Source organism: Lynx rufus, unplaced genomic scaffold (assembly GCF_022079265.1).
Source record: "Lynx rufus isolate CCGP_SWC_20201006 ecotype Redwood Valley unplaced genomic scaffold, mLynRuf1.p SCAF_7, whole genome shotgun sequence".
Taxonomy (NCBI): domain Eukaryota; kingdom Metazoa; phylum Chordata; class Mammalia; order Carnivora; family Felidae; genus Lynx; species Lynx rufus.
Window position 1 is genome coordinate 30,535,758 of NW_025814889.1, and position 1,149,080 is coordinate 31,684,837.

General features: G+C 39.4%; 1 protein-coding gene and 1 non-coding gene across 2 annotated transcripts; both read right to left on the reverse strand.

Annotated features, from left to right (window-relative positions):
• Positions 1 to 313,754: 313,754 nt before the first annotated feature.
• On the reverse strand, positions 313,755 to 864,691 carry PARD3 (par-3 family cell polarity regulator). Its single transcript, XM_047066308.1, has 25 exons — positions 864,680 to 864,691; positions 864,295 to 864,396; positions 714,600 to 714,780; positions 672,863 to 673,041; positions 652,644 to 652,775; positions 610,143 to 610,234; positions 607,589 to 607,672; positions 583,074 to 583,199; positions 581,338 to 581,723; positions 576,324 to 576,463; positions 573,771 to 573,899; positions 571,351 to 571,389; positions 555,701 to 555,889; positions 554,181 to 554,351; positions 545,137 to 545,287; positions 538,238 to 538,427; positions 532,961 to 533,112; positions 531,863 to 531,907; positions 526,165 to 526,392; positions 511,983 to 512,214; positions 482,191 to 482,301; positions 467,659 to 467,901; positions 333,935 to 334,055; positions 320,514 to 320,641; positions 313,755 to 314,235 (listed from the first exon to the last, which is right to left on the reverse strand). Exons 1-25 carry the CDS (start codon positions 864,689 to 864,691, stop codon positions 313,839 to 313,841), a joined length of 3,960 nt encoding a protein of 1,319 aa, XP_046922264.1. The 3' UTR covers positions 313,755 to 313,838.
• Positions 327,860 to 327,965, reverse strand: LOC124502767 (U6 spliceosomal RNA). The gene has a single exon (XR_006960027.1). It is a non-coding gene; the product is annotated as a U6 spliceosomal RNA (small nuclear RNA).
• Positions 864,692 to 1,149,080: the final 284,389 nt, after the last annotated feature.

Sequence of the window (1,149,080 nt, forward strand, 5' to 3'; positions counted from 1 at the left end):
AAAGAGGGAAAGATACTCAAAATCCATTGTCATATCCTGAATGGTAGATTCAGTGACTTAGATGAAGCCATAGAAGGTGGCTTTATTTGCTCTGCAGCTCACACAAGGTTTAGCAGGATAGAAAAATGTAGGATTATGGAACCAGCTCAATAAGTTCTCGACAGACTGATATGATGAACCAAATCTCACAAGATGAAATATAACAGAGAATAATGTAAAATTCCTCATCTCCGTTAAAAAATAAATAACCTGAACAATGTGGTATGAGGAAGATGCCACTTAGTACTAGCAAAAAGATAAAAGGTTTGTATGTTGAGAATAAGCTTCATATGAACCAAGAGCACAAGGAGGTTGCCTTGAAAAATAAAGTGCTATGAGGCCATATTAATAGGAAGGCAGTAGCCAAATAAAGAATCAGATGGGGCACCAGATGGTCCTCCTCTGCTTTCTGGAAGCTGGGAGTTTATTCTGGCCATTTCTTGTCAAGACCAACTGCAGCATACACCATGGTAGAGACGGCACTTGTGGAAACATGTCTCATGGGGAGTAGATGAAGAATCTGGGGCGTATACTTGGAAAAGAGAAGGTACATGGGTTTCTTAACAACTATCTTCAATTTTATGGAGCCAAGTAAAGTGGCAGAGGATGAGAATCCTTCAGTAGAGCCCCAAGGATAGGACCATGAACATTATGGGCAGAAAGTCCAGAAAGCTACATTGTATCAACATAAAGAAGAACTTTACATAGCCAAAGTCATCCAGAGCTCTAACTAAGTGCCAAGAGTGGCAGTGAATATCTCAAAGTAAAAACCCACCTGGTAGGAATGGCGTAGAAGGGATTTAAAAAAAAGCCAAATAATTTTGACAGTCATTTAACTATTGAGGTTCCCTGATTCTTTTGGTGATCATTTATCATTCAACTTGTTTGAATAAAATGTCATTTATTCACTCATCTGTCCATTTATTCAACAACGATTAAATGCCTGTGAGCCAGGTACTGTGTCAGGCCGTGTAGGGGATGGATGGATGAATGACTAAACTTTCAACCCTACTCTCCAAAATCTCCTGGTTTGGTAAATGGCTTGAGGCAAATACGGCAGTTAAAAGTTGAAAAGAAAATCTGCAAAGAAGGAGAGCCAAACTGCGTTTAGTAACATGTAGAGTGCAATGCAATGATCTCGAAATTTTTCATGGCTGCATTTTAATGGTCTGCTGAGATAGACACTGATCAACGATATAAATATGAAATCTCACGTCACTATGTTATTTGCATCAGCTTCAGGCTTGATGTTTGGGTTCTGTTTGAGAAATATATGAAATCTATGTTGACATTCTGTTTTAAGAAGTCCTCATTCAGAGTTCCCAATTCCCAAATTTGCAGATTTTGATCCCTAGAACAACAGACCTTAGCAATAGGAGGTGGTGATGAATTGGAAAGGCTATTTATTGTGGGTAAGGAGACACAAATAGCCTCCAGGGTGTTCAAACCAAACACAAAGATCACAACATTAATGACCACACTAACGTGCCATTAATTGTAACCATCGCCTTATGACAATTATATTGGTTTGCACAGGGGAACGCTCAAGCATCATATAAATTTAAGAAATGTATTTAAGGTTGGTTTAGTTTTGAACATATTGTCTGCTTTCTTATGGCTACAATGAAATCTCATTTTCTCTGCTCCCAAGTGCAGACTATGGAGAGCTTTGACAGTTGACATCAGGGTTCTTCCTCGGCCAGTTGTCAGAGGTTCCTCTCCCCTGGAGGCAGCATGCATTATGGAAGTGACACATATGTGCTGCTCTTCATCTCATGGCAGCCAAGGCAGGCAGAACTGCGAGTCAGCAGCCTGGGCTTTCCGGTACAACCAGCTGCTGCACACATAGCATCTCAACTCTTCATCTGAAGGGAGGACAAAGAATGGCAGAGAGGAATCTGGGGCCATCTTGGCTTTTGGTTCAGGGATTTTAGTGGTTAGCTGGCTCTGCTCCTCACCCACAGTTAGAATAATATATGAAACGTTGCTGAAAGGTGACCATGCAGACCACAGGGAGATCACTAATTTGAGGAGACTCAGAATTCTTTCTATGAACAAGTTCTCTCTATATTGAATATGTTTGGAATCCCTGTAACAGCTCACCAGTCAGTCAGAGCCCTGCCCTCCAGTCTTTAGAATATATGGGAAGTAGCGTGTTTGTCCACTCCCCCACCTCCAGTCTTCTCCATCCAGGCTAAACACCCCTAGTCTCTTTTTATCATCTTTTACATGACCTGATTTCTACTTTCTCATTCTCCCTGTTACCCACTTAAACACTTCCTAATTGCTAACATGCTTCTTCATGTGGTTTCTGAACTTAGCTATAATACTGCAGCTGAATTAAACCTCTTGAGGGAACTGTGCAGCTATGACCTCTTTACATTGGGTACATCCTTTCTAGATGTGACATACTTATCTTCAGTGTCTCCTTTCCATGCCCACTAAGACCAAGACTAGGTCCCTAACAAGTCCTAGGCAGACACACAGGTAAAGACTTTTTTCCCTGTAGACATAGATCCATTGTCATCATAAAATTTTATTGTCAAAGTTACTATTTTTCTTTTTTTTTTTAAGTTTATGTCTTTTGAGAGATAGAGAGAGAAAGAGAGAGAGAGAGAGAGGGGAGGGGTAGAAAGAGAGGGGGAGAGAGAATCCCAAGCAGGCTCTATACTCAGCACAGAGGCCTTGAACTCATGAACCCAGGGCTTGAACTCATGAACTGTAAGATCATGACCCGAGCTGAATTCAAGAGTTGGACACTCAAACAATTGAGCCACCCAGGTGCCCCTAAGTCATTATTTTTGTATCTTCTTCTTAGGGGTCTCATTTACACATTAACCATTATTAACTAAGTACCAATTCTGTGCCCAGGAGAATGCTACACTTTCTTTGGAGAAAGCAGTTTACATGGAGGCATGGCACTTCTCCCCCTCCAAGGGGAAATGGGCTGTGTTTGATAGGAGGGAAATCACATTGCTCTACAGGCAGCCCACTTCTCAAAGTGTTCACAAGCCTCCATATGAAGCCTCTGCTTCTGAGACTGCCATGGACCCCTATAAGCTTCTGAGACTGCCATGGACCCCTATAAGTTTCCATTACCACCCCTTCTCCGCTGTCTGAAAATGGAGATGTTTGCCCATCTCTAGCCTTCCGACTCTCAACCTGTAAGTTCTCATAAACTCTGGGATGTGGTTCCCCTAAGTCTAGGGATCAGGACCCACTTGAAAGGTTAGATGATCTTGCCAAACTACCGTTCATCGTTCTCAGTTCTTAAGGGAGAATATGGAAACAAATGGGGCTGGGAGACTGTTCCCTCTGACAGCTGATAACTTCACCCCATCTGCTTCAGTCCTGGGGCCTGCTTCCTTTCTGCCTCTCCTCTGAACAGAAGGAAAAGTTGTTTCTGGTGCCTTTGGTTTCAGCTTTTTCTAACACATGATCCTCTTTGATGATTTTATTGGGTGTATCCTGGCTCCTGTATTTTGTACATGTTTCTTTTATCAGAGAACATGGTGAACAGTGGCAAGGATTTCTTTGGACACTGATTCTCTCCTTTTCTTCCTCAAAGTAATCACGTATGACTGTGTTCTTGGAATTCAGTTTCCTGTTAGATCCCTCCCCTATAATGAGCCACATTCCCATTGATAGTCTGTACCCAGAAGGCTATCATGTATTTTCTTTTTTTCTTTTCTTTAAGTTTATTTGTTTATTTTGAGAGGGGGGCAGGAAGAGAGAGAAAGAGAGAGAGAGAGAGAGAAAGTACAAGTCAGGGAGGGTGAGAGGAGTGGGGCGGGGGAGAGAGAAGATCCCAAGTAGGCTCTGTACTGTCAGCACAGAGCCTGATGTGGGTCTCAAACCCACAAACCATGAGATCACGATCTGAGCTGAGGTCTAATGCTTAACCGACGGAGCCACCCAGGTGCCCCTGTATTTTATTTTATTTTTAAAAATTTTAATTCCAGTGTAGTTAACATACGGTGTTATATTCATTTCAGGTGTACAGTATAGTGATTCAACAATTCCATATCACTCAGTGCTCATCAAGATAAGTGTCCTCTTAATCCTCATCACCTATTTTACCCAACCTCCACCCACCTATCATATCATAACCACCAGTTCCAGTTTCTTCTCTATAGTTAAAAGTCTGTTTCTTGGTGTGTCCTTTTTTTTTCCTTTGTTAATTTGTTTTGTTTCTTAAATTCCACATATGAGTAAAATCATATGGTATTCGTCTTGCTCTGACTGGCTTGTTTTGCTTCACATTATCTTTTCTAGCTCCATCCATGCTGTTGCAAATGGCAAGATTTCATTCTTTTTTTTTTTTTTTTTTTAATTTTATTTTTTCAACGTTTATTTATTTTTGGGACAGAGAGAGACAGAGCATGAACGGGGGAGGGGCAGAGAGAGAGGGAGACACAGAATCGGAAACAGGCTCCAGGCTCTGAGCCATCAGCCCAGAGCCTGACGCGGGGCCTGAACTCACGGACCGCGAGATCGTGACCTGGCTGAAGTCGGACGCCTAACCGACTGCGCCACCCAGGCGCCCCGATTTCATTCTTTTTTATGACTGAATAATATCCATTGTATATATACCACTTCTTCTTTATCCATTCATCTATTGGTGGACACTTGGGATCCTTCCATAATCTAATTGTAGATAATACTGCAATAACCATAGGGATGCAAATATCCCTTTAAACTAGTTTTTGTATTCTTTGGGTAAATACACAGTAGTGTGATTACTGGATTACAGGGTAGTTCTATTTTTTAATTTTTTGAGGAATTTCTAAACTGTCTTCCACAGTGGATGTACCAGTTTGCATTCCCACTAACAGTGCACGAGGATTCCTTCTTCTCCACATCCTTGCCAATACTTGTTGTTTCTTAAGTTTTTGATTTTAGCCATTCTGACAGGTGTTAGGTGATATCACATTGTGGTTTTGATTTGCATTTCTGTGATGATGAGTGATGTTTGAGCATCTTTTTATGTATCAGTTGGCCATCTGGATGGCTTCTTTGGAGAAATGTCTGTTCATGTCTTCCAGAATTTTTTAATTGTATTACTTGTTTTATTTCATATTGAGTTTTATAAGTTCTTTATACATCACATATTTTATTGAAATCTTTGAAATCCACTTTTCTAAATTCCAATGTTTATGCCTAACTGATGAATATTTAATTTCCTTGCTCCTCTGGACTCCTTGATGATACTTTCAGTTAATTCCAAGCTCTCTCTCATATCTTCATTCCCAATAAGATTTGGATAATTCTTTTTGATTTAAAATGTATTTATTTATGTTGAGAGAGAGCACACATGAGTGGATTATGGACAGAGAGAGGGGGAGGGAGAATCCCAAGCAAGCTCTGTGCCATCAGTACAGAGCCCAACATGGGCTCAAACCCAGGAACCATGAGATTATGACCTGAGCCGAAACCAAGAGTCAGACTCTCAACAGCTGAGCCACCCAGGTGCCCTGAAATTAGAATAATTCCTAAATAGATTGTATCTTCTGAACCAGGGAATTATCAGCTAAGAAAATCTAGAATTTATCAGACCCTTCTCCCCATTGCAGTGATAATAATGGGTTAAGTAATTTAATTATAACAATCTGTTGGTGCAGATACAATTACTCCCATTTTACAGATAAGGAACTGAAGTTAGCAAGGATAAATTACTTGCATGAACTTGGGCAGGTTATTTGGGACCTAGTCACCAAACCTCATCTTGTTTCTAGGATTAACCACATTTCTCAGCCTTCCTTCAAGTTCAATCCATGGGAGGTGCATGGAAGCAATGCACACCATTCTAGGTCTGACCCATTAACAAATCCCCCCTCACTCAATCCCCCATGCCCTTTCTTCTAACACTGGTGTGATGCAGATGCAGGCTGTTCCTGGAAGCCAAATGTGGAATGTGGCAGACTTATGAGGATAAGGAAGTTAGGTTACTGAAGCTGTTTTTGAAAAAGAGCCTCCCATTAATGAGGAACACCCTTTTGAACTTAACATAAGTAAGAATGAATTTTTCATAAGCCATTGAGATTTGATATTTTATCTGCTACTGTCACCAATGTTACCCTAATTAAAGCAGTAAGAGCAATTAAAACTGTCTGGAATGAATATCCATGTTTAGTTACTTAACCTCCAATGCTCAGGTTCTCTATAAAGCAAGGATGATAGTAGTATCCACCTCATAGGGTTGTTGCGGGTAGCATGTGAGATGATGCTGGTAAAGGCATAACAGAGGGCCCGCCATTCACTATCCACTCAATAAACACACTGCGGGGACTAGTATTATCGCCACAGTGTACTTCCATGAAACTATATCAGCTAAACTACTTTGTAATCTCTTTACAGTGACGTTATCTGTGCCATTCTCCTGGCCAAGTGGTCTACATCATAATCCCTGCCAATTCTTTCTAATTCATTCTTTTTCCTACAGCTAGATGCTCTTCTCTGTGATTCCATCCTTTGGTTAGTACAGTCCTATATAGAAGCATAAGCATTTTGTATTGATTACTAGGTGTGTCATCTGTTTATCTGAAGATAAAGTATATCCCTCCTTCTTTGTCATCATCAAAGCTCATGTTACCAAATATAATGTTATATTATCTTGGAGAAAAAATGTGACTCAAATTTTTAAGCAACTTTATTCCAATTTTTAAAACAATCTGAGATATTCTTTTTAAGGTCTGAGATATTCTTTTAAAAGCTGTGTATCTCAAACTTTAATCTGTAAATTGGTCACCCAGGCACCGTGTCAGGATGCCGATTCTAACTCTGTGGAACTGGGGTGGAGAGAGATTCTTCAGAAGTAGCCAGCCCCCAGTGATGCCGATGCTGACACTGCTGAACCAGGGCCACACTTGAAGTAGCAAGACATCAGAATTTGATAAAACTATTCACTAGCCACCTATTAGGTTGCATTGCATTTAATTCATCCCAGGTGATAAACTTATTCTGTGAGAAAGCCACAGAAAGAGAAAACTAAGCTATTCAGGAAAGAAGAAGAGAAATTAATAGGCCTTTTAGGACCACAATAAGAAGTCAATGCAGAAAATATAAACCGATTTTCAAAAGATTTAAAGAGAAACAACCTCATGGTCTTTAAATACATTGCATTAGGAACATCAGAATTTCTTAAGGCTTATTAAAACACACACTGATTATTCTGTGGTCTGAGACTACCTGATAATTTGCATTTCTAACAAGTTCCCAGATAATGCTGGTGCTGATGCTGCCGGTCAGGGGACCTCACTTGGAGGCTCTCTGCACGAAGGGATGGGGAAAATTGCTGACAGATGACCCCACAAAGTCAGTGGATTCTATTTTTGCCTACATGCAGTGAAACCTTGGTATTGAAGGAAGGAAAATGAGGCAAAAATAAGAGAAACAGTTAAAATCCATTCCAGGCCCTGACAACTTGAACTACAAATACTTAAGAACATGTCCAGAGTAATTTCAGGCTCATCAGCTATCATTTTGAAGACTTTTTTTGAAGGGTAAACGATTTGACCAAAACAGGAATGGAATAACTGGAATAACTTAGTGTGTGTGTGTGTGTGTGTGTGTGTGTGTGTGTGCTTCTAATGGAAAAAGGAATGTCCCTGGACAACCCTGGACTTCTAAGTTTAACTTCTCTACATAGGAAGTTCAAGGGAAAAGACAGAGGAAATAATCACAAAATCTATTGTTAAACACCTTGGAAAAAAACAGGGCACTGAGTAATAACAAGGAAAGCTTTCCAAAGAAAACTTTTTTTTTTTCATACGGTTTTAGATTTGGAAAGGATCTCAGAATCACATGACCCAAGCAGCTTACTTCAAAGATAAGAAAACTGAGAGCCTTTGAGAGAGCCTTTGAGTCCAAGGTCATACAGCTAGTTAGCAGCAGATAAAGAGGTGGATCCCAGTCCTTCCTGAAGCAGTTATGGGTTCTGCTGCCCTTAACCTGTGGGCTCCGTTGTACCTAGTTCTTGATCCAGTCTGATGAGGGAACACTGCATATTGGGAGCCCCAACCTGCATCACGGCCAACTTCAAATGGAGTGCAGTGTGCTAAGTCCTGTTCCCAAAATTTGTCCTATATGCCACACAGCCATTCAGACTCTTCTAGTCATATGGGACAGAGGGGCAGAAAGGGAGCTGGCTGGCTGGCCAGGAGAAGCACTGCATCTAACTGCCCTGCTTTTAATATGACTGCTTGTACTGTCTATAAAATTGACTCCTCATCACCTGCAGGAATAATAATCTAGAGTATGCAGTCATCCAGCTGGCACTAGTAAGTACGTATGTATAGAGGCATTGCATTGGACACCATGAAGCATCAAAAAGAAAAGGTCTCCTTATCCCCAAATGCTTAGTGGGTCCACAGCTACGCCACCAAAGGAACATCATCTCCAAACCCATAGAACAGGGAATTTAGGACAGTCTTAGGCACTCAGGGTACAAGGCAAGGGAAGTTAGAGGTGTTCAAGTGTAAAATCTCCAGGTTACAGGTAAGGAAATCACAGGGCAGAGAGGAGAGGTGGCTTGCATAAGATAACAGCTCCTTGGCAGAGAGCTTAGACTAAACTTTGAAGTCCTGCCTCTTGATTCAGAGTTCTTTCTATTTTACTGCATTGCTGTCAAGACAGATCTTCTTAATATCAATCAAAGGCTGTCCTATTATTGTCAAACTTAGGGAAGGAGAAGGTTGTGGATTTGTGTTTAGATCACTCTCCTCTATGAATAAAAGGGATTCTCTAGAGCAAGCAGTTTCCCAACCTCAGCTGCACTGTGGCATCATCCGGGGGAGTCTAAATCAACACTGATGCCCAGTATCCACCCCAGAGGTTTGTATTCGATTAGGTACAGTCTGAGTATTGGGGGCTTTAAAAGATTCCAGGTGATTTGAATATACAGTCAAAGTTGAGAGAATCATTGCTCCATAGGAATTACCCTGAGCCCATTTTGACCTGAAAGAGGCAGGGAGCTTCAGATATAATGGTGATGTGGTGTCTTACAAAGAGAATGCAGATTCCAATGAAGGGATGAGATCCAGGATATCTGGGTTCCACTCCTGAAGGAGATTGCCAGAATGAGAGTCCTCCTTCGAGTCCTCGTGAAACACGAGTTTCACCTCATGTCTTTTTTGACAACATCTACTACTATCGTTACTAGATGTTCAAATCCAGCTGTGGCGCAAAGCCCCTTTCCTTGGTTCCTGTTTGTGTGGCTGATAAAGTCTCTAACCTCCCAAAGGAATTAGTTATACTACAGGGAATGAGGACGGGAGAGAGAGAGTGCATACAATAGAAATAGTCTGGCTTCCAAAGTACAATACTCAGAGTCTACCAGAGCTAGCCTGCTCCCTGAGACTTACAAATGTCTTGCCATTCTAGCTGTGATTCTAGGAAGCAGGCTTTTTCCAGGGAAGCCCCCCTTCGACCTCTCCTCATGCTTTGCCTCTCCTTCCCACCTGAGATGAGGCTGTACCTGTGGCTGTCTGACAGAGCTTTCTGTGATGATGGAAATATCCTGAATCCGCTCTGTCCAATGCAGCAAGCAGTCACTAGTCAATGCCAGCCATGGGAGGCTACTGAGCACTTCAAATGTGGCTGGTACAACTGAGGAACTGAATTTTTAGTGTATATCATTTTAAGTAGTCTATTTTTTTTTAATTTTTAAATGTTTATTTATTTTAGAGACAGAGGGAGAGAGAGAGAGAGCACATGTGCAGGGGAGGGGCAGAGAGAGAGAGAGGGAGAGAGAAAATCCCAAGCAGGCTCTGTGCTTTCAGCATCGAGTCCGACATGGGGCTCAATCTTACCGTGAGATAATGACCTGGACCCAAGTGAAGTAGTTTAAATGTAAATAGTCACATGTGCCCAGTGGCCAGCATGTTAGATGGCATAAAGGAACACATTCCACTGTGCAGTATCTTACAGGGTCATTCATGCAAAAATAAGTTCTCAGTACTGAAATGTAAAAAAAAAAAAAAAAAAAATAGTGCTCTTTTGTGGAGTTGTATCAGAAAGATGGGGCTGCAAAAGACAGTCTATGACTTCAACATAAGCTACAGGCACAGCCATCTCCCAGGTAAAAGTTAGAATGCTTCACTAGTTTCTTATTGACAAAAACCTCTTACACATCAACACTTTAACTGGACTGGGGGAAAAGTCAAGTAAAAATGTTGCAACAACCATCTTTTATCAACAGTTTCCAGGTCTTCCTGATTTCTCTTGTATCAAATTACTCTGACCATCACATTCCTGTTACATTAGCAATTCCTGGTTCCATAAACACTAGAAATAGACATTCGGGATCCCCGAAACCAAACAAAGCAAAACACCACAGATTTGTTTTTAGTAACTTAACCTTTTGAACCTCCTGTAGTTTTCATTCAAATGGCATCTTTCAGATCATCTGAAAGACAAGTTTAGCAGTGTTTAATTCAGAGTTAAAAAGTAAAGGATTAATTAAAATCTGCGATTAACATCTGAGCTCATTAAGCCCCTAACAGTGGTTTTGGACTTAATTGACTTGTCCCTACTACTCTATTCCCCTGTCTATACCTTACCTCCTCTCAGTCTGGACCCCAGGACACTGTGCAGAAGTGGGTGAAGCATGGCCTCTGGCCTCAGACTGCCCAAGTAGGATACTCACTTCACCAGTAACTGTGTGACCTTGGCTAAGCTACTGAGTTCTCTGGTTGCATTTTGTTCTCATGGTAAACAGGGCTAATAATCTCATTTGTAGAGTTGTTTGAAAACCAGGTGGGTTAATGCCTATAAAACAGTTAAAAATATGCCTAGTACATATTTATTTCTTACTATATTTAAGCTATTGCTACTGGCAATATTAAATTGTTAGTCAAAAGCTCTAACTTCAAGACCCTCTTCTGCAACCCACTAGTTATGCAACTTTAGTCTATTTTATGTCGCTTCTCTGATCTTCAGTTAGTATCTATTGAAAAATGTGAATACAATCATTGTTGTCTTAGTATTGTGGTAAATATCAAGTGAAAAAGCATTTATGAAAGTGACATTAGACAGGAAGTATGAGTAAGTTCCCAAAGGTAAAAGGTAATGCTCCTAATATCCCCAAGGAAATGGTAGCTCAGCTTTCCAAAAGCCTCAGGAGGGTGTCAAGGTATCAAGGTCCACAGTCTGGCCCTCAGGTTTACAGACTCAGAAATCTGAGTGGTCACTGCACCAGAGCAGATCCATCACAGGGGGCCAACTAACTGTAGTCAAGCTTAACAGACTGAAGAATACAAGCAGAACAAGAATTTGCTCATTTTTCATTGTAAATACAAGCACCTTCTCAGACAAAAGAGGTCACTTCAGAACATTCCTGCTTTGCCTCCACACAGTGAATAAAGCCAGATCAGACTGAGAGCTGTTTGAAGATCACATACTCAAGACAGTGGGGTTTTGGGGATGTAGAAGGTCACCCCAATGTGTCCCTCCGCAACAGGATGCTAAGCAGGTGATCAGGTTGGTTCCTTCCTTAGACATGAACACTCTCCCTCCCACTCCGTGCTAAAAGAAACACTGCCAAACATCTTGCCTCTGAGACTCCCTCCCTCTTCTATGTTTCTGGAGCCTCGCACTGATGATGCTTACCAACATAATGCTTTTGGAGACACATAAATGCCCATTTATATTTTTCTGGTCTTGATGACCAGGAAGTCATTTGGTCCCTTTTCACTTATCCCCACCCTCATCCATTATATGTTGATGTCATCTTGTGATGCTCATAGGGTAATCTCTTTTCCCTCGTGGTTCTCAGGGACTGACTCCTGAGTCCATTATGACAACAGGCTAACCAAGTATGTTATTGTTCTTATGTAACTGGTGTTTTAAGGTTTTAGTTACCTAATGAAAGAATTTGAAACCATTTAGCTTCTGAGTTGTGCCTGTTTTCTTTGTGTTTTGGCTGTCTTCTCTTTGATCCCCTAGATCTACCCTCCATCCTTCTCCACCCTTTTTCCTGCCTCAGAAGGCAATGTATATGGATCATCAATGGACTCCCCTATTCTTGGCTTCCAGTTGGGTTTAGTCAGGAAAGAGCCTTGGCAGAAGATAAAAAGGCAGGGAGGAGAGTATGCTCAGGTTATTTATTCTCCTCGGCTGGATTGCTGAGATATTGCCTTTAGCTATTTCTTTTGCTAAGCAAATGCCACTGCTCTTCTCCAGAAGGTTTCCTCTATAAGAGTCTTAAGAATTGGGAAACACCCCTCCCTCCCCTTTTCTCCTCAGCCTTAGTCATGGTGGCTGCTCCACTGCTATTAACCCCAGGTTACCGCAATATTCCTTGTCCTTCCCCACATTTTCACAGAGTCCCTTTGTAAATAAACCTTCTTTGAAATTTCCTAATTTGAATGAGCCATCTGTTCCTTGTTGGTACCCTGAATGAAACACATTGTTTTGGTTTTTCGTGTTTGTGATTTTCCATGTAGGTGTATGGAATGTTAACATTTTAAGAGGTGAGTGAAATGACCTTCCATGGCAGAAACACATCAGTGGCATGGGAGGAGTGGATTCTGGGTTCCCTGGCCCAGACCTTGATGGCATCATCCACCCCCCAGAAACCCTACCCACAGCCCTGTGCCTTTCTGCATGCCCCAAGCAGAAGCTGTTTGGGGAGTGGGTGGGTGGCAGGGCTGGCCACGCAGAGGAGAGGCTAATTTGTGTGCATGACCCCTCCACCATCCAGGAAAGAACCAGTCAGGTGCACCGCCACAGCAGCAGTAGAATTCACATCCAGTGAGTTGGCATCAACTAGAGACTCATGATTTCTAGAGCCAGAAAGTTTATTAGAGGCTCCAACCCTTCATTTCCCATGTGAGGAAACAAGCCCAGTTCTGTCAAGCCATTGAGCTAAGATGTTTCAGAGAACCTGGCCAGGAACTCTGCTTCTTCACTTCCAGTCCAGTGACTTCCAGGAAAAGGCAGCTGCTCCTTAAAATTTAAGGAGTTTTTAAACATTTAAGACATTTTATTTGCTTAATGCAGAAGTTGTATCAGCTTGCTTCCAACTTAAATTCCACTAAAACTCATCAAATAATTTTTTTACATATGCCTGTTATACATGCACATGCATGTACATACATGCACGTATGTCTATCTGTATATATGTGCATACATATTATATATGTGCGTATATTTCCTTTTCAGCCTTATTCTTGGTTCTCATTAGTTTAGCTTGCTTACTCTAGCCCTGGGCATGTGCTTCTTTTCATGGCTGGTTTAGCATTAACATTTTGGGAATTGTGACAGGCTCTTTCAAACTATGAGGAGAGAGCTGGGTACTCGATAGAAAAATAACCTATCAAATCACATTTTTCCTGATGTGAGTTAACTCACACAAAAAAAGTAAAAAGACTCATTTCTTAAATTTGCTATCTGAGGGTGAAAAGGAACTTCAGGCAATGCCAGAACATTGAAATTCAGGCAAAATAGGGAGGGTTGGGTTTAACAAAGCCTTGTCATCCATACTTTGACTTTTTATTCAAATTCTGTATGGAGTGATGTTTATAAATTTTAAATGTCATTTTGTCACTTGAGAATGTCAAAAGCAAACATTTTCCATTTTGTTATAATTTTCCTATTTGGACAAAATCAAGCTTAAAAGGCCAGATTGAGTCTACAAAAGCGTATTATATGTCACAACCGAGGTCTTCAGCTCAATTCAAATCCAGTGACCTCGGGATCCAACCCTCAGGAGTCAAGGAGTCATTTCCTCATTGGTGACCTGGAAGACACAGCACTGCCACCCGCACGAAGGAGTTGGCTGGCTCTCGCTTCAAGCGACAGAAATAGCTCTTAAGAAAAAAAGGCAGGAGGCGAACATACTGGAAGAATGGGAGGCTCTGGGAGCAGGGGGCCACTGAAGTAGTCAACTTGAAGGATGGGAACTCAGGCGGCTGGTGAAGTCCACAAAGCAGAAGGCATCAGGAGCGCCTCTCAACAGAAACTGTCTAGCAGGCTGCCACGGCCATTTGTTGCCTTCATATTTCCTACCCCCCCCTCCACTTTGTTATATGACATTAGCTTTATTTCAAGAAATTCTAATTGACTCAGACCAAGGCCACATGCATGCTTAAGGCTCTGCCTTCAGGGACAGGGAAATTCTCATACCTTCTCTCAGCAATAGAGAACTTCCCCTGAATAGGCAGGGTGGTTGGGTGCTGAATGGCCAAAAAACCCCCTCAAAACATTAGCTGAAATAACATCTACTCTATTTCCTAAGGACCAACCACTAGGTTCAGGGTTTTCCACTGAAGGCGCACGAGAGAAAATGGTCAGTCAGCTCTGCTATGCATCGGCCATGTCTCCATCAACAGATCATTTCACCATTTCACTGGGCTGATCCCAGGTTCGTCCTCTGTAGATGGAACTGACACACAGCGCCCACTTCTGGGTTGGTGAGAGGATTAAACGAGGTAATGCCCATCTGTTCTTGGCATAGGGTTTAGTCTCATCCTTGTAGCTCTTTCCATTAACATGAGTTTCCAAAGTGGGGTAGATCCCAAGCTCTGAATCTCCTAAAGTAGCTTTTCCCCGAATCACATGACCACTTCCTAGACTTGTCAGTTAAAAATGTCAGAGTTGTTACGCTGTGTAAACGTGGTCACGGACAGCACCCACGAGCTAAGCTGGAAGCAGCTTAGCTCCTGTTCATTTGCTCCCTTGCTGTGCTACCCAGACCACTCCCCAGTGGATGACCTAGGCCTGACCTTACCACAGTTATGGTCCAGAATCTGTAGTACATGTTTGGCTGCACTGATCTGCAATGGAAAGTTGAAATGTAATCAGTGTATATAACGGAATTTTTTACTGACCCTTCGTTTCTAGAAAAGTTCTTATCTTTGGGTTGAATATTAGTATCGGTTTGAGGTTTGGGGAGGACTGCTACCGGATGGTTTGGTTATTCTCTGCTGTTGTGATATGTGCAGGGAGGAAAGCTCAAGTGTCTGACTGAATGAGATGTGTGACTATGGCACCAGAAGAAGGAGAACATCAGGTACCTGGGTAGCTCAGTCAGTTAAGCATCTGACTCTTGATCTTGGCTCAGATCATGATCTCACAGTTTGTGAGATTGAGCCCCACATTGAGCTCTTTGCTGACAGCACAGAGCCTGCTTGGGATTCTCTCTCTCCCCCTCTCTCTTTCCTTCCCGTGCTTCCATGCATCGTCTCTTTCTCTCTCAAAGTAAATAAATGAATATTTTAAAAATGCCTTCAGAACTTAAAAGAAGAAGAGGAAGAAGAAGAAAAATATCAAAAAATCACCCACAACAGGGTGTGCTCAGTAAGCTAGTGAGTGAAGGGCAGAGGCCACAAGTCAAGACATCAGTTTATAACAATACCCCGAGCTTTTATCAATGTTTCCAGGATGATTTCCAGCAGCTTATTCCTGTTGATAAACACTGGCATCTTGGTTCATATAAAGAAAATAAAACCTAAAAAAAAAAAAAAAAAAAAAAAAAAAGAAAAGCAAACCTGACCTTGATGTGCATTTTTCCTACTTCCCTCCCAGAGCAGCCGTTGTTGGGATGGGATCTCAAGGCCTTATTCAGTGTGGAGAATGGCTTTGGCAGAGACATCAAGGTGCCCAGCTGACTCAGTCAGGATAGAACATGATGCTTGATCTCCGGATCATGAGTTCAAGCCCTGTGTTGGGTGTAGAGATTACTTAAACAAACAAACGTTATACAATAAATAAAAAATAAATTTAAAAGTTAAAAAAAAAAGATTGATCCAGAGACAGCATCCAGGACAAAGCTGTGACTGAAAGCCAACTGAACTGTCCAGAAGAAGCATCAGTCTGAAGTGGATGTTAAAGGCAGGTCCAGGTACAAAGCTACAGGACACAAAGCAGATCCAAAGCATGAGCAAAGGTTGTAATGGGGACAGGAGGTAGCTTCTGGAAGGACCTCCTGAGCCATCAGAGCACAGCAACAAGGAGGTTTTATGGAATGCTTAACATGGGGCTGGAAGACACCTGCTGTCTCAGAGACAGAGGGTCTCACTCTGCCCAGCAATTTGTCTTTCCCACAGCTAAACTTGAAAACCTACTTACTTGAAAGCCAAACTAAAAACAAAAGCATAAGGGTACCTGGGTGGCTCAGTTGGTTGAGCGTCCAGCTTCGGCTTAGGTCATGAACTTGTGGTTCATGGATTTGAGCCCTGCATCAGGCTCTGTGCTGACACCTTGGAGCCTGGAGCCTGCTTGGGATTCTGTGTCTCCCTCTCTCCCTGGCCCTCCCCTGCTCATGTTCTGTCTCTCTCGCTCTCAAAAATAAACATTAAAAAAAAGATTTAAATGCTGATATTTAACAATGATTAAAACTTCCATCTTGGGGCATCTGGGTGCCTCAGTCTGTTAAGCATCCAGCTTTGTCTCAGGTCATGATCCTATGGTTCGTGAGTCTGAGTCCCCCATGGGCTCTGTGCTGACAGCTCAGAGCCTGGAGCCTGCTTCAGATTCTGTGCCTCCCTCTCTCTCTGCCCCTTCCCACCTACACTCTGTCTCTCTGTCTCTCTCTCTCTCAAAAATGAATAAACATTAAAAAAAAGTAAAAAATAATGAAAACATATGCATAATGTCGAGTGTTCTCTCATTACATTTGTTTCCAAAGGTTTCAGGTAGCATCTGGAATGTAAGGGCGGCATAAAGTCAGACTCCAATGGCACTCTTCAGGTGTCTGAGCTTGTCTTCTTCAGCTCCTTTGCACTGAAAATTCTATGACCTTCTTGCATTGGGTCAGGCCAGGCTCACCTGAACTGCAGTTGCCATGAAGTCTGGCTTTAACTCTTAAAAACCCGGGGATTCTTCAGTGGCAAGAGGCATCTAAATCTGTGGAAGTTTTATCAAATAGACTTTCCCACCACTATGCACAGTGGAGAATTGCAGTGGACGTTAGGCACTCCTTGAGGGGACAGCATCTTATCCTGTGGGCACTTGGGGCATAAAAATGGATGCAGGCATGGCCTTCACCAGTTACATTCCTGACTTCATGGTTCCTTGACCTTATCTACCCTCCAGTCACATGCCCAAATGGAACACTTACACATCTGCTGACCCTGAGACCTTGGTGAGCTTCACACACTTATGCATGTATACACTCAGGCATCTGGTGTTTAAAACTGACCACAATCTGCCATCTTGCATTTTCTTCTTTTCCCTTTTTATGCATATTTGTTATGCAGCCACCATATTTATTTCACTTACAACACAGATAAACAAAGATTCTATCAGTTTGAAAAATTTTTCCCCTCTACAATTACACATTTTGGAAGAGGATAAACAATAAGGGATTATTTCAAGTTGAGCTGCCCAAAGGGTGAGACCTGGATGTGTTAAAACAGCATGAGGCGTCTGTCTCTGTCTCTCAGGAGGCTGGTTCTGGTACTGAAAGGCAGCCAGCTGGATTTATGTCCCATCTCCACTACAGACCGGCTTCTACAAGTTATGAAACCTCTCAAGGCCTCAGTTTCTGCCTCTATACAATGGAGACAACGACAGTGTCTATTGATGAGTGTAGGAAAGATTAAAGGTGTCTGTGTCTGTAAACACTCAGAAGGGGGTATGGCATAGAGTAAGTACTGGCTGTGGGGGTGGTAACAGTGATTTTGCTCCATTTGGCACAAGAACTTTTCTGTGTTCCAGGAGCCATGAGTTACAAAATCAAACAGGCGTGGGATAAAAGGAATGTTTTCCCTAACACCAAGAAGGACCTCATGATGCCTTTCTAGCTTGAAGACCTGTCCTGCCAGCGGACCAGTGCATGCCAGAGAGTTTAAAACAAATACTGACAGTTCTTAGGGCTCTGCATAGTGACTATTGAACAGCACTCTGAACTTCTTAGGGACAGTGTTGAGTATCAGCGCCTCTTCCTCACTTACGTGCTGACATCTTTCCTGAGATGTTGAGCCCCCTTACTGAACAGACCGGCAAGTAATCACCAAGGATTCTTTCAGGAACCTGTGTTTATTAATGCACCTTCAGCTCCAGTTCAGAATGTTTTTAATCTTGTAAATCAGTAACCAACCAAGGTGATTGCTGCTGATTTTAAATACTTCATGTTGTTTTTAATGGGTTTTACAGAGCTGGGATCTGATGAGCATACATGTAATAAAAACACATCCTCCTATCATTTTTTTTTTCTTAAACACATTTTCCTTGTACGATTTGGCAAAAAGACAGATACTTATAGAGTAAGTTCTTTTGCTGTTTATATTTCTCCTGGCAGAGCTCCAAAGAGCATTTAGCAGTGTATTAATCAGCCAGAATGTGAGCTCAACAGACCACTGCATTTTCGTACCGCACCCGAGAACCCGGTTGAATACTCAGCACTCTCCTTAAGCCAGGAATGTATTTTCAATGTATATTGGATTCATGGATTGCATATTATCACTTTCCTTTCCTGGTGAAGGTGAGGATTGCTAGCAGGATCTCCGAATCCTAGGAATGTGGCAAGCAGGACCATTTTGCCCCTCTAGAAGTTAGGAGAAAAAATGGTGAGTTCTCTCTCACTCATATTACATCTTAGAAATGTCCGCCAGAATTGTCAATAGATTTGTAAGATGAGTATAGCAATGAAAATGGTACGGTGTGATCAGTTATCTTGTCATTGGTGATGGATTTTAACAGAGGTGGCTGGGGCAAGCTAGATTTGAATGAAACTGAGCCTTTTTTTTTTCCTAAAGTAAAAACGGAATAAAAGGATAAAATGGATTTTGAATACTCTTGTACCAGAAAATCCAAAAAGTCAATTTATCTTCCTTTATTAGATTCGATGCAGATCTAGGAAATATCATAAATTTAAAGTAATCTAGCAGTTTTTCTCACTGTGACGATGCCGTGGTTTTAGGTCTTCCGAGGAAAAGCTGCCTCTTGCCTTGCCCATTCTTCTTAGAGCCTCTTTATGTAATAAGCTGAACGTGTGAGTTGCCAGCTCTCAATTACACAAAAGGAAGGGAATGCTGATCTCAGAGGCTCTGGGAGCCAAAGCAATTGCTTCAAGGAATATGAAGTCAACTGCTTTGCCTTCACGAGGGCACTTATCTAGCACACAGTATGGTGTGCCCAGCTCTGGCAGGCATAATTCTAGAAGGACTATCCACCTTCTGATGGTCTTGAGATATCAGCAAAATTAAATCTCTGAACATGAGCATTTTTTTTTAATTGGCCTCACTGCCTCTTGCTTGCAAAGTGTTTGTGTGTGTGTGTGTGTGTGTGTGTGTTTTAAGGGCATTTGCATGCAAAACAAAGCTATACAGTGAAAACCTGGTTGGTTTACAAACTGCCCCTAAACTAACTTCTGAGCATAATATTACCTTAAAGGGATGTCTTGCATACAAGAAACCCTCATATATTTGTATATTTTCTCTGACTTTGTTTTATTCTCAGAAATCTGAGGAGTTTATTCCCTGGAGCCTATTTATAATGATGCTTCAGGTTCAGCTGTGTGTCCCCTTTGGCTTTCCTCCTGAAGCGGAGAAGCATTTGCACAGAGCACACCAGGTGTTACTTTCATATTCTCAGACATACTAGAATACATTAACACAAACACTAAATCAAAACATAGCAAAATTAATGATCATTGCCAGGGTATCTAGACCAAACTCCTTATTACTGCACAGGATCTGCATGCATTGTGTCCCTTCTCGTTGGCCACACGATTGGGTGATTTGATACTGATATTAATCGGTATTTTAAGTGTTAGTTGATGTTCACATAAATTATAGACCAAAATTCATCTCATTTAGCCAGCATCATGTCATCCATTTCCTTTGGCTTGTTAGATAATGACATATCCAAAGACTAGGTTCTTGGGGTTTCATTTTGCTGGCCTGGACCCAAAGAAAACTCATTCCTCTGGCCTGAGCCCCAATTTCATGCTTGGGAGCTAAAGCACATGACAACCGTTCGTCATTCCCATCTTTCTCTTTCTCTTTTTTTCCTACTATCTAGAAACCAATCCACCAAAGGAAACTAGCAAAAACACTTTTGTAAAACATTAAAGAAAGTGAAGTGTGTGGGTGTAGCTTTCCTAAAAATGCCAAACAGCTAAAGGACACAGGATTCGTGGGCACACCATAGACCTTGTTAGTGGTATCCACACTGCCAGGCTACGTACGTGTGCCGTGCTCTTGGGATAGACTGCCATTGCACGCAGCTAAAACAAAACCATTAATTACCTGCCACCTCTCTATTCTTCTGTAGAATTTAGCACTAATGCAAATGTTTCTATATAAAATATTATTTTTCTAATTATAGTTTCTGAGTTCAGGCATGGTAACCAAGCAAAAGGGAATGCATACCTTTCTAAAAATCTATCCACTAGGAAAACAAAGTTACTCTAAAGGCACCTCGATTCATCAAGCATGCAAACACTACAGAAGTGAATGTGACTGGTTGCCATGAAGAGAGGAATACAAATGGATCTCGCTAAGATTTCTCAGCAACTGTGTGTTTTCCCTTCCCCACACAGGAATGGCCAGTCTTCCTCTTACAAAGGCGATTCAGGTGTGAGGAAGATCCTGTTTATCCATTGGAAGAAGTAGTGGGGAAGAATTTGACAAGATCCTTGGGAGACCACCTTTCCAGAATCCAGGTGCATCTGTCTGTCCAAAGTAAAGCCAAAGGACATCCTGAGAAAGTTCTTGAAATGACAGGAGCATGTATTGAATGATGAGTGACCAAAGGAGATAGGGAATTCCCAAAATAAAGCAGAGGAAGATTTACTTATCAACAGGGGAGGTAGATATTGCTAAAATTATTGAGTTACAACTTTGCCCTTTAGTTGACAGAGGAAGTTGGGGAGAGATCTCAGGAGCAGGTGGTAATTTCCCAAATGAGGATGGAGGAAACTCTGGGTGAAAAAATAACAAATGTTCTGGCCTCACAGTCATTCAAGGACTTAGAAATCTTAGGTGATGTGCAATTTCATTGCCTGTCTCTAATTTCTGAAGTAAAAAGAGAAGGAAATGAAAATAATTAACCTATTTAAGCTGTCATGTGTACCTATCAGCTTGAGAAAATATTTGCATGGTCTGCATGGTAGGACAAAGGGAGTGCCAGGTCATTATATTATTCTGGGGTCAGTCTGTCACACTCAGTATACCTGCCGCCTTTATCTTCCCATTGTCTTTCTCTGTTCACGGTGTCCTGTGAGGCACGATCCTGCAAAGGAATTAATGGCTGGTTTATTTTCTGGGCTCCCAGAATCTGGACAAAGTGAAGAAGAAGCTTACCACACACCTGTCTGCAACAGAAATTGCTACAGGTGTTTTGTTTCTACTCTGCTCTCAATGTGATTTATTTCAGTTCAAACCAAAAAGTGACTGGCATGTACTGTTGTGTGCTAAACCCTATGCAGGACACAGGTGACGCAGAGAGGGGTGGGACCAAATCCTGACCACAGGATGCTCAGAGGAGTCAGGACGGGAGACAGAGAAACCATTTTACAACAAGACTTGTTGAGATTTAGTGATTAGGAGGAAGAGGGGATCGGGAAAAGTGGACTCTAAGTCTGATTGAGGGGGTCACGGAAGGCTTCCCCGAGTACATCAGAGATGCATCTCAAAAAAAGGCAGTGAAGTTCGTTGGGAGAGCAGGATGGAGAATGCATTCCAGAGAAGAGAGCTGCAGGAAAGGCACTGAGGAGACGAAGATGTTCTAGAAGCTACAGATGATTTGATGTGGGTAGGCTTTTGTCTATGGGGATGAGGAGGGAAGAAGAGAACGGAGAGGAAGTCAGAGCCCAGATGGTGCCAGGGCTCATGTGGCAGATGAAGGAGCTTATACATATCTGTACATGAGGAGTCAGTAAAGATCTGAAGGCCAGGAAGCTAGACAGCTCTGTAGTGGACAAATTGCAAATGAGGCAAAACTAAGGGCTTGAATAGATTTAAGGCCACCACAATACTCCGAGCGAGGAAGCAACCCTCAAAAGTCCTTCTGCTGACCAAACCAGAATGGACTGAAGCAAATGCCTTGCTTTGTGACAGGCTGTGGTTTCTCTCGTGGGACAGCGGCATGGTTCTGCATATTCACGCAGGCTACACAGGCAGGTAAGCCACACCTGACAATGTGGAAAGAATAAAAATGGGCTGCCTGTCTGGACTGCAAATGGTCCCAAAGGCAGATGATGGTATACTGTCCCCGTTAATGGTACCTGCCACATGGTTCTACTGGTGGCAGCCCTGGAGGTGACCAAAGGCCTTCACAGACCTCCCCCAGAGACTGGCATTTTAGCAGCTCAGGCACAGGACTCCTCATCCTGCCACAGCGCTGGCCAGAGTGAAAGCTCGTCCTCAAAGGGCCCCTTCAGTAGGTGCGGTATTCTGAACACTGGCCAATTTAAATCTATAATTCAACTGAAAAGTGACAGTCATTAGAAATGTTCTCCTATCCATTCATCAGTTGATGGACATTTAGGCTCTTTCCATAATTTGGCTATTGTCAATAAATTTCATATTAAAAAAAAAAAAAGAAATGTTCTCCTAGTGTGATTTTCAAAGGTTCAGAATCTCCTCACCCATCAGCCTCGCCACCAAAGTTAAGACCTAAAACAACATAAGAAAACATTCACTTTTCCTGATTGCTTAAATAATATTGGTTTAATCTACTAGAATTTGGTGCCTCTCCTTATCAAGATTTAGAGCTTTAGTCCACCAGCGTAACATGAATTATAGCAGGTTTCATCGGTCAGTAAGTTAACAAATATTTTTGGCATGCCTCCTGGATCATGATGCTTTCAGTTATGGAAAATTAAGACCCAATTAAAAGTGGCTTAAACAATTATGCAAATGAATTATCTCGCATAAAATGTCTTGCAGATGGGGAGGTTCCAAGGCTGGTTAATCAGTACAACTCAACATTGTTGTCAAGGCCCCAGAGTCTCTCTCCTTCCCACTCTGCCATCATTGGGGTGTAAGCTTACAGTCTTGAGTTGGCTACCCTCTTGATGTCAAGATGGCTATTACAAATCCAGAGATCACATCGCTCTTTCCTAGGAGCAAAGATACATGATGCAAAAGCATATAACATGCTCATTCCTAAAACAATAACTAGCAACAAGAATAAGAAAACCCAGGATTGACTTAGAATGATTATAATACACCCTTTGGGCCAGAGTGAGGGCCTAGTCTTTTCTGAAGCACCTGGTTACAAGATCACAGACAAAATCAGGCTTGTGTCAGCAAAGAAGCAAGAGCAGTGGCTGACAGAGTGGCAACTAACAGTATCTACCACTCCTCTATTCTAAGTACCAGAGATACCTCGGCACACAAGCCCCCACAATTCTCTGGCTCTCAAGAAGCTTGTCTTCTAGTTGAGGGATAAGAATTCTCGTGGCCAACTTAGAAGAAAATAGAGTCGCTTAGCCACAGGAGCAATCAGCCTCAAAAAATAAGCACTACGCTGCATGTGTCTCTCTGTGGGTGAATTTTAGAATCATCAGGAATATATTAAGTATATTAAGTAAGAGTAGAGTTGACTTAGTAATTGTGAGAAACATTTTAGACATGAGAATGTAATGGGAAAATAGAATGAGAACAAATCAATCTCCATTTCACTTCTAAACATTTACTGCATGCAAAGCGTTGTGCACAACTCAGAAAAGGTTTAAGATATAAACTTCGGCTCTGAGAACGTCAGTGTAGTTGGGCGATGATGTATTTGTGATGGGTATGAAGTACAATAGAGGTTCCAAAGAGGACTAAAGATAATGGGCTTGTCACTGAAATAAATCTTGTCAGTTTTGTATTTTTTTTTATATGAAGTTTATTGACAAATTGGTTTCCATACAACACCCAGTGCTCATCCCAAAAGGTGCCCTCCTCAATACCCATCACCCACCCGCCCCTCCCTCCCACCCCCCATCAACCCTCAGTTTGTTCTCAGTTTTTAACAGTCTCTTATGCTTTGGCTCTCTCCCACTCTAACCTCTTTTTTTTTTTTTTCCTTCCCCTCCCCCATGGGTTCCTGTTAAGTTTCTCAGGATCCACATAAGAGTGAAACCATATGGTATCTATCTTTCTCTGTATGGCTTATTTCACTCAGCATCACACTCTCCAGTTCCATCCACGTTGCTACAAAAGGCCAGATTTCATTTTTTCTCATTGCCACGTAGTATTCCATTGTGTATATAAACCACAATTTCTTTATCCATTCATCAGTTGATGGACATTTAGGCTCTTTCCATAATTTGGCTATTGTTGAGAGTGCTGCTATGAACATTGGGGTACAAGTGCCCCTATGCATCAGTACTCCTGTATCCCTTGGGTAGATTCCTAGCAGTGCTATTGCTGGGTCATAGGGTAGGTCTATTTTTAATTTTCTGAGGAACCTCCACACTGCTTTCCAGAGCGGCTGCACCAATTTGCATTCCCACCAACAGTGCAAGAGGGTTCCCGTTTCTCCACATCCTCGCCAGCATCTATAGTCTCCTGATTTGTTCATTTTGGCCACTCTGACTGGCGTGAGGTGATACCTGAGTGTGGTTTTGATTTGTATTTCCCTGATAAGGAGCGACGCTGAACATCTTTTCATGTGCCTGTTGGCCATCTGGATGTCTTCTTTAGAGAAGTGTCTATTCATGTTTTTCAGTTTTGTATTTTGAAATTAACACAGGAGAAAAAATGTAAAAAGAGTAATTTTTTAAACTGTATAAGTTGAGGAGTAGCTAAGAAGGAAGGTAACAAAACTGGAGAGACAAAGTGTAAGAGCATAAACTTGAAAGTAATCCCAATGCATGTTATTGACTAAGATATTTAGGAAAATTAGTTATGTGAGAAAATGTTCTACATATCTCAAGTAAGATCCCACTCAGAAGCAACGATTGGATAGATAATACTGATGGTGATAATAATAGTAACTAATGTATAGCACTTCCATATACCAAGCCCTGTGCTAAGCACCTTACGGATTAGCCCGCTTACTCATTACATCAGCCCTGAGAAGAAGTGCTACTTTATCCTTATTTTAAGATGAGGGGAATTCTGGAGTAGGGAGGGCAAGTCATTTGCTCAGGGTCACACTGGTAAGTAGCCAGTAAGTGACAGAGTCACGATTTCAACTACTGTGATTTCAACTACTGTGTGACAGGGGAAATAATTCCTGAAAGAGTATGATAAGTAGAAGGAAAATAAAGCATACCTGGGAGAGTTTGTTCTCAAGATGCAGAAGTCAGAGTGAATTTGAAGTGCTATGCTTTGCGACTCTGGCCATCTAGGTACAAGCTGTTTAGAAAGATGTCATGCTCCCAGAGGGGTCCCACTACCACAGGGACAATGGACAATCCTACAGAGGATCTGGGAGGCTAAGAGACTAACAGGTGGTCCTGCTTGTGCTGGGGGAAAGCCCTGGGGGGAGGGTGAAAAGAACAGGCACTTCCGAATAGACCATCAGGCGTCAGAGGTGGTGCACCCAGTTCGCTCTTACAGAGGATCACAGAATAAAAAGCCAAATTCGTTATCACAGAAACCCGCCATGCAGACAGCTTCCAGAACAGTCTAACACAGTCAGGAGGGTATGTTGGAGGGTGTCCCGGAAGCTTGCGCCAGAGGCTTAGCCTTCTTCATCTTGCAGTTTTGCCCTCCATTTGGTTGCGACAGGCTTACTTTTTGGCATCTCTGTTGCCATTTCCTGTAGTTATCATCTTGTCCTCTACTGCAGAAAATGACCCCACTGAGCCCTTCCAAAGCTCCTCAACAGCTATTTTGTGACTGCAAGTTGGGGCACATTGCCAATATACAGATTCTGAAAAACACAAAAAAGAACTTAAAATTGCCAGCCCGATATAGGTCCTTTGGCCTAATTCACTTAGAGATAGGCTTGCATAGTGACAAAAACCACTGGCTTAGTGTTTCAGTAGTCCTAGGGCATCAATGCTCAAGGTGATTTCAGACAAATTACACAATTACATAGCCTTTGAATACCTCCATTTCATCAGCTTTAGAATGGCAATAAAATGCTCTGACTCCTGCAAAGGGTCATGAAAGTACTATAAGAACCCAGTAAAATATGCACGAAAGCCACTTGAAAGAGACAAACTGCTGCATAGGGGCAGAGGGTTCCTTTGCTCCTGTTACTACAACAGTGGTGTAAGGAAACACACATGCCTGCAACTAAGGAGCCAAGCTCTGCCCCATCCGCCTACCTTTGTGTCACACACAAACAACTAAGGATCGAACCTGAATCAGTTAGCTCAGGCTGCGGGAAGACACCTAAGACTGGGCAGCTTAAACAACACAAACGTACTCTCCCACAAGGTGGAAGTCCAAGATCAAGGTTGCCAGCACTATTGGTGTCTGGTGAGTCCTCTCCTCTTGGCTTGTCGATGGCTGCCTTCTTGGTGTGTCCTCAGGTGGCTTTCATCTGTGTCAGAACAAGGAGAGAAAGAGAGTTCTCTGATGTCTCTACCTCTTATAGGAACACTCGTCCTTTCAGCTTAAAGTCCCATTCTAAGATCTTATTTGGCCTTAATTAGTTTATTGATCACCCTGTCTTCAAATACACTCACATTAGAGGTTAGGGCTTCAGCATATGATTTGTAGGGAACCCAATTCAATTAATAACAAACACCCAGAGAGAAGATCAGGGTTGTTGAATCTGTTCAAGTCTTTTTAAGGCAGAAGATCTCTGCCCTGCACAGTGGGAAGTTACCTGTAACACACTATCCTAGCCAAGCCCCTGTTGGGAAGCTATTTTGGCTATGGAGGACTGGTGACCATTTCAGTATCTATTAACATAAATTAATATGTAGGAGGATGTCATGCTTTTAGATGGAAAGAGGAGGGTTTTGTTAATGTCATTTTATTTGATCTGTACAGGACTATCTGAGAACAAGGCAGAATGACCTCTGCCCCTTTATGGTTGGCTTTTGTCCTATGTAGGGAAAGATTAAATACATGAGTTGAAGGAGGGCTCAGTGCCCATCACTCCTGGTACTTCATAGATCAGAAATGTGGGCATCCTTGAACATCAGCACCCCCAGTATACATGCCTCAGCACAGAGGCTCCTTCAAGCAGGTTCACAACCAGAAGGCATAGATAAAGAGTGCCTGAAGAGATCAGGTGTAGAGTGGTAACTGGTTGCATATGTGACTATCCTGGAATTCAAGGGACGAGCAGCAGGAGAGAGGGATGGCACAGGGATTGGCTGGATGGGGGTAAGAGCAAGAATATTTAAATATCAATATCTCTATTACTTATTTGTCTCCACAAGCTGGTGAGGGCTGGGGTGTTTGGGTTAAATGCTCACGATGCTAGATCTCAGGGCACAGACTGAGGAAGAAGATAGAGGAAAAAGCAGTGGGGAGGAATTCTTTTTCTCCTTGCCAAGATTTTATTTATTTAAATGCAAGTTAGTTAACATAGAGTGTAGTATTGATTTCAGGAGTAGAATTTAGTGATTCATCACTTCCATGTAACACCCAGTGCTCATCGCAACAAGTGCCCTCCTTAATACCCGTCGCCCATCTAGCCCATTTCCCACCCTCCAACAGCCCTCAGTTTGTTCTCTATCTTTATGAGTCTCTTATGGTTTTGTCTCCTTCTCTATTCTTATTTTATTTTTTCTTCCCTTCCCCTATGTTCATCTGTTTTATTTATTAAATAGAGGGGAGGAATTTCTAAAGATGACTGAGGATTAGCTCCCCAGTATAGGTAAGGTTAATCTTGCATGTACAATGGAGACAGCTGTGAGGTGGACTCTACTGGTTCCACATCTCCTAGGTCAAGACACCCTGAAGTGCCCAATCAAGGCCAAAGATGCTAAGGGAATCAGCCAACTCAAGAGTTGTAGCTGAATAAAGGATCCAGGTCTAAGGAGTCTCTCTCTTGTCCCCTTGAACAAAGTCAGCAGACCAGAACAGCTGTTCTTATCTTGGCCTTTTTAACCTGACCAGGGTAGGTATCATTTGCTATATCAAGGATTTAGCTGCTGTACCTACACCCCAGAGAGAGCCCATGATGTAGGGATACTCTTAGTATTTTACTAACGCTTTCACAAGGGCGATGATTAACCCAGATCACTTACCTGTTCATATGAACACCATATGAACAAAGCCCATAGGTTCACTGTAGGGGAAGAGTGCCAGGAACAGAGCAGTCTATGTGCCAGAGATGGGGCATCAGGAATACAACTGTGTCATGGGCTCGGCAATCTCCCTAGGCGTGGCTCTGTCACCGAAGGAGACAGCCTGAATGTGCAATGATTTAATTAGAACCCGGTGCTGCAGCCAACAGGGCAGGTGGGAAAAGCCAAAGAGAATAAGCTTCCACCTCCAGTTTGCTGCAGGATCGTCGGCAGACGGGCAGGGAGGCTGGACCCTGAACGAAGCTCATAGTTTCAAAAGAAAAGAATCTCCATTAAGATCTCATGCTCACAATCTCTGAATGAGTTCAGATTTATTTCAAGAACACATTTTCCCCCAGCCCTGAAATAAGTGTGAACCGAACTGTGAAAAACAGACCTTGACCATATTGTTGTCACTACCAATTCACAGCAACAATCTTCAGTTTTGAATTATCACCCTCTATTTCTTTTTTGCATTGAAGGATTTGGAGATTAAAAAAAAAAAAAAAACCTCTAGCCAAGATGACTCAAAAGATTTCCATTTTTGAAATCTTGATCATTCTTCTCCCAGCCTGCAGAACTGTGGTACCTCACATGCTCCCATCACTGGTGCTCACTGGGACGTGGCTAATGAGAGGAGGCCTTCCCCTGGGCTTCTGGAGAGGTCTCTGCAACATAACTGTGCCCTACATAATGAGAGAGAACTACCTGGGGAATTCCAGTCCTTAGCAAACCTCAAGTACAAACCAAGCTTGTTCTTTTCCATCATGTTCTAAGTCAATCTGAATGCATTACAAACCACAGAGTCGCAAATTGTATTTGATTATTTATAACCGTAAAAGAAATGGAATAATGTAAGTCTTGTGAATTTTTTTCAATGACGGATAAGGCAAGGAACAGAAAATTCCCCAGTGGGGCTAAATGATTAATGTCTGATGAATTCATAACATTCTTGCATTTGACAACTTTTCTTGAAGGAGTGGAAACCCAGTTTTCAGGGTATAGTATCTACAGTTTCCAAAACTTCTAAGCTTCCTAGCCCTGAGCTCATTCATAAAGTGCTTGAGTTCAGAGAAATACATAAATTTTGAGGAAGAATGTGTATTTCTTTTCTCTGGGCAACTCATCTTCTTGTGGCAAAGGCTACAAAATAGCATCCTTTCACCTGCTTCTAATTTGATATAAAGGCAAAAATAATATGCCTAGGCATTTACTTCTAAAATCATGCCATAAGAATACTTTGAGATGAAAGGGAGCCTGGTGCGTTACTGTCTGTCATTGGCTTCCCATGATTAAAGGTAGGTTCATATGCAACCTGGGCAAACCACATCAAAGACTTCATTAGGCCACCAGGTAGGGCACAGAGCATCCCACTGCCCTGGTGCTCTCAAGTTAATACACTTTCATTTGATGAAAGTCTGGGCTCCTAACAAAATCACAACATGGAGACAATGATGCTGGTTTTCTGTATTTCCTCCTTTGGACATCTCTCTCTTTTGCGAAGCTTCAGATAACTGAACAACAAATCTCCTTTGTTGTTGTCATCGTGGCTATTCATGACCGACATTGGTTAAGTATGGGTTCAGCCCTGTGCCAAATCCTTCAGACATGTTATCTCATTTGGTCTTCACACTGAGACTGGGAAATAAAGTGCCTAATGTCCCACAGCAAGGCAGGGGCATAGCCAGGGTCCCCAAGCAGGAGCGTGAGACTGTGGAGCCCCACTTGGCGAGACTGCTTCCTACTGTCCATTCAGTGAGAGAGAAACATCCCAGAGCAGGCCAGCCAGTAAGTCTGTTCAGGTTGAAGGCCTCAAAGCCCCCCCCCCCATCAGTGAGGAGTCCCAGAAAAGCTATGTTAACCTGAGAAATGAGAGTCACTTTGGTCTGGAGCAAAAGCCAAGGGGAAAAGAAAAATGATTGGTTGGCTTCTTTCTGCGCCTCAACCTCAAAATTGTCACAAAGCAGTCTAAATGAGCCCAAGCCCTGCCCTACCCCCCAAGCGCATTCATAACCTCGTACTATTCCCCTAAGGGGTTACAACAACCAAGATCTTCTACTCCATAGAGGGGAAGGGGGAAGCAGTAAATACGAGAAGCTTCCACCCCCACGGTGCAAGAACCCTTTTTCAGAACACCTGCGTTTCCACAAGCGGACATGGAAGCTGTAAGTAATTGCCTATAAAGTAGACATTAGGGCTGAGAGCCCTTGCCAACACTTCCATCTAACATGTGCAAATAGGTTACACATAAGATGCATGGAGCTATTCCATTGAGAGAAATCCGTTTCATCAGCCATGCAAGCACAGCCGAGCACATCTTCTCCCCTGAGCAGGGTTAATGGCAAAAACTACCTCCACCTTGAAAGACAATGTTAGAAAATTAGGCAGTTGCACCTAGACTTAGGAACAGAATATCTGCCAGGCCTGCACAAACAGCTGCGCAGTCTGGACTCAGCAAACCCACATGGCTGAAAAACACGCTTAACCACACAGGAGTACTGTGCCCACAGTACCCTTTTTTTTTTTTAATGTTTATTTTTGAGACAGAGAGAGACAGTATGAGTAGGGAAGGGGCAGAGAGAGGGAGATACAGAATCCGAAGCAGGCTCCAGGCTCTGAGCTGTCAGCACAGAGCCCAACGCAGGGCTCGAACTCACGAACAGTGAGATCATGAGCTGAGCCAAAGTCAAATGCCCAACCAACTGAGCCACCTAGGCACCCCTCACAGTACCCTTTTTAAGTAGTAACAAAACTCCACAGCTTCACGGAGCAGGCATGCACCTCTTGTAGCTCGTCTGCACCTTCACGTTTCACGGCATTCCCTAGCGTTAGTCTAAACTCTCCACATTTTAATGTCTTTTCATCCTCTTTTTTTTCCTAGAGTTGGGGCAAGATTAAATAATCTTTGCCTAATACAAAATTGAATCGGCAGGTATCAAAACCCCCTAGTGCTTTCCTCTGACTGGCAGCTTGCATGATTTGAAGACAGAAAGGTATACAAAAGGCAGCCAGGATTGCAAGGATGCTGATGTCTCTGAAATTCAGACTTTTTTCTCCCCCTTCTTTTATTGCTAACTTTCAGAAGTAATTAGGGCACCCATTTCTAAGCTAATGCCTTCTAATGGTCACTTAATTCTGGACAAACTGCAGAGCAGAATGCTTTTGAAACTAGAATTAATTGTTTAAAAGACATTATTGGGATTAGCCTGGTAAATGTAGGGAGAAAAAAAGATCTTTTACAGAGACATTAAAAATAATGAAGTTCCCTCCAGTCCCAGACCCTAATATATTATGTGGGTTTCTTTCATTCCTTCTTTTGGATTTTTTTCTGAAAGCAACTGGCCAAAAGAATGAAGCAATACCAGAGACCTTTACACCTGTTTATGGGATTCAGTGATGTTTCCTATCCTCGTATCAGATCATTCAGGCTAAGAAAAAAATAACACATGGCCAGAATGGGCCTTGCTGCAATTACTGTTCTTTTTCTCTCTCATTTCAGAAACATCCAGCTAATCACTGCTGGGCTCAGCATCTCAAGAAAGCCAGTAAAAGTACAAAGGGGAATAAGTATCAGTCCTCTGAAACTATCACTATTGAGGGTCAGAGGCATATAAACAGCAGAGAATGCTGGATCAAATGCTATGATAGCAGTACACACAAGATTCTAGAAGAGCCCATCAGGAGAGGGAGTTTTCAGTGAAAAGAAGCTGGAAAGGCTTCAAAACTTTGACGCCAATGGCTGGACAAGAAAGGGAAGAGGATACCAGGACCAGGGAGCACTTGAAACAAAGTAGGAAACTCTGCATGGAGCACAAGGACATGTGAATGGAAGAGACGTTATGTGTGGGACAGGAGGTGAGATGGTGGCCATCTGGGAGAAACCCGAATGAAACAGAGAGAGTCAGGACTTTGGTGCATAGACAATCATGAATCAATAATGGATTTTGAGTAGGAAGCTGCCATCATCAAAGTTGTCAGCTCAAGTCGATGTGTTGTTTTTTTCTCTCCCCATAAGAAAGATAAGACAGCTACAAATGAAACTGGATAAGGAAAGAGGAAGAACCACAGGGGGAAAAATAGAAAAGCAAAACCAGGAACATCAATGACATGGATTTTTGCTTTGCCATTTTGGTTAGGGCAAACCTGTTCATTCTCTTTATCTACTTTCCTATCTCCTGTTAATTGTTGACATCCTCCTCTCTTTAACTTCATTACAGTATTTAAATGTCACTGTAAAACTGTATCCCCAGACTGGACTTCCATCCTAAGCTTTCATCCCAAATTTTTACATGCATGCTTGGCATATAAAGATAGATACACTGCTGACCTTCAAACATTTTGATCTTCAAAACAGCCAAATGTAGTTTATCTCACACTAGATCCAAGATTTTCTTCTGCTTTCCCATCACTTAACATCACCTCTGTCCTGCAAATCACCCAGACTGAAACTACAAGAGTTATTTTATAGGATGCTTTCTCTCAATCCATCAACATATAATACATGGTCAAATCCTGTTATAAATTCTCTCTTAATATCTATGCATCCATCACCTGCTCTTTATTCCCTCTGGCATGGGCCTATTTCAAGTCCATTGGTCTAATTTCACCCCTAGACTATCAGATTAATCTCTTAATTGGTTTCTTTGTCTCCAAACTCTTCCCTCATGAATCTATCACTATGCAGCCTAAAACACAGATCTGATAATGTTAGGCCCTTTCTCACAAATTTTTGCTGTTCTCTTCCCAATGCCTACAAAATGAAGTCAACCACCTGAGTGTGACATTAAAAGTCTTAAATGATCTCGCCAAAACCTCCGACTAATCTCTCCATGCTTTCTGGCCCCCCATTCTCTCAGCACAGTACCCAATGCCTGGCCTCCACTCCATCTCTTCCTCCAGGTTTGCATGTTGAAATCTTGCTCATTTTTCAAGGCCTACCTCATACACTGCCTTTTGCACAAAACCCTTCTGATTTCTCCATCTCATCTGAATAAATGGCTACTTCATTTTTGCGCATGTGAGAACATGCACACACACACACACACACACACACACACAATTCCTCAAGTGTCTTACTTCTGTCGTTTATTATTTCCTGTTTCTCTTCTCAATTATAAATTCCTTCAGCACAGAGTCATGTTACATTCATCAATACATTCCCTATTAACTAGTATAGTATTCTGCAAGAAATGGGCTCTAACAGAATGCATGCAGATTTGATTTATTTTTAAATTTCTTCCCAGGTATTAAAATGATTATGTTTCCTGACCAGGAATCAAATCAACTTATCACAAAGGAGATTGCATTCTTACTCATTTGTTAAGTGATTTGGGCCCTAAGTTTCCAGTAGTTAATCAAATCTGTATTGGGCCCTAACTATCCATTCCAATTAATAATTTATTCATTTACTCATTAAACAAATATTTATTAAATATTTACTTTGCTCCTAGGACTGGTCTAGGTGTTATAGATACGGTGATGAAGGAGTGGTTCAGTTTCATCTGGTTTATGTTCTAATGGGGAAACTGACTTCTTTTAAATTAGATTTCTTTTAAAATAAATTAAAACAAAAGTTGGATAGAGATACATGGTAAGACAAAGAGAAAGCATCATAATAGGATAGTTGCTTGAGTGGCCAGGAAATGTGTTGCTAAGGAGATGAAATTTGAGCTGATAGGCATCTTGTTATTCTATGAAGCCAGGTGCCTGCAAGTGATTAAGGTACATGGTAGAACTGGTAACTCCAAGGAACATCAGGCTTTTTTTCTTTTTTCTTTTTCTTTTTTCTTCTTTTTGTCTATAAGTAACTTCCTGGATCAAAAGTAGTGCTGCTCACTAGACCATGATGACACTTTGTTCTCCGAGATGGAAAACCTGCCACCAGATTACAACTGTCTGCCTACGCCCACACCCCAGGGACATAATACTATATCAGGGATTCAAGATTGTGTACTAATGTTAATTAAGCTCTTAGGGATGGCAGTATCCAGATAAACTTTACTCACAAAAGTCCAAGTTGATGAAGTTATGCTCTGCCTCCATCGCCACCACCATGCTCACTTTGGTCATAAGCCCATGGAGGAACCTGAAATAGCTGGGCAATAAAGTTAACTAATACCCACAAGGATATTCCTCATGACACCCAACAATTGACACGTATTTCCATTGTGGAATCCTTTTTAAAAAATGTTTATTTATTTATTTTTGAGAGAAATGAGAGCACGAGCAGGGGAGGGGCAGAGAAAGAGAGGGAGACAGTGAGTGGGGCAGGAGCAGCAGAGGGAGGGGGAGAGAGAGTCTCCACGCAGGCTCCATGCTCAACACAGAGCCCAACGAACTCAGGGTTCGATTTGACGACCCTGAAGATCATAAACTGAGCTGAAATCAAGAGTCAGACATTTAATCGACTGAGCCACCCAGGCATCTCCATGGAATCCTGTTCATGAGCATTCATGTGAGAAGTGAATATCTCACCCTGGACCTACTCCATGAGACCCGTCCTCACGCTGCTGTCCAAACCTCACCCTCACTAGTCCTCCAATAGTTTCCCTTCAAAGTTAGCCAACAATAGAACTGCACCCTTACCCAACCAGTGAGCATAAGTAGATATAGATTCTTACCTCAGGCTCCCTCTCCTTTCTGACAGTACAGCTGTGAGATTTTTTATTCAGGTATCAGTGCTAGAAAGCTGTCCTTTTTCTGTTTGCCCACAGGACCACCTGTGATAAATGCAGCTGTAATAACACAGCAGCCCAGCTCCAGTGAGACTTGCACACCCACACTTAGTGTAGCCATCTGGAAACCAGGCCAAAAAATTACCCCTCTATAGCCGTTTACCTAGGGGCCTCGTATGAGGTCGTAAGGCAGATTACAGAGGGCGTGGCAGTGAGGTAGGAGTACCTACGCTAGGAATGTGGGCTGCATGCTTATGTAACTGACTTGTGCTTTCACAGCTGCTTCGTCCTTATTTCAAAGCCTGTATTTTCATGTGATGAAGATATGCTGGGCACAACTGATTTTTTGGCAATGGGACCAGAAAATCCTTACTCCATCCTAGGCAACATGGTCATTTGGTGTTTGTGATCCAAAGCTTAGTATAAAAAAGCTTTATTTTTCAAAAGGTGAATAATATTTTCTTTTTTTTTTTTTTTTTTTTTTTTTTTTTTTCATTTTATTTTTTTTTTTTTTTTTTTATGAAGTTTATTGACAAATTGGTTTCCATACAACACCCAGTGCTCATCCCAAAAGGTGCCCTCCTCACTACCCATCACCCACCCGCCCCTCCCTCCCACCCCCCATCAACCCTCAGTTTGTTCTCAGTTTTTAACAGTCTCTTATGCTTTGGCTCTCTCCCACTCTAACGTCTTTTTTTTTTTTTCTCCCTTCCCCTCCCCCATGGGTTCCTGTTGAGTTTCTCAGGATCCACATAAGAGTGAAACCATATGGTATCTGTCTTTCTCTGTATGGCTTATTTCACTTAGCATCACACTCGGAATCTACCCAAGGGATACAGGAGTACTGATGCATAGGGGCACTTGTACCCCAATGTTCATAGCAGCACTCTCAACAATAGCCAAATTATGGAAAGAGCCTAAATGTCCATCAACTGATGAATGGATAAAGAAATTGTGGTTTATATGGCCTTTTGTAGCAACGTGGATGGAACTGGAGAGTGTGAATAATATTTTCTAAAGAAGGCATGGCTTTGCTCCCAAACTCTAGTGATTTCCCATTAGGTGTTGTCAGTGTTTCGTATAGTCTTCCTATTTTCCAAGACACTTAAAACACCAGAGTTGTGCTGGGCCATGAAGGCTAAGTAGTTAAACTGCTTGTCCCCTTGTACTCTAGCGGCAGTTGATCAGAGATCAACCTCTTGCTGTAGCTTCCACCCAGGTCTTTTAGTTCACCTTGTAAACAGATAAGAGTGGTACACACAGCGTCTGTATTACAAAGTGGCCCCCTCTTAGTGATAAGAAGCACAGGGTACACTGCTTGGTCAAGAACATCTGAAAGTCTGCAGTCCCCAAAATGTTACCAAGTTGGTTGTGCCGATATTTTCATGGGATTTGTCTTAGATCCTCGGGTTTGCATGTATGGTAAAACCTTGGGTTGCGAGTAACTTGTTCTGCGAGTGTTCTGCAAGATGAACAAACTTTTCTAATAAATTTTAACTTGATAAATGAGCAATGTCTTGCCATACAAATAGTACATGATGCTGAACGTCACATGATCACAACTGAGCCAATGGCTCTTGAAAGTCACTTTGAAATAAGAGTGCTTTGGATTACTAGCATGATTCCAGAAAGAATTATGCTTACAAACCAAGGTTTTACTGTATCTTAATGATGCATCTAAATCTGCTACTTTCAGTTCTCTATGTCCCAGCAGCAAAATAAATTAATAGACCAGCATGATACTGTGTAGGATCAGTATGTTTTTGGACCAGAGAGTTAAAGAGTTAAACTCTGAGGCAAATTTGTGAAGATGTATTATAATCTCTGCCAGATGAAAGCAAATGAATTCTGGTGTTCTTTGTTTAATGAGACTGAGCAAAAATATTCCTTAACTTCATGATATATATTATGTGCTGGAGGTGCAATTATTTGTGCCTGCAAAGAAAACATTTTAATCCCTTTTTTTTCCTCTAATTGTCAACGTGTAGAGAGTTTTAGCACCTTTTTGGCGCTTATCTCTCTTCTCTTTTCAATATATAGTTTCTCCTTAAGTGACTTTACTCAACCCATGGCACTAAATAATATACATATATATATGTGTATATATATATGTGTGTGTGTCTATATACACATAGACATATACATATATATACACACATATACATATATATGCATATATATACATATATATGTGTGTGTGTCTATATACATATATTCACACATAAACATATATGCTTAAACTTCTTCCCTGACCTCATATATTTTCCTACTATAGAGTCCCATTTGGATGTTAATAAGCATCTTAAAGTAATAAAATAGATTAGTTGATTAATTTCCCCCACTAGGCAAAGTTGGTCTTTCCCAAACAATTGTTTCTACCATCTATCTAGCTCTCAGACTAAAAGTCTTGATATTATTTTTTATTCCACTCCCATCTCCACATTCAATGTATCCATAAGTTCTCCCTACAAATGTACCCCAAATCTGATCTCATTAGACAGTCATTACTGCTACATTTGTCTATACCACTGTCATCTTTCCTTTGATTAATGTAACAGACTTCTAAGTAATTTTCACCATTTCCACCCTTGTCTGTCTACAGTCCACATTCTACCTCCCAGAGTCGAGGGTAATTTTTCTAAGCATAAATCAAATCACATCACTCCAATGCCTAAAGTTTTCAAATGGCTTTCCACTTCACATTCTTCAATGGCTGTCAAATATAGACTATGTGATAAAATCCAAACACAGCATAGCCTACAAGTATCTTCTGGCTCTTCTCACGAAGGAAGATCCACTGAATCCTCTCACGTGACCTCTTTCCATTCTGCCCCATCTTCAATCTATTGCAGTCTACACTAATCTTATTTCTCTCCCTGGAGGCTCTGACTTACTTGTTCCATTTCAGGATTCTTGATCATCTCTTTTCTTTGTTTGGAACTCTCTTCCATTACTGTGTGTTCTTCACAATTCAGGATACAATTTAAATATCACTCCTCAGCAACTATCCCCAAGTCACTGTTTAGTATCTTCCATCTTTTATCCTTTAAAAAAATTTTTTTAATGTTTGTTCATTTTTGAGAGAGAGAGACAGAGTGCGAGCAGGGGAGGGGCAGAGAGAGAGAGGGAGACACAGAATCTGAAGCAAGCTCCAGGCTCTGAGTTGTCAGCACAAGGCCCAACACAGGGCTTGAACTCATGAACTGTGAGATCATGACCTGAGCTGAAGTCAGATGCTCAGCCGACTAAGCTACCTAGGCATCCCCCATCTTTTATCCTTTTCAGAGCATCTATCAATTCCAGAAATCAACTTATTTATTTATTACCTCTTTCCTCCACTATAATATAAGCTTCCTGAGGACTCTATCTTGCTCACTGTTGTATTTCCTGCATAAAACAGTGCTTACCACATAGTAGATGTTCAATAAATATCTGTTGGCTGAATTACTGACCTCCTACAATTCCTTACTTTGTTTGGTAGACTGCAGTGTTATTTTGGGCTCCAGAAATTAATGTTAGTTCAGTGCAAGATCTAATGACCCTTAGCATGGTTTGATAGTTCCTCTACTTCAATATACAGTTACCCTGATTAATATCTCCATGTTTCTCTGACAAAAGCCAGAAGGAGGTTTCATTGTCCCTACTTGTGATTTCATTGCACGATCCTCAAGGATTCTGTCTTTTCCCTTTACTTAAGGGTATCCAGCACTAGCACAGCTCTGGGAATAGGAGAAAGGATTTTCACTCTCTTAGTGGGCTCAATTCAGGGCTTTCTTCATGAGACCTAGAGTTCTGTTTTCTATTTAATATAAATAGGGTCTTTAATATAAAGTAGGACCTTAAAGGAATGCCCATCTCTCTCACCCTTAGGATCCATCATCAATTAACTACTATTCCATATCCCTGTTGGTCAAACCACTCTGCTTACTAGGAAGAATGTGCAGCCTACCAGGGCTACCTTTCCCACTCTGCCTCTAGCTGTTATTCACTATTGCTTAATTTCAGTCACCCAGCATCTTTCTGGCCACACTGAAATGAGGTACTCTCTGTAGGACTCACAGAAAACAGGCACTCACATGTTTTTTCAAAGATGATGGTAGTTTTTCACCAATGTATTTTTCTTTTTTTTTATTTTATTTTTTTTTCAACGTTTATTTATTTTGGGGACAGAGAGAGACAGAGCATGAACGGGGGAGGGGCAGAGAGAGAGGGAGACACAGAATCGGGAACAGGCTCCAGGCTCTGAGCCATCAGCCCAGAGCCCGACGCGGGGCTCGAACTCACGGACCGCGAGATCGTGACCTGGCTGAAGTCCGACGCTTAGCCGACTGCGCCACCCAGGCGCTCCGTCACCAATGTATTTTTCAAAGTCTTCATGAATAACATCTTCTAGGCCTTCTTAAGGGGGAAAAATAGGACATGTTACAATAATAAATTCACTCCACCTTTTCTAATTCTAAAGAATTTGAGTTCCTTACTTTTTATTTTACCCAAGTATATCCCCTCCCCACCTCATTTAACATAGTTGAATGTGGGTTTAGTCATCTAATGTGGAGAAAGCAGCTAAGCCACTACTGAGGCTCAAGTTAACTCACTGGAAGAGGCATAGTCCCATCTCTCACTGAGATTCATACAGTGATGTCTTCTCACCCAAGTAGAAAGGGGATTCAGAGTCTAGGTAGCTAAAAAATGTCAAATATAGACTGTGAATTTTTAAATTTTTATTCTAATTGTAAATAAAAGCTATTGGGGTGTTTTAAACAGTAGTAGAAGGAGAGGATATATGTTATGTGGAAGGTGGATCATCGAGGGAAATGAGCAACAGCAGGAAGCCAGTTAGGGGAATATGGCAGCTGTCTAGGTGAGAGAGAATAGTGACTTGGTCTGGGGACATAATAGGCAGTGAGATGGTGGGAAGAGGTAAGACTAGATATATATTTTGGTCACAAAACTCCCTGGATTTACTCATTGGGTACAAATAGGTACAAAGAGAGAACAATCAAGAATGGTGTCTAGATTATTGGCTTGGTGCCAATAACTAAAAGGGAGAAACCTTGTGCACTACTGGGAAGTTAAAAGGGTATTCTGACTCTGCCTTGATGCTTCTGATCCATCTATGACTGCCAAAAGACATACGTAAACAACTAACAGAACATGGTCTGTGCCAAAGTAGGGACTGAGGTAACCGTAGAATCTAGACAGGAGTTCTGGCTAGTTTTGTTAGGACAAGTTTCACAAAAGAGATGAAGTCAGAAAGATGAGCACACACTTCAGTGGAGAAGGTTGGAGAACAGGTCTGGCACCAGAAAGGAGGGATGACTCCTATAAGTAGGTCACCGCATCTAATTATGCATGGTGCACCTCCAGGGGGTTCCAGTCACCTGGGCTGTGTGTGAGTTCAGCCTTTAGGTGGGGAAATGCCAGGCACAAGGTTGGCATGGTAAATAAACCAATGCAGCTAAAGCAAAAGGTAGAGTTAAAGAAACTTAATGGAGTTAAGATGTTAAATGAATTCACAATCCAGCCACTACAGGATTCAATTTTAGGCATATTTGAATAATCATAATGCCACTGAATGCAACAGGCGTGGGAAGTGTGAGTAGAAATTCTAAGTTTCCCAAATCCTCTGTTAACTAATTATCAAATATTAGCTCATCTAAGCTCCAGTAGCACAGGAGTCATAAACATTTTTTATGAGAAGCTTTTCTTTCATCCGTTAAGGTGAGACAGATGAATCCTCTAGTCCCTGTTCCAAGAAAGCACTCTAACTGCTGAGACTAGACTTGGTTTCATCAATAAATGAGCTGTTAAAATTGATTTCTGCTCATTGAAAGGCACTTCATTCACAAATACGCTCTGCCACATGGAGACCATTTTAGCCACAATCTGGGCTGGAACTCTTTCATAGCAAGCATGCCTTTCAGGACGCTTATTGGTGTTGTCACTGTGTAAAATCCCATTTTTCCACATATTCACAGCACCTTGAACTTGAATGTCAGTCAGGATTTCAGGGCTTTTTCATCCTTAGAAACAATACTTTTGTATATAGAAAGTATTTTATTCCTGTCATGGCCCCCCACTGAACTATTTGGGAAGGATAAATATCACTTAAGGAAAGATGGTTTGTGATTGCCTTCTCTATATCTTGTAATAGCATTATTCCATGTGGCACATGGGCATAGAACATTTACTATATTACTGCCATTTTCAAGGAAAAAAAATTCCTCTAGCAGAATACCAGTGGTCATATTTTTCAAAATCAAGGAAAACGTATAAAAATACTGCGTTAGAAAAATATCTAGACTGTCGAATAATGTCTTCCTGGTTTGACAGACAAGCTGTAACAATAAATTAACAAGCTAGCAGAGGGTCGAGAGATGTCTGGGGTGGGAAATGCCTTGTGGACAACATGTCCATATCCCATTTTTTTCTGCCCGTCTATTTTGTTTCACACCGAGAGAGGGAACACATAACAATGTACACATCCAATGGAGAGCAGGTTTAAAAAGATGTCTGGAATCAATCTATTGTGAAATAAATATAATTATGGATAGTGTCCTGAAGCTGGCTGACAAGAAATATTTAAATTACTGAGTCACAATGTTAATACTGTTTCATTGAGGCAAGATGCTGGACTCTGCAAACTCCTCCCTGGAATCCTGGCCCATGCTGGCTCGTCCTCCCCAGTAGTCCAAGGTGGCATTCCCTCGGCTATACTCCACACACAAAAAGTGCTCTCTATTTGTCTGTGACTAGCTCCATATGTTTCTGGTGACATCTGCTAGTATTTCCATCTAAAATAAAAAAGATTGTTTTAATTTCCAACCGTATCTATTCTCATTTGGGGATGTAAACCATCTTTCAATGCCTTTATCTTTAAAGATTGTGGTTTCCTTACATTCCACATGCAACATCTTGATTTTTTTTTATGCCTTTTTTGCAAAAATATTTGAAAACAGTGAGGGGAGGGTGACAACTGGGGCTCAAGCACTAGGGCAAGGCACTCGTCATTAGACAAGGCAAGGCACTCATTCTTCACATTTTGCTTTTTCTCAAACTGTTTGCAATAAGGCGGCTTTTGTTCCTTATAAACTAAGAAGGAAATAAAAAACTGATTATCCTTTACAGATAATGGGTGGTCAGCAAGTACATAAAAATGGAACATTCAGATGGTCCAAACTATTCTACCGGCACAGCTGCACAATGACAACCATATGCTCTGGCCTGAGGGGTTAAGTATCACATTGAAACTGATTAGAGTACTTTATCTTCACAGAAAACAACTCCATCAGAACTGATTATTACCAGCAATAGGTAAACATCAATGGGTTAAGAGTTTGTTTTTACATACTTCCAGCTACTCTTTCAGTACAATGTCCAGGTTAAAAGAATTGACTATCCAATCATACCTAAGTTCACACACTAACCTTAAGCAACTTTGGTAATAGCATAGAATTCTAGGAGCTAAAAGGAATCAGAAGGCAGGAGACAGTCCATGAAAGGTGCCCATTTGGTTAGCACATCATGTTAGAGAGGTAGAGCTCTTAAATATGTTAGACTAGTGGTTCCCACTGGATCTGAGAGATTAACAGAGTTGCCTGGATAACCTTTTCAAAGTCTGCCTTCCAGCCTTCTCACTTGCCTTCTTCAATTCTGATACGTCTCTATATGACTAAGCTAGTGTGTGTGTGTGTGTGTGTGTGTATGCCAGTCCTACTTCCATCATTTTTATTGTTTTCTCCAGAATTACAAAGTACCTGTGTGGACCCAAATGAAAAGCTGCTTCTTTATTCATGGCTTGATGAACTGATTTATCCATACATTCAATGGTATTTATTGAGACATTGTTTTAGGTGTTGGGAAATAAACAGGACATACAAAGGAACCAAATAAATGAAGGATATTTCATTCCAGTCTAAATGTAGATTTATCTGGAACCTAAGCTAAGACATAAAGAAAGGTAAGGATCATGCCTAAAATAATCTATATGATGGGATATGGGAAATGATGATAATGCTCATCACTAATAATAACATCTTGTTAGTGCCCTAACGTTTACAAGATTTCAATTGTTTTGAACTATTATCATGAGGAATACCATCTGCCTCCATTATATGCATCAGTTTATAATGACATGAATGACTAATTATCTTACACGTGTATATGTGTGATCTTCCTGTGCAGGTTATAAATCCTACAAAGGCAGGTACTGCGTCTTTTATTTCTTCATCTTTTATAATGACCATCAGTGTGGTCAGGTCAAAATAGGTACTAAAATATTGCCTCCCATTTATCCAGGTCTTACTTAATAGCTTGCAAATACTTTTTATAATGATCTCATTTGATTTTTATAATATTTTGTTTCTGGATTTTAATGGTGAGAAGGGAGAGGTTCACAGAGGACACATCATTTATTTACGCAAAATCACACAATTAGTGGGAAGCAAAGTCCTACATCTTTTTGTTTTTTTTTCTTTTTGCCTAATGCCTCTTTTCATCGTACCATGTGGCTCCTCATATGCTGTGTATGTGTATCAGACTTCTCAGGCATATGATATGTCAGATGTACATCAAATATCTATTTATATACTGTGAGAAATGAACTCATTTTGGGGAATTAGGGATGAAAACAGAGATTAGATTGCTTGATACACATGTCAAACTGCTTATCTTTGGGTAACCAAGATGGTCTGAGAACTGTGTGAGCAAAGGCAGAGACGTACCTGTAGCACAGCTGCAGATTGGAAGACATAGTGAACTGCATGCATCCGTAGAGTAAGTCATGGGAACCCCGAGTTGAAATGAAGACAGAGTTCTAGCATCAAACACTACATCTGAGGGTGTGTCAGCATAGTGCTGTGAAGGATGATCACAAGGTGAAGTAAAGAAGTTATTACAGGGTCACCTGGTTGAATAGATTGGTAGAACACGTGACACTTGATCCCAGGGTTGTAAGTTCAAGCCCCACATTGGGTATAGAGATTACTTAAAAATAAAACCTTAAAAAAAAAAAAAAGAAGCTACTGCATCCCAGCATGCTCTTTTTCCCTTCTCCTTGCTTTTCTGAAAATGAAATGCCAATACCAGTATAGGGCTTTCTTCTTATTTCATGCTGGAAGCCCCCAAGGCTTGACAGAATATGTCAATATGTCTACAGAACACATAGTCTGTGTCTGATTATCAAGCAAGAGATGTATAAACAGCTAAAGCTACCACCGACTCTAGAACTCACAATGGGGGACAGAACACAAACAGACTATGTTTCCATTGCTTCTGAACACCACACGGTTCCAGCTAGACTGAGCCTTATTTGTTGGCAAACGCACGCACAGAAAGTCACTCAGGGATTCATGTCTTGCTTTTCTACAATTTGACAGCAAGCATCAAACAGCAGCAATGTCAGCCATGGGACATAACTTTTATGCCAATTTCAGCTATGCCCTATAAAGTTTTTTTCTCAAATCAATAAGGTCACAAAGACCTTCTCCTTCAATAGCATGGCTTAGATGTACAAATTAAAATTCCATTTCCTGCATTCCCTCCATTCATAAGGAGCAATTAAAGTAAAGTATCTAATATACTCTATGATGCTGGCAAGGGCATTAGTTTTCATTTGCCTCAATGGGCTATGCCAAAATATCTCTTTCATTTATTAAAGCCATTTGCGATTGCCACCAACTTTGAGCTGAATGGCATCCCAAGGCCAAATTTGTTCATTCATCCACTTGTTTAAAGAAATACAAACCATTAGAGGAGCCACTGTTTGATAAATCAGTGGCAGTTCCTTATATTAAGCATCTTTATCTGCATATTGAAACAAAATGCAGAGTAAGCCTCTGTAGAATATGCAAAGCTGTGCCAGCAGCTGTGGGAATATTGTTCTGTAGTTTTAGCTTATGCTCAGGATACTGAGAGTATGACTACCCCTGGCCATACACCCTCAGAAGTCACTGGAGAGCATCGAGCCAGTGATCTCAGGAGTAATAGGAGCCCACCCTGGCCCCCTCCTGGACTGCTGGTTATCACAGGATAGGAGACAAAAGAGAACAGCCACAGTATGAAGCTGGCCAGGGAAGAAGGCTCGTGGTTTTACCTTGTTGGAGGCAAGGAAATAAATGTACGTTGATTGGTCTGCTACGTGTCAAGCCCTTTCACATATATGATCTCATTTATTTCCCATGACAACTATATCAAGCAGATATTATTACCCCATTTTGCTGATGAAGAAACCAAGTCTCAGAAAGTAATTTGCCCAAAGCCATAATGCACGTAAGCTATAAAACCAGGCTTTAAACCTGAGTGTGGCTTACTCTGGAGCCTCTTTCTACTGTAACAGTTTTCATGTAAACTCAGTAAGTCATAGAGAAGCACTTAACATAGTACCAGAGTAGCATAACAACTCTAGAATAACACCTATGAACACAATGTGAAAATGTGGGTAACAAAGTGGAGAAATATACATGGCTTTCCAATGTCATCTTAGAGGAAAAAAATAACATTTTTTTGTATATTTCTTTTAGCTCCAAATGGCAGTTTTGGTGGATGATAACCAAACACACTATTTTAAGGGTAGAAGCTGGGAAAGAGGATCTATCAGAAACCTGTACTTTATGGTGATTATCCGAATGGTTGCCTGAAATAAAATCCGTGTGATAGACCAGATAGAAACTTCCCAGCTTCTGGGAACCCTTAAGATGGATCTGATATGATTTGTTTAAAGTATTTGTTAGTTAAAATCATATAGAAAACATACTAGGTTATATGTCTTAAGAACAGCGGTCATGTCTAATTTATCTTAAATACTCAATGCCTCTCATGCACCTTGGTGTATATTGGGTGTTTATTAAGTACTAGGTTTAGGGAAAGAATGTTAGCCAAGTTAAACTTACCATCTGAGAGTTGGCATGGTCTTAGCTGGCTTGGCTAATCAGGCCTCTACTGGAAACTCACCAGTTGAGTAAGACGAGAAGCAAGGACACATAGCCCCATTTCACCATGGAAGAACTTAACATTCCAGCCCAGGAAAGACATACTTTCTAAAAAGTATATACTATAAAAAGCAGATAATAATAAAGTATGGCTGAGAACTAGCTATATAAAGAACTTATTATGCTTCTCAGCTCACAATCATTCTTTCTTAGAGAAAGAGGTCTCTGATGCCCAGACCCTTCTCCAGAGAAAGTGGGTAAGTTTCTATGATATGCCCTGTCCTCCTGACTACTAGTATTTCATTCAGGATAGGGAAATTGGGTGACCAAAGCCAAACTGGGCCAGTCATATTCTTCTCTGTGGGAAATGAGAATTTTCAATCAAATCTCTAATGGGGTAGGAGTCCTTGCAGCTCAATAACAAAAGTGACACTCTAATGAGGACATTTACATTGTCTTGTCGCTGAAGTCACTAGAGCTGCCCTTCTTTCTTCCCTTCTGAAGTTTTACTTGCCTGGTTCTTTCTGGAATTCTGTGATAAATCCCACCATCTTTCCAATAAATTTCTTCTTTTGCTTGAGCTACTCAGAAGTGGTCTCTATTACTTGCAAAAGAAACTCAACTGATTCCAAAGTACAGATAGATGGCTCTAAGAATTGGTGTGGCCAGAACTGAGTTAGTTGAAACTGGAAAGAAAACAATATGCAAAGTTGGGCATAAGAAGGAACATTTCTGAAGTACAACAGAGTCAGGAAAGCAAGCCAAAGTGGACCAAGTGGCATGTATAACATAGCACAGAGTCAATTGGGAGTCAGCAGCAGAGCTCCCTTACTGGGAGAAACACAGGATCCATGCCAATATTCAAGAGAAGGTAACAGTGATGGAGGAAGCTGGTCATTTAGGTTAAATTAAAGGGTATTTGGGGGTGGGGGCGTCTGAGGCTTTATGAGGTAACATCTGTTTCTACAGGTAGATACAGTGGCAACTTTATGCTATAGCTTGATATCTCAGAATATTGCTGGTTTTGCTATATGAAAGGATATTTAATAAGGAAAGTCTTGACTACAACTTTAAAGTCAGTAGACTTTGAGGGATGAGTGGGCCTGGTGTCTGTCACCAGGCAACTGAACTCCTCTGGCAACATGGGACTGCTTGGTGCTCTGACAAGGCCTTCCATGCCATGGCTCCAGACCTCCAGATCCCCCTCGAGGCTGGAACTGGTCAAGGTCTGGATGGCGCAGTCATGTTCAAACCCAGCACCTCTCCAGGCAAGAGAGGTCACCTTGAGCCACATACCAGCAACGTGGGGAAATGACTTGATGTTTAGTTTTCTTTTGAGAGGTGCAGACCAAGCATTGGTGTGCCCTGAGTGATGGGTGGGTCTAGCCAATTTAGGTGTCAGGGTCAGGGAGTTATGCACATGGGGACAGCTTCTGTGGGTCTGGCCTCTTGAGGTCTTCATCCATGGCTGCAGTTTTTGGGCTCAGCTCTCTAGTGCTGTCAGCTGAGAAGAGTATGAGGATATTGTCATTTTTACCTATTAAATCTAGTGGAAACCTAGTGGAAGCAAATTTAGTATATTTCATATAAGACAAATTTGGTTCCAAGGCCCATTTTTCATGAACCAAGTTAGTACATGTCACAAGCCCAAGAAATATATATAGTGTGGCTCTTACATCATATCTGTTCCTGGTGTACCTTCTATTCAGTAAAGTCTCCCAATAAGACTTTTGAACTCTGCTAGTAAACTTTCTTAACCTAAGAAGTTGGAGGACAGAAAGGAATTTTGAGATTGACAGCTGAGTATATTTGACCAGTTGTATCCTATGCAATTAAAAGTTGAGTTTGATGTAGAACATTGCTCATGATTTTAAAAGCACTAAAAGAAATGATCAGTAACTATTCTTCAAATGATGAACAATTATTTTCCTTTCACTGGTTTTCAGTGACTACAATTTTTGCTAAGGACTAAAGATTTGTTCTATAAAGTTAAGTGCTAAATAAATCAAATCAGGCTCTGTTCCTGCTCAAAGGAATTTGATTAACAAGTTTTCATTTACACAACTCTCTACCTTTTTTTTTTTTTAGGTCAGAATCAGAGGTGGAGTGCAGAAATACCCCCAGAAAGTCTCCTGTCTTGGTATTTGCAAGTTGCCACGAAGCTCTTAAAGTATCCTGAGAGAGGGTTCAATACATTCTGTGATGTTTCCAGTGTACTGTAGGTTATTAATCCCAACTTAAGTCTTATTTTCAAAAAAAGATTCATTTATTCCTAGTCTCAAGTTTCACACTGGGCTTTTCCATTGACCACAGAAATGTAGCAATAATCTTTGCCTAAGCCTCTGAAGAAAATATTAGGCATCTGAAGCAGAACTATGAATAATAATAGCTCTTAAGCAACAAGTTCATCTTCATAACACATCTCCCCCCCCCCCACCATCAGCTTTCCCAAACCCTTCCAAGGCATTTGGAGCCTGTCTTTTATAATTGTTGCTCTGAGAAACAAAATTCATCCGAGTTGCTCTTGTAAAATTAATTAAAATGGACATGCTGTGGAAAGCATAGACAAGACTAGAATTTCTTTAATATAAATGCTTGTCATGATAACATTTTCTATCATGCCATTATGACATCTTCCTTTACTTCTTTAAATATTAAAAACTAACTAAAGGAAGTAGGCTTTTAGTGGAAAAAAAAAAAGAAATCATACCAGCTATATTTCTTATCACTAAGATAAAGGAGGTGGTGGGCTGAAATTTTCTCACCTCTGTCTGATGGGATAAAAATAGCACTAAATAGAAAAGACAAATCTCTATTTAATAAAAGAGGATTATTAGTAGCAATCAATACAAAAGAAATTATTCCTGAAGACCAATGTTAGGCAAATCATGGTGAGCAATACAGAATAAGTGCTTCTACTAATTTACCTGGGGAGTAAGAGCTAAGAATATGGCACACTAACTATGCAATCAAAAACATACAATACTTTCTGAAAGTGGGCATTATTCTTTAGGTTAAGATAATTGGGAAAGGATTAAGGAAGAGAGGAGTAGGTCTTCACATTTGAATGTTATGTTCAGAGTCAGGGAGAAATGGAGGGGACATTCAAGAAAAGTGCAAGACCCATTTAGTAGAGAGTGAATAAACCATATGGATTCATTTATTCACTTGATGAATATTTACATAAATGCCAGCTTCTTGCCAGGATTGAGCTAAGCATGCAATAACGAGGACAGTCATAAGCCTCAAGTAGCTTCCAGTTTAATGGTGGGAAACACACATGCACAGAAAATTACAGAATAATGTAGAAGATGCTGATAGGACGGAAGAGCTAGGGCATTAGGGGGGCACAGAGCAGGGGAAAAGTAAGCCTATTTTAGGCAGAGCAAACCATACCACAAAGGTAATTCCATCTTCCTGGAGCAAGGGATAGATTGGGGAAAAGGAGACAGTCCCAATCACAAAGGGTCTTGTATGTCAAGCCAAGTACATGAGACTCTGTCTTGTAGGCTATGATGACAGAAAAACTGTGGAAAGGAGGGGGTTTGGTGACATGTCATCTTGCAGAAATGACATTGCCAGGAAGTTGGAAGGACGTAAATGTTGGCAGCCTCCCTCAAGTGAAGGAAACTAGTCAGGAGACATGACAGTGACCCGAACCAGGATGTTCACTCTGGGGTTGGAGGAGAGATCACAGAGTAGTGGTCAGGGCTGAGCTCCTTCAGGAAACTGAGCTGGGGACACTTCCATCAATACTAAAGGGTGGAAAAGAGGAAGCATTATGTGACAAAGAGACAAAAAAGAAACATCAGAGTAACAGAAAGAAAATTAGGAGGAAGAAATATCATGAAAACCAAGAGAAGAAAGGATCTAAAGAGAGGGTATAGTCAACAGCGTAGAACACTATGGAAAAGCAGGGAGCCTGAATGTGTGGCATCTTAGAAATCATGAGGTCCCACTCCTCCAGTGTGCTTAGGATGAAACAGAGACCCAGAGAAGTTAAGGCACTTGACCAAAATCACACAGCTAATTAGGAGAGAGCTGAGCCCAGAACTCAGAAGTCCTGACCCTTGCTATGCTGTTTCTGCTCATCAGGCTATACCTCTGGTCTGATTGAGCCCAGTCTTCACAGAATGGAAGTAAGGCTTAGAAACTAACTCAAGGCTACATGGAAAGAGTTTGAATGGGAAGGTTAAATATTATTCTGAGGAATGAGACTCACTGAAGAGTTCTGAGCAAGAGAGGCTTCATCATGAAAGATGGATTGGGGGAAATTTTATGCAGTACTGTTTAGGTTCAATGTCCATATTTTTCCCAGACCAGTCATAGATTAGGCAATTATGAAATAATTGCTTTCCTAAATAGTTGTGTTTTGTTGAATCAAACTCCTTAATTCTATCAGAAATTAATAACCAATAAGTAAGTAGAATCACAATTATAAATTGAGTTGTCTCTGGCTTAGGTCCATCATACCATCTTAAAAATATCTGGAAATATGAGAATAGATCCAATGATATCTGGAACCACCAAGGCTTTAGGCCAAGCCCTAGTGTGGTCTGAGTACACTATGACCCATCCATCCATACTTCCATAGTTCTGTTAAGATCAACAATTAGTGCCATATGGAGATGCATTATTTTAGGCAAGTCCTTCTTTTTCTGATTTTTCTTCTTTACCTATACATCTTTTAGAAAGATGAATTAAAAATGGGATGCCTGGGTGACTCAGTCAGTTAAGCGCCCAACTCTTGCTCTTGGCTCAGGTCATGGTCTCAACGTTTGTGAGATCGAGCCCCGTGTTGGGCTCTGCTCTGGCAGTGTGGAGTCAGCTTGGGATTCTCTCTCTCTCTCTCTCTCCCTCTCCTCACTCTCTCTCTCACTCTCAAAATAAGTAGACTTATAAAAAGAAAGAGAGAAGAAAAGGAAGATGAATTCAAAAAAAATGACATCTTGGCCTTAGGAAGAAAGCCATAGGAGAAATGTCCATGACTGGGGGCAGGCTTTCTCCTAGGGAGTTGCCACTGCATGGGCTGGTCGCACTGGGTCCAGCCTAAGCCATGGGCTGAGGTACATCAGGGTCTGCCAGAAGGCACAGGAGCTCCAGCAACTCCATCCTCTCTCTTGGCTCTGAGCTTCACAGTTTTGAGATTCTTAACAACCTAGATAATGGTCTGCCTCATAGGTGACAGTACACTGGTGGGTAGAAATTGACCTGACACTACTAAAGCCCCAAGGTCCCATGGTCCCCAAAGTCTGATTAGGTGGTTCATTGGAAGACTAACATCAAGTGATGGAACACAGAAAAATGTCACACTTAGTGCTTGAAATTGATTTTAGGGTCAGAGCAACCTGTACTCTTGACCCTGACTTTTAACCCCCTTACATCTTGCTCTCCATCTCTGCTGTTATTATGATTGTGCAGACTCGGAGCAGAAAAGACGGCTTCACTTTGCATGGGCCCAGGCAGAATACTACGGTGGGGCTGTTGCCCGGCAACAGCAGCCAGAACAATTTGTTTGGGGAGCATTTTGAGAATGATTACACTTGCAGGGGTGGGGTGGGTTGGTCGTGTGTCATCTTTTTTTTTTTCTTCCTGTGCTACCTATTCCTGGATGTCGTAAATATTCATCTGAATTTTGCATATATGAGGGGAAAACGTTATTTAAATGAGCTTGGGAGGGTAATTTGCTTGGGTGCATCACTGCACTCCTTTATGTGTTGCAGGCAGACTGCTGCTGAAGGAGAAAAAGCAATTCTGTGACCATTATTGACACAGATGACAATGCCGTGCTGGTTTGTTTCAGTTATGTAGAACAATGAGAGGAGAAAAAGATGCAGTTTAGCTAAGGCATTTAGCAAATTGTTGGTAAATGGTGAGGACAAAAGCTCCAGCTAAGTCATCAGGCACATTTCCTCTCTAATGTGGCTGCAGTTACTCTTCTGGCCTCCTCTGTCCCCCAATCAGAGAAGAAAACTTCCTCTTCCTCTCCTTTGGTGATATCAACACATTGAAATACAGCACTTGGCTAAACCCTGGAGAACTGACTTTGAAAGGTAATGGGAAGAAACATTTCCTTTCAAAAGGAATCTGGCAGCCTTGAAGGATTTGCAGCACGCCAATTTCAGATGAGTCAGAGTTGGGTAGGAATTGCAAATACTTAAAAAATCGCCGGTGTCAATATTGCCCACACCCCTGGAATATTAATATATACACACACCCACGCACCCCCCTGGAGATGTGTTTATTTCACAATTCACAAATGGTAAAGGGACCTTTTTTGAATTGTTTCTTAGGGACTTGGGAGCCAGCATTAAAATTGTGATTCTTCCAAATGCTTTCCCATATGCCTTAAATATTCTCATTAAAGTCAATTTCTTAAGTGCACACACATTCTCTGGGTCTTAGTGACCACCTCCCTGCCTCACTAAAGAGAAGCTTTTCCTGAGGCTGTTGTGTCCTCTCTTGGCTATGACTTGGTCAGGAGCCTCTGGCACCATATGGCAGAATTCGAGGCTGTATTGCCAGCCAAACACAACAGTTGTTTATAGGGCACAGTTAGTTATGGTTTCTATCTCTTCACCCTCAGGGAGATGTCTATGGATATATAATAGGTCTCTGGGCCATCTGACAATATGGGCCCCAACGCTATGGGACTTCTCGTCCAAAATTGCATTCAAATAGATATCCCATGTAAAGGATTCCCAACCCTGGTCTGTAACCCCAGATCCTCAGGTTAATTTGGGAGGCTGTCCTGCAACAGGAGGCAGCCTTTGGCACAGAATCCCGTAAAGCTCTTTCTGTTTTCTGGTTTTACTCAGGAACATGAATTAATTACACCCTTTCATTTTTAGGTGAGGCCACTTTAATATCCAGGATTAACATGTGGGTAGAAGGGTAGACAGTAAGGAGGTTAGAGACGTACAGGAGAGGGTATTCCGAAATGAACTTGTTCTTCACCTTTCATCATTGGACCTGGTACTGGGTTAGAACAATAAGCCCCTCAAAGTTTCAGACTGGACATACCCTTCAGGATGGCCGTATTTGCATCAGCAAATTTTCGTTTATTGAGAACCTGTTACATGCATATGTAACCCAGGTCTTGTATACGCTACGGGAAGCATAAAATGCAGACTCCTTCCTCAAGATTGCAGCACACAGGACTTCTCTTGGCTTAGGGGAGAGAACGTCAGCCTCAGGCAATTGTATCTGCACTCACTCAAACACTGCAATAGCAACTTCAGGCTCCGTGATGAGAAAAGGTACTTCAGATCGGAGAGAGTATCTCACTCCCTTGAAAACACGCAGCTTCATTTGCTTTTATTTCCCCTTGAAAAATGCCCTATGTCTTTTGATTCAAAGTTTACATCCAAGAACAACCCTTTTCTTTTGCTACACCTCTAGGCAAAGAACATATGTCACAAATGCCATAGCCATATTTAGACGTTGTCTGCCGTTCAGCTTCACTGAGTCCGCCGCCAAGTTACCTTTTACATGGCAATTACTCATGAAATCTGAACGCTTCTGCAAATTAGTGTTAGGTTGCTTTCATTTCCCAATTAACTGCCCACCTGCTATTATAAGATTCAAGTTAGTCATAGTCAGCCTTTTCCCCTTCAGCCCTTAGGAAGAAGAAAAAAAAGTACCTAACTTCTTTATGCAGAGAATAATTAATGTGTGAAATGGTCCACCAAAGGCAACAATGAAACATGCAACTGTGAGTATATTCAAAGAAGAGCCAGACAAGGAAGAAAAAAATTCCATGATACAAACATTAGACAGACAGGTGGATGGGTTTGGATAGACCATATGGCCTCCTTCTGTCTTGAAATGTACTGTGAGATTATATTTTGCAAAATCCCTTCAAGAACCAAGTTGATTTCTAAACAGTAAATTATGGCAATGAAAATGCTTATGACACCTTAGCTATGTCCATTATTTCAATGTCAATTTTGTATTTCTGGGGATATGTTTTCAAGACCGTACTAACACACTTGTCATACAGTAAATGAGGTGGCAGAGGGTAAGGTGGAAAGACAGGGAAGAAGAATTTAGTCTTGTTTTCTTTTCTCAAGAGAAATGGATATGTACTTTCCAAACTCACAGCAGAGGAAAACACCGGTGCCCCATTGCAGCCTGTGGAGACAACACCGTGATGCGAATCCAACGCATTGAGCTGAACGACAAGACATGAAATGCACCAGATAATGAAAAACAGTGTCATTTCTGGAAAACATTTAGAGAATAGTTTTCTCCCCCTCAGGAAGGGAGAGCATATGATTCCCATTCTCACATTATGACAGAAATGCTGTGTGCACTGTATGGAGAGGATTGCTGTCTGAAATTCCAAGAAACCATACATGACGGGGGAGCTACAAACATGCTTCTTCAAGCCCAGTGTAATTGACACCCTGGTTGACAAGATAACAGAGTTTCGACAGCATCTCTGCACTGAAAGAGTTTCTCTTCAAATTTTCAAAAAGCAATTCTTGCCAACAGGTTGGGATACAAGAAATCCACAGCCTTACAGAGCAACTTAGTCTAAGCCTTTGAAGCGTGGTCCATGTTCAGCAACACCACACCAGCCTAGGAACAACAATAGGGTCATTCTAATTGTAGCAAAATGGTACTGCTCAACCACAGAATGGCCTGTCCCCACAAATACTGAGTTCCCTACTAGGGTAGACTCTGGAGTTTATTTCCTGGATGTTGAGCCCTCCCAGATACCATGTAGCACCTGCCATTATCTTTTATTCTTGCTGTCTGCTGCTGTGCCACCATGTCATGCCATGCCAAAGCATGAAAAAGTTGCTTTACATGAAAAAGCTGCCCATGATAAGGTGGTTTAGGGTGACTGATCTTTCCACCAGCATCTGAAGACACTACTGATACCATGACATTTCTGACTTGGTACCAAAGACTGCAGTGGTCACCAGAAATGCAACTAACTGAAGGCACCTGCAAGGTGCTACTGTGCCATAGCAAAGACACAGCAAAGGCCCTTTTGCTGGAATTGTTTCATGTCCCAACAATAAGCTTAAAGGGAAAAAGTGTCCTCCATCCACACGGGTTCTGTGCTACCATGTAGGCCACAAGGCCAGATCTCTCTCAGGAAACAGTTCTTTCCTTTGTCACTCAATTCCTACTGTAGCTTCCTCTTCCTAGGACTGATATTTGAACCCTTGGGGGCTTGGATGAGTGAAATTAGAGTGACAGATATTACAGTGCACATAAAAATGCTCTTCCATGTGCCAACACTCTGTCTCTCTCTCTGCCTCTCAAAAATAAAGAAAACTAATAAAAAAAATTTTTTTTAAATGGGGCACGTGGGTGGTTCAGTCGGTTGAGCATCCGACTTTGGCTCAGGTCATGATCTCATGGTTCGTGAGTTTGGGCCCCACATTGGGCTTTGTGCTGACAGCTCAGAGCCTTGAGCCTGCTTCCGTTTCTGTGTCTCCCTCTCTTTCTGCCCCTCCCCTGCTCATACTCTGTCTCTCTCTGCCTCTCAAAAATAAAGAAAACTAATAATTTTTTTTAAATGTTCTTCCATGTGCCTCAATACATACTCTGTTTAGGCCAAGACTTTTCCTGGGTGATTCCTGCCCATCACGTGGCTAGATGCCTGGCGGTCACATCAGGAGATCTCTGAACATGGTCACCTGTAGAGCCAAACTGGGGCCCCATATTGCAGCTTTAATAGCTGAACAGAGTAATATTTCTACATTCTACATTCTTTGATTTTCAGTGTTATGTAAACCAATACTAAGTATACAAGTAAGCAGGTGTTTAGATGATCATACCACAAGTGCAAGCAGAATTCATGAATCTATAAAGTGGGATGATTTCACTTTTTCTCTGTTCTCATCTTGTAGATAAGATTATGGAAGAGTGTTGGGAGGTAACATTCCTCCTGCACTTGGGAGAATCACATTGTCCTCAGCAGAGAGAAAAGCAAGGAACATGATACTAAACATAGAAAAAAAACAGGGAGATAGTCAGATGGTCTTATCTATCCTTTGTCTATTCTCTACCCGAAACTAATTTGGACTATAACTACATCATGACAACATATTGGCTACAAAACATTAGGTCATTTAAGCAATCATTTTAGCTATATCGGGCCAAACAACTGGCTTGACCCACTTTTTTTTCCCCCACTAAACGACTGATTCATAGATTTGCTTGGTTGGTTGGCATGTGATAAACACACACTAAAGTAGATTCCAGAAGGAAGTCATCACCAGTCTCAACTTAAAAATATCCTCTTTCTTTTTTAATGCATCGAATACAATATAAATAATTTTGTAGGCACTGTTATATGTTTTCTCAGTGCATTTAATCATGCATTCCATATGGCTCAAGAAATAGGAAGCATGTTTATAATCTTTCAATGAATATGATATTCTTCTAAACTTATAAAAAATTTTCTTCTAAACTTATAAAAACAAGTTCAAATCTGGATAAAAGACAAAGCTCTTAAACTGTATCCCATTATGAAAATGCCAACAGTATAAACCTTCTTGTTTTACTTTATAGCTTAGAGTTACTGCAGCTACCCAAGATGATTGCAATCAATATTTGGTAGAACATCAACATAGGAAAGTCGTCCATCCTTCAGACCCAGAAAACTGAAAAAAAGTGCTACGTACCCCTCCCGACTAAAAAAACAACCTGAAGTGTTACACTTCCGGGTTCATCCTGAGGTTAGAAACCTGGAGATAAGCAACTCTTCTGAAGTATTTATAGCCTCTCCAACATTTCCTTGCATCACTTTACAAAACAAATTCAATAACCAATACACCCCCAGAAAGAATATCTATGTATTGCTTTTTTGGTTTCTTATGAATTCCAGGCCTTTAAGGATATAATTAAAACACTTCCACAAAAAGAAAGCCCAAACTGAGGCAGCTCCAATCCACAGCGGCCTGTCTCCTCGGAACCTATAATTACTCTGTTTAACTCAGTGCATTAAATAACAGCCGCCTGTTATTTGGGAACCGTACTGTTTGGTGTGTGTACAAAGACGCACCTGTGTTAAACAATACTGGGTTTTAGGGAATGGCAGCTCTTCCCACACTACAAACATGACAGATCAGCACTTTGCCACCTTGGTGGTGTCCCAGGATGTGAAGATTTCAGTGATTGGAACACAGAAAACTCCCACATTTTTATAAACTACCTCAAGAAGTAACAATAATTTTAATTCTCTTAGCATTCTAGCTCATGGGTCTAAAATGCAAGCTTTTAGAAAACAGGGAGAGTTGATGCTAGCACAGTCCTGATAACAAAGTGTGCCAATTCCCAAAAGATTGGGAATCCCTGTAATGAGCCATCTATCAAAAAGTAGCAACTTTATTTGGGAGGCCTGCACCAAACAGTGGTTTCTCAAATCCTCCATTGTTTCTGATTTACCCAGAGATATGGGCTGCCCTGGGTTACAGAACATAGTTTGACTATGTCAGCTAGGTGTCTGGAAAAGTCCAGAGGTTGTGGGGATAGATTTCACATAGAGATCCCTCTGTGTGCATCCTGACAGAGTGAAGGCCTTGGAGGAAAAAGTAGTTGTACTAAAACATAATCATTTGCATTTTTCCACTCCCCTTAAAACACTGAAAGCACCAACCAGAGCGCTGTCTTCATGCTAAACACTGCGAGAGACGCTTGAGATGAGAAGCCTTCAAATGTGCATTACAACCAGGGGCTGGCACATATCCATCATTGGTTGAATCTTTCATTTCTCAGCTACTCTCTGATGCCTAAGTGTGAAAAAGTCAGTATGCCTGAATTGAATTTTTAGATTGCTTTACGTCAATACACATTTGTTTGTTTTCAAAATCAACAACAAATGCAACACTAAATACTTCTGGCTGCTCAATTGTGCAGCTTTGCCTACGGCCGTGTGCTAACACTCCCCTGCGATCAGGGGGCTCCTGAGTGGAGCCAATGGCGCATATAGAATTTCAATCCAATGAAGTGAATTAACTGATAAAATATACCTGCCCTCCAGTGACTTACCATCTTCCCTACAGAATAGAAGCATCGATGTCTGCACATGTCTCTGGTGTGCGTGTGTGTGTCTGTACACCCAGGCCAGAGTTTCCACATTGCTCAGAACCAGATAAGGAGACAGTCGCAAAGAGGAATGGATACACAGCTGGTGCACCCAGGTCTGTCCACGGCTGCCCGGTTGAATTGAAACCCAGTGTGTTTCGATTCAAACTTCCGATTTTGAAGTTAAGTTGCAGTTTGTACTACCCGCAAGCTGGAGAAAGTTCTAACCCCTCTGAAAAAGCAAGCATGTGGGAAAAGGTTGACTGGATTGAATATCAGAATTTTGTTTCCAATTAGTTCCACAAATCCCATGGATATAGCATAGAGTTAAAAAAAAAAAAACTAGAAATATGCAAATGTAAAAAAAAAAATCTATCACTTAATGAAGACAAAATCCTTCATGATTTCTGAAAAGAATTTCTTACTAACCAAACAGTGAAAGAAGTACCAGCTGTTCTTACTGAGTGAGGAAAAGTTGCTGTCCTCGGATCCTGGGGAGCATGCCCACTCCCATGGGAACACCATAATGGACGCAACTGCCCTTCCTGCTAGTTTGCCCTGGGAAAGATATCAGGATGACAGACTTCAGCGTATTAATTTAGGTTTTAAAGACTTCCATTCACTCCCTCATTCAGTCAGTCGACTATTCTTTCTTTCTCTGTGTGTGTATCTATAGATGCCTCCTAAGTGCCACCAGCACAACAAATAAGGGGAGGGGTGAGATTTAAAAAAAACTTTCCATTATTTTCTTGAACTAAAGTCAGGGAAAGTTACTGCCTATAGATAGCTGAAGAGAGAAAAAGAAAGAAACTAAAAGCAGAAATGCAAATGTATTCCAATTTCCTGTAGTTTCATTACAGCTAGAAAAATCTGACCTTCAAGGTTGAAGCCCTAACATTTGACCATGGACTTGGTCATTGTCCACATGGTCAAATAGTGAGAAGTTACCTATTATGAGTGTTTCCTACGTCCTACATGTCAGTGATTCCACTCTTAGATAATAACCTGACTAGGGACAGTCTTCAGGGGACACCTTTCCTTTGGGGCACCCAACTTTATGATACTCACACTGTCTGATTTTCCCTGCATACAATATTGGCCACAAACATTTAAATTTTGTGGGGAGGAGCACCTAGGTGGTTCAGTAGGTTATACGTCCGACTCTTGGTTTCGGCTCAGGTTGTGATCTCACAGTTTTGTGAGTTCAATTCCTACATCGTGCTCTGTGCTGACAGCACAGAGCCTGCTTGGGATTCTCTCTCCCTCCCTTTCTTCCCCTCCCCTGCACATGTGTGTGTGTGGACCCACACGTGTGCTCTCCCTCTCTCAAAATAAATAAGTAAACTGTACGGGGAAAGACTGTATGGATGTCATGTTAGATAATCTGCACTTATCTATTTTATATTATGAATCTTTTCCTGACCAACTAAGGTTCTCCACCCAGGAAGTAAATGCCTCATTAGTCAGAGGTCATTGTGGTCCAAGAGAATTTGACTGCCTTTTTTTCTGAGAGTACATTCTCTGTGGTCTCCAATGTTTGATCATGAACATACAAAAACTCCTGGTGAGACACAGGTAGCTGATGAGAGGCTGGTGTGTGCAGAGGTCAGTGGAGTATCCTGATGCGTTCAGGATGGGGAAGGAGGGGAAGGTGGGGCTTGCAACATTAGTTTCCTATAGCAAAGTACCATAAACTGGGTAATTTAAAATAACATAAATTTATCTCCTCACAGTTCTGGAAGTCAGAAGTCCAAAATCAAAGTGGAAGCAGGGTTAATTCCTTCTGGGAGTTCTGAGGAATAATCTGCTCTGTGTTGTCTCCTAGCCTCCGGTGGGTCCTGGTGGCCCCTGGCAATCTCTAGTGTCCTTGATTTTATATTTTAAGTTTATTATTTATTTGGGGGGGGAGAGAAAGAGGGAGTGCAGGAGGGGCAGAGAGAGAGGGAGACAGAGAATCCCTAGCAGGCTCTACACTGTCAGTATGGATCCAGACTCAGGGTTCAAACTCACGAACTGTGAGATCATGACCTGAACCTAAACCAAGAGTCAGACACTTAACCAACTGAGCCACCCAGGTGCCCCTAGTGTCCCTTGATTTGCAACTGCATCACACCAATCTCTGTCTCTGTAGTCACATGGACTTCCTCCCTCTGAGTGGGTGTCTCTGTGACTCTTTTTCTAAAATGTTTTTTAATGTTTATTTTAGAGAAAGAGAGAGAGATAAAGTGAGAGCAGGGGAGGAGCATAGAGAGGGAGACACAGAATCTGAAGCAGGCTCTAGACCCTGAGCTGTCAGCACAGAGTCCAATGCAGGGCTCGAACTCATGGACCACAAGATCATGACCTGAGCTGAAGTCAGACCCTTAACCGACTGAGCCACCCAGGTGCCCCACTGTAACTTGTTTTCTAACAAGACTATCAGTCACGTTGGATTAGGAGCCTGCCCTACTGTCCAGTATGACCTCATCTCAACTAATCACAATTGGAAGTCCCCTATTCCAAACAAGGTCATAGTCACAGGTAGCAGAAATGGGATGTGAATCTTTTTGGAGGACACATTCATCCCACAACAGCTGGCAAGGTAGATTGTAGTAAAGGATCTCTGTTTACAAGTATTAGGTATAATGTTAATACAATTCAGTAGGCAACACAAGGGAACTGGGGAAAGACTCAGGACAGGTAACAAGAGAGGTGAAGCCCAGAAACTTAGAAGGAGGCCACTGAGGCAGTCCAACAGAGGAGGTGTGGTTGAAGCAGAGGCTCACCATAGGGGGTGGAGGAGAGGCTGTTCCCGCCAAAGTTTCAGTCCTATTTGCCTGCTTCACAGACAGGACATTCCACACAGAGCCACTGGTGATGGTTTGGACCTAATGGTCTGCTCATCACACTTCCAAAGTGTAAAGCTTGGGCATCCTTAACTCTCCTGTCAGACATATAGTTTCACAAGATCACTGGACAGGCTGGACCTACAATTGTCTACATGTTTATGATATGGTATCTTAAAAGACACAGACAAAATAACAGTAATATTTTCAATTAATAGGAGGAAGAATATGGCTTGTTAGTAACTCTGGGGTCTTGAAAAACTCCGGGCAGAAGGGGCCCTTCAGAGATGAGATGACCCTGACTTGGGAAAAAGTATGCTTGTGTCTTCTCAAGGCCACCCTGGAATGGAGGAAGGCACAGGGAGTGAGAAAGGGGATCCCATCTGGCTGGTCCCAGTCTGGAGGTGGCCTTTGCTCTTCAGCAGGAAGGAGGAAACAGTATCCATGGGCGGGGGAGTGGCCTCTGGGGGTGGAGCTTCCACTGGAGACCCACAGATTTGCAGTTGGTAGAGAGGGGGATGGGCCACAAGTACATGTAGACTGAAGACAGCCTGAGGCAAAGGGCCAGAAGAGGGAATGTTTTATTCACAAGAACTCCTGTCTCCTCTGTTACTCTCCAGTACTGCACTCTATTCAGCATATGCTTTTCATCAATTTGTGTGGGTGGAAACCACCTAAGAAAGACATTTTTTTAAAGTTAGGAAATTACCCAGGAAGGGAAAGCTTCTAGAACTTGTCGGTGCTGGCTATCATTTGAACATCATGCTGGGGTTTAATTGGTGGGGACAAGGGTGAGACTAACATCATTATTTGATGTGAGGAATTCAACAGGGCCAAATAGTGGTATTAAACACCAGAGCACATTACCTTCACGATGAATACCTTCCTGTAGATTCATCCTGCTCCCGTGCCTTCTTGCCACAAACTAGAGATGGGATCTTCCTTGTCTCTCATCATAAAGCACATTGTTTTTCTTTTAATTGTGTTAAATTTGATTCAGGTAACAGAATTCTGCAGGCTGCTGACTTGTGAGAAAAGTAAGACAGCTGTTTTTATGTGTTAAAAAGAACTTGGATCGACAGTTAAAATAATGTACTGTGAACATTTTTCCCCACTGTGGGTAGATAAATATATTTGGCTTGAGCTTTTATATCTCTAAATTTGCACATATGTATTGATATGCAATGAGCTGCAGAGACCTAATTGTCCACAGAGTAGTTTGGCAGCTCACGTTCAGTAGTAGGACGCTCTTCCCCTGGGTCAATCACCTCCAGAAAGAAAAAATAAATCTTAATTCTTTTTCCTTTCAGCCAATAGGGACCACTCCTGTGTTCTGTTGATAAGATGTGGACAGACCCTGTCCATGAAAGCTCATGTCAGGACTGAGCACGAGTCAATGCTCATGGCCACCAGAGAGCACAATGGTGATCCAGTAGCAGGGAGATCCAGAAACACAACTCTCTCCCCACCATGGGGGAGGGGCAGCTGGCAGAATGGAAAGCAGGCCTAGGAGAGGGCTGGCAATAGGCAGGAAACTGACCACACTCTTTGAATTTTCAAAATGCCCAATGGGAGGGCAAAAACAGAAGAAATAAGCATCTGCTAAGATCAAATGGAAAAAAAAAAACTTCAGCTTTAAGACAAAGGTCTGCGATATGTAAGGATCAAACAAACTAAATGGCGCACTGCGGGAGAACCACTCACCCATTTAACAATATCTGTAACAACATGTATTGATCGCTTGCTGTGCCCCTTGCTCTGGAGAAACTTTTCTTTACCTTTCTTTCAAAATATTTAAATAACAAATAAATACTATAATGAAGTAATAGCAAAAAGTAGTAAAAATTAAAAGTAATGAAATTGAAAGTAATGCATACATAAGTAAAATATATAGGTAATAAATATTTTATCCAAATTTTAAACATAGCAAATAAAGCTAAACTTCCCTAAACCCACCCTCCCCCACTACCCCTAATTTCTGACTCAAAAAACTGCATAAAACACTAGTCAATTTTCTCTCTTTTTTTTTTTTCCAGAACTTTTCCTTATAAACACACACACATACACACACACACCACCAGGACATATATCTGGTGGGTAGCATTCAATTTATATATGATAGATGCTATCCTACTATACATATTATTCTATCCTTATAATTTTTCGTTCCAAAAATATACATTTCTTCTATCTTTCCATTTCAGTATATATTGATCTAACTTCTGCAAAGTATTCCATAATGTGGATCCAAATAGTTTATTCAACTATTCCCTTATTGTAGATGTTTACGCTGCTTTTAACTTTTGCTATCACAGGCGATGCTGAAGGCGCCAACTTCCAGCTGTGGTGTATTAGAGGCCCACTACTTCTGTGCTTGCCAATACTTGATACTGTCTCAGGGCCTTCACGAACAAACTAGATACCCTCATCTGTGCTGGGTGATTTGGTCATTCACTTACTAAAAGGCAAAGAACAGAAAAGAAGACCTCCCAGGGTCCACACAACTCTGACTCAATGACAAAGAGTAAGGATGTTCTCGGTGATGTTTTACAGAAAGATCACCTGGGGTAGGCATATTTTTAGAAAATATATTCTCAGGGATCAGTGACCCACTTCAGAATTAGTCGGGAAATTCACCTCTCCCAAGGTTTTTTTTTTGTTTGTTTTTGTTGGTTTTTTTTTTTTTCTAGTATAAATCTGAGTACCATGGGAAACTCTTGTTATTTTAAGGCTCTTTCCCAAGGATGCCTGGTCATAACGTGGGCCTGGCCAAGTGCTGGGCTCCAGGGAAAGAGAGAGATGAAAGAGACACTGGCTGTCCCTTGACAGAGTGACCAGCCAGAATCAATTACCTCCCAACATAAGCCACAGAGAGAGACACAATGGAGTCCATCTTGCTGAGGAGAAACAGTGCTGTTCATGTGGACACCTCCCATGCAAGTTCTGAGTGCAATTATATTAGTAAATGCCTAAAGTTTTCTTATCACTAACATTGCCAACTGTTTCACCCTCAAATACCTCCTTTTCCTAGTCTGTCTTACCAAGTATACCTGGATTCCACAGCACCTACCTTTTCAGATGTTTTGTTTGAGGGCAGTCAGGGGAACCAGCAGCTGTAGGAGTGGGGGGGGCTCCCTCCAGCTCTGAGAATACTGAAATAATTAAAAACAGAAAAGCAATGTTCATTTGTGACCCAGAGGAAAACAGATATATGCACAAAGTGACCAATAACTCTAAGTCACTGCCCTCCTTTAAGCTTTAAACTAGCCTAGACTAAGATATCCACTGTTTAAACTATGAAAATCAAAAGAAAACCAACTATCTCTTGTTGTAAGGAGAAATTACAGGCACCAACTTTATAAATGAGCATATTACTTAAACTGGTACTTAGGTACTGACTCAATTAAATTCACAGGTGGTAAAATCTGGATGTTCTGTAGACAGAGCAATTTATCTATAGATGTTCACGTTTTGCCAAAAATAGAAAACAGCATCTTCTACAGACACTCTTCCCATGTTAGTTCTTATTTTTGTAAAGATTAATTGCTTCATCTAGTAGACATTCATTATCCTTCTCCCCCCATTCCGATAAGGGATCCCCTCCCGACGTTGGAGGGGAGAGCAAGCAGTTCACTTGAACCTCCAGGGGCAGCTGGGGAACTGAATGAGAGACTGAATGAGAGACACAGCCGTCTGCATAAAGTTGACATATCCAGCCAGCATCTCAACTGCCACCATTGTTTCTTTTGCCCACTAGAAGCTCATTGTGGATGAATGGGCCTTTCTCCAGGGTCCATAATGAACTCTGGGCAGGTGGAGGTAAAATGAGCTCTGGATAGAACCCACGGCTGCCACACTCACAGAGTCTTGTGGGTGCCAATTGGGACGATACCCATCATAAATTGCAATTGCCCATTATGATAGTCCACCCTCGCCAAAGGAAACTGGCTACAAATCAGCAGCTCCTGGCATGGATGAAGTTGAAAAACTGACCTAGGATCCAAACTTGGATTGCAAAAACTCTCATAATCTTTGACCTAGTAATTCTACTACTACACAATATTCCAAGAAAATGGTCTATTTGTCTACACACAAACACATCTTTATACAAGCATAAAGATAAATAAATATAGTAAGATTGCCCGTTAAGGGTTATTTTATACTAACAATTGAAAAACAGTCAGACAATGGAGTATTGGTAATATTAATTTTGAGATATCCATAACATAATAATTTGTTCAGTCTTCAAAAATCATGTTTCTGACATCTAGTTAATGTATGGTAAATGCTCAAAATAGAAACTAAGTGGAAGGAGGTGGGCATATAACTGAACATTTAATATGCTGCTAAAGTACTTTGTTTACATGGATGTGTATTTATCTGTCAACTGCCCAAAATGTTTAAAGGTGGTAGAATTATAAAAAATTCTACCAAAATGTTCCTCTTTATATTCTGTATTTTTCCAATTTTCTGATTATATTTAAGTAGAAAATAAATATGCCTTTAAAAAGATTTCAGTTTTACAGATGAAGATTTGCTTTTATCTCTCAGCATCCCCTGCAGACATTTACTCAACTCCTAATTACATTATTTTAAAAAGTGTAAACTCCAATGGTCTCAAACTAACCTAAGTCTTTCGTGAGTCTATCATAAGGATACTTCAAGATCTATGGAATTTTGAATTTCACTTTATTAATCCCTTAATATTACTCTTGAAACATTTAGCAGGGTCAAACATCCCTTTACCTAGAAGGCCAGCAAATGAAAACAGTCTGGTTCCCTCAAGTTCAGATAATAAAAGTAGTAGTCTCAACGAGTTACAGCTTTCAAATGTTTTACTTATGTCCACGTATTTTTACTTTTCATAAAAATACCTGCAAAGCCAGCAAGAGGAACATCTTAAAACAGGAAGAGTTTGGGGTGCCTGGGTGGCTCAGTAGGTTAAGCCTCCGACTTCGGCTCAGGTCATGATCTCGCTGTCCGTGGGTTCAAGCCCTGCGTCGGGCTCTGTGCTGACAGCTCAGAGCCTGGAGCCTGTTTCAGATTCTGTGTCTCCCTCTTTCTCTGACCCTCCCCTGTTCATGCTCTCTCTCTGTCTCAAAAATAAATAAACGTTAAAAAAAAATTAAAAAAAAAAAACAACAGGAGGAGTTGCTTTAATGTTACACAAATTGGGGAAAATTCAGCAGCAGACTTTTGCAAACATATCCAAGGGCCATCGAGTATATTTGTGACTATAAGTTGCTTTTCAATTTAATAAGTGGTTACCTATTTTAAAACTGCCTCTGGGATGTACATTAATTGGTAAATTAATTAATATTTAAATTCCAAGCTTACACAGTACGAAAATGGTTAAAAAAAAAAAAAACTTGTCATTTCTGAAGGAAAAAACAAAGTTTCTAAATTTATTACCTAAATGTTCTCTGGTTTCTTTTTTCCCCCTCTTCTTGTTTTTGCTTCTCAAATATCAGTGTTAAGTTCAATAGTGGATCCAAGAGAAAGCATCCACTTTTTTCTGGAACAAAGCTGCCCTCAACAGAGTGGGGAAGACTATACACTTTCTCTACAGAGTCCACAGCTCTAACCCTCCTTCCCTACCCTTGGTACCTCTGGCCCTGCTTAATTCAAGCTTCTAGCCTTTACTATTTCTGTCCCCAAAACCCATGAAAACTCTGCTTTCAGAAAAGCCAAAGCAAACAAACAAAACCCTGAAACAAATTCACTGTAAGTACAATGATGAAGGAGGGACAGTTAAATTCAAGAATCAACTGATGAGTAGGGGGCAGTTTTGAGAGGAGTAGGGGAGGGGAAGGGTAGAGGGGGGTGGAAAAGAACGTAGGCAGTGGCTGTCCTAAAACTGCACTGTCTAATGGGGACAGCCTCCCGTGACTCCAGGCAGGTCTAGCAGAAGCATGGTGAGGCAGGGTACTTGTGCTTTCATGCCCGGAGCCCTCATTTGGATCTTTGGGAACCTTGAACAAGCGCAACTCTTTGAGCCTCTGTTTCCTCATCTGTAAAATGGGGAGATTAAGCAGAATTCTGTTCCAAGAACCTTTGCCCAGCACCTGGCACACAAATAAGTGCTCAAAACAGCTAGTGTCATGATGATGCTAATTATGGCTATTTTATATTTGCAATTACAAAGGGGAAGAAAGGAATTTTCTCTATTCCTATGGAGAAAGTGAATTCTAAACCCCCAGGCCACTGCTTTGAAAGTTATGAGAAAAATAAATATTTTTATGTTTGCAAATAAACCTTTCTTGCTGCAAGAAAACTGTATCTATTAATAAAATAAAAAGCATGCATATCTTTTACCTTCTAAGGGAAAGGCCTAAACAAAGCAAGAATGAAAATAAAATTGGGGCCACTCCCAAGAAGAGTACTGTGATTCTTTTTTTTTTCTTCCGTTGTCCAAAATCTGCCACTGGTAGCTAATCTTAGGATGTTGAGCCCTTGGAGCCAACACCTAATTTTCTGTCACCATACTTTTAAAATTCCACAGAATGTGGCCTTGTTCTCTTCTGAACACGGCAGCTTTGGCTTTGTGCATAATTTATGACAATGATCACATCCAGCCTTTACTTAGGGCTGTGGTCTTTGTAGCTCTGCTCCCAGTCACTAACTTGGTCACCTGTCTGGCCCGCCTCATGGGCCAGATAGGCTTAGTCCAAACCAGACTTTGGTCCCTGACAATCTTCTGTACCTAGAAGGGGCTTTGGTCCTCAAAGTAAATACATGAGAAGAGATCGGGGAGGGGAAGTAAAAAGGAACTGATGAAAGAGAGTGAAGAGTGGATATGTGACATCTAACTTCCCATTTATAGATCTAAAATAAGCTTTCTGGATGGTTAGATCCTAAAAAAGATGACACAGTTACTGACTGAATTTTATTTGCAGTCAGGTGACACTGGAACTACTCATTTCATTCCATTCCCTTCTTTCCTAGGACCCTTTGGAAGCAAAGGAGTGAGGCATGAAGCAAACGCTGAGAGAATCCTGTCTCTCGTTGTCTTTTATACAGGCTGGGAACCCTTCAGCTCAGATGCCACTTCCCAGAGCCCATCAATGATGAGCTCATGTCAGACAAGCAGTTTACTCTGGGGTTAACGTAGCATTTGTAGCAACTCCAAACATTTACAATAGGCTGGAGGCCTTCATATAAAGCACCTTGTCATTTTTATTGCCTCTCTTTAAAAAAAATATTTGCACAACAATTTTTATTTTATAAATAGATATATTTTGCTTGTAGCAAGAAAGGATTATTTGCAGACACTAAAGTATTTATTTTTCCCATAACCTTCAAAATATTGGCCTCGGGTTTGGAATTCACTTTCCCTATTGGGAAAGCGGGATAGAGAAAATTCCTCAAACTCCACCCGTGAAGATAAACAGGCCAGTCTGGGAGCCTGCTTTTAGCACCACAGGTCATGCTGGTGTCTCAGCCTTGCCAGAGTGGAAAGGGCACATTCTTCATTCTGTACATTACCCTCTCTCATTACCATGCTTCCCTTCTGAAAGAGCCCAGGATGCCCACATGTACTGAGGGTCAGAAAAGAATCCGAAAAGACTAGCTGAAAACTCTCCCAAGTTGATGCAAAAAGATAAAGCAAATCAAAAGGAATCAAAAAGCTAAGCATGTTACTGTTAGACTTTTAAATATGCTATTGGTATCAGAAGGGTTTTATTGCAATTGTCTCCTTAAACTTGGCAGGGAAATATTAATCATTTGATGCTAAATTGGTACAGATTGTTGAGCAAATGAATGATACTAGACCCACATGGTGGTGAATCAAGATGGAAAAAGAGAGATGAGGGATAGAGAAGGAAAGGAGAAATTTCCTTTTCACAGGCCATTCAAAAAGCAAATTCAGGAACGCCTGGGTGGCTCAGCCGGTTGGGCATCTGGCTTCAGCTCAGGTCACGATCTCACGGTTTGTGGGTTCGAGCCCCACGTCAGGCTCTGTGCTGACAGCTCAGAGCCTGGAGCCTGCTTCAGATTCTGTGTCTCCTTCTCTCTCTGCCCCTCCCCCGCTTGTGTTCTGTCTTTCTCTCTCTCTCTCTCTCCAAAATAAATAAACATTAAAAAAATTAAAAAAAAAAAAAAGCAAATCCAGTAGGTCCTGGTTATTTCAAGCCTCAATCTTTGGACTCTTGCCTCCCTAAGTGGCAAGTAGTTTTAAGAGCTTAAAAACGCTCGCCAGACCCAAAGATAGAACTTACTCTGGTATCAAGCAGCTTTTAATAGAGGTAAATTCAGGGAAGATTATGACCATTGCATAACGTCAGGGCTTTCGGTATCCACTTGGTTGTCATTTGACAAGCTGCCAGGCTTCCCTATCATCACTGGGCACCAGCAATCACAGTCCAGATGTGGAATGGTGTGCATGGGAGATGATGGCTCTGTTTGAATGAGGCTTCATGAGTGCGACTTTACAATTTTCAATCCATATGCTTCCCAGGTGAAATGTTTTCTCTCCTACCTCCCAACACAGACTTACCAATCCAGGTCTAGAGACACTGTGTTCTGCTTTCTTGGGCTGTTAGCCTAATGGTGGAGTGAGGGAAAGCCAGAAACCCATACATACACAGACAAGCAGATCGAGTGGGCCAGAGAAATAGAAGTCTGTTTGAGAAAAATGTGCCTTGGAACATGCTGTTTTTGCATATCTTCTATTATCTGGTCTTCTTACGTAGTTGAGATTGTCAGTTGTGTAAATTTTAAATAGCAAAATCCTGAACCAACCATCCTGGACCTGTTTTGCCTTATGATTATACTGTTCAAATGTTCCCTTGTCACTCAGTTCCCCATTAAATTTTTTAATTGAACATCTATGCACTCAGGTCAAAACACCACATAAAATACTACAGGGCCCCTAAGGATTGATGAGATATGGCCCCTGCCATCACAGACCATGGCCTTACCAAGCTTGCTGTTTATTCTCTAGCAGAAATCCCTAAATTCCCTCTCCCTCCAGTCAAAGACCACTTGTATTATTTTCTTAAGCAGTCTGAGACTCTTATAGTCATCTTATTCAGTGTGAGTATTAAGCCATCACCAACCTTCTTTATCCACCCATGACCCCTAGATGGGTTTTTCTTTCAGATCTCCAGGCCATCATTCCCAGTCCACACACTCACTGCTTCAATAACAATGGCCTCCTCACATGTCTCCAGATCTCAGGAACCACTAGTTACCCTGCCCAGATCTAACGGATTCATTTTGCAAAAATTCCAATTCCATCATACCACCTTCCTGAAGAACTCACCAAAATTCTTTGCTGCCTACAAGATCAAATCTAGATTTCTCTGTGGGCACTGATGTCAAATTAAGAGATGTGGCATAACTAAAATAATTTAGCCAGCAGAATTCCCAGCCAGGTCTGGATGTGTTAAGTGAGAATCACATTTGAACTGGCCTCACCTGCAGTATTTGGGGCTTCATTAATTTTTGTGAGTGGCAGCCCACCTTTGTGCATATAAATTGGGTAATTACACTAGTAAATTGGAATTTTTGCATTTAGAATCAGCACCTGTAAATAACAGAAGGCTGGAAAAAGAAGGCCAATTGAATCCTTGGCCCTTAATATTTGAAAGCAGAGCTTTGTAGACAGCTTGAAGACTGAGAGGTTTGAAGGGACCTCACAGGAAAAGAGTGGGAATAAAAAAAAAAAGAGTACCTAACCATTTTGTTTGTACATTATTTTCTATTTAAAGATAATAATGTAGTGCAGAAAAGTTGAAACAGGAAAATTATATATTTGGTTGTCTCATCTCAACTTCCAGCAGAGTAACAATTGTCAAAATTACCATACTTGTGTTGGACATAATTTGTTAGAAGTTGATGGCCTGAAAGCTCACATCTATCCCAAGACCTGAGAGTAATGCTCTGTAGAGCAAATCAAGCTTTCTGTCTCTCTGGAAGGAGCATGGATGGCAAAAGGACTTTGTTGACAATCAACTTTGTCAATGAGCTATAATTTGTAAAACGCCATCAACAGATATGTAGAAATATCTTTGTGTTGATCTGGAGTCTCTCAATTCACCTCCCAGAAACTCCTCTCTGCCATGAAGAAATTGACTTATGTTGGCAATGAAACTGACAATGCCAGAGTGCCTGCAGTGCACCAGTGATTTACCTGTTTGTATCATCTCATCCTCATGACATTGCAGGTTAGACATTATCATCCCTGTTTCCCTGTTTCACAGATTTAGGAAACTAAGAGAGATCAAATAACCTATCCAAAGTCCTTTAGCCTGCGAGTGGCTTAACTGGGACTCAAAGTCAGTTGGTCTAGGTAAATGATCCTTAACCAGAGATGACGAGCTAGAAGGAGGCCTATAATGTCTTCCAACTATGCCCCTGGGTTGGATGCCTAGGGGAAGGGAGGTGGCAGGCAGGACAGCACAGCCACTGTTACTATGGGGAACATGTCTCATTCCTCAGTGATGTTACTGTGCAAAGAAGATGGGAAGCCCTTCAAAACTCTGGCGCTATATGTCTCCCCACCATCTTTGAGGCCTCTTTCAACAATAAAACATTACAGTGTTTTAATCAATAGTCATGAAGTTTAGGTCATTCAGGGTCTGTGGACTTGGTGTATGCAGCACTGGACCTCTAATGTTGTTTCCAAAGCCAGCACTCATAGTAGTGTCACTGGACTGAGAGAGTAGAAACAACTTCTTGAACAAGATTCCCCTACTCACCCAGACATTGTGCTCTTCTACATGATTCTCTTTTTTAGATTAAGGCATCGCTGACATTTGCTAAAATGTAAATTCAATCTGGAGCTTAACAAGCTCAACCATTAACATCCTTTGCAAGCTTTGTGCTTCTACATACACACATGCACACATACACATACACACAGTCCATGGCAACTAGATTTAGCTGATTGGATTATTTTTAATCGAGTGCAGAGTCCTAAGGGGGCAGGCAAGAAAGCAAGTCAGTTTTGATGGCAAATGAGATCAGAGGAGAAACAGAGCCCTGGGCACTTCCTGAGGTGCCATCAGGGTGGGGGCCCCTGGGCAGCCAAGAATGAGAGTGGAGGGAGAGGAACCAGAGCCAGGAGTCCTGAGGGAGAGAGCACACCCTTCCATATCCCAGCCCTCCCCAGAGCTGCTTCTGAGGAAGTTCTGGTCACCTATTCTATGACCTGACAGATTGAGCTTTCAGGAGTTGGGCTTCTATAATCCATTCTCTAGACAGCTGGTTCTCTGCCAAAATAGAAAGAAATGTGGTCACTGTAACACCTATGTGAGGGCTGTGGCTTGTGATCCAATTGCTCAAGAAAGTTTACTTAGATGCTCTTCCAGCTCTTAAAAGCCATCTCCCACATGTGAGTGGGGCTGAGTGTGTTTACAAATATCCAAGTTCTGACTTAGCCATGTTTTGTCAGTGAAATCCTTATTAATGGCACTGAAGAGCAAAATTCGGCCCTGGCAGGGGAATTTTGACCAACTATTTATTGGAATAGTTAATGCTACAAGTGTGTGACTGTTTGTGGGCCTTGAAGGTATATTTAATTTCAGTAGTCACACTTATTTTCTGCACAACACACTCTCGCAAGGTAAATAAAACAAGACATAGACCAAAAAGCTACTCCAGAGCTCCAGAAAATTACTGGAAGAGATGCCATAAATATAAATCAGTAGTTAAGTGAGACACTAATGATATTTAAAATTATGGCAAAGAGTGCCATGAACTCAGCCACACTAGTGCCCATGCACTGGTTAACTCTTTTGACTTTCCCAACAACCAAAGGGGTAGGCACCAATATTATCCCTGTTCTATGGATGAAGACACTCAGGTACAGAAAGACTAAGTCTATGGATGAAGAGTCAGACGTCCACACTCACACATTGAGTCAGAGGTGGAACCGAAATTAAAACCCAGGCAGCAACCTCTGTGTCCTTACCTTCTCAAGGTCCAAGTAACACATGGTGAATCTGAGCTAAGTCATCTCTTTGGGGTCCTGCAGCTCTGATGTTCCACAGCAGAACATCCATTCTAGCAGGGGTAGGGACAGATGTATAAAATTAGAAGATAATATCAGTGGTCCAGATCTGTGTTATTATATGTCAAATAATGATATTAAAAACTTCCAGAAGATCTAATTTTTCACTTTTGTTCCATTTGTTTGGTATTTTAGAGAAAATTGTTCTTAAATAGTGGGCTTATAGCTGATGGAAGCCCTTTTGTCATAAATAGCCTAAAAAAACAACCAAAGGGGTCAAAAAAAAAAAAAAAGACAAAAACTTATGAATGGTTTTAAGGTTTATCTCTGGGAATGGAATTTTAATCTATGCAAGATTTCTGATATGTCTGGGATATTTTTTATATAATTTACAAGAGATCTTCTTTCTTCTCCCCAGAGAGTAAATGATGCTGGAAGTACCAGCTATCTTGGGAGAGGTTTATTCTACCAAGGATCTATGTTTCTATGAAAGTGAGCTGTTCTCACCTGTAAGAAGTAGTATTGCCCTGAATGTCCCTGACAGACTTTGAGATGGGTCAAGCAAGTAGTCACTTAACACAGCCCTCAATACATATTATTCACAAAGAATTGTAGATAGGGTATGAGTTGGGAAAGATGAGAAGCCTAAACTGTATCTGAAAACTCATTTAAAATAATAACAATGCTATCTTCCTTTATAATCAGGCAGTATTATTTTCTAAAGAGGTTTTGAAATAATCTTGTGTTTGACTATACGCAAAGTTTGTGCTCAAAAACGGCAATAACATTTAGTTACTGTGTTACTGCGAAATGGAATCCAATTTTGACAATAGCCCTTACTGGCACAGTGGCCTTTCCATAAACCATTAACACTGCCCCCAGGCTTCCATGGACTAAAAGGCATCATTTGTTCTTTTAAGTACTGGCACTTTGCCATATTTTCTTTCTCAAACTTCAGATTCACATGTCTGTCTGGTGATGGGTTTTCCCATTTTCTTCTCCTTGCTCCACACTGATGTGCCTTGTCCTATGGCAAGCTTTTTTTAATTGACTCTCAAATGATCTTTAAGGTAGCTTATGAAATGAGATCCTGGGACTTTACATGTGACCTCCATCTCTTATAGCTGTGTATGAATTTTTAAACAGCTTTGGAAAAGATGTGTATCTGTGTGCGTGTGTGTGTGTGTGTGTGTGTGTGTGTGCGTGTGTGTGTATAAACTAATTCCAGCATCACCCAGAGACCTTGTATTCCCCAGGCCTCCAGCAGCCTCAGGGTATGTTTCCTATTAAGGATTTATTTGCCTCTGAGAAGTGATCTTTCTGGCCCCTGAAAGAGGTTCTATGCCCATTTAATGCCTGTTAGAAGCTCCCTAAGATTGGATTGAGCAGGTGGTCTCAGAATACAGGTTTCAATGCACATTATTCATACAGAAAATAAGATCAGAGCTGAGAAAATCAAGTTTTTAAGATAGGTAAAAACGAGTCAAGTTGTCATTCTGGGTTGACCTTGGACGATTCATTTACCCTATGTCTTCACCCCTCAAGATAATATAGGGAAACAGTTCCTGCCCCCTTCCTACCACATTAGAGCATTGTGTAGGCTTTTGGAGTTTTTCTGTATACTTGCCTTGGAAATGTAAGAATTACTGACGTTATCGTGATTCAACATTTACCAGTGGCCTTGTGGGAGATGGGCATTTTCTGGCTGACATGCAAATAATAATGGATCCAATTTGTCCCACGTGCATCAAGTCACCTCCTGCTGATAAATAGAAATCCAGGAGTTCACACACAAGCTAGCCTCAGGTAAACCATGGATTGAACTCTATTTTTAGCAAATAGAACTCTGCCAAAATGTGTCATCAAGTGAAAACCTCTTCCAGACTTTCTCACCCGTGGCTCCTTTGTGATCACATGCAATAGCAGTACAGATTAAGAAGGTCACTTTGAGCCACATTAAGTTATAAAAGAAAACTCCAGCCCATGTGCCAATGGCCATACAAATCCAAAAGTCAGTGTCTCCTCCTGGGCAGTAATCTATCCAACTGTCTCCTGGGCTTTCTCACCAGGAGGCCTCACCAGCTGCTCAAAGCTAACACAGGGACAACTAAGCTGATGCTTCTTTCTGCTAGGCACCCCACTTTCCCCACACAGGCACACACTCAGTCTGAGGCAATTACAGGCAATTTTACTTTCTTCAGCAAATTGTCTCAATTTGGTTGTTTCATGTTTCCTGCCACAGCCAAGCTCCTGCCTATTGATCCTGATATATGTTTCACAGAACCTCATTTCCATGCCTGTCACTAGAGTCCAAATCCAACATACAGATTGTTCTCACTGTGAAGAAGACACTGTCTCTTCAGCAACCTCTTCAGGTCTTGATTTCCTGAGTAAACAGCCCCTTCTCTCCAGATTAAATGCTAAAATCACCACTGTCTCCTTTCAATCCCTCCATAAGCTCATCTGGGACATTTTTCATATCAGTGCTGAAATGGCATCTTTTTCCTATGTTTCCTGACTATCTGTATGTCTCTGGGCAGCCTCTCTGTCAGCCAGACAAATCCTCCTGCCCTTGCAGGCTGTCGCCAAGCTTAATTTTAGCATTTCACAAATTACAGTAAGTCCTGCTAATGAGATCAAAGCATTCATCCCTGCATGCTGGCCAGACTTGAGATGATTCTTCTTGACATAGCAAACAACCTCAAAAATTTCTTATGAGTCAGCTAAGGAGCAGTGAGGCATGCGAAATCATAGGACAAGTTCACACATTCAAACATAATGACTCGGAGGATCACTTAACATGAAAGTCATGTTCATACTTTGGTTGCCAACCCAGGCAGGGCTGAAGGACAGACTTCTGCAGAAATACCTTTTCAGAGAGTATTATATTTAGGCCATCTCTAAACACTTTCAACTGGGCAACTGTGGCCTTTGTCATGTTAGTAAATTTGGTCCTTTTGATAAAGAAGCAGCATCTCCAAAGCCCAAACTGTCTGGTCAGTCCCTGTCACCTGTTACTACAGAAATTATTTTCTCAAGCTCCTTGATTGAAAAACAGTCAATTGAATTTTTCTATAAATCTATATAATCTTACCTCTTTCTGCTTTATTTATGCCCACTAATCTCTTTAGCAAAGAAATTATTTCTTTGTATCACCTTTTTATTGCCCTACTTTGCAGTTAAAAAATGGTTGAGAAGGCTTCTTGCCTCTACCCAACAGCATTTGGGAGAGTAACATGTATGCACAATTCCTTCCTGGCTCTTCTCTTTGAGTATCTCTGGTATCCCAAGAATTTAAATGTTAGGGATGTTGACAAGAGGGCTGACATTTCCCATCCAAAGTCTGGAAGGAGATCAGTCCTGTGAAATAGGCTGATCTTGAAATAACGTTCACTGGAGTTATGATTAAGGGAAAGTCTCAGAGGCCAAGTATTATCAGGTAACAGAGGTGACCTCAAGGACCAATATGGGCAGTGAAAAAATCAGAGAAGTTGGTTTTGTTCTTTTTTCCACATTCTCTTCCTTCATGTAGAAATGTGGAGAAGGTGGATCATTTGCTTTTCTTCCTTCCACCTTATCTCCTACATATTTTATTTATTATCTTCTTATAGATTAACTTTATTACAGAAGTACTTTAAAACTCCAAATTAATTAAAATTGGATTAAAGTCATATGAATGATGATTTCATCAGGTAACAGAGGTGACCTCAAGGTCCAATATGGGGCTAAGGTTTGAGAAGACAAGGACCATCACATTCCAGCACTTTGCACAGTACTCAGTATGTAGTCATTAAATATTTGTGTAATAAATGAATAAACAAAGGAATGGAAGAAATCTACTTCACAAAGTTGAGGTAAGAATTAAATGGGATGACTGTTCTTGACACAGAGTAAATATTCAATACTTTCTCCCTTTTTCTCCACAAAATAGCTAGCGACAGTTCCCTCTATCCCATACCTCCAAGAAGTTTTTATAGGTAGCAGGTCAAAATGTTCAATTCATTACTCTACTGGTCCACCAAAAATATTCAGCAAGCAAGGTCCAAAATGTCCTTGAGGAGAGTCTGAACTCAGGTTACAAAATCAGATAGTACTCCATCCTTAGCTCTGGAACCCCCCAGAATTGTCTTAGCAAATACCTCCATGTAGGAAGGATGTTTTCAAGATAAGTCTCCCTCCCTGATGAGTGAGTGGTCACAGCTAAGCACCACTCAGCATCTCTTCCCATGGCTGCTTCTGCACTCACTGCCTCATTTTCCAGAGAGAAGTCTGAAGAAAGAATACATTTCTGGTTTACCTAGTCAGTAACAAAAGTTGAGAAAGAGAAGGATATTGGATAATTCCAGGTTACACTATATTTTTATATTAACTATAAACTGATATCTTCCTGAGATGGTCTGAGTACAATCCTTATCAAAGATGTGACAAGAAACTTTGGACCTTTTGAGTTCTTTCCATCCCTAGAGATTTTTGAACAACTTTTTAAAATCCTCACATTAAAAAAAAAAAGAAAAAAGTAATAGCAGGGCCTACTTCATTCCTCCACTGGAAAGCTTTCTCATTTGGTAGGACACAGATTATTATCTAGCATACATTAATATAGTTTGGCCAAAAGAAATGACTGTTAGAAAAACTTTTTCCATTGAACACCTTAAAACAATCCCAACCAATCTCATAATTTTCCTCAAATAAAATACCAAGACCAATTGAAAGTTTTCTTTAAGTAAATGACAATTCATTAAAAAGTAAATGTGGAAGATTTAATATTTTTATTCTAACCTTGGATCAGTATTTGTATTCAGAAATTAAAAAGAAATGAAACTATTATATAACAACTTTATTTTTTTCCAATTGAAGTTTCACTGATAGATTATATTTGTAATACATATATATGCATAATTCATATCTGTATATATAATATATACTATTCATCTTACATGCACAAATATTAACATTCTTAGTTGAAACTTTGTCATCAGATTTAAGTATCATTATAAACTTCCTTCTCTAAAAGCCTATTCTGATACCAGTTGCTATAATACAATTCAATTCTGGAGCTCACCATCTGGAATTAAAAGACACAGTATGCAAGACAGCCCTTACTTCAGATGCCAGACACAAGTGGTATCCCCAGGCCACCTGCACTTTTGTCCAACTGACAAACCCAGGGGGTTCCCATGACCACCCCTCAGGTTTGATAAGTCAATAGAACAATTCACAGAACTCAGAAAAGCACTACACTTACAATTAATAGTTTTCTTATAAAGGATAACCAACAGGACCAGCTGGATGAAGAATCACACAGGGAAAGGTCCGAGAGGGTCTTTAATGGAGAGCTTGCATGTCCTTTCCGTATGGAATTTGAGTGTGTCACCATTCTAACACATTCATGTATCCACCAACTAGGAAGCTCTACTGAGCTTCAGTGTCCAAAGTTTGTAATGGAGGTTATATTACATAGGCACGACTGATAACTTGATCTCCTGCCTGTCTTCCCTCCCTGGAGGTCAGGCTGCCTCAAAGCCCCAACCCTCTAATCACATGGTCTTTCTGGTGACCAGCCCTCATCCTGAGCCATCTCATTAGCATAAATTCAGGTGTGATCCAAGGGAGTCATGAATAACAAAGATCCTCCTCTCCACTGGGAAATTCCAAGGGTTTTAGAAGCTCTGTGTTAGGATCTATGGACAAAGACCAAACAAAATCTTTACTATACAACAGAGCCCAATGACACAAAATCAAACACAGTCAAGTAAAGCAATTCTATACATAGCCAGGTACATGGTTTTCTTATGATCTGGCATGAAAGAAGTGTCAGTTTTAGATCATCTATAAAGGCAAAATGGGTTACTTATCTCCCTAGCTGTGCTTCATAATTATCGACTCCTTCAGCTATATCTTTAAAATTTTCATTACCTAATTAAGACCCCTAAAAAGCTACATGTGAAAAGAAACTTGGCAGCCATCAGCATAACCAAGTCATGCAACTTACCATCACTAATACTGGGACAATATACATCATGAGACTTCTTATATGCTGCACTAAGAAGGATACAACATCATTTCTGTAGCATTGCTACTCAAAATTCATAACTTGAATCTATTCATGAGGAAACATCAGTTAAACATATACTGAAGGTTGTTTTACAAAATAAGTGGCCTGTACTCCTCACTAATGTCAAGGTCATGAAAAACAAAGACAGACTGAGGAATGGTTCCAGAAAAAAGAGATTAGGACAAGATAACGAAAGAAAAAGTAGTCCTGTGACATTATCACATCAATTGATGCAATATGTATATGGACTGTGAATCAAATATTATTCCAATGCTATATTTCCTGATTTTGGTAATTGTGTTGTACAGTGAGATGTACACATGTAACAGCATTTGCTTATTCTTATAAAACATACATCGACATATTTAAGAGTCACCATGATGTGTCTGTACCTCTTTTGCAAATGATTCTCCTGAGAAATAGGAGGGAGTTTTGGTAAATGATAAGACAAAAGGGGTAAAATGTAAGCAATAGTGATTTTCTTGGTATAGGGTATATAGAAGTTCTTTGGACCATATTTATAACATTCCATTAAGCTTAAAATTATATCAAAGTAAAAAAGTAAAACAAGACATGTGTGAAAATAGAAAAGATGTGTAATATTGCAGAGAAAACACATAACTAGACTAAAAGAAATACAGAAAGAGATGCTATGATTTTGGTACCTACTTTTTTAATTCTAACTTTGGAGATCTTGATAAAAAGATATTCTCATTTATTATCTTCATTCTTAAGATTTTTTTTGAAACCTTTTCTCAACTTGAATTTCTGTGTCCCCATTCTCACCAAATGGGGAGTATTTTTTTTTCTTTTCATCTTTCTTTTTTCTTTTTTACTGGTTTTCATTTAGAATCCTCTACTTTGCACTGCAGGAAACACAACATAGAACAAAGCATGTTTCCTACTCGATAAGCCTATAATTTCATATAGCAGATAGGCCTTCTCATATTCAACTGTTTACATGTAGTAAGAATTGAAATATTAAAAGTGATACAAAGTGTTATAAGAGCACGTGAGTCTGAGGTCCTGCTGAGTTTTGAGATGAAGGGAATTGATAAGGGAAGAAGAAGGTGGAAAGCCATCCCAAGGCATCTGGTCTCCCCCAGCTCTGGGCAACCCTAACAAACCCTATCACTACCTTTTACTACAAAGGAATGTTCATATCATTTCCACAATATTTCTTTCAAAAGCAATTGTTGATAACTTAAAGTTGAAAGTTTCATAATCATTTCCTCTTCTATTTTTTCCTCCTATGTTCTTCTTTCCTCTCTGCCCCATGCCTTGGCAGAGTAATTGCTAATTATTCACTCAACAACCAGTGGGCAAGAACTGGAATTTAGCTTTGACTTCCAATGAGCTTGGGCAGTACAATCCAGGTTTCAGTTTGGCTAGAATCATAAGCAGAGAGAAGCAAATCCCGGCTCAGGTAAGAATGAAATTTGGTGGAATCAAGAGGAGATTCTTCACTGGTTTGGTTGAAGAAATTTTCATGCACCAAAAGTGACACCATTTGCTATTTTTCCATATATCAAAGTAGAGTCCCTGGAAATGAACTGAGAAGTCAAAGATGGTCAGAATAATTCCCCCCCCCTTTTTTTTTTTTTTTTGAGAGAGAGAGAGAGAGAGAGAGAGCATGAGCAGGGGAGGGACAAAGGACGAGGGAGACAGAGAATCTTAAGCAGCTGTCACACTCAGCACAGAGCCCAATACAGGGCTTGATCTCCTGACCTAAGCTGAAATCAAGAGCCAAATGCTTAACCAGCTAAACCACCCAGGCAACCCAGAATAATTTTTGATGTATAAGTTTTAATGCCATAAAATCTGGCCCAGAGAAAAATGTTACATTAGTTATATTGTTTAAATGGGAGACTCCAAATGGACCCCCATAATATATAGTCTACAAATCCACTCTAATCCTCACCATTCCTCTCTTTGAGAAACTACAGAGAAACAATAAATGACTGTGATATGTCAAAAGAGCCCTTGTTCATCCTGTTCTACGAGCTTGAGGGTCCATATATTTTTCAATAGTAGATGTGATCTTTAGAAATCATGCCTCTATGTGATTTTTCCACACCCATTGAGATAGCTCTGACCAACTGAAATAGATTACTTGAAAAAAATATAAAAGAAGTAGAAGTAGTACTTTTATTTTGTCAAGATGGATGAAATCAGACTCCTTACATTTGGTACTATCATGACACAAAAGGAACAATTTCAGCTTCACTATATTGCAGAAAGATTTACGTCTGGAAAGCATTCTTCCTTCCCTTGGGCAAGAACACTTGGAATTATTAACAAAAATTCTGTGACTATTTCTTGGCCAGAATGTTTTTTAATACCATTGGTCTGGTTCAATTGATTAAGGGGAAGAAAAAGCACTTTCATTTAGATGGATAGGTAGATAGATAGATAGATGATAGATAGATGATTGATTGATAGATAGATAGACAGATAGACCCAGATACCAAGAAAGGGAGGGAGAGAGAGAGAGACAGAGAGAGAGAGAGAAAGAGAGATGAAGGGAGATTTTTTATAATTTAACCCCAAAGGGGCTTTACATGCATATTATTATACTTTTTGCCATTACATGCTTGGAGTAATTAAAAACAATAGTTTCTCATTGAAAATATTGCAAAGTTCCAATGTAATTTCGTGCACTTGGAAATTGTGTACTTACAACTATCCAAGAAAGACACCTAAAGGTAATATGAGCAGTGTGACTCTGTGTTTATTTGCAGTTAAGATGACCAGGAAAATTGAGGTGAGATATTAATCACACTCTTTTGACACACAGTAAATTCAGTTATAGCATTGTCAAGCATTCAAGAGATTAAGTTGGCTAGTTGTTGACCTAAATATATTCTTTTTCATGGGAGTCTTCAAAGGATATTAATTATCTGAATTCAACTGGCTTGGAAGCCCCTTTTTATAGCCCTTGCTTTCCCTTTCTCTATCAAAAGCCAAATTGAAAAGGAAGATGAAGGAAGTTAAGCACACTAATCCAGTTTAAAGGCCCTGAAATCAATGAAGGAAATCATTAAGCAAAAAACAAAGTCTTTTGGGGGACATACTAGAGGTGCTACTTAAATATATAAATTGAACTCACTAAGAACTTGTGCTTCTGGACTAACATCTTCACCTAAGGAATACCCATCAATATCCTATTGCTTCCAGCCTTGAAGTGCATGGGTCCCTTGTCCCAGTTTGGATGCCTTGCCATTCCACCCAACACCAGCCCCTCCCTCTTCAAATTAATAGCCTGATGAGCTTTTCTTATTATTCCAGACATTAACTGTTGATTAATTTTGACCATCTTTCATATCTGATTTAAGTCTTCTCTCTATACCCTTTTTTGTTGTTGTTGTTTTTCTTACCTCTTAATGCTTGACCTTTTCAAGACCCTGTATAAAAAGACATATCACCTCTAATACAGTTGATTCTTCAGTAATGCTAGGGGTAGGGGCGCTGACTCTCCTTACCCTGGTCAAAAATCTGCCATATAACTTTTGACTCTCAAAATCTTAACTACTAATAGCCTACTGTTGATTAGAAGCCTTACCGATAACATAAGCAATTGATCAGCACATATTTTGTATGTTATATGTATGATATACTGCATTTTTACAATAAAGTAAATTAGAAAAAAGAAAATGTTACTAAGAAAATCATAAGGAAGAGAAAATACATTTACAGTGCCATACTGTATTTATCAAAAAAAAAAAAGCAGATATAAGTGGGCCCGTACAGTTCAATCCACATTGTTTTAGAGTCACCTATAATTTAACCTTCTTAGTTTACTCCCCTGAAAGCCTTACCACACTTTTCTTGCCTTTTTGGCTTTGCTTCAACTATCATTGTTTACAGTGAGTGTTTTCCTTCTCTGATACTTCTTTTCCATTTTTTTTCTCATCTATTGTGACTTATAACTCTATGACCATATTAAAACCGTGGTATATTTGAATTCAGGTTGTATGAAGAGAGATGGATAAAAGAAATTGCTTTATGGCATAGCATGGGGTTTGGCCTCCATGTATGCTCTTCCCAATGGGCTAGCTTGAAAGAGGCATCTCCTTTCTACCATTTTCCTCACTTGATTAGTTTATTCTGAGTCCAAAACCACAAAGTTGGTTAGACACACCCCAGAAAGAAATTTTATGTATTACAATTTTAAAAACCCAACATTTTATGTTTTTTATTTTTGTTTTTGCAGGGGAGTGAAAGATAATAAACCTTAAATTAAAGACCATTAAAAAATGATTTCTCCAATTAGGCAAATTGGTAGTGCCTATTCCTATTAAATATCCTTTGGGTCCCAACTTTAATGGCACTACAAGAGACAGCAAAATGAGGCACTTCTTTTCCACCCACTCAAGCTGAGAGCAGGAAGAATGTATTTTGTTAGTAGAACTTGTTGTAAGTCACTGCTAAAGGGAGAAACTTCTTGGAAGTTTGTCATGGTAAATCAATGTATTTGTCATGGGTTAAATAATGGCAGAAGATACATGAAAACCTGATGCTGATCGCTAGGTTACAAATGACTTGCAGATGTTAAAATGTGTTTCCCAGTAAAAAAAATAAGACAAAATGCCAGGCTGCCTGGCAAAAAGGGACTAGACACCTGCCTGAAAACAATGAGAATGAAAATAAGCGGCAACAAGCAAGATATTCCTGAAACTTCCTTCTTAACAGCTAACAATAGCCCCTTCCATATTCTTTTTTACGTGAACTACAAATTCCTAGACTGCATATAAAGTGTGTACTTGTAATTTTTTTCTCAGCACATGTGATTTGTACTTGTTTGTGCAACTTTTATGACATTGTGATTTATAAGGGACCTGGTTCTAATGGTCTCATTTCTATACCAATGCAAAGCCTTCCTTCAGAGCAGCCTCAAAGGGCCTAGCATCGGGCTCCAGATGATTAGCTGCTGCCTGTTGGCTCTTCAAGTTCATCATGCAGATTCAGGAGGATTTTTATAATGTGATAAATGGTATTGTGATAGAACCTCCGGTTCTCTTCCAGTTTGAGATACAGATCAATTTTTAAGTTGGATCATTTCTCAAAAACAGGCCACAGAATTTTTTTAGGCGGCATCTAGCCCAAGATTAAGGAGGTACAGGTCACCCACTGCCAAAATTAAGTTTATTTCTCAGGTCAAGAGGCAAATACCCATTACCTTCCAGAATAATCAGACCTCTCTGAGACCCAAGTTTCATTTTTATAGGCTAGTCTAATGAATGGATTAGTCAAAGGATTTGCAGACTCTGGGAGCACACACAGGAGAGAAAATGGATTATGAAAATCCACAAGGATTAATCAAACATTCTGAATTTATTTTACTCTGAATGTTGTAAAGACATCACTGTGACATGGTTCAAGATGCACTGTAGTTACACTGTGTGAATGTGCAATTCTGACTCAGAGACCAAAACAAAGAATCCTTTTTAAAGTACTTTTAAAATAAATTTAGGAAAATACCAATGTCAGTAAACTATCCAGAGATGGAGATTATAGTTAAGCATTAACTATTAAAAGAAATAACCCTTCCGCACCCAAATAATGGGAAGTGGCATTTCTTTATTCATATGTGTATACCTTATTTGTGCTTTGAAAGGATTTCAATTTCTATTAGCAACTGATGTGGGGACTTTTGTAGTTTGGGTTAATATTTATTCTTGAAAGATTTGTTTTGGTTAAATGTGAGTTAACCGTATTTAAACCTATTTAAAAGATATAATTAAAATAGGATGTTGAGGCCAAACATTTTTAGAGTCTATTGCTTTGGCAGTTTAATTTTATGCAAAAAAAAACCCCACAAAAAACAAAAATAAAGCCCATTTCAATACATACCTGCTCAAAGAATAGCCTTGAAGAAAAGATCATATCTGAAATCAAACATAAGTTTAAAAAAACATGATAAAATGATACATCATTCATTACTCTTGGTATACCTATAATGAAATAATGAATATTTATACAATAAAATGATGAAACAGAATAGAGATAAGCACGTGGTCATTTTTACTTCCAGTCTCAATTAATCACAATCATTCTTAGTAAAGCAATTTTCAGGTGAAAATATAAACAGATATAAAAAACATTAAAATGAAGATATCCATAAATTTATTCATATTCTCCTATGGTGCACAATGCATAATAAAAGTACACATGCTAAAATGAAACTAGCAACTGAAAATTTTCTAGAGAATTGTCTTATTAAAATAGTCTTCATTTACCACATTTTCAAAATTCAGTGAAGGGGTAGGTTGTTTATTTTTTATGTATCATTTGTAAGAAATTTTGTGTCATTTGCTTCTATCAACTCAAAAATTCAGAAAAGCTATGGCTTGTCTGGGATATTCTTTAGACCCATTTCCTCAAGTCGCATTCTCTAATAGCTCTTCAAAACATTTTCTTTTTCAGATTATCTATTTTACATTATTTTTGCTTAACATAAGATACAAATTATATTTAAGACACTAAGATAAGAAAAGATTTTACTTTCTCCTTAAGTGTAATGATGGGATCATACTTCAAATTTTTCTCAAAACAGAACCAAAGTTTTGGGCAGAGTCCATGCATGAAAATTGGTACTTATTTCATCGCAGAAATTTTTTTATTCAGTGTAGAACATGTAAGCAAAATCACTGTTGTGTGGCACTTGACTCTATTTTGTCTTCAATTCTTGGTAGAAGATTCCTAAGTTGGCATTTCCATCACAAGAAAACTACAGAAGCATTCTGACCAACATTTTCAGGAGTCCTATCAACTGTGGTTTCTACAGAGCAATGTTCTTGGGAAATATTCTCTTGGAACATGCTTATAGTCTTAAAGAACTGGCACGGTTCCTGAGGTGGCTTAACGAGTTTATGGCCCAATCTTACAGAAGAGGAAGTCTTGATAAGATTTTGATATTAGTGGAATAAAGAGCAAAACAAGTTTTTCCTGTGATTAGTCCAATGGAAACATAAGACTATTTTTATTTATTCCATTTTATTAACAAAGACTTTAAAAGGCTTTGTGTACTCTAATTCCCCTAGAAACACTGTGAGATTGATAAGAATTTCCATTAGGTTTTATAAATACTGAAGTGGAAGTAGAATGTCTGGTGTAGGGGGTCCACTCACACTTAAAGGATCCTCATGAACTAGAACAGCCCTGGAGACGTGTGCTAACCTAATGGCTGTGTTTTCATAGGAACACAGTAAGCAGAAGGAAGAGCAGCTTGAGAGCCATAGGCAGTGGCTTCTCGTGTAATCTGTGCAATTCCTTGCTGCCTAGAAGGAAGCAGATTGGCCTGGAGAAGAGACTGGCTTCTGAAAAGTAAAAGAAAATGAGAGGGGAAATCGATAACCAGAAATCAGAAATGTCTCTTTGGGCTACTCCTATTCCCCACTCCTGGTTAGATGATGCCTCCTCTTCTTAATTACTAACGACCAATCCTGGTTAAGGTGTTAATCATGGCTCAAACACTGACCTCTTCCAAACCTTTTAAATAGTGGCCTTTGTGGACCAAATGGCCATCAGAGCTCAAGGCAATAAATTAATAACAACAACATGTGCTGAGTACCTACTATAGGTCAGAAACTTCACATACTCTCTCCCTTAAACTTCATAATAACCCTACTGTCAGGGAGGAAGAACTTCCTCTGTCCTACTGTCCTTCTAGCTGGACTTTGAATCAAACTGACACAAGACAGTAATAGAAAATCAGATTTAATAGCTGGAAGTACATATGGGAATTCACACAGACATGAAATTCCAAAGATGATGAGACAACCGCAAGCTTATTATGTGAGCTAAGGAGAGGGTTTGGGTCTGAGGACACATAGGGAAGGAAGGCCATTAGCCAGAAGATGAAAAGAGAGGTTTGAAAAACAAAGCTTGCCCTATTATGCAGATAAGTTTCTTAGGTAAAGGAGAATCTCTATTAGTAGCTCTCTTCTTGGTACAGGCTCTCCTTTCCAATGTAAATTTAGGCAGTGTAGGGGAAGGGAGAGAGCTTTTCCTGAATCTGTTGGGTTTGGGTCACTTTTAGCTCAAAATAATCTTTATACCAAAGTGTTCTATCTTGGGGCAGCCTGCCCCAGGCCCCTATACTACTACATAAGAATATTCTCAAATGTTCCCTGTTATGGTTTAGAGAGGTAAGGACTTTCTCCAAGGTCACATAGCATGTAAGTGGCAAACCTGGGATTTGGAATTAAGTAGGTCTGATGCCAAATCCAATGTTCATTCCACTTCACTACGCTGCTCCATGATAAATCTTCAGAATATGGAGGAGAAATTTTTTATAAAGGGGTCCTCTTAATACACCTGCATTTTCATCACATAGATAAGAGCCTACATGGCTGACTGTGAGGCCAAATTTCTTATGAGTGCTACTCAGCTTGTTTTCATATTGCTTTACCAAATCCAAGTAGAGGCTATTAAGTCATATGTGACCTAGAACACATCCCTGGATAAAAACAACTTTATAATCACCACTAGATTAAAGTGGGAGTTTATAAGACTCAGGTTGCCCCAAACAGGGAGTTTATTTGGGTCAGTTTGGTAATGCAGGGACTTGCTGCACTACAATAGATTTTAACTCCCCTGGCCTGTATTGGCTATGACCAGGAAAGTCATTTATGGCTTTTCCCCTCCCACTATAGTGTATGAGAGACTTCCCACAGGAGATAACCTTTGTCTCATCTTCTAGTTCCTTGCATTTAGTACGTTGTATAAGCTTCTGTTACCTTGATTGTGTATTCTGCCCTACTACCCCACCACAAGCTTCTCCTTGTGTATAGCACTTGCTGGGTCTGTAACACTCTTGTTTATCTATTAATTCATCCAGTAAATATTTATTTTCTACTAAGTTCTTGGTACCAAGGACACAGGCAATGATGAAGACTTGGTTCTGCCCCCAAGTTTTTATCTCGTATTCCTGACCATCTTGGATGGTCAAAATCTGACATAGAGCCCATTACACATAACCAGCATTATGGGTCCCCACCAACCATAGGCTTGGATGTGGGTTTAGGTATGTAAATTGATAAAAGGTTAGTGGTCATTTCCAAAGCTGTAAAGTGCTATAGGAAATAACAGACTTCCTATTGCAAGAAAGGCCAGTCTCTCTCAAAGAATGTGGTTTCCTCTAAACATCTGGGCTTAGATGATTAAAGAATTTCCCTAATCTTGATAAATTGCTCCTTGGTCCTAGATATTCTATACATGGTTTTGATAGCATCTTTTTGTCTGACAGTAGAAGGGCTTCTGATTCAGAATGGCTTGGATTCACATGGTGGATGATTTTCTCTGGAAAATGAAGAAAGGTGATCTGCTTGGTTTCCTTTGATGCTTTTGGACAAGACAGATGATTATCCCGGGTCCAGTGATTCACATGTGTGGGAGGCTTTCCTTTGTAGTGAGGAGTTTCTTCCAATGTCTTCCCTGAATGAAGTTTTATCTTACAGTTCCATCTCTAAGCTGAAATTCCTTGTGAATGAAATGAAGAAACCCATGGCTCCTGAACTGTATGATCCTGTTGGCTACTTTAGTATTAAAATTAGTTCTTGAGCAAGAGTTTTAGGACGACAATTTGCATTAATTATCACATCTGAGATTCTTATCTTGACCATTTACTAAGTCTAATTATTCCCATTTTTGTATTCAACCCAAAACAGAAGGAAATGATATAGCAGATATAAAAGTTTCATACAAATTACTTAGACCAGATAAATGATTTTTGAAATATGCTTTTTTTTTTTGCAGTACAATTCTTTCTTCTAGTAATACTAAAAATCAGTATATAAAACACATAATAGAATTGTTCTTATTGAAATGGAGAAAGATTTTTCTTCCATTTTGTCCCTGCTTTCTTTCCGCTATCTATGTTCCCCGCTCATCATGTAGACACCTAGAAGGGTATGCATGGACATCCAGAAGCTGAATTTGAAAATCACAGCACTAGACTATCTACTTCTTCAATTGCTTCTAGCTCTAAAATTAATGCACTGATTCCTAGGTCAGCCACAGCCTTCTGACAATCATGTCTTTCTAATTCTGCAATTTTCCAGATATTTGGAATCGGCATTTTTGTGTAGAGTATAATTGCCATTCCCTACACAATGTCAGTTGTTCTTTTATCATATCACGTTAGGTGTCCTGTCTCCTGACCTGCCTCATAAGACTGTATCTTTCACAGAACTAAACATAAATTTAGATATAGCATACATTTTTCAGTTTATAGATAGTTGAGCCCCTACAGTTGAAATGCTGGTAAAGTCTGGGAGGGCAAGATCATGTCTGTCTCCCTCACCTTTATGGCCCCAATGGCATAATAGGTGCTCAATAAATGTTTGTAGGAAGAATAAATTAGTTTACATTAATATGCTAAAAATGTTAATTTTACCTAGTTGTTTTTCTAATGTGTGTCACCTTATGCTTTGATATTTTCATCTGGAAAATAGTATCTATTCCATGAGGTTACCGAAGAGATTAAATGTGAGGGATGCATAGCCTTTGGCACAAAACAAGCACTTAGTCAATATTTGTCAATAAATGAAGAAAGTCACCTTTTACATAGGCTAAGTGTTTGAATTTACTGAATTTTTCATTTGCTTTGTTATCTTAATATGGTAGAGTTGTTTTGTTTTATTGTACCTGGAAATCAAAATAATCAGAAAGCAGTAATAAATTTGCCTTTTATGTAATTATAAGTGTTAAGAGGGTTTCTGTGGGAATAACTTTTACTGGTGGAGTTTTGCAGAGATTATAAAGTGTTTTACAATGGAAATAGCCTTTTTTTTATTTAATTCACCAACAACTCAAAAGCAGCTGCAGGCAATTTTCTTATGCCCCCCCCCAAAAAAAAAGAATTGGCCTCAAAAGAAGCAAGGAAAATTTTAACCCCAAAGGATAATGTTTTGGAAAGTTTCAATGGAGTGAAACTTGGGGTTACAATAGAAATTTCATACAAACCTAACTGCAGCTTACACTAAAGTGAATAACATAATGCATACTGTGGTACCAACTTAATTTACTCTGTAATTCTACCAGACAGCAAACAGGATACAAACAAAAAGAACGGTGACGCCTTTTTAAATGAATAGATGGTAAGAGAATATTGACAAAAGGTATTTGTCAGCAAAAAACTAGAAGTGGGACCTATATGTATCTAGTTCTTTCCTGTATTCCTTTACAAGGTATTCATTTAAAAGGAATTTGCTATTCTCTCATGTAGTTTACTTGTCAGATGGTACAATTACAGTTATTTCACAGAGTCGATTTTCTGTTACATAATCACATAGACTTGTGTCTAATGCAACAGAAAATTGCCAGGGTGGAATAACTTTCAGGTGTTAGTTGACTCTAGGGGTTTGGAGTTTGCTTTTTGGCCACAAAGTTTTATTTTTGTTCAAATCTCAACCAGAAGTCTTGGTCCCAACACCACTCAGGAGAAGCACTCTACGTAGGTGTTAAGAGAGTAAACATTATAGTCAGAAGAAGTTGGTGTTGAAATCCAGTGCCACCGCTCACCCACCATTTATTTGTGTTCTGCTGCTGACACACTTCTTGATGAGACAAAGCTGCCTTTTATTGCTTACTGTGGTGAGGGAGAATGCTACCTTCGAAGAGCTCTATTAAGGTCTTGGAAGAGAAGGTCAAGATTGGATGTTACTGAGAATTTGAAGTTTGGCTTAAAGGTGAGCTTCTCAAAGCTGGTCCTTGATAAGCAGAAAAGATCACAATACAAAAGTCCAGGATTAGTGAAAACAGTGAAATGAAGGTTTTAAGATGAAGGATTCAAAGAATTTTATAGCACAAACTGTGGACATTTTCCACTGAAGAGGTGATAGATCTTGTTGGTAAATTCCTGAAATGAACAATCCAAACCTTTGCCTGACAAGAGGTGCCTCAGAAGAGTAAAATAATGCTAATTCTACACTGTTAATAAACTTCTTGAAAATAGCACCATGCCTCAATAATGGTCTGTGCCACAGAACCGAACACATGGCGTGAGCTCAAGGAGTAGCTGTTGAACAGAATGAGCTCCCCTTTCCCTCCCTAACCCCCCCTTATTCACAGGCAGAGGGTAGAGCTGCAGCTTAGAAGACACCGTGTTTCCAAGGACACGGTGGAGCTGTATCTGCTTGACATTTAAACAATTTAGTCAAATTCAATCTAAAACTGAATCAGTCCAGATGTCTTTAATTGGGGAGACAATGCCTAAGCCTTCTAACAATATGGCTTTGGGAAACATGCCTTCAAGACTTGTTTTCCTTATATCAGTCCCACTAAAATAGTAGGGAACTGGGGGAAGGGAGTTCAAGTCACCACCAAGTACAGAAGACTCAGGTAGTCCTGCCCAGAAAGAGGCCTTACTGTGGATCTTGGGAATTTCAACAAGAGTCGAATTGACTGCCCATTAGACTTATTTGCAAAGGATTTCCTGTCATTGCACATTCTCCCTGAAAGGCACATCCTTGATGGGGCTGTGGTGTAAGCAGGATGGAGTTGTTCCCCTCATTAGAATCTTAAATGTCCTGGGAGAAGAAAAGAGCCATTGTGTCCAGCACACCTTAGTCCTATCTGGTCTCTGTTCATTCCTGCCTATTTATTTCTCATGCTTTCACTTTCTTTTTTTGAGGCTCCTTGGTATTATTCCAGCTCTTAATAGGCTACCTTTTGATGTTTTCCCAAACAAAGCATCCTTTGTGTCAACTGTCAAATACTTACATTTGACTTTGCTTTTTGGACAAATATGAAGAGACTGTTTGAAATTTTTTTAGTTCTTTTCATTATTTTAAAACAGCAATTAAGACAGCAACCAGAACTCTCTTGTGCTCTATTGGAAGCAAACCCATCATACTCAGCCTTCCCTATAATTGAATTATTGAAGCTTGATGTCATTTTGGTTTCCATGCAAGTATAACCCCTTAAGAGCAATTTCATCATTTCTTAGGCCTGATAACCAGTCCTGGTGCCAATTCTCTAAGGTACCTGAGATCAAATCTTACAAGTCCATAATTTCATTTTCCTTATCTGTATTATATCATTTCTTGCTACATAACTGCTTTTAACATTGTTTGTATTGTCTTTATTATATCTGCAAGTGAAGTTAATAAAACTTACACCATTAAAAATTCTTGGAAGATTTTAAAATCATTTTTGTAAAACAATTTTAGCATGCCTGGTGGAGTTGATTTGGCTCTCCCAAATGGTATTATAATCACACCATTCCAAAGCATAATATTAATTCTTTACATGTTTCTTATTAATTAGTTTGTCTTGTGATCAAATTTGTTACTTGCTCTCTATATTTCTGTAAATCTAAGCCTATCAACAACCATGTTCTTGACATATTTCCTGTACTAACCCTTTGGAAGAGTCCTCGGGGTTGAAAAATCCATCTGTTATCTTCTAGGTAACCAATTTTCATTATAATGGAAAAATACTAATTATTTTAATTGTACTAGTCCTCTGATGGAAACACCAATCAGTGGCTCTGGAAGTAGTCTGACCTTCTTGGCTGGCTGTTGGACTAACAGTCCTGTTATTATAGAGAAAAACAGAATCTGGGCTATCATTTTAACTCAATCTAAAAGGCAGAAAAAATGTTCTGCAAATAATGGAAGAAGATTGTACTGTCTTGTGACTAGTTTCCAGGAAACCAAAATGCACATCTGTTCCTGAAGACTTTCTCTTTAACTTTCCCTGAGCTCTCAGAAGCCCCATGCAAGAGGACAGGGGCAAGAACCTCACATTATGCACAAGCTGCTTCTGTTATCTACCACTGTATTAGCATTTAGGGGAGCCAATTAAGTGACCAGTTGAGCTATGGCAAATTATTGAATGAACTCTGCTATAGCCACAAGTGTTTTATGAATTCAATTCAGGCAATATGTTGTGATCTGAGTTCGTGAGGGATGAGCTATACTCAGTCTTCAAACTAATTGTTTAAGTGCAGAATTAATAACTTGTGGGACATTCAGTGCCTTGCAAATCAAATCACGGCACTCCATCTCTATTTGGGATTTAATGAAAAATTCCATCCTTTTCCGCCAGTGCACTCAACCTCCAACAATTTTCACATATCACAAATTAACTTTTTTTTTAATTTCTGAACAAATCTGTTTCTAATCTTTAAGACTTGCATTCTGACAAAAAGAAATTTTTCTCTGATTTTCAGTGGAATAGTAATATTCCAACTGAGTGGAGGTCTTTCTATTACATAAAAAGAAGTTTCTCACCACTTAGTGAAATGTAGAGTCAAATGACAGTTCTCCAAATATCACCAGTACTATGTTAAACGAACAAAGCTGAGTTTATTGCTGTGAAGAAAGAATACCACCTCCACAGGGCTTTGACAGCATCTTGGAGTGGGAGAGACAAGTTTGGATTTTACTGAGATTTTTGAGTTTGGTTTTGTTGGGGAGGGAAAATTTTCCCTCTATACGCTTAAGTTTAGAAATGGAGGTATGCAAACTAAACTGATAAAAGGTAGATTAGCAATTAAAAAGACGGAGTTTTATCCACATAAGTAAGTAAGAGTTCAAACAAATTTTGACTACAAAAGATGGCTAGAATTTGGGACTTATACACCATCTTAATAGGGGATGAGGAGGGAAAGAAAAGGCATTTATTGGAAAGCAAATATCCATTAGGAAAGATGAATGAGCTTTCCTCATTCATAGATGTGAGAAATAGTAGTTTTGCGACTGTCTGTCTAGGTGGTTTCTTATACCAGTACTGATTTCTGATTTCTTGTGTCTAGTGATAAGTCAATCTTTTAGTTGCAAAACTCCCAGTGAAGGGCTTTATGATGGTGGAATTATTCGGGGAAGCTCTGCTTTTAGACAGATAAGGAGAGTTCAGGAAACAAAATAAAACAAAAACAAAACAAAACTCTCTACAGTGGTGTATTCTGGATCCCTTCAGGTTTAAGGTAAGTCTGTCTGTGAGGGGGCAGCAAAGGGGAATACATGATGATGACTGAGTAAAGCTCATGATGTTTAGGGTTAGCAGGAAAGACAAAGAGAGGAATTTTAGGTGAAGGATTCCAACTTGGTATGAAAACTATGCTTTCTGTAGAAGAGCTGATAAGTCCTGTAAATTGTTCCTAGAGCAAACAATTATGTGATGTGCCTGGAGAAGACTCTCCCACAATAATAGAGTTATGCTAATAAATACAATGAAATATTAAACTCAGGTTAATGTGGACCGTAGGCTGCATGAGAGTAGGTGGTTTCTGTTCTCACCAGTTGGCATGCTGGACTCCTGCAATTTCTTTGGCTTATATACCAGCTGGTATAGTCTTTGTGTCTGCCTGCCTTTGGCAAGAACCTTTCAATCAGTATTAATTGCTTCTGATAATAATTCCATTTGTATTTTGAAAAGGTTGACCTTCCAGCCCTTTATTCTGATCTAGAAATGTTCAGACCACTTAAGCTACTTTTTACACTAAACCTTCAGGATTTTACTGAGATCCAGCACAGAAAATATAAAACCACCTCAATGTGTGCAGTCTCTCACTGATCTAGGACTCTGTTGTCTTCAGTTATGTCTCCCGGCCTCTCACGTAGTGGGTACCCCAGAAATATTTCATAATTTCCACTTCATGTACTTCTAAACCCCAAGAGCGTTACCCTTTCCAGTTTATAAAACTTTGAACCATATCAACATTCCATCAAAATAATTCTAAAGAGGTACAGTCTTCTGGAAACAGTAAAGAGGAACAGGCTGGGCATTGCTGGCTCACAGGACCCAGGCCAAATTCTAAAAGAAGGAAGTCTGATTCTAGCAATATGAAGTGTATCTTTCTCCCTCTTCTGACTTCTCCCGGTTGCAGACTTGATCCGTGTTACCCCTCGTCTCCTCACAATCTTCCAACCTGAAGCTAGATTCAGATCCTCCTTTCTCAGCTTGATTTTACCTCCTTCAGAAGCAGAATTACCTTCCAGTACTCAGGAATTTGCTCCGGGATAAGTTACTAATAAACCAGTTGACCGTTCCTCTAAGAGAACACATTCGTATTGTATTGGGGGGGGAAAGGCCCATTTCCCCCTCCTGTCATGTACTTGTAACACCTTGACACCATGTCTGGGGATTCCTCACACCAAGCAACTCTGTGACACCATCTGGGTGTCCTACAATTTAACTCCGTTCTGACACTAAATGCCTGCAGATAGTGTCAGATCCCATAGGTTAGGGGTTCACCCCCACTTCAAGTGCTAATCACAGTTAGTAGGTCCCCAGGTTGCCCATAACTCTGTCCACTTGGCTACAAATCAGAGATTCCCACAACCCTCTCCTTGAGTTCTAGTGATTCACTAGACCATCTGATAGAACTTGAGGAAACACTTAAGTTACTTCACTTTAGTTTACCAGTTTATTACAAGGTATGATGGAGGGATACATACATAGGGTAGGGTCTGGGGGCAAGTGAAATGCAGGAGCTTCTGTCCCTGTAGAGTTGGGGTGCACCACCCTCCTGGTATATGGATGTGTTCACCATCCTGGAAACTCCTAAAATCCCATACCATCAGGATTTTATGAAGGCTTCATCATGTACCTACCATCAATGAGTAACTCCTCTCTCCCCTCTCTGGAGAATGGGAATAGGGCTGAAACTTCCCAGCTTCTAATCATGGGTTGATCTCTCTGGTGACCAGTGTCCATTCAGGAGTCATCCAGGAGCCCACTCAGAGTTGCCTCATTAGACAAAAGACAGTCCTGTCACTGGGGAAATTCAGAGGGATTTAGGGGCTCTGGGTCAGGAACTAGCATCAAAGAGCAACGAATAAAAGGTGCTCATAGTGCTCTTATCACTTAGGAAATTACAAGGGTTTCAGGAGCTCTGTGCCAGGAACCAGGAGCAGAGGCCAATATATATATATATATACATATATATATTGTTTTCTATTATCTGACACATATGAAAACAAACACCCTCAATATCTTCATCAGACAGAAACTCAGATACTTTCAGAGACCTGAGCTGGAGCTACTAGAAGTACAAGCAGGACTGCTGTATATAGGTGTATGAATTGTGCACTGCATAATATAAATTGCATGGTACCCCACAGAGTTGCTCAGAGACTCTGTCCCAACAAATATTTTGGTGGTCCCTCAAATGACATGGTATAGATAAGTCCACGTAGCCTTGAATTCACCATAAAAAGAACACATGCTTTGCTTTTCTACTAGTGAAGCTGGATGCAAGTGCACTGATTTCCACTCCCTTTGTCATTTTGAAAGATAACTGGCTGGCTTCTAGGGCTCAGAACCAAAATCTTCTGTATGAAATGCTCATGTGAGGGAGAAGGAACTTTTTATATTATCTGTTACCTTATATTATCAATAATATTCTATATATGTCTCAATCCATATGAGTTTTGAGTAGGCAGGAAGAGGCTTCTCAAAATTCTATGTAGAATGGGGAATTATGTGTGATTTCAAAAAGCTATAAGATAGCTTTTTACATATTCGGGAAAAATTATTTTTGGTAACATAATCTGAAGAGAGCAAAGGTTGACAAAATCTTCCTTGAGGGTAATAGACAGAAGTGATTCTCAGGCAGGTGGGATGTTCTCCTTCGGGGAACATACCCTTCACAGGGAAGATAACACTTTTTTTTTTTTAAGCAAGATGAAGCGTGGGTTACAGAAGAAACACTCTGTAAGCTTTCATGTGTAAATTAACCTCCAGCAGGACTAGAGCTCATATTTGCAAACATTTCAAGATTCTATCAGAACATAGTAATAAAAAATAGGAAAGAAAGCAGATTTGCAATCAGACAAAACTTTGACCCCTACCATTCTTTTGCTGTGTGGTCTTGGACAAATAGCTTAACTTCTCTGAGACTCAGTTTTATTATTTTAAACTGGGATTAATTAGTAGTCATTATCACCTAGGAAAAATGCTATGTAAAAATAATGCACATAAAAAGCAAATCCCAGAAAACACTCACTAGATGGTAGCTATTGTTATTATGGCCATCCTGAACATTTTAAACCCCCTTTTGATTTCATAAGGCTTACCTGAACTGTGCCCATTCTGAAGGAAATCAGAGATCCTGAATCTGTCTTCTGTGTTTTAGTATTTTAATTTGAAATGCAAGGGACATTTACCTCTCTCCATTGTGAGAGAAAAATCACCAGCAGCTTAGCCTCCCACCAAACCAGACAAAAGAGACAAGTAAGAATCGCTGTGCTTCCCGGATACCCTCACGGTCTTTGTAGGCCAGAGAGTGAATTTCTGAAGAGAGAGATTACTGGAAGCCCTGGAGTAGAGAAGAGCCACTGGGCAGAAGAACCAACAGGGTGCAGTTATGCCCATACTCAAGGTGCTACCTGTAGGACATAGCTGTGGAGCGTTTTCCAAATCCAGACAAAAGGGAAAGATACTAAGCCAGCTCAGGCTCTATCTGTTTGACTCTCAACGCCCACCCATATTCAAAGACAGCCAAAAATCTGGGTGTTTTGGCATGATAGAGATAAAATACTCATTTTTAAATTGAATATTTCACATTTTTATTTGGATGTTTGACAGCATGTACTTATTTATTTATGCATGCCCTACCTACTTCCCCAAAGGGTTCGAAATGGCAACATCATAAAGACAGCCTTAGGTTATAATTTGCTCTAAAAAACCGCCAGCACAAGCCTTACGAAAACAGGGTTTGGAGAGAAGGAGTTATGGGGCTTATGTAAACATAACAGCATTAATTTAAGTAGTAAACTAAAATAATAAACAATATATTAGGCATAAAATTGAATCTACAATTGTATCTTAAAGTACCAGCATAAAAACAATAATTTTAACCAGATGAGCACACTCTTCATTATAATAAAATTAATATGCAAGCCTATTTGCATTATTCTACATGTTCAACACCAACACAATTTCAAAAGCAGGCTTCCTAAAACTGAGGTTATTAGCACACTACTCTGGTCAAATTTGGCCAGAACACAAACTCAGTGGGTCCTTAGTAAGAAAAGAAAGAACCCATTTTATGCCACACTCAGTCTAAGGTTCCATTTCTTCACATAATTTGTATATAGAGCCAGAAAAGGAAATCACCAAATAAGAAATGGCAACCATAGCAGTGACAGTCACCAATACCTGTGCAGTTACCACAGGCCTGACACTTTAAATACATGGAATTTAGTGGCCCTGAGAAAGGGCCTGGCCCCGGCCTAGTCTGGGCTGGGAACTCAGTGTCATTAGATCTTCATGATCATTATTATATTTCATTAATAATAAGTTAAAAACGAGGAGGTGGATGAGGCTACAAATTACGCAAGCATGAATTCCAGCTGCAGTGTAAGTAGCACCTTGGCAAGAATGCATTTCTCAGGCTAGCACACCCAGCCCTTCATCTGATTGTGAGTTTGTACACAGTGGCCACCTTGCCACAGTGCCACCAGACTCTCCTGGCTCACATACCTCTAGCTGCCTTTATTGAACACATCTCGTGACATGCCAGGCACTGCGTGAACTCTTCTGTCTTCACCACAAGCCTGTGAGGGAGACATGGGTGTGCCTGCCTTGAAGGGGGAGAAGCTGAGGTTCTATTCCTCAGACCGCGTGCAGCATAGCCAAGTGCCTTCCTCTGGGCCCCAGACACCGTGCTCATAATCACCCCACTGTCCCACCCTGTTGTAACATTCTCGTGTATTCTTAAATTCTTACTATTCCTTCATGCAGCTTCTTATTCCCCATACCAAGGGTCTGTAATGAAGTAAAACTCACTGTCAGATTTTATTATTTTTATTATTTGTCTTGTAAATAGAATAAAAACACTAAAATCTTGGGCCTGATGTTCAGTTCTCTGGTATGCACCCCTGGGGGAGGCCAAGCCAGTCACTACCCAAATGACTCAGAAAAATTATCTGACAACTGCCAGGCCAGATTTTGGTGACCAGAATGTAAGCACCCTCTTTCATTCATTGGTAGGCCCCATTATGCTTCTAAGAGATTTTAAAGACAGTACCTTACACTATAATTCTTCCAACAGAAGCTAAAACATGTGCATATCCCTGTGCTTCGATATAGTAAGTATGTATGTTTTACAAATATAAACGGAACAGACTCTGACTTGATTGCATCGAGGCTATGAGAATGTTGGTCACAGCCTTCCTCTTCATCACAAGCCAGCTCAGTGCCTCATGAAATGGAGAGGGAATGACAACACATATGAGCCTCAGGGTCACTTGAATTGAAGCTCAGTTACACTCTAGAAGCCCGTTCTCAGCACCAAATGCATTATTTGTAATAATCACACAGAACGCATTCAGTGTTAAACCCCTTCCTGATCTTCCTTCTAGTTTTCCAAAGTCCTCTGTATTAATATAGTCAATCATTCAGCAAAACTTTGAGGATCTGCTAATGGTGGGCAACATGGTAGGGAGAGTGGGTACAGAGATGAAAACTGACTGTGCCCACCTTCAGGGGCTACCCCATCTGGTGGGGAAAAAGACGAGAAAAACATCAGTTGTGATCTGATGAGGAACGAGCCAGGTGCTATGGGGCCACAGTCAGGGAGTGCCTTTCTGAGAAAGGCGGTGCAGTCCCTCCTCACCCCACCAACAACCTGAGTCAGCCCAGGCATCTGCCTCCTCCCTTTCTACCCTACGTGCCAGGAGCAAAACCAAGGGGACTAGTGCTCCCACAATCTGAGCATCTACATCAGCACTCGGCTCAGCCTCCTCAATGCCAGAAAAATAGGCCACGGGACACAAATCCTTCAACTTCTTACACCTTACATACATTTGTCACATTCTGGACTCTTCTTCCCCTGGGCCCCTCCATGGAGCCCTGGGCTAGCATGCTCTCCACCTTCTCAGGGCACCAGCTGCATTCATAGTGCCCCATCCCAGTTACCCAGCCAGAAGACCCCCCCCAAGATCTCGCTTTCACAACCTCCCATTGAATCAACCACAATGTTTGGTTAAATTCCTCTCTTTTCAGACATTTCTCTTGACTACCTCTTGAAACTGCCCCTTCATCTGCGAAGGAGTAACCACATGAAGTCAGACCACATGACTCTTCTTCTTAACGTATTTCAGTGATGCCCATTGTTTTTGTATTGGCTTTCAAGGCTTTTCATCATGTAAGTCCTGTGTATTTCCAAGGCTTCAAGCCTGCCTATTTTCATTCAATGGTTTTCATTTGACCTGGCCTTCTTCTCACCACTTCCCTTTCCAAAAGCTATGTTCCAGAAACCCCAAAACGACAATGGCCCCTTTTTATCCATGGTTTCACATTTTGCCATTTCAGTTACTTCAGCCAACCCACGACAGGAAGCAGACGACAGACTGTCAGAAGGCCAATAGCCCATGGGGTGCCTGGGTGTCTCAGTCGGTTACGTGTCTCACTTGGGCTGAGGTCATGATCTCAGGTGGGTTCGAGCCCCACATTGGGCTCTGTGCTGACAGCTCGAAGCCTGGAGCCTGCTTCAAATTCTGTGTCTCCCACTCTGTCTGCCCCTCCCCCACTCACACTTTGTCTCTCTCTGCCTCTTAAAAATGAATAAATGTTTAAAAAAATTGTTTAAAGAAATAGCCTAAGGCTCTGTCACTCACCTCACTTCGCCTCATCATGTGGGCATGTTACCATCTCACATTATCGCAAGAAGAAGAATAAGCACAATAATATATTTTGAAAAAGAGAGAAACCAGATTCACATAACTTTTCTTATAGTATATTGTTACAATTGTTTCATTTTATTATGTTGCTGTTAATTAATCTCTTACTGTGCCTAATTTATAAATTAGATTTTATCATAGGTATGCATGTATAGGAAAAAACCTAGTATAGACAAGGTACTGTCTGAGGTTCCAGGCACCCACCAGGGGTCTTGGAACATACCCCACTTTGGACTAGGGGCACCACTATATTTATAATTCCTTAGACACATGATGCTTTTCCACATTCTTGAAGCATTGTTTCAAGTTTTTTGTCCGAATTATCCTAGACTCCTCCCTCTCTTTCACTTTCATGACCCCTTGGTCACCACGTCCCACAAATTCTGTGTCTAAAAAGGTCTTGTAACATGGCACTTCTATATCTGACCAAGTCCTGTTTGCCTGCAAAATTTCCCTTGCAGCACCCACTCCTCTGGGAACTCTCCCCTGGAAGCTTTCTTACAAAGCTGCCTTAGGAGGCTGTTCTTGGTCCTTATTTTCACAAAGAATGACCTCGGCCTGGTTAAGTCCAGCAATGGGCTCTTTGGGGAAGTGGTGACCTTTCTGATTGGCAATCTCTGTGTCTAGGGTCTACTGTGGTATCTGGGACATAGTAAACCTTCAAATTGCTGCAGAGTGGCTGGGTGAGGTAGAATTAGGAGAAATAATGGAATGAAATGGGGAAATTTTGGTTCTGCTGACTTTCTGTGTGCCGCCAGCCAACTTGTGGGTTTTTAGCTTCTGTTCTCAGGCAAGAAACATAAAAGGCCCACACTCACCCAAGGTCTCACCCAACCTCTCCTTGGCTTCTATAGCACGTTTTTTGTGTGTCCCTCACTGACCACTGAAACACTACTTAACTCAAAATTATAAAGTAAGAGAGGCAGACAAATTGCATACGGTGGAGAGAAACTAACATGGTTTCATATTTTCAGTGTGATAGTTTCAAGTAACTATCAAAGCAAAGTAACTAAGCCAGTTACCTCCTGATCCCAGTTGCCTGGATCTCCCCTAGGTTCTGGAGGTGTTTGGGCTGCTGACAGAATCCCTCCATTCACACTCAGTTCTAGTCTTGTTTATACTGCAAGCGTGTTTCCTCAGCTTCTCTCCTCTCACCCTGTTCTCCTTCTAACTTGTCTACCTCACACCACATTGGTACCTTGCTCTCATTTTGAAAACATGTTGATCCCAATGCCTTTCTATCATTTTCCCTCACAGACTCTGTCTATCAGACCATACTCCTGTGCATCATCTCTTTGAGGTCTTCAAAATACTTGGAAAATACTCCTTATAAAACAAAATCACAGTGATATTGGCTATTTCTTTCAAAACATTCATGCTCTACTGTTTACATTTTATTTCAAATACTTATGTCTAAGGGTGGAGGAGACCACTTCTAAATTCAATCGACTTTTAAGGAAATTGTTTTAATAATCTCTCACTCCATTGGTGAGGGTGGGATTCCTGCCCCCAGGTGATGGGGATGACCAAACACAGGACACCTGACATTGGACAGACCAGATCAATAACAATTTACCAGTCATGTAACCTTACAGCCCAGAGAAAGAGACACCATGTGGCACACAGGGACACACAGGGGTTGCCACTTGGGAACCCAGTGAACAACTAGGGTGCTGTGGGAGGCAGGATTTGAAGAATCAAGAGGGTGAAGTGACCCCTGGTTCCTGCACGTGGATGTGACTGGCTTGTTTGAATATTTCCTCAGGCCACCTGAGGAACTCACTGTTCAGGAATAAGCAGGAACTTGCATGACCCCATGACATGGAGATTTGTTTGACTAGGGGACCTTAACCCCAGGAACAGGGTGAGGAAAGGAATTTGATGTTAGGCCATTTGATGCCCTCCTGGTTTCCTCAGATGACAAAGTATACATAATATTGGGCCTTCATTTTAGACCTTACACACAAGAATGGACATATTACCTAAAGAGAAGAGGAAGCTAATCTGGTACCATCAGGATCCAGCATCTGCAAAGTTGCAGATGCAATGGGAATGCTGCCTACCCTCTACCAAGAATGATGGGGCTGCATGCAATCACGGCCCCCTCACCCTCACATCCTCTTTGTCTCCAAAAACACCATGAGACCATAATACGGGTGGATTCTCTGTTGGTGAAGCTGACCTGTCTAAGTGTAGATAGGTACTAATTGTCATGCTCCATTTGTACAAGAGACTTGTCTCTTGTACATTTTTACATGTTTTTTCTCCAACTATTCCAGAATTTGTTTTTCAGATATTTTTACTGCCTGGAAAACACAGCTCTCTAATATTGGGAGTGAGCATCCTCACTACTTTGATTCCTTCTTGCTCTCATCCTGGATGTGTCAGTCTTGCCTTTGCAAGCAGTGGATAAGTGTGAGCCAGCGGATACTACGTGAATGCAGAGGGAGCAGTTGGTTCCATGCACATGGGCCGATTTGTGTTCTTAGGCACGGTAATCTGCATTTATTTTCCTTTCAAAGGATACAGGCTTTTTTAAGCATTAGTCCTTTTCCATGGATTTTTCTTTGGGAATCTGAAAAGACAATGAAAAGCTGCAGCTGAACTGTGGGAACATGTAGGTTATGCTGTAGGAACATGTGCCATTTCCTTCCTGCCATTTTCTCCCCTTCTAAAGAATAGCAGCTTTTCCCATTGTTGTTTTTGAACGTGGTTGCAAGGGTTATCCTGAAGTACCATTTATGGTGGCCTCCCGGCTGGCCGAAGACTTGTGGTAACCACTATTCTTATAGGCCATATCCTGTCATTGATTTTTACATAGAACTCCCCATTGATTTCAGTAGGGAGTTTTTCCCTTAGATCGATGGCAGGATATAGCTAGTGACATTAAGCATAGATAAAAGACCCTTGAGTTAACTGTCAACAGAGTTAAAATTTAGATGTAAACTCATTTAACAAAAACTGGCTTTCAAAGCTTCATTTCGAAATGCCTTTTTCTACCCTTAAGGCCAATGTAGATAAGATTTCTTATTCCCAAATCATCATTTCCTTACATTTGTCTTTTTGCTTTTCATGTTTATCAAAATCACATTCTCATTAGTACCTGTAATAGATTTTTAAATATTTGATTAAAAAAATTTTTTAAGGAATGTGGTATTTGCTCTCAAACAATATAATATGTAGTAGGAAGAAAAGATGGAGATACATATAACTCTAATACAAAGTGGGAGAAAAACAGAGAAAGAACAGAGAAGGGCAAAAGTATTTCAAACTCTGGGATATTAAGAAAGATTGTATGATGGATACAGGTTCTTAGGTAATGGAGGTTAAAAATTAAAAATTTGACTATCCAAATTTTCTGACAATATGTGATACTACACATTTATCAGCCCTATTGGTATCACTTATATTTCAAGCCAGAAGTAGGAAATCACCTATAGGCAGAATGGGCTCTTTGTGGGGTAACCTCACTCCCCAGTATTCCTGGGAGATCACAGTTGCCCCTGAGTCTCCATAGTAATTATTAAGGACACCCCCTTATAGTCTCAGAAATGACCCTGTTTGGTTGATGAACTCCACGAGCACACTGTAAGCAACGCTGATGTCAGAATCATGCTTAGTTGTAGCAAGTCAATAAATAAGAATGGAAAAGGGGACGTGGGGGACACTGATGTGCCCATCTAGGGTTTAGAGCCATGGGGGCCCCAGGCTCTGAGTCCAAGATTAAGGACAGGGCAGGCAGTAAGTACTTGGCAGTGTGATACCCAAAGTCATCTGAAGTGGTGGAGATGGGCATTCTGCTCTGCTCCATGATCCTGTGTTCTTTCCATTCTTTTCTCTCCTTCCTTCCTTCCTTCCTTCCTTCCTTCCATTCTTCTTTCTTTCTTTCTTTCTTTCTTTCTTTCTTTCTTTCTTTCGTCTCTGTCTTTTCCCCCCATTCTCTGTTTTTCCCTCCATCCCAGAGCTATCAGCTGCTGGATGGTTATTCCTTACGACATCTCTTCTGTGGGCCTGAACTCCAGGAGCATTCAGAATCCGGACAGATACCACATAAATGTGATTTCCAATTTTCTGACAAACTTCTCATTTTCGTTGCAGCAGGTAAGAAGTTTGGAAGTCATCACTCCATCCTAGCAACAAGTAAAAGGCTGAACAAAGAGCAAAAAATCAACAACTCTTCTTAGAGCCATTAGAGGCATGAGGTCACAGGACAAAGCCCTCCCCCCCCAGATTAGAGTTAATGACAGGCAAATAAGAACCACAGTGCATGGGAGCAGAGACCCGCCAATCAGCAGCTCCGGTGGGAACCAGTGCCTGGTCAGGGAAACCTGAGCTGTAATTGGCTGGACTTGAACTGAATTGCTGGAGGCTCAGTGTGGACAAGTCTGAGTTGAAAACTCCAGGGAGGCCTGGTCAGAGAAGGGTCTCCACGCTTTTGTGAGTTTTACCTCCCAGAGCTCTACTAAGTCCTCACAGTGAATGGCAGAGTAAAGTGCCCTTGGCTTTCCACCATGGAGGGGAGGGGGGGGACATTCTGCAATATTCCAGAGCCCTCTGTTCTATTAACAAGGTCTGGCCTCTGGGGAAGCTGGTTTCCCAGAGCTTATGTGTCCAGGCTTCATCAGGACCTAACCCACCTGGCCAAACACCAACTCCATCTCCAACCCATCAGCCTATTCCATCTAAGGGGAGGAGATAGAGACTGAGAAGCACCTGTGAAGTTCACAGTCTGGAGGCTCAGGTTCACTACAAGACTGAAACCTAATCCTAGCCTGTAGAACTGCTCCCCCACCTCCCACCTCCCCACCACACCACTGAAGACCGACTTACAAACAGTTCCTTTTACTTAGTAAATGAGCCCAGCTGTCAAGTGACATCTGACAAATTTGCTGACAAATTTCTGAATGTAACCATATAAAATTGTCTTGAAGTTTTCATCATTCTGAACAACTTAGGTTGTAGCCAGTAACTCTGAAACATTTTTCTAATTATGTGGGGGATCATGTCGGGTTGATTCATGCATATTTGAAATTGACATTAATCTCATTCAAACATGTTTAATGAACAATCATTAAAATTTGATATAAGTAGACTTCACAAACCTATTCCATTTTTAACAAAGGAATAGTGTAGATAAAATGTAACACAAAATAGAGTAGCTTTGCTCTTTGGACCCAACAACATCTGATTGACAGATTAAAAAGATTCTATCACCCTAGTGTTTAGAATTTTCTCTTTTTTTAGTTTTAGGTGGTTTATTTTCCCCATGTTCATACACGCAAGTAATGAACCTCAGATTTTACACAAAATAAACTGCTTATGCTGATATTCTGCAAGTGAAATCTTAATTTTGAGGAAACAGCTATGAACACAGGCAAACTTCTACTTAATATATTTCAGACATTCGGCTTCCAGAAGCTTCAGATAGTAAAGGGAAGTTTATAACTCTTGAAGTTTATTTTGCAAGAAACTGAATTGTATGGCTCTTCTGTCTCCTTATACTCACCGTCTCTGCCCACCAAGTCTCTCTTTTGTACGTCCAGCAATTAGGAATGGGCCTGGATCTGGACATTCAGATGCAAGTGTGGCATTTGGATTTAGCCTTATTTGTAAACAGCATGATTCACAAAAACCCATGTGAATAACAAAAGGAAGCAGACAGAGCTGTGTGAAGCTTTAATTAATGTGAAGCTAACCCGAGGATGTGCAAACTGTCAATTTTTTCCTGGCTGCTTGGGAGGCAGTGGCTGATGTGTCAGGCCTGATTCAAGAACACTTTGCAATCTCAATAAAGCAACAATCATGCAAAAGATTGGTAGATCTGAGAAAAGGTATCACAAATGATCACTCTCTTCTTAAGAATTACCCTCTGGGTGAAGACTGAAGAAAACATGCTCATTTCCCCCAATTCCTTCTGTGCCAGATGAAATCATTAGACAAGATTAAAAACCCAGAGGGTGGGAATTGCTTCCCTACAAGAAAAGTCTTTCCATTTCTCTCCCAACCACCATGCTTCCTGCTGGTGTCCTGAGTGGGCAGCAGCCTTCCCGCCTCCTGAATAATCCAGTTCGATACCTGTCTCCTTCAGTCTGGCTCAGAAAAGCTCTTCAGTCATATCCAAGCTGTCCCAGCTTGTTTTCAGCCCAGCAGACAGGGGTTCTTAAAACATGAATTAAACAGTTCTATTATAAGTAAGCCCCTGCATAAGCAGTTTACTGAGGGGCTGAGGTGGGGAGGGTATAGCTTTTTTATCTTTCCTTCCAGTTGTCTGTATTCAGCCTTAGCTCTTCACTTTCATGTGCACACACATACACACCCATAACACACTCACAAGAAATGAGAAAGGGCTATCTGGAGTTTTGCCATCACCTCAACTGGCTGCCTCTATGCATTACTTACATCTGTGAATGCCATGGGTGCTATCTGGCACATCTTTCTTGATTTTCTTCGGAGCATATGTTAAGATGGCAATACCTTGCCCTCCCAGCCAGATGTGGCCCTGTGATTCGCTCTGGCCAGTAAAAAGAATAAGAGTGCTGGAGTTCCTTCCAGAGGGAAGCTTTGAAAGCCAGTACACACACTGCCACTGTCTCTTTTTTCCCTCTGCCACAATGACCAGCAATTTGTGGTTGTTTTATCAGACAGAGTCCTAGAGATAGGACAATGCAGAAGATTCAAGGGCACAAACAGGAAATAGACCTTGTTTTTTTAAACTACGGACACTTAGGGGTCACTTGTCACTATAGTTTAACCTTGCCTCTATGGCTGATATACAAACCTGACAAATCTCATGGATTTCTAAGAAATTCTCATGCTTACACAGCCTAGCTTGTTACAAAGTCCCAGAGACCAACACTTTCCTTGTGTTCTGTCTTTGAACAGCATTGATGGAAGAATCCTGACATGCTAGAGCTAACACGAACTCCCGCTGGTTTCCATAACGGCAAAATGTTTTTCAAAAGCTGCCCAAAGCTTTTGACATGAGATCTGGGCTGCGCACCTCTGCAAAGAAAAAAGGTCGCTTTAAATGTCCATACCTTTTGTTTTTTGAAACCAACTCTTGGTCTTTTGAAACCAACTCTCCTACCTGAACTTACTCCCTCATAAATTCAAACAAGATAACTAGCCCATTGGACATTAATAAAGACATAAGGCAGCCTATCCATTTTGAGAAATACACACTTAGTCATCCATTTCTGCACCTAACTCTTCATCTGCCCCCACTTCCAGGAATTATTTCTGTTGAGAACAGCAGTTATTCATTCTCCATCCCCCGATCTTCCTTGGCTGAGCCATCTCTCAGCTCCTAACAGGGCGATTTGAAACACAAACCCACTCAGGAAGTGGACCAGCTCTGAGCACATGCATTGCTGCCTGGTTTCTTCCACGTGCCCTCTGCTGGGGCTGCTCTGTCAGCAGCATCAGCTACTGGCTTAGGATTCTCGCCTTCCATCAGCTCACAAATAATAAGGATAGTGTCTCCAAATGTGGTTTTCTGCAAACTTTAGATATATTAACCTAAAGTAAAAATAACAAAAACAAACAAACAAAAACAACCCAATTGATTATGCCAGAACCTACCCTCTCCCACAGGCTGGAAAAAAAAAATCAAAAACTTAAGGGCAAAAACATATAGTGACATGGAAATATGGCATTTACATGATAATGCAGGAATAGATTACATTTTTCACCGTTTTACCTGCTAAGGATTACAGAGCGGGATAATCATTTGCACAGCAAAAGAGAATCATATTTAGATTAAATATGGAAGTTCAAAAGATTGATGGAAATCTTTTGCTCATTTCAAAAACAAAGACAACAAAAGATACCAGAACATACCCTTGATGACTGGTGAACATTTCCCACCTAAATAACTGCTTTTCATCTCATGTCAGGGCCTTCTCTGCTGAGACCATCTGTAGAATGGATTAGATTATGCCACCTTGTTCTGCAGACATTTCTGCTCAGGAAAAGTAATCCCTCCCTTCTGGTGAGGTGCCTCTTCTTTATGTGTCTTTATGCTTCATGGTAAGTAAATGCTCACTACGTCCATCTCTTGTATGCTGTTCACGGGGCATAAGGCCCGTCTGACACCCTTATCAGACTGCACATTCCTTAAGGGAGGGACCATGTAGGATTTCATTGTTGTGTCCTTGGCAACGAGCATCATGCCTGACACAGAGCAGATATTAGGGCTTCTTAATGATGCCCCTTTTGAGCATCCCAGGCTCTCCTGCTAGCAAGGACAGGTGTCAGGGCAGGCTTACAGTCCCCTCACTGAGCTCTCCTCCCAAGTAGGAACATGTCAGGAATGGGGAAGAAACCTTACCTTAGTTCTCACCATTTAGGGGTAAGTCAGGAGAACAGCCTATCTACTCATCACCTTCTGTTTTTTTCTAAGTTTTATTTGTATTTCTTTATTTAGAGAGAGAGAGAGAGAGAGAGAGAGAGAGGAAGGGACAGAGAGAGAATCTCAAACATGCTACACATTATCATTGTAGAGCCCAACGTGGGGCTTAAACCCACGAACTGTGAGGTTAGTCGAAGTTAAGAGTCCAATGCTTAAGTGACTGAGCCACCCAAGTGCCCCAAGCCTAATCTAATCATCATCTTAAAAAGTTCTACAGTAATCACAGCAAGGAGCTCCATTCCTTTATCTTAAATCTTGACCTCTAGGAAAAAAAAAAAAGAAATATATGTATCTTATATATATCTTATATGTATCTTATACACACACACACACACACACGCACACGCACACACACATTTGTTCTGCATTTAACAGATTAGAATCAAAAATACACATGCATACCCCTTATGAAAGGCTTCCCATGAACTGTTATAAGTGTTAAGGCCTTCATGATTTGAGCCTGAGGGCCCAGCTCTCTGAACCCATCCTCTATTCCCTTTCCCCATCCATCTCACCCCATTTGCTCATTCTATTCCACCTCCTTCCTTTCCAGCTTCCCAGCCTTTTTTCTACTCTCAGCTCACACTAAGCACATTCCAAGTCCAAAGCCTTTAAAACACAATGTTCCCTCTGCCTAGCACACACTTTCACTAGAACTTTGCATGACTCACTCTTTCCCCACATTTTGATGCTTCCTCAGAGAGACCTTTCCAAATCACCCCGTCTCTCTCACTTTCTCACTCTTGATCCCCATCCTGGTTTGCTTTTACTCACAATATTCATGACTCCAGATGTGTAGCGTTTTTCCTCACACCAGTCAATTCTCCAATTCTCTGTACACCAACTGGGTGTCCTACAATTCAAATCTGTTTTGACACTAAAGACCCAGAGTTAGCATCAGACTCCATAGGTTGAAAGGCTCAGTTCTACAAGACTGCCCTCACTTCAGGTGCCAGTTGCTAGTCTTGTGTTCCTAGGTTACCCACACTTCTGTCCAACCTGTCTACAAAGTCTGGGGGTTCCCAGAACCCCTCCCTCCTTTCAGGTTTGATAATTTCCTAGAATAGCTCATGGAACTCAGGGAGGCAGCTTACTTACTACTGCCAGTTGATTATCAAGGATACAACTCAGGAACAGCCAAATGGAAGACACACATTGGGCAAGCCATTGGGGGGAGAGGTACAGAGCTTCCATGCCCTTTCCAGGTGCATTACTCTCTCATAACCTTAGTGTGGTCACCAATCTGTAGGGGGTTTTATGGGGATGGGGGGGCAGTATTATGTAAGCACAATTGATTAAATCATTGGCTGTTGGTGATCAACTCGATTACCAACCCCTCTTCCCTCCCCAGTTAGGGATTGGAGCTGAAAGTTCCGACCCTCTAATCACTCCTTGGTCTTTTGGGATCTACCTCCATCCTACAGCTCTCTAGGGGTTCTCAGTCACTAGTCATCCCATGAGCACACAAGAGATACTGTTACTCTGAAAAGCCCAAAGATTTTAGAAGCTATACCAGGAACCAGGGACACTATTTCCCCTGACACTGAATGCAATGACATTCATTATTTTTTGTTACCCATTTCCCTGTTAATTGTCAGCCTTCTCCTACTAGAATGAACACCCATTAAGGGCCAGGACTCAGGCAATACTCAACAGAACACTTGCTGCCTGAGGGAGTGAGTGAGCAAGTGAGTGAGTTGAATAAACCCAAGGCCCACAGAGTAAGTGGTTGCTCAGAGCCACAAGACCTGATATTTTGACACTTCCTTCCAGGTTCTGCCTCTAATATGGAAGGTAGGCAAACAAGAGTTCCAAGTTACTTCGTTTTTAGTCCAAGAAAACTGAAAGTCCTTTATGAGTACTTTATTCATTTTCTAGGACTGTCATATAACAAAGCATCACAAATTGGTGGCTTAACACAACAGATTATTCTCCCACAGTTATGGAGGCAAGAAGTCCAAAATCAAGGTGTCACCAAGACCATGCCTCCTCTTAAGGCCCTTGGGAAGAATTCTTTCCTGACTCTTTCCAGCTTTTGGTGGTGCCAGCATCCTTGGTGTCTTTTGGTTTGTATCTGCATGCTCCAATCTCTGCCTCCATCTTCATATGTACTTCTCCCCTGTGTCTGTCTGCATATCCCTTCTCTTCTTCTTGCCTTCTCTAATGACACCAGTCATTAGATTAGGACCCATGTCATAATCCAATATGGCCAGGCTGACCTCATCTTAACCTGACTGCATGTGTGAATGTATCTATTTCCAATAAGGTCACATTCACAGCTACTGGGGTTAGGACTTCACATCTCTATTTGAGGAAGACAGTTCACCCCAAAGTGTTGACTAGGTTATTCACAGATGAATGAATAGTTTCATATGGATGAAACTTTAAGAATAAACTAGTCATTCTGCCTGTGTCTTGAATTTAGGCCATGAAGTGTCTCCCGGGTCCACAGGCAAAGGAGCCTCCACATTGTATCTTCTTATCAAGAAGCTCATCAACCTCAGGCACAAGGAGTTTTAGAAGGAACTGCAGTAGAGTCTGTGAAATCTTTATTAAGTACCAAGGAAGGGGATAAACAGAATACAAAGATGTATCACATGATAGAAAACTGTAAACATTGGTAAGGAAACTAGTGTTTTTAAGAAGGCTAGGATTTTAGAAAAGCAATGGGTCCCAATTTTTAACAGAAGAACAAGCCAATTTAGTCTTAGCAGTAACAATATATTTCCCAAGTGCACACATTTCTGGAGCAGAAATGTGAGAAATGACCCCAGAAGCTCAGATAGCAAGTGGCTATCCCCTACACACACACACACAGACACACACACACACACACACACACACACCTGAAACTGCATCCCAGTAATGCCAAAATCACCAGATGATAGTGTAAATTCAGTGAACAGATATTTGTTCTATATGATACCAAATGTCTAACTGTCATGTGTTTGTTGTTGCTGTTTTTCTGCAGAACTAATAGTTTGACCTGGTGTCATGCAGAGTGTATGAGAAATTAGGGTTGTAGCTGTGTTTTCTGGCTGTCCCATAGGATGAACAGGCTCAGGTTCAGTGCAGCCAGTGTTTGAGTTTCCACCTTGACCCTACTCAGGACTGCAGAAGGCTCGCTTTTATCCCTTCCCTGCACTGACTGCCATGGAAGGGTCATGTGAACAGCACCACAAAGATTGCCCAATTATCGGGGGAGTTGTGGATCTGCTGAAAGACCAAATTCAGCTGAGGGTGTAAAGTCCATGATTATTAAATGTGAGAATGTGTTGTACTCCTAAGCAAACTGGCAGCTTGAGTTGAGGCTCATGAGAAGTTACTGAGAAAGGACATGCCATCTATCTCCAAGATTCCTGTAACTGGAAGACCTTAGGAAGAGAAATTCATTTCATTTGGCTCAAACGTGCATTCTCCAAAAATAAAGTGTGCTTCCACATAAGGTAATGAGTGCCTAATTTTTTTTAAATATCCAAGCATCAATTGTCTAAGATACTATAAAATGAATTCCCGTAAAATTGTGGAAGACAATCTCTCATGCTCCTTCCAACTCTAAAAATACTGTAACATTGAAGATTTATTTCAGTCCCAGAAGATTTCAGATACACAGATATTTCAAATTCATTGAAAGATCAGAAGAGAATAACATTATAAATGAGATGGAGGGAATTTAATCATGGATATAGCACACAAAATGAGCAGCCGATTCTCTGAAGCAAGGGTAGTAGGGAAGGAATGGTTGTTTTCACCTTCAGAAGCTGATCTGTCTGAACAGATCAATTAAGAGAGATCAATTTCAGAGGGTGGCCATAGGGCAGTGTGTCAGAGAAATCAAGGCATTCTTCCTCTGAAGGAGGCATAAGAAGCTGAACTTTCTTCAAGCGTTTGTATACTATAGCACTGGTTCTAAAACTAAGGAAGGCAGTGTCTGAATGGGGTGGAGAGAGCAAACTGGGTTTAATTCAGGAGTCTTTTCAAATGCCATGTGCTTATCCTATGGAAGAGGAGGACAGGAAGCAGGTGGTAGGAATGGTGATCAGGCAGTACCATGTCTGAAAAGGCTCCTCAGGTGACTGTAATTATCTTACCTGGTTCAGAATCATATCACAAGAACTGGAGTCAAAATAATTCTCTTTCTTTTCCATCTACTACTGTTAATGATTTTTCCTCCAAACTTGGCTTCACTTTTCATATTGCCTGACTTTTTTTCTGCGTGGTAGGCTATTACAGAAATCACAGTAACAATTTACTCAGTAAAACTGTCTTGGCCAAGTAAAAAGGTTTTTTTTTCCCCCTCAATTTTAAAAACTCTACTAATTTGTGGTGATAACAATCTTTCACATCTTGAGAGTTTGGAGAAGAAATTCAAAAATATATGATTGCCAAAAAATGTGGTAAATTCCCTGTTGTGTTGCTGCACAAGTATGAATTTACCCCAACCAGACCTCCCATGTTTAGGGACTTTCCTCAAACCCCTTGACTTTTTAAGATTATGAAATGTGCTCTGGGTACAACTCCCTTAAGTATCCACACCCTCCCACTCCATGAAAGAGACAGAACATCTGCTCCTCAGCTCTCTGGGAAAGTATATTTAATTATTAGATGCTTTCCTTTTCAAAATGGTGCTGGTTCACTTTTCTTTCTTTTCTTTTCTTTTCTTTTCTTTTCTTTTCTTTTCTTTTCTTTTGCTTCCAGGGCAAAAGCAAAATAAAATCAGCCCTTTGATGTTTAAATCAGATAATAACATCTGTATCAATGTAAATTACAGCTAATAGCATAAAAGTATGTCTTATATACTTGCTGAGAAGCAAGAGTCAATATCAGGCTGTTGTTTTCTCAGTATCCATGCAATGAATTTACCTTAGGAGACTTCTAGAAGCAAGGGATGCTGAAAATGGGACGGTGGGGGAGCAGAGAAAGATTATGAAATCTTACAGACTCGATTATGGAAACTTGCAGAATCTTATCCACATGATCTGCTTTTGTTTCTCAATCCTAGCAGAATCTATCAGAAAAGTGTGCATGTGTGTGTGTGTGAGAGAGAGAGATAGAGACAGAGACAGAGACAAGACATGATATTGAGGGAGACAGGGAAAGAAAATAAGCATGCGAGTCTTCCTGAAAAAACTTAATGCCTTACATATCATGTTATAAAAAGACTGATAAAATGAGAAGTAGAGGTTTCACTGGAATAAGGAGAAGGAGAAGGAGAAGGAGAAGGAGAAGGAGAAGGAGAAGGAGAAAAGTGAAGCAAGTGTGGGTCTGGCATCATTCACACTTGAGCAACAACCAAGGACCAGTATTACCAGCTTTTGTTAGGAACAAAAGTTTTTGCAGTTTTGTAATTTTCCTAGTGTCTTATTTGTTTTAAATCCTCCTCCTTTAAAAACAAACAAAAAAAGAGTAAAAAAGAAGTTTGCTTTTGTTTTAGCAAGAACAGGAGAGGACAAAATTTTCAACTCAGTTCAATCAAATGAGTATCTTGCGAACCACTTCAAAGCCAGACAGAGTTCCTGCCCTCACAAAGTGGACATTTCCTTGAGAGACATAATTGAAGTGCTGGAAAAATGTGGAGTCGGGTATGATAGGAAAAGATAGGATTCAGTAGGCAGAGAGGGAAAGGTTAGGACCTGAGGTCCTTGGGTGGAGAAAAACACATATTTTGGAACAATGCTGGGAGCCTCAGGCCACAGCAAACCCCCTCTAGCTTAAGGTTCCTCTTAAGAATGTATCAGACACCACCTACTCCCCCTCAGGTTTCCCTCAGGAATCTGACAGAAGATCTAACTAAAATAAGCAGTAGACCATACAAGGTCTGACCCACAAGAATTGATATGTCTAGAGGCCACCTCTCATGCAATGGAATGGAGCCAGTCAGGAATGGACAACCCAGCACCTAGAGTTATCCAGCCAATAAGGGTAGAACCGGAGAAGGAACAAAGGGGAATGTGGGGGGGGGGGGGGGACCAGAACCTTATAAAACATGGACCCTTGTTTATTGTCTGCAGGTATTCACTTTCCAATGCCCCCTCTCTGCAAAGAGAGCTCTCCTACTATTCTCACTTTCTAATCATATACTCCAATGAACTTTTGTCTGCTGCTCATTTTGTGTCCACCTCTTCACGCCTGGAAGCCTTGAGACCAGGAACCCCAGGTAGCGAGGTAAAGAAACCTGCAACAGGAGGGGCTGATCAGGGATGCTTCCCAGAGAAGGGATGGCCACAGGGGCTTCCCAAACTCAGCTGCTCTTCAGAATTTCCAGGGGAGCCTTGGAAAGGGCACATCCCAAGACTGCTCTCTGGATCTGGGGAACTGGAATCTTAAGAGAGCACTGTGTGTTTGCAAGTTTCCCAGGGTGACAGCGCAGCCTGCAGCAGCTGGGCTCTGGCGGGAGGATGGAGCCAGAAGGGGAGGGGAGGTGAGAGGAGCACTGTGCCAGAGGAACCCAAACCCACCCCGCATATGACTGGCGCTCAGGGATGGAGACGAGAAAGCAGCCAAACCAGGAGGGGCGCTGTGCATCCAGCTGTGGAGGCCCAGGTGGTGCTAGGAAAGGGAGGTGGCGCCTGGGAAGGAGGAGGGGGGAGGCTGAGGGCTGTGGGAACAGAGAGGAGAGGTGTCATGGAGCCCTCCCGGAACCACACCCCTCTCCAGGGGTGGTAAACAGCCCAGAACCAGTCCTGTGGCCCTGGTTGCCTTTTTTTTCATCTTCCGCACCCACTTTCCCTTTTATCTGTGCCCCCACCATTCACCACTGGAGAAAAGAGGGGAGGTGTTAACAAATGTGTTGTTGATGATCAGCTGGTCACCCCCACTTTTTCACCTGCGCAAAGAGAAATGGACACAGCTTCACCAAGGAAGAAAGTGAGTCAGCCCACACTCTTTCCCTCTTTCCACTGGACATCTCTCAGGCTGCCCTGCATGACTTCTTGCTCCAACTAAGGCTACTTTAGATGCTGTCACTTGTAAGTAAATATTATGATTTTTTTTAACCCCCTTCCCTCTGACAATGGTGGTACCCACGTGCCTAAAACATACCACATGACCATATACATACTGTCCTCCCTTGTAACATGACCATATCCTCAGGTTGCAGATCTCCCTGCCTCTATCAGAGGTAAAATGTCGTAACAATCTGAGTACATGCAACAGTAAAGGATTGTCATACCAGAGAGAGAAGGTCGAGTGTTCGGTCTCCCCATTGCAGCCAGCCTCACCTACCCGCAAACATTCATGGTCACTTAGTCCAACTAACAAAACTGACAGTCGGGAACAGACGTCAGTGGGAAGATTTAATAAAAACATTTAGTGGTAACAGGTCAAGAATAGATCTTTAAAAACCACAAATTTCTCCCCAAGCCTCTGTTTAAATGACTACACTTGCACTAATAAGAAGTGAGGTTTCCCTAAGCAGAGGAAGTGAGAGAAAACCAAGCCCTCAATAAGAAAGGTGATTGTCTTTACCAGTAACCACATGTAAACTAAACTGCACTGGGGGGACGTCGTAAAGGCATTTCATTTCATCCAACAGGTTTTTAAACAGGACTGTCATTGAAAGAATTATCCAGTGAGCAGAATCTCAACTTAAACATACGTATAGACATTGGCCAGCAGATCACTTCATTTTCCACGCAATTTCTTGTAGCTGTTTCTGGTGTTCCCAATTTTAGTAAGCCTCCATGCGTTTCTGTAAAGAGAATCAGGGACCCAAGATAAAGGGGAGAGGGATCAAAGAATGACCCAAAACTTTGTTTCCTACTCTGTGTCAAACCTAAACAAACGATTTGAACCCCAAATCAAAAGATAGTCCCAGAGTGTCAGTATCCCCTGCTCAGATAAGTATTTTCTCTTAAAGCCATGTCAGTATGTTGGAAAGAGCATTCATAGGTTGAAAACGTCTCAAAATCGAGAAATTTATTTTGGTGAAAGAAAGCTTTATTAAACAAAGGATCCCAAGGGATATGCAGAAGTGTCTTTGCATTAGAATCTTGTTTTGGAAAAAAATAAAAACTTAAATGTGACTTGAGTTGCTACTCTAAGGCTGTCTCTTAATTTGTTGAATGAAGCCGGATCCAGATTAAAAATGAAGCAATTCAAAATACAAATCTAAAAGATGGGCTTCTAAATGAACTCTCTAAAAAAGACAAAACCTAACACCTAGCAAGTTATTCTTCCTAGATGGAAAGAAAAACTGAGCAATAAACAGAAACAGAGACATATAGGAGAGAGTAGGAAGCCAGAATATTCTGTTATCCATGGGCAGGTAGCTTGTCTGTGTCTCACACTTCAACTGAATCCAAATTCTGAATGTATAAGTGAAATAGAATAAGAACTCTTCACTTGGGTGTTTGATATCATCTAAAGCTTGTGAATATGGATTCAGAAACATCTGTCTTCCACATCATCTGTCTATGGCTTGCCTTAGACTAAAATCTTGGGTGGAACTAATAGCTCCAGTCATGCAAGCTGATGCCTCCAGGGGTAGGAGGTGAGAACACAGAAATATTAATACAGCCATCAGAGAAACGACTTTAAGCCAGCAGCTGACACTGTTTAGTCTCATTGACTTACAAGGACTGGCTAGTTTTAAAAGTGAATTATGAAAGTGGTTAAGGGCTAGCTTGAGGAAAATGTTGGCAGGTATCAAAACCAGACTGCTTGTGGCCACTTCTAAGATTTCAGTTGACATGAGTTTGTGGTTGAGAAGTCAAGAGGGCTCCTGAGGAGTGAGAGTTCAGCCCTTTCTAGTCTGGTGCCAAATCTAAGCAAGGCATGAAAACCAATTTTTATACAGTCAAAGGCACCGCCAGTATATAAAGTTTTATAATCTGATGTGTACTACATGATCCTTGCTGTTTAAATTTCCATCATGCTGAGAATTGCAGAATGGAAGTCACCGAATGAGGGGGGCAAGTCTAGACCTGCTCAGGGCCCAGGGGTTAGAAAGTTTATGTGAGTAATTACTTAGGCTTTAAGCCTGAATAATTCGATATCAAAATTGGGGCTGGTCCTAAAGAGAGAAGCCAGGGGACCAGGAAGGCCAGAAAGAGAGGATGGCATATGGCTGTTTTCCGGGCTCCAACACCTCAGTGCTGTGAGGACTCACCACATTCTGTACAAATCAAAGGAGTGACAGCTATGTGTGGCCTGTCCATCCACACTCTCCTTAGAGCAGACATTCTGTGCCATCAATGCAATAATCTTCACTCTTTTAGCTCTAAAGGCAAATTAAGTAGATGTGGCTAAAGTCAAAAACATTTATATTGTGTTTACTAGAATTGTGCTTTTATGAAACATTGATATGCTAAAGCATGCCAGTTTAAGCTTCCCAACCATTGCATCAACAGAGCCTGAGCAGTCAGAATGCTGTAATGGTTAAATGCACAGCTCTGGAGTCAGCTGCCTGAGATCATAGCCCATATACAACACCCACATAGCCATGTGACCTTGAACAAGTTTCCAAACCTCTCTCTGACTGAAGTTTTCCAAGATCTGCCTTATAACATTCAATGAGGAAAATAAGGTATGTATCTCATGCAGTAATTATGTGAGCATTAAAAGCAATAATTCATGTAAAGTTTTTCCTCATGCATGGGATAGTGTTGGATGGTCTGTTTTTATGAGATCCTATTTGTGCAGAATATAAAAAGTGAAACGGTACCAGAGTTGGTTGTGAATAACAGGACTCCTCTTTGCCTCTTTCCACCCTCTGAGTCCTGCTCTGAGCACCAACAGCTTTCAGCTTTTTAGCTGATTCTTTTGACACTGCTTCCATTTTCCCAAATACTATGATTCAATTCAGACCCGATATGTCAATTCCTTATTAAAATAGGTGAGAATTTAACTCTATTATATTAACACACACACACACACACACACACACACACACACACACACAATCTCTACCTTTCTATTCCTCACCCGGCTCTAATGTTATACAACAACTCTGTCTACATGCAATTATTGTTCACAGCTGAACCACAGAGTGAACTATAACATTTCCATATGTATATAATAATTGCCTCAGTTGAGTTAGTTGGCTGGACTTGTTTTCTATGCCTTATCACTAAATTGTTCCTTGACAGGAATGGAGGGGAAGCTTCCTAATATGGCCACATACGTCAAGAATACTAATATATTTTTGAGTCATCGCTACTGAAGCCCTCTGTCTTCCACACTAATCTGTTTTAGTTTTACTTTGTGCACAACTGCAGTTTTGTGCCTTCTCTTCATCCACCTGGGAACCTATTTTTTCCTCTTTTCTGTACGAGATGCAGTTTCCTCCTTTTTCTTGATTTATTCTTTTGTATTACTAGAACAATCTTTCAGTAACTTCCATAGAAAGGATGTATGATTTAAAATTTTCATGTTTTTAAACATCCTCACTTTTATTTGTTAATTTGACTTGATAAAGAATTCCACATTGGAAAATATTCTAACAGAATTTTAAAAATATTGTTATAGTTTTTCCAGCTTACATTGTTATAACTAGTCTGGTTCAATTCTAAAACTTGTGTGTGTGTGTGTGCTTTTATGTGTGTACGTTTGCATATGCGCATGCATGGCGCCGGTTGGTTTGGTTTGGTTTTTAATCTGTAGAAACTTCTCTGTATTCCGCTGTATTCCTCTTGCTCTGAAATTTCATAACACTGAGGCTTGGGTGTTTTGTTTGTTTGTTTGTGTTTATAATTTATTACTTTGGAACCTCAGTGTAGAAACTCACGTCCTTCAGCTTTGAAAATTTTTCTTGAATTATATCTTTGGTAATTTTCTCCTTTATTCTTTTTCTTACTAATTCTTACTAATTAGAACTCTTACTAATACTATGTTTTACATACTGGATTGAGCTTCTGTTTTTTTCTTCTCCTCTTATAGGAATAATTTTTGTACTTTTTGAACAATTTTCAAACTCAGTTTTTGCCTTTGTATGAAATGTCTTATTTTAATTTTGCTATACTTAATTTCCAACAGCTCTTTTAAGATTTCCTGTTGCATACTGTTCTTGTTTCGTAAATGCAGTGCCTTCTGGCGCACCTGTGTGGCTCAGTCAGTTAAGTGTCCAACTCTTGATCTCAGCTCAGGTCTTGATCTCAGGGTCATGAGGTCAAGCCCCACATTGAGCTCTGTGCAGTTGGGAAACTTATTCAAAAATATATATATATATATATAAATATAAAAAATACAAATGAAAAAATAATAATAATGCAGTATCTTCCATCTTTCTCTGAGGATCATATTTATTGAACCCTTTGCTTTGTTTTAGTTTGAGTTTCCCTTTCTTTTTCTTGTTTGTTTTTGAAACTTTTCTTTTTTTTCTTTTCTTTCCTTTGCTTTGGGTTTTACCTTTCATGTTGGAGTGTCTCCTAGAGAACTGGTGATGCTTAGCTGTCACTCATATTTAAGAGAGAGGAGTTCGAGAGCTAATTATAAGCTCAGTGTGCCTCAGTGGGTTTTATGCGCTTTGTATTCAAGTGCCAAACAGGGACCAGTCTTTCCACTGGATGGTTCCAAATATCAATATACACAGATCTTGTTTTCCTGGGTTACTTTCTCCTAAAAGAAATCTTCCAATGTCCAGTTACTACATGGGTGCTGGGGACCCCTTTAAGGGAGGGAGCTGGGGGAGGGTGGTGCACCTCTCAGGAAGACATACTCGCCAAATACCCTGTCAGCACTACTTCAACATACTGTGCTTTTAGCTGCCTTTGGCAAACAAGAATCTAGGTTCTTTGCTCCAGTTTCTTTGAGAATTTTTTTTAAGTTTATTTAGTCTGAGAAAGAGAGTGTGAGTCAGAGAGAGGCAGATAGAGTGAGAGAGAGAATCCCAAGCAGGCTCTGAACCATCAGCACAGAGCCTGACACAGGGCTTAAATTCATGAACCCGTGAGATCATGACATGAGCTGAAATCCAGAGTCAGACTCAACTGACTGAGCCTCCCAGGTGGCCTCTCTGCTCAAGTTTGTCTACAGAGACTGCCCCTACCTCCTGCTCAGGTTGCCAAGAATAGTTACCCAGCTGGGTGTGAGTAGGGGAGACAGGTTTCCAACTACTCCATAAACAGAATTTCCAAGCCTGCTGACATACCTTTCCTGCCAACTCTAGAACCTGTTCCAGATTCTATGAAATAATAAAAGGACTCATTGTCACTCCTCTCTGATAAGTCTCCTTCTGAGTCCCTCTCTGCTTCCCATCTTCTGGAATTTCATTGATACTTCTAGTCCGCTCTTTGACCTCTCTCAGTCTGTTTTTCCCTTTGGTCTTAAATCTTTTAAAATTATTTATGGTCAGCTTTGGAACACTTGGGAGGGAAAACAGTCAACCATGTGTATTCAGTCTACCATGACATTTAATGATGTTAAATATTTTACATTCATTTTTATCAAGGCATAATCATATTATTAGCTAACATAGCTATCATAATAACTATTGCTCAGGTCCTCTGGTCACTGTGAATATAAACAAATTAAATGAAGGAAACACTATTGGTGAAAAGTACAAACATGGGCATGTTTTGTGTATCTCAGCCTGGCTTTTAATAGCTCAGCAACAGAAAATTCTTTCTCCTCCCTCTCAACTAAATTGTGTCTCTTTAGTGGCTTTTCCCAAACTTTCTGGGTTCCTTTCCTGCAGTAACATTTCAATAGGCCTCCTGATGACATTGTGACCTCCCACTGACCCTCTTGCTTCTTGCAAGTCCCTTCTCTCACAAACCTATCTTGGTATGTCCACATTTCTTTTCACTTCTTACTGTTTCCAAGTGCTCTGGTTGGCTTTCCCTTTGTTCAGGTCATCAATAGGTCTTGATAATTCAGTTCACAGATCACTGACCCAGCAAGGTCATAACTGAACTTCAAATTAAATCCTTTTAATTGTGGCATGTGCTCCTGAGCTCCTCAGAGAAAAGGCTCTGTGTGGGGGTGAAATAATATAAGAAGTAAGAACAAACTACTGCTTTTCTAAACATTTCCAATAATTCCACAAGCAAGCAGTGAAGGAAAAATTGGTATATTAACTCTGGAGGGATGTGAACCCAGAGTGTTCTATGACCTGAGGCTGTTAGATAAAGTGTTGGAGCAAGGTCTAATGGACCTCATGTCTGTGTTGGATTGTACAATTGGTAGAAGGAAGGATGACCTCTCCTCTTCGTAACTTGGAGTTGTTCAGCGGGACAAGCCAAATTCCTTTCTTTGCCTGGAATATGAATTATTGGCAATTCTCCCTTAGACCTTTGGATACAAAGACTCAAATTCCTGAAGAAATCTTCAATTTCCATTCCTGTTTCTTTCCGTCTTTCTCTCTAAGTACCTGCCTAATCATCCTGCAGAAAGAACTGGAATTCTGACTGCAAGTGAAATCTCTGCTCTGCTGAATGTTCCCCTTGACTTAGGATTCTTCAGCTTATTTATTTATGTGTATAATAACAGAGATGTAAGTGCCCTTACCAAGAATACCATGCACTGAAACCTCTGGTTTTATGCAGAAACTTTCAGCCCTCAAGTGAAAGGGCAGGGGGGAAAAATGTAAGGAAATAACAAAGGCACAACGCCACCACAAAGCAAAAGTACAGGGCGTTGAGGTGACATGTGCAAAAGGATGATTGTTTGGAAACTTCCTTTCTACCAAGAAACAATTTCCTATAAGACCAAGCTAGGGAAAATATGCAGTTAATCATCCAGCATGTGAATAAGGTTAAATAATGGAATAACTTAGGTAAAGATGCTATAGTTGGCTGAAAACCTCTGAATGGCAATTGTTTAATACAAAAGAAATACTGGCAAAGTCTTGAGTCAGAAATTCCTGGTTGATTGAACTCCCCATTCCCACTGTCCCTTAGCAAACCTCCCAGTAAACTGAGGAGGTTTGCCAGTGCCATGAAATATTTTGGTTTCATGGAAGATTGTTTATCTTGGCTGCTAAAACTTTACATGTCATCCCTTACCTTCTCTTGGGTTGAGAAATACTCAACTCACAGAAGAGATAAGAGAAGTTGCCCTTTGGAATAAAAACAAAGAAAATACATTTGGATTTACCAGATACTTCCTAGAATGAGTGAAGACTTGCATGCTCCCTAAATGTCCCCTCACCATCTGTTGCTTTCCCCAACGTTAACCTCCTCCAAGACAGGTTTTCTTAAGACTGAATGATGGGAATTTATACCAGCCTCAGACCACTCAGGATATGACCCGTTTGTTTTTTTTTTTAAATAGAACAGACTCCTTTGCCCAATCACAATACTGAGTTCATTATAATTTCTACCATCAATACCCAATTGTGAATAAAATAATAAAAATAACAGAGTAGTTTATCACAGAACTGACTTCCAAATAATTCTTTCATCCACATTTTTTTTTCTGGTAAATACAGGACCTTTGCAACTTCTGTAGGAAAATTGAAGTGATTTATGTAAAAGAAAACATGAGAGGTTTAATAAGTTAGGAGGAATCATAACCAACGAAACAAAAAAAGTGGCAATGTGGGGGAAGGCATTTAACTAACTAGCCCTGGTTAAATATGCCAATATGACTGAAGGTTCTACATCTTTCCATAAGTGATGATTTTAGGATATTTTAAAGCTTGCACCACCCTCACAACGATGCAGCTGCTGTGCTGTTTTTCTTGGCAAGCATCAGGATCCTTTGTGGGGACTGAACAAACCTGAGCTTCGAAGCAGAGCAGCTCTAGAACCAGACTGCTGGATGGTTCTCCTGAGAGTTCAAATATTTGAGTAAAAAATATGTGTAAAACTCACTTCTTGTTTGGATGCAAGGAAATATGGACACTTAACCAGGTGTGAAAACATGGCTGAGCTTCTGTAAATGTGGTGTTGGGTATCTCTCATCTCAAGGGATGATGGGAAATGAGCCTTCCCAGGCCACAGACTCTTGGCAGAACAGTTCAGTTCTACAACACTCACAAAGAAGTGTCCATCTCTACTTTGTTGACCTGGTTTCCTTAGGACTTACAATTAGGAGTGCATTCCTTTTCTCCCTTTACTGTTTTCTGGTTTAGTCCAGGTCAATAAGCACCTGAAGCTTTTTGGACAGCAAATAATAAGCTTAATCAGCCTCCTGATGAGTGAAAATGCTCTCGGAGTCTTACAGCACTTGAGCCTTTGGCATTTTCCTATTCAAGATAAGCCTAGATAATATCTGGGATCAAATGTAGTTGATGAGGTTTGAAGTGCCCAAATGCATACTCCTTTTTTTTTTCTTTTAAAGAGAACTTAGCCCAATTACACTAAAAAAAAAAAGTAGACTATTAAGTACATGGTTTCCTCACCAAAAACTTCTCTATTAAAAAAAAAAAATGTTTTCTTTAGAACCAAAATATAAAAGTGGCAAGAAGTTTCTTCAGGAAAATTAGTTGCTTATGGGATGCAAAGAGGCTAGGAAAAGAATATTTTAACCTGGCAAACAGCCGAAGCACACAATCTTAATATCTGTAGAAGTTACTAAAGTCCTTAATTTGAAGAGGACTGAGAGAGAGAAAAAAAAGAATAGTTTTATAGGAATAAACAATCCATAAGCAATGCTAGGTGACCTTTTCAGAAACATAACATCCATGACTTTCTTTGGTAAATTAACTTTGTTCGAGTTACTCTTCATAAACAAGAGAGTGCCTTAACCATTTATTTTAACTTACTGTTGTTAAAATTAAATCCATATTTCTAGGGTGTTCCCCACCCCCCATCTATCCTTCTGTAGCCTAAGTAGTCCCAGGCACTCTGCAGGATTCCTCATGCAGGTGACTTGCAGGAGACCATCACTTTTCCTGATTACTACATCATCATTCAGTGCACTGAGGTTATTGTCCTTTCGACACGTATTTTACTCCATCACTCATCATGAACAGATAGATGAAAACAAACACAAGCCAAATACATTCCTCATGAAAGAACTAAGAGTTCCCTTTTTCTAGATATGGTCTCCAAGCCCCTGGATGGAACCAAAAGGGAAGATCTGAGTCATCCCAGTGAAAGGGGAACTTGTTTCAGTAAACTTGGCAACAAAGCCATCTGCCCGGAAGATCCACTTTCTGTGGCACCTGACTTGCGTTGTCCTTGCCTAGCTACCCCTTTCAACTTCTGTTGCAGGCTTGCAAGGATGACTTCCTCCCAAGCCAGTTTCCTCTGCCTCTGAGCCCCACCCAGCCCATGACCCACGGTCTGGTCTACACATGGCCGAGGCTCGCCCAGAAGTATGGTTGCCTCATAACTACTTCATAATGATGTTAAAAGTATGTTGCCATAATGTAGTGGTTAATCGGGACAAAGTGGAAATCATCTCTGTGGCACCGTGGGGAAACCAGGGAATGACACACATCCTTGTCAAAGGTCTTCCAACAGACCCTGGAGATAAATATAAAATGAGTTTGAGTTTTAGACAAAGCGAGTGCTGGTTTGAGAAACAATGCAGTGTCATGAAGTCCCTGTCAAATAATGTTTCAATTCAAATAAATTTGACTAATTCAGTATTAGATATTATAGGAACCCAGAGAGAAAAAGGTCATTTCTGACTAGAAAATTTGGAAGGACTGTATGAAGAAGGTAGCACTTGAGCAAGATTTTGAAAATTGGGCCGAATGTGGGTTCCTCACAAAGGGGTGTGGGAAGGAACACGTGTGAGCCAGAAGGAACAGTACCAGCAAAGGCATGGGGCAGAAATGGGAACTGGTGTAGCAAAGAGGGTAGGAGAGAAGCTGGAGAAGCAGCCTGAGGGCCCTATCTTGGTTGGTCTGACTTCCATGCCCAGGTAGGTAGACTATTCTCTACAAAAAAGACTGTCCTTGATGGTTTCTGGGCAGGAGATTGTCATAATCAGAGCACTGTTCTTAGGAAAAAATGAAACTGACCAGGCAAGTGGGTTGGGTTGAAGAGAGGAAAGACAGAAAGCAGACAGCAGCTGGGAGGCTGATGCAGTAATCCTCAAGTGAAGTGAAGGACTGAGTCATGGATGACAGTGGTGTTAGAAGTAGGGGGAAGACGGGAGAAACAACAACAAAAAAAGCATGAGTCAAAGACCCGGATGTAAGCTGGACCTGAAGGGTGAACAAGAAGAAAACTACAAGGTCACATTGAGGTTGCAAGCCCATGTGACCGGGATGGCTATGTCACTAAGAATGGTCACAGGAACTTGTCTGAGATATAGTTCACTTAAAGGAACATGCAGATATCTAAGTCCAGCTAGCAGATGGGGGACTGCAGGAGAAAAGAGAGCTAAGAGCCAGAAATGGTGATGGGGCAGGGTCTGCATAAGGTGGGACCCCAAGACAATTAGCATACCATTGCTCACTTAATCAGTATCAATTAATAAATATCAACTAATAAGAGTGGAGAAGGGGATAAATATATCAATATATATTTATAAGCCCCACTTGTAGCAAAGATAGAACTCACTGAAATTCAGATACAGATAAAGGCTGGGAAGTATAAAAGACCTGAGGAAGTAGGAGCTCTAAAAAGCTTAAATTGAGAACATTTCAGCAGTCTAGAATTTACTTAATAAAACGTCATCTAGGTGGCTCAGTCAGTTAAGCATCCAACCCTTGACTTAGGTTCAGGTCATGATCTCACAGTCACGATCTCATGGTTGTGAGCTCGAGCCCCAGGTTGCACACATGCACTCTCTCTCTCTCCCTCTCAAAAAGCAAAAAATTAAATTAAATTTAAAAAATAAAATAAAATACACATACCAGGATGTAATTGTATCATAGAACATAACTTGCATTAATGAACTACAGCAACCACTCACAAAATCCAAGAATATTTTTTAAAGTACCAAGAGTACTGCTTTACTCAATAAATTATGTAATCAAAATGAATCTATGGCATTCTTCTAAAGTAGTGGAATTTCTGAATCCAAGAATCCAGGCACCCTGCCGCCAGAAGTGGCTCATTACACAGGAAATCCAATAGTTTGAATCTCTCATTGAGAACAATGCTTCCGTTCATCAACTGTTGTACATAGTTTTTTGGGGGGTTTGTTTGTTTTTTTTCCTCCTAAACTAGCAACATGTTGTAGCAGCTAAGTTAGAGACACTGGTTATTTCTCCAGACACTTAATTTCTTTGTCTCTCTCATTTCTTGAGAGGTTGGGTGCTAGTGGAAGATAAGTATGTGTACTTGTCCAAAAATTTTTCAGTAGCAGGAAAGAAATGGGAAGGAGTGCCTGGGTAGCTTAGTTGGTTGAGCATCGGACTTTGGCTCAGGTCATGACCTCACAGTTCATGAGTTCAAGCCCTGCATCAGCACGCTGCTGTCAGCACAGAGCCCACTTCGAGTCCTCTGTTCCTCTCTCTCTTTGCAGCTCCCCTGCTTGCGTTCTCTCTCTCAAAAATAAAGAAACATTTTTAAAAATCTTAAAATAAAGAAAAGAAATGGGGAACAGTGATAATATCACCAACGTTGTTTATGTAGCATCCTTACTTGAAAGAGCTGAGAATGGTCTTAGAATTATTTCATTACACCACTATACATGGAAAATATTATAGTGTTCGTGTTATAGATTTTTTAGCTTGGCCAATAAAACTTTCTGTACTCTACCAATAAAGCGTGTTACTAAGATGTCAACTTTTTTTTTTAATTTTAATTTTTTTAAATGTTTATTTTTGAGAGAGACAGAGACAGACTGTGAGTGAGTTAGGGGCAGAGAGAGAGGGAGACACAGAATCCAAAGCAGGCTCCGGGCTCTGAGCCATCAGCACAGAGCCCGACGCGGGGCTCGAACTCACGGACCGCGAGATCGTGACCTGGCTGAAGTCGGACGCTTAACCGACTGCGCCACCCAGGCGCCCCGAGCCTTTCGTTTTCAAAGAAAATAATTTTGGTATAGGAGTGATAGCGGTGGGGGGGGATGGAGGTACAAAGGAGGGAGTGAGCTGGGTAAGCAGAGATGGGAGGTGCATTGCCATATGCAAAATTTAGCTCTTAACTATAAATAAATAAACACACAACTAAAAAGAAAAAGGATATTCTAGTTCTTTCAGTGGAGTCCAGAAATTTGAGTTACTCCTCACCTTTTCTCAAACCAGCTGCCAAAGATAAGGTAAAATGAGTTCCAACTAATGGAATTCATAAATCATTTGTTAAATATGAACATCATTCCATTTCAAAATTCTTTTGTGTGTGGTTCTCAAACAAGTTGGAAGCTAAGGCATTTAAAATACCTCCCAAACAAGTTGGAAGCTAATGCATTTAAAATACCTCTCAGGAAATACTGTCCTTTCCTCACGGCCATAAACCCTTGAAGGAAGGAGGAGATGAGGGTCTAACCATTCTGCCTTCCTGGTCCACCAAGGGGCTTTCCCACAGGCAGACGGTAGCAGAGACAGGATCGGTCCCTGTTTTGAAAAGGGAGTTAGCAAAGGTGAAAAAGCATAGTTCAGACACCCTTACAGTTGGTCCTCATGTATTCATGGAGACCTAGTTTTGTGAGGGATTCAGAAATGAATAAAACGTAGTCCCTTCCCTCAGAAGACTGGCTCAAGGGAGGCACTTGGAAACTGCCCATTTGTTGCCACTGTTGGAAATGGTGGGGCCAAGGGACTTCTCTGCTCTGGGCCCCCTGGGCTATTGCAATGTTCCTACTACATCCTCTTCTCAGCCTAGGTGAAGTGACTGCGCAGAAGTATGAATTGCTTAGTTCGTCTTGGCCCCTCCCCTTTCTCTCCTTCCCGGTGTTGCTTGCTGTCCCTGCCCCAGCCATGTCAGAAATCCTGGCATCTGGCTCAAACCATCCCCCTCTACCCCCAGGAAATGGTCTGAAGTCAGTCATTCAACAAGAACTGTCATGTATTTCTCCTGTGACTAGAGCACAGCAATGCATCTTTAAGAGGAAATTGTCACTCTAAAGTAAGGCGGCTGCTTTTCTTATATGACTTCTTGAAAGCCATGTCCTCCATTTCTATAGAGCCAACACCACCTCCACCCATGGCAAGAATTTAAGTCCCAGTGATGCTTTCACTCAAGACTTTTGTCTTAGCTTGGGCTGCTATAACAAATCACCACACTGAGTTGCTTGAACAACAAACATTGATTTCTCACTGTTCTGAAGGTTGAGAAGTCTGAGATCAAGGTGCCAGCATGGTCAAGTTCTGGTGAGGGCCCTCCTCCTGGTTTGCAGAGGGCCACCTTCTTCCTGTGTCCTCCTGTGGTGCACAGCAAGTCTCTTCTTACAAGAGCACTAATCCCATTCATGAGGGCTCCACCCTCATGACCTGCTTACCTTCCAAAAGTCCCACCTTCTAATAATGGCATGTGGGGAGGGGGTTAGGATTTCAACATATGAATGGGGCAGAAGGATACAGGCAGGGCATAAGCAGATTTGTTGCCACTTAATCTCATTCACAATTGTGAGTTGGTGAGTGGGGCAAGGATTTTGGAGACAATGCCCTTCTGGATCCTTGAGAAATCACTCCATTCACTTGATCTCATCCACTGTTCAACCTCTGAGCCTGCACTATCTCACACTATTGTTATGGTAAGCAGTAGCCACTGTGGTTGTTTTTATTTAAATTATTTAAAATCAGGGGCGCCTGGGTGGCGCAGTCGGTTAAGCGTCCGACTTCAGCCAGGTCACGATCTCGCGGTCCGTGAGTTCGAGCCCCGCGTCAGGCTCTGGGCGGATGGCTCGGAGCCTGGAGCCTGTTTCCGATTCTGTGTCTCCCTCTCTCTCTGCCCCTCCCCCGTTCATGCTCTGTCTCTCTCTGTCCCAAAAATAAATAAAAAAACGTTGAAAAAAAAATTTAAAATCAAATAAAATTTCAGATTTCAAATCTCAATCACTTTAGGCACATTTCAAGGGCTCACTGCCTGGAACAACAAAGAACATTTCCATCTTTGCAGAAATTTCTAATGGACAGCACTGCTGTGAACCTATATTCAAACCATGGCTGAGGATCACTTTCAGAGGTGAAGTTCATGTAACAGCAATTTATTTATATAAAAAATTGGCCACAATAAAAAATTTAAACTATAATTATGCAAGACAATTTACTCTTCCACACATAAAAGGAGCAGAGACAAGGTTTCCATTATACACCAAAGAAAGAACATAAAACTTCCTAGATACAGTAAGGACTGGACTGAAATGAGTTAGAAAACAAAAAAGCTGATCTTTCAACAGACTTAGTCTTTGGAGATCTATGTAAAGAGGTACTTCATAATTATAATAATCCTCACACAATACTTGGAAATTCACGTAACTTTTAATCTGTATATTGTTGCTTCAGTGTCTAATAAAAACGCATATGGAAAGCCTGTGGTGTTAAAATTTTATATATCACACACAAAGCACAAGAAAACGTCTACCCAATCAGTTACAGGGCTCTGAAGTACAGAAACCAGGAGTGAAAAGACTAGCATTCAGTACGAAGAAACATCATATGACAGCCACTCATGAAGACCCTCCCAGTATTCTAGCAGCTGGGGAACCTTGTCTTGCCTCTTAAAGCCCTAGTTGGTGCTCTCTTTCTCCTTAGCAGCAGAGTAGTGGCTTTTCCAGACCCAGAATGTTCTTGGCCCTTTGCTTTCTGCGGGCCTTCTCTGCAGCTTGCCAATAACCTGGGGAGTGTAGGCTAAAGCAGCCGTGACGGTGGCAGCAAGGTAGAGCTGTGAATTGCAAGCCAATGAGATTTTGAGAATAACCAGCTTGGTGGCTGAACTTCAGAAAGAAACATTTCCATTCCTGAAACTCCTCAGCCCAACCCCAGTCTGGATCCCTCTCTATGTGTAATCCATCACTTCATAAATGACAAAATGCAGAAGACATAAAGGAGGAAGCCAAACACGAATTCTAGAGGACTTCTCTGCCTCTTCCTCCCTGTTTCACCTGATTCCCAAAACTAACTCCCCTTCCCCAGGAAAGCTCACACTGAGGGCAGCTTACCACTCGTGGACACAGAGAATCAGTCCTCCATTTTGAGCATGAGCATGAGCAAGGATCCCGAAGATCCTTGGTCTGTCCTACCTACAGGCCCGCATCACACTAACTGTCCTGGTACCCCAACATGAAACCTGAAGACTGACCTTTTACAGCTGTAGCAATCAGTCAACACATACTTATTGGCACCAGTTATGGACCCAAACTCCTTGCCTTCATGAAGCCTCCAGACAGAAGTACTTTCTTCTTAAAATGAAAAAAATCTGAGAACAAAAAGTGATATACAGTCACCGAGGCTTTAGCCACTGATGGCTGGGTGTTTAAATTGGACAGTGTGGGGAGATTTTTGAGGGGCACAGGAGGCCATACTTGAGTGGAATGGCCATGGTGTTAGAGACAGGGAAAGGAGAGGGAAAAGTACCCTGAAGGTCAAACTTGGCATAGCTGTCATTAAGTTCCTGGCTTGGGCCCTCCTCCATCTCATCAAGAAGTTTCTGGGAGTTAGTTACAAGCATCTTTCCCTTCCTTTGTTTTCTCCTTAATTTTGTTCACGTTTTCCTCACTTTTACTGAAAGGGTTACACTTAGAGCATCCATTAATTCTCTAGAATTCTCATGTTAATACACAACTTCTATAAATGTAATATTTGTGCCTTTCTGAAATTCATGTTACAACCTGGCTTCAATGGGATGGTGTTAGGAGGTAGGGTCTCTAGGAGGTGGAATAGGTCCTGAGGGTAGAGTCATAATGAATGGGATTAGTTTCTTTATAAAAAAGGCCTCAGGGAGCACCCTTGCCCCTGTCTGCCATGTAAAGACACCAAGAAAAAGCAGCCTTCTATGAACCAGAAAGCAGGCTTTCGCCAGACACCAAATCTGTCAGCACCTTGATCTTGGACTTTCCAGCCTCCAGAACTGTGAGAAATAAATTTCTGTTGTTTTATAAGCAACCCAGTATATAGTATTTTGTTATAATGGCCTGAACGGACTAAGACAATAGCTCTAAAAACAATACACCTTTCTCCTTATCATACTCTACTCAGGACAAGAAGTAGCATATCTTCTGTGGTATCAGCTTTAAGATGGCTCTCATGCTTACAGGGAGAAGGGTCAGAATAAAGTCGACTGGTTGGGAGGTACCCCCAAGCACCTTCTTGTCTTCCAGACTGGATGGGAACATTGTATTGGAAACTATAAGCAGGTCTGAACATGTTTCAAAGCTTGCAGGCAGAGGTAGGTTGGATCAGCTACAGAGCTGCTCTATGACACCAGTAAGATGACAGTTTTAATTGCACTTGGTGGATGAGCTAATTATGGTCAGAAAGTTAGCGCTGGGGTTGCAATGAATGTCACATTTTTTTCTGGGAAACACAGCACACAGGTGACATCCTTCTGCAATTCAAGTGTTTCTTCAAGAGTTTGGAAAGATATTTAAACCAAAAGAGTTCAAGATAAAGGGGAAGGGCGAAAAAAGAGTATCTGTGTGCGACTGTGAAGGTTGAGTGGTGAGCAGGAAGTGGAGTTCAAAAGAGGTAGAATAATGGCTCACAAAAGGCAGCAATAAGTGGGAAGAAGCAATTAATTGGATCAGTCTGTTAAGGCTCAAAACAGTCTGATAGAAAGACGACGTAATATCCTGATTCCCAAGTCAGGATCCCAAATCTTCCATATGACTAATAATTAAAGCCAGCTCTTGGGAAATAAATTCTTGAATTTGTATATTCAAAAGGGAGGATGCAGTTAGCCCTTTGACCTTACTCCAAACTTTCTTGTAGGGGGTAAATTCTGTAAGATCCTCCAGAAACTGTTTGGAAGCACTCTATATAACTGTGACGAATTTGAGGTCCTCATGAAAGGTCCAGGAAACAGCCTTCACTTCCAAATGTCCAGCCACATCCTACACAACCCCCAGAGTTTGCTTTTGAAGACTCAACTGCTAGCCTCAGCATGGACGTCAGGAAGGTTTACTGACGATCATGTTGGTTTTTGTATTTCTTTCTCCATTTTTTTTTTTTACCCAACTTTTATACTTGCAGGGACACATATACATACACTAATGCCACCAAGAATATTGGCAGAAACAGGAAAGCTAGTTCCACTATGGTGAGCAGTGGTGAAAAACAGGCCAGGGGTTTGGAAGTCAGAATGAAAAGCAGATGCACTCCCAGCCAGCTCTCCCCGACCACTCTCACCTGGGCAGAACCCCAGGCTGCTGGGGGAAGGAATGACCCTGGTCTCTGTCAAGAGTTACCAGTGTAATTGTGCTCAGTGTAGATTATTTTCATGTTGTTTTTAACCTGGATAATGACCCCGCCTTCACCTTTGGGGAGGCTAGTTATCCAAATCTGTGACTAAGAATAAAGTAAGTGACAAAAAAAACCATTGAAGTGCTTGGCACTGACAGTTGAGGAATAAATAGAAAAAAGTCAAGGGTTCTTCTCCTAAGGATGAAAAAGGGAAGCATAAAGTGGCCCCAATGTTAGGAACAGTGGAGGATGAATTGCACCGTTGGTAAGGTGGCAGAAAATAGGCCAGCAGGAGCTGAATGCCATCACCAAGGGCAGTATGAATGAGGGTTCCATGTAGAGAACAGCTAGAAGCAAGGCACCAGCAGAGACCAAACCAAAGGTTTAAAGAGCACAGGGAGCAAAAGGCGGCTTCTGGTCAGTGCTCAACATCCTTTGGAATCACCTGTGATCACACATGGGGCAGTGGTGGGGCAGAAGGGCCTCAAGCCCCAGAGACTGATTTAGTAGGTCTGGGCTGAGGCCAGTTAATTTGCATGTCTAACAAACTACCAAGTGGTGCCAACACTTCTGGTACTATAGATAGACACATTTCTGTAAAACAGCTGGATTGAGGGGCACCTGGGTGGCTCAGTCAGTTAAGTGTTCGACTCCAGCTCAGGTCATGATCTCATGGTTCGTGAGTTCAAGCCCTGCATCGGGCTCTGTGCTGATAGCCTAGAGCCTGCTTTGTATTCCGTGTCTCCCTCTCTCTCTGTCCCTCCCCAACTCACACATTGTCTTTCTCTCAAAAATAAATAAACGTTAAAATTTTTTTTAAAAACAGCTTTATTGATATTCAAGACTGAAATATTACAGGAAACTCAGTCTCCATGTTCCTTTAGCAGGCAGTGCAAAGACATATTCGGTTAGGTGTCCTGGTAGAAAATAATGTTGACTTGCTTACAGGTGAGAAGCATCAAATCTGTCCAGTAGAGCCCATGTTCCCACGAACCAGGGGAGAGGGTTCACTACCAGGTGTTGGCTCTCTCTAATGGAACCATCTCTATCATCAGGGTCCTATTGGGAAAAGTTTGGTTCAAATATACACACAGCTTTTTGAACACTTCTATAAATTAATGGAAGCCCGTTGTTATTCTGTTATTGTTTCTTCGTGTTCTCAGTCTTTAAGACAAATCAAGATATCCCTGCATGTTATACCAGAGATTTTTCTCCCCTTCTTTGCAAGCAATGGTTTATATTTAGGCCTATTAAAAGCCCTTGGAGACTTCTGCACACCTGTCAAGAGAACCAAGAATCACATTAGCTCCGGAAAGAGAGCTGAGATTGCTCAACGCATTGGCTTTCTTTGGTGTTGGACTTGATTTGGTGGTGATGGAATGAGGCGCTCTCAAAGGGAAATTGCAGGGATATACACAATACTTTCAACTGAAAAAGTCAATGACTCCCAGACAGGTATATTCTGTTTGGCCATCTAAAAACTGTGTCCCCGGGTGATCTGAGCAAAACAGCCACTTCAGCTATTGGTTGAAAAGCCTCACTTCCACTGTAAAACCATTTCAGCACTTGTTCATTAAATTTAAAACATCAAAGAGGATTTGCAAATCTGGAAAACATTTATGAAAAATTTAAATGGGGTGTCACTTTGGCAGTGTAAGTGGCATGAACTGTTTGATTTTCAACTATTTACAGATGTATCTGACTCTGGGATTAATACATATATTTTCTAAGAGAAATTGGGTATGCAAAGTTTTGACCAAATTGACCTAAAAAACAAAAATTAGTTTAAATATATATAATGTGGACCTATTCTCTTGTACGTTAGTGTGTCTTTCTGTGTGTGAGAAAAGAGACACATTTTTTCCAAATTTGTAAATTTTTGTCGCTCTTGATTACCAGAGATTCTGCATCAGAAAATTCAAGAACATAATGTTCTATCCTCATTTTTGTTTGGAATTCCTAAGTTCCAAAGTTGCCAAATCCTTTCTTCCCTAGTTGATATTTATGTTTGGGAACTTTCTTTAAATAACTATCTGGACACTGGTCACATAAGACAATGCCAAAAGACAATATGAACTGGGAACATATCTGGCCCTCTACAAGTCTAGAAGTTTTCTTAAATACTGTTTTTCTGCTACAGATTCCAGTAAATCAAAGATTCTATGACTCAGAGCTTCAACCCTTGGGTGGGGGGGAGGGGAAAGGGAGACAGTTCAACTCTTAGCCTAGAATATTTTGGAAGATTGTGTTTTCTGTAATTCATATTTTAGTTGTTATTTATGTCACTTCTTACCCTTAAAATGATTTGATGTGATTTACGTAAGCACATACAATACTTTTAAAATGAAGCCGAGAACATGAGGAAAAAAAAAAAATAATTGCCGTAAGTACACTTCACTAGAAGTCTGCATATTGGGATCTGCACTTTCTAGCAGCCAATCCAGAGAAAGAAACACTCTTTGAAACTATTTTCAAAAAAAGCAGTTGCTCGGGAAAAGTATAGTTGGTCCTGGTATTGGTACTAGTAAGACTTGAGTGAAAATTTTTTACATGGGACAGTGCAGGGCAAATACTGTATAATTTTCTCAATAACTTTCCTCCACAATATATTTATGACTTTTTAAAAACTTGAGTTTTATACATTCCTCAGTGTAGGCCAATGGCTCAACCCTAGAGAAGAACTCAGCAGAGAATGGCATGAGATGGTAGCATAATGTGTTCCAGAAAATCAGGGTACCCTCATCTGGCTTTATCAATGAAGAACATTTTGTGTATTTAACAAAATGAACGGGCTGCACGTCCTTCAGGCAGTTTTCCTGAAATACTATTGTCTCAAAAACAAGCCTTTGAAAAATGTTGAACAATATCACACAATCCTCCTCCTGCATTCCACTTAGGGAACTTTTTAAAAATCCTCTTTAATGGTATTTCTCAAATCTCAATCCCATGTCTCAGTCTTCACAAAGCTTCTCCCTTCTCACTGACCTTGGTTGGTCATCATCATTTCTCAATCTCCTTCAGTCCAGAAACACCTTGGGAAGATATCTCAGGACAAGTTGGAATAGTTTAGATAGAATAAAGTTTTAAATTCCTAAAGCATACCTCTGACTTTAAAAGTGTTGTTTTGGGGGCACCTGGGTGACTCAGCTGGTTTAGCATCTGAGTGCAGCTCAGGTCATGAATTCATGGTTCATGAGTTCGAGCCCCACATCAGGCTCTCTGCTGTCAGCACAGAGCCTGCTTTGAATCATCTGTCCCCTTCTCTCTGCCCTTCCCCCACTCTCTCTCTCTCTTAAAAATAAATGAACATTAAAAAGAAAGTGTTACTTTCTTTTTCCTACCGAAATAAGTTGTTATATCTTTGGATCTCAACCTGCTTTTACAAACATCCTTGCCCCTTGCAAATTCTGCACTTTCCCAGAGCTTTTTCAATGCTTGAACTGTTTCCTCTTGTGAGATCTCTCTCAGATCCCACCTCATGTTCAAGGCCAGTCAACTGTGTATCCCTCATATCGATTAGAACAATGTGTTTCTCAAAGTTGGAGATCAATTAATATTGAATGAATGACTGAACAAGTGAATGAATCATGTCAGAATTTTCTCTTGGCTTCATTACGCAGGAAAGTAAGGGTTGTTTTGTTTTTTTTCTTTTTTTTTTTCATTATTTTTCATTTATTTGACTTAATCCTTTCGGGGGAAAACAGACTTTATGACCAGCCTTTTCACTCCTTAAAAACCAAAGAGAAAAGCTTTCCTATGTGACCCTTCCCAGGAAACAGAAAACCTTTCAAGTGAGCCACGCATTGTATTCTCTTAAGGAAGCCTTGTTTCACACCACCAATCAGAGCACCTGTGAGGGCAAGCCTAGTCGTGACACAGGGAAATCCACAGGTTAGGAATTTGCTCAAGAACTTGAGACCAGGCAGCTTCAGCATGGGAGCTATAGCTCAGTTAGGAAAGAGGCACGGGCACTCAGGAGCATCATTCACTCTTCACCTGCCTGCTATTACAGGTGCAATGACACCACAGGACACTGTGATTTATCAGAGGAAAATAGCCTGGTAATAGGAGGAGAACTAGGCCTCATTAAGATGAAGCAGTGTCTGATATCCTTGAGTCAGACAAAAGAGAATATGAAATTGATGTGGTCAGCACTACCGCCAAGCTGCATTTGAAAAGAATCAAACGAAGTGGCAATTGACAGCACTTTAGGAGGAAAATACCCACAAATGAAACATAAGCTTGTGGAATGTAAACCTCTCGTTTTAAATGCGTTAAAATATGACTCTGCATTTGATTTCCTTCCACAGTGAGATCATTCTGAGCAAATCTATAAAAGGAACAAGGTGTGTACATTTAATATGCTCCTGTCAGAGCCCTACAGCAAAGGGTAGTGGTAGGATTAATTTAATTACCAAACTCTCATCATCTTAAAATAAGTATGGGCATGTTTCTAGTGCTGGAAAGACAAAAATGTTTCATGAAAGAAGGACAAGAGAGAACTCCTGACTTGGACAGCACTGCGGCCCTGGCCACAGCCCTCGAAAATCCTCAGCCATTAAAGAAAGGGGATATCAGTTAGCCAATGTCGCTTCACTTTCTGCCACCTCCCAAACCGCAGGTAAGACGAGGCATTTGTTTGAGGCACCCCTAAGCTAGGGAGCCACGCAGTCTGTAAATATGAATAGCTTTTATTCAGGTGAAAGTTGATGTTCTGGAGTTGCTTCAAAAGAAGACGGTCGACATGGTTTTGTTTGAGAAACAAATGGCCACTAGGAGTCTTTCTTCTATATGGTACTGCTTGCTTTTGTTTCTTGTTATTTACTGATTGACAGGAGAAAAGTTGATTTTTTTTTATCCAAAAAAATGTCTTTATTCATGTTTTCCATGCAAATCTTCCAAAGACACTTTACCTTATCTCCCATTCAGGAGACCATCTCTAGCCTTTTAAAATCCAGTCTTTGATGTCTGCCCCTACCACTACTATATTTCTAAAATAGCCAAAAAGCAGCATTGGGCTATGGAGACTTGCGGCTCCTTGGGGGTGCCCCCAGGGTCCAGTCCATACTGGAGACCCAACCTTGAGGTGCTGCCACAACCTTAGGTCTTGTGCTCCCTCCTGGTTACAATGTTCCTTCTTCCTTATCCTAGTTGTTATTTTTTTTTTAATTTCTTAATGTTTATTCATTTTTGAGAGACAGAGTTTGAGCAGGGGAGGGGCAGAGAGACAGGGAGACACAGAATCTGAACCAGGCTCCAGGCTCTGAGCTGTCAGCACAGAGCCTGATGCGGGGCTCAAACCCATGAACCATGAGATCATGACCTAAGCCGAAGTCAGACACTTAACTGACTGAGCCACCCAGGTGCCCCAGTTGTTAATTATTTCTAAAGTAAGAAATTTACGGACTTGAAATAAAGTGAGGCCACATTTTAAAAAGCATGAACACATAGCCTACTTTTTAATTTTAAAAATATCAAGTTAGATACATCTATATGTGATAGATATTACAGTTTTTAAAAATAATTTTAAAAAATAAAAATAAATTTCTTGTGGTTAGACTATTTCTCTAAAAAACAATATTTCTGTATAGAATAAATATTTGGAGAGCATCATCTTATTGGACATACAGCTCTTCCTCAGTCAACTGTGACAATAATAATAAAGGGTGCAGTTCTGTGCTGTGGGAAAGGCAAAGTAAACCAAAAAGTGCAATATGTTCCTGGCAGAGATTTGCTTTGAAACATGACCTTACATAATTGCAAAAGAGAGAAGTACTTTCCCATAATTCTTTAGAAACCTACCTCATCTGAATGGTTGATTTAAAATTAAGAAACAATAGATTTTTCTAATTCGAATCCTACTTCTTAAAATAAATAAGTTCTTCCAACAGGGCATGTGGCAGTGTGGTTAAGGGTAAAACAACGAATGGACCATGCAGAATTTCAGTTCTTTTTTTATGTTTATTTATTTTTGAGAGAGACAAAGAAAGAGAGCAAACAGGGGAAAGGCAGGGAAAGAGGGAGACACAGAATCCGAAGCAGGCTCCAGGGTCTGAGCTGTCAGCACAGAGCCTGACGTGGGACTTGAACCCACGAACCATGAAATCATGACCTGAGCTGAATGAAGTCAGATGCTTAACAGACTGAACAACCCAGGTGCCCTCAGAGTTTCAGTTCTGTTTTGCGTGATCAGGAGTCACTTCCTGAAACTTTCTGATCCAGCTATCCCCACTTACCAGGTGAGATTCAACAACTGACTTCTCACAGACTGAGAAAATTTCACAATAATAATAAGAAGAAAAAAGCTTCTCTTGAGAGATTCTGAATGTTGTGAATACTGAATTCAAGTCACAGCATTTACACCTTTTTAAAGAATCTTCTTAAGGGATTTACCTTCCCAGCCTCAACCCTCCTGACAATTTTTTTCTAAGGAGAATTGCAATAAGCAAGAAGGTTAATTTTTTTTTTCCAGATCCTAGGGACAAAATAAATATGGTATATGTGATGTACAACAGGATGGGAGGAAAAGAGCGAGGAACCCCGCATTGCCCTGCTCCAGACCACTCTGCCAATGCACCCCTATAAGATTACTGTAGCAGGCAAGGCAAAAAGGCAGAGTTTACTCCAAAAGCGATTCTAGGCTTAGAAAACAAACAAGCACTGCAAAAAATCACAGCCCTTTAATTTTCATGATGAAATATGAACATTCCATTGTCTCTCTGTTTAGCATACAGCAAAGACTTATTTGTTAATGAGTTCTGTTTGTGAAGGAGATTTTGTATGCAATTTAGAAAAAAAAATGTGAAAACCCCACAAATAGAAGAACCATCATTTCAACATTAATATAATTCTCTTTCCCACCCATTTCTCACAATCATGTACTCTTGATATATTTAATCTTTTGCAATGGTTCCCATAGCAACTCCTCCTGGTAGTGGCTGAGCTGAAGGCTACTGGAGTCTTGAAACCCAGCCCTGCCCTGGGCACTTTTTTTTTTTTTTCTTTTCTTTTCTCTCTCTCTCTCTCTCTTTTCATTTATTTGTTTATATTAAACCTTGGGTATCTTAGAACTGTCCTTGTGTTGGCCATCAGAATCCTGTCAGAGATGAGAACATAAGGCCTTTTAAGGACAAAAGATGTGTTATTTTTGTTGTGTTTCATTTTTTGGTTTTCAAAGCAGAGGCCCTGATTCTTTTAAATCTGCTCTCCATCACCACTTGCAAATTTCCTAACAGCACTTCCAAACAGGAGGAGAGGCTCCTCAAAGAGGCATTAATTAAAATGCATCCCTAAAGAGTGAAAACATCACCTCTGCTCTGCCCTCAGTTCTAGGGTGACCAGGAAAACAAGATGCTGAAAATCCTGTATAAAAATTCATAGGGTGACACAAGCCGGGTGTGCAATGGCAGCATTGGGACTGCGTAATGCTCAAGAATTCAAATGGTAGGACATACTTCTCATTTCCTTCCTGCAATTTGTTTCTCTGCCCCCAGATAATACCAGCTCTGAGGAGTGGGCTTGGGGACTTGAAAATCAAATATTATTATTAATCACTGTAATTACTTTTCTTGGCCCAACTGTGGGGCTGGAAAGCAAATGAAATTCTCTTGAGTGCTGTCTTAACTGAAACATGTTGCTGAGCCATGATTACCTCATCCTTAGTCATCTTAAACTAGAAAGAGTGTTACTGCAAAAAAAATTTCTTCTAAAATATAACTGAGCCTGCTTATTTACATACTCAACTTATAAAAGACACAGCACTTTTTCCTAAAGATGAAGATAAGTCTTGCCCCTGACTCCCAAATGTCCAAAAGATGTCAAGTCAATAAAATGAGTTTAAAAGTTACTTAGACACCTCTGCGGGAGAATACATTTCTGTTTACCAGTTGAGCAAGATTAAAAGTTCAAAGTTAATAATACTTAAACACCTTGTTTGAAATTAGAACAATGATACTTCTAATAACTTAGTGGTAAATTCTCTTTTCTGATAAATGTACATCTGGGCCTCAATCGTTGCAAAACTCTGTAGGGTGCCATTCACATTGGAAAAGTCGTGGTATTTATTACGACCATTCTCCAGCAGATGGAATTAAAGTCTTTTGATCTGAAACAAACCAAAAACAGCATATTATGACAATTTTCTGTGAGTGGAAGGTAAAAAATCCTGAGGAAAGTATACCTTTTTCTAATTTACACAGAAGCAAATACTAACTATATTAAACGCATTCCATTTAAAGCCATCAATATGGGCTACAGTGCATACCACAATATTTTGACTGAGATTTATGGTCAGATGAAACTATTAGTTATTTTTGTGCTATACTCAACAATGATTTGAAATTGTTTAAATTTTTCAACCAGCAGATTTACTATTAGCCAGTCAAGTTTCAGACCGCATGAATGCAGTATTTTGGCCATTTATTAAAATGTCACTGTGATTTTGCCTTATGGGTGGCACAAAACCCCAACTTTCATTTTGTGGTCTAGTTTAGACACCCTGCATTCTTATGTAATTTGGAGCACATCCTTACCCATCCAGTCTAGTTTCTTCACCTAAAAAAAATTATTACAGAATTCCTAAGATCTCGAATATATAATTGCATTGTAGTTAAAGACACAGCCTTAAAAAAAAATAAAAAGACTTGTATTTTATAGGACAAATGGTAGCATATGAAACACTCAAATCAGTCAAACACTATTTTTTGGGGGGGAGATATATATTGAGGTATAACTGACATATAATAAACTGCACGTAATTAAAGTGCACAATTTGATAAGTTTTGATTTATGTAATACCCATCATCACCACAATCAAGATAATGAACGTATCCATGACCCAGATAAATTCCTCATGTTCCTTTGTCATCCCTTCTTCCTGTCCTACCCCTCCTCCATCCCCATTCCAATTCCCAGGCAAACACTGATCTGCTTTATTTCACTATAGAATTGCCCATATTTTCTAGAATTTTATATAAATACAATTACATAATATGAACTCTTTTTCATCGAGCTTTTTTCACTCAGAATAATTGTTTTTTCTATTTCCATGAGAAACTCATTACTAGAAATGTTGGATTTGAATCCATGAAGACCACCATGTGTCTTAAGACATCTGAAGTATACCCTCATTGATTAACAATGTATTTTTCTGTTGATTTTGAGAAACACAGTATCAGAATTGTCTGAATTTTAATAAAGAACAATATTATGGGAGCACCTGGGTGACTCAGTTGGTTGAGCCTCCAACTCAATTTTGGCCTCAGGTCATGATCTCAAGGTGGTGAGATTGAGCCCCATGTTGAACTTCACACTGAGGGTGGCGCCTGCTTAAGATTCTTTCCCCCTCTCCCTCTCTCTCTGCCCCTGCCCTGCTCACACACACTCTAAATAAATAAATAAATAAATAAGAACCATATTATGAAATCAAGTGAGAAGACCTCAACTACTAGAAGGTAAGGACTCTTAGATTTCTTCTGTCTCTAATGCCTTAGTATTTGTTTTACTTAACAAGCAATAGTCACTGTTTTTTTAATTAAGATTTAAAAAATCTTGGGGCCCCTGGGTGGCTCAGTCTGTTAAGCGTCCGACTTCAGCTCAGGTCGTGATCTCGCGGTCCGTGAGTTCGAGCCCCGCGTCCGGCTCTGGGCTGATGGCTCAGAGCCTGGAGCCTGCTTCCGATTCTGTGTCTCCCTCTCTCTCTGCCCCTCCCCCGTTCATGCTCTGTCTCTCTCTGTCTCAAAAATAAATAAACGTTAAAAAATAAAATAAATAAATAAATAAAAATCTTTAATTCCAGTGTAGTTAACATACAGTGTGATATTTGTTTCAGGTGTATATAGTGATTCAACGATTCCATACATTACTCAGTGCTCATAATGCTAAGTGTACCCTTAATTTTCTTCACCTGTTTCACCATCCCCTACCCACCTCCCTCTGGTAATCATCAGTTTGTTCTTTATAATTGAGAGTCTGTTTCTTGGTTTGACTCTCTCTTTCTTTCTCTTTTTTTTTCCTTTGCACATTTGTTTTGTTTCTTAAATTCCACATATGAGTGAAATCATATAGTGTTTATCTTTTCACGTAGCATAATTCTCTCTAGCTCCATCCACATGGTTGCAAATGGCAAAATTTCATTCTTTTTTGTGGCTGAATAATCCATTATATATATAATATTCCATATATATATATTCTACATCGTCATATATATATGTAATATTCCACTTATTCATATATATATACATATATATATATATATATATATATATATATCACTTCTTCTTTATCCATTCACCTATCAAAGGATACTTGGGCTTTCCATAATTTGGCTATTGTAAATAATGTTGTAATAAACATTGGGGTGCATGTGTCCTTTTGAATTAGTGTTTTGTATTTTTTTTACCGTTTGTTTATTTTTGAGAGAGAGAGAGGAGGGACAGAGAGAGGGAGAGACCAAGGATCCAAAGTAGGCTCTATGCTGACAGCATGAAGTCCAGTGCAGGCTCAAACTCATGAACCATGAGATCATGACCTGAGCCGAAGTGGGACACTTAACCAACTGAGCCACCCAGATGTGCCAGTGTTTTTGTATGTTTTGGGTAAATACCCAGTAGTGTGATTACTAAATCATAGGGAAGTTCTATTTTTAACTTTTTGAGGAATCTCCCTACTGTTTTCCACAGTGGCTGCACCAGTTTGCATTCTCACCAACAGTGCATGAGTGTTCTTTTTTCTCTATATTCTCACCAACACTTGTTATTTCTTGTGTTTTTTGATTTTGCTCATTCTGACGGGTGTGAGTGATATCTCATTATGGTGTTGATTTGAATTTCTTTGATGATGAGTGATGTTGAGCATCTTTTCTTGTGTCCATTGGCCATCTGGATGTCTTTGGAGAAATATTTGTTCATGTCTTCTGCCCATTTTCAATTGGATTATTTGTTTCTTTGGGTGTTGAGTTGTGTCAGTTCTTTGTATATTTTGGATATAACCCTTTACTGGATATGTCATTTGTAAATATCTTCTCCCATTCAGTTTTGATTGTTTTCTTTGCTGTGAAGAAGGCTTTTATTTTGATGTAGTACAAATAGTTTATTTTTGTTTTAATTTCTTTTGCCTCAGGAGACATATCTAGGAAAATGTTGCTACTGTTGATGTCAAAGAAGTTACTGCTTATTTTTTATGATTCTTATGATTTCTAGGTTTCACATTTATATCTTTAATCCATTTTGAATTTATTTCTGTGTATGATGTAAGAAAGTGGTCCAGTTTCTTTTTTTTTGCATGTAGCTGTACAGTTTTCCTAGCACCATTTGTCGAAGAGACTATCATTTCCCCATTGGATATTCTTCCCTGCTTTGTCGAAGATCAATTGTGGGTTTATTTCTGAGTTTTCTATTCTGTTCTATTGACTTATGTGTCTTTTTTTTTGTGCCAGGAATATACTGTTTTGATTACTATAGCTTTATAATATAACTTGAAGTCTGGAATTGTGATGCCTCCAGCTTTGTTTTTCTTTGTCAAAGTTGCTTTGGCTATTTGGGGTCTTTTGTGGTTCCATACAAATTTCAGGATTGTTTGTTACAGTTTTGTGAAAATGATGTTAGTATTTTGGTAGGGATTGCATTAAATCTGCAGAGTGCTTTGGATAGTATAGAAATTTTAACAATATTTGTTTTTCCAATCTATTAGTATGGAATGTCTTCCCATTTCTGTGTGTCATCTTCAGTTTCTTTCATCAATGTTTTATAGTTTTCAGAGTACAGGTCTTTCACCTCTTGGACTAAGTTTATTCCTACATATTACTTTCTGGTGCAATTGTAAATGGGATTGTCTTCTTAATTTCTCTTTCTGCTGCTTCATTATTAGAATATAAAACTGCAACAGATTTCTGTACACTGATTTTGTATCCTATGACTGTACCAAATTCATTTATCAGTTCTAGTAGTTTTTTTGGCAGAGTCTTTAGGGTTTTATATCAGTCCTTGGTAGGTTTTGGTGGAGTCTGCATATAGTGAAAGTTTTACTTCTTCTTTACTAATTTGGATGCCTTTTGTTTCTTTTTGTTGTTTGATTGCTGTGGTCAGGGTTTCCAGTATTATATTGAATAAAATTGTTGGGAATTTACATCCTTGTCTTGTTTCTTAGTATGATGTTTGCTGTGGGTTTTCATATAAGGTCTTTATTATGTTGAGGTATATTCCCTATAAACCTACTTTGTTGGGGATCATGAATGGATGATGTACTCTGTCGGATGCTTTTTATCTGATCTTTGGAAATGATCATATGGCTTTTACCCTTTCTCATAATGATGTCATGTATCACCTTGATTGATTTGCAAATATTGAATCATCCTTACAGCTCAGGAATAAATCCCACTTGATCATGGTGAATGAGTTTACTTAATGTATTGTTGGACTCAGTTTGCTAGTATTTTGTTGAGGATTTTTGCATATATGTTCATCAGAGATATTGACCTGTAGTTCTCTTTTTTTGTGGTGTCTTTATTTGGTTTTGGTGTCAATGTAATTCTGTCCTCATAGAATAAATTTGGAAGTTTTTCTTCCCCTTCTATTTTTTTGGAGTAGTTTGAGACTAGCTATTAACTCTTCTTTAAATGTTTGGTAGAATTTACCTTTGAAGCTGTCTAGTCCTGGACTTCTGTTTGTTGGGAGTTTTTGGTACTTATTCAGTTTCATCACTAGTAATCAGTCTGTTCAAAGTTTCTATTTCTCCCTCCTTCAGTTTTGGTTGTTTTTTTTTTTGTTTCTAGGAATTTACCCATTTCTTCTAAGTTGTCCAAATCATTGGCTTATAATTTTTTATAATATTCTCTTACAATTGTTTGTATTTCTGTGGTATTGGTTGTTCTTTCTCCTCTCATTTGTGACTTTTAGTCCTCTTTTTCTTTTTCTTTTTCTTTCTTTTTTTTATGAGCCTGGCTAGAGATTTATAAATTTTATCGATCTTTTCAAATAACCAGCTCCTGGTTTCATCGATCTGTTCTATTGGGTTTTGGGTTGTTTTTTTTTTGTTTGGTTTTGTTTTGTTTTTTTGTTATTGTTGCCATTGTTGTTTTTTGGGTTTTTTATTTTATTTTTTTGTTTTGTTTTCTTTTTGTTTGTTTTATTTCAGTTTCTATATCATTTATTTCTGCTCTAATCTTTATTTTATTCCTTCTGCTTGTTTGGGATTTCATTTGTTCTTTTTATTTCCTTTAGATATAAAATTAGGTTGTTTATTTGTGACTTTTCATGCTTCCTGAGGTAGACCTGTATTGGCATAAACTTCCCTCTTAGAACAGCTTATGCTGGGGCGCCTGGGTGGGTCAGTTGGTTAAGGGTCCAACTTTGGCCCAGGTCATGATCTCACAGTTCATGAGTTCGAGCCCTGTGTTGGGCTCTGTGCTGACAGCTCAGAGCCTGGAGCCTGCTTCAGATTCTGTGTGTCTCTCTCTCTGCTTCTCCCCCACCCCCTCTCTCTCTCAAAAATAAATAAACGTTAAAAAAAAATAAGAACAGCTTGTGCTGCATCCCAAAGATTTTGGATCACTGTGTTTTCATTTCCATTTGTTTACATGTAATTTTTTTTTCTTCTTTGATTTCTTGGCTGACCCATTCATTGTTTAGTAGCATATTTAACCTCCAGGAATTTGTGCCTTTTCTTGATTTTTATTTGTAGTTGATTTCTAGTTTCATAGCCTTGCCATCAGAAAAGATGCATGGTATAACTTCAATTTTTTGAATTTATTGAGACCAATATCTAATCTATTTTGGAGAATGTTCTTTGGGGTGGAATGTTCTGAATATATGTTAAATCCATCTGGTCCAGTGTGTCATTCAAAGCCACTGTTTCCTTCTTGATTTTGTTGGGATGATCTGTCCATGGGTATAAATGGGGTGTTAAACCCCTTTTATTATTGTATTATTATAGATTGGTTCCTTTATGCTTGTTATTAACTGTTTTATGCATTTGAGTGCTTCATATTGGGTGCATAAATATTTACAATTGTTATATCTTCTTGTTGGATTGTACCCTCTATTATTATGGAGTCTCCTTCCTTGTCTCCATTAAAAATCTTTGCTTTAAAGTCTATTTTGTCCAACATAAGTATTTCGGCATAATTATATTGAGTTTTATCCATGTTCTTACAAATATTGATCATCTATTTTTTTATTGCTGAGCAGTATTTGATTTCATGGAGATTCTAGAGTTTATTTATTCATTAACCTGTTGAACATTGCAGTTGTTTCTAGTTTGAGATTATTACAAATAAAGCTCTAGGAACATTTGTGTATAAATCTTTGTCTGACATATATTTTCATTTCTAGGAGTGGCTGAATCATCTAGAGTAAGTATATCTTTAACTTCTTAGGAAACTGACAGATTTTTTTCCAAAAGTGTTGTATGCACCTACATTCCCACCAGCAGAATTGAGAGCTCCAATTGCTCCACGTCTTTGTCAACATTGGTATCATCAGTCTCTTTACTTTTGGACATGCTAATCAGTGTGTTGTGAAATGTCATTGTGGTTTTAATTTTCATTTCCTTATGTTCAGCATATTTCCATGAGGTTACCTACCACCCATATATCTCCTTTAGTGAAATGTCTATTCACAATTTTTCTTCATTTTGTTTTTGGCATTTTATCCTCTTATCATTGAGTCTTGAAGCTTCTTATATTCCAAATATAAGTTCCTTAGCTGATTTGTGATTTACAAATATTTTTCCTATCGATGGCTGTCTTTGCATTCTCTTTGCAGCTCTTTTAAAGACCAGAGCTCTAATGGGGTGCCTGAGTGGCTCAGTTGGTTAAGCATCCAACTTTGGGTGAGGTCATAATCTCACAGTTTGTGAGTTCAAGCCCCACATCAGACTCTGTGCAGACAGCTTGGAGCCTGGAGCCTACTTCAGACTCTGTGTCTCCTTCTGTCTCTTCCCTTCCCCTGTTTGCTCTCTCTCTCTCTCTTTCTCAAAAATAAATAAACATTAAAAAGCAGAGTTCTTAAGTTTATGAAATCTAATTTTTCAAACTACTTTCTTGTATGGATTACATTTTTGATATCATATGTAAGATATTTTTGCCTGACCAAACATCACAAAGATTTTCTTCTATGAATATAATAGTTTTGTTATAGAAGTTCCATGTTTTTATGTTTTATATTTAGGTTATATGATCCATTTAGTGTTGATTTTTGTAAATGATGCAAGATGTGAACTTGTTCATTTTTGCACATATGGTTGTCCAATTGCTCCAGTAAAATTAGTTTGAAAGACTATCCTTGTTTTCACTGAATTGCTTTTGCAATCTTGTCAAAACTTCATTGACCATATATGTATGGTTCTGTTTATGTACACTCCTCAAGATTTGTCTATTTTTTCATATTTTTTAAAAATTTATATCCCAAGTTGTTATCATATAGTGCAATAATGATTTTAGAAGTAGAATCCAGTGAGTCATCCCTTACATATAACACCCAGTGCTCATATCAATAAATGTTCTCCTTTATGCCCCATGCCCATTTAGCCCATCCCCCCCACCCACAACCCCTCCAGCAACCCTCAGTTTGTTCTCTATATTTAAGAATCTCTTATACTTTGTCCCTCTCCCTGCTTTATATTATTTTTGCTTCCCTTCCCTTATGTTCATCTATTTTGTATCTTAAATTCCACATATGAGTGAATTCATATGATATTTGTCTTTCTCTGACTGACTCATTTCGCTTGGCATAATACACTCTAGTTGCATCCATGTCATTGCAAATGGCAAGATTTCATTCTTTTTGATTGCCGAGTAATATTCCACTGTATATATATATATGCCACATCTTCTTTATCCATTCACAAGATTTGTCTATTTATCTTTGCAGTTCTATCAGGTTTTTTTCCTATAATTTGAAATTCTGTTATTAAATGGATTAATACTTACAATGGGTGTATTCTATAATGAATTGACCCTGTTATCATTATGAAATGGCCTTCTGTATCACTACTAATATCCTTTACTTTAAAAATGCTTTGGCTGATATTAATATAGCCATTGAAACTTTCTTATGATTAGTGTTAGTGTGATATATCTTTTTCCATACTATTACTTTTAACATAATTGTGTCTTTATAGTTAAACTGTATTTCTTTCATGCAGTATGTAGTGATTCTTATTTTTTGTTTGTATTTTTGTTTTTTGTTGTTGTTGTTGTGTTTTGTTTTGTTTCTCCATCCAACAATTTATGCCTTTTAATTGGAGTGTTAGGCCATTGTGTTTTAATGTAATTACAGATATTGTTAAATTATGTCTACCATCTCACTATTTATTTTTATTTGTCCCATCTACTTCTTCCTCCTTTGTCCCTTTTTCTTTGTTTCCTTTTTGATTCAGTATTTTAAAAATTTACTCATTTATTTAAGAACTATTCATTGAAATCTACTCTGTGTCAGGCATTACTCTAGGCTCTGGAAATACAACAGTGAGTAAAAGAGAAGAAATCCCTGCCCTCTGAGACCTCTTCTTCAGTTGGAGAGATAACAAGGTGACCAGCATGGCTGGACAAGATGTGCAAGGAGAGAGTGGACAAAACTGAAGAGAGAGTTTCAATCAAGGGTCAGATCACATAGGGCCTTATATCATGATAGGGTATTTGGATTTTATTTTCGTTGTGATGACAAGCTACTGACAGGTTTTGAGCATGAAAGTAACATGATCCTGTTTACGTTTTAAAATAATCACTCTGGCTGCCATTTGGCAAAGCTAGAGTAGAAGCAGGAAGTATAATTAGGAGGCTATTGCAGTTTTCCAAGAGAGAGAAGGATGGCTTCGAGGAGGATAAAGTTGTTCAGATGGTGAGTGGTTGGATTCTGCCTATATTTTTAAGGTAAAACTGACAGAACTACCTGAGCAATTGGATTGGGGAAAGGAAAAAGAGAAACCAGGGATGATTTCTAGGGTTTTATCTTAACAACTACATGAAAGCTGGTGCCGTTTACTGCAGACGATTAGGTTTTGTTCTAGACATAGTAAGTTTGAGATGTTTATTAGATATTCAAATGGGGAGATCAAGTAAGAAGTTGGATAGGAGCCTGGAAGATGAGGTGGAAGATCATGCTAGAGACAAATTTTTCAGTCACCAGTGGGCTTGTGTAAACTTTTAAGAACATGTTTCAATTGTGATACTCCAAGGGGTAAAATTCATGTTCTTCTGCTGCAAATACGGTATGTTTCTTTGCACTCAAGTCCAACACACAGACTCTGTTAGTGACGGTTCTTTTGACCACATGCAACAGAAACCAACTCTGGATAGCTACAGCAAAAAAGGATATTAATTGAAAAAGATTTTTCAATACAGTCTCAAAATCTAAGGAATATTAAAAACTATGACACAGAAAAGGCAGCAACCAAAACCAGATCAATGATCTCTGTGATAAAAGTTTGAGGCATTATTTATTATTAATAAAACTCAGGTCCAATGGCTTTAGGCCCAGTAGAGTCATTGCAATGCTCTAAAAAGCCAGGAGAAGGGCCATCTATTCTCCATCTGTTAGAAAAAGGGATTGAACAAATTCTTGCTACTCAAAGCATGGTTCTTGGATCAGAGCTTTTTGGAAAGCAGAATATTAGGTCCCACCCAAGACCTAATCGATCATAATTTGCATTGCAACAAGATTATCAAGCGATTAAAATACATGTTAATGATTAGGAAACACTGAACTAAATCATCTTCCAGCCATAAAATTCTCTGATTGTCTGAATTGGGCATATGTGTTCATACAGTAGCTATATCATGGAAGGTCTTTTGGATTCTTATCCAATATAACTTTAGAATTCCTTGTTAATTTGTTCATAGTGTTTTTTAGTGCTTTCTGTATAGCTTTCTTGTTAGTTGCTCTGAGTATATATGACATATCTACGTTATGCTCATCTAGTCATGCCAACATTTTTATCTACTTCCAGTGAAGTTTAGAAAATTTAGGTCTCTTGAGCTTCCTTGCTTTTAAATATTATTATCTTAAGTATCAGATGACGTTACAGTTTTTGTTCAAGTCATCAAATTTGATTTCTTTTTTTTTTTAATTTTTTTTTTAACATTTATTTATTTTTGAGACAGGGAGAGACAGAGCATGAACAGGGGAGGGTCAGAGAGAGGATGACACAGAATCTGAAACAGGCTCCAGGCTCCGAGCTGTCAGCACAGAGCCCGACACGGGGCTCACGGACCGCGAGATCATGACCTGAGCTGAAGTCGGCCGCCTAACCGACTGAGCCACCCAGGCGCCCCGAATTTGATTTCTAAAATTCATGAACATTGTTCTTGCTGATGATTCCAAATTTTTTTTTATCATTTCCTTTTTGTTTATAGAACTTCCTTTATTTATTCCTTAAGGGTAGGCCTGCTAGTAACAAATTATTTCAGTTTTTCTTCATCTGAGAATATCTTTATTGCCCCTTCATTCCTGAAGGATAGTTTCACCCACAGAATAATCATGGTTGACAGTTCTTTTCTTTCAACACTTGAAAAATGTTGGGCTGCTTTTTTCTGGCCTCCATGTTTTCAGATTAGAAATCAACTCATTCAAATTGGCATTTCCCTTGTAGGTAATGTTTTGTTTCTTTCTGCTTGTTTTCAAGATTTTTTTCTTTGTTTTTAGCTTTCCGAAATTTAATTATGATATCCCTTAATGTGGATTTTTTTTTTTTTTACTTTATCCTGTTTGCAGTTTGCTCAACTTCTTGAATCTGTAGGTTTATTTCTTTTGCCACAACTTTTAGCCATTATTTCGTGGCATACTCTTTTGGTCATACTTGCTTTTTCTTCTCCGTCATATCCACTCTACTATTGATCTTGTCCAACTAGTTTTTGTTTCTCTTTTTGCATTATTTAGCTCTACATTTTTCATTTGGCTCTTTTTTTTTTTTTAATCACTTTAATTTTTTTTTTTTTTGCTGAGATTTTTTATTTTTTCATTTGTTTCCAGAGAATTTATAATACTTTGGTGAAGCATTTTTATGACGACTATCTTAAAATCGTGGCGCTTTGTATGTAGGTGATTTTTTTCTTTTATCTTGGACATTTTGACTTTTATGTTAGCAGACTTTGGGCCTTATTTAGATCTTTTATGATGGCAGGCAGTCACCATATTTAAGTTTAGCACACAGGCCCTGGCCTGATTGTGTAATCTATGGTTCCAAAGACAACTTAATTTTCAGAGCCATAAGGTTCCATTTTGTCTGCTGTTTTCTACTGGTACTGCTTAGAATGATGGGGTAAGTTTACCCAAACCCACTATAGTTTATCTAGTGTGTCTGGCAGGGAGAAAGGGATTACCTGTCCAGGAGAACAAGGAGAATTCCTAAACCAAGTCCTTATTGTGGTGGGTCCCCTTTCATAATGCCACCCAGCCACTCAGTGTCTTTGGTGGAAGGTGAGAGGGAGTCTCTGGCTTAGAGAGGAATAAGAATGCCTCCTGGGCTAGCCACTTTTTGCAGTGGGATCTCCCTTGCTAATGCCTTCCAGCATCTTTGGTTAGAGAAAGGAGGCTTGGGTCCCCAGTGAGGAAGGTGAGCACTTCCCCTGAACACTTATCATTAGCAGGGCTCTCAGTTAATCTTCTTTGTTGGTGTTCTGAGCTTGCCTATTGTTGCTGGCAGGATTCTCACTAAGTCTAGGAGATGAATGAGCCTTCCTAAAGCTACTTACCTGAAGTTGTGGTTCAGAAAAATGCCAAGCCTGAGTCCACTTCTTCTGTTAGGCAGGACGATTGTAAGATACCTCGATGCTACTTTTCCTGTAGCCCTGAGGTCCCTAATCAGTTGCCTTCCTTTTTCTGCCATTCAGAGTTCTCCTTTGGTTGCCTCTTACATTGTCTCCAGGGTTTATATTTGTACCTAAGAGGGACAAAAGAGTCTATATCATTTTGCCTGGACCAGAAGTCTTTGAATTGTGTATTTTTTAATTGATTCTATTTACCCCCATGTTTTCTTATTAGTTATAACTCTCTGCAGCATTATTTTTGTAATTATTTTATAGCTCATAGTATAGCATACATACATCTTTACCGTATCATAGTCTACTCTTCCCATGTAGTATAACCTTACAACAGTATACTTCCATTTCTCCCTCCCAGCCTTCATGCTATTGCCATCATACATTTCATTCCTACATATGACATACACTCCACAATACACTGTTATTGCTTTAAGCGATTGATTATCTTTTCAAAAGATATAAATTATAAGAAAAATCTTTAGTATCCAAAAAGTTGCCATTTCCTGGGCTCCTCATTTCTTTGTGTGGATACAGATCTCCATTCAGAGTCACTTTCGTCTGCTTAACAAACTTCATCATTTCTTGTAGTGTAGGTGTGTTGCTAATAAATGTTTTTACCTTTAACTGTCTGAATAAGTTTTTATGTGCCTTTATCTTGCAAAGATGTTGTTTTCACTGGTGAAGACTCTAAGTTGAGTTCTGGTCCTTGAGAATTTTAAAGATGTTACCCCACTGTCCTCTCATTTGCTTTGTTTCTGGGGAGAAAACTGCTTTTCTTTGTTCTTTGCATTTAATGTGTCTTTCTACTCTTACTGTTTTTTAATATATTCTCTTTTTTAATGTTTTATTTTACTTTTGAGAGTGAGAGAGAGAGAGACAGCATGCACACAAGCAGAAGAGGGGTAGAGAGAGGGGGGGACACGTACTGACAGCAGAGAGCCCGATGAGCTCAAACTCATGAACCATGAGATCATGACCTGAGCCGAAGTCAGACTCTTAACTGACTGATCCACCTGGTGCTCCTAGTATATTCTCTTTATCACTGGTTTTAAAATATTTGATTATGATGGAACTTGGTATTGTTTTCTTCATGTTTCTTGTTTTTTTTTTTAAGTTTATTTATTTATTTTTTAGAGAGAGAGAGCATGAGTGGGGTAGGGGCAAAGAGAGAGAGAGAGAGGGCATCCCAAGCAGGCTGCACTCTCCGCACTCAGTCTGACACAGGGCTCAATCACATGACTGCAAGATCATGACCTGAGCTGAAATCAAGAGTCAGATACTTAACTGACTTAGCCACCCAGGTGTCCCCATGTTTCTTGTTTTTAAAGTTGCTTGGATCCATTTGCTTATATTTTTCATCAAGTTTGGAAATATTTTGGCCATTATTTCTACAAACAACATTTCTGTGCTACACCAATTACACAATATTAGACCTACTAAAATTGTCCCAGAGCTCATTAATGGTCTCATTTTTTTTCTTGCACTGTTTTCTCTTTGTTTCATTTTAAATAGTTTCTACTGCTTTGTTTCCATGCGTACTAATCTTTTATTATGCAATGCCTAATCTGCTGCTTGCCATATCCTGTGTATTTTCATCTCACACATGTAAGCTTCATCTCTAGAAGTTTGATTTGGTTGTTTTTAAAAATATTTTGGGGGCACCTGGGTGGCTCAGTCAGTTAAGCATCTGACTTCGGTTCAGGTCATGATCTCAAGGTCTGTGAGTTCAAGCCCCACATCAGGCTATTTGCTGACAGCTCAGAGCCTGGAGCTTGCTTCAGATTCTGTGTCTCCTTCCCTCTCTGCCCCTCCCGTGCTCGTGCTCTGTCTCTCTGTCTTTCAAAATAATAAACATTAAAAATTTTTTCAAAATGTTTTCTATACCTCTACTTAATGCATTCATTCTCTAGTTTTTGATCACATTAAATAGAGTTATGATAACCATTTTAATATCCTTGTCTACTAATTCTATCATCTTTATTAATTCTGAGTCCGTTTTGATTTTTATCTTCTTTATATTTTGTACCACACTGTTTTGTTTTCTTTTTCCTAATGCCTGGTAATTTATGATTGGATACCAGATATTGTAATTCTTACCTTATTGGCTGCAAAACTTTTCTATAATCTTATAAATTGTCTTTTTTTTTCCTGGGATGTGGTCAAATTAGAAATAGTTTGATTCTCTTGGGTATTGCTTTTAAGCATTGTTAGGCAGAACCAGTGGAGCATTATGTCCAGGGAGAATTTTCCTCACTACTTAGACAATACCCTTCTGAATACTCTACTCAATGAACCATAAATTATGAGGTTTTCCACGCTGACTGCTGGGAATGGGCATTATTGTAGGCCCTAACTGAGCTCTGTGCATTTTTCATTCACATCCTTTTGACTAGATCTTCACCAAGCATGGGTAGTTTCCTCATGGACATGCACTGATCACTATTCAACTGGATACTTTTGGAGAACATGAAGCAGCTCTCCAGAGCTCTTTCTCTGCAACTCTCTTCTCTGACACTCTGTCCTATTAAATCCAACCCCCTCAATCTTCCTATGCTTCTAGGCCCCCCTTACTTAGAGAGTCTACTAGGCTCAGGTGTGGCTTCTCTTCCTTGCATCATAGCCTGGAAACTTTCTCCACACAATAAGCTAGGTCATTTTGGGATTCATCTTATTTGCTTCCTATGTTTCAGTTGTCTCTTTTATTACCTGATGGCCTGATGTCCAATGTCTCATGAACTTTTCTTTGATATATTCTTATGTAGAAAAGTAACTAGAAATGAACAAGAGTAACTGTGGGGATAATATTTAGGAGGTATGTCCAGTAAGACTGGGATGGTACAGTAATGATGGGGAGAAGTGGATAGATTTGAAAGATATTTAGGATGTAGAACAATATTTGGTGACTGATGGTCTGTGCAGGCATGGCAGAGGAGGGAGAAAAAAGTGTTACCAGGTGCCACTGGATGTGTGGTGCCACTAACTCGCTGATGCAGGGAACTCTGGAGGGGGAGCTGTTTTGGCGTGAAACAAATTCAGTTTGGAAAATGTTCACCTTTATTGTGCTGGCAAGAGTGTTTGTGAAATGAGGAGAACCTATTAAAATATAAAGTTAAGGGAAGAAATAGTGAAAAGGAAACTAGATTATAAAAAATAGAAGTAGAAGAAAAGAATAATTATCATGCCATTCTATGGGACTTTATGGATCATTTCTACTTTTATTTGTAAGGGCCACTAACTTGACAATTAGAAATGTAGAGGTTTCCCAATACTACATTATATGCTAACTAACTTGAATTTAAGTAATATCTTGGAAGAAAAAAAAAAGAAACATAGAAGTTTCACTGACAATACTATTTCTAATGTGTCAGTAAAAAATAAAAATGGCTTCAACTTCTGGTTTTAGAAGAATGTTAAAGATGTATATTAATGAGGATATTTCATAATGAATTCCTTACATGTTGTTACTTTTACATAACTGAAAAATCTGGATTCTCACCCTCAGGTTTTTGTGTAATAAACTGCCAAATTCTATCAAGAAAACACTGACTTCAAATGTGGATGGCAAACTGATGTCTGGATAGGGGAAAGCATTGAGCCAGATTGACAAAGCAAGGTATGAGAATTCATCTCAGCACTCAGAGAAAATGGTGGGCTTGGTTGTAACACATCAAAGAGAAAAAAAGGAATCTTATGGTATAAACTGAGAATTTCCAAATAGGTGAAAAATAATTATTTATACAGAATTCACTACAAAATATTCACTCCACTAATATAATAAAACTAACATTCCTAATTCTAAAATCAGAAGTTGAAACCATTTTTATTTTTTATTGACATGTTAAAAGCAGACAATTGTTTCAGGCTGTGTCTAAATGATCTGATTATGAGCCAACATCATAAGTGCAGACAGTTTTAGGCAGGAATAGCAAACACCTGCTGAATTCACCATCATGTCTAATATTGTACTGAATTTTGAGATATAAGATCACAGTTTAAGTACTTGTCTAACAAAGCAGCATCAGGCTTAAGACATTGACCTTTATTTGTCTAAAACACATAGAACACTCTCTCTCCTGTCAATGAGCATAGCTGTCAAATGCTCTGTGCGCAGCCACTAAACACTTCCAAGATTGCAAGTTGAGGCATGGATATTAAGTATACATTTAATCAGCTGGAGAAGGTGAGAAGAAGCATTACACTGACTAATTTCAGTAGTAACTGTAATGGGCTCTTAATTATATTTAGTGTCTGGTAGATTCATTCAGTTGCTGATTGCAAGACATAGTGGCAAATATTGAGCCGTTTACTTCCCTTTCTAGATGGTGCACATTTTAAAAAGAAATCCACATTCTCAAATCACATTACTGTGGGTGTAAATTGGGAAACATCTTTGGAGGGCAATTTGGCAACACCTATCAAAACTAAAGTGTGCTTATATTCCCTTTGACCAAGCAATCTGAATATGAAACTTTAGAGATAATTTCACATGAGTGCACAAAGTATGAACAAAGATAGTCATTGCAGAATGGAGGACAATAGCAAAATATTAGCAACAGCCTAAATGTTCATCAGCAGGAAATTGGTTGGATAAATTATGGCATTTCCATGCAATTAAGTGCAGCTATAAAAATGAGACAGTACTTCTATATAAACTGATTTTGAACATTTTCTGAGATACATAGATATGTGCAGAAAATCAAATACAGAGCAGTGTGTAATACACTACTATTTGTATAAAGGAGGAGGAGTGAGTGTAAATACTCTGCATATATACATGTATGTTTGTTGAAAGTTTCCACAAGAAGTGAGTAATCATGGTTGTCCATAGAAAGAAGTGGAAATGGGAAATGGAGGGGCAAAGATGGGGAAAGCTTTACTTTACATGTGTATCCATATATTCTTTATATGCTTTGAATATTTTACTATGTAATATATAAACTATTGAAAAATTAAAAATTAAAAATCCATCAAATATTTAAAATTATATCAAAATCCATTATAAATTTTAACATAGCTTCAGGAAAAAAAATGCTTGCTAGAAGATAGAGTAGAGGTACTTAAGAATGCACCAAATCCTGTTAAAATGGCATATTTAAAGGAAATTAGAAGTTTCTGATAAAACTAATGATCACTAAAAAGAAGTTGGAAATACAGATACGAAGGAGTTAGGATATTTTCCTTGCTGGGCACATTAGCGTCAAATTCTGAGGGAAAAATTATGATAGCTTCCTGACAAGGAAAGACAAACCTGAAAGTCATTCTTCTTCTGTTGCACAGCTCAGACCCTCTGGTTAGCCAACATTTTATCAATAAACAGGTTGGCCTAACCGATAAGAGAAGGAGAATCAAGAAAATGAGAAAGGAAACAATGCAAAATGAAATTGTACATGCACAAAGGAGTATGTTTACTGGAATAAAATATTTTACCAGAATAATACCAGTCTATTTTAAAAATATTTTGTCGATTTTTCTATGAAATGAACTATAACTATCATCGAAAATGACCTTCATTTGCATTATGTTTAAGTTTGTGGAAGAAGTTAGGGTATACACAGTGTATGCGATAAAATAGATTATGGGTGTACCCACCCCTAAACACCCATACAAGGTGTTTGTAGCCAAGGGGAAGAATATCTAGGCTACAGAGTGTACTTCTTTGTTAATTTTATTTGAAGATATAAAATCTAAACTTATAATTATTGTTTTGCATTTATAAATATTAGAAACTTTGTTAAAACTTCACTTTATATCTTGTAAAATATTTTTTTAGTGATCCTGTCTTTCCATGTCTTAATGTATCAAGGGAGTGTTTTGTTTTGTTTTGTTTTGTTTTGTTTTGTTTTTAATTACACCAAAAACATGGTGTTTTGTTTTCCCTTTTTGGCCACTTTTAACAATTATAAGCTGATGGACTAAAAGATCTGAGGAGAGTAGCCATCAGTTAAAGAAGCAAATCACCAGACTGAGGACATACTTCAAACATCAAATTGGCCTGGTCATGAATTGTCAGGGAGAAAAGTCACTTCTCAGATCAACAATTGTCTTCATCATAGTTTGATCAAATTCCACAGTTGTTGGATATTTTCTTGGGCAGATTCCACTCTGGTAGAACTTAACTCACTCTAAATGCAACTTGTGAGAAGATTAAAAGCATATGCTCTGTAACACTCACAGGTGGCTGCATCTTAAAAAATGGATGCTGATGCCAAAGACAAACAGCAATTTCCATGGAAGAAACACAAGGACAGAAGAAAAGGAAAAGCAAGACAAAATAAAAGGAGAGCATACATCAGATGATAAAAAAATGTTCATATCTCCTGTCGGAACAAAGTCCTTTCCTTCTTGCCCTCTTCCCAGCCCCGACGAGGATAGCTCTCCTGCAGACCACAGACTCAAGTCCCCCTTCCAGTCACCTAATAAAACCATTCTTGGGGCGCCTGGGTGGCTCAGTTGGTTTGGCATCAGACTTTTGATTTCGGCTCAGGTCATGATCCTAGAGTTGTGGGTTGGACCCCCATATTGGGCTCCACGCTGAGTGGGGAACCTGCTGGGGATTCTCTCACTCTCTCTCGTTCTGCCCCCTCCCCAACTCATGCTCTGTCTCTAAAAAATAAATGAATACAGGGGCGCCTGGGTGGCGCAGTCGGTTAAGCGTCCGACTTCAGCCAGGTCACGATCTCGCGGTCTGTGAGTTCGAGCCCCGCGTCAGGCTCTGGGCTGATGGCTCGGAGCCTGGAGCCTGTTTCCGATGCTGTGTCTCCCTCTCTCTCTGCCCCTCCCCCGTTCATGCTCTGTTTCTCTCTGTAAAAAATAAAATAAAATAAAATAAATGAATACATAAAAAGAAACAGTCTTTAACACTTTGCTCCCCTTTTGGGTATGTCTCAAGCATTCTACCCTGATCTTGAGAAATTCTTCACCCCACCTGGTAGCCATTTATGGAACATCTCCATACATGTGGTTTGTAAGACAGAAGATGAGTAATACATGATTCATCGTCAAGCTCACTGTCGAGTAAATGTTTTGCAGCTCTTGACTCTGAAGCTAGAGCTCAATAAAGTAGAGCAGGCTTCAACACAATCATCTTTACTCAAAGGTCCTACCTGTTCTACTAACTAGCACTTTGACAAACTGCTACACTGAAGGATCTCCTCTTACTTTAGTTTTTTTTTTTTTTTTTCTGTTCACAGATTTTCGGCAGCTCCAAATAGGGGGTATCTGGTATTTGTGTTGCTTTCTGTGATTCAACTAGGAAATGCTTTATCAGTGACATGAGGAATTAGAAGTATTCTTGCAAAACTCTCTCAGCCCTACAGTTGCATAAATGTATGACTCTGTCTATTGGGTAATGTCAGAGTGAAGCCATACTAAATTAATCATTCATTGATTCTACAACATATTTATTGAGTGTTTACTACATGTCAGATGCTGAACAAGGCCCTACAGATAAAAATGTGAATAAAAAATAGATCCAGCATTAAAACTGCAAATGACATTGAATATGAGTTGAATGTTGAATGGAACTAATGGGTATAGAAAGAAGATCATGTAAGTAAATAACTGGCTAAAATAAGGATGACTATTGCTATGGCAGAGATATGCCTTCAATGGTGGAGTAGAGCAATGGAAGGAAACCTAAGACTCAGGGTCAGGGAAGACTTCTGGGAGCAGGTGGATCTTAAGAGAAATCATGTAGGACATATGTGAGTCTTCATCACAGAAGAGAGGGCAGATAAGAGAGCAATCAGAAGTAGTGTGCCTGTTCTAGAGAAATAAATGTACAATGAATAATGTAGTTGTTTCATATATCTGTAACTTAGTCAAAGAGCAGGGGAATGTTAAAGGATAAGGATTTTTTAATAATAAGAAAGCCATAAAGGGACTTACACATCTCTTGGAAAGAATTTGTAGTTTATTCTACAAGCAACAAGAACCTATAAAGAATTATCTGCAGAAACAGACATGGCAACATTCATCATCATTTTTCCTAAGCATTAAATGCCACATAGTGCCTGCTCTTGCTTCAGTCCTCAAGACTATGTATGACAGCCCCTGGATGTATAGCTCTCGGGCACTACTGTGCTGGCACATCCTTGTTTAATGGAATCTTTCTGGAAGGAAACTCAAAAGAATGAGTATCAGACAATATGGGTTGGTACTGAGTGCAGACATACTCTCGATGTAATACCTTGGGAAAGGAGAGGCATGGGGTCTGGGATTTTACCTTATGCACAAGCCAATCAGCTTATTACTATGTCATGGATGTTCACAGAAAGCGCTTTCCTGGGTCAAAGACAGTAGACCTTATTACAGCACAGCAAGTAGCATTAGTACCATGTATTTTCATTGGTTCCCTTGCCTCCCTAAGTCTCATGGACCCTGATGGATACTGTACACACAGCAGGATACTTTATAACACAGCTGAGGGACACAGTTTGGAGAACTCAGCCAGCCTGCTCACTGTCTGGTGAAAGATGTAACCTTATGACTTAAGGTTGCCAGCCTCACATGCAACACTGAGCACTGGCCCAGTTAAAGAGCCATTAGAGTCTTCTGTCCAGCAGGATGTGTCAGAGCACAAGAAACCCAAGAATGGTGGTCTTTCTTTCCAGGAGACATACATTTCACACCTTGGGGGAAAAATGAAAACAATTTAACTAAAATTAGTAATTTGGGGTTTTCTTATACCTTCTGTAGGTATCCCTCTCTTCAATGACAGGCTGAGGGAGCAGCACAGTCTGCTGTGTATTTTGTTCTTCTTGACTTAGTAACAGTAACAGCATAACATGTTGTATTTATGGAGCACTGTGCATGTACCTCATGTGAATCATCTCATTTACTCTTCAAGCCCCATGTGATAAGTTCCATTGACTATCATTCCCATTTCACAGACAGGACAAGTGAGGTACAGAGGTGCTAAGTGCTTGTCTAAGGTCACTTACATAGCAGAGCTGGGTTTTTAGTGCAAATCTGACTAATGGAAGTCTCTCCAGAAGCTAGAAAGAAAAGTGTACACTTCAATATGATGATTTTTTTATAGATCTTAAAAGACCTGGCCAGCGACTAAAGGAGATTAGTAGCATGCATGATGTCTGGCAGAAAGGGAGCAGACTAATGATTCATGACTCCAGGGTCACAGAAATTCCAAAGAGGATGTTATTTGGACATAGCAAAAACTTCAAATCAGGTACCACCTCCTTCAGGGCATATGAGACCATATTAAACTTAATTTTAATTCATTATGTTTTGAATTTATTTTTCAGTCAGTAATTATTATTAATCATAATAATGATTATTGCCATTAAGTCTTTATTTTTTTAATGTTTATTTTTTGAGAGAGAGAGAGTCAGAGTGCAAGCAGGGGAGGGGCAGCAAGAAAGGGAGACACAGAATCCCAAGCAGGATCCAGGCTCCAAGCTGTCAGCACAGAGCCTGGCACGGGTCTTGAATGCAAGATCATGGCCTGAACTGAAGTCAGAAGCTTAACCAACTGAGCCACCCAGGAGCCCCACCATTAATGCTTTAAACTCTAAACAAAATGTAATCCATTTATTCAGGAGTTAGATTTGATTGTGCAATGGCATAAATTTCAAGCCCTTCTGTAAAATATGAAGAAATGTGCCTTTAGCATTCTGTGTAAAAGTGTTTGGTTAAATATATGTGTATGAGGAAAAAAAAAGATTGATCCCTAAATAAAATCAAAGTTCTTAAAGGAAAAAAAAAAATGAGAGCCCACTCATTGTTTGGAAAATATTCTAAAGTACCAAATTGTTATTTCAGGACCTGTAAGCACATATTTCTGGTTCTGTTAATTTTAATGCATTTAGTCCTATAAATAACAAAACAAAACAAAACAAAACCTTCTCTTTAAGTAACCAAGGTGGTCCTGAGGATATTCATGCTTTTGCCACATAGGAATTGCAAGTCAAGTTCTCATGCTGGAGAACTCAGGGTGGTGAGCAGGATAGAGATTCTCAGAATGGAGAGGTGAGAACCACAGGTGGATGAAAAAGTCTAATTTTGTTAGAGGTTATATTCAAGGAATACACTGAACATATCTCACAATAAAGATGTGCCTCAACCAGGGACGTGACTGTCTAGGCCTACCTGTGACTAGGGCCTGGCCTGAGTGAGCTTCTCATGAGGACAGGTCACAGGTGAGGGTGGTTTGACCACTGTGAGACAAGAGGCATTCCTCAAATGATTGTGCATTACCTAGGACAGGAATCAGATTCATTATCAAAAATGGGATTGGGGAGCCTAGGTGGCTCAGTCAGCTAAGTGTCCAACTTCCACTCAGGTCATGATCTTACGGTTTGTGAGTTCAAGCCTCCCATTGGGCTCTATGCTGACAGCTCAGAGCCTAGAGCCTGTTTCAGATTCTGTGTCTCCCTCTCTCTCTGCCCCTCCCCTCCTTCTCTCAAATAAACAAATATTTTAAAAAATGGGATTGGTGTGAAGACAGGGAAGTAGCAGCTTGTTGCTTCTCTATTCAGGGGTGAAGCAGAGGGTTATAAAAGGATCTTGGGGACAGCAACAGAGTAAGACGGTATAAAATGTCCATTGCATGGGTTCAGCACCTGTGTATCTGGGTGTCTTTCAAGGGCTAAGCAGTTCTCCTCCCAATACGAGTGCCTAAAAACCAGAAACACCATACTTGGCAAAATAGACCCAAAGCAGGAAAACATGAAAGACAGAGGGAGACAGATTTTTAAAAGGCTGCTCACCAAGGTTCTCAGTTTCCACACCTAACCCACTGGATTTGTCATTATTTATAACTTTTTTTAAATGAAACTCTGTACCACTGCATTTGGGAGGACAAAGTGTGTGCCCTGGAGGGGAGGATAAGAGGCACTGTCTACTACATGTACTTCAAGAGGTTATGCTCAGGGTGCCTGGGTAGCTCAGTCAGCTGAGCATCTGACTCTTGATTTTGGCTCAGGTCGTGATCTCAAAATTCATGAGATCCAGCCTCTGGTCAGGCTTTTCACTGACAGCATGGAGCCCGCTTGAGATCCTCTCTCTCCCTCTCACTCTTTCCCTCTCTCTCTGCCCCTCCCCTGCTCATGCACACTCTGTCTCCTTCTCTCTCTCTCTCTCTCTCTCTCAAAATAAGTAAATAAACAATTAAAAAATAGGTTATGCTCAGTGACAAAGATCTGATTCCAACTAAAGAAGGCTTCTCCAGGAAGGGTGTAACCAAAACCTTGAGTACACATACAGTTGTTTAGGCACTGAGATACATGAAGGTCAAAAAGGACACACATGTATCTACTGATATCCAATAATGTGAAATCTTTGGAAAGAACTTCCTCATCTCAGGTGAAGCCACCATGCTATCCTATCACTTTTTCACGACCCCACCTTAATTGTGAAACCCTTCTTGCCTGGATTCTTCATTCAATCTCCTTTATAGTTCCCTGGTTTCTTAGGTGAGGACCTTGACAGTCTCTAGTTACTTTAGAAGCACCATTGTAAAATCACAGGGAACAAAGCTAGCATATGAAGCCATGTAGATCTTTGGGGGAATTTTTCATTGCTTCTTTGTCTTTCTTTCTTTCTTTCTTTCTTTCTTTCTTTCTTTCTTTTGTTCTTTTTCTTTTTTTTTTCTTTTGAGAGAGAGGGAGAAAGCATGAGCAAGGAAGGGGCAGAGAGAGAGGAAGAGATGATGGAATCCCAAGCAGTCTCCACACCACACCAGATGCAGGGCTCAACCCCACATCAGTGAGATCATGACCTGAGCTGAAATCAAGAGTCAAACACTTAACCGACTGAGCCACCCAGGTGCCCCTAGTGGCTTTCTTTTCTCTTTTTCTTTTCTTTTCTTTTCTTTTCTTTTCTTTTCTTTTCTTTTTTTTTTTACATTTCATAACATGAAAAATAGATTAGGTTCTTAGTTTAAAGTATTCAGGACCAAAATAGGAGATAGGTACCTTTCCTCACCTTTAGTTGGACTCGCTGCCATTTATGGACAGTACTTAGCATTAAGAATCAGTGAATTATATAATTAACACCCCAGAAAAGCATTCTTATGGCTGAGAGGATTCTCACTGTATGGAACACCACATATTTTTAGACTATTCTCACATGCACATGTCAATGAAAGAAAACAATCACTGGTAACATACCACAGGACAGCTCAAGGGCAAATCAGAAACAGTAACAGAGGCACAGGATTTTATAACCAGGGGCTGTCACCTTATTATTAGTTGTACATGTTGCTGCCTACCATAGAATCCACTTCAGAGGCTTTATTCCAAATTCCACATTCTAATTAGCCAATTATTTACCACCTGGTCCAGGGATTATCGGCAAAGAAACTTTGGATGATGAAGTAACACCTAGAACACCTGTCTTGGAAATCTATTTTTTCCTGTTTAAGAAAAGAGAAAAATATCTACAAGTATGAAGGGGAGAAAACCCAGAATATGTTAATGACTAGCTTCCAAGTCAACTCACTTAATTTGGTGTTATATGTGAAGTTAATTTCAGTTTTCTTATGGAAGAATAAGGCTAATGGAAGGTTTACCTGACATTTCTCTCAGTGCTGCGAGTTCTTTCCCTTGCCATTTCTCTCTGGCAAATGGCTGTACACCATTGCTTTCTGAGCACACGTGGAGGCAGTTGCTTCAGCACAAAGTTACCTTTTGCTGAATGTAAGCAGCTATCCATTAGAAAAGACAGATTTGGCCCTGCAATTCTGAAGATGGGTGTCTAGCCTCAGCTTCTCTAGCAGCTTGCTGGGTGACCTTGAAGTCATCACTTCTCTGGGGCCTGATTCTTGATATCTAATTGAAGGGGTTTGCTCTCAACCCCCAAGCCCCATCCTAATACTATGTTCTGTGGTTATGGGAAAGTACCAGCCATGGTGAGAATAGAGAACAGAGATAAGAGGCTGTGGCCAGAAAGGAAAGTAGCTCAAGCTAAAAACCCAGGCCAGCAATTTGATCCAAACAAATGGCAGGTGGTAGGATTGCAAGAGCCTAGGACTTCAGCTTCACAGTTCCCATCCCAGATCTTGAAGAGCCAACATCTCTAGTCTTTCCTCCATTTTGGCATCTCTGACTCCCAGTTGGCCCTGAGACCAACCATTAGCTCATGTGCCCTTTCTTCCCGTGTTGCTTTTCTTTCATGTTGACATATTAATAGCATGGTGAGTGAAAGGGCCAAGAAAAAAAATAAAGATAATTTACAGATATGCAACAATGAAATAATGAGGAGGGACAAGAGCTCATGTCACACAGACATCAAAATCCAGGAAGCACAGAGGACCACCATTAGATTCAACAAAAACCAAGCATCAACAAGGTATATCACGGTCAAATTCACAAAATACTCAGGCAAGGAGAGAATCATGAAAGCAGCAGGGGAAAAAAAGTCAAGGGAAAACAGATCAGGTTTGCAGCACACCTATCCACAAAAACTTGGCAGGCCAGAAAGGAGTGGCAGGATATATTCAAGGTGCTGAATCAGAAAAATATGCAGCCAAGAATTCTTTATCCATCAAGGCTGTCATTCAAAATATAAGGAGAGATAAAAAGTTTCCCAGAAAAACAAAAATTAAAGGAGTTTGTGACCACTAAACCAGCACTGCAAGAAATTTTAATGGGGACTCTCTGAGGGGAGAAAAGATGAAATATATATATATATATATATATATATATATATATATATAATGACCAAAAGCAACAGAAAGGATCAGAGAACACCGCTAGAAACTCCAACTCTACAATCATCATAATGGCAATAAATTCATATCTTTCAGTACTCACTCTAAACGTCAATGGACTCAATGCTCCAATCAAAAGACATAGGGTAACAGAATGGATAAGAAAATGAAATCTATCTATATGCTGTTTACAAGAGACCCACTTTAGACCTAAAGACACCTTCAGATTGAAAATAAGGGGATGGAGAACCATCTATCATGCTAATGGTCAAAAAAAGAAATCCAGAGTAGCCATACTTATATCAGACACTCTAGACTTTAAAATAAACACTGTATCAAGAGATGCAGAAGGGCATTATATCATAATCAAGAGGTCTATCCACCAAGAAGACCTAACAATTGTAAACATTTATGCGCCAAATGAGAAAGCACCCAAATATATAAATCAACTAATCACAAACATAAAGAAACTCATCAATAGTAATACCATAATAGTAGGAGACTTCAACACCCCACTCACAGCAATGGACAGATCATCTAATCAAAAAATCAACAAGGAAACAATGGCTTTGAATGACACACTGGACCAGATGGACTTAACAGATATATTCAGAACATTTCATCCTAAGGTAGCAGAATATACATTCTTCTCCAGTGCACATCGAACGTTCTCCAGAATAGACCATATACTGGGACACAAATCAACTCTAAGTAAGTACAAAAAGATCAACATCATACCATGCATATTTTCAGACCACAATGCTATGAAACTTGAAATCAACCACAAGAAAAAGTTTGGAAAGGTAACAAATACTTGGAGACTGAAGAACATCCTACTAAAGAATGAATGGGCTAACCAAGAAGTTAAAGAGGAAATTTAAAAGTATATGGAAGTCAATGAAAATGATAACACCACAACCCAAAACCTCTGGGATGCAGCAAAGGCGATCATAAGAGGAAAGTATATAGCAATCCAGGCCTTCCTAAAGAAGGAAGAAAGATCTCACATACACAACCTTAAGGAGCTGGAAAAAGAATAGCAAATAAAACCCAAAACCAGAAGCAGACAGGAAATAATAAAGATTAGAGCAGAAATTAATGCTATCAAAACCAAAAGAAAAAAAAAACAAACAGTAGAACAGATCAATGAAACCAGAAGCTGGTTCTTTGAAACAATTAACAAAATTGATAAACCACTAACCAGTTTGATCAAAAAGAAAAAGGAAAGGACCCAAATAAATAAAATCAAGAATGAAAGAGGAGAGATCACAACCAACACAGCAGAAATAAAAACAATAATAAGAGAATAGTATGACTAATTATATGCCAATAAAATGGGCAATCTGGAAGAAATGCACAAATTCCTAGAAACGTGTACACTACCAAAACTGAAACAGGAAGGACGAAATAGAAAATTTGAACAGACCCATAACCAGTAAGGAAATCGAAGTAGCAATCAAAAATCTCCCAAGAAACAAGAGTCCAGGGCCAGATGGCTTTCCAGGGGAATTCTACCAAACATTTAAGGAAGAGTTAACACCTATTCTCTTGAAGCTGAATAGAAATAGAAGGAAAACTTACAAACTCTTTCTAAGAAACCAGCATTACCTTGATTCCAAAACCAGAGACCCCACTAAAAAGAAGAACTATAGACCAATTTTCCTGATTAACATGGATGTAAAAATCCTCAACAAGATATTAGCTAACCGGATCAAACAAAACATTAAAAAAATTATTCACCACAACCAAGCAGGATTTATACCTGGGATGCAGGGCTGGATCAATATCCTCAAAACAATTAACATGATTCATCACATCAATAAAAGACAGGACAAGAACCATATGGTCCTCTCAATAGATGCAGAGAAAGCATTTGACAAAATACAGCATCCTTTCTTGATAAAACCCTCAGGACAGTAGGGATGGAAGGAGCATACCTCGAGATCATAAAAGCCATATATGAATGACCCCACACTAATACCATCCTCAATGGGGAAAAACTGAGAGCTTTCCCCCTAAGATCAGGAACAAGACAGGGATGTCCACTCTCACCTCTGTTATTCAACATAGTATTGGAAGTCTTAGCCTCTGCAATCAGACAACACAAAGAAATTAAAGGCATCCAAATCAGCCAGGAGGAGGTCAAACTTTCACTCTTTGCAGATGACATGATACTCTATAGGGAAACCCAAAAGATTCCACCAAAAAACTGGTAGAATTGATTCATGAATTCAGCAAAGTTGCAGGATATACAATCAACACACAGAAATTGGTTGCATTCTGATACACCAACAATGAAGTGACAGGAAAAGAAATCAAGGAATTGATCCCATTTACAGTTGCACAAAAAACCATAAAATACCTAGGAATAAATCTAACCAAAAAGGTGAAAAATCTATACACTGAAAACTCTAGAAAGCTTATGAAAGAAATTGAAGAAGACACAAAAACATGGAAAAAGATTCCATGCTCCTGGATAGGAAGAACAAATATTGTTAAAATGTTGATACTACCCAAAGCAATCTTCACATTCAATGCAATCCCTATAAACATAACACCAGCATTCTTCACAGAGCTAGAACAAATAATCCTAAAATTTGTATGGAACCAGAGAAGACCCCAAATAGCCAAAGCAATCTTGAAAAAGAAAACCAAAGCAGGATGCATCACAATCCCAGACTTCAAGCTATACTACAAACCTGTAATCATCAAGAAAGTATGGTACTGGCACAAGAACAGACACTCAGATCAATGGAACAGAATAGAGAACCCAGAAATGGACCCACAAACATATGGACAACTAATCTTTGACAAAGCAGGAAAGAATATGCAATGGAATAAACACAGTCTCTTCAGCAAGTGGTGCTGGGAAAACTGGACAGTGACATGCAGAAGAATGAACCTGGACCACTTTCTTACACCATACACAAAAATAAACTCAAAATGGATGAAAGACCTCAATGTAAGACAGGAAGCCATCAAAATCCTCAAGGAGAAAGCAGGCAAAAACCTCTTTGATCTTGGCCGCAGCAACCTCTTATTCAATACATCTCCGGAGGCAAGTGAAACAAAAACAAAAATGAACTATTGGGACCTCATCAAAATAAAAAGCTTCTGCACAGCAAAGGAAACAATCAGCAAAACTAAAAGGCAACTGACAGAATGGGAGAAGATGTTGGCAAATGACATATTAGATAAAGGGTTAGTATCCAAAATCTATAAAGAACTTATCAAACTCAACACTCAAAAACCAAGTAATCCAGTGAAGAAATGGGCAAAAAACATGAATAGACACTTCCCCAAAGAAGACATCCAGATGGCCAACTGACACATGAAAAAATGCTCAACATCACTCATCATCAGGGAAATACAATTCAAAACCACAATGAGGTATCACCTGACACCTGTCAGAATGGCTAACATTAACAACTCAGGCAACAACAGATGTTGGCGAGGATGCAGAGAAAGAGGATCTCTTTTGCGTTATTGGTGGGAATTCAAGCTGGTGCAGCCGCTCTGGACAACAGTATGGAGGTTCCTCAAAAAACTAAAAATAGAACTACCCTATGACCCAGCAATTGCACTACTAGGCATTTATCCACGGGATACAGGTGTGCTGTTTTGAAGGAACACATGCACCCCCATGTTTATAGAAGCACTATCAACAATAGCCAAAGTATGGAAAAAGCCCAAATGTCCATCGACGGATGAATGGATAAGGAAGATGTGGTATATGTATACAATGGAGTATTACTCGGCAATCAAAAAGAATGAAATCTTGCCATTTGTAACTACATTGATGGAACGGAGGATATTATGCTAAGTGTAGTCAGAGAAAGACAAAAATCATGACTTCACTCATATGAGGATTTTAAGAGACAAAACAGGTGAACATAAGGGAAGGGAAATAAAAATAATATAAAAACAGGGAAAGAACAAAACAGAAGAGACTCATAAATATGGAGAACAAACTGAGGGTTACTGGAGGCGTTGTGGGAGGGGGGATGGGCTAAATGGGTAAGGGGCACTAAGGAATCTACTCCTGAAATCATTGTTGCACTATATGCTAACTAATTTAGGTGTAAACTTAAAAAAATACAAAATAAAATTTAAAAAATGAGCTTGTGTCATAAAGGAATCCAAAGCAGACAGCGTTTAGACAAAGCACAACTATGAAGCAGAGCTATAAGATGCCCTCCATCTTTCTGGTGTGTAAATCTCAGGAAATACCAAGAGGAGAATGAGTGAGGGTGCCCTAAGCAGAGAGCCAGCTCAGGCATTCCCAAGAATGATTGAATAAATCAAGAAATGAAGGGGGTGGGGGAATGCCGAAATCAAGAAGAGAATATATTACCAATTCCCATGGGAAGAAGCTGAAGTCTGGTGCTGGCATTATTCAAATGCAGGCGAGTCAGGGCCTCAGAAAGACATACCAGAGGGAATATCCACCAGAGTCAGATGACGAGGCTGCATGACTTAACAAGTCTTTCCTTGTTTGTCTGTTTCTGTGCATGGATTAAAGCCCCTGTGAGGGTCCTAGAGCTCCAAGAACAAGAACAAAATCGGTGAAATTATTTCAGTTGATAGTGATTGGACGTTGGTTTACGGGGATGGGTTAACAAATTGTTAGTGTGGGCAAACAATGTAGTCAGATGTGAGTGTATTCTGTCTGCTCACACTCAAGTTCTTCATTGCCATAAAAGCAAACTGCTTCTTCCCAATCAACACAAATTTCATAAGAACATTTGGGTCCTTGTGGGATATCCAAGTGGTTATGTTTGGGGAAGGAATGCATTTTACATCCTGTCCATCTAGCTAAACATAAGAATGTAACAGGATTTTTCTGGCCTAGATAACAGAAGGAGAATATTCTGACAAAGACCACAGCTCAGGACAACTGAAGGTGGTGACAGTCTGTGGGCAGTGCAGCTCTGGTCCCCTCCATTGTAAACAGCTCCTGGGTACCCTGCTATGAAAGACACTGGCAGCTTCATTCATAGTATCAGAGAACAGAGATGAACGCTGGAGCTCATCCAAATGTATTCCTATTTCTCCCAGAGGACAGTATTCTGTGACAGGACAGTCTCCGCCTGTCCTCTGCGGGGAACTCCCAAAGCGATATAAAACAGGTTTGCAAGTGAATTTTCCTTTGAAACTGAAGCACCAAAGAAAATAGCTATCGAAGCAAAACAACACAAGCAACAACCCTGAGCCCTAGGTCACCTGCTCCCCACTTCCCAGAATGGATTTTTTTGCTGCAGTTGTGAAACAAGTTGGTTTCTAGTTAACAAGGATTCTGGATTCATTTTCCTTCCAGGTTCTAAACAAGCTTCACCGGATGGAGTTCTTAAATTCTAACAACTTTTCTGCGGGAATAGGGTATCCTCCAGGATAAAACCTGACTTCTTCCTTAAACAGCGTGGATCCTAATGAAAGGTTATAAGAGACTATAAAAATAAAATTCCCTCCCTAGAAATTCAAACTTTTTGCCCAGTAATAAAATCAAAAGGAATCAGACTGGCTATTTAAAGTTTTCCCTGGGTTCATTAGAGCTTCAATATCATACCTACTGCTGAGCTGATGACAGGTGGGGATTTTACAGAAATCAGTGGATCCAATTAGCACCAGGGGTCCACAAGTCAAGCACTTCCAGGCTACAAATTATTGGTGACACTTCTAAACACGATTGACAGCTGAAGCCAGGACAGCCTTCTCTATACCTTTGGAACATGATTAGGGAGCAAATACTCTACCCAACTTCTCTAGTCTACTGTATAAAAAAAAAGAGCTTATAAATTTTGTTGTTACGCCCATATGCTCAGAAGACTGGTGTATCTTTATTCTTCTGCACTTACATTTTGCACTTTCAGGAATGTATTTATCCAGGCACCTAGACTGTGTAGAATGCATCATTGTGATAAAATTATATAGCTGTTGATTGATGACAGAGTCACTTCTAGACTCTCCTCACTCTGTAAAATTTCAGATACATGTCTTTCAATAAAGGCATTAGCATCTGCCACTGTTTTAAACTGGTCATTCTTAAACTTTCCATAAAATAGTTGTGCTCCATAAGCTGGGCTAAATATCCCACAAGTAATAACCAATGTCCAACACAAACCATCTAGGAAAAGTTGTAGTGAATGACTGTCAAGTTAACAATAATCATGGTTTTCTCCATATATTTTTCTGATACCCTTGGCAATTTCTCCCCACGTGTCTGTTAGAATACATTGGCAGCTGACAAAATGGATGAACAAATAGCAGATAGTCGAAGGGAAATTCAGTAATGACTGATCCTGCTGGCTCAACAGCCTGTTTCTTTTCCCATGCACGTGTAGGTTCATGGTTGTGGTTTTATATCACAAATATATAACATGCTCCCATTAAGTCTTCCAACTTTCAGAAGAGGGGTGACATCACCAGATGTGTCTGATAACAGCTCAACTGTTTAAAACTATGTGTCTACCTTAATAGGAGGAAAAAATAGCATATGCACACTCTATATACTTGTCAGGGACTTGAACTTTTTTTTTAATGTTTGTTTATTTATTTATTTTGAGAGAGTGTGTGTATGAGCAGGGTAGGGGAAGAAAGAGGGGGGAGAGAGAGGATCCCAAGCAGGCTCCCCAATGTCAGCACAGAGCCTGACATGGGGCTCAAACTCACAAACCGTGAGATCGTGACCTGAGTCAAAACCAAGAATCAAATATTCAATCGACTGAACCACCCAGGCACTCCAGGGACTTGAACTTTTAACTCATTGCCTCTCAGAGGTGAGCAAAATTCAGTTGAGAAAAACAAGACTAAAGGATATGTAGTCTATCCCTTTCTCAAGAATCTAAAGCAAGGGCAAACTTTATCTGTAAAGGACTGGCTAGTAAATATTTTAGGCTTTGTGGGCCATATGGTCTCTGTCACAACAATGTAACTCTGCTGTTGTAGCACAAAAGCAGGCATAGAAAATACTGTATATGAATAAATGAGTATGATGTGTTCCAACAAAATTATATTTATGGACACTGAAATTCAAATTTTATGTGATTCTCACATGTCATGAAATATTCTTCTTTTTCAACCACTTATAAATGCCAAAAAAATTCACATTTAACCCACAAGCCATAGTTCGCCAACCCCATCCTAAAGTCTAGATGGTTTAAAATGCATTCTTCCCCAGTGGAGAATGGGGTACCTGACTTCCTCATTTTGGCCCTTGGATAGATTACATTTACTGAATTGGCTTTGCCACAGTTCCATGAAACTACACAAAGGAAAGCATAAGACATGGCAGATGAACTCCAAGATTGGGTTTCCCAAGAAGATGCTGCCCAGAGCATCATACACTGTCCTATTACAGGGGGTATCACTTCTCTGGGGTTCTGATCATAGAAATGACTGGACTCCTTTGAGGGGCAAGTGGCTTATTGCAAAGCATCATAACACTGATAAATTTTCCTCTTTAACTGCTAGAAAGTTCACAGGCCAACATATGCTGTATGTCCCACCTTTATCTTATTTTTTTAACCATTTTTTTTTGTTATATTGCATTCCTCACATTTAAAACACTATTGTATCATACAGCTTTTGATAATTAGCCCAATACGGCAGGGTACAAATAAAATAATACACATAAAACATGCACATTATACTCATTGTTGTACTTAAAATTATTGACAATTTATTAATCAAAAATAATTTGTCATAATGTTCCCCAAATAAACACTGTGACAGGTGTGTAATCAATGAGACCAGAGATATTCTGACATGTCACAGCTGAAGAATTCTCTCTTTGAAAGCAATTTTAGGCAATAACCCAACAATGCAACAGATAACACATGGCATTGCTTTGAGTAAAATAGGATCAAGCACTGAGGGCAAGGTGGTACAGGACTGCTTGTTCGAATGACAGATTTCTGGGCTCCACTTAGAACCTCTGGATCTTCCTCTCCATGCATAGAACATGAAAATCTGCTTTTTAAATGAGATCCTTGGGGAATTCTTTGAAATGCTAAAAGTTGAATGACATCACCCAAGCTCTGCTAAGAACAATTTGAAAAACATTGTTCTGGGCAGTAATGCCAACTCCTGGAGAATTCAAAGAGAGGGCTAGGGAAAGAAAGCTATCTGGAGGACCTGGTCAGGTTCTTGGTGTGAAAATAGAGGGTCCATGATGAACATGGCCTACCGGACCAATTTGTCTGTGTTTAAATTCTGGTTCCACAAGGTTCAACCTGTGTAACCTTGGGCAAATGACTTAATCTCCTTATCAGTACATTCTTCATAATCTATATCCTTCCCTCCTTGGAAAATGAGGGTTTTGGTGACAAGCAAGTCTTGTTGGGAAGATTTTGTGAGTGTCTATAAAGTATTTAGAATAATACCCAAACTTTTCCTTTTTTCTGTTACCTCTTATCAGACACTTTACTATGACTTTCCTAATGCCTCCTCCTATTTCTCTTGCCCTCTTCTCTCCTCTTGTATTCCTACTCTTCATCTCTGTCCTCTTTGACACCAAAACTCAACATTGTAGCAGTGGACAAAGGGAAACTGTATCTTTATGGTTGAAGGTATCAGGATCCAGTTGAAAACATTAGGAGGAAGACTGCAGGGGAGAAAATCTTTGTTACCTCAAAGCCATGGTGGAGACCCCACAAAATGGAGTGCAGTGTGCGGACTAGGATTAATTGAAGGCACTTTCACTTCCACAGTGGGTTGAGCTAAATTCTGACGATACCTTAGGCCAAGAGCAGTCATCTGATATACAGTTTGCATCCAGCCATGTCCTCACTGCCGCTAACAGCCCAACAGCCATGGTGCCAATGTTACCAGGAAGAGGTACACGCTCAACGTGCATCATCTTTTAATGCAAATATACATTAAATATTATAAGCACATTTCAGTTAGTAGCTAATCAGTTCAAAAGGTTTTACTCACATAGAGTATCTTAAAATGTAGTATTTACTTGGTAGTATTGTGTGTATATTTTTGTACATGTAGTGAGAGGGAGTGACAGTGCCCCAAGGTGATAAAAATTGGTTCTTGGGAGGCAACACAATCTTAGTTATTATAATCACTTGTGGTCAAACAGAGGGCCACACTATAAAAACAGATGTACAGTATATCTGAGGTATTACAATTTCGTGGGGAAAGGGAGCAACCAAGAAAAATGTCTAAAAAAGCTCGGGAGAGGGGAGGGAGGTTATTAATGGGGAAAAAAAGATTGAGAAACACTATTTCAGTGGAATAAACAGATGCTAACTTGGTGGCAGGAAAAACTCAGGATGCTCAGATGAAAGAGGCTTTAAGGCCGAGCATTAGAATGATACTGATGCCTGCTAAAGATTCTGGAGGGCCTCAGAGCTTCTGGAAGACATCATAATTGGCAAAAGTTTCCAGATTAGCTGCAGGATGGGGTTAAATTAAATCAGTGCATAGTTAAGTGTAGTCCATTGTGTTCTCAGTTAGATCCCAGCCTGATTCTGAAAAGCCTTATCACTGGAAACAGAGATCACTTCTTAAAAGAGAGAAATCCACTGTGTATTCTTGAATTAAAAATGATGCCCATGAATTCTAAACTATAACAATAGCCACAATAAAATGACTGAGATGCCCAAATTCACCTAATCACACATTCTGGCAGGACTTTGCAAGCACACACACTACACAAAAAAACGAGTGGAAGCCTTACTTCTCTCTGCTATCCGTAAATAGGAAAGAATGTATGAAAGGTCATGATCAAGTTGTCGTAAATTTTTTTCTGTTTCATATTTTCACAAAATGTACATTGCACTCTAGAGAGATCAGCTGAAAAGTTAGTTTATTAAAATAAGATAAAGAACAGAAGTTTAAAAGAACATTATTAATATTCTGTTCAAATCATCTCTTGATTTCTATTTTGAAGGGCACTGCAAGACAGCTTGATTTTTATTATGGTGAAGAAAAATAAAATGACTCCTTTCCATTAATCAAAAGGAAACGTAAAAATAGGTTTCACTAGAAGCCACTGAAAAGTTTGATTTTGTGAAAAGATAAAGAATATCATGAGAAATATCGCAATCAATTCTGAAAAACTTAATTTTGTTCCTCCATAGCTTTTCAGCTACTGTGATCTGCAATACCAAATGCTTCTTTGAGTGATTTTATTTCATCCCACAGAAGAAAATGAACTATTTAGCTCCACACTTAATGGCAAACTCCATTTCAGCATACGCATTTAGTCTAGACTCCAGCAGGCCCTGATCAATACATTTGGTTATGAACCAGAGGCCCCTTTTTGCAGCCCGAGATCCTCACTGGAGATAAAGAACTGAGAGCTGTCACTGATTTATGCTCTCTCAGCAGGACACTGACAGGCGATGCCCCAGGAAACAGAGTAGAAAACCATATGAAGGCCACCAACGGGTCCTTGGGGACATGCTGACCAGCATAGACCGCGGAGCAGACCTAAAGGCCAACACAAGAGCTCCCTGCGGTAGTGCTGTAGTGCTCCGCGTGAAGTGTGCACTCTGCATTGAGTCAGAGCGCTTCTGGGAACCATGACTTCTCTTGAACTCAGGCTGAGGAGCTGGCTCCCAAGATGGATCATGGAGGTGCTAATCAAATAGGCCGCTGCCCTTGTGCCTCTTGGCAACACCCTCCAGCTTGCTTGGACCGGCAGCCGTGATCTGAGGAGTCACTACAGCTGCATCCCTTCCAGTATTTGGGCCCAGCCTAAGATACCCTACAGATGGAACACGGAGCAGGGTACGGGACAGCAGAGAAGTATTGGTGGCAGAGTCCTTATCACAGGCAGCCCTCCAGTGTGACAGTTCTGCTGCTTAAGGCTCAGCTGTATCTCACCAGACAGGTATGGGATAACGCAGAAACACTTCCTTCTTCCCAACAACAAAGAGAACAGGCCTTACAAATATTGTGCAATTTTGCTGGCGAATTTAAAGCACGTTAAAAGTTTTGAGAGTAGCGACAGTGGATCAACCAGATACCTGAAGCAAGAGGAAAGAAAAAAGAATGAGAGAAGTAGCAGTCGGTGACATTTTCGCAGCTAGGCGTGGATGAGCCACTCAGGTCTAGAGGGTGAAGGAATCTGAGTTCCTGAATTTATACTTTTGTATCTTCTGAAGAGAAACCACAAATAGTTTTTAAAAATAAATATGTATGCACAATACTTCATAGAGGATTGGAACAGAGAAGTCAAGCATCCAGAAGCTTTAAGTTAATACTTGGCTGATAAACAGAAAGAAAATAATTAAGGGAAATGACATGTCTCCAGGAAAAGCTGACATGAACCACTGACATTTGAGTTCAAAAGGAACTCAAGAGAGACAGGCATCGAGCATCCGAGACAAAATGACCACAACTCTCTGAGGCACCTGCCCATCATTTGTTAACATGAGCACACAGAAGCCATGTTTCTCTTGGCAATTTCATACAATATAAACTTTCAGGGAAAAACAATACTGTTTAAATTAGATAATCCATGTGAGAGTGGCCTGCACACAGTAGGCAGTTGATCAAAGTTCCTTTCCTTCCTGATACTGGATAGGTCGGCTTGCTTATTTTAGACTGTATCCATCCTGCACACACAGGCACTATTCTATAGGGAAAAGATGGCCAACAACAAAATCTCCCTCAGCTCTCCCAGAAGATCTGCACGTATTTACTCCAACACAGAGGCCCAAACATTGCCCCTCTAGTTTTGAGATGAATTCTGAGGAGAAGCATTATTCATTTGCTGCTGTTCCAGATAAGCCATTTGAGATATTTCACAGTTTTTCCTTGCCTTGTTGTTCTGGTTTTGTTTTTAATAACAACAGCTGTGCTCTGAATCAGCTTCTTTTTGTTCCTTTTAAAGTGACTGGAATCTGGGGGATTTGAAAGATTCTTCTTCCTACCATTGATCAAAGATTCTTTTCCCTGAGAACTGGTTTACTCCCTCGCTGTACATTAATCAAATCCTCCCCTTTTCTCAAGCGCCAGAAGTGTTTTTCTTCCCTCCCTCCAGCTTTAAGTCTGACTCCACATCAGGAAAGTTGATGAAGTGGCTCTGTTGTGAGGGAGACCCAGAAGAGCTTTCATCTCAAAGACCACAGATTCCACGTCCTCAGTCAGACCCGTTTACTAAACCGTCAGGCTTCCAGCCCCTCCACTGTGGGCTTGGAACTAGCACCTGAGAACTGGCAGCGACCAACCTTGTGTGTCTGTGAAGTGATGACCTAAAGAGGGACAGTCTCCTGTGGGACATGACCCTTGAACACACATCCGGGGTCTTTTTCCAAAGGACAACTCTTCACTTTCTTGGCTGTCAGCCTCTCTGCCATTTGTCTTCAGTGAGTCATTTTATTTTTTGCAGTAAATTTTTATTGGTCATCTATAATTCTCTTAGACTTGAAGCTCTAATTAGGAATCATTTTGGTCATATAAAGCTTTTTCTGTCTGAGTAGCATTAGGTAGCCATTATTTCACCACCACAGCAAATGCCTTATTGGATGCCTAACATTAACATTCGGCTTCCTAATCGTATTTGAATTGCCTGCATTTGTGCTCTTTCTGGCTGAGCCAGTCTTATTCTGAGAACAGTCATTCTAATTCACAATGAATAAGTAAATAAATAGCTAGTATTTGTAAAACCAAAACAGTGCGCTGGTCCTTTAAGAAGAACGCGGCTCAGAAGTCTGTTGCCTAGCAACACCAACTAACTTTGCTCTCCATTTTCCAAACCAGTTGATAGCCTCCTGTTGGTTTGTCAGCCTTCCAATGTAAAACTTTCCCCTCCTTTTTAAAATTAAGAAGGAATGTTAGGCTTTTTAGTTTTCAGGGAATTGACTTTAACCATCACTTTTTTCTGAATTCCGTAGTAACCCTGACTTCCTGGTTCTCAGTAGGTTCCAATTTGTTATCCTTCCTGGATAAAACTATGTATTCTCCATTTAAGCACTATATCTAAGAACAATTTGCATAGTTCCCATGAAAAGACACAAGCCTCAAATAGAAGTTTAATTGATTTTACTTAATAATAATAATACCAGGCAATTAAATGGCACTTTATACTCTGCAAGGTCCTTACCTTGTCCATCAAGTCATTTAATTAAAATGTTACATGCTTATCCAAACTTCTCTGGCTTATGACAACATGCTCAAAAATTTTCGAACTATGGTGAAGAGGTTCGTGGTGCCGTCTTTGCTATTTTGCTTTAAAGGAGGAGACAGTATCTGGCGACTAGGCTTTCACATGGTAATTGTGGCTTTTCCATCTCTAGTCTGGTCAAAAATCTAGAGGAAAATCAAAATCAAATCTTTCATCTGTTCCTTTTTTTTCCCTCCATCACTGAGCTCCATTTCACAGGTGATAAGCCTTGCTCAGAAGACCCCCATTTCTCTCTCTTCTTCAAGCACCACCTCCTCTGGGTCTTTGCAGGGAAGCAATGTCACCAGCTGCAGGGAGAGCTGCCCAGCTGAGGAGGCTCCTGTGCTCACACTTACCTTGATGCCTTTCTCTGGCTATTCAAGGTCTTTGAAACTTCTCTAGACAGAAAGTAAAGAGACTCTGACAAAGCATCTCTTTATATTTTACAGCACAATCGCTTTCAGTGCCACAATGACCATGTCAGCTGTGTTTACTGGTTCACGAGTCTTAGTTTTAACTCTGGCCCTTCTCAGCAACAACATTCACTTCACGTTGGCTTCACTTTGACTCCCAAATCGGGGGCTAGTGTTAGGATTTCAAAAGCACAGTGATTTCCGGTATTTGTTAGACGAGTCAGGGAACACTTTTCTATGAGGCTGGCCCAGGTAAGGCAAAAGAAATGGCCAAGTTTAGTGAAATCACTCATGTCTTGTCTCCGGTAAAAATACTCTACAGAGCCTTGGTCTTTGCTTTTAGAAATTGGAAATAACTTCAGCATCACCCATCATAAAAGCCACTCAAATAGTCAATGTAAAAATGTGAATAAATTAAATTAGATGAGGGAATTTTCACTTCGAAGGACTGTGTTTAGACATCAACAAAATGTAAGAGAAACAAATGAGTCCTAAAATATCTACATCCTTTGGCAGCTGTATTATTTGGTTTGTGTTTAAGGATATGTGAATATGTAATTTTTAGGCTACAAATATGGAATATAAAGAAGTAGAGAAGGAATATACCTAAATATGCATCCTGACTTTGCAGAGTGCTTTCACTGACCAAGTAAATCTTAATAGAAAGTATGTTTCTTTTTCATTTCTTTTTTTTTTTATTCTTTCATACCAGAAAAAGGATTTCCCAAGAGTGTTTCTCATCCTCCTCCCTTGTTTTCACCACAAAAGGTAGTTAGTCTAGTCATCACCTCTGAGGGGTTCATATTGTTGGAAAATGAAGTCAAAAAGTGCCCATACATATACAGAGGACAGGACTATGCCCCCAAGTGAACGTCCTCTGGCCAGAACATAATATGTGGGATACAAACTGACATGAAACACTAAGCCCCTATTTCAAAAGTACTAACAATTTCCAGGTAACCACAGTGGAAGATGAAACCCAGCCCAGGGCTCCTGTCAACATGGGGTCCTAGGTAACTAGTCAGCTCACACACCCATGAAGCCCACCTTGCCTGTGGCAAAGGAAGCCCCTGTCATATGGGGCTGGAACTTCAAGAGACACACAGGCCAGGCAGCCAAGGAGAGGCTTTTTGATGGGAACAGAGGTGAAAAAAGTGACCTGCTACTCTCCCTCAGCCTCCTCACTGGCTGCTCTTTAGTAGTAGGTCAGGCTTTGGGGGCCAAAAGGAAAGGAAAAGAACACTGATCAGCATCAAGCTTTACATGGGATGGTTGTATTTAATAGCTACCATTGGATTTAGCTATGTGACAACATTCTGAGGAAGATATGCAATTTAACAGGTAGGAGAAACCAAAGAACATTAGCAAAATTCCCAAATTTTGCAACTTGAAGATGTTAGTGATTGTGTTTGAATCCCGCTCTGGCTTCTCCCACAGCTTGGCCCCAGTGTTGTCCTCTGTAAGTTCAGGAAAACCCATTCCTAGTAACCCTTCTTAGCACTAGAGGTACACCTATTCAGTAAAGTGAAGGAGGAAAATGAATGAGTGGATATGTATGTTGATTGAAATAGCATGCCTGTGCTGCCCTAATCTCTTGCCTGCATATTCCTGGCTTTCAACATTCAGCCTTTCTCCAGGAGCCCAGTGTCTTCTCTCTCTTCTGGTTCCCCCATACCCTCACCTTGGTGCTCACAACCTGCCCTTCCAGACAACATCCCAAACCCTGGACCTTTCCCAGACTTTCTTTCCGTCAAAATATCACTACATCCCACTCATGGAAGGAAATGTTGTGTGTCAAGTTAACTAATCGTATCAACACATTCATGAGTCAATACCTTAACTTGACCTCCCCCAAAATGTGAATAATGTGTGAATTTTGAGGCTTCACACCTAGGTTAATGAGGTGAACTTTTTTTTCCCTGAAGGATCATTTTATGAACCCCTCAGATTATATCTCCTATAGTGGGCCAGTAGTCAACAGCATTTTTATCCATATAATACAAGGTAAATGGTTTAGCCATGATTATCAGATTTATAGGTTAGGTAACAGGTTGTAGGAAATAACCTCAGGTATCACAGAGCTTTCTCAGACAGCAGCGATAAAACACTTTACATCTGATCTGTAATATCCTGTATCCTGTTAAAGCTAGCCCTGCAGTGAACAAAATTGTCACTTCTGCCAAATTTCATGGTCAGTGATTCTGTGATATAGAGAAATTTTCAGTATAGATTAAAATGAAATCATCAAAGGCCTTACACTGATGACCTATGACAGACTTGAACCGTCTCTCGCAAAAAGTACATTCATAACTCAAACCACTTTACTATGGAGTCCACTAAAACAGTGTAAAACTACTTGGGAAAACATTCATATAAAAACACACACAGTATCCTCAAACCCTCAGTATTGTCCTTATTGAATACCACATACTTTCATCCCAGGGTTCCTTGATTTTAATATTTCAAATGTTCATCTTAGCCAAGAAAGAAGCTACACGTGTATTGAATCTGGTACATGCATGAATTTCCAACCACTTGAAAAGAATAAGCTATTTAGTTATAATTTGATTTGGGAATTTGTGTTTATATTTGGATTGGGAATATAATCTAATCCTTATATTGAAACATAGTTGTGTGTTCTGTTCTAGGAAATGACTTCTAACAAGATGACCAAGTTATACTCTGAAGATGTGATCCAGATGAATCCAGGAGTTTTCTGGTCTTGTTCTTTCTACTCATCCTCTGCAGGATTTGACATTATTTGCCCTCTTTCGAAACTCTTTTTTCCTGACTTCCATGACACTGTACTTTATATACAGTAATTAATTTTTATTTCTTTTGTCTCTTTCCCCTTTGAAGTTCCTTTTCCATCCTTCTTTCTTCCAAAGGCCACCCATAGGTCTCTCTCCACCTCTTCTCTCCATCCACCACAGACTAACTACTTGTCACAATGTTACCTCATTTCCTTGACATCAAATCTTTATCTCTAACTCTAATCTCTACTAACTTAAAATCTTACATTTCCAATAATCTGAACAGCCTCTCTTCACCATGAACTCAAGAACTCTGAAACAAATCTCCAAATGTAGAATATACTGTTTAGGAGATAGAATGTTCCCTGTTATTGGAGATATCTATCCTTGTGTTGAATGTTCTCTTGGCAAGATGATATAGAGTGGACCTGAACACTAGAAGTAAGGTTGGACTAAATAAGCTTTAACTAAGGTCCCATCAACAGTGATATTGTATAATTTATTACTCTTTTCTCCAAACCAGTTTCTTCTCTTAAAATTTTTTCTTGTCTCCCATACTCAAAATCATGGGATCACCATGTGCCTTATTTCCCTTTTCCCTCCATCTTGAATTAGTTGCTAAGCTCTATTGATCTCCTACATAACATTGTTGGATCTCCCCTACTGTCCATTCCCCTCACCCCCAGAGCCATATAGCTGCAAAATTAGGTTGATGCAACTGATGTCTTTGAGCTGAATCTGGGATGACACTGGAACCAAAACTTCTGTAGCGTTGTTTGTTTATTTGTTTGTTTTTTACCAGCAGGTAAAGACTCTTAGAGTGGGTTGGAACAATTTTTTTTTATTCAAAATGAACATTAACAAGGAGGAGAAAAGAGAAAATATGGGGGAGGAAAGCAAGGGGGAAGGTGGCCTCACAGCCTCTCCTCGGTCCCCAGCTGGCTGTTCTGTCTTCAGAACAGGGGCTGGACTCTGCCTCTGAGTCTACGGACCACTCCCTGCCTCAGAAGCAGAGAGTCAGCTTTGGTAGGTTTCCTCCCACTCCCTAAAAAAACTAAACTCTCCAACTTGGCCTCACCATCCCCAAACTTCTTGCATATTTAACCAGATTCAGTTCCCCTTCTCACCAGAAGAAAGGGAAATATCTTTTCATTGTACTTGGGAGCCTCATATAAAACTCTACATCAGATTTCATTTTCACTCATTATCCCACCAGACTGTTTATCTCACTCTTAGGATACTGCAATTGCCTTCCAGTCTCTTTGAATTCTTAGCCATAGTGTACACTGATACCCGATTAATCTTTATAAAATATTTGTTTGTGTTTATTTCCAACTCAAAAAGTCTCCATGAATTATTTCCCTTTTCCCACCGAACAGAGTCCAAAATCTTAAGCCTCCTAGTTAAAGCCCTCCAAAATATCTTTAACTGCTTTTCTCCAACAAACTCTCTGCCTACTCCAGTTTCTCTCATGATCCCTGACTACCATGATATTTCACTCACTCTAACTTGGCCACAATCCATCTCAATGAATGGAAGCCTTGCTGCCACCTCCCGTTATCAAGATTCTGTGCATTCTTAAAGACCCAACCAAATTTATCCTTGTTTCCTAAGCTTCTTCCCCAGTTTCAATCAGAAATAGTCCCTTTCTCTTTATCTCCTAAAATTGTTACATTAAGTATATGATGGTGTTTCATGCTCACAGTATTATAATTACCATGTTTGTTTGATTTTAGCACATTTCTTAGCTTTTCCGGTAGTTTACTTCCTGGAGCTCTAACTAATATTACTTTCTGTACATCACAGTATTAAATACTATCTCAGACACAGTAGGCATTTGAAAGTTTCATTGGTGAACTAAATTAATGAATGAATAAATCTTCCCTGGCAACAGCTCTTGCTAATAATAGACTTCTTTCTTAAACAGCTACAAATTTTGTTCTGTCAATATTCCTAGAGAGAGGCAAGTATTTTGGTTTCAAAAGACTTCTATACATAAACAAATAGAGTTGATATGTGGCAATTAATTATAATTATAATTAATATTAGTTACTATCAATGGTGAGTGCACAGTTCTTGGTTTTTTAAGTATAGTTCTTAGGTAGACTGGGTGAAAGCAAGGTTTTCTTAGATAAATTCATTCACAATTATACCAGGGTAGCTATATATGTATACTCCTATCCTACCATTTTTAGGTGCAATTAGCAAGCTTCTCTGCAGCAAAATTTTTATACCACCACTAAGTTTAAAATGTCAACTTAAGTCTAGGCAAAACAAGACACATGAAAACACATAAACTATAAATGAAACAAGATCTTCACAATCAACTCTACCAAATGCTCATGTGAGTTTTATTCCACCTTTGGAAGATTTACCATTTCTGTTTTTTGGCTCTGGCATACTGATAAGAGAAGTAGGTGTTCCCTGAGAAATTCCTAGGTACCCATCTCAAAGATATGGAAGTTTATCCACTGTGATAATACCAATTTGAAAAGAGATTTTTTTAGATGCTACTTGTGCTTGATGAGTAAAGAACCATCCATCTGGCATCAAAGCTGGTATGTTCAAAATGCCAAAATGTTTCTATACATTTAAGACACAAATGACATCCAGACCAATGATATTGCTTGATTTTTGGGAACAACAGTGTGAATGATGCCATTCCAGAAGCAATTCAGCCACACCTGGACACTTTTAGCATCCAGGGTAGGAGACTGGTTATTTGTCCAAGCATCTGACAACTGCCAGATACTGCAGTAAATTTTAGGAATAAAAAGATGGACAAGACATGGCACTAAGTAAATTCTCAATCTAGGCTGAGAAATAGACATCTAAACTAGCATTTCACATGAGGTAGATATTTAACAGACGCATGCTCTAGGTGTGATAGCAAGACACAAAGGAGGTGGCCCCAAACTCTGCCAGGGAAGCAGTGAGAGAAAAAGAGTTGAAGAGGGGAGAAGAGATTACAGATTGCTTCCCCCAAGAGGAAACACAGAGTTGGATTGTGAAAAATGAGTGAGATTTTGTCAAATGAAAAGAAAGCCGTTACAGGTCAAGTGACTAACATGTCTAAAGCATGGGGAAAAAGAGAATGCTTTAATATGTACTTTCTAAATCATCCAAAATTAAATCGTGTTTAGTATACCTGTAACATCAAATGAATTACATTTTAGTTATTTAGAATTTTTCAATAGTGGTATTCCCAGATAAAGAGATTTTTTTTAATTTGTTGTTTTATTTCTTTTTAACCAGAAAGCTCTAGCGATTTCTATGAAGACATGGATTCACTATGACCTGGCATGTCATTGGTGTAACCTTTACTTATTCATATCTAGAGCAATCATAAGGTTGCTGGGGGAGAGGTGAACCGATGTCCATATATCCCAGTGAATAGGCATTGTGTGTGAGTTAACTGAATGAGCTCTGTCAGTAGATATGCCAGGAGACTATGCTTACTTTATATGAAGAACCCTGACTGTGGCTTGACCCTGGGGAGAGCACCTGGTGTGGCATTAGTCACTCTGAATACGGCTGCAAAGAATATGTCTTGGTACAACCTCTAAGGAAAGAAATCTGGCAAGGTGTATCAGAAGTTCAAAAAGAGTGGTTCATTCATTTGGCCCAACAATCCAATTTCTACATTCAAAATGATTCTTGTGGACTAAGATATCAACAAAAAGATTATTAATGAGGAATTCTTTGTTATAATAAAACAACATAAAAACAACTAGGAAAAACTCTATGGTTCAACAGTTAGGTTATGATTGTATAAATTATGAAACATCTATAAATAAAATCAGCCTTATTTTAAAGTGGTGCCTATGAAGAGCTTAAGGCAAGAGAAAATGTTCATGATATCGTCCTGAATCAAGAAAAAATAAGTACACGACTGTGTGTGGAGAGCATGATCTCTATTGGCCAGTGATGGCTCCTGCTGGCTTTGCTATTCCTGCATTCTCTCACTCCGTGCCCAGCTCTTGACAGCAGTTAAACACCCGGTCTAGTCTCTGTGTCAGTTACAAGTGACTCACGTGGAGTAAGCATGGCATGAGTATTTTTCGATGAACAAATTAACTGTGTAAGCAGCACATAGGTACTCCCTTACTAAGCATTTAACATGTGGATGGATTAAAGGTACAACCCGCTAAGAGAGAGCTCTGATTATTAGTTTCTCAAGCACACAGTAGAATTTAGAGAATGACGTACACAAGATTGTTTATTTCCTTCACCACCTACAAGTCCCTACAAAGAACTCCTAGGGGCAGGGAGTGTGAGCACAAGCCAAGACTCCCTCTCTTCCCCCACTACACGCCCCCCCCCCAATTCCCTTAGGGAGTCACTTAAACAAGGCACTATTCCCCAGGTTCTTTCTTCCAGCTGGGCTTTCCCATTCCAATCGAGCCTTAGGTAAAATATTTACAAGGTAACAAAAAAAAGCTTCTATTATGAAGTGGACCATCTTTTAGCATAACTACAATGTGCTAAGAGTCACTGATTTTTCTCAGCCTTATGAAAGATCTCTTTTTTTGTGTAATAACTTATAACCTATATGGCTGAGTGCCCATATGGGATTGAGCATGTGAAGAAGGAAGAAAACCCTGTACTATGATGAATGCAAATACCTTGTGAAATGACTAGGTGATTTCTATACCAAAATATCAAGAGTGCTTTTCTCCGGGCAGTTATGTTACAAATAATTTTCTATTGTATTTACACATACACCTTTGTTTTCCATTTCCTATAGTTGGCATATAAAAATTTTAAAAACATAAGCATTTTAAAGCTACTTTACTACATTCACTAACAGTTTTCATCATCTTCCTTTATTGGTCCACAGGCCATAATTTAAAGAAGAAAATTAAGTAGCAATTAAGACAAACCCTACAGAACAGTGTTTTGTTTGAAACCACACCAAACCTAAATGGAATATCACATCATACTACTCCATGTGCTTCAATCAGATCAATCCTCCTGGATTATTTTGAGGTAGCACACAGTTTGTACACTGTTTTTCAAGCATTTGCTTTGTAAAGATTCCTCCCAATCTCCTTTGATTTCCTGCAAATTAACTCCTCTGGAACAGTGAGTCTAAAAGCTCACCACAGCCCCTCTCCTTGAAATTGCAGTTCAGTATTTATTAAGAGATCTGGATCTCAACACTAGGAAAGGAAATCGGAATCTCAGGCTCAATGATGAAATTGATAATTACTATGGGAAGCAAGGTTAGATCTTTATGCATTTTGCTGGTTACTAGCCATTGAATATACACCACTTTGGGAAAGCAGAAACACTTTAGGAGGCCATTTATATATTTGTTTACTTACTTTAGTTATTTATGTTACTAAATACAAGTCAGTTAAGCTTTGATCATGTTGCTGACCACTATGAGAGAATCAACAAATAAATTCAAAACAGAGCAAATGCAGGGGCATCTGGGTGGCTCAGTCGGTTACGCATCCAACTTCAGCTCGGGTTGTGATCTAATGGTTTGTGAGTTCAAGTCCCACATCCAGCTCTGTCTGCTGTCAGAACAGAGCCTGCTTTGGATCCTCTGTCCCACTCTGTCTCCCTCTCTCTCAAAAATAAACATAGAAAAAATAAAAAAGAGGAAATGCATATTCTCTCAGTGTACAGTTCTTTGTATCTTATGTGCAGTCGTGCACTGCCTATCAGTCACAACCATCTTCCTTAGCTGCTCCCACCTCTTCAGATGGTCACTTTACCACAATCCCCGCATTTTCTGGTTCCCAAGGTTCTCTCTCATTGAGAGAGTGCACTGTGTTAGAAAGTAAGATTTGCCTAAAAATGAGATTGCCATCTTGCTCATTAATTTTACATTACCATACTGTGCTTCTATTGATGTTATCACAATGCTTTCTAGAGCTACTTACTGCGATGACAAAAATACACAGATTGTTCTGTCATTAAGAAGAGTAAACGGTTTTCTGAGTGATGCAAGGAAAGGAAAACTTCTATGATGATTTTCTCTGGCTATAGCAAACAGTTCCGTGCTTACAGTATGTGTTTGCATGTAAACAGTCCTGTGCACTATACATTGATGTATTAGAGCTACTTCATTGCTCTTGTACTATTGAACTGTTTAAGATGTCTTCCTGTCTTTCAGACTGTTGGCTTAATGGCATATAAATAAAGGAAGCTATTTACATTGTTATAAAGATGCAACACCATCTCTATTTGCTCTCTTATTCTTAGATCATTAAAAAATGGGTGAGAGGGACACTGGGTGGCTCAGTCAGTTACGTCTGACTTTGGCTCAGGCCCTGATCTCACAGTTTATGGGTTCGAACCCTGTCTGCTGTGCTGACAGCTCAGATCCTGGAGCCTGCTTCGGATTCTCCATCTCCCTCTCTCTCTCTGCCCCTCCCCTGCTCGCACTCTGTCTCTCTTTCTCTCAAAAATAAATAAACATTAAAAAATGGATGAGAAAGGATGGCCATAGTATACTTACTAGCATGGTTGTTTACATGTAGGACTTACTAAATCTATAAATGTCAATATACAAAAAAATAAAATCACCGTAGAACTCATTTTGGAAACAAAAATACTAATTTTCTGTGGAAAAAGCATTGGACTGGAAATCGGAAAAAGGGCTTCAGTTCCTAATATGTCACTTACTTACAAAACTCTATGGGCAAGGGCAGCATGTTTAGTTAAGAGCCTGGGCTTAATAAATAAGATAGGCCTTGGTTTGACCAGAGACTCCACCACTTACACCTGTGCGACCTTGAGTGAATTATTCCCTGAGCTTCAGGTTTCTTTCATCTATAAAAGAGAGAGAGTAATAGTATGCCACTCATGAGGCTGTTATAAATATTACATGCGATAATACATGTAACATGCTTAGCATAATATTTAGTATATAGATAATAATATTCAATTAAAAATTGGTATTATTATTATTATTTTAAAGACATTATTTCTGGGCAGCAAATTCCTCAGATCTGTAAGAGAACTCTATGAGACATATCTGAGGGCCCATCCAGTATAAGAGTCTATGATTGAGTGGAGTCTGGGTGGCTCAGTTGGTTAAGCATCTGACTTCAGTTCAGGTCATGATCTCATGGTTCATGAGTTCAAGCCCTGTGTCAGACTCTGTGCTGACAGCTCAGAGCCTGGAGCCTGCTTCAGATTCTGTGTCTCCCTCTCTCTCTGTTCCTCCTCTACTCGCACTCTGTCTCTTTCTCTATCTCTCAAAAATAAATAAAGATTAAAAAAGATTTTAAAAAAAAAGTCTATGATTTAACTAGAGAATGATTATATTTACAAGATAATTCCTCACAAAAAAGATTCAAATGAGGGGCGCCTGGGTGGCGCAGTCGGTTAAGCGTCCGACTTCAGCCAGGTCACGATCTCGCGGTCCGTGAGTTCGAGCCCCGCGACAGGCTCTGGGCTGATGGCTCGGAGCCTGGAGCCTGTTTCCGATTCTGTGTCTCCCTCTCTCTCTGCCCCTCCCCTGTTCATGCTCTGTCTCTCTCTGTCCCCCCCCCAAAAAAAAAAAGATTCAAATGACAAAAATAACACCAATTTATTCACAATCATATTAACTTCTATTTTAGAAATAGAAGATAGGTGAAGATCTGATAGGATAGTGTGTGAGGAGTGAGATCATGCTTCTCTGCATTTATTTGTTACTCTTTCTTGGTAGACTATAAAGTTTTTGGAGGCAGGGATTGTGTCTTATTTATCTTTGAAATCCCATGTTCAACTCATTGAGGGATTTAAAACATATAAGTGAAGGAATGTTTTGATGAAAAGAACAAGCTGCCTAACATGTCTAACTTTGTGAAGAATATAGTCAAGTATTGACACTTAGAAAAAAAGTGAGATGGAAGAGAAAAAAAAAAAAACCTCGGCTGAAATTTGTCATTTTAGTTGAAATAGCCCAAGAAAGCCTCACTGAGGATGTGACCCATGAAGAAAGAGAAGAACGCGAGGGAATGACCCACTTTGATGTGTGAGGGAAGAACTTTACAGACAGAGGGAAAGCCGGTGCAAAGGCTCTGATCCAGGAGTCTGATCACTGTGTTAAAGGAGTTAGAAGAAACCGGTGTGGTTGAAATGGGGCAAGCAGCAGGGAGACAGGCAGGAGATGAAGTTGAGGAGATAATAGGGAGGAGGGACAGGGCATGTAGTCTTCCAGGGCCTTTCAAACACTTTGGCTTTTACTCTGCGTGAACAAAAAAGATTGGGGAGCTTGAGCAGAGATGTGGCATGAGTGGATTTGTTGATTACTTTGGCTGCTGTGTTGAGTGTAGTTGGGGTGTGGAAGTAGAGGAGGGATATAAAGGATATCAGTTAGGAAGCTACTGCTCTTAGAAAAGCGATAGTGGTGGCTTGGACCATCACAGTAGAACTGATGAAAAACAGTCACAGCCACGATCAATGGTGAAAGTAGAACTGTAAGATTTTCTTGCAGATAAGATTTGGAATAAGAGAGGAAGAGAAGAATTAAAGATGAGCAACAGGAAGGAAGTAGTGTCCATTGGATGGGATGTTAAGACTATGAGGAGAACAGGTTTGAAGGGAAGTAGTGAGACCTTTGGTTTTCACTTGTTTGGTTTTATGTACACAGCAGACATCTAAGTAGAATGCTACACAGAGAGCCAGATGCAGAGTCTGGAGTTCACAGTAGAGGTTACAGCCAAAGGTATAAATTGGGAATGATCAGTAAATAGATGGTATTTAAAGCTATGAAACTGAATGAGATTATAAAGCCAATATACACATGTAGAGAAAAGAATGATCTGGGGTCTGAGCCTGAAAATACTTTAATGTTTAACCCTAGAAATGTTTGCACCTAAAGAGAAACCAGTGAAAGAGTCTAAGAACTGGCTAATAAGGAAGGGAAAAAAGTAAAGTGTAGAGGATTAAAGTCAAGTCAAAAAATACATCAAGAAAAAGAGTATCGACAACTGTGTCGAATGCTGCTTGTTGGTCCAGTAAAATGATGACCAAGAATTGGCTGTTGGGATTAGCAACATGCAGGTCATTGGTGACCTTGATAATGGAAGCTTTGGCCAAGTGGTGTGTACAAGAGCCTGATGAAGACAGTACAAGAGAGAATGAGTAGAGGGAAACTGGAGTGTGTATGGGGAACTCTCAGTTTCTTTTTTAAAGAAAAGGTGAGAAACAGAGTCGTCCAATAAAGGAAGTGGTCTCTAAAGAAAGGTTTGTTTGTTTTTTTGTTTTGTTTTGTTTTTTTCTAAGATGAGAGAAATAGTCACATATTTGTGTGCTGACAAGAATAATCCACTGGACAGGAGAAAATGATGATGCAGGGGAGGAAGACCAATTCTTAGACCAATTTCCTAGTTTGAGAGAGGATAAGCTTTAGTGGACAAGTGAGGGAGTTGGCTTTAACTAAAGATCAGTGACAGGTCCTCTATAATCTTCAGCCATAAAGATGAAAGAGAAATGTGCAAGTTTAATCATGTGGTTCTGTATTTTCATTTTTCTCTAATGATGAAAATAGATTGACATTTTTTTAAGTTTACATATGACTACTAGAATATCCCTGGAGTTATTATTCTAAATTACTGATGTTATGGAAATAATTTTAATTCATCAAATAACACTTTCACCTGACTTTTTAGGAATGTATCTATTGCCTGAAGTAAATTACTCCTAGACAATATAGCTCACTTGTGGAATCAGCCATAGAACAGTGATTTTTGAGAATAGACTTCTAAATATAGATTTACCATATAGCTTATGCTCTGTTTATAACAGAAATTTGAGTTATATTTGTATATTATCAAACAATAGTCTTTAAAGTCTCTTTTGATTGCTTTCCTCAGAATGCTAACAGTCCCTATTGCATATGTCATTTATTTAACACTTTGTCAACTGGAACCTTGTATTGTTTATTTCACTTTTGTGTGATATACATGTGTTTGCACACATATCAATGAACATATTATTATAACTAAGTGTAGAATATGGGCCACATTTGCTTATGTATCTGCTTTACTGGTGATGACTGAAGCAGTGACCTAAAAACAAGCAAAACCAGGAAATTTCTGAAGAAACATCCATTGTCATATAGTTATAAAATCAGAGGTATAAAATAAATATAAGCTTGAGTCTATGGAGAAGTAAGTCTCCTGGACTCCTAGAAACAAACAAGCCTATATGCATTCTTCAAAGGAGAAGGAAATTTCCGAAAACTAGTATCAGATCATTTTTAAAAACAGTATCTTTCTTTTAAACATTGGGCAAAAAATGTTTGCTGGGGAAGAGAGAACCTGAAAATAAAATTTCTAGAACTATAGATCTTTCATTATAAACCTCACATAGAGAAACCGCCCGCCCGTGAGTGTGAACAATGAAAGGTTTTCATTGGTATACTACTCCAGGTAAAACTTGTATCAACTTTTTTCTTTTCCATAAGGCTGATCTTCCTCTGCATAGTAGATCTTCTTTCTCTGCTGTAGGTTTCTCCAGGGAGTCATACACCACCTTATATGATGGTATTAGGCTCATGCAAACACTTGAAATATCCCTGTTAAATTCAATTTTCACATAGAAATCTTCTAGGGATAACAAATATTTTTGTGGATTGCAATTCCTAATTACTGGAGAGTGCATGTTAAAGCAAACCTGTGGGCAATATTATTTGTATTAATAAACTATACAGTAAAATTTACTATGTTAATATATAGCTTCTTCAAATGTACTAAAAGTGATACATTTTATTAACATTTATTAGGCATTGCTTTATTGGCAAAAGTTACCATTATCCAACAGCTGAGAAATAAGGAAAAACAGAAAGAAAAACCTTTATGTCTTCATCCAAAGTCCGTGTCCCAAAATAAATTCATTATCATTTTATTATATCAGCAGAGTAAACAATTTTCTATCTAGCTGGGATTTTATAGTACCTGTTTTATCACATAGTTTTTTGACATAATTAATGATATAACTTAAACAGTCTTTCATGTCATAAATAGTTTCCTAAAACATCATTTCTAATTGCTGCATCAGCATACAGATAAACCATAATTTATTTTACAAATCCTCTATCATTGACCATTAATTTTATTTCTGATTTTTCATTATTATACATGATGCAGAAATATTTCTATGAATAAATCACCTAAATCTAAGGCTATTTCCTCAGATTAATTTTATCAAAGTGGAATAAAGAGTCTAAGCACTATTATTCACATCATATATGTATGCCATATATATACACACCATATACATAAATATATACTTATATATATAGTATAAATTACTCGTTCTCTCTATAGATTCTGTATATATGTTCCGTACATAGATTCCGAACTCTATGTTTCATCATAGAGTGTGAGAAAAATACTGTTCTGTCTGTAATCTGATTATAGTCAGGAAAAGTTTCCTCTAAAAAACAGAACAGAATTAATTCTGAAAAATTTGACAGCTAAAAATACCTCATTGCTTTAATTCACATTTCTTTGAATACTGGTCAATTAAACTTCCTTTTTTCAAATGTTCTGGCTATTTACAGTTCATATTTTGGAAGTTCTTGTTTATATTTTTTCTTTGCATGGTTCTCTTTCTATTGAAAGAGTCTCCTTTTACTTTTCATTTGTATATTTATATTTTTAGGGTATCAGTCTTTGGCTCTCACACAGGTGCTAAATAATTTTTAATTTCCCTTTAATTGTATCAAAAGGTGTTTCTTGATGTACTCATTTTTTTAATGGTCAAATCTATTGGTTTTTAGGTTAGCAAATATTTATATCTTGACTTCCTGGCATCCATTTCCTTTTCTTGGCAGCCGTCCAATTTTCTTTCTCCTCTCCCAATGGATAGAGTCAGGTGGGACTGTAATTAGAAGCTTCACCTCTCTTAGCCAGACGGTGGATATGTGATTTAAATTTAAATTTAAATATGTGAATTAAAATTAAAATTTTTAGCTGAGGAACAAAGAAACTGAAAAAGGTTAGAAATCATCCAACTCTAGGGGAAGTGCCCTGACCATACTGCTTCCTGCTACAAAATCATTCCTGTAATATTGATATCCCAGTCTCCAAGTTCTTATGGTAACCACCATCCCCAAGCTTGCTTGTTCCCAACCATCCACTCTGTGAGCTCCTGATGTTAATTCAATGACTATCTTTATCCTTAATGAACCAGTCAGTGTAAGCAGGGCTATGCCAAGGTAACAAAGACTCTGACAAACCTCACCCAGTTCATTTCTCACTCAAGTTCCTGCTGGCAAGAAAGTTCTGCTCCTCAGAGCCACTTAGGACCCTAGCTAACAGAATTCAAATGTTTGTCCATACCTCTGGGCCAGGGAAAATAGTTAAATCCCTCTGAAATATTCTGCCTAGATGTGGTACACATCACTTTTTCATTGGTCAAAGCAAGTCACATGGCCAAGGCAGATGTTACAGAGGCAAAAAAGTATTAACTTTCCCAAAGGAGAGATAGAAAACATTTGGAAACAAAATTACAGTCTCCTATACTCAATTAATCAGAGAGGTTTCCTGCTGTTTATAATCAAAGGACCCTTAATGATATATTTTGAAGTTCTACCTTTGATATTATGTTCAGAAAGACTTTCCTACCACTAAAATTATAAAAATATTCCTTGAAATTATACTCTAGTTTTTGAGAATTTGGAATCCAAATTTCCCTAATTGGTGCTGTGTTTGAAAATTAAAATAATGCTACATAAGGGTGCCTGGGCATCTGGATGGCTCGGTCAGTTAAGTGACCAACTCTTGATTTTGATTTTAACTCAGGTCATGATCTCATGTTTCATGAGCTCAAGACCCACAACCATGCTGGGATTCTCTTCTCCATCTCTCTCTGCCTCTCTCTGCCTCCCCTCTCTCAAAATAAATACATAAACTTAAAAAAAATAGTTCTACATGATGATGCCAAATGCTGCATTATAATACAGCTTGTAAATTCACAATACACATTAACATCATTTTTAGAATTTTTGCAGTAAGGAAACCGGTTTAATTTCATTCAGTTTGACACCTCCCAAACTTATGTAGCCATAGAACTACTTTTTTTCTTGTTAACCATATTAATAGCCCACTGGTTAGTGTGTTTGTTTGTTTTTTAACACATTTAGAAAATGCTGTTTTCTCTCATTTGGAATTTATTTTGTTATCTGGGAGGTAGAGTCCTATATATTTAATCCAGAGTTAACCAACTATTTTAGCATCATATATTAAATAAATTTCACTTTACCTAGTAATATGTTAACTCTATTAGATACCTAATTTACCCAATACTAGGGTTTGTTTCTGTGGTTCATATTCTGTTTCAGTGATGTTTCTTTCGGTTCTAATACAGGCAATATATTATAATCTTCAAAATTTTGTTGCGTTTACCTGTTACTGCAGTTCCTCTGCTACTCTGTAGTAATTTTTCCCCTTATTTTCATTCACCATTCCACAAAACTAGAGTACCTGCTAATATAAGGGATTGTGATGAGCAAAATAATATATAGGTGAGTAAGACAAGAGTCTCTGCACACTTAAGCCTTATATTTTAGCAGGATGTACAGTCATTAAATGGTTAATTACACCATTACAACATCATTAACTAGGATTGTGATACATTCCAGAAGGAAGTATTCAGCCATAAAATTAAACAAAAGGAGTGTACTGAAATCTTCCTTGAAATACATGATGTTGAACTTGTGCTTAGAGAGAGGGAAGACTTAACCAGGTGAAGAGGAAGAGAAAGAGAGATTCAAACAGAAGGACTAACAAAGACCTTGCTTGAGGTGCAAACACACTAGCATTCTGTGAACTAAAATCCCCTTCCCTGGAGCATGGTATGTGTCAGGCAAAGGAGCCAAGATGCAACTGGTGAGGTCAGACAAAGAGGGCTACGTTACAGCACCATGAGAAGGGAGCTTCTATTTTAATAGCAGTAAGAAGCTATGGAAGAATTTTAAGCAGTGGAGCTGTAAGACCAGATATTTCTCCTGTTATTGGTTAAAAAATAAAGGAGGCAGTAGTCAAAAGGTGGACCTTTTAGGAGGCAATCCCAGAAATCGCAGTTGCCTGAGTTGCAGAAGAGATGATATGATGTGGAGAGACACAGAAAATATTTAAGAGAGAAAATCAATTGGATTTGATAATTTATGAGATTTTCCCAGTTCAGTTCAGAATTCAAACCCCATGGGGATTTGATTAGGATTGAATTCAATCTGTAAGTAGATCTGTAGACAAGTGATATTTTATACAACATTTATTGTCTCTAACCAGGAACATGGTTTGGTTTTTCATTTATTCACATTTGCCTTTCTGTTCCCTCAGCAATATTTGCTTGTCTTCTTCACGTAAATCACACATATTTCTTGCAAGGCTACCTTTCAGAAGTTGGGTTTTCTTGTTGCTGTTATGAGTTAGAATCTTTTCCCAAATGTATATATATATTTTTTTTTACCTGATTGTCACTTTCGTACACAAGGAAGATTTTGGCTTTGGTGATTATTTTGTATCTCACTGCTTTGTAATCATTTTCATATTATACCTATTTTTTTTTCCTAGTTGATTATCTTGGGGTTTCTGCAGATAATGATTACTTAATTTCTCCTTTCCAGTGGCTATACCTCCTTCTGCCAAACTCCTTCTCCAACTTACTGCATAAGGAAGAAGTTCTAGAGAGGATAGAAAATATTCTTGTCTTATTCCTGGCTTTAAGTGAAATACGAAGTGCAATAGTTTCCAAAGAACATGCCACAGGATTCTAATATATGGTTACACAAATAAAGGATTCCAGGGTCAAATAAGCTTGGGAAATGACATCTTGAACAAAACAAAACTGATTCCTTGATTGCATTTGATTTCTCAGGAGCTTTCACATGTTAGTGTTCATTTTGAATATCAAAAAAGAACCTAGTATATAGCAGTTTCCAACTTTATTTGGATATAGATACCCCCAGTATCTTTCAGGACCCCTAGTATCTTTCAGGACCCATAATTGTAAAACATAGATTTTTTAAATGCTGCCCAAGTATTTCATCACTGCTTCTTTTTAGACTGCTTTGGTTGGAAGTGAGGACTGCTCAAAGGAGTTCATTTCCCCAGTCTCGGTCCCAAAATCTTGGAACGGGCAATCTTTTGGCCCAACTAAGGCACAGGAATTCACTCCACCCCCAGACATGGGACAAATCCTACACACATGTTCTGCAGGGCCTATCCTGAGATTGAGAAGGGTCAATCCTCAGTCCTCCAAATTCTGTGAAATCAGGCCACCAGGCAAATCATCTCTGTCCTCCAATCATGGACATATGAGGGTTATTCAAGAGATGTCTAGAAAAATCCCCGATGGATTGCCTGGATATGTCCTAGATACCTCCAAACCCTTAGACATACTTAAAAAACTAAGGATTAAGTACTTTAACCTCCATTTTATTCAGTGATCTATGCCTCCAGCATTATCTAACCACGTGATACATGTCTGGGGCTGAGTGACAATGGTATAAGTGGGAATAATAAATATTGGTCTCTGTAGTGATGGCACAATTCTAAGTGTAGTCCCTGTCCACATATGACAGTTTTCCAAAAATTCAACCTTAGTCTTTTAGAATTAAAAACACATCATCGTCCTTCACTTAACATGACATTTTAAAAATCGCCTATCAAAGTAATCCATCTACAGTATGAAGTATAACACAAGTTGAATCGATGTGCTAGGAGAAAAATATATACCTCCACCATTGCCTGATGAGGAAACCTACAAGTAAGTTGATGGACTGGGGAGCTTCACAAACGCACCCTTCCTCTACAAAGGGGTGTGCTTTTTAAGACATTAACCATCTGCAACAGTGTTACAACAGCAGCCCTGGTCTTTTTTTCTTAGCTCCTAGCGACTTCCCTATGGTGCATGTTCCTGCAATTACACTCGGAACTCAAATTGTTTCACATCCAGAAAGCCACAAAATATGAATACATATATATACTATATGAATAACCAAAGACATTGCTTGAATAAAGATATTTTTATTGCCACTCATTAAATTGCTATGTTTGAAATGTCTCAAACAAATGCTTTGGAACAGTGTCATGCCAAACGTTACCCACACAAACAGAAAGGCAACTCAGTTTAAAAAAACAAAGTGCTAACAGCCACCATGCTCTGATTGGAGCCACATGGTACTCCGGGATGCCATGTGCTGCCTTTTCCACCCAAATTAACTTGGAACATTTCCTCCTGAGGGCCCCCCTCTCCCATTTCCTTCCCCCTCTGATTTAGAACACATTCCAAGAAACTTGAATGCTCTTTATCCTTTACCCAGGCATAAAGGACAATGCAAAATGACTATTATCAAATACAAAAAGCTGGTTTATTTAGAATCCCTGAGCTATCAAGACTACATTTTACCTGTTCGAATAAAGACCCACCTAACTACCAGCCACAATGGTGTAGTTAATTGGCAGGAAGATTATTTGCCCACCTGAGGGCATATAGCCCAGGTGGTGGCTGCCCAGAGCCCTGGGTGTGGGGGTGCAGCCCTCACTAGGAATTCTTGGGCTGCCGGAGGCTGCCGAAGCAGGAAGCCTGGGGATACACAGTTTGGGATAACACAGCCCTGGCGCCCAGGGTAAAAAGATGAAATGATGAAAACACATTTTACAGAGGAAGAAACTGAGATATGAAGTTGATTTAGCTTGTCCAAGAACCCACAGCTCCTAAGAGGTGGAAGAAAGAGTAAGATTGAGGCCTAACGACCTGGAAGCCCAAACTATGTCTGCTCCACCACTGGGGATCCCGAGGGCTGTTCACAGTGAGCTTTCACTGTAGCATAAGAAAATAGCAGATCTCAGTCACAAAACAATAAAACATTTATTTCCTTGGATGTCAAATTTGCAATACTTAATAGTTTAAAAACAGAGTTTTACTTTAAAAATAAAACCCCTTTGTCTTCCACTTGACTTAGAGAAAGCCCCTGTTTGTTTCACTAGAGCAGTGCCTCCTAAGTGCCACTACGTGGACCATGACGACATCCCTGGAAGGTATTTTCCCCATGGAATAGATGAAAAAAGTGTCTGAGGATAACCAGGACACTCATTTAAATACCCCCGTAGTTGGTAGCATTCGCTGCAAATGAGCATCCTGTAAGGATGATGCCCTGCTCTTGCAACTTCTGAGTGTAGATCACAAAGCTCTGAGATGCAGTAAACCAGGGCCATATACTGAACGTTCACAGGAGCACGTGTGACATTTGCACGTCAATTCTCACCATATTGCGTCCCTGCCCCTTGGCCTCCTGCAAATGCCTGGACCTTTCCTGCACTTCAAGCAAAGTTAGAGGCTGCTCATCTGTTGCGAAAGGGAACTCAAGGATAGCTACTCCAAGCCAAGAAAACATATGGTCTAATTTCCTGGAAGAAAGAATGGAAGGAAAGGGTTCAAAGAGTTCTCGATTTATTTTTAGAGGAAAAATGTATTGAACAGGGTAGTGAGTTGGCCAAATTGTTTTAAAGGATAATTTTAAAAGACAGGTGTGCTTGACCAGGTGCAATGTTTCCGGAAACCAGATCTCACCTAAAAAAAAAATCTTAACAAAGGAAATGCATGTCAATATGTCATTCCCTTGACATTGGAAGCGATAAGGTTAACCACTCGCCTCACCACCTCCTTTTCCTCACTCGCCTCCATCCCCCCACCCCTGCTGAAACCAGACACAATGTGGGACAGAGGTCTATAAAATGAATAACCCTTCTCCCTATCCACTCAAAGGTACAAGCATTTTAAACCCTTCCCATTACCAAAACATAACATAAAAACACAAAAGCTGTTGGGGGGGGGGGGGGAGCCTAGAGAATACTCAGAGAGAAAGAGCCAGCTCAGGACCAAACAGAGAAATAAGTTCCCAGGCCATAATCACTGATGGCAGGGATATGAAGAGTAGGTGGGGAAGGCAAAGCCTCCTTGAGAATGTTCATTAAAGATTTGGTCCTTAAGGTGAACTTGGAGTAAGAGCAGGGGCAAAGGATGAGGATTTCCTCCAGCTGGTTAAGGACCATGCCTCCCAGAGTCAAAAGCAGAATTGTGAGACCTACAGAAAAACAAATCTGGGGGGCTCAAACTGGAGAAACATGGGTTGGGTGCTAAAAGAAATTGTTCTCATACTCAAACTAGGCTCAGCATTCCTACCAGTTCAAGGTAAGAAGAAACTGGATTTGGGGTGGGGGGCAACCAAAATCCTGATAAATGGTAGTATATGGATTGGAACACAGAGCAGTCCATTTGTTGTACAATGACGCTTGACTAGCTATACAGAAACTGTATAGAATCCTCATTCCCCTAGTGGGTTCAGTCATCAATTGCTGCTATTGTTGTCTGGAATCAAGATGGCTATCTTACTTGGGAGGGCTGGCTCTCACAATAGGGATTCTATGACCCCAGCGGGGAGACCAAGTGGGTAGCTTTCCTGATGAATAGCCCAGGCTGACTTCAGTCTGCATGTGCTACACCTGACACGTAGACAAATGAGAAATGTGCATTTTTAATAACTACATTACATGTTTATTGCATTTTTAGACACAGTCTTAGATCATGGCCTTTCTGCCTCAGCTGTCACCCCACAAGGGCCTGACGCCCTTTGCAATGGCCGCTACATGCCAACCACAGTTCTCAGAGAAAGACCTCTCTGGGGGCAGAGACCATGGCTTGTTCATCTTTGTAGCTCAGATCCTCCCCCCGGGCTACTCCCCCAACTCCCAGAATGGTGGCTTACACAAGACTGGCGCTCAATAAATATTTATTGAAGTCAATCTGCCATAACCTTCTTCATGCTAGCACTTTGACAGTGCTAAACATCTAAGCCAGTCATCTTGAGAATAACAAAACTGTTTTCCTAAGGAGGAAGCATATTTTCAATTGACACTTGTGAAGGTTTTTTTTTCTGATTATAAAAGTAATACATATTCATTATAGAAATTTGGAAAATTCAGAAAAGCGTAAATAAAAAGTAAAATAATAATCGCATCATCTACAAAAGAACCACTGTTAACAATTTGGTGCTTATTCCTCCAGGTTTCTTAATGTTATGCCTCTATACACATATATTACAAAACTGAGATCATAGGGATTACTATTTTTAATCTTTTTAACATAACTTATGAGCTTTATCATGCATGTCCTTAAATATTCTTGAAGAATGTGATTTCTAATGTTTGCAATGTGTTCTACCATATGGATATTCCAGTATTCTATAATTTAACCAATTTCCTTTGTTAGGTATTTTGGTTGTTTTTAATTTTCCACTATTATAAATAAAGCTTCAGTGAACATCCTAGTACATAAATCTTTGCATCCATTTTAATTATTCCCATACGTGAAATTTCTACAAGTGGAATTGTTCAGTCAAAGACTAAAAAGCAAGACTATTTTGAAGATGAAAAATGATATGCAGGCCAGGATCTAACTTTATTTATTTAAGGAGATAAGGCCCAGATAACAACCTCTTGGTCTCATGGCACAACCCCTTTGAACCCTGATTTTTTTGGTTCGTGGACCAAAAAAGTCCATTTTATGAGAAAGCTATCTTCTGTTGAGAGTTGTTACCACATCATGAAAAGAGACTTGGCCTGAAACCAGACAGGCCTCTGTCCTAATCCTGATATCTCCATTTGTTAGCCACATGACTTTGGCCAATGCACTGAGAATGAAGTCTCAATGTTATTTAGCTACCCAATATTTGTTTTCTCTTTCATTCTTCTGTCAGAACCCTGTTTTTTATTTGGGGAAATATTGTACTTTAGTGAATTTATGACAAATTTCCCTTGCAGCTGGGTGTGGCTTTATATATGAGTGCTTAAACATAAGATGTAAGGGAAAATTGGAGTCTTCTGGGAAGATTTCTTTTTGTCCAGCTTTATCAATATCTAATGGTCATATAACATTGTATAAGTTTAAGGTGTACGATCTGATGATTTGATGCAAGTATCTATTGCAAAATAATTACTGTAATAAGATTAGTTAATACAAACATGCCTGGGTGGCTCAGTCAGTTAAGCACCCAACTCTTGGTTTTGGCTCAGGTCATATCTCACCGTTCATAGGTTTGAGCCCCTCATCAGTCTCTGTGTACAGAGCCTGCTTGGGATTCTCTCTGTCTGCACCTCCCCTGCTCACTTGCTCTCTCTCTCTCAAAATAAAAAAAATAAGCACTAAAAAATATATTAGTTAACACATTCATCACTTACCCTTTTTTGAATTTATGGTAAGAACAATTAAGATCTACTCTAGCAACTTTCAGTAGAACACGGTATTGTTAACTATATTCACCATGCTTTCCATCCTCTGATAACTGGGAGTTTGTGCCTTTTGACCAGCATCCCTTTCCCCCCCAGCCTCTACTCCTCACCTCTGGCAACCACCAATTCTATCTCTGTTTCAATGGGTTTGGAATTTATAGATTCCACATACAAGTGATATTGTATCTATTTGTCATTCTTTGTCTGACTTATTTTACTTAGTATAATGCCTTCAAGTTTCATCCATGATGTTGTATGTAGTAGGGTTTCCTCTTTTAACACATTTGTCCATGGATGGACACAGGCTGTTTCCATGTCTTGGCTATTGTGAATAACGCCGCAATACCTTTTCTAATGACTGGATAATATTTTTCTATGTGCATGTGTATATGCACACACAAATGTGGCATTTGTATGATTTTATATATATACATATATATGTTTTTTAATATTTATTTATTTTTGAGAGACAGAGACAGAGTGTGAGCAAGGGAGGGGAGAGAGACAGAGAAACACAGAATCCAAAGCAGGATCCAGGCTCTGAGCTATCAACACAGAGCCCGATGCAGGGCTCGAATTCATGAGCTGTGAGATCATGACCTGAGCTGAAGTTGGCCACCCAACCAAGTGAGCCATCCAGGTGCCCCTATATATATATATTTTTTTTACCATTCATCCATGGATATACACCTAGACTGTTTCTGTTTTGGCTATTGTGACTAATGCTGCAATGAACACAAGAATGTACATGTCACTCTCTCTCTCTCTTTTTTTTTTTTTTTTTTGGTTGAGATACGATTAGCATTCAACATTATATTAATTTCAGGTATACAACCAAATGATTCAGTATTTGTATATGTTATTAAAAAAATCACCACAATAAGTCTAGTTAACATATGTCACCATACAAAATCTTTTTTCTTATAATGAGAACTTTTAAGGTCTACTATCTTAGCAGCTTTCAAATATATAATACAATATTATTGACTATAGTCACCATGCTGTACATCACATCCCCATGACTTATTTACTTTATAACTAGAAGTTTGTACCTTTTGACTCTCTTCACCCATTTTACCCACCCCCCCACCTCCCAGATACCTCCTTGAGACAGTGATTTCATTTCTTTCAGCTATATATCCAGAATTGTGATTGCTGGATTATATGGTAGTTCTACTTTTAATTTTTTAAGGAACCTCCATACTGTTTTCCATAGTGGCTACAGCAAATTACATTCTGCGAAGACTTCTTAAAAGCAGTGATAGTTGGAGAAAAAACCTTTTACATCCCTTCTTTCTGATGCTTAGAACTCAGATGTGATGGCTGGAGCTGAAACAGTCATCTTGGAATCTTAAAAATGAAGTCACACTCTAAGAATATTGGAGAAGAAAAACTGGTGCCTGAATGAGTTGTGATACCATGAATTTGCTACATCTGCCCTGGACTGACTCATTCACACTACTTTAACTGAGAGAATAAGCCCCATTTGATTAAGTCAGCATTGTTTTTAGCTTTCTCTTACAGGCAGCCAAGCCTAATGCTAATTGATGAGAGTACCTCTACTACATAGTCATTGTGAGAATAAAACAAAGTGATTTATTAACACGTCTGACATACAGCAGGCCCTCAATAAGGGCTAGGCCCTTTTTTATATAGTAATATCCAGTTTCTATTCCTGGAATATGCTAACCTTGTGCTGACCCTCTCTCCTTTTCCCTCTTCTTTCCCAGTATGAAACCACCAAGGACGTCCTCCTGACTTCAGGTTGAGAATTTCTCCCTGGTAATCTCAGCAGTCTACCTTCTGCCATAAATTTCTCCTTCTCTCACCACTTTCTGCCTCCTTCCTTAAAGCCTAGCTTTCCATTGATTTACTGGGATTTCTGGACTCACACACCTCTCTTAAAAATACAGAACCAATTCTGATTTTCCAGCAAGTAACCCAAAAATTTACTTCATATTTCTCATCAAGACATAATCATTAATCATACATTGCTCCAAATAGCTATCACGTACTTGTGCCTGAAGTTCTAATTTATAGTTTGGATTACTTCACAGATCAGATCTGACAGATTCCCTGGTCAGAAGAAAGTCAGAAAATTTTCTTCTCAATTTGGAAACCAGAAAAATAACTAATTGTGCCTTTTAAGTACTAAGGATTCGGGGCGCCTGGGTGGCGCAGTCGGTTAAGCGTCCGACTTCAGCCAGGTCACGATCTCGCGGTCCGCGAGTTCGAGCCCCGCGTCGGGCTCTGGGCTGATGGCTCAGAGCCTGGAGCCTGTTTCGGATTCTGTGTCTCCCTCTCTCTCTGCCCCTCCCCCGTTCATGCTCTGTCTCTCTCTGTCCCAAAAATAAATAAACGTTAAGTACTAAGGATTCATCCACCTATCTATCTACAACTTTCAGTTGGTGAACTGGGGATCTGAAACTATAACTGGGGGAGGGCTTAGCTCCTGAATAGTTGGAATTAAATTAATTTAAGCAGGCAACAAAGTGACTTGACCAAATTTGACTAGTTGTTAAAAAGCAAAACAACTGTTTGAATTCAAAGACAGACTTCAAATTTGTTTGCCAATGTGTGCACAATTAGAAAAAGTACTACATTATATTTACCATGGCATAGTGAAGAATTAAAAACAATTTAAATGCAGCAAGGGATCAATAAATTACATTATAACCATAGCTATCACCACCAGTTATAAAATTTATGTTTATAGAGTAGAAAACAACAAGGATAACTTTTCTAATATTAGGAGGAAATGAAATACACAGATGGCATAAGCCACGTGACCACTCTGTCCATCCTTGTCACTGTTATCTGCTGATTTTTTCAGTTAGTCTCACACATTCACAGAGCATGCTGGCACCTGTACTGCCACATTTCTCTCCACCTTCATTCTATTCAATCTTCCTGGATGGCATGATTGCCCTAGGATAACATACATCCACTAATCTGATATATGGTATTTCAATTTCTGGAATTCCAATGACCTTCTGTCCTACTTAGCAGCCTACTTTCATCATTACTCTGGATATTATTTACAAAAATTCTTTTGTCTTCTAAATATGATACCTTATCTATTGACTAAAATCTCCTATTATTATGCTTTTCTTATATTCTTACTACCCACACACCTATCCTTTAAACTGATTTTTCCTCTAATCCCCTAACCATGCCATTTTACACCCTGATCAACTCTTTTCCAACTTCTCTTTTCCCTTTCCAGGCATTCTACCTATTATTCTCCAGAGATCCTTCAATTTTCTGGTCCCTTTTCCACCATCCCTCCTGTCCTGTGAAACTCCAACATTGGACTCACCTAAATATCAGAATCCTTTGATTCTATTCCTGGACTGTGAAGCACTACTGGAGACATCTGCCCATTCATACAGACTTGTATCCACTCGTGGTCCAATCTCTCCTGAGCCCAGTGTTGTCATTCTGAAATGCTCCTACTCTTAATTCCTTCAGAAAAAAAAAAAAAAAAAAAAAAAAAAAGAGGAGAGGGGAGGGGAGGGAAGGGAAAAGAAAAGAAAAGAAAAGAAAAGAAAAGAAAAGAAAAGAAAGAAAAGAAAAGAAAAGAAAAAAAAGAAAAGAAAAGAAAAGAAAAAAAGAAAAGTTCCTACATTATTGGTGCTTTCTTTTTCCCCTCTCTTGCTGGCTTCACTGGAAGCAGAGTCTTTCCTCTGTCTAAGCTCATCCCTCTCTCCTTCAAGCCATCTTGTTCCACTCCTGGGACGTTTCTCTACCAATTACTATTAATCTTTGGAGCTTTAGCTTTTTTTGTTGGCATTAAAACCACTCAGTTTCTTCTATCTCAAAAAAGATGTTTATATTTTATATCCATTTCAGCTGCCATCATTTGTTTCCTTTCAGAGCCAAGATTTTAAAAGAATGATCAACACTTGGCCTCAGTTTTTACCTTTTTTTGCTTACCAACATCCCAAATCTGCTTTTTACCCCCAAAACTGTTCTTTCCAAGATGACTAAGTGAACAACTTCTTGTTAAACTTAGTGGGAAAATTCTCATTTTATTCACTACCATGTAGATATTGATTATTTTTTTGGTTGGTTGTTCCCTTGTTTTTGTTTCTTTTTGTAACAGCTTTATTGAGATAAAGTTCACATACCATGTAATTTGTCCATTTAAAGTGTAGAGTGCGTTTTGGTTTACTCCCATAGCACAATGTCTGGCATGTGGCACATCTAAATTCCTTTGTTTATTTAACTAATATACCTTGAGTAACTACCGTGTGCCAGAAACTGTGCATCATGCTGGAGAATATAAAAACAAGAGAAACATAATCTCTGCTGTCATAGGCTATTGTGCAGTTAAAGTATGGAATAGATCACTATGGACCAAAATTAAATCTGTGTTCTTCCCACATTGTCTTAAAATTTTTAATTATAATGACAATATATTTCAAACAGTTTTTAAGAAAGTTGAAGAAAAAATTAAATATAGTTAGACCTTTATAGAGCACTTACTCAGGGTGAACAACCCTAGAATCTGTGAGGAATAAAAAACATGTGTGAGACCTGGCTCCCACTGTGTGAAAGTGTAAAGGTTGGTTGAGAAAGGGGTAGACAGACATATACACAGATAGCTCTAATCCAAGGCAGCCCATGAGAAATGCCGTTATAGAGGATCACACAGAATACTGAGGTAATTTAGGGTAGGGCAGGATTACAAGGAGAACATCATGTTACCTTAAAGAGGTTTCTGCTCGTGCCCACCTGTCTGGCAACTTGGGCTGGGACAGCCTCCCAGATTCAAATATCTGTGCACCCACGAAGCATTTTCATGTGCCTGCCCACACTTATGGGAAGATGGTGGCTTTAAGAGTGATTTGAATGCTGGGCTCCTATGAATATGCAAAACCTGGGGATGGATGGGTTTTCCATTTCTGATGATGGGTAGGTTTTCTACTTCTTCTGGAATATATGAGATCAGCACCACATGGCAGGAAAAGAAGCTGGGAACCATCTATTTCAAACTTCCACTCAGGGCATCATTTGTTTGGTTTTTCAATCTCTGAGCTTATGTCAGTGCTCAAGGACAAGTGTCCTTTCAACTCTACCTTCTAGTAGATCCTTGGATTTTTGAAGTTACCCACACTTAAAGGAGAAGTAGAAGAAATGAACATTCAATTAAATATAACTCAAACAATCTGTTTTACCAAAGCAAGTTGGTCATAAATCAGAAGAATAGGTGCAGTCCAAATTACATAAATGAGACAGGAACTTGGCAACAGCCCCATCTTGGCAAGCTGTCATCCCAGGTCCACACAAGGTCAATATGGTAATTCATTTCCTGAAATTACTTAATTCCGCTGTCTGTAACCAAACTGTTATTTATCTTCAAGTACAGAAGCATGTCATTTCAGGTAAAATTGATATTTGGAAATCCAAGTTTACACTCGGGTGAATTATTACTATACCATAAGGCTGATTCCTTTGCAGAGGAACATTTATTAAACATTCTAAAATAGGATTCCATTTACGAAAGAAAAAAAAATATTTTACACCACCTTTCCCGGATCATAACAATTACATGGAGGTGGATATATCTCTAAAGAAAAACTTCCCACTCTGGTCAGCAGATAATATTTGTGCTAAGGCGAGTTCCAAAGATTTGAGTGGCTAAAGTCTTGATGCTGCCAAAACAGATTGCTGGAGGTCAATTTTAACTTCCTTTCAAATTATAGTAATTAATAACAGATTTTTTCCTGTTATTGACCCAGGCATAAATGCAGTCTTGAAAAATAGCCAAAACAGATCTACAGGATGCCCTAAAAGAAAGCTTCCCTCTGTGGTACCAATATAAGCCTTATTCCAGATTTCTGGCAAAGCTTGGCTCAGTTGCCTTCCTCCAGCAAAGTGGGCCTACGCACACTATAAAATAAACTCAGAGAATGTTCAGCAATCTGCTGGTGGAGGTGCTTGTGAAGTGAGCATCTCTCCCCTCCGTAAGCTGAAGTGTGATCATTTCTCTGTTCACCTCATTTGCATTATCTAATGAAAAATGCACTATGTTGCACTATATTTGAAACTATGAATTTATTAGGCCATTGCAATAAAAAGTCAGACCCAGTCTGGATGTCTTCAGCTCTATGCATGTTGAATGAAACAGTATAACATACACCTTATTTAAAGATGTTGATGTAATGCTTTATCTACTTACAAAAGTCCATGCATTTATTCAATAAACAAACACTACGAAGATAAGGTAAAGACCTTACACTTCAGTAGAAAGAGATAAACTTGGAGTAGAATGGAGGGCCAAACATGCTCTAAGACAAATGGATGGAACCTCAGGAGAGAGATTGATTTTATCTTGGGTCAGAGGATGGATGGACTCTCAGTATATTTAATGTAAAAAGTTGGAAAGATAATCTAAACAGGTTGACTCTATGAATGTCATTCCTTCCTCATTCAAACATGAAAGCTTTCAAATGATGATATCCATAGTAGAGATACAAATATGTTCTCCCCCCTATAATTGAAAGTATGTTTGGAAAACTCAAGTGATGAGTTACACTGAAAAATCATTTTTCCAAAAAAGAAAAGGAGATCTTATTTTGTGCAGATGCATTACATGGGACAGACTTCCTATCTGCATAGTGCTTGCCTTTTCTAACATAAGTTACATGCTGCAGGTGAGCTGATGACACTTTCCCCTTTTCTCTTTTGAGGATGAAAATGGCAGCTGTACCTAGCACAAGGCATTTCCATCTGTATGCATTAAACTAAGCCAATTTAATTTTTAGGATAATAGGACTTTCCAAGCCTTCAAAGCTAAAGAAGAGGGAAAAAGACCATCTTAGGCTCACTGAGATTCTGGAAGTGATTTTTCTCTCTTATGTGAACTATTAAGGTAATGGAAACTATCAATATCACTGTATTTACTCCATAAGATCCTGTCTTGTAATTGCATCTGAATGCACATTATAAGAAAGGAATAATAAAAAGTAAAGTGGGATGATCTGTCAGTGTTGGAGCTAAAGAAAACACACACTTCACTGCAGACTGGGCTTCTGTGTGGAGGGTTGTGAATGTCAGAACATATCAAAGAGATCAGGAGCAGTCAGCAAATCCAACATGTTGAGAATGTGGGAAGTTGTTCTGTGTTTCCTATGGAAAGGCACAAGCAGAATCAATCAAATTGGGCTTTAATTAGGACACGAGTCAATCAGGAGACTAAATTCTAAGGCTAATTCTAGCACTGTCCAAAACAAAAACACCAAAAAAAAGCTCAATTAGACATTGTCTTCTGGTCCTCAGCTAAAACTAAAGCATCTGCCTAATTAGAAAAAGACATCATTCATCCAACACAAATTAGGAGATTCGTCCATGAAGGTTGCATGCAAAATTATGTGAGGATGGGTAAGAATTTCTATGACTCTCAAGAACATGTTTACAGAATTATACAGCCTTTGATGAAATTCTCATTGCATCCTGCTTGCAGGGCTGTGTGAAGGGAGTTATCCTTATCTTTAAATGAACAAATGCCAAGAATATCCCACCCCAATAGCCTCTCTCAGCAGAGCAAGAAAATGTGTAATTTTTTTGACTGAATGCACATTTAGCTTCCTTTTTCTGAGCTGATTATATTTTCAAAATTCATTTTTTATTGAATTGGTCCAGCTTAAAATTTAATTGGCTTCATATAAGACAAAAATAGGTCTTAGAACAGTTGTGCTGAATTTAAAAATGCAAAATTAGAAAAATAAAATAATATAAGCACATTTATTCAAGGGTGTGAATTATTTCCCACATCTTACTCTACATGTACGTGGTTTGATCCAGACTTCACACCTATCGTTTTAAAGGTGTCCAGAAAATTGTTACACATGTGACCATCTTAAGCATCTTATCATTTGCTTTAGAGGCAGTAAGGTTATCTACCTTACAATTCTGCATTTTAATATGAAGAAGGCCAGTGCATACAGTCACACATTTACCAAGAAGTCATCAACTAAGAACATCTATTAAGGATCCACCTGCACATATGGCTGTATAAAGTGCTAAACAGAGTCACCTGTGTCTGAGGAAACTGAAATGTCAGTGCCTGCAAACAATATAGCACGCAAAGATCATATTTTGTTCACATGGAATTCAGTTTTCATGTGTAGACTAAATTTGTAATGCAATATTTTACTTTTTCTTACCAGAATATTATTCCCAGAATATCCTTAAGGGGCAAAAAGGCATGTAATATTCAGACTCGTCCTTTTTTTTTCAGCTCAAATTGCACTCTTATATTAAGATCCTAATAGAATGACTATGTGAGCAATTATGTCTCTAGTTACCTATGATGGGTTGGTTAAAGCTCTTGTACTCCTTAATTATGAAAGATCTGTCCTTATTTGAGAGGAAGTCAGGATACTTCATGTGAATCACAGCCTCAACCTAGAAAAGGGCCCATCGGGTGAAAGGTCACGGGAATGACTCAATCCCTGACACAAAGAAAAATGGTAAAAATGGCCCACCCATGAAATCTTCCTACCTTGGGGTGCCTGGGTGGCTCAGTTGGTTAAGCATCCAACTCTTGGTTTTGGCTCAGGTCATGATTTCATGGGTTTGAGCCCTGCATCAGGCTATGTGCTGACAGTGTGAAGCCTGGGATTTTCTCTCTCCCTTTCCCTCTCTGACCTCCCCTGCTCACGCTGTCTCTGTCTCTCTCAAAATAAATAAATAAACTTAAATTTAAAAAATCCCTCCTGCCTCTTTCCCAATTTCCCTTATAGAATGCAGCCATAAGCCCTTGAGATACTTGGAAGGGAAAATATTCTTTCTCCAATATTTCTGTGAAAGATTGTTACAGGGCAAGAAATAGCTGCCCTTGTAGGCACCCCTGGCAGAGAATTTGGTGTAAGCCAACCTCACATGGAGAAGTTGTGACATCCTTCTTCACTCCTCATCTCCAAGTGTCTTTCTTGCTCTAAGCACCTCTCTTTTCTTAGATTCTAAAGTATACCTCAAATCCCCTCCCTCAGCATGGTCTAAAATCTAGAACGCGATTCAAGCATTCCAACCATCTTTATCCCTTCCAGAATAAGCCTCAATAGAATTTCTCACCTTTTTCATTGTCAAAATTTCCAGTGTTTGCCCCTTTGCCAAAAAAATGCTGTAATGCTTGTATTCTGCCCATTCTTTTTTGTTTGTGAGACATTGAACATCCACACTGAATTAGCAGTGTTGACATGTTGATAAAGCCAATCAAAGCTATATTCCACCTGCAACTAACTGCCCCACCCTCTGCTACTGTTCAGCAGCACAGTATTTGAGCTGCTTTTTATCTAGAGATGTCCAGTGATAGGACAAGTGGAGGCATCCCACAGATAGTCCATCCAGGGTTCAGCTTTGTGTCCTCAATAACCCTGAAGAACAGGGTCTACAGTAAATAGCTACAGGAAATGTTCAATTGGTATGGATAGTAAAATTGAACAAACAGAAGGAGATGCATCATGACAAAAAATAATGTGCATATCTCAAGAGGGCACCTGATCCATCTCTATTTCTGTAGCTTCAATACTAGCCAACATCCATCTTGAGTGAGTCAGTTGCTTAAAATAGAAAATGCCTAATTAAATATGCACTAACCCATCCACTTTGCTTTACATTTTCATCCTTCTCCCCTTCTCCTACATCAAAAAATCCCAACACTGTTGCTAATGATTCTAGAACCTTCTTCCCCTCACTCTACCCCTGCTCCTTCAGCGATGCATCCACCCTCACCAACCATGGACCTTGTCAGAGACAGCTAAAGGCAACAGTTGTATTCCATCTGCTGAATATACAAGAAGTGTTCTAAAGACACTTCAGTTAAAAGGCATTGGCTAGCTGAATATATGTGAGAACAGTTGGGAAAGTTGTATATGAAATATAGCAGGGAAGCAGTTTGGAGAGGCTGAACCTAGAAAGGTTCTCTGGTGAGAACCAGAACAAGTAGACATGTATTAGCTCAACCAGTTTCAGAAGGCAGTCTAAGCAAATGAAGAAGATTGGGGGTAAGAACCATGATTAAAATTTGGTTCAGAGTAGTCTTTGCAGGCTGGTGGTAAATAGGAACGATAATTTAAGTACCATTTGGGAAACGTGATATGAACATGAGTGAAGACAGTTTTAAATGATGACAATTTTCACCTCACTAGTTTAAGTGGCAGATATTTCTTTCCTGGAAATCGTATTTTTATGTTTATTCCTAGTTCCTGGTATCTGATTAAGAGCAATGAAATCAACCAATTTTAAATTGTGCTAAGTACTGTTTAGCACTATGTTGCTGTGCAATTTATTATCTGGGTCCTCTTTACCACACTGGTGACAGAAATGCAGCTTGCTTTGCTGTTAACATTGTAGTCTAGTCCATTTTGATAAAGGATAGAGCCTGTAATGAACTCCAAAAAAGGAATGAAATTCATGTTTTTATGGTAAAATAAATGCCTTTTTATCTTTTAAGCCAAAAAGACTCTTTCCCAAAAACCTTTTAATTTCATTCAACTCTGAAAAATTATCCCATTTCCTTGTTCTCACTGGAAGATGGTATTTTTATTTAAAAGCTAATGTAGGCACTTTGATATCTCAACCCAAGTCTCTATATCCTGTGTCCCAGCAAGCGCTACAGTGCAGTTATGATGGTTACAAGGCAGCTCTTCATCTCTTCCCCATCTACTACATGACTCATCAGCTCCTCCAAACAGCCCATTCTCAGCAAAATTCAAGGATACCAGGAAGATCCCACAGACTAAAATTTCATTCACTATAGAATGTGAGTTGAAGGGAACCAATCAAAGTGTCATTAAAATCCCCATAAAGGAGTAAACTCTATCTACTAATATTTACTTTGTGGTAGAAAATGTTCCTTGAAATCAATCAAAAAACAACAGTAACTATTTGATGATGCCTGAACTAAATGACTAAATGGAAACATCATTGGCTCTACTTAAATTTTGTAATTATCTCAAATCTCTCTGGACAAATTAATTTTAATGTGTGTGTGTGTGTGTGTGTGTGTGTGTGTGTACAACTATAGATTTCACAAAGCACCCGATGAAAAAAGAATGGCATGAAAAGCATCATGAAGCCAAAGAATACTAGAAACTTCTTAAAAATTTTGAAGTTCCTGGACTAGACAATGTGCTCAAATTTTCCCCTTTACTTTTTAAACAAAATACCACTCTGTCCGCATAATACCCAGTTCCCTTATTTCTCCAGCTCTCACACAATCACCTCATACTTAGCAGAATACAACTTCAATATGAACTAAAGCAAAATAAGATGCAGATCATTCTGGCTCTCTCTAAAGACTGCCACAAGCACAGGACTTTAGGGTCAATGCCTGGCCAAGAGGGAGGGGTCTTCTCAGGTTCAGACATCAGGCCACAGCGGGTGGCCCTGCTGCCTCTCTGGCCACTACAATCCCTGTGAAATAGAGTTATCCTGGAGAGTGACAGATTAGCAGCCCTAGAGGCTACAGCCCAATGCTGCCTCCGACAGACAGCGGGGACCACGCAGAGGTAAAGGAAGCCACAGCACCTAATCTGTGACCCAGAGAAGCTACTCTAGGGAAAAGGAGCAGCCACATTTCAATTGGGTCAATATTTGGTCTTTGTTTTCAAAGGTGCTCTCAGGCTACAACAGTTTTAATTCATCTTTACTTTTGTGTGGGCTTTGGTGGAATAAAATGTGAGGCCATTTCCTGCAAACTGGCTTAAAATGATAGGCAATTTCAGACCATCTCAGCTGGCATCAGTTGAATAAACATTTCCCTCATAAGAAACTTTTGACTTCCTATTCCATGTCATGAGTTGTGTTCATTTTAGAATTGAATCCCTTTTAAGGAATACACTATCTGTCTTAGGATCCATTTACCCTGACAGAAAAATGACAAAAATGTCAGTAAAGTATGTTATCCTTCTCCAATCATGTTTTTGGGTCTCTTAAGTATGAAGGGTTCTGATAGCTGATACATAATAATGATTATTTATAAGGAGAACAGAATCTGGCCCCTGGGTCCAAGTAACATATACAAAATTAGATGACCTTATCAACTATTTGCATCTAGAATCAACAGTTCTCCCAATTGGGCCTCCTTCCCAGTCTGGTTACCTGGTCTGCTAATTGACAAACACTGTCAACATTACCATCCCCTTGTTAATATCCTGCCTTCAATATATAAGATGAAACAAGGTGCTCTTTTTTAATTCTTACTGCTCTAAGGCAATCCATGCACTTGTATCTTGACTAAAAATTCCTCCAAAACACTTATCTAAAGAATCTTCTTCTCACTTAGACACTAATATGTTAAGGAACAAAAAGTCAAATCTTTGCATCAAATATTTATCTGAGTTACACTACGTGAATCACTGAGGCATGACACCATGCGTTATTCATTGATTGCATGCAATTTGGGAAGGGTCTAAATGACACAAAGACAAATTGTTAGTGTTATTTGAGAGAAAGAAAAGTGATACACATCTAAATGTCTAGAACATAAAAAATACCTGACAAAATGTTCCTTTGTATCCTGATTTTTGTCCTAATTTTACCTAAGTAAAGTTGATTTACTGAGTAAAGAACAAAGCAGTTCACCACTTTCCTCCCCCACAAGGGATACACAAGCACAGGGACAATTACTTTGGTTTTCAAGTTTTGTACATTTTGGCAAATGGATCACAGAAAACCCTTATTTATTCCATTTCCATTATCTAGTTAGCTAGTGCTGGGTCCCTTTAGGAAAGGAAGTATTGAGAAAAGTCATAGAAAATGAGCACTGCCAGGGAGGACATTTGGCCATCTGCCTATTAAATTACACTGCAGAAAGAAACGAAAGAAAGAAAGACAGAAAGACAGAAAGACAGACAGAAAGAAAGAAAGAAAGAAAAAAGAGAAAAGGAAAACATGTCCAATATTTTTGCCATAAGCATCTTTGTATAGACATCTTTACCGCAAGCATTTTTGCCACAGACATTTTCACTGCATAGCTAATTGGCCATTTTGCCAATCAATGGAAGATTAAAATAATAATAACTGGTTGTCTGTTCCATTTGAAAGTTTGGTTTTATCAAACTGGTTGACAGTTTGGTTCTATTTCTCCACTGACGAGGTACACCCCATTTGTATATTATATAAACTCTAGCCCTCACCATAGTCTATACAGTGGCTCAGACATTTGAACCCACATTTCCCACAGAACTTTGGAAAGTCTATCAATGAACATGCCACAATACTCCAAGGCCAAACAGCGTAAAAAAAGGCTTTCACAGCACAATGCAAAGCTCAGTTACAAATCTGCATCTCCATATTTGGGAACTGATGGGAGGTATCTTCATTAATGAAGAAAGAAATTTTAGGGAAAAAATAAAAAGTGCAACGCCAGATGAGGAGACAAATCTGCAACCATAAAAAAATAAAGTATAATACTATAATGAGAGACTTTGAGTGCTCATGTACAATCTACAAAATAAAATCAATTATTTGCAGTTTTGCCATGAATTTACACTACACATTTTGAATGTATTTAAATATTTCACAATAAATTCCTATTATTCATTTTTCACATTTCATTATGTCCTTTTTAATGAATGTCTCTCTTATTTTTCATGATTTTACCTTTTACAGTAAAATTGCCTTACAGCCAATTAGTTATGCAGCAAAAATGTATGCCACAAAAATGCTTGTGGCACAGATGCTTATGGTAAAACTCCCTAGAACCGAAATAAACACCTTTGAATGAAATAAGCCACTTCCAATATGTCAGACAAACATAATGCATTTTGTTCACACCTTTTCTTATAACAGGTTTCTTTCAAAGGTAAGGTATATTTTTACACGAGCAATTCTTTTTAAGATCAGTAAATGCTGAGTTAAAAAAAATCGGCAAAGTACCTAATTCACATATGGACATTTTAGGAGGGGATAGAGTTGGTTAGACTAGAAGACATTCAGCATTTTCTAAATGCATACCAGTTCATCACTTCCCTCAGGAGGAAAGGTGAAAGCTGGCTTGCATTTTCCCTTGCTGTAAACATCGGTGTATTCATTTTCTGAACATAAAATAATAATGATTTATAATGGCATCCCCTCCTGGTGTAGAATCTATTGGCTAGAATCATGTTACTAATGGAATTTAAGCTATTTTCACTTATTATTCATAGTAATACTCAAGTTCAGCTCCAGGCAAAATTGTTAAGTAGGCAAAACTTATCTTTGGTGACTTCCTCTTCAGTAGAAATTTCCCCTGGTGAAGAGAGCTAGACCCATACTTACTAAGGAGTTTACAGCTAATACAGCAAAATATTCAGTATTACCTCTTCTGGGAATATTTGCACACTAATAAGGGATTTTTAACATTCCAGGAAAAAAGTGACTGTAAATTTAAGATTTTAGGTCCTAATGGCCAGCCAGAGAAGAAGTATTTGGTCCAAAAGAGCTCTGTGTAGCACTCTTCATTGTCTACCATGCTTTCTGGTCAATATGGAGGCTGACTTTTGTAAAAACACCAAAGCACTCAATTTTAAGCATAAATCTAGCTATTACTTATAAGTATATATTATTTCGATTCAACATTGTAGAATAGCACTTTGCAAAATGTTATAGAATCTGGTTATGAATGTGCATTCCTGTTCTCTATGCTTTCTCAAAATACAGAAAGCAAGACGCTTAACACATTTTGTTCTTTGTTTATCTTAAAGGAAATTTCCATTAACTAAGGAAGAGAAAAAAAGCAATCTCACTAGTCTCTTACTTACCTTATCTACAGATGTCTCATTGATGAGAAAGAACAATACAATTTCCATGGGTCTGATGAACAAGTCAGACTCTCCATTTTCAGAATCATGCCTGGAGAAAAAAAAAGCATTAGAATGGAATGAATTTGGGACTAAAAACAAGAGTTCCAAGTTCTACTTGTGGAACTCCCACCGTGAGATCTTGAGCAAATCACACCTTCCTGGGCTTTGGGTTTTCATCTAGATGAAGGACTAGATTTCAAAAATTCCTACCAGGACTAAAAAGCATCTTAAATTTAAGAACACCACAATAGACAAACACAAATAAGAATCCACTTGAAACCTCAACTTGGAGTTACAAAATATGACTTTAAATATTTGACTTACTGAGTCTAGATGACTCAATTGGTTAAGTGTCCAACTCTTTTTTATTATTATTTATTATTATTATTTATTTTTGAGAGAGAGAGAGACAGAGTGCAAGCAGAAGAGGGGCAGAGAGAATGGGAGACACAGAATCCAAAGCAGGCTCCAGGCTCTGAGCAGTCAGCACAGAGCCCGACATGGAGCTTGAACTCACAAACCTCAAGATCACGACCTGAGCCAACGTCAGATGCTCAACTGACTTAGCCACCCAGGTGCCCAAGCATCCAACTCTTGATCTCAGCTCAGGTCATGATCTCACAGTTTGTGAGATCAAGCCCCTAGTCCAGCTCTACGCTGACAGTGCAGAGCTTGCTTGGGATTCTTTCTCTCTCCCTCTCCCCCTCCCACAGTCGTTCTCTCTCTCTCTCTCTCTCTCTCTCCCTCTCCCTCTCCCTCTCCTTCTCCCTCTCCCTCTCCTTCTCCCTCTCCTTCTCCCTCCCTCTCTCTCTCTCCCTCTCAAAATAAATAAATAAACTTTAAAAAATAACAAGTATTTGAATTACATAGAATAATGAATGACATCCTATTTCCTCTTCCACAACTTCACACTTGCACCTATTACATACAGCCTTCCTATTATGATTCATTAAGAAGGAAAAAATCTTTCTTACTGATTTCGTGAAAGGCCCATTTTTAATGTAATTCAGGTCAAAGTTTTCTTTTCTGTGTTGGGTGAAATTACATAACTAACTCAGAAACAGGATTACAGAATGGGTAAGATAATAGCATTTCCAATAATTAATGAGTCTGGTTGTCTTGGTCTATGCAATAAACATTTCATACAGATCTGTATTTATTCTGTAGTCAAATATAGGCCAAAATGAGACAGAAGCTGAATAACAATTTTGATTTGTACATCATAGTGGGGGGAAAGCCCTGCTGATAGCACTGCTTAGCCTTGTTTCTATGAATTGCTTAATAACACTTAAGTGGCTTTTGAGAAATCGGATTTTCCCCACTTCTCCTCGGGCAGGAACCAGAAACAGGAAAAGCTCTAAATACAGTTAACAGAACACTTTCCTCCAGACTATTTCCTGAAGCTGAATACAGATCATAGGCCAGGTTGGTTCCTTTATTTTAATTTAACATCATCTTCAGATGAACACTTTTTAATAAGACTACTGTTTGAGTCTCTGATTTAAGTAGTGACTATTGATTGACTAGTTAGAACTTCCGTGTGCTATGAATTGTTCTCTAGAGGTGATGAAATGAGGAAATCAATGTTCTTATTTGTGTTTATAGTCAGTCTACAGAGTGAATTGGATCTTCAAAGGATATTTTAGAATGCCATTAGTTAAGGAATAAGGTTTTTTAAAAGCTAATCATATCAAGGCAAATGTTTCTCAAAATATTCCTAAATGTTCTGAAATCGGTGATGAATGTGAACAGAGTCAGCCTTCAATCTGTTAAATATAACTTTCTTTAAAACAGGAATTGTCGTATCGGTCATTGTTTCCTTGCTACCAAACATTTGCAAAGCAAAAGCCATCTGACGAGTAAAAGCATGGGCTTGGAGTCATATAGACTGGTTTAGCCCTCTCTGTGTGATCTTGGGCAGGTGGCTTAGTTTATCTAAATATTAGTTCCTTTTTTTTAGAAAGTGGAATAATAGTTCTTCTTCCTAGGATTGTAAGGAGGATTAGATAAGGTAATGTACAACATGATGTCTGGCTTACAAAAGGTAGCATCATAAATTTTGGATTACTACTGCGACTACCTCCACGACTATTAGTAGCACATAGGAGGTAGATAATAAATGTGGATGAAGTGAACTTTGGAAACAAGTTTACAGACATCTGCTGCTCCCTGGCCTGTCCCTGGTGTCTCTTCCATGTCCCATCCTCACCCCCACTACTCCACCTTCAATCATTTTGAAGTCGGTAGTCCAAGCCAAGCTGTTGTCTCTTGCATTTGGACCTTTGGTATTAGTTAACTGGATATGTTCCTCCAACTGGATTCACCTGAGCCTTTCTTTGTACTCGTCCCATGAAACTAACACTTGTCAGCTGACCTCATTTCTGTGGTCCATGACCATCAATTCCCTGGATTTAAACCCTACTTTGATGTGAATTCCTTTTGTGTTTAAATCCTAATCATGCTCAGCTTTAATCCTCTGTAGGCTCATTCTGTCTATAGTGGCTAAATCTTGGGACGCACTTCTACCTTTGATCTTCTAGTTCACAATCATCCATTCTCTTCCTCCAACACAGCCAGTGACAACTCCTCAGTTCTTCAACATTCTTAACCCTAACAATATTTGTTCACACTCCACTATCCAGATTGGGACCACATCAGTACTCTGAAACACTCCCATTTCTACAAGTGTCCAACTATGAAATCCTATGCTTTCCTGTCCTTTAAAGTGAGGTAAAGAGTTCTTTACTCATGAACACTTGTATCTAGACTTCTCCCTTTTCTTTCTGGCCATATGGTCCTTCTATCCTCCCTTACCTCCTTCTCTTCTTCCCTCCCCAATCATTTCAGTGAATTTCTTTGCAGACTCTTCAGCTCACTTGTTTACTTGTCCATCTTCTCACATTGTGAATTTCTAACTTTAGGTAGACCCCCATAGCCCTGCTTTTTATATTTTGATCAGAGGAATCCACTGAGTGAATCACTGAAAACATATATGATTTCCCTTTATTGGATACTCTGCTTTGCTTGGAAGTGTTTTTATTTATCTTTAATTTATTTCTTATCACCTTTCCCAAAGTTGTCATTTATGTCTTTAAACCCTACCTTCGTCCTGACTTTCATAGGAATACTTGAACCTCTCCTTAACATACATACACATGCATGCACACATGCACACACATTTCTTTAATGCTTATTTCAAAAGAAGTATCTCTTCTTCTTTGCAAAACCAACCCATCTCTCATGTCCCTAAGCAATTCTTTCTGCTTGTTGTTGATTCTATGTAAATTCATTATTTCTTTCCCTTTCTATAATTTTTTTCTTGCCAGAATCAGTTTCCTTACTCTTTGCAAAGTATGCTCAAATCTGCCCATTACATAACTTTTCTCTATTTTTTAAATTTCGTTCATGTTTATTTTTGAGGGAGAGAGACAGAGTGCAAGCAGGGGAGGGGCAGACAGACGCACACACACAGAATCCCAAGCAGACTGCAGGCTTCAAACTTTCAGCACAGAGCCCGACTCAGGGCTCGAACTCATGAACCATGAGATCATGACCTGAGCTGAAGTTAGACACTTAACCAACTGAGCCACCCAGGAACCCCTATATAACTTTTCAAAAGTTTAAAACATTATCTCCTCTTTTGACTACTCTATTTATCTGCCATCATCTCTACCTTTCTAACAAGAGAAGTCTACATCTACCAATCACTCATTCTTCTACTCTTCCTAAAACTGCCTACACCTTCCATTCCAGAATCATCTTCTGTCTCAGAGATAATGAGCCATGAGTTCTCCAATTTCCAATTCCCATCCCCTTGATTTCTCTACAGCATTTGAAAATATATATCGTTCCCCTTGCTCCCACAGTGCTTCTTTGCCCCTTGCTCCCACAGTGCTTCTTTTTTCTCCACATTCTTCTCTGTCTACACTTAGATGATTTCTATTTCTTGGCATTCTCCAAAAATTTTATTCTTGCTCCTCTTATTTCTCTCATTCTTTCTTTTGGCCATTTTATCTACTTCCACCACACCTTTGAGGGTACTGAATATATGCCTCAAGCTCACACCCAAGCTCCTGATCATAAGGCATATCCACCTGGGTGTCCCCAAACCTCCTTATTTACAACAAATCAAAGAGCTTTATTCATATATCTATTTGGGAAAGCTGATAAGAAAGCCCAGATGTTTCTCCTTTGGTGCTGGTGAGTTCAAATTACATGCAAAAATCCTTTCAATGGTCTTACCCCTTAATCACCATAAAAACTTCAAGTCAGGTTCACACGTCCTTGAGAACAGCCTTGTTCTCCCTCATAAAGCTTCATTATGTGAGTAATTAAATTTCTTATACCTCTTGGTGTGTGTGTGTGTGTGTGTGTGTGCGCGCGCGCGCGTGCATGTGGCATCATCAGTCTCGACATCAAAACCAAATTTTGGGGGGCACCTGGGTGGTCTAGTCACTTGAGCATCTGACTCTTGATTTCAGCTCAGGTTATGATGTCACGATTGTGGGATCAAGTCCCATGTCAGGCTCCATGCTGAGCATGAAGACTGCTTAAGATTCTCTCTCTCTCCCTCTGCCCTGCCCTCCCTACTTGTGTGCGCGCTCTCTCTCTCTCTCTCTCTCTCTCTGTCTCAAATAAAAAAATAAATAAATGGAGCGAAGATCTATCCTGGTTCTGCAGAGATGTCATGACATTTACTTTATTAACTTTCTATGTCTTATTACAAATGTCTAATTATTCTGCCACCCCCAAGTATTGCCTCATTAAATTCGTCCAACATTCACCATGAAGCTCAGATACATTTTCTTCTCACTTAGAATATTTCATTTTTGTCTGTTGCCTCCCAAGTAAAATTTTTGATCAAGAATTCAAAACCTCCCATGACTGAATCTCAACCAAAATATATATATTTTCTATTCTCCTTAAGGTACTATAAAATTCTACTAAATGGTACCATCTACCTTTCCTCAATAATCCCTGCATTTTCTACAGTTGGCACCTTGTTTTTATTCTATCCTGAAGATTAGATTGTCCTCATCCCTTTGCTTCCTGTCCAAATCCTAACTGAATAGATTAGCTAGGATATTTTTGGTTGCAAGAGATATGGACTCTGTCTCAGAATGGCAAAATGACAACATAATTTATTGGTTCAGATAATTTTAAAAATCCAGGAGTATTTCAGGCTTTGGGTGAGGCTTGATGCAGAGGCTCATACAACATCCTCAGGATCCAGTTTTGTCCCTCCAACTCCAAGTTCTGTAATAAATCTAGCCCTATGACTTCACAATACTCAGACCAGGGAGAAAGTGGAAGGTCTTTTCCCAAAGTTCCTGAAAAGCTCTTGAATTCATTCTGATTGGATCATCATAGGTGACTTGTTAACCCTGGAACCAATAAGAGCTAAAAGGAAGAAAAGTATTGAATAGCTCTAGCTGGGGTTACATGTTCCATCTGTGGAACAGGAGGCAATAGGCCACCCAGACCACAGGCACCAAGAGTGGGAAAAGGCTGGATTCCTCCAAGAATCTATAGATGTTACAGGAAGAAAGGGAAATGGGTGCTGGGAAGGAAAACAATAAATGTCCACTAGATTATCTGTCCAGACCCAGCTCACACGAGGGAAAAAAAATTCCAACTATGTATGGTGATGGATATTAACTAGACTTATTGTGGTGATTAGTTTGCAAAATATGCCCATATTAAATTGTTATGTTGTACACCTGAAACTAATATAATGTTACATGTCAATTATACCTCAATAAAAAAAGACACAGCTCAAATTTCACTTCCTTAATGTATAATTCAACCATCAACACTGAAAATAATTTCTTTCTCTTCTAAACTCCTATCATATTCTTGTATCTACATTTTCGATAATATCTGATAACACTGTGCTTTGTACATGACATTTCTGCAAACTCCAAGGGCAGAGATCTTTGTACTTGCCACTCTGTGCCCATTATAAATAGCAGGTGTTTCATAAATGTTTATTAAAAGATAAAGCTCCCCAATGAAAGTATTAGAATCAATAATTTTCATTATAATAGTGGTTATTCCATATTCTTTTTTATAATTTTACTAGTTATTCAACTTTGCAATTAGTCACTCCCTCTGAGAAAAGAATAAATAATCACCTGCAAAAGCTTGAAAGGTTTGACTAAAGTGCAGGTGAGCTTATAATATTCTCACCTAAGGGTATATATCAAACTAGAAGTGGTTTTCTTTCTCTTTTTCTCACTGTATTCTCCAAAGGAAAATGGAGTCATTTTAATGGACATACTCATAAGCAAAGGCATACTGCTATAGGCTTACAAATAATAGTAACTGCAAATATACCCTTAAAAACCTCTTGGACATCTTCTGATCTTAGCCAAGTGAAAGCAGCAGAATGTTAATGAGAAACTACCTGCATAGTACCTCTGGTAGGCAAAATTTCTTCCTGGGAACAAAATCTCTCCCACACTCCAAACTCTACTGAGTGTAGGGCAGACCAGGGAGAGAAGCTGAAAGAGATGGCTTCAAGGGAAGACAGAGGGAGCACCAGGGAACTGAGGCTGGACGTGCTATCTCCCAACTGACTGCTGTTCCTCTTTCCATCGTGAGCAGTCATGTCCCAAAAGGTTGGTTGGGTGAGCAAGAGCCATGGTGGGAAAGAACGCAGAATGTGTGGAAGAGAAATGACCAAAGGAAACAAGTTTGTGTAACTAAAGGTTATCTTCTTTAATTATTGTTACAATTAAAAGTATAAAACATGCCAAATTAAATTATGAAATGTCCAAAAGATCTAAAAAATCATTGGTGTATCTCCCCCACAAAGCTAAAATAGCCACTAAACTTTTATTTTTCTCTGTAAAATAAACATCATTACTATACTCATTAATAGGATAGTGGCTGGTTTTAGCTCTTGAGGTAAATATTTAATCACAAAGGTGTATTTTCCATTCCATCTTGCCTTATAGTTGATCAGAGTAACACCACTTAAAAGTGTGTTTGAATTCCTCATGTGACCATTGTGTTAATGGTCTAACTCTAACACATTTTCTAATTTTCATTACAAATTATCACAAACACTTTAAGTGGGTTTTCTTCCCAACTGGAAACTCAATACATGATATTTTAAGGTCCTTCCCTTATATCAACTAGCCTAGGAGCTAGCTGTAAACAATGTGAACAAGAAACAGACTCACCAAAATCTTTAAAAAGTTACTATTTCGGTTAACAACCTGTGTTCCCCTCCTTTACCACAACAGAACCTCCATGTCTCTGATGACATTTGTTATTCTTTGAATTACTGGGAGTGTGAGGTAGCATTCTGTTAATATTCTTTATTAACTATTTTGAGGTTATACATGTTATCAGTTTAAATGACTAAATGAGTTCCAGCGAGGAGAGAAGAGAATAAGACTTTTATGGGCCGTTTTGTGGTGTTCTTTGTTTTTAATTATTTATAAGGCTAGTAAAATATATGCTCAATGTTGTGATTTCAATCAGAAATACAAGTTTCCTCTCATTGATGCATGCCATTACTTCTTAGTTCAGTGAGCTTTACAGGATTTCATTCCATTTAAAATAATCTTATCTTACAAGTAAAAGTGACAGCTCTGAGTGAAAGAAAGACATTTCCTTGAGTAGAAGCAGTAATTATTTCCATTTTTCATTAAAGTAACCCATTCTGTAATAAGGATCAGAGGAAATAATTTAAATTATAAAATAAAATTGCCATTAAAGTAGAAATGAGCTAATAGAAGGAAATATATAAACAAGATGAATACACTTGAAAATTAAAAAACAAGCAACAATAAACATAAATAACAAACAGTTTGCATTTCTAAAATACCTTGTATCTAGAAACCCTAGATATTCAAGATTCTAAGATTCAAAAGGAAATGAACAGATATTTATAATACATGGGGAGAATGGCAAAAGAAGATAGTATTCCCTCCAATCTTCCACAAAGGGAAATAGAATCAAAAAGGAAAACAAAAATTCAAGGAGTTTTTTCTGCTGTGCTCTTCAAACTTTAACATTCTTCTGAGAAGTGAGTTTTCTTTGAAGATATTTTTCTCTCAGTGGGTTTTCTATACTCCAAGAGCTCCCTTGGATTGAAGAGTAAGATAGGCTGGGTGTGGGGCCAAAATGGTAATGTGTGTGTATTTTGGAAGGAATACACTCTTTTCTTACTCTGATTCATTTTTCTTCCTGCTACGGTGTTTCTGAGAGGAGGTCAAAGGCGGAATGGGGAGGCAGGAAGTAAAATCCCTCCAGTCTAGCTATGGACACCTCCCATGAGTGACTTCAACCCATGCCAAGCTCATCTGAAAACAGAGAGGAGACCTGGAAACTAGAGCATTGCCTGGCTGTGCCAGGTGGTAGCTCTATAATAACTCAGTCTCCCCATGGCATTTTATCCCCATAGGCCATGACATACCTTTATTACCAGAATAAATTGTGGCTGTACTTTTTCCCACAAAGTAGAAACTCCGGAAACATCTGAATCCCAGGTTAATTTTATTTAAAAAAAAATAGGAATCTGTTTAAAAAAAAATCTCAAAATCCTCATTCAGGATTATGGAAATTTTATCTGTTCTTCTGGGTATACACACTTCCTAGGGGAAAAAAATGTTAAAGAAAACAGTTCTCCAAACAAAAATGAATGCTGATTTTGAGCATTCCGACCATATGTGGCAAGTGCTGTCACATCACAAAGCACTGCCTCTGCCTGTAAGGATAGAGCTGAAATGCCCTGTCAGGCACCAATTCAGACTTGAGGGTCATATTTCTCACATGCGAGCTTGGAAAAGTCACTTAACTTCTCTAGGCTTTAAGTTCCTCATCTATGAAATGGAATTAAATTAGATAATGTAGCCTGGCACATAGTGCTCGCAACTGTTCTATATTAATTATTAATCCTAGCCAGCAATCATTAAGAAGAACGGAGGAACACAGGAATTAAGGTTAAAAACTTAATGAAAGAAAAAAGAAAAATGGAGGAAAGAGGGGACATATTAGTAATAAAGAAGCAAGTCTCTCTAGAAACAATTTTATACTCACGACAAATTTAAATTGTATAATGAGTAGTTGATCTTCCTCAGCTCAAACGGAACTGAATGTAACCCTTCTAACTGCAGTATCAAGTACAGGGGGCATGATAGATAACAGGCATAGGCTCAAATGCTTTTTTAATTTTTTAATGTTTATTTACTTTTGAGAGAGAGAGAGGCAGAGAGAGAGAGAGGGAGACACAGAATCTGAAGTAGGCTCCAGGCTCTGCGCTGTCAGTACAGAGCCCAAGGCGGGGCTTGAACTCACAAATGGTGAGATCTGAGACCTGAGCCAAAGTCGGATACTTAACCGACTGAACCACCCAGGCACCCCAAATGCTTTTTTTATTCTCATTATGAATTCCTCCAGATTCTCATTAACTAATAGAAAAGGCAATCTACAGAATGGAAGATAATATTTGCAAATCATATATCTGATAAGTAGTTACTATCCAAAATGTATAAAGAAGTCATACAACTCAATTTCCAAAAAAGATGATATAGAAAATCCAATTAAAAATGGCAGAGGACATTTGCAACAACATGGATGGAACTAGGGTGTATTGTGCTAAGCAAAATAAGTCAGTCAAAGAAAGACAAATCTCATATGATTTCACTCATATGTGGAATTCAAGAAACAAAACAGACGAACATAGGGAAAGGGAAGCAAAAATAAGATTAAAACAGAGAGGGAGGCAAACCATAAGAGACTCTTAAATACAGAGAACAAACTGAGGGCTGCTGGTGTGGTGTTAGGTGGGGGATGGGCTAAATGGTGATGGGCATTAAGAAAGGCACTTGTTTGGATGAGCACTGGGTGTTATATGTAAGTGATGAATTACTAAATTCTCTTCCTGAAATCATTATTTCACTATATGTTAACTGACTTGGATTTAATTTTTTTTAAAAGATAGATTTTAAAAAATGGCAGAGGAACTACATAAACATTTTTTCAAAGAAGACACACAAACAATCAGCCGGAACATGAAAAGATGCTTACCATCACTAACCATCAGGAAAAAGCAAATCAAAACCACAATAACAGAACACCTGTTAGAACGGCTGTCAAAAAAAGACAAGAGATAACAAGTGTTGGTGAGGATATGGATAAAAGGGAATCTCATGCACTGTTGGTGAGAATGTAAATTGGCAAAGCCTTATGGAAAGTGGTATGGAGGTTGTCCAAAAAATTAAAAAATAGAACTACCATATATTCCAGCAATCCACTTTCTGGGTATGTATCCAAAGAGAATGAAAACAGTATCTCAAAGAGATATCTGCACTCCCATGTTTATTGCAGTATTATTTATAATGGCCAAGATATGGAGACAACTTAAGTGTCTACCAACAGATGAATGAATAAAGAAGATATGATATAAAGAAGATATGATTTCATACACACACACACATATATATATCACAAATATAATGGGATATTATTGAGTGATTAAAAAATAAAAAAGAAATCCTGCCACTTACAACAACATGGATGGACCTTGAGGGAATTATGTGAAATAAGTCAGACAAAGAAAGATAAATACTGTATGATATAACTTAGAATGTAAAAAAGACAAACTCACAGAGAGTCAACTGGTGATTACCAGGGGCTGGGGAGTTGGGGAGGAGTGGGGAGATGTCAGTCAAAGAGTACAAATTTCCAGTTATAAGATGAATAAATCCTGGGGATCTCATGTACAGTGTGCTGATTACAGTTAATAATAATAATACTGTAAGTCAGACAGAGAAAGATAAATACCATATGGTTTCACTTGCATATGGAACCTAAAAAAACAAAACAAAACAAATGAACTAACAAACAAAGCAGAAACAGACCCATGAATACAGAGAACAAACTGATGGCTGCCAGAGGGGAGGGAGTGGGAAGATGGGCAAAATGGGAAAGGGGAGTGGGAAATACAGACTTCCAGTTATGAAAAGGCAAGGCACCGGGAATATAGTCAATGTTTTTGTAACAGTGTCCTATGATGATGGGGTGCCTGGGTGGCTCAGTTGGTTAAGTGTCCGACTTTGGCTCAGGTCATGATCTTACAGTTTGTGAGTTTGAGCCCCGTGTCAGGCTCTGTGCTGACAGCTCAGAGCCTGAAGCCTGCTTCAGATTCTATGTCTCCCTCTCACTCTGTCCCTGCCCTGCTCACTCTCTGTCAAAATAAATAAACATTAAAAAATAAAAATTAAAAAAATAGTGTTGTATGATAACAGATGGAGGCTACACTCATGAGCATAGCATAGAGTACTCCAATCACTGTATTATACACCTGAAACTAATGTAACATTGTGTGTCAATGGTGCTTCAATAAAAAATACTGTATTGTCCACTTGAAAATTGAGTAGATCTTAAATGATGTCACCACACAAAAGAAATGGCAATTATGTGATATGTGGGTGTTAGATAATGCTATGGTGGTAATCATTTTACAATATATATCAAATCAACATGTACACCTTAAACTTACACAGTGTTATGTGTCAATTATATCTCAATAAAACAGGGCAGAAGGAACCCTATGAGTCAATCCCCTAGATTCCCCTATTGCCTATGGAAGGCTGTGGTTAGAAGGGACATTACCTCTTCTGACAAGGGAGGGTACTCAAAGAGAAACCCAGAGAAAAGCCTGAGGATTGTAGGCATTCCAACTCATCTCTCTTATACATCTCTGCAGCCTTGGGCATGTCACTTCATTTTTTTAAGCAAGGCTCTGCTTCATCATCTATTAAATGGTGATTTTAGCAGGCTCTACTTCATTGGTTATTTCAAAGAGTAATGTAAACTCTAATGCTTGGCAAATAGTGGGCTTTCAATAAATATTAGCTGTTATTTAGTAATATTGCTTCTCTCCTAAATTAGAAAATCTAGACAGACTAAAAAAATATTTTTTCCTAATAAGGTCACTTCAAGGATGCTGCTCTTGGCCCCAAGCCTCCCCATTCCTGGACCTACCACAGCACAAGCCCTATACCAGAGTGGCTACGTTTCACACTACTTTCTTTTTAATGTTTATTTATTTTTGAGAGAGAGAGAGACACAAAGTGCAAGCAGGGGAGGGGCAGAGAGAGAAGAGACAAAAAATCCAAAGCAGGCTCCAGGCTCTGATCTGTCAGCACAGAGACTTGAACCCATGAACCATGAGATCATGACCTGAGCTGAAGTCCGACTCTTAACCAAGTGAGCCACCCAGGTGCCCCAGACACTTTCAAGTGAGACATCACTTGCCTTGTCTGAAATTTGAACAAGGAGTGAGCTCCTGGCCTTTGGTTATAAAACAGTACTCAACCTGTTCATTTTAGTACCACCTTGACCCTTCCCACAAATCCTTTCCCTCTCTGGCTTGCATGCTAACAAGGATGTCCCACTGTCTGGCAATACCTAGAGCCACCATGACTTCAAAGTGAGGAGGAAAGCATTGTAGCTTGAAGCTGTGTTATCTTTTAGCAGATGACTAGAGTCCAGAGGCAATAATCATTTCAAACTAGCCAGGAGAGGGAGAGCGAGAGAACTATAATAACGTAGTCAGGTAGCGGTTTCTACCTTATCAGCCCCAGCAGATGTAAACATGCGCTGACAATACCACACCAGAGGGTAGGATAAACGTGGAATTAGAAAATAACCACCTTCGGGAGATAGTGGGCTTCCAAATTCGATATGCAATTGTAATATAGATAACATGGAAAAACAGATAATAAATACAGCTTTTAATTCAAACATGACCTTCAAAGAGCTTTTCCCTTAGAAACACAAATGAAAGGCCCCGAACCTTTGAAAGAGCAGATCCAAACAATAAGTATCCTCCCTAGTCCCCCCCACCACAACCTCAGCCCCCGATGCAGGGCACATGGTAGACCACTCTTCTCAATAATGGCCTCTCAGCGTGCTTTTATCACATTTTATCACATATTCTAAAGTTCTTTATCACATTGGAAAGATATGCTTCCTTTACCACATTTTATCTCATTCCAAAGGTATCTTATCAATATTCACTGGGCGAGCCTGCAAATATTTCTAAATGACAGCACAGACCAGTATATGATAAAACGGGAACATTGCTGTCACCCTGATGAGCTGGTGAGATACACAGAATGTGGCCAGCCAGAAACATCGGCTGGGCTTGAATGAAGTGTCAGGATCATCTGTAACGTGGCAGGGGATGATGCATCACTGAGCCCAGAGACCCTCCCAAAGATGAAGAGGACCAAGCAGTACAAGGTCAGAATGGTCAAAGTCCCTGTAGGAGTGGCTTCTAATGGCAGCCAGTGTGTGCTACCCACTCTCCTTGAGAGGTGAGTGAGCCTCCACATTGACGGTTTCTCTCCTAATGCCACATTTTATGGGTGCCAGAGCATTTTATTTGAGCTGAACTACAGAGGGCGGGCCTCTCAAGGATCATGTGGGTTCTTCCCACTATGACATTGAAACATAAACTGTTTCTGCTCCCTAACAGTTTGTAAATCACATAGAAAATCCTTCCATAGAAGCCCCTTCGGTGTCCTTGATGTCTCAATCACTCCCTCTTCTCTGCCCCATCTCTGGTTTCCATTCTGGGATTGAGCATTTGTGTCTTCTGTAGAAAGCTCTCCATGGGATAAGAGGGGTAAATATGTAGCTTGCTTTCTCGAACAGACATTCAAACATTCAACCGCTTTACTAATTTCCAACAGCACTGTCAAACATAATTTTTAAACAAAATCATATGCATGGTCTGGTTAAGAAGGACTGTTACACAAAGGACTTAAATTCCAGCAAATGTAACAAGATACACATTCTCATTTCTGAAGTTAAGACCTAAAAAGAATTCTGTGATTAATAGAAAACCATAAACTCGATCTGTAAAAAGTAATAAGAATTTGAGAGTAATAAGGAGTATATTAATTGATAGAAATGCAGAGAAAGTGATACTGTTTGGAAAACTTCCTAATCTGATCAGTCAAGTGCTTGTAGACCAGGTGCAAAACCAGCCAAAACGTTGTAATGTTACAGATGACCTAGAAGGCAGGTCAGTGACCCCAACAGACACCAGGATCCCTTTTGCTGGACAGAGGAATAGCAATTCACAACCAATTGAGCGGAAATTATTTCCTCTCTGGGGCAGTTGAACTAGCATAACAAAATCACGAATGCCATGACTGGGTTAGCTTAGATGTTTCAAAAACAATGCTAATGATGTCAGGGTTGCAGGGTCAAACCCCATATGGGCTCATTGTCTTTGGGGAAGGAGAAATGATGTTCCATGGCCAGGGTGGCTTCAGGAGCAAATGTCTCTGTTCAAATGGGGACCCAACACCAGGACTTCACCAAACCCATCAGGACTTCTAGAAAGGCAAGCAGTTCAAAGGACAATGTCTCTCTTCCTAATCATGCCCACTAAGTATGATCCCTGAAACAAAGACACAGGCTGTGATAGAGTCTTATCAAAAAGAATACAAAAGGACAGGGCAATGATATGTTTTTACCTTATATTATCAAAGAAATCAGAGGGAAGAAAATTGAAAAATCAGGGCCAGAAGCCTGATTGCTTTAGGAAAAGGGTCTCCCAAAAATAAACATCTGATAGAATGATCACTAATGATCCCTAAGAGGAGAACAAGAACAATTTTAAAAGGCCAGTGTGGTCACACAATTTGCTCCAAAGAAAGGAAAGTCTCTCACAGGTGCTTCTGACATTCGGTGAAACTCACTATGAGGGGCCCATAACTGAACTCCAAAACCTTAACACAGTCTCCCCATTCCACCATTGACTTGCACAACCACTTTGCAAGATAAAGCAATTTTAAGAAACATGGCCCTTTCTTTTTGGATATGATGCATTCTAAGTATAAAGCACAATTGCCATTCAACATATGACTGGACATAATGAATAAGCACAAAATTGTAAAGTAACTTACTTATCCTATTTTTCAGTTCTTTCTCTGCATCATTACTAATTAAAGATTAACTACCACTTCTAAATAGAAGTTTGGTGAGTCAGCTCCCGGAAAACAAATTATTTCAACAGCAGCAACATCAAAGAGCTGACAGTTTAGAATCACCACCAGTTCAGAATTCAACTCTTTTCTATAAATATGTTTAGACCATGCTTTCCTGCCAGGCTGCTGAATGTGCCAAAAACAATCCTTAATTCTATTTAAAAAAAAAAAAATGAGAATATGGAAAGGGACGTGTTGGCTGCCCAGGCATTAAAAATGGCTAGGTTGGATTCTGAATGCTAGCTTTCCTCCAATACAACATTTACCAGCAAAAGGCCATTCTTAAAAATGTGAGATAGAACTTATGGGGATGTCAGAACAAGCAATGGATATAAGGGAACAGAATAAGATTTGATAGTGAAGCATGAGAAATCTGTTAATTATGTCTGTGAAAAAGTCAATAATTCAAACCTCAGTTTCCCTAAAGGATTACCCCTATCTTCAGACCTGCAAATAAATTCTCTGATATTTTGCATAGCCTTGATGATCAAGATGTACTATGGGAAACAACACAAGCCCTCTCTCAGTCCTGGGCCATCTGATGGTACTCCAATCAGAAACTGTTTGGGGGAACACTACTTCCAAATTAAAGAGACCTTCAAGACATAGGCCCAGAAAGCAAAGCCAACAGAGAAATTCAGACACATACCTTTATAAATCAAAACTATAATTTGATGAATATTCTTCAAATTGTTTTCCTTGATAACATAGTTCTAACTTTAATGAGAAGAGAAAAGGTCAACAGCCAAAAAGATAGTGCTGACATGTCAGAGGCTCCAAATAACCTAAAAACAAAAAAAAAGCCTAGGTTTAATAAGGAAAATGAGAAATGTACTTAAGCTTTTCCTGTTTTATTGTAAACTGAACAATTCACTCTCTTGGCATCTTACTGACTGTCTGCTAGATACCTGGACAGAGTGAGGCTTTCTACAAAGGACTCAAGCCAGGAAACTTTACTCTATGCATGCTGACCCATCTTGTCCATCAAGCCCTTCTGACTCATTGTGTCCCTGCCATCTGACTTCTGCCTCAGCTTTACTCCAGTCCCTTCTAGGAATGTGTGATTGTTGACCTGATGTTCAGGGAAGACAGATAAGGAGCAGAAGGGTTGATTCTGGGTCTGGCATCCTACACAATGAAGTCTCCTAATAATCTTCAAGTCTTTTTCCTGACCAGCCCAGCCCAAAGTCACTGCTCTCTTCCTTCCTTCCCACCAGCTCTTATCTCTAACATTCACTTGTACCCTAACTGGTAGACTAAGCTGGCTGCTTATGTAAATGTATCATTCTTTTAGTGTGGACAGTAAACTAGTTGACACAGGTACCATTAAAATGCGAAAACATAAGTGATTAATGTCACTCTCCCAACTCCACCCAGAACAATACCTTGTATAGTAAAGAATCAACAAATATCTGCTAACTAAATATATATATGTAAGGCATTTTGTTAGATGGGCAAAACTTCATTACTCAACTACAAAGTCAGGTATTGAAATTAGTTGATCTTTAAATTCCTTTTGAACTTTAATTGTCTATGATTCTTGTTCATTAATTTGCAATCAAATTTATACTAAGGTTTATCTTTGCACAATATATAAGAAAAAAGAGTTTGCTGGGGTGCCTGGGTGACTTAGTCAGTTAAGTATCCAACTCTGGATGTAAGGGCTCAGGTCATGATCTCACAGAGATCAAGCCCCATGTCAGGGTCTGTGCTAACAGCGCGGAGCCTTCTTGGAAATCTCTCTCTCTCCCTCTCTCCCTGCCCCTACTCTCCCCCCTACCAAAAAACAAACAAATAAACTTTAAATAAAAAAAGAAAAAAAGTGTTTACTGATGAACTAATAGAGTCTAACAAACAACACTTGGAGACTTGGAGTTAAGCGAAAGTTTTTGGTTTTGGTTTTGTGCTTCAGGTCCATCTGTTTGGTTCAAATTGATAAGTTCATTATAAATCCTTCTTACTCACTTTAACAACTGTTGCCTATGATGCTTTAAAACAATAAAACTATATTTATTAAAAATATAACCTATGGCTCCGTATCTGGATTCCTGAATTGGATTTTACCCCACCTAATTAGTGGCAAAGTCAAGGTTCAGTCACTGATTCATTTCCCCAAGCCCTACAGCATTTAAAAAATACTAGAAGGGGGAAATATCCAAACCATCTCACTAAATTGGTTATTCAAGTTGCCGTTTTTTTATCTGCAAAATCTAATTGTTCATTCATAGCCAATTTAATAAGTACCAACTAAGAGGCTATTACTTTTTCAGGCATTGTACTACACACTAGAGTCAAGAAAAATTTGTGTCTAGATAACAATTCAGGAAAGGTAGGCAGAATTATGCAAGCAGCTATGATTCAGTGTCCACATGATACAGAAGACTAGAATGCTCTCCTGGCATCAGGAAAATCTCGTGAAAGAGAAGCTATCCCAGGTGAAGTCAGAAGAAATAGTAGCAAGTAGTAAGAAGTGATAGTTTTGTCAAGGCATACTTTCTAGGCAGTAGGAACTGGTCATATAACACTGAGGAGGTAAGAAAGAACATGTTAGAGCAACAGTTTTAAGTTTTTTTTTTTAATTTTTTTTTCAACATTTATTTATTTTTGGGACAGAGAGAGACAGAGCATGAATGGGCGAGGGGCAGAGAGAGAGGGAGACACAGAATCGGAAACAGGCTCCAGGCTCTGAGCCATCAGCCCAGAGCCCGACGCGGGGCTCGAACTCACGGACCGCGAGATCGTGACCTGGCTGAAGTCGGACGCTTAACCAACTGCGCCACCCAGGCACCCCAACAGTTTTAAGTTTTAAGCTGACCTGGAGTACAAGGGTATAGAGAGGGGAGAAGTGAAGTAAAAAAAAAAAAAAAGAAAGAAAGAAACCAACACACCAGAGAGATGAGCAGTCATAAGATCATGCCAAGATCTTGTAAGCTATATACTTTACCTTCTGGGTAATGGAAAAACCCACCAAAATAAATGATGAAAATGGTATAAAGTCGTAGTGTGGAGAATAAATGGAAGGTGGTCAAGACTTGACACAAGGAGAAAAGTTAGGGCACAAGAAGTTGGTATTCTGGGCCAGAACAGTTCTGGAAATAGAGAGAAGTGGTTGGACTTCCCAGATATTGAAGAAACATATGCAGAGTCAGTGATTGGTTGAATAGGGGGTTAGCAGGTGGAGAAGTGGAGGATGATGGTCAGTGTTCTAACTTAGGTAATGGGTATATAGCAGCAGTCAATGAATGAGAAGAAAGAAGGTGGTGGTTTTGTGGGGGCATGAAGAGGATGAGTAGAAAGGGCAAGAAGATAATATACTGAGCTTTCATGTTGTTGAGTTTGATATACCTGTGGAACAACCATTTGGAGAGGTCCAGCAATTGGCCATGTGCTTGTGAAAACCAGACAAGAGCTCAGACTTAGAGGTTGGATGTCATTGGTGGATAGAAACCTCAGAGGAGGAGAGAACAGAGACAAAAACCTACTTAAACAATATTTAGTATTGGAAATAATACTAAATATTGGAATAATATTTAGATTGGAAAAAGAGGAAGTCAGAAAGAGGACTGAGTGGGAGGAGTTTGAGAAGTAGAATGAAAACCAAGTGAGTACAGTCCCATAAAAGCAAATGAAGAGAATATTTCAAGGAGAAAACTATTGATAGTGCCAAGTACTACTGATAAATGAAGATTAAAATATTACCATTGGGTTTTTTTTAATTTGTTTTAAGTTTATTTACTTATTTTGAGAGAGACAGAGAGAGAGAGAGAGAGAGAGAGAGAATGAGTGAGGGAGGCAGGGAGGGCAGAGAAAGGGAGAAAGAGAGAATTACAAGCAGGCTCCACACTGTCAGTGCAGAGCCTGATGCACCACTTGTGTGACCTGAGCCAAGCTCAAGAGTCAGACGCTTAACTGACTGAGCCACCGAGGGGCCTCAGGACCATTAAAGGACAAAGAGATCATTGACAGCCTGGCTGAGAACAATTTAGCAGAATGATGGTTGAAGGTCAAGTTGTAGAGACCTCCAGACCTCTCTGCAGTGCTATAAGCAGCCAACCATGGTTGCCCCCACTAATTTCCATTAGTATCTGGGTTCTGGCATTCTGCTGGCTTCCTTCTTCCATCCCAGATGGATCGTTTCTTCAATCTTTTTGCTTCTGCTCACATCCACTGAGCATGAGCACCCTCCAAACTCCAGCTCCAGACTGCTCTGCTCCTTGGCACCCCCCCGCCCTGTTCCTCTCTTTTCCTCAACCTCAGTCAGGAATGCCATCTTCATACCTCTATGGCTTCCATGGTCAAACCTTAGCTCCTATAGCTACCTCCCAAGTCTCTGGATCTCCTTCCCTCCCTTCCTCCCCTTCACCTCCCTCCCTCTCTGTCTCTGGCAGAGACCTCTGTGCCTCACACCACAACCACAGTTATCTGTGTCCTTTGCTTCTGTACTTTCATCAACTGAAAGCATCTTAAACTCAAGATAACCCAACTGAACTCCTTCTTCACTGGCCTCCTCCTCTTCCCCACCCCTCAGATCCTCTATTCTCCCATTTCCCCATTTCAAAACAGGGAAATAATTTTTCACTTCCTTCTGGTCCATGCATGCAATTTCTTGAGAAATCACATCTACCTTATTTTCCCAATATTACTAACATCTTTCCCTCCTTCCATTATATATCTGCCATTCTAGTTCAGGCCGTTCTTATCCTTTCCAATAGTAAAACAGGTTTCTAATTAGTCTTTTTACATTCTGCCTCTTGAATATGCTATACATTTTGGTCTAAGGTTCAACTCCAATCATGTTTATCCTGCTTAGAAACTTAATGTCTCCCCATTGCCTGGTGAATTAAGTATACACTTTTCTGATGTGCCTTCAGAGCCCTCCATAACTTGACATTTTATATCCTACCTTTCCATGTACTGTTCTGCTACCTTCTCTGTAAGTTCCAAGCCATGAGACTACTCACCCTTCAGCAAATTAAACCCACATTTCTCACCTGGCTTCTGTCATCTTGCTCCTCTCTGGAAATCCTTCCTTTCCATGAGGCCCATCTCCAATGTTATCCCCACCCACCGTGAACTCCCTTTTAACAATACCCCAAAAGATTCCCCCATCAAAAAAAAAATCCTCACAGTATTTTTATTGTACATTTCTTGTGGTACTCACTGCTTCTATTTTAATTACAATAATTTGTATCTTGAAATTATCACCCTCTACTCAACCCCAAATCCCTATAGGTCAAATCTACGTCTGCTAACCTGGCAGGTTTGGTGGGAAGTAATTGTCTGTTGGCAGTAATAAATGGAATTCCATTGCATATGGGTAAGCATTTGTTAATAAGAGTTAATTTTTCCTTTTCTAGTGGGCATCTAGAACAGAGGTCCCAAATTGGCAGCTGGAGGCTGAATCTGGCCCACAGATGTGTTTTGTTGAATCTGCAGTTATTTTTTTAATTGAGTCAACATTTTTAAATGGAATATTTTATATAAAATGCCAGATTTCCAGCTTCTCTGAAAGTAGAGTATTCTGGCAACAGTGAGCCCATGTTCACTTCTGACAGTAAGCAACTGAAACTGGGGCCTACCTGCTCCCCTTAGATCCATGTGTACTGCTCACTTCATTTCACTCCCCAGCTCTCCCTGATCCAGCCTCTTCATTGATGTTTCTATTGTGTCCCATGAAAGCATCTGAGATTGCAACCCCTGGTCTAGAGTCCTTGCATGGGCAATCTGTACACCCTATGTTGAACCATGTTTCTAGTTTAGGACTGTTTCTGGAATCAAATTTGAGGGGTAAATGAATAGAATCACGGCATTCATTTTCCCTTCGGTGACAGCCCCCATCCTTGTCTGTACCCTATAATGCTCTCGGGTTTCCAGCTGGAAAACTCTTCTGTGTAATGTGCTATGCTCTTTTCTCATCAAAATGTACCTGCTTTCTAATGCAAGCTGGATGATTAACATGTGTTCCAATGTTAATGAATTAATAATGATATTTCCTGCATGAGTATAAGTATGACAAATCTGTGTCAAGAAAGATGTGCTACACACACACGCGCGCACACACACACACACACACCATGGCAGACATCACAAATCACAGTTCCCTTTCCAGCTATTCCAGACAGGTCCTCAGAAATTATCTCAGTACAGCACTTCAGGAAGCTGCCACCAATGGCTTAGAGCTTGCACTAAAGCAGGCACCCTGCATTCTTCACATATATCACATCTTTACTCACACAGCAGGAATGAGTGGTGGACAGAAGAGGTATCATCATTTTCATTTTGGAGATTAAAAAAAAAACTGATTCCAAGAAATCTGTTGCTTGTTCAACATGAAGTAAGATAAAGGTATTTGAGATAAATTTAAAATCCTGCCCTAGGAGGATTTTTCAAAATCAGTTCCCCTACAGGAAAGGAGAAGAATGACATCATCTCACCAGGAAAAGATTTAGAGCTTTTAGTTGATTTTAACTCGAAAGGAATAAAATCATGATGTGGCTCCCCAAAATTTCATGCAAACTTGGACACTCATATAGCAAAAGCAGTGATGTTTCTTCCCTTTCAATATTCTTAGAGCACCTGTGGTGACCACTGTAAATATCCTGGTTGCTTTTAACAGAAATAAATACATTGGACACAGACAACAGGGCATGAGAAGAAAGGTTGAAGGGATTGGGGGTGTCTCAGGAAAGAGAAGAAGCAGTAATCACATAAAAGATACATGAAAGTTGACCTGGACTCAATAAAAGAAGGACATGAAAATGAATACTGTTGCTCACTTTGTGATCCTAGTTATTAGAAATATTCAAAGTTTTAGGAAAATTTCATACACTTGGTACATAGCCTTAAGATTCCTTTCATTGCTAGCATTCTGGGCTTCCATGTAAGGGTCACTTAGCTAGGAAGGGCTGAAGCCAAATTTGCTGATTCTTGGTCTGGCACACTTTTGTCCATACTATAAGCCTTCTCAGATAATATATTTGCATTTTAACAAAGAACATCAATGCCTCAGAGCAAAGGAATGTGTATGTGGTGAATTTGAACAACATGACAAGCCAGAGCAATACAATTTCTGCTCCTTTATTTTACAGGGTAAGTTATCCTTAGTCCTCATATCATACCTCACATCTTTGTGTCTTAACCTATACATAAGCTCAATCCTGCCAACAAAACTATAAAATGCCAGGATATTTGCCTTCCAAAGAACTCACAAAGTTTCAGGGTAAATTTAGCCACTAACTGTAATCTTCGGGTGCCTGGTCCTTGGCTTTGTGTCAATAAATAATCCACACTGGGGGGTTTTGGCCTACCTTTGTGGTGTCTGGGTTTGTAGGAGTAAATCCACAGACTAGGGGGGGCTGTGCCAGGGTGGGAGTGAACCCCATAACAGAAAGTTATTACAGTGAATGGGGCCTGTGGACAGAGAAGCAAGACCAGGGCTCTCCCCAGATGGACAGGCCTAGATCTGAAAAGAGCTGAGCCAGAGGGCAAGCAAAAGAGCACATCACTGGAAGCACCAATGAGAGTACAGTGTTATTTGCTTCTTTTACTACAATTTGTTGTGGTTGGACTTTTATTGAGATATAACTGACATATAACATTGTTTTACACAACATAATGATTTGATACACATATATACTGCCAAAAAATTACTGCAGTTAATTAACATCCATCTCAGTGGTTACCTTTTTTTTCTTGGGATGACAACTTCTCAGATCTACTCTCTTACCAACTTTCAAATACATAATACTGTATTGTTAATTATAGTCACCATTACCTCCCCAGAGCTTACTTATCTTAAATTGGAAGTTTGTAGCTTTTAACTACTGTTACCCATTTCCCCCACCCTACCCCACACACATCTCTGGAAACCACCAATCTGTTCTTTGTTTCTATGAGCTTGTTTTTTGTTTTTTTTATTCCACATGTTAGTAAGATCATACAGAACTCATCTTTTTCTGACTTATTTCATTTAGCATCATGTCCTCAAGGTCCATCCATGCTATCACAAATGACAGGGTTTCCTTCCTTTTAAGGCTGAATTATTTCTAATATATATATATACATATGTATATATATAACATATGTATATATATAATATATATATATATATATATATATATATATATATATATATATAACATTTTCTTTACCCATTCATCCTTCAGTGGACAATTAGGTTGCTTCCAAGGCTTGGCTATAGTAAATAATGCTGCAATGAACATGGTGGTACAGATTCTTTTCCAGACAGAGATTTCATTTCCTTCAGATATACATCCAGAAATGGAACTGCTGGATCATATGGTTATTCTCCTTTTAATTTTTTGAGGACCTTCCGTACTGTTTTCCACAGGGGCTGCACCAGTTTATATTCCCACCAATAGTGCACAGGGTTCCCTTTCCTCCACGTCCTCGCCAACACTTGATATTTCTTGTCCTTTTGATGACAGCTGTTCTAACACGTGTGAGGCAATATCTCACTGTGGTTTTGGTCTGCCTTGCCCTGATAAACAGTGTTGTTGATCACCTTTTCATGTACCTGTTGGCCATTTGTATGTCTGTGCCTTTGGAAAATGTCTATTCAGATCATCGGCCATTTTTTAATTAGATTATTTGGGGATTTTTGCTATTGTGTTGCATAAGTTCTTTATATATTTTGGATATATATCCTTTATTAAAATATTTTCTCCCATTATGTAGGTTGCCTTTCCATTGTGTTGATAATTTCCTTTGCTGTCCAGATTTTTAGGTTGCTATAGTCTCACTTGTTTATTTTTGACTTGTTGCTTTTCCTTTTCAGTGTCAAACCAAAAAATCATTGCCAAACCATTTTCAACTTTCCTCTACAATTTTTATGGCTTCAGGTGTTATATACAAGCTTTATGTTCATTTTGAGTTGATTTTTGTGCATGGTGTAAAGTAAGGGTCCAGATTCATTTTTTGGTATGTGACTGCTGGTTTTCCCAGTACAGTTTACTGAAGAAATTATTTTTCCCCATTGTACATTCTTGGCCCCTTTGTCATAAACCAATCAACCATATATACATGGGTTTACTTCTGGGGTCTTTATTCTGTTCCATTGATCTGTGTGTCTGTTTTTATGCCAATAATATAGCTTTGCAATATAGTTTGAAATCAAGAAGTGTGATGCCTCCATCTTTCTTCTTTTTCAAAAATTCTTTGGCTATTTTTATAGTAACAGAAAAATTTGGAATTCTTTTCTACATCTGTGAAAAATGCCATTGGAATTTTGATAGGTTTGGTTTGAAATTGTACATCACTTTGGGTAGTATAAACATTTAAAAATATTAATTATTTCGATCCATTAGTACAAAAAATCTTTCCATTTACTTGTGTTTTCTTCAGTTTCTTCCATCAATAGCTTATGGTTCTCAGTGTACAAATCTTTTACCTCCTTGGTTAAATTTATTCTCAGTTATGTTATTATTTTTGATGAATTGTGAATGGGATTATTTTCTTAATTTTTTTTGTGATAGTTGATTTTTAGTGCATAAAAATCAACTGATTCTTCTATGTTGATTTTGTATCCTCCTGCAACTTAATTGAATTTGTTTTTTAGTTCTAACACTTTTGGTAGAAACTTTAGGGTTTTCTTCATATAATACTATGTCACTTGCAAATAGAGACAGTTTTGCTTCTTCTAATTCAAATTGGATGCCTTTTATTCCTTTTTCTTGTGTAATTGCTCTGACTAGGACTTCCAATATTATATTGAATATAATCATTGAGAATGTTTCTGATATTAAAAAAAACTTTCAGCTTTTCAGTAATATCTATATTAGCTGTGGGCTTATCATATATATGATCTTTATTATGTTGAGGTATCGTCTCTCTATAGCCAATTTGTTGAGAGTATTTATCATGAAAGGATGTTGAATTTTGTCAAATGCTTTTTTTGCACATATTAAAATGATGATATGATTTTATTCTTCATTTTGTTGATGTAGTGTATCATATTGATTTGTGGATGCTACACCATCCTTGTATCCTTCAAATAAAACCCACTTGATCATGGTGTTCAATCTTTTTAATGTATCATTGAATTCAGCCTACTAATATTTGAGGATTTTTACATCTATGTTTATGAAGGTCTTGGCCTATAATTTTCTTTCCTTGTGGTTTTCTTGTCTGCTTTTGGTATCAGGGTAATGCTGGCTTTATAAAATGAGTTTGGAAATATTCCCTCCTCTTCTACTTTTTGGAAGAGTTTAAGGAAAATTGGTATTAATTCTTTAAATGTTTAGTCCTGGAATTTTCTTTGTTGGTAAAGTTTTGATTACTGATCCAATCTCCTTACAAGTAGTTGGCCTGTTACAGATTTTCTTTTTCTTTATGATTTGGTCTTTGTAAGTTGTACATTTCTAGAAATTATCCATTTCTTCTAGGTTCCAATTTTTGACATATAATTAATTGTTCATAGTAATTTCTTAGATTTTTTTGTATATGTGTGGTATTAGTTATAACATCTTCTCTTTCATATCTAATTTTATTTATTTGACTCATCTCTTTTTTCTTGGTAAGTCTACCTACAGGACTGTATATTTTGTTTATCTTTTCAAAAAAATCAGTTTTTAGTTTCATTGATCTTTTCTGTTAGCTTTTTAGTCTCTACTTCATTTATTTTCACTGTGATCTTTGTCATTTCCTTCCTTCTATTAACTCTGGGCTTAATTTGTTTCTCTATTTTCTAGTTCCTTGAGGTATGAAGTTGTTTATTTTAACTCTTTCTTTTTTTTAATGTGGTACTTATTGCTATGAACTTCCCTTGTGGAACTGCTCTTGCTGAATCCCATAAGTTTCAGTATGTTGTATTTTCATCTTCATTTGTCTTGTTATTTTTTTTCTCTTTTGATTCTCATTTGACCCAATGGTTATTATGGGCATGCTGTTTATTCTCTACATATTTGTGAATTTCCAGTTTTTTCTTGTAATCTATTTCTAATTTTATACCTTTGTAGTCAGAAAGATCCTTTATATGATTTCAATCTTCTTAAATTTATTAAGAGCTGTTTTGTGGCCTAACGTGATCTATCTGGAGAATGTTCACATGTACTTCAGAAGAATGTGTATTCTGCAGCAGTTGGATAGAATGTTCTGTAAATGTCTGGTAAGTCCATTTAAGCCCAATGTTTCCTTATTTATTTTCTGTCTGGATGATCTATTGTTGAAAGTAGGGTGTTGAAGTCACCTACTGTTATTGCATTGCTCTCTATTTCTCCCTTTGGGTCTGCTTATACTTGTTTTATATATTTAGGTGGTCCTATGTTAAGTGCTTAAATATTCACAAAAGTTATGACCCATTTATTATTATATAATGACCTGGCCTTCTTTGTCTCTTTATTACAGTCTTCATCTTAAAGTATATTTTATCTGATATAAGTATAGCTACTACCCTGTTTTCTTTTGGTTTCCATTTGTATGGAATATCCTTTTCCATACCTACATTTTCTGTGTGTATCCTTGCATCTGAAAGTGAGTCTGTTATATACATTTCTGTCGTACATAACAAGCTGTATTTCTTTTACTTTTATGATTCTCTCCTTGGCTTAAGCTTTAATTTAAGTTTAATTATATTGTGTCTCAGTTTGGGTTTCTGGATTCATCTTTTTAAAATTATTTTTTATTGAAGTAAAATTAACATAGTGTTATATTAGTTTCAGATGTACAATATAATGATTCAACAATTCTATACATTACTCAGTGCTCATCAATATAAGTGTACTCTTAATCCCCTTTATCTATTTCATCCACCTCCTCCCCAGTCACCTTCCCTCTGGCAATAACCAGTTTGTTCTCTGGCAACCACCATTTTATTCTCTGTATTTAAGCATTTGTTTTTTTGTTTGTTTCTTTTTTTTCTGTTTGTTTTGACTCTTAAATTCCACGTACAAGTGAATTCATATGGTATGGTACTGGCCTTTCTCTAACTGATTTATTTCACTTAGTATTATATGTTCTAGGCCCATTCATATTGTTGCAAATGACAAGATTTTATTCTTTTTTCTGGCTGAGTAATATTGCATTGTATGCATATACCACATTTTCTTTATCCATTCAACTATCAATGGACACTTGGGTTACTCCATATTTTGGCTGTTGTAAATAGAGATGCAATAAATATGGGGAGGCATATAGCTTTTCAAATTAATGCTTTCATTTCCTTTGGGATGCTCAGTAGTAGAACTATTGGATCATATGGTAATTCTATTTTTTAATTTTTTTGAGGAATCTCCATACTTTTTTCCACAGTGGCTGCACCAATTTGCATTCCCAATAGTGCACAAGGGTTCCTTTTTCTCCACATCCTAGCCAACATTTGTTACTTTTCTTGTTTTGATTTTAGCCATTCTGACAGGTGTAAAATGTTATCTCATTGTGGTGTGATTTGCATTTCCCTGATGATTAGTGATATTGCCTATTTACCATGTGTATGTATTCTTTTTAAAAAAAAATGTCTACTCATGTCCTCTGCCCACTTTTTAATAGAGTTATTTGAAATTTGGTGGACTTTTTTTGGTATTGAGTTGTATAAATTCTTTATATATTTTGGACATCATCCCCTTATTGGATATATCATTTGCAAATATCTTCTCCTAGTCAATAGATTGTCTTTTTGTTTTGTTGATAGTTTATTTTGCTGTGCAAAAGCTTTTTATTTTGGTATATTCCCAATAGTATAATTTTACTTTTGTTTTTCTTGCCAAAGGAGACATATCTAAAAAATATTTCTAGAGCCAATGTCAAAGATTGCTGCCTGTGTTTTCTTCTAGGAGTTTTATGGTTTCAGGTCTCACATTTGAGTCTTTAATCCATTTTGAGTTTATTTTCATGTATGGTGTAATAAAGTGGTCCAGTTTCTTTTCTTTTTTCTTTTTTTTTTTTTTTGCATGTGACTGTCTGGTTTTCCTAGCATGATTTATTGTAGAAATTGTCTTCTCCCCACTGTATATTCTTGCCTCCTTTGTCATAAATTAATTAAACATCTATGCATGTGTTTATTTCTGGGGTTTCTATTCTGTTCTATTAATCGATGGATCTATTTTTATGCCAGTCTCATACTATTTTGATTACTACAACTTTGTAGTATATTTTGAAATCTAAAATTATGATACCTCCACTTTTGTTTTTCTTTCTGAAGATTGCTTTGGCTATTTAGGTTGTTTTGTGGTTCCATACAAATTTTAGGATTATTTGTTCTAATTCTGTGAAAAATGTTGTTGATATTTTAATGGGGGTTGCATTAAATCCCCATTGCTTTGGTAGTGTGAACATTTTAACAATGTTGGGTCTTTCAGTCTATGAGCATGGAATATCCTTACATTTATTTGTGCCATCTTCAATTTCTTTTATCAACATTTTAGGTTTGGAGTACAGGTCTTTCACCTCCTTGGTTAAATTTATTCCTAGGTATATATTATTTTTGGTGCAATTGTAAATAGATTATTTTCTTAATTTCTCTTACTGTCACTTCATTATTAATGTATAGTAATGTAACAGATTTATGTATATTAATTTTATATCCTACAACTTTACTGAATTCATTTATCAGTTCTAGTAGTTTTTTGGTGGAATCATTAGGGTTTTCTAAATATAGTATCACATCACCTGCAAATAGTGAAAGTTTTACTACTTCCTTACCAATTTGGATGCCTTTTGTTTCTTCTTTTTTTTTTTTTTTAATCTGATTGCTCTGGCTTGAACTTCCAGTACTATGTTGAATAAGAGTGGTGAGTATGTATATCCTTGTCTTCTTCCTGATCTTAGAAGAAAAGTTCTCAGTTTTTTACCAGTGAGTATGATGTTAGCTATGGGTTTTTTGTATATGGCCTTTATTGTATTGAGGTATATTCCCTCTAAACCTTCTTGTTGAGAGTTTTTACCATGAATAGATGTTGTACTTTGTCAAATGCTTTTTCTGCATCTAATGGGATGATTCTATTATTTTTATCCTTTCTCTTGTTAATGGGATGTATCACATTCACTGATTTGCCAATATTGAACTACACTTGCACCCTGAAATACATCCCACTTGATCATGGTAAATGATTTTTAAAAATGTGTTGTTATATTCAGTTTGTTGGCATTTTGTTGAGGATTTTTGCATCAATGTTTATCAGAGATACTGGTCTGCAGTTTTCTTTTTCTTTTTCTTTTCCTTTTTCTTCCTCTTTTTGTAGTGTATCTGTTTTTGCTATCAGAGCAATGCTGGCCTTGTACAATAAATTTAGAAGCTTTACTCCCTCTTCTATTTTCTGTAACATTTTGAGAAGAATGAGTATAAATTCTTCTTTAAGTACTTATGTACTTCTTTGTATTTATGTACTTATTGCCATTTTTTTTACTTGTTTTATAGTTGCATTTATAGTCCTCTCTATTCCTTTCTTCTTCTCTTGCTCTCTTCCCTTTCATGAAGTCATCTCATTTGGAACCCTCTGGGATTCCTGGGTCTGGATGTGTGCTTCCCCAGGTTCACTGTTATTTTTTTAAATAAGCTTTCTGTCCTTTTCTCTCTCTTTTCTCCTTCTGGATGCCTATAATGCAAATATTGGTCCACTTGCTGGTGCCCCATAAGTTCCTTAGGCTATCTTCACTTTTTTCATTCCTTTTTCTTTTTTGCCTCTGACTGGAAAAATTCTATGGCCCTGTCTTCAAGTTCATTGATCCTTTCTTCCATTTCATCCAGGCTGATGTGGAACTACTCCACTGAATTTCACATTTCAGTTATTATATTTTTCAGCTCTGTTATTTCTGTTTGATACTCTCTTGTGTTTTCTATCTCTTTATTGAAATTCTCACTTTGTTAATGCATTGTTTTCCTGACATCAGTAAGCACCTTTATGATCATTATTTCGAACTCTTTATCAGGTAAATCACCTATCTCCATTTCATTAAGATCTGTTTCTGCAGTTTTATCTTATTTTTTTGTTTGGAACATATTCTTCTTTTTCTTTGACTCATCTTCTGAGATAAACCTTATTGTTCATTCCATCTCTAGCTCTTGGTTGTCGCTCACATTTTTTGTGATTATCCAAGCTCTCTTCTTTGTTGTTCCTAGTAGTTGAAGGTATGTCAAAATATGGCAGTGTCCCAAAGGAGAGAATTCCTATCAGCACTTGGATGTAAGCTGATTAGAAAATAGACCCACAGGCAGTAGCATTTAAAATATGTAATTATGCTTCTTTCAGGTAAGACTGGGAGATTGGTGTTCTGTCTGTTCCCTCTGCATTATGCCCTGATGGGGAATGGTATTAGCCAGTAAGTAACTTTTTCTTTGTCTGTTACAGTCCTGTGGGACCCATGAATTGAATACAAGCCCCACTGGGTACCAGAGCCATGTAATCAAGGGCTGTGTCACTTGGATGACAGCCACAAAAGCCAAGGCACAAAATGTGTGCACAAGCTCCTTGCCGGGAGATACCAGCTACTTGAAGCAGGGAAAAGGGAGAACATGGAGATGGCTCTCCCTGGCCTCCTTGGTCTTTCAGGAGGATCACTAGATGTGTACTTAAAATAGTATCCTAGCACTTAGGACACAGCTTTTAAGTTATACAAATAGGCATCATTCAGAGAAAGACTGAGAGATGGGCATTTCTTTCTGCTCCCTCCGCACTGCACCCTGGAAAGACATCCATGGCAAGAACTTGCAAACCTGTTAAGAACTATTTCTTTGTTTGCTATAGTCTGGTGGATTTCCTGAGTGCAAAGCTTTCACATCTAGGTGCATCTTAAAACTTTTGCTTAAACACTCACTAGATGTTGTGTTCAAACACTTCTTTTTTTAGGGAAAAGTTGGGAATTAGGAGTTTGCTTCAGACTGTATGCCACTGTGTCAAGAATGGGGTTTATGGTGAGAGTTGTATTTCAGCTTTTTCTACCCATTTCAAAGTGTTTTTTTTTCTCATTCAGTTGATGTGTAGGAATCACTTAGCTAGTTTCTGGATTTCTTTCAGAGAAAATTGTTCCATATATAGCTACAGATTTGGTGTGTCCATGGAAAGATGGGAGTTCAGGAGCCTGCTGTTTCCATCTTGGATCAGAGCTCACAGGCACATTTTAGAAACCATGGTCCCAAAGTCATTTTAATATCTTAGAGGAATAGAATTACTCCATTAAAAATATGTTGTTTGAGTTGCCTGTGGCAGTCCTATGCTATCTTTGTACTGCTTGGTCCTTCCTCACAACCAAGGTACATGATGGTACATAAATGATGAAGCTGGGGCCTGGGAAGGCTCAGAAGGGCCCTAGAGATAAACTATCATGCAGCTTGCACCTGCAGCCTAAAAGGACACTCCAAGAAATCAGACAGTAAATAATGTAACATGTCACTCAGGAAGACCCCACAGAAAACGACACTTCACAAAAACAAGATAACTAACTGTAGCCCAAAATAAGCATAACCAGGGACTATAGAAAAGAAGCTTTAGTGAAGCAAGACAGCAAAGGAGGAAACATTAATGGGATATTATTGCTTTTGTATTAACATTGGGAATGGAGTTAGGGGATGGTTAAATGTATAGAGTTTTCTGAAATAAGATATGGCAGGCAGACCTGACAGTCATCCTGAGGAATCAACACTGATCTGCATATGGAGGCAAAGTTCTGAGTCTACCAGGAGGTTTGGGTGTGCTTCCTGTGGGGTCAGAAGCCAAACCCATAGCAATTGTAGTCCAAAGTATAAAGGGAGGAGTTAGAGAATATGTCTGCCAGGATTGGAAAGAATGTGACAGCTCAAGGACAATTCTGACCTATCATAATGGAAACCATCCCTCAGATTCAAGGACCTTCTTTACAAATTCCTAGTCACAAAATATGTTGTCTAAGTTCTCTAGAACTTAATTTGAAAACGAGCAATTACTTTTTACCTTTCCAGAACTGAGATGTAATAAGTACATCATGGCTAGTGTATATGCACATGTTCACATGGGTCCCCATGCATGTGCATGAACATACACACACACACACACACACACACATACACACACACACACTCACATCAATACCTTTTTACTTCCTTGTATTCTAAACCAAAACATGGCTCAACTCCATAGCTTGACAGAAACGCAAAGAGGGGAAATTAGAAAAGATATTCCCACATATCATAATCTGGCAATACTAATCTTACTCCAGTCTACCTTTCTAGTGGAGTCTAAGCCTCACCTTCTGATACATTTTCAAAAGTGGTAAAAAGCACACATCCCCAGAAAGCAGATACTTCTTTGTTTCTTATGTGGCCATGTCCTACAAAGAACCATATGCAAGGGGTTGCCTATTCATGTCTTTTAATGATTCTGGTGAGATACCAAGTATCATACAATCAGTGCAGAGATAGCAGGTTTTCTGGTCTGTGTTCTAAGATGTGCTGCATCCCTTTAGCATTTTAGGCTTAATCCACGGAAGAAAACGGGTTAATGGCATCTACTTTCACTTAAATATTAAGCAAATAACTTTGTCCAAAAGCAAACTATAACTGAAAAATAAAAGAAAAAAAGTTTGCTTGTAAAAAAATTTAAAAATAGTGATTAATGGACATACTTAACAGGGTATTGCCTACATTCATCTCTGTCATAAGTTGCCTTGATAGCTTTTAGAGACCTTTATCTGTGTTAATTTTGAAAGAGATTATCATGAGAAGTATGTTTTGAGACGTCACCTTTCATTTCTTAGGACTGGGTGGTAAGCTCTCTAGGAGTGTAGCCTGAAGCTTAATGAAGATGCCACCTCTGTGTCACTGCAGCCCAGAGGATTGGAAAACATTGCTTTCTCTTCTCTGAGCAGAAAATGCCACTGTTTCTTCCAGTGCCACATTCAGGGGCAAGATCAATGTCTAAGAGTCAGGCTTGGGTAGTAACTCCATATTAAATGCTTGACTGAATAGGGATCTTTATAATCAGATACAGTAGATTAAAAATCCCCTTCTAAGGATACATAGAAAAACAGAACTGGGTCTCAAACAATCCATACACTGTCTAAAGAAGGGACATGAGGTCAGCTCTGAGTAATCTGGTTGGATTAGCTGGCATGACCCTAGAACCCTAGAACTCTAATGAAGCTCTGTCATACTTTGGAGAACTGCTATGAGTGACAGAGAATTTAGGTTTAGAAGCTTGCAATCTTGATTTTCTTTCTGAGTGTCTTCTAAAGTAATGCAGATTTTTGTATACCACTATTCAACTTATCTAATAGAAGTAATCTTATGGACCAAAATGTTCAACTGAGATGCATGGGCCCACTACAACCTATAAGAAATTATAGGAAACAAGATACAATTTTAAAGAAAGAACCAGAAAGAAAAGGAAAGGACCCAGCGTGTCCAATACCCTCCTGATGCTTGGCATTGATGTTTGCTTCCATTGTGCTCTTTGGTTGATGGAACCAACCAAAGTTTCTACTGGAACTTCCAGTAGGCCTATCCACACACGTCTATCACCACACTTACAGTCACCATGCTGTTCAGACCAAATCCCTGAGTCATCATCTAAGATGGCTTTGTTAGAAGCAGAGATGGATCCTTTCCCTAAATGGGACATTTAGGAAGTGGTAGCATTTTCCATCCAAACAGCAAATAGCTATTATACAAATCTTGATTCAACATGAACATCACAGTTATCTTTTCCCTATTGGTTCATAGATTCAGGACTGTAATGACATTTTACCAACTATTGATCCAATCCCCTGACGGAAAGGCATGGTCATGTGTTGCCTACTACAAGTCAAGTGCACTGATGAGCACTATGACAGAACTAAGGTTTTTGTGACTTTACCTATGATAGAACTGCGACTCCAATGGGGATACATAACTTATACAGTGCCCCAGGGCAAGTAAATGTCTGAACTAGGGTTCAATTCCGGGTCTGCATGATTGCAAAGTTCATGCTCTTTCCACGTGATACTCATTGCCAACTGGTTCACTCTAAGTTCACTCTGAATGGAGAAAAGGCTAGGAAAAGAGAATGGAGAAGAGGAAGGAAGATCAGGAAGACCTGAGACTGAACAAGCAAACAATGTTCAAGATGGAAGTTAGGGAACTTAAGACAAGAAATCCAGAATCCAAAGATTGTCAGGGACTGTTGAGCAGAGTGGGTCATGGAAAAAACATGGCAGACAAAGTGTCAGAATCCCTGCCCCAGGGCAGGATTAGTTGGTAACTGGACACACAGCACAAGGGAGAGACATAACCCTGATGCCGAGACAACAGACTGCCCCTGAGACCAGATGCTTTCATTCTCTTCTCACCTTGGTCACACCAATCCTCAGTAAGTCTGGCCTAAAGCCCTACAGGTGAGAAAAATGGGAAACAGCTGACAGGCTAGTGCGTGAAGGAGCAGGGAGCAGACCCTCTTCTCTGGCAAAGCCATTCCCCTGACAGGTGGCAAGAGAAGAGCCTGTTCCCAATCAAACCGAGTTGGATGGAAATAGCTAAGATGAAAAACAAACTCGATGCCATCCCTTCAAAATCTCCACATGCGGTGGGAAGCCGCTGCTGAGCTGGACCTTGGTGGGAGAGAAGGAAACCTTCCCAGTTGAAAACTGACACATAAATACCTATGGCCAGCTCCCTACAGGTAGGAGAGTCCTAGATCCAGATGAAATCCTGGCTCATAGAAAGTTATGATAATGATAGCAGCAGCATTTATTGGAAACTCCTTATGGCCATACACTTGGCACACATGTCTTTATTTTGGGCCCCCAACAATGCTGGGGTCTCCCCATTTTACAGGTGAGGACCCAGTGGTCCTCAATGGTTAAGTGATTCACCCATTATAAGGGGAAGCACACACTCCTATAGAAGAAAGTCCCAACGTGTGACTAGAATATGCCCTTCCAACTGCAGCCTATGATGGTATTCTTCCCTAACCAAACAGCAAAACCTGGGGTGCAGAGCAAGAGGGGCACAGACCCTATGAGTGCCACCTATCTACTCACTGAGAAGCCTCCCCTCCACCACACATACGATTTTTATATCAAACTTTACAAGATTTCCAAATCTTTTTATTTTTTTTAAGTTTATTTAATCATTTTGAAAGAGAGAGCAGGGGAGGAACAGAGAGAGAAAGAATCCCAAGCAGGCTCTGCACTGTCAGCTCAGAGTCCCTCACAGGGCTCAAATTTACTAACTGTGAGATCATGACCTGAGCTGAAATCAAGAGTCAGATGCTTAAACTGAGCCACCCAGGCATTCCTTCTTTTTATTTTTAAAGTGACCATATACATCCCTGTCCTCCCAAAAGATATATTCTAAAACAAATTTAACTGGAAACACAATTTTTAAACAAGAATATAAGGTAGTTCCTTCACACTCCCCTTAAGGGATAGCTTGCTTAATAATCTTTTCTCAGAATTTAAGATTTTTAAAAATGGAAATGTTTTTTAACTTCAAAAAATAACACATCCATTTTTTTTTAATTTAGACAATGTATTTACAGTTACCAGATCCAAATTTTTGAACCAGTATTTCTCCATTATTCTAGCTGAATTCCATAATAGTTATGGAATAGTTATGGGCAAATTTTACAGAAATATTCCCAGCTAACACATTTAATCCCCTGATTTGGGGCTAGGAATTGTGGGATCCACCAGTCAAAATATAAGTTACTTCTGTGCCAGAAAAAAAATTAAAAGACATTTCCCCATACCATTAACCAGAATGTAGACTATTTAGTACATTGGCCCTATCAACAGAACAAGAATTAGAAAGCTTCACATGAAAAAATAAATGTATTTCACTAGGTTATCTAAAAAGCTCTATTTTCAATTTTAAGTACACTGTATCTGTCAAAACTCTGTTTTATTGAAGTTGCTTTAAGGGTACGTACACATTAGTTGGTCATTGTTATCAGTAATTTTACTACCAACACCAGTAAGACTCTTCAAAGAAACTCCCAGAGACTTTTGTGCCTAAAAGAGCTTCACTTACTCAATTGAACTGTCTTTGTTCCCAAATTCTCTTCCAAATAAGCACAGAAGCTGAAAACAACATCAGAAAAATATCCTGGAAAAATGGTTCACAACATTCTAATGGGTTACAGATGGGTTGGGAACCTTCCTGCCATTTTTATTGTTTGCTAGCTTCCTTTCTTCTGTCCGGAGTTTTATTGCTTGCTTTCCTTGTTAGCCCCCTTGATGCTTGAATTAACCCACTGAATCTTTCCACACCAGTGGGCAGGACCAACAACCCTTTGCCCTCCAGCTGACTGAGAAGGTCCTCAGGCTTTGGATTGTATTTCCACAATCTGGAACAGAGGATATTTATATTAGTCAGGCCGAGAGAGGTGGTTAGAAAGTATATTTCTGTAAAGATATTAAACTTACTTTAACAAAAAAATTTTTTTAAGTCTCCACAGTTAGAATAATGTCCTTGGAGACCAGGGAAGCTTATCCAGATCAGCTTTATTAGGTCGAATATCAATCAGTAAAGCTCAGGCTGCCAGAGGATTATTATGTTAGGAAAGTAAGTCAGCATGTTAATGGTTCTGCCTGTTAGCAGTGTTAACTGGTTCACAAGACTGAGAAGGATTATTATCTGACACTTGTGTATCCTTGCTGAATTTGGAATGCGACAGCTCAAATCCAACCTAAATTAACTACGTCAGGTGTCGTGGACTTGGAAATAAAAATTGATGAGCCCAAACAACAGAAGACAAGATGGAGTTTGGGAAGTATACTGGATCAGGAATCAGAAAACTTGGATTCAGTCTCAGTGGCCACCTCCAGGTCTGCAGGAGGCACCTACATTGTGTTTGCCCAGCCTTCATCCCAGTTTCTACCAGGAAATGCTCATCTTTACCATTCCACCAAGTGCTTCTGGTGGGGCTGTTGATGAAATGCTTGCTGTGTGTGACACAAGCCACCAGAGTTCTGCCCTAGGATGTCTTTGAACTAAGTGACCGTGGCTCTCTGTCCTATGCAGCAGGAACTGGGAGCCACCATTGGTCCTAATTCATCCACATGCAAGCAGCAGTACGGTAGGAGGAAAATAGGGTGCTGATGCACCGAGAGCTACAGATGAGAATCAGAAAATCCAAAAACTGTCCAGCTCCAGGTCCATCGTTCTGAGACCTCAATATAAAGTTGCTCGTCCCATAGTTTGAGTTCATGAGCCACTACATTTCTCTCACACCTACTTGATGTGGGTTTCTCTCACTTGAAATTAAAAAAAAATGGCTGATGGACAAGAATGCTATGAATTAATCTCTCTGGGCCTCAGCATCTTTGAAAAATTTTAAAAGCACTATATTGCTGGGGATGTAGGTTTCTCTGTTGTAAAAAGGACCTGAAATAAAAGTTTCTTGCTCACAGATAAAACTTCAAAGCTTGGCTTGCCACTCTGCTCTGTGCATTTGTCAGGCGCTCAGTCTCTTTCTCTCCAAGGGTGCCTACCAAGGAAATTATTGCACAACCAGGGCAGGGATTTGTTGCTATTTCTTCTTGGCAGGATTTGATCATAGTAAGGGACTGATGACCATGTGTGTTTCTCATTCTTCCCTCTTGTGAATGGGAGTTCTTACTGTTATTAACCTACACTCACTATCACTATATGATAAGTGTAAGGAAGAAACAGATGACTTGTCTTTACTATTTAAAGAAACCTCATTTAGATGTGATGGAGATGACTACACATCCCCCCCCCCCAGAGATCTTAGGCTTTGAGTTGGGTGCAGGGACTCAATGGTACATTGGGATGGTCTCTCATGCACAAGGCCTGGGTGTGGTCTATGAGGGACAAAATATGCATGTGAATATTTGAGCAGCCAAAATGTATATGTTGATAGAAATGGCTAATAATTCCCAAATATTTCCTTATTAAGAGAATATCCAGTTTTTATCTGGGTGGACCATTGCAAAATAAATAGTACATATCCCTGGCTCCTTGCATCTAGGATGCCATGTGATCAAGTTCTGGTTAATGGGATACAGCAGAAGTGACATGCTCACCTCTGGATCATGCTCCAAAAGAGAGAAGCATGCCTTACTCTCCCTCTTATCCTCACTCCTGATAGCAGATATTCTGATGGGTGGTAAACCATCTTGGACAGTGTAGATGCTAGCAACACTTTATGGACAGTGAGCAATTAAAACAGGAGGATCCTGGGCTCCCAATACAGTAAATCTGCCATATCAGACATGGACTGATAGGAGAAATACTTCTGTCTTGTTTAAGCCACTTTCCATTGGTCTCTGTGAAGGCAACTAGATGTTATTTCCTAATATCACAAGTACCATGTAAATACATATCCAAGTAGGTACTCATTTCAACTTGAAGTTTCTAAAAGTCAAGGACTGGGGCCAATTTCCAATGTGAATAGGAAACTGTGATGCATGCTGGAGGCAAAATTTTGAGGGTAAAGATGGGTAACAATGCTTTTGTCTGTCCTTCCTTAGTTCCTTGGGGCAGCCATGCACTTGCCTTCTTCTTGGAAACATCCCCTTCCCAGGATCCCCCTCAGTCTTGCCATGCATGAAAGGCACTTGTTGCCTTGGTCTCACTGAGGCCAAGCAAAATTTGAAGTACGCCTTCTCCCATAGAATCAGATCACTAAGGACATAGGTGTGCTGCTGGTACACAGCAAACTGATAGGGCCTCTGCACCACTGTGACAGAAATAAGCCGGGGGTAGTCCTAGGAGCAGGACTGATCTTCATGTCCCTACACCCCCTGTCCTACCCCATAGTCCCATTGTGCAGCAACTAAAGGATTAGCACCTAACTCACTTGGTTAGCAACCCTGACTCACAGGGTTACCAGGATCCTGCTTCAAGGATAAATCTAGTGTCAGTTCTGATTTATTGGGCCCCAGGTACATAAAGAACTAATTATTTTGAATCATCTTTGCCTGTATGCCTATATTTTTCCATCCACCTGCATGATCAGGCCATTCAAATGAGTTTCCACAACTGAGTGTCTGCTTAGTTCCCCTGCCTGTTATTCCTTATTCCCACTGGAATTGGAGCTCTGTCTTCAAGCCCATGTCCTGATACCCTGCCACATTCTTGAAAATTTCCTTCCTCTTTGGTACTAGATGCATCTTACCATGAATGGAAGAGACTATTAATACCATTTCCCTGCCTTCCACTTTGACTCCTATGGCCAAGCATAACTCACCATATGAGAGCCCATTCACAGACACCTACCTAACGACACTTGGGGATGTTATATAGATTGTATTTGAAAGCCTTGGAATCAGGAGACTTGGGTTCAAATCCTAGTTCCAACACTTAAAGTAATGAATGTGGCCCCTGGAAAAATTAATCTATCTAAGTTTCAGTACCCTTATCCTCAAAATGAAAAGTATATTGCTTATTTCATAAGCTTGTAATTAAGAATTGAATGCTACATAGTAAGCAGCCGAGAAATGGTAGTTGATCTGTGTACCACCATATCTGTGCTCGTCATCCACCAGGATATTACTCTTCAGCCATCAAGCTGCCTCTCAGCAGTCAGACTTCACAGGTGAAATATTCTCCTTGATCCATCTGGTCCATCCTTATCATACCTGACAGTTTTGCCAACCCCCAGATAAGTGTGCTCAATCCCACCAAAAGCATGATGAACTTGTTTATTGTAGGTCCTCAGCACATGTTTATGGAATCAATGAATGAGTGAGAACATGAATTAAATATGGTGCCAATATCTATTGTTTTCTAAATACATGCGAAATATTTACTATAAGCAAAGACCTGCTCCAATTGTTGTGGGGAGTACATGAAGTTGGGTACCCCCAAGGCATTCATCATCCTCTGTCCCTCAGTGTCATCGTCAGGAAGGATAGGATGAGTCAGTTGACATATCCTCTCTTCATCCTCCACACTCCCATCAACATCCTAGAAGTCACAGGAAGAGAACCACTACAAAGGACATTCATACCTGCTTCTGAGTTCCTAGGATTAACCCATCTCTTATGCTCTGGTGGCCTCTGTTGTAGACATGAGTCAGTCAGAGCAATCTGTGCTCCCTCTCTACAGAGGGACTACCTCACTCCCTGCACTCATGGAGGCCTGCCCCACTGAGGGGCCAGTCAGCAGGGAAGAAGGAGGTAAAAAGAATATGAGTGCCACCATGAGTTCCCCTGCAGGGAAGGAATTTCCAGGCTCTGGCACAAAATCTAAGAGCAGCTGCTCCTGTCCTGGGAACAGCGCTGGCCTCTGGTAGAGATAGAACTGAGAAAATATCAGAAGGAGAACATTCCCTGCTTTTGGACTTACAAATATGCCACCTGTTCCATGAACTGGGACAGGTCCCATTCCATCACCTCAGAGCCTCACCCCTCAGCACAGCCCTAGAATTTAGAACAAAGAAAAATGTTTATTTGGCTTTGCTCCAATGATTATCTCAACCTTGCCTTGAGGATCTGTATGCATAGATAAAAACCATCTCTTTCCCTTTGTTCTCCATTCTCAAGTGTAAGTATCAAGTTCTGAAGACTATTTACATCATTTTGGAAAGGGGTGGTAACCAAAGTAAAGTTGTGAAAGGCTGGAGTAACCAAGGAAAAGAAAGCAATGTGATGAAAGAGTGAATATTGAGATAAATAGAAGCATTAATCCTGAAAGAACCGGTTGATGGTCTTACATAACAAGCAAAACACAGGCCAAAGACACCCTGTCGGGCCTATGGTTCCAAGAACCCTTCTTCCTATAGACCTACAGATGACTGAACTTGGATCTGAGTACATCATGGAAAAGTCAGAAATGCTATCAAAATATTCCACAATGATTTTCCTCCTCAGTGGCTACAAGTACAAGCAGTATCCATGGAGAGGCTCCAACCCATCAGGCCTGTGGCTGCTAGTTCAGAATTTCCCTGTGGATGTTCTCTCCCCTCTTCTTGCTCACACAGCCTCCAGCCACTGGGTTTGCTCCAGGCAGAGCCATGTTCAGCAGACTGTGTCCAGCAACTTGGCCCTCCAATTTGGCCTAGAGGGCAAGCATGTCTGGTGGGAAGATAGGAGATTAGTTGTGGCTAAGGAATCAAGGCTTCCCTAGAGCTCTGTCCACCTTAGGCCCAGACCTGCATTTCAGTATATTCTATAAGTCAACTGAGTGATAAAACAGAAGAAGGGACAGCCATGATTCGGGCACTTAACTTTATTCATTGTAATAATCGATTAATTGCTGTTGCATATTAGCCTTTTTCTCTGCACCAGTTACATTGATTTTTTAAGGATAAAGATCATGTCCTAGTCATGGTGACTTTCTGCACAGTGTTGACCAGAGTGGCAGCTATGTGTTCGAATATGAGTTTGAAGGTGGACACACAGATTTTGAGTCTCTCTTTTCAGTCTAGTTCACCATCCTAATTGTCCTCTATGTATGGAAATGTGACTTCCATTTGTGGCAAAGGAGCATGAAAGATTGCCAAAATTTTCCCTGCTGCAGAGCTTCTCTCTGGCCAAAAATGACTCAATCAGGTCTTAAGCAAAAGACCTGGAACGTCTGTCACTTCTAGGGGCCTCATGCCAAGCACAGGATGTAAAAAGCTTGCTTCTTATTCTTGCTGCCCATTTCTTATTCTGCAAAACATAAATCTCCTTTCCACTCTCAGATGACCTTCCTCTCAGAAGCACAAAGGCACTAGCTCACTTTGGGCTCAGCTTTGCCAATAGTCACAGATTTCTGCACCATGGTGTCTCCTCTCTTTCCCTGGAGAGCATCCCAAACTTCCTCTCACCTTGGAATATTTTGGGCACTGGGAACCGGATAGGGATGACAAAAGGAAGGACTCAAAGTAGCTGAGCTTCCTACTTTCCCTTCTTCCTTGCTGCCACTTAACTTTTCTTTGGCACAGTAAAAGTAGAACCTAGGGTAATCATGGCAGTATCTAGCACATAGAAGATGTTCTATAAATGGCTACTGAACTATTTGGCACAAAAACACAAACTGGGATTGATTTTCAAGCATTACTGAAAGACTGTTAGGAAACTACCTTCCTTATAGGATACCTCCTGGAATCATGTTAAGTCAGTAATCATCAAAGAATTATTTTCCTATTAGTTCAGTTAAACTCAGAAAACATCCTTTGAGTGACCACCATGTACAAATCTCTGTGCCAAGCATAAGACCAGGATGAGAAGGATGCAGTGTTCACCCTCACAGAGCACAACTCTATTAAAAAGGTGTGTTGAGACCCACTGCCATTATTCTCCACAGAAGTGGGGTTGGTGGATGGAGGCAGGGCAAAGTTGATTTAAAAAGTGATGTTTTCCTGAGCTTTGAGTGAGGCTAAAGATTTTCTTAACTCTTGGATGTGTGCACGGTGTGGCTAGGGGTGTTGGGGTGGAGATTGGTGGGGGCTGAGTAGGGTAAGTGAGGGTAAGAAAGAACCAGTGCTCCCAGCAGAGGAATACCATGAGAAAAGGTATGGAGAGTGGAGACACATCGACTTCAGTGGATGGTGAGGAGAGGCCAAAAGCGCTGAAATGATGCTATGGTTTGAAAAGTAAAGGGCACCTCACTCTGCACTTGGGAGACATCCTGGAGGCCCCTAACTGATTTTACATTGGAAATGACCTGATTACAACTGTGTTACAGAAAAACTAACCCTAGCAGAGGAGTCTATTTCCCCTGTTAATGAACTACAAGAGACTGAGTATCTACTCTCACCTCCAATACCAATGTATAGGCATAAAAATGGCATTGTGACAAAGAAAATTAAAGTGCCTACAAATGTGCCTATGTAAAGGTGTGTGAACTGTCCTGGCTGAAGAGGCCCCTTAGCCATGTATGGGGGTGTAAACAGTGTCTCTTTCCCCATTATTGCCCAGCTAGATGTCCAGAGCCCCACATCTTTCGCTTAAACATGTTCAGGGACATTTTAGGGAAGCACTCCACCTGGGGTTAATCAACCTGGAAGACACTGGGGAGGGGGGCACAAGCCAGACCTCCATCAGCCGAGCAGCTGTGGGAGGGCAGGCGGCTGGGGCTTGTTCCAGGTGAGGCTGGGTCATGAGTGCACTGCTTGCGCTGTCTGCTTGCTCTCTTCTGCTCGTGGGCCCTCCAGCCCTTCATCCATCCATTGCCTCTCAGGGCACAGACATCTGTCCTTATGCAGGAGGCTGAGGGAGAGAGGGACGAGATGGAGACCTTGCTCTTTCTCATGAGGTTCTCACACATTTTTACCTAGGTCACCTCCTTGCTTTGCTCATTAAAAGAAAAACAATCCAAACAAAGGTTTATTTTTCTCTGCTTTCCTCTTTTATTTCCCCTTCAAGAGCCCCTGGTCACAGAATAATCCAACAGCCTCAATGAGGGACAGGCCAAAGTAGAAAAAAGAAAGCTAGAGAAAAAATGTTTCATTGTTTCATATCTCAGAAATATTATCCTATAGCAAAGGGATTCTTTTAATGTTGTTGGGTTTTATTAATATATTCACTATATGCATGAAATGCAAAATCCTTGAAATGCATCAAATACCTTCCAATAGGCTTATAAACTTAACCCAAGTTACCAGAGCATAGGTGTTTATAGACCAGTAGATACTAGTAAATCCATGTGAATCTTAATTAATACAGTTACATTTTCACACAGACAAAACTTCAGAGTGCTTATTACAATCATTCAACCAGCTGGCTGGTTCCTCCTCAACGACATCGCTACTCTGAATAATTGTACATATAAAATATTTTAGCAAATCATTAAAAAAAAAAGATCTTGAGATACAGATAAAATTCACTTTATCCCTCATCTGTAAATCCTAATCCAGTCTAAGTATATTCACATCTTTTAAATAGTCTCTTTAGGCCCTTTAAGCTTTCTAATCTCTTCTTTCAAAAATTTACTCAGTTCTGAAAAATGTTTCTCCTGGCATAATACCTGGTCCTGTGATTCTTGCCCTGGACTTCTACCAACTCTGGAGGCCCCACCTCTGGAAACCATATCCCTAAGGAGCCAAATCTGTTGGTAAAGTCTCTGGGATGCCGTAATACTGTTCTCGCACCATATTTCACCTCCTGAAAAAATGCCAGAAGGTTTTATTTCTGTTCTGCTAAATGACATGGTTCAAAATGTTTGAACAGGATCACCCTAAGTGTGGTCTACCCAGGAACCTACCTCCGACAGTGACACAAATGCATTCATAGCATGACAGAGGTTGGGTTTTTTGTTTTTGTTTTTGTTTTTGTTTTTGTTTTTGCCTTTCGATAGATCATTTTTAGATAGACTTTGGATCCTCTCCAGGTTCAGAAGAAACTTTTTTCAGGAGTAAGTGGGAGATAGTGAAGTCATCTATTGAAGATTTTTGCCCTGGCTTTATTTTTCTAAAATGAATACTTATATTTTAAAAACTTCTTCTGCCTGGTCGCCCAATCCAGGCTTTTTTTCTAATGATTGGAGGAGAATTGTCTGAGAAAGACACTTTTGACTTGGTCTCTTTTCATTAATTGAAATTAAAGAATGCTGTATGTCTTGCCATTTTTTAGTATGCTTGATTTTCATCTTACACTGGTCTTTCCAAAATGATACATAAGTGTAGTTACTCACATGGTATGGTGACAGGTAAGAAAGCCCATATTCACTTAAAAACATTTATGCACAAGTAAGTGCTTGTGTGTGTGTGTGTGTGTGTGAGAGAGAGAGAGAGAGAGAGAGAGAGGGAAATTTTTTTTTTGCCTAAAAGCCCATAATTAATGAATCACTCACTTGAAATTAAAAAAATGTATATTCTTGACTGTGAAAGAAAAACTTTCGAAGTATACTTCTAATAGGCCTAACTGATAAGGTTATTTTTTTCTACAAGTATCAGAATCCCCTGGGATGGTCTTTAATACTACAGCTTTGGGGCCCTACCCCAGGCCTACAAAAGCAGAGTCTCTGATGGAAAAGGCCAAGGATCTGGGCTTTTAACAAACACTCTAAGTATTTTTAAGAACCCTAAAGTCCGAGAGACATTAAAATTAAATATTAAGAATAGCTATTATTATCCTAGTCTATGTAATCTCTCCATACACACACACACACACACACACAAAATCCTGGGGTCTCCCAAGACTTACTCTTTATGTGGACTTGCATTCAAAAAACAGTCTGATTCCAGAACCCACAAAAATATTTTACAACAGACATCATGACGATGGCAGGGTGTGAGCCTCACAGAATAATTTACACCAAAAATATTCCCAACTATCCTCTTTAGGAATCTCTCACACTCCTCCAATTTTTCTACTCTCAAAAAATATATGTATCTGTTAAAAATCTTTCCCTCTCATGCACTGAAAAACAAAAGTTACAAGAGAAATCTCTGGGTAGTTGAAGACATGTGAATATGAACTATGTATAGCTCATCTTATGTTATTACAGAATTATTAGTTTAGTTAAGTGTGATAATAGTGTGATTGAGCAAGTGATGTCTGTAGTCTTAGGAGATATATTTAGGGGTGAGGCACCATGGCATCTTCAACTTACTTTAAAATGGTTCAGAAAAGAGGGGCGCCTGGGTGGCGCAGTCGGTTAAGCGTCCGACTTCAGCCAGGTCACGATCTCACGGTCCGTGAGTTCGAGCCCCGCGTCAGGCTCTGGGCTGATGGCTCAGAGCCTGGAGCCTGTTTCCGATTCTGTGTCTCCCTCTCTCTCTGCCCCTCCCCCGTTCATGCTCTGTCTCTCTCTGTCCCAAAAATAAATAAACGTTGGAAAAAAAAAATGGTTCAGAAAAGAAAAAGCATATATCTGTGTATCTGTGTATATATGCACACACACACACACACACACACATATATACACACATACACATGTGAGTATACATAAATATGCACGTGTGTGTGACTGAAAGCAAATGTGGCTAAATGCTAATGATTGGTTAATCCAAGGTAGTTATATTATCTTCTATTTTGTAGATTTTAGAATTTTCAAAATAAAAAGTTGGGGGAAAAAATCTCCTTCTGTTTTTCTTGCTGTGCTGTCCCGCCTCCGACACCCCATCACACACACTGCCCACCTTCCACCTGGAAGTGACTACCACTTCCATGACCACATCAAACCACACAGTCCAAGGGCACCATACATTTCAGGCTTCCCTCACAAGCTGTGGAAGCAACTGGAAGGATATTTGTCTGCTCTCACTCTGATTGTTTTCAAGAAATTCCAGCATATAAGATTCTCCACCTACAAAAGCCCATGCTTTTGGTATGCTTATCATTTAGTTTCCAACTAACAGCTAAGTGAAAAATTCCAGAGCGCATAGGAGTCCTAAGGGCATGGAGAACTAAAATCCTGCACATAGTCCAGGATACTATTGGATCTGATTGCATTTTTAGATGGCTGTGTAGAGGGCACATTGGTATCTCTGGTCTAGACTGGCCATAAGAATTCTCAAGAACAAATATCTTTCATTTACCACAAAACCTACTCATCACTGAAATCCTTTCTCTTCCAACAACTGTTCTCCAGTACATTCTTAGCATGATATGACTAAGTATAACTGTCTTTGAAAGGCCAGAGAGGCAGTTTAACAGTGTTCTAGAAGGCATCCTGTCATTTACACCCGCCAATTGCTGCACTTTAGAGATCTCAGGGACAACAGGCCCAGAGCCCTCAAAATCAAGGGGGAAAGTGAGACATCACATCCAGCAGCCATTCTGGGGTAGTACATTACAGACAAAATTCTAGCTAGAATTTTGTGGAGTTTTTTGGAGCTAAGCCAAGCCTCATCAGCAATACTGTGATAAATGTCACTATAGTTAAATGCACTCTGATTATGTGTGTGATACCAGAAAGCAGCACCTCAATGTAGAACCTCACAGGAGGGGTTGGGTTGGGGGAAGGGGGGCTAAGAGGGCTGCAGTTTGCACTTTGCACTGGGGGGTGAACTAGATGACAAGAAGCAAGAATTAAAATGAGACATAAAAACTAAAAGAGATGCTGCACCTGGGAGAACAGACACTGCCCTGAGCCCTCCTGCCAGCGGCATTTCCGGATTCCTTGTGAGGAGGAGTTTAGAAATAAACACCAGAAACTACTGGCAGCATGAAAAACTGCCCCCCAAAGATATCCAAGTCCTAATTCCCAGAGTCTGTGAATATTACTTTTTACAGCTAAAGAGACTTTGAAGGTGTGACCAATCAAGGATCCTGAGATGGGAGGATTACCCTGGATTATCTTGGTGGGCCCTAAATGTTATCACAAGGCTCCTTATAAGAGAAAGGCTAGAAGATCAAAAGAGAGAGGAGGCTCATGTGATGATAGTAGCAGAGATTGGAGTGTTGCAGCCACAAGCCAAGGCTAAGGAATGTCCGCAGCCTCTAGAAGCTGCAAGTGGCCGGGAACAAATCCTCCTCTGGAGCCTCCTGAAGGGACCAGCCCTGCTCATGCCTTGATTTTAGATCTCTGACCTCCAAAACTATGAGAATAAATTTGTGTTGTCATTAAATCTGTGGTTCATTTGTCACAGTGGCATCAAGAAACTAGTGTATTAGTCCTACACATGTTTACTCTGTGTGGTTAGCTAGTGGTGGCTAAATAGCAAACTGCAGCTCTCATGTCACAGTGTAAGCCAGCATTTCCCATAAACTCCCCACACTCAGTGTCTTCATAAAATTTTGCCTTAAGAAATTCTATCAAGAATTGGTATAGACTATAGAGCTCTCTCTGGGAGAGAGGTGTAGGCTCTCCCCACTATCACAACCAAGGCAGCTCCAGCAGCAGGAGGAAAGAGCTCTGTCAGGGCTCCCTTCTGTAGGGGTCACCATTGTGACTTCCTTTCCCGGCTCCCACCTGACCCCACCGCTGAGGACATCATGGGATACTGGAACTGGGGATGGGTGGGGACTTAGGGTTGTTTAACAACAGGGCCCTTAACAAGCCAGTGAGAGACAGTCCATCTAATAGAAATGGAACAGACACACGTGCATTTGAATCATAGTTTCACAGGGACTGACTATAAATTCTGAGCTTCTTTTTTATCTGAAAATCAAAAATAATACTTCTTTCTGACTAGCTTTCTTGTGCAGATGAAATCATATTATGGAAAGGCCCTGGCATGGTAGCTCTTCGGAATGTTGTTATTAATAACAGGTGATGACTTCTTTGCGCTCATACAGACTGTTACTGCCAGGAAGAGGGCTGCTTCTGATGTCCCTCACCTAACACGAAACCATTTCAGGAGGCCCAGGCTGCTTTGGACTACTTTGGAGCAGCTAGGTGCATCACCTCCCATCAGTTTCTCCGGCTACCCTCAACTGCTGCCTGGACAGCCCTCAGTCAGCCCTGAGTCAATGTTTGCTCAACACCAGCTGTGTAACACAGGAGGACAATTCAGGCTGGGCTAGGGGATGGAGGCACTTGGATGAGCCAAACAATGCTCTGTCCTCAAGGAAATTATAGAGTGTCTGGATAAGAACAGAAGTGACATTTACAGTATAGAGTGACTGGAGAGCCATGAGAGGGGCAGCACGAGGTACCATGACCAGTTCATGGACAGATGAAAAGCTTCAAGAAGGCTGTGGTTTATGTGGGCCCTGGAGTTGGGCAGGACTGTGACAGATGATAGACAACGAAGAAAAGGGAACATCTGGGGCCCACTTAGACAATGGCAAGCAGTCTGCCATGGGTGGCACTTAGGATAGTAGACATGCTTATACCCACCCTACTCCAAATACAAATGTCATTCCTCAGTCAAGAGAGTCCTGCTTTATTCTTGGTGGTCAATGCAGCGCACTGAGAAGGGCAGAGTGCTTAAACCAATGCTCAGCTGCTCCTCTAGATTGAGCCAACAGGTAAATGTGGGGCTGATTTTCACTCTTAGGGGAGGAACAGCCTTATCTCCTTCTCTTAAACAATTGTAGAGCCAGCAGGTGCCCACTAGCATGAGGAAAGCCCACAAGAGACACGTGTGGCTGGAAGAAGTCATCCGCAGGAATGCCTTGATGTAGAGTTCTACAGAGGGGCTATGCCAATTTCTGGGGCAAACCTAGACTTTTGTTTCCCAATTCTGGGAATTAGAGAGGCCTGCTGACATGGACTAGGGTCTTTTGGCTATCGTCTGAGACAAGAACAGAAGCCACAGATGCCAACAGGAAGTTTACAAGAGGGAAGCATACCTGTGCTGGTAACTAAAGCTTAGTCAAGGGCCTGAGGGTCCTGGGAGATGACTGGTCCCAGCAAGGCAGGAGCCTAATGAAGGCAGGAGCCTTTCAACTTAAGAGGCTAGCACAGTGCACTGTTTCAGAAAAAATGCCTGCGGGTGTAAGTATGAACTAAAGGGGCAGTAATCTTGGAGCCAACTCAATATGGGATATACCACTGAGGCATAATCAGGGATCCAGACTGGGAGGCCTCCCCCAAGCCCTACCAACAGAAGAGGAGCATCCACCAGACAGTGCAGGACCATTCTTCTGGATGGAAACAACTTTCTCCTGAGCAGGAAAGAGGCTGTACTAGCTTAGTTAGAAAAAGAAAAGAGTGTTTATTACATTAGTATGTGTTGGTCAGAAGGGTGTTCAAATACAGTTTCAGCACACCACTATTTACATGCAGACCTGTATCAATGAGATCACATTCACATGCTAAATTCCTAGCAAGTGTTCAGCATGGAGGGTGGGAGCCACCCAGGTTCTGGGATGCTTTTTGATGAGGACATTGATGAGCAAGTTCTTGTTAAACATCTTAAAAGTCTTTTCTAGAACAGGTTCTATGTAGATTATATTAAATTCATAAGTGAAATCCTTGTCAATTTGTCTCATTTATATTCAATCCTGATAAAGGTCCCTTTTCTCCACAGCTTCCTGTCATATTTTTTAATCAGATAATTTAACATCAAACTACACTGGTGTGGAAGAAAGCAGATGAATATAAGGGAGACTGGGCTAATTTCAGTTGGTCTTCTGAAGTTCAAAACAGGGCACTGGATGGAGCATCTGGGAGTCTCAAATTCACCGAGATCAATAACTGTACTTTCTCACTAGCCCTTGTTATCTCCAATCTGTCTCCCCAACTGAACCACTTAGTGTGATCACAGAGTGAAGGATGGCTTCCCGGACCCTTCAAGTAAGGTCCTTGTGGGACTTCTACTGTGAGCATTGTTGTCAGAAGGAACTTCAGGGGAAGCAGTGGCAATGACCCGGGGCTGCTGACATAGGGGGCTCTGTCTCCCCATTTTGCCAGGGAGACACAAGGACAAACAGCTGTTCTGGCCATGTCTGTGTATATGTAAATATCGATATACTCACTCTGAACTCTGAGAGAGCAGTCGGGCCATCTGCCACAAATTCATCGTGTGTCTCAACTGTATAGTCAGGGTCGCAGATGGAGATGGAGTAAGCACCGGGCATCTTTACCCCAGTCTCAAGCATGCAGACAATCCCAGAACTGAATTTTTGAGCCTTTGAGGTTTTCTCATCACACTACTACAATAAATGGCACAATTCAAATGAAATGTTGTGTTACTGTTCCATTGTTGTAAATGGGGTGAGGAAGTGCCAAAGTGTTATTAACAAGACAAGGTTGAAAATGCCCAGACAATAGGACATCCAGACACTCTTTCCCTCTCTTGTCCAAAGCTGTTCTCTGAACACAACCACTAACTCTCCCTCTCAGATCCAAATCAACAGCCCATTGAAAAGATTCAGAACTCAAAGACAAAAGTGAAGAGCCAAGTACAGTCCCAAAGAAATCCTATTATGCCTCCTCCTGCTCTCCCTCCCTCCCCCACCTCAAAGCTTTGCTGTCTTAGCTCGTCTGTCTTTCCCTGGATTCTCAGCACTGCTGCCTCGTTTCCATAGAATCACAGAAACCAAAGCTAAAGACTTTGCATGATTTTTTCCTTTACACAAACCCCAAAGGGCAAAATGTTACCAAGCTCATACTCTTAGATCTACAACAGACTTTCCTGAGGAAGTTGGAGCTGAGCACAGAGTCACATGTGATTATTGAGTCCTGTCATACATATTGGAAAAAGGCATCAAGGTTGGCAGGTATAAGATGGCCATGGTAATGTTTTCTCCTTCCAAAGGAGCTTTCATGCCTCTATTCAGTTCTCATTTTCTGCTCAGGATAAGAAACCTCATTTTCATGTACATTTCTGAGCACTCTCATGATATACTCTATCTATTACTAATACATAGAGCATACTCCAAGCAAAGAAGCATTCAGAGAGATGGATGGGGCAGAAGCCAGGGAAGTAGGCAAAGTGCATGAAACTTTGCCCTGTCTGTTCCACAAGGTGACCTTGGAAGGGGACTCCAAGTACAGTTCCTAGACACATGCAAGCAAGCAGAAAGCCAAATGTTCAGAAAATGATGATACTTCAGAGCACCTGCCTTGGAGCATTGGCCTCCTGTGACCCTGTTATAGGTCTTACCTTCCTTTCCCCAGACCAAAAAGCATCTACTTCTTGTGCCATTATTTTGGGGTCTGCCTTGATTGGCTTTACGGTATTAGAAGAGACCTTGGTTGCATTTGAACACCTTTAATACCATAACAATAAGAGAATTGCTTAATGATATAAATGTAGGGCACTGAAAGCTGGCCAGTGTGAGAAATATTTAAAAACCCAAAATAATTATGGTAGATGACCATCAACTGCCTGGTGCATTCTTGTGCTTATTCGTAAGCAATAGAGAAATATTAAATTGATTTTCTCTATGTCTTCCCATTACATTATTTATCTTTCAGAGATAGGAATGACAAGTCTTTAGGAGGTGCATCAACTACGTAGAAGATAGCAATAAGAAATTGTCCCCAGACCCTTCCATCTATCAGTCTAGCCATGTGTGTATGTCACATGGCTAAAGACAAGTCCTTCCTGCTGGACCAGCTCACTAGGGCAGCTTGGCCCACTGATCCTGTCCACCAACAGGGAGCAGGTTTACACATGAAGAAGGAACACTTATCATGAGCTGTCCAGTTTCAAAACTAGGAGTTTGCTTTTCACACCCGTCCAAAAATCACGATCAGACCATATTGATCACTTCTCTAAGGATCTCTTCAAGTGATTCTCTAGACACACTTGACTGAGCTGGATTTAATTTAAGCACTTTGCTATCTACAGATCCTATCAACTTAGTTTTGTGAAAATTATGACATTAAGGACCAGCTTCCCTAAGGAGTTTTGAGTGCTGATGTATCTGATGTCTTGAATTTCCCCAGCTCGAGGAAGTATTTGGGTAAGTCTGCCCCTCCTTTTGAGGTGAACCCTGCATTGCTGTCACCTTCCTCATCATGCCATATTGCCACCCAGATTTCTCTTCTTGACAAGCCTGAGACTACATACCCAACATTAACATATTCCATTCAAGTAGGAAAAGCAACTCCCCTGTCTACAGAGAGAAAGAAATGAAGCCATTTGAAGGAGCCATACACCTTTCCTACTGTTTTTTTTTTTTTTAAATCATCTTTGACACCTCTGGAGAAGGTCATTGTAGCTAACATCTGCTGGCCTGATTCTTTGATTCGTTGACAGTGGGGCAGAGTGGGAATTACAGGTGTGCAGAGAAGATATATTTTCAACCCCTTTATTTTCCTGAAACTATTTCCTCTTATCGTGTGAATGGAATTTTAAAAATGATATCTAAAGCACAGCAGGAAAATAATGTAAATCTAGTGCTGGGAAATTCTTCCCTCCAGGTACCATTCAAAAGCCACGCTCATCTCAGCGAAGTTCCGGGGGTTAGGGACAGTTGAGAAGGCACTTGCTCTGCCTTGTCTGATGACAGCAAGGAGAGAGAAGAGAGTGTGTGGGAATGAGCACTGAGACCATGAGCTCTGAGCATGGAGCTGTGAGTCAGCCCTGGAGCCACCCACTGAAAACAAGCATTCAGCCTTGTTGAGATGATATCTGGAGGTGTGTGTAGGTGGATCTTGTGTTTCAGATGCTTTCAGAGTATTTTGTCATGTCATTTGTTCCATTAAGAATTGCTTAAAAGAAAAAAATAATCCAGGAAGCTAACGTCAACAACTAAGAGGATTTTGTTAATACCCTTCCTTCCATTTCAAGTGGCAGTGCCTACATCAACACTTACCATACATCAGTAATGCTTCTGAAAGGAATTATGCAAAAACAACCGTCAAAGTTCCTATTATTTCGGAAGCTTTTTCAAACATCTACTTTGATTTCACACTTCCGAACACAAGTAGCCATGACCATATTTTGAAGTGGAAGCCCTGTTCTGACATGGATGAATAATATTGCCATGAAACAAGAAGCTGGTATGCAACAAAGCACAAATGGGACCTGGGAAAGTGACTTCTGTAAGAGGCCGTCTTCACTCTAATATAATATGTAATGTGGGGCAAGCCTGGATGACTCTATAACCCACCCAAAAGGGATGTAAAGCTCTTAAGTACCGATAGGGGCTGAAAGTTCCCTTAGGGATGGGATGGCTGTAGTAAGACAAAGAAAACACCAGAGGTGAAAATGAGGTTGAATCAAATGGTAGTCTTTTGGATGACACTTACACTTTTATTTTTGTTTGTTTTTTTTCTCACCAAAAACTATAGCGTTATAGTCTTTCCACACTGCATCAGCAGAAGGCATTGAAGGGTGTGAGTTTTATTTGTTTGTTGGATCTGAGAAGTGAAGACCAGAGAATAGTAACAAGCAATAAAAATGCAACTGATGAACAAGGTGAAGCTGGGAAAGGAAATCTTTGCTCCTGATGGTCATCTCAGAGAAAATGCAGAGGGTGTTCCTCCACTAGTACCAAAACAAGAGCACCCTACTATAGGTCTGTTGTGGTTTCTGTCTCATCCTAGGGATGGGTTTGAAGCTAACTAATCATTGGGGCTGATTTAAACTAATTGGGACAATCTTTCAAACTAAAGAATGATTTGTATTCCAAATCATAAAAACCTGGTATGGTCTTTCCCATCTCTTCCTTTTACTTAACTATCAGTCGTAGAGTTATCAGATGAAGCAGAGCAAGGGATGGAAACAAGGAACCACAGTGGCCCAACATGGGTTGAGGAAGCCAAATAAATAAATAAATAAATAAATAAAAATAAAAACAAAAACAAAAACAAAACAAAAGCCAAGGAGAGAATATCTACATATAAGAGTTGCCTGCAAGTGATGTCAGAGTTCAAGCAGACCAGGAGGTCATCCACATGAGGGTGGGGGAAGGGGCAGCAACAGTGGTCCAGCTCAGGGGATTAGAGCCCTAGTGGGGTAAGGCGTACCCATGTGAGGATAGCATCAGTGGATCTCACAAAGAGATTGATCAAGTAAGCAAATGTGTTAAGGACAATAAGATTCAGGTTTTTCACTGCCTGAGAAGGGAGTTACAAATAAGGAAAGAGAGGAAACTAGAGTGAACCCCATGGTATTGGATTGGAATTAGAGGTATTGATATTCGGGTTTTCAGAAATTATGAGTACATAAATACATGTAAAGACATGGATGTAGCTATAGAGGTAAATGTGTGTATACACATATATGTATTTTTATATATCTATGTGTGTGTAGCTATACGCACCCATATATATTCTATCTTTGTCCATGGAGAGAGCAACATTCCAAGAGCAATAAGTACACCTAGAACCCAGATATTGGCTTCTAAATACTCTTCTCCACTAAAAGGAACCAGAGTTCCTTGGAGAAATAGGTAATCCCATGGCCGGGGAAGGGAAAGTAATAATGACTCAGGAAAATCTAATTATGCCAGAAAAGAAGGAAGTGTTCAAATAATGACTGGGGACATGATAAAGTGTAACAGAAACCAGTTTGAAAATCCAGGAAAATTAGGGAATGAAAGTAAATAATGTTGTAATAGATCATAAGCCAATCAATAAATAAAAACATGAATCCATATTGATACAAAGAGACATCAATTGGAAGTTTATAGAATAACAAGGTATTCACATAGTTTCAAGTTGCTGTCTTCAAAATACTAATTACAAAGAGTAAAGGAACAAGTTTGGTGTGGAGAAGATTGGCAGACACCATGATCAAATATCTAAATGAATCATATCATTAATGGGACAATCTGAAGTTGTGTAACTCCTGGTAGGGTGCATTGAGAAGAATACAGCATCACCTTTGATATTTCTTTTTTTTTTTTTTTTTTTTTTTTTGGGACAGAGAGAGACAGAGCATGAACGGGCGAGGGGCAGAGAGAGAGGGAGACACAGAATCGGAAACAGGCTCCAGGCTCTGAGCCATCAGCCCAGAGCCCGACGCGGGGCTCGAACTCACGGACCGCGAGATCGTGACCTGGCTGAAGTCGGACGCTTAACCGACTGCGCCACCCAGGCGCCCCATCTTTGATATTTCTAACAAAAATGCATGACCAAAATCTAATTATGAGGACATATCAGACAAACCCAAACTGAGGGGCATTCTACATTATACTAGGCTGTCATCCTCAAAAATGTCAAGATCTTAGTGGGTGATGGGCATTGAGGAGGGCACCCGTTGGGATGAGCACTGGGTGCTGTATGGAAACCAATTTGACAATAAATTTCATATTTAAAAAACAAACAAACAAACAAACAAAATGTCAAGATCTTGAATGTCAAGCAAAGACTGAGAAACTGAGACTGAGAGATTAATGTGGCATGACAATTAAATGCAGTATATGATTTTGGGTTGGATCCTTTTGCTATACAGGCCATTACTGGGACAATAGATGAAACTGGAATGAGGTCGGAGGATTAGATTGTAGAAATGTATTGTTAATATATTAATTTTGATGGTTGCATTGTGGTTTTATAGGAGAATGTCCTTTGTTTGTAGGAAACACACGCTAAAATATTCAGAAATGATGGAGTATTAAGTTGGTAAATCTATCTCAAATAGTTCCAGAAAAATAAAATACTGCATTTGCAAATTTTCTCTAAGTTTGACATTCTTTCAAAAAAATGTTCAAGAATCTTTCAGGGAAAATAAATTCTACAAAGATTTTTGCATAAATTAATAAAGCAGTGGGGGCTTTCTGAATAGTAATTCTAAGCTTTACAACAAGTATAACAGAATTATCTAAAGAATTTTTCAAAGCATCTACATACACACACAAATACCACATGCACACACACACACACAAGGAATCATTCAAATTTAGTCACTGATCCTAGATGAGTGAGCACTAGTAAGAAGACACTGACGCCAAACCAAAGAACTGGCCTGTGGTTATATGTCCACTATTGTGACACAAAAAAAGAGTTCAAAAGACCTTTTGAGTTAGTGAAGAAAAGCAATGACTATCTTCCTGTTGATATGATACCCAGATTAGTACATGAGAATGATAACCTCTTTTGTAATTTACATGGTTAATTCTCAAAGTTTAGGTCAGCAAGTATCAGGTGCTTAATAAATGGCAGAATAGACATTACTATATGCCAGAAGCTGTTGTCCCAAATATGTACAACAACATGGCAAGGCATATATTAATGGAAATATAATTACCCTCTAAGTGATAATAACCTATCCACCTAAGGCTCAGTGAGGCTGAGACTCTTGCTCAATGTCACACAGCTAGGAATATTGTTAGTGCTTTCTCTTCCCAACCCTGGATAGAGGCCAGATTGCCCTCCTTCTCTGGTACCTTTCACTCAGTTCGACAAGCCCTACTCCCTAGGTAGAAAAGACATAGAGAAAAAACATAGAGGGATTCTCAGTGTGCCATCAGTTAAAAAGAAATCCTTTCTCCCATCAGAAAACTTTTGAATTGAGTAAAGTCACTTCAGTGTCAAGACACATTGCTGTTACTCCAACCTGGGAAAGAGACTGAGAGTATGGGTCTACCCTTCCCTCCAAATGGAATCACACAACAGCTCTGGGTGGGAAGCTGAGTTCTGTCTGCTTCCCAGCCTAGAAGAAGAGGGAAGAGACACACTTGTCCCCACTGCCCATTCTGAATTCACTCTGCTTTCCCTCTAACTCCTGCCATCAGTCCCAGTCACTGCTCAAGCTCAGAGTAAACGTGATTGGACAGATTTTGAAGACCTTACTCTCACTGGCTTCTTTATCCAAGCAATTCTAAAGCCTCAACACATCAGGTCTTTCTATAGCATCTGTAGCTAGGTTACATCATTTGCAATTTTATGAGATGTACTTACATTAGCTATCAGCAAATTTCCAAAGGAAAATCCCAATTGCTGTTATTTAAAAGAAGTCTGTAAACTGGATACAACTGGATTTCAGCCCATATCCTCAGGTCCCGATTTAATAGACACTTTCCCTTAACAAACTAGTAATTCTTGGATCTGCTCAGGTTTTAGAGGATCCCATCAAGTAAACAGGGGAAAGAAGTGTTGGGGCTTTGTAGGCGATGTGAAATTGGAAGAAGTGCAAAAGGTTAAGTGATGTCAAATGGGCTGTTTCAGTGGTTACCTCCCAGAAATGAATGGTCCGATTCATACATTCAACAAATATGAATCAAGAATCTGCTACATATCAACACTGGTCTTGCTTCTGGTCTTGCATACACAGAGAAGAACATGACAAGCAAAATCTCTGTCTTATGGAGAATCAATTGTTCAGTCATTCACTCAACGAAATGGTTATTAGCTCATACAATATTCCAAGCACTGGGCTAACATAGTTTGCTTACTTCTGGCTCTCTCATCTGTAGTTCCATCCAGCTGCATAGCTTTTGAGGCTGTGTTTGTCACCCAGGATCACCTCCTCTTGTGTGATATGGCAACAGTACAGCAATAGTACAGAAGTCAGGAGTTGACAATTTTGATTTCTAGCTCGAAGAAAAGCACAGTGATACCAGATGCCAGAATCATGTAAAGCTTTCGAGGATTTCTTTCATGAAGAGCAACTACAGCGGAGTTGTACAGGGTCACTTATGAAAATCAGGCAGTCTCATTTACTCTATATGGATACTAGCATCACCTAAATGTAAAGCTTCTAACGCTCTGGTAAGCAAAGCTAAGATTGGACTCCCTTCTGCAGTTTGAATAGAGTGAAACCCACCACCAGCTGGTTCCCATGGCCAATTAACTGGCCAGCCTGTATCCTGTCTGGGTGCAGTGAGGCAGCTCTCAATGAATTCCACTATTTTTATGGCAAAGGCAAACTTCTAGAGTTGTCTGGGATTTATTTCAGACCTTCTTTATGATGGGAAAGTAAAGCCTCCCTATTTGTACAAGCTACTGCGTGTTTACAGAGGGATTCTAAACATACTGCCAACTGGATAGCATGGGGTTGGCCTAGTTTCGAAGAGAATCTTAATTAGTAACACCAGCAAAAATCCCATTTGGACCAAAATTTCATGTTCCAAAAGTTTTCATCTCAATTCCCCTAAGGCTTATGGATGACTATTTCTGGAACGGACTAGTGAAGAGAAAGAGAATCCAAAACCATATATTTATCTCATTATATCAAAGTAAAAAATTCAGGCAACTCCAAATTCACAAGTTGTAGCATGAGAATGAATTCATATAATCACTGTGGAACCCAAAGAGCTTTGGGTTTCTTTGAGAGGTCCTTCTACCTTAGGAAAGAGTTTACCAAGAACTTCTGTCTACTTCCTGGAGACTCCATGGGATCATTTCTCCAGACCCGCCTGAAGAAAGGCATCTTCAGTTAGAACAACTTATCTGCTCTCTAGGTCAGCATTTCTCAAACATTAACGTACATCTGAAATATCAGGATGTCCTGTTAAATTTCACATTTTGATTTAGGAGGCCTGGGATGAAGCCTGAAAACCTACATGCATAAGAAACCCCCAGATTATGCTGATGCTTCTGGTTCATGGACCACGATTTGAGTAGCAAGGTTCTTAGTTAATGACTATGAGTGTGAAAACTTGGTACCACTTCACTCAGAAGTAAACTAAGGTGGAGCATGCAGTGCTAGAGAGCACAGTGATTAGACTGAGCAGACTGGAGGAAGAATGTACCCTGGCTCCTGAAACACTTAGCCTATCTATGGCTTCTCCCAGCCTCTCATGAGAGATGTCTACCAACAACATGCCACCTACTCCCCAGCAGTATCACTTCCAACATCTTTTCCCCACACCCATCTAGGGCTGCTTAAACCTATGATGCTGAAAAATAGGGGATCCCATGTGTGACTTAGCTTTACCAGTTAGAGTCTTACTTTAGGGATTTTCCTCAAAAAATCAAACAAAAAATCAGCAAACTTGCTGACTTGTCTCACTCTTCATTGAACTGATCTGCTTTGAAGAAGGGACCTGTTCTATTTAGCAGGGCCTGTATGAAGAGTCCTCACCTAAGACTTGAGGCTGTTGGTATCTGTGGCTTGAAGATTTCCAGTACCTTTTCTGTTCCCTACATGTCACTGACTTGCAGGTTGTTGATTGGGCAGCCTTGCAAGTGGCAGATCTGACTTTGTACATGAAGGAATTGCTCTTCATCTTCACCCCTCATTCTCCTCCACATATAACTATTTACCTAACTAAAAGATGAAGCTCTTCAAGTAAATGTTTTCTTTTTTTTAATTTTTTTAACGTTTATTTATTTTTGAGACAGAGAGAGACAGAGCATGAACAGGGGAGGGGCAGAGAGAGAGGGAGACACAGAATCGGAAGCAGGCTCCAGGCTCTGAGCCATCAGCCCAGAGCCTGACGCGGGGCTCGAACTCATGGACTGCAGGATCGTGACCTGGCTGAAGTCGGACGCTTAACCGACTGCGCCACCCAGGCGCCCCTAAATGTGTTTTCTTAAAGGGAGCAAGGATTAAAACAAAAATAAAACGATGGATCTAGGGGAAAAAAAGAAAAGAAAAGAAAATTAAATAAGAGCAACCATTCATTAGTGTGTTCAATGATGTCAAATGTAAAACTACTGACTGATTTTGGTTTGGGGTTCTGCTTCCATAGGGGAGTCATGATGCATTTTGCTTTACTCACATTGCTGGGCACCAAGGAGATAATTCCAGTTGTGAGGACATGAACCTGCTCTGCAGCTATGAACACCTAATTGCATTGCCAATTGAGACGACTCCTCTTTGGATGTTTCAGAGATGTATATTCTTTAACTTTTTTTTAATGTTTGTATTTATTTTTTGAGACAGAGAGAGATAGAGCTTGAGCAGGGGAGGGGCAGAGAGAGAGGGAGACAGAGAAACTGAAGCAGGCTCCAGGCTCTGATCTGTCAGCACAGAACCCGACGCAGGTCTCGAACCCACGAACCATGAGATCATGACCTGAGCCAAAGTCTGATGCTCAACTGACTGAGGCACCCAGGCACCCCCAGAGTTGTGTATATTCAAAATTAGTTTTTCCTGTGTGTGAAAGCCTGATATATAGAAAGAATACAGATCCATGTTCACTGGGAAATATTCTGAGCTATAGACCTTGCTACTAAAAGTGTAGTTTGGGGATCAGCAACAGTGTTATCATCTGAGAGCTTGGTAAAAAATTCAGTATGTCTGGCCTACTCTTACACCTACTGAATCAGAATCTTCATGTTAATAAGTTCTCCACGTGAGTGGCAAATGCATTCATCTTTGCAAAACAATGCTATAGAGTTTCAGTGTTTACATAACATGATGTTTGGGCAACTCTCATTTGAGGCAAATTTGCTTGCTCAAGGAAGCAATTCTGGAACTGCAAATGAATGGGCCGCATAGCTTGCAATGCCAGCCCACAATCTCCAATGTGGGAAATAAGACCCAGATGCCCCTTTCAGATAGATTCTTCTAAAGAAAATGAAAGTTTTGTTTTTATTGGCATAGAAATTCTAAATTATCTTTTAAAAGACTTTCTATGTTATGGAGCAACAAAGTGTAAAAAAGTTTATCTTTCACATAACTGCCTCTTGTCTTAGTGCAATAGTCTTCCTCTCCTGCTGACCATTCCTGAAGCACTTCTTACATTGGTCATTTCCCTGCTCCAAACTATGAAAATAGAAGTGCATTCCTATTTTGAAGAATGATAACGCAGGTTATTTGGACCAATAATTCTGCTGCAAACAACTAAAATGTGCTAAAATTTACTAAAATAAACTGTATTCTTAATGATATGATAAGATAGAAATCTGCAGGCCAAAGAGGCAGGTAAAGACAGAAGCACTTTTTCCTGGAAAGCATTTGCCAAACTGGGCAGATAATTTTTATTTTGATATTTTGTGATAAAGGAGAACACAAATCATAGTTCAGACTTTACAAAAGGTATGGTGGCCCCCAAATGGTGGTGGCCAAAAGAGGTATTACCTTAGGGTAAGAGTGAACCAGAAGTAAACAAAACCTAAATATTTTCATCCAGGTTCATACTACCTCAAGCTTTACCCTTGGTTTAAATGTCATACTGTTAATGCCTCAGGGCACTTTGCTGAAGCAAACACAAGCTCTTTATGGAGGAAAATACCATCATGGTAGACCTCAAATGATTCAAAAAAATAATTTTCATGGGCAATGACTAGTACTCAGTCAGAGATAACCTGGCAAACAGGAAAGCAAGACACCATAAGCAGGGACCAAGAGAATCAAGAGACTTCAGATATTGGGATAATCAGAACATAATTATCAAAAGAATGTTAATTATATTTTAAAAAATAAAATAGAAAATGTTATCTAGAATGTGGCACAGGAAAACAAAAATATGGAGAAAAGGACAGAAGTAAGGTTAAGATGCATAGAAAACAGACATAATATCTAATATCCATTGTATTTCGTATTTCAAAAGGGTAAAACAAAGAGAAGGGGGAAGAATCAATATTAGAAGAAATAATAACTGAAAAGTTTCCAGAATAATAAAAGATGCCAAATTATCAATTTAAGAACAGTAGATTCCAAGTAGAGTAAATAAAAAGACTCACATCTGCATACATCACAGTAAAACTTCAGAAAAATTAAAGGCAAAGAGAACATCTGAAAACAAATAAAAAATGAAAAGGATGCAGTTAGATTGACAGCTGACTTCTCAAAAGTAACATTAAAAGCGGAAAGCCGATGGAAAATATGTTCATATACTAAAGAAAATTATTGTTAATGTAGAATTCTATAGCCAGTGCAACAATCTTCCAGATATGCAGGTAAAATAAAAATGAATAACTTGTCACCAGCATACCTTCATTAAAGGACATCCTAAAGCAGTACTTCTCAAGTTTTCTGTGGCAAAGGACCAGGTTTTTTATTTTGTATCTTTTTAAATGTCCAATCTGTCATAGACTTGGTCCTTTGGTTTATACCTTGTTCAACAAGTCCAGTACAATAATCACATACTTGGATATTGCGGCAATATCAAATCACTATACAAGTTTTAGATTTTCACTTTCTGTACTTGTCTTGTGGTGGACTGGTAACTGACAGTTTGCAGACTGGCAACCATTCTGTGGACCACACTTTCAGTAGTATAATTTTAAAGAATGAGCTGTAGGCAGCAGAAAGAAAATGTTCCCATATGGGGTTGTCTGAAATACAAGAAAGAATAAAGAGCCAGGAAAATGATCTGGTTGAGGACACACTAGTAAGAAATCTGAATGTCAAGTTTTACGTGGGAACAATTTTACATCTCCTTTTAAGTTAAATGAAACTGAGCTGAGGGGGCTCTTTAAAGCAGTTTGCAACCCTGCTTTTCCTGTATGACAGGAAAGAGTGAATCCCATTGCAAAGAGAAAGGGGTGGGGTGACTTCTTCCTCTTGTTAAAATCAAATACATTATATAATCATGCACGATCTCTTAAGTCTTATTACATTTTCCCAATGATATAGGTAACTGTGAAAAACCACTTGAGACAATTACCCCAGAAAAGCCTACTAAAACACTTTAAAATCAACTATATTGTCTCTCTTATATTGTCATGAATAGCAAGCTCAACTAAACTGTGGCTACAGTGTTTTCAGGTAGAGATCCAGTTGGGACATGGCTAGATCAGGAGAAAAGCTTCTTTTTTGATTGCTTTCATAAATAATAATGTCAACATGTAAAGGAAACATTTATAACTCAAGTCTAGTATACTTTAAAATACCTAGAATTTAAAAATAAGATTCCTGGGGTGCCTGAGTGGTTCAGTTGGTTAAGTGTCCGACTTCAGCTCAGGTCATGATTTCATGGTTCATGGGTTCCAGCCCCACATTGGGCTCTGTGTTGACAGCTCAGAGCCTGGAGCCTCTTTCGGATTCTGTGTCTTACTTTCTCTCTCTGCCCTTTCTCACTCACACCCTGTCTCTGTCTCTCAAAAATGAATTTTATTCATTAAAAAAATTTAAGGGGTGCCTGGGTGGCTCAGTTAAGCATCCGACTTCAGCTCAGGTCATGCATGATCTCATGACTCATGAGTTTGAGCCCTGTGTCTAGCTCTTTGCTGACAGCTCAGAAACCAGAGCCTGCTTCAGATTCTGTGTTTCCCTCTCTGCCCCTCCCCTGCTCCGACACTGTTTCTCTCTCTTTTCTCTCTCTCTCAAAGATAAAATAAACATTAAAAATGTTTTTTAATTAAAAAATAAAAGATTTCCACTGTTGACTATTGAGGAGTTTTTTACTTCCAAATAAATCAGAAATTGCATTCCACTATTTCATGTCTTTTGTATGAGTATCAAAAAATATATATTTGAATCTCATTTTTTCTTTTCCCTATCTCAACTAGTTAATTTATTTCTTCTTTTTATCCTCATACACCACTCCTACTTCCCTACCACTCCACACTGAAAGCCATTCAGTTGTATTTCATGAGTATATAATCTTATAAAATGTGTAGTCTTACAAAATTCATATTGTTGTTTTGTCACAGGTATTTTTATTATATGCAAATAGTGTTGTTACGCATTTCAAAAATCTGGATGCCTCCTTATTTAATTGACTCATAGATCCACAAAAGTTAAGTTGACCTTTGAAATCAAATCCATCCTTCCTCCCAGGATGCCCTTGCCCTTACATCCTCCATATGAAAGACAGGATGGATGTCCAGCATGGCTCACTCTTGAGTAAGGATTTCCACCTTGTAAGGGGGCCAATTTCATGGTGATGGTCAAATCCATTAAAGGTGTCTTCCTTCTGGGCTAACATGTCAACCTAAAAGCCGTCCATCATATGGACTCTGAAAGAGGACCCACTACAACACTGTAACACAGTGGCTATATCACCAGGTCATCATTCTGCCATCTAGTTTTCCATGCTGAGACGTAGGAATTGGGTTTTTAAAGACCTACTGTGTGACTTATCTTTATTAGCTTTATTTCCCTCATGTCATTTCCAATTCAGAAACCTTCCTCAATTCCTCTGTTTCTGCTATGCTACAGTGCCATTTCTATCCTGGCCCCTTACACACAATCCCTTTCTCTCACACCTCCCTTATGCATACCTGCTGCTAGACTCAGGCACTCTCTTCCATGTGTCACATGTTCACTTTGCTTGTTCCTGCCATCACAGCTTTGTTCACACTGCTTGTTTCTCCTGACACCTTTTTTTCCCCTTTCCTCCAAGACTCAGGGCAACTTCCATTTCCCCTCTGAAGTGTTAGAAACACACTGAGGGAAGAAAAAATCCATGGAGAAAAGCAGGTGAAAAAAAAAATAGCTCCAATATAAGAAGCTTAATGTAGTATGTGCCCATGACTGCTCTGTATTGGAAGTGACAGACTTAAGCTATAAAAAAATGTAATATTAAACTACCAAGTAGCTCATAGAATCTACGTTCACAACTAGAGAACATGATTTGGCAAATGAACTGGAGGGTAGAGAGTGGGAGAAAGAGCCAAAATGGCATCATTGGATGCCACCATCACCACCATATCCCTGCCACTGGTAGGTACTCAGCACCATTGCTGGCTCCCAAGTGAGACTAGTGCCATTGGACTTCTTCCATAGATACTTTTTCAACTGTTAGTCTCTTTTTAACTCACTTCCTGAAAGTTCAGGATCCAGGCAAGAGCGTCTGATTCCCAGGCCTGGGTCTTCTACCTATACCCCATTTGTCAGGAAGTGGGGAGAGGGAATAAATGGTCTTTGGAAATCTCCTAGTTAGAAATGAGGTTCTACCTCCCACCAAACTTCACACAGTTGGACTCTAGGCGGCCAGAAACTAAATGTTCACAACGGCAGTTAGAAAATTAACTTATTCTTTTTGAGGTGGGTCCACATTTCCCAGCCCAATGTATAATACACATTTGGGGGAACTTGGGAAAACAATCTCAAATAGGATTCTTGGTTATAGAGGGAAAGCCAAAGATCTGCAGCTTCTTGAAAATATCTTAATTCCCTCAAAAAGAAACTTAAAATATTTACTGTTTGATGATTATAAACAAGAAGTATCAGCAGCTATGTGAGAACAGGGACTGTAGTTACTACTTCTCTTATTTTATTGATATCAGATCAGAGTGGAGCAGATTGACTTTCAAGTCAATCACACAGAAGTTTCCATTGCAAAGATGGTTTCTTATTTTTCTAGCTCAACCTACATGAACATCTATTATCATTTCAGACCTTTTGCATGATCCTCTCTGGGAACCTAAGTAGTTAAGACCCACTTGGTTTCTAGTGAAGTTCTCAAGGCCCTCCTTGAACAAAACCAAATGTCACTCTTGGGAGAACACCCAGAAATACCTCCTGCCACTGTTTACATAGTCTGGTGCTAGTAAGGCGTAAGATGCTCAGGGATCTATCTTGGTCAAATGGCTGGGGGGTGGGGGGTAGCCCAATGAGCTGCTATTGGAGGGGTCATTTAGGAGGAACTGGACTGTGGAACTAGTTCTTCCCACTGCACTGCGGCAGGCTCCAGGGGATGCATTATCGGCTGGAGGAGGAAGGAAAGCAAACTGGCACAGGGTCCACAGGGTTATACCAAGAGAGCACAGGGGGTTCTCCAACCAGTGGTCAGCCTCAGTCTCAACAGGTGAGAAGAGTAAGATGTTGCTGAGAGTGCTGTGTGCTTAACCAGCACCAAACTCCCTGTTTCCCTGGTATCAGCATGCCCACCCTAGTCGGTGCAAACATGTGCCCAGGTGAGGGTCTATACGGTCTCACCACTCTTGCAGTTAGAAGTGAACAAAGGAAATATAAACGGAGACCACTCCATAGGATCTCTGTGAGAGCCCCCCTAGAGCTGCTTGTCCTTTCCTTTTTTTGTTTAGAATATAGACATAATGGTTAGAGTTCCTGCAGCCATCTTTTAAAGCTGAAGATCTGAGTCATCCTAAAGTAAGCCACACAGAAAGACTGAAGGAGCTTGAGTTTCAATGACTTGAAACCCACCACAGGAGTCCTGGACTGCTTACCTTCAAACTGGTTTGTTTGTTTGTTTTATGTAAGTGAATGAGTACTTAATTTTATTATGTCATGTATTTAGGTCTCTGTTAGTCTGACAATCCTCATTCATACTGTGAACAGAAAAAAGCAGGGGACAAGAGAAAGTCAGAAGCCCAAGCAGGGCAGCAGTTGCAAATGGCAAGAGAAGGTTAGTAAGAAGCAGGGCTTTAGCCATCACCCTGTGTGAAATGGGAGGCTCTCCCCCCCAGGGTCCCAGGGAACTGGGCTGCCAGTCATGTCACCCAGATGCAACTTAATCTAAGGAGCTAAACAACATCCAGTTTCCAGAATTTGTATACATAATGGGAACTGAGTTCCAGGAACAAATAAAAGCACAGTTATCAGGACCAGATGCGGCCCACAGTTAAAGCTGCATGGGTAGCAAAAGGGATTTGATGCCAAGTTCTTAAACCCCTCCCGTCTCGAGTCAGAACTGGTCCAGAGACGAGAGTGAGGGCCAGCATGAGGGCAGATGACAAGTGGCTTCACCCACGATGAGGCCCAGAGATCATTTGTTTCAGGCTTGGTTAATTCAGGGCAGTAAGTCACCAAGGACTGAGGTCCTTCATGCCCAGCTCAGTGGCACTCCACCTCAGCCTGGTCCCCATGGCCCCAAAATGGCTGCCGCAGTTTGTAGCATTATATTTGTATTGGTGTGTTTCTCTTTGACTTCCTCTTGTATCTAATTTGGCCAGAATTAGGTCATATGAGCTGGCTGCAGGCAAGAATGCCAAAATAAATATTTGCCATTTTTTGAGCCTTTTGTGAGAAGTGGCTTCTGCCAGCAAAGGAGGGGTTGGAAATCGATGTTGAGTAGATAAGCAATTGTATCATCATGAGGAGAGTAGCACTGCTCTAGAAAAAAGGAATAGCTGTAATTTGAAGCCTGAAAAACTATCCAGACACCTATGTCATGAGATTTGCCAATATGTTTTAAAAAGATGGGATAGAAAGAATCTGATGTTTTCCTTTCCTAATCTTGAAGGAATCATCAGTCAAGGTGCACTCTGCTATTGTCAGCCAAGGGGTGGCCATGTAGTCTTAGCACTTAGAAGTGACTTCAGGTGTTACAAGTCACTCAGAAAATCTTCCATCAGCCCCCCACCTCCCCCCTCCACAAAATACCGCCAACATGTGCTTGCCATTGTACATTCTGACCATATAACCCCCATAAGTCTCTCATACATAGAAATTCTGGATCTGCTATTTACAGCAATGGAACAAATTTATCTCTCCTAATGTTTGAATCTCAAACAAATAATTAAAATGTAGCAAATGGTTGAAGCTACTACGTTCAGATTTAGGTGTCTTTTAGGTACCCTAGCACATGTTCTTCTGGATCCTTGGTTATTCAGACATTTTTTTTAAGATATATGAGTCACTCAATATCATTTTAATAAACTCCTTTTCAGATTAAGGTCAGCAGAGTTGCTGTTGCTTGTAGTAAAGAACCTTGACTGTCACAGATGGAATACCACCTGCTAGCCAGGCAACAGAGAGGGGATATAACCCTCACTTTAAAAAAAAACAAAAAACAAAAAACAAAAACAAAAAAAACAACTCTAGTTCTAACCACTAAAAGATTTTTAAAAGCCAACTTTTGAACTATTTTCATGTTATTCAAGCCACTCTTTTCACACAACAATCAGCCCACCAAGGTGAGAAACAAAACATCTGCTTAAGGTCTTGCACTAATCGACATCTTAAACTTTATGCTTATATCTGATTTCTTAGCAAATAGGTATGCACCCAATCTTGCAGCCCACTATACCCGTGTGCTAGAAAATTGCCTGGCAAACAATGCATGAACCTCCTTCTGTCTCTAAAGTAAAAGAACACATTAATTTTATCAGGGCATTCAGAGCCAAGATTATTTGTTCGCTTCTCTCCCCTCCCCTTAGAGATTTGGCCAAACAATGACTCTGGGTTGTGAAAAACAAAACAGAGAGCAATTACTGTTAGGAATATTAAACTTTAATCTTAGCTTTTTAAATGACACTAAAGTCCTCTCTCCAAAGAGATCTTCAATCAGGTACTTGTTCTATTACAAAAGGAACCAAGGATGCCTCTGTTAAGCAGGGATTATGAGATAAGGTCCACAATAGACAGCCAGCCCTATTGAGGTAACAATATTTCATTACCCTGCATCAAACTAATGCCCCATTATAATGATCTGATCATTAGGATAGTGGCTTATTCAGACTAATAGCCCACAGAATATCAGTCTATAAAACAAAGCCAAGGTCGGTTACAGGCATAGATAGCACACTGCAGGGCCATGTCACAGCTATAAGGAGGGAATCTGGCATTTGCAATCACAAATCAATGCCTCAGCACCTTGTGAGGAAAATCTGGAAAGGCACTTGCGTATTATGACATGCTTGTTTTGAGAAATGGTCTGATTGTCACTTGGGCACGGTGCTATCCCCCCGACATCTGCATGGTCTATTATCATACTAGAGACACTCAACCCAGTATTCAATTAAAAGAGGGTCTCTTAGCAACCAAAACAATATTATTGTGCAGCCGAAGGAAAAGCATCAGATTAGCAGAAAATCCAGATTTCAAGTTCTGAATCAGGACTTCCCTTCCTGCCAAACATGGGTTCTGCCCTTGATGCAAAGAGTTCTCCAACATTCCACATGGGGCTTTCCTCCCTGGCCACAGCATGGCTGGTATTCTTCAGTGGGTGGGTGCTGGTGCAGTGCCAGCACCAATACTGGAAAACAGCCCAAGGCCCACAAGTGGCCAGATGGCCAGTGTAGTGGTGTAAGTGACCCAGAAGTCACTGTCCCAGAAAGACCTCCAGTGCACTCACTGTCACAGAGAAATCTTCAAGGTTCAGATTGTCCCAGCACAATCCCAGGCCTCCTTGTACTATTTCTGTAGGCACACCCAGCCCCTTGTGCTTCTCGACACCATTTTAGTGGATGTAACATGATGTCCTCAGAGTTCTGCTCTTTCCACAACTTGAATCCCTCCCCCAGGGAGCTGGCATCCATCCTTATCCCAACGGAAACTTGCTGGGACTGAATTGGAATGACTGTCTGGAAGGAGGGACTTGGCCCCGTGTAATTCTTCTGCATGAGAGTCTGCGGGGGCTCTGAGTGGGCTCTGGGTGTAGGGAAATGATGGAAAGGACTCCTCGTGTCCTTGTCTCCACCTGCCACTCTAAACTCAAGGGTAGGGGACAAAATAGCAGAAAGGCACTCCCAGATCCTTCCCTGAGCACTAAGTTTGGTGAGACATCACTCATCACATGTTTTCAGAACAACCTGTGCTTATTTTTGTTATTTCTTGCTGTGGTAGCACCAACCACATCTTTGGGTATTGAAAATGCCCAGAATCTGTGCTTTGTGAGAATAAAAACTTTCCTTAGTCACAGTCTATCCCCTCTGTGTTATACAATGCCTGGCAAGGAAAAAAAGGAAAAAAATTAATTCACTTCATCAAGGGCTCAGTAAGGCTGTGTTGAAGGGGACACAGTGGTGTTCTCACCCTCTAAGAGCTTGCAACCTAGGAGAAAGTGGGTTGTGCCTGAGTACAGAGGTGGGGACTCAGGCACCCACCATGGGGGGCCAGAGATGCCAAGGCCAAGGAAGAAAGGGCTTGGCCAAGACCCTGAGCTGTTGTTTACATGTACTCACAAGTTGAGGAAAGAAAGCAGTGCCTCCAAAAGAGGGAAAAATAAAGTGTGCTTCTTCCCTCCAGAAGAGCCCTGTAAACACTGATTGCTTAAATATTCACTTCTGACATTTTATGTCTTTCTCTCTAGGATGCCTTTGAAAACGTCAACTCAAACTAAATTAACAAATGAGGGAATTGGCCATTCCCCTTGGCAGGGGGCAGAACAGTACAGGGAGCTCAGGCCTCTGGCTCTCTCACTCTGCTCTTCTCCTGCTCAAACTTGGGCTCACCCTGGGGCTGTTGCAACATGGCTGGTGCAATTCCAGGTTTCATGCCAGACAGGGAGGGTAGACTGAATTGTGTCCCCTAGACTCACATGTTGACTCCCTAGCTTCCAATACTTCAGAATGCCACTGGATTTGGAGATATGTCTCTACAGAGGTACTTAAGGCAAAACAAAATCATTAAGGTTGGCCCTAACCAGACTAGTGTCCATATGAGTTGAGACTGGGACACAGACACAGAAAGCAGACCATGTAAGAACACAGAAGAACATGGCCAATGACAAGCCAAGGAGAGAGGTCTCCTCCTGCTGACACCTTGACCTTGGAATTCTGGCCTCCAGAATTGTGAGAAATAAATTTCTGTTGTTTAGGCCAGTCTGGTACTTTGTTATGGCAGTCCTAGCAAACCAATACACATGGCTGCATCCAGAAACACAAAGGGCACACTCTCTCTTCCTTGAAATTCTACCCCCAACAGACTTTGCTTCATGTCTCATTGGCCAGGATCAAGTCTCAGACCCTGTCCTGGTCAATCTGACAAGACAAATAGGATTGCCATCACCAGATTACAATGCTCAACTGAGATGGAACTGAGCAGGAATGTAAACCCCCAGGGTCACTGCACAGCCCCAGGAAGAACAATTCTCTCTCTGCTTCTCTGTCCTTTACCACTTATACCTAGGAAATAGCAGGATAGAAAGACTCCAAATGTGGGGAATATACCATAGTACTACTTATTATGGCTGAGTGTATTTCCTTAAGTTCTTAAAGTCTATTTGATTTGTGTAGCAACCAACAATTATTTACCTTTTGTAATCAAATCTGATTTATAAAGAAAGATACCGCCTCTACAAAAAAAAAAAAAAAAAAGGAATCACTCAACATTTGTCCTTTGAGATCACATGGAAAAACATTCTTTGTCATCTGTTAAGTAAGGATCACCTGGGCTGTTCGCAGTGTCTTGAACATACTTGGTACTTAATAGTTGAATGAATATTCCTGGTTACTTTAAGCACCTTGGTTTTATGAGAAAAAGGAAGACTTGAATGAAAATCTGGACAATGTTTGGGAACCAAACAGAGCCAACCAAAGCTAACCAACAGAATGAAATATTCAATTTTATTCCTCAGCAATAACTATATCCAGAATTTGGTTTGTCCCTCTGCCCAGAGGTGACTATATAGTTTCTTTGCAAACTGGTTGGGAATTTTGTAAATTTGAGGGAAGACATCAGTTATGTTGTCCTGCTATCACCACATACATCAGTGCTAGAGTTATCTACCCCAGAGCCTGCCTCACCTATAACACTCACTAAAAGGAAGTCCATAAGGAACCACCTTTTAAGTAATACATCCCTTCTCCACAGCCCCATTATATGGTATTATCAGTAGACAACAAATCCACAGGCAAGCCAATATCTCTGCTGGTAAATTATGTCCACCTTGGATGTGCTAATCAGATTTTTTGAGGGAGAAATCTGAACTTTTAAGCTGAATCAAGTTAGCAGCAAGAACAGTATCTGAAAGGACATGAAGAGACTGCTCCCAGAACAGCAGATTCATTGAAAGGGTGAAAGGGAGGGAGGGGAGGGTGGGTGATGGGTATTGAGGAGGGCACCTTTTGGGATGAGCACTGGGTGTTGTATGGAAACCAATTTGTCAATAAATTTCATATTAAAAAAAAAAAAAAAGAAAGGGTGAAAGGAGCTGGGAGGTAGAGTTGGGCTCCTGGCAAGCCTAGTTCTGAAGACGCAGGAACCAGAAGGTTCAGATCAGGTGGACAACATGGTGGCCCCGTTCCAAAATCAGCTCCAAATGCCATACTCTGACAAAAATGTTGCTGCTGCTTACACTATTGTGGGAAACCTTCAGGGATTTTTCTTTAGGGCAGTATGTTCTTTTGGGTAGCCCCAAATGTGCCATGTTTTTCTCTTGGTAATGGATTTACCTTTACCCCAGAGTTATATACGGCCAAGTTTTATGCATGTCGTTTGTGAATCAACTGGCTAGAGAAAATGATTATGTCCCTGAGCTTCAGTTTTCAGATCTGTGGAATAGGAGTGTGGACACAGATCACCAAGGTCTATTCAAGTGCTAACATTCTGTCACCATGATTTTCACCAATATTTTCTCTTTCTCCCTATGTCTAGACATGAAGAAATCCAAGAAAATCTTCCAGGAGGATGTGACCCTTTAAAAGGCAGATATTGGGAAACTTGATGGAAAACACAAAATTTAGAAATCACAGTTACTCCCAGCAATATCAGCCAGATTATTTTCTTCCTCTTCTTCCCTGCCCCACCCCTGAGCTTCTGGTCTTGATCCAGCATCGCAGGCCACTCTTCTCTCGTGTCCTTGGCTCTCTTCTGGGCATGAGATGGTTGGAATTACTTTCCTCAACATCTCCAACATGGGCTGTGGGACAACATGCCAGATTTCAAAAGGACATCTCACCACGGGAATGTGTGTTTACAAACATAAACTTTCAATTTTCCGATTTCCTCTGTTAGGATATTTCCCATAAACCTAATCCCATGAGTACAAATACAAACTCACAAATTGAACCAAAATTCTCCCGAAGAAGGAAGCCAGGGAACTATGGAGAAAATAACAAAGAGAATGGTGGCTGTGCAAAAAGAAAGCAGAATACTGCTCTTGGTTCAGTGCTTGGAAAACTCATGCCCAGTTCCTTGGCAAATCAGACCTCAGTATTTTCTGAACAGACACATCTGGCATGCCTGTGTTTTCTTCCTAATCTTCTTTGGTGTTGGTTGCTCCTGTCGTTCGGGTCCAAGGCTGAGGGTGGGGATTAGACATAACAATCTCCCCTGTTTTGAAGGCATGTTGTGGGGCACACATTTGCTCTCTCAATCACCACATTTTCAAATGCCTATAGAAATGTCAGGAAAAACGAGGTTAAAAAGGTCTCAGAAGTAAAGGCTGGTCAAAGGGAAATAGCAGGAGTTCTTTATTTCCCTGTCTGCTTTGCTGGGCCACTGGAGTATAATTATGCAGTCGGATGCAGGACAAAGCAAGGTGGGTGGCTGGCCAGCTTAAAGAGGAAAATGTATGCAAGGCAGGCTTTGGGACATGATGTGAGCTGTTTTCTGTAATCCTCCTCACTGACAGATGCATACATTTGGGAAGGATTTGGTCTTGCAAGGTAGATAGAATTGAAACCTCTCATGAGGAAAAATGATAAAGGAGCGGTGTCTATAGCTCACCAGCTTTTCTAAGAAGAGCCGTTTAACAAAAGCACCAGCCTGGCCTCCATATTATGTGACTGCATGGCCGCCAGTGGGCTCAGCGAAGCTTCCCAGCATGAGCCATCAAGGCTACTCTTGCTCTTACCATGCCCACGCTGAGCTGGTGGCCTGGTGACTGGGCAGAGGTGGCAGTCAGGGGCTTCTGTGACTGACTGCTCCACTCAGTTCTCAAGACCTTGGGGTCCCTTACACTCAATGGCAGACAAAATACATATACCTTTTATGAGGATGTAGAAGAAATGGAACTCCCCTACCCTGCTGGTAGGGATGTAAAATGGTTAAATCACTTTGGAAACAGTATGGCAGTTTTTTAAAAAGCTAAACACACACTTACCATAAGATCCAACCTTCCCATCCACAGGTATTTAACCAAGAGAAAAGAAAGCTACTTCCATGCCAAGATTTGTACATGAATGTTCACAGCAGGTCTCTTTATAATAGCCCAAACCTGGAAACATCCCAAATTTCCATAAACAGGGGAATAAACAAATGGTAAATCCATACAGTGGAATAGCACTCAGCCAAAAAAGGGAATGAACCATTCATATATACAACAATACGGATGAATCTCAAAATAATGGTGCTGAGTGAAAGAAGCCAGACCAAAAAAAAAGAAAGCATGCTATATAATTTCACTTATGTAAATTATAGAAAATGCAAACTCATTCATAATTAAAAGAAAGTATATCAGTGGTTGCCTGGGGATGGAGTGGATGGCAGGAGGGTATTACCAAAGGGTGTGAGGAAACTTTGGGGATGATGATATTTCTTGTGATGGTGATTTCACAGATGTATACACATGACAAAACATATCAGTTATATCCTTTAAATATGTGCAATTTATCGTACATCAATTATGCCTCAAAAAAGCCATTTTAAAAACATACATGTCTTTTACACTTTTCTGCAATCACCTCTTTTTTTTTAATGTTTATTTATTTTTGAGAAAGAGAGAGAAACAGAGTACAAATGGGGGAGGGGCAGAGAGAGAAGAAGACACAGAACTTGAAGCAGGCTCCAGGATCTGAGCTGTCAGCACAGAGCCTGATGTGGGGCTCGGACTCCCCAACTGTGAAATCATGACCTGAGCCAAAGTCGGTTGCTTAACCAACTGAGCCACCCAGGTGCCCTAACCTGTTTATCTTTTAAGATGCAACTTAAGCAACTATCAGCTTCTCGTTTCTTGGCCACTGCCACACACAATCTGTCTAGGCCAACTCTGTGTTCCTTGTTGCTCTACAGTAACACTCATTAGGGCATTTTTAAAAAGGATTGATTAGCTTGTGTGGTATTAAACGTCAGGGCTCCATCTTTCACATTTGTGTCCTTGGCACCTACCATGATACCAGGCACATAGATATTCAGTGACTGTTGAATAATGAATAAATAAAAGAAAAATTTAAAATATTTACCATGCATCTTCTAAAACACTAAATACCAAAGTTGGGATATAATACGTGCTTATCATTCAATAAAAAATGGATGGATGGATGGATGGATGGATGGAGATTCACTGGCATGACAATCCCTGAGCCTATAGCATCTGAAGCTGTATTTCCCCATAACCTGGAGTTAGCCTCTTCTGACATCTCCCCTTAAATCCTTCTCAGTAGATGTAGTGTCCCAGGTAAGCATCCCAGATTCCTTACTTTCTCCATATCAGGCATCAGTAGATCCAGTCCACTCCAGAGCTTTGTTTCAATCTCTCTTGTGACACCAAGACTTTTTCCAGGACTTTCCAAATCAATACGTCGCCTGGAGAGTGTTCTACTTTGTCATGGTGCTAAGTGGGGGGAAATGGAATAAATTATTCCAGTCGGATGCCTTCTTTTCTTCCTAATAAACCCCAATTTCCCAAATTATAATTAAAAGGAAAATATTAGAGCACAAACAGAATTAGAACATTGAATTGCTGTATTTGGTGGAGTTTCTTCTCTAAATCCACATCAATAGGCAATTTAACAATAGGAGAAATCTCAATGGGAGTTCAACAGATGAAATTAACACAGCACACAGCTCTGGACTAAAATATTTCTTTGCCCATGTAATTGCTTGCAGCCACCCTTGTGTAAAAGCCCCCATCAGATTACAGGATTTGTTGTATGTAAATTTAAGACTAAATGGCTGGTAGCACCTTTCAGCTCTGCGATGCTGGAAATGAGTTTTTTAATAGGAAATTAGATTAGTAATATTTTAGTCAACAAAAATGTGGAAAAATTCTGCATAAAGATGAGAAAATCATTCATGCAAGGAGACTTTTAGAATCAAGAGTGAACAATTGTTGAAATTTGTGAATGGTTATTCACAAAAGGATTCCTCTGCACTTCTTCTGGCCAAAGTCCAGGGCAGAAAAAAAAATGATTTTCTTCATACCTTTATCACCAGATTCCAGTACAACTAGTGTTCTGGATAATGGCAGGATAGTCCCTTCCTCCACAGCTCCCTACAGTTTGCCTATAACCTGGGAACTTAAATCAGCTGCAGGGCAAATAGAGTGCCTTCTGCATCTGAATGTATGGGATATGGGCAGGGATGCATCCTAGAAACATTAGCATGTGGCCCCTGGAAGGCTGAGTGGGGACACAAAGTGGGAAGGGTGATAGGGGGAGGGAAGTGGAATCTATGTGTCTGGTCTCCTTGCTCCAGCAAATGTACCTGGCTGGGAATGGACCTGGTTCCTAGAACCAGGTCCAGGCAGGCCTTACCTCTGGTTCTAGGCAGCAGTAAAGGAAATTTGACACCAGGGTCTCTCTCACCCCAGGAAAAGTGGACTTGGAAATTTAGTACAGAGCCTGCAATCCCAGTGAGGAGGACCAAACCAAGGCAGAGAGAATCATACTTAAGGGCCAGGCACAGAAGCCCCAAGTGCCATGTTAAGGAGGAAGACCAGAGGTTTCTTTTTTGGAGACAATGCCTAGAAAGACCACTTGAGCAGGGGAAAATCTAGGTTTTTTGGAGTATGAAACTCATACAATTAAAGGAGCTCTCTTTATAAAAGAACAGAAAATTATGAATATCCCACTGGGCACAAGGTCTTGGAAGGGGCCTTGCAAGAGAGCAGCCCTGGAGCTTAAGCTTCATGAGTTCTCCTGTTAATCTGCCTCCGCCCACAATACATACATGCAAAAAGCGGGAGAAACTGTTTATGAGTCTGTGACCCATGGCTGGGGAGAAAACTACAGCAAGAGATTGGTTGTTTTTCTTCACTGAGGTTGGGTGATGTGGAGTGAGTGTGCAGAGCACTGGTGTTGGGGTCTGGTCCCAGACGAGGAACATTAAACTAGCTGGAAGTAGCCTGTCCAGCCCTCCTCCACTGGAAGCAGGGAACACATGGTGTGTGTCCTGCCAATAGGCACAGGCCTGAAAAATGCTGTGACCCTCTCTTCAAAATGGCATTTCAGAGAGCTTCTTAGAGGGAGCATGACAGCAGAGGACTAGGTCGAATCAAAGGGCCAGAGGAGCCTGAAGAAGGGGTTTTTGGTCTCCGCTGCTTCAACTGTGCAACTCTAAGGACCAAAATAGAATATTGCTGCATGTGATGTGCTTCTATAAATTCAGACTTCCTAGCTACTTTCCAGAATTTCTGATAGTGGAAAATAGCCTTAGAATTCCCACCTTCCCAAACATAAGCACCTACTAGGGACCAAGCATGATGAGAGATGCACTACAAACATATAGATTGGCATGTCATTCAGGTAATGTTTTTTAAATTTTTTAATGTTTATTTATTATTGACAGAGAGAGAGAGAGAGAGAGAGAGAGAGACAGAGCATGAGTGGGGGAGGGGCAGAGACAGGGAGACACAGAATCTGAAACAGGCTCCAGGCTCTGTCAGCACAGAGACCAACATGGGATTCGAACTCACAGACAGTGAGATCATGACCTGAGCCGAAGTTGGATGCTCAACCAACTGAGCCACCAGGCACCCCCAGGTAATGTTTTTTTAAATTGTGTAATTCACTTGAAGGGAATAATGCTTCAGGCACCTAATGGCAGGTCAGATTTCAACCATAGGAGAAACCACATTTGAAAGGGGTCCATAATTTAAATAGTGCTCCATAACAAATTACTCCCCAAACGGTATTTGCTCTCATAGTTTCTGTGAGTCAGGAATCTAGGTGAGACTTCACTGGGCTCTCTGTTTCAGGCTCTCTCAAGGCTCCAGCCATGATGTCAGCTGAGCTGGGATATCATCTGAGAGCTCATCTGGGGAAGACCTCTCCCTCACACTGTCTCTGGCAGCATTCAGCTCCTCACATGCTGGATAGAAAAGGCCCTTGGTTCCTTGACAAATGGGCCTCTCAATACGGAAGCTTGTCTTCTCAGAGGGAACATGCAAGGAGAGCCGAAGAGAAAGTGCCAGCGTGATGGAAGCCACAGTCTCTGATAACTGAATTGTGGAGTAGACAACCCATCACTTTTGCTGTAATTTATTCATTAGAAACAGGTAGGTGGGGATCATGGGATGCCATTATAGAAGTAGCCTAGAACAGGTCTCTTTCCTAAGTTGAACACTTCTTCCCTTTCAAACTGCATCTTAAGAGAGGAAGAAAGTGGTCCCTGGCTGCCTGGGGACTGCTCTAGTGAGGTTCTTCTCTGCCCTGATGCACCAGCTGCTCTGAAGGACAGTGCGTGGCCTGGGCTGGGAACTGCCTATGGATAAGCCACTGAACCTCTCCTAGTGAATCTTCCTCTGTGATAGGAAGATAAGGTATGCCTTGCAGAAACTATGAGGAACAAATGAGTTGGCATCTACATAATGCCTGATCAGTAACTAGTATTCAATCATTTTATTTCCCTTACACATGTTTTAAGGTATTTCTTGTCCCTCTGACAGAAAACATCACCCATCCTGTCCTCTACCCTAAAACTGTTCTGGGCTCCCTCCTGTGGCTACCTCCCTCACCTTGGAACCCACACCACTTTCCACCTATTCCACACATCTCAACTTTGGAGTTCAATCAATTAACACTCTAATGGAATATGGTCTTTTATTTTGGGCAAATAATGTTCCCTAATGCTTTCATGTTGAAAATGACATCTCCTCCTAAACAGTTGGCTGTTTGAAGGTAGGAACTGTACCCAAGATATTTTGTTGTTTTTTTAATGTTTGGCACAGAATTCAGTCCATGATGCCTGCCCAATTGCTGAACTGACTTATCCCTCAATCAGAATGAAATTGATCCTATCATGTTGACTTTCTGCACTGCTGTTAGGTGAGGAATTATGCGATTGACAAGCTGACAGGTCCCCAAAGAGTCTGGACTTGCTTTAAGTTAATCAATGAATCAAGAACATTTCAGGGAAACCACCATAAGGAAAGGCCCTTAGGGGGATACAAAAACACACAAATACAGTCTTGGCCTCCAGGAAGCCAAGAGACCAATGAGAGCAATAAGATGCCAGCACACAAAATCATTACCAAGAATGAAGAATTAAGCATAAGAAGTGCTCAATGGAATATGTAATTGAAGAGCTCTGTGTGGAGAGAAATCATGAGCCTAGAGCAGCTGGAAGGAATTTTATATCAGGAGATGGAAACTGAGTTGGACTTTGAAAGGTGAGTAGGATTCAAGAAGGAGAATGGCTGATGGTGAGGGGTGGTGGTGGGAGATCTTCTGGTCCAGAGTGACATAGACCCAAAAGTCAGACAGGAATGCAGGATGTGATGATAGGAGGTAAAGTTTAGAGGTGGGATATAATGAGAGAGAAGTCTGGAAAGGTAAGTCTGGGTCATAGCTTCAAAGCCAGACTAAGAAAGTTGGACATCTTTTCATAGACCATGAGGATCTGCGAGCTCCTTGAACTGCAGAATGGCTTGATAATGTTGGCCCTGAAGAAGGATGGCTGGCTTCAAGGTACTGGAAACTATTCAGATGGCTCTGAATAGTCTAGAAAGTCACCCCTTGGTCAAACTGGTCCTGACCACCAGGGACTATTAGGGCTCAGAATGTTTGTGTTCCTCAGTGCTTGTGTGTCTGCCTAAGTTGGACACTGTTTGCTCACAGTTGGGCATTACTTCTACATGCTGGTCTATTTTCATGCAGGGAGCCCTTCTTGTTGCAAAAGAAACAAAACAAAAACAAAAGCAAGAAGGAGTCATTTGAGAATTCTTGCAACATCTGTGCAAGCTGGGTAATGGACAAATATTCTCTTACCTGGGACCATACCCTCACTGAGCTGCAGAATCAGGAAAATTAAAGAATGAGTAGATTTAATAGGTTTTTTTAGTGTGTCCCCCCAGATAGTACCCAATTGTTCCCCATAGTATAGAATTAAATTACTCTGAAACACTACTACTTCCCAAGAAACCAGATAATCTTAATAATTTAAGAAACTTAAAGAGAATAATAAGCTTCAAAAAACAAATTATGATTTTATAGTTATTTATGAAACTTCCATACAAACATGTGGGGAAATCCCTTAGAAGCATAACAAACCCAAAAAATGAGTCAAAGTAAATATCCTGAATGCATTCATCTAATCCTCAGAAAGCAACAGTGCTATCAGTCATCAGCAGGCCCAGCCAGATGAGCAAGCTCTTCTGGGAACAACAGTGGTGGTTTCTGCTCATAGAGTAAAAGTCAAATCCTTAATCCTGGAAAGATTATTGGGAACAGGGTCCCAGCCAGTGCAGGCACTCTGAGTGCATGATAAATTGGAGACAAAAGCTTCCAACAGTAAGTTTGTGTAAAAGTCTTCTGCCGGAGAAAAGGAGGAAACAGGAAAGAAGGACCAGTGGATGGGGGATGAAGAGCATAGAAATGATCTGTTCAGGATATAGTTTTCTGAGCATCCATGTAAAATCCCTTTTGAGCCCCTTGGATAGAAGTGACGACTATAGGAAAAACCTAAGGAGATAATTTCACAAAGGAATAATCTGTGAAGAATAAAAACTAACATTTGGGGGGCACTTACTATGTTCTAAGCATGGAAATAAGCCATTGCATTACAAGTTAATCCTTTAAGCAACCCTGTGAGGTAGGTACTCTTACTGTCCTTATTTCACAGAGAAGGATACTAAAGTTTGGAGGGATTAAAGTCCAAGATCACCTAGTACTAAGTGGCAAAGGTGGGATTCAAACCCAGATCACCTAACTCAAGTCCAGTCTCTTTGACATTGCAGTAAATTGTATCACAAGCAAGGCTAAGAACAATTCCACTCAGATCAGGGCAATCAGAGGGGAACAGTGAGCCTCAGTGGGTCATTGAGGGCTCCAGAAAACCAGATCTTGGGCACAAGCATTGGTGAATTCACAGAGGGCACTAGCAGCAGAGGCAGTGGCTCCCTGGGTAACAGACAGGAGCAAGGCAGGCTAAATGCAGACCTTGAGAGAGCAGAGGGTCACAGAGATCCTGGGGCTGGGAGCCCTCAACATTAGATGGCAGGGGAAGAGACTGTGCAGGGAGGTGACAGAACGATAGAAGAGAAGAGGGTCCAGGACAGATCCTGGAGGAATACCACTATATCAGGGATGAACAAAGGGATCCCAAAATCAAAACTGAGAAGGAGGGGGGTCAAAATTCCACCAACCCAATTCTATTAAAACATGTTGAATTTCATTTAGGGATAACTCTCAAATACAGTCACTGAAGTTCAGGATTTTATTTATTTATTTATTTATTTATTTATTTATTTATTTTTGAGAGAGAGAGAGAGAGAGAGAGAGAGAGAGAGAGAGAGAGAGAGAATCCCAAACAGGTGCCAAGCTCAGGGCATAGCTCAACATGGGGCTCGATGCCCTGACCCTGGGATCATGACCTAAGCCGAAATCAAGAGTCGAGCAACCAACTGAGCCAGCCAGGCTCCCCAGGAGTATTTGTGTTTTTAAGTTTCTCTTTAGAGTCATACCAATATCTCTTTTCTTATAACTTCCTCTCCTGCTCTATTATTGTTTACAGAAAATACTACATAATTGCTTTAATTGAAAAAAGGAAAATTAAAAAGTCACTACAGGAAGAACATTTTTAAAATTCCTTTATTTATTTATTTTTTAACGTTTATTTATTTTTTGAGACAGAGAGAGACAGAGCATGAACAGGGGAGGGGCAGAGAGAGAGGGAGACACAGAATCTGAAACAGGCTCCAGGCTCTGAGCTGTCAGCACAGAGCCCGACGCGGGGCTTGAACTCACAGACCGTGAGATCATGACCTGGGCTGAAGTCGGACGCATAACCGACCAAGCCACCCAGGCGCCCCCTAAAATTCCTTTAAATAAAGTTTCATACAAAGCATTCACTCAACAAACATTGAGTGCCTACTACGAGAAAAAAGCCAGGAGCAGCCAGGTTAATTTCATGGTCAATTAATTTCCCAAAGTCAACCTATCAGAAGTGATGGATGTAGTGCCCTTGGGTGCCATCTGGGGACAGCAGAGTGTCATCCCAGCCTGGGGTTCATTTGGAGAGAGGCAATCTGAGCTGTTGGGTCATACCAAAAGATAATGGAGCATGGGTCACCAAAGAAGGACCTGCTCAGGGTAGAAGTAAAGCCAAAGCCAGAAACAAGCCTAGAATACATACGAGGATTAAGCAAATCCTGATGTTAACTGGATGAAAAGAACAATATGGAGATCAAGGCATCAGAATCATGTCTTGGAGCTAGCCTAAGATCAAGAATACAGGATGCTCTAATGGGGTATCAAAGGGCTCCAACTATTTTTAAGACAATGGCCCAAAGTATCTGCATTTGAATGGACCTGAGTCTGCTGTGGCATGTGGATGAATCACTTTATAAAGTGTTGCAACATGCCTTTGGGAATTTCACTTTCAGATTCACCAAAATGGGATTTAACATGTGTGTCCCTAAAACCCCTAGTATTCGTGGGTTTTTTTTTTCCCAGCTGATGGTCTCATTTTCACAGTAAAAGCCACAGATCTTAGTAAAAAAAACAAAAACAAAAACAAAAAAAAAGTTTATTTAAAAAAATGGGGAAAGAGAAGATGCATGATGATTAAGTCGGACTAAAGGATACAGCATCTGAAAGGACAAAAACAAACAAAAAACCAGTAATGGATTCATTAAAGTTACACTGTGGCAACAACCAGAATGTGGATTCTGGCAACAGATACTCCTTAATGTAGAGATTTCTTTAATGTAGGCTATTTAGCATGCCAACAACCTTAGGCCTTTGTTCTCCTTTGTAAGAAACTTTTAATCAGAGAGGGAGTAGCATTTCTGACCATTCAAGTATGATCAATACATCCACCTGTGCCAAGAGGCCATCTGCCAAAGCCAGCATTTTTGCCAGTCTCTCCAAGACTCGAGTGGAAATTTGGCACTCCTGACCAGAACATGACTTTTTGACGGTCTCCTAATGGCCAACATTATTAAATAGTAACCATAGGGCTCTAGACTCCTAGGCTTCTGGTTATCTCAAGATTCAAAGGGCTGCATAAGGGCCAGGTGCCCGTTCTTTGTCCCATCTCCATTTTTCTCCCAAGGATGAGCTGGGTAACTTATACCCCAAATGCCCATTGTGTTACACAAGTTCTCTATATCTCTGGCTCACTCTCTATTTGAACTCTAGTGAAAAACAGTCATCATGTGGACACATGTTAAAAAAGTTGTGATTTGAGGCATAAATGGGAGGAGAGAGACCCTGGGCTGATCTTTGCCCTGTAGAGAACATCTGTAGCCTACAGGTATCTCCAATGTTCCTTCTTCACTACAGTGTGACTCTTTAGCCTAGAAATCAATCACAGCTAAGTGAGAGCTCTTATTTCTGGGATTTGTAAAAGCTGAACTTTTAAACAATTCTGTTTCTGATTAAACTTTAAAATCTTTCAATAAAGGCCACTCAGAAAAGATCAAGCCAAGAGTTCATCATAGCAAGGGAACTTTCACTTATTCTAGCTACTGAACCAGTGATTAAGAAAAGGAGTTTCCAGGGGCAGCTGGATGGCTCAGTCAGTTGAGCATCAGACTTTGGCTCAGGTCATGATCTCACAGTTCATGGGTCCGAACCCTGCATCAGACTCTGTGCTTGACAGCCTGGAGCCTGCTTCAGATTCTCTCTCTCTCTCTCTCTCTCTCTCTCTCTCTCTCTCTCTGTCTCTCTCTCTGCCTCTCCCCCACTTGTGCTCTGTCTCTCAAAAATAAATAAATGTTAACAAAATTTTTTTTAAGTAAAGGGGTTTCTGAACCAACCTGAGGATTTAGAAACTTTGGGCTCCTCCTTTTTGCACTTAGCTTTTTTCAGAAAAGGGAAACAAGAACCTCTTCCAAACCTCTCCCACACATACTAAGTTGCAGGTAGTTTCTCTATTACTTTCCGCAGTCTAGGTCGCTGGTCAATTACAACAAATTCCCACTGACCAAGGGGGTTTGGAGAGCAGCCAGACTAATTTTGATCAATTATGCTTACCCATAGAGCATGGAATGGTTACCAGTTAGGAAGAGAGAGTTTTTTCCTAGACAGGAGCCAATCTAAATATTGGCTTTAAATTGGCAATAACTTGGGGGTGGGGAGGAGCAGCCATTTCAGATACAGAGTAGACTATTTGCTACTCCCAATCTGTAGGTAAGGAAACTCAAAATTTTGTCAAAAGTCACCCAGTTGGAGATGGTTTTAGAGCACATCTTTCTCTGGGGCTTCTTGCAACATACCACAAAACAATAAGACTTTATGAAAAGAGAATGGTGAAATGTGGCGCTTTTTATCATTCTATATCAACATTTCCAACTTCAGTTATTACTCTTAATAGTAAGCAATATCAGAGAAAACATCTTCACTTCTTAGAACTTTCATGATCTGCACAGTGTTTTATTGAGAAAAAATGAACCAGATAGTACCCCTCTGTCTTGCCATTCAGTCTCAACTATGTTCTAAGACACATGAACTGGGTAGGAAGATATCCCAGGCAAGAGGAGGTTAGATCAACACAAAGTCTAGTGAATGATAGATAGAATGCAGATGGTTCTGGAAATCATCATGAATGGAGAGTTAACCTCAGATCTGCAACCCTAAAGGTGAGCATCTAGGATTCTCTACTAGTTCCCCAGTGTAGTTGACTGAGGGCCCTTGCTCCAGTCCCCTTGAAATCCACCCATGTCTCTGTAACAAGACCATGCTTTCCATGAGCTTCTCCCAGTCAACAGTGCAGAATAGACACTAAGCAGACTTGTTCTGGGTCTCTTCTGATGGGTGACTTTGGCACAAAGACTCCCCATGGGCCTCATCAAACATTCCCAGAACTTCATGTAGTCTACGGCCTTTCTTTCTCTCCTCTCTTCCTCACAGCATTGCATCATGATCTGATGTCTCTCTCAAGTTCCCTTGGCTCCCTCCCCATCACCTCCCACCAGCATCCCCCTCCAATTCATCTATTGTACATCCAAGCTCATCTTGATGTCTGCCCCTCAGAGACCCAGACTAAGGCACACACTAATCCACTGAAAGAGGATCATGTCAATACACCAAAGACAAAGTATATAAATGTCATCACCACCGCCAAATATTTTGAGCAGGTCATTCAAAACCTCAAGACAAACCAAGTTGCCCTCCAAGAAATTCAGTTGCATTTCTTTGGGTTTCTGCAATATCTGATAGTGTACAGCCTTCCATCTTTTAGTTAATCTTTCTATCCATCCACCTGCATATGTTGTGCAGTTAATTTTCCTGAGATGTTGCTCTTATCCTACCTCTTCCCTGCTTGTTCTTCATGATGGCTTCCCCAGACATCCTCAAATCCATCCACTGGGAGCATTCCTCATGAGTCAAAAGTGACCCTGGTGTCCTGGTGTGAAGACCATGCCTTCTTTCCTTCAATGGGAGTCAAGAGGAGGCATAGGCTCAGAGTATGTCATAGCTTCCCCAGATCTCTTCACATCCATTTATATTGGCTAAGAGAGGGCCACAGACACCTTCCCATCTATACCCCAAGTCATGGCTTTGCCACCACAATGGTCCATTTTTGCTGTTTATGGCAGTCATTGCAAGAGGCCCTAGATTCCCAGGGCACCCCTCACCCCTCACATTCTAATCCCTAGAAAACTCTGTACATCTGCTATTTTGTTCTCAATTCCACCTTTTTCATTTTAGACACCATCCCCAGTGCTTCAGGAATTCACTGAATGCAAAATCTGCATTCTCAACCTCTGCTCTGAATCCCAACTATCTGGGGCCCGGCTTCCCTACAGCCAGCACAAGAAGAAGCAGTTCACCTCATGCACCTCGCAGTCCTGGATTTAGAGCAAGAGTAGGCCTCTTCTGGGGTGCCTTGGTGGCTCAGATTCTTGATTTTGGCTCAGGTCATGTTCTCATGGTTAGTGATATGGAGCCCTGTGTTGGACTCTATGCTGACAGCAAGAAGTTGCTTGGGATTCTCTCTTTCCCCCCCTCTCTCTCTGCTCCTCCCCCTCTCTCTCTTTCTCTCTCTCTATTTCAAAATAAATAAATAAACATTAAAAAATAAGTGTAGGCCTCTTCCTTTACTCCCATTACACTGAAAGCCTGTATTTTTTCCTCAAAACTCATGTCTTTGGACTCCACCTCCAACCCAATCACCCTACATGGGTCTTATCGCATCCTGCCTCACTGCCACTTTCACTGGTGCTGCTCCTGCCATCCTTTGTGTTGATGTCAGTATTCACAGTGATAACATTTGTGCTTCTCTGTGCCTTACACACCAGTCTTCCAGTTATCACTCATGTACCTTAACCACTCTCTCTAGGATTCTTCACTACCAACAACTTCAGCCCGGCCTCCATCTGTCTCTACAAGACTCAGCACCCCTGCTTTCCAGGCTTTGCACAAGTGAGACCTTGTGAGGCCTGCCATGACCCCCAATCAGTATGGCGACCAGCCCCACCCTCTACATACATACCTGCTCATCATATGCGGCTCATTTCCCCTCGACCACGCATCACTTTTCTTACACTCTTAACATTTACTTATTGAGTCGGTTGTTTATTGTCTGTCTCCTCTCACCGCCCACCCCACTCCCCTAACATACACTCAAACGTAAGCCAGATGAGGGCAGAGGTTTTTATCTAATGTATCCCAAGCTCCATAAACAGTGCCTGACACACTCAACAAGTGTGTGGTGAATTAATGAGTAGCTGAATGCTCAAGAGTCTACCATTTCCCCGCTATGGGCCCCTGGTGTCTACACCTCTCTGCAGCTGGCTCCACCTTGCCTCGTCTAGCTCAGGTGCCCATGCCTGTCTCCACAGAGCTGCTCACACAGGTTAAGCCCCACTTCTGCAAGTTGCACATGGTGGTTTTTCTTACACAAGTCCTCCTCCCTCCTCTCCCCTCCTCAATGCCACCCTTTCATGGAAGCACAAGCCCATTACCCACCTCCCCCCTGAGTCACCCTGACTCACCTCAAGCCAGGTGACCTTCCCTGTTTTGACCTTAAATGTCCTCCCACTGCCGTGGAGAAGGCCCAGGTGCCCTGGGGGTTCAATAAACACTTGCTGACTGACTATTGCCATCACATGTGACCAACTCCAAAGCCAAAGAGTGAAAAGACAAAAGCTAACTACAAAGTTTTGAAAATTTTTTTAAATTTAAGAATAATTTTTAAATAAAGTGATTATCTTTATTTCAATGGAGACACAGAAAAAGAAGTAAATACAAATCCTGGTCCAAACACTCAGTGAAAACTCTTATTAATATCGGGCGTATTGGTTCCCTTCCTTCACATGTACACATATGCACACACTTGTGCATACATACATGCAGATGTGTGCAGTCAGGCTGGGGCACAACCTCACGTCCCACTTTCTTTTATTGAGCATTATGTTGTCATCTTATTTCTGTGTTGGTGAAATGTATTTAGAAGCATTGGAGAAACTGATAACATAGCACCACATTTTATACCATAATTTACTTAGCTTTTTCCCTATTTTTACATGGTTAAGTCCCATTTTCCTTTCATAAACAATGTTTGTTTTTTTAAAAAAAATCTCTGTCCACTTTTTGGGCTGTTTCATTAGCTAGATTCTAATTAACATGCCTAATCTAGCTAGCTAGATTCTAGAAAATGAAACCTCAATGTCACAGGGGATGAAGTTTCCAGGTTCTTGATATATTGTCAAATTCTCATTCAGCCTTCAGAACCCTTCAGGTCTCAGCTTACATGTCACTGTCCCAACCTTTTGCTGTCCTCAGCTTAACTACCTACCCTGCCCCCACCTCTTGCTCCCAGCAAATTTGTTTTGAGAGCTCTTGTCACAGTTTAACATACTACATTTATTAGTGTGTTTACTTAATTAACGTTGGCTTCTGCCTTTGAACTGCAGTTTTTATAAGAACATCAATGTCTCATTAGTTCACCAGTGAACACACAGTGACACACATTGGTATACATTCACCTCTGAATGAGTGAATGAATGCGTGAATACATGTATCGTCAAGACACAGGTGCACATGGCATGAAGCGAGTTTGGGGATTTGGACTGCAGAGAAGCCGGAAGATACAGCATTGCCCTCATGCAAGGGGGCCCATAATGTTCCTTGCAAGACTCTTCCCTCTCAGCATCTGAGAAGTAGGTGATAATTAGAATTGAATGTCTACCACCCCTCAGACCTCAGCTTTGCTTCCCTTTTTCTTCAGACCTCAGCAGCAGCCAAAGACTTCTAGGATTCCCTTATTATGTAGTCTGAAGTCCCTAAAGAGCTTTGCCCAGTGTCCACCTGCTTCTTGTCCTAATCAACATGCCCAGCCTTTTCAGAGGCGGTTGGTTTTTGTTCACACAGCACATATTTTGGGCTTGGAAATGGGATAGTTGTCTCACTCCTTACTGACACTTCCAGGTCATGATTCCTCCTTTCTCCATAACCTCCCACCCCACCCCCAACACACACACACACTCCTTTGAAGCTGTTAATTAGATATAATATGTGTTATTTCACTCTTGGTGATGGTTTTCTATCAATCTCCATTCTGTGAAGATTTTAGCACCGGAATTGCTGTCTCACAACCATATTTATTGTTGTTGCTGATTTCAACACCCACGAAGAAGATCCTACTAACATATTGGTCTCTCTGTTCCTTGACTGCCTCACCTCCATTGATCTCCTCTTCTGCCTCACAGTCACACCTATCAGTATTCCCTCCAAAACTCTCCTCAAAGTGCCCACTCACTGCTGACTCCAATTCCCCAGCTCCAACCATTCCTTGACCGGAATCCATTGACCAACATTGTTTTGTGTCCTTACCTGACTCCCGTCCTCACTTTTCTCCTTGTCCAGCTCTGATCACGACTGTGGAAACTCTCTTGCTTCTCTCTTATCCACCCTCCCCTGACAGAACACTAAGCCTGGCCCCCTTACCGTGCCATGAGTGTACCAGGCACTCTGCTGCCTCAGGAGTTTGCACTTGCGGTTCCTTCTGGGCATGCTCTTCCTTCAAACAGCCACGTGGCTCCCTCACCTCCTCAGATCCCTGCTCAACTGAGATCCCTGTCTGCTTGAAGTAGCAGCCCCCTCGCTCCCTTTTCATTTTCCATCCCACAATCCTCCTTTACTTTCTTCCTGCCAAGTTTCACGCTCTGTTATATAGCTATTCCCCACTAGAACGCAACTGTAACATTTACTGGCGTATTCTCAGCATCTAGCACAGCACTTGGCGGACTACGGGAGCTATAAATGAATGAATGAATATGAGATAATTATCTTTCCTAAACTGACTCCACATTCTACATTGCACATTTCAGGCCATATAAAGTAGCATCTTCCTTAAAAATCAATATTGGGCTCTTCATGGCCTTACAATTACCTTGGACGAATCACACAAACAGGATATCCACGATTTTCAATTAATCCAGAGGGAACACCTAAAAGGACTGAAGATAGGCAGCAGAAGATACTAGCATAGTATATGAAGTAGCCAATCAGAGATAAGAAATCCCTGATGAGCCATCCCCTACAGAATGGAGAGAACATTTCCTGGCTTACGGGAAGGAGAGCCGGAGCCAAGGGAAGTGCCTCGTTCAGCTGGATTAGTTATTGGAAACTCGTTTCCTTAGGCCAGCCAGTTCTTCCAGACACTGAGTCTGTGGCTGTCTATGTCTCTTCTCTAGGGGCAGGGGATCAGAGGAGAGGGGACTGGAGCATTGGCCACTGGCTCCTGCCTCACAACCCAACTGTTCATTTAAAGGAGCGAGGAACTGAGGATAGACAGGGCCCTCTCAGGGGAACCCCAGGGAGCGTCCCCGGCAGCACTGGGCCTGGGATGCTGCACAAAATGCCTGCTGCTCTGAAACATCTCAGTGGCTGCCAGTGTTTCTCTCTGAGATGCTGAACTGTGTTTGATTAGGATCTTGATTGAAATAAGCCACTCGTTTCCTTGGGAATGTTTCAGAGCTAAAAGTTTCTTTCCATGCATAATTAATATTCTACCTCTTTGAAGATAAATTTTATCTATCCAACTCTATAAATGGATCATTTCCCCCTGGCTATTACTATGTCGTCTCCTTAACAAAAATAAGATAAAATACAAAGAATAATGATATGTAAAGAAAAAAAAATCATCACTAAAAATGATTTACATTTTTATTCCCAATGCAAAAGCTTAAGAATGTTTTTAATGCATGTCCAGCTTGAAACCCACTGCACATGTCTTACAACATTTCGTAACAGGCTTTTCCCATCTGTGCTGAAAACAGCTGATGATTTAATGCAAATTGTTATTGTTTCACAATCTCCCAGTGATCTTTTCTATTTTGTTTCAGGATTTGGGGTCTCTTTTGCATCTGCTTCAGAAATGCGGCTGCTGGGATTGGCTTTTTGTCGTGGCCACTCTGTGCTCCACTATATCCTCTTTTCTTCCTATTTCAGATACTAATTTTATCATTTTTTGAAATTTCGCTGTCTTCAATTTCATGTGACTCTTTTCTTTTCTGAACGTTAAAACCTGGCTTAGTTAGGAATGAATACCTTCTGGTCTAAGAGATTTAAATGGTGAAGCAGAGGACCCAAAGCATGGAACAGTGGTTATCAACAAGGGAACCAGTGGGGTCTGCAAATCCACATGGAAGCCTGGCATGATCTATTTCAGTAAATATTTGAAATTTAAAACACACTGGCCCTACAATGTGAATAAACCATTTTGTTTATGTCATGTAATGTGTATATTTACAATATGTGATATATGCATATGGAATTTTCAAGTATATGTAAATGGCATGGTGGTTACCAAATTTATTTTCAAGACATTACTACCTTCATCACTCTTTATACATTATATGGTGTTTCTTTTCCCAATCAATGAGTTATCATTAAGTAAGGACCTTAAAATTGTTAAAAACAAACAAACCTCTACTTTTGATACAACTTTACACCGCAAAGGTGGGCTGCTGTCAGAACAATGGGTTTTATGTTCTGATGGAGCTGCTCACCAACTGGCAAGCCATGAACTCTGGGAGTCTCAGTTTCCTCATGTGTGGAACTGGGCTCTCATTTCTCTAACCTGCTTCACGGGGTTTGGAGACTCAGAGAAGATGAGAAAGTTGTGCAAAATTGTAAAGTGCTACATGAACAAATCAAGCAAACAAAGTGGAAGCCAGGGGTGGCCTGTGTACTCTCATTGCAGGTTCAGATTTTGTGGAATCTGAATCTGTAGAATCTGGTTGCCTGAACTAGAGTGGGAGCTCCTTGGGCTCAGATGGGAGTCAAGCCAAGCAGATAAAAGGAAGGAAAGTTTGGAAATGGAGTTGAAGGTTGGGGCACGTGTAGGACAAATTCACTCTGAGGCTTCACAAGGCAAGTTCAAAGGTTTGCATTACTCCAAAATACCCCCCATTCATTGGCGAGCCCTACTCTGACCTGTCTCTGGGTTGTTATGTTAATGTCTTCACCCATTTCATCCCAACATAAACAGCGGTGATAGTATGTTGCCACTGACAACTAGAGCTAAATAAAAGCAAGTCAGATATGAACTGAACCCTGAAACCAGATCATTAGCCAAGGTCACGACTGGTTTAGAAATTTGTGTTGTTTTCCTTCCTGTCACTTGCCAGCAATATATGGCACTTTTCCCCCTTGTAGTTTGCAGTCGGCTGGGCCCTGAGCCATGGAGACTGTTTTTAATGGCAAAATCTTCAAAGTTGTACTTAAAATATTTGCATCATAAAATCCTTCATGGGAGCCAAACTTCAGCTTCGGGAGGAGCCTCCTAGCAAGTGGCAAACTTGCCTTCAGAGACCGTAGAAGGGCTCCTGCCACCAGCACCACCTTCCAGCCGTTGATCTGCTGGGGCCGACGACACCCCGGGAATAGAGTCGGAGCATCATGAGACATCCACAGTGTCTGGGAACAAACTCCAAATGGCTTTTCTAAGCCAACAACAGTGTGAGGTGACTCAGCAGTTAGTTGAGCAATTCAGAAAAACGTGTTTTTCACACATTTAATTGATCCTGTGAGCAAATAAGCGCTGAGGATGAAAGATGAGTAATTGTTCAGTCTCGCCGTGGGAGGGCTCTATCCTCGTTTCTTGTACTTTCCTCCTGTGTCCAGTACGGAATGGATCTTCCTGGGGAGTGAAAGGCCAATGCACATATTATTTGCTTTAAAAAATTAAAAATCAGAAAATAAAAACTTATCATTTACATCTGAATTCAGAAAGGAAGAAAAAAAAATCTTGTCTTCAGCAAAGGATGCCTGATCTTATAGGACTCATAATGGAAGCCTTTCAAAATGAAATTCTATAATATGGGGTTTAGCCTACAGAAATGAGACGTATGAACACAGGACACCCATGTATTTTTTACTTTGCTGAATGGGATATGAAAACTCGAGGAAGAGGAAGAACAGGGGAGGAGCACTGGCTGGGAAGATGGTGAATTTTGGAGAAAAGCACCCATCTAATGGGAAATAAGTCCCTTCTGCATGGAGTTCAATGACACTCTCCCCCCTTCCCCATGAGATTTAAGGTAAAATATCAGTTTCTTGTTAAAAAAAAAAAAAGCTTATGCTCAAAATTATAACCCTCATCCTCCACACATTAAAAAAAAATTAAATTTAATTCAACCAGCATTGTGATCTAATCATTACTCAGAACTGAAGGTGGCTTTCCATTATAGCATCTCCGTCACTCTCTTTCTGACCTGTGAATGTTCTTATTAGCTGCCTTATTAAGATGATATCCTGTGTCTGAAGTAAGAAAAGAGGATTATCTCCTTACCTGACATGTCACCAGTGGAGTAATCTTTGTTAAAAAGAAAAGGAAAGGAAAGAAAAGAAGAGGAGAGGAGAGGAGAGGAGAGGAGAGGAGAGAGAAAAAAGAAGAAGAAAAGAAGAAAGAACTGAGTTACACAGACATTTACATTTTTGGCACACTATATGATCCACAGAAGACATCCATAATGGGATATACTTAGAGGTAGTTAGATGAACCTTAGTGACTTATTCTTCCAGGACAAGCAAACAAAACCAGAAGCAAAGTACTATCTGCTTCATCTTAGGTTGATTTCAACTGGGGCAAGACCTGGGTGTCAAGGACTCATAGGATGAAATAAAGAACACATTAAACTAACCAGAAAAATATAGAATTACATACGCGTTTTACATGTGCTACATATGCCCATTACACTCACATGCAAACACGTGTACTTTCTAATAAAAACTATTGGAAAAAGGAGGGAAGTTTGGAAGATGGTGGCCCTATTTGGGTTAATCACCAGCAATGATGTGGACAGAGAAGCCTTGTCCCTTCCCTCTGGCCTTGTTTTCAGACTCATGTGGGAACAGGATCACAAAAGCACACTGCTGGCCAAGTGGTCAGCTCTGTTCACTTATTTGCTGCCCTTCTTCAAAATGGGTTTGCAGTTAAATCAATTGCCCCCACTCAAAGAAACAGAAAATTCATTTGGTTTATGGTCCTTTATTGGATACATTTGACTTCTGTGGCAGAAGTGAGAAGCCAAGGTGCCACTTTCCTTCCTATTAGTGGGACAGCCCTATCAGCCATGGGATGCTTTGACTTCTGAACTGTCTTTGGTCTAACCAGCCACAGGGAGAAGAGATGGGTGATAGTGTTTAACTTACATATGATAGAGGTCTTATATCATATTATCTTATAAACTAATTATAAGTATTTATAAGACTTTATATAACCTTGATGGACTGAGTGGTGATAATGTAACCGTGGGACCATCTTTACTGAGGGACAACAGAGTCACTCCACTCCCATCCTCAACTGAGTGTGGCCCTTGGTGGTGCCACTGACCCCCTTTTGTGACTTGGGACTACTCCCCCCCCCCAGGCCATAGATCCCAGTGCCCATGCTGACTACCCTTGGCCTGGCTCTTGCTGTAGATACGCTCTTCCCGTGATCCTGCCGGGTCCTTTGGAATTGCTCTGGAGCCAGAGGTCAGCCATTTGGACAAGACTGCTCTGTAGAGCATGTCCCCCTTCTGTGCTGATTCATATCTAGTCCTACTTCTCTCAGTGTAGCTCAAATTGTCAGTTTTAATCTACAAATCCCTTTGTGATTGGGGTCCCCCAACATACAATATTACCTCTCCTGCTCCACTTCTCACTGTCCGTTGAGATAAACAACCTGTGAGTTTTGGCATTTGCAATGGGCCTCCTGGTCAGTGAGAAAATTAACAAATCTGTCCATCTTCTCTTTTCTACTTCCCCACACCTCGCATGCATATAAGAACCAAAGACGTGCCATTTTCTTGGCTTGCTACACACCTCTCATAACTAATCCTGAGGTGACAGAATTGGATTTAGTGACAGGCCGAAGGCTGCTATGACAACCAGCTGATGCAGGCACCCCACACGGAGGGAATTTGCAACAGGTCTGTGCAAAGCTTGCCCTTTGCGGGAGGCGGGGGGGGGCAGTGGTGGTGCGCACAGGGATATTTGTGCACAAGACGCATCTAGGGTAGATCTAGTGCCCTTTATGCCTTCAAAGTACCATATACATATTAATGAATCTAAAAAATATAGCAAAGCCTTATTGTGTAATTTGGAAATAAGAACTGGTTGGTATTGAAAGTGGAAAAGAATCTGGACTTTTCTCTGGGCTCATGGTACGCAAGGCTAGGGCTCCCTCAAAATGTTTGGCTTGCTGAAATGATCCAGAGGGAGCAGAGGAAAATAATGGGAATATTATGTAGCTTTCTGAATAATTTTTCTTTTATTTAGCTCTAGAGTATTGGCTCCTTCAATTCCAAATTCCCCAGGCTCCTTTTGGCAGCCTGGGCCTTCCAGTAAACTCATTAAGCAGGTCCTTTTCTCTTTCTTGTCCCCTCCTCAGGTGTTCAAGTAAGCAGTCAATCATGCACTTCCATCTCTGCACACAGATATAAGGAAACTTTCAACTTTTTCTAAACACGAAAAAAGAAATCACATCTGCTAATATACTTAAAAAAAATAAATGAACAACCCAAAACCCAGCTAGGAGTTTCCACAGGAGCACTAGAGACACCACAAAGAACAGGAAGAAATATGCCTTTTATTAGAAGTCTCATATGTACAGGGAAAGCTGTTTCTCACAGCTCAAGGAAGGCTGTAAGAAAAAGCTACTGTCATCCAAGGTCACTGTGCTTACATTGGTAACACCATTTAAACATTGCCACACATTATGAACACATAGAACCATTACACAGAAATGCAAAAGAGACACAGGTACGTGTGGACACTTCACATATTTTCTAAAAACAAGTGGACACAAAAATACAATGTGCCAGTAAAAAAAAAAAAAAGGCATATCGGTACATGTCTTTTTTTGTTTGTTTTCTCTTTTTTTGTTAATACATGGTGTGCTGAGCTTTCATCTCAAGCTTTCTTCACATCGGGATTTGCAGGCACTTTAGCAACCCAGCCATGGTTCACAACACATGACGTTCAGACGGACAGCTGAAAACACAGGAGCAATCGAGGTCCTTGTGACCCCCACACACATTACAATATTGACATGAGAGCAATCTTTTGTTACCACTGTTTGGTGATATAACAGCTTTTCCCTTATCTGTCTTCGTTTTGTGGCAGAATTATCTAGTAGCATGGATGGCATCATCAGGCAGAGATACAGCATCTGGGTGTGCTAGACAAACGTGATTTCCAACTGACTTTAAAAACTGTAGCAAGCCGATGAGTTTTTAGAATCCCAAAACGACCATCTGATTTATCTTTGTCTCACTCTATGCCCTTCCTGCCAACCTGTCAAACGAAAACTAATTAAAATAATTACTGGGATGTTGTGGGCCAGAAGCTCATCCTGGGAGAATTCTTTTCTTAGCTACCACCTCCCACGTCATGATATGCACAGGGCCGGTGGGCGGGCTCCATTCTTCCCCAACCAGAAGTCACTCCCTGTCCCTCGTCCCCCACACAGAGCTGCGCTGACTCAACACACGTGTCAGGAACATGACCGAACAAGTGTATTTATAAACACAGACTACAATGATCGCTTTATTGGTAATGTCGAGTTATAAGGCAGTTGCAAAAGGACCCCCATGATAACCAGACAGTGTTGGATATGGCTTAGCTTCTTTACTAGGATGAAGGAACTTTCCTGTTGCAAGGAGCTGGGAGAGAACAGGGAAAACCACACTGATTACAAAGTACCATAAATGACTGTGCTGTGAAGTACCATAAAGCCCCAATTTCTGGTGTATGTCACCCACTTTGATCCACCAGAGATTGGGATGTCGCCTCACATCAAAGAAAACCGAAAGGGGAGAAGGAGGGATCAATATCACCTTCAACTTCAAGGTAATTTGTCACAAGTTGCAGGGGGCTGTAACATAAAGCCATGGACATCTCATGGGGGAGGTGAACATTCCTGGTACTCCAGAGAGGTGCAGAGCATGTGAATGCCTCGAACAGATGATTGTCAGATGGTGGGAAATCCTTCCATGAAATAGACACTTGAGACATAGTGGCAAAGACATTAAGGCCTTCCATTTCTTCGCTCATACTGCTTAAAGGCACTGATACCAACAAACAGAAAAATTCCATAGTACCATCAAGGTTTTAAAAAAACTCCCAAAATACAAGTCTTCATAAGAAAATGTCCTTTATTGCATGACATGAAGCCTCCACTCTTCTCCTGTTCAGGAATAGAAGGGTTTCCCTTTCTCAGGAGTCTGGAGTCTGTTCAGCCTAGCGACCTGAGAAGGGGAGGGGGGCACGTCCTGCCGGAAGGGCCCCTTGGGAGGGGTGTAAGTGGGGTCCTGGACTTTCTTGTATGAGTCATAGTTGTTGAGCCCTTCGGGAGGAGGAGGCTGCTTCTTCATCTGTTGCTCTTTCCGCCTCTGTTCCTGGCGAAGGAGCTCCTGGGTCTCCAGCATCACCCTGGCGTTGAAGCCGTGCCCGCCCAGATAGCCGTTCCTGGAGCCCTGGTAGCTGGAGTATCTGGGGTTCTCCTTGGCACTCTGGAAGCCTTCCCCAGGGGGGTAGTTCTGCTCCCAGGAATCCTGGGACACAGAGCTGGCGTTTTTCCTGCTTTGCCTAGAAAAGCAAATCCCAAAGGTTAGTGTGAGGCTTGGGAGAAGGGGCGAGAGAGAAAGGAAAGGGAGAAAGGAGGTGGGGGAGGGGGGAAGTGGAATATGCATTTGAACCTCTCAACCAGTAGTGCTGCACTGCAATCATGTGTCAGCCACAGTGATGCGGGCTGGAGGATTAACACAGGACTGTTCTCAGCAAACAATGGCTAAACAGGAGAGAGCACTGAGGGCTTGGGTGGCTATCCAAAAGTAAGGATCCTCCTTCTGTGTCTCCGTAGGCACTATTGATTCTACATAGGGTAACAGTACCTCCTGCAATTTAGACACACTGGCAAGACTCTGTACGGGGGTATTAGTGATCTGGCAGCTTCTACCCCAGCAGGAATTGCTCATTTTAGAATGTTACAATTCAATCCTAAACAAGAAAAACAAATATTTTACACAGCTGCCACCATAATGCCCGAGACACTAGCTAATAGGAAGTACATGTAATGGATTACAATATGAGTTCAGTTATGAAAGATTTAAGTCTAGACTCCTATATGATTAAAAATGCAACAGGCAGTCCCTTAAAGTCCTGGCTTTCGAGATGTATATGTCAGCAACCGACACTCTCCAGCATATATGCTCATCAGGCCTGTAGAACCTGGGAAGTCTGTAAAGTAAGCACTATTTTCCTACACACCATACCCTCCCTGAAGGCAGGGATAACCTACTTAACTCCCATTCTGTCACTCCAGGATAGGGAAATAAATCAGAGCCATATAGAAATTTCTAAGTCTTATCACTTCTGCAATAAAGTTGCACATCATTTCAGGAAACATTATTGTTTTGAAACATCTTTAATTTACTATCAAGTCTCTAGATGCTTTTATGAATTTACAATAAGATTGGCTATGATAAAGTAAAACAATTTGTGCCAGAAAGGAAGACATGTCCTAATTTTTCGCCTTAAAAATGGAAGAGAGGAAGAGAGAATTGAGTAATAAAACAAAATATATTGCTCCATTTATCAATAAGAAAATCATTTGGCGACAGTATGTATTGCTCAGGCTTTCACATCAACACACACAACATGACAGGATGTTCAGAAAGACTCTGAAGGGAAAATGCGATCTATGCAGACACTGGGGCTCTCACAGGAATGAAGCATTTGCATTTTTGAACATTGAGAAGTGCCATCAGTATGGTTTGGGATGAAATCTCCCCATTTTCCACATGGTCTAAAATGTAGTTGGGGGTGTCCAGCATCATCTCTGGATATGACTGTGATTAACTGAACAGTGTCCAGTACCTTTATCTGGTTCTCTTTTAATGGGAATCAGACCATTCGTACAATCAGCCCAGGCAAGAATCCTTAGATTTGATGGAATAGTTTATTTGCCTAGAGCACTGATTATCTTCACTTAAAAAGTCATAAATTAATCTGCCCAGGGACATGAATGATGGAAAGTGCCAGCACGAAACCAGGGATTTGACATTAATCATGAAACTTTAATTAAAACAACGAACTTGTTACTGATGTTACAGCAACAAAAGTGGAATTCCTTCATGGGTTAGTAATCAATTTAAAGATAACCAGAAGTAGGCCACAGAAATTTCACCTCTTTTTCATCCTTAGCCAACTGAGATCCACTAACCCTCTCCAGCCCCCAACCCCCAACTCTATAAAGCCCAAGGCTTCGCTCTATGGCTCTCATGCACCGTAAGCTGAGTTTTGAATCATTTCAGGAAGACAGAGTCTTTTTTTATTTAAACACATCAAGAAGTCACTAAAGGTTTGTTAGGGACAGAAATTATGATGATGTGAAAGAAGAATTTCTTGTAGCTAAAATTTTCTTCAAACTAAGCTGTCTAGAGGGAAGAAAGAAGACCTCACTGAGGGTTGAAGTAAGATATGTGGGGAAAGAACATATACATAGATACAGGTACACAAACACATATATACACATGTTTCCGTGGTAAGTGTGGTATCAACAAGCTCTCAATTAAGGAGAGGACAAGAAATGATCAGATCATAGAGAAACTCGAGAAAATAGCAGACAACGAAAGTTTTCTACATGATGCTTAGGTTCAGGTAGATAGAGATTCCAATCCTGTCTGCCACTTGCTGGCTGTGTGACCCCAGGAGGGTTATACTGTTTGGGCCCAAGTTGTCTCACCTGTGAAACAGGCCAGATATCTAACCTCATAGGATACAGGGAAAAATAAGTGAAATAACACATGTAAAATGCTTAGAAAAGTGTGTCACACAGTAAATGGCTGACTAATGGGTGTTGGAAGAGTAGTTTGAAGGCAAAGTCACTTTGTCATCAAAGATTAGCCTCTGGGTTTTGGGAGACATCTTTGTGACCAACGGAAAACAATAAACAAAATATTAGCTTTCCAGGGCGCCTGGGAGGCTCAGCCATTAAGTGTCCGGCTTCAGCTCAGGTCATGATCTTGTGGTTCGTGGGTTCGAGCCCCATGTGAGGCTCTGTGCTGACAGCTCAGAGCCTGGAGCCTGCTTCGGGTTCTGTGTCTCCCTCTGTTTCTGCCCCTCCCCTGCTCATGTTCTGTCTCTCTCTCAAAAATAAATATTAAAAAAATTTAAATAAAAATTAAAAAAAATATTAGCTTTCCATCCTTTGTGAGAAGGATTGGGTAGAAATCAAGAAGCAGGGAGAGGCACCAAAGAATAACTGAAGAAGCTTCTCTAAGTGAAGACAACTCTACTTTCTGAGAGACTGGAAAGAAGCTTTTTACTGTCCCATGATTGCTTAGTCAAAGGCCACAAATAACAACAGCAGCAATCTCTGTTCACTGAATTTCTTTATAACCAACACACAGGTATGTCTGGTCCTAGAATGAGCCTACTAGAGTTTTCTGAATCCACTCAGGGCAAATGCCCTGGTTTGGCAATAGCTATCACTTAATGATTGTAACTGCTTCCAATATGGCTTGAAGACCACCATCATGTAGACCGTCATCTTACACCAAAGACCCAATGCCTCAGGAAAGCAAGTTAGTCACTAAGGTGAGGAGGACACAGAAGGATGAAGAAAGATATAAATACCAAGGCTGACAAGTTGACAAGCAGCTGAGAGACATAATAAATGGGCCTGGTGGGGAGACCATGTCTGGGTGCGGAAGACAGAGGGGAAGTGAGGTGTACACAGAGAAGTCTACCACCAACAGACGGGAAGCCATGGAGAAGGAAAGAGAAGAGCAAATGGAGAGTCAGCAGGAGAAGAAAAAATACATGTATTTCATAAAGGATCTTCAGTAAGTCTTTCTATCAGTGACTATAACTGAACATGCTTCTACTCAGTTTTAGAGTTGCCTTTTGAACACTAAGACAGTAATCTAGAAATTTTAAAAGGATTCAAGAAAAGAGAGTAAAGAAGAAAAAAGAATAAGTAGTTTAGGAATAAAAAAAAAATAAAAAGGAACCCTATTCTGACTGAGAATTAAGTGTGGGTCCTCTCAGGTCTCCTTTCCTCCCGAACTAGGGATACGACTTGACTAGCATCCTAAGGGTTACATTTCAAAATGTAATTTGAATTCCATCTATAAATTGGTTATTCACAGTGAGAATTTACACACCACTTCGGCTTGTATACGTCCCTTCAGTTCAGACCCCTTTCTCTAGTGCTACTGGTACAAAGTCTTGACCATTTGTTTTATTTTACGCTCCACTTTTCAAGAGAACTTCTGTTGTGTGTGAAGTCTTTTTGGTATTGAATGCCATACCAACTTGTTTAGACAAAACTCTGCTGTCAACATCTGAAAAGCAGAGGTCAAGCGTCTTTGAAGAATATCACGCCAGAAATCTGGTTTTGACTCAAGCCCATGTAGGTTCTTGCTATCTCCCTCTGAGCTCCTCTTTGGTCTTGTTACCTTCCTCCGGATCTCTGCACACAGCCTTTGTCAAGTGGTGCCTAAGCTGGGTGTGGCTCAGCATTCCTAAATCTTCCCACAAATATACACTCCCATCCAGAAACTGTTCTCTAAAGGCAGAGAACAGGCTGTAGGGACCTCCCAGACCTCTTGCCTGAAACAACTTTTTCATCGTGGGATTTCTGCTTTTGTCATATCAACACAGAATAAAATGCCTAGTAGTAATAAGAGGGCTACGCTGAACCCAGAGGGAGTTTTTATTATTTAGGGAAACACTCCAGATGGCAGCAGTACCAGCAGCAGCGACCCTCCCTTCCATGAATTAGATCCTTCTACCAGGTGCTTCAGAAGGGAGAAGGGGAGCGAGGAAGGGCAGCCTAGAGGAGGAGGTGGAAAAGACAGCGGAGCATCAGTTTGGAATATGGAGCTACCTGGGAACACGACCAGGAGAAAGTCAGTGATCCCTCTTTGCCCTCTTCCCCAGGACTGGGACCCTGGCGGTTCTTCTCACGCCAGGCTGTGTACACTTCTGGGCCCTCACCCACCATCTCTCCCACTTCCCTTCCTCAGCCCTGTGCATTTCCCACCTCACTCCACCTCTTACATACGCTTTCTGATATTTCTCCTCCATTTCTTATACTCTCAAACACAACTAAAATTTATGAAGTCAAACAATTTGCCAATCAAATAAGATCACAGCCCCTGCACAGGCAATGCCATTCGCATAGGCCGTGATGTGCTACTGACCGTCAGGTATGTCAATCCATCGACCTGATCACACTCATTCATCTGATGGAAAGCAAGCCAAACAGGCAGGGTGGAGGGATTTTATACAGAAGAACCTTTATGTATAATCCTGGAATGTTTCACATTTGATGCATGGGGCTGGTTCATACAGCGGCCTTCTTCCATATGCTAAGGGAAGTAGAGCGCAGAGAGGAACTTTGCACCTATACCCAATGACATTCCAGACTTGGGAACCAAAACCCTCGGTAGCAATGAGCCTTATGAAATCAGGGTTTAGGGAACGGGCAGGTGTGGGTTTGAATTCTGGAAGAAATTATGGACCAGCTGTGGGACCTTGGGGGAAGTTACTTAATTTCTCTGAGCTGCTTCCTTGTAAGACAACGTGTTCAAGGTCCTGTCCAGACCTAAATTTCAGTGACTCTTACCCAGAGTGGGCTAAATAAATAGTTATTCTCCTATGTGAAAGAAAAAAAGCAATTCTCTTATTTAAAAGAAAAAAATAATTTAGTTTTCAAAGGAGATAGAGCTTTCTAGATGAAAAAAGAACAACTGAATGAACAATACTACAATACTAGTAAACTACCATTAGGAGAATGACGCTACTCATCCTAGTAGATTTTCATTCACACCCTCATTCCCTTGTCTGATCCACGTCAATGTAGCCAAGTCCCTCGCTGTTATTATAGGGATTATTTAACATTTACAGGGACTCATCCTTATTAAAAATTAGAAGCAAATCAAGACCACTTTTGTACAGGTCAGTCAAGTTTACACAGAGAAACATTGCCTCCACACTGCTCTGCTCAAAGTCAAAGCAATCTACTTGATACAAACATGGTAAGTGGATTTTTTCCACCAAAATGGTTTTGTCACCTGGTTTTGAAATAGAACAAATGCCTGTAAGAATTGTGATTATAGGAGTGAATCATAGGAAGTTTGGGAAGATGAGTATTTTTAAATGGGTACTTTTATTCTTCACTGTGCACGGAGGAAATACTCAGATGGGAAAAGGGCTATCATTTCAGGGTATTAGGGCTCGGTCACCTGAGTGCTCTCCAGGCCTTTGGCAGAGAACCCGTGGGGCTGAGGTACCTCCTTGGGGGGAGTCCGGCAGATACCAACCCCTCCCCCCCCCCCCCCCCCCCCGGGCTAGTCTGCTCATGAGGTGGGCATCCCTGGGACTCTGAGGATCCGCACTGAACAAGTGTAAGAATGGCGGGAGAGCAAGAGAGATCCTAACTGGGCACAGACCGTGGAGTACCGCCCCCCCCCCCCCCCCCCCCGTTTCACGGAGCTCTAGGTTTACACAGCATCAGACACTCTAGTCACCCCACCAGCCAGGCAAAATAAGCGTTAGCTTTCCATTTTCAGATGAAGAACCCGTCCGGTCCGCGGCCACCTGGGAAGTAGCAGAACCAGTACCAGAGCCCGGCTGTGACCCCTCAGCCCGATGCTCCTATGGCAGATCATCTCGCTCGCGGTTAGGAAGCTTGGGGGTGACAATGCCGGCATCTCCTGCCACACTTTTCTTTCTTCCGGGGGGCCTCTTTCCAGGGGTCAGATGGGGGGCAGGCTGAGCAGCGCCCTCTGCCTGCCGGCTCCCGCAGGACGAGCGCGTGGAGGAGGGGCTTCCGGCGGGGCCGGGCTGGGACTTACCGGGGCAGGGAGCTGTACTGGCGCTGGGCCTGCTGGAACCCCTCGCGCTCCTCCTGCCGCTGGCGCTGCATCTGCACCTCCACCGACACCGAGTGCCTGCCGCTCTGCGCCGCCGCTCTGGAGTTGGGCTGAAGGGCAAAAATGCGACACGCTTAGCGAGAGAGGCAGTCTGGCTATCATGTGGCCGGTGGGCCTCATTCCGATTCTTAAGGATTGACCTAGAAACATGTTACAGATGTGGTGAGTTTTTAAAAAGCCAACTGCAGTTTTCCCAAGTGTGAGAAAAGAGGTTATCTATTTGCTTTTATGAGCCCCAAATACTCAAGCATCTTAAATTTTGATTATGGCTTCAGAATGGTCTGAAATTGAGAGGCCAACTTTCTTTCTCTTTTATTTAATGTTTATTTTTGAGGGAGAGAGAGAGAGAGAGCGAGCGAGCACAGGGGAGGGGTAGAGAAAGAAGTAAGGGACAGAGGATCAGAAGCAGGCTCTGTGCTGAGAGCCGTGAGCACGATGTGGGGGCTCAAACTCACCAGAAGATCATGACCTCAGCTGAAATCAGACCCTTAAGACTGAGCCACCCAGGTGCCCTGAGGGGTCAACTTTTCCAGTCTTCCTGATGGTTTGATAAATACCAACATTAGACACCAGTTTGCATCCCCTGTATATCCAGCAAGTACAGGGGAGCAAGGCTCCTCAGGAGAGCATAAGATGCCAATGTCAAAAATAAATAAGTAAATAAATTTTGCTACAATAATTCACAGAAGTGGGAAAGTCCATGGGTGTGCACTTGCAAGTTGGCTGTGCTGGTGAATTTTCTCAGCGGTTACCTATTTTAGGCTAGCAGTAGGGCTACAATAGAACTCATTCCCCTTCTCCTAAAGGGTGATGGCTAAATTCTGAATGGAGATTCGTTGACACTAGGCACCGTTCGCCATGTATAGGTCTCCTCCAACCCAGGGGTGGCAGTCAAATGGAAACACTCATCAAAAGAATAAACCCTAACAGCTAACAGCTAACAGCTCCTTGAATTGGTTATGAGACAATACATTTTCCCTTACTTATTAGGAAATGGCATTTTTACCTAGGTTAATTATACCCTATAGAGAAATTTCTACTCCTTCTGGCTAAATACTTTGGTCAGCAGGTCATCCACTGATTGCTGCCTCTCAGCAAACTCAGATATTTGGTTGTGTATATTGTGCCATGCAGATCAAGCCCCTGTGGATGCTTCAGCTTCTCACTGACAGTTTTTAGCTTACCTTCTAGATCTGCCCTTTGAAAATGAAAGTTGGTCTGCTCAAAATAGACAACGATGCCTCTAACTCTACAAAACACCCAACAGTGGTTTATCGTAGCATCAGTGACATTCACTAAGTAATCCTTTTTGTCACTTGCTAACCTCTGCTCCCCTTTGTGTGACGCAACATTGTGCAATAGGCATATTCTGAATGAAGAATGCCTTTTAAAAACAAGCTATTGATTTTCTCTCGTAGACACCAATGGCAGACTTTGACTTGATAATAGTTTCCTAAAATAACAGTCTTTGCTTTCATTTGGAGAGTTGTAAGGTAGCATGTGGGCTTGTTACTTAAGGAGTGGCTCCTGTGGTTGGCTTTTGTGTGAACAGAAAGAAAGCATCATCTATTGTTCTCTTTCTGCCTGGCCAGCATTATCTTATTTGTGGGTAAGCAATAATAAGGATTATATGGGGCAAAAATTTCAAAGCATATGGGCATAGTCAGTGGGCATATTAAAAATATCCCGATACAAAAATAATGTGTGAAGAGATTAGGCTTTACAATACCCCAGTCTCTACTAGTGGATGTTTATAACCACACTCACTGGAACAAATGTGTGTTCTGAGACCCGCTCCACAACACCGTTCAAATAACACATCAGTGGTGCCATGAGCGAGGAAAACACTTTGCCGAGTGAGTTCTGCTTATGTAAACAAAGCGTCAACCAATTGTTCATCAACTACGTTAAAGAAGACAGACATTTTCTTCCATTACACTTGATGAGGCTGGCCAAAAAGAAAACTGAGCGGCTCTATTGTTCAGGGTGAGGCTTGGGAAGCTTGAGAGAAGCCACTGGACAGAGGGAAAGCAAAGCAAGAAAATACTACACAATTTTCTTTCCACCCTCAAAAAGAACCACGTTTCCCTTTCCTTTTCACTCAGTATAAGCTATATACATGTGTCAAGCAGTCTTGAGAGATCTGGCATTCTGCAGCAGGATTTAGTAACGGGCTTCTTAAGCTCATGCTGTTCTGTGACACACTGCTTGTGGAGATGTGAAAAGAAAATGCAAGGTCTTGTAGACATTTCAGGTGTATTTTTAAGTTGTTTCTCCCAGAGGCCTGAAAATTTGATTCTGACAGAAAAAAAAAAAAAGTTGAAAGGCTTTTGTTTCCTCAACTGTGTGTTTTCTGACACTGTGCACCTCAAACCTTATCCATGGCAAGGACCCAGTTGGATCTTGATGAACTCCAATAATAAAATTATCATCACACAGGATCTGAAAACTTAACATGAGTGAATGAGTTTGGTATTGGCAAACTGACATATTTCATACTAGTCTGCCCACTACGATGACTTTTATTCCATTTCTTTTTTCAAAGCATGCAGAAGGGTAGGTTCTTAAGAAGAATTCCCCTTATCTTTAAGATGAAATGTTACTGAGCCACAGATCTCAAGGAAGATTGTATACATGACCAGCCTAGAGCAACACTGACGTAAGTTTATCCTGGCAAGTTTTATACTTGGCCCGAATCAAAAATAACCTGATTCATGACTTCAATGATGATCTCATAAAAATGTAAATTGTGGGAGCAGTATTATAATCGACAATCCTGACTTTTAAATACAGTGGTTTCCATCTCTATGGCAGAAATAGAATAATGTGTCTGGAGTCCAAAATAATAAAAATAAAGAAATGAAGAAAGGTAATTTGTAACCCCAGGGAGAAGTTCATGTTTTCAAAAAGAACAGCATTAACAGCTACAACCACAAAGTAACATATATACAGGGAAATACACAGGTAAATTATAATTGTAATAATTCTGGAGATCAAGGGGTGCCTGGGTGCCCAGTCAGTTAAGCGTCTGACTTCAGTTCAGGTCATGATCTCACAGTGTGTGAGTTTGAGCCCTACGTCGGACTCTGTGCTGACAGCCCAGAGCCTGGAGCCTGCTTCAGGTGCTGTGTCTCCCTCTCTCTGTCCCTCCCCCATTTGCATTTTGTCTTTCTCTCTCAAAAATAAATAAACATTAAAAAAATTTTTTTAAATATTAATTCTGGATATCTGCCAGGCAATAATAGCTCTGTTTTCAGAATACAAATCTCAGATGACCTGGCCTTGTTTATGATGAAATTTGTGACAAGCAATGACCTTTTAAGTAAAAAAATTGCCAAGGCTGGCAGGGCCATAATAATGTAGAGGTAGTAAATAGAAATAAATACATGGTTATCTGTTACACAGTACACTGGAGGACCATGATATGTAAATTTCTTCATGGCTTATGTTTAAAGCCACAAGCGAAAACTATGCATGTTGCTTTTATAAATGAGCTGCAAAGTATTGGTCTCTATCATGATTATGGAGAGACAGTATTTATACAATACAAAAAATTATATAAAGTTTGGGAAAGCTACACAATTTGGCTATCACTTATTAGTGTAAAACAAAATATCAAAAATCACTGGTGAAAACATAGTGTTTTCACCAGATTTCATTAACTAAACATTTGTCTCAGTTAAATAAAATCATTCTTATTTTTCCAAAATAAGAATATAAAACAAAACTGTTAAGACTAAAGAAAGAACAAAAATAACTATACAGCATACAAAGTGTCAGTACCATTTAGAGCCAGGAATATTGGAAGACTTTTAGAGCTTAATCTATGAGTGCATGTGTCACTTATGAAATAAAATTCATTACTCTTTTATTAGCATTTATAGAAAATAATTTTTAAATACTCTAATTTTTCTTCACATAGTGTGTAAGCATATGTGTGTGTGCACCTGTATATTTTCACATATACACACATATATGTACTATTCTTACAAATGATACTTTTGAGTGAGTTTTCTATTAAAAATGAATAAAATTTTCAAATTTTCACCTATGTTCAAGGGCACATATGGAAAACAAAAATAAGATACAAGTTCAACTGCTTCAGAGGAAAAGTGATGATAAAGATAATGATGGTGACAATAAATAACTAAAAGGACACACATCCACCTGAGATTTGGAATTCCTATGTTGGCAATTCAAACTTGCTGTAACCCTAATATAAATTCCACATTCTGATAAAATGGTAATTTAAAGATTTGGTAGAGGGTAGGGAGACTTTTATGCCATTGAATCATGTAAAAAGCATAAACTGTTCACTCTGTTTAGAAGTGGCAACTGCTGGGGCGCCTGGGTGGCTCAGTCAGTTCAGCGTCCGACTCTTGGTTTTGGCTCAGGTCATGACCTCACAGTTCACGGATAGAGCCCCGATCTGGGCTCTACGCTAACAGCATGGAGCCTGCTTGGGATTCTCTCTCTCCCTCTCTCAAAATAAATAAATAAACTTAAAAAAAAAAAGTGGCAACCACTAAGCTTGGTAATTATTCTGTATAGTAGATTCATTTACAACTTTTAATCAAAACAAAATTAACTTTTGTCTATACATCCTGCCTTCACAGCCTTCCACCTCTATGCCATCACACAAGATACTGTTACAACTATTGATCGAACTCTTGTGGGTTCTGAATGTTGAAAAGCCTAATTGCTACTAATGATGTGAGTAATGCTTGAAAAATCTGCAGAGCAAACCAGTTTCCCTCATAAAATTTTCATAAATACATGTTTGTTTTTTACACACCGTTTGTCTTTCTCTCGTCTTTGCCAACCAGTGTTTGGATCTACTTTTCCCCCTCCTTAAACAGCAGGTATACTGAAAATTGCAGCTCTAAAAATAAGCCAGCCTTCTAGTGTCCCATGCTAATGATGACCAAAGGCAACTTCATTCATTTCTACTACCTGAGGTCTCTGCCAGTAGCACGGCCCATGGGTCATGGAGCCTTCAGCTGGGAGATGGGTCATTGGAGCTAGAAGAAAGGGGTCTACTTTGCAGCAGCACAGAGGCTTTTGCCATGAGTAAAGGGTCCCTGTTTGCTTGCAGGAATGGCTTTCTCCAGGTTGATTTCCAAGGGAGGTGATTTCCACCCAGTTTGAACTGCAAAGCTATCAACCGAGAAGGCATTTTTTGAGTAAAGGCATGGAGCCCCACTATAAGGAAATTACAGGAGATATCCTTGAAGTCTTAGGAGAGATGAAAACAAAAGGATAAGCATCATTTTCTCAAACTTCCCAGGTAAAGGGAAGGCAATCCAGGGGTTCAGGGTGGCTGTGTACTACAGACTGGGTCTCTAATTAAAGCAGACAAAACCCTAAAAAAGGGAAGAGGAGCCATTAAAAGTCCCAGACAGAAAAATGGAAAAAAGGACAGACCTTTTTTGTTGTTGTTGTTTAAAGACAGACAGCTGGGAAGAAAGCTTGGGGGAGAAGAGGGTATTCACATCGCAGAGGATCAATTTTCCATCTGAAGGACTAAACTACTTTGAGTCACTACCAACCCGGGATGGAAAGGATTTAGCAATATAGCTATTAAAGGCTCCATTATCCCATCTATCAACCGCCTCAGCCAGCAAGTCTCCTTGTGGGCAACACTCAGGTATCTGCAAAGTTTTAACAGCATACTGTACTTATGTCTTCAGCGTGCAATTTAATTCTTTTAAAAGCAACACTAAGTTCTGTCCATATCTGAGCTCTGTGATAATAACCCTAACCTCAGCTATTGTTCCATTATCTTAAGAAAGATTTAAAGCAACTTGCTGCTTTATTTATGCTGCACCTGGCATTACATGGTGAAGAAGTTGCTTTTTCTCCCCTCCTCCTCCTCCTCCTCCTCCTCCTCCTCCTCCTGTTCCTCCTCCTCCTCCTTATCACTGTCGTCCTCCTCCTCCTCTTCTTAACCAACTTGGGAGAGAATGCACTTCAGTTATGGAGCTAAGGGAATTTCCCGGGCCTCTGCTCATCTAAAGACCCTTTGTGCCACAAATCAGCTCCCTCAGGCCCAAACATTATTTTGAACAAAAAGCCCAGGAACAGGTGCATTCCACACTGCTAGGGTTTAGGGAGAACATTTTGAAAATGGATGAACTGAAAAGGGCTACTTGGATGAATTTTCTGCAGCATCCCTCTCTGTATGTAAAGTAATTGGCTTGGATCTTCTATATGATACATCTGGTCACACTTTGTGTGTGGCATTTCCAACAAGCATGACAATTTCAACTAATATGGACTAAGAGGGACACACAGCTTGAAGACAAATATCTGGTTCCTTACAACTAAAATGATTGCAAACCATTCCAATGGGTGAGATCATAGTCTCATCCTTTCCAAACAGACTGACCTTTTAAGGTCAGAATACACACAGAAAAAGAAAAAAAAAAAAAAACTAAGATACTCAAAGCTCATTTTGTAAAACAGATAATAAAAACCATAGACTCAGCTACATTTTGAGGCTCTTATTGAGGCAGACAAAACCTTATTAAGGCAACAAGGAGAATTGGTATGAGAATTGGTATGAAAGAATTATAGTCACTTCAAGCTCATTTATATGATCAGTAGAAAGAAGAAAAAACAGCAAGATCCCAATTGTTTGAAAATTAAAAAAAAAAAAGAAGAAAGAAAAAGAAAAGGTCAACTTCTGACCCACAATTTAGGAAATTATTCCATTCCTAAAGTAATCAGCCTGTCATCCAAATAATTCCCTGCTCACTCATTACAGGAAATGATAATACAAGCCAAGTGCTCAGTCTAAAGTTGCTATGGCATTTTGATATACAACAATTTGGCCTATGACCTTTTGTAGGTGAGTTTCTGGATGTATAAGATTTTCTCAAACATTTTTCCTAACATGATTGTTCATATTAAGTAGCTGGCATGGGAATGTATGCCAACATATTCACCACCCCCATTAGGAAAAAAAAATCATATAAGGGGACCAAAATGGATATCAAATCATTTCTACATCTCCCAATGAACAATATCTACAGCTAAGAAGTAGGAAATGCTCATTTAGTCTCAAACTTGGACATTTCACATGTAGATACAATGTCACCAGCCAGAAAAAAATCCCATCAATCTTAGTTCCCAAATATATGTTTTTCTCTTTCTCAAAGTTATGTATTTAAAATATATTCCAAATTTAACGAGGTGCCCTTTCCTTTCCTTTCCTTTCCTTTCCTTTCCTTTCCTTTCCTTTCCTTTCCTTTCCTTTCCTTTTTTCTCTCTATATGGAATGCTTCATGAATTTACATGCATCCTTGTGCAGGAGCCATGTTACTCTTCTTTGTATCCCTCCAATTTTAGGATATGTGCTCCCAAAGCAAGCACTGAGGTCTTCTTTCAGGCCTTTCCTAACCACCCACAATTTATTTGGGCATGGTTCCTCTGTGTTTAATACTCCATGTATACCTGTATCATAAACTGTACAAAATATTCTTTTCTGTTGTATCAGCTCGACTGTAGGGCTCTAAGGATATTCTTTCTTCCCCATCTTTGTTCTCTAGCACCAGACACACTGACTGAACATAGTAAGCACCCAATACATCTGATCAATTAAATAACTAACTACGCAGCAATGCTGCAAATATGCTGGTTTGAAATCCACATTCCCAGGCAAAGTCAGGTGGCATTCCACTGCTCCTCATGGTATGGTATGGAGACTGAGAAAACCCCTGCAGGACCTTGCAGGCTAGAACTCTGTGTTTGAGAACCATTTTCATATATACTTGCTTTTCTCCTTCTGGTAGCCACTGTACTCTTTCCTCTTTTCAGCCTTTCTGTGCAAAAATACATTGCTAGGGATGTTTACCACACATCAAAAAAGAATCCTGCTTCAAGTCAATCAACATGATGTATCATATCAATAAGAAAAAGGATAAAAAACATATGATCATTTCAATAGATACAGAAAAAGCATCTGATGAAGTACAACACCCATTCATGATAAAAAACCCTCAACAAAGTAGGTTTAGAGGGAACATACCCTAATATAATAAAGACATTCTATGAACAACCCACAGCAAACATCATATTCAATGGGGGAAAACTGACACCTTTTTCCCTAAGGTCAGGAACAAGACAAGGATGGCCATTTTTATTCAGCATAGTACTGGAAGTCCTAGCTACAACAATCAGACAACAAAAAGAAATAAAAGCATCCCAGTTGGTAAGTTAGAAATACAACTTTCACTACTTTCAGATGACATGATACTATGTATGGAAAACCCAAGATTCTCTCCCTCTGTCCCTCCCTACTCACGCTCTCACGCACACTCTCTCTTTCTCTCTCTCAAGAAAAAAAAAAAAAAAAGAAAGAAAAAGAAAAAAAGAGAAGAAAAAAGAAAATCCAATAGACCCTTCCCAAAAGCTATGAGAACTGATAAATGAATTCAGTAAAGTCACAGTATACAAAATCAATGTATAGAAATATGCTGCATTTCTAAACACTAATAATGAAGTCACAGAAAGAGAAATTAAGAATACAATCCCATTTGCAATTGCACCAAAAACAATACCTAGGAATAAACTTAATTAACCAAACAGGTAAAAGACCCGTACTCCAAAACTATAAAACATTGATAAAAGAAATTGACGATAATACAAAGAAATGGAAAGACATTCCACGCTCATGGATTGGAAGAAAAAATATTGTTAAAATGTCCATACTACCCAAAGCAATCTACACATTTAATGCAAACCGTGTCAAAATACCAATAACATTTTTCATAGAATGAGAACAAATGATCCTTAAATTTGTATGGAACCACAAAAGATCCTGAATGGTCAAAACAAGCTTGAAAAAGAAAAGTACAACTGGAGGTATTACAATTCCACACATCAACTTATATTATAAAACTGTAGTAATCAAAACAGTATGGTATTGGCACAAAAATAGACACATAGAAATGTAACAGAATAGAAAACCTGGATGTAAATCCACAATTATGTGATCAATTAATCTTCAATGAAGCAGTAAAGAATATCCAATGGGGAAAAAGACAGTCTCTTCAACAAATGGTGTTGGGTAAACTGGACAGCAACATGCAGAAGAATGAAACTGGACCATTTTCTTTCACCATACACAAAAATAAACTCAAAAGGGATTAAAGACCTAAATGTGAAAACTGAAACCATAAAAATCATAGAAGAGAGCTCAAGCAGTAATTTCTCTGATATTGGTCATAGCAACATTTTTCTAGATATGTGTCCTGAGGCTAGGGAAATAAAAGCAAAAATAAACTACTGGAACTATAAAAACTATTTTATCAAAATAAAAAGTTTCTGCACAGCAAAGGAATCAACAAAACTAAAAGGCAATCTACAGAATGGGAGAAGATATTTGCAAATGACATATCTGATAAAGGGTTAGAATCTAAAATATAAAAAGAACTGATGCAATTCAACATCCCAAAACCAAATAATCCATTTAAAAAATGGGCAGAAGACATGAACATTTGGCCAAAGAAGACATCCAGATGGCCAACAGACACATGAAAAGATGCTCAACATCACTTATCATCAGGAAAAATGAAAATCAAAACTCAGACCTGTCAGAATGGCTAAAATCAACAACACAAGAAACAAGTGTTGGCAAGGATGTGGAGAGAAAGGAACCTTGTTACTGTCGGTGGGAATGCAAACTGGTACAGCCACTGTGGAAAATAATATGGAGATTCTTCAAAAAGTTAAAAATAGAACCACCTTACGATCCAGTAATCACATTACTGGGTATTTACCCAAAAAATACAAAAACACTAATTCAAAGGGATACATGCACCCCGATGTATCTATTGCAGCATTATTTACAATAGCCATATAATGGAAGCAGTCTAAGTGTCTATCAACTGATGAATGGATAAAGATGTGGTATATATATAATGGAATATTACTCAGCCATAAAAAGGAATGAAATCTTGCCATTTGCAACAACATGGATAGAGCTAGAGAGTACAATGCTAAGCAAAATAAGTCAGAGAAAGATAAATGCCATATGATTTCATTCCTATGTGGAATTTAAAAAGCATAACAGTTTAAGAAACATAACAAATGAGCAAAGGGGAAAAAAGAGACAAACTAAGAAACAGACTCTTAACTACAGAGAACATCCTGATGGTTACCAGAGAGGAGGTAGGTGAGGAGATGGGTGAAATAGGTGATAGGGATTAGGAGGGCACTTATTGTGATGAGCACTTGGTGTTGTATGAAAGTGTTGAATCTCTGTCTTGTACACCTGAAACTAATATAACACTGTTTGTTAACTATACTGGATTTAAAATAAAAAACTTAATTAAAAAAAAAAAGAATCCTGCTTTAGGAAAGCTGGTAGGAAGGGATTAAGTCAATTATGGCAAACAATATAAGTAGATTAACATAATTCTGTCATGTTGTTACATGGGAATGACTCAATTTACTTGATCATCTAAAAATAAATGTTTTAGGGGCACGTGGGTGGCTCAGTCCGTTGCGTGTCCGACTTCGGCTCAGGTCATGATCTCATGGCTTGTGAGTTCTAGCCTCGCGTTGGGCTCTGTGTTGACAGCTCAGAGCCTGGAGCCTCTTCAGATTCTGTCTTTTTCTCTCTCTCTCTGCCCCTCCCCTGCTCACACTCTGTCTCTGTCTCTGTCTCTGTCTCTGTCTCTGTCTCTCTTTCTCTCTCTCTCAAAAATAAACATTAAAAATTTTTTTAACTAAATAAATAAAAATAAAAATAAATGTTTTAGAAAAACAATACCTTTAATAGTAATGTTGTTGCAGAAACACAATTAGAGATTTTTTAAGGTATTATATCTGCTGAAGTTCTTATATAACCTCTGAAAGTTAGGCTAGGATCGACTTCATGGGGAGTTTTTACTCTTGGATGGTGGTTTCATATGGCCAGTTGGCTGCTCTAGGCTCCTCCTTCCTCACCTGAACAGAGGCAAAGTCCTTCAAACTAGTACTGCTTTTCCCATTTTTCCATCTTCTCCTTTCTCAAAATTATCTTCCACAGACCCCAATTTGGTCACTAAGCCCCTTAATCAAAACGTTTATAGGTTTCTGCCCTTGTATAGAGTATATTGAGGGTGTTGGATTTTAGGAATAAAAAGGACCTCAGAGATGATTTAACTCTAGATCACTGCTTCTCAAGGTAACATGCTTCAGAATCACCCCTCCAGGGCTTGTTAAAATATAGATTCCTGGGCCTCACCCAGATCCAGGAGGTCTGAAGGGAGCTCCAGGTGATGCTGATGGTGCTGGTCTGTGGACCACACTCGGAGAAGCTCTACTTGTATTGCTTTACCTGACACATTCAGCTTTCTCTTAAATTTTCATTATAACAAAGGGTTTAATAACTGACACTCAACCATCTACTCTAAGTCTCTTGGTTTAACATACAAGAAAACAGTCCTGAAGAGCTAGGTTGCCTGGCCAGTGGGCCAGTGTTCTGTCCTCATTACCATCTTTCTTCAGCCTTCCAATCTAGCATTGAAGCCTCCAACTACATTTCTACCTTTATCTCTCCTTCCCTACAATATAACCGACCTCTCAGTTCTGTGGCAGTTGGGTCCATACCCTTTCCAAAATAAATCAGGATCTTTTTTTTTTTTTTTAACTGTAAGCCTTTTCTAACACTACTCTTCCTTCTAACCCTACCTTCCCATATACCTAATGTAATTATAATCCCAACATTTTGAACTGAACTCATTAACTCTTTGGACCTTAATCTCTGTTCTCTCAGGAACTCACATGGATGGCATATCTTTGACCTCAAATCATCATGAACTGTCCCACCTCCAAGATCCAGGAGTCCAAAAAATATATTGTTTTGACCACAGCCCCTAGGCTTTCGAACCCCTAGAGTACTGACCCTTCTTGCATCCTCCCAGGCAATTAGGATATACGTCCCTGAGCTGTACTCACCATCCTACCCAGAGTGGGTGATGCTCCACCTGCCTCTTCCCCAGGCCTCCAGAGTACCTTCCTTGACTTTCTGCCATGTCTGACTCATTAATCCCCATTGCAGAAGTAATCAAAAAATTATTTTTCTATTCCCTCTAAGCATTTTTAGCTATGGTCACATTACCATGTTGATCACTAATACTCTCAGCTAGAATTTCCTATCTCAAGTAGCCTGTATGTTCATGTCTAATTGAGTCTCCCTCAAGTTTCCAAAGATATTCTTCAAAATTCCCATCATCGGGGGCACCTGGGTGGCTTAGTCAATTAAGTGTCTGACTTTGGCTCAGGTCCCGATCTTGCAGTTTGTGGGTTTGAGCCCCATGTTGGGCTCTGTGCTGACAGCTCAGAGCCTAGAGATTCTGTGTCTCCCTCTCTCTCTGCTACCTTGCTCATGCTCTGTCTCTCTCTCTCAAAAGTAAATAAACAATACTTTTTTTTAAATTCCCATCATCTCTAACACCCCCAAACCTACCCCAATGCCTCTCATTCTCAGCAGTGCCATCATCTCTAAGACAAAACACAAGAACAGAGAGAGCACAAGTCTGGGGCTGGACTGGGGAGGATTAGCAAGCCACACTGTGGAATTTGGACTCTCTCTCTTGGGCATTGAGAAGCCATTCAGAGTTCTGTTTTAGAAAAATCACTCTGGGGAGCCTGGGTGGCTCAGTCAGTTAAGCATCCGACTTTGGCTCAGGTCACAATCTTACATTTTGTGAATTCAAGTCCCACGTCAGGCTCTGTGCTGACAGCTGAAAGCCTGGAGCCTGCTTTGGATTCTGTGTCTCCCTCTGTCTGCCCTTCCCCTGATCTTTCTCTCTCTCTCTTAAAAATGAATAAACTCCAAAAAAAAAAAAATCACTCTGATGGCTGTGAGGAGGATAAACTAGAACAGGGATATGGGCAGATAAATAAGAGGGATTCAACAAATACACAAAGGGGATAAGGGGGAATAAAGAATCAAGAATTGCTTAATACTGTACTTTGTGTATAGTAGATACACAATAGACATGTGTTGAACTAATTTATTCTGGCTCCAATTCTGAGGAAAATGTATATAGAAAAACATTTACTAAACTTTAAAAAAAAGTGCATAGCTGAGAGCAAGAATCCTTTTGCTATGTCTTGTCATAAGGCGAATAAAACTGATTATGCAATGGACAGATGGTGCAACAAGATATAAAATGAAATTAGCAATGATGCAACCCAGATGGAAATGAGGGAAAGGTCAATATGTTAAAGGTCAAAGGGATTTGGCTCCATCTTGTCTTGTTTCATAAAGGGCTAAGGTCACAGCTTGGGGGCTCTTACTGCAGGGAAGCTGTCAGACTATTCGCTGTGCTGAAGAACCAGATACTCACCCAGGGTTGTTCAAAGCTATAGGTACGTCGCCGATCTTCTACATCTTCATCCTGCTTTGCTTGCTGAAATTCTTGCCGTAGACGCTGTATCCGATCATGGTTGCTAGGAGTTGATCTGTTGCTAAAAGAGAGAAGGGGCAAGAATGAACACCCTTCAGAGATACAATCTGTGAATGGCAGTTGCTAGGGAAAAAAAAAATGGCAGCTTGCTGTGAGAGGACACTGTTTAAGAGGAAGTGAATTTATAAAACAATATTTGGGCATTTAAAAGAAGTTTTCATTTTGTTCTTAAGATTAAGACTTACTGAAGTTATTTCAGGCAGATATTCAAGAGGGCAAGCGGTATTTTTAGACATTCCTTTTTTATGCGGTATTTTAAAAGCCTCATTTCCTTTCTGTAATCTGACAAGGTGTTGGCAGCCAAATTTTTTTGGAAAGGACATTGCATTACAAATCAGAAATACCAGGGTCCTGTCCTAGCTCCTCCACCTTCTTAGATGAAGGCACTTAATTTGAGTCGTGGGAGTTTTTCATACATATGAAGTGGACATAATAATCACTTTTTCTCTGAATATCATACTTGCAACAATCAAGTAAGGTGACAGCATACACTGTAGCCTTACAAATGTGCAGTATTGTTTTCATAATGCCATGATACAAAGTCCCTATTTAGGAGTTATCAAAGGTCTATACACAAAATGCAGTTTCTTACAGCATAAATGAAAAGCATTTTAAAAATAACTTTGGATGGCAGTTGCATTTCATCAGTTATTTAATAGTAATGTTGCTTTTTTTTTTTTTTTAAAGTAGGCTCTGCTCCCAGCATGGAGCCCAATGCCAGGCTTGAACTCATGACCCTGAGACCAAGAACTGAGCTGATATCAAGAGTCAGATGCTTAACTGACTGAGCCACCCAGGTGCCCCTGCTGCCGCCGCCCCCGCCTCCTTCGCCTTCTTCTTCTTCTTCTTCTTCTTCTTCTTCTTCTTCTTTTATAGTGTTAATTTGTTTTATCCTCACCAAAAGCTTGTAAGATAGGTACAGATGGTAGTATTTCTCTCTCTTCCACACACACGTGCGCGCACATACACATGTAGAAACTGACATCCAAAGAAAATAAGTGACTTGTTTGAAGTCTCTCAGCTGACCAATGGGGAAGCGAGGCTGGAATCCAGATTATTCTGGTGTCCAGTCCAGCCCTCATTTCACTATGCCATGTTGTATCACTTAGTAAAACATATATCAGACTCCAAAGCCCCTGCTTTATAAAATCATACAGATTTTAAACACAGTATTTTGCAAGAGTTGTAGAGATGGCCAAAATCAATCTTAAATCTCATGGCACTTTTGGTCTATGTTACTCCCTGAGGACTAAGGCGCATCCTATCAGGGGATTTATTCAAGCGTATTAGGCACATGCTGTCTCCCCAAGAAAACATCAGACTCCTTGAGGACAAGAATCAAGCCTTATATTTATCATATATACTCTCCAAACTGCTAGCAGAATGGGGAGCTGTAAGCTATTAGAAGACCAAGTCTCTTCATTGAAAACATGTTGCCCTGGTTATTTGGTGTGAATCTGAATTTTTCTGGCTGCCCACCCTCATGGGTAATGTAATTTGAGAGATGTAGCTTGTAAAGAGAAAGTCTGTCATAGTAGAGTATATAAAAATCTCAAATTCATATATGTCTTGACATAATTCTATGCCTTTTGAAGAATTCCAAAGACTTAAAAATTGCAAATTGAAAATATTTGCATATAGAACCACAATATTAATGTCTTCCAAGAATATGGGATAATCATTTAAACTGTGGGGTAGATCCCTATCACCTTTATGTTTCTATTAATTTCATTAGAGCTTCTGGAACATCCTGTCAATACTTTCAATTTGATTATTTTCCCAGTCAATAAAAGCTTGCCTTCCCTTTGTTCTTCTGACAAATATTTTGAACTGATTGTCCTAAGAACATTAAAGGTTAATGGGCCTATAAAATGTGCTACTTGGCATGATGCTTCAGTCTACATTTGTATACAGCTTAAAAGTGCCCCACCATACTCTTAAGCAGGTTGTTACTGGCTTTTACTTTTTAAAATTTTTTGTTTATTTATTTTTGAGACAGAGAGAAACAGAGCATGAGTGGGGGAGGAACAGAGAGAGAGGGAGACACAGAATCTGAAGCAGGCTCCAGGCTTTGAGCTGTCAGCACAGATCCCGATGCAGGGCTTGAACCCACAAACCATGAGATCATGACCTGAGCCGAAGTTGGACGCTTAACCAACTGAGCCACTCAGGCGCCCCAAGATTGTTAATTGGCTTTTAAAAAACATATATGGCAGCTTATAGTTTTGAACACAATGATTTTCAATAAAGGCTTCTCAGTGTTAACACCCAATCTCTGGAACTCCTTGCTCTCCATGTGAAACAGTGGTAGTATAGGCATGAAGACAGTTCATAAGACAGGAAAGTGAGCATTCATTAACCTCATTGCCATTTCTCCAACTGTGCCTTTTTTTGTTCCTGGAATACTTCTTCATAGCTTCTAATAGAAGGATTATAGGAGGCTTGACTGAAGAAGTATTTTATAGGTCTAACCAGAAATATTTCCTATTATTTTCATGTACCATTGTGAATTTTAACCCTATAATTATTAAGTTCATGAAGTCCAAGCCATTGATGAAAATTGATGTCCTACTATTTGTAGTTAATTGAAAGTGCAAATCTCCCAACAAGGGAAGTTGACCCAGTGTCCTTAATTCTAAATTCTGGTGACCTTGATGTTTTTCACAGTATAAGCCAAGTTCTGGAAGTCACTTTTGCCCTTATTTCAAATCTCAGCAGCTGGTGATACACTGCTTCACTCTCTTTTCTTTTGCTTCCTTTCTTCCTCTGCTCTAGAGAATGGCAACCAACTTGCCTAAGACTAGCAAAGCCACTCTAAGGGCTGAAATTGAAAAACAGGCTGCAATGGTTTTCATGATTGATGATGACTTCCAAAGACTGGGAGACCATCAAGCATCCTTGGGGGACACCAGTTGGCAGTCTGAAGGTGAAATCCTGGCTTCAAGAATGAAACCATTGCAACTGCTCACTCTGTTTCTCAGGCCAGTCTACAACAGGCCAATAATTCACATTTGGACTTCTAAAGTTCTTGGTTAGCTCTTCTGCCAAGACAGCCAAAGGAAATTTTAAATATTCATTAGCATTAGTGGCTAATCCCTACACATCCCAATCAACTTATATTTAGGTTCGTTGCCAACTTCCAGTTGCTCATTATTTTTGTGTGTGTGATGAATATAATAAAGATACCATGAATCGATCAGATGAGTGAGAGAGACAATTCAACTTAATGACAAGCCACTAAATCATAATTTCTACAGAAAGGAGGGATGAAGAGAGGAATTATAGAGATGCTTTATTTTTTATAAAGAATCCACACAGACAGACATAAGACAATTTAAGTCTAACACTAATTCAGCCTTCCCTTGCACATTGTTTTTTTAGTTTTAGTCCAGCTGGAATTTTCTTTTATACTTTTATGTGTGTGTGTGTGTGTGTGTGTGTGTGTGTGTGTGTGTGGTGTGTGTGTGTTTATATATAAATTTTACACTAAGTGCAGAGGGTTTGTGTTGGTTCATTGATATCTGGGAGTCTTTCTGACAGCACTGGCTCACACACTACAGAGATTCCTAATCCGGCATGCACAGTGCAGCCCTGAATGATATGGAACTCAAATCTTTCTCATCCATAATTACCATGGTGATTGTACCCTCTCCTGGTAGAGGTAGATCACACAGAGGACTAGGCTCTGCAGCCTTCAGAATGGATCACTGCAATGTGCTTTGCAAAAGTAGCTGAGCATACCAGTTCATGCTAACTGCAGCAAGGATCCCATTTGCAGGTAAGGGCCAAATCCTGTCCTGCACCTGCGCTCCACAGGCCATGCTATCCAACCATCTCCTTAGGTACAGTGAATGAGAAGAGAAACGTCAACAGTCGTGCTCGTGTATACATAGTATGTGTATGAGACTCATCCAGAGTGCTTGTTTAAACCTGCTGATCGACTGAGACTCACCTAGAGAGATTCTGATTCAGGCAGTCTTGTGCAGGTCCTGGGCATCAGTATATTTTTAAAAGCACTGCAGGTGGTATATGGACAGTACTTTGAAAACAATTCAGCCTGCAAACTTCATGGCTGGGACAAATTCCAATGCCTATGGGGCAGTTAACTAAAGAGTGAACGAAACTTGATGGCTGTGGCAGTACCCATGTACATTCTGTAACAAATGGGAGTAATATGCTAGGTCTAGAAAGGGAGACCCTTACTCGGTCCTAGTAGATTGCTGTCCTGAAGGGATGTGAGCCTGGTATTGCCTTCTAATTTTTTTTTTTTTAAAGAGAAGTCAGAACTATAGTTTTCTCCCCTGCTGCCCAAATTTTTAATGTTGGCTTACTTTATTTTTTTGGTCCTATGCAAGACAAAACAAAAACCAAATACCAAACAGGTCTGTGGCCAGCTAACTTGCAACCTCTATTTTGTATTCTGTAGATGTTGCCTGTTTTATATGTTGCTTTTCTAGGCTATTTACTTCCACTGCACCAAGATAAGGCCAGTGATCCCCTAGTAACAGGCCCAAGAAACAACTATTTTTTTAAAAAAGACAACTCAGCATTGTCCATATAGTCCTGCCTCTCCTAAATTGTTTGCTCCTTCTGATCTAAGCCTGGGTATATTGCCCTACAGGCTTGAATTCTGACCTATCTTTCCAGATGAGCACATGCTGAAAGAGAAGAGTTTGTGATGTGACTGATTAATTCTTTATGGACTAAAAATACCTTAACATTTGCATTTTTAATTATGCAAAAGGAATCTGGAAAACTGGAACAGAGGCCATAGCTTGAAGAGCCAGAATTCAATAGTAGGGATAACCAGAAGGTACCATCTTGGTATACACTATCTTTTCTGCACAAAGAAGAAAAACATGAAAGGGAAAGGAGAAGGTAGACAGAAGGGAGAGAACGAACTGAGCCAGGCTTTCCATGGTGCCCAGAAGGGAGAAATGATTAAGATCTCTAGTATAAGAAAAGAGAGGAAGGTAAATTCACTCATATCTTTCTTCCTGTAATATCCTCTCGTTTCCTTTCCATCTTCTGATTCTTCCAGCAAACACTGTTTCAGAGTGTTTATAACTTACCTCCACATGTGTTTCTCTTTCTTAAGCTCATGCCTTCATCACAATCATTTAACACATATATATTCTGTATGTCACGTCCCTGTGGCAGGGTAAGCGGATCTGCAAATGTTTGTAATGGACAGACTTCAAAGTGGCCCCATGATCTCCGCCTCCAGGTATTTGCATCTTTGTCCAACGCCCTCCCCGCCCCATACCTGGCCCCCACCACTGAGTGTGGGCAGGGCCTGTGACTTGCTTCTATCCAGTGAACTGTGGCAAAGGTCAAGGAATGGATATGATTACATTTGTGTGATTATATAAGAATGCAGTGTCCATCTTGCAAGTCCTTATCTCTCTTTTCTGGCTTTGAAGAAGAGAGCCGCCCTGAATCCTACAGCTGTAAAGAACAGAATACTGTCAACAACTCCAGGAGCAGGGAAGCAAATGTTTCCCTAGTGGAGCCCTCCAGTGAGAACCCAGCCTGGCTCACCCTTTGATTGCACCTGGATGAGACCCTGAGCACAGGATTCAGCTGAGCCATTGCTGGGTCATAGAAACTGATCCATAGGATCTGATGTAATAAGCTGTTAAGCCTGTGTTAACTTGTTATGCATCAATTGAACTAATACCCATTGATGTTGGCCTTGGCCATGTGTCTTGATTTGGCCCACAGGATGTTAGCGGATGTGATGCAAATGGGGGTTTGAAATGTGATTGCACAGTGGGTCTGCTTTCTTGTGTTCCACTGCAACAAAAGACAACAGAAAGATAACTCTAAACCTCCTTCCCTTAAACATACACATGCACACACACCCCCCCCCACCACTATCATATCACCTTAGACAATGTTGGGGGAGGGAGGTTGTACATACTTATTAAATGAAATAAAGTAGCCTAGAAGCACAAAGACCTATGCCCACTGTTGCAAAAACATGTTGGTTAGAAGAGCAGAATATAAGAGAGGAGTCATATTTTATCAATGAGCTTTACTACTACCATTTATATGGTTAGTCACTCCAAAGTTCTAGCCTCTGAGAAAAATTGCAGAAAGTAAATACTATTGCAGAAGATGTCCCTGAAAGATGGTTACTGCCAGATCTTAACACATGAAACCAATCAAATGTGCTTTGCACTGAGCACCAGTATATAGCCAAGAATGCTCCAATAGAAATCTACCCAATTGCTTAGAGTGACTCCTTAGGTCAATCTCCCCATCACTTCACTCAAAATGCCCGTTCTGGCTCTGTGATCTCCAAAAGTTAGTCCTCATGAAACCCAAAGCAGCAATGTGGGTGTTTTCTTAGGGTCTGGTGAAAATAGACCTGCCAACCAGGTCATTTGGTAAAACTGAACTCAAGGGCTCACTCTTTGTTTCTCTTCCTGGTAGAGATTGGTGACCTGCTAGGATCTGACATGAATTATGAGGAGATATTCCTGGTTCAAAACTGGCTTTACTTAGTCTACCCAGAGTTCAGGACTTAGCACATGTCCCTCATATCCCCCATTTACTAAAGAACAGGCACACAAGGTAAAGATTTTGTTAACCATATCAGCTTATATCCTCAGCCTTTTCATTTTTGCTACATACCTCTCAGCCATAGCAATTTACTTTTTGGCCTAAGTACAAAATTCTATCCCAAATGCTACTGAATTTCACACCTGCACTTGGCATCCAATTACCAGAAATGCAGAAGGACATTATTCTTTTCCCAATTAAAAAAAATAAAGAGTTAATTTCCAAATTCTATCTGAGATCCTGGATATCATGCAACTCCACACTCGCAGCTTATTCCCGTTGAGGTATTTCCAGCACTCCCTCAGGTGTCACATGTGTACACCAGAGGGGGACCCTAGAGCTTTGCTTCTTAAGGAACTCCCTGCTTAAGGAACTATTTCTTCTCCACCTGCTAGCGCTTCAATGTCCTACCGTCTCCCAGACTCTGGGATTTTGCAATCAAGACGTCTGAAACATCAGTATGGTCTGCATCCCAGCACACTTAGGAAGGAGAAGATAGTAAGTTAAAGCTTCCAGGACACCGCTTATTACAAGTAGAGACCATGTTTTCCTGAACTCTGGCTCTTCTGAGCCTTTGATGATGTCTTTAGATAACTCAACCTTCACAGGATGTCCCTATGTTTTGGTCCACTTATTTCAGGGAAATGTATCTCTTTTTTGATTTCCTTGGTAGGTCCACAAACAAAAAGACTAAAGATCTACATTGTATAAACAACCCTTCAAGTTTAGCATTACTTTTCAAAATATTTTCACTAGAGAAAAATTAAAGCACCTTTCCCTTCTTTGTCCAATTCCTTATTCTCCTTGCATCCCTAGAAAAGGGCAGACTTTTCGTCCCTTTATTCATATCAACGGCAAGTCTACAATTCAGCTATTTCATGGATGTCACTTGAAACAGACACCAGGGCTGGAGAAGGCAAAAAGTGACACTGGAGAAAACATATGTAGGGCAGAACTGTCACATAGTTTTAGAAACAGGCAGCCAGGAATGACCACAAGCGTCTCAGATCATTAAGCAATGTCTTACTGTGATGTCATGCACGGATGTACAGAGTTGTAATCCTTTCAAAACAGACAGATTGTCAGCATGATAAAGTGGATACAAACAAGTTCCTGAACAGTGTTGGGGGGAGAAATGTCACTGAACGAGAAAGGGATGGTAGCACGACTACTAGGGGCTGGTGTCATTTAGAGACTACAGGTACACCACATTCTTCTCCCTTAGTGATTTCTCTCTACTGATTAGCAATTCCATAAACTATTCCTGATCTTGTAATCGCCAGACAAATAGTTATAATCTACAGATGTCAGAACTGAGTTCTTAATTGCTGTAAATTAGTGAGCAAACACAGGTTTCTCATTAAACCCATTACACCCCGTATGTTAAAATGGAAAACTTGTCATGTGTTTTCTTTCTTGGCACTCAAATCAGGAGCATTCTTCGTAAAACCCTAGGTGCAGAGAAGCAGAGTGATATTGCCAGGGAGTGTGTGGCAGGATCCTGTTCCTGAAGGTGTATTTATTCCTGGGGTAAAAACCTTCCAATGGCAATGGCTTTGTTGACTCAGTTTTAATGATGAGCTACATTGCACCTCCATCTTTGTTTTCTTAAGATGGAGTAAAGTGGTGTCACCCCTCCGTGAAGGCTTTTGCTTTTCTAGGAGGAACCTAGAGTGCTTCCTCCCACAGCACTTGGGTTTGCCTCCTGTTACTTGTGCAGGTGAAAAAGCACAAATTGATAGATTAAAAGGGATGGGAGGAAGGAGCAGACCGAAATACTGTGAAAAAGCATAGCTGAATTTTCATATTAGGTAAGCATTAGTCTTCTGGCTAAGAAGACTAGGGCTTTCTACTCTGGCTCTCTCTCTCAGACTGGAAGATTTATGAGAAATGGGGGAAAGGCTGGGAGGGTTAAACCAAGAAATGTATCAATTACTAAACTACAAATAAAAATAGCTCCTCTGCACAAGCTTCATTAAGTTTTATCAGCAAGTATCTTGGGGTTTTACACTCAAACCACAGGTCATAAATTCACAGTAAATCCCCCATATGTTCACCAAACACCTGAATTCAATTTCTCTTCTGGTTGTGAAGCAGGAATATGGTGCCCCAATTAATTATGCATGCAAAGTTAGTTTCTAACAAGGGGAGATTTTTTTTTCAATGCTGATGGGTATTTATAACATCTGAAATTTTGGGATAGAGGTTTCTTCAATCTTAGCAATTTTATACTGGCACATAGGTATAAATTCTCTTCTGGGTTTGAACAGTGAAGAAATAAAGTTGGTAAACACTTTGTTATAATGTTTGCAGTTTTCTATAGATAATCTCAGACATTTGTGAGATGTGACGATGATCTTAATATTTACTTTAAGGTTTTTAGATAAATGTCGCCGCGGGTATGTACAAATCACTATGAATTATAGAGAAAGTCTAAAGTGAGGCTAACTGGCTATATTTATATGTGTCTATACGTACATGTGAAATTAGCTACTTAGGAAATATCATGTCATTTTCAGTTTATTTTCACAGTTTTGCTCATCATCTGTAATATGGAAAGAATTATGAGAAACTTATGCAAATCCCAAAGGCACTCACTTTCCTCAGCTGATAAAATTCATTTTCAGATTTTGACACCCATGATTTGTTGTCCATTTCACACCAATTTCAGTGTAATAAATCATAACAAATTAAAAACATACAGCTATGTTCTCTGGGTTAAAAAGGTAGTCACCAAAGCTGTTAAGACAGCATTTGCTTCTGATGTGATGAGTCACACAGAGGGTCACCTCTCTGCATCAGAAAGACTCAAGCCTGGATCTCACCCTGGGTCCCAGTGTGGTCATTTGGTAACAGGGCTATCATTTTATAAGCAGCAAAATCTCAGGAATGTACCCCTCGCCCCATTTTATTACTATCATCACTCTTCCTTATTAGCCTGTCACTGGTCTCAGGCAGGAGTGAGAAAAATTTAGCTTTACTCTTTCGAGGGGAGTTCCTCCAGCTACAAAGAACACACACGTGCACAGACATACATAATTTCAGGACCCAACAATAAATACACAGAAAAAGACATTCTATTGTGAGCCCGAGGTCATGTTTCCTGACTAGTAAATTTCACAGAAATAATCCAAGCTGTTTTCTACCCCAAAAGATTGCAAAATCTATTGCAGTCACACCTTCAGTGAGGCATTTGCTTAAAACTTGGCACAAAGTAATACTGTTTCACAGGCTTTAAAAGACTACCAAAGAAAAACTAATTATCAAAGTTTTCGTTTCAGAAATCACGTTCTCATAAAACTTCCCAACAAATGAACTTTGAGTATCATGAGCCCAAATGTTAGAGCCTAATACCCCAGAGATGGTTGGAGAAGCCAGACTAAACCTCCCGAGGCCCCTAGAGGAGAGTGGGCGAGGGCAGTGGAGAGCAGTGAGTCTTCCTCACTCCCTAGTAAGCTACTCTACGTGCCTTGAAAGGAATAAATGTTTTCCAGGTAAACTCATGAATTTAAACACATTCTTGAAAATCAAATGTTATTGCCTATAAGAAAACACATATGTCATTTCTCTGCACAATGCAAGACGCTGTTGTAATTTGGGGCTAGTGCCCCAAGTGTACTTACTTTTCGTAGATCGTGTGATTTTCAGAAACTGTCTAATAAACGGCAAGGACATATATAAGGTATTCTAATAGGTTAGAGAGTTGAAGGAAGTTTATGGATTATGCTATTCTTTCAATAAAACCACTGGGGATATAAAGGTTAGCCAGTTGTGACCCACAGCTGAAGCCTGTGTTTCTAACTAAAATATACATTTGTGTGTCTGAATAAAGAGCAAAGGAATTCAACATTATAAGTGAAAATTCTGGAGAATGAAAAGAAGAATGAAAATCAGAAGTACATTATGAAAATTTGAAATAAAACAGCAATGGAAATTCAATTACAAAACCTGATGGGTTTTGATGACAAAATAAAACGATTATCATGTTCCTTTTCATATTAGAGAGGTTTTATCATACAAGCATAGAAACTAATTATAGAACCATTATTTTAATTCTTTAATCATGAAATGATTACATAGAATTCAAGGATAACATTCTTTTGGTTTTTGCATTCTCTGTCTTTAATGACAGCATAATTGCAAAATACTATACGAAACTAAGCTATGTTTTTTTTTTCGAAGATAAAAATTCCAATGCAATACAGTGCTTAATGCTCAAGTCAATTCTAAATTATGGATAAATTCTATATGGCTTTCCTGAAATGATTTAAAATGGAAAATAATGTAATAGGAGATATAGTGCCTGTGATTTCGTGACTGGCTAACTCTGAAAGGTTTTTGAAAACTAGAATAAAAGCAGAAACATATACTTACTGGTTTTCTAAAAAAACAGACATTGAATGTGCCCAAATGAAGAGTTTATACATATCATTGATTTTAAAACATTTTTTTTTAATTTTTTTTTAACGTTTATTTATTTTTGAGACAGAGAGAGACAGAGCATGAACGGGGGAGGGTCAGAGAGAGAGGGAGACACAGAATCCGAAACAGGCTCCAGGCTCTGAGCCGTCAGCACGGAGCCCGATGTGGGGCTCGAACTCACGGACCGCGAGATCGTGACCTGAGCCGAAGTCGGACGCTTAACCGACTGAGCCACCCAGGCGCCCCTGATTTTAAAACATTTTTAAAGATCATTGGAATACTTCTACTGACTGATAGTTTTTTTTACATCTATTTATGTTCTTAATTAACATCATAATTATTAGCTAATAATTTTCTAGGTTTTTATTAAATTCACGATTTGGCCATGTCCCAACTTACAAATAATTTATCTGGATAAAGGAAATAAATGAGATGGAAACATCAATCAGTTTGACTTCCCATTTCATGTTTAGTTAAACTGTTATGAGAAACACAAAAAGTGTGACCATATTGATTTGGAATTATTGACAAATTCCGAAAATTGCTTGCATCATTGTTTTGTAAATTACACTTTTTCAAAGTAAAACTTGCATATACATAGTTGATGTTTTTAAACACTAAAAGTCTTAAAAGATTCTTCTGCTTCCTTACCTCTTGTCCCTCTGTCTACCCAGTCCCAAGATAAACACTTTTAAAGCTTTTCACTGTTTTCTACAATAATCCTTTTTAATTCAACCTGAGATACTCAGCCCAGATCAATCATAATTCCTGGTTTGTGATACAGTTTGCTGATGATTCTTGCATGGATCTTCCATACAGTTAGTGATTTTTAATACTGTACTCAATATTATTAAAAGTAAATTACACAAAAAGTTTTATTACACAAAACAAAAGCTAGGGATTTAACAAACTCTCATATCTAACTAAATACCTCTGGTAGTTCACTACATATTTATTTTTTAAAATTATTTTAAATGTTTATTTATTTTGAGAGAAAGAGAGAGAGAGAGAGAGAGAGAGAGTGAGAGGAGGAGTGGGGAAGAGAGAGGGAGAGACAGAGAATCCCAAGCAGGCTCCATGCTGCCAGCACAAAGCCCAATGTGGGGCTTGAACCCACAACCTGTGAGATCAGGACCAGAGCCACAATCAAGAGTCGGACACTTAACCAACTGAGCCACCCAGGTGCGCTGCTGTTTTTTTTTAATTTAAATTCAAGTGGTTTACCATATACTTAATAATAGTTTCAGGAATAGCATTTAGTGATTCATCACTCACATATAACATCCAGTGTTCATCCCAACAAGTGCCCTCCTTAATGCGCATCACCCATTTAGCCCATCCTCCCACCCAACACCCCTCCAGCACCCTCAGTTTGTTCTCTGTATTTAAGAGTCTCTGATGGTTTGCCTCCCCCCCTCTTTTTTTTAATCTTATTTTTTTCCCATCCCCTATGTTCATCTGTTGTGTTTCTTAAATTTTACATATGAGTGAAATCATATATTTGTCTTTCTCTGGCTGGCTTATTTTGCTTAGCATAATACTCTCTAGTTCCATCCACGTTGTTGCAAATGGCAAGATTTCATTTTTCTTTTTGATCACTGAGCAATATTCCATTGTGTGTGTGTGTGTGTGTGTGTGTGTGTGTGTATGTGTGTGTGTGTGTATTCATTCATCAGTTGATGGATATTCACTACATATTTCTGAACAATTTTAAACATTATCTGTTGACTTCCTATGAAGGTAGAGAAAGCATTTGCTTTTTTGCACACTGCAATCCCAATGTTATCTCCCACATCCTTCTGAGTAATAGCACAGCTTTTAAATAAATTTTTTGTATTAACACTATTTATATAAATATTGTTCATTACTAATTCAAATGGAGCACTATGATTATATTTCCTTTCTTCTATGACATTCTTGGTTTTTCTTTTGCTTCATTTTCTTAGAGCCTAATTTTTTCCACCCTTGATAGTCAAGCAGTTTTAAGTTCACAGCAAAATTGAGAGGAAGGTATAGAGATTTCCCATCGATGACCTGCCTCCACACGTGTGTAGCCTCCCCCATGATGAACATCCCCCACTAATGTGGTACACTGGTTACAACTCATGAACCTACATTGATACAACATTATTTCTCAAAGTCCATAGTTTACATTAGGGTCTGATCTTGTTGCTGTGTATTCTATGGGTTTGGACAAATGTATAGTCACATCTATTTATCATTATAGTAACATACAGAGTATTTTCTCCATCCTAAAATCCTCTGTGCTCTGCCTATTCATCCCTTCCTCTCCCACCTGGCCTGGAAACTACTGATCTTTTTACTGTCTCCATAGTTTTGCCTTTTCTAGAATGTCACATAATAGGAATCACATAGTAGAAACCTTTCCAGGTTGGTTTCTTTCATTTAGTAATATGTATTTAAGTTTCCTCCTGTCTTTTCATGGTTTGACGACTCATTTATTTTTAGCTCTAAATACTATTCCATTGTGTGGATATAACACAGTTTATATCCATTCACTTACTGAAGGACATCTTGGTTGCTTCCAAATTTGGGTAGTTATGAATAAAACTGCTATAAGCATTTGTATGCAGGGTTTTGTGCTGACATAAATTTTTAGCTCTTTGGGGTAAATACAAAGGAGCACAAGCGCTAGATTTGTAAGTTGTGTTTAGTTTTGTAAGAAATTTACAAATTTCTGTCTTCATTTTTGCATTCCCACCAGCAATGATTGAGTTCCTGTTGCTGCACATCCTCACCAGCATTTGATGTTGTCAGATTTTGGTCATCTTCCTAGGTACGTAGTAGCATCACACGGGTGTTTTAGTTGGCGTTTCCCTGATGACACGTGATGTGAAGCATCTTTTCACACGCTTACCTGCCATCTGTGTACCTTTTCTGGTGAGGTAACTCTTAAAGGCTTCGGTCCATTTGTAAAATTGGGTTGTTGGTTTTCTTATTGTTGAGTTTTAAGAGCTCTTTGTATATTTGGGATGAAAGTCTTTTATTAGATATGTCGTTTGCTAATATCCTCTCCCTCTTTATAGCCTCTTAATACAAATTTCCACATAATCAAACCTATCATAGTTTATCCCTTCCAATTTTTTTCCTGGAGCCCTTCAACTCAAGTGTTCCTTCCATGCTCTAATCTGCACTGGCTCTCTAGTTTTCTACACAGTGGAAGTCTGGCACCTCCCTTCATCATCATCCTGGGATTTGTTAGAGGATACATTCTGTAGCTCTCTAAAAGAAGATGTATTGGAAGCAAAAAACAAAACAAACAAACAAAAACCAAAAACATGTATTTTTACATGCTTAAACTATCACCACTTATAGACAGTTTGGTTAGATATAGAATTGCAGTTTGGAAACATTACCCTTCAATGTTTGAAGGTGTGGCTTCATGGTCCTTCTAGGTTCCAATGTTGCTGTTGAGAAATCTAACATTCTGATTCCCAACTCTTTATTGCATATGTTTTAAAAGGATCATCTCTTTATTTCTGTTATTCTGAAACTTCACAATGCTGCTTCCTTTTAAAATGGATTTTTCAGGGCACTAGTTAATTCTTCAACTTAGAATCTTAAGTTCTCCAGTTCTGGAAAACTTTCTTCTGTTATTTTTCTGATAATATCTCCATCATTATAACTCTTTTCTCTTTCTAGAAAACATATTAGTTATATACTGGACCTCCCAGAATGAAATTTTGATTTTTTTTCTCTCTTTCCCACTATATTAGTTTTTTTCTTATGTCTCCTGTTCCCCAATAAACCTTAGAATTATTTCTGTTATTCTTTTAGAATTTATACATATAAATTACTTTTTTAGAATATTTATATATTAACACATTACATTTATATATTTTATATACAGTAATATATATGTAAATATGCATATATATGTGTGTATGTATATACTTTAAAAAATATTTCTATATATATTAACTTGAAGACTAAATTTTTAAAGCATTGGGTTTGTAATCTACAAAGCTCCAAATGTAGAGCAAATCTTATTTTTATGATTTAGCCAATTCCTCCAAACTTTTCTTCCCCAAACACATGTGCTGGCATTATACACCAAGTAGTTTTCCTTTCTTTGACATGTAATGAAATTCACAGTTTGACTTTAGATGTTTACTATACGAGTTTACTCCCACTGCTCAAAGTGGTGATTATGATTTATAATTTTTAATCCTCTGTTTCAATATTTGCTGGCCTCTACTCTTAATTCTCCTGCCAAATACTGACCAGCTGCCACTTGAATCTCTTAAAAATTATCCCACTGGTGCTCATGGTAGAATGTTTCATGACTTTTCGCACAGTGCGGTCCTCACCATAGCTACTGAAGCATAATTTGAGAATATAGGCTGAGGCTCCAGCCATCCCCACCACACACAGAGCTGATGCCATTTTCTAAGACAGAGCATAGTTCTATAGCTAATGCGTGTGAATTAATATAAGCAAACTGAACCTAGTATAAGATCCTGGAGAATCACAGTCTTAGAAAAACCAACTGATGTTCTGATTAACTAAGAGTTTGCCAAAGGTCTTTTTTGTGCATTTGTTTTAATCCTTGAGTTTGAATATCCTTCTAGAAAGCACTAAAGTGTCTTCCATTTTGGAGAAAAGGAATAATGGATACCACTTAAGTTTTTTAGGGAGTTTTAAGATTCTCATGACCTTTAGTTCTCATTATTGAGTATTTGACTAGAAAAAGGAAACAACTAAGCTGAATCTTATTCCATCAACTACAGGATAATACCCAAAAGCTCTTTTGTTTTCTCGCTGATTTTTTTTTTTTCCTACAAACTCCCATAGCAGCACTTTGTAGGCATCTACCTCTTTCTCTTAAGAGTGTAACTTGCAGGGGTGCCTGCGTGGCTCAGTGGTTTGGGTATCTGACTTTGGCCCAGGTCATGATTTTGCTGGTCCCAGGTTCTAGGCCCACATTAGGCTCTGTGTTGACAGCTCAGAGCCTGGAGCCTGTTTCGGATTCTGTGTCTCCCTCTCTCCCTCTCTCTCTCTCTCTCTCTCTGCTCCTCCCCCACTCACACTCTGCCTCTCTCTCTCTCAAGGATGAATAAACGTTAAAAAAAATTTTAAAAAAAAGTGTAACTTGCAAACACATTGGCTAATTGTGGATCTGTCTGGTAGACTTCTAGTTAATTGAGACTTTTTGTATCATATTGCTTACACATGATTTTAAAATTATACTGCAGCGGCAACAAATGAGAAGATCTTTATTTATTTTGGGGCATAGGATTTACAGAAGAGTTTCCTTCTCTAGTTTGACTTTTTCTCTATTTGAGGCATTTTCACATAAAAATGTGAAAAAAATCAATAATACTGACTTCCAGATACAAGCTGTTTAAAATATGAATTAAAAAACCCTTTGACCTTTATAAGTTGATTCATACAGTCAAATTTTCACTTCTTTCTGTCTAAAATGTTGTTCAAATACTTTGACACTTCACTTTTAAAATTTTTATTTTTATTCTTTTATTCAAGTATGTATTAACATACCATGTTATATTAGTTTCAGGTATATAATATAATAAGCTTCAATTTTTAATGCTTCTCTTTAATTTTTAAAATTTTATATTAATTCAAGGTAGTTAGCATACAGTGTAATATTAATTTTAGGTGTACAATATAGTGATTCAACACTTCCATACATCACCTGGTGCTCATCACAAGTGCCCTCCTTAATCCCCATCACCTATTTCACCCTCCCCATCAGTTCTCTATAGTTAAGAGTTTCTTAGTTTGCCTCTCCTCTTCTCTTTTTTTTTCTTTGCTCATTTGTCTTGTTTCTTAAATTCCACATATGAGTGAAATCATATGGTATTTGTCTTTCTCAGACTGACTTATTTTGCTTAGCATAATACACTCTAGCTCCATCACTTTTTTATGATTTTCATTCTTTTTTATGACTGAAAAATATTCCATTATATATATTGAATTTGTAATCTACAAAGCCATATATATATATATGGCTTTGTAGATTACATATATATATATATATGCTTCTATATATATAATTTGGCTGCTTCTATAATTTGACTATTGTAAATGCTACTATAAACATCAGGGTGCAGATATCCCTTTGAATTATTATTTTGTATTCTTTGCGTAAATACCTAGTAGTGTAACTGGTAGATCATAGGGTAGTTCTATTTTTAACTTATTGAGAAACCTCGATACTGTTTTCCACAGTGGTTGCACCAGTTTGCATTCCCATCAACAGTGCAAGAGGGTTCCCCTTTCTCCACATGCTTGCCAGCATCTGTTGTTTCTTGTGTTGCTGATTTTAGCCATTCTGACAGGTGTGAGGTGATATCTTATTGTAGTTTTGATTTGCATTTCTGAATAAGTGATGATGAGCATATTTTCATGTGTCCGCTACCTATCTGGATGCCTTCTTCAGAAACATGTCTGTTCATGTCTTCTGCCCATTTTTTAATTGGATTATTCATATTTGGGTGTTGAGTTTTATAACTTCTTTATATATTTTGGACACTAATCAGATATGTCATTTGCAAATATCTACTCCTATTCCATAGGTCCCTTCGTAGTTTTGTTGACTGCTGTGCAGAAGCTTTTCATTTTGATGTAATCTCAATAGTTTATTTTTGCTTTTATTTCCCTTGCCTTAGGAAACCTATTTAGAAAAAAGTTGCTATGGCTGATGTCAGAGAAATTCCTGACTGTGCTTTTTTCATTGTTTCAGGTCTCACATTTAGGTCTTTAATCTCTTTTGAGTTTATTTTTGTGTATGGTGAAAGAGAATGGTCATGTTTCATTCTTTTGTATGCTGCTGTTCAGTTTACTCAACACCATTTGTTGAAGAGACTATCTTTTTCCCATTGGATATTCTTTCCTGCTTTGTTGAAGATTAACCACATAATTATGGGTTCATGTCTGGGTTTTCTATTCTGGTCCATTGATCTGTGTCTATTTTTATGCCAGTACCATACCGTTTTGATCACTAAAGCTTTGTAATATAACTTGGAGTCTGGAATTGTAATGCTTCCTGCTTTGCTTTTCTTTGTCAAGGTTGTTTTGTCTATTTGGGGTCTCTTGTGGTTCCATAAAAATTTTAGGATTATTTGTTCTAGTTCTGTGAAAAATGCTGTTGGCATTTTGATAGTGATTGCACTAAATGTGTTGACAGCTTTGGGTAGTATAGATGGTTTAATAATATTTGTTAGAACAACAAATAAAGTCTAAAGCCAACAGAAGGAAGGAAATAATAAAGATTAGAGCAGAAATAAATGATCTAGAAACTTAAAAAAAAGAACAGATCAATGAAACCAGGAGCTAGTTCTTTGGAAAAAAATAATAAAATTAATAAACCTGTAGCAAGACTTATCAGAAAGAAAAGGGAAAGGACCCCAATAAATAAAATCACAAGTTAGAGAGAAGAAATAACAACAAATACCACAGAAATACAAACACCTGTAAGAGATTGTTATGAAAAACTGTATGGCAACAAATTGGACAACCTGGAAGAAATGGATACATTCCTAAAAATATATAAACTACCAAAACTGAAATAAGAAGAAATGGAAAACTTGAACAGACCAATAACCACAAAGAAATTGAAACAGTAATCAAAAACCTCCCAGCAAACAGAAGTCCAGGGACAGATGGCTTTACAGGCAAATTCTACCAAACATTTAAAGAACAGTTAACATCTATTCTTCCCAAACTATTCCAAAAAACAGAAAAGGAAGGAAAACTTCCAAATTCATTCTATGAGGTCAGCATTACCCTGATACCAAAACTGGATAGACACCACACAAAAAAAGAGAAATACAGGCCAATATCTCTGATGAATATAGACACAAAAATCTTCAACAAAACACAAGCAAACTGAATCCAAGAATACATTTAAAAAAATCATTTACCATGATCAAGTGGGATTTATTCCTGTGTTGCAGGGGGTGGGGGGTTCGATATCTGCAAATTAATCAACATGATACATCACATTAACAAGAGAAAGGATAAAAACCACAGGATCATTTCAATAGAAGCAGAAACAACATTTGACAAAGTACAACATCCATTCATGATAAAAACCCTCAAGAAAGTAGTTTTAGAGGGAACATCCCTCAACACATTAAAGGCCATATATGAAAAACTCACAGCCAAGATCGTCCTCGATGGGCAAACGCTGAGAACAAGATGAGGATGTCCACCCTTACCACTATTACTCAGCACAGTACTAAGAGTCCTAGCCACAGCAACCAGACACAAAAAGAAACAAAGGCCATTCGAATTGGTAAGGAACAGGTAACACTTTCACTCTATGCAGATGAGATTATACTACTCATAGAAAGCCTGAAAGACTGCAACAAAAAACTGCTAGAACTGATAAATGAATTCAGTAAAGTCACAGGATATAAAATCAATGTGCAGAAATCGGTGACATTTCTATACACCAATAACAAAGCAGCAGAAAGAGAAATTAAGGAATCAGTCCCATTTAGAATTGCACCAAAAATAATAGGATACCCAGGAATAAACCTAACCAAAGAGGTGAAAGACCTGTACTCTCAAAACTATAAAACGCTGATGAAAGAAACTGAAGATGACCCAAAGAAATGGAAAGACAGTCCATGCTCATGGACTAGAAGGACACTTTACTAACTTAAATAACTTTGTTGGGGAAAATAACTCAATTTAACATGATTACAGATTATAATAAAGATTTATTTTTCTTCAACAAACATAGGATTTTTGATCTTTCAATTACTACCAAAGTGCTGGGAAACAGGTAGAGTAACTGCCTAGCCAGGGTGCTACTGAATCATGAGCAGAAGGGGTAAAGGTCACAGGAATTCAGGTGCACATATCAAAACCAGCTTTGATGCCTGAACGCTCACCAAGGCAGGGGTAGTGCCAGCTTATACCTGAGAAAAGAGGAGAAAGGAATGGAGCAAAGCATCTGTTAAAACTCAGTATGATCCTTTACCAGCAGATTGCAACACTGTCTTTCCTGTATTTTTACGTTCAACTGATGTCCAAATACTAGTGTGCAGGGAAGCTAAGCCAAGACCAAATAGAACTAATTATGTGTGCAGCAGCAACAGAAGCCCAGAAGGAATCTAGTCAGAGATAGACATGGACATTGATTTAGATCTAGACACAGGCAGAGATGTAGATATAAATATCAGCAATAACATAGATATTTATACCATAGAAGCAGTTCTGGATGTTTTCTGGAGTTGTGCAAAAAAAAAGAAAAAGAAAAAGAAAAAAAAAACATTTAGGAAATATATACAGACATCCCCCGACTTATGATGGTTTGACTTTAATGATTTTTTCTTTTTTTTTTACTTTATGATGGTGTGAAAATGATAAGCATTCAGTAGAAACTGTATTTTGAATTTTGAATGTAGATCTTTTCTCAGGCTAACAATATGTAGTGCGATGGTCCCTTGAGATGCTGGGCAGTGACAGGGAATGCAGTTCCCAGCCAGCCACGTGATCACGAGGACAAACAATGGAGAACGGCCATCATGCGCCCTTACACCATTCTGTTTTTCACCTTTAGTACAGTATTCAATGAACTGCACAGGATATTCAGCACTTTATTATAAAATAGGCTTTCTGTTGGGTGATTTTGCCCAACTACACACTAATGTAAATGTTCTGAGCACAGTTAAGGTAGGCTGGGTGAAGTCTGAGGTTTGGTAAGTTAGGTGTATTAAATACATTTTTGGCTTACAATATTTTGAACTTAAAATAGGTTTATCTGGACATAGTTCCACTGTAAGTAAAGGAAGATCTGTACTGAAATATTACCCGTGTGTGTCACAAGCCAATTATCTGACATGAAGGTATATTGAGACTCAGAATTCACAGGCCTCAGTAGATATCATTTTGTTTTGTCTTTTCTCATATTGTAATGTCTCTACAGACTGGCACAGATATTGTTTCATTTTGATATCATAATAGTGTCTCCATGGATTTTGGCTGACATTTTGTTTTGACATTATGCTACAATAGACCTCCATTGACATTTCATTTTGTCACTGCAACGTTGTTTCTATAGGTTCCTGCTACATTATTTTGTTTTGACATCAAAAATGTCATCTCCACAGTCTTGGCATGACATTATCTAGAGAACTTTATGAAGAAGTATGGAATCTATGGAATAGATGGATAAAATGCAGAACATCTAATGACCTTGAAAGTGTATTTGATTAACACAAATCTACATGAAACAATGCAAATTTGCCAAATTATTTCCATAAAGTCAGTAAGGTTTCTTATAACATGGATTCAATTAAGGTGCTGATTTTCCATTTTTCCAATAAAACGAAACCATACAATTCCTTTTTATGTCAAAACTTTCAGAGAAGTAATCCTCTACACTTTTGTTGGCAGAATCAAGATTTTTTTTTAATTAATATGGTCTGGGTTTGTGTGTATGTGTGTGTGTTGTAAAAGGAACTAAAATATAAGAAATATGTATGAAGTATATTTCATTGAATTCAGTATTCATTGATGGTGACACATTTGACAAATCTCTAAGAAAGGAAGAAAATGCTGCCAATTAAACTGGCCTTGGTTATAAGAAATATCTTGATATTAAAGATTTTAAATTGGGAAAAATTGTGTGTCTTACAATTGATAAAAAATGGTAGTACTATGGAATTTGATAATATCAATTTACCAAAATGGCAATAAAAATAACTGATGATAGTTTGAATATTCTTAAAAACCATGAACCTTGAACTGGTTTGGCAGTTTTAGGTATAAATTGTTGGTGACTTTCCCGAGAGAAATCTGAAACAGAATTGTTCCTTTATGTCTTCCCTTTCCTTTGGGGATTTACAAAATTCTTTATGAACATTTTACTATTCATAATAAGACCAAGAATATTGATCAGAAAACTAAATACCTATAGGTTATATTAAATTCCCAGGAAAACATTTTTATAAAAAATAAAAAGTTCAGAAGTCTGTATGACAAATGATTATAATGTGAACATTTATGTTTTTGGCAACCCTATATTTGCAAACATTATTCAATTTGTTATGCATTTTCTATTTTAGAAAGTATATATGTAAGATATTACTACTAACATATAATGCCAGAGAAGGTATTATATAGACTCTCTCCTGTATTTCCATTTATCACACAGTTGATCATAATAAGAACACTCGTGAATCTTACATAAACCATTTGAAAATGGTCATTTTGTTACACAATTTCCCTTATACAAGTATGTAAGTTGAAAATGACTTGGAAGTTAGTGAAAACATTTCTCCAGATGAACATATATTTTCTTTAGTTACAGAGTAAGGACTTATGTTATACTTTTTGCCTTGGCTACAGGAACCTCTGAGGTAATGTTCAAGTATAATTACTCAAACCAATTTCCTAGTATACCTTTTATCTTTTTGTGTCCTTTTAAACTTTATTTTGACAGCTACTTTTACAAACTGCTTCAAACAATTTTTGGAAATTAGATGGTTGTAACTTCTACATGAATAAACTTTATGTCCTAGAGGGTCACAATGACCACTCTACTATGTATGGAATATAAAGCTTAGGATTCCTTCCTTCCTTCCTTCCTTCCTTCCTTCCTTCCTTCCTCCCTCCCTCCCTCCCTCCCTCCCTTCCTTCCTTCCTTCTTTCCTTCCTTTTTACAGAGAGGAAAAGAGAGAGAGAGAATCTTAAACAGGCTCCACACTTAAGCATGGAGCTTGGCTCCACCTTAAACAAGGTGGGTCTCGATCTCATGACCTGAGCCAAAATGAAGAGTAGGACATTCAACTGACTGAGCCACCCAGGCACCACCATACTTCTCTATTTTGAGTAGTTACTTCTGATTCTTCTAATAGAAATAATAATATTTATGTCATGTGTATGTAAATAGTATGAGATCTGGTATAAGAAAGCCTCTAACCCAGTGCTGAGCACAGAATAGACACTTCATCAACTCTGAATACAATGAATTAAAATGATACCTCTACAGAGACACAGAATAGGTTGTTACAAATCCATGCCTGCAGTTCAGGAGAGAAGTGAAATTGAAGATATAGCTTCAGTGGTCATCAACATATATACAGGCATAATCTAGGTTGTGGGAGTGGATCAGATCACATGGAGCAAGCATATAGAAGAAGAGGGATGAGACTCTGTGATAAATCCAACCAATACCCTTACAAAAGAACTGTTCTTACTTTTCACAGTGGTTATACAATAGCAATAGAGAAGCAAAAAAGAAGACTGGGTTGCTTATGATGTGGGGATCCCACGGGATATAAAAATGTGCTGTTTGAGAACGGGCTATGCTGCTAAAGGCTCACTGCAGGGAATCCCTTCGAGGTCCCAACACAAACTTCTCTGCTCCCTCCAGGCTGGGCCTCAGGCTTGTAATACCTGGGCTGCTGGCAGGCAGCGTCTCCTTTACTGGTGACAGAGTCTTTCCTGAGGGGCTGTTGATCTGATTCCTTTCATGAGCTCTAAGGTTTCGCTAATTGAAAAAACTTTAAAGAAAATTAAAATTTTAAATGAACTAAATATGACAGCTGTGATGGAACGCTGTCATGATTACCCTAAGTCTAACACTCGAAGATTAACCTTCCCATTTTCCTGATGTTAGATTAATATTGTGACTGAATATGTTCCTTATCCCACCTGTAGTTTGGCTAACTGTTCTCATGAAAAGAATAGAAGAGACAGTACAGGGTGTGTCCCTCTCTGGACCAAGACTTGTGCTCACTTTTATAGTCTTTTTGTAGATGAGCTACTTAGTGTATGTGGTTTCTAAATCCCAATGGATATTAGAATGAAAGAGAGATTTTTTTTAAGCTGATTGGACATCTTCAATTAATTTAATAGCAACATCAAAAAACTTTGAGGAGCTTTACTTTTTGTTCTTGTAACTTAGAACCATGATTCTCTGCAGGATCTTAGAGGTACTTAAAATATTAGCAAAGGTTTCACCAATAATACAAGTCTGATTAATGACAAAATGGGGCACAAAAAGACAACAAGCTTTTGAATTTTTCAGAGAAATAACGGGATTTATTAGTAACTGGGACTGCAGACTACGTTTGGAATATCAAGATGTTTGGCCTTGCTTTGAAGAGATGCCTGCCGTTTTGTAACATTTTAAATAAAATTCTCATTCCAAAAACATGAATAGCAAAATTTCCACCTAAGGCTTCAGTTTGACTTACACATTTACTATCCTTTTTGAATGGTCCTGGGGTGGGGGACTGAAATCCTACTCAAATCCATGAACCAACTTCAGACTAAGACACACTGTTCACATCTTGCTAAGTCATAACTGACAGTATAGTGAGTTGAAAAACTTAAACTTTAAAAAATGCAGGCATTCTCTACTTTTCACCACAATGTGAAACCACAATATAAAGTGGATCACATTTTCCCATAGGAGCAATGTTATAATTGGAGGTTATGTTTCTGACCAAGGAGCTGGCTCAAGATGACTTCATGATATAGCAACAATGGAGCACATAAACAAAGACATAATAACTCTAAATCTTTATAGTAATGTTGGTAGTAAAAGTAGACTGCTAGTACTATAAAATAAGTTTAAATATAGTCTATGTGCAACTTATACAAGATTCTTCACAACATATATATAGTACGAAGAAGTTTTTAGAAATTGCCATGAAAAGAACATGCCAACTAAACATCATAATACTTTTGCTTTCTTTTCTTTTAAACTTAAAATGGCTTTGTGGAAAACTACGACCAGATTTTTCTGAAGAGAAAGAGGCCCATCTTCTAGTTAAACCCTTTAATTTTACCCTGGAGACCCAACATGCATTTTACTAGACTTTTCACAGGATGGTCCTTTTACTTTGAAAAAAATTCCCTGTAGCTAGCGGACTTTCAAAAAAAAAAAAAAAAAAAATCATCCCATCAACTTTAGAACTATTCCGAAATGCTGGAGCCAGGACACCACAGATTGTTTAATTATGTGTTTGAGGGTGTGTTGATCTCCATCATGGCATTTAATATTTTATTCAAATGCCATTTTAAAAAAATGCTGGCTTTAAAAAAGGAATATTTAATCATTGCCCAGATAATTGATAGAACTGGCATAGAACAATATCCAATCTGTACTTGGACTATTTGCCCTTCTGTCTTCCAGCTCAGACGTGGCTAGGGAAAGCACTGAATGGAAAGTTAAAGGCAAAGAAAAGGAAAATTTAAGAGTTAACTACACAGTATGGAAGGAATGACTGGCCACTCAAAATCTCATGCTATAGACAATACTCAGTGATCACAAGGGTCATTGCTTTTAGAATTAACAAACATTCAAATTATAAAGTAGCTTTGAAATCATTGAGACCAACTCCTCCACTTTATTGATGAGGAAACTGAGGCCCGGGGGAGTAAATGAAAGGTAACAAGCTAGAATGACAGACCTAGGAGAATGTAGATATGTGGATATTTAACCCAGAGCCATTCCAGGCTAGCTCATGTTTTAACATTCTATTGCTCAAATCTTCTGATACAAAGACATTGGGGGGAAAGCTTTCTAATCTGTACCACACTTGAATTAAGAGATCTCTCTCTCCTTCTCTCTCTCTCTAACACATACATGTATATATAATAAACTTTCGGTTCATAATATGAATATAAAGTAACATGATACTTTTTCATATTTATTCCACATGGGATCAGTCAATTGATGTGTTTAATGTATACCATTTCTAAAAGAGTACCATATTTGCTGTATAATAAACACAGAAATAAGAAGAAAACTAGCATTTGGCCAATGTAATTCAAACCTTCTAAAGTAAGTCAAATGTATACAAATCCTTTGTCTAAGATGTATTTTTGTTGGTAATCAGTTCAGCTAAAGTCTTGCAGAAAAGAAAAATTAAATATTAATCAAAGTCCAGAGAATTTTAAGTGTCTATTCCATTATCTTAAATGCAACACTAGACAAACCACCAAAGCAAATCTCCTTCCCCCCTTATCTTTCAACATAAATAAGCTTTTTAGTCTTTTCCCTGATGGTATAACTCATAGCAAATGATGACACTATTTACAGTATCTGCTTTAAAAGGGCATAGCTTCTATTCCTATTTCAATTAAAGCCATTGTGCAATTATGCTTTCAAGAAACAATTAACAGAGGAAGAAATCATTTCCCTCACTCTAGCCTTTTTAGAGTTGGGTGGTGAGTACCCTTTCTTACCACTAGTGGCTTTGAAGCAAGTATTTAATGTTAAGGTTCACTTCCTTGGATGTAAATTTTGGTTTTAGTTGACACTAAAAAGAAACATCAATTTATTAGGAGATAAAACTTGTTCTCTAGTAATGGAGCAGCTGCGTACATAAATTTATTGCAGTTTAATGTTCTCACACATAAAGCAATTAGAGTTTTCTGACAGACAGACTTGCCACAGAAATGACAGTGTAGACTGTGGTGGGGACGGTTGCAGGATGGGAAACTATAACAGGAGTCTGTGATGACAAACTCTCTGCGGAAACATAAGATATTAATATGCTTTGGGCAAATTCAAGTGAAAGTTTCTCCTCGGTGAGTGAGTGAGAAGAGATGCTGCAAATCTTGTAGCCATGGTGAATCCCCTCAGCACCCACACACTGTGGCTTTCCCGACAAGGGGCTCACGGAACAATGCCTGGAATGAAGGCTGCATGGATTCTGAGCCAACGGATGGAACAGACAATCCAAGCTGGCATCACCTCATCAGGAAGGCACCACCGTGGACAGGGGAGCATTAAGATTACTTCCAAGTGCTGAACATCTGGGCCACACCTGTATTGTAAGAAACTAAAGCACATTTGCTCAAGAGTCTGTGCACCTCAGACGGCGTCCCCATCTTTCATTTTTAATGTGCGAGAGACAGGGTGGCAGAAGTGGTGGGGACATCCTCCCGGCATCCCAACTACACACACAAAACCCTGTCTGCCAGTGTAGTGGCTACCCTCAGGTGTTGGTCCTCACTGGTTCTGGTTGAGAATGAGTCTTCCCAGTCACTATGGGAAGATTAGTTAAGACTTAAAACCACTATAATATACTTCTGTAATTTGTAGTTTTTAGTGACAGTTACCATGGTTATTTATGAAGCACCTATTAAATGCCAGGTAATATGCAAATTGTTGAGAATATGTAGATGTGGAAAACTATTCCTAAATTCAACAGTCAGCTAATGTAATAATAGATAAAGTCTTAAGGGAAAGTAAATTTGTGTGCGTATGAAGATAAGAGAAGGTAGGGACCAACTCTGAAGGGAAAGTGGAGGCCTAGGCCAGATGCATTTCCAAAATCCCTGCATTTGGGCTGGGCTTGGAGTGACGAATCAGTGTGGGCTGTGCTGAGAGATCAGACCACATGAAGGGGAGGCAGCAAGTGGTTCGGGGTCCCGGTCTGGATGGAGCTGCTGTGGTGTCCAATCAAACATGACAGACTGAACTCCTACATGAGGCCAGATCGCTTCTAAACCCCCTCTAAAATGACAACAAAGAAATGAAAGTCTTACAACCACAAGGCTAAAAGAGGATGACAATAGAGGAGGCCACAATAAATAAGATTTTAGAATCTTAAGCGTCTGATTCTTGATTTTGGCTCAGGTTATGATCTCACGGTTCGTCAGTTTGAGACCTGGTCGGGTTCTGTGCTGACAGGGCGGAGGCTGCATGGGATTCTCTCTCTCCCCCACTCTCTCTGCCCCTCCCCTGCTCACGTGCTTTCCCTCTCAAAATAATAAACATTAAAAAAAATAAAAATGTGTGTGCATACACATAGGTATGTGTATATTTATAGTTATGTTTTGGACTCCCATGGCAGCAGCAAAGAGCCAAAGAAAGGAGTCCTGTGGAGTCATGGCAACCACTGGTGGACAAACAGGTCCTCTGGGAATTGAACATCTACATGCTGACCATCCTATTCAGAATTACAAGGCAGATGTAACACTGTTCATCCAAGGCGATTGTTTTACAAAAGCAGGACGACAAAATACAGCCATTCAGCACAGTCTAAAAAGGGTTGCAGCTCATACCTCTGACCTGCTTCCCACTCTGATAACTGTGCCCATGACTGAGATGCAATAAACAGGCAAGAAACTAAATGATTACATTTCATATTTTATAGAGCAGCCGCAAGTCTTCAATTCTGCTGAACATCCACAATTTCAAATATTCTACGTCCACAAACAGACTGCACGTGGTCAAGCTAGATGTCCCAGCCTGTAAGTGGGAACTAACGGTCAAAAGGGGGTAAGGTGTTAAAAGGAAAGGGCTTCTTTGTAAGTGTTCCTTCAAGAAAACTCAGACGTGATAGCTGAGAGTTGCCAGTCAAGGTTCTGCATGAGGAGGTCCTGCTCCTGGCCCCCACACAAGTCCCCAGCAGGAGCTGGCTGCTTCTAGCCTGTGAGGAACAACCTCCCAGAAGCCCCACTGGGCTCCAGCTCACCCAGCTGCCATTTCGATGCTCTTCTCATTAGACCAAACCACCACCCAGGCACTTACTAAATTCCTCATATCTTGGGTTTACATGAATGGGAAGAACAGCTTCTGCACATTTAATCTTCTTACTATAAATACTTAAGTGAAGAAAAAAGGTGACAATGAAGGCTCATCCCACTCAATTTATTCCTGTTAGCATTCTTTCAGCGAAAAAAAAAAGGAGGAAAAAAAAAGCAGCCCTTGAGTCCTTGAGTATGAATGTAACATGAAAAAAACCTGTGCTGAATCATGAACATGATTATTATATGAAAAGACTCAAACTGAATTTTAAAATCTCATTTTATAGCTACTTATAAATCCTGTGGATGGTTGTGCATTGATCTTCAGTGAACTTTACACAAGAACATACATTATCAAGGGCAGAGATTTTCAACCTGGTGGGGAAGATGAGGGTGACGTGGGGCAGAAAATTCTGGTTTGGACAAGGCAAGGTCCCAAGAATGAAAATACCCCTTTTCTGCCTGCGTAAGATGCATCTACTCCCACCAGCCCTCCGTGCTGTCTTATACTCATGCTACGTTGCAGGTGCCTGTGCACTGGACCGGTCTCTCTCGAAAGACACAACAAGCTTTTCAAGGGGAGGGACCTCATCATATTCATCTTTGTGTCCTTAGCCCTGATCCCAATGCCAGTCAAGTAAATACTCCATGAATTTGTTGAACGAATGAGGGCCTCTGATCTATGTTTCCCAGGGATGAAAATAGATCCCATTTTCCTTAATTATCTTTTACAAGTAGTTATAGTCTGTGTGTGCAACACAGAACATTATGAGCACATATACAGCATTTCCCCCTGTAAAACCAACCAGAAAGGATTCCTTCCACTCAAATCTGCAGATTTCACAATAAAACTATTTCCATCATATATTTCCAAGATTTCCAAACTTGTGGCTCATACTTAAAGATTTGAGACCATAATATGGCTTCTATGTAGGATTTTTCATGGTTCTGATACCCATAAAAGGATGACATAAAACAGGACGAAGCAAGTGTAGTGCTACCATGGAAATAGGGATTGGGAAATTAGAAAAATAATTCTATTTATTGTGCTAACTATAATTCTAACCCAGTATTATTCAGACTTTGAACACAACCCACAGTATTTTACATAGCAACCAGTGCAAATGTACATAAATATATATATGTATAAATATATGTATAAATGTATAAATATAGGGGCGCCTGGGTGGCGCAGTCGGTTAAGCGTCCGACTTCAGCCAGGTCACGATCTCGCGGTCCGTGAGTTCGAGCCCCGCGTCGGGCTCTGGGCTGATGGCTCAGAGCCTGGAGCCTGTTTCCGATTCTGTGTCTCTCTCTCTCTCTGCCCCTCCCCCGTTCATGCTCTGTCTCTCTCTGCCCAAAAATAAATAAACGTTGAAAAAAAAAATTAAAAAAAAAATGTATAAATATACATATATATATAACTAAAGTAGAGATTATGAAAAAAAAATTTCTGTATCTAGTATACTCTGACATTATCTATTCTACCTCACTCTCTTTAAAAATTGTTGATGTCAACCTACTAAGATGATTTCATAACCTGACAATGGGAGGTGATTCATGGCTTAAACCTAAAAGTTGTCCATCTCTCATTTTTTTTCAAGAAAGAAATTGTGGAATGATTCAAAGGCAAAATGGAATCATTAAGACCCAAAGGTAGACAATAACTTTCATGGGAGAAGCTAAAGACCCTACAATCTTATGGATAATCTCTCTTGGGTTTCTTCTCTCTCTGGCTTCTCCACTCCTGTGGATCTCTTGGACAGCTTCCAATCTCTTCTATGTCATACTGCCCACATGCTTAAGAACAGGCAAGACGCAGGTGGGGCCCAGGAGAAACAGAAAAGTAGCCTCTGCTCAGGCCTGACTCTGGTCAGTCCAGGTTTCATTCTGAAAGGCAAAAGGAAGCCTAGAAACTCTCCTGAGATCCTGTCCTATGTGCCACAGTGAACTTAAAATGAAACCAGGTCCCAAACCTTGGCTAATAATACTGTGTATGTGCTATGTGTCCCTGTGAATATCCCTCTACAACACTGTCCAACAGAACTTTCTGTCATGATGGAAGTATTCTACATTGGTGCTGTACAGTATGGTTACCACTAGCTACATGTATCTATCGAGCACTTGATTTGGCTAATTCAACAGAGGAACTGAATTTTTTATTTCAATTAATTACTTGAAATTTAAAGAGTCAATTTCAGCTGGTGGCTTTTATATTGGATGGTGTAGCCCTTGAACCTATTAAAGATGTGTAGAGTTGGTGAGGTTGAAAGACTTATGGGGAGGTAAGAATTTGGAGATACTGATTATGATCGTATCATTCCATCTGATACTTCCAAAATTCAGGATGGAATTGTGGCCTTTGGCATTCTCAAATCTTCAAAGAGAAACAAGAGTATATGGGACCAAACAACCATAGAGTTTCAAGTGTGGGATTCTGTCACTGGTAATAAGCAATCCCTTCCAACTAGACCCATGGGAATAGGTGCTATACAAACAGCTGCATGTTCTTTGAGGGGTAAGAGAGGCAAGAATCTAGTTCATTGTATGGTTTTAGAAAGACCCAAGTTTAGATTCTTCTCTGTCACTGGCTGGAGGACCTGGAGCAAGTTACAAATGTTCTTTTTAGTCTCTACAGCTGGTGATGGGCTGTTCTGAGTAGTAATAACTTGGTGTAAGGGAAGCACTCAGTGCCGTGGTTTAGGGTAGGTGATTGGCTATTCAGTGTATCCAATAGTGTACGCACACAGGCATATATGCAAATAACCCTCACTCTAGGATAACTACCAATTAGATTACATAGGTAGAAACAAGGCTTCTACATCTGTGTAACTTCTAGAAAAGGGTAGGGTAATCTGAAAATTGTGGGAGATAGGATAATAAATCCACACTATGAGTAAATTGTCAAACCTCCAATCTGGCTGGCCAAAATCCGAAGGTCTCTGAGGTACCTTATCCATTAGTTACCCACAACAAAAACAGCTAATACAGCTATTTAGCTCCTTCCATACACTAGACACTCTCCTATGCACCTAATCCTCATAGTTCTAGAAAGTGAGTACTATCATGCCCATTTAATAGATAAGTGAGGAGAAAAAAGGAAAGATTAAGTAACTTGTCCAAGATCAACAGCTACTAGGTAGCAGGACTGGGATTAAAATGGAGTACACACTTGTAATCAGTATACAATGCTGCTTTCACGTGAGGAGTGGGTTCTCTACGGACTATAGTCAGTCATCTTAACATACTTACCCTGGAATTGTATTTAACATAAGATAGCATATTAATAGCATCAAGGATACAAGAGTATGGGTGAAAAATCATAGATGGCTACATGAAGTCTTATAAAAACAAAGTAAAATAGTTTAACAACCTGAAGTTATTTGATACAAGTGCAATCAGTTCTTTACATCTTAATAACCCAGCGAAATAATCAATACAAATAGATGACCTAGAACCATCAAGTAAGGTTTAATTATCATTTGAATACATCGCTGAAGAAGTTAAGGAATCATTAAATATACTTTAAAAGAATCCCCATTAAATACTAAAGATAGCATAGAAAAATATTTCGGTTTTTAAAAGTAGCAAGCTTTGATTATTTGGAGGATTCACTATATTCAATGCATGATATAGTACTGCAAATTAACAAGACTTCAATCAACAAAAAAATTGATCTCTGTGTTCTCTAAGTGCTTATACTGAAAAAAGTGTGTACAGCTTGCTGCAATCAGTAGGCACCGACACAACAGTCTTCAAGAGAACTGCAGTTTCAACATTGCTGTTGGGTACATTTTTAAAAATGTGCTAAAATAATGGGCAATTGAGGCATTCTGAAATTAGATCTAACAAGGTGAGTAATTGCTGTGCAAGTCACACTACATTTTGCAGACTGTGTTCTCACACTGCACAAGATGCAGAGATTGCCTTTAAAAGGTATAATCTTTTGTAATCGTTTTGTGGTGTTCAAAGCAATTGCTTTCCAGTGGTAAAAGAACACAAGAGAACAATGGTGCATACCCCCAGACTTCTTGCTGACATGTAAACTCTGACCGTTCACACTCTGCCATTATTGACCAGCTGGACCAAAGGATGATATAGCCATTAACTTACTACAAAACTCGTCAGAAAAGGAGTAAAATGCGTTTGGGACCTGTTTCTAGTACAGAGGCCCAGTGAGGAAGCATGTGGAGGACGACTTAATCATCCAGGTGAGGTTCATTTTTGGGCCAGTGCAAACTAAGGAGAAACATCATAACAATTGAGTTAGCATGAATTGAGAAGTAATACTCAATCGAAATTCAATGCCAAGAGGGTAAGGAATGGATCCATTCAAACATTTCTGTAGTGTACAGTGAGTGAAAGGCACTGTGCTACCCTGATGGGGATAAAAAGATGAATAAGACATGGCCCCTAGAGAAAGAAAGATACCAGATTTTATATATATAAAAATATGTGCTGATGATTAACTAGCATTGTATTATGTGCTAGGAAGAAGAATGAGGTGTACCTGGATTGAGTTAAGTTTGCAACACTCACCTGAATTCTGACTTCGTGAAATAAGTTGTAGTGATTAGTAAGGAAATTCCAAGAAAAGTTGACAGAGAGGCTAGATGATGAGTGTTGAAAGCCAGACACATACTACTGGCAGGACTGTGAGAATTCAGACTCATCCCCCAAATCTGGGGTGAGTTGCTCAGTTAGGGGCCACGACCACATGGGAGTCTGAAACCCCATCATTTCAGAGCTGGAAACATTTCCCAAAACCAGCAGGTAGAGTTCTAAGGAAATGAGGGGCACAGAAAAATAAGAACTGCCTAAGACTCCATTAGTGTAAGTTAATTGAAATGCTTTTGTGATTATCGGGTGATTTCATGTGACTTCAGAAACAAATGATTTGTCACCCACTAGACTCAAGATGGTGGGGATTTAAGCCCAACAGCCCAAACTGCGTGGGACTCAGAGCAGATGCACCTGGAGGGCCAAGCCCTTATCTTGGAGGTTAAGTCTGGGGAGAAGACTGTGTTCGTGGACACTCTATGGACTGGAATAGGAAATACCCGCAAAATTCAGGATTGTCAATTACATTAAAAATAGAGTAATCCATGCTAGTGGAATCAGTAAGATTTCTTGGGTAAGAAAGCATGTGTGCAGGATCTTAAAAGAGAAGAAGACCTTGAAAAGGTCAGAAAGGGCGTGAGACCAAAGATAACACAGGCAAGATGCTGTGGATAGATTTTTTTTTTTTTTAAAGGAAGGTCAGTTTGGCTGGGACACAAGATGCCCAACTGAAGAAGAGTGAGACAAGAGTGGGAGACAAAACTAAAAAAGACATGGGGCCCAAATAATTTACAGTGGGATGGAGAACCGCTAGCAATCTTTTTCTATAAATGGCCAAATAGCAAATATTTTCAGCTTTCTGAGTCAAACAGCCTGTGTCAACTATTCAACTATACTTCTGTCGTGCAAGAGCGCCACACACAAAGGCTAAACAGATGGTGGGGAAGTATCTGGGTCTGTGGGCCATGGCTTGCAGACCTCTGTGTTACAGGACTTCAGAAAGCTGTGATCTGCACATGCACTGCTTGGGCTGCCAACCATGCATGCGCTGCGGTGAGCCCCCACCCCCACCCCTGCAACCCCACCCCTGCCACTGGGATGGGGATCCAGTGGGTAACGGTAACTCTCTGTAATCGCTTCTTGTTACTCTCATACCAAATGGTTCCAAAAACAATACAGGACGGAAAGTAATAATAAGCAAAGTAATTAAACTGGAGTATTATTCTATTTGTTACTTTATGTTAGTATTTTTTTTTAATACTTAAAAAGTGAACCTGTACTGAGAAGTGATTAATGAAAGCACCACAGACTTTGGTCAACTTGAGGAAGGCAATGAAGAGCAAATCACTCATACAGCCTCTGCCTAAAGCAGAGACATAAACAGCTTTTTACTCAAACAAAGAGCAACCAAATAATGAAGAAAAGGATGGATGGCCATAAAAAAATTCCTTCCATTTCTGACTAAGTGGTGGCAGATTAGAGGAAAAGTTTCTGTTTGTCTCAAATGTGGACTTTTTTCACTGAGTTGTTAGCAGTATTAAACACGTGGAAGCATGATCAGTTTACTTTTCCAAGGGGCAAGTGCATACAGCCTCTGCCCGCGAGTGCCAGGATTCCTGTGATCTCCAGGAATGAACACAAAATGGGTAACTCCAGGTCATCCAATACCATTGGAATACACTTCTAACAACCTGTACTCTATCTGAATATTCTAAAGCTTTTAATGAATAGCCCTTGTTGAATTATTCTCACCAGAATATAAGACAATGCAATACAACAGAATCAAGGTCAGAAGTAGAGGTCTGAATGAATTATAGACTTTTTTTTCTTTAATACTTTGAGAAACATTTAAGCAAATTCCAATGACAACTTCTGCAGATGTGTTTTACAGCCACGGCTGAAGACAACCTGTATTTTTACTGTATGCAAACAATCTAACACTAACATGTAAAAGTAGTTTTTCTTTTTTCAAAATTCATAAAGTATGACTTTAATGTCCCTCCTGGTTGGACAGAGATGTCACAGATACACACACAGTACTTTATTTCCACAGTTTTTTGGGGTGGGTTAAAAAAAACAAGTAGACTGCTCCTGGATAGGAAGAACAAATATTGTTAAAATGTCGATACTACCCAAAGCAATCTACATATTCAATGCAATCCCTATCAAAATAACACCAGCATTCTTCACAGAGCTAGAACAAATAATCCTAAAATTTGTATGGAACCAGAAAAGACCCTTAATAGCCAAAGCAATCTTGAAAAAGAAAACCAAAGCAGAAAGCATCACAATCCCAGACTTCAAGCTACACTACAAAGCTGTAATCATCAAGACAATATAGTACTGGCACAAGAACAAACACTCAGATCAATGGAACAGAATAGAGAACCCAGAAGTAGACCTACAAATGTATGGCCACCTAATCTTTGACAAAGCAGGAAAGAATATCCAATGGAATAAAGACAGTCTCTTCAGCAAGTGGTGCTGGGAAAACTGGATAGCGACATGCAGAAGAATGAACCTGGATCACTTTCTTACACCATACACAAAAATAAACTCAAAATGGATGAAAGACCTCAATGTAAGACAGGAAGCCATCAAAATCCTGGAGGAGCAAGCAGGCAAAAACCTCTTTGATCTTGCCTGCAGCAACTTCCTACTCAACACGTCTCCAAAGGCAAGTGAAACAAAAGCAAAAATGAACTACTGGGACCTCATCAAAATTAAAAGCTTCTGCACAGCAAAGGAAACAATCAGCAAAACTAAAAGGCAACTGACAGAATGGGAGAAGATGACATATCTTCTTGCAAATGACATATCAGATAAAGGGTTAGTATCCAAAATCTATAAAGAACTTATTAAACTCAACACCAAAAAACAAATAATCCAGTGAAGAAATGGACAAAGACATGAATAGACACTTCTCAAAGGAAGACATCCAGATGGCCAACCAACACAAGAAAAAATGCTCAACATTACTCATAATCAGGGAAATACAATTCAAAACCACAATGAGATACCACCTGACACCTGTCAGAATGGCTAACATTAACAACTCAGGCAACAACAGATGTTGGTGAGGATGCGAAGAAAGAGGATCTCTTTTGCATTGTTGGTGGCAATGCAAGCTGGTGCAGCCACTCTGGAAAACAGTATGGAAGTTCCTCAAAAAACTAAAAATAGAACTACCCTATGACCCAGCAATTGCACTACTAGGCATTTATCCACAGGATACAGGTGTGCTGTTTCGAAGGGACACATGCACCCCCGTGTTTATAGCAGCACTATCAGCAATAGCCAAAGTATGGAAAGAGCCCAAATGTCCATTGATGGATGAATGGATAAAGAAAATGTGGTATATAGATACAATGGAGTATTACTTAGCACTCAAAAAGAATGAAATCTTGCCATTTGCAACTACATGGATGGAACCGGAGGGTATTATGCTAAGTGAAATGAGTCAGTCAGAGAAAGACAAAACTCATATGACTTCACTCATATGAGGATTTTAAGAGACAAAACAGATGAACATAAGGGAAGGGAAACAAAAATAATGCAAAAACAGGGAGGGGGAAAAAACAGAAGAGACTCATAAATATGGAGAACAAACTGAGGGTTGCTGAAGGGGTTGTGGGAGGGGGGATGGGCTAAACGGGTAAGGGGCATTAAGGAATCTACTCCTGAAATCATTGTTTCACTATATGCTAACTAATTTGGATGTAAATTTTAACAAATAAAAAATAAAATAAAAAAAAAAACAAGTAGTAGCATTTCTATGACAGACTGATTGAATTCACCCATTGTGAAGTTATCAAGTCACTAGCTGGAAAGTTTTCAAGAAACTGCTGACCCTTGACTTCAACCAACTGGATGTATGTTATTTAAAACAGATAACTTTTTTTTTTTCTTTAAAGATTCACCACAGCTCATTGGTATCCCATCCTACAGTTCTTCAAGTTCTTTCCAAACACAGACAAAAGAATCACCTTTAATTTAAACTCATTTCCCCTGATTTTGGCCTTCATAAGAGTAGGAGGAAACTAGTCAGACTCATCCTCATAACACCCTTGTGTTTCTGAGAATAAGAACAAGGTCTTCACCCAGTTTTCTTTTTTATAAGCAGAGTAAATCTCTGTTCTGTCACTTTTACATGGAGCCTCTCTCCCATCTCTCCGGTGCTGCCCGTTAAGCTTGCAAGCTCTTCCCCCTTTGCTATGCAGACACCAAATTTTACTTTGACTTCCTTCATACCTCCAGCATGCCAGAACATCTTTACATTAAAATCAGCAAAATTAGAAATGTTAAAAGCCAGATTCATGTGTTCACTGAAATCTTACTGAACAGCTCACATTTTATAAAATGCTGTGTGGGGGACAAACTTTATCAAGGCCCAAGAGGAAGAACTGTTGTGGTTGGTAACCCTGTCTTTGTGTCTGTGATTTCACAGTCTCCTCCTCCCACCTGCCAACACACCTCCCTCTCTACCTTTGCTCATTCTGGATGAGTAATTAGGACTTCACTGCCTGAGTTACTTCCCTCTTGTATCATTCAATGCCTCCTTCATTGCTGGTTGATTTATCTCAGCATAATGACCTTTCCTTGACCTTCCTATTCAACTGAGTCATAAATACCAAGTTCCATTTCTACTCTTCTATACCCAACATCGCACGAGGGTCACTGACACTCCACTCTCACTTATACCGTCTTCTTAACATCCAGAATTTGGCTTCAGTGGCTCCCACTGCAATCTCAAATGATTTTCTAAAAGTTTAATGCCATGAGTGGCTTCTTTTTGGTCTTCATATTTCTTGCAAACATCGACCCTGCCAACTCTCTTTCTCTTGGCTAAAATGTGAATTCTCTATATCTTGGGGAGAAAACCCCAAATTATGACTCATCTGTCATCTCTGCAGCCATACATAGACTGGTCCATCCTGTGACAATTTTCATGCAGGGGAATCTACCTCTCCAGCTCTGACTGCTCTCAAAAATCACATCCATTAACCTAATTGCCTGATGGGTATCTCACCTGGATATGCTGACAACAGTTTCAACCTGTTAAATATAAAAAGGAAATCTTTCTCCCCAAGCCTTCCCTACTTCTATTATCCCTAGATTGGTAAATGCTCTCACTTTGTCTTGAAAAATCAGCCACTTTTCTCTTTCTTTCCCTAATCCTTCCCTTAAATTCAATGAGCTGCACTCAGTGGCATGTAAGTAGGAGTAAGGGATTTTACTTTATTGCTGATAAAATACTAGCTTTGAAAACAGTTGTTCTATTGGATAACATTAATTGGAAAACAAAATTAAATTTAGTAATAAAGCTTAGTGTGTGCCAAAGCATGGACTGTGCTCTTTCTTAAGAAGTATTGATGAATGTTAATTCTTTCCCTGAGTCTCAAGATAAAATTCCATTTTGAACTGGCAGATGGAAACATCAGAAATTTCACTTGCATTAAAAAGAGCTCAGTAAGCCTTCAGGACTCTAAGCCCATGGCTGGGACAGAAGAGAGGCCACTTACAAAACACTATGCAAACCCTTTCCTCACCCCCACAATACACAATCTCTAATTCTCCCCGAAACACTTCTCTTTTAAAAACACAAAGTAAAAATAAATCTTAAAGATCTTGGTAACCTGTGTTTTTCTCCATCTCTAGTTAAGGAAAGGTGGCTGGTATGATGCAATATCAACATTCTGCATATTCCATCTGAAATGATACACTCTGTCTGGGTCACTATTTGCAAAACAAAACTATCAAGATAGTTAAGAGAGTGATTTGTGAGAATAAAAAAGCATGACCAATTTGTCTGGGCATTAATGATGTAAACCTGGTGTACCACAAAAGATTTATACCCACTGCAGTGCAGGTTCAGTTTCTTCACTGTCTTTAAATCTGTTGCCAGCAGGCCTGTGTCTGTGTGTCTGTCTGAGAAGATAGGGAACAGGTGAACTTGGCTGCCGAAATCTCCCACTTATCCATAATGGCCAATTATATATTGTTCACTGATAATTATTTATATATCTTACTTCCAAAATGTCTGACTATCATAAAGTATCCTTAGCTCAAAATTATACCGAACAACTCAGGGTCATTATGAACATAACCACCATTGCTCGAGTCCGCCAGCATTCACGTTCTGGTGTGTGATGGGTTACAATGCTGGGCTGCATGGTGTGCCACACACAATTAGGCTCTCAGAAATGCCTTTTCATTATAACAGTCTATGTGAGGAACACTACTGAGTGATTTTCATGAAAAGGTGCTCCATAAATGACAAGACTTTTTCATTCTCGAAAGAAATACTAAAAAACAAAAACAAAAACAAAACAAAAAACCTCAAGAAATTACTCCTATGGTTTGTAGAAAATGGAAAAAAGTAATATTCAGGTAAATGGAAAGAAGTACATCTTCTGAGATGAAAAAAAAATTAGAAAGCACATAGCAAGCAGAACTGACTAAACTACAAAAATGTCTTAAGGGCAATTTTTCCTTGATATATTCTAAACTTATTCTACCAACTTCAAATAGAATAACTTGTTTATACTTAAACAGGTCTCCAGTCATGGAAGACCTGTCATAAGACCTATTAATTTCTAATTTGTTTTCTAATCTGATCATTTTTATAGCTACTTATTTGTGTCCTTTGGTACAATAATAGACTCTTGGTACTAATTGAAATATCCACTGACCCTGTGTCCTAAAATCACGTAGCACCATTAACAGAAAGGGCTGCCCTTTGGCCTTTACCCCTCCCAGGGGTGCGAGAGTGTTATGTTGAAACATGGATCTTTTGAGCAAAGGTCATGCCACTAGTAATGGCTTGATGTGGGGTTTTTCTTTTCTTCTTTTTTTCCTTAATGAAAAGGCTGGGTATCTGACAGCACTGTAACATGTAAGCTATCTTCATTTTATAGCTTTGGTGTCAGTTACCAAAATAGAGTTCTGAGATGTATAGCTTACATATTGAATAAAAGATGTCCCCTCCAACGAAAAATGTTAATAATTTAATACATGATGCACTAAGTTTTGGAAATATTTAGCAATATTTTTATATTTGTCATGGGAGTTTAGTAGGCAATTGTCTTGCTGTGAACTTTGATTTAAAATGGAGTGGTTATTTATTTTTTTTCTGCAAAATTATGTCAGTATAAAACATGTCATATTGAACTCTAATTTTAAAATGAGTTTCTGACTTGGGTTTTTTTTTCTTTAATCCAGAGAGCTGAGAGTATGTTTTTGGGTTATGCCAACATATCTTGCCAAAGCGTGGTTTTGATGTTAAATATTCAAGCCCACACATAGCTATGTGGTTCCACTTAGCCAAACACTTCCTAGGACATCAGGGGAAATCTCCAGGACAGGCATACAATTTGGTAAGTCATCACAGGGGTGATGTGCTTTACTCTGATTATCCTGACAGGCTCTTCCCTGCACAGGGGTCCCTGGCTCTGAAAAGAGCATCTCAAATCAACAGCTGTGTCCTGATGTTTTGCCACCCTGTGTTCATAAAACATGATGTTTGGTAACATATTTCAAACACAGTTTGCTTTTGTCTTTTCAACACCCAAACTCCCACTTCTGAATCTTCTTTCCTCCAAGAATTCCTAACTAGTTTGAGGGCATTCATTATGCCACACAAAATCCTTTCACGGTAATTCTGGGTGTTACTGTTATCCTAATTATCTGTAATACCGACAAATCCACTTTCTATATTGGATTGCACCATGGAAATGCACTTCACAGAACATGCTTTAATGCTACCTAGAAATGTCCCCTGCCTTGTTGATGAATAAAAGACTCTGAAATGTATATATGCTGCAGAATCTTCTCTGTTCTGCATTGTGCTTTTCACATTAAATTTTGGTGCGGAGCTTCTCTTTCTAAAATGCCTCTGCTGTCTACAGACTTTTTCCTATGAGTCAGAATTAAGTTCACCAGCTACATGTTCTGATCAATTTCAGACAAACTGGGGTGAGGTACGTCAAAGAAAAGAGTAGCTGCTGAAAATTCTGTTTCTACATATGAGGCACTGCAGACAATGCAAAGAAGAGCCGTGCAATCTTTGCTTTCAAGAAGCTTACAACTGCGGGGGAAGACCAAATGCAGAACAGAGTGCAGGAATAAGTTTGGTTTCCCATGATGTTCACAGAAGGACACAGAACACAGCATGGGAGAAGACCCAGAGGAGAGCGGAAGGTGACAAAGGAAGCTGAATACTCTGGTGATAAACTCAGGAGTTGAAAGTTCAAGTTTTATTTTTACTCACAAATATAATGAGAAACTTTTGGAAACCCTAAGGAGATGATACATGATCCAAGGGATGGATAGAGAACACTTTGAGGTGGCCAGCTGTTCCCCCTCTCTACTGGGGACCAAATGGAGGAAAATGGGCATTTTGGGATTTAGATTAGAGCAAAAGAATACATTTCTGACAGCGAGACTTATTAAACAAATAATGGAATAGGTTACAGAAGGAAACTGTGAAAATGTCATCTGTGAAAGTCTTTAAAACTGGGATGTGTTTTCAACAAGCTAAAGAATGGAGTGAGGTATGGAGCATACCGGTCTAATGGAAACCACACAGCATTACCTTCCAATGACTGAAAAAAGCCCCTTTGGAGACATCTGCTTGGGATTCTTTTTCTAGTCATGATGGCCACAGTGAGCCACCATATTCCTTGACACAGCCTCCTCAAACCACTGTGGGTTTGTGCCAGGTGGCCAGTGGAGAGGAGCCCCGACTATACTCAGAGAAGCAAGGTTCGGCTTCCACATGACATGAATCGACAACACTAGATTCATTTGCAGAATGCTTAACAAATTCAGTCCACAAGCTCAGATTTTAAGTTGGGCATCACTAGAAGGTATTTAGCATTTAAGAGCTGGTTTCAGGCACTGCTTGAGTCCCAGGTTTATACATTCAACAACTTTACTGAGTATTTCCTTTGCCATAGGTGGTGGGCCTAGTGGTACAGAAGGCATAGTCCCTGCCCTGGGGAAGACAGGCACAGAAACAGTTAATTATACACCAGAAACACAAATGTTAGGATAGGGGCAAGCCCAGGATATGTGGGAAGCACAGATGGTGGCTGCCGCCAGAGACAGAGGGCAAGGGAAGGCTCACAGAATAACGTCGGGGGATCCTGGAAGGAAAGAGTCAGGGAGCTGATGACAGAGGAGGAAAGCTTTCTTTCTAGAAAAAGGGCATGGCATGTTTGAAGGCATTACATGCCACAACAAAAGATGATCATGTGAATGCCTACAGCAATGGGGAAGCTGGCAAAATCACCATCTTGGCTAGCATTTGCTTTCCCTTCTGGCACCAAGGTTGCTTTTTAAAATATTTAAGTAAGACCTTCAGCCTTGATTAGAGCATCTGTCATATGAATATGTATTTACTGGTTCCCAGGAATAATGTGTTAGACATGGAATTCAAATGCCCTTTCGTTTATCAATGGCCATTAAAGAACCATAATCAAGCCAAGTCCTCTTACCTAAACAAACTCACTACACGTAGGGACAGAGGTCTAAATAGAAAACATGATTCATTTGATCATTGTTTTTTCTCACCATAAACCCTCACTCTTTACTCATGACATATATTCTCATGTGTACACATACAAAAAAAGGTGTCACAATGAATAGGAGTCAATGAGGCTCGAAGGCAAGCTTTACCAAGAGGCAAAAACAAGCTTAATGAATTTTCAAGATTCTCTGGTTATACATCAGCTCAAACTATAATACTTGAAGTAGAGGTTGCTTTTTTTAATCCTGTCACCCACAGAGGCTTTCCCAGCAACCATGGGCAGCACTTTGTCCTCTTATCCTTTGTCAGTGTCACTAAGAGGTTGGCTAACACTAAATATGGACAAAGTCTGCAGGGGTCACAACCCAGATATCTCACAAATGCAACTGGAAGAAGAAAGGGAGAGAAATGTTAAGGTATGGTTAGTAAAAATATGGATTCTGTCTATGCTGTGTGACATACACATGTCCCTGTTTCTTTGCAGCATGCGAGACCACACAGTCACCACCCTTTACTCCTGCCAAAGATGTGTAAAACAGAAGCTGTCTACTCCTGGAATCTGCACAGATCCTCTTCCAGCTTGAGTGCTGAACCCAAACCCTGACTTCTCTGGGGTCTTTCTAATGCCTTCTTCCCATTTCTCTTTTCCCCATCTCTCTACCCATATGAAGGATTTACTAAAAGACTGAGATTTTTTGGACAGGCAATTGCTGTTCTAACACAACCTTCTCAAGGGTTAAGTGTAAATGAATCAGAAACATGTGGCTTAAATTTCCCACAAAATTGAATTCATATGGACTTAGATATAAAAGGGAAAATGGGTGTCTTTCAAAGCATGGTTTGAGTTTTCAAAGACTCCAAGTGCTGGGAAAATAGTTTAGGTATTCACTTAACTTAGAGCTATGGCCAGGATCATTCATCCATAATACTACAGAACTTTGTTCTATCAAGTAATGTGTCACACTCAGAGAAAATTACATATAGAGCAATTAAACACCCACGTTCACAATTTTGTAACGAGCTCCAACAGAATTAGATGACAATGGAACACTAAATGCTTAGTAAGAATAACTGAGGAAAGTGACGCATTGAATGTGCATGTGTGTTATTTGGGGATCTTGTGAAAATGCAGATTCTGGTTCAGCAGGTCTTAGGCGGGGCCTGAAACTCTGCACTTACAACAAGCTCCCAGGTGATGCCCGTGCTGCAGGTCCATAGACCACATTTGAGTAGCAAGGACTTGGGTCACCCATGCTGCGTGTCACCGCTCACCACACAAGTCCTTTTACACTATATTACATATCTCCAGGCTTCCGGAGATTCCTATTTGTTTGGTGACAAATAAATAAATATTCAAGCAAAATTACGTAAATGGGAATTAAAACATGCTGCTAAAAAGGTATAGATAATTGCTGTGAAATTTACATAACAATACCCACTGATTAGAAGTAATGAGTAATGTATTCATTATTACACATGAACAATGAGAAAACAAACACGAAACAGTAAATATTCATCATTACCAGCTCTGCTACTACTTTATATCCTATTCCAACTGGGAATCCTTTCATAAAATCTTCCAAGTCATTTCAGACATCAGAGATACAGCCTGTTTTGAATTCAAGCACTTTTTTGTTTACCACATGACTAATTAGTAAGGAATCATCTAGTCCTCTTGCATGCATTAATCTTGCACATATGGATGCCTTATTTTCACAAGGAGATTTTAATCTCTGTGAGGGTGTGGCCTTTTTCCTTTCTGAACACCCCAGAGTCCCTCAACATGCTTTCTTAGTGGACTATGGAACAAACTGCATGCCCTTTATAGGTAGAGAGTACTAGCAAACCTCAGCTTAAACTGTTTCAAGGCTGATCGCCATACCCATCTCCACAATGTTGGAATTCATGCTGTTCATGTCGTAATAAATCCAGTTCCATTTGTCAACTGGAGGTAGGGGTTGAAGGCAGGGGATGGATGTTGGAGGTGGGTAAGGAAACATCCGATGTTCTGAGAAAACATTCAATACTCATCCACAAAGTTTGATGAAAAATTTGTAACTTCTTTCCTCCCCCAGGGGTTAAATGAGCCCATTTTTCATATATGCAGCATTACAGGAAACTTGTTAAGATGAAGAATGTTATCATTTTCCTCTTGGGTAAACTTAGCAGAAAAGCAGCTTACTTTTACGTATACCACACACACATCACCACAATGGAAAAGCTAAGAAAAGTGTTTATCAAACCCTCCAACTTCCAAACCATTATTCTCCCTCTCCTAGCAGGAAGGCGTATATTTAACTGCTTCTCTAAGGGCAAGGTCATTCCCAGGTTCTGGAAAAGCCACTCATACACCCTGCCACTAAAGGAGCCACTGGGTCACTGTTCTTCATTCTCCACATTAGAGCACCTGGGCTCCGAATATAGGAAGGTCTTGGTCACAGCAGAGGAAGAAGGGCAACAAGTTGGCATGGCCCAAAGAATCCTAGCTATCAACTCTCATCCCTGCACTGAGTTCTTCTGCAGCCAAAGCCCCAAGGCCATAAGCCCCCATCATGAAGGCAGCAGCACAGAGATTCTGCTGACCCTCTCTGGCCAGAACAGGAAGCATTTCCTCCAATCAACACATTACATATGGTTGGTTCTGGAAGCAATGTCATATGTGGCATTGGCTGGGTGGGTGGACCATTAGATCTCCATATCAGGTATGTCACCAAGCGTAATGAAGGTCTCCAGGAGAATGGAGGCCAGCTTACACAGGCCCAAATAGAAATAAACTTGTGCTATCTACTCAAGAAGGATACCTCAAAATGAATTTTTTGAAAGAGATGGCTGTCATAAATTCCTCCTTCAAATATTAGGTAAACAGCAAGTGCATGCACAGCACATGCTAGGTTAAGTTTGGGGAGAGTGTTATGTTTTTTTTTCTTATTTTTTAACCAAAGGAAATTTGCAGTCATGATGGGAAGACAACACATACACATATAAGCAGTTAAACAGCTTTACAGAGCCAAGAATATTAATACAAGACATGTTATGAAATAGTGTTAATTATAAGAAAGAAGAGCTTGAGCTGTGTCCTGAAGGTCGAGAAAAATGTGTAAAGAAAGGGGAGAGGAATAGGAGTCCAGACTGGCGATGTGTAGTTACGAAACCCTGAGGCTCAGGACACAGGGAGTCAACCCATCTGGCTGGTATGAAATGGACAACATCAGGTGGAGATTTAGGTGATGGTTCAAGTAAAAATATTATCAAATGAAAGAATTTGGATACCATTTGGTAGGTGGCTGTTTTTCAAATGATGTTTCTCAGAATCCTAAGATTCTAAAAACATGACTCGATATTCTCAATGATTAATTGTAAGAACATATAAATGTAATACTTTTGACCTTAAAACGAAATGTTTCCTAATAAAGTAAAATTGTTTTGATTAGTCTTATATACTAAAATTCTGTGTACAACTTTATTGAGAAAAAAGGAATGACCTTGATAATAGACGGCTACCTTTTCAGTTATCACAGAAATGAATGGCACTAGTTAATTTGAAGCATTTTATTTATAATGCAAATTCACCTCAAGATTAATTTAAAATTCATCGTATTTAGAAAATAATACAAATGCTTAAAATGTAATGCTGGAGTTCCCAGTATCTATAATGGTAAAGTTACTAGCAATATCATTATTAAACGTATCAATCTGGCGTCATTGCCTTAGCTGATGAGGACTAACTGATCAGAGCATGTGTTGTTAATGGGAATTAACAGCACATGGTCAAAAAGAATTGCTTGCTTCCCCCCACCATGCATCCTTGTATATACAAAATCCACATTAACTTCATGGAGAGCTAAGCATCAAGCAGGGCTGGCAGATGATGGGCTTTGGTCCTTGATGACTCTAAAGAAAGATATTAAATTCAGTTTTGCAGCTCATTCAGAAAATTGCCCTAATAACTTGGAAAAGCCCCGTTGATGCTTTCTGCTGGTGGGGGGCGGGGGGGGGTCTGTGGGCCCCCGCGCATGCGTGCATGTAAGCGGATGTGCGTTGTGTCTGAACCAAAAGAAACCATGCCAGCCATAAAGGAAATTAAAAACAAACTTAAATATGCTTCCATATGCCAGTGCAGGGGCCTCCAGAGACTTGATCATAAACTTGCACATTTAAATTGTCTACATGAATTTTTGATTCAAAAAGTGCACTAAGCAATTTTATCAGCACAATCACATAAAATAAAATATATTTTCACTTGGGGAAAAATATTCCTCAGGCAAGAAATGGGATTTTTTATTTAGACATCCAAGTATCAATTTATAATAAATGAATGCTCTGGATTTTAAAAAGCCTAATAAAGCTACTACTTTCCCTTGTATTAGAAGGTAATATAGAGTGAATAATACAGGAGATACAAGAAAGGGAATTTAAAACAATCAATTTTATGGGATGATTGAGAATTTTAAAGTAAAATTATATTAACAATTTAAGTGTTAAATCCCCATGTGTCAATTCATTTAAATCCCCTTATATTGTTAAACAGAAAACATGTGTTTAAGCTACTCTATTCCTCATACTTACACTGTTCTCTTCCTCTCACTCCATTAAGATAATTTTCAAATAGTGACTTCAGTTACTGAGCATCCTTCATACACTAGTGGAGAACAGTCCACAAATACATAGTATGTGATTCAAATATTTAACAAATATGTCTCTCTGAAACTTTATTTCATCTTTTTGGACAAAAGTGATCTATTTGGCAGGATTTTAAACCAAGGTGTCATTATAAAAAAGGAGGCTCTTCTCATGCTCCTAAAATGACTAGGTCTTGCGTGCATATGGACTTCAGTGGCTGCCACTTCCCTTCCTTGATTTATTAGAGCCAGGAAAATAAAAAGAGTTAAATCGATTTCATTTTAATTCCAATTAAAAAATGCACGAGGCAATCAAATGGCAGTCACAGACTTCTATGCCAAGAGGATGCAAAAATAGAGACATAAAGTATTACTAATATGTAATGTTATTAAGAAAAAGTTTAGTGAGCGTAAATAACATGGGGGAAGGGCAGAAAAACAGAAAAGCATTGGCGATTAAGTTCATAAAAGTGCTTGTTAGCAGGAAGTCCACTTGTTTATTGAGAGACAGCCTCAATTAGCTGATTGTGGAAGTGGATAATTTGTTTATTGTTTCCACTTTGAGGAAAGGTTTTCTTACGTATTTCCAACCAAAATAATGGGCCCAGTGGTGTTGTGTTTTGTCTCTGGGGCAACTCTTGCCACCTGTACCCGTCACTGCAGCCCCCACCCCCACCTCCTCTCAGGCTTGCCAATCAGTCTCTCTAACACACTGGGAAAAGCCTTGGAAGGGGGCTGGACTTCTGGGGTAAGGGACTTAGGTGTCGCAGAGGCTGGTGCAATCAGATCCGGAAATGACTACAATTAAAAGACAAAACCAAAAAAAAAAGGCGGGGGGAGGTGGTAAGCCCTGATAGAGGGATGAAAGTCAGCCAATCATAAAACCCTACATGACAAAGGAACTGAATTCACAGGGCTTTCCCAGGTTACAAGATTGTCAGTGGAAAGAGATTTGCAATTGTGCACAATCAAGGTTGTTTTTTGCTGTCAAAACCCCGTCCTAGTTGGATTGGCCTTGAAACATGCCCATGCCACTCTTAGCTCTTATTATCAAGGTCCTGATCTTAAAATCCAAGGTTAGTATATATAGGTGTGCTGAAGACAATAAAGTAGCAAAAGGACTTATAGTATTTAAAAAAAAAAACAAAAACACAACAAATATTTAAAATTGCCCTCGGCAGAGCAGAGGTTGAAGGATGCAGCAGGAGATAACAGCAGCGATGTGCACTGTCTGACCCTGGACCTAGTCCACTCCCCCCACCTCCCCAGGCAGCCCTGTGCTGTTATTCTTTAGGGGGGGTGGGGAGCATACTTGGTCTCAACCTCCTTTAGAGCTGGGCTTTTCATTCATGATCTGATGGAATAAGAAAAAAGAGAAGACAAATACCGCAAATCAACTTGACAAGTATTCATCAACCAGATTTCAAAATGTTGAAGAAAGGAAACCTCTATCTTAGACAAAATAATTAAAAAAAAAAAAAAGAAGAAGAAGAAGAAGAAAGAAGAAGAAGCCATCCTTCATTCTCTTGCGTTTGGTCTGCTCACTGGGTTGCCAGCTTTCAAGCCTGACCCTTCCCTGATATCCACTTATTGTCCCCAGACCTCAGCCCACTGGGCAATTAGAACACAAGAACTGCTTTCCAACTGCCTGGATTTAGTCGAATGCATGATCAAGGAGTTCCCTTGAAAGGGCGGTAAGCCTGCACCAGTCTCGGTAACATCACAGACGCTTTAAAGATCCTGCGACATCGCCCTTGCAGTTAACAGAGCGACACCAGAAAGAGGGAGTTCTTGCTTCCTTGGCCCTCGCCCCTCAATCTGCTGCACGCCACATTTCTTTCCCCTGGTGGGAATTTCTAGCCTTCAGCCATTTTACTTTCTTCAAGTGCTTCCGACCTCATCAAGTTATTTACACGAGTTACTATCCTTGGTCCTGGGATGCACTATAATTAAAAAACATAACCTAAACCATACACACCAATGACTGAGAAGCTACTTTCTACTGGCTCTGCAATACAAAATAACATAAATAAATTTTTTATGCTTGACAAAAGTGACCTAATTAGAACAATCCATATTTGGCTGCAAATCTCTGTAAATTGCGCGTTTACCAAGACAAGGAGATAAAAGATGCACTGCAAATAAGCCAAGCCTTCTCTCATAAAGTAACTATAGGAAAGTTGGTTTCTTTTATTCATAAATCCAAGTTCAGCAAATGGAAATCCTAAGAATTCAGTAGCAAACGGGGAGATTAAGTCAAGGCATTCCAGGGAACAAGTCAGCTCAGTCAATGGGCCACAGCATACTTTCCACCAGACCACAAAGACATGAGTGCCAACATTTTTTTTTCTTTTTAACAAGATAATGAATTTTAATCTCTTTGTGAAAAAACAAAATCCATGAGAGATAGCATGCTTCATAAGTACTGACCTTCCCTGTGAGAATTCCTCCTAAGGAAAAACAGGAATTAAAAGAAACCTCACGAGGGCACCTGGGTGTCTCGGTCGGTTTAGCATCTGACTTCGGCCCAGGTCATGGTCTCACAGTCCATGAGTTCAAGCCCCACATCAGGCTCTCTGTTGTCAATGCAGAGCCCACTTCAGATCCTGTCCCCCTCTCTCTGCCCCTCCCCCACTTGCACACTAATGCGTGCGTGCATTCTCTCAAAAATAAACAAAAAAATCCACACATACACACACACAGAAGGAAAAAAACAAAACCTCACATCTCCTCCTTAATGGTTTCTACTGACTTATCTGCAATCACAGTGTAGAATGGATTGGTCTACACTCATCATGAAATGTTAAACCTTGAAGCACAGGGGTTGGGGTTTACAAAGAGACGGACATTAGCCAAACCGAAAAAGAACACTTTGTGGTACAATGAAGGGAAAAACGGTTTGGTGATAATGGATATAATAATTTTAACTTTCCATGCTTTGTACAGCGGTCCACGGATACAGTGCTTTTGAAATTTTAACAAGAACCGACTACATTATTGCAACTATTCTACTAATGATGGAATGGAGGGTCACAAAAGACAAATGATTTGGTGAGGATGTAAAAGGAAAGAGGCACTGGGGTCAGACAGCCAGGCAAATACACCAGCCCTGCCCGCAAGGCCTCACCTCCCCAGGAACTAAAGACGAGAGAAAGCAAGGAAAAACACAAGAGAAAGCAAGGGAAAACACCAAGAAGAGGAGAAAAGAGGTTGCTATTTCTTCCAGCCTTCTAACACAGAAATAACACATAGGAAACTCATTTTCAGCAAGTATGCATGCACACACCACATAGTTTAGGGACTGTATTTTTAAATTTACTGCAGGTCACAGAGGCCCTAAGTAGAGGTATCTATAAATAGCATGGAGATCTGGAAGGATAGCCCTCTGGTGGAACATTCTAGCTGTGTGACTACTGCTGTTTCACAAAATATGTGTGGATATGCTGCCATTCTTCAACTTGAGAAAGCAAAGCCTCTGAACGCGGAAGGCAAGGGGCAGAGAGAGTGGTTTCTATCACTGTGGTAACATGAGAAACCAGAGTGTTTCAGTGGAGGAAACGCAAAGCTTCATATAAATCAACTCAAAATGTAAACATACCACTTAAATATTAATCAAGGTAATTATAGAAAAACAATCCAGAAAATCTCTGTAACAATCCAAGATAAATAAATGTCCCCAGACTGAAATGAAATTCAGAACTCATTTGTTCCTAACATAACTTGACTTTCTTCACTAACTCCTACCAAATACCATATGCTTGGCTACAGCAGTCCTAAATGAAATTATCCTGTAGTTGTTATCAAATTCTAACCCAGCAAACCTACACAAAACCCATATTCAAGTTTATGAAAGGGGAAGACTAAGTCCAAGGCAAAAAAGCAATGAAAGCAATCACAATATCCCTCAAACAGAACCACAATTGTATTTGTAATAAAGTCTGTTTCTCAACTGCTTCTTTTAGGAATGTGTAAAAGAAGAACAGGCACGCGTGCAGGTGAAACGGCACATTTTAGCCAGACTGTGCTTAAAACTCCTTCATAATACAGAATGCCAGTAACATAGGCAGGTAATCAGGAAGGGTAGTTCTCAGCATTTACAGGGAGTAGAGTCTCTCTTGGGTGTTTGAGATGCAATTTTGTTGAGGGAGCGTGGTCAGTGTGGGCTCTCACAAGAGGAGAAAGTTGAGTTCTAAACAACAAAAAGTACATTATATGGTGCTTTGTGGAAACAGAAGGGCAGAAGAAACAGCAAATGCAAAGGCCCTGGGGCAACAACAAATGTGCATATGGAACAAAAGAAAAGTCTCTGTGGCAGAAGCATCATTAGCAAGGGGAAGACTGTCCAGCTCAGTGCTTGATACTCCACTCTGTATACTCAAGATTACCAGCTTCCTTTCTTCTCCTGAACTCTGTAAAATTGGAGGAAGGGGGGCTAGGCTAAGTTATCCAAGATTATCACCTAGGCTCTAATATATTTTTGGTCGCCAGGGAGGCAACTAACACAGGAATGTACTTGCTGTGTAACCTGGGCCAGCCACTTCACCTCTCTGAGCCTCTATGTCGCATGAGGTAATTACTACCATCTTGACTGGATTATTGTGCTATTATATTGTGTATATATACATACATATACACACACATACACATACACACCTGGCACACAACTGGTGTACAAAATTACTCCTGACACAATATAAATACTCCTGGCTTTTACCAGTCTGTTTCAAGACTTTCTCTAGTGAATTTTGTTTTAACAGGTCATTAACTTCTTGAGACACTTCAAGCTAAAGCAGTAGGACCAATGACAAGAGCGACCAATTATAAACACTGATCAGTCAGCTCTGAAGTCTTAACTCAGTGGGAAGCCATGATCCAATTAACAAACATTTGGTTTGTGTATCGCTGTTCGAAAATATGCATCTGTACGATGTCCATTTAATAAGTTAAAAACATTGGTCTGCTAAAATTCAGACACAGATCCAGACTGAGCGCCTCACCATCTCCCCACCTCTTCTTCATGCAGAAGAAATACCTTGCTGTCAAAAGGTCAACACAACCAAAGTCCATCACCTTAATTTGTCCTTGTTTGTCAGTATGTATCCAGTAGATAAATACAAACTTTTCTACCATTTACAGATTTTCTTTCCATTATTGCCTCAGAAATCAGGTAACACCAGAAGGCGATGGCTCTTAACAGCAACAGGTAACAAGTCATGTTTTGGAACCTGCTGACATCTGGTTACAAGCGATTGCTCTAACTTCATAACTCAGGAAGTTCCTACAGGAAACATGGTGTTTGACCTCTATGCAAATGACTCTGGGTACTTTCAGAACTCAGGATTGACATTGCATTTGAAAGCCTCAAATAGAGGCACAGGCTCCAAATTTTAAAACTAGGATTCTTCCAAAGGCAGGTTAAGGAGAGAAAAGTTGCACAGCTGGAAACAAGATTCATCCTTAGAAATCGCCCCAACTTATCACATTAGGGTCAACTCAGTGTGTCAGATAAGAATTTGGTGAATTTACTTCAGCTAACACTACTCTCCTTCTGAGTACACATGGCTGGTGAAAAGCCAGATGTTTTCAATCTGTAAAGCTTAACACTACCGCACAGCAAAACCAGCTGGCAACAGCCTGGAAAAAAGTGTGTGTCTTGCTGGGAGAAATCCCAGCTCTGGAGTGTTTGATCTTTCACACACACCAGAGCTCTCCCCTTCCTGAGTCCACTGCTATGTCGCTGTCCTGACAGCCAGCTCCTGCAAGGATGTTGGGAGCAATAGCATCATCTCATTCTTTTTCTAGAGCTCAAAACTACTTGAAAAATATATATACATTTTTACCCCAAATAATATTCTCCCTCTATACTAGTTAACTGGAAGGTAACATAAAAATGATTTAACCACCCGCACCGAAATCATTTCATTTCATCCGAGTTACACCTTAGTAGAGACACATGTGTGTGAACAGAGAATACTTGGCAATAATGCACATTCCACTAATTCTTATAAGTTGGAAAGAGCTAGATTGAAGGTGGCATTTGCACTAATCTATAAAGGGCATAAGCACAAATGATCTGCATTTTCTGAAAATCTCGTACAGTGGGAATCTATTCTAGGAAACAAGTGTTCTAACCAATTCCTAGCACTTCCAAAGTACCCATCTGTTCCAGGTGATACAGGCCAGAAGATCACAAGCACATTTTGTCTACTCAGGACATGCATTTGAGTGTCACCAACAAGCAGCACTTTGGCTAGCTTCAAACTACACTTCTAACGAAGGAAGGAAGGAAGGAAGGAAGGAAGGAAGGAAGGAAGAGAAAACTGCCACATTTCTTTTAAAAAAAGGTTAAAATTTGAACTTTTCACAATTTCCAACAGGCCTTCTAAGAGGCCACAATTAATGAAATTTAATTATATACATCAATGGGTTATTTTATGACACATCATTACTATCTTCTATGCATAGTGTGTCTTTCTCATAAGAAATTCAAGTACATAATGTTTATTGGCAAATTACATCCAAATTACAGAAACATTCCAATGATCCTAGCATCTATGTCAAATAAGCAAACTGGGGAAATGAAAATATTTACATGCCATGGAGAGAATAAAGAAAATAGCACTGAGCCGCTAGACCATGAACAGGCAGTTGTTTTTCTCTTATACAAATCCTCAGGGATAATCCCAATATCTAACAGGGAACAAAAATTCAAAAACATGTGCTTATCAAATAAAGTAGTGATTGAGTGAATCAATCAATCAATCAATCAATGAATCTTTGAATTGACTATTCGAACAGCTACACGAGTACTGACTTCCAGTATGTTCCAGCTGCTGCATGTGCTCATCTACTGGGCACAGGTGAACTGAGCCCTGATCTTTCCTCTGGGCTCTCAAAGTACAAGCAGAGCTCTGAAAACGAAGAGAGCACAGCAGGAGGCAAAGCCGTCACAGAGCCTGCTTCACCACAAATGCCTGGAATCACAGGAGAGAAACAAAACTGTTGTTGATAGACCTCCATCCCCGGTCATAATATCCAGGTTTAATTCCCACACACAGGCTGATCAACATTCTACCTTTGTTGTTCTTTCTCATAAAAATTCCACTCCACCTCCTCGGCTCCCAAGCCCGCAGTGTTCTCTAACTTGCATATCCACTCTGGCAAGAATCACTGGCCCTCCTTCATGATTAGTTACCGATGGCACCCCCTGGCTCACGGGGGGCTTGGAGAATTAATTAATGTTTGCAAAGTGCTTGTAGATCCACAAGCCAAGGGGTATTATATAAATGCAAATTATTAGCATTATTCTGTTCTCCAAAGGGGCAGACTGCCCAGAGCACTTATTCATGCCTTATAAGAAAACCAAAGTCTCCTTAACTAGGTCTTCCTACGTTAAAGGGACTGTCGATTTACAACCCCAGATCACCATGTCTGCATATCAGCCTGTGTTCCAGGCCCTGAGGCTGTGGGTTGTTTTTTTTTTTTTTTTTTTCTTTCAAGGAGCTATTTTTGGACCCTTGGTTCTTCTGCTCAAAGCCTGCAAAAGAGATCAGAACCTATCATTAAAACAAATCTCACCTCCAGAAAGGAGTTTCACATCTCACTTTCTCATCTTTGGAAGAAGATAAGACAGAGGTCTTGACTTTTTAGAAAGTTCACTGTGTCCCTTGGTGGGACCCCAGAGGCCCCGGCTGAACACCACTTTGAGTGATTACATTCTGCTCACCTCAGGGTCTCCTGCTGCTCCAACCGCATGTAGTATTTATTGCTGCTTCCTGCCCTTGAATGTTTTGCAGTCTTCCCCTGTTCTGTTTAAACAAATGCTGTGTTTCACCTGTCATAGCCCTATCCTTGGGAATGAACGGGAACAGGACATTCGACACCATGGCTATCACTTCTAGGGCCTAGAATCCTGGTTTATTTTGTTAATGCAGATTGGATGAGCTATTAGTATATCACGTTTACACATGTAGCTTCTGCCTTTATCTCTGTTATTTTCACTTTAAACCTGGGAAAACAGTTGGAGGTTATGTAAGCATTACCCTGGGTCCCAATCCGCAAATATCTTTGGCAACTTTTATTGGTCTTTGAGAATTCCATTCCTTTGTACTAAAGACCATGGTCTTTCATATCACGTCATTAGTATTACACAATATTAGGAGCAAAGCTGTCAAAGAGATCTCCAAACACATTTAGAGGAAGGAGAAATGGCTTTAAATTAGTCTTCCTGTATATTAAATATGGAAACAAAAACAAAACACAAAAGGAAAAGAAAGAACAAATAATTTCAAGTAATTCCTTCATTTTCTGGATGTTTACTGAACTAGTACATGCAATACAGACATGGCATTGATTTTCAGGATATTTTTTACCTTTCACATTTCTGCTCTAGGACATAACTTTGGTAGGAAGGGGATAGGGTGAGCAAGGACTACAACCTACTCAGGGCTTCATCTCAGAACCAGAACAGCTACAGGGAACACAGACAAGCCCTGAGCAGGCAGCAGGTAAGGAGGAATAATAGAACTGAAAAGTAAAACAACACCTTACATATTATATTACATGTACACCTATGTGCATATACATAGATATCATGTAATAGTTTTCCAGTTTAGAAAATGCTTTAATATCTCATTTAATGCTCACAGAAACCCCATGAGTGAAGTATTGTACTCCTTTTACAGATAGGAAAACTTTTCCCCAAGGAGCTGGGTGACTGCCTAAGAGCGCACAGCCAGTCAAGGTGCATATCCCAGGGAGCTGCCAAGAACTGGAGAAGGGTTAGCCTGCACACACTAACTCCAAGGATGGGCAAGGTGTGAGAAAAGAGAGAGAAGAAACGCAGGAGGAGTGTGCTGGACGAAGGTTCAAGTATAGATGACACAACTTTCATAGAAACCATCCAGCTTCTAGAGTGCCCCAATCAGAAAGGTCTCCAAACACTGGGACTTGCCATGTACAAGTTGACTATGAGCTGGGAGTCCCATAACTGTTGTGACCTTCAGCCACACCTCACTGTTGTAAGGTCCCCTGGACTCTGACAGCTGCTCTGAGAGTCCTTTTGAAAGAAGTCATCACAGAGACCATGGCTGACCTCAGATTTTATGCCTCAGTTTCCCTCTCATCAGCCTAGAATAAGCTCGTGCTCCCAGAGAGCATTGAGTGAAGCAGTGGAGGAGGGTATAAACAGAGACCGCCTTGAGGGTCCTTGTAGATCCGCCAATCTGTGACCCATCAGCCTCTCCTTCCTCTGCTGGAAGACCTCGCCACCCCCCTTCTCACCCTTAGCCCTTCTGGGGCCAGTCCATTCCCTGCTGTGTTCCCACGTCTGATGTCTCACCTCTCTACTCCAACCCTTCCCAAAGGGGCTGCGACTGTCTGTGGACAGAGGCAGGGCTTCATTTTTCTTGGTCTTCCCCGTAGTGCTAATTCTAAGCCAGACATTCCAAGAATGTCTCAACTAGCTCCTGAAAAAAAAACAAACAAACACAAACCATGTCCTTTTCAAACTCATCTTTCCTCTCTCCCACTGTTTAATTGATAGTGTGAACTCTATTCAATGCTCAAGAACATTACCTTCTGGAGACAGGACACTGGGCAGGCTGATAACAAGTTGGGGTTTCAGTTTGTTGGTGTGGGAAGTCTTGGGCCCAGGCTTTGGGTGTTCTGTGAGTGGAGGCGGTTGAAGAGCTGGCCTGGAAAAAGCTGCTGAACGCCTTAACATTTTGCCATTTGGATGTGCTACAACAACAGCAAGAGGCACCACATTGGGCAAGAAGCGTAACACAACATCTCAATGTTAGTTGAAGGGCTTCTACGATGACAATTCAGGGAACTGTCGTTTAAAATTCCCATCTGTTAGAATCATGTCTTAAAGTCCCAGGCCAAGGCCCACACATTCCTGTACCCTCCACAAGTACAACAAAAACAGATGCTTGGAAGCTCCACTGGGGAACAAAGGCAAGGCTCATTCCTGGTGCTGATTATTTTCTTCTGCATCTCTTCTCACAGAAAAAAAATATCAAACCACAACATTCATCAGGACATTGCCTGAAAGGGCAAAACAACAGATCCCAGGTTGGAAAGCCTTAGCATAGGGAAGCCACAAAGCATCTCCAAAAACTGCAACAATTGGGGGAGTACTATAAGCCTTGCCTCTGAAATGCTTCACACCTTTATGTCCTTTCAACGATTCTGGTGTCCCCATGTTTGCAGGGGAAATTGACTCACGACATTCACTATCTGCTATAGCAAACTGCTTTCCAACTGAATGGTAATTGACAGTATGTTCCTTCTTTTTCCAGGGCAATGCTAACTATATTCTCCAAAGTAAAGCCATATGCTTTGTTTTTAAGGTATTTAAATCACTTTAAATCAACTTAGCCAATCAAAGATGAACCATATATTATCTTTGTACCATGGTGATGAACAACTTCCTGTCACCCTTGCCAGAATGGGAAAGCCTGTTACCTGGGTAAATTCGGCTAAGAAAGGAATACAGAGCTGAAGATAATTAAAGTGCTTTAGACCAGTCGCCAATTGATTTTCCTCTTGTAAAGGTAGCTCAATTGAAATGTTCAGAATAAATCATGTGTTAGAATTATCTTCTGAAGTAAGAGCTGAGAGCATATTGATTAATAATTATTTGCACTAACAGACTCAACTAAGGCAATATCATCAATTACCTTAAAAATTGGCTCAGATCAATCACAATGGAATCATCTGAGTTTGAAGATTCATTGTCTTCTGCTTAGTATTTTTAAAGAAATCAACAGAGAGGCAGGGCTCCTGAATGGAGTCCTAAGCAAACACTGCTAGCCTGTTTAGAATGATTTGTGATTATTCTGAATATCATATTGACCTAGACCTTTTAACTGAGTAATGAGTCTCCCACGCTTCCACTGAGTAGGAGGTCTCCATGGTAAACAAATGTTTTCCACATATGAAACAGGATAGATGTGTACAGTGCAAGAAATGTACTGCTGATGATAAAACACAAAGTGGGTCAGAAAGTAATGATCCGGGAGGCCAACGAACCAGTGATGTGCACACATCCAAGTTTTACCTACCAGATCCACGCATATATATGCCCAATATATGCCCATTTACTGAATGACACCTACAGAGCAGAAATAAGAGCACTGAGAAGTACCTTCAACCTAGTACATTCATGCAACTGAATGTGATTTGAATAACGACACCACTCCAAAAGTGTTTAAACATAATCGGGCTTACTCAATCTTACTGGCTAGTTTTTGGCAATAATGTCCAGTTCCCACTCCCTGACTCCCCAGAAATGCTCCACTCTGCTGCCAACACAGGGACTCCAAAGTCCCAATGTGACCATGCCACTCGTCCCCTCACACCCTTCCTGGCACTGCACTAACTTCTGTAGTCCCTGTCAAGCGCCTCTGCCTGACTGATGACCCTGGTGCTCAAAGTGTGGTCTGTAGACTCCTGGGGGTCTCCAAGATCCTCTCAAAGGGTCCACAAGGTCAGAACTACTTTATAATGATACTAAGACATTATTTCCCTTCTTCACTGGATTAACATTTGCATGGATGGTACGCAGTGGGCAAGGGAGCTGATAAAACGGCTGGAAGTTTGGCACCAATGAAGGCAGTAGCACCAATAATCCTGGTGGTCATTGTATTCTTCCCCTCGAAGCACTTGAAGGGAGATAAATGCAGGTTTCACTTGGGCATACCCTTGATGAAGCAGTAAATATTAATTTTAGTAAATCTTGTCCCTGAGTACATATCTTTTTTTTTTTAATGTTTATCTTATTTTTGAGAGAGGGAGAGAGAGAGAGAGAGCAAGCACGAGCAGGGGAGGGGAAGAGAGAGAGGGAGACGCAAAATCTGAAGTAGGCCCCAGGCTCTGAGCTGTCAGCACAGAGCCTGACATGGGGCTCGAACTCACAAAACGTGAGATAGTGACCTAAGCCGAAGTCGAACGCATAACTGACTGAGCCACCCAGGCACCTCTGAATCTTTCTAATGTTTTGTCAGGAGAAACCAAGTACACATAGAGCTGTTGTGTTATACACCAAAGTATGTTGTCTGACTCAAGGAAAAGCACGTGTGTGACTGAACTGTGAGCCGAACTAGTCATTTCTTTTCACAGAGTACCATTTTGACTTAAAAAGAACAACTGACAAAAACCTGTTACTCAGACTTAGGTACTTAAAAGGCATTTTGAATAGCAGAACAAAAAGTTTATCCCTGTAAGTTTTAGTTTTCACATCACAATGGCATGTAAGAAACTATCACTTTTCAAGTTTGGATGTAGGAAACACAATCAAGGTGGACTGTCTTCATAGGCTTTAAACAAAACAACCCAATGAACCACATCAAATACAGAAGCAGTTATGAGAATCCAGCTGTCCTCTCTCAATGAGCCAGACATCAAGAGCTTTCTAAAAATGCAAGATGATGATCTTCTCGCTTTTTTTAATGTTGAAGAATAGTTATTTTATATAAACATGTATCATTTATAGTAGCATGTAATAGGTTTATTTCTGTTGATTTTTAAAGGTCTTAGTATGTAATTTTTAAATCCCTCAATTTAAATTTCAAATACAGTAAATATCAATAGGTATTTACCCACAAAATAAACAAAAAGCTCTTTGAGGCCCTCAATAATTTTTCAGAGTGTAAAGGGATCCTGAGACCAGAGAGCTTGAGAATCACTGATCTGGTCTTATCCCTGGGCACCTTCTCAGCCAGTGCAATTCCTGCCCTCAGGAGTTCACAGCCTAATACTGAGGCATGCCAGGGAACAACAATTTACAACGCTGTTTGATGAATGCTGTAACCAGAGGCCCTACATGCAAGCAAAGAGAGCATGACAAATTCAGGCCTGGAGGAGGGAGAGGAGAGGCCCCGCTCCCCCACCCCACCCGAGGAGCAGGAGGCAGGGGAGGAGGCTCCCAGGCAGACACAGAGGATGCCGGTGGGCAAGGAGCATTTCAGGCAGAGAGACAGCAGAAGCAACGGCATACACATAGGCATGGCCCCTCACAAGCCCTATAGTGCAGCCAGCCTGAGCAGAGACTGTGGGCAGAAGAGAGTGAAATGGCTGGCAGGGCAAGTAGAGTCCAGACCATTCCAGATCAACAAAGTTGATGATGGGCCACCAGAAAAGCCTTTAATCAGGGATGTGAGAGAGGTGTCAGGTTTCAAGCAAAAAAAGTTTTGTCAATGATGTAAAAAAGAAAGGAGTGAAGAGGCACGTGATGACGAGAGGCAGGAGAGCAGGTAGGAGGCTACCATAATAAGTTCAGGTGAAAAATAAAGCTTTATCTGGGGCACTAGTGATTTGGGAGCAGATGGGGGCAGGTCATAGCATCGTTACCCAGGAGAGACCTAGAATTAGGAAGGAGCCTGTCTGGAGGAAAGTTTTCGAATTGAATTGGGGTGTGCTGATGGTGCTGAAACATGGGACCTCCAGGAAAAATACGAAGTGGGCAGCTAGGTATATTCCGTGTGGAGGATACAGCCATCACCACACCAATCACTGGCTGAGATTGCCACTTAAAGTGCCAAGGATTCAGAGAGACAGAGGAAGAAGAGCTCCAGCAGACAGGAAGGTGTAATCCAAGGTCAACACAGAAAACATCCCCTGGCCCAAGGAAGACACAACTATGACTCTTTAGATTGAACTTGAACCAACTTGTTGGAGATTCAAAAACAGACCAGCCAGTAGATGCTTTCCAATTCACAATATCAGTGGCTCAGTATGTGGTCCAGGCTCAGTGGCAGTGATGAGCATGGGGACTGAGGCACAAGGGGAAGAGAGGGTAAATGCAGATAGGCACTGATTTGGAAGGATTTCTGCCCCTGCTTGAAAGAGACAGCCAACCTTCCAAATGAACAACGACAGTATCGGCTTCGCCTCCTGGTTCCCATGTCAGACGCAGACAGAGGAATTTTGGATGAAAGGACCCAAGACTGAGAGAGTTTTATATATTACATGTGATCAAAACTGTTTCCTAACAATGAACTAATTTTATATCTGAAGCCAGGAAACAGATACTCTGGGCTAAAACATGGATGCGTTTGAAATCTGAGGACTTGGTCTAAGCACACAATCTGGTGGAAAGTAAGAGCTCTTACCATGTGAATGGGACTTAGCAGAACGCTTCAAACTCAAGCATTCAAAATCTAGCACGAACTACTTTCCTGTCTGTTTTTCCGTCTGCCCTTTAGGTTGTTGCATCTGGGGCAGGAACAGCGCTACTCTTACAAGATAGTTTATGTCTTCTCAACACAGATCTTCAACTTTTCAATAATTTCATTGCTGCTTTATGCTTTGCAAAGAGTTCTTCCGTTTATTTAAACCAAAGGCTTTTTTTAAGGTTTTTTATTTATTTTGAGAGAGAGAAGAGAGAGAGAGAGAGAGAGAGAGAGAGAGAGAGAGAGAGAGAGAGAATATATCCCAAGTGGGGATTCTGTGCTGACAGCACTGAGGCCAACATGGAGCTCATTGTCATGAACTGCGAGATCATGACCTGAGCTGAAATCAAGAGTCAGAGGCTTAACTGACAGAGCCACTCAGGCTCCCCTAAACTAATTCCTTTCTTCTGTCCCAGGCAGGACTGGAAGATGCCTAAAACTGCCAAAAGAATCAAGAATGTGTCCACCTGAGTGGGGTAACCGCATGGCAGGGGGTTGTTGATGGAGTGCACCTGCATCCTTCCCATCTTGCACAGAAAATCTTCGTATCCAGGAAGCACTAGCTGGCTCTTGTCTGCGTGTCTCAAGGCTTTCGATGAAGCCATTACACGGAAGTACCACAGGGGCTCCATGTGAATGGGACAGAAACAGCCACATCACTACCATCCTCATTCTCAAATGATGACCACCCCTGCCTCTCCATCTGGGTTAGAGGCATTAAAACTAGAACATATTGTTGTAGCATTCGAACTTTTAGGTTAAACTCAGTTTTAAAATATAACTGAGCCAGCGTGAGCCCCTAAAACTGATTTTTGAAGGAAATGGGAATACCGCTAAGGACAACCCTTCCCTGAATCATACAAAACACCTTTTGAATTAAACAAGTAATTCTTTCCACTGAAGTATCTAATTTGAATTTAAACATTTCTTTACATGCTACCTTAATTAGATGCACGTTTCTCCCAGCATCTTAATTTTATGCATTTTACACTTCTAAGCAGCTTGCTAGTGAGGATTGCTTATTTGCATTCATTTACATACAATTTGCAAGAAATGTTGAAAAACCTAGAAAGGGAGAGATTGTAAATTCATGGATTTTTTTCCCTAAATAAAAATGTCAATTCTATGAGGAAACAAACAGTGCATTTTTTCCTTGCTTACCTAAAGTGCTTTCAAGACTACTTTTAATATTTGTACACACAAAGAGATCCATTTAATGAATACTAGAGTAGGAAGATTTTCCCCTGCAAGTTAATAACAATGATGAAAAAGGCTCCAAACTTCTAATCGCCTTCTTAATAAGAACATGAAACATTCTCAAGCAGATGATGCCTCCTGAAAAATATTATTTGCAAAGTGCATCTTCTCATACAATAAGGACATATTTTATCAATTCTCCTCTAAAGATTCATCCAATTTAAAAACTATTTCTTTTAGCAGTGGGTAGTTTATTCTGTATGACATTCACTCTAGTTAATTGGATTTTCCCCACATCCCTCTCCTCTCTTGAGCTTGAATTTATATTCACAATAATTCTGCCTTCCTTACAGAAGTGCTAACCGAAGCTAGAGGACCAGTTTGGGACACTCTTTGTGTCAGAAAATTTAGTTGGTTATTTTTTTGGAGATGGAAGTTCTTGATACTTTCCTGGGTTGCAATGCCTTGTATTTCTACTAACATCACAAAATACGGGGTGCTCCTCTCCTTGTGATCTTGAACATGAGCTTAAACAGGGCTCTGGGAATAGGTCTCCTACAGCAGCCATTTCTGCAAGAACAGTAGAGGGAGCAAAATGGTGGAAAACGCTTAAAATATAAGTGCTTTCAACATTAAAATTTTATCTCCCTGATGTCTTTGGAACATGATCGGGAGCTCCCCCACCCAAGCTTCATAAATAACTACTGCACTTACAGAAGGCTCTCCCCTCTGCATATTGAAAGTAATTTTAGGTTACTGATCTTCGCTTCATGAAAGAAAGCCGCCTGTCCAAAATAAGACATGCCTAGGCAAAATTAGAGTTTTGACATTCTTCAAGTTGTAAAATAATGTTATCTGGCAGATGGAGTTTATCCTTGAAAAACAGTGGAAAGGCTAGGCATAGAAGTTGCCTCTCTGAAGCGGTAAGGGAGGCAAGGGGCAATCCTGGGAGGTGCAAGTTCCGTCAGACTCCAGGAGCTTCCTGTGTGGGCTCCGGCTGGTCACGTGACTTCTCCGTGCCTCCGTCCTCCTGATGTAAAACCAAGATCGCACAGAAAAAGCAAAAACAGATGCTGCACTTGAGACGATCTCTCTAAAGTAAACAAATTAGGGAATTTATACATCAACTGTGGTCTCTGGAAATCAGTGAGAACTGAGTTTCCTAAAATAATTCAAGAAATCACGATGAATACCCTATAACATGCGAAAGCTATTTTTTTTTAAGCACTTTTCTCCCTCCATTCTCAAGCCACTGTGCGGTGGATGATGGAGGACACACTGTGGATTGAGGATGATATGTATCTAAATTAGCACCTGTAGTCCCTGAAGAGTACCAGTGGGACTGTAGCACAAGAAACACTATTTTTATCTAAATGCTTAGGAAAAGTCTGTCTTTGTAAACTTCACTTTTATAGCAGGAGTGATTACATATATTAGAGAAAGGTCTGGTGAACTTATCCATTAAGTTATAATTCAACATATGCTTATTTATAAAACAGATTTGCTACTTTTGCTGTAGCAGAATAATTGAATAATGAAATGATCCTCCATCCTAATATTATAACACCCTAAATTGTCTTCAGATATCTCTAGATGTGCCAAAACGATTTCTCTATGCTAACAGGAGACTCCAAATTGCTTTATGGTACAAATAATATGCCAAACAGTGTTTTAAGGAAAAAACAGGTCGATAATTAATCCAACAGAAGAGCTGCAAAAAGGTTGAACACAATTGATCCAATGTTTGTGGTTTCTACTTTAAATTTTCATCTTATTTCATCCCAATCTTAAAATAAACTTGATTTTTTTTATGTGCCCATTTTTATTTAGTCTTAGACAAATAAGATCCTTAGCACTGACGGTGGACTTTCTTTATCCCACTGAGCAAGGTGTCTGGCTCTTTTCTGTTCAAGCCCTGTCTGGCACTTGGAACAGGCATTCTGTGACTATAATGTATATAGTAAGCAGTGCACAGAATGCTTGCTATGAATACACACACACACACACACACACACACACACACACACACACACACATTAAGATACAAAGTGAGTATTAACTGACAGTACATGGTGACATGCTAGGTGCTTGTCAGAGAAAAATTCTTTAAAAGAGACAAATGATAAGCATAGACTTCAAAAGCAAACATTTATAGTGTGTTTATGTGTTGGGACAGGAGACACATTTACCATTCTCAAGAAATTAGCTCCATTTAGGAGACAGGATATATTTATATAACTAAGAATATCAGACATCATATGTTACATAAAAAATGAGAAGGGACAGAAGGTTCCATAAGAAGCAACACTTAGAAATGTATTTAGAGTCATGTAGATGGGCGCAAACACCCCAAACGGAATTTGAGGAAGAGGTGTGTGATGTCAGCAAATGGAAGAGGGCGGGCTCTATGTATGCACACAAACGAATACATATTTGCATCACCCACGAGCAGAAAGCTTGCCACTCATTAGCTACAAAATCTTGGGCATGCTCATTCACCATCTCTTTAAACCTTAGTTTCCTGATTTATGAAATGTGGATAATAATAGTAACTCACTGTGAAAGAGAAATGTAAAAACCGACGGAATGCACGCAAAGCGCTTACGTGGTGCTTGGTGCACAGACTATGCTTTCAAGAAATATGAGCTATAATAGAGCTGATTTACATTAAACTTACCTCACCCCCTCTTAGCCCAATTATTCATTCTTATGTCATTTAATTTGTTCTCATAATGACTTTTCCCATCCCTTTAATCAGTCTTGTTGCTGGCCTGGGAGGCCCCTTGTCTACACTTTCTATAAATAAGTGACCCAGACGGAGTTCAGCATTGAAGTGCTCCATGGGGTTACAGACTATACAGTGACTCCATCTCAGCTTTGTGACATAATGCTGTACTTAGAGTGCATTGAATTGTGCTAGTCTCTACCCCATCAAATCTAATCTAGGAGCACCGTAATTGGGAGTCACTTTTACAATCACCTTTATTCTTACTATTTCTGCATCTCCTTATATTGTGTCCTAGCTCTTGTGTTTTTGACGACTTTGGATAAAATACAGGATGGTCCTAACTCCCACCTTATGCTGAACAATGTATGAAATACACAGACTTTCCAGGGAAGCTTTGAACTCATTCTGTCACATGACTTTCATCATAGTGGCATTTCTTGTTACTTACTTTTGACCTGTAGTATCTTTTAAGTTAATACTTTGTAATATTTAAGTTAAATACTTCGTACTCTTCCTGTTCTGATTGCTAATGAAGATAAGAGGAAGACCAGAGCTAAAGCCAATTATCTGTCTAACATCCTATGAAGTGCCTCCGTCAGCTAAGTCTTTTGTTTTTGATGTTACCATGTAATGTGAGCTCTGTTCATCCACCTTATGAAATGGCTTCTTGTATCTGGAAACAGGTGGACATTACACTTTATGAACTTGTGCTTTCCCAACTGCACTCCCTAGATGAGAAAATATTCAGCTCCGAACTAAGTTAAATTAATTTGAATAGTGCAGTATCTTCAAACAATGTATTCTATTCCAAATTTAAAGTGTGTGTATATGTATAGGGCATGCATCCGCAAACACACACACACACACACACACACACACACACACACACCCCTACCTAGCTCATATCTTGAACAATTTTTTGCAGTGACCAAATACTATGTATATATTCTTAGGAAAAACACTTGCTTGCTTTTGAGATTCAGTTGGCTTCTGAGTATTCACAGATGGTCTGAATGTTGTAATTACTCAGTCTGAGGGACTGATTGGCCCAGGGCTGGAATGAACCCTCAGCCTCCTGGTTTTTGTCCCACTGGCACTCAGTTCAGACTGAACTTTTAGGACGATACATTGTTTTCCTCTAAGAAAAAAATAGAGACCACCTGTCTGCCTCCACCAAACAAATAAAAACAACAATAACAACAACAACAAAACCAACCTCCAAGTTCCTGGTGTGTACATACTCCTTTGTGGAACCTTCAACAATGCAAAAATCATTAGTTTGTGTTTAATTACTTTAGGATATCAAAGTTGCTCTAGCCTTCACTCTTACTCAGACCAGATACTTACTGAGTGAATACCAAATCCAGGACTCCAGGTTAACACATCAAGGTACTTTTTTTTTTTTTTTAATATAAATCATCTAGTTGTCTCCTTGAATTCTCCCCCATAGTTTACTGTGTAACCCTACCTCCTACCACGAAGAATATGAATCTGTTATTATGTAATGAGATGGATGAGACATGATCTTGGACCTTGATGTCCACATTATACCTCTTCACATTAGCAATGACGGCAGCAAGTTTTTAGAAGATGATGCAGTAATTAAAATTGTGAAAAAATTCTATAAGCATAATTACTGACCAAATAAAATTTTTCTCAATTTTTTTTTTTTTAATTTTTGAAAGAAAGTGTGCAAGTGGGAAACGGGTAGAGGGAGAGGGGGCAGAAGATCCAAAGCAGGTTCCGTGCTGATAGCAGCAAGCCCAATGTGGGGCTCGAACACACAAACCATGAGATCATGACCTGAGCTGAAGTCGAATGCTGAGCCACCCAGGCATCCCCAAATTAAAATTTTAGATGATAAACAGAAGATAAAAATCACTGGTAATCCTGACAATCATGATTTTAATGTTTTGGTCTTTTGTTCTTATAGTCAATATTTAGTGAAAGATTTATCATATTTCAGTAAGTTTTACCAATTTACCAATTTTTAACTAAAATTAATTTGAAATCTAGAAGAACAACCATTTGAAATCACTGGTGGGCACGTGCATATACACAGGAATATCCGGAGATCTGTCCTGGAGGGATCTTGATAGACCATGGTATCATCTTTATTTTTCTTTATGCTTTTCTACGATTTTGAATTTTTATAATGAACACAATTCCCTTTATTATTTAAAAAAAAAGAACTATTCTATTTTTTGTGGAAAATTTTCACTGGCTGTTATTTTGTTTTATGACAGTCAACTGAACAACAAATACACCCTGATACTCCTTTATAGATTACAAAATTGTCAAAAGCAGTTAATTCCCTCAAAAGGTGTCACAAAGTAGGCAATTACAAAGGGAAAGCAAAATTGCCAGATTAAACCCAGACCAAGGATTTATTTGGGCAGTGACCTGATAGCTACGAACTCACCCTAATATGTGTGTCCCCTACTCCACGCGCACAGGGGCTCCCTTAATAAAGACTGACCTGCAGAAGCCACAGACAAGCCACACACAGAACTGGAGAGAGAAGCACTGCGTGAGGACCAAGAGGTAATAACAAGTGCTCTGAGCAGGTGGTCCCCTGTGGCTGGTTAGCGCAGGCAGAGCTGAGTTAACAAAGCCAAAGTCATGGTTTCAAGCGGGTGACCAGGGAGCTTTGCTTGGCTCCAAGGCCATTGAGGGCAGTCCTAACTTCAGTTACCTGTCAGCAAGGGCGGGTCTGTTGTCTTGAGGAAATACGAATAATAACATGAACAGAAGAAAGCATTCACAGTTTTCAAAATTCACCTTTGGACCAGGTGTATAGAACAACAGCACCTTCCTTCTTCCTTTTTTTCATTTTTATTTTTTTTAAGTTTTATATATTTGTTTTGAGAGAGAGCATAAGCAGGGGAGGGGAAGAGAGAGGGTGAGAATCCCAGGCAGGCTCTGCACTGTCTGCACAGAGCCTGATGTGGGGCTCGAACTCACAAAACGTGAGATCAGGACCTGAGCTGAAATCAGGAGTCAGATGCTTAACCGACTGAGCCACCCAGGCACCCCCTCCTCCTACTTTTGAACACAGAAGATGCAACCGTTCTCTTCTGAGTGACTAATCAGAACGGGTGAATCAACTGGGTGCAAAGAAGGGTGTGAGCTTTTAGTTACAACCTCCTAGGTTCTGTACCAAAGACTATTCTTCAAGTGCGAGGAGCAATCGCATAGCCCAACAAAAAGTCGAATATTATATCCATGAAAAAATGGTCCAGTGATGCCAGATTACGTGTATATCCTGAATTGCGCTGAGGCAAGGAAGTAATCAAGACAGCCAATGGTAAGTAAAGGCCTGCTCAAAAAAAGCAGAATTGTATATATAAACTATCCTTGAGGCTATGATCATGTAGATCTTTGTTATGAATGGTGATGGTAATGGTAACTAATTGATCTCTAGCTACGTTATCAGCTTATATTCCTTGTCTCACTTAGTACCCCAAGCCCATGAGACAGGGAGAACCACGACTCTTTTTCACAGCTTAGAGAGGCTAAAGACCTGGCCTAACGCCACCCAGACAGTTAGAGCCCCTGTGAGTGCTGGCTTCCAGATCCTCCTAACAACAAAAAGGAAATCATACATTTCCTGTAGACAGTTAATACATTTAGGGATGCGTGGTATTTGCTGATGTGGAGAAGAGGTTAGAGGAAGCTGGCTGCTGCCCTGTGGAATGCTTTTTTTTTTTTTTTTAAGTTTTTATTTATTTATTTTGAGAGAGAGAGAGAGAGAGAGCACAAGCAAGTGGAGAGGGGCAGAGACAGAGAGGGGGAGAAAGAATCCCAAGCAGGCTCCGCATTGTAAGCACAGAGCCCAACATGGGGCTCGAACTCATGAACCGTGAGATCATGAACTGAGCCGAGATCAAGAGTCAGCTGCTCAACTGACTGGGCCACCCAGGCACCCCCGCCCCATGGAACTTCTGCCAGAAACTGAGGGAGTTAAAACCTCACAAGAGTGAAGAAATGGGTCAGGAAATGCATTTGTGGCAACACATGGGATCTATCTGCTTATTTGTTCATCTCTGGTTGAGGAATCTTAGTCTGTATCAGAAAAAGGAAACTGTTAACAGCCTTCCGTCACAGGGCTTAGTACTTATTGTCCGAGAAGGTATCAGTCGCCCATCAGGTATCAGGTGCTGGTCCAACTGCTTGGCTTGATGTATAATAAGGAACCGGGGCTAGCTGGGCACTGAACATCAAGAGATACCAAGTAGTGACAACAGGAAGAAGGGGACAAAGCATTGGTCACCAGGCCGCTGGCTCTTCCCACACTAGGCCTACTGCCACGTCATGGAACAAAAGCTCACACGCAGACACCAGGGCTCCAATAGCAGATGGTTTTTCAGCTGGCTGCCGTGGTCAACACAAGCATGTAGATGAGTGTGGCTGTCCCTGCACCCGCCTCTGCTATTTCATAAACAGGGTAGACGTGCAACAAACTCTTTGGCAGCTTCTTGGCAAATCTCCCCTTTCCCTCCCTCCAGGACACGTGTGGGTGCCTGTGTGTGCATGCGAACACACACACACCTGCCACATCATCTTTATAAATGGTATCTGTTCACAGGGAGGCAGCCTGGAATGGGAACGGGGCAGGATTTGAAGACAGAGTCCTGTCTCTGTCCTCATGTACTATGCAGTCGTTCCAAGTCTCTCATTTCTCATCTGTCAAAGAAGGATGTCCACTCATCTACTCTGAGGGGGCTCCTGGGATGAAGTAAAGGAACCTGTGTTACATACAGCGAGCAGTGTTTGGCACACAGTACACTAAAAGAAAGCAATTCACTAATATTATTGTTAGTAGCTGCTCCTCAGGAAATGCTGATAAATCAGATCTTATTTCCACTGTGAGAACCTTCTTGAAAGAAAACAGGTATTCTCTCATTTTTTAAAAATAACACTTTATAACAGAGGAAGATCCTTATCTCAGCATACATACAAGTTGACTTAAATAAATTAGTAGAAAATCAAAGAGAAATTAAAATTGAGTTTTTGGAGGCTCTGAATGTTAAAATTCATAGTTATATACGCCAAAAAATGTCAATTATATTGTTAAAAAAATGAAATGAGTGTTGATACATGAAGAGATTAAACAAAAAAGGAAAAAATTAAAATGAATTAAAAATAAAAATAAGAGAAATTTAAAAAATAATTTAAAAAGCAAATGAATTTATGGGGCGCCTGGGTGGCGCAGTCGGTTAAGCATCCGACTTCAGCCAGGTCACGATCTTGCTGTCCGTGAGTTCGAGCCCCGCGTCAGGCTCTGGGCTGATGGCTCGGAGCCTGGAGCCTGTTTCCGATTCTGTGTCTCCCTCTCTCTCTGCCCCTCCCCCGTTCATGCTCTGTCTCTCTCTGTCCCAAAAATAAATAAAAAACGTTGAAAAAAAAAACTTTTAAAAATAAAAAATAAAAAAAAAGCAAATGAATTTAATAATTTTAGAAGTAAAATGCATTTTACTACAGCAAGAATGAATTTAAAAATAAAATGACCTGATTTTTAAAGAATGAAATTTAATATATTTAAGAGACTCATGTAAGCATCCCATCAGGATACAGAGCTCTCGATACCCTAAAAATCAAATGAGGAGACATGGGGTCTCATCTAGCAACTGAGTGCTGAGTGCTTACTTCTGCTGATAACTGCCCTGGGTGCCAGAGAGACAAAGTTGAACGACAGGATCCCTACCCCAGAACATCGTTGTGTTTGGAGAGAAGGATCAGAGAGCTTCTAAAATATTTTAAAGATTTTTCAAGCATGTTCAGTACACATCCTCTTTTCATCTGACAGATGAGAGGTGTGAAGAACTTACTAAGATTGAGATCCACTCTTTGGAAGAAGAAAACATCATTTCTTGCCCAAACATCATAGAGTATAAGTGAGGATGAAAACAGAGGTACAGAGAAGTTAAGTGACTTCACACAGCAGATCCAGAACCAGGGCCATGGCCCGTGACCCAAACCACTTCCCAATGTATCTGCGAACTCAGTAAGATAAACCTCCTCTTCCCTGTATTTCAAGTGATGCTTTTGCATATTGCGGCATTCATCAAATTTCATTGTAGAATCCATTCTTTTTATGAGTTTATACTCAACTTAATAGGAGAAGAAAAAAAGAAAAATAGGTCTAAATATGTTTAATATGTCTCCTGGTAATAGTTAAGGCACAATACATGGATCTTTTTCTCCTATTGTTATTCACACACGAGAGACAAGTGACTTACATCCAGAAAAAAATAAGATTAGCAAATCCACTCAGTGACAATGGCCACCTGAGCTGGCAGTAATTGAGAATGCTTGGCATTCTGAGGGTCCAGAGTTTGTATCCACTGAGGTCTGCATTTGAATACAACCCAGTGGGCATGGCTCCCTTTCTCTAGTGTCACCTTCCCCACCACCCAGGCCCTGCTGCCAGCTTCAGTTCCAGTGACACATCTCCAGTTTCTCCCTCTGCCTGTGCCAAGACACCATGGCAGTTTAATGTCTAAGGTCATTTTTGGGATGGGTATAATGCAAAAGAGGGCTCTGTTTCTTTCTGCCTCTACCAAGAGATAGAACGACAGAACCCTCCAATGTGAAGCAAGTGTTCCCAGAGTCAGAGAAATCACTGCCCCCAGTCCACTCACTTGAGTTCTGCTGATATATCAGTGACTGGGTTTGCTATAGTATAAAATATAATCAAGTTATTAAATAGGGATGGTGTGAAAGTGCTGTGCTCATATGCAAGAGAAGTTTGGGAGATAGCTGATCTATTTTGGAGAATGCTTTGAAAGAGTTCAAGATTTCTCTCATGTTCTAATTAAAAGTCAGTGGCAGCTCGATTACAGTTGGAATATTCATGAATTGAAGTTCTATTCCATCCCTTGATTAGAGCTCTCTTTATAGTAAATGTATTGACTAAGCCTAGATCTCACTTGGGAAATGGAAGGTTGATGCTATTGATAGTATTGATTTCAATGATGGATGAAAGTTAGAAGAGAAATCTGAATTAATTTTCCAATTACCTTTTTTAATGTGGACATTAGCCAGAATATGATTTTTCTTCATAAGTAGAACAACTGTTTGTTTAGCAAACTTTGGATTTGCTTCTCTTATATCTAATTACAAGCTCATTAATTTTTATGATCATATTAAAGAACTCCAATAAAACTTTCAGTGACTCAAGGGAAAGGTAGCTTTAGACAGTCAGCCATAATGAAGCAAAACAATTGTACTGGCATCATTAGGACAAATGTAAGGCATAATTTGAGTCTGGGGACAATAATCTGCCAAAAAAAATTAAAATAACACACTGTAAATGTTTGCATCATAAGCACATTTCGTCAACAGCAACCTCAGGGCTCCAGTGAAATCAGTTTGATGTGTTATGTATTTAACAATGGAAAAAGTCTTTGATTTTGTATTTCTCAACTAGGAGACATCTGATGCTGGAGTTATTGGAACTTTCAGGTGAAAATCAGCAGGAGCTGAGATCTTGAATACCTGCTTATTGAACTTGCCTGATCTGACTATATTGAGTCTGTTATACTGATATCTGAACTTGAGTTTAAAAATACTCTTGTGCTGACCTAATCTCTAATAAAATGCTATATTTGGCCAAGTTTAATGAGCAAAAAAATTTCAATGTATTAGTAAAGAAATTAAATATTCAAATACTTTTGTAGTGTTTAAAAAGGTTTTTTAAACATAAACTCCCTTCCAACTCTATTCTCTTGATCAGTTTTCAAAAGTAAATCCATGAACTATAATCACACATGACTCTTATGAGGTATCAGACACAAAGACAAGGACACAGGCTTGGATTTTGGAGAAGGATGCCAAGCCCTGAGGAACTGAGGCGAGAGGGCAGGAAAAGAGGGCACGGTGATAGAAAAGGTAAAAGTGGGGGCAAGAATGGAAACAGAGACCAGGTCCTCAAGAAATGCAAAGACTCACCTCCTGATACTGTTCCTCAGGGCTCCTCACTTTTTCAACCTCATCTGGGGCCCAGGAAATGCAACAGATCCCAAGGATTCTCTGGCTTGTTTCTGCTGTGGCTGTCTCGACTGGGAGGAAGCAGCACACTGTGGTGCGTACTGTGGATAGAGTCCCCTCCACCCCCTGGGGCTAGGTATCTGAGGGCTGCTGTCACCAAACCCCACTGGGTCATGGCTGAGGACCAATGTGAAGGTGGGGGTAGGCAGGGAGGGAGGAATGGAGGTGAAAAATCCCTTGCTCGGGTGTACAACCTGATAGTCAATCACATACATATTTCACTGGACTCTTACTTCATTCTCACGAAGACAGAAGGAGGGTTGGAGGGTCCAGAAGCAGGTGTGAGAGGAGGCTGCTGGGTGACAAGGAGCAAGCACTCTGCCAGATACAATGGCACAGAGACAGCAAGTGAAAAGAACAGGGCTGGACAGGAGACCCATCACTGCTGGCTACTAATGCCAGATCTGTAGTACGTTGGGGTAGGAAAGGAGACTTAAAGATCTCAGGTGTCACTGGTCACCATGACAATGTTCCAGCAAACCCAACACTGTCAGAAAATAGGAAATGGTTACCTTTGCCTTGGGTGAGCCCCAAATGGCCCCCTTATGCCCTTTCTTGTGCTACTGAGATTTGTCAAGCTCCTACTGGATCCAGGCTTTGTCCTGTTTGTATGCTTCTGGAGGAAGTTCTCTTGAATGTAGTCAGAAAAAATAGTGGTACCACCCTATAATTCAAAAGGCTCAATAGCGGACTCTACAAGGTTTCATCAACCAACAGGCACCCAGGTGCCACTTCCTTTGTGCCCAGCATGAAGCCATCATCTGTCATGGTGTGTGCATGACTGCAGGTATGTTAGTCCGTGTATTTGGTGAGTCTGGGGCAGGTAATGCCTCCCTGTTTGTAATTTAATCAGATAAACAAGATTTATTAACCTTATACCTGCAATTTGCTCCAAAAATATATTTCCTCTTTATATTATACAGAGACTCATGATTCATTAAGATTCAGTCTTCTGATTATCTCCCACTCAAATGGCTGTTTTGCAACTCTTGGGTTAAAAAAAAAGTAATAAATAAAAATAAGCACAGCAGCCATGGTTTTCAATAACAGCCTTACACTAAGTGCTGGAGGATATAGCTGATGTCCCGCAAGCTAATTTAATGTAAACAAATCAGCGTGGAGCAGAAGTGAAACCCCAGCCCTGGGGTTCCTGGTAAAAGCATTTCCAAGGTGGGTGAAGAACAACTGCCCTCTGCCCCCAGAGGTAGTGTCAGAGGTCACTGCTTCTGGGACACCATGGATTGAGTTTCACTTACTCAGGGCAAAGCTGCTTACATAAATAATGCCTGCAGTCGCTGAAGGGTTAAACGCACATACCACCTTCCTTCAACCAAGAAAAGATGATTTTCCCTTTTTTTTTAACAAGTCCCCCAAAACATGCACTAATAAAGACACAGTAAACCTAATGGGAATTCTCAATTGCTATTTTTCAAAAGTGTTTCTTTCATTTTAAATTTCTTAATCCCAACTTGAAATAAAAGTAACCAGTATAATTCTAGTTCTTAAGGTGATTTAAATTCCCTCCAGAGTGGACACGGAAGCATTATTAGTAAACTCTGAATGGCTGATGTAAAAAGAAAAAAGTGTGCCTCCTGTCCTTTTTCAGAAAGTAAAAATTTTACGTCAAAAGAGGCCATGGTCTAACGTTGTATAACAGAGGAAAAAGTAATGAGCTCTCTCTGGACAAAATATGCCTGGGATTCTCACGGAAAGAACATACTTCTCCAATTTTTCAATGCTTAAATATTCTCTATGGTGTAAAACAGTTCTAAGTACTTTTGCTAATTAATGAGCTGCTTTTAGCTATAAGTCAGCAGAACTGCATTTTTTAGAGACACACAGCCATGAACATAAAATTTACCTTTTTTCTTACATGTATCATCTTTTTAAGAATTCAGTCGCCATCATGGACACAAGTCAAATCAGGAATAATGAGCCGTTCTCTAAAGTGCAAATAATAGCATTCATTAAAGAAGTATTTTAGCAAAGAAAAGTAACTGACAATAAGGATGACGTATAAGTGAAGATTGCCTGCAGGTGGCCCCAATGTGGGAGGCTGAGCTGAAATACAGAGGTTTTGCATATGACTGTTCAGTTGTTCAAGATGAGAACAGTAATATTAGTGAGTTCTCATAAAAATAAGGCTAATGATATCCCTCTGTCCTCTACCTTCAAATCCTTGCCAACACCACTGGGGTGTGCCAGGCCTTTAAATTCATTTTTAACAAGACTGTTTACTAATATACCACACCTAGTGGCACAGGCACATTGAGAGAGGATTTCTCGGGAGTCTCATTTTGCACAGGGTGAAAGATAACGGATAAGGCAGGAAAGAGTCATAGCAAGGGTGGCAACAGGAATGCGTGGTGCATGGCAGGCCTGTTCCCTAGTACTCCTCCCTCAGGGCAACAGAGCAGTGAGCAGGAGCAGTGAGCCCATCTCCAGCAATCAGACCTTTACTGCCTCGATGCTTCAACAACATCCACCTTAGAGCTTCACATACAAACCCCAAGGAGCCAAAGGCCACCAGAATGCCAGGCTGCTCTGTAGCTACCAGCGGGGTTCAGGACACGCTCTCTGGGCGCCTTTCAGATGCTGACAGACATAGGTTTTGATATCTTAAAATTGTAGGGGCGCCTGGGTGGCTCAGTTGGCTGAGTGTCTGACTTTGGCTCAGGTCATGATCTCACAGTTCATGGGTTTGAGCCCCGCATCAGGCTCTGTGCTGACAGCGCAGAGCCTGCTTGGAATTTTCTCTTTCTCCTTCCCTGTCTGCTCTTCCCCTGCTTGTGCTCTCTCTCTCACTCTCTCAAATCTAAATAAATAAACAAGTAAAAAATTGTAAAGGGATTCTGTAATTTTTTTAATGAACGGTGACGGTTTGAAACCTCTGTAAAAAACAGACCCTTTAGCACTTCTCCAAGAACTTAAATATCTCAAGTTCCTTAAACTTTCAGAAATATGAATATTTTGACCAAAGGATAAAATTAATATTATTTGAGGATAACCACTTTAATGCACACTAAATTTTCATATATTTTGACCCCCCCCCCAAAAAAAAAGGTAAAACAAAGGAAACCTTAGTTCTGTCATTTAAAATGAACTAGAAGAGGGGGATAATGACTTCAAATATTCTTTCCACATCAGTAACCTAAGAATCCCTGATTCTTTTAAATTTCATTTCTCGGGTCAAGAGATGAACAGCATATGAATGTCCTGGTTGTTTTAATGAAAAACAAACTTCAGTTCGTAGGAAACATCTTCTCATCAAGAAGTCTAGCAGAATATTGGTTGGGCGATTATTTGTCAGGATTCAATATTACTTCTCTCAATGTCATGCTATTAAACGTTCCAGAAATGAAGGAGGGGTAGAAGTCACATGGAAGCATGATCAGTGCCAGTGTTAGAACTTGGGCAAGGAAGCGTTCTGAGCAGCAAAGCATAGCTGATTCTGTCCTTTGTGAAATAATATTAATATTAATGTTAAATACTAACAGGGAGGATCTGCCCTGGGAGTAAAAATTTAACACCTTTTATAAACAGGGAAAATATTTCTCAACTCCATTTTCTTAACTAGGAACAAAGATGCTGGAGTCCAAGAGACATGGGTTCCAATGGGTTCAAATGCTAACTCCACTGCTTGGTACCTCCGGGAGCTTGGCTAAGCCATTTCTCTAGGTCTGTAAACATGCTGTGTACTGCACAGTGTTTATGTTGTTGTTGTTGTTGTTGTTGTTGTTGTTTATAGTGTCCACTTCACAAGGATGCTGTGAAATCTGAGGGAATGTATACAAATTCTTGCAAGAGAAAGCACTTAATAAATGTTAGTTATCATAATTAGTTATCATTAACATCATTTTATTTATTTATTTATTTTTTTAAATTTTTTTTTCAACGTTTATTTATTTTTGGGACAGAGAGAGACAGAGCATGAACAGGGGAGGGGCAGAGAGAGAGGGAGACACAGAATCGGAAACAGGCTCCAGGCTCTGAGCCATCAGCCCAGAGCCTGACGCGGGGCTCGAACTCACGGACCGCGAGATCGTGACCTGGCTGAAGTCGGACGCTTAACCGACTGCGCCACCCAGGCGCCCCTAACATTATCATTTTAATCACAGAGTTGTGGTAATGATAAAAACTGTATGGGGTAAGATGTTTATAGACAGAAATCCAAAACAGGTAACCAGTTTATCATTCGTGCGTAACCTTCACCCTCAGTTGCCAAAAATCCTACTTAGCACAGATTAGATTCACTGACTTTTTAACATGTATCTTTCTAAAAGTATCCACATATTGCAAGGATAGGAAGAATTTTTTTAGAAGTTATGTCAAATTGTGAACATTCGCATGATATTGTCTTGGTGTGATATGTGCAAGGCCAGGACTGAGGATTTCCCAACACATAACATAAGAAACTATCTTGCATATCTCCTCTGTTACCACGATCAATGTAAATATGAGTTGTGTGCGCATCCGTCCATATGCGTACATGTTGTGCATATGTGTGTTCGTGTTGTGGGTGGAAAAGAGAGGAGAAACTGGAGGAATAGCAGTAGAGTTGACCCTTAAATAATGTGGGGTTAGGGTGCTGACCCCTGTGTGGTTGAAAAATCCATGTATAACTTTTGATTCCCCCAAATCTTAACTACTACTAGCCTACTATTGACCAGAAGCCTTACTGATAACATAAACAATTAACACACATTTTGGGTGTTGTATGTAGGATATACTGTATTCTTAAAGTAATCTAGAGAAAATAAAATGTAATTAAGAGAATCATAAGGAAAATACAGTTATAGTCCTGTACTGCACCCCAAAAAATCCACATGCAAATGGATCCACACAGTTCAAACCATGTTGTTCAAGGGTCAGCTGTATTCAGGTTTTATTTCTTTCCTCTGTTCATCAAGGCTGTGGTTTAATCTCTCAGTGATATGTTAACATAAATCAGAACTGTTCTCTCATGGGTGGATTGCCCCATATATGTTGCATGTAAATGGTGGATAAGAATTTGATGAGACCAGTGGAGATGGAAAGATTTCTTGTAGGATACCATCCCTGCATTGAAGCCTATGACTTCTGTAGCATCTGGAACAGCTCAAGTCGTTACAGCTTTTCTATATACAAGGAAGAAAGATATACCCATTGGTAGCAAACAAATAATTTATCATTCTCTCTTGACTGACATAATAGATATTAATTATCACAAACCTGCTACCTGAGAAGATGCTGTTACTGTGAAACAGGAGTGACCTCACCTCTGCATCCTACCTCATTGCCATTACAGCCACAGCCTGGATTCATTTCCCGGGACATGCAGTGGGCTGGGATGATCTCAACCATCTGATTCCTAAGAAAACTACAATTCAGCCCACAATACTATTCAGAAACAGACAATTGCTTTTTGGCCTAATTTTTCAACATAGTGTGACAGTATGGGGTATGGTGCCAATCACTGCTGTGATCTGGCTCCCCCCCAATTTTAGGAGGTGACAATGTACTGTTCCCTACTTGCTATACCAAGGTCTTTACATGTGTTATCTCGTTTAATCATGCCTACTTCACCCGGTTGTCATGAGAACTGAGAATGCATACGCAGCCCTTCAGCCTTTGACCTATGACTGGCACATTATAAATACTGATAAATGTTCATTCTCTTCCCTTGACCCTTAATTCTTACACTTCTGTGAGGTCAGTGTAATTGCCCCCAACCAATAGATATGGAAACATGTCGAGGGCCCTAAAGACAGGAAGTGGCTGAGTAAAGCTGTAGGCCCAGTCTGGCCCATCTGACCCCAAAGTGTGGGCAGGCCCTTTCCTCTCTACCAAGACACCTTCTACAAAGTAGGTGTTTCCTCTTTAAGTTCAGAGTCATGATATCGGGAAATGACTGTACACTTAGAAATGCTCAGAATCTGGGGAGGGCGTGTAAGCAGACAGGAGAGAGGACAATGGCAAGGCCAAAAAAAAAAGAGGCAGAAATAAGAAAAAAAGAGCAGGGAACATTGCATTTCCTCCTTTCCATCAATGGGAAAGGCCACTTTGTGTTATATCATGTAGCACGTTATATATTTAGAATTTATAAAAAAAATTCTTTTTTGCTCCTATGCATTTTTGGCCTCTATTTTGCTCCCATGCATATTTCTGCCCATTCTACTTAAGTGTGCTCAAATCACTATCACCTAGCTTAATTTATGATGCTATCTGTTGAGCCATACTGGGAAATCAGACAATCGTAACTAGTATTCCTTCCCCATACTTTTATTTCCCTACATTCCTACAACTTCACCAATATATATTAAAAGTATCTCAATAAACTCATGCCAGGATTTGAAGTCCTGTTAACCTTGGCCCATTCTTCTGGATCTTGCGGCTGTCAACACCTCCCTAAGCCGCCTTCTGTCTTTTCCATTGTGTTAGCCTGATCCCTGGTGGCAGTCTCTTTTAGCCCAAATTGGCATCATGATTTTGTTTTCTGTTTTCTTTTTTCCAGCTTTGTTTCCATCATTTAGAAGTGAGAATACTCTGCTTGGCTATGAGGACTACAACGATATTCAGAAATGAACCTCACTTAGGGAAATAACTCCCAATGTAAAACCATAAAATGTTAAAACCATAAGGCAGACAAGGCCAAGACATGCCTTGTATGTCCTTTAGCCCCTCATGCAATAGGGGACGGTGGAAAGTCGGTGGGAGAGTTTACAGGGGGTGCCAGGGAGAGGCTGCAGCAGTGGGGTGACAGCACTACATTCACAGTAAGAGTTTAAGATGCCTGGATACAATCCTTTAGCTAATGGGCTAAGAAAGGCTGTTCATGAATCAAGAGTGACACCATACGGAGGATGGACTGGAGAGAGGAGAAACTGGTGACTAAAACCAACTAAGAAGCTCTTAGCAGAGTCCAGGAGAGAGGTCTTCAACAACACTCCCACCAAACGGCAGGTTCACAAGAATCCTGAAAGCCCTGTCGTTCCTCTTCTATTCCACCCTTAATTAAATTAACCTAAAACTTCAATCAATGGCTTCTCTTATGCTCTTCACTCCACTTTAGGCCCTTACAATCTGTCCCATTCCCCTACCAAGTCTTCCATCAGACGAAGTCAACCTTTATTTTGTCCTCACTCCCTACATTCTACCCAGACATAGAAAACTTACTGGCCTAACTTGATTCAAGTCAATGATTAAATAAGTGTTTACTGAGGATTCTAAGTATATGGTCTCCTGTTTGGTTAGGTTCTGTGGGGGATATGAAGAGGTCCTCAAAGGATTCACCATCCTGGAGTAGAGATAAGATGGGTATGTAAATAAAAGAGATGAGGGCAAGGTACCAGCCCTTGGGTAGCTCACAGGGTGAGAGGTGAAGCAGCCAGTTCAACCCCACATTTTCGGACTGTTTCATTTGACAATGACAAACCACCGGCTTTCTTCTGTTACACATTTTTCAGCTTATTTTGACTTTTTACAGGGTAACTTTTCATGCTGATTTTTACATACAGACTTTTTTGATTAAGTAGAGTGCCTTAATTTATACCTCTTTGGGGTCTATAGGTTGGGAGCAGGTGGGTGTTTATGATTTCAGAGAATCATACTAAAGTCACTGGCATTATCAATGTGGCTACACATGCAATTCCTATGAAAACGGTTGGTAATTCTTCCTTCCACATCACAGTGACAAGGTAAATTGACCACAAAGACCTCTACAGCATCACACAATGTGAGTTGGGGGTACCTGTTCTGTGCACGCAGGAGAGAATGGCTCATGAGCCTCCTCCCATCAGCCCTCCTCCTTGTTGCCACCACCACCATGTAAATGGGAAAAAATGTTTATATTTTGTCTGTCATATAATGAATGCCTAAAAGTACCCTCCCTATATGGAGGGCCTTTCACGAGTCTTTCTTAGGATAAGTCTAATATCAGAAAGTGGTATTTTGAAGGTAATTGGGACCTTCATATGATCAGGACTTTTCAATTAAAAGAAGACTATGACATGAGTCTTCAGCATTTCAAACAGTCTAGGCAACTCCCCAAACCTAAAATGATCAGGCCTGGTTTCCTTTAAGTATCAGGCCCAGTCAGGAAGTTAACCCACTCGCTTTGCTAACAGATGTCATATTAGCATTAATTGTAATGGCCCATTTTACTTATTAGGTCCCTCTCGCCTATTGGCATTCCAGGCACCTTGCATAAATCCTGCAATAAAGCCAATTAAAATCCCATTAAAAGATAAAACCTAAAACTATGCCAATAAATGCTAAATACATTTTAAATACATTCATTTTGTATCACTCTTGGAAGATATAAAATGGAAAAGTACGGTGTAAATGTTGCAAAGCCTTATTGAAGACAGTACCAATCTCAGGAGGTCAACCTGGAAAATACAATTAAATTAGTAAAATGTGCCCTGACTTGTCACATTTCCAAGTCTGGTTTTCATCAGCGCTGTATTTAAGGGATTTCCTAAGTTTTATATGAAACTCTGTTTCTACCTGTAATAAAGTAAGGAAGATATTTCTGAGATAAATGTGTATTGAAAAATACACAAAATGCCATGATAGGCAAGCTGAAATGTCACTTTCAAAAATGTATCCTTTTATCCAATTCATACCACATAGGTCTTAGCAGAGAGCATAGAACTTGCTTTCTGAATATTTCTTATAGGAATAGGGAGTTACATTTCACGTATGAAACAACTTGTATGAACAGATGTAAAGAGCTGATCCATCAAGAATTTTTTAAGATTTCCACCTCCATGGATTAAAAAACATCTTTCTGTTACTCTCTACAGAAGTATGTAAACGTAGGCTCAACTTGTATCCTTTCTGTAATGTTTGAAGTAAAGTAAGAGGTAAGAACCTTCTATGAAAAGTGATACCTCCTTTAAGAAGAAAAGAAAAACAAATTATATTCTAACTGTAAATAAGTGCTTAGTAAAGACATGGGGGGGGAGAGAACGCGAGTCACATATTTTAAAATAATACCTGAAATATTTGTATCCAAGAACAAAATAATTATCATTGGGTGATGACATTTGTGTTTTCCACTGTGCTTTTCTGTATTCTCCATGCTTTTTGCATTATAGATGTAGTATTTAGCATTAGGAAAGTAAGTACTCTCTAAAAACATATGAGTGGGTATTAGAAATACAAGAAGGCAGTTGACTAAATCTATTCAGTTGGTCCCAGAAAAAAGAAAACAAAATATTCGCATCAGATGGCTGACATTTATTTCTTACATTAACTACATTCTCTCATTTGGGCACAGCTGATGGTCTAAGATGGCTCCATACCATTGTTGACATCCTGCCACCCAGTTCAATACCTTGATGTAAATATTTAAGAAACACACATGAAATTGAGTAAGTGGGTTACACTGCTTTAACAATAAGCATTCATAATGCTATTTGTACTACTACCTGCAGAGAATAACACTGGATGATCTCTTTGGAAATTTTATAAATGGAACACTGTCAAATTTATAAGCAACATTTTAGACAGCAAATATGTTGCTTGGATTTTAGCAGTCTTAAACACTGCAAGCAGCTTAACCTTATCTCCCAGTGCCACTGCCTTCCTGGAGTAATTGATGCTTGGAGTCCCCAATTTCACATAAACCAGGCCACTATGTTATTGTATACAGCAATCTGACTGCTGGCAGAGACAGGAAACTGCACTGAACCCAGATCAATAGACATGTCAACAGTAAGCTGCTTAATCTAATTCGGCCTATCTCATCTCAGGGCACAGAGTTTGCAATTTTGCTGTTGGGTCCCTCTGGCAGGAAATGGTTTGGAAAGTTTAGTCTTACAAAGTTTAAGTGATATGCTTATCCTTCAGACTCTTGAATGTTTATTCAGCAGAATAGCTGTTTTAAATGTTTTATAAATGGCAGTAATGTAAACAAGGCACTTCTGACTTCCCTCACATGTGAAAACTATAATGGTGATTTCTTTGACTATGGACATAGAGATTAACACTACAGCCAATTACACTTTAGAGGAAATTGCTTTGGTTCACATGTTCTGGGTTAATGTCTTCCTTAAAGTCTATCCCCACCTTAACCACTGGCATTTTTCTGAGAAAAAGAAACTATTTGTTTTGAATAAATACTTGTTTCTTCTTTAACTATATATTGGGCAAATGGCTTCTTTAGTTATGATTACCCATCAAAGCATCATTCTTGTTCCTTAGACTCGTGTGGGTGATCAGGAATTATTTCCAGCATGGAAGATCAGAGTCTGAAATCCAGGAATTCTGGTCCTCCTTCAGACATCACCCTCGAGGGCTGGCATAAGCCACCTCACTGCTGTCCCCTCCCTGGGCACTCGCTGGCTCTCTCCAGCAAGGCAGAGCTAGATACTACTGTCATCACTTGGAAGACAGTGAGTGCTAAGTACTTGATACTGCCTGTAGCACTGGTTCATGCTGTCCTTGATTTATCAAAATTAGAAGGGCACAGATCGTTTTCCACACTCATAAAAAGACTCCATTTGTATAAGACCAATACTTCTATAAACCTTTGGAAATAACAATTTATTATCACTGTCATCCTTAAAGTGACTTTTGTAATAGGTGATATAATCCTACCTTATGGAAGGAGAGGGCAGGGAGTATGGGATGGAGAAGGAAGGCATGCAGGGCAGGGAGGAGGGTAGAGGGCATGGTGGATGGGGATGAGGAGGACAGGGAGGATTAGGGATGCAGAAGGAGAAAGACGATGGGGATGAGAAAAAATGAATTTGTTCTCTAATCAGTGGCATCTGAGAATAACACATCATAAAGATATTTTAAGATTAGGTCTCTGCTTTTCGATCTTGTACTTAACTAAACTAACCCAACATTTTCTAAGGCCAGTGAGGAAGCCATGCCAAATATGGGCTGAAAGGGAAGCTCACAGAAGATGTGAAGCATTCAAGAAATTTCCAACCAAAAGACATGAGAGTTCAATTGGAAGAAATCAAGTCAATGCTGGTGGCCAGTACTAAGAGCCCTGAAAAGTAACAATTCATGATGCTTATGAGATCCAGTAACAGTGCAGTGAGGGCCCAACATTTGGAATGCCTTCTTCAGGGGGGAGACAAGGTGGACAAGGGGACATGTGAACAAGCTAGTTCCCAAATTCTAGTCTCCTGAAGCCTTATGTGAAGCTAACACACAAGACCACTTATCAGGGTAACACATGCTAGTCCATCAAGGACAAAATAACTTATTAAATACTAGACACTGATGTTGAACAATTTGCTTCATTGGTAGGTGCCTGAATTTCAGCACTGTAAGACAATTTTTATCAAAATTTCATTTGTTAAACCTCACTTTTTATTAATCTAAAAGAAAATGGTGACAAGCTAGGATTCGTAATGATGAACTTTTCTGCCTTATAGAAAGCATTCAGAGTAACACCCCCCCCCCAAAACAGACATTAGAAATATCAACAGAAAAAATATAAAAGAGTTATAAATGTAAAACAGTTATTTTCAGTGGAGCCCATCACAATCTGAAGTGATTCTCTCTCCAATCAAGAGTATTTTGGTAGGGGGGCACCTGGGTGGCTCAGTCAGATAAGTGTCCAATTCGTGATTTCAGCTCGGGTCATGATCCCAGGGTCGTGGGATGGAGTCCTGCATCACACTCTGTGCTGACAGTGCAGAGCCTGCTTGGGATTCTCTATCTCCCTCTCTCTCTGCCCCGTCCCCTGCTCCCCCCCTCCTTTCTCTCTCTCAAAATAAATAAACATTAAAAAAAGAGTACTCTGATAGGAAAATTTGTAAAGCAAGTATCAAAATTCTCTCTTCATGTAGTGAGTACTGAAAGCCCTGACAACAGAGAAGACAGAAGCTAATGTTGCTCTGTGTGTGCATGTGGCACTCATACTTACCTGGCCGGGAAGTGCTGTTCTTATTTCTAACAGATAAGCAAACAGTCCCAGAGGCTAAACAGTTTGCTCAAGGCTGCATGGCTAGTGAGCAGCAGACCCAGGATTTTTATTCTGAAGTTTTTTTCATAATTTCTTTATTCTTATCTCATACAGATGCCCAGGCTGCGCACTGCATAAGCATGCCATACTAAGTGGGCGCCATTTGCATCACAGACAATGTCAATGTGCAACTGTGGTGACGATTTTATGGCAGGTGACAATAAATATGCTGTTTTAGTAAAATGCCACACAGAGAGGAAATAATGATTCTGGAGGAAGGGGTGTCTTTTCTAACAGGTGCAAAAAGGGGTCCTGGAGGTCCTGACTATAGGGGTATCCAGTTGAGAAGGTGAAAGAACAGAACTGGACCAGATGACACACCAGAAAGCTTTGGCTGTCTGCCCAAGTTCTTGCTGCACTTCAGCTGTCCGGACTCCCAAGCCCATCAGCGAACACTGAAGAAGCAGTTCGTATTATGGCAGTAGGAAATGGCAGAGGTGGGCCAAAAAAAGTAGCTATAGCATTCATAGACCTAAAGAAGGAGGCCAAGCCCACTTTAAATGTTCACCTAAAAAATCAAAATCCACTGGGGGCACCTGGGAGGCTCAGTCGGCGAAGCATCCGACTTCAGCTCAGGTCATGATCTCACGGTTCGTGGGTTTGAGCCCCGCATTGGGCTCTGTGCTGACAGCTCAGAGCCTGGAGCCTGTGTTGGATTCTGTCTCTCCCTGTGTCCCTCCGCTGCTCGTACTCTGTCTCTCTCTCTCCCTCTCTCAAAAATAAACATTAAAAAAAATTTTTTTAAAAGCAAAATACAGTGAAGGTTTAGGAATTATTAGTTCCCCTTTTCAGTTGGGTCTGCCCATTTAAAACAGTAAGGTCAAAATGAAAGGATCTAGTAACCTTTCTTCTGGATTTCTAGATAATCTCAGCCTCTCTTGTTCTTCAAGGTTAATCATACAAGGCAATGCTAGGAGGCTTATCTCCCAACTGTGGGGAAGGCAAGGCAGGAGGAAGTGTTGTACAATACTTCCTGAGAAACTGAGAAATAATATAATGACAAATCCTATTATACCAGAAAAATAAGAATTCTAGGGAAAAAAAACTGGTTCCATTTATTTATGGTACATATTCTTAATTAAAGAGGAGAAAGAACCCTGAAGAAATATGCCGTTAGCTCTTTCACTTTAGCTGGAACATGCATCCCCCCTAATTATGAAACAAAGCGCACCTTTATGCACCTGGTGATTTTCTGTGCCATGGTGTAGTGTAATGTACAAGGGGGATTGTTTTAATAGGGCTGGTAATGAGATCTGGGTGGAAAGTCTCTCTGTTAATTTAGCAGTCCTCCTGAGATGTTAGAATTCTAGTTTGCAGGTGTTTTAAAGTTCCTCACCAAGCATGACCCCAGCCTGCCCCCTACTTTTGACATCAGGTGTTAAATATCACCTGAAAATCTCTTCCTCAATTTTTCCTCCTCAAAAATCACTTCTATGCTCTTCTTGCCTCTTTGACAGCTGAGTTTCTTTTGATTTGCCCAGTACTATCTAAAATGTTATTAAATTAATAACTTGATGCTGTAATAATCCATAAACCTTGAAAACAAGGCTCTACAGACTTTAAACCTGTCCCATCAAAGGCATCTCAAATAGCCGGAACCGCGTCAAGCAGCTGCTGTCACTTCTTGACCTTTTTGTTTAAGGAATACATCAGTCCCTGTAAGCATACTTAAATAAATGACTTGCAAATTAAAAGAAACATTTTTATGATTCACTGCAGTAGCTTGCTTTTTGGGATACAAGGTTAAAAGTGAACAGTAAACCTTTTAAGGTTATTGAAACTAAATTATTAACGCTGTGTTTCACCTTCCTTTTGTCCTCTTTATGGCGCTCTCCCTGATTACTCACTGCGACTCCACTCCTACAAGTTGTAAATCAAGTGAAAAATCTTTAAAGCACAAAAACAGCTGATTAAAATGTTCAGCCACAGGGGAACTACAGAGATGATGGGGAGGGACACACTGCACTTTTTTTTTTTTTTAAATATGAAGCTTCTGATAGCTTTTGAAGAAATACGTTGTGAAAAATGCACACTTTCATGTCCAGAAGTGAGCGAAAGGGACAGTCCCGCTTTTGAAATCCATTTGCAACCTTCAAAATAATGAGTACGTTCTTCCACTTGGATTGCACCTGGTACCTCACACCAGCGTGCCTTTCACCTGCATGGTTTGATGCTCAAACGTGAACTGCCTCTAATGGGGATGGTGACTCGTGGCAGACGAAGGGATTCTCTTCATCCTCTGATTAGGGATGACTGACAAAGCTCTGAAACCAGAATACGGGTGGGGTGGGAGAGTTGTAATGTAACTGAGGAATGCCGAACTCCATTCTACCTATGTGGGGCCTCGATCTCCTCAGTTGTAAAATGGGTTGATGACACTTTCTTCTCAGGTCATAGTTGTGAATATTATTTGCACCTCCCATCACACACTCAATAAAATATTCATCGGGTAACTAATGCTTTCCACGTCTTATAAACAGTTTGGATTCGTTAAGTGTATTCTGATGAATACAGCAAGTCCAATCCTGTCCTAGGCACTTAGCACATCACATCTGGGATTCCAAGAGGTAGCTCCCAGCAGGGAGAAATGGAGTGGAGTGAAAGCAGGGCCAGGGGCACCTGGGTGGCTCAGTCAGTTAAGCATCTGACTGTTGATTTTGGCTCAGGTCGTGATCTCAAGCCTTCTTGGGATTCTCTGTCTCCCTTTCTCTCTGCCCCTCCCCTTCTTGTGCACGCTCTCCCTCTCTCTCTCAAAATGTGCTCTCAAAATACGTAAAAAGTAAGCATAAAAAAAAGAAAGAAAGAAAGAAAGAAAGGCCAGACTTTGGGGGACAGACCACAGGACTCCACGTGGTCTGACTGAAGGGGCATGTGGAGTCCCTTAGTATCCTTCCTTCCTGAAATGCTATGTAAAACATCTACCATGAGCAGGGCCAAGCTCCTGGTGCAGCCTGGGCAGAGAGCTCTGCTGTCACTGTCCTGAAATCCTTACTAATTTATCTGAACTTGTGTTGTAGAAGTGGAGTCTGATGGGACCACGGAGTGTGTGAGGAGCAGAGATCCTGCAACGCACATGTGCTGTGTGGTTTCTCTGCGCCCCATCAGCCCTTACCATTCTCGATGGATGGTAGGCCTGTGACATGTGGGAGTCCAGCCGAGGTGCTACCACCCCAAGGGGCTGCTCTTCCCAGAACCTGCTTTGGATGCAGAAGGAAGGCAGTGGTGTTCCGAGAAACAGAAATGAGCAAGGAGCCCTATCATATCCTTTCTGGCTTGTGTTCATTTCCATAATTAGCCAAACACACTGTAAAGGATGGCACAGACGGAAAGGGAAAGATGGAGTGACCTTTCACTCCTTCCTTACTCGACAGTAAGTCAAGGGTAGAGAATGAGTGGAGTGTGGGCTTATCAAGAAGAGAGTATCATCAGTTGAGTTAGTTTTGTGTGACGTTTCACTACTTGGTTGACAAGGCAGTACGTATGCATGTATGAGCTATGAAGCACAAATTAGGTCATTTCAGTGATTCGGCATGCAAGTTAAATGCTTTTGCATTTGTATTTAAAAGTGGCATTAATCCCAACAATGTGAATGCGCTTAGGACTACTGAGCTTAAAAATGGTTAAGATTGGCAAATTTTATGTTACGTGGATTTTACCATAACAAAGAGAATGGCATTGCATGCTACAAAGATGAACGGTAAAATCCATGCTGATAATTTAAAACTTCAATGTTTCTCTACTTAGAACAACATTCCATAGTGAATTAGAAACCTCATGACAGGCCAGAAAAGAAACTGTAAAAGAAAAGAAAAAGCTTTCTATTTTTATACCTTTAATAGCACTTTTTTCTTGCATTTTAAACAAAGGACCTAGAGTTTTCATTTTGCACTGGGCCTCACAAAGTACGTAGCTCAAATTGAGCATGAGTCAGTGATCTGAGTGAAAGTCTTTGTCCCCGGCGTGACCTAGGCAAACTGAGGCTTGCCCAGGAAGGACCAGGAGCTGCCCTTCTTGCTGAACGTGGCAGAAATAGAGCACACGGCCCCTCCTCCAGGAGACTGACAACATTGGGCTCCGACAGGGGAGACACCGCAAAGATTTGGAACCCTCTATATATGCTAGTGCTCTGGCAATAAATGTGATAACAGAAGCAACAGCCACAGCAGCAGCTTTCTGGCATAACTAGGATAATAATATATTGAGAGAGGGAGAGATCCATCTGGTGGTGGTGAAGGGAGAGAGTTGTTCCTTACTTTCCCGAAAGCTATCCCAGGTCTGCGAGCATCTGGGGTGTCCAGAAGGAGCTTGCCAGAGGCCCAGGATGGACAGCATTTGAGGTCTGGGGACAGAAGCCACCAGCAAGGCCCTTACCTAACTTTTAACCCTGAAGAGAGCTCTTCTGCTCACACAAGCATTCAGAATCCATTGCCTCAGTCTACTGCTCCAGTGTCTCAGCTGCACCGCTCCTTCTGGACTCCAAATCACACAGGATAAATCCAAGAAAGTGAAATGAGACACCTAGCCCTCCAAAGCACGTGCTACCCTGGACAGCTCTCATTTAGGATGCTCTCCACTCCCATCCTCTGTGGTCCTGCTAGGCTCTCCTCTCCCCTATCTGACCAACAGCTCTCTGCTATTCAGATGCTGAAAGCCTTTTGGGGGGTCTACCATGTGCCTAGAATTACTGACCTTTGTCTACATCATCTCACTGGGAACTCCTAACCATCCCCCATAGTGTATGTTATAGGTCTCCTGTTTTAGATGAGAAGCAGGTTCCCAAAGATTGGGGAGTGCATGTGACGTCGAAGAGAAGCAAGGGGCAGAGTAGCATAGCACATGCACCCACACCTGCAGACCACACTCCCATCATCTCACAGTGCTCCTGGGTCATGAGGAAACACCCAGGCACATCTGCACTATGAAACACTATAAAACAACTGGCTCAGACTCTATACCAGCAGCACCGTCAAAAGAAATAAAAGGAGGGTGAGGAGAGAAAGAATATTTTACTTTATTTCAAAAAAAATTTTTTAGCGTTTGACTTTATTTTTTTGAGAGACAAAGAGAGACAGAGCATGAGCAGGGGAGGGGCAGAGAGAGAGGGAGACACAGAATCCGAAGCAGGCTCCAGGCTCCGAGCTGTCAGCACAGAGCCCGACGCGGGGCTCGAACCCATGAATGTGGGATCATGACCGGAGCTGAAGTTGGACGCTCAACCAACTGAGCCACCCAGGCACCTCAAGAAGGAATATTTTAGATGACAAGAAACTGAAAAACACATTGCAATGATATGCATAAAACTTAACTGTATCTTGGATCCCAAACTATACTAGTTGGGGGAACTTGAATATGGATTATATATTCTATATTATTGAATCAATATTAATTTATTGGGAGTTATTTTTTTTAAATTTTTTTAATGTTTATTTACTTTTGAGGGAGAGGGAGACAGACAAAGTGTGAGCAGGGGAGGAGCAGAGAAAGGGAGACACAGAATCTGAAGCAGGCTCTGAGCTGTCAGCACAGAGCCTGATGTGGGGCTCGAACTCAACAAACTGTGAGATCATGACCTAAGCCGAAGTCAGATGCTCAACTGACTGAGCCACCCATGCACCCAATTTATTGGGAGTTAGTTTTTTAAAAAATGGACCAGAGGAGGAGAAGGCTTAAGGGGGAAAGATGAATGGAATGGGAGACAAATCTGACTGTATCTGTAATGTTATTTGTCTAATAAGAAATGTAAAGCATACATACAAAAAACTCAAAGCAAGGAACACTATATGAGGCACATAAAGCTATGGAGAGATCATACAGGCTTAACATGATCAATTTCAAGTCAGCACAGAAGTAGTTAAAAACATTAACAACGACAGCCATTTATTAGCTTATTATGCACTAGGCTCAGATCTACACAACTCCTCCATATTCTTTAGTTAGCCTTTAAACCTCTCTGCGACAGACGTGAACCCCATTTCCACAAAACAGGAAATTGGGGCTCAGAGATACCATATAACATGCACAAGGACACACAGCCCAAGATTCCAACCCAGGACTTTATGTCTCCAAATCCCAGCCTCATCATTATTCTAAACTGCATATTTTAAAGTAGATGAAAGGTGAGGAAATAAAGGTGGATATTAAAGAACTTGTTCTGAAACCTTGAGAATATACTTGATCCCTACAGTTTGATAGGATCAAACCTCTGAGTCGGTCAGCCTCAGGAGGGAGAAGTCTCATTCTGAGAGCCTATGCCAAATCCTAGGATCATTACTGCCCTTATATTCCTGTCTCGAGACAACAAACCTTAAGAGATTGATAAAAGCTTTTCATAAGACATAGTTAAGAAGATCAATATCCAAATACATTGCTCACTGAATCCTGCTTAAGTTGACAATATGGAAAGATTATTTCTCAGCTGGATTTGGGAAAATCTCACAAGATTTTGCAGAGGCACATGGGGAATTGGAGCAATATTACCAGTATTTCTTCTTCTTTCATCAATGTTTTAAACACATTGAAAACTCCCCTTGGGGGAAGAACCAGGCTGTGTGTGTGTGTGTGTGTGTGTGTGTGTGTGTGTGTGTGTGTGTGTGTATCTTCCACAGGACACAGGGCAAAGAGCATAATACATACTGAATCCTCAATAAATATCTGTGGAGAAAGTCATTAGAATCTCTCTCACCTGATTATAAAGAAATATAAACAATCTCTTATTGCAGAAAATTGAGGATAAATCCCTGAGGCACTGGCTGTGTGGTCACCTTGTGAGTAGAAACACTGTGCTTCAAGGTGCCACAACAGGAAGTATAAAGGACAGGGAGACGGAAGCGGGTGCATCTTTGCAATCAGTAGGGACGATGAAAGCCCTCAGCAGAACAGAGAGCAGAAGGACTGCGAGTAAATAATAGAGATGGAACCGGCCGTGCGTCTGCTGTCATCTGACGGTTTCCAGGTTTTCATAGATATGCTATTTCATTAGGGCTGTAGCAGTTATCCATCACCCTGTTCAAGCCCCATCAAATCACTGTCCTTTTGCATGTGTCTATCTCCAAAAGCTACAAAGCAGCCCTGTAGAAATCTGGGTACTGTCAGCTAGAATGATTTATTCCTTTTCCTGAACAAGCTGGTTCCCTGGACTCTTTTCATGGTGGTTGTTGTTTCAAATGCTAGCAGGTTTAAAATTTGGAAAGACACACACACACACACACACACACACACACACACACACACACACAAATGGAGAGGAAGAGGGAGATTTTCAAGTTTCACAGAAGGGGATATTTAATTAAATTCAACCCAAAATATTTTAGGTTCTACTATGTTTCGAGCACTGAGGATAAAGAGATAAAGAAGCTCATATTCTGGTGAGGGAGACGAACATTAGTAGATCATGACAGTAGAGGGTTCTATGTTCAACACTAGACAGAAGAACAAAGAGATAGGGAAGGAACAAGTTCTATCAGAGTGGAGAAGTGAGAACACAGAAAACATCACAAAAAACCTTAAGTATCCAAGACAGGTTCCATAGGAGGAATGGAACTTTGTCATGCAATCTTAAGTATTTTGACTTAATTATTATCTAGGACATCCATGTGTACACGAGGTGACTTCAGCTCCTTACTCCTCACACCATACACAAAAATCATCTCAAAATGGACCACATACCTGAATGTAAAAGCTAAAACTGAAACTTTTGGAAGAAAGTTTCCTGGAAGAAAACATAAGAAGAAACCTTCATGGCCTTGGGTGGAGGAAAGAGGTCTTAGATATGACACATAAGTATAATCGTACAAAGAAAAACTGATAAATTGGATTCATCAAAATTGAGGGCTTTTGTACTTCAAAAGACATCATTAAGGAAACTGACAAGTATCAACCAATGGAGGTAAGGTAAAGAAAATGTGGTGTGTGTGTATACACACACACAACAAATTTATTCAATCATAAGAAAGAAGGAAATCCTGTCATTTGTGACAGCATGGATGGCCTTGGAGGGCATTATACTCAATGAAGTAAGTCAGAAAGAGAAAGACAAGTACCATGTGATCTCGCTTATATATTGAATCTAAAAAACAAACAAACAAAAACCTGAACTCATAGATACAGAGAACAGATGGGTGGTGGCCAGAGGTGGGGGCAGGGGGATTGGCAAAGTGAGTGAAGGTGGTCAAAAGGTACAAACTTCCAGTTATATAAATAAGTCAGAGGGATGTAATGTACAGCATGATGACTATACTGTGTGATAATTTTGAAATTTGCTAAAAGAGTAAATCTTAGAAATCCTCATCACAAGAACAAAAGTGTAACTGTGTGAGGTGATGGACACTACTAAATATGTTGCGGTGATCATTCTGCAACAGATACATAAACTGTTATACTGTATACCTGGAATTAATAAAATGTTATATGTCAATTATATCCCAATTTAAAAAAATGCTAATTGTAGACTGTAGGGTGGATATTTGGGTATTAAAAAAAAAAGAAAAGGGGCGCCTCGGTGGCTCAGTCAGGTAAGTGTCCGACTTCAGCTCAGGTCATGATCTCACAATTCGTGAGCCCGTGTCAGGCTCTGTGCTGACACCTCAGAGCTGGGAGCCTGCTTTGGATTCTGTATCTCCCTCTCTCTCTCTGCTCCTCCCCCACTTGTGCTCTCTTTCTCTCAAAGATAAACATTAAAAGTTTTTTCTAAAAGAAAAAGTTGACAAGCCATAGATAGAATGGGAAAACTATTGGTAAATCACATCTCTCTTAAATGATTTATATCAAGAATACATAAAGGACTTTTAACAACTAAATAATAAAAAGCAGGGGCGCCTGGGTGGCTCAGTTGGTTAAGCATCCATCCAACTCTTAATTTCGACTCAGATCATGATCTCACAGTCATGAGACTGAGTCCCACATTGAGCTCCATGCAGAATGGAGCCTGCTTAGGACTCTCTCTCTCTCTCCCTCTCCCTCTCTGCCCCTCCTCTGCTTTCTCGCTCTCTCTCTCTCTCTCTCTCTCTCAATAAATACATATTTTTTTAAAAATAATAAGAAACCAAGTCAACCAGCCTTATTAAATCAGAGTCAAAATTTATGAATAGTTTACCAAAAAAAAGGTACACAAATGGCTAATAAACAAAGGTGTTCAACATCTTTAGTCACTAGGAAAATGCAAATAATTAAAGTCATAATAATATAGTATTTCACACCCATTAGGATGACTATAATTTAAAAAAAAAAGACAATAACAACTGTTGATGAGGATATGAATACATTGGAACTCTCCTATACTGCTGGTGGGAATGTAAAATGGTACAATCATTTTGAACAATGGTGTGGTAGTTTCTTATCAAGTTAAACAAAAACTTTGCAACCCAATAATCCCACTCCTGGGTATGTGCCCAAGATAAATGTGATGTGTCCACATAAAAACTTCCATGAAAAAATTCATAAGAGCATTATTCACAATAGCCCCACACTGGAAAGATCCAAATATCCATCTGCTGGTGAAACAAAATGTGGTCTATCCACACAGTGAAATATTATGGAGGAATAAAAAGAAGGAATTATTGATATATACTACAATACAGATAAACCCAAAAACATTCTGCTAAGTTAAAGAAACCGAATGAAAAGAGATACATATTTATTTTATAGTTCTATTTGCATGAAATTTGAAATGTCCAGAAAGAGCAAATTTAAAAAGACAGAAAGCAGGTAAATGTCTGCTGGAGTTACGGGGTGAGAACAGGAACAAGGAATCTTTAGGGGATGCTGGAGATGTTCTAAAACTAGATTACCATGATGGCTGCACAACTCTATAAATTTACTAAAAATAATTCAATTGTACAATTAAATCAAGTGAATTTTATGGGGTGTAAGTTATCCTTCAATAAAACTGTTAAAATTACTGGTTAGGATGAAGATAGGAAAAGGCAAAGATTTTTAGAGAGCTTAACAGTGGAATAGTCTGGTGTGTGCTAAATATTTTTAAACAAATGAGTACAAAACAAAAGAATGAATAACCACCATGTCCCTGATTTATGCCAATACTGTCCATTATGTGAAACTCTTTTCACCTTTTCCTCTGTTATCCTCATGGGCTTTTGCACCTAGAGGGTAAATCTGGGATTATTTTGAATTCCCTCTTCTGTTTTTCTTTTCTACATTCACCTTACCCTGTCTGGGATTGCTTGTTTTTCTTTTTATATCCAAACTACCCAAGTCTCCTGGTGTCTGATTCTCTTGAACCAGATAAGACGAAGGGGTCTACCAGCTGTGTTTCCTAACCACCTTTGTCAGCCACAAAACCTCCAGACCCCTGTACCCTCTGGTCTGTTGCCTCAACCCCCAAACAGCTACTCCGATCCCAGTGAGTGGGCACCCAACGTTCAGCCTCTCACATCAGCTACAAGACTCTTTCCATTAGGCATGCCTCCACTTCTCACTGGAGCTGTTTGTGTCTGTTCCTCCAAATATGGCTTCACACTATTCTTTTTAAACACATCCCACGACTAGTAAGCTTAAGGCCCCTTAATGGTATTATTTTGCTCTTACTAATATATCCCTTTGTTATTCTTCTCTAGTTGGTGTGTGTGTGTGTGTGTGTGTGTGTGTGTGTGTGTGTGTGTGTATGCACATGTGCATGTGTGTGTCTGCAACCATATTAAAAACTCTAGATCACAAACAATGTCCTGCCCCATCTTTCTTATGTTCTTAACATACCTAACTCAACTTTGTGTTATTTTTGTTGTTGGGCAATAAACAAATAACCAAAGGAAGGAAGGAATGGGGTACTATTGCAATAAGAAATACTTCTCTTATTGGAAAATCGTTGGTCACCTACAAAAAGTTTAAGCAGGAACTACTCAATCACTACTCATTACTCATCATGTGGCTCTCATGTTCATTCCTACTTACATTTGGGCAGTCTGAAAAGACCACAGCTTTAGTTCAGATTTATGCCTTTGGCCAGCTATGAGGCAAGATAGAAAACTCAAATGCATTAATGGGAAATATGAATAACCTTTCTTTGGCAGGCTCTGAGCTGAGGAAACAACTTGGCCTTTTGGCACTATTTAATACATTGAGCAACCACAAATCAAAGACTGTAACCAATGAGGAAACACATACAATAGAACATAAACCAACCCAGCCACAGAAACCAGGAGAGCCTCAACCCGTCCGTTTCCTGAACTAAGAGAAATACATGAGGCGCAATCCAGTACAGACCACAGCACCGCCTGGTACCAGAAGTGCTGTATACCTGCTCCATCTTGCCCTCTGTCTCCATCCCGGACTTGCTCTATCAAGACAGACTTCTTTCAAATCCGTGTTGGTGAAGCGAGGCCTTCTGTTTACGTTTATCAAGGACAATAGTAAACAGACACTTTGATATAGCTAAGATCAAGGTATTCACTTAGGGAAGAACAGATCGGAAACCCTCCATGTCTAGCAATTCCCTCTGGGCACTTGAATACAGACCTGGAACATCTGTATCTCCTCCAAATGATGCTCTTTTAGTCAATTTCATACTGGAGATGTCTTGTCCTATTTTGGCCTTTTATGTTTCAATGCAAACCAGCCACCTGGAAAATAAGAACCCTATCTTCTGTTCTCCTTAAAATGACAAGTTTAGAAAGCAGAAGGGTAAGTGTGCAAGCAAAAACTTAAAGAACAAAACAAAACACATACACACCAACTCTTGCAAGGTTGCTTGCTCCTCATTCTTAGGTTACTCTAGCTATACCCAAAAGGAGATGCTCGTTCCTGCCATGAAAATCTGTCAAAGTTTGCCAAACTAGATTTAGAAATCCATATACATACATACACACAACAACATTTCTTGAAGTGAAATTACAAACTTTACTCTTACAGGAAAAAATATATATATGTTACATGAGTTTTTTCCCTTTCATTTGACATATGTTTTAGCATTATGATCCTAAAAGACAAAAAAAAAAGTATTTATTCAGGAACTATTTGTTATGAAGAATCAGCTTTTGGTTGCTGAACTTTATTATTTCCAGAAGTCACACCAGCTGGAAATGTATTAGTTACCTCTGAAGGTCATAAAATTTCAATCAATTTTAGAATGTCAGGGCTGTCTGCAGCATATTCCAAAACTCAACATTCAAAGTGGCAGTTGCGGCTTAAAGATGATCATCTTTCAGGTCCATCACTGACTTACACAATTTTCACAGGGCGGAGATACACAGAAAACTTGTCTATATCAAGTGCCTCCTCTGGAAAGTCTCCACCACTCTCTCTAAACAGCCGCCCATTGTTCTCTGACATGGACAGACTTTGCTTTAAATCTTCATTTTTTTTTTTTTTTTTGAGCCTCTCTTGCTTGTTAATGCCCTGACCTTGGCATCTGTGCTCAAACGACAGCTAATGTGATCTGCTCCAACAATGCTGACTATTGGCAAGGAACATAAGCATGCTCAGTGATGTCATTGAACTCATTAGGGATATATTTGACATTTTGGCCCAAGAGAACATACTTATTAAACACAACCTTAGTGAACAGCAGTGTGGCCTGTTGATAAGTAAAGTAAGACAATGCATGTTTTGTCTTGCTATAAAAATAGCACTTTGACCAAGAAATAGGATTTCTGCTCTTGTCTCTCTAATTATGGTAGCAAAGCAAACTAAAAGGTAACTTATGTAAGGAGAGATGATAATCTGAAAGTCCCAGTGTTATGTTAGACATTTTACAGAATCTAATAAAGGTCCCAATATTAATCCATCATTTAGCAAGCAATCCCTTTTCCAATCCTGACCCAAGAGCAGAAGCAGATGTTACTGTTGCTGAGACAATATTACTTGAGAAAACGCCTTATATGTATACAAAGCAACATCTCAATTATGATTTGAGCATAGATAGGATATTTATGGACTGATAAAGCTCAAGATGTTGGCTTCCAGCAATTCCAATCCACTGCAGTTTTATCACCCTATCTATTCGGTGAAGATGGCTTGACCTGGACATGACAGACAGGAAGGACAGCTGGAAAAGGTGCCAGGAACACTGCTAAGCTTTGGCACCAGAGAGGAGACCTACGAAGCTTAGGAAACCTGCTAAAATGCAGCACTGTAGGCCTCGCCTTTTGGCACTAAGGAAAGGCAAGCCTTTGATTAGATCCTAAAAGAACAAATATTTCCTGAGATTTTTTTTCAAACAAGATTACTTTCAGACATGCGAGTGGAGTCTTCCTCATTTACTGAGCTGTGTGACTTGAGGAGGTTGATGATGAAAATCACAGAGTAATGGATGCCGTGCAATGTAAACAACTACTTGTTCCTCAAATTATAATGTTGAGAAAGCAACGTGGAAGAATGGTTGGGATCTTTGTCTCATGGCAAGTATAGAATAAATGCTAGCAACAAACACTCTCCAAACTCTAATACGTTAGCGTCAAGTAGGAATAAGCATTTTTTGCCCAGCTCTGCTTTGGGCCCTGAGCTGAGGAGATAATTTGGTCTTTCTGTCCCCTCAGGAGACTCTCTGTTATGATGGAGTGTGCTTGCCTTCTGTAAACTCTTCCGTCTTCTACTCCATCAGGTATGTAGCCAAATGTCTTCATGTGGCTAAATCCACAGTCATCACTCTGTCCACATCTTCCTCCTCTCAAAACACCACTGAAAACAGCTGACCACTGCCTCCTTCCTGTCTCAGTTTACACTATTACACTCTCTCAACTTCCCTTCTACTATTCTTTCTATCCTGTGTTAGTTTCCTTTGCTCTCTCCCACTCCTGACTGATCTCTCAGCACTGGAGAATCCCCAGGGCTCAGAATAGACTTTCTCTCTCTTTATCCTCTTCCTACATGGTACATCCATTTCCATAGTCTTAAAAACCATCTGAAAGTTGATGATTCCCACATTTGTGTCTCCTCTGACCACCATACTCACATATCCAATGGTTTATTTGACATCCCACACTTCACATGCTCTAAATTCAACACTTCCATTTCTCCCCACACCTGCCCCTTCTTAATCTATCTACCTCAATAAGTGGTGCCACCCTACACTAAGTTGTTCAAGTCAGAAGCTTGGGAGTTCATCTTGACTTCCTACTCAGAGAAATCAACCCACAACAGCAAGTCTTCTTGGTTCCAGCTCCAAAATCTCTCTCAAATCCATTCATTTGGCATCCTACTACCTATTCCAAGCCCCCATTTGTTTCATCCCCTGACCAGTGCAACAAGTTTCCTGCACCTGCTACTGCCCATGGTGCAGGGCGTTAATCCACTGTCTCTGCTCCACAGCCACCTTTTTATCCTTGGCTGTGTGTTGTCAGAGCTGCTTTCTGCACTTAGTGTCTCTAGATACTTCCTTTATCTTTTTCCTTTTCTAACCACTGCATAACCAAGCCCCTTTACTAAATCCCACCTGTTTGAAATACCCAATATAGTTTGTATTCCTGGATGACATACCCACCTTATGATCCATTTTCCACATAGCAGCCATCAGGATATTTTAAAATTATAAAGCAGACTATGCTCACAATCTAAAAAACACTATAATGGCTCCCCCATAGCGCTTTGAATAAAACTTATCTTGTAAGCTTTGCCTAGGTAGGTTTGATTTCCACATACCTCTTTGATTTCATCCCATACCACACTGGCTTCCTTCCAGCTTCTGAAACAGGATGAACTCTTCCCTGCCTTTCACTTTGTTCATGTAGCTCCGCCTGCTAGTCCCATGTCTGACTTCCTTGTGTCCTTCAGGATTCAGCCCAAATGGCATTTTCTCAAGAAATCTCTTTCCTCCTAAAGTATTTTAGCACCCTAAGTCCGTATCACAATTTAGAGTTGAATATGTATGCAGTATGTATTATTACAATTATATGATATATATACATACATATATGTGTGTGTGTGTGTGTGTGTGTGTGTGTGTGTGTGTGTGTATTTAGTTAATTCCAACCCCCATGATTATAAAAGGCAGGGACTTTGTTGAACTCACCAGTGTGTACCCAGCACCATAATCTCAATATATATTTGTTCAATGAACAATGAATGTAAAAGTAAATGAATGACCAGCATTCCTACTATGTTTCTATAAATGAATGATTTCCAAATACCACAAATAATTTAAAATCAGAAATATCTCTATTTTTTATAAAGAATGATTTGCAAGATAAATTAATAACATACACACACTTTAGGGAGAAAACCACTTAAAACATACTAGTCCATGGTGGATTCTTCAGAAACACTGCTTTATTTACTCACTGATGTACTATATGTAAATTTTTCTTATTTACCAAAGCAATTTCTCCAAGGAACTCCATGAATCTGAAAGTAATTAAATTACTATTAATTTTTTTTAAGATTCTATAATTTAGACCACTAATTTAGTTTGGTCTTTTTCCTACTTAATGTGAATTTATTGAGTTTTGCTGAATTTTCTGCATTCATTTTTTTAAAAGATTATTATGTTATAGAAATATAAAAATTCCTTGAATTCCATTGGTTGAAATATCACGAGTTTTTCTAATAGTATCAAGTCTAGTGTTTGGTGCAACAGGGAAGAAGCAGACAAGAGAGCCACAAAGTCAGCCCAATGCTGCACTAAGCATGAAGATGACTTGGGTTAGAGTCAGCTCAAGGGCGGGGAAGATTCTAGGCATTCTTCCATAGTCTCCCACTTTGACTTTTGAAAAAACCTTATTCAAACTGTTTGCTTTTGTCATGTTGTCTCCTACTCACAGATATTTTTGTGATGGATATTTATATATTGGGTATTTGCATAATATTACTTACACCTGGTCACTATTCGTGGATAATATGCTTTTTTCCAATTCATCTATGTGTTTATAAAATGCCACATTAACCACCACTGCTGTTTAGTTACTGAGTTCTAATGATTGATATAAACAAACAAATGTGCGTGTGTGTGTGTATGTGACTGGCATGCAAGCAGATTGTGCCGAGTTCTGACTAATGATATTCGCCTGTGATCTTATTGGTCTAAATCTGAGTCAGTGATGCATATTTACAAGAGTGACGGTCACCATCACTGCTTTTACATTTATATGTCTTTGATATTTTACATAGTATTAAATGATTTTGATTTGTTTTAAGAAAACGTCTGACAATATCCATTTCAATGCATTTTCCAGCTGAAGTGCTTCCAAACACAATATTTCCCTCTAAAAGTATTCAACCATGTAAGAACATTCATATACTTTTACAGGTGTTTATATTAGTGGAGACTTGATACCAAGAATATCCTGCACAACTGAAGGTTGCTAGTAGGACAATGTCATCTATTTCATATTGGTGAAATAGTAAATGCTAGAATCTTGGAGATTATGCCCAATCCAACCATCTACTGAAGTATGAGGCCAGTTTTAGGGTGTGTGACGGCTATGATAGGAATAATCTATAGTTCATGATGTAGGGACACAGGGTGAGAGACACAGACTGGAAGGTTAATGACTAAGTTCCACAATCTAACACCTACTGTCCAGTGACACAATATCCATCAAAGAAAACCATATCGAGCAATAGATACTATACTTTTTTTAGTACCCACTTTGCCTCCCTACCTCTAACCCCTCTTCAGTTTCCAGGGATGCCTGATCAGTATAGTTTTAATGTCACTTTTACTAGAGTTTTCCCTCAATTATAATAAAGAACTGGTCATTTATTTAAATATGTCAAATAAAGACTAAAAATAATGACATTTTCCTATAATGACTATATTATAGATAATTAAAAGATTAATTATTAAAAATATTCTCTCACCTCTAGTAAAGTAGACGCCTTTTTTTGTGTGTGTGTTGGTTGTTTTTTTCTGTTTTGCATTATGTAAAAATTGTCTCAAACTTTGACTGCCTTTGGAACACTAGCTCATAGGAAAAAGTGGTTCTAAGACCCATGGTGATGCTCAAAGACTGAAAATGTTAACAAATACCAAAATTTCTGAACCAAGGTAAAATATTCAAAAGTTTTAGTGGGATTCTAGAAGGAATGATGTGGGACAGACTTTCACTATTCCTTTAGCACCGATCAAATCTATTCTCCAACAGGTCTGAATGATTTCCATCATGCAAACATGTTATTGGCACATGTCTGTGGCTCTTTTCAGCAAGGGGGTTATAGGGGTGGGCTGAGAATTAGGAGTCTTCAAGCACTGGGAAACTTGAACAATAATTTAGCTCCTGGAAAACAGTATTGCCAGTATTTATCATAGCTGATGTTAAAATAATGTAGAATTAAATGTTCTACGAAAAGAATTTTTAAATTCCTATTAAGAACAGAGAAGCTGTAGCTGACAGATGTTGAGGTCAAGCCACGCAGCCTTTTACAGCTAATACAAAACCTATTACAGCACTCAGTACATAGTGTCGGTTGTCAGAACGAGCATGTGTCTTTAAACTCTTAACCACAGATTAGAGGCTTGCTTCCTGAGGGTTTTTAGTTTCTTTAAACAGATGGTCCAAAGTGAAGATGAAGGAAGCTGTTTTGATCCATTGTGTAGGTACAGAATGTTATCTTTGTTTTGTTTAAGCATTACACTACCTAGAGTTAAATAATTGGGTGACAATTCTCAGCTTTACTTTGAAGTTAGAGCACATGTGGACGGAATGTTTGGTAATTTTCTTAGCGTATTTGCATAAATGTTTACTCTCCTGCAAATATGAATGTAAATACAACTATTCTCAGTGCTTATGCAGTTATTTAAGGGATCGGCATACTTCTATACACATTGTTTATTTATATACTTTTTCAAATAACTGTGATCTTTTATAGAAAAGAGAAAAGCTGCTGTTTTGCAAAGTTTAAAGATAGGACAGTGCCTTATTCAAGTTTCCATACAAGATCTCAAACAGCTTTCAAAAGGTATAAAGTAAATCCTCCTGATACATCTTTTGATCTTACAATGAACACATGAATGTGAATTTAACTCTGAATTTTTGATATTATGAGCATGTGCATATGACATTATTCTGATATACATTATAATCTGAAATTACATTGCTAAGATAAGAAGGCTCAAAGTAGTCCTTCTCCATGAACATAGGATTAGGAATAAAGAACACTGTCTTTCTAAGCTTAGCATTTGAATGCAGTATTTGATATGCCTCTCCTAGCTTGGCTTCACAGGGGTAAATGGTGTTTCATCAGCCCAAATGATTGGGAAGATGGTTCATGAATTTAGTTTATGAATACTGACACATCTCAACCCACAAATAGGGATGTAACAATGCATCAAAATGGAACTAAAAGAGGAAAACGAATACAGCAGCCAATGAAAAAATCTAGATGAGTTGAACAAAGGCACTTAATTTAATAATGAAAGCCACTCCAACGCACAGCGTACTGTACTATACCTCTAGCCATTTAATTATTAAAATAAATGCATATTCAGATGTTTCCCAAAGATGCTTTCTTTCTCTTTCAGATTCAAAAGAACGTCTTTCTAATCCAATACAATTCTTTTCACTCTGCATTTCAGCAGCTGTCTTTCCTGATTTCTAATCAAAGCTGATGATAACTGGCTTTGGCAACAGACTATAGTATCCCAAATGAGTAATTAAAGCTATAAATGTGCTCACTTCTTCCTCAAAACCCAGGGTGCATTTCATAGCCTAACAGATTCAGGCTCAACAAGGCTCTCCTGGTTTTTAAATTCGGTCGGGATCTTTAGTGCATTAATAAAGGAAAGGCCGAGGTTTTGTGTGAGCATTTTTCAATAGCCAGTTCCACTTAGACAATACAAATGTCAGTAGCATGAACAAACTCCTTCAGTCTGCAATATCTCCCACACATATGGGCCCAGGAGGAAGAAGCTGGCAGCCAATAATAGGCTTATACTAAGAAAGAGAAATATGGAAAAAAAGAGGATATGGCATTTTAAAGAAAAACATAAAATATTTTCAAAATTAGAGAAAACTCTTAAATTATGCAGAACAGAACATTTTAAATCTCTACCTGAGAAACAGTGGTCAAGGGAAGAGATATATTCACTCTGAAATGGACTCTACTTTGAAAGGATATATTCATTTCTAACCTACCTCATCCCCTATAAGAAATATGAACTCATAAAGTGGAGAAAAAAGTAACAGATAGATACACTGGGTCAATGTAAAGCCTAAACGGCATTTTCTTTCCAGCTCTTAATAAGTGCATGTTACAACCATGAAAAAATGTAGGTTTTTAAATATATGTAATTCAGAAGATAAATTTGACATATCTTAAAAGGGGAAGAGACCTTCATCAGAAACAGAGATGGGTATTTTTTTTTAAATCCAAAATACCAGAAACTGTTCCACATTTCTACATGTTTTTACTTATATGCTTAACTGAATGAAAGGGAAGACTCAAAATAAGAAAGGTTTACTTTAAATTAAATCGAACAACTTTTTATTGAAGGTCATATGCACTCTTAAAGTACCCTGGTAAACTACTCAACTCTGAGAACAATTTCTTTATCTCATACCACCCTGAGGCCAGCAGCCCAATGAGCCCTGAAAGGGGATAAAAAATACGAGAATCTAGAAGAGTAAAGCTAGCCACAAAGAAGGAGCACTCTGCTCCTGGGCTTCTTTTTGAAACAGCCAGCTGGAACATCAACCTTTAGCATAAGGTCAGATCGAAGAGGTGGGAGAGGCCAAGGATGAGATGGGCTAAGGGAAATAGAAGCAACTTTTACTTTCAGGTGGAAACTCCTAAACCACCTTTTATAAAACCAAAAAGTTCTTAATTTGGGATTTGTCTTAAATAGAAATGCCCTACCATCTGCTGGTACTATTATTTTAAAATAGAGAAAATGTGCATTTTTAGAGTTTAAAAATGTTTTATTGATAAAATACAATTACTTTTGTAATTTGCAAAAAATAGCAGTAAGAGAGAGCATAGTGCATTTTAGGTTGTTAAAAGATCCTGGGAAATGGATAAATATAAGCAGCAGCTAATAATCATTGAGTCCTTACTATATACAGGTGCTCTTTTTGGTTCTTTATGTGCATTATCTCGATTAATTTTGTGACACTATTTAAGGCAATATTACTGTTCCCTTTTACAGATGAGAAAACTGAGACTCACGCTGTGAACCCCAAATTGGTCTGACCAAGATAAATACATAAAATGAAATATTGTAGCCATTTAAAAAAATACTTTTGTAAGAGAATATTTACTGGCATGGAATGATGTTTCTGACATAGTAAGTAAAAAGGCAGGTTATTGAAGAGTCATGTATAATATGATTCTATTTTTAGCTCTGAATAAGTACACATTTGTAAATATCGACCTGTGTGTGTGCCCCTAAGAATATACTCTAAAATATTAACAATTATTATTTTGGGGTGAGATCTTTTCCTTTTTTGTGTTTTCTAAGCTTTATACAAAAAAGTATTACTTTAATATTAAAATAATTTTAAGATTTAGTGAAAGGAAGGCTACTATTAATGTAGTTAATTCATCGGTAAGAGTTTCCAGAAGCTCTTCAACACATATTAAAGAAGAACTTTTAGAAGGCATGCAAGAAGGGTTAAAAGCAAAATCTTTGATAAGTATTTATTTATTTAGATAGTGTGAGTAGGGGAGGGGCAGAGAGAGAGGGAGAGAGAAGGAAATCCCAAGCAGGCTCTGCACTGTCAGCATGGAGCCTGATGCAGGGCTTGAATCTATGAACCATGAGATCATGACCTGAGCCGTAACAGAGTCAGATGCTTAACTGACGGAGCCACCCAGGCGCCCCTGATAAAGAGGTTTTTAAATACAGCTGAGGCAAGGTAGGATTTTTTAATTTGGTGAAAAGGAGGTACGTACTTTAAAAACCTGGAACAGAAAGCACCATGAGGAGAGGACTCATTCTTGCTCCTGGTAAGGACCTTCTCTTGGTGGCACACCTCACAGTCAGATAACTGCCAGCCAGCATGATTTTCTGAGAGTAGGTAAGAGTACTCACCATGCAAGGGGAGGGAAGCCCACACTCTACATACATACATGCATACATACATGCATACCTATAAACACATAAACATCCATTCATTCATGTATTAATGTAAATATACATACATAAACATATATGTATGTTATGTATATTACGTATGTACATGCATAAAAGAAGAATCAGCTAGCACCCACTGCAGCCAGCCACCACACAGGCAGACAGGACAGGTAGACAGGACAGATGGGGTCTCTGAGCTTATAGAGCTATATTCAGGAGGGCAGAATTAGAAATAATAAAACACATAAATGAATAGGGCAAAATGAGATAGGGATATATGTATGCAAGCATTAAAGAAGGGTCACAGGCTAGGGAGGGACTGGGGGGTGGGGCAGCCTGAGGCTTTCGACTGGGCATACAAAAAGACCACTCTGAAGACTGAGCCTGTCTCATGTCAAGGTCCAGGGCAGGACATGCAGCAAACGAAATGCCAGGTGCACGGGAATGAGCTTGGGAATACTCTCCTTGGCCAGTGTGGCTGGATGAAGGGAGTGCTGGGGAGCAGCAGCCCAGGGCAGAGGTGTCCCTGGCCGCAGTGAGTTCTGCCAGGCAGGCCTCAGGAGAAACAGAGCAGAGCATCCAAAGTGCACAGAAGTGAAAAGGCGAGGCTGCATCAACAACAGCAGAAATAAAGAAAAGAATAAAAGAGGAGTGGAAAGCAGCACCGAAGTAGATGAGGACCAAAGAAGCAGGCAAATGGAGTGAGTGCTTAATGCAGAACAGGGTCAACGTGTCTCAGTCATAATTGCAATGAAGAGACATTAGGATGTCTAATAAGACTCTGCAACAGTCACACAGCTCAGCCACAGCCACCGGGGCCAGTGGAGAGATAAGGGCGACATGGAATTCAGGGATAAGGGCGAAATGGACCTCCATGTCTGGCCAAGAGCATCCTTAGCAACCTCTAAATAAGACAGGATGGTCAACAGTGCAATTGCGCTGGCACTGTCTCCTCACAGATAGCTGTAACTACCTAATGTAACTGTGAAATCAACGGGTTATAACTATACAGTACTTATTGAGCTATTATTACAAACAAATCTTTTTTCACTTGAAGTCCAATTAGATCCTTACCTGGGTATTGCCTATAACAGAAATATCTAAGTCCAGGAATATCCACAAAACCACCAGTACAGCAAGGTGTACTCTACTTTTCAAAGTTGTTGCATCTTCGAATTAATGCATTTCCTCAACATCACTCTAGCGGTCACAGAAGAAGTCACAGGACAGGGGTAATTATAACAGTATGAGACACACAGGTAGACCTTTATATCTTTAAGTATGCTTTCACAAATAGACTTTATTTCATCAGTATAGCTTCCTTTTTGCAACTGGCAGACAAAGTGTGATTCTGTCTGTTTTATAAATTTGTAAAAGACTACCGATAATCAGGTGACTCACACCGGGCAGCCACACCTACGTGAGGGCAGTGGTTTCTGGACTCCACATCGGGTGTTTCTGCCACAGGAAAGATAATGATACGCAGCAACCACCTTCGTCTACACCCCCATCCCTCAGCTCCCACTTCCATAAAAGAAGAGGCTGTTACACCAGGTCCTCCCAGCTCTACAATGGTAGAAACCTATGATTCTAAATAAGTATTTTTTAACATAAAATTTAATGAAAACCGGTATTTCATCACCAACAAAAGCAACATTACAGCTGTCAAGCCATTACTACCCCTCGACGTTGGAAACTGAGAAATGATTACCACTTTAAGGACCTTGTTGAAAAGTGAGCACATTAAAAATAATTTACAGAACCAATTCTCTGTTTGCAGCCACAGTTTAAGAAACAAGAAAATGTATTTGCATTTCTATCTTGTTAATTCCCGTGTTACGCTGGTGTTACTAATAACATAAAATATTTAAAATTTGTGTTACACACAGAGCCAATTATAATTATCTAGTGAGAAAACAATTTTATATGGGAATCTAAAAATAATCTATTTTACCACTGCAACAGATCACACACATTATGAAATAAATTCTATTGCCAATTAATGTTACAGTGGTTCATCCACTGACAGTCCAAGTTTGAAATGCTCTCATCCCAGCTGATGCCCACATTCACAACACATTACTCAGAAAACACTGGATAGATACAAAACTGTTATTATGCATATGCAACATATATTAAGTATGTTGCTCAATAGGTCATGTTCAGGGATTATCTCATTTTATTTACTCCATAGTTTGGCCAGTAGTTGATACAGATTAAATTCCATCTAAAATTAAGCCCAGGATTTTATAATGTGCTAAAACTAAATGCTTCTTTACATAATTGTAACTCTCATTGAATTTTTAAAAGGGTTGATTTATTATATTTTTTTCATAGTTTTAAAAAAAACTTTTTAGTGTTTACTTATTTTTGAGATAGAGAGACAGAGAGAGAGAGAGAGAGAGAGAGAGAGAGAGAGGAGTGGGGGAGGAGCAGAGAGAGATTCACATTCAGAATGTGAAGCAGGCCCCAGGCTCTGAGCTGTCCGCACAGAGCCCAACATGGGGCTCGAACTCTCGAACCATGAGATCATGACCTGAGTTGAAGTCAGACACTTAACCGACTGAGCCACCCAGGCGTCCCTATTTCTGTCATATTTTTTACCTACACCACAATTAAGTATATCTGTAATACTGCAAGCAGGCATTATGCCAAATGTTTTATCTAACTTATCTCATTTATCCTACACATATCTACAAGTTAGTGATCATTACTATTTGTATACAGTTACTTCACTGTACAGATGAAGGAATAGAGGTAGTTTCCCAAATTCACAGTGTTTAACTTTGAGAGAAACTTATGTCAGTATATAGTCCTTCTTTGTGGCTGACCAGTTAAATTGATAAACGTGCTAGTAAGTTTAATATTGTTTCTCCTGCACCTGGACTTTAATATTGGAATACAGGAACAGGACACTCCTTCAGACAATGTTTAATTACCAGCGCCTTGCTTAGAATTTGAAACTAATTGGAATAGGACTTTGTTTAGTGTAAACAGACATCTCAAAAGACGCTGATTAAGGAATAATGTGTTTCTTACTCAGGAAACATTTAAAGGAAATCAGCAAAATGTTGTGCCTAGTTAAAGGTAGGGCCCAGTAGTGCCTGAATATCTGCACAGGAAGAAACACAGACAAGAGTAGAAATATTGAAGGGTCCTAAAATAACCTGTACTCTTTGTTTCCTTGGGATGCCTCGCCTTGAATCCAGCATCATCAGCAGAAGGATATATCACCGTCACTGACTTAAGAAATGTATCGAGAAAAAAGATTTGCATATATTATAAAATACACATATACACACCTCTTTATCAATAGTGAATTAGAGTTATTTTGTCCTCGCAAAAAAAAAATGTATAATAATGGATTTGTAAGGTGATTTATTCTATTCCATCACTGATATGTTACTGCAAAGTAATATATAACTAACTTGTATAAATTAAATCATCTTTACATGCCATAAGTCACATGCCATATAATCACCTCAAATCAAATCATTCAATAACTTTAAGACAAATTTTTTTCATTTATTCATCCTACATACCCACATTTAAATTCTCCAAAAATGTGCAAAAGCATTTGCAGGGTATAAGAGTGAATAAGGCCCTTATCCTTACCTTCTTATAGGAGAAGTCACCCACAGACAGAGTGATCACAACATCCCTATGCATGAGCCGGCTTTCTATTTGCAGTGTGAGTCCTAAAAGCAGCTCTCAGGGAATGCCTTAATGATTTCCCACCATCACTAAAGAAGACATCCAGAACATGAGAAAAAATGGAAATCATGAAAAGGGTAGAGGGGATACAGATAGCTTCTGACACTACTATACAAACACTTAAGGACATCTTAGTAGGCAAGAAAATTGTTTTGAATCCAAGGAAAAGGAGAGGTTCATTCTAACTAGATGTACTGAATTTGCAGAGGAGATGGCATCTAGAGAATTCGGGTTTTAACAATGGGAATAAAGAGAGCTGTATGCATCAGTTTCAGACTGTTTATTTTTTTAAGCTTATGTGACAGAGAATATGACAGAGAAATGCTAGACATATTCTGGGATAGCAAAGAGCCTAGTATGATTAGAGTTTTAACAAGGACAAACACAGAAGATTAAGACTGTGGTGGTTCACCAGGAGGAGAATGCCACCCTAGAAAGTTTGGACTTGATTCTACAGTGAGTCTTTTTGAGCAGGAGCAATGCCACCCAAATTAGACTTTAGGAAGGTGACAGGACAGGACTGTGTAAGACAGATCACAGATCATTGAGAGGGGCATGGAAATGTAAGTGCTGCTACTTCACTATACCAGACAACGGATAATATATCCTTGAGTAAGGATAATGAAATAAGTGGGGACGAATTGGTTAGACAGACAGTACAGAAACAGAATCAATAAAACCTCATCACTAGATATGGGGATGAAGGAAAGGGGTGGGGAAGAGCACAGGAGATACGGAGGATGATGGTAAAAACAGCAGAGAAAGAGGGAACACCGTGGTGACTATGGTTTTGATGACACAGATGACACTAGATCTGTTAACTGTTGAGTTTGTGCTACTGTCAGGATACGCAGAGAGGCATGTAGGAAGTAGGGCTGGTACTCAGAAATAGATCAACTCCACTTCCAATGACCTTGGGAATCCACTACATAAAAGTGACAGCTGAAGGCATGATAGGAAGAAAACTGGATCAGAGAGTAGGTACTTGAGAATTACAACATGTTGGGGATAAAAGAACCACCCACAAAGGGGGTGGTCAACAACAAAGACATGAATTAGAGCATATGAGATAAAGGAAGAGCGTCCTGTTAAATCCAATGTGAACACCTTTCCAAGATGGTGTGGAGGAGTGGTCATCAATACTAAATATTTCAGAAAGAACAAGTAGGAGAAAGACTACACTATGGTCTCCAGGTTTGGTAATTTGGTCATTTGCAAAGAGTCTTAATCAAGTGGGACTGAAGCCAACTGTGAGTGGTTTAGAAGTAGGACTGACATGAGTAGAATGAAGATACTCTCGGAAGAAAAATTTTTTAAATATGTTTTAAGAATTTCTTGGGGCTCCTGGGTGGCTCAGTTGGTTAAGTGTCAAACTTCTGCTCAGGTCTTAATCTCATGGTTCATGAATTCAAGTCCCACATTGGCTGTTGTGCTGACAGCTCAGAGCCTGGAGCTTACTTCAGATTCTGTGTCTCTCTCTCTCCTTGTCCCTGTCCCGCTCTCTCTCTCTCTCAAAAATAAATAAAACACTAAAAAATTTAAAAAAAAGAATTTCCATTTCTGGGGGTGCCTGGATAGCTCAGTTGGTTGTGTCTGACTTTTGATTTCGGCTCAGATCATGATCTCAGGGTTCATGAGTTCCAGCCCCACATCAGGCTCTGTGCTGACAGTGTGGAGTTTGCTTGGGATATTCTCTCTCTCTCTCTCTCTCTTTTCTCTCTGCCCCTCCCTACCCCTTTCTCTTTCTCTCAAAATAAATGCATAAACTTAAAAAAAAAAAAAAGAATTTCCATCTCTGGAAATAAGAGTATAAGTGGTGTAGAGTTACCTTCTTATTTTAAGCAACTGGAAACAACTATTTTCAGAAACTGGGGATCACAAAGACTAGAACTAGAACTAGAACTGTTTTTAAGAAAAGGAAACAAGTGAGGTGAGCCCTACCCAGCCTCTCTGTCTGGCAGCCATTCCCACACTACAGTGCGGGGAGAGGAAAACAAATTGTACCGTAGTCACACAGACAGAATATTGAATTGGGGGAGGCTAAGGTGGTCAGAATTTGTGGGACAGATTTTCTGAGAAGAGAGATCTATGCCGAGAAAGAGCTGCAGAAATCTGCTTGAGAACACCAAACTGTGCATGTGTCAGGTAAAACCCACAAGCCCAGACAGGAACAACTTCTGTGAAAAAAATAATTCCCAGTAAGATAAACAATTTTGAGCTCGCTCTCTCTTTTTTTAATGTGTTTTGTTGTTGTTGTTGTTTTACTTTGAGAGAGCATGAGTGGGAAGGAGTGGGGGGTTGGGGGGGAGAAGAGAGAATCCCAAGCAGTCTTCATGCTCAGCATGGAGCCCAACGCAGGGCTTGATCCCACGACCATGAGATTATGACCTGAGCTGAAATCAAGCATCAGATGCTTAACCAACAGAGCCATCTAGGCACCCTTTGAGTATTGGGAGAGTTTTCTCCAGCTGAAGGAAGAGACCTCATGGCATACCTTGGCTGAACACACTGAGTAGTCAGTCAAGAAGGGCCACATCTTGGAAATCAGGCTAAATTAGGCCTCAGCAAGAAGGCTACTTTGGACACAGCCTAAAAGAGATTTTAAAGCAACCTAAAAACAAGAAACAATCAGCAAGTAATTTAACTGCCTGCCAGGAAAGATCCAACACTCTTAAAAAATAGAACAAATCCAGCCCTCAATATAATAAAATTCAACATGTCTAACATCTGATTAAAAAAAATTATTAGACATAAAAGGAGGAAAAGGTGACTTACGACCAGGAGAATAATCAGTCAATAGAAACAGACCCAGAATATATAGTGATGGTGGAGTTAGAGGAAAAAAGGGCTTTTCAGAAGCTAATTTAAATATAATGCGTATGCTCAAGGACATAAAGGAAAGCACAAACACTATGAGGAGAAAAATGAAAGATGGAAATCTTTTGATGGTACCAAGGAAGCTAGGGATACAATGAATACCTAAGAATGGATTAGGTGAGAAGACCATCTGATACTGTTATTTCATTGCTGTACACAGGAATTAGTGGTATCATGACTCAGAATGATTTGTACACTGAGCCTTTTATACAAATGAGAAAAGCACAAAGCCATCCTATTTAAAACATTATGTTACTGCTGAGTATGATTCAACTCCCCCGTTTTATGTTCTTCAAGGGTTAGAAGACCATTCAAAGCCTGTAACCATGTATCCACAATCAACTGATTTAGGGTAGTTTTATAACATTTTTAGGCACCCCTCAACCACACAGAATACATTCTTTTCTAGACCATTTCACATACTCATTGCCTACAGTGCTTTGATGCAACAAATTTCCAGTGACTGGTGAATGATAATCTGCACTCTATCTTTTAAGAAGGGTGTTTATATCACTAAGAGCTTGGAAAATGGATCAGTTCAAAATAAAACATTTTGCTAACAACTTTCATGGTTCACTGGCAGAGAAAAGAAGGCTTATTAGCTTGGCACTCTAGATATGGCCTTGTCCATATGGTAAAAAACATACCAGATTTTTAAAAAGTCAATCAAACCATTCTGGTCTAGCTATTAAAATAAACAGCATGGTCAATAAAACTGGTTGTGTTATTTAAATCCGTCTGTTATTCTCCCAAAAGACTAGGAGAGCATTACCATCAGAGATTGGATCTGTATTTCTCTTTTAGCCCCAATAGCTTCTAACACGGATCATGATGCTTGGTTATGAAGAACATATTTTCTAAATATAAAAACCGGGACACAGCTGACATATGGTCTAACAATGGGACAAAAAATTTAAAATACAGATGAATTTAACGAGGCCCACAGAGGTTAAATAACTTGCCAAACATCCGAGTAAGTGGCAGAGCCAAGACCTGAATCTAGAGCCACACGGGTCTACTACATCACCCCGCTGCACTTGCTCATGCCTGCTTTCACATGTCGAACAAAGGCTGAAAAGCAGGACAGGCAGGCTGAGAAGATCACGAAGATAAAGTCCAGTAAAGAGACACTGTACATTCTATCTTCAAGCTTCGTCCCAGAATCTTGAACAGTCTCATACGCAAAGAATAGAATTCTTGAAATACACATCCTCACACCAAGCAAGTCATGTTAACGTTAATATGTAAGGATAAAAAGTATTTGATGGAAAGAGTTATCAACAAACATTCCAAAGGTAAGCAAAGGGTAAGGAAGAGCTCTGGGTAAACAAGGATTAATAATTTTTCATGGGGGCTAAAATCTCCTAATACATACGCATTCTTTTAATTAATTCTCCATAAGTAGATATTTAAAGATCAATTGGTAGCTCATTAATTTTTTACAAATATTTCTGGAAAAAAATCAATCTGGGACACAAGGAAAGTCAGCATTAAGTTTTCTGGGAAATATTAAAAAGGGAAGGTCCCAATCCAATGAAAATATTTATAATTCTGTACACATATACATTTTACCAAATTTTTAAGTGCACAAGTTTTTATTTCTTAACATTTAGCAATTTTTGCTCAGTATGCAAACTGTTACAGATCGTGAAAGTTAATAATATGTACTTTACACAAAATTGCTTAATGTTGCTATAGAAGACAAACATATACTATTTCATAATTAATCTGAAAAAAATGAAAGTACCTATCCATCTACTTATTTTTTTCATTGCTAGCATTAGCTTGTCAGAATCTGTTTGTGCTAGGCATGTTTCAATGTTTTAGGTTAGTTACTTCCAAAAAACCTAGGACCTATCTATGCATTTAAGAAGAGGTACTTGGAATTTGGGGTTTTAAGAGGTTCCAATCAGATTCCCATGCTCTGTGTGAGCTGTGTCTAACTGTGATCAGTCACATACAGTCAATGAACAATTTAAGAAGAAAGAAGGGCTCTTTTCTGCACATGTATCATATTCACATGAGGGCCCATCTCTTAGTTTCACTGTATCAGAGCAGTGCTCCCTAGGTGGCAGCACAGAAGCCTGGGACAGTGCCACTACCTGAAGACATAAGCACACTGAGCATCTGAGGACAAGTGCAAGTCTGCCTCGAAAGCAACCAGAGAAATGTTTTGAAAATAAGGTATATGCACAGATCGTGATCTCATCTGCTGAGTATGCCACACACAGGATTCTTTGTTCTTTCAAATTGATGGCATAGTCTAAGAATGTGTCCAAATTATTTACTTCCTGACTTTTGCATATGATAAATCAGTCCTTGGTCTCAGAACATAACAGAAACAGAAGAGAAAATTTGCACGTTATTATCAGCTGTTCAAATGATGAAAGAAAACTGTCTAAAAACATGTGTGTTCACATGCGTGCACGTGAGTGTGTGCACGTATGGCACTCCACAGCCTAGAACTCTTAGCTTTAAGTACAGTTTAAAAAAAAAAAGTGGGAACAATTAGCAGCCTTGTGAAGAATGTTGGAAACATCTTAACAGTGTCTCAGAGATGAAAGAGTATAATACAGAATGAGAAAAAGAGGGAAAGTTAAATTATGTCTGCAGTCATAATGAATCAAAGCCCAGAAGGAGGTCTGCAAATCAGCGGGTTCTAATGAAATATTAAGGTAAGTGATTATTGATGAAAAATGAATAAGCCTTTTTGATTTCGGCAACCTTTAAATCACACCTAGCTAATTAAAACAACTCAAACGCATTCATTTATTCCTTGATGGGCATTTAGCTATCCTTGGATATAATGAGACCTCATTTTGTGAGGTATGTGTGTAGCTAATCCCAGGTAAATGGACAAAATGTGCCAGAAAAAAACATATCATAAAGGAAAAAATCTATCCCCTTTTCATATCTGATTGATCGTTTCCAAGCTGGGAATAAAAAAAATAAATAAATCACAAGGGACATTTCCTGTTTACCATAAATAAAACATCAGTAATATTCTCTACTACATATTTATTAACACTGAACCTTATTTTAATTAATTATCATATAATGAATACAAGACATTTATAATACTAATATTATGCAATTACATGGTAGTTTTTATTTAAATGTATCACAGAGCTATTTAAAATGGCCTTATCATGCCACCCCACATTCTAGGAAGAAAACAGTAAGTAGCCTCTGCAAAGGGAGGGGGATAGAATCACCCATGGGGTGCATCACAAGCTATAGGAGAATCTGACTCCAGCCCCAGGCCTGTGCCGTCTTCATTCATGTTCTCAAATACCATAACCCTCGTTTACTTTAGTCTCCTGCTTTGGAAATGAATTTGTGGCTATTCAAGTTAAACACTGCACCACATTAGTGTAGATTAAGTTGCTTCCTAATTACAGAAATCAATCAAATGTCCACAGCAATGCACATTTCAGCACCAGCGTGTAATGCAAAAAGCTGCAGACATCAATGGTACCATCAGAATAAAAAGTTGAGAAGCCTACAATAAATTTTTACGCACAAAAGACGCTTAAAAAATACAGAAGCATCATATATCATGCTCACACAAAACAATTTGTGCAGCAAACTTTTTAGCTTCTAAATGTCCTTAGAAATCAAGAATAGATGATGACGGTGCTGGCCGGTAGTGGCAGTAGCATAATAATGATGATGTTGATGACAGTAATAATAACTGCAACACGCACTTACTGGACTTTTTCTCTGCGCAGGCAGTGTTCAAAGTGCCTCGCATGTAGTCATTCGTTTAATCCTCACACACATATACAGAAAAACCCCAATGGGGTAAGTGCTATAATCATCCCCATTTTACAGGTGCAAAAAGGGAGGCACAGAAGGTTAACTGGCAGAGCTGGTGGGAGAACTTGACCTGGCCTGAACCATACCTAGATCGTATCTACCTTAGTGTATCATACTGCATAGTATCGTATCACATCACCTCTCTCTCTCAAAATTATGTAAGCTGTAGCAAACCTGTCAGAATTATGGATCTAGCATAAGCAAAGTGACTTTAACAATTAAAACGTTTAACTATATTGTCCCAAAAGAAATTCCACACTTCTTTCCTAAAGCAGGCCCTCTCGACTCGGCATACAGTTTACAGTTTTCCTTCTCATACGCCACGTCCCACAAAGTGCCTCTGCTGTGCTGATGAGGAGTGTGGTTTTATTCATTCATTCATTCAGCGTATTTGAATGGCTGTGTGCCAGGCCTTGGAGTACAGCCATGCACAAAATAGACAAAGAATCCCACCTGAAAGCAGAATGTCATGCTAGTTGTTAGAGATGGATGACAAACAGCATTTTTAGCGTATGCCTATGCCCTATCATAACATCATAAGCACTAGTAAGAAAAATAAAGCAGAAAAGGTAATTAGGAAGTACAGGCAAGGAGGGGAGAGCGTGGCAATTTTAAATTATTTGTATTTCCTCATATTAGCCACTTTAGTCGCTGCTGGTGGCACTGCCTGCTCCCAGCCCCCAGCCACAGCTGCTGCGGGGACAGAGCCAGGACCCCTCGGACGCAGCTGAGCCCCTCACAGGTGAGTGCTCCTGAGTGTGGCATTCCACACAGAAGCACCTGTGACTCACTGCAGCGCCTCCGATGCCCCAGAATTTGCCTGGAATGGTAAACCAACTTGTTGTCAACAGGCCTGGCTTCCTTGCCCTGACTAAATGTCTTCCCAGATGTCTGGTTGGTAGTAAAAGTTCAAGCATGAAGGCCACGTGGGAAAACTCACCCTGGTGGCCATATGCGAGCATGGAGAGTCCAGGAAGCACTCAAAAAAAACATCAGCCCATGAGAAAGGGTGACGCCTGGTCCTGTGTGCCTGTCATTTCACTTGTAAACGTTTTCAAGAATGCGCTAGATGTAAAAGTGGGGACGTGATGCTCTTATGCAATTGCTGTAAAGGATGTCCCGGTAAAAACCCAGAGTACCTGCCCTTCAGCCAGCACATCATTTCAGTTATGAGTGAGACTGTAAACCCCTCGGTCAGCAGGAATAACACTACACCTCCATCCAGTTTGCCCTAATCTAGTATAAAAGCTGAAGATCTTATGGAAAGACCAAGGGAACTCAAAGATGTGCTAATCTTTTAATTCTTTTTAACATTTATTTATTATTGAGAGACAGAAAGAGACAGAGCATGAGCAGGGGAGGGGCCGAGAGATGGGGAGACACAGAATCCGAAGCAGGCTCCAAGCTCTGAGCTGTCAGCACAGAGCCCGACACGGGGCTCGAACTCACAAACCGCAAGATCATGACCTCAGCTGAAGTCGGACGCTTAACCGACGGAGCCACCCAGGCGCCCCAAAAATGTGCTAATCTTTAAAAGAAACAAGGGTAGCACATTTTTGGATCATCTATTTCAAGGATGGATTACTGGGACTTTCCCAGATGCAAATAAAATTCCTTAAAAATAATATCAGAAGGAAAATATTGACTAAATCATGACTTGACGAGATGTGCCAGTGTTTCTGAACTGGTCTAGCAAGGTACTCCAGGTCTAGTAGGTGCTCAGCAGATACTGCAAGGGACTAATGATCCCATCTCCCGTAATGGTCCAGAAAAGTCTAAAAGCCTGGCGATATTGCAAACCACAAGCCAGTCACAGTCAAGAATGGCCAAAACAAGAATTTTAGATTCCTCAAATGTTTAAAGAGATACTATATGGAAGGCATATTCTCGCAAATCTACTTTGGATCCATAAGGTCAGTATCACCAACCACAGCTCCCACTCATCGCACCTGAATCCTGGACCCACGCTCAAAGAAACGACTAGGTGACAACCTAACAGGGGCAGAGCTTAACTTTGTTATCCTGTAAGGCCTTAAGGCCCTACCTAATTGAAGGTTCATGACACCAAGGGCATGCTTTACTTGCTGAAATCTACAAACATTTCCAAAGAATCAAACCAGAGAGAAAAGCCACAACAATTCTGCCAGTGGCTTTTTAAAAAATGTTTATTTATTTTGAGAGACAGAGACAGAGAGAGACAGAGAGCGAGTGCAGGGATGGGGCAGAGAGAGAGAGAGAGAGAGAGAGAGAGAGAGAGAGAGAGAGAATCCCAAGCAGGCTCCATGCTGTCAGCACAGAGCGCAATGTGGGGCTCGATCTCACAAACCAAGAGATCATGACCTGAGCTGAAATCAAGAGTTGGTCGCTTAACCAACTGAGACACCCAGGTGCCCCTGCCAGGGGCTTTTAGGGGCAGAAGGTATTAAAGAGTTTACACAGTAAATGTTGACCATATTTATTATTTACCAGGAGTATATATATAAATTCAGCACCTTAACTACACTGTCAGTCAAAACTATATATATACACACATATATATGTATGTGTGTTTGTATATATATATATATATGTGTGTGTGTGTGTGTATACACACACACATATATTTTAAATATATTATTTATCAAAATCTTACAAAATTTTCTATTCATTTACTTTTATATTTTTATTTACCTTTATATTTTTATGTAGAATATACAGGCTCTGACCCACTTAGAATGCAACACAAGCACACCACCTCTGAGAAGCCCCTCCTTCCCTTAATTTAGTCTATCTCCTCAGCATCCCATTTAATTCATAGCACTCTATGTGCAACATATTGTGTGCAGTCTGTCAGGTAACACCGAAAGGGAGGAACCTGGGAGGTAAATTACAAATGTCTGTATCCCAAACATCTCCACAATTCTCAGCACCCAGGGGCGTCCAGAATAACTGCTGGGGAGGGGCATGAACAGCCACAGAAGTGTAAGATGAATATGGACAAAATCTTTGGGCTTGTTCAAAGAGTTCAAGCCCTTGAATATTTCACAAGGCTTAAACATACAAACAAAAGGAAAAAAGGAAATGGAAGAAAAAGAGAATAATTAGAAATAAGTATTTATCCACAGCTTTAGTTTCTGTTAAAAATAGGGTGATTTTTAAAAGTTATGCTAATGCAGCTTGCAAAACCCAAAACAAAACTCTTCTGTACCAGAATTATAATTATACAGAATTTAAGTCATTTTAGTGGATCCTCCCTTCCCCCACAGGCCACATGAGGACTTTGTGAAATTTAGAGAAAACCCTCATTCCTCAAGTCGCTGACTACCAACTGCCAGAAAATCACCATAATTGTCCACGTCCATAATCACTACTTTGATGGTACTTCTAGGAATTGCATAGTCCCTAATTCGTACAACTGATACCCTGCGTCCCACAGTACCCCCTAATTCTACTTGCATTTCTCCCATCCCCTCCTCAATCATGTTTAAGAACTCTAAGTGACATTAGACTTAAAACATTAGACTTTAGATTTGGAGTGAAAATTTTACTTTACCATTTCTCTGCCTAAGTGCCTGATGCAGATCCAATTTATTACATAACCTTCCAAAGACTAAGCAACTATTGCTATTCAAACTTTGTACCTGGTATTAAATGACCTATTAAGTAGCAAAGCAGAGACCAGAAAAGAGAGGCAAAAGATACCTGTTATTTGGTTGTTATGCAGATTTATTTGGGAGGAACCGTATTCCAGTCATGATAATCAGTAAGTTCTAGAATGACAAACTTTTCCTTTTAAATCACATTTTTCTTCATGAAAGACAAAAATATACTTTTATTTTTTTAAATATATTTCAAGGACACCTGGGTAGTTCAGGCAGCTAAGCATCCAAATTTTGACTTAAGCTCAGGTCATGATCTCACAGTTCCTGAGTTCAAACCCTGCATCACGCTTCACACTGTCAGTGCAGAGCCTGCTTGGGATTCTCACTCTCCTCTCTCTGCCCCTGACTCTTAAAATAAATAAACTTATATTAATTAATTTATTAATTTACAATTCCAGAATTATATGAAGCCAACATGAAACTATAGCAGTATTTTTTGTTGATGGGTGGTTTACAATTATGTTGGATACCACTATTAATAACCTTTGAAAATCTATAAAGGTATTTGAAGGGAATTTAGAATAATCATTTTCTATTCTGATTGTGTTTAAATCAGCAAATGAATCTCATCTAAACAAAATTTAGGCAAATTTGATTTATAAGATTTTAGAATTTAAAAACTCCATGGTAAAGTTTACCTAAAACTGTTAGTCCTTCATCTGAGTTGTTGGATGTGCTTTAAAGTTCAAAGTATGGTATCTTTGAACACACTCTTTAATTCAGACTTCATCCTATTTCCTCTATTTGGATTGACATTACTCGTTACTTCTAAGTCACTACATTTTAGTCTGAGTTCATGCACACCCAGGAAGTCCTCCAGACTCTTGAAGGTAGTATTCATTTCATTTAGATACCTGAGTTTTTGTTATGAGCTGGGTTCAGTGGCCTGCTGGTGTTTCCTTTGCCCCACGTGCAGTTGGGCACCAACCCTGGGAAGGTTAACATCACCTGAGGCTGGGCTAAGCAAACCTCTCTAAAGGGTAACGAAGAATTTCAGTTAAAACAAGGGTAAGAAAATTCAGGCTAAGATTAGTTTTTTTGCCCAATGATATGTGTTCGACTTTTAAAATTATAGCAAATTTTTAAAAAAGCTAAACTGAAAAGCACCCGCCATCCTGAGACGTCACCAAAAGGAATTACAAACGAGACACTTACCAAAGTATTTTCTTTTGAGAACAAAAGTTTTCAAAGCTCTGTATTCCTAAGGATTCAATCATGTAACCCCTGTACAGTCTATTAGGTAGGACTAATAATAAAAGACATAAACTGATACAGAAAATTTAGTTTTAAAAATATTTGCATTACAGAAATGTATATAATATACACTCATTCATTGATTCATTCATTCTATGAACATTTATTGAGTCCTTTGTATGCAGTTTCAAATATATATTCAAGTAATTACTACACATTCACAGACCATATGAATTATCTACTTATTTTCTGTTCTGTAACAATACAGTAAGTTTAGAATTTCCACATTTCCATATATTCATCTATGTTAGTGGAACACACTAAGGATTTCCCAAACACTTCCTTGGGTGGAAAATACAACCAACACATTTTTTTTTAGGTTTTATTTATATAAGTAACTTTTACACCCAATGTGGGGCTCAAGCTCACGACTCTGAGATCGAGTCACATGCTCTTCTGACTGAGCCAGTCAAGCACCCCCAACAAACATATTTTTCAATCAACTCCTGCTGCTGCCTAAATTACACAAAATCAACCAATGAAGAACTAATGGAAAGAGACGAATGAAGCAGCAAATAGAGACTAATCAAACACTTATCCACGTTGAGAGCTGGGGGTGCCTGAGGAAAAGCTCTAGAACATCTGGAAGTTAATTTAAAAATGGCTTTTGGATTCAGGCCTTGATAAAGTCTTCCAAAAAGTTGAAAATGCATCTCACAACAGGGCTCCACATAAATCCTCATGAATTTGTATTAATAGTTGACTGATATTCCATCACTGTTCAGGAGCAAGAAAGAAAATAATACCAATCTAAGACCACTCTACACCAGTAAGATTGGTACTTGAATCCATGGGTTTGGACTGTCTACAGGACAGGAGAGCCAGGTGGTTGGGACAAAATAAAAAGATGAGTTATCATGCCAAGTTGCATTTAAAGCAGGATTTGGAGCTTCTGTTAAAAGGCTAAAATCAAATGAAATACCAAACAGCTCAAGCAGATTTTGACCACAGTGTGGCTAGCTCGTCATCAAAGACACAAAAGTTCAGTGCCTTGTGAAGGGAAAGACATTACAACAAAAGCAAACATACTGTGCTGGAAGATTATTTGTTCGATAACTACCAAGGTCTAACATAGTTTTCCCTTATCCTCATATTTCTGCAGAATATTTAAACTTTCTCTAAGGCTAAAATAAATATATAAATAAACAACCCCCATTACACATTACTTCTACAAACAAATTGTGGTTTCAGGCAATGTTAATCAACAAAAAGAATTAAACAAGAAGTCTTTAAAATTAGCCATGACCTTATTTATGGCTTCATTAGTTTCAAGATTTCATTTGTTGGGTTGTTTATGTCACCTCAGCCTTTAATTTAATTGCTGCATCTCTAACTATATTAGAATAGCTTAATGAATGGTGATTGCTTGTTTTTACCCACCAAAATTTAACATTTGCAGAACATAGAACAACCAAAGAACCATTTAATTCACCCATGTATTTCATGAAGTTAGGTTTATACTTTTAGCAGATCTTCTGTTAGAAAAGTCAGATGTGAACCAGTATGACACTGTCTGATGTAATTAGGAATGAGGCTGAAATGGGAGGTCTTAGAGGTCCATAGACACCATGCCGAGGGCTCAGACGCATCATGGGGACAATGAACAGCAATAAAATAATTTTAACCAAGGGAATGAGATGTCAGCTCTTTATTTTACATAGAAAACTCCAGGTATTGGGAAAAGCAGGGATTTGAGGAGAATAAGACTGGAGTGGAAGCAGGGAGATGAGTTAGCAGACTCAGAGAAAAGATGTGGAATTATTTAGAATGTAAAATTGGTAGGCCTTGGTCACTGAATGGGGGGAAGGGCAAGGAGGCTGGCTGCAAAAGAATGGTTTATGTGTTGAGGAAATATATGGATGGTGATGATATTCTTTGAGATTAGGCCCATGAAACTAGAAGAGGTGAATTTGGTTTTGGATAGGTTGGGTTTAGGTGCCTGAGAGACACAGGAAGATCTGCTCCTAGCTGGTAGTTAGCTCCAAGGATCTGGGGCTTAAAGGAGAGGACTGGGCTAGTGCAGATTACCCATCACCAGTCCCATGCAGTAGTTAAAACTCTATCCCAAAGAACCACATAGGGAATAGCAGTGGTCCAGAGCTATTTCCATTAGCAGGCAAGGAGAAGAGAATCTTAACATAAAAAGAGAAACGGAGGCAAACCATTAAGAGACTCTTAAATATAGAGAACAAACTGAGGGTGCTGGAGAGGTGTTGTGTGGGGGGATGGGCTAATAAGGAGGGCACTTGTTGGGACAGGCACTAGGTATTATATGTAAGTGATAAATCACTAAATTCTACTCTTGAAATCATTATTACACTATACATTAACTAACTTGGGTTAAAATAAAATTTAAAAAAATAAAGATATTCTGTCTTCTTGAACACAGACAGTAATGTCTCTTACATTGGCTGTAGCAATGTTATTCTAGACATGTCTCCTGAGGCAAGGGAAATAAAAGCAAAAATAAACTATTGGGACTACATCAAGATAAAAAGCTTCTGCACAGTGAAGAAAACAATCAAAAAAACTAAAAGACAACCCATAGAATGGGAGATGATATTTGCAAATGACATCCGATAAAGGGTTGGTACCTAAAATATATAAAGAACTTTTACAACTCAATACCCCAAAAATAATCTGATTAAAAATGGGCAGAATATATGAACAGACATTTCCCCAAAGAAGATATCATGATGGCCAACAGATGAGAAGATGCTCATCATCACTCATCACCAGGGAAATCCAAATCAAAACTACAATGAGATATCACCTCACACCAGTCAGAAAAGCCAAAATCAACAACACAAGAAACAACACAAGATGTGGAGAAAGGGGAACCCTCTTACACTGTTGGTGGGAATGCAAACTGGTACGGCTACTCTAGAAAACTGTAAGGAGGTTCTTCAAAAAGTTAAAAATAGAACTACCCTACGATCCAGTAATTGCACTACTGAGTATTTACCTTCAAAATACAGAAACGTTAATTCAAAAGGATATATGCACCCCTAAGTTTATTACAGCATTATTTACAATAACCAGATTTTTAAAGCAGTCCAAATGCCCAATAGATGAATGGATAAAGAAGATGTGATATAATATACAAAATGGAATATTATTCAGCCATAAAAAAGAATGAAAGCTTGCCATTTGCAATGACATGGATGTAGCTACAGTGTGTAATGCTGAGCTAAATAAGTCAGTCAGAGAAAGACAAATACCATGTGATTTCACTCATATGTGGAATTTAAGAAAAAAAAAAAACAAATACACAAAGGATAAAAGAGACAAAACCAAGAAACAGACTCTTAAGTACAGAGAATACACTGATGGTTACCAGCAAGGAGATGGGTGGGGGATGGGTGAAACAGCTGATGGGGATTAAGAGTACACTTATCATGATGAGCACCATGTAATGTACAGAATTGTTGAATCAGTATATTGTACACCTGAAACTAATATAACACTGTGTTAACTACACTGGAATTAAAATTAAGGGTTAAAAAAAAAAAAGAAAAAGAAAGGAAGGAAGTCAGAAAGGAAGAAAAAAGCCAGAGAGGAAGTAGGAAGCAAGAGGCAGTAGTACGATACACAGAAACTCAGAGGACAGAGTTCCAGGAATGCCACCGAGTGATCCCAGGTGGAAAGAAGAGGAGTGTTTATTGGCTCTAGGAGGCCATTAGGAAACTATAATTATATTGTAGTTCTGGAGGTCAGAAGTCCGAATGAGATGGGTTTCACTGGGCTAAAATCAAGGTGTCAGCAGTGTTATGCTCCTTTTGGAGTCTCTAGGGGAGACTGTTTCTTGCCTTTTCTAGCTCCTAGAATCCACTTGCTTTTCTTGTCTGGTGGCCCCTTCCTGTCTTCAAAGCCAGCAGCACAGCATCTTCAGATCTCTCTGACTCTCCTGCCCCCTCCTTTCACTTATAAAAACTCTTATGATTCTATTGAGCCCATTGGGATAATCTGGGAAAATCTCCCCACTTCATGATCCTTAACTCAATCAGATCTGCAATGTTCTTTTTGCTGTACAGAGCAACACATTCAGAGGTTCCAGGAATTAGGGCATGGGCATCATGGAGGGGGAGGGTAGACTGCAGTGTCTACCACATGAAATGCAGGTGGTAAAGAAATGTGGGAAGGAAGACACAGCCGTCTATATCAAATCTAGATTAATCTTTCAAGAAGTTTGGATTAGAAGTGAAGAGGAAAAATAGGGCAGAAAATAGCTAGAGGGTAAAAAAGGATTCTTTTTTAACAGCATGATAAAGATATCTGCATGTTAACCCACTGTGTGGGAGAGTGAGCGGAGAGGCACAGGCTGAAGAAGGGGCTGAGGAGGACTGATGGAGCAGGCTCCTTGCAGGGTAGGGTTGGGACTGGAAGAAGGAGAGTGACCTACAACAAGCAGGGAGAGAGAAGGAGCCTGGGCTTGGATGCAGGTATGTGGTAGTTTTGGACAGGAGAGGCATGTTGAAGGGAACAACAAAGTTTGGGACATTTCCTGAGGTGAATGGAGCTGGCCAAGGTCAGAAATGGATAGCTTAAGGGCCCTGAGAAGGGGCCACGGTAGAGCACATTAATCAGCAATGGCACCAACATGCAAAACTCATGATGACAGGAAGATTTACCACCTTTGAGCACTGCTTTCTCACATTTCAAGAAAAGCAAAGGTGAATAATACAAAGCAAATGTAAGTAAATAAAGTGGTATTGACTTTCTGAAGAGCAAATACAACTTTGTTATGTGACCCAACATTTTAAAAAGAGCACGTGTTTAATAACTACCTATATCTAAGAAAATTCATTTTGTTCTATGTTTGTCAGACTTCCCTTTTGACACAATTGGATTTCAGTTTTAATGGGGGGAAAAAAAAACAAGTTCACAAAGGTCTTTTCTTTTAAAATCCACATTTTCTTTTTAGTGGTAAAATGCATGCAAAAAGCATATGATTATGGTATTTATGTTTCCATTAAGGTGTCCTGAACAAGCTGGGGGAGTCTAGCCTGCTATTTCCCTGCTATTTAGATTTACAGTGGCACAGTACCTATTTTATTTCAATTATACTTGAGGACAATGCACTCTTGGTGGCAAATGATTGCATGGTGACAGTCAGCAAATGCCCATTAGAGCTGCCTTTCTGTGGAGTTTTAACCACAGATTCCGGCATCTGGATATAAAAGTATGAATTGCCTGGTGTCCTCAAGTAAATAAAAATACTATTGACCAGCATTTCATCATTTCTTTATTAGAATTCAAAGCATACTAAACTTTTAAATGGGAGTTGTTGAACTCCCATGAAACTTTTGGTAAGTGTCAAGAAACCCTGATTAAAGTTTATGAATATCACACCTGTAAGTTGACCTTTTAAATAAAATGACTATTTAACCATAGGTTAACAATGGACATAAATGATTGCCAAGATAAAATGGTGCCCATGGGGTGCGTCGGTGGCTCAGTCAGTTAAGCATCCAACTCTTGCTCTTGGCTTGGGTCATGATCTCAGAGTCTTGAGATCCCTGCTTGGGATTTTCTCTCTCCTTCTCTCTCTGCCCCTTCCCTGCTCATGTGTACACACACATACACACGCACGTTCTCCCTCAAAATAAATAAATAAACATTTTTTTTAAAAGCTGTGCCCAATACAGAAATTATAAATTAGTTCACAGCTTCACTGTTAATAGACCTTAATATACTAACTTATATTAGAGTTTCAATTTCGTTTTATTTGTTTGTTTTCATTAGCTCAAGAAAAGTGCTTTCCAGGGGCGCCTGGGTGGCTCAGTCAGTTGAGCATCCAACTTCAACGCAGGTCATGATCTCGCAGTTTGTGAGTCTGAGACCCATGTCGGGCTCTGTGCTGACAGCTCAGAGCCTGGAGCCTGCTTCAAGTTCTGTGTGTGTGTGTCTCTCTCTCTGCCCCTCCCCTGCCCACACTGTGTCTCTCTCTCTCAAAAATAAATAAACATAAAAAAAAAAAAAGAACAGTGCTTTCCAAAGGGTGAATGGACTAACGGTTGCTTTACAGTCAACTGAGGTGCTTGTTGAAAATCTGGGTTCTTAGTCCTCAACCAGACCTACTGACTCCAAATATCTATGAAGGGAGGGCCACACAACTGCATTTGTGGGAAGCATTCCAGGTTCTTTGTATACATGCTGAATTGTGAAAAATCACTGTTCTAGAATGCAGTCTGTGACAGTTCTTAAGATCATGATTCCTGCCTGCCTGCCTTGCCTGAAGATAGCTTAGTGTAAGTAGAAATGCTAACATTTTAGACAAGGTTTTAGAAATTCAAGCCTCCACATCTCCATGGAGCTTTGCAAGCTTGGAATCAGCAAGAATTTCATGAAAGTAGAACACAAAGAACTTCAAAAAATTCCAGGAAAGCGCAAAATGAAGTCCTTCAAACTGTCAAAGGGCTGAAATCAGTTGAGAGATCACATTCTTACAGGACTATCCCCTGACTTACTCTCAAATAAGCCATTTTACAGTACCCAGCACTTATAAGTACTTACATTGAAGAAGGACTCATTCAGCAATGGCTTATACTGAACCCAGGAAGTCCTAATTTAAGGAGAAACTGTTCATGATGTGATGTATAGAGAATACTTAGAGACCAAGCTACTCAATGACTAAAATGGTATAAGCAGAGGTACGTGCACACACTTTTGCACGTATGTTACGTATAAGGAATAAAACCTAGGTCAATTCATTTCAGTGTCATCTTTGCTTGTTCCTGCAACCAGGAGGGGATGCTGTGCTTTCCTGAGGAAACGCCCATTTCCTAAAAGCAATAGCAACATTAAACATTTAAATAGGGCTTACAGTGGAGTAGGCATAGTGCTAAGTGCTTTATATGCATTAACAGACTTAGTCCTCCATAAGCCTGGTAAAGTAAGTGTCATTATTATCCCCACTTTACAGATGAGGAAAATGAAGCATAGAGTTTATACAGCTGATGGCAGATGAACCAGAACCAAACTTGGGCAGTGTGCCCCATAGTTCAGGCTCTTATATGTTACATTCTACCACCTCCTACTCTATAGTAGGATTGTTGATAGAGGTTAGGAGTTGCCAGGAGATAATGGTGTATCAGAGTGAAGAAGGATGTCTGCCAGCAGACATTTGATTGATAAAGTTTATTTAAGTAGAGGCTAAATAAAATGAAAAGTAGAAGAGCTAATTGAGCATCAGTGGAAACTTTTGCCCACTACTTATTTTCACAAAGTACTGTGGAAATGAATTGACCAGGGGATAGTCCTCCAATAGATAGCCTTGATCTAAGGGTGATCATTCCCTTTGGGCTCTTGTGTGTAACTTACTAGACTCAGAATGCTATTTGGCTCCATGAAACAGAACCTTGACGGAGGGTGACTTAAATGAGGGGCTCAGTTATACAGGTGACAAAGAGGGTGGGTATGCTAGGACTAGAACAGTGTTTCAAGGGGCCAGGTTGCATCTCTCTTCCTCCACATGGCCATCATCCTCAAGAGTGTTAGATAAACCCCACTTTGGAGCGTTCATTCAAGTTCTAGGCAGGAAGAAGGGAAAATGGCAAAGGGAAAAAGCTGAGTTGACTCCACTTTTTTCCAAAAAAAAAAAAAACAAAAAAAAAACAAAACCAAAAAACTGCTTTATAGAAAGTACCAGCTTAGATCCACTTCGAACTCATTTGCCAGAATGTCACATGATCACCTTTCACTGCAAAGGAGCCTGGGAAATTGAATTCTTATCTGGGCACACTGCCAGCCTGAACAAAATTGGGATTCTATTAAGTAAAGAGGAGGCGAAGAATAGGTATTGGTGAGGCAGGTAGAATGTCTTCCACAGTGGAGAGAAATGTATCAGAAAGCACTGGATCGGACTCTCAAGTACTCTAGCCAGCTGAAGATACAATGACCAACAGGAAATACAATCTTGCCAAACAAATAAAGCATCATGAATCATTTACATGGCTAAATCTTTGAGGCCCCTGGTTATAATCAGGATAAAATGTAACTACACCACTGTTTTTGTGATTTTAAGCCTTGTTATTCATATAAAACAGAAGGGAGGGGTTGGCTTCTCTTTAGCAGCAATCCAATATGAAAAGGGCATTAATAAAAAGGCATTTATAAAAAGTAGTAAAAATGACACTGTAACCAACACATATAGTCAGATGATAGTTCATGTGTGAATCAAATTAAACAAGCATAGAAATATTTCCAGATGTAGTATGAAGGTACCTTGTAAAAGAAGCATTTTATAAATAATATGTGGAAATTGAAAAAATATCCTATTTTGTCATCAAATTCACAGCATTTAATGAATTATCCCTGGCTATTTCCATGCAGCACTATCAGATCCACATTTCTGACTATAAGATCAAAACAAAATGATTAAGCAATGAAACTCAGAATACTGCTTTCTTACTAAACAATCAAAATCCCAGAAATACATGCAGGCTACACTTCAGATTGTCGACTGACTACTATACTCCCACAAAATCCAAAAATTTGAATAGTAAAGTTGCACCGGTTCACCAATTGGATATTTTGGTGAAATCCAGTGAACTGATGGGAGTTTCTTTATTGGCTATATTCTTTGTACAGGAAATACACTCTGAAGAGTTTCAAGTTTTATGATTTCATTCAAATGATTATTTTTAAATTAATATAATCATTTCTAGATCGCCTTATAAGTGTATCATTTCACTGTCTGGATTTAAGTCAACAAACGTGAAGGCACCAAGAGATGGTTTTTTCACTGTCTCAAATTACTGATACTTAAAAGAAGGTTGGACTTCAGGCGTAATTGATTCAATGATGCACCATACAGGCCAAAGGTAGCTGGGTACACACACACATAAGAACTGCAGAAATTTTGCTGAGAAAAGAGACAGGGGAATGGAGTCAGCCCTGGGCTTGTGGGGGTAGACAAGCAAACCCAAATGAACGTGCCATGGAGCAGCCACGACCGTATTAATGATTTGTGCAAGAGTTTAGATTTTAAAACACATTATTAGCCACATTAAATTAATGTTGTTCATTTGAATGTAATGGTTTTGCTGTTTTGTTTGTATTTAATTTGTAAAGATGTTTGGTTTTATAGTTGTATAATGGCTGTAAACAGAAGGAGTTTAGTCCTATTTTATTTTTATACATATTTAAGTAACATTATAATCAAAACTATTTAATTCTGTACTGCAGAATGAAGAGATTGTCCTTTAAAAGAGTCTTCATACTACTCAAGTCTGGGAAACACTTTTAAACCACTTTATTTCTGACAGAAAAAGACAATGGAGGTGATACCATTATTTCCAAGCCAAATTCATATTCTGTGACTGGTTGGTAAAGATGTACTTTACAGGTGCAGTAAGTCCCAAGTTCTTGTATTACTAATATAATTTCATAATGGTGTTTGATGGACATCTTGTCCTCTGCAAAAATAAGAATTGCAGAAAACTAAAAAGTTTCTGTGACCCTTTTTAAAGAAAAAAGTAAGTATATCTCTCCTGAGTTGGCAGTGCCTTAGAAATCTAGTCCAGTCACCATTTGGGGGCACAGATGCAGAGAACTTAAGGTCCCCAGTGGTACACACAGCTGTCAAGGCCATGCATGAGTGAGGCCGAAAGGGGCTTTTGAATATAGTGATATCTATGATGGGATTTCTGAACTGCTCACTGTCTGGTCTGACTCATCCCCAAGACAGAGCGTCCTCTGAAATGTTTTGCCAAGAGGCTTTTTGTTTTTGTTTTTTAAGTTTATTTAGTTATTTTGAGAGAGAAAGTGAGAACGTGTGTATCAGTGGGGAAGGCGCAGAGAGAGAGGGAGAGAGAGAATCCTAAGCAGGTTCTGTGCTATTAGCATGAAGCCCTACGCAGGGCTCAAACTCATGAATCTTGAGATCATGACCTGAGCAGAAAACAAGAGTTGGACACTTAACCAAATGAGCCACCCAGGTGTCCCCCAGTGGCTTTTTGATGGAAATTAGTGAGGAGGCTGAGTTGTAGTGTGGGGTCAGCACGGTGCAGAGCCGAGACCACAGGCAGGGATGCTGAAGCACAGTAGCAAATGGTGCTCTGAGCACATAAGCCCTTTTGAAAATTTGCAGACATCTTCAGGGGAGATTTAGACTCTTGCAGGGCACTGGGTTTTAGACTGGGGTTTAAACAATCGCTTCCGGCCCTCAGGGACTGGAGAGATCCCTCCTGACTCCCATCTTATATGGCAGGTGGGACTCCAAAGCCATGTGAACAAACCACTATAAGAACATCCCCTACTTTACCAGATATTTAAACTAGATGCAGAAGCTGTTGGGAATGATTCATATTTTTATCAGTGATCAATACATTAATTTTCTTTCAGTTCTTTCGAAAGTTACCAATAAGCAATGCCAGTGTTTCTGCTGCCCTTTCTCCCAAGAAAACACACTCGATGGGACATTAATGGCCTTCAAGTGTGATCTGCCCTTCTACACACAGCTTTTACAAGTACAGCAAAAAACAAGTAAGAAATTTCTTAAGAAAATGTTACTGTTACTGATAATGAACTTATTTTTTGAGTCTTGACACATCAATGTTAGTTAACAAGCACTTTGAATCTTCAAAGTGACCACACCAATGTGGTTTAAATAAACCATAACCTTTTATGTTAACTTATATTACTTACTCATCAGGGTCAACATCAAATAGATTTTCATAAAACAATGAAGAAAACCTAAAATCTAGCCAAAAGAAAGAAAGAAAGAAAGAAAGAAAGAAAGAAAGAAAGAAAGAAAGAAAGAAAGGAAAGAAAGAAAACAAAAATAATCTGACTAGATAGAGTTTTACCTTAACGTCTGCTTCCCCTTTTGCTACTCTTTAAAATGCTTCCTTCTGGGTTTGCCGGAAGCTTACCTGTTGTGTTTGCAAACCTCTATTAAAAATAGCTGGAAGTAAATAACTAAAACATAGGCTGCTTGCAAAATGTAGCAGCAAGATAACACGTGTGTGCTACAGATGAAATAATTCCAACTCCTCTGCAGTTTTGCAGAGGTCTATAAAGTGCAGTACCAGAGACCAGCGGCACAGCATCGGACCAGAAAACTTTGTAGAAATGCAAATTTTAGGCACTACTCCATTCCAGGTCTACTGAATCAAAAGTCTGGGGAAGGGTTAAGCAATCTGTGTTTGAAGAAGCCCTCCAGGTCATTCTGATGCAGGCTAACTCTTGAGAACCACACCTTTTAAGTGAAACCTATTTTGAATGTTCAAAGCCTAGCTCCCCTGGAAAGCAATGATTATAAGAAACTATTATAATGCATGATGAGATTAGCTATTGTTTATGACAATAACAGGCATATGTTTCAATTAAAAATGAATGATAATTATTTTCTTCATGAACTAAACTTTATAATGTGTTTGACTATATAAATGGAGAGGAAGAAAAATAGGTTTTTTAAATGTTTCAGAATTTGAAATAATATATAGCCATTAATAAAAATATAGTCAGTTAAATTCTGAAATAAATATGTAGCCGTAAATTGAGAGTCAACATTTCATTCCTTTGTGCTATACTAATATACATAATCACACCTATGGTCTGCGGCTATTAACAAGCAATTTGAAGACTGACTATATTAAACATCTCATTCACTAATTCTTTCATAATAGAAAATCATGTTACCAAAAAAAAAAAAAAATAGGTCCTTTAAATCATAAGTCAAACAAATCACGGCATTCTCCATCTGTTTAATTACCATAACTAGAGGTGCTGTTAGCAACAAAAGGAAATTCAGAATTACAAAGTAAAGGTTAGTTCTCCAGTCTGAGACCATTTTAAGAACAAGATGAAATATGTTGGAATCATTAGAAAAGCTGTCAAAACCTCTGCTCCTCTTTCCATTAGGCTTTGATTTGTGTAAACTCAATACTTTTAGACACAACGGCTTTCTAAAGGCCATTAATAAAAGGCAGCCGTGGTTTGAGAATTGATGAACAATCTACTCCCTTGTCAAAAACTATATAAAAGTTGATTTGGAAGCAATACCTTGATTGCTCCTGCAGCCTACCTGTCTACAGACGAAGGTTTGGAATTCCGTGGCTTCTTCACTTGGGCATACAGAGTATCCATCATATGCCCTTCTCTTGGGCTCTGGGGTCTGGTGTTGAGAGCCACCGAGCCTTCGTAGGAAGACATTCCCCCATACAGCAGCTCATCAGTACAACCCAATGTCCGATGAAAATCTTGGATTTCAGCATAGTCACGCTCTCGAGCTTGTCGCTCTCTAAATTCACGAGTTTTGGCTTGAATCCTGTAAAATTAGAACCAAGTTGAAACAAGAGAAACTATGTCTTTTCTAAGAACTGTATATACAGAAATATTCATCAAAATAGGTCATAAAATATATTTTATTTCATGCAGCTGTAAGAAGATTGATGGTATAAACAATGTTATATACATTTTGGATTGTCAAGGTAACGTCATGCATGCTCTGAAATAATCACTTCAGATAGCTTTTGTTCACGTCAGTAAGGCATAGTCATGGTTTACAACTTCATTTAAATTGTCACTTATTAATTAGTTTAAGAAATACGCCAGTAACAGATAGTTTTTAGGCACCCACTTGGGTCTTACTCATGAATTTTTTTAAGGCAAGAAGTGATTTTTCTTAAAGTTACACACTCACACACATGCTATATATTTATATATTTATGTGTGAGTGCATAATGTATACATCTTACTCATTATAAATATACCGTACACATTCAACATATTACAAAGACTAAACATAATCCACACCCATAATTTCTCTATTAATGGCAAAAGAAGATCTGTTTAATAACACCAGCTTTGATTTTATGTGATGTATACAGAATTGGCAAATCCTGAGATTAAGGACAAGAAGTCATGCATCCAATCAAATTCTAAAATAAATCTTGAGTGTGTTATAACTAAGAAACAGATCATAAATAACCACTTTTACTGAAGATTGTTTAAATATTTCCTAAGATTTTATTGAGCTACTTGGTAGAAAGTCCTTTTCAACCTATAATATACTGATATAATTTATATCCTAGGTTGATTTCAGCTATCTAAAAATAATTAAACTACTTTCAATAGAATTTTATTTTATTTTATTTTATTTTATTTTTTTTATGTTTATTTATTTTTGGGACAGAGAGAGAGCATGAACGGGGGAGGGGCAGAGAGAGAGGGAGACACAGAATCGGAAACAGGCTCCAGGCTCTGAGCCATCAGCCCAGAGCCTGACGCGGGGCTCGAACTCACGGACCGCGAGATCGTGACCTGGCTGAAGTCGGACGCTTAACCGACTGCGCCACCCAGGCGCCCCATACTTTCAATAGAATTTTAATGATTTTTGTTGGGAAAAGCATTTCTATTAAATATTTACAAATTTAAATGTATACTTAAAAGTGAAGTCTTATTTATATAAAGTAATATTTTAGACTGTGCTTAACATTTCATGACAAAGTTATTTGTTCATAAATGGCATAAATATATATACAAAATAATACAGAAAAGATACAAAAGCCACAGAAAGCATAAAAAATTAAAAAACAAACTATGGACCAATATCCCTCATGAATATAGAATTAAAAATCTTTTGCAAAATATTACCAAGTAGAATTTAGCACTATGTAAAAAAGATTATATAACATGACCAAGTGATGTTTATTGTAGTAATTCAAGGCTGGTCCAATACTCAAAAATCAATCAGTGTAATCCAACCTATTAACAGGCTAAAGAAGAAATCACATGATCATATGAATTGATGCAGAAAAAGTATCTGAAAAAATTCAATACCCAACATGACAGAAGCTCTAAAAAAACTAGTAATAGAGCATAACTAACTTCCTAAATTTGATAAAGAGCATCTACAAAAAACCTATTAGTAACATCATACATTATACATCATGGAGAAAAACTGAATCTTTTTTTTATTTTAAATATTTTATAATGTTTCTTTTTTTGAGAGAGACAGAACATGAGTGGGGGAGGGGTAGAAAGAGAGGGAGACCCAGAATCCGAAGCAGGCTCCAGGCTCTGAGCTGTCAGCACAGAGCCCAACGCAGGACTAGAACCCATGAACCACGAGACCATGACCTGAGCCCAAGTCAGATTCTTAACCAACTGAGCCACCCCGGAGCCCTGAAAACTGAATCTTAAGACGAGGAAAAGGGTAGGGATGTCTGCTCCCCCATAGTGCTGGAAATTCTAGACAGTGCAATCAGCCTAGAAAAAGAAATGGGTGGTACACAGATTGGGAAAAAAGAAATAAAACAATTCTTATTTGTGGATGACATAATGATATATTTGCAGGTCTACATACACAGAAAACCCCAAGAAATCTCAAAGTTTCCTAGAACTAAAGATCGAGTTCAGCAAAGTAACAAGATACATCATTAATACACAAAAATCCATTGTATTTCTATATGCTGTCAATGAAAATGGATGCTGAAATTAAGAATATGATGTCATTTACAAGCACTAAAAAATGGAATATATACATAAATATACAGATACACAGATAAACTAAAGGTTGGTTTATAGATATGTATAAACATATATAGATAAATCTAACAAAACATGCATACAACTTGTATGCTGAAAACTATACAATGTTGATGAAAAAAATCAAAGAAAATCTAAAACATGGAGAGATTTACTGTGATCATGAATCAAAGACTCAACATAGTAAAGAAGTCAATTCTCTCCAAGTTGAAATCCAGGCTTAATATAATTCCTATAAAAACCCCAGGAAGATTCTTGCAGATATAGACAAGATTATTTTCAAATTTATATAGAAAGAAAAAGGATAGAGTAGCTAAACAATTGTTAAAAAAAAAAAGGAATAATAAACTGGGAAAAATCACACTTCCTGATTTTGAGATGGAATATAGCCATGGTAATCAAGACTATGTGGTATCTGTGGAGGGACAGATACACAGATCAGAGGAACAGAATAAAGAATCCAGAAATAGCCAAGTATGGCCAACTGATTTCTTTTAATTGTGCAAAATCAATTCAATAGAATAAAGCATTCTTTTCAACAAATAGTGCTGGAACAATTAAATATTCCTATGCAAAAACAAAAACAAAACAAAACAAAAAACAAAGCACCCTGAATTTAAACATCATACGTTATACAAAATAACCCAAAATGGATTACAAATTTAAATGTAAAAATGTAATACTATAATACTTTAGAAGAAAATCGTTAGGACCTAACACTTGCAGAATAATTCTTAGAAATACCAAAAGCATCATCCATAAAAGAAAAGACAAATAAATTCAACGTCACCAAAACTAAAAGCATTTCCTCTCTGAAAGGCTCTAATAGGACAATGAAAAGACAAGTACAGACCAAGAGAAAATATTTGTAAACCACATATTTGACAAAGAAGTCATGTCCAGAATATATAGGGAATACCTAACACTCAACAATGAGAACAACAATCCAATTAGAAGAGCAAAAGACAAGAAGCAATTTATTTCTCTGAAAAGTATATGCTGATAACAAATAAGCAGATAAAAATGTTCAACAACAGCAGCCATTAGGGAAATGCAAATTAAGACCAAAATGAGCTACCACTACACACCTATCAGATCAGCTAAAAAAGTGAGAATATCAAATGCTAGCAAGGATGCAAGGAAACTGCATCTAACATACATTACTGGTGGAAATGTAAAATGGTACCATCAGCTGGAAAACAGTCTCGCAGTTTCTCACAAAACTAGACATACACTTACCATTCCATTCAGCAATTGCACTTCTGGGCATTTATCCCAAAGAAATAGAAACTGAAGTCCATGCAAAGACCTGTACACAATTGTTCATAGACACTTTGTTTCTTATATTCAAAAACAGGAAATAACCAAAATATGCAACAATAAGTGAATGGTCAAGCGAACCAAAGTATATCCTTATCAAAGAGTACCACACAGCAATACAAATGAACAGACTATTAATATACACAGCAACTGAAATCAATCTCAGGGGCATTATTAAACTATGTGGGAAAAAAAAAAGTCAATCTCAAAGGTCACATGTTATAAGAATTCATTTATATAGCATTCTCAAAATGACAAAATTATAGATATGGTGAACAGAACACAATGGGGTGATGGTGATCACGGTGGGGTTTAGCAACGGTGAGAGCAGGGGGGTGGGTGTGACCATAAAATATTAGTACGAGGAAGATCTTTGCAATGGAATAGTTGTTTCTTAATTGCATTGGTGGTTACATGAACCACACATGTGATTACATGACACAGAACTATGTATACACATGGCACCAATGCCAGTTTCCTGGTTTAGATATTGTACTATAGGCATGTATGATGTAACAGTTTAGGGAAACTGGATAAAGGCTACATAAGACTTCTTTGTACCGTCTTTGCAACTTCCTGTCAATCAAAAATTAATACAAAATAAAAAGTTTTTAAAAACCCAGAAAGTTGTCACACAGCATTGCAAGCAAAATTTGCATTTTTCTCCCTTGTTTTCTTCTTACGTCAAGGCTATCACCATTATGCCAGTCTTGTTTATCTGAATTTTGGAACTGCTAGGTCATTTTTTTCTAATTTCTTTTATTTCCCGGCTATGAAATGGAAGTACTTAAATTCACCTAGCTTAGTGCTCCTCAACAGGGGTCCAGTGATATTTGAGAAAGGATAATTTGTTATTGTGCACAACTTCTTGTACAACTGCTTATCGCTGCATGTCATCAAGCAGTGTCCTCAGACATGGAGGCAAGCAAAAACGCTTCACATTTTCCCAAAACCTCCCTAGAAGTACCTTATTTCATGAGGTGAAAACCAATAACTTAATTTATAAGAGACTACTGAAAAGTTAAATTTTTTTTAATCAGGAAGGGTCCTAGATTCTAATAAATAAAAGTCCCACAGACATAATACCCATGAGAGAAATAGTAAGTCAAACTCTAATGTCAAATTTAGCTAAATTTATACTAGAATTCTTATTATAGTCTAGTCTACTTATTCATTTAGGAGTGATTATAACAGTCAAGGATGTTATTATAAAGGCTGATTACTACTAAATATTAGATATTCATGATGAAAAGTTCATATAAGTTCAGAGATAATTTTATTCTTTGCATTGTACTGTCTTTTTGACTCTGTATTCAGGCAGGAAAAACTACAGAAGAGAGAAATTACTTCTTTCTTCAACTCAATGGGATATTATTTGAAGCTCATTTATGGTCACTTATCTGACAATCCACTTTACTACTATATGTGATACCATCAGACAATCACCTAACTACAGGTAATATCCAGGGTGACTGGGCATTCACATAAGTCTTGAAGTTTGGGAACCTGTAGAAATTTGGAGGGCTACCATAGATATAAAGCCAAACTCTCCAAATTTTAGGAGAACCCCCTAAAATCAAAGACAGTAATGGATTGGTTTATAAATGAGTGGACCCTATGGTAGCTGAACTTCAGTCCACCGAAAGTGAAGAAAATCCAGCTTACTTATGTTAGAAAATGCAGCCCTGTTAAGAGAAGAAGCCACCAGAAAAAGAGAATGTGAACATTCTCTTTTCAAGGGAAGCACAAAACCTAAATAATCTCCCCAAACTTCTTGCACAATTGTTTCAATATATTATTGATGGGCCCTGGAATTGAATGCTCTTTTGTTCCAAATTACACAGAAACTAATCTTCATTTTGGGACTCAATTTCTATCAAGTCAATTGCTCAGAAGAAGTGCTCAACAGTAGCATGCGGTACTATTCATAAAGCCCAGTCCCATTTGTTTTCTTTTACCCAAATTTGTACATTATTACTAGTTGCCACTAATCATTGAATCCAATAAACATAGTCACGTCTATAGCACCGTCTAAAGGCATTAATTTTTGTCTAAGCTCCAATAACATATGAACTTAATATTTTTATTGTTTATCTTGTCGTCACCAATGAATTTATCCCCAAGCCACAAAAGCTGTTTGCATCCCTCCTTTCTTCCCTGGCGGCTCACACTTGTGACGGAAACCTCAGAATGAAACTGCAGCATACCTGTGGCTCAGGAAGTGGGGCTAGTGCCGCAGCAGGCTAAAGAATCTGGTTACCAGCTTGGACTAACATGCATTTTCAAGTTCATTCTAGGAATCATTGCTAATGAAGCCTGCTGCTGTGCAAATGGCACTGAAAAGTAGATTTTTAAAACCAGGAACACACTATGGTTTGTGAATTGTAGTGACAATTCACAGTCAAATTAACAAATGATTTTCTTTATTATATACTCTTATACTTGAATGTCTTGTTTATTGTAAAGTGAGAAATGGGACTTTGGAACGCAACCATGTTATATTTACATATGATATATTTTCATTGTTTCTGGACAGATTTATATTAGAAAAGAAATATTTGGATCAGGGGAGAAAATATCTTTGGCATCTTAATGAAAATAATATAGTTTCTTAAGGAAACTTAAAAAAAAAAAAGACTGATTATACTGCAGTTCAGCCTTTAATAGTTCCAGATGGTCAGTGCTATGAAAGGACACCTCTTCTATTCTTTTATCATGACCCTCAGGTCACAAATTATCTCTAAGATGTGAGAGCCATTCGTTTTTCTGAACAGTCAGGTTGTTGTTTAGCATTGTCCCTCCTATTTATCTTGGGCCAAACTTCAGCAATGACAGAAGTAACTGATTAGCCCAAAACTTAGCCAAAGAAATAAATGTCTATTGCTGTAAGTGTTTCAGATAGTCCTTCATAGTTATACAAGAGAACTATTCTGAGAGCAGACAGCCGTAGTGACTGATGTTGATGGGCAACATCATCGTGCACTATTTTCCTGCTCTTGAAATATAAACAAAAACAAAACTTTTAAAACTTTGTAAGACTTTTAACAAGTGAAGAATTTATCATATCAGTCTGTTATGTTCGAACATAAATATTCTCACCCTTTTGGTAAAAAAAAAAAAAAGAAAAGTATCTTCCACTATGATAATGAAATTGCCTTGAATCTGCGTAGAAAACAATACACAAAATAATGTAATATACTAAATAAAGTAATAAGGTTAATTTCTTTCCTGCTGTCACTAAATTCATGCTAACAGTCTCTCTTCAGCTTGACATCAATTAATGATTTTAATTCTAGACTCTTGTCACAGTGTTCACCACCTTTTTCTCTAATTAAAATGGATGATGCATGATGAAGACACACAAGACTTCTGTTCTTGTAACATTTCTATTCATTAGGATTTTTTGCTTTTACAATAAATGGCTTTCAGCACTAATTGCAGTAGAGTAAGATGAAAATAACTGTTTTATGACTATTAAGTATGGCCTTCATATATACAGAAAAGGTACAGGCATGAGAATCACTACCGAGTGACCAACTCCTCAGGATGGAAATCAGTGTTCTACTTAAATCCTAAATACGTCACCTCCAATGTAACAAAACTTCGATACATGGAACAACCATGGTGCATTTTTTAGAACACTCCAAGAAATAGAAATCGACCTTTAATAATGTTAATAAAAATGCTGTAAATGTCTACAGAAGATAAAATATACTAATATTAGTTTCTCAAAAAACATTAAAATGAATGTTGCATTGCTACATATCAGATAGTTGTTAAGTATCTTCAAAACAATGTTTAAAACCTTGCAATCAACTCTTTTGGGAAACATTTTATCCCCAACTTATTGGCCTGCCATCCAGAAGCCTCATTCTGGGAACAAAGATCTTTTCCTCACAGTATTTCCTCTCTCTGAAAATCAGTATTACAGACATTCATCAAATAAAACCTAAATGCATGGCAAAATGAAATTTAAACTACAATATAACTGGAAGGAATGGTTCAGTTTAATAGTAGCTTGTGGTCAACTGAATGAATGCTGTATTTGCCCCTTAAAACACCTCATCAGATGGAAGACTTCAGAAATACTGTGGCTCAACTCCTCAATCCATCAGGCAACCCTGCTACATAAATCCCACACTGGCTCCTCCCAATACAGAAGCTTCCAATTTGGCATCAATGCCAAACTCCGAAGAGAGGGACAATATTCCACTATATTTCTTACTTTGAAAACAGTCATCATTTTAAGTGGGATTTTATCTCTTGGTAATATTGAGGTAAAAGATAATTGAGACGAAAAGACTTCCATATTCTAAATGGGTCCTGAAAAAAAAATTCATGACTAGGACCAACTGTTTTGAAGGTACATTTCCTGTTCAAGGGAAAATGGCAAGTTGTACAAATCCACAGTGGAATCGTACAATAGGTGGGGAAAAGTTAAGCTTCATCCCTTAATACTAAAAGTGAAACGATATCAATTTTAAAATATTAAATGGTGGTTCGCCTGGGTGACTCAGTTGGTTGAGCATCCAACTCTTGGTTTTGGCTCACAGTCATGGGATTGAGTGCCACATCCAGCTTTGTGCTGACAGCAGAGCCTGCTTTAGATTCTCTCTCTCTCTCTCTCTCTCTCTCTCTCTCTCTCCCTCTCCCTCTCCCTCTGCCCCTCTCCCCTGCTCATGCTCTCTCTCTAAAATAAACATATATATGTATATATGAATATAAGTGCATATTTGAATATATACATATATGTATATATTTGAATATATACATATATACATACACACACATATATATGTATATACATATGGCTAAAAGTTGAAAAAGAGATTAAAAAAAAAGCATTCATAGAGATACCACAAATTACTAACACAAAACCACAGAATCTAAGGAGTTAGAAGAACACCTCCTTCCTATGAGTCCCTGTGCCTACATATGGGTGTAGAATTTGTCCACTTTGCTAAATACCTAAGTTCTTAAGAACTAGATCTAGACTCCAAATTACCATCTCTGGAGAGTGTTCATTATTAACTCTAGCCTGTCAACCTATTACCTTCCCAAAGCTCTGCAGTTAGCTATTTTCGCATTGGTTGTATTGCCGTGTATCAATTTTGTAATGTTAACAGACTTAAATCTTTTCTCCCTCTTAACAAAGGTAAGGGATCCCTGAGAGAAGGAAGAACAACATAATACAAAATTTAGACCATCATATGGTATGTGTAACATATTGTGAAATGACAAAAACTTCTCCTTTATGCTGACTAATGAAACACTAGAATAATTTTTCACAAACCAAAACACACACAGTCTTACAGATATTCATCCACTCACATTATGTTCTGACTTTATGAGTAACGAAGCACCTACAGTTATTTCCAACTCAAACAGATGCTGCAATGCCAAATACATCTAAGACAGTTCTCATCAAATACAAAACTGCCTTTTCCTACTCCAGTTATGTTCTCTCAACAAAATCCATTCCAAACACACACATGCACGCACACACACACATACACATGCTCAATATTGGTCTAACTAGTGAACTTCCACATAGTTAATAGACTGTTTAAAATTTTTGTTCACCTGCAACAATAAATTTTTCTAAAAAATGTCTGATGAAACTAATTTCAGTGATTAGAGGTGATTTTTCTGAAGGACTGAAGAGGTCAGAGAAAATATGGAAAATTCTGCTACAGAATAGAAAAATGTAGATTTTCTAAGAGGTTACTTTTTAAAAGTTAAGCTTTGTTCGAATGACAATATGTGATCTAAATGCAAAGATTATCCAGGTTACCTGGGTTCTACGGTCAGAATTCAGGGAGCCTGAATACTAAGTTTGAAGCCAAAATGAGTAAAAATTTCTCTTCTCTTTCAGATACACAGCGAATACACCTATTACTGCTTTATTGATTGTTTCTCCTGTAATTTCACAAACTTTTCATCCATGCACTTTAAACACACTTTACTACTACATTATAATATTTTTAAATGTTAGCTTAAATGTTAACTTCTGCATCTTTTGAAAAGGATCTTACCAACTAAGAAACACCACAAAAAAAGTTTCTATCAAAATTTCAAGTAATTACACAAAGCAGATATTGGAAACAACTGGTAAAACCGAAAAAAGAAATGCCAGTGAATGGGAACCATATGCAGAAATGCCACACAAAGTTGCAAAATGATGCACCGAGAACTGGGTGTAGCACGTGCAGCACATACAGTTTAATGGCCCCAGTACTGGAAACACGAGCTTTTAAGAAGGATTATCTCTTTGAATAATGGAACATTTCTAGCCATACATTTCCTTAGCAGATTTATAAATATCCTTCACATACTGGGAGAATTTCATAAGAAATTCACTTAACTTTTTCATGTCTCCACTAGAATCATTCAGTCCCCTTTAAAATACTTCCAAGAACAACTTACTACATAGATACAGATAAGAATATCAGAACAGGTATCCCTTGCTGAGTAATACAAAATGCAAGCCAGTTAGCATCATATATATAATAGAATGAATAACATATGAAGCAAATATTTCAGAGTTGAGGACTCTGGCCAGATAGTACAGAGATTTCATCTTTCAGACCTTTTTCCTTCTTTCTGTCCTTCCTTCCCATCCATCCATCTGTTCATACAGACTTGACCTTGTTCCAGAAAAAAATTTAACATGGTTTTCTAAGAATGTACAAAAATGCAAAATAAATCAAAATGAAAATAGATTTAGCTTTTTGAAAGTATGCATGTGTGGAAATACATATTTTATAGGAAATAAATTGGAAAGGCATAGTCTAGTATGTTAACAGTGATGTTATTACAGATAAATTTTTATTTTCCGGGCTTAAGTTTATGTTTTTTCTTTCAAATTGTGAATAGATTAAGAATTAGAATACATTAGATTTAGACCTTAAAAAGGTACATGTTTTAAACAGGTAAAAACATGAGGGGAAGAAAACAATGGAAAATGAAAGACAGAACAGAAATAAGATGCGTAAGTAGACAAAACAGAAGCCATGAAATATAGACAGATCACCAACAGTGGTTCTACATTTGCTCATGATTCTGGGAAACAATCAACCTTGAGTTCCACAGTCAGTTAGATGAATGAGCTGGATATGGCTGACCCAGGAGCCAATGGTCTTTGCCAGTATTTCCCAAGTGACTGGATTCTGAGATGTTAGTATTCCACAGAAAACAAAAAGTGAAGGGGGATGTTCTGTGAATAAATGAGTTAGGAAATGATGAATCTCTATTCATATCTTGGTAACTCACAAGGTACATTAACATAATTAGAGTTTTGAGATATAATGGAGTAAAGAAATATGCATCAATTGGCTTAACCAAGTGTTTCTCAAAGAGATTTGCATTGTGGAACCCTTTTTCTACTGCTAAACATTGTTTGGGAAACTCCCACACTACACTGTTCAATATCAACCTTTAAAGCCTAAGGGGAGGTACCACTGGAGCAAAAATACAATAGAAAGCCAAACATTACTTCAGACACTTGGTCACCATAATGGAAGCTAAGTGAGCCTGAAGTTACACAGATCATTTAATTAAATATATTCTATTAGGAGTTTGAAGCCCAATCTTTCTGTGGTGGAAATGAGCCAACGGGGGCTTTGTCCCTAGGCACACCTGAAAGACAACCCAATAAGAGGCAGCAAGCACTGAATTCACACCTCGGCTCCAAATACCAATCACTCTGCTTCATTTCCCCAGCTAGCCCAAATGTGGCCAACAGCATCTCTGAAAGGCAAGCAACTAGGTTTAGAGCTTGGAGTCAGAAGTCAAAATAGCACATCATGGGACCAGCTAATTTTACCCTTGGCATTATCCCCAGACTCCCTGCTTCTCAGGAAGAGAGCCTACACATGCAGTCTCAAGTTGCTTGGCAGGGCAGGGCTAGTAGAGACAGAGGACAGATCTATGCTGGGCTCTTCCTATGTGAACAGCATTTATTCAAGACTCCATCTCCCAAGGATGATAGCAGGTAGAAAGGAAAGGGGAGGAAGTTAGCAAAAATGAAATCAAATGTAATCTCAGACCCATGCTCAGAAGAATCTAATTTACTTTAACTATCTAAATAGATCTTAACCTGGTAGGAGAACACATTTGAAATGACATTCATTGTCTTTTCAATTGTTCCATATTTATATCTTGAGTCATATTCAGGCTTCGTGGATGTGTATGGTCAAAAAACTATTTTTTGGATTGGGACATGTCATAACTAATAACTAAAGGATGTCAGGTTTTCTATTTAAAAAATTTTTTTTTACATTTATTTATTTTTGAGAGAGTGAGCTAGTGCACAAGTGGGGGAGGGGCAGAGAGAGAATGAGACGCAGAATCTGAAACAGGATCCAGGCTCTGAGCTGTCAGCACAGAGCCTGATGCGGGGCTTGAACTCCCAAACCGTGACATCATGACCTGAGCAGAAGTCAGATACTTATCCAACTGAGGCGCCCCTGGTTTTCTATTTTCATATGAAATCACCCAAAATAATTTTGGGAATTCAAATAGCTACAGTGGTAAATAATGTTAAAAGAGATGCTTTACTACTAATCCGCAATGAGTAAAGGCTATGATGAGAATATAAGCAGCGGTTTATTTATTTTTATCTATTCCTCCACTCAAATTCTTCCCAAAAAAGTTGCAATTTGCATTCTCCAACAAAGCACCACCAATGCCACTGGTCAGAACAGAAAGGACATACAAAAGGTTTGCCTTATCCAAATACCAAACACTAAACGAGCCCCACTTATGTAATTCACTAAGTCTCATGCATTCACTTGCTCTATTACAAGATCCATGAGTTTAAATAAAACATACTTATAAAAACTGTTCCTGAAATACAAAGTCAGAGTATAATAGTTTCCTTAAATTATGAAGCTAATTGATTTTTTTTAATGGACCATTCACTGGTTCCTTGACCCTAAAAGATTTTTATTCTAGGCCTCCTGCACATTGTAAATTCATTATGACCAACCTAGTTCCCAGAAGTATTGCATCATTAGAGGTACAGAGATGGAGATTAAAAGCAAAACTGAAAGTGAACTGTGCCTTAGGCAAATTAATAATACAAGTGAAACCATTATGTAAAAATCATTGTTTGGCTGTAAAAATTTGACTATGCATAACAAGTATCTTGGAAAATGGTGATAGAATTCTGCATTGAAACACAGTAACCGTCTTAAACCAGAAGAAAAGAATATTTCAAATAAGAACAATGGTACAGGATACATGAAGCTATCCCCTATAGTTGGCATCAAAATAGAAGAGAGGTATAATGTTTCTATTGCTCAGATTTTCCTCTAACAAATCACATATTTGCCTGTGGATAAATCTGAGTACATACATTTAGTTGGTATACGCTCTCTTCCTTTAGGGACAAGAAAGACTTTTAGGATAGAAGTTTATAGTACTGAGCAGTTGAGCACGATATTATATACACTAAGGAATATTGTGTGCCTTGGCCTGACAACAGTGAGCCTATTAATAAGTTTGGGGATCCCAAAATTGAAAAGGATCAAAGAGTCCTAGAAATTAAGAAAATGGAAGGGTTTAAAACAAAACTGGAGAAGTATCAGAAGAAAGAACCTAGACTTGCATCATAAATTAAAAGTCCATACTTTTCCCCCCTTGTATATTTAATGTTCTGAAAAGCTACAAACAGAATCAGAGTAACTATTTTAGCCCCAAACCTCAGATATAGGAGAAAGATGACTGGAAAAATATCCAAACATTAATCTCTTGTAAAGAAAACCATCATAGATTATTCTTTCTAGTTCTTTCATTCATTAAGCGTGAGATTGAAAGTACCCTGACTCTAGAACTGTTAGCAAGAATCTGGAATTGAAGGTGCTGGACTCTAATCTTAGTTATGGACAATATTTAGTCTTTCAGCCTTGAGCCAGGCACCAAAAACTGCCTCGTACCCCAGATTATTCAGAGTACAACAGGCATATTATCTCTTGCTGCGGCACCTCTGAAAATGTGAAGTGATGATACAGAGGGGGCTCCTTATGAGTCTGCAAACTCTAATGACAAAAATGTGAGGTGGCTTTCTCATCCCCGGGGAATGACAACAAGAGAAATTCTAATCACTTATCAAAGTGGGTTTCAATATCTGTTAAGGTAACTTTTCATTCATTTTACTGGTTTTCGGGTTCTTATGGAATGTCTCAACAAGAGATAACAGTCAAATTTAAGTGGAAAATTTCACAAAATATGATAGGAAAATAGAAAGAAAGAAACAAATGTCTTGTTTGAGAGAAAAACAACATAGCCCAAAAGCAACAGTCTCTTCAATTGTTGTTATAAATCAAAATATTTTGAATGAGATATCAAAATTCAAAGTTTTATTCCCAGAGAAATAGTCTTAAAAATTATAAAATACTATAAACTCATAAATGAATGAAACAGAATTGTAAATATTTCTTTGTGATTTTAAAAGTGATTATAAGTTCAGTCTTAATGTTTAATTATGTTATTATGCTATTAATGTTATTTAATTTATCTAAACTATCTCCTAGGCAAAGATCTTAATTAAAACCATTTAAACTCACTTTAATGCCTCAAATAAACACATGATTTTTTCTTTGAATCTTTCTTTACATTGTATTTATTCCACAGAAACACTAAAAACCATTGGATTACAAATTCTTCATATTAGAGAAAAGAAAAAAAGAGTGGAAAAGAAAAAAAGCTCTATCTGACGAGGGTTAATCAAATGACTGAAGTCTACCTCTCCTGCTCCTGCTTCATTCGTATCCTCTCCTCTTCTGATGTAAGGGAGTCCTGTATTTTTATTTTACCCGTTTTCTCAATCTTGTCATCTTTTCGATGTTTGCCAAACCTGTTGATAACAAAAAATTCTAACTTGTCAATATATACAAAATGAGTTTTCATTCTTTTGTGACAAAGACATATGTACTCAATGAAATGTGAGCTTCCTCAAAACGAGGGCCAAAAGGTCACCTGCAAATCATGATTTTTGCCCAATATTAATATTTTCAATCAATTTATTGGAATTACTTTTAATCAGAACTTTCCAGAGACAACCCTTTTGAAAATGGCCTCAATACCCATTTTTTCTTTTGGCAAAACACAAATAAACAACTTCATAGTTCATCCTTATTGAACAAACAATAAATGTATAGGACTGAGTGCTGAATACTTCAAATGATAGAGGCCAAAAATCTGCATTAGAATGGGTTTCTCTTAAGACTAAAGAATGGTAATCCACAATCATCTATTTAATAATCTCTCCATAAACAACTATTCTTTACTTTCATAGTCAGGTTTATTGGAAACATTCATCATAGTTTAAAAACAGACAAACAAGGCCATGTTCACAAGGTTTAAAGTACAAAGGATAATTTACACTGCTATAACACTTTGAGCTTATTAAATTGAAAGCTTTAAGGTATTCTCATCAAATACTATTCTGAAATCTGATGAGAAGCAATTGGTGAATGTGGAATCTATATCTGATCAAAAACAAACATGAGGAACATACACATGATTGAAAACCAGTCCACATAAACTTTCACAGATGGCCGCTGAGCTGGGCAGCTCTGTGAAAACACAAATACCCTCTCTGGCATCCAACGTATCTCGGAAGCCTAGACTTGCTATCAATTCTTTGTCCTGTTCTGTTCCTTTTCTCTATAAAAGACCATGTTGTCTGAACACGTGCTCATACATGTACAACCTACCCTCAAATAATACTCATCTTAGTGATTTGGTCACCAGATATTTCAAAAAAGAAACCTTTTATAGATAGTTCTTCAACTAAGCAGTCATAAATATATAAAATATGTTATTTATTTCTGAAGACAAAGTAGGAATCTGGCTTATGCTGATAATCATATCAAAAAGGAGAAGAGTTAAAAAAAAAGGGTAGTTGAAAACTGATATAAAAGAGAAAAAAGCACTTCAACTAATGGCTTGGTTTGTAGCATAGGTCTTTCTTTTATTAATATAAATCTAATTTCAAATACGAATTTACAGTATATGGGAATGTACATGTGTACACAGGAACATCTCATACATTAAATAGTAACACTGTTTGCAAAGGGGTTTATAAATAAGAAAGGGACATGGGGCGCCTGTGTGGCTCAGTCAGTTGAGCCTCTGACTCTTGATTTCAGCTTAGGTCATGGTCCAAGAGTCTTGGGATCAAGCCCACGTGGGGCTCTGCACTCAGCGTGGAGCCTGCTTAGGAGTCTCTCTCTTGCTCTCCCTCTGTCCCTCTCCCCCACTTGTGCTCCCTCTCTCTGAAATAAATAAAATAAATAAATAAGGAAAGAAGAGCATTCTTTAAATGTTAAAAAAGAAATAAGTTAAAATACCACCACCATTTCTTTAATAATTATGTATATTATTAGAGAGCATTCAAAAGTGCCTATAAAATTAACTTCTTTTTTTTTTAAATTAACTTCTATAAAGCAAATCTATCCTTAAATTATAATGGTATTTAGAAATTGGAAGATCACTGCAATTGCAAAGAGAAAAAAAAAAAAATCCCTAAGAACTTGAGCCCGGAATATGACCACTTCTTGCAAGGGATAAATGTACTATGCTTTTAAAACTAATAAATATAAAGCATTAAAAATAAAAACTAAAACTTTCTCTTTCCTTTATTTCTGTCAATATATCAATAATGCCTAAGAGTAAGGCATAATGACTGACTTTATAGAATGAAATAATAAATAAATGAAAGAGTGAACATAAAAAACTGATACATCTCAGTAGGAGCCAACATCTAAAACATAATGTTCATTCATTTGACAAAAATATATTAAGCATCTACAGGGGGTTCAGGGAAGAGGACAGAGCTGGACAAATTAATTTGAGCATCATCAGCATGTAGATGGTATTTAAAGCCTCCATGAGTTCCCATCCTGAAAATTCTGCAACACTGAGGCATCTGGAAATATAAAATGTATCAAATTCTAACATCAAGAAAAGTGCAAATTCAAATCTAAACATATGATATTTACTTATAAGAGGGATTCCTAAAGAAAAGTAAATCATTTTAACCATTTTTCAGTTCATAAATATCCCTCAAATGATGCAACATTGCCATATTGACCTGTTTTGTTTTCCTTTTTATGTTTTTTTTTTTTATCTTTGAGAGAAAGAGAGAGAGAGAGAGAGAGAGAGAGAGAGAGAGAGAGAGGCAGAGAGAGAGAGAGGCAGAGAATTCCAAGCAGGCTCTGCACTGTTGGCACTTGAACATGAACCATGAGATCATGACCTGAGCCAAAATCAAGAGTCAGATGCTTAACTGACTGAGCCACCCAGGCGCCCCTGTTTTGCTTTTAAAGAAGTGTTTTGGTTCACATTCTAGATTACATATATTCAAAACTGTATTTTATTTAAAAACCACTATGCCATGACACAAGATATATAGTTGATCCTTGAACAACATGGAACCACTCATACCCAGATTTTTTTCTATAAATACAGTATACTACTACATTTCCTCTTTCTTATGATTTTCTTAATAACATTCTCTTTTCTCTAGGTCACTTTATGGTAAGAATACAGTAGATAGTACGTGTAATATACAAAATATGTGTTAGTACATTGTTTATCTTATTGGTAAGGCTTTTGGTCAATAGTAGGCTATTAGAAGTTAAGTTTTAGGGGAGTCAAAAGTTACACATGGATTTTTATCTGCACAGGGTATTGGTATCCCAACCCCCGTATTGTTCAAGAGTCAAATGTATATCTCTTTGTACCAAGAGGTACACTTTAATCTTATAAGAGATCATGTACATTTTCTCTTTGAGTTAATAATATAAGGGAAAATTAAGAGTGGTTGACTTTTCTATGATTTAAAGGTTTAGATATTTTTTTGGTACCAAACCTAACATTGAGTTTAATTACCTAGGTTAGATATTTATTTTTTAATGAACTTGGTACTAGTTTGTGGAGAAAGTTTCAGTTTTATATCTCTATCAAATTTCAACTTTTCTTCTAAGTATACATGATTTAAAAAAAAAAAGTGAATCCTGACTCATATTTAAGAACTGCTTTTTTCTCACTCATTTGATATTAAAATATTTCCTATGCTGCCTCTGAATCACCAGAATATATTATTTTATTATTTGTAAATTTATTAAACTGTTATAGTATACTTCCTTTTTAAAAGTATAAATTCAAGATTAATATATTAAAAAGTAAAGAAACCATAGATAAAATGTTTATAGGTTTACATTTGGACACTTCCCCTAATGCATGGTTTAGTTAATAAATTATGTGATTTCTTTAAGGCGTACTATAAAAGCACAGCATAATACTTTATAATTGGGATAAAAATGAATCCCTCAGCTATAATTTTTTGACAGAATAAAATAAAGGCTGTAGGTGAAAAAATATATATACCAACAACTCTAGAGTGTAAAAAGAAAAAGAAAGTAGCTCCACACTCATTCATTCATTGCCAATACATTGTAGTGTTCTCTTAATTTATCAGGTTAATTCTTCCTGCAAAGAGGGGTGAAGTCACTGAAAAATTTGAGCTATACATGTATTCTCAAAGTCAGTTTCACAACTAAAATCAGTAATTAACCTATGAAAACAACTATTCCATAGCAAGCTGCTTAAAACTTGGAAGACATCAATTACATTTATTTTATTATCTTTTATAAGCCACAGATGAATTTCAAATGGGTCACTTTCCAAAGAACAGCAACGCTGAAAAAAATATTGTACTTGGTATGTCCAGGGAGCAAACCCATTCTCAGCAAAGAATCGGTTTTAGGAACTGCCTTCTGACTAACCACCACACATGCTCAAACAGAAAGCTCTACTATCCAATGGGTGTGACCCTGGAACAGAAAGTCATCATGGACCCCAGCACCTGGGGAAAAATTTGCTAGTCATATCTTAGGGTATATTAACATAGAAGAATGTTTTAAAAAAAATAAGAGACAAAAATAAAAATATAAAGCTTGACAGAAAAAGTTGATAGAGAAAAATGTCACAGGTCCTTGCTATATGAAGAAAGTACAAAAATGCCACCAAGCCACTAAAGACTCCTTCACAGAAAGATACAGTGGATGAGCCCTGTCTTATCAGAGTAGAATTGATTGTAACATTTCTTAAACATATGGCTTTCTTCATAAAGAATACAGCAGTGTTTTCATTCAGCTAAAGTAATCTCCAAGTAATCTGCTAAATGGGTTTTACTATGACGCGTTACAAATGAGATCATTGCTGTCTGCCAGATCGGCCACATATATTACTATAGTAAAGAATAATGGGCAAAACATGCACTTGTTGATGAAGGGAAAAGAAAAAAAAAATCACAGGATTGTAACAAAATTCTCTTCTTTTCATATAGAAAGAACTGTCGTTAAAATTTTACTGTAAGAGTTTCATGCTACTAAACCATCATTTCAGTTTTTAATAAATTAACCCAATTCTGTCTGCAGTATAAATAACATTGAAATATCTTACTATATTTTATACTGCTAATAAAATTAGAGATCCTCAGAAAAAATTATGCTGAGTGATATCATGCACAGCATCCTGCTATAAATAAAATAAAAAATATAATTGGATTTGTAATGAAATGGAGTTTCCTAATATCGTATTTGAAAACATGATACAGTAGAAGTCTTAAAAATCTTCTGCCTTACTTAAAAATAGATGAACACAATAACCAGCACCAATTATCTCGTAAGCTTTGCGGAATAATTTTTGAAATAAGATTTTCTTCAAAAAAAAATCACTGAAATGTCACCTAGAAATCTGGTATTTCTCACAGCTAATTACCAAGGTCTTTCCATCTAAAGAGGGCTTTGCTATAATACTTGCCTTACTATTTACCCTAACAAGCATGTAGGTTACATGATACTGCTTGCCTGGGAGAGTGTTGAAATGGTTCAAATACAAATTTAGTGTCAGTGACTAGAAGCCACCCATCCTCCCTGAACATCTGACTTCAAGACTAGAATGGTCAACATGGTCATCTAACTCATTTTGCTCCTCATTTCTAAATATTTGCACCATCACATGATTCAATCACTTCCTTTCTCCGGTAACTCATTATTAATATAGGAGTTGTTTCTGGAGGACACAGCCATTATGCTATCCTGTCTTTGACCACTGTGATGATGCTGCCATTTACCCTAAAGATCCTTGAGAGATACTAGCTGTGCCATGAGTCGGATTCAAGATTCTGGGCAGCAAAATCGAATACCCTATACTGTGTTATTCCTCTATTCCAAACTCTCGGCAATGCCTCAGGAACATACCATTCACTCAAGTCAAAGCAAAATAATGAGCTGTTAACACTATTCCTCTATAGTCTTTTGTGTCATACTTTTCCTAAATGGTTTTTGATCCAAGTTTCTCTAGAAAATCTTTTCAATTGATTCTGGTTCAATCTTTTTTCACATTCTTGGTATTAGCATTGACTTCTCTCAACTCATCACTCTGGTTTCTAACACAATTATGAACTTATTTCTGCCTTAAAGCCTTAAACTCTTCTAAATTTTAGTTGAAAAAAAATCTGGCCATATATCTTTGTAGACTGTTTTACTGCAACAATAAGATTCCATACACACTGAAGGAATATGTACACGTTTCTGCAAAATCAAAGTTGAAAGATGGTCACCCATTCAATGTCTGTATTTGACTAACAAGGAAACTGAGGTCCAAGAGGTATGCAGAGCTGCCCAAAGTCACACTGCAAACTAGGAGAAGAGTTCAGGTCACCTCATAGCTAGTTTAGGAGATTTCAGTGGGCCTGTGCTTGGATACATCTAGAGAAACTGAAATTCTCAGACCTACAAAGTTCATTTGTGTAAATCCTAAGTGAGACATATAACTGAACACCTGTTGAATGCTCTTTTGATTACTTAATTACATTTCACTAGAATTTATTGAATTTTTATTACATACTTTATCTCATTGATTTTCACAACCAGCATGTGAGGTAGGTGTTATCATCCTCCTCTTTAGGGGAAACCTCAGGGGAATTTAATGATTTCACAGGCCATATAGCAAGTAAGTAGCAAAGCCAGACTTCAGACCTAAGACTCTTTTTACCACACCCAGCCACCTCAAAAACTTGAGGAGCCAAAGACAGTCAGTTACCCTTATGCTTTTATACTTACAGCAGCTGGTTAAAACATCTTTGTTGAAATAAATAAGACAAATCTTGCATTTCCTGCAGCAATGAGGTCCAAAGGACATTGTTCCCAAATGGAACTTGTCTATGAAGACCAGGAATCTGGGGCAAGGTCAAGAACTGATCTCAACCATTGGAAAGGATCATAAAAACTACCCACATACCCAGGACACTGCCAATATTTCTAAATGCAATGATACTCCATAAGCCAAAATTGTCTGTACTGACATATGCAAATACGGCCAGGCAACAGCAGAAACATGTCAAACTGTCCGAACCCAATCAGAGGGTAAAACAGCAAGAATTCGCTGCATGCATTTATCTTTTATAATAATGTGGCTCATAGTTTCTGGCCCTATTTTTTTGTGCCTCAGCCTCCATTTCATAAATAAGAAAAAAACAAGTCACTTCTAATATGTCCTTCCCATACAGGATCTTACATATTTTAGTGACATTTTAAGAAATCGCTACCATGATAGCATACTGATTTGCTCAGCAGTAGATTGTGGCAATGCTGGATGAATCAGGGAAGAGAAGGCTGATTATGAAAAGCAGAAAGCTCCTATTTAGGCAAAAAACATCTTGGTAATCAACAATGATGAGAAGGGAGGCTTAGAAAGGGTACATGACAACTTGATAGTGCTTTTATAAAATGGGATGCAGTTTTAACTTGGCGGAGTTTAGCAGGGGTTCTCTTTAAAAGGAAATTCACAAACTTGACAACCATTATTTGATTGTGTACAGTTTTCATCAGTGCTAGTCTGATTAGATTTAATAAACTAAATTTGGGTTGCCTGACATCCAGAAAAAATAAGTAACTTTTTTTTTTTTTAAAGAAAATATAGCTTCTACTTAACCAAGCTAGAACAGCCTTTAGACATGCAGTATACCCTTAATGGACAAGACACCCTTTTCAGGACTCCCATTAAGTGTCCTTATAAGTGCACTCTTCCCCTGGTGTAGCCTGCGTTATCTAATCAAGGATGCACTGATATGTCTAGTAACCCGACACTTCAGGAGTCCTGGAAGGATATGGAACAAGAAAATATTAAAATGACAATGAAGAAATTGAACCCAGCATATTATCAATTTTAATTTTACATGAATCATTCTAAATTCCAAATATCTTACAAATAAAACCCAACCCCTCCCCCCCACACCGACACACACACTACCATAGAATCTAAATGGAAAGACTTAAGGAAAAAAAAAAAAAAACAAGCAAACACAGTAATCCTTCAAAACACAAGATAAATACATAAATGACTCTGAAATAATATTTATAACCTATACTTAGAGCCATTCAAGTAAAATGACAGAAGATGAGTGGAAGTATATCTTAATTATAACGTTAAAGCTTTTTAGGCATCAGCTAGTTCATGGACTGCATGACATATTTTCTGTAGCAAATAAATTCCCTTTGTAAAGAGGGGTCAAATAGTAATTACTGTTCCTTCCATACAAAATTTTTATAAGGCTTGATACACCTTATTTTTTTCAACATATACCCACATAGGTAATCACACCACACAAATCCCATAACACCAAACATGGAGATGCAAATAATATGCAAAGTGTATTTTTTGTTTCCCCCTTAACTACAACTTTATAATAAATTATACATATATAATTTATATATATATATATATATGTATCACATCTAAAATAAACATACACATACCTAAACATAGTAACAACAACACATGATTCTGATTTTTCTAAATGCTTAATTTGGCATTGAAATCAGCCATGTCCACTTATAATGATTTTGAGAGGGCCTTTCACACAACTACTTCTCTAGATCCTTTCTTTACTACTATACTCCTAATTCTTGCACTGTTCATTTTAATGCATTATTGTTTCATAATACAATACTCCAAATTGCAAATTACATTTGGCTCAAGAAGTGATTATGAAAAATACTATCACTGCTGCCTTTGCTCGAATAACTCTGATAATAATGAGAGATTGATTGAGCTCTAAGCAGCCCAAGTGATGAGAAGGGTCAATTTGAACATTTCTATTAAGCTTCTTTTGTTAAACTCAACACTTTGCCAGGTCAGAGGCAAATAATCATACCCTACATCTGGTTACCATGGTTTTCCTTTTCCTAAAGCGTCAGAACAATTTAGCAAGTGGTACTGCCCCAAAGGCAGTCCCCATAAGAAATGCTAATAAGACCTAAGTCAAAAAACACATCTATTCAAAAGGATACTTGAAAAAAGAAAAAGCACAGGGTAGAAAGATATTTTACTATCCACCTTTTTTTCTATTAGGACAAAGAATCAGTTGCATTTAGTAACAAAGATAATCATAATAATTTCTGTTGTCATCTGCCTATCTGATACTCAAATTGCATCCAGGTTGCAAACACTTATGTGGCAATGAAAACACATGCACAATTTAAGAATATCTCTTTTGAGTTGGAAATATTCACCCTCAATTAAATATTCATTGCAATTCAAATTCAAAGTTCTAACTACTGATAGGAGATATTTAGCTACAGGTACAGCTGAAACACTCTCAAATATGTTCTAAGCTTCTACATTTACAGAGCAGATGAAAGTGACACAAACAGAAAATATGGTCATTGAAGTTTGGGGGAGGGGAGGGGAACAGACCTTTGGTATAGCTCCTGGAAACTTTGAAAGATTAAAACTTCCCCAAAGATCTCATTATCTGTAAAGTTAAGGTGTCAGTCAGCACTTTTTTCTGTTGATGATAGGGAACAATTTCTGTTGATTCAATATCTTAGAGAATGCTCTCTACAGAGTAAATTAAGAGGCGCAGACGTTCATTTTTTATCTTTTGCATATTCAGATTTAATATTAGGGAGCCGACACATTTTATAAGGCCCAATAGAAACTCTGCAGGGTGCGAGCTGGAGGCCACGCCTAATTCTTGGAGCAGAAAAGAGCCAGGGGATTCCCACAGGCCTCCAAGCCAAAACCCACTCTACCTGAGTCACACCATCCTCTTAAGGAACATAGGACTAAAGGTCACATATTTGGGTAAACTCAGTGTTCCTGCAGCACACCTGGGTCCTGATGAGTATAGCACATACAGAAGATGACCATGTGACACCACAAAATGGCAACAGCTCTTCTCAGGAAAGGTTCTTTACTCTTCCGTGCTGTGACTCACTCCCCCAGGATGCACAGCACTGCCTATTATTTATGACTCAATGGTAGTTCAGAGTGCAGCTGGTAACTAGGATCTAAAATCTTGGGACAGTTTCGGGGACAGAGTGACAAGGGCTTAGAACAAGGAGACATGCTTAGCGTCTCATCTCCAATCAGCCCAGCCTCCATGGGAAGGGGAACATGAAATTTGACAAATGGCAAACCACCACATTTTTCCTTATTTGACTAAATAGTTCAACAAGCGTTTAAATATAGAACTTGTTGATCTGTGCACTGGCCTGGAATTCCTCTCATCCCAGCTTATTTCCATCTCCTAAGAGCTGTCTCATCTGCACTGCCTGCTGTGTGGTCTGAGGCTCCACGCACTCACTGGAGAGTGCAAGCCGAAATGTGGAGGTCCGTAAGAGTGTGCCCTGTTTGTCCAATAAACCGTCCTGGAACCAGAGCCAATACCACGGATATCAGTTTAAATTCTCAAGTCTCCCCAGTTACGTCTGCTTTTACAGGATATCATTATGCTGCTTTTCCTTGGCTGAGGTTTCAAACTGTCTGGCCTAAACTAGTGTGTATAATCATGGGGTATTAGCAAATCTCACTTTGTTGAGGATAGTATATAATATAAATAGATCTATTTCTACCCCCAAAGGATAGAAATAACCTATACATCTTTTTTTAGCAAAGCCACTCAGAATACTTATCTAGAAGCTAATAAACTAATACAGGAATAATTAATCTAAGGGAAGAGAAGCCCATGAGAAAAGAACTTAATGAATAACATGAGCTGACAGATGTACAACATCCTAAAATTCCAAAAAGGTTTCCACACAAATTCTTTCATTTAGTTCTTAGAGGAACATGAGAAGGAAATGTGTGAAGAGGAACCTGAGGCTGACGGGTTAAGTGTCAGAGGTGTTAGAACTGGGTTGGGAAGAGACAGCTTCAAATCTACATCCCCAATTCTTTCTATCACAGAATACTTGTCTCCCTCTTAGACTGACCTCAGCCTCTTTGAACGTCTGTTAGGTTGTTTACGTTATTTTATATGTTGGCAGTTCACAAAGTAAAATCTGTATTTATTACACTGAAATCATATTAAAAATAAATTTTAAGAAGGATCACTCACTATGTAAGCATCTTCAATGGTGAAACACCACGTGCGTTGTAAAATACTTGAAAGTTTTCAATGTAATTTTAACTCTTAAGCATCCACTAAGACACTGGGGGCAGTGTTCCTCCATACAGAGTAACAACCGAAATAAGCTGCCGATGGGGGATCCAAGGACAACCTACCATAAGATACTAAAGCATTTGGGTAGCTTATCTGAAGATCAACAATGCAAACACATGTCACAGAGCAGTCAGTGTGGGTAGGGACACAGTTTTTTCAACTGTGGCATAATTGAAATTTTGGCCCAGACAATCCTATGTAGAGGTGAGGTGGGGGTGGCGGGCTCTCTTTGGCATCATAGTATGTTCAGGAGCATCCATGGCCTGTACCCACAACATGCCAGTGGCACTCCTCCCTGCTGGTGACAACCCAGTGAGTCATCAGACACTGCCAAAAGTCCCCTCTGGAGCAAAACCCTGGGGGTTGAGAACCACTGGGCTAGGGTTTAAGATAAACAACTAAGTTCAATGCAATAGCTTCATTATTTACCAAGAATAAGAAGAGGGCTCAAAGGACAGTAAAATGTATGTTGGTCCTCACCCAAGAATGCCCCATTTATTTAAGGACTACTTCCTAAACACTGAAGAAGGAAGTCTCTTTCTACTGAGATGGTTAAGATTGAAGGCAAATGACCATCTAAGTCCCAGAAAATAAGATCTAGCATGCTGTAACCCAAGAATACATTTGGGGAATGTATCCATAAAAATGGCACCAAAGTCAGTATAATCAACATTAGTACACTGATTAAGAGCTTGTACTCCAAAATCAGAAAGATGTAGGTTATCTGAAGTGTTACAATTGGCACTGTTAAATAATAAAAATATTATCTCTAAAAAAATAGTAGTAGCAAAGATTAAACACAATCATGTTTTTAAACTCTTGGCAGAAATCATCCCTCAATATAACAGATATGATTTTCTAACAAAAATACCCATATACTCATTCCTTCCTCCATTTCTAGGTAGCTCCTCTAGGCTAAGTTGGTAAGACCATGACCATTTCAAGTGGTAGATATAATAAGGTTTTCTAGTATTTGTGGTCCACTTCCTGTCTTTTTGGCTAAGCCAAAATGATCTGGCCAGTAGTGGCTGGTCTCGGCCAGCACAGTAGAATGAGGGTGAACAGCAGCCCAGTGCTATAAAGCAGCTCCAATTTCAGAGGCCTGAGGCCACCTGTCTTCAGAAACAGTGACTCATAGAGGTTTCCCAGGAGCAGACTCACCATAGCAGGTGCTGCCTTTCCAATATCCATCCTCCTTTCCCTCCTTAGAAGTAGAACCCTGGTTTGGCAGGGAGAGGAAATGTGCCTAGTTGACATAAAATTACTTTCCCTTGGTTCCTTTGAGAATAGGAACAGAAGACAGAAGACAGCAGTTAAGAGTGTAAACATTTGCAGCCAGATTTCTGGGTCAAAAATCCCAGCTTTTCCTCTTCCTGGCTATGTGGCGTACACAGTCACATGACTCACTCCGCTTGGACAACACACTTAACCTCTTTGAGCCTCAATTTCCTCCTTAGTAAAATGCAACCATCCTCACAGGTTTATATTGAGAATGAAAGGAATTATACATTCGCTCTGTACTGGCACACATAGGCTCTCAATAAATACTATTTTATTATCATTGTTATTGATAAATTGTGGCCATAGAAATTAATATGGGACTTCAAGAATGATTGGTAGAAAGGGGGCTGACTCCACTGAAAGTTCCCCTTTCCCTTTCCTGCCTCTTTTGCTTAGAATTCTGATAAGATGGCTAGAGTTTTAACCATGAAGTGACAACAAAGGTAGAAATACATGTTCAAGACAGTTGTGTTCATAGTGGCATTATTCACAAAAGCCAAAAGATAGACTCAAACTAAATGTCTATTGATGGATGAATGGATAAACAAAATGTGAGCTACATGTACAGCGAGATAGTGTTCAGCCTTGAAAAAGGAATTCTGACACTTAACAACAACATGGATGAACCTTGAGGACATGATGCTAAGTGAAATAAGCCAGTGGCAAAAAGATAAATAATGTATGATTCCGCTTATATGAAGTATCTAGAAGAGTCAAATTCAGAGGAACAGAAAGCAGAATGGTAGTTGTTATGGGTCAGGGAGGGGAAATGGGTTTGGCATTTAAAGGATACAGTTTCGGTTGTGTGAGATGAAGAGGGTTCTGGGGGTGGACAGTAGTGATAGCTGCACAGCAATGTGAATGTGGTTAATGGCCCTGAACAGCACACTGGAAGACGGTTAAGGTGGTAAATATCATGACTATTTTACCACAGTTAAAAAAAAAAAATGAAAAACATAGTAAAGATGACTGAAGGGAGGCAGGGACTTTGCTGACCCTCTGAACCCACCATGCAAGCCTTGGACTGCCAATCTCCAGACTTGTTTTGGAGACAAATGAGCCCTATCTTGTTTAAACGACAGTTACTTGGGCCTGTGCTACAACCAAAACAATATTTTACAGATAAAATCATGGAGATAAGAAGGCAAGAAAGAGTATTTCATACATTTGGCTTTCCAAACAGAGAAAAGGAAAATATATTATTTGCAACACCTCTGTAAATGATCCCATCTTCACATCCATACTTCATTATTCAGCCCCCCAGGTCCCAGCAACTAATTTACTCCAAAAGACGTCACCCTCAAAGTCCATCCACGGTGGCCAACAGCCTTTCAAGAGCAGAACTAATTGAGACAACTGAAAATAACTACCCAAATGAAGCTTCCTCTCTTCAGGCCAACACTGCTACTCCCGCTGAAAGACTTTTAGTACGAAAATGAGAAGAAAACAACATTCCATGAGTTGGAAATGATTTGCATTTTCTCCTCATTGTTTCTGATGCTATTTGGGTATTCTACAGTTGGTGACTAGAGACGCCTTCATATACTCTCTTTTATTTTGGCTGTTAATAAGTGTTTTCTCTCTAAATTAGACAGCTGCCCATCAGCTGCATGTAGACACAACAGCAGAGGACACTTCTAAATGAAAAGGCATTTTCCCATTGTTGACCAGACTACCTGAAAATAGTAGGAGTATTCTGCTTTAATGAATTACATAGTTGCCATTGCACATGAAAAATATTGTTCAAAGAAATTTTGCCAGACTAGATAGATAGGGGTCTACTCTAAGAGTAAAATCATAAAATCTTTACAGTAAAGGTAATAAGACCCATATAGACAAAACTATATTTAAATATGGGACCTTTCCAAAAAAGAGTTCCATAGGGAAAATGTTACATACATTTTTCTCTATTTGTTCATTAAAATTGATAAGGCAGATCTAAAATCTTAGGAGTAACCTATTTAAAGATCGTAATGGTATCTATGACCAAACAATAGCTAACTAGCTTCATTTTCTACTTTTTAAAAGATAATACTTGGTTTATAATATTTTATTATTGAAAATATAAAAGAAATCAAAATTGTGTCACAGCAGGAAATACATCTAATTCTCTACTTTCATGGGAAATATATTTCTAGCAAGAAATCTAGTTGAAATGATTTTGAACGCAACAATGACTATAAAGTGCATAATACATAGAATGATTGATGATATTAAATATGCCTGTAAAAAATAATAAAAAGGTTTTAAAAATGATGCAGATAGGCAGAGCACAGCGAGGAACCCTTCAGAAAAGGCAACAAACTAAAAATAATGGGCACACGCTCAATATACCAATTTCAATAGTTTACATAAAGCATTAATAGTTTGAATGTATCCACAACTTTATATCCCCTTGGATAGAACATAGAAGATGAACAGTGTTGCCTTGAAACACAAGATATCTGTAAATTGCAGTTTATTCAAGGTTTTTTTTTAAGCTACAGGAATGGAGGCACTCATGCATCTCGACAAAATTGGTTCTGAGAAACACGGTCTGAAAATGTATGCAAGTATAGACTGAGGACTCCTACTTAAATGGTTAAATGGTTAAATGTCACAATTTTAAAAAAGGCTTTAAAGAAAAGTAATTTTAAAGCTGGCATTTTAAGGAAGCAAGCTATTTATCTGACCCAAGTACTTTTCTGGTTTTGTAAACATGAGAGAAAATTGGAAGTAAGGTATTATCATAATTTAGAGCAGCTGATGTCATCGGGATCACACCTACTCTGGTCATATGCTCAGCAGTGACATACCTGCCAACACGTAGGGGAAAAGATAAAGCAGAGAGAAGGAATGAGAAATCCTCTCACCACTGAAGGAAGTGATCCCATAGTCAACAAAACCAATCATTAAATTTGCTTCTCTTCCAAGTTATATTTTGGTAACAATTTACTTAAAAAAATTAATCCCTCATATTCTAATTTATGTAATTCTTTGTGAAAATCTGCAATTGGTATTAATGTGTCACTTAAAAGGTTATTGCTAGAAAATGTAGACATCTGGCAGGTTTTTTGTGTGTAGAGAGTATTGGAAAAAAAGAGCTTGCTTCTTAAAACAGGAAATAATATATGATATCCTTAACTTAGAACAAGAATTATGTCAAGAGATTCTGCCTGTACCGGCATCACACAGAAACACTAAAGTATACGATGTAAAATAGGTAACCATTCAAAATTGGTCCAGCGACATCTACTGATGCTAGTAATTCCTTTGCAGCCAAGGCCACAAGTCCTAGTGACTCCTCAGCAGAAACACTGTTGATCACATCCTTCTAATTAATAAAAGACACTCTTGTCTTGGCTTTAATGAGCATAATCTTCTGGTTTCCTTCTATCTGCAGCAGGTAGATGCACCAAAAGCTTCCTATGTCACCAAAAGCTTCCACCACCCCACTCCCTGCCCTAAGCTGCCCCCAATATTTGAAGGGTCCTTAGAGCCCTGGCCTTCCCTGCTCCTCCTTCCCTGCACCCACACATCCCAGACAGCCCTTCCATGAATACTACCATGGTTTCAAATGTCACCTTTTTTGTCTTGGACTTCAAATCTCTACAGCCCCTCTCCCTCAGCTGCTCACCAGCGACCCCTACTGGGTGTGTCACAGACAAGTGCAAGTCAGAGTCCCTGTGTCCCATTTTCTCCAAATACCATGTTCCTCCAGGGTTTTCTCGTCAGTGTAGCACTATCAATCCAGTTCATCAGGCCAAAACTGTAGGAATTATTTCTTAATGTTTTTTCTCTCTCATTTTTTACATCACCAGGACCTCTACATTCCTCCTGAGAAACATATATCATATCTCTGTCCCCAAGGCCACCACCATGGCTGGTCGTCATTTTTGTAACAGCTGCCCAGTGGAGTTCCTGGCACACCCTGTGGGCCCGCTCTTTAGTCCACACACTGCTGTTGAAGCCATCTTTTAATTTTCCAAAAAATGTAAATTTATCAAGCCATTCTCTTCAATCGCTTCTCTTTGTTCTTAACATCAGGTACAAACTATACCATGAGTCCATTATGAGCGGCCACCTGCCTCCCTAACAGCTCCTCCCCCCCATCTTCTCCCCACCCAACCTCAGCCCAGCCTTGCAAACCTACAGCATTTCTGCCACCTAAATAGTATTTTTCAGCTGGGCATTGCAACCCATTGAGAACGTAAAATTGATTTGGTAGGACTCACTTGGCATTTTCAAAAAAAGTGAATTACAGAATAATAATAGTAACATCAAGAGCAGCTAACATTTACATAGTGCTTTCTTTCTTTGTATGAGGAGGAGTTCTAAGGTGCTTTGTACATATCACTAATTCACTTTAGCTTCAAAACAATGGTGTGAGGCAGGTACCACTCTTATCCATACTTTACAACTGAGAAAAGTAAAGCACAAAGAGGTTAACTTGCTCCAAACACAAGGCTGGTGAGTGTACAGCTGGGATTTGGACCCAGGTGATCTGACTTCAGAGTCCAGGCTTTTAACCACCACCCGCTGTTGCCTGCCAGCAAGGCGCATCACAGCACACTACACAGAGGAAGGGCAAGTATTAACTCGGTGAAGGGTTTGTCTCAGTTGCTTGTGTGTGTGCGTCCTCTGGGTTGCAAGGTAAAATAGGTTTCTTACTGAGGATCATGTCAAGATCCCGAGTCCCACTGATACAAAATGCTCCTTTCCCCCAAAACCCCCTTGAAAAAGAGAACTCAAAACACCTTTTGGATTTCGTTATAATGCCATCTTCTGGAGGGAGATATTCTGACTCCTAGTCTGAGCTGGGCACACTCGCCCAAAGTCCCCCCTCCACAAGGGCCACCGTGGTGCTGCCTCATCTTCTCAGTTACACCCAAATCCCTGGCACCCAGGATGGTGCCCAGCATACAGCAGGCCTCCAGTGAACACTTGTCAAATGTATAAATGAATGGCTTTACTTCAAAATTACTAAGAAATCACGTATACTCCATAACCAGCCTTGAAAAAACTCCACTTGCTCACCACTAGAAACAATTTTGCCAGGTGAGCAGTGAAACCCTCAGAAGTTACCTCACTCCCCTGGTTATTCTTTGTGTAAGGCATGTGGGTGCATGTTTTCCTGGGCTTGCCTCAGAGCCCATACTACCACAGCTGGCAGGGTGAGAGAAGTGGGGACCGGATATGGTGGGAGAAGGAAGCAGTTCCCTGGAGCAGTGATCAGGGCCAGGAGCCCACACCTGGCCCACCTCAGGAAACCAGCCCTTCCTGTCAGGAGCACCCATGCAGGACATGCACAGCATCAGGCTACACTTCACAGGTGGCAGACATCCTTGGTTCCAGATCTGTGCCTCTCACCTGCCAATTTGCAGAGGAGCAGTGAAAGTTCATCTTTAATAGGATACTTATCATTAAGTGCTGAATATGATTCCCCATCAGGAGATTTACTGCTCATTTGCAAATACACTTACCTGAATGTTGGGATGCATCAAACCAAATTTATTTTCAGGCAATCACCTTTCCCCCAGTGTGGCTAGGACAACTCAGGCGTATAGTACACAACATTCTACATCAATGATTATCAGTGCTTTGCCACTTTGCTCTAAGCATCTGGCTGTTGCTATGTTCTAGAAAGGTCACCAAAGGAAAATGTCCACCCTGTTAGAATACCTTTCTACAGTGGGTCCAAAGTTTACTTTCTTAAAACTTGCAGAATCGACCTAAGATTAAATTGATGCTATCATTTCCTCAAAAAAAAAAAAAAAATTAACACTATACCCTGAAAAGAAATACAAGAAAGAAAAGAAAAGAAAACTGAAATTCTAGTAAACCTGGGATGCTTTCCTAATGACTAAAGTAGTTATAAAAGCAGGGATTAGATAAAAGATTATTTTTCTACAAGCAGCAGTGGAAATGTGCCAAGGCCAGGTATGAGGATCAAGACAGACACAATGCAGGTGCCTGAGAGGCAGGCAGCCCCGAGCCTGACTTGTCTCCCAAGAGGAAGGGCCCTAAAGGCTGAGCCATGGTCTCTGGCACATCCAAGGATCTGGCAAGTTTGCTGATCCAGGTGGCACTGACGGGGCATGGGAGAAAGTGACAGAAAGTACAACACATCAGAAGATTCGCAGAGGAAATGAAGACTGTGAAAACATTCTGAGAAAAAGAATGGCCTCATGATTATTTTAACAAGGATAAAAGGAAAGAAACAGCAGCAGTAGAGCAAGATCTGAGATACAAGAAGGTATACAGTAAGGGGAAAATGAGGGAAAAAACAGTAAAGGACTTAAAGCATTTATAGGACTATATGGCCATCTTGAAAGAAGAGAGCAGGGACAAAGCTAACCTTTTTTTTTTTTTTTTAACTCATCACTAATATTCAGGATACAATATAGACAGGTTTGAGAGTCAGGTGTGGGGGAAGAAATGTGGCAACAAGTAATTTTTAAATTAACAGTAAAATTCCTAAGTCCTTAAGAATTATTTTGGGAGAGAAAGGACCATAGACAGAGGATGCTAAGAAATCAAATAGGAACAAAAATTAAAAGTCATGCTTAAAGGATACTAACTTCCACATTTCCCAGTTAGCAATAGGAATCTCTATTTTTTCATAACTACCATAGCAATGCCACTTCACATGATTAACCTCATAGCAATCTTGGCTCTCACACAGGGCTTTAGGGCAGCAGAACACATTGGAAGAGACTAAGAAGGGTGAGGCGGTCCAGCAGAGTGGGTAGGAACATGGCCCTAGGGGTGGACCAATGTTCAAATTTAGTGTTGCTCTACCTTGGCCATTAGTACCTCCCTGAACCTTTGTATTCAGTTTATCCATAAAATGGAACTAAAAAGAGCACCTACCCTACAGGGATATTAATGAAGATTAAATGGGTCATAGAAATAATGTTCTTAGCAGACTGTCCACCAATATCAACATTCTATGAATGCTAAGTGCTAGCCAGAGTACTGGTGAAAGTACAACACATGAGGAATGCCTTTTCTCTTTAGGGAAGTCCTAATGACCAGCATGTTACCCAACAAAATCAGAAACATGTGCCAAGAGGAGATAAAGGGTAACTCTCTTAAGAGTTAGAAACAGAAGAGTAGAAACAGAGAAATCTTTATACAAAAAGTAGGGATATTACGCGGTTAGCGTCAGTTCAGTTCAAAGTCCCTGTTCCTTTGGACAGAGAATTGTAAACTTGTTCTTTTACTTACTTTTTTTTTAAGGACTGAAATTGTTATGTAAACCAGAGAGAGAGAGCATTTTCACACAGAAGAGAAGTTATTTTTTTTTTTTTTTTAAATTTTTTTTTTTTTTTTCAACGTTTATTTATTTTTGGGACAGAGAGAGACAGAGCATGAACGGGGGAGGGGCAGAGAGAGAGGGAGACACAGAATCGGAAACAGGCTCCAGGCTCCGAGCCATCAGCCCAGAGCCCGACGCGGGGCTCGAACTCACGGACCGCGAGATCGTGACCTGGCTGAAGTCGGACGCTTAACCGACTGCGCCACCCAGGCGCCCCCAGAAGAGAAGTTATAATATAAATATTCAAGGTGGTATTGAAGGAGAAACTAATGAGGTACAGTTGTCCCCACCCCCAAACTACACTTCAAGTAAGACTCAGGAACATCCCAGGCCCCTGGAGCGGCTGGGACCTCAGTGCTCAGCTAAGGGTCCTCCCTCTAGGGCAGGTAGGGAAAAGAGAAAACTCCAGAGTGCCATCTATGGGTGGTGGCACCTGCAGGTGACAAGGCCTGTAAACCCATGTGGGCGTGGTCTTCAGAAGGGAGGGGGCCTTTCATCAGCTCATTCTCTGCAGCTGTTGCTTGGGAAGCTGGTGAAGAGGAAAGCGAGGGTTCTGACTTCCGTTAGGGACAGAATCTTACAGCATCTCCTGAGCTTGACATTTTAAGGTTTAGGAAGGCATTAATAGAGCAAGTTTAGCATTTGCTCCTTGCTTGCTTTCATCTGTGACCCCTCCACTATACAACCCAAAGCCTGAAGGTTGGGGACTCTTGGCATGAAGGATTTAATTTGGAAATCGTATCTTTTTTAAAGTCTGATGTAACAGATAATACTTAAATCATTGATAGCTACTAAGAGCAGGGAAAATGGTAACTTGAACAATAAACCAAAGGACATGATGTAGAGCGTGAAAAGGCCTGCTCTCTGGGGACTGTTTGCTGAGTTACAGGCAGGCTTCAGAAGTGACATCATCTTCCAAAGATGGGAGCAAACACCAGCACTGCCCTGGTGTGACCGCTTGTCAGAAATCGCAGAATTACTCCAGGTAGAAATTCCTCACATATACTGTCACCACTTACATTAGGAACTTTATTTATTAATTCATTCGGCAAACACATCTGAGTCTGGATTTCACCAGAAGCAGATCCTGAGACAAGGATTCGGGGCAGTGGGATAAGGGAATGGTAGGGAGTGGAGACATGACTGGGGGAGGGAGGAAAAGCAGCCCAAAAAGAGTGTTCTCAAGCCAGTTACAACTGTGGCCCAGGAAGCTCAAGCCTGAAGCAAACCCTGAGAGCAGGTTGGGAGGGGCTGCTTGGCCTTCCCACCTGGACCGTGCACAGGAATCTCTAAGGCTGTTGGGCTGCAGATTCTGATGGCAAGAGGTCTGGGCTGGGCCTAGGATTCTGCATTTCCAACAGGTTCCCAGGTCCTGTTGCGCTCCAGGTCTGAGGACCACACGGCCTGCACATTATAACCGTACGGGCCACAGGGACAGGAGTGCTTTCACAGTGGCTTTGTGGGTCATTGGTTGATGGCTGCTCTGAGGCAGTGTTACTGCAAGGGCTTTTCTGGCGGTCCTGCACAAAGAAGAGCTTCCTTGCATGGCCTGAGAGGTCTCAGGCGTGGAGGCAGAGCTGGGCTGGAGGTTGGAGGAAGTGCGGAGGGCATACGGGCGACCTGGCATCTGTTGCACTAACTGTGCACCAGGCTGTCTGCTTGGGACATAGGGAAAAAGGGTTCCCAATCCTTGATGGCTGTCAACCAATGATTAAACCAAGTGTGACACATCAGGTATTAGGTGGCGGTAAGTGCAAAGGAAAAAAGTAATGCCAAAAAGTGGGAAAGGAAGTGTCGTGGTGGGAGGGAGTGATGTTTGTAAGGTTGGCCCATCCCCCCAAAAGCTGACCTTCATCAACCTGTGGGTATCTGAGAACAGATTGTTTTGGGTAGAGAGATGAGCAAGGACAAAGACTCGAGTGGACCTGGCAGTGGAGGCAAGAGAGGCCAGTGCAGCTGGAGGAATCTTAGCAAAGGCAAGAGGAGAAGGAAGGAGTTCAGAGAGGCTGAGGGTGGAAGGCAAGTCCTAGAGGGCCCAAAGGTGACATTAAAGATTTTGACCTTTCCTCTGTATGACGTGGAAGGTTGCTGGGGGATGAGCAGAGGAAGGCAAGGATGTGACTTCTCTCTGCAGTATTGAGAATGTATCGTAAAGAAGCAAGGGGGAAGCAGGAAAAGTGTTGGGGGGTGGGGAATGCAGGAGGCAGAGGATGTGGGTACTGAAAAATACCGGGGTTTTATAGAAATTATAGGCCAAAAGGGCTTTTGCTTTTGTACATCAAAACTGGATGTGGAATGTAAGGAAAACCTAAGAGTCAAGGATTACTTGAAGGTTTTGGACCTAACCAAGTGAAAAAACACAGCTGCTATTATCTGAGAGGGGAAGACTGAGAGGAACAGTTCCAGACACTATTTGCACTGAGTTGGGATCATGTCAAGTGTCGACGGTCAAGTAAGCACGTGAAGAAGATGTAAGACCCATAAATCTAGAGTTCAAAGAAGATGCCCAGACAGGAAATGTGAATCTGGGCGTCATCTGCCCATAGACTGTATTTAGAGTCCAGAGGCTCTGTTTCTTAAGCATATAAAAACTCTGTGTTAATGAAAAGAGAAAAAGAGAATAGAGATAAGACCTGAGTTTGGGGGCACTCCAATATCTGGAGGGCAGAGCATGGCACAGGACTGGCAGAGGGGATAGAACTAGAGTGGGCAGAAAGGAAGGCAGAGAGCCCAGCAAGAGTGAGCTCAGAAAAGAGCAACAGTCAACGTGCCAAGTGCTGCGGGCGGACCAAGGTGAGGTGACGATGCACAGGGAAGACTCACCAATGAGGAGGCCCTTGGTGACATACAAGAGAAAGGCTGTGGAGCCAAGGGGGATGAGGCTTCACCAAAGGGAGTTTAAGGCAGAACAGGAAAATGGAGACAACAAATACAAACTTATCAAAGGGTTTGTTATGATGCATCAGAGAGAAATGAGGTAGTAGTTGAAAGAGTAGGGAGGTTAAGGTGGACTTTCCTCTAAGATGGAGGAAATAACAGCAGAGTGTGGGACAAAGTGAATGATCCAGTAGAGAAGGGTAATCCTTGATGATGCCGGAGAGGGAGGGTGTTGCTAGAGCAATGTGCCAGAATGAGCAAGAGAGGATCGGAACGGCTCTACGGGTATTGGCCTTAGCTTAAAGCACATCCATTCTAAAAAGCAAAGAAATAGAAAGGTTAACAGGACACATGGCTATTTGACTATGATATGAAATTTAATCCAACTTTAGTCTTTTGTTTCTGAATTGGCTATTATTAAACAGGTCACAGGAAAGCCATCTAACATTCAATTATGTAAGAGGTCACTTCCCCAGTGAATTCGTTAAAAGAGTATTTGAAAGAGTGAAACAATTATCTTTATATGATAATTTGTGGCTTGACAAAAATATATTTAGGAATACCAGGCACTTGGACCCATTATATTTAATGTGACAGATATAGAACCTCTAATGGTAAACAAATAAAAACATTCAGAAAGAATATTTCCAATATATGTTGCAGTAAATGTCATTAGCCTGGCCTGTCTTCCAGTACATTTTTCAATGGTGTGATAGTTTTTATTTACCCTGTGTTATTAGAGAGCGAATAGTCACTAGCCTTCAATTTTCACATCAATTGCAGAGAAAAAGATTCCATTTTCTACACCGTCTGGAATTGAAATTGACTTAGCATCTCAGAACTGTCAAAAATTTCTTTTACGAAAAGGTTTGCTTTACGGAGACTATAAAGTAGGTGTCATCCTTGACACTCGTGTTCTATATTCATGCCACAGGTCTGTGGAAAAGAAGCGTTAAAGAACATCAGAAAAGGTCTCAGAAAGGCCTCGCCGTCATGCTTGGTGCCTCCTCTGGCTTCCTCGCAGTCAACTGCAGTGCTGTCGATGTCAGAGGTTCTCTATTTAAAACTGCTAACAAGAAAGAGAAGAATTCTAGAAGAATATGAGATCAGCTACCCTAGAACTTGTCTCTGCTAACAGGTCCATCTGACACTTATTTTCCTGTGTTAAAAGCGGGAATCTCTGTTTCCATTCAAATGAGAAGCATACATTAAGTCCTTGGGATTTACAAATTCGAAACTTATTCCGAGGAATCCCCCCAGCATGTGTACTCATACAACGGGGCTGGTCTCTGTCCTGCTAACAAACAGGAAAACAAGTAAAATTATGCAAACTCTATCTTTTTGAGTTCTTTTTTTTTTTTCTTTCTATTACAAAATCCTGTGCCTGCATTTCATAAAGATGGGCAGACTTTTCTGCAGGTGCATTTTAACTGCATTCCCTAAATCGCCAGCAGTTTATACAGAATGCCATTTAATTTTACCAATGTGAAACTCGTCGCATTAATCCGCAGGGCAATTAGGCCTGAGCCATAAAAATCTATGAGCCTCGATATTTCCGACATGAACAAATAAACACTGTTATGGGTGTCTCCTTTCTGTAGTACAGGTGAGGGCTTTTGCCTGGAGGGTCTCGGGGTGAGGCTGGACTGCAGCTGCTACCAAGTCTGAGCACAGTTCTGTCCTCACAGGCACACACCCCAACTCTCAACACCCTTTATTAAATGGTTCTCTGTTTCTTCATCACATTTATTTTTAAGTAGGATACAATTCCAACATTCGCAGAGAATAAAGCTAACTAGGTGGAGTCTTATCTGCAATTTTGAAGATGTGAAGAATGGAGAGATTGTCAGTTAAGGCTTCTTATAAGCAGAAAACTTCATTCTAAAGTATGGACAGTCTCAGATCAACCTGCACGTTGACAGAGCTGTGATTACATCACTTGGTCAGGCAGACTCTTGCCAGAAACATTTTTATAAAGGAGTGTGTGCTCTCAACTCCCTGTGGTCTCAGCAAATCTCAGAATTACTATTTGCCAAAGTATCTCTACTTTTCCCCAGGAAGGACTTGCTGGTTCAGCCACCCCCAAGCACAGATAAGGGAAGCACAGATATTGTCCTAACCCCCATTGTTTATTTAAACCCTGTAACCCAAAAAGGGACTAAAAAGTACCTTGCAAACTGGCCAATTTGGTCATCAACTGATGGGTGACAATCCCAACCCACACACCTCACTACCCTCGGACTGCTAACCCACCACCTGCATGTGTCCTTAGCCACCGTGTTGTTTAAGAAATCAAACTAGTACGTTACATCATCTCGAAAGCAGATTCCAACATCTGATTGGTGTGTGCTGATGATTTCTGAATACGCCAGCAGCTAGACTATGGTTTTCCGCTATGAAAAGGGGCTAATACAAATGATAGGAAAAAACACTCTCTGCCTTTTCAAGCAGTAATTTAAACCCCCAAGCTCGAAATCAAGATGAAAAAGTTCCAAATTGATTAATATGGAAATTACTAAACCATCAAAACTGCTGATGTCGTAAACAAAATTCGTCAACAGCCACTAAGAATTCATTAAAAGTAAATTTATTGTTTGCTTTAAAAATCGACTGTGCAATATGTGCTTCTCAAAGACCTTTTTGAATCTGGTTTGTTGTTCATCTCTTCTCAGGCTTCAGTTTGGCAAGGCTAAATGAGAAACACGGTATAGACAACACAGTTAGTAAGTACAGGTAAGGGAAGCAACAACAATTCCTGTTTGTTATTCTCCCAAAGCCTAAAGAGTGTAATCCAAACTACAACATTAAGTTTTAAAATCTGATCATGTTCTTTGTGTTCGGAAAACTACCATATTCTAAAAGGGGAAAGAGAGCAGTGTATCTGATTTCAACCAAACAAGGTTTCAAACTAAATTACCGATTTCCTCTAACAGAACTGAATAAAACAATGCTGCAGGGACACAGGTAATCATTTTAAACGTAATTGGAGGATTCAATTTTAATGGTAATATTGCAACATTACTTTGGCTTTAGCCTTCCATAGTGATAGGTTCTCAGCTCTCACATATGGACAAAAGCACAAAATAAATCTAAGCGGTACAGAGTAAGGTCAAGTCTAAGAACCTTTAGTTTTAGCGTACACACAATTCCACGACACTCAAAAGATAACAAGTCTAATCTTTCAGGCAAAGCAATATCAAATCGTACTTGAGGGCTGGAAAAAAGGGCAACACATAGTTTCTCATACTTACTATCTGAGAATATTGTCCTAATATGGGGTTTTATTATCTTGTGGATTATTTCCATTTAAAGATGGAAACTAAGGCAAAAGCATGTTGCTGAACAATGCTGTGGCTTTCCTTTAAAAATGAACACATTTAAAATATCACATAATAGGGGCGCCTGGGTGGCGCAGTCGGTTAAGCGTCCGACTTCAGCCAGGTCACGATCTCGCGGTCCCGGAGTTCGAGCCCCGCGTCAGGCTCTGGGCTGATGGCTCAGAGCCTGGAGCCTGTTTCCGATTCTGTGTCTCCCTCTCTCTCTGCCCCTCCCCCGTTCATGCTCTGTCTCTCTCTGTCCCAAAAATAAATAAAAACGTTGAAAAAAAATTTAAAAAAAAAAATAAATAAAATAAAATATCACATAATAGATCTCGCCCCTTCTAAAGGACAGAGTTGGTTCCTTCCCTCTTTAGTGACTATTTCATAGAATTGCAGAATTCTCAAAAATATCTTGGAATAAATATTCATTTTGAATAGCCAAGTATCTGAGAATCAAACATAAACAAAGAGTCAAAATGCTGGACCTTCCCTCTGCTCTGTACTTTGCACAATGATTACATTGACAAGTCATGTTTACCTATTTTAGTAAGCACACTCAGGTTTCTTAGATACAAAGCCATTTTAATTAAGGCAACAGGAGGTCCTTATGTGCAAAAGAAGATGTAGCATATATAAAGAGAATCATACAAACATAAAACACTTTACATTTGTTATGCAAATTCACATAGATTTGAATTTGCGATTTAAAACGTACATTAAGACAGCTTTTGCACTCCATATAGTCCATAATTTAGAAACAGAAGATTGATTTATATGATTCATAACGTTCTTTACTAGAGCTGTTTATCAATAATTAAACCATCTTTGGAACCACCATTCAGTGTGTGAAAACCATGACATCTGTTTATCCCGATAAAAGTACTTATTCAATGTGCATGGTTTCCTCTGGTGCCGTTTTAAAAATAGGGTCCATATTTTTGGCCCTCATCAAATTTGACCTCAAATCACAGACAATTTATAGGGATAGGCATAGAGTATGTGTGTTTGCAGGGACCATGGAGGGAGATGGTTGGGAGAAGAGCCCATGAGCCTGTTTTTGAAGGAAAACATATTATTACTTTTTCAAGCAACTAAAGAGAAAAAGTTTATATGCCTAGAAAGCTAGACTCCCAGTATCTCATGTCCCTGCCCCTTAGCTCTTTCTTTGTTATCTGAACCAAAAAAACAGAAACAAAATCATAACAATAAACACACAAATGCACACGCACATCTCTGCTTTGTACTTCAGGCCTACAGTGGGCAGCCGCACTTGAAAGTCCTTACAAACTCTTCTAAGAAATGTATATGCACATACACATTTTGCTTAAGCTATTTAAAAGCAATACTGCAAAGGAAATCACACGCTATTTTCTTAAGAGAACAAAAAGAAAGGAAGAGACTAATTTTAAATCCGGACTATATTCCCCTATGTTATTTTAAAAAAGAAAATTCTATGTAAGAATCAACCTGAGAATGTATTAGTCTCAAAAGGATTCAATAAGTATGGAAGGTAGTTACAAAATATTTTGAAAAATCTAACAATCCTTTACGAGTCTTCTCTAATTATTAGAACATAAAATAATGGTATGAAGGAAGGATTAAGAGCCAATTGTCAATCAGACAAAAAGCTTATTTTATGTTTAATAAATTATTCTCAGAGCATTTTGAAGAAGTGTTTGGCAAGCTTCAGCCACTTCCCCAAGGATGGAAGCAATGGTTTGCAACCAAATGGAAGACAGCCATGTTCGAGGAAACCAGACATGATACTGAGACTCTGCTTGAGATATATTCCATTCTTCACTTGGTGGTGTGTTGATCTCCTAGGAGAAGTAACTCTGTTTTGTGGAACTCGTACATTTCCATGGTATGGCTGATTTTAAACTGGCAACACAATGTCGTAAAGGTGGAGCTGGGGAAAGCTGTTTATGCACCAGCATAAAGTGTTAGCACCATGACAGTACAAAAGGGGTAGATAACCTTGAAAGCAGAGATCATGATAAAATGTGATAACATAATTAGGAAGTGGTGAATTCTGAGTATTGCTTTTGATTTTTATGAAACTTACTTAATTTTTATAATGGCTGTGTTTGGCAGAATTTCTAAACATTGAGCCACTGGTTCTCACAAGCCAACATGGGTGGATTCTAGCAAACCATTGATTCTACGTTCCCAGAAAGGTATGAATATAGTGATTTTCTTTAATAGCTACTCTTAAACACTGGGAGAATACAAGCTTATTTTTTAGTAAAACAAAAAACAAATTAAACAAACAAAAAAAACCTTTAGCTCCTGTACCTAACCAGAGAAGTTGGTTTTTGGAAATATGCAGGCCTTTGAAATTACAAATGGGTCAACTTCTTAATCACAAAGCTGGCTCTCACTACAGGTTGCAGGTATAATGTACAGAATTTGATCTAGAGAAAACATCATATAGTATTTTACAGAACTTTTAGCAAAAAGGTGGTTGTTGGGTTACTAGTCAAGATCTCTTTGAAACATACATGTCCCCAGGCCCTCACACTCTCCACTCCTCTGGCCGCAAAAGGAAAACATCTACCAAATGGCCTCTCTTATTCTGGAGTTGTAAGTTACAGAAAAAAACAATTTGTAATGAAATAATTTATAACATATTTTATAAAAACAAACCAGAAATTTTCTTATTTTTTATTCCACAAGAAGAACAGTGGAACTGTTGGCTGATGAACTTTTGGCTGACAAGCCATTGGCTTTCAGTGAGACTTCAGGAGGGCACTTGGATGAGACTGCACTTCTTGTTGAATGTGTAAGTCTCGGGGAGATACCCTCCCCTTTCGTATTCTCTCATTTAAAGAAGACAGTAACATATATTCCTTAAATTTTAAAGGATGGGCAATGGCCTTCTGTCTGTGCATTAGGTAGGGGCCAGCTTCGGAGCCGTCAGTTTGCATATACGAAAGGAAACACTCCCTGGCTAACATAGAAACTGAAATAAAGTGGTAGTTACAGCAATTTCATTCTGTAAGTATTCTTGGACATGGAATATAATGAAGAAAGATGATCTGACTGAAAACACATTCAGGAGTAGTATATAAACAAGAAAAACTCTAATGTAAAACTATGAGAACCCCAGTGTCCTGAAGCATCGGAGATGGAAATCTCATTGTATTTAGATTAAAGCTAATGTGGCTAACAGCCCAGGCTTTGTGTTACCTACCTCTATAGTTACTTCTTTCAGGCACTCGATTTAATCAGACGTGTACAGAGCACATCTGTTGTGTGGTGTGGCCTGCAGGCTGTGCCCTGAGTCCTCAACTTTGCAGGCTTGACATATCTTTAACTCCTTGAGTTATTGAGGTCAACCTCAGGATCATAAATCAAGAAATTCCATGAAAATAAAAATTCTTGTTCCCATTTTGCAATTAAAAAAAGTTAAAAGGAAGGGATTCCTAATACAGGGTAACTGCTTTTTGAAGAGTCAAGTGGCTCTGCTGTATGTTTTCAATTTCAAACCATCATCTTGATATGTTTAGGGGCTTAATTTATGGAACAATCAAGCAATCTTTATATTTAACATTAAATGCCTGAATATTATAAATCACCTTAGATGAACATTTATGGGAGAGTTTCAGTACAACTTCTGAACAACTTGTCACTTTTACTGTGTAACAATGATTTGTAAAAAAAACGATATGCTAAGTAATCCCAGAGTATAATTTAGGGACACAAAAACAACTGTCAGGAAACAGCCAGAGACTACATTTAATGAAATCTTTACAGACTGAAGTAATAAGTATTAAATTAATCAACACAGCTTAATTGAAGCTCTATTTGCAACATTTTTTATTAGACTTGTTATTAATGAACCTTTAAATGCTACCACTAACTTGAGTTCTATGTTAAATTTAAATAATGAACCATTGTTCACACACACAAAAGAACAAACACTGCTTTAATAGCCCTTTGTCTCCATGGGGCTTTTACTCTTCTGCATAGCTAAAATGAAGACTTGTCCTTTCTTCCTTTCAACAGTTATTTACATGGTTGGCAAGATCTCATCTTTAAGGCTGCTAAAACGGTCTGAAATAACTAAAGCAAAATTCTGTACAAATTACAAGTATAATAGCGAAGACTGAAAATGAGAAAAGATTTGTGGTGGACCTCAGAGATAATGTCTGCAAGTCTGTGCTTCTCAAATTTAGTATTAACCTCACACTCACGTATGTTTAACGACCATCTGTTTTGGGTTGTTGAAGACTTACCTGAACATGTCTCCCAAGCCCTTCAGCATGCCCTTCTTGGCTTTCATTTTGTCTTTATCCTTGTCTCTATCTTTCTTCTTCTCTTTTCCAGCTTTATCTTTTCTCCTATCCATCTTATCGCCTTTCTCTTGGTTTCCATTCATATGTCTCTCCAAAGAATGCGAAGGCTGATCACTGGCAGTGGATACGGACTCTCTCCCTGATCTTGAACTTTCTTCTGTGTCTTCTTCCACTTGGAAGAGAAACAAACAAACACACAAACAAGGATAAGGAATACAGTGAACCAAAAGAACAAAGAGAAGGAAGCTAAAATACATGGGAAGATATTGCTTTCCCACATTTTCTACTGCTGTACAGCCTGCTATCAACCTGGACTGCAATGCTATTTACTTTTTTTTTTTTTCACTTTTTATTTATTGAAATAATCTCTACACCCAACTCACAGGCTCGAACTCACTACCCCCAAGATCAAGTGTCACATGCTCTTCCAGCTGAGCCAGCCAGGCGCCCTTATGCTATTGGCTTGTGAGGAGAATGAGAACAGAACATGTGATGTGGATGATTACCATGCACAGGGTATTCCTATGTGAAGATCATGTGCCAACAGAAAGAGAGAAGCCGCTTCTGGCCAGATGCTGATTCACTTGGGGTAACCTCCTCCTTGATATGCAGCATGCAAGCTAGAGGGATTAGTAGGCCCTTGTCACACAGCATAGACCCCTCTGGGTCCTGTGGTCTGGATTTGCAAAATGCAAAGAAAACAAGCAGTTCCTCAAGTGCTTCCTTTCCTCATGGGGACAGATAAGGTAGATCTAATCTGGCCCCTCATTAATTTGTGAAACTGTGCCATTCACTAGTAAGCACACCAATTTCAGCACAAAGACTTCTTTCTTCAGGCTCCCAAATGTGTCCGTTTGTGATTTCTGAACAGAGAAGACTGATCTTTACAGTTTCTGGAGCTTCTCCTTATATTGTCATCAAATAAGGTCAACATCATAAGCAAATGCAATTATATCTTCTAATCCTAAATAACTCTTCATGTCCATCTACAAAGGTGGGTAAAGTCAGGAAAATGTGTAAATCAATAACCTCACACTCCCCTGAAGTTTGCAGATACAAAATTTACTTAGTGATAATAATATTCCACTCTTTGAACCAGCACTTAATAAGCGTATGGTCCAAGGGAACTTCAATACCCCAAACTTTTTTTTTTTTAATTTATTTTAAGAAGGCTCCATGCCCAACATGGGGTTTGAACTCATGACCCTGATATTGAGAGTCACATCCTGTACTGACTGAGCCAGCCAGGCATCCTGCTACCCTAAACCTTTTAATTTGAAAGAATGACAAGAAAACAAGAGTAGGTTTCCACCTAGCAAAAGAATTTTGAGAATTTCTCTATTAAAAAACAATAAATGTATATACTAACAGCCACTATCATAAATCTTTTCTGAGATTGGTTGCCTAAGATTTTCTTCCAAATATCATAACAATGATTGGGGATTCAGATTGCCCCTTGACTTCTGAGGTCATTTTATTCTCATACATCAACAAATAAAATGTGAATCAATGTTTTTGAGCTTCTTCTAACACAGAAACAAATAGAACAGTTAAGCCTCTTCTCAATATTTCACAAAGAACTGACCTCTAAGACAAGTAAATGTATCTTCAAGTGAAATTCACGAAGTCTAGCTTCTCCACCACAAAGGGACAATTCAGTTAGTAATAGACAATATGAAAGTATAATAAGACCAGTTAAAACAAACTCAGTATTCTGCTATTAAACCATCACAAATCTGAGAAGTGACTATCAATAATGGCATGACCACTGCAAAGTAATAAAGTTTTTTTTTTTTTTTTAAATGCCAAAGCTACTTAGGATAATACCAAAAAAAAAAAAAAAAGTGTCCAATTCCTTTTGTTAACACATTTAGTTAGCCATGAGCCAACAGGGGCACATGGGTGGTGCAGTGGGTGAAACGCTGACTTTGGCTCAGGTCATGATCTCGTAGTTGGTGAGTTCAAGCTCTGTGTCAGGCTCTGTGCTGACAGCTCAGAACCTGGAGCCTGCTTCAGATTCTGTGTCTCCTCTCTCTCCCTGCCCCTCCCCTGCTCGTGTTCTGTCTCTCTCTCAAAAATAAATATAAACATAAAAAATTAAAAAAAAAACAAACAAAAAAACATGAGCCAACATATTTCTCATCCCAGCAGGTCATGCCTTAGTACAGCTAAAGAATAAAAGCATCACCATGTCTAAATCTGGAAGGTACTTTAGAGGTCATTTAGACCAACATCTTCCATTTCTTGCTGAGGAAACAGAAAGGTTTGGGACCAGCACAGTCCCACTCTGGGGCTCTTCCTAGTCTCATGTCCCATACAGTTGTACTTCAGCAAGACTTTCATGCATTTCTTTCATCAGCTCTGTTTGTGATTGCTCAATTCCATGCTTCATACAACACATGTCGAGGTCATCTATCACCCACTCACTACACAGTCTGTCCAGAAGATAATTCCAGCAGTCAGCATAGTATTTCAGAAACCTATTGTCAATCCTGTGTATTCATTTAATGCTGTGACTTGCGCCTCATGTTGATGAAATCAATCAAGAACCTAGATCAAACGTTCACAAACTCTAGGACTGATTAGCAACCATGAAACTGATTTTAGAAAGGTCTGCCTCCTTCTGCACTGGGTTATCTGAATTGTGAACCATTCTCCTGCTCCAAAGGACATTGGTAATTTTTTTTTATTTGCTTTTCTTCCTGTTGGTTAATTAATATATAAATGGGAATGGTACAGATTTGATAAAGGATGCCAATTACAACTTTCAGATGGGCATTGCTAGTTAATACTTTACAGTATTTCAGTATGCTCTATTTACAGTATGCTTTCAGTAGCCTTACAAATAAATGCTGAGTTAAGGCTGTAATTGTTTTGGTCTACACAGAGCAGGGAAAGAATATCCTGGTCAATTAGCCCAATGACTTGCTGATTATATGCAGCCTTTCCAAATGTGACTCTCCCAAGAGAATATAAATATAACTTTAGCAGGCTTAAAGCATCTTGTCACACACCCTTACACTTGGCTCTGTTGTACCTGATTGCCAACTGCTGTTTCAACCCTTTGGGAAACAGGTGTGGCCTTAACTTTGAGATAATCGTCCAAACCATTATCAAACAATTCTCAGAAGTTCTCAGGAACTATAAAACCCAAGTTTATTGGTATACTCAACAAAGATAAATGGGTGCTAGTGAATTTTCTAAAATTCCTAACATCCAAAACTCCTTTTATGCATACTTGCATAACTCTTTGTACAAACTTTTATTATTGTACTTCCCATCTGACATGATTACAAGTCTGCCTCTCATTCTATAACTTCTTCTAAAATGAGGACTGCCTGGCAGAGAGCAGCTGCTCATAAGAGGTGGTTCAGATGAAAGACTACCAGTAAACCTGACTCATGACTTTATCCCAACTGAAGTTTTCTCCAGTCTCTGGGTATCACTGTTCTTCGAGTTGCAGAACAATACCTATTTTCCTCCGATCAAGCCTGACAAAACTAGCCACACCCCAACTACGGCAATGTCGGGAAGGCCCACTAGACTTGGTTTTGCTCTAATCAGTTTGTACTATTTTTCATGTGATTACTGTTAGTGCTATACGGATTGTCTAATGGATTTTATAACCCTCTACAATATCTGAAACTATAAACAAAAAATGAGCTCAATAAATGTAAATGACTTAGTCTTCCACAGCAACCATTATCATAAATCATGAATGGAAGTATCAGTAGTGGTTCTGCTAGTTTTCTGCCTAATAGTTTTGGCAGAAGTACAAGGGCATATGTCGGCTCTTGGCTCGGTAATAGAATAAAGGCAGTGCCTTCACAACTGACTATATGCTGAAGTCATATTGGTTGCCAATTCTTTTCATAGGCACAATAATTTTCTGGTGTATGCAATACCACTTATTTTCTAAATTGGGTGAAACAGAGAAAATTAGTATTAAATTATTTATTAACTTCGGGTTTTGTAACCTCATTTTATAAAATCAAAAATCCTAATTCAGTTTCCTGCCCCAAGCAAGTGGACTGTTTTAAAATGATACTTGCACATTTGAGAATTCTTTATGCTTATTCTGAACATTCTAATTTAGATAATACATTATCACAGAAACTCTTCTGGGGGTGTACTGATTTAACTAATCCCTTTGAATGCCAACTAATTAAAAATATTTAGCAATATGTGGCTTCATATGTACAAACATAAGATGTTCTTTTAGAGTATCGTAGTATATATGCTTCGAACTCTAAAATTATTTGATAGAAAAAAATAAGTATCTCTCACTTTGCCCTATACCTATGCAGAATTATGGTGATTACCCAAAGCTTAAATAAATTGGTTAGGCATCTTTAATTTTTTAAACTATGTATATTCAAGGTCACAGATACACTGATTGGGTTATTTTTAAAATTTTTGCAGCCAATGTTTGTACATTTAGTAATATTACCTTTATAATAAAGTACATAAAATATTTTTATTCCCTTAAACTTAAAGGAAACCACAAAAAAATTCATATAAATATTTTTTTAAGTAAGAAAAGTACTGATAATATATTAGAAGTAAGTGGCTTGATCTATTGTGTTCCTACACTAAATTACAATGCAAGAACTAATTATAAACTTATATTTAGATAATCTATTTTAAATGCTGTGTTTTACATTTTTTTCTCTTGAATTGTGCTCATCTTTAAAGATTATTTGATTTCATTTTGCAGATAGCCTACACAAGGGAAGATGATTATCTTCTTCCAAACAAATAGAAATTTCTATTTTTGCCTAACATTTCTGTCTATTTTATCCTGCTCCATACACTGAAGTGTGCCACGTGATTATTTATAAAGGCAGATACTGTTAGGTTTTTCCTTTAAGAAGGTATAATGTGAAGATGCTTATGTCTCTTTAATGCAGCATAGTCATTCTGCAATTAAAACACACCTAATTACCATGTTTTCAACAGATGCAAATGCAGCTCAATTAAAATTCTAGTCCATGTTACAAATTAAGCTACTTAATTCTGCAAGGTATCATGTTAGGACTGGGTCACCAAGAAGTTTGGAAAAGATTGGGCACTTATATGTTAATGATTATGGAGAAAATGACTTTAGGTTTCAATTGAAACTCAAAGTTCTGCAGCTCATGCCATAAATAAACACTTCTATCTAGTTATCACAAACATTTTACTGTCAAAAATTGACTCTAAATTACATGGTCATGAGAGTCTTTTCTCCCCCATTGAGAAGCAATGCTACTGTTGATACTGTAATGATCTCTGTGGGTTGCTTATCCACAATACATTCCCCCTTTCTCTTTCCTAATAGAACTCTGATCGTGTTCAGGAATGCAATCTAGCTCCAAGGGGTTAACTCAGTAATATACCAACCTATGGGTGCCTGCTGCTTGATTTAATGGACCAGTGTTACTAGTCCAAGAATGGCCCCATCAGCCATGTTTGGGGAGATGGCTCACTCCCCTCTGTTGGATATGGACAGGAAAGTAAAAGGTCTCTGGGCCTTGCAATTACCCTCTGGATAATCTGAGTTGTGGATATTGCAGCCAAAAGGGCAGGAAGATGTTGGATCTTTGCTAATACCACTGGGCTATGAAATCAGTAGTCTCCAAAGCTGCCCAACTCCAGAGCTCAGCAATGAAGACAGTGCATTTCCTCATGGTTAGAGCTGGTCTGCGTTGGATTTTCTACTAAACGCAGCTGAAAGCATCCTAATAGGTACATTGTGTAAATCAAACTTTAGAGCAGCTGTGGAGTATCTACAGTCTATCACAAGTGTAAGAGTTAGCAGTTAATGTAGAGCTGGGTAGCTGTGACAACTTTGCTAGAATTAAATGATTTGTTCAGACTTCCTACTAGAGACAAATAAATTGTTCAATAGATAGAAGCAGAGAAATACAAAATGAAAATGATAATATTACTTCTTAATCATCAGTAAATAAGTTCTTTCCTCTGAGGGCACAGCTCAAAGAAGCATCATTAAGTATTTGTTGAGTGAATGACAGAATGATTGAATAAACAGCCAATCACATGAAAAACTATCCTTTACTGCTCTCCATTTAAGAAGGACTACTGTAGGTATTAGAAATACCTAATGATAGGATCACATACTCTTAATTTAAAATTTATTTTAGAAGACAAAAAATTAAATGGAATTATTGCACACAGTATGACTAAGTCTTCAGAATCTATCTTCTTAAAACTTAAAATGAGTAAGTTACAATAAGACATTAGTAATTGGAAAATTTCACTGGACTTAGCAAATCCACTGACCCCTACCAACTTCTATGGATTAATCTTAGGTAACAAAACAAAAGCAAATATAATAAAAATAAATTGAGGACTGTCAGACTCCCAGGCACTGCAAAGTCCTACACAGGATTCAAGAACTTTGGGGATATAAATATTATTTCTGTTTCTTATTTAAGTTGAATATTTTGACTTTGGAAAGGAAGAAAGATGTGGAAAATGAACAGCTAGTGATACAGATGGTGTCGAATAACAGGATCTGCTTTTCTGGACTCTGACTTTTAACATTAGAATGATGAGCTCTTGGCAATGGAAAAACTTAGCTTTTTCAGAATGTTTAAAAAAAAAGCTGGCATGAAGAATGAAACATGAAGAATTAAGAAGCTTTCATACTCAAAAGTGGGGTGGGAATAATAACTGACATGATGAAGAACCAAGAATATGACCGTGAAGACAGATGAAGGAATCATGTGACATTCAAAAGTGGTATCAGAGAAGTGCTTTCAGCAACTGGGAGACAATTCAAATAGTAAATAGATGATTCCAAAAGTGCTATATTCTATATATATATTCATTTCATTAAACAAACAAACAAACAAAAACAGCTCTGTTTATGTTGGAGTGAGGAGTGGGTAGAAGGGTAAAAACCATTAAGATCGCTCTTCCAAAGAATTTAAGATTTATACTAAAAACCATTCTTTGCTTCTACTTTATATTCTAAACTTCTCTTTAATCATCCCTCCAAATGAAACAGGTAAAATGCTCCTGAAGATACTGGTAGAATGTCACCTCCATTATCCTTCTCTTCCCGAGAGAATGCTACAGAATAAGTACAATGAGGGTCGTACCCTCAATTTTCTGAACCTTGCACATTTCCTTTTGGCATCTAATTGATTTTTACATTCAAATGATGGTCCACAGTGGATACTGCTTCCTCTCCATGGGGACAATGTACAGTGAAGCTCCAGGCTTTCCTTTCAACAGACTGAATGGATTAGCTACACAACCAAAATGGCAGCACTCACAATTCTGTTGGAACTTCCACTAAAAATTTTACTTTTAATCAAGGAGTGAGCTTTGTGTCAACTGTATATTTTAACAATACATAGAAAATTATTTACAGTGTCAAAGAAAGAGATTCCAGGTCACTGCTCTCTTAAGTGTGTGTGTGTGTGTGTGTGTGTGTGTGTGTGTGACAAAATACAAAATAAATAACACAACAATGTACAAATGTGATAAAGTAGTAAATGGCTAACAATGCTCTATTTTGCTATTTATTGAGAAATCAAAATGACTGTCCCTCAAAAGCCAGTGTTCTTAACTACCAACCAATCCATATTGGGGAATCCACAAAAATTTCTTGATGCTAAAAAAATGCTTTACAGTAAAAAGTCTCAGAGACATTCTGTAAAATCAGGGCTTTAGAAAGTCAAGGGAAGACTAGATTGCTTGGGAAACAGTTTCCTGAAGAAGTAAGATAGTCTAATGTACACATTTGAAGGCAGGGGCAAAGTCAAGGATAGTAAGAAGATACACTTCGTGGAGAGTGCATGGTCTGGACAAGAATGAGCATGGAAGCTTGAAGTACTTGGAGAATAAGAATGTGATTACAGAGTTTACTCAGCAAATCTAGAGACAGCATGACCAATTAGAAGATCCTAACAATAATTTCAGATATTAAATAATGAGGATTTCAGTTAGATTGAACAGACGGAGTGAAATTAGTAGATTTCATGGGGAAAAATTAAGAAAGCTTGGTAATGGAGTGATTACACAGTATGATGATGATTCTAAGTTTCAGAGCCTGGAAGTGCTAATGAGAAAAAAATCACATCATCACCATCCATCTTTCTGTGTGAAATGCTAAGCGTGTAAACGCATTTTCTTACTTTTCTCTGGCATTGCCAAGCATCATTACTCACCTGGATTATTTCATTACTGACATATAACTGATTTTCTTGCCACTGACACTGCTACTTACCATCCCATCCCTGATAACCATCCTCTATCCTACAACCCCAGTGCTCCTACTCTTAGTTGAAATTCTTCAAATGTTCTTTAAGGTCCTTAGTATAAAATGCAAATAATTTAAACAAGGTTGTGATCTGTTTTCCATTTTCATCCTAAATCTCATTCCTCATTATGCTGCCACCTGCACTATATACATCAACCTTAATCCAACTAGGGCAATCCAGGAAAGGTCACTGCTCATGATGTTTCATATACTCCTTATGCATTGCAGGTGTAGACCACTCAAGCAATGGCAGTTATCTCTACCAATACCTTGTCTGGGAAGCCGTCTCCCCCCTACCTACCTATCTGCTCTAATGCCACGTAGGCTAAGTGGGGAGCCCAACTTTTGGTGCCATGGTAACCTGTGCGTTACAATGACCCTTAACCACATTACTTCTTAAGTATTGGTTTATCCACTGGGTTGGACTACCCTGTGCCCCGCAGGACCTTATAGCCTAAAAATCAGATTTTAGGTGCCACAACTCATTAACACACACTTAAATACTTTAAAGTAGTTTCAGTGTGAGGGGCTTTCCCATTTGGAAGTTTAACCTTCTAAAAAATCACAGGACTATGAATCAGGAAGTATGTACTCTATGATTCAGTTTCCCAAGTATGCTCTTGGTCAACTATTTAAATACTTTTTCCTTATCAAAAAGTGTTTGAAATGAGGATTCTATAATTCAAACACTTCCTATGTGACTTTTCATTGTACTTTTAGCTTAAGTTAATTTTCCCCTATGGAAAGAAATGTGAGGAATAGCTTTGGCTACTTCACATGCTTACAGCCATACTGCATTGAGAAACTTCCTAAAATTAATAAAAGCTCCTTCTCTTCAATTGCAGGTGATATTTAAGTATACAAATTGGCTTAAAGGCTGGGACAGGCTATTCCTGTTCCTAGCATTTCAGAACAAAAATTTTTAGAGATCAGCATCCAATTGTATATATTAATCAAATAGGAAATCTTTTACAAAGTACTCTTTGAAACCCCTATCCTGAATTTTGTCACAGATTTTCTATTTTCTAATGGGTTTTGCTTAAGATAAAATTAGGCCTAGTTTGCATATTTTGCTCAAATAACTAGTGATGAAAGTGGCTAGCCGTGTGTGGAATGCTGATGGTAGAAAATTGAAGATATCAAATGCAACATACTGTTTTATAACTAATAAGCAAAAAAAAATTACCCTAGAATCTCTCATCTTAGCTGATTTACTACCATAAATTTACCTTCTTCAAATCTCCTATGGCTAGCCTAAGTTATGTATATTTTAGAGCAATGTCCTTTTTTATCTCCTGAGAAGAGTGCTATAAGAAAAGTGGGCGAGCTACTCAAAAGCAATTTGTCTACCATGGCTTGTCTGTTCCAAGGCATGTAGTTTTCACGTTTAAAATTACAAACTGCATCTATCTTAAAATCAATAGGTACAATTAATAAGACAGTATTTGATTTCATTGTGTTTCACTTCCTGACCCTAACAAAAAGCTGTTACTGTACTGATAGGAAGACTTACAATTTGGCAACTTTTAACAGGAAAAAAAAGGGGGGGGGGCATATATTTTTCAAAAAGAAAACAAAGCAATGTTATTGCATGTATTTTCTTGGTAGCAACAGAAACTGATTTATTATGGGGGATGCAGAAGCCACTTGCTGAGATCCAGGCTGGGTATGTAATTTGCATAGAAAAGGGAGCAGATTGTAGATGCCCTGACCTGTCAAGCACAGGTAGGGCCTCGGAGATAATGGGTCCCAGAATACAAAGCTCCATCTCGATCCAGACAGACACACACAACATGGTAAGGCCAGATGGATTAAATGAGAGACAAAAACGCTGGCTTCTGCCATCTCCACAGGAAGAACGTAAGTGTTACAGAAGATGACAGATACCAGATACCACATGGAGGCCGCCCCAGTCTCTTGGCCCCCATTGTTGTGCCCATGCCATGATTTCGACACTGCTGAGAAGAGGCAAGCCTGTTCTGAGCCATAAAATATATTCACCAGGGGGATGCTCAACCCAACTGACAAGAGCAACCAACCATGCCTATGCCTAAGCATCTTACTTGTGAAGAAGAAAAGGGATAACTTGGGGTTGATAATAGGAGACTGGGGCAGTGCTTTAATCCAACTATGGCAACCCAGGAGCCGTCTGTCCTGACCACGGGCCTTGACCCACAGCCTTCCAACAGCAGCTCACCCTCCATCTCCACACATCTCAGGCACACCAATAGAGTAACAAAGGGACTGTCTGTCAGGTCAGTGGTCCTCTTTTCAGAGCAATGTTCCATAGTGAAAGGGCATGTTCATCTCCCCCGGTGGCTGTGATGGAGTCATACCACAGCACAAGAAAGCACCCTCTGCTAGAATCCCACGGAGCACAGACAATGGCGGGATACTAGACTCCCTGGCAATGAGGGACAGCGCGCTCAACAGCAAGGATGTGGAGGACAACCAGAAACAAGAAGGTGGATCCTGGGAAGCCATAAGGACAGGAAGTACGCAGACCAGGCCTTGAGAATCCAGAAGCCAGACTCTGAAAAGGACGGTGTTTAGGGAAACAAAGGAAGAGCTAACTGAGCTGGTCTTTCTCACAACTGGAGCCATAGAACACCTTTTCATATCCAGTCATATGTAAAGGTGCCTAATGATCACCAGCAGTAACACCAGACCTGAGGGACTTTTGTTTAGACTTTGCTTAGGCATCAAAGGTCTAGTACATGCAGGCTCAGTGTGGAAAACAAACAGGAATGATGAAATGACACCACCATCCATCTTACTGCATACTGAAAGTCTCTCCCCCCTTCTCTCCACATGCACACAATGGTGCTAGCTAAGCAGGAGCTCACTTATTGATGTCACGAATATTCAGAGTCCTGTGATTTGCCAGACCCTGTGCTTAGTTACACAGGAATAAAACAGTCAAGGTGATGTCGTCTTTTGTGGACCCTATAGAAGGTGAGAGAGCCTAGCAGGCAGGAGTTAGATAGGTAAATGAACAGGTACACAAAATCATGGAATGTTACAACTAGAAAGGACCTCAGAAACCATCTAAATCATCTGAACCAGAGATTTTCAAGGCTTTTCTAAAAACATTGCAAACTACCCTTTTCTAATATTAACATTTACAGAGAACCACAATGTAATAAAAGTGACTTGAAAAACCCACAAGAGTTGAGGCAACAGAGTGGGGACAGCAGGGTAAAGGGTAAAGCCGGTGGCTCTGCAGAGTCCCTGCTACTCAGCCTCCCCCTGACTTCTGGACCCCTCCAAAACCACAGAGCCTCCCCTCCTGACCAGGCGTCACAATGCACAGTTTGAAAAATCCATGACCCCATTGTCCAAATCTTCAGTTTTACAACGAGGAACTTAATGCTCAAGCCTTTTGGGTAGTTTGACCAGAATCCCAAATTCATCAGAAAAACGTGGACAAGGACTCAAGTGGCCTGAATTCCAGTTCAGTGCCTGCTGTAACTCACTGGCAGGGTCTCAACAGCTCACATTGCAAAAGTTTGAAATGTACAACAGCTGCCTTTTTTTCTTTTCTGTGTTTTTTTTTTTTTTTTTTTTTTTGGTATCCAGATTTCAACAGACCGGTCTGGGGGAAAAATTCTAAATCAGGACTTTTGGAAAACACAGCACTCTGGTTGTAGGTACACACATTCACAAGACTCTTTCTCTTGTCCAGAACTTCAGCTTTGGTTTATAAAACATAATTTGTCTATTTGCTGAATGAAAAGTTGTAACATAATGTAGTTAAATCAGTTATTTCAAATTAGAAAAGGAAACTAAATTTTATATAGGGACAAATTTAGATCCCTATCTACACTGGTGAGAAACTCTGAAGGCTGTCCCCATTACAATTAAAAACATGTCTTATATTGAGATATATTTCATCTCCTGATGCATTTGAAATGAGTGTTATATATGAGAAAATTACATTTTATGAGGGAATTTAAACATTTTAACCAGAACAAGGAAAAAGTTCAAAACCATCATATATTGTAGAAGCTTAAAAAAAACATTGAAGGTTCAAAGTACTATATCTCTTATTAAATACACCCCCAGGACACACTGAGGCACGATGCTACCATAGGAGGGCTGCACAAATGATATTGGTTAGGATGGAAAGGAACCACAGAGACAGTGGGGAAAAACTTAAAAGGGTGGAAAGCTCGTAGGACTCAGGATCTTGGAGCCCAGACTTGGCAGCAAAAATAGTAAATATGTTCTTCATCTGGCAAGAATAGGCTGTATACATTTGAAATCAATGACTGGATGGAGTGAAAAAACTCCAATTCAGATGAGGAATTAGGTAAAGGGTCGGAAAGGCGCAGTGGGGTATAGCCGTCCTCTCCCCGAGTTTTGCTTGGCGTGCTACATCATGGCCACAGTATCCATCTTTCCAAACACATTATATGTGCAATAGGCAAAAACTACCTAATTTTGCTTTAAACCTCCTCAGAATGTGGGGCACCTGGGTGGCTCAGTCGGTTAAGCGTCTGACTTCAGCTCAGGTCATGATCTCATGTTTCGTGGCTTTAAGCACCACGTTGGGCTCTGTGCTGACAGCTCAGAGACTGGAGCCTGCTTCGGATTCTGTGTCTCCCTCTCTCTCTGCCCCTCTCCCGCTTGTGCTCTTTCTCTCAAAAATAAATAAACATTTAAAAAATATATAAATCTCTTCTGAATATGATTTTTATTTAAAAATCATTTTCTTCCCCACCACAATCTTCCTTAGGCATTTGTGACAGAAGCAGTTCACCCAACAGTTAAATTTCAAGTAAATTACAATCCACTTAAATTATCTCTGGTTTCTGCTTGAACTTTTGTGCGTGGTATCTCTAACTTTTCTAACAATGGATAGATGCATAGAGTCATGTTTGAAGTTAAAGACCAAAAGTATAAAGTAGTAATTATGAACAATGTACACTAACCAACAGTTTTTACCATTAGGATTCTTAAGTCTTTTCCCTTTTAAGTAAATATACTACTAAAGATATTTTCCTGATTTTTAAAACGAACAGTTATTTTTATGCCATGAATGTTTAATTATAAAGATAGCTCCCTGAAACGTGTTAATATAAATGCTACTTTTTTCTCAATAGTCTATGGAAAACATACTGCTCATTTATATTAGCCTTTGACTTTCAACAATCTTGCCTTAAAATATTTTGCAATTTTCAAATACACACATATACAAATATCTTGCCAGCTCAGATCAAGGAAAGCAAGAGTAATTCATAAAAAAGAATAGGTTTTCAAAATCATAGATTATTACATATATTTGCTGGAGAGATCACATTATAGCAGTGGTTTTCAAACATTTTGGTCTTAGGATAGCTTTAAACTCCTAAAAATTATTAAGGACTCAAAATAATTTTTATGTGGATTATCTGTAACAGTATTTACTGATCTAAGACTGAGAAGATTTAAAAATATTAGTTACTTTATAAAAAACAAAATTAAAGGTTAACAGAAATTATGTTTTCATAAAACAAGGACTGTATTTTCCAAAGACAATGAATGAAAACAATGGCACTGTTTTACATTTTAGCAAGTGTCTTTGCTATCTGGCTGAAAGACAGATTCTTCTATCTGTTCTGCATTCAATCTATTGCAATATCTAAAGACTTGTCTCTAGAAAACCCAAGGTGTACTTGTGAGAGAATAAGGGTAAAAAGATAAATGACATCTTATTATTATTATTATTATTATTATTATTATTATTATTATTATTTAGTCCTCATTGATCCCTCTGGTACCTGGAGGGGAACCCTAGAGCATACTTGAAGAATTGCTGCTCTGTAGAGCTGTTTGTAACTGCTATTCTTTCAGAAATTATAAACTTACACGTCTCCATGCCTTCATCATCATCATCTACTGCAGGTTTATCATAAGACTTGTCAATGGCAGCTCTGAAGCTCTCATTGCATCCCCTTCCTCTGATTATTCGTGGCCGTGGGCGGTGGAAAGGAATATCCCCATTCAAAGTCACCTCAGCGACTGCTGTCTGCAGACTCTCTAGTGAGCTTGACTTCTTCAGACCCAGGGACGGTCCTATATCTCTGCTGGGGGAACCTTGGAGGTTTACAAAAATTAAAACGTTAGTTAGAATTAATGGTAAAAAAAAAAAAAAAAAAGAAAGAAAGAAAGAAAAAAGAAAAAAAAAAGAATTGGAGGTGAAACTGATATCCCTGAATATCTACAGATTGCGGAAAACATCAGGGACATAAATAAATTATTCACTCAGTGAGTTCTAAGGTGTGGATGGAAATGTTATAAAAATAAAGGAATGGTAAAAAAAAAATAATAAAGGAATGGTAACTAATTTTAATTTTTCCCAAATATATATTAAATTTGGTTTATTTTCTCTATCTTCTTAGGAAAAACTCTAAGTTATTAGTCTCCATGTTTAGCTCAAGAGATAAAATTTTGGTCAAATCATTTGCTCCAAGTATGTAAATAATCTAAAAGAAGCAGAATAACCCAGAGCTCACTTGATGAGAACGCTAAGGTAAGCAACCAACAGTAAGCTCTATAACTTAACAAATCATTTTTTGATAGTTTAAGATTATTTACAGTAGAAATTAAACTTTCATCTCAGTGAAATCTCTTCCGCATCGTACTGCACGTTCACACAACTCAGTAGGTAGAAAGAGCACAAAAGACCACATGTCACCAATATAATTAGGGCACCCTGGCAACAGGCAGGAACCTGAACCTGGGCAATATTAATGTTCTATTGGAGAGAATGATGGAAGATTTGAATAGAAACAAATTACATAAGGGCTCTCACTAGAGAGAAGTATAGGAGAGACCACAGAGCGGAATACAAGTCCATACATCTACAGGCTTGGGAACGATATCTGCTTGTGAAACAAGCAATGATCAAAAGGAAGAAGAGTTCACAATTAAGAAGAAAATTTCACTAGACTGGCAAGGGAGGACTCAGGGAATTAACAAGTTGGCTCTGTTTCTTGAGGATATAGGGCAGGAAGGCCTGAGAGAATACCAGCAGTACCAAGCTTTAAAAGGCAATCAAAATGGATTTCTTTAAGCAAGAAAGACAGCCTCATCCATCACTGCCTGACCTAGCACTCAAAGGCAGATGAAGTTGGCCTCTCGATGACTGAAATACCAGCTTGGTACCACCGCCTGGGCAACCCAGGTTTTAGAATTAGCTCGTCACTTAGACTGTTAAAAAGACAGGTACAAAAAAATGAGAAGGTAGGAGAGAGCAGGTAGTTTCTCTCTACATGGGGTCATCAAGCACATATGTTCATCAATAATTAAGGAGTAGCCTGGACATGTTATCACGTAGAAGGCAAATAATTATGACACGGGCTTTGCATGGCTCAGAGTACAAAACAGAATAAAAGATAAACTGAGAGTCAAAACAAGAATTATCTTTTAAAGATTCATTTACATCTTGCACCTAATTTTCGCAATGGGGTAGCAGTTGTTAACTTAGAATAAATATGTCAAAAATGTAACATAGGCAGAAAGGCAGACAGATGATTCTAATGAAGAAATAATATTCCATCAATTATTGTGCTTGGAAGAAAAAGATGATTTATTGAACTTTCTCAGTGCAGGATCGTATATATTTGATTATTTTATGACAAAAATTCACATGAATTGTTTCTTCCCAGGATGATCAATCTTACTTTTTCTCTTGATAGGCACTATAATTTTTGACAAGTTCATGTTCTAATACCCTAAAAGTCATGTCACAAGAAGGAAAATGAATTTGGTTCCAGAACTAAACAAAGAGTAAGAAATCAAGGAGTCAAACAGAATAGGAAAAGATCACTTGTGGGCAGGGACATTTACTTTATACTTTCAAGAATTGCCACCAGGAAAATCTTTCTCCAAATAAAGCATATATATCAATTTTCATAACTACCAGTTGTATTTGAGTTCTATAAACTCTGAGAAGGCAAATATTTGACACTTTATTGGGAGCATATAGGACATTTGTATGTACATATGTATGTGTATTCATATCTATCTATCCATATTTTTCCAATAAAGATTTCATTCTTCATGTAAAGATTTTCATAAAAACATCATTTTTTTCTTCACAAAACGTTAGCTGTACTCAAAGCACTAAACATTTTAATAATGAATTTCAGAAATCGCATGAGTATTTACTACAATAAATGTATATCTATATATAATGCATATAAATATTTATGTACATATAAATACATATATATAAGTGTATGTATGCATTAAAATACATAAACAAAAGCAAATCTGGTAAAAAAATGATGAAACTATAAATAAACAATAGATATTCTGTAAGCATAATTTAGGACTTACCTATCTACTCTTCTCTCTGAAATTTTAACACTGTATTATAACATGTTCGTGATGATGTGTATTGTGTAGACAGGAAATCAATGAATTATTGCATCTACATTAATGTATGGTTGAAAATCTTCATAGTAAAAAGTTATACAAAAAGTCAAAATTTGTAATGTGTGAACCTACGAGGGATCAGCAAACCATGGGCCAAATCCAGAGAATCCATTTGTTTGCATGTATTCTGTGGCTGCTTTCATGTCACATCTGAACTAAGTAATTGCTACAGAGACTGGTCTGCAAGGCCTACATTATTCACCATCCAGTCCTTTATAGAAAGAGCTTGCTGACTTTTTATCTGTAACAAGGATATCAAATATTTAAGTATGATATTTGTCAAAGAAACTTTAATGAAAGTTTTATTAAATAATACCTTAAGATCCCTGAATGAGGGCTACCGAGACCCCTGACATTATAAACTTAGCACTTTATTAGTGGTGAAAATTAAAGATGTCTTTATATAAGGTATGGGCTAAAAATTAGTTTTATTTACACACACACACGCACACGTCTTTTAATTGTAAAATAATATTCTAAAGCTCTTTATAAATCTTTTGGGTCATTAGGATACTTTGGTTATTTTTTATATTCAAGGATTAAACTGTTAGAAACCCATGGGGCATCTGGGTGCCTCAGTGGGTTAAGTGTCCAACTTCAGCTCAGGTCATGATCTCATGGTTTGTGAGTTCGAACCCCACGACGGGCTCTGTGCTAACAGCTCAGAGCCTGGAGCCTGCTTCAGATTCTGTGTCTTCCTCTCTCTCTGCCCCTCCCCCACTTGTACTCTGTCTCTCTCTGCCTATCAAAAATACATAAAATGTAAAAAAGTAAAAAATTTAAACTGTTAGAAACCCAATTCTCTTCTTATTCTTGTTCTCTCTTTTCTTTCATGAAGAAAATCCTCCCCCCCTCCTGCCCCAAATATCATAACAGATCCTTAAATCCAGAAATAGAGGGGAAAATCATAATCATACTATTTTCCCTAGGCCTATTTTTCTATTCCTACCTAATACCCCACTTGCCAAAAAAAAAAAAAAAAAAAAAGTAGAGGATGTCTTTTGCAAGGGCGAAGGGAAATGGAATTCAATTTTCATTATGAAAGGCTTATGGCTAGACAGATGATCTATGCTAAAATACCACTGTGACTCTACCAAAAACCTTTGGACTAAACTGTAAAATCATGATCATCTTAGCAATTCAAGTGAAGTGAAGAAAGAAAAATAACTGAAAATCTGTTCACTGTCTAATACTGCAGGGTGGAAAAGATCCTTGTTAGATATTTTATTCATGTAGATTTAAAACCGATAGACTAAAAGGTACTTTGGTGTCTATGCAATAATTTTTTGTCACAAGCTTTTCCAGTTTACTTTGGTAAGATAGATTGTACACAGTGGGGGGCGGGGGAGAAAAAAAGAAAAAGCTCTTTTTATCTAGGATCTAACATTTTAAAACACAATAAAAACACAAGATTCAATTAGATTATAAAATCTGCCTTCTCTCCATGAACATTATTTTACGTTTTCAGTTAAACTCTGGATATCTAGATATCATCATTATTTTTTTTTTTAATTGCAATAATGGTCTTTTCCTTTTAGTGGAAGTTAGTTAAATAAATAATTTCCTGACTGTACCTGACTGGTGTAGCATATAAAGTCATGTTCTTTAACCTGAGCAGTGTGAGTTGGTTTTTATGAACATTAATTTGGACAGGGCTTACTTCTTTAAAAGTATTGAATGTTATTAACTCCAAAACTAATTACTCATTTGCATATATGAACTATCAAATAGTTTTTCTTTAGCCCTGTTTCAGAGTTTGAGTGAATTTTATGTTTGATCAGAGAAATAACTACATAATAAGGGCTGAGGCTATAGTTAATTGCCTTCCACTATAGTTAATCCTATGATTTATTGGATGTAATTTTCACAATCTATCTTTTTACTCTACAGAACATGAAAACTTCAACCATGTCCACAATAATCTTTACACATGTATATAGATACATATTTTTTAAGGCTAAAATTAATTACTACTGCAGGTCAAAAAGGTGAATTGAAGCTAATTAGTGCTAAGTGATATGACTACATCATACTGGATCTAGAATAATTAAAACACTATTCCAAACGTATAACAATAAATCATAAATGTGCCATTGTACAAAATACATTACTTTAATTATACATGAAGACTTTCCTGTGATTATTTTCATAATATAACATAAAAAGTAAAATCTAATATAATGAAAAACCCAGTTCAATATAATCCATTGATTCTACACAATGGCAGCATTTTAAACTTCATTATTATTATTTTTTAATGCTTATTTATTTCTGAGACAGGCAGAGAGAGAGAGAGAGCATGAGCATGGGAGGGGCAGAGAGAGAGGGAGACACAGAATCCAAAGCAGGCTCCAGGCTCTGAACTGTCAGCACAGAGCCTGATGTGGGGCTTGAACTCAAAAACCATGAGATCATGACCTGAGCCAAAGTTGGAGGCCAAACCGACTGAGCCACCCAGACACCCCTAGGCAGCATTTTAGAAGCAAGCCCTAATGAGTTAAAAAAAAAACAAAAACAAAACAAAACAAAAAAAAAAAACCTTTGAAACAGGTTCACGTCAAGATAAGGAAACTTATGCATTACATAGTCTAACTCAATGTCAGACAACTACAAGCCAATTCTTGCATCTGAAGAAAAACTGAGGTTTTCTGAACAATGAAAGACAGCAATATTGGATTCTGTCATAGAGTGAAAAATATTTATATTTCTGCTATTATCCTTCAAATCAAAATCACCAGTTTGAGAACCATTGTTTGGATATCAAGCTAGATACCTAGTAAATGACTTAGACACTTAAGAGTTTACTAGAAGAGATACTGTTTTTAGGATTTTGATTTTTATTTAATTGCAACAAAACATTCCTATACAAATATAATTAAAATATAGGTTGTTTTAGCATTTTTGAAACACTAAATTATATTTCCATTTAGTATGTACCACCCTGATAAATTCCTTCTAACAGGAAATTTTTCTTTTCTCGTACAATGTGATTTCCTAAAAATGAAAACATCCGTGCAAGACTGGAATATTTATGTTTACATGCAATATGATTGGCAGCTCTATAATTATGATCAGCTCCTTGGACCACAGTTTCTATGGCAACAGTCTAACTGTCCATTCTTACCTGCTTTCTGGTCATCCACTGTATTGAGTTTAGTCTCGTCAGCTACTGTTAAAAGGTAAATGTATACTGGTTAGCACAGTTAGTCCCCACAGCCCAACATGCTTCAACCATTCCCGGATCTTTCCAGTTAGGTGATCATTCTTAGGTAATATTTCATGCAAATAATATGAAACATCAAGCAAACATTCATAATCAAAAAAAGGGGGGAAAAGCAGTGTCTCCATGCAAAATGCCAGTCATTTCACAGACACGTGTGTTATTTATAAGTTAGCATATCATAATTAGCCAAGGCAATGCATCGCCAAATTTTTGTTTTATGCATGTGATAAATTAATGCTTTTAGTCTTGAAGTACAAACAGCCACCAGAGAACAGCATAAATAAGTTTCAGCTGATTAACAAAGGTTTTTAAAATCATTTGATCGGTTTATAGATATAATTAATTACTTTACTTTTTTGTTTGCTTTTTGGTGGATTTGGATTTAAAAAGAGACACTACCTGATTGGTGTTTGATTGAACAACTATGGTTATTTTCCTCCTCTCATTTGCTTCCAAACACTTTCTACAATAAATATTCTCCCAAATTATTACTTCAATTAAATGCCTTAATTATCAACACAGAAGAGTTTCTATTAAATAAACCTTAAAGAATAGCAACGAAATGAAGTATATCATGAAGTAACCAAATTCTAGACATGGATTGAGATAATGGTTTCTCTCCAAAACTTCTCCTTCTAGTTCAAGAATCCCACAGCCAACCAAATACGATTTCAAAAAGTTGGTTTTAAACATCCAAAATGTTAAAACACTTCATCTTCCAAATAAAGATGCATGAACATAGCATGATATGCATGTGTTTGTTTCTTTGATTATCAGGAAAACATATATTTTAACATATTGCACATTATGTAAACATGCCACTTATGAGAAATATGGTTATCACAAACTCAGAGAAAAACTAATTTTTGCCAAATTGCCACATTTCACATTTATTTTTTCTATTGCTTAAAGTAAACAGACATGTGTTTGGGACTATCAATTTTAATCCGAAAGCATCTAAACCTTATTTAGATAAAGATTCATGGAGATTGTACTCACTACCTAAATCCATGCTTTTTGATTTTCGCGTTTTAACGAAATCCAATTGACTGGCATCTGAAAATTGCTTTGTGCGTTTTTCTGACATACTCTGGCGTCCAAATCCTTCTCGTTGAAAAGCAAGAACTGGATCAACATCTGGACTCAAAGAGCTGGTATGAAGAGAAAGAGAAACATAAAAATATTTACTAAAAAAGAGGACATCCAACTTTAGGAAAGATCATATATGCCCACATATGAAAGTTATGTATATGCATATTCCCCAGAAATGCTGAAACAAAAATGTAGTCCATTAAAAAAACAACAACGAAACAACTGTGGCAGAATAGGAGGTGATGGGAAAATACAAAATTAATTTAAGTGTAAAGTCATTCTTTCTCCATGTGAGTTCTCTCCTCCCTTATTTCCCTCAGTTTCTTCACTCTGTTCCCTAATACACCATTATTTCTAAGTGACTATCAAAAATAAGCCTGGCATATTTTAGAAAATGGAAGGATTGAATATCTGAGGAAAATTTTCATATATGAATACAAATATTGACAGCATACAAGGGGCTCTATGAATTGTAATCAAATAGAAGTTGTAAAATGAGTATGTCTTTAATCTTGGATGTCAGAAACGTAGAAAAAAACACCTTTGTGGCAGGTAGTTTCATGAGAATGTAGTTTCTCAGCAATATTTATTCAATGGAGAAGAAACCAACAGAGCAAATCTTTATGAGAACCTATTCTAAGGTGTTGTGCTGGGTACCAAAGTCAGGAAAGGAAAAGAAGAAAAAGGTCTCTGTTATCTACAAGTTCCTAACAAAAATACTACAACAGAAGGACCGAGCCAATGCTGTGGATGCACAGATGGGAGAATGAACAGTACTGGAGGGACACAGGAGACCAGATGACATTTGATTTGGGTGACACCAACACAGAAGTCCAAGCAGAGATGAGGAGGCACACAGCAAACCATTGGTAACAGGACACAGTTGGAAGTGGAAAGGGATGACACAGCATCACTCCTATTCGTAAAATATCTGTGAACACTTTAAAAAGGACCACAAGGGGGGCATGTGGGTGGCTCAGTCAATTAAGCATACAACTTCAGCTTCAGTCATGATCTTGCAGTTCGTGAGTTCAAGCCCCTCGTGGGGCTCTGTGCTGACAGCTCAAGAGCCTGGAGCCTGCTTTGGATTCTATGTCTCCCTCTCTCTCTGTCCCTCTCCAGCTCATGTTGTCTCTGTCTCTCAAAAAATGAATACATGTTTAAAAAAAAATTTTTTTAAGCACTTCTAGGTGTTCTGACCAGAGTTCATACAATAAAAATGGTTTTTCTCTGTGCTGGGCACACTAAGTCAATCGCTCTTTTGTGTCAGCGCCCTGCCACCTTCCTTACCTGGCCAGGTAGGAGAAAATCCTTCCACAGCTAACTAAACATACTAAGAAGGTCAGTGGCCACTGCCACCATGCCAGCAGAGTTTATGACAGCCTTCCTTATGTTTCTGATGGAAGCAAATTTCTCTCGCTTTTATGGCCGTAGAGAATTACCATCCACACAGGTAAAGGAAGAGTGATCTGGTTTGGATATATATCAAAAATGTAGCTGCAGTTTACTGTGCATGAAATGATAGTTGGCTCTTAGAGAAGAGCTAAATCCAAAATTGTGAAAAGAAAGACATCAAGGAAAATGCTTTGCTGTCATGTTAAGTGACCTGAAATGTTTTGAGCCTACTGTATTAATAATGCTCAATAAAGAGAATAGCAGCCTTACCCACCTTAAGAGCCCAATAAGGGAATTCAAGGACATTATGTAAAAGCCCTTTGTAAACTGCAAACCACTATACAAGGTAAGTGATTATCACCCCACAAAGACTTTCTATCTCAAATTATCAATATAATACAAATTATAACAGAGATGGGGTCCTTAAAAACACTCAAGGATTCTGAACAGCCTTTCCCAATCTTTTCCACCAAGTACAGAGTAGGGCCCCTAGGATGACACAAGATAGGTGCCCCTTACTCAGAATTTAAGGAAGCACTTTCAGGCTCAGGCAAGTAGAGGGTCAACACCTGACAGTAACTCCTTCCCTACATTTTGTATCCTGGTCACTTGGCTTGTCTCACCCTAGTCCTGGCCCAGGTATTGAGAAATGAGAAGATGTATCCTACAGGCCGTGAGAGTTCACCAAGAACAGTTTTATTTTGTAAAAGAATATGTTATATCCTAATAAATGTTTTCTTCTTTGTACTATACACTTAATCTTTTCATTTTTAATATACCATATTTTTTCTGTAAAACTTTGAATAAATTTGGTGTAATAAGAAAAAGGGTCATGTTTATCTTGAAGCCTTCAGTGCCCCTCCAACATATCACTATGATTACATACTGTGTATACATATATGTGTGCATGCATGTAGGTATTTATAGCTATAGCATACATTATATATATAATTACACATTGCTCATATTTCTTAAATTGATGTATGCTTATATATTATGCTCTTGTAGTAGTAGTCAGGTACTACTATGCTTACTATAGTTTGCTTATAATTTCCAGAGCACATATACCCCAATTAAAAAATACAGTCCTAGGGGTGCCTGGATCGCTCAGTTGGTTGAGTGTCTGACTTTGGCTCAGCTCAGGATCTCACAGTTCATGGGTTGGAGCCCTGGGTCAGGCTCTGTGCTGACAGTTCAGAGCCTGGAGCCTGCTTCGGATTCTCTGTCTCCCTCTCTCTCTGCCCCACCCCCTCCTACTCTCTCTCAAAAATAAATAGACATTTTAAAAAGTTAAAAAAAAAACTAAAAATAAAATGCTAAAAAAGGAAAAATATAGTTCTAGAAGTAAAAATTAAAAACCCATAGAAGAACTATGATGCAATTTTGCAAGAGTAAACTCTATATTATCTATTTTCAATAAGAATAATTATTTCATATGTTGAAAGCTGATCTTTTCAATATTCTGCTCATGAAATACATATTTAATAGAAATTATTGGTAAAAGCTTGTTCAAAGAAATACAAATTGTTGGTGCTAATGTTACCTAACTACCACACATCGGCATATTTTTTAAACTAATGTCATATCCTTGGAATGATGTTGTCACTAAGATTAGAATTGCCGGTTTACCTTGTTTCTCCTTAAAAACACTATTAATGTTCCCTGAAACAATTAATGGAGTGAAAAAAGTATATTCTACGTTAACAAATTAAAAGTTTAGCCATTTTACATATTTAGCCTTCCACAATTGTGCAGTGAACTGTAAACATACACAATTTAAAATGTCAAATGAGTATGTGTGTTAATAAGTCTTAAAATAACTAAATATTTTTAAACCATGACATAATTAATTCTTCCCTATCAATATACCCATTAAACTAATTTTAGACACAATAAACAGTACACTAGAATATTTAACAAGTTAGATTGCAAAACTGACAGCTGATTCTTTAAAGAATGTAACCATACCCTGACCCCCCAACATTATTAAAATTCCAGTTATTAATCCTGTCTTATTGCCCTTTTGTTTTCATAACATTTTCATCAAGGATTAGGGAGATATTGTCAGGCTGGAAAAGCTTACATTTTCTGCTGTGATTCAGAACAGCTGCCATTCTTGTTTGGATAACCCTTCATTCATATTCCTTTCCTTGCTCCACTTTCCCCACAGCAAAATCGCACAAGTCCTTACCATTTTATGGATGCCCTTAGAGAAATTAATGCCACAATCTATTCCTGCTAGTTACTTATTTATTTTCACCAATACAGTGCTTTCTAAGGCCCCAAACAGATCTATTCCTATGGCCACCTCCACAATTCTCATCACAGTGGAGATTCAAAGGCTTTGTCCCTAAGTTGAATACTGCAAATATCGAATCCTTACTTTTCCTGTTGTTGCTTTCACTTTCAGAAACAGATACAAACTGCAGCAGTATGTGGAACAGCATCTGTGGATTTCAAATGGAATTTGACTTTATATTGTATTTTCCCCCTCTACATTGAACCAAAAACCTCATTCAAAAACAAGCTAATATCATGCAGGCTTGAGTGTTGCTCTATTTCTACATCTTGTGTTTTCAATAAAAGACTTAGAAAGAAAGAAAGAAAGAAAGAAAGAAAGAAAGAAAGAAAGAAAGAAAGAAAGAAAGAAAGGGAAAGGAAAGGAAAGGAAAGGAAAGGAAAGGAAAGGAAAGGAAAGGAAAGGAAAGGAAAGGAAAGGAAAGACAAAGATGGACTCTTCAAGGATCCAAATAACAGGTGGGACTATTCCAAGAGAACATCTGCAGAATTCACAGGTGAGTGTGCTGGATGCTTGTGTGGTTTTGTAAGGAGCGGAGAGGAGGGCTGGGGAGAGGGTAACTTTGCTAAGATCACCACTATAATTGTTAACACAAATCAACGCCAGGCCCCCACAATCCTCCTATCTGATAACGGATGTGGCCACAAGTTCAGGTAAGAACAGAAAACAGCAACGGGTAAGTGATAAAGGATTTAAATATCATTTTGCTGATGTATTCATGGAACACCCCAGAGAAAGGGCAATAAGAAAATTCTGGTATAACACTTCACATGGCTTTGTTAATTATCACTACAACCTCACAAGGTCATCTCTAGAAGGGACTTGCCTTTTGGCTTCTGGATGTGTATAATTACTAGGCATGCAGATTGTGGCACACATCCACATTCACGTGCCACACATTGGCTCAACAATATCAAATGCTTTATTATGTTTTGGAAGATACAGGAGAAAGAAACAGCATTAGGCTGCCCCAAAAGTCATAATGTTAAAAGCAAGCAGGAAGCATTTTAAATGGCAGGGTGACAGCACTATAAAAAGAAAACCTTTAAAAAGCTTATTCCCACTCCCCGAACATAGCAGCTATTAATTTGGCCAAAGTCATCTAATTGTTATAAACTTTCAGTCACCTCAGAGATCTGCTTGAACTGATTTAATAAATAATAATCATCAAATTAAAACAGATCTAAAATAATTAACAATGAGACTTAAGTGAGTAGGTTTTTTTTTTCTTTTTTGGTTAGTGGTAATTTTGTTGTAGTTTTGGCTGAATTATTAAGTACAGCCCTGTAAATGCTAAAACAATGGGGCAAGATTACAGAGTTGGTGGGAATCTTTTATTAAAAGAGTGATTATTAAGAGTATTAAAATCATGAAAATAGGACACTGCCATAAAAAAATTGATTAACTGCACTTAATGATAGACCATTTAAACATAAAATGAAGGTGATTGCAATTAACTCATGTTTTCCAACCCCGGCACGTGATCTTACCAGTCTGCTGAATCACTGATTGCAGCCTTAGCCCATGCGCCAGCGTCTGTGGTCACAAACCCCACGTCATCATGGGAGCTGGAAGATGACTGGTCAGAGAGATGTGGAGGAAGCACTGGCAACCTGTCATCTTCTATAATGACAGTGTCATCTTGGGGCATGTTCACTGTGGGGGACAGCTGGTATTTACCTGCCCAGTGGAAAAAAAAGTAAGAGAAATTCTAGATATCCATCTAGATATCCATTATGTGTATTCATGTTAATACTTTACAACACTAGAAAAACTCTACATTTCCAAACATCTGCTCAACCTGGTGGAACAACATAGAATGAAGGAAATTTATTTTTCATAAATAAATGTCCAGCGGAGGCCTCAAGTCCGCTCCCTCCTCTGACATGGCAGCTATGTAGCTCTCGGCACAGTATTCAATTTCGCTGGTTTCAAGTTTCCTAACGCCAAAGATGATCTCCAGAATGTCTTCTAACATGAAAATGCTACACAGATTCTAAGTTGCAAAAGTCCTTTGAAAAATTTTACCAGGAAATTTATAGGGAAGCCCTGCAGACTTACATCAATCATTCACCCATTCATTCACTGGGACATACCACATAGCAAGTATGTAAGAAAGACTTAAATCTCGGCCCCCAAACAGCTCACACCCTAGAGAAAGAGACAGACATACAAAAACTGATAAGTGATTGGTGCTGTGAAGGATGTGCTCAAAGTACTATGGCATTCACTTGTGCTGTAATTGCCTGGGTAGCTGAAGGCAGAGAATGCTGGGGATCTTAACAAAAGTTAACATCACAGTCGGGCTTTGAATGATGAATATGATCTTTTCTGCTAGGAGAAATGAGGACATTGATTTTAGACATCGGCAACTACATCATTAAATTCATGATAGAGAAAAGCTCACAGTGCATTCTGGTGACACTTCAAAGATGAGTACATGCAGAATCAAGACCTTGTGGGGAGATGGCAAGAGTGATCTCGAAAAGATTAAGATCTAACTGCCTAGGGGCGCCTGGGTGGCTCAGTCGGTTGAGCGGCCGACTTTGGCTCAGGTCATGATCTCGCAGTCCAGGAGTTCGAGCCCCGCGTTAGGCTCTGTGCTGACAGCTCAGAGCCTGGAGCCTGTTTCAGATTCTGTGTCTCCCTCTCTCTGACCCTCCCCTGTTCATGCTCTGTCTCTTTCTGTCTCAAAAATAATTAAACGTTAAAAAAAAAAATTAAAAAAAAAAAAGATCTAACTGCCCAAATTTTCAGGCCGAGCCTGTACATTTTCATTTATTCAATTTGGATATAGCATTCTTGGTAAAGAAAGACTCTCTACTATCTACGGTGATCAGTTTCTTTCAGGAAAATCTGCTCAGGTGCATGGGTCAGCATGACAGATGTTTATATTTCTTGGGACAAAATTATGATTCAAGTCGTGAATCCTTAAAGATAAAGCTGGGGTCCAAATGATAACATCTTCCTCCCGAAAGCACCCATACTTCTTCTGGCTTCCTCCTCAAAAACTGTGCCATAATTCTGAATAAGAACTCATTGTGCAAGGCTTGGGTCCAAGTGGATATGTCATGAGAGGCCATACTCACAGAAACAAACAACACAATATGATGCAGGCCCACTGGCCTGGCTCTCTCAACAAAGCAAGAATTGACAATTTCCCTGTCACTTTACAGCAGGAGGGGAAAACTCTCATTTTAAGTCCAATATCCCAATCTGGTAAGCCAGCTTTACTGGCTCCTACCCAAATAAAACGGATTGCTGTATTTTCCCTTCTACAAGCACCATTTTATACTTTACATGGAGCCCACTTCGGATTCCGGGTCTCCCTCTCTCTGCTCTTCCCCTGTTCACACTCTGTCTCTCTCTCTCTCTCTCTCTCTCTCTCAAAAATAAAAATAAACACTTTAAAAAATTAAAAAAACATAAAATAGCACAACAGCAACATGTGGAGAGTTTTTAACATTTTAACATCAGTCTTAAGATCTAATTTTTAAGATAAACATTCATAAGAATGTACAAATGATGATTTTTTTGTTTTAACATTATTTTGGCAATTATGGGATGGCATATATAGGCTTGAAGGATTTTAAAGATATATATCATTCTAGACCTTTAACAAAGGAAAAATTTTAGGTTGATACGTATCTTTCCAGGACAACTCATAGAAGAAGACGTGTTAGAAATTTCAAGTGTATTCATCATCTAGCACCAACTACTTTATTATAGAAATACTATATGCTCACTGAAATATCAACACAGCTTTTTATCAAGGAAAACACTCTGTTTTGATTTGACATGTGTTCGTTTTGAGAAACTGTGAAAACTAGCAACTTTTTATGAATGCTCATGATTATAAAGCAAATCAAATTTAATACTTCATTGTTTTCCTCTCCTGAATTCAAATCACTCATTTACTACTTGAGTTTTTGGACTTTAGTACAGAAAGACAGAAAACTGTCCAAAAAATTATCATTCACAAATAAGGCTGGACATTCTAGTACTATTACCAAAAGAAATATGTCCTTCTCAAGACATACTTTTTTTGCCCAAAAAGTGTACAGAATGACAAAACCAGTTATGCCTGACAGCTCACCACTGACAAGGCACGTGTCACAGCATTAAATGCCAAGTCCTCACAAAGGCAAAATTTAATGAAAGGAAAAATCACGATGTAATTACAGTGCACTCGTTTTTAAAAACAAAAACTAAAACTCCTGGGTTTACACAATATATTCTGAGAGACAGCCTAATAAGCAATATGGAACACTGAATGGCTCTTCATATGACAATCCTTTTTTATAATATGCTGTTTTGAGTAGAAATATTGTACCGTAAGTGATCCAAAATTTTAGGCATAAATGGCAAGAAACTTTCCTAATAGTAAGAAAACAATTTAGCTTTTTTCTCTCACCCATGATTCTGGGGGCTAATATTTCAAAGATTTGAGAATTCACATTTTTCATCAATTTCCCACTTCTTAACATGCTTGCCAGGAATTGCGGTTTCTGAACCTGGAGGCAGGAATATACAGGGAGTAATGGACAACTCAATTATCAAACTACATGTTTAACAAACTCCACCTAAACAATACCTCTTAATGATGTGTGCTGGTACAGGGCACATCATCAACGTGAAACCTTCCAAGGGTGACTTGAGAAGCCTGTGATCTGTTTTTAGATGGATAAATATTCCTCCTTCCTCAACTAGTTAACCAACAAACTATAAACTAAAATTTAAACCAGTCAATATCTTAAAGAGGAGTGAAACAATGAGATACAGATGATTGGTCACTAAACGTTTATTCATTGGTACATTTACATAGAAGGCAACACCATTAATGACACTAGAAACAGATGAAAAGTTTTCCAGTGATTTGACTCACAATAAAAAAGACATTAATGTTCGATTTTTCTGTGTTGAATTTCTAACATGATAAAAACATGCTGAACAAAAGTATTATTTAAACTCACCACAAATCTATGAATATAAAAACTACTGAGATTAAATTCTAAAATGAATACACCAGATTTGGGGTTGCTTTAAAAAGAAAATTTGGGGGAAAAAAATTAAGGTTCCATGTCCCCAAATGTCAACTTGTGATGTATTTGGGCGAGAGTGTTGGTTAAATTAACCATGCCTCTTATTGTTTTGTGATTATTAGATTAAGATAGTCCAGCAATTTGTAAAAAAAAAAAAAAATTTAAGGCTTTTGTAAAAAAGAAATCGTAGGTAGGATCTCCAGAGATTTCTTTTCGATGAATATCCATGATAGTGGCAAGTAGGTCCATACAGAAGACATTTGGAGAAATCTTGCCTTGGTGACAACTCTGGTTGATTAGACCACAAGCTAGGAGGACCGATGAAGGTTGAAGTAGTGTGGGACTCGGGACTCAGAAAAAAACACATCCTAACTGATTTAGAAACACAGAAACCTTGTGGCTTCAGACTTGTCACTTAATTTCTCTGATCCCTAATTCCTCTGAACAGAAGATAATTCAGTTGGAGTAGATACCTAAGGTTATTTTCAAAGATGAGGTTTTGATTTTTAGATCACTTTGTTTGCCAGAATAGAACAGATTCTGGAGGCTGCCTAATGTCTTTTGCTTAAAGATGTAGATATTTATAAATTGATGTTAATAAAGAATGGATGTCACTAATAGTTATTGTGTGGTCTCAGTATTCCCCAGAGAGGTCTACTTTTAGAAACAGGAAATAACCAAAAACAACATAAAACAAAAAATCACCATGGGATCTTGTGACTTTGTTCCTTTATCTGTTAAGTGGGAAAGTGTGGCTGATGACCCCTGACATCCTTCCAAGTCTAACATCTCTTCCTATTTTGATCTATTTTTTTAGAAGCTTCCCTCCTGAGATGTGTTCCCACAGAAATGAATTAGAAAGCCACAAAGCTCCTTTTTGGTCTAGAGTCTCACATGATGAATTTTCACAGGTGAAAACTCACCCTGTTTGCATAAAATTAGTCATTTCTTAAAGTAATAAGCTGGAATTTCAATACAAAGCTCTAGTTGAATCATAGCAGATCATGAAGTAAATACCACCATGTCCACAAGTGTGTATGTAGGAGTTATTCTAAACATACAAAAGACAACCTGTAACCACACAAGAGCTACCTGAGAAACTTCCATGTACCTAGGTACTGTGCAAATCAATACATACTAGCGCGAATGATTTAGGCTAATAGAATTCAATGCTCTAATATCTTATATTTGGTACCTTGTTTTGGCATTTTCTTGTCAGCTAACATCTTTTCCATGATTTCTAATTTTAGCAAACTATTTGTTTCTTAGGGTCGCTGATATTGGAATAGGGACCGATGAAGACTGAGGAATTCTCAAATTTGCAAAACTCAAGACATGGGATCGGGTTACGCATATACATTTCTCAGGGTAAAACTATACAGGATCCCTAGTTTCCAGTTTAATGTGTAAAAGCTAGCTTAAGAAAATATCTAAATCATTCAACATTAACTTGGCCTATCATCAGAGGGTAAAGAGTCTGCCACCCCCACTCCCAAAGGGCATGCACAGTACATCACAGAGCACATAGCTGGGAGGGAAGTGCTGCCCAGGGGAAAGCATCTGGAGTCTGAAAAGTCCATTCCATCTCTAGCAGGGGGAGGGGAAAACAACAGTAATATGAACTGAAGTGGACTAATGAAGCCACAGCTAACAAAATCAGGGCAAACAGACTATGAAGAAAATGACGGAATCCTTAACCCATATAGACAACATTTCAAAAGGTCACTAGGTGAATTTTGGGGTTTTTTGGTTTTTTAGTTTTAGTTTTTCGCCTTCCTCTGAAGCATCAGGGATTGGAGGCAGGACGCAGGTTACAGGAACTGGTGGACCAATGGTCTGATTCAGTATGGCAAGTCCTATGTTCCTATAATAAAGGGGAAATTACAGCGTATCACTTTGTATGCACACAGATCCAGGGACACATGCACTCTCTTTCTCTCTCAAGGGTCTGAATTTTCATCAGTGAAAAAAGTATTTAACAAAGATAAAGTTTTACACCAAAACCAAGAAAGTATGGAAAATTCAACAGCAGTGAAAAGAGTGATCATTAATAAGCAAAGATTAATGTGGTGAACTATGTACAATGTGTGTCACTGAACAGGTGTAGAATGGTTTTTAGTATCCTTCCCCTACTTCCATTTATGCCAACCTGGCAAAAAGAAAAATACTGACAAAGTAAAAGCAGAAGGCTGGCAGGTCTAAGTTCTATGTGCAACAGAATAAGAAATTGAGAATTTATCAATTTTTCCAAACTAGAAAGCTAGAAAGTCCAAAGGAAGAACAGAAAATTCTATTAGCCTTGTTTATGTGTTTTTCCTGTCTTGCCCAGAAGAGAGTTCTGTGTATGCAGAGATTGTGTCTTTCTCATTTTTGTATCTAGAGCAAAAGTATACACACAAATGTCTTGTCAATAGCAGGCTTTCCGGAAACGTCCACTGATGAATGAAATAAATTCTTGCTCCAATGAGGCTTCCTAATGGAAACCTGATTTGTATTAAATCTTCATTAAATGTATCAAAATGGAGTTAAATTTAGGGTTTTACTTGGGAGCCTTGTGACACATACCAGCGATAAAAGTGTTTTATGTCAGGTGCTATTTTAATCAAAACAGTTTCGTAGGTTTTAAATTTGAGAACTCTCACAAGTTAATCCCAAGATGAGCAACTCAGTAAATCCAACCACTCTTGTGGCAAAGCAAGTCTTTATTAACTGGATCTGTTAGTAGAAAGCTGAACCACTGCAGAGCAAGCGCTAATGACCTCATTACCCACTGGGGCCGTGCAGACAGCACGGTGTCGCATCTAAACAAAGGATGCAAAAAACTAGCTTCCAGATTTTAAAATGAGGGCTTTGAAAAAGTAGAGATGCAATTAAAAAATGGTAACATCCTATTAAGCACATACCAAATAAATGCGAATATTTCATATACATGCAAATGTGTAGATATGTATTTGTTCCTCTCCCTCTAAACAGTGCTGCTGTGGGAAGAGATTCAACTTTTGAATTCTTCTTGCCCCATACTACTACATTTTGATTTTTTCCTAAAACCTGGCTTCACTTCTTATTTCAAACAAGCTAAAAATATCTTGATCACTGAAAATATTACCATGTGACCCCTTTCTTTTCTTTTTCGCCCCACACGTTACAGGATCTAAAATTCACTTAACAAAATCAATGTATTGATTTACTCTCTTCACATTAACACTTCCTGGATGATTATAATGAACCTACTCTTTTTCCTCTTGAAAACATGGGCCTCCTTTACATTAATATTACATTAATAACCTCCCAGTGAACCAGGAAAGCATAAAAATAAGTTGTGATAAACAGAATTTTACCTGACTCACCCATTATCCTACTGAGTGCAGCATTTCTCGTGGGTGATTCATCGAGCCCCTCAATCCCACTGTAGAGGGAATGGGAGATTCTTCGTTCTCGATCATCCAATACTGTTTCAATGGGCAGCTCAGGTCCAGAGGGGCTCCCAGGTGACTTCAGCTATAGAGAAAAGGGGGCAAGGGAAAATCAGTACTGGAGGCCCATTAGCAGCATGGGGGAATTATAACAACTTGCCCAAGGCCTGTATCCAACTGGGTACCAAATGAACTAGAACTTTTCACCCTGTACCAAAATAATTTGTGATGACAGCTCTGCCTAATGACCAACTTTCTGTGCCACTTTACACTGTGCCTCCCATGAAGTTCTGTCAGACTGCAGCCATTGGAGGAAAAATATGTATATTAAAAGCTTTTTTTTATAACTTATTTTGCTGCTTATTTTTTCAATTTGACTGTTAGTATCGGTTGAAGTCAATTTAAGTTATGGTTTAATTCAGAATTCTTTATGAGATGTTGCTCTGCACAAAGGATGCTTTATCAGAATGGAAGCTGGAACTCAGCTACATGATTTAGACCTATGGTAGGTAAATACACCTAACAATTAGCACACATCTCTGCGTGTGCTGCAAGAATTACTGCCTACTCTACAAGACCTCAAGACCACTTGTGAGCTTGGGTGTCTTGAACAATTCAATGAGCCTATATTTCTTTGGCTAGAAATTCGGGAAAAAAAATCATTCTATTCTCTTACTATAATCTTAAATATAAGGTAGTAACTGAAAAAAAAAACACTTTAACAGCAGACAAACAATATAGAAGTAGGGATCGAATATTCTAATGAAGCAAAGATGTGTATGTCACAAACACAGACAATCTACTAAGCAAAGAATATAGGTCAATTTTTATCACCACGAATGAAAACAGTATGTGGCATTCTTTAAAACAGCTGTGCCTCCAAGTCAGATTCTTCACAAAAATAATATGAATAAGGAACCTATGTTCATAAGGCCTTGAAACAAATCTGCTTCGAGGAAGAACAAAGCACACTTAACTGCAGTCGTCCAAATGTGGGCTCTGGGGTTAACCCCGTGGACTAATATCGCGTGACGCTTGGTGTTGGCTTGCAGCCAGAGACAAAGAGGGCTTGGCGGGAGGGTTCTGGGGGGAGCAGCACAACACGGCAAAGTGGGAGAGAGTTTGCACATTCCAAACAGATGAAACCACAGCCGTTGCGGTTCCTTCATCTGAACAAATTATTATTTCTGTTAGAAGCTATCATCTGTTTAATATAAATGAGATATTTAATGAAGTTCCGAATTGTAGACTTATCTCTCCCAGTTTGATAAGCACTGGGGAGATTTAATGCATTGAAGGGTCAACACAATTACAATTGGAGGCACGTCAAACTGCAGGAGCATAATCAACTCGCAGAGCTAGTGAATTAGACTCAATAAGGTTTAAATTGTGAAATGAGGATTTGTTTTATTAGTTTCTTTTTTTTGTAAATTGCAGATTACAACTGACAGCTTTACAGAAAAGTAAATTAAGTATTCAAGGTCTCTGATGTAAAAAAACAAAAGAACATTTTCTGAAAGAATACTGTGCTTAAATTCCAAGGTACTTTGGGAGGTAAAAACAAAAACAAAAGCCGATACCCTATGCCTTTAAGAACAAGTATGTTTGAAAATTTTAAATGAGCACATATATTAAAGAGACTTGCTATACAAGTCTCTCTACAAGACCTGCTTGCTGTATAATTTATTTGATCATAAGACAAACAACATATCCTCACATTTGCTTAACAGATGCATTTCACTGAGCCATACAACTGCAATCTTCTAGATGGTAAAATCCTTGTACAGCCATTCATGAGAAATCCCTAAATAATCTAAGAGGCTATTTTAGAATTTTAGGAAATCAAATAAAAATTCCATTTAGAAAATAGCACATGCAGGCTTTCTAGAAAAAAAAAAACCAGTAAGGTGCCTGTTCAGAAAGAACCTCACACTTGAACATTTCATGGGAAAGAGTCTTCATGTCCCCTACCTCCCTAACCATGTCTAATTTACATCTAAAAAGACAGATTTAAATGAAGACATCAATAGCCTACTACATAAATATTTAACAGAGGATACAATGCCTTTTAATTTCTTTAAAAAAAAAAAAAGCCTGATTGGGGAGCACAGTTTTGTCTTAAATCTTCTGCAGATTTTGTTGTTGTTGTACGAAAGCCAGTTTAAGAACGAGAAACATGCCACTGTGGCACTATGGCAGCACAGACAGGCAGGGCCGCCTTCAGTCCTGAAGAATGGCCCAGAATGGCCTACAATCTGGGCCTCTCCCAGGCCCTGCAAGTCTCCTTACGTAAAAACCTTATCCAAATTAAACTTCATTAGAAGAAGAAAGGCAAATAAAAGATCTGCAATTTTCACTTTGTAACTTGTTCAAAGTGCAAAAATGTTCTTCAGTCCAACTTCAGTGCCGAGTAGGGGTAGTTGTGCTGGACCCCCCTCAGCTCCATCTCTAGAAACACAGGAAAGCCTTTCCACCCCTTAAAGAAAAATTAGCTCTTGGTTGTAGTAAGATAACTCATATTGGGTAGGAGTGGATATGGATACAGTCATTCTCTAACGTAATACAGACATGTCTATCACAGGTCAAAAAACAGTTTACACTCCCTGTCCTGGACATTTGTTTCGCTTTGTGGTCATCGTCCTCACAAAATAAAAAGCTAAGTGAATAATAAAGATTCATGTGAATCAATATTTATCATAACTTCATTTACAAAGGTATAAAATTAGGAATTACCCCAATACTGAAAAACAATGTAAATGTAATACTCTCTTAGATAAGATACCCAAACAATGATATATTGCTTTTATAATCAGAAAATACAAATGCTATTTAATAACAAAGAAACTGGATATTGTCCAATGAATATGCTTTTCATTATATACTTGGACTACCTTTCTGAGGAATAGTTAAAATCCTGGCTTCTTTTAAAAAGCTAATATAATTTCTGTGGGGGTTAGTAAATTCTCACGTTCATGTAGGTAAGCATTAATGGGTCAAATGAGGTCTTTCACATAAAGAAAATGTATCCCACCATCTTGACTATAATAAGCCTTGAAAACCTGGCATAGATATGGCCCTAATCTTCTACATCAAACTTAAGACTGAGTTCTAGTTAACAATCTGCATACTCTTATTATTCGATATTTCAGTATTTATGGGCTTATTCTACTTTATCCCCAACGCCTGGCACAGAGCAGGTACTGGGTAAATAACTGGGCGAATAAATTCATTTCCAAGTAAACGACACAGATTTTCCTCAAAATGGTTTGGAGATTTATACATGTGAGGCCATGTGGAAGCAAGCCTAAAGCTGAGGGCACAGTACAATGTTGAAATACAGCAATTGAGCCTAGATTACAATTCTGTGTTGTGGAAAGTACTAACATCTGAAGGACAGGTAAACACAAAACAATGAATAAAAGGGCAGGATTGGGTTTTGGAGAAGAGTGGCCAGTTTAGGCTCTGCTATCAATCAGGACAGCATTTCAGCTCCTCTGTACCCTGCTCTGCCGCGTGGGCAACAGCAAGGATCAGAGCGGTAATGTAAGTTCCCCCAAGTCATTCTGCCTGTAAGCAGCACACCCAGAATGTAAGGGAAGGTCTGATGCTAAAGCCCATGCTTTATTGTATGATGCCTCTTAACACAACCGGAATACAAAGTGCCTGAACAACACAATCACAATCAATTAGGCCCACTCACATGCATAAGATGAATGGGCACCCTGCTTCTAAATTACTTTGCCACTACCTTGGCCTTGCAGCCATTAAGCAAATCGTTTGACCTTTCTGCATTTATTTCTTAATATATGAAGTGAAGAGAGCCATAAATGATACCTTAGGTCCCTTCCTATTTTAATATAGCTTTCTAATTCTAAGAGGATTAAATGTACAGAGAGAACTCATTTTAAAGTAGTCCTTGATGACTAGATCCTTCAGCCTGGGGTGTAAGACAAAGCTCACCTGGTCCCATTCTCAACAAGTACTAAGGCAAGGCTTTGTATGAAATCACGCCTAACACCGATATAATGAGATGACTGTAAGCTATGTTAGACTGCAGTAATTTCTAAAATATTAATTTCCTTGGGACATCTACAATCAGCATAATTCTCACACACAGGTTACTTTCAATCCTCAAGGGATGATGTCAGGTATTTACTCCCATATCTCCTTCTAGGTCCTCAACAAATGTGTCCTTTGTGATGATACCCAGTGTTTCTGCCTCTTGCTTTATGTATTTTTTTTCCAGTGGAAAGAATGTCAGGACTTACAAAATTTGTCTCCAAAAAAGTCAATCCATCAATCAGGAGCACAAAACAAGGGAAAGCCATTTTTCTCTTTTTTCCTAAAGAAACAATTATTGCTTATGAGATGTTTTAAATGTACTTAGGTAAGAACATTAGATCCAAGGAAAGCAAAGGAAATTCAGAATCACTGCCAAAATATTAATTTGGTTACCATGCCTGATGTTTTCTTTCTTTTTTTTTTTATTTAGAACTTCAGTCTTTAATATTAACTAAGTTAGCTCTTCTTTTTTTCTATTCTATTCTGTTCTATTCTATTCTATTCTATTCTATTCTATTCTATTCTATTCTATTCTAATTTTAGACACAGAGAGAGAGTACGAGCAGGAGAGGGGCAGAGGCAGGGGGAAAATCTCAAGCAGCCTCTACTTTTCAGTGTGGAGTCCAATGCAGGGCTTGATGACCTGAGCTGAAATCAAGTCAGATGCTTAAGCAGCTGAGCCCCCAGACACCCCTGTTAGCTCTTCTCAAAACACAAGACTCTCCAGGATTATTTCCCTTATCATTCAGTTCATGCTTAGGTGTCTGCTCTGGGTTGTACCTCAGTGATGGAGAGAGAGAAACATGACAGATGGACAACATCTTGGACATCTCAGAATTTACAGGCCTCATGAAAGAAAACCAAAAAGGAAACTATGACAGCGTAAATGCTGCTAGATGGAGGTAAGTACTCGCACCCCGGAAACACCCCGGTGAGAGAAACTACAATCTAAAGGCTGTCTTTGCGAGGACAAGGAGCAGAATGGGCTCATGGGGAAAACTTGGAGGTGAGAGAGTATCATGTGTCTAAGAAAGTGCAAGGAGTGCTGAGTAGCTCAAGCAGACTGCACAGGAAGTTTCCACATGTCCCAGTGGGCTGTGTGATGGAGACCGGCATCTGTCCTGGACAGGCTGAAAACGTCCCGAAGGGATATCAGATGAAAGGGACATGAGCAATTTGTTTTGTGAAAAAACCTGCCTTACTGCAGTGTGGAGAATGGACCAAGGAAGAAATCCCTGTAGAGGCTTTGGCACTGACCCCAGCAAGACCATGGGCCTAGAGTGGGGCAATAGCAGAGCGGCTGCAGAAGAGTGGGTCGAGGAGAGAGAGGTTCTGGAAACAGAGGCGAAAGAGACAGGAAAGGCATTTGAGAGGTGAAGAGTGATCCCCCTCCTCCATCTTCTACAACTGAAAGAGCAGTGGTGTGATTTATAGGGTGGGGGGAGGCAAGACAGGATAGAGGAAGCCAGCAGCATTGGGGGCTGGTGAATGAGGTGCCTGAGCGACAAACCAGCAAGTATCTCCATGGGCAGTTAGACAGAGGGATCTGGAACTGGAACAGAGTTCTGAGCTGGGGACAGGGTTATGGGAACCATAATAGCATCACTGGTACCTGAAGATGTCCCAGGGAGCATGTGTGGAATAAGAAACAGCCCAGGGAAAGCTTTGAGAAGTACTAACAATAAAAGAACAGGCAGAAATAAATGAACCTCAAAGGAGAGAGAAGAGCCAGAGGGAAGGAGGAGAAAAATGGGGAGAGCAGGTTAAGAAAGGATTCAAGATGGGTGGTGTTCCAAGATTCCTGAAAGGCTGAGCAAAAGAGACTGAGAAATCTCTTCCCAAGAACATCTCCAAGTGTGCTGTTCAGTGAAATTCAGGCGAAGATGATACCTAGAGTGGAGAGTTGACAAAAAATTTTTGAATAAAAATATTAAGATAATATAGGACACTTCCTTCATACAAGAAAAGGGCAAGGAAAGAGGTAACAATGTACAATTTTCTTTTGCAAATTCTCATCTTCTCTGGCTTGAAATTAAGTATGCAAACCCTTGATTTAAAGATGAGTTAGTAAAATATAATTTTGTGATGTTGTCAAAGACCGGACTCTGTGGCTGACTAATAGACCCAGAAGGACAGAACTCAAAGCACATTATTTTGGCTTGAGGTTCATTCATGACAAGATACCGTATGCTTGTATCAATATTTACTGTAACACAATTTACACATACTCTCTTGTAATTCAGAGAGATGTTTTTCCAAAGGTAATATATAATATAAGTACAACAGCAGCAAAATCATGTCTTATGCCTTATGGGAAGCTGAACTGAGCTCTTCTGTCTTCATATAATTCTTTAGTTAAATCCTGTCAGTACAAAAGGCTTCTCGGTAGTATTACAAAGAAAGCACAGCACTCATGATAAGATTTTTTTTGATATAATTGTTTTATAAGCTTATACCCTCCTAAGAAATAGTAATAACCAGCAATGTATGAAAATGATACCATAAGGAATATTGAATATTAAAGTCTATTACTATCTATTGCAGCTGTTCCCTTACTTAAATCATTTCATTCACATAAATTCATATGCAGAAGTGAATGAGACACAGAAATATTTCAGTGGGATTCCAATTTCATGTGTTTTACAGGACAACAGGGAATAAAATCAGTGCTTTTATCAAAACATTTTCAGGCTGGTACAGGTTTGCTCTGCTACTGCTTGGGGAACAACGAGGAACCATCTGAATCAGGGGAAAGCATGTCCAGATTCAGAATGCTGGTCTTCAGTGATATTCATATGTTTTCAGTGTCCCTAGAACATCCAGTGTTTATCTGTCAGGGAAAACTTTGAGAAGGTGTTACAAATTCTATTTTAAGAGGGACTGAGAATATGATATATTCTGCAGCAGAATTTAAGTTCTAGGAGAGAAGGAGCATGGTCTGTTTTTAATCACTGCCATATGCCAGCGATCTAACACACTTCCTGTATATAGTAGATTAGTAGATGCTCAATAAACGTCTGCCAGAGAATACTGTCCTGTGAATGTGCAGTCCTTCAGGTTTAGAAAAAGACCTAATAAAGAGCAGTATACTTGTGAACTTACTGTGGAGACTTTTCATTTAGCACTTCAAAGGATCTGCATTTTATTTTTTTAATGTCTATTTATTTATTTTGAGACAGAGAGAGAGAGAGAGAGAGTGAGGGAGGGAAGAGGAGGGACAGAGAGAGAGGGAGTTCAAACCCACAAACCATGCTATCATGATCTGAGCGAAATCCAGAGTCGAACACTTAACCAGCTGAGCCACCCAGGTGTCCCTATAGGACTTATATTTAAAAAATCATTTAATAATTTTTGAAACAAAATAATAAATTTTGGCACCAAATACAAACTCTACGTCTCAGGAAAACCATTGCAGTAGGCTACTCTGAGGGATTAGCATTTATATTTATATTATGAAAGTGAATTTTTATCTTATGAAAGTGAATTTTAAGTTAAGGTTCAGTGTTCCCTTGTTACGGAAATTAACTCATTATTGTTAACAAATTCTCCATTTGAAAAATAAAAACAATAAAGAAATAATAGTCAATAATAACCTTTCCAAAACTGGTCACCTCAACACTGAGTACTCAACTTTCATTGCAAAATAGGAATATATTACAGGATGGCATGAGTGGTCAAGCAATCTGAATAGTTCCACTTTATACATATAACATAGATTTTAAAACTAAGAAAAACACTTAAACCATTTAGATATAATTTTCAGTTTATATGATTTCCTAGGCACTTCCTTTTAGTTGATTTAAAAATGTAGGAAGTTGACATGGCGCCTGGGTGGCTCAGTCGGTTAAGCATCAGACTTCAGCTCAGGTCATGATCTCACTATTTGTGGGTTCGAAAATCCCCTCATCAGGCTCTGTGCTGACAGCTCGGAGCCTGGAGCCTGATTCAGATTCTGTGTCTCCCCCCCACCCCCCCTCTTGTCTCTCTCTCTCTCTCTCTAAAATAAAGAGACATTAAAAAAATTATTTTTTAATGTGGGGAGTTGAGCATTGATTAAAAACAAAAACAAACTCTACTTTTTTTTAACAAGCTTTGCTCTATAAATTCTCAGCTCCCACCTATTTCCTATGGATGGCACATAAATTATAACAGAACTATAAACTTTTTTTAGGTTTAATATAATCACATAAATATATAATTCCTGTTAAATTGTCAAATGCCCCATTATGCAAGAAAGTATGTTTCTGCTTAGCAAGTTTTTACAATTTGGGAAAACATGATCATAACCTTCAAGAGAGGATATTCTTCCTACTTGTTCCTAACTACATACCTGCTACATGTATTCAGAGCCAGCCATGGCACTGTGCAATAGATATCACTGAAAAAGCATGCAGTCAAGGGGAAAATATTCAACCCTTTAGTAAAGGAGAAAGGAGACACAGGAGAATAGGAGGGGAGACTTACATTTTTGACAAGGTCACAAGAGAAACAGACTCTCCCCTTTCAGGGGCTTTGAAATAAGCATCCCACTTTGATAAATCAAATGAACAAGCCATTATTTCATTGTTTCTCTCTCCTAGGAACAACACTACTGAACAGAAGAGAAACTGTTGGCTCCCAACAGGAAGGTATGGCCGTTTTCAAAAAGAGAACCAACTGAAGGTGCTTTTAAGATCCCAGTGTTATTTGTTGAGCTGGAGACAGAAATACTAGTGCACACTTAGGGATATTTTGATCACATATTTCAGAGAACAAATCATAGTCCACAGACAATGCAATAAAGAGAGCAAAGATAATTTATAGTGTTTTGAAGCAAAGTCCCAGAACCTGCCATTCTTTGTCCAATATTAGGACAAAAACTTAGTCTTATTACAATTTCAAATGCTAGAGTCTTCTTTTCATTTTTTATACTTTACCTCATTGCACTTGCTTATTCGCCTTGCAACAATGAGCTGGATCATTCCTCGCTTGTTCCCTTCAGTGGACATAGACCTTCGGAGGGTTTCCATGGCATCTTGGTTTGTCTTGCCCAACAGGGATTCTCCATTCACTGCTATCAGTTGATCATTCACCCGAAGCCTTCCATCCTGGGAAGAAAACAGGTAGAAATAAGTGCTATTAAATACACTGTTATAAAAGAAGTTGCTTTCTCTTTAGTTAAAAAATAAATAAATAAATAAATAAATAAATAAATAAATAAATAAATACAAGGGGGATAAAAAGAGGCTTTAATCCTAATGGATTATGCCCAATTGAACACGAGCACAATAATGTCTAAGCAGCCACTGCAGCCTGTGTCTATTTCAATCATTTATACATTTGTAAACCAAGTCATTATCATAATCTGTTTACCAAAATAGCATACTAATTTAAAGGACACAAAGTGATTACTTTCTTGCTTCCAGAGACACCCATAGAGGTTATTTACAACCCAAGACAAGAAAAAGCTCAAGGCTGTTACACAATTGCAGAGAGGTGTCCCCTTAACAAATAGCCAGGAAACTTTCTCCAGACTGGGGAATAGTCTAGGTGATCCATTGTCAGGGAAGGAGAAGATGAGCTTTACTGCAGGGCAGCTCTGTGCCAGAACCTCCGCTAAGACTTTGCACAGATTATCTTCTTTCAACTATAAGGGCTACGGGTTGTAAATTCTGTGAGACCAAAAATGGGGACTTGAAGCTATGATTTCATCCCCGAATGAGAGACCACCAAGATTTCTATTAGTTTGATCATGCATGGGCTACTATGAAGAAAACAAAAGACACTTGGTAAGTGTTACAGGGTATCTGAATATGTTGCTCCAAAACACACCATTTTGGCATAAGGACTATTTTGAGCTGAAGGCAACTGAAAAATGGCAGATGGAGAAGGAGCTCTCTGTTCTTCCCTTCTCTGGCTAAGTGCAGGGCATAGAGTTCCTCTTAGGAAGATGTCTCCTTTCCTCTCTCAAACCAGTAAAAAAATGACCCTCATCACGAGAGACACAGAGAGCACTGAGATTAGTCAGCCTACAAAACAGACCGTACAAAATAAACCTTATCTTCCACTAGTTTCTGCCATATATTTACCGTCCTACAATTTGCCACCCCAAAGCCCCAACCCCCTTTTCCTCGTCCAATCACTGCTCCACAATTCATTGCCCTTTGCTAAAATGGTATCTAAGTTTCTGAGTCTAACCACTTCTTTAGGTTTCTCTTTTCTGTAGAACCCCTGTATGTGGAAAATTTTAAATATTAACATCAATAAAATTTGTGAACATGTTCTGTTCATCTGTCTTTTGCCAGTTGAATTCACAGGCCATAGATAAAGAACACAAGAGGGTAGAGGAACAGTAATCCGCCCCCACACTGTGTATATGTTTCCAAGATAGGAATAGGGTTGTACTTAAATATTTTTGTTAATGCGCATAAGCTGGGTAAAGTTAACATTTGCTTACTTTAGATGCTGCTCCTCCATTAATAATGGACTTGACGAAGATTCCCAAATCTGCATGGTTCTCTTTGGACCGGTTACCTTTGACACTGACACCAAGACCCGCTGATCCTGAATCATTAAGTGGAACTTCAAACGTCAGAAATTCCCTGGTGCCATCAGGTGTGAGAACAATATCCTCATCTTCTGCTTTCTAGTAGGAAACAAAATTGCACAGCACGTTATATTCCAATGTTCCTTTCTCATAGCTATTTTTAAAAACTGCTAATGAGCAGCCTGTAATCCTCACACACAGTATTTCCACCAAAGTTCCGTGACAAGATCCATGATAACTGCATCTGCACCCCCTCCAGATGATTCCTGGAACCAGCTGTTAATATTTTCATGTGGCACTTGTTTCAATATTGAGACAAACTCAAACCAGATTCTGAGAAAAGTAGGGAAAAATACAGCTGAAGACTGAAGACATGTAGACTCCTAGAATTTGGGATCTTTTTTTTTTTTTTTGTCTGTTTATATATCCTAAACCACAAAAGTAAAACAGTTAACAGCAGGAATCAAAATAAATAAATACAACTCATTTGTCTTTTTATTCACCAGGAATTTCTGATGTTATTAACAGTTTAATGTTCACTAATGGTATATCATTTTATTCGCAAATAATAAGTTGTGATGGTACAAAGTCAGCAGAAAAAGGTATTCATTTTCAGAGAGCCACTAGAGAGCTTTAACCTTCAATATCCATGAGATAGAAACAACATTAGAGAAAAGCTTTCCACAATACCGTACCATACATAATACAGCTGGGGGATAATATCCAAGCAATCCAGCTTAATTAATTAGTTGCATATGCAAGCTTTGATTTCATAACTGTAGTCATCACTGAATAAGAAGGCTGTTTCAGAACACAACACATTGAAGACACACCGACTCCTGCCCATTTCCCTAAAGCAGCAAGAAGAAACGAAAGCTGAGAGTATAACCTGATGAGCCGCAGACAGACAGCATGTTCAGTCATCAAAATACTTGTACACACCAGGGACGGAGCAGTCTGTCTTCTGACTTCTCCCAAGTAATCCCACCCATGACCAAGACTTTAACCTCTTATATCTCTACACTGCTCATCTTCAAAGCGGTAACGACAGAATTCTTTTTCAAAGTTACTATTTCCAACCACATAACAGCTATGTGGCACAGAGCCGTCAAATCACAACGAAATGCCTCAGCTAGTCCTAAAACACATTCTTGCTCTTCTTTTTCTAATTTTGAAATATTTCTCCACCATGCACCTAGTCACTCAAACTGGAATGATCAAATTATAATTGAAAACTGGTTAAACATCTAATGGTACGTAATTAGGCTAGACTATCTAATGAATCCTTTAAAGTGTGCTTTTAAAAATGGCTCAGTCACACATGTGAAAGTAACCTATTGCAGAGCAATGGGGGTAGACTTCAACTTTTTTTCTGGGTCCCCAAATTTTTTTTTTTAATTTTTCTAATAACAATCAAAATTAACAGTAATTTTTTTTAATTTGGAGATTTAACATCTCCACCAGATGTAATACTCTTTGTAAGTATAGCATTTATCGATAAAAGATTATTTTTTAGATTAGCATAATCCAAATGATATGTTTTTTTAAATCTCCAAATCCATAATAATGTGATTTGTAAAGTAACATTTCTAACTTACTAATATCCAGTGTTAGCATTTTATAGTAAGGCATTCTTTGTGCCATCTTTGAAAAAGACAACCTCATAGTTGCCAGGACAAGGTATGTTTCAAAAAAAATAAAATAAAATTACTAATATGTTAAAAACAGGAAAACTATAAAAAATGCAAAATAAAAACAACTTGAAAAGATATGGGCCATTGCTATGTTTACTATATACAAAGAAAATACATTTCAGTGTCAAAGTCAAAATCAAACCTAAGCCTGCTCATTATAAAATTGTTCATATTTAAACTATTTCCAGAGAATAATCAAATAAAACCAATGTATTGGGGAGAAAAAATATATCAAATACTCATATCAAAATATTGATGTCATAGCACATATTTACCATGTTAATACTATTCTTACTAATACTAATACTATATATCTATTTTGCTTTATAAACTTTGTATTCAGATGGTTCAAAACAACTAAAAAGTACTAAGAAATTACTTTGTGTGAATTCATACAACTATCTCAATATAAAATCTGTTATAAAAACAATGTATAAATAAATGTTGATGTCTGAAATACAAAATAGTATCAAAACACACCATAGCCTCCTTCAGAATTACTTCAAATTCAGAAGTATTTAAAGGCAAAACATACTTTCTGAATCAGAACCAGTATTTATATTCCTGGAAAAGTTGCATTTAAAAAGACCTAAAAACCAAAGATAGTCCTTAGCTGGGCACATTTAGGTCTGATCATTGAGTACATCTGTTTGCCTCAAATCTGGAAGGTTCTTAATTGTCATTTACTGATTTAGATCTTCAGTTTGGCTTTTTAATGTTTACTGATTTTTACATTTCCATAATGTTTTACTAAGGCTTAAAATTCTCATTTATTTTTCTACTTGAAAAATCAAGATAAGGAGCTGACTGAATATATGAAGAAAAATTTTAATCAAGGTGGAATCATTTCCTGACATGCCCTACTCTGAACCTGTCTTAAAGGAGACTATTTTCTCCACGGGAAAGTTTCATTTATTATGAAAACTGCAGGATGGGAATAATATTCTTTTTCAGCTTTCTTATCAAGTGTTAAGTCATTATTATCATTAAAACATTTAAGTGAGAGATTGTACTTTCCTTTGATATTTCATTATTAATCCATTTGGCTCTTGACATAAGACTGAAATTAATGCCAGCGTTTAGAACTTAATTTTCTGGCAGCAAAATGTTTTAAAAAAATTTTGCTCTTCAAAAACCATTTTAAATGCCACTATATTATAGAGAACTTTTTTTAACGAAGTTTTCTAATATGGAGATCTCTTCATTCTGATACAAAGGAGAAACTAATTTTCTATCACCTTGATTGTTTCCATCCGGATTCAACTGTTTCTTGAGTCAAATTCTTTCAACAAAACACAATAAATGTGTTTCCTTTAATTTGCCTCTCAAGCCATTTGTACGTGACCATGTCACTCAAGCTCATACGTCCCTCACGTACACACGTATGAACACCCCGAGTGTTATTTTGCATTAATGCAACCTATCATTTTTTCCTTTACCTAGTACTCAAACTGGCATTATGGCTTAGCATATTAGAAGTAAGAAGCCTGCTGGATGGGCACTATGAAAGCTATTTGCTTTCCCACTATCCTCAGAATAGCAGAAATACTTTTATCTGAAGGGAGATAGAAAAATAGCCACAAGTGTGCAGCACCAAGACCCAGACAGGTTCCCTTCTTCCCCAGAAAATAGTCCCAATAGCTGCGGAAACAGCTGGCTCACAGGTCCCTTTGATCCTGGTTAATCTGAAAAAATGGGTAGATCTATAAGAGAAGAAATAAAAGTTGATTATCTTTAAGTAGTTCAAAAATAATCATGAGCAGAGTCATCTCTGGGCTTCAGTATATTAAGATATTAGTAAGAGAGCACAAAATATTATGAAAAGGGGCAAAAGAAATAGGATATATATGCATGTCATATGGGACCATAAAATTACAGATGTGAGTCCAATAGCTGATTGCAGGCTCTGAAATAAATGACTCAACAAACATTCTACCATTTGTGAAATAAAAGGAGATAAATATAAATATATAAAATCTGCCTTCAATGCCTGCTAATATATTGGTCATTGGCCCCAGTTCCTGATACAGAGCTCCAAAAACCCTTGTAATTCCTGGTAAGAGTGTTTGACACAGGACTCCTAAATCCCATGGGATTTTCTGGATGTTAGGGATATCTTTTCTAATGAGGTGACACTTGGTGGGTTCCTTGGTGGCTCCTGAATGGACTCTTATCACCAGAAGCCATGATTAGAGGTTTGGAACTTTAGTCCAAGCCCATTCTCCAAAGAGGGAGAGGGGCTGAAAATGGAGTTAATAATTGATGAGGCATCCATAAAAATCCCAAACGTATGGGGTTTGGAGAGCTTCCAGGGTGATAAACACATCCATGTACCAGAACGGGGGCACACCCCAACTCCAAAGGAATAGTAGCTCTTGAGCTTGAGGACTTCCAGACTTCACCCTGTATATCTCTTCATTTGGCTTTCCATGTGTGCCCTTTAAAATATTCTGAGTGGGAGCCAGTCTTGTGGGCTGAGTCCTTAACTTGTGAGGTCTAACACTAATTCCAGAGGGTATCAGAAGTACATGGTGTGGAAAACTCACACATTGAGTGTGAGCAGAACGGCAAGGTGTTTTGCTGCTCATTTTTCCACTATAATTAATTGACTTCTCACTCCCTTTTCCATGGAGTTAGTATCATTATTACACAAAACTGATGAAGTACAAACAAAAAGATGAACACTGCCACATCAAATAAGAGAGATGTGAACAAGGAATACATTAAAGAAAGATAAGTGAGGGGCGCCTGGGTGGCGCAGTCGGTTAAGCGTCCGACTTCAGCCAGGTCACGATCTCGCGGTCCGGGAGTTCGAGCCCCGCGTCAGGCTCTGGGCTGATGGCTCAGAGCCTGGAGCCTGTTTCCGATTCTGTGTCTCCCTCTCTCTCTGCCCCTCCCACGTTCATGCTCTGTCTCTCTCTGTCCCAAAAATAAAAATAAACGTTGAAAAATTAAAAAAAAAAAAAAAAAAAAAAGATAAGTGGACCAAAATAATCACCATCATCATCATCATCGTCTACTTGCAACAAAGCTTATCAAACTGCTGAAAAAAATTTGTTTTAAGTAATGAATCTAAGAATGCAGAACGTATGGTGAAATGGGCACTTTCTTGCACTACTGGTGAAATATAAAAAGGTACAGACATTTATAGAAATCAATTTGACAATGCTTATCAAAAGCCTCTACATTTTGTTTATCATTTAACCCAGAAATAGTACTTTAGTAATATGTCCTAAAAAAACTACCAGAGGTCAGGAACAAAGATTTAACTGTTCAGATGTCCACTGCTTTAATAGGACAGCTAAAAATTAAAAACAACCTTTACATATGATATTAAGTAGATTAACACTATTCAGCTATTAACGTGTCTTTAGAAAGTGTCCCATTTCAGGGAAGAAAAAAACATTTATGACTAAGAAATTGGGTTTTATCCTGTGAGCTTTCTTAACTTCTAACACTTCACCCAGTATAAGCCTTGATATCCTATTTTAATAAATTCTTTAATGTCTGTCTTCTCAGTAAAAGCATTAGGAGGAATATATCACTGTGTCCTTCTGCTTAGGACATAACATTCATTACCTACATGATATGTGCCAAGGACATGATATATATTAGCTACATCAGTAAAGAAGAAAATCATTTTAAAAAGTACACATCAAAATGGTGGCACTGAAGTCACATAATTGCAGGTGATTTTTCCCCTCTACGCTGACTGAATTTCATACTATCCACTATACACTACTTTTTGTACTATAAAAATCCCACTATGTCCCATTTCTTTAATTTCTCTTGCTCTTCAAAACCCAGTGTGGGAAGGAAAGGATAGGAGGATGGTTATACATGTTGGGCAGGAGCTGGTGCCCAGAGGGGAAATCTTATGGTAGCTCTCACAAAACCATTATGCAGTAATGCAGAACATCATACTCTCAAGCTAATAAAAGGCTTACAAAAGATTACATTTATTCAATACAAACAGCTTAAATAATATGCAGTTATCACACATAGGAAGAACGAGTTCTTGTTTTTAATATAAAGAGGAGGATTTTTTTTTAAAAGAGAAGTTATCTTGGTTTCATTTAGTTATTGCACAAAAGAATAGCTCTCCAAAGTTTCTTTAAGTTATACATTTCAATTTATCCCATATGTGTGATGAATGTTTATACACAGTATCTGTGCTGATATGTTAAGGTTAATTATTCTCATTAGCAAAGTCAAAATGTCACATCTGGCCTTACTGTACTCTATTCCAAATCAAATGGTAGACGTAAAATAAGTAAAATCTAAAGAATTGATTTGCTTGATTATATAAATACTGATAACAAAATGTTTGTTTTTTTTTTCAGGGGAAATTAGAAAGTATTTTGTTTTTTTTTTCTTTGTTTGTTTTTAATATATGAAATTTATTGTCAAATTGGTTTCCATACAACACCCAGTGCTCATCCCAAAAGGTGCCCTCCTCAATACCCTAACAAAATGTTTTTATAGTTATTAATCTATAATGTCAAGTCATAAAAATCCTTATCAAATGAAAAAATTCCACACAAATCCAAATTGAGGCACATTCTCAAAGTAACTTGTTCTTCAAAACTGAAAAGATAAACTGAAGAAGTGTTCCACATTAAGGAAGACAAAAGAGACATGACAACTAAATTCCACACATGGTCCTGAATTGGAAACCAGAGCAGAATTTGATTCATATGAATTCATTCATTCATTCATTCATTCATCTCTTCTTGCAATAGAGAACATTAATTGGGGCAGGTGGTACTACAATACTGTCAAATCAATGTTAGTTTCATGATTTTGGTAACTCTAATGTGGTTACATAAGAAAATGTCCTTGTTATTAGGATAGACACAGTGAAATATTTACAGATAAAGGGGAATTACATCTACAACTTATTCTCAGTTCAGAAAAAAATATATATATAGTGGGAAGAAAAGGAGAAAAAAGTAGACAGAAGGGGAGTGGAGGATGAAAGATAATTATGTATCAAATGTGGTTAAATAAGGGGCGCCTGGGTGGCGCAGTCGGTTAAGCGTCCGACTTCAGCCAGGTCACGATCTCGTGGTCCGTGAGTTCGAGCCCCGCGTCGGGCTCTGGGCTGATGGCTCAGAGCCTGGAACCTGCTTCCGATTCTGTGTCTCCCTCTCTCTCTGCCCCTCCCCTGTTCAAGCTCTGTCTCTCTCTGTCCCGAAAATAAATAAACGTTGAAAAAAAAAAATTAAAAAAAAAATGTGGTTAAATAATAACAATTGGGGAATGTGGTGAAGGGTATACTGGAAGTCTATTTTTGAAAGTCTAACATTTCAGAATAAAAATTATATGTAATAACTAATCCAGAATAGTTTTGCTATACCTAAAACACTTTTCATTTTAAAATAGATATTTCTACCAATATAAAAAAATAACCTAAGAGTTCAACAGCAAAGAAATCATATAATAAATTTAAAAAATATTAATTTTATTACTATCCACAAAGGAGGATAATAAAAAAATAACTAAGATAGATTTCTCAGGGAAAGCACACCAAACACTAAGGAACCCCCATCTTACTGTAGTAATAGTAAGCAATTTCAAATGAATTCCTTAAAGTTAACACAGAGATTGACTGTACAAAATCATTATGATATTTGTAATATCATGAAAACATTATTCTATCCCAACTTTGGAGAAACATAGTTTTAAAATAAGTTTGAATTAGGGCGCCTGGCTGACTCAGTTGGAAGAGCCCGAGACTCTTGGTCTCAGGGTCGTTAAGTTCAAGCCCCATGTTGGATAGAGAGATTACTAGAAAAAAATAAATTAAAAAAAAAAAGTTTGAGCCATTTAATTCAAGCTTTTTCCTTTGAATTATAAGTTTAAAATAAGTTTGAGCATTTAATAGTATAAGATGTTATAAAATGTTTTGTGACAATAGCAATATTTGCTGCTCAAAACCAAACAATTAAGGTCAACATATGATTAGTATATGATAGTATAATTCTCCATCAAAAAACTCAGAAAAGAAAGTTTTTGTATACTTTTATGTGTTCTCTAGAGTATCAAAATTAATTTACATTATAGGCCTGCAGAAGTGCTTGATGACGAGTTTAACACAATGAATTTGTATAAAAATATTGATGGAGATGTAATGAACCAAAATCCTCTCCCTCCTTATGCTTCCTCTTTGCTTTGTCTGACTTAAGTTTTTTTTTTTCTTTCCAGCTTTTTTGAGATATAATTAATATATAACATTGTGAAAGTTTATGGTGTACGATGGGTTGAGTTGATATACTGACATTGAAAAATGATTACCATATTGAAAAATCATTAGCTAACACCTCCACCCATCACATACTTATATATTCTTTTTGTGGTAAGAACAGTTATGGTCTATTCTCTTTGCAACTTTCAAGTATATAATTATTATACTACTTACTATAATCATTATTCTGTACTTTAGATCCCCAGAACTTCTTCATCTTATAAGTGGAAGCTTACACTCTTTAACCACATCTCCTGGTTCCTGCCATCACCCAGGCTCTGGTAAACATCATTCTAGTCTGTTTCTATGAGTTTGGCTGTTTTAGATTCCACCTATAAATGATATATAATATTTGCTTCTGTGACTTCTTTCTTGTACTATAATGCCCTCAAGGTCCATCTGTGCTGTTGCAAATGGCAGGATGTCCTTCTTTCTAGTGGCTGAATAACATTCCAGTGTGTGTGTGTGTGTGTGTGTGTGTGTGTGTGTGTATTACATCTTATTTTTCTATTAATCTATTGATGAACACTTAGGTTATTTCCATATCTTGGCTATTGTAAAAAAAGTTACAATGAATAGGGGAGTGCAGGGATCTCTTTGGGATCCTGATTTCAATTTCTTTGCATATATACTCAAAAGTGGGATAGCTAGATCATACAGTTCTATTTTTAATGTTATGAGAAACCTCAATACTATTTTCCATTGTAGTTGCACCAGTTTACATCCCCCATCAACAGTGCACAGGGTTCCCTTTTCCCACGTTCTCCCGACACTTGTCATTTTGCTTGTCATTTTGAAGATAGTCACTCTAACAGTTGTGAGGTTATTCTTGTGATTTTGATTTGCATTTCCCTGATGATCAATGATGCTCAGTTAAAGGCCAAACAAAATAGAAACATAGTACTTTTTTATGGATCTCTTGGTCATTTGTATGTCTTCTCTGGAAAAACTTCTACTCAGTTCCTCTGCCTATTTTTAAATCAGACTGTTTGGATTTTTTGCTATGGGGTTGTATGAGTTCTTCATGTATCTTGGATATTGACCCCTTATCAGATGGAGGATTTGCCAACATGTTCTCCCATTCTATAGGTAGTCTCATTCTGTTGATTTCCTTTGCTGTGCAGAAACTTTTTAATTTGACATAGTTGCTACTGTTTATTTTTGCTTTTGGTGTCAAATCCAAAAAATCAGCAGCAAGTCCAACTTCAAGTTGCTACCCACCCTATCTTCTCGGAGTTTCATGGTTTCATAAATCCACTTAAATCTTTAATCCATTTGTGTTGAAATTTGTGTATGGTGTAAAATGCAACTGTAGTTTCATTCTTTTGCAAGTGGGCATCAAGTTTTCTCAACACAACTATCATTTCCCCATCATATATTCTTGGGTCCCTTATCATAATTAAATTGGCCATATATAGATAGGGTTATTTCTAGGCTCTTTATGCTGTTTCATTGAGCCTGTATATCCCTTTTTATGCCAATACCTTACTGTTTTGATTACTGTAGCTTTGTAATATAGTTTGAACTCAGGCAGTTCAAACTATATTGATAGTTTACAATCAATACTTTATTGATACTTACTATCAAGTAAATAAGCTTCTCAGAGGCAGTGTAATGACTCTAATTTAGCTGTTCTCTCTTAACATTACTTTGGCTGCCAGGAGTCTTTAATAGTTCAGTGTGAATTTTAGTATTGTTTTTCCATGTCTGAGAAAAAACGTCACTGGGATTTTGATAGGGATTGCATTAAATCTGTAGATCACTTTGGGTGATCTACAATATGGACACTTTCACAATATTAATCCTTTAAATCCATGAGCACTGAGGACATTTCCATTTATTTGTGTCACCGTCAACTTCTTTGACCAATGTCTTACAGTTTTCAGTGTTCAGATTTTTCACCTCCCTGGTTAAATTTATTCCTAAGTGTTTCATTTTTTTGATGCTATTGCAAATGGGATTGTTCTCTTAATTTCTTCTACGGTTTTCTCATTTTACAGTGGGGTCATTATAGTAGCATTTACTTGATCTACTATAACCATTAGTTAAATGAACCTATTAATGATGATGCTTATTATCTAGCTCATTAAATCTCTAAATCAAGACTAAATCTTCTGAAGGTAGCCTATCAAGATGCCTCCTGATCTTCAGGGAGGTTCTCAAAGACTCCCCAATGTTTCCCTGCAGTTTCCATAGAGAGAACCCATTAACTCTTTTGGAATGCATTTTGAATTCATGACATTAGGCATGGACTATATCTTATCTTTAATGTCTAGTATCATCTCTAAACCATATTATTCTAAAGTCCTACTCTTATCTAATAGCCTTGAATCTGTTTAACATAAAATTATATTTTGGGGGTACCAGGGTGGCTCAGTCAGTTAAGCGTCTGACTTAGGCTCAGGTCATGATCTCAGAGTTCATGAGTTAGAGCCCTGTATTGGGCTCTGTGCTGACAGCTCAGAGTCTGGAGCCTGCTTCAGATTCTGTGTCTCCCTCTGTCTCTGCCCCTCCCCCACTTGCACTCTCTCTCAAAAATAAACATTAAAAAAATTATATTTTGACATGGATCTTACTCAAGAGTTCTTGGGAGCTCAGTAAGCAAGTTTGCATTAGTCCTATTTGAAGCCAATGAAGAAACTGACACTTTGGTAAGTTAAGGCCTTCTAGCCAGCAGGTAAATCCAATAACTCATTGTGATGTTAATTTTATATGTCAGCTTATAGGGTGTTTTTGAATGAGATTCATATTTAAATTAGATAAAACACAAGCCTCCACAATGTGGGTGGAGCCCATTCAATCAGTTAAAGGTCAACCAAAACTCAACAGGCCTTCCTGAGCCAAGAGATTGTCCAGGAGACTGACATCAGAAGTCATCTGCACCAGTGGCTCTCCAGGGTCTGCAATCCGCTGACTGAAATACTGCAGATTTGGACTTGGTGGCCCTGACAATCACACTAGATAATCCGTTATGCTAAAATCTCTTCCTAAACACAGACGTATCCTATTAGTTCCATTTCTCTGGAGAACCACCGTGACTTAGTACACCCAAGTACTGTCTTGTCCAACCAGGACATCCACATAAGAGTGCTTTCTATCAAGTAAATAAACTTCTCAGAGACAAAGGAGTATGTTCAGGGCACAGAGCAAGTGACACTGAGCCTCTGTTAAATATTTTGGCATTTTGTTCAATCCTGAATGGGTAACTTGAAGCTAAAGTTTCTAATCTTCAAAAAGGACTTCAACTATTTCCATTTTGACCTCAATCTGTACTTTCTAATAGATTAAGTTCTTGTTTTCAGCTTATCTCTTAACTGAGGCAAAAGACACAGTGGGCAAATCATGTCCTCATGGGAACCAAAACTAGCCCCTCAGGCAATAAGGACTCCCCTGAGCCAGCAAGACCCAAGTGTGACTGACCCCAAGACAATGATCAACTCGACATTCACTGCCCACCTGTATGTGTTAGAGACAGTTAGTTAGGTTCTAACAGAAGACCTGGAGGCCAAGAAAAAGGAAGTCAAGGCCAGCTACTGAGAAAGTCAGTTGCCTGTCCTGGCAACAATCCAAAACAAAACCACAAGAAGCTGGATCAAACCAGATAGGCCCAAGATGGCTGACAAAGTAGGCCAGAAACCCCTGACCAAATAAGGAAGAAAAGGCTCAAAACCTGCTGAGAAATCCCCACCCCAAGTAGTGAATATTCCACACCTTCAATATAAGATAGAAACCCAACCCCCAGGGCACTCTCACATCTTGAGAGGATGCTTTCACTTTTTTTAGATTTTTTTTTTCAAGTTAATTTATTTGAGAGACAGAGAGAAAAAGAGCCCAAGTGGGGGGAGGAACAGAGAGAGAGGGCGAGACAGAGAAACCTAAGCAGGCTCCACACTGTAACCACAGAGCCTGATGCAGGGCTCAGACTCACAAACCAGGAGATAATGACCTGAGTCAAAACCAAGAGTTGGATGCTTAACCGACTGAGCCACCCAGGCAGCCCAGAGTATACTCTCACTTTAATAAACATTCCTGCTTATGTCTCTCGTATGCTCTATTGTTTCTGTCCTGGAATTCTTTCTCATAACAAGACCAAGAGCCTTTGGTGCCATCTTTGGGACAGGCTGGGTTGAGGCCTCAGGGACTGTGGTCTCTCCAGTTCACCCAGCAACACTTGTACCCACCGACCTTTGCTCCACATTTTCCTTATATAAACCTAGAAGTATATTCAGCACTTTGGAGACAATCTTTGAGATATTAGCCTACTGTCTTCCTGGTGTTGGCCTCACTGAAATAAATCCCTCTCTTGTTTCACCTCCAGCCATCTCTCTGCCTCTGGATTTTGTCAGGAGCAAGCGTCTGAACCTGGTGTATTTGGGACCCAAGAGCTACATGTTCTTGTACCATTGCACCCTGGCTACAATCTGCTGGTCTCATTAATTAAGATGATATTTAGAAGACAATCTGCTGCTCTCATTAATTAAGATGATATTTAGAAGACGTACAGAAAACTTATATCTCATCAATTCAAGAGGTCTAGTAGTCACTGAACTCACTCAACATACCTTAATGACATATTTTCAATTTCTCAGACTAAATCAGTTATGGGTTATTGTAATAATCAACGAACAAACGATTAATTGAGTTTTAGGACCTATCTATTCTCGAGGTGCGTACAATTACATAAAAGTTTAAATAACAAATATCAGAGAATTTCAAGACTTGAATGAATTTAATGACTTGCCCTCAAAAGGTGCAAAGAGAAGCAGAGGCCCAGGAAGTCAATTTTTTTTAAGTTATAAATGTAACATGAAGCCTTTAAAAACCCAAAATGGTATTATATTATATACATAGTAAGAGCAGGAACAAAGGCACAGATGTGAGAGGACACATTAAAAACAAAACAAATAAACAACAACAACAAAACACCAAGAAACGGAAAAGAAAATATTTAGAAAAAAAACTGGGATTTCTGACTCAGTTCACAAAACCCTCATTAGAAAAAATTTCCATTGTAATCAGAAATCAGACCCACATACATATGCATATAACTTCTTTTGTTAGTGATTGGATTGTCATTTGCTGGGCAAATTTTCTCCTGAACACACAAGGCTAGTGGGTGAGAAGTGGAATGAAATGGACCTTGGAATTCTCAGTGGAATACTCCATTGAAAGCCCATGTCACTTCTTCCCTTTAGTGATTGAAAAGGTCAAGACTAATCATCAATTTCCCCACCAGGACTGCCTAAATGTTTTCAGAGAATATGTCTATCTTTACAGCTTACAGCAAGATTTTGTCTCACACTGTCCTAGACCTTAACAGGTGGTGATTATGGGCAATGCCCCCAACTCCCCCCTGCCCCAACACACTAGAAAATCCGCATATAACTTTTGATTCCCCAAAAACTTCACCAATAGCTTACTGATGACCAGAAGCCTTACCGATAACAGAAACGGTCGATTAACACCTATTCTGTGATATGTATTATACACCGTATTCTTACAATAAAGTAAACTAGAGAAAAGAAAATACTATTAAATAAATCATAAGGAAGAAAAAATACGTTTACAGTACTGCACCATATTTATAAAAAAAAAAAATCCACATATACATGGACCCACATCGTTCAAACCCTCATTCAAGGGTTAACTGAACTTTATGTGTGAAATCATTCTGTTTTGCTAAAAGCTCTGTAAGAAGATTCTAACAATAAAGGGGTGGTTATTTACCGACGGTCACATTGCAAAATATTTCCCCTGTTTGGCATTTACCTTTTCACTATTTCATGGTATGGTTACTGCTATACAAAAGTTACACACACGCACACACGTGCGCACACACACACACACACACACAAACACACAAATAAATCTATTTATCTAATGACATTTTGGTTTTCCCCTGCTTGGACAAACATTCAGTACCCAAAGTTAACAGAGATTTTTCACATATTTTTAATTTATATTCTTGTTTACATATTTTTAAATGATTTTTAATATTGTTTAAGGTTTAATTTCATAACCAACTGGGATTTACTTTGGTGTATGGTGAGAAAAAAAATGTAACTTTTTAAAGTGAATAGCCAATTTTTTAAAACATGAAATAAACCATAGTTTACCACTATTTTGAAATACCACCTTTAACATATACATCAGGTCTGTTTCTACTTTGCTAATGTGTTCAAATGTTCTCTTTGTCTATTCCTGTAACAAATATCATGCTATCTTAAGAATTTTAGCTCTACAGTACATTTTGCCGTCATTATTGCCTATGAAATAGTACAGATCACACTTGTGCCCAGTTGAAATTCTTTAAAATCAATCTGTCCAATTTCCCCTACCCTTTCCACCTACTCCCACCATATTCATACACAAATACCATTGTGATTTTGATTAGTTATCACTGACCAACTGATTGTATGAATAAAAAACTATGACTATAAATTTTCTATCACTCATATTTCTGAATGTGTAATATTTTCAAGGTTGTTTACTGATTTTCCTCCGAGGTCTGACTTGTTAACCATGATTGTGATTATAGAATATTTTAAAATAACATTTTGTTTATTAGATTCAAAGTTATCTGTTTATGAGTATGTAAAGAGAAACCAAACCTGTTAACTATGTTATTCAAATTCTTCACACTCTTATTTTTTTTTTCTACCTAATATGACAGTTTTGAAAAATACACACTAGCATCATCCACTGGAGGTATGGTTTTGTTAAATTTTCTTTGTACTTAGAAGAATTTGGGAATGACACGCTTTTATGCCATGTTGTTTGATGTATAAAGCATCATGACTGTTAGAATTTCTACTGGATGTTATGTGTCAATATAAAACATCCTATCTTTTTACCCCATGCCGTGCAACCACACTAAAAACCATACTTTCAGAGACTGAAAAGGCTGATATGGCAATCCCTACTTTCATTACATTAGCATTGCCTGCTAGAACTCAACTTACTCCTTTATTTCCAGGTCGTATTAAGATTTGTCTCTTTAACAGAATAGAACTAGGTTTGCATTTTAATCTAAGTTGTGAGTGGTTACTTTTATTAAAAGAAATTACCTGTTATAATATGCTACATTAACTTATAAGTAAAATACTTGTAATGGCTATAAGTTTATATGACAACTAATATGTTTAGCCTAATTACAGATGTATCACTTTATTTTTTCTGTTTATGATACTTTTATTGTGCTTTCAGCCCTCCCTATTTTTTCTGTGCCTGAATCAAGTCTTCTTTTTTATTTATGTTTTTACTTTGTAGCCACTGAAAATATAACATGTCACAACTCATGAAGACTTTTATATGTATGTCAAACTACTACACTTACCAAATTTTGGTCCCTCTTATTGTGAAGGTGAACAGCAAACTATTCTAATGTCTCTCTCTGTTCTAACCCTGTTTACCCAAAGGAAATCATGAAACATTATCCATCTAGGGTATTAACAATAAGTCACCTTAAGATGAGACCAGTTGGGAATTTAATGAATCTATGTAGTATCTATTGTGAGTGAGGAAGAGGGAGGACAAGTAACTTCATATTTAATTAGTCAGAAGTTAGTTCCATTTATCTCTTCAACATCTCTGCATCCTGCAAAAGACAAAGCTCTTACCGTTTCTTTTGGAATCTGCATCTGGCTTGGCTCTGCATTCTAGAAGAATTGAAGAAAAATATAAATACAGACTGACCGAAGCCATCTTCAACACACAGGGACACAAAGCTTGACTCTACAGGAAATTTTGCTGGTTCTTAAATTCCACAAAATATAAGGCGGGTGATTATATTATGGCTGATGTATTACTGTCTTCCAAACTTTCACTGATGTGATTATATTATCTTATATGTATGTGTGTGTGTATGTGTGTGTGTGTGTGTGTGTGCATGTGATACAGTTATATTGTCTTGTGTGTGTGTGCATGTGTGTTAAGACATTTTCCTAGATGTAAATTCTGACTCCCTCACTCACAGTATATCATGAATTTATTATTTGGAAGAAAACAAATCTCACCAGACTGCCTCTCTATTCGTGGCACTGTTTCTAATTCTGTTTTTTGCATTTCCCAACTACGTCAAAGTTATGAGGTATATTTTAATTTGATAGCTAGACCAGATAATAACAGTCTGAACCACAATTATTATATGATAAATACTACACCGGTTACAAATGTGATGTGTTTCATATATTATAGAGTTGCTTTAATTAGATAGATATTTAAAAGGTTGATTTATTTTTAATAAAAAGGCACATATTGATAAAAGTATTTTGTTTTAGACACAGAATTTAAACACAGACACCCCAAACAGAGGAAAAGAGTTTTGTTAATTGGATTCAAAGATCATTTTAAATGCAATCCCCCACTTTAAGTTTTTCAGAATTATATTCTTTGAAATCTTAAAAAGCAGCTGCAACATGAATAATAGACTGACGGCCTACTGGCTCACTCCTTAATGAAAAGCTCACAAGCAATAAATTAAATAACCAAGAGAAAAAAAAAATAAGCAGCAGAAGGGGAAAACAGAAGCCTGGAAGATCAAAATTGGACAAGAAGAACCTGAATAACCTTAAGCTGGCTGCCTGTTGGCACTAAGTCTGAGAAGGGCCCGCTGAAGAGTGGTGTTTGAGCTTTGGCAATCTGATGATGCTAACTATTACACAGGCTAAGATGTACCGAGGAAGAATTAAAGCTTCAGCAAATCACAGCTAAAGCCTAGTATTTTTTTTTTAAGTGCTCATTTACAATTTAATAGAGACATCTCCAGATTTAGGATCAGGTGGCATTTTAAGCACAAAATTGGATAACAGTGGGGGGAAAATGGAAAACTGAATTTAAATTCAGAAATAATACATTCAACATTTTAAAATAGAAATAAAGACATTTTTATAATTTTCAAAATCTACTTAAAACACAAGTGTTCAGTTTTCAGCCCTATCACAATCTGAAATTCCATGAAATCACAGTAAATTTGGGTAACCTGGGGATGTAGTATTCCTACACTGAAATATATCTGGCTTATGATAAAAAGAAAATTTTAATAACCACGACACATCCATACTTGAAATATTAGCATAAGAGACTTAAGGCTCTTATGCCATAAGAGACAGGGCAAATTTGGGAACTGGGCCCCCTTAAACCTTGACACTCCAGTAGATACAGATTAATTGTTGCAGACAGCCTAAGAACTAACTGAAAGAGATGTCAAATGTTCTAATATGGCCCAACTCAAATCTGTTTTGAAATATTTAAAATACCACTTGTCCCAGAAATAAAACAATTTTCTTACCACATCAAAAGATAAAAGTGATTCCTCCAATTATGTTGTTTTTACACAATAAATGAAACCTGGCACTTTTTGCAGAAAAACATTCAAACTATGTCAGTTTAGTATACATATTTCATTCACACCAATACTATGTAAATACCTCTTGAATTTAGACATATTGATACACATATAAAAAATGAAATAAATAGCAAACAAATGCCTTTTTGTTTCTGTGTCATTCCAAATAAGGTCTATATTAGTAATTGATGGCCATGGGACTCAGTGCCACTCAGGACTCCTTACTTTCAACAATAATACTTTAAGGTACTCTTTTCATACAATGGTAAGCAAGAAGCTTTATTTGGTTTAGCTAAATGCATTATGAAATCTGAAATATGAAAATTTGTCATATGTAGTGGAGAAGATGGCACGTTTTCAACACCAGCCTTTGAAGTGACAGTTATGAAATAATCAACATCTCTGTATTCAATCAGTCCATCTGAAAGCTTTCAGTAATAAACATGTGCTGTCCTAGAAAATATCCATGTAATTTGATTTTTAAAGACCCCTACATTCAAAATTGTGAATATCTATTTCCAAAACTAAAAAGAATATAAGAAAAAAATGCTTATATTCAGTTAAGGCTGAAAGATATATAAAACATATACACTACTTGGAAAATGTCTTAGTAAACATGGGCCATCAGGTGGCTAGCCCAGATCCCTGGCTCATGTTCATCAGAAATCATTCATCTGCTCTAAATTTACACACCAGTTCCCTTGGGTGGAAGGCATCTTCTTGGCGAAAGACCAGAAGGCTCACGGTCCCTTCCATCTTGGTGCTTCTCAACAGGGAAACAACTTCCTCTTGGGATTTGCCTGCTAAATCGACTCCATTTACCTAAAACAAATAAAAAGTTTTCAGCTGCAATCCTATGCAAACGTAAGACAGAAGAAAAGACACACATCGTAGAACCAATCATGTCTACGATGGAGCACAATTCATTTCTTGGTAAATTCTTCCATGATCTGCTAGCCACCAGGCTGTTGTGGTTAACAAAGAAATATAGACTAGGTATCTAGAAGTGAGCCAGGAAGCAGTAAATCTTTTAGTGCTCTTTAATAAACCAAAAGCCACAGCTACCAGAGCACTAACAAGTAACAAGCAATAAACAAGCACTATATCCAAATTATCATGTTAACACAAAACTTACTGGCTTTGAACTGAGATATCTTGATGGCCTTGTGTATCATAGATTTTCTTATAAGAAAATAACAAGGTTATAGGGGATAGTAAAACCACACTAAAATTTTTTGGTATAACTTTCAATGAAATTTTACTGAAAACTATGAAGATAACTTTTTATCCCTAAAAGGCAAGCATTAAGGAAGAATGCAGAATGATAATAACATTTTTGAAGGGGTAGCAATACCTCAATATTTTTCAATGGTTTAAGAGAATTCTACCAAAACAAAGAGATTTAAAATAGCCAATTCCTGAGGAATCTCATCATTTTGATCTTTAAGAAGTATAACATTACCAGATAGCAGTATACACTTAAAAGAAATAAAAGTGAAAATTTCTTTTAAAAACTATTCAGTATTCACTTTAGACAAAAATAAAATTTTGTCAAAGGCAACAAAGTATATTATTTAAATTGTAATATCAAAATATCCTTGTAGTTAAAATATGTTTTGGAATCTTTCCCTCTCCACAAACACAATCTACCACCACTCAATGTATGCTAGTAAGTGAATGCGTGAAAGATTTAAGAATAATAGGTTTAAAGAAAGGAAAAATTTCCAGGTAATAAAAAAATTACTGATTTGATACTATTTTTTTTAAGATATGCGTTCCAATTTCCAGATGCTCAGAAAAACTGCTCAAAAGATTGTTGATACTGTATAGCTACAAGTACAAATCGTGGAAAGTTAGGCTTAAAATGTTTGAAAATGCAGTTTCAAAGAAAGCTGACAGCTACAGAAAATAAAACCTAACTCTAAAGAAATACAGGTTGGAGGTTCTTCCCAATGTTCAAAAATAGAAATACTGCCTTTGTGATGTGTTGAGAGTAAAGCAATTATGTGAGGAAAGAAAGCAAGCAAGAAAGCAAGAAAGCAAGCAGGAAAGGAAGGGAAGGAAGGGAAGGAAGGGAAGGAAGGGAAGGGAGGGAAGGAAGGAAGGAAGGAAGTGGGGCTGGTGCAGGACACACATTTTTGACACTCAGAGGCAAAGATGACTAGATTCAAGTCCTGTGTGAGCTTCCTACTACTTAAAAAAAAGCTACAAATGCAAATTTGGACTAATACTACTCAGTTTACGCCCTAAGGACAAGTGGTCCTTTCTGGAAACAACACTCTAAATATAATTCATACTCAGACTTTTCCTTTTATTTAGATTGTATCAGTGCCCCTTTAAAAAATGGTGTCACATGAACAATACGACCAGGAAAGAAGTAAGATTTAAGAAATCTAGGCCCAAAATGTGGACATAGAAAAATCTGAAAGGCAATCCTTTGCTCAATTACTTTTCAAGAAACCTCAGTCTGCAGAATTCGAAACTACATATGAAGTTATGAGTAAAAAAGAAAAGGCAATGCAATAAAAATGTCCTCTTAACATTAGTGTTTGAATACTAGTCAAAATTAGGAAACACAATATATGCTGCTAAGAATACAGACTATGTTCTTGGAAGAAAACACTAAGAAAAATGACTAGTAAGATTTTTTCAACCTTTCTTCCTTTTATTTCTATATATACAAATGATCACACACACAGAAATTTCTATGTATGTTTACGTATGTCTAAGATGGTCTCAAAGACCGATGAACCGAAACTCCTGAGGTACAGAAAAGGAAATTCTGAAAAACTATTTTCTTTCTGACATTTGATTTTATGTCTCAATTCATTCTCCATGCTGCCATTTCAAAATTTCCTCTCATCAAGACACACTGTTTTCATTTATTACATTTGTCTGTGTTCTGATTACAAACTAGATATCATTTCTATATTACCAGACATAAATTTAAAGCCATCTAGAAATATAACCTAACAGACACTGTACTTACATAATGACAAATGTTATCTCATAAACCAAATGTCTGAGTAACTAAAAATTTATGAGCAAATTCAATGAAAAGATATTTCTCATCAAATAACATAGAAAAAAGTAGAAGTAAAGCAGAAATTCACTGTTTCATGATGCGTACTTCTGTTAAAATATATAATTTATTTTCATATTTATGAAAATGTGACAAATGAACTGACCCTTAAAAATGGAACTTTTTAGCACTCACAGCACTTTTGACTTTTAGAAGTCACTCACCTCTATAAGTCTATCTCCTGCCTTGAGTCTGCCGTCCTGGATGGCTGCCCCCCTGGGGAGGATGTTTTTCACATAAATTGGAGCTGAGCCACCTATTGTTACATCTCGGGAAGTGATGCTGAATCCCAAACCTTCTGTACCTAAACATATAACAACAACAAAAGAAGTAAATAAAATGAGATACCTTGAATTTCACAGGTGTATGGCGCATAAAGGATGTTATTCTCTACCTAAACTTGACATTTTGTAGTGTTCACAGGGGCCTACGTTGCTTTTAATACCATAAAGATTTTAATAGCTTTTTCAAAGTAGACTAAATTATGGAAGCTTTAAATGGTTTATACTTCAAAATTCTTTAATCTAAGAAGAAATGTGAATCTAGTCCAAGATAAATGAAAGGTAATATACAAATACCACAGCTAAACGTTTTAAACTGGCCTGAATGTTTCGTGTGAAATAAATTTAACTCTCCATGTGGAAAAAAATTCTGACACAATCCACAGTACCCCCAAAATCAATCATTATTGTGCAATACTGGTATCCAGATTTAAAGGGTAGGAGATGAAACAAGGAAAGAGAAAATGATCAGGAGATGGAAAAGAAATAGGGAAAAGAGAAGTTTTACTAGATACAGATATCAGAACCTCCCAAAACTGTAATTACAACAATTTACTGACAGGACCTAGATTTGTTCACCTAAATCTCACCCTACATATTCTCGATCAATTAGTCAGTAAAATTTTTAAAATAAAATACAAAGGCAAATTATCCAGTGAAGACCCCATCTCTGATCATAGTTAGCAAGTCTACAGATCATCATATTATGTTTAAAAGTACTGAGGGGTGCCTGATGGCTCAGTCAGTTGCGTGTCTGACTTCGGCTCAGGTCATGCTCTCACGGCTCGTGAGTTCGAGCTCCACACTGGGCTCTGTGCTTACAGCTCAGAGCCTGGAGACTGCTTCAGATTCTGTGTCTCTCTCTCTGCTCCTCCCCAGCTCATGCTTTGTCTCTCTCAAAAATAAATGAACATTAAAAAAATAAAATGAAATGAAATGAAATGAAATGAAATGAAATGAAATGAAATGAAATAAAATAAAATAAAATAAAATAAAATAAAATAAAATAAAAGTACTGAAATTAACAAGGCCTTTATAAATTAGTGCAACATTCCGTAGAATTTAAATTCTAGGTTCTTCAAGCAGCTTTCTTGATAGGCACTCATAAGGGCAATGCAGTGCAGAAAAAGGGTTATAGTTACTAGAATCAACAGAAAACAAGCCAAAATGAGCCAAGAAAAAAATGTAAAGACTACAACAAATTTCTAAGGAATCACACTATTTTTATAACACTTTTAATAATGATTAATTTCTACCTGAGCTTTTTAAATGTTTTATTAATGTTTATTCATTTTTTTGAGAGCAAGCGAGCAAGCGAGTTGGGAGCAGAGAGGGAGGGAGACACAGAATCCAAAGCAGGCTCCAGGCTCTGAGCTGTCAGCACAGAGCCCGATGTGGGGCTTGAACTCATTAACTGCAAGATCATGACCTGAGCCGAAGTCAGACACTTAACCGACTAAGCCACCCAGGCGCCCCTTTAATTTTTTTTTAATGTTTATTCATTTTTTTGTTTGAGAGATAGACAGAAAACAAACAGGGGAGGGGCAGAGAGAGAGGGAGACACAGAACTCAAAGCAGGCTCCAGGCTCCAGGCTGTTAGCACAGAGCCTGATGCAGGGCTCGAACCAACAAACCGTGAGATCATGACCTGAGCCAAAGTCAGATGCGTAACCGAGCCACCCAGGCACCAAAACCAGAACTTTTTAAAGTTAGTCTGGGAGCACCCGGGTGGCTTAGTCAGTTAAGTGCCCAACTCCTGATTTTAGCTCAGGTCATGATCTCATGATTCCTGAGATGGAGCCTCACGTTGGGCTTTTCCCTGACAGTGTGGATCCTGCTTGGAATTGTCTCTCTCTCCCTGCCCCTTTCCTACTTGCACTTGCTGGCACACACTCTCTCTCTGTCTCAAAATAAATAAGGAAATATATTAAAACATTAAAAAATAAAAAGTTACTTTTTAGGATATTGGTTTCCATTTCAGTCAAAATGGTACTAGGAGAAATACTGCTCATGTGGGAAGAATAAAGAGCTACATAAAGGTGAATAATCTGCAGAAGAATACACTAACTTGGTGCAACACTCAATACGGAACCATAAGCAAGAGTATAAATCTGTAAGTAAATGATTTGAGTTAGTAACTGTGAATGAAAACGTGGCTTAAAGAAGAAACAAAGCTGAAATGAAGGGAAAAAAATTACATTCTGTTGTTATACCTGTAACAAAACCTACCCTACATGTTTTCAAGTTCTTATAAAACATTCATTTACATCAAGTCTGAAGTCACTTTAGCAATGTGCCTGGACTGTTAATTTTTGAGTCTTACGTGCTGAAGACTTGAATGGCATCTTGTCTATATGAAATTTTCCTAATTATTCTTCTGGGATGTTTCCATATGTCTCTGGCTTTCATGAAACTCTAATGACTTGCAATAACATTTATTAAGAAAGAATTCTAAATTATTCTCCTTTTGCAATATTAATTTGTATGAACTACAAAGACTGACTGTTACATGAACCTCAATACTATTAAAATATCAGCAATAACCCCTAAATCTGTAAGCTAAAAGTCCAGGCAATGACCTTTAAAAGAAAGATAAATAGATATCAATTTTCATTTAGCAAAGCCAACAAAACATTTTGCACTGACTGAAACAGATTACTGACCTTCTCCTCTGACTTTATTAAAAAGCTAATTTCTACAAAAGAGCAGGGTACTTGAGAATGGCAAAATGGCAATAAATATTAAGAAATCATAATTACGGAAGCAAGTACATAAAGGGCTATCCTATTTTGTCATGTTATATGACAGGGTTCCTAAATTATGCCAAAGAATCATTAAAATGAAGGCCTGTCTTTTTAGTAAATAGAATTGAACTCAGTTTATGAAGAACTGTCATTCAAAGCATGTCAGTTCACCTTGAACTGAGTTTAAAATTTAACACCGACACACCCTAAGTTTTTGATGGACTTCATCAAAAATGTTAAATGTAACAATCCTAATTGGTAAAAATCTTAGCAGCTGGCTACAATGAAAGCATGTTTAACTCTCATACAATCATTATTTTTAAAACATGTATTCAGCATTAATGGAAGAGAATCAGCTTTCTTCACTCTCATTTATCATAAACGTAATTTATTTTTCAAATAAAATTATTTCTAACTATTGACAGAATACACAGTTGGTTTCAGCCTTTTGTCATACATTCTCACAGTAAATTAAAATGAAGATAGAGCCATGAGGCTCTATATCATTTAGAATCCTCAAAGTCAGAAAAACATTTCAAAGAAAACCATTGTTTCCATTTTTCTAATCTTGATGATTGAGTGCAGTCTTTCTCCATTAGCTGTGTCAATGTAATCATATCTTTTTAAATGCTATTAAAATAAAACTGTTAATTTTTGTGTTCAAAGGAATGCTTCTTTTAGTGGCAAATAAAATTTCACTTTATCTAAAAGTTCATATTGTTTCATAAGTTGTTAATATACAATTGTGTGAAAAACCGTAATTAACTAAACGAATACGCCTGTCAGTGTACAAGGGCAATGGTATTTATAAACTGATATCTTTATGACAAGAGCCAAGTAAAATATTTTCCCTTTGTTGAGAGATCCCAGGCAGAATTTTATCTTTTATACAATTCCATTTGTGTTTCTTAACCTGTTTTTGCTTAAAAAACAGGGCCTGTCATTTGAGTAGAGGAAAAGTAAGACAGGATCTGATATTTATCTCATTCAGGAATTAACAAAGCTAAACGGGGTTTATGCTGATATAACTCTGCATTTGTAAGAGGTTTCAAAGTGGAGTAAAGCTGTCAATTCCTGATCATGTCAACCAGGTATCTGGAGCTTAAAAGTCAGTAACCAGAAATAAGGAGTTTGTGGTTCACATAAAGTTCAATGAAAGAATATGATTAGAAAGGAAACAGGAATCTCAGAGTTTACAACCTTGTAAACCCTGCTCCAAATGGAAAGAAGAATGGTCTAAATGTCAGGATATGGAAAATGTTCTAGTAAGAATCTGCTGCCAACAGCCATGTGACTTAAGGAAATCACTCAATATCTCTTGGATTCATTTCCATCCGACTGTAGGAGTTGGTTGAGCTCACAAAAAGAAAAATATTCTTTACGACATCATTTTGAAAGACATGATTTAAAAATACATCAAAATGTCCAGCTAAAACGAATGATTAACAGCAAAAGTGTACCTTGGTGCCTCGAGGGGACAGTGTTTGGAAATCAGAAAATCAAGCCTACTAGTCAGCTCTGAGTGTTTGAGAAGAACAAAATGGAAAAGTATGCTTCCTATATAAAAAGATGCATAGACTATGGAATGGATACTTAAATAAATTAATAGATGTAAGATGTATGTAATAAAGAGTTGGCAAGGCTCATTAAAATTTCCCTTGTCTCCCTAAGAAAGGGAAGTAGCTCAATATTCTGGAAAAGTAGGAGACAAGGAGCCAATGGAACTACCTGCTTGTTGAACCTACTTTCTACCACGAACCGCTACAGCTCCAAACCAATCAATCACTTGCCCTTGCCAAAATGATGGGGTTGAAATGGAGGAGCTCTAAAGTCTTCTTTGAGAGCTGTATCTGAATATCGAAGGGCGTCATCTAAACAGGCAATTCCTCGTTATTGTTTTGGGTTTAATAGTAATATCCTGAAAGCAATTACCTCTGTTACCAAAAAGTTTTACTGCTACCTTCTTCACACAAGCTTACTTTTAAGACTTTATTCTCTGAACTTTGTATGTTAATTCTGAAATAGCAAAATGAACCTGAAAAGCATAAGAAATACAATTTTAAATATTTTTAAGTCATTATATCAGTTCTTTCACAGAATAATGGGTTGATTTTTAAAATAAATTCCATAAAACAAAACAAGGAGGTTCATACCTTTCTTCAGCTGGATGTTAAGCCTCTTGCCTATTTTTTTGGTGTTGTAACCACTGCTTAAATTGGTACTAAATACATTTTGGGTTGCCGGAGCTGGAGCTGAGGGCGGTTTTCCGGAGGGGTGTGTGCTCTGAGGTAGTAGTCTGGGATGAGGGTCAATCTGCTCGGGCGGGTGGTTCAGTCGGGGTGTTCTCTGCAGGGCCTGAAGGCCTGCACTGTTCGCACTCCTGTTCTCGATATACTGGCTGTCCGGACTAAAGCGGCTTGAATAGTAATTGTTCTTCTCACTTTGGGATAGTTGTTCATACTGCTCTTTATTTGCTGCAGGAACCACATGGAACCAAATGATGGGGGTTCGCATGGCTTGGCGAAACATATGTTGTGCTCTGGGTTTGAGAAAGAATGGAAAATTAGCAAAAGGAGACTGGCAGACTAGGAGATATTATGAGCTTAATTAAGTACACTAATTAAGCAACAAGAACTGATAGACTTCATTGAAACTGAAAAACAAAATTCTAATATCCCATTTATCAATCAAGTTTGTAAGCTCTGATAAAAGAATAGCTGTTTCTCCAAATATAAATTTTTCATTCTCAAACTAAAAATGACAGAACTGTCTACAACTGCAGATAAAGTACTATAATCTCAATCACAAATCATTAAATAATAATTTTAAGCACAACAGAGGTGTTATACTTGCAATAGGAATAGAAATTAAATAGAATGTTGTCTCTATATGTTATCCAATACATTTAAAAAATCAATCAAAGGGGATGACTTGAGTTTTTGAAGAAATGAATATACTTATAAATACACTTAGAAAACTATAGGGGCGCCTGGGTGGCGCAGTCGGTTAAGCGTCCGACTTCAGCCAGGTCACGATCTTGCGGTGCGTGAGTTCGAGCCCCGCATCAGGCTCTGGGCTGATGGCTCAGAGCCTGGAGCCTGTTTCCCATTCTGTGTCTCCCTCTCTCTCTGCCCCTCCCCCGTTCATGCTCTGTCTCTCTCTGTCCCAAAAATAAATAAAAACGTTGAAAAAAAAATTAAAAAAAAAAAAAAAAAAAGAAAACTATAGACAGCAACTATCCATTATCAGCAAAATTAATTCAAGTCTGTGTATGCAAAGATCTCAAGAACACCGATGTGACTCAAAATATGAAAAAAGTTTTGGTCCCAATGCAGCTCTGTCACCAGCCTGAGAAACTGCTCCAACTCTCACTGGTTCCCGACTCAGAACATACACCACGTCCTGATTTCTGCTCACTCCTGCCTTGGTTTTTATAAGACCTGGACAACTGTCATCTTTTTAATTGAACGAGGACTTGAATCAGGATAAAGAAAATCTGAGTGGACCACACTGTGCTCACAGGAGCTCTCTCCGCTTATCCATACGCAGAGTCACGATGTGCAACAAAGTTGGAAATGTGAGTTAAAGGATAATAAAAACTAGCACACTGGCAAATTTTCCAAAAGGTGAGGAAGTAGAAAAATTGTGAAGTCAAAATCGGACCCACATTATTTCAAGAAGCACTCTATCAGTCAGAGGGCATTTTGAAATATAGTCTAATAGTAGTAATTACCTGGAGTTTGATTAAATTTTTAAAAGCTAGATAACAGCAGAAAATACTTCTCTCCAGGATAAGGACAGAGGCACAGACGTGGCTAGAAGCGTTTCAATGCGCTACACTGTCTCGTGCCGAAAGCACGAAGGAACAGAATAGCCGGCATACACTTACTGTTCAAATCTTCTATTTCGAAGGTCGCCATCATTAATCCTGACAATGCAATCATTCTCATGAAAAAGGTTTTCTTGTTCAGCTTTACCACCTTTCTCCAATCGTTTTACTAATAACCCCAGGGTTCTGGAACATTAAGAATGCAAATCATTACACATGTAATATTTCTACCATGCACAATGCCCTACTGCTTTAATGCTGGTACTATATTTACAAAGACTTCCTGATAAAGGAGTGCATTAAATCGTTATTAATACATTTGAAAATAACACCAACACAAAAAGCACAACGGTATAAATGATGTGTAGAAATGGATCCTTTCAATAAACGTAAGAAATTGTTTCCGGCTTGTCAGGATTATGTTTCCGAAACAAACCGTGTACTTCTCTCCATGCTTAGAAATGCTTCAAACAGAGCTCGCCTGATGGTTCAGTGGATATCGCAGTGTGGAACATAGATGAGCGTGTATTTGTGAAAAGCTTTGGCTATTTCGGTTTTCTGTTTGAAGCCAGCCGGTACACTGCGAACGGCAAAGCCCATCTATCTCTCTGTGAAAGCGCAGGTAACGAAGAAAGGTGAACCTCACCACATTGTGCATTTGTGAAGAAAAATAGGAAAGTTTCTGTTCTTGGCATCTGAATCTGATAGTTCCTAATATTCTGAATTTCAAAATCTTGTTAGGTCTCCCAAATGCAACTAATTTGTTGCCACTATTTCCATTTGAAAACAAATAGGACAAAGCCAGTGGCAGCTCAAATAACATCAGTCACCTCTTAACATGGGCTCAAATGGCAGGTTGAAAGAAAAGCCTGAATGAACTTAAAAGTTCTCCAAAGAGACCAATAGGGAGATAAAAAAGCAAAAATTATTAGTGTCACTTGGTCTAGAGCACTAATTTCTTGACTGACGGGAAGGACAGTCTAGATACCCTGGGACAAGAGGCAAACATTATATGGCAGAGTACAAGGAACATGAATCTTCACCTACTTCTGGTGCTGTGACTGACTTGATAGTTCACATAAATTATATATGATAATCATGTTAAAATTTTTATGAATCTTTGGCCTGTCCAAAGCTTGGGTCTTCTTTCATAATCCTAATATTTAGAGATAATATCCATAGAGATACTAGAATTTAGAATCCTGCCAAAATTAAAGTTGAAGACACCACAGTTTTTAATAGCCTATATATATTCTATTGGAATATATTCTATTGGAAGATATAGATCTTTTTGCTGTGTCCTACACAAGCTTTCCAGGAAAAAAGCCAAATAGATAGCTTCCTCTTTTAAATGTTTACAGTAATTGTTGTTTGTTCTGTGGCCATTTATCTCGCTCCCCTATAATTGTTACTTATATATATACCCTATCTATCCTTATTGGTACATTGTAAGCTACTGGAAGATAGACAAGATGGGATTCATGCAGCAAGGCACACTCAAGCACCTAGCTGGTAGCAAGATCATTAATGAAGGAAAACTGAATGAGTTGAGCTGATACAAACAAGTCTCATGTTTCTAATAAACTTTTTGCAAAATAGAATACAATCAAAGGGAAATTTAGATTCAGATTCTTTTTTTTCACGAAAATGTCATTTACACCAAATATATGATTGAACTGAAATAAATTGACTTAAAAACAAAAGTCCTTTTTCACTTGTTACTTTGCAGCTTAAACTTGTTTCTTTCATGAATATTTATTGAATCATACTTTAACTTCATTTTAATTTTTATTATTAAGTATATTACAGCATGTTTTACTATGGTCAAGTCTACTAACATGCAAAAATAATCAGAGGAGATAATATTTAAATTGCATTTTTCTTAATTTTTTGTAATGTTTATTTATTTCTGAAAGAAAGAGAGAAAGAGACAGAGCATGAGCAGGAGAGGGGCAGTGAGAGAGGGAGGCACTTCGAATCTGAAGCAGGCTCCAGGCTCTGAGCTGTCAGCACAGAGCCTGATGGGGGGCTCGAACTCACGAACCAGAGTAGGATGCTTAACTGACTAAGCCACCCAGGTACCCCAGAAGAGATAATATTTAAATTGCCTTTTGTAATTTTAACATTTGATGATTAGTACCTACTAGTGTAAGAGTCTAAAAAAATCTTAGTGACTGATAAAAACATTATTACACAGGTAATTTTTGGTTACTTACTACCATATACTGGAATTAAACAAATACAAAAATTCTCTAGGCTCAAAGGTGAGAACAAAGTATACTGACATAGCCGTACAAGCACTTAACTGTCTGAGTCCTATGTGGAAGGAAGAGATTCCACAATATGCCACCAATAATTAGGTTATGTTAAAATGTCATCATGCCCATGATCTGTCTCCCCATACTTCCCTATTGTCTTAGTGTGTTTCTACGTGCAATTGCTAAGGCATTCCATGCAATTGATTGAGGTATTCTATGACAACACATTATTATTATTAAGATGTATCTATTATTCTGTTGAATGAGAGAAAATAATTTGAGAAATCAAATTAAATCAGTCATTGGTAGTATGAGAAGTAGAAAACATTTTGGCCACTTTACCATCAAAGCAACCATGTAAAAGGACAGCTTGAAGGAAAAGATGACTCAGCCACCACAGCCAATCATAACATAACCAGATATGTGGTGCCACACCTGTTGCTAAATCTCTCTATAGACCAAGAAAGCTATTCCACAGTGCATGCATTCAGTTTGCAGTAAGAGTATGCCCTACCAAGCATCACTCCAGTTAGTTAATTAGTTTTTAATCGGTGAAATCATGAATGATTTTTCAATATGGTTACAATACTCCTGCAATCAAAAGTGACTAATAAGTATTAGGTTCTTATATACTCTGAAATATGTTATATATTCTAAATAGCCCACATATTTTTAAAGAAACATATCTATACACATATATAGACAGATTATGTTTAATGAAAATTGTTCAGCAGTTAACTATTATTGATGATTTGTTTAAATTTACAAATTTACCCCAGATAGATCCTTTCAGTATTTATGACAGTTTAAAATAACACAACTTGGAAATCTGTAATTTAATTCTACAAGTGGCATCACTATTTTTCACAATAGGTCTATGGATTTGTATTCATCTAAATAATCATTTTTCTTTTATAATCTACTCCCCACCCCCCCCAGCCAGGAATCACTCTAGAATAATAATTCAAAGTAAAAAAGCATGACATGCTTCATTTATTGAATGGCTTGTCTTTCTAAGTCCGTATATACAGCCTAATTCATCAGTAATCCTAATATACAGTAGAAAATGTTATAAATCATAAATAAATACACCATCACATCTACATGGAATATAAACAGAAGTTTATTAAAAGAGGCTTTTACAATCCAGTTATTAAAATAGCCACAAAAATCTCAGAATCCTTTTTCTCGGCACTCAAGATTAGGATACTGATGAGGGCGGGGTTGGGGGGGGGGAGGATGAATTTCACCCTGACTAACACAGCAAGTGATCAGGGAATCAATGGAACAGACTGAATTAAGGAGAAGTTAGTAGCCTGCTGATTTCTAAGTACTTGACCACACTATTAGAATCATTCTCTCCAAAAGAATGGATTAATTTAAAAGTAAAGTGGTACAATCTGCAAAATTATCTCATTTGCTTCACTAGGTGAAAATGATTACAAAAGGAATGGGAATGATCAAAAAAAAAAAAAAAACTTCACAAGAAAATTGAACTGATACCATAACAGCAAGACTGAGAATGAAAAGTACCCTCTGAAGGGAAATCATGGGTAAGTGATAACACTTTCATGTTCCTGAAACACATGAGAGCAAGCACGGAGATTTCCATACCTCCCACTTTCAATTTAAAGCCATCTCAAACTGTATAATTAAAAACACATGTTAGGTATATATTTTGCAAATTCAACCAGCAGCCAGTATTTGTTCTGAAGTGATGAAGAACTGACTGCCTATGGTGTTGTGGTTCCTTTAACACTTTTTAGAGAAAATACTCGAAGCTAACGAAATTCCGAGCATTTTGGTATGTCAGTGTGCTAGGACAGAGAATAGTTCTTCTTCTAGGCAGTCAGTACCAGAATTCCTTATTGGGGACAACCATTTTCCAGAAGTCACCTTGCACAAGAAAAAAAAAATACATACATATATATATGAAGAAGAAGAGGGAAGAGAGGCAGCCAGGTGAGCTCTACTTGGAGGGATCAGCCCAGGAGCAGAAATGCCTAGGTGGGTTGTGCTGACAGACACAGAAGAAGAGACATGGTGGATGGATGAATGTGGCAGGCAGACTTATGAAGGCGTGCGTGTCTGTAGGGTTTAGGGGGACAGAAGCAGAGACTCCTGCACCTCGTGTGCAAATCTAATGTAAACCCTACTTGGCACATATGCTCTCTGAGCACATAGATTTTTTTTTTCCTGATAAATCTGAAACATCTCTAGGCCTACCCCCTTTTCCACTGTTTCCTATATGTATTTTTTTAATTTAGGGGAAAAAACACTACGTCCACTATGTACGAAACTCACTTCTGAATAACTTCCCTCCAATAAAAATATGCAAATACACAACTATTTCTTTAAGCCTATCCTCATGGCTCTTGAGCAATGTTTCTTACCATAAAGGGGGGGCAGTGCAAAGAAGAATACAGAAAGCAAAGCCATTGAAATGCAGCATGATTTGGGATGTATAATTAGAAATTTAACTGCTTAGATTATATTAAGGATTGCACCACTACATTTTCACAAGGTTCATTAGCCTAATTATGCACTTAATTAAAACAAACTCAGTCATACATGTTAACATTTTCAATTCTAAGTATAAATTACAACCAATGATAAAACTGAAAATAAGTAACAAAGGTTTTATTGACGTCTAAATTGGCTAAGCAAGTCTGAGTTTTGCTTTGATAATGTAAACTCCCACAACTGCCACCCAGTTGTATGGGCATGATCATAATTCATCTTAACAAAAGCTGACACAGTATAAACACCACAACCATACTGAAGGCAGAGTGGGAGTATGCAGAATGGGATTCCATCAATAAGACCCTCTCAGTTCACTGAACACTAAACATGAGGGGCCAGAAATTATCTACATTTGATCCCTGAGAACCACAGCCATCTTCATAGCAGATACAAACAGAAGAAAGTTCAGAGAAGTTCCAAGTTTAAAAAACAAAATCTTTGCTTTTTAAATCTCTAATAGGTAAATAAAAATAGAGAACTCTTTCAGCTTAGGGCAGAAATGACAAGCATCATACTTCTATATTTAAAGAAGCAAGATTTATCGAAATGTAAACTATACTTTTCTACCTAAAACAAAGGTATTATTGTAATCCTTTATTAGAACAAGTAAGCCTACAGCTAAGAAAGCACAATTAAAAACTTTCAGATAAAAGCTACAGATTCAGTTCATGAAGTTACATTGTGTTTTCTCAGAAGTAATGAAAATTGAATACTCAAAGTTCAAGAGCATATTTCTTTGAAAAGTGATAATTTCAAAATTCTACCATGATCTGAAATATACACACCTTGCATAAAGCTTTCCTGACCTGAACTAGGTTCCATGAAATTCAAATTGGCTCTATGTCTTCATTAACATATATACACCCAATGAACTAAACTAGTATGTACAGTTGACCTATGAACAACGTGGAGTTAGGGGTGCTGATCCGCAGCACAGTAAAAAAATCTGCACATAAATTTGATTTTCCAAACGCATAACTACTAACAACCTACTACTGACCAAAGCCTTGCTGATAACGTAAGTCAATTAGCACATATTTTGCATGTTATATGTACCGTATACTATATTCTTAAAGTAAGCTAGAGAAAAGAATGTTAACAAGAAAATCATAAGAAAGACAAAAAACATTTACATACTACACTGTACTTATAGGGGAAACAAATCCATAAATAAATGGACCTGCACAGTTCAAACCTGTGTTGCTCAAGGGTCAACTGTTTTGAAAATCTTGAATATATGACAGCAGTAATTCTCATCTTGGATTCAAAACAGAAGAAAAAAATGATCATTTTCTACTATTTCATACACTAATCAGCACCTATCTAAACAAAGAGAATAATCAGCAATATGGAGGAAATTCTAACACACATGACAGGAAGATCAAAGGAAGATAAAATATCATTTTTATTAGCTGTCACTGCCAAGTACTCTGCTAAATGTACTTTACATATATGGTGTAATTTGCATATATTTTCCTATTTAAGCCATACAAAGTCACTGGAGTGTCCATCCCTCAGATGTAAAGACTGACGCTAAACAAAGCTAACTTGCTCCCTTGCTAAAAGACAGAGCTGAATTCTGTCCCAGTATCTCTGGCCTTAAAAGTTGAACAGTTCCGAACAACTCCTCTGCCAAAAACATAAAGATAACATGTGGTCAAGTTAGTCACTGATTGACAGAAAGGTAACACAACATTTCTAACTAGAAATTCTGAAAAAGAAACAAACTTCTTGTTTTTGATGTATTATAAAGCAAAAAGTCCAGGGGAAAAAGTCATGAAGAAAAACTTTAATTCAGTAATTGAAAGGATAGTATAGACCCTTCACCTGATACTGTAAATATTAAATTGAAGATAAATGGTTGAAAAAAATTCATCTATAAAAAGTGAGTGATTAATAAGGCAATGCCAGCAGGGGCCATTTGCAGAAAGCTAGAAACATACAGAGATGCACACAGACACACATACTCTTCCTCCTTCCCTCCCTGTCTTACCAAGGAAGGGCTGCTTTTCCAAAACTAGATTTTTCCTTTAAGTCTCAGGATTGACAATCAAATAAACGAAGAAGAATCCTGTGAGTACTTATTACTAATTGGAAGATGTTAAGTGAGTTTGTTTTTTTAATTTGCTGCCTTCTGGGAATTCCTGAGAATTAGGGGTGTGTGTTGGTAGTTAATAACATAGAGTTACAATAGAAAGACTTTCTTATCTACCAGTAAGTGGCAATGAAATTTTGGGCTCTTGTCTCCCTCTCAAATATTATGAATAGGAAACAGAGGAGAAGGAATTTTAGATATGAAAAATATTAGAATCGAAACTCCATGATGGGGCACCTGGGTGGCTCAGTAGGATAAAAGTCTGACTCTTGGTTTCAGTTCAAGTATCATGAGTTCGAGGCCCCACATCAGGATCTGAGCTGACAGCACTGAGCCTGCTTCGGATTCTCTCTCTCCCTCTCTCTCTGCCCCTATCCCACTTCTGTGAGTGCACTCGCACATGTTCTCTCTCTCTCTCTCTCTCTTAAAATAAATAAATAAATTTAAAAGAAAGAAAGAAAGAAAGAAAGAAAGAAAGAAAGAAAGAAAGAAAGAAAGAAAGAAAGAAAGAAAGAAAACAAAAGAAAGAAAGAAAGAAAACAAAAGAAAGAAAGAAAGAAAACAAAAGAAAGAAAGAAAAGAAAGAAAGAAAAAGAAAAAGAAAAAGAAAAAGAGAAAAAGAAAAAGAAAAAGAAAAAGAAAGAGAAACTCCATGATAGCAGGCATTTTTATCAAATTATGGCCCACAAGCCAACATTAAGACTAAGCCTGCCACCTGTTTTTGTAAATGCAGCTTTAGTGGAACATAGCCACACTCATTTAGTTATACATTGCCTATGGTTGCTTTCATGCTACAATGACAGAATCGAATGCTTGCAGTGGAAACTCAGGTGACCCACAAAGCAAAAACATTGAATATCTGACCCTGTAAAGGTTTTGCCAAGCCTTGATCTTCCCTCCACCTAGAAACAAGAACACTGCCTGGTAGATACCAGAACTTTAAAAAAAAAAAAAAAAAAGGCGTGGGGGGCGGGGGGAGAATCCAACAACTTCCTTGACAAAATAAGCACAACCATATAACTACTATTTGCAAAAGAAAAGGTACTGTGACAGAACACTCCAAAGACCACTGGCTTAATAATAACCAAGAATGTATATAAATGGGAAATGTCCATTACAGAAAAGACCCAGAAAAACAGACTGCATTTTATCAAAAACAATATGCTTTGCCACACTTGTTTCCACAAGGGAAATGTTGTAGAATTTCCACTCTAAGTTAGACTGTAGAGTCCAAGTAAAAGAATATTTTTTTTTAAATACAATCCTATTTCTTAAAAACCTTTAACAATGTCTCCATTATTTTTAGTGAATGAAGTCTCATAGGTCACTCATAAAGTGCTTTCTAACAATCCCTCCAGTGCTATCTTATAATACATTGTTTCAAATCCTTTACTCGTTAGTTCTTACCAAATCATGCACATGTGTATGTAGCATCTTCCTTTCATATATTCTCTCCTTGGGAAAGGATATCTTTCCAGAATGTCACTAGAATAACTCCTATATTTTCTTCAAAGAACCTAGCAAGCTCCATTGCTTCACTGAAGGTTGACGACAGCATTCAATATTTCCATACTTCTGCTAAATCCCTATGGCACTTGTGCATATAGTTCTTTTGAAAATGTAGCATGGATTTTTTAATATACACATTTTTCAGTTGGAATTTTAAGTCCCTTAAAACCAAATTTAAATCTTATAATTTCATAAACCCAACTTCTATAGTATATAATTTTTTTATCTTGCTTCTTAAATACCTAGCATTATCAGCCTCAGAAAAGCTCATTAACAACAATCAAGCCAGGATATTTCTCTATATCTACTATAGCAATGCCATAGCTAATATGGATAGTCACAGGTTCATACACACTTTTACTGTGTAAGCATTACTGAGTAATACCTATGGGTTAAGACCTAGGAATATAAAATATATAAAACACAGTTTTCTGCCAAAGGAAATGACAATTATTTGGCATAACCTTCGTGAAAATAGTAGCGTGTGTGATTTAAATAAGAAAGTTATGTTTGACTTTTAAATCAGGAGGAAATCAAATTATATGTGTGAAGCTAAAATTGATTTCAAGGTAATGAAACTGTGTAAAAGAGTTCTGGATGGGAATCAGTTTATTTTATTTTTGAATAATTTACAAGGTGATGACTAAAGTAAAACAGTATAACAGGGAAGGAAACAATCAACAAAACTCAGAGGCAAACTACGGACTGGGAAAAGATATTTGCAAATGACATACGATATAGGTTTAGTATCCAAAATCTATAAAGAACTGATCAAATTCAACCCTCAAAATATGAATAATCCAATTAAAAAGGTCAGAAGACATGAATAGATATTTTTCCAAAGAAGACATGCAGATGGCCAACAGACACATGAAAAGATGCTCAACATCGCTCATCATCAGGGAAATACAAATCAAAACTACAAAGAGGTATCACCTCACACCTGTCAGAACAGCTAAAATCAATGACACAAGAAACAACAGGTGTTGGCAAGCATGTGGAGAAAGGAGAACCTTCTTGCACTGTTGGTGGAAATGCAAACTGGTGCAGTCACTCTGGAAAACAATATGGAGGTTCCTCAGAAAGTTAAAAATAGAACTACCCTGCTATCCAGCAATTGCACTTCTTAGTATTTATCCAAGGAATAAAAAAAATATGAATTCAAAAGGATACATGCATCCAATAGTTGTAGCAGCATTATCTACAATAGCCAAATAATGCAAACAGCCTAAGTGTCCACTGACTGATGAATGCATAAAGAAGATGTGGTTTATATGTACAATGAAAATGTTACTTAGCCATAAAAAAGGATCAAATCTTGCCATTTGTAATGATATGGATGGAGACAGAGGGTATTATTCTAAGCAAAATAAGTCACAGAAAGACAAATACCATGTGATTTCACTCATATGTGTAATTTAAGAAACAAATGAGCAAAGAGAAAAGAAGAAGAAGAAGAAGAAGAAGAAGAAGAAGAGGAGGAAGAAGAAGAAGAAGAAAGAGAAAGACAAGCCAAGAAACAGACTCTTAACTATAGAGAAAAAACTGATGGTTACAAGAGAGAAGGTGGGTGGGGAATGGGTTAAATAGGTGATGTGGATTTAGGAGTGCACTTGTGATGAGCACCAGGTGATGTATGGAAGTACTGAATCACTATATTATATACCTAAAACTAATATTAAACTGTAAACTGGAATTAAAAAAATAAATTTTAAAGAAAAAAGAAAAACAGAATCAAGGGGAAGATAAAACGGTCATTTCCATGCATCTATTTGTGTCTCTATCTAGGTACTGAGGCAGTGGTTAGGGGATGAGAAGCCATATGCCAAATGTCACTGATGCCTCCAATCAAAAAACACCTTCCAGTTTTGCTCTAGAAAACAGTAGGCCTAGCAAGATCCTTATTCAAAAAACTTCATTATGCCTCAGGTCATAATAATACTTAAGTGGCTATAAAAATTTCTCTAACATTGACTTCACATTTTTTTCCTGTTTTCCTGAATTATATTTTTACTAGAGATGTCCTGCGTTGTGTGTTTTCTCTTTATGATATATAATTCATATCCTGCATTATTTCTTAGACTTTTTGGCTTTGAAATCTAAATCAGAAGGCAATACTGACAGATATGGGTCACTTTTACAAAAAGAAGTATTCAGTAAGTGTTCTTCAATTAGCTGTATCTTCAAAATTGAGAAGGCTCAAATAAGACTGGAATTTTGTACAAGTGAAGTTATTCTTGGAAATTTCAACTTACATCCCATGAATATGTATTCTTTTATTCCCACTAGATACATGTGCAATTTCTTCACAAGTTCCACTTAATTTCTTCCTTTCTGCTATACTACATTGCTTAATTTGCCCTTTCAGCCACCATGGAGCTGATGTAGCTTCCTTTATAAGCTGTCATCACATTTGAAATCATCTGCAACAAGCCAGCTTCAGTTACCTAATTCAGACAATTCCTCCTCTATCAATTCATGGAGTACCTATCATATATCAACATTTATCACATAATTACAATTGTGTGATTTGGGGCCATCACTCCATCTTGGTTGCAGATCCCTAGAGAAAGACTATGTCCTGTTCATCTTTGTGTCCTAGCACCTAACTCAGGAATTATCACACGATAAAACCTTGGAAAGGTTTCTGATTGAATGAGAAGAATCTAAGTGTAAGCATTTCAGAGAACAAGGACCATGGGTGTCTTTGCCTCCTCAAGATTGATTTCTATGATTTTGAGCAGCCTGCCTGCATTTTCTCTCCCAATGAAAACCTAACTCTGAAGAACCATTACTATCAAGTCAATGAGTAAGCTTAAAAAAGCAACATAAGTACTGAGAAAAGAACAAATATTTCTTTGTTCTTTGTTGTTTCCCAATATGAAAACTGGTAATGTCTAAAAAGAGTTTACAATTGTAGAATCTGATTTTCTTAATCTCTTTGTCCCTTATATAAGAAAGTTGTACAAGACAGTCTTTGTTAAATGCCAAATCAACCGAGATTAAAAATGACTCAGGGGGGGCGTCTGGGGGTGCAGTTGGTTAAGCAGCTGACTTTGGCTCAGGTCATCATCTCACAGCTCATAAGTTCGAGCATCACATCAAGCTCTGTGCTGACAGCTCATAGCCTGGAGCCTGCTTAAGATTCTGTGTCTTCCTCTCTCTCTCTCTCTCTCTCTCTCTCTGCCCCTCCCCCACTCTCTCTCTCTCTCTCTCTCTCTCTCTCAAATAAAAAAATAACATTTAAAAAATGTTAAAAATGACTCAGCTATAAAACAACTTTTAGTTCTGCAAAGGGATACTTGTCTACTTGAATGTGTTCTGTATCTCTAAACACCATGGTAACCAGTGGATTTTGTGAAATTGCTTCCACTGAATTAATCTATACTACATTTACTTATCTATCTTGTTTTCCTTTTGCTCTAGGCTTTTCATCTATTTATTTTATCCTAATATCCTTTCACATTAAGGGAGGAAATGTGTAATAAATTACAGAAAATGGCATGTTTATAATTGAAATACTGGTTAAGTCTCATTTAAATGGGAGGGCAGGAAGCGGTTCAAGAAGACAGCATAGGAAGATCCCGAACTCACCTTCTTCCACAGATACCACACATGTACAGCTACACATGGAAGAGTTCTCTCAGAAAAGGACCTCAGAACCAGCTGAAGAGCTACTCCACAAGAAAGGACAAAAAGACCACACAGAGACATACTCTTGCCAAAACCCCCAACACAGTGACCCACAATTGGGAAAAAACTCAAAACACAAAATACAAATAAAAACATATATATATAAATCAGGACAAACCTACACACACACACACACACACACACACACACACACACACACAGCTTCTTCCTGAGGAGCAAGGGATTTGTGTTCCATGCTAGGTACCACAACCCTCAGCGTCTAAAGCAGAGTGAGGAACCCCCAAAATCTGGCATTGAAAGCCACAGGAATTACATTAAGGAGAACCACAGGGCTATCAAGAACAAAGATTTCCCGATTAAAGGGCTCACATGTAGGACCCAGATCACAAAACAGGAGTTTGAAAAAAGTCTAGATCACAGGTGAAAGAACTTTACTTGTTAAACTTAAAGTATCTACCAGAGGGGCAGAAGTCTGCTGGTATTCTCTCTAGGGACAGAATACTAGTGGATACCATTTTTATAAACTACTTCTACATTGCTAATGCCAGTATTGGCAGGTGCCATTTTTGTACCTCACTCTAACCAACTAACAGCTGTGGGAGAGCAACACCCCCTCCCCACTGGCCAGCACATCTAGGCACGGCAGATGAGCAGACTCATGCCTTCTACCCCTGGACCCTGCCATAGTTGAACAGGCATGTGTTGTACACACAGGGGATGTCCCTTGCACACCAGACTTGGGTGGGGTGGGAGGGTTGGGTTTCTGGACTCCATAGAACTGAAAGTATTGGACAGACAGCTCAAAAGACAACCAAGAACAAGGGTAAGGTTAAATGTTAATAAGGTTTATCTCCTATACAGAGTCATTCACAAGCACAGGGAGATATAACTGTTTTACATAATACACAAAAACAAATACAGAGAATGAAGCAAAATGAGGAAACAGAGGAACATGTTCTAGATGAAAGAACAAGATAAAATGCAAGACAAAAACCTTAATGAAACAGAGGTAAGTAATTTATCTGAGAAAAACTTCATAAAATGCTAAAGTCGGAAGAAAAATAGATCAACAGACTGAGAACTTCAACAAAGAGACAGAAAAATATAAGAAAATACCAAACACACTTCACAGAGCTAAAGAATACAATAACTGCTCTGAAAAAATCACTAGATGGGATCAAAAGGAGGTTAGACAATACGGAAAAATGGATCTGTGATCTCGAAGTCAAGATAGTGGAAATCACCCAAACACAAACAGAACTTCAAAAAGATAAACAAAAAGTTTAAATAACAATAGATTCAAGGATCTGTGAGAAAATATCAAACATGCTACATTCATATTATATGAGTCCCAGAAAGAGAAGAAAGAAAGAAAAAGAAAGAAAGAAAGAAAGAAAGAAAGAAAGAAAGAAAGAAAGAAAGAAAGAGGCAGAAACTTATTTGAAGAAACAATGGCTAAAAACTTCCCTAACCTAGAGAAGGAAAAAGACATCCAGGTCCAGGAAGCACAGAAAGTCCCAAACTACAGGACACAGAAAGACACACTAAAACACATTGTAATTATCAAATGTCAAAAGTTAAAGAGAGAATTTCAAAAGCAGCTAGAGAAAAATAACTAGGGAAACTGCAGATGACTACCAGATGACTTTTCAAAAGAAACTCTGCAAGACAAAAGGAAGTGGCATGATATACTCAAAGTGTTGGGAAAAAACAAAAGCAACTTCCAACCAAGAATACTCTACCCAGCAAGGTTACTCCGAACTGAAGGAGACAAAGTTCGAGACAAGCAAAGGCTAATAAGGTAATTCATCACCACAAAACTGGCAATACAAAAGAATTGATAAACAGACTTCTTTAAGCTCTGAACAAAAGGCCATAACTAGAAGTAAGAAAATATATGAAAGAAAAAAGATCACACTGATAAAGCAAATATAGAGTAAGGTAGTGGATTAATCACTTATGAGGCTAGTATGAAAACAAAGTAGTAAAATCAACTGTAACTGCAATAATTAGATATGGGATACACAAAATAAAAAGCTGTAAAATACAATATCAAAAACATACAACACTGGGGATGGGTAGTAAAAATACAGTGCATTTGGAATGCCATCTAACTTAAATCACTATCAAAATAAATTGCTACACATACACACACACACATACACACACACTCTTATATATGAATATCATGGTAACCATTAAACAAAATCTTAAAATACACACACAAAAAAATGAGAATATCTAAACATAAAACTAAAAGAAAGTCATCAAACCACAAAGAAAGACAGCAAGCAGGAACAGAGAACTATAAAAACAATCAGAAAAAAAAAAAACTAAACAAAATGGCAATAAGTACATATCTATCAATAATTACCTTAAATGTAAATACTAAATCCTTCAATAAAAAGACATAGGGTGGCTAAATGGATAAAAAGAACAAGACCCAGGGGCGCCTAGGTGGCTTTCAGTTAAGCATTTGACTTCAGCTCTGGTTATGATTTCACAGTTTGTGAATTCAGGCTCCGCATCAGGCTCTGTGCTGACAGCTCAGAGCCTGAGCCTACTTCGAATTCTGTGTCTCCCTCTCTCTCTGCCCCTCTCCCACGTGCGCTCTGTGTCTCTCTCAAAAATAAACATTAAGAAAACAAGAGGAAGATGGCAGCACAGGAGGATGCTGGGCTCACCGCGTCCTGCTGATCACTTAGATTCCACCCACACCTGCCTAAATAACCCAGAAAACCGCCAGAAGACAAGCAGAATGGATTCTCTGGAGGCAAGTGCAGACGAGAGGCCCACGGAAGAGGGTAGGAAGGGCGGAGAGGCAGTGCGCGCTACACGGACTGGGGACTGGCGTGAGGGAGCCGGGGCGGAGGGGCAGCCTGCCAGACAAGCAGAGACCCCCCCCCCCAAATCTGGCTTGCTAAAGCAGAGGGGCTGGACGGAGTGTGTTCTGACAGCAAGCTGGACTTAACATCTGGAAGGTTATAAGGTAACAGCTCTGCTCAGAGAGCAGGAGGGCTAGAGGACAAGGGGAGGGAGAGTTGTTGCGCCCCGGACGACAGAGCTCAGCTTGGCGGGGAACAACGGCTCTCGCCACTGCCATCTCCCTCGCCCATTCCCCAGCTAAAATCCCAAAGGGAACAAGTTCCTGTCAGGGAACTTGCTTGCACCGTGCAAACACCCAAACCTGTGCTTCTTCGGATCCATCCCTCCGGCGGCAGGTCTGACTCCCTCCTGGTGCCGCAGGGCCCCTCCCAAAGCGGATCTCCTAAGGAAAAGTGAGCTGAGCCTGCCCCTCCCGCCCCTGTGCACCTTGCCGATCCACCCTAGCTAATACGCCAGATCCCCAGCACCACAAGCCTGGCAGTGTGCAAGTAGCCCAGATGAGCCACACCACCCCACAGTGAATTCCGCCCCTAGGAGTGGGGAAGAGAAGATACACACCAGTCTGACTGTGGCCCCAGTGGTGGGCTGGGAGCAGACATCAGGTCTGACTGCAGCCCCCCCACCAATGTCAGTTATTCAAAACAGCACACGGGAAGTGCCCTGCAGTTCCACAACACTCCAGGGACTATCCAAAATGACGAAACGGAAGAATTCCCCTCAAAAGAAACTCTAGGAAATAGCGACAGCTAACGAACTGATCAAAAACGATTTAAACAATATAAAAGAAAGTGAATTTAAAATAATAGTCATAAAATTAATCGCTGGGCTTGAAAACAGTATAGAGGACAACAGAGAATCTATTGCTACAGAGATCAAGGGAATAAGGAACAGCCAGGAGGAACTAAAAATGCTATTAATGAGCTGCAAAATAAAATGGAGGCGACCACAGCTCGGATTGATGAAGGCAGAGGAGAGAATAGGTGAACTAGAAGATAAAATTATGGAAAAAGAAGAAGCTGAGAAAAAGAGAGATTAAAATATCCAGGAGTATGAGGGGAAAATTAGAGAAATAAGTGATGCGCTAAAGAGAAATAATCTACACATAATTGGTATTCCAGAGGAGGAAGAGAGAGCGAAACATGCTGAAAGTGTACTTGAAGAAATAATAGCTGAGAACTTCCCTGATCTGGGGAAGGAAAAAGGCATTGAAATCCAAGAGGCACAGAGAACTCCCTTCAAACGTAACTTGAATCGATCTTCTGCACGACATATCATAGTGAAACTGGCAAAATACAAGGATAAAGAGAAAATTCTGAAAGCAGCTAGGGATAAACGTGCTCTAACATATAAGGGAGACTGATAAGACTCGTGAAAGATCTCTCTACTGAAACTTGGCAGGCCAGAAAGGAATGGCAGGAAATCTTCAATGTGATCAACAGAAAAAATATGCAGCTGAGAATCCTTTATCCAGCAAATCTGTCATTTAGAATAGAAGGAGAGATAAAGGTCTTCCCAAACAAACAAAAACTGAAGGAATTCATCACCACTAAACCAGCCCTACAAGAGATCCTAAGGGGGATCCTGTGAGACAAAGTACCAGAGACATCGCTACAAGCATGAAACCTACAGTTATCACAATGACTCTAAACCCATATCTTTCTATAATAACACTGAATGTAAATGGACTAAATGCACCAACAAAAAGACACAGGGTATCAGAATGGATAAAAAAACAAGACCCATCTATTTGCTGTCTACAAGAGACTCATTTTAGACCTGAGGACACCTTCAGATTGAAAGTGAGTGGATGGAGAACTATCTATCATGCTACTGGAAGTCAAAAGAAAGCTGGAGTAGCCATACTTGTATCAGACAAATGAGACTTTAAATTAAAGGCTGTAATAAGAGATGAAGAAGGGCATTATATAATAATTACAGGCTCTATCCATCAGGAAGACCTAACAATTATAAATGTCTATGCACCGAATACGGGAGCCCCCAAATATATAAAACAATTACTCACAAACATAGCAACCTTATTGGTAAGAATGTGGTAATTGCAGGGGACTTTAATACCCCACTTACAACAATGGATAGATCATCTAGACACACGGTAAATAAAAAAACAAGGGCCCTGAATGCTACACTGGATCAGATGGACTTGACAGATATATTTAGAACTCTGCATCCCAAAGCAACAGAATATACTTTGTTCTTGAGTGCACATGGAACATTCTCCAAGATAGATCACATACAGGGTCACAAAACAGCCCTTCATAAGTATACAAGAATTGAGATCATACCATGCATACTTTCAGACCACAATGCTATGAAACTTGAAATCACCCACAGGAAAAAGTCTGGAAAACCTCCAAAAGCGTGGAGGTTAAAGAACACCCTACTAAAGAATGAATGGGTCAACCAGGCAATTAGAGAAGAAATTAAAAAATATATGGAAACAAACGAAAATGAAAATGAAACAAACGAAAATGAAAATACAACAATCCAAACGCATTGGGACGCAGCGAAGGCAGTCCTGAGAGGAAAATACATTGCAATCCAGGCCTATCTCAAAAAACAAGAAAAATCCCAAATACAAAATCTAACAGCAAACCTAAAGGAAATAGAAGCAGAACAGCAAAGACACCCTAAACCCAGCAGAAGAAGAGAAATAATAAAGATCAGAGCAGAAATAAACATAATAGAATCTAAAAAAACTGTAGAGCAGATCAATGAAACCAAGAGTTGGTTTTTTGAAAAAAATAAACAAAATTGATAAACCTCTAGCCAGGCTTCTCAAAAAGAAAAGGGAGAGGACCCAAATAGATAAAATCATGAATGAAAATGGAATTATTACAACCAATCCCTCAGAAATACAAGCAATTATCAGGGAATACTATGAAAAATTATATGCCAACAAACTGGGCAACCTGGAAGAAATGGACAAATTCCTAAACACCCACACACTTGCAAAACTCAATCAGAAGGAAATAGAAAGCTTGAATAGACCCATAACCAGCAAAGAAATTGAATCAGTTATGAAAAATCTCCCAACAAATAAGAGTCCAGGACCAGACGGCTTCCCTGGGTAATTCTACCAAACATTTAACGCAGAGATAATACCTATCCTTCTCAAGCTATTTCAAAAAATAGAAAGGGAAGGAAAACTTCCAGACTCATTCTATGAAGCCAGTATTACTTTGATTCCTAAACTAGACACCCAGTAAAAAAAGAGAACTACAGGCCAATGTCCCTGATGAATATGGATGCAAAAATTCTCAATAAGATACTAGCAAATCGAATTCAACAGCTTATAAAAAGAATTATTCACCATGATCAAGTGGGATTCATTCCTAGGATGCAGGGCTGGTTCAACATTCGCAAATCAATCAACATGATACATCACATTAATAAAAGAAAAGATGAGAATCATATGATCCTGTCAATCGATGCAGAAAAAGCATTTGACAAAATTCAGCATTCTTAATAAAAACCCTCGAGAAAGTTGGGATAGAAGGAACATACTTAAACATCATAAAAGCTATTTATGAAAAGCCCACAGCTAACATCATCCTCAATGGGGAAAAACTGAGAGCTTTTTCCCTGAGATCAGGAACACGACAGGGATGTCCACTCATACCGCTGTTGTTTAACATAGTGTTGGAAGTTCTAGCATCAGCAATCAGACAAAAGGAAATCAAAGGCATCAAAGTTGGCAAAGATGAAGTCAAGCTTTCACTTTTTGCAGATGACATGATATTATACATGGAAAATCTGACAGATTCCACCCAAAGTCTGCTAGAACTGATACATAAATTCATCAAAGTTGTAGGATACAAAGTCAATGTACAGAAATCAGTTGCATTCTTATACACTAATAATGAAGCAACAGAAAGACAAATAAAGAAACTGATCCCATTCACAACTGCACCAGAATCATCAAATACCTAGGAATAAATCTAACCAAAGATGTAAAAGATCTGTATGCTGAAAACTATAGAAAGCTTATGAAGGAAATTGAAGAAGACATAAAGAAATGGAAAAACATTATGTGCTCATGGGTTGGAAAAATAAATATTGTCGAAATGTCAATACTACCCAAAGGTATCTACACTTTCAATGAAATCCCAATCAAAACTGCACCAGCATTCTTCTCGAAGCTAGAACAAGCAATCCTAAAATTCGTACGGAACCACAAAAAAGCCCGAATAGCCAAAGTAATTTTGAAGAAGACCAAAGCAGGAGGCATCACAATCCCAGACTTTAGCCTCTACTACAAAGCTGTAATCATCAAGACAGCATGGTATTGGCACAAAACAGACACACAGACCAGTGGAATACAATAGAAACCCCAGAACTAGACCCACAAACATATGGCCAACTAATCTTTGACAAAGCAGGAAAGAACATCCAATGGAAAAAAGACAGTCTCTTTAACAAATGGTGATGGGGGGCGCCTGGGTGGCGCAGTCGGTTAAGCGTCTGACTTCAGCCAGGTCACGATCTCACGGTCCGTGAGTTCGAGCCCCGCGTCGGGCTCTGGGCTGATGGCTCAGAGCCTGGAGCCTGTTTCCGATTCTGTGTCTCCCTCTCTCTCTGCCCCTCGCCCGTTCATGCTCTGTCTCTCTCTGTCCCAAAAATAAATAAACGTTGAAAAAAAAAAAATTAAAAAAAAAAAAACAAATGGTGATGGGAGAACTGGACAGCAACATGCAGAAGGTTGAAATAGACCACTTTCTCACACCATTCACAAAAATAAACTCAAAATGGATAAAGGACCTGAATGTGAGACAGGAAACCATCAAAACCCTAGAGGAGAAAGCAGGAAAAGACCTCTCTGACCTCAGCCACAGCAATTTCTTACTTGACACAACCCCAAAGACAATGGAATTAAAAGCAAAAATGAACTATTGGGACCTCATGAAGACAAAAAGCTTTTGCACAGCAAAGGAAACAATCAACAAAACTAAAAGGCAACCAACGGAATGGGAAAAGATATTTGCAAATGACATATCAGACAAAGGGCTAGTATCCAAAACCTATAAAGAGCTTACCAAACTCCACACCCGAAAAACAAATAATCCAGTGAAGAAACGGGCAGAAAACATGAAAAGACCCTTCTCTAAAGAAGACATCTGGATGGCCAACATGCACATGAAAAGATGCTCAACGTCACTCCTCATCAGGGAAGTACAAATCAACACCACACTCAGATATCACCACACGCCAGTCAGAGTGGCCAAAATGAACAAATCAGTAGACTATACATGCTGGAGAGTATGTGGAGAAATGGGAACCCTCTTGCACTGTTGGTGGGAATGCAAACTGGTGCAGCCGCTCAGGAAAACAGTGTGGAGGTTCCTCAAAAAATTAAAAATAGACCTACCCTATGACCCAGCAGTAGCACTGCGAGGAATTTACCCAAGGGATACAGGAGTTCCGATGCATAGGGGCACTTGTACCCCAATGTTTATAGCAGCACTCTCAACAATAGCCACATTACGGAAAGAGCCTAAATATCCATCAACGGATGAATGGATAAAGAAATTGTGGCTTATATACACAATGGAATACTACATGGCAATGAGAAAGAATGAAATATGGCCCTTTGTAGCAACATGGATGGAACTGGAGAGTGTGATGCTAAGTGAAATAAGCCATGCAGAGAAAGACAGATACCATATGTTTTCACTCCTATGTGGATCCTGAGAAACTTAACAGAAACCCATGGGGGAGGGGAAGGAAAAAAAAAAAAAAAGAGGTTAGAGTGGGAAAGAGCCAAAGCATAAGAGACTGAGAACAAACTGAGGGTTGATGGGGGGTGAGAGGGAGGGGAGGGTGGGTGATGGGTATTGAAGAAGGCATCTTTTGGGATGAGCACTGGGTGTTGTATGGAAACAAATTTGACAATAAATTTCATATATTAAAAAAAGAAAACAAACTGAGGGTTGTTGGGGGGGGTGGGCTAAATGGGCGAGGGCATTAAGGAGGGCATTTTTTGGGATGAGCACTGGCTGTTATATCTAAGTGATGAATCACTAAGTTCTATTCCTGCAATCATTATTACACTATATGTTAACTAACTTGGATGTAAATTTTAAAAAATAAAAATTAAGATAAAATAAAAGAAAGGATGCAAAAAAAAATTAAAAAAAAAACATTAAAAAAAATTTTTTTAAATCCTATTAAGCATCTTATCCAACCACAACAGTATGAAAGCAGAAATCACCTTCAAGAAACAACTGGAAAAAAACAAAACACATAGAGACCACACAACAGGCTACTAAACAACCAATGGATTAACAATAACAACAAAAGAAGCAGCCAAAACCAAAATACCTGGAAACAAATAAAAGTGAAAACACAACACTCTAGTCCATATTACCCAAAGCAACCTACAGATTCACTGCAATCCCTATCAAAATTTCAATGGCATTTTTCACAGAATTAAAATGAACAATCCTAAAATTCTTTTGGAAGCATACAAGAACCCAAATAGCCAAAGCAATATTAAGAAAGAAGAACAAAGCTAGAGGCATGATGCTCCCTGATTTCAAACTATACTACAAAGCTATTGTGATCAGAACATTATGGTACTGGCACAAAACAGACACACAGATCAAGAAAACAAAACAGAGAGGTCAAAAATACATACATATTTACATGATCAATTAATTTATGAGAAAGGAGGCAAGAATATACAACAGGGAAAGGACAGTCTCTTTAACAAATGGCATGGGAAAACTGGATAGCTACATGCAAATGAATGAAACTGGACTGCATCTTAAGGCATATGCAAAATAACTTAAAATGGATTAAAGATTTGAACATAAGACCTAACGCCATAAAAATCCAAGGAGAAAACATAGGTGATAACCACCTCGACATTGGTCTTAGTGATATTTTTTGGATTTGACTCCAAGGCAAGAACAACAAAAGCAAAAATAAACAAATAAGAGTATAGCAAATGAACAAGTTTTTGCAAGTGAAGGAAATTGTCAACAAAATGAAAACGTACTGTGCTAAATAGGAGAGAATACTTGAAATTCATATTTTACAAAAACAGCTAATATCCAATATATATATAGAACTCACCCAACTCCAAGGCAAAAAAATTAAAAATGGGCAGAAGATCTGAGTAGACATTTTTTCTATAGCCAAAAGGCACATGAAAACATGCTCAACATCACTAATTATCAGGGAAATGCAAATTAAAACCACAATAAGATCATTTCACACCTTCCAGACTGACTAACCCCACCCCACACACATACACACACAAACACAAACACACAAAATACCAAGTATTGGTGAGGATGTGGAGAAAAGGAAACCTTCATTCACTGTTGGTAGGAATAGTGCTACCACTATGGAAAACAGTACAGAGGTTTCTCAAGAAATTAAAAAAAGAACTACTGTACAATTCAGCAATTCCACTTCTGTGTATTTATCCAAAGAAAACAAAAAAACTAACTGGAAAAGATATATGTACCCCTATGTTCATTGCAGCTTAATTTACAATAGCCAAGATATGGAAGCAACTTAAGTGTCCATCTATAGCTGAAGGGATAAATATGTAGCATGGGTATACAATGGAATACTACTCAGCCATTAAATAGAAGAAAAACTTGCCATTTGTGACAACATGGATGGAGCTTCCAGGTACTATGCTAAGTGAAATGAGTCAGACAAATACCCTATGATTTCACTTACATGTAGAATCTAAAACACAAAACAGATGAACAAACAAAACAAAGCAAAACCCGACTCACACATAAAGACCGATGGTTGCAAGAAGAGAGTGAGTTTTGGGGGTGGATAAAATGGGTGAAGGGCATCTAGAAGAACAGACTTCCAATTATAAAATAAATAAGTCATGGGAATATAAGTCATGGGGAATACAGACGATATTATTTATTAACTTTGGTGACATGGTAACTAGACTTATCATGGTGATCATTTCAGAATGTATATAAATGTCAAATCACTACATTGAACTCCTGAAACTAACATCAATTATATTTCAATAACAACAAAAAATGAAATATTGCTTCAAAGCTGGTATATACACAATTAAGTCCCATTTGTGAAAAGTTACATCCCACAGGAAGGTAAAGGTACACTAATATCAGGAAGCTATAATCCACACAGTTTACCTTATCTTTTTTCTTTCTACTCGTAAAATAAGTGAAAAAAGATTTAACTTTTGAGATCATTTAAAATTGTATTCTTTAAAGGAAATAAAGGAAAAGTCCATTTTGAAAAAGAACTGTGTTTAAACGAAAGTGCCTTAAAGAAATTTCAATGCTTCTCTAGAGTTTAAAAATAAACAAAGAGAAGGAGGAAAAAAGAGAAAGCAGTCAGAACCCTGTGAATATAACACCACCTCAAAATTCAAGGTGAAGTTCACAGCTTGTTATATAACACTAACTGTCAAGCCTCTTACTCCAGCAGAGTTCTTGGTAAATCAGTTTCAGCTTCCAGACATTCCATAAAGCCTGTGCTCTACCAAGGAGATGAAATCTGGAGTCACCACAATTAGGACAGTGGTACAATACTCAATCAACAAACTTAAGTAAATAATTGAATCACACACTTATCACTGACATTCCATCTGTTTTTTACACCATGCTACATGCTTGCAATTCCCTGGCAACAGTGAACTACAGATGTGAACTACATCTCAAGTCACTGGTCTAAGGCCATCTGCCAGCTTTCCCCTTTCTTGTCCCAGTGTAAAGGAAGTTAAAAAATAAATAAATATAATCATAACAATAAAAGAAAGAATGAGAAGCCAAGTAGTTCATAAATAGATTTCACCAGGTAATTACTGGATGGGATTTAGGAGAGTGTGTAAGTAAACTTCAAGCACTTAACAGTTAACAGCTCCAGGGCAAGGATGCAATGCCCGTCACTTGTTGTTAACAGAGGACCATCACCCTTAGTTGCAGTATCAATTCACAGTTTAATAAACATATTAAAATAAAAATTTAATAAACCCAAGGATAGTTTTTTTCACAGAAAAAAAAAAGGCAGAAGAAAAGAAACTCATACAACATTTGAAGTTTTTAAAGATACACATTCTATAAATTAATGAAGTCATTAGCCGTACAAAATTTGACATTTGAGTGTGCAGAGATTGAAAAAAGGAGGAGCCACAAGTCGCATGGTAGGAAATAAATCTATAGCTTATTTAACTTTCACAAATTTCAAACATAATCATAAAAATCTTTCAAGATTAAAGAACTAAATAAACATAAAAATGAATTTAACATGAATCATTCCCTGAGTTACCCAGATAATTTTTATTGGATAAATTTTTCCAGAAAACTGCTTTAAGCTCTCCCTTAATTTTGGAAATTCAGCTGGAGTTCTGACTCTAAAGTGTTTCACCAATGTACAGCAAAGTACAATGTTTGCACGGATGTGTGATGACCAATAAAATTATTAGAATAATTTAAATGCTTGATTTCTTCATCAGCCTGAGTGCTTTCCATGATTATGATGTATACGTATGAAGTAGCGAGTGCCCCCAAATGAAAATGTTACTATTAAGCATATGCTAAATCAACACCACTCTATATCTGAGCATAAATGAAGATAAAACACTCAACATTATGATTCAATTAAAAACCTCCAAGATACGTTACCTGCCGCCTCGAGCACTGAAAGGCACTACATGGATTCCCAGAGGCCCTCCATCGTTGGGGACTTGTACGAGCTTTACCATATCACTGTGAGACAATGATGAATGAGGGAGCATGAACATGTACTGTAAACAAACCAAAACCAAAACAAAACAAAACAAAAAACTGCTACAACACAGACACACAACAACAAAAGAGAACAAAACGAAAATCCCACCAGGCACACACACATACATGTACACATTCTGGAATAGAAGCATGGTGATGAAAGCGACATTAAACACTACATACCTGAACACTAGCCTGATGGCATGCAGAGAGAGCAATCAGCAGAAATAACTACATTAAAATGACACAGAACCATTTCTCTCGGACCACACACTGTTCTATGTGTAATACAAGTACACATTTCGTCAGTCAGAACTCTAGATTTCCACGAAAAATTTTCCATCGCAGTATTTATTTCAAGGACAATATAGATTAAATGAGTAAAGGTGTTTTGGCTGCAGAGCACATTAAAATTTACAAAGTGCTCCTGCATATGTCACATTATTGCTCCTTCCAATAACTCAATGAGGTAAAAGCTTTTGCTTCTGTAGGTGACAGTCCACATGTGATCCAGCCATCTTTACATCCCACTGTTCCACCATAATTCAGTCACCATTTCCTACTTCTCTAAGTGTAACTGCAACGCAAGGTATGAAACTCCTTTCCAAAGCCAACAGGTACCTGCTAAAAATCAAATAATTTTGGGGCGTCTGGGTGGCTCAGTCAGTTGGGCGACCAACTTCAGCTCAGGTCATGATCTCACGGTTTGTGAGTTTGAGCCCCGCATCAGGCTGTGTGCTGACAGCTCAGAGCCTGGAGCCTGCTTCGGATTCTGTGTCCCCTTCTCTCTCTGCCCTTCCCCAACTTGTGCTCTACCTCTCTATGTCTCTCAAAAAATAAATAAATGTAAAAAAAATTTTTTTCTAATAAAAATCAAATAATTTTCATAAGTGTTTGTAATTGAGCTTTAAAGTCATGAAGAGATATAGAAGTAACATGGAGTTACTACTATTACATAACTAAAGTACTTTACTATTAATATAATAAGCCAGAGTTTAATGAAAACTGGTTTAACTTAAAGAATGTAAATTTTCTAAACCTTTTATGAGATTTCACTTCCTTTATAGATTTTTCCGTGTGTGTGTGTGCGTGCGCGTGTATGTGTAGTGCACAGAAATCTAAGTAGGTCTTATCTGACAATTTCTGAAACTAGTATTTCAGTTAAATATCTAGTTGAAGCAATGTGGACAACTATAAAGGAAATGCTAATTCTTCAATTATATTACGTAAATAAAAAATAAAGTTATGCTACATACTATTAATGTCCTGACTATATAATATAAAGGCTAAAGAAAATTAAAGATAGTGATATCAAACAAATCAAAACAAAATTGAGAATACACGCATATATTTAATCACATACACTAATTAGGAAAAAATTAGAATCCTGCCATACTGCCAAAATATTTACTAATGTAATACTATTCAAGTGAATTTTTAATTTTTTTATATTTTCATAGAATTTCACATCTTAGATACTTAATATCATTTGAACATCTATTTAATGATTAGCTTGTCAATTGAGAATATAACTTATAAATTTATTTTATTCCACATTCTTTCTTAAAAGAACTAGGACATGGCAAGTCTTCTCAAATGTGACGGAGACTGCTGGTTGCTATCTGTCTAAACATAACCTGGTTCTCGAAACTATTACTCTCACTGACAGCAGTTTTTTAAGAGCCTTCCCTTGAAACACCAAGAGAAGACAGAGTTAAGAGTTTAAATGTTGATATCTAGGCCCTTTCAACTTTTACCGAAAGTCAAAAAAAAATTTCAGAATGACTGCCCTCCCTGGTCTAAACTACCAAGGGAAGAAGTCCTAAGAACACCTTCCATTTAAACATGCCAATATTTAAGACAATTGTAAAGCTGAAATAATATAGTAAAGTTTTTCTTCTTCCTTTTATACCTAAAACCATGTTCAAGGTCCCTAACCTATGATTCGAATTTTTCAACAAACAGAGATTTCAACAAATCTCTCAAGAGACATTCGATTTTTCCAAATCAAAAAAATATATACTAACATGACTAATGCTTACATGATCCAACTGGTTTTTCAAGTAAAGTAGATCTACACATTTTGTTTTTAATTTAGCAAAGTTGAGGAACGAACAAATGACCAAAACAATGACATACAAAGCAATTTGAAAACAGTTACAGTGCTGTTAAGATGACATTGTCAATCAAATACTATTTTATATTATAATTTAATAGTATTTGCCAAGGCATGTAACTCAGGACAGAACATGTGAATTTCCATGCTATACTTCTTACATTAGATAATTAACTCAATAGATGAAAGATGCTCTTTGGAAAACAAACCAATGCAACGCATGGTTTTAACTAAGCACAAACATTCCGCATGCCATATGCTTTTGGAATACTTGCTGCTATCAGTGATGCTACATGTATATTACAAATTCAGTTAAAAATATCAGTAACTTACTCCAGAGAAAAGCTGGGTATATTCTCCAAACCGGTATCAGCATGTCCAACAGGTTCAACACGACTGTTGTCTTCTTCTGTCCCATCCTCATCCTAGAGACACACAGCACAAATAGAAGCACACTCTGTGTTACATTTACTTCCATAATGTGAAAGGAAACTGGATAAAACTGGAGTTTGATAGGCATTATGATCATGTTAACTGGGTCCTTCCTCCAGAGAGGATGACCTTTAATGATAAGATGGGTAGATGTATATGAAAAGCTGTATTTTAAAGTAAGTTTCCTGAGTTAGCATACCCCAGGAAGTGGGCAAGACACAACTATAATAAGAAAAGAACTTCTACTTATGTGAACTTTCTTAACATTTTTATTTCACTTTTTGGTGTATGTTTTTGGAAGTAATTATACATTACTACAATGTTATATTAATAAATAAATGTATAGGATATAGGTAATACGTTTAACATTTTTACTAATCCAAACAGTTGAGACCATTAAAAACCTTAACAACTACCAAACGCTTCAAAGGTCCCCAGTTCCTACTAAACCAGATTTGTCAAAATGAGCATGCAGTATGTACAACCCTAGACTCAAATCCTTCATCCTCTGAAATTTCACATAAACTTGCCCTAGGCCAAATGTCTGATTATGTACTTCTGTTATGAAGTACTAAGCCTAGAAAAAGGTACAAACAGCAAAATATAATCAACCACCACTTTTGTTCTTCCTTTTAAAATGAAATATTATGTAAAAGTTATGGTCCCACATGTTGTAGAAATTGGGTAAGTATGCAATACTACAAAACACGAACATGGAATAAATGTGATGGCTCATAAAAATAAATGAACTGCCACTCATGGATATGCTTACTTTATAACCTTGGCCATTGTCTTTCAATTAAAGAGTTCACTAACAGTAGAGTTGGCTTTTCAGGATCATTTGAATAATGGTAAACATGCCTGACTGATATCAGTGGTCTTATTAATCAAATTAGTAAGACTTGGAATCTCTAATCATAGTCACTAAGAGGCTTAGTGTGCTTTACCTTGGATCCACAGTGCCTGGTATCCAGTAGATACCTTAAATATTTTGCTAATAAAAACAAAATCATCCCTAGAAATCTCTGGGGTATTAAGTTTCAAAACACAAAATAATAAAATGTATTTAATCCGTTTCTTGGAAGTTTATACATATAATTTATATATACATGTAATTTGTTAGTCTATCCTTTCTTCTACATATAAATTTGATAACAGTGATTTTCTATGTGAATTTATTAAACCACCTATATAGGAGTCCACCATTAAAGATAAATTTTATATTTTCAACCGTGTACTTGAGAGACTCATAGAAATTTAAATGCCATCAACAAAGACACCAATCGACAAAATGATAAGCCAAGGCCCTAGGTTCCACACACTGTTAAACAATATGTTAAATTCTTCAAGCACTATTAAGGCAACGCAGAGCAGTTGGTAATACCCAATTGACATTTCCTCTGAGAATCTGCCAAAATAAGAAGCTGGATGCACCAAATTTTTCTGTAAGTTGTGGACAGGTTCCATGTGTCCTCAGTGGTGGTGCACTGCATGAAACCAAAGTAGTTGAAGATTGATGATCCTATGTTTTAAGAGGCTCTAATACACACTTCTTAGTCATCTCTTAAGCACAAGCACACAATACATTACAAAGGTTAACCAGCATCTTGAACCTGCCTACAAACCACACTTCACATGTAAACAAGAACTCCTACAAGTATGCTTTTCCATTGGCAATGAGGATAGGGAGGAGAATAAAGTGTTTATAAATTAGATGGAAAACATAAAAATAATCTTTCAAGTTAAAAACATTTTGTTTCAGGATCCATTAATAATTTACACACTATGAAATGCCACCATAATGTATAACCAGTGAAACACCTAGGTTGTACTATGAAACAGCCACATAAATGAAATGCCCCGAACTACAGTGATAAAACAGTAGCTGATAATTTACACATTCATTGTTCCCACAGTGGCCATTATCGGGCCCCCACGAGCATGTAGAATATTATTTCATGCAGCTGCATATGGTGTTCAGTTTAGATCACAACACTCACTGCCCTGAGGCTGAGCTGCTATTGCTGTGGGAACCACAACTTAAAATTTCCCAGCTTCGGGATGTGTAAATATCAGTTCCTGTATTGCTTTATTTTGTTGTTTTGTACTTCTAAAAAGCTGTGATTGAACATAGTTGCTTTTAGCATGAGTTATTTACTGAATTCCATTACACATAGAAAATGAAACTATTATTTATCCCAAATCAATATTAAAGGCTTAAAATAATAATTCAAACTACACAATGTTAAAAAATTTCCAGGTGAGAAAATATATTTCTTATCCTTTCCCTTCTCTCCATTTTATAGTAGAATGTAGCGGTTAAGAGCCAGGGTTCAAGAATCAAACAGATTTGGGTGTGAGTACTCATTTGCCAATTTTATATCCTTAGGCAATTCACATACCCCTTTTGTATTTCTATGTCTTCTTCTGTAAAACAGAAACAATAAAAACATCTTCTTCTTAGGACTATTGAGAGGGATAAGAGAATCCATAAAATAGCCATAACATGGTGCCTAACACATAGTAATTGCCCAATAAATGTTAGCTGTTATTGAAAAGAGAAATAAATAATAAATGACATAAAACATACCTCAAATAAATGATTCAAGGCAGTGTTACACAACTATAATTTAAGAGTATATATTCATCTATTCATACCTTATACCTTACAATACAAGTTAATATTAAACATACTACCTACTCAAATAGAAAATGTATCATCCACATTTTAGAAACGTTCATAAAACCTGACATTTGTTGTGCTTTGCTATATACAAAGTACCTTCATTATAAAAGGTCTTTGAAATGAGAAAACATATGGAAAATATAAACAACTAAATGCAGTACACAATCAAATAAATGTCATGAGGAGGAAAGCATTATGGGTTAGGTTGAGGAAATTTGCAGAGAAAAAAAACTAGACGTCAAGAACTGTGAAGAGTCTATGGTTTTGCCCCACTTGAAAGATCCTAACTTAGCCTGCATAGCTTCATGGATGCTAGCAGAAAAAATGAGACCCCTGGGTCAGAGACAGAGGGCAGTTCATTACAGCAGTAGTCAGAGTATCATCCTTCTATGCACTGGTTTCTCCAGTTGAAATTCTCACAAAGTGATGAGAAGAGAACCGGGGAACACTGGCACACACAGAAGGAACCTGAGCTTAGGGGACCCAAATACCTTACACAGGCAGTAATCATGTCTGCCCATTGCTCTGGAAGAGGACACTATACCTATCTACCAAGGCCGTCTGTGGTATAGACATCCTTAAAGGGAAAATCCCGGACAAAGGCCTCTCTCTGCTCTCAAGATATTCAAAAATGGAGGAGAACAATGGACAACACAATTTAAGCATTGCCAAATGGTAGCATTTGTACGATTGCTAGCAAACCAAAAGTAGAAATATCATTAACAGATGCTCTATGATAATAATGCCTTCTTTTACAAATTTTTCTCATGTTTATTTATTTTTAAAGAGAGAGTGAGCGAGGGAGGAGTGGAGAGAGAGAGGGAGAGACACACAAGCAGGCTCTGTACTGGGGCTCAATATCAGGAACCATAAGATCATGACCTGAGCTGAGATCAAGTGTCAGACGTTTAAACCAACTGACCCACCGAGACACCCCAACAATGCCTTTATAAAGTAACGTGAAATTCTACTCTATAATAAAGTCACACCTTTCACACTAAAAGAAAAAAATTTTTCAGTGAATTCTGTGTTCAACCAAACAACTAAAGAAAAATCAAGAATGAAATTTGAAACAAATGCAAAGTCTTTACTTCCGATGGACCCTTGCATAGGAAGCTATTTTTGGATGTGCACCAGAAAAATCCAAGAAATTCAATAAAGCAGTGGACAGAACTCAAGGAAAGCCCCAGCATAAGGTGAAAAGACAGCCCAGAGAAGCAGAAGCCAATTGTGATTAGAGCAAAAGGATAGAGAAGTCTGGAAAGTCAATCTGCATGAAAAAAATAAATTAATAATTGGTCTGATGTTTTTGAACATTTGGAGAATATTTTGACAGACCTGATGGAGAATGTGGGGGGAATTTTTCAGAAATATACAGATAAAATAAATTTTGAAAAGGTCAAAGCAGTGGACTCCAGGAACAACAAAGGAAAATGTGTAGGAAAGAATATTTCATCAGAGTACCTACTTACTTATGCAGTGAGCCACAAGTTACTATATAACGTGAGGCTGGCTATTACTTTAACTTAGATGATAGGGAGAAAATGGGGACATGGAAAGTAAAAGTGGCATAAAAGGAAAAACCATCTTCCACAGTGACAAGTCAACAGATGTTAATAACTGGTAACCAGGAAAAGGCAACATAAATATTTTATTTAGAAATATGGGAGTAAATACCTGAAAAAAATATCTGCATGAAATAGTCCCTCTGAGGAGACAGACTGGGAAAATCAGGAGGAGCAGAATAGAGAGTACTCTTTTCATTAGAAACCTTCCAGTATTGTTTATATATTTTTATTCTGACTACATATTTGAAATGCCCAAAGGACCTAAGGCAGGAAACCCAACGTTCCAGCAAGGCAGCATTCTGCTTTCATCTTTGGGAGCAGCAGACCGCACGGCTATCCAGGGGCTATTCTTGTGGGTCCCCGGTCCACAGCTCAGGTGCAGGAAAGGACACACATCAGAGGATGGCAAGCATCACCCTGACTTAAAAGCCTCATGCCTCACAAAAGCTGGTACCTCAAAACAACACCATGCGCAGAGCGGCTTGTCACATATTTATAGTTTTTTGAGTCCATGTGCAATTTACTAATCAGAGGTCACTTTTACCATAAAAAGATAGTTGATGGAAGCCTTTATCAGGTTTTCAGAAAAAAATAGCCCCCAAACCCCTAAAGTTTAAATTCTCATGCAGAAGAAGGGAAAGATTTTGTTAACCTTTTACCTACCATATTGTATTGACTAAGCAATTTTTTTAAAAGATGGAGGAGCTCTAGTCAAAGGAGAGAATAGAGTAAGAGAAAATGAATACTTGATAAGCTTGGCTGAGGAGAAAGAGTTTTAGCCCAGGTTTGAAATGTGTATTAGGCAAGTGAGGGATAAAGACATATGAATTTATTTGTTCCCTGCTTCTAGGAAAAATTAATTATCTTACTCTCTTCCATACTATGAATGATATAAAGGCCAAGCCTCACTTGAAAAAGCCTCAATACAACCAATGGACGACACACTCTGAAATCACAAGCACTCCCATGAACTATGTGTTTAAGAATACTAAATTTGGCTAAACTAATGATCTTTTTAATTTCAAATATTACCTAGTTGTATTTCTTCCTTCTTGAGTATTAAATATCTTCTCCATAGTCACAGATTTAATATATGTGTGTGTGTGTGTGTGTGTGTGTGTGTGTGTATTTTCTCCAAAAACTCAAGTAGATATCATTGCAAAGAAGTAAAGGATTTGTAATTGGAACACTTAAATATTGAATGGTGCATCCATTGACCACCACATAAAGTAAGAGCAGAAATTTTGTAACTGGTTTGCTTATAAAGCAAGGAAATGAAAAGTACACTTTCTTCTTTACAGTAACATGATAAAACTTTATCTAGAAACCAATCACCTATGTCTATATTTAAAGTCTAAGTTCCAAGGAATTAAAGATTTTGAATACATATGCCTACAATTTTAAAAAATAAGGTATCATTTTTAAAACATCTTATTAAAAGAACTAAAGTTATTTTGCCTCCTTAAATTTCCTGCACCCCTATCTTTGATCTTTATATTTATGAAGCACAAAAGGAAATGAAATTCTGATGTTATCTTGTTAAACAAATTTACAATATTTTTCAAGTGTTTTTATTATTCTTAACAGTAAAATAATTTAATGGGCTCAATTATATTGCTACAAAAATGCTCAACTAAACAGTCTTTTTCACACTTCTTCGAGTGTCTCTAAGACTTTCCAAACTTAATGAGAGTCATGTTAACTACTAATGAGCTACAGCACCCAAAAAATATTTACTTGGATGTTCACAGCATGAATTAAAACACTTTTTTGGGGGATCACATTTGGCAAAAAATAATTCCAAGGAGAATCTCTTTCCATGTCCCCTAAGTATCGCAAATACAATTCCAGAAGGCTTTTGTGTTAATGTTGCCACACTTGATTAATTGGTCAAATCACCAGGGAAAAGTAATTTCCCATCACATGTGGAAAACAATTGAAAACATCTGGGGGAGGGGGACTTCTCAACTGAAAATGATAAAGCTATGGCAACCTCCTAAACAAATAAAATCAGGAAATGGGTAATATAATTTTACTTCATGATCATTATATTCCACTTGAGTAAAAACATTTATGAAAAAAGCTAATTCAAATCCTTTAAGAATAGACAATGCTAGATAATAAGACCTTTTAAAATAAAAGTATTTTTCTTGTACTTAGAGGGACATTAATAACCGTTCTACTTTTAAATGTAATACAGTTCATTATAACATAAACTGTACTCCACAGAACCCAGAGCTCAACACCAAATAACCGTGGGCTGTATTAGGAATTACTCAGTACCTGTGATGTTAAATATTAAATGTGAGCTTCATCCCCTCAAGAGGATTCCAAACATTCTCATCTCAAGTTAATACTGATCAAATGGAATGGCAAACATAGTATTTAACACAGCCCATGAAATTTTCATTTACCACAGAAATGAAACATTTCCTGTCTTGGAACATACACAACATGACTCCACACAACCCAAGGCAAGAGAAGAGTCTGTAAAAGAAGAACAGATGGTGCTGATTTATGAAAGCTATCTCACCACAGACAACAACAAAAAGTATGTATCTCTGCACCTGTTACATGCAAAGTGGAATCTCAAAATGAAGTTCCAAAATGGAAGTCTGCTTCCTGTAGATTGTTAGAATTTCAGGGCATGGAGGAATCGTATTGGAAGACATCTGGTCCAATATCCAATCACATAATGGAATCTCTTCCTTCACTTTATTCTTCCTTTTTTCCTGTGCCCCCATGATAAGGAAGCCCTTATATATTACTCCTAAGCATCACTGAATTCAATAACTAATCCCACTTAGCATCACCTGACTCACTCCTATCCATGTTTATCCCAAACAGATGACCACTCAAGTATATGTCACCACTTCAGCAATACGGAAGCCACCGCACTATTTATAGTTCCCCCACCACACACTAATGGCCAAGCAGCCCATTACATGATAAGATTTTAATCAGCCTAATCAATCTGATTTCAAATGGAGCCTGCTTACCAGAATAACACAATTTGTTTTCTTTTGAACATTCCTGAAAAAATACCCTAATTTATGAATTGTTGAAACATAAGGACTTTGTAATCTGACCATCTTGCCTTTCTAACAATAACATTCTAGTCCTTATTGAGGTGACTTTTTTAAATGTTTTATTTTGGAGGTGCCTGGGTGGCTCAGTTGGTTAAGCATCCAACTCTTGGTTTCAGCTCAGCTCATGATCTCACAGTTCATGAGTTCAAGCCCTGCATCAGGCTCTGCACTGTCAGAGCTTGGGATTCTCTCCCTCACTCCCTCTCTCTCTGCCCACTCCTCTCAAAATACATAAATAAACTTTAAAAAAATAAAATAAAATGTTTTATTTTGGAAGTAAGTAATACCTGGGTAAATAAAAGAGACTTATCTTACTCATTGGCTATGAAAATACCATATTTTTTTAAAAATATAACTATTTTCATTCAAAAAATTTTCTCTTTGGCTTAAAAATGATTTCCAAATTAATATCTGATTAAGATAGGAACTGAAATAATTTTAAAATAAACTTTTGCTAGTGATGAGTGCAAATCACTTCTTGAAGAGGCAAAAAATACATTTTATAATGTATAATAAAAAATAAAAATGATAATTGCTAATACATATCGAGGACCTATGATGTGCCCATTAGTAAAGAATCTACTTCTTTAGTCTTCAGTACAACCTCAGTTTAATCCTCAACATTGCCTTTAAGCATATTTCAATAAATAAAATATAAGGGATTTTTACAAATTATGTACAAAAACTTTTTTCCAAACATAAGCAAGCAACATGCCCACATAGTAAGTCCCCAATGACATGTACACAGTGCAGTTTGGATAACAGACCTGTGTTGCTGACATGCAAACTATTTGCTAATAAGATTCACTAAACACTGTACATGAGAGCACATCTAGAGATATACTGGACACACCCAGCACATGCAGAGCTACAGTGAACCACTGACCTGGGAAGGAGACCTGCCTCTGCCATGTCCTTATTGATGTCACCAAGCCCTGCTTTCCTAATCTGAATAAAGGAAATAACTTGGTCTGTCTCAGAAACTGCGATGGGCTCACAGAAATCACTACATGCAAAGCACCTTACATATAAAAATAACATTATTAGAGAAAAAAGAATGAATTTTACTAAACATCTAAAACACAATACAATCCGCATATACACTCTTTCATTTAATCTTCACACCAAGGTAGGAATTTTCATTACGAGGAAATTAGGCCTAGAATAGATTTCAGATTTCCCTGCAGTGGGTGAGCTAAGATTTTGAAAATGAGATCTGTGATTCTTGAGTTTTGTCAAGGTTTTTCAATATATTTTACTCAAGGAAGAGTGACCTAAAACTCTTAAGTAATGCATGTGATCCTAGCCAACTAACTAGTTAGTGTCAGGGCCAGGATCTGTGAGAACAAAAAATATAATAAAATTTATGTGGCAAAACAAATATTAAAATCTGAACATATAATAAATGAACTTTCATACAGAGTGACAATTACTATTAAAATTGGGGGGGTCCATTTTAGGAGAAACATAGAAATAATGAACATCAGGAATTGTTATCAGTGGTTATATTTAGGTGGCAAGAGTATAAATGATTTTAATTGTGTCTTTATAGCATTAAGTATTTTTACCACAAGCATAAAATCTTCTTAAAATAATGAAAGGCTATTTTTACTATTTTTTTAACCTTACAGTACTTTTATACATTAATTTTTATTACATAATATCACTGTATTAGAATTTCTCTGAAAGTGACTTTGCAAAGAATCAAGTGCCAAAAAAGAAAATAGGACAACATAGGGCAGTACAACGATGGGATTACTCATTGGTATTTATATATATTATATTTAATCAGTCTTAGAAATCAAGCAGAGAGATTTTTTTAAATCAATGTTTGGGTGTAGTATTCCAAACGGCAGAAGAGATTAAGATGAGAAAAAGACTTATTAAGATGCTGTATAAAATAAGTGAGATAATGAGAAGAAATTTCAATAAATCAGAATCAAAAAAAGAATGGAGGTAAGAGTGAAGAAGAGACACATCAAAACAAGTTCATCACTGGGCTCTGTGGTCCACAAGTACTTAAAAGGGTTTTCAATAGGGACAAAGATAGATATATATATACATATTACATATATATATTTTACCCTGCTTTATATATATATACCCTGCTATATATATATATATATATACACTACTATATATATATATACACTGTATATATATATACACTGTATATATATATATACAGTGTATATATATATATATATATATATATATACTACCCTGCTTTTCTAGGTGATAAGTACATATTTCACCATTATTAATTTTGAAGGGCTTATTAAGAAAACATACAGTAGTCCCCAAAGTTCTACACCTCATTATTTTAAGTTGTTAATAAGCAAGTAAAGAGTAACACATGGGTCCTATAACAAATCCACTCACGTAAACATGTATCAGAATGTGTACTGGTTTATTACTTTCCAATGCAATATTATAATTTCTCAAATGAAATGTAGTCATTAACTTACTTGAAACCAATAAATGGCTTCAATAAAGGAAGTAGCTTTAAAAAAATATTTTAACCCAATTTTCTAGTTGAATTCAATGAAACAAAAAATTGTTGGTAGATTTCCTAGGGATCAAGCAATTGTATTCTTGTAAACAAAATGAAATCAATTATATGTTTGATACAGGTACATAGTGATGATTAGTTTGAATGCTCAATTTTAAATAATGGTTCAAAAGTTTATAATATTAGAGATTTACAATAACAACACTAATTAGGTATCCACTGTTGCACTGTCTCTAATACCCAGAATGTGATACAAATGCCAAACAAAAATTAAGATATTAAACAAATACACTAATTTAAAGTATGAAACACATATTATAATTGGTATGGCACCTTAGACAAGTGGTTAAAAACATGGATTCTGCATGATTCTGACAAATGTACCTTCTTTATATCTCAGATTACTCATTTATAGATTGGCAAAAGTAATACTGTCCATTGAGTTTCTATAAGAATCATAGGAGTTAATTAATGTAAAATACTTGGAATACTGTCCCGCTATGTAGGTGTTTGCAACCTCCTTCTACATAAGTAAAGCTAAATGTTGATTTATAAAATATCTTTTGGTTTTAAAAATAAGTCTGGGGGCGCCTGGGTGGCGCAGTCGGTTAAGCGTCCGACTTCAGCCAGGTCACGATCTCGCGGTCCGTGAGTTCGAGCCCCGCGTCAGGCTCTGGGCTGATGGCTCAGAGCCTGGAGCCTGTTTCCGATTCTGTGTCTCCCTCTCTCTCTGCCCCTCCCCCGTTCATGCTCTGTCTCTCTCTGTCCCAAAAATAAATAAACGTTGAAAAAAAAAAATTTAAAAAAAAAAAAATAAGTCTGTCATCTATCTTATACAAAAGTTTGGTTAAAATCATCAAAGTATGGCATGCTCTCCAAGAACACAATGTATTGATACAAGAGGAGGTCTCTCTTTTCCACCTTACATTTGGTATTTCCTTCCAGTTTTTTGAAACCATATAGGTTTTGTTTACATAATCAAGTAAAACATATGTTTTAATTGATGTATTTTATTTCAAATTGTACAGAACACATTTTTAAATGATTTAATATTTCATCAATTCACTTATCATAGTATACTTTTCAACTCTGGTAATTATAGATTTAAATTTTTATGTTTATTCATTTTTGAGAGACAGAGACAGAGAGAGACAGAGCATGTGTGGAGAAGGAGCAGAGAAAGAGAGGGAGACACAGAATTCGAAGCAGGCTCCAGGCTCCAAACTGTTGGCACAGAGCCCAATGCGGGACTCGAACTCACAAATGACAAGATCATGACCTGAGCCGAAATCAGTAGCTCAACTACCTGAGCCACCCAGGAGCCCCTAGATTTTAATATTTAGGATTATGTTTTTTGAAAGGAGTCTAAAACAGAATGCTTCAAATGACATGATCATTTTAAAAAGCTTAGTGCTAAATTATTTTCTGAAAGGACCAAACCAACTGATATTTTTACCAGCCTCATATTAAACTATACATTTCACAACTTTTTTTGTCTGTACTAGAAGACAGTTGTCCACCAGATTCTTGCATATTTGCATGTCCTGAGAACACAGTATCTCCCTCCCAAGGGAGGTAACATAACCTCTCCTATAACAACCCACAGAGCCTGCAGGCCTCATATCTGGGCCACTGATGACACTTCCATGGGTTTGGGGACTGAACCAAATATGCTGATGCCTGTGCTGCTGGCTGTACTGAGAGTAAAGAAATCTTTCATCTCTGACCCTGGAGTCTCATGTCCTCCATCAGCATCCATGAAACTGTGGCAGGCTAACTAGTTAGTTTAGAGGATAAAATTTTAGAGCCTTCTCGGTTCTTGACTGGCTACCCTAATACACGTGCACACACGCACGCGCGCGCGTGCATACATACACACACACATTCACACAGCCACCCCTTAGGTAATCCAATCAACAAGAAGCCTGGTTGTCATTCTAGTTTGAATTTAAGATTACTAGTGAGACTGAATATTTCACCACGTTTGTGGTGCTACATATGCTCTTTGTAGGTTTTCTATTCATTTATTTATCAGGACCTTGTGCTTTCTATGAATTTTAACAAAACCTTTACAGACTAGTAATATTACTCCTTTAAATGTCATATAGATTACCAATGTATGGAGCATGCTCACTTTGTATAAAATGAAGGTGCTGATAAAAAGGAACAGTACTTTATAAGAGCAATTTTCTCCTTTGTTTTCCTTCTGCCTTTAATAAGGACCCTTTCCTCACTTCCTATCACCTTTCCTTTCACCCATGTCCCCACAAATACCACTCTCTGCTCTAAGGTACAACCTTTAGAAATATTTCCAACCTAAAATGGTCTAGAGGAAAGAACGATTTAGAAGCTGTGACTGCCTAGAATGTCCATTTCAACACACTCATTACTAAAATTTCGTGAATCAGAGAAATGAATTAAATGCTCAGAGATCATTTCATTAGATTTAATAACCATATCATTTGCTTTTGATTACACAATTTGATCCAATTATGTCAGTACTTTTGGTTTCCTCAGGTTGTTCCCTTGGGATATAATTAAATCCGGAATTCATGATTTGCAAATGGCCTAAAAAACTTCAGCTCATTTTGTATGAAAGACGGTCTTATCAATATTTACCAGAAAGATATGCTTTCAGAAAAAAGAAACTCATCACAATTTTTAGCATAAAATGATTGAATAAATGATATTTAGGACAAATAAAAATATAAAATACAACAGATACTAGTTACTTTCAGTTACAAAAATAAAAGGTTTGAAATATTTATTTAGGTCATACTCAGGGATAGAAACTGTTTTACTCTTGAAATATTTACTTCTGAAATTTCTAGTAAAAGAGCATTAAAGAGGATTATTTGTTTTCCAAGTAATAGACCAGGTTGTTCAGACTACTAGGAATAGGAACTTTCCCTCTTGAAAAGAGATTATTAGTAGAAAATTGACTTTGTAACTAATAACAGACCACAATGAATTTTAAAACATTAGACAATAAGTATGTTTTTAAAAAGCCACAACACCTATCCATTTAATACCATGACTCTAGATGGTAGGCCTGTTTATGCCTGTGAACACTGTGCAGTATCTTTAGATAAAGAAAAGGAGAGGGAAGTACATTCAGAAAACTTTCACACTTTTTCTGTAAAGTCAGCTCAGCCTTTGTTATTCAGATTAGCTTTTCAAGGGTCAGAGCTACCTTTTTTCCCCTTATTCCAGAAATCTTCTGAATACCAAATACTATTTCCCATTCAAAACCCTGAATCTGTCATTAGGCAATTGCTAAAATAAGTCTCAAAGCTCTCTCACCCTGATTCTTCTTTCTCTCTGTAATCCCCACTTGCCTGATTCAGATGTCTGTATCAGCAGGTTCCATTTCTCAGGCTCTGGTCAACTCTTGGGCATAAAATGTGAAACTCACTCCTCATTTGGCCACACCACTTTGTCTCTGTTCTCTATCATTGTGGAAATCACTTTTACATATGAGAACTCTTTGTAAAAATGGAATTGCATGGAGTTTGGGGGATTCATAAATATTCTTTAGGGTAGGAAGTCAGTAGTAATACAATTCCATCTTCTTAAAAGAATCATTAAACTATGAGAAAAATTGTGGCATTAGTAATAACGCTGCCAAGGTCAAAGTTGTTGAATCAAACATATTTGACTAGGTCAAAGACACGTGCACTTCCAGACATTTTTCTGACAGTTTAAAGAAATGCCATCAAGATACAAATTATATTTTTAAAATAGGAGCACATATATTGTACTCCACAAGCCTAATGAGGGTCTTGCTATGGTGCAGGTGTCTTCTCAATGCACTTAAAATTCTATGACACCTTTAATAAAACACCCCCAAAGAACACTCAGCCCTGTCTTGTGTCTCTGATAGGATGGAAAAATTTAAACCAGTTTTAAATCACATCCTCAGGCAAAATCCTGAGATATCTCTCAAAGCAAGCCACTAAGAAAGCAATGGGAAATTGTAACCTGACAAGACCTACCCCAATATCCTTCTACAAATCTTCCAGGAACTCATGGAGAGAGGGGTGGGCATCCTGGCAAAAGACCCACACATGTGAACATCCACATGGGATAATCAGAAATTTGACTACTCAGGTTACAGAAAAAAATCAACGCAATGACAGACTACCAAAGCAGTATTTTGGAGGGATAACCACAAACTTCCAGCAATTGGTGTGAAAATGTGATAGAACCAGGAGTGCACTGATAAATGTCTAACAAGTGGCTTGAAAACAAAAGACCTAGTTTGTAGTCTTTGCCAACACCTGTGATACAAATACCCCACCCCACTAGCAGATTTCAAGCTACTAACATAGTGTCATTGAACAGAGCTGGGAAGACATCCCCACCATTAGGTAGGAGCCAGCTCTGGAAGTGATTACTAAAGTAGTCTTGAGTACTACTAGAAAGAAAGGAGAGTTCTTAGGAGATTAGTAAAGAAAATTAGTAATATAAAGTATCAACACTCCTTTTGACTTAATCATACTTGGCCAGATTACTGCTTAATTTTGTTTTAGATCCTAACAGGGATATTCATATATCAGATGTTTAAATCTTATATGAACCAACCAACAAATGAATTACTATCAACCAATGAATTTATAGCAACAATAAACCACTCTAATAGCAAAGGATCATTCTTATCTAAAATCAAACATGACTTACATAAAAAGCCAGTGATGAGGGGATTAGACACTGTAGGGCATCTGGTCACTTTTGCAGCACCTCGATGAGACCTGAGAGAGGGGCCCCCTTGGGCGGTTCATGACGCTGGGGTGTAGAGCACAGGCTGCACTTCACCCCAACTATCTCCCTCAACAAGGCACTCACCTAAATGCAAGGCCCTCGAGCATAACATTTCTTTTTAGTGTTTAATAATTACACCTGTTAAGAGCATACATTCTGAACAAAACATTTGATTTTATCTTATGGATATTTTAGTTAAATACTGAAAAACTACCTCAGAGGATAAACAGGAGTAGAAAGAGAGAAAACATGTATCAAGAGTGGTAACATTAAATATCTTCATGAATGTGCCAGGGACTATATATATATGTGCTGTTTCTGTTCTACAACTAGAGAATTCCAGCTCAAACTGGTTAAGTAACCCACCTTTTGTCAAACAGCTGTCAATTCACAGAAACAAGTGTGTACAAATAAATCTACCACAGTCAGGGCACCTGGGTGGCTCAGTAGGTTGAGCATCCAAATCCTGATACTGGCTCAGGTCATGATCTTGTAATTTGTGAGGTTAAGCCCCACATCAGGCTTTGCACTGACAGTGTGGAACCTGTTTGGAATTCTCTCTCTCTCTGTCCCTCCCCTGCTCTCGCTCTCTCTCTCTCTCAAAATGAATAAACATTTAAAAAATAAAAAAATAATAAAACAAAACAAAACAAAACAAAATAAAACAAAACAAAACAAAATAAAATAAAATAAAATAAAATAAAATAAAATAAAATAAAATAAATCTACCATAGTCAAAAGGAGAGCATCCTGAGGGCAGGACAGGTTATCTGTAAAGAATACAAACACACCCATTACCAGCATCACAAGGTGTAAACATGAAATGGAGTTTGCCTGGTGAAGATCTCACAGGGAGGGAAGGAGCAGAGAACCCGCAATCACCCAGCTCTTGTCATGTCACAATCAGATGTGCACCACTGGAAGGGGTCCAGGAGAGTAGTCCCACTCCCAGACTCCTTGCACATTTGTAAGGTGGGCTGGGAAAGAGGCTGCACAGAACATCATGAATAATGATCAGTCAGGGCTTCCTGGTCAAAATGAGCCAGGTCAGAAGGCAGTTGGCACAAATGAGCAGTTCTTCCAGTGAGCAAACTCAGAAATTCATTAAGCATGAATCCACAGTCAGGTTTTCCTCAGGCATCTCTGTGCTCACACCTAACTCAGTCCTGGACTCCAGTGTTCTAAACTTGAAGCTTGGTTCTCCTGGAATATACTGGACTACTAACAAAAGCAACCTATGACAACATGAGTTTGAAACCATGGCCAGACCCGGCAGATATTAACATCAACATCCATTTTCTGGAGACAGGATGCAGAAGGTGAGAATATAAACAAATGGAAGTAGCTAGCGATGAAACAGCACCCGAGTTCTGTGACCTTATATTTCTTAAGTAGAGATCATATTTTGGGACTGTGAAATATTTTTTACCTCATGAACTGAAATGACCACATTTGGGTAAGAATAAATTCACTTAGCAGTATTAAAGAAAATGTAAAGAACCTGCATTACATACAATTTTCTTTTCTTAAAAAACAAAACATTATTTTGAAATTTTTCAAGCCTACAAAAAACTGAATAAACATATTCAACACAATGTACCTTTCATCTAAATTCACTAATTACTAACATTTGTCTTCTCTCTCATATATGTTTTATTTTTGAACTACTGAGATTAAGTTGCCATAGATATTCTTAAAGTCAACTTGAACATAATGAATTATTTTCAAATAGAAAACAGAATCCAGTTATCTAACTTTATTTTGAATTGGGAGAAATTTTTGTAAGGAACTGATAGAAGCATATGTATGTCTTACTAGTTTTCAATTACCAACAGCATTTATTTTGTTTAGCTTTTCTGATGTTCACAAAAAAACAAAGGAGAGTATTACATTAAAATTGCAGAAGACTAGAAATTCAGGACTGGAGATTCCACAGGTATTTTTCAATATAGTAGAACTAAAATACCCTTGAATTAAGACTACAAAGTGATTTTATAAAAGTCTCCATATGGAGAAATGACCAATATCCAACCTAGAAGGGATAAGGTTTGGATTTCAGAGTATGTGAAAAGTAGCAAGGCAAGCCTAAAATCAAATGTAAAATAATATATAACTTTTGTTTAGTAAAAGAAACTTATTGAAGTTTTTCTTAATTAAGTCTATAAAAGTAAATCAATTTCATAATTGTACATTTTCAAATATTTGGATGTACTGTTTCTATTAAAAAAAAAAAAGTGTAATTCTACCTGCCAGACTGCTGAATGATGAACTTTGAGATTTAATAAGTAAATTTTTTAGAGTTTTATCATGAAACTCTTCAAGACAGTAAAGTGGCATGGATGGTGCTTATTATATGTTTATATATTTATTATATATTTACTTCAGACATTACCTGCATTCCCAATGGGAACGTGAAGTAACTGTTGTTCTACTATACTTAATTTTTTCTATTATATGTGGGAGCAAATAAATTAAAGGTGAATTTAAATATCCTTCATTACCGTTCCTTAGAACACTACTTTAATCTGTTTTAGAAATCTTTGATTTTCTACTCTTCATGGAGTAACTACCTTTAAATCATCGCACTTGACACAAAGATGTTTTTCTGCTCATGTTCTGTTTTCTGAAGGCAAGTGATTCCAAGCTTGTCCCAAGAGTGCATTAAACTTTTTAATAAAGACACTATGCATTTATAAAAATAAATATAAAATATAAAAATAAATTGATTAGTCTTAAATGTAAAATATAATTTTAAATTAATACACTAATTTTAAATCAAATAAATTTAAAGAAGATGTTGGATGTTGAGGGAAGAATGGGATAGAGGTAATGCAAAGAAACATTATTTAACGCAAAGGAAATAAACCCACCTTAGTTTTGGGGTATATGTGTCTCTTTAGCAATTTTTTTAAAAAATGGCAGTGTTTCCCCATCATTAAGTCTTCTCATAAATGATTAAACTAGTGCTAAAGTACACAGAATAAAATATGAAAATCCCACTTCACCCTTACAATTTTATTCCAAGTCACCTCTTTAGAATTAACCATTGTGGGGCGCCTGGGTGGCGCAGTCAGTTAAGCGTCCGACTTCAGCCAGGTCACGATCTCGCGGTCCGCGAGTTCGAGCCCCGCGTCGGGCTCTGGGCTGATGGCTCAGAGCCTGGAGCCTGTTTCCGATTCTGTGTCTCCCTCTCTCTCTGCCCCTCCCCTGTTCATGCTCTGTCTCTCTCTGTCCCAAAAATAAATAAACGTTGAAAAAAAAATTAAAAAAAAAAAAAAAAGAATTAACCATTGCATGCAATTTGGGGAAAAAAATCCCTTTAACTCACTTTTTATATACATATAATCTTTACATGAAATGAAACATACATATTCTGTGAAACTTGTTATTTTCACTTAACAGTATGTCTCAAAAATCTTCCAGTATCTATACAGATATTTTTATCAATTGTTTCAATGGCTGTAGAGTATTCCATAGTACAAATATAAAATAATTAATATAGCCACTCCTCCATTAATGGACAACGATAGCTTGTTTCCAGTATTTTACTACTGTAACAATTAGCACTTAATGTGCAAACATTTCTTTGGGTAATATTCCCATTAGCAAAATTCTGAAATCAAAGACAGATACTGCCAAATTCACTTTCAGAAAGGCCTCATTTCCATCTGTAGTACATGAGTCATCTACCAGGCCACATCATTGCAAACACTTGATATGACAAGTAATTTTATATTTGTTAAACTATAGCCAAAAAAAAATCAATATCTTGATTTGCAGTCCCATAGTTCCTAGTGAAGGTGAGTATCTATTTATAAAAAGACAACTACTCTTTCATTTTCTTTGAAAATGAATAAAATAAGTTTAATAAAAAGGGCTTAACTAAATGAATACACTAGAGTGAAGAACTCTTACTCCTACGCATTTTATTAAATGATGTACTCGGATCAATAGCACTCGAAGTTTTAACAACCAGTTCATGTGTGCAAGCAGATGGTCAAAACAAGAGTGTACGAACATTAAGAGAATGAAATAGATGATCAAATGGCTCGTGATCATGAGTCCGGAACTCAGTGAACCTCAACTATATGTTTGCATCTGCATATGTGCCCCTGTTATTTTTATTTGCTATACAGCATCATGGCCACATATCTGACAAAGAACATGTATCTTTTCTTTGACCAGGAGATGGTCATTGTGTAGCACAGTTAGTAACATATTGTACACTGCATGGGTATAATAATTCTTGCGGAACTGAGTCAAGACATATCACAAGCACACATTCAGAGAAAGAAGATATGCATTACACCAGGTAATTTAAAATGTGTATTCATAACATTTAATCTAGTATTAACTCCTACCATTTGGCCTGTTATCTCAAATGAGGACCCAAAAATATAGGTCTCAAAAATATATACAACGTTAGAATAATGTTAACACTGGACATGAATTTTGTTATTCTTCAATCTGTAATTTTAAAATACAAAACACAATTTTTCTTTTCAAAATGACCCTAAAGTTTAAAATGAACTATTATTAGTTCTCTATATTATCAGTTTCTATGAATAATATCTGAAAACCTAGTATCCATCCTATTTTTTTAGTTGAGATACAGTTGACATATAGCATTATATTAGTTTCAGGAGTACAACATAATGATTCAGTATTTGTATATATTCTGAAATGCTCACCACAATAAGTCTAGTTAACATCCATCATAACACATACTTACAATCTTTTTCTTATGAGAACTTTTAGGATGTACTCTCTTGGCAACTTTCAAATATACTACACAGTATTATTAACTACACTTGCCATGCTGTACATTGCATCCCCATGTTTTATTTATTTTATAACTGGAAATATATACCTTTTGACCACCTTTACTCTGACAACTAACACACTGTTCTTTGTATCTAGCAGTTTGGTTTTTTGTTTGGTTTTGGTTTTAGATTCCACATATAAATGAGATCATCATATAGCATTTTTCTTTCCCTGTTGGACTTGTTTCATGTAGTATAATGCCCTCAAGGTCCATCCATGTCTTCACACATGGAAAGATTTCCTCATTTTTTATGGCTGGATATTATTCCATTGTATACGCCCACACACGTGCATGTGTGCGCACGCCTATGCCTGCACGTCTGCGCGCACACACACACACACACACACACACACACACACAATCTTCTTTATCGATTCATCCAGTGATGAACACTTAGGATGCTTCCACATCTTGGCAGTTGTAAAGAATGCTGCAACGAACATGGGAGTGCAGATATCTTTTCAAATTACTGTTTTCCTTTCCATGAGGTTTTAAACTTAATTTATGAGTATATGAATCTCTACCCCTTGGGGTAGACAGTGGGTGGTCTGATGAAGTGAGAACTTGAAAAAAACAATGAACCCTTTTCCTACGAGTAACTTCATAAAATAAGATATGTTCCTTATGAATTCAGGGAACTCTCATCCATCTATACACTTATTTATTCAATGACTAAATGCCTATGATGTGCCAGGCACTGTCCTAGGCATATGGGACATGAGTGAACAAAACACAATATTTGTTTCATCCTGGAACTTAATTTTAATAGGCAGGACCAAAAACGTACAATAAATGTAATAAGTAAGTAACTTACATGCATGTGAGAAAAGGCTACAAAAACCCAAAGTAAACTAAGGGGAGCTGGGGACAGAGACGTGGGAAACACAGGTGGGGCAGTTAGTTGTAATTGTAGATGGAGGTGAAGGAAGAGCTCGGTGAAAGGACGGGAATCCGACAAAGACCACAGGAACCTCCTCTCCAAGGACAGTTAAGGAAGGAGTGTCTGGGGAAAGAACATTCTAGGCAGAGGACCGGAGCAAAGACCCAAACAGAATCTGTACATTCAAGAAACAGACCTTACAGACTTCCCAAAACATATCCAGGGACACATGCCCCAATCCTGGGAATCTCCTAACCTATGGAGACTCTATCTTTGTCTATGCAGTTCTAGTAAACTAAACAATGGTATGGATTTGAGACAGAGAGACCTAGATTTGGATGCAGATTTTTATACTTGTTTTGTGACCTTTACTAAGTCATAGGACTTTTAAGACTCCTGTCTCTCATCTAGAAAATGGGGACAATAATGCTAAACTCTACCTCATAGATTCTATATAAGGACAGTGCATATAAACAGCTCAGCACTGGGGTTCTAATGTGTGGCATAGTGATCAGAGTCAACACCACTATATTATAAACTTCAAAGTTGCTAAGAAATTAGACCTTAATTGTTCCCACCAAAAAAAAAGAAATGATTATGTGACATAGAAGAGGTATTATTTACCACTATGATGTTAATCATATTGCAAAAAATAAGTATTTCATATTAATACCTTGTACTTCTTAAATGTACAGTGTTATATGTCAATTATGACTCAATAAAAAATAAAACAAATAAGCTCCTACGTTAAAAAAAATTCAACAGAGTAAAATTCAAAAATTATCCTAACTAAATACAACACACACACACACACACACACACACACACACACACACACACGGATAGAACAGAACAGAACAGAAAAGAAAATAAAAGAGAAGAAAAGAAAAGTCAGCCCATATTTTTATTACTAAAATTGTTTTTATGAGAACTGGAGTATCAAGAAGTTAAATTATGGAAAAATTACTGAGGCTTTCCAAGACACCTTAAAAATCACAAGGATTTTTTTTTAATTCACAGAATTATTACTATACTTCAAATATTAACAACCTGGCAAATTTATAACCACACGGGAGATTGAAAAGAAACCATGAAATTGGTCCAATTTTTATCTTTTTATTTGTAGGAAGTCCCTAAGCAATATTATTCCAGCAAAAAGCAGGTCACCACAGACTGAAGGTTAATCTTTAAATTCTCTTTTATTTTGAAGCTCACATATTTCTATATCTACGAATGTTATATAGCATAAGATATAATGCTTTATACATTACACGTTAGCAGAAAAAGAATAGGTGAAAAAAGTGAAAAATTGATGATAAACCATTCCATCATCCCATTATATAGAGCAATGCATGTATAAGGTGAAAAATAAAATCACAACCCATAGAAAATATGATATTTTCTAACAAACAAGCATCTAAAAATTTCCTTGGTATGAACAGGGATGTTAATAGTCAGAATCCCTTGGGAAAACAATCGAGCCCAATGTTATTTAATATATTTATAGCATATTGTGAGAAGAAATAGACAATAAGATATATTCCAGTAACACAAAACCATTTAGGTCAGTAGAAACCAGAAGGGTCTGAAAGACTCCAGAAGGAACTAATCAAATATGAAGGATGATGAAATCTGGCTTTTTTTTTTTTTTTAATTTTTTTTTCAATGTTTTTATTTATTTTTGGGACAGAGAAAGAGCATGAACGGGCGAGGGGCAGAGAGAGAGGGAGACACAGAATCGGAAACAGGCTCCAGGCTCTGAGCCATCAGCCCAGAGCCTGACGCGGGGCTCGAACTCCCGGACCGCGAGATCGTGACCTGGCTGAAGTCGGACGCTTAACCGACTGCGCCACCCAGGCGCCCCGAAATCTGGTTTATTAATGCAAGGTGATCTTGATTCTCTTTAACTCTACATTTTGAGCAAACAGCCCTATTAAAGGAGCAATGTCTTCTTCCCCTCAGCAAGCAACTAGGCAACAATCCCTCCTTTCATTTAAAAACAAAACAAAACAAAACTCCTCCCTCCTATTTCTCTTCCCATTCCATGTTTTATACCTCCCATTAATTCCTCAACCTCCTAGAAACCTGGTGCATGTCCCTCCATTCTCCAAAATGTAATGAGCCACTTTTAATGTCTCAATCATAGAAAATCACATCTTGACTATTACCAAGACCAACGGGTTCCTCCTCCCAGCTTCTATCAGAGTTCTTCTGGCTACCTCTACTGCAACAGCCTGGGTTGAGGACATTATTTCTTATCCTCCTAATGCAGCTATCTCTTCCCAACCAGTTACTTCAGTGGTTAAAGAAACATGTATTCTGAAGTGATGTAACAGACTCCACCCCTTTTCTTCATGACCAATATTGTTTTCTCCTATTACATATTCGGATACTTACACAACCTGGACTTAAATTCTAATATCCAACTGTCTTCACATGAACACTAATCCCTCAACACACCACTCACCAACAAAAATCACCTCTATTTTTAATGTTGCCTTAACCTTGTTCTACCAGGTTACTGCTATAGTCCTTCAAGACCCAAAGTGAATACTGTTTATCCAAAGCAGTCCCAGTGTTTTGGGGTAGAGTCCCTGAACACCTGCCAAGCTGTCACATCCACGGCAGTGTTCACATAATGCCTCTCACCCACCTCTGTTACTTCATTACAGGCACAATGAGTGCAGTCCTCTTTTGACGTCATGGAGTATAAGGTATCTGAGAGAAGGAGTGGATTATTTTAGTCCATACTGAGCACGGATGCCTATAATCAATACTATAGAAATACTTAACTAAATAAAAACAAAAGGGAAGTTTTAGTTTTACATTTCCAAATGTAGAACAGACTGGCTATGGAACCAAAACTTAATGGTAAATATACATGTTGTTCAAATGAATGTTCCTCTTTGCAAATGTGCCTGACTCACAGTATAAGAATGGAGGAGGCTGTGATTAATTTCTAGTTAAGAGACTAGTCACATCATGAAAGGGAAGAGAATGACAGTGATGCAAGCCATGTAGAGGTTTGGCGGCGGGGGGGGGGGGGCGGTTGGAAGCTGTATGGAATACAAAGGAAGAAACAAACATCCCATATTGGCATGTGGAAGCAAGGGACAGCTGGATAGAAAGTCAGAATATCCTGTGGCAACCAGAGATAGCAGTGAAAGAGAAGACAGGTAGACCAGGGTCCTGCAAGGTAAGCAACTATCAAAAATATGGATTTAGGCAATACAATCATCGCATGATATACTTCCATGTCTGGTCCAACCTTTAAGACAGGAAGCCTAATTGAAGAACCTCTCCCAGCTCCCCCTGACTTCAGTTATTATGAAAGTTTTAAGCCAGTGTGATTGCAGGATTGTTTTTATGAATGGGCCTAGTAAGATTAGAGACAATGCAAAGAGTCCAAAGTCACCAACTCTCCTTGTCCACTTACAAATACCTATGATTGCTTTATTGTTAAAAATACATAGAATTCTACAAGTTGTTTGTATTTTTAAAAGTTTTGTTTGGAAATGAAGGACAGAAATGCACAAATTTATTATTCAAAATAAAGATGAAAGTGGTGTTGCCCTTCACTGTTGGGAAGGAAAAAGGATACCTTCACATAGAAGCATCAGGTAGAAAGCTCCAGAGCCAGCCAATAGGACAAAAGTACCAAGCAAGAGTATGGACCAGGGGCTTCAGTGATTCAAACCACAAAGGCAGGTGGGGGGTGGAGACAGAAAGAACAAAGACTAGTTTCTTTCTACATTGTAAACACACAAACACACACACACACACACTAAAAGTAACTATGGAAAAATCAATGAAAATTTGCTAGCAATGCAAAATGTCATACCACAGTAGGAAAAAATGGCAGCCCATGATAAAAATGGTTAAGAAAAAGAATGTACAGTAAGTTACTTCTTTAGAAGTCAAAGGATATAGGGGTGCCTGGGTGGCTCAGTCAGTTGGGCGACCAACTTCGGCTCAGGTCATGATCTCATAGCTGGTGAGTTCGAGCCCCGAATCGGGCTCTGTGCCGACAGGTCAGAGCCTGGAGTCTGCTTCAGATGCTGTGTCTCCCTCTCTCTGTCCCTCTCCTGCTTGCACTCTGTCTCTCCTCTCTCTCTCTCTCTCTCTCTCTCTCTCTCTCTCTCTCTCTCAAAAATAAATAAACATTAAAAAAAACATAAAAACAATTTTAGAAATCAAAGGATACATATGGAAGTTTTATTTTAAAATAGTCTAAAAAAGATACAGTTTTAGTTTCTAGCATCAGACTAAAATGCTTGAAAAATGTAGCTTAATTTGTAAAGGTTCTAAATAAATTTGAAATATAAAATATAAAAATTAATGCCCTTATATTTAAGAGCCAAAAGTAGTTACAGCATAGAACCTGAAAAAGACTATTAGTTTGAATGAGGAGAAGAAAAAAAAATAGCAAAATCCTAGAAGCTGGGCGATGAAACTTTTATATAACATAAGTGCTGGCTAAAATATCCATAAATTGAGGTAACTAGAATATACTCATGAATTGAGCCTCTAGTTATATTCACTTCAACTTCTTTGAATTTAAATAAAAGATCAACCTACATGAGAAACATCATAGCCACAAGTAAATAACAATATATACAAGTAAGTAAAAAATCTGTTTTACCTACAAAGAGAAGCTTAGCCATAATGCTAGTACTTCTTCGTAAGATACTGAGAAACACCTTATTTGAAGTGTTTATAGTTCTACTACAATCAGAAAAATATGCTGATGTATATCTTGGCTCTTAGCTACATTTTTGCATCATAGACTTTAACCACATATACAATTATATGAAAAGCATAACCACCTAATACAGGTGGAAAATACAAGGAGAATACTGATTATATACTTTAAAATGTTTCAAATACAAAAAGCATAATCTAAAATTTTTTACAATAGAAAAGACTGTTGTATGTAACTTACTTATTATTCTATCCTACAAGGCCTTATATTTAAAAATAAGAAGCCAGTTGAGTTCCTAAGGATAGAACATGACTATTGAAAATTTATAGCAATCAGTAGGACAGGGTGAGTGGCAGAGAATAACAACAAACTTTAAATTAAGTTTTGATTAGCACGTTATATAATTAAAATAATATTTACTGAATATTGAGCTAAATTATTTTACTAAAGTCCACAAGATAGGTTCTTTTGTCTACCTTTTTACAAATAAGAAAATTAAAACAGGAAGGAATCAAAGTGACATGACCAAGATCACACAGCTAAGGGCAATAGAAATCTAACTTTTTCTGGGTCAAGAGCATAAGCTGTTAACCACTATGGTGTGGTCATTGAAGTTTCTGATCAACTGTACTAAGAAAGAGGTAAACCCCCTAATTGCCCACATAAGGAAATGGCAGCTCAGAGAGGTCAAGCTAATAAATCTCTCAAGGAGTGAATCGATTCTAAGCTTTCTGATTGTGGGCATACAATACCATTCACTCATAGGGTTCTACACACAGAGGGAGCCCCAGACTATCTTGCACTCAAAAGTAATGAAAATAAAATCTAAATCATGTGATAAAAATGGATTGGTATTTTGTGGAAAGACCATTAACTGAAAACCTCAAAATTTTATCACACTCCCTTTTTTCCAGAGATACTTTTACAATATTACTTTCCAAAAAGTGGCCATTTCAATCTAGGTTCTGCTACTCCTAGAAACTAAAGATTAAGAAGCTTAGTCAATTTTCCACTTAAGAAGTATGAACGAGGATCCAGTTTTGGTCTACTTGACTAATATTTCTGATTCAACCATTCCATTTCCAACCACAGCTATGTCTTACAGCAAGCATCCAGTGCACACATGATCAGAGATTTATTAAGTAATTAATAACACAATATTGACTCAAAAAGTTGAGGAACATCTGATCAAAAGGAATAGAATATTTATGAAAGGGAAGGAGCAGTAGTCCGTCCAATAGAGTACAGGATATGCATGAGATCATGGTAGGAGATGAGGCCTAAAAAAGTTAAATTAGATTTTGGGTTACAGAGTACATAGAATACCAAGCTAATGAGTTTAATTTTAAATCAGAGTGCAGTAGGGAGCTTCTTCATGCTTTTAAACTTTGGGGGTGATGCAATATAAGTCGTGGTTTGAAAGCTAATCCAAATAGGAATACGCAGAATTGACTAAGGAAGAAACAGATGGTAGAGAGAAACAAATATTACATCAGTCCGGTCAGAAGGAATACGCTTGGGATGAGAACAGGTGCTAAAAAAGTAGAAAGATATGCATATATGCAAGAATAAAGGTAGAATATGTCATTGCTGGCAACAGATAAAACATAAAGGAAAAGAGGAAAAAAAAGTTTGAAACATGGGAGACTCATGGCAAAATTAAAAGAAATGAGAAGGTCATAGACAATTATAGAATTTTCTGGTTTAGGAAATACTTGGGAATTAACTACTTACAACTTCAAATAGGGTGAAGGTCATTCTGGCATACAGGGGCTGTGATGTATTGCACAGCTAGATGGAGAGTCAGCTCCAGAGAAAGGAGTTTCAACCCACATTGTGCTTTAGACTAAAGACCACTTCCCCTCTTCTTGGGAAGAAGTGGGACAGTAGTTCAAAGACATCCAGGACAGAAGCAATCAGCTGGCATTTGTAGGTAAGCATAAGGCTGGAGGGACAGGAACAGACACTAAATGTTCACACCAAGAAAGAGCACATGAAATGTCATCTAGAGAAATGACCTGTGTGCATTCAGGCAGAGCAAAAGACAGACATTTTTCTGTAAATACTACCAGTGAGGTTAGAAACAGAACGTCAGAGAAGCCAAGGGGGAAGTCTTCTAGGGATACAATAGATTCAAAGTGCTAGTTCAGCCACTAACAGCAGGAGAAAAATTGCACAGGTACCTTAAGAAAACATTCTCACCATCAATAAAAATTCCTTGCATATTTTACCATTTCCAACATATGTAAGAAAATGAGACACAGGATTCATATTTTTATAATCCACAACAAAATTAAGTTAATTAAATAATAACGTATATACTAACACAGCTTACTTCCTGGTCAAAAGAGAACTTTTTAAAATTCAAATAGTCATTATACTGAGGCATAGAAAATACATCAAATCCCTGCCTAAGCCATCCATGTGCAGCATTAGACGACTAAATTAGCAAAAAGTTTAACACACAGCTCAATGGAAAAATCTCTTTAAAATAACAAACATATTATTTTTATTTGAATGGAGACCTATTTTTCTTGGCCAACCTACAAAAATATGTTTCTCTTTCTCAAAGTTCAGGACATTAATGCCAAAGTCTCAGCCAAAGGTTTATAAAAGTATTAGTGAATTGGGTCTGTTTATGATTAAAATACAAAGTTCTCAGGAAAATTAGTCCCTCCAGGGACTTAAGATATGAGTAAGTCCAAAAGCCTAGATTTCTGCTGATATAATCTAACATTCTTTGCCCTCCCCTCAAACTTTCTCCAATTTAATCTGGAAGAGGCTCTTGAAAAGTAAAACATTCAATATGTGAGGAAAGATATACTATCTACGAAATTAGATATTCTTTATCAAAATGCTTGCTATAAAAACGTTTTAAGAGAAGAACATTTTTAGATACACAAATCACAGACAGTTAGCCTGCTTACAATTACAAATGTATTCCATAAAAGTATGGTACACTTAGATGTAAACGTTGTGACAGATATCTAATGCCACCCGAAGTTTGGTGACACTTCCCTGAGAAATAAAGGAAGCCCTGAGACAGAGATATGGGCCTTCCTCTCATTAAAGGGAAAGAACACCACAATTAAAAGGAAGCCGGGAAGTGCTCCAGCGGAAAAGGAGTAAGAAACTACTACACGCACTTTACTTCGGTTTGGGCAGAGGCGTGTGTGTGGACAAGGTGATGGTTGCAGGAAGCAGATGTCAGGAAAAGTCTCCTGAGCTGAGAGCCACCCAAGCTGACAGCAGAAGAACAGGACTTAGGACGAGAAAAGGGAAGAGTCGGCCAGCTTGTTCATGGGGCCTGTGATGTGATGCTCAAGAGAGGAGTCTGGATGCCAGAGCGAGTTCAGGAGAGAGACAGCAAGCAGCTCAGCAGGCCAGGGGAGGAAGGTCAGGAAGAGCCAACCATGAGAAAAACACCAGCATCAAAACTAACGTTTACTGGGTGTTTATGATGTGTTAGGGACCATTTTCAAAGTTTTACATGAATTGTCTCATCTAATCTTCATGATCCCCTGAAATACGTCTTAGAAAGTTATGAAACCTGATCTGAGGCTTAGAAACCTCAGGAATTTGCTCAGCCTAACACATACTATGAAATTCCAACCCAGGTCACTTTGACTTTGAACAGCTAGCTGTTAACCACTTCAACCTTCACTGATGCTGAGGATGGTCAAAGCCCTGAAGGATATTAATCTGGGTCTTTATCTCACATCACTCTGATGCTGTTGCAGGGACCCACGAGAGAGAGGATGGCAGCCTGAACATGGGAAGGAGAAAGGGGTGGAGTGCAATGAATAGGCTTTTGAGAGACATTTAGAAAGAGAATCTCCAGGACAGGAGGTCCAGTGACAAGGAACAGCAAAAGTGAGGAATGATACTCAAAATATCAAGGTTGGTCAATGATACAAGCAACAGGATCCTAGGCTATATTTTCCCTTTAATGAAAATAGGCTCAAGGTAACATAATAATCAGCACATTCATATGGCAACACATGCTCATATTTACACAAGATTTTTCTTGGAAAGACTTAGATTCTATATCAATTTTTGACAACTATAGCATTTAATAAATCAGAACTTTATCTACGTTTGAGATACAGAAAAACTGACATAAAGTATCCCAACCCATGCATCATGGAACGGTAAAAGGCCTTTTGAATAGGGACATACATTCCATCTTTCTACGCACTTACATGTAGCTTCACAAATATCACCATGGTATCTGTAATTAATATAATATTTATTTTTACTGTGTGTGTGTACACCCATTTCTAGCCTACATATTGATGCTATGAATAAAAAATTTAAGATGGAAATCACTGCATTTATAGCTATCTCTGATACTTTCACTTGCAACTTCAGATGTCAACACCTTACTATCTTAACTTTTTGAATACCAGGGAGAAATTTGGAAACAACAAGAATAATCTAAACCAGTTGCTTTGCAGAGTAAACTAACCAGTACATCCAGAGATAGCTCTGATCAACCAGGACTTCATGAACCCTCATCTAAGCCCTTAAATGGTGGAACGATGAAAGAGAGAAAGGATGCCTGGTCCTAACAAGTGACAAAAGAATAAGGATTTAAATTGTCAATAATCTTTCATGTAATGAGAAAGGGTATAAATGACACACTATATCTGTTGGCCAAAATTCTCAAACCCTCACACAGACCAATTCTGCCAAAATAAATCTTTTATCTCAAGAAGATGAGCCTTCAGTGAATTCCAGCAATCAAGGACAACACAGCATATTAAGTTTGGGAAGGAGCTGAAATCTTTTAAAACAGAGTTTTATCTTAATATACATAGTGTAAGGCATAATGGAAAAAATGTTAACATAGAAATGAGTTACAACAGCACTTCACCTTGGGGTAAGGGAGAAAACACTATTGATTCCAATCTTACAGAATTTGTGTGTACAAGTTAGTATTCAGAATCGATCATAAAACTTGCACCTTTCAAGAAGCATTTAGTGAGCCACCCATTTAAAAAATACTTATCCTTTCCTGTCCCATCAATGAACTCATTTGCATTCTAGCAAATTACACAAATAAGAACAATTATAGAGTAGTTCTTAAATAAGAGAAGAGAGGGGAGAGGAAGTAAACATGGGGAGATACTGAGGGGAGAGTATATGGTAAAACTAATTCATAATAGAAAAGTATATATTAAATATCTAAGATCTAAAATATGAAAAGAGGGGCGCCTGGGTGGCTCAGTTGGTTAAGTGTCTGATTCTTGATTTTGGCTCAGGTCATGATCTCACAGTTTGTGAGATGAAGCCCCACATCAGGCTCTAGGCTGACAGCATGGAGGCTGCTTGGGATTCTCTCTCCCTCTGTCTCTGTCCCTTCCCTGTGCTCATGAGCACTTGTGCTCGCTCACTCTCTCTCTCTCTCTCTCTCTCTCAAAATAAATATTTTAAAAAACTTCATTTAAAAAAATAAGATATGAAAAGAATGTACAAGTTATTTCAACAGTGACAAAATCCTTCAGAAAATCTAATTTATGTGAATCTTATGATTTAACATTAACAAAAATGTTATTTAGAAGCTTCTGAGAGAACTGAAGAAAAACATTTTAAAATTTAGTTATTAATTTTCCTATAAGATTATTGCAGCAAATTTATTAATATGGTATACTCAACATATTACAAATACATATACAACAATGTAATTACAAATACATATACAACAATGTAATTACAAATACATATACAACAATGATAAATAATTTTAATAAACATGTATCGCTTAAAATGTATTTTTGTAGGTTTTGAACATTTCCCTATATCCAAAGTCTGAGAGTACTCACTCAACCCCCAAAAAACTGGGGGAGGGGGAATGTTAGGGGGAGAAAAAAGTTATAGAAATTAAAGTTAAGTAAGGAAGTAAACATTGACCAGAAAGAAGAGAGCAGCTGAGACACTGCTGGTTCATTTACTTCTGAGCAAATTGTAAATGTGTGGACTCAATTCTCTAAAAGAGCAACCAGAATTCCATCCACTCCCAAACTTTTCCTTTTCATTGGAGAAGAGAGAGAATTGAATGGACTGGCTCCCTGACAGGAGAGGAAGCCCTTTTCCAGCTCTATGCTGGCCAACCGTGTCAACAGCCTTCTGCTTTAGAGAATGTGTTAAGGGAACTATTTAAAAGCATGTCTAGTCACTTTAAGAGATATCACAGAACATCATGTTGCAATGTGAAGTGACAGAATGAACAGGGATCTCTTGGTCATTCATTACTGGTGGGAGTGTAACTTGGCCCAACATCTACTGAGGTCAGTTTGGAAATAGCCATCAAAATTACAAACGCATATACTCTTGTATAAATGCACAAATGTGCTATTTCATCTTTGGCATCTATCCAAGTGATACTCAATGCAAAATGGCTTATATACAAAGATTTTCCACTACAGTATTGTTTGTAACAGCAAAGACAGTAAACAATCTACATGCTCATCAGCAATGGCCCATCTATACAAAGGAAGATTATTAAACTGTTTCAAATATAGACACTTTTAATGTTCTAGTATGGAAAGACTGCCAACCCATATTAAGCAAAAAAGATCAAAGCACAGAGCACCTGGGTAGCTCAGTAGGCTAAGCATATGACTCTTGGTTTCAAATCAGGTCACGATCTCATGGCTTTATAGGTTTGAGTCCTGCATCTGGCTCTGTGCCGACAGCACAAAGCCTGCTTGGGGTTCTCTCTCTCCCTCTCTCTCTCTGCCCCTCCCCAACTTATGCTGTCTCTGTCTCTCTCAAAATAAATAAACTTAAAAAAACTAAAGCACAGAATGTGGTAGTGTTTATATAAATATGTGAAAGGAGAATAAATTTTCACATTTTCTTACAAAAGAATGGTACTACTTGAAAGGATCCACGAGAAACTAGTAACAGTGGTTACACCGCAGAGGAGCACTAGGGACTGGAAAGCACTATTTTGTGTATCCCCAGGAAACGTCTGAATCTAGAACTATGAATATATGACTTTTGCAAAAATCAAATAAATAACATTTTCTAAAAAGGAAAAAGGAAAAAAAAAATCATGTTACCAAATTCATCCCCATACAGTCCATTGAGTTACACTGTCTTCCAAAGTAAGAGGGAAGACCCTCTAATTCTAAATGCTCATCTCATTTAGATGTCTAATGAGCCCTGAGGATAGGAATGAGCAAGGACAGCTATCACCATCAACTTAAAACCAATTAAATTCTCTACAAGCCTGTGTAGGGTTGTCTTCCTATCAGGATCAAGTCCTTTAACTAAAAAACTTTTTGTGTAATTCCATCAGAAACAAAGGATATTTCTTCTGTCTTTGAAACTAATTTCTAAAATTCAATTTCATTTCAAATATCTAATTCTATCCAATGTTCATTAAAAGAGAAGTTTTAGTATGAGAAGTGAATGAGAAAAATAATATCAAAAAGCTACAGACTAGGTACAAGAGGCTAATGGTAGATCAGAATTGATCATATCCATACTTTATACACATGTGAGAAAAAACTCCATTTTTCCTAGAATAAGTAAATTTATCTCTAAAAGAAAATAAAATTTTGCCAGCTAGGGGTCCTAGAATAATGGTATAACTCACATTCATTCTAATGAAAATGAAAAACCTCGAACTCTCTAAAAAAAAAATTTTAAAGAGCAAAAAAAAACCAGCTCTCAAACAAATGAAATAAACACATTCAGAAGAGAATATTAACTTATTACTTTCAACTCAACTGCTTATAAACTATTAAATATAATCAAATGGTTTGTTCAAATATTGTTTTCCTAATTAAGTGGAAAATTTGTCACTTCAGTTATGAACACAAAGAGTAATTTAATATTTTCTGATAATTCTATATTTTTGGAACTAATAGAATTGACGGCTATGTCAGGCCCATAACAGCATTCTGGGAGGCCTTTTCTTTCCTGTGTCTCACTAAGGCTCACTGAAGTCACGGTGGCTCTTACCCTCTACTACCACCACCTCGTCTAGAGAGCCTTAAGACACTCAGGTGTCTACCCAGGGCTGCAGTACTCAAATCTAATTCAGCAGAAATCATTAAGACACAGACAGCCTGTTGGTAACAGCCTGATAGTGCTCACCTTTTACCACTTAAATCCATGTTCAATTACAAGACATTCTCAGAGAAAGATCAGAAGTGATTAAATAAATTGGGGATAAGGAAGGCTGTGCTCTCCATCATATTATCAAGTTCTCTGAAGTAGGAACATTGCTTGACTGAGCTTCGAATTTTCCCCCCCCCATTTCTTAGTCCTTCCGTCTGAAAGAATTTTCTAGTCTTTTTGCCATGTGTCGATGCTAAGTGACAAGCAATGATGGAATCAAACAACGACTCAAAAGTCTGACTGTTCTTATAAGGTTTACATATGTATATGTCTTAATATTTAGCAGGTTTTCTTCAATTTACTTATAATCTGCAATTTTTAGCTCATAATTAATGAAAATCACAATACTGTATCAAATGACATTATAAAACCTAGACCACCTAACAACGAATCTATCCATAATACAGGGTATCAGAAAAGGTGAGGCCATTATAAACTTTTTATTTGCAATTTATTGCAACACTTATTCACCCAAATGTGCATCAAGGCTTACTAAGAGCTCCAAACAAAAGTAAACAAGACAATGCCTGTGGCATTTTGGTGCATGGAAACAGTCATAAACATTCTAAAGAATAGTGAGAGAGAAAACAATAATGAAGGCAGCAGGCATGTCACTCTCTTTCAAAGATGGGGACTAGGGTGACCTGACACATGAAAGATGAGAAGGAACCAAATCTGTGAATTGGGAGGGCCAGCAAGCCAGAGGCCTGTGGGGAAGAGGTGTGTGAACTGAGCATATATTTGCTAATGGGAAAGATGAAGCACAGTCATGACTGCATAAAGAGGAGTTGAATAAAATAGCAAAGTCCTAAGACTGAAAAGAGACAACAGACAGAGGACAGGTGAAAACAGGCAGCCTTTGAGAGGCCTGGGAACCTCCTCCCAGGCACGAGGAGGGAGATTTGTAAAAGGTAGTGGGGATGTGAGTAATATTGCTTCTATTTTCCCAGGGGCATGTGACGCTAAATCATAGGAGGGCCGGTTAATGAATTACTTCAGAGAATTAAAGAGATGACCAAAGGTAGGAAGAGACATTATGCTTCTGCAAAGGGTTTAACTTGATTCCAATTGATATTGACTTTGCAATTTTATCTTACAATCTAGAACTATGGTATTTGTACAAAAAGAAAAATTCCTCAGTTTTCCAATCTTATGAAGTTTGATTTATCAAAAATAAAAATATTTCAAAAGCTGTATGTTTTTACTGTGATGAAACCCAAAAGGCCACCCTAAACTCCCCTCCCATACAATCAGGGGTATGTTGTGAAAACGTGTTTCTTTTCAGTGCTTTAATTTCCTTAGAATTTGTTGGATATTAAAGAAAACTCACAAGTCTTCTTTCAGCCACAAAGCAGAGGAAAAAATGGATCACAGATACACAGACCCAATGAAAATACTATGGGGCACATATTACCAGACCTCAGTGAGGGGACTAAGAACATAAAACCATTGGGCAAAATGGTTTAGCACTTAAAATAGCAATTTTTCAGGACGATTTCAGAACCATTCTGAAGGACTGATTAAAGAAAAAAAAATCCCTACCTAGATCATAACAGTCCAAAATTAAACACGGCTTATGAGTGATGCCATTTGTATAGGCAGGCTTTAGGAAACAGGTAGTGAAAACAACATACTGTAAACTGAAAATGTTAACGTAATTTCTTAACCAGTATTTTTGAAAGAATAGCAGTTCCACTGTTCACTGAACACAGAAATAAAGACCAAATTTTCAAAAGCAAATGACATACAGATTTGTGGGAATAAAGCGCATCAGAGTATAAAGCATGCATTCTTTCCATCGTCATACTGAATCGCATAGCTCACAACAAAATTCTTTCGGACCACCTGCGATGAAAATATGAAAAGGCACCTGAGTGTCATAGCTAAAAATGAAAATGTATCTTTATCCAGAGTGCATGCTCTAAACATCTGGTCCTGGCAGCTGTATTCACAGGCAAGAAAATCATCAGCTACCAGCAGATTCCCCATGAAGGTTAATCCACCTACCACCAAAGATGTTTCACTGGGTAGAATTTCTGTCTCACTTCCCTGCTGCTTGCAGGCTTTTAGCTCCATAGGCCAAACAAGCAATAAATAGGGCCAGACATAAAGGGACAGGCGAATTGATGAGGACCCTCTAAACTGCACAACACATTCCAAAAGCCAGTGAGTCAAACAGTGCCTTCCTGACTCCATTCACACGACAGAGGGACGGAGATGCTTAGCAAGTGGCCAAGCAGAAGCCCTTGTAAGACACTTAGCATTCTTAAATGGTATTCTTAGATTTAATTGTATTTAAACCACACGTGCTTGCCAAAAGCAAAAGGGAATATAAAAAATGGACACAGACACAGAGATTAGCGCTAATGTCATTTTTGTGTCAGATTATGTTCTTCAGAAAAGAACCAGAGATGATTTTAAAAGATTAAATTTTATTTTAATTCTGATAAGATGCCATAGAAGCAAGAATCCAGTTCTAAAAGGCTGATGGGAGCATTAGAAATACACGAGGGACGAAAATGAACCAGCCCACCATACCAAAGGGCACTTCCAATATGCAAGGAGAAAATGCAAGGAAAAAACGGTCACTCCATACTAGAGAGAATTATTGAGGTGTAACCAGTAAGTCTATTCTTACCTAAAATGAAGATGGGGGGAAAGTAACATCTAACAAGTGCCTACAATACACCAGAAACTGGATCTCCATTTTACATATTCCATGTCACTTAGTCTTCATACACAGAGCCAGTTATCTGCCAAATGGGTATCATTTTCTCCATTTTGCACACATTGAAAATGAAGTTTGCTGAGATCATACAACCTAAGGCCACACCACTGGTGAGTTATGGGTCAGACAAGAGGACCCACTCACGGGAGGGGCAGGTTTCCTGTCCTGAACACATGCTCTGTAAGCTCATGGTGTCTTTTTGCCACTAAATATATCTAAAGGTAAAATGCTACCTATCACTTGGACAAGAAAAGAGCATCCAAAGTGGTCCTGATTGTGGGTGACAACGCTCCTCAGGAAATTAATGTGTCCTTCTCAGAAGAACATCTATCAGGGTCCCTGTGCTCTAGTACTGTTTTTCTACTTGATAATTCCTATTCACAGTTCTTTGATAATAAAGCTAGACATTATGAAGGGCTGATGGAAAATAAAACATCACATACATGCAGGATGCTTCCATCATGTTTTAAAACACAAATAATTTTAAGATATGTATTATAATAATCAGCTTATTATTAAAGCACAACAAAATCTTTTGGCATTAATATAGACAGGTGACATGAAAACTTTTTTCCAAGGTTGTTTTGGTTTTATTTTTAACATTATTGTGAATATGACAGGTTTCTGCTATAAGGAAAATCTCTGGCATTTTATAATGAAACTTAAATTTAATTTTAAAGCAATCTTGATGTTTTTAGTTTCTACATTTGCTGTTGTTGAGGTAAACACAATTATGTTTGCTTCTGCCCAAGTTCTGCAGAAGTTTGTCAATTAGGAAATAATATAAATAAATTCCCTTCCTTTTAATAGAGAACTATAGAATTTTAGAATCTGGAGGCAGAGGGCTTTGACTGTCTTTATCCAGATAACCCTAGCAGTCACTTGGTTTCTCAGTGTTTATGGGCTAAAGAATTAAATAAACACACACACACACACACACACACACACACACACACACACACACACTCCAGGACCTGGGTTCTAGGCAGCACCAGAACCTAACCTTAGGTCCCATGAGGAGGCAGATGCCAGGAGACCCTGCACATGCCCCCATTAGAATTTCTAGAGCTCTTCCATGTTTTAACAAGATGACCCCGTGGCCAGTTCACTGACTGGTTTGCAGCTGTTGTAATCAGATTTCAAAGGAAGCCATCTCCTAATTTTGTAAAAAAAAAAAAAAAAAAAAGGATGATCATTTCACATTTGGAAACTGACTACTTGTGTCATCTGGATGGTTCTAAAGTGTCAGTGAAATGAGTTTGTTTGTTTGTTTGTTTCCATTTAGAAAAGGCTATTAAGCACTTGGAAAAGGATCTTCCCTTATGCAGGCAGATCAGAGGAAAAACCAACTTCGATGAAAGGTATGGAAGCAGGACCCACAACCTGATCATCCCAGACACCCATCATCTTATCACTCCAAGGTAACATAAACAACACCTAGTACCACAATTACTTATTGACAAGCTTACTCATTTTTTTTAAACCACCCACTCTTGTGTAAAATCTGGATAAGCTTAAAATGTTTCTTCATTACTGTATGTCCACTCACATGCAAAATAGGTTCGAACTTTTAAAATTTATTATTGCCCTAGTCACCTTTTGGGATGAGCACTGGGTGTTGTATGGAAACCAATGTCAATAAATTTCATATATATAAAAAAAAAATTATTATTGCCCTAGATCTTCAAAAATTTGGGCTTAATCATAAATTATAATAAAAAGGAAAAATGAAACACATTCCTAGAAACTTACCTTTTCCATGACTTGCGAATGTATTCATTCTGTATCATGTGAATAGTTACAAAGAGCAAATTTTTTCAAAAGTTTAAAAAGTATCAGAATAAGCAATGCTGAACTATTCTTTTTTAAAAATAAGACAAAAGGAATTTCTTCTCAAGCATTATTTTATTTAAATATGTTTTCTATTTAGAAGTGCCAGGCTGGCTCAGTAGAACATGTGACTCTTGACCTCAGGGTCATGAGTTCATGCCCTACATTGGATACCAAACTTACTCAATTAAAAAAATAAATAAAATTTAAAAATAGGAAAAAATATGTTTTCTATTTAACATTCAGATATTTTCTATTTCTCATATCTAGGACTCAACTCAGACCAATGTAAAAACAGACACCATCCCTACATGAGTCACCTTCGTGTCAGAAGGACTAAATATCAAAAGTCAGGGATGTTCTGTTCCTCATGAAAAAATCTGAAATGAAAGCATCATGGCTGTAGATGGTGACAAAAGTGCATAATATGAGAAGAAAAGGCACTGTCAGTTTTCCTTAAACTGATGGCTTTGAGATTCTGAGACAACACGGAAGGATGGGGACAGGGAGACCAGGGTACAAAGGAGAAGGTGGAGCACAGTCATTGTCACACGTGAACTATGTCATCACCAAGCATTTAAGGTAGTTTTCCTCACAGTTTGCCTCCTCTGGTATAATATGCCAATTAGACAAAGTTTTTGCTTGATGGAAAAAACCCTAAAACACGGACTTTTCTCTAAAGGTCAGGGCAGCCATTCCCTTACAACAGAGCTTAAGTGGCAGCTGGAATGTGCCTTGCACCTCCTTGCTATTTCTGTTAATTGGCTTCAGGCCTGTTCACCAAGTCAGGGTAGTGAAAATGGCAGGCTCCCAATTAGGTTAAATTTCCCTTAGGTCCCTCTACTTTCAGGCCTTAAATTCTTCCAATAACGTATTGTAAAGTTCCTGCCTCCTCTTTTGTGGAATTTATTAGTTGCAATAAACTGTAGGGATAGAAGAACAAAGTCAGCTTATGATCTATTATCTGCCAATATTAAAATATAGTTACAAAGAGTCAAGGAAATGGTAATGATTAAAAGGAATTCAGATTCTTCAAGCATAGCCAAACATCAAAACTAAGGCTTTTGTTGATTTTTTTGTTGTTGTTCCTTGGGTCTCAGAGTCAAAATTTCAGAAGCATGAAAACTTTTTTCAAGGCAATACAACAACAACCCGTTTAGTGTTGAAATCCTTTGTGCCTCTTCTGAGATTTCAGAAAAAGTAAGTCCCAAGATTCTATAAGAAAATGATGCTCTTTGAAAGATACACAGTCTGAGATACACCTTCTGAGAGGAACCTGATTCAAGTACAGGCTATTCTCAATTAGTAACTGAAAAGCAGGACTTCTGTTTCTGGAAATCATGCTAAGCTTGACTCCAGGTGCTTCCTGGTGCAGAGTTCTAATAAGATGCACACCCTACCTTTGATTATATGAGTGTAACTTACCAATATTCTAAGAGAGTGAAAGATTCAATATCCCTTTATATAGGATCAATCTCACAAAAAGAAAGACACAGCTTCCAGAGGTGCCTACTAGCTCAGCATTTTAAAACACTCCCTTGTGCTTTTCATGTCTACAGTTTATTCCCACTGGCAAAACGGACGTGGTCATAATTGCCTTCAAAAAGCAGAGATAATGAGAGATGAGCAATCTAGGAGGAAATAGAGCAAAAAACAAAACCACTGAAGGCATATAAAATCTAGAACTCTGTTCACCTCTCAGTCCAGATGGCATAATTCATGGTAGATATTTCCACCCCGGTGATCCCAAACGGTAAAGGCAGGGGGTTGATTTGTGTGTTTTACCATATAAAACATTCTTTTATCTGCGTAATGCTTGTCTGTTATTATATTTTTAATGGCAAAAACTAAGGAGAAAACAAGCCACAGAAGAGACATCAGGCCATTAAAGTCAGACAACTCATGTGGAACTGTTAAAAAAATAAATTCACAATTAAATGAGACTATCTGGACTAGATTTACAGTGTGTCCAGCATAACCTGTTAGTCCTCTCCTGCCCACACAATTGTACTTACTTTTAAGAAAACTTTTAATATGTATTTTGTGTTGTCTTTGCTGTTCTTATCCAGTTAAAATAAATTTCAGTCTAATTAATTTTCCTGCTGATGTGAAATGGCCAATGGATCATCATTTTTTAAATGTAAGCCAAGGAAGATGATGTTTTCAGGCTCAGGCATCAATTAGCTAATATCATTTACATTAAACTACATAGACTAAGGAAGCACTCAATTTTTAAAAAACCTGCTTATTGTGGAAAAACTGCTTCAAATAACTTCAACAGAAGAAAATCAAGCCTTGGTCTTTTGAGAAAAAAACTCTGTGGCTTCTCAATGCAACTATTTTGCGTAAAAAGAAACTATTTTATACCAAAATTACAAAGAAAAGCTATACTACTTCCTTAAAAACAGGTCTACAACCACAATGGTAAAAGTTACATTATTAGAATATAATTAAATATATCATACTTTAGAAACTCTGGACTGCCATTTTTTTCTCCTAATCCTGTAATAAAAATAGTCATATTTAGCACATTTAGCTAACTATATGTCCTTTCTTGCTTTAATGGGACCCTGACTATATTCAGTGATCAGCAACTGCGTTTCAGGAAGACAAACCACCATACCCACACCCCCAGCTCCAGATCAAGCTCACCTAGTCTAAACCAACAACTCCCTTCAATTTAGAAATAGACAAGCAATTCATACAAGGCTAAACAACAAAACATGAAAGATATCTGTTTGGGTGGGGGGAGGGGCTTGTGGGAAAGGTGTATTTGCTTTCAAAAAGAGCCATGCAGAATAAAAAGGAACTGTTCCTCTTCTTCCGTGCAAGCATGTGATGGCTGAGGCTCTACAGGAAAGGACAGACTGGAGCACACAGCCAAGGAGGCACTGTGTAGTGCTCCCAGAAAATGGAGAGTCTGGATCCCCAATGAGGTTCCCCTGAATCCCCAACTGGCCTTTCCTCCAGATTTCTTATTAAATGAAAAATGAGTATCTTCTTCTCATACAATCGAGACTTTCTGTTCTTGGCAGCCAATTTTTTTCTCTAACAAGTGTATTAACACCCAGTGTTTATGGCTACTAAGCAGATATGATCCTAACCCCTTGGCAGGTATAACATCAGTGGATATAGCAGGTTCTAGGATTATACCCATTCAATAAATGAGTATACCAGGTCATTTATGGTAAATAGCTGGTAACCAGCGAGTCTGACTCCAGGCCCAGGCTAAACTATCTAATTCTTTAAAATATTTACTTCAAAGAGAAAATGTAATAATGACAACAATGAGTTTAAAATCTGTTTAAGAAAAGAATGTTTTTCCTAAGTGGAGCTTCCGTGGTTTTTTAATTATTTAAAATTATTTCCATCACACAATGCTTATATTCTAACATTTACGGTATGATAAAAATCAGCACGTTTGCGATACCATCCATTGTTTCAAAGGCAAACTGGACTTTTGTACTATTTCATATTCAAACACACCCCCCCACACACAAAATTATTTTAGGAGGCTTAAAACATACACTAAGATAAATTAAGTAAAACATTTCAGATTTCTTTCCAATGTCATCATTAATCTAAATTGAAAAACAGCTATTCCAGTATCTAGGCAACAGAATTATTAACAATTTTAGAAATTATTGAAACAAAACATTCTCTGAGCACTCACCTAGTCTTCCATCTATATGAACTTTTTAGAGAAAATAAGTGACAAAGTAACGAAATAAGTATGTTTTTGTTTTGTTGTTGTTATTTTTCAAGTAGCTTCCACACCTAGCACGGAGCCCAATGTGGGGCTTGAATTCGTGACCCTGAGACCAAGACCTGAGCTGATCAAGAGTCGAATGCTTAACCAACTGAGACACCCAAGCACCACAGTTAGTGTGTTCTTAACATAAAAAATTATTAAAACTACAAGGAAAACACTAGGATTTCCAAGAAAACACTATGACTAACAATAAAGAATTAAGACTTTATACAACAACACTATAAAATTTATGTTTTATACTTCAAAACTTACCGGATAAATTCTCAGTCTTCATATGAAGTGTCTTAACAGTGATTGTTTATTGCCAGGATAGGAACCAGTTATTATATTGAGTGATAAACAATTCTGATTTCAGGAACTATAGATGGCTATACTGTGGAGTAAACTGAGCAACTCTAAAACCTTACAAACCTAAAATAGTTTATTGATATTTATGAAAGGGTCAAGTCCCTGAACCTTACAAAACAATCTAAATTCTGAAATGCCACTATAGCATATTTCTCTTCTAAAGTGAAGTCAGGTAAAACAGAACACTTTAATTTGCCTCCTCAGGTCCTTTGACTTATTGCCTATCAAATAAACAGAAGAACCTATAAGTGGTCTTGAAAGTCAACTCATAAACTGTACTGTTCACTGCCAAATGTCTGTGTCTCAACAACATAACAAACTCTGAAATCAGGATACTCCAGAATCTATGGCAAATATTTGTAACCACTTATGAGAAATCTTTGACTGGGGACCACCACAGAAAGTCTACAATTATGTTACACAAACTCTGACATACAGCCTGGAATTTAACTAAAGTTTATTAGAATAATTTACCTTTAATCATCATTGTGATGCAGGGAAACATCTTTTGGAGTATGGGCCAGGAAGTTAGGTCTATGACACACATAGAAGGATTAATTTATGTTACCTGTTCTTGCTTCTCCAGCCACTTGTCCACCATTGGGTGACTGGCACTCAGAGATGACCGAGCATTGTCTCTCTGAAATTGGTGCGACCAGTTACTAGTATCCCGTGGAAGGCTTCTGTAGTTTTCATCTTTCTATTCAAAAAGAAACAAAAAGGTGTCTTGTAAAAAACCAGACCTTGCAAATTAATGATGTACTTGGGTTTTTCAAAAGTAGCAGAAAACTGATTCTGCATGTTTAAAATATTTTTTCTGAGTCTATACAAAATAGTTGACTGAGGACATTTCACTCAGATTAGACCTCATGAATATAGTCATATGTCTAGGATGAGGGAGTCTAATGACTATAGCAGGGAAGGAAGCCACACACATATGCACACAATAAACGAAACAATAGACCTTGTACTCCCTCCCAAATCAATCTCCCCAGGCCAACCAATTACATGCACCAGAAAATGAAAAGTATTTCTCTCCAAGATTCTTATGATCTCTCAATCATGGAATTTTCCTTTTGTCTTCTTTCTAATCTTACAATAATATTGGGAGATACCATCTATAATTCACCAAAAATGTTTAAAATAAGAAAGACTAATGAATTTGCTCCTTATTTAGATCCTTGTAGTTGTGTGACTTTGGGCATAAGACTTAAGATTCTCTGGACTGTTCTGTTACCTACTTCACAAGCTAGTTGTAAGCATTAATTTAAATATAAAGAAAAAAATTTATCTCAATACATGGTACATAATAGATACATAATAGTTTACCCTAACATGCATATGGCAAGTGAGGTCTTTACATAAAAACCTAGTTAGTTGATAAATATTTAATAGTCCCAAAGCAACCAAATGCTATTTAATTTTTGTTCTTTGAAACAATAACTTATAACAATTTGCTCTGGCTTTTGGACTGCAAAACTTAATTTCAATATTCTAAAAAGAAATGAGAAGGCGAGGATAAGTCAGAGAAGTCAAACTTTTAGTTCAACGATTAAATCTAAATATCTCCTACAAGAACAAATTTAAATCTTAACCTCACTTTGACCTACTTACAGCAGTATCCCACTTTACGAGAAGTACCAAAATATCCTCCTTAATAACTTTGCTAAGGGTAATATCGCTGTATACATTATACACATGACTGATTCTTATCCTTCATTACTTAAGCCCTATGAGCAGCGAATCCATAGAAACAAAGAAGTGTAATACAATAGGTTGGCATTGTATAGACCTTAGCCAGAGACCAAGACGGTGTTCTCTGCTCCTTCATAAATTCCATCAGAGAACAAAGCTTAAAAATGAATTGATGGTGTTGGACCTATGCCAATACTACGGCATACGAAAAATCTTTTTAAACCTATAAATATTAACCAGTATAAACTTCAGTATGAAACTTTATAAGTCTTTCTTATTAATTAACCTACAAAAAATAAACTAAAAACTTGATAGCATTGAACATTAAGGGCAACTAATTTTTACTAGAAAAACTGTACAGGTCTGGTTACAGCAGTTCAAGAAAGTGGTAATGGAGCATAGAACTGCAAGCAAACGCGCGCGCGCGCGCGCACACACACACACACACACACACACACACACACACACACAGAATGCTGCAAGATTAGGATCTTGCTCCCCCGCCAGGAATTAGGGACTCACCCTATTTACAGGAACATGGAAATGGTAAAATAAGTGGAGGACATAGACAAAATCTAAAGAAAAGAAAAAAGCAACTAAAGAAACCAAAGCTCACTGTATCTCCAAATACTAAGATCCCTGCCTTAAAACTTGGGCATGATAGTTTCAGAACAAAGCAAAATTATCTCACTTATAAGAAATTCAAGTAAGTCAGAGAGGGTAAATTTACCAATGACAGAATCATAGATGTCCGCAAAGTGAAGAAGGATTAAGAGTCTGGAGAAACACAAATAAAATTTTGATATCAAGGATCTTGGGGCTGCTATCATGGACTAAAGACCTGGCTTCTCTATTCATTTTCCACCATTAGAGATGATTATTACACCAACCCTTTACTTTGAAAATGAATAATTAAGTAGAAAGCGTTAAAAATCTATTCTGCCTTTTCAGTAGGAACTGTATTTCGGAGAAAGCAACAGTGCCAGGCGATGAGGGGAAGCTTGTCATTTCAGAAGAATGCCAAATAATGGAAACTGAATAATGAATACAATTAGAAAAATCACCGCATTCAGCCCCTAATGAAATAAGTTATTAATCAATGGATGCTAAAACCTGTTAGGTGAAGAGTTGATAGTGAGCTGCAAGTCTGCATAGTGACAAAATACCAGTTGCAAAGGGAAAAATAGATCTTTAAAATGAAGAAACCGGATGATGCAAAATCCTCACTTTCTTGGTGTCCAGAAGCCTGTGTGTGACTGGGAACTTCCTTTTGGTTCCTTTTGAATCTGCATCATTCTTCTTTACTGAAATGGCCCTTATTGACTCTACCTATGGTCTGCTCACTACTCCCTCCTTAGCCCAGCTCAAAAAGTGTCTAATTTCTAAACGTCCCTCCCGACAACTTCTAGGCATGGGTCACCAACACTAAACTTTTTCCTGAATTCATGATCTAAATTTCCAATAGACCATCCCAAAGATGCCTCCAAATCAATAGATCCAAACTGAAACTCGCTTCCTCTCTCGATTCTGGCACTCTTCTGAAAAATATTCATCATGCTCTTCACCTCTTTCAATTTGTCTCTCATCTGAAATGAGTACAGCAGCCTTGTAACTGGAGGCTGGTCCCAGCCTTAGCCTCTCCAACAATGTTCTCTACACTTTCCACAGAGGATTTTTCTAAAATGTGTGTTGCAACACATCACACACGGACAGACACTACAGGTAGACCAGAGGAACTTTCACACAATCACACTTGCTGTGCCACAGGCCTCCTCACCTTCACTTATGATCTTTCTGAACCTAGCTTCCCATAACATTTCTTCTGTGAAATTATCAGTGTTTAACACCCAATGCAACTGCTACTTTCTCTAAGAAGCATTCTCTGACTCTCTCTCAATAGAACTCATAATGTCATGCTTTTTTTTACCACTACATTCTAATTTTACTTCTACTTATAGTTCTAACTTATAATTTAGTTAATTTTTAGAATTGTTATTTCCACTATTACAGTGAAACCTAAACAGAAGATCACCATTCACCTTTAAACTCAAGCACTTAGCTCAGTAGCCTGTACCAACATGGAAGGCTTTTTCTTGGATATTTGTTGTATGTCCTATTTTCACATGGTTCAGAATCCCAGACTTTTCAAAGAACATGTCTACAAGTTATTTTAGAAACTGATAAGGACATGCTTTCAAAAGGCATCATTTTCACTGAAATATAATAATTCTACTTTTAGGTTTACACTACAAGATATATACCACTGTTATAGGTCTATTTCAATTTAATGTCACACCTACAATATACAATATCTGTGGATAATATGATTACTTCCAATTGCATCTAAAAAGCAGTGTGACATTTCTCCTTTTACATCAATTATGACATGTAATTCATATAGCAGGCCACCACAAGGTAATCTTATTAAGGGAGATAAGGGCTAAAGATTAAAAAAAAAAAAATCTGTCCTTTTGAACTCCATCCAAAAAATTCCACAGTTTTATATTCATAAAATCAACTTTGAGTAGTTAATGGATAAGAAAAACAAACTTGATACTAACCTCTCATAATAAAAAAGTTTTTCTAATTCAATATTGTTATGGTAATGTCAATAATGAATCCAGACATTAATTTATAATGTATGAAAAAGTCCAGTTGAAGTAACCTTAGTCATGATCAAGAAACTGAAGAGTTTTTAAAATATATTAATCACTATGTAATATATATATTTTACTTTGTTGATAGTATCATGCAGGTACTACCAGCATTTCACACATGTTCTCACAATCCAGAACTTTGGATCAGGTTCATACAAAGATTATAGTCCTACAAAGTTGTGATTCTGTATTTACAATGTGATTGCACTAGTAAACATCAGAACACACAATATAATTTCTCCTTAACGATATATGCTTGGATATTCATGATTTCCATTGAAATGTACACAGTGCATACTATTTTCAGCTTAAAAACATTTATTTCAGTGTAAATGATTTTAAAAACCTGGTAGCCTGAACTATGTCTATGCAAGATTATCTATATGCTTCATGGATCAGACTCTAGTCAGCTACAAAAAAGTCAACATTTTCAAGTTAAGTGTATTTGTAAAATCTACATTTCCCAACCTAAAGGGAAAACCAAACCAACAAAATTTTTGCCATTAATATTTTTGCAACAAGTTAGAGCTGTATTTATAAAAACTTGGAGAATGTGACTTTAAATCTATTTCATTCTATGATCAAATTAGTGCCTCAAAAAAAAAAAATTAATGCCTCCATTCCATACATTGGTGAACTTCAAAGCAAAAAACAGAAATCCTTCTCTTCAGACTTACAAAAATCTATCACTAGGACCAACATACAAAATCCTAACGATTATTAAATTTGCTAATGACAAGAAATAACCTATAATAGTAAAGCCACTACTACCTTATCTAAAAATTTTTACAAGAAAAATACCATAAGGAATTACTCTCCCTTTTAATTACAATTTTAATCCTCCACTTATGAGGCTGTCCCAAACAGCCTCTCAGCTTTGCTTTCCCTCTTGCCAGAAAAAAACAGATGTTCCTACTGTGATCAGGGATTTTCCTTATCATCTAAATGTACTGCCATATCATCAGGTGTCAAAAAGCCACCCAGGCTGAGAAACGCATATTAATTTGCTACTCCCTAGTAGCAGTACCCTGGTTATGCAGTAAATCTCTTCCAGGGCAGAGAAAGTAACTGTCCTCTCTCCCCCAGCACCCCTCCCCAAGCCAATTACAATTCAATAAAGAGAAACCACACAGAACCCACCCAATGCCTTGGGGGTAGAAGCTTATTCCTGGCATACTAAGCTCCAACTCCAAGGCTTTATCTCTCAGAAACAGCCACTTAGCTGATGGTCAGATTCCTTGGCAAGCCTACATCCCATGTTGCAGAAATATGGGAATATTTCATGAACATTATAGAAGTAACAGATATTTCTATGTTAGCAAAAGAAACCCAACTACAGTTCTACTTTGTTTCAATGAAAAAACTCCAAATACCTTTTTAAAAATCATTAGGAATTGTGTCATATATTGACATACCAAACACTCAATGCATATAAATTTCTTTTTTGTACCTTCTATGCATCCTATGGATTCAAACAGTCCCATGCAGTTTTCAGATTTTAAATTTACAATTATTTTTCAAATCTGTAATTCTGGTCAAAGAGAATTCCATTTTCTGCTTTATCATTTTCCCAAGAAATGATACACACACACACACACACACACACACAAAAGAAACCATTTTCAGGATGTCTAACCTGAAATTATGAGACAAGTGAAATTAGTAATTATGACAGGATTTTTTAATTACATGAAGCTTGCTAAAATCATCAGTAATCATATTGTTGATTCAATGTGGCAGACCCATTCTCAGTCTCTGGGGAGAGTTTACCTTGTGTGCCTCCTGATGGCTACACCAGAGCATAACCTTGGAAGCAATGCCAAGGCTAAAGCATAGCAGAAGATAACAACCATAAAATGGTCTATAAATAGGATTTTTCTCAATGTACTTTTCTGACCTTCAAATCATTCTCTAGATAATAAATGAGAAAGAGAGAAAAGAGAGAGATGTGGGGTTGGGAATAAATTGACTCACACAAAATTCACAGATTCAATAACCAACCTGTAGATGAAGGCAGAAAATTTGGCATTCCCTATCAATTTAAACCAACTACATGCCTGTGGAAAAAAATTTTTTTAAATAAAGAATATAAGATTTTATTCCAAACACAGTATTATCACCACTTACCCTAGACACATGGCTATTTTGAAGTGTAATGAACTGAAAAGGCATTATTTGAAATCCATGGTGACCAATATCCTACACGGAATGCCCCAATGTAGTTGAACTGAAGTCAAGCAATTCATCCCCTATTAGCTAAACCCATATTACCTCTAATTCCTGTATATATAAATAAGCATAAATACTGGTACATAGATACATCCTATTTCCCTTTTGGATAATTGCTTACTTCCACATTCATAATCATTAATGAGAGCAGTGGAAGAGACCAAAAAAAAAAAAAAAAAAAAAAAGAGTATGTGTTTATAAACTTGCTCCTATTCCGAACAGAACTATGATAAGACAAAGAAGAAATTCAAACATCCATACATTTTTTGTCAAAATAAAATTCTATTAGTAGACTACGTATCGTTACTGATAGTATCATTACTGACACTAATTTACAAAAGTGTGGTACAATGTGTGACAAGAAACATTGGATTATACTACAACTTTTAAAAATTTAAAAATGAAAAGATCAAAATGTAGAGATTTTGAATGCCAAAACATTTATTAGAGCATCTCTATGTCTCCAATTTCATTAAGTAATATATCTTTTATCTTAAATCTCTAATTGTCTTTCTAAGCTGAGTTAAATTTTGAACAGGAATTAGTAACAAAAATTGAAAATAATTTATCCAAGCAGATTTTCTTTTTATTAATGTACAAAATCAAATTTCCTATAATATACATCAAATTTTATTAGTTTTTTTTCTTTGAAATGTTAAAGGTACATCTTAAAACTCATTCTGACCTGAAAAATCTGAACTATAATTTATATCTTTTTTCAGGATTTCTGACACATAGCTTCCAGATCATAGAATTACATTTAGATCAGTGGGACACTCAAAAATCCTCAATATGCTAGGGAAAAAAATTTATGTTTGGAACTCAAAATAGAAAATACACATTTGAAAATTACAATTAATTTGCAAATAAGTTTGCTGTCACATAGTAAATCCTTCAGGTTGATAGGTTGACAAGACCACAGGTATGACGTTTTAGTTTTATTTCACAACCTCCAAATGGCCAGTGCCTTATTAACAGTCTTAATATCAGATAAGAAAAATAGCCCCCAGAACATGGATCTGCATTAGGCTATGGATCTGATATGAAAATGGGTTGGCCAAATATGTCAAAGAGATGCAGGTTTTACAGCGGCCATGATGTCTCCAGGGGTGACCATGAGAGCACAGATTGCTCTTAAGCCACCAGATCTGTTCATGAAGCCGACAAGGAAATCTAAGAGGAAAAAGATCAGCAAACCTCAGCCTCTTACAGCCTGTTTATTTGAACCAATTTCTTCAATTGTTTTTATTTTAATCTATTTCCACAGTTCAGAATGCTATGAAAAACTTTAGATACAGAATCTGAAACCTGGAAGGAAAACGCAGAGAAGATCCAGCTTAACCTCTTACTATCTAGTAAAAGCAGACAGAAGTTGAGAGGAGTTACAACAAATGCTTGGTGGAGATGAGGAGGACTAACCAGTTCCCATGGTTATACCTACCCACTTTGCTGCCCAATTTCTGAGTAATGAGACTTCCAACCCTCATTCTTGATCTAACCGGGAACTGTAGTTTGCCTGGGTAATGATGGTAACTTCTGATATCTAGCCATTCCTACACAAGGATCCCATCCAAACAGAAAAGCATCTACTGAGTTCTTGTATATAAACTAGGGGCAAAACCATTATAGAATCTTGAATCACAACTTATATTTACATGAGATGGTCAACTCATTGATAAATACTGCATAGTCTTAGGAATAATCAAGAGTAAAATGTTTGCTTTAAAATGGTTTTAAATTAAAATGATCTCTTTCCAGGTATAACTGGGATTATCTCCTTTATATGATGAAAACATCTGTAAAAGCACAAGGAGAAGGTAGCCTAAGAGGATAGTTTAACCTTTTTAAATATGAAAACATTATCTCCATATGAATTCTGAGGAACTAAAGAACAGAACTAAAAAGGGAAGCAGTAATAACAGGAGTTCCTATTTCATTTCGTGCACAACACTTCCTAAAAACCAACACAGCCACCTAATTGCCATACGGCCACAAGCATTCCACAATCAGCAAGTATAAGGAATAGAGAAAACAAGAGCACCATTTTTTACACTGTTCTTTCAACAAAGGCAAGTGGATGAGAACAAAATAAAATATAAATATTACAGATCAGGTAACATTTTGAAGAGCCTGGCTCATTTTCCAAAACTACAATAAAAATGAAGAGCAACAGTTGACTAATGCTGCTTGACTCTGAAAAACAAATTTAAATCCAAAACAATTTTAAAACATTTTAGGAAGTGCTACATATTTTTTTATTTTGACAGCAAAAAATACCTATTCAGATTTCATTTTCTTTCAAAGACATGTAACTTTAAACACTTATATCGCCAAACTAAAATTATAAAAAACAATAGCATTTTGCATCAGGATCAATTTGTACAATACTAAGAGAAGAAGGGAGCAGATGCCAGGGGATGAAGGAGAGAAAGTAAAATACTTACAGTAGTTGCCCAATTCTAAAATATCTACAGTCTTACACATTATCTAAATGTGTGATGTAAATCTTTTATATTTACCTAAATGATTTTCACCTTAATTTCAAAGAAATAACTAAAATTTGAAAATCGAGATACTTGGGGCGCCTGGGTGGCGCAGTCGGTTAAGCGTCCGACTTCAGCCAGGTCACGATCTCGCGGTCCGTGAGTTCGAGCCCCGCGTCAGGCTCTGGGCTGATGGCTCAGAGCCTGGAGCCTGCTTCCGATTCTGTGTCTCCCTCTCTCTCTGCCCCTCCCCCGTTCATGCTCTGTCTCTCTCTGTCCCAAAACTAAATAAACATTAAAAAAAAAAAAAAAAAAAAAAAAGAAAATCGAGATACTTGCACCATATACAACTAGTCTACCAATGTAAATATTAGTACTTCTTATATTATCATAACTTCAATGAACTGGGTAGGTTAGCAGAACAAGTGAGTAAATTTCTGTGCAAGTCCCTAGGTGTAGTCGACAATCTGGCTTTCTTAAAGTTTTCCCTTAATTGTGAAATTGTCTCCTCAGGTAAATCATCTCCACAGAGACATTTTTGAAAATGTAGAAAAACTAGTTTCACTTATCATAATCCCATCCTACTTAGGCTTCTCATACAATAATAATGACTTTTCTGGAGAATCATCTCCTCATGAAAAGCATTTAGCATAAAGAAATTGATAGCTCAAACTTCTAAACAATTAAGTCCTTCTGTCCAACTCCATCAGTGGAAAAAGCATGTTCTCTAAGCCAGATATTAATTGTCAATCAAACTATTTTTGTCTCCAAAGTATAACTGCAAATCATAACTTTAGAAAATGTGAGGGGCACCTGGGTGGCTCGGTTGGTTAAGTGTCCAACTTTGGCTCAGGTCATGATCTCGTGGTTTGTGGGTTCGAGCCCATGTTGGGCTCTGTGTGGACAGCTCAGAGCCTGGAACCTGCTTCAGATTCTGTGTCTCCCTTTCTCTCTGCCCCCCCCACCCCCGCTCGTGCTTTGTCAGTCTATCAGTCTGTCTGTCTGTCTCTCTCTCTCTCAAAACCAGATGGACATTTAAAAAAAAAAAATCAAAAAAAAAAAGAAAATGTGATTCTGTGAAATTTTAGAGTAATTCCTGTTGAAACTCCCCTCCTTTGCCTCCCCGAAAAACCTTAACAATCTCAATAACGTGACAACAAACCAGTGGTTGCACTAGGATGTCTCAATAAAACTTTAAGGACAAAGTGGGAGTATCCAGCCATGAGAATGCAGCATGTTTAAAACTGGTAAGTGCTTCTCAAATTCAGAGTTGTCATGGGGAAGGGTACCAACCATCAATCAGTACTTAATAAAATCAATTGATAAATTTTTATTATAACTCATTTCCAAAGAGGAAAAATACATTTCAGGGAATGACCAGGTGTGCCTGAGGGCTCATGGAAACCTGTGGCTGAATCCTAGTTCTGCACGTTCCAATCACCTGCGCATTAACTTTCATCTATGATTTGCAGCAGAAACTGTGGGTGATGCAATTCACCTTGGAATTTAAAAAACTTGGGTTTTAAAAAACTTGGAAAAAATTTAGATTTACTGAAAAGTTGCAAAAAAAAGTACACACAGTTCCTATGTACTCTTCATGCAACTTCCGCCAATGGTTAACAACTTACATAACCTTGATATACTTGTCCAAACTAAGAAATCAACATTGATACAATAATATTAACTAAACTATAGATATATCTGCAATCCATCCATTTTTTTTGTCACTAATGTCCTTATTTCCTGCCAGGATCCCAAAGTATATTAAAAATCCTCATATCTCCTTAATCTCCTCTAATCTGAGACAGTATTTCAGTCTTCCCTAGTTATTTATGACCACAATACTCTTGAAAAATACTGGTCAGGTACCTCATAGAATATTCCTCAGTTTTTGTTTGTCTGAAGATTTCTTAGGATTACAGTGGAGTTATGAGTTTTGGGGAAAACTCCACTGAGATGATGTGCCCATCCCATCATACCATTTCAAGGGTTTATGGTATCATCATGACTTATCATTAGTGATGTTAACCTTGATCACTTGGTTAAGATGAATCTGCCACTTCTGCACTCTAAAGTTAGTATTTTCCACATATTCAATCCCCTCTTCTTTGGAAACAAATATTATCCTCCAGAGCAGAGGAGTTAAGGGGCGCCTGGTTGGCTCACTCGATTGAACATCTGACTTCAGCTCAGGTCATGATCTCACAGTTCATGGGTTTGAGCCCCATGTCAGGCTCTGTGCTGACAGCTCAGAGCCTGGAGCCTGCTTCAGATTCTGTGTCTCCTTCTCTCTCTGCCCCTTCCCACTCACATTTTCTCTTTCTTTCTCTCTCTCTCTCTCTCTCTCTCTCTCTCTCTCTCTCAAAAATAAACATTAAAAAAAATTTTTTTTAATTTTTTTTTAACGTTTATTTATCTTTGAGACAGAGAGAGACAGAGCATGAACAGGGAAGGGTCAGAGAGAGAGGGAGACACAGAATCTGAAACAGGCTGCAGGCTCTGAGCTGTCAGCACAGAGCCCGACGCGGGGCTCGAACTCACGGACCACGAGATCATGACCTGAGCCGAAGTCGGCCGCCTAACCGACTGAGCCACCCAGGCGCCCCTAAAAAAAATGTTTTTAAATGAGCAGGGGAGTTAAGCTTTCTGGAGAGGGAGTATTACACATATTATTTAGAATTCTTCTGTAAGAAACTTTGTCCCTTTTGTCCCATTTACTTTTCATTTAATCATGTATTAGTATCAGTATAGTCTTATGTATATTTATTTTGGTCTCCGGATTATAATCCAACTATATTATTTACTTTGCTGTCATTTAGCTGTTTTGAGCAATGCACAATAAAATGTCAAGAAGAGGGCTGCATATATAAATTCTCAGTAACAACAATAGTAATATCAATCATAAGGATTACAGAAAATAAACACAAAAAATTCCTCAAAAAAAGTGACACAAATGGAGATCAGTTAATAGAATCAGATTATCAGTAGAGATATTAATGAAGCTAGCATATTTTTACTTAAGACGAAGATGTTAAGATATAATGTAAACTTATAGGTTTTAAAAAATTATGCCAGCCATAATAAGAAACACATGCTCATTATTCTTATATTCATGTATGCATTGCATAATAGATCTAGAGGAGATAAAAATGAAAAGGTTATTAAGAAATATTTTACAGTTTAAAATATTCAGCTAAATGAACATTGGGGAATGTATAAAATCTATAAATACGTTGGGATGTGGGTGGCATACTTGTCAAAATCATGGGATTTGAAACTGGAAAATCTAGGTTCACATCACAACTTTATCACTGAACAGTTGGTTTAACTATTAGGTGAGCTATTTAAACTCTTAAAGGTTTTGGGGTGCCTGGGTGGCTCAGTCAGTTGGGTGTCTGACTTCGGCTCAGGTCATGATCTCACGGTCCGTGAGTTCAAGCCTTGCGTCAGGATCTGTGCTGACAGCTCGGAGTCTGGAGCCTATTTCGGATTCTGTGTCTCCCTCTCTCACTGACCCTCCCCTGCTCACACTCTGTCTCTTTCTGTCTCAAAAATAAATAAATGTTAAAAAAAAAAATTAAATAAACTCTTAAAGGTTTTATCTCTTCATCAGTAAAATGGGAACACCAATAATACTTACATGTTAGAGGGGGGGATAATGGGATATAATGTGACCCATCAAGCACAATGTCTGGCAAGAAGCAAGTACTCAAAATACCTTGGCCATCATTATGTGTAAAGATCAAAAACCTCAAAAATAGATATAGGTTAGAGATGGGAAAGATGGAAACCACTTCTACCTCCACACTGTGAAAACCTTTGCCTGAAATGCATTTCTCCAAAGGAAGGCCAGAACGCATGCCCCGAGAACACATGCAAATTAAAGCCAAAGTTGCTGAAGCAGCTAAAAGGCAAGCAGCAGGTGCCCAGTCCTGGGCACTCCAATCTTATGCTTTTCTTGTTAACAACAGGACACGAAGTGACTGCATCCAACTTTGTGACTTGAAGGAACTAGGTTTGTAAGCTGAAGTATCAAAAATTAAGAATTGAAACCAAGTTAAAAAGATAAGGTAGAGGCGTCTGGGTGGCTCAGTCAGTTAAATGCCTGACTTTGACTCAGGTCATGATCTCAGGGTTGGTGAGTTCAAGCCCCACATCATGCTCTCTGCTATCTGTCTGGAGCCCACTTTGGATCATCTGTCTCTGTCACCCTTTCTCTGCCCCTCCCCTGCTCGCTCTCTCCTTCTCTCTCTCAAAAATAAACATTTAAAAAAATTATTAGAAGGATGAAATAAGGCCAAAAAACTTTTAAGTATATAAAAGTCATGCAAATTTTTGTTCAATGTAAAATGCAATTTCCTAGTCCTCTCCCCCAACTCAAGAAAAACAAGAGTAATATACTCATTTCCCTCTCTACTCTATGTAACTTTGAGGGTGTTTAATAAGGATGGGGACATTACTTTGGTTTATATTTCTGAAGTGGTTTGTGAACTCTAAAAATACCACAGTCAGGCTCAAAATTTTTCTCAGTGGCACCTTAGATTTGTATAACTTTGAATACAAATTATAATTTACAAAGCAAGTGAAGACAGATTATATCCCTAAATGTGACACAGAAATAGATGAGACTAGGTTATTAACAACTCCGACTAGGGGAGCTTGGCAGTTAAAGCTGGCCTACTGTAGAAATGATTATAATCATCACTTACTAAAAGCACACAACTGTACTATAGTCAGATGAAGATCTTTTAATTTGCAAAACAGAAAGGTGAAATATATAGTTTCAGAGGCCTTTAACAGGAAATACAAATGTTGCAGCAAAATAGTCTAACAACTAAGTCTCAGCTGGATCTCCCTTGAAGCTAATGCCCCAGAAAATTAAACACAGCTATAGGTCGCTCACAGAGGAAACATGTGGTTTCAGGGAATGATTTTAGCTCATCCTTTGAGGTTTTTAGATGATTATTATAACTAGCTACCATCTATGGTTGGCTCATAAATACCAAAAGATAGATAACGTTTTTCAATAGCCAACAGGTCAAGTGTACTAGCCTGAAAATAAAATAGTATATTCGAATTTACCAATATGATTGGCCTTACCCATTAGAAAGAATAAAGGAGAGGCAGAGACCAAGAAGCCGAATGGTTGAAAAGGGGATGAGAAAGCACACAAAAAAGGTCAATGTAGACGATGACTTATAAAGAATGAATGAATGAACGACCGGGAAGCAGCTATGGTAGACTACCATGAAGTAGGAGTCAATGTTAATTGCTAATATACTGTCAGCCTGGCAATTACCAAAGTTTTCTGACTGAATAAAACAAGGAGTAGGCATTTTCTGAAGATTCCTTGTGACTGAATTAGCATTGGTGACTTCACACGATACTGGGAATTTGGTGTCCTGGCTCTATGTATTCAAATGCACTTTACTAAGATTGGGGGTAGGGGGACATTATACCAAGGAACAATAGACAGGTACATTATTGGTACCATAGCTTCTATTTAGAAAAAATATTTCCTATTCTAGTTTGCCAATGACAGGACAGGATCCACCATCTCAAGAGGTTCTTGTAATACTTTTATTTAAAACTCAACAAAACTCATTTTAATTGATTTTCATTTGAAAATGATAAATTTGAGCAATCTACGTGTGAGATTCTATTCTGCCATGATAGAAAAATGAGCCTAAAAAGAAGACATCTCAAAAACCATAATACTCTTATTTACCCTATCTTAACAGGCAAATAAACACACTTTTCCTTTTCAGCTAGACTCAACTTCTTAAAAAAAAAAAAAAAAAAAAAAAAAAAGACTGTGCCCTAAAACCAGCAAAGCAGCTTTAAATAAACACACAAATCTCCTGACATGGACAAAGGCACCCATGGCTATAAGTGTGTTTTGCCTTCTAAAGTTCACAAGTGATTATGATGCGCAGCCAACTGGGAATTATTAAGCTATACACTAAGACAGTAAGTTCCAGAACTCAGGAACAGTACCCCCTTGCTTCTTTGTTTTTATATTCTCCCTCATGCCATAGCTCATCCCATCTAGGACTTCTCACAGTGCTTTATAAAACACAAGTACTTGACGCTTTACTAGTCATGAACTAATGAGAAATGAATATCAGTAGCTTTAAAAATACTCATTTCCTTGGTCAAATAAGCCTACTTCAGGAATCTGTTCTAAGAAAATCATCAGAGATGTTAACATAAATTAATATATAAGGATCTTTTCTGAAGGGTACTTCTAAAGGCTACTTATTAGAGCAAACAAACAAACAAAAAAAAAACCTGGCAAAGTATAAAAGTCAAGCAATAGGAAAATCACCAAAGAAAATGAATAAACACCAACTACAAGAAAAAAAAATCAATATATAAAAGAACATTATGCAAGCTATCTATATTTATGAGACATGGGAAAATGCTCTCAATATAAGAAGAATTAGGGGAAAAGGCAGGAAATTAAACTATACTCATTGGATGATTCCCCACTGGTAATAAGGACAGCCACCAGCTATATGGAGCTATGCTCCAGAGTTCCAAGTTAATACACTGAACTGTCAATATTACTCATCTACACAATTCCAAATTACTTACTTGCTTCTTTATATTTTTAATTACTTTATAAATGCAAAGAGAAAGTAGTAGTATCATAAGAAAAACACTGTTTTGGGAATCTTAAAATATACTACAAAAATGTTTATGTAAATATTTTTCTAAAGCTAGAGGAAAGAAGATCCTATAACTCTTCTCATGGAACAGAAAGGAAGGTGACAAAGACATAATTAAGACAGCAACTCTGCCAAGAGTTTGTACATATCAGGAGGATGGGAAACATAACAAACATGCCAAGCAACTAAATCAAACAAATAAACCCAGGGTGTCAGAAGCATTCCAAGGTCTCTTTTAAACAGAACTCTTAAAAATAATACAAATTTAAAAGATACTGATGCTAATATAATGTGTTCTCTTATCACTTTCTTCCCCTTTCCCTAATAGGTAAGAACGTCTCATGGAACTAGCCAAGATATGCTTTCTTATGCTACCTTTGTTTTTATCTACTTATACAAATTTTATTTTGTTGGAGGTGGGGGGAAGGAGCAGATCACTTAGAAAAGTAACAGCTCTCAGTATTTGGGGCAAAGGAATAATTGCTTAAAACCAATACACAATGAAATAATGCATAGACTTTATCCTTGAACTTCATGGTAGGCTGATTCTGATAAGTGCCTCATTACATTGTTCTTGATGGAATGAATCAAATGCTCTCCACATACTAGTTAGACTTTATTTGCAGGGACAATGACTTAATAAGGGTGACCAAAGAGGTGGCAAAGTGATTTAAGTATTCACACTGATTGAAATACTCTTTCCCAAGATGAAATATTAAGCACGTGTAAAATCTCAAATGAAAATACATCTTGTAGCAATATACTTTCCATATTAGTTATGAGTAAAATGTTCTCTAAAAGAGTTGAAAAAGGCAGTCAGCCACAAAATGTTGGGAAACAGGAATGAGACAATGTTTCCAAGAACTTTTTTAAAAGCCAAGACTCTCTTTTCTTTTATATCTTACTTCCAAATCAAAGTATGAGGAATTTTAAGAGATCTAAAAGCCCATAGAATCTTTGTCCTCTCCAAGCTCTCACCTGGTTGAAGTCTCTACAACAACAAAATCTGTCTTCACTGGCCTCTAAACTTTATAGTGGAATGACTATTTTAACTGGGAAGACTTCACCTCCCATCTTGGTTTTGAATCCATAGGAGCGAGTTCAGCATCATTCTAACATACCAGAATGAAACTGCCTACTTCAGAAATAAGAGATTTCAACTGATTGGTGACATTATTGTAAAATTGTTTGTTTTACTTACCAACTTGAAAGAATAGAAGCCACTTAGCTCTGTAGATGAGTTAAACAAGTATATCAACTTATTTTAGCCATTAGAGATCAATGGATCACAAGACTATGAATCGTCAACTCCTTTACTTCCATGCATTTACACAGAAAACCTAACTACCACATACTCGTAAAGATTTATCATATCTTGAAATTGCCCAGCAATAGGTGAGCTCTCATAGCCTCAAGAGAAAGAAATCAAGTTAATACTTATCAGCAAGTATGCTTTCTTCCAAGTATCCTTTCTGAATACTGAAAATACAGAAAGTCATTTTATAACTGAAAAGAAGATAGCATTTAGTCCGATTTACACAAGAAAGAAAGAAAGAAAGAAAGAAAGAAAGAAAGAAAGAAAGAAAGAAAATCTCTCAGATTATAATTCAAATAGCTCAAAATGGACAGCAAGTTTAGAAAATGGGTGCTTGAAAAGTAAAACGAATGATAATTCAAAGGACAAATTCATTACACATTATCCTTTATGTGTGTTGAATGTGAATATTATTTCCTCGAAAGATATGTATGTAGGGGCACCCGGTCTGACTCTTGATTTTGGCTCAGGTCATGATCTCCCAGTTCATGAGTTCAAGCCTGCATCATACCCTGTGCTGACAGCATGGAGCCTGCTTGGCATTCTCTTTCTCCCCTCTCTCTCTGCCCCTTCCCTGCTTGCATATTCTCTCTCTCTCTCTTAAAATAAACAAACTTATGTATGTAAATCAAGGTCTTTCCTATGAGAAACTGTGGGCATTGGCTACATTAAATGCTGCCCCATACAGAAAAAAACTTGTTGAAGGGCACCTGGGTGGCTCAGTCAGCTAAGTGTCTCACTCTTGATTTTGGCTGAAGTCATGCTTTCACAGTTCATGACTTTGAGCCCCGCATCGGGCTCCACGCTGACAGTGCAGAGCCTGCTTGGGATCCTCTTTCACTGCCCTTCCCCTGTTCATGCTCTCTTTCTCTCTCAAAATAAATAAACTTAAAAAAAGAAAAAAAAAGCTTGTTGAGTAAATAACCATTTTTAAAACAAAAGTTCATTCAAGTTTCTCTCACAACACTTATATTTATAATGTGAAAAAAATGAAAATAGTATAAATATCTAACAGTGAGAGAATTATAAATTATAGTATATTCTAGAGTGAGATATACTGCAGCCATTAAAAATATTTTCCAATAAAATTCACACCAGGGAAAATCACTATGATATGAAAAAAATATATAAATAATACGAATGCAAATATGTAGACATAGTATGACTCCAACTCTGTGGGGGTATATATATGTGTGTGAGATTATGTGTACATGCATATGGTGTGTATTCATTAATATCTTCATACTGGTTGTGGCTGAGTTTGTTCTATTGTACTAGAGTTCCAAATGTTTGACAATGATAGATATAGGTTATTTAAAACAAAAAGTCAGTGAGGTTACTAATTGGCAGTGCGCATCACAATCCTCTCGCAGCATGCAGCCGAGACCGGAAGGCTAAGGTCTATTTCTTAAACCTCCCATGCAGATAAGGATCTGGACACAGACAGCATTCTGCACATTTGGAAACAATAGCCTGAAATGTTAATGATGCTTATGAAACAGGCTGAATTTTCCTGGGCTGCTGCTGGTGGCAAGCCTGGGTATGGAGATAGATGATGGAGTTTTCTGAGGCATTTCTGGGTTCACTTCCAAGCTTCACAAGTGACAAGAGACAGGGTGAGCACACCCAGAGACAGGGTGCTAGCATCTATAGGCAGATGCAGGGGGCAGGATTCCAGGTTCCTGCCCCGCAGCCTCTGCTTCTTTCCTGGGCAGATGCACCGTACTGCATCGTTCAGATGGTCCTCAATGATTTTCTGAGAAAGCACTTCTCAGTATTAAGTCCTCTCATGTTAAAATAGCTACTGTGGGGGGCGCCTGGGTGGCTCAGTTGGTTGAGCATCTGACTTCGGCTCAGGTCATGATCTCACAGCTTGTGAGTTCGAGCCCCGCGTCGGGCTCTGTGCTGACAGCTCGGAGCCTGGAGCCTGCTTCGGATTCTATGTCTTCTCTCTCTGCCCCTCCCCCACTCATGCTGTCTCTCTCTGTCTCTCAAAAATAAATAAACATTAAAAAAATAATAAAAAATAAATAAAATAAAATAGCTACTGTGGTTCTGTTTTCCGCAAGTGAAGCTGACTCACATATCTAACATGCTGAAGGAGTTAAAAAGAAAACCCTGTACCTCAATGACTTTTGACCCACTATCTTTTTTTTTTTTTAATGCTTATTTATTTTTGAGAGAGAGACAGAGAATGAGTAGGAGAGGGACAGAGAAAGAGGGGGACACAGAATTTGAAGCAGGATCCAGGCTCTGAGCTGTCAGCACATAGCCTGATGCGGGGCTCAAACTCACAAACCGGGAGATCATGACCTAAACCAAAGTCTGATGCTTAACCAACTGAGGCACCCAGGCGCGCCTGACCCACTAGCCTTAAACAATGGGAAAATCTTTTTAGTAAGTAATGAATTTTTTTTAATCGCCAACTTGACTTGTTTATATACTTGTAAATATCCATGTAAATTAAGTCTATTTTGAACACAAATTGAATGTCATGAGGCATTTTCATAAATTGGATTCTACTTCTTCGGATGGTCTACTTCATGATAAAGCATTCTAAAATTTCAAGCTAATCTCAATGACAAGATACTCCAATTTGATTCCTCATCAAATACATAATAAAATATTTCAGAAGAGTAAGCCTAACAGTTAAACGCCTATTCCAAAACATTAGCGACCACAGTACACTGTGTTTTCCCGGTAGATTCTTCTCAGTTAAGGTACTCTAGGTACTCTAAGTATTTTTCCCTCTAAATGAACTACTACAAAGAAGAGTTTGTAAAAATGCAACACCAAGTTAAAAAAATTTAAAACAGGTATTTTCACATAGATGCAAAGGATAAATCAAGCAAATCATAAGCTATATGCATTTTAATATTAATATGTAATTAGTATAGTTCCACATTTCTCAATATACATGATGCTCAATTGCTATCTGCATTGAAAAAAAATATTCATTCATTCATTCAACAAATATTTACTGACACTCAACAGTTTTAGGAGTGAAAATGACAAACAGTGCTTAAAGCTCATCGAGTAAAAAGTTAGAGGTAAAACAGAGTAGGATGTTAAGAGTTCTATAGGAATATATGACGAAGAGCATTAAGAAACAAATTGAAAAAAACAGAATAAATTAAAATAAAGTTTATTTTTTAGACTAAATAAATTAGATCACAGACTGAAATAAATTAGGTCAAAGAAGAAAATGTTATTAAGACCAGACAGTACACTTCCATTCTGTAGGAAGATAAAATTATCAATGGAGCAGTTAGAATAAATGACTGTGGAGTCCACTTTCATCCTTAAAAGTCCATAATGTTATAATTTCTTTAATGCACCTCATGAATCAATACGAATATCTGCTTATACATGTGTAAAATATCTTTGTAAGGACATGCAAAAAGGTAATGGTAAGAGGACTGCCCCTGAAGAAAAACAGGATGACTAGTTTTTCTTCAAAAAACACAAAGGACAAACACATTGCATGTCAGAAGTTTTCATTTTTAATCATAAATATATTATCGATTCAAAAAAATGGATACATACATAAATGTATAAATAGCATGAAATTTCTCAGAAACTGCAAGGGCAACATAAAACAGGAAGTTATCTCGACTTTGATGGAGAAGTTGATAAGTATACACACAAAGGGCCATAGTGAAGATGTGCTAGAAGCAAAGGATCCAGTCAACAGTTGACATTCATCATTGATACTAATACAAAATAGAAATGGTTACCTTCCTGTCACAGGTTTTAGGGCTAGCAGCTGTGTTTTGCTTAAGGAAGCCAGCTGTTGTTGACCAGCGTGTGGGGTTTTTCCGTGAAGGCTCTTCAGAAGAAAAATTATTATCACTAATGGAAGTTGAAAGGCCAATTAAAGCTGGGTCACTGCTTCGTCGGACATGAAGAGGCATATCTATAAATACAAAAAAGCATTATATTTTTTAAAAAGATAACTAATGTCTGAAAACTGCATGTTAGGATAAAGGTAGGGAAATCCAAAAAATTAAAGAATAGAGTAACACTTTTAAGGTGACAGTGGGTCAGCATTCTAAATAGAGACTCCATTAGCTCCTTTAAAGCACTTTTCAGCAAAAGAAAAGGACTACGTATGAGATAACCTGCTCTGGAGTAAGACTGCCCAGGCTCCTAATTGCACTTCACCAAGTTGTGGTTCTGTGCAAGTTGCCTGACTACTGTCTGCCTCTAGTCCTTGAGGTCTAAATGAGATAAAGTGCTTAAAACAGTACCAAATATTTTTAAGTAAAATATCATACATATTCTAAAAGATAAATAACAACGTATCCATGGAACAAATTTCATCTAACTTTTAATCATATCTGGATTAAAGATACACAACCTAAACTGTTTGGCTTGTCCATTAAAGAATTCTGTTAAGTAAGATAATTATTTTCTTCAAGGAAGTACTATCAGAAAATATAGAACATAAACATATTCCTTATCCTTAAATGGAAGTCTTGAAAGCAATTGCTAATACACAGGTAGTGTCTGCAATACACTCGCATACACAATTACATGAAAGACAGTGTTTTAGCAATTGTATTCACATAAAAGAGAAGTCTGTTTGCAACTGTTATAACACAATCATTAACAAGCTCAGGCTAATGTTTGTGTCAGTAGCACTGAGCACATCTTAGCAGATACAATCACTGGTACAGCAGAGAAGGAACAAGTCTGTAACACTGGGAATGAGAATCAAAAACTCCACTCATCAACTGAGCAAAATCGCTCAAAAACATAATAAATATAAGACAAAAAAATTCAGCTTAATTATGTGAGAGATCTTCTGTTTTCAAAAACTAGAATGCAAGGTAAATATTTATAGAAAGTCTCTAATGAAACCGCTTTAATGGTGGTGTAAACTCAGCATTTACTCTATGAAAACCATTTTGGGAACACGGATACATTGATCAATGGTGTGGATACATAGATCCTCGACAATACTCAACTAAACACAGACTATTTATACACATTGAAGGTGATATTTAAACCACTGTCAATCCAATAGTCTCAAAGATGTTAAAGCAAATTAGAAATGATCAGAGAAAACAGAAGTGTATCAATCGTTTAACACTGCTTTTAACATATGTTTCTACATCATGAGGATTTGATAATAATAGAGCCTGAGGAACATCACTAGAAAAAAAATATGCTGAACATTTAACATTGTTAATTGTTATCTTAATTTGCTGGGAGTAACACATGAAAATTATTAGAGAAAAATAATTTCTAATTTTTAAGTGTAAGTAAAAGCATGTGACAGCCCTTAACTACTTACATTGCACCCAAAAATAAAACACACTAAGAACTATATAGTCATTTTCAAAACAGGTTCACAAAAATATACATCTAACAATCTATGTGTTAACACTACAATGTTTTTACTATAAAAAAAACTTCCCTCCCAAATAACAAAATTGTTCCCATCAAATCAAAAATGTAAGCAGAAAAGCAAAATAAGGAGGGGGAAGAAAAAAATAGCTCTGGAAAATAATACTGCTTCTTGGATATGAGTTCTGTTGCATTCCAATTACAGGGGTGTTATTAATCTAGCGGTTAAGGAACTCTGCACACCTCAATTTCTATGTGTGTGTATGCATGCATGTGTGCATTGTGTGTGTAAGTCTAAAGGAAGCACTACTCACAAGAGATGGTCTTTAAAAAACAGTACAGAAGTAACGATCAAAAGTTCTATCCACAATAAAACAATCACATAAAAAGTATATTTCAACCCCAAAATAAATTCAAGAACTATATAGTGTCTCTGAATTTGCTTAGACAAAATAAAACAGCTTACTATACCTGCTTTTGAAAATATTTCCCAGAAAAAAAATAAATTGCATATAGGATGCAGATAAAGAGGACCATCATCTTCTGATGGGACATGATCACTGTGTTAATCTGTTAGTCTGAAACAGGTAAAAATAATTAGCCTTTTACCTCTGGTATCTACAACTCTTGAAATTGTAGATGTGGGGAGAAAGGGAAACTAGAGAAGAGGTAGGTGACAGTGGGGACTGCAGACCCTATGGGCTGTCCCTTCTGGGTAGATGCCAGGGCACTGGACCAGGGCAGCATTTACATAATTGCAGGGTGAGGGACGACCCAGGAGATGCACTATTTAGCAGCCCTTCCTGTCAGTTCTTTGCACATTAAACTTGTCTTCATTTTAGTGATATACATAAAAGGAAATAATAGATAGGATAGTATGGGTCTTTCACTTGTACTACCTAGTAACCAAGTACCCTTGCAATTTCAAGGCTCCATTTTCATTTCTGTCCACTGTCACAGTCAGGAAGGTGTCCTAGGCTTGAGTACTGGGCTAATGAGAAAAGAACAGAACTCAACTTAAAAAGTAAACAATGTGTACGTAATAAAAAAAATGCCAAGTAGTATCCTGATCATCTTGAAATCAAGGTTTTCCTGCAGTTCGATGTGTTGAAAGAACAGAACCATCATAGTGCATGCCAGCAGCATCACTAGGTCCAAACGCAAAGACCACATGCACACAGTGGTGGTCTACACTCATGCTGCCTGTGATTAGACTCAGCAACACACCGCTGTCTCTCACACTGATGTGGTAAGTTTGTATTTGCATTAGTTTATAATTTCTTCTTGGTTTTATGGTTGCGTGAAAATTATGGGCATTTTTATACAGTTTACACACACACACACACACACACACACACACACTTTACTTAAGTAACCTTATATTAGAACAACTGACTTAACTTGCAACGATGTGAATTTTTTTTTTAATAAGTTTCTACATTAGTCACAATGGAGAAACATGTGACTCACTTTACAGATGAGTAAGCTGAGGCTCAGCAAGACGACATGAGGAGCTCAGGAACTATTTCCTGGCCAGACCTTCAGGCGCCCTGGTCAGTGCTGAATCACCGTCCAAATCACGAAATTAGTTCTATTAATCAGCAATTCACTGGAAAACAAATTCCATTTCCAGCTACTTAGAGATACATGTTAGTCTCAATTTAGTACAAGGGAAAAGTTTTGTTGTTTTCTAAGTAGAATTATATACACTGAGAAGTCATACACTGATTTTAACTAATACCATCATTTGATTTCAGAAAGTTAAAGAAATACTGCGTTAGTTATACATAGAGATTGAAACAGCAGCCATCCCAATTTCAGACATGTTAAAGAAAGAAAAGCTTACTGGTTAAGTAGAAGTAGTACAATGGTAAGATGTTTTTAAATTTTTTTTTAGGTGGTTATTTCTGAGAGAGACAGAGACACCAAGCTGGGGAGGGGCAGACAGAGACAGAGACACAGAATCTGAAGCAGGCTCTGAGCTGTCAGCACAGAGCCCGACACGGGGCTTGAACTCACGAACCGTGAGATCATGAGCTGAGGTGAAGTCAGACGCTTAACCAACTGAGCCACCCAGGCACCCCCAATGTGTAAGATGTTTAAGTATGCCCCAAAGGAGACCAGCCTAGACCAATGTTCTCCAAATTTTGGTCTCAGGATACTTTGACTTGAAAACTTACTGAGGACCCCAAAGAGCTTTTGTTTGTATGGGTTATAGCTAGGGATGTTTACCATATTAGAAGTAGAAATGAAAACAATTTACATATTTATTCCTTAGTTCATTTTTAACTTAATAATAAACCCATTATATGTTAACATTAACAACAGAATTTTAGAAAATTCTATTTTACAAAACAAAGCATATTTAGTGAGAGAGTAGCATTGTTTTACATTTTGCTTGAGAGATGACATCTGGATTCTCATCCTTGCTTCTGATTTCAATGTGCTGCAACATGTCAAGTATATGAAGAAAAAAAGAATACCACAAATATTTAGCTGGAATACTATTTTAATAATCTTTCCAGAACTATAGACACTCTTCTTTGATACCACACCAAAACTTGACAAATGACATTTCTCAAAAGTTAGCTGCAGTATGGAATGTAAACTTCTTATTCTTTGCACAGTAAAATCTACTTGTCTTATACTTTGAATGGATCTTTTACTGATGAGAAAATTCTGTAACATTAGCTATTTGGAATGTATTATTGGCTTATACCACTCTTAGAAATGTTGATATATTTCTGCATATCAGAAAATCACGTATGTGAATATTACTACCAATTCATGAGAAAAGTCATTAAGTGTTGGGAAGCTATCATATTCATGGCAGAATATGTGTTTTCCAATATCTAATTTTCAGTAGAAGGCTTACATGTTTTCTTTGGCAATAAATACTGTTCGTTATTTGCCACGTAATGCAGGCTCACTTCATTCATTTTCTAGAAACTGCCAGATACCAAAGTCTAAGAACCAGTTTTCCATCTTTTTTTTTTTTTTTTGACGTTTATTTATTTTTGAGACAGAGAGAGACAGAGCATGAATGGGGGAGGGTCAGAGAGAGAGGGAGACACAGAATCCGAAACAGGCTCCAGGCTCCGAGCTGTCAGCACAGAGCCCGACGCGGGGCTCGAACTCACGGACAGAGAGATCACGACCTGAGCCGAGGTCAGCCGCTCAACCGACTGAGCCACCCAGGCGCCCCCCGTCTTTTTTTTTTTAAAAACAAAACAAAACAAAAAAGCAAAAGAAAAAAAAAGACAAGTGGTGTTTCATTAAAAAATGGTTACCTCAGCTTATAAATTTTTTTTTTTCAACATTTATTTTTGGGACAGAGAGAGACAGAGCATGAACGGGGGAGGGGCAGAGAGAGAGGGAGACACAGAATCGGAAACAGGCTCCAGGCTCTGAGCCATCAGCCCAGAGCCTGACGCGGGGCTCGAACTCCCGGACCGCGAGATCGTGACCTGGCTGAAGTCGGACGCTTAACCGACTGCGCCAACCAGGCGCCCCAACCTCAGCTTATAAATGCAAACCATCACATACAAGTTTTTCTCAACATAACCACTAATCTTCAATGCATAGAAGTACTTTATGCCTACCTACCACTTTAACAACATATTAAATTGTGTACTCAAAAGTCATTATTTAATCAGAACAATCATTTTTGCTGCTTCATTAAGGGCAGCAGATGGAAATCGCTTTGTTTCTTAAAGTGTGAGCATATTGGGTGGAGAATACATTTGGTGCCACCATCCTGCATTCTACCCATCAGTGCCTGAGCACCATGGTGCAGACTATCAACCCAGTAAAAAACACAAAACATATTTTGGTAATACTATGAAAAATAGTCTTGCCCTAACAACCTCGTAGAAATGATCTTAGTGGCTCCCAAGGATGCACAGACCTCACATTAAGGACCGCTGGCCTAGACTGGTGGCCATTGGGCATGTCGGTCCCTTGTCCAGGCCTCAGTCTCCTAACCTTTACAACCAGAGCTTGCACTAATGGGATAAGAAATTTTTTAATGACAAAAAAATATGTTCATATACTACACTAGTGATCACCTACCAAATCTCATCCTAACAGAACTTATAACAATTTATAAAAAATGAACTAGAAAAAAGATAAAACTTTTCCAAAGCAGTATCCATAGCCATTATCAAGTGTCTCTAAATGGGTTAAAGTATTACAAGCAACAGAGGAGAATGAAAATACATGAATTGTAGGTAATGGGGTAGAAGTAGCCACAAACGGCATGTGGTCTTTTGCCAAGTTGAACCTGATTACAAAGGAGATCACTAGAGGGGCGCCTGGGTGGCTCAGGTCACAATATCACAGTCGTGAGATCGAGCCCCGCGTTGGGCTCTGCGCTGAGCGTAGAGCCTGGTTGGGATTCTCTCTCTGCCCCTCTCCTACTCGTGTGCACATGTGCATGCTTTCTCTCTCTCTCAAAATAAACATAAAAAAAAATTAATTAAAAAAATAAAGATCACTATAAACATTTGGCCTCATCAACAAAATGACTCACAAAACACAACTACCTGGTTCATCTGACAGGCTTCCCATCTTTCATGGTTCTGATAAAACATATTATACAAAGAATGCAATTTTGTCATGGTCTCAGAGGAACAGAATATGAATACAGCCTTTTCCTCTATGGTTTGCCCATGGCCTATCTCAGCAATTTCTGTTCTTTACAGTAATTAGAAATAATAGAAGCTTCTTGTTTAAGGTAATTTGGTCATTATTATTACAATTCCTCATCCTCAATTTTAGGAAAATCAATGCATTTAAAAACATGATAATAAACTTTCTCTTCCCATAATCTTCTGATTTATTTAATATATAGATTTTCTAAGTATATCCTCTGAAATATTAAAAAGAAAATTCAAAGATGAGGATCTTCAATAATTAAGCTGCTCGAGGGAGCACACAGGGACTGGTGCGATGTCACTGGGTCCAGGACGATCGTGGAGGCTGTTTGATGTGTGCATTCCTTTGAAGAGTGGCTAAAACAGCAATCAACCCTCATCACAAGATTTCAAATTCTCTGTGCCACTAATGTACTGTAAATATTGATTTGCCTTTCTACGTAAGGTGCCTTTTAAATAAGTGGAAACTGGCAAATCTAATAATGAGTTAGAGCAAATACTAAAAGGGCAGACATATACATTTTTAACTGTTAACTATAAAGCTCCTACTTCTAATCAACTTTCTCTTCCTTCTCTTCTTTCATTCTCCCAGTGATTTCTAAATTCTTTAACCACTCAAAGCAGTGAATAAACCTTTTCCAAGAAGACAGGAATAAGCCGTTGAGGTAGTTAATCAAATCTAAAAATAATATGCAGTTACATACGTTCTATTAGAATTTATGATGCAAACAGCATAATTACTCTTCATGTGAAATGAAGACCATCTCCCCAATCTTCAGGGCAATTACACATTTTCTAAAAACACATCTCACAGTGAGAAGTACCATGTTATTAACACATGCCATGGGGATAAAAAACCCATCATCAATATTGCAAAATTGACCTTCCAATATACGCTGCCCTTTGTATAAAGGTGCTTCTCATGTTTCAGCGACTGAGGAAAAATCCTTGAAGAAATGTGTGGAGTGCAAGGCACAAAATAAGCTCTAAAAAACAGTGAATAACTCAGAAGGATATAAAATGAGTCTTATCAGCCTGTTATTAACCATATATATATATATATATATATATATATATATATATATATATATATAAAGAATAAATAAAGAATTTCTAGTTGGAAGGTGCCCTAGAAATAAACTGAAACATCACATTCACAGATGAGTTCACTGAGGCCCAGAGAGGTAGTTTAAGGGCTGGGTCAAAGGCTACCCTGCTCCTCAGTGACCCAGCTGTACCTAGAATACTTGTTAATTGACTCCCTGCTCTGTGCAATCTGGACAGGACCACACTGCTCTCCTGGGAGAACTGAGGCATATCAAATCCACAATATGCTTCTACTTCACTAGAGAGAACAGGTGATTTTGGGGAAAGGTTCAGTTTAAAACACATTTCTCATAGATAATGGGATATTTGCAATGGTTCCACTGAATCATAGGACACATAAAAGAAGGGAAAAGAAAGTCAATGTCATATAAACATTCTCAAAGAAAAACCAAGAATGTTTCTGAAGCATGTTAAATTTGTAATTTTGGAATTCTCATTCAGAAACTGAGGATATAAACACCCTGACCAAAACACTCCAAATACTCACATGAGTACAAGTGGGGAGATGTGAATAAGACAGGTGGGCTGTATTAATGTTAATATTGGTATGATATAATACTACAGTTTTTCAAAATCTTGCCATTGAGGGAAACACCAAAAGAATCTCTCTGTATTACTTCTTACAACTGCATGGGATTCTGCAATTACCCCAATTTAAAAAATAATCATAAAATAAAAAAGCCTTCCCAAGAGTTAAGCAGAAAATCCCAGGTGAGATGTCTCAATGTCAAGGCCCACATTAATCAGGACTTAAGGAATCTTTCCAACACTATTTCCCATAATACTCTTCTCAGGACCCAGTACTCAGCTGCCATACACATCACATGTACCCTGTCGACCCTCCACACTGATGTCTCCTCCAACACACTCCACAGTGCAATAACTCCATGCCTCACCGGCTCCAATAACTTACACTGGCCGGCAACTGCCCTCCATCCACCCACATGGCCCACTGTACAGTGTCCTAACTCCTCAAATCCATCAGATCCAGTGTTAGTATCCCAGCAGCAAACAGTTGGCTGATTCAGAAAGGGGTGATTGAGAAAAATCTAAGGAAGAACTGTTTACAAATATATGGCAGAATTAAGGAAAAACAGCAAGAGATGAAGTATCCATTACACTTTTACCACACCAAGGCAGGGGAGATGTGGCTTTCACTGCAAGGGTGGACACAGCTCCCAGCAAACCACAGCCAGGCAGGGAAGGAGTGAGGCCCATCCATCCTTCCTACGCTCCATCAGTGCCCGGCTGGTGCATCTGTCCCTGGCCTCCACCAACCCAAGCACGAACGGGAAAGCACAGAGTCTGACTGCTACTAGAGAGGCTGGTCCTTACCGCATGAGGCAAAGTGGACCTAAGGAACACAAAGACTATGTAGCTCGGGATTCTACTAGTTCCTATGCCCCTTTCTCCCACCGCAGTTTGTTTCCACTGCTATCGTGTCAGCCAGCCATTAACTCAGAGGACAAGTATTCACCCCATTCATGGTAACTGCCCACTCTCCCACCCTCCCTGCCCCCCAACGCACACATGAGCGCGCACACACACACACACACACACACACACACACACACACACAGACAAAGTAGAAACTAAAAATGTTTTAAAGTTGGTTAACATATATCAGTCAGGAATAAAAAATTTCCCAATTGTTAAAGATGCAATTCAGGGGTTCCTTACTTGTCTCTGAGGGTGGAAAAGAGTGGTGACAGTGAGAAAAACAGGCTTCAGAAGTTAAAAAAAAAAAAACACACACACACAAAACCTTTCACTTTTATCTTTCTGTATCCTGGAGGAGAGAGAAGGGCCTGGCTGGAGGGTGTTATGTAAATAACCAGCTGCTTACAAAAATATGCACTGGCTACTGATCCTGTATATAAAAACTCAGTGTCCCCAAATCCTTTGCTAAGACAGTGACATCTCAGGGAAAATAGTTCTGCCAGAATCCTGAGCACCTGCCAAGAGCCCATCAGGGAGTGTTCAGGCCAGCCCAAAGAGCAGCGAAAGCAAAACTCCACAAAGGTGGTCTTTTCCCTTTTATCTAATTTTGGTGTCCCTTTTTTGTTTTGCTATGGCAGGTAAATGTCTGGCTTACTTCAATCAACAAACATGTGTGAACATTTGTTAGACACTACTATTCTAGAGATTTTAAAAACTAATGACTATAGAGCCAAGGGTTTTTTGAAAGTCATTTATTGTGGAAAAATCATTCCAAGTGAATCCTACTCTCTGAACATTCAAAAGGGAACAAACAGTCTAACAGACCACCCCCTGCCCAGTGATAAAAAACCCACTAGTAAGAGGAAGAAAGTAAAGGGAAGAAGAGTGATACATACAACAAGGTGCCCTGATGAAAATAACCACAGGTGGGGAGCAAACTGTTTGAACAACTGGCACCTTTCTTTGGGAGAAATTTTTGGCTTGTTTTTGTACTTTCAGAAAAATACCTCAATGAGCAATGAGGGGACTGGAGTTGAGACCATCAGAATGAACTAAAAAGAAACAATGAGAGAAAGAAAAAGAAAGACAGAGAGCAAGGGCATGGACCCAGGAGCACGCAAGCAGGCAAGAGCTAGCTAAGCTATGTTCCTTCAAACATGAACAAAATATCTAGAGATGATAAAGAACACAGGTGGGAGGTTACTACGTTATGGTTATAGATAATGTTCTCCCTCACACAATGTGGCCAGTGGTACATGTGTCATCTGTCTATTTCCATACATCCAATGGCCCCAACTAGAGAGATCCATGAAGGATCTTGATAAGATAAGGCTGCTTCATCACTCCCTTTTTCTTTTTTTTTTTTTTTTTTAATTTTTTTTTCAACGTTTATTTTTATTTTTGGGACAGAGAGAGACAGAGCATGAACGGGGGAGGGGCAGACAGAGAGGGAGACACAGAATCGGAAACAGGCTCCAGGCTCTGAGCCATCAGCCCAGAGCCCGACGCGGGGCTCGAACTCACGGACCGCGAGATCGTGACCTGGCTGAAGTCGGACGCTTAACCGACTGCGCCACCCAGGCACCCCCATCACTCCCTTTTTCTATAACCCACTGTTATTTAGCTCCCTCCCCACCTGTCCACTAAAATAGCTTTTGACATAGAACACCATAAACCTTGTCTTTGTTAATAGAATTTTTGCGCACCGCCTCTCCAGGGGGGCTCCTGGTGAGCAGCAGGGACCTGGTCTCTGCCCTTTAGAGTCTGCAGTGCCGTGGGGAAGGCAAATTATCTGGCCCTTTAGAGTGGGATGGTGGGTGCTTCAGGAGAAGAATAGAACACTACCAAAACACCTCAGAGGGGCACCTTTTTGAAGAACATCAGGAGAGAAGGGACAGCTACATTTTCCTTACTGTCCTTTTAAACTCTCTTTGTGCCTCCTCTCTTGGAAAGCCTCTGACCGATTCTTCACGACTGAGGCACTCCTCTTATGGGCTGCCTGTTCCTGTCAATGCATTTGCCACGCTGTCATCATAAGTTTTAGGGTCTGCATCCCCACTAGCACACAGCTCCTAGAGAACAATATTGCACTTTCACCGTCACAATCCCTTAACACACATTTGCTGACTCAACAAAGAAATGAATGACTAAGACATCAAAACTGAAGTTTTGGGTTTGTCTAGTTTTGGAGTGGTTTGGGAGCGGTGATGGGGGTGTTTGGCAAGTGGGATAAAGAGGAAAAAAGAAGACACACAGTCAAAGCCTGCAGAGGCGAAGGCCAGACACCTAAATTGTAGAGAATTAAAAGGACTGCAAAAAATGCAGCACAGCTGAAATACAGAGTTAAAGATGTGACATGGGAAAGATAAAGCAAGGGAGGTACCCCTAAAGGCACCAGCATAGGCACCTGTCAGTCAGAGACTCTTCAACTTTAACGTGCATACAACAAAACAGGGGATGTTGTGAAGATGATCTGTAGGTCTTAGCTCATGGAAGACTTCAAATTCTGCATTTCTGATGTCCCAGTGACATCCATGCTGCTGGTTTGACTGCATACTTTAAGAATCTAAGGAGCAGGACTATGCTATGCAAAACGTTTCTTTAGCTGTGCTAAGAAAATCTGGACTTCATAAACCATGGGTTCACATAATTTATCAGTTTGATTTATTCTTTCCCTCCAGTCTTGCTGGTGCCTCTCCTATTTGTCCTCTAGAAAACACCCATCACACCTTTCCTAAGCACAAACCAAATGTCATGACTTGGAATTACTGGTCTGGTGGGGTCACAGTACCATTGGAGTCAGTCCTGGCATTTACCCCTGATCTGAGCAACACCTTTCAAGCCTCACACGCAGATCCAGCTGCAAGACGTTGACTAACAAGAAGGCCACAGACGTCTCCAGGGCCTCCTCTACACCCACTCCACCCCTCTGCACCCTCCAAGGTCAGCCTTGAAGGCACCTCCTTCTCTAAAATCCAAAAAATCCTACAGCGTAAGTGATGTCAGGCTTTATGTTAATTTCATTGATAACTAGTACTTTCTTACCTGTCTTCCTCATTAATTTTACAGATTCCACCCATATTTCCCAGTCCAGCAAAAGGCACTTAGGAAATCTTTGTTGAAGTGTTATTGTATCTCTATCCTTTTCACTTTGATTGTCTTAAGTATTATAGGGGCAATCTTTTTAGCAAAGAAGAAACAAATACCGGATGGCCAGAGAAGACCAAATGAAAAAAAAAAAAAAAAATGAATTTTTGCTCAAAAAGTTCAAAGAATTGCTCTTTCACATTATGGTTAAAAACTCTGTAGCTAGAGGGGCGCCTGGGTGGCGCAGTCGGTTAAGCGTCCGACTTCAGCCAGGTCACGATCTCACGGTCCGTGGGTTCGAGCCCCGCGTCGGGCTCTGGGCTGATGGCCCAGGGCCTGGAGCCTGTTTCTGATTCTGTGTCTCCCTCTCTCTCTGCCCCTCCCCCATTCATGCTCTGTCTCGCTCTGTCCCAAAAATAAATAAAAAACGTTGAAAAAAAAATTTTTTTTTTAAAAAAAACAACTCTGTAGCTAGAATCCCAACAACATTTTACTTTTCTTTTTTTTTTTTTTACTATTAACTTTGCACTATTATCCTTCATGAGCATTTATTCCCATATAAGAATATGCAAGTACAAGCAAATCTAAATTAGTTCTTCACATATAATTTTATATGTATAACTATATCAAATCCCTCACAGCCCTTTCATTTTACCAATCCAGCTCAACAATCATGTAATTAAATTTTGAAATTATCAACTACATCTGACAAGTAATTCATCTTTCAAAAATGGATGTTGATTATTGATTGCATTGAAGATCATCTCTAAATGCCCTTCTCCTTGGACATTTGTCTTCTGTTATTTTATTAAGGACTCAAGTACCTCAAAAGCTGTCAAGTTAACTTTTGATAAGCATTATTCTCCCTTTCCTTTATTATTATAACCTTTATCCCATAATACTATATAAAAGTGTCATATTTTCCCCCCACAAGGAACTGGAGATTCAATAATTTCATTAGCCTATTTTGTGTTATGGAAGGATCTATTTTCAAAGTCCCCTTACTTTACTACATTTTTATACTTATTTCACTAGCACATTGACCATCACCAACTACTTCACAAAGGCAATCCTTTACTTAACTCTGAGTCTCTACACTTTATTTTGGTCATAGATAGGCTTTTAATCTTGAACTTGAATCTTGATGGTATTAAAAACTGTATACGTATAGACCAAAAGTCATTCATTCAAGACAACTATCTCTTGAGCACCCACTAAGTGCTAGACATGTAGTTTCCTTTGTTTCTGGCACCAAATAACTCCTCAAGGATTTGACATTTAGTGGTAACAGAAGAGCAATGGTTAAACAAGTACAGATGACGTCACAAGGTGATCAGCATTATGAAGACAAATGAAACTGAGCAAAGGATCAGGAGCTGCTGGAAGTTGAAGAAATGCTATTTGATACTGGGGAGTATGACAGAAGCACTTCAAAAGCATTCAAATAGCTCATTATCCACTTTTCTGTCTTGACTGTTCCAGTTTCAAATTAATTCCTTACCACAGAGCCTTGTACATACTGGCTATTAATAAAGCCATTTGGCACCAACTGGTTGCTTCAAGGCGGCAATAAGACTTCATGGTTCTGGAACATATGGCTACATGTCTGTTTCTATTACCTTCAAAGTGCAGAGATCTTTCATAGCTAATCTAATCCATTCATTCTTGTCCTTAAGGAAAGACTAATATAAAAATAAATACATCCTGATCATTTATAATAAACCAATTAAGTTCATAACTACTAACATATATTAAGCATTTACTAGGGGTCATGCATGTGCTAAAAAACTTAACGTATTAATTGATCATGCCTCAGAACAAGGCTACAAAATGAGTTATATTATTATTCCCATTTTTTTGGTATGGAAATTGGTGTTGCAGGGGTTAAGACATCCTGGCTAAAGTTAACCTATCAATAAGTGGTAGAGACAAAATCCAAGCCTACTCAATAGTTGGGCCACAGAGAACACACTCCTCTCCAATAAGCGTGAAATCCTAGAACACCAAAAAGTTAAAGACAAGGGCTCTGACTTACCTCCAATTTTCTCACCAGTATCTACCTTCGTGGTCATCTCACCTTGGGCCAGCAGTAAATGCGTATGAACTGAACGCACTCACACTGAACCTCAGAGCTGAGAGGAGAGTCACTGGCAAGTAGTAGCCAATGACTCATCAAATGCTGGGGTCTTGGCAATCGTTGTCCACAGGTGAAAATAAAGGTCATAAATGAATTTAAGAATGAGACAAGTTCCCTTTCACTAAGACTTTCATTTCAGAACTCTTTCCTATCTATACCCCTCCTATATTTGACTACAACAAAAGGTCAGAAAATGGGTCAGTACTAAAAGATCTCCCCATGGGGCACCTGGGTGGCTCAGTCAGTTAAGCATCCGACTTTGGCTCAGGTCATAACCTCATGGTTCATGGGTTCGAGCCCTGTGTCAGGCTCTGTGCTGAGAGCTCAGAGCCTGGAGCCTGGTTCAGATTCTGTGTCTCCTTCTCTCTCTGTCCCTCTGCTGCTCACATTCTGTCTCTCTCTCTCAAAAAAAAAAAAAAAAAAAAATTAAAAACTTAAAAATAAAAGATCTCCCCTTCTTCACCTCACATTATGCATATGCTCTTTGAGTTATATCAATGGTTCTAAATCTGCACTGGTCATTAAAAGAATCTGGGAATGATGCTGGTTTCCAGAGCACCCCCCCTCCCCCCACCGCCCGCAATCCCGAAAATTAGATCAAGGATAAGGCCCAGGGACTTTTACAAGCTCTCTAGGCAATTGTGACACACAGCCAAGATTGGGAACCATTGCTCTAGCTAGACTAGAAAAGTACTGCATATCAATCCTAAGACAGCTTGTTAAAAATATAGATTTTTGATTCAGCAGATCCAGGGTGTGGCCCAAGATTCCGCATTCCATCAAGTTCCCAGATGATACTTTGGAGTAGCAAAGCCCCTATCTGTGACATCCAATACAGGGACCATGAACCACACTGGTTAAATTCAGTCCCTCAGTTATTGCTGCCTCATTTCAAGGATTCAGCCACTACACGGGGTTAGTGGCTACCACAGTGTAAAAACACAAATATCTCTGAATTTTTTCAAGTATTAAACAATTCTGTAGGACATCAAATTTAGCTACATAAAAATACAATTAATCACTAATTTTACACTCTCCATTTTATTAATTTTTAATCACTAAAAAAGAATAAGATCTGAGGCAATTCTGCTTCTTTTTAATTTTAACTTCTTTTTAACTTCAATGTTATATACAGAGAATAATTTTTCAACTTATCAGACATAGAGCAAATAATATATATTTTCTAAGATCTCATTGGATTTTTAATGTAATATTTTCATGTTTATGTTTGCACATTTTAGGAATCATGATATATGTCCATGACTCCCCAAAGAAGTAAATAAATATTTACATGAGAATTTTTTATTGAAATGCTATATTTGGAACTAACTCACTGTGACAATTCAAATCCTACTGCAAATGCATACACAAAACAGAAAATTCCAATAATAATCAAGGGGAAAAATCCTCTACTTATTATTTTAAGAAAACCAAACAATTGCTTGGCTGCTTTTTAATTGAGGATATAAAGCACTTTAATATAGATAAAAGACTTCTAATAGTTATTCCACTTTTACAAATATACAGCCAAGAACTTTACCCATAACTCTGACAGCGTTGACAACCAAGCAAACAAAATTCTACCCAATAGTAGTTTCCTAGGCAACAAGCACAGACACAGGCCAGTGGGGGGAAAATGAAAACAAGAAACGGCACTGCAGCGTTTCCAGTAGGCTTGAAAAATACATTTTAATTGTCAAAATGTCACAAAGACAACAATATTGAAAATCATTTCATTGAAAGTGATTCAAAGCAGAATGCCATTTTCATTACAGCAAACGAGGTGTGGAAAACTAGAAAAATTAGATTCCCTTCCTTTGCTCTGAATTAAGTAGGGATGGTAATCAATCTTGTTTGATTTTACAAAATTTATCTGCATTAGTGCAGATTCTAATGTGTGTCCTTAGTTTTCTCTGGAAATGTGACCATACACTGACTGAACATACAAGAGTCCCCACGGGATTGGCGGGGACAGGGGGACAGCAGGGTAAAGTGTATCCCTGGGCCACTACTATTAGGAAGCTCATCCAGGCATAGGTTTTTATTCAAACAGTAAACCATACATTTCAAAACACAGGTTAAAACAGCACGGGGCTCCCCATCTTCTCCCTTGGCTTTAGTTTCCTCATCTGTAACAAGAAGGACATGGATTCTATCCTAAAAACCTGCTTGACCCTAACAGCTTTTGATTTTTAGAAATAAAACAGAGAAAGGCTATACTGTCTAGAAACATTGCTTATAAAATGAATGCTCTTTCCTGGGCCATTTTAAAGCTTTTTCTTTAGGGGACCTACAGTCTGACAGTTAACCTTTAGAAAACAATATTGGAGAAGTCCTAATCCATGGCTATTACAATGTGTAAGTTTTACATCATCTTTTGCAACCATGATGACATAGCACAGCTCTCTATGTCAGGAACACTTACTTGGCTTAACAGAAATGTGTTGGTTGCCCTTAATCTGCACCTTCATACAGTGTGTTACCACAATCTTGTGAAACAGTCTATATTTTCTCCAAAACTGTCTTTTCAAAGGCTTAGTCAATTTAGAAACTTAGGTCGGATTGATCAAGTAATTCAGACGAAACTACCAATTTAGTAGCTTCAGTAGCAAACATCACTGAAATGTTTTTCTGATAATTTACCTCTCGATGATTGGCAAATAAAAGGAATAAACAGCAAAATGGGCTTCCAAGAAAGAATACATTCATCACTTTTTTCTCTATCTTCTCTATCAAACAAAGCAAGATTAATATAAGTTATTTCCCAGAGGCAGTCATCTGCCATTGAACTCCAGCAGATCCATGTTAATGTTTTCATGAATCAGGAGCTCCACTGGAGTGGCCTTAGGTATCTGGATATACTCGCATGGTCCCTCTTTTTCTTATACACTTGTTCTCATATAAAAGCTATTACAACGCAAGCATGCAAGTTACAACAGAATACCTTGATAATTCAAAAGTAAAATGAACTCCAAGAAAGAGCAAGCAGCACCTAGGTTGGTAAGTACATTCTTGTGAAATTAATTTCAGTTCACTTCTATTTGCTTTCCTTTTTGCTTTTTATCTTACCTCTCTTACTGTTTACTATTGACAACACTGGACACCAACAGGCTTCCACAGAAGTAAGGTCTTCCATGCATGATGTGAAATCAGCTCAAAGAAATTTAGCTTGTGCGTGAATGGGGCAGGGGCAGAACGAGAGGGAAAGAGAAAGAGAGAAAATCTTTAGCAGGCTCCAGACTCAGTGTGGAGCCCAAGGTGGCTTGATCTCACGACCCTGGGATCATGACCTGAGCCGAAATCAAGAGCGGAGGCTCAACCAATTGAGCCACCAGGTGCCCCTAGCTCAAGGAAAATTTAAACAACATGGCCATTAAAAGAAAATAGGAAAGGTAAATCCTAAGAGAATCTCATGTAGATGGACTAAAATTGTGTACAGCTGGCAGGAGTCTGACAAAACTTGTGTTTGGTCGGGAGAGTTCATAAGGAAGGAAATAGTAAGGACTGTTCTTATTTCCCTTTTCACATTAGCTGCTAAGAAGTAAACCCAAACGTTCTGTGGACCTGAATACTATGTGATAGATGGTACACACAGTTAACATTTCTTTTTCCTTTGTCTTAGTTTTCAACTTCAACTTATATTTTCCTTTTGCACAACTCTCTTTTTTTTTTTCTGATTACTGCTTTTGTTGTTATTTTAGAGATCAACATAAACCCATATTTACTAGATAATACAGTATATATGTTACAATACTGGATCTACACAGTATCAACTACATATTTACACAAAAGAGAGCAAGCTTTAAAGTACCCAAATTAACAGGATACATACAAATGATTTATCTTCACATGTCTAGAACTTGAGTGTTCGAAAAGTGTATGTGGAAGAAATTAATTAATTGGGATTTATTTATTCTAGGCATGTCTTCCAATTATGTATCACGCATGCATTTCATAACAGGCCTGGGACAGAACACTGCTCTTCCTTTATGGGGAGGTGGAGAGGAGCGTAACATCAAATTTTTCAAACCTTTGAAACCTCCCATTTCAAAAAATCTCACATACTCTTAAAGAAAATTATGGGTAAAAATTACCATGACCTAAGTGGAGGATCTTTACAAGGTATTAAATGATGATTTGACAAACCACATTCTTTTTGTACCTGCATTTCTAAAAGGAGAAAACAGAAATTCCTTTTGAAAAGAAATAGTATTCAGTATCTTTAAAAATTAGTTATAGATTCACTAAGAACACACTGCCTATCAGAAGGCTGGCTCTATCTCAAAACACATTTACTGAATTAAAATACCAAAAATACACATTAAATATTTTTATACGACAGCTAAATCACTGGAAAAGACCAAACAGAAAAAGAATGCCTCCTTTACTTCTCATCTGGTTAAAATTTGAAATGCTGATGTGTACCACTGGGGACACATGATGCTGAGTGCATTGCCAGGTCTGCTGCGGAATGCCCCAGAAAGGATAACCATCAAAGAGGGTCTAGGAAGACAGAAAGTCACAGCTCATGTTTATCTTTACCTTTTCACACATAGACAGACATAGATAGGATATGAAAATAAATGCCAAGAATGATATGAAAATAAAAAGCCAAGGAAGGGACGCCTGGGTGGCTTAGTCGGTTAAGTGTGTGACTTTGGCTCAGGTCATGATCTTGCGGTTCTTGAGTTCGAGCCCCGGCAGGCTCTGTGCTGACAGCTCAGAGCCTGGAGCCTCCTTCCGATTCTGTGTCTCCTCTCTCTCTGCCTCTCCCTTGTTTGCACTCTCTCTCAAAATAAACAAACATTAAATAAAAATTAACCAAAAAAAAAAAAAAAAAAAAAAAAAAGCTGAGAGGGAGGTTATACATGTTTTTAATACAATCTTGGTCAGAATCTGAATATTCTCTTACCCCATTTACCCAAACCACTCAGTGGCTAAATACAGGTAATCAAGAGATCCATCTGCCTTTTATGTTCTCTCTCCTTCCTCCGCTGACCTACATGAAAATGCTCCTCACCCCACAACTACAATTGTCTTCAGTGACCACCTGTCATGCTCACCTTATTCTCCTGTTTGTAAAAAGTGTGACTTGTCTGTGCCTGACACAAAGGATTTATAGAGGTTCATACCATCTCATCAGAAAAGATTATTTTAAATTTTTGAGAGTCGGTTGTTAGAGCCATTATTAAAAGTTAAATTATATAAACTTACAATTAAGTAAATTATATTAAAAACAAAGAAGACAAATTCCCAAGACACTTCACTTCCCAAATATTTTACATTTTATCATCTACCTATGCTCCTGACGCACATACTGCACCTGCGTGGTGGAAATGCGCTATAATGCTGTGCTACAGAGCATCTCTCATGGACTCGGCATGCAACAATGTGACATGACTAAGAGTATTTACACCAGGGAAATGGACAAACGCCACAAAGCCACATCTGTTTTTGGTCTTCAGAGATTCAGTTGTGAAACATTTACCAGCACACCAGCGGTATAACCAGACAAGCTCCCCAGGCCCCTGGACTCACCGAAAGTACGAGACACGACAGGTCCAAACAACAAACATACGGAATCAGGAAAGACCTATCAGAGAAACTGCTACTTCAGCAGCGTTGTGAAGGAGAAGCTGAGGTTAGCCAGCTGGGCAACAAGGACAGAGAAGAAGCTTTACCACACCAGGAGAAAACAGGGTGCTTAGAGTTCAGCAGGCCTGTTCCCAAACAAGAAACTCCAAGGGAGCTAGTTACAGGGTCAAAAGAGATAAGGTTGAAAAGTAAGACACAAAACACCTCTCACAAACCTTAACAAAACACACTAACATTCTGAACTGTGTTAAAAAGTATTGAGAAGCTTTTGAAAGTTTTAAAGGCATTGGGGCAGAAGAGAGAGATGTGGATCTTTCAGCAAGCTGAATGGACAGAAAGGCTGCCCAAGAGAGAATGCAGACAGGTCACCCAGGAGACAGGTCTCATAGCTCCCCTCTTTCCTGACAGTATAGCACAATTAGCAAAAACTGTGTGAGCATGCAGCACAAGAGTGGTTTTATTTATGTACCATTTAAATGCATGCTCAACTCCACTAATATAAACATTATCACACACATACAAGAAATGATAAATTTTAAATTATGAGATAATAAACTGAAAGTGTACACAAAGCTCTAATATTATTTCCACACTTCCATGATTACACATCCTGCTTCAGACACGAAGTGATGCCAACCTTGTTAGATGAAATGTAGAATGTAAGATCACTAGGACGTAGTGGAGACCATGGGAGCCACAGCCATATACCACTCTCAGGGATGAGCAAGTTTACACTAAGACACACGAGGCTAGGGAAAACCTCTCCAAAACTCAGCAACCCAGGCCATGATCAAATTTCCTCAAACCATGCCTAGTAAAGACATCGCAACAGTTTGGCACAATTTTCTTGCCACACCATTTCATCAGGGACAAATATAAATGTTAAGCTCATTAACTGAGATGTCATTTCTTCTTCACTACTTGAACAAAAAAACTAAGCAAGCAAACAAACAAAATCTTAAAACACTGGCTACCAGTCATTATAAAAATGTCCTACAAATACCAGCACAGTGGTAGGTCTGTGTTCTGGCATCCCACTGAAGGCCAAGCAGAACCACCCATCAATGATTCTGACACTGCCAAGTGAGACCTCATCAAGTGCACAGCCATAAGTGCCCAAGGGAACATTAGTCTTACAGTTACTAAAATGTTCATCACAATCCCAATAAAGGAAAATTGGAATTGGCATGGAGAATGCATGTTGATTGCCTAGTGCCCTTAAAAAGATTCATCTCTCTCCAGTTGTCAAAAGGATAAAAGGCACAGCATAGGGAATATAGTCAATGCTATAGTAATACTGTTGTATGGTGACAGATCGTAGCTACACTTGTGGTGAGCACAGCAAAATGTATACACTTTTCCAATCACTGTTAGGCACCTGAAACTAATGTAACATTGTGTACCAACACTGTGTAACACTGTGTACAATACTTCAATTAAAAAAAAAAAAAAGGAAGCAGCAACATAGGCAAAAATTAAAAACCTCAGGGAGGGGGACTTAGAGGAAGGTGGTCAAAAGTCCCCAACTTCCAATTATAACATAAATAAGTACGAGGCATGTAATGTAGGACGCAATGACTATTGCTAACTGCTATGTGATATACAGGAAGGTTTGCAAGAGAGTAAATTCTAATAGTTTTCATCACAGGAGGGAATTTTTCCTTTTTCCTTTTCTTCTTTCTTTAACTTTTATTACACCTATATGAAAAAATGAATGTTAGCTAAACCTATTGCAGTAACCGTTCTGTTACCTATGTAAACAAAACACCACATCGTATGTCTTAAACTTACACAGTGACGTGTGTCAATTATTTCTCAACAAATCTGGAGAGAAAAAATCAAAAGGAAAAAATCTGAACTCTCAACTAATCACTACACTTTCAGACATCACTTTGAATACTGAAATTAGACCAGGATGCTCTTGATTTTAACTTACTTTTAAGCTTACCAAAACAAAAATACACAGTGATTTCTGAATACCCTTTCCTATTAACAAGACAAGAATGCTTAAGTAAGGGGCACCTGGGTGGCTCAGTCGGTTGAGCATCTCTTGATTTTGACTCAGGTCACGATCTCATGAACCGTAAGATTAAGCCCCACTTTGGGCTCTGTGCTGACAGTGTGGAGCCTGCTTGGGATTCTCAGTCTCCCTCTCTCTCTCTGCCCCTCCCCTGCTCATACCCCCTCTCTTTCTCTCTCTCAAAATAGACATTCTTTTTAAACTTTCTAAAAAAAGAATTTCTTAAAGAAATAACTGATTCCAGGTATGGGGCAGAAAGTATGTAAGATGAATACACTGCCATTGCAGAAAGCAAGCATGCTCTTATCAAAAGCATCAGGGGCCAATCTAAAGAACTGTCACTATTACAAATATGGCAATAGGAGCACCAGTAAGAACATTAATGCAATAGACTGAAACAATAACTATGTTAATGTTCATAAGTTTTTAATGACACATTTTTTTCAAGAGGGAAGAAAAAGGAAAGAGAGGGGCGACTGAGTGTCTCAGTCTGTTAAATATCCTACTCTTTATTTCAGTTCAGGTCATGATCCTGCATTTCGTGAGATGGAGCCCTAAGTCAGGCTCTATGCTGACAGTGTGAAGCCTGCTTGGGATTCTCTCTCCCTCTCTCTCTGCCCCTTCCTTGCTCATGCTCTCTAGGAAAGAAAGCAGGAAAGAGGAAAAAGAGGAAAAAGAGGAAAAAGAGGAAAAAGAGGAAAGGAAAGGAAAGGAAAGGAAAGGAAAGGAAAGGAAAGGAAAGGAAAGGAAGAAAAAGAAAGGAAGGAAGAAAGAAAGGGGAGAGGGAGGGGAAAGAAAGAAAAGAGAAAGGGAGGAAGGAAGGGGAGAAAGAAAGAGGGAGGGAGGGAGGGAGGGAGGGAGGGAAGGAAGGAAGGAAGGAAGGAAGGAAGGAAGGAAGGAAGGAAGGAAGAAAGGAAGGAAGGAAGGAAGGAAGGAGAAACCAGGAGGATTTTAGCCAAGAAAACAAACTCATTATTCTGCAAACTGATAAAGAAAGAAATGGAATTAAGCATTTTGTCTCTCTTCCCTGTGCAAAAGCTACCACAGGGTAACAAACTCAATGACAACACAAAAGTTCTCTTTATAGGAATATTTTAGCTAATAAGTGGAAGACAATTAGAATATCAACATGTTGCAAACATACAAAAAAAAAAAAAAAAGGCCATCCAAACAAAAATCACCAATGGTGCTAATACTGCAAAATGAGAAACCACCAGACTTTATGCATCTCCTGATAGAACCATACAACAGGACCTAGAGATACCACTGTTGGAAAATCAAAACCAGAATCAAATCAAGACTTTGTACCTAATACGGGGGACACAGGAACACAGTTGATACCACAGGGATGGATTCAGCAAAGCCCAGACAGAGAAAAACCACAGGAAGAAAAACAATTAATTTCAATAAATAAATCATTGTGTGTGTGTGTGTGTGTGTGTGTGTGTGTGTGTGTGAAATTCAATGTGTAAATTTTCTTTGGATACTGATTTAAACAAGCCAAATATGAAACCACATTAATGAAACACAGTAATTTTAATAATATTACATAGCATTAAGAAAATACTATCATTTCTAAAACAGTATGGGATTATGCAAAAAGTTTGCATCTTTTAGAAATATATACTGAAGCATTTTCAGAACAAAATAATTGTGTAAGGTATGGAATTTCCTTTGAAATCATCCCATTTGATATACTAAACATGAAGCAAGATTGGGCATAAATTGATCCCTGTTAGACTGAGAGGTGAGGATGTATGTCATTATACTGCTCTTTAGTCTTATATATGTTTCAAATCTTCTGTAATAAAAAAATTAGCAAAAGAGAAATCATCTTGCAACATAGAAAACTATAAAGACAAGCGAGAAATACGCAATGTAACAATACTGAACAATAGCCTTTTTTCCCACCTAGGGTGAATTTTTTTAAAAAAGGAAAGCTGACTAAAGTTACATATTCATTGTAATGATTTCCATGATATTTACTCTGCTACAGCTGAATGAATCTCTTTACAAGAGACTGCGCTGACTTCACAGAACATTCATTTGGAAGAGGCTCTGTTTCACTGAAAAGACTTCCTAAGTCAATCCCCCTAAAATGCTGTTTCTCAAAATTTAAACAACTTTTAAGATGCAACAAGAAATTACTTCAATTATTTTAACAACACGATTAGTGGGTCTACATGTGGCCTAAACCTCATTTAAATTAGGTGTGTCTTGGGGCGCCTGGGTGGCGCAGTCGGTTAAGCGTCCGACTTCAGCCAGGTCACGATCTCGCGGTCCGTGAGTTCGAGCCCCGCGTCAGGCTCTGGGCTGATGGCTCAGAGCCTGGAGCCTGTTTCCGATTCTGTGTCTCCCTCTCTCTCTGCCCCTCCCCCGTTCATGCTCTGTCTCTCTCTGTCCCAAAAATAAATAAACGTTGAAAAAAAAAATTAAAAAAAAAAAATTAGGTGTGTCTTAACTCTGAAAATGCAAGTAACAAACACTACTGTAATCGGATTTCTGACACTTTTCAGAAAAATAAAGCACATTTGAGCATAATCCAGTTACAGAGACAAAACGACTGTATCACACCCACACATACTTAGTAGATCTTGTCAGGGAACAGTGGAGTGATACATGGGAACTAAGGATGAAGAAAGGTGAAAAATATTCTCATGTTTTTAAACTATGTTACCAGAAGATCCTCAAAGAGACAGTATTTACCAATAAGATTAGCAGAGGAGTAGACAAAATTTTCAAATGTGAGGAGCATAAAAATTAGAAGCTTGCAACCCATAGGAATTAAAAGGAAATTATAAAAAGCAGTGAGACATACACAGAGAGACATCACTATTTACGAGCTTCATCAGATTAAGAACTTTAGAAGTCTCTGTGTGTGTCATGTGTGTGGCGTGTATTTATTTCAAGGACAGATTGTATGAGAAATAAATCAAGAAGGAAAACTAGGTTAAAAAAACTAGGAAATAAAACATTTCATTTATTAGAAAAAACACTGAATTAATCATATAGAAAAAAAGTCCCATTAGATAAACAATATCTTGATCTTATATAGTATTCTTTAACGTTAGCATTATATCCTTTAATATAAATATTTACTTTTTCAAGTAAAAAAAAAAGCCTACATAAAAACTCAGGTTTAAGTCAATAAAAAGGAGTAATACTTGTGAATATACAAAAATAAAGGCAAAAAATCACTGCAACACACACACACACACACACACACACACACACACACACACACCCCTTTTCCAGACACTTTTAGTACACCACTGTAATGGCAGTCCCGACTCTTGCATAAGATTACACACCTCGACATTTTCCATTACCTATGATGGTGAAGCATCATTTACTGTACATAAGTAAAGCAGAAACAAAGTCTGTAATACTCAAGCTCTAGAGGATAAAGCTATGCTGTGGTTGTTCCTGAATTTGTTAAGTTCAAAAATGTTATTTTTATTTTTTTCTCTCTCTATATATATATATACTCTGTCTTTAAAATTGGTAAGGGAGGGAGGGCATCTGAGTGGTTCAGTCAGTTAAGCATCTTGCTCAGGTCATGATCTCAGGGTTTGTGAGACTGAGCCTTGCATCAGGCTCCACACTGACAGCACGGAGCCTGTTTGAGAGTCTCTCTCTCTCTGCCTCTCTCTCTGCCCCTCCCCTGCTCGCATTCTCCCTCTCAAAATAAATAAATAAACTTAAAAGAAAATAAAGTTGGTAAGGGAAAATAACCACAACTATAAAATGGTCTATAGCTAGCCCAAATGTCTCCCCTGAAGCAAACAAGGCTTGTATTTCACAAAAGCCTTGATCTTCACAAAAATGCAGCAATTTAGTTGGCCTTCATACTAAAGGAAGTGAATAAAGATGGATGATGTAACTACAAAGCAGAGAGCAATCATTTTAGCTGTGTTTTCAGTAGACATTTCTTCTAACTAAGGATCTCGATTTCTACTCTAATAGAGCACTGGCCACTAATCATGCATACCCAATTGAGGATATAGATGTAGGAGATTATTCGTGATGTTTCCATATAAATTTACAATATTGGGGAATGTACAAAAATTAAAAAATATATAAAATTATATTCAATAGAAAATATTATAAAACACTTCTTCAGCGTAAAAAAACATTTCTCATTTCTATTAAAGGAATGCCAGCACCACTGTGAATAAAATTAAAAGACCAAGGATACATTTGGACTTGGATCTGTAGAAATTATATTCAAAGATATGAAAAGTCTTTCATCACATTAGATTATTTAGAACTTGTGTTAAATAGACTGTCCACCCCTCCAAACCATCTGTGACCAAGTCCATGATTTATGTCCTCCCTCGTGACGCCATTGCCGGTCTCATGGGACTGAAAGGAAATGGGAGTATATTTCTTGAATGCAAAACATGGTGCCAGTTGCTGCATAGGGATGGAAATAAAGATATGATTCTTTGCCTTATCACAATTTACAAGCTAGAGAGGTACACAGTAGCCACAAAATAAGCAAAATATAAAGAAACAAAAAACAGAACAGGGTGGTAGGTTTAAGAAAACTTAGTTCTTTATAAGATTGGTAAATGCCCAAGAATCTACTTCTTTATGATCAAAATAAGAAAACAAGGTGAAGTAATACAAAAAAAAAGGGGGGGGGCCTTTAGGTGAATGTGCTTAAGAACAATCATTAGAACTAGTCTTCAGTCACTTTAAAGCCTCTGTTCACAACAGAATTATTAGCAACTTCTAAAATGGCTCAAGAATGGAACCTGATATGGAGGTTAAAGAATGAAAATTACATCTGATATTTACAAGTACCATCAATATCTGTAAAATCCTCAAAGTCATTCTTCAGATCCTTTCAGGAAGGTCTAGAACATAGCTAAAATAAACATCTACATAACTTTTGAGACTTAAAAAAAAATAAAACAGAAGAAAGGGAAGAGGGAGAGCTTCAGCAGGTAAGGGAGAGTACGTGTAAGACAAGGACATTGCCCACTGTCTCCAGTATTCACAAATTGTACATTTCTAATCGAAATTTCACACTTACAGCATGTCAATAATTTTATGAAAAATTATTTTAATTATACAAAAGACATATTAAGCAAATTTGTTACTACAGAGTATTTTTATCAAGCAAACAGAAGTACATTGGCTAGAGTTATTATTTTTATAAATATTGCTCCATTTGGCTTAACCAAATAAAAAATGGCCTCAAAAATACTTCTAATGAGGTGGTTGCCCCACGGTTCATTATTTTCCTTCCCTATGTACTTAAAGCAAAATGCCATCCCATGAATATTTTTAGGTCAAATGCTCATTGTTCAGAGAATAACCTGATCGGGAAGGATAATGCTTTCATACTGAAACCAACAGAAGTAGTATTTTTTTTCACACTACTCTACAATATTTAAGTACATGCATATTGTGGTAGGCAGAATAATGGCCCCGAAAGATGTCCACATCCTAATCTTATTACCTTACATGGCAAAAGTGCCTTTGTCTGTGTAACAAAGGTCAAGGCTTTGACATGAGGAGATTATCATGCATTATCCAAGGGAGCCTAATGTAATACATGAGTCCTTAAAAATGGAAGAGAAGGGCAGAAGAAAAGAGAGGGAGATCTGACTGTAGAAGAAGTCAAAGAGATACAAGGTTATTGATGCTGAAGATGGCATAAGGGGCCACGAGCCAAGGAAAGCAGGCAGCCTTCAGATGCTGGAAAAATTCAAGAAAATGGATTCTCCCCTAGACCTTCCGAACAGAGCACAGCCCGCCAACCCCTGGGTTTTCATTCAGTGAGATCCCCATAGCACCCTGACTTTCAGTACTGTAATGAAGTTTGTGTTGTGTTAAACCACTAAGTTTGTGGGAATTTGTTGTAGCAGGAATAGAAAACAAATCCATATGTATAAACAGTCACATACATATACACAGAATTACATACACACTGCTCTTCAAACATGGGGGAGACAGATTACGTATTAATTCCATTTAAGCCAATATTCCAGAGATGGCAAATTTTAGATGAGGAAGAGAAATGAAGAAGGTGGACTGGTAACGTTTGTGCCTGGAGCAGAGACACAGAGAGCAGGCCCATACGTACCCCTGGCCACCTGGCTCTCCCTTTCCCCCTTGGAATAGATGCATGATCTGTCCAGCTTTCACTATACATCACAGACCTGTATTCAGAATTCAGTGCAGTTTTCTCCTAGGATTCTTCATTCACCAGCGACTTTGTTTATGCCTCCTATTCCCAACCCCCTTATTCTGGTTACAAGAGAATGGCTATTATCAAATCTTAGTGTGTACTCATATTACTTATGCAAGCTGATCACCAGCTGGTTTTTGTTGTACTAAACCATAAATCTTTGGGCTGTAACATCCCTGCCAAGCAATGGAATACTCTTTTCCAACTCATTAACACAAGTTCTATATTTAAAATAAATACTTCTCAAGCTGCTTAAATAACAAATTAACTAATGGATCAGGCATGGCACACACCACATTTTAATTAAATTGATGATAGGTTGAGTAAACCTAGTAGTGCTCTTTTGAAATACCCTTTGGTTACTGCTTTTTCCATCTTATGGTTGTTCTGAGGCTTCCTAGAACTGATCCTATGGCAATTTTCATCTTAAAACATAGAGATCATCTTTGTAAAATGATTTATTTTCACGAAGTTACTCTTGCACTCCTTCCATACATAAGTTCACTATCAGCTATGTATACATATACATACACTCATACAGACGTATATGTATTTTTTTCTAATTACTACCAGGGTACCATTCTATGAACCAGAAGATGCTGCTGTATAATGTGTTGGGAACACAACTGCAGCACAGGCCACAAGCTGGTGTAATTTTCCCATTTATCCTTTACTCTGTAAGAAAGAGCTGAAAATAGTGGTTGCTCTACACACAGGATAGACAGAAAATGTAGGCTACAGAAAATGTTCTACAACTTTTGGAAAGGACATAAATAAAAAGGCGATCCATGCCGGGAACACACAGTGGGACAGTCTTTAAGGCGAAGCAAGGTCAACAGCTTGGACTTGTGAGACAAGAAGGAGAAATCCTAGGTGAGGGAATGGAAGCATAATCCCCTTTATGGAGTTATGAAAATTCTAAATTTGTTTACATGCAATCAAGTACGAATATGAGGGAAATAATTAAAGGAAGCATCAAACATAAGACATGGAAAGAGCTGAATAAAAAAGATCTCTTTGAGAGAAGGCACTATCAGTCCTTTCTCAAATGTGTTCCTCGAGCACAAATATGCCCACATGCACTTACACATCATGAGTCATACTACGTGCACACACTGTAACAACCAGATTCTTTATGAAGGAGAAAACCTATTTGCTAAAATGTAGGGAATGAACCGATACATGAAAATTAATATACTATTAATTTATAAATCAATATAAGTGAATATAGTAAATACAAAATAGCATCAGGAATTAATACACTGATTTACACTTATTTTTTTTTTCTTTAAAACTTGGCCCTCCACATGTACCCCAATGTTTATAAAGCTGCGCTTTCGACAATGGCCAAATCATGGAGAGATCCAAAATGTCCATCAACTGACGAATGGATAAAGAAGATATGGTTTATATATACAATGGAATACTACTTGGCAATGAGAAAGAATGAAAACATGCCATCTGCAGCAATGTGGGTGGAACTGAAGGGTATTATGCTCAGTGAAATAAGTCAGTCAGAGAAAGACAGATATATGTTTTCACTCATATGTGAATCTTGAGAAACTTAACAGAAGACCATGGGGGAAGGGAGGGGGAAAAATAGATACAAACAGAGAGGGAGGGAGGCAAACCACAAAAGACTCTTAAATACAGAGAACACACTGAGGGTGAACGGAGTGAGGGGGAGGGGAAAAATGGGTGATGGACATTGAGGAGGGCACTCATTGGGATGAGCACTGGGTGTTGTATGTAAGCCAATTTGACAATAAATTATGTTTTTAAAAAAAAGGGTCCCTCATAGAGACTACAGCCTGTGCACTCCAAGAACAAATCAGAAGGGGTTAAAATACCAAGCACCTTGTGTCTTTTGTGTGGCTTCCTTGCAGTCCTTCACTATGTGGGACTGACAAAATGATTCGGAGATATGGAGCCCATCTCCAGCTGGGTACAGAAGCAAACACAACTGGGATGCAAAGCCATTTCTGACACTAAAAGCAATGAAAAAATAAATAAGTAAACACAGTCTGAAGAAGCAAATAAGAGATCTATATCAAGTGCAGCAAGAAGAGAAGGATTTTATCTGCCAGGCTTTCATGGTGACAAAAATCACCCACAATATGGGTCTCTCTGTGGCATGCGCTAATAGAAAAAAGAATGTACATACCTGGATAGAATGGGAAAAAGAAAAAGAAACCTTGCTTACAACCTAATTTTGTAGTACAATATTTTCATAAAATTATTTTCTCTGTGCATTACTACCTCTAATTGCCATTTGGAAATGGGCTTCCTTGCTTTGACTTAAAATGTACCTTCTTAATATATCCATAGCTACATTACCTTTACAAGTTTTCCAGTGTCAGTAACTATTTCTGCAGCTTATAAACAGACCATATAATTGGGTAGGTAAGGTATATTCCAATACAAAAGCAATGGTACAAGACGTCAGGGTCAAGTACAAGATACTAGCCAAAGACAAAAAGAAGGGAGAAGGGAAGAAGTATTCAGGCAGTGGGGAAGAAGTGGTTGGGGTGGGGGGGGGGGGGCGGGCGGGGCAAGTCAGTAAGAAGTGTTCTTCTCTCAGATTTCAGCAGGTTTTTGACAGATAGAGAGAGTTTCATGCACAAGGGGTCCAGTTCCACAGAGTTTGGGTCTAATTTCAAAGGCAATTTCTGGTGGAGCCTATAACTCACCCCCTCCTAAAGTGCCACACATAAAGGTGTGGAGGTCCTGCCTAGGCAGAACTGTGGGCCCCCCACAGGCAAAGCTTTTCAGATGAAAACACTGTCCAAGGATCACCTGCTAACTGTAGGCTAGAAGTCCTACTGATGACATGGGGCAGAGAATTTCTAAAAAATAATACTTCTCTGCCTAATGGACTAACAGTCATTAAGTGTAAAATATTATATTCCATATGTGTTGAGATTTGCCAAAAATTAACCACACAGATGTGGTTAAATAATGTAAGGAGCAAATGTTTACTCTGCTTAAAGATAACCCAGAAATACTGATGCCTGATAGGAAGCACAAAGATGCTTTGACTCTAAGTGAGGTGTTGGAGATGCCACAAAGAAACCAACGAAGGGATCTTGAGGGAACAGTAAGGGTTCATACATTTTTGGCAGTAACTCGGCTTGTCTTGAACATGAAGCTCCAGCAATGGCTATGCCATAAGCACAGACGATGTTAGTTTACATAGACTAAGGTTCCCAATGGTAAAAATAGGGGAGGTGGGCCTGGATGTTCTCTAGGGGACTGCTACAATTCTATAAAGATATGAAAATCTTTTTCAAATGTCCCTTACACAATATACAGTAATATACTGGCAGTCTCAATGGAGGAGAAGCCATGCACATGTCTAAATGTTCACATGCTCAATGGAAGGTAAGGATTCTTTTGTAAAGTAAGCAGATAATAAATAACACAGTACATTGAAAAGACTACAAAGTTACTTTGGAGTGTTGCAACATAAAGACCACAGATGAAATGTTTCAGTCCAATGAAGCAAGTGATCACTTATCTTTTATTAGTGTATTTTAAAACCTACTATTACTTGTGTTCTGATGTGTGGAAAATGTATTTTGTTCCTTTTTTATGAGTGACGCATCTCACAAGTTTGAAAATAATTTCACAACCAAAATCACCATATGCTGATTGCTGGTTATTTAATTGGAAAATTGACGGATAAAAATAGGCACGTTTGTGATACCAAATATCAATGAAAAAAAAAAAGATTTTATTTATGGTATTTAAATGTAGTCCTCTGGAACAAACAAGCAGGTTCGCAGACAGTGTGCCTGCTGCTGAACTGCTGTCGCCTGACAGCCCATCTTATCTGCCAAATTGCTCATTAGGTTTGGCAATTTTCACCTGCGCCTCCAGTTTATATTTCAGCAGGGAAAAAACATCAGCCTGCTTCTACCATCTTCTGCAGTGAGCTTCCAACACCCCTCAGTAGCACAGTCCCCACCCAGCTGCAGTCCTCCAAACACCCACCTTGTGTACATACCATTATTTTCAAAATGTCAATTTGGCTTCCAGCTCTGGAAGCTAGCTTACCTTAAATAAAGCAAAAATAGGAGAGAGAATATGTAAAATAAGCCCCACATTACAATACAAAGTGGGCTAATAATTCACTTCCTTTTTTAATACCAAAAAAGAACACATAAACAATCTGAATTTAATTTAAAAATGCTCATTTCAGGGACTGCTTCTGAGTGTGGCACAGGTGACAAGAGAGCAGTGAAGTGGATTCTTCTTCCAGTTGGTCCTGACCCATCCAACCTTTATTATAGGTCTGAAAGGAGAATACTCCAATTTATAAATAAACAATAGAGGTAACGTGGCAACCAGAACAAAGAGGGAGCTGAGAGTACTACCCAGCTCTCTGTCTGTGCCTGCTTCCACTGATCCCTTCCAATGAGCACTCTGACATTCAGAGGCAGATCAATACACAAAAAATACAAAAGAGATACTTTGTGGGCAAAAAGCAACAAAGATATAAAACAAAACGTCTGAAACCCCATAAAACAACTTCTGATGGAATACTGTTTTTCATTTTGCAGAAGTAAAATATTCACCACCAACCCTGCAATTAGCTAGAAAATTACAATAATTACAGCAATTTTGTATCCCATCTCCAATCCAATTAATAGATATATGACCTTGTCAACATGTAATAATCAGATTGCATCTACAACAAAACTGGATGAGTTTTATATGCTGAATAGAACTTGCACAGTAAGAAGGTAATTATTTGAAATACCGAGAATACCATTTGTATGCCATGCTCCACTTCACAAGTTAAAAGGAAATACAATAGGAATATTATTTCTATTTTTCAATATATATTTAAATCAAATCCAGAAAATAGTATTCTAATACCAGTTCATGTTAAGAGAATAGATTTCTAAAGCAAAGATCTTGGCTCTCTTGGCAAGGCAAAATCAATGTGCATATGCTTGGGCAAGAAAAAAAGTGAGATCAAGAAAGAAAAGGAAAGAGGTGCTAATTTTAGGACACAATCCTTCTGTAATAATTATCAACATTTTTTTAAGTTCTAAAAGTTAGGAAACTAGTAAAATCTTAGTAATTAATCAAACAGCACTATTTAAATAAAATTTTGCCAGTAATGGATAAAAACTAACTGTAAAATTGACACAGCTTAGGCACTTCCAAAACATTTCTATAGCAATACCATTTCCAGAAATTTTACAATTATTAGGGCATAGGCCAGTTCCAAAGGAACCTTGAATCTTCAGTCTGAATTTTCCAGAGTTAATACAAAAAATTTAGCATTCTGGGGTGAAAAGGAACCTGGCATGATTCTAAGATCGGACTTCCCTGGAACATCTGACCTCCACAAAAAGTCTTCAAGAATTAAGAGAAGAGAAGAGAGGAGAGAAGAGAGAAGAGAGAAGAGAGAAGAGAGAAGAGAGAAGAGAGAAGAGAAGAGGGAAAAGAAATTACTAGACTTGGACTCATTTATTTGCACAGGAAATGTGTGCCCCTAAACACATTAGGTCTCTCTAAGCCTGGATTTGTCAACACTGACAATAGATACAGTTAAACATGTATCACGGAATTGTGAGGTTAACAGAAAACAGTCCCAATCTGACTGTGTATTGAATAGAGGCATTGTGACCTAGTAAAGAATATATGTCCTATAGAGGTTCCTGGATGGCTCAGTTGGCGGAGCACAAGACTTTTGATCTCAGGGTTCTGATTTCAAGCCCAACATTGGATAATAGAAATTAGAGATTACTTAAAAATCTTTACACACACACACACACACACACACACACACACACACACTTAGGGTCTATAACTTCTCAACCCTTTTAAATATCCATAAGGTCTGCACTCAAGAGACAACATTATCATCATCACTACCATACACTCTTCTGTTATCTAGTGCTTAGCATGCGCCCTGCACTGTATTAGGACTTTAAAGACCTGATTTACTACTCACATCAATCCTGAGGCCAGTACTTGCAGATTAAGGAATTGAGACTGAGAGATTACTAATCTTGCCCAAATGTTCAAACTGCTGGGACATTGCCTGTAGTCTTTCTGAACCATGAATCTACTACTCTGTACTACTGCTTAGAAAGGAGTTTTTGCATAGGAAGTTCATGTTAAAAGGATAAAGTAAAACAGACTCCCTCCCCCTCAAACTTACCAGAAGTCTGGTTGGAAAAAAAAAAAAAAAAAAAAAACAAGACCACTTATGCAGGGTCTGGTATTTGGTTATCTCTAAATCGAAGTATGCTTTTGCCTGAGAGGATGCAAACATCATCCCAGAAGTACAAGTACACCAAAAGCTCCAGGGACTTGATGTCAAGATCTTCAAATTCCATTTGCATCTTTCCCTAAAATGGCTTACTGTCCTTAAAACAAAGGTTCAAGGTGAAATGCTGGCTCTTCCTACCCATTCTCCCTTGTCAACAGCCCTAAGGGCTGATATATCCAGGATGCCTGAGGCCCAGGACTCACAGGACTTTTAGAGGCCCAAATGTTTTAATTTCTTCTAAAGTCAGAAGGAAAACCAAATGAACTTTTAGAATTAAAGAAAATGTCTTAAGTTTTTCTCACATCATATGAAAATACTTGGAGACCATGAAAATTATTAAATTTTACATGACAGAAAAAATAAAATACTGAAATATTTAAAGTTATATGAAATATAAAGTTTATTATTGATATTATCACGGTGAGAAGTGTCCACGAAAGCAAAGCAGCAAGTCTAGGAAAGTCATAATGATTCTCTGAACAGCTTTTCTACTTCACAGGATTAAAAAACATGCACACATGCACACACATTTAAAAAATAACAAAATAAAAAATATGTGTCACTAATCCTGAATCTTACAATTGACGAGATATATATACCACTGCACACAGAAACTTCCAGGAAGCTAAACAATGGTACGTTCTGATACAGTGGCCTTGATGTTGAGAAAGTAAGTGACTCAGGGTAACAAATCCTTCTGCCACTCAACTAATTTCCAGTTCATTCCTTTCCAAAAAAATGAAAGGAAGAAATGAGCCAGTTGTCTTTCCACTGATACATCAAAAAAATAAGTTTTGATGAATAATTACTAATTGATGTTTGGTGCTTAATCTGGGAGAAGTAGAAGAACGGGTAACAGTGCCTTAGCAAACTCTATCTATGCCCTTCCACTCACTTCTGTGAACAAGACTTCTCAGATAACAATTTCCTATTCTAGAAAAATTTAATATTTTTCAACAAGTGTACTAATTGGGTATACTATGCATTTATAATAAAAATAACTTCTATAATCTATGAGATGACAAATACCCATTTGGCCAGACTATATGTAAAACTGAAAATCTACGGGTGCCTGGGTGGCTCAGTCAGTTGAGCATCTGACTCTTGATTTAGGTTCAAGTCATGATCTCATAGTTCATGGGTTCAAGCCCCACATTGGGCTCTGTGCCAGCAGTGAGGAATCTGCTTGGGATTCTCTCTGCCCCTCCCCTGCCCTTGAGTGCACACACTCTCTCCCTCTCTCTCTCTCTCTTGCTCTCTCTCCCTCCCTCCCTCAAAAATAAATAAAGTTAAAAACAATGAAAATCTACCCTACAGTCTGCAGAAACCAGCCTTACAAGCCATTCTACTACCTAGAGTAACGAGTCCAGGAAATTAGACTATGATCTGCAGCAACCAGTTCAGGAAGCTGAGCAATAATCCGTGTAACAGCCCAAAATAACCAGGACTTCATTAATAACTGACAGCTTCCCTAATTCTTGACTCTGCTTTCAACTTAAGAACCACCAGAGGAAGCCAAATATGTCCTCTTAATCAATCACATAGGGTACTCTGCTTCTGGGTAGCTCCCTTACAGATTCTCTGTGCCAACAGCTTCCAGTCAGGGCACATCTAGACCCTCCCCTTTGTTTTACTATAAAGCTTCCTCACTTCCCTGCCTGTCTTGGAGCCCCAGACGCAAGTGATGGTGGGGGAGTCTCTTGCCACAGCAGGCTCTAAATAGTTTGTTCTTATTTCGATGTTCTCATTTATTTCCACATTAATAACCAAAATATTTTATACATTGCATATTTATGCTATGTTGATCACTATGTAGCAATAACAATCAGTATATCTGCATTTTATGAAAAATTTAAGAGTTAAAATTTGGATATATTTTCTTAGTTTCAGAGAAATTTGAAAAGATGACTAACCAAAGATATTCAAGCCTAAAAATATATTGGGTAAAACTCAGAGTTACATTAAATGAAACAAAGCTGAAGAAAAACTGAAATTAAGTAAACTGTGAAACTGTTAAATAAGAGCACTATGCATGTGTTTCCTTGAAAAAAGTACACACACGTTTAAGAATAATTATAAACACATATGAAAACAGAACAGTATACTGAATCCCCATATAGCCACTCAGCTACCCATTCCTCACTTACCCAGCCTGTTTATTTTGAAGCAAATTCCAGATATATCATTTCCAACAACCTAACTCAGTATGTATTACAAAAAGATAAAGACTTTTTGGAAAATAATTTCAATAACATAGCACATGTAAAAGGAAATAAATACTTTCTTAATATCAAATACTCAATCAGTGCTCAACTCACCAATTAGCCTACGACTGGTATTCGTTTGTTGTACTGTTTCATTTAAATCAGGCATTAAACAAGATTCATACATTATGATTGGATGTTGTGTCTCTTAGGTGTCTATTAATCTGTGTTCCTTTCTCCATCTCTTTCCCCTACCTTGCACTTGACCTATTGAAGAACCTGGGTCACTGGACTTCTATAATTTCCCACAGTCTTGACTTGACTGATTGCATCCCTATGGTGTTGCCATGCTTCCAGGTGTCTGGTATTTTCTAGAAAATTGGCAGTTGGATCTAGATGTTTGATCGGATTGAAATTTAATTTCTTTTGTCAAGACTATTTCATAGTATTATATTCTTCCATCAGGAGGCACATGATACTTAGTCCACTCTCCTTAATTTATTATCTTTTTTATATTAGCAAGTAATTGATGATAAGTACATAGATTCATTATTTCATCAGGAATGGCAAATTAGTAATATTCTAATTCTATTATTACTTTGTCACTTATTGGCTATGATACTTCTATACAAAGAAACTTCCCTTTCATCTACTACTTAGTTACCCAATAATACTATTCATACAGGAAAGAGAGGAGAGATACCTAATTCTTTAATTCTTTTATCAGTTTCCCAAATAATAAGTTGATCCATTAGTATCCTTCACCTTGCTTGTTTACTTATTTTTTTAATCTTTTAATGTTTATTTATTTTTGAAAGAGAGAGAGACAGAGCACAAGCAGGGGAGGGGCAGAGAGGGAGGGAGACACAGAATCCCAAGCAACTCCAGGCTCTGTGCTGTCCGCACAGAGCCCGATGTGGGGCTGAAACCCATGGACTGCAAGATCATGACCTGAACCGAAGTCACATACTTAACTGACTGAGCCACCCAGGCACCCCATCCTAGCTTATTTACTTATCGTCATTATGAATTCAAGAATACATTGCTATTTACTAACCTTATTAATGTTCTAATAGTCTCTCCTGTGCCAGTGGGAACTTCCATATGACTCCTGGGCCCTGCTGACACAACTCTAGTAATCTTTCATTGCTTCGTTATTTTCTTATGTGGCAGGATGATCCAGAATCATCTCTTACATTTCCTCCCTGAACCAGAATTCAGCCATTTCTCCATGAATTTCCAAAAGGACAGTTCTGGTCCTTTTGAATGGAAAATGCAATTCCCAAAGTACAGTCTAGATATCAGGGAATGTTCAGTTATTGGGCTGGGGCATTAATTCTAGACATATTCAGTAAATGCATATAGAATCTTCCCTTCCTTCCTCCTTCCTTTTTTATTTTTATTTATTTTTGTATGTGTGTGAAATGAAACATACCATAGATTCATTATATGTCCTATTCAAATTGAGAATCATGGGGTTTTTATGTATTCTACTCTAAGTTGTATCTGTATTCCTTTTCCTCTATACTCTGAATCCTGAATCCTCAATGGCACAAGAAATAGAATTAGAATATTATTATAATTCTTCATTTCCTCCATCTCATAATATCCACCCAACAATCTAAGACTAATGGTACCAATGTTACCAACAACAAACTGTTGCAAGGTTCGTTTGTTTCATGCTTTTTTTTTTCCATCTTCCCTTGGTGGTACAAATTACTAATATTTATAGTTACCTGAAATAGTTACTCTTGGATGACTGAGCAACCAACTGGACATATAATTTATGTTTACTTATGTCAAATGATTTTTAAGAATTACTATTAAACTATTAATAGTATTAAAATTTGATTATTAACTACATAAAATATAACATGCTTTGAATGCAAACTATACAAAACAAGAGGTTTTAAGTCAGCCTTGCTTCTATTCCATTTCGTTCATCTTATTCTCTCCATTCCCTGCAGGTACCTATTCTTTATGGTTATCCTTTTTTTACTTTATTTCTTCAACCTAAGAAGATTTTTATATAGTCTTTCACTATGTGGTCTATTTTATTTACTTTTTCATTTTTTAAAGCACATTTTTTGGAATTAAAAAAACTTATTTTAGTGTTAATATTTATATTTGCACTGTTTGTGTAATACTGCCCATAATTCCCTCTATTGATTACCTTCTATGAGGAATATCATTATTAGCTAGTCATCACTTTTTGTCCTTCAGTTTAAGGGTATTATTCAGAACACTGTTCAATATACTAGGCTCAAGAAAATTTTTATCAAGTGTTAGTTTTAATTTCTCTTAGATAACTGCTATTTTGACCATAAAGACGATGATTCATTAATTCAGGGTTTCTCTACCTCAGCACTATTGACATTTTGGGCAGGATAGTTGATGTGAGGAACTGTCCTATGCCTTGTAGGATGTTTGGCAACATCCTTGGCCTTAATCAGATGCTCATAGTATACCCCATCTTTACCAGTTGTGACAACCAAAAATATCTCCATATATTTTCAATTATCCCTTGTGGGAAAATATCAGTCATACCTGAGAACCACTAATTTAACTAACTCAAGGTTCTTGCTTTATATGTATTACAAGGACAAACTCATGTCAACTTATAAAAAAGCATAAAAAGACCTGAATATGAGAATTCTGTGTATTAAATCCACCTAAGCTTTATCTTAATTCGCAAACTTAATGTTCCCTGTTTTACTCAGAAAAAAAAAAAAAATTGTATACATCAATTCTTCATGCAAAGAAGTAGAGGAATGAATTCATTCATAGCAAAACTTGGAAAACATATAGAGTTATCACTTTCTTTCTCTAAGTTTAAGTATTAGGAGTTTATTTATCTGAAACCTTATATTAACCATGCACTTAATTAGATTTGATTATTCCCCAATTTCACAAATTTCTATATATCACTAGATTCTTTATTTCCATATTTGTAAATCAGGAAGACCACTAAACATAAATTCCTTGTTGACAAGGATGAGGCCTTATTAACTCAACTCTGGACTCATCACCTATCACAATGCCTGGCCCATCATAGTCCAACTCTTGTACTATGTTTGAGTGAGTGGTATTAATACAGTATGACCAATCATCTTAATAGACAGGGGATTCGTATATAATGGGTAACTTTTACATAGTCACTAAACCTTGTGTTTAGTAGATGCTTACCAAACACTTGCCCAGGGGCTGCCCAAACCATAAAATCTAAATAAACTTAGCATATAAAATTCAGAACTGAAAAGTAATATTTACATATTCTCCCACTGATGGCTATAAGACATTTCAAATGGTTCAAATAAAAGTTCCTTTTCTTAATAAAGACAAGGTAAAAGAGAGATTTTTTGTTGAAAACAGCATTTAAATTTTAACACAACAGGACCAGCCAAATGTGGGTGGTGGTGGTTAAGAAATGTTGCTGAGTGAAGAACAGTCAAAAGACAAAACTTGATGGAAAGTATACCATTCAAATTCTTCTTAACATAAAGACAGCATTTACCTTTCCTCCAACACTTTTTTAAGGAGCAGCTACATTAAAGGCATATCCAGCTTTATAAAACACATGAATAAAAAACTACAACAACAACATAAGAAAAAGCTCTATATTTAATTATGTATATTAGGGTGCAATTATTCACATAAAGACACTATTTTCCAAATATCAGGCACCTGAATACCTATAGTATTATTAAAAATTTACTTTAAAGTTTACTTATTTTGAGAGAGAGAGAGTGTGTGCATGCATGAGCAAGGGAGGAGCAAAGAGAGAGGGAGACAGAATCCCAAGCAGGTTCGGCACTGACAGCCTTAAAATTTACTTTAAATCACATTTCGGCAATCTACTTTTTATAAATGGATTTAGGGGCACCTGGGTGGCTCAATCGGTTAAGTGTCTGACTGTTGATTTCTGCTCAGGTCATGATCTCATGGTTCGTGAGATCGAGGCCCGTGTAGGGCTCTGCACTGACAGCGTGGAGCCTGCTTGGGATTCTCTCTCTGCCCCTCCCTCCCTCACTCACAGTCTCTCTCTAAATAAATAAATAAATAAACATTAAAAAATATAATAAGTGAGTTTATTCCAAGCAATCACTAAAAACACGGACTTAATGAGCTGCTATACAACAGAAAAAGTAACTAGTGTACCACTTACATATTGCCTTGCATACCATGCCATGCATGGCACATAGCTCACATTTTGAGGAATGTTGCCTGAAGTAAATCCAACAAGGTTTTGAAAATAGCATATTCATGTAGTAATCAAATGTTATTTCTACAAAATTAGTTTAAAAATATGTTTATACATGCATACAAACCTAAATTTTATAAGAATAAACCATATATTCTAAATACCATCTAACTATATTCTATTTAGGATTCTGTGTATTATTATTGAGATATTATAATATAATATATATATAATTATAATTATATATAATTATATATTATATATATTAATATATAAAATATATAATATATAAATAATATATATAATTATATAATTATATATAATATATAATTATAATATAATATATAATAAAATATAAAATATATAATATTGTATATTATTACCTATTATACACGAAGATGTACCAAAGACTATTGGCAAAATCACACAGCACTTGAAAAACTGCAATGTCTCTACATAAATGTGACTAAAAGATAACAATTTTTAACTTATAAATTTATTGAAATGGACCTTCTTAACAACTGCTCAATCATAAGATTAGATAATTACAAACACTGAATTTATTTTTAGCAAAAGTTCTTCACTTTTCTGAGTAAATCTGTAGGAATGGCAGACAGAATTATTCAGGCAAATATTCTAGAACTTGAGTACTCTATGACCCCAGATTCCTAATATAAACTCAAGAAGCCCTGTATTTTCCTTCCTGCGGAATGTATTCTAACAGCCACTCTTCCAAATCTCTGAAGATAACTCTATCCCTGCGGTCACTTCATCACCTGCTCTTTAGATAGAGTTCAAGTAATGGCTGTATCCAAGTTGATTATCAATCAGAGATGCTATGCTCTGATTCACTGTGAGGCCTTTGACTATTTCCTATTTGATCTAACATTCAGAAGAAATACACGGAAAGAAAAATTCAGGTAATATAACTTTACAGTTATCCTTACTTACCTTGGGTGAGCGATTAAAAGTCTACCAGTCTAAAGTAAAATAAGCCTAATATATTAATGTGTGAAGAATCTTGACTACCTCTCCAGCAAAAGACATTTGCCCAGGTCCTAAACTTAATCAGTTTTGATAAAAACAGATAATGAACTCCATTCACAGGAGCATGGCTGGATAACAAGAGTTGGCATCCCTGCAAATTACGATGAAACATGCAGAGAAGAAAGAGCCTTCACTTACTTGCACGAAGGACTGAAGGTGTCACTTCAATCTCGCTTGTCGCTTGGTAAGGCTGAAAGGCGGAGACACTGCTGGTGCCCAGCTCACTGCCAAATACCTCTGGACTCTGGGTGCCCGTGGAGCTGGCACTGGTGCCGTCACCTCCATGATGTGGATCTTGCTCATCAAACACTGCCACCAGCTAGAAATGGAAGGTAAATTTGCATTTATAAACAAAAGCATTTATAATTGCTACCAAAAACTTACACCACATTGGACATAAATCGATAGAGGAGAAATACTGCTATCTAAGCACCCAGAAATGTTATGTCTTAGGAAGCCAAACTTCAAAGAAACAGTCTTTCCCTGAGTTTTGATGGTTTACTTTTTTATTTCTCAGTTGTGCATTTCAAATCCAAAACTCTAAGGATGAAAAATAATAAAATGGTTTTATATCACAGAATGCTAAAGGAAATAGGGTCGATTTAAATCTTTTTGTAAATGATATACTAAGAGGAAAAGAAAATGGATTTTTATATGTAATGCATATGTATGATATATAGTACTGTATATACAGCAAAAGGTAGAAGGTACCTTTCACTCAGTAGGAAAGAGTATTAAAAATTATACATGTGTCTGCCCATGTGTGCATAAGAAATATAGGAAGGATAAAAGACAGTTATCGCCCAGAAGTTACTAAGAACAGGGTTGAAAGAAAGAAAATAGGAACAATGAAGGAGGTAGGAGAGAAAAGAATTAAGTAATTTTAGAAAACTATTTTCACTGCTTAATCTAAGGTTAGAGAAAAAAACTTTCACATAAATTTGTTTCTCACAAGTGCATGGCTTACAAATTCTCACACTATTAGACAGACACACACACACACGAGTAATCAATAAGAAAGAAAAATATTTTGGATAATGAAAGTCAAAATTCTCACTGTCAGAAGCAGAAATTACAAATAAGGAAATAAATTCTGTGATGTTAGATTGAAATTACAGGCATCAATATAAATATGTGTTTTTGTAAGCGGGCAGGTAGACTGACAAGATAGGGATGGATGAATGTTAATGCATGTGTGGTTCTTAGCCCTGCCCACTGAGAGGTCCTAGAAGCAATCACACCCAGTGTGAAGGAACACAAGTGCCTGAATCTTGGCCTCTGATACCATTTTCCAATAAATGAACAAGGGGTCCCTAGAAAAATAGCTGATTCCAGGGTTGGGGCAGAGAAAATGATAGATGGGCCCGGAACACCTTGGCAATGCTAAAAAGTAAAGCAGTACTCAAAAGTGAAGGAGGCACATCAAAGGGAATCAGGTGTGGGACGTCTGGGTGGCTCAGTCAGTTAAACGTCTGACTCTTGGTTTTGGCTCAGGTCTAAATCTCATGATTCTGTGCATTTGAGACCCGCACTGGCCTCTGTGCTGACAGCATGAAGCCTGCCTGGGATTCTCTTTCTCTCTCCCTCTCTCTCTGCCCCTCCCTCGTTGACACTCTCTCTCTCAAAACAAATAAATAAACGTAAAAAAAGAAAGGAACGGTGTCTGGGTGGCTCAGTAGATTGAGTGTTCAACTTTGGCTCAAGTCGTGATCTCAGAGTTCATGAGTTTGAGCCCCACATCGGGCTCTGTGCTGACAGCTCAGAGCCTGGAACCTGCTTTGGTTTCTGTGTCCCCCGCTCTCTCTGCCCCTCCCCCACTCACGCTCTGTCTCTCTGACTCTAAGAAATAAAAAAACATAGTTTAAAACAAAAAAAAATCAGGTGCCAACCAGAAAGAAGTCCCAATGGCCAAAGCTGAGACAACCTGTAAACAAGTAAATAATAATACAGTTAGATTTTAGCCCCAAAATAAACTAAATATGTGTGAATCCATGATGATATAAGTAAATCTTTGAAGAAATCATTAATAGTGGAAAATAGACAGCTCTTCCACACCATAGTGTTGCAATTAATAGTTATAGAAGAAATGATGGAAATAGAAGAAATAATCAAGCAATCTCCACAGCAATAGTTGTTGCAGGCGAGATCACCAATGGAAGCTAAAACTACTGGGTGAGAATATGATGAGAAACAGGATATTTGCAGATCTCAAAGTATCTCCCCACAAAATACTTTTTAATTAAAAAGAGAAAAATAGTATCTTTGCAGGGGAGAAACTTGCAGAAACCACTTTACCAAGGTTAACATCACCAGTAATAAGTCATATCACCCTCTGATAAAATGCAGAGAAGGATATAAAATTACTTCTGTGTGGTTCCTGCTGAAAATGTGTATCTTTGATCTAATCATCAGAAAACATCAGATATATCCAACTCAAGGGGCCTTGTATAAAATAACTCTTTAAAAATATTAAAGTCATGAAAGTCAACGAAAAGCTTATGAAATTGTGGAAGTTGGAAGAGACAGAGCAGTGTGCGGTCCTTGTCTGGATCCTGGGCTACAAAAAGGACATTAGTAGAAAAGAGACAAGAGGTGCATGGATGGCTCAGTCGGTTGAGTGTCCTACTTCAGCTCAGGTCATGATCTCAAGGTTTGTGAGTTTGAGCCCCTCAATGGGCTTGCTGCTGTCAGCATGGAGTCTGCTTTGGATCTTCTGTCCCCCTCCCCCTCTCTCTCTCTGCCCCTCCCCTGTTTGTGCTCTCTCTCTCTCTCTCAAAAATAAAAAAACATTAAAAAAAAAGTCATACATGTATAAATCATACATTTATAAATCATATATTTATAAAATCATACATTTATAAATCATACATTTATAAAAAAAAAGACAAAATTCAGATGAGGGCTACAGACAGTATTGACTCAATGTTACTAGTTTCCTACCTTTGGTAATTGTCCTACAGTTATGTCCACTATTACATTAGAGGCGAATGAAGGGTATGTGGAAACAGTCTATACTATTTTTGCAATTTTTCTCAAATATAAAATTATTTCAAAACTACAATATCATAATACAGCATTACAAAGTACCATGAAAATTAAAATTCAATCTATTTCTTTTTATCACGAAACAGTGGCAGTCCTTGAAAATCTCAGAGTAATGAAGATCTAAGGACCAGTCGTACCTTCTTGGTCATTCACACTACAATTCTATGCTTGCAAACTAACCTTGGCTTCCAAGGAAAGTGGAACCATGACTGACCCCCAAAATCCCCTCTCCTTCTACCTCCAATTCAAGCTTTTCCAATGTGAATAGTCCTATCAGTTAAATGACAGTAAGAGGAATTTACAGACCATGGTAAATACTTAATCATTCCAATCTTTATTTCTGAGAGACTATTGTCATTTTGAGCAAATGCTATTTCCATGAACATTTATATACCATCAATTAATTCATAAGACAAAAAAAGAAAACCTAAGGTCACAGAGACATGTAAACAAACATGAAGCTCAGAACCCTGCTGTGGCATCATATATAATTAGCTGATTAAACAACGTGGAGGGAGGTTAAGTGGTAAGAAGAAATTAAAGTAGGACAAATAGTTGGACCACTCAACCTTACAATAAGCAATATAAACGGGAAAAGAAATCCTTAGCAGTTAAAAAAATGGAAAGGTGTGTGTATGTATACACTAAAGTTTCCATATACAGAAATAAAATCAGCCTATTTATCTGACACTGACTGGCAAGAATCTCCCAGGATTAGTAACACACACATTCTACTAAATCAGGGGTCAGTAAACTATTGAAAGATCTAGATAGTAAATATTTTTGGAGCTGTGCAATCCATGCAGCCTCCCTCACAACTATTCTACTTTGCCTTTGTAGCATAAAAACAGCCACTGGCAATACATAAATAAATGAGCATGGTTTAAATAAAATAGGTTTAAATAAAACTTTGTTTACAAAGCAGGTGGTGGACCAAATTTGGCCCACAGGCCATAATTTGATAACCCTGCACTAGAAATGCTCATCCATCCAGTAACATCCAATTTATAATTTTGAACTTGCAAAATAAAGTTAAAAGTCAAGGTACCTCAGTAACCCTGATAAACTAATGATATCCATTTTAAGCTCTTCACTGAGATTCTGAATTTTCATCCTTGATTTTAATATCATAAGACTTCTCACAAGGTGTGTGGCTTAATATGCATTTTGAAGATATTAAGCTCTGACATTTGGTGTTTAATTGGAAGCAAATGAAATTCAAGTTTTGTTATTAACTTTTTACAATGGTGTGTTCTCTGAAGAATCAAGTCCTTTCTGCAAACTGAAAATGGAGATTGCAAATTACAAAGAACGAGTCTTTAAATGCCACACATGGAAGAACTTATACATGTATATTAGTTTCAATAATTATCTCCCGCATTTTTAGAAAACACAAGTATTATGAAATCTGGACTGTGTCACGAACAAATGCTGTTTGAATTTCAGTGGCAGAATCACAGTTGGTGATTTGCAATATGCCAATAACATACAATTTCCACAGCTTTCTTTTAAACCAAAATTTAAGTGCCAGGTGCGGATATGAAGTAATTTTGTGTTAAATTGGGAAGGGTATATAATTTTAGAAAATCTACTCTGCAAGAATGCATATAGTAGCAGAGCAAAAGAAAACGAGACCTTCACAAAACATCACATATTAAAAATCTCTATCATGCCCTTCAAAAAATTAAGGAAATGTCTGCTTTTAAATTTGTGAAACATGACTCATACCCATATTTTAACAGATGGAATCTTTGCTGCTGTCCATGAAGTAGATCAGTTTTGAAAGTTCATTTTTACTTTCAATAGTTATGGCTTAATCTTTCTTCTGATCCATTCATCAGTCAAGTCTCCATAAAAACAGACATGCTGAATTTAGGGTAACACCCACACTTCAGGATAAACCCACAGACAAATAAACTCCAAACTTGGCCATACATTCCTCACCTACCTCAGGACAAATCATTTTAACTCAGAAACATTAGAATCCTCCAAACTGTTTTTAAAACTGCACAGGCAAACACTTATAAACCCCCTTTAATGTTAAGGTACAATCGTGTGCTGAGAGCCCAGAACTGCATGTAACAAAGAGGCTAAGAGCACAGGATTCAGAATCAAAGAGACTTCCATTCCAAACTAGCTCTGATCTTATTTTGTCGGTGGGTGTTGGTAAATCCACTGGCCTCAACTATCTCTAAGCCTTATGGTCCTCATATTGAAAAAGAGAATGGTGGTTGTGGTAGACAGAATAATGCCCCTTGTTGCCCATGCCCCAAACCCAAGAACCAGTGGATGTTAACCTTCCATGGCAAAAGGGACTTTAAAATATGATTCAGGGGCACCTGGGTGGCTCTGTCGGTTAAGCATTCAAGTCTTGATTTCAGCTCAGGTCATGTTCTCCTGGATTGAGACCACATCCGATCCATGCTAACAGCACGAAGCCTGCCTGGGATTCTCTCTCTCCCTCTCTCTCTCTCTGCCCCTCTGTCAATTGCTCTCTCATTCTCTCAAAGTAAATAAAGAGAATAAAATATGATTCAGATGAAGGACCTTAAACTGGAGAGATTATCCTGGATTATCCTGAGAAGGGGGTAATCACACAAATCTAGTAAAGTAGAAAAACTTTCCCAACTGTGGTCAGAGAGAGATGTGACAATGGTTAGATAGACGCTACATTGCTGGCTTTTAAAATGAAGAAAGGGGGGCACCTGGGTGGCTCAGTCGGTTAAGCGGCCAACTTCGGCTCAGGTCATGATCTCGCGGTCCGTGAGTTCGAGCCCCCGCGTCGGGCTCTGTGCTGACAGCTCAGAGCCTGGAGCCTGTTTCAGATTCTGTGTCTCCCTCTCTCTGACCCTCCCCCGTTCATGCTCTGTCTCTCTCAGTCTCAAAAATAAATAAACGTTAAAAAAAAATTTTTTTTTAATGAAGAAAGGAAGCCATAAGCTAAGGAATGTAAGAAAGAAGCCTCTGGAAAGCAAAAAAATGGATTCTCTCCTAGGACCTCTGGAAAGGATCAGAGCTCTGCTCACGCCTTGATTTTAGCCCAGTGAGATCCATGTCAGACTTCTACCCTACAGAACTGTGAGTTGGTCAATTTGTGATGTTTTAAGCCACGAGTTTCTAGTAATTTGTCACAGCAGCAATAGGAAATTAGTACAGTGCCTTTGCCTATCCCCCTAGATGTGTTACGACAAATAAAGAGATAAGGTATACCCATTGTCAGAACACAAGCACACATTCACCACTAGCTATTATTAAGTTACACTGTGTTGGTTGATAAATACTTTTGTGAATTTGAGGACCATTTTTTTAAATTTTTTTAATGTTTATTTATTTTTTAGAGAGAGAGAGAATGCTCATGCAAGTGGGGGAGGGGCAGAGAGAGAGGGAGACACAGAATCCAAAGCAGGCTCCAGGCTCTGAGCTGTCAGCACAAAGCCCAGCGCAGGGCCCAAACTCATGAACCACGAGATCATGACCTGAGCCGAAGTTGGACACTTGACCGACTGAGCCACCCAGGCGCCCCACTCTGTGTAGAACTTTCTCTTCTTTGGGGTACCTGGTTAGCTCAGTCGGTTAAGCCTCTGACTTGGGCTCAGGTCATGATCTCACAGTTCGTGAGTTCAAGCCCCACATCAGGCTCTGTGCTAACAGCTCAGAGCCAGGAGCCTGCTTCGGATTCTTTGTCTTCCTCTCTCTGCCCCTCCCATGATCATGCTCTGTCTGTCTCTCTCTCTCTCTCTCTCTCTCTCTCTCTCAAAAATAAACAAACATTAAAAAAAAATTTTAAATAAAAAATAAATAAATAAAAGTTCTCTTCTTTTTTTTAACTTTTTTTAATCTTTATTTATTTTTGAGAGAGAGACAGAGTGTGAGCAGGGGAGGGGCAGAGAGAGAGGGAGACACAGAATTCAAAAAAGGCTCCAGGCCCTGAGCTGTTAGCACAGAGCCCGATGTGGGGCCCGAACCCATGAACCATGAGATCATGACCTGAGCTGAAGTTGGATGCTTAACCAACTGAGCCACCCAGGCGCCCCTGAGGATCAGTTTCAAGAGTCACTGAAGACTGAGGCAAAGCTCTACCACACACCAACAATAAGAGGAGGGGAAACACCCACACATACCAAAAAAACAAAAACCAAAACAAACAAGCAAACAAAAAACAAGAAAAGGAAAGGAGAATCCTTGCTAGAACAATTCAACATCACAACATCACAATAACCACACAATGCATTTCTTTGCACGTGCCCTACATCCTCCCCTCAACTCCTCACACAAAAATGGGGCCGCTTTTAGACTTCATTCCACAGAAGAGAAACCTACGATTCAGAGAGATTAATATAACCAGAATTTAACTATAAATAAGTACAGAATGAATCTGAGAACTGGAAATAAAATCTATCCAACTTCAAAGATCCTTTTTTTCTCACAAACCTCCTGCCCCTGGAACATATAACATATTGACAGCACACCCACTGGGAAGCTGCAGACTAGAATCATGTATGAGTCTTTGAATAGGATTCTGTTCATTCTTGATTCACCAAAGGTAATAACCCAACTTACCAAATTAACATAATTTTGATACCACTACCTAAAACTGTCTGAACATATCTGAGGGAAAGCAAGATAATTTTAAACCATTCCATGCTGGTGATATCATCACTCAGTTTTAATCAGACAAGCTTTTTTAAAAGAATCCAAAGATCTTACAGATTCTGTCTTCCTACAGGAAAATGGCAGGTGACTTAAGTCAAGTAGCTGTCTACATGAGGTCTCAAAACCCTCTAAGTTCAGACCCCACACAGCCTCAGAAGCCATTTCACCGCCACAGCCTTTGAATTATCTCTCCTTTTGCCTCTGTTGGTTTCTTTCACATACAGGCTGAACATACCCAGAGGAAGTTGATTGTGATGGGTCTCACTAATGTCCTTTGTATACTCAACATTAATACAACAATACAATAATACACCAAACTATTTGGCTTTGAAATAAAGACTTGTAATTCCTTAGAAAGGCATCACATTTTTAGCCCTGGAGAAAATCCAAAGCATGTGGAAAAATACTAAAACCACAATGAACTTGAAGATGTCTATAAGACTCTCTCTTCACCTATGGAACATGAGTGGCTTCAGTGAGTAAGCCAGACTCCATGGAATCCTTTGGTTTATAGTACCAAAACAAAATCAGCTGGGGACTTGGGTGGCCCACTCAGTTAAGCATCAGACTCTTGATTTCAGCTCAGGTCATGACTTGATTTCGGCTCAGGTCATGATCTCACTACTATGAGATAGAACCCTGCATGAGGTCTGCACAGGGCATGGAGCCTGCTTAAGATTCTCTCTCCCTCTCCCTCTGCCCCTCCCTTGCTCTTTCTCTCCTTCCCTCAAAAAAAAAAAAAAAAATCAGCAAGAAACACAAAAGAGGAAATGCACTTGATTGTGCCTCTGGTGGGGAATTATCCACGTTTCCCACATTTTTCAATATTTTTCCTGACACAGTACTTTAGTGATGATGATGATGATGCCCCAAAATAATGAGGTAACACATAACTCTGAGCAATGGCAGGGAGGTTTCATGGGCAAATCTGGCTAAAATAATAAATGTAACAGAAAGAAAATGCAGTGCAAATGTGAGAGCTATAGCACAATGCAGTAAATTTCTAAAAATTAATAATAAAAATCAAGTGATTAAAGACACATGTATTTTCTGACTGAAGTAATAGTGTTTCAAAATATACAATTCTAAGCTCCCATATTCCAAAAACGACTTTTCTTTCCTGCAGGTCAACCTGTGAATTTCTATAATTAGGATGACACATATCAATAATTCCAATTTCCCCACCCCCTTTAACTCAGGCATGTACTTTTTTAAAACATGGTAAAAATAGATCAAGTACTTGGGTTCCTGAATTCCCCTTTATCCATGCCTTTAAAAATGAAACAAATAAACAAAAACCTTCATTTACAGTTGTTTCCCATAAAGCACATTTAATAACCTATAGCACATATATAAAAGAAAAACAGATACTAGCATGAGTATACAGATTAGCACTGTATGTAATCTACACATTAGAAGGTAATCTACTTAGATAAATATTTAATAGTGCTGTTTTAAACAATGTATCATGTAGAGGAGGGCAACACATTCCCATTGCTACCTGAACAATCAAGAAGACCAACACCATCACACACCCCTACCTGTCCACGCTGAAAGGTTACCTGTCCCACAAGAGCTAATAGAATCCTTTAAGAAAATCACAGATACCTAAAAAGGCACTATGCTTCATCTGGAAATCTCAGTGAAACATTCAGCTATGATACTCACCAGCTTACATTTCAGAGCTGGGATTTAATTCTGCTGTCCCTCAGGATGATACACTCTATCACCCACTGAGCCTTCAGAGTAATTAGATTCCCAATTTAAGAGTAATGTTCAACTAATAGCCTTGAGTATGTCAACCACAAACCACAATGAAAATATGCAAATACTGTAGCCATAAGCTCTTGCCACTTGTCAGATATAATGTAAACCCCTCTCCCTCCCATCCCCATCACCAAGTGCCAGTGCTCTGTTTGTACCCATCCATGAAGTTACAACTACATTACACTACTGTTTAAGTGTTAATAAAAAGTAAGATTGCACAGTAAGATAGAAGAAAATAACTCTGAAATTGGTTAATCACATGTAGATAGGTTGACTCCAAACTGGAGGAGGTGGCATTTGTTGTGACTTTATCATGAACACATGCAGCTTTTGCTCAAAGAGATGATGGTGGGTAAAACTGGGAAAGAAGCCATATGAACCTCAGAATTAAATGTAATGATGTAATAACTAATTATTATGTAGACATGAAGGAAAAACTATTAAATCAATTTGTAAACGTCCTCATGACTGAACTTACTTTAATGACATAGAGACAATACTAAATCCTTAGTCATTCTCTGAGCCTTACTTGCTATCATGGTTCATTAAAAGCTCATTTAAATAGAGCTACTGTTTTACTGGTTGAGTAAGCAGAACAATAGTAAAAGAATATATTTGAGCCAATGATGTTTTATAATAGTAATACAAACTATACCAATGAAAACTAACTCACTGCAGGATAATCTCAAGCTCGCCACTGAAAAACTTTAAATGTTATATTCGCAAGATTAATTCCGTGCCTCATCAGCATTTCAAGAATTAAGTATATTTTATCTGATGAAAAAAAAAAAAAAAGACCTACAGCTTTGAAAGGAATGCTAAAATGACATGTGCATGCTGAAAGCTAGCCACTTTTCTTCTGGCTAAGCTAAGAATGGCAAAGAGCCAGGGGTCCTTGCCCCACACAGCACCATGAGAAGAGACCTCAAATCCACCCAAACTTCCAGCTCCACAGCTTGAGATTTTAGAGGCAGCTCATCTATTGAGCCTTCCCCACAGTGCCCCTCTCCCAGTCTTCCAACCTATATGGAAAGTAAGATGTGGAAATAAGATTCAACAACAAGGTGTTTTAATCTTTACACAATTTAATGCGTAACTACTAATATGTGTTACATATTGATTCAAAAATAGCTATTCAGGAATAATAGGAACAGCTGCATTAATGAACAGGAAATGACAGACTTCCTCAAGAGTAATGTCTACTATGAATGCCATGATCTGGGATGTGGGGATCTAAATTTTAAAAAATAAAGGTTTTATTAAACAAAGTCAAACATGGAGGAAATGCGGCATAAGGAGACAAGCCAAAACCATACACACATAGCCTTTCAATGTCTTGCTCTGAACTGTAATCAAAAGATACATTACCATAAGCCACAGCACCAATTGTGATGTTATTTGAGCTTTAATGAGAAAATGATACGTCCAATCCTGGTCCCACAAAGATGTGCCATTGCCTCCTTCACTCCCAAGTCTATTGTGGGGAATAAGCTTAGGAATTCCCTGAACTTGCACAGATGGGTTAACAAGGCATAAAGAATTAGAAAGCCACAGGATGAACACACCCAAGTTTGGGTAAACAAGATTAGGTAAACACGGCAAAGGCCCCCAGGTATAGGAATAGGAAATCTCAGGATGAAAACATTTAAGATTAGGTAAACAAGATTTAAGGGCGGAAGCACCTTCCAATTTAGTACAATAGTAGAGAGCTGCTTTCACTAGAAGGAAAGACAAAAAAACAGGTAAACAGGGCTATAGACAGGAGCAGCGCAAAGTTGCCCAGAGCTGAGCTAATCAGCAAAAGAAAGGTGCCTTGTTGACCCTGAGGTAGCACACTCGGGTCTTTCTTGTCCCCTAGACCAGTTTAGGTAAACAAAGGTGGGACCTCATGTCTGCTGTAAACAACCTTCCACCCAGCACCAGAATTGTGTTTTGTATTGACCCAAAACCCTAACACCGCATATCTTCAAAACCCCCTTTCCCCCACGGCCATGAGTTAATCTTCAAGGTTTCATTGTCTCTTTGTGCATGTCCATCATGCTTGTAAGCCTTCTGATCCTAATAAAAACAGAGCAAGGACCCTAATTGGGGCTCTTGTCTCCTCCCGGACATTAGCCTCTCTTGCATTTCAATCCTGCCTCTTCTCTCTTGCTGGACAAGAGAGAACTCCAAACCCAGAGTCTATGACTGTCTATGTCACCATCCTCAACTCCCCCCCAATTCCTGACCCAGACGCCTAATGGATAAGAAGCTGCCGATGTGATTCCTCAGCCCAGAAACACAGCACCATAATTCCACTGGGTAGGATCACAGAGTCTTAAAAAGTAAGAGCTTATGCCCTACTCTCTTGTGCATCTGTATTTCTGCCTCCATTTGGTGAGTCCACCAAAGCACAGTTGGGCCCTTTGGTTACGAAGGTGCCTTTTAGTTTTACCTCCTCAGCCAGCCAGGTACATTAAGCCAGAGCCTATTCCGTTGACCTGAAAACCTTGTCTCAATGTGCCCAAACCACTCCTCCTTCCACCATACAACTAACAAAATACAAATGTTTACATCAGAGAAAAGGAGTAGTCCTGTGGAAGCCTCCAGTTGTTACTGCATTCTCCTAGCAACTCGCACCATACAGCTCTGTGCTGGAGTTTGTACCAGGTACTTTCTGGCACACAGGAGCAATCAGCCAAAGTCAGTCTTTCATCAAGTAACACCATCTCACAGAACTTACACAATCACATCCTTTCCCTAATCAACCCATCACTGATTCTATTGTTGAACATATGACAAATGACTCATCACTAAAATTTTTTGCCAGTCAAATCTTGTGAACTATATATAACACTTCATTATTATTATTTTTTTTTTTTTGGCAATCAGTAGTGGAAAACTTCCCATCCTAAAATAGAAATCTGAAGGATCACTTCCTCAGTTCTAAATTTTGCAAATCATGTTTAAAATTAAAAGCACAAGAAAAGAAAATTTGGCTGTGGCTCCAGTCAAGTGATGCAGAAAACATCTCAACACAATTTTCTACCTGGAGAAGGTGCAACAGAGGCAGGTAAGTCATCCTCTCTGGCATTTAAAGACAAGATAATGTTCCTACTCAAATAACCAGCCTTGTTTCCAAGGCAACTTGCCATTTGTATAGGGAACTCATGGGGGGGGGGGGGGGTCAGTAATCCCTTACCTGCTGACTTCACAATTTGAAGGAGACCCCCACTGATGTCTCAGCTTCCATCTAAGAGCATCATCAGAAAAAAGCGACTCTAACTGAAGTAAAGGAAGAAAGGAATTCAGATGACTCTATTAAGACTTTGGGGAGCTGGGGATCTAGGGAGAAAAACAGTGCCCTAGGAAAAGCAAGCTAGAAGAAATGGGAGTTGCTGTTTAACAGTGATTTATTTTCCAGTGAAGGTGCATAAAATCCCACTACTTCTGTTCCCTCAAAGTTCTGAATGAAAGTTCAGTTTACACTGATACATAATAAGAAGTCACTATTCATTCTGACAACCACAAGCGAATATTAGCAAAAGATCAAAGTTCAATAAATTTGTTTTGTAAAATATAACGTTAATGTTACATTACAAAATGCCTTTCAGTTTAATTTGCATGCAAAAAGGATAAGTGTGATTTTTAAATATCCACCCAGAGGCAGAGATGAAAAACTTCAAACATTTTCTGACTCCTTTTTGCTACACTCATTATTTCAATACCTTCTATAAAGGAGAGATAAAGGTGTCCTTGACATTAGCCTAAATTATCTTCAGTATGCAACACAATGCTGATTAAATTAGGCTCATTTTAATGAGTTGGTTTTAATAAACCAACTGGCAGGTTTATTCAAAAAGTAACTAAATAATGAAATTCTTTATAACAACTCTTCATTAGTATAACCTGTTTCAGCAATTTTTTTTAAGTGAACACAGAATAAATACTAATTGTATGTCAATCCCTTCTCCCTCAGATTTGACAGACAAAAGAAATAGCAAGTTAGACATTTTCCCAATTCACACAGAAGTTTAATACTGAAACTTAATGCAAATCCTTTGAAATCTAGTACCATCTGACAGATGTAGGTAGTCAAGGCCAAAGAGCTTGGAAACCTTCATTTTTGTGGAAAACCTATTCTGAGGAATGCCAAAGCCTCTGCTTTCCTTTAGCTTACTGCTCACACACAGAAAACGACACCATCCGTGCCCCGAACAGTGGAAGTGGAGTCCTGTTTAAGCTGTTGTTTGCAGTGCTCTCCACTCGTTTCATTACCATAAGGCTGTGAATTTTGAATTGGCTCCCCAAAATTAGTAAGGCTCAGAGAGGTGATTCACCAGTTGTATGATCCTGGGGAGATCCTTTTTTATTTTTATTTTTTTTTTGTTTATTTATTTTGAGAGAGAGAGAGAGCACACACATGAGTGTACATGTGCACATGCTGGTGAGGGGCAGAGAGAAAGAAAGAGTGAGAGAGAGAGAGAGAGAGAGAGACAGAGAGAGAGAGAGAGAGAGAGAGAGAGAGAGAGAATCTCAAGGAGGCTCCACCCTGTCAGCACAGAGCCCCACGCAGGGCTCCATCCCACAAACTGTGAGATAATGACCTGAGCCTAAATCAAGAGGGGCATTTAACCAACTGAGCCACCCAGGAGCCCCGACCTTGGGCAGTGTAAACATTCTGGGTCTCAGCACTGATAGGGTTGTTACATACCCTATTTAATTCTGACAAACTGCACAGAACAGTTTGCAAATAGCAAGTACTCAAGACATGTTACGTATTATTATTATTTGAGAGAGTTTCAAGAGACTGAGGCTATCAACAGAGGAAATGAAGGGCACTGGGATGAAGTTAAACCACATGAACTGTACCCTGAAAACTGTGGGGCATCCTTACATGCACACCAGTTTAATTTGCATTCATTCTGCAGGTTTCAAGGACTATGAAGAAAGGACGAGAAGGTAAACAAAGCTCCTTGGTCCGACAATGAAGAAGTCATGACGGGTAGACTAACAGAAAGGTGGTGGAGTGACAAGAGAAATAAAAAGTATAATTATTAAAATGCAGAATTGAGGGGCGCCTGGGTGGCTCAGTCCGTTAAGCGTCCGACTTCGGCTCAGATCATGATCTCACAGACTGTGGGTTTGAGCCCCGCATCGGGCTCTGTGCTGACAGCTCAGAGCCTGGAGCCTGCTTCAGATTCTGTGTCTCCCTCTCTCTCTGCCCCTCCCCTGCTCATGCTCTCTCTCTGTCTCTCAAAAATAATAAATAAAAACGTTAAAAAAAATTTTTTTTAATGCAGAATTGAGACTTACTTAAAATGATTTGGTACATGCTGGGGCTGGTACTGTGAAAGAGGGGATCAATCTGAAATGTTTAGGTTTGTGGCTTGGGTGACTGGACAGAGAGCAAGGACAAGGACAAAGAAGTCTGGGATGAAAAGTGATGCATTCACTTAGAGGTGAAACTATCCTAGCTCCAGTATCCACTTCCCAGAAGACAAATGGAAACGGGAGTCTGTGGTGCCAAGGGGAGTTCTTGGCTAAAAAAAATATAAATGGGCAATGCCAGCACGTAGTGGTAGCTGACGCCATGAGTTTAGTTAAGGATCCCAATCTGAACATGGAGCATGTGCAGAAGTCAGGACCAAAGCCTGAATAAAGCTGAGACTGCAGGTTTCTCTTCCCTCCCTCCAATTCCACCTTTGAAGAAATCTGGGAAGACCAAAACTGGGAGGGTAAAAGCATGATGGAGTAGGAACCAGTAGTAGCTAAATATTATCAAGGAGGTATATTAAAATATTCTCAGGAAGGTTAGATCAATACATATTTTCAACGTGGGACCTAAAGTTATTTCACACCAATACTAAAAATAATTTCAATAATAGGAGATATTTTAAAATATGAAGAAACTTAAGTTTTAGTCCGCTGACGAGGTGAATAGACAATCAAGTATTTGTTCAAATAACACTGAGCAGATTAATTTATCTTTACAACAATAAGCTTAACAGATGAGGATTCTGTAACCAGTTCTTGAGTTTCTTGTGAAAGGGTCAATTTCATTAATCTTTTGCTCCTGCCTAAAAGGTGCCCCAATAAACACATGTTGAATTAATATCACTTATTCTATATATTTCGCAATCCCTCTGAAAAGTGTAGGCATGTTACTACAAGTAGCTAGTGTATTACAAGCCCTCTGGGCATCATCCCCTAACCTCACACTTTTGCTTATATCCAGAAAATCAAGCTCTTTTCACAGCCTACAAAAAGAGAGAGAGATTGTGGCTTGTATATTAGTTCAAGGAATACCAATTCTCCATGCCAGAGTCCTCCTACTTTTCAATCCTCTATGATCCAGATGTAATTGATCTGTGAAGCCAAATGTATGTTTGAAACAGGCTGAGCCTAGAATTTCAGGAAACAGTAGATTAATGCAAAATAAGAGCCAACTCCTGTTGTTATAACCCCTGACCCCTCTGGTCTCTGGTTTCTACCTGTCTTATGGTACCATTTCTGATAAAGAACTTTGCACCTGCTTAGAAGGCTACCATTCATCACCTGTTTCATTTACACTTATTCTTTCATACCCTGTTGCCTAGTATGTGCCAAGAATTGTGTGACACACAAAGCCATGAACCTTCTCCACAGAAAAAAATGCATAGAGGCACTAAGTCTGGATATAGTTTCAGCAGATTCACAAACCCCTGCTTTAAGATAATAAAAGAGACTATTAAAAATGTATTTTCTGATACTCAATTAAATACCAACACACATTTCTTAAATTCTATTACATCACTCTGACATCTGACACCACAAAGTTACATATTAGCAGAGTATAAATCTCTTCTAAATATTCTCAAATTCTCTTTATTTTTACCTTGCAGTATTCCAGTTTGTTTTTCTGCTCTGTCTTCCCATTTTGCTACATAAGTGTTCAAAGTTAAAACCTAGAAACAAGGAATCCCTTTACATCGATTAGAAGAAAAATAAGAGTCATAACACAAAATTCCTGGGTATTAAAAAATGTGATTATGATAATAGCAGCAGCAATAGCAATGGAGTGATATTAATGGCAGTAGCTACCATTTGTTACCACTACTGTGTTTAGACCTATTACCCATTATTTTATTTAATCCTCAAAATACACACAGTACTATTATCATATCCACTTAATACCCAGGGAAACTGGAAACCCACAGGGTTAAGTTCTACCACCACTTCTAGTGGTAGAACTGCCCAAGTGTACTTGAAGCCAATGGCTTTACCTGGAATCACTACATGACATTGTCCACCATACAACTTCCACCATGGCCAAGAACCAGAGGGCTCAAGGATGGCCACATCAAGGAAAAGGAGAGCCACAAGTCTTCATGTAAAGGGAGACCTAAAAGATAAGTGCCAAGAGACACAATCTGTGTGTCACTTTTCACATAAACTCAGCCTTCCCTAAACATTTACATCTAACAGAATAACAAAATAGCCATCTGCAATGCTACCTTTCAGTACAAATGCTCAGCTTCAGAAGGCACTCAGCAGGCTGCCATGAGATGGTAAACACCCCAATTTCCATGAGGAACTGCATTACAATTTCAACCACACCACACAAGTTAGCTTTTAGGAGATGATCTTAGCAACAACTGCCAGTGTTAGGAGGTGTCGAAATACAGAAGGGATCTGAACGCTGAGAGCCTACAGAAAGAAGTCAGTGCAGGTGAACTGGCATAAAAGAGCTGAGGGACAGAACAAGGTGCAGCCCTCAAGGACAAGTGGGCTTTTTCAAATGAAGGGTGGCAGAAAAAAGCTAAGATGACAGCATCTGAAGTCTGCAAGATGTTGGCTCAAATCCAAGCTCTACCACTAACTAGCTGGGTGGCACCAGGCCAGTTACCTCTCTACGCCTCAGTTTCTCTTCACCCAGAAAATGGAGGTGATAGTGATGCCAACTTTTGTGAAGCTGTGATAAAACTCGTGAGGCTCTTATGAGCATACCTGACTGAGCCTGTAGGTGTAAATGCTGAGCAAGAGAACAGGCCCAAAGCCAGTGAGCACAAGAGCCAGTGGTGGCTGATGTTGCCGTCTTCATTGGAAGCCTCATGTTCTGTTTATTCTGAAGACTAAGTGTATTACTGGGCAGGATACTCAGGGCTTAAAATAATATTAAGTTCAGCAAAAATACCACTTAGCAATTTAGAAAAATTCTATGTGACTAACTAGCTGCTTTAAATACATTCCTACATTTCTTCTCCGTAGGTCTTGGAGAAGTCTAACGGTATGAGAAGAAACAGGTAAAGATGGGTAAGATTACAGCTTGTAACACAGAAACAAGACACAAAAAGTGCTAAGGGCTGGGAACTGGACCAAGGGGCTTATCAGAGAATGCTATCTCTGTGCACGCCAAACCCAGAGCCTGTGGGACACAGAGCACTGGCTACTTCCTGTAACAGGGCTACAGAAAAGGCTCTGAGACAGTCCATGCAATGGAAGGAGTTTCTTCCGGTGTCTTATGTGACTAAGGACAGCAACAGATATTAAAAAGGAGCAGTGTGAAAGAAAAACAATTTTAAAAACTAATATCCAATTTGTGGTATCCTGAAAATATATTTGGGTTTTAAAAAGCCAAATCTGAGCACACTTAACTCAAAATGCTCAATAGTTTGTTGGTATTGGCACAAAAACATTTTTCATTCACAGATACTAAACCTGCTGGGCAATTACCCTAACCAGTTTTAGGTACACGAATTACATCAGTGTTTTGTTGGTGTTTAAAAACAATATGACAGTGAAAGTATAGGGCATTCTGTAGACAAAAGGACAATGAAATGTTCCAAAAATACTCCATCCCAGGTTCTTCAAAACGAATTCACTATGGTGCCAGTTACACCATTCAGTTCAATCCCCAAGTTAAAACCTACATTTCCATAAATTGGAGCCAATAAATAGATCTTCAGGATAGCATAAAAACATTTAAAATATTCAGGGAGTTTTCACTGCTCTCCTCAAATACAGAAGTATATATTAAAAAGTATTTAAATCACTGAGTGTTATGTCTTCAAATCTACAGAGACTCAAAAATTTACAAAACAAGAAAATCTGGAGAAAAGCTAAGGCTACATTAATAATCACCCCCACAATCTAGGGAAGGAGTAATGGAGTGGAACAGTACTTCTTCTCTATACCAATATGTCTCAAATACCATCAACCTATGAAGGAGTCATGAGGAATAAGGACTTAGCTCATTAGATCATTAAGCATTCAATATTCTAAAGATATTATTAGAAAAACTATTGCGAGACATTATAAGGAAATATAGCACGGATCCATTATTTCCCGTTGATCATCACATTTCCTTGTTTAAGGTCCTGAAAAGCTCCCATAATCTTTTAGAAGAGTGTCTGCACCAGAATACCAACCACCACTGGGGAATCCTAAATTCCAGATTCCACTGTTCATGACTGAACCTCTGCAGTGACACTCTGGTACCTCTGGGAGGGCACCGTGGTCTCAGAACATCACCCTGTTCTCCTCTGAGGAAGTCAATATAGTCAATACCTTGGACAGGAGACAGTAGATTTAAAACATAATATGAATAACCAAAGGAATGAAAGAAAATGTAAAAAGTAATAACAGTACCAGAAGAGCTACCATAGGAAACTGTAAGCCAAGACATGACGACACTGGGTATTCACAGACTGGAGAGCAGACCAATCTAGACTGTGAGCACTGTAGGGTCCACATTCCTCATCAATAGTTTTATCTCTGAAATCATAGAACATGCTGAAAAAGTCTTAATGACCCATACGCTAGAAACTGCTCAAACAGTAAAAATCACTCTCACACAAAAGACACCCCACAGACCACATACTACTGAAGAGGCATAAGAGCAAATGCACAAGAGGCTATTGCTGAGACATTTAAAAACAGGTCTTACATTTCTACACACTAACCTAAAAGAGAGGGAAATAGAGGCTCAAAAACTGGTCAAATTAGTGTTTATTTTAAAACACAAATCTGATTAGACAATTAACAACAAAGTTGCCAGAAATAAAAACAGACTTCAAGTAAACAAATCATTAATAGGCTGTTGTTTTTTCTATGGAAAAAGAACATTATATATAAAATGCCATCACCTAAAAACTGACCTGATTCAGTCCTGTCAGACAGTGAAATACACTTAGGCAAGTGGTAATTTATGAGGGGAAAAAAGTCACTTCACAAACTGTGACATGTTTCCAAGTGTAATAAATGAACAAAATGGAATATTGCACAAGATTGAAATCTTTAATACTATTCATGCAGAAAGGCTGAAATTAACTTCTATATAATATTGTTAAAGTATAAGTTAAATTCACTCAGTAGTTTCCCCTCATAAAAAGGTAATATTAATGGAAAAATCCCTGAAATTAGTGATTCAGAGCTCCTGGTGTCAAATATTCCCAGTGGAACCTTAAAAACTGTTAGAGAGTCAGGAAATCTGCGTGTCCAGCATGTGCGTGCACTCTGGGAAGACTGGCTCAATGCCTCCCGTTCCCTAAATGGCTTCATTTCCGGACGCTAGCACTAGCTGAAGTCCCTCAGATATATGCTCACTGATAAAAAAAAAAAGACACAAGATGCAAGAGGTGCGCAAAGAAATGGGTGATGACTGACTGATAAGAGTACACGTGAAGTACTGGACAGAAAAGAAGCTTTGCAAAGACACAAACATCAATATCCAAAGTCCTGTGTGGACATGCATTTCTACTGCTGGAAATCGCTATTCAGAGGTAGCTGTCAGTTTCGTTCCATTTCCTGGGGTATGAGCTCATAGGGCTGGACTTGAAAACTTGTGGCCTCTGTACCATCATTGCATGGCAGGCTACAGCAAGCACAGAGTAAAAAGAGCAGCAATAGAAGGCTGTGCAGAAAAGGGAAGAATCAGGATCTGCTGGGATGAAACACCGGGAGAGGTGGGGCCAAAAAGCTGGGTGGGAAGAATGAAGCACAGGATGAGTCTGTAAGGGGGGAGGGAGTCACAAGGCAAGAGGCTTCTGGAAAGAAGAGCCACCACACAAATGCAGGAGCCATGTGACTCTCCTGTAGGGCAGTCATGATCCCAGTAGGATAACATGTTGAGTTTATTCTCTTTCATATGGAGAAAGCAAACACACAGGCTCTTGCAGACATGAAATAAAAAAACTTGATTTGCAAACAAGTAATACAGCCTCACAATGCCTTTTCCACAATTCCAAAATCAAATGGCTCCAGAAACAAACCTTTTCTTCATTAGTTAGTAAGAAAGTACATTTGCCGGCAAAAGCTAACCTGAACTGATGTAAAATTGTGTATAATATGTATTTACGTAAATAGGTGAATACTCACATGTCTAAATCAGATTCTAAAATCAGAAAAAACTCTGGATTCTAATGCCTGGCCATAGGGATTTCAGGCAAGGTATTGTGGTACTCTCAGTGCTGTGCTGGAGTGGTTCTGGCTCTCAAGAACTGATTGTTAAGTTTTCAGGACTTCCGTGAGTACACTGCCAGCAGAGTCATTATTAAAAATTAAATTGTACAAATTTACAATGAAATGAACTAAATTAAAGTAAAATGTAGCAAATACTTAAGACTCATCATCACTTCTTAATTACTCTCTTTTACCTCATGTATGGTCTAAAAGTTATTTATGTCCACTGCTTCTGTACAGGAGAAACACTCTAGAATGGTATATGACTGTGTTTCCCAACTCCACACTCAGTGACATCACACTGGCTTCCTGCACTAGGCCATGGCAGAGTACTTACATCACAGAAATTGGCAAACACTACATTAACAGTGGGTTGTTAAGCATTTGCAAATCCTCTCTTGAAACTATGAAGACAAAGATGAATTCATGACTACCTTGAGAATCTTACATTTAGAAATGTATAATAGATCAATAGAGGCCAAAATTTGGGAGCCAGAGTCCATGAAGCAGAAGTTTTAAGAACCACAGCACCCCCTCCCTGCTGTTTGGTTTGCCATTAGGTGACAAGCCCTATAGGCAGACTTCTTCATGCTGGTCTTCTACCCCAGTCCCAGTGCATTAAATTAGAAGTTAAGCTCCCAACCTCTAGCATGCACTCGAGCAGGGATTGTTGTCCATTTTATTCAATGCTACATCCCAAGGGCCTAGCCCAGTGCCTTGTACACAGTAGGTACAGAGTAAATATTTATTGAAGGAAGGAAGGAATTTTCCCAAGCACCATGTGGTTCAAGACGCACTGTATTTCAGTCCCATAAGGTAAGAGAAATTGCCAGTCAAAGAGACCATCTGTTAAACCTCTTCTAGTATGAGAATTCACTGGGGGGGGGGGGGGGGGGGGTGTTAGGAGGTGGGGGTAGGTAAGGAGGATGAGTACTCCATTATATTCATAAAGACAGAAGTATATAATATTTCCTTTACTTTCTGGTTTAAATAAGTTTTTGATTGAGTCTGAAATCTATTATTTGCAATATTATTTCTATGAAAAAATAACAACGTTCCAAATAGTTTATTTTAAAATGAAGTGTTAGAACACAAACCCATTCCTAAGTTGGAGACATCAACCCTGTATTTACAGTCACCATAGCAACTTTTTCATCAAGCTCTCAGAGTCTTAATTTTACATAGAGGTAAAATCTTAAAAAAAAAAAAAACACACAAAACAAGACACCAAAAAACCAAAAACACTACCGTTCAAAACAATTAAATAATCAAAAAATCCATAAATACATATTCAAAATAATATAGAAAATGCAGAAGCTGATTTTCAGAAGATAATCTTTCTTTTCAATCTTAACACATTATTTATAAGGCACTTGGAAGATTTCATATTTATTGCAAAAGAAACCTTCATCCTGCACATAACTGCAGTATAATTGATATTTCACACATGGTATTTGCATAAGAAATACAAATGCAAAGAGAAGGGAAGGATTTCCAACACTTAAGCACCTAACATTATAAGTGCTTCCTGGACAGAAAGGAAAATGTAAATCTCTCGAATCTGTAGTATGAGACTCAGAAAGACTTCCACCCCAAGATCCAAGCTATATTCCTAAAGGGATAACAAAATTGTCTTGTTCTCTGAATCCTCTTCAGATGAATTCTAAAATTACAGGAAACTTTCAATATGAGACTTATACAAACAGCTATAACCCAAGTTGGCACAACCCTGTCATGCAGTCAGCATAACGTTTGTCTCCTGAACAAAGGAGGCCATAAGTTTAGACCACACCACTGAGGATCTGTGTTGCATGTCAGCTGCCACATAACTGGGACGAGGGCCAGTAGGCAGTTCTGGTGCCTCGACCCCAGCTATTTGTCAGAATCATCGCTACATATAACATGCAGTGGAAGCCTGTCTAAAAAACCTCAACCTTAGTGTGCCTCACTTTAAGAAAACCCACATAAATGAAAACAGCAAATCTTTATCCCACCTATAGTTTTAAGTGACTACTAAGTGCCATAGGGACATAATCCACCCAGAAAAATGTCCTTACTATGTTTTTAAAACAAAATGGTATAGGGGTGCCTGGGTGGCTCAGTTGGTTAAGCGTCCAACTTTGGCTCAGATCATGACCTCATGGTTTGTGAGTTCAAGCCCCACGTCAGGCTCTGTGCTGACAGCTCAGAGCCTGGAGCCTGCTTCAGATTCTGTCTGTCTGTCTGTCTGTCTGTCTCTCTCTCTGCCCCTCCCCTGCTTGCAGTCTGTCTTGAAAATAAACATTAAAAAAAATTGTTTCTTAAATCTTACAACATAAGATGATAAGTGAGGAGGGGAAGACCAGGAAGAAAAAAATAAAGAAGGAAAAAGACCAAACCAGGAAAACACGAGAGAAACTGCTATTCACCATGCATGCTTTTCAAACCACAAAGCAACACGGAGTTTTCTTATTGGATGCTGCTAAGCGTGCCACCTGCAACCTGTTCGCAGACAGAGGCCTTAACAGGAAACGTCAGACTGGTGAAGGACAGGGCACAGACAAGCTGCTGTTTGCTTTTCACACTGCTGAGGAAGAGAGACCACACAATAGAACAACAAACTGTAAAGTTCTAAGTTAAGGATTTTGTTAAAAAAATTTTTTTAAATCACAGATTGATAAATGTTAGTCATTATATTTAAGAGAATCGTAATTACATTCAAACCAAAAGTTGCTTGCTGTCACTAATGAGATCTCAGAGCATGCGAATTATTTCAGAAGCAGCGGCTAGTATCCTAGGATGCATTTTTTTTCATCATGTGCATTAAGCAGAAATTTTATCAGAAGGCCAATTAATAGTCAATGTAATAGCTTTGTGGAAGGAGTACTAAATTAAGTGTGTCAACACCATGTATTTGGTGCCTGCCCCTGTCTCACACTCATCAAGAAAATTACATGAGTGACGCTCCATTCCCAGAGATGATTCCCGGATCACTGGCAACTCACAATACTGGGTTGACAATTCCAGTTGTTTTAAACATCTGGTAGAAATAATGCCATTAAAAGCTTAGTTCCTGCAGATCTTTCACGAGTAAGCTAACACAGAAATTAACTAAAACTCTCAGCCTAACATTATTTAAAATTATGTATTTTAAAATTCCAAAAATATACATACATACATAAAATTCTGAAAACAAATCCATTCTCAAATGAACTTGATCCATTATAAACACATACAGAGAGTCCACATCAAAGGAAAACAACTTTTATCAAGTAGCTTTCATTAAAATTAAGCCAATATTATATGCCTATACTAAAATGTTATCAAACTCCTCAAAAATCTAGATCACTCTAGCCCTAAAATAACTAGTTAATTCCAGCATTAAATTTCTGTAATAATCCAAAGCAAATAAAATTTGACTAGAGAAATGGGACTAGGTGATAATAAGTTTTTCCCAGAAATGATCTAAATGTTGTCCATGCAGGTGGTTAAAAAGAAAGGGTTATATAAATTTCCTGGTTCCAAATAACACCTGCCCTTATAGTACCCTAACCCAGAGGTTCTCAAAGTGTGGTCCCTACCGCTAGCATCATCTCCTGGGAATTTGTTAGAAATACAAATACTCAGGCACCTCCTCAAACCTAAGATGTCAAAAACTCTGGGGCTGAGGCCTAGAAATCTGTGTTCCTGCAAACTTTCCAGGCAATTCTAACACAAACTCAGGTTTGAGAAACACTGCCCTAACATCCTAGAGACAGTAAGATGAGACCAAAGGACGAGAGCAGAGACTAACTGGAGTGTTTAATAACACATATTGTACTAAGCAACACCCATGATTTAGCTCATTTACTCTTATAATAATTTTATGATATAAAATTATTCTCACTTACAGTGGAACAACACTGGCTTGCTGACATTAAGTAACTAAACCAAAACTCTGAGAGGCAACGTAAAGCCAAAGTTTACTGTTAATCACTAATACTTGCCCACAGGCAAGGAGTATTTCTCTCCCTCTCTGCCCTCAGACTAGTGAGTTCACCCACTCAATAAATTACGTAAGATTTTAGGAAATGAATAGGTTCTGTTCATTTCAGTCTTCTATCACATGTGCTTCAAAACCACACATGTGTTGATGCCATTCCACTCCTCAAAAACTAGGCAGGGCATTCACTTCAGATGGCCATTTGGTTTCTCTTTCATCAGTTCAAATTTGTATTTAATGGCTTCACTAAAGAATAACTTACACATAGCCCACCTCACCATCCTTGCAATTTGATCACTTCATCCTGAATCCAGGCAAAGGGTCCATAGCTGGTCCATCCCTAAGCAAAACCAATTTCCCCCATCTAAAGGGACTAGTCGGGGAGACAGAACATAACAGGCACTCTGGGAGTACAGCCTCTACCCCACACCCTCTCAGACCTCTGGGAATGAGCAATGTGAAGGCCCAAACACCACTGCTGGCACTTGTCGACACAGAAAAACACACGGACAAGACGTCAGTAAGGATCTATCCACATGGATGTTAAAAGGAAAAATATTTATAATGGGTCTATTAGAAAGCTGGCAAAATACTCTTAACTGTATACAGTAGGAGACATGTTAAATCACTGTACATCCACTGCATTTAAAACCTATATAACTATTAAAATACATATCAATAGGCATGGAAAGAAAACCAAACAATATACACCAGAATATTAACATATTCTATTAAATATTTAATATTGCAGAATTACAGGGGATATATTTTCTATTTTATGCTCTTTTGTTTTTCACCTCCTTACAATATTAGCGAGTTTGTAATGCAGAAATATATTATGATACATTTAAATTAGAAATTAATACAATATATATACGTTCTGTCTTTTTAGAAGCTAGAAAATTATCAGCATATATGTTAATATTAAAGTAATAATGAAAAGCAATCTTAAAGTTTGAAGTTAACAATTTATATTAACAGCCAAAATGTGGCACGTTTTAATGAAACTCACTATTACGAAACTCTGAATATATTAGATGAATACATTTTTGTACAAAGAGGAAAATTAAATACTTTGCAGATTATAGCAATTACCAATAGCCATCTCATCAACAAGTTTCAGGGTTCCACTGGGAATAAATACATAGCTTTTATTTTCACTGGAATTAACTGAGCTGCTTTCCTCTTCTTTCATATTGTTTTAGATATTTAATTTATTCTTGCTGTTCAACATAATGAATGAATAATACATTAGAATTTAAGACCATCCTAGAAGGACCCCTGACAGCCAGATAAAACATGGTTATTACTGTCAGAACACAAATGAAATAATCTGAAAAGACAAAGAATTATTAGCCCACTGTCTAGTTTTCAAACACACAAAAGAAACAGTTTTTTTTTATTTTAAACTTACTCTAAAAAGTTATTTTAACTCAATTTAGTTATTCAATATTTGATAAATTTCCTAGTCTAGAATGGCTAATGAAACTTTGAAACCATCACGCAAATTTATGCAATAGGTGACATTATTGAACAGTTCATCAAAAAGTTAGGGGGATATTCCCATTGTCCACCCATTCAATTCAATGAACATAAGCAATTTCTAGTAATTTACAAGAGGAAATATATTTAGAAACAAGACTACTTAATCTGCTTAGTTTCTGTATTTTCATACAACCATTTAAAAATAGAACAGTGGGGATTTCAAAGTCAGAGATACACAGCATTTTTTACCATACATTTTAAGTATAAACAACATAAATAATCTGCCAGAATCACGCCACATCATTTTCCCCCTTGGGAAGATTATAAATGTTACACATACCATATGTATTAAATAATTATGACTGGAGATAATCACAGCACACATAAAACGTATGCATCACTGCCAAGAATTTGTCTAGAGATTTATTACATTGAGACATACAGCTTTTAAACTCTGTAAGGAAATCACATGTTTAGCTCTTAATATCCCACAGAAATGATAACCAAGATTGGGGGAGGGGACAGTACGCACTTGGGTGAGTCTGCAATCACACGGGTATGACTGAGAACTTTCTTCTTACAGCATAATCTGACATCTGTTGCTCAAGTGGAGGCTCAAATTAATGATGAGAAAAAAAACACACTGTGCAGACAGGAAAAAACATATTGCAGGCAATGACTATGCTTAAAAATGGCTAATTAACCAGTAAATTTTGACCATCAGTTCTAGTAACTACTGAAAAATTAGCCTACATTAAATAAAAAATTTCCCATGACTTCATAAATGTTGTACTTCTATGGGTTCTAAAGCTAATGACATGGTGACAGACAAGTTATAGAGAAGGGTTGCCGTCCTCAGGCAACTCAATTTCTATTGATCAAGCACACAGTCCTTCCATTTGATGTTTAGGTTACATCAGGTAACCAGCCTATAGTTTAAAAACTTATTTGAAAAAGCAGTAACATTTATGAACCTTCGATATACTCAATGTTTGTAAGTCAAAACTCTAACTCTGTTTTTATAACTCATTTCCTACAGAAGTCTGTCCTCTATTTAAAGTAGCATGAAATTCATTACAAAGATAGAACGATACATGATGGGATGAGTTTTGTTGTTGTTGTTGGTGGTGGTGGTGTTGTGTTAAGGTGGTTTTCTGCATTACGTTGAAAGCTAGCCAAACCTTGAAATCCACTGATGCAATTTTGCCTTTTCATTACATCGGCTGCTATTTTAGCAACAAAATATTTATACCTCCTAAAATACATTGAACTTCAGCACTTGTTAGAGTTGTATTTAGAAGGTTTTATTATTTTTTTGTAATTGTCATCCTAGTATCCTCAAACAGGAATACATTTCATTGAAATACTATAGACAGAAATTTTATTTAAAAAGGTGAGATCACGGGGCACCTGGGTGGCTCAGTTGGTTGGGCGTCCAACTTTGGCTCAGGTCATGATTTCACGGTTCATGAGTTTGAGTCCCACGTAGGGCTCTTTGCCTGGAGCCTGCTTCGGATTTTGCACCCCCCCGCCTCTCAAAAATAAACAAACATTAAAAAAAATTTTTTAAGTGAAATCACTATGCATTCATCTTCTGATGGATAATGTTCTTTCACTCACTCCTTCTATTGGAAAGGTAGCCTGCAGTACTCTGACCTCTCTAGAAGAAGGTTCTAGTGACAAAGACTAGACAGAACAAGTATCTGAGCCAGTCAACACTTCTGCTTCCTCTGGGTGACCATGCCCAGACAGTTCAACAAGTAGATACCATCTCACAAAGAAGAGTGCACTCTGTCAACAAAAATCACGCTATCTTCAATCAATGTTGCCAAGGATCTAGTAATAAGGCAAGAATTTTTGCTGGACCCTCTCACAGTTAAGCCAACTTAGTGAAAAGAAAATCCCACAAGCTCTGTGAAATCAGCCATGGTTCATTTGTTGATTTCTTAAAAAGGCAGTTGAAGTACCTGTCTGTGCTATGGCTGGATGCACTGACATACACTGAGAAAGACACAGTCCCTGTGTGTCACCATATAATATGCAGATCATTGCAGAGACTCTCTGTCTCTAATGTATTGGAACTTATACCACATATAGAAACTGAATCTTTCCCTTACATTATGGTGAAACATAAAAAATCTCAAGGAAATCATGTCCACAGAGGCTTAAAGAAAAAAAATGTCCCTCCTCAGGGCTTATATATTTTAAAATCACTCCATATTTGGAGATAATTAGCATTTTTTTCCAATGCAGAAAAAAAGAAATCTTTGTTGTGTTCTTTTAACTATAATTATTTAAAAATAAAACGGCAGGAGTACGAAAAATTAAATTTTTTCACCTCAAAAACAGAATGTTTTTCATCAAATAATCCATCCATTTTTACCTAGCCACTACTCTTACAATGCTTCTGGACAACTGCAATCTAAAACATCATAAGGACAATGTATTGTATTACATAGGCCCTTCACTTTAGAACAAGAGCTCTACTCATGTATGTCAACTTAATGCCATGAGTACTAGAGAGATTCTCTCACCATTATTGAGCTCTCCAGAGCCCCAGCTATAAAAATATGTTAGAACTGAATATCTTCTTCAAAATGCATGCAAAAAAGACTGGCCCTAAATCAACTGAAGATATATTAAAAAAAAAAAAAAAAGTCCCATATAAATTATGTTAACACACATTGAAATTTCATAGCCCAGTATTTATAGCCAAGCCAAATCACAGAAATTTGCATAAATAGACCTCAAATGAGGGTGAGAAATGTTCACATTCTGATGTACACAGCTGACCAGTTTGGTTTCTCTGGGAAGCAAGGTAGGATGACATGGCCACCAACAACAACAGCCGATCCTGGGAACTGTTTTTAACTAACTTAGCAACCAAACAATCAAAATATCTTAAAAGTGACACATATCCTACACAAATAACAGTTTTCTAATCCACTGAGTACATTCACTTCCTCAAATATACACAGGTAACAGAATCTAACAGTTTGCTTTAGTATGAAAGAGGCCGGGACTTCTGCCCCTACATCTAGCTCTAGGCTTAAGGTATATCAAGAGAGCTAAGAAATTTGAACCAGTTACATCTACACACTAAAAATACTAGGGGCGCCATTTTAAGCAAAATACTAGGGGCACCAGGGTGGCTCAGTCGGTTAAGCATATGTGACTCTTGATTTAGGCTCAGGCCATGATCTCATGGTTTTGTGAATTCAAGCCCCATGTCGGGCTCTGCACAGCTGGCAGTGTGGAGCCTGTTTGGGATTCTCTCCCTCTGCCCCTCCCACACGCATGCTGAGTCTGCCTCTCTTAAGCAAGGAAGGGAGGGACGGAGGGAGGGAGGGAGGGAAATATTAAGGAGGAGTACTACAAGTAAGGCCCAGTGAAGTGTAAGTCCCCAGCCACCCAGCTCTGGACCAAGACCCAGACACCAAGCAAGGATCAGTCAAGGCAGGAGGAGCCATAACAGTTCAGGTGGGCACAGAAACTTCTCCACAAATAAGCAAATATTATAGCTTTGGTTTTGGTCACATAAGGATGATAGGCATCAGAAACATCAGCCATAAATGGGGAGAGAGGCAAAACCAGTCTGTTCCCAAAGGCCTTTCCAAGGCAAAGGAAGGACACCACAGGCAGAAGGAACTGTGACTTCACCAGGATTGTTTGATGCATTTGGGAGAGACAAAAATCTCTTAGAACAGCAGAGCAGCAATGTTATTTTATTGTTACCCCAAACTTTGCTCTTTTTTTCTTTTCCTTGGCCGTGCTACAAAAACAACTGCTCATTGAGACCTGAGGTAAGAGAAAGACACCACATAACTGTGCATATTCAAAATTGTGTCTTGGGCAACAGTGTCTCTAAAAACACCTATAATCACACTTTGGACTCAGTGCTTCACAAAATAAATTTAAAAAAAATTCTCAAGCAAATTATCATTTAAATCTTAGTATTCAGGAATCAAATATTACATTCAACTGACTTTAAGCTTTAAGGAGCTTTAGGAAATGGACTGAGAAAGCACTTAAAATGTCAAGATAACTATCATTAGAATATAACAGTAAAACCTGCTGAAACTTTATATCAATGATCCCTTGAAAGGACTCTTTGCCCTCAGATAAAGCAGCAAACACTCAAACATGCTATAAAACAACGCTACATGATACAACGAAACAAATGCACTATGTGACTGTTCTTTAAAACACACTGACATACACGCTGGGTGATATTCTGGTGAGAACTGAAGACAAGGGTGGGAAATCATGATGAATCAACCTTTCAGCTCTTATCTGCAGCCAGGTTCAGAGCCGGGAAATGACAAACCACATGCTGCACTGGTTGCCAGACAGGGTTCCTGGGTTCAAGCCACCAAAGGGGCATATGGACGGGAAGCTCCCAGGTCTCCTCTCCAGTCCACTGAATCCGAGTTCCCAGAGTGGGACTCCAAAGGAGCCATACAAAAAAATGGCCTGGGGCCGTGATTCCCAGACAGGTTTTACAGTCGGAGAAAATAAGGCCTTTGAAGGTCTTTGAACAACAACAGAATAATTGCAAAAAATGGTATATTGAATAAATGAGCAGTCTCCGATGAACTACAAAGAGGTGAAGAAAGATAAACGGGTGAATGTAAAGGAGGTCTGGCTCAGTGGAACACGCTCAATGTGCCCAATGCATGTTTTCTATGGAACATTCTAATGACAGCAAATTACCATGAAAGAAAATTTGGGAAGAAAAAAAAGCACAGAACAATAAGCAAGAGACAGAAAAGCTTATATTAATCAAGTATCTGCGTTTTGGAAGAGAAGTCTTGTTTTTGTTTTTGTTTTTTGTTAACCCCACTGGACCAAATGAACTGTAGCACATAAACAGGCAACGTTTTGTTCCAAAGAGGAGTAAGACCCTCACCATAACATTTACAATACTACAAAAGACTATCAAATTCTGGAAGGCAGACCCAGTGGCTGGCATCCTGAGGCTCTGGTGAGGTAAATACTAAAACTGCCTACCGCTGTTTTATGTATTTTACTGCGAGACTATTGATGCATTTAATGCACAAATGCCAGCCATTCCAGGCCAAGATACAGAAACTTCGTGTGGATGTGCTTTACGGTAATGCTGATTCCAACATTTACCAACCGTCAGCTATTCTAGTGCCAATTAGCACCTTAAAAATCATGTGTAAATATTTGAAAAACATGTTAGCAATTAAAGGGAGGAAATATTCCACATTAAAATCAGGAAGAGGTTTTAGGTTAAATACTAAAAGGTAACTGCATTCTCAGAAAACCCAAGTTTCGCAACACAACACAAAATGCTATGAGCACTCTCAACCAAAAATACAACATGTAGATCCTATTTAAAACTCAGTAAATGCCAATTATTATTTACTGCTTCCAAAGCTAATAGGTCCTCTAATTGAACATAAGAGGTTTTAAACTTTGTGCGTCATTAACTTATACTCCATGTTAGTAATAAAGTGTTAACAAATGCTCTCAGTGAACTAAGAATGTGAACAATTCTGAATAAATACAGCCTAGGATCTTTCCTTGCCCTAACTTTTTGCCTTTTCTAAACAATAGGAAAAGGTAGAGTGTCCAGTTTGACTTAAAGTCAAGCTTCTAAAAAGAAGAACATAAATTTCTCATAATGTAAAGACTTCACATTTTAAGCACAATACTAACAGTTCAAAAAGAATCTTAATATAAACTGAAAGAAACTTAATATACCAAGTTACAGTTAAAGCCAATGACAATAGCTCTTCATTAGGAATCAGAATCTCACACTATTAGGGCCATCTTTTAAATTATTGAGCCTTAAAACTGGAACAGAGGCTATTAATAGCAGGAATTGATATATTCTTATTAAAGCCACACCAACTGTTCAGAATGAGAAAAGTAAGCAAAAGCATTCATTCATGGGGAAAGTCTAGGAAACTAATAGTAAGATACTTAGATGGCATTGAGTAAAGGATTTGACAATGTATTAATTGGCGGAAAATGGATAGTCTTTTGAGAACAGTTACTGGAACATTACCTTTCAAGACATGGACGATGTGGTCCCAATCCGTTCAAACAGAACAGTGCCACTGTTCTATTTAAAGAAAATATTGTGAAGTTTTAGTTCTATTTTAAAATTCAATTAGAAAACAAAACCTTGTACTTTGCATGTATGGGAAAATGATCTCCCAGGAAAATTTTAAATCAGAAATAACTAAGAAACAAAGAAAACTTTAGGATCACAGAATAAGAAATACTTCAATTTTTGCTTTAACTATTAGAAAGCCTTGAACAGGGGCGCCTGGGTGGCTCAGTCGGTTGAGCGTCTGACTTCGGCTCAGGTCATGATCTCACGGTTCATGACTTCGAGCCCCATGTCAGGCTCTGTGCTGACAGTTCGGAGCCTGGAGCCTGCTACAAATTCTATGTCTCCCTCTCTCTCTGCCCATCCCTTGCTTGCACTCGGTCTCTATCTCTCTCAAAAATAAATAAACATTAAAAAAAATTTTTTTTTAAAAGAAAGCCTTGAACAAAGGAAGTGAATTACGTAACCTCCATGCCTGAATGTGTATCTTACTATCCTTACTTTTCCTAATGCTCTTAATATGTTTTAGTCTTTTGTAATCATAAGGCATCTTTATAAGGCCAATTCATCCAAGTTCAGGTGCCATCCCATTCCCTGAGGAATACTCATCTGCACACCTACCTACATACCACCCATCCAAAGGGGCAGGCCCTTGGCAGACATAGGTTTTCCTCATGACTGTTTCATGACCCCCAGCCACTGCCAGGATATCATCGTTGCCACCGCCCTGCACCATACCCTTCTAGCCGCACTGATGACATCAGGGTGGGACCTTTGATCTAAACTGGCACAACTGCATTATCTCTCTAGAGATAATGCAAGTGGGACTGAGAGACTGCAGGAGGCTAGAACTATGATACTGAAAAATTAGTGATGTGAGGTCGACAAATTAGAAACATGGAAATGGGGCAAAGAATGCTGCTCTCAGGAAGGAAGAATGAAGAAGAATTCCAGAAGCAAGCAAGAAATTAGGGACCCAGAGAGGTACTTTTGTGGTTCCTAATATAACACCTTTTTAGTTCTTGTTCCCATTGATTTCCTATGCTAGTGAGGTATGAAGAACAGTTTCATTCTTTTCTTCTTAAGCTAACTTGATTTCACTATTGTCATGTGGAACATCAAGAAACTAAACTGAATATACTCTAACATCCTACATGCGACAAAGATTTAACATATACAACTGTGCTACCACACTTCAATTCCTTGGCTTACGATAATTTAGATGAACAAAATTATAGGGTTTGTGTGTTTTCTGTCCATATCTGTTCCAATCATGAGCTTCAAGGGTTATTGACTAACCCTCCCCATACACTCTTTTCCTTCCAACTAGCCCACTGTCTTTACGGTGTTAAGTTCAACTTCTTAAATATCTACAAAAGGATACTGCTGGCTCCCAGATTGTCTCTATTCCATACAAAATCTCTCTAGACACACAGATACACCTGATCACATCCCACCACAAAGCATGGAAGGTCAAGGAAGGTATAGCATTGGTTTGATTTTCTCTCTCAGCCACTTGCACAGCAATGACCAATGGATGCAGCAGTTCCACCTGGACAGAGGAACATCCATCATCAAACAATAGTAACTCTATGGTCTCCTTTTCTCCACCCTTTCCAAAGTGTTCTTATTAGAACGTGTTTTTATCAGAGTGGATTGGGGCAGAAAAACAAGTTAGAATCTACTAAGTTACTTGAAAAAGAGGGATTATGTTTTGTTCAGTTTTGTAGCCTCAGTGCCCAAAACATCATATAGGGTATAGTACACACATAGAAAATAATCAGCAACCAGAATTACCAGAAAATATAAAAGGTGTGATGAGAGTATTACTATTATCTTGCCAGGACTGTTTTACAATTAAAGATGAAAATGACTGTGGTGTTACTCACTGTATGTAATAGATATAGATAAACCAAGACCTTTCAAACGTGCATCCTTTATAAGATGCTCAACATTTCTTAGCTCCTACTTAATTTTGCATGTGGATTGCACATCTCCTTGCTCAAAAATATTAAGTAAATCATTATATCTCTCATTGCTATATCCCAAATCCCTCTGCCATTGCAGAGGCTCATTAATACTTGCCCATTTCAAAACCAATCTGAGTGATGCTGCCACAAACATTTTGGTAGCCATTGGTCTTAATAAAAATTCTGCTTCATTGTATTCGCCATATGAATTATAAGCAAGAACCATGTAGTAAACTCTCAAAATTGCATTGTTCTTTAGAACAACTGAGAAAATAGTTATTGTTCCTACTAACTCATTTCCTTGGGAATGGGTTCTATCTCCTTTCTGACAGTCCCCTTGACTCTGTAACACTACACTGCAAGGGGGTAAAGCTGACCTACTACAAAGAAAGGGTCTGCCTCAGCTTCCATTACACAATGCCCTCCCCCCAAAATGTGAAAGACTATCTTTTATTCCAATTAGGCTGAACTGATGATTAATTACATAAAGGCAGGCTGCTTCTAAACCCACACAGTTGCTATTTCCTCTGCCTGGGATAAAATCCTCCCTTAGAATTAAAAGCGTCTCTCTCTCTCTCTCTCTCTCTCTCTCTCTCTCTCATATTCTTGCACCCCTATGCCAAATCTCTCTCTCTTTTTAATTCCTCTGTCCTTCTTCATGTCTTTTTAGTGTCGGTACCATACTCTGCCTTCTATTTCAATTACTCATACACATCTTACCAGAGCTCAGTTTGATTGAATTTATTTTATTGGAAAAGTAGTATCTTTCATTGATCCAAGATAAAAAGACTTGTAGGCTAGCTAATACAAACTTGTTACTGTTTCAATAACCATTCCTTGGGTGGAATGCCTTGACCAATGACTTGTAACAGCTAATACCTGGAATCATTCACGCATTTTTAGGCAAGGGTTACAAACTCCAGAGAATTACCCGGGCACATTTCTTAAGTCCAATTTTACTTTAAACTGTAAGCTTCTAGAGCTTCCACAAGACTGTCTAAAAGGAAAGTGAAACACTGAGATGTGAATTCTGCCCGAGTTGCATTCGTCATCAGTTAGAAGAACAGACATATCAACCAGAGAGAAAACCCAATTGCTACCTTTTTAACATCCCAGCAAATCAAGATTCCTTAAGTGAATACCACTCATCAACGCCACAATTTCCTCTACAAATGATCATTCCGAAGTTTAATAAATGGAGTTACTCACCCAACAGAAAGACACACAATAACTGATGAAAAGGATCACTCCCAGGACAGCAATGAAATCTGACCTTCCTTACTCGATGAGAATAGAAGTGACTATAACAAACAAAAATGCACTTCAGAGGCTTCTTCAGCTCCCACTTGTCAAAGTGAAGAAGAACACAATAGATGTCGTTTTAAATGATCCTGGGAGCGGAAATCAGATTGTTTATGTTATATGGAACCAGGCATTTAACATGAGTCTGTGAAGAGAGAAGTTTTCTTTCTTAACAAAATATCTTTTATTAAGTAAAGGATTCTGCAAATTTGAATTAGAAGCTGACATTTGTCGTGTGCCTTAATTATCAGCATCATAAAAACCAGTTCATTCTACCAAACACACAGTGTCAGAGTTATTCAAAATACTGGTAATCGTCTGGCTTCCCAAGAAAAATTACTTAAGACCTAACATAGGAAAAACCATAGCTAATCATGACTCCTGAAAAAAGAATCAGAGCCTAGAAACAGCATTTTGGGAGACTCTCCTGGACTGTAGAACACAGATTTTATTATGCTCGGAATATGTTTTCCAGTAGGCTCTGTACTGGGGTATTGGTACATATGATATTTCTTAAACCCAGAGCATCCACTTTTCAAGAGTAGGTCATTCAGAGAAAGTTAGATGCCACAGAAACTTGTCAAAAAGCAAATATTTTTATATATGTTCTCATTCTAATGCTTAAAGAGTTCTACAGGTTATTGTTTTATTTGTTTTTGTTTTGAGTTTAAGGGGTTGTTATGTGCTTAGGACTTGATTAATGAAAAAAGGGCATAAGCCTAGTATAGACAATGTCACAGAAAACTAAAACCATCTACTAATGAAACTATGTCTGTTTTTTGGTTTCCTCTATGTTATATACATCTTCACAATTTTACTTTGATAACGAATGCAATTCCTCTGTTTGAGAAAGTTGGTGTCAACAGATGCAAGATCTTTATTTTAAAATTTTCAGGAGGGTGCCTGGGTGGCTCATTTGGTTAAGCATCCGACTTCCGCTCAGGTCATGATCTCGTGATTTGTAAGTTCGAGCCCTGCGTCGGGCTCTGTGCTGACAGCTCAGAACCTGGAGCCTGCTTCAAATTCTGTGTCTCTCCCTCTCTCTGCCTCCCCCATGCCTATGCCTCTGTCTCTGACTCTCAATAATAAATAAACGTTAAAAAAAAAAAGTTTTCAGTGAGACAGAAGCCTTCAAGAAGGACCTACATCCTAAAATCTGGTTGAGGAGAGGGAGCGTTAAGGTAACAACAGAAAGCACAATATGTCCACTAACTTCATATTAAGGCTTTTTCTTTTGAGATGATGGTGCTAAATTATGATCACGTTTTCATGAGTTGCAAGGAGAGCTAAGGGAATTAACTGTCAGCACTTCATTTTGATCTGTTGAGGTATTTGGAACTAATACAGCATTTTCATGCCAAAATAACAATTCTAGATCAAATTAGTCTCTGTCCTTTCCCTCTGGGCATGTACTCAGGTGAGGGCTCCCTCAAACCACTGTGTGGGCTAAGATTTTAAAGCAAAAAAAGTCTTAGTGTAATTTTCCTGTAAACAGTAAAAACAGGTTTTCCAGTAAAAACAGGTGTCACTGCCACTCAGCACCAAGTGTGCAGCAGTTGAGGGAACCGGGGCCGGGGGTGGGGGCAATACTATCTTGGTTACTCCAAATGTCTGGTGCAAACTACACCCTTTCAGAAATACCCAGGGTGGTGAGGTAAGGAGGAATGATAGCAAAAAATCCCGTTTACTACCATCCCAAATATTACGTGGTAGGAATAAATTACTCCAGCTTTACACTGTCTTCACCATGGCAATCACAAAGGTGAAATGCTAGGGATACTACCTTGCTGAGGACTGACCAATTGCTTTGCATTTGTCCTTGAATCCCAAACCAGTATTTCATGTGTGGTGCACACTGCAGAAGCCATGCTAAAATGTCATTTTGCTCACCAGACGTTCTAGTCATCAGTGAAGTGCATTTAAGACCATCAATTGGCAGTCTTAATACAGACATTAAGGGCCCCACACACCTTCCCCATGGCATCAGAAGCACCAAACTCACACAGATGTTTACTCTGCAGGTCTATTCTGTTTTCTGTCTTCCAAGTCTCTTGTCAGAAATTCTATGGGAGGATTACCATTTTAATTTTTTAAAAATCTATCATTCCCATAAACGTTAATAGCACTTTTTAAAAACTTATGTTTATTTATTTTGAGAAAGACAGAGAGAGCATGGGGAGGGGCAGAGAGAGAGGAGAAAGAATCCCAAGCAGGCTCCACACCGTCGTCAATGCGGAGCCTGACGCAGGGCTCAAACCTAGGAACCGTGAGATCATGACCTGAGCCAAAGTCAAGAGTCAGATGCTTAACTGATTGAGCCACCCAGGCGCCCCAAGACCACTTTTTTAAATCAAGCAGAACATAAATAATTTCAAACAAATGAATCATCGCCTTCTGGAGGAAGAAGAGGCGCAAAGAGGAATATGGTCTTTTAAGCTACTTAATGATTTTTATTTAATTTTTTAAAAGTCCATCTTTCCATGAACACCAGTTAATTCTATCCTATACTTACTGTGCACTACAACCATTCATCCTTCTAAATACAACCATATTTTGTACCACCATCCTCCCAGTTACCCAGTCTAAAAGCTTAGTAATATATTAAGTTCAGACAAAAATGAACTTTTGGGGTTTTTATCATCTTGAAAATTAGAGTTTAAACATTTGTTTTAGAAGGAGTTGATAGAGTCACAGGGCTAAACAAAAGTATTTATATATTACTGCACAGGATATTATGAAGCATCTCACAAATTCTATATCCAACTTATATTTAACAAAAGTTAATTCACTGTGAAAAATTTTGCTAATATGAGAATACAAAACACTATGTTTTAGGTATAGAATCTGTACCTAAAATTCATACCTGTCTTAAAAATAACTAAAGTGGGGCGCCTGGGTGGCGCAGTCGGTTGAGCGTCCGACTTCAGCCAGGTCACGATCTCGCGGTCCGTGAGTTCGAGCTCCGCGTCAGGCTCTGGGCTGATGGCTCAGAGCCTGGAGCCTGTTTCCGATTCTGTGTCTCCCTCTCTCTCTGCCCCTCCCCCGTTCATGCTCTGTCTCTCTCGTCCCAAAAATAAATAAACGTTGAAAAAAAAAATTTTTTTTTTTAAAAAATAACTAAAGTAAGTCAGTGTTACAATAAAGATTAAGAACATCATCTAATATCTTGGTGCCTGGTGGGAATAAGAAATTGCATGTTATAATGGAAAGAGCTTAAATTTTGGAGGATCACAAATCTGTCAGCAATTACTGGTTCTATCACCTTGGACTACTGACCTTTTCCATTCATGAAATGAAGTTAATGATTTCTACTTCAAAGGGTTTTGTTTTTTTTTTGAGGAGAAATTATATATATCAATTAATTCATCCTCTTGTAGGTAAATTATATATACCGAATACCCAAATAAAAGGCTTTTTATTCATACATAACTAAATGCTATTTTCTATTTAAAAACATAAATGCTACAACAGAAAATGTCCCTTAACTCAATATCTTTTCCATCCTCCATCGTCACTACCAGAACCTCAATTTTTTTCAGGGAACTATTTTTCTCTGCCTGGCTATGTGACATTGTAATTTCATTTCATTTTCAGGATTTGCTTAAGAAAGGGCAAGAGACTCAATTATAGCCCACAAGTCATCAGGTGAAGTCTTCTGTGGGCTTGGGGAGTAGGTTTCCAACTCACGCAGCTGGAATGTGTAGGAAAGAAAGGCTGTAATTCCGTTGTGACTCTGAGAGCAAGCCCACATGCTGAGAATGACAAAAGGAATCTGGTCCTTGAGAACACTACCGAATTACCTAATAAAACCCCACCCCTCATTCTGGAATATGTAATAATGCAAAGTATACATTCTCTGTCGTTTGAAGTGAATTTTCTATTATGCATATATATTGATTGAGTAGACATATTTTGTAAGAATATGAAAGCACGTTTTATTATTACAGTCTATAATTGTAAGTTATCAATATAATTTTCATATATTTATGGAATAAAAATAACCAACACTTTTCAAATGCTTACTATAATTCATTTCTTACAACAAACTTCTGAAGTAGAGACCTCTCTTATCCCCATTTTAGAGATAGGTTAACTGAGGTCCAGAAACACCAAGTAACATGTCCACACACATAAAACTATTAACAGGAAGCCAAGACTAAGCTCTGGCAAACTGGCTCTCAAGCCCACTCTCATAATGTTAAGCAATACGGTCTATCAAATAAATAACTCTAAAATAAACTTAGACCATTAGTAATATTAATTGTTGGCCAGAAACCTAAGATAATTTATTGTCCAATTATACCCAATTATGGGAGCTAGTTTAATTATATCAAGACAGTTCTTCATCTGGTCACTACTAAAGACCATATGGCCAGATAAAAGACATAATAATTAAAAAAAATCATATTTTTCTTAACTCAGTAAACAGCTTGCTCTTTAACAACTTTATGTTTTAGATCATTCTTAAAATCTCCGTTTTTAAAGAATGACTTCGATGGATAGTATGCCTGGGAACCTCTGCTTTAGGTAATTATCTATATGGCATTCAAAGGAGGGGATGGAGGCCCTTCAAGATCACATGAAAGCTTACAACAAAGGCTCATCGCTGGGGGTGGGGCTGGGGAAGAAAAGCAGATAACAATCTCCAAAAAGGGTAGGATTCAAATTGTCATGATTACATTTTCATAATTTGTCCTATTTTCTAAACAGTAAAAACAAAATGTCATGATTCTTACCAAAGAAAAATTCAGTACTGATTTTCAATGATTAAACATAGTCCAATTAACTGACAATTGATACTCCAACTCCATACAGTCCACTGATCCAGGGGTCACCCCAAGGAGAAAGCAGGGAGCAGGAAGGGGGTTCTTCTTAGGACACAGGATCCAAGGCTCAGTCAACAGTCCTTGCAAGGGGAGGGGTGGAGGGCAACAGATGGGGGGTGGGGTAGGGAGGGTGTAGGAATAATGCCCAGCCCTATCAACACCATAGCACATAATGAAATTTTCTATCTTGCAAAACGTTTTGAACTTTTTCTTCCCAGAGACTAAAAGAGCACATACATTTCTGAAAGTGATATGAACACAAAGCACCTCTGTGCACCATTTCTACACAGTTCATTAAAAGCATCTGCAGGGGCACCTGAGTGGCTCAGTCGGTTAAGTGTCCAACTTCAGCTCAGGTCATGATCTCGCAGTCCATGAGTTCAAGCCCCGCATCGGGCTCTGTGCTGACAGCTCAGAGCCTGGAGCCTGTTTCAGATTCTGTGTCTCCCTCTCTCTCTGACCCTTCCCCGTTCATACTCTGTCTCTCTCTGTCTCAAAAATAAATAAACGTTAAGAAAAAAAAAATTGAAAACAAAACGTATTGAAAAAAAAAAGCATCTGCAAAGTGGGGCACCTGGGTGGCTCAGTGGGTTAAGCGTCCCACTTCAGCTCAGGTCATGACCTCACGGTTTGTGAGTTCAAGCCCCACATTGGGCTGTGTGCTGACAGCTCGCAGCCTGGAGCCTGCTTCGGATTCTGTGTCTCCTTCTCTCTCTGACCCTCCCCAACTTGTGCTGTCTCTCTGTGTCTCTCAAAAAAATAAATAAATGTAAAAAAATTTTTTTGAAAAAAATAGAAATATAAAAAAAAAAGCATCTGCAAAGAGGAAAAACATGTATCCTTTCAGAGGCTTAATCCTACAGCAAAACACAAATTCTGACTAACTCCAAAAACAGATCAAAATCCTTAAAAAGTAGGTCATGGTCATGACTGGGCCCTTTCTGACTGGCAAGTGCAAAGACATCCTGGGGGTAAGGGGTCAGGGGGTAGAGACTCAGAGGTGTGACGAATAAAATGTATGGTACATATATTACTCAGGGAATGTAATGAGAACATCTGACAAAAAGTTGTGGAGAAAGTGGTATAAAAATGGTCATAATGCAGAATTCACCTGTGTTATCAAAACAGGAAAAAGCAGGTTTTAAATGAATTGCATATTTCCCTTTTCTAAATGCATCTTTGCTTTTACACGGAAAAAATTCTCCTAAAAGTTCCCCAGTAGTTCGTTTATAGTATCCTATCTAGATACTACCTGAACAAATTAATCCAAGCGTTTCTACAGTTGTCACTATCTGTTGCTGCAGCAGGCCAAAATTGCTGTAAGACAAGAACATATCTTTAAATGTTATTATTAAACTCTTTTTCGAATGTACTATTTTATGGGATAAAAATAAATAAAGTATTTCTAAAACTGTTCAGATACTTCCAGGATTTTTTAAAATGTATTTTAGGATACAATTTAACTTTTCCTACTATTAATAATCACTTCCTCTATAAAGACTTGGAAATAAAGAACAGTATTAACTAGTTCAGAATGATCCCTACACAGGAAACTAATAACAGCACAATAGCTGTTAGTATAGTACATCGCTCAAAGAAAACACGAGGTTAACGGGATCTTGTGGAGCTGGAGAGGACAGCTAGGTAATATGCAGGAGAGGAAAAACGTATCAATGAAGTGTAAGTATCAACATCTGTAACGTTTCTGCTACACTGTGTACTGAATTACTATGTGTTCTGAAAATGAAATACTCATCTACTAATGTTTTAATAAAAACTATATCAATATAGACAAACACTAAGTTTAAAAATAATGATAAAGAAAACGGGAGATGGGTATTAAGGAGGGCATTTGTTGTGATGAGCACTGGGTGTTGTATGTGACCATGAATCACTAAATTGTACACCTGAAACTAATATGACACTATGTTACCCAACTAGAATTTAAATAAAAACTTGACACATAAAAATATATATTTAATTAAATAATGATAAAGAATTGAGACTTTTAAATTAAAATATTAAATAATGCTGTGTATATATTATAGACAGACATATAAATATGAATGTTTGCTTGGGTGTACATGTTTTATCGCTATTACAAAATTTTAAATCACGAAGTCATTTCTGAAATACTTTAAAATGTTGAGAAAACAGTGTCCTTTGGCAGCATTTTCTTCCTACACTGATATGCCTTGACATTAAACAAGCGGTCTGGTCAGAATTTCAAATATTCAGAGGTTAAATTTATCCATACAGCACTTCTCACAAATCGTTAATTAACACAAGTACAGAGAGATGGAAACATTAGTTATGCACTTTGACAATTTAATCTGATTTAAAATTTTCCAGTGGCCTTTAAAGTAGTACTAGCATTATTCATTCAAACAATAAGAGTAAAATAGGAAGACCAGAAACCAGCAGTTACAGCTGGACACTAAGCTATCAATATTTTACCAAGAAGCCTTGTACAATAGACTTGACATTACCATTTCCAGATTTATGCTCTAGCCATCTGTCCTCAGGATTGTGTGATGTGTGTGACTGTTGTAGTCTCTAGCTGGCAAGCATGATTAGTTTACTAAAGACACATGTTACAGAGTTCTATATTCAACAAAATATAATGGAGTTCTGTCCAATGGAGAATTACTGATAGCTGGTTGAGGAGGGAAACCAACTGTTTTCCATCCGCTTTGCATTTTTCTTTCTGTGGGGTAATCAAATACGCCTGCTCTCTCACCTTTCCCTTCCACACTCCATCTGTGACCACCCTGAGCAAAACTCAGGTCAGTTATCTATGGTTCCTAGAGAACAGAGGAGTTTTCGTAAACAGTAACTGTCTTCAAGAAATTCACCAGGCAGGACAAAATCCACCCTTCAGAAGTTAGTATTACAAATGTGAATAATGTTCTCCACCATGATGATCACACTTTTATATTCAACCAGTCTTAATGTTCCCATTACTGGCAAATGAGACAGCCTTTGAAGAGGCTTTAATTCATTATGATTTTAAACACTTTTGTTATGAATCAAAACCTTATTCATTTGAGAGTGTCTGTGCAATAAAGAAGAAATTTGGTCTCTCTGATAATTACAACCAAAAAACCACAAATCTTATTTAAAGGATTTTAAAGAAGTAAAAGATAAAAATAAAAGGGTTTTTTTTTAAACTTTAGAGATTATTTCATAAATAACAAAACTCTGAGGTCTGAGAATAAGACCATTATTACAATTAACACTTTAATAGCAGTCTCAAAAGTAAGGGTGGCAGGGCCAGGGGCTGACTCACTCTGTTCTCAGACTCAGCAATTTGCAAGTTAAAGAACACAGGAGCCAGACAGGAGAGCTAAACTGGATCTCCAGAACTTGCTCTCCGTCTGACTTCAGGCAAATTAACCTCTCTGAACTTCAATTCCCTCAGCTGTTAAAAGGATGCACTCAAATGTCAATTGCCCAATTCCCTTTCCTAACTTTTCTTGTCTAATAGTAGTGAATATAAAATGAGTCAACTGACATAGACTTAATTACATCTGCAGTGTGTATTATTACCTCCAAATAAAAATGTTAATAAAGCATCCAAAAAAAACACCTTAGTGTGATTAATAATTAATAGGTGTTAATATTCAAACCTAAACTCACCACACTATTCCAAAGTTCTCTTCATACTACCTAAAATATATATATAAGACTTTCTAATGCCAGATAAACAGTATTTTATAAGTAATATATAACGAATAACTACATTTTCCTTCAAAAAAAATCATTTGCAGAATTCTCCTAAGCAAAGACAGTAACACAATACTAGCCAAATGCAAAATAAGAAAAACTTTATTGCATGAAGGTTTTAAACCTTCATAGAGAAACTGTAGAGAAATGCAAAACTGGTCTATATAAAAACAGGGGTTTGGGGAGGAGTTGATCTCATTACCACAAGGAAATTTACAGAAGACATTTAATTTGGCTTTCATTTTTAAGTATTTTTAAATTATGAGGGAAAAAATGACTCAAAATAAATTTGCAATACTTAAATAAAATACTGTTACAGTGAGTTATTTTTAAAAGATCAACACAAGATCACTAAATGTTACCAAAACTTTTGAAAAACCTGCTATCAGAAAAAAAAATGTGAAACTAAGGTCATCCACAGCTGTTTAAATGAGGATTAACCTACCATTGGTTAAACAAGCCTTTCCTTCCTACTCGAAAACTAGTAACAATAGGTGAGATTATAAATATTTTCCACATCATTACTAAAGATCTTGCTAAAATAAAAACAGTAATAGGTGATGTCAATGCTACAAATAGACTTTTTACTTCCCTCAAGCAGGAACAAATAGGCTCATATTAAATTTTCTAAAAACAGGAAAACAAAATAAAATTCATGAATCTAATCCTGTTATAATTAAAGAATTCTCAGTTTTGAATTCCAAGAGCTGCTCACTTTCCCAGTTACAGCCAAAATAGTCAAAACTATATTAAAATTTCTACCTGTTTGAGTTATTTCATAAACACAGTGCCGCAAACTGTGCCGGGTCACAACACTGCTTAGCAATGTTCTTCTTCTTCTCAGTGGTGAGGACGGGATACAAAGAAAGATTCAGGAAAATTTAAGATAGGACCCTCTGTTTCTGTTTCTATTCAAAACTCCCAGCAGCTGGTTAAGTCCTAGATTGTGAGGGGGCATAGAAATTTATCCTTACAGCTAGATAAATGTGAATTAAAATTGGCACTCCTCTTTAGATATGCAAGTGTTCAAATCTGGGAATCCAATGATGGGTAACAACGCAAAAACAGGTTTTTAACTTTTTATCCTAATGCCTCAATGGTGTAAAGCTCAGCCTGTCACATGAGGCGTGGGAGTTGTGGTTTGCTCCTCACCAGATCAGACTCAAGTTTAAATGCTTCGGTAATATTGATGTCCTTAAAAATTACTGAAAACTCCATGGAACTTTTGTTCGTATGCGTTATCTCCATCAATATTGCCCATTTTAGAAATTAAAACCTAGAAAATTTTAGAACAAAACTCACAAACACGCTGAGAGCAATGATGCCAAGACACCCTTGTTAGCTTCTAGAAAAATGCACTGCACGCTCTAGAGAGAACACGGGTGGAAACACAAATAACGCCTTATTATTATGAAAACAGCTGTGACCCAAAGCACCTCTAAGACAGTTCTGAGGACCCCAGATGTGCCCAGACCACACTAAGAACCACAGTGCCTTGTTGCCATAAAGCCACATAAAATCACCCTCCTGCACAGCATAGACAGATGAAGCATCTACAGTCCTACGAATAGGAAACTTTAAAATATATATATATATATGTATATATATATATATATATTTTTTTTTTAATTGATTAAAAATTTGGCAAAGATTTATTGAGAATATTACATTTCTTCTTGAGTAGCTAGAAGGATAATAATGATTAATATAGATGATGATATTAACAGATTAATGATGGTGACGATATGAATAGCGAACATTTATATTGCACTTAGTACAGGCCAAACATTGTTCCAAGTCTTTTATGTATATAATTCATTTGGTCTTTACAACCCTTTGAGGTAGCATTAAGCACTGTAAATCAGTTACCATAAAACAAATAGTCACAAGGCTTCCTCTTCAGCATGAGGTAGCAACACTAGCAATAATTTCAAATGACAAAAGCAAAATTCTTATATATTTAGGAAATAAAGCGAACTACACACCAAAGAATAATAAACCAAAAGAACAGATGGAATTGAAACTTTTGTTGAAGAAAGCAGTGATTGATTCAATTAAGAATGCTAATGTCCCTAGTATAATTGAGCCATCAATTCAACTTTTTGGAACACTGGGTTGTGAAATTACTCTCTTGTTTAACGTAGGAATTCAGCTCTGGACTGATTTGATGCGCATCATTTACACAAGGTTAGCTATTTAGGTAAACAACAATATTTGTTTTGGGTTTTTTTTAGTTACCTAATAGGAAAAATAAGACTCCAGGTTGAGTGAGGGAATGCAAACAAATATCACTATGTTCTATCCAGTAGGAAATTATTTGTCCTTGCATTAACCCAAGCAAACATGAATTTATACAAAGAAAAAACAATTCTCAAACTGTGATAAATATAAATATATGGAACTCTGAATTACTAGAGCAAACAGCTATTAACTCTAAACGCATTCCATGAATTTTGACACCTTGAAAATATTAGATTCTCTAAGAAAAAGATTCATTTTAATAATAAAACTAATTGATACAGGGATTCTTCAAAGAACGAATGTGATTTCAAAAATTTACAAAACGGTAAAATGGATTATTAGGTAGTAAATGAATTAATCTCAAACTGATTAGCATCAAATCTCATTGCGATTTTGTTACCCTCCTGTTTGTTATCTGTTATGCAAGACCTTAAGAAATTGTTGTCTTTCTTTAGAGAGAGAGAGAAAGAGAGAGAGAGAGAATCTAACTACTAGTTGTTGTATTAATAGTAAGTGATAGGGGCACCTGGGTGGCTCAGTCGGTTGAGTACCCAATTCTTAATGTTGGCTCAGGTCCTGATCTCGCAGTTGTGGAATCGAGCCCCAGGCTGGGTGGGCTGCACATAGAATGTAGAACCCGCTTGGGATTCTCTCTCTCCCTTTGTCTCTGCCCCTCCACCGCGTGCGTGTGCGCGCTCTCTCTCTCTTTCTCTCTCTCTCTCAAAATAAATAACTACACTTTTTTTTTAAGTGATAGTGAATTTGTCTAAGCTAATGATGCAATGTAATATTTATTTGGGTGGAAGAATTTTTTAAATAATAGTTTACCTTATAACCTACCTATATCCCAAAGAAGTCACTTAAAGTTTTCTACCTTATTTAACATGTTTTGTAAGGGCACATCGTATCATATACTGGTATTAAGATTTCAGAGGTTTAAAGTAGCCCTTATAGTTAAAATCAGGAATTTCAAGGATCTGTTATAGCTGTGGCTTGGAAGGAATTCACAAAGTCAGGCTCCACGTAGTTTCTGAATTGTATTTGTTTCATGCATACACTTTTCCTAAAATGTCATCAGGGAGTATAACTTTAAACAACGAGTTCTTCAGGAGGAGCTATGTCACCTCCTGAGGAGGCTATGACATCATGAAGGCATTTGCTTTCCAGGTAGGTCATGCTTGAAATTTATATTATGGAATATTTTTATTATAAGTTACTTCCTTTGTACTTAACTTATATTTTGATAGGTCACCAATTAGCCTATAATATGCATCCTATACATGTTAACATTACAGATTAATATAATATATAAGAATTTAATATAATATATAAGAATTCTCTGCGAAATTGATCTCATGATACCAAAAAGATAAGTCACAAAATATTTATTATTAAAGGGGGATATTGGGTCTAAGGATTAAAAACTACTATTCTAAATACTAAAAAGTATGTATTCTTAAAGATCTCAATTATGTCAAACCTTCCTAGATTCCTCCCTCAAATTCACTGTTACATTAATAGACACACTGTTCTTCAAGATCATGACCTGATCATCATCAGATCAAGATGTCTGTCCATGATTCCTATGTGTCCTCTGGGTCCTTGAGAACACAATACAGCATGATCCACTACAGAGGAGACAGAAAGTCCTCTCAGCATTTTCCAAAAATCAAACACTCATTCATGCAAAATTCAACATTATATAACCCAAAATAGGGATCTACCCTAGTGAAAAAATAGGGTACTGTGGCTGTAAGCTCATTAAAATAGCCTTTCAGACTTTGTTTCCTCAAATGAGAAGTGAGAGTGAAGCCCAATTAGCTACAAGACTTTTCATGACTCCATGGATAAAGTATCTGTGCCAGTGCTACCTTTAGACAGGGAATAAGAGAACCAAGACTTGGATGCTCCCTCTTCCTTTCCATAAGGACAAATATTCTCTTAAGACAGAAACGTGATAAACCTACAGGACTGCTATGAATTCTGGAATAAAACATTTTCAAAGATTGCCAGCAACCAAGAGCCAAGTCCATTCAGAGCCATCAGCCATTTGGGTTCCACTGACACTAATAATTTTATCCAGAACAGTTTCTACAAGACTCCTTATATATGAACATGTTCATAAAATAAAAAAAAGATAACTTCAATGTGTTTTAAAAGAAACAAAATTCTGGGGCGCCTGGGTGGTTCATTCAGTTAACCATTCAACTTCACCTCAGGTCATGATGTCATGGTTTGTGAATTTGAGCCCTGCATCCGGCTCTATGCTGACAGCTCAGAGCCTGGAGCCTGCTTCTGATTCTGTCTCCCTCTCTCTCTGCTCCTCCCCCTGCTCACACGCTGTCTCTCTCTCAAAAATAAACAAAGATTTAAAAAAAAATTTTTTTTAAAGAAACAAAATTCTGAGAATGCACAACTTTTTAACAAATCATATTCCACATCCCAGAGTATTCGTTATGAGATCTTGTATATACTCTCCAATAGACTTTAAACTCTTAGAACATAGTAAAGCAATAGACTTTTTCTTGTTCCCTTAAAATCGGCTTTAATGAAAAGCTTTGTTACACAGAGATGTGATTTTGGATTCCATCTTCTACTCTTATACACAAAGGGCAGACTCCATGTAATTTTGTGCAATCTGAAACCCCAGACTCAAGAACTCATAACTTAAGACCTCCTAACTTAAAGGAGTAATGCTGGGGGCGCCTGGGTGGCTCAGTTGGTTGAACGTCCAACTTCAGTCAGGTCATGATCTCACAGCTCGTGGGTTCAAGCCCCGCATCTGGCTCTGTGCTGACAGCTCAGACCCTGGAACCTCTTTGGATTCTGTGCCTCTCTTTCTCTCTGTCCCTCCCTGCTTGTGCTATGTCTCTCTCTGTCTCTCAAAAATGAATAAATGTAAAAAAAAAATTTTTTTAAAGGAGCAATGCTTTTCAATCATGGCTGAGCATCATGGCACTTGTAAAAATTCAGGTATCTGGGTCATTCCCAGTAGGTTCTGAATCAGTATAGGCCTAGGAAAGCTGAGGTGGCTTCCTTTTCACTAAATCAGAATCTGTAAAGAGCAAACGAGGGAATGAGCATTGCTTTTTCAAGCTCTGCAGTTGATTTTCACGTGTCGTCTTGAATAAGAACCAGTACTAAAGATGTTTGACAAGAGTAAAAGGTAAGGTCTCCCCCTCAATCTCGATCCATTAATTTCAACTGATAATTAATAAAGTATATTATAGCAAAAGACATTATACATACACAAGCTGGCTTAAGTGCTATCAAGGACCAGAGCTACAGATCCCAAGCAAAAGGTACTGCTTCTTGCCTGTGGCCTCTCTTCCTTACCCCAATTCTACCCATTCCTACCTCGGAGGTATTTTGTTTGTTTGCCTGTCTAGCTTTCTCTCACCAGCAGTGTTCTCGTTTGTTTCAGCTTTTAAGAACTCATAACAGTTAAATCAGAGTATCTCTAAAAATGAATTCAAGTCAGATGAAATCATCCATGGACACACATTGCATTCATTACATTTTAGGGCAAGACATTTTTGAAGACAGCTATCTGACAAGAAGCTGGGTGGGTGGGGGGGGGGGGAGAAACAGACAAAAGCATCTTTTGGACCATATAAAATAGGAGGTGACCAGATGGTGCTGATTTCCATTTTACCCCTCTATCTATCCCCAACTTCGTGTCTCCCCCTGACTGCACTAATCAGAACTCTATTGAAGGAGATGGCTGTATGCATTTATTGGAAACCAAAGAAATCACTACAGAAACAGTCTCCAAAACCCCAAGATAATCCTGTAAGCTGACCAGTGTCAAGATCTGAATACTAAAACATACAAATCCAGAATTAGATACCTCTATGATAATTTTAGTTACAGTGGAATGTGTTAGTATATAGTTTCTCTGTATCTAATACATAAAAATGAAAGGAAATCTAGTTTTCAACATCATACTCCCACTAAAACAACCTGCAATCAATTAATGTTGTCAGCAGCAAAACTCAATTTTCTCCCCTGCGTGTGGAGGTGAACGTACAGAACAGATTGATAATCCCCGTTGCGAGTGTGGCTAAGTGTTCCTAAGCAACCTTGCTCCATCATCTTCTCTGACAAAAACAAGGGAAAGAGTTTGAACTGCAGGCTGATGGAGCTCTGAATACTAATGACGAGGCAAGGAGGAATGCTTCATTACTGACTTTGGAGAGAAAAACAGAAGCAGTTTCTAGTTGTAAATAAATTCTAATTAAACTTAGTGCGCAGCTCATGCAGCTGAACCCACGCCTGCAGAGGAAGTTCCTTCAGTGACTGGCCGTTCATTCATGTGAGCTGGGCTCATTAATACACCTGTATTTTTAGTTTAGCAAATGATTCGTGTGTGTTTTCTGGAAATGACTTGGGGGAGAAAACCTTCCAAACATGTCCATCTATTTCCTGTGGAATTTGTTTAATCCTCTTAGGAGCATTTAGACTGACAACATTCTTAAATTAGCATCTTTGTCCAAGAGATCTTTCTAGTCACATGCACTGAACTATATATGACAACCCAGAATCAAAATCAAAAACATCTCAATGGTGGCCATGCTGCTGAACACCACAGCACAAAGGAGAATGAACCCAATTTGAGTGAGAATCAAGGATAAGTTTTTCTCCTCACACCCTTTTCTTTCTCTGCCCAAATCCATCACTCTTTTATAAGATGAATATCATTACTTATCTTCCCTGCCTGTAAAACAAGAATGAGAAGTAATTTTTCCCAATAAAAACTCCATAGAACTACCAGAAAAATTACATATATTTTTAAAGTTTTTTAAATCAGAGTGTTATGCTGTTCAGGGATATAAATCATTTATTTATTGTGTCAATTGACACCAGAATAAACTTTTTTGTTAAGTTTATTTATTTATTTTGAGAGTGGGGGAGGGGCAGAGAGACAGGGAGAGAATCCCAAGCAGGCTCACACTTGTCAGTGCATAGCCCAACATGTGACTTGAACTCACCAACTGTGAGGTCATGACCTGAGTTGAAATCAAGAGTCAGGCACTTAACCGACTGAGCCACTCAGGCACCCCCAGAATAAACTTTTTGAAAAATTTAACACTACTTCAGAATACTCCAACTATTGTGCAATTAAAAAAAAAAAATCACAGGAATTCTTGAAAAAAATTTTTAAACGAAAAAGCTTTTAAATAATCATATTCTGGGCACACCAAAACAAATTCTATTGAGAGGAATTCGACAGATTTTTTGTAATAGTCAAGCTATGAAATATTCCCAGTATTGGTAAATCTTTATTTCTTATTTAAAAATTCTAAAGAGCACCTGTGTATCTCCATTGGGTAAGCCTCCAACTCTTGGTTTCAACTCAGGTCATGATCCCAGGATCGTGGGATGGAGCCCCGTGTTGGGCTCTGAGCTACGTATGGAGCCTGCCTGGGATCTCTCTTTCCCTCTCCCTCTCTCTCCCTCTGCTCCTCTCCCCCACCGGCTTGCATGTGCACATATGCACTCTGTCTCCTCCCCTCCCCCTCCCGTTCCCTGGCTTGTGTGTATTCTCTCTCTTTCTCAAGAAGTTAAATATAAAAAGTCTTAAAACATGCCATTTGTCTTAAATCAAATGAGAAGGTATTCCCATGGCAAAGAACAATAAAATCACCAAAGAATACGTTTTAATAAACAAGAGCAACTAAACTTTCCCAAGTGCTATGCTTGTCATTCAGATCCATGATCACATTTTGACCCGACAACTCCAAGATGAGTTCTATTAGCCCATTTAACATGTAAAGTAACCAAGACTCTGGGGCTCACGTATCAAATACTTGGTGGAGCCAGGATTCAAACCCAGATTCCTGTGTACACAGCCTGTGTCTTTACCCACTCACACTCAACGTTTCCAACTTTTCAAATGCATTCAGTCCCTGAGGTAACATACATACCTTACGTTCTAAGAGTATTGGTATGTACTGAATTACATACACTAATCAGACTTTATATGGACACAATTTTTATTTTCTGATTTTTCATTATCACTTTAGGCTGAATTTATACTATTCATAGGGAGAGGTACTGAGGTAGAAGGAAAGGGGAAAATGTGCTAAGCATATACAATTTCAAGAGATCTGACTAAGCAAGAAAGCAAATTATTAAACCACTTTAGTAACATCCCTTTCAGTAAGCCCTGACACCCCTGAGCACCCTCTCAGAAAAGCATGAGTCAAACTAGCTGTGGTGTCCCAGGAGCCTGCAGACCACTTGGCCTTCCCACAACCTACCCTGGATGGCCCTGGTCTCCTCACCTGTGAAACAGGTGTTCTGCTTCACAGTTTTTGTAAAGATTAAATGAAAGAAAAAAAAAAAAAAAAGTAAAGAGGCTAATTAACTGCCAGACAGTAGGCACTAAATTGTAGTTACCAATTTCACTAAACAAGTTCATTTTAAATCTCCTAGTCACACATTCTTGGTAAAATCTCAAACAATGCTTCAATATGTTTACTAAAAATTATAAAATGAAATTTCTTTTTAAAAAGTTGTCTCTAGGGGCACCTGGATGGCTCAGTTGGTTAAGCATCTGACTCTTGGGCTTGGCTCTGGTCATGATCTCACGGTTCCTGAGATAGAGCCCACATTGGGTTCTGTGCTGACAACATGGAGCCTGCTTGGGATTCCTCTCACTCACTCTCTCTCTCTCTCTCTCTCTCACTCTCTCTCTCTCTCAAATATAAATAAACTTTAAACATAAAATAAAAAGTTGTATCTATTCCTCTTCCTTTTTCTAACCCTGGCTATTATCCTTAAAGACTATTTGAGAAAACGCGGAATCTGTCATTCTTAAATCTTTAAGCTTGAAGTCATGGTCAAGCGTGGGCACACACTTATACCATAGTTCAAAAAGTAAACAAAGATTACAGTAGTAAAGTCACTTACAGATACAATGTGTTCAGGACACTTTCCATAACTTCAGAACAATGACAGCTGCAATAAAATGATATACATACAGGGGTGCCTGGGTAGTTCAGTTGGTTGTGTTCGACTCTTGATTTCAGCTCAGGTCATGATCTTGCAGTTCGTGGGATCGAGCCCCACGTTGGGCTCTGTGTTGACAGTATGTGGAGCCTGTTCGGGATATTCTCTGTCTCTCTCTCTCTCTGTCTCTCTCTCTCTGTCCCTCCCTCCCTCATGCTCTCTCTCACTCTCAAAATTAATAAACCTCAAGACATGATACACATACTATTTGAATATTAATAAAATTGAATGTTATCGAGGAGATTGATATGATTATTTTCTGACCCATAAGGTAACTCCTCTACCTTTTCTTTTCTGACTCACATGATCTAACACATTTATCATTTAATTTCTAAAAGAAAATATACAACATGGTTAGAGTGTAAAAGTACATTTTTCTGTTTCAGCTTTTTCTCCCACAGAATCTAGGTATCATGTTAAAAATTAGCTTATGTACTTGAACTCCTAATATATCCTTAGTATCAAATATTTCTTGATTTAGATTCCTTTTAAAAAGCTAATAATCATTGCATTTCTTAAATATGATATCCTTAAATATACATTAACATTTATGTGGGCTTCTTGGGGAAATATGTTCTAGAATTTTTTCTAGCTTATTTTTTTTAAAAAGCCATTGCACAGAGGCTTAGAATTTCAGAAATAGAAGAAAACAGTATTTTATTTTTTTTTTTCAACGTTTATTTATTTTTGGGACAGAGAGAGACAGAGCATGAACGGGGGAGGGGCAGAGAGAGAGGGAGACACAGAATCGGAAACAGGCTCCAGGCTCTGAGCCGTCAGCACAGAGCCCGACGCGGGGCTCGAACTCACGGACCGCGAGATCGTGACCTGGCTGAAGTCGGCCGCTTAACCGACTGCGCCACCCAGGCGCCCCAAGAAAACAGTATTTTAACTCAACCTCTTATTTTAAATGGAAAGATACTGGAGGACTGATAAGACACATCAATTTGTCTGATTTTACACATTGTACTTGATAATAGGAAATCTAGAATGAAGACCCAGGTCTTTGAGAAAACAGGACTTGCTCTCTCCTGATGCAGAGCCGAACCTGATAAAAGCAGATTGTGGGAACGAACCAGACATGCTAGTGGTAAGAGGCAGTGGTGGAAAGGAGGGATTTTGCTGGTTATGGATGAGAAATAGAATCTCGCAATAACATTATGGGCAATCCCTCAAGTTAAAAACTACTATTTAGCATTCCTGACAACCGAAACAAGCACGGGTTGATTCATTGGCTACGTAGAAGGCACTCTTTGTAACACAGCAAGCTGTTTTCACATTAGCTCTACAACTAAAGGAATATAAAGAATAAAATGCTGATATTAACTATTTAAAAATTTACACCAACAACCAAGGAATTCCCCAGTAGAAATATAAAGACTTGCTAGAAGTTTCATTATGTGAATTTACTGCCAATTCAGTTGTCTTAAAAGTTGTGCTATAAAACATATTGTCCTTTGCTGTTCCAGATCACATTCAAAAGAAATAATAACTTTCCTAAGAGTGTTTCTGGAATTTTCTTCTATTCTCTAAAGCCAAATCTTAGGCTCTTAAAAAAAAAAAAAAAAAAAAAAAACATGGTGAGCTGGCATTTTTCCCATTGTTCTCCAGGCAATTTTTAGTTCCATTAAAGAATAAAGCGGGAAAAATCGCATATGCTATGCTAGCATCAAGTTGCTTACATTTCCTCCTGAAGACTGGAAATAATGTGGAAGTCAGAAGCAGTACAGAAAGCTAGTGTTAGGGTAGTGGTTAGAACATGACTTGTGAGAACAACTATACTCTTCAATATCCTCTTTTATCCATTTGTTTAAATAATGTGATTGTTCTAATATAAAGGCATCTATACATGAAGAGTAGTCAGTCACAAAATCTTAATCATTATAAACCAACTGTTACTGCCCAAAACAAAGGAACTGATTGCACTGAAGCATCCTCACTGCTAACCTGTTGTGTTATACACGTCTGTGACTGAGACGTGCTTACACCAACATCCGTTCTCCTCTCCCTCCTCCCTAAGGAAACCCTGATTTTTAGCTGACGGTCATGCACTTGCCTTGCAACAAGCTGTTTTCACATTAGCCCTACAACTAGAACATGATACAAGCAAGAAAGCTATGTGGCACTTCACAAAACCATCCTAAAAGGAAAACCAGGTGTCCTTTTTCTTCCTTACTTTCTGCTGTCTAGAATGTGAACCTGATGGCTGATGCTCAGGCAGCCCCCTTGGACCATCAGGCCATGTGCTAAGGATGACACCAAAGTGAGGCAGGTATTTGGTTCTCTGACACTGGTTCTCATACATACCAGCACTGGACTGCTGGCTGCTCGATTTCTTTTACGTAAGAGAGCAATAAACTTTTAGCCTGTTTAAACTTCATCTTAGCAAGGTAAAAGATTTACCAAAAAATATTTATAACAAGAGATTTTGGTTTTTCCCTTAATGTTATTCAATTTAAATCAAGTTTCGGCATATGCCGGTAAAACAACAAAACTAAGAATAAAATACAAAGTTGTCCTTGTGAAAGAGATATCCAAAGTATTCTATTCTCAAAAGTTAGACAGTCAAGAAAGCTGCTACTCTAAGTGACAGAACTGGAGACACACACGCCCCCTGCTTTCATTGTTATCTGGGGGTTTTGTTCTGTTTTCAGCTTTTTGAAAAATGACTGGGATTGCTACTCAAATCATTTCAGCAGGAGCTTTTATTATTTAGAATCCTTGTTACTTCTTTTCCTCTGAGTTCCTGAATGTTCCACCGAACAGTTAACCAGCCAAACCTTCTAAATTGAGGCAACAGAGCTCAATCAATCTGCTCTTAGAGTTAGGAAGTAAACCTTAAAAAGCATAATTAGGAAACCTTCTCTTCCACAGGTCATGCAGAGATGAAATGTGAGAATATATGTGAATCCACTTTGTAAACACTAAAGTACAATACAAAAGATATTAGCGTTGATTCTCTGTTAAAATAATCAAGAAGGGAAAAGAACATTTTCCCTACTAGGAGAATGTACTTTGCAATTTCTTATCACTTTAATTTTCCAAAAGCTTCTATAAAATTAATGTTTTTTTTAAATCCATGTAAATTAGGGGCTAATTTTAATTCCTTCATCTCCACTTCTTTAATTCATATCAATAACACAACCATTTCCAGATCTTTTATTTGAGCCTTTAATATACATAAATCATACAGTATGACAAATTCTTAGCATCATTTAGGTCCTAAAACCTATGCTTGATAAACAACTTTAAAGACATGAAGGTGCCTGGCATGCTCACTCATTTTTTAAATTATTTTTCAAATTATTAGTTCTTCTTGGTCCAAAGTAAACATTCATTTGTGGATGTGAGGCTCTTTAAGTCAAAAAGGCAACCCATCATTTCTTTAGAGACTTGAAATTGTACCCTCCTCTTTGCTCCTGTAGACACAATATCCCTGACTGCTTCCTAAAATGAAGAATGAAGTGACATCTCAGAATACTCCAATGCAAAGTTTTTTCCAGTGTAGAGGAAGAGCTTTGTGCTTAGAACAAAGACCCATGGGTTTCAATTCCATCTCAGCCACTTACTATCTTGAGCACATTTGATAAGACATTGCAACTTCTCTAAGCTTAAGCCTAAAGGTGTAAAATAGGGACAGCATCTATGTACGTGCATTCAGATGCTAGTTCTTTGGCCCCACTTCATCTCTTCTCAGCGTCTGTGTTCAGTAGTTAAGAAAGAGAGTTACATAGTGCCGAATCAAAAAGTTGAATATCCTAAAACTTCACATGAAAACAAATGCCATCCGGCCGACTTCGGCTCAGGTCACGATCTCGCGGTCCATGGGTTCGAGCCCCGCGTCGGGCTCTGGGCTGATGGCTCAGAGCCTGGAGCCTGCTTCCAATTCTGTGTCTCCCTCTCTTTCTGCCCCTCCCCCGTTCATGCTCTGTCTCTCTCTGTCTCAAAAATGAATAAAACGTTAAAAAAAAAATTTAGAAAACAAATGCCATCTAGCTCAACAAATTTTCATGTGTGTCTCTACAATGTAAGTCTAATTTTTCTTTATTTTCTGTTTATTTTCTCCTTCATTTTGCAGTACAAGTTCTTGGTTTGCTCAGTCACAATGCCATCTAATGACAGGTAGCTAACTAAGCTGACAAAATATATAATAGTATTCCGAGATTACTACTTCATTTTTTATCATATACACTAAAAAACTTAGGTCAATTGCACTTCAATATCATATCTAATTCACATAACAGTCAATGCTTGGGATTGTCATTCTACCACCTATCTCCTAATATAGTCCTCTGGTCACTAGGTTTTTCCCCCTATTAATCCCACAGATTTGATGAATTCTTTCCAGATACATTAGATAGCTTTGTGCAAAGTAGTCCATTTCACCTTTTGCTTTTATACTAAACTTGCATGTTTGACGTTAGAGCTTCATTTGCATGAGCACTCATAAACAAACAAACAAAAAAGATACCCGATTCTCTATTATCTGTAGATTTCATTAATATACTGCTTAGCTAATTCTTCCAAATCATTAACAAATATATACACATTATCTTGAGGTTCTCTTCAATTTGATATGTTTTCAATAATCATTACCTCTCTGGACAGTTTAATAAACATTTACAATTTCTTTACCCAATTCAGTTAATTTGGTATGTGAGAATTCCAAAAAATTGCTTTCTCAAAATCATGATATTTAACATCTATAGTCTTGTTTTTAATCAAGTAATTCTATAAAGCTATCAAGGAAGGCAATCAGGTTTTTGTATGATGGTTACTACTTTAAAGTCTTTGTTTCCATTATCTTATAGATATTTACACATCCTTGATAATGTTATTTCATCAGTCTATTAGGAATTGAAATTAAACGAACTGGATGCTAATTTTTCTTTTTAAAACAATCTACTAAATTTCCCCTGCTAATTCTTTATTATTTCTAGTACTAAAACACACCATTTTTTCCTAATATTTCTTTTTTTGACAAAACTCTGAAAGCTGATAGACTACAGATAGCACCAACTCTGTGGGAAGTTAAGAGAAGATGACCATGGCGTATGGGTATGATTTCAGATCACTGACCACACATACCTCCTATCATTCACATTGTTCTGCCTTCATTGCTTACAGCCCTGAAGGTTTTTGCCTTTTGTAAAATCCCACAACATTATATAATTTTTTATAAGGTGTTTAACAGTGAAAACAGTTTGTTGTTTGTATGAAATGAGGGGAGGGTTGCTTGCTTTTGTTCATTTAAGCCTAAACTAACTCTAGGAGATGGATGGATGACCATACAGGCACACGCACATGCACACGCACACGCATACAACCACACACACACACACACACCTGAGTCCCTCTAAAGAAAGGAACTGAATGGCTTGGAGACGGTGGTGTTACTTACAACTTTTAAATTTTGAGATGTGTTAATATATCACTTATTTAAAAATTCCAAACTGAGAATATCAGAATTTTAAAGCACACACACACACACACACACACACACACACACCTTTCCTAAAATCCCATGATATTCAAATATTCATGAGAGGAAAATAGATTATTACTATCAAGTAACAATTACTACTTGAATACAGATTCATTTTCAGCCCCAACTGAAGGATACAGAAATAGGACACCTGGAAATGAAAATATGAGAAATAAGGTAGATGGAACCAAGAATATAAAAGAAATAATGACCCTATGGAAACCTGATCATTTTCTTTGAAATAATTACTTGATTAAAGGAACTCAGTATCAAGGATTTGGAAAAGCACCAAGAGGCAATCTAGTAGGATGAGTAGGAATAGACCTCAGACCATTTTCATCATACCTCAAATTTCTCCTTGGGCTAATCTTAAATGAAAACCATTTCCTTGGCTTCCAGAATTATATGCCTCCCAGTTCCCCTAAGGTAAGAGAAGGGAGGGAGGAAAGAAGCAGGAAAACAGGGAAACAAGCCCAAAGATGTATGACTCAGCACATCAGTGTGCATGTTTTCTATACAGAAGAAATTGACAAATCCATGTGGTATGTTTAACCCAAGCATTTTAAAATCCATGTCTGTATTATTATGATAATGATCTTCACTTCAGAAAAATGAAATCAATTTTGCTTCCAGAGTTAAATACTACCATTAAAAAGCAAGCACAGTGTTATCTCAAGGACAAGAAGAATCATCATCATTTGGCAGAGGAATTCATGTGTCACAGCCTAGATTCCTTTAAAACTTTCCAAAGGAAGGACAAGTTATATATAATAACCACTGTGGTGTTGCTGGTAATATTCTGTTTTATACACAAAGATAATTAGAGTGACAGGACCAACTTGCTTTATTTATAGCTCCTGCATGCTAATACTTCCCCATGTTCTGAGGGGAAGCTTTGTGCAAACACTGTGTAAAACCATGATTAGTTAGAAGTATAAGGATTTTATCACTGGCCCATAAAAGTAATCATTTTACAAACGAGTGTGAATAAGTACCCTGAGATTATTTCCATTAGAACTCTGACACCAGCTCAGGACTGGCTCTATGGGCTTGCCACTGGTATATCCCAACCTGTTCTGTGCTCCACTGTGTAGTAAAAATTCTTAATCATTTTTGAGCAAGAGCCCCATATTTTCATTCTGCACTAGGACCTGCAAATCGTGCAGCCATCCTGGTCCCCTTCTGCAAGTGTAGTGTGAGGTCAGAAGCATCAGTACAACCTGGAGAACTTGTTGGATGCTGGTGCCAGGCTCCATGCAAAACTTATTGAATTGAAATATGTATTTCAACAAGATCCCTACGATATTAATATGCATGTTAGAGTCAGAGGAATACTGCTCTATTGCAAGTAATCCTATATTAAAGTACAAAGAATTTCAAAATTTCAAATTTCAAAATTTCCATGCTATGCAGGGTACATGACAAATGGTTCAAAAATACTGTGAGCTTAAATAGTAACTACTGAAGTATTTTGTTTTACAGAAATCAATATAAGAAGTTTGGTCTATCCTTCCCTTAAATTTATTTAATAAGACTTTTAAATCACTTAAAAAAAAAAAAAGGCAGTACTGTTACAGGCTATTTGTTTTCGCCACCAAATTCATTATGTTGAACTCTTAACTTCTAGGACTTCTGAATATGATGTATTTGGAGGAGGGCATCTTAAAGAGGAAATTAAGTTAACATAGGTTGTTAGGATGAACCCTAATCTTCTATTACTGGTGTCCTTTTAAGAAGAGGAGACTGGGACACAGAGACCCACAGAGGGAAGACCATGTGAAGACAAGACGGCCATGTACAAGCCAGGGAGAGAGGCCTCAGAGGCAACAACTCTACCAACACCTTGATCTTAGACTTCCAGTCTCCAGAACTGTGAGGAAGTAGACATCTGTGGTTTATGTCACCTGGTCTGTGGAACTTTATTGTAGCCACCCTAGCAAACAGATACAAGTACATTTCAAAAAGAGCCAACGCAAATCAAAATATAGTTTCTTTCTCTTTCTGGCAATATCTATTTGGCAACTTTCAATTCACAATTCCATTAAGGGGGAAATTGTACCAAGTATGTTTTTTTAAAATTCTCCAACTGGCCTGACATCAGAATCCCCAAATGATTCCATGCACAGGAGTAATATGTCAGTACAGCAACATAGATTATTTCCTCATAATTCCTATGGTAAGCACCTAGGAAAGACACAGGAAAATGACACGAAGTCATCTTAAGGTGGCCCAATACTAACATCTATTTCCACTATTTAGACAAATCGTAAACATCACCCAACCAGAATAACTTCATTCACTTACAAAATGTATTCATCAACTATGAAATTTCATACACTACTTTTCCATGAAAAGCCAACTGCCATTCTCACTCTGGGTTGTACTAACACAGATATAATTATAGCTTATATGAAAAACAATCTCAGCAGAACACCATTCTCAAGTCTTCTGTTAATCTCTTCCCTCTCACTGCAGATGGGCAGTAGGTAACATTAGCCAGAGGGGTTCATATGCTCATGGCAACTGGGACTACTCATCAACCATTTTCCAAATCTAATTTACAATTAGTGCTAAAGGAGGAACAAGGCTCAGAATGTCCACTCAAAGAGTCCTAGAAATTGTAAGAAATCAAATGTGTTTGTTTTTGTATCTATTTTTGTTTTAGAATACATGAGGTGCTGCCTGGGTGACTTCTCTGTTTCCCCCTAGTTTCCAATTTTCTCCTTGGGGAACAGCGGAAAGAAAAGACACAATCATTTATTTGAAAATTATGATCGTGAATAACCCATTATGACTGTATTTTCATTGACTCATAGTATAATTGTTACTTATAATTTTAACATTGAGGGGGAGGCATGTTGTAGCTGGAAACTCAACTAAAGAAGAGCAAGGAAAACTCTAACTTTGATTTTTTTCTGTTAGCCAAAAAAGAGGTTGTCATCAAGAACACCACTAAGCATCCCTGTCCAACAAGGATCAAGTTTAGACTTTTCCTGGTTTGCAGAGAAAAATCATTCCTAAAATGGTTCCTGAAAGGAGAAACTGTAAATGGGAATGTCCACAGAGGACAATGGGAATTGTCCACAGGGAATGTATCCCATCCGGTCTCCTACAGAAATCCAGTCTCTGTAAAATGTACTTGAGCTAATCTTTAAACCCTATGTCTAGGAGTAACTGGATTAGGGCAAGACACTTCAGGCAGAGTACCCAGGTGTCTAAAAGCAACTCTTTCTCTCATTACTGTGTTCATTTATTAAATCTCCCCCATTCCTCCCTCCCTCTGCTGCTGACCTCACAGCCACCCGAAACTACTGCTACTGGCCCAGAGATTGGTGTGCATGGCAGGATAGCTGCAAAACAGGGACAGGAAGGAGAAGAAAATAGCCCACACACTATTCTCATGTCCTGACCCAGGGGCCACCTGGTCGTCATGAGGACGAGCTGGCTCGTCATGAGGACGAGCTGGTCTCCAAGCCCCTTACCACACTCCACTTCTTTCATCCACCTCCAGTAATGAAATACCCATTTTTGAACCTGGACCTTCTTTCAAAGAATAAATAAATCTTACTTTATCTCCATATGTGCCCAAAGGCTCCCTATTACCTAACATTCAGCAAAAGTTTATGATTAATAAATGTGATCTTCCTGGGTTTTTTTTAAATTAAATATAAATGGGATGAAGTAGGGGAAGGAGACACAGAAAATGAAGTGTAAATGTCTTCATTCACTCTCTCATCCAACCAACATTTGAGTATCTACCATATGTCAAACACCATTCTATACACAAGGGATGTCACAGTGAGCCAAATAAAGATGTTACTCGCATGAGCTCACATGACACTAATAACTTGGTATCAGTAAAGTAAGAATTTAAAAAGGATAAAGTGATAGATAATTACTTGTTGATCAGGAAAGATGTCTCTGAGTGTCAAGACTGAAGACAAGCCCCAAGACAAGGAGGAGCCCATGGTTCTAAAGTTGAGGAAATAGAATTCTTAGCAGCAAGACAAACTAGAGCAAAGTCCTACTCTAGAAACAAACTTGGTAGGCTCAAAGAGCTAAAAGAAATCCCCTGTGGCTAAAGTGTAGGTGAGTAAGGTAATATAAGGAAGTTTGGGCCAGGGTTAGGAATTTCTCAACTCAGTGTGGCCAAGCTTAAAATCTGAATGTGTCTGCTTCAAGGACAAGACAATAATATAGTCACAATTACAAGAAACTGTACTCTATGTTACAGTGGGCACAAGATGAAGTGGATGGTAACAGGACCAGAAACACTGTGCCAAGGGAAAGATTAGCAATGACCTGGGACACACAGGGACAAGATACCCAATATACTCCAGTTAGCAACATCATAATTAAGTTATTCACTCCCAGATTCCAAACTTTCTCTTTCTAGCTTTTAGTCCTTTTAGTACAGACCCAACCTTTAGGAACCCCAGACTATCCACCAAGTTAAGAAGAAAAACTCTTATCCTCAATTCAAGGCTCTTCATGACAACCCAACTTATTCTTCCAGATTCATAAGGCCCAGTGAAGCATTGTACACTCACTCTTTGTTCATACTAGCTGGAATGTGCCTGTATTCTATTACTTTGAATAGAACTGACGTGACAAATTCCAAGACAACAAGAGGTGAACCCTCCCTACTCTAAATCACCTGGGGCATCAATTTTATCTCGCTGGATGGCAACTAAGACAAGGATAAAAGTTATAACATGGATTGAGTAACTAATGTATCCCTTTGACCAAAATGTAATACTAGGATGCATTCTGTTCCATTAGCTTTCTATTAAAATGTTCCACAGAACATTCATTAGAGCCTCTATGCAAGTCTACCATGTTCTAGGCAACACATATGTAATCATATTTAACTCTCTCAACTCAATGACAGAAGTATAAAAATACATATTTTGCAAATAATGAACTAAGTCTCAAGAGATGAAGCTGGCCCAAAGTAACACAAAAAAGACAGTGTCAGAATCAGATTTCCCTAGGATCTTGGGACACTGCTTCTTCCTTCTTCCCATTTCCATTATACTCATTCAATAAATGGCAACTGAATACTTACCCCGAGGCTAGAAACTGCCCTGCTCCTATAGATGCAAAGGTGAATAAAATGAAAAGCAAATGGAAGTTGCATCCTACTGTAACTTTTTGAAAGAAATGGGGAGTGAGAAAGATGTGATTATGTTATTAATGTGGATTTGAGGCAAAATGCTATGGGGTAGAGAGTAGGGGTTAGAAGATAATAAAAGAGCAGTAAAAGAGGAAAATGATAGATGGCAAAAGGAATGTGTGCATGACAGAGGTTCATAGCCTAAGTAATAAAATTAGAATAAATTCTGAACTTGCTGGAAAATAAAATTAGGTGCATATATACATATACATACATATGCATATATACACATAATGTGCATATATATTTAAAGATTTTTAAAAATTCAATAAATAGTTCTTAATCGATCACTACCCTTTCTTTTATTTTTTTATTTTTTTTATTTTTTTTAATATATGAAATTTATTGTCAAATTGGTTTCCATACATCACCCAGTGCTCATCCCAAAAGGTGCCCTCCTCAATACCCATGACCCACCCTCTCCTCCCTCCCACCCCCCATCAACCCTCAGTTTGTTCTGTTTTTAACAGTCTCTTATGCTTTGGCTCTCTCCCACTCTAACCTCTTTCGATCACTACCTTTTATAGGATATGTAAAACAAGAAATGTTACAATGACAGACACAAATAAACCATACTGATATTCACCATAGCATTAATACACACTGTTACGATACAGAATGTGTATCATTTATAATCACATCTTTAGATTAACTAGTATGTGCACACACACATACACCTTCCGGCACTGGAACCTATAAATCACTGAATACCTCAGAGCTATTAGAAAACATTAATTCAATTCCTCAAGCTAAATTACATTTCACAATTTCCATCAATGGACTTGAATAGAACCTTGAGATGATTAATGTTTTATCAGCGATTACCCAGACAGGGGAACAGAGAGCCTGCCATTTCGAATTTAGAATGTTAGTTCAGTACCACTGACGAAGTAAAGACCCGAGCTATCATTTGTAAGAGCATTATTATTTAAATTTAGTAAAAACTTGAAAAAGTTTAACTTATTTAGGAATTCACTTCTGTCATCTAAGACTTGATACTATTTTTTTGCTAGAAGCCAAGAGACAGATTTTAAGAAGCCTTAGAAATCTCAGGGCTAAAAAAGATGGATAATTCTTCTATGATCTGAGCTCCAGAAAGGAATATTGGAGCACGGTTTTACAAGCTTCTGCTACTCAGCTGTTTGAAGCTAAACCATTCTTCATGGATTTACATTTATTATAGCCTACAATTATGACTCATGTCTCTTCCCAAGCACTCAGACTATACCTTCCTTTTCCACCTCACAGAGAGCAAAGAAAAGGTTTATTGCTTTAATAGTAAATCGTGTGCCTAAGGACAATACAGAGCACAGAGACATGTTCTGTTAGTAAAGACTTTCTGTTCAATCAAAGCATGCTATTTGAAGGCGCTAATATGTGTGTAATCAATTTGTAAAAACAATGTCTTTGAAATGACCCACACTTAATTTAATGACTGTTACATTTAAACTCCAGCTTCCAACTATTTCCAACTTCTAGAAAGCCTTAATAATATTGTATGCAGTCACTTTGGTTATACAAAAATGAACTTAGATGGGCTTCTCCAAGATTTGTCCAAACTCTGTGACCCATTTACACAATTATATATATCACTATAGCCTGTATTGAATAAAGTTCTTCACTCTCAGGCTTTGCAAGAGACCAGAAAAACTCAAGAATGCAGACTAAGTAATCTCAGGCATGATAAAGATAAGATTAGCCTCTCCAAGAAGTCCTTCTGAAGGCATATGAGGACAGTAAAAGGACAATGGGCTTTAAAACAAGTCAGATCTAGGCTTTTATCCTAATACTGGCACTTCAGATATGGGGTATCTTGGTAAGGGGACTCTAGGTTTTAGTTTCTTTATAACTGAACCAGTGTGGGCTGTCTGCCTTTAAAGTGAGCAGTGTTTAAAATACCTAGGGCAGAGTTTTGCAAATAGTGGACACATAGTAAAGGATACTCTCATTATTAATTTGCATCAAAAACACTAAACTTGAGGTTGGAGTTCTACAGTTCAGGATATATAAAGAATTTCTGAGGCTTAAAAATATTCTTAGGCTTAAAATATTCCCAGGGCGCCTGGGTGGCTCCCAGTCAGTTAAGTGTCCAACTTTGGCTCAGGTCATGATCTCCCATTTCACAAGTCTGAGCCCCATGTGGGGCTCTGTCATGACATCTCAGAGCCTGGAGCCTGCTTCAGCTTCTGTGTCTCCCTCTGTCTCTGCTCCCTTGCGCTCGCGTGTGCACGTGCACACACGCACACACACACACACACACACTCTCTCTCTCTCTCTCTCTCTCTCAAAATAATAAATAAAATAAGTGAATATTTCTTTAAAAAATCAAAATATTCCTTAAAAATAGCAGGATGTCAGACGCAGACCACAGTTTGTGAAATTCTATTTTCATTCTTCTGTTCTAGCTTTAAAGAAAGCAAAACAGCCTCTGATTAAATTTTAAATAGTCATTCTTGAGGGATGGGGGAGAGGGTAAGAGATTTATTTTTCCCTCAGCATGGCAAAGATTAATAAGTTGAAAATACTAAATAGTACACTACAATACAAATTTCTATTGCAAAATATTGGCATAAGTATTTACTAAATGTTCATTCAGAGTTTTAAAGAAATCTTTTGGAAACCTAAAAATAAAAGATATTTTGCTTGAAACTAGATGTTTAAAATCTACTACAAAGTACTACAAAATATGACTACATTCCATAAAATACCCCACAAAGCACGATGTCTCCAGTTTGGTTAAATTTCAAGTTGATTTCACTACATTTTCTTATTTACATTCATGTGTATGCAATGGCATTCCAAATTCCAATTACAGTGATGTTTTTCAGTCTTATCAATCTAAACTATTTCAAGAAAGGAGGGTGGTTGATACTAATAACACCTTTTAGGACAAAAAATAGTTTATGTATGCTGTAGTATAATAAATTGATCTTTTCCAGTGAAATGAACACAAAATAGAATTTCATTTTTCACTTAGTTATCTCAATTAGAGAGTTCATTATTTAGGTTAAAATATTCTGTCTCATTTTGTGCATCAGAATTATTTTGGTTTTCTTTTTCCTTCTCTTGTTCAAACGTCAAATAAATGATGAGGATAAAAACTTTATTTTATCCTTATGTTAAATACCAATTCTTTCCATAAAAAAACAAAATTTTGTTTCAATTATTGCTTTTGTTCCCAATGTCTAAGACACGTTAAATACTATGGAGTCACTATAGATGAGGTGAGATTTGGCACATCAGAGCAGATAACCTCAAGGCACTCAAATTTGCAAGCAACCTTCATCTAACCCTAGTTCTTACCCCTGTTTTGAAAAATGTGCTTATTTGAACATTGCTGCATAAGAACTTTCCTTCTCTTACATATACACAAATTTACAAAGCCCTTAGAAAATGTGACCTCACACCACAGATGCCTAACCCAATTCCAGAATTAGGAAAATAACAGAGGAAAGGGGAAGGTAAGAGCACGTGCATCCCTTAGTGCAGCAATCTCAAAGAGCAGCAGAGGCTTGCACTGGCAATTTTTAAAATATTATCTCAATCTTAAATCTAGAGAGAGATTGCTAAAGAGAGTAGGGACTTAACTAGCTTTAGGCACATAAATAAGAAAATGCTCCCAGCTGTAGAGTTTTAAATATAGAGAGGGTAAATTTTACACCCCCAGAGCCAAAGAAATTCTAAGGATGTGGTTTTTCAGAGAAATACTGAAAACCCCAAAAGTCTCTAGGTTCCTAACAGAATGGTCAAGGAAAAAGTCCTGGATTGTTAAGCTGGAGGAAGGAGTAAGTTAGTAGCTGATAGGCATTCCAGATTGTACTAGAAGAAGAACAGTTGAGAAGGATTTGCTCTTCTCAGCAGCACTGCACATGTGGTCATAGCAGAACAGGGCAGCAAAGACTGCTACAAGAACCCGAGGTCCTCAGAGGTATTGCAAATGGACCTCCTCCTCTTTGTTTAGAACTTCTTAATCATCTTTTGGTTTTGCTTATATTTATATAACATATACTTCTGCTATATATTATATAATGTAACATCATATATTTGTACTCTATTTTTTTTTTTTTTTGGTCCAAAATTATCCCAAAGTTTTACTGGGACAAACAACTTGTTTAGAAAAACAATTTGCACTATACTGTGACTCAAAACATTGCTTCTGAGGGAAAATAAGAAATAATCTCATTTTTTGTGTGTGGGGAAGATACAGTTGTGGTAAGCTGCGGTACAGGTACACATGTGGAGAACAGAGAAGGATAAAATGAAGTCTCTGGGCATCGGGACCAGGAAAGGCACTTTCACCAGTCACCCTGGCCCCTTTTTGATTCTCTGGTTAGCCAAGGTGGGGAATCACTATCTACGTAGGCATGAAAGCTTCATGCCTTCGTACCTTCAGTAAGCAATTAATCTTAAATAATTGTTCTTGAATGAACACGTGATTCCAATTTTTGCCATTTGGGGGCCAATTACTATTTGTTTAGTTATGATTCTAAAGCAGTGACTCTCTTACAGACCCTACACCCATCTAAGAACCTATCAAACCATAACCCATGAACTCCAAAATCACTTTTTTCAGCTTCAAAGACCTTTATCTACTTTAACAACGAACTTAGAAGTAACAACTATTATCCACAAATGTCTGTCTACAAGAGTTGAAAAGAAATCCTTAGCTAAGAACTGCAAGATGTATTTAATTATGCACATATTTATATCATCCACTCAAAACATTGAAAAAGAGAGTAACTTCTAGTATGTTCTGAAGAGCAAGAAGGAAATCTCAGAAATTGCTGCAGAAAGAAGGTGAGCCTTAATAAATAATGCCTATTGAAAGGAAGAACACAAAAATACAATTATGAAAACACACATGACAAATACAGGTAAATTGGAATTTTAAATACAAATCAAATACCAGAACATGAAATTGGCACCAGATATCAGATTGAAAATAAACTTTCAGCCATATTACAAGGAACTGTCCACCTCGGAATAATATGTTTTAGTATTTGAAAGTAAAAAACAGAACATTAAATTCATGTAACATTGTAAGTTTCTAAATCATTTTCTTGATAATATGAGAGTTGAAAAAATTAAGTGAGGATAGAAAGAATGTTCATATGTGAGGTTCTTTTTCCAAAGTATATATTAAACTGAACTGTTATCAGGCATGTTTCAGTCTACAACAGGACTTCAAGAGTAAACTGGGTTGTACCCCAGCACCCCAATACATTTGGAAAGAAAAAAAACAAAAACAAACCAGGGCGGAGATCTCAAGCCATCAGTAAGCCCTGGGGTTACCAAGAGTAAAGAATTATGAACAACTTCCAATATAGGGCACAATGCTGTTGCCATGGTGAGCTAAAATTGCAAATCTGAACACTCCCCAGTGTGCCCAACATGAAGGCCTAAGATCCTGAGACAGCTTAGAAGGCAGGTTTTCAGGATCCAGACGCAGCCCCACTGCTCCAGCCAGCCCATCTACATCCAGAACCGCACACGGACTCCAAGAGTTACTGACACAGGGGCACCTGGGTGGCTCAGTCGAGGAAGCTGACTCTTGATTTCGGCTCATGTCATAGTTTTCATGAGTTTGGGTCCCTCGTGGGGCTCTGTGCTGACAGTGTGGAGCCTGCTTGGGATTCTCTCTCTCCTCCCCTGTCTGTGCCCCCCCTCTCAAAATGAAAATATAATAATAATAATAATAATAATAATAATAAATTTAAAAAGCTTTAAAAAAAAACAAAGGAGTTACTATCACAAAACCATGTCACAGCCTCTGCCAGTGTAAATACTACTCCCTCCACCAGGAAGATCCTTGCCCCTCCTTCTGTGGCAAAACTGAGTCAACATTCAGGGGTCAAGTTCAAAGTCTTCCTCATGCACCTGGCTGGCTTGGTGGGTACAGTATGTGACTCTGGATCTCAGGATTGTGAGTTTGAGCCCCACATTATGTGTTCAGATTACTTAAAAAAAAATAATAAAAATAAAAAAGTCTTCCTCATTCACCATCATCCTCTCTCCCTCTTGCTTCCACATGCTCCCAAACAAAATAAGTCCCAGACACAACAGGATTAAATATTCCTTTACTGTTACCATCACTATACTCTGTGAGCATGACTCCATCCTAATTCCTAGCATAAGTATGGCTTAGAATGATCACAGCTATAACCTAATTCCCCACTAAATGCTAAAACTCTGCCTTAGTCTCCACTATATACCCAAGTCTGAATACAGTGTCTGACACATTAGGGGTAAACAAATGATTGCTAATTTCATTCAGGCCAGACCTGATTCCATGGCTCACTCCATGATCCAAACTTCCAGTTATCACTCAGCTTCTATTACTTATTAACTCATCATAGACATAAGTCAATATAATGTATATTAACAGTTCACTTGCACTCAGTGGCAGGTTATGCCAGAACAGTCATTTATAACTAAAATATAAACTGCCAGGCTGGTACTGAAAACCCTAACTCCCACCAAATCTCAAGAGATACCTCATACTAGGAATACTGTTGTCTTCAAGTATTTATATAAACCAAGTCTACTTAAAATTAAACTTGGACAATAGCTTTATGACCCTCTTCAAATTAATGTCAAGAACAAACAGCCAATGACTGAAGGGCACAGAATATTTACTGAATGCACAGTTGAACCACAGTACTAGGCACTGTGCAGAGATCATCTAATTTTACATCAATAATTTTGATAAGCAATATTACTTTTCTAATTTTCAGGTCCTGAAATTAATATCACAAACAGTAAGGCCAGAACTCAAGCTGAGGTCTGCAAGATTTCAAAGTTCATTCTCTTTCCACTATTACATGTTCGTGAAAACACATTAAACTGTGTTTTAACTTTATTACAGTGTAATAAACTTTTTTCAAAGGTCTTCATGGAACTTCCTTAATCTGATAAATGGTATCTACAAAAAAAACCTAATTTTTAATGGGAAACTAGACACTTTCTCCAGGATTCATGGGCAGAACAAAGTCAGTGTGTTCAACATTGTGCTGAGGTTCTAATGTGTGGAAGAAAACATGAACAAGAAATAAAAGGTGTAAGGATTGGAAAGAAAGAGTAAAACTAATATTTACAGAAAAAAATGTGTAATGTTTAAAATGAAAAAAACATTATCAAGTTTATGTTATCATAAGTTATCAAAATATATCCACTGGTAGACATGTGTAAGAATGTTCACAGGAGATGTATTCAGAATAGTGAGAACTGGGCTCAGGTGAGGATGAGGAAGATGATCTGCCCAGGTACAGGCAATTAGGAGTAGATACAAGAGAATTTTAAAAAAATCTGGGGGGGGGGGCTGCTGAGTGGCTCAGTTGGCTAAACATCCAACTATTGATTTTGGCTCAGGTCATGATCTTACAGTTTGTGAAACTGAGTCCTGCATCAGGCTGTATGCTGACAGCATGGAGCCTCTTGGGATATTCCCTCTCTGCCCCTCCCCTGCTCTGATCATGCTATTTCTCTCTTTAAAAATAAATAAACACTTAAAAAATTTTTTTTAAGTTGGCTCCATGCCCAACATGGAGCTTGAGCTCACGACCCTGAGATTAAGAGTCACACACTCAGAGCACCTGGGTAGCTCAGTCAGTTTAGCATCTGACTCTTGATTTCAGCTCAGGTCGTGATCTCACAGTTCATGAGCTTGAGCCCCGCATCAGGCTCTGTGCTGACAGTGCAGCCTGTGTGGGATTCTCTGCCTCTCCCTCTCCCTCTCCCTCTCCCTCTCCCTCTCCCTCTCCCTCTCCCTCTCTCTCTCTCTCTCTCTCTCTCTCTGCCCATCCCTGCTCACTCTCTCTCAAAAATAAACAAACATTTAAAAAAAATAAAAATAAAGTTGCACACTCTACTGACTGAACCAGACAGCACCCCAAAACAATTTCTTTTTCAAAAACACTAAAAGTTGGGCTCCTTTTTAATATCACCAGTTACGAGCAATTTCAAACCGTATCGATGATAAAACCTGTCCCAAAGAATCCTTTTATTGGTCAAAATTCTAAATAATTGTTACAGTTACTATTAAGGTATTTTTCTTACTCAAATTAGTATATATTTTTTGCTTATGCCTTAGTAAACACTGTTTGTCACCTGGAGGTTAACTCGGAGAGTTCCAGTTACAGAGGTGGCCCACATCCTCCCGTGGCTCACCTCCACACACACTCTATAAGTTCCTCACAGTGTGAAATCATTCAAGCTTGCACCAGGCACACTGTGTTTCTCCAGTCCCTCTGGCATTACATGGATTTGAATTTTTAAAATGATGGCAGAGTTGTTGGAAGAGTAAAGAATTATGGCCTAAGTTATTTCAGTTCTGTCATTCTATGTGGGCCCTTGGACTTTTCCTTGGTGATTAACATTTTCCAACTGTGGGGACAGCATTTGAAACTTGCTAGAATGATTCCTAAAGAAACAAAGACATTCTTGGAACTTATGAAATGGGTTTTTTATGATGCTCTGCCAAACTTATATCTATGTTCAAGTCTCTTCCTAAATACTTACTTATATAGAGGTCGTTGTTTTATGTGAAGGAAAATTTTCAAAACTAAAGTTATGAAAAAGAAGTGCTCCTTGTTGAACCACATACAAAGACAGATTAACAAATCCGACTGTGCTGTCTACCGAACATGAATATAGAACATAAATTCTGACAAAGTAATTGATCAAATGGGAGAAGACCCAAGGACAGCAATGGCAATGATGTTGTTCCTCATTTGCTGTGACTGAACAATACAGTCTTCGCTTTCCAGGAAAAAACTGAAATGTAACTAAAAACTACTCATCCATTTCTTTTTCTTGTAGTGTAGTCTTTTTAATTGACATGATTAAACATTGGAAATTCACGAAAGGAAAACTTTCACTGCATTTCTTTTCCGGCAGTTATTATTATGTGTTTCATGTCATAAATATTAATGAAAATTATTTGGTTGTACAGTAAGGAGGTATGAAAATGGCCTGTGCTGGAGTCAGATACTGTAGGCACACCACTGGTTTGAAGTAACAACCGCAACATGGAAATAATCCAAATGTCAAAAAAAGTGGCATAATCATAAAGAATGCGACACAAAAGCAGTTGCTGCTGTACCCAACAACCTGGATAAACCTTACAGACATAATAATGAGCAACTGCCGTCAGAAACAGGAGCATGCAAAACATATTATTCCATTTCTGTGAAGTTCAAGAACAAGAAAAAACTAATCCACAGTGATGAATCAGAACACTGGGCAGAGGTATTATTCTATACCTGGGCACAGGAAATATTCTGTATCTTAACTGGGGCGGGGGGTGGAGGGGCAGTTGCATGGGTTTATTACATAAAAACTGTTCAATCTTTCAGCATATGTACACTCGATTTTTTAAAGATCTTCTCTACTGTCCACATATGCCTACAATTAACAAAAGAAACACTGAGGTTCAAAAATGTAAAACATGTATCCAAGATCATTAGTACTTGAAAAAATTTAGATACAGTTCGGGGCGCCTGGGTGGCGCAGTCGGTTGAGCGTCCGACTTCAGCCAGGTCACGATCTCGCGGTCCGGGAGTTCGAGCCCCGCGTCAGGCTCTGGGCTGATGGCTCAGAGCCTGGAGCCTGTTTCTGATTCTGTGTCTCCCTCTCTCTCTGCCCCTCCCCCGTTCATGCTCTATCTCTCTCTGTCCCAAAAATAAATAAACGTTGAAAAAAAAAAATTTAAAAAAAATCTATAAAAAAAAAAAGAAAAAATTTAGATACAGTTAAAAGGAGTTGACAAACAATAGTGCTGTGGTTTTTAAATTTCAAAATATTGTACCCTTTAATGTGACAGATAGCTTGGTAGAGAGAGGTTAATGCAAACAGAGTTAAGTAGTTAAATACCAGAGCAGCAAATAGCTATCAAAATTAAGTAGAGTTAGGGGCACCTGAGTTGCCTAGTCGGTTGAGCATCCGACTTTGGCTCAGGTCATGATCTCATGGTTCGTGGGTTCAGGCCCCGCGTCAGGCTCTGTGCTACCAGCTCAGAGCCTGGAGCCTGCTTCAGATTTGTGTCTCCCTCTCTCTCTACCCCTCCCCTGCTCACATTCCGTCTCTCTCTCTCTCTCTCTCTCTCTCTCTCTCTCAAAAATAAATGATCACTTAAAAAAAACATTTTTAATTAAGCAGAGTTATATAGGACTTGAGAGAGTATATCAGAAAAATAAATGTTGTGTTTTGAAAATTATTGTTTGTTGGCAGCTTGACAAAGTGTCCCAGAGTGAAGCCTTGGGACAATGGTGCCTTGGTGGGCTGCAAGTTCAAATTAGAAAGGACCACCTATCTAGAATTTTGCAGCTCTGGTGTTAATAAAGTTGCTGCCTTGTCTCCCTTAAGAGCTCATCTTTGTCCGTGATGGCACTGTGCCCTTGGCAGAGAAAACCCGACACATTCCACGAGCCCCAGGGGTTAGTACTCTTTGCCCAATGACAAATCTGCAAAGATTGTCCCTTCTGCCTAGTTCCCTCCAAAATAATGCAAAAAGGAATACAAACAATAAAGGAACACGTTGAAAAGTGGATACTCAGTTCGGGAAGGGGCATTTTCCCCGGTGTTTAGGGAAAGGATCTCCCCAGTCTATCAGAGTTCAGAACTCAGAACACAGCCACAATTATCAAAGCAATCAGCAAAGAGGAAGAATTCCAACAACTCATTTATTTGCCAAAGACTTCATGACCAGAAGCCATGTGAGGCCATAATGTACATCCCAGCAGAGAAGGTAGAGAAGGGGAAAGTAGAAGGAAGAGAAGGGGAAGTGAGGATGAGATGCAAATAGGAAAACATAAAATATACATGCAGCAGTCATGGGGAAAAGAGAGAGGTGGACAGATGCTAAGCTGGTTTAGGCCATTGCTCTGAGTTCAATGAAAGGCAACGACCAAAGGCATGTTCCACAGAGAAAACTGTCCAAGTGCCCTTGTCCCCTTCAACACCCAAATCCTGGAAGAGTGTGGTAACAGTGAAAGGTATCTTTAGTCCAGGACACTTCCAAGAACAAGAAATTCAAAAACTGTCTCATTTCCCCCCACAAAACTGCTACCTTGAAGTCTTACCAAAGGGGCTGATTCCCTCATTTCACACAAAAAAAAGGGCCCCAAGAGCAAAGGACAAATGCCCAAATGAAAGGCACCTGTGGGGGTTATGAATCTGTAACCACTCAATCAATAAATGCAAGTAATTTCTTGTCAGTCTTGCCAGTTTTCAGAGGAGATTATATATGGAGAGGCATGTGGGTGGGCATCTAAAGGTACGTGTTGGGGTGGGAAGGGAAGACGATAAGGAGCATGGGTCCTCAGACCCTGGCAGAGGAACCAAGAGAAAGGAGGAGCAGGACAAAGATGAGGCTGGAGTAGAAAACATGCCTGAGACAATTTCCTTCATCGAGGTAGCAGGCTGTGGAGCAGGATTTCCCAGCATTTCTTTTGGCTAACTGGTTTTTCATGGGCCTAAGGGGTAAAGAAGCTACATTTCTACAAATGTTAACATTATCAATAGGACAGCCCTGACACGGCTGGGACATGTAAGGAGTCGTCCAGATTCGTAGACAGATGCATTATTTTTGTGGCAAAAGACAAACTTGAAAAATGTACTTCGGCACAAATCTTAATCTTTGGGGGCCAATCTAAGTTCCTCAAAAGGCAGTACCAAGTTTTCTCCATTAAACAGATTTTGAGACTGACAGACCTTTGCCCTATCCCACCCACAAAGCCATTACTCCAGATACATTAAAATCATAAAAAAAAAAAAACCTCCATCATTTTTCAGATAAATTCACAACACATGCAATCCCAATTTGCAAACAACCCTCTAGGGTACACACAAATGTGCTAAAAACCACAACGCTTCATAGCTGTATCAGAAATAATAGATGAGAGCGTTCCCAAGATGAGGCTTAAGTGATGGGTTTTGTGCCAACAATAGGAATTCTTAATGTGTAACAGCTAGAAGAACAGTTGAATAATTAAGTAACTTCCTGGGATATTGAGAGAGAAAAAAAAGTATAAATGGAAAATAAACAGATTAAAAGAAAGGATACTCTGTGTGGCACACAAATTATAATAATTATACAAATTCTGAATGGCATTTACCCTAGGTGATACCTGTTTCTACAATCCTTTTTCTGTTCCAAATGTGTTGAGAACAGGGAGGAAGATAAGTTCATCTTTTGGCACCTATCAGACATTTCTGTTTGTGTCCTTTGGTACCCCTGGGAGCTCATTCTACAGTCCATGGGAGGGCCGGGGGTTAACCAGCAAGGAAAAATCCAATTCAGAGACTTAGAACGGACAAAAGCTAGGTCAGTCCTGCCCTGCTCTGCTCTCCACTATTAGAACCAAGAGAGCACTGGGAGAGTAAGAGCAAGGCAGGCTTCATGGGAGAAACCCACTTGTGCATTAGCACAGAGCCTCACACTTGACTGAATCTCAGTTGTTAATGTCTTGAGATTCTTAATCCTTTTTTTTTTAACAAAGTGCCCTGCACATTCATTTTGTACTGTGCCTCGCAAATTATGCAGCCAGTCCTGAGTAAGAGTCTGGTTTGTTCTTAGGTGCTTCCTTGTATTAGAGGCTACTATCCAGATTCTTCCCTCCACTAACGTGCTGTATAGGTTAGATTGAGTCTCTGTTCAGAAAAGAGAGGACAGGGGGAGGAAGGGGAGGGAGAGGAAGGGGGGGAGGGGAGGGCAGTAACTGTCCAAAAACTGGCTGGACATAGCAGGAACAGGACACTCTGCAAACAACTAAATCTTTATGCAGACAGTATTAACAGAAATCTACCCTTAGAGGACAGCTAGGAATATCCCCAAATAAGCCAAAGGGTCACATACACACTTGTATTAATCATCAAAGGGAAAAAAGCATGTCTGTACAAAGATAAATATGAGGAAAACTCTAAGGAACTATTATGCTCATGGTTGAACTACATTCATTCACTAAAGAATATTTATGGAGTTCCTAGAACACACTAGACATGTTAGAAATTGCTTTGTTATGTGACAGTGTTGGTAGTGGTGGCATTTTTTTTTTGTTTCAGTCCATAATCTGTATTCATTCTGAGTAAAATAAAATTGCTAAACACTGTATATGATTGACTGTGGGTTTTATAAAATGTGGTACCCAACAGAACAATTAAAAAAATACTCACAGCTTATGATTACTGAAACTATATACAAGGCTTACTTATATGGCAAGTTCAGTTGACTAAGCTGTGTGTGTGTGTGTGTGTGTGTGTGTGTGTGTGTGTGTGTGTGTGTTGAGAGCAAACTTGGAAATTTTCAATTCTTCCATGATTTTAGTAAGTAAGCAGCACCCACAGAAATATATTCAGGCAATGACAGAAATGTCAATGGCTTTTTTTTTTTTTTTGAGAGAGAGAGAGCACACATAAGTGGGAGTGGAGTGGGTGGACGGTGGGCGGGGAGTGGGGGGGGGGGAGGGGACCAGAGGATCTGAAGCAGGCTCCGTGCTGAGGGCAGACAGCCTGATGCGGGGCTCAAACTCAATAAAGGCTGACACTTAACCAACCGACTGTGCCACCCAGGCGTCTCTTTTTCTTTTTCTTTTTCTTTTTCTTTTTTTTAAAAAAAAGGTCTCAATGCTAAAAACATTCCAGTCCCTGAACAACTTGAGAGAGTTGAAAATAGTCTATTTTCATGATGCTTGCCAAACTCGGTCTTAAAATGGAAGAAAATCGTGCATCTAGAATTAGGCAAAATAAAGACCAGTTTATTCTTACATTCATTAATGCTTAAATGCCTGCAGAAAGTAAAATTCTGAGGTTGCTGGGAAAATTAATAATAGCTTTCAGAGGTATTCAGTATTTGCTAGTTACTTATAAAACACAAGGTAATACAAACATAAGTGTTTTCCATCCCAGTTGTGCACATGATAGTAGACATTTTGGTCACATAACTTTGTCTAACAGCTGAGTTACTTCACAGTAGATGACTGTAGTCTTCAAACTAAAAAATGGAAACAAAAGAAGCTAGTAAAAATGTGAAAAGTTTCTGGAAATACAAAACATTTTACAGAAAGCACAACTCTTACAGAGACATTATCTAACCCAAGCATTAACTGAACCAAACCAAAAGGCAGAGCAGATTAAACATAAAGACCACAGTACAGAAAGGGGCACGGAGCCCTCAAGCATGGAGGAAAGCTAGGGAAACCAGCATGAGGGAGTAATTTTAGGTTTTACTAATGCCTTTTCAATTTAATTTCAAACATGGCCAGAAAAATTAACTTGGCAAATCACAAAATTAATACCATTTTGCAAATTCCTTCTTTATAAACTTCTAATAGGGCAAGTCAGAATAAAATTACAGGCAATCCAGAGAAAAATCTGGATCTTGGGCCAACCACAAGAATTCTGCCACTCCTGAGGTCCTAAGGTCCAACACACTTTCATAATGAAACTGTGGGGGGAGGGGGCTAAAAATTGATAAATTCATTTTAATCCATGTGCATGAAGATGGAATATAGATTTAAAGCCTGAAATTTAGAATACAGAGTCTCAAATATAGTATGCATCTACAGAGTGTATAAGCTGTACCTAAACATAGGTATAAGCTAGAAATGTGTTTATAATTATACATATATACCCAAAGATTTCAAAGCTACGTTTAAAATGCATTAAAAATACAAATATTGAAAACAATGTAACATAAAAAGTCCTTTTTCAAATATACCCCCAAATCCTGAAATAAATACACATCCTTCCTATCAGGCAGAGAGAAATTATCCCTTAGGAAGAAGACAACCGTGATTTTACAACAAACCAAAAAACAAGCCTGAGACAATGAAATGTTTAAGAAAACAGCTTTCAGCACTTTATGCACTTCTTCCAAATGATCATTAGGGATCCAGAACAATGGCAACAGCGAAAGAGGTATGCATGGTCCTACCTCAACTTTTTAGTAACTGTTTCCCTTGCACAGGCCATGGGACACTCTTATGATTAATTTCCTTATCGGGAAACGTGGGGCAAGCATTCCTACCCCAAAGGGCAGTAGAGACGTTTAATGAGATAATAGATGCAGAAAGCTTTTTAATTCCAGTGGCCAGTACTGGATGTGAGGAATGGAAACAGTTATTGCTAATCATCAGAGCAACGCAGCAAGAAGAATTTCATCCTAATTCTGGGAGAAATAAGAGTAAGTAAGGTTTGCCTGTGAAATGACCAAACAATGGTGAGCTGGAGGACAGCTGAAGGGGAGATGATAAAGTACTTGGCCAACCAAATAAACTACACGAATTCATCTTAAATAAAAATTAAATTAAGCTTTTAAGGTAATGTACAAATTCTCCAAACAGCTATACAAAACCTAAGCCCACACAGGTGACAATAAATCAACCAAGGCTACTTACTGTACAAATATTAATAAATATGTATGTATACTCCAAGTCCAAAACACAAAATAATATTTTTTTCTAAATTTAAAGACATGCTCAGATCCAACCCACAACTGCTCAATCACTGCAAGCATTTTAAATATATAATATATATGTAAATATATATTATAAATTTTTGCACTTTTATAAAAAAGTATAAAAGCATAGGAGAGTGAACAATACACAGGAAAGCAAAAGTGCATCCTGATTAATGTGTGTGCGCACATGTGTGCTACTGACCCCCTGCTTTCTTTCTGATTCAGCTCTTAGTTCTCCCCTTTCTTGGGTCTAATTTGTGAAACGCAAAGATACATAAAACCTTATTCTCATTAAAAAGCAGTCCCAAAACTTTTATGGCTTGAAATTTGAGTTCAACAACATCTGTACGATTACAAAGTATATCTTGTAGTAACAGAGCAACGAATCACAAATACATACCAGTAGCACAATGTTAAAATCATTAAGTTTTATTTCATTACAATCCACTTTCTGAAATGCACGTGGGCCAGCATACAATTAATCATAATTATTCAACCCACAGCGTAGCACCACACAGCATCAAGAGGATTAGCAAATGTGTGGCCTTACTTTTTCTGCCTGTTGTAAGACAGAAAGAAAATTCAGACAATATGGCACCACAGGAAAAGGGCAAACAGATTCATTTCCTGTAGAATAAAGGAAAGGTTTAAAAAACAGTTTTCTGTCCAATAGTCTATGGACTCAGCTTTCAAGTTTCTGAGTTTATGGAGTAAGCCATTTCAGGTCAATGCGCAAAAACCATTTTGCATCTTCTTTTAAAGCTCTGTTAAGTTTTATTTTAAATTTGCTTTTTAAAATTATGTAGCATCAGAAGCTGTGGGTTTATAATGTCAGGCAGACCCGCTCATGAACCAATTTATACAAGTTACTAAAACTACGGCAATCACCAAAAACATACTGCGAGGCCATCCTTACAGGAAAAGTTTATAAACACAGAAACATGAAGACATGCACACTCACACACACATACTCGTACGTGTGTATTTGCAAGCCGGATCTAGGTCTCAAAGGCAAATAGCTAAATTAGGAGAAGGGAAAAAAAAACAAAAAACATTTGTCCTCCTTTAAAAATTGTTTCTTCTTGGAAACAGTGCTACTGATATTTTTAAGTCAACCAACATAAAAGTCATTTGAGTCTATGACCTCTCTCCTTTTGCTCCACTGCCTGGGACAGAAGGACTAATTCTCTCCCAGGAAGGGGCAGGAACCTCTGGGAAATTATTTCAGAACCAGCTCTGAAGAAGAGTTAATAAGAGCTGAATCTCTGGAGATTGCAAATTTGAGAATATCAAGAAGTTCTCGGTGAGTAGTCAGAAGACTGAGAGAAAAAGAAATAAAAAAGTGTAAAGTTCAAAGAAAATCAGGGTGAGACAAAAAAAAAAAAGAAAGAAAAGTATATAGTTCAAGAGTAACAAAGAATGATAGAGTTTATTAACAAATTATCTAAATGTCTCACAAATATTTAAAACATTTTTAATTCTGGTTGATATTTTCACTTAACTTTTTAAAAAGGAAACTGTTTTAAGTATATTTCAATTTGTCTATAAATAAACTAGTAATATGGCCTGTAAGACCAAATTTTTCCCAAACTGAAAAAGCACAAAACACGGAGTGGCGGGAATAGTTTTCATAAGATGGGTTTTGTAAATTTAAATTCACAAAACTGACAGCCACCTTCAAAGATTAAAGGACTATATTCCAGGGACTCAGAGAGCCTGCAGAGATCAAAATTATATCTTTAAATTATTATTTTTAAGCAGTTTAACTTCTTAGTTTAGATGCAATCGTGAGGGATAAAATGTACAAGAAATATGATTTAGTTTAAAATTTTGGGGGGGCGCCTGGGTGGCTCAGTCAGTTGGGCGACTGAGTTTGGCTCAGGTCATGATCTCGCAGTTTGTGAGTTCGAGCCCTGCGTCGGGCTCTGTGCTGACAGCTCGGAGCCTGGAGCCTGCTTTGGATTCTGCGTCTCCCCCCTCTCTCTAACCCTCCCCTGCTCACGGTCTGTGTCTCTCTGTCTCTCAATAATAAATAAATATTTAAAAATTTTAAACATTTTTTAATAAGAAAACATTTTAGGGACACCTGGCTGCCTCAGTCAGTAGAGCATACAACTCTTGATCACAGGGTCATGAGTTCAAGCTGCACGTGTAGCTCAGAGTTTTACTGAAAATTTAAAAATAATAATTAAAAATAAATAAAAAAGGAAAACATTGTAAAGTATTAACTATGCCCTCTCTATAAATATTGGTACTCAACTATATTTTTTGGTGCAAAAATTATTTTATTACAACAGAGGACCCTCAAAATTATGACCTTGCTAAAACATAACCCTGGAGCAATCAATCATCAATCAACTCCTCTTGTACCTCTTAAAATTCAGGCTTCCTAATCTTTATTTTAAAATGTTATGAAGTTAGCACACAATTTTATTTGTTTGGTAAGGGCTCAATGATGTTCCACTAATAATGACCTATAAACAAAGAACAGAATAAAATCCAAAGCCGTTTAACCTACAAACTCCCAACATTACAGAATGCACAAATGTCCAAGTTCTTTAGAAATCCTTAGTTTGTCTGAAAATTCAGTGAGTCCTTTAAAACCCAAAATTTTCCACCTCACTTAAAATAGCTTTTCACAACTCTTGGTGACATGAAGTGACATCTTGCACCAGTGAAGCTGGCATGTGAGAACACTTCCGTAACAGTGACAAAGTAGTCACAATTCATGTAGAAATGGGAAAGTGACATCACAGAAAAGGAAGAACAGTGCTCTGGTAAATGCCTGTGAATCTATTTTAAAAGAAAATGGACCCAGGAAAGAACAGACCCAAAATGAACTAAATGTATGTTTAAATCAGCAAATAGATGAGCCATTTCAAAACAGATGACATTTCAAAACTTCAAGTGTCTTTTTAGGTATGGTATGTCCATGACTGGTTATTTCCAGTTAGATCTCCAAAATATTAAACACTCCATGCCTAAGATCACATCATTTTCACCTATTCCACATTTCTGTCTGGCAGAGGCGTTCACTTTCAAACCCACTTAAGCCATGCACACCTCACCCTCCATATTCAATCACATGTTTCACACCTCACTGCTAGACTAATATTGCAGACCAACCACAATATGGCTCCAGCCTCCTTTCTGGAGGCTGCTACTTGCTACCACTCTCCCAAAGTCTGCTATTGCCTCCCAGAATGCCTCACCAGTCCTGTAACCCAGTTCTTCCTACTCCACACCCCTCACTGCCTGTCTACAAACACTTTAGGATCTGACTCAACTCCAACCCTTCCTGGGTTTTGCTGTTCTGTCCAGCTACAAAGAAGATGCTGGCACCTACAATGTTTATTGGCACTCAAATACTCATTGAATGAATGAATGAATGAATGAACGGTTTAAGTATTCTGAATTTCATTATCTATTTATAGTCTGTTATTTTCTAAATTTTATTTTGTAATTTATATTTTACCACCACAGTGGGATTGGGAATACCCAAGCATATGTAGGTATCTCAACTGTTTAAAAAAAAAAGGTGGGTTGCCTGGGTGGCTCAGTGGTTATGCTTCCGACTTCAGCTCAGGGCATGATCTTGTGGTTCGTGGGTTTGAGCCCCACGTCAGGCTCTGTGCTGACAGCTTGGAGTCTGGGGCCTGCTTCGGATTCTCTGTCTCTCCCTTTCTCTGACCCTCCCCTGCTCATGCTCTGTCTGCCTGTTTTTCTGTCTGTCTCCCCCTCTCTCTCTCAAAAATAAATAAACATTAAAAAAAAATTTGTAAAGAGAGGCAACAGGCCCAAAATGGAGTCACTTGTACTAAGACCACATCACCAAACCAGGACTTAATATCTTACTTAATTACAGTTTCTCTCGTCTGAATGGGATACTGCCCAATCATGAATCATTGAATAAAGCCAATAAGATATTTAAAATTTATTCAGTTGAATTTTTTTTAAGTTTATTTATTTTGAAAGAGAGAGAGAGAGCACATGGGAGAGGGGCAGAGAGAGAATCTCAAGCAGGCTCCACGCCATCAGTGCAGAGCCTGACACAGGGCTCAAACCCACAAACCCCAAGATCATGACCTGAGCTGAAATCAAGAGTCAGACGCTTAACTGACTGAGCCACGCAGGTGTCCCTACTCAGTTGAATTTTGTTTTTGTTCTTTTAATCATGTTCACATTCCTGAATCTCCCCCCACTACACATCGCCCTGTGACTCACACATTGTTACAGGAACAGTAGATGTTCAAATATTTAATGGAGTCTCAGAATCTAAATAGCATTTCAAATCATCTGGTTTAACTACCCATTGAAAATCTTAGAGTGCCCTCTACGATATTCACCACGCCCTCTGCTTGAACTCCCTCCCTCCCCTGGCTTGCTCCAGTAATCTTTGACAGCTCTGACTGTAGGAAGCTCTTCCTGACACAGAATCCTTGCCTCTTCCTTGCCACTGTACTGCACAAGCTTATCTCTGCTTCTGCATGACAGAATGAACTCCTGGGTTTATCCCTTCATCTATTCATTCAGCAAATACTTCCTGAATGCCTCCTTACGACTGTCTGTATGCCAGGCACCAGGAATCTTCCGTACACACACAGCCACTGTTACCACCTCGGCAACCACTACCATGGTCTTCGCTCGCATGGGATTACAAAGCAGAAAATATGGACGCTGTTCAGCAAACTACCGACGAAATACATCCCCGGTTCATCAACCACTGGCACACAGTATGATCCTACCCTCCTTCAATCATCTCGGCTTCTTACTCTCAAATGCCACCAATTTATTAACAAAAAAAAATTTTTTTTCCAAGAAATCCCTGCCTGCATCCCTAATAACCAAGATATGACTCTTACTCCATCAGCAACCCAAGCAGCTAAACTCATGCTCATGATGTCAGATTCCATTCATATTTTCATGCTTCTTTCCCATTTACTTTATTCTGAATTCCCTGTCACTGGAAAGCAAGAGGTTTTGGAGAACAGAAGTTCCTGCTCCTCCCTCCTCCATTCAGCCTGAACCAGGAGAACCCACGGGACAGACAAAACCTTTCATAGATCCTCCATACATAAACTAAAATCAATATTAGCATAAATGTATCATTACATTCCGGAATATATGTCATTTCTTATTAAAAAAAACAACTGAAGGGGCGCCTGGGTGGCGCAGTCGGTTGAGCATCCGACTTCAGCCAGGTCACGATCTCGCGGTCCGTGAGTTCGAGCCCCGCGTCAGGCTCTGGGCTGATGGCTCAGAGCCTGGAGCCTGTTTCCGATTCTGTGTCTCCCTCTCTCTCTGCCCCTCCCCCGTTCATGCTCTGTCTCTCTCTGTCCCAAAAATAAATAAACGTTGAAAAAAAAATAAATAAAAAAAAACAACTGAAGAAAACAGTGAGGATTAAAACAGTTAAGTCGAAATTGGGATGGAGCATTATACCAACCTCGAACCCGATTTGTTTCTGCATTTCTATTCTGCTTACACATTATCAGCTTAAAACTCTCACAGATAAACAGATGAAAGCTCACTTTACAATTTCAGGACACTCTTTAATTAAAGCAATTCAAAAGCTTGAGAGAGAAGTGAGAAATTTCTGATTCAAAGTTGAATCACTAACAATGAACCAGCTCTCATTCCTTACTAAAACACACACACACACACACACACACACTCTCTCTCTCTCTCTCTCTCTCTCTCTCTCTCTCACCATATTGCCAAGTATCACACAACTGAATCAACTGAAACATTTCTGACATTAAGTGAGCCTGGGGGACAGGTGCTACCACAAGACAGGGAATGGTACACATTCGCCGGAGAAAGCCAAGGCACAATCTCAGCCTTCCCTCAGCAATGATGCATTCAGAAAAACCTTTGAACAGAAACCTTCTAAGGTTTGCACAGAAAGATCTAACCCAGCAGGTCACTTCCAGCATGGAACACTGGGGCATGCACATCCGTGTACTCATTGGAAGTTAAGAACACCCTCGGAAACTCCCACGACAGAACCCAAACCCCTGGGTTCACAGGATGATCTGAAACAAGTATCACCTTTACCTTCACACCCTTTCACAGGTCTCATTACATTGGTTTTTCATTTAAATACTGTACTTTCTAAAGAGGCACACATAATGGGTCTCTATACTCTAGAAGTCTTTATGGCGGGCTATTCTGAGCTGGACAAATGTAATCATATTATTCACAGATTAAAAAAAAATTAATGTCAGGTTTTTCTATTAACCCTACCCCAGTACCAAAATTGAATAAAGATTGTGTACCTAAATACACTCTCATTTAAAATGCATGCAGAGGGTGCCAGGGTGGCTGAGTCAGTTAAGCGACTGACTTCAGCTCAGGTCATGATCTTGTGGTTTGTGGGTTTGAGCCCCCTGTCAGGTTCTGTGCTGACAGCTTGGAACCTGGAGCCTGCTTCAGATTCTTGTCTCCCTCTCTCTCTGCCCCTCCTCTGCTTACTCTCTATCTGTCTCTCTCTCTCAAAAATAAACATTAAAATAAAAAAATTTTTTTTCAATTAAAACAAAATAAAATGCATGCTGAAGGGTGTCTGGGTGGCTCAGTTGGTTAAGAGTCCAACTTCAGCTCAGGTCATGATCTCGCAGTTCCAGAGTTCGAGACCCGCATCGGGCTCTGCTGACAGCTCAGAGCCTGGAGCCTGCTTTGGATTCTGTGTGTGTGTGTGTGTGTGTGTGTGTGTGTCTTTCTCTCTCTTTCTGCCCCTCCCTGCCTTGTGCTCTTTCTCAGTCCCTCAAAAATGAATAAATGTTAAACAAAACTTTTTTAACAAAATAAAATAAAATGTATGCTGATAGGGGCACCTGGGTGGCTCAATCTGTTGAGCATCCAGCTTCAGCTCAGGTCATGATCTCATGGTTCATGAGTTCCAGCCCTGCTGCAGGCTCTCTGCTGTCAGTGGAGAGCCTGCTTCGGATCCCCTCTCTCTCCCCCTCTCCTTGCCCCTCCCCCGGTCACTCTCACTCTCTGACTCTCTCTCTCTCAAAAATAAATTAATTAATTGGGAATGCAAGGTGGTGCAGCCACTCTGGAAAACAGTATGGAGGTTCCTCAGAAAACTAAAAATAGAACTACCTTACAAGCCAGCAATTGCACTACTAGGCATTTATCCAAGGGATACAGGTGTGCTGTTTTGAAGGGACAAATGCACCCCCATGTTTATAGCAGCACTATTAGCAATAGCCAAAGTATGGAAAAAGCCCAAATGTCCATCGATGGGTGAATGGATAAAGAAGATGTGTGTGTGTGTATGTATGTATACATACACAATGGAGTATTACTCGACAATCAAAAAGAATGAAATCTTGCCATTTACAACTACGTGGATGGAACTGGAGGGTAATAAGCTAAGTGAAACTAGTCAGTCAGAGAAAGACAAAAATCATACGACTTCACTCATATGAGGACTGTAAGAGACAAAACAGATGACCATAAGGGAAGGGAAACAAAAATAATATAAAAACAGGGAGGGGGACAAAACAGAAGAGACTCATAAATATGGAGAACAAACTGAAGGTTACTGGAGGGGTTGTGGGAGGGGGGATGGGCTAAATGGGTAAGGGGCACTAAGGAATCTACTCCTGAAATCATTGTTGCACTATATGCTAATTTGGATGTAAATTTTTAAAAATAAATTAAAAAAATAAAATTAATTAATTAAACAATAATTTAAAAAATAAAATGCATGCTGATACAATAAGTATCCATCCCATAGCGCTCAGGTTTACCTAACATTCTGTGCCCATTGAAGAAAAAGAGTTCTCAACACACCTCAAGCATTAATTTGCTCATTATTTTTCATACATTGCTTCAAATTCACTAGAAGAGTCAGATACTCCTAAACGTGGCCACTTCTCTACTTGTTTTCAACTACAGAATCTTACCTAACCCAAATCAAGCCTGTATTACAGAGGACCACATTCCTTGCTGAAAGCAAAGCATAGAAATTCTCTAAACAAGGCAGCATTATACATCTATTAGAAACAGATATAAAGAAAAATACACTATGGAACTTAATTTGGAAAACACTCAAACAGAAATCCAAGATACCCATTTACTCTGAAGAACTTCATTTTTTCTGATTTATACATTTTGTAAAACTTGTATATAAATATAAATTTTGGATTTGCAGATCCACACTGTTTTAAATTAAAACCCAGAGCTCCAGATACCATGAATTAACATATAAAAAGGGTAGCAAATAAGAAAATTATACGTTTGGGGCACCTGGGTGGCTCAGTCGGTTGAGCGTCTGACTTCGGCTCAGGTCATGATCTCACGGTCCGTGAGTTCGAGCCCTGTGTCAGGCTCTGTGCTGACAGCTCAGAGCCTGGAGCCTGCTTCAGATTCTGTGTCTCCCTCTCTCTCTGACCCTTCCCCATTCATGCTCTGTCTCTCTCTGTCTCAAAAATAAACATTAAAAAAAAAAGAAAAGAAAATTTTACATTTGAAGGGAAATTTCTGAAATATGTTTGAAATTTCTGAAATAATTCTACATTATAACTTTCACCTAGAAACCTAGCCATTTCAATTTGTTTTTAAAGATGAATTAGAGAATATCCATTACAAGGAACATTTTTTTTCTCCTTGTATGGTAGAGAAGAAAAAGTCACATCAGAGATAAAAATGAGTTTGTATCTGTAAGCAAACTATTAATTACAATCAGCCCAATCGGCCTACATAAAAACACTGAATAAATGACGGTTACACGAATATACTGGATAAACTTCAGTCAGTTGGTTTTAGTTTGTTTTACAAAAACAAGAAGCTTTTGGAAAAGAAGATTGTTTTGCTAGAACAGAATGCGTGACAGGACTTGTACTGTGTGGTTGTGCTTGTTTTGGTTTGGTTTTTGTTTTCTTAGCGCACAGGACATTTTCATATTAATATCACGTCTCATAGTCCTCCTGAGATGATCACTGGTGAAGAGTGTGAACCCTGCTTTTTCAGGAGCTGCTTCATTGATTTTTATCTATTTTTCCCCCTGACAAACGGACAGCGGTGTTGCCCATCTTCGGCCCTCCAGCCGTGTGCAAGAGGCTGCGGAGTGTGCGGGTCACATGAGAAGCGCCAATGCTCCCGGCCCCTGAAGGCAGACTAAGTAAAGTGATGACACAGGAAAACTCTCCCCCAAGAGTGCTCTACAAAGACACACATGAGCATATGGAAATAGAAGCTGGGCTTCGACAGCCTGAGAGTGAAAACCGATACTTGCACGCAGCTGTGTTGTTAACACACGCAGTAGAAGCCGCAGAACACCACCCAAGGCTGTTCCCACAAGTGAAGGAACTGCATTTCACCACCGTCTGACAACATCTATTTATAGCAGACCTGATTTCTCCAGACACGTGATTATTTATGCACATTAGATATGCATTATTTAACAGTGCTACGAAACCGAAACAGGACTCTTCCATGCATGTTTTAATAGGCTATCAAACTTTTCCCCCCAGATAATTATGTTCTGTTTTAAATAACTTAAGCCTTCAACTTTAATCAAAAACAAGGCATTTGAATTTAAAAACTCTGGGACAAGAGTGCTTTACCATCTTAACAAAACAGGTGGTTGAAAGGGGAACTAGAGGACTATGCTTCCCACAGTTGACCCAAAGGAGCCAGAAGACATTTTTTTTAAGTTTATTTATTTATTTTGAAAGACAGCACAAGTGGAGGAGGGGAAGAGAGAGAGAAGGAGAGAGAATCTCAAGCAGGCTCCATGCTGCCAGCACAGAGCCTGACGTGGGGCTTGAAGTCATGAAACCACAAGATCATGACCTGAGCTGAAATCAAGAGTCAGATAGACACTTAACCAACTCAGCCACCAAGGCACCCCCAGAAGACATTTCAAGTGGACACAACTCAGCAATCCATTCTTCACCCTGCAACTCCAGGCCCGGCCTCCTCCACACAGGTCTGTGGCACAAGCTTGGCCCACACTCACCCATCCTTCTCGCACTGGCGACCACACGCTGTCTGGCCCACAGAAGCTGCATACAACCGTGCGCCCACTGCCATTTGTGCATTACCTTCTGTCAGTGTCTTACACCAGCGCCCAGGGCCCACCATCGTGCAGTGACAAATTATCTCAAGACTGCCTGTATCCTCCACTATAATGTGTGTACCCCCATTGGTATAGGCAGGAAAATGTATGAAGAAAGGTAAAAGACCCTTTCAGTTGGAAAAGTAGCCTTTGGAACATAAGCCACAGCTTTTATATAATAAGAATCATATTTTGACCCCTGCCCCACAACTGTGAGGCAACAAGAACTCTTTGAAAAGGAACCTGGGTAGAAACCACAAAGAAGAGCATCTGTGGTGACTAAGGGCAGAGTCTCCTCAGACAGACTTATTTCTGCTCAAAGCCACAAAATGGGAATAAACAGCCCCACTTTGTATACTGAAAACAGAAAAAGAGTAAGCCATGTCACCCCAGGCCAGGTGAGACTTCTGGGGTGCCACAGGTGCAGCCAGAGGCCAACACAGTCAGCCAGACCCACACTGCGATGGTGGACGCTGTGCCCAGAAGGGAGCACCCTCCCCCTCCCCACCCCAGAGGGAGACCCAGGATACCCAGAAGGACAGGTCTTCATTACAGCTCCCCTCTGGGGCTGTCTGCAGACAGGAGGAGGATGGTCAACAGGCTGGAAAGCTGACACCCCACCCTGTGCAGGCCCCGCTAGGAAGCAGGCTCCCAGAGAGACCTCATGACGGCAGCTGCTCACCTTGCTCCATTGCACAAGGTGAGGGGCCACCAAGACACCCCGTTCTCTAGGACACCACACCCCACTACAGTGCAGAACTGGGCCTCCCACCTGATATTACCTCAAATGCAACCCAGGCAGAGGCTCAGGGCACACTGTGGGGGGATGTCAGCTTCTCGGGGCTCAGGCCAGGGGTGTGGGTCATCAGCCTTCAATGAACATGTATCAACAGCTCTCAGCTCTGGGCTGCAGAGTCATACAGGAGCTATGAAGGGTGACCTCTTATGGAGTCCACAGCCCTTTTGCCGTGCTCAGCCATCACGATTCCATGGAGACTTTACTACGCATTTCTGAATTTGGGGAGTGATTCATATGCGTCTGATATTTTACCATTCTCATGAAGGCTCCTGGTATTTCTTACGAGTAGGGCAAGTGGGAATTATTTTTCTCACATAACAAGATTAGGTCACTGGAGATCAGGAAAGAGCCTACATAACATATTTACCAAGCACCAACTACATACCTGGCACACTTCTTGGTGCAAGCCTTGCTTACTAGTAAAACACAAGTCTGTACCCTTTCCAGGTACAGATCCACAGCCAAGTGCCTGGGCTCACCATCTGGCAGAAGATTCACACACCTATGGCTTTGGTCTCATACCCAAGCCGACATGATGTATCTGGAGAAATCCACATTTAGTTAAATCTCATTAATGAGACCTGAATGGGAGGCTAAGTTAACTTCAAATTTTGAAAACAATGAAATTGAGGCGATTCCAAGTAAAATTAAAAATCAACCTTACCAGGGCCATATCTTAATTTGGGGTAAGTTCTTAAGCCTAAAACAGAACAGATGACTAAGATCTTGTCTATTCAATACTATCTTTCAAAATCTCTTCAAAGTGTCCAGCAGTGGGACAGATTGCTTTTGGTTTGGTTGCCTACAACATGCCTGTGTTGAAGGGTCATAATAGACCACTCCCTCCTCCCCAAAGAAAAGGAATAAGGATGTATAAATATTGGAACTACATTCAGTGCAGCAAGATGCACAGTGGGGCAGCCTGAAGGAGCTGGGACTCACAAAAGCAGACTCACAGCTCCACTAAATGCTCATTTTCAGATGTGTTCACTGAGTGAAATGGCAGGTGCACTGGCAGCCCCTTTAAAATCACTTTCTCTTTGTATGTTGCTTCCTTTCTCTCTCTTCCTCCTCTCTCTGTGTGGGGAAGTGTTCTCTCTGTCTGTTTATCCGTCTCTAATTCTCATGCTCTCTCTCTCTTTGCGGGAATAAAACTTTCCTTGGTAATCTCTCTTTCTAAGGAGGATAAAGGAAGGAAACAGAAACAAAGAAAACACACAAAACAATTGGACATTATTCCATGATTCACTCATAACTCTACATTTTGGCAGTGCACAGTCTCAGAAACCACTCACAGAACATGCATTACATACGTTACAACTGAAATGTATTAAAGGGGCGCCTGGGTGGTGCAGTCGGTTAAATGTACAACTTAGACTCAGGTCATCATATCATGACTCGTGAGTTCAAGCCCCACATTGGGCTCTGTGCTGACCTGCTTCGGATTCTGTGTCTCCCTCTCTCTGCTCCTCCCCCACTTGTGCTCCATCTCTCTCTCTCTCTGTCTCTCTCTGTCTCTCTCTCTCTCTAATAAATAAACATTAAAAAAAAGGTTTTTTAATGTAAAATTAAGAAGAAAATGTTTACTGGTCTGAGGGCCTTAAGACATATTTGGATACAAACATTTGAAAATTACCAAGGAAATGACAAACACATGAGAAGAACACAGCCACGACCCTCACATCTAACGTATGCAGATGTCCTATAATTTCAGGACAAGTTTGTTTCAATAGTTCCTTCTTTCTCACTCCATCTAAAAATATAAGTGACAAAAAGTATATATCCAAAAAAGCCGATGTCACAACTAATATAATCAACACTTATACCGATTTATGAAGCCTAAACTATCATGTGCAAGACTTCCTAGGCTCAGATAATGACATGATACCTGACCTTGGCCATAATATTTTATAAGACTTCATTTTTTAAGCCAAGCATCCTTCTGAATTATATTGATCTGAGATGCCCATCTATTATGTATTCAATTGTGTCCCTCCAAAAAAGACATTCAAGTCCCAGACCCCAGTACCTCAGAAAGTGACCTTATCTGGAGATAGAACCTAAGTTAAAATGAGGTCGCTAAAGTTGGCCCTAATCTAACATAACTGGTATCCTCATAAGGAGGGAAAATTTGAACACGCAAACTGAGGGGAGAGGGCATGAAGGGGGAACACCCTGTGTCATTGGAAGACTGGACAGACACAACTCAAGCCAAGGAACACCTGGGGCTCCCAGAAGCTGGTCAGAGGCGAGGAATAATCCTTCCCCAGAGCCTTCAGAGGGAAGTTGGCCCTGCTGACACTGATTTCGGATTCCTGGCCTCCAGAACTGCGAGATGATAAATTTTTGTTGTCTTAAGTCATCCAGTTCTTGGTCTTTTGTTACAGCATCCCAACAAAACTATCCGACCATCCAGAAGCACTTTGACTAAAACAGGTTTTCAAGTTTCATATGGGAAATGAGACAACTGATTTCAGGAGGAAATGAGGGGCACAAGTGGGCACACACAGGTTGCTGGGTCAGGCTTTCAAAACAATCTGAAGCTATCAGCATACACACTAGCTAGCTCACTGTGGCAGGGGTGAGGGGGGGCCTGCCTTCTGATCTGAAGCCCACACAGAAAGGGGTCCAGTTCACATGCTCTGCCCTCATCCGCCCAACTCTCCTGGGACCTGCATAGCCAAGATTCAGGTACTAATTCTTAATGAACATGGGGTCTTCATCCATGCTATTTGGTAACATTTTCAAAGCCTGGCAACTTTTTCCCCAATCCTTCCCCTTTCCTATGGAGAGGTACTGCACAGAAGCTTACACAGCATTTGCTTTTACTAATGACGTGACAGAAAGATACATCCGATGGTCTAAACTCAAGCTAATCTTCTGATGCATCTTTACTCCAGGGTGTACAAGTAGCTCAGGCAGCAGAGACCAGTAGTTTTGTTTCTATATTAAGTAAAACCTGGGTGGGACACCTTTAATATGTTAATTCATTCAACATCTATCGAATACCCATTATGATTTGGGACAGGGGTCAGCAAACTTGTCTTGTAAAAGGCCAGACAGTAGGTTTCTTAGGTTTTGTGAACCATGCAGCCTCTGTCACACTACTGGACAATAGCCACTGCTATGGCAGTGAAGGGCACGGACAGACAGTACATACGGGGATGGGAGTGGCTGTGTTCCAACAAAAGCCAGATTTGGCACAAGGGCCGTAGTTTGTCAAGTCGACTTAGATGTTGGGCGTACAAGGCAGATCTGCCCTTAGGAGGCTCTATCTAGCCTGAGATACAGAGACTGACAAGCAAAGGGCTCTGACAGTCATGCTACCCAACACTAATGGGCATCACCCCATTAGAGAAGGGGCCACACCTGTGTCCTTACCATATAATTTTGGTAAGGGGGACAGTAGAAAAATTGGAGGCCAATCAAAAGGAAAAACAAAACGGAAAGGAGAGGGGATAAAATGAAGAGCTAGAACAAAAAAATGCTTCACAGATGGAAGGGGGTCACAGGATAGCATTCAGTGTCACAGGTAACACTAATATTATTTGCCTGTATATTTCAAATATGCTTTTTAAAAATCCCCATGAAGAGTTAAGTGACCTACAAATGGGTAAAAGAATAGGTCTTTAAACCCTCTCCCAAAAAGGGAAAAACAGCGTGTTAAATCCCTCCTTCACCACAATCCCTACCAGCCATCGAACATGGCGGAGTTATGAGGTGAGAGTAATGTACTTGATTGGCGCTGTAATGAAAAGTCCCCAGGCAGAAACACACATTCCCCATACCCGTGCACTGCGGACATCTATTTTAACAAGGCTGTGTGTGATTTACTGCCCCTGATTCTCATATTAAACATTTTCAATATCTTTTAGCAGTTTGATAAAACCTGTTAAAATTAAATTCCAACCACAATGCACTCATCCACACCTTAGGAAGCAAAGGTTATACTAATGTGATCTCTCTTTATAGCCCTTGCCAAAAAAAAAAAGAGGAAATCATATTACTACATGTACCAAAGTAGTAATATGAAAGCACAAAGGGGGATTTCCTCCTTAATTTACACACACACACACACACACACACACACACACACACACACTAAGGTCAATGAACACAGATTTGGGAATCCTCTCCACTGCTCAGAACATCTACTTACTGCAACCCCAGAAAAAAAATCACCTCTAATCTGCTACAGGAAAATGTCACAGAGAGGCCCTCAGCTGGACACATTTCATACACAGATTGATCAAAATTAATATTGCATTGCATTATTTGAGATCCATTAAAAAGAGACCACCCAGGGGGCGCCTGGGTGGCGCAGTCGGTTAAGCGTCCGACTTCAGCCAGGTCACGATCTCGCGGTCCGTGGGTTCGAGCCCCGCGTCGGGCTCTGGGCTGACGGCTCAGAGCCTGGAGCCTGTTTCCGATTCTGTGTCTCCCTCTCTCTCTGCCCCTCGCCCGTTCATGCTCTGTCTCTCTCTGTCCCAAAAATAAATAAACGTTGAAAAAAATTAAAAAAAAAAAAAAGAGACCACCCAGTAGCTCAAATGTTTGAGATAAAACACCTCATATGGTTGTCATAACCTTCTGTCTAGTGACTTATTTAAAACTACAAGTACCAAAATATTTAAGACCCTTGGCTTTCATTAGGAGATTTTAAATATTTTTTGAAAAACTTGTTTTCCTGAGGTCCACAGTCCCAAGTATGTATTCACCAAATACTACAGACTGAGGATATTTAGATGTCGATATGTAGATACTTAGGTAAATACCTAATGCATGAGAGAATTAAAAACAGATCCACGCAAGAGCGTCCACTTGGCCAGCCTCACTTGGTTTCTATGCCCCACGTAAATGAGCAACTGCTGCTGAGGTTCCCCAAGTGCAGAGCCCATCAGACTGGAAGAGGGTGGGAAGGAGGGAGGGAGGGGATGAGGCAGGAGAGCTACAATGGCAGACACAGCAATGATAATCCAGGATTTTAGAAATTAAAATTATTTCAACTCTCTGTGGGCCCTGAGCTTAGTCAGCATGGAACTGGTTCCCTGAGCACCAAAACTAGAAAAACAGATTTCCTTCTGCCATGCTCTAGACCTTGATTGATTCCATGGAGGGTTATGCCACAGTCACAGCACCCTGCCCGATGCCTGGGCCCTGGCTGCAACAAGGCACAGCTCTCAGATCCAGTTCCCAACCTCCAAACACATGGCCAACCACAGCCACGAGCCCAGGCCTGAGCATCCCAGTCCACACTCTGCCTCCCTCTGTATGGACACACTACAAGGAGCAAACAAAGATCCTGACTTTTCAATATTCTAATATTCCAGTATTCCAATAACTGGCTGAAACGATCTGTGAGACAAAATGTCTTTGTGATCAACTTTCTAAATGTACCACTCAGCCTCACCCCTGCTGCCCTCCAATCACCAATCCAGCACTTTTCTTCTAAATTTCACCTGTGTGGCCTGAAAAGGCAAATGATGTCAAGGCAAGTATATGGATCAGGCTATGGTGAGTGACAAGGGACAACTGCAGAGACAATATTCTGGGGACAAGCAGTCAGCCTGACCCTTAGGAGGGGACAGCGGGACGAGGGGGTTGGAGAGCTCCGTTTTCTATCATGCAGAGTCAGTGAGGGACTGACATCATTTGTCCACCCACAGCTTGCCTGGGGAACGGACACTGACAGCATCATACGAATGGCCAAACAGGCAGAGACCACATGCTGCTGTTTGGGCTCCATGTGACACACAGCTGGTATACATCTGGGAATACTGGGCACTTCTACTTAAAATTTTTTTAATGTTTATTTATTATTGAGAGAGAAAGACAGAGTGTGAGTGGGGGAGGGGCAGAGAGAAAGGGAGACACCGAATCCGAAGCAGGTTCCAGGCTCTGAGCTGTCAGCACAGAGCCCAACGCAGGGCTCGAACTCATGAACTGTGAGATCATTACCTGAGCCAAAGTTGGACGTTCAACTGACTGAGCCACCCAGGTGACTGGGCACTTCTATTTAAACATCAGCATGAGAGACTTAAACATTCATGATGCTATCAGTTAAAACAACAACAACAACAAAAACAAAAAACAAAAAAGAAAAAATAACCCAGTAAGACCTCAGCAACTGGTTCCTTGCTGACTTTACCTATCCCATATCCTGGTCTCCTCCTGTCCCCGCTCACCTGTGCCCAGCCTCAAACCCCACAATCATGCCACAGGGGCCAGTGCACACTGTACAGCAGTTAGGAGACTGACGGGGCACTTGCCCCCAAGTGCTCACGGCTGACTCAGAAAGAGGGAACTAACTTCAGTTTCAAGGGGCTCATACAAGACATACCAGAGAACAAAATTAAAAGGGGGAAGGGTATAAATAGTCTGACACAGATAATTGTAGATAAATGTTGCCAACACTAGCTGCTCTGGCATGGACACCAGGTGGATAAAACTCAGAAATGCTGCTTTTTAGACAAATTAAAAATGGGTTGGCTAAAAATGTATGTTTTCAAAATGAGAATCTTAAGCAGTGAAAAGCTAATTATACTGATTACACACAAATACAAATTGTTGGGAGCATATAGTTCTAGAAAACAGACCTAGCAAGCTATAACGTCGTAGAAACATTTAGAATATTGACACTAACTCAAATATAAGGAGCCAGGGGCATTTGGGTGGGTCACTCGGGTGAGCAGCCAGCTCTTGATTTCAGCTCAGGTCATGATCCCGTGGTTCATGAATCCAGCCCCACATTGGGCTCCGCACTGACATCATGGAGCCTGCTTGGGATTCTCTCCCTCTCCCTCTCTTTCTGTTTCTGTTCCTCTCCTGCGCGCGCATGTGCGTGCTTTAAATAGATAGATAGATAGATAGATAGATAGATAGATAGATAGATAAGATATATAGATAGAGGGGGGCAGGGGAAGGGAGGGAGCCAATTATAATTTTTGCAAATTTTCTAATGCATTGTTTGAGTGCCTTTTTGCTTCCTATACCATCCCAATTGTGAATAGATGCCTGTGGCCAATAGAGGCTTTAGGGAAGGCAACTCAAAGCAGCAGGGTGGAGGTCTAAGAGGGGAGCCTGAGTTGGTGGCCAAATAACTGGGCTGTGCTCTGATGCTCAGAAGTCTGGAGTTGGAGGTTCCAGCTTTAGGATTCTGAATAAAAGGTTATTACTGTATACCTGGGGCACCCGGCTGGCTCAGTCAGTGAAGCACGCAATCTTGGGGTCATGAGCCTGAGCTCCACGTTGGGTGTTGAGATTACTTTAAAAAATTAACAGAAAATAAATAAAGTTACTACTGTAGATCCTCATCCCCAATTCCAAATTGAATTGCATTTGCCTCTCTCGTTCCAGCTCAAGTTCTGTGGCCTCCCCCTTTCTCATTAGAAAGGTAATTGGTAACACACATAGGCAACTGAAAGCTAGAAAACGTTATAAGGGGATGATGTTAGCAAATGAAACTCTTTCCCTAATGGAAACAGGACTGGGAGAGCACTGAAAAGAGGAAGTGGCATGGGAAGAACCACAGGAATACATCCAAAGCATCTTTTCTCGTGACCAAGAAAATAGGGGAGTTGTAAGAAATTATCCCCTAATTACTAAGGAACTGTTAACAGATGAAGTCAATCTATATTTGCTGATGCAGAAACATATCCAAGATATATTGGCAGAATATTATGTATAGCAGGAAACCATTTGTGTGTGTGGGTGTGTTTAAAATGCTCATATATGTACAGAAAAATTCTGGAAGAATGCAAGCAAAAAAAAAAAAAAAAAAGATATTGTGTTTTCCCTCCAGGGGAAGAAAAGGGTGTGGTATTCAGGGCATTTTTATTTATTTTTCCACTTTACACATGTGTCTACTTTCTTTTTCCAGGAGTATGTACTACTTTTCTGATTTTTAAAAAAAAAAGGAACAGAAAGATTTGAGAGTGGGGCAGGTGCAAGGTTTTTCAGAACTGTTCCGTCTAATAAGAAGAAACAAAAACATGGCTAAAAGTCTCTTCACATGCACAATAACTAACTGAAAACAAAAGCATCTCCAAATGAAACATGGAGAAAGTGTCATTGTTTGCAGAGACCCTAAAGTTGGTGCTTTCAAATACATTATGGATTGAACGAAAGCTGCAAAAATACCATTTCAGGATTGGGAGCCTTTTCAATTTGTTGGGTGATTTCTCGTTAAGATTGAAGCTGTAGGCCTGGGAACAAAAGGCATCAAAAAGCAAGGAGGGGACATCCTGAATATGAATGAGGTGAGGGCAAAGCTGGCCTTGCTGAAGGCAGCAGTATGCGCCCAGGAGCACAAAGGTGCTTTAACGTCTAACGCCCAGCTTGAAGAATGGGTCCCTCCTCTGGGGCCCAAGTCGTAACTCCTAATTGGAGCACCAGAGCACGCTTAGAGACTTCCACAATGTCCCTATTGAAAACACGGCTCCAAGCACAAGAGGGAGAACTGAGGCCCGTGGAAGGGAAGGGATTTGCCACAGCCTGAGTGTCACAGACTGGATAAAGGTTTCTCCCCACTGGATGCTTGCTCTCCACCACACTGCTTATACTCTGTGTTAATTACACAATGTGAAAGGCATGGAATTTCCAGTTGTGATAGCCAGAAAGTATTAGTCTATTTTTGCCGAGGGCAGCTCCAGGCTACCTTTCTGGGCAAGAGGCACTGGCAGGACTGATGAGCCTAGGGAACCTAGGGCCACACAGTGGACACTTGAGTCCTGACTCCTCCTTTGCCAACATGGGAAAGTTTCTAAACTTTTCTGTATGGCCTGAGTGACCTCAGGGTGAACTGAGGACAACAGCTATAAGGAGGCCCAACTCAAGGGAGTTGGCAAAGGCCTAAGCGAGACACTTAGAACATGACCTGGGTCAGAGTCAGGACTCAAAAGTAGAGTGCCTATCATCTGAACACATCAGTTGAGTCTGCTGCTGATTCCTTGAGGTCAACTAGCATGAAACAGAAAATACTCTCTTAATTCTTACTTTTTTCTATTATCTTCAGGGATGATGTAGAAAAGGACACAAACAAGTGAGCACCTGCTGCTGTGTACCACATACTCTGCTGCACCTTCACAAATCAACAGAACAATCTTCACATGAGCCCCATGGGTGGCTCTTCTACAGACTAGTAGATGAAACCCGGAGGGTTCTGGAACTACCCAAGGTCACATCAGCGATGGCATGGCAAGCCCAGGCCTGATGGGTACAGAGCCTGTACGCTCCCCGCCAGATTGCATTCTAACAGTGGGTGTTTGCTTCAAATGATGAGGAGAATGGCTTTTCTCAATTTACTGTTCTCAAAACACACACACACACACACACACGCACACACTGTCTGCCTCTCTCCCTCTCTGTCTCTTGGTCTCTCTCTAATTCTCTCTCCGACAGTTGTTCTTATTCTGCCTGAAGGAAAAACTTATGCCTTTGCATATGCTGAGGGCCTTCGTCGGTTGAAGCCAAAGCAACAATGAGCCCTAAGTCCCAGGACATCAGCACACACACTCTCCCATCCTCTCCAGCAAGACTTGGCATCTCCACACTTGTTTACCCTACTCTGCCCTCATCTCTACATCACTTTAGTTGTCCCAGTCCATGTTGGCCTGCACACCATGCCACATGAGTGCCACCTTGTCCACCAGGGCCTGTGGCCGGCACCTCCTTTCTTGCTGACCCTCCATGGATACCCTTCCTCTGACACTTACACACCACCGGCTCCTTGCCTGACCTCACCATCCAGCTCGTGAGAAGCTCTGAAAGCAGAAGACAAATAACTGAGATGGTTTCTGCCAGGCAGAAGGGAAAAGAAAACTCAAACAGGACCTCAAGTAATTTCACCAAGAGTCAGACTAATAGTGATGCTGAAGATAATATGCCAGCTCCCATCAAGCCTGATGCTGTCAACCAGTTAGGAGAATAAATTAATTTCTTTCAAAACGGGCTATGTTTCTGCGTTAATTTGCCTGCATGCTGGAGTAGAGAATTAGCACATAAAGAAAACAAAGGTAGGGCGGGGTGGCAGGGCTGGTTCAGAAGGTCCTGATTGCTGTGACAGAGGAGCAGGAAGATCGGTGCCAGAATGTCAGTGCATGGTTTGGGAAAAATATGTTAAACAGGAAAACTAAGGAGGGTGGAAGAATTCTGCAGTTGCTCACACTGTACAAATCTATCAGACAAATGTCTGTCAAGCCTTATCACATTCAAATCCCTAAGTTACGCAATAAAAAGTTGAAAAAAGGCACGAAGCCCAAAAGAAAGGAATCTAAAATCGAGATGGCAGTCTAAGACACAAGTAACACAAATGATATAAAAACAAATCTAATACTATAAATGACACTCCTTTGCACGAATATAATAGCTAAATGCTCTGATTTTGTGTCTGCTTTATTTGCAGAAATCAGTAAAGTAAACCTGTTAACGAGGACTCAATCAGGTACTATGAGCACAGTTTCTTGTAAGATGGATAAAGTAATCAATATGCCTTTATTTGCAAGTAGTTTTCATTCTATTCAAAACAAAGATGAAGCCAGAGAGCAAGCTTTTTTCCAACTATTATTTTTATGCCTCAAAACTATTCAGGGAATTTTTACAAAGCTTGCTATCAAAGGCCTGACACTGAATTTGAAGGTTCTACAATGAGGCATCCATTAACATTATAGCTCACCCCATCCACAAGTGTTAGTCTTATACAAGTGATCGAGTGTAGCAGGCCTTGCCGTGGAGACCAATCACCAGGACTCCAGAATTTCCCGGATCGTGTATTTGAATTCACTACAATGCTTTGTCACTGGGGGTTTCTGTGTTCAGTAATAATGTGCTTTGTTCTCACAAGTGCCCCTCGCACCTGCCAACTGAAAAGAAAGCCGCAGAGACGTTTGCTGGAGAGTGTGCAGTCGTGCTGCCCTCTAGTGGATGCTGTTGGCACAGTATTTCTAAAGAAGGACCGAGAAAGCTGGTAGAACGGTACAGGAAATAGAGAAAAAGCCTGACCCAACATGGATAAAAGAAAAATGGATACAGAAGCTAACCTCAGAAAATACACAGTGATCTCCCTTAAAAATTCAATGGTATTTTATGGGCATCAAATAATCAAGTTTGCAGCCATGAAATGTACTCGAACTCAGAAATGTATAGATACATTCCTTTAAAATTTTACATACTGAAAAACTTATACAAAAGTGTGTCTGTATCTATACACGTACATATATACACAACACACACACATACATTTACCACACCCTGCCAATCATATACTAAAGAAAAGAGGGGCAATTCGAAGTCCACAGAATATAATGGCTGTGTTAGTCTGTTAGACAAAGAATACAGAAAGATTCAAATGCTGTGGGAAGAAGGGAAGGTGGAGAGTAGACTTAACTAGGCTGTGTGATTCTCCATTTCAGTATAATAATTTGCCAGGATTCAGAGTAGGAAAAGAAATAATTAAAATGTAACAACAATTATAATCTCAACAGGAAGTCGTGAAGCCACCAGTAAAAAGAGGGGCTTTCTATTTTGCTATATATATTAAAATCACACCAAAAATTAAATTTGATTCAATTCATGGTAAGATTTCCTTTATAAAAGTCAAATCAAATGGGGGGAGGGGCAAAGTGAGAATCAAGCCACATTTTAGTAATCGTCCCCATAATATGTTAAACTACTCTAAGTAACTAACTGTAAAATATTCAGTACATCTAGGTAGCAGGAAACTGTTATATCTTCTGAGATACCTTAAAAATGCTATTATGACACCTATAATAATTTTCATGACAACATTCTAAAATAAAATCTAACTATTTTCACGTCGCACTCAGACCTATTTCCTCTGGGAAGCACTGCAGGCTCAGCTGCCAGCAAGAACATTCAATCACAAACTGGCAGTGCCCTCTGCTGGAAAGTCTGTGAATCACACTCTAAATACGAAAGTCTTTACTTTCATTTCTGGGTTATTTTGAAATAAAACTATCACAAAACAGCTCAACTATTTAATCTTAGAATAGTCAAAGCACTTTAAACACTTATACTTTCATAGGGTGTGCTTTGATTCAGAAATCAGTTATAAATTGAGTTCAATCATCCACAAACATCTTTGTCTTTGTTAGTATTTATGATTTATAGTTCGCCCTCTAGGGAAAATTAAATTAAATTCTTTCACAATTCGTCGAAGAGAAATATAAAATATGAAATATGCCTATGCGAGGTTATATCAAAGAATATTTCTTACTAGGCCTAAAGTTCTCTTGCCATTAGCATAATACTTAAAATTTTCTCCAGTTTCAAATGCATTGTAATCTTTGAAAACAAGATACGATTAGGCATGAAGGTAGACAGGTAAAAATGATACAAAATCTCGTCTTGAAAAAGTGTGCATGGGAAAACACGGTGTATATTATGACCACTGCTCCTTTTAGTACACACAGGAAAATACAAGAAAAAAAGAGAACACATCCTTTTAAAAACAGGACTGAAGCAGGCCCTGCAGCAGCCCTCCCATCGGTGCAGTGGAGGGAAGCAGAGTGGGAGCCAGACCTCAGCTCTACCATGGAGTAGGCAAGGGGTCTGGGGCCTCAACTTCCAACCAGCCAACCTAGCAAGGTTCTGATGAGAATCCACATTAAGTACAGTGCCTAGCACAACCACTCGACAAACACTAGATTTTATATGAACACACACACAGAGAAGACAGACGTTCCCTCCCAAAACCGTGCAAGGTTCTATAGCAAGGGCAGAAGTAAACCCCATCTCCTTGGATTGCCATCTCCTCCCTCTCACTCAGTTTAGGAAAGGCCACGGAAGGCCACACAATCAGCACTGAGGATGCCCCAAGAAGCAAAGCAGCACCCTTGCACCATCTCGATCACGGTCCTTTGGAAGATGTCAGTACTCTGTGAAGCTAGAACTTAACATCATCACCTTTGAAAAGGCATTTTTACCCACCCAAATTTTAAATTTACACTCCCTTTGACCTAGCAATCCCACTGCCAGTCAGTATTCTCTGCAATATATTCAAACATATCACTGAAGTGTTGTTAATTATGGAAAAGAGGGAGGAAGGAGGAAACAGAAATTGTGACATATTAATAAACAAGGAACACTTTGGGACCATCAAAAAGAATAGAATGTGTCTAACATGTACTTTTCAAGAAAGAGATCCAAATGACACATTATATTTAAAAAGGAAAACTGTAGGGGCGCCTGGGTAGTTCAGTCAGTTCAGCGTCCAACTTCAGCTCAGGTCATGGTTCGTGGGTTCAAGCCCTGCATCAGGCTCTGTGCTGACAGCCTGGAGCCTGCTTCAGATTCTGTCTACCTAGCTCTCTGCCCCTGCCCCATTCATGCTCTGTCTCTCTCTCTCAAAAATAAATAAGCATTAAAAAAATTTTTTTTAAGGAAAACTACATTAGACTATATAGGTTGTAGGCTTATCTGTACATTTAAAATCTCTGGAGGTATCTTCCCAGATAACCCCCCAGAAAAATTGTTATTCATGATTAATTCTGGGGAAATATGGGTAGAGATTGTAGGGTACCTCTAGTTTCATCTTTTCAGTATTCTGTGAGCTAAGGCTTCCTTACGACGAGTATACTATATTTTATAATTAAATGAACTCCGATATTGAATTCTTACTTATGTTAAACACACATCTGAGGCCAATGAGGAAACCACAGAGGCCAGAGCTGCAAAGCAATTCAATCAACTGGGTCTTTCTGCAGGCACCTGCCGGCACTTGGAAAACAGGAAGAAATCCTGAAAAGCCTGTCTGAGGGGTTGGTTTTGGCCTATTTGGCTTCTTCGGCAAGAAGTCATGGCCCTGGGCTCACTTCTGCAAAGGTGGAATCTAAGAGTATTTGAGTTCTGAGTCATGGGGCCTCTGGGCTATCCTTAGAGGTTATATCCTGGAGACACTGGTAACAGTGGTAACATACCTGATAACAGTGAAGGAAGACACCGGAGGGCTTCATTCAGAACGGGTCCCTGCCCTCTCCCCTGCCTCCCCACACACACACCCTATGCTCCGAAGGGCCCTGGGCCTGGCAAGTTCATGGGCACATGGCCAGGAGGAGCTGGGCAACCACCCCCCACACAGCTCTTCCCCTCTGGGTCTGCCCCTCATCTGGGAAATGTGCTCACTAGTTGGTACTAGGTGCCTCATGAGAACAGCTCAGCAGCTGATTGCTGACCGCGATAGTCAGCAACATAAGGTTACCTGTATGTGCATGGTTTGTCAAGAAGGGAGAGAAGGAGGGAGACATGCCCCTGGAGTGCTTCAAGGGGAAGAGAAGATGCACTGAGGTCACACTTCCAGCTGCCCCTGAGTGGACACCTCCAAGAGCAACAGCTTCAAGCTGTCAAGCATATAATTTCTTTCTTTTTTGAGAGAGAGTGAGTGAGCAGGGGAGGGAGGGACAGAGTGAGAAAGTGAAAATATTAAGTAGGCTCCACTCTCAGTGTGGAGCCTGATGCAGGGCTCAATCTCACGGCCCTGAGATCATGACCCGAGCGGAAATGAACTGAGCCACCCAGGCTCAGTTACATTTACATGTCCTGTCAAGTGTGTGTGTGTGTGTGTGTGTGTGTGTGTGTGTGTGTGTGTGTACACATATATATGCTCTAATAGCATGACTTCAGCTCTATAACGGCAAGATTCAGTTGTGCAATGATCACAGTGTGAACTCTGTTGTGGCAAGTATCCTTTGCACTGGTGTTTGCCTAGTTGCATATATAGATGTTAGAAGCTCAAAGCAATTAGTCAAAAAAAAGAAATAAAAGGCATCCTAATTGGAAAGGAAAAAACTGTCTCTTTTTAAAGATAAAATTTTATATACAGAAAGCCCTAAAGACTACACACACACACACACACACACACACACACCCCAGAATAAACAAATTCAGTAAAGTTGCAGAATACAAAATCAACATACAAAAATTAGTTGTGTTTCTATACACTAACAACAAACTATATGGAAAAAAATAAAGATAACAATCTCATTTACAGTGGCATAACAAAATAAAATAAAATACTTAGGAATAAACTTAACCAAAGAGGTGAAAGATCTGTACACTAAAAACTGTAAGACACTGATGAAAGAAATTGATGACAACAAAATAACTTGGAAGATATCCCATGTTCACGGATCAGAAGAATCAATATTTTTTACATGCCCATTGTACCAAACCTCATCTATAGAGTCAATGCAATCCCTACCAAAATTCCAATGATGTTTTTTCACAGAAACAGAAAAAAACAATCCTAAAATTCATATGGAACCACACACACACACACACACACACACACACACACACCCCAGAATAGGCAAGTAATCTTGAGAAAGAACAAAGCTGGAGGAATCACACATCCTGATTCAAACTATAGTACAAAGCAATAGTAATCAAAACAGTATGATACCAGCATAAAAACAGACACACAGAAAAATGAAATAAAACTGAAAGCCCAGAAATAAACCCTCATGTACACAGTCAACTAATATTTGACAAGCGGGCCAAGAATACTGAACGGGGCAAGAATAGTCTCTTCAATAAATGGTGCTGGGAAAACTGGATATTCATATGCAAAAGAATGAAACTTGACCCTTATCTTACACCATTCACAAAAATTAACTTGTAATAGACTTAAGACTCAAATGTAAGGCCTGAAACCATAAAAATCCTAGAAGAAAACATAAGGGAAAAGTTCTTTGATACTGATCTTGGCAATGATTTTTTGGATATAATACCATAAGCACAAGCAACAAGATACGATATCAACAAGTGGGACTATATCAAACTAAAATTCTTCTGCACAGCTAAACACATAATCAACAAAATGAAAATGCAACCTACAGAATTTGAGAAAATATTTACAAACCATATATATGATAAGGAATTAATATCAAACACACATAAAGAGTTCCTACAATCAAAACAACAATGCCTAAACAAACATTTTTCCAAAAAAGATATAACAAATGGTCAACAGGTTATATTAAAAGGTGCTCAACAACAGTAATCATCAGGAAAATGCAAATCAAAACCATAGTGAGATATCACCACACACCTGTCAGAATGGCTATCATCAAAGGGACAAGAAATAACAAATGCTGGCAAGAATGTGGAGAAAAGGGAACCCTTGTGCCCCACTGATGAGAATGTGAACTGGTGCAGTCATTACAAAAAACAATATGGAGGTTCCTCAAAAAATTAAAAATTGAACTACCAAATAATCCAACATTCCCATTCTTGGCTATCTATCCAAAGGAAATAAAATCACTATCTCAAAGAGATCACTACAGTCCCATTCCAGCATTATTCACAACAGCCAAGATATGGAAACAACCTGATTGTCCATTAACAGATGAATAAAGAAAATATGGTATACATGTGCAATGAAATCTTAGTCAACCATGTGAAAGGAAATCCTGCCATTTACAAAAACATAGATAAACCCTGAGAATATTATACTAAATGAAGTCAGAGAAAGATGCACACTGTATGACCTCACCTATACGTGGGAATCTAAAAAAGCAAAACTCATTGAAACAGGTAGCTGATTGGTGGTTCTCAGGGGCTACAGAGTGGGGGAAATGGGTGAAGGTAGCCAAAGAATACAAACTTCCAGTTATAAGATGAATATGTTCTGGGGACCTAATATACAGCATGAGGACTACAGTTAACAACACCATATTGAATATTTGACAGTTGTTAAGTGTGGAGATCTTAAATGTTCTCACCACACACACATTGTAAAAAAGTTACTCTGTGAGGTGATGGATATGTTAACTAACCTTAGTGTAATTATTACACAGTATGTAAGTATATCAAATCATCATGCTGTACACCTTAAACTCACACAATGTTATATGTCAATTATATCTCAATACAGCTGAAAACAAAGAGTTCAAGGGACATCTGTACAGTGAGTGCATAAGATAGTCTATGCACACAATAGTTCTACAGAGTCTAACTCTGTGAAAATGCCCATCACTAACTGAAATACAAATAAGTAAAATGGGCAAAAAAGCCTTCTCTCCTTGTGTTAGTTTGTGCTTTGACATTTATAAATATGGTACCCCCTCATTTTCCTTAATTTAGGGCTGCACACTTTAATTTGTTTTCATTTTATTTGTTTTTGAGAGAGAGAGAGAGAGAGAGAGAGAGAGAGAGCAAGCAGGGGAGAGAGAGAGAATCTCAAGCAGGCTCTACACTCAGCACGGAGTCTGACACAGGGCTTGATTCCATGACACTGGGATCATGACCTGAGCTGAAATCAAGAGTTAGATGCTTACCTGACTGCAGGCCTACCCGTTTTAAAAGAACGTCATTTCTCATGTAAATGTAAAACAGAATTATAAAACACAAAAAAGTGTAAGACTCCACAAAGATGAGAAACATACATGATGTGTGTGTGTGTGTGTGTGTGTGTGTGTGTGCGTGCGCGCGCACGTGTGTGTGTCAGATTTTTGTTCTATTTACTGCCTGCGTAATTTTTTTGGGCTGCAAGACACTGCAAAGCTGTCCACAGTGACTGGATTTTGAACTCTGTGACAAACAAAATTCAAAACCATTTCTCTGTGCCTTTGGGGGCTTCCAGAGTCAAAGCTGCCAGCTACGCAGCCTAGTGCCTAAGACGTCAGCCCAGGAGAGACACCTGCCCTGCAGCCGGAAACTGATAAAACATGCGGAAAGACCCAAAGGGCACAAAGTCTTTGCCCAGCTCAGTGGGAGCTTTCCAAGCCTAATATCTTAAAACTGCTTCACACAAGCGGCGGCTGAGTCCCGAGGGCCTTGCTGTGCGCTACGACAATTTTCTGATCGCTGTGACATGAGTGTGGGACTATCTTCTGGCACCGGCTGACACGGCCACGGGCAGCTGAGGAAGTGAGTCATCTTCACGGGTCCAGGCGCACGGAGTGCTTCACATCACCAGAGCCCTCGGAATCCTGGAATTCTTCCTGGCAGCTTATTTCCAGAACAAAACTACAGAATAAGGATAAAAGATGTACCCCTTGACAATCTGACCACACTTCCCGAAGGAGGATGTTTCGGGGGCACAAAACCCCCATGCAGCCTTTGCGTGCGGCCACATGACATCTTCCCTGACAGGGATCAGACGTTCATTTAGGGTGTGGAGATCCACTAATACAACGGCATTCTCGGTGACAAGGAAACTGGATTTCAATTTCTTACATAGTTTATGAATTTTAAGAAATTCATTTGCTGAATAGGTGAGGGTAAAAATACACGCTGTGAATGAGTAAAATAAAATACGTGTCCTTGCGGTGCTGGGATACTCACCTAATTTTCTAAGAGCGGCATCTGTTAGGATCAGACGGGCAGGGAGTCTGGTTTAAAGAAAAGGGCACTAAATGAAGAGCCAAAATAACAGGATTCTAGACTCAGTGCTGCTACTAAGAGCAACTAGGGATTTTTTTGTAGGTGTGTGTTTTCACTGGGACATAAAGAAAGCGAGTGTCTGAAAGTAGAAATAGTGGCCCTGGTAACGGGCCTGCCTTGGGCTCCTGGTCTCTGTCCGCAGAGCTCAGAGGAGCCTCTGCCCAGCCCCACGGCATCACCATGAGCCCAGCACCACTCAGCTCTCTCTGCCAGCCAGCTTCCTCAGCCCCTGCAAGGCACCCAGGATGGGGGGGGAGCAAGACAACCGGCTGGAGTCCCCGTGTTCCCCGAGGGCCTGATGCCAAGGCCCAGCTCCGCCTCTGGAGCTCCAGCCACAAACCTTGCCCCATGACCTCTGCCAGATGGCTTTGAAGGTGATCCAACAGTCCCTTTATCTGTACATACTGAGGGGGTGGGGACAGCTGGCAGGCCTGGCGCTGCCTCTCTGCACTGAGCACAGCCTGAGCGCCCCAGCCCTGTAAACACTGGATCAATGAATGCATAGAAACTTCCCTAAGAAATGACAAAGAAAAGATGGGGAAGGTTACCAGCTAACAGGTTTGTTGAGCAAACTACAAAAATGTATTACTTACATTTGACATGTTCTAATTCATTCCTGTTATATTGTTAGGATACATTTTGCTATTAAGAATAAAACTGTAGGCTAAAATCTTGAAATGGAAAAGATAATCTCTTTAATTGGTTAGCCTTCTGGAAGATCTCTAGGATAATCCCAGCACCCTGATAAAAGTATACAGTATAGCAACTAAGTCATAACACCCCAAAACACAGTAACGGGGAAACAAAGAATTTTTCATGAAAGAAGCAAGAATATGGTTATAACTTCTAAATCTTTACAAAGATAAATTATGTTTTTCTTAAATAACTACCATCAAAAACCTGTCATTTTTGTTCTTAGATTAGTACAGATGAGTGACTATAAGTAGCCAAACTTTTTCTTTTTCGGTAATCATAATTAAGTCCAGGTACATGAACAACAGATTCTCCTCCGTTGCGAATAGTTTAAAAAATAATGTACTTTTTTATTGAAATTTTGCCCTAAAGCTTTCTCTGCTGTCCAAATAATTTCCCAACTGCATTTCAAATTAAAGTTTTCATCTCTCTCCCCTAGGGTGTTCTGCATTACAACATATTTTAATATGTTTAAATGATAGCACCGTTATAAAGTGTTATTTCCCATTGAAAATGGTCATTAATATCACTTCATACCTCAGAGAGCATAATAGTAATCTGGCAATAAAACAAAGTAGGATCATCATCCACTAATAACCTGAGAGGGAAGTCCTGCTAAGATTTTATGTTTACCACAGAATATTCTTCACATAAGCACACTCTGGTCATTACTTGAATGGGAATATTTCCTGTGTCCCGTCTCTAATTCAACAATTGCATGTTCTTTTATATAATTACTGTCCCCCTCTCCAAAGTTCCACACACCTGTCAGGGTCCTCTTTGACATCAGAGCCATATGTTTTCCACTTAGGTATTTAGTTTTTTTGGAAATGTGCAAGTATTTGTTTTTATTTCAGCAAAGAGCTTTATTAATTACTCATTCACCTTGTTCAGCAGCACACACTTTAAGAAAAGGAAGAGAGGCTAAGTTGCTATAAATAAAGAAAGCTTTTTACATGTGGAACCTTGGGTTGTCTATACCCAACCTGAATCTTTTTTTTTTTTAAGTAGGCTCTACTCCCAACATGGGACTCGAACTCACGACCCTGAGATGAAGAGTCACGTGCTCTACCGCCTGAACCAGCCAGCCGCACCAACCCGAATCATATTCTGAACAATCCATTACTCATCCCTTCCTGTGTATACCCTCACATTCTCCACTACTAATTGTGAGCAACAAGCCCAAGCATAAACTCCTAAGGGCAGGGGCTCTGTCTTCACTCAGTGCCACACCCCAGCATCAGTCAGAGCGCTTTGGAAGTATTCGATATACATTTACAGGGGTGCCTGGGGGGGGTTCAGTTGGTTAAATGAGAGACTCTTGATTTCGGCTCAGGTCCTGATCTAGCAGTTTGCGAGCTTGAGCCCAAGAGTTGGGCTCTGTGCTGACAGTGCAAAGCCTGCTTGGGATTCTCTCTCTCTCTCTCTCTCTCTCTCTCTGCCCCTCCCCCACTCATGCTGTGTCTCTCCCTCTCTCAAAATAAATAAACTTAAAAAATACATGCACAAGGGGCGCCTGGGTGGCTCAGTCGGTTAAGTGTCCGACTTTGGCTCAGGTGATGATCTCACGGTTTGTAAGTTCGAGCCCCGTGTCAGGCTCTGTGCAGACAGCTCAGAGTCTGGAACCTGCTTCAGATTCTGTGTCTCCCTCTCTCTCTGCCCACCCCCCCCCCACACTCTTTCTCCTTCAAAAATAAATACACATTTAAAAAATGTTTTTAAAAATACACACACACACACACACACACACACTCTTACAGATGGAAGAGTAAATGAATTAAGTAAAGAAGGCCACTTCAAAGTTTCTGCCAGGCAAAACTTTCACAAGGTCAGCAGTCCTATCCACACTATTCCACAGATTTCACATTGTTTTGTACTCTTAAACATAAACAGTATCAGGGCAGTAAACACAGAAACCTTAAAGATGTCAGATTCTCTTCAAGCTCACAGGAATAGATAGATGCCCAATAGAAAACCCAAAAGATCTGAAAAGTCCTCTTTTCTTGACACAGCATACTAGACTGACTTGGAGCATTAATTTCCTGGTTACTTTTCAGCTAAAACGCAAGCAAGCACCACACAGTTGTGGTTGCTAGCACCTCTGAGGGAAATCCTAGGGTGTGTCAACTCTTGAAAATATTCAATCAAGAAATGATAAACACATTTGGACACCTAGCTTTGTGCATTCTGGAACTGGCAGCCAGGGGTGAGGCATGTAAGTGCTGCTTCAGGGGCTCCAACTGAAATGCCAATGAACAGGGTCAGAGGACAGGGCCATGAGACGTCCAGTGTTCCAGTACTCCTCTCTGTGCACAGAAGATGTACCAATTCCAGATAGAAACCCAACATGCAAATCACATTTAAAATACTCACGAATATAGAAAAACTTTCTTCATCCTAATTTTGCCATGTGGCATGCACATGGATCTGAGGGCTGCATTTGATTTTTATAAACAGACCAAAACTGCATGTAATGCTATATCATCTTAAAACACACATGTGAACCCAAGATTAAAAACCTATAAAGCCAAGCTGAACTGCAGAGCGACTGTAATAAATGCAACAAAGTTAAGTCCGCTTCAAAGGAATTCATAAAAGGAACTCCAAAAACTTTCATGAATGTTTTATAGTTTATTTTTAATATTGATGTATTTCATCTTAAAACAAATGCCAAGAGCTGTTGTGAACACTCCTCTTTTCATGTTGGTGATGCTGTGAGGAGCCTTTGAAAAGACCAAGAACACCGTGTGGTACTGTGAGATCTAAAGAATACTAGGCAAGCCGAGAAATATACATCCCCACAAGTGATAGTCTTAAAAGGGCCCAGCTATCTCAGACGGCTGCTGACCACTTCTACATGGGCTGAGATTCCCGCCTCCCTTTGGGAAATGGTCAGAATAAACTTACTGCAGTCACTGACAAATGAGTCCCCCAGAATAGGAAACCAGGATCACCAGTTTTAAATCTGGCTGCGGAGCTATGTTCGCTAAGCAGTAAACAGACCAAGGTCAGCAGCTTCCTGACCCTCAGGGTTTACCGTTCCCAACCAGTGGCATCTGATAGAAAACTGCACAAGTAGTGTGCAAAGGCATAACATGAGCTTTTGTGTTTGCACATAAGTTGTAAAGCCCAGAAGACCAAATGTATCTTGTGGGTGATGAGTTCAAGTGCAAAGGGAGCTGAGTGTCTGGGCAGGGAGGGAACCCTAGAGATGAAATGGAATTTTTTTTTAAGTTGCTGAAATATCAGAGAAAGCCTAGCAAACACTAAGAGTCTTTATTTAGTGTTTGCTGTTAGAGACTGTCTTCATAGTCATTTCACTCATTAACATAGGTGTTACCAGCACTCAGGTCAGAAAGCACAAAGGAACACTAAAAAGAAAAAGTAAAAATTGGCACACTTGATCACACCTTGTCTATTCAACCTTATGTTGGCCAAGTAACCTGAGTCACACGCAGTGAGTGTGTGAGGAACTGTGTCTATCAGTGTGCAAGGAGCCATGGATACCAATAACACGTGCCTGGCATAACTTGCACAAAAATGAGATTTTTGCTCTAAATGACAAAAATCAATACAGTGAAAGACTTCCCATGTATTTTGCTGGTCTGAGTAGAGAATGGCACACACTTTCTCTCAACATCAGAATCTTTCCCTTATATACTGAGCATAACATACTCTTGATCCTTCTAAAAGGGCATGTTACCAGCTACTCTCTGTTCCAAGAACTTCCTGTCACAAAACAGTCCCCCCACCCCACACACACACATCAGGAACTGCACAGACAGAAGTAGCCTGCACATACAGACAAAAAGGCCTACACGAGGAACCAGGGAACTTCCTTCACTGCCCTGGAGCCAGGCGTCAGACACAGAGGTGCCTCGCCAAGCTGAGGATGGGGCACATCCTGAGACTCCATCCTGCCTGAGCCTTGAGCTCCCCTCAGGGATAGCCTTCAAGGAACCCTGGAGAACACTTCAGGTACGGCTGATGGAACAGTCCCTTCTTGAGCATGGGTCCTTTCTACACAGCCTACATACAAGCTGGAATACCTCCAACTCCCCCGATTCTGAGGCTGGCACAACACTGAGATCACCCTCTGGCAGAGACATGTGAAAGGATGAAGCCAACAGCTGTATCTTCTAAAGCCAAGTGATCTCCCATGACTAAGACTATAAACACTGCTGCGGGGTCACTAAAGGCAAAGCCAGGGAGGTTGATTCCATGAGCAATTTTAATACTGTATGCTTGTAAGAGACATGGATCTTAGTAAATTTGTATTATACTAATTACTTTAGACCCTTTCATTCTGGAAAAAACAAGATGGAGGCCTGGGGAGCACCCAGAACACAGTGGGCTGACCAGTCACTTATCTCCCAAACACAATTTAGATTTCAGCACACCCAATCTTACTCCTGGCAAACTTTACACTTCAAAGCGTAATCACTTGATTAATGGCTGGCCTCTACATAGAAGTTGTATGGAGCGGATGCAGTATCTATTCTTGCTTGACAAATAATCCCCTGGTCTATGTACCTCACCCATGCCAGCAGCATTTTTTTCCTCTAGGTTCTCACTGAGTTCCCAAGCAAGCTGGCTGTAATTTGTGTGGACACATGCATGATTTAGGACACACAGGCCACTTTGCTAGTCCACCACTAGCCATCAAGGTGCACGTCAGCATACGTCAATGATCTGGGCTGATGGCTAAGAAGAGTGAAATGGTGGCCCAAGGAGCTTTTATGCCTTTTTTTTTTTTTTTTTAATCCTGTTTCCTTAGGGGATTTGAGGAAAAGATCTCTCCTCACTTTCCTCCAAAGCCAAGCACTGGATCCCAGAAAACAGGGAATGCACCCAGTTTAAAAAGTCCTGCTGAATTACCACAAGGATGTTAAGACCAGAGGTGAAGACCTGACAGAAATACCAAGACTCCAAAATGGCCCAAATCCTTCAAGTTGTAGATAAAAGCAGAGACATGGAAGGAGCTAGTAGACAACCTGGCATAATGACCCCACACTTACAGGGGGGTACTGTGTCGGGGAAAGATTATGTCTCACTTGACTAGCACAGAGATGTACCCCTCTCACCGAGCCTATGGCTTCACTGGGAGATCCCACTGGAAAAGACATACGTAAATTCTAGAGAATGAAACATTTTCATGTCCAAGGCAACTATGCAGATTCTTTAGTTGTAACTGGAAGCTTCTGGATAAAGTAAACAACCATGTGAGTGGGCTCTACTTTGGCTTGTTACATAGAGATTTGTATTTCAAATAAAAAGTCAGTAACTAAACCAAATGGCATGAAGAGCTGGGGGGAACATTAAAACAGAGGTGCTCATTTAAGTGACAAACCTTACAGCTCTGAAGCTGGACAGGGCATGGCAAAAAGCAAAAGCAAAAACAAAACACACACATTTAAGAGGGGAAAAAAATGTGTTAGCCTTCGTCACTTTTATATAAGCACTCATAATCAGAAAAATTATATTTGGGGTTAAATTACAAGGACTGCATTCTTAGGAGGAAACAAATTATGTTCAAACATTAAAAGGGAGACAATATTTGGAAGTTAGAACCACTTAAGCAAAAAAGCCTCAGTTTCTGATCCCACTTGGTGGTCTCCTGGTCAGCACAGACAGATCCCACTGGCCCTTTCCTTCCCACATTCCCTAACAGCGTTTCCTCAGTCCCCTAAAGAAATATGTTAATCATGTTTAAGACCTGACAAATCATATCTTTTCATCTTTTCCCCTGTTTTGACAAACTTTCCTTCCTCTGGGGGGAAAAAAATGCTCCCACAAAGGAACATAAAAATAGCATGTGTGACCTGAGACCATGACCCGAAGTTTGGGAGGACTGAGGAAGACATTCAGACCAACAGCACACCACTTTGTAAAATGGATATGAAGGCTGAATTTCTGACCTTTACAATCCCAGAGGACCTTGAGATACCCCTCATTGTGTCCACAGGGGTACCTGGTCTGTGAAGGAAGAGTCTGCTCTCTATGACGTACCGCTTGGAGACACAGGGCAGAAAGAAGCAAAGAAAGGCATTTATGCCTCTGTATACTCAATTACGGTAGAATTCTTATAAATTGCTTCATGTTAACACAGAGGAATGAGTTAACAGAACAATTCACACCTTGTCGTTATTAATTGCTCTAATATTAAACTGACAACCTTTATAAAAATATGAATGTGATGACATGGCTCTAATAGGGATTATGTGAAGATAAACACATTTGGTGCCAGTAAAATTGTGAAAAACAGTTCAAAGAAGAATCATAAAGATAAACTTCACTAGTGGCTTCTGGGAAAGGATATGCAAATCCAAAAAACACTGTCAATGATAATAGTAACATGTACAAGGTGCTATCATCCACCACGCACTGTCTTCACCCTCACAACAACCCCCTTCTGATATGGATACTGTTACCGCCACTCTGCACTTGTACTGAAAAGCTCATCAACTTGCCCAAAGTCACACAGCCAATAAGGAGCCGGGCTGATTTTGAAACCAAGCCATTTGAATCCAGACTGTGCTCTAGAATCCAAGATGCACAGCCTGCCTTTCTATGGGAAAATACCTGTGACCCTCAATGGAAAAGGAAATGTGCCACGGATGAAAAACAAAAACGGAGCTCCATGGTTCCACAAGAACCCTATATTGCTAAATAATATCAAAATGCAAACCAATCCAATCACAAAACCTGTTTACTTCTTCTTTCTCCATTTCTCTAATCTTATTCACCTTACTAGCACATCGTACTCCAAAACTCAACTCTGATGTCTGGCTTCCAAGATCTTCCATTTTATGCCTGTCCCCAGGCTATTCTCTAACCCAGACACTCTGCTGTTACAAGGATAAAATGCACATCTCCACATCTATGCTTTCCTTCATGCTGATGTGCAAAACATGTGCTGACCCTCACCTCCTTTCTAAAATCACAATCTGTCTCTGATTGCTTATGACGGTATCCATTTCCCTCCTACTACACAGCAACTGCCTTATAGTGAGAATCATAAAATTAAGTGATTAAAAATTACTTTGTATTCTTTCCTATTATGAAACTAACAGAAGAGAACATGACAAATGTTTTTTTCTGAGCCCAACACTCTAACCAGCATTTGTTGAGAACATTTGCAATTCAAACCTGTTGTTAAGAACACAGCCAATTGTCTTATACAAACAAGGGATTTTTGTGTGCTTTAACACACTCACTCTGCAGTCTTACCTGTGTTATACTGTTCAAAAGGAAAGTAAATTCAGCCTCTTATCAACCCATTACAAATTCCTAAAACATGGAATTTGAATTGTACATAACATAAAGACTTTATATAAATCTCTGTTCTAGAGCACCTGCTTAACTTTTTCACACTGCACAGTGTTTGTCATAAATATTTCTAACATAATAGTTCACATCAATTTCTTTGTGTGTTTTATCTGTAAAAGACAATAGGCATTGCCCTAGAGTGGAGCAGGGGTCATGCGCAGGATATCACCAAAAAATCTGCAAAAGAGAGCAGAATGCATAACAAATAAGGGAATGAGAACTCGGAAGAATATAGTCCTTCTCACTTTTTAAAGATAGTAATGAAGCTGCATTACATGTTATTCTACCAAAAGCCCCGGGAAGGACAATACAGGGAGTAGACACAAGGGGGAGCCAGTGAGTCCATCATAAAGCTAACTGGAGACTAGGAAATTTGCTTTAAAAACCAAAATGTTCACTGAACAGAAACTTTAAATTCTATGAAGATAAACCACAAGAACAGGAATGAGCAAAGATTAACAAGAGAAGCAGTAAAAGAGAGGAGTAAAGAGTAAGAGATACACAGATTCCCTATGCTCCTCAGAGGTGAATTCAAATACCAAAAGGGTTTTTTCATGTAATCTTCAACATGAGCTCAAAAACAAACATTCAGAATGATGGCTTGAAAACAGCTCTCTCACAGAGTAATAAAATGTCGAGAATGTTCATGACATATACATTGGAACTTGAACAAAAAATTAAAAAGAGTATTTTCTTTAAAATTCCCTTCCTTTGTCAGAATTATTTACCACCTCATATGCCACAAGAAGTATTTTGGGGTGGGTTTTTTTTTCTTTTAACCTTCAAAAAAAAATTTTAAAAACCATGTGGAGCACATTTCTGTTGAATATTTTCTTGAGGTTCCGGATAACTGACCTTAATTCCGGGGACTGTTCTATGATAAATATATTGCCAGTAAAGATTTAAATATTGGTACTAAAGATGTAATTATAGATGCTCAAGTTTTCATACTATTGAAGCACATTAATTAAAACTTGGCACAGTTGAAGGAAATCAGGGAACAAATGAAAAGAGAGATGACGTGTATTTCATATTGAGTGTAGCGTAATTATTACCTCTTTTTGATAAAGATGTTCCAGAGAAGGCACTAGGGCTGTGCCTGTAATCACTTTAATCATCATTCAATACAAAAGAACCAATCCGTCAAAATCCAAGGGGATTTGCTTATTGTTATGCTTTTAGAAAACTCACCAGGTATTTCCAAATGCTTCCTAATGACAATAATTAAACATCTGGTAATGGTGACCTACTTGTGGCTGCTGAACTTCCTTGGATACTCTTTGCCATTAATTATGTACATGCTGGGAACTGAGAGAGAATTTACATTATGAATAATAACTCAAGACCACAGGAGAAGTCAGAAACCGACAGGAGCAACTCCCTGCTGTCCTGACTGCTATCTGTATTAAGGCCTTGTTAGCGCTTTCGGATTTGGGAACAGATGCTACATAAAAATTGCAAAAGCACCAAGCTAAGGCATGCACTCAAGCTGGATGTAAACATGTTGTGAGGAAACAGCCTTTTATTAAACATTCAAAACTGTGCCCAAGGTGGAGAATAGCCAAGCTGTCACATTTCTACATTTCACTCTGTAAGGAATTATGTTCTGATGCAAACTTTGACCCTAAACTTTTGCAAATGATGACCAGGTCTTTTAGATCTTTGGCAACAGCGCAAGTGAGAAACGCCAGAGCAAGAAACTACACGCATTTTTAAGCAACGTGTCCTCGTTCCTTAAATCTAGGGGTAAAGAGAAAGGGAGAGAAAGACAGTAATAATTAAGACAAAGAGGTTTGTGGCAGTTTGAAATTCATTTCATAATAGAACTTTTGTCCAGAATAATTAACAAATAAGCCATTTACATCTCATTAAAATCGGCTGACATCTATTATTCTAATTACATCAGCATCTTTCCCAAAAGCCACAAGACTTCAGTAACTGACATATCATGGCTGCCTCCTACTTTGAGCTTCATTTAGCTCTTCTGGAGACCAATAAAGAAAGTGGCATCATTCCGTTTTTTAAAATAGATTGTTTAGGTTTTACACCTTTTAGTAAATATGTGAAAATACACACTAGAACCAACTAATCAATAACCAGATATTAGTTAAAATTAGAGTATTCCTTAGAATAAATTTACGAAAATTATTTTATCATTTAATTTACTGAACCCTGAATATCATTTAGTACACAAAGTACAGTGAGGATCCAGGAAGGCAAACAGAAATCATGACAGAGAATTTAATATAAGGAATCAGGCAAACAGGCAAACTGCAGGAGGCACCTACACCGTGAAGCTGGAGGGCCAAGAGAGGAGAGCAGGGTGAGCAGGACCTAGAAGGTTGGGGAGGGGTCCTCAGAGGAGAGGTGCTACACACGGGCTGGGATGTGGGGAGCTCAGCAGAAGGACCCCATGGAGCTGGGGCTCTGCCCCTGAAGAGGGCACTGCCAGGCTCTGCTGGTCCCCTCAGTGCTCGCGGGAGGGGCTGAGCAGAGCGGGGTACCGGGACCTCTGAGCAGGGAGTGCTCAGGCTGGTGTCCACATCTCCTAGCAGGCCTGATGAAGCTGCTGTGAGGGCGGCCAGAACAAGAGCTGAAACCCCATGACCAGTGCTGGGCAGTGCTGACAGAACAGCAAGCAAACCAGAAAAACAACCAATGCTGCCCACCCACCCCCCGACCCCCCCCCAACAGTGCTTACTGACACGGAGCAACTGACAAGGCCAAGTGCAGAGCAGAGCGGAAGGAGCAGAGTCAGACTTGAGAAATATAACAGCTTAAACCTGGCATGTTAGCAAGGTGCCTCGATCTCCTCTTCCATGGGACGGAGAAAACACCAGAACCCGTTCACAGGGCAGGTATCGTCCAGGTTGTTACAAGGCACAAGGCATTTATAATTGTGCCTGGCAGAAAATAAGCACTCAAGTTATACATGATATTATTCGCCAAGAATTTATTTAATTTCTACAACTTTATTGGTTAGAATTTATCCACAAGATGCACTTCAATAGTAAATATTAGTGCAATACAAGAGCACACATAAGCATCGGCTTGGTCTACACTCTAAGGAGCCTCGGGAATCCTAAAAAGTAGACAGATATTAAAGAGTGAGGAGTCAGGAGACCTATACCCCACAGAAGGCTCTGTCTCCTAAGCAAGTCGACCAATGCCATCTGGGCCTGTGTTTCTTCCATCAAAAGAGGGAGCCAGATAAAAATTATTTCTGCAGTTCCCTCCAGTATTTAAAATTTTTACAATTATAAAAACTCTTTTAAGTTTAATCTCAAATGTAAAACTAATTTCTAAAAGTCCTTGATTTTAATTAAGGTTTATCAGAGGACAGAAATTTGGATGAACCAGACACGACATCTACATAAATGCCTACATGATTTTTCTCTAAACACGGACAGTTAAAGCTTAGAATAAAATTTTAAAACATAAAGTACATTTTAAACATGGGCTTACACAGATGTAAAATACTATGCACAAGGCTTCCTGCCACACCGCAGCCTGGTTTACGGCGGGGGGGGGGGGGGGGGGGGGGCCTGCGGAGGTGTACAGGGCGGGCCTGCGTGGCCACATGCAGCAACCCCAAATGTACAGCTGAAGTGCATAGCTAAACTGGGCAAAATGAAGATGCACGTGAAAATAGAGTGTATCCGTCATTCCCTCGCAGAGTCAAGGACACACCAATGAACATAATGACAGAGATCCTCAGGGTTATAAAGTAGAGGGCCAGCAACCATAAGGCATCCCTTGACTGACACTGCCAACACCAGACCCAATCAGTACGAAGTACGATGGCAATTCTTGTTCAGCAAGAATGCAGAGAGCTAAGCCACTCAACAGAAGCTAAGCTCGGATATTTGCAGACTGGAAAATTAGTTTAAAACATGACAGAGAAGTATTATGTTCTATTACATTTTTAAAGCATTTCTTTATGTTGTTGTGTCCAAATTTGCCCCTCATATTTGATGCTGGCACTGAAGAATGGAATCTGTTGATCTAATGAACTGGCAATTTAAATAAATGTAACTTTTAAAATTGAATTGACAATAGATATTCTTTCACACATTACATCACCTGCCAAAAGTCACCTTTCACAGGTAGCAGAAGGGCTACGATTATGACTGACTGAACTGGTAGAAATAACAGGCCTGTGTATAACAAAGATGTTTTCATCTTTTTACATAACATAGTCCTGAAGGACTATCTTGAAAGATACTGTAAACCTCGAGTGAACACCCTACTTCTTAACTGAAGCTATAGTTACTCTACGTGAGAAACAAGAGACCAAAAGACACATTTCATAAACCCAACATGCTGACAAAGCTAATTCACCTGGAACTAAGGGAGGCACAGTTTATTCTGAAGTAAAACCTACTTTCAAATATCCTAAAAGAAATGCACAAATAAAGCAACTTGGGACAGAATACATTGAAAATGTCAACATTTTTTATCGAAAAATCTGATGAAGGTCCTGTATTTTTTCCTAAAACTGCTGATAATTGAGGGAAGGAAAATGAAGCACCACTGAGGAGAAAAGTCATGGTAGAGAAAAGTGGGGTAACCTATTTTCTCTGGGGGTTAGAAACAGGAAGTACATTATTAACGCATAATCCCTGCAGAGAATAACGGGGAAAGAAAAGACAAGGAACACGATCTATTTCTTTATCTCCATCCAGAACGGGGCCCGGATTGTGGTGCACAGGCCTTCCTCGAGGTTCAGTGACTGAGAAGGAAGCCATCTAGGATGAGTTTCCACAGCTCGGACACACGGCTCAACCACTCCATCAAGGGAGGGGCTCTCCTGACAGTGAAAGGTGACAACATAGACACGAGGCTTTGACCTTCAGATACACACTCCAGAGTGGAAGGTGGAGTATTTTCTGCAATTGGAGGTGCCTGAGGGTCCTAAACATGGAGGAGTACAAAGAGAGAGGCATACGTGATCCTTGCAGTCCTGCTTGTGAGGTCCCCATCCCCTGGGGAGAGTCAGATTCCGTCCCTTTGCCCACAGCGTGTGTCAGTGTGCCCAGGCTGCTGCGGGCAGAGCACCACCTCCCTCGCTGTACTAGGGACACATCTGACAGGCGAATGAGGTTTCTACCTTGTCTGTGCTCAGACAGCCCCTCAGCTGACATCTCCGAGTGGCAGAAAGGAACCGCTGGCCCTCTTTCTCTCCACTATCAGTTTTCCTCGTTCTCTAAATGCTCCCTCTACTTGCAAACACCTGGTTGTGGTGGGCAAATACCGATCCAACAAACAGGCACCCTGAACACAGGGCATCAGCTCCCAATTTATGAGCTGCCCACCACACCTGAGAAGCTCCAGGTGTGTGGGACATTTTTAAGAACTTGCATCATTTTTCTACTTATACACAAAACTTCTCATTTCCCATCTTTCCAAAAAGAATTCTTTCAATATATTTAGTTATGTCAATGTCTGTATCAATAGTAAATGCAATGAAAACTTTTTTCATAGCCAAATTAGTGGTTATTAGAGTCTGTCATTCCAGACAAAGCCATGAAGAGGTACATCCCAAACAAGTCTTTCTGCGCGAAACATTGAATACCTTTTTCTAAATCACTGCTGAGTTTTTAAGCACACACTGACCTACTCTTCTGTGATGCCTTACGAAGAATTTGCAGACAGTACAGAACTTCTTCATGAATTATACAGTTTATGTGCATGGTATGTAGATATACACGGGTGGAGTCAGAGACAGACAAACAGAATGTCCAAAAGAGAAAATGGGTACCTTTCAAGAAAGGCATCCTACTGCAGAGGGAGCCACATAAATAAAACCACAATTACCAGAAAAAAGAAAAAGATTTTTTTAAGTAAAAAGAAAATATTTCATAAAAAGAAAACCTGGAAATGTTTCCTGTACTTAATATAATTATGAAAGATTTCTAGAATGTATTTATCAAAATTAAGTATACCAAGTCAAATGAACCAGAGGACAATACACTAAAGAACAAATTCTCAGGGCGCCTGGGAGGCTCAGTCGGTTGAGCGTCCGGCTTCAGCTCACGTCATGATCTCACAGTCTGTGGGTTCAAGCCCCACATCGGGCTCTGTGCTGATGGCTCAGAGCCTGGGGCCTGCTTCAGATTCTGCATCTCCCTCTCTCTCTGCTCCTCCCCTGCTCATGCTCTGTCTCTCTCTCTCCTTCAAAAATAAATGAAAATATTTTTTAAAAATCTTTTAAAGAAGAAATTCTCATGCACCACATAATTTATTTATCGCTGAATAAAAAGCCCACCCTCAAAAAAAAAAAAAAAGAATGATGTATAGAAGGTACATTACTAAGGCGTTAATGGTTTTTAAACTCTCATATGTGTATTCATGCAATATATACCACTGACTCCAGTTACTGTAGATTCCTAATATGACACCAAGTGTCTAATAATATCCATTTCTCTATGCTATTTGTCAAAACTCAAAAGTTAGTTCAGTATTACTATTAGACTCTAGATGGCACTATAGGAATAAGTCAACAAGACTGAATCCACTAATAGACACGAAGGCTTGTTCTATTCACCTCCTACTACTGTCCACTGGAGGGTGCCTCTCCTGTTGTACTTCTGCCTCTGGGCTTGCTCACCCTTCCCTCATCCTTCAAGGCAGGAAGCCTTGGGGGGGGGGGGGAGGGCGGTTGGAGAACAAGACATGACACAAAATATGGAATTGATGGTTCCTAAAACTAAAGATGAAAGTTCTGAATCAGACCTCACTTGAACCAAATTTGAAGCCAGACTTTGATTTGGATACCCTCAATAATAAACTCTCCACCCTCAATAATAACCAATATATTCCAGATCTTTCAGAAACATTCTAAACTTAATTATAAATAGCTAGTCCTTAATACGATTATTGACACAGACTGAGAAATTGGTTTGGAAATTCAAGAACAAAACCTAAACATTAAAATGAACACATATCAAGGGTAAACCAGGCTGGCAGAAGCAATCTTCCTGTTAAATTAATACTAATAGGACAGAAACAAGAATTCCATTTCTAAGAAAGAGTGACTATGCTCCAAGTATCACTGCAGAGAGTTTCATAAAACACATTTATCAACAGCCAAAGTACCACCACTGTGGAGGCTAGTGGTGAGACCAATGGTGCCTCACTCTGCAATGGCACTCACTACGGCTACTTCAAAAGCAGTACAATAATTTGAAGATACTTTGTTGTCATCTGATCCACTGTTGAGCCATGAGAACATTGTGCAAAAAAAAAAAAAAAAGAGAGAGACAGAGAGAAATTCTTAGTTGACACTCTTTGTCATTAAAAAATGCAAAGTGATTTAAGAACCATTAAAGGACTCATATATACATGTCATGGGGCAGACCTAGGGTATTCATCTTTTCAGTCCAGGCCAACTGGACAAACTCAAAGACTGACAGCCCAACCTCCAGCCTTGGTGGACATGGTCTCGATAAATGAAACAGAATGTCAGCTACCGTAGCTGATGTTCATTCTTAAACTCCATAGGAAATACTAATTATATTGTAATGATTTTTGTTAAAAGTCATACATCATAATAAGCTTTATTCTCATTTGTGGGGCCTGAAAGGAAAAAAAAAAAAAAACTCCTGTTTTAATGTTCTAAGTCATCTAAAAGGGAGTGAGAAGCAGAGAATTTCTGAAAACCAAGGAAAGAAGGAGGTGCAGAACATTAACACTGCCACATCTTCTTCTTTATCCTTTAATTTCCTGGACGGATTGATGATGGATACAGATTTTCCTCAGGCAGCCTGGGATGGCTAAGGTGGAAAGATGTGTCAAAGAGTAATTGCTACTTGTCCATAGAGCAAAAGCAGTAACACAGCTGAGCAAGATACAAGTGTTTAAGTCCTCAGCTATAAGTGCAAGTGAAAACAATGAAGGCTGGAGGACAGAAACCACATCTCAGGCAAACTTCTTGGCCACATCAAGAAAGTTCAGTTTCTACCAGCATAAAAACACCCTGTAATGGGTGTAATGGGATTTTGTAGGTGCTCTCTACCTGATACGACCTGCTGAGAGTAGGTAACTGTTCCACGGCCAACACATTCCTGCTACATTCCAGGGAAGATATGAACTAGAAAGTATCCTTCACAGTTCACATCTCTCTGAGTAACCACAAAACCATAGAAGAGCAAAGAGAGAGAGAAAAAGAGGAAATTCTCTTCCTCCAAACCTGGCTTTACAGAATTTTCATCACTGTGACTAACACAGTATAGAACTTCTGTCCATTTCATTCATTCATTCAACAAACACTGAGTGCTTCCTATGGGTCAGGCAGCCTGTCCTACTGTCACAGACACAGTAGTGGACACAGCAGATAAACCAGTGGAACAAAAAAAGGCAGAGAAAAAACACGTGCATCTATTAACAAAACTGCATGGTAAGAACAAAAAGGTGATGACTGACTTGGAATTAATGAAAAGAAATAGGATCTTTGGCAAGAGACCTTTTTTCCCATATTTTGATGATTTGAATATTCAAAGCATCAGCATCAAAATGTGAGTTTTTAAAAATATTTTACTTGAGGTACGTGAACTTTTCAGATGGTCTTCAAAATACAGGTACAAAAACATGTTCCAAAGTTATTTATTAAAAATTTGGCAGGGCGCCTGAGTGGCTCAGTCAGTTACGCATCCAATTTTGATGGATGGTCATGATCTCACAGCTTGTGAGTTCAAGCCCCACATCAGGTCTGTGCTGACAGTTCAGAGCCTACAGCCTACTTCAGATTCTGTGTCTCCCCTTCTCTGCCCCCCCCACCACTCACACTCTGTCTCTCTCTCAAAAAATAAATAATAAAACATTTTTTTTTTTTTAAATTGGCTTTTGGGCACCTGGTGGCTCAGTCAGTTAAGCATCAGACTTTGCTCAGGTCACGAACTCATGGTTTGAGAGTTTGAACCCCACAGAACTAAAGCACAGAGCCCACTTGGGATCCTCTCTCGCTCTCCAGCTCTCTCTCTTCTCTAAGAATAAAACATTTTTATTTTTTTTTAAGTTTATTTATTTTGAGAGGAACAGAGACAGCATGAGTGGGGGAGGGACAGTGAGAAAGAAGGAAAAAGAGAGGATCCCAAGCAGGCTCCTTACTGTCAGCACAGAGCCTGATGCGGGGCTCAATCTCACGAACTGTGAGATCATGACCTGAATGGAAGAGTTGGACGCTTAACTGACTGAGCCACCCAGGCGCCCCAAATAAAACATTTTTTTAAAAAGTTTTTTAAAAATTTACCTTTCAATCCTATGAGGAAAATAAAATTCTATGTGGAATTAAAATGTATACTATATGACAAAGCTACTTATATATCCTACCAAAAGATTATACTAAAAGGCTATCCAAAGTTAGACAACTAAAGAATAACTGTTTTGTGTCATGCTTTGTGTTGGGGGCTAAAAGATTCCTTTTTTTCACGGTTTTTTTAATTTAAGTATAACTGACATACAATATTATATTAGTTTCAGGTGTACAGTGTATTGATTTGAAATTCTATACATTCCACTATGCTCACCATGGTAATAAGCATAGTCGCCATCTGTCACCATACAACATTATTACAATATTATTGACTATATTCCCTATGCTGTACTTTTCATCTCCAAGACTTATTTATGTTACAGCTGGTAGTTTGTAAGAGAGTTAAGTAGTAACCAGGTTAGAAATTTTGATCTTGATTTTTAAGTTCTGAACCAAAGAAAGGTAGCTTACCATGCTGTTATTGCTGATAAAGGCTATCTTTGGCATGAGAATCTGGACAGCAGTTAATGGCTACACTCCCATCTCCTACTTACCTCGCTAGCTACAGAGGCACCTTCAGAGCATGGTGGATACCTTCACAAAGACTAACACATAAAGACCAGCCAACACAAGCATGCTGGCTCTCCAAACTGCCAGCCACTCACGGTCTCTGAGTCACTGTGCTTCTACTCCTACTGGAGTGACCTCATATAATATGCTCAATTGCCATTGAGTTCTATTCTCTTCATAAGTCCCTTCACTTTTCCAGAATCTAAGTTTCTCCACCTGGCAATGTTCAGTGGTTCAGGTCAGACTCACCTGGGGAACTCTGCAGGAGAGACCCACAGGCTCCCAGAAGTGGAGATTCTGATTCAGCAAGTCCTGAGGGGTGAGGGGGTGGGGAGATGGAGGCCGCATGTGTGTTTTACAGTGTAAGTATCTTGTTCATCCCATGGTGAAGAAGTCCTCAATTAAATGACATCAAAATCAAATCAAACTGTAAAAATTCTGAGGCCAACTCAACAGCACCTGATCCAAGAGGAACTTTGTTGCTTGTTTTGTTGAAGCTTTCAACTTTGCTTTTAAGAGATAGCCAAATGCACTGAAGGAATGGAGATCATTAGCAATCTAAAGTTTTGTGTAACTGGGCCTCACAGAAAATACACAAATGCATTTTGTCTCCTCATTTTTCATATGGTTACTTTAACAATATTAAAGCTTACAAAAGTGAGACCAGAACGACTCATCAAATAACAGGCACCTGGCTGGATGAATTGAGTGCACCTGTCAATGGCTACTCTTTCAGAAGCTACTGACACCCGCAGTAAGAATCACCATCTTCAAATCAAAAGCAGTAAGTGTTTAGGCTGCATCACATGTAAGACAGTTGTTACTGGGTGGGTCTATATATATTATTTCAGTTACAAAGTCATAGGTTCAATCAAAGGGAAAAATGCATGCTATAGAATAGGTTACAGATTTTTGCTTTTAAGAAGTAGTGTGAAGTCAAGGAGCTCAAATGTATAAATAGATATTTGAATAATGTAAAAATGCCAATTTCAGTAAAGAAAAATAAGTACAACGTAATACACACAAGTCAAACTTTCAATTAAAAGAGAATGATTTAAAAACCTACGGCGTGCCTGAGTGGCTCAGCGGGTTAAGTGTATGACTCTTGATTTCAGCTCAGGTCATGATTTCATGGCTCATAAGTTGGAGCCTCGATGGGACCCACAGTGACTTGGGATTCTCTCTCGCTCTCCCTCTCGCTCTCTCGCTCGTGCTCTCTCTCTCTCTCTCTCTCTCTCTGCCCCTCCCCCCCAACACCGAACGTGTGCATTCTCTCTCAAAATAAATAATCTTAAAGAAACCTACTTCCTCAAGTAATACACTTGTGTCTTCCGCAATGTTCAAACAATTAAAAAAGTTTTAAGTTGCTTGGTGCATGATATTTTAAATATAATGGGGAAAAACTAATTTTTTACCATATATGTCATAATAATATGTATTTCCAAACTCCATATTAACATTAAAATCAAGAAAAGTAAAAACGCTTAGGGACTGATCTTACCATATAATGCTGCAAGATATATTTAAACATGGGGCTTGGTAGAAATTGAAAAGGGTAAAATGCTTGCCAAAATATGATTATATGTATTTCCAAATCATAAAGAATTGATTGTTTAAGCATGAAGTCAATTTTTCCAATCATTATAAAGATCGGCATTTGCCACACAAGCTATAACTGCTGTAAGAATCCAGAAGTTGCATTCCTAAGGGGAAAGAGAAGTAGGTCATAAATTTCAAAAACACGTTTTATGGTTTTAGAGATACAACTCTAAAATCGACATATTGCTGGAAAAAAATCCTGGGTTTAGTTACATATGGCTTTTATTCAAAAGGTTAACCACTCTCCTTTTCACCACTTACACTATTATTTATACATACTTTTTTCCCCTCTTTCTCACCCACTCTTATGATCAAGAACAAAACTGAAGATTTTTAAAGCACAAATCAACATAAATTACAGTGCACTTAATTCACAACCGAAAACGATAAACAAAAAATTTACCACCAGCTGAGCACCCCCTCTAACCAAGCAGCTCCATGCTCCCATGTGGCATACACACAATCTTCTTTTCTGATTTTACAGACAGTTCCTCACTGTGATCGTGTATAACCACTAGGACATAATATACATTATATTCCCTCACTGATCAACTGCATCGTATCTGCTCTGTTTTAATCCACTCCCTGTGGAAGAACTGTTGCCTTTCAAAATATATATACTGATCCTCCAACTACCTAAGTTTTTGTATTCAAAATGAGAAATGTTTCACACTGGTCCTTCCAAAATTTGGTAGCCGATGCCTGTCTTGGTCAGTATTATGATGTGGTGAGATGACCATCTGAAGTAAGGGATACAGAGAAAGGATAAAGCTACAGACCCTGGCCTCACTTGATTCTTTCTAGAAAACTGTATTTAACAGTCTTTTTTTAAAATACCTTTAAGATAACAAATTCCATCACAGGAATTCATCACCTTCGTGTATTTCACCTACATGCACTTCACTTCCCTGTAATATTTAGGTCTTAGATGCTCTGAATTACTCTATTTTTAAATCCACAATTATCACAGCAGCCTACTTTAAACCTGGCTGTCATTTCAGAACAAATTCTCTTATTAAAGAAATGTCAATGGAGAATTGACATTGGAGAACTACAATTAACACCCAATGGCCGACACAACGTGCCCCCCCCCCAAAAAAAAAATAACTAAGGAGAGCCTGCTTCCATGAAAATCAGAAATTTCTCAAACTAGGATACCATGTTTTGAGAAGAAAATTTATCTGACCTCAGATAATCTGAGGGTAGCAAATAATTAACGTTTGTATTTTTTAAACTACTATTTTGAGTACTATGATCATCACATTTTCACCTAATTACATGGGGTAAAGCTAAAGTTAATATTTAAAAAGTTACAGGCTACTCTTGAAAATATGAATTTAAGCTTAGGAATTTCACATTAATTGAGGTGGGAAAACGCAAGAATAAACAACTTTTGTAACATAATAGTAATAACAGATCAAATTCCATAATATTTTAATATCTACACAACAATGTCCCAGAACTTATCAAGAACACATTGCCTTCCATAGGGTTAGGGGGATGGGCAAAATGGGTGAAGGGGAATGACAGATAATAGGCTCTCATTTATGGAGTAAGTCACGGAGATGAAAGGTACGGCACAGGGAATGTAGTCAGTGATACTGTAACAGTGTTGTATGGTGACAGGGGTACCTGGGTGGCTCAGTCGGTTAAGTGGCCAACTTTGGCTCAGGTCATGATCTCGCTGTTCATGAGTTCGGGTCCTGTGTCGGGCTCTGTGCTGACAGCTCGGAGTCTGGATTCTGCTTAGGATTCTGTGTCTCCCTCTCTCTCTGCCTCTCTCTCTACCTCTCTCTCTCTCTCTCTCTCTCTCTCTCTCTCGAATAAACATTAAAAAATAGTATTGTATGGTGACAGGTGGTAGCCACACTTGTGGTGAGAATGGAATAAAGAACAGAGCTGCTAAATCACTATGCTGTACACCTGAAAATAATGTAACATTGTGTGTCAACTATACCTCGATTAAAAAAACAAAACACATTTCTCCTTTACATCTGGATGACATTAGTAGCCAAAACTATTTTTCCAGCTATGATTAGGAAACTATGCTGATAAGGAAGCGGGAAAAAAACAACTCTTCCAAGTTGTCCATACACACTCAATCACTCTCTCTCAAAAGAACAACCTGTATTATAACCACTTTATAAAAAAGGAGAAGTGTTATATATTCCCAAGTTGTTAAATACTCAAGCAGTTTTCTACTGGCATGTAACAAGAACATATGTTTTAATGTTTTATGACCAACAGTGTCGTACTTAGAATTATACCAGACATATTTGCATCTTCTCATGGAAAAGAAGGGCCACATCTATAATGAAGAGAATAGGGGTGCCTGGGTGGCTCAGTCAGTTAAGCGTCCGACTTTGGCTCAGGTCATGATCTCGCAGTCTGTGAGTTCGAGCCCTGCGTCGGGCTCTGTGCTGACAGCTCAAAGCCTCAAGCCTGCTTTGGATTCTGTGTCTCCCTCTCTCTCTGCCCCTTCCCCACTCATGCTCTGTCTCTCTGTCAAAAATAAATAAACATTATAATGAAGAGAATAACTAGCATAAAAACACAACTGTGTGTGTACAGAGCTAGACTCCAATTAACTAACATTCTTCCACATGTGGCTCTTAACAGAACATGGAAAATTATAAGAGAAAACACGTTAGTACGTTATCTTCTCACACACACACACACACACACACACACACACTAGGTAGTACAAATTCTAGAATGTTTAATAGAAACCCCACCAAATTTCTTTTGTTTACCTGGGGATAATTATCAAGGGGGTTCAAAATAACTACCTTTAGGCCCTAAAGTATCAAGACAGCATTATTTTGAATTCTGTGTATTTTACTTATAAAGGAAAGGCTTTTTGATAAACTGTAAACTGTATATCTAACTTAAGCTTTCTTTTTGAATTTCAAAAAGTCATCTAACTTTGAGTTAGTTTTTCCACCATTAAGCAACTTTGTCAGAATGCATCATTCTGCTGACTTCTACATCTAGATTGTAATTCTCTATAAAATCAAGATCTAGAAGGCAGCATACACAGATCGATAGATAAATAATCACACATTAGTGTTGAAGTAAATGAGTAATCCACACACTGACTCATGCACACATCCTGATGCATGAATTTCTGCCATTTACTTCAAAAACCAAGTTGTGTTTTTGCTGGGGCAGATTTTTCAATCATACATGCTTTAAAGTCAAATCCCTTGCCTTTTAAGCCCAGATAAGTGTCCAATATATGGCATTTCAGCTTCTCTTAGCTTTCTTTTCCATTTAATACGTGATCTCAATTCTCCTCACAACTCTCAGAGTATATAACCCCACCCCTCAAAAAATATACAAAACAATGATTCTGAAGCTTGTATTTTCCACAGAAACCTTTGCTCAAGCAAAGTGACATACAAAACTGAAATTGTATATGGCTGCTTAAATGTCACACACTGACATCTACAAAAGAAATGTTCTAAGAAGGAGATGTATCTTGCTTGAGGGGGGAAAAAAAGTGTCTGTCTTTTTCATTAGTGTCACATACTGTCACACACAAAATGACCCAGACGCTTTGTGCAGAAAGTCTAAGCAAGCTCTTCATCTACACAGCCAATGTCCCCATGCACCCTCCAAAAGACTGCATGTCATCTTTAAGATGAACAAGTAATATCATTTTACCAGACAGGGTGGAACTTAATCATTTAAAAGCATGTTTACGAGAGCAAAATACCATGACTACTATTACTACCCCTGGAACTACAAGCAATTAGAAGCAGTTTAGGGCAGGAAGATAGAAATGCTCAGCAAAATTTAATTAAACAAATTGGATTTTGGCAGAGAACTACACCCTGCTTCTATAAACAGTGCCATGGAATCCTTAATGACAATACAAGGCACTCATACTGAAATTCTCAAGTATCGAATGCCAACACATAGGCCTCCACCCTCAAGTTCAAGCAGAGTTTTAAATTCGATGATTCTTCAAGAGGGAAGAGAAAGGATTTTGCCAACTGAATCAGTACCTTTAATTTCCTCATTCCTTTCTGGTATTATTTTCTGTACACTCTACAAAGAAGATCTAATTTCTTAAAAACAGGTTTTACTCTGTGTTCTTAACACAAACTATATTGATCTGAACATAAACAATGTCACACTGAAATGGTTCAGGATTGTTCAGAATTCTTAACCAACAAACATCTATTATGGCTGTGATTTCTGCGGGAGGAAATACATTAGAGATCTGGAATGTCCCAGGACTTGATTTCTTTCTGATATGTCAGTATTCTCCATAACAATAAAGAAAAGCAGAGTAAAAGATGAAACTAAAAGTACTTAGATTTAGCAGATATTTGAGGAAAAAAGTAAGTGTGGAATGGATGATATAAAACAATGTCCAGTATCCACTTCTATAAACCCTTGAGAGATGTTCCAAAACACCATCATTCATAAACTCACCAGATAAATATTGGGCTACATTTGAGCTATTAGAATGAATTAGTTCTGAGCATTTAACTGTAATGCTGAAAACACAATTATTCACCCCAGAGCGACATGGATATCATTTAATGGAGCTCAAAAAGAAACATTCTACCAAAAGACCACTGGGGGGCACACAACCCATGGCACTTGTCCAAATATAAAGGAAAAAAATATCATATTTATGTGATTCCTTACACATTTTATGTGTAATTTTTTACCAATTGTTGCTGATAATTGAAAAATAGCCTCAAAAACAATAACATTTAAAAAGGAATTTTTCATGTCTAATACTTTCAAAAGACACATAATGCATTATCTGGACAACCTAAAGTTATATACTCAGCACAAAAATAGTAAAACAAAACATCAAGAAAGCACACAGAGTCTGTTCCCATCATTTATATTTCCATTCAGTAGCCTCAAAGTATTTTTTAGGAAAAATAAATTTACTTCCAAACAGTCTTCTGGAACACTATTTCTATGAAATTATATAAACATTAATTCACTTTTACTCTAATATTTTGTTTATGCACAAAAGACAACTAATCCTTTCAGTGAGATGTTAGGTAACATGCGTGTCCTCCTAAAACCATATTTTGGTAGAAGATTTCATTTTGGTAATCAGAATCTTCTGATAACATTACAACTTTGTGCTGTAACACCCAACAAGTAATTTGAACCCATGTAATAGATCAATAAACATACACACAAATAATAAATACCACAAACAGATTGATGGCACAGAAAACAGCAATATGATTTTGTAGCTATAAAAGAATGTTCAAAGTAATCAAGGAAATTTTTCAAAAGAATATTAAGGAATAAACACAAGGAATGTTACTTTCAACTCCACAGAAGATTTAAAAGGACCAGAAATCTCTATACCAACCTGCCTTTTGCTGATTTCTGAAGTAGCTCTTTTGAGGTTCAAAGACCTTGAAAACCTCAGTGCCCTCAGTGAATCCTTCCGAGAGGTACCAGAAAAAGAGTAATACCTCTTCGCGTGTTTCCTCTTCAATTTGTCCGCCATCTCAATCCATTAAGAAGGCAAACTCCACAGTGACGTAGATTCCAAAACTAACTACAGAATAAAATGATCCCCAAATACATAGCCCCCAAAATCCAAATATAGGACCTGTGTTTTACTCAGTCCTCTAGAAAGGGTAAGAAATTGAAAATAAGTGGACAATATAGGCCAGAATCCTTTCCACATGTGACCCTCAATGGAGGCACAAACTTTGCATATGGCAGCATTGATTCCTGGTTCACCAGGGAGTCCAGAGACAGGTTCCACCACACCAAATGAAAACAACCTTCACCAGTTAAACAGGCCAGGGATAGTGTGTCAGGAGTAAAACAGGGTGTAGCAACTCATCTTGGAGTCAGCAAGGTGTGAGTAAACACACCAGGTTCAAAAGAAGTCTCCTTAACTCATTCCTTGCCAAAACAGACAGAAGGCTACAGGATACTATCAAATCACAACTCCTACTTCAAAACAGGAGCCCTCTTAGCACAACTATTTTTCAATCTCCTTGAACATCCTCTTTTTCCAATGAAGGAGAAATGAAGTTATCAAGTCTCACATATCCAACTTTTTTGGGGTGCCTCAGTGGCTCAGTCAGTTGGGTGTCCAACTCTTGATTTCCACTCGAGTCATGATCTCACAGTTCTTGAGATCAAGCCCTGCATTGGGCTCTGTGCTGGCAACATGGAGCCTGCTTGGGATTCCCTCTCTCCCTCTCTGCCCCTCCCCTGCTCTCACTCTCTAACTAAATAAATAAATAATTTTTAAAAATATATAGGACAAAATATTCACAGGAAAATGAATTAGGAGTCTGGAATACCTCTCCTCTGTCCCAGAAAGGAGAGAAAAAGTGTTTTTATGTCCCTTCAAAAGACAACAAGAGCATCTTTCCCTCACTGTATCTCAGGTCTAACAGAGGTGAGGCTGAGTATGAGAAGAGATCATGAAAATAAGATACACAAGAAAATGGAGAACTGGGCTTCCAGTGAGTACTGAACACTGTGAATATTTGCAACACAATTAATACTTGTGTCACTATTAATACTAGAGTGTCACAAAACTCAATGCATTAGGACACACACAAGCCTAATCCAATACATTCAACGCAATATTTTTTAATTTAACTAATAATATTAAGAGTTTCCTGTATTTTTAATAAGAAGCATACATTATTTTTAAAACATATATACATACCAAATATTAAAGAAACTACATGACCGAACATTAGCCTATACCAGAATATCTCAGCAATAAATAATGCAAATACAGGAATTTTAATGGTGAAATTAAAATTCACCATATTCAATTCACAATATTGGGGGCGCCTGGGTGGCTCAGCCGGTTAAGCGTCTGACTCTTGGTCTCAGCTTAGGTAATGATCTCATGGTTTCATGAGTTTGAGCCCCACATTGGGCTCTGTGCTGACAGTGTGGAGCCTGCTTGGGATTCATTCATTCATTCATTCATTCTCTCTCTCTCTCTCTGTCTCTCTCTCTCTGTCTCTCCCTCCCTCCCTCTCTCTCTGCCTCTCCCCTACTCATGCTGTCTCTGTATCTCTCAAAATAAATAAACTTAAAAACTAAAAATTAAAAAAAATAAAGGCAACAATATTTAACAAAGACTTATACATTGCAGTGCTGTTGGAAGTGTCATCCCAGTCTCCAGTGAAAAACAGAAATAGAGTGTGCTTTTGGAAACTCTTAAACAATTTGAGAGAATTATTTTATATCTGTTAACTCTGAAAATAGATAAAAGCAAGCAAAACACAAGCCAATTCTTTCTTATAATTAATTTCCATTGCATTTTACATTGTATTGGTCCACCACAGAATGAAAAACAAAACAAATCTAGTCCTTCACCAAAGCAGTTTGAGGAGCAGAGATCTATTGTGTTAACAGGTAGGAGGGAGACTATCAGAACTTAAGAGAGGGAAAATCAGAACCAGCACTAGGGATTCAGAAAGCATTTCTGGTCTGGAGACTGACCTGAACATCCCTCCCACCTTAACTGCCTGAATATTCCCACCTACATATGAACTATTTCCTGCTGTGAAAGTACTTGGAATTATTTTAATTTATCCTAGAAAAAAAAGATACAACCAAATTATAGAAAACTTTTAGCTGAAAAGTATTTTGTTAGCATTAAAATCTCTTCCTGTTTTACAATGGATCCCTGAAGGTAACCATTCTGTATTCATTTCAGTATCTCAAATTCTGTCTGGAATGGAAGAGATGCTCAATAAACATATCTGGACTAAATTAAAGAAAATGATGCTGTTACAGAAAACATTAAATGCAGCTTTGTTTTAGTCTAGAGTTCCTACAACAGAAATCTCTACAATTCTTGCTAATAACAAAATGCCTGAGAACAGTCATCATTTGACTGTCCCCTTAAAAAGAAGTGGTTGTTGGGGTGCCTGGCTGGCTCAGTCGGTTAAGCATCTGACTCTTGATTTCTGCTCAGACCATGATCTCACTTTCTGAGTTTGAGCCCCACATCCAGCCCCCCAACAGGGACTCTGCACTGACTCACTCTCTCACTCTCTCTCTCTCTCTCTCTCTGCCCCTCTTCTGCTCACACTTTCTCTCTCAAAATAAACATTTTAAAAAGTGTTGCTTATCAATTTCTCGTAAGTAAACAAGTCAAGTAATATATGAGACATTCCAGTGCAAGGAATATCAGAATTCTGAAATACAGGATAGAGATTCTAGAATCCCCTCACTCCAGGTAAATTTCTGATTTTATACTATGTGCTTTTATTATATTAACTAAGCTCTTCCTGGGGTGGCAGTCAAGTGAATGCCATCCAACAATAATGGTTGGTTATGAAACTCACAAATTTCTAGTGGCTTTTGGAGTGTGATTTTTCTGTACCTATATTAGAAATAATGCTACCACTCTCTTGTGTCTGAGAAGCAATCTCTCTGCACTGTCTCTTTATAACCGTTGACACTCAGTTGTCTTTCTCAAAAACAACCTAAATCTAATTTTATCTTACTTTCATTCAATGGTGTTGATTCAGGAGAACTTGAGTTCCTTTTCCACTTTTATATTAATTTTCCAGTTAAAATTTATTAGTATTTTCCATCATAATCAAGGCAAGTGTTAACTCATGGGCGTGTACCACAGGAAAAAAAAACCAACAAAGATTATGAGGTTAGACTTATTGCAAATTTTTGCAACCTGGAAATGATATTTGTCACATGCCTTTGAACTCCATCCATTCTATACAATGGTGATTTCCAAATTCTTATCTCCAATTCTGATCTTTCCCTTGAGCTTCGGACCTACACATCCAGTCACCTACTGGACAGCTCTATTTGGAAGTCTCAAAGGCACTGCAAAATCAGTTAAATGTCCCAACAGGAAGGAGACTTGACTGCCCCCAATCCTGTATCCTCATTCCACTCCTAAGTCTTCTACTTCTTCTATTTAAATGAACCTCCCCCAGTAAGTGGAACCTCCATACCCCTTACCCCACTTGCTCTAGTTACAACTCTAAAAGTCACCCTTAATACTTTCTTTGCTTTCATTCCTCACAGCCTGAAATCCTAGAAATTCTAACTCCAAACATATCTCAACTCCATTCATATTTCCCCAACTCTACTTGAGGTTCAGCCACCATCACCTCTTCACTGGATGCCAGTCTTCTCACTGGTCTTTCTCCCCTTTCTTGCCCACCCACAACGCAGTCTTCCCAAAGTAATCTACAAATATATATCTAAATATATCACTCCACAGTTTGACAGTTCAAAGGCTTTTTCTTATTTTTAGTATCAAGTCTCAAATTGCTTAACATAGCTTTAATATCCCCCCTTTGTCTCTAACTCCACCTATTTTCCCTCTCCCAATCGCCCCCTGCATCCAAGCCGCACTAATTCCCTCTGGATCCATGAACACCTCAACCTTTTTCCAGTTCAGGCTGCTGTACATGCTGCTCCTTCTGCCTAGAGTCCTCTGCCTGTAGCTGTTCTCATCGATTGAAATCCAGCCCACCTGACTCCTCCTGAGGGCTGGCTTTACCAACCAGGTTAAAGAACCACTCCCACCTCACCTATTCTCTATCACACCCGAAACTCACTCCTCTTAGTCTATTTCCTCATTACAAGGAGAGCTCTGCAAGATCAGAGACCCCTCCCCCATATATCCTCAGCACATCCAGCTGTTTGTCAAATATATTAGGGACTGAAAGGTATTTATTGAATAAATGTAAGAAAGATAAAATGAATGAATCAGTGAATCTGTAAGATCTTCTTAACCTTTGCTCAAACAAAAGTTATCATGGTAGTTTGATATATGAACAAGGGGCATCGATACACATGAATTGTGGTACAATTATACATGACACTAAGCTCTTGACATTTTAATAAAATTTCACATAAGAAGGCTTAGTAGTCTAACATAATTAAAATATAGTTAAAATCCACATATTTACTAGCCAAACTAACTTCTTTCTCCAACATCAACTGAGAATTAAAAATGTTTACTATTTGGAAACAAGCAGCAGCCCAAAGAAGTGAAAGAAATCTTTAAGTATAGGAAACACATTTGGTCTTCCCAGTTTAAAAGTGGCATGGGACCATATCTATCTTGCAGCCTTTATATGAGATGTAACCATATCCCGCTATAGTGTGTACTATAGTGACGTTGAATTATGTTTAATTTTCTTATTTACGCCTGGGTGGCTCAGGTGGTTAAGCGTCCAACTTTGGCTCAGGTCCTAATCTCATGGGTCATGGGTTCGAGCTCTGCATCAGGCTCTGTGCTGACAGCTCAGAGCCTGGAACCTGCTTCAGATTCTCATTCTCACTCATTCATTCTCTCTCTCTCTCTCTCTCTCCCCCTCCCCCACTCATGCTCTGTGTCTCTGTCTCTGTCTCTCTGTCTCTCTCTCTCAAAAAAGTAAATAAACATTTAAAAAATTTAAACTAAAAACAAAAATTCACCCATTTCTCACTGCCCTCCTTGTACCCATCAATCTATTCTCTATGTCTGTAAGTTGAGTGTAGGGAGATGTTCTCTATTTTAGATTCCACATATAATAGAGATCATATGGTGTTTGCCTTTACCTTATCTATTTTACTTAGCAGAATGCCTTTGAGGCCCACCTATATTGTCACAAATGGCAAGATTTCATTATTTATATGTATATTCATATGTGTGTGTGTGTGTGTGTGTGTGTGTATATATATATATATATATATATATATATATATATATATCACTTTCTTCATTCATCCATCAGTGGACAGTTAGGTTGTTTCCATGTCTTGGCTACTGTAAATAATGCTGCAATGAACATGCCAAATATATGGTTTTGAATTAGTGTTTTTGCTTTCTTCAGATAAATGCCCAGAAGTAAAATGGCTGAATCATATGGTAGTTCTATTTTTAATTTTTTGAGGAACCCTCATATGTTTTCCATAGCGCACCAATTTACATGCCCACAATGAGTGCACGGGGGTTCCCTTTTCTCCACATCCTCACCAACACTGTTATTTCTTATCTTTTTTTATAATTGTCCTTCTAACAAGTGTGAAGGGACATCTTATTACGGCTTTGTATTTCCCTGATGATTAATAAGACTGAGCATCTTTTCATATATCTGTTGGCCATCTTCTATCTTTTTTGGAAAAAAGTCAATTTAGGGCTTCTGCCGCTTTTTTAATTAGATTGTTTCAGGGGTTTTTTTGATTTTGCTGCTGAGTTGTATGAGTTCTTTATATATTTTGGATATTAGACTTATCACATATATGATTTGCAATTATTTTCTCACATTTGGTAGGTTGCCTTTTCATTTTGTTCATGGTTTCCTTTGCTGTGCAGAAGCTTTTTAGTTTGAAATAGCTCCAAAATGTTTGTAGTTTTATTAGTAGATTTATTCTGGAATTATACAAGGATCTAAGAGTACAAAGCCCTGCCAATTTTCTTCTTCCCCCAATATAAAATCCAGGAAGAAAACAAATCTGGTACTTTCTATATAATCTGTATCCTTATGAATACTTGTGTGAATGAATAAATGAATGGATGATCTTCTGTATCATGTATAATTACTTCTTTGAAATTATTCAGATAATATTAATGAAAAAGAAACAAGTTATCCATCGTCCTCCTTTTTTCCTTTGTGTGATAATGTTTTATTATATACACAAAAAGTTGAATTTTACATATTTCACTCAAGATACAGAAGGGAAATTTTAAATAAATATTTTTAAAGACATAAATTATTATAAAGCACTTTTGGTAGCATTTATTCTGGAGTGCTTGTTTTGAGATATGCTATTTTTCTGGAGAATTGTCACTGTCAACCAGGTAATATTTTAAAACTGAAAATAAGGTCTGCCTCCCCACCCTCTACCCCCACAGCTGTATTGAGATATAGTTGACATACAACATAAGTTTGAGGTGTAGAATGTGTTGATTTGATACACCTATGTATTGCAAAATGATTACTACCTTAGTGTTAGCTAATACCTGCATCACATCACATAATTAACATTTCTTCTTTGTGGTAAGAATGTTTAAGATCTATTCCTAGCAACTTTTAGCATTTAATATAGTATTATTAACTATAATCACTATGCTGTACATTAGATTCATCTTAAATTTGTACCCTTTGACAGACATCACCTCTTTTCTCCCAGCTCCAAGACTCTGGTAACTACAATTCTAGGCTCTGTTTCTGTGAGTTCAGCTTTTTAAAATTCCATATGTAAGTGAGATCACATAGCATGTGTCTTTTCTCTGACTTATTTCACTTAACATAATGCCCTCAAAGAGTTCCATTCACGTTATCATAAATGGCAAGATACCCTTCTTTTTATGGCTGAATAATATTCCACACATAGAGAGATGTGAGATCTTCCATATCCATTCATCTGTTGATGTACACTTAGGCTGCTTCCATACCTTAGCTATTGTGAATAACACTGCAATGAACATGGGAGTGGAGCCACCTCCATGAGATAATGACTTCCTTTAGATATATACCCACAAGTGGGATTGCTGGATCATATGGTAGTCTATTTTTAGACTATTGTTTTCCATAGTGGCAGTGCCAGTTCACTTTCCCACCAACAGTGCATAAGGGTTCTCTTTTTTTCTACATCCTCACCAACACTTGTTATCTCTGCTCTTTTGATGATAGTCATTCTAACAGGTATGAGGTGATAGCTTATTGTGATTTTATCTGGCATTTCCCTGATGATTAGTGATGTTGAGCAACTCTTCATCTTATATCTGGTTGGCCACTTGTAAGAGTTCTTTAGAAAAATGTCTATTTAGTTCTTCTGCCCATTTTTTAATTTGTATTTTTTGTGTTTTTGCTATTGAATGCTATGAGTTCTTTATACATTTTGGATGTTAACCCCTTATCAAATATATTTTTTGCAAGCATTTTCTCCCACTCCATTGGTTACTTTTTCACTTTTTTTGATGGTTTCCTTTGATGAGCAGAAGCTTTTTTACTTGATGTAGTCCTACTTGCTTATTTTTGCTTTTGTTGACTCTGCTTTTGATATCAAGTCTATTTGTGTTTTGTTTTGTTTTTTAACAATACAGTCCTTGTTGGCTTTCAAACACTAAAAATTGAAACTGGGATCTTCACTGTTTTTCTGTTCAGAAAAATATGCATATTGATAGTATCCTGGAAATCCTCAAATGCCAAGGATTCGGAAAATAAATAATGTATTTCTTCCAACAACCATTACTGAGTACATATTACCAACCTCTTTTCAAATTGATAGAAATGTTAAATTAAAAAAAGGCAAATGAATATAAGTATGATAGAAATTTTTTACAAAAAATATCTAAGATAGTGTGACTTGTTTTTAAATCATTAGAAACTAGTACTAAAAGAATGAATGCTAATTCAATTTAACGATGGTGGTGGTAGTGATTGATGTAACAAACAATGATGATGACAATTACCACTTACTGGGGCCTTATTTTGCCAAAGAGCACTGAAACCTTAACACAAATTCCCAGATTTAAACTTAAATCTGGTACACAACCTTATAGGTAGGTACAATTATTACCCACTATTTAGAGATGAGAAAACTGACATTAGAGAGATTAAGTAATTTGCTGAAGCTCATAAAGTAAAAAAAGTCATGGAGCCAGGATTCAAACACAGGCAGTGTGGCTTCTTACCCACCAAACAATACGTCCATCTTTGATGAAGTAACATAAAAACAAAGTGCACCAAACCAAGGAACCAAGCCTGGCCTACAACTAATATGATAACTGAAAGAGTGTGAGACTCTTTCCCCTACTTTTTCTGACTCTGGGTGCCCCTACTCAAGCAAAGTCTTGGCTGCTTTCCCTAGGAAAGCTCATGACCAGCCAATACTGTGCAGGCTGTCCCCAATTTCAAAACTAATGCTTACGAAGAGCCTTTCCAATAGAGTGCTCATGCAGAAGGCTGAGCCCCCTTCTCTGTTCCTTCTACAAGCACTCCATATCACCACCACCACTGCTACACCTCGCCCTGCACTCCCCAACCCATCCACCCACAAATCAATGAGCTGTGGGCAAACCAGTACCCATAAAATATTTAATTGTTGGGAAACAATCTCTCTGAATTAATTAATTAGCATTTGGTGCTCTACTCAGCATTTAATTTAAATATTTTCTTCTTTAAAGCCTAACTAAAATAACTCCATTTAGGAGGAAATTAATCAAGTCATCTAGTTAATGAAGTCTATTTATACAAATCACTTCAATTCCAAGTTACCAAACTCTTTATATCAGTCCTTCCCTATGCCAATTCACATTAAAGTTTAAAAAGATGGTCCTATTCTAAATCATATTTAGCAATGCCTAATGCTTCATTGGAATAGGAAGACACATATTGGAATTAGGAAGACACAGAATTAAGGAGACATTACAAAACAGAACATCAGAAAACCCCCAGTTAATCACATACTCCACTCTCAGTGATAACTACTGATACTTTTCAGTGCGTCCCTTCAAGCTTTTTCTGACACACATAATTATTTCTACTAAAATTAGATGGTATTTCATATGTTGGCTTGGCCTGATTGTCGACAAATTTGTATCTGATTCATGAATTTATCTGCACTTCAATTCCAAACACCAACCCACCTCCAAAGCACTCAAAGTCACTAAATCAAGTCTGAATCCCTCATCTCCCACCCTGTCCCAAAGCTGGCCTCCTTGCAGCATTCCCTGCCTTGCTGAATAGCCCACCTCCAGGCTTTACCGAGTCAATCACTCTCAGATCCACCTCCTCCCCACCATCTGCACCTGGTCCAGCCTCCATCAATCCAACACCTCCTATGGCAAAATGTGCTACCTGGTAACCCTGCATCCACTCGGCCTCCTGTGCACACATCCTCATATTGCAGCCGGGGAGACACTTCTCAAACGTAAATCTGATCACCTAACACCCGATTTTCATTCACCTGCTCTTCAGATTCAGCTTGATCGTATTTTTTAGGCAAGTCTTGCTTCACCCTGACTTGGTTGGGGTACTTTATTCCACCTTCCATTGGCACCTTTCCTTTTCTTCAGACCATTATTTGTTGGTAACTCTACACTTCATTTCTGAGATTAATTCCAACTCTCACAATACACCATGAGGTCCCAGAAAGGAGGAACCACGTTTATTTTTGTTTTACACTACATAACACTGAGCATGATGCCTGGCACATAATAGGTGCTCAGTAAATTGGTTAGACTAACTAAAATTAGGACTAATAGTGTTTTTATCTTTCAAAGGAAATTATTACATGTGCTACATTATGGTGATGATGATGAGATCCCAGTTCACAAAAATTCCCACACGTTTAGTAATAAGTAAAGGAATGTATTCGTAGACCAAGTCTTCAGCAAGAAATTAACTGGGGAAAGGGAGGGGAGGATGAAAAGAAAGTTATCCTAGGAACTCCTCAGCCCACTCCTATCTCCAGGATATGGACATTCTAAAAATGACTGACCTCATGCTGAAATTTAGTGTTTTGGTCTTGACAACAAAGGAATTAAAATCTCAAAACTTTCTCTTATCAGACACTTGTTTGGCGATGATTTAAATAAGGAAAAAAAATCAAGTCTTTAAAGAAATTAAAATTAGATTTGTTGTAATTATGAGCTGTGAGCTCTCACTGTAATTTAAGCAGCAAGCCATTTCTTCACAGAGCAAAGTTTACTAATGCTTTAAAAACTCACTTTGGTATCACCAGATAAATTCATTTTAACAGTTCTTATTCCAGATCCAAAAATATGTTCTCCATTCTCATCTGAAGACTGTACAGACTGTGACTGCCTTCAGTATAAAAACAACAGACTGCTTCTCTCCACATTATCAATAACGAGGGCACAGAATGTATAAACGCCCTTTTTAAAGTACAAATGTACATGTTTCCCACAGATAACCAGGATACGCTTGTACCATCACCTCACTGGACACTGATTTTTTTATGGCTTGATGCCAAAACAAGTAAAATAATGATTTACACATAGTTAGCAAAAAATAACACCTAAAACAGTAGAAAATAATGCACTTTTAAAATTAAAGCATGTTCCTGGAGCGCCTGGGTGGTTCAGTTGGTTAAGTGTCCAACTTTGGCTCAGGTCATGGTTTCACGGTTCGTGGGTTCGAGCCCCACACTGGGCTCTGTGCCGACATCTCAGAGCCTGGAGCCTGTTTCAGATTCTGTGTCTCCCTCTCTCTGTCTCTCTCCCCTCCCCTACTCATGCTTGCTCGCACTCTCTCTCTCTCTCTCTCAAAAATAAACATTAAAAAATAATTAATTAATTAATTAATTAATTAAAGCATGTTCCTTACCTGAAAGTTGTGCCATGTATATATTTCAAAAGCAAGATTTACTACAACACGTTTTGGCAATACTAATAGAAAATATCTAACGGGGCAGTAATATTATGAACATAAGAGCCACAAAAATGACATCAGTTTATAAGTTAGAAGCTATCTATCAATGAGGAGAATAATGAAAATGTGTATATGTGCCTCTGTACTAGCTTTATTCTACATGCAGAAATTAGTGCTTGCCCATGATTCCAATAAATTTTGCAAGTCTCCTTTTCTCAACATGCTGAGACACTAGCCAGACTGCCCCCCAGAAAATATTGGGTTCTTCCCAACCAGCAGCAGTCCCCACAACAATCCTCCGTAGTGTCTGGCACCCAGTGTCCACTGCTCAAGCTTGTACAAACTTTCAGAAAGAGTTTAAATTGCTATTCCATTCAACCCTTCCTCCACAAAGAGCAAGGAACAGATAATGGAAGATATTTCCCAAGGTCAGAACCAAAATAGCACACACATGACATCATTCTTGATCAAAACAAAATGACACCCAAGTGTGACAAAGAAAATGCTTGCTACCACATCTTATGTCACCTTCAGCACCAAAATACAAAAAGGAAGACAGTGACGTGTAGAAGAAAAAGACATTCTTCCTGCTGCTCACGCACACAAAAGTGCCCTTCTCCCCAACTCTAAGCCCTTCACCAGTCTGCCTGAAATCTCTGTTAACGTTCTCACAGTTAGTCTCAAGCAACTGCCATGCAAAGGGAAGTGAATACAAAACATTTTTATTCTGTGATCTATTTGGAAATTTCAAGTTTTACTGTAGTACATGGAGGAATGACAGGAGGGACCTAGACCAATTTGAGGAGAACTGCGAGAAGGTTCACTAAAATAATAAATAACGAAGACCACACTGGAAGGAAATTCAGACAACAAATGGCTTGGCACTTGGGAAAGCTCATATAGACAAATGCATTACAGCTGTTCTAATAGGTGCTCTAGATAATATAAAAACCATTTCAGGTTTTCATTCTTTGGCAAAATGTCAGTTGAGAAAACAGAGAATTAGATACTAAGAGTAAATAAAACACCATGACAGCATACACACTCTGATTCTCTGTTCCCTTTTACTGGGAAGCAGCAATGCAGAGAAGTGATAAACAAATCAGGGCATATTTACATGCCCAAAGTAGATCTAGAATATTGTAGGTCTTAGAAAATCAAACCTACTCCAAGAAGCCAAAACAATCCATGCGGATACCATTTTGAATAAACTTGGGTAAAATCCTAGTCATTGGAACCATATAGGCACTAAAAGAAAACTTCTTCAGTGCTGTGCATTAAACTCTAATAATTAAAGGATAATGAGCAAAATCAGGTACTAATTAGGTACTTCAATTTCTTTTGCTAGCATTTGAATTATTGCCTCTTAATCTAGTATCCCTCTATAAAAAATAATTTTTCATAATTTCACAAACTCACAGTGAGCAGGTATATCATTTACACTTTTGAAAGAAACTTCCCCATTACAGAGACTGATGGCAGGGCCACTGAAGCACAGTCTCAAAGTTTAGTGAGCCTGAATACCATCTGGAGGGTTTATAAAACACAGATGCCCAAGCCTGGCTACCAAAGATCCTGCCTGCCTAGGCTAGGTATCTGCATTTTAAATATGCACCAGCACATTTTCATTAAGCAGGGCACTTTTAGGGGGAATTTTATTGTTTAAAAGAACTCCAATGCCTGTTTTAACCTAAAAGCAAAACAGGTGTCAAAATCCTTACTCAGAGTAGCTGCCAAAAATAGTTGAAAACACTCCAGGATGATTAAACCAGAGTCAAATTTCAGAGCCATGGAAAGGAGCCATACAACTGACTACATGCAACCCTTCAATCTGAATAATGCATCTGACAATACCATAAATGTAAGTGCTGAGATTTTGGATTATTAATTATATTTTTTATAGTTACAACTTCAAATGGGTCCTTTAAGAAGCTCATTTTTAAGGGCATCTCATGGTTTGTGAGTTCGAGCCCCGTGTCAGGCTCTGTGCTGACAGCTCAGAGCTTGGAGCCTGCTTTGGATTCTGTGTCTCCCTCTCTCTGCCCCACCCCCACTTGCACTCAAAAATGAAAACGTTAAAAAATATAAAACATTCTTCTTCAGGTTAAAGGATCTTTTAACTTGAATAGGAAATGCAATAAAAGATTCTAGAAAAATGTAGATTTGGGGGCGCCCGGTGGCTCAGTGGGTTGAGCATCTGACTTTGGCTCAGGTCATGATCTCACAGTTCGAGCCCTGTGTCAGGCTCTGTACTGACAACTCGGAGCCTGGAGCCTACTTCAGATTCTGTCTCTATCTCTCTCCCCCTCTGTCTCTGTCTCTCTCTCGCTCTCTCTCAAAAATAAGTCAATAAACTTAAAAAATGTAGATTTGTCATCATCAAATTCACATAACATAATATAAATATAAAAATTAAACACAGTTTATTAAGTATCCTCTGATTTTAATATGCAACTATTTTAGAAGATCATTCAGTTTGTCTCTTCTTCCATTCTTTTGTGTGACCTAATAGTTAATTGTGTTGAAAGAAGAGTATTATTTTCCGTTCCTGAGTAACAAATTACCCCAAAGACCTAAACAACAGTATCAACCACCTTAACCTAAGTGATTTCTATAGAATACTCACTCCAACTGCAGAACACACTTTTCAAGGACACACGGATCATCCACCAAAATGCCACATACTAACCCTACGATAATAGCACATTTCAAAAGATTTTTTTTTTAATCATACTGCAGAACATCTACATCTCAATACTCTACCTATTCAAAATGGGAATACTGTGGAGAAGGTATTTGCTGGTTAAGGTGCCGGGAGGAAGGGTGAGAAACTGTAATGTGTCATAAAGCATGACTGCAGGTGCTGAGGGTACATGAGTCTACTGAGCTCGGTGTTCTCAGGAGCACTGACACAGCCCCCTTCCCACTCATACAACAAGCCAAAGTCCACGGAGGGTTACTCCAAGCAACACGCCAGAGTGAGGCACACCACAGAAGCATCTTATAAACTAATTTTTATTCACTCCATTCAAAGGCCTAAAGTCAAAGCATGAAGCAGGTTCTGCCTCAAGTTGGTATCATCCTAAGTCTGTACACAATCAAAAAGGAAACACAGGAGGATAAATACAGGCATTCTTAGAACACAAGAATGCCAAAGACAAAAGTACGCAGATGACCACCTCAGCTTTCTCCACAGTAACTAACTAACCAAAACAAGTACCATACCAGAGTCCATAAATTCGTAACATGAAATACCATGTGCAGCTATGTTGGCATAGCCATGGTTAATGAGCATGGAAATATATTTATAATCAACTCAAAGAGAAAAGGCAGGCTACTATGCAATCCTTTTTATTTAAAAGAAAAAGAGCTGTGTCTGTATCTAAACAAAAAGAAGAGTCAGGATGCAAAGCCCACTCAAATAACAACAGGGATGAGCTTTGAGCAGCAATGGGATCACAAGTGATTACTTCCTTCTTTATAGGTTCCTTTTCTTCACAAAAAGCTATATGATTTTTATATCAAGGAAGGAAGGAAGGAAGGAAGGAAGGAAGGAAGGAAGGAAGGAAGAAAAGAAGGAAGAAATGGGGACAAGGAAAATATTGAAAGATTAATACAACCTAGTACATCTCTTTGTAATATTGTGGCTGGCCAAGGGCACCTGTTTGAATTCTTTATAAACCTTGACCATTGCTTTAAGCTTTGAAGTGGAACCACATAATAAATTGACTATAATTTAAGTTTCTAGATAAGTGGACTGCAGGAAAAGGATTTGAGAGTCACCTTATCCCTGGCTCACTGAAAAGCCCAAAACAGAGAAATGACACCAAGAGAAATAGCAGCAAATCATAAATGGGCAGAAAGTTCTGCATTTTTGACACAGTGTGTTCCTGGACCACAGGAGCTACAGGGACAAATCCTGCAATGGCAGGTGCTAGTAAATCAAATATCCTTGAATTTGCACACCATTTGATACATGAAATTTTTCATCTTCCTTAAGATTTCAAGAAAAAATAGAAGACATCCACCAATTCTGAACCAGGCACTATGCTGTGAGAAAGGAGGAGTAGAGAAGACATGATAGCTGCATTTAGCGAGCTCCCAGCCAAGTCCTCCAAGAGGGAGGATGAGGCAAAGGGTCAATGGGGGGGGGGGCAAAGGGGGAGGGGAGGAAGAAGGAGGGGGAGAGAGAGAGAGAGAGAGAAGAAGAAGAAGAAGAAGAAGAAGAAGAAGAAGAAGGAGGAGGAGGAGGAGGAGGAGGAGGAAGGGAGAGAAAGGGAGGGTAAGAGAGGAAGGAGGAAAAAGAAGGGGAGGAAGAGGGCAGGCAGAGGGAAGAAGGGAGAGAAATCTGTCCAGGAAAAACCAGAGAGAGTACTAGATGACTTTGCCAGCTTCCAACCCCATGATGATACATTCTATGTGCAGCTGGCAGCCCTTCCCTAAAGTGTGGCCAAAGGCTGCTCAAGCCCTGTCACCTCGTGACTTCTACGTGCAGAGCCAAATACCCTGTCACAAATTCTTAAAATACTGAATGTTACTTCTTTTCCTCCTCCTCCTCCTCATTTCCTCAAAGAGCACAGACAAAAGGGTGGGTGCAAGGAGGACACTAAAGTGCCACGTTCACAATGCCAAAGTCACATACTACACTGAGGATGGCATTGCAGTGTGAAAGCCCACCAAGAGCAACACTGAGGAAAGTATGGCTTTCTGAAAGCAGAGCACACACCGGGAGGAGGCCTGGGATGCACCTGCCCCCTCTGCAGCCAGTGTGCTGCACAGGCCAGCTTTTTGGGATAGGCCAGCGCTCGGATAGAACTCAGAGACCTTGCGTTATCACACCCTGAAATGGACCTCCGTTGTCAAGAAAGATGTCAGGTTTGGTTAAAACAAAAGGAAAAAACTGGCACAGGAACTTCTTAAAGATACTTCTATTTAAAAAGCTACAATTTTAAAATTCCAAGACATAGTAAACCTAATAATGTCCAGGGGTCAAGAAAAGCATTACACCCTAGAGTTCAGGGTAATGAAGTCTCACAATATCATGAGTGGCCCTAAGGTTCTTTAAAGTATGTGTCTCAACAGGAAAGGAAGTACTCCCATCTACCCGCTCCCTCTCCAATCTTCACTAAATGCATCCAGAGTGCCTTCCCTGGATGTGAACTCACTCTGTCTTTATCATCTGCTACATCACAGAGGGTGTCATCAAGGTCTAGTATTCCTCCATCTCCATGTTCAAGTCTATGCACCTGTATCCAGTAGTTTGGATCCTGTGGAGAAGAACAGAAACACCAAATACAGCAAGTTAGCATCACCAAAGGAAATGCAACAAGCTAAACTGTGATAATTTCTTGCCCATAAAAGGGAATCAACAATATTGCAATTGACTGAAAATTCAGGTAGTCTCCTGTCTCTGCTGTTGTCAATTTCTCTTTTATGATGGACTTAAGCAGACTCTTTCCTTTGGCCGAGCTGCTGAGACATTGTTATAACAGGAACTACAGAAACTAGCACAAGTCATTGCATAAAAAATATTGGTTTCTTAAAGTATACTCGGTTTCCCATTGTCCACCACAAAATAATTTTTAATCCTCTCAATCCAATCCACACAGATATTCGAAAAAGCAAGCAACATCTATCACATGTCTGAAAAACTCATGTTACAGCCTATCTGGGGGAAAAAAAGGAGGTTGCTCAAAGTAAGCCCTACAAACAGGTGTAAATATATTAATACAGAATAATGCTGACAATGCCATTAGTGAGCAAAGCAAGCTCAGAACAATGTGTGTGATTGGAGTCTATTTTTGTAAAAACAAAGCTAGATACAACTGTATACATACACATAAAAATATCCCCAAAAATACACACCAAAATGTTCAGTGGTTATATCTAGGGAGTGGGATTGGGAGAAAAGGAAGATAGAGGACTCCATTTTAAATTTTGCACACTTCTTCATTGGGTGTGTGCACACCTGAATATGTATACACACATATATAAACACACACATATGCAAACACACACACATACATATCCATACATATGATAATATAAAACCATACTTTAAAATAATACTTGAGGGGCACCTGGGTGGCTCAGTTGGTTAAGCACCAGACTTCAGCTCATGTCATGATCTCACTGTTTGTGGGTTCAGGTCCCACATTGGGCTCTATGCTGACAGAATAGAGCCTGGAGCCTGTTTCAGATTCTGTCTCCCTCTCTCTCTCTGCCCCTCCCCAGGGTTCCTGAACCACAGCCTACATCGACTGACTCACACCTTGAGGCCAAGGAATTCATATCCATAGGAAGCCCTCCAAGAGAATGTCTAACACCTAAGGATCACTAAAACAAACACTTCGAAAAAATATGGAATTGTCAATCCTTGTCACTTTTTCACCAGCACAGAAAGCAGCTCAGACCCTAATTCTCAGTTATTAAACATTACCATAAAAACTACTAGTGCAAATAGCCTATAGTTACTCTGCACCCTCATTTGTCTGGCTTTCTTTCAAAGGAGTCAGTACTCAAATTGGTTGTTCATCTAGAACACAGAGAGACTAAATTTGTAAAACACACAGCACACATCTCTCCCTCCTCTCTCTCTCTCTCTCTCTCGCTAACACACACACACACACACACACACACACACACACACACACACACACACACACACTGTGGCATCCAGCTTCATTCTTGAGCCTTACTCTGCATGATTCCCTGACTACAATGTCCTCCAGAGAGTCCTTAGGGACACCTGTTGCTATGAATCCAGTAGTGCTCCAAAATGTGTCATTTCTACATTTGTTGAGCCATCAAAGAAAAAAGTCCCAAAACGAACTATATCCCTACTCTTCCTTACCAAATGGCATTAACCCTTCAAGGGAAACTAGGAATAATCAATATCCTGCAGGTGAATAAAGAAAGCTATACCTTAACCATCATTCCATAGCCACTTAGAACAGGGCCATCCTGCCTTCCTCTTCCCAAGGAAGCTGTAGGATGACCTAATCAATTTAAATATCAACATTCATTTCTAAAAAACTTTCATACACAAAGAAGCAGACTGACCTCCAAAATGTGACTTATAAAACCTGCTCTTTAAGCTTCCCAGTCCTCCACACTCGCTCCATATAAGGTCATAATCTACAGCCTTTCCAGAATATTTTTAGCTACTCCTTCAAAATAAGTTCCCTCCTAGCAATTTCTCAACCTCTTAACTTTTGTATTTTAGAACTTGCTGTGGTCCAGCCTTTCTCCATCAGTTAGTTCCCCTTTCACAGCCTGTATTAAGTCCTGCATCACTGTCTCCCTGCCCCCCATGGAGGCCTCCACTCCTCGGAGCCCCACCTTATTGTTCAGGCTAACCCGTCTGACCCATCACGACACCCCAGTCATCATCTTCTCCTAGAGCCTTTCCTGACCAGAAAGCCCCCAAGACAGGTTAGAAGTCTATCTATAGCCTCACCATTAATGTTTCTGAAAACCATAGCAGTATGGAAAATAGTCCTCAGTGTAAATGCTGAGCCTTTAAAAGCTGTTAATATATCTTTTACAAACTAAAATAATAGTACAAAACCTTCTACTGACCCTACTTTACCCTCCAGTCACTCTACCAATTCTCTGATTCTCTTTACAGTGTAAGTTTTTTAAGATTTGATGTCTAAGATTCTTCTTCTCTCATAATCCTGTTCCAGTGAAGCTTCCTCCCCACCACACTCCCAAAAATATCCATCAAGGTTACCAACTGCCTCCATGTTGCTTAATGCAATGGTCCATTCTTGAGACTCATTGCCCTTGGTCTATCAGCAGAATATCATACCACTAATTATTCCCTCCCCCTTCAAATACTCTATAAACCTGGCTTATAATCTTTCAACTATCTGATCAAGGCTTGTCTAATTTTGAGATCCAGCTTTGTCTCCTGCCTCCAGAAGGGTCCTGATTCAATGGTCAGCTATGCCAAGCAGCCATGACAACACCATGTCAAAACACTTATCAGGCCAGCATTTATTAAATGCCACTCCATAATACGTGAATAGAAACTATCTGGAGAGAAAACACTGAGTAGGAAATCAGCACTAATCCCAACAGAGCATACTATACAAAAAAAAAAAAAAAAATCAGATCTAAGCAGGGCACATAAAAACGACCTCTTCCCACAAGAGTATAAAATACAGGAAGGATATGTTTGCCACTGAGAAATACAATTCCCTGCAACAGTAGTCTCTCAGGAGATTTTAACTGGCTTTCATCAACACAATCCTCTATCAGTAAACAGAGGATTTGCTGTATTTTCAACAGAATAGTGAAGAACCCATAGGGAAAACTTTTCTTAAAAAGAGCATATTTGTTGACTCTACTTTGGTAGTTTACACTAAAAAGTTTGAAATATTAATAGCAGAAATCATTGTTGTCCCAGCTACAGAAACTTAGAAATGTAATTGAACAAAGAGTTGTGATAAGACACTTAAAAATACCCATAAACACTAATTCTACAATAAGTATACCTGTCATTAGGTTAAAAAGCAAACGTGACACAACACTCAATTAAAAAAAATAAGAAGAATCTGTCTCACTCAGGGTGTGTATTTTAAAAATAACCAAAGATTTAAACACTAACAACAATATTACCATGACAACCAAAGATCCATTACACATGAGCAAGAAACGAGGAATGAAGTTCATCTATCAAGTGGATGAGCAAATGCCCTGGCCAGGCAAGGCTCCCCAGGCAAGGCTCTGTGGGGCCAACCACAGAGAAGAAATCTGGGGACAAAACCACATGAAGAATCACTGCTTCTCACCCAGACTGAGAACAGGGGCAGAGACCTGGCCTAAGTCTGCAAGGAAAGAAGTGGAGGGAACATTTCTAAGACGGGCTGAGAATGAAAGCACAGGCATAATTTGATAAAATGCCCATTGCAATGGATACTGGTGCCCACTGTATTCCAGGACACAGTAAGAGAAAACAGTACCAGGAAAGTTCTAATGAAACACAGGCTCCATAAAGAAATCTCTCTAGCCCTGTAGAGAGAGCATCATCACATTGTGCCAAAGAGCCATGAGCTTCCGTGAGTTATGACCTGGTGGAATACACACCTGCTGCCTGTTTCTCACCCATACAAGTCTCAAGAAAAGTATCTGCAATTAGCAACAGCAATACCCTACTCTTGCAATAACTGTGCAAATGGTGATGGTCTGTATCCTGTCATGTTTTCAAATGAGAATATATATATGTACATATAAGACCATGAAAAGATAACGGAAAAATTATGTTGACTTAAAAATTAATTATTTACTATTTGCAAAGCACTGGATCAGGGCACAGCAACAACTGTTGCTGTCAGAAATTAAAACTTATCAGGTAAGACATAAACAAGATAAAAAGAGGTAGACCATGTGTCATAAGAAAAAGAGACATAAAAATGCATTGAGTTCAGAGGAAGGCAAGATTAATTTTGCTTGGAAAGATTCAGGAAAGGTTTACAATGAGCAGGCTGGAGGAAGGAAGAACATGAACTCATTCTCAGCAGAAGGACAGGTAGGAAGAGGGCGGGGGGGGGGGGGGCAAGTGTGGGCAGCAGAGTTTATTCATTACATTGTGAACATAAAATTGGCTCCACAACAAAAATGGCAGGTAAAAACCTCCTATCAAAGAGACGTATTCTGCCTCCATCCTGAAAGCCCACTGAAACTGCAGTACATACATATTCATCAAGGTATAGCCCCACAAAAAAACAAAGAGAACAGAGGGAGACCAGGGAACACAAGTGCCGGAGGCAGGCCCGAGAAAGCGAGCCCCAAGCTGACCATGTGGAAACCAGGCAGCAATGTGACTTCCTTGGTAGGGCCCTACACGGCTCTGGAACTGGGGAAACCAAGTGCCTCAGGAGACAGGAACGAAAATGGGTGGAAATACACCAGGATCAGCCTAAAGTCTCTTTCAGAATCAAAGCCCCAGTTTTCCCTCCTGACTCCACACAGCACCGTGACGGCCCCAGCAGCATCCTGGAGACTTCCTCTCCAGAGAGGGTACGACAAGGGGTGTGAACTGGGGGACCGAGGCAGAGCACCTGCAGAGGTACTTGAAAATGGGAGGAGATGAGTGAACATATACATACTGAATGCTAAGAAATCCAGCTCTCTGCTTCCACTTTTTCCCAGAATGCTGGCAGCTGGGTTTAGGCCACCTAGACAAAAGGCTGGAAGATCTCTCCCTGGGCATCTGACCACCTGAAGACAAAAGACCAGGTGACCCTCCTGTGCAGCTCCAGCTTTCAAGCCCTTCCCCATACCCTGTGGTCTCTGTTATAGTCAGCACTTCTTACTCAGCCAATAACAGAGGTACAGACCCTGAGGAAAAAAGCTCGAAGGATGGAATATAGGCCAAACAAATAGAAAACACACATTGAGAAAAACAGGTTATATAAAAAGAAGATGGTCACAAAAAATCCAACATTGATACCCTAAGAGTTCATGTTACATCCAGGTGGCAAAGGAAGACAAAAAGGGAGGGAAAGAGGAAAGGAAAGAAATTGAGGAAAACAAAACAAAACGCTCCTAGAAAAGTTGAAACCACTGCAAGTAGAAAGTCATTAGAAGAGCTGAGAAGAGTTGAAGAAATCTCCCCAAAAAGTAATGGAAAAAAGAAGATTATAAAAATGGGTAATAAAATAGAAGACCAGTCAAGTAAGTCAAGCAGCTGAATAAAAGAAGTTCTAGAAAAAGAGAACTGAGAAAACAGAAAAACAACAGAAAACCATTCAAGTTAGTTCCCCAGGATGACAAGAGTTTTCATTTTTAAAAGGCCCTTAGAGAACCCAACACAAATTATGAAATCAGGCATACAACAAGGTATATGAGAACAGAACAAAAAAGACAAACAGAAGATAAAACAAAAAACGTCCAGAAAGTAAAATACAAGTACCACAATGAATGGGTAAGGAATCAAAACAAGTTTGGCCTTCTCAAGAGCAACACAGGAATCCAGAGGACAGTGGTGTTAATACTGTCTTCAAAATTCCTAAGAGAAATGGTCCCCAACCAAAAATACTACACCTCATCCAACAACGATCAGTAAAGTGGAAAGGTAGAAAAAAATTTTTTTAGAAATGCAACTTCTCCAAAAATTACTCTCTCTGCACCTTTCTCAGGAAAGTACTGGAAGATGTGTTCCACGGAAATAAACCATGAATGAGGATGGCATGGCATATGAAAATAGGAGACAAAACACAGAAGAGAACTCCCAGGATAATGGTGAGGCTGATCCAGGATGTCAGCTGGGCACCGGGTGTGGAAGGTAACCAGTCCACATGGGAGCAGCCTAGAAGCTCCAAATGAAAGGTCTTCAAGACGAAGCTGAAAAAGTATTCACTGTAAATACTAAGATGTTACTTTATTTAAAAAAAAATTTTTTTAATGTTTATTTATTTTTGAGACAATGTGAGAGACAGAGTGCAATCAGTGGAGGGGCAGACAGAGGGAGACACAGAATCTGAAGCAGGCTCCAGACTCTTGAGCTGTCAGCCCAGAGCCTGACGTGGGGCTCAAACTCACCATGAGATCATGACCTGAGCCCAAGTCGGATGCTTAACTGACTGAGCCCCTCGGGCGCCCCCCAAGATGTTACTTTAACAACTGGCCAACCTGGAATAGAACTGGTTGTAAATTTATAGACCAAACAAAGGAAAAAGCATTGTTTATTTCAAGAGAAACACAAAAGTTGTAAGGAAAATGTCATCAATGTATCTCTCATACACAGTTCAGCTCTGAGAAGCTTTTAATAATGAAAATAATGTGAACATCAAATATTTAATCAAATTTATAACTAATTTCAAGGGAAGGAGGTCTAAAAAGTGTGTGTGTGTGTGTGTGTGTGTGTGTGTGTGTGTGTGTGTGTGTGAGAGAGAGAGAGAGAGAGAGAGAGAGAGAGAGAGAGATCTCAGACAGAAACACAGCCAAGTAATGGCTGTGACAGAATGGAGGCAAAGCACACATGGAGCAGTGAAACAGGATTAAACCTTTCATGTTATGTCAGAAGATGACAACAACAAAAAAAGAAGTAACATAAGAAGTCTACACAGGAATATGGAGGTAATATCGAAAGAATCAAGTGCAGGAGTTGGAAAAGTCCACCTCTCAGGGAGCAGGTGCTACTCTTTTCCTAAAAATCCTAGCAATACTCTCTGACTATGCACATCCAATATGTTAGGAAATGAAAACACTGGAGAGAAACAGTTTGAAAAATTCCTGAAAATAACAGGGCACACAACCTGAAGTGGGCATTCATCACTCCTATCAGATAGTTAGCTGGGCAAGACAAATGCAGTTAATGACATAACAAACAGAAAACATTTCATTTTTGAAGTCAATAGAAGACTACAAGCAATAGAAATTCTAGATTCCCCTGATAAGTATCTAATTTACTTAAACCCAAAATATTTTAATATTTATTTATTTTTGAGAGAGAAAGGGTGTGAGCTGGGGAGGTGCAGAAAGAGAGGGGGACAGAGGATCCAAAGCAGGGTCCCTACTGACAGCAAAGAGCCCAGTGTGGGGTTCAAACTCACGAACCATGAGACATGAACCAAAGTCAGATGCTCAACCGACTTAGCAACCCAGATGCCCCCAAAACAAAACATTTTTAAAAACTGTTCTATAGTTCTTAAAAAAAAAAAAAAAAAAAAATGGAGGCACCTGGGTGGCTCAGTCAGTTGGGCATCCAACTCTTGATTTCGGCTCATGATCTCCCAGTTCATGGGATCAAGCCCTGCATCAGGCCCTGCACTGACAGTGCAGAGCCTGCTTGGGACTCCCTCTCTGCTCCTCTACTGCTCGCTCGCTCTCTCTCTCAAAATAAATAAACATTTTTAAAAATGAGTCATCGGTATTTCAAAATAGTCATGATACATGCAGTTCTGACTTTACCTACCTTAACTCCATTTCAAAAACGCTTAACCTTCCGTATAAATTCAAACCATAGGACCCATTTTCAATTTTGTTATAATAACACTGTTGACATTAAACAGATTTTTTCTGTAGAAAACACAGATGGTCAGAAATCATAGCTGATGCTGAACAATAAAATAGCGACCTCTATCACAATGAGGGATTATCTACTATTTAATGGCAAGTGCATTCCTCTGCCTCCCACTTTTCCATCCAAACCACACCCCACACCCATACCACCAACCTCACCTCCACAACATAACACAGAGCAAACCACAAACTTGATGCCTTCCTTGAAGAATGACTGGCTTCATTTAATATGTCAATCAAAAAAGAAAACAGCAGCATGAAACCAAAGGTGAATTCCAACCTCATGGAAAGAACTTTCTGGCATTTTGTTTGATGAGAATACATAATCTGTCAGAGAGTCACACATTAGCCTAGAAATGTGGGAAATTGGCCCATTATTGACCTCTACTTCTGACACAACTTCCACAGCAACACAGAGGTCACTTTAATCATGGCTGCTGCCCCAGTCCCTGCACCCCTCCATAGAAACAGAGGAAGTGTGGAAGGTAGCGGGGACTGTCTTGGGACAGAGCCAGGGCCAGAATGAGAACCACAGTAAACACCAGCTATATTTGCATTATGTTCCACAATTTTAAAAATGTACTCGTGCATTACCCAATGTGGTAAGAGGGTTTACAATCTTTGCTTTCAATGAGAAAATTGAGACACAGAGGGAATAAGCTAATAAAAGGTCACAATTAATAAATGCTGTTGGCCAGGACTCCAGCCTAAGTCTGCTAATTCATGTCCCTGCCCTTCTCACACCCACATGGATGGTTCTCAAACAAAAGCTGTCTTCTTGGTATAGCCCCTCCTCCCAATCTCTTTGTATTTTGCACACTGTAGAGGTATGAAACATATTTCTTTCAATAAAAACTTTTCTACTGTTAAAAAAGAGTTTGAAAAACCACTCACCTTAATATTACATTACATGTTCTAATCTCATCCATGATTTAAAGCAGTGGTTCTCAAAGTAGAAGTCCATTCCAGCATTATCACCTGGGAACTAGTCAGAAATGCTAATGTTCGGGCCCCCTTCGGCCCTACTAAATCAAAATTTCTCATGGCAGGTCCAGCAACCTAGGCAGGCCCACGAGTCTTCCACGTGACCCAAAAGCACAAATTCTGAGAACACAAAATTTGTGATTTAGAATTGGGGGTAGCATAGGGGCTGAAATACTTTGAATTTCTTCTACATGATTACATATCACGTTTTGCTCATAAATTCATGGGTTTAAGCTTTTGCCCACACTTCTTAAATCAAACAGATATTAGTTACTACATCTTAAAAGTGGTTACCCACACACACACAGTTCCTGTGATAACCATATAGACGAATTTCTTCCCTTCGTCTCTTGTTCCCAATAATTACCTCCCAACTCATCTCACTGCTTCTAGACTCCTATCTTTCTCGTCCTGCCCTGCATCTAGCTACCCTATCTTTCTTCACAAAATACCCATTTCCTCATGTCCCTGTTCTGTGACAGCAGTCATTTGTAGTGACTCATCACATTCTGAAAGGTTAAAATCCAACATCTCTGTCCAAGCACAACTCTCCCCAAGCCTGTGTTTCCTGGCTTCCCTTGGCTCTAGTCTCTATCCTTCAGTCCTCCCAGGCAGGCCTCAGTGCTGCCTCACCACATCCAGGTCTTCAACTGTTGTACTCACTGAGAAACCCCAACCACCAGGAAAAGTGCCTGAGACAGAATAGATGTTCAGGAAATATCGGTTTTGTGAATTAATCCTTGTCTTTGTTCACTCTATTCCACACATCTGGAACACTTTCACCCCCTCAGCTCCAAATATGCAAATTGTATATACCTTCCCAAATCTAGGTCAAAAACCACCTCCGCTGTGAAATGCACTCCAACCTCCAAGTATTTATCTAGACCATATATTTGTCACTGTTTACCTCTAGATAAGTTCCCTGAAGGCAGCAACCATCACCTTTTTTTTTTTTAGCATAGAACAGAAAACAATGTACCATGTTGTATAAATAATCTGTAAAAAATAAAAGTAATAACCCCATTAGATAAAAATTACACAAGAGTTTCTCAGAGAATACAGTCAACAAACACAGGCCTGTGCTCTCCTAACTGCCATGGGCATGCTGCGCCATGTCGGGATCAACAGCCACCATTCACACCTTATCTTCTGACTCCCAGAGCTGGCTCAGGAAAGGCTGGATGGTTGTTCTAGCTGATATCCCAGACATCATCTCAGATGTGGGGAAAGAAGACATCCAGGTACTTTTCCCCTGCAGTAAAAACGAGCCCAAATTCCAGCATAAACACCTTCATCCTCACCCACACAGGTGAGTTTCCAGCATCACTGGCCTGAAATGCCAAGCAGAAGTGAGCTGAAGCCTGGATAAGCCTGCCTATAATGTAGGGAAAGGAGGGCAAGACGAAAGCTCACCTCTGTTCAACTTGGCCAACCAAGTTCTCACCTCTCTAGTCCTGGTGAATGTAAGAACACACAAGGCCACGGTGGGGTGGGAGTGCTGTTACCTGTTGAACTGGAAGTCAGTGAACCAAAGACTTTTCTAAAGGGCAGGGAAATGTGAACTATTGTAAATGCATTAGCTCCCAGCCTAAGTCCCTAAAAGACAACATAGCTCTATAGGATATTTGCCCTGGGACTGAACACCTCCATTTATAAGCCCTGCAACCATGAATGCTATGAAAGCAGACACCTGGCCCTTGGTCCTCCTCTAGATCCACTCCATTCCTCCACCCTTACTCTCCAAAGGGCAGGTGAGGGGCCACCAGGTACTGAGCACTTCCTGTGTGCCAGTCATTCACAAGCCTGTGAGGTCAATGTTTTCCGCTCCATTTGTAGATGAGAGGTCTAAAGGACTACACAGGAAACTTGTTTAAGACCATCACACATGTAATTAAAGTTGCAGGGGAAAGGAAGCTCAGATATCACTCAAACTTCTAAAGTCCTGCTTTGCCCTTTTTGACACATTTGTCTCATGCAGGAATATCAAACAGGCCTGTGAGGGGTACAAATTTGGAAGGAGAAAAACAGACCAAGATAAAGTCTTCTTTTCTTTCTTTTTTTCTTAGAATGGAAAAAGGATGAAAAATATATCACCCACCAATTAATACACTCGACTAACTTCAGTATGAGGAAGTAGTGCTTCATACCACGTTATCTACCAAAAACATACAGATTTAAGATGCGCTTCATTCCAGTCATGCACCAGGCGATGCTGGATTAAAAACTGTAGGAAAAAAAAAAACCAATCCATACACATTAAAATAGGGCCTAGGATACCTCAAGGTAGAGACCCACTGTGTGGCCACAGTGGCCCTGAACACATGTGCCGTAAAGACAATAACTACAATATTGTGTGAGATCTTTTAAAGATAATGAAAATGTTAATTTTTTTAATGCTTACAAAAGAAGTAACCAACCTAAAAAATCCTTAAGGTTACTCACCCAGCCCAACACAAGAAAAACCTACCCTCGCATATTTACTCTCCAATCAGCAAACAAGAGAGGCTGACTCAGACCAGAAAGAATTCCTCTGACCTGGAAAGAAAACCTCACTGCAATATGATAACTCTAAATAGCTCAGAATTCTAAAACAAACCAACAAAAACTTGACCCCAAAGCAGCTCTCAACTACCCCCTCATATTACTTAATCCAAAAACCACTTCCCAATTTTTCTTAAACTATCTCAAATCACTTTAAGGTACACGACTAATTCCTCACACCTGGCAGCACCAAACACGACTGAATCAGAAGAAATATTCCTAAACATACAGGAGAGGAGACCACAGGAGTGAATTTTGACAGAGGGCTTGCACCTACCTCCAATCTCCTTCGGGGGCCTGGCAAACAGTTATCCAGCTGTACCCTGGGACCCCTATACTCAAGGCCAGCACACCCCACACTGCGTGGGGTCTGGGTCAGAGTTGCACAGCACCACAACATCCCAACACAAGTATGGCCCCAAGGCCATGGACACCAGACCACAGTGCTCAGAGTGGGGATCAGCCACTCAGGAGGGTGGAGGGGCCTGTTCCCAATGTCTCCTCAGGACTACTGATGCCAGAGGTGGGGCTTCCTTCTCCTCCCAGAATACTCCTATCATCAGTCAAAGGAGGCATCTATGATGATATCTTCAAAAGATTTGCCCAAGACAGTGCTCCTGAGTCTTATTGCCATGAGCAGCCCTGCAGACAGGAATGTGTGTCAGCTTTTGGAAAAGATTTTCAGCAGGGAAGGGAGCAATATAGACAAAGGATGTTTACACACATGCGCGCACGCACACACAAACACCAAGCTATAAGCTAGTCAGTCCATGGGATCTCCTCCTCACTCAAACTTGTTATAGCTTGTTTGTACCCTCCTGGAAAGCCATCTCTATGTCTTCATTTGTGAAACCCTTACTCAACTTTCAATCCCTGGCTAATCTCTCTTTGCAATGTCAGTCCTTAATCTCACTTCATCTTTTGCCCCTATCTCTCCACAGTACTCACAACGTCTTGAAGATGTGCATGTTATATAATTTATCACTGTACTGAATCTGTGGACATTATCCATTCATTCAAATATTTATGGAGCATCTATGATATGGCAGGCCCTGAACTAGGTATAAGAGCTACAGCAGTAAAGTTCCCTATCCTCTTAGGATCTATAGTCTAGCATAGGAAACAACAGAGACTCTCTCTTAAACACAATCCTCACACCCAAGAACATTCAGTGATATATATTACTGGTTATCTCAAACCAAAGATCAATTTGTATTCCATTATTAACATATTTGTTTAAAAAATTTTTGGCACTTAGATTTTTCCTGGAAATCCCTAATGTGACTCAAGACTTTATGTGGCCCATCTGGTCAATTTCAAATACATTTGAAATGGGGGAGTTTTTAAATAAGGGCTCCAGGATACCTTATGAAATATATGTAAAGATTATAGTAATGCCGTACGATTTCTTCATTCCTTAAATGCACAATTAGTTCTCTGTCCTTATACAGTTTATAAAGTTTTCCCTTATAAGGTATTTGAAATTTAGGTACCTGTGCCTCCAATTTATTCCTTCTAAAAAATTATGGTACATGTGATACATACCATCTAAGGAAAAAAAAAAAAAAATTAAGCAGCACAATCCGAGCACTAAATCAGAAAACAGCAAGCACAAATATATTACTACCCCTGTGCTTTCCCTTTCCATAGTTTCAGTTACCAGCCACCAACCACAATCCAAAAAGAGATGATCCTCCTGACGTACTGTCAGAAGGTTAGGATTAGCCTAATGCTACATCACAGTGCCTACATCATTTACCTCCCTTCATCTCGACACACACGTTGTCACCTCACATCATCACAAGAAGGGCGAGGACGGTACAATAAGATATTTGAGAAAAAGGGAGGCCACATCCACATAATTTTTAGCACAGAATATTTTTATACTTGTTCTATTCTATTATTGGTTATTGCTATTAACTCCTACTATGCCTAGCTTACAAATTAAACTTTATCAGAAGTATGCCTGTACAGGAAAAAACCTAGTGTGTCCAGGGTGTGGTGCTGTCTGAGGGTCCAGGCATCTCCTGGAGGAGGCCTTGGATCCTGCCCCTCGAGCAGAAGTGGGGAGTGTCATCCAGCTAATCTGTACTATCACTATTCTGTAGCATACTTGAAAGTAGAGTTTCTGATAAAAATCCTGCAAGGAAGCAAAGAAGCAAATTAGTTCTAAGGAAGCTCAGGCAAAATATAATTACACAAGTAGTAATTAAAGTGTGAAATGGACTACCTCAAACAATGAGAGTTGTTAAGTGTAAACTTATCCGACTGGGGTGAGGGGAAGAAAAAACAGGAACAAAGCCAGTTTGTGAAACTTTAAAGATGCACAGATAGAGTGGCCGCAACAAGGAACCAGGACTTTGATGACAAAGGCATCTAGTGGGCACATATCCTGTCTATCAGTGGCCACAAAGAAGGGCAATAAAATGGCTCTACGAGCTAAGTGGCCTGACATTGCACAAGTCATTTCCTCCTTGTGGGCACCCGAGGCCTTGTGTGTAAAAATGAAAGGACGAATCATCCCTGAGGTTCATGTGTTGCTCAACCTGTCTGTGATGCTGTATCAGGAAAATTCAACACACCCAGGCAGGTTTCCTTTCCTTAGTGGAAAGGAGACAACCATTCCCATGACCACCATAACCTGGTCTTGAAAACTCATAAAATTAAAACCACCTAATCTTCCCTACGACATTCTCCACCAAACATATGTTTATAAAACACATGTCCCTGCAGTAGCAGAGTATGAAGCTCTATAGACCCCATCCCCCTGAAACAGCTTCCCAAAGTGGAGAGCCCAGGGACAGCGTGGGAACCAGAGCTCCGCAGGTAGCAGAGCCACGACCCCATGCAGACTGCTGGAAGGGTCCTGCCAGCAGGACTTGTCAGGGATATGAGAGAACATCCACATGGAGGCCTCTAATGATGGAAATCATTTCTGCACTCACTACACACTTGAACAACTGAAGACAGCAAGATGGCATGTCACAAACTACCAGTCAGTTAAGAACTTAACACTCTGTCTGAAATGGTTGTATTTTAGAATAAAGGGGGGTCAGCCAAGTCTGTGAAAATGCCCCTGTTCTCCAAGACTTTCATGTCAATTTGGGGAGGCAAGTCATAGGTACATTGTAAAGTTCACTGACAATACCCAATTATCAACATTAAATGCCACCCAAGTTGTACAGGAATTACAAAAATTCAGAAAACCCTGAAGACAAAGAACACTTCATGAAGGAATTATTTCATTACAATTGGGGTAAATCTTAGGACAAAGGCAGGAAAGCCAAAACACACATGGCATGTTTGAACAACAAGGGATGAAGCCTGGACATGACACCGATGTTCAGCTCTTGTCTTTTTACTTTATTCATTCTTTTCCTCCAGGGCAGTGAAATGCTGAGCTGAGCTGGCCACACAACATCCCTGCCAGGGCTGGGCCACAGCAGAGACTTTCAGACCTGCACAGAGATCACTAGCTCGAGGCCCAACCTTAATGGCATCTCAAGTGCCGTGTACTAAACAACTATTAAAACAAAGTAATATGGGGGCACCTGGGTGGCTCAGTTGTGATCTCACGGTTCGTGAGTTGGAGCCCCACATAAGGCTCGGTGCTGTCAGCGCAGAGCCTGCTTTGGATCCTCTGTCCCCATCTCTCTCTGCCTCTCCCGACTCACTCTCTCAAAAATAAAAATAAACATTAAAAAAAAAAAAAAAAAAACAAGGTAATATGTCACCAACAGAAGCAGCAAATGTGAACTTACAATTTGAGATTTGAAGAGAAAAATGTAGTCTAAAAGACCCCAATCAAATTTTTTTAATTCTAAAATTTTAAGGATTATGTGATTATCTTGGAACTATATTCTCCCCCAACCTTTTTTTTTTTTTCCTCAAGTTAAATACTTTCTGGATAAAATTCTCATTTCTCACATTTGTTTAAATGTTCCTTAAAACATTCCCTCCAACTACTGGAGCAGATCTTCCTGTTTATCAAAAGACTAAAATAAATAGCAGGTCAACAAGACCAGACAAGGAAAACATAAAACTCGTTTGACAGCTGAAGCCACCACTGTGTTCATATTAACACAAGAGAAACAACCCACCCTTTTGGTTAGCCCTGTTCAATGTCATGCAGTAATCAAGCCCTTCTTACCTTCTCACCACTAAGACATTTCAGGCCAATCTGAAATTTAGACAAAGAATCTAACATCAAGTTCAATCACAGCTGAGTAATGAATATTACATATATGATTTAATTACCATAAATTTAGCACATCCATTTTATGTGAAATATAATACCAGAGCCCATATTTACTGAAACTTTATGACGCCAAAAGAAAAGCAAAGCCCATATGGTCTAAGTGAGTATTTGTTTTAATGCAAAGCCTCCGGTTTCATTCTTGTTTGGGTCTGTCCCACAGTCACCTGACATTCCTGCAAAAACTTACCTCTGTTTTGGATGGACGTGCAAACAAGGGCTGACACCCAAATTTCACCAAATTTCAGTTCACGGTGCAAGGTGTCTTAGAAAACAACTTCTCCCTCAAATAAATAAATATAGTGTGGATCATGGACACTTTTTTTTTCTTACTTTGGATAAAAAAAATTGCCTTGGAGATAATACCTTTTCGTACTATGTCAAGAGTTCTTCTCAACTCATCTGAAATAACACTATACAAGTATACACCACAAGTCAGAGAAATGTTGCGAATTATTTAGTAAGGTGAAATCTATCATAATTTAAATAACTTGCCCTTAAAGACTGACACTCTCATTTAATGAGAAGCCACAATGTTATGAAGTAAAAGAAAACACTTTTCAGACTAATTAGAGGACATTTATTAAAATTCTGTAAAACCCTGTATGACATAATACCAGAAAGGGAAAATAAACATTTCAAGATGGACAACTGCTTTATTCTAAATTTACACCAAATAGTTTAAGTACCCTTCAAAAAGTTTACTAAGTGAATACAATATTGAAGCAAAATTGTACATAAATCTTAAGCAATGTCACACCCTTTACAAAGACCAACGGCAACCAAAAGAAATCAATTCCAAAGTTAAGGAGATTGCACTGTAAAAATAACAGAATTCTAATCTTCAAATTAAGTTATTTTCCTATATCTCCATGCTGTCTTTGAAAATAGTCAAATGACTAGAATCAAGTATAAAGTAAACCATGTGAGAAAAATAACAGAGGCTAATACCGCAGGAATGCTTAAACGGCATACCACATCTGCCAGGACAGGGAGTGAGGACAGTTAAGGAATCTGACCCGTTTCCCCCATCCCCATTGCAGCTGGCAGGCCCCTACCCCTGTGAACACTCTGAGCTGGACTGAAGAGGAGACTGAGGAGGGGCCTGTCCCAGAGAGTGCCCGGTGCCCACAGTGATGGGCTCAGTGACCAGGGTGCTCAACTACTCCCAGGGACACCAGGGGAGCAAGGCATTGCCGTTCCACACTTCAGATCACAAGCACTGCAGCAGAGGCAACTCCTGGAGTTGTCAGATTCCAAGCTTTTACCAGTTAGGACAAAATTAAAGAAGACAGTGAGAGATCTCAAAAGGAGGATGATTCAGTATCAGATGGAAGGAAGATATAAATAAAGCATTAAATGTCACTGCTAATCTGAGTTATACCAAAAAATGTATATTTGGGTTATACCAATACTTCCAATCAAGCACATACTAAATTGCAAATATAGAAATTCTAACACTAGAAAAACATCAGCTTTATTATTTTCTAGATAGCAATAAGTAAGATCTCAGCCACCACCACCCTGTCATTCAGTCTTGCCCTTTCCACTGGATGTCATCTGTACAGAAAACAAATTACAGTTTACCTACTCTCAGTTTTAATATAAATTAGCTCAGTGCTTTTGCACAGGGCCGGTCACTGTAAGCTACACTCATAGGAAACCTCCATGGAAGTGTTATGACTAATAAGGACTGAAGAATAGGCCTGGCTGCTTAATATCAGGTGGAAGCAGGTTAACTTAGATTTAATATTCAACACGGTGCCCCCTGAGATCATTCCATCTCCCTCCTCACATCAGGGCACACAGTGGGCCTCACACTTCCTGTGCACACTTACCGCACAAGTTTCTCACCCAAGCTCTCAACAGTGCTTAAGACCTCAGTCTCAAAACCTTTTAACTTCATATTGCTTGCCTCCATATTTAGGATATCACAAAGCATTTTTAAAACCCCCTTCCAAAACAGATAATTGTCTTTACAAAGCATGGCTAAGAGCAGTGTGTTAATATTCCCATTTGCCAAATGCATATATTGACTTGAAGAGGTAGGGGATGCCCTTGATTCACATGTATCCAGTAAAACCTTAAGGTGAAAAGCAATCAGTTATAGCTGAAACACACACACGCATGCACACACGCACAGACATACACACTCCAGCAAAGTCATTATGCCTATTCTGGGGGATATGTACCTTAATGTCATTGTACCTTAATGAATCCCCAAATTTTAAAGTCAGTGTCTGTCACAGATAAGATGGTAAACTCCATCAACTTAGATGACTGTATATTTCAAGCAATCTTTCAAAAAACAAAAGGTATCAGGTATTAATCAGATCACAGTAATTAATCTTGGGTTTACTACATCAGAAAACTTTTTAAACTTCCTATTTCCCACAGCTAGTTCCCCACTTGGGGGGGGGGGGACTCAACTACCTCATAAATTTTGCATTATCATAGCACACTGTGTTTTAAAATATGCTCAAGTATCGATCACAGTGATGCAGCAGAGGCAACAAAGGCCCTTGAGTTTGGCAGCTCAGCAGGGACGCAGAACAGGGACCAGCTTCCTCCACAGGGGCTGTCTTACATTCTAGGCCCCACAGCAAAGGGGTGCCCAGCTGGAAGCCAGGCTTTAGAGTTTCTCTGACTCTCAAGTTCACCCTTCCCACTTCTGTACTTACACAGTGATGGTCTGTGACTACTATTAAAACCCAAAGCCACCAGCAGAGAGCACTCTATGAGCACAGAGGTTCCCTATTCTCCGTGGAAGGAAACAGCCCATCCCATCAAGGCAAAATGCATCTTAATTGAGACTTCACAGTCAGCGTGGGGACAGTTTAATCAGAAATTAGAACAAACTCACGTTCATGAGAAAATACACAGGCAATTTGAGAATGTTGCAAAACTAATGCTATGTTGCTTAAAATATTCTTCTCTATAAAACAATCTGGGGTGGGGGTGGGGGGACACAATACAGTATAATTGGAAGCTGCATCATGATCTCTGGCTTTCTCCATGCAATTAAAATGGCCTTCCAAATCATGCCCATTTTTAGAAGCTTGTGCAAGCATCCACTCTCTTGTAATGGTGAGCACAGTATTGTTGTTTATTCCCCTTCATTTCTCCTTCATGACTAGTTTTCTTCCAAAAGCTCACATATTTCTATATTTGCTAGTAAAATAGTTCTATTTGTTAGCAAATCTCTAAGTTTGCTAGTAAAAAAAAAAAAATTAAAATATAATGAACTGACCTGTTCCTGATCTCAAAGAAATATTTGAAATAATTTGATTATCGCCGCAATAAACATAGCACATAGGACCACAGGACATACTAGTAAAAATATTAAATTGGCCATAAATCAGAAAGCTGACCAGACTTGAGATATTTTTGTTTTTCTCTTCACTGCCATGCTATTGATCCTGAAGACAAAATACCAAAAGGTGGGTGGTAAGGGTGGGGAGAGCTCTGGGGATATGTCAGCCTTGCCGTGAGCAATGGTAGCAGAGGTTTCCATAAGAACTCCCACACATCACACAGTCTGCTGAATGCCATAATCCAAGGGACAAAGATGGGCAGTAGAGCAAATGCCCAAGCTGTAGAAATGCCAACACCATTAAAACCATTTTCTTGAGGTATAATGGCTTGTTAATCATAAATATGAAGGAAACACATGCCCATTCAGCAAAAAGCAAGAAACTCGGAGCTGAGGAGAAGAACCTAACCCCACCGGAACAAATTACTTAACCTCTCTCTGCCTTAGTTTCTTCAGTGGAGAAATCTGAGTCACAAGAGAACCCAAGTCATAGAGAAGTTAAAAGGATTACAGGAGTCAAAACCTTCTAAGCAATTAAAATAGCTCAAGACATTTAGTCATTGCCCAATATTAGTTACTATTATTATTAGCCAGAATTTTCACAAAAAAAAAAAATCCCTTCCTCAACCATGCAGGTTAATATTGCACACTGTAAAATCTACTCTTTTAGGGGCATAAATATCTAGTGTCAATCTATCTCAAAAGGGAATGGGGGTAAACACCGGTGGCTCTCAATCCTGATTCATCAGAAAAAAAGCTGGACAGCTTTACTTACTAGCTACCACCCACCCACCCTAACCCAGAACCAGAAAAACCAATTGAGAAATCAAAGCGACACTAATGTGCAACCAGCATTGGGAACACCATCATTTCACACCAGGATTATAATTCAGTATCAAGTTACTGCAAATGGGCAAATTCTCCAGCATAGCTCAAACATAATTTGCTTGATGTGGACTGATTCTGCTATGTTGAGTGAGTATGTTTGTGGTTATAAATAATAATAATAATAATAAAATAAAAAATCCTTTGTTCTCAGCCATGCGGCATCTAAATGCACTATGTGAGCATAAATTTCTCTGGATGGAAATTTGGTCAAAGTTTTTCCCAGCTTTAAGTGTCAGTATAGATAATAAATTAGCACCTCACGGATTTCTGCCTAAAAATATAAATATCAAATGTCTCTGAGCCAGATGTAGTATAACTTCCTAAAATTTCCTATAGCTCTCAGCTATCACTATTTTTATACTTAGGAGTTAGTGGCTTCCTAAAACAAAAGCTTTTCTCTCTCATATGTATAGGAAAGGGTAGCATTATGTCTTTACACTCCCCTCCCCGAGCACAGACCTAAGAGGGGCTTCTACAACCACACAGTGTCTCAGAGCCCTCAGTGGCAGGCAACTGTCCACTAGTTTCTGCAGACTCAGTGGGAATCACCCCTAGTCCCTGCTTTGCCAATAACTAGCTATGTGAGCTCAGACAAGTAAAAGCTCTGGTCATTTCACCATCTGTAATAATAAAGGGGATCTAAGGGTCCCACCACCCTTCACTTTATACTATCCTTTGAGCCCACAAAAACCAGACCATCCATTCCCACTTCTCATTCCAAGAAGTCAAGTTTTAAATACTTCGGCACACAAGTCCCAGGCTCACATGCCTACGGGAAATGAGAGAGTAAATGAAAGGGGCGGGATGGGTGGGTTCCTGCAGAGTGGAGAGCAAAAACCACATCTAAAGGAGCAGCTGCTCCAGGCATGCAAGAGTGTGAGCTCACTCCTGCCCGGAAGCTCCAGGTCTTGGGAAAAGCTGCACGCTCTGATGTTTTATGTGGCATCTTCTCATTTGCTCAGGCTGGTTATGATGGACAATATCTGTCTGCTGTCCAAACTACCTCTCTCTGCAGGCAGGGTAAGCCACACGGGACCCAAAGCAGGTCCTTCCTCCCAGATGGCTTAAGCCTCAAAGCTCAAAGAGCTACCACCTTGTACTTTATAAAGAGGAGGAAATTTACTTAACCAGAGCAAATCTGAACAAAGCAATAATCTATAACTATACAAGTTTCTAAACATGATGATTCATGGGCACTTTGAAGCTTTTCAGATTTTCTTTCTGTCCCTGATCTTTCCTTTCTCCATTCCAGGTCCTACACACTGCTGCCAGAATAAAATTCTTCCAGCCCTGTTATTAAACACTCTCTTGTTTGAGAATTAAAAGCAAATTTCCCTATTGTGTATGACAAAAGTATTCAACCCAGCCCCCCACGCACATGCCACTCCATCCATTCCCTCCACCCTCTTCACTACCATTTATTGGACACAGCCTGTGGGCGCCTGACATCTAATAAGAGATGTTCAGCAATGTTAACACAGACAACACAAGATTCTTGCAATGCATTCTGGATCAAAGATCAAGTTTACTAAATCTATTTTATTAGATTCTAAGTGTTTAGGTCTGTATGATGGATCTGTAAGGGAGCAATACAGAACAAAAGCCCTTCATTCTCCATTATCCTTGGTCTAGTTAAAAATCTACCATAATAAAAGTTTTTAGAAAAACTTCAGGTCTCAAATAATTAACAAAATTATTAAATACATTCACATATACTTTAGGAAACCTATGCATTACAACACAACAAATAAAATTTCTAAAAGACTCTGACACTGAGTAAGTGTCATTTCTGAATGTTTTCACAGATTAGAAAAAGCCACATTTAGTAGCCAACTGGCCCCCAAGCTTAAGTATTTTCGCAGATAATAACAGCATAGAGCACTTCACAAATAAAAGTAGCAAAATTATCTTCAAACCTGAAACATAACCTAAAAGGTAAGTATTAAAAGAAAGAAAATATGCACCTAAAGATGCCTCTCCACTTTAACATACAATGTTATATTAGTTTCAGGTGTACAGTATATTGATTGAACACTTCCATACAGCACCTGGTGCTCATCACAAGTGTACTCCTTAATCCCCATCACCTATTTCACCCATCCTCCCATCCCCCTCCCCTCTGGAAACCATCAGTTTGTTCTCTATACTTAAGAGTCTGTTTCTTGATTTGTCTTTTTGTTTTCCTTTGCTCATTTGTTTTGTTTCTTAAATTCCACATACAAGTGAAATCATAGGGGATTTCTCTCTCTCTGACTTAAGTTGCTTACCATTATACTCTCTAGCTCCATCCACGTCCTTGCAAATGACAAGACTTTATTCTTTTTTTATGGTTGAGTAATATTCTGTTGTACATATACACCTCATCTTTATCCATTTATCAACTGATAGACACTTGGACTGTTTCCCTAATTTGGCTATTGTAACTAATGCTGCTACAAACATAGGAGTACATGTGTCCCTTTGAATTAGTGATTTTTGTCTTGTTTGGGTAAATTCAAACATAATAATCCTGGATTAGAGGGTAGCTCTATTTTTCAATTTTTGAGGAACCTCCCTACTGTTTTCCAAAATGGCTGCACCAGTTTTCATTCCCACCAACAGTGCACAAGGGTCCCTTTTTCTCCACATGCTCTCCAACTTGTTATTTCTTGTTTTGTTGATTTTAGCCATTCTGACAGGTGTGAGGTGATATCTCATTAGAGCTTTAATTTGTATTTCCCTGATAGTGATGAACATCTTTTCATGTGTCTGTTGGCCATCTGGATGTCTTCTTGGGAGAAATGTCTGTTCATGTTTTCTGTCCTTTTTTTAATTGGATTATTTGTTTTGGGGGTGAGTTTTATAAATTCTGTATATATTTTGGATACTAACCCTCATCAGATATGCCATTTGCAAATGTCTTCTCCCATTCCATAGATTGCCTTTTAGTTCTGTTGATTGTTTCCTTTGCTGTGCAGAACCTTTTTATTCTGATCTAGTCCCAACAGCTTATTTTTGCTTTTGTTTCCCCTGACTCAGGAGACATCTAGAAAAAAAAAAGTTGCTATGGTCAATAACAAAAAAAATTACTGCTTGTATTCTCTTCTAGGATTTTTATGGTTTCAGGTTGCACACTAGGTCTTTAATCCATTTTTAAAATGGATTTTTATGTACGATGTAAGGAAGTGGTACAGTTTCATTCTTTCCACGTTGCTGTCCAGTTTTCCCAACACCATTTGGTGAAGAGAATTTCTTTCCATTGGATATTCTTTCCTGGTTTGTAGAAGATTAATTAACCATATAGTTGTGGGTTTATTTCTGGGTTTTCTATTCTGTTACATTGATCTATGTGCCTATTTTTGTGCCAAGTACCATACTGCTTATATTACTACAGTTTTGTAACATAACTTGAAGTCTGGAATTGTGATGCCTCCAGCTTTGTTTTTCTTTTCCAAGATTGGCTTATTGAGGTCCTTTGTGGTTCCATACAAACTTTAGGATTGTTTGTTCTAGTTCTTGAAAAATGCTGTTGGTATTTTGATAGGGATTGCATTAAATCTGTAGACTGCATTGGGTAGTATAGACATTTTCACACTATTTATTCTTCCAATACATAAGCAAGGAATGTCTTTCCATTTCTTTGTGTACACCAATTTTTTTCATCAGTGTTTTATAGCGTTCAGAGTACAGGTCTGTCACCTCTTTGGTTAGGTTTATTCCCAGGTATCTTGTGGTGTTTTGAGCAACTGTAAATGGGATTGTTCTCTTAATTTCTCTTTCTGCTGCCTCATTATCAGTATATAGAAATGTGACAGATTTCTGCACATTGAATTTGTATCCTGTGACTTTACTGAATTCATTTATCAGTTCTAGTAGTTTTTTGGTAGAATTTTTTAGGATTTTCTACATATGGTATCAGGTCATCTGCAAATAGTGAATGTTTTACTTCTTCCTTACAATCTATTTTCCTTTTATTTCTTTTTGTTGCTAAACTGCTGTGACTAGTACTTCCAGTACTATGCTGAATAAAAGTGGTAAGTGGACATCCTTGTCTTGTTTCTGACCTCAGTGGAAAAGTTCTCAGTTTTTCCCCATTAAGGATGATGTTAGGTGTGGGTTTTTCAAATATGAACTATATTATGTTGAGGCATATTCCCTCTAAACCTACTTTATTGAGGGTTTTTTTAATCATGAATGGATGTTGTACATTTTCAAATGCTTTTTCTGTGTCTACTGAAATGTTTATACGGTCCTTATCCTTTCTCTTTATCAGTGTGATGTATCATGTTAATTGATTTGCAAATACTGACCACCTTGCAACCCAGGAAAAAATCCCATTTGATCATGGTGAAGGATTTTTTTAATGTATTGTTGGATTCAGTTTGCTGTATTTTGTTGAGGATTTTTGCACCTATGTTCATGAGAGATATTGGCCTGTAGTTAGTTCTCTTTTTTAGTGGTGTCTTTATCTGGTTTTGATATTAGGCTAATGCTGGCCTCACAGAATGAATTTGGAAGTATTCCTTCCTCTTATTTTTTGGAATGGTTTGAGAAGCCTAGGTATGAACTCTTCTTCTGGACTTGGCCTTTTAATTTTTGGGAGTTTTTTGAATACTGACTCAATTTTTTGATGGTTAATGGTCTGCTCAAGCTTCCTATTCTTCTAGGTTATCCAATTTGTTAGCATATACTTTCTCATAATATTCTAACTGTTAGAATTTCTGTGGTGTTGACTGTTATTTCTCCTTTCTCATTTGTGACTTTCAGTCCTTTCTCCTTTTTTTAATTGCTAAGTATGACTAGAGATTTATGAATTTCATGGATTTTTTTTCAAAGATCCAGCTCCTGGTTTCGTTGATCTGTTCTATTGGGTTTTAGTTTCCAAATCATCTATTTCTGCTTTAATCTTTATTTCCTTCCTTCTGCTGGTTTGCATTTTGTTTGTTCTTTTTCTAGCTCTATTTGGTGTAGGTTAGGTTGTTTGGAATTTTTCTTGCTTCTTGGAGCACCTGAGTGGATGAGTTGATTAAGAGTCTGACTTTGGCTCAGGTATGATTTTACAGTTCATGAGTTGGGATCCTGCATCAGGCTCTGGGCTGACAGCTCAGAGCCTAGAATCTGCTTTGGATTCTAGGTCTCCCTGTCTCTCTGTCCCTCCCCTGCTCACACTCTGTCTCTGTCTCAAAAATAAACATTACAAAAAAAAAAAAATGTCTTGCTTCTTGAGGTAGGCTTGTATTGCTATAAACTTCCCTCTTAGAACTGCTCTTCCTGTGTCCCAAAGGTTTTGGACCATGTGTTTTCATTTTCATTTGTTTCCATGTACTTTTTTATTTCTTCTTTGATTTCCTAGTTGACCCATTCATTCCTTAGTAGCATCTTAACTAACCTCCATATATGTCTGGTCTTTTCAGACTTTTTCTTGTGGTTGACTTCTAGTTTCATACCATTGTGGTCAGAAAAGATGCATGGTATCACTTCAACCATCCTGAATTTGTTGAGGATTGTTTTGTAGGCTAATATGTGATCTATTCTGGAGAAAATTCTGTGTGCACTTAAAAAACAATGTGTATTGTGCTATTTTAGGATGGAATATTTTTAATATATGTTAAATCCATCTCTTCCACTGTATCATTCCAAGCCATTGTTTCCTTGTTGATTTTCTGTTTAGATGATCTTTCCATTGATGTACTTGGGGTGTTAAAGTCCCTTGCTATTACTGTATTATTATCAATTAGCTCCTTTATGTTTATTAACTGTTTGATACATTCTGGTGCTTCAATGTTAGGTGCATAAATATTTACAATTGTTATATTTTCTTGTTGAATTATCCCTTTATTATAATACAATGTCCTTCTTGTCTCATTCCCGTCTTTGTTTTACAGTCCACTTTGTCTGACAGAAGCATTGCTACTTTGGCTTTCTTCTGACATTGCATGATGGATGTTTCTCCATCCCCTCACTTTCCAGAAGTAGGTGTCTTATCTAAAATGAGTCTCTTATAGGCAGCTTATAGATGGATCTTGTTTTTTTATCCATTCTGTCACACCATGTCTACTGATTAGAGCAGCTAGTCCATTTACATTCAAAGTAATTCTTGATAGATATGTATTTATTGTCATTTTATTATTTGTTTAGTGGTTGTTTCTGAAGATTTTCTCTGATCCTTTCCTGTTTTTCTCCCTTTCATGGTTTCCTGATTTTCCTTACTGATAATATTTGTATTTCTTTCTCTTTATTCTTTGTATATTTATTAGTGGTTTTGACATATGCTTACTATTAGGTTTATGTACAACCCCTTCTGCATATAACAGTCCATATTAAGTTGATGATCACTTAAGTTTGAACCCAGTCTTTACTCTTCTCCTCCCCATGTTTTAAGCACATGTTGTCTTAATGGAAATTGTTTTATTTTGTGAGTTTCTTGACTGATTTTTTACAGATATATCCATTTTTACTGCTTCTGTTTTTCCTACCATCATATTATCACTTTTGGTCTCTCCTTTCCACTCAAAAAGTCCTGTTTAATATTTCTTGCAGGGCTAGTGTAATAGTCATGAGCTCCTTTAGTTTTTGTTTATCTGACAAACTCTTTTTATCTCTCCTTCTATTCTGAATGATAGCTTTGCTGGTGAGAGAATTCTTAGCTGCAAGTTTTTTCCCCTTCAGCACGTTGAATAGATCATGCCACTCTCTTCTGGCTTGTAAAGTTTCTGCTGAAAAATCCCCTGTTAGACTTTTGGGGTTTCCTTTGTATGCTACTATCTTCTTTTCTCTTGCTGCTTTTAATTTTTTTTACTTTATTTTGCCACTATATTTTGCCAGCTTAATTATAATATGTCCTGGTGTGGATATGCTTTTGTTGATTTTGTTGGGGGTCTTCTGTGGCACCTGGATCTGGATATCTGTTTCCTTCCCCAGATTAGGGAAGTTTTCGGCTATTATGTCTTTAAATAAATTCTCTGCCCCTTTTCTTCTCTTCTTGGACTCCTATATTACAAATGTATGTTATTATGTTTGATGGAGTCACTGAGTTCCCTAAGTCTAGTCTTGTTTTGCATAATTCTTTTTTCTCTCTTTTGCTCAGCTTGATTACTTTGTATTACTCTGTCCTCTAGGTCATTAATTTGTTCCTCTGCTTCTTCCAGCCTGCTGTTCATTCCATCAAGTGTTTCTCATTTCATTTATTGAGCCCTTTATCTCTGCTATGTTATTCTTTACCTCTGTGTTAAGGGTCCCACTCACATCTTCCATGCTTTTCTCAAATCCAGTGTGTATTCTTATGATCACTGCCTTAAATACTCCATCAGGCATATTACTTATATCTGTTTTGCTTAGATCTCTGGTATGGCCTTTTCCTGTTCTTTCATTTCAGATAAATTTCTCAGTCTTTTCATTTTGTCTAAGTCTCTGTGTCTGTTTTTGTGAGTTAGGAAAGTCAACTACATCTCCTTATGAAGAAGAGGTCCTACAATGCCCTGCTGTGTAGTGTCCCCTGTTCCCCTGGGCCTGGCATTTACAGCAGTGTCTCCAGTATGTCCTGCATGTGCTCTGCTGTTTTGTTCTGGCTGCCTTATCCTTCAGGCCAGTCCTTTGCAGAGGATCTCTTTACCTGTTGTGAGGGCAATGTTTGGTCCCTGGCCTGAAGGTGGCACATTTTAACTAGGTGTGCTCTGGTCTGCTTGTGAAATGAGACCTCTTGCCACTGCTACCAGACTGAGGCTCTGCAAAAGTGTCAAGTGGGGTGATGCAGTATGAACTGGGGTTTGGGCCAGTCTTCTGGAGGAGGGGTCCCACTGCACTGGGACAGAGGCAAGTGAGACTGGAAGGGTTGTTCCACCAGAGCGCAGGGGGTAGGGGAGCAAGGTTTGGCGTAAGCAAGTTAGGTAGTGAATGTCAGTGCTACGCTGGTTCCCACAGGTGGCCCTGCATTTATGCTGAGGGGCAGGAGAAGGAAATGGCACCAGCTAGTTCCTTTGTTCCCAGAGAGGTCTCTCTGTGAATGCTGCTTCTCTGGGACATGCTCCAAAATGAGCAAATAACCTCCCTACTGTGCACCCTATGCACTCTTCAGATCACCGCTTCCATGCTATATACCCACAGGTTATTTGTCTGCCTTTTTTCCAAGAGTAGTGTAATGCCCTCCAGGCTCTATCCCAGCCTAGCCCACTGACCTTTAAAACTCCAGGCTTTAAATTAGGCCCACTGGTTGCCAGAAGTCACAAAAATCAGCCCATCACACTTTCCAAGCCAGTTGCTATACAGATTCATTTTCTGTGCATACTCCCCTGTGTGCTAATCTGTCTTTTGCCCTTCACAACCATGGCTCCCTCCCCACTGCAGTGACCACAATCAGTTTCTTTCTCAAACTCTGTCTCTGCACTTCCTACCTTCTTTAATATAGCCTCTTCTCTACCTTTAGTTGTGGACTTTGTTCTGCCAGTCTTCAAGTCAATTTCTAGAGTATTTAGGATGATTTCATAGTTATCTAGTTGTATTTGTAGGATGAGACAAGCCTCCAGTCCACCTACTCCATCACCATCTTCCAACTGAAAACTGGGGCCTCTCCACTTTAAAATGATTCACTTTCATTTTTGCTAATGCTTAACTAACGAGTTAACAGTACATGTGTCACACTGTTGCCTATTTTTAAGTACTCCTCAATCATATGATGTCACTGTAGGCTACAGTAACATATCTTTACTGCCAAGTAAAATACAATCACTCATATACTTACCCTTTCTTTTTTTACTACCTAGAAGCAGTAAAGATTCCAAGTTTTTAAGGTACATTAATGCTTAAAATAGTTTGTCTTATTTAGTGTAATATTCTGGATTTTCACATTAGGCAAATCATCAAATAATCTACATATATAAATCCTTAAAATGGGATTTATAATCCTTATAATATTATGATTAAAAAACCCTTATGAGAATTTAAAGTATTCACATGTAAAATGGAAGCTAAACATCTTCAAATAGTATAACTTGATTTAATACAGAAGAATCTGCTACAAAAAGCGAATCTGACAATTGTATGTACAAAATAATTCCCACTTAATTAAAAATACACTAGGGAAGGGGCACCTGGGTGGCTCAGTCACCTAAGCATCGGACTTTGGCTCAGGTCATAAACTCACAGTTCGTGAGTTCAAGTCCCACCTCAGGCAAGCAGAGCCCTGCTTCAGGTGAGCCCCAACTCCCTGCCTCCCTCTCTCTCTCTCTCTCTCTCTCTCTCTCTCTCTCTGCCTCTCATGGGATTTGCGCTCTCTCTCTGTCCCTCGCTCACTTGAGCCCCCTGGAGGAGGGGGGGGGACACTATGAGAGTTACACACAATAAATTAACTTCATTATGCAATGAATCGTCTCCTCAAGGAAACTAAAAGTAATGTGACAGCAGCCCAAGTAGATCACTGTGCTTTGCTCCTGGCTGTTATGTACTCATCTGTGTTCCATCCCCAGGGAGAGATTAAATTTAGAAGGATGGGGGAAAAGAAGAAAAGATGTTCTGATAAAATCCACATTCAACATTCCCCCTTGCCTCCCTTTTGTCAAAATCAGGAGCTTTTCCATATGTGTTTTAGAGAATTTGAATAGGTTTTCTAATCTGAGTCAGAAATAAAGAGCAATTCATAAAGAATTTTTAGTGTGTTTCTTAAAATGCTCGATAAAATAATTTCTCAGGGCTATCTCCTGACCTAAGTGTTGTCATTCATGAAGCATCTTATAAAGAAAAACCATGGTTTATCTTATGAGATGTGCAATACTTAGACACCTGTCAGCTCTAATCTCTTAGTTCATCTTTCAGAAATTTTGTACTCCTAGACAAATAAATGCACAGATGCAGGAATGCCAGACTGTTGAAAGTGAGAATTTCTGAGCCTGGAAATTACATTAACCTATGTCCAAAAAAAAAAAAAAAAAAAAAAAAGAAAGAAAAGAAAATTTTAAGTTAGCAAGTTTTCCAAAAAATATGGTAAATATTTCAAAACATTCAACTACTTAATAAATCAATGGATGACATCCATATTCTACCTGACTCACTCCAGCTAAAAAATTCTAAGTTAAGACAGAAAAGGCTCAAGGCATCACATTTTCATATTTAACAGGAAAATCGTCATTCCACAAGAGTCTTTCACCCACTTATGAAATTATCATCCTTAAAATATGTATACATATTACATAAAAGACCTACTGCTAAAAAAAGAAATTTCAGTAAGACAAATCATATTTCTATTATTTTTTGAGTTGCCAAAAAAATGAAAGTGATTTTGTAATTTGAGGAAGGAGCCACTTAAGTAATCTGCCTTCAATAGACTAAAATTGCCTCCTATTTCATTACAGCTTTGCAGTCAATCAAACATGGGAGGGATATCCCAGACCCCCTCCCATACAAAATACTCCAGCAAAGTCACTGTGAACACATCAGCCTGCATTACTCCCACATCTCAGCCTCAAGTGAGGTGCCATTTCATTCTTACTCCAATTTGTCTTTCCTTTTCTGGCTAGAATAAGAAACAAAAAGGGTTTCAAGTACACATGGAAAACTCACTCCGATAACTATAAGCTGAGTCATAAAGGAAATCTCAATAAATTTCAAAGAACTGAAATAATACAGCCATATGTTCCCTAGCCACAAAATTAAATTATAAATCAATAATAAACATATTTGGAAAATCTCCAAATGGCTGGACATTAGAAAATTAAGGAGTATACTTTTAAATAACTCATGGGTAAAATAACTCACAAGGGAAATTAGAAATTATTTTAACTGGGGCACCTGGGTGGCTCAGTCAGTTAAGCGTCTGACTATGAGTTTCAGCTCAGGTGATGATCTCATGGTTTGTAAGTTCGAGCCCATATCAGGATCTGTGCTGACGGTGCGGAGCCTGCTTGGGATTCTTTCTCTCCCTCTGTCTCTGCCCCTCCCCTGGCTCACTCTCTCTGTCTCTTTCTCAAAAATAAAAAAATAAACATTTAAAAAATATTTTAACTGCATAATAATAAAAATTCAACATATCACAATCTGTTAATTGAGGCTAAAAGTCTGATGGGGAATTTATAGCCCTAAATGCTTACATTAGAAAATTAAAAAAGGCTTAGAAACAATTATCTAAGTTTCTGCCTTAAGAAGCCTGAAAAAAGACTAGCAAAATAAACCAAAGAAAGAAGAAAGGGAATAAAGTGCGAAATCAATGAACTAGAAAATGGACAAATATAGAATATGAAACAAGCCAAAACTTAGATCCTTGAAAATCAATAAAGCTGATAAATCCCTAGCAATATCAATCAAGGATAAAGAGAAATCACAAATTATAATACCAGGAATGAAACAAGGATATCACTACAAATCATACAGATATTAAAAGGATAATAATGGAATATTATGAGCAACTTTATACTGATAAATTTGACAAGATGAAATGGCCAATTCCTGGAAAGACGCTAACTAACAAAACTAATGCAAGAAGATTTAGAATTGAATAGCCCTATATCTGTTTTTAAATATAGATTCAAAATTTTAAAAAAAGAAAACTCCAAGTTAAGAAGGCTTCATTGTTGAATTCTCTTAAAAACACTTAAGGAAGAATTAATGCCAATTTGATATAAACTCTTTCAAGAACTAGGAGGGAATATTTCTCAACTCATTTTGAAAGGCCAGCATACACCTATTTAAAAATCATGGTTTCTTGTGTTTTTTTAATGTTTATTTTATATTGAGAGAGACACACAGACAGACAACGTGCTGCGTGCGTGAGCAGGGGAGACACAGAGAGAGAGGGTTAAAGAGAATCCTCCAACTCTTGATCTCAGCTCAGGTCATGATCTTGTGGTTCATTAATTTGAGCCCCACCATCAGTAAATCTGCCCTTACAGTGCTTGATTTTACCAACTGTGAGAGAAGATCATGACCCCAGCCAAAATCAAGAGTTCTACTCCTAACCAACTGAGCCACCCAGGTATCCCAATAATCCGGTTCAAAAATCAGATAAACGGGGCACCTGGGTAGTTCACTCAGCTGAGAACGTCCAACTCTTGATTTTGGCTCAGGTCATGATCCTAGGGTCATGGGACCAGGCCCTGCATGGGGCTCCCACAATGAGCATGGAGCCTGCTTGAGATTCTCTCCCTCTCCCTCCCTTCCTCTCTCTCTCTTTTACTCCCCCTCCCCCACTTGTGTGCTCTGTAAAATAAATAAAAATAAAACCAGATGAAGACATTAAAATATACATATTATCTCCCTCATAAACACACAGAAATTTTTTTTTAAGTTTTATTTATTTTGAGAGAGAGAGAAACAGAGAGAGTGTGCACAGAGGAGGGGCAGAGAGACAGGGTGAGAGAATCCCAAGCAGGATCTGCACCATTAGCGCGGAGCCTGATGTGGGGCTCAAACTCAAACAAACCATGAGATCATGACCTAAGTCGAGATCAAGAGTTGGACACTTAACTACTGACTGCACCACCCAGGCACCCCAGACATAGAACTTTTTAACAGAATATTAGCAAATTACATCTAGCAATATATAAAAAGGAGCAGTCAGGGACACCATGCCATTCTGTCCACTGCCACATTTAAAAGCCTCTCCCTCTCTCTTCCCAAAATCCAAATCTTTTGTTTTTTAAAGGATAAATGAACTGAGTCTGGAAATTAAATGAATTAATGTTTTTCCAGATTGAAAACTTCACTAACATTATATTGTACTCTACAGTTACAAATTTGCATAATGCAGGACTATTTTTGGATAATAATCCAAAGTCAAGAGCAGAAAAGTTTAGAAAAATAAGATGAAGTCAAGAGCAATATTCAAAATGCACTCCATGAGGTTTCCAGATTGGCTGTGAGAAATCTGGCAGTGTAAGCAAGGAGGGAATGCCCTTCTCTGATTACTGTAATCACTCCTGATTCATAGGACATATGTCCCATCCGAGTCGATGCCTCAAATCATAGATAGCACTAAACCCTATATATGCTATGTTTTTTCCTATACATGCATATATCTATGTTAAAGTTTAACTTATAAATTAGGCACAGTAAGAAACTAAAAATAATAATAAAATGGAGCAAATATAACAATGCACTGTAATACAAGTTATGTGAATGTGTGTCTCTCTCTCAAAATATCTTACTGTATTCACCCTTTGTCTTGTGATGATGCAAAATGATAAAATGCCCCCATGATGAGATGAAGTCAGGTGAATGCCAGAGGCACTGTGACGTAGCTATTAAGCTACTAATGACCTTCTGACAATACATTAGGAGGAGGATCATATGCTTCCAAACTGCAGTTGACCATGAGTAACTGAAACCATGGAAAGCGAAACCAGGGATAAGGGGGGACCACTGTGCATACATTTAAGAAGAGAACCACAACTGTATCTATTACCAGGGAGAAATTTCTTTTGTGGTTCTCAAAGAGGATGCCGTGTTAAACACAGTAAACCGTGTCCTCAAAATCCTTTAATAAATCCAGCACTGAGTCTCATATATACACTTATTTTAACATTGCCCAATTAAAGAGAAATGGCCTAATGCCAAAAGCAGTGGGGGAGGGGAAACAGCTATAATTTGATCTGGTTACACAGCCCTATTACTGTAAACTACAAAACTCTGTTCCCCAAACTTAAGAATTTTGCAGCCATGAATTTCCATAGGCAGGGACTCTGTATTATAAAGATACTTGCATCTCCAAGAATGTATACATGATTAAGTGGTCATTATAAACATCTATAGAATGTGCTTTGAGCTATTTCTTTTAACTTTTTTCTCTCTGCTTTGTCATGGCCTTCTGATTTAAAAAAAAAAAAATGTAAAATTTTTTTTAATTGTTTTAAAAATGTCTAAAAAAATATAAAATTATGACCATCTTCTTTCAGGAATTCTTCTGTCAAGCAAGTCTGAATTTTATGTTTTATGCACAGAAAATGTATTCTTATATTCTTATTCCCCAGTTACCTGATAAATTTCACTGTTCTTACCTGGAAAGCTGTTCTTTGACATAGTCTTTTACCTTAGACTTTTACACTCACCCTTTATACTAATTGCTGACATTGATAGTTGTAAAAGTTACACTTAGGCGCTAGTGCTGTCTAGATATCACAGTACCTGAACTACTGCACCAAGTTTATTCAGAAGCAACATAAAAGCCTAAAGATATATGTTCTATGAAACTAATGTCCTTCATAAATCACTTTTTAAGCCATAAAAGAATATAAAACAATTATTTGCCACTAAAATCACAGAACCTTAAGTGAATACAAAGACGTTGGAGGTGGTAAATAACAACAGAAAAGTTAAGGATCAAGATCAAATAACAACTGGGTAGCAAGAGCTAACCCTGCCATCTCCTAACTACTAGTTCAGTATTCTTCAGCATGCCACTGTTTTGCCAAAATCTGTATTTTTAAGTTAAACCACAGGGAAAGTAAATACTGTAATGAATCTGCAAATATTTATAAGAGGGGAGGCAAAGAAGTAAACCTACTATAAATCCAATGAGACAAGTATCATGGGAAATAATCCCGTGGCTCGCTTTTCTCAGCTTCTCAGAAGTGATAGATTAAAAATAAAAGGAAGGAAAAAAATGTGCAAGACTAAATCTCAAAAACAGCTTTTTGCAAAATTAATCATAGCTATTACTCTTTCCTTGAAAACTAGACAGCAGGGTATTTTCCCTGTCTCTAATTCTAAAAGACCCCACAACAGAGCTACTAGACGAAAACAGTATTCTGTGCCACCACTGAGATCTGCAAGCTTATGAAAATGTTAAACCACAGAATAGTCACAAACTACGTTAAGTATATAGTCAAGCCTGCAAAAGAGTTCACATTTTCCTTCTCAAGGAAATATAAAAGCTGTAAAAGAGAGGACATTCTATGGTTGAAGGTCTGCACAACCTTGTTCTCCCCTTATGTCAGTACAGAATGTCTTTGAAGGCTCTTTTGGAGTATCTTGATTTTATCTTTAAAATGCATATAAAATTTACCACTCACTACACAATATCTGTATTTGTCCTAATAAAATAAGCCTGAGCCTTCCAATAAATGGGCAACCATCCCTGACAAAACCATACCTTTCCCCCTCGCCCCACAGTGCTCATAGCCAATGTGAGACAGGCCACCAAGGCCAGTACAACAGCCCAAGGTACCTGAGGGAGAACCATCCATCTTTCAGCACCAGGCAGACAAAAGATTCCAAGGAGGAGTCCTCTGGGAAGACCCTGGTCTAGGGTCTCTTCCCCAGTTCCCATCCATTCTTTGGCACTCCCTCTCCCCTGCCCTCTGGAGGAAATAAGGTAACACTTCAAGAAAGGAGTTAACTGGGAACAATCAATGAAACACAGTTTCTCAGGAAAAACACAGGTGCTAGGCAATACATCTCTATCAACTACAAACATAAAAGGCTCACTATTACAATGAAACATTTGCTTCCCTCTTAGACTTTATATCAAAGTTCAAAAATAACACCATTAATCATGCACAAAGCATGACTAACCAAGTCATTGCTAACCAGTCATTTCCTGATTGCATATAGAAGGTGAACTCCCCCAGAATCACTGCTGGCAACTAACTAGTAGTATCAGAAATCCCATTTAATCACCCTCCAAAGGGTTCTTTCTCTTCAAGATAAAGTTTTAGAACACGAAAAATTTTCTTTGGTACTAGTTGTCTAAGAGTTTAATGCAAACATACTTATTTCCATGTATTCAGCTTAAAAAAAAAAAAAGACCAAAAAACTAGTGAGAAGCAAGATCATAGTTTTTATCCGCTCTCTGTTCCGGTAAGCAGATTCAAACTGAATAGAAATGATCTTTCTCAAAATCCCTACATCACACTAACTACAATCAACAAAAAGAGTAAATTATGTTTCTGTAAAGGTAAAATTAAAGTTGTTTTCCACTTAACTTCCCATTGACTAAATGAATCCCATAAATCGCAAACCATCACTTATTCAGAAAAAAATAGTATAGAGAGTATATAAGCAAACCATGTGCTCTTAAAAATCATAAAGAATGAAGTGCAAAGTATATACTAATCTCAATTTATAATTCAGGAAGTTTATTTCTTGGTGCAAAAAATAATTCCCTTTAAAAACTTTTATCATAATGCAACAGTACTATCCAACCCAAAAAAGTAAATACATGACATGTCAACGAAGTACTTGACAAAAGCACTCAGATAATATGCTTTTGCATTTAAAGAGCAAATTCCCATCAGCGAAGATTTGCCCTGAATGTACACAGAAATATATGGGCACTTTAGGCTAACAAACATATGAAAAGATACTCAACATCACTCATCATCAGGGAAATACAAATCAAAACTACAATCAGAAAATACCTCACATCTGTTAGAATGGCTAAAATTAACAACACAGGAAACAACAGATGTTGGTGAGGATGTGGAGAAACAAGAACCCTCCTACATTACTGGTGGGAATGCAAATTGGTGCAGCCACTCTAGAAAACATTATGGAGGTTCCTCAAAAAGTTAAAAATAGAACTACACTACAACCCAGCAATCACACTAGTAGGTACTTGCCCAAAGGATACAAAACTACTGATTTGTAGGGTCACCTGCACCCCATTGTTTATGGCAGCATTATCAACAATAGCCAAATTATGGAAAGAACCCAAATCCCAAATGTCAACTGACTGATGAATGGGTAAAGAAGATGTGGTCTACATATACAATAAAATATTACTCAGCCATATAAAAGAATAAAATCTTGCCATTTGCAACAATGTGGATGGAGCTAGAGTATACTATGTGATGCAAAATAAGTCAGTGAGAGAACAAATACCATATGATTTCACTCATATGTGGAGTTTAAGAAACAAAACAGATGAACAAGTGGTGGGGGCAGGAGGGAAGTCAACCATGAGAGAGGCTTTTAACTATAGAGAACAAACTGAGGGTTCCTGGAAGGAGGTGTGGGCAGGGGATGGGCTATTAAGGAGGGCATTTGTTGTGATGAGCACTGGGTGTTATATGTAAGTGATGAATCACTAAATTCTACTCCTGAAACGAATGAACAAAAGAGAGAGAGAAAGAGAAAAAGAGAGAGAAAGGGAGACAGGGAGGGAGAAAAAAAGGAAGGAAGGAAGATATATATGGGCACTTTAAAAACAAAACAGACACAGGGGCACCTGGGTGGCTCAGTCGGTTGGGCGTCCAACTTTGGCTCAGGTCATGATCTCACCATCTGTGAGTTCAAGCTCCGTGTCGGGTTCGGTGTTGACAGCTCTGAACCTAGAGCCTGCTTTGGATTCTGTGTGTCTCTCTATCTGTCCCTCCCCCACTCGTGCTCTGTCTCTCTCAAAAATTAAAAACATTAAAAAAATTAAAAACAAAACAAAACAGACACAAAACAAAAACTTTAGAAATTGGCTCTCCACCTGGGGGGCAGGGGTGAGGCAGGGAAGAATTTAGATAGCTTCCTCCCCAACATAAAATCAATTCCAGATTAACCCAAGATTAGATTCTAAATGTTTTGCTTTATTATTTTTTAAGTATTAAAATTTTAAAATATAGAATATATTTGCAGTTAGGACGAGTAAGGTCTTTTTAGCAAGACTCTAGATATAAAACCACAAAGCCAGAAACCTAAAAATTTCTATAGAGTACGGAATGGTATATACCATTAAAAAAAGTTAAATAACAGAAAAAAGACAAAGTATATTTTCAATATGTATCACAAAAAGTTACTATTATAAAGGGCTCAAAAGAAAAAATTAAAAGGGATAAAAATGGAAAATTCTGAAGAAAAGATATAAACTAAGAGAAATTTAAAAAATGATGATATACCTATTTTTTACTCTCAAAATTTTAAAAATCAATAGATAATTTGGTATTCACAAGAGGCAGAACATATAAGTTATCTTTTTTAGTGCAATTTGTCAATATCTAAAAGATAAGATGTGTACTTCTTTTGCTCAAAGCAACTCATTTATATTCTGTAGGAAAAATTCCCACACAAAGAATGGATCTGTAAAGATAGTGTAGCAACAGTTATTTATAGCAGAATATTAGAGAAAATATTAATCACTATGTTTAAAGAAACATTTACAGGGTGCCTAGGTGGTTCAGTCAGTTAAGCGTCCAGTTAAGCTCAGGTCATGATCTCATGTTTGTGGGTTTGAGCCTTGCATGGGGCTCTCTGCTAACAGCTCAGAGACTGAATTCTGCTTCAGATTCTCTGTCTCCCTCCCTCTCTCTCCCCCTCCCCCACTCATGTTCTGTCTCTCTCTCTCAAAAATAAAACACACACACACACACACACACACACACACACACACACACACAAGAAATGATTACATAAGTTATGGTTCCTCCATACTGTGAGATATTATGAGCTTTGCAGTGATGATTGAGTCCCAATGTAACCAACAACAATCTTAAGTCTCTGCCTTACCTCCCCCACTCCTCCTCCTCAAATGATCTGTTCCAACTTGACCAATCCTCTTGCCAGCCCCCAAATTTGGCTTATACTTCAAGCATTCCATCTCCCTGATTTAATCATCAATGTCTATCAAATTCTACCTAACCTTATCAAATAAGCTTCAAAGATTTTGCCTAATAAAGCACACGTATGCAATTATTTATTCAGAAAGATTCTCACCAGATCCTTTATAATAGGGAAAAAAAAGAATCCAATTTTTTTAAGTTTATTTATTTATTATGATAGAGAAAGAGAGTGCAGGAGGGGGCAGAGAGAGAGAGGGAGGGAGGGGAAGAGAGAGAGAGAGAGAGAGAGAGAGAGAGAGAGAGAGAGAGAGAGAATGAATGAATCCCAAGCAGGCTCTGCACTGTCAGCACAGAGCCCAGTGAAGGGCTCCAACTAAGGAACCGTGAGATCATGACCTGAGCACAAACCAAGAGTCAGACCCTTAACCAACTGAGCCACCCAGGCCCCCAACAATCCAATTTTGTTTACTCATTTCAAAGTAAGTGGCAAATGTCAATATACTTTGCCTAATCACTTCAGCAAGGCAATACATGTAGTATAACCCTGATTTTTAAGTAAAATATTTTTATATGGTGTTTATATAAATATACATGTTATTTATATATTTTATGTGCCATTTCTGTAGTAAACATTTTTCTTGGAGTGATGAAATTATAGATTTTTTTCTTACGTGTGTTTTTCCCCAAATATTTTACACAAGCAACTTTTTAAAAATCATACCCAAAATGAATGTTTGAGAGGAGCGAAGTCCTAAAGAATAAATAATCCAAGAATTGCTTTCATTTTCTTTTCCTCTCTTCCCTTAAAACAGTACATTGTGCAAAGAAAATGCAATATTTGCAACTGAATACATATCCATTCATGTTTTTGACCCATCAGTTAAAGCTTTCCCTTTCTTTTGCTTAAAACTGAAAACAGAACAAGACAAAAAATAGCCTGTGCTGATGGTATTATCTAATTATTATGCTAAATTCTTCAATAACATTAAACCCTTGAACAAAAATTCATTGTTAAGTTAGACACATTGAATCTCATTTATTTATTCCAGCTTTCCCTTGACTACCTGCAAGCGGAGAGTTGCAGAATGTAGTCATCTCTCCAGGGCCTCATACTACCACCGCATTCTTTATTACAAAGAAAGTGCCTGAGGCCAGTGTTTTCAAACGCTATATAAATTTTATATATATATTTATTTTTTTACAACAAAACCCTGCATTACACACATACACAAACAAAAAAAAAAAACCTATCGAACAGTCTTACTACTTGTGCACACAAATATTTTTAATTGTTATTTAATGCTAGTTTTATCCACTAATGAAACACATTCCATTTACTTTGGAACAGTTTTCTCCCACTATTGTATTATGAAACTATCCAAACACAAAAAGTTGAAAGAATTATACTACGAACACCTGTCCACCCTTACATTCTACAACTAACCGTTTGCCACGTTTGCTAGATCACAAACCTATCCATCCATCCATCCCTCTACTCACCTACACTTCCATCTTACTTTGTGATGCATTTTAACGTAAGTTGCAGACACCAGTACACCTTTCTCCAGTCACTTCCGCATGCATATCAATAACTAGAGATCAACACTTGAAATACTTTTTATTTCAAGCATGTTTTCTTCCTTTTAGTAAGGCCATAACAGGAGTTAAAATTTTATGTAGAAAGAAAAGTCCCTGGGGCCCATAACAGCCCCCTCCACTGAGAGGATGCACTCTCCATGGGGAAAACCAAAATAGACTGCAGGTTTAGAGATCCAGAGCCAACCATGCACACTTACGGGATGCTCCCCAGAGACCAGTTCAGCCCTGGCCTCCCATCCCGCGACATCAAGCTGCTGGCAAGCAATCAGTCCTCTGGAACCCAGCCAAGGCATGGCATATGAAGAAGTTAGATGGACCAGACATAGCTCAGAGCTAGCTGAAATCATGCCCATGATAGGCATGTACTTTCTGACACTGTAATTCTCTGTGCATTTCTTCTCAAATATTTTATTGCCTTCTAAAATGAAGGCACCCTCTCTACAGCATTTAATAAATACAAAGCATTGTTTTAATTCACATATGTGGTATAAGACCTAAAACTAAGACCCAAAATTATGTGCTGCCTTGACATCTGGAAAAACAGGAAAGTCTCAGATGGCCTAACTGCAAGCTCCCCTCCTCAGTCTGATTGCACGGTCAAAGTCCCCTACCCAAACAACCCTCCTGACCACAGGACCAAGCACAGGTCCTACTTATCTCTAAGGAGCAGGCTTCAGTTCCCAGCCACCCCACAGAACAATTCTCACAAGCTACTCATATCCTCTTGTGGGAACCAGAGGTCACCCTACCCTCTTGATACGGCAAAGTCTGTCCCCCACAGCCCCTGCTAGTTTAGTCTGTTCCCAAGCACAACCCCCTGACTGACATGAAGCATTCTCCTTCATGGGCTGGCAGTATATGTGATATACAGTTGCACATAATAAACTGTCATCAAGCATATCTGCCTAATGTCAGGTGTCACGAGTTTGGTCATCCCCGTAACCCTAGGGCAGGAATCCCTCCCCTCACCAATGGAAGGGAAGAGGAAATGATTAAAACAAAATATTCATTTTTAATGAATGCATCCTGGGATGCATTTAATGATGACTGGGAAGAAAGACAACTATTATAATTTCAACAAAACATCAAATTTTTAAAAGTTATAAAAATAGAAAATTAGGATGTAATAGTAAATGGATACCAAATTTTGGCCTTTATGGAAACAAAAATATATCGCTGGTATCCAAAACTCAGCGTGGCTAAATGCAGCTCTCTACAATCCCTCCAAACCTGCTCCTCCCTAGACTTCCCTAATCTCAGTGACAGACACCACCATCCACACAACTAAGCCTGTAAGCCAACTGCATGAGACAGTGTTTCCTATTCGCTTCCGTAGCCCCAACACCTAAAATGGGGAGCACGTGCTTTATGAATGTTTGTGGAGGGGTGCCTGGGGGGGCTCAGTCAGTTGAGCCTCTGACTGCATCTAAGTTCAGGTCATGATGGCATGGTTCCTGAGATCAAGCCCCACGTCAGACTCTTCACTGACAGCACAGAGCCTGCTTGATATTTGTGCCCGCTCTCTCTTGCGCGCGTGTGCTCTCTCGCGCGCTCTCTCTCTCTCTCTCTCTATATATATATATATACACATATACATTTGCAGAATGATGAGTGACTGAACAGGAAAATTGTTTCCTCTGAAAGCCTCACCTTTCATGCACTCCTACATGCTTATAACATGTGCTTGGTTAAACAATTTATAGTTGATTTTTCTCATTGATAGAGTGCTAAAAGAAGATGGAAATGAATTGCTTAAATAAGTAATTCTGCACTATTGTCTATATTCGTTAAAAAGTGACAACCACAGACAAGAAAGTTTAAGGATTATTTTGAATTGTAAATAGGTTACTTTAGACATTACAGGAGGTTGGAATCAACAAGACTCGTATTTCCCTCCCCTTTGAAGCCATTGAGACTGTCCACTATACCAACTGAGAACATCAAGATCAAGATCTAGTCACGGAAATGTGGCTGATGAAAGACACAGAAAGAAGCAGGGGTGCATGGTGTTGATCTGATCCCAAGAATTCATTCTACACTGTGTTTATTTTATGTAGGTGATTGAGCTAACAGTTGTTAGGTCAAAGATATCTCACTCATACAATCTGCCTTTCACTTTATAACAGAAGCCAAAGTTTATTCTGTGATTATGTGAACAGGCAAAGAGGATTTCCTATTTCTATGCTCACAATAGTCAAAAGCAGAAAGCTCTTCTCAAGGTACTTCATTCCATTTGCCTTCAAGGACTGTCAAACCTTCAACCCTGGCCCCACCAGGGACTGAAAAGATGTTTGTCACAAACATCACTGAATAGCACTTACACCAAGGCCAGAGAAGTGAAAGTCATATCCTCTTCCTCAACAAGCTTATATGTGGACAGGCAAAATCATAGCAAGGCAGCCTGGATACACACTTAAGCAAATAGGAAGTCTGGGACAGGCTGCAGGGTGGTTCACAGCACAGTGACCCAGGCAGAGCATTTGCAATACAGGATGCACCTTGGCAAAGGGCCAGGAGGAAGGCAAAATCAGATGTGGACGACTTGTTAAAGAAGCTGAGACTCTGAACATTATCCTAAAGCCTAAACGTACAACGTTCTCAAATATTTTCTATTTTATTCTTTTGAATGTCAGATTTAACACATTAAGAAACACAACCCCCCTTCATAAGCATGGACACGTGCACAGGCATGCACACATGCACGCACACGCATGCACACACACACACACACACAGAGGACTAGTCATCCTACATGACACACATCTATAATTTTAAGGAAAATACTTTTATTAGATAGCTAGAAGGAATGATTAGGCTTTTATAAGTACCATTGGTCCTGGGAAAGCTGGTACTAGACCCATCTGGTCATACAAGTACAATCCCATCTTTAATCAGCTCCATGGCACATCGAAACTACGTATTCAAAACCTTATTAAAATGGAAGGAAGACTATTGCCACTTCTTACAAAGTACTGCTAATTTTATTTGTATATACAAAGCATTTAAAGAACACATTACTACAAAACATGAAACCAGAACAAGTACAAATGGGGATATTCAGTAAATGGTTATGATTGATACGTCTGAATGAAATATTTACAAATGGAAGGAGACACTACAGCTAGCAGAAGGTCACTCTCCCTTCCATCCCCTTAAAATTACCAATCACTGATACATACATAAGTTTATATTAGAATACAGTGGACCACTAAATGTAACATAATACCCTGGATTGGATCCTGAAATAAAAAGAGAAGATTAGTGGGAAAGCTGGTGAAAACCAAATTAAGTCTGGAGTTTAGGTAAGAAAAAATACCGTTGTTGGTTTCTTACTTTGGCAAATGAACCATGGTAAGATGTTAGCAAGGAGGACTGGGTAAGGGGTATAAAGGAACCCTTATCTTTGCAACTTGCCTATAAAATCTAAAACTGTTTCAAAACTAAACGTTTATTTTTAAAATGCAGTTAATAGTGGACCAAAGGCTGTTCAAGAAAAGAGAAAGTAATGAACCATTTCAAGTACTGCTGAGGGATCTAATAAGATAAGTGTCCAATGGCCTTATGTTAATTAAATGCTGAAATCCCACAGGTGCTGTGAGAGAGGGGATGGGAGGCTGTAAAAGGCCTCAGAAGCTCTGTCCCAGAACTCCAGTTTCTGTAACAACCTCTCCTCCTGTGCTTACAAGGATCACCTTCCACTATTACCAATCACCAAGTCTAACTGCAGCGATGTTCCAGAAGTTTCTAGAGTGAATCAGAAGATCCTGACAGCTTTTCCTGAACTTAGGAATGCATCCTAAATTATTTATTTTACTGGTACTAGGATGTTTAATAAAGTGAGAGCAGAAAACCAAAAGTCTACTATACATTGTTCTCTCTTTTTATATATATGTTGTTCTCTTAACTTGAATCCTATAACCAAACACAAATTCTACACATATAAGATCTCTGTACATATAATGGAAGATATTTATAAGACCCTTAGTGGGAAATAGTAGAAATTAGGAAATGATAAGTCACATAAGACCTCAGAATGAGCAAATGGCAAGCAACGGAAGAACAGGGGGCATTGACCACCACCAGGGCTCACACTCCCACACACTGGCACTGCGTGCACACTCGGAGAGAAGCTAGAGGGAGGGAGGAAAAAAGTCAGATGACTTGAGCTAAAGAGAGAGAGAACACAAAGATGGCAGCTAGGGAGAGCAGCCCCCTCCCCCTGCCCACCCAAAGAGGTGAAAAGAAGGAAATATGAAACCGCTGCCAGAGGAAAGAGAGGCCCACTGCCTCTTCCAAGATTACCACCAGTGCAAGTCAGGGCTGGGAGGCAGATGCATCATATGGGGAAAAGCTCTAAGCGGAGTGGCAGGAGAGGACTGTAAGAGCTCTCCTAGATCCTAAGATAGCAGTTAATTCAAGGAGACACAGATGCTCTGAATGAAAAATGATAAAAAAGGTATCAGTGGATCTGGTCTCCCTGTAAACAAATTTACCATTGGGGTTCAGCTTCTTTCATGACCCAAGTATCTCAAAGTCACCAGCTCCTTTTGAATCATCAGCACTAGACAACTTCCTTTGTCAATTATAACAAAATGGAGATTTCTCATTGTTCCTGACACAACTGTAAAAAGTGTGTTCAGAGCTGAATTGTTCTCTCGGCCCGCCCCCCTTCCCTCCTACTCCCTCCACCTGTCATCTCCCCAGGTCTCCTCCACTCTCATGTCAATCTGTACTGAAGCTTCAAAATGTCCCCCTCACCAGCCTCTTTTATACTGTAAGAACAACAAAGGATGTTCCCTCCCCTCTCCTAATGATTCAAAGCCTGAATCTTTATTCTGAGCCAAAAAATAATAATAAATTGACATCTTCCTTTTTTTTAGATCCAAACTTCACAGAATAAGAAAATCAATTAAATCAACCAATTATACGAAATATAATAGGTAAACGGTACTTTAAAATATTTAAAATATGAAACTTGACTTTTGAAGTCACATTTCTCTAGAAACATCACTATGTCAATAATCTGGTGGGCACATACTACTTGTAGATGTCTCCAATCGCAGACTCTTGAGTTCAATTTTTAATAAAATACAAGGAAGTACAAATGAAAAGAACTTATTTACACAAACTTTTTTTCCAAAAAATGAATAAATATATGGCTTAATGGAACTGGCCTTTTTACAGATGGGCAGAACAGACTAATGGCCTACTCAATACCATATCTCCAAACAATAAAATGTCAAACTTAGAAATAAAGTTGCTGCTGTTTTCATAGGGCAGATATTAACTTTTATTTTAAGAGAAAACTTTTCATGAACAAAAAGAATAGCTAATTCCCATCTGTGTCATTTTTTGGACACCAAAAATTCTCATAGTTTTGAATGGCCCCAAACATGCCTCCGAATCTGTGCAGAAGTGACAGTCCCTGTTCAGATGAGTACAGCCATCTGCAAACAGCCCAGAAACTAAGCAGAACCAACTGTCAGCACAGAAACTCTTCCCACGCTGGTCAGTGCCATCATGGTACTCATGACCCTGGGGTGAAAGAGTCTTGGATCATATTATCCCGTATCATGTTGGAAATCAGTATGCTATACGTTTCGTTAAGAAGTCTCTTAGTTTCATAGAAGCCAATGAAACACATACAATACAGGGAAGCTAACAAAAGTTGACTAAAATGCTTTAATCCAAAAAATAATGACTTTTTTTTATCTTAAAACTCACAAGACACTTCTTAAGAAGTCTAAATCATTAGAAATATAAAAGCTGGAGTGCATGGGTGGCTCAGTCGGTTAAGTGTCTGATTCTCGATTTTGGCTCAGGTCATGATTTCATGGTCCATGAGTTCGAGCCCCATGTTGGGCTCTGCACTGACAGTGTGGAGCCTGATTGGGATATTCTCTCTCTCACGCTCTCTCTCTCTCTCTCTGCCCCTCCCCTACTCATGCTCTCTCTCAAAAAAAAAGTAAACTTAAAAAAAAGAAATATAAAAGTTTACAAAATTTATGAAAGCACATAACACTATGGCAATTTCCTAACAATCCGGTTCAGTGACAATACTTAGTAGCAATAAAACATTTCCACCACACCATCCAGCACAAGAACTGCCTTTTTAGTTTTCAAGAGGTTTTTACCTCCATTGTGTCAACCTCCCCTTAACAACCTGGGGAGGAAGAAAATGCACATGATCCCCAGTGTCACGGATGTGCAGAGTGAGGAACCACAAGATTAGCTGTACCTACCACCACACTAGATCTCCTGCTTCCCAGCTCTTGGCTTGACTGTCCCTAAACAACATCACCTCCATGTGTGGTCTTCATCTCATTAAATCCTACAGCCCAAATTCTTTACTCCTTTTCGGTTTCCTTGTCCTTACAATGTCTTGGCAGGTTATGAGTACACTGTATCACAAGATCAAGGGTCGTTACCCTGACCTGAAAATCACAGAGAAGCTCATAGATGATCTGCTGAACCACTTCCCACCAGACCACACCTCTCCCTCACTGTGTGAACAGTGAACATGATGGAGCACAGGGAACATCCAGGCCTGTAACACTCACCACCAAGGAGTGACATTGGTGAGAACAGAGTGCATTCCTTACTCACTTTCAATTTTTAAAAAATATGTATTTTTAAAACCAATTTTTTTTTTTTTGCAAGAAGAAAGCAAACAATACAGGCAGGTCTCCCTGTGTCCATAGTGAAGAGTCTATAACCAACAACAGGGAATGGCAACTTGTAACCACCAGAGACTGTGGACCACGCAGTCCTGCCACAGGCTCTTCACTGAAAGCTAAAGCTTTGGAGTCACACAGTCTCAGACTCCAAGCCCCTCTCAGCCACTTATTATATCACCAAGTGGAAACATCCCCTTGTATGAAATGAAGATATCACCGAATTCAATGGGCCATAAATTCACATGCTGACAGCCTAATGCATTGGACTTAATAGATAATCAGTTAAATTTTATTATCTTCTCTTCATTGTTATTTTTCGATCATATCTTTCTCCCAGCCAGAAAGCCACTGGGAACTTCTGAGTTCCATGGCCACATGCACAGAAGGGAGCCAGTCCTGGCAGAATCCTATAGCAGGCCACAATGTGCCTCTACTGCCATCCTCACGAAAGGCAACAGTTTTCTAGGGAAACAGACACCACAACTTGTTGATAGCTCTAGTCCTCTTGGCTGCACTGCTCAGACCAATGACCCATCACAGCTTTGTCATCTTGGAAGAGACAGCAGTGACACAACTCCAGACAGGCCTCCCTGAGAGCCCTGATGAACATACAACTGGATGTCGGATAAATCTACCCCAACAGGACCCCAACTCAATCAGCACCTGCCACACACGGGGACACACCTCACGCTTGCCTATCAAAACAGATAGAAATCTACACTAAATTTCAGATCTTGAACTCTCAGGCCAACTCATGCAGAGCACAGAACCACAGAGACCAGTAGCCAATTCCCCCCCTATCTAAATCTCCTCTCTCTGAACCACACAGACATCCCAACTAGTCTTGACAGATTTTACATTCACCACTGACTGACATAAATGAGTATCTGAAGTTGAAGTGACTTGTTCCATTTCACATGAAGATTCAACCTGCATATCAGCTGTCAAAAATCAATGCCAAGGTCGGAGGAGGGAAGAGGAAAACAGAGCTGATCTGACAGTGCTGGTAAGACACGTGAATGTGTGTGATTACCCTGCACTCTGCTAGGGGCATGGTGGGCCCTCCCACTGCTGCCCTTTCCCTGCCATATATAGCCGCGCCAGGCATCTGGCACAGACACCCTCAGCGCTCACGGCCGCCTGTAAAATTGCTCAGAGTAAAAGCATGTCTCTGCTAGTCAGAGACATCCCCAGATACTCCGAGCCTGTGGAAGAAGCAACAAACAGCCAGGCCTGGGCCAGTCCAGAAATCTCAGCTGCTCAGACTAGTCAACACGAGCCCCACTCTTGCATCTCACTCTGGTCCAATGGCTCTCTGTGCTGTCGCTTAGAAATAATAATAAACTCAGTGCAGTCATTTTACAGTTAAAAGGCAACTGGCCAGACAGCTCTATTTCTCCTAACATAACTCACATTAAGGGGAGATTTGCATATTCCCTGCAAATCTAGTAATATTTACTATGAGAAATCCTAGTTTTTAAACATGCTCACTAGTAAGAGGAATTCACTAACAAGGACAGTTCGTTAAGCATCTCAAAAGTAATAGAGATTTTTAAAAGTTACCCTAACATTGGGCTGTTTATAATTACCTACCAGGATTGGAAGAGTAACAGGCTTCTTTCACCCTGAGAGAAGACACTGGTAGCTCCATCACAGCCTGCCCTACAGCTGCTCTGTTTTTATGTCGGGTTGTTACAGCTGCTATTGCCCAGCCGGTAAGCTGGCACGAACAGGCAGCTGCTTACCAGCAAATCATTGGGATCTCTTGATTAAACCTTCAAATTGCTTCGCTTTGATAACCACTTTTAAGGACAAATGACAACGAATTATAGTCTTTCCAGGCAATGATCAGAACAAGGCTGGGTTGGGGATGAGGCGAGGGGTAGCTGCCTCTGAGGCAAAATTTAAGGGGTGCCAAAATCTCACTAGTCATGACAAGTGTTTTAATGTGACATTTTTTTAAATCAAAGTTAACGCCCCAAATCCATGATAAACACAATGTCAACATTTTAAATAAAAAGAGGATCACTTAAAGGTTCTGACTCATAAGAGGGGAATTTAGAAAACTGTTCACCAAGAGTTCATCATAATCACAGGTCGCCCTGCTCCCCTCCAGGGACCAGAAGAGAGTCAGTCGGCTTCAGGGAAATAAGTGTAACCCGCCAGGAGACCCGGCCACTTCCCAGAGCTTGCCTCTTCGCGGCAACCTCCTGCTAAAGGCTACTGCCCCCCTCAATCCTCCACTCCAGACAATAAGAGATTAGACAGCAGGAAGAAGCTGAGAGAAGCTGAGGTGGGAAGGACCCTTCCTGTCCTCCCAGAGGCACCCAGTGTCTGTCCTGATCCCAGAAGATTAACAATAACCACAAGACCAAACTTGTCATTACACAAATGAGAAAAAAATGGGACTAAACTTCAGAAATGAATACATACATGCACTCTGGGCCCATCAATTATTAGTGTAAAGGCCTCTGAGTCCCACCCAGGGCAGTAAGTGCACCCACCAATCCTGGGATGAAATGTGTCATCCAAGGGGACTCAGCAATCATGGACATGCCTTCTACTTCCACATCTTCAAAAATGTTTAATATGTAATTGTGAGACAGTTATTAACCTTTAAATTTTTCTATATAAAAAGCTCTCATTTATCCTTCCATGATTATTATTCTTCAAAAATAAAAACCAGAGCAGAAACAAATATAATAGAATAGAATAGAATTTCCAACAGATTTGCCCTGATTTAGTAGGAACAGCCTTGGGAATTTATATATGCCACTTCATAAAATTTAACTTTTTTCAAATATATCTAATATTTTAACCCACCGGAAATCATGCTTAACCATCATTCCATATTATACTTTCAGTTCGAAAACTAGAGAACTAAGACTTCACATCTTTTTAAAAGGCAGATCAAAGTTTTACATTATGTCTAAAGTCAGTCTAACAGTTTGCAAACATCAGAGATTTAGCACAAAAACCCACAAATGTTCTCTATCCCAAAATGACCATAAAGTGACCAAAACATTTTTCTTCAAGTACCAAAGTTTCTCCCTTTCTGTTTCCCATTATAAGAAATAACTATAAAATGCATTTTTAGGGGGGTTTTTTAAATCACTTTGGAGTTAGCAATTGATATGCACATTTTACAAAGATTTGCAAGTTCCAACACAGAAGTCTTTGCTAAAGTTGTCTTTTATAGCACAGGCTGAATGATCATGTGTGGTCTATAATTCCTCTAATAAGCTCCCATAAATGTTACCTTTAGCATGCAGCATCTCATTTGAGGAGACAAGTAATAGAACCTTGAGTTTTCAGATGAGAAAAAACTCCCAGGCTCCTCCCCCCTCAATGCTAGTGATCCCCATAGAAACGTGCTTGCCAATAAGTGGTCCCATCACAACAGCCCAGAGACATGAATTCCTGCCACCTAGCCAAGAACTCCAGAGTCACACATTTTTAAGTTGAATCCTGCCTCTCTCACCTAAAGCCTCTGTGAGATTGTGCAAATTACTTGACCTCACCAGGCCTCATTTTATTCTTCTATCAAAATGAGGATAACACTGCCTACCATCATAGAATCAATGGACAATAAAAATGCATACAAAGCCCCTAAACTGTGATAAAATTAGACAATAAATACCTGTGTTCATCTCCTAACAACTTATCAAAAGTCTGTCCATTAAAGGTACTTCTCTAAGCAGCTCTGTGCTAATAATTCACACAGAAATGCTGTTATAGGCACATGCACGTGAGTATTTTACAAACACTAAAAGATTAAGGATTCTAAAAGCCACCCTGTACCAAATTAACCAAATTAATAAACTTCATGTTAAAACATACAATTCCTTTAATAGTTTCTTCTGACTGAGAAGGAATACTGAAGCGAGGCTTCTTTTTTCTCTGGCACAGATAAAATAATCTTCCACGTAATTGCTATCGGTGAACTTAGTGACCTTGTGTTTTGCAAAGGAAATAGCACAGGAGCCTCTAAGAATAACTCTATTATCTAAAACATTTTCTGAATACTATTTTTAAAATTGACAAAATTACTGACAACGTAACTTGCCTTTAAAACCATGGAAGTCAAATGTCTCAAATTTAAATTGGTTTCTAAAAACTTTTGTAAATATGCCCAAAAGTAGCCCAACATTTTAGCCAGCTTTATATAAATTAGTGAAAAATAATTATAAACATCTCCAATAAAAACTGCAAACTTCACTGACTTGACTATTAAAAAAGTATGAAAAAAACTCAGAAAAACAGTTATCTAGGTGCCCAAATTTCCTTTCTATGTTAAGTTTTAGGTCTCCAGGATTCTCCCCTGAAAAACAGGAATTTATTTACTTCTATTAATGAGTCAATGGAAATTAACTCATGAAACATTAGTAAGTTTCTGTGACATTTTTACTAAATGGGAACCATATCCTCCTTCTGATAAAAGGAGAATAATCCTTAGTTTTCACTAGTATCATAAAGGTCAAAAATCTATTCATCGGAAATCAATGTTTCCATTGTTTACATTCTCTGACTAGTTTGCTATGGTTTTTTTTGTTTGTTTTTTTTCCTTAGCTTTAAAAAAAAACAAAACAGGAAAACAGAGTTAACAGAGAACAGAGAGAACTCCAGAGAAAGGCACTATCTCTGGGTGCCAATCTCTTTCCCACCTGGACATTTTTCTTAAGGATCTATCACTAGTCCAAAGCTTGCAGGGTTTTGTATTTTAATAAGGGAGGCATTTCCTCCTTTAAAAAAAAAAAAAAAAAAAAAAAAGCTAAACATTGGTATGAAGGCACAGTCAGATCTTCTAGCAGTAACTTTCACTGCCACCTATATCACTCAACTAATCATGAAAACATTCCTATGATCATTCCTGCTTGCTAAGATTCTCACTGAGCTTTCAGGGGGCTTCCATGATACCTGGCCAACTCCCTCAAACTGAGTCCCAGAGAGATGGCATCGTGGTAAGGAGTCTGGGGCTCAAACAGGTGGCCCTGGCTCTTCTCAGAACACCTTCTTTCCCAGACCCAAAGCAGCTATTTTCATCATATGTCCATCACATCAGCCTTTCCCCACAGGAACTCACTTAACCAAAGGTTCCATGACCAACAATGACTGAAAAGCCACCTGGAAAGATGTTGAAACATGTTCATAATACAGCATGTGAAAGAACACGAGTTACAAAAATAGCTTTTATAGGATGGTTCTGCAGCAGACACAGCAATTAGCTGCCTCAACTTTTATTCCTAAATCTCTCCATCCCTTGCTATCTTCGCCTACGGTGACTGGAAAAGCTAACATCTCATATGCACAGTTTCAAAATCCCATGAAGCTGGGTGTGGCCATGTGATACAGTTCTCTAACCTAAACTGGATTTGGTAGAAGGCGGGGGAGGAGGGCAGAAACGGATGTAGGGGTACCATCTTGACAATGCATTTTCCTGTCCTGCACATCATGGAAAACAGAATATATAAGAGAGGTGCCTAAGCCAGCCAGCCACACAAAAGTTGCAATCCACATCTCAGCCACCAGAACCCCTCCATACTGCATATATTTGACACTCTGCTCTCTGCCACAGCTGTACGCTGTCCTCAAAAATTCCCTCCCTCCTCTGCATATACTCTATACCTCAAACAGAACAGACCTGCCCTGCACCCTGCTTATAATAGTTCACTTGTATAAAACTCTTCCATCTTCAAGTAGCAGCCTCTCTTTTCCTCCCCCTCTACCAGAAAACCTAGCTCAACTCCACAACACTAGGCAAAACCACAGTGAGCAGGGACTTTGTTCATCCCTTAATATATACCTGAGCACCTGCTCTGGGCCAGGCACTATTCCAGGTACAGGGAATGCAGCAGTGAAGGTAGACCAAGTAGACTTCTTCTAAATCCTATGACAGTTTGTGCCTCTATGACACACTGCTAACAGGCAGCCTTTACTGCACTAATCACTATGAGTCTTTTCCACAAGCATTTACAGAGAACCCCCAATGTCACAGGCACATCATGAAAGAATGTTATCTCCCTTGTCTTCATCACGTCTGCCAGAGAGAACACTGGGCCTGATATACAAATGATTATTGAACACTCACTGAGGAGCACCTGAGTGGTTGAGCGTCCAACTCTTGATTTCAGCTCAGGTCAGGATCTCATGGTCATGAGATCAAGCCCTGCATCAGGCTCCACACTGGGATGGAACCTGCTTAAGATTCTCTCTCTCTCTCTCTCTCTCTCTCTCTCTCTCTCTCTCTCTCTTTCTGTCGCTCTCTCACTCTCCCTCTCCCGCTCATCTCATTACTCTCTCTCAAGAAAAAAAGAAAGAAAGAAAAAGAAAACGGAATTAAAAAAAAAAAACCTAATTGAATCAACACATAACACCACAGTATTGCAGGCAGCCCCTCAACCTGGACTTTAATTTTCTTCCATTAAATTTCCCCAGGACTTATCCTCACAAACTCTAGTCCTATTCTCTTATTCTCCCCATGTACTTTTGTTTTTAATTTATTTTCTCTTTATCTGTTTCCAAAATTAGAACAGTTACATGTTTTTTGTGGTAGACCTTGATATCCTTATTCCAAAAACATTATTATGTAGTCTAGCATTCAATTAGCTGGATTCTAATTAACACCACTATTATTTAACATTTTTCTGGAAGTGCCAGCCAGTGCAACTAAGCAGACAAGTATTTGCCATAAATACAGAAAGGAGACAAAATTATCATTATTTGCATTTGATAAAATTGCATAGCTGGCAAACCCGAGAGAATAACTTGAATTATCATGAAACTTAAGATAATTCATGAAGGTATTAAAATTTAATTTAATTAATATAATAAATTAATTTAATAAAATAATTATTTTCCTACCTATAAAGTATAGCCAGTTTAAAAACAATGAGAAAGGGGCGCCTGGGTGGCGCAGTCGGTTAAGCGTCCGACTTCAGCCAGGTCACGATCTCGCGGTCCGTGAGTTCGAGCCCCGCGTCGGGCTCTGGGCTGATGGCTCAGAACCTGGAGCCTGTTTCCGATTCTGTGTCTCCCTCTCTCTCTGCCCCTCCCCTGTTCATGCTCTGTCTCTCTCTGTCCCAAAAATAAATAAAAAACGTTGAAAAAAAATTAAAAAAAATAAAAAATAAAAAAAAATAAAAACAATGAGAAAAACCTAACAATAGCAATCAAAAAAGGAAATGCTTAATAAATGTGTTGAACTTACATGATCATGATGTTTAAACTTTAAAATTCAAAAATGAAGACGTAAGTAAAAGGGAAGCTGCTTATATCCTTGAATATTTTTCCCCCTTGGTTAGAATTCACTATTTTAAAGATGTCGATTCCCCCATTTATAATTACAATGCATTCCCAATTAAAATATTAACAGGATTACTATTTGTTTTGCTTTTGTGAAATGGGTCAGCTTTGGAAAAATGAGTCTGAACTTATAATTTTAAAAAATAAACATGGAAAATTAAGGAAACTTACAAAAGCAAAAAGCAATGTGGAGATGCCTTATCAGGTTTAAAAACAGTTTGGGACTAAGAAAAGAATAAAAAAACAAATGAAATAATACATAGAACAGAGAAAGAGTCAAACATACCTTCATCTATGGAACATATGACATTTCAAGCAAAAGCAAAAAGAAATGATTTTTAAAAGAAAAATGGTCTAGTAATTCCATTTTACAAAGCTATAGTCATACTTGTAGTATCACCAAAATTGGAATTCTCTCTCTCTCTCTCTCTCTCTCTCTCTCTCTCACACACACACACACACACACACACACACACACACACACACCCCTACCTAAAAGCCTAGAAGGAATGCGATGCAGAAGACAATTACCATGTTTACACTTGGAGGAGAGGAAGTAGGGGCAGGAGCCTTTATGTCCTCTCTGTACTGATTAAGTTGTCTAAATGTTTATAATTTCTATGTCACTTTGGATTATTCTTGAGAGTGACATAAGAATCATTTTTCTTATTTACAATCATTGTACTGTAGATTAGAGGTGGGAGTCACATACAGAAGCATGGGCTTTGTCATCAGACACAAACAGGCTCAAAACGCATCGTTTCCATGCACTGTTGACCTGATCTTGGAGAAGCTGTTTATCTTCCATAAGTCCATCCCTTCATGTGCAACATGAGGACGATACCTTCACTGAGTTGTTATAAGTATTAACTACAAGAAAAATACTCAGCTTCATACCTGGCACATAATCTCCTAATAAATGGAAGTGGTTGCTGTGCTGATGCCTACAGTTAAAATAGCAATACCACCCCGATTTCACGTGTATAAGACATGAAGATAAAGTTGGTTACACATCTGAGACACGTGATTCTCCTAATTTGTTAATCTAATACTTTTCCCAGTACACTGCATTTTAGTCATATTTTCTTAGAGAATGACAATGTATTTTTGTGGAAAATTTTTCTGTAGGACAAGAGAAATCCAACTTGTAAGGTGTCTGTAAACTCTAAAGTACTAGTGGGAATGAGCTTACCAGCAGAGAACAACTCAATCTCCTAATCACAGTTAGCAGACTCATATGATAAAGGCCATCTCCCTTCCAGCCCAAGTTCAACAAAGACCACTCGAAAATAACTGATTCAAGTCAGCATGTTGTCCACATTCCCAGTTTGGCAGTAGGCATGGGGTATAACATAAATGAACCCTGTATTTAATTTTTGTTATTTTTCTTTTATTATTTTTTTTTAAGGTAGACAGAGTGTGAGCAGGGGAGGGGCAGAGGGAGAGGGAGACGCAGAATCTGAAGCAGGCTCCAGGCTCTGAGCTGTCAGCGCAGATACCGATGCAGGGCTCAAACCCATGAACCAAGAGATCATGACCTGAGCCAAAGTCAGATGCTTAACTGACTGGGCCACCCAGGTGCCCCTAAATGAGCCCTTTATATTATGTATGTGGTAGGCTTTTAGGAAAAGTCATTTATTTGCCCCTGAAACCATAGCAAAAGCTAATAAACTCTTTCAAATACACACATTAACTTAAAATTAATATATATGTACATACACAAACACATGCATGTATGTGTGTATGTGTATATATATATCTGAAGCTAAGGCAGAGCTGACTGACAGAAAGACCAGTTCTGGCAACTGAGAGTGTGTTGTGTGATCCAGTGTAATCACCTACAACAAATACCTCAGTGCAGTGGAATCTCTTTACAAAAGAGTAAACAAAACGCAAGAGTCAGACCATGCATACAATGACTTACAACGGACAGCTGCCCTTAATCAGAAGGGAGATGTCACTATCTGTCACACAACTTAAACTACAGAGACTGGCATTCAGTAATTGTCAAAAGACAGTGGTTACTCTCTCCATTTGCAGAGAGCCAGAGGCTGAGAACACCTCAGCTAAAAGCTTCTGTTTTAAGGAAGCCCGTCTTTACACTACACCAAAACAGTAACAGGGATTGGTCTCAAAGTCAGAGTGGAAATTCTTTCTTCTTCTACCACTACCCATTTTTGCAAATGGTCCACTGTGGGAGGTTTCTGAATGGAAGAAGACAGCCAGAGCAGCATGTAAGCCCCTCCTTGACACACTGGGCCAGCCCACTGGGGTCTCCAACACCGGGGTTCATCCTCAGGACCAGCCCTCACAGAATCCAGCCGGCCTCCAGTAGCCACAGCCATGTGTGCAAACGAAGCTTCTCCTCTTCACACACACCCAGCTGAGGAGTTGAACCGGATGATACACTATCCACAACCCAAGGGCACTTGGACTAACAAATGGAAAAACAAACTAAGAGCCCAGGACACCCTTGGAGAAGCTGGCAGCCAAGCTCCAGGCAAACCTCAAAGAATAGCTGAATTGGTGCCAACCTTGAACCCACGGGGTGCCACATCTGACTGAACACACCAATTAATTTTACCTTTAAAATCCTCCAATATAAAACCAGATGACCACAAGTAGAGCATTGGAATATAGCCATTTAAAATGTCAAAGTCAAAGATCTAAGTCTAAGATCTTACCACATGGAGTGGTAAGTAACATAGAAAGTAACTCCATTAAATAATACAATTATTACTAACTCTGGTTAAATAATGCAATTTTTTTTTTAATATTTGTTTTGAAAGAGAGAGAGACACAGAGTACAAGTAGGGGAGGGGCAGAAAGAGAGAGAGACCCAGAATCTGAAGCAGGCTCCAGGCTCCGAGCTGTCAGCACAGAGGCCAACCTGGGGCTCAAACTCACAAATGGCGAGATCATGACCAAAGTTGGAGCTTAACCAACTTAACCACCAGGCGCCCCTAAATAATACAATTTTATATTTTACCACTGCGTGTCAAAATACCAAATGTGATAAAAGCTATTTGCAATAGTTGTAATAGGATACCAGTCAGAGCATGATGAATTTTTAGCAGACGACTGGAAGTTTTAGATCAAGATAGAAAGGCTAAAAAGAAATTTTTTAATTCTCACTAAGTGGTAGTAAGTTTGCTTCTCCTCCCTTCTCCCTTAAACTTAACCCAATTGAATGATATTTATACACCAGTTATTTCACACCATAAAATGCAAGCTTTCTTGAATATGGTTAAAACATTCTTTTAGAGCATGTGGATTTCCCTGAATGGGCATTTTTAGTTTCCAACCTACAAAATCTTCTGCTAATCACTGTGATCTGGGCTGAATTACCTGGTGGAACCCTTCATCCAAACACAAGACTATTTAACCCATCCCTCCTCAATGTCCCTACTTGTTTCCCACAACTACTGTCTTAGACTTATTCCCAATACTCCTGACACCTACCTGAAAGGAGACAATGCCCTACCAGTGTATGGGAGACAGTCGTGTGCACTCTGGGCATTCAAATGCTTGATTAATAAAATATAAGAGGACATTTGCTCCAAATCTTTGTCTATATCTAGACCAGCAAATCTAGCACCAACAGAAGCAGAGAATCACAGGAGAGCATGCTGTGGAAAAGCAAGACCACAAAAGGGATCTCAAAGTGGAGAGAGAAGGGGCTGGGGGGGGGGGGGGGGGGGGAGGGCAGAGTACAAGGGAGAAAAAACAAACTTTAAAAAGAAGCAGATATTTCTAATCTAGGATACATTAGAAAATATCTGAAAATAGGAGTGCTTAGGTTTATTGCATCTTAACGAAACAAAAATGGTCACATTTATAATGAAAACCTTCAAAGGGGGCTTCCTCTGAATAACACAGTGTAAGGGGTTTTTATGATACTGTGGTAAAAAACAAAAAATAGTTGTTGTAGGAATGACAACAAATAGGTTTTTGTTTTGTTTTTGTTTTTGTTTTTTAACGTTGCTGGATCATCAATTTATTGAGAAATAACAAACATCTGTTCGGAGCACTAATGAAAACTCTTCCAAGGTATAATGGCTATTTCTACAACCCCTGCCTTAGATGACATATCTTCTATCTTGTTCTTTACCTCCAAAAATAATCCAAATTCCCTAAAAGCAAGGACCATATTTTGTATTTACCTATTTTCTATGCATCCACATGGCTACACATGACATACTCAAATACTTTTTTGTAATAAAGCATATTTTGTTGCAATGAATCTGTCCTTTTCATACTATTTATACCCTTGTTAAAAGTCACTGATTCCAAAATCAGGCAAACTTTCTTTTTTCATTTCCTGCTAACATCTATAAAGTCTGGACTTCTCTGAACAAGTGACACAAGCTAAACTTAAGCCATGCCAACTTCAGGGGCGCCTGGGTGGCTGAGTCGGCTAAGCAAGCATCCAACTTCAGCTCAGGTCATGATCTCACAGTTCATGGTTTTAAGCCCCACATCAGGCTCTGTGCTGACAGCTCAGAGCCTGGAGCCTGCTTGGGATTGTGTGTCTCCAGCTGTCTCTGTCCCTTGTCCGCCACCCCCTCACTCTCAAAAACAAACAAACAAGAAAACAAAAAGCATGCTAACTTCCAAAAGTCAGACTGTTAGCTTATAGACAGTCTCCTTTCTTAAACTACACACAAACATCTCCTCACAAATATTCATAGAAATAACCCACTTCCTTTTAATAAATGACATTTATGAGGAGCTAAGAGCAGGAAGACACACTTTAAATAAGCCACAGATGTCAACAGTGATGAGAACGTGGGTCATGCTTATTAGCAAACACCCCTGCCACTAACTGCAAAGATGCAGGACCACGTGCAAGAAATCCCCCAAGCTCTGGAACAAATGAAGGATTTCCATCAAGGACCTTTCAATCAAGGTCCTTAAAACAAGCATACTGGGCCAAAAGCAAAAGGTTTCAGAGGCAAAGGAGGGAATGACAGCTTCAATAATAACTGCTGGGCCTTTCCTGCACCCGACACAGGAAATCCTCCCTTCAAGAGCCATAATTGGGAAATTGGGACTCAGTGCCACTGCAACCTAGACCTGCATCTTTGGTGGTAACAGATAACCTAAAATGACCTCTGAGGTCAGCATCTGTGAATATTTCTCAGCAATTTTCTAAACAAATGATTCCCAAGAATAGTCCCTCCCCAAGAATAAGAATAGTCTTATCCCCAATGTGGATAAGAATTGGCATTAAAATGAAAATGGAGATGAAGGATGAGAAAAAACAAACATCCCACCCTAAACATGTACAGCATGCTTTTTTCCATCTTTTCCTTTCTGTCCTGGTCAACTAATTACAGAACTGAAAAAATGGTGACAACACATAAAGGGATCAGATAGTCATTAATCTCAAGACTTGGGACTGGCTGTGTTCAACTGCCTCAAAGAGAATGGCAGGAATTATACTCACTGGCTCCTCTTGCTCTATCTAGTCCTGGGGACTGACAGCTTCCCACATTCAAGGAGATGGTCAAGGTCAGTCATCAGGGCTCAGAGAGGTACACCTCACTCACAATAAGTAAAACCAGCAGAGGGACAAGGCTCCTAACCTGGACTAACAGCCCTGTATACATAGACAATACTCCTCACTCTACTTATCGCCCCCACTCAACACCACCAAAGTCACTTTTTTTAAAAAATGTGTATTTATTTTGAAAGAGAATGAGTGTGCACACACGTACAACTGGGGGAGGGGCAGAGACAGGACAGAAAGAATCCCAAGCAGTGTCCACAGTGTCAGCGTAGAGCCCAACACAAGGCTCAAACTCATGAACTGTGAGATCATGACCTGAACCAAAATCAAGAGTCGAATGCTTAACCAACTGAGCCACCCAGGCATCCCAATTTCTTTTTTTTAATTTTTTTTTAACGTTTATTTATTTTTGAGACAGGGATTGACAGAGTATGAATGGGGGAGGGTCAGAGAGAGAGGGAGACACAGAATCTGAAACAGGCTCCAGGCTCTGAGCTGTCAGCACGGAGCCTGACGTGGGGCTCGAACTCACGGACCTTGAGATCATGACCTGAGCCGAAGTCGGCCGCTTAACCGACTGAGCCACCCAGGCGCCCCAGGCTTTTCATTTCTTAACAGTGTCTTTCACAGAATAGAAGTTCTTAATTTAAATGAAGTCCCAGATTTTTTTGTTCATGGATTGTGGTTTTGGTGTTACATCTGAAAATCATGGCCAAATCTGATGTCAGCTAGATTTTTTTCATGTTATCTTGTAGCTGTTTTATAGTTTTGCATTTTAAATTTAGGTTTATGACCCATTTTGAGTTAACTTTTGTGGAAGTTATAAAGTATGTGTCTAGATTACCTTTTTTGCATGAATATGTACAACTGTGCTCAGCAATTTTGTTGAAAATACTATCTTTTCTCTATTGAATTTTCATTGGTCCTTTACCAGATATCAACTGACTATATTTGTATAGGTCTATTTTGTTCCACTGATCTGTTTGTGTATACTTTCACCAACACCACACTGTCTTGATTACTGTAGCCTTATAGTGGCTGTTGAAGTCGGGTAGTACCCACTTCCTGACTTTGTTCTTCTCCACTTTTGTGTTGGCTATCTGGCTTTTTTTGTCTTTCCAAATAAACTTAGAAACAGTTTGTTGATATCCATGAAATAACTTGCTGGGATTTTGAGATTTAAAAAAAAAAATTTTTTTAATGTTTATTTTTGAGAGAGACAGAGATAGAGATGAGTTAGGGAGGGGCAGAGAGAGAGGGAGACACAGAATCCTCAGCAGGCTCCAGGCTCCGAGCTGTCAGTGCAGGGCCCCACATGGGGGCTCGAACTCACAAACCACAAGATCATGACCAAGTCAGAAGCTTAACCAACTGAGCCACCCAGGCGCCCAGGAGCCCCAATTTCTTTAATATTTATGAAAGAAAATATCTCTTTGACTCTTTTAGTAGGTATAATTTCTTTTTTTTTTTTTCTTTTGGACCAAAGCCATTTTTTAAGTCCGTGATGTCATTTTAAATCCTTTACTTTTAAGCTTGCATTTGTATTAAAACGTCCTCACTTCTAAAATACATATTTCCAGGATATCCGCATGATCAATTCAAATACAGTAATCACAGTAACAACTGAAAAAAATTAAAGTCTGTACCCTCACCTAACACAGTATCTAGTTAATGAAACTCACAAAAACAGTGAACTCAAGCTCAGCTTGGAAATGTCTGCATTACAGTTTTAAAATCAATCACACGGGGGCGCCTGGGTGGCTCAGTTGGTTAAGCGTCTGACTTTGGCTCAGGTCATGATCTCGCGGTCCGTGAGTTCAAGCCCCGCGTCGGGCTCTGTGCTGACCGCTCAGAGCCTGGAGCCTGTTTCAGATTCTGTATCTCCCTCTCTCTGACCCTCCCCCGTTCATGGTCTGTCTCTCTCTGTCTCAAAAATAAATAAACGTTAAAAAAAAAAAATTAAAATCAATCACACAAATTTTTCTGAGTGCCGACCAATGACCCCACCCTAAGCTAGATGTTATGGTACAACCCGCCCTTCATCTATCTACATGTCTCCTCATCCACTCACTGAGACTCTGAAATGATCTCTAAGAAAACAGTATCTCCTGAAAACCACTACAAATTCCACCCCCCAGACAAATCAGGACCATGCCCAAGATCCTCATCCCCAGTTAACCTTTTAAGGGACACATTTTTCTGACCACTGTTGTAAAATGCCAAATAAATGATGACTCATTTTGCCCTTCCATTGGAAAAACTTCACTGTCGGTGCTTCACGATGTTGTTCTAAAATACTCCCTTTGAAGATAAAGCTGCCTATTGAGACATAAAAATTTTAGGCATGAAATTTAATTTCCTAAACCAATCTCCTTATAGGCAACTCAGTTATGAGCCCACTTTTGACCTTTACTTCTAAACTGCATCTCTCCTGGGCCACCTGGGTGGCTCAGTCGGTTAAGCATCAGACTTTGGCTCAGGGCATGAGATCGCAGTTCGTGGGTTCGAGCCCTGCGTCAGGCTCTGTGCTGACACCTGGGAGCCTGGAGCCTGCTTCGGATTCTGTGTCTCCCTCTCCCTCTGCCCCTCCCCTGTTCACGCTCTGACTCTGTCTTTCAATAATAAATAAGTGTTTAAAAAAATTAGACTGCATCTCTCCTGACCCCCTTCATAAGCACTGTTTTTCTATTGACTAATACCTACCTAAACTATGAAATGCTAGAAAACGTTATAATTATTTACATGGGCCACCTTAACAAAACCTCACACCATCAGGTCTCAGCATGGACATGGGTAAAGCTCAGCTTGGAAACGTCTGCAAAACAGTTTTAAAATCAATCACACCAATTTTTCTGAGTGCTGACCAATTACCCCACCCTAAGCTAGATGTTATTTCATGCATTTTTATTAACCTTCAGCAAATCTCTTTAAGAAAAGTGGTACTCCCCCCCATCTGACAGGGCAGAAAGCCCAGGCTCAGAGAGATGAAGTAATTTTTCCAAGTAATGCAACTAGAAAGTGGCACAGCATCATTCTGAACCCTCTCCACCACACTGTACTACATGTCATGATGAATTGCAGGTGAGTAGCTCTGAAATAAAAGACATTAGGGGAGCCAAGTGACACCGTCATTGTTTCACCTGCCATTTTCTTTTTCCTCTATCATGTCATTCTCTCTACAGAACTACACCTAATGATGAATCATGTTCTAGCTGTGGCAGTCAAGCACCATGAACCTTCAATAATCCCGGGAGCATTGAGTTTGGATTAATTTCACTGTTACTCATTCACAGAAGGAAAAAAAATCCCTAAGAACAGCTTCTACCTACAATGCAAGAACTGGAGAGTCCAGCCCTACCCCCTAGAAGGGCACACCTTGAACCTTGGTAACTGTAAGCTGGTGCTGGGTGATAAAGAAGATTTAACAATGCTGGAAATCCCCTACTGTATAAATTGTAATGGGTGTGATCGAAACAGCTAAATAGTCATGATAGAAGGTTGTGTCAGACAGAATAAGTTATGCAAACAAAGGATAAACAGAAGCTGATTTTTGATAGTTACTGCTGCCCAAGAGGAGCTGAAAGGGGGGGAAAAAAGGAAAGAAAAGCTACAGAATCATAGGCACTGGAGATAAATGAAAACTACAATAAATGAGGAGGAAATACTACTGCTTCCATTAATCAAAACTCAATACAGAAAATAGAAATAATTTAATGACCACTGAATATTAAAAATTTAACCATTATTTTTTTCATACAACACCAAAGAAATATACTTCTGCATTGAAAGGAACTACAGCATAGGCTTGGCAAAGGATTTTAGTCACATTTTTTTTAATTTTTTTTAAAGTTTATTTATTTTTGAGAGACAGAGACAGAGCATGAGCAGGGAAGGGGCAGAGAGAGGGAGACACAGAATCGGAAGCAGGCTCCAGTCTCCACACTGTCAGCAGAGAGTCAGACATGGGGCTCAAACCCACAAACCATGAGATCATCACTTGAGCCGAAGTCGCACGCTTAACCGACTGAGCCACCCAGGCACCCCCTTTAGTCACACTTTTTAATCTCTAAACTTAGGACATAATTGGTCTATCACCTTCAAAGAAACACTATGTATAAATTTAATCAATAAATGTTTAGTGTCGACTGGACACAATGTACTGTTTCACAAGCTGCCCTGCTTAAAAATATCATATCACTGGTTAGAACTGTCCAGGTTATTTCCACAAGCAATTGTCATCTGTCAGCATCTCTGCAAAAAGGGAAAATAAACTTCTAGAAAATTCTGCCTCAAACATTCCATTTAAGGATGACACACTTAGCAATCAAACATTCCAATTGAAAGCAAGTGAAAACCATGCAAAGAAAAATTATCAGTATAAAAAAAGAACTGAGAGAGTTGACTTAGGGGCAGACATTTAACACTCCTTACCCAAGACTAAAGCAAAACTCTTCAGAGCAAACAACATGTTAAGCACAAGAATGTCAGCCAGCATAACAATGTTGAGGTAAGAACTAATACTAAAGAGGATTATGGCATGAAGGTGCAGCCTCAGTGGCAATTCACAAGTCACTTATGCATATAAGAAATAAAAGAGAGGGGCACCTGGGTGGCTCAGTCAGTTAAGCATCTGACCTTGGCTCAGGTCATGACCTCACCATCCGTGGATTCAAGCCACTCATCAGGTTCTGTGCTGACAGGTCGGAGCCTGAAGCCCATTTCGGATTCTGTGTCTCCCTCTCTCTCTGCTCCTCCCCCGCTCACTCTCTATCAAAAATAAATAAAATGTTAAAAAAAAAAAAAGAAATAAAAGAGAGAACAGTCTTATGGTTTAATGTTCTAATGTAGTGAGAAGCTCTGCATAAACCACTGAGCTTTCTGCTTTCTCTCTACTTGAAAGATCAGCTCAGAACATTGATGAATTATAAAAATACTTCATTTTCCTTACAGTGAGAATTCTTTATTCAGTTTCACAAACATAACTTTACCCAGCAAAATCTTGTACACTGCCATGAGGTATTCAGGATTCAACTGGTTTACTGTAATTGCAAGTTTTAGTAAACTATATAAGTTAACTGAATGTGCTAGGCAGCCTTTAAAATGCCCCCCCTTGATCTCCATCTTCTGGTTTTAATGCCCCTGTGTAATCCCCTCCCCTCATCTACTTCTAATGAATATTATATAGCAAAAGTGATGAGATGTCACTTCCAAATTGGGTTAAAGAAAGTATAAGGTTTCTGTTTTGGGGGCTCAGTGGCTCTCTCAGATTATGGTGAGGAACGGAGGCCTTCTGCCAACAGCCACATACGTGAATTTGAAAGCAGATTCTCCAGCCCCACGTGAGCCTTCAGATGACTGCAAATTCATGAGAGTGAACCAGAGACACCCAGCCAAGGCACACCTGAACTCCTGGCCTACGAAAACTGTGGGTTAAGAAGTGCCTGGGCTTATGAGCCAGCAAGTTTTGGAATAGCTCCTATTATGTAATAGATAAATTACATAAATTACATAAACAATATACTTATTTTTACGTAATAGTTTGTCACAGAAGATATAACATTATTTGGACATAAGGTTCAACCAAAAAAGACACAGGGGCATGTGGGTGGCTCAGTAGGTTAAGTGTCCTACTCTTGATTTCGGCTCAGGTCACGATCTCACAGTTTGTGAGATTACACCCCACAGTGCAGGGCTCTGCACTGACAGCATGGAACCTCTTTTGGACTCTCTCCCCCCTCTCCGGCCCCTCCCAACTCTCGCACACATGCATGCTCTCTCTTGCTCTCTCTCAGAACAAATATGTTTAAAATAAATAAATAAATAAATAAGACACAAATGCATTCAACTATCTAGTCTGAAAACAAAAAGAACCCAAATTTGGACTTATTGTTTTTCAAACAAATAAACAAAAACAAAACAAAAAAAAATCCCATACATATTCTGGTATCTAGGGTAGTTTAAAACCAAGCAATTTGCAGTTATTATTTTTCTACTCTTAAAAATGATCAGTGAAACATTTTAGAAATATAGCCAAATTATAAAATCCTAGGAGATTTCCTGAGGTAAATAATGGCACAGTTCATCTACTAATTCACATGAAAAGATTCCAGCATTCTTCCCATGACACTTAAATGAGGATATTTCCCTGGAGAATCAATGTTAAGCAAAGACAAATGCCTTCCTTCTATGATATCTTTGTAGGATTTCATGTTCTGCCGTGCACTGTTCTTCTCCAAAGAAAGGGCTATTGCTTTCTATTTAAGAAAAAGATGAGTCCTAAAGGAACCAAGTGCTGCCACCAAAAGAACTATGTTTGTCATGATAAAGGAACCAGGAAGGATGATGTCTCAAGGACGGCATTTGAAAAAGTGCTTTCACACATATAAGAAGCTTGATATATGCTGCTTGAGAACCCATGAAATGCATTCACATAACATATACATGTATATGTACACACTCCACAAAAGAGGATTCAGTTAAGGCTATTTTGAGGGTGTCTGGTGGCTCAGTCAGTTGAGCGTCCAACTTGGCTCAGGTCATTATCTCAAGGTTTGTGAGTTTGAGCCCCACATAAGGCTTGCTGCTGTCAGTGCGGAGCCAGCTCCAAATCCTCTCCTCTCTCTCTGCCCCTTCCCCAAAGTGCTCCCTCTCTCTCTAAAAAATAAACATTTAAATTAAAAAAAAAAAAAAACTTTTTTAAAGAAAGGCTATTTTGATGTCTTAATTTAGACTCCTACTTTAATGACACCGAAACAAGTTCATCTTCAAAAATGAATATAATAAAAATAGAAACCTCAAATTCTGCTTCCAACCCTGATAGTTATCAGTTCAGCCCTCTAACAGACTCAGGGGTCAAAACCCTATAACAATTAGCAAATGATTTCACTAAACATTTTGCAATTGTCTAAAGTTTCTATCTATATGAGGTTAAATACTCAAAAAAAAAAAAAAAACCTCTTAGGTTTCACAAAGTAACTTTGATATATTAGAGACTGGCAGCAGGAAAAAATGATTTTGTTGCTGGTGAGGAAACCCTAGCTATTCATCCTGGGACTGTCAGGGCTCAACACTCACAGAGAAGAAAGCCAAAAAGAGGACTTCTAGAGCTCTTACATCTACTAAGTAGCAAATCTGCCAGCTACCACTCAAAGCACTCAATCTGTTTCCTTGCAAAAAACGACATACATCTAGGGTATGTTATGTTTTCAAGAAAAGGAAAACACTGCTCATCAAATTGATATTATCATATTGGTTCAAACCAACACTCTACACACTGAGAATTTTCTCTCCAACATGGAGAGAACTAAAGAACAGATTCCATCATGAGGTGTGTGTTCCCCATCTTGGTAGTTGGAGGGGTGGTACTACTCTCTGGGAGGCACTTTGGAAATTTTGTGTGCACAGTGGTTGCAGGGTACTACTATCACTTAGTGGTAGAGGTCAAGGAATACTAGACAACCTGCAACGTGTGGACAGTCTCCCATAAAATAATAACTTGTCTTCAACTTCTGAGGTCTGAAGATCCCACCAGACACTCAAGTAAGTAACCAGTTGTTTATAAATTTCCACGCCTTGAGCTTAAATCTGTTTTACACACAAACACAAAGTATTTTTGTCCAGTTTTAACAGCACTATTTCAGGAATGAAGTTACCATGCAAATTGAGGGAAAACTGCCTAGAGCTTTCTAAGAGCTGGTCACCATTTTGGAAAAGCCTATGACTACAGCAGTGCTGTTTGTGATACTGAGTGGCCAATGTCCACACACGTTCATCAGTTGGCCATTGCATTCCTTGTGACCACTGGGGAAGGCTCGGTGAAGGAACAAGGGCACTCTCTGGGCTATTAATGTGACTTCCTGTGAATCTATCATTATTTCAAAATTAAAAGTAAAAAGTAAAAAGAGAGATGTTGAGCCATATAGGGTTGAGATCCATCACTGCAAACCCATCTGCTATAAGATAGGGCACTCCATCCACTCCACTCCACCAAGGCCAAAAGCAATCTTCACCTCATTTAAAGCCCATTCCTAACCCATCTGCTACAAATGAGGAAATGGAAACCTAATGTTGTGTCTAGCCAAAGGCCAATGATATATTCAGGAGATAAGACATGGGTACTCCAACCCACGTCTCCTAGTTCCCAATTCAATGCTTATGCTAGAACAGACTGTGTGCTTCTCTGCCACCATATTTACTGTGCAGAATGACTCCCAAACTCTAGTTTTCAGGTACAGCTTTTTTTTTTTCAAAGTTTAAATAAAGTCCATTGACTTTATCCCCTTCTGACACATATTTACAAAATTTTTTTAAAAATACAAACAGAGTAATCTCCCTGGATTTTCACTTTCAGTTCATGCAGCTATCACCAATTGGCTGTGGTTCCCAACCCCTTCCAATCCATTTTCTCCAGCACAATGAGGCTACTCCTATCTGCCTTCTTGAGGACCGAGAAGCATCACCATCCTATACTCTGGGAAGCCTGGGCTACCCCAGGCCTTGGTTATATATCATCACAGGTTTAGAATTCTCAAGAGATCTAATAAAAATTTATCAATAGGGGTCTGTTCACAAGACCTTCAGGAGAATGAAAAACCTAGGATTCCTTTGAAACTTCTGAAGGAATATCACCTAAACCTGGGTTGCTCAGTAAAGACAAGATCTCCTCATTTATAATCACTTGACACGTTACAGCCAGCCTATCTACTTTAGCTGGTGAATGCAATCTCCATGAATGAAAAACAATGATCAGAAAAAATAGTTTAAAATAAAAACTTTGTAACGGTCCTTATCTTTGAGTGATGCATAGAGAAGAATTTATGGAAAGAAAGGATAAATTTTCTGGGATTTACTCTGAAATAGTCTGGCAAGGGCAGGGGGAGGTGGGGAAGGTAGTTGCAAATAAAATAAGATGGGCATTGATATGGATACCTGAGGGCTCATTACTCTCTACTTACGTTCAAAAATGTCCATAATGAAAAGTTACCCCCCCCACACACACACACACACAAATAGCTTGAGGCATGCCGAGCACAGGATGGAAAGAAGTAAATGGTGGGAGCTGCAAGAAAGGGAGTGACAGCAACAGTGAGTGGGGGCAGGGCAAGTCTTGCTGCTCAGTGCTGGCTCCATGCCACATTTTTCTGAGATAGGACACTTCTAGATGAGCACCTTGCTGTCTTGAAATTTTATTATATTGAGTGCACACTGCACTCAATCGAGGCACTATCAGATAAAAATGAATTTATTGTCATAAATACACTACACTGGCAGTAACACCCTTCCCCTTCCAATCAAGTTGAAGAGTCTGAGAGGGTGAGATGAGCATTCACCATTCTTAGTACACCGCAGCATGAAAAACACCTATTTTCCAATTCTTAGAATGACACATTCTCCCCATGTTTGGTATCATACAGGCAAAAAGCAGTACCTAGAATTGAGAAAAGAAACGTATCTGCCCAAAGACAGTACGGTTCAATTTCAACACATTGGTTTTCTAATACCTTTATTAAACATCTCTATCCCACATGTATGTATGTATGTGTGTGTGTATATGATATATATATATATACCATATATCCATATATGTATATATGTCAAATATATATATATGTCAAATATATACATATATATATATAGAGAGAGAGAGAGAGAGAGAGGCTCAAACCTAAGCAAGATGTCCAAAAACCTGCACTTTCAAGCTAAAGCTGTGCCTAGACATCACATGCCTCCCAGAAAACAGCTAGCTCAAGTAACACCACAGAAGGAGAAGCAAAGCCAAATCAGGTGGACCACCATAGGTTTCCGCAGAGCACTTCCTATTAAGATCTGGCACTTCTTCCAGCCTTTGTTCTTTGTACTTGGGCAGTGAAAGCCCTTATATCCCAGATGATGATGATACATTAACATCTCTGTAGTGGTTAGGAGCGGGAGGCATTCTCTGCACTTCTCATCTATCCTCACTCAATCCTAAAAGTAAGTACTATTATTACACACCCTCCCCCACTCCCATTTTACAAATGAGGAAATGGAAGCACAACAATGCTAAGTCATTTGCCTAATAGTTACACTGGTCTTAAGCGACAGAACTGAGTTTCAAACCCAGGCAAGCTCACAGGCAGTCCATGCTTTAACCATGGACACCACCACTCAACAGTCTAAAGAATGCAACTATATTTAACTGAAATTACAGCTTTCAGTACTATAATCAATAGGTCATGTTAACTGTTTTTATTAATGAATCACTGATTACCTAGGCAATCAAGACATTGTAATTGCATTGGAATAAGCATGTGGGTTAACCAATATTGAGTTATTCACATTTTATTAGCAACATTTTATCAGACTTCTTTGTAAGAATCTATGTAGCCCCTTAGTAAGGGAAAATCACCCAAAGCTGAAACAAGCAGGTCAGACGTATTTGCCAAGGGAAACACTTCAAGGTACAGGAGCAGATTAAAATGCTCTGATTCAACAGAGACATCTGTTCTGCCATAAGCGACCATCTGCTTCATATCCCAGACAGCAAAACATTTCAATAGGAAGTGTCAAATCTGACTCCTAATCAGGAAACAATTATCTGCATTTGCTACTGGCCCCAAAGCTGATTTAAAACTCCTGAGGCAAAAGTTAATGGGGAAACCACAGTACAGGTACATCTTCTAATGAGACTAGATACTGGCCAAGATTCCTACCAGCTCTAACATTTTAAGTATTTAACTGACCAACAAAATATACAACTTAAGATGTCAGATGAGAGATGTAGAAAAAATTTTCAGAGGAAAAAATGGAGTATGGGAAACAAAGACATTTGAGTGAAAGACTCAGTGGCCTCAGAGTAAGGAGTTGGGGCCTGGAGCTGTGGGTGAGCCAAACGTCCCTGACCCGAAGGGTCACAGACAACTGCCCACACCATTACAAGGTATTTTTAGGATAACTAAAATGACTTTCAGAGGTTGACAAAGTGAGCACTAGAGCTGGTTAGGATGTTAGGTAAGGTTTTATGGAGGACTTAGGCAAAAAACTGAGTTGCATCCTAAAGGCTCAACATTTCCTCAGACCAAGACTGCAGGTGAAAGGAAGCCTTCCTGGAAAGGAGCAGCGGCTCACCAACGCAGGTGGGGGCACCTGGGGTGTGAGGAAGCAGAACTCCATGCAGACAGTCTGGGAAAGCAGCTTAGGGTGAATCGGATGGAGGGATGAATGTCTGCACTTGTTTCCAAGGCAATAGAAAGCCTCTGGAGGTCATTCAGTGAACATATATTCAGCACCTATTATGGGCTGGAGCCCAGGGACTTAGTGTGAACTAGAAAAACCGAGGGCTTGTTGTCACAGAGCTTGGATTCTACGGAACAAGACAGAATCAAAGATGTAAGATAATTTCAGTTGGTAGGAAGTGCATTAAAAAAAGTAAAAAGAGGGACGGGCAGGCTGAGTGCTACCTTAGCTAGCACAGCAGATGGCTAATGCCCCACTTTGCTTCTCTGAAAGGTGCTTTCTGGGCACAGGGAAGAGAGGAAGAAATGCTGCTCTGGAGGCAGAAGGGATACCAACAGGCTCCAGAGCAGGTGCGCAGCCTGAGAAGACTTAGCTCTGTGTCTTTATGATTCAACCTCATTAAATGAGCTACTAAGAGGCTACTTCAATAATGGCTTCATGTTGGGGCACCTGGGGGGGCTCAGTCAGTTAAGTGGCTGACTTCAGCTCAGGTCATGATCTCACAGTTCAAGAGTTCAAAGCCTCTGGTCAGAGCCCAGAGCCTGCTTCAGATTCTGTGTCTCCCTCCCTCTCATGCTGTCTCTCCCTCAAAAATAAATAAACATTTTAATAAATAATGGCTTCTTGTTAATACAAGGAGAAGAAGCATTTTGAAAAATGGCATCAAGCTGTCTTTGGGGTTTTGGTTGACAAACTGTTCCAATCCTGTTGCTGTTGAAATCCAAAACACTGCTCAACACAAGGTCAGCAGGGGACACCCTCCCTCAGGAAAAGTTTCAGAAAGCAGAGGGCAGCACGATACTTTTTTTTTTTTTTAATTTTTTTTTTTTTTAATGTGTGCTTATCTTTGAGGTAGAGAGAGACAGAGCATGAGCTCTGGGGAGGGGCAGAGAGAGAGGGAGACACAGAATCCGAAGAAGCTTCCAGGCTCTGAGCTGTTAGCATAGAGACTGACTCAGGGCTCATACTCATGAACCGTGAGATCGTGACCTGAGCCTAAGATGGCACTCAACCGACTGAGCCACCAGGCACCCCACAATATATTTTTAAAAACAGGAAATGATCATACTTAGTGTGACTTCCAAATTCACGAGAAGGAGAAAAAAAAAAGATGAAAATACAAAATGTTATCCAATCTCCCCATAAGAAGCATGAATTTTTCCTTCTTTTAATTCTTCATCAACTTAGCCTCTTTATGCTGTGGTTTCCATCACTTAACTGCACATATGTGCTCTAAGGACCTTCTGAGGTCCAAGTTTCCCATATATAGCCCTAGCACTGTTACTCTGAGAGTATCATAGACAGAATGAAAAAGAGAATGGAGACCTGACTTGGCCCTGGCCCACTTTTTCTCTCTGAAACGGAACGGTGGAGCCAATGACTGGGTCCCTGGCTCCCAGCCCTGGCTGAAGCCCTACACACATGCCACCACCTGCTGAGCATAATCAGGGTGTGGCTCCACCCCAGGCACAGTGACAGAGCTCTGATGGGTGCGATTACCCTAGGTATAAACAGGTAAATATCTAGTTCCCAGAACCTGAATTCTAGTTCTTTGCCAATCTCAGTGCACATGCTTTACTGCTCAACACATGTAGGAATACTCATATTCATCACCTCCCTTGCAAGGTTTCCATCAATAAATCCCCTTGACTTCTGCCTCCTGCCAAAGCTGAATGAATTCCCTCACCCACCATATCTCAACCTCACATTGATGTCACTGTCCATAAATCTTCCTCTCCATATAACCACACCTCTGGCCCACATTCTGCTCCATAGGTGCAGCATAGCACCTATGCTACCTGCATAGGTGTGGAGGGCACAGTGGAATCTCAGGACTTCAGTACGCTGGACTTCCATTGTCACCACATACCACAGCTCTCAGACCATCACTCTGACCAAATGTGTCACCCCTATACCAAGTTGGCCCTTAAAACACTGCCTTCAACTGGTTTCACCAAAAGCCTCTGAAAACCAAATGCCAGATTTAGCATCAACAAAGAATGCAGTCAGCCCCACATTCATCTGCCTGCCCCCTATGCTCACGTTCACAGCCTCCATTCTGTAGGAGCCTCTCCTCTTTAAAATGGTGAACAAGAGGGGCGCCTGGGTGGCTCAGCCAGTTAAGCATCCAACCTCGGCTCAGGTCGTGATCTCAAAGTTCATGAGTTAGAGCCCCGTGTCGGGCTCTGTGCCAACAGCTCAGAGCCTGGAGCCCGCTTTGGATTCTGTCTCCCTCTCTCTCTGCCCCTCCCCCACTTGCACTCTGTCTCTCTCTCAAAAATAAATAAACATTAAAAAAAACTTTTTTTTTAATGGTGAACAAGAACTAGGTCCACTTTTTTCCCACCCTCCAAAATTTCTTCAACAACTTTTCAGTTAGACTCTGCCTCAACCATGGACACATTCTTATAATTATTATGAGTTCTGCATTTGGGTATCTGCTATGATTTCAACAGAAGCTGTTGGGTCCAGCACATGACTAATCTTTATCATGTACCTTCAAATGTCTAATGCTCTGGATACTCTAGGAGTGCTTTCAAATAATCTATCTGAAGGCTTTTTTGCAAGTATTAATGCATGAAAATAAATAGGCCATCAGACTCCTTTCCATAGTCCTCTGCCATTTTCTGGGTGATGTGGGTTACTTTACAGCTCTAAGCCTCACATTTCTAATCTGTAAAATGGGTCAGGGGTACAACAACAGTATCCACCTCCTTCAAAGGTTGGCTGTTCTGCCATATACAACAGTAATCACAACAGTTTTCATTTTACTCCCCAAAGCCCACCCCAACTTCACTGTCCACTCATTTGACATCTGTTCATCCACTCATTTGACATCTGTTGAGCACATACACAGTGGGGTGCAAGATGAACAGGAAGTTGGCTCTCAAGGAGTTTAGGGTCTAAAAGGATGTACATGGGTAAAAATATGTATAACATGTTATAGTACAAGCACACTGGAGATGCTATGGGACCACTAGAGAATAGCAGGGCTGGGTGAATGATGGCGGGGGGAGGGAAAGGGGCTCTTAGAAAGGGTCAGTTAAGTCAAAAAAGACTTCCTAACCAAGCAATCATGGAAACTAATGGACAAGAGAGCAATAACAGAATACAGAATTGATCTCTTCTCCATTAACTATTTCAACTCTAAAAGAATTACACAAATGAACTGGCCTCAATTTTTCTCAGTTCTCTCATTTTAAAAACAGAACAGTACTTTTAGCACTTTGCATACCAAGAAAAAAATCAACCAAAATGCTTCAAGTATTCAAAGGTCTTAAAAAAAAAATAGGTTATACACCAGAATAGTCATTAAACTTGACAGACTGATTACTGACAATTTTAAAGAATTACAATGAACAAATATCTTTAGTGTAAATTTTTTCTTTGCATAAAACCACATCTAGTGTTCTTAAGTTATACACTTTTATGAAATTCACACACACACCCATAACCATTCCATACTTATGAGAATGATAATTTCCTTTAATGTGCCTTCTAATTAACTTGGTAGATGCTAGCTTGAGCAGTCACAATTGCTATCATTTATGTTCAAAGAGCACTAGTTTTGCCCCAGTACATCCACTTCTAGATTGACAACATCCATTTGTGTCTGAAATTGGTTATGAGCCCTAAGTGCCTCTCTACCTAAACCTCCAGCTGCTGAGTTTCTGAGGCTCTTTTCCTAAATGACATTAATTCAGGATGGGGGGGGAGGGGGAATCCCCTGCTCTAGTCCACCCCTACCACCAAAGCCAGCTTTATCTTGTTAAAATACAGCCCCTGTCACTTAATTCCCATGCTCAATAATGTCAATGGTTCCCAGTTACTTCCTAAATTAAGCATCAGCTGATGGTACTATATTCAAGACCCTCTATTACATGACCCAGTCACTTTCCAGCCTTGTCTTCTACTCGCACCTATATTATCCAGCCAAATCTTTCCTTCACCTCAAACACAAGCCATCCCTTCATTTCTGTGGTTTGCCTTGGTATCCCAGCCAACACGCCCACACATCTGTGCTTCTATTAAGATCTGTTCAGTGCCGTCTCCCTCCAAAGCTTTCCCTGGTTGTGACCAACCAATGATCATCTCTCATGCCTTCAAACTTCAAAAGTACTATCTCTGATTAAAAGTATCATTTCCTGATATTCAAAGTACTATATTCCTGAACTAATATTATACCTTTAGTCTTTAGCTAGTTCATAAACACCTTGGGGCACAGCTTTGAAATCTGACTTACCCCATCAACCCCTACTAAATACCCTGCACACAGAGGTAATCTGGATTTGATAAAGAAACTTTCACCCCCAACTTTTCATTATAGTGGCCCTGAGTGTTATGAGGAACAGTCTGTAGGTAAAAGAGAGCCATGGGTATTTTTGAACAGATGAATCATGTGATTGCAGCTGCATTTTCAGACAATCAAGGTGGCTACCAGAGTGGAAAGCATCAGACCTAGAGTCAAAACTCACTTGCTATCTGGGGCACCTGGGTGCCTCAGTCCGTTAAGCCTCCGACTTCAGCTCAGGTCATGATCTTGCTATCCATGAGTTCAAACCCCCACATCGGGCTCTGTGCTGACAGCTGAGAGCCTGGAGCCTGCTTCAGATTCTCTGTCTCCTTCTCTCTACACTTCCCCTGCTCTCTTTCTCTCTCTCAAAAATAAACATTAAAAAAAACTTTTTTTAAACTGAATAAGCATGCAACTTTGGACACACGGCTCACACACACCCCACATCCCATACCCCACCCTCTACCACAGGAACCTTATCCAGAATTTTTGCTCTGAGAATAAACTTGAGAGGGCAAATAAATCATCTCTCAAGTTCCAGTTCCAATCTCCTGTTGGTGACTGTCTGCGAAGATACAAGGTTACACAGAGACTCCAGGCAGAGATTATGTTGTCAATCCTCAGTATCCACCACAGACCTGGAAAGCTGGGTAGCAACATGAGGGCTTGCATTTGCCATCCCCAGACCCTATGATCTTTAAGGTCTAGTATCATTGGATTTGGGGAGGTTTTATGATATTCTTCTGGGAACTCAAACCCTAAAGGTTTATGATGTTATTCTGGAATAAAGTTGGCATGCGCCTCTGGGAGATGAGAAAGGAGGGAAGAGGGGAAGGAAGAGAGAAGAGAAATGGAAGGAAAGGAGAAAGGTATGAAGGGGACGGAAGGGAAGTAAAGGGGAAGTAACAAGGGAAGTGAAGCGAGGGACGGAAAGGGAACACTGGAAGTGAGGAGGACCGGCTATTGAAATTTGTCATTTTACATATCTGATAAAGGGTTAGTATCCACAATCTATAAAGAACTTACCAAACTCAACACCCAAAAAGCAAATAATCCAGTGAAGAAATGGGCAGAAGACATGAATATACACTTTTCCAAAGAAGACATCCAGATGGCCAACAGACACATGAAAAGATGCTCAACATCACTCATCACCAGGGAAAAACAAACCAAAACCACGCTGAGATACCACCTCACACTGGTCAGAGTGGCTAAAATTAACAACTCAGGAAACAACAGATGCAGGTGAGGATGTGGAGAAACGGGAACCCTCTTGCACTGTTGGTGGGAATGCAAACTGGTGCAGCCGCTCTGGAAAACAGTGTGGAGGTTCCTCAGAAAATTAAAAATAGAACTACCCCACAACCCAGCAATAGCTCTACTAGGAATTTATCCAGAAATACAGGAGTGCTGATGCACAGGGGACATGTGCCCCAATGTTTATAGCAGCTCTTTCAACAACAGCCAAATTATGGAAAGAGCCTAAATATCCATCAACTGATGAATGGATAAAGAAGATGTGGTTTATATATACAATGGAATACTACTTGGCAATGAGAACGAATGAAATCTTGCCATTTGCAGCAACATGGATGGAACTGGAAGGTATTATGCTGAGTGAAATAAGTCGGTCAGAGAAAGACAAATATCATATGTTTTCACTCATGTGTGGAAGTTGAGAAACTTAACAGAAGACTATGGGGGAAGGGATGGGGGAAAAATAGTTACAGAGAGGGAGGGAGGCAAACCATAAGAGACTCTTAAATACACAGAACAAACTGAGGGTTGATGGGAGGGTAGGGGAGAGGGGAAAATGGGTGATGAGCACCGAGGAGGGCACTTGTTGGGATGAGCACTGGGTGTTGTATGTAAGCGATGAACCACAGGAATCCACCCCAAAAACCAAGAGCACACTTTACACACTGTATGTCAGCCAGTTTGACAATAAATTATATTTTTAAAATAATAATATAAATAAATAAATAAAATTTGTCATTTTAAAATATGTAAGCATTTGTGATTTTAATCAGTAAACTAAGCAAAAGTAAATTCATAATATGTTTAGAAATTTACGTTCCCTTGATCAAATGTTCTGACCCTTTCAAAGCAAACATGAATTAGAAGTGCAGATGCTGTGGGCGCCTGGGTGGCTCAGTCGGTTAAGCATCCAACTTCGGCTCAGGTCATGATCTCAGTCTGTGAGTTTGAGCCCCACGTCAGGCTCCGTGCTGACAGCTCAGAGCCTGGAGCCTGTTTCAGATTCTGTGTCTCCCTCTCTCTCTGACGCTCCCCCATTCATGATCTGTCTCGGTCTTAAAAATAAATAAACGTTAAAAAAAAAAATTTTTTTTTTTTTAAAAGAAGTGCAGATGCTGAAGCCATTCCCAAGGCAATTGTAACACAGGGGTAGACCTGGCACAGCTCAGCTCACCCTAGTTTTTCGACTTGACATCGCTCAGCCTCCTGGGTTCATTTCAGAGGGAAAGAGCAATCATCACACCCACAGACAGGATTGCAGTGAGTTTAAGGGGGTCCCGTGTAACACAGTCCCTGGCACATAGGGCATGCACAATTAACGTGTGCTACTACTGCAATCACCATTATGAAGATCATGACTGTGCAATCAGGGTATTTCTGTCCACGTGTTGGTGACACAAGACAATTTTTTAAAACAAAATATGCAAGACTGAGAAAGAAAAATAATGTCAGCTAGTCCTAGCCATGTAAGTCTTACAAACAATCGCTGGCTTTTCTTTGGTGTCTGGTTTCGATGCCAGCCAAGGAGCAGCTTTCACTCCCTCTTTTCAATTTTGTGGTGTATCTTATGAAGCAACAGGTACTTAGGCAAAGACACACACATGTCCAGGCTGGCGTATTTAAAAGAACTGATCTGATAGAAATGAACACCCTGTCCTTTTAGGTGGAAACAAAGGAATTTTTCCCCAGAGTGAGCTCATACTCTGTTTAATGGAGCTTCACAGAAATACAGCAAATTAAAAATGACACTCTTACCTAACGGCCCATGGGATAAGCCTACAAAGGTCAGTCACACCTGCAAACATCTTCAGGTCAGCCCTTGGCAGTTTGTTAGGGAGGCAAGAATCTCTTCCCAAGGAGGAAATACCAAGAAAGTTCTTCAGTCTCGAAGGCAGGACTGCCTACTTTCAACCTGACTAGCAAAGTTCAAGGATGTGCATTTAAGGGTTTCTGCTTTTTCTAACAACTCCATGATGCCTGGGTCAGTTCTACAGCAGAAGTACATTAAAGCCCAAGTTCAACTCACATTGGATTATAATGCCTGCAACAAGATAGACACTCAAGCCTATTTGAGTTTAATTAATAGACTAAGTGAATACGGTTGGATACAAACAGGATCAAATGATCTATCAGGTTTGCAGCCCATCCTCACAAGGCAGCCAGTCTCTCTGGAACCCTCTGTGTTGGGGCAACATTTCCCACATTTGCTATTGAAGCAGTTGCTAAAGCAGCTGGCAGGCAGTCTGGCCAATCAGCAGCTGTCAGTGCTAACAGAACCAGGGTGCAAGGAGTATGTTCACTGCATTAAACAGTTGGCTCCACATGTATACATATGGTTTGGTTGTTGCCACTAAGAATGGATGACACTAATAACTTGAGTGTGTAACTCTTCACAATAGCCAGAATTCCATGTTTGAATGAAGGAAATTACAGTAAAGTTGCCAAAAATTTAATTGTTCCTTGATTCAATTATACTAAAAATGTAAACGAAAAATAATTCAAGTGTTTATTTTACCAGAACTTAAAAACGTTTAATATTCGGAAGATGGACCCACAACTGCACATGTCAAAGACACAGTTCAAATTTGGCATACTTATTTTTTTAATATTTATTTATTTTTGAGAGAGAGAGAGAGAGAGAGAGCGAGCAGGGGTGGGGCAGGGAGAGAGGGAAACGGGAGACAGAATCCCAAGCAGGCTCCACGCTGTCAGCACAGAGCCTGTCTCAGGTCAGGGCTCAATCTCACAAACCATGAGATCACGACCTGAGCCAAGATCAAGAGTTTGACACTTAACAGACCCAGGCCCCCCATATACATTTTAAGAACTCTTAATAAAAAGCAGAAATCAATTTAATTAGGTCAGCCTTTTTAAGGCACACTACCGATAAATTAAAAGTATATAAAGTACCTTAAATATAAATGACAAAGCAATATTTAAAATATTTAAAATATTTAAAATATTTCCAAAAAGCTCAAGGAACTCAGTGAAAATGGATGTGGAAAGCTGGACTAATTTTAAGGCCTTCTTGACTTCTTTTTAAAATCAATTTCTCTATATTTCCCTTCCTTTATTTAAAATGCCTATTTATAGATAGTTCTCTAAAGAGATGTAATCAGGAGCCAACCTCTCAAACAAAGAAAAATTCATTCTGTACCCATGATTACTTTCTTAAGCAGCTACAATCACTTTGCTTCAAATCATTTGGCACCAAAATATGACAGATACACACTGACATTTTAAAATTCACTAATCTGGGGCGCCTGGGTGGCGCAGTCGGTTAAGCGTCCGACTTCAGCCAGGTCACGATCTCGCGGTCCGTGAGTTCGAGCCCCGCGTCAGGCTCTGGGCTGATGGCTCGGAGCCTGGAGCCTGTTTCCGATTCTGTGTCTCCCTCTCTCTCTGCCCCTCCCCCGTTCATGCTCTGTCTCTCTCTGTCCCAAAAATAAATAAACGTTGAAAAAAAAAAATTTAAAATTCACTAATCTAATTCCAGTATTTTTACAGGATATTTCATTCCTGTGAAATATCTTATTCTATTTGAAATAAAAGAAACTATTTGAAACTAATAAAATAGACCCTAATTTTTTCCTTGGGTCTACTCTGAATTGCAGCTTGCCAAGAATCATTTGGAAACATACTGTCTTTTGCAGCTATTATGAAGCAATGCTGGTTTCTTAAATTCTGGAAAGTATAACTATGCAAATGTCAAGTTTATTTTCATAGGTAAAACTTTCCTAAGTATTCATATTTCTATAGTGCAAGCTCAAAAAAGTGGGGAAGGTATTCTTTTTGATGTTTCAGCAATAAGGACAGCACAGAACAAACAAAATCGGCCTTCACAGCAATATTAAAATAACACTAAAAACCTGGAGCAATGATGTTCCTTTCAACCATCAAAAAGTGAATTTTCAAAGTGTGTAATTTAAGTAGAAGCAAACTTTCTGCAGAGCTTTACTGCTCCTGATCACTGAAGGTCCAGTGGCATCAGCATCACCTGGGAACCTGTTTGAAATGGAGACTCCCAGTCCCCACCCCAGATCTGCTGAATTAAAATCTGCATTTTGATAAGATTTTGCAGTATACACATTAAAGTTTAAGAAGAACAGCTCTAGAAAAGTATGGCTTTAAAAAGTTTTTAAAAATCTTTAAATGAAATGTCAACTGAGAAGCAGTAACTCATGAAAGTAGGCCTCCACATGTGGCAGGAATAAAACCCCCTAAGTCTATATTACCTATATTATCCAGTTGACAAAACTTGCACACCAAAAATAAGGATTTACAGGGCCTACAATTATCCTCAGACTTCAAGTCAGGGCTGTCCTCAAAAAATAACACACGTAATTATCACAAAAGTGGATTATCATAACATCAAGTTTAAGGGAACCTGCAGGCTAATTTTGTGGTTTATAGATAAGCAAATTGATACGCAAGGTTACAGAAATGATTGCTGACATGAAATCGAATTATTGAATAATTCTTTCTCTCTCTCTCTCTCTCTCAGCCTCAACTCTATATGGCATCTTTGCCTCCTTCCTCCCACATCATATCAGAAGAAGCACCCATGTGTCTTGCATCAGCCCTTTCTAGTATTCCCACTGGCATCTTCCTACATATTCTCACTACTTCCTTCACTACCTAATGTAACAACACTTACCATAGGTCTTCTGCCTACTCCCTCTCCTTAGGAAATCCATCCAACAGGTCCCTGCCAGCACAGTCTGCCTAAAATATCTTCAGGAATCTCACCCCTTCAAACCTTCACTAAAATAAAGAACCCATATGATTCACAGCAAAAGACAATCTGATTACAAAATGGGCAGAGGATCTAAATAGACATTTTTTCCAAAGATGACATACAGATGGACACAGGTTTATGAAAAGTTACCCAACATCACTAATCATGGGGAAATGCAAATCAAAACCACAAAGAGATACCACCTCACACTTGTTAGAATGGCTATTATCAAAAAGATACGAAATAACAAATGTTAGTGAGGACGTAGAGAAAAGGGAACCCTCCCTCATACACTTTGGGTGGGAATGTAAATTGGTGCAGACACTACAGAAAACCATTTGGAGATTCCTCACAAAATTAAAAATAGAACTACCCTATGATTCAGCCATTTCACTGGAATTCCCCCAGGTTCACTGCAGCGTTATTTACAGCAGCCAAGACATGGGAATAACCTGAGTGTCCACTGATGGATGAACGGATAAAGAAAATGAGGTGCATATACAAAATAGAACATTACTCAGCCATTTAAAAAGGAAAAAAAATGCTGCCTTTTGTGATAACATGGGTGGACCTTGAGGACGTTACTCTAAGCGAGATAAATCAGACATAAAAAGATACTGTATGATCTCACTTATATGTGGAAGGAAAGAAAGAAAGAACAAAAGAAAGAAAGAAAGAAAGAAAGAAAGAAAGAAAGAAAGAAAGAAAGAAAGAAAGAAAGAAAACGAACTTCTAAGAAACAGAATGGATTGGTGATTGCCATGGCAGAAATTGGGGTGTAGGCAAATGGGTGGAAGGTGGTCACAAGGTACAAACTTCCAGTTATAATGAGGTCCTGGAGATGTAACATTCAGCAGACTGACTACAGTTAGTAATGCTATAGGGTATATTTGAAAGTTGCTAAGAAAATAGATCTTAAAAGTTCTCATCACAAGGAAAAAATTGTAACCATGTGGGATGAATGTTAACTAGACTTACCATGGTGATCATTTCATAATATACACAAATACACAAATACCGAATCATGATGTTGTATACCTGAAACTAATTTTATATGGCAATTACATCTCAATTAAAATAACAAAAAACTTCACTGGATCCCCTCTTCTTAGAGAAGACAGGAGAAATTTCCAACTCTGTATGTGAGATCTGCCACATGCTTCCCTACTCTACCTTCCAAGACCACCAACAATTGCCCCCTGTTGCCTCTGGTCTGCAAGCTGAGGCTCACCCCACCTTACAGATTCCAACTGCTCAGACTTGTCTCCTGACCTGAAATTCACTCAAATACTGCCTTATCTTCAGGGCCAAGTCCCACTTCCTCCATGAAGCCAAAGCTACAGAGCTGTGTCCTTTTTCTTAAGTTTGTTTGTTTGTTTGTTTGTTTTAAGGAGGGGAGGAAGGGGCAGAGAGAGAAAGAGAAAGAGAGAGAAAATTCCAAGCTGTCAGCACAAAGCCCAATGCAGGGTTTGAACCCACGAACCATGAGATCATGGCCTGAACCAAAGTCGGATGTTTAACCAACTGAACCACCTAGGAGCTCCAGAGAGTGTGTGTCCTAAAATAGTCCTGAGAGAATTTACTTTCATGGACATTCACTTCACCCTCTTCTCTGGTACTGTTAAAGAGCTACCATAAGATCCATCAGGGTAATGACTATATCTTAAATCCTTTTAAAAGATAAGCCTACTAGGGGATCAATAAATATACTGGGCAGTATAAGTAATGACTGGTTAAGCCTGCAACAAAATTAATTTCTTCTAAATTGATAACAGGACCCTACCTAGTCAGTAAAGATTGGTAAACTGCTTCTTTTCTAGAAAGGAAAAAGAGAATCCCTCATTGAGTTTTTAATATCAAATGTTATATTCATAAAAGTAGTGTGTTCCTCACTAATTTTTAAACCTTAGGTTGTACAATACACCAATTACTACATTCTAGAAGCCGAGCTTGCCTTATTCTCTAAAATACACTAGAGCCAGCACACCATGTATCTCTAAGCACCTCTCAAAGTGCCAGATACCTAAGTGCTCAACAAATACTTGCTGAATCAACAGATGGGGGTTTCCCGTTTTCATTTATCAGGCAAAGAGACTACAGTAAGTAAAGAACCAAATGAGCAAAATAAAAAAAGGAAAGCTGAAGAAATGTGGGGAAAGAATCTACCCTAAGCAGGACTCAGCTCCTCATTCCTTCTTCTCCCCCTCTCCCAAAAAGTAAATTTCATTAAGTGATGAGATCCTTCAGTAGATGTCAATTTAAATGTCACTACACCGTGAATGACCAGTATGCCTGCTGTCGCAAGTAACCCTTGCACTAAAATACACACATCAAACACAAACAGAAATGCAGAAAAATGCTCTACTAATGCTTTGTACATACACTGGTTCCTAACTAAAGAAAAATAAAAACAAACACAGCTATCAAAAGCTTCCATATAGTTTTATCAAAGTCATACTTTCTCTACCAAGTCATTTTAACTCTCTTCTAGAACAATAAGGAAAATATGTACAAATAAAAAATGTAAGTGGGAGGGGCACCTGGGTGGCTCGGTCGGTTGAGCGGCCGACTTTGGCTCAGGTCATGATCTCGCAGTCCGTGAGTTTGAGCCCCACGTCAGGCTCTGTGCTGACAGCTCGGACCTGGAGCCTGTTTCGGATTCTGTGTCTCCCTCTCTCTGACCCTCCCCCGTTCATGCTCTGTCTCTCTCTGTCTCAAAAATAAATAAACGTTAAAAAAAAAATGTAAGTGGGAGGTCACTAGTGTATGGAGTAAATATGCCCCTTTATTAGCTAAAATCCACCTGTATTGCATAAATAAGCATTTCTGCCAATGTCAACCTTCATCCATAAATGTGTGATCTTAATATTTAATGAGGATTGGGTATCTTTGAGAAATGTGTACTATAGAAAAAGGGAGTAAATACTGTATATTCCCTAAAAGCACGAGCCATTGATATGTCAATTACAAATACTTTTTCACATGTTGATATCAACTGACAATATCAAAAGCAGGACAGTACCTTTGCAGATAAAGTAAATAAAAATGATCCAAAGCCTTAAAATAAGGAGTAAGAGTCAAAAACATCCGATGATCCAAAGACTTACTCTAAAACACTTAGGGGAAAATGTCTATTTCTACATGGTTCCATAGCTTATATTCTCATTAGAGTAAGCAAGCTGCAATAAATACCTTTGCAAATACAGACACACTCAGCAGATGGAATTTGGGCTTTAAAATGTGACCTTAACATGTTCATTTAACGACCAAAATTACTTCTCATTCATACCAAGGCACCTAGGAAAGCCATAACCATTTACACAGCAAACGAACTACTCACAGAACTAGGCGGCACACCAAAAGAGGCTGACACATTACCTTGGATTAAGAATAAAGTCATGCCAGCATCTCATTTTCATCCTACCATAGCCTTATATAATTCTTTAATGTTCTCTTTACCTTGATGGAGATTTTAATTATAAACAAAACAAAAAATAGAAAATACACTTCTAAACCCTCCACCCCTCAACAAATAATATTTGGGCATTACCTTAGCTATAGCATGTTTAACACTGTTGCAATTATAGTGTTCATTTAACTTTGTACCTTTTCTCACTTAACCTCGCCTAGCATAACCTTTTATCACGTTGTTATATAGTTGTTAAATCCATTTAATGGCTACATATTATTTCTTCTAAAAGATAAGGTGTGGCTTATATACCATTTGCCTATTACTGGACCTTTGAAGTTACTCTGTTTTCAGATTTTAAATAATGCTGGCAAATATCCTCACCCATAATTTCAATTTCCAAGGGATAAACAATATCCCAGAGGACAGTATTCCAGAGGACTGGTTGAAAGTGTATGAACACGTTTGTAGATCTCGATAATCCTTCCTAATTGCTTTCCGAAAGAGATGTACACTTTTGCACAGCACCAGCAGTGTCCAAATGCAACAGATCGCTGTGCCTTCACAGCATCACGTGTATTAACATTTTTTGTTTTTCCGATTTAAAAAAAAAAAAAGGGTAACATTTTAATTTGGTGGTCTTTGAATACAAGGCTTATTCAATGTTTTTCCATGGCTTTTTACTGGTTAATTCCCTCCTTTGTGAAATGCCCATTTGGGTCCTTTGCCCAAGCATCCACTGGGCTCTTAACGTTCTTCTCATTAGTTTGATGGAATAAAAGTGCCCCATAAGTGCCTTGCATTTTCAATTAGAAGCTTTCATATTAGAAGAAGAATAATAGAGACTTAATTTCATCACTGATCAGTTGGGTAAATGTTCAGAAGTAAACAACATGTTTCTACTCCCAAGGACTCCCACTTCTAGGAAATAAAATGTGCTTTAAACCAGTGGCTCTTTATTTAACACAGCTCACATCTCTCAACTGCTATTATTTTCTAATAGAAAACAAACTCAGTGACAAAAAAAAGAACTGTCACTGTATAAACAAATTAATGAAAAATATACAGCTACTTAAAAATAGGTCATGGGTGATTCATATTTGAATATCAAAGCTTACCTGGCATAAGTTCCCATTATTAGAAAATTACAACCCCCAAATACTACCATTAGAGTTTGCTACTTCCTGTGCATAAAGTGCATCACTACACCCTGGAGATCTGCCCAAAGAATTCACAACAAACTGCATGGAGTCACCTTTCATGAAAGGCCTGGCTTCTAAAATCAAGCCAAGAGTAAGACAAAATTATCCTTGAAAATCATTTAAATAGACCACACAGAACAGCACAGTGCTTTTCTGAGTACTGCTTTCTCAGGAAGCCCAATACTGCCAGTTTTTCCTGTCATGTTAGAACAGATTGCTGTTTCTTTAGTTGAAATCCAGAAAAAAAAAAAAATGGGTCTGGCTTATATTTAAGGAAATATTGAATGAAGAAAAAAAATCTAATTATTTTTAAGCAACACTTATAGTTGAATTAGCGTAAGTTAAATGCACATGATAAAATGCCACTGTAAAGTGATAATTACGAAACCAAATGAATTTATAATTTAGAAGCAAAACAAAAGCAGCAATTGAAAACCATGACCAACTCAAGACCACACTGAAATAATACTGATAAAACAGCCTTCTCAAAATTTACTTAAATTAAAACTATGTGCACAGTGTCACTGTTTTGCAACCTTGCCAAGTACTAGAGTACATCCAGACTTAAGAATACTGAACTCATGGGAATGCAAACTGGTGCAGCCACTCTGGAAAACAGTGTGGAGGTTCCTCAAAAAATTAAAAATAGATCTACCCTATGGCCCAGGAATAGCACTGCTAGGAATTTACCCAAGAGATACAGGAGTGCTGATGCATAGGGGCACTTGTACCCCCATGTTTATAGCAGCATTTTCAACAATAGCCAAATTATGGAAAGAGCCTAAATGTCCATCAACTGATGAATGGATAAAGAAGTTGTGGTTTATATATACAATGGAATAGTACTTGGCAATGAGAAAGAATGAAATCTGGCCTTTTGTAGCAACATGGATGCAACTGGAGAGTGTTATGCTAAGTGAAATAAGCCAGTCAGAGAAAGACAGATACTATACGTTTTCACTCATAAGTGAATCCTGAGAAACTCAACGGAAGACCAGGAGGGAGGAGAAGTGGGGGGGGGGGGGGGAGTTACAGAGAGGGAAGGAGGCAAATCATAACAGACTCTTAAATACTGAGAATAAACTGAGGGTTGATGGGGGGTGGGGGGGAGGGGAGGGTGGGTGATGGGCATTGAGGAGGGCACCTGTTGAGATGAGCACTGGGTGTTGTATGGAAATCAATTTGACAATAAAGTTCATATTTTAAAAAAAACAGAATACTGAACTCAAATCTCACACAACTTTTTATTTACAGATACAAATTTCAAGTAACTCTTGAAAACAAATTGTAAATAACTCAACATTTTATTTAGATTTTTAAAAATGAAAGTATGGTTGTATGAAATGGAAGAACCCAAGAGAGGTTCTGCATTGACATTTAAGGCCTGTTGGTAATTATGCTTTGAAAATCACTGGTTTGAAGACAAAGGCCAACCAGAAAAAGGAAATGTAATTTGAGGGAAAAGTGATGGAATTTTTTAAACTCCAAAATCTTTTATTTCTGGAAAGTTGTACAATACAGAAAGAAGTAGCATAGTACCCAGTAATTCAAGGTTAATGTGACAGAGAAGTTGCTCAAATACAGCAGTTCTCTAGCTACTCTGTGCCATTAGACCAAGACCAACCATCAAAAAGAACAAATGTCTTTGTAAGACCAAGACTGGACAGGGAAGTGGAAAGCAAGGATGCCAACTAAAGTTACTCTATGTTCAAAAACTATATTGCAAGAGGGGGTGCCTGGGTGGCTCAGGCGGTTAAGCCTCCGACTCTGGCTCAAGTCATGATCTCACAGTTCATGAATTCGAGTCCCATGTCAGACTCTGTGCTGACAGCTCACAGCCTGAAGCCTGCTTCAAATTCTGGGTCTCCCTCTAACTGCCCTTCCCCCACTCACGCTCGCTCGCTCTCTCTCTCTCTCTCAAAAATAGACACTGGAAAAAAATGTATTACAAGAGGACATGCTTTATGTACTTGTGGGAGCATGAAATTTGGGTACCAATAAGAGGGAAGCAAAACGGACAAAGCACTGCCATTAGAGTTTGCCCCTTACTGTCCAGAGAAACCAAAGACACATACATTACTTTGTTAACCACAAATTTGTACAGAATCAAGTTGTAAGGGGAAACCTCTAGGTATCATTCTAAAATTTTAAAAGCATAAGAATTCTTGACTTGCCTCTGAAGAAGCAATAAAAAAAGCTCTCATCCTCAATTTCATTCTTCTTAATTAATAATACGTTTCTTTTTAACAAAATACAGGCTCATTGGAGAAATTCTGGAAAAGTATGAATAAAATCAAATTCATCCATAATTCTGTCCAAAAAAGAAGTAGGCAGTCAAGTAATAAAGAACTGTGGAAGAAAGTGAGAACACAATTTTGAAACTAATAATAACAAGACAAGGGAATGATAAACACAGCAGACACCATCTCTAGACTGCAGAGAACTAATTTTGAGAAGTCTGAAAAATATTTATTACACTCCTAAAAGAGATTGCTGCTTTTGTGGCCCCAGAGACACTAAAATATGACAATCTGAGAAAGACAAGACAGCATCACCCAAAGCAATTAATCTAACTGGGTAGCTCAGTTTTTAAAACAATATATCTAAAACTTGGAGAGGTAGGCACATGGCCAAGGAGGAAACAAAAAAATGTATGAACCACAAAGAACTTTGTCAGGAAGATAAACCTCAGAATTAGCTGAAGCACATGAGCATTTTTTTTTTATTAGTAAGTAAAGGAAAGTGAGGTTCTAAGCTATATTTGGAAGAAGGAAAAGATAAACTGCAGTGTGGAGAATAGAGGCTATTATTAACCAATCATATTTTCTCTTGGTCTTTTATAACAGAAGAACTTGAAACTAGAAAAGGAATAACAGTATGAACAGAAAATTAGTAGCCTCTCTGTCCCTCAAAAAAAAAAAAAAAATTAAGGAGAAAATTTCCAAGGCATTTTAGTGATCTTGTGTCATTCCCCTACTTTAGAGCCTTCAAAGACTCCCCACTGCTCATGAAAGCAGGGACAAATTGCTCTGCTTGACAATAAGACCCTCCTCCAAGATGCTCCCTCCACCCCTGGGGTCTCCTCCAAATCCCCCTCCAACGTCAACCTCTCTGGATGGTCTCTTCCTCAACTCCAGGCTGGAAAAAGTTAAGAAGGCCTTCCCTGTGTCCCCATGACATATTGTACATGTGTCCCCTATATCATTTTCCACATTTACTGTGATTGTTTCCCCATGGACTGGGGCTGGAGGTATCTTCACATCACTAGCAGCAGGAACACAGTAGGAGATGTTCATTTGTTAATCAACTAATGACTGATTCCCTGAGGAATAATCATGCGACTAGACAAGAGATCAGAAAATCAAGAGGAGCAGTGAACTGCCTCTCACAAGGATGTGCGAGACCCCTAACATGCTACCACCACATTCGTGGCTCCAAGTTAGAGCTTTATTCTCCATCATCCCTCAGAGGTAAGCAGTACCAGGCCTTTAAAAAAGAAAAGAGGGGCGCCTGGGTGGCTCAGTCGGTTGAGCGTCCAACTTCGGCTCAGGTCATGATCTCACTGTCCGTGAGTTCGAGCCCCACGTCGGGCTCTGTGCTGACAGCTCAGAGCCTGGAGCCTGCTTCGGATTCTGTGTCTCCCTCTCTCTCTGACCCTCCCCCATTCATGCTCTGTCTCTCTCTGTCTCAAAAATAAACAAACATTAAAAAAAAGAGAGAGAGAAAAGAAAAGAGGAAGAGGAAGGGGAGGGGAGGGGAGGGGAGGGGAGGGGATGGAAGGAATAAAATTGCCACTCAGTGCTTGAGTAACTTGACTGAGGTCCCACAGGTGCCAAACCCCATGTCCATAAGCCTCCAAAATTTATTCCAGAAGCAGATTCTAGTGAACTCTGTGAGCATTAGCAATGAGTGAGGACACTGTCCCCAACCTAGGATCATTAGGGCCAGGTTCATGAAACTAGCCTCCTCTTTTGTACAATATGGTTGCCAAATGTCACAAAGTACTTTTTTTTACAATTTCCCAAGTTACTATGACCATATCAAGTGGTGACATTGAATGAATCATAAGTATACTTGGGCATTCAACCAGGTCAAAACCGTATGTACAAACAAGAACTAGCAACTTTTTAACTGGGAGATCAAAGTACCTTTTCATTACTGAATCCAGAGCTGAAACAAAACTCACTAAACTCAAAGCTAGCATGTATGGCTTTGGGCAATACATTTAAGCTTGGGGATCTCAAGGTGTTCACCTGTAAATGGGCAAGGGAGTGGGGAGGTGGCCAGGTAATCTCTAGGTCTGCTTCTCCTCTGTTTAATTTTAAAACCCTTGAGCCAAGGACAGACATAAGACAACAGCTGGTTCAAATCCACTTGTCTGCCAAGTTGTCAGCAGTAACACTGTGTCACCCCAATCTCATCATGGGTCCTTGGCTTCGAGAACTGGTGGTAATCATGATGGAAAGGGGACAGACTAGATCTGTATTGCCAAGTGGCAAACCACATGAATTAGCAAGGGTATAAATGAAGCAAATATCAGGCCAACACAGCATTTTCCAATAAGAACTGTTGACTCCTATAACTGGCTGCTTTAAATGGTACTCAGCGCATCAGCACAAGCATTATCTCCCAGCAAAGTCACGGTGGAGAAAATATATCTACACTGTTCACAAGATCTACGTAATTAGAAGCAACCTCTTAGGTTCCTTACTACTCTAAATTCTATTTTATGAACTATATGGGGAGTTGTATGGATGCTGAACCAATATAAATGACAAATTAAATTTTTAATGAAGAGTTTGTTCTTTTTTAAAAGACCTAATCTGATTTTCCTCTTTTTCTTTTCTTCTTCTTCGTCTTTTTTTGAAAGCCCATCTCCAGGGGTGCCTGGGTGGCTCAGTCAGTTAAGGTCAGATTCCTGGTTTTGGCTCAGGTCATAATCTCATGCTTTATGAGTTCAAGCACCACATGGGGCTCCATGCTGATGGTGCAGAGCCGGCTTGGGATTCTCTCCCTCTCCCTCTCTCCCCCACTCTCTGCCCCTCCCCTGCTTGTTCGTTCTCTCTCTCTCTCTCTCTCTCTCTCTCTCTCTCTCTCTCTCTCTCAAAATAAATAAAGTTAAAAACATTTTAAAAACCTATCTCCATTTCATCAAGTTTCCTCAAAATGAGGTAAACCAGTATATTTGTTCACAGAGGATAGCCAAACAACAGCTAAGTGACAAAGTTGTCAGATTCTGACTTAGAAAAAACTAGCATCCTATAGCATACACAGCATATGTAATCAATCAACATTACTATGTGTAAAGTTACAGTTACCATCCAAATAACATAAAGCAACTCTGCAGAAAACAGTTTCTCAACTTGCTACTAGGAAGTCACTGGATTAACAACTTCTATGAAGTGAGGCACAGACAGTTCAAGCAGAAGACACTCATTTGCTATAAAATTTCAATTATGTCTAAGATAAAACTGCAACTACTTTCCCAATGAGATTCATGAATTAAAAAAGAAAAACAACATGGCTCTCTCACTATTGGCACTTTCAGGAAGATACTCCCATTTCAGAGACATTCCCAAACACAGGCAAATTCTTGTGTGGTTTTCTTGGGTCCCTGTCTTCTTTGGATCCCTTCTAGCTGAGGATCCAGATGCTCAGAAATTAACAGTGACATTAATGACACTGAGCGACATGTGAAATTAACATTCCCCTACTTCTCTCCGTCATCTTCTTGCCACAACAGATGCCTTATGCCTGTTGGTGACCCCCATTGAAACACTGGGAAGTTCATTTTAATTCTATATCTTTTATGTGAATGGTTTTAAATTTGTTTTAATGTTTCTTCATTTTGAGAGACAGAGCATGCGGGGGGGGGGGGGGGAGGGGGAGGGGGGAGGGGCAGAGAAAGAGGGGAACACAGAATCCAAAGCAGGCTCCAGGCTCTGAGCTGTCAGCACAGGGCCCAATGCAGGGCTCGAACTCACGAGCTGTGAGATCATGACCTGAGCTGAAGTAGAATGTTTAACCCACTGAACCACCCAGGTGCCCCTTATGTGAATGGTTTTAAAGTTTTCAATACATATTTATAAAATATTTATTTTGCCCTTGACCTAACCTAACCTCAAAAACCGATCACCAAATCTTCACCTGGCTTTCTATTTCTTCGCCCAAGACCTTTTCTTTTTTTTTTTTTTTTTTTTTATGAAGTTTATTGACAAATTGGTTTCCATACAACACCCAGTGCTCATCCCAAAAGGTGCCCTCCTCAATACCCATCACCCACCCGCCCCTCCCTCCCACCCCCCATCAACCCTCAGTTTGTTCTCAGTTTTTAACAGTCTCTTATGCTTTGGCTCTCTCCCACTCTAACGTCCTTTTTTTTTTTTTTTTTTTCCTTCCCCTCCCCCATGGGTTCCTGTTAAGTTTCTCAGGATCCACTTAAGAGTGAAACCATATGGTATCTGTCTTTCTCTGTATGGCTTATTTCACTTAGCATCACACTCTCCAGTTCCATCCACGTTGCTACAAAAGGCCATATTTCATTTTTTCTCATTGCCACGTAGTATTCCATTGTGTATATAAACCACAATTTCTTTATCCATTCATCAGTTGATGGACATTTAGGCTCTTTCCATAATTTGGCTATTGTTGAGAGTGCTGCTATGAACATTGGGGTACAAGTGCCCCTATGCATCAGTACTCCTGTATCCCTTGGGTAGATTCCTAGCAGTGCTATTGCTGGGTCATAGGGTAGGTCTATTTTTAATTTTCTGAGGAACCTCCACACTGCTTTCCAGAGCGGCTGCACCAATTTGCATTCCCACCAACAGTGCAAGAGGGTTCCCGTTTCTCCACATCCTCTCCAGCATCTATAGTCTCCTGATTTGTTCATTTTGGCCACTCTGACTGGCGTGAGGTGATACCTGAGTGTGGTTTTGATTTGTATTTCCCTGATAAGGAGCGACGCTGAACATCTTTTCATGTGCCTGTTGGCCATCTGGATGTCTTCTTTAGAGAAGTGTCTATTCATGTTTTCTGCCCATTTCTTCACTGGGTTATTTGTTTTTCGGGTGTGGAGTTTGGTGAGCTCTTTATAGATTTTAGATACTAGACCTTTGTCCGATATGTCATTTGCAAATATCTTTTCCCATTCCGTTGGTTGCCTTTTAGTTTTGTTGGTTGTTTCCTTTGCTGTGCAGAAGCTTTTTATCTTCATAAGGTCCCAGTAATTCACTTTTGCTTTTAATTCCCTTGCCTTTGGGGATGTGTCGAGTAAGAGATTGCTACGGCTGAGGTGCCCAAGACCTTTTCAAAAATAGAAGTGTGGGTACAATTTGTTAGGTGCTTTGTGAGTATTCTCTGTAAGTCCAAGTATTAGTTTATGATAGAACTCTTGGGGATTTAGCTCAATAGCTTGCTTAAAACATTTTGGGAACAATGTAGACTATAAAATAACAATGTACATAATAAGGTGCACAAGCACTTCCCTCACACTATTAATAAATTTTTATGGCAATTTTTTCTGGGGATAAACATCTAATTATTACAAGCCTGTAATCAGAAATATGTCGTATGAGTCCTATCCTAAGGAATTATTTCTTGGAGGTTATCGAGAATCACAATAGGAGGAAATCCTGCTCTGCGGTTAAAACTCTACTGGGATTCATTAATAAAATCATTGCTAAGTACAAATTTAGTCGTCTTTGGTCTCATGCCTATTTTATCCCCAGGGACAACACTACGCCCCTTCTTTTCTCCTGTCACAGTTTTTACAGAAGCCGTATTTTGTAAAATAAAAAGGGGGAGAGCTGCGGTTCAAAATTGCTATTATTTTTCTGTACTGTTTCTCTGAGTAAAACAAGACTTCTAAACTAACAAAGAACAATAATCAGTGCAGATGCAAGATACAATACACCGTAATAAGGAAATACTGAACACTAACATTCACAAGGCCACACATAAAAGGAGCTGAAACTCAATGTTAAGGCTAAATTGCAAGATAATATTTCACACAGCTGTGAGCGGAACATAAAAGCAACTTGAGATTTCCCATATTTGAAGAGATGTCCTTCCGCCACTTGTTTACTTTGTACTTTTCTAGAACTTGGGGCACCCTCCAGTCCACGCTTCTCAGTTCCAGCTCATCATCCAAGTAAAGGTCTGCACCTCTGGGGCATCCCTCCCCACTAGCCCTGTGGGAGTGCTCCCATCTGAGCCCCCACAGAGAGGCTCACAGGAGCATTAATCTGGAATCTGGATGACCCCAAGCATTTCTAAGGGCCTACAACAGCTGCAGATGCCGCTAGCCGAGCAGGAGAGACACCCTCTGCAGAAGGCAGCGGTGGGACTCTCCTCACCCCTCTGACCAGGACGGCAGTCCCTGGATGAGCTGTGGTGCTTGGCCAGGGGAAATGGTATTTCCTGTCTGTTCTTCAGTCATTTCCCATTCTTATTTATTGGTTTCTAGTGGTTTCCACAGTCAGGGGAAAAAAGGGCAGAATCAAGAGGACCGCCAGATTTCGGCTTTCTTTCACAGCTTGCCCTTGATTCAAAAGGGCAGTTAACAAGAGAAAACTTCCAAAACCAAGAGTCTGACCTCACAAAAGGTTAGTATGATTTTATAATACAATGTTAAAACCAGGTTGGATCTGATTCTCTAAATATCCCATGCCTTTTCCTATAAGACTTTACCTACAATTATTTGTTCTTGAGTAAAAAAAGGGCTTCTGGGAGGAAAAGTTGGGGGAGGGGAGTACAACAGAAATTGACATTTCAACTGTACAGTGTTCAGCACTATAATCTAAACAGAGTGTAAAAGATACAAAATATCACCACTGACCGAATCTAAACAGTTCTATGGAGTAAAAAAAGCAACACGAACTAATGAGAGAACCCTGAGCTGTACTAGATAATCCAGAACTGAACTATATGGATTGAGCAATCACACAGTTAACTGTAGGTTCTGAACTTTTTAGAAAAAAAAAAAAAAAAAAAAAAAAACAACTATATAATTAATGGAATTTTCTCTTCACAGTGCTTAAGCATTCTAAAAGGTGACACCTAATCTGGCACCTATTGAGAAATTATGACACAGTTGCTATAACTTTTAGATATTTTTAACTTGTGAAGAGATCAGAGTAAGGGAATATACCTTAACTCACTGCTACCACATAATGTTCCTTCAAATATCATCCTAGCTAGCTTCTGGATCCAACTACATCTAAGCAAAAGAAGGCACCAACAAATTATGGAGGCCTGATTTAACGACAGAATGTAACCCAAACACATTTGATCAAGCAGTGTGAGATGCCCTTGTCCTCATTAAAGATTTGGAGAAGCTGGAGGAGAGCAGAGACAGCACCCAGTCTCCTCCACTGAGTGCTGGAGTCAAGTTCTAGAAAGGCTGCCCATGGAACCCTGAAGGAGGACCACAATACCCCCACGGGGAACCAGGCGTGCTCAGTCAACCCTGGAACACACAGAAGAATCTTCAGTGAGAATCCCTCCATGTTTCATAATCTCAAATGTTAGGATTAGCTCTACGCCTGTTCTGTTTAAATAACCACAATTTTCAGTATGACATGGAAACATTTGAAGAGTTGACCACTCCACTTCTGGCTGATCTGAAGACAAGCAATGCCAGGAATCGCTTCCCTTACACGTGTTCTGTTGCCACACTCACCCAAAACTTGATGAAGTTTCATTCATTTTCCCCTATATGCCAACTTTATTCCAAGAAGGACTTTACGTGAGCATTTAAACCTCATTTAGTTTAAAACATTTTTAGGAATACCCTCTTTGTCAGTGTGATAAAACTTGAGATTTGGTTGAATCAAGTTGAATTTATTTTAATCCAAGGGACAGCAGGTAAAAAGCATTAATTTGGGAGTTTAACGTTGAATGATAGAAATACCATGTAGAAGTTTTATTTTCTTTTTTTTTTTTTTTTTTTGAATCAGAATCAACGTTTATTTATTTTTGGGACAGAGAGAGAGACAGAGCATGAACGGGGGAGGGGCAGAGAGAGGGAGACACAGAATCGGAAACAGGCTCCAGGCTCTGAGCCATCAGCCCAGAGCCCGACGCAGGGCTCGAACTCACGGGCCGCGAGATCGGGACCTGGCTGAAGTCGGACGCTTAACCGACTGCGCCACCCAGGCACCCCATAGAAGTTTTATTTTCTAAATATTCGCTTCAAAATGCATTTAAACTTTTAAATATTTCTCACTTTAATTTTAATTTGGATAATTGCCTCAGGATGTGGGTGTTATTATTTAAGATTATAGCAAGTCCTTTAGCACATTTAAAATAAAAGCAAGAGATGATGCAGTCTGAATTTATCACAAAAATACACCCAATCACATTATTAAAAAAACTTTAGAAACAAAAAGGAGGAGCCACCATATTCTATCACTCTAAAATAAGCATTATTATTGGCTTAGTATGTTTCCAAATCACTTAATGCATTCTTTTAACTATTTGAAAGCATACTATATATACAAAATGTGAATCCTGGGGCACCTGGATGGCTCAGTAGGTTAAGCATCAGACTTCAGCTCGGGTCATGATCTCACAGTTAGTGAGTTCAAGCTCCCTATCAGGCTCTGTCCTGACAGCTCAGAGCCTGGAGCCTGCTTCGGATTCTGTGCCTCCCTCGCTCTGCTCCTCCTCTGTTTGCTCATTCTCTCACGCTCTCTCTCTCCCTCTCCCTCTCTCTCTCTCTCTCTCTCGCTCGTATGTGTGCACATGCATGCACTCTCTCTCAAAAATCAATAAATGTTAAAAAAAATCTTTAAAATGTGCATATTCTTAAGTTTATTTATCTTGAGAGAGAGAGAAAGCAGGGGAGGGGCAGAGAGAGAGAGAAAGAGAATCCAAAGCTGGCTTTGTATCAGCAGCACGGAGCCCGACATGGGGCTCCAACTCACCAACTGTGAAATCATGATCTGAGCCGAAATCAAGAGTCAGATGCTTAACCAACTGAGCCACCCAGGAGCCCCTACAAAATGTGCATCTTACAAGTTATGTAGGAAGCTGCCAGTTTTATAACCATCATTCGAATATTTAAAGTATTCTAAAAAGTTAATAATAGTCATCTAAGTCATATTAAACAGCAACACATAAAACTGAAGAAAGAAAATTCTAGCCCCTTGTGAGATGGTAGGAGAAAAAGGACCCACATGTTTTAAGATGTTTTACCCTACCTAATGAAGATCTGGATATTAACAAAAGGGTGAGTCTAAGTGGAGATAAGCTTTCTCCTGGTATTTGCAAGTATACTTTTTAAAACACTTTCTTCCCTTTTCTATTCCAGTCTCTTCTATATAATCTTGTGGAACTTTGGGAAAGTATCTTAAACTCTCCCACACTGCACTGTCAAGTGTGGACACCACTGTTTGTGGGCATGAAAACACTCTTACGTGCATCACAATAATAATGTGACTAGTATTCGTCTCAATCGTCACCTCTAAATGTCCTCTTTGAAAAGTTAGTAGCAGAAATCTAATCACCAACTAAGTTCCCTCACTGCCTCCAAACTGCTGGAAATGGTTAAACTGGATATTGGAAATTTATTTAATTATAGGAATAAATATTAAACTTCCTCATTTGAGACAGAAAGTTCTAAGGACTTTGTGGGGAAAATAATTGCTAATGCCTGGTAGGAATACTGTTACTCTTTCAGTCCACATAGTGAAGCTATGGGACAAGATGTTAAGTTTCATTTTTACTGACACAAATGAGAAATTATTTTATCCTTTTAAAAATGAATGGTTCTTAGGGATTCTGGGTGGCTTGGTCAGTTAAACGTCCGGCTCTTGACTTCAGCTCAGGTCATGCTCTCACAGTTCATGAGTTTGAGCCCCACATCAGGCTCTGCACTGACAGCACAGAGCCTGCTTGGAAGTCTCTCTTTTGCCCACCCCCCCCCCCCGCCCCTCTTCTGCTTAAGTGCTCTGTTTCTCTCTCTCTCAAAATAAATAAATAAACTTAAAAAAAAATTTTTTTAATGAATGGTTCTTCAAATCTCCAATGACCTCAATCACCAAAAACTTGCACAACTATCACATAATTATGCTTTTGAAACCCCAGAAATCTAAATTCATGATTTCAAGTTTTGTCCTTATTTCCTTAATTTTGCACTTTGAAACCCATACCCTGTAGAAGGTTAGGATAACCCAAATGACTGTCAACTATTTTGTGTTCTGGTCAAAGCTCTGACCCATAATCATTGACTAAAAGACCAAATGACGGCATAACATTCAATGCCGGAGTAGCCCAAATGAACAAACAATACCCTCAATGGATATGAAAATATCTCTTCCAGAAGCATGGGCCTTATAAGGGAAATGGCAAGTGGTCTATTAGGAAATGGCAGAAGTCCTCTGACATTCTGAAAGGCATTGTAAATACCACTGCCACCTGAGAAGACTGACCAACAATTTTATGAATGGCAATTGAAAGTAACTAGTCAGAGGCATCTCATTACTTCTGGGGATTAGAAAGGAATGGAGAGGCCTGCCAGTGTATGACTAGGAACAGCATATGAGATCCACACGCTGATCCAATTAATGTGTCTATTTAAGTAACATACTCTAAAGATCCACTTAAAATTGATCCATTTCTGATGCTTACTGCTTATTTCAGACATTTTTAAAACTTAAAACTGAGTTTGATGACTATATTTCTTCTCCAATATGTGTGTACAGCTCTGTTTTTAGAAGGCAGAAAATGTCATGTGGATGACAAAGAAAAAGCAACTAGGATGCATCAGCAGTTGAGGTGGAGCAGACACCAAAAACTGGTACACAGCTGCAACGCCTTTACGAAGTTCTCTGAAACAATTAGCCTCAAAATTGTCAAGTAACTGAAAAACCTCTAGGTCTTTTATATCTTTTCTCAATCCTTGGGAGCCGTCACAAAAATCCCAGTAAATCTATTACGTACCTCAAGAATACAAGGTGAAACCCAGTCCATATGAATAGTACTAAACAAGTACAAACTAACCCAAATATAATAGATAACAAGGACAAATTCCTCCCATATACTGGGGGACAGTGCCACAGACACAAAAGGACAAGATAATGATTCCAAAATGGCAGAATCTTAACAAAAGACAGGTGTTGTTCAGACAACCAGATGAAGTTATTTGCCTCAGTCAGAAAGTGAGTGGCCACACAGATGTGGCATGGAAACTGCTAAGAGTAGATGCATTTTACACCTGGTCTGAACAAGGTTTGGGAGCATGCTACATAAACGTAATGCTGTTACTTAGCATTTTTGTGTCTCGTTAAAGATGAAAAGAATCCCTGAAGACCAAAAAGGCAAAGGAAATGTATGTCTTTTTTTTTTTTTTTTTGAGAGGGAGGGGAGGGGCAGAGAGAGAGGATCCGAAGCAGGCTCTGTGCTGAGAGCGGCAAGCCCAGTGTGGGGCTGGAACTCACAAACCACGAGATCATGACCTGAGCCGAAGTCAGAGGCTCAACCAACTGAGCCACCCAGGTGCCCCAGATATGTATGTCTTAAAGCGGACAGAAGATAGACTTCATAGCCATAATCCAGTCAATTAGCAGCAAAGTTGTGAAAAATGTCATCCCATAGCCAAAACACACAGCAAACAGGCACCTGACATACACTGACAAAGCACCAACAGGCCAGTCTCATCCCTGTGTCTGGAAAGACAGAAGTGGGCCATGTGGATACATGGGAAATTATCTAGACACTAGCAAACCTCTGAATTCCTCTCTGCATAACATTCTCAGGAAAGGGGTTTTGAGCTATTTTATACAGAATCCCATCCAAAGAAGCACTTTGTGTCTCCCTGAAAGTACAGAACACATTGATGTAGTTACCTTTTATCTCCCACTTCATCACTCTGCTCCATTAACATGGAAGGATCTAGACGCTGGACATAAGATCACCCACCACCACCAGCACCACCATGGCACCAGCTGCCTACTTTGGGCCAAACTCTAGGTCAGGCCCTTTACATATGTACCGCTCATTTAACCTTCAAAGAGAAGATACAGGAATGACAGCCTGGCTAACAGATGATCAAAATGCGGCTGGAGCCCTCATTCCTGGCCCCAGGGACTCACAGCTACGACACTGTCATCAACTGACCCACAAGGCATCCCCAGCAGAGGCAGGAAGCAACTTCGACGCCAGCCAGGTGTATGCTGGTGCAACTTTTCTGGAAAGCAAACTGGCAAAATATATAAACTGAGAGCCTTTAACATGTCCATGACTTCCCACCCAATAATTATACACTTAAATATCCAAACTGTGGACCACATCTTAAGCACTGAGATTACTATGATATTTTTATATGGTAAAAAAAAAAAATGGAGGCATATTTCCAATAGGCAAATAATTAAATATGTATATATCTGTAAAACAAAATACTATACAGTCTTTGAGTGCATAGTGACAGTTTTTAAGGACATGGGAAAATGCACATATATCAAGTAAAATAAGTAGGAACAATTGTATATGAATCTTCACTTCCACTTTAAAAAAGTACCTGTGTTTATACAAACACAGACCAAAAAAAAAAAAAAAAAAACAAAAAAACAAAGAATGAAAATCCTAACATTTTAGATCACTCTGGATGGTGACATTATGGGTGAGACTGTCTTCTATAAAATCATCTATGCATCCCAAGCTTTCTATGTGTTTTATTGTAAACGATTAATGCTTAACATTTTTCAAGAAAACGTTCATCAGGCTCACCCAAACCAGTGCCTCCTGTGCTCTGCGTGCTGACTCATGAACTACAGAGAGAGTTCATCTGCAGGAGCAGACTGTCTGAAACACTGTGCAGCTTTGGGTTGGGATAAAACTTGTCATATTCTTGGTTAATTATTGATGAATCGGAAATTGCCTCATTTCTTAAAGACTTATGTGCTTTCAAAGGCAACAGCAACACTCTGAAGCCTGTAATCTGGTGTGAGCAAGCAGTTTCTAGACTGTAATAGGATTACTTGTGGTGTTCTCATTCAAAGGATAAAATCCAATAAAATAAATTGTAGAATGTATTTGTTTAAATAAAACACTTGCATATTGTCTTCCACTTCCTCCACCAGCACTAATTTACCAATCAGTCAGATCCCCAAGGAGGCTTGCAACAGTAATGATGCTGATGCATAAACAACCGGGAGGGAGCGGGGGAGGAAAATTATTTTGCTGGCAATAGCACAGAGAAGCCATGACAGATTAGCTGAAAGTGACAGAAAAAGGAAATGTAGAGCCTTTGCCCTCCCCCATAATAAGGGGGGACGGGGGGGAGGCAAGATCTTCATTGCCCTGATCTACCCCCTACCCCACTGGAGCACTCACTTCTCTCCTAGTCACTACTGCTAAAGAACCAGCATTCGTGCAATACAGTGGTTGTAAGAGAAATGAGAGAAGAAAATAAAAAGGGGGAGAAAATTAGAAAATGAGAAAAGAAATGAGAAAAGAAAAGGGGGAGGGGGGAAATAAAGAGTATCCTCTTTAAAATGAACCAGGAAAATTCAAGTTACAGCTGAGTCAATACCAAAAAAAATTAAAAAATAAAAAAAGATGAAAAGTTTTTCCTAAATATTCCAGCAATGAAAACCAATATAAATAGATTTTTTTTAAAGATTGACTGACCCACATAAAAACTGACTGCATGTCTTTAATTCATGGATTTATATAAGAAAATAATTTATTATTTGAAAGACATCCTATGACTATAGAATAAACCCCAAGGCTTCTCCTGGACAACTCTGAAAAATTCCTTCCATCCCAGCCTCCCACATGCACTCACATGCATGGATGTGGTGTATGGATGCACACGGACACATACTCAGATGACCCACACATAGACACACACCACACAGACACACACACACTTTGCTGATAATGTCAGAGCAACAGAAAACATAAAATAATCCCACTGGAAGAAACAAACACAAGGGAGAGACTAACTCTATTTTAAAGTGATTCTTCCTCTATTCAGTAGGGCAATATAAAATACAATTCTTTTCAGGGCGCCTGGGTGGCTCAGTGGGTTGAGCGTCTCACTCTTGATTTCAGCTCAGGTCATGATCTCACGGTTCATGAGACCCAGCCCCGCACTGGGCTCTGCGCTGACAGTGTGGAGCCTGCTTGGACACGGCCTTGTTATAATGTTCTATGCCACTCAGAAAGGCACAGAAGTCTGTACCTGTCACCACAGAGCAAGAGCTCTGCAAAAGGCCACCAGCCAGTTCAGACCACCTGAAGCTAAGTCTGGGTGGCCCTGACAGTCACAAGCAGAAGCAGCTGGCCTGAGTCTACATGACCCGAGCTGAGCATCCCTCAATGCTCACTGTGCCGCTGGCAACCGCCAAACCAAGGCTTGCAAAGCTGCCAGCCCACTGCCAGTGCAACACCCTGTCAGCAGTGACAGTGCCACAGCGGCCCTAGCCCTGCCCTCTGCAGGCAGCACATCAGCACGTCAGCCTGGGCCGGCACTTCTCCTCAGGAAGTTGTGGTCTAAGCCAATGCTGCACTCTTGATTTAAAGGCCAAGTTCTTCAAAAGAACTGCTTCCACCTGCTTGGGAGGAGACGAGAACGAGGGACCTGGTGAGGTGGGAAAGCGGGAGACAGGCCAGCGCCACTTCACACCACTCAGTGAGTCCCCAGGGCGCCTCCTCCGTGAAGGGCCTGGGAACTCAAAGATGCCATCCTTGGGCTGCATGTGGGCGTCCTCTTGTGCTTCCTGCTTTGACAGCTTCATGGGACTTCACCTGAACTCTCCAGACGCCTCCAGGATGGATGGGTCAGTCCCTGCAGAAGGTGCATTCGCCCCACACACTCTGCACGGATCTCTGCCTTTGCCTGACACTAGGGGTGGAAAGATCCATGACGACAGAACACAGTCCAAAGGGTCTTCCCAATTCTGAGACAAAAGGTGAGTAGTGACAGCGTTGCAAATACCCAGTTCAGGCTGCCACTTCACTTTCCTCACTCAGCTCAAACACGTTTTCGTTAATACAGCTGCACCTGTTCTGCCATTATCTACGTTCCACAGACGCCACTGCTCAGAGTACAGCTAATGCAAAGAAACACACCTTAATATTCATTCAGACCTAACTATGAAAGATAAAAAAAAAAAAAAAAAAACTTCTGGCCCCACACAGCCAAAGGAGGATTTCTTAATCAACTACCGCATTAGTCATAGTTGCCCTGCAGTTGTCAAGGACCCAGTTTTTCCACAAAGGATAGATTTCACCCTCTTTTATCCACTTTATGGACAAGTCGTCCACCACCTGGAACTTGCACATCCACCATAATCTTTATGGTGACATGTGAGCACAGTAAACCCACCATGTCAAGCCACAGTTGTCAGCAGCGTAAGGCAGAGAACACTATGGATTTTTCATTGGAGACAGGCAGCTAGAATGAGCACCACACTCAGAAGCATTTAAGAAATCCCTCCTGATGGTATCAGCTTACTTTCTCTTAAAAGTTCATCCACTTTTAATTATTTACAAGTAATAAAACATGTAATAACACAGTCGAAATTATTGGGGAACATCCTTTCAAAAAGCATGTGTTAACGTAATGATTCCTTGTATCCCTTTTAACTTGATTTATCTAACTTTGAATCTCTCTGGACTGTGGGTGGGGAGTCAGGGAAGGCACCACTGGGCCGTGCCTAGGGCTGTGGACCAGTGTGGCCCCAAGCAATGGTATGTGGTGCCTAGAGGGAAAGAAGCCCAGGGCCAGGCAGACAGCCCTGAATGCCACCTGGGGAGTGTGGGGGTACTGTAATGGGAAGCCTCCTAAGCATTGGGAAGCAGCAATGGGAAGCCTCCTAAGCATTCTGAGCAAAAGAGCATAGCTCTGGCAGCTGTGAAGAAAGAATGGAAGGACCAAGGTGAGACGGAAAACAAGGGAGAGACTCCCAGGCCAGCGGACATGTACACAGTCAAAGGAATTGGGAAACTCTGCACAACTTTGGGGAAACAGGGGCGTCAGCTCCATCACTATGGGGCAGACCGAAGAGGGGTGCAGGGAGATAAAGGAGAAGTCAGGCTGGGGTCTGTTTTCAGGCTGACAAATTTGAATTTTACTTAGAAAGCCATGCAGAACCCATGGACTTCTCTGTACTAGAGAGTGCCGTGAGGTTTACCCTGGTGGAAATACATAGGGTAGGTCATTTCACATGGGGCAGATGTTCATGAACCAGGAGCTAGCCATAACAAATTCTGGCTGAAGTGCCTAATGCACATCGATTTTATGTAAAGTGTCTCATTTTATTTTTTTTTATTTTTTTTTTATTTTTTTTTCAACGTTTATTTATTTTTGGGACAGAGAGAGACAGAGCATGAACGGAGGAGGGGCAGAGAGAGAGGGAGACACAGAATCGGAAACAGGCTCCAGGCTCTGAGCCATCAGCCCAGAGCCCGATGCGGGGCTCGAGCTCACAGCCCGCGAGATCGTGACCTGGTTGAAGTCGGACGCTTAACCGACTGCGCCACCCAGGCGCCCCTAAAGTGTCTCATTTTAAGCAAAACTGAATGAATGTAAACAATACCACATTTAGAGCATTACAATGGAGTTGCCTCTTACTCAGAGTTTAGGCTCTAAGTGGCAGGGATGGAACAAACTTGACATACAATTAAATTATCCTTAAAAACGCCATTTAATCACCCATAAGCACAAGGAGGTGCTCCCACGGCTGGTGTGGGGGCGGGGAAAGGGACGGATACCACAGGGTTTCACTAAGGGGGCAGCGCTGTAACTGCCTTCACCTTTTCCACTGTCTGTTTTTGCTGAGCATGTAGGATTTGATCCATTAAAGGGAAACATGCCTGTGATGCAATACTCATAAGCTTTTACCAAAACAAATAAGCAAAACACATTAGAAAGATAACCAGCACCAGGCACTTCTGGGGTGCCTGAGTGGCCCAGTTAAGCATACAACTTCAGCTCAGGCCATGATCTCACAGTCATGGGTTCAAGCTCATGAGACAGCTCATGGGTTCGAGCCCCACATCGGTCTCTGTGCTGACAGCTTGTAGCCTCGAGCCTGCTTCAGATTCTGTGTCTCCCTCTCTGCCCCTCCCTGCTCGTGATCTCTCTCAAAAACAAATGTTAAAAAAAAAAAAAAAAATTAAACATGGCACTTCTTTGTCAAATGTCAAATGACTTCTTTGTCAAATTTAAAATATTACTGACAGACAAAAGTCAATCTCCACCATTTTCCAGAATCATATCTAAGGAAGATAAATTCATAATCAAGTTCTAACCAGTATGTGGATTATTAGAAGAATTCCCTCTGAACACTACTCCCTAGCAGGCTGATGAAACTACTTCATTTCCTCATCTGTACATGAACTTGAGGGGTACTCTGGCTTATTTACCTCAGAGGACATTCCAATAAAGGAATCACAAGTGGCACAAACACTTTGAACTTCTTAGAGATGATGCCACATAAATGTAAGGTGTTATTACCATTATCTCTCTCTACTGTAGAGCCTGGGAAAGGTGTCAGATCTTTGAACTCATGAATGATGAACATAAACTACTTCTTAGGTTTGTCAGCTTCAAAAGTTCAGGATATACAGTTTATGACCAGCACCCAGGCCAAGAATAGGACAATTTTAAAACATAACACAAAACAATTTTTTAAAAAAACCTAAATGTTTACTGTTACATGCAACACACACACACACACACACACGGACGCACGACACTCATACCGCAGAACAAAGATGGCCACAACCCACACTAAGAGCTGACCTCCTTGCATTAATAAGTGAAGTGGACATCCCCTCCCCTGGAATCCAGGCCACTTAATGACTGGTTTGGCATGCAGAAGAGAGGCGTTAATGATGCTGTGCTGACTTCCAGGCCTAGGACTTAAGAGAATGGCAGTGTCCTCTTCCTCTTAGGACACTCTCCTTACGAGCTCTGAACCACAGCCTGAGAAGTCCAACTACCGCAAGACCTCCATGCTAGAGACACTATGTACAGGTGCTCTTGTTGTTTTCCTTTTTTGTTTATTTATTTGAGAGACAGCAGGTGACTGTGAGTGGGGGAAGGGCAGAGAGAGAGAATCTCAACAAGGCTCCGCACTTACTGCCACTGCAGAGCCCAACACGAGGGTCAACCCCACAACCCGTGAGATCATGACCTGAGCAGAAATCAAGAGCTAGACAACCGACTGAGCCACCCAGACACCCTTGTTTTCTTCTTTTTTCTTTTTTCCATATACTGTTTAATAACACGCCATGGAATATACATAGAGCAATGCTGGCTTCAATGAGTATTAAAGTGGCCTTTATATCAAAACAAGGGCTGAAGGGCATGGGAGGTAAGCTTGGGAAAGAGAGGCCTCATACTTTTTTAGACTGAGATAGAAAATTTGCCTACAGCAATTTACAAAACCAAAGGGCACACAAATCCCTCCCTCAGAGTAACAAACACTCAAATACATACAATGTTCCTAGGAACGTGTGCACAGTCTTTGGAGGGGTTGGGGGACCATCCCTCATTACACCCTGCCTCTGCTGCTGTGCCCAGTCCCAGCTGAGCCCAGGCTTCCAGCCAACCCCACCGAGTACCACACCTGTGAATGAAGCCATCTAGGACCCTTCGGACCAAGTCATCTGCCAGCTGAATAACCCCACGTAACTCCAAATGGAGAAGAATCACTCCACTGAGCCCCACTGAATCCAAATTTTTAACCCACAAAATCATGAGACATAATTAAATAGTTGTTGATTTATGCCATTAAGTTTTGGGTAGTTGGTTATGCAATAATACCTAAAAAGACATTAATTTTCAAAAAACATTTTTACTAATCGATTTACGGTTAGGTGCTATTTGATACTGCTAAATAAGATAAAAAATTCTTACATGGGCATTGCTCTCAGGGCTACACAATTCAGTGCTAGGAAGTTCTTGTAGTATATATGAAGGCAATGTTTTAAATATTACAAAGAACTGCACTCTGCTACTCTGAAAGCACTTTTGAGGAAATTACTTCCTGTTGTAGTCACTTCTCAGCAGTTATGCCACAAACGCTGCACGCACAGTGCTAGGTTCTCAGCTTGCTAAATGCACAGCACCTCAGGGGCACAGGGGAAGACCTGCAATGGCCTCCAGAGGGTGGCTATGTGAGCCCAACCTGACAGCTCAAGCAGTCCAAAGGATGGCTGGCAAGTTCTGCGTGAAGAATGACAGCTTGGGAGACATCACAATTCTGGACTTCAAATTATACTACAAAGCTGTAATGATCAAGACAGTATGGCACTAGCACAAAAACAGACACATAGATCAATGGGATAGAATAGAAAACCCAGAAATAAACCCACAGTTATATAGCCAACTAATCTTCAACAAAGCAGGAAAGAATATCTAATGGGAAAAAGGCAGTCACTTCAACAAATGGTGTTGGGAAAACTGGACAGCAACTTGCAAAAGAATGAAACTGGACCACTTTCTTACACCATACACAAAAATGAACTCACGATGGATTAAAGACCTAAATGTGACAACTGAAACTTATGGTTTAATGAAATCCTAGAAGAGAACACAGGCAATAACTTCTCTGACATCAGCTGTAGCAACTTCTTTCTAGACATGGCTCCTGAAGCAAGGAAAACAAGCAAAAATAAACTGCTGGGACTACATCAAAATAAAAAGGTTCTGCACAGCGAAACAAACAACAAAATTCAAAGGCAACCTACAGAATGGGAGAATGACATATTTGCAAATGACATATCTGATAAAGGGTTAGTATCCAAAACATATAAAGAACTTATACAACTCAACATCCAAAAAACAAAGAATTCAATTAAAAATGGGAAGAAGGGATGAACAGACATTTCCCCAGAGGCATTCAGATGGCCAACAGACACCTGAAAAGATGCTCCACATCACTCATCATCAGGGAAATGCAAATTAGAACTACAATGAGCTATCACCTCATATCTGTCAGAATGGCCAAAATCAACAACACATGAAACAACAGGTATTGACAAGGATGTGGAGAAATAGGAACCCTCTCGCACTGTTGGTGGGGATGCAAACTGGCGCAGCCACTCTAGAAAACAAGACAAAGTTTCCTTAAAAAGTTAAAAACAGAAATACCTTATGATCCAGCAATCTCACTACTGAGTATTTATGCAAAGAATACAAGAACACTCATTCAAAGGAATACATGCACCCCTATGTTTACAGCAGCATTGTTTACAATAACCAGTATGGAAGCAGCCCAAGTTCATGGATTGATGAATGAATAAAGAAGATGTGGTCTATACATACCATGAAATATTATTCAACCATAAAAAAGAATGAAATCTTGCCATTTGCAACCATGTGGATGGAGCTAAAGAGGATAATGATAAGTGAAACAAGGCTGGTCAGAGAACGACAAATACCATAAAATTTCATTCATATGTGGAATTTAAAAGACAAAACAAACAAGCAAAGGGAAAAAAGTAAGAGACAGAAAGACAAATCAAGAAACAGACTCTTAATTATAAAGAACAAATTGATGGTTACCAGAGAGGAGGGGGGTGGGGCGGGTGAGTGAAATAGATGATGCAGACTAAGGAGTGCACTTGTGATGAGCACCAGGTGATATATGGAAGTGTTGAATCACTATATTGTACATCTGAAACTAATATAACACTGTATGTCAAGTAAATGGAATTAAAATTAAAACTTAAAAAAGGCTTGGTCACCTGTTCACTTTTCACTACTTCTAGTAATATGCAAAATGTATAAAAACATAGGATATAAGGAGCCATGTTAACAAAAATAACAATTTCATGTTGAAGATAACAAAACTGATCCATGGGCAAGCAAAGCCTCTGACCCACATTCAAGATGATGAGGCCTCAGACCAGAAGCACATATTTGCCAGCATCAGCCAGGCCACCTTGGCATTCTGGTTATGGGGGTAGGAATGGGTCAATGAAAATATTCCAAGAAGCAGAGTACAAAAGTGTGTAAAAGGAATCAACTACTGGCTTTGAAAGTGTGCCTGTGGGCACTATTTACTCTTTCTCATGGAAATGCGACATCCTAAACTGCAAGGACATCAATTTGTCATAGTGCAGTAATTCACAGTACAGGCCTTGTGGTCAGAGGGGTCTGCCTAAGAAGGCCAAGCCATCATGCATCAGATGTGCAACCTTCTGCAACCTTCTTACCTCTTTAGCCTGAGTGTCGGCACCTATAAACTTGGGATTGCATCAATCCTCCCCCAAACCATTCTACTGGATTAACATATACACACACAAAGCACTGAGCCTAGCATTTAGGGCCTGATACACAAAATGCCCCATAAGTGCTAACCATTACTGTTGACAATAATGGTATTACTACCACTATTTCCTGATACCACTTGTTTCCTGATTTCCTCCTACCCCTCTGAAACTCCTCAATGAATTGGGACTGAGAAAACACGATGGGTATCACAGTTAAAGGTATTTTCTCAACAACTCCCCAACCAGATAGGCAGGTAAATAGTGCCTCCAATACAGCATGTCTTGTGCAAGAGCTTTCGATCGTCAGTGCTGACCTAAAAAGCTTAATAGCATCAAAAGCAAAGACTAAGCTCAAAATACCACTCCCCTGCATCTAGAAAGCAGGGTAGTAAAAGCAGCCCAGGATGCAAAGCTCTTCTGCCTCAGCCTAAAGGTCTGAAGTGCACCGTCCACCTACCAACACAGACTAAGAGCTATCTCAAACTTCCCAAGATAGTAAGTCAAATGTTCTTACAAAAGAAAAAAAAAAAGAAAGATAAATACGTGAGATGAGGGAAGCGCTAACTCAATGTATTAAGTCAATGGAAGCTCTTCACGGTGTATATTAAATCATTACATGGTACACTTTAAATGTAATTACATTTTTTTGTCAATTATACCTCAGTAAAGCTGGAAGAAAAAAAAATACTCCAGAGTTAGTTTCTCTACAGTTTTGTTATATAAAACAGGAAAGTTATTCTGGAAAGTTTTTGAAAGCATTATTCATCACTTTCACTAGCAAAGCACAGAAACAAAGGAAATTGTGAAGGGAAGAGAGATGTATAAATTGCAATTTCCGGTGCTGCTACATCTCTTCTTCGTGTCCTGCATGAAACAAAAACTCAGAATTTCAAGGGCCCTCATGTGAAACAATGTTTATAAACAAACACTGGAAGGGATCAAAGCCAAAATATGAACGTTGCACAATCAGATAAAGTTTTATTATTTTAATCACTACCTAGCAACTTCCCTAAACACATATGGAGAGACGGAGGAAGCATTATTTTAATAAGATGTTTAAGGTCCTCAAACAGAGAAAAATAACTTTCAATATTGTGATGTGGAAAACAGAAATGAGAGGAGGTGGTCCTCTTGAATACAAAGAGCATTGTTGGTAACCTGGCAAGTCTGACACAATAATACTGCCATGCCCAGAACCTGAGCAAGTCTTCAAGGCACCACTCCCTGTTTAGTATGATAAATAGGTCAGCTCTTGGGTGAAGTCTTCAGGTGATTGGTACTGGGTGCCTTTAGCTGAACTAAAGCATTAAAAGTTGCATCAATCTGTCAATCCTTATAACTGCCTACCTAAGCAGAAGACATTCTGTGTTCATTTATTGCTGATTTAGTTCCTTAAAATCACCTTCTTAAGATCCAGAGAAGAGTAAAGAAGTAGTAATGGGTGCATGAATTACAGAGAACTGTGTAATAAAGGATTAGAGAGGTCACAAAAAAGTCTACTTTACCACTTTGTTTTATAACTCAGATCATCTCTTTGAGCTCCAAGGTATTGTCAGATCTACTGCTAGTTAATAAATGCTAGAGTTCTTCAAAACGTGTCTGCATTTATAAGTATAAATATTACTTATAGTTTTATTCTTTCCAGGGTTCGAAAGATATTTTTAAATGGAAAATGTATAACCAATGTCTTTTAAAAATGAGCACAAATTTTACATAATTTCTTTGGATTCAGCAGTATGGCAGCCACAAATTGAGAAAGTAACAAGGTCTAATAGTAAAAATGAGAAAGTAAAAAGCCAACCAGGCTAAGAAAGTTGGACAAACACATTTCTCCTTGATCTGTAAGAGAATCAGCTTTAACACTAGATGATCAGAACATTTGTTTTTCTCGATTTCCAACTGATTCACTAATAGATACTAATACTGGAATTGAAAAAGTGGCCCTTTAACAAATTATCCTGGAAAATGACACCTGGCACCACAAATCAAATAAAAATCAATCACTTTGTGAATCAGCCATTAAAATTGTGCCTAATCTATGTTTAAAACCTGAAGAAAAAGAAAAGATCTAATATCGGCTAAGAGTCTGTTACATGAGAAGTAGTATTTACATTAAGTCACTTAATGTTCATTACTGCCACCAAAAGATAGCATTCCCAAACTACAGATGGGAAAACTGAGGCTCACAGACCTTGTGGGACTTGCCAAAGTTCAAAACTACTGGAAGCCAAAACCAAAAACTGGAAAAGCTATTCCACAATGGACATCTTGGAAAAATCTAAATCAGTGTCACTGGGATTTCATTTCTTAAATCGCAGAAGAATGTTTCCATGATTTTTTAGGGAGAACAGTTTCACCACAAATTCAAGTTCCCACATTCAGCGCGGTTCTAATGAGGATGGGAAAAAACAATTTAGAAGAGCTGATTCAAGTGAGCCTTAATCACTGGCAACCATTCCCAGCAAAAATGAAAGAACCGTTCAGCTAATACCTACTCCATTTTACCCCTACAAGGTTTTTGGTTTTTTTGTTTTGTTTTTTTTTTTACATTCTCTCCTTGAACCCTAACAACCTCATGAAGTAGGTGGCACTACAAGCCAAAGATCCTGGGCTCACACAGGTTACCCTTCTTACTCTTAGATACACAAATGGTGTACTTGCTCTTCTGAATCCTGGTCCAGAATGTGTCACTCTCATGTGCCTGCCTCCTAGGACAAAAAGAAACATCCATAACCAAACTTTCTACCTTCGGTCAATTGCGTTTTTATAAACATTTGTGTTTTAAAAAGGGGTCATAAAATACAAAAGATAAAACTGACCGCACCACAGAAAGTTCGGGGTTTTATTAGCTCTCCAAGTTTCCTTGAAAAAAATACATTCCTGAGAGTATGTGCCTTCAAAATTTTAAATATACTCATTTCATGGTTCTCACTTACAAATGCTGAAATACCACCATCTGCCAGATGTAGTTGTTTAAACAGCTATCAATCCAAGAGATGCACTTTCACTAATAGATCCTCTTGATTTGTCTGAAAGGTTTTTTCCAGATCTCTGACAAAGCGGTAAAAGTACCAAATCCTGCACTCAACTTTAATGGATTCAGTGATTAGTCATATCCTGTGTGGTGGTACATCAGGAACCAATATCCTGTACATTTTACCTCCCTCTTCTGCAGGTGCTACTGGCTGTAATAAGAGAAATTTAAATTTCAGTTGGAGTATAACCCTGCTGGGCAGAAACCCAGCTAACTATTATTCACATATGACTTTGCACACTGGGTTTCAGATTTATAAATTATGCATCTTAAATGGCTTTGTGATAGAAGAAAGTTTGTTCCCTGAAAAATAGTTTATTTTTTAATTCTAGATGTAATGTTCAACTTAGAAAATTAGAACACAGGCATAAAAAAATTTTCCAATATTTTCTTAAAAGAAACAGAAAAAACCCAGTCTCCTGTCAACCACTTACACAAAAATGGCACCATTTTCGTCTTTTTAATCTGTTAATACAACATATTTTCAGTATTTAGTAATTTTAGTTTTTTGAGATATGCAGCAAATTATTTTCTGAAGTGTCAGAGAAGGAAACACTGATTTTTATTGTAGGATATCTTAAACAGGCCTTTTCAAAAATATAAACCCTATAGTATAGATTAGTTTTCTAATCTAAAGGGATGTGACACAAATAACAAGAAAAACCATACACCAGAAAAAAAATAAATAAATCTGAGTTCCAAAATATTAAGTCATACAGAATCTGAATTTTGAAAAACATCAAAAGTGGGAAAAATAATATTGACCTGGCTGTCATGTCTCAAACCACTTACATTTATATTGCCATAAAAATAACTTCATGAACACAAACATGTATGCATATGAATACACATATCCTACATTTAGTATTAGGTAATATTATATAGTTATACTTCGCAAAAGGAATAGTGTTATTAAGTCACTTCTGAGCATGTAACTTATCCTAAAAGACACTTATCTTGAAATGGTAAGGAATTCTGAAGGACACTCCAGGCAAAATATATCGTAACTTCCAACAGCATGTGTTTGACCTAGGGTCAAGCCCCATCGTTTCAAAGTCACAGAAGCAAAGTATTTTCACAGAAAGGGTGGGTGGAGTAAGAGATTCTGCACCCTGTCTGCTCCTCTGAAGAGCCACTGCACATCACTCATATCCCACGGTTCCACGAGCACCGTATCGAACAATACAGACTCGATACGACGGTCTCTAGCTCAGGGGACTGGCAGCAGGAGCCCAGCCAGAATATCTCAATACGGGAAGATGAAGACAGGAAAACAGAGCCTCACAAAGCTTGTGAGATTCGCTAAAGCTCAAAATGTCTGAGCACCAAAACCAAAAACTGGAAAGGCTTTTCACTATGGACACCTTTGGAACCTCATGAGCAGCCTTCACTCAACAAAGGCAGCTGGTGAGCTAGGCAGGAAGGAATCTCTGGCTGAGGGAGAACAGGTGAACAGTCAGGGGCCCCTTTAAGGAGGGAGAGAGGGTAACAGAAAGCCCAGGCGACCTGGAGGCTCAGCAGTCAAGAACTTACCAGACAGCAACAGGACAGAGTGGGCAGGCCCAAGAACAGAGGCCTCACACACCATAAGGGAAACTCCTCAAAATAGCCAGTGTTCACTTGAGGTTTCTGAGCACCTCTGACACAGAAATCCATGTTTTACAAGGACTCACAGAACTATAAAACACCTAAAAACTGAGCTGTGTTCATAGTGACTTATGTAGTCTATATTTTAACATCTTTACTGAGATGGAATCACAAACCATAAAATTCACCCATTTAAACTGTACAACTTAAAGGTTTTTAGTATATCCACAGAATCATATGATCATCACCAGTATCTAAATTTAGAATTTTCATTACCCCCAAAACAGACCCATTAGCAGTCACTCTCCATTACCCCCAACCCCCAGCCCTAGACAACCACTACTCCACTGTCTCTAGGTATAGCCGTGCCTATCCGGGTCATTTTGTATATACAGAATCATACGACATGTGGGCTCTTGTGACCGGCTTCCTTTCACACAGCATAACGTTTTCAAGGTTCATCCATGTCGCAGCATGTGTCAGTATTTCATTTTTTATGGCTGAATAATATTCTAATGTATAGATAAACCGTATTTTGTTCAGTTGATGGACACTGGGATTATTTCCGTTTGGGGGCTGTTATGAATAATGCAATGAACACTCACGTACATGATTGTTGTGTGGACATGTGATTTTATTTCCATCGCACACATATTTTATAGTCTAGTTTTAAGAGAAAAAATTAAATAATTGACATTTCAAGTCATTTGGCTATGGAGCTTCAAACTTTGTTTCTAAGCTCCAATATCAGTTGATAGAGGAGAAAATAATAAGCAATAGTAATATTTAATGGCATAAATCACCTAAAGATGGCAAGCCAGACATAAGACACAGAGCTATGAAAAGAAAGTGATTTATACATACTTCTTCCAAACAAACAAAATTTTAAATGACTAGAAAACAAATATATATATACACATATATATGTACATATACACCAGCTTTATAGTATGTTCACAGAACTCTGCATTTCTTTTCATAAAGCTTTTTCCATTTTCCATGTAAAACAGAAAAGACACCAAAAACAGGTAAAATCATATAAATTTACTGATTCCCCTACCTCTACTGCCACTGACCTTGGTCCAAGCTAGGAGTGTTGTATGAGTGGCCAAGGAGGAGGAAAGCACAGTGTGCAGACCTAACCAACCATCTTACCATGAGGAAAAGGAACTGTGGAAATCACCTACCTGGACCAGTTTTACACATTTCTTCCCATCTTTGAAAAAATACAGAGGTCTCCAAACACCTCCTGGGTAATCAACATCCCTAAGCTGCATCCAACTCTACAGGGAGGTAAAAACCTCCCAGGGCAAATGGAGGACCCGCCTACAGGTTAGTGGTACAAGTGAGACTTGAAATATAACCTCTGTGACCAACGCATCCGGGTTCGCCATGAGCCAAGAAGCACTTCACATCAGCCAGACTCTCTCTGTGAATCTCAGATCCTAAACATTTCTATTTACTGCTGGCACTTACCCAAGGATCCAACTGACAGAATTAGAGGCGCCAGACCCAACATAGGTATGTTTCAGGGCCAGATTCCCACACTGCTCTGGCCACCTGCCTTGAACCAGGCCCAACGCAAACCCTATGACTATCCCTCTGCCTGATCTGAAAACAGACTGGCCTCCTTCAAAAGAGCTGACACAAAAGAATAACTTCCAGGTACTCCAAATCACACTAAATCTTAGCTTCAATTATAATGTTTGTACCAATATGCCAAACACACCAAACCCTAGAGTGCCGGTCATAGTCTTCCAAGAAAAAGTATATTTTTTGTGTAAGAATGTGTGATGTGTTTATTCTCCACTTTTTATTTACTCCAACTGTAAGATTACTATGCAGAAGACGTTGCTTATTCAAGTAAGACTGAGGCAGGGCCACAGCCCCCAAGCATTCCACCCGGGGTTGGGGGGGAGGGGGCGGCAGAGCTCAGTTCTGTTCCATAGATAAGCACACTAAGTAGAAGTATGAGGTGGAGAACCTCAAACAGCTTGGGAGTCAGGGCCAGCCTCCCAAAGATGGGTCAACTGAGCCGAAGCTCAATAAATGAACAGACACGGAGGGAGCAAGCATCCCAGACAGAAGAAACAGAAAACACCAGAGCAAAGGCAGGAAAGTGCAAGCAAGCCCAAATGGGTGGGGTATGGGATGGGGAAGTCTGGTGAGGGAGAGTCTGGAGGCAGGAGTCCCGAAAGGGGCAGGCTGGAGGCAGGAGGGGTCCCACAAGGGACAGGCTGTGCTGAGGTGGCAGGACCTGGCCTCTAGGGAAAGCAGGTGCGGAGGCCCTTACACAGAAGAGTACAATGAGATTTGCATTTTAGAAAGATCAGCCTTTCAGATACACTGCATTTCTTTTTCACCTTTGAGAAGGTAGAAAATTCTAATAAAACAGTAACATTTACTTCATTTCACTATGTTTATGCTTGTTTCTATTGTCATTCACACTCTGCAACCATATAACTGTTTTCCTAAAAGTTTCAATAAGCTTGTAAATGTGTCAACAGTTATATATGTATTTGCAGGAAAATCTCACAGCAACTGTTAAGATTTTTCATCAAAACCATGAGTTGTATGGTTTCACTAGTCAACAGTTCCCCGCCCCACCCCTGCCAAATAGAGAAGAGCACATTTTCAAGTGTCTGTAAACTCATGTTTGTTTTTTTAATAACAAAATGATTCTAATTACTAGGTTTCCCTGCCTCAGTGACAGAAGCAGTGGCCCCAAAGGCCAGAGGCCACAGAATAAAGCCAATCACACACACACACACACACACACACACACACACACACACACACTGCTCTTCTGACTGCAGTACTGTTTAGGCAAATATTAACACTTTTACCTAATCTTTAATTGAATTACCACTGCCTTCTTAAGAGGAAAAAAACCAAACAGGAATAATAGGATACTTGGGAAAGCTTCCCAGGAAGTAGAGCTGGTGAGTGAAACATTAGTGATTCAGATCCAGCCCTGAAGAGTTTCATATTCATCATCTGTCCAGCACTCACATCAACCCTGCAAGGGAGTAGCCCACTTTAGTCATGAGCAAAATAAAGTTCTGTAGGGTTCATTTGCTCAAGGTTAAATGGTAATAAAAAATAGTCATAACAATAATAAATAAACCTATGTGTCTAAACCCAAACCAAAGCTCCTACCACCCCCAAGAGAGGAGGACTATGGGGGAAGCAGTGAGTTAAGGGGTTCCTGCAATTCCCCTCCCTCACTTTACCCTTCTTCCTCTGTTACTCAGCACTCAGATAGCAGCACTTAGACTGAAGGCAGATCCCATCCAAAGAGCTATTCCAGACATCCTCCCAGAGGACCACTAGTCCCTATTACTACCCTGCCCAAATAACCTAGTCCTTCCTGTACCATCAAACTGGGTAACATCCCACTGGTCATGCCCTGGCATTCAGAGTTTTCCTCCTGATCCTGACCCACCATCTTGCATGAATGCTCCACAGGAGCCAAACTAGCCCTGAAAGCCTGAATCACCTGGGATCACACAGTTTCCCTTCATACCATCCCCTCCTTTCCACCTCTCAGAAACGCAGCAGATGCTCTCCAGATTCTCATGCCTGGACCCCACGGCAGACCTTGAGAACCAAAACATCTTAGCCAGGCAGGTGCTTTTTGAGATTACTCTAGTACCCAACTAGGAAGCACTTGCCCTACAGTAAGGCTAGCTGCCCCACTCACTAAGCCCAATACCAACCCTAGTGACCAAATGGGACCCCCCCCCACCCAATGCCATAATAACCACTCATGTCTCTAAAATCTGGAATCAATTACTGTCTCTAACACCCTGTTGTTAATTAATGCTACCACCTACTATTATTGTTTTATGTACCCATCTTGTCTCCTAGATTATGTTCTTCTTGAGTGCAAGGATTTTGTCTTATAGTTCTCCATAGAACATAACATTTTGTACACAGCAGCCCTTCAAATACTAACATTTTTTTAAATTTTTTTAATGTTTATTTATATTTGAGAGAGAGAGGAAGAGACAGAGCATGAGCAGGGGAGGGGCAGAGAGAGAGGGAGACACAGAATCTGAAGCAGGCTCCAGGCTCTGAGCTGTCAGCACAGAGCCCAACAGGGGGCTCGAACTCACAAACCATGAGATCATGACCTGAGCTGAAGTCGGATGCTTAAACGCCACCCAGGTGCCCCTAAAATACTAACATTTTTTAAGCAAGCATGAAGACTTTCTCCTAACCAGATTTAGGATGTACAGCAGGAAAAATGGGAAGCCTCGGGGCCAACCTTGATTCACTCAAAATTAAGGAGTGGCCAGCAAAGAAAACTCCAGAAACCAAGGGCACCACACTAACAAGTCACTGCAGTTGGTGCTCTGTACCCTGTGTCCATCAGGATTCAGGGATGAGTCAGGCTGCAGGCACGAGAAGAACGAACAGACACATACACAGCAGCCAGTCCTCCGATTCCAAGCACTCAAGAAGAGTGCCTGCAAGAGAATTCTCAGTGTCTAGCAGAACACCCTCCTTAGACAGGGTCAGGATGAGGATGGGAAGACGGAGATGGAAAAGCCAAAGCATCTTCACTCGTCAGCGATCATAAGCAGAAAAACATTTTTTCACTAGAGGAAAAAAAAAATGCTATGACTAAGTGTAAGCCTTCAAATATCTGCTTATTGAGGACATTTCTGGTATTAAGTCACACCACTCCACTGCCCAGAAAAATTGATTTGTTTAACCTGAAAACAGCTCAAATATAATGCCAAATATAATAGCCCCACCACACTACAAAACGCTTATAGCAGAGAAAGCTTTGGTGACTTGGGACCTTTATTCTCCCTTTTCCATTCTTTTTTTTTGGGGGGGGGGGCAGACTTAGTTGATTTTTATTCAAAGCCACAGGATCTTTCCACATTTTCCCCACCAGACAGGGGTCTGTCATGCCACATGTCACCTAGCAACTCAAAACACCTCTCCACAACTACCCAGCTACCCAATTCTTCATACAAAATTTATCTTATCCTATTAAACAATAAGGGATAAAGAAGAGATAAGAGGATAAAATTTACAGCAAGTCTTAATATGTTTGCTTCATAATCACCTTAAATAAAATGGGAGAAATGAGAAGAAAGACTGAAGTTTAATCTTAACCATTACCTAGCAATTTCAGAAGAAAAAACACAAATGAACCTAGAAGACACTCAGACTCTTGGAACATCTGAGAGTCAACAGTCTTGTGATTCAATGATTAAACTTTGTGTCCTACAAAGCCCATCTTAAAATTCACCCACTGAACTGTGAATTGCACTGAAAGAGCCTTTAAATAATTTTAGAATGCCCTGACTCATCTCTGACTCCTCCCTCTCGTTCATATCCAACTCCAATGCTACCACCACCCTCTGAGAATCATCCTCCCTTCCTTCTCCACCTGGTGATCTCACACTTACCCTCTAAAAACTTAGCTCACATGTCCCTTCTCTTAAGGATGCCTTCCCAGACTCTCATAAGGGAACTGCACTCCCTTTTCCATGGTCCCAGGTCACTATGGAACAACTACCACTAATATTTAAAAACACTAGTCCAAATATATTACCAAGGCTCCTCAGTTACATCTACCCAACATCCCAGATGCTCCTCTCCTCACGGCCCAATCATGTGCCTGGACACACCACTGGTCTCCTTCACTGGAAGGACCATGGAGCCTCTTGTCCTAGACTCTCACATTCCAATTTCCACAAAGCAGCCAATGGGCCCCCTACATGTCCAGCACCCAGAACAATACCTTGGACACAGTAAATGTTTAAGAATTTCTGTGGGAAGGAATGAATGATTCAATCAACCAAATAACTACATTTGTATCTCCCAAACAGCCTTTTTTAACCAAAGTCCATTGTGCGCATAACGAAACAGAACTCATTTTAAGCATGTAAAACAAGTAAAATGAAAGGAAACGTCCCTCACCTCTCCCTATTCAGTAACTCAGGCACACCACAGATTATGTATTATTGTATTTCTCTTTCCGTTCACAACTTATTTTGGTTTCCGAAGTACATATACAATCTGATTATTGATTTAGAACATTTATATCATAAACTGCCATTCATAAACAGTCTTTTTAAATGCTAAATGTAGATGTGGAGAGCATGTTTCTTTCCCCTTGTCAGCAATGTAAGATAAACGGATGCCAATTTCCACTAATTTTATTTGATTTTCAATAACAGTTCAACCAAGTGTAAGGAACGTTTTAGAGCAGTTAAATAAAGTCAACAGCTTCCACCATTGTGTCAGGTTCCTAAATGGCCCCAAGATTATCCTGAAAAGGCCAAATTCATGCTATTCTTTCCAATATATACTAAAAATCAAACAATAGCGTAAAAAAAGTTTTCTCCCCTTAAGTTCAGAGAGAACTGAAGGATGCTGCCCCCAGCACCCTGTATACACCCAGACTGGCAAAGCCCCCGTGTACTGCCTCAACGCCCACAGAAGCTAGGGCTACTCCACTACCGGGAACAAATGAGAAAATGCTTAAGTGACCTTGCTGTCTCCACAAAACGTTACTCTACAGCAAGGGAGATATCCTCAGGTGCTTGACAGAAACTTCGGAGGTGTAGGCTGTTGTCAAACACAGACAGCCGATAAAACAATTTAACAAAATGCCTTTTCACTTCTGACACATTGTAGAGGAACGCAGTTGAGTGGAGACAATGTTATCACTCCACGAAGAAAAAGGGAAATCTACTCCGCTCCTAAATCAGACCCTGGCTCCGCAGCCCCGGCACCATATGGAACTAGTTCCAGATACGTAAACGCTGAGGTCCTCGCAGGAAAACTTTTAATGCAGTGACTGACTGCAGGGTTGTGCGTTTTCAAGGAGCGCTGCACGCCAGCCTCTCCTGCACCGGGATTCCGTGCCCCGCTAACGTCCGCGAGCCGGCGGAAGCGGGGGTACCCCTGGGGGCAGCCTTCCCGACCGCGAGCCGGCGACTGTCCCCCAGCAGCCGGCCGTGCCCGCGGGCGGCTCCGAGGACAGGGCAGGGCGCTCCGGCTCGTTCCCCCGCCCGGGCGAAGGGAGAGTTGGAGCACAAATGCGGCCGCTCTCCGCCGTGTGTGGAATATTTAAACTCTGCTCCAACCTAAAAAGTTCCCTTTCCCCAGCCTCCGCCGCGGGGCCTGGGAGCGGGGAGAGGCCTGAGGCTGGATTTCAACCGCCCGCAGCCGCGGCCGGGAGAGAGGCGTCCGGCCAGGCTTCGCCCGCGCCCCCCGGAGGGCTGGGCTCGGGCTCCGCTCCCAGGGCAGGCTCCGGAGGGGAGCCGGTGGCCGGAGCCCCGAGGGAGAGGAGGGAGGCGCTCGGCCCGGGAGGGGCCGTGGGGTCCGGCGCGCTCACCCGGGGCTGCGCCCGTCCCGCCGGCCCGGCCCGCGCCCACAACTTTGCCGCCCGCGGCCCCGGGGCGGGGGGCGCCCGCGAGGCCCGGCCCGGCCCGGCCGCCGCACTTTCCCTTTCCCCGCCTCCCATCCGTCTCCCTCCTCCCCTTTCCAGGAAGCGCCATATTGATCCCGGCGCCTTCCCCCTCCTCCTCTTCCTCCTCCCTCTCCTCCTCCCTCCCCCCTTCTCCCGCCCCCACCCCCCGCGCCCCTCGCGCCCCCAGCCCCTCACCTTGGCGATGGCCTTCCGGTAGCGGGTCACCGCTTGCTGGATGAGGCTGAAAACTTTCATGTGGCCGTCGCCGCACGGCACGACCACCCGGGTCCTCCCGAAGCACACGGTCACTTTCATGCCGCCGCCGCCGCCGTCGCGGGCCGGCCCGCGCCCCTCGCTGACCGCGGCCGGAGCGGCCCCGGGCCGGGGCGGCTGGACGCTGGGCGCGGCGGGGCCGCTGCACTGGCGCGCGGGAGGCTAGGGGCGCGGGCAAGCGGCGGCGCCGGGGGGCCGCTCGGCTCGCATGCCCGGCCCGGCCCGGCCGCCCTCGCCTGGCCCGGGGCTCGCCTCACCTCTCCCCGCTGCAGCGCCCGCAGCCTCCGGCCACCTGTTCGGCGTCTCGGCGCGCTCGGCGGCGGCGGCCCGGGGCTGTGTGGCGCTCGCGCTCACTCGGGGCCGCTGGGGGAGGGGACGGCGGCGAGGGGAGGGGAGGAGGAGGAGCAGGGCCGGGCACACAACACCGCGCACATGCGGCAGGGGGAGGCGCGGCCCGGTCCCCGCGCGGGGCGGAGCGCACGGCCGCAGCCCCACGCCCCCGCCGCCTCCCTCCTCGGGGCGCGGGCGGCCGCGGGACCCCGACCGCACTGCCCGCCCCTGCAGGCGGCCCTGCGCCTGGTCCGGCCCTGTCCCCGCGCCGCCGCGGAGGTGGGAGCCCGGAGCGCCCCTCCCCCCGCCCAGCCGACCCCCCGCGCCTGGGCACGACGTCCCCCACCCGCGCCCCTCAAGCGCCCCAGCGCGCTGCGGGGCTGCGCTCGCCTCGCTGAGCCCCTCCTCGAGGGCGCCCGCTCCACACCGCCCCCCCCTCCCCCGAGGTCTCTCCGGAACCCACCCCCTTTCTTTGTCACTTTTAATCCCCTTCCTCCGGCTAAGGGATTCAGGAGAAATCGTTTCTAGAGAAAACACTTTACTCTTGGCGCCGCGGACTCAACGCGCGGAGACGCTTAGGGAGGGGCCGTCCCCACGTTCCCCCAGGAGGACAGGGACCGGGCTGGGCCGGGGTGTTCCAGCCCAGGTTTCTCCTCCCGCTGGGGCCCTCGCGCGCGGACGTACCCCTCCGGCCCGCAGCTTGGCAGGGTTTATGCACTGGCTTGCTTATTCGGCTTCAAGGCCGGGCGGAGGTTGTTATGCGTTAAAAGCAAAAATTAATCGGCTGCTCTGGGGAGAGGTTGGTGAGGCTTTGATTCGACCCAGCCTTTCTTCGGAGGCCACACTATTTACCTTGAAGTTTCCGGTGACCCCGTGATGACCCACCCGCTTCAACACGTAGACCTTAAACATCCGCAATTCAGATAATTTTACTTCTTAAAATTCTGCAACATACGCAATCCTCACGCAGATTCATGAACAATAAATATATTCCGAATGCCTTGGGGCAAAGCTGTGGAAGGGGATCCCCACGATGCGCCGGTGCTTAAAGCGGGAGCTTAAATCCCAGGAAAAGAAAGCGACTCCTAATGAGTTACATGCATGCGGGACGCGAGACATTTTAAAACAAAGTGGACCGAGTCAATAAAAGTCATTGGCGCTTGTCTCTCTCTGTCTTAGTTATGAGCTATGATTCCTTAACAACTATGTGTCCTTGTGTTTAAAGAATGGCAAATGTCAGCAAAGAGTCGTTGTTTGCCCATCTTTCCCAAACCATACTAACTTCATTTTTGCCCGTTGTACCTAGCATATGTGAAAGCAATTAACAGCTCCCTTGAACTCGAGTAGAACTTCCTGCATTTGGATCAGAAAGAGCAGGTGATCGTCCATCCCTCCCATTCCATCTCCCATCTTAAAATAAGGAAACAAAGCAATCATCTACTTCCCAGAATCCCAGCAGCTTCCACTGCTCCACACTGCCCCAGGTATAGTTTGTCATAAAAAACATTGTACATCCACTCATCTACAGCCCTTGACCAACATATCCAATCATCAGTCCTAGCAAACCAGTGCAATAAGTAGGCGCTGTGTGTCATCATCACCGTCTTGCAGCAGGATATTGACTGAGTGTTGAAGTTGCTCGCCCAAGGCCACAGAGAAGTCTTGAGGCCGGCCCAGAAATAGAGTCCAGGTTTCCTTATACACATTCATGGGAAAGGCTCATTATACTATCTGGCTGCAACGTTCCGTATTTCTACCCACTAATTAAGTTTGTGATGGTTTGTGACTATCATAACATCTCATGTAGAGGTGTTCTTGCTTCTTGTACTAATAGTTGGATCCACAACAATTACCCATAATTGTAGATGTTGTTTCTGCTTTAATGCATCGGGGAGGGAGGGATATATTAGTTTAGAGGGGGGGCTTCCTCAAAATAATTCTGATTGCAAAATAAGTTGAAGAATAGCCAGAGCACATCAGACACAAGTCTCTAGATTCAGATCCTGACTCCACCATTTACTAGTGCCTTAGACTTGGCACTCAATCTCTCTCTAGCCTCAGTTTTATCAGCTGAAAAGTGGGTTGGTGACCTCCATCTGATCAATTATAAGGATTAAATAATGGGGCGCCTGGGTGGCGCAGTCGGTTAAGCGTCCGACTTCAGCCAGGTCACGATCTCGCGGTCTGTGAGTTCGAGCCCCGCGTCGGGCTCTGGGCTGATGGCTCGGAGCCTGGAGCCTGTTTCCAATTCTGCGTCTCCCTCTCTCTCTGCCCCTCCCCCATTCATGCTCTGTCTCTCTCTGTCCCAAAAATAAATAAACGTTGAAAAAAAAAATTTAAAAAAAAAAAAAAAGGATTAAATAAAATAAAGCATTGACACTTAGTACATGCTACCACATGAGAATGTGTAGTATAGTCCAGTTGCCGTAACATAGGTGAAAAGTAACAAAGTCAGGACAGGATAGCAAATGATGATGTTGGGGAAAGGAAGAACAGGGGCAGAAGAAGCCCAGGACTCAGAGAAATTACTGGACTGCTCATAGAGCAGCTCAGTGATTGGACCAGGACTCCTGACTCCCAGGCCTACAGGTTCATTTTAATTGGATTCCACGTGGAGTTAGAGAAGATCTTCCGTGTGGAAAGTACTGGCTAAGTATTACAGAATTATAAAAGTGAGTAAGAAAAAGATAATACAGAGGTTAAGATAAGACAGCTATTGCAAGAACTGTAATTGAAGATGTTAAACACTATGTGCCAACAAAGTGTTAATGGTAGTCCTGGGATGGGAGGTCTACCTTCATAAAAGAGGCATCAGAATATACGCGTAAAACTTTATTCACATCAATTTTTTCTGTTATTCAATAGTTAAGATTTAGACAATTTTTCAAAAATATGATCCATAGGATTAATAATTAAAATGTTTATTCAACTAACCAGGTAAAGCCTTAAAGCTTTATTTAAATCTACCTAGTTTTTTTTAGATATTGTGATTCCCTTTATTTAATAATTGATGAAAAACCAAAGCTGTGTTATTTTTGGACACCAGAATCTTGGGTATCTTGAGTCAAATTCATAAAATTGCATCACCAAATAATGAATCTACTCACACCAATGTGCTTACCTAACATCTAACCATGAAGATACTTTGGGGCCAGGCTTCCTTCCCATCTAAAGTGTTCAGCTTGACCATATTGCTTCTGGCCTGAGGAGGCATAAAAGCAAGCCCAGTCCTAATGAGAAGCAAAATCATCAAAGTCAAGGGTGGGATGTTACACAAATATTTTCTAGTGTGTTTACTCTCTTAAATTCAGCATATTTCAGGTAAAAAAAAATTATAACCCTTATCTTATTTGTACTCCTTTACAGTTGATTGGTTCAATTGGTTTTAAAAACCTCGGAGAATTCTGAGAATTAATTGGGATCCATCTGGGCTTTGTGCCTATCTGCAAATGAAAATGAGCAGGGCTGACCACCTGGACTATAATCTCACCATAACCAGCAGCCTGCACATGCACCGTGAAATAGATACGCACACCACCTGTGTAGGAACAGTATCCTATTACCCAGCATCTTACCCTTAGAAAGTGAATAATTAGGAATTAACATGATATTTACAAGAGTTTTTGAAATTCAGTCATACACTGAAATTGAGGTTATCTCCGGGATATTTCACACACATATCGAGTGCCTACTCATAGGTAGTATACTTCAGATCATGCTAACAATTTTGTATGCCTAGCCTCACACAGTTCAGTCAAAGAGAAGTGGATCAGTATTCACCAAATAACTGTTGCCCACCTATTTTGATACCAAGCACCACACTGTACGCTGGATATGTAAGTTCATCCCTCAAAAGGTGTTCAGTCTGGTAAGGGTTTCATATGTGAACAGGCAGCCACTAACGTATGGGGCTGTGGTGTTACCCATGGGAAGTGTTCACTCCCTCCGGGAGGAAAGAGAGAGAGGTAGAAGCAGGCCACCTAGAGTAAAGCAGTCAAGAGAAACATAAAGTGAACTCCACTTGTAACTTTAAAATCTTCAAGGAGCAGCAGATGAAATTAGTTTTAATGATATATTTTTTTTGACCCAATAACACTAAATATTACTCTTTCAACATGTAATCGACTTTGTAAAAATACTAATGATATTTTTCATACACTTTTTCTTATGAATTCCTCATGACCCCATGAGTAGTGTCTAGTACATCTCAATTTGAACCACCCTCCGTTTTTATTCACTCATGTATGACTCATTCATCAAACACTGACTAATTCGTATGCATCCAATCTCACGAGAACTCAATGGCTACATGTGGCTCATGGCTACCATATTGGACAGCACAGCTCTGGAGGATGGGATTGCTGATGGCTGGAAGCCACATGCACAGTCGAGGAACTTACAAATGGAGTGAGCTCTTTGAGGGCAGATCCTGTATATTCACAGCACTTCCCCAGAATTGCTCTGGGAGGGGGAAAAAAACAACTTCTTGACATAGATATGATTCACATAATAGTATAACTGTGTTTAAGAAAAACTGCAAAGTTTGGGGGAAATAAGAACTGTGTTTGGGCTCAGTAGAGCCTCCCTGTTGTGCAACATAAACATACGTCTAGTAACAGTGGTTTTTCTAGTGAAACATGAGCTCATATGAATTGTATGGGTGAGAGAAATGGCCAACGAAAGGGGAAAAAACAAGAAAGGAAAAAGAAAAAGAGAGGAGAGGAACCTTAATGATCCTCTAACCTGCTGAAAGCAGTCATCAGACATGAAAAGTACAGGGAGTGGCTTGGTTCACAACAGAAGTAAATTGTACAGGACAGGGCGGGCCCTGCCAGGCTTCCGCAGGCCATCTCCTTTTCCCCCTCGCATCCAACGTTGTGTCCTCACCCCAGAGGCTAGTATAATCCAAATGGCTCCAAATGGCACCTGACTCACCAGCTTGTGATTACAGGACAGGGTAGTATTTACTTTTATGCCCTGACCACACATATCCAAGTCGTCACCTTCAAAATATTGCAGGGTCGCCTTCAACCGATCCATCAGCTCCTGTCACTACATTCTTGCTCTCCTATTCCAGTTTCCAGAAACAACAGTGTCAGCACTGCACTGTCGATACAGCCCATCTTGAAAAAGCTAGAGTCCAGGCTGAGATCACCACTTCTAGATGCCCCTGGTGTCACCCAGCCTCAGAGATTCAGAAAAGGCCAAACTTCAGAGACCCAGAAGTGGCTGGGTTTCCTGCCATCCTTTTGACCCTTGTCATGATCCACCACCCAGAGGCCAGGTCCCCAGTCAAATGTCTCTCTCCTTCCCAGGCTCCAACACCAAAGAACAAGGGAGCTTGTTGATGAAGTCCATGAAGACGAACCCACCAGGGCACAGAGCAGGGTAGAGGCTGGTGCAACTGGTGGTATTAAAACTCAACTCCAGTAAAGACCGATCTGTAGAAAGATCGAGCAAAGCAGTCTAAGCCACTTACTTTCTGGTGGTCCAATTTGACACCAGGCAGGATTCAGAGCATCCAGTGGTGTGGAGAGGGGTTTCCATGAGATGCTTTATAAACACCAGTCCTTTCAGCTGCATCTTTGAAAGCAAAGTTCAGGGTCAGTGTCTAGAATACTGACCTTCTAAGTTGCTAGGGAAACCAGAGGTACATGTAGTGAGAGTGCTGCTGTTTGTGGAATTTCAGAGTCTGAATCAGGATTCTCTGTTGGGTAAGAGACCATTCTGCCTTCTCTCCAGTGTGGGCATTGTTCTACCAGGAACATAAAGTACTGAACATCTTTGTTTGTTTGTTTGTTTGTTTGTTTGCTTGCTTGCTTGTTTTTACTCAAAAAGACTTGGGGAAAATGAGGTACAAATAGGGGCAGATTGAGGGAATGATTTTAAACATTTCTTAAGAAGTAGAATTCTCACTCAGAGGACACTTAATGTTTGACAACTAAAGGAAAAGGGATGAAATGAATTAATAAAAAGCCTCACACCAGTGCTTGGATAAATCTCAGCCTGAGAGACTTCTGCTAATGTGATATGCACCAGCTTTTAAAGACTATTTAACAAATGTGGCTAAGCAGTTTCATTCAGTAAAGAGAAAAAGAAAAGAAAACACATTGAGATTGATAATTGGAACAACATGCTTTTTCTTGACCCTGTCAAGATCAAATGGCTGAAATTCTCAAATCCTGAAAGAACGAGGATGAGTAAAGGAAAAGCTCCAACTGGAGTCACTGTGGTAAAAATGAAGCAAACCAACAAACCATGTAAGGCCTTCTCAGAGTGTGTACAGGGCCAGGGTTACCTGGGTTACCAACCTGAGACCCCTTCAGGGCCCCACTTCCCCACCATGCCCTGTCTCCAGAAGGAGGAAAGTCCTCTTCCCCTAGAGCCAGACCTGCTCATGTCAAAAGGAGGTGAGCAGAGGTGAGGCTGCTTTCCAATGAAGCCCAGTGCCTAGGGCCCCTGGCATTCTGTGCAATAATTCAGATATGCTGGACCAGTGTGTGTCCAGCCTTGCTGATCCTCTGTACCTGCTTTTGAATGGCTGACTCATCCTTCCCTCCTCTGTCAAGTTCAGTCTGTTAAGCTAGGAGTTCGATTTCAAAAGCTCTCTCTGGTGCTTTGGAATTTCATCTATTCAGTATCTAAGCAAAGGCTACAAGCTTGTTTCAGCTGGAGAGGCTCCTTGGGTGAGCATGACGCAGCGGGCCCCCACCTTGGACCCACAGGTCATGGAAGCAAAACACTTTTTCCAGACGAAACAACAGACTCCCTGCCCTCATCCAGTCCTTCTCTCAAGTGGGTGCTCTTTTGAGCCAGCCATGTCATTTTCCCCTCCAAGTCCCAAAGTGCTCTCTGTCTTTTTCAGAAACAAAACCAAAGTGCTTACAATAGTTTATAAAGGTCTACATGGCCCACCCTCCCTCTCCAGACCTTTTCTACTATTTTCCCTGTTCACTCCACCCCAGGCGCCCTGGTCTCACTGCTGATACTTAAACAGGCCAGTAGTCTCCTGCCTCAGGGCCTTTGCACTTGCTCTTCCTTCAGCTTACAATTCTCTTCATCCCCATATCTGCTTGGCTTCCTCCCTCACTTCCCTCAGGCCTCTGTCCAATGTCACTGTTGCATTTCCTGACCACCTAACATAGAGCAACAGCAGTACCTTTTCCCTGACCCTCTCTGTACGCCTCGCTTCATTTTTTTCCACAGCACTTATCAACATCTGACATATTATATACTTGTGTATTAATTAGTTGCCCATCTCTTCCAAAAGAATGTAAGCTCCCTGAGAGTAGAAACCTCTTCTATTTTCTTTGCCACCATGTCCCTGGTGTGGACAATAGTGCTTAGTCCAGCACAGGTGCTCAGTACAGATTTCTCGTATAAACCTGAACCACTAATGACCAGCTACACATTTGTCATTTGGGGAAAAATATTTTTGACCTAGTGGATCTTTGGCCCTATCTTCACTTCAGAACACAACCTTGTGAGGTCAATGTCATCATGGTTCCTTATTATTATTTTTTTAAATGGTAAATGCCAACTGTGTGCCTGGCACTGTGCTGGGCAGATACATCCATGGTGGGTGGGCCTACCCTCTCCATGGTAGAGAAGGGCATGTACTTATGAAGGCGCAGCTGTCCATCCAGCTCCCAGGCCAAATCTGACCCATCACCTGTTTGTGTATGGCCTGTGCCCTGAGAATGGTTTTTACATTTTTAAATGAGAAAAAAAAAATCAAAACAAGAATAATATTCTGTAACATGTGAAAATCACAAATTTAAATTTTAGTGTTCATGAATAAAAATGTATTGGGACCCAGGCATGCTCACTCATTACATATTATCTATGGCTGCTTTTGTGCTACAATAACAGAGGTGGGCAGTTGCAACAGAGACCAGATGGACCACAAAGTGTAAAATACTTACTATCTGTCTATTTACAGGAAAAGTTTGCTGACTGTGGTTTAAAGCAGTGCACAGTGATTAGAAGAGAAGAGGCAGTATAGTAGAAACAGACTTTGGCTGGAAGCAAGAAATGAGACTTCTCTTTCCACATTTGCCTCTCATTCTTCTGAGTCCTTGACAAGCAAATCTCTTAGAGCTTCCATTTCCTTATCTTTTGTGGCAGATATACGCTAAAGCAAGTCCCAGGGAAGTATACCCTTACATAATCCCCCTTGTGTATGGGCACGATCTGTGACTTGCAAACGGGATGGGATGCCACTCCCCTAGCAGACTAGAGAGATTCCTGATGGCCTTGAAAAACCAAACTGCCATGTTGAGCTGCCTATGGAGAGGGCCATGTGGCAGGAAACTGTGGGTGCCTCCAGAGCACAGCAAGTGAGAAGCTGAGGCCCTCCGTCATATAAACACCAGGAAATAAATTCTGCCAACAATTCCATGAGTTTAGAAACAATTTCTTCCCTACTTGAACCTCCTGATGAGAACGCGGCCCTGCTTACACCGTGATAACAGCCTATGAGGACCTGAGCAAAGGGCCTAGTCAAGCTGTGCCTGGACTCCTACCCACACAGAAACTGTGAAATAGTAAGTGTGTTTGTGTTAAGCCCACTACGTGTGTGGCAATTTGTCACATAACAATGGAAAACTAACACATCTGTTCAACAAAGTCTTTGAATTGTATTTTAAAATACCTGGAAATTATAAGGTTCCTCTTAACACTGTGTAGCCTGATGCTGAGAATCATGTAGGCCATTAATTAATATGCAGATTCCCATGGCTTTCCCCCTGAGATTCTGATTCAGTTGGTATAGGGTGGGGCCCTGAAATCTGTATTTTGAATCAGCATCCTGGTCAATTCTTACCATCAATTAAGTTTAGAAAGTACTGACTTCGTTGTCATGAAAAATGAAAGAAGAGTCAGCATGCACTGAAGCAGTCGGAACTGAACTGACTAGGGCCTTCAACAGCGGAGGAGGAGTGGAGACATTTGCATGGCAGACATTCCATGCTGTTCTTGCACCTCCATGCTGGCCGCTTGCTGTTTCCTCTACTTAGAATACTCATGTCTGACTGAAAATTCCAGTTAATTCTCCAACATTGCCTTCTTCTTGAAGCTGTCATCAAAATCCCTTGGAAGGACACTTCTCCCACTTCTGGGCTCCCATTAGATTTGCATATAATTCTATCATTCATTCAGCTAGTGTCTATTGAGTGTCTACTAGGTGCCAGGTGCTACTCTAAGCTGTGGGAATATCGCCATGAACAAACAGAATACAAATCCCTCCCCTTACTCAGCTTATATTTCAGTACCTCAAACTATACTCTTAGAATGAGTGTTAGTTTACAGCAGTGGTTCTCAAAGTGTGGTTCCCTGGACAGCAGCATCAGCACTGCCCAGGAACTTGCTTGAAATGCAGACTTCTAGGTGCCACCTCAGACCCACTGAATCAGAAACTCTGGGCATAGCACCCAGCCATCTGTATTTTTTAAAGCCCTCCTAATGATTCTGATGCATGCTAACATTTGAAAACTATTAGTTAATAGGTCTGTCTCCCAGTTACACCCAGGCCTTCCAAGGTATTCGAGTATCCTACTCACCATTAGCCTCTAGAAACTCACGGAGAAAATGTATTTAATTCATGTGTTGAATAAATGATACAACTGATGACTAAATTTACAGTCATCCTTAGAGGATATGGGACCCAGCATACTGGAGAACGAACTCAAAATAAATTATATGCCCCCCCTCAGTTTTATGTTATAGAAATCAAGTTAAAACTAATGTCACAAATCATTTGATGCAAAGTATCTCAAAAGCTTCAAAATGAGTACCGAATGCAACCTAAGAGGTGGCTGTGCGAAATGGAGTGTGGACCTCCTTGCCATGGACACACAAGAGGCTGTTGTGATCTGTGTGTGCATGTACCTGTGCATGTATGTGCATGTGTGTGCACATGCATGTGTGTGTGCATGTGTGTGCACATGCATATGTACACAACCTCCCTTTGCTGCCCTGGGTCTCACTCAGCCCAGCGAAGTGTGGAGCCTTCTTCCCCGCATCCCAAGGCTGGTTCCCTTTGAGGCAATTCAGGCAGGGTGGTCTCACTGAGCAAGAGCAGGAGGCAGGATGGCCCGAGCCCTTTTGTGAAGCAGTGATAACCAGACGGGCCTTGTGGAAGTGGAGGATTTTTGGAGGTGAGTGGCTGGTGGTAAAGAACAGAGGTATTTGGGGGGATCCACTAAAGGTATGCCTTTCGTGCAAAAATTTCACATTTGTTCAGTAGCCAGTGAGGAATCTCGGAAGGGCTGTACAAGGGTGGGCTAGTGAAAGTGTCTGGTGGGGCAAGGACTGGGATCCTCTGAGATCGCCTCCCAGCCTCACTATCAGGCCAAAATGGTAACAAGAGGTGATTTGGGGGGCTCCTCCCTCCCCCACAGCTAGAACTTAGGATCGCACACCCAGCCCAAATGGAAAGTATCTCCCTCCCAGGACTGCACCACCATCAGCTGCATGGGCCTCTGGCTCCTTCTGCTGCCCTCCTATGTGTGACCATTGTGGTCACTGCCTCCTGGGTGTGTCCACAATGTGCCCACTGTACCACTTCAGCTCACTCTGCCTGTGCCTCGCTGGGACATCCTGATGCCTCCCAAGCCCTGGCAGGAGCCCATAGCTTGCTCATACCCCTCACTTGCCACAGCTAGAGGCTGGGATGGCCATGTTTTTTCCTAGGCCCCTCGGAAAACTTGCCCTGGGCCTAAAGCTGGCCAGAACAGAAAATGGGTGGGGCTATGTAGGCTGTAGCACTTAAGCTAGCTCATTTCCCTCAATGTCTGTACCTCACCAGCCCTGGAATGACACTCACGCTCCCTCTTTTCTTCTGCACTCTCTCAGCATAAGTGGATCACAGCCCTGGGTCCTGCTGCCTGAGCCATCCGCTTCCCTCTCCTGACAGTTAGCATCCCTTTGCTCACTTCTGCACAACCAGACGTCACATGCTCCAAAAGTGAACTTGTAGATCTTGAGGCTTTTGCAGGAAAAAATGTTTATTTACTCACTCATCTTTTATTGGGAGATTAGTATTTTGCCAAGCATGATGCTAAATAATGATTATAAAAAGGTAAGATATAATCTCTGCCCTCAAGGATGTCCTTTCCTTGGGAAAGAGGGGACTGGAGAATGATGTGAATAGGCCTTACAACACAATGTGCAGCTTACCATGAGAACACAAAGGCTAGAGACCTCTGTGGTCAGATGTGGTCAGACAAAGCTTCCAGAAAAGGATAATTTTAAAAATGGACGATTGGCAGGAAGCCACTTAAAAAATGACATGTTGCCAAGTGGGGAGGGTCGAATCCATTGAAATGGCTTGTGGATGGATCTGTGAGTTCCTCTAGGAGAGAAGTAAAAAGACCCAGTGTGGAATAAAATGAGAAGGAAAAATCAAAGCCAGCTGAAGTTTGGGACAGCGATGTTGGAGAAAGATAGGGTCATTAGTGGGTGTGGAATTCAGCAAGAATATGAGCCTGAAGGCGGGGGAAAAGATGAGGTGTCAAATACATAGAGATTCCAATGTTCAGAGAGGAAAATGGAATATAGTTCAACAGACTGTTGTCACTGCAGGCTGTATCATGTCGTGTCCACTAGGGCACCAGGTACAGTCCAGTGGGAGGGGACCAGGAGAATATTTTTGACAACGAAATATACTTGAAGTACAGCACTCGGTGTTGTGAAACGGGAAGAATATGGGACTTAACACTAAAAAATTTGAATTTGAGCCTTTCCTTTACCAGCGCTGTTGTTGGCCAAGCTAAGTAACCAACAATTATGACACTCTGTTTCTACATCTGCACAATGTAAATAATTCAAATGCATAACTCCAGGGTTGCAGTAACAATCAAATGAGATCATTAAAATGAAAATGCTTTGTGAAATGTAATGCATTCTACAAATGTTAGCTATGATGATTGCCATTTCATTTTTCAGCTTGCTCTCTTTCTCACCAATAATATTTTAGTCATGGAGATGATTTTCCCCCTGATATTTTAGATGGGCACATTTATCACAGTGGCTTTTCTGATTACAAAAGTAACCATGCTTTGCTTACATAATTTGAACACAATGGAAATAGATAAGGGAAAAAGTGAGCAGTTCCCTGGTCCCACCCCCAGAGATAACCAGAGTGGGCGCCTCCTCTTTTGGGATGGCTCACCTTGTTTATGAAACTACTCTTTCCACAAAGCACAACAAAGAAATGTAAGACAAGCCACCATATTTTTGTTTCCCTCTGTCCCTTTAAAGTTTATTCAGGGGTAAATTTTCCTCTGCCACTGGCTGAGAGGTTGGCAGGCTCATTTTCTTACTCAGTTTTTAGGGCCCGGCCTGTCATGCAATCACAAAGTATAGGATCCGTGGGAAATTAGGCATCCAGGCAAGATTTTATTCATCCATCCAGCCTTTGTTCCACGGAAAGACTTTTCCCTTCCTGAAGACGGTGGGTCTGGTTTTCTTTTTCTAGTTTCCTCTTCCTTACTTGCTCGCTTGGCAAAGTCAAAGGTTTGGGAAGAGAGGCAAAAGAGATGTACCTCCTTCCCTGGCTGCTGACTAGGGCTCTCTGAGCAAAGGCTTAGAGCCAACACCTTCTCTCCAGGGTGTTTCTGAAACATCTTGGAAGGTCCCTGTTGGGCCCTCAGGCCTAGGTGGTGTTTCCTTCTTCAACTGGCTGGAGCCCACTTCACCCCGCAGGTCTTTGAAGATCCACTCTTCACTCAGGAAGCCCTGGCCCTCCCTGGCACTCCTTTTGGACTCTAAATGGCTTAAGTGGCTGCAGGCTGGCTCCCTCTCCCTCTTAGCCCGAGGGTCTGTGAGAAAAATCACACACATTCCCTGTCCATGAACCTGAATCAATGGGAGCACAGCCTCCACTTTCTCTGCCCTGCCGCAGCCTCATTAGCTTTCTCAGGTACAAACTGGGCACCAATCCTTAGGGTCCCCTAACTCAGAGAACACAAACCTGAGTGTCTTTGGATGTCTGTCCCCTTGGGGCTTCAGATGAAGGATGTAGCACTTCCCCCACTCCTGGCCTTCAGTAGCAGAATCCTTCAAATAAATTTCCTCACAAAGCCTTCTTTATCTCCACTTGCTTATATTCCCAAAATGACAAAGAGGATCCCAGCACCTGTTTTCAGCACTGACCCTGAAAATTCTATTCAAGGCAGCCCGTGTCACACTCCATTTGGTACCTGATGTCTACCATACCTGGATGATTCAGGTGAGACTTCAGTTGTAATGCCCCCATTCATGTATGAATATATATGGAAAGACAACTTTTAACCAAAATGTTATCATATAGTGGATATAGTTTTGCAACTTTTTCATGTCAGTACAAATACCTCCACCTCATTCTCATAGATTATTATCGTCTAGATAGCCTATGGCCTATAAATGTAAATAAATTCCTTGGTGGTTTAAGACAATGCTTCTGATAGAGAATGGTCATCTAAGCTAGGTTTAGGCTTGGGCGGGGCAATGGGTGGTGATTAGGGGCCTGGGCTGGGCTGGGCTGGGCTGCAGTGGGTGGGTAGAGTGGCGGGTGGTAAGTGGTGGTGATGGAGGTCACAGGTAGCAAGACAACATTCCCTGAAGGGCTGTCATTAGAGGAGCTGCTCCACACAACTACACCCGGTCCGGGGAGTGCACTGAGAATTTAACTAATGGAATGGCGACTGAAGGTGCAATCCTCCTACCTTTTCCCAGGTCCTAGATCCATATCATCATTGTTCGATTGTGCAAATGCATCTTAAAAAAACATTTTTTTTTAAATTTTTTAACGTTTTATTTTATTTTTTTTGAGACACAGAGAGACAGAGCATGAACGGGGGAGGGTCAGAGAGAGGGAGACACAGAATCTGAAACAGGCTCCAGGCTCTGAGCTGTCAGCACAGAGCCCGACACGGGGCTTGAACTCACGGACCGCGAGATCATGACCTGAGCCGAGGTCGGCCGCTTAACCGACTGAGCCACCCAGGCGCCCCTTAAAAAAACATTTTTATCCTCTAGGCCCTGCCAGTCTCCCTTTCTTTCCCCCCACAATGCTTGGGTTGGGGGAAAGACAAGGTAGATAGGGAATGCTCATAATTGGGGTTGATGTTGAAGCAGGAGGAAGGATGTTACTCAGGAGAAATGGGGAATATCAAGAAATCTGAATGGGGTGAAGTGGGAAAGGAAGCAAGAGCAAATACTTTAAATCATTCTAATTCTTGCCTCTCTTTCCTTTTCTTCCTCTGCACCACTACCTCCAACAGGGATAGGTGAAAGTTTTTATCTTAGCTCCAAAATTACAGACCTTAGAGAAGCAAGCAAACAAAAACTTTACCACTCACGAAGCACCACGCACGACCATGATTACATCTCCTGCATCATGTTCATGTCTCTGTCACCATGCAGCTCATCGAGGGTGTTAGTCATTAACTGATTGTCAGAGGTTGCAAACATCCAATGCGCATGTGCAGAATGAAGGTGCAATCTCTTGAATGGGTGGGTTTTCATGGAAATGATGCTGGAGAACAGCTCTCATCTCAGGCAGAGCTGTTCACCAGGGAGGATCAGCCAGTGTCAGACTTTTGAGATTGAAGAGGGAATCTGCAAGGTGATGCAAGACAGGTGCTTCAGAAAAGCAAGATTTCAACGTCAAAGGATTAAGAAAGGCACTCAGGAAAGCTGATAACCCTAGAGGTGTGTTTTTGTAAAACAGTTCTTTGTCTAATCAGACTGTAAAATCAGCCACGAAGCAAAGCATTCTGTATTATACAATTGTGTCAACAAAGTTCACCCCCACCCCACGTAAACAATTCATACATTCTTGGCTTATTCTAAGACTTGGTCCATATTATCACATGATATAAGCTAAACCTTCTTTTTTTTTTTTTAAGTTTATTTATTTATCTTTGAAAGAGACACAGAGAGAGTGCATAAGCAGGGGAGGGGCAGGGAGAGAGGGGGACAGAGGATCCAAAGCAGGCTCCAAGCCGTCAGCACAGGGCCTGACGCGGGGCTCAAACCCACAAATTGCGAGATCATGACCTGAGGCGAAGTTGGACACTTAACCGACTGAGCCGCCCAGTCACCCCTAAATCGAAACCTTCTTAATGCAAATTAAGAACTGGAAGGGGGGTTCACATCATCTAGTTTCACTTTTCCATACAAATTCCAAACATTTAAAAATTTACTTAATGTGAAATTTTGTTCCGCATTGGAAATGGATTTCATTTAAGTAGCTCTTTATGCTCAGAGAATGAGGGCCTCTTATATGGCATATGTGCACAAAGAATAGCATATTTTCAACCTTCAGGAATTGATCATCCCCCAGGTTGGTGTTAAAAATGGAAGGAAGGCTCTTTCAATCAGGGGTCCAATCTAATAAAATTCTCATTCCCTCGAGGTTTTGATGACCTAGATACGAGGAAGCTCAGTAAGAGTCTTAGCTTTCCACAAACACTTTTCTTCAACCCAGAAGCAGTTCCACTCCTGAACATCTTTTCTGCACACCAAGATCCAAGAGAATTATAAAGGAAATGTAAAGTAGTAAGAAAAAAAAAAATACAATTCTTGTTCTCAAGCAGATTGTGATACAAACTTGAACATTTACTTGTGAACTCCAAATAAAGAGCCTTCAGAAAATATAAACAACCTAAACATAGCTTGCTAGAACTTGTCCTGAGCAGAAACTTATTCCTACAGGACATTTTGTTTTCAGGCAATGGCTGGTATGTGAAAACAACACTTGCATTAGCTCCGGTAACCATTTTAGTTGTGGGAGACAAAATGTAGCAACTTCAAAAGGGAAAAAACCAGGTCGCCTCTAAACAAAACAGTGTGACAGGTTCCCAGTATCTTGGCAACCATCATAAACAGCTAAGCCAGGGCATTCTATGGTAGGCACTTAGGGCCTGTGGGGTTTCAGGGACACACAGGACAGAGGGGCACTGGGAGGTGGGGCTTCCCAAACCTGAGTCTGGACATCACCACGCACTTTGCTATCAAATGGTCTGGATCTTAGATCTCTCACCTTTCATCATGAATGAATGAAACTCTTCGAGCCTCAACTTCCTCATTTTTAAAAATGTATAAAAACAATACATTTTTCTTTTTTTAATTTTTTTAACATTTTATTTGTTTATTTATTATTGAAAGACAGAGAGAGACAGAGCATGAGCATGGGAGGGGAGGAGAGAGGGGGGGATACAGAATCTGAAGCAGGCTCCAGGGTCTGAGCTGTCAGCACAGAGCCCGACGTGGGACTCGAACTAACAAACCACGAGATCATGACCTGAGCTGAAGTCAGATGCTCAACCAACTGAGCCACCCAGGCGCCCCAAAAAACAATACATTTTTCATCTGGGGGTTGTCCGAGTGATAAACTAAATATAGCAGTCGAGTACCTGATTTACAGAAAGTGCTCAATAAAATTAGTTCTCTTACCATTGTCATTATCATTATTAGGAGTATTTATTTTATAGTCCAGAGTTATGGAATAACTTAGATATTTTTTCAAATCGAACTTTTAGTAAACTGAATTTACTAAATTGAATCTTCGTATTGTCTTGAATAACTCAAATTCTACGTTTCTTTTCTCCTCTTGTCTTAAGAACTTTGATCCCCAAACTGCATATCATATTTTCCTTTCTATTAAATCCTTCCCATTAACATACAAACAAGTTCCAGAATTTCATATCTTGAACATAAAGCAAAAACAAGACCCAAACACTTTCCCCATGTGCCTACAGAAAGTGATCCCTCCAGAAAATGCTTCTGTTCCTTTGCTTCTCCTTATAGCATGACTTTGCAAAGGACTGGTTTCGTCCTGACATCTTCACTCTCCCTTCTCATTTTCCCATAAACCTTCTCAAATCATATGCCTGTCTCCACAATTTCACCCGAATTCTTCTTGTCAAGATACATGTAACTTCCTTGTTTCCAAACCCAGTGGTTTCTTTTTTTTTCTTTTTCCCACTTGATCCTTCAGTAGGTTCCTTCATACCGTTTCTTCCTCTTGAAGCATTTATCTTGGCTTCCATGATATCACACACTTTGATCTTTCTCCTAACTTTCTGGGGGCTCCTTTTCTGCCACCTCGGTTGGACATCTCAAAACTGAAGAGTCACTAAGTTTTGGAGGACCATAAAGATCTATCCCAACATCTTCTCGATCTCCCCTGACTACCCAGATAATCCCATCAGCTCCAGGACTTTGACTCTGATAGATAGATATAAAGGTAGATAGAAGGAAGGGGATAGTTATCTGGTCCTGACATTTCCTCGGATTCTCAGACTCCTATTCCTGTTTACAAGACATTGCCTCCTAGATGCAGAAAAGGCACCTGAAATCTAAACCCTGGATGCCCCACCCCAACCTCATCCCAAATCTGTTCCTTAACCAGGCTTCTGGATTTCAGCACAACAGTGGCATCACTATCTGCCCTGTTGCTCAAGCCATAAACCCTGAAATCACCCTGATCCCTCGCTTCCCATCACATTTAGAGTCTGTGGAATCCACTCCTGGTAATTACCCTGACTCTACCCTGTTCACTGTGAGTGCCACCATGCCCAGATTATTATCATGCTCACGACCTACTATCAGTCTGCCTGTTTTCACTCACCCTCCCCACCCTGACCCCTCCATCCCCCACACAGAAGCCAGATGATCTTTTTAAAAATACGAATCACATTGTGCCAATCCTTTTTTAAACACCTAAATGACTTTCCACCACACTTAGAATAAAAGCCTCATTGGATCCTATGAGACCCTTTATGATCTGGACACGGCCTACCACTGCCCCACATTTATCACCCACCACACCCCAACAGCACTGGCCTCTCTTCTGTTCCTCTGCTCTGCCTTGGGCCTCTGCTTTTCTATTTCCTCCATCCAGAATCTTGATTTTTCTCAAATGTTGGGTCCTTAGACAGGGCTTCCCTGACTGCCCAGTCAAAGGGAACCCCATTACTCTCTATCCCATAACCTCTGTAGAGTATTTGCATTGCATGTACATATAACTACTTGATATTTTCCTGTTCATTGTCTCCTCTCACCAGAATGAGGGCCTCACAGGGAATGTCTTATTCACCATCCCCAGTGGCCAGCACAGACACAGCATTTGATAACTTTTGTGGATGAAAATGTCATCTATCGGACACCCATATACAGATACAATCATTAGCAATATCAGCTGTAGATTTTTTTAAAATGTTCATTTATTTTTGAGAGAGAGAAAAAAAGAAAGGGAGAGAATGGGAGAGAGAGAGGGGCAGAGAGGGAGGACAGGGGATCTGAAGTGGGGGACAGAGGATCTGAAGCAGGCTCTGCGCTGACAGCAGATGCGGGGCTGGAACTCACGAACCATGAGATCACAACCTGAGCCAAAGTGGGACATTTAACTGACTGAGTCACCCAGGTACCCCTCTGCTGTAGGATTTTGATCCTATACTTCTTTTAGGAATGGAAATAGAGATGTTGGTAGTGACATGGTCTTTTCGTTTAAAGGGAAAATCCACCAAAAAAACGCTAAGTAATTTTTCTGACTTTATTCATTTTGAGAGCGAGAGAGAGAGAATACATGAGTGGGACAGGGGCAGAGAGAGAGAGAGAGAGAGAGAGAGAGAGAGAGAGAATCCCAAGCAGGCTCCATGCTGTTGGCTTGGAGGCTGATGTGGGGCCCAAACTCACGAACCATGAAATCATGACCTGAGCCAAAAGCAAGAGTTGGATGCTTAACCAACTGAGCCACTCAGGTGCCTTAAAGTAATTTTAATATATATGTCCCTCTCTCTCACCTCCTCAGGGTTTATACAATATTTCAAGGCAAAATTAAATAAGCACAAAAAAATGAATAACACAGGAGTTTACTCTTTTAGATGATCCTTGTTAGTGTTTCCAGAACTCCCTTCTCCAGGTATGGTCTGCACTCTTCTAGTGCATGTGACCAACCAGCACCCGTTGAGCCGTCCTGGGTGCCAGATGCTTACCTATGGAGAAGATGCAGATGAATGGTAATCTGCCTGCCTTCAAAGAGCTCTCCAGGGAACAGGAAGAACAAAAACAGAGTGTTCCAATCAAAAGTGCTCCTTGTAACCCTAGAAACAAGGAGAGGGTAACTTTGAAGTCCCAGGCAGGGATACCTAGTCCTGTCTACACAGTTCAAGATGGGCTTTCTGGAGCTGGTACAAGTGAGCCATGAACAGGGAGAGGGGGGTGAGCAAGGAGCAGCCAGGCCAAGGGACAGCAGGAGCAATGCCAGACCCTTGAGACTTTAAGTACATAGCAGGTGCATGAATAGAACTCCAGAAATAACAGAAAACAACAACTCAAACTAGTTGTATTAGTTTGATAAGGTTGCCATAATAAAGTACCACAGGCTGGGTGGCTTAAACAACAGAAAGGTATTTACTGTCTATTCTAGAAGGTAGAGATCTGAGATCAAGTTGTGGGCAGAGTGGGGTTTTCCAGAGACTCCCTCTCCTTGGCCTAAATATGGCTGGCTTCTACCGGTGTCTTCACATGGTCTTTTCTCTGTACTGGGTTTATCTAATTCTCCTCTTCGTATAGAACACCAGTCAATGTGAACTAGGGTCTACCCTAATTACCTTGTTTTAACTTAATTACATCTTGAAAGAGGTACAGTCACATTTGGAGATACTGGGGTTTAGGACATCAAAATATGAATATGGTGAGGGGGTGCAAAATTTAGTCCATAACACTAGAAAACAAAGAAGGAAATTTTATTATAGAGGGACCAGGATGTCACACAAGAAGAACGCAGCTGAGCATATGAAGAATGTCTCTCTCCATCCCCCCTCAGTCTTCCATCTCTGCTTCTCTCTCCTTTATGTAACATTTTAAGAAGAATAATAACCATATATGTACCTGTGCCCTAAGAAATGGATACTTCTTAAAAAATTCTGGTTTTCTTTTTAAAAAAAATTTTTTTTTCAACGTTTATTTATTTTTGGGACAGAGAGAGACAGAGCATGAACGGGGGAGGGGCAGAGAGAGAGGGAGACACAGAGGGAAACAGGCTCCAGGCTCTGAGCCATCAGCCCAGAGCCTGACGCGGGGCTTGAACTCCCGGACCGCGAGATCGTGACCTGGCTGAAGTTGGACGCTTAACCGACTGCGCCACCCAGGCGCCCCTGGTTTTCTTTTTTAATGTTTATTTATTTAAGAGATAGAGGGGGAGAGAGTGTGCACACACAAGAGGGGGAGGGCCAGAGAGGGAGAGAATCCCAAGCAGGCTCCACACTCAGTACAGAGAACACAGGGCTTGATCTCATGACTATGAGATCATGACCTGAGCCAAAATCAAGATGCTTAACCTACTGAGCCACCCAGGTGCCCCAGAACACTCTGTTTTAAGCAAGCCCCTTCCTAATGGCTTCCACTCCTTCTCTTGCTTAGATTTCATGTCAACTACAATTTTTCCCTTTTTTTCCCTTTACTTTACTCTCTAAGTACATATCCCTACCTAGAGCAATATATTTAGTTTTGCCTATTTTATACTTCATAGAAATGAAATTGTATAGTGTATAGTATATGACATGTTTTCTTCATTGAATACTATGTTATTAAGATTCAAGCATGTTTAGGGACACCTGGATGGCTCAGTCAGTTAAGTGTCCAACTCTTGGTTTCAGCTGGGGTCATAATCTCACTGTTGGTGATTTGGAGTCTCAAGTGGGGCTCCACGCTGACAGTGTGGAGCCTGCTTGGGATTCTCTCTCTCCCGCATATTCTCTTTGTCTCTCTCTCAAAATAAATAAATAAATAAACTTTAAAAAAAGATTCAAGGGTATTTATGAATGTTGCCATAGTTTATTTTCATGCTGTGTAATATGTATGACCAACTAACCATTGTATTAGGTGTGGCCATTTGGGTTGTTTCCAGTATTATGCTGTTATGAACTTGACTGCTATCAAAAAAAAAAAAAGACTGCTATGGATTTCTTGTATAAGTCTCCTGGAGTACATGTGCTAGAAATACTCTGGGACATATTTATTAGGGGTAGAGTTTCCTAAAAAAAATTTCTTAATGTTTGTTTATTCCCAAGAGACAGGGAGAGAGAGACAGAGAGACAGAGAGACAGAGAGACAGAGACAGATTGCAAGCAAGGGAGGGACAGAAAGAGAGGAAGACACAGAATCATAAGCAGGCTCCAGGCTCCTGTCAGCAAAGAGCCCATCGCAGGGCTTGAACCCATTAACCCAAAATCATGGCCTAAGCCGAAGTTGGACACTTAACTGATTGAGCCACCCAGGCACCACCTAGGGGAAGAATTTCTTATTCGTAGGTTCTACACACGTTGACCTCATTAGTCACTGAAATTATTTTCCAAAGTGGAAGTTTCTATTTTTTTACATTCTTTCCAAGACTTAGTATTGTCAGACTTTTTAAATTTTTGGTGAGTGTGAAATAGAACCCACTGGTGGTTTTAATTTTCCTTGCCCTGATTGCTAAATGAGATTGTACACCTTTTCATCTATTTATGGACCATTTGTGTTTCTATTTCTGTGTAGTATTTTTTCATGCCTTTGCCCACTTTCTATTTTCTATTGGGTTGTATTGGGCTGTTTGCCTTTTTCCTATTGGTTCACTTAATTAATTTATATAGTATTTTGTCAATGATATGTTTTGTAAATGTCTTCTCAGTTTGTTACTTGTCTTTTTTACCCTCCTAAGTTGTCTTTTGATGAACATTTTTATTTTTAATATATTTGAATTTATTATCATTTTCCTTTATAGTTTGTGCTTTTGAGTCTAGTATTGAAAGTCTATACATACCTCTAATTTTTTAATTTTTTTAATGCTTATTTATTTTTGAGAGAGAGAAAGAGACAGACAGACAGGAGGGGCTCAAACTCACGAACCTCGAGATCATGACCTGAGCTGAAGTCAGACACTTAACCGACTAAGCTACCTAGGTGCCCTTAAAGTCTATACATACCTTAAATTCCTAAATATATTCTATTTGTCTCGTAAATTTTTTCAATTTTGCCTTTTGGTTTGAAGTCTTTAATTCAGGGGCACCTGAGTGGCTCAGTCTGTTAAGCGTCTGACTTCCACTCAGATAATGATCTCACAGCTAATGAGTTCGAGCCCCACATTGGGCTCTGTGCTGACAGCTCGGAGCCCAGAGCCTGCTTCAGATTCTGTGTGTCCCTCTCTCTCCGCCCCTCACCCGCTTGTGCTCTGTCTGTCTCTTTCAAATAAATATTTTTTTAGTGTGAAGTCTAATTCATTTAGAATAGATTTTTAATGTGTGAGGAAGCAATTCAGCTTGATTTTTTTTTCCTTCTGTATGGATAGAAAGTTGGTTCAATAGCACTTTTGAATTTTCCATTCTTTTTTCACTGATCTGCTCAGTCATTAACAGAGTTTCCATATTTGCATTAATCTCTTCCTGGGTTTTCTTTCTCTTCCATTGGTCTGTCTAACCTTGTGCCAATACTGATGGTCTTTATTACCATGCCTTTGTAATAAGTCTTGATATAATAAACCAAGACACTTTTTCAGCAGTCTCTTGACCACTCTTTGCCCTTTGCACTTCTTCATACATTTTAGGATCATTTTCTCAATTTCTAGGCAGGGAGGGATGGGGACCTAGATTTAAAATGAGTTGGTCTGAAGCCCAGGACTATATTGTCAATTAATCTTTGATAAAGGAGGAAAGAATATTCAATGGGAAAAAGTCTCTTCAACAAATGGTGTTGGGAAAACTGGGCAGCAACATGAAAAAGAATGAAATTGGACCACTTTCTTATACCATACACAAAAATAAACTCACAATGGATTAAAGACCTAAATGTGACACCTGAAACCTTAAAAATCCTAAAAGAGAGCATAGGCAATAATTTGTCTGACATTGGCCATAGCAACATTTTTCTAGATGTGTCTCCTGAGGCAAGGGAAACAAAAGCAAAAATAAACTATTGGATCTATATCAAAATAAAAAGCTTCTTCACAGATAAGGAAATAATTAGCAAAACCAAAAGACAACCTATGGAATGAGAGAAGATATTTGCAAATGATATATCTAATAAAGCATCAGGATCCAAAGTATATAAAGAACTTATATAACTCAACACCAAAAAGGCAAATAATATAATTAAAAATGGACAGAAGACATGAACAGACATTTCTCCAAAGAGAATATACAAATGGCCAATAGACATATGAAAAGATGCTCAACATCACTCATCATCAGGGAAATTCAAATAAAAACTATAATGAGATATCATCTTACACCTGTTGGAATGGCTAAAATCAACAACACAAGAAACAAGTGTTGACAAAGATGTGGAAAAAAAGAACATTCTTACATTGTCGGTGGGAACACAGGTACAACCACTGTGGAAAAAGAATACAAAAACACTAATTCAAAAAGATATATGTATCCCCTTGTTTATTGCAGCATTATTTACAATAGTCAAATTATAGAAGCAGTCCAAGTGTCCATCAACTGATGAGTGGATAAAGAAAAAGTGATATGTATACACAATGGAATATTACTCTGCCATAAAAAGAATGAAACCTTGCCAATTGCAACAGCACGGATGTATCTAGAGAGTATAATGCTAAGCAAAATTAGAGAAAGAGAAATGCCATATGATTTCACTCTTTTGTGGAATTTAAGAAACAAAACAAATGAACAAAGAAAAAAGATACAAACCAAAAAATAAAGTCTTTAAGTTTAGAGAACAAACTGGTGGTTACTGAAGGGGAGAAGGGTAGAGAAATAGGTGAAATAGGTGAAGGGGATTACGAGTACACTTATCATGATGAGCACTGAGTAATGTATACAATTGTTGAATCACTATGTTGTACACCTGAAACTAATATAACACTGTATGTTAACTATACTGTGATTAAAATTTTTTAAATAAACATTAAAACAAAAAAAAAATTAATGGTCTGTATAGGAACAACTGATACTGAATCTTGCCATCTATAAACACAATACATCTTTCCACTTATTTAGAACTTCTTTAATGTCAATACACAAAGTCTTAAAATGTTTTCATAAAAAGCTTACTTATTCTGGAAGATTTCTCTCTTGTTCCTTTATACTTTTGCTACTACTATAAATGGCATCTTTTTCAAAATTATATTTTCTAACTACTTCTGATGTATAAAAATGCAATTGGCATTTGTGCATTGATTTTGTATTCAGCAACCTAGCCAAATTCTCCTATTGATTTTCATAATTTTTCTATAGATTATTTTGGGTTTTCTATGTTGACAACTGTATCATCAATAAATAATAAGAGGTGTATTTTTTTTCTTTCTAATCTTCATGTGGGGGACATAGACAAAAAATACTTGGAGTTATAATCAGAAAACCTTGAGATTTGTTGGGTTTAAAGGATGAGAGAAAGGGAAGAATCAAGGATATTTCCTTCCCCAGATTCTATATATAATGGTAGATGGTGTCCCTATCTTGAAGACTACATAAAGAAAAACACTTTAAATGAAATAAAAACAAATTATATACACAGACCAGTCAGATTTTGTTTTAACCAGTATAGAATTATGAACTTGTATGAAATGGAGTCAGTGTTCTTAGTTTTTACCATCACCAGCTTTTGTGAACAATATTAATGGTGTCAACGCTCTATATTATGTGATTGCACAGTACAACATCTATAAAATGTAACCATGTCAGTTATTCCAGAATCTTTGGAAAATAAATATATCATCACCATACTACCCACAGGTCTCCCTTTAAAACTTTACTGAATCACTCATGATATAGTAAAAATGTTTGTAGGAGCACCTGGGTGGCTCAGTCAGTTAAGCGTCTGACCTCAGCTCAGGTCATGATCTCGCAGTTTGTGAGTTCGAGCCCCATTTTGGGCTCTGTGCTGACGGCTTGGAACCTGGGGCCTTCTTCGGATTCTGTGTCTCCCTCTCTCTCTGCCCCTCCCCTGCTCATGTTCCGTCTCTCTCTGTCTTTCAAAAATAAATAAATGTTAAAAAAAAAAAAGCTTGTAATTTATTCACTGTTGATATTATACATACTTGGAGGTATTTAATTTAATTTAATTTTTTTAAGGTTTATTCATTTTTCAGAGACAGAGAGAGACAGAGCATGAGGGGGGAGGGGCAGAGAGAAAAGGAGACACAGAATCCAAAGCAGGCTCCAGGCTCTGAGCTATCAGCACAGAGCCCAAAGTGGGGCTCAAACTCACAGACTATGAGATCATGACCTGAGCTGGAGTCAGATGCTTAACCAACTGAGCCACCCAGGTGCCCCATGAAGGTATTTAATTTTCAATGGTCAAAAATTACCCTCCTAGGAGGTGCCGGGGTGGCTTAGTTGGTTGAGTGTCTGACTTCGGCTCAGGTCATGATCTCACAGTTTGTGAGTTCAAGCCCCATGTTAGGCTCTGTGCTGACAGCTTGGAGCCTGGAGCCTGCTTTGGATTCTGTCTCCATCTCTCTCTGCTCCTCTCATGCTCTCTCTCTCTCTCTGTCTCTAAAAAAAAAAAAAAAAAAAAATTAAAAACATTTTTTAAAAATTACCCTCCAAGAAAAGGTGAAAGATTAATGGGGGTCAGGGAAAGGGAGCCAATCTTAGATTAGTGAATATATGTTTTTGGGAGGGAGGGGGGACTGTCCTTGGGAGGATTCTAGGGATGTGGAGGGCAAGAGTTCTCAGCAGTTATTTGGAAATTTCCTTAGAACAGAGCATGATTTCTCTAGTTAATTGGGGAAATGAAGAAGTGGAACATCTAAAAAAATTAAAGGTGTGGAGATCTGAAGTAGAAAATTTGAGGTTTGGGCCACCTGACTGGCTCAGTCAGTGGATTATGTGACTCTTGATCCCAGGGTCACCCACATTGAGTGTGGAGATTACTTAAACATAATATAAAAGAAAAAAAAATGAAAGAAAAAGAAAATCTGAGCTCTGCCTGCCTTTGATATCCTTAGGCCAATCAAAGGAACATAAATAAACCAAAAATCAATACTTTCTGTTTTTAAGAGCAACAAAAAACCTTGACAGAACTAAAACTTTTAAAAATTATCTGGTAAGAAAATAGGTTCTTGGTTTTTTTCAAAATATGTACATTTACAAAGAATCTATCACAATTGCAAAAAGAAAATTGCTGAAGAAGCTCCTATGAAAGTTAGACAAATATTCAACCAAGATCACTGTTCGAAAAACTAAAGTAATTGATCTGCTTTCTCTTGGGAGAGATCTTTCTAAACAGGTTTGCAGGACAGTGATGGGTCTTGGGATATGACAATCTCATGGTATAGCTTTCCGTACATTAAAATAAGAGTCAGATTTCACATATGCCTTGTCTGAGAACCCTAGTCAAATGGAGCAGTTGTCCAAAAGAAAAGAGGCTTCATCTCATTCCATAAGGATCGTTTCCACTAACGCAGCTAAATTTGAGATAGACACAAATTATACAGCCATAGTTTCCCATGTTAATCATAAAACATTTTCCAATAGGAAAAATAACATTTTTAAAAGAATGTAATTGTAACTTTGGTTTTCTGCTAATATAATTCAGTAATAAGTTAGCAAATACACAATTTCTGAATTACCTGATAGGTTGTATGGGATGGTTATTAAGGTCTCTTTAAGAGCGTATGGCTCTAAAACTATGAACTTTTTGTAAGGAATTGGTGTAACTTATAAAAATCACTACTAATAAAGGACTCTGTTTAGTGCTATGTCCTTCTTCACTTGTGCTACTGAATTATAGTCTGAAGACCCCCACCCAGACAAAAAGAAGATGGTCACGCACTCAGCAAAATTTCACCACCTCCTCTTCCCATCCTGTTCCTAAATAAAAAAGGACTGACCAATCTGTGCAAATGGTGATAGGTGGAGCGTGATTTTCATTACCTGGAAGGGTCCAAGGGTTAGGAGATGACAGGAAATCAGACGGAAAAGGTGGATGGTAAAGCTTCATCACATAGGGAGCTTTAATGCTGTAAATCAATGTGTTCAAAACTGAACCAAAAAAAAATCACTGAAGCAAACCCAACAGAATACAGTGGTGGAACAGAACTTACCCTTGATTTTCCTTTGCCTGAGCAAGAAAACTTAAACATATCCAATTTAAAAGGAGTCTTAAGAAAAAAAGGATAGCTCACCACAGGCTGCAATTTGTAGCTACCTAACATGTTTTTATCTCTTTAGTGGTAAGTCTGTGCCTCTCTAAACACAGTATCATTTACATATATCTGATTACTTTAAAGAGATAAAATTGCCCTGGAGAATTAGGAAGGCTACATAAAAATTAAAGATTAAAAACTTACATTTATTATTTCATGGCCTGGGTAATTCTGCATCATATTACTTACTCCTAAAAAAATTATTTTTATACTGTGCCACAGGAAAAAATGGGGTATAAATACATTTAACTTTAAAAATCATAATAGCACTGTGCACTGGGGTCAGGGGGGCGTTGAGAATGGGGAGCAAGGTGGGGGCATGGAGGGGGTTGCCTGCATGGGGTCAGCGGCGGTCCGGCAGAGATGGCACTCAAGCAAGGGTGTAGAAGCAAGAGGTGACACCGCAACCATGCTGGGGACACGTGTGGGACACTGTCCCCTGTCTATTCTGAGCACCCAGGTGCCTATGATAAATGACATATCCATCAACCCATAGTCTTCAGACTCTGCCATTTGAAACCAATGAAAGATCTCTGCTAGTAACCAAATGAGACCTGATGAAAAGGAAAGAGGAGATTCAACATGGTGGAGAAGTATGGGGACCTGAAATTCCCTTGTCCCTCAAACACAGCAGTATTGAGGCCAAAGGGCTTTGAATTCCAAAAGCCCGGGCTGCAGAGTGACAGAGATATCTCCAGGGACCCACGGGGACAACCTGGCACGCCATAGGTGCTGATTGCAAACTGGGAGAGATAAAACCGGCAGCGTAGGCACAGATGGGAGGGACCCCCTTCTTCAGAGAGACAAAAGGAGAAGAAAGAGAGGCTGGGGAAAGCATAGGACTGTATATGGACAAAAGAAAAACCACGGACGGGGACGGACAAAGATCCAATCTCTAACTGCAGGGCTTCCCCTGGACTGGGTTTGGCTGCCCAGTTCACGCACCTGGGGAGGAGGGGAGCCAGGCCCAGGCTCTGAAACTACTTCAGAGACACAGTCCGCAGCGGGAGAAAGCAATCCCCTCCCTGGAGTGCTGTAGGAAGAAGGTATATAACCATTCAAAGGACAAAGAATCTGAACCAGGGTGCTCAGAGGGGGACCCTTTAAGACATTGGGGTTTAAATCATAGCCGAGCGCCAGGGAGGTGCGGGTGTTGGAGGAGCGGGACAAACTACCTTGTTCACACCCACGACACTGTGAGGACAGCCTGAACAGAGTGGTTTGGGACACCTGGTCCGTGGAGGAGAGACTGTAGTGTCACCATTTTTCTCCCCATCACCACCAAGGTGGGGCTTCAGGGAATGGAGAGCAGGCGGGACCTACCTACACCAAACCACGCCCCTCTGCGCCTGGTAACTGGAGCAGGATTGACACTGACCAACCAGACAGCCCCTCCCCCAGACCAGTGCTGCCACCGGTTCCAAGGCACACAGGGGTTTTGCATTTCCTGATTTAATTCTTGGCAATTCTTACTATATATGTATATTTTTTCTTCATTTTCTCCTTATTTCTTCCTTCCCCTAGTCTGTTTATTCTGGTTGTTGGTTTTGTTTAAACAGACATATATAATCTATTATCTTTATACCTGTTCTATATCTCCTTTTTTATTTTCTTCTCTCTCTGGATCAAGCCATAGAGTTTCTCGGCCTACTCACTTTTCTTTTCTTTTCTTTTCTTTTCTTTTCTTTTCTTTTCTTTTCTTTTCTTTTCTTTTCTTTTTTTTCTTTTCTTTTCTTTTCCCCCACCCTGTTGTTTTGTTGTAGCTGGTGTTTTGGGTTTTTTTTTTGTTTTTTGTTTTGTTTTGGTTTTGGGTTTTTTTCGGTTTTTGGTTTTGGTTTGTTTGTTTCTTGTTTGTTTTTTTCTTTTCCAGGGCTACTTCAATGAACAAATCAAAGCACACCTGGTGGAGGGTCCAAAACATCACTACAAGTAGGGAGATAAAGCAACCAAAGTTGCAACAACAGAAAGCAAGTAACAGGCTGCAAAAAACACCTCCTGAAGGGTCAGGCCCTGGACAGTGTATGACCCCTTTTAATATAGGAGTCCTCACAGGTCCAGGGCACATAACAAGCTTTTAAAACACATAAGGGACAGAAAACTAGCCAAAATGATGAAATGGAAGAATTCTCCTCAAAAGAAATTCCAGGAAGAAATGACAGCTAGAGAATTGCTGAAAACAGATATAAACAATATAACTGAGCAAGAATTTAGAATAATAGTTACAAGATTCATCACTGGGCTTGAAAAAGCATAGAAGAAAGCAGGGAATTTATTGCTGCAGAGATCAAGGAACTAAAAAATAGTCATGATGAATTAAAGACTGCTGTAAATGAGGTGTAAAATAAACTAGAGACAGTGACAGTGAGGACTGAAGAGGCAGACGGGAAATAAGTAAAATAGAAGATAAAATTATGGAAAGAGATGAAGCCAAGAAAAAGAGAGATAAAAAAAATTCTAACCACAAGGGGAGAATTGGAGAAGTAAGTGATTCAGTGAAACATAATAATATCTGTATCATAGGAGTTCCAGAAGAAGAGAGAGAGAAAGGGGCAGAAGGTGTACTTGAACAAATCAAGCTGAGAACTTCCCCAATCTGGGGAAGGAATGGACATCCAAATCCAGGAGGCACAGAGAACTCCCTTCAGACATAACTTGAATCTATCTTCTGCACGACATATCATAGTAAAACTGGCAAAACACAAAGATAAAGAGAAATATGAAAGCAACTAGGGACAAATGAGCCTTAACCTAAAAGGGAAGACACATAAGGGTAGTAGCAGACCTATCTACTGAAACTTGGCAGGCCAGAAGGGAGTGGCAGGAAATATTCAATGTGCTGAACAGGAAAAAATATGCAGCCAAGAATCCTTTATCCAGCAAGGCTGTCATTCAGAATAGAAGGAGAAATAAAGGCTTTCCCAAACAAAAACCGAAGGAATTCATCACCACTAAACCAGCCCTACAAGAGATCCTAAGGGGAACACTGAGTGTTGCAAAGACCACAAAGGACCAGAGGCATCACTACAAGCATGAAACCTACAGATAACACAATGACTCTAAATCCATATCTTTCAATAATAACACTGAATGTGCATGGACTAAATGCTCCTATCAAAAGATATAGCATATCAGAATGGTTAAAAAAACAAGACCCATCTATTTTTTGTCTGCAAGAGACCCATTTTTTTAAATATGAAATTTATTGTCAAATTGGTTTCCATACAAAGTGCTCATCCCAACAGGTGCCCTCCTCAGTATCCCTCACCCACCCTCCCCTCCCTCCCACGCCCCATCAACCCTCAGTTTGTTCTCCGAAGAGACCCATTTTAGACCTGAGGACACCTTTAGGTTGAAAGTGAGGGGATGGAGAACCATCTATCATGCTACTGGAAGTCAAAAGAAAGCTAGAGTAGCCACACTTATATCAGACAAACTAGATTTTAAACTAAAGCTTGTAACAAGAGATGAGGAAGGGCATTATATCATAATTATGGGGTGTATCCATTAAGAAGAGCTAACAATTATAAAGGTTTATGAACCCAATTTGATAGCACCCAAATATATAAAACAAGTAATCACAAACATAAGCAATCTTATTGGTAAGAATGTGGTAAGCAGGGGACTTTAATACTCCACTTACACCAATGGACATATAATCTAGGCAGCAAATCAACAGAGAAACAATGGCCCTGAATGATACACTGGACCAGATGGACCTGACAAATATATACAGAACTTTTCATCCAAAGGCAGCAGAATACATGTTCTTCTCAAGTACACAAGGAACCTTCTTCAAGATAGATCACATACTGGGTCACAAAGTAGCCCTTAAGAAATATAAAATAATTGAGATCATACCATGCACATTTTCAGATCAAATGCTATGAAACTTGAAATCAACCACAGGGAAAAGTTTGGAAATCCTCCAAATGCATGGAGGTTAAAGAGCATCATACTAAAGAATGAATGAGTCAACCAGGCAATTAAAGAAGAAATTAAAAAATATATGGAAACAAATGAAAATGAAAACACCACAGTCCAAACCCTTTGGGATGCAGCAAAGGCAGTCCTAAAAAGGAAAATACATTGCAATCCAGGCTCATCTCAAAGAACAAGAAAAATCCCAAATACAAAATCTAACAGCACATCTAAAGGAACTAGAAGCAGAACAACAAAGAAACCCCAAAGCCAGCAGAAGAAGAGAAACAATAAAGACTAGAGCAGGAATAAACAATACAGAATTAAAAAAAAAAAAAACAGTTGATCAATGAAACTAAGAGTTGGTTTTTTGAAAAAATAAACAAAATTGATAAACCCCTAAACAGACCTCTCAAAAAGAAAAGAGAGAGCACCCAAATAGATAAAATCACAAGTGAAGCTGGACTTATCACAACCAATCCTTCAGAAATACAAACAATTATCAGAATACTATGAAAAATTATATGCCAACAAACTGGACAACCTGGAAGAAATGGACAAATTCCCAGACACCCACATACTAACAAAACTCAAAAGAGAAGAAATAGAAAATTTGAACAGACCTATAACTAGTATAGAAATTGAATCACTTCTCAAAAATCTCCCAACAAATAAGAGTCCTGGGCTTGCTGGCTTTCCAGAAGAATTCTAGCAGGTATTTCAAGCAGAGTTAATACCTATTCTCAAGCTGTTCCAAAAAGTAGAAATGGAAAGAAACCATCGAACTCATTCTAAGAAGTCAGCATTACCTTAATTCCCAAACAAGACAGAGACCCCATGAAAAAGGACAATTACAGGCCAATATCCCTGATGAACATAGAGGCAAAAATTCTCAACAAGATATTAGCAAATCAAATTCAACAGTATATCAAAAGAATTATTCACCATGATCAAGTGAGATTCATTCCTGGGCTGCAGGGCTGGTTCAATATGCACAAATCAATCAATGTGATACATAACATTAATAAAAGAAAGGATAAGAACCATATGATCCTGTCAATAGATGTGAAAAAAGCATTTAACAAAATACAGCATCCTTTCTTTATAAAAACCTTCAAGAAAGTCGGGATAGAAGGAACATACCTAAACATCATAAAAGCCATATATGAAAAGCCCACAGCTAATATCATCCTCAATGGGGAGAAACTGAGAGCTTTCGCCCTGAGATCAGGAACATGACAGGGATGTCCACTCTCATAACTGTTGTTTAACATAGTGTTGGAAGTCCTAGCCTCAGCAGACAACAGAATGAAATAAAACGCATCCAAATTGGCAAAGAAGAAGTCAAACTTTCACTTTTCGCAGATGACATGATACTCTACATGGAAAACCCAAAAGACTCCACCAAAAGGCTGCTAGAACTGATACATGAATTCAGCAACGTTACAGGATACAAAATCAATGTACAGAAACCTGTTGCATTTCTATTCACAAATAATGAAGCAACAGAGAGAAATCAAGAGACTGATCCCATTTACAATTGCACCAAGAACCATAAAATACCTAGGAACAGACCTAACCAAAGATCTGTAAAAGATCTATATGAAGAAAACTATAGAAAACTTATAAAGGAAATTGAAGAAGATACAAAGAAATGGAAAAAAAATTCCATGCTCATGGATTGGAAGAACAAATATTGTTAAAATGTCAATACTATCCAAAGCAATCCACACATTAAATGCAATCCCAATCAAAATTGCACCAGCATTCTTCTCAAAGCTATAACAAACAATCCTAAAATGTGAATGGAACCACAAAAAACCTTGAATAGCCAAAGTAATATGAAAAAGAAAACCAACGCAGGAGGCACACAATCCCAGACTTTAGCCTCTACTACAAAGCTGTATTAATCAAGACAGTATGGTATTAGCACAAAAACAGACACATAGACCAATGAAATAGTATAGAGACCCGGAATTGGACCCACAAATGTACGGCCAACTAATCTCTGACAAAGCAGGAAAGAGTATCCTATGGGGGGAAAAAAACAGTCTCTTTAGCAAATGGTGCTGGGAGAATTGGACAGCAACATGCAGAAGAATGAAACTTTCTTACGCCATACACAAAAATAAACTCAAAATGGATGAAAGACTTAAATGTGAGACAGGAAACAATCAAAACTCTAGAGGAGAAAGCAAACAACAACCTCTTTGACCTCAGCCACAGCAATTTCTTGCTTGACACATCTCCAAAGGTAAAGAATTAAAAGCAAAAATGAACTATTGGGACCTCATCAAGATAAAAAGCTTCTGCACTGCAAAGGAAACAATCAACAAAACTTAAAGGCAATTGATGGAATGGGAAAAGATATTTGCAAATGACATATCGGATAAAGGGTTGGTATCAAAAATCTATGAAGAACTTACCAAACTCAATACCTGAGAAACAAATAATCCAATGAAGAAATGGGCAGAAGACATGAATAGATACTTTTCCAAAGAAGCCATCCAGATGGCCAACAGACACATAAAAAGATGCTCAACATCACTCCTCATCAGGGAAAAACAAATCAAAACCACACTGAGATACCACCTCACACTGGTCAGAGTGACTAAAATTAACAACTCAGGAAACAACAGATGCTGGCGAGGATGTGGAGAAGTGGGAACCCTCATGCATTGTTGGTGGGAATGCAAACTGGTGCAGCCGCTCAGAAAACAGTGTGGGGGTTCCTCAAAGAATTAAAAATAGAACTACCCTATGACCCAGCTATAGCTCTACTATGAATTTATCCAGAGGATACAAGAATGCTGATTCATAGGGGCACATGTACCCTAATGTTTATAGAAGGACTTTCAACAATAACCAAATTATGGGAAGAGCCTAAATGTCCATCAACTGATGAATGGATAAAGAAGATGTGGTTTATGTATACAATGGAATAGTACTTGGCAATGAGAAAGAATGAAATCCTGCCATTTGCAGCAATGTGGATGGAACTGGGAGGTATTATGCTAAGTGAAATAAGTCAGTCAGATATCATATGTTTTCACTCATATGTGGAACTTGATAAACTTAACAGAAGACCATGGGGGAAGGGGAGAGGGGGAAATAGTTACAAACAGAGAGGGAGGGAGGCAAACCATAAGAGACTCTTAAATACACAGAACAAACTGAGGGTTGATGGGAGGCTGGGGGAGAGGGCAAAATGGGTGATGAGCATTGAGGAGGGCACTTGGAATGAGCACTAGATGTTGTATGTAAGCAATGAACCATGCAAATCTACCCCCAAAACCAAGAGCATACTGTACACACTGAATGTTAGCCAATTTGACAGTAATTATTTTAAAAAATGAAAACAAATAAAAATCATAAAAGCTTAATGTTGTCTCTTAAAAGAAAATAGAAATTTAGGATTTTCTTTAAGATAATATTTCATTCTCCAGTCTTAATTTTTTTCTACATCTAAACATATTCAAAGCCTTTTGGCATAAAACAATAAAAATATTGAATAAAAGGGGTGCCTAGGTGCCTCAGTCCGTTAAGGGTCCGACTCCTGATTTCGGCTCAGGTCATGATCTCATAATTCGTGTAGTGCACAAGCCTGCTTGGGATTCTCTCTCTCCCTCTCTCTCTCTGTCCCTCCCTGGCTCACACTCTCTCCCAAAATAAATAAACGTTAAAAAAAAAAACTCAGAACATTTAATAATGCATATATGCTTTAAAAAAAAACAAAATAAGAGTTGTCTTTTGCGTGTGAAGATGTCTTTGATATAAAATAGGCTGACCTGTTAGAAGAGCATTATAGGAAAGTAAGTGCAGAGAGATTGAGGAAAAAGTAACAGTGAAAATATGAAGCTCGAAGACCAATTGTGTTATCACGGAAGAGTGACAGTGTGGAGAGGTGGATTTGGAGTCAGACTCCCTGGGTTTGATTCTGCCTGTGCCATGATCTTGCACAAGCTAATTAACTTCTTTGGGACTCTGTTGGCTCATCTGTAAAATAATATATAAGGAATAGTAATAAATGCTTACATCACAGGATTGGGAATAAGATGAAACGAATCAGTAAGGCCCTTAGAATATTGCCTGCCCAAATGAAAGCATATGGCTGTTCATCCACTCATTCATTCACTCACCAAACATTTAATGAGCATGTACTACATGTTGGGCACTACTCTAGGTACTGTAAAGACTTCAGTGAACAGAATAGATGAAAATCCCTGCCCTCATGAAGCTTACATTCAAGTAAGGCCCAGACAAACCCTGATACACTTTGAAGATAGAGAGTTCAGTAAGGGTTAGCTATGATGATAATAAAAGTAATCATCACAGAGTTTTGTACTGACTGGGCTTATGGAACATGATAAAGCATCTGAATTTAACTGAAGAAACATTCTGTTCCCTGTCCCCGCGGTGAACTGAACACACATCAGGAGCAGGTGAAGGTGGCTTGTATCTGAAATGCAGGAAAGCCCACCACCCTGGGTTTGTGGAATGTTCTCAGGGCTCAGGTCAGCCGTGCTCCCTGTTTTTCAAAACAAGACTGCCTGTTCAATCTCTGCTCCCTTGTGTCATTGTGTCATCCTGGGGCTCTTTCCGCTTCGTTACTTCAGATTACATCCAGGCACTTGACTATGTTTTTGTGTTTGGTTGTTTTTCTGCTGCTTCCTGGATTTCTGTCAGCAATCCAGTTTTACAAATCGCTTGGCTGAGATCTGTATTTGTCGTCTTCCTTTGAAACTGTGATTCACAGTGTACACCCTTTAACAGAATCCTCTCAGCCCGCGAGACTAAAAAGCTTGTTTCAAAAACAAATTGCAGAGCAGGCTGCCTCCGCAGGGCTTTCACGCAGCACGCTCAAATGGTCAGATATAATTAAGACAGCACATTCAAGATCTCTATTTTTTAAATTAGCCAAAATGTTTTTAGATGCTGATCAGATGGTGATGTCACTTCACACCTCCAGGGTGTTGGAGACAACTCCCGTCAGCTGAGAAAACAAACTTCAGATTAAAGAAGTTGTTGGCCATCTTCAAAGTAGCCTTAGAATTTGTGTATGACATATTCAAATTGGACTGTTTTGATTCAATATGAAAAAAGTGATGATCACAATAGGCTTATAGGATCCTTGGTTCATAAACTTTTAATTCAGGACAGAACCTGGGGACATCTCTTCTTGTCCCATTCTCCCATGTGTAAGATGGACCAATAACAGTATTTACCTCTTGGTTCAATTTTGGGGGGGTAAACGAACACTTATTGCCATACCTGGAGCTGAGTAAATGTACAACGGAGTTGGCTATTATTGTTGTTTATCACATACCCTGTGCTCTTTGCTCTTGCCTGAGGGGATGATAGGGTTACAATAACAAAGCACTGTGTCCATGACTCTGACCTCTGGCAGAGTTGTAAGAACCTCCACATTTTGTAGATTATTCTCCAGGGTTCAGAGTCCCCCAGGAGTGTCACGGATCTGTTTGAGAAGTGAACCCTCTTGGCTGCTAGAGAGGAGACGTTATGTTCCTCCCTCTGGCCCCTGAAGCCATCTTGGATGACTGATAAGTCTGAAAACGCTCTGACAAGGCCCACACAACCCAACCCATTCACCCTGTCCTGAGACCACCTTGTTCTAGGGAGTGTCCTAGGGAGACATGTGCGAAACAGGCCTTTCATGTTTCCACCTGCTCTACTCAGTGAGCCAGCACAAGTGCCTGGGGGATGTGGTCTGGCTGTCGAGAGCACGTCCTCTCCTGCTGGGGGCCCTTTTCCCTCCAATGAGTTATTTGCCTAGGATTCCTCCATCACTCAAACAAATGGACCCTCATGGATCTGCTCAACTGCTCCTCTGAAATCTGGGAATAATTCAAATTTTCAAACTGAGATTACTTCTCGATATTCAGGGAAGGCAGCAACAGAAGCGAAGAGCAAGGTGGACATGGGTCCCAGACTTAGCTTGGCCATGTACAGTCATATAAACATGGGCAGCTCCTTCACCACCCTGGTTCCCCCTCTCTGAATTGGGGGTGGTCATATCCCCATTGTAGGTCTGTGGGAAAGATTGAACGCACTATCCCATGTGAAAGGGTTAGCTCCATGCCAATTGCTGTTTGCAGCAGTTCCGGGCTCCTCGCTTGGATCCCTGCTTCCAACAGATTGTCCAACTCCAACCAGATTTTCCTAGAGCACTATCCTCGGCAAAACTGTTTCTCGTTCATCACCCTCATCCAACATCGCAGGACCCTGCCATTCCCAGTCCAGAAACACCTCCAGATTCTATCTATCCTTCCTCTCCATCTCCGCTACTAGTCTTCCTTCAGACCTTAACAGGGAGCCCCAGAAGCACTGCAACAGCATCCTAACTCAACCTGAATTCCTGACCTGGCCCCTTTCCTTCCTAAACGTACTCCACACCACAAAGGTGCAAAGACAGTCTACCAGTTCACCCTCACTTGCAGGAAATGGCAAAACTCAACACCTTGGAAAGACATAAAACGCATTTCACGATCCCCAAATCTGCATGTCTCTGCCCCCAAAGCTCCTTGTTTACATGTATCTGCATTGTCCTAAGCCCTTTATTTTTATTTTTTTTAAGTTCATTTATTTTTATTGAAAGAGAGAAAGAGAGAGAGAGAGGAGGGGAGGGCCAGAGAGAGAGGAAGAGAGAGGGAACCCCAAGCAGGCTCTGCACTGTCAGCACACAACCCGATGTAGAGCTTGAGCCCACTGAACATGAGATCATGACCTGAGCCAAAGTCAGAGGCTTAACCAACTGAGCCACCCAAGTGCCCCTGTCCAATGCCCTTTAAAAGAATCTTGCTGGTGGGGTGCCTGGGTGGCTCAGTCAGTTAAGCCTCTGACTTCGGCTCAGGTCATGATTTCATGGTTTGTGAGTTCGAGCCCCACGTTGGACTCTGTACTGACAGCTCAGAGCCTGGAGCCTGCTTCGGATTCTGTACCTCCTTCTCTCTCTGTCCCTCCCCTACTTGTGCTCTGTCTCTCAAAAATAAATAAATGTAAAGAATCTTGCTGGCTCCTGCAAGCATCTCCCCTCTGTTTCACCATCCCTTCTGGCTGCACAGAGTTTATGCCATGACCTCTCACTCAGGTGAGTTGTTTCATAAGCTTCTGAGACCTGATCCTTCGTGGTTCCTTTGGAAATGAGTTAGTAGCCTCCCTCTGGGTCTGAGCACCAGGGGTGGAGGTAATCACTACTCTCACCTTCTACTCAGCCCTGAAGAGTATGCCTGGACAGGTGGGCCTACCCAGCTGAAAAGAGAGGACACCATGCCCTGGTCATCCCAAGATCACCACAAGATCATGACCTGAGCTGAAGTTGGATGCTTAACCAACTGAGCCACCCAGGCGCCCCCACAGCACCATATTTGGATGTTCCTACAATAGTTCCTACATATAGTTATATGATGGATGGATAAATGAATGAAAGCTGGAGTTCTATGTTCCCCTTTTGGATAAGTCATAGTTTCAAGACCTAGTATTCAGGGTAAGTAGAAAATAGTTCTTTTCCAAAGGTAAATTCCCAAGGATGTGAAAAAATTTTTCAGATAAATCTCATACTGATAGCCTGAACTTGGGAAAGTTTTCTTACTTTTCTATTTGGTTTTGTGCATGGGGAGCAGGTCCTTGGGCATCTGACAAGAAGGACCAGCTATTACAGCTTGGAAGGTCACTGTATAATGCGAATCTACACCTCTGGGCCAACTCAATAAAATGCAGAGGTTCCTGCTATTTTAGAATTTTAGTGAAACAAACTGAGGCCTTGAGAACAAATCTCAGGTGGGTGGGAGCGTCTAGACGATTCAGTGAATTAAGCCTCCGACTTTGGCTCAGGTCATGATCTCACCCATCGTGAGTTGGAGCCCCACACTGGGCTTGCTGCTGACAGCACAGAGTCTGCTTCGGATCCTCTGTTCCCCTCTCTCTGTCTGCCTCTCCCCCACTTGCTTGCTCTGTCTCTCTTTCTCTCTCTGTCTCTCAAAAATAAATAAACATTAAAAAAAAAACACAAATCTCTGGGGAAATGGAGAATAATTTCTAGCTGTGGCCCTTCCTCAACAAAGTACATAACACACTGCAGAGAAAGAGATGTAAAAAAATTTTTTAATGTTTATTTTTGATAGACAGAACACAAGGGGCAGGGGGAAGAGAAGAGAGAGGAAGACACAGAATCTGAAGCAGGCTCCCGGCTGTCAGCACACAGCCCAATGCAGGGCTAGAACCCGCAGACCATGAGATCATGACTTGAGCTGAAGTCCGTCACTCAACCGACTGAGCCACCCAGACACCCCTCAGAGAAAGAGGTTTTAAACTTGTCAAATAAATGATATAATAGATTAATGTTATTTTTTTAAATGCTTACTAGAAGACAAGCACTGAAAGTGCTTTATTATATGAATTAACTCATGAACTCAGGACGGTCATGATATATGACTTAAATTCTATTATTAACCCCACCTACAGGTGAGCAAACTGAGGTGTTTGGTGCAGCATTTGATTCCAGTCTGATTCTTAGGGGCCTGGCCCTTAACCTTATACAAACAAACAAACAAACAAATAAACACAACAACAAAGAGAGGGAACCATTCTTTATGAGAGAACATTTGAAGACATTTAAAATCAGTCTTAATACTGTCTACCACAGCATCACTCTTTGCTTTGTTTTTATTTACTTTATTTTAATTCCAGTAGAATTAACACACAGTGCTATATTTGTTGATCACTTTTTTCCAAATAGTTTAGATCTTTGGCCCTAGAGTCTGTGGACCTTAAAGCCTCCTGAAACGGACTCCACCTGCCACACACACTGGGAGACAGCATGAGTGCAGGCACAAGGTATCCTAAGACCTGAGGGATGTCCTCCCAGGAACCATAGCAACACAAGCCCATCGGTCAGCAGGATGGAGTGGGAGAGGAAAACCGTAGCCAGCATTTCCGAATTCATCTGTCCAAGGACCACTCTGGGCACTTCCTGGTTCATGATGGAGGGTCTGGACAGACCAGACCCCAGAGTGCCTGCTGCCCAAACCCTACGAAGTTCACCTCATTGCCTCTGTGCATTTCTCTATATTCAGTTCCTTCAGGGAGAAAAAAATTTTTACCTGCTTCTTTGATTCATACCTACTGATCTTCACAAAAAAGAAGAGTCCATAACTTATAAAAAGAAAAAAGGGAACCATTCCTTTGATTCAGTTCAGTAGACTCAGGGGTGGGCTTCCCCATCACCTCGCTGGGAGTCTCACTGGGGAGAAGAAAGACACAAAACTCCAGTGGCCACCAAAGTAGATGAGGGGCCATAGGTGCTATTGGGTATAGAAGCTGGAACAATGTTAATGGCAGGATATTCTAGTTTATCTTAAATGCCATGTATTTACACTATCTAAATACCATGTGTTTAGGGTCTCAGAAAATCCAATTTGCCTGTTGGATTAAAAACCAAATAGGACACAAGGATGTGAAAGACTTCAGAAGCAGACCTCTTATCCAATTTTCAAAATAAAAAGCACCACACTTGACTTGTGGAGGGCAGACATGACTCCGAGCTGCCTCTGAAAGCAGCCAGCTTCTCACGGGTGTGGCAGGGCTTGCCTTCTGTGCTTACATGTCCTGAGAGGCACCAGCCTGCTCCCTGAAACCCAAAGCCACACAATGTCAACACACTACTCCTGTGTCAATATTTGCTCCGGAGAAAATGTCTGAAATGCCTCTACAACCAATTTTCTAGCAGGCGGTAAGATGAAAAGGAGAATTAATGCACATATTAAAAGATTTCTTATAAGAGCCTATCCATCGCTGTGCTGCCTTCATCGAAACACTTAATGGCTTTTTCCTGCCTCCCTCTCCCTCCTGTGATCCTCCCACCCAGCTTTGCTAATAAAAAGCATTGTAAGTCTTCAGCTCTGCTGGCAAGGAGAATTAAATCGCTATTTGCCACCTGGTGTTGTCTTACTTAACATATTTCCAAATTGCTCTTAAATCTCCCTTTGGAATTCTGAGTATAAATACTAGAAAGAAGGAAAGGGAGTTAGAAGAGAGGACAGAAAAGGGAGCGAATTTGCATAATTTGTTAGCTTGTTTTGTAACGGGCTCTCGTCTTTTTTTTCCTCTTTGCTTTTATCTCCTACTCATCTCACTCAGTTTCTCTTAACATTCATCTTTTCCACTCCTTTTCAATCTCCACAATTTTGTTCAAAGAAGAAACACATGTTTTCCTCCTGACAAAATCATGCTTCAGAATGGGATGGACTGAATGTTTCTAATTGATTTTGATTCCGGAAGCTCTGAGATCCTGCCCACAGTAACTCTTACAAATTTCAGGGTTCCTTTTCTCCTTTTCACTCATTTATTCAGCAAATATTTGTTGGAAATGTATTCTTGCCAGATGCTGTGCTCTTTTCTTTTCCCACCTCTTTCTCACTTACTTTCTTTTTAGTTCACTTATCAAAATTGCCAAGGGTGAGTAAAGTAATAAAATTCAAGAACTCCCTCAACAGAGCAAAAGTCCATTCTTTGCAACTCTAAGACACTCTTCCCTCTGCCTCTTTGGGTACTAAAATCAGGAGTTATAATGAGCAAAAAGTCCTACAAGACTTATCAAACTACAAATTCTTAATTTCTATTAAAATGAGTTACTTTTTAGTGGCAGGACAGAGTCATCCTCAACGATTATTTAAAGTGATGTTTGCATTCTAAATGGAGTTTCTATTTGCTCTCAGAGGCCCCGTGGAACTGCATTTCATTCATTATAATAGCAACTTCCTGAACCTTCAATGAACAACAAGGAAAAAAAAATCGGTTGACAAACCAATAACTATTGCAGAATCCATTTTAGGGCCCCTTGGGGAATTTATTACCAGAGAAAAATGATAGTAGGACCCACAGATGGAAAACAAACCACAATAAAGTGCCACACTTCACTGATGGATCACCTAGTCATGGGAATGAACCCAGCCATGGATATACACCAGGGAAGTAAACTGTAGATTCTGAATGAAGAACTGGGCAGACTTCAGGTTGGGAAGGAACATTTTGGGCATGTTTGGGCTTATCCTGTTAAAGAGAGGTGTAAGATGTTCAGAATTCAGATTATTCAACTCAGAGGGAGAAGGTCTGCGTTAGCTGAGAATTAAGTGCAACATCATTTCTGTACTTCTCCATAGAGGGCAAATTGGTATCCCTCTAACTAAAGATGATCTGGAGAGAAGAGGCCGGAGTTTTTCTGCTTGTGAAAAGCCAGAGAAAAGGCCTTGGTGTTGAGAAACTAATAGATGCTTGGGGGCATTTGAGGCTTGTAGTAAGGAGCAGGGAAATGTTAAAAATGTAATTAACATCTGTATTCTAAGTAGCAGCGAGTGCAGGTTAGAACAGATGGTTTCAGGAACCATAAAAATAGCCTGAGATAGTCTGTAGGTGGAAGAAAGAGCTTTCATACAGGGGAGTGACAAGATACTATAGTAAATAGTTCATTAGCATTTTCTTTTCTCTTAACCTTTGCTATAACTGGGTAGTTTGGACATTAATAAGAAGGTGACTCATGTATTGTTATCTAAATGAATAATTTCTTTGAGAAAATGTACTTGTAAATGTAATGAGTGACATATCTGTGCCTCTCCATTCTCTACATCCAGAAGTAAGTCTAATCTCTGTCAGAAACTATTCATAAAACAGCCCAGCTCCCTGTCCAGAAGCTACATATTGTATAGACTATCTCACAGGACCATTGTGCCATATGAAGTCTTTCACTGTGAAAATCTCACCATACAAAACTGGCAGTTGGTAAAACTGAGAACAGGGATCAGCTCATATATAAAAACCAATTCAAAACGTGTCAGCAAAAATACAACAGGAAAGGGCCCATGCAGTTAAGTAAAACAGTTATGCCAAACCTAGTAGAACCACTTGCTTTCAAAAGACTAAATTAGGAACAGCAAAGAATTCACTGATTCTGTGGACCTTAAAAAAAGCTGAATGTTGGGGCACCTGGATGGCTCAGTGGGTTGAGCATCTGGCTCTTGGTTTCTGCTCAGGTCATGATCTCACAATTCGTGAGTTCAATCCCAGCATCAGGCTCTGCACTGACAATGTGGAGCCTGCTTGGATTCTCTCTCTCTCTCTCTCTCTCTCTCTCTCTGCCCCCCCTTCTTTCTTTCTCTCTCTCAAAATAAATAAACTTCAAAAAAAGTTAAATGTTATCTGCTTCAGAAGCACCTTGAATTTTGTAGAGAGAGGAATAGAGAAAGGGCAGAGTGCTGAGAGGAAATATTAATTCAGATCTGCTCTTGTTTTTCTACTTCATAAAGTGGATTTTTCCTCATAAAGGAGGATTTTTGAGTTTGCAGTAAGACAGAATGACATTTCAAATAACAAAACCAAAACCAAAACGAACAAAAAACTTTTTACCATTTAAGACAGTTATCTAAGTGTGTTCAGCCCTCATTTCAAGTTAAATGTCTAAAGTTGGTTATTTTCCTGTATCAGCATAGATCTTGTCCCAAATGCTTTCTGTCACCATATTCTTTATTTATTGACAATGAAGTTTATAAATACAGGTAATGATAAGGGAAAACTTAACGAATTTGATAACTAGGAGATTTTTGTCTAGAAAATTCCCTAGCATTTTAGCAACTAATGTGCAATTAAGTTAGAGCAAATTCCCAAACTATATATTGCCATCACTGGGATTTGATCCATTTCTTAACCTGCTAAGACATCTGACAACATACAGATGTTATTTTATTTTTACCTTTGATTATTCTACAAGTTTTTATTTTTTATTCTTATTTTTATTAATATTTTATCTTACAAGGTTTTTTTTGTTCTTTGTTTTTGTTTTTGAATTTTTAAATCTTTTTAATATTTATTCATTTTTGAAAGAGAGAGAGAGAGAGAGACAAAGTGTGAGTGGGGGAGGGGCAGAGAGAGAGGGAGACACAAAATCCTAAACAGGTTCCAGGTTCTGAGCTGTCAGCACAGAGCCCAAAGCTTGAACCCACAATCTGTGAGATCATGACCTGAGCCCAAGGCAGCTGTTCAGTAGACTGAGCCATCCAGGCGCCACTATTTGTGTGTGTGTGTGTGTGTGTGTGTGTGTGTGTGTGTGTTTGTGCATGCATGTATGTGTGTATGTGTGTGTGTGTGTGTGTGTGTGTGTGTGTGTTTTAACTAGGCTCCATACTGAGCCTGAAATCATGACCCTGAGATGGAGACCTGAGATGAGACCCAGAGTCAAGCACTTTAACCAACTGAGCCAGCCAGGAGCCCCTATTCTACAAGTTTTTAAATTTGATTTGCAATGTGATCATGGTAGCAACAGGCAGATGTTAGTTTGGTGTTTGATAGGGGAAAAAATTTCAACTGTAATTAGCAAGTGGTACTTCTTTACCAAGTAATACTGAAAATTTGAAAGAGTCAAAAAACCCAATATAGCATTTATTATCCCTGATACCACTATCTTTGTAGTTTTCGAAGAGCCTTCAGAAGAGCTGACACTATTTCTTGAAGTATGACAAGATGTTTGGAGACTGAAAGCAAGATAGCAATACTCTAGCGGCCAGTGTAGCGTAAGCAGATGCACAATCATTGGGACAGACCCTTGAAAGACACTCCTCTCTCTCTGTTGGGGGCACGGGTCTCCTGGGGTGTCCAGTAGCCCCACAAGAGGAAGGAACAATGTTACAACATGAAAAAAGAAATTGGGTTTTGGAGACTTTATGTGATTTGGTCAAGGTCAAAAATTATCAAGCAATGAAGTAGGATTGGAGAGGGGCACTCAGTGCCCAGCCCCCTCCAAAACCCCACCTCACATGGTGGGGTTTGTGGGTGACTGTCTTTTCTCAGAGGTTGCTTGTGTGCCACATAAGCAAAAACAATAATGAAAGAATGTGAAGAGGGGAAAACAAAACTGAAAAGGAAAAAAGATTGTTGTTTTTTTCCTGTCCCAAACCTTTTAAAGCCATGTAAGTTTTATGGTAGCTTGACCCTATCATTTTCTATTCTTTGGGGGAAAGGGAAAATGGACTCAATTTGGTTTGCATCAGGAAATGAGTTTTGTTTTATCTGGATTTTCAAAATGTCCTGATTCTATTCAAGGAACATGCTGAGGTGAAATATAAGGAGTTTCAGAAATTTGATAAAATTTAGTGATATGTGACCAGTTTAATAATTTGTAGAATTATGGTTACCCACACTCAGGGTTGTGGATGGTTTTATGGCCATGCATTACAGTCTGTAGATTTCTTTATTCTGTTTTTAGATATTTAAAAAAATAAGGACACGAAGCACAACAATATATAATGAATGCAGTACAGGAAACAGACCCAAGATGAGGTTGTGTATTCATTGTTAGGGGGGAAAAAGCATTCCTATTCCCAAGAACTGTAAGAGAAAACAGCAAAACTATTTGGGCAGGAGCAGTGCTAGACCAATAGCTAAGGATATTTAAAACTACTGAGAACAACATGGCAGGTGGTGTCCTGAGGGACGTGGTCCTGGGAAGGCAGCAGTGTTGACGGATAACATTAAACACTTTCCAGCTCTATCCTCTACCACAGTGTTACATAAACTCCACTAATGTAGCAGATGCCATAATTTAGGTTGCCTATTTAGGTCAATGACTTTTTTAAATGCCTGTTTCAAATTTGAACAACTTTTAACAAGTACAACTTTCAGAGAGAATATTTTTGTTTCCTTTTCACATCAAAGCAAATGCATATGTAATGCTAATGAAATCCAAAAAGTGAGAGAGCCAGAGGCTGGGACACTGGGTGTCCCAGAGGTGGGACACTGGGAAGCATATCCACATTCCAGCATATCCTAGAAAGCAGGAGCATTGCAGAGGAGTAGGGTCTATGAACTCAAGAAGGAGAGCCAATGTGCCAGAACAACAGTGGCACATAGTGAGCATTCCATACATAGTTGTTGAATGAATAAATGATTGAATCAATACACGAATAATGGCACATAATGGAAATGTATTCCTTATATCATGATCAAGCTGTAGAGATTAAAATAAAGAGAGGATTATAGTAGTAAAAGTGAGTTTAAATATATATAATATACTTCACAAAGCATATGTAATATGCAATATTATATATTATATATATGTAATTTATGTGTGTATTTTTAAACACAACAAACTGAGCAAAGGATTACATCAACAAAGATGAGGATAATGTTTATATTAGGAAGACTAAGTATTTTTTAAAAGCAAATATTTCCTAAAGAAATTATAATATGGTAAAATAGAATAATAAAAAAACACATGTGTTCTGCTAACAGCCCATATTAAAATAGGCTAAAATGCAAAATAGCTTTGGGAAGAAACTAAGCCTTTGAGCAGAGATGGGTAAAGCCAACCAGCAACGTTCCTATTTGGCCAGTCCCTCAGAATGCCCATCCCTGGAGGATAGGGCAGCCCCAGCCAAGAAGGACAAAACAGGTATGTGTTTATATAGACAGCCTTGGACAACATTAGCAAATCATAGTAAGAGCCTTTACATAGCTAGCAATTTATTGTTTGAAAAGAACCGTATATAGTGCTTCTCTATATGGTTCTTTGCAAATGTATACCTTTCAAATGAAGAATCGTATACAGCATTTCTTTTGATCCTCAAAGAGATCCTGTGAGGTCTACAAGTATAAAAAACTGGCCTTCGGAGCAAAGACTTGACTTGGGTCACCAGCCATCATCAACCACCAACCTGTGCCATCAGCCTGCACCCCCTGGCTCCCAACTCTGTGCTTTGCCCAAGATTCCTTCCCTCCCTTCCCACAGAAAGATTGCCTTTCCCCAGAGCATCCAGGGCTCTGGGCTTTTGCTCCCCTCCCCTGCCTTGCTAATACTATACACAGTCATTTGCTGGGCACATTCTTCCACTTCCAGGGACTTTGCTGAGGCCCACAGGTACTATTAGTATCACCACCGACAGATGAGGACACTGAGGTTCAGAGAGATGAATAATGTGTTTAGAGTCACTTAGCCAGTAAGCGGCAGAAGTAAGGGACACTGCACGGGCTTGCTTTACTTTGGCAACACCAGACCTCTTCTCTCCCATTACCTGCCTTCCTTCATTCTTTCTGTTAGTATTTATTGAGCAACTTCTATTGTTCTAGGCACTATAGATACAGCACAGCATAAAATACTATCCTTGCTGCCATGGAGCTCACATTCTGATGGGGGAGTGGGGAAGAGATGAAACAAATGAAATACATAATAGGTGATAGATGCTGAGAAGAAAACCAAAGCATGATAAGGGCACAGAGAGTCATGGCCAGGGGTGCTATGAGAAGGGTGGTCTGAGAAGGCCTCAGTGAGGATGATATTCCAACAGACATTTGGTTAAATGAGGGAGGAGGTCATGCAACCACCCAAGGAAGGCAGTTCAGGCAGAGGTCTCTAGATGCAAAAACCTTGAGGGTGTTCTGGAAACATCAGGGGCGGCCATGAGGTTGAAGCCTGAGGAGGGGGATGGAAGAGAATGGCAGGAGGAGGTCAAAGAGATAACCAGGAATCTGGTCATGTATGGCCCTCTCAGCTAGATAAAGATTCCCTCCACCCCAAGAGGTGCAGGGGAGTTTTGAACAGAGGGGGTTGTCACCTAGCCTATGCTTCAAAACCTCTCTGGTGGCCAGGCTGAAAATAAATTGCAGGTGGACAACTGCCATTACAGATAGGAGGCCACTGAAAACCTCAGGGCGGGGAGCCGGTGGGCAGTGGGGGAGTGATAACTGGAGGAAGGGTTGTTTCCTTGCAAACTAGAGACAACAGCACTTCTACTGGATTGGGTGTGGGTGTGCAAAGAGGAGAGGTCAAGGAGGTCTTGGCCTGAGCATTCAGCTCAACCTTAGCTGCACATTAGGTCACCTGGGAGAGATTTAGAAATCTGATGTCTAGACCACACCAAGTACCAAAACTGACTAGGAACTCTGAGGTGAGAGAAGGTGCCAAATTTTTAAAGCTCTCTGGGTGATTCCAATGTGCAACCATGGATGATAACCACTAAAGATGGAGATGCCATAAACTGAGATGGGGAAGCCTGGAAAGGAGAAGCTGGCTTCTCTCCATTTTCTCAGGGACCCTGGTCCTGGTTGCAAAGCTGATGAATACACCTATTATTAGTATGGTAATGACCATTAACTTGTTAACATGTCAGTGTGCTTGGGAAAGCGGCAACTCAGCTTTTTCAGACAGTGCTTTCGTCTAAAGTAACTACTGATTCTTAAAGCTGCAAGTCATTTGATCCTCATTTGATCCATCTCTCATAGAGTCGCACTCATGACATTGTATTATATTTACTGGAATTCAGGACCCATCCCCCCTACTTGTCTATAGGTGCCAGAGGTCCCATGGATGCATTCGGCGAATGGATGAAGGACTCCGGGTCATGTGTATTGGTAGCCCCTTGGGATCAGTTGGCCTGAGAAAGGGGTTCTCAAACGTTCCTCCTAAGGAGGAGACAGGTGTAGGCACAAACTCAGGGGAATTGTGGGAGTGCTGAAGGACTCTAATTTGTACCTGCTCTGGGGTAGGCAATGGATAACCAATCCAGGTTCAAATTACAGCACATGCTTGGTCAGAAAGGAATACATTTTAACAAGGGAAGAAAATATATATTATGAGCAGAACCAGGAGCAGAATATGGCAGTAGAAATTATATGAAGACAGAATTAAAGTCGGCACAAAGAATTTTCTATTAAAGTCTAGCCAAATGTTTGTACACTACCAGTTGCTAGATAACAGCTAGGGATATTGTAGGAAGGTTCCTACTTTGGTTGGAAATAGGGGGACCCAGGGCTCTCCATTTGCCTAAACTGAAGTGGGTGCCAGAATGCAGGGAACTGGGGAAGTCCCAAGCTGGTTTGTCACCTGGGCTGGAAAGTTGAACCAAAGATTTGTACTTAACTAGGTGCTCAATAAATATCTGTCAAGTGAATCAAATGTTATGATTCTAGGAATTTTTTCCATTTGTAATTAGTGAATAAATTTGTTGGGTTTTTATTTGTGGGGAAAGCTTATATTAAGAATTATTTAGTTTAAAGGGGAGTCTGGGTTGCTCAGTTGATTGAGTGTCTGACTTCAGCTCAGGTCATGATCTTTGGGTTCGTGAGTTCGAGGCCCATGGGGCTCACTGCTGTCAGTGCAGAGCCCAGTTCTAATCTTCTGTCCCCCTCTCTCTCTGCACCTCCTCCGCTCTTGCTATCTCTCAAAATATAAATAAATAAAACTTTAAAACAAAAAGAATTATTTAGTTTAAAGTAATAGAACCCATCCAAGTAAAATGGAGCTCATGGGAAGGTTATAAAGGACTCGCACAAATTAAAAGTCAGAAAATCAGGCAGGCCTTAGAGGGGTGGGACAGGGAAGTGGAAAACTATTTGGAAATAAGGTCAAAGTCACTCCCTCTCCACCTCCCTCGTCCTTCCCTTCCACTTCTCCCTCCCCCTCTTTTCTCTGCTACTCTGCCTTTTTAACCCCTTCACTTACACTGGGCTCACCATGGCCTCACCCAAAAGAGTCTAAGCCCTAAATTAGCATAACCTGTCTGTTTTGACCATCACAGCAAATTAGCTCAGGCCCTCCGTTCCACATTCCTGAGAAGCAGTAGCTGATTGGCCCAGGTGTATCAGGGGCAAGATCCTGCTGTGTGTTGTGCTATCCCTTCAAGGACTGTGGAAGTTTCTCTAAGTTTAGAACAATGGTTACCTCTGGTGGGAAGGGAAGGAGGGTGGGGTACACAGGTGGCTTCAACTACTCCAGTTTGTGTGTATTTCTTAAACTCCATGCTGGGTTTCCTGGTGTTTGTTATATTATTATTTTTAATGTTTATATATTTTGAGAGGGAGAGAGAGCAAGCAAGCCAGCATGGGGGTGGGGAGAGAGAGAGGAGAGAACGAATCCCAAGCAGGCTCCTTGCTGCCAGAACAGAACCCGATGCAGGGCTCAAGCCCATGAACCTCGAGATCACGACCTGAGCCAAAATCAAGAGTTGGCCGCTCAGCTGACTGAGCCACCCAGGCACCCCAGGTATGCAATGTTTTAATACCGTTTTGAATGTCTGAAAACTTTCCTCAAAGTTTCAAAATAAAAAGAAGGGGCTCTTCTTTAAATAAAAAAGAAGAAATGCATAAAACTGCACGGATATAAACGCATACATTATCTACCAATGGTCAGCTCTTAATAAGATTATTAGGTAATTTTCTGTTAATCCTTTGGTTCTCAAATTCTTGCCTTGTTAACTGATAGACACGGCTTTATTCAGGAGCTGGTGATTCATTCATTCATTCATTCAACAAATGTAGATTGAATGCCAACCATAAGCCAGGGGTGGTGGGAATGCCTGGGTTTACAGAAAAAAAAAAGAGGGCCTGATTCTGAAACAGGGAGACAGATACAGCTAGGCAATGCTTGGAATGCAATTCTATTGTTTTTAAATCTGAAATGAACTTCTATTTGTAAGTTTCCCACAGTTACTATATAGGAAAATTCCAGTTATTCAGGAGACAATTGTCTTTGCATTAGCAAGAATCACTTGAGTGGTCCTTCTTGGTAATGGAAAGGCAAGGAAATCAAAAAGCACTTGTGTGGGTATGCCAGACAGAGCTGCTTTTCCTAATTCTGCTAGGCATACTGGGGAGGTGGGCAAATTTGAGTGGGGGACATAGAACTTCCTGGGAGGAAAGGGAGGGACGAATTGGCTGTGGGTACTGTGTTTTAGAAAGTTTCAGATTTTTTTTTAAGTTCATTCATTTTGAGAGGAAGAGAGAGGGTCAGGGAGGGGCAGAGTGAGAGGGAAAGAGAATCCTAAGCAGGCTCCACACTGTCAGCACAGAGCCCTACACAGGGCTCGAACTCATGAACTGTGTGAGATCGTGACCTGAGCCTAAATCAACAGTCGGACTCTTAACCGGCTGAGCCACCCAGGCGCCCCTAGAAACTTTCAGACTGAGGTGCCTTCAAGAGAGCCGCCGGTAGAAAGAACATCAGTATCAGGGTATGAGGGGTGTCTTAGGTCTCCCTCCAGAAACAGACACTGAGGATTCATCAGTAAGTGGTTTCCTGAGCAGGCAGCGCCAGGGGAGAGGGGGAGCAAGGACTGATGGGTGGGGAGGGGGGAGGGATATGCTTCCAGGCAGTGTTCCCAGAGGGTAACTTCATGGGGATCCCACAGGCAACTCTGTAGTGTAACCTGCCTACCCTCTGAAGTGGGAGGGAGGGATCCTAATGGATCTCAGCAGAACCCTATCATTAAATGCCACAAAAGAGTAATGCTGGCCAGTGAGCAGGGTGTGGTGCTAGGGCTTGTGTGGTCACAGGGTGGGTAGGCAGTTGGGGTCTAGGAGCTAATCTCGTCCCAGCCTGAGGCTAGGCCAAGGAGCCAGGCTGGACATGCCCATTCTGACACACTGAACCCGAGAGTGTAGTCTGGACCCACAATGTGAACTGAAGGCAGTGGACATTGATCTACCACAGTGTGCAGGTCAGTTTATTTCTTCCTTTCCCCCTTCTTTCTTTTTTTAAAAATGTTTGTTTATGAGAGAGAGAGAGTGCTTGTTGGGGAAGAGCAGAAAGAGAGGAGGACAGAGGATCTGAAGCAGGCTGTGCTGGCAGCAGAGAGTCCGATGGGGGGCTTGAACTCACAAACCATGAGCTCACGACCTGAGCCGAAGTCAAAGTCGGAAGCTCAACCAACTGAGCCACCCAGGTGCCCCTACAGGGTCAGTTTCTAACAACGGGAAGCAGCAACAGCTAAACAACAACAGAGTGAACTACAAAAGTAATCAGAAGCTCCAGATTATTCTTGTCAAGGTATTTGGGATCAGGACTAGCCTCCTCAACCTGAAGATCCCTGAGGTTATTGGACAATTTGATGGGGGAAGAGCCTCACCACAACCCCAGGCAGGGAATAAGCTTCCTGGAAGTCTGGCAAGTAGAAACTAGAACCAGTGCTGACATGAAGGATGAGGCACCGTGACTTCATTTTCACCCAAGCTGGTGAAGCAGGTCGTACCAGTTACACACCGAAATAGGGAAATAATTTCTCATTATGATAAGTGCTATGGCTATAAAACGCAGGTTAAGATGAGAGAGAATAATGGGAAGTTATGGTTGGACTTGGAAAAGAGGGGGTCAGAAGCCTCTCTAAAATGTGGTATTTCAACAAAGCCTGAAGGAACCAGTAGTGTGTGTTGGAGGGGGAGCTGGTAGAGGAGAACCTTTACAATGAAAAGGTGTGTGCAAAAGGCCATTTACTCTACCTGGGAATCCAAAATAAAGTGAGTATGACCCTGTAATAGTAAGTGAGGCGAAAATGGCTCCAATGAGGCTCAAAAGAATGGCTGGGGCCAGGCCACAAAGAACCCTATGAACAATAGCAAGGTTTGTGTTTTTTGTTTTTGGTCTCCCTGCCCCCCCCCCCCCACCAAAGGATCATGATCATCCATCCATTGAAGGAATTATAGCAGAGGACTGACCTAATAAAACCTACCTTTAAAAAAATTGCTCAGGCTGTTGTGTGAATAAGACCATCATTCAAAGATCAGATTACTTGGATTCAAAACCCAGTTCTGCCACCTACTAACTGTATGATGAGGGCTGAACCACTTAACTTCTCTACACCTTGGTTTTATCAACTCCAAAATGCAAATAAAAACGGTACCCATTTTACTGGGTTATTATGAGGATCGAAAGACATAACATTTTATAAGCATTTTCACACATAGTAATCCTGGCACATAGTAAACACCCCATAAATGGTGGCCGATTTATGTTTTTTTATTGTGCTATTGTTATTACTGTTTTCAGTAGGAGGAGAAGGCTATTGGAGTCTTAGGAGACAAATAGCAACCCTATCTTTCCCTTCTGAGTTTGGAGCCAATTGAGAAATAAGACACAGAAGGTAACAGAGGGGAATCTATTGTATCTTACTGATACCTACTGTGTACCTACCATATGTATCTCTTACTGATAGTGACAATGAACACAAGCAGAGGAAAGCTTGTATTCTAGCATGGGTAAGGGTAATGAGACATGGGAGCAGAAATAAATAAATGCTTAAATTGGTAAGTTATGTTGTGCTTGAGAAGGTATCTCTCTTATTACTCATATTGAGAAAAGGTGCCTTTGATCAGCAGTCAGACCACCGTCCTCCTGCTTCCCCCTAATGAGACAGATTTACACATCTAATGAGAATAGTGAGAGACCACAGCCTCTCCCTACCCCATCATTTCAGGGCTTTGGCTTCCCCTATAGCTTTCCATATAGAAGATAGAAGACCAAAGCTGGTCATCTTTCTTAAATCAACTGTAATGAAATGCACCCATTTAAAGTATGCGGAAAGATGAAGAAGAGGGTTTTGTTTTTTTTTAAGATTTTATTTTTTAGTAACCTCTACACTCCATGTGAGGCTCAAACTTACAACACTGAGATCAAGAGTCGCACATTCTACTGAGTCAGCCAGGCGCCCCACAGATAGATGAGTTTTGACAAATTTCTACATCTGTGTATCCATCACCACCACAATCAAGATATAGAATACTTCCATTACTCAAAAAAGTTTCCTGAAACCACTTTGCAGAACCCCCAAAATACACCCAGACATATAATTTCTTATAAATGTAATTTATAATTTCTTATAAATTATTTCTTATAAATGTATAAGACCTATAATTTCTTATAATTTATTTATAAGAAATAAATTTTTCTTATAAATGTAACCATATCATATGTACTCTGCATCTTGCTGCTTTTAAAAAATTTTTTTAATGTTTATTTATTTTTGAGAGAGAGAGAGCACGCGCGCATATGTGAGCAGGGGAAGGGAAGAGAGAGGGAGACAGAGGATCTGAAGCGGGCTCCACCCTGACAGCAGAGATCCTGATGCGGGGCTCAAACTTACCACTAGATAGATGATGACCTGAGCCAAAGTCACGCTTAACGGACTGAGTCACCCAGGCACCCCAGGATCTTGCTGCTTTTGCTCAGCATATTTTTGAGACTAACCTAAGTAGTTTTTTGTATCTATTGCTGAGGAGTATTACATTGTATGGATATACCACAATTTGTGTATCCATTCATCAGCTCAGGTTTGGGCTATTTGGGAATTGCTTCCAGGTTTGGGCTATTATGAATGAAGCTGCTGAGGCTATTTGTGTAAACGTCTCTGTGAGCATAAGTTTTTATTTTTCTTGGGTAAGTGCCTAGGACTAGAATTTCTGGGTTATATAATGAGTATATTCTTAACTTCATACGAATTTGTGAGCTTTTTCCCAAAGTGACCATACCATATTTACATTGCCTCCAGCAGTGTGTGAGAGTTCCTGTGTCTGCATGCCCATCAACATTAGATTTGGTCAGTCCTTTTCATTTTAGCCCTTCTGGTGGGTGTGTAGGTCTATTTAATTGTGGTTTAATTTACTTCTCTGATGACTAATGATATTGAGAATCTTTTCATGTACTTATTGACCATTCCTATGCTTTTTTTTTTTTTTTTTTGGTAAAGTGTCAGTTCAAATATTTGCCCATTTTAAAATAAGGCTTTCGGGGCGCCTGGGTGGCGCAGTCGGTTAAGCGTCCGACTTCAGCCAGGTCACGATCTCGCGGTCCGTGAGTTCGAGCCCCGCGTCGGGCTCTGGGCTGATGGCTCAGAGCCTGGAGCCTGTTTCCGATTCTGTGTCTCCCTCTCTCTCTGCCCCTCCCCCATTCATGCTCTGTCTCTCTCTGTCCCAAAAATAAATAAAAACGTTGAAAAAAAAAATTTTTAAAAAAAATAAAAATAAAATAAGGCTTTCCCCTCTTCTCATTATTAACATGTATGAATCTTTTACATGCCCTGGAAACTCATTCTTTGTCAGCTATATGGATTGTAAATATTTTCTCCTCTCTATACACTGCCATTCATTTTTAAATAAATTTTTAAGGAAAGATATTTTTTTAATATTAATGAAATACAATTTATCAATTCTTTTCTTTTGTATTATTTGTACAAAATACTATTCCTATCTAAGGAATCTTTATGTACCCCAGCTAAGCATGGATTTTCTTCTAGAAGTTTATTTATTTATTTTAAATTATTTTTAACTTCGTTTATTTATTTTAAGAGAGAGCATGAGTGAGATAGAGGGAGAGAGAATTCTAAGCAGGCTCTGCACTATCAGTGCAGAGCCCAAGGTGGGACTCGAATTCATGAACCCTGAGATTACGACCTGAGCCGAGATCATAATTATTGTCAATGAAGTAAAAGAAACATGCTTTCAACAAATGATAATCTCAGCAAACAGAAAATCTCACCAGAGATATAGATACATTAAAACACACACACACAAACACACACACAACTAAATGGAAATTCTAGAACAAAAAAAAATGTAATTTCTGAAATAAAAATTTCATAGGTAGACATAGCAAAGACTAAATGACATGCAAGATAGGTCAATACAAATTATCCAAAATGAAGAACCGAGAAAACAAAATTTTAAAACATTTAAACATTTAATTCAAGGACCAGTTAAGTGATATCCAATGGCCCAGTGTTTGTATAATTGGAATACCAAAAGGAGAAAAGAGAGGGGGCACCTGGCTGCCTCAGTCATTAGAGCATGTGACTCTTGATCTCAGGGTCATGAGTTCAAACCCCATGTTGGGTGTGGAGGCTACTTAGAAAGAAAGAAAGAAAGAAAGAAAGAAGAAAGAAAGAGAGAAAATGGGCAGAAAAAAAAAGATTTGAAGAAACAAAGGCCCAAATTTTCCTAAATTTGATTAAACATATAACTTTCCAGATAGAAAATTATAAACAACCACCACACAGAATAAACACAAAGAAGTACCTGAGGTGCATCCAAGTCAATATGTCGAAAGCCAAAAATAGAGTATTTTGCAAGCAGCAAGAGAAAAACAACATATTACATACCAGAGAATAGCAATCCCATTTCTACTGACTTCTTATCAGAAACCATGGAGGCCAGGAGAAAATGGAAGAACATTTTTACAGTGCTGAAGACAAATTTTGTCAACCAAGAATTTTATACTCAGTGAAAATATCTTTTAAGAACACAGATGAGATGAACAATTTCCAGATAAAGTAAAATAAAGATGACCCATCACCATAGGACCTGGGCTATGAGAAATGCTAAAAGAAGTTTTTAGACTGAAGAGAAATGAAATGAAGCTGCAATCTTCAAAACAGAATGAAGAGCAGTGGAAATGTTAATTACTGGTTAATACTGGGCTATACACAAAAGCTGGGATTCCAAAATCAGACAAAAACATTATAAGAAAAGAGAACTACAGACTAATATCCTTCATGAATAATGACAGAAATCTTCTCTTTTTTTTTTTTTTTTTTTTTTTTTAAATTTTTTTTTTCAACGTTTATTTATTTTTTGGGGGACAGAGAGAGACAGAGCATGAACGGGGGAGGGGCAGAGAGAGAGGGAGACACAGAATCGGAAACAGGCTCCAGGCTCTGAGCCATCAGCCCAGAGCCTGACGCGGGGCTCGAACTCCCGGACCGCGAGATCGTGACCTGGCTGAAGTCGGACGCTTAACCGACTGCGCCACCCAGGCGCCCCAATCTTCTCTTTTTTTAACATCTATTTATTTTTGAGAGAGACAAACAGAGAGGAAGAGGCATGAGTGGGGGAGGGGCAAAGTGGGGGTGGGGACAGAGGATCCAAAGTGACCAGCAACGAGCCTGATGCAGGGTTCAAACTCACTTATCATGAGATAATGACCTGAGCCAAAATCAAGAGTAGGACATTTAACCGACTTGAGTTAAACGTTATACCCTGCTTGGAGTTCACATTTGATTAACACCCCAAAAATTAGTCAATATAAGTGATCATTTTAAATTAAATTTTTTTTTCAACGTTTTTATTTATTTTTGGGACAGAGAGAGACAGAGCATGAACGGGGGAGGGGCAGAGAGAGAGGGAGACACAGAATCGGAAACAGGCTCCAGGCTCCGAGCTGTCAGCCCAGAGCCCGACGCGGGGCTCGAACTCCCGGACCGGGAGATCGTGACCTGGCTGAAGTCGGACGCTTAACCGACTGCGCCACCCAGGCGCCCCTAAGTGATCATTTTAATAGAATAGAGGATAAAACCACATTACCATTTCAGAAGATGCAGATAAAGCATTTGATTCACCAAATCTAATTTCCTATTCAGAAAATTAGTAATAGAAAGAAACTTACTTCAACCTGACTAAGGTCCTCTGTGGCAAACCTATAGCTAATATCACACTCAACGGTGAAAAGTTTATGGAAAGCTTAATGATTTCTACCTAAGATTGGGAACAAGGCAAGGATGTTCATTCTTACCACTTCTGCATTATATTGAAGATCCTAACTAGTGCAATAAGTTACAAAAAAGAAAGGAAAGGTATAGAGATTAAAAAGAAAGAAAACTCTAAGAAATCTATAAAAAAATCAACTATATTAATAAGTGAATTTATCAAGGTTGTACGATATAAGGTCACTTTTCAAAAATCAATTGTATTACTATTGATTGACAATGAATAATTAGAACACCAAACCTTTTTAATTAAGTTTTTTATTTTAATGCTAGTGTAATTAACATAGTGTTATATTAGTTTTGGGTGTACAATATAGTGATTCAACACTTCTATACATTACTCAGGGCTCATCATGATAAGTGTATTCTTTAATTCCCATCACCTATTTCACCCATCTCCCACCCACCTCCCCTCTGGTAATCATCAGTTTGTTCTCTGTAGTTAAGAGTCTGTTTTTTTGGTTTGTCTCTTTATTTTTTCTTTGTTCATTTGTCTTGTTTCTTAAATTCCACCTACAAGTGAAATCATATGGTATTTGTCTTTCTCTGACTGACTTATTTCACTTAGCATTGTGCTCTCTAACTCTATCCCTGTTGTTGCAAATGGCAAGATTTCATTCCTTTTTATGGCCAAATAATATTCCATTTTATATATAAATATTTTATATACAAATATACAAATACAAATATAAATACAAATATAATATTTTATATACAAATATTCCATTTTATATATATATATATATATATACCCCATCTGCCTTATCCATTCATCAATTGAGGGACACTTGGGCTGCTTCTATAATTTGGCTATTGTAAATAATGCTGCAGTAACATAGGGGTGCATATATCCCTTTGAATTAGTGTTTTTGAATTTTTTTGTTAAATTGTTTGAATTTTTTTGTTTTGTTCTAATAGTAGAACAATTTTTTTTTATTTTTTTAATGTTTATTTATTCTTGACAGAGAGAGTGTGTGTGTGAGCAGGGGAGGGTCAGAGAGAGAGGGAGACACAGAATCTGAAGCAGCCTCCAGGCTCTGAGCTGTCAGATCGTAGCCTGATGTTGGGCTTGAACTCAATAACTGTGAGATCATTACCTAAGCTGAAGTCAGATGCTTAACTGACTGCACCACCCAGGCGCCCCAAACACTAAATCTTTATAGCTATAAAATAACATCAGAAACAAGAATAAAATTAAAGAAATGTATAAAAGACATGTATATTGAAAACTTCAAAACATAGCAAAGGGAAATTACTGCAGAGCTACATAAATGGAGAGGTATGACATGTTCATATATTGGAAAACTCAATATTATTACAACGTTAATCCTCCCTAAATTGATTTGTAAATTAAGTGCCATCCCATTTGGAATCCTAATATACTTTTTTGAAGAAATTGACAAGGTGATTTTAAAATTCATATGGAAATGCAAAGGATAAGAACAGCCAAAACAATTTTGAAAAAGAAAAACGCGGGATGAGCACTGGGTGTTGTATGGAAACCAATTTGGCAATAAATTTCATATTAAAAAAATAAAATAAAAAATGAAATGTACATCTATTGGACTTTTATCCTGGTTTGCAATATTTGCTAAAATAAAAGTGGCTCTGATTCTCAAAAAAAAAAAAAAAAAAGAAAGAAAGAAAAGAATAAAGAAAAACAAGGTTAGAGAACTTGTACTGAGGCAATACTTTTTAGATTTCTCAGTGTTCTTGTATAGTCCAAACCTCCTGAACAACAGAAATAGATGTGCTATAAAGATAGAGAATATCGACTCTTATCCCCACAGTTGTGGGTGTTGAACCTGACAGATTTGTCTCCTTCACGATAGAGCTATCTGCTCCTATTCAAAGAGTAATGAAACTCTTTATTGCTTCTGAAGCTGGATATCCACATTCTGAAGTAAGGAACCCTTCCTTCCTCCCCCAAACAGGGAGAAGATAAGTTCTCTCTTTCTCTCTCTCCCTCTAAGGGGAAAAAGAGGAATGGATATTCGTGCTTCTACATAGGTGCAGAAATTCTCAATTTTGGGGGGCCTTTCCTGTGGTGCAACCTTACTGTCTGTGTTGGACACATCTGGCTGTCCTCACATCATCTGTGAAAGACAGTGATACTATGGCCACTATTAAATAGTGAGTAAATAAAGGTGCAGTCATTATCTATATATCTGTGTATCTATCTACCTAAACTATATTTATAAATATAAAGCTTTGAACGTAAGGTAGCATCTCAGACTTACAGTTTCTGGCTTAACACTATCTGCTTTCAAGACTTAGTATAGAGCTAAGTAATCAAGATAGTGTAGTATTGCAGTAAGGATAGTCATTTAGATAAATGAACCCACATCTCTATAGTCAATTTCTTTATTTATTTTTTGTTTTAAATGTTTATTTATTTTTGAGAGAGAGAGAGAGAGAGAGAGAGAGAGATACAGAGCACGAGTGGGGGAAGAGCAGAGAGAGAGAGGGAGACAGAATCTGAAGCAGACTCCAGGCTCTAAGCTGTTAGCACGGGGCTCAAACCCGTGAACTGCAAGGTCATGACCTGAGTCAAAGTTGGACTCTTAACCAACTGAGCCATCCAGGCACTCCTATTTTTTGTTTTAATAGGCTTCATTTTTTAGACCACTTTTGGGTTTACAAAAGATTTATTGCAAAGTACAGAGAATTTCCACAAACTCCTTCTCCCCCCAACACATAGTTTCCCCTCTTATTTACATCTTGGACTAGTGTGATACATTTGTTACAATTGATAAACTAGTATTGATACATTATCATTAACTGAAGTCCATAGTTTACATTAGGGTTCATCTTTATGTTCTATATTTTATGGGTTTTAGCAAATATATTGTACATATACATTTCATAGTAATACAGAAAAGCTTCACTGCCCCCCAAATCCCTGGTGCTGACCTATTTGTGCCTCTCTCCCTTCCCCTTGGAACCTACCAGTCTTTTTCCTGTCTCCATAGTTTTGCCCTTTCCAGAATATCATCTAGTTGGAATCACACAGTATGTAGCCTTTTCAGATTGGCTTCTATCTTTTAGTAACTTTCCTCCATGTCTTTTCATGGTTCCATAGCCCATTTATTTTTAGCACTAAATAATACTCCATTTTTTCCAGATGGACTGCAGTATATACATTCACCCACTGAAGGACATCTTGATTGCTTCCATATTTTTGCAATTGTGAATAAAGCTGCTATAAATATCTATGTGTAGGTTTTTGTGTGAACCTAAGTTTTCATCCCTTTTGGGTAAATACAAAGGTGCGTGATTGCTGCCTTCTAGAGTAAAAGTATGTTGTTTTAGAAACTGCCAAACTGTCTTCCAGGCACGGTACCATTTTGCATTCCTATCAGCAATGAATGAGAGTTCCTGTTATTTCACATCCTTGCCAGCATTTGGTGTTGTCAGTGTTTTGGATTTTGGCCATTCTAGTGGGTGTGTGGTGATATATCATTGTTGTTATAATTTACAATTCCCTAGATACATATCATGTCGAGCATCTTTTCATATGCTTGTTTGCCATCCTTACATCTTCTTTGGTGAGGTGTCTGTTCAGACTTTTTGAATCATTTAAATTAGGTTATGTGCTTTCTTATCTAAGTGTTTGTGTGTTTTGGATACTATTCCCCTGTGATCTGTGTTTTGCAAATATTTTCTCCCAGAGTGTGGCTTGTTTTTTCATTCTCTTAATAGTGTATCTTACAAAACAGATGTTTTTAATTTTAATGAGGTCCAAGTTAATGATTTGTTCTTCCAGGTGTTGTGCTTTTGGTGTTAAATCTTAAACAGTCATGACCAAATCCAAGGTCATCTAAGATTTTCTCCTAAGTTATCATTTAGGAATTTTAGAGTTTTGTGTTTTAAATTTGGTCTATAATCCATTTTTTATTTAATTTTTGTGAGGGGTGTAAACTCTCCACATGGAAGGCTGGAATTGGGTATCTTCCTTCCTCCAGGTTGATTAGGCTCTGGTAAAAATAATTTCCATTGAAGGAGGGTCTTGTTTTTTGTTTTTTTGTTTTGTTTTTTTTGTTGTTGTTTTAAAGATTAAAAGTATTTTATTTTATGTATTATTATTATTTCAATATATAATTTATTGTCAAATTGGCTAACATACAGTGTGTACAGTGTGCTCTTGGCTTTGGGGGTAGATTCCCTTGGTTCATCGCTTACATACAACACCCAGTGCTCATCCCAACAAGTGCCCCCCACCATGCTCTTCACCCATTTCTCCCCTTTCCAGGCCTCCCCCCATCAATACTCAGTTTTTTTTCTGTATTTAAGAGTCTCTTATGCTTTGCCTCCCTCTCTGAGGGAGGGAAACTATTTTTTCCCTTTCCCTTCCCCCTATGGTCTTGTGTTAAGTTTCTCAACTTCCACACATAAGTGAAAACATATGATATCTGTCTTTCTCTGACTGACTTATTTCACTTAGCATAATACTGCCCAGTTCCATCCACGTTGTTGCAAATGGCAGGATTTCATTCTTTCTCATTGCCAAGTAGTATTCCATTGTATATATAAACCACATATTCTTTATCCATTCATCACTTGATGGACATTTGGGCTCTTTCCATAATTTGGCTATTGTGGAAGGCACTGCTATAAACATTGGGGTACATGTGCCCCTATGAATCAGCACTCATGTATCCTTTGGATAAATTCATAGTAGCTCTATTGCTGGGTCATAGGGTCATTCTATTTTTAATTTTTTTGAGGAATCTCTACACTGTTTCCCAGAGTGGCTGCACCAGTTTGCATTCCCACCAACAATTCATGAGGTTTCCCACTTCTCCACATCCTTGCCAGCATCTGTTGTTTCCTGAGTTGTTAATTTTAGCCACTCTGACCAGTGTGAGGTGGTATCTCAGTGTAGTTTTGATTTGTTCTTCCCTGATGAGGAGTAACGAACATTTTTTCATGTGTCTGTTGGCCATCTGGATGTCTTCTTTGGAAAAGTGTCTATTCATTTCTTCTGCCCATTTCTTTACTGGATTATTTGTTTTCAGGTGTTGAGTTTGGACAGTTCTTTATAGATTTTGGATACTAACCCTTTATGTGATATCTCATTTGCAAATAATTTCTCCCATCCTGTCAGTTGCCTTCTAGTGGGAATGAATCCCACTTGATCATGGTGAATAATTCTTTTGATATACTGTTGAATTCGATTTGCTAGTATCTTGTTGAAACTTTTTGAATTCATGTTTATCAGGGATATTGGCCTGTAATTCTCATTTCATGGGGTCTCTGTCTGGTTTGGGAATTAAGGTAATTCTGGCTTCATAGAATGAGTTCAGAAGCTTTCCTTTCATTTGTATTTTTTGGAACAGCTTGAGAAGGATAGGTATTATCTCTGCTTTAAATGTCTGGTAAAATTTCCCTGGGAAGCCATCTGGCCCAGTACTCTTATTTGTTGGGAGAATTTTGATTACTCATTCAATTTGTTTGCTGGTTATTGGTCTGTTCAAATTTTCTATTTCTTCCCATTTGAGTTTTGTTAGTGTGTGGGTGTCTGGGAATTTGTCCATTTCTTCCAGGTTGTCCAGTTTGTTGGCATATAATTTTTCATAGTATTCTGATAATTGTTTGTATTTCTGAGGGATTAGTTGTAATAACTCCATTTTCATTCATGATTTTATCTATTTGGGTGCTCTCTCTTTTCTTTTTGAGAAATCTGGGTAGGGGGTTATCAATTTTGCTTATTTTTTCAAAAAACCAACTCTTAGATTCGTTGATATGTTCTACTGCTTTTTTAGATTCTATTATGTTTATTTCTGCTCTAATCTTCACTATTTCTCTCCTTCTGCTGGCTTTGGGGATTTGTTTGTTGTCTGTTTCTAGTTCCTTTAGGTGTGTTGTTAGATTTTGTATGTGGGGTTTTTCTTGTTTCTTGAGATAGATCTGGATTGCAACGTATTTTCCTCTTAAGACTGCCTTTGCTACATCCCAAAGGGTTTGGACTGCATGTTTTAATTTTCATTTGTTTCCACATATTTTTTAATTTCTTCTTTAATTGCCTGGTTGATTCATTCATTCTTTAGTAGGATGTTCTTTAACCTCCATGCATTTGTAGGCTTTCCAATTTTTTTCTTGTGGTTGATTTCAAGTTTCATAGCATTGTGATCAGAAAATATGCATGGTATGATCTCATTTCTTTTATATATATTGAGGGCTGCTTTGTGACCCAGTATGTGATCTATCTTGGAGAATGTTCCATGTGCACTCAAGAAGACTGTGTATTCTGCTGCTTTTGGATGAAAAGTTCTGTATATATCTGTCAAGTTCTTCTGGTCCAGTGTATCATTCAAGGCCATTGTTTCTTTACTGATTTTTTGCCTAGATGATCTGTCCATTGTTGTAAGTGGAGTATTAAAGTCCCCTGCAATTACAGTATTCTTATCAATAAGACTACTTATGTTTGGGATTAATTGATTTATGTATTTTGGTTCGTTCAAGTGGGGAGCATAAACATTTGCGATTGTTAGCTCTTCTTCATGGATAGACCCTGTAATTATTATATAATGCCCTTCTTCATCTCTTGTTACAGCTTTTAGTTTAAAGTCTAGTTTGTCTGATATAAGTATGGGTACTCTAGCTTTCTTTTGACTTCTAGTAGCATGATAGATGGTTCTCCATCCTCTCACTTTCCATCTGAAGGTGTCCTCAGGTCTAAAATGGGTCTCTTGTAGGCAGCATATCTTGTTTTTTTTTCTTTCTTTCTTTCTTTCTTTCTTTCTTTCTTTCTTTAATCCATTCTGATATGCTATGTCTTTTGATAGGAGCATTTAGTCCATTTATATTCAGAGTTATTATTGGAAGGTATGGATTTAGTGTCATTGTGTTTTCTTCAGGTTTCATGCTTGTGGTGGGGTCTCTGTTTTGTAGTCTTTGCAGCATTCTACTCACAGAGTCCCCCTTAGGATCTTTTGTCAGGCTGGTTTAGTGGTCATGAACCACTGGTCAAAAACCAGTTTTTGTTTGTCTGGGAAAGCCTTTATTTCTCCTTTTATTCTGAATTACAGCCTTGCTGGATAAAGGATTCTTGGCTGCATATTTTTTCTATTCAGCACATTGAATATTTCCTGCCACTCCCTTCTGGCCTCCAAGTTCCAGTGGATAGGTCTGCTACTACCCTTATGTGTCCACCCTTGTAGGTTAAGGCCCATTTGCCCCTAGCTGCTTTCAGAATTCTCTCTTTAGCTTTGTATTTTGCCAGTTTCACTATGATATGCTATGTAGAAGATCTATTCTTGTTAGATCTGAAGGGAGTTCTCTGTGACTCCTGGATTTGGATGTCCATTTCCTTCCCCAGATTAGGGAAGTTCTCAGCTATGATTTGTTCAAGTAAACCTTCTGCCCCTTTCTCTCTCTCTTCTTCATCCAGAACCTCTATGATACGGATATTTTTATGTTTCACTGAATCACTTAGTTCTCTAATTCTCCCCTCATGGTCTAGTGTTTTCTTATCTCTCTTTTTCTTGACTTCATCATTTTCCATAATTTTATCTTCTATTTCACTTATTCTCCCCTCTATTTTCTCCGTTCACTATCACTACATCTCGTTTATTTTGCATCTCAATTACAACATTTCTTAATTCGTTGTGGCTATTTCTTAATTCCTTGATTTCTGTGGCAAGTGATTCTCTGCTGTCTTCTATGCTTTTTTCAAGCCCAGTGATTAATCTTATGACTATTATTCTAAATTCTTGTTCAGTTATATTGTTTATGTCTGTGTTGAGCAGTTCTCTAGCTGTCAATTCTTCCTGGAATTTCTTTTGAGGAGAATTCTTCCATTTTGTCATATTGGCTAGTTTTCTGTCCCTTATATAGTTTTCTGTTTTAAAAGCTTATTATGAGTCCTGCACCTGCAAGCACTACTATATTAAGAAGGGTCATACACTGTCCATGGCCTGGCCATTCAGGATATGTTTTTGGAGTATGTTTCGTGCTCTCTGTTGCAACTTTGGTTGCTTTATCTCCCTACTTGTAGTGATGTTTTGGACCCTCCACCATGTGTGCTTTGATTTGTTCGTTGAAGTATCCCTGGAATTTTTTTTTAAAAAGGGGAGTTGGTCATGGAAGACACCATATCCCATACAAAGAGAGAAATGACAGGGGTGGGGGAAAGGAAAATAACAAAAATTGACCAGGCAGAGAATCAGAGAACCTATATGGCTTAGTACAGACAGTGAGAGAGGAAAATAAAGAAGAAGGAGACACAAAAGAGGTGCAGAAAGAATAGATTAAAAATGCCTGCTTAAACAAATCAACAACTAGAATAACCAGACTAGAGAAGGAAGAAAATAATAGGAAAAATAGGAAGACAAAAAAATATATATGGATATAATAAGAATTGACCTAGAATCAAATCAGAGAATGCAGAACCACTGAACTGATATCTGACAGTGCATTGGAACCAGTGGCTGCACTTTTCTGAAGGAAGGACTGTCTGGTTGGTCACTGTCAGTTTTGCTCTGGTAGATACGCAGTTACCAGGTGCTGAGGGGCATGGTTTGGTCTAGGCGGGTCCTGCCTCCACTTACCAGCTGTCCATTCCCTGAAACCCCACCTTGTTGGTGATGGGGAGAAAAATGGCGACACCCCAGTCTCTCCTCCCCCAACCAGTGTCCCAAACCACTCTGTTCAAGCTGTCTTCACAGTTTGTGCTGGTGCTAGCAGCATGGTTTTTTTTTTCACTCCACAGTCTCCCAGACACTCGGCTGGGATTCAAATCCCGTTGTCTTAAAGGGTCCCTCTCCTTGCACCCCAGTTCTGGGGTAATGTCACTCCACCAGCCAGCTGACAAAGAGCCTCTGGCTGGGCCTTTTGTTCTTGGAATAGTTATTTGCCTTCTTCCCATACCACTCAAGGGAGAGGATTGATCTCTATGACTGCGCCTGGGAGCTAGCTACCTGAGAGCTAGCTACCTAGCCAGGGGCTGGCTCCCCTCCTCCCAGGCACAGGAATAAGGCAGAAAAAGCCCCGTAGTTAGAAATTGGTTCTTTATTTTTTCTGTTCCCTGATCTGTGTTATTTTCTCTCATCCAAATACAATCCTATGCTTCTCCAGCCTCTCTTTCTCTTCCTTTTGTTTCTCTGCAGAAGGGGATCCCTCCCTTCTGTTCCTACACTGTCTGTTTTATACCTCCCAGTTCTCAATCACACATCTATGGCCTGTCACTTTGTCCCCAGGGGCCCCTGGAGATGTTTCTGTCACTCTATAGCCTGGATTCCTGGAATTCCAAGTCTTCTGGCCTCAATACTGCTGTGTTTGAGGGATAAGGGAACTTCGGGTCCCCCTACTTCTCTGCCATGTTGACTCCTCTCCCCCAGGAGGGTCTTGTTGAGAAGAACAAAATGCTCTAGGCATATTTCTAAAAGGAAATGATTCAGGCTTTCAGGGTACTGTGACCTGTTAAGAAGGACATTTGGTGGGCTAGGAGGCATCTGCTGTCCTTTGTATTACACAGCATGAATGATTTTCTACACCTTTAGCAGGCAGCTTACTGTGTTAGCACTGGGGCTGGGGAATGGGGCCAGGGATCCTGTAGTTCCTGGTATTTCTACTACAGCTTGTTGAGGTAGTTGTAAAATTGGCATATTCCTAGGAGTACCTCGTCTAAATCATGACTGCCTAGTTCTCAGTTCATACTTGACTATCCAGTATTTCAGGGATTTCTCCCCCTTTGTGATGAACCTGCTTGAGTACATGCTTTGAGCACAGGTCTTGGTGCCAAGAGTTATTGGTTAACCCACAGCCCTCTCCCTACCTGCACCTGAATGGAGTGTGTCCCATGGGCCTGACAGGGAACCCAGCGGACAGAACGAGCAGTCACTACCCTTTGGAAGAAACCTCCTCAGGCAGGGTTCCTGTCCCAGGAGGACTTGCTCCTCTATGGTTTGAATTCAGCTGTAAGGGAGTGCCGTCTTCCCAGACTTTCACCTCCTGCCAGGCTTGCATGTGGACAAGTATGAATGTCCAAATACTCACCACCAAAGGATGTTTAGATATGTCGGCTGGTTTGTGCTTAAGTTATTCTGTTCACCTTTCCTCTCACCAGGGCTGTGGGCTCTCAGGCAGCACACAGGCAAAGAGTTACTTCTGTTAAAAGTAAGGAAGGATGGGAGACCCGTGTGACTCAATCAGTTGAGTGTCCCACTTTGGCTTAGGTCATGATCTTGTGGTTCGTGAATTCAAGCCTGCATAAGGCTCTGTGCTGACAGCTCAGAGCCTGGAACCTGCTTCAGATTCTGTGTCTCCCCCATTTCTGCCCCTCCCCCATTCATGCTCTGTCTCTGTCTCTGTTTCTCTCTCTCTCTCAAAAATAAATAAACATTTTTTTTTTTTTTAAGTAGGGAAGGTTGGAGGTGGGAGCAAGAATGCGGTTTCAGGGAAAATTTCCAGGGGAAAAAATCAGGTTTGTATACAGAAGCAAGTTAGAAAGCAAAGAATTGGGAGCTTTTCATTATAAATAACATTATGAAGAATTGACAGCAACCTCTCCTAGATCCCAGATATACCAGGATTAGAGGAGAGAAGGTACACTTCAATCACTCCGGCCAGGACACAGAATGAAAGCCAGCTTGCAGAGGGCAAGCTCAGACCTGCACAGGCTTTCCCTGGCTTTCCCTTTTACTGGCAGGTTATAGTAGGCTCTGCCACTTTGAGTAGAAGAAAGAAGACATGCAAATTAGAAAAACAAGAGATCATTCTAGAATATCAATATCAAAATCTGGGCTAGACATACATTGGAGATATAGTCTGATCAGAACACGTAAGGTTGTGGCAGGAAACAAATTCCACTTTTAAAACAGCAGGACAGTGCCTTTATTTCTGAGTACTTTGATGGCTCCACCATCTTAACAACAAAATCCAAAGACACTTTAGGATTGGTAGATATGTATCTTAAGCCCTACCATTTTCACCTCATCAACAAACTTGAGATAAAGAAATGTTCACCCAAGTTTAAGCCATAAGAGCAAAGATGAATAAAATTGACTTCATTCCACTGGAATGTCCCAAGTTCAATTCACAAACATAGGGGACACCTGGTTTAAGATAAACTTTGTCCCCAGGAGACACATTCATGGAGAGTCTTGGCATCCTTAGCTGGTGTTAGGGCTCCACACTCTGATGGGCTTTGGAGCCTCCCCGGTGACACTGGAGTGATGGCAAAAGCTCCACACCACAACTTGGTCAAGTGCATGAGGCATGTTGATGAGGAGGGGGTTCATATCAGACAAACAACACAGTATAGCTAGTGGCCCAGGGGGAGCCCTCAAAGGCAGACCTCATGTCCCTGGGGCTGAACCAGGCATCTCAGCATGTTCCTTGTAAGATGTGTGAAATAACAGGGATAGAGACACCCACACTTTCTGTGGAAGTGGAACAGTTAGAGTTCACTGAACCCATCTTAACAAGGACAGAAATCCTTCCAAAGCAATGTGGAGAAATGTCAACCAGTGTAGCACACACCAGTGCTTGGCCAGCCCCCACTACTCGCCGTTTCTTCTTTGCCAAGAGAGTCCTAATTTTGTCATGGTGTCCACATATCTGCTCTGTGACTTGTGGATAAAGTTCATTGTTTTAAGCCAACCCTAATGGTTCTCTTCCCTGTGGCAGTGATTTATCCAGGAGTGTCCCTGTGCCCATTTCTGGCCACATGTGCATTAAGGGGAGGTCTTCTAGGGGAAGAGGAAGGAATTCTAAGGAAATGCTTTGTTTCTAAAAAGGGTGATGAGTGAAGGAGCAATCATTTTCTTCTACCCATGTTGCCATATCTGGATGTGAGGCTGGGACTTACAGCCATTATCTTGTGGACATGAGGTGAACTAGCCAGAATTCACACTGAAATTGGAAGAGTAGAAAGATGGAAAGAATGGGGTCCCTCGAGGACAGTGTTGAGCCACACTCACAGCCACCCTCCTCTAAACCTCTTGTTATGATGAGTAATATATTCCCTAATTATTTTAGACAGTGAAGTTAGGGTTTTCTGTTACTTGTATCCAAAAACATTCTAAACTGATAAGAAAGAAAGGAAGAAAAAAGAAAGGAAGAAAAGAAGGGAAAAATCAAGGAAGGAAGAACAGAAGGCTGGGTTCCTAAGTAGAAATGCTTGTTGCACCTTAGGTAATGGTCCAGACTATTTAAGGCAAATATTTCAGTCCAGTAATATAGGAAGTAGAAACCCGGTACCAACCTCACTAAACTTGCACACCTAACTCAGAAGTACATCTCCCTGTTTTTATTTTTTTTCTTTTTAATTAATTAATTTTTAAAATTTAAATCCAAGTTAGTTAACATTTAGTGTAATGATGATTTCAGGAATAGAATTTAGTGATTCATCACTTACATATAATATCCTTTATTCATCCCAACAAGTGCCCTCCTTAATGCCCATCGCCCATTTAGCCCATCCCCCCACCCAACACTCCTCCAGCAACCCTCAGTTTGTTCTCTGTATTTAAGGATCTCTTTTTGTCTCCTTCTATGTTTTTATGTTATTTTTCCTTCCCTTCCCCTATGTTCATATGTTTTGTTTCTTAAATTCCACATATGAGTGAAATCATACGATCTTTATCTTTCTCTGACTTATTTCGCTTAATATAATACACTCTAATTCAATCTACATTGTTGCAAATGGCAAAGTTTCATTCTTTTTGATTACCATAATGTTCCATTGTATTTATACACCACATCTTCTTTATCATTCATCAGTCAATGGACATTTGAGGTCTTTCCATACTTTGGCTATTGTCAATAGTGCTGCTGTAATCATTGGGGTGCATGTGTCCCTTTGAATCAACATTCTGTATCCTTTGGATAAACACCTAGTGGTGCAATTGCTGGGTCATAGGATAGTTCTATTTTTAATTTTTTGAGGAATCTCCCTACTTTTCCAGAGTGACTGCACCAGTTTGCATTCCCAACAGCAGTACAAAAGTGTTCCTCTTTCTCCATCCTCGCCAACATCTGTCATTGCCTGAGTTGTTAATTTTAGCCATTCTGACAGGTGTGAGGTGGTATCTCATTGTGGTTTTGATTTGTATTTCCTACTGATGATGAATGATGTTGAACATCGTTTCATGTGTCTGTTAGCCATCTGGACGTCTTCTTTGGGAAAGTGTCTATTCATGTCTTTTGCCCATTTCTTCACTGGATTATTTGTTTTTTGGGTGTTGAGTTTGATAAATTCTTTATAGATTTTGGATACTAACCCTTTATCTGATATGTCATTTGCAACTATCTTCTCCCATTCCATCAGTTGCCTTTTAGTTTTGCAGATTGTTTCCTTTGCTGTACAGAAGCTTTTTATTTGGATGAGGTCCCAATAGTTCACTTTTGCTTTTATTTCCCTTTCCTTCAGAGACATGGTGAGCAAGAAATTGCTGAGGCTGAGGTCAAAGAGGTTGTTGCCTGTTTTCGCCTCTAGGGTTTTGATGGCTTCCCGTCTTATGTTTAGGTTTTTCATCCATTTTGAATTTATTTTTGTGTAAGGTGTAAGAAAGCAGTCCAGGTTCATTCTTCAGCATTTCTCTGTCCAGTTTTCCCAGCACCATTTGCTGAAGAGACTACCTTTTTTCCATTGGATATGCTTTCCTGCTTTATTAAAGATTATTTGGCCATACATTTGTGGATCCATTTCTGGGTTCTCTATTCTGTTCCATTGATATGAGTGTCTGTTTTTGTGCCAGTACCATACAGTCTTGATGATTACAGCTTTGTAATACAGCCCTGAGGCCTGGAATTATGACGCCTCCAGCTTTGGTTTTCTTTTTCAAGATTGCTTTGGCTATTCAGGGTCTTTTCTGGTTCCATACAAATTTTAGGATTGTTTGTTCTATGCTGGTGTTATTTTGATAAGGATTGCATTGACTGTGTATCTTGCTTTGGGTAGTATTGACATTTTAACAATATTTGTTCTTCCAATTCATAAGCGTAGCATGTTTTTCCATTTCTTTGTGTCTTCTTCAATTTCTTTCATGAGCTTTCTATAGCTTTTAGTGTGTAGATCTTTCACCTCTTTGGTTGTTTTTACTCCTGGGTATTTTATGGGTTTTGGTGCAATTTTTAAATTGGATCAATTCCTTGATTTCTCTTTCTGCTGCTTAATTATTGGTGTATAGAAATGTAACTGATAGAAGTACATCTCCTATAGGAACCAGTGTAAATTAATATAAATGAAATTTTTATATTCCCAGAAGATTTTGCTTCTAAATGAATCAGTAGTTGTTCATTGGCCAAATAGTCTGCACATAGCCTGCGGGGAAATATCAAAGGAGATCAAGAATTATTCTCTCTGAAAAACATCAAGAAGCCTCAACCCGTTTCCTTGTAAGAATCAAGGAATCTGAGGCTTATAGTAACCTTGCAGTTCATTTAAGCATTATCTCTCTATTTCTTAGATTATAAAACCCAGGCAGGAAAACTGTTTTAAAATCTCACAGGCCCAGAGAAATGGAAGGCACCTTGAAAGCTACCCCCCAGTCCAACTTCCCATGTGAGGTTGGATGATCCTGCAAGTTTACCTATCCCACATGCCAGGTCTTCTGCCTGCCAACCCTGTGTTGTTTTTCACTCTGTTCACTGGAAAGAAAAAACAAAAACAAAAACAAAAACGTAAAAGCAAGTCTGTATCAAAAGGACACTTTCACAGACCTCCCTACTACGTTTTGGACACATTCAGATCTATGTCATTTGAAACAAAGTCACTAATCACGTGTATTAGATGTGAATTGCATTTGCTAATTCAGGTATATAAGAAATTTAACACTTTTTCATTTCTCCCCCTATATTCGAATAGATTACTTGATTAGAGAAATATAATTTCTGATTGGAGCCCCACCTTCATCTTGTATCATCAAGCATTCTCCAGGATTTGAATCCCTTCGGAGGACTTGCAGCCCCAAAGGCTAAGTTTGAAACTCTGAAGCGGGGCTTTACTTAAACACTTTGAGGGTCTGGTAGGGCCCATTGACCCCCTTCTCAGAAGATGTCTGTAAGTGTAAAACCAAAATGCATACATAGGATTAAAAAATAAGACAAATATATAGAAATACATTTGTCAAAATATTTTAGTTGTTACATAATGCTTCTTTTTAACCCATTAAGTAATCAGATCTAGCAAATGAGTCTAATGACTACCATAATTTCCAATGAGTGTAAATGATAATTAGAGATGTCTGCAACTACTGTCTTGTGATACAAAAACATCTGTGATCTCTATTAGTAACGAAGTCATAGATCTTGTCATTACTTCTGTGGTTTGTTGCAACACTCATAATTGAAGGAAATGTCAAATTTCAGTTAGAAGCTATTGAAAATACAGATATGATATTTCTCCCATCCAATTTCATGCAATTTTTTAATTCTGTCCACAGAACCCTCCAACTAGTCCATAGTCCCCAGTTTAAGAAAATGTGAGTCTAGGGGCACCTGGGTGGCTTAGTCAGTTGAGCGTCCAGCTCTTGATCTTGGCTCAGGTCATATTTCATGGTTCATGAGATTGAGCCCCATATCAGGGGCTCTCTCCCCTCTCTCTTGGGATTCTCTCTCTCCCTCTCTCTCTCCACCCCTCCCCCACTTGTGCTCACTCTCTCTCTCTTAAAATAAATAAATAAACTTAAAATATTAAAAAAATGAGAATGTGAATCTAAAGACTTTTCTCTACCTCTCTGCTGTATCATCTTTGCCCAGCTGGGGAAAAACCTAAGAATCAAAGGAAGCTCCCCAAACAAAATTTTGCCCTACTTCAACTGGGAGCATAGCCTAAGCAGCTCACTGGCTGCTGAGCACACACTCAGTATCCCAAAGTGGGGAGGCTCTTCCTCTTCCCTCCTGTTACCAGTGTTAGCAAATCTGCTAATGGACTTTGGGTTCAATGAGATGAATTGGCCACATACATTGATCTCTTTTCCCTTCAGAATAATATATATATTATAATATATATATAATATATTATATAATATATAATATATATTATATATATCACATATATTATATATATAATATAAATATTATATATATTATATTATATATATAAAACCACAAGGACAAAGATTTTGGTAAAGGAGACATCAGAAGAGAAAAGATTTGAACGTGTTTTTGACAGCTAATGGAGGAATGGTAGATAATTGAGCAGAATGAAAGAAGATAAATGGGATTAGCAGCTTGCTCTGCAGAGGGGATACTAGAAGAGAGCTCCCATTCTTTCCACTAGACCCCTGAAAGGCTCCAAACCTGAAGACAAAGAGGTGGAGTTCATGCCTCCACCCCCAGAAATCAGAGGTCTGCCCCATCCTCCACCAATGCTCCACTGTCACCTCCCCAAATGTCAAGAGAGCAGAAATTTATTCTTTGGAGGAGATAATTAGAAAGGAAACAGGGGGTGAGCCTTGGGTTTGAACATAGGCATAGTAAGCGTAATTCTTCAATTGAGGTCCTTCTTTCCTAATCTGCTTCCAAAATTCCAGCACCATGCCCTCTGGCCCCTGGAAAGGAAGAAGGGAGAGAAATTACAGGATTCTTCTAATGAACTGAACATGCTGACATTTAGGGGTATCTCCAATGAAAGGCCATCTGTTCCTCCAACAGAAAAGCTCCTGATTTGACAAGCTTCCTTAGCAGAGAGCTTCTAAAGAACTTTTTGAGTGTCTCACTCTCAGATATGAATGCACAGGCAAGGAGCATGATACTATTTGAGAAAAACCTCCAACACAAGTTTTGCAAGGACTCAAATTTACCTCCCTTACATTCTTTCTCAAGAATGAAGGATTTTCCCCTCCACATCAAGATCATAGATGAAGAACAACCTTCAACCCAGGAAATGAGATTCAACATAAGAAAGCAGTAAGCAGTAAAGGTAATTCTATAATGACAGCCTTGCCCAGGCCAGTATTGATTGCAACAGGAGAGTGAAGGCCTCTGGAAGGAAGATTTCCTCTGGGCTCAGGGTGGGGAGGGCAGGAGGAATGGAATTGAAGGTTTAACTGGTTTCTTTGACCATGTGGAAAATAGTACTGAGATGTTTATTACATGTTAGATAAAGCTTGTGGATCAAATTAGGGTGAAGTTTGTCAAAAGCAAAACAAAACAAAACAAAACAGTCAAAAAGTGATTATTTCAGGAAAGATGGAAAACTTGTGTAAGGAAAAAAAAGCGCAGTTACAGCAGCACACCATATGGTTCAGCAACAAACGGTATTTGAAAGGTCCTAATCATACTAACGCAATGAATATAGCTTCTCTTAAGATACAAATGCGTGGGAGAGAGGACAAGCAAGGGGTGTTCTATTAGAAATACTCAGCTACTAGAATCAGGAGTCAACAGAAAACGTTCTCACGTGATGAATTAGAACATAGCAGAGTGAGTACACTGTTGAGAAACACGAAGGTAAATAGGAGAAAGAGCTAGAACTGACTTCTGAAGTGCTGAGCTCTGGGGCGGAGGCTGGCTGGCAGTGACACCACCAGCCTAAGCGCCTGTGCCCCTGTGCCCAGGTCAGGGAGGGTGGTGACTGTGGGGCGCTGTGGCCACAGGAGCGGGGTAGCTTCCTCCCCCACAGCATTTAGACAGTTCGCGAGGAATTGTAGAAGTGAGTGGAAGGAGAAGAGGAAATAAAACGGAGGTGAAGATAGGATGGGCGGGGCCAGAGAGGGAGAAAGGCAGGAAGGCACTGAAGACAAGGGGCGATGAAAATGGAAAATAATGTTTATAGACATTGAATGTATTATGGCTTTACTCTAAAAGGACAACAGGTGCATTTACAAGTCTGTTTCCCTTACAGTGATAATAAGAACCAGCAACTCTCCCTCTATAGGAGCGTAACCTAGGATCCCTTCCAGTAGGGTCAAGTGCAGGTTGAAAAATCAGGCAAACTGCTGAATGAGGAGAAAACCGGCTGGGAGTCATGGGTGACATCCGGTACAGACCGGGCTCTCACAGTCGCTAGTTGTTGGAGCCTGGCCACCCTCTGGGTGTGAGGAGGAATGGGTGTCAGGAATGGGAACACACGTGTGTCAGCAGACACGGGTGGGGCGTCCAGTCTGGTTCCAAGTGGGCAGGGGCTGTCAGAGGCCACCATGCCCAGACTGGACTACCTGTTCTGGAAATCAGCTCTCCCCAGCTTTCTCTCGAGCCCCCCTGACTCCTAAGAAAGAGCCTTACATTATAAAACCCATCATATTGGAGAGAAGAAGGTAAAAGTACAGTCAACAAAATCAAATAGTCCTAAGACGATACATACTTGGCCTTGGAAGGTATCTTTTATTACTGTAATGGTCTGCTTAATAAAATATTTGTATTTCCTCAGGAAGCAGGTGATTGGCTCAAAAGTTAAATTTCCTGTTTCCCATAGAGTAGATTTTTAAAAAATAATATATATATATTTTTTAAAAAAGGTAGATCAGGCCAGGATTTGAAAATATTTGTTCCTGGAAAACTACCATATATTTCTCTTCCTTGTTGAGGTTGTCAGCATTTCACATAGTTTGTCCTCTCTTCTCAGGGGTAGCGTCCTCTGAGGCATTGTTGACTGCCCGTGGAAATATGAAGCAATATGACAGTAAAAACAGTAGCAGCCATTCATATTCTGTATAATATTCATCATATCAAGGTGATCCTGCAAGTTAGATGTTAGTTTCTACTGAACAAACTGAAGCTCCAAGGAACCGCGCGACTCTCTCAAACTCACCGAGGCAATAACCAGCCTCACCCTGAGCAGTATCTCTTTCCCAGGGAGCCTGTGCGGATATTCAGGTGGAGAGGAAACTGTGCCAATCACCAAATTCAAAACAGGCTTATTGTTTGTTTTTCTTCTAGCATCAGGAAAGAGAACTAACCAGAACTCTCAGTTCTCCTTTCCAAATCTGTTCTCTGAATGGGTTTGTTCAAACATCAGGGCCTGAAATAGATCTTCTGATAAGTAGCAGCACCATGAGCACGTGTGTGGCGGGGGAGTGGTACCTGGCCTTATAAAATCATGCTTTTCTGTTCCAGGAACGTGACATATATCATGTCATCTCCATCAGGGTAGGCATTATAATGTTCATTTAATAAATAAGGAAACAAGAAAGTTAATTCACTTTCCTAAGCTCACAGAGCTATGAGCAACCTAGATGTGGAGCCATGTCCATGGCTGTGTGAAGGGAGTCCGAGGGTGGGGCTTTTGCATTTAGCTCGTGTGCACGTGAATGTGTGTATTTTCTGATTTTATGGCTTGAGAAACAGTGTTGTGTCCAGTCAGAATATCCTCTCTGTGAGAGGAGGGAAGATTGAAGAAAAGTGAGATGACAAGGCAAGAGACCAAATTCTCCACATCAAATCTCAGCCCCAACATGGACAGTCCCACCACCTACCACCTGAGACCACAACTCATTAGGCAGATGCTGCTGGAAACCAGGCAGCTCTAACCAGGCTCACAAAAACAAAACAAAACAAAACAACAACAACAAAAAAAATGCTCCTCCCCAGCCCCCCAGTGGGGAGATGGCTGCCCCTACCCCCACTTCATTAGCTCACTTTGTAACAAATGAATCAGAGTTTCAGATGAAGCTCCTATGAAATCCTGGGCCACTTAGTGACTGCAAATTGCTAACAGATGTCTCTTTGGTTAGACTACAGTCACATTCCTGCCAACAATAAAAATGAGAGGTTAGAGAACAGATCATTTTATTATCACATAAGGAAAACCAGCCAATTGAGTGTTCGTGTTTTTCAAGTAAATGCGACATGGATTTTGAAATCTCCTGGCAAAGGGACTATATGTTTATAGCTAAAGAAGGCCTTGGCTATCAGAGGCAAATCCTGTGCATCTGAATTTTATTCATTTGAAAACAGAGTAAACTAAACTAGAGTGTGTTACAGCTGCATCGATACACATTAGGACAGGGGAGTTTTCTTCTACATTTTATTTAGGGTACCTGAGTGGCTCAGTGGGTTAAGCGTCAGACTCTCGATTTTGTCTCAGGTCATGATTTCATGGTTCATGGGTTCGAGCTCCGTGTTGAGCTCTTTGCCTTAGCACAGAGCCTGATTGGAATTCTCTCTCTCTACTCCTCTCTCTGCCCCTCCTCAGCTCGTGTTCTCTCTCTCAAAATAAATAAATAAATAAATAAACTTTAAAAAATATTTAAATATGTTATAGGCCATTCCAACATATTTTATTGCTAAAATTTTGTCAGAGCCTAAACCATTTCCTTATTTGTTCTTATTCTATAATGATATACAATAAATTACAGGATTTCAGCTAAAAAGATTTCAGCCTACATACATAGGCTATAATTTTTCCTTTTGTGGATAATGGGTAGAACTTTACATTGCATATTTTTACTCATCAGGCTTTCAGTGTGGTTATCATAAGATTTCTATTTAAAGAGCACTTATTAGCCTGGTTGAACACTCCTAAAAGTGTCAACTGTCAATAACCTTTAAAATTAATCAGCTGACTTTGATTAGGGGTCAGCTTAATTTAGCGATTAGTCTGACCATATTGTCTTTTATTATATAAGAAAAGTTTGTCATAAACAACATTCCTCTGTATAATTATTTTTGCCAAGAGCAGTAAATACAAAAATCAAAAACCATACATTTCCTGATTCAGCTCCAAACATGGGGATGGCAGCTAAAAATGTCTCAACTTGTAATGAAATTCAGATCCTCAATGTTCATCATTAAACCTGAAGAAAAAGATAAACATTGCAATTTCGAGAATTCCAATGGAGTTATACTTTCTTTGTGCTGTTCAAATGTACATATTTGCTAGCTCCTTTGTAGTAGGAGGCTATGAAGCTCATAGAAAAAAAAAATGACCATATTTCCAACTAGCTAGTACCAGAAACCAGAGGGCCTAAAACCCTTGTTTTTGTTTGGTTGTACATGGTTGTGAGCCACAGAAGATTGCAGAGTGGCCTAAGCCTGCCACACATAAATTCTGCCCCCTATGCCTTTTTAACCCTGAGGCTTTGAGTGTTTGGATGTCCCTCTGCATTTAATCATGCAAATGAAGAGTCTCGGACCTGGACGTCTTGGATGAAGAGGTTTTCTAGACTAAGCCGAGTACACCACAGCCCATTCCTCCCACGCGTGCCACACGCCATCCCCTCCTCAGAGGGATGCCTCGCAGTGACCCAAGCAAAGAGCAGGGACCTAAAATCAATTAGCCAATCAGTCAGTCAGTCAGTCTGTGTTTACCAAGCATCTGCCAAGTGCCCCACACTTGCTCTCTAAATACCATCTCTGGAGATATAAGATGAGTGAGCACAAAGGAAGGTCTATAGCATCACCACAAAACAAAAACAGGATTTGCTGACTTAGGGCCAACAGCCTAATTTAAAAATAACACAGAATAGCGCAATGTGAGGAAGACATTCTGGGAAAGGTCTGATGTTCAGAGGAGAAGAATGAGTGGGCACAGCGTAGCAAGAGCAGCCACATCCTGGCATCAGTGGAGTGGGGGTCGGCAGTGCTCCCCCTGCACCAGGCAGCCCCACAGCTGCCCGGCCTCGCGGTTCCCCCCTCACCAGCAGAGCCCAGGCCCCACACTGCAGGCCAGCCCCAGCCAGAAAGTACTAGGGGAGCTCTGCCCCATGCCACAAAGCAGAAGGATCCACAGGATAGCTAGATGGGAATGATCTGGGAATGGAGAAGGAAGTGGAGAACAAAGGTAAATGAAGTGTAAAAAAACTAAATTTCCTTATAACCTGCAGACCACTGACAAATACTAGAAGCAGGCACAGTATGACATTTCCCCAGGAATGCCCAATTGTCTTAATGTTAATGCTTTGCTAGAGGAAAAAACCAGTGGTTAAGGGATAGAGATCACAGTCTTGCAGGATAAGAGTTTCTATCAGTTTGCAACTGTCTTAATGATTTACAAGGAAAAAGCAATCTTATCAATAGCCAAACTTCTGGAAACCTATAGATTCAATTTCTTGGAACCCTGACGTCACCCTCCCCTCCATAGGATAGAAAATCTATAATCAGTCACCCGTCACAACCCCATTGCAGCTCTTTCTGCCCACAGGTTCCTGTCCCCGTGTTTTAATAACACCACCTTTGTGCACAAAGACATCTCAAGAATTCCTTCTGGGCTGTTGGCTCCGAACCCCAACATTTCAAACCACATCAGTGAACCGTAGCAAACAGGCTTTGCAACTATTAGCTTCCAGGAAAGGTGACAGTTGAGAGAAGTATCTTGAGGTTTGAACTTCCAAAATTTTATTTCAACTACTAACTCAGGCTGTTTGGCTGACATTTAATTAACTCCTCAGATTGAACTCATTGGGGCAGTGTTCAGGCACTGTCATTGCTGATGACAGCCAGAACTTGGACTTTTAGCTTATTAGTGCAACCTCATTCTGATGGCTGACCACCTGGCCTCATATGAGAGGGTTTGGCTTGTGGGATCATTTGGAAGAGTGAAAGGGACAATTTATTGCCCTTGTTGATTAAAAATGATCATTTCATAGTCTTATCCCAATGTTTTTTCACATTAGCCTCCATATGCCCAATCTACTTCTGCATAATAAAGAAATGCACATGGAAAATATTTACCTGAACTCTTAAAAACTCAGTACTGTTTATCATTTTATGTAGATGATCAGGTTTCTTCAAGCACCTCTTAAACAGAGTCATAGAGAAAATAATGTAACATCTGGAGAAATAGCACTAAAATTTTCTGGAAAGTCATCTTAATGATGTCTACTTGCCCCTTTTTGCCAAACTCAAAATTTGTTTTACTTTTCCTGTCACAGAGTATGTAGGAAAAATCTCCTCTATGTTCTAAAAGTGTATTCTTGCCCTGCCTGCCCTGAACCCTTTAAGATGCAAATGCCTCTCTGTATCCAGAGGAAGGCAGATCTCACAGACAAGTACTTCTTGAAGAAGTCAAAAAATGAGTCATTTTTACACATCCTTTTCTATTCCAAAAACTAGTTATTCATGGAAACAGGATATAGCTGGTTCTTAGGGAACAAAAACATATCAGCATGGAAAACCATTTAGTAAAATATGGAAAATAATGGAAACAAAAATTGATCCCCAAGTAATTTACATCTAAAGCAATAGTAAAACCAAAAACAAACCCTCAGAATTTGGAGGGGGTGCTCTTTTTATAAGCTCTGCACAAAAAAGAAAGGTGGGTACTGGATGGTAAGTTTGTTTCTATATCAGCGTTTGACTATCTCACAAGGAGAGAAAGATCTGGAAGGAGTATCCTTTAAAGAAAATAGTAATCCAGAAGATAATAAAGCAAATTATTCTCTACATGAATACCTGGATTCCTACATACAATGTAATATACTCTCAGATTCTTTTTTTTTTTAATTAGGTTTATTTATTTATTTTGAGAGAAAGAGAGAGTGAGAGAGCAGGGAAGGGGCAGAGAGAGAAAGGGAGAGACAGAATCCGAAGCAGGCTCCATGCTGTCAGCACAGAGCCCCATGCGGGGCTCGAACCCACAAACTGTGAGATCACGACCCGAGCCAAAACCAAGAGTCAGATGCTTGACTGACTGAGCCACCCAGGTGCCCCTACTCTCAGATTCTTAAAGGCAGGACTTGAAAACTCTAGCTTATAAACCTTTTGCCAATTCTTTCCTTCTGTCGCCCAGGTGAAACAGCAGCATTTGACGGCAAAAAGAGGTACTACCTGGAAACCACCCTATCTCCATAACAAGTGGCATTTTTGTTAAATTCATTTTCCATTTTTACTCAAATCGGAATTCTTTTAAGCTTGTTCCAGTTCTGGTTAGGCCCTGAAATTGTTAGTCAAAATCAATTTGTTGAGCAGAATTATGTGTTCTGAGTTTTGATACTGTAATACAAGAAAGAAAATAAGGACAGGATGAATGTTTTTAGGACTCAGGATCTGAATTTATTCGTCCCACGTCAGATGTGTCTAAAGATTGCCTCTGAGTGGCACAGTGTGGATGTTTCTGCATGTGTTTAATTTCTTGATTTCACTAACAGCTTGGATTTTTTAATAGTGCTTCTGACTCATTCACATGTGGTTGCCTGATATGTGCCCACACACCATTTGCTCACAAATATGTCAAAGACCTAATACACCAAGAGCCTTGTCCTGAAAAACCTGGGCCTAGATTACCAGGAAGCCATTCTGGCCATTTTAATATCTAGAAGCTTCCTCATTTCTAGGCTCTATGTTTCAGTATCATGTGTGAACATGGAATCCTCCCTTATGAACATGCAAGGAGCATGTTTGTCTGGTGAACTCTGAGGTAATGTTAGGGATTTTTTTTTTCTTTCTGAGTGCTCGGATTAATAATCCTAGGGAGGATTATTCCAAAGTCTTCTTATCCCCCGAAGACAGCCTTTTTTATTTTAATAGATTTTATTTTTTATTTTTAAAACTTTTTTTTAAGTTTACTGATTTATTTTGAGAGAGAGAGAGAGAAAGAGAGCACAAACTGGGGAGGGGCAGAGAAGGAGAGACAGAATCCCAAGTAGATTCCATAGCATCAGCACAGAGCCCGATGCAGGGCTCAGACTGACAGACTGAGATCATGACCTGAGCTGAGATCAAGAGTCAGACGTTTAACCGACTGCACTACCCAGATACCCCAATAGATTTTATTTTTTAGAGCAGTTTTATGTTCATAGCCAGATGATCAGAAAGTACAGAAATTTCCCATTTACCCCTGTTTCCCACACATACAGCCTCCCTACAAACAACATCCCCTCCAGAGTGCTACATTGTTACAGTCAATGCATGAATGTTGACATCTCATTGTCACCCAAAGTCCATAGCTTATATTTGTGTTCACTCTTGACATTCTATATCTATGTGCTTTGACAAATGTATGGTGACAGATATCTACCACTGCAGTGTCATATAGGGTAGTTTCACTGACCTAACAACCCTCTCTCCCCTAACCCTTGGCAACCACTGATCGTTCCAGTGTTTTCATAGTCTTGCCTTTTCTAGAATGTCACATGATTGGAATCATACAGTGTGCAGCTTTTAGATCAACTTATATCACTTAATAATATGCACTTAACTTTCCTCCATGTCTTTTCATGGCTTGATAGCTCATTTCTTTTTAGCTCTGAATATTATTCCATTGTCTGGATTACAATTTATTTATCCATTCACCTATCAAAGGACAAGTTGATTGCTTCCAAGTGTTGGCAATTATGAATAAAGCTGCTATAAACATCCACGTACAGGTTTTTGTGTGGACACCGGTTTTCAATTCATTTGGATAAATATCAAGGAGTGCAATTGTTGGATTGTATGGTAAGAGCATATTCAGTTTTGTAAGAAACTGCTAAGCTGTCTTCCAAAGTGGCTGATCCATTCTGTATTCCCACCAACAATGAATGAGACTTCCTGTTATTCCACATCCTCCTCAGCATTTAGTATTGTCAGTGTTTTGAATTTTAGCCATTCTAATAGATATGTTAGTGATATCTCATCATTGTTTTAATTTGCTATTCCCTAGTGACATAAACTGTTCAACATCTTTTCACATGCTTACTTGCCATCTGTATATCTTCTTTGGTGAGGTGTCTGTTTGGGTTTTTTGCCCATTTTTTAACAATAGTCTTTTGAAATCCAGTTCTTACCCTAGTAGATCATAGGTTCTAGAGAGAAGCAAAGCACAGGGAGGTTACATATGGGGGCTCTGGAGGCAGACTGCCTGGATCTGAGTCCCAGATCTGCCCCTGTCCAGCTGTGTCCTTTGGGCAAGTTACATTGCCTACCTGTGCCTCCATTTACTTATCTGAAAAATGGGAATAATATTGGTAGCAATTACCTCATAGGTTGTTGTGAGAATTACAGACATCAGTGTCATTTACTTAGAATAGTGCCGGGCACACAGTGTGCACTCACTGAGCATTTGTGTCCCTCACAAACAGACAATGGAAGACATTGCCCAGGATCTGCTCCATCAACGACATCGATCTCCTCAAGATTCACCAGTCATAAGTGTTTATCAGTTAAAAGCATTCTTCTAGGTTGCAAATTTTAATCATCTTATCTCCATTTGATAACTGAGGGAAAACAATGAGCCCAGGTGGGACAGCCAATGAGTGGCAGCATGGGGGTGGGGAGGGGGTGGGTGAGGGAGTTGGGGGGGGTCCTGACCTCAGGACTAGCTACCAAGTCTAGATTCCTAATCACTTCCAAGCTCCCTTAAGCTTTTCTTTTTTCTTTTCTTTTCTTTTCTTTTCTTTTTTTTTTTTAGTTTTTGTTGTTAATGTTTATTTATTATTGAGAGACAGAGAGAGACAGAGCATGAGTATGGGAGGGGCAGAGAGAGGGGGAGACACAGAATCTGAGGCAGGCTCCAGGCTCTGAGCTGTCAGCACAGAGCTCGACGTGGGGCCTGGACCCACAAACCTTGAGATCATGACCTGAGCCGAAGTTGGACGCCTAACCGACTGAGCCACCAAGGCACCCCAAAGCCCCCATTAAGCTTTTAACTAAAAAAATTTATCTATTGATAATGACATCTATTAGGTCAACTATGTGAGACTGCTGATGTTTGACCATTTTTTGCCTTAAATTTTGTCCGGTTTACCCTAGTAGTGAAAAGGTTCATCATTTAGACTATGATGCACAAAGAGGACACCTGACAGCTAGACCCTCATGGGGCTCAGGGCAGGGCAGGGTGGGGAGAAGACCAATACTGTTCACTTCCCTGCTTTGCAAAGCAGCCGCTGTAGGCCCACCCAGCTAAACACTGCATGGGGTGGGGCTCAGCCATTCGGAACTCAGGAAGACAAATTTCCTTACTATCTGAAAAACTATGATTACTGTGCTTTCAAAACTAACTCTGAGAGCAAGAACCATCTTATTAGATAGCCTATAAATAGTATTTGGCTCATTGTGAAAGCTTAATAGATATTTCAGAATTAGAAGAAAAGTCATAATAAGTCCCTTGTTTCTGAAAACAGAAGCGCTCTCTGGCTCTTGCTGTCCCTACTGCCCAGCTCTGATGGGTTCTGAAATGCTCAGATGCAAACAGTGCCCACCGGCTACCAGAGCAACAGGCAGGAGCCCTCTCATGTCAGGCTCTCTGCATTGGCCAGCCTGGGGCTCTCTTCTACTTTCCTCCAGGGAATTAATAAGAAAGTCCCACCACCTTCTTAAAGGAAGCCACTTTACTTCTAACTTGGGTAAGAACAGCTGGAAACTCTGGCATATTATTATATCATGTCAACAACACCATTTCAATCCTGTGATTGGAAAAGTAGGTGCTTGGGTATTGGCTGAGTCTCCCAACTGGCTACTGCAGCAAGACAAGTGTATCAAGCATAGTTTCTGCATCTGGGGGCCCAAGAATCTACTCAGTGAGACATTAGACCGCACAGGGGCGGTTAGAGAAGAGTGCGCTTGTCACTCCTGAGTGTCACATTGCATGGCCAGATGATAAATTCAGAGGCGATCAGAGAACCTTCTTCCAGAGGAATGGATTGCAGCTGGAACAGGGAGAGTAGGATCTGGAAGGTGGCTGGGAGAGGGGCACGAGGATAACGTGAGGAAGGAGGTGGAGGAGGGAAGGAAGGGTCATGCTGGGGAGGAGGGGCGTTTGAGGGAGACTGGGGACTCATGCCCATGCAGGCAGAGAGCCTCCAAGTCCTCCAGGCTCAGAAGGCCACCTGCCGTTTGCACTGATGGACAGGTGTCAGAGCCTACCTCCTGGGACCTCATAACAACCGTCTCAGGTACGTGTTGTCGCCGTTACGGGTGAGGACACTGAGCTGCATTACTCATCCACAGTCACACAGCAGGGAAGAGGCAGAGTCTGGACACAAACCCAGGTGCAAATCCCATGTTCTTCGCCTTAGCGTCCTGCTTAAAGAGGCTGCCGGCCCCTCTTCCCTGCATGTAATCCGCTCACAGTGGTAATAACAGCTCATGTGTATTGACTATTTCATCTGAATGTACACTCTTACATAATGGTCCCATGTCTGTGACTTCGATGTGACTTATGCATTAGACTTTTTCTTTCCAAAGACAATACCAAATTATGGGAGGGTGACATTAAAAACGTAATGCCCTGACAGTCAGCCACTGCTGAGAAAAAGCCAACCTGGTCCTGGGTAGCCATGGTGGAAAGGCAGTCAGGGCAAGGGGATCAGCACCAGAGAAGAGTGGAATGAAATGTTCATATGATACAATGATTATTAGAGGAAGGACGCTTCCCACATTCCTGGACTTGAGCCATGCTTCAATTAGCAGAGTTTTTACAGGAGCCACAGAAGCGTATTAACCTTGTGACCGAAGGACTCGCTCAGAAGTGGGTTCTTTCTCCACACTCCCTGCCTCTGTGGGCGACTGGTTTCATCCCTTAATACCCGTCATGAAATGAAATATGTAAAACAGTAACCAAATCACTGACACCAGATGTGATGCCAAATGCTCGGAATTACCCAAACAGCTGAATCGGGGCAGACAGCCACACTTTTCCAGCTTCCGGCCCTGGAAAATGACCCTGTGGGGGTCTCTGCGGGGGCTGCAGCTGCGGCCAGCACCTGACAGCCCTGCTGGGGGAGCCCTGCCTTTCTGGGCCTGCCAGCTTGGAGGCTATCTGGGATGGTGACCCCCGGAGGCTCCCTTTCAGCTGCTCCCCTCTTGTGTCATCAGTTGTTCTCTGGGGTTTATCGCCTCCTGATAGGACTTCACAGCTGCTCCAGGAAAGAGCGCTCCCCCCCCCCCCACTTACACTTTCTTCTCATTCCATTTTCCTGAGAAGGCCGATTCACCCCCTAATCATCGCATAATCAGTCTTATCAAGATAACTAATGAATTTAAGAGTCGAGGAAGTCCCGGTAGATGTTACTAAGTGCCGACTGCTCAGAAATACAGCTGTGTCTTCTGTGCATCCTCCCTCATTTTCCATCACACCGAAAATATGACGGAGCAGGGGCTTTGTTCGGCTCTGCGCAGCTGCCTCTCGCGCCGCACATCAAAGGAGGTGCAATTCCACCGCGTCTCCCAGGCCCGCGGTAAGTGGCATGTGAGGGGGTTTGATGGAACAGTCTGAGTAAGTACTTGCATCTAATGAGATTCATTCTTCATTTGTTCCCACGCGCTGCAAGGTTTGGCATCTGACAGAATTATAATGCCATAACGCTCCATTTTAATTACGGCCAATGGCAGCTGGCACCCCCATTCACAGCCCCAACTTTGCGATAATGCTATGCAATTCGCATGTATGTATTCCCTCCTTGAAGATGGGAGCATCATAGCTGGCTTGTGCTTGTCTGACTTAAACATAAGGAAGGTAGTAACAAGGGCCCAGTTTGCAGGATCTGTTATCTTTTGCTACTTCCCAGGTCCTGAGACCCCAAGGTTTTATAAAAGCCCACTGAACCTCACGGAGCCTGATCTCCAGATGTGGTTCCTAATGCTGCATAAACAGGCTCCTTAGACTTGCATCACAAGCCCTTTGGAATAAAATCCGACCACAGCAGGATGATTACAGGTAGAAAAAAACAACACAAAAATTCACTCTTTTATTTATTCAATAAACAAATGCAGACAATAAACAATAAAGATGGCGATGTGTAGAATGTCTGAAGGCAGTAATAATCGTGAAGAGAAATGAGTTTGGATAAGGCATAGAGAATGTTGGACTGAGGTAGAGTTTGCTGTTTTCTGTTATTTGGCCAGAACGCCTGACTAAAAGGGTGACATCGAGGACTGTCCTCCAGGACAAGGAGAGTCACGCTAGTAGCAGCAGGAAGAGTGTTCAGGACACACACAAGGATCCTAAGACAGGAAGATGCTTGGCATGTTTAGGGAAGAACAAAGAGGCCATGTGGGCGGAGTTATGTGAGAAAAGGTGAGACTGAGGGGATGAGGCCAAAGAGAGAAGAGGGACCACATAACAGATGGTAGCCAGGGTGAGGATGTGGGCTATTGCCTGAGCTGCTTGACAGACCAATAGGGTGTTAAGCAGAGGGGAGGAAGGCCATGGTCACATCTTCACAGGCTCACCCTATTGCCATGTCGCGAAGAGAGACAGGCAGGCCAGGGCAGAAGCAGGGAGACCAGTCTGGAGGGTAGCTGGGGCCACCATCACAAGACACCCTAATCCGGAAGGCTCAAAAACAGAAATTTATTTTCTTACAGCTCTATAGGCGAGAAGTCCAAGATCAAGGTGTTGGCAGGTTTGCTTTCTTAAGCCTCTCATTGGTTTGCAGATGTCCACCTTCTCACCGTGTCCTCACATGGCCTTTCTTCTGTGCTCACAACTCTGGTATCTCTTACAAGGACAGCAGTCTGACTGTATTAGAGTCTCACACTTAATGACTTCATTTAACCTTAATTTAACCTTTTCTTTAAGAGCCCTTTATCCAAAGATAGTCACATTGGGGGTTAGGGCTTTGACAAATTAATTTTGGAAAGATACAATTTAGTCCATCACAGGAAGTGACTGAAATAATGCCAACAAAAGATGCCCATGCTTAGACTGCGGTCACACTAGTGGAGAAGAAGCTGGATTCGGGCTCTTTTTCTGAAGATTGAATTAGACAGAACCATATTTGCACCAGTTTTCATGAGCATCAAGAGTGAGTGGAAGGAAGACAATAAATTATAAACACTGGAAAGAAGATAAAGTATTAGGGGGATGATTTTGAACTCCTCTGGTTTTTAGCTTCTTGGAATAAGGCTGTCATTTTTGAAACTGGAAAGTATTATTAAAAAAATAAAGAAAGATATGTTAGTTTTTTATTGAAGTATAACATGCCTTCTGTGAAGCACACAGATCTTAAATGTACAGTGCGATGAATTTTTCCAAAGGCACCCACTCACGTAAACACTGCCCAGATCTAGACGCAGAACATTTCTGGTAAACCAGAAATTCCCTCATGCACTCTCCCAATCAACAACTCACCTGGGGATAACCACTATTCTGATTCTAACACCATGGATTAGCTTTACCTGTTTTTGAACTTCATACAAATGGAATCAAAAAGTGTGTATTTTTTGTATATATTAATCCTTTCACTCAAGATTATGTGCATGAGGTCCATCTGTATTGTTGCACACTGCCAAAGTTCATTCATTTTCACTGCTGGGTTAGTATTCCAATGTATAAGTGTGCCACAGTTTACTTATCTAGTCTACTCCAGATGGAGATTTGAGTTGTTTTCATTTTTTAACCATTATAAATATAAATATAGTTGCAATAAACATTCCTATATATATCTTTTTTGGGACATATGAACTTGGTAGGAAAAACATCTTTTTTCAGCAAATAAGAAATTGTTCTCTCTCTCATTTAAAATTAGTCCCCTTTCCTTTTTCTGTATAAGATCTTGTTTAACACACACAAAAAGCACTTAACATCACCTCAGGCATGATCATGTTCAGAGATTCACTGGATCTACTTCATCCCTGCTCAAGAGAGCCCATTCTTAAGTTTTCAGATATTGTGCAGACTGATTGCTAAATGCACACATTATTTAAAGTTAATTTATATAAACTTGAATTCATTCCAAAAAAAAAAAATGAAAGGGAAGGAACATTTCCAAATTTATTCTATGAGGACAGCATTGTCCTGATATGTAAGTCAAGCACTCTACAAAAAAAGAAAACTACAGACCAATATTCCTGATGAATATAGATGCAAAAATCCTCAACAAAATGCTGGCAAACAGAATTCAATAGCACCTTAAAAGAATTATACATAATGGACCAAGTAGAATTTATGCTTGGAATATAAGAATGGCTCAACATATAAAAATCAATTAATGTAATATACCACATTAACAGAATGAAGGATAAAACTATGTGATTGTCTATATTGAGGCCAAACAAGGCTTTGATAAAATTCAACACCCTTTCATGATAAAAACACTCAAAAAAAAAAAAAACCCTACCTCAACATCACGAAGGCAATTTATAAAAAACCCATAGCAAACATACTTCATAGTGGAAAACCAAAAACATTTCCTGTAAGATCAAGAACATAGATGACCATTTTCATCAGTTATATTCAACAGTGCTGAAAGTCATAACCAGAGCAATTAGGCAAGAAAAAGAAATAAAAACATCCAATTGGAAAAAAAGAAGTAAAATGATCATCTGTCCACAGATGACACGATCTTACGTTTAGAAAACCCTAAAGATTCCATACATACACATACGCATACACACACACACATGCACACATACACACACTTGTTGGAACTAGTAAAATCAGTTGTGTTTCTGTACACTAACAATGAATAATCCAAAAAGGAAATTAAGAAAACAATTCCTTTTCCAGTGGCATCAAACTCCTTTGCTGAAGGAAATTTAAAAAGACACAAATGGATGAAAAGACATCTTTTGTTCATGGATTGGAAAACTTAATATTGTTAAAATGCCAATACTACCTGAAGTGATCTACAGATTTGATATAAAAATCCCAACGCCTTTTTTTTTCTTGCAGAAATAGCAATATCCAACCTAAAATTTAAATTCAGGGAATCTCAAATAGCCAAAACAATCTTGAAAAAGAAAAACAAACTTGGAGGTCTCACACTTTCGGATTTCAAAACTTATTACAAAGCTACAGTAATTAAAACAGTGTAGTACTGGCATAAAGATAGACATATAGACCAATAGAATAAAATAGCCCAGAAATACACCACTGCAAATATGTCCAACGACTTTTGATAAGGGTGCCGAGACTGTTTAATGAGAAAAGAACAATCTTTTCAAGAAGTGCCATTGGGAAAAGTGGATATCCACGTGTAAAAGAATGAAGTTGGACACTTACCTTATGCCATATATAAATATTAACTCAAAATGGATCTAAGACCTAAAACTATAAAACGCTTAGAAAAAACACTTAAGGGGAAATACTTCATGGCAATGAATGTGGCAATGATTTCTTGGATATAACTCCAGAACCACAGGAAACAAAAGTAAAAATAGAGAAATCGTACTACATCAAAATTTAAAACTGTGCTTCGAGGCACACAATCACCAGTGTGAAAAGTCAGCCTATGGAATGGGAGAAAGTATTTGCAAATCATGTATCTAAGATTAATATCCAGAGTATATAAAGAATCCTTCAACTCAGCAACAAATCCCCAAATAGGGATGCCTGGGTGGCTTAGTCAGTTAAGTGTCTGACTTTGGCTCATGTCATGATCTCATGGTTTGTGGGTTCGAGCCCTGTGTCAGACTCTGTGCTGACAGCTTGCTCAGAGCCTGGGGCCTGCTTCGGATTCTGTGTCTCCCTTTCTCTCTGCCCCTCCCCCACTCACACTCTGTCTCTCTGTCTCTCTGTCTCTGTCTCTCTCTCTCAAAAATAAATAAACATTTAAAAAATTCCCCAAATAACCCAAATAAAAAATACAAAGGATTTAAATAGACATTTCTCTAAAGATGATATACAAACAACCAATAAGCACATGAGAAGATGCTCAACATCACTAAAGATTAGGGAATTATAAATCAAAACCACAATGAGATTTTACCTCACACCTATTAGGATGTCTATGATCCAAAATATCAGAAAATAATGAGTTCTGGAGAGGATATGGAGATTGAAACCCTTGTACACCGTCGGTAAGAATGGCTGCTATGGAAAACAGTATGACAATTCCAGAAAAAAATTAAAAATAGAATTACTATAGGGGGTACTGGGTGGCTCTGTCTGTTAAGCATCTGACTCTTGATTTTGGGTCAGGTCATGGTTCCAGAGTCGTAGGATAGAACCCTGTGTAGAGCTCTGTGCTTGGCATGGATCCCTCTGCTTGTATGCTCAATCTTTGTTAAAAAAAAAAAAAAAAGAAAGAAAGAAAAGAAAAAGAAAGAAAAAAATACTATTAGATCTAGCAATTCCACTTCTGAGTGTCTAAAATAATTTCAAGGGTCTTGAAAAGATATGTTACAGTCATGGTAATAGCAGTATTATTCACAATAGCCAAAAGGTGGAAGCAACCCAAATGTCCACCTATAGATGAATGGATAAATAAAATGTAACATGTACATATGATGGAATATTATTCCTTAAAAAGGAAGGAAATCCTGCCACCTGCTACAACATGGATAAACCTTGAGGACATTATGCCTGTTGAAATAAGCCAGTCACAAAAAGACAAATACTGTGTGATTCCACTTATATGAGGTATCTAGATTAATCAAACTCAGAAACACAAGATCTTCTTCTTACTAAAATGTAAGCTTCACAAAGGCAAGAACATTATCTCCTTGGTTCACAGTCTTATCCCCAGTGCCTAGAAATTGCCTGGCACTCAGCAAATAGACAGTCAATAGGCACTCGGTAATAATTGTCCTATGAACAAATGAAATTTCAAGTTCATGAACTCACTCTCCACTGAGCATACACTCTGCTGGTGTATGAATGCCTGTATGCTTTCATGTCTGAACACAGCACACATGCTGATTGTACTGTACATAGCACATGCTGATGAGATGAGAATCAGCCTGCTAGGAGCTACTCAGAGAGGGCCTGACCAGTCCTCATAAACCCAAGTGGGAGCCAACTGGAGAAAGGCACTGAGCTGGGCAGGCTGAGAGACACCATTTTCCACAGGAAAAGCCTCATTGGAGAACTTTTTAAAAAACGATTCTTGAGGAAAGAATACAGGAATTTTTTAAATTAATCATTGTCCTTTGGGTACCATGTGTCAAAGCCAAGATTCTTCCCCATTTGTTTTCCTGTGTGTGGTTTCAGATCAGCAGAGCAAGGTCATTATTGTCACTCAAGAAACTGCCATTGGCCAAAAGAACCACCTCTTCTTTTTTCTTGCTATTGACCCCACTGATAATACACTCTGCTGGTGTGCAAAAGCCAAATAATATTGACCCTATTTATTTCGACACTTGGGGGAATCCAACACCTAGACACAATGAGCGTGAACAGTTTCTGAAAATATGGCAGGCACCATACAATTAAACTTCATACACAAATTGTAAAGGGGACAAAGTGTTGGATATCTAAATGTCTTTATAGGAGATTAAACGGAAAACCAGTATCTTATTATAGTAGCTGAAAACAGCCCCTGGGTTTTATTAGGCAGAGTCATAATGTTCTAGAACTTGAGCCAAAGCAGTTGTACATAAGCCAACACTGTTTATCTGCCTTCAGTACACAGAATTTATTTCCTTCAAACTGAAGAATATCAAGATGGAGATGACGCTTTTAGCAGCAAACAGATGAGCAGCTGGACTCTACTCAAACCAAACTACAACCAATAGGATCTTTTAAACGGTGAGTCACAGCATGGTAACAATGGCCTTTCTAGGAATTTGCCAGTCCTGTGCTTTAGATTTTAGAGATCTGAGGCAAAATTAAGCAAGAAAATTATCCTTAGGAAGCTCCACAACCACCATGAGGTCTTTCTGTGTGTCTCCCCGTAACCCCCCAACAACTAATTTGTCTCTTTATTTCAGCCCTTCACATAGAAACATTATGCTTTCCCCACTAGCCATCAGTGTGTTTTTCCTGCTCCCTTCCCCACTTTTCCAGGTGACAGCTAGAGAATATCATCTCGGAATCTGAACTAACAAGAGCTGCCTGTTTAATATTACCCTCCTGTGACCACACATTGGTGTTTTCAAGGCACCTACTCCAGAGTCACTAAGAAACCCCAGAGAAGGATCTTTAATGGAATTCCCCACACTTGATGGGGGTGTGGATAAGAGATTGGAGGTAGGTGGGCTTTAGATCCACTGAAACCCAGAAAGCCGCCTCGTCCCACAGTGTTGAACAGCCGGGCAGCTTTCTTCTGATTAAGGCTGCAAGGCTAGATGAAGGGGCAGAGAGACCTGGAGAAGGGGAGAGGGTACTTGCCTTTCAGTTTTCTGCTGGGATTCATTTGACACAGTCTAACCAGCCCAAAAAGGCATTTGCTATTCAGTAGCTCCTCAGAGCAGACCAGATGAAGATGAGGCTGCCTCTTCTAAATACTTGGTCAGCCATTACTGTGTGGGAGGTAGACAGCTAGACGGCCGTGTCTGGGAGGACGGTAATTTCACCCAAATACATTCTCTGAGCAATTTCCAAGTGCAATAGGTTTGCAACCTCTCCTTTTTAAATGTATGCATTGTAGGCACAAAATTGTGGTAGCCCTGCTTCTCAAATTTCTTGATCAATAGGCTGACAATGGACCAGTGCTACTGATGTGGATTGTTAGCATGGGCAGGGCACAAAGCTGGTTCGACCTTGACTAATAGTAGCTGTTTTTCAGTTCCATATAGATAAGGCAGCAGAGGGAAGTTTTGACCATTTTCCCTCTTTGGCCCAAACAGACACTGCTCGTGGGGTGATCGTTTAATTTCTGAGCAGCCTGCAGCAGCAAGGTGAATTCTAACATCCAGTGATGTTCACAGACAACTCCATCCCTGAGATCATCCTTCCTTTTGGCCTCTGCTGAAGCTCCTGTACCAGGGACACAGACCAGAACTTTTATACATACTTCAAAATGCATGGAAACCAGGCATAATGATGCATCCATTGTAGGAACATCCACCTGAAGAACAAAGTAGATCTTCTACCCTCATTGTATAGTTGAGGAAATGGAGACAGGCAGAGAGAACAATGGTGCAGATGACAATGATGATGAACAGTGAGAATTTCTTAGGGGAGAGGTGACTACCAACCATGGATGTCCTACTAAAATAGGCTCTACTTCTGCCCCAACACCTCAGAGGGTAGCTCTGCTCCGAGCCACCCTCCTGAACATGCAAACCTTATTTATTTATCAATTTTTGATCAACTTTCAAAGTCTTCATTAGCTGTCATATTCTTGTCTTTAGACGCTGTCTTTTGTTCATTTCCTGCCCTGTAGGGTCAGGCCAGCACAAGCTCCTGGGACCCAGATCAGGACAAAGCCCAGGACACTGATAACTCCCTGGTGAGAAAACAGTTGTTGCAGAGGTAGATAAAATTATGAGTTTTCTCATCTGTGGTCCTGAAGTACTTATTTTGTTCAACTCCTTTAAAAATGGAAGAGATCGGGGCGCCTGGGTGGCGCAGTCGGTTAGGCGTCCGACTTCAGCCAGGTCACGATCTCGCGGTCTGTGGGTTCGAGCCCTGCGTCGGGCTCTGGGCTGATGGCTCGGAGCCTGGAGCCTGTTTCCGATTCTGTGTCTCCCTCTCTCTCTGCCCCTCCCCCGTTCATGCTCTGTCTCTCTCTGTCCCAAAAATAAATAAACGTTGAAAAAAAAAATTTTTTTTTAAATGGAAGAGAAAAAGCCTCTCAGAGAGCCATACTTTGAGAGGAAGAATAACCTTCACTCTAATGGGCCCATTGCTTACATGAATGTGAGTGTCCTCCCTGGTAATGACATTGGCCCTTCCCCTCTAGCGCTGAGCTCCCTATTTAGCTGGGGCCATCTCTTCCTTTAGTTTTAGTTCAACTTTAAAGTGAGGGTATTAGTTTAGATAAATGATGTAAGGTTTTGTAAATTCAGCTTTGCAACAATCCACATGATTCATACATTCCTGTACACAGAAGCACTTAGTACCACAGCCAGGGCATAAAAAGTGAGCATGTCCTTAAAAGATCTGTGTCCAAGAGGCACACAGATTAGTTATAATGATCCAAGAAGGGTTTTTATTGTTGTTGGGAGGTTTGGTTTTTTAAATGCTTTTTGTGAAACTTTTTTTTTTTTTTTACTGAAAACTATAAGAAATATTTTAGCTATAAAGGGAAACCTAGAAATAACAAGAAAGGTGTTCCAGGTAGGTAATCTTGATGTAACATAATCATAGTGATACTGTGAGTCTACTTTCATTCTGTAGTTATCTGGATTAAGAAGGGTGATTGGGACAAGAGACCAACCGTTTAGAGATAAGTGTGAATCTGTCATTTCAGGGGAATGTGTTTCTGAAATAGTGGACCACCACATATTGGTCAATTACATTTAGTTTTTCTAACAAAACTGACTTTAGAGTCCCATGCCCTCTATTCAGACAAATGAGCTTATTTGTAGAACCTTGGGGTGAAGCAGAAATCACATTAGTAAGCATTTATTCTCTTATTCATTCAGCACATTTTGAGTCCCTATAATGTGCCAGGATATAGAAGTGAACAAAGCACACAGAGTAATCAGGGGCACAGATAATTTAAAAGTTACATAAATCAGTTAGAATTGCAAAATGTGATAAGGGCTATCAAGAAAAAGCAAAAGGTATGTTGAGAGATTATATGGGGATCGGATATGGGGAGTAGCAGAGGAGTTAGGGATAGTTCTCTGACATTTAAGTTGAAATTTGAGGGATTAGCAACAGCTGGCCAGGCAAAGCATATAAAGAAGAGAGCCCCAGGGATAGGGAACAAGCATGTGCAAAGACCCTAAGGTGTGTTGAGGAACCAGGAGGAGGCTGGTATGGCTTGAGCATGGTTAACCCAAGGAAAGTGGCTAAGGGAGAGGCTGCGTACACAGCAAGAGAGCACATTCGGTCCCTGAGATACTAGTGAAGGATTTGTTGTTTCATTTCTGATGTCATGGAGATCTCTTAAGGTTTTAAGGGGTGGGGCATGCTTAGATCTGCTTTCTAAGTCATTTCTCTGGTTTCTTTGTGGATGACAGTGGATGGGATGTGGTTGGGAAGAGACACCAGGTGAGATGAGACACTGAGTTAGGATGCTAATGCAATAGTCCAGGGAAAAAATAGTTTCTTGGACTCCACAGAGGCAGTGGAAACAGAGGGTGATTGACTGGAGTAACATGGATTTTGGAAGTGGAATCAGTAGGACTTGCTAATGAACTGGCTAAGAGGGAGAGGAAAGTGTTAAGAACAGCTCCTTCTCCTATGTCAGAGATGGGGAGGAGATTGCAGGGTGAGGGAGAGACAAGGAGCAGAATGTGGGACATGCTAACCTTGAAATGTCTATGAGATATCCAGGTAGAGATTGAAGGAGGCAGCTGGCTGTGTGAGCCTGGAGCTCAAAGAAGAGGTCTGGGGACATACATTTGGGCCTTGATAGCACGCTGATGGCATTTAAATCTGAGGAAGCAGATAAATTCGCTGGGGGGTGAGAGTACAGTGAGAACAGCAGATGGCCTGGGACTGTGCTGTGAGCAGAGGTTGTCAACGATCAGACAAGAAGGAATGGGCAAAGAGACTGCTGCCTCAGATGTGTAAGGGCGAGGGAGGGAGAAGCCAGCAAGGAGGGGACACCTCCACAGAGTGGCACTGAGGAGTCATTCAAGCGTCCATTCCATTGAGCCATGTGGTGGTCCCCGGTAACCAGTCTGGGCAGTCTGTAGTGTGGCTGGTGTCGTGAGGTGCCCTAGAGGGCAGGAGGAAATGGAGACATTTGTTTGTAAAGAGGAGAAGGAGGGAGCTGGAGGGAGAGTCTTTAACGGATGGGAGATAAGACAGCATGCTTGCAATGTTGAGGGACTTCTCAAGGATGCACTTAAGTCTGGGATGGGGGTTTGGCTTGTCTGGAAAAGCCTGGTCTAACCCGAGCCCCGTCAGTACTGTGATGTGTGATTTCCCGCAAGCGGGCTGGAATCTGGTTAAAGCACCTCCGTGCTCGGGTTTAGTGCTGTGGAAGGTGCTCTGGTCACTAAGGTCATGGCCTCAAATTTGACTTTTGCTTCCCCTCACTCGCTGCCCTGGCAGCTGCCAGACTCTGTCAATTCCATTTGCAATGTGTCTCCTTTCTCCAGTCTCTGCTGTCATCTGTGCTGAGGTGACAAAAGTGGAAAATGGGAACTTAACAAGAAACTGTTGGAATATCTGTTTGAAGACAAAGAGAGATTCTAAACTATATTCTTGAAATCTTAAGAAGAAAATCTGAATTTACTTCCATCCAAACTTCTTTTGCTTTAAGTGAATTAACTATTAGATCTTTCCCCTTGAGCTGTATGTCCGTTTCTTATTCTGCCTTCTCTTTAACAACAATATTAAAAGTGGTTCCAGAACAAACAGAGGTGGTTCTGTGACCGAGGCTTATGATGGCCATTTCATTCTCATTAGAACTGGCCAGCTGACTGTATGTAGACGGCTTCCAGAAAAAGGTGCAGGAGCACCCTCCTAGCTTTCTGGGGTGTGCACAGAAGCAAACAGCTACTGAGGCCAAAACTGACCTCTCATTTCAACTATGTGGATTAGCCATAAGTGAAACATTTTGGAGGGTAGAGGAGACTTCTCTTAAAACATGTAGGTGGAAATAAGTGTTTTAATAAACTATTAAGTTGAACAGACTAGTTTCTGTTACTAAGGACCTGGTCCTTAAACTTTCAAAATGTTCTGCTATGGAAGCACCTACTTCTTCTAGCCTAGACAAAGGCCTGACCATGAACTGCACGAGTCTGTGGAAGGATGTGAACAAATGCAGGGAGGTCAGGGCAGGGGCAGCCAGAGCCTCCAGAGGTCGCTCTGGGTGGGGAGAGGACACACTCCAAGCATTTAGGGACAGGGGCAGCTGCACTGGGACTCTAAATTTGTGATCTAGAGGAGCACTTTCAAAGATTTAGCTGCATGCTATTTTTCATTTTCAGAGCTTTGGAAACATACTGGGAATTCACAAAAAAACAGACAAGACCCTAGGCTATAAGTGATACCACACAGGGCATTCATTCCTAATGGCCTCCCTGATGCTTCGGGACTTGTCCTGGATAACGCATTAAGCATGACATTGCACTACCATTCACGCCCTGAAGTCGTCTTTAAAATGTAATCCAAGAGATAATTTTTCATCTAACTTAAAACATTACTTGTTTAAGCAATAAACACTTTATCAAGAGATAGGTATTAGAGTAGATAGCAATAACAACATCATCAAGAAATATGAAAAGCCTTCTTCAGCAGCTTGAGCTGACACATGCTTAATTAGGGACGTGAGTGATGGTGACCCTATGCATGATGAATACTGGGTAGAACTGGTAACAGTAGTTATAATAGCATGCCATGATTTAATCATTTCTTCTCTCTTCATGAAAAAGGTTTAAATTAGTTAATTTTAGGGCCGCCTGGGTGACTCAGTCAGTTAAGCATCCAACTTCAGCTCAAGTCACGATCTCACAGCTTGTGAGTTCGAGCCCCACATCGGGCTCTGTGCTGACAGTGCAGAGCCTGGAGCCCACTTTGAGTTCTGTGTCTCCCTCTCTCTCTGCCCCTCCCTCACTCACACTCTGTCTTTCTCTCTTTCTCTCTCTCTTTCAAAAATAAACATAAAAAAATTTTTAAATAAAAATTTTTTTTAATTTTAAAGGTAGTATTATATTTATCTGTATTTGTGTCTGTGTGTGTAGATAAGTAGGTAGATAAGTAGATGAAAGTAAATCTATTTTATTTATTTATTTATTTATTTATTTATTTATTTATTTTGAGAGCGAGAGAGGGGGGAGGGGCAGAGACAGAGGGAGAGAGAAAATCCCAAGCAGTCTCTGCATGGTCAGCAAAGAGCCCAACACAAGCCTTGATCCCATGAACCTTGAGATCATGACCTGAGCCAAAGTCAGACACTTAACTAACTGAGACACCCACATCTCACAGTAAATGTAATTTTTCAAAAAGTACTCTCACTTCCTGGGCTGTTCTTGGTTACTATAACAAACAGATTAGGAAAATTTTTCTTTGAGAAAAAAATGTAAATTCTAAATCCACATGAAAGAGCATAAAGCTTAATTCATTGTAGATAAGATTTAAGTATATATATATATATATACTTTTATTAACTATTAACTATATTTTATTAACTATTTTATCATATATATGTATATATATACATATATATGCATATATATATACACATATATATGCATATATATACATATATATACATATATATACGTATGCATATATATGCATGTATATATACATATATATGTATATATGTATATATATATGTATATATATATATATAAGTATATATATATATACTTTTATTAACTATGGTTACTTTTGGGAATGAATATGAGGGAGGAGGCTTCATGTTTTTCTTCACATGCTTCTTTTTTTTTTTTTTTTTTTTTTTCAACGTTTATTCATTTTTGGGACAGAAAGAGACAGAGCATGAACGGGGGAGGGGCAGAGAGAGAGGGAGACACAGAATCGGAAACAGGCTCCAGGCTCCGAGCCATCAGCCCGGAGCCTGACGCGGGGCTCGAACTCACGGAGCGCGAGATCGTGACCTGGCTGAAGTCGGACGCTTAACCGACTGCGCCACCCAGGCGCCCCATTCACATGCTTCTTCATATATTCCTTTATATATACTTCTATAGTTTGATTTTTTTGCCCCAACCAGGTATTTGAAAATGGCATTGTATATTTTGAAATAAAAATGGTATTTTGGGAATGATATTGTATATTTCTCTCATAAACTCTGGTCATATAATATAGGAGTGCAAGACAGAACAAGTGAAGAGAACTAAGACAAAAAAGAGAAAATATATGGGGCGCCTGGGTGCCTCAGTCAGCTAGGCATCTGACTCTTGGTTTCCACTTCAGTCATGATCTTACAGTTCATGGGTTTGAGCCCCACATCAGGCTCTGCATTGAGGAGCCTGCTTGGGACTCTCTCCCTGTCTCTGCCTCTCCCCGTTCACACTTGCCCTCTCTCTCACTCTCTCTCTCAAAATAAATAAAAAAGAGAGAGAAAATATAAAGTAAAAATAAGATTAAGAGTAGGTTGTTTGGACAACTTCAGAGAACAACTTTTTAAGCATCTTAAACTATTTAGAAATATGTTACAAATTGTCCTTGACAATTATTTAGAGCTAATTTCTACAGAACCATTTCTAGGCTACTTAAATTTCAGTCATTTTGCGCTGAAAGAAGGTCTAAAAAATTGTAAGCCATATTGTTCTTTTGCTTAAATTCAGCTGAAGAAAGATGTGGGACTAGAGCTGCTGGAGCCATCTTGCTGCCATCCCAAGTTTGAGAATGAAGCCAACATGGCTTCATCATTTGCTGACGTCACTGGAGACCATGCATCAACTCAGGATGGACTTCCATAACTGAAGTCAGTTACCACCATTCCCCTTTTCTGTGTGCTTAAGACTTTAGCTGTCCCACTGACAAAACCAAAATACCTTGAATTGTTGACTCTCAGATGAATAGTTGTGGATTATTTTTATTACACTTTCAGTATTCCTTAAAGTTAAAATGTACAGACATGCTCTGAGCACTGCTCCTCTTCTCCCCTCCTGCGCTCTCACCCTGAGTCATCTCCCACCACCTCCAGCTATCAGTGCATTCGACCCCATTCTCTTCCTTCTCGGACATGGACAAGGAGCGTGAGGATAACAAGCTCAACTCCTGTTGCTGATGTCCGGGGCCATGAAGAAAAGATGGTAAATACTTTATACTCAAGTCTTCCCTACCTGTGCCCAGAGCAGGTATTACTAACAAATCATAACTTTCTTCTTCATTGAACCTAAAAATTCTTAATTAGTGCTCCAAGAAGCCATTCCCAATGAATCACACAAAATACAGAAAAATGCCCTTCACTTGATTCCCACTGCATGGTGCCCACGACACTGAATCCTCCACTTAGTGCCTTACCCTTGTGACTGGACCTAAGGCCTTGACTGTAATGCACTCCACCTACTAGCTCCAACCTTCCATTTTCTCAAGAGGAGTTTTCTGGACTTGACTTCTGGAACATAGTAGCCCACTCCCTTCCCTGTCCTGGGAAACCTTATTCTCGTGTTGCCCTTCCCCGCAGAGGAGCAATGTGACTAGGGCTGTGTGGTGTGGCAGCCGCTGGGGGTTTTGCTCAGTCTCCGTGCATTCCTGCTTCGTGCTAGTGCACCTTCCTTACTGGAAGCTAGAACCAGAAAGGACACTTCTCAAGCTCCCTAGTAGTTAGGGTTTTAGATGAGATTTAGGTTCTGCTAATTAGATGCACCCATGCAAGACTTGAATTAAGAATGGAGCTACACGGCTACACCGGGGTAGAGGCAGGACACAAGGCTGGTATGCGCTGTAGTCCAGCCAGGCAGTTCTGGTGCCAGCTGCTCCAGAGGCCTCCCCGTTCTGCAGGTGGCTTCCTGTTGTGGCAGGACCAATGGCTGGGATTAGCTGGAATGGCCTTGGGAGCTAGAAGCATAGGGCAGAATCTGTTTCTTCCAGCCTCAGAATTCTTCTGATAGCCATCTAATACTATTATCTAATACTATTAATGTATTAATAGTATTAGAAATACTATGAATACTAATAATATTAATAAATAATAATAATATAAATAAGGGTAATAAATCCCTTCTGCTTTACCCCCGACTGAACATGATGCACTGTGGAAAGGAAATATGGTAAGCCTTCAGCAGCCATTAGCCAGAAGATACATTTCATATAGGAGAATACAGAAGGCTATTTAAATAACTTATTTTGATTACTACAAATAAATAATTATTTCTTTTAAAAATGGGAGAATTTATTTGTAGCATAGGAAGAAAAAATATGATAATTTTAAACTTAGTCACAGGAATACCTGCTACACTTACTGAGTATTTCTGTGGAAATTTTTTTCTCACTATGTTCCTATCAAAATATGACCATCACCACCCACCAAATCTTAGGCAGAAGATGCTAAAAGACACACTAGACAATGTTCTTAACTCCATAAGAAAACTTCAGCATAATAAATATCCATGGTAAGAAGGCAGTACTGCAGATAAGTTTGGTGAAGAGAAATGTTTTTCTCCTGATAAAAATAAAAAGAAGATAGAAAGGGGAAACGGAGTAATTTTACAGTGGAATAACCTGATAAACACTAATTACCCCGAGCCATATGATCAAAGGTTAACATTAGCACTGGTAATTTATATCAAGAGGGTGTACCCTTGATATGATGTGATCAGAACTGCACTTGACCTTCTTCCCAAACCCCATAACCCCAGTTTAATCACAAGAAAACCAACAGACAAATACCAATAAAGGGGCATTCTACAAAACACCAGACCAATACTCTTCAAAACTGTCAAGATCATGAAAAACAAGGAAAGTCTGAGAAACTGTCATAGCCAGAGAAGCCTAGGAAGACATGACAGTTAATATCAGTGGTATCTGGATGGGATCCTGGAACAGACAACAGACATTATTTTAAAAACAATAAAAAAATTTTAAAGGGAATCCGGGCGCCTGGGTGGCTCAGTCATTAAGCATCTGACTTCGGCTAAGGTCATGATCTCATGGTTTGTGAGTTTGAGTCCCACATCGAGTGGGCTTGTGCCTACATAGGGTGAGCTCAAGCCCTGCTTCAGGTAAAACATGAGCCCTGCTTCAGGTGAGTACCCCTTCTCTCTCTCTCTCTCTCTCTCTCTCCAAAAAAATAAATAAATAAACTAAAAATAAGGGAATCTGAATGCAGTGTGGACTTTAGCTAATAATTATGTATCAATGTCGGCTCATCATTTGTGAAAAAAATCTCATACTAATGTAAGATGTTAATAATAGAGGAAACTAGGCATAGGGTACCCAGAACTTTATGCTCTATCCTTGCAACAATCTGCAAATCTAAAACTTTCTGAATAAAAAGTTTATTGAGAAGAAAATGAGATTTGTAGCTATTGTCATAAAAGAAAACTTACCAAAAAGGCCAGAATAAGCCAGTGCCTGGATATTCAAACTCTGAGCAACTTGCTATTATCTTCATTGAATTTTTATAACAAAAGCAAGCTTGAAGATGCCTTGAAAACATCAAGTGAGTTAAAAAGCAAAAGAGCAGGGGTGCCTGGTTGGCTCAGTCAGTTAAGCATCTAACTCTTGATCTCAGCTCAGGTCTTGATTTGAGTGTTGTGAGTTCACACCCCATGTGAGGCTCTGCGCTAGGTGTGAGGCCTACTTTAAAAAAATTTCATTGCTCACTAATTCTGAACGCACAATTTACTTAGTGATGATGGCACGTTTCAGTGTACCTTTTGTCTATATTGATACCTACCAATAATGTTTCTTTATTTCAATTACTGTCACTAGGTTTTAAGTGGAAATGTGTACACACACACACACACACACACACACAAATTTTAATGGATGACATAGCTACATTGTCTCTGGTATCACTTGTGTGTATGCGTGCACAATAGGAACTGGAAGGAACATAGAAAGATTTTTCTTACGGACATCTTTTACAAACTTGGCTTAGAAAATAACCCTCATACTAAAATGAGGCCCGTGCAGATGTGATATGTCCTTGTGTGGAACGCATGCATATGTTCTGGGATCTACATCTTACTAGATGACTATAAAATAACAGAATTTTTATCATCCCAATCTCCGTCCAACTCACTAAGCTTGCACTGGCTGAGATCAAGTCAATGCTTATAGTATTGCATGCCACGAAATTAGTAAGTTTGATTTTATTTTTAACCCACCTGGGAAAGGTAAAATATCTTGAAACTTAAAAACTCCAGTCGGTAAAAGCAGAACGGAGAGACAGCTGGTATTCTTTCCAGAAACTTTACTTGAAAAAATGCACTTAAAGCCCAGGTCAGCCTGCAGCTGTTGGCCCAACCCTGCTTGAAATAGGACTGACCAGAATAAAAAACACGAATATCTACTCAGAATAGGAGAGGAAGAGAGAGTAGGCAAGGAGAAGGAACAGCTATTTATATAATCTTCCGCGTAGCACAGTGTGTGAGCATGATAGGTATCCCATCCCACAAGAAATGCGAAGCAGGCACCCTTTATACATTAGGTAACAGGCTTACGGAGGTTAAGTTGACAGGAACCAGCAGCTCATAGAATCAAACCTAGGTCCATCTGAGTCCACAGCCTCTGAAACTGAAAACCAGGACCATTCTTGTTGTGTTGGTACTCAGTGTGAATGCTTGGTAACTACTGTTTGATGAGAAAGATTCCTGCACCTGTTGAAAAGGTATTTTTTCAGGGCGCCTGGGTAGCTCAGTCAGGTAAGTGTCCAACTCTTGATTTCAGCTCAGGTCACGATCTCAAGGTTCGTGGATTTGAGGCCCAAGTCAGGCTCTATGCTGAGCCTGCTTGGGATTCTCTCTCTCTCCCTTTGCTCTCTGCCCCTCCCCAACTCATGCTCTTTCTCTCTCTCAAAATAAATAAATACACTTAAAAATTTTTTACAAATAAAAAGGTATTTTTTGTAATCAAAGGCTTTGGGGGATCTAAACAGAGGCCTGCATTTCCGTCTTTGCAGCGGCCCCTGTCCTAAAAGTCATGCTCAGAAGTCTATAGTGGGGCCTTCTGGTAAGCTGAACAACGTTGAACTGTAAAGTTCTTCTCCCTGAGTTTTATTCCAAGGCGGCAAGCAAGATGTCATTCATAATTAGCTCCCAGATAATTGCACAATGTCTGTGTGTACCTTACAAACCTGGTTTCAAGCCATGTAGATACGTGCAGAATGAAGAGTCTTGACGTGATGGGATCTGCCACTGCCTGCAGGACTACTGCCACCCCAAAGGGGATGATTGAAGATAACTGGATGGGCCGAACCAGAGCTTTGTTTGGTGATCACATGTGGACATAGCCCTCAGAGAGCTAGAGCTTAAAGATCTTAAAAAGCCTGGACATTTACATGTGAAACAATGTTGATTTGTTTTAAATGTTTGCAATAGATCTACAGATAGAGCATAGCAGATTTTATTGTGTTTTTGGAAGAGAACATGGATGTGAACTATGACTACATAAAATTAAAACAAAAGCCCAGAGAGGAGAAAAGGTAGGGTAGAGAGAGGCAGAAGAAAGCCCTGTGGCTTCTCATGAAGCCCTTCTGTGCTATTGAAATATTTAAAAAAAAGGGTTTTTTTTTAATGTTTATTTATTTTTGAGAGAGACAGAGACAGAGTGTGAGTGGGGCAGGGGCAGATAGAAAGGGAGACAGAATCCAAAGCAGGCTCCAGGCTCTGAACAAGCTGTCAGCACAGACCCCGACTCAGGGCTCAAACTCACAAACCGCGAGATCATGAGCTGAAGTTGGACGCTTCACCAACTGAGCCACCCTGGCGCCCCTATGCTGTTGGACTATTTTAAACCAAATGCATATACTATTGTGGCAAATTTAAGTAATATATTAAAGACATGAAACAAGTCATTTATATCCACCCAGAGTCCCATAGCAAGCGACAGGAAGAAACCTGGGCCTTCAGAGTCTGGTGATTGTGTCTCCAAACTTCCCCTAGGTGTGAAATGCTTTCTGCTTCTCCCAGACAGATGCTGTGTAAACACTCATTATGTTTTTCTCTTACTCCCTTTCACTGAAGGTTGAAGTTGCCAGTTACTTTCCAGCCTGTTTCAGAAAGTTTAAAAAAATAAATACAAGAGCACCCCATTTGAAGGGGTGAACTGGTGTCAGTCCTCATAGTCAAGGGTTGGCAGAAGCCAAGCTCAGGGCCATCTCTAATCGAGAATGTGGGAGGCACCATGATTTCTTACACGGGGCATATTGGACTTTCTGGCCTTAGAGGAAGAAGCTGTAGGGGTTAATTCCTGCCCTGAAACAAGTAGGTGCAGGCCCAGGCTGGACAAGTGGAGAATGCTCCTTGCTAAGGGTCAGGCAGCTCGCCAAAGGTCACGCTCCTCCCCCCTCTTGTCAGAAAGAATATTTTTCGTGACCTTATACAATTTTAAATCTGCTTCGTAGAAGGTTTTTCCTGGAAGGGGGGACTCTGGAACAAGAAATGTCAGTGGTCTCTGCAGGAGATATCAGAACATGGTGTTCCAGTAACAGTTCTTGGCTACAGCCCTGAGCTGTCAGGCGTCCTGGGGTCCCGAGTGGGGCTGCCAGAAAGATGAAGTGGCCCTGAAGCCAGGCTGCTTGCGACAGGCATCCTGGGAAAGTGCTCTCAGCAGGCTGAGGGCGGTACCGGGGAGGACATCGAAACTGCTGTTTTTCTGGGTAACTTTCCTCTTTTCTTTACAGGCAAGACCCAGGGAGACCACTGAGACTGTTAGAGAAGCCCACATATTGTTTTTCCAAGGGGTATTCCAACCCCAGAAGAATAGAAACTTTCTTTCCCTGTGCCAAAGGAAGCCTTTCCAGGTACCAGCTGGGAGGTTAAAAGGCTGCGTTTTTTTCCAAGTGAAATAAATACCCCAACAAACTTGTCTTTAAAAGTATCTTTTAATACTTGCAACCTTTGCTATGAAAAATACTGTTACAGGGGCGCCTGGGTGGCGCAGTCGGTTAAGCGTCCGACTTCAGCCAGGTCACGATCTCGCGGTCCGGGAGTTCGAGCCCCGCGTCAGGCTCTGGGCTGATGGCTCAGAGCCTGGAGCCTGTTTCCGATTCTGTGTCTCCCTCTCTCTCTGCCCCTCCCCCGTTCATGCTCTGTCTCTCTCTGTCCCAAAAATAAATAAACGTTGAAAAATACTGTTACAATGTAATTTTCCCTTAGGGTTTGTATACTCAGAATGCAAGACTGTTTTTTCCTTACAGGATTTGCCCACAATGAAGAGCGTGCATGCACTGTAAGGTGGCCCTGCGGCTCTGACTGCAGGATCCAGCCAGTCCTGGGCCTAATTAGTCGCGGGGCTAATTATCTTTCAAGTAAAAATCTTTCTTTAAAGACAGTTATATAGGGACACTCGTGTGGCTCAGTCAGTTAAGCATCCGACTCTTGGTTTCAGCTCAGGTCATGATCTCACAGTTCGTGAGACCAAGCCCTGCGTCGGGCTCTGCACTGACAGCATGGAGCCTACTTGGGATTCTCTCTTTCCCTCTCTCTCTCTCTGCCCCTCCTCTGCTCATGCACACGCATACTCTCTCTCTCAAAATAAATAAATAAACTTTAAAGACAGTTACATAAACCAATATTAAAGACTGCTTTATTTCAAAAGATTGAGCTTCCTGGAAAGAAATGTAAAGAATCATGCATTTATTCATTTATTCAATGAATATTTTATGGGGCAGCAACCCATGGCAGGCCTATTCTCAGGCTGGCAGAGTAATGAGCAGCACAGACAACAATTTCTATTGTCCTGAAACTTGTGTTCTCACATTCTCGTGGCAGAAGACAGACAATAAACAAGCAAACAAGCAAACTGTATATGCTGTTAGATGATCACAGTGCTATGAAGAAAATAAAGCAGGAAAAGGGACAGGGTGTGTGTGGGGGTGGGGAGGCTGCAATTCTAAATATGGTGGTCAGGGAGAGCCTCACTGAGAGGATGACCTGGATGTCTTGGGAAGGAGAGGGGTGTGTGTAAATCCATGTACTAGGGTGAGGGAAGATGGCGTCAGAAAGGGGAAGGGGGGGCACTTGTGGCCTTGTGGCGAGGAGGGGAACATGGACGTTGTATAGGGCCTGTGGGCCATCTTAAAAGATGATGGCTTTTCTCTGAGCAAGAGAAGGAACCAAAGGTGCTCTAGCAGAGAAATGACACTCTGTTTTAGCATTAAAAGCATTGCTCTGGCTGCTGTTTTCAGAATAGACTGGAGGTGTGGGTGAGGGTGGGGGTGGTACAATCCAAAGCTGGGAGATCAGCTGAGAGGTTATTGCAATAATTCAGTGGCCTGAGTCATGTTGGTGACTAGTAGGTGAAGTCTGGAGGAGAGAAGCAGAGCAGTAACTGGAGGGGCTTGTGGGCCAAAGACGAATTCTCTTCCGGGGGGGGGGGGGTGGGGGGGGCATTCTACATTGCATTTATATGCTGAAGAGATCGAGGAACGGTGATGAAAACTTAACCATTGTCCATTCCCTCACTGGCTGACTACTGATTAAGCCTTCCCATCTTCATTTAAAGACAGAAGTCGTTCTCTCCTTTCACCTATCGTACTGGGCTTGCTCCAAGCCACCTTTGCAACTAAAGCGCCCATCCTGGTTATAACTTTCCCCATGTGTCCTGCCACTTCTGAACGATGGCCAGCTAATCTTCAGGGAGTGCTGCCTGCCAGGCTCTACCTCTACTGATTGATTTAACGCTCAGAACAACCCTATGAAAATGGTAACACTACTGTCCTAAATTGTAGGTGCAGAAGCTGAGAATCGAGTTTAGGTAACCATCTAAATTGGGGCAAAAGGAGCTGGGGTTTGGCCCTAGGAGGTAGTTTCTGAAATTCATGGTTTTAACTTTTACTGACTCAGGGAGAAGAAACAGCCTTTGTTTTTCAGACCTTTCTCCAAATGCTATTGGCTTCTGCCCCTTATTAGAGCATCCTATTTTCTCCCCAAAGTAGCTCCACACCAGCCTTATGTGCCCTATGACTGTTGTCCGTTCAGAAGTGTCCTTGTCACTTACCCTTTTTGAGGAAAGAGACCGAAATCACATCCATGTGACCTCTTTCCACTGCCCTCTCGTTGCTAGGTTGTGTGAATGAGTAATATCGCATTTAGTTTTTCCCTTGGGATCCAGTGACATCTACATCTTGCTTTGGATACAAAATAGCCAGGTACAGAAATCTCACAAAATGCCAGAAAATGTACCCATTAAGGGCCAGTCTGTCCTTCAGGGAAAGGCATTTGCAAACACAGCAGCAGGCAACTTGAAAGGCACTTCCTGTCTGACTGACTTCAGAGGCACTTCAGCCAGACGCAGACTTGGCCCCGAACACAGGCGGACTGCGCATCTTCACGGAGGCCTATCCTTTCCCTATCCCTCAAGGAGGCTCTGACGCCACCACACATGGCAACTGGGGCACAGCGGCAGGTATCATCAGTCAGCATCAGGCAAACGGGATTCCAGAAGAGGGGGCCTGCTGGAAATGTGACCCATCATTTCACTGTCTCTGACTCAATTCCTCTTCCTTTACCATTACTCCCACCTTTTGTTCTTTGTGGTTTGCAGTGCTGTTCTCTCTCCCTCAGGGGTCCCAGGTGACAAATCATGAAATGTCTTTTGGCATTGATTCAGACACCATTCAGCCCTCTCCACTGAGCGAGATTTCACTGGTTGTCAGTTAGCAAGGACACCTCTTCCCTCCTGTCTCGTACCAGAATAGCATGAAAAACCACAGGTTAGGCCAACGTGGTCCGTAGACCATCCACCTTGGCATTACCCAGGATGACTCCTGATCCCATCCCAGGGGTCCTACTCCAGGCTGACAGAAGCAGAATGGAAAGGGAAAAGGATCAGACACTCAATTCTAAAAAGCTCCCTGAGTGATTCTGGTACACACAGAAGACTGAGGACCCATCACCTAGGATATGCCTAAAGAGAAGTAAAAGAAAGGGGACCATTCTAAGAGTTCTCCTGTCTCCAGGTCCAGAGGAGAGGGAAGCTAGGGAAGTCGAGCACATAAGAAGGAAAGCTAATGGGGAGATGCCTGGTTCTTCCTTCTGAGTCCTGCACTGTCCTGTTCCCAAATCCCAGGTGAATGCGCTCTAAGGGAGTGTGAAGCATGTGCATTTTCACTCCAGACCCAAGGTGGTTTAAGCATTCAGCTCACTGAGGAGTCTTGGGCCACATACATGGTTTTATATGGTTAGAGAGAGAGAGAGAGACACCATATACAATATATATTGACAGAGAGAGACCCATTTATCGAATGTTTATCATATTACATTATCTCAAGTGTTTTGCCTATATTTTCTCAATTTTCACCCAAGCTCTGCAGTTTCACCATTTCCATTTTACACAGAGGGGAGTGGAAGCTCAGAGGTTGAGTAACAAGGTCAAGATCACACATTAATGAGTAGAGAAGCTGAGGGTGGAGGCTGGTTTCTCTCATTCCAAGCCTGCGTTAGTTCCATACTTGGTGCTGCCTCCCTAAATCCAGATTCACTCAAGGCTAAATGTGGGCATTGGCAAGTGTGAACGCATTCATTTCCATTCATTTCCGAGGGAGCCACGCATAACGACAGTATTTGTTTTAACCAGCCATCACATTCTCTCCCCAGTGGGAACCCTCACTTGGAAATGCAAATTAAGATTTAAAAGCTACTTACTGAATAAAAGACAGAACAAAAGACATCTGATATCCTTAAAGGATATCCTTATCAGGTGGACAACCCGGGAAACAGCAGGCTCCGTGTGGGGACGCCTGTCCCTGCCCTGCTGGAGGACAGGAACCACCATTCTGACGCATCCGGCAAGTCAGCCAGTCAGCAGAGAACCCTTATCCTGATGGCTTCTCCCTTGTGACCACATTTTCACAGTAGTGATTCAGTTTCCCTTGTCCTGTTACAGTTTAAACAAGTTACAACTCATGGCTTATTTGGCATTGGGTACCAGGCAATTTTAGTTGCCTGCTGCTTAAAGGAATCTAGGGAGCCTCCTTGCACATCCCCAGACAATAGAGGGGAAGCATTTTCTGTGGGAAATGGTAAGTTGTAAATCTCATTTGCAGTAAATGCATCCAAGTAAATCTCAACGACATTGGACCTTGCTTGGCGAGCTCCCATAGCCAATGGGCAATCTAATTTCCTTCAGTCTGTGATGGCCACTGTTCACCACTAACAGCCATTGTTTTTGGTTTAGGTTTTTGGTTCACTTTAATGATAGTGTGTGCTCATATTATATTCGACAGTATAAGAGGGTGTTTTAGAAAAGAAACTCTCCTCCCACCTGACCTCCTGACCTCTGACCCACCGTTGACTCTTCCCAGGGCAATGGGTTTTTTCCACTGTTGATGTATATTTAAATTGAAAGTAACAATGTGTATTTCAGGGGCTCCTGGGTGGCTCAGTCAGCTGAGCTTCGGACTTTGGCTCAGGTCAGGATCTCACAGTTTGTGAGTTTGAGCCTTGCGTTGGGCTCTGTGGGGACAGCTCAGAGCCTGGAGCCTGCTTCGGATTCTGTGTCTCCCTCTCTCTCTGCCCCTCCCCCGCTCATGCTCTGTCTCTCTCTGTCTCAAAAGTAAATAAACATTAAAAATTTTTTTAGAAAAAATGTGTTTCAAAAAACAAACTATATTGTGTGTCTAGATTACCATAGACATTTACTAAATGCTAATCCATTTCTTTGTCAGCCAGCTCTTGGCCTCTGTACCATTTGTGAAAGGCCGCCGGTAACTTGGAGAGGAGGCAAAACTCAGATCCATTGGACTTCCTGCAAGTAGATCTGACAAAAAACTTGGTATAGGAAGAAACTGAATTAATGGACAAAATTGTGATTTTAGATTAAGTTGGGATATTAGGATCTAAAATTGCATTGTTTGTTATAAAATTATTAGCACATGTAGCTATTTAAATTAAAATTATTAAACATTTAATAAAATTAAATGTAATTAAATGTGCAGTTCCTTGGTTACATGAGCTTCATTTCAAGTGCTCGCTAGCCACGTGTGGCTCATGGCTACTACCTTGGACAGATCAGATCTAGCATACATATTTTCATCATTGCAGAAGGCTCTGTTAGCACTGTTGTAGATAGCCCAGAAGCTTTGCCCTTACTAGTCTCCCATAGGGATGGCTCAGGAACCATTCTGTGCTTCTTACAGTCTGATGATTCTCCACAATCTGCTTCACCACCAGGTGCCAAGCCTAGTTTCCTCTGCCTGCAACATTCATTCCATCCATTCCCACCCACACTCTTTGCCCAACTAACTCCAGCAAGGTCTCAACTTAGAGGAGTTATTTCCTCCAAGAAAGTATCCCTCACACCTAAAAGTCTAGATTATGGCTGCTCTTTTTGGTGTCCTCATGGCACCATCTGCCCTGTAATTTCCCCCTATCATAGCATCATATCACTACATATTATTAATATCTGCTTGTTTGTCTGTATCTCTCACTGATCCATTCACTTATTTGCTTAATGAACACTTACTACTTTAAAAATGTTTATTTATTTATTTTGAGAAAGAGAGAGCGAGTATGAGTGGGTAGGGGCAGAGAGAGCGGGAGAGAGAGAATCCCAAATAGGTTCCCCACTGTCAGCACAGAGCCCGACACAGGGCTCAGTCTCACAAACCGTGAGATCATGACCTGAGCTAAAATCAAGAGTCAGCCAGGTGCCCTGACGAACACTTATTTATTAAGTGCCAGACACTGGGCCAGGCACTGGGAATTCTCCAGTGACAGGCATAGCCTTTGTCTCACAGAGCAACTGTACTGTGTGAGGCATGAGTCACAGTTTATTCTAATTTAGGTGCTTAGCACACAGTAGGGGGCTCAGTATGTATTTGCTGATAGGATGAATGGAAAGTTCTTCAGGAATGTGCTGTTCCATCTGGTGGGGGCTGGGACACAGATAATGTGCATAGGTTTTGAAATCATCAAGACCTATGATTACTGTAGCAAGTTGAATAGTGGTACCCCCCAAAATTCATGTCCACCACAACCTCAGAATGTGCCTTATTTGGAAATAAGGTCTTTGCAGATGCAATTAGCTAAGAGATGGGCCCTAAATCCAATGAGTGATGTCTTTCTAAGAAGAGGAGAAGACACATGGAGAAGACCACATGAAGATGGAAACAGATTGGAGTGATGCATCTACAAGGCAAGGAGTGCCAAAGATTTCCCTGGAGCCACAAGAGCTGGATGGAAGATGCAAAGAAAGATCCTCTTGTAGAGCCTTCAGAGAGAGCACAGCCTATCAATGACTTGATTTTGGACTTCTAGCCCCCAGAACTATGAGAAAATACATTTCTCTTGTTTTAAGCCACCAATTTCCGATAATTGGTTATGGGAGCCCGAGGGAACTACTACAGCCACCAAATGTATCTTCATGGTTGTCTCCATACTATGGGATGGTATGCCCCTGTTAAGAAGAATGACATGGATCAAAATATTCTGCCAGGAACACTCTCCTGATACAGTGCTTTTGTTTTTGTTTTGCGTATGTAAGATATAGTCCTATCTATGTAAGAAAAGGATAGCATTGTATGTTTAACGTGTACTGTGTGTGTGCACTCACACTTAACAGACAGGAAGATCTCCGGAAAGATATCGCAAACTTTCAATAGTGCTTAGCTATGAAAAGTGGAAGTGAAGAGCAAAGGATATAAAATGGAGGGAGTTCACTTTTTACTCCATATACTTCGGCATTATTTTGATTTTTTGAAAGCAATAATCTTGTATTAGTGTTGTGATTTTTTACACCATAAAAACAGCGAAAAGCATTTTGATTAGCAGACAGTCACAGTTCATCTCACCTGTACAGCAGCTCATTCTTACCGGGCCTGTGTCTGTCTCACCCACTCTATTGGCCAGGAATGTGGCCAGGGGAAAAAAGCTTGTCAGGAACCACTGACAGAACACATTTCCCTTTTTGTTTGAAACAATTTGCTTATCTGTGTGTGTGTCAGGGGAGGAACAGGACAAACACAAGATGACTAACGCACCCCATCCGTCCTGCAACCTGACCAGATCCTACCAGGACTCAAGACCTGAAGGGGCTCTTGGGCCACGGGCTTACTGGGTGCTGTCCGGTGACTTTGCCCTGCCCAGGCTCCCCCGCTTCCACCACAGCCCCGCCCACCTACGTTTCTCCCTCGTGCTCTGCCCCTCCCTAGGCCCCATCCCCCTAGTCTAGGCAGGTGGGGGCCAGGAACCTGGGAATAGTGCACTTTGTCTGGGTGCTAATCCTGGCAGTGCATTTGGGGTGCACCCGTAATTCTTATCAAGACCCTCCGGGGGCAGCTGGGACAGGTGTTCCTCTGCAGACAGACAGAGTTGCAACTCATTCTCCGGAGGAGTTAAGCAAAGATGGAAGGGAGCTTGGGCTCAGCTCGGAGTGGGGTGTCGTTTGTAAAGCATTTGATGACATGAGGCCCTACATTTCCAACCCCTTTCGCGTCCAGAGAATGCCCGGCCTGCAGCAACACCCTTAGGAGATCACCTAATGCCAGGTGGGATAAGAATCCGACGACAAATGGCATCCCCCACCCCCTTCACCTGACCCTGGCATGTACAACCCCGTCACCCTTAGATCGCCCATCCTTGGGCTTGGGTGGGCACTGGGAAGCAGGAAAAGGACCTCATGAAAGAGCAACGGTGCAGGCCTGGGCTCGGCAGAGGGCCGGATCCACTGCCTGCTCTGCTGTTTCTGTTGACTTCAGAGGAGAGTATGGCCTGTGCACCGTGCTGAGCCAGAGGTGAAGACCCGGTGGATATGCCTCCCAGAAGCCTAAATGTAAGCAGGGAGAGGCAACAAGAAGACTTCTCCCTTCTATCACAAGAAGTTATACTCGCGGAGGAGCCTGTGCTTTTGGAACCAGGAGGTCCGGAGACACAGAGTTTGCCTTTTCGTTGTGAGCACTTCCAGTCTCTGTGCATTCCTGACTCCAGAGGGGAGAAACGCAGGCTCTGCTCTGTGCACTATGATCACGTAGGCTGGGGGAAAGGTTTTCCTCACCCACCGCTCCGTGTGTCTGAGTAACTGCAGGGTCCGGGCCCAAAGCTGAGCCATTCCGCATTTGGATCGGAGTCTATTGCCTGTGCCTCGTGGAAAAGCTGCAGACCCCATCCACTCTGGAAGGAAGGCTGAGGATGAACCACTGATCCCAGAATGATGGTCAGAGCATTCATTCCTGCAGACATCCCTGTTCAGAAAGTTCGGGGAAAATCCTTCAAAAACTCTGGCACTCACCTTTGTCGAGAAGTAATTTTTAAAAAATGTGAACAGAGCTTTTTGCATTTCTCTGGTAAGTGATTGCTGTCCTAAAGCAGTCATTCTCTTGAACTGAGCCTTCTTACCTCAGAGTCAGGGTCAGAGCAAGTAGGTCCTCCTCAGAGAATGTAGGAAGGCTGGCACAGGGAGCCCACAATGGCTGCTTCCAGGCCTTTTGGTCTTTGGCATATGTACTCGTCCCCTTCCCTCACCTAACTGGACACCAAGGGGCGTCTAAAGGATCACTGAACTCAATACAGTTGTATGTAGCACATATGAGTGTCAAGCATGTCATCAATGAGCTGGTGCCGTAATATGCATTTTTATGTTTCCAACTTTGTCATTCTTTAATATATGTCCATACTATTTCTCCCCTTTTAGGTTGTAGTTAAATAAGTGAACAGTCAAGGTGTTCTTCTCCCAGGGGCGCCTGGGTGGCTCAGCTGGCTAAGCATCTGACTTCGGCTCAGGTCATCGTCTCACCGTTGGCGGGGTCAAGCCCTGCATCGAGCTCTGTGCTGACACCTCAGAGCCTGGAGCCTGCTTTGGATTCTGTGTGTGTCTCTCTCAGTGCCCCTCCCTAATTCATGCTCTCTCTGTCTCTCTGTCTCTCTCTCTCGCTCTCAAAAATAAACATTAAATAATAATAATAATAATAAAAGACATTCCTCTCCAAGTTGGAAGTCATCACAAACTTCAATAACAATCTCTCCACGCCCCAATTAACTTCAGATTGCCACAGGAAGAAAGATATTTTGGAGCGAGCTGGCCCTCCTCAGTCCCTTCAAACTGCATAAGACTACATGTGTGGTCTACTCATGAGACCGGCCTCACTTGCAAACCTGGAAAAGCACATACAGCTTTTCCCATGTTAGAAAAAATATTTTAATTTACCATCACACTGAAATTGTTTTTAAAGATTTAAAAGGTGAGGATGGTGATAATTAAAGGTGCTAAAAAGGAAAAGAGAAAAGCCTAACGAGCTCTCCATAAATGCATCTATAAGATGACAGGTTCAGCCAAGAGACTTAACACTAGTCTGCAGTGTGTCTGAACCACAGCCCATGTGGGGAGTGGCTGGGGCCTTCATCCTTGCAGCCATATTATGTTGTTCCATTAGGTAAACTGAGGCATCGCACTGATGCCTCCAACATATATTCACCAAGTGCCAACCATGGACCAGGGACTATTCTAGAGTTTAAGGAAGCATCAGTGAACAGAAAAAAGACCCCTGCCATCAAGGAACATACATGACAGCAAAGGGAGAAAAGAAACAACTATAATAAACAGGCAAATTGTAAAGTATGCTAAAGGTGATAAAGGTTATAGGAAGAGGAGGAGAGTGGGATAGGGGAGATCTGGCACTGTTTCTTTTTTTTTTTTTTTTAATTTTTTTAAGGTTTATTTATTTTTGAGACAGAGAGAGACAGGGCATGAACGGGGGAGGGGCAGAGAGAGAGGGAGACACAGAATGGGAAGCAGGCTCCAGGCTCCGAGCCATCAGCCCAGAACCCGACGCGGGGCTCGAACTCACGGACCGCGAGATCGTGACCTGAGCTGAAGTCGGACGCTTAACCGACTGAGCCACCCAGGCGCCCCTGGCGCTGTTTCAAGGAGAAGGTTTATGGGCACAGGGTTGCCATCTTCAGTGGGAATAGTCAGAACAGGCTTCACTGAGACGGTAGATTTAGGTGAACACTTGAAGGGGTTGAAGGAACCAGCTGAGTGAATAACCTGGAATGACTAGAGCCAAGTGTGCCCAGATTTGAGGACAATGGAGGTCCCTTTGGCTGGAGCAGAGTGACAGAGGGGAGTGTGGAGAAGGGATGGAGCAAGAGGCAAGGTACATGCAGTGTGTGGGCACGGGGGCCATTGTAGGACCTTGGCTTTTACTCTCTGAGTGAGGTGCGGCCATGGCAGGGCTTGGAGCAGGATAACGATACTATCTGACTCATGCTCTGAGAGGAACACTCTGGCTGTGTGGACAATAGACTTAAAGAGGACCAGCCCAGGGGCAGGCTGACCAGAGAGGCAGACAATGCACGAATCCAGTGCCCCACTCCAGAGTGACAGGGGAAACGGTGAGCTGTGGTAAGATTCTGGATATGTTCCGAGGGGTGAGTCAAAAGCACTGCCTGGTGGATTTGGATACAGAAGGTGAGATAAAGACAGGGGTCAAGAATGATTCCAAAGTTTTTAACCTGAGCTAGTGGAAGAATAGTGTTGCCATCCATTTAGGTTAACCATAGTGTCAGAAATTATCCATGAAGCATTGTCTATATTCTTTGGTAACAAAAGGCTGCAAGCTTCCTAGGGATGCTTGTAAACTGAATTTGTCTGAATCATAAAACAGTATATACCGTATGAACCAATACCACATGCTTGTAGCCAATTGCCAGGACCTAGGAAGAAAAATTGAAATGTAAAGACTATTCCTGACTCTTGAAAGTATATACTAAAGAATGCATGGTACACGATTTTTGAGGAAGTAATTTCCAGAAATTTTCTTTCTACCTAAACCTGGTCATAGAAGCTACTAGATGAGCAAGAGATTAAAAAAAAAAATCGCATTAAGAACATTCTTCAGTGTTTGAAGCTACATATAAACAGTGACAACAATCTGCATCTTTTAATCTGATTTTTAAAATGTAACCCATTTCCCAAATGAAAATAGACACTTGCCTTTTATGACAAATGCAGAAGATGAAGTACACTCCAGAGCCCAGTTTTTCCCTTTTGTAATTGTCTGTCAGTGTGAATACAGAATGATAGTAATTTTCTATAATGTAGAATGTACCCTGAGGAATGGCGATTCTTTTTTTATTCAGATCTAACTACACATGGAAAACATTGAAATAAGTTAAAAACATTCAGCCAGAGATGGTCAATTTAAGGAGGAAATAAAGGATATAAAGATTATTCTGAAATAATAATCTTTTCTATTTTAAATTTTTTTAATTCTATTTTTTCAGAGTAAAATATAAAATAACACAACACTCAGTCCCTGAGTTGGTAAAGAGAATCCTAATGTACTTATGTAACTTTAGCTGTCATTCCTCAAAATACAAATAATCTACACCAAACTCTAGGAGCATATGTGGCTTTAGGTGTTGGTTAAGTACAGCTTATATGATTGTCAAAATTATTAATTTGTCTAATAGTCTTCACCTGTGGGTTGGGAAACTGTATTCAGTACAATCGTACATAGTGCGGGTGAATGTCAGACCTGTAGTTACACGGACTATTGATGTAAAATGCATTTTTATATTTCTGATTCTCTTCCTTTAAACATGCAATATACCCTTTGGACTAGACTTTGGGAGACAAATACCCAAACCCTCATTAATTCTGTGTGTTTCACTCACTTTTCTGGTTGGTCTTATGTGCCCTTGGCCAGGTGCTCAGTCAATTCTTGTGCTCCTGTGAGGACCCCAGGGTCATTCTGTCCCCTGGGAATCACAGCTACACATAGACCGCCCCTTCAGTCCTCTGGTAGGAGTGGACACGGTGGGCCCAGAGCTGAGAAGAGTGAAACCAGGGGCAAGAAGAGGAAATGAAGCTGTGCTTGATTAAGCAGAAGTCTTTCCTGAAACTCGTCAAGTTATGTCTCCATTACATATACTGTTTCTCTCTTTTTGAGTACCTGGTTGGCTCAGTTAAGTGTCCAACTCTTGATCCCACCTCAAGAATGATCTTGATCTCAGGGTTGTGAATTCAAGCCCTGGGTTGGGCTCCATGCTGGGTGTGGAGCCTGCTTAAGAAAACAAAAACAAAAAACCCACAAATGTTTCTCTCAGTTTTTGTCTTGTATTTACTGTCGTTAAAACCAAGTTTCCTCTCCATCTCCCATTTCCATGTTATTGTCTTAAAATAAATATCAACCTATTGTAGGTGCAGATACCCCACGGGAGTAGACCTGGTTTCTGTGAACACAACTCAGTTCTAGGGACTTCCTGGAGTGCTCCAGGCTGGTGGGCATGTGAGCTTTGGAAGAAACAGACCCAGATTTCAATCTGGGCCTTGCTGCTCACAAGCTTCAGTACTAACTTGAACTCCCATTTCCTCATTTGCAAAATAGGAAAAAGAATACCCACCCCTCTTGGCTGCGAGGGGTAACTGAGGTATTTGCCACCACACGATACCCATCCTTAGTAGTAGATTGTTGCCTTACAGGGTCGCTTGGAGGACTGAATAATTAATAATTGCTAAGCATTTTGTAAAGTCCTGTAGCAGCTTCATATTGTCAATTTATTTGGACTGCTGGGAAGCACTTGCAGTGGAAGAACCTAGAAAAGGTAAATTTCTCTCTCAATCCCCAAGTGCCTTGGACTCCCAGGAAACCACTCCTACCCCTGAACGCAGGTCATTAACCAGCACAGTCAGCAGTGAGGGGAGCAGCTCTGGGGACAGTGGCCTGGGAAGTGGGTTCGTTTGCCTTCCCACCTCTTGCTCTGAGGCTTGGTGTCTTGATCTAGAATTTAAAAAATGGCAGAAGTCACTGCAGTGGATTCCAAGGAGTGTGGGGTGCTCCTCATGTCTTCAAGCAAAGACCCAGAGCAGCTACTCAGAAGAGCTGACCTCGCTGAGCTGGCCTCTGGTCCCAGGCACTGACTCAAGTCCTACCCACCATCTCCTCTGGGGATCCAGAGAAGACTCCTCACGCCCAGGCCTCCCCAAGACCCCGGGGAACAATGACAGAGGAAACATTTCCAGACGACCAGAAATTTGATGGCATCGGCAGACACAGTCCTTGACAAAGACATAATTATATGGGGCTTGATGACTTCCCTTTCTCATTGTAAAACAAAAATGGTAATCATCCAAATTGACATTGTTGGCCAGGGAAAGTACTGGATGAGGGCTCCTTTCTCTGGCCCTGGCCAACTGCTCACTGCTCTGGGATTTCAAGCTACAGAGGAGCTCAGCCCAGTGGGAAAGCCAGCCTGGGGCTGTCTCCCCTTCCTTCTTCTCATTGCTCTGTCTGCCTGGCCCAGACTGTGCTCCTGCACTCCAGGCCTGAGCTACCAGCCTCTCTCCTGACGTCACCTCTGCCAGCTGCTGACAGACTGAAATTTCACAGGTGAGCTAGTACATAGCAGTGGCTTTGTGCCGAAGGAAGACCGTGACTCTAGGTCTACCTCTAGTGCAATGTTGAGTCTAGAACAGTCATCTTTTGTATTAATTTACACGTTTAGCCACTAACCCGGTAATCAAAAAGTGCCCTCAAAGCCACAAAGCGTTACCCAAATATAAAGTGGTATTTTGATTGCTGTAGCAGCCTGTTGGAGTTAGACAGATGAGTTCTGTCTGCTGGATTTCTCAATCTCTTTCCCTTCGAAAAGTGTGTGCTTTTAGAGAATGCAGGGTGTGAGCTTATTTTTTAAGTGCAGGAATTTCAAATCATTTTATTTTTAGTATTTCACAATAGCACTTGAAATAGATACCTGGGGGTGTCCTAAAGCTGGGGCTGGATTTAACCACCTGGAAAGTAGCATAACTAAGGCTGGGTCCAGGCAGACTTGAAAATCTTGTTTGAATTTTTGTTCATACTCTCTCCATAAGCTAGCTGTGTTGTCACTCTCCTGTTTTGTTGTTGTTGTGTTTTTTTTTGTTTTGTTTTTTTTTTGTTTGTTTGTTTGTTTTGTTTTTGCTTTGGGGGCCTGAACAAGAGAGGGATGGGTAGGAATAAGGGAAAAGGACACAGGGGATTTGATACACATATCTCCCCTTCAGTCAGGGCCTCTGGGAACATGGCTTTTTCTGATCTATTCTCAGCTTTGCAAACAGGACCCTGCTTTCTCCTTTCCCTTTGAGCCGTGTAGAGGTACCCATGAGTGCAGTGCTTCTTTATTTGTTCTAAGAATTGCCCAGGAGAGCCTGGGTGGCTCAGTCGGTTAAGCATCCAACTTTGGCTCAGGTCATAATCTCACAGTTCATGGGTTTGAGACTTATGCCTGGAGCCTGCTTCGGATTCTGTGTCTCCCTCTGTTTCTGCCTCTCCCCTGCTCATGCTCTGTCTCTGTCTCTCTCAAAAATAAATAAACATAGGGGCACTTGGATGGCTCAGTCAGTTAAGCCTCCGACTTTGGCTCAGGTCATGAGCTCACTGTGAGTTTGAGCCCCGTGTCGGGCTCCGTGCTGCCAGCTCAGAACCTGGAGCCTGCTTCAGATTCTGTGTCTTCCTCTCTCTCTGCCCCTCCCCTGCTCTCTCTCTCTCTTCTCAAAAGTAAATAAACATTAAAAAATAAAAAATAAATAAAATAAACATGAAAGAAATTAAAAAAAAAAAAAAGAATTGCCCAACTCCCCAGGAAAAAGTCTGAATCCACAACCCATCCACAGTGAGTCATCAACCACCAAGATGTGCAGGATCCAGGGAGCAAGGAAGATATCTGCTTATGTGTAGGTCTCATGTCAGCATGCTTCTTTTTAGCTCTTTCTCTCTTAAAAAAAAAAAAAAAGTCTCTTTTTTTGATTTCAGGTATGGGTCACACTGGGCACTGCCTGGTCAGTCTTCATTCCTGCAAGTCCCTCTCCTCAGTGCTGCCTGACTTTCCAGGGCAGTATTGTGAAGGGTACGGCTCAGCTTCCCAGCCTCATTCCCTGGATGGTGGGTGATGGCGGGAAGCAGGGAGCCCACATCTCTCCAGAGCTTCTCTTGCTGTGTGTGTTCCGGGAGTCCAGGTCTGCCTGACCAAGCCGAGCTCCCAATATCTGGTGTCTGGGCTCCTGGCTGCACCAGGGTACCCCTCTGTGCTGGGTCTGAGGCCATGGGGCAAAGAGGCACTCTCCCTCTGTCTCCTCCCAGCCTTTTTCTTTCTTCACTAAGTGGCTCTCATCATTTGCAACAATGTTTTCGCGAAGGAAACAGGTTTCCTCAATGTTTCATCTGTGTCCAGAAGTGCACTTCAACAGATAAAACACAATGGGCATCAATGACAAACTTGCCAACAATTCAATTTGTGAATAAAAGAGTAACTATGTGAGGTGATAGAGAGTAATTAAATATATTATGATGATCATTTCACAACACAGTAAAACCTTGGATCGCGAGTAACTCGTTTTACGAGTGTTCTGCAAGCCCAGCAAACATTTCTAATAAGTTCTAACTTCATAAATGAGTGATGTCTTGTAATACAAGTATTACGTGACACCGAATGTCACATGATCACAACTGAGCCAATGGTTCTTGAAATTCCCTTTGCTACACAAGGGCTTTGGATTATGTTTCTGGAACAGATTATACTCGCAAACCAAAGTTTTACTTATATACAAATAGCAAATCATTATGTTGTACACCAAAAATGAATATGATGTTATATGTCAATTATATCTCATTAAAACTGCAAGAAAACCCACCTTAACAAAGTGTGAAGTTGCTTTAGGAGGTCCTCCCTTGCCCTGCAGATTTCATCAAAAGCATTTCTGCAACTTCCCCTGACTTCTCCTCTATGTTCCAGTCTGGGATCCGACTGGTATGGAAGCCAGACCTGTGAGGAGACCTGAGGCTGCCCATGGCCGGTTACCTCCCGTGTGTCCATTTCTGTAGGTCTCAGAACTTTCTTCCCACCCCAATTCTGTTCCCTTGCACTGAGGGCCTCACACATCACAGAGGTTCCCGCACCATTGTGTTTGGCTGAACTTTAGCATTAGGCTGGTTGTAGTTTTGTTTAGCTCCAGCTGCTATAACTATGCACCTTAACGTGCAACTTCTTCCTTCGTCCGTGGACACCTATCCCTGGCAAGACTCAGTCAGCTATCTGACTAAAGACAGTGCAATTACAGATGACCGCTTCTAGGATCATCAAGCTTCAAAAGGACCGTAAGGGGGTGCAGGGAAGCAGGAATGTCGGGAGTCTGGGCTTCTAACAAGACTCTGGGGAAGAAGGTACTGGCTTTCCAAATGCCCTCCTTTCTGAAGTAAAGACATAGTCATTGCCTACCCTTGACTTAACTGTAGCCAGCAAGATGGCTACTCCCAGCCCCTTAAAATGAAGGAGCAAGATAAAACCCAGACCTTCAGATAATTTCCCACCTACCTCACCTGAAAATGCCAGCTCATCCTATTAAACAAAAGTACTTGACAATGACAGAAGTTCTCTATTTAAAGATCACAAAGCCCCCTTTTACTTTTAATTCTTTTTATCTTCATCGAAGTAATTTGTATACTCAGCTTCAAAACCTAAAATTTGTTTTAACAGTTCCACGTCATGTAAAGCTGCCTCTCCCGGACTGTTTAAGCCTTTATGGCTCCCGGTACCCTTCAGGCACGTGTGAGGTGGGTTCTGCCTGGCACCTGAGTGTCCCCACACCTTTGATTTGGAACTGAGCAAGTGGGGAAGGAGACAGGGTGCAGGGCTGCATTTTGCTGGTCAGGTTGTGGCAAGGAGGCTGGACCCGCTGCTGACAGCTGGGGGAGTGGCATCAAGGTGGGCGCCACTGGTCACGGGAGAGGCCATGGCTCCCTCAGTGGCTGGTTCTGCAGTCCAGTTCTGGGAACCACTGTAGGAACATGGCCTAGAGTCTCCCTCTTCAGACCTCCCCATGACCCTTGGAGCTCTAGCTCTTCCTTAATAAATTGCTGTCTTCTTATGGAAAAAAGCTAGAGTAGATTTGGTTGTCTCAACTAAGAATCCCAACAATAAAGGATTCCGGGTTTATAGTGAAAACCAGCAGCCCCTCCCCATTTGAACTGATGCTTCTGGTACATGTTAACTTTAGAGTCAAGGTTTTTATAGGATCTTGAGACCTTAACACAACCACCTATTCCTATCGTCCCTTTTGCTCTCCAAATATATTTATACATTTATATGTTAATATACATGTTTATGCATTAACAGTCTAGTTTATATTAACTATGTAAATGTTTACTATTTTTTTAATGTTTATTTATTTTTGAGAGAGAGAGACAGAGTGTGAGCAGGGGAGGGGCAGAGAGAGAGGCAGACACAGAATCTGAAGCAGACTCCAGGCTCTGAGCTGTCGGCACAGGGCCCAATGTGGGGCTCGAACTCATGGACTGCGAGATCATGACCTGAGCTGAAGTCAGATGCTCAACCCACTGAGCCACCCAGGCGCCCCAATGTTTACTATTGAGTTGTGTACTGTATGTTTTCTTTCTCATAGAACTTTTATTTCCTAATTGTTTTTAAGTTGCTTAGTTTTTTAAGAAAAAAGGAACGAAAGAAGAAAGAGAGAAATCTATTGTTCTTCTTTTCAACACCCCAACAGATCCAGCAACGCCTGCCCGGGATGAGGATGTTTACACAATTCGCCCAAGATGCCACAAAGAACAGACAGCAAAGGTGCAATGAGAGCACAGTTTCAGTGTTCGGAAGTGGCTTGCCACCCTCTGTGTAAGCATATTTTTAAAATACACCCAAATAAGTCATAAGGTAAGCAGTCATACAAGAGACAAATTCCAGAACTGAATTTTGTTCAAACAAGATGATGGCAACCAAATTAATACCAGGATCTTTTTAAAATCTTTTAAATGTTTATTCTTTTTGGAGGGGGGGGGTGGGGGAGGAGGGGCAGAGAGAGAGGGAGACAGAGGATTTGAAGTGGGTCCTGTGCTCACAGCAGAAGCCTGAGGCAGGGCTAGAACTTATGAGCTGTGAAATCATGACCTGAGCCAAAGTCAGAAGCTTAACCGACTGAGCCACCCAGGTGCCTCTGGTTAACACCAGACTCTCAACGTCCATTGACTCATGATGGTACTTTCAACTATTCTCAAAAATGTTGAAGAATTATAAAAGTCAATAACATGGAGAATGTGGTTTTGCTGAGCCCCCCTTTCTTTGATTTTCTTTTAGGCTTCAAATCTTTATTTTTATCGATTGATTGATTTTAATATTTTATTGCTTCTTAAAAAATTACCAAGGGAAGAAATTGGCCCTGGATCAAAGTCAAATAAGACAGGAGCAACTAAAGTAAAAATGTGTTTTCTTAACTCCCGACCATCATCACCTTCCCCACAAAAGAGTGTGCTCCCCTCGAGATCTTTTTTTTTTTTAATTTTTATTTATTTTTGAGACAGAGACAGAGCATGAACGGGGGGAGGGTCAGAGAGAGAGGGAGACACAGAATCTAAGCAGGCTCCAGGCTCCGAGCTGTCAGCACAGAGCCTGATGCGGGGCTCGAACTCACGAACTGTGAGATCATGACCTGAGCCGAAGTCAGACGCTTAACCGACTGAGCCACCCAGGCGCCCCCCTCGAGATCTTCTTAAGTGGTAAGACACATGGCAGGTGATCACCTGGCCAGAAGGCAAGAGAGCATGCTTGTGAAGCATTAAGCCCTGATGTGAGAGAAACCTGAGTTCAAAGTCTTGCTCTGCCATCGAGTAGCTAAGTGACCTTGGGCAAGCTCCTTGGGCTCAGAGCTCTGACCATCCCGTCTCCAGCATATGGGTGATTGTGATGTCTATCTCATAGCGTCATCTGAGTGCATCTCACCACACCATAAACCCAGGACTTTGGGACTCCCAGAAACCCTGCTCTGCTGACCACTCAGCAACCAAAATTCAGCCTGCTCTTCTCATTCCAGCTCTCGTGAAGGGATTATAACTTTTAATTTGTGTATACTCAAATTAGTTTTTAAAAGAGCAGTAGCAGAGCACCTGGGTGGCTCAGTTTGTGGAGCATCCTACATTTCGGCTCAGGTCATGATACCAGGGTTGTGGGATCCAGCCCTGTGTCAGGCTCTATGCTGAGCATAGAGCCTGCTTAAGATTTTCTCTCTCTCTCTCTCTCTCTCTCTCTCTCTCTCTCCCATGCTCAATCGCATTCCCTCTGTCTCTAAAAAGCAAATAAATAAAAATAAGTGAACAAATAAAAAAACATGAGGGGTGCCTGGATGTCTCAGTCATTTGAGTGTCTGACTTTGGGTCAGGTCATGATCTCACGATTTGTGAGTTTGAGCTCCACCTCAGGCTCTGTGCTGATAGTTAAGAGCCTGGAGCCTGCTTTGGAGTCTGTGTGTGTCTCTCTGCCCCTCCCCTGCTCATGCTCTCTCTCTCTCTCTCTCTCAAAAATAAATAAACATTGAAAAAAACATAAAAAACACTAGTAGCTTTATAGAAAATAGTCCCAAGAAAGCCAAATCCTATGTATCAGTAGTGGAAGTTACAAAAAAAAAAAAAAACCATCAGAGAGTGATGGTACTTAACCATGAAAATCAAAATTTTGAGTAAACTAAGGAGTAGAGTTTTAGCTACGATGTCGCCTTGGCACAAGGGTGTGCACATTCTGCTCTATAAACAGAAAAATAAACACAGACGGCAATTTGTGGAACTCTTCTCAGCAAAGGCTCTAAGTAGTATAAGAATTGCACATGTGAGAAATATTACTGAAAATTAGAACTCTAATTAACTTGCAGGGTGAGGATAGTCACAGAAACCATGTGAAACCAGATGGAAATATGCATAGCCAGGAATCGCAACAAACACTTCCTTAGCCAAAACTTGCATGGATTACAAAAGTCTCCAAAAATATCCTTCAAAAATCCTTTCCTGATGACTGAGGAAATTGCCAGAGAAATAGGAAATCCTTGAGAAGTTGGACAGATGGTTGTGCGGAGGTCCGGAAGAAGTGAGGACAGCTGATGTGAGTGTCAGGATGGCTGCCCAGTGACACACAGAGACGCCTGAGGTACAGCTCTGATGTTTTAACGTCTGCCCCAAACCACCCTCAGTGCCCGCTTCTCAGCCTTTTCTCAGCCTCTGGTGCAGTGGTGTTCCCTCTCACATCCTACCTCAAGTGCCCAGAACTTGTTTCTGCCAGCCTTTTTCTGTGCTTATTCTTGGAAAAGGATATGACTTATGTGCACCAGTGTGGACAAGTCTTTCACTTGCTCTCTAACAAAACCTAAACTGCGGTCACAATTACAAAGGCTTATAGAAGTCCAGATTTTTGTGTAAGCTTTTCCTATTTTTATTTGTTAGCAACCCACCAGTTTCCTTTTTTTTAAGTTTATTTATTTATTTTGAGAGAGAGAAAGCACGTGCGAGTCCGGGAGGAGCAGAGAGAGGGAGAGAGAGAATCCCAATCTGCTGACAGCGCAGAGCCTGACTTGGGCTTAATCTCACAAATCATGAGATCATAACCTGAGCCGAAATCAACAGTTGGACGCTTAACTGACTGAGCCACCCAGGCACCCCACACCCCACCAACTTCTGTTAAAATACATGTCCACGGACAGCATTTGGCTGACAGGACACAGAGAAGGCCATGTGCAGATGGAAGATTGCAGTGATATGTCTGTAAACCAAGGAACACCAAAGATTAGCCAGCAAACCACCATAAGTCCAGGAAAGGCAAGGAAGGATTCCTCCCCACAGGTTTCAGAAGGAGCACAGCCCTGGTGACACCTGGGATTTTGGCTTCCATCTTCTAGGACTGTGAGACAATAAATCTTCTAGGACTGTGAGACAATAAATCAACTGTGAGACAGCAGTGCTAGCAAACCAACATAGATTTTGGTATTTTATGTCCTCTGAAGCATAATGTTAGACATAGCTAAGACACAGGGGGGTATCTTTGCACCCCATGTTGGTGACCACCAGCTGATAAGATGGCCCTACTCAAATGGCCTCTCAATGAAAGGGAGCACAGGGCCGTGTCAAAGCAGTAGAAGTCACAATTGTGCAGAAAGTCACTGATCAAGCATGGGTCTCTGGGAGCCAGTAGGGCATTTGGCATCATGAAGTGACTCAGAAGTAAGTTTGATTTCTATGTGCTGAGAGAACATGGTTCTCTCCAAGGACTCTGGTCTAGACTCTACCACGGATTCACTTACTGGACCCAAATGACACTGTAGGAAGTGCACCCCCATTGCCATCTGCCCCAGACAGATCAAGCCCACCAGAGATGGTGTTGGGTGGAATTCAACCCACCCATGGAATTCAACATGCCTTCAGAATTCACTCCCACCTTCAGATAACGGTCTCAATGAAAGCAACTGGCTTCATGGAAATAGGGCTTCTGGACTGACAGCATTTTCACCAAATGCAACTCTGAGTTGGATCCAGGTAGATTCACCTTAAAAGGACAGGGCAAATCTGGCGAGAGCCTGAGTCAAAGGGCCTAGAGGCAAAGCGGATTCTCAGGGCTGCCCTGAATCAGGTTGAACTATTCCTCAAAGTGGACACAGAAGACACTCATAGGGGAAACATGGGTCTGTTGCTGAAGAGTGAGGAAGGCAACCCAGAGGAGCTGTATGGGATGGTGATGAGGTCCAGGCACAGTGGGAGCCTCCAGAATGACGTGGTCTAAGGCAGGAACCAGGAGAGCGGATATTATTCTGAAACTGGTATGCAGGACAGGGTGCTCAAGAAAGAGGTGTGACAAAGTAAGCATGTGGTGTCTTGTCCCTTTTAGGTTCTGATCTTGTGGCCCAGGAGTGGAGGCCTGGTTTAAAGACAGAGGACCAGGACCAGGTCAGAGGTAAAGAGAAGTGGGCCCCTTGTCTCCTCTCTACAGCGAAGGAGGATTCTCTCTGTGTCCTTCACAGGCCAGAATGCCAGATAAAATACAGAACACCCGGTTAAACCTGAGCTTTAGATCAATGCCGAATAATTTTCAGTGTAAGTATGCAAATACTGCATGGGATGTATTTATACCAAAGATGTATTCATTGTTTATCTGTAATTTTGATTGAATTGTGTCTTGTATTTGTATTTGCCAAGTCTGGTAACCCTATCCCAGGCAACAAAGAAAATACCTCTTGTGGCATCATACGTGTCATCAGTACTCAATAAATATCCACATCCAGGAGGAAAAATCCACAGGGCTGCAGAGAAAAGCAGGACTATTTGAACAGGCAGAAACATGGGAAATTAAGCTCCTCTTCCTGCCTCAAACAGCTTGAAGGTCATGGTGATGACAGCACTTTAGAAACTCAACCCAAACAGTCCTTCTTTTTTCCAGACCAATTCCTAGTAAGTTGCAGGAGATTTCAACGTCTTTTATGATTACTAACCAAAGACACCATCTTGAACATAGCTTGCAATGCCAGGAACGTGGTTTGGGTCCAGGCCCAGTGCAGTTTTTCCCAGAGCTATTATAAGGAAGTAGTCATGAAACAAAATGAATCTGCTATGGTTGAAAACTGTAGTGCTGACCCAAAATATTTCTAATGTGTGGAACTAGCTGGCAGGCTGAGAGCTTGAGAAAACAAAAAGAGCTGTTGGCTGCTTTGAAATGCCCAGATCCTCAAAGTGTGGCTTTTCCTTCATGCTATTAGCTGGGTTCCAACGGGCAGAGGGCCAGGTTAGGCACTTCCAGTGGGGGATGTGCTGGCAGACACAGGGATTGGCCTTGACAGCTTCATTTGGAGGACGGGAAGGGGTGAGCAGACAGAAAGACGGGACAGGTGGGATGAAATGGCCACAGCCTGTCCTTGCCTGGGTGTGGCCTTCAGAAGCTTCACCGTGTGGTCCACATACCCAAGCCTTTTACTCCCTGCAACAACTCTGTGACATCGGCATGTTTTTTTCCATTTTCCAGATGGGGAAAGTGAGGTTTCCTAAGTCATTTGGTGGGTTAGAATTCAAGCTCAGCTGCTTCCAATTTACACTGTATGTATGTATGTATGTGTGTATGTATGTATGTATGTATTTATTTATTTATTGCATAGATAATACACTCACATGGTTCAAAATTCAAAATGCACTTAGGGATAGAGTGAAAAGTCTGTATCCCTGGGTCCCAGGCCCCTAGCTCCCCTCCAAGGAGATGATTGGTATTGTCCATTTCTTCCATGTCCTCCTAGAGAGGTTTTAGAAATATATGTCTTTTGCTTTTCTTTTTTTAGACAGATGGTAGTTTACTATACACACTATTCTATTCTGACTGAAACCAAGCTCTTTCAGTCTCCATGTAGTGATTTTCTTGCTAAAACAAAACAAAAAGAATGATTTCCCATTAAAAAATATACTACATTTAATAAACTAAAGATAAATGGAAAGAATAAAATATCAACTCCCAGAGGCTGCTGCTAACAGTTGGGTAGCTTACTGCAGGCTTTCACAGCTGTTGCACCACAATGCTCACCTCTTTGGACAGAATCAGGGGCAGGAGGATAATGGGAAGAAGAAGAGAAGAAGAAACAGGAATACATAACTTGTCCAGAGTGTGTGAGAGCAGCAGGGGCCAGGAGAAGTCAGTCTAGAAAGGATGTGAACATTTATTCATCTCTTTGAGGAACGTTTTTCCTTTTTGAGTCCCAAGTACCTGCTCTGTGGGAACACAGATCCTATAATAAAACAGACAGCAAGGGGAAAACAAATCAACACCATTTCAATGCCATGTGATAAGTGTTAAAACACTTCCCAGGAAGCCTGGGAAGCTGAGGAAGCCATAGGATAGGGTGGGTGTCATAGCTGGCTCCCCAGGACAGACACACCTGAGCTGAACCTTGACCCACCACCTGTAGGGTCAAGCCAGGTGATGAGCTAAGGAGGCACACTCATGGAGAAATGGATTGCAAAACTAGAGATTGCAACAGGAATGGCAAGAGACAGGAAGGGACAGGTGTGGAATATGAAAAGAATTTTGGCTTTATCTTCAGCATAACACGAAGCTCTTGAAAGTCTCAAGGCAGGAAATTGACAAAATTGGATTTGCACTCTGACAAAGGCCAAGTCTGGCTGTTGGTCAGGAAATACATTAGCAGTGGACATAGTGGAGGGGAGTTTGGAGACTAGAAAACTAGTTAGGGCCCTCTGGCACAAACCCAGGTGAGAGAAGACAGTGGCATGAACAAAGACTGTGGTGACCCTCAGGAAGGAGAGACTTGGGTGGACATTAAAGAGGTTATAGATGTAGATTTGGTGACTGATTTGGGATAAAATGGCTCCCAGACTGAGACTTGGGCATTTCTTGACTCAAAATTCTGCTCTGGCTCAACATTTTTCCACAAAAATGTTTAGGCTTCTGAGCTTGGCATGCAGACCCACAATGACATCATTTCAACCTTCCTTTGTAATTCTCTCTCTTTCTCTCTCTCTCTCTCTGTCTCTCTCAACTTGTACTTGAGCCATAGTGGAATGCTGGTGATTCCCCAAGCATGCCCTCCCTTTGCCCAACATGTGTGTCCTTCTCCACTCATCTGGACTTCCTGAAGCCCCTCTCATCCTTCAGGCCCAGGTCAATGCCACCGCCTCCAAAAAGCGTTACCAGACCTGCCCTTCCCTTCCTCCCTCTACTCAGTTGGAACTAATCTCCCCCTCTAGGTTCCAGTAACACTTTGCTTCTGCTGAAGCAAGCACTGTCCATCTGCTGAAACACTCACCACAGTCTACATTTCAGTTTTTGCAGAAGTATCTTCTTTGCACTACAAAGTTAAAGGCTTCTTGAAGGTAGGGAACACAATCGTCTTGGAAGCTCAAGGAATTATTGAATTGAAATGAACACTCACTGGGGAAGTTCAGAGTCAAGATTTGTGAAATAAAGGACAGGGGCACCTGGGTGGCTCAGTCAGTTAAGTGTCTGACTCTTGGTTTTCACTCAGGTCATGATCTCACAGTTCATGAGTTTGAGCCCCATGTCATGAGTGTCAGCCCCATGTCTGCACTGTGCAGAGCCTTCTTGGGATTCTGTCTCCCTCTCTCTACCCTTCCCCTACTTACATGTGTGTGCTCTCTCTGTCTCAAAAATAAATAAACATTTAAAAAAAAAGAGTAAATGCATTCTATATAAGAAACCTAGCTAGAGAGTTTTGGAACCTTCCATGCATGTTACTTGTCAATCTCCAGAGCACCCCTGGCTGGAGCCCCTCACTCTGTGTGTGGTATCCTGGGCAGTGAGAAGGGTAGGAGAGAAAAGGAGGGGAATGATTAGGAGAGAACTTGAGAGAAAGAAGCAAAGGGCAAGAAGTGGCTTCAGTTCAGTTTGAAGTAGTTCAGTAGTGGAGAAGAGGAATTAAGACCACCAAAAGAACTACCAACTCTTTACTCACTCATTCACTCACTCAAGCACTTAGTGAAGGATAGGAATCAAAGGAGACACAGACAATACCCTTAAGGAGTTTACTGTCAACTGTGTGGAAACAGAGAAACCCACATATCTGTAATACAAATGCCATAAAAAAGGTGGAAAAGGCCATTGCAGGATTTCCAGTCAAGAGCTTTTAACTCAGATGGAAGAGATCAGGGAACATGGCATTGTGGTTGAGCTTTGAAGAATGAGCAAACTTTTTTTTTTAATGTTTATTTATTTTTGAGAGAGAGAGAGAGAGAGAGAGAGACAGAGCATGAGCAGGGGAGGGGCAGAGAGAGAGGGAGACCCAGAATTTGAAGCAGGCTCCAAGCTCTGAGCTGTCAGCACAGAGCTGGACTCATGAACTGTGAGATCATGACCTGAGCTGAAGTTGGACGCTCAACTGACTGAGCCACCCAGGTGCCCCAAGAATGAGCAAACTTTTGATCACAACAGGCTGGGAGGATAGTGTGATGAGAGCAGAATGGAGGAGACTGGTAAGGAGGCCATAGCAGCAATCTCTGAAAGAAGTTACAGCATTAAGGCAGTAGGAGTAGACACACGGGGACAGAGAACTTGTTCAGGAAATCCTCAGCCTTTTCTGAACCAAGGCATCCAAACAAGACTCAAGAGAGATGGTAGAAATGGGCCCCAAGCGTCATAAGAGGAGGATTTTGTAGTGTCCAATACACTGTAGGGATGTTCTGCAAGTAGCACATCATACATGTCAAGTGTGGGTGGCTCAGGGGTTGGAAAATTCCAGCACAGAACCCCCGTCTCTCTTCTCCTCTCCTGGAGTTTTCAGTGCAGGTGAGGTGGGTCCACCCTCATATACCAGCTGCCTCTGAGGTAGCCACTGTTCTGTTCCCTCTCAGACTCAGAGACAGGACAGGGCAGAGGCTGAAACACACCCGAACTCCCAGCCCTGTGAAACCTGCCCCTGAGCTTAGTCCCCTGGCACACGTCCCCAAGGCCATGTTAATACCAGCCATGTTGAGGAGGTATAATCCCACTTGTCTGATTTCTGAGGAACCTGAGGCCCCGAGATTTTAGGTTAGCTGCTCAGGGCCTCACAGCTTACAGGAAGTAAAGGTCAATTTTGAACTCAGGGTCGAGTCTGATAACATAGTTGATACTCTTTCCACATGTCCTGCACCTTCTGATCAGACGAGGGGAGGCAAACAGGGGGAATGGAAGAGCAGCAATTCCACAGCCAGTCAGTTCTCATGGTTGTCACACGCTTTGGTCACCTTGTGCAAATTACTCACCTTTTCTAAACCTCAGTCTACACACTTCTGAAAAAGGAGTAATGACAACCACTTCAAAGGGTTGTTTTGAAAATTACATTATTTTTTTAAATGTTTATTTATTTTTGAGAAAGGGAGAGACAGACAGACAGGGCATGAGCAGGTGAGGTGCCAAAGGGGGGTACAGAGGATCCAAAGCAGGCTCTGTGTTGACAGCAGAGAGCCCAATGCAGAACTTCAACTCACAAACCACAAGATCATGACCTGAGCTGAAGTCAGATGCTCAACCAACTGAACCACCCAGGCGCCTCCCATTATTTGTTAAATACAGGGGGGGGGGGGGAATACAGGTACCCTATCACAGATCCTGGCACATAGTAGACACTCAGTTCAATTTTGCTTACTCCGCCTTGCTTTTCTGCTTCAGATATCCTCAGTGCCTCCTTTGAGAAAGAGCATGGAAGAATAAGGGTAGGGAGAATATCTACTCCCTAGCACTCTGGGTAGTATGTCACAGAGGCCAGTCCCAGAGGCCAGAGAATCCTGAAATTCTGGATTAGAGCTCATTCACAGGTGAAGAGATGAGAACCCAGGAAAGAGCAAGGTTGTTGCTAAGTGTCACATTACCAGTTAAGGCAGAGTGAGACCATGCATCAATAAAACGACTGTGATCACTGAGCCTCTGCCATGTGATGGGCCCTCTGAAACTCTGGCCATGCAGGGTGGTCCCAACAGATGAGGCACTTGCCCTAAAGGAGCTCACGTGTCAGCAGGGAGACTAAACTACAAGCAAATAACTGCTGAGATGAGGAACCCTGGGAGAGAAGGGGACTCCCATCAAGAGGGTGACTTGAAGACTCAGAAATGAGAAGGGATCCCAAGCACAGGACAGACGAGAAAAAGAACACCCTTTTTACTGCAAGAAAGAGAAGGACTAGAGGAAGTGTCACAGCTAGGACTGGAGGTTTGGGGCCTGGGAACTCAGGGCGCCTCCAGCTGATGGCTTCTCTGTGTGGAGTGTTGACTTTTCTCCAGCTCAGGGTAGGCTCCTCCTGGTTACTTTGGTTGTTACTTGAGCACATTCATCCATGCTGCTACACATTGTTGTAGTTCATCACTGATTGCTTTCAATGAATACAACTTTCATTGCATTTCTTACATGAATATGCCACCATTTACCTATTACATTTGGGTTCTTTCTAGTCTTGGGCAATTTCAAATAATGCTATGTACATTCATACACACCTTTTTCATTTCTATGAGCATATCTGGGGGGAGGGTATATATCTAGGAGTAGGATTGCTGAGTCACAGAGTATGAGTATTTTCAATTTTAGGAGACAGTGCCATAGTTTCCCAATGTGATTGTTGCAATTTACTCCCACCAGTAATGCATAACATTTTCATCCTGGAATGGTCAGTTCCTAAAATTTTTGCCATTCTTGTGAGTGAGTAGTGGTCTATCATTGTGATTTAAATTTCTATTTCCCTAATTACTAATGAGGTTGAGTGTCATCTCAAATGTTTATTGACCATCTGGATTTCTGTTTTTGTAAAGTTCACTCTCTTGCCAATTTATTGTTGGGTTATCTGCCCTTATTGATTTCAGTACTTCTTTCAATATTCTAGATTTAAGCTCCTTTTCAGATGCCAGGATCTTCTCCCAGTCTGTGGCTAGCCTTTTGTACTCTCCTCATAGTGTCTTTTCATGAACAGAAGTTCTTAATTTCCATATTTTCTTTCAATATTTTCAATATTGAAAATTCAAATATTTCAATATTTAGTTCAATATTTTATTTTATTTTTATTTATTTTTTAAATGTTTATTTATTTGAGAGAGAGAGAGACAGAGTGAGAGCAGGGGAGGGTCAGATAGGGGGAGACACACAATCTGAAACAACTCCAAGCTCTGAGCTGTCAGCACAGAGCCTGATGCAGAGCTTGAACCCACAAAGGGTGAGATCACGACCTGGGCCCAAGTCAGATGCTAAACTGACTGACCCACCCAGGCGCCCCCACGAATGTATCAATATTTTAAAAGAGTTTTAGTGTTAAGGCAAAGTCAGGAAGATATTCTTCTATATTTTATTCTAAAAGTTTCATTGCTTGGTCTTTCACATTTAGTCTACATTCTGTCTGGGATTGACTTTTATGTTTAGTATGAGGTGAGAGTTGAGTTTCATTTTTTCCTTGTGGATGACATTTGCTCTGGGATCATTTATTTAAAAGTGAATCTTTTTCCCACTGCTTTGCAGTGACACTTTCATCAAAACCAGTGTTTGTGTATATTCTAGGGCCTGCTTCTGGGATCTGTATTCTATTCTCTTGCTAAATAAATTTACAGCATTGACTTAATGTATAATTTTATAATAAGAGCAAACCTTCCAATCATAACTTTTCTTTAAGGTAGAGGGTTGATTATTGTTGGTCCTTTGTATTTCTATATCAGTTTTAATCACCAGATTGAGAAAAAAAAAATCTGTTGAGATGGAATCATATTCAATCTACATATCGATTTAGGGAGATGTAATATCTTCACAGTAACTGACTACCAATTCATTTATATGGCATATCTCTCCATTTATTTAACTCTTTTTAGGGGCGCCTGGGTGGCGCAGTCGGTTAAGCGTCCGACTTCAGCCAGGTCACGATCTCGCGGTCCGTGAGTTCGAGCCCCGCGTCGGGCTCTGGGCTGATGGCTCAGAGCCTGGAGCCTGTTTCCGATTCTGTGTCTCCCTCTCTCTCTGCCCCTCCCCCGTTCATGCTCTGTCTCTCTCTGTCCCAAAAATAAAAATAAACGTTGAAAAAAAAAATTTATTTAACTCTTTTTAGTTTCTTATAATATTATTTTGTAGTTTCTATATAGAGATCTTACATATGTTTTGTAGGATTTGTTTTTAGGTAGTTTATCATTTTTATGCCTTTATAAATGATACTCTTAAATTTTATTTTTCAACCATTTGAGGTTCAATTTTTGAACACTGACTTTGCATTCAGTAACTTATCAGTTCTAATAATTTATAAATTCTCTTTGATTTTCTAAGTACATAATAATGTTGCCTTCAAAAATGACACTTTGACCCTCTTTGCAGTTCTTATACTTCTGATTTCCTTTTCTTGATTTCCTGCACTGGCCAAGAAATGTCATATAGAAATGGTGGGAACAGGTATCTTTGTCTTGTTCCTAACATCAAAGGGAAAGCTTTCAATTCTTTACCATTAAGTCTTTCATTTTCCTGAAGATTTTCTAGGTTTGGGTGTGGGTTTCTTAGTTACTTATCCTGTTTATAATCTTTTGGTCTTCTAAAAACTGTGGCTTGATATCTTTTGTTAGTTTTGGAAATTATTCAGCCAACCCCCTTAAAACATTGTTTCTGCTCCATTTTTCTCCTTTATTTATGAGATTCCAATTAAGCCAAAATTTAGTCCAGTACTAATAGAACCTGCTACAACAATGGGATTGTTCTAGATCTGTGCTAGAGCTATTGAGCATTTGAAATGTGGATAGTATGATAGAGGAACTGAATTTTAAATTTTCGTTTAGGGAGGGGAGGGTGGGTGATGGGTATTGAGGAGGGCACGTTTTGGGATGAGCACTGGGTGTTGTATGGAAACCAATTTGTCAATAAATTTCATATATATAAAAATAAATAAATAAATAAATTTTCGTTTAGTTGTAATTCATTTAAATTTAAAAAGCCACATGTGGCTAGTGGCTATCACATTGAGCAGTATATAGTTAGAACTCTCCAACTCTGTCATAAATATCTCTTACCCTCTGTATATTCCATCTTTTTGATCTGTCTTCCAGTTCCCTAATTCTCTCTCCAGTTGTGCCTAATGTATTATTATACTCATCTATTTTCTTAACTTTGGATATTTTGTTTTTTAATTATAAAATTTCTTCTTGTTTCTTATTCTGGTTATTGAATTATTATCACTCAGCTCCAAATTTACCCTGTTGGACTACTCCATGAAAATGGATCTTTCTCTTTAAGTATTTTCTTTCTCATGCCAATTGGCACCAATGTTTTCTTAGTAGAGTGTGCTGAAGAGACATTCAAAGAAAAGCGTTTTGCTTCCTGGTTCCAGTGTACTAGGCTAAGTAGGCTCTGACAGAGCACATGGCTTTTCCAGTGCAAAGATTCTGCAGTGAGTGTAGCTTCCCCAGCAAATGGCTCCAGCAGAGTGTCTAGTTCTCTCCATCCTGATAGTTTTGTAGTAGAGCGTCTCTAGCGGGACACTTCCTTGTAGACGGCTTTCCCCAGCACCCTACAGGGCAGACTTCTGGCAACTTTCAGAGGGTGTAATTCTAATGAGTTCCACTAATGTAGCACCATGGAGATTTCTGTATCCATTGATACAATCCTTTTTAAAATATGCAGTGTCGGGGCGCCTGGGTGGCGCAGTCGGTTAAGCGTCCGACTTCAGCCAGGTCACGATCTCGCGGTCCGTGAGTTCGAGCCCCGCGTCGGGCTCTGGGCTGATGGCTCAGAGCCTGGAGCCTGTTTCCGATTCTGTGTCTCCCTCTCTCTCTGTCCCTCCCCCGTTCATGCTCTGTCTCTCTCTGTCCCAAAAATAAGTAAACGTTGAAAAAAAAATAAATAAAAAAATATATGCAGTGTCATTTTTTATAGTCTATTCCTAGTGTCTGTTGTTTGTGCTGATTCTTGTTTATGTGCCTCATCCCCTCATTATGTTTGATTTTGTGTTGGTCATACAACACAATTAGCTATAGAAGTTGTGTTGTGACAAAGCATAGAAGTTACTCTCCTCCAGGCGTGTTTTGCTGAAGCTTCTGCCAGGGTCTTAAACATACTAACAATCCAAAATTACCTCAATATAACATCAATTGATGTTTTCTGGACAATCCAGAGGACCTGAGAGCAGGCTACAGGTAATATCATGGTTCCTCTATATTTTCCTTTACTTTCAGGGTGAAGCCCTTGCAGGCTTAGTGCTGAGCACAGGGAGTTACATGAGGTCCTCACCACTGGCCACCTGTTGAGTCTGATGTTTGTTCCTTCTAGCCCCACAGTGCTCTTTGGCTACCCAGTCACCTCTTCTGGGCCAGCAAATATCTTCTAGGCAAAAGCAGTCCCAAATGCTGGAACTTAATTCTCTGGATTCCTGTCTCAACCTAGATCTTATCCTTCTAACTCTCCACTATCTTTTTAATTTGTTAATGCTTTTAGGAAGATTTTTTAAAAACTTAAAAAAAAAGTTGTCTAACTTTTTTTTGCTGGCTTCAACAAGAAGATTGGGATATTAGGTAGTTCAGCTCAGAATCAACAGTAGAAGAGAGTCATTATTTATTCTTTACTGAAAACAAAGTCTTATGTAACATGAGCCATCTGTTGGCTTAGTTCGCACTCTGGAGCATCAGTTCACCCAGGAAGCTGTCTTTGAACACCCACATTCACCTTCTATAATAAGCTGTACATTTTTAATTATCTATTTAATCCTATTAGACTGTTAGTTACTTGAAGGCAAGAACTGTTTCATATTTATTCTTCGTATCCTTGGTGTTCATGGACGGCTTGCACATGGGAGGTGTTCAACAAATGTTACATGAGTGAAGGAATGATTAATAACGGCTTTGTTCTGATTTCTTAAATTTTTGACATTTCCTCCAAAACGCTGATCTTATCCTTGGGAGCAAGAGTTCAATCTATTCTTCAAAAACTGAATTTTAAAGAAGAATTTAGAAACTTGCTCAGGCTTGCTGTAGACGCCTTTCTTCCTCTTTCTCAGAGAGCTAATCTCTGCTTCACTGAGGGCTTTTCTCTCCAGGTGTTCATGTTTCAGCAAGTCAGGAGGCAAATGATTAGACATGAACTTGGCATCAAAAAGAAGTCAGCCTGGGATCACAAAGTGGATTTTTTTTAAAATGCTGTAATTTTCTTTAAAGTATTTTGGGAAGGATAATAGGTAAATGTGTGTTGTGTGTGAGGGGGGGTTTGGTTAAGATGCACTTAAGCGGAAGTCAGTTTCTTTAATCAAGAACTTGCTCTTCAAGAGTGGTCAGCTAATGAGGCACCTGGGTGGCTCAGTTGGCTAAGCATCTGACTTCAGCTCAGGTCATGGTCTCACGGTTGGTGAGTTGAAGCCTTGCATTGAGCTCTGTGCTGACAGCTCAGATCCTGGAGCCTGCTTTGGATTCTGTGTCTCCCTCTCTCTCTGCCCCTCCCCTGCTCACACTCTATCTTTCTCTGTCTCTCAAAATTGAATAAACATTAAAGAAAAAATTTTTAATAAAATTAAAAATAAGAGTGGTCAGCTAACATTTAATTGAATAGCCACACAGCAGAGTCAGTTACTATAAAAACTTCACCATATATTTATATTCTCTGGATTCTTTCTCCTTCCATATATAGATATATGTACTTTGATCAATAGGAGAGTCTTTTTACTAGAAAAGTGAATGTTATAAACAGGTTTTCATTTGAAAATTAGTGGCTTTCTACACATTATGATGGGGATGCCCTGTTGGCTTAGTCGGTAGACCATGTGATTCTTGATCTTGGGGTCGTGAATTCAAGTTTCATGTTGGTGTAGAGCTTACTTTAAAAATAATAATAATAAAAGAAACAATAAGATGGATGTCAGAAATGGGCTGTTCCCCCACAAAGAAACCATCAAGCCCAGTTTGTTTTACAGGCAAGTCTACCTGTTTGAGGAATAGATCATTCTAATTTATAAAGACTTTTTTAGAGAATGAAGAGGAAAGATTACTCCCCAACTCATTTCATGGGACTTCAATTAAAAAAAAAAAACATTAGGGGGTTGCCTGGGTGGCTCAGCATATTAAGCATCTGACTTCAGCTCAGGTCATGATCTCATGGTTCGTGGGTTTGAGCCCCACATCGGACTCTGTACTGACAGTTCAACCTGGAGCCTGCTACTCCCTGCCTTCTCTCTCTGTCCCTCCCCTACGCACTCTGTGTCTCTCTCTCAAAAATAAACAAACATGAAAAAAAAAATAGTCTCCTTTAAAGTCAGGAAAGAGACAAAGACGCCCACAATCTCCAGGTCCATTTAACATGTCCCAGCCAGCACAATAAAGAAAGTCAAGTCATAAGTATTAAAAGGGGGTTAAATTATAATATTTAATGATGATATTATTGTCTCATAGAAAACTAAAAGGAATTAAAAAAAAAAGAAAACTAAAAGGAATTGACAAATTACTATATATAAAAAGGAGAGAGTTTGGCAAGGTGATGGATATCAACGTATAAACAGCAGTACCATTTTATTCACTGGCAATGTCCAATTGGAAAATTGAACTTTTATTTCTGTATTTCTGTATTTATTTCTGTATTTTTGTATTTATTTATTTATTTATTATTTATTTATTTATATTTTGGAGACAGAGAGAGCCCGCATGATCAGGGGAAAGGGGCAAGGGAGAGAGAGAGAAAGAGAGTGAGGAAAGAGAGGAAGATAGAGAGAGGGAGAGAGAATCTTAAGCAGGATCCATGCTCAGTACAGAGTCTGACATGGGGTTTCATCCCAGGACCTTGGGATCATGACTTAAGCCAAATCAAGAGTCAGATGCTCAGCCAACTGAGTTACCCAGGCACCCTGAAAATTGTGCTTTTAAAATGACACTGTATAATAGTAACAAAAACCTAGAAAAAATCTAATAAAAGATATGCAAGCACCATACAAAGTAAATTGTACAACTTTATTGAAAGCCTTTTAGAAAGACCCAAGTAAGGAGAATGTATTATGTTTATGGGCAGGAAAGTTTAACCTAAAATTGTCACAATTCACATAATGACCTATAGATTTAATGCAACTGTCATCAAAATCCACAACAGAGGGGCACCTGAGTGGTTCAGTCAGTTAAACATCTGGCTCTTGATTTTAGCTCAGGTCACGATCTCACAGTTCATGAGTTCAAGCCTTGCATTAGGCTCCATGCTGACAGTTCAGGCTGCTTGGGATTCTCTCTCTCCTTTCTTTGCCCTTCCTCTGCTTGCACTAAATAAATAAATAAATTTATTTATTTATTTTTTAAAAAACCTACAACAGAGTTTATGTATTTTTTTTAAATATGACAAACATATGAGGAGAGCAAATGTATATTCTAGCATGTGTAAGGAAGAGCAAAGAATATCCATGACCCTTCTGAAAAAGAAGAGTAGAGACATTAGCTCTGTGAGATATAAAGATTTATGAGAAAGCTCTGGTAATTAAGATAAGTATGCCATTGGCACAGAGACAAAGTGACCAATGGAATGAAATAGAGAGCCCAGAAACAGATCTATACATATGAGGAACATTAATATATGACCAAGGAGATCATGACAAATCCTTGGGAAAAAGAAAAACTACTCAATGACAAAAGATAGGTTATCTAAATAAATTAAAAAAAAAAGGAACATGGATCTCTGCTGTAAAAATATATCCTGAATAGATTAAGAACATGGATGTCAATAGGAAAAAATTTAACATTTAGAAGAAAGCATAGGTGACTTTTTCTAACTTCAGAGTAAAAGATCATTTTAAAATAAGACCTACTCTACAAAATACTTGACCAGTACTCCTCACAACTGTCAGGGCACAAAGAAGCAAAGAAAGACTGAAAAACTGTCCTATACCAGAGACTAAGGAGACATGACAGCTAAATGCATTCTGGTTTCCTGCATAAGATCCTGGAAGAGAAAAAGGGCATTAATGGGAAAACTGGTAAAATCCATATAAAGTCTGGAGCTTGGTTAATAGTAACTTCCCAGTGTTGGTTTCTCCACGTTAACAAGGAACCATGACCACATAACATAATTGTAAAGAAGGTGGACACTGGTGAGGGGTATACAGGGACTTGCTACTCACCATGAGTGGCTACTGAAACTCCTCTGTAAATCTAAAATTATCCCAAAAGAAAAATTCTATTTTAAAAATAAATAAGACCCAAGAATCTCTAATGATAAAATATTGATTAACTTGACATTGATAAATAATAACTTTTTTCATCCAAAATACTTCAAATCGCTCATTGATAGCTGTTTGTAACTCATGTATTGTAAAACACTGGGTATCTGGGGATTAATTATATTATACTTTAGACTTCTATGTGTTTGAAATTTTCCATAATGAAAAATAAGATCACAATTACAAAAAAAACAATGGGGCACCTAGGTGGCTCAGTTGGTTGAGCATCTGACTTTGGCTCAGGTCATGATCTCGTGGTTCATGGGTTCAAGCCCCTTATTGGGCTCTGTGCTGACAGCTCAGAGCCTGGAGCCTGCCACAGATTCTGTGTCTCCCTCTCTCTCTGCTCCTCCCCTACTTGAGCTCTGTATCTCTCTCTCTCTCTCTCAAAAATAAGTAAACATTAAAAAAAATTTAAAAACATAATTCTTAAAAAAAATTTTAAATAAAAAAAATAAAAAACAAAAAAGATCCCCTAACAAAAGTGAAAAGACAAATGACAAACTAGAAGAAGATATTTGCAGTACATATTACTGATAAAAGATTACTACCAAATATACATAAAGATCTCCTAAAAATCAATAAGTAAGAAAATACAACCCCATAGAAAATAGGCAAAGGGTAAGAACAGGCATTTCAGAGAACAGGAAACACGTGGGGGCCAGTTATGAACGAGGAGCTGCCATCCCTACTACATGCCCAGGAAAACATTTTAAATTCTTGGGAGAAAGAATTTCCTTGTCAAAACCAATTTCCTAGCCCTGATTTCTAAAAGAGGTCACTGTTGTGAGACCATTTCCTGACCATATTAAAATATAAATATCTGTTCAAGATGGGAAATTTGAGTATAGCTTCCTAGACCAGGCTACCTGGAAGGGGGTGGCTTTGCTGGCAGAGGTTCCCATGCTACACTGACCTGTGACCAAGGAGACAGTCCTGAGGGCAGCAACCTCCACAAAGCTGGTCTTGGTTCCCATGGCTTCCAGGACGCTGCAGCGTGATGCCTGAGAACACTCCACGGCAGCGTCTGCTGTTATCCCCTGCCGGGGAGCCTGTCTCCTTACACCAGATTTCTCAATAGAAGGATGATCCCAGGATGACCAAACTGCAGATTTCCTCTCGTCCACGATTCGGGTCCAAGACATCTCTTGGACCACACTTAAGGAAAGTGTATTCAACTGGTTGTTGAAAAACCACCCCAAGCCAAATTATTTCCTAAAATTAAATCAAAGTGCATCCTAGATCTGCCAGCTTGTGTATTCCACACATTAGGAAGGTGCCTGCATGATGATTCTGAATCATTTATGGATCTGTTGACTCAGCTCTTTCTCTACAGCTGTGTCTTGAAGTAACTCCATTTGGGCATATCAGACTCGGCTTTAACATTGGCTTTCTCTTTGTTCTTTTCAAAATATAATTGGAAACCTCTAAGCCAACATGAGAATTTGAGTCCCAGTGTGATGAATAGGGAAAAAAAAATCAGATCTTCTCTTTATATAAGTGGCTGGTTCTAGGGCTGAACTCAGAAAGTACAGATAAGCTTGAAACATCTTGTCCCAGAAAATGAGGGACTGCTCTAAAAGTGATGAGAACGTGTCAAAAAGACACAGAGACCAGTTTGAAGGAATTCACCCTGGCCGAATTTGGGACAATTTGAACATCAAAATAATGATAGTAATGAATTATGATCCTTTGAATATAATAGGAAACTACAAGTCAATGCAGATACAAGTAAGGGAATATATAAAAGTTTATATATTTATATAAGGGAATATATAAAAGTTTAGTGAGAAACAGGATATTTACATAGTTTCATGGTTTTCAATTCCAAAGGGAAAGGAGTCACCTTACAGTCTGCCTCTGTCAGCTCAGGCTGCTATAACAAAACACCTAAACCAGGTGACTTATAAACAACAGAAATTCATTTGTCACAATTCTGGAGGCTGGAGGTCCAAGATTGGGGTGCCAATATAGTCGGGTTCTGATGAGAACCCTCTTCTGGGTTGCAGATTTAGGACTTCTCGTATCCTCACATAGTGGAGAGCAGAGAGATAAAGTCTCATGTGACTCTCATGAAGGCACCAATCCCACTCATGAGGGCTCCACATTCATGACCTCATTTAATCCTAATTACCTCCCAAAGGCCCCACTTCCTAATACCAGCACACTGGAGGTAGGGTTCAACATAAATTTGGGGAGCACACAAATATTCAGTCTGTAACACCATGTTAGTGTAGTGATCAAAGGCAACATCACCTGTTAACAAATCAAAACCTTGTGCCACCTGATGGAATGGCATGAAGAAAACATGGCATCACTTGTGCAATATTCCAGCCAAAGATGCATAGTAACCAAAGATACATCAGATAAACCCAGGTTGAAGAATATTTAATAATGGAATAACTGGCCTGATAATGCTCAAAAGTGTTGAGGTCTTAAAAGTCAAGGAAAGACAGGGATGCCTGGGTGGCTCAGTTGGCTTAGTGTCTGACTCTTGGTTTTGGCTCAGGTTATGATCTCACGGTTTTGTGAGTTTAAGCCCTGCATCGGGCTCCATGCTGATAGTGTGGAGCCTGCTTGGAATTCTCTGTCTCCCTTTCTCTCTGCCCCTTTTCCAATCACACTGTCTCTGTCTCTCTCAAAATAAATAAATAAACTTGGGGCACCTGGATGGTTCTTTCCTGGTCCATGAGTTCTAGTCCTGCATTGGGCTCTGTGCTGACAGCTCAGAGCCTGGAACCTGCTTCAGGTTCTGTGTCTCCCTCTCTCTCTGCCCCTCCCCACTCACGCTTCGTCTCTCTCTCTCTCTTTCTCTCTCAAAAATAATAAATATTTATAAATAAATAAATAAATATACTTTAAACAAATCAAGGACTGAAGAAACTATTTCAAATTGAAAGAGTCCATAAAAACATGGCAGCTAAATGCCCCAGGTGATATTGACCTGGATCTTTTTGTTATAAAGGACATAACTGGAGCAATGGTTCAATTCTTAAATGGAGTTTGATGATTGGGTGGTAGTACCATGTAATGTTAATTTCCTGATTTCCAGGGGTTTATTGAGGTTGTGTAGGGAAGTGTCCTCATTCATAGGAAACACATGCTGAAGTATTTACAGGTAATGGGGCATCAAGTCAGCAATATGCTTTCAAATTATCCAGAAAAAAAAGGTTTTTTGTACTGTATTCAACTTCCCTCTAAATTTGAGATTGCTTTAAATAAATGAAAAAGATGGGCATCTGGGTGTCTCAGTTGGTTAAGCATCGGACTCTTGATCTTGGCTCAGGTCATGATCTCATGGTTCGTGAGATCAAGCCCTGCATCAGACCTTGCACTGACAGCACAGAGCCTGCTTGGGATTCTCTCTCTCCCTCTCTCTCTGCACCCACTCAAAATAAATAAATATACTTAAAAAAAATAAATGAACAAGAAAGAAAGGAAGAAAGAAAGGTCACAATGCTCCACCACTGTGACGTGGGAAAAGGAACAAAAGGACAAAAATGTCCACATATCACGCTTAGCATGTAATTTGTAATTGCCATGTTTTGCCTCACATTTAAGCCAAGTTGTGACATTAGCTAAGGGGACCGTTGGGGGTCATTCTCCTGTTTACCCTATTCATCTTCCCGTAGTTACCACTGGAGTAAAAGCAAAGAGGTAATGGCTTCAGATGACTGACAGATGAAAATGGAGGAAGAAATGTTCCTAACTCCTGGGACCTCACCAGGGAAATGATGGGACTTACATAAGTACTCCCTGTGGCAAGGGTTAGGGGTCAGTAGGCTTGGACTGAGGCCACTGGGGGTGGGGGAGGTTTCCTAAGCCTTTGCTGGTGGGGCTGCTGGCTCCACCGAGACTCAGCTGTCCACTAGAATGGCACTTCCCTTCACGTCCCAGTGGCTTCTGTAGAATCTGGCAGTTCCTGAACAGCAGGAAAGAGGGGGGGGAAGAATTATCGGCTGAGATCTGCACCATCTCCCCTCTTCCATCACCTGCCTTTGCAAACAAGGGTTGAAGAGCTGAGTGAAGCAACAGATTGACCAGATGAGAACCTGATGCTGGGCCAAGAGAGGCCCTCTGCTGAGGCCCATCCCAAGTGATATGCCATCCTGGTGAAACTCATTTCTTGAAACTTCCTTTATTCGAGGTAGGGAAATTGGGTGTTTTTCAAAAAGTGCCCAGACATCTAGGAACCTTACCTGAGTGCACACAGTTTTCTTCTCTTGCTAAAGGGAAGAAGATGGGAGAAGAGGTGTGTTCAGACTCTTGAGTCCCTGAAAACACAGACTACACCAAATATTGTCCTTAAGGTCAATTTCATCCCTATTGGAAACTGCACAAACTGCTCTGGTGTTACTGAGCCCAAGACCACAATCCCTTTCAGAAGTCAGGCCTTATACCTTGGCATGGATCCAAAGTTTGAATCAATCACAGGCACTGAGGAAAGCTGCAAGAAATAAACTGAGCAGATATGCTATGCATTAGGCGGAGTCTGCATCCAGAGTCTTTACCTGCAAGGAATCAAGCCTAGCAGTGGATGAAAGTTTGATGAGTAATAGGATATTTGACATAGACTCAGAGTATATCCCCACAAATTGCTTCTTAATTACAACAGGAAAAATAATAACTACAGTGGAGAAGTCTGGAAGACCCCACCTTAATGTGAGTCTAATCATGAGGAAACATTAAGCCCCAATTGAGGAAGTTAATGCCCTGAATTAAAGCCTGACTATGATGGAATGAGCTGGCTCTAGTCCTAGTCTGGGTGAGGCAGACCCTGCAACGTGGGCATCTCAGTCAAGGTTGTTAGAGAGGACTTAGAGGATTTGGGCCCTGATAGGGTGATTTGGAGGAGGGCTTAAGAAAGCAGGGCTTTGCTTTGGATTGGATACTGTCAAGAAGCAGGACTAAGTTATAACTGGGCATCTTAGTAATCTCTATGAGGAGGTCAGGCTAAAGCTGTAATTGGTGAGGCAGCAGTCACTCATATTGGCCATAGAGGGTAGTACTTGGTGTTTGTGATTTTGGCAATGGTCATGTTTTGTCTGTGTTCAGACATGATTATAGAGTGGTTTTGTTTTTGTCATAATCCAGCATGGTCAGAGTGGCCTCGGTGCTGTTGGTATTCTGTGAGCCTGTTGGTATCCCACAGGAGAACACCAAGACTTTCTTGTGAGTGCCCAGCTGGCTCAGAACAACCCCAGGGACTGATAGTAGACACTCAGAGCCTGGTTATCAGGGGCTACTTTTTCCTCCTTTTCAGAGACAATCCACAAAACCGACTCCTACCTTAAAAGTAAAGTCATGAAAGACAAAGAAATATTGAGATGTCTTTCCAGATTGAAATAAACTAAACAGAAGTGATAGTACATGATCTGGGCTTTGATTCTGGGTGAGAAAAGTATGGAATTTAAATGTGGATTTTTTTTATTAGATAGTAGTGGTATGTAAATGTTGGATTTCCTGCTTCTTATTATTGTTCCATTCTTATAAAAAAGAATACACTGAAGTATTTAGGGACAAAAGGGGTTAATGTCAGCAACTTATTCTCAATCTGTTCAGGAAGAAAAAATGTTTACATAGAATAAATAATAAATCAAATTGGGGAAAATGTATATAATTCGTGTATCTGAGAAAAGGGCGTAACAGTGTTCTTAGTACTATTCTTACAAAACTTTTGCCATGTTTAAAATTATAAGAAAATGAAACTCACCAAAAAAAGGTAAACCATGAACAAATGATCATTTTTTTCTTAATTTTCTTCCCTCAAAAAGCAGCTAGATCTAACTCAACAGTTAGAGCCCCAGAGTCTTTACTTGCTTGAAATGTGGAGGATTTGGGGTGATGGTTTCTCTACTGGGTACAGAGAAGAGAACAGAGTTGGAAACTTTGATCAAGTTTCCACATCACTTTGCTGTTTGTCAGCTTGGTAATTCAGCCAGAAGTGGGACTTTAATCATTGTGTGGGTCCACGAAGATCACATAGACCATATTCTTTTTTTTTAAGTAAACACAAAAAAAGAGGACTGGAATAATTAAAGTTTGTTCGTTAACGGGCTTCATAGAAGTGTGAGAACAAAGTGAGATGATGTTTCTGAAAGAGTTTTGAAAAGAATATAGGACCATGAAAGTGTAAGATATTATCCATAATAGACACACACTTTTTGATTAGTTTTTGTTTTGATTTTTGTTTTTAGCTCAGATGAATTTGGTATAATTACCCTCAAGTTATTTTTTATTTTTGCTTTTTATTCTTCAATAATGAAGGCATGTAAGGTTATATTTTTTCTTTGGAATAAAGTTTTGACTGTATCCTATTTTTTTGGCACAAAGTGTTCTAGAATCTTTAGTTTTGATTTTTATTTATTTTTGAGGATGTTTTCCTTTGTTTTTAAATATACATAGTAAGATTCACTCTTTTTCATGTACAGTTCTACCCATTTTAAGAAATGTCATCTAACAACCACCACAATGGAGGTACAGAACAGTTTCATTATACTACTTCCTCCCCCCAGATAGTTCCTTTATGTTGCTACTTGTAATCAAACCCTCCACCAAGTTTTAACTCCTGGCAATCACTGATCACCATGTTCTTTCTTTTTTTTTATAATGACTGATCTGTTCTCCATCCCTATAGCTTTGCTTTTTCCAGAATGTCATACAAATGGAATCATAAAGCATGTGATCTTTGAGTCTGGCTTCTTTCACCTAACATAATACATTCAAGATTCATCCACATTGCTGTTTGTATCAATAGTTTATTTATTTGTATTGCTAAGTAGTATTCCATTGCATGGATGTACCCTAGTTTGTTTATCCATTCAGTAGTTGATGGACATTTGGGTTGTTTCCAGGGTTTTGCAATTATTAATAAAGCAGCCATAGCGGCCCCCGGGTGGCTTAGTCGGTTAAGCATCCAACTTAAGCTCAGGTCATGATTTCATGGCGTATGAGTTGGAGTCCCACGTCGGGCTCTGAGCTGGTGGCTCAGAGCCTAGAGTCTGCTTCAGATTCTGTCTCTCTCTTGCTCTGCCTCTCCCCCGCTCATGCTCTGTCTCTGTCTCTGTCTCTCTCAAGAATAAACATTAAAAAAATTTTTTTAAATAGCTATAAATATTCCCATAGAGGTTTCTTTGTGAACATAGGCTTTAATTTCACTTATGTGGGTCATATGTTAAGTATGTGTTCAACTTTATTTATTTATTTTTTATTTTTTTTAATGTTTATTTATTTTTGAGACAGAGAGAGACAGAGCATGAATGGGGGAGGGTCAGAGAGAGGGAGACACAGAATCTGAAACAGGCTCCAGGCTCTGAGCTGGCAGCACAGAGCCCGACGCGGGGCTCGAACTCACGGACCCTGAGATCATGACCTGAGCCGAAGTCGGACGCTTAACCGACTGAGCCACCCAGGCGCCCCTAGTATGTGTTCAACTTTATAAGAAACTGCCAAAAAGTTTTCCATAGTGTCCATGCTATTTTGTTTCCACCAGCAATGTATGAGAGTTGCAGTGGCAATGCATCCTCACCAGGACTTAGTATTATTTTATTACTGTGATGGAAAGTGTTTCTTAATTTCCAAGTTTTTAAGATGACTTTAGTCATCTTTGTATTATCTATTTTTATTATCTACTATGTATCTAATTGAATTGCTATGATTAGAACATAACCAGTAAAATTTCCATTAAAAAATCTTTCTTATTTGAATATAGTTGGCACACAATGTTACATTAGTTTCAGATACACAACATAATGATTTGAGACGGTTATACATTCTGCTCTGCTTGCTGCAAGTGTAGCTACCATCTGTCACCATACAATGCTATTAAAAGTTCCATATATTTATTACCCAAGGGATACAGGAGTACTGATGCATAGGGGCACTTGTACCCCAATGTTTATAGCAGCACTCTCAACAATAGCCAAATTATGGAAAGAGCCTAAATGTCCATCAACTGATGAATGGATAAAGAAATTGTGGTTTATATACACAATGGAGTACTATGTGGCAATGAGAAAGAATGAAATATGGCCCTTTGTAGCAACGTGGATGGAACTGGAGAGTGTGATGCTAAGTGAATTAAGCCATACAGAGAAAAACAGATACCATATGTGTTCATTCTTATGTGGATCCTGAGAAACTTAACAGAAACCCATGGGGAAGGGGAAGGAAAAAAAAAAAAAAAAGAGGTTAGAGTGGGAAAGAGCCAAAGCATAAAAGACTCTTAAAAACTGAGAACAAACTGAGGGTTGATGGGCGGGTGGGAGGGAGGGGAGGGTGGGTGATGGGTATTGGGGAGGGCACCTTTTGGGATGAGCAATGGGTGTTGTATGGGAACCAATTTGACAATAAATTTCATATATTGAAAAAATAAATAAAAGTTCCATATATTTAGTTACAATTTTCTGTTATTGATCTTTCTCATATGTATTTAATTTTTCATTGAGATATACTTCCTGTACCATAAAATTATTGATATATAATTCTCATACCATAAAGTATTCAATTAATGGTTTTTAATATATTTACAATGTTGTGCAACTACCACTTCTACCTATGAAGATTTTTTATTTCTCAAAAAAAACTCCAAAACCATTAGCAATCATCACATTCTTCCTTTGCCTAGCCCATGATAAACTAGTCATCTTTCTGTCTCTATGGATATGTCTATTTTTAACATTTCACTTAAGCAGAATCATAATGTGTGTTTTTTTTTTGTGACTGTCTTCTTTCACTTAACATAATGTTTTCAAGGTTTATCCATGTGGTAGCACGTGTTAGAATTTCATTCCTTCGTGTGGCTGAATAATATTCTATTCTCTGGAATACTACCTTTTATTTATCCATTCTTCAGTTAATGGATATTTGGATTATTGCCTCTTTTTTAGGGTACTAATTCATAATACTGCTGCTATGAACATTTGTGTGCAAGTTCTTCCATGCATATAAGCTTTCAATTCTCTTGGGTATATACCCAGGAGGGAATTGTTGGATCACACGGTAATTCCATCTTTAAATTATTGAGGAACTGATAAATTTTCCAGAGCAGCTGCACCATTTTACATTTCCACAAGCAAAAGGCTCCCATCTCTCCACATTGTCCCTAACACTTGTTATGGTAGCCATCCTAGTGGGTAGAGGTGATATCTCATCTCACTGATTTGCATTTACCTACCAACAAATGATATTGGGCATCTTCTTCATGTATTTATTGACTATCTGTATGTTTCCTTTGGAGAAATGTCTGTTCAAATATGGTGCCCTTTTTAAAATTGGTCTTCTTATTTTTTTCCTTTTTTGGGGGGGTCTTCTTATTATTGAGTTGTAAGAGTTCTTTATATATATTTTTGATAGTAGACCCTTATCAGATATATGATTCACAAATATTTTCTATCATTCTGTAATGTAACTCTATACTTTTTAAAATTAAGTTTTTAATTGTAATTCTAGTATTATTAACATAATGCTGTATTAATTTCAGGTGTACAATATAGTGTTTCAACAAGTCTATACATTACTCAGTGCTCATCATGATAAGTGTACACTTTAATCCTTATCACCTATTTCACCCATCCTCCACCTACCTCCCTTTTGGTAGCCATCAGTTTGTTCTCTATAGTTAAGGGTGTATTTCTTGTTTTGTCTTTCTCTGTTTTTTTTTCCTTTGCTCATTTTTTTTTCTTATATTCCACATATGAGTGATACCATATGGTAGTTGTCTTCTTCTGACTTATTTTGCCTAGCATTATACTCGGTACCTCCATTCATGTTGTTGTAAATGGCAAGATTTCATTCTTTTTTGAGTGAACAATATTCTATTGTATATATACCACTTCTTTTTTTTATATACCACCTGTTTTTTTATCCATTCGTCTATTGATGGACCCTTGGGCTGCTTCCATAATTTGGCTACTGTAAATAATTCTGCAATCATCATGGGGCACATATATCCCTTTGAATTAGTGTTTTTGTATTTGGGGGGTAAATATCCAGTAGTGCAATTACTGGATCATATGATAGTTCTATTTTTAAGTTTTTGAGAAACTTCAAAACTGTTTTCCACAGGGGTTGCACCAGTTTGTATTCCCACCAACTGCACAAAGGTTCCTTTTCCTCCACATCCTCACCAAAGCTTGTCATTTCATGTGTGTGTGTGTGTGTGTGTGTGTGTGTGTGTGTGTGTGTGTTTAGCTATTCTGACAGTTGTGAGGTGATATTTCATTGTGGTTCTGATTTGAATGATGAGTGATGTTGAACATCTTTTCATGTATCTGTTAGCCATCTGGATGTCTTCTTTGAAGAAAAGTCTGTTCATGTCTTCTGCTCATTTTTTAATTGTATAATTTGTTTTTAGGGTGTTAAGTTGTATAATTTCTTTATATATTTTGGATACTAACCCTTTATTGGATATGTCATTTGCAAATGTCATCTCCCATTCAGTAGGTTACCTTTCAGTTTTGTTGATTGTTTCCTTTGCTGTCCTTCAGCTTTGTGGAAGCTTTTTATTTCAGTGTAGTCCCAACAGTTTATTTTTGCTTTTATTTCCCTTGCCTCAGGAAGCATATCTAGAAAAACATTGCTACCACTAATGTCAGAGAAATTATTGTCTATGCTATTTTCTAGGATTTTTATGGTTTCAGGTCCCACAATTAGGTCTTTAATCCATTTTGAGTTTATCTTTATATATAATGAAAGAAAGTGTGGTCCAGTTTCATTCTTGCTATCCAGTTTTCCCTACACCAATTATTGAAGAGACTTTTTCCCATTGTATATTCCTTCCTCCTTTGCCAAAGATTAATCGACCATATAATTGTGAGCTTATTTCTGGATTTTCTATTCTGTTCTCTTGATCTATGTATCTACACTTATGCCAGTACCATAAAAATAGATTACTATTGTTTTGATTACTACAGCTTTGTAATAAAACTTGAAGTCTGGAGTTGTGATACCTCCAATTTTGTTTTTGTTTTTCAAGACTGCTTTGGCTATTTGGGGTCTTTTGTGGTTCCATACAAATTTTAGGATTGTTTGTTCTAGTTCTATGAAAAATGTTATTGGTATTTTGATAGGGATTGCATTAAATCTGTAGATTGCTTTGTGACATATAAACATTTTTAAAACTTTGTTCTTCCAATCCATTGGCATGGTTTTCCATTTCTTGGTGTTGTCTTCAATTTCTCATCAATGTTTCATCGTTTTCAGATTACAGATAATACACTTCTTTGGTTAAGTTTATTCTTAGATATATTTTTTTGGTGCAACTGTAAATGAGATTGTTTTCTTAATTTCACTTTCTGCTGCTTCATTATTAGTGTATAGGAATGCAACAGATTTCTCTACATTGATTTTTGTATCCTGCGACTTTACTGAATTCATTGATTAGTTCTAGTAGTTTTTTGGTGGAGTCTTTAGGGCTTTTGGTATATAGTATTATGTTATCTACAAATAGTGAAAATTTTACTCCTTCTTTACCAATTTGTACGCCTTTTATTTCTTTTTGTTGTCTGACTGCTGTGGATAGAACTTCCAGTACTATGCTGAATAACAGTGGTAAGAGTGGACATCCTTGTCTTGCTCCTAACCCTAGGGGAAAAGCTGTCAGTTTTTTCCCCATTAAGTATGATGTTGACTGTGGGTTTTTCATCTAAGGCCTTTGTTTGTTGAGGTGTGTTCCCTCTAATCCTACTTTGTTCAGGGTTTTTATCATGAGCGGATATTGTACTTTGTCAGATGCTTTTTCTGCATCAACTGAAATAATCATATGGTTCTTATCTTTTCTCTTGTTAATAAGATGTATCACATTGATTCATTTGTGAATATTGAACCACCCTTGCATTCCAGAAATAAATCCCACTTGATTGTGGTGAACAATTTCTTTTAATGTATGATTGGATATGGTATGTTAGCATTTTGTTGAGGATTTTTGCATCCATGTTCATCATAGATATTGGCCTGTGATCAGATAAATATCTGTGATGTCTTTTCTGGTTTTGGTATCAGAGTGATACTGGCCTCATAGAAGAGTTTGGAATTTTTCTTTCTCTTCTATTTTTTGGAATACATTGAAAAGAATAAGTATTTTTTTCTTTAAAATGTTTGGTAGAGGAGTACTTGAATGGCTCAGTCAGTTGAGTGTTTGACTCTTGATTTTGGCTCAGGTCATGATCTCATTGTTCATAACATGGAGTCCCATGTCAGGACTGTCTCTCCCTTTCTCTCTGCCCTTCCCCCACTCAGGCTTTTTCTCTTAAAATAAATAAACATGTTAAAAAATAAACGTTTGGTAGAATTCACTTGTTAAGTTGTCTGGTCCTGGACTTTTGTGTTTTGGGAGTTTATTGATTACGGATTCAATTTCTTTACTGGCTAGGTCTGCTCAAATTTTCTATTTCTTTCTACTTCAGTTTTGGTAGGTTATATGTTTCTAGGAATTTATCCATTTCTTCTAGGTTGTTCAATTTGTTGGCATATAATTTTTCATAATATTCTCTTAAAATTCTCTTTTTTTCTGTGGTGTTGATTGTTATTCCCTTTCATTAGTGATTTTGTTTATTTGGCCTTTCTCTCTCCCCCCTGCCCTTTTTCTTTTCTTTCTTTCTTTCTTTCTTTCTTTCTTTCTCTGTCTCTTTCATCTTTCTTCCTTTCTTCCTTTCTTTCTTCCTTCCTTTCTCCCTCCCTCCCTCTCTCTTTCTCCCTTTCTTTCTTTCTTTCTTTCTTTCTTTCTTTCTTTCTTTCTGGTAAGTCCAGGTAGAGGTTGATCTTTCCAAAGAACCAGCTCCTGGCTTCATTGATCTTATCTATTGTTTTCTTTTGTTTTTAGTTCCTATATCATCTATTTCTGCTCTAATATTTATTATTTCATTCCTTGTCCTAGCTTGGGGTTTTGTTTGTGGTTCTTTTTCTAGCTCCTTTAGGTGTAAGATTAGGTTCTTTATTTGAGATTTTTTTTGCTTCTTGAGGTAGGCCTGTAGTGTATAAACTTTCCTCTTAGAACCACTTTTCCTGCATCCCTAAGATCTTGGATTATTGTGTTTTTATTGTCATTTGCCTCCAGGCAGTCTATTTATTCTTTAATTTCTTGATTGACCTGTTCTTTAGTATCATGTTATCTAATGTCCACGTATTTGTGTTCTTTCCAGATTTCTTCTTGTGGCTGATCTCTAGTTTCATACCAGAGTTGTCAGAAAACATGCATGGTAAGACTTCGATCTTCTTGAATTTGCTGAGGCTTGTTTTGTGGCCTAATATGTGATCTATCAGGAGAATGTTCCATGTACTTTGAAAAGAATGTGTATTTTGCTGTTTTAGGTTGGAATGTACTGAATATATCTGTTAAATCCATCTGGTCCAGTATGTCATTCATAGATACTGTTTCCTTATTGATTTTCTGTTTGGGTCACCTGTCCACTGGGGTAAGCTGGGTTTTAAAGTGCCCTATTTTTATTGTGTTACTATCAATTAGTTCTTTTTTTTTTTTAAATGTTTATTTATTTTTGAGACAGAGAGAGACAGAACATGAATGGGGGAAGAGCAGAGAGAGAGAGAGGGAGACACAGAATCTGAAGCAGGCTCCAGGCTCTGAGCTGTCAGCACAGAGCAGACGTGGGGCTTGAACTCATGGACCATGAGATCGTGACCTGAGCCGAAGTCGGACGCTTAACCGACTGAGCCACCCAGGCGCCCCTCAATTAGTTCTTTTATGTTTATTATTAACTGTTTTATGTATATGGGTGTTCCCATGTCAGGCATATAAATATTTACAATTGTTATATCTTTTTGTCGGACTGTCCCCTTTATTATTATATCATGTCCTTCTTTGTCTCTTGCTGTAGTCTTTGTTTTAAAGTTCATTTTATCCAATATAAGTATTGCTACTCTGGCTTTCTTTTGACATTCATTTGTGTGATAAGTGTTTCTCCATCCTCTCATTTCAATTTGCAGGTGTCTTTAGGTATGAAATGAGTTTCTTGTAGGCAACATATAGACGGGTCTTGTTTTTTTTTTTTTTATTAAAACCCATTCTGTCACCTTGTCTTTTGATTGGAGTGTTTAGTCCATCTACATTCAAAGTAATTATTGATATGTATTTTATTGTTATTTGTTTTGTGGTTGTTTTTGTAGTTTTTCTCTGATCCTTTATTTTCTTGCCTCTTTCATGGTTTACTGGCTTTCTTTAGTGATATACTTGGATTCCTTTCTTTTTATTCTTTGCATATTTATTACTGGTTTTTGATTTGTGGTTACCATTTGGTTTGTATATAACATCTTCTGTATATAGCAGTCTACATTAAGTTAATGGTCATATAAGTTTGAACCCATTCTTTACTCCACTGCCACTCCCCAACGTTTTGGGTATATTGTGTCATGTTTTACATCTTTTATTTTATGAATCCCTTGACTTTTTTACAGAAATATTTATTTTTACAGTTTCTGTGTTTTTTTTTCCTTTCCATACTCACATTTATGGTCTTTCCTTTCCACTCAAGGAGTCCCCTTTAATATTTCTTGTAGGGCTGGTTTAGTGGTCATGAACTCCTTTAGATTTTGTTTGGGATACTCTTTTATCTCTTCTATTCTGAATGATAGCCTTGCTGGATAGTATTTTTGGCTGCAGATTTTTCCCTTTCAGCACTTTGAATATATCATGCCACTGTCTTGTGGACAGCAAGTTTCTGTTTAAAAAGTTGCTGATAGCCTTATGGGGTTTCTCTGTTCTCTTTTCAATTGCTGCTTTTATTTTTTTTATCACTAATTTTTCCAAATTAATTAATATATGTTTTGGTGGGACCTCCTTGGTTTGATTTTTTGGGGGATCTCTGTGCCCCTTAGACCTGGATATCTGTTTCCTTCACTCAGTAGAGAAGTTTTTCAGCTATTATTTCTTCAAATAAATTTTCTGCTCCCTTTTCTCTCCCTTCTTATTCTAGGATCTCTATCATGTGAGTGTTGTTATGCTTGATGGAGTCACTGAGTTCCTTAAGTCTATTCTCATTTTCATAATTCTTTCTCTCATTTGCTAAGTTTGATTAATTTTCATTCCTGTCTTCCAGGTTATTCTTTTCTCTGTTTCCTCTAACCTATTTATTCTATCAAGTGTATTTTTAATTTCATTTATTGTGTCCTTCATATCTGATTGGTTCCTTTTTATTTCTTTGTTAAGGATATCACTGATGTTTCCTACCATTTCTCAAGTCCAGTGAGTATCTTTATGATCGTCACTTTCAATTCTTTATCATGCATATTACCTATATCCATTTTTGCTTAGGTCTCTTGCCATAGTTTGGTATTGTTCTTTCATTTGGAACATATGCCTCTGTCTCCTTTTGTCTAACTCTCTGTGTCTTTTTCTCTGTGTTAGAAATGTTAGCTACGTCTCCAGCTCATGAATGTCCTTATGCAGAAGAGGTCCTGTAGTGCCCTGCAGTGTCCCCTGTTCCCCAGGAGCTGGCACTTCGGGAAGTGTCTCTTATGTGTGTTTCATGTGCCCTGCTGTTGAGTCCTGGCTGCTTTTTCCTTCAGTCCATTCATCTTCAGAGCCTCTTTTTGCCTGTCCCTGACCAGGGTGGGGGTGGGGGGGTCATTTTAACAAGTTGTTCACTGGTCTGCTTGCTAAATAAGACCTGGTGCTGTTGCCACTGGAACGGAGGCCCCACAAAATTGCAGGTTAGGAATCCCATTGTTGGCAAAGTTTGCACCAGTCTTCTAAGGGAAGGGCCCCACAGTGACAGGACTGAGGCAAGTGTGACTAGGAAGGGTGAATCCAATGAAATGTAAGGGGGCAGAGCTTGGTATAAGCAAGTTTAGTAGCAAGTGTGGATATTGTGCTGGTTTCTGCATGTGGTTGTGTGTTTACGCTGGGGAGTAGAGGAGGGAAATGGCACCGGTCAGCAACTTTGTTCCTAGAGGGGTCTTCTCATGATCTCTGCCTCTCCAGGACACACTCTGAGTTGTGTAAATTACTCTCCCTCCACTATGGCCCAGGTATTTTGTTTGTTTTTCAAATTGCTGCTTCTACACTGTATCTCTACTGCTCTTTGTTGTAGTGTCTCTTCAAGGGCAGAACTTCATGTCCTAATGCCCTTGGGGCTCTCCTAGAGCAAGTCCATCAACTTTTAAAATTCCAGGCTTTAAGTCCCACTAATTGTAAGAGCTCACAAAATTCAGCCCTTCTTGCTATCAAAGCCAAATGTTATGGGGATTCATCTTCCTTGTGAAGGCTTCCCAGTATGACAGTCTGTTTCTTGCCCTTCACTGCGACCCTCTCTTCCTCCTGACCACAGATGGCCACGGTCCATTTTGCCCCAAAACAACATCTCTGCCCTTCCTACCTTCTTCTATGTGGCCTTTTCTCTACCTTTAGTTGTGGAGGTTGTTCTGCCAGTCTTTGGGCCAGTTTTGGGGTTATTTACACCGATGTGAGTGGTATCTAGTTGCATCCATGGGATGAGGTGAGCTTAGGGTCTTCCTACTCCACCATCTTCCTTAATTACATCTTTTATCAACTCTATACTCTCCTGATGGTGTCCATTGACAGAAAAAAAGTTTTAAATTTTGTTGAGATCCAATTTATTTTTTCATTGGTTGCTTATACTTTAAAAATATTTTTTTATAGTTTATTTATTTATTTTGAGAGAGAGAGAGAGAGAGAGAGTGAGCATGAGTAGGGGACAGGCAGAAGACAGAATCCCAACCAGGCTCCACTTTGTCAGCATGGAGCACAATGTGGGGCCTGAACTCACAAACCATGAGATCATGGCCTGAGCTGAAGTCAGACACTTAACTGAGCCACTCAAGTGCTCCTTTTGGTTGCTTATGCTTTTGGTGTCCTATCTAAAAAAAACTAAACCAAATTGTTGCTTAATCCAAGATCATAAAAATTTACACGTTTTTCTTAAGAGTTTTATATTTTAAGTTCATACATTTAGGTCTTTCATCCATTTTGAGTTAATTTTGTATATCGTATGAGGTAGGAGACCAAATTCATTCATCTGTATATGGATATCCAGTTCTCCTAACACTGCTTGTTTGGAAGACTATTATTTCCCTGTTGAAGAATCTTGGCACCCTTGTCAAAAATCGATTGATCATAAAATGTAAGAGTTTCTCTGGTCTAATTTTCCATTCCACTAGTGGTTACCATCCTACACCTAATACAGATAAACAAATATTTACTACTGTATATAAAAACGAAAACACAGTACAAACTACTTCCTTCCACCGAGGCACTCCTTTCCCTCACTAATAAGATGAAAACTTGAGAATGCTTTAAGTACCCTATTGCCCCTTGACCCAGATCGGACCCAGTGGGCCATGGCTCTGATCAGATGGTTTGGTGCTTCTAGTTTCCAGCTATTATCAGAGTTTTGCTTATAGAATTGTTTGTTTCAAGATCCTTACTTAGCATTTTTGTGATCCATTCCTAGTCACTCTATCATCTTACTGTATATTGCACTACACACACACACACACACACACACACCAGTTGTCATGATAACATGACAAAATGCTGCCACTCTGGTTGGAGGGACAAAACTTCACGTCCCCAAATAGTAAAAACTCATCCTAATACTAGAATGTCTACATTTCTTACAAAGAATGCCCCTATTTGCCAGAACTCAAACCACCAGAGGAAGGTAAAGATCTCTAGGAGAGCACTGTGGGAAATGTTTGTATCCCCAATCCTTGCTTCCTCCCAGTGTCCCTGCCTTTTCCTAATAGTCTCCTGGGTTGATCCTCCCACTTCCAGAACCATTCAGATTGTCTCCTTCCAAACGGAGCTCAAGATTTGTGACCTTACTCCCTCAAGGCAGATAGAAAGGTGGCTTGCTGGGTTCAACTGGTGGAAAAGCAGAGGCACTCCGAAATGTGGGAGCCCTTCCAAAAAACCAGTTTGCACAATAAACAGGAACTTGGACTTCTTAAATACAGAGGAGTCTCTAATAGAGAAAGTTTAGACACTCAGGTAAGGTGTTTTTGGTCAGAAATTTTTCCAGACTCCTCAATTCACAGTGGCATAGAAACCTTTAACCCTGCTTCAATTCTAGAAAAGCACAGTTTTGGTTGCTCAAGCAGTTTCAGCCTGGTGTCAAGAAAAAAATGCCCTCAGTCCTCTTCTGAGGAAGAAAAACCAAACAACAACAACAAAACAAACAAAACACGTAGCTTTTGCTGTCTCTCATGTAAGCAATCCCTCTAGAGATTCTAGAGGTTCCTTGCATTTGGCTCACAAAGGGAAAACCCAGACCATTTATACTCTAACCTGGAGAACTGGAAGTGTCTCCTGGGGTATTTCTGCTGCACATGAAAGACAAAGCTATTTCATTTAAGCCAAAAACATAAGGAAGGGGATTTTTCAGTGTGAGAGGTTTAACTATTTGATTGTTAAGGCCAACCTAACTCTATGCATTAATTCTGGGAACTACCATCTCCAGGTCCCCAGTACATACACTCAACTGTCTGTCCTCCTTGTTCGGAATCAGAGGATAAGAGAAATAATTTTCCTTGGTAATCTTGTTAGAATGTGTCAGGCCAGCTTGATTATCACCCCCGTATCTTGCAGTCTCTCCAAGACTATACCTCTTTTGCAGGTATAGTCCCATTCCAGCCTCCAGACCAAATCCCTGCAGTAGAAGAGGTATATAGTCCGGACTGCTAGTTCAGGGTTGTCTGGTGTCCATTTCTGATGAGTGAACTTCTTCCTATCTCTGAGACCTTTAGGCTCCACTTGGGTTAACTGAGGTTTTGCCTTGCTTCTTGTACTTAGACCTCTGTTACGAAAATGCTGGGCCTTGGCTTGCACATTCCAGGCTCTAGAGCTGGGCCCTGACATCTGCTAACTCCTTTGCTGATGCAGCTTCTCTTTGTCCATATGAATCAGTGTCCCTTGCCTCTAGTCATGCTGGTATGCTTATCTGCAGCCTGCTTCTTGATACATAAACCTGCTAATCTGCTGGATTACTGTCATTGTCCCTGATGCAACCCATCTGCCAGATTCCAAATATGCTCTGAACACACAGCCAACAAGTAGGATGTGAAAGAGATGAGTAAAGAAAACTCCAAGGTTTGGCCTGAGAAACCAGGAGTTGCCATCAACGGAGATGGGCAAGCTATATGTAGAACATGTCTGAGGTTGCTGGAGGAAGAACAGAAGTTGTTTTGGATACGTTAACATAGAGATATTCATTATCAATCCAGCTATGGAGATGGAGTTGGTCATTGGACATACACCTCTGGAATGTGGGAGAGAGGCCTGGACTGGATATTACTATTTTGGATGTCATTGGTATGTATAGAGCATTTAAGCCATTGCACTGGGTGAGATCACTAAAAGGTTGACGTAGACAGAAAAAGTCTAAAAACTGAAGCAAGAGACACTCCTACATTAGAGATTGAGGAGGAGAGGAAGAATCAACAAAGAAGGCTGCTTCCTGGAAAACTGATTGCCTTTTTTTCAGCAAATAATTAGTAAACATAACTATAGATGCATGCTAGGATCTAACCAGAGTTTTTCCTCTTTGTGAGTTTTTTTTACAGTGTGTGCCTCACTTTACATGCAAATAGGATGCTACATACTCAGCATTGGCCGAGGCCTTTTTGTGTAGTTCTGACCATGGACTTGGGTTTGCTCCAAGTCTTCCTCATTTTCTCCTGGTTTATGTGGGATCAGTAATATGCATTTTCATGAAGATGTAGCAGAGGCAGAAGTGAAGACATGTCCAGAGAGCAGTGCAGTTTATAGGCTCCCATCAGACAGAATACATGGTTTAAGAACAACCTTCTATCCAAATATGCTAACCAATCATACCTGTGGGTGAGCATTTGGCTTTTTGTGTATGTATTCTTTATCTGGTAAATGGTGATTCTTTGGGAAATATTTTCTCTTTTTAAGGAAAAATTGGAAAATTTTGTGTTTAGTTGGCTTTTATATGGAAGTGTAATCTCCTAATTAAAACGTAAACTATTTAAAATATTAAAAGCCCCCCCAAAATTTTTAAACAAACCCATTTAAAAAAACATATAACAGGAACTGTATTAATTTTCTTGGGCAGCCATAACCAAGCACCATAAACTTGGTGGCTTAAAACAACAAAATATATTCTCTCACAATTCTGGAGGCTAGAAGTCCAAAACAAAGGTGTTGGTGCTCTGCCTCTTCCCTGTTTCTGGTGGTTCCCGGCCATCCCTGGTGTTCTTGGCTTCTTGCTGCACTATTCCAATCTCTGTCTTCACATGGCCTTCTCTCCTGTGTGTGTCCAAATTTCCATTTTCTTAGAAGGACACCAGTCACTGTATTAGGGCCCACACGAACCTAGTATGACCTCATCTTAACTTGATTACAACTGCAAAGACCCTATTGCCAAATAAGGTCACATTCACAGATTCTGGGTGGATATGAATTGGGGGAAGGGGACACTTTCCAACCCAGTAGAGTAAGAGTGAACTTATTCCATATGTAACTAAATACAAGTTATTGTATCATTGTCATAAAAATAAAAAAACACATGCACGCCCATCCCAAAACAAAGAAGCTAACAAAGTAAACACTTACAGAAGAGGACTTGCCCTAATTCTGAGTTATCACACCTCAGTGTGTGCCTCTAGCGTATTTTCAGAAACCATAGCACTCTACTACTGTGTTCCACTGGGTCCCAGGAGATTCCTTAGTTCGCCACTTGCTTGCCCTTTTATGCTGGGTTTGACAGTCTACTAGGGACAAAAATGAGTAAGGTAGCTGTCTGGTTCTTCCCTTCTTTTATCTCTGCTTCACAGAGAATCCCAGATCAGTTGCCTCCAGCATTTCCACTTGGTCTCAGAGCTTTGGATCTAATCAGAATGGATTTAAATTACTGGGCCAGCAGTGAGCCTGCCTGATTTTTCCAGAGCCAGGCTTGACCTCCTAACTGGGCAATCTCCTAAGGAATGCAAACCGGCTCCCTCCATTCAGACCTGGGTCAATGTCAGTGAAAGCATAAAAAAGCAAGCAAAAAAGTTGGGGTGTTGGGCTATGGACACTTCTTCCTTACTCTGAGTACCACTCTTTCCTGTACTGTGGGGCAGTGGACAGGGCAGTCCCAACCCGGGTCAAGCACATAACTTACAAGTGGAGAGTGACTTCTTCTTATACCACATATTTCCAATTTACCACATGGCTGAAGATCTTCACCTTGGCTGTCAAAACTTAGAAATAATTATTTTAAAACACACAATCTAAACAAGGCATCTCAGATGTTTACCTCCTAGCATAGCACTGATTTGAATTTTGTCGCTCCAGCACATTTAGCGTTCAACTAAAACAGCTTTGTTTTTTCTATTCAGCATTCAACTTTTCCTTTAAGGTCAGAGTACGTCTGCTGCATCAGTGGCCTCCTTGGGCCAAATGTTAGGTACGATGTATTCGCTAAGCCAGTTAATTCCTACTAAAAGTAGATCTTTGCTTACATCTGTACCTTCTTCCCTAGGAGACAAACTAATAGGTAAAAATGCACTCACTTTAAAAGTT

Coding starts and splice junctions, on each gene's coding strand:
- PARD3 (XM_047066308.1), bottom strand. Junction 555,890..571,350: donor TGCAGATTCCAAAAGAAACG/GTAAGAGCTTTG, acceptor GTTTCCTACTAG/AAAGCAGAAGATGAGGATAT. Junction 467,902..482,190: donor ATGAAGCAGGAGCAGGAGAG/GTAGACTTCAGT, acceptor CTAATTTTACAG/GATTCAAGCCAAAACTCGTG.